Raw genomic sequence first — 962,500 nt, forward strand, 5'->3', positions numbered from 1 at the left:
AACTAACTAACCCTAACTAACTAACCCTAACTAACTAACCCTAACCCTAACTAACCCTAACTAACCCTAACTAACCCTAACTAACCCTAACTAACCCTAACTAACCCTAACTAACTAACTAACCCTAACTAACCCTAACTAACCCTAACCCTAACTAACCCTAACTAACCCTAACTAACTAACTAACCCTAACTAACATTCACTGCCATGGTAGGAGCGCCCATGATCCAGATAGACTTTGCATAAGCAGTTCCGTGATAACGGAATACGATCGCGAAGATAATCCCTCCGAAGTTGCCGCTGGCGCCGACGAGTCCAGAAAGAATTCCTGTCACATATGAGATTAGCAGAGAAAATAATAGGTACACAAAACGACAAAGGAGTGGAAAACGTAGTAAAAAGACATCCTACCATTAGCAAATGGGTGCACGTGTGGCACAACTGAGAAACTGGCACCATTTGCGGCCTCAAGGAAGAAAGCCAGTCCTGCCATAAGGCCAAACATGATGCTTTCACTGTGCGGATCCGACAAGCCGATGGCGAGCTCGAAGGCACCCGTAACGACGCCCAAAAAGGTTACCCAAAATCTCTTTGCCCAGACAGAGTGCGTGCTTCCGTATATGTAGTCGCCAATCAGGCCACCGGCTGGACGAAATAGGACGTTAAGCAGGCCAAACATGGCTGCCCAGTTACCAGAGCCTGTCTGGCCAAGGTAAGGAAAGTTCTTGTAGTAATAGGATCCGATATTGGAATCGAGCACCAGTTCACCACCTTGTGCACCATTTGTTAGACATCACAAGACTAGTCAGGGGGTGAGAGAAGAGGGTTACGATGCACATAGAGCTGAGGAAACCCACCAAAAGAGCACGCATATGGTGCAGCCAGTGCCAAAGACTGTGGGCTGAAAATGACAGAGAGGGCTTCCCGTATTGTCGGGTTTACAATCATTTCCCCTAAAGCGGTGGTCACAATCTCTGAGTCAGGGTCGGGTACTGCGCTTTCCAGCTTAGAAGGCTCTTTTTCCGGCACAGGGGAGTCGAGTTTTGAAGCTTCCTTTGCCTTCTCATCTGCCAACGACGGTTCCTCCTTCCGTATAGAGCCATCGGAATTGAGGGCTTTGACAACTTGTTCTGTAAGCAATGGCTCAGGCGGCGGGGATCCTGACTCGCCTTCGATGACGAGATGCCTCTCGGACCATTTGCCCGTTGGTGAGTCTTCGCACAAAAGGAGCATGCCAACAGCGACCGCCACGATCAGAATAAATGGAACGATAAACGCGACCCGCCATGCTACATGATCAGTCAGACCTCGAGAACTGACCAGAGAATTGAAGACGGCAGGCATAACGAAACTGGGAGACAAAGCAGGAGAAGGTCAGTAAGAGGTGATGTATACGGGCAGATGATTCATGATCAAGCGAGACATACTAGGCAATTCCACCTCCAGCGTTTCCCCAGCCACCGGCGAGAGCGTTGGCAGTGCCGACCACATTTCTGTCGAAGAACCCCGTACACCACACTTGGCATGGTACAAATGTAGCGCCAAGGATGCCAATAAAAAAACGGAGGGCAATGAGGCCGTTTGAGTCCTTGACCAGACCCGCCAAAGCCGTTGGGATGGCGCCGCAAAACAAAATTCCCGCGTAAACATAGCGCGGACCGAATCTATCGCAGAGGGGGCCGGCCACCATACGGACGATGAGCCTGTAGAGCCTCTAGTCAGCAAAATCTCGTGAAGATTATAACTCATTGTCAAAAGGAACGCCGTACGTCGCTAATAACGCAACCATGTTTGAGTTGGCGACGTCGGCTGGAGTCATGCTCAGGTCTTTTTTGATCGTAATTGTCATCTACATGATGTGAAAGAATCGAGTGAGTATTGCAGCCCATATACAAACAGCTAGACAGCTAGGACGACTCGTGTGGACAGTGCTCGCGTGATCGACTCACAAGTGGGGGGAAGGCAAACCAAGACAAGAACGCTGTCATGAAGCCCAACCATGAAAAAAAGAATACCCGGCCATATTTGTTCCCGAGGTTGAAAATGGGCACCGACAAAGCCTTGAGGGTCAGTGTGTTGACCTCTGGCTGTCCAAAAAAGATTATTGGTTTTGTTACTGTCATCGTGTCCTGAGTTCCGGTGAAAGGGAATAGGTAAAGGCAAAAATGAAAATTAATAATAAAAACAATGATGTAAAAGGTGATTTAGACTTGCAATAATCTTTACAGACAGAGCAATTTTGAGCCCGAGTCCACGGTGCTGCCAGTTGTAATTAATAGGAATTGGATGGTTGCGTTCACTTCATTGCAGGCAATGCTGGGCCGAAACAGGCAATGGTCAGCATAGAGCTTTTCCCGTGATCTGGCTGGGACTTGGTCTAGATTGCTGAGAACAAACTTTTGTTCTCCGCGGACATGTCATTTCAAGAGCTGAGCAAATAAAAACGGTATGCTTATCTTGAATTGAGAGATAGACGATAGATAAGGGCAGATCCAGGGGCTATGCGGGCGCTCTAATAAAATTTCCTGCGTTTTGCCAGTTAGAACAAGGCTTATTGCCTTTATCAGTGACGACATACCTAATCGGCGTCAGATATACCAGTCCCTCCTCTTACCCCCGCGTGTAGGCTTCCAGGTAACAGTGTCTGTGTAATTTTGACCCTAAACACCACGAAGGTCGCGAGTAACAGTGGCAGTCCAGAACTCGCAGAAATAAAATAAGACGTCGTGTCACGTGAATGGTAATGTGATACCCTGAAGTCGAGTGATAAAGGGCACAACAGTGAGAAAATGGAAAACCACAGAATAGGTGGAAAAGAAGCAAAATAATACTATGGCGCGCATATGTTGTATTCGTCAGACAAGGGTTGAGTGATCAAGTTCCATAGCACTGTTCGACTTCGACTTAGAGGAACTTGCTATAAAGATTGGATATACTTCCAGTTGTTGCATTCACTAACCTGTGTGGCCATACTCGAGGAATTGCATTGTCGCCGAATTCTCCATTTATGACACCTCTCGCCTGTATCCCCTACTTATACTGTTGACGGCGTATTTCAATAGTGGCCGAGAATGCGCTTCCGCGGTCCATCTATGAATGTGGAGGAGCTAGAAATATATATCTGATATTTCATGGGCCTCTTTTCCCTACTTCCCAACCAGTCAAAAGAAAACAACGTCTGATTCCTTCCAATCCATACGTCCGAGAATGTCCTTGATAAAATTTTCCATTGCTGGTGGACCGCAAACCAGTGCAAGCCTATTCTCGGCAGGCACAGCTTCTTTCCGGAGTAATCGCTCTGATATGCGGCCGCAGAGTCCTGTCCAGCCCGTGGGGGGGCAAGTGAGCGTGTGAATCACCTTATAGCGACTAGTGTCCGTGGTCTTGCGCTGAGAAAGGAGGTGGAGGTTGTCCAATTCCTGCCGGCATAAGATATCCTGCTCATTTCTGTTGCCGTCCAACAAAGTGAAAGGTATTGTGTCATCAGCATCGCACGCCACGGCTCGCAAGACCTGGAAGATCGGTGTGATGCCACTGCCTCCGCAAATCATAACAAAGGACGATACCGGTCGTTTCTCGCCCCCAATTGAAGCCACACCACGGCCCACGTACTCGAACTTTCCCACAGGTCCTTTGAACTCGAGAGCTGTACCCATCGGCACCTTGTTCAGCGCTGTTGTCATGCGTCCTCCAGGAGACATCAGTGTGGGGAGATAGAGCTTCACCAGGAGTTCGAGGGTACCTTTCCGTATGTTTTCTGACACGGGTGTGTACGCACGGAGGATGGTCTCCTCGTTTTCTGTATCTGTATATCGCAACATGAGGTGCTGTCCTGTAGGAAGACCCACCTCTTGGTTGTCGTGGTCAAGCTTGAAGGTGAAAACTTTTGTGTCAGACGATACTGGGGTGATTTTACTCAGGATGGCCTTGGCCCAATGGCGCGAGTCCAAAAAGATAGCGCGTGTCGGTGATGAAGATTTATCTGCGCCGCCCTGATCACGCAGCACCTGTCGGCCTCTATCATCTAGACTGCCGATGTGGTAATCTCGCAACATACGGTTTGCGTTTTCACTGTCTGTTTCGTGATTTCTTCGTTAGTTGATTGTTATGTCATGGAAGAGACTGTCACCCGTGGAAGAATTGAGAGTGACTTACGGATTGCAATGAACTCTTCTGTTGCATCTGATGCGGCAACTGCTTGGATGCTCTGAGCACCTCCAGGGTGATCTTTCAAATATCCCGTGCCGTCATAGACCTCACCAGCGACCACGAAAAGCGGCCGCGCCTGTGAACTCTGCTCGTTGAACTCGTCGATGGTGAAGATGCGCTTCACATCTGAATTTGCCATGTTCACCTCCTCCAGCGGTGGTGTCGGTGGCTGATGTATATCCTCAGAAGATATTTCGCCCCACCGGCCATTGAGTAAGTCACCCCCCGCCTTTTTGACCTTTTCCATCCAGCCGGGATTTCCAGACATCAAGGACGTTGGGTGCTCAAAGCGGAGCGTCTGGTTCCCAGTCTTCACGATGGTTACACGGAACCAGGGATTATTCATCATACCGAGCACAGACCAGTACATGTCACGGGGCTGGCACATCATGGCTTCGTCCATGCCGCGGACAATAATGCTGTCGGCGTTCTGGAGCTCGTAGATTGGAAGTGTATATGCCCAGAAGCACCAGCAAAAACATGTTTCGCGAGACGACATATCGAGGCGGCCACCGTAGAGATCAACGTCGATGTCACGATACCTGTCTTCGGGATATTGAACGTCCGCTAGTCGCCACGCTGGAGGAAGTGTATCGTTAGTCATTCGTACAATGGCGAAAGGGATGGCCTGAAACGTCGCTACTTTTGACGCTTCTATATTTGCTCACCATTACCGCCGTCGAGAGACACTTCCATGCGCGTCACACGACGGCCACCACCGCTGTACGCATACCCGCGAATTGTATAATCTGGAACACGAGACGCAAGGTCCAGAACTTCGTCGTGTTGTGGTTGTGCAATTGCAGAATTGACGTTCAAGTCGTAGATAGCATATCGTTCATCTCGCCACCACGCTGGCTCGTCGGCTGACTGCTCAGGAGTTACTGTGGTTCTGCGGACACATTAGATGCTAGTCATACCTGTGCTAGCATTGCACCGATGTTGAACAAATGAAAAACGAAAAGAGCAAATGCAAGAAAAACTCACGGAAGAACCTTGTTGTCGTAGTAATGGTACCAGTTGTCACTGGGCTCGGCCGTCACGATCAGCCGACGCAGCCACTTCACGCTACGTCCACCGATCTGGCCAGGGACAACGGCGCGTAGTGGTCGGCCGTGGTCGGCCCTCAACGGTGCGCCGTTCATTCCATGGGCGAGCATAAGGCCTCTATTTGGGTCCATCGCCCAGCTGAGCGTCACAGATGTCCCGTAGGGACCATTTGGCTGTTATAAGATTAGCATGCATTGTCTAACAACAGTGTTTCGATTGTCAAGTGGTTGGGGAGTGAGTTATTCACTTACTAGATTGTCAGCTCCTTCCATGCAAACGAATTTAGCTCGCCGCATGGGTTTTGCCCTTCGCAGAATGTTGGCCATGAGAGTTCCCGTGAACAGTGCAGTAGACAAGCCGGCCGGTCCCCAGGAGAAGCCCTTCGATTTCCTCACCGTGTTTTGCTCCTTCCGTCTGTTTCCGGCACATACAAGCGTGACAGGCAGGGTAGTCTGCTCAAATTCTTCAACTAGCTGCTTCAAGGATATTGTAAATGAGTTCTCAACAAGCCTGTACCGGTTGAGTAAGCATGTTTCTGTGCGCAACGAAAGAAACGAATACATAATAAAATAATTCAATGACGAAACCGCAACTTACCCCTCGACACTAAGCTTCCATGACCAAACTTCATTGTCCAAAATTTGAGGCACCGAGCCATGATTTCGCACGTAGAAGAGGTCAACAGAAGTGATAAAGCCTGGACATCCGAATGTATCGACTTTAGTATATTCATCTTTACCCGAGGTGAAAAAGTCAATCAAAATGTCAATAATATTTACCTTCACGATACAATGCTGTTAATGGCGCTTCGGCATTAAATGGATGCACACCGGTTAGGCGAATTAGACGGGAGTCGCGGGTGACATGGTTGTCCGGCGTACCCTTGTCTTTATCGAGGAGTTCGGTTACCGGTGACCCAGAGGGCGGTAAAGGGACACCTAAGAGGCTTTCTTCGATGGGATGAAGATAATTATGTTTGGATTGGAAAGAAATTGATTTTGTATCAATCAAGGGGCCTGTCAGGGGAGACTGAAGATGTGTTGTGGTGGACATGGTGATCGTGTGGCTCGCACCGTGGTCAGTCCGCCGTGATTGGACTGTGAAGAGGAACAAGTCTGGCGGTGGACAGGATATCAATAGCGGTGAAAAGTCTGCTCACAAAATCGGCAAAGACAGGACTCAGCTCCAACGCGGATTTGAATAGTGTATCTGGTAGAAAACAATATGTGGAAGTCGGACAATCAACATTGGCAATGGCGAACAGATATCAGGGAGCTACGTTGGAGACAATAGGGAGCAAACACGGCGTCTTTCGCTAGTAGATAACTGGCACATATACGGAGAAGAGAGGTATCAAAATCCGTCCCACATTGTCTATTTACCATGAATTTTGCATTTCCGAAGCTTGGTCCATGGCTCTCAAGCCACACATGGCATCATTGTAGATTGTAGAGTAGTAGCCAGTCGAAAACATCACTGTGAAAGGTATGCTATCGCCGGACCGTTCTTGACATGACTAAAAATGATTTCAGTAGAAGACAAGGCTAACGACTAACAGGAGATAAATGCGCCGGAGATGTAGGAGAAGTTGGATTTTCATATCTCAGTTACAGTCGAGTAAACAACGGGACGGTTTGGATGGGATTTATGGACTGCGTTACAATTGATTGGCCCAGCCCAGCCAAAGATAAGAGCCTGTCAGAGTAAGAGGAAAACCCGCCAAATGTTTAATTTTGAGTTGGGAAAAGGGGGTAAATGATTGTCTGAACGCTCATTGGCCCGGCTCAACCTGATAAGACTGCCCCAATTCGATCGTAAAGTCCAAGATAAGACTTCTTCTTCGGTCCCACGACCGTTCCAGGACGACACAGAGGTTTGGTATTACGCAGTACAAAACTCCAATCGTATTACTGTCTCCTTATCTTTGATGTTACCGTATACCGCATCTCCGAGGAGTAAAGCCTGTTATTAAATGAGCACCGGTTACTTTGGCCCGCGTCCTACGCTTTCTATCACACTGCACCGTTTACGCTGACGGACGTCGTGTGTGTCTCGGTAGTACTGGCCAGGTCTGTCTGAGTTATTTTGGCTCTATGTATGGGTCGTCTCTTTCGCTTCTTTTATTCGTATTTTAATTAAAACAATTAATGCATATTTTAATACTATTTTGTTATTCATTTTGTCTTTTATGTTTTCATTTTCATTTTTATTTTCACTTTGATATGTGTCTCACTTCGTCGTTACTTTATACCATGTCCATCCTTCTTTCATTTACGTTGCCTAACACATAGGTGTAGTATTGTTGTGAATTTGCCTCACATTTCCATTAGCGACCTCAGCATCATCGGTTATATCGGCATATCTTTGGCTCGTCTAGTTATTTGTTTGTAGCATTTTTTCACTCCACGACAATACAGCTGAACAGAAAAGAGGATGGCCGACAGCGCCCGTCATAACAACGGTGTCAACGGCGTCAATGGTGTCAACGGCATCAATGGTGTCAATGGGAATAATGGCCTTCAAAGCCCCTGCCGTCCCCGGACGCGCATCGTCGTTGTTGGATTGGGCATGGTGGCTATGTCGTTCATGTGCGTCTGCACCGTGTGACCTCCCTCAATCTCGAAGCTCAACATACTGACACTGGGACAACTGCAGGGAGAAACTAATGCAGCTAGATGCGAAGCGGAGGGAGTACAGTCTCGTTGTTATCGGCGAGGAACCGCATCTCGCATACAACCGCGTTGGCCTGTCCACCTTCTTCGAGCACCGTGTGGTAGAGAACCTGTATCTAAACCCGCGAGAATGGTACTCGTCGCTGGAGGACGATGGATTGCTGAATTACCACGTCAACACACGCGTGGCCGAGATCCGCCCTGCAGCAAAGAATGTCGTGACGTCCATGGGTGTCGTCATCGCATACGACATTTTGGTTTTAGCTACGGGTTCCGATGCCGTTCTGCCAGCTGCAACGGCCGGCCACGATAGCCATGGCGTCTTCGTATACAGGACAATTGCCGACCTTGAGAATATGATGCAATTCGCAAATGAGCACAAAGGCACCGTCGGCGTTGCTGTCGGCGGTGGTTTGCTTGGGCTCGAGGCTGCGAAGGCAATGGTAGACCTCAAGTCTTTTGCATCGGTCAAAGTTGTCGACCGTAACAACTACTTGCTTGCTCGGCAGCTGGACGCCGATGCCGGCCGGCTAGTCACCGAGGGGGTCCGTAAACTCGGACTAGACGTTTTACACAACAAACGGATCGCCACCATAAACACGGATGCCGACAAAAGCGTGACCGGAATTACGTTCGAGGACGGCGAGCAGCTAAATTGCAGCGCTGTCTGTTTCGCGGTACGTATGACAAACAAATATGTCATCACGCAGCTGGAAATACGACAAAATTAACTAGATATTGGGATTAGATTGGTGTGCAGCCACGAGACGAACTGGCGAGCTCGGCTGGGATCCGGACAGGAGAGCGCAATGGCGGTTTTATTATCGGTGAAGAGTGAGTCGTACCCGTCTTCATATCTGACGATTGAGCAACGAGACAACGGTAAGTGCAGGGGCTAACCGTGGGAACTCGGCGACTGCAGTCTTCAAACGTCCGTTCCTGATATATTTGCGATCGGCGACTGCGCATGCTGGCAGAACCAAACATTTGGCATCATTGCCCCCGGGATCGAAATGGCCGATGTACTTTCCTTCAACCTTACCGAAGGTCGCCTTGGGTCCGGCCAAACGCCACGCAAATTCGACCGCCCTGATCTCAGCACGAAGCTCAAGCTCCTTGGTATTGACGTCGCAAGCTTTGGAGACTTTTTTGCAGATAGAGACGGACCAAAATCGGTCCCGAACGGGGGGCTAGGTCCCGAACCAGCGCCCGTCAAGGCTCTCACCTACAAAGATCCTTTCGGATCCGTATACAAGAAATACCTCTTTACATCCGACGGAAAGTATTTGCTGGGTGGTATGATGATTGGTGACACGCGCGACTATGCCAAGCTCACCCAAATCGTGCGTACGCAGACAGTTCTAGAGGCGCCGCCAAGCCAGTTCATCTTAGGTGCCCAAAAAAATGGTGAAGATGACGGCTCTGATCTGTAAGCAACGATGCTGGTACTGGAGGGCAAGAAAGTGTGAAACGAGCAGCTGAAGTATTTCATAATATCTGTTATTGACATCGTTTCACCAGTACCGACGATACGCAGGTCTGCTCGTGTCACAACGTGACGAAGGGCGACGTTGTCGAAGCTGTCAAGTCAGGAAAGTGCACAGATCTGAACGGACTGAAGGCTTGCACGAAGGCGGGCACTGGCTGTGGAGGATGTATTCCACTTGTGCAGAGCATTCTCAACTGGACACTGAAAGATCTTGGACAAGATGTTTCCAACCACCGTAAGTTATTTTCTGTCTTGACGTGGCACACGACGATGCTCTGTTTATATGTCAACTCCAGTCTGATAAACAAACGTAAATAACAGTCTGCCCTCACTTTTCCCGGCCGCGTGCCGACCTCTACAACATCATCGCTGTCAAGCGCCTCACAACATTTGAAGCTGTTATGCGCGATGCAGGCACATTCCCAGAGTCACTTGGCTGCGAGATATGCAAGCCAACTATCGGATCCATTCTAGCTAGTCTGTTCAATGAGCCAGTGGTGTCACGACAACACCACGACCTCCAGGACACAAACGACCGCTTCATGGCCAACATCCAACGCAACGGAACTTTTTCGGTTGTCCCGCGCGTGCCCGGTGGCGAGATCACACCGAAGCAGCTGATCGCCATGGGCCAAGTTGCCGACAAGTACGGGCTCTACTGCAAGATCACTGGAGGCCAGCGGATTGACATGTTCGGAGCACGGAAACAGGACTTGCTTGCCATTTGGAGGGAAATGGTGGATGCAGGGCTCGAAAGTGGCCATGCATATGCAAAGGCTTTGCGGACAGTCAAGGTATCGTCTCCCGCCTTTTACACTCTGCTTCATGGCTACTAAACCACACAGAGAATATGTATGCTAATGCAACCTGGTAGAGTTGTGTGGGATCGACTTGGTGCCGCTTCGGTGTAGGCGACAGCGTTGGCATGGCTATTCGTGCTGAAGAGCGGTACAAAAGCATTCGGGCTCCTCACAAGATCAAGGGCGGTGTATCCGGTTGCGTACGTGAATGTGCAGAGGCACAGAGCAAAGAGTAGGTTTTTTTTTCGACCATATAACTTTCTGCCCAGTGGACTTTTGCAAATTAATTGACCATTTGACTTAACTAGCTTCGGTCTCATTGCAACGGAAAAGGGATACAATATATTTGTTGGCGGCAACGGCGGTGCGAAACCCCGGCACGCAGAACTTCTGGCCAAAGATGTGCCGCCAGAGGAGGTTATTCCAATCCTTGACCGCTACCTCATCTTCTACATTCGGACAGCCGACCGACTGCAGCGGACAGCTCGGTGGCTTGAAAGTCTGCCGGGAGGTATCACCTACCTGAAAGAGGTCGTTCTTGAAGACAAGCTGGGGATCTGTGCCGACATGGAGAAGCAGATGCAGGAGCTTGTCGACAGCTATTTCTGCGAGTGGACCGAGATTCTTGCGGATCCAGTCAGACAGCGCGTGTTCCGCCAATTCGACAACACGGATGAAGATGTAGAGACGGTCGAGGTCGTCGTTGAGCGAGAGCAAACCAGACCAACCTACTGGTCTCAAGAGTCGGCGTCTGAGGATTTTCGCAGTCATCACTGGTCGCAGCTTGCCTGGGAGCCGCTCCTCGAGACGAAGCACTTTGATGCAGACGGACGCTCATCGGCGCAGATCAAGCGGGGAGACACGCAGCTTGCGGTTTTCCGTGTTCGTGGCCGGTACTATGCGACGCAGCAGATGTGCCCGCACAAACGGGCATTTGTGTTGTCAGACGGCTTAGTCGGTGAGCAGGCGGCCGCAGCCAATGAAAATTGTGCCAGTAACGGCGACAGTGGCGGCGGAAGTAAGTACTGGGTATCGTGCCCATACCACAAGCGCAACTTTGACCTCAACGGGGATATGCCGGGACGGTGCTCAAGCGACGATTCACTGAGCATCGCAACTTTTGCAGCCGAAGAGCGTGATGACGGATGGGTGTACCTCAATCTCCCTCCCGTGGAAGAGCTGGATGCACTACTCGGTACTTCGAGGTGGAAAACACGGAAGGAAGAAGCTGGTGACCCGTTTCAGAGGCTGGATCAGAAGTTGGGGAAGTCCCAAAAGGGTCGTAAAGGCCGGAAGCCAACAGATATACAGCCTCCATCTCTACAGACCGTTTCAATTGGCTGGTAGTCGCAGACGATGAAGCAAAGCCTATGATTTAGTTTGGAACTGCGCAATATCATTGTTAGAAAGCCATTCGAGCCTCACTCAGTAATGAAAGCAGACTGGCCGAGATTTGGCTTCGGCAGGTTAGGTTTGGTCGTGGCCGGTCTCCACCTCGCTGATGGCCTGGTTTCGGGTTTCTTGGCCTCCTAAGGTCGTGTTTTCGTGTGGCTGCAATTTGCAACCACAGCCATATAGGTTTGTTGACACGTTGGAAAAGTATCACCTAGGTCTCTAAGTAATGAAAAGATATCAAGGCGTGATGTTAGTCGCCTCCTACTGGGAAAGTTTAAGTGGCGTGGGTTGAGACGGAGTAAAGAAAGCACTACCGCGATTGTACCAAAGGCAAAGAAAGACCTGTGGAATACTGGTGTATTTATTTTGGCTGTCATGTCGATTTTAGCAGTTATGATAGTTATTCTTCTGTATTGGCTTAAAAAAGATAATATGAAATAAGGTAGCCGGTCAATTACCTATGCCTTATCTGGTTCGTTACGTCATCTTTTTTCGGCGTTATATCGCCTCAAGTATCATATCCTGAATCTGTTTAACAATATTAACCTCCGTAGTCTGACTTGCCATAATATAAAACACATTTCCTAGCACCCTGGAGTGGATTTTGAAACCGCCGCTCACACTGAAGAGCGCGGACTGCAGCCCGACAGCAGCATTGGATGCGTATCCTGGGTTCTCGTCTCGCAATTTAATGGCCAAGACGGACCCAAGGGCGACGATACTGTCAACTTCAGCGCGACAAGAGACTTCGGAAAGGAACGTAGGAGACCACATGCTCCATACGTTTCCCTTGTCCTGCTCCCAAGGTCGCTTAAAGTCATCCCATGCCCCGCTTGCCTCCATCTGCAGTAGTTCTTTGATGGAGGTCTCGGCTACTTTACACCCCACGGCATGCGCCGTATAACTGTGACCATGCAGTAAGGCATCTCGCTTCTCGGCGCCCAAAAATGTTTTGTAGATGGCCTCGCTGGCAGCCGTTGCAGCGAGCGGCACAAGACCGCCCGTGAGGAGCTTGGCGTGTACGGAGATGTCAGGGTGCACGCCCAGAAGCGTACTGGGCGAAAAAGGGCCGAGGCGGGTCAGTCCCGTAAACACCTCGTCAAAGACAACGGGGAGACCAGTCCAGGTATTGTCATCCACTGTGTGAGTTGAATTGGAGGTGAAAAGAGTGTGTGACGCACGAACGACCGAGACCAGCGTGCTTTGGAAGAGCGGATCGATGAGAAGCATTCCCCCAGCGCCTAGAAGAACTGGCTCCATGACAAGCGCGCCAAAACTCTTGCCCTCCACGCGCACAAGGCGGTCGAGGGTTTTGAGGATATATGTCCTATATTTTTCAGCCGCAGCCGAGGCATTGCGCATCTCGAAGTCAAACACATCTCCTAAACTGGAAAATGTCTGTGTTGGGCCGTACTCGCCTTCCATGCCCTTGGGCGGCTCAACGATCCATTCCCCCCCCTTCATCTTTACCTCGGGGAAATCGAACCAGTGACCGCGTCCTTTGTACCAGTGGACGCGCTCGTTGTACGTTGACGGCTCCGAGCAGTCCATCGCTCCGATGGTGTCCCCGTGATAGGACGACCTGAGCCCCAACACGCCAAGTTCCTTCCTCTCGTAGTCGTACCGTTTCGATGCCGCCGATAATGCCATCTTCACAGCAACCTCTACGCCCGTACTGCCATTATCCGAGTAGAAAATGCGTTGCAAGCGTGGGTTGCCCAGGTGCTTCAACAAGAGCTCTGCTAAAGATAGAGCCGGTTCGTGAATCGTACCCGCAAACATGACGTGTCCGTAGCGACCAGCAGCGTGTGCAGCAGCCAAAGCGAGCTTGGTGTTGGCGTGACCAAGGCCCTGGGTCCACCACGAGGCGGAGCCGTCAAGAGTTGGCTTAAGCGTATTTTCTGGAGATGAGAAATATGCTTGGAAGAAATCGCCATGTGCCGAATCAATGGTCATGAGTGACGCTGGTGTAAGACCAGAATGTTGCGTAAAAGGATACCAGATGTGTTTATGCGCTTGCGGTGCCAAGTCGTTGAGGCGGGCGAGGCGCAACTGGTGTGAAGTGGCGAGATCCGTGACGGTGTCGAGAACTTCAGGCCTGGAGGACATTTCGTTGTAGTATTCGGCCATGCGCTCGTGGTCGGATGTCTTCGTGCTTGACGGGGATGGCGGCGGTGGGACTGAGAGAAGGGCAATGTCCCGCTCCGCAAAGTAGTCCCGGAGGTAGAGATGGTTCTCGTATGTCGCATCCTCAAACACCAATACTCTGCTAATGTCGTAGCCGCGGATGTGCAGTGACTCAAATGCGGCGATGGAGGCTGAAATGCCGCCCAGCCGGTGGTCGCCGACAAGGATGACGGGAAGTCGCAGAGGTTGGTACATGTCTGCCTGCGAACTTCCGGATGGGGCCGGCGAGTGCACACCGCCGGCTGTCTCGATCAGCAACGTTCCCTGGCCGTCTTCTGCGCATTTAGCCACATACGTCTGTATCTGTTTGCGAAGTGCAGCATCTGTGAGCTTCGTAGCCGCTACTCTAGCCGCCACATGCGGGCTCACAGGAGACCCATATTGAACCAACGTCTTGGATAGTGTTTGTGGCGAGAAGCGTGCAAGGTGGCCATCGTCAGCTTGATCCTGCGGGCCGGTCGACACCGGCTTCAAATACCAAACGTGTTCTTCGGGAAAGGCGCGGTGCAGCGCACCGCATAGAATGGCTGATGTAACTGTCTTGCCCACTCCTGTGTTCGCACCATAGACCTGATAGACACGCAAGGAGCGTCGAAGGATGGCGCCGGTGGCGGCAGTGACAGGCATTGTATGTTGTGGCCGTGGTTGTCTTCGCGGTCGTTGTCGTGGTTGTTGTCTGGTTCACATTATCGGTCAACTTTCCCGTGAGCGGCTCAACAATGGGTAAGGTGACATGTGCTACCCCACACACGGCTATTTGTGTTTTTAATGGCTCACTGACGTTTCCCCCCCCCCCCCCCTCCCCCCCACCAACGTCCCAAATAAGATCTGCTCCCCGTCTTCATGCTAGCAGATCATGCCCGTTGACTTTTTCAAGATGACAACTCCACACTCCCACAAGCCCGCCCCGAGACGAAAACTGGTGCTTTTCGGTTACAATCGGTTGCACAATGACTCCAAAGTAAGACGTGCGGTGAAATTTGCAATATATCAAATCAAAATATTTTTGACTTCCCGCCCCTTCCCCTTGATATAGTCACAACGTTCACAATTCGAAGCTCGACCCACCGAGAAGTCACCATCGACATGGCCTCCACACTTAGTGAGTCAATGCGGACCGCTCTCGCGTCGCGTGACCGTAAGTCTTCACTGCGCACCCTCAGCGTTGTCCCACCCGATTCGGTCGATTTCTCTTCCAACGACTTTCTGTCTCTCTCTGTGTCGGCCGCACTTCACGGCGCTTTTGTCGAGAACCTCCGCACTGGCCCATTGCGCCTCGGCTCTGGCGGCTCCCGGCTTTTGGATGGCAACAGCGAGTATGCTACTGCCCTCGAAGCCACCATTGCCTCCTTCCACAACGCTGAGGTGGGCTGTCTGTTTAACTCGGGCTTTGACGCCAACGCCGGCTTCTTTGCTTGTGTCCCGCAGCCGGGCGACGTCATCGTGTATGATGCGGTCATCCACGCGAGTGTGCACGAGGGCATGCGGCAGTCACGCGCTGGAGTGCGAGCGCCGTTCGAGCACAACGACGTTGGTGATCTAGATCGTGTCCTGCTGAAAGCTGTGGCGGAGGATGCGCAAGTAAAGCGCGGTGAGAGGAATGTTTTTGTTGCCGTGGAGAGTTTGTACAGCATGGATGGCGATGTCGCGCCGCTGAAGGAGATTGTCGAGGTGGTAGAACGTGTGCTACCTGCGGGAAATGGGAAGATAATTGTTGATGAAGCGCATTCAACTGGCGTGTATGGAGCTATGGGGCGGGGAGTCGTATGCGGTCTTGGGCTGGAAAAGAAGATGTTTGCCAGGCTTCATACCTTTGGTAAGGCATTGGCCTGTAACGGGGGTAGGACTCATATTCGAAATACTTTGGCCTTTTATCATGTGAACAACTTTGCTGATGTTTCTCATCTCCGCAGCCATCATTCTTTGCTCGCCGCTCACAAAAGAGTATCTCATCAACTACGCTCGTCCGCTCATCTACACGACATTCATGTCGTATCCTTCCCTGGTCGCTATCCGCACCGTATACGATTTGATGTTGAGCGGCGGGACTGCTGCAGCTGCTGCGCACTTATGGAAACTCGTCGTCCACCTCCACACCCGTCTTCTCGCATTACCGCTCTGTCCCACGAATCCCATCCTACGAATCCCAAAGCAGTGTCCACAATCGCCAATCTTTGCGCTCCTGACACCCCAGCCTCGCAGTTTGGCGCGAACGTGCCAGAAGGCTGGTTACGTCGTCCGAGCCATAGTGGCGCCGACAGTACCGTTGGGGATGGAGCGAGTGCGAGTTTGTCTGCATGCGGGAAATTCATTGGCAGAGGTGGAAGCTTTAGTCGGCATCATAAGGAAGTGGGTTCAAACGGGCGGAAGGAGGTCCGTCAAGCACAAAGCAAAAATATGAATGGCAGGTTCTGACATTCGTATGTATATGGTGAGCGAATAATAGCCAAACAGGTATTATGTGAATGAATGTGTTACAATCCATTGGTCACCCTTTGTGCCAGGCGACGACTTTGTTTACCCTTGGTGTTAGTTATTCTCTGAGTGTTTCGCCCTATGTCTAATGTACAACTGCCCCTATGACGAGGCGTAACCAGTACGCATGAAGCCGTATGTCGTTGGTCAACTCGGGATGAAAGCTGGTGCCTAGGATATTCCCCTGTCGTACGGCTACAATATCTCCCATTCCTGGAGCCGTCTCCCGCAACACAGCGAGAACTTGAACTTCTGGTCCGCTACTTGCCAACAAGGCCTTGACCACTGGAGCGCGGATGAACACGGCTGGAAATGGTCGGACTTCCATGTCAGCCTTGGTCGCAGTCTCAGTCTCAAGCAGTGGTATGTGTACGTCAGCAACAAAGCTCTGTTTCTGTCGACCAAAATGATTGCGATGCACAAGTATATCCAAACCACCAATCAGCTCCTGTCCTCCTATTTTTGTGCCCGTGGTTTCTTGAGACAGCAAGACCAATCCAGCACATGTACCCCAAGTGGGCTTTTTCTGAACTCTGTTGCTGTTAGAGACGATCGAAACCGTTGGGTTTCTTTCCAAACAGGAACGCCTGCACGCACCGGACAAAGTTGCGAAGTGGCTCCAACAGACCCGACCGCGACGCAATAAGTGCCATTGTGGTACTTTCACCGCCCGGGATGACAAGAGCATTGCATCTGGCAAGTTCTTTGGGCGTGCGGATCGCCATGATGCTGACCACTGTTGTCGTAACGCCCGTTTCGACGAGTTGTGCTGCTGTTTTCTCCAGCATCGAGACATGCTCGGCGAAGCCACCCTGCAGGGCCAAGACACCCACTATGATGGCCATATCCAGGTTGAATGTGCTTTCCAGTGTCAAACCACTTTCGAGGCAATGTTGAGGAATTAATTGCAAAATTCCAAGGTACATCCACAACGTTCAACAGCTCGGGTCCTCACCACGAAGTAGTCATTAAATGACTCATATTCACGTCCGACAACCGGTCGCTCGTTTAGCAACCTGACGCATTAGGCAAGTGGTCTGAAGTCCTACAGCCGACCAGACCAACCAGAGCCAACCGGAGCAAACCAGAGTGAGCCACTGCGGACAGCTTGGTCAACTGCGCAAGACTGTCCAATCGCAGCGCAGAGATGAGCAGAGTTTGCTGCCAAATCGGCATTAGTTCGGCAAGAATCGGAGGGCGGAGAAAAGTGTGTTAAAACGGGCGAGAGGGCTTCGAAAAGTTTCAAATCAACTCAAAAACTATCGTAAACATCATCGTCCCAAGACATCGCGAGCATCAATTTCAGCCTCACCAGCCTTGTCCTCGGTTTCCAGCCCGACAGCAGACAATCCACTGCCCACACTCCAAGATAAACAGGCATTGTCGACTCACGCAGCCAATCCCAGCGCACAGAACAGCCCCAGACATGGCATCCACCAATGAGAGCGCTGCTTTGAGCAGTTCCGGCAACGCTCCCGGCAAAATAGCGCCAAATGCAGCAACCAACTCTGCAACGGCAACCACCTCTGCCACGAGCCCGTTTACGGTCAAGGCGGGCCTTGCTCAAATGCTCAAGGGTGGTGTTATTAGTAAGGACGCGCCGTCGTGAAGCTCAGTTGTTGTCGTTCCCCGTCTCACTAACTTTTACCCCACAGTGGACGTCACCAATGCTGAGCAGGCGCGCATCGCTGAGGAGGCCGGCGCCTGTGCCGTTATGGCGCTTGAGCGTGTGCCTGCTGACATCCGTGCGACTGGTGGCGTTGCGCGCATGAGTGACCCTGCCATCATCAAGGCCATCCAGGCGGCGGTGACAATCCCGGTCATGGCCAAGGCCCGCATCGGGCACTTTGTGGAGTGCCAGATTCTCGAAGCACTGGCCGTCGACTACATTGACGAGAGCGAGGTGCTGACACCCGCCGACGACGCCTTCCACGTTGAAAAGGACGAGTTCTCAGTTCCTTTTGTATGTGGCTGCCGCAACCTGGGCGAGGCCCTGCGTCGCGTCGCCGAGGGCGCGGCCATGCTGCGAACCAAGGGCGAAGCCGGCACGGGTGACGTTGTCGAAGCTGTCAAGCACGTGCGTGCCGTGCGTGCCGATATTTGCGCGGCCCAGTCTGTCCTGAAACAGTCTGGCGAGAGCGGCATCCGCGCCCTGGCCCGCGAACTGGGCTGTGACGCAACTCTGCTGCGCGAGACCGCCGAGCTTGGCCGGCTACCAGTGGTTAACTTTGCCGCAGGCGGCATTGCAACGCCAGCGGACGCTGCGCTCATGATGCAGCTTGGCTGCGATGGAGTCTTTGTCGGCAGCGGCATCTTCAAGTCCGGCGACGCGGCCCAGCGCGCCAAAGCCATTGTGCGGGCCACAACCCACTACAGTGACGCACAGGTGCTTGCCGAGTGCAGTGAGGGGCTTGGCGAGGCCATGGTCGGCATCAGCGTTCGAAGTCTAAGGACAGAAGACAAGCTGGCCGGTCGCGGTTGGTAGCTAGCTGAGTAGAACGCCCAGTGGTGTGCCAAGTATCATGGCGTCTGTGTTCTATTTCGCAACCCAGGTTAAGCATGAGCAAGGATACGAATATAGATAGTGACTTTTCGCTGACATGCAGTATTATTTCGTGGCCGAGGAGAATTGTCTACTATGTGGACGTTAACGTCTACAAATACACTTCGAAAGCACAGGTTGTGTTTTTACAAGGGGTCATATATTAAACCATGCATATTAACCCTTCCAGCTCCAAGTGCGGAGTCACGCGTACCTTACAACAGACGAAACACTAAACTAACAATAGCGACGAACAGACGTATGCTGTTGTGCATGTAAACCGTACAGTATGACGTGTAAAATGGTTAACTACTCTTTGCACAGTGCGACACGAGTCGGCTCACAATATCTTCACTTCGAAACCAAGCTCCCGCTCAATGTCGGCGAGGAGATGCGCCATCGGTGTGATATATGTGAAATCCATACCCGATAAGGCTCGTTCCGCGAAACTTGTCCCGCCAGTGATCATCCCACCAACATAGCCACTTAGGTCAAAGGCGATTGCACCAGAATCACCCGTTGCGGAAAATACGTTCTCGTACGCGTCGTTCGGATTAGATCTCTTTTCACCGATATGGAGAACCATCCATTCCAGAGCTTGGACGCATTCATTTCCCACATAATATCTGCGTACGACCCTGAAGTCGTGCTCGACGCCGACGGTCAGACCAGTAGACCGACCACGTTTTAACAAAATCCTGCACGAATCGCCGCTTCGCAATTTGACGAGGTTGGGTGCGATGGGGGCCCCCAGTAGTTCACGCAGAGGAACGATCCCGGCCAAACGCATAAGATTTTCGTCAGGCGCTGTAAAGCGGTGGTCGCGGTGAAGACTGCGGTTAATAATGTCCGCAATGGGGTCACCAGTAAGCGTATTGACATCAACGAAGTTGGCGAAATTGAAACCTTGCGGGAATTTGGCCCGGTCTAGTGCAATTAGTGCCCAATCCCTCGTGTATCTAGGCTCGTCTGGATGGTCATTGACACCAGGAGGTGGCGCGTGGTCGACATGGCCGACAATGCGGCCCTGCTTTGCTGCACCGAAAGCAGCGAGTTTGTCGCTGAGGGTAGAAAGCCTGTCAAAATTCTCAACCCGGGCTTCCGTCACACGACTTCTCAGATCATCTTTCGCTTTAGCAACCAGTCGATGAATCGTCTTGATCGCCTCCCTGAGTTGCACAGAGGCAGGCATCAGTACCAGTGGCGTGCCGCTGTCATTCGAGCCAGTGTCACCGTCCGAACTTTCGCCATCAGAGCCAGTGTTGTCATCGCCTTTTTCGTCCTTGTCGTTCTTTTTGTCGTCTTTAGCATCGCCGTCTTCAGGACACACGACGTGGTGGCATGTGAGTGCCCAGACGGGATCGTCCAAACCCCCAGTGCCATGCGTCGGACCCAGAAAAAGGCCCAAGGTACCCTCGCTCCATTTCTTTTTCTTCGGGGCAACACTCGTTCCCAGTGTGGTTGCAATCGCCCGCTCACATGCGATTTCTTGGGTACTCATATCTCTAAGTCGGTCGCCACGCGTTGGCAGCACGTAACGTGGGCATATCGCTGGTAGATGACCAGCTGCATCGGCAGTCTTTATGTCATTGCTAGATCGGAGCTCGCATTCAACGTCGAAAAGCTGCTTTCTGTCGAGAATGCCGCGCACAAGGCTCAAGCAGTGGGCAATCATCGGCCATGTCGCGCTGGAGGCTACGGCACTTTCAATGCCAACCCAGAGGACAACCGGTCGCTCGTTCGCCGGCATTATTGTTCGACCAACCCGGACGGGTACCATGGATGAATACGGTACTTCATTAAACGCGTCTGAGAGGAGATCTCGGAAGGAATCGTTATCCCAGTGTTCGCGAATAGGATGTGCACCAACAGGTCCGCAGGACATGCTGGTATCCTCCCTCCCGTAGTTCCAAGCACCGCGCCGAGGAGCCGCCATCGCGTTATTCCAGGGCAATGAAAGAGAGGAAGTCCGGCCTAGGAGGATTGGCTGCGAAGGCAACCATTGGTAGTACATGGCGGCCTCGTCTTCGGAAGGCTCCTGAAAGTGGGGGGGGCGCGCTGCAGGTGGTTCGGTCTTGGTCACGTCGTGACTGTCAATGCTGGACGCTTGCGTCTCGTCGGACTTGTTTTTTCCCCGGCGAGATTCGGTAGGGCTCTCCGAACCTTCCGTGTCGTCGATTGGGCTTGTCACATCCGCCGTCTCGATCGAAACATCTTCAGCGCGGAGGGAGTCCATTGCGTTGGGCGCGGTAACTGCGTCATCTGGGGCGATAGGCCGTTGTGCGCGGTGAGGATGGGAACTCATGGCATGGGATAGATTAAAAAAGCTTCTCGGAAAATCAGGAAGTGATAGAGTAGATAGGTGACAATCCTGAGGATGATGTCGAGGATAGAGAAGATCGAGGGTGATCGAAATGGATGATGGAAGTTATATATTTAGAAACGCAAAAGACTGCGACAGGAGAAAAGGCGATTAGTTGGTACTCGTTCAGGATGGAGAGAGAGTTTTTGACAAAAACAAACACGGACAAAGACAATGAAGTGTTAGGCACACGCTTCAATATGCCACTTCGCAGTGCGAAGAACTCAAAATAAATGGCTTGTAATTACGGCGTACGTCACAGTTTGGTCGCGACAAAAATGGCCCAAATGTGCCAGTTAAAGAAAAGCGGGGCATTTAAAGTTCCATCACCAACCACTTAAAGCACTTCACTACGACGTATGGAGTAATACCGCCCCGGGAATCCGACTACCACCAACGGGCAGTATATCATCTTGATGACCTTGTTCGGTAATAAAGTTCATTGTAAAGTATCGTAGCAAACTTCCACAGTCACGCAACTATACCTTGGGAAGTCTCTCTCGGACTGGACAGGAAGACGGTGAATGGCCGTGTTATGAGCCAACGGGCATTACTTCGCATATTAACGTACTAGCATCATGGACTTACGTCTTGGGCTTGTTACGGCTTATTACTTCACGGCCAAACATATTCAGCAAACGAGCCAAAATCACAATAACGCCGGGTGGCTGAAAGGTATACAACAGAATGCACAACACCAAAACAACAAAAACATTGCAATCTATGCCTCGAAACCCATAACCTGAAACGCCCTTGGAATGCCAAAAGAGTGCCAATCATCACCGGCGAAGCCCAACACAAAGAGGGCCAGCACTTCATACGCAGGTCACACAAACAGCCCGACCCATGCTTTCTTTGCTGTGACATCCGACTGGCAGTTCTCTACGGCGCAGAGAATTGTCTTGCCCTCCGCAACAAAGACCACGGGCGGCACCCCCGTCTTTGTGGTAGCGCCGCTTCCACCACCTCCACCTGTGGCAATTGACGAGCCAGCGTCCTTTTTCAAGCAATTCCGCCGGTTCTCGTAACAAGATTTGCAAAACACGTGACCGCACGCTGTGGCGGCCCAGAAATTGTGCTCTTCGCGGTCCTTGCGACTGCGTGTCTTCTTTTTTGGCGGTTCGCTAGCATGGCGACCCATCTCGTTGGGATCATAGGCCAGTTCAACGTCGCATCCGGCACAGACGGCCACCATATCCTCGCCCGTGCTGCGAGTGTAGCCTTCGGGGGCAGTGGTAGGAGCGGGATACGCTGTTCGACGAGTACCACCGTAAGGGACGTCACGGTGACTATGGCTATTGCCATGACCGTGACTGCGACCGTGCGTATTGAATAGGCCACCGTTCATTTGGTAGTTGAGGTCGGGCAGATCGAACAACGGGTTGGTGCCCATGATTTCTTCAAACAAGGCGCGCTCGTTGCTTATGCCCATCCCAATCCCCATCCCCATCCCGATTCCGTGCAAATCAGGGACGCCGATGCCACGAACCGCCTCTGCCCTCACGGGCCGGTTATGCATCCTTGCGTGCGTCCGGCTCTGGCCCTGCTGGCGACCACTCCTACTGCTGCGGCTCACATTTCCTGCCACCACGCCGCCGCCGCCGCCGCCGCCAAAGGCAATGTTCGCAAAATGAGCCATACCACTGATGCTGAAACCTCCAAGACTGCTGCCAAAGCTGCCGAAAAGTGAGCCAGTTCCTCCACTGTTGTTGTTGTCGTTGTTTCCGCTGTTGTTACTGTTGCTGCCGTTGCTTCGATTGCTTCCGTCGCCTGCATTGTAAGACCCTTCACCGGCAAATGGCATGTTGGCGTAATCTTGCATAGATAGATGCAATGATTCTAAAAGGCCGTGCCCGGATTCGCGGTATTGTTGCTGTGCCTGTCGAAACCGTTGACGCTGCTGCGACATATGCTGCGCATGAAGGTGCCGATGCGCGCCGGCATCAGCAGCGGCTGAGGGGGGATCGTCGTCGGCGACATCGGTCAAGTCGATAACGTGTGGCGTCTGCGTTTGCGAGGATCGTGAAGAAGATTCGGCCGCTCGCGCAGACGATCGAAGTGCCGTTCGCGATGCCGTCTGCACTGCAGACCGTGCCGCCGACCGGGCGGCCGATCGAGCCACCATTCGAGAGGGAGAGGAGAAATGTTGCGCGTGCTGCAAAACAGGGCTGTCCGGTTCTTCGGTCAGGTCGATAATGTCACGCTCTGGCCGTTGCGGTGGCCGCGCCATGGCAGCTGACGATGCGACGCGGCAATAAGAGGGCCAAATAGCAGTGTGAGAATCGACTGATGTGTAGTGATTTTGTGTAGAGGACTAAAGTCGTTGCTGCCGTCACTTGCGTCACATCGGCATGTTGGTGCGTGGTTATGTTTGCGTTGGTGCTGATGTTGATGTTTGAGGGGCGTTCAGTAGTACTGTTCACAAATTCACGATTACGGTTATCCTCTGTTGAATTATTGCATTAGCAGCACAACAAAAACACGCGCTGGCTGCACAGGCGGCCAAGCGGCTACCATGTTGCCTACTAGGGATTCCGGCGCTAGTATGAGGGGCAAACTTCGGTTTCCGGCGCTTGGTCAGCCTGGCGAGCGTCTACAGCCCTAAACCCCGAGGGGCGATACGCTGGACAGCGAACGAATATTTGTAAAATCCGTCACCCAAGTCACGCGACGAACATAAAAAGAACCAGATGATATGACAAGAATAATGCGCTCTAAAGTCGACGATAGATACCAGTACAAAATAACACGCACGAGGAAAAAGAAAACTCAAAACGATAATAATTACGACATAAAAGACGACACATGAGCGACAAATTGTACAAATATTATCAGACACTTGGCCCGGCCAGCAACTCCAACTCGCCGTCCTACTCCTTCTTCCCTACCACAGACACAACGCCGTCTGCATTCACCGACAGCAGCTGCTTTGCGTGCGCGCCCCACTGTACGGCTACAGAAGGCGTCGCACTCGACAGCGTCTGCGACCACTTCTTGGAGCCCTTGGCGTAGTGCTGCACCGTGAGCCCCGCCGGGCCGGCCGTGGCCAAGAACTGACCCGAGTAGTCCCAGGCCAGCGCGGCGACGGGGCTACCAATGTCCAGCACCTTGGCCGTGACAGCGTCGCCCTCCTTTCTCAAATCAAAAATAGTGACAGTGGTCTGGCCCTTAGCGGTGGCAGCAATCCAGTAGCCGTTCTCCGAGAACGCCAGCGCCTGCACAGGTGCCCCCAGCACAAATGATGTGGCCAGCTCGCCCGTCTTGGTCATGTAGACCTGCACCTCACCCGTGGTAGACGTGCCGGCAGCCAGCAGGTGACCATCGGGTTGAAAAGCACAGGCAGTCAGCGACGCGGTGCTGTGGGCGCGGCTGACGCGGGTGGCGGTATCCAGATCGTAGAGGGAAATGGTCTTATCGACACCAACAGATGCCAGAATGCGTCCCGATGGGTGGACGGCCAAGCCAGTGACGGCGCCGGCATGTGCTTTAAGTGAAGCTTTCTCGGAACCTGCCTCGTAGATCTTGATAGCGCCCTTTGCCGTGCCCAGGACGATGCGCGTGCTGCCTATCCACAAGGCCGTCGTCAATGGCTCGCCAACCTCAATCATACGCTCGAGCTTCTGTGATACCACAGCAAAGATGCCCACACTGCCCTCCAGCCCGGCAATCGCAGCATATTCGCTGTCGGTGGCCTCGATTGTCAAGGCCGTGGCGCGGACCACGGGCAAGTCCTCGGACGCAATCGGGGCAAAGGCAGCAATGTCCTCGTTGGACGCCCAGTCCGCCGGTATGCCTCTCTTCTTCCGTGACTTGGACAGCGTCTTGTGCGTTTCATCCACGGCCGCGGCCAGTACCTCGGGCAGCTCCTCGTTGTCGACTGCCATCGAGTCGTCGTCGCCATCAGTCGCGCTGGCAGCAGCAACAGTCACGCGTGACAAGGAGTCTCGCGCGTCGTCGCGCTCTTTGGTTAGGCGCGCGATCACGCGAATTGCCGCATCGTGCTGATACAGGGCCGTTGCCAGCTCCGTGCGTGTTTGGGAGAGCTGCTCCTGCAACGTGTATGTCTCGAGGGCTAGGGCGTCCCACTCGTTTTGGAACGTCGCAAGCAGTGCCGGGATGGATGTCAGGGTGGGTGGTCGCGGACGCACAGTGCGGCCGGCCTTGAGGGGTAGCAGATCCTCGACATCGAGCTCCGTCTCCGTGCCTGGTTCGGTTCCATGTTCTTCAATGTACTTTTCAATCAGGCGCTTCTCGTAGACGGTGCCGGTCTTTTTCGAGACGACCGGCACCTCGGGCACCTCGCCGGAGATGGCGCACAGCATCGTGGGGAGAGGCGAAGGAGAATTTGTCGGCCTAATACAAAGTAATGGAGGGAGGTGAGGGAGCAGGAAAAGTCGGAAATGGTCGTTACTGACTAATGAGGTACGCTGTGCTAACGTCGTCAATTGGTGACAGATGGGTTGAATGCTGTAGATGACCTTCCGGCGAGCTCGTTGTGCCTGGGCCTGTTCGTCGCGTCGAAATATTTTATGCTAGGCACGGCTGGCCAATCAGATGCCGTGGTGATAAGATAGTGCCAGTTCACCTTGGTCAACTCGTACGGAGTATGTCGTTGGTCATAGCACTGTAAGAATGGTCCGTAATTAACAGCTAGGCCAACCGGCAAAATAGAGAGCCCTCTAACACCAAGGCTAGAAAACAGGTCTGAAAAATATTACCGTGGAATTCCAACAAGCACTGTTTTTCTGTAGTTTGCCGCGTGTTATCCAACCACCAAATGTCGTGCAGAACTTCCTCTTCTCCATTTCTTTGAATTCATCACATCTTGCTACCATTACTGCCGCTTTCCTGGGCCAAAACGTTCGCGTGAGGCCCCTTTGGTACGCAAAATGGGCGCACCTGGCCCAATTAGAAAATCGGCGCCGTCCGTCTGATTCAGCGGCCACCGCCGTCCACAGCGATCTCCACAGCCATCTACGAGCCACTAAGCTCAGTATAAGAATCGGCGAAGGAGGCAATGAGCCATGTCACCAACCACGCGCCATAATACTCGGATATTGTATCTTACAGCGACCTGGACCTGATACCGTGATAACTAGCAGCTATACTTGCTCATCATGGCCTCTCTCAGTCTACCCCCTATTGCAACTCTCGCATCCCTGCCCGTTGAGGACATCACCGCGGCCCTCGACCTGCTCTTTGAGCACAGCAAAGACCTCCATACGCTGGCTGTTCCAGCCATTCGCTCTACTGCCTCGTCAGGCGGCCTCAACTCGTATGACGACGTCGCCGACACAGTCCGCACACAGCTTCTAGAGCTGCAGAACCAGGTAGCCACCTTTGTCGATCCAAAACCGACGCAGGCCGCACTGGCTGCCAAGTCTAAGCTGCTCAACATCCTGTGCGCTCACCCACGCCTCGGAGCCAAGAAGGTCGAAAGTGCCCAGAGCGTGGCCGAACAGGCGCAGCTCAACAAGGCATCGGCCAATGAGGCGAGACTGCTAGCCGCGCTCAACGCCGAGTATGAGGCCGCTTTCCCAGGGCTCGTCTATGTGGTTTTTGTGAACGGCCGGTCACGAGACGAGATTATGGAGAACATGCGGGCACGCATTGACCGAGGTGTCTATGCTCTGGAGGAGGTCGAGGCCATAGAGGTAAGTGCCGGCAGTGCTTGGTCTTCGTTTGGGTTTTGTTTTTGTTTTTGTTTTTGTTTTTTTTTGGGGGGGGGGGGCGTCGTTCTATCTCTTATCCTCTGCTCATAATGTCTTTTTTAACCACGAGACTGACGATATCAAACAACCAGGCCATGACCTGCATTGCCAAAGACCGTGCCAACAAGTTGACCCACGGAGGTAAATGAGGTCGGGTGGCTTGAAGTTATGCATTTGGTCTATCACTCTGAGTTGACGAGTTCAATACGATGGACGTAAGGTTGTAAGGTTTCAACCATGTTTTCCATGTTGAATGCTTTACAAGGTGATGGAGTCATCCATCAACATAAAAACAGCCATTAAAGCAGTATGTTACTGCGCACACTACTGACATCGAAGACTTTTGTATTGTTAGTTGCTCGGATGTCAAACGTACATCAGAGGTTCTTTCGATAAAAATTCCCTCTATTCGGTGGTATTACAGGTAGCAAGTCGTAAGATTACACACACAAGCAAAAATATATACATATGATATGCATTTTGGCCTATTTAAACCCGTTTGATTTGCAAAAAAAAAAAAAAAAAGAAAGAAAGAAAGAAAGAAAGAAAGAAAGAATGAAAACCACGAGAAATTCGTGATACTTTAAATTATACATAGACAGTTCAAATAAAAGCACTGAAACTTCCCCACTGCAATGCAAAGGCCTTGTGCACGACGTAAGTTTCCTGACGTCCATTATTTCAGAGGCTTTCTCCAAGTCTTTGACCACCGCGTCGACCCCACCACTGATTTTACTCAGCCCTGGCTATTTAGCGCGAAATGCCGATATCGACCTGCGCATAGGTCTGCTGAGGTGCGTTTACAAGCTGCATGTCTAGTCACGTGATATTCAGCACGAAAAATAACGCTAGTCTTATCCAGGAAAGGACATCATTTTGCAATAGGGATTTTCCTCGTTTTCCTCGGCCCACCGCCCGCCAAAAGGCCATCAAACAAGCAGGTGGGCAGCTATGTTTCCGGGACGCCGTCAGCCCATATCACCAAAAGCCTCAAATTCGCGTTTTCGTCCTTCAATTTCTCTCTTCGCTGATTTCGTCTTCCACACCCACCTTCCGAAGCCGCCTTCGACGCACCCGCAAAGCAGTCAATTCGGATCGCCAATCGCGGAGCGAACGTTTGATAGAAATATTTCCCTCCCACCCTCTTCTCTCAACCAGCCGACACCATGTTCATGCAGCGCGCTGCTCTGACTGCTGCCCGCCGGGCCGCCGTTGCACCTGTCGTCCGCCGCGCCTTCACGACGTCGTTTGTCCGCTGTACGTACCCGAGAGGAAATTATGAAGCAGTTGAGATATGTTTCCTATTGTGGATGCAACCGTGGCAGTAACCCAAGGAGGAGGATGACAAGTGCTTGGCATGGCACATGCACCAGGAAACGCGATAATTGTGAATCGATGCTGGAAAACACGACATGTTAACATATGATTGATTACTAGGCGAGGCCGCTCCTCCTACCAACACGACCCCCAAGATCAAGTTTCTTTCCGGTAAGACTTTCCCCATGATGAAACTGAAGTTCCTTCTCATCTAGCCATTGCGGGCCAGCATAAGCTAATATGCCTCCTTTCTTCTCCAGATGTCAAGACAAGTGCAGACCTTCTCGGCCCGGGTGCCCAGCCTGGCACTGTCCCCACAGACCTCGAGCAATCAACCGGTATCGAGCGTCTCGAGATTCTCGGCAAGATGGAGGATGTTGACGTGTTCGACATGCGGCCCTTGGATGCGTCGCGCAAGGGGACTGTTGAGAATCCCATCTTGGTCCGCTCCGCTGGTGAGGAGCAGTACGCCGGTTGCACGGGCTTCCCAGCTGACTCGCACAACGTCATCTGGGTCGGCCTTTCGCGTGAGCGCCCCGTTGACCGCTGCTCCGAGTGCGGCAATGTTTACAAGATGAACTACGTTGGACCCCAAGACGACGGCCACGGCCACCACGATCACCACCACGGCTACGAGGAGCCCAAGACGTTTGCCGACTTTGTCAAGCCAGAGTACTGGTAAACGGTGCAACGATTCACTAGATCAACGGATCAACCGATCAGATAATAGCTGTGGGTTGGTTTATCATTGCCGTGACTGGCACGGGACGAGTAGAACAGGATGAAGTATACATGGACGGGCTCTAGATAATGAAACGAAATCGTGAATAAAAATTGTCTACACGTCAAGATGTTTTGCTTGTCAACGGTTCGTTTCCTTTGCAAGACCATTTTATGTCCAAGTCGGTAGGCACATTTCGCATGGGGATGGCCTAGTCGACACTCTTCAGTCGTTCTGTGTATTCTGCTTATGCACAATGTGTCGTTTGCTAGTAAGTCTTTCAACCATTACGAACCGTGCAAGCTCTGCTAGCTGTGCCCATGACCCTTTCCTCGACATAACATGGTGCATGAGGAGGCCAAGAAGTTTAGCAACGCGGCGCAAGAGTGCCCCGGTCGGACGTCGGTGCTGGGTATGTGGCTGTTTGGCACCGTCCCGGCAGGCGCGTCGGTGGTTTCGCATCGAGGTTTGAGGTATTCGGTGTCTCAATTGATTTACCAATCGACCTATGCTCAACCCTCGTCTTCATCCTCGAAGCTCAGCTGGATCTTCCTTGCCTTTTTCTTCTTCTTGACATTATCCCTTTCGCTTCCCTGCGAGGTTGCCTTCTTCATGGCACCTCCGTCTTCCGACACCTTGGCGCGGGCCTTTCCATCATCGCTTTTGTCATCGTTGTCACGAAAGCGCCGCTTCCGTTTCCGACGGTCGGTGCTATTACTGTTGTCACTATCACCGTCGCTTTCGCCACCAATGACCCGTCCAAGCCTTTTCTTTTTTCCGGCACCAATACCAACAACGCCATCCACGGAAGTACTGGTCTTTTCGTATCTCTTTGTCGTCCCCGCTTCGTCATGTTTGTCCTTGTTGTCCATAGTCGCAATACCGTCTGTGTCAACCGTCACGCCTGCCATAACATTGCCATTGTCGTCTAATATGAGGGGCGCATCCTCTGCTTCTTCGCTAGCCGAGCGCTTCTTGGCAGCACGACGCTGAGTGGCAAGAATTGGGTCGGCTCGTTGGCCGTTGCGGTCGTCTTTGTACTGGCCCTGCAGTTTGGCCAGAAATGCCGGCAGATTTTGCGAGTAGGAAAGACTGTTTGCGTTGAACTTTCCCATTTTGCTGTGTGTCGAGGAGCCGACGATCTGCCAACAAGTTGATAACGTGCGAGGCAGGGCTGTGAACAGATTTTGGCCGTGTTGATGTGAGAATACATGGCGGAGCCTGATGAGGTTTGTTTAGCCAATGAGGAGAGCTAGCCACCTGCTGACATTGTGGTGCAGCAATGATAGTCAAGTGCAAAAGCAGCGTCGGTAACACTTAGTTACTTGATCTTCCACTTGTAGCGCTACCGTGGCGAATGTTATGCGAATGCTATGCAAATACGACCCCGCCGTTGCCTTATTTTAATGTTCAACTGCCCAAAAGCTCCGGTTCTTCGTGTGTCTTTTGCCCAAAACCTAATTAACTTTTCAAAGCACCGCAGAAATTTACAACTCCGTTGGTCCGCTTTTAGTTCCTAACTCTGATATACCTCTGCCAGGTCCCGATGATAGCATTCATTACGGCGACGGCTGCAGCCGCCATGGACAGTCTGCCAACCGCCGTTACTCGTCTTGCGGTCCTCTACGCTGGAGTCAAGGTTACTCACGCGCTATACAAAATTGTCAGCTTCTGCGCCGTATACCTGCGGCCGTCCCAGTTGTACCGTTATGTTTACGACGATGCCAACGGTAACCCACCTTGGGCATTGGTGACAGGTGCCTCTGATGGCGTCGGCGTCGCTTTTGCGGATCAGCTTGCCGCCGCCGGGCTCAATGTTGTGCTGCACGGGCGCAACAAAGCAAAACTGGACAGTGTCCGCAGGCGACTCGCGGAGAAGCACCCGCAACGGCAATTCCGTCTGTTTGTGGCCGATGCAACGCGCGTGTGCCACCCGGTGCTCACCGACGTCAACGGAGACATTGACGGAGACGTCAACGCCAGCTTATCTATTGACAACCTCGTCGAAGCCCACTTGGGCGACCTTCACCTGACTGTGCTCGTCAACAACGCGGGCGGCGGTCTGCCTTCGCCGACGTACGGCTCGCTGGCCGAGACGTCGAGCACCCGCATCGTGGATAATATGAATCTCAACGGTGTGTTCCCACTGGTACTCACGGCGCGCTTTCTCGAGCTGCTCCAGCGACGCCGACAGCAACCAACGTCATCATCTTCAAGCCCCGCTCTCATCATGAATATTGGCTCGTTAGCCGATATTGGCTTTCCCTTTGTCACACCCTACGCCGCGTCCAAGGTGCTAGTCATGGCCGCCACGAGCATGGCCCGCCGCGAGCTGGAGGCCCTCGGCCAGGGTGGCATCCAGATGCTCGCTGTGCGCTTCGGCAGCGTCACGGGTGTCAGCCACACCAAGAGTGCACCGAGCCTCTTGGTGCCGGACACGGATACTATGGCGCGCGCCTCCCTCGCTCGGACAGGCAGCCGCCGTGACGTTGTTATTGGTCATCTGCCACAGGCGTTACAGAACTTGGCACTTGGCCCACTTCCAGCGTCTATGCTAGAACAAATTTTTAAAAGCGTTATGATGGCACGGCGCACTAAGGAGATGGAGGAGATGTCGGAACAGAAGAAATCGGAATAGGTTTAAAGCCGTTGCTTATCGATATCCGGAGCCGTAACGTCGTTAGTCAATTTAGAAACTTGACTGCCGGACAAGTAAATCGCGGCAACACATCTGCAGTATCGTGGGTTTCAAGCCACCCAACGTACAAGACAGGATCCAGTATTTCGTATGGACAGCACCTTTTCGCCGAATACGCAAAGCGTATTGTGGTCACGTGTCTTCTGCCTCCTTTTTGCTCCTCCTTTCCATAGAAGCTTGGCCTTGTTCATTTCCAGGAGGCTTCAGCAGCTCTTAAGAGTTTGATCATAGGCCAGAATCAGTTTGTCTTACGCTGTGCAAGCTCCTGTTCTAGGCCAGTTTCCCTGTATCCTGTCGAGCAATTACTGACCGTTGAAAATGCCAGCCCACCAATTCGGACCAATTAGGGTGTCCTATTTCATTCTCGACCAGGGGAGTTAAAAGTGGGACTTACCTGCAGACTTTCATTACGTGGTGAGGCACCCTAGCGTGGAATGAAAGGGAGGCGGAAGAATTAGTGATTTAATTTTTGCATTAAATTTAATTCCGGTTCCTGCTTCGAAATCTGGCACTGGCTCGATTGCTCCTCATACGAAATTTGCCCCTTAGCGAATTCTGTCCTGAAGAGTGGCCCGAGGCCAGACCTTATGTCAATTGGAGATTTTGTCTTTTCTGGTCTTGATTCGAGGGTCTTCTGTATTCTTTTGTTCTCCCTTCTTTGACGTGAGCGTTGAGCTTCCCATAGACGATAACTAGCGCCAGTAAACTTCGTGCCGCCTTGGACGAGTTACTGCTGTCCGCTGCCCCTTCCTTTCCACGCTCCTTCTCTGTGCAGCGCGCAGTGGTGCAGAGGGAGATAGACCTTGCATACCCGCATAGCTGCATTTTCCCCTAATCTCGTCAGTTTCTCGGCTTCGACAAGTTTTCCTCCCTCCCATCTCTTTCCTTTCCTCCGTTCTCGTTCCCAACCGCACCAACCGCCTCTGTGTTGACAGGAACACCCTCACTTTTGTCGACGGTGACCTGTCCGCCATTCGAATCGACTGCGGTCTTCCAGAAGCGCCTCCGCCGCATCGACGGCGCTTGTCTGCCACTGGATCTTGATCTTGGCGATCGTGTTTTCTCGCTCACGCAACAAATTGTCTTTCGTTCATTTCTCTTTCCCTTCTCCGCCACTCGCTCGGATTCGACGTTACTAAACAACACGTACGCGTGCTGCCATTCGGCTTGATGCTTGCGCTGGCTTCGTTTTGATGCTATCTGCTTGCTTCTTCAGATTCTCTTGTACTTTTGTTCATCGACGTTGACTTTTGTGATCCATCGCGGTCCATTTCGTGCAGCCTTTCCCATCCATCCCTATTGATAGTTGGACTCAGGACTCACGGCGACCGTCCTCTGGTCTTCCACATTTTGGTGTCGGCTGCCCATTGAGTGTTTCCTTAAGCCTTTGGCGTTTTGACACTTTCACCCATACCTCTCCCATCGGACAAACTCGACACACGATCCTCGAAAGTCCTCCCCGTGTCGCTCTACGCAGCCGCGACTATGGATATCGTCCGGCGGGTGTCCCGGTACATCCCGGCGACCCGGACGCCGCAACTACCGTCTGCGGACAACAGCAAGAATCGCAATAAATCGCGTTCGGCAAAGCTGTGGTCACGCCTCGAGTTCTTCCGCCGCCCATTGCGGTTAAGAGGCAACTCAAGCATATCGGTGCCTCTGGGTGTCGTCATCCTCTTTCCCTGCATTGTCGTCATTCTCATCCTGGTGCTCTTTGTCAAGCACCCAAACTCGCCCGGCCGGATATTAATGCCAGCCGGTGCTCCGCCTTCCATTCGGTATGTCTACTACATGCCCTCTTTGTTTTTTTTTTTTTTTTTTTTTTTTTTTTTCAATCATCCTAACAAGCTTGTAGCAAAATCAGCGAAAAACACGACAAGGTTTTCGTCAGCGGCTGCCTCGAGCCCGATACCAGTCAACCCCGCGCGAATGCGGCCTTTGTCGTCCTCGCCCGCAACAAGGAGCTAGACGGTGTGATCCAGTCCATGAAGTCTATCGAGCGCCACTTCAATCGCTGGTACCACTACCCGTACGTCTTCTTGAATGATGGCGACTTCAACCAGACCTTCAAGGACACCGTCCGCAACTACACCACGTCCTCTATTGAGTTTGGCAAGGTTGGCGCCGACATGTGGGGCTTCCCTGACTGGATCGATCCCAAAATTGCCAAAGAGGGCATTGCCAAGCAGGGTGATGCTGCCGTCATGTATGGCGGTCTCGAGAGCTACCACGCCATGTGTCGGTTCTACTCGGGGTATGTTCCACTATCTACACTTGTTGATGGTATGTACCTGTCACAGAAACGTTGTATTAACTTGGCCCACAGATTCTTCTACAAGCACCCCTTGCTGGCGAAATACGAGTGGTACTGGCGGTTAGAGCCGGAAATCAAGTACTTCTGCGACATAACCTACGACCCCTTCCTGCACATGATCGAGGCCAACAAAACGTACGGATTTACCATTGCCGTCAAGGAGCTACGTGAAACCGTCCCCAACATGTTCCGTTACGCGTCAGCCTACAAGCGTATGAACAACCTGACCTCTAAGGGCCTGTGGGAAATGTTTGTTGAGCCACAGCCCGAGAAGGAAGAAGCTCTCGCTGAAGACGACCCCAAGTACAAGGGGCCGTTGCCTGACGAGGTTCTCCGCGCTGAGAAGGCCCGCAAGAGCCAGCAGGAAATCGACCCGGAGAACATGGAAGGCGAAAAGTACAACATGTGTCATTTTTGGTCCAACTTTGAGATTGCACGGCTCGATTTTTTCCGCAGCAAGGAGTATGAAGACTTCTTTGAGATGATGGATCGCAGCGGCGGTTTCTGGATGGAGCGGTGGGGTGACGCGCCCATCCACTCACTGGCAGCCGGTGCGTTGCTGGGGCCCAGCGATATACACTACTTCCGCGACTTTGGCTACCGCCATACGACAATCCAGCACTGCCCTGCCAATGCACCGGCACGACAGTTGCCGCGTACGCCGTACCTGGAGAAGACCACGTTGGACGAACGAAAGCGGATAGAAGAGGACAAGTACTGGGACCAGTTTGACGAGCCCAAGGTGAACGGCGTGGGCTGCCGCTGCCGCTGCGACACAGACATTGTCGATGTGGAGGGCAAGGAAGGCAGTTGTCTGGCCGAGTGGGTCGATATTGCCGGCGGATGGGCGAGTCCTTAGACGCCGCGTAAATCACCCCTCCATGCAGACACATACCCTTTCTTTACCTCCTTCTTCCCCTCTCATGAGACAAGTACAAGGAAATAATCATAATGATGGCGTTTTATATCTCACCCCATTCCTGTTTGCAAAAGCCAAAATAACATACCTTTCAGATTTGTCTTGCCTAGTAAAGGGGCCTCAATGCAGTTTTGCCTCGCACATCCCTCGAGCCAGTCAGTCTTGATATCCTTTCGTCTTCTCGTCTTGTTCGTTAAATCCACTCCCTTGTACATGATCCCGTCCTGTCTATCCCATAACTTTTTTAAGTGTTTTCCCCATCGGATTCTTTTTCATTTGTTATATGTTACCTTTGTTTTTGAATGGGCTGTCTCTAGAGGAATTGTACGTGAATTTGTCTGGCTTGGTTGCTTTATTTTTACATTGTCACCCAATTTACCATCGACGAAAATTTTATATTACTTTACTAACATGGCCCTCCCGCCCTCCTTCGTCGGACGTACGGGTGCTCCTATTAGCTTGTTGCTACGTTGTGCAGGGCTGATTCTGCCTGGTACAATTCGCTTTCAGGGCTACCGGGGTGGGAGATAGACAAACAATAAAAGCAGTTTTGATCCGAAAAGAGATGAAACGTGATGTCAATATCGAAGCGAAAATATGCGTAATAGTTGGAAGTTGATGATAATTCACTTGTACGGCCGTAAGAAAAAAGTGAGGTGAAAGTGTAGTTAAAATAAAGTAAAACGTGAAAAATTTCACGATTCGTCGGATACGGCGAATGTAATCGAAATAACGGTCTTTAATTAGTTTAATTCTACGAAGACCTATAAAACGTTTACGACGAAAGGGACGAAAGGTGAAGTAATTTAAAGATTTAAAAAACCCTCTTTTTTATAATAATAACAACGATAATAATAACGGTACGTATTTAAAACGAATTCGTGTATAATATAAACGATATACGTATATTTTATTACGTTTAAAAGATTCGTACGGTTTAAACGAATTAAACGATATTAAAATTTTAAAGAAATCTTATTAATAACCTACTTTTCCGGTCCGTTTTAAACACACGAAATACGACATCGTTAAACCTTATATACACTATAACTCCCGACGTTCCTATTAACGGAACCGTTCCTTACCCCCCCGTTATAAACGTTAACGTATACGTTATAAGTAGAGTAAGCGTTACGGGCGTTACGAGCGTTACGGACGTTATAAACGTTAACGACGCGGTTAATAACGGACCCGTTATAGTTAATGGTACGTTTATTACGGACGTTTTAAACGTTAACACGGTTATTATAACTAACGGAACGGTTATTACGGGTCTTAACGGTTTAAATATTTTTTTACTCTAGGTTTAACCCGACGTAACCGGTTTAGTAACGGACCGTAGCGTTACGGTCCCTTTCGTAACCGATCCGACGGTATATTACGACCGGTTATAGTTAGATTTATTTTTTACGGTTTTTTTATAAAATTATAACTAACCGTTTCGATTTATTAAATATTAAACTTTAAGTCCGATCCGATCCGTTTCGAAGAGTGGTTAATCACGGTGGTAGACGACTAGGATACTACGAACCACCGTTTAATTATAAATACGGTTAAACTATTAGTCGAACGTATAATATATTATAAACTATTACGGGCCTTTACTTTTTTATTAAAAATTATTTTTAATTATATCCGGTTATTACGTATTAAATTTACATTTATAATAAACCGTTTCTTATAATTCGTTTACGTTTTAGACCGGAACGACTACGTTAACCTTATAACGTAGTTTTAATATTAAAATAGTATTAATTTAAACGGTTAACACGTCCGTAACGGTTAATTACGGTTATTATTTTAAACGGTCCGGACCGTTCACCGACTACGTTACGTTTATAAACGTTAGTAACGAGTCTTACGGAAACTACCACTATAATTCTAATACTAGTAGGTGTACATTTAAAGTTAAGGGTAAGTACGAAATATAAACGAAACGGTTTATTATAGTTGTAAATTAATATTTTTTTTAAACCTTAGATTACGTCTTACGGTAAAATACGCCGTTACGACCGTTCCGGGCCCGTCTCGGGCGGTTAAAAAGGGAAAACAGACCGTAACGGCCCGTAACGACGACGACGACGAAGATAACGACGATAATAACGATAACGTCACAGTCGTTACGTTTATAAAACGGGCCGGAATAACCCTTAGTTCGAAGAGTACGACTAAGACCGTTAAGTTTTTTACTTTTTTTAAAAAGGTTATATAAGATATATAACGGGCCGAAACGGTCATTTTTTATTTTTTTTCTTTTATTTTTCGAGTTAGTTTAATAAAGTGTTTTATATATTACGGACCGTTACGGTTATTTTTTTTAAAAAAAAAACATTAATATTTTTAAACGTAAAGATACGAAACGGACCGTAAAGGCCGATAAATTAACGGAATTTTTATAAAGGGTACTTAATATAAGCCGTTACGGGGTGGATAATTTGTTTTTTTTTTTTTTTTTTTAATTTTTTTAATACATTATATTACTTTCCGTTTATATTCTAGTCCGTAACACCCGTAAAATTAACTTTATATTAACACCTTTAAATATATAATATTCTCCGTATAATCTTAGTTACGGTCCGTTAAATATACGGTAAACCTTAAAATATCCGTTATACGGGATAGTACTATATATAACTAACCGTAAGTAAAAATAAACGTCCGTAAATTTATACTAACGGTCCGGAACGATTAACCTTACGACTTATTAATAGTTATAGAAAAATAAAGACGGACTAGAAATTAACGTCGTTTTAGTGTCATAATCGATTCGTGGCCGAAGACCACGAATCAAGTGACTAGGCTTACATAATAAGGCGCGGTGTGGCTGGTCCCCAGCCACACGCTAACGCCACGTTAGTGAAAAAAACCTTTCTCCTTAAATAAGAGGACTCCCTTCTTCCTTTTAAGAAGAAGGGGTAAGAATTAGTCTCTGTTACAATACACACCTACCTTCGCCCTTAAAACCAATACTTTTTATTAACTAATCTATTATAAAGACCTATCCTATAATCACTTATAACAATTCTAATTCTTCTCTTTACGGATACCTTTTTACGATAGTTGGAAGAAGAGAAACGATAAACCCACTCTCCACCGGGTCGAGCCGAGTTACACGTTCGTACTCGTGAGGCCTTACGAGTCTTTTACGAGTAAACGTCGACTTTATCCCCGAAAACCTTAACTTATAACTAACGGTCGAAGACTCGATCGGATCTTCGAGTATTAAAGTAGTAATAATAATACCGACTAGTGGAGAAGAGGGAGAAAAAGGTGGTGGGATTAGTACTATTACGAAAGAATAAGTCGAAGAGAAAGACGACGAAGAAAAGGCGTTTAAAAAAAGGTTAACGACGTTTAAAAGGAAACGAACTCTCGAAAAAAGAATCGTGGTTTTAAAGGATATAAAACGTTAACGAGTCCTTCGTCGAAACGAAAAGATTAAAAATAAATTTACCGTTTCCCTCTCTTTAACCCCGTTATTTAAAGAAAATTCTTTTAAGTCGAATAATAACTTAAAAGTCGACGAAGAAACGTAAAAGGGTCGTAAGTCGAGAGATTTAAAAATACAACTATCGTTTAAAGTTTATAAGAATTATTCCACTTTCGAAGACCGGGAATTTTAAATCTTAAAATTAAAAATAATATTTAAAGTTAAACTATACGAATTCTCGAATTCTCGTAATCGAGTCGTCGTTACTTATAACTATATAAATAAACCGTTTAAAAAGTAATAAAACTAGTATATACGTAACGTTAAAAATCTCGAGGAACGTCGACGACTCGAACGTTTTTAAGATAAATTTAAAGAGTAAATAACGACACTCGTTTTTACTATAAACGACCCGTCGATATAAACCTATAAGTTATATAAAAAGGCACGCTCTCGATTTAACTAACCGTTATCCGAGTTTTTAAACTACTTACGTTTTTTAAAAGAGTAAATAACGTCTCTTTTTAATAAATTTAAAAAAAAGGCTTTTTATTTTAAGTTAAATAATTAACTTAAGTATACGTTAAATAAAGTTATCGATTATAAAAAGATTAACCTTCGAAACCTATACGTAAAAACCGAATCATTATTTATATAACGAGTAAAAAATCGTTTTACTAATAACGTTTATAATTCGTAAAAAAGTCGTAAACGACTCGACGATAAACCGTAAAAAGACGTATTTTAAAAAGAGAAACGTTAACGCCGTTTAAACGGTTATAAAAATCGTAAAAACGATAAAAGGAGGAATATAACGGACTTTTAACCTCCTCGTTTATAAAATAAAAAAGAGTCGTAAAAGAAACCCTCGGTTACTTACTTTAAATATAATAAAGTAGGATACTACGTAAATAACTACTTAAAAAACGTATTTATTTAAAATACTATTATTAAAAAACCTATTAAGTTAAAAAACCTTTAATTACCTCTTTTAAGTTTAAAGAAAAGACGATAAAAATAAAATATAAACTATTAAAGAATACGTTAATAATATATCACGGGAGAATCGAGGAAGAAACGACTATTACTTTAAACACTACTACGGGGTTAAATATCGTAAGTATTTAATTCGTAAGACGACTTTAACTACGAAAAACGAGATATCCCGATTCGGTAACGCGTTTAACAAACGTCTTTAAAACTTAAACATTTAAAATCTAGGATATCTTTATCACTTTTACGGATTTCCGTAAAAGGATTAAAAAGACGATCCGTTCTTATATCGTACTCGATAAGTCGGAGAGTCCGGATATTAACCTTATTTTATTAAGTGTTATAAACCTAAAAGCGTTAAATATTAATATTTTAATAAAAGTACTATAACGTTTCGTATATAAAACCTTAAAGATTTATATTAAAACCTTAAAAACGTTTACGAAAATTATACGAAACGAGACGGTAGTATATACGGTTATAACGTTTCCGGTAGTCCCGAGTAAACGCTTTTATAAGGATTATCCTTTCGATATAAAAGAGTAAAAGACTCGTAAAGAAGTCGTACTACCCGTTAAGTTAAAGGACTTTACGAATATCTTTAGTATATTTAAAACGATAATTATCCCGTCGTTTAAATAAACTAATTATATTATAAATCTTTTACCGGATACGTAGTCTTTATATAAAACGATTTACCCGTTATTTAAACGGAAATTATAAGAGTTACGACTTTATATTAAAAAGAACCTATAAAACGGACGTATCCGCCCTTTTAAATCGTTAACCGACGTACTTATATTATTTATATTAAAAAAGGATAATACGTTACGACTTTACGTCGACTATCGTAAGTTAAATAAAGTTACCGTAAAGAACCGGTATACTCTCTTATTAATTTCCGAGATTCTAAATCGAATAAATAAGGCCTAGTTCTTCTTTAAACTCGATATTAAAGATACTTATTATCGAATCCGGATTAAAAAGGGTGATAAGTGGAAGACCACGTTTTACACACGATATAACCACTTCGAGTATATAGTTCTTTCTTTCGACCTAACCAACGCTTTTACCACCTTTTAACACTATATTTATACAACCTTATAAGGGTTAATTAATATTATATATATAATATATATAAATAACGTTTTAGTGTTTTTTTAATCCCGGAAGTAGTACGTACGATATTTATACGAAGTGTTAAAAAGACTTAAACGAGCCTAACTATATACTAATCTACACAAGTGTAAATTTTTTATAAATAAGGTGGAATTCTTAAGATTTATCCTTACACGTTATAAAGTTAAAATAAACCTAGAACGAATAACTACTATTATAAAGTGGTTAAAACCGAAGTCTTACCGTAATATATAAGTATTCTTAAGATTCTACAACTTTTACAAACGATTTATCCTCGTATATTCGTAAATTACAACCCCACTTAATAACCTTCTAAAAGGTATACAAAATAAGAAAAAGCCGAGAATAGTCACGTTTTCGACTTACGAACGAGAAGCTTTTAACGAACTTAAAACTTGTTTTAAAAAAACGCCGTTACTAAGGCACTTTAATCCTAAACTATAAACCCGACTCGAGACGGACACGTTAAAAAAGGGTGGTTTCGGGGTACTGTCCTAACTAAACGAAAAGGATAGATACCACCTAATCGCCTTTTAATTAAAGAAATAAAAGGGATTAAAGTTAAACTATAATACCCTCGACTAAAAAATAATAACAATTATAAAAAGCTTTAAATATTAACGATAATACTTAAATAAAAGTCATTAAAAAGTCGAAGTCTTATCGGACTACGTTAATTTAAAAACGTTTATAAGTTAATAAAAACTAAATAACCGGTAAACTAAATAGTATATATTTTTAATATTATTTAATTTTAAAATTAAATATTAAATAAGGAAAAGAAACCCCGTCGACACGCCGTCGCGTCGTCCGAACTATAAGTCTAATAACGAAGATTATAACTATAAAGACCTCTTACCCACACTATAATAAAGGTTAACGGTAACGTAATAAGTACTTATCTTATAATAAGAGTACTAATAGGTCTATAATTAAAACTAAAGGGAAAAGGTCGCGCCTTTACAACGAAAACTAAACGAGAAGCCTTTATAAGTTTAATAGATTTAAACTCGTCCTTAAAAAAACTAGGTTCGAACGGGGAACTCGAGAACCTCGTCGTTAACTTACGGTTTTTAACCGAAACTACTTATAACGTAGTATATTCCAAAGACTCTAATATAGTCTATAACTATATAAAAGAAGGTTACGTTAGTAGATCCTTCCACCCCGTTACAAGACTTATTATTAACCTTATAAACTAACGATTCGTTTTATACAACGAAACGAAGTGTTACGTAAACGGGAAAGTTACGAGACTCTCGATAAAGACTAAACTAGAACGGATTACTAAAGTACCGTCACTATATTTATATTTCGGTAAAAAGTTCGGTACGTTAAAAGATACTTAACCGATATTATAGTAAACCTTTAACGGGTCACTTTAAAAAAGTTAAAACTAAAAAAATAATAAAAAGAAAATTCTATTAATTAAGTATAATTAAAAATATATATAAATTTATCGATTCGTATCCGATCTATCAACGAATCGTTACGAGAAGATATAAACTATATAAAAAGTTACAACCCTTACTAATCCTATAAAAACCCTAGTAAAAGATTTTTATAGATTTTATTATAAGATTACCTATCGTCTACTATTAAAAAAAACTAGTAAATAATATCCTAGTAATAGTCGACCGATATACGAAGATATATCGTTTCCTTTTAGTTTTAACTACTATTACGTCCGAAAGACTAATACGAATAATATATATTAAAATCGAGAACCGATATAAGACACTTAAAAGAATCGTCTCCGATAAAAGAAGTATATTCACTAGTCAATTTTAATTAAAAATATATATAACGTTATTAATTCGTCGAAGACTCTCGATAATATATCACCCTTAAACCGACGGATAAACCAAACGGATAAACCAAACCTTAAAACATTATTTAAAGGTATTTTTTAACGACGAGTAGTCGAATTAACCGTTACTCTTATAAAACGTAAAGTTTACGACTAATAATACTATTAACGTAACTACTAAGGTTACACCTTTTAATACACTATATAAATATAATTTAAATATATATATTAACGTCGAGGCCGACGTTTACGAAAAGGAGGTACTAACTATCACGAACAAAATCGAGAAAATTCATACCTTTAAAAAAAGGTAAAGAATTACTAAAGAAAAACCTAAAAAACGTATAAAAAATACTATAATAAGAAACACTAACTAAAAGCTTTTAAAATAAAAGATCTCGTCGTATTATCAACGTAAAATCTTAAACTATAAATAGTTAAAAAGAAAATAACACCGAAATTTATTAAGCCCTTTAAAGTTATTAAAGAAATTAACTTACAAGTATATAAACTAACGTTACTACAAATATATAACCGTATCTATAATATATTCTCGGTCTCCCTATTAAAACCTTAAAAGTCCCGAAAAAGGGAGCCGGTAAAAAATATACCACTACCCGCACTCGAAAAGGACTAAAAGGAATAAAAGATAAAAGTAGTTAAAAATAAAACGAAACGTAATAAAAAGGTTTACTACTTAGTAAAATAAGTAAGATAACCCGTAAAATATAACTAATAGGTGTTTAAAAAGGATATAAAATATACTAAAAAGGTTATTTAAGATTACGAGAAAAAGTATAAAAAAATTACTCCGTAAAAGAGAAAGTAGATTTATAAAATTACCATTTAAATTCGGTTAACGACTCTATAATAAAACGTAAGTATAACGCACGTTAAAAACGCCTACTTAATAAAAAAGATTTAAACAACGACTTTACAACGATATACAAACGTTATACGTTAAAGACGTCTACTTAATTAAAATAATATAAAAAACGACTCGGTACGTTAACGACCTAGTTACGTACTCGTAACGTTTAACCCGGAAAAGAAAAAATATTATTAACACCTAATACGACCTAACGACGATAAACGAACGAAAACACGAAAAGACGTTTTAAAAAGGAGAAGGGTTAAAACGACGTTTACGACGTTTTACGTAAACGAAAAAAAGGCCCTCCTCGACCACGTTCTATGTTATAAGTGATTATAAGATAGGTCTTTATAATAAATTAATTAATAAAAAGTATTAGTTTCGAGGGCGAAGGTAAGTGTGTATTATAATAGAGACTAATTCTTACCCCTTCTTCCTAGTGGGAAGAAGGGAGTCCTCTTATTTAAAAAGAAAAGGCTTTTCACTAACGTGACGTTAACGTGTGACTAAGGACCAACCACACTACGCCCCATTATATAAACCTAGTCACCTAATTCGTAACCTTCGACCACGAATCGATCATAATATTCCGACCGATCAAGTTAAAGAAGATACGACGATCCTTTAACCATTTTTAATATAAAGGATCCCCGGGCCCGAGTTATAAGTAGAATCGTTCGGGATTCGACCCGTTATTATTAGTAGTAAAAAGGATACGGTCACGAATAACCTACGACTCTATTACGATTCCTTTATAAATAACCCGACTTACCGTCTTATTAAAACCGGTAGTTAAACGGTAGGCTTTTTTATAACCCCGTACGAGTACTACTAACCGGTATATAAATTCACCTACGATATATAATAAAACTAAGGACGTTTCCTCGTCCGACTTTAACGAAAGGTCGATCACCCCGGTAATAATACGAAGAACGATACGAACGTTTCCTATAAGTAACGTAAAAACCTCCTTATAAGAATAATAACGAACCTCGTATCGTTAATATCTCGTCGTCACTCTACGTATATAACGTAAAGTTTAACGAAAGTTAACGTTTTAAAAGTTATTAATAACGTTAAAGAGATAAGTAATATACGTATAAACTTAAGGGTCGGTGGTAAACTCCGGTTCGGGGTCGTCGTTATTTTAAATCCTTAACGACTCGTCGTCGGAGTCCTCGTTTATTATATTATTATCTTCACTTAAGTGTATATCGTTAAAAGTATTACGGTTTAATATCTCGTAAGTAAAACGTTAAAAAGTCGTGGACGAGGTTTACGTTATAAAGGAAACGGAAATAGTATCGTTAACGGTATACGGACGATTCGTAGGATTAACGGGAGCCGTAGTAAAACGAGAACGATACGGGTTCGAAGGACCCACGACTACGTCGTAAAACGTAAGGTTACTAAACGGTTAAGGGCGATTCGAGCCCGAAAGGTTTACGACTTAAAGACGAGACGTAAAAGAAATAACCCGGAAAGACGGAATAAACGGAACTATAAACGAACGTAACGATAAACCCGAAAGGAACGGCCACGGTTAAGATTCTTTTACGAGTAATAAGGCCACTTACTAAATAAACCGTGATATATTAAACCGAGGTTAAAAAGGTCTAACGACCAACGAACGACTTACGGACGAATTAACGTCGATACGTCGAACGATAATACGAACGCGTACGCGTTCTCCAACTTCCGACACTATAAGTTAACTAGTATAAGAAAGGGTGAGAGAGTAACGAAATAAACTTATAAAACGCCGGACGGACGTACGATTTAACACCGTCGTTAAACGTTAAACTTTCGAGTCCGAATTACTTACGTTACTACATAAGGACGGAGAGACGAGGGGGGAAGACTACGAGATTCTCACTATAATATCGTTTAAAGACTCGTCTTTACTACACTTATAACACTTAAGTGTTTCGGGAGATATAATAAAGAATAATTTAATTAAAAACGACTCTTAAACGAATAAACTACGAAATATAAACGAGAAGAAACGATATTATTAAAAAGACTCCGTTAACGATTCACGGACGAGAAGTGACCGACTTACTTAAGAAACGTTAGTAAAGAAAAAGGAGAGAAAGAAAATAAACTACGATTCTTTTACAAGTAAAAAATAATTTACTTAAAAAACGTTTATTAAATTAAAGACGAGTAAAAAGTAAAAAGGTAAAAACGAGTTATAATAAAGGTTTAACCGGACAACCATCCTTATACTTACGTATAAGAAAGGAGCGATAAAGGTAAATAACGTTTATAAAAAAAACGATATTTATAAACAAACGTTTTAAACAAAAACCACCCACGAACACTCGTCGTTACCTATTCACCGTACAACTATACGTATACTCTATAAAAACTACGACGTTAAATAGTATCTTTATTTTAACCGTAAATAAAGATATTTATTTAAACAACGACGTTTAACGATAGACAGTTTAAACACGTTTAACACTCCCAGGCCTCGTACTACGTCGGTGGCCGATAAACCGGACCACTATACGATATAAGAGATTATAAGGTAACTCGTACACGAATTAACGGACTATCGTATATAATTAAAGGACTAACTATAACTTCCGATACTCCTTACCCGGACAAGAGTAAGGAGATTAAAAGAGGTTACGAGAAGAATTAAAGCCTAGTTTATCGAAGGGAGAGGATAATTATTATAATCGATTCGTGACCGAAGGCTACGAATTAGGTGACTAGGCTTACATAATAAGGCGCGGTGTGGCTGGTCCTTAGCTATACACTAGCGCCACGTTAGTGAAAAAAGCCTTTCTCCTTAAATAAGAGGACTCCCTTCTTCCCCTTAAGAAGAAGGGGTAAGAATTAGTCTCTGTTACAATACACACCTACCTTCGCCTTCGAAACTAATGCTTTTCATCAACTAATCTATTATAAAGACTTATCCTACAATCACTTATAATATTTAGTTTATACGAAAGCTCGCCCTTCTTCGAAATAAATATAATTTTAAAGATAAAGGCCTTTTCGTTATAAAACGCTCCGTTAAAGATTATATAACGTAAAAAAAACGGTTTATAAACGTAACAATTATTCGTATACCGTTATAAAGTCCTTTATTTAAATATAAATTCCGTAATAGTATAACCGGTACGTTAACCTTTAACGTTAACTTACCCGTAAGTATCGAAGAAAAACGTAACGACTATAACACCTCGGGAGACGGTTAGTACGAACCGGGTTTTATATCTTCGATTATATTATAAGATCGATATAACCGTTTTACGTCCGGAAATATATTTAAAATATCTTAATTCGTATCGTTTATTAAATCGTTCCGTATAGTTAAAATATACTTATTTTTAAAAAGAGTAATATTCGTAACGGTTTATTATAAAATATATAACGGGTAAACACGTTTGTATAAGTCTTGTATAAAGAAGACGTGGGTGATTTCCGGGTGTAGTTTAACTGTTTTATACTTTTCGGGATTATATAGTAAAGACTATAGTTAAAGTAAAAAGGATAGGTTCGGGTCGTTTTAATTACGTAAACGTATATTTTTTATTAAACTTAAAATAGTTAACTCGTTTTAAAACGTAAACGACCGTAACGTAAGACTTACGATCTTCGAATACGTTCCTTTTTTTTTAACGGGGAGGATTTATATAAAGTCGTCACCGAAAAGTACGGGTAAACCGTTAAATAAACTATTATAATTACGAATATCTTATAACTGTTTATTTATAGTCTCGAAATAACGACGGTTTTATATAAGCACCTCGTTTTAAATAATTAAACCCGCCTCTCGAATTAAACGGGTTAATATAGTTCCTTTACCGAAGTTATATATAAAAGTACTCTCGATTTTAATTAAGATTTTAAAACGTAAGTGTAACGTACGACCGTTAAATAAAAAACGGGTCGTAATATTAAACGAAGTAACGTAAAGTACGATTTATCCTTTAAAACGGTAGTATACGGTTAGTAACTAGTATAAAAACGTTTTATCGGTACTTACAAGTCTTTATAAAAAGAAACGCGTATTCGAAGGAGCCGACTCGATACGGTCCGTAATAGTCTTAAAATATAACCTTTAACCGGAGTTTAACTATACCTCGGTTATTACTACCGTAACGGTCTACTCTTTATAGTCGTAACGTTCCTTTATAAATATAAGACACTTTATATTAAGATATTAATTAAGTTAAGGTGTAAAAAGACCGAAATTATTTAATGATTTTCCGTGTTATTATAATAAACCTTCGAGGAGAAATAACCCGTAATTTAAATAAGGATTACTAAAACTATTCGGAATAACCGACGATAAAGACTAATCGGTTATAATACGACACGGTAAGTTATCGTATAAAAAAGATTAAAACTACGATTATAAAGTATTCGGGTCCGTAATAAACTTAAACACTAATTTAGTTATAAATATAAAACGTACGGCCGTTTCGTTTCGAATAATAGTTGTTTCGGTTAACGTATAAATCGTATCGTTATCGTTATTTAATAAGCCGAGAACGTTATAAGTAGCGTAGAACGTTTTATACTCGACGTTATCGACTATACGAAGGTGTATAAAGGATATTACGTTTAAAACGTTATAAAGTAAAAGCCGTAGAAAATATATTTCGTCGTACGTTTCCGGAACGACCCGTATACGACCGATAATATAAGTGTTATTTTTTCTTAAGTACTACTCTTTACCGTAAAAAGTATATTTATTCGAAAAGTTTTAATATAATACGTTCCGGACCTTTTCGTACCGTAAATTATATTTAAACTATACCGTTAAAGTCGTTCCGGCCTTTTCCGGTACCTTTTCTATCCTTTATATCGTCTCCGTTAAAGTTTTTAGTTAAGTCGGTTTAAAAATCACTTATTAATTATTCGAAAGATAAACCGTAAACCGTATAATAGTTGGTCACTCTTAGTATACCGGGAACTCGAAAATATACTACACTACTTCGTAAGGACTAATATAACGGTATTTCGTATAAAGCCCGATTTTATCGAAACGGTTCGGATTACACGGGTTTCGGGCCTTAAAAACGACCGAGGTTATATCCGACCCTTTATAAATATATTTATAAATGTATTTTATAGTATTTATAAAACCGTATACTTTTATATTAATATATAATTTATATTATAATAATAAATACGGACTATAAAAAACGACTTATTTATTATTTTTAATTCTTTAATTATTACGGGTCGTTACGGTATAAACCCGTTTACGTCGACGACGGTAGTATAAGTAACCGTCTTTATTAATAATTATTTCGTCCCGAAACGGTTTTAAAAAATCCTTAAAATAATAAAGACCTTAACCGGGTTTCTTTAACGGTTTTATATAAGACGTAAACGTATAGTTAAAACCGTAAAGGTTGTGTATTATATTTCGGGTGACTAATTCGTATAGTTCCGGTTTTATTTCGGGGTCGGGAATTTCCGTAAAAATAACATTATTAATATAATACGGGTTTAACAACCTATTACGGTTTATAATAAATAGAAATAATAAAAGATATATATATAAAAGACCGTGTTTTTAATACTCGATCGTATATATTAAACTACGAAACTCTTTAAAAATCTACTTATTCCGGACTTAATTAAGTAAATCTTACGTTTATTTATTAAATACGTACGTAATAATATTAAAATAGTTATAAGTATTTATTCCGGACGGGAGTTAAGTAAGTAATTCGGGACTATTCGGGTTATAAGTGAATATAATAAAAAACGACGGTCGGTTAAATATACGTATAATAACTATAAAGTCTTCGTAGTATATTATTATAAAACGGTCGTTACTAATATACGTTACGGGTATAATCGATATACGTCTTAACTCCTTAGTTATAATTTCGTTCCGTTTTAGTTAATTTAACGCGGTACGTAATATATAGTAGTACTCCGTTAGTAGTTTCTTTTAATTCGTTTTAATTTATCGGACCCGTTCTTAATCGATACACGTTTATATATCTATTAAAAATTGTTAAAATAAACGGTCGTAAAGGAATAAGATAATATTAAACCGGCCTTCGCGTTAATATAAGTGGTATCGGGCCTATTTCGTTAACGTTAAACGAGGGTTACTATTATTCGATCCGTTATCGAATGTAACACTTTAATAAAAGCCGATCTTTTTACGAAGAAATATTAATACGTATATTAAAGGGAAATAAGTAACGTGGTTAAAGTTAATATAAGTGTAACGGGGTTAATTCGGGTCTTTCGACTTTAAAACGATATCGTAAACGGACTATTTATTATATTCGTATAAAATTAAGGCCGTAACCTCGTTTAAAGTAGGTGTATTATAACGTCGTTAGTCGTTACGTTTATTAATAATTAACCGTATTTAAGGATTTAAAAACGTAACGGTTCGGGGGTTATTTTCGTACGTTAGTCGCTCTTTTACGTTCTTATAAATAGTCGTAAAATAATTATATTCGGTTAAAAACTAGTTAATCTTAATTAATTCGTTTATATTTAAACCCCCGTCTAACACTTGTTATATATATATATTACAGACTTTAACGGTCATTTACGTGTTTAAAAAGTAATATTATATAAATTAAGGAGGCCTATTATCGACTAGTTGTAACGGACCGGTGTTGTGGTAAAGTGTGCCTTATATCTAGTACGTTATCGGGGCGTTACCGACCGTACTACACGTAGTCTAGGTCGTATTAATCGAAGTGAACGAAAACACACAATTATACTTCCGAATATTATTATAAAACCGTTTTATTCGAGTAGTGTTAATTAAAATAAACGGAAATAGTTAAAAACGTAATTAAAAGAAATATAATAAGAATAAAACTTATATATTAGTAGGTTTATTAAGAACTCGAGAGGGTTTAGTAAGGACTATAATACGCGCCTTTTAACGTTGTAATAAGATTACGACCCGTCTCCCTTTTAACGAATTATCTTATAATACTAATAAATAAGGTTTATAATAATCTTAAAACGAGGGTTGTTTTAAAAGTTAAATACGGACCGAAACGTTATTAAAAGTAAAACTTAACGAGGTAAACGGTGTAGTAAAAACGTAATAACTACTAGTGTCGGTAAAATAGTCCGTAAAAGTGGTGAGTTCGTTTATTACGGTGTTAAAAAGATTAAAAAGGTATTTAAAAAAAGAGACGAAAAAGGTTATAACGACTATTATACGACTTGAAAGGAGATAAAAAGGACCGAAGATATCGAGAAAGGAGATAAAGAAGCCCGTTTTAACTATTACGGTTATAAAACACGTTAAAGAAAAGGTAAATAAAAAGGGAAAATAAAAAAGAGAGTGGTTAAAGTAAAAAAGGAAGAAAATAGTTATTACGGTTATTACGGTATAATAAAAGGGACGGGATCTTAATAAATCTTAAAGTTAAAAATAAAACGTTACGGTAAAAGACCGGTTAAAACTAATTAAAATATATTTACTATATTAGTGTTATAAAAAAAAAACACTTATTATAGTAAAAAAAGGGAACTATAATATATTATTAATAATAAAAGTAAAAGTAATACACCCTTTTTCAACGCCTTTATAACTAAAACAAGTCTACCACGACCGTTTACGGGTATAGTTAATAAAAGAAGAAACTAGAAAGGTTTTCTTATACTTAATACACTTTCGTATATCGGTTAAAACGGTTTAAAAAAGAAAGTCTCGAGTACGTCGGTTCTTCGAGGTAGTAGTGTAGTTTTTATAAGTCCGATACGGTTTAATACTTAACCGTTCCTTTACGAAAAAAGTAGTAAAAAGAGTATATTTATATATAAAATATATCCGTAAAGAAAATGTAAAGGTATTTTTTATCGTAACGGTATAAAATAAACGATAAGTAAAATAATTAGTAATAGTTCGTAAAAACAGTTAGTAATATTAAAGTACGAATATAAATAAACCTAATTTAAACACGAAAACGCGACCAAAAAACACGACGGTTAAAAATAGACCGACCTATAAAAACGGACCACAAAACCCCCCTCCGACGAATAAAATCGATTCCACGTACGACGTTAACGAAAAAGTGGAGCAAAAAAGCGATTCTAACGAATAAGAGGGCTCAAATAGGCGAAAAACTAGGGGCCGTTAACGTGACGGACCAATCAGACTACAACAATCTGCGCACTCTCCAAACAGCCAATGAACGGAGGGTATTCGGGAAAAAGCGGGCCTCAACGGACCAATAGGAGGCGGCTCTCAAAACTTCTTCATGGTACCTTAAGATTTCATTGCAACAAGCTTTTCCTGATTCATAAAGAATTGTCCGAATGCCAACGCATTCCATACAAATAGAAGCAGACAGCGACTGTGCATGTGTACTTTTGTCTAGGATGTCTTTAATTCAGTCTTAAACTTCCATTTGATTGTACACAACAGGAATCATCTCATATTCCTTCGTCCTTTGTCCCATTGCCCCTTTCCCCGATCCCTTTCCCTCTCATGCCCGTTCCTTTTGAAGGTAATGTTTCCTTCCATCTAACGCTGCTCCATTCTGCACATGCTCTGATTTATTATCACATTGCAATCATGATGGCCACTGATGCTGGCAACATTTACCAGTCCGAGAGGCTGTTGCTGGGAGCCAGGTCGGTGACGGCACCGTGGCTCGCATCGCCAACCAAACGGGCGTACTTGGCCAACACGCCACGGGCAGGGATTAGTGGCTTGGGTGTCCACTGATCACGGCGGGCGCGCAGGGTCTTAAGGACAGCCTCGGGGTCTTCGTCCTCCTCGTTGTTGTCGTCGGTGTTGCCGACCGAGGCGAGCGAGCCGCGCTCCTCGCGGACGTCAACGGTGGCGACGACATCGATGCGGTTCCTGACGGCATCAATGCGCACCAGGTCGCCGTTGCGGACCAGGCCAATAGGGCCACCAGTGGCGGCTTCGGGGACGACGTGGCCAACAATGAAGCCGTGGGAGGCGCCACTGTAGCGGCCATCGGTGACGAGAGCAACATTGGTTAGTCCGGCACCAATGATGGCGGCACTGGCGCTGAGCTGCTCAGGCATACCGGGCCCGCCGCGGGGGCCCTCGTAACGGACAATGAGGACCAGGTTACCCATGTCGGCGCGAATGCGGCCCTGGGCTAGTGCAGTGTTAAGTTCGTGCTCTTTGTCAAAGACGCGAGCTGTGCCGGTAAAGCGCAGACCCTCCTTGCCAGTGATCTTGGCGACAGCGCCACCAGGAGCAAGGTTGCCGCGCAAAATGCGGATATGACCGGTGGATTTGATAGGGTCGGATAGCGGGCGAATGATAGTCTGGCCTGGGTCGAGCGAAGGCCAGGCGGCGCAGTTCTCGGCCAAGGTCTTGCCTGTCACGGTGAGGATGGAGCCATCGACGATGCCAGCGGCAATGAGAAGTTTGAGAACGGAGGGCGTGCCGCCTATCTTGTACAAATCCTCCATGTAGTACTTTCCGGAGGGGGCAAGATCAGCAATGAATGGCACGCGGTTGGAAGAGCGGTCAATGTCGTCAATGGTCAGAGCAACGTCGGCGGCACTGGCCATCGCCAGGAAGTGCAGGACGCCGTTGGTGCTGCCGCCGAGGGCCATGGTGATGGACAGGGCGTTCTCAAAAGAGGCACGGGTCAGCAGGTCGCGCGGGCGGATGTCACGCTCCATGACGACCTTGATGGCGGCGGCGACGTTCTCGCATTCGCGGGCCTTCTCGGGTGACACGGCCGGGAAGGATGAGCTGCCCGGCAGGCACAGGCCCATGGCCTCGATGGCCGTGGCCATGGTATTGGCCGTATACATACCACCGCAGGCGCCGACGCCAGGGCAGGCGTGGCGTTCAATGTCCTCGAGGACATCAGAGGGCGTGGGATCCACCGAGACGTCTTTGCCGTTGGCAGACGGATGCTTGACCTTGCAGCCCGGGGCGGCGTGCAGCCGGTCATAGTTGTAGGCGCCGGCAGCCTCATAGCAGGTGCTAATGTTGATTTCTTTGTCAAGCAAGGACGAGTGGCCCTTGAGGATGGTGCCGCCGTAGATCATGATGAAGGGGCGGTTATGGCGGGCTGCGGAGATGATGACGCCTGGCATGTTCTTGTCGCAGCCAGGGATGCTGACGTTGGCGTCGTGATGCTGGGCCGAAGTGACGGTCTCAATGCTATCGGCAATGATCTCACGGGTCAGCAGAGAGAAACGCATTCCCTCGCCGCCCATGGTGATGCCGTCAGACACGCCGACGGTATTGTACTGCCAGGCGAGCATGCCCTGCTTCTCGACACCCTTTTTGACGATCTTGCCGAGTTCGAGGAGGTGGGTGCTAGCTTGTCAGTAAGTCTAATAAAAGAAGAAGACGATGTCGATTTTGATGCGTCAAAACTCAACTGTTGACTCACTTGCACGGGTTGCCTTCCCACCAGACAGTCGCGATACCAACATGCGGTGCATTCTTCATCATGTCGCGGTTTGGCACGCCGGCGGCGTAGAGCATGGCCTGGGCGCCCGGGTGGTCATGGCCACGGGTCAGATTCTGAGACCAGCGGTTAAGGGCGCCACCGGGAGCAAGGGCATTGAAGTGAGTGTAATCGCCGGGTTTGGGGAAGCGGCTGGTCGTCGAGTCGGCAGGTGTGTCGACAAGCTTGTCGGCTGAAGAGCCGTTGCCGTTGTTGGCCGCCATTGTGAGCAGCAGAGTGCTGATCGTGACGGGGATAATTTTTAGTGTAGATGTGAAAATTTGAAGAAGATAAGAGGTATGGAGATGAGCGGGAGGAAGAGAAAATAAAAGAAAATAGAGTAAAGAGGGGGAGAGAGAGACGAGAGAAAACAAGGGGGGGGAAAGGAAGAGAGTTAAAAGGTCTGTGGAGGGGACAAGGAGATGAATGAGGAAGGGTGAATAGTTTGCTGCTCTGCACAAAAATTGCGTTATGGCAGTAGTGCTGGGCCGTCTGGCTGAACTCAGATTCTTCTCGAATTGTTGTCAGATTGTTCTCAGATTCGTGTGGAGTTGACGTCAAGCCGGCCCTATACCAATATTCTGTGATGTGATGTGAATCGGAATGTGAATCGGGGCGTGAGTCGGCACAGCTGCCCAAGACAACGGGACGTGGTACAGTCCGAGCGAATACAGTGCAGGCCGATGCAGGCCGTGGTCGTATTGAGTATTGATGGCGTCCTCTTCGACTATTGTTCGATTCTTGGTCGAGGCCTCTAAAACGGTCAGAAATCCCGACCGGCAGTGGCCTGCAGGGAAGTGGGTTGTATTGTGTGGTATTGGCCTTGGGAGTACCGAAAGCAAAGAGTTAATGTATTTCGGCGCGCCGGCTGCAAACCAACCATGTTCTTGACCTCGCCGTCTGGTTGGATGATACCGTTAAGGGCTTTAAGAGGTGTTTTCTTTTATTTCGGTATGGTATCTCTTGCTTATCGAGTTCGTGTCTTTTGTGTGCCTTTCCCGCCAATTGTTTTCTCAATAATACGTTCCGCCCCTTTCCTTCCTTTGTATCGGGTCAGTCTCCACCTGGCTACGTCGTTTGCTGCAGGTCGGAAAAAGGATTTGGTGGAAAGGCACTAAGAACCAAAGCGAGAAGAGGAATGATGGTAAAGAAAAACGAAAACGAAAAACAAAACAAAAAGAAAGACCAGAGATGTGGTGAGGAGTGCCAATCGCAAGTAGTAGCGAAGAATAGTAGACAGAGGAGGAGAAGAGAAAACGAGGAGCAAGGGAAGCCCGAAAATGAGGAGTGAGTAGGAAAAGCAGAGAAGAACTCCTCATCCGGACATCACGGAGAGCGAATCGGAAGCTCGAGAAAGTCGGTGACGGTGGCAGGGTGTGGGAATAGCAGGCTCACAACGGTCGCAAGAGGGGACAAGACGGCGACAAGGAGATCGCTGCCAGGTAAACTTTCTTCCTTTTCACTTCTCTCCTTATTTTTTGGTCCAGATTTCAGTCTCCAGACCAGCCCACGCTTGCCTAATTCAGTATCGGAACCATGCGGCCCTGGTGGAAGGAGCCCGAGCCATGGCAGCTAGGCCAGGGAGGTGAGCTAGGGCCGGTAACTAGTGGCTACTTGGAAATGGTGATTTTGGTGACAGCTGCCAAGTATCTCTGATGCGGTGAGGGGCCCGAGAGAGGGATGTAGGAAGGAGAAGCGGAAGAAAAGGGGACTAGGCCGAGAACTTAGCAGGCGGAGAAGTAAAAGAAGCGGAGGCAAGTGCGAGGCGCGAGTCACAGGGGCACAAGCAAACCAGGAAGGGCCGGACGTCATACGAAAATAACAACTGGCCGAGGGTCGGCGCAATGGGTTTACTGCTGGCTCGCATTTCCAGTGGAGCAGTACCGATGCTGGTCAGTGCTTGGGCCGACGCACCAGGAAAGACCACGCAGGGCCAAAGAAAAGCCGGCATAGAGTGATTGCGTGTTGCCAACGTCGAGATGAGGCTATGAAACGCGACAAGCAGGGGCAGAATGTAAACAAGGCTGAGAGTTGCTAGTTCCTAATTGGGCAACTATGTCTGCCTGCATTCTGTGCCCTGCTGCTTTTGGCCTGGATTGGAAAGGCAGTAACGGCATCCCACGCCCAGAAAGAAATCCATCCCACGCCGCCTCCACGCGTCCCCACGCAAGAAGCAGACAAACTCCCTCGCGCATTCTGCCTCCCACTCTGCTCTGCCTCCCACTCGATCTCCAACGCTGTCTCCACGCAAGTCATCCCGCACTGACTACTAAGTGGTATATGGGGGCTGGTCTGGGGTAAGGCTGCGTGGAGGCTTCTCTTCGACGTCATACGACTTATAACGGGCATATCACAACATTGCGGACAGATGCAGAATACGACGTGCATCGTTGAAGACACGATCTAGGTAAGAAATTGCTGGTTTTTTAATCCACTAAGGTCATCATCGTCACCGTCATCGTCACCATCATCGCAACCACACCGGTACCGTCGCATCAAAACCACCGTCACCGTCGCTTGAGATAATGTTACAAGGCGCCGACCGCCAAAGAGGAGAAACGGGAAGAAACAAAAGGTGGGGTATGCAGACATGCGGAGAGAGTTAGAGCGCAACGTGAAGGGAATAAAGACGAAGAAAGGCGGCAATGGGGCAAGTTGCTCGCTTGAGGAGTCGCGCGCAGTCATGGAATCTTTAGGTCATCACTCGTGCTCCAGCAAAGACAAAACAAAAAAGAGAAAATGGAAAGGGACAAAAGAGAAGAGAAATGAAAAGATAAGAATATTGTTTGGGGGAGGGGGGGGCGGGGGGATGTTGCAATCGAAGAAGCGAAGAAGAAGAAAACGAAAAAGAGAAAAAGAGAAGAAGAGAAGAAGAGAAAAAGAGAAAAGGAGAAAAAGAGACGAAGAGACGAAGAGACGAAGAAAATAGACTAAAGCAAATCAAGCTCACTGGCGAAACAAACAAAGAAACATCAAGCAAACATGCCGACCGCAAAACGCCAGATCCTAGAAAGCAGACCCTGGGAAACAGACATCGTAGAGACGTACGACCACTCCCAATACACACCAAGCACAATAGACCGTTACGCCACCGGCGGCACAACCACGCGCTCCTCCTCGAGTCGTCGCACCATCTCGCGCTCCTTGGGACTGCGCGGGTTGGCATCGATGCCCAGGATCGACGAGATGCGTGTCTTGTCCGCAGCAGCCTGTGTGCCCTTGGCGCCGTAAAACGCCTCGCGTTCATCAGGTGACGTGTCGGGCGTCAGCGGTGTACCGTTGGTCGCCGTGACAGCCGTGACTGTGGAACCAGCCGAAGACGACGTCGACAAACTCGGAAGACCGCTGCCACCCGTACGCCACGCCTGCTCCAGCACGAGTGGGTTTGATCCGCGGCCGTACTCGCCCGCAATCGTCGACCAGAACGAAGTCCGATGGCCCGCGTACACGGCGTGCAGTCGGGCCATGTCGACCGGGTGGTGTGGCCCCGTCGACGACAGTGGCAGCGGCGGCAGTCCGCTGCAGTCGAGGCGCAGGTTGGGCATCCCTTCTCTGCTGTCCTTCGAGTTGGCGCCGGGCCGGGGCGTGGTGGCACTGGTCGGTGTGCGGGTCGAGAACGTGGCCGCCGGCAAGAGAGGTGCGCTGTGCGGCGGCGCTGTCGAAGCATCGCCCATGTACGAACCGTTGCGGCTCGAAGACGACAACGACCCAGCACCCGTCACCAGAGCCAGGGTCATAGACACAGGCTTAGGCAGGATCGTGGGCAGCCGGGGCGACGACGTGTTGTGGGTGCTGTTGCTGCTGTTGCTGATACTGTTGTGGGTATTGCTAATGTCGGTGTTGATGCTCGGCAGGTGGATGCAATGGCCATGGCTGTGGTTGTGGCCGTGGCCCTGGCCGTGGCCGTGGCCGTGGCCGTGGCCGTGGGGCATGCCGTGAGAATTGTGGTGGCTGTGTATGCCATGGTGATGCGCGTGGCCGAGACCGTTGTTATGGGCATGGCCGTGGCCAAAACTGCCGGAGCTTCCCGGCGGCGACGGAGTGGGCGAGCTCTGTCCATGGCCATGGCCGCCGTGTTCGTGTATCGGCGAGGGCATGGACGCCGCCAGGATCGGCGAGTGGCCACCCGTCGATGATCCCGACGAGACACTCGTCGTGCGCTTGCGACGGTTGCTGCCGTGGCTCAGCTGATGGTAATGGAGCCGGCACGCGAGCTCCGTCTTCTTGAGATGTGCCGCAATGTGCTTGTATGGCATCTTCTGCAGACGTGTCTGGAGCAGGTAGACTTCCTGGGGGTCGTTAGCAGAGGCTGGTTTGAAATCAATGGACTTAATCAAATGGTACAATATAGAAAACGCACTTCATCATCACTCCAGGCCCGGCCACCACCAGTCGACGACGGCTTGCGGTTCTTGGAGATGCCGTACTCATGTCGGTCCATTGCATCAGACGTCGGCGTGTACGTGGCCGGCGAGGCCATTTGCAGAGTCGGAGACATCGTGGTGATGATATCGGTGATATTTACGAGATATTTGTCTTGGTGTGAACCAAATCGACCAAGTAACAATATCGAGGAGGCGAGGTGAAAAGCGAAAAAAATATTGAGATATGAGCCGAATCGTGGGAGCAAGAAGGGGCGAGAGAAGAAATGCAGAGTCGAGATAGTCCAGATATGAGCTACGCGAGGCGGTCACTGGTCGAGGCAGGTAATCTCTGCGGGTGGATGAGTACGGTCGTACGAAAGAAACGAAAAGGTTCGCGTTTAGACGATGAAAAATATCCCGAGAAATGGAACAGTCGTGAAGTTGAGAAGTTGAGAAGTCGAGAAGTCGAGAAGTCGAGAAGTAATACCCAGGTCACACACACAAAATGGGGAGGGAAAAAATGCTGTAAAACGAAAGGAAGTGTTTCTTGTGTCTTTTTAAAAGAGTGGAAGGCAGCCAAACCAGTTGGACGGTGAGAAGGGAACGTCAAAAGTTTAAAAGAAATAAAAAAAGTAACGAGGGTGAGTGACAAGAAAAAAGGCCAGCTGCTGTTGTTAAAAAAGAGGGTTAGAAGAAGTGAAGTGAAAGAAGAAAGAAAGTCAGAACACACGCAACAGCGCCGTGATCGAAAAAGAAGAAAAGGAAGAAATAATCTCTTAATCCTCAAGGGAAAGAGGGAAGAGAAAAAAAGAAAGGAAAGAGGAAGGGAGAAAAGAGGAACAACAGGAGGGCAACGTGCCGGGGGGGGGGAGCTCAAGTAATAAACCAAACAAAGAGGACGACCATCTTCCATCCACTGAAGCTCACAAGGAGAGTACACCAAGGTACGCGAGACCAGGCCAGGCCAAACCAGTAGGAACAGGAACGAGAACAAAGAAACAGGCCAGGGTCACAGTAGAGCAGGGGGTGACCGGCAGAGCAATGCGCAAAATGAAAGGAGAATAAAACAATAATGTAGGTTGTAGAATAAAAGAATGGCATCCAACCCCATCCCATACTTTACGACGTGCATGATGTTCAGCCAAAGCGGCAGCCACTTGGGACGGATACGGGGGAGGAGAAGTGCGAGGGGGCGGTTTGGCGCCGTTTGGCGTGGTTTGGTGACCATTTTGGTGGTTTGGGCTTTTGTGGTGCTGACGGTGCCAGGGGCAAAGGACACGGCGGAAACGGAGACATCCAAAACAGAGGCATCATGATTTAGTGAGTGGTGTATGTCGTACGACGTGTTATTCTTTTTTCTATCTTTCCGTTCTGTTACTTTGCAATGCTAGTATTCTACACTTTCATGTCCGTTGAACTGATAGTTTTGCCATTTGTACTTCTTGACACTTTCTTTGGCATTGGATTTCTTCGTTTTGGCTTATAACCTGGCAGATATGGATGTATTTTACTTCGCGCTCTTTCCTGTCTCACCCCTACATCGCCTTCTGTTTCCAAAACGTCTACACCATGTATTGGCCTGTTCCATGGCAAACACACAAAACGACTCAGTTGTACCAATCAGCCCGGTGGGCCGCCTCGACTTAGACTGCCGGCCAGATTAGGCCAGCTGAGCCGTTCCCGGTCCAGACAAGACAGGGGCGTAATGTAGAAGGTGGTGGGACTTAGCGGGGAGGTAGATTTCTATTGTTTTGAGATTCGATGTGACAAAACTAGCCTCTCTTATGTGGTCGGATGGACGAACTACTATCGTACGTGGAGACAAAACCAGGATGTGGAAATATGAAAATCAAAGACGCTGGGGGGGTTGTGGAAGAAGCAAGTCAAATGAAGCCCGTAGAGACAAGCAAATTGGCCATAACACACCAGTGCGGATCTCGAATCCTCTTGCAAGACTGTTGGCATGGCCCAAGAATATCCGTGACATCCAGTACACATCAACAGGAACAGAAATGCATAATCAGCCGTTCTTCAAAATAGCCCGCCTAACCTTTGCATACGAAATGCACCGTCATGGACGTGCGCGGATCACAGCAGTATCTCCCCCTCAGACCCTGGTCCCTGGCATTTTTGCCCGGTTCGACACATCGCTTGGAGCACCACGGGAGCCTTGATGAAATCATGCCGTGAGAAGGGTGAGGAAAGTGGGGAGCGGGGAGTTGTGAATAAGGCCAAGAAAGCGAAGGGACAAGAAAAAACACGAATAGTTATCCATTTCTTTGCTTCTTGTCGGTTAATGCATTTGTTTTCGTCTGGTTGTTGATGCGGGACATTGTTTTCCTTTCCCTCTTTTCCCTTGGTACCAGTTTTCTTTGTTTGTCTCAATCTTTTTCCCTCGTCCTTTCGCCAATATGATTGTCGAGTAAGAGTGCCTTTGTCCTTGGTCGCGGCGATGCTCTCGACGATATTCTTGATGTGCTAGTAGAAACAGTATACCGAAATTAAAGGACGCTCGGATGTGACCAGCCCGATTGTGTCTCTATGTTCAAGCTTGCTCGTACAAAGCCATACCTGGTCAACCTGTCGTTAATCGAGTCTACATGTGGTCATCCACTTCCACATGTCTTGAAGTTTTGTGTCCCGCAACGGAACTTGCCATTCCATGTGCTGCTCGTCTTGCCTATCGCTGCTAGCTATTTCGCCTATGTCTCTCTCCACAGAGCAGAATAAAATAAATACAACTTGGAGAGGCTACGATGCACAAATTGTAGAGTCACAAAGTGACACCGTGACGAGAAGGATTTTTGAGGGGGATTGTTCCGTGACGTATTGAGTATCCTACCATTAGCGGTCCTCCTCTCAGCTAGCTTGGCCAAAACTCCTTGTCATGCATTGTAGACCCCTCCCCTCTTTATTGTCAAAAAGGGGTCTGTGTCTGCGTGTTTGACAAAGGGTTTCGACGTAGACATTGTGGGGACGCTGTTACAACACTGAGCATGTCTCCTTCTTTGTTGTGTGATTGGTGGAAAGTGGCCTCATGGCTCCACCCACAGCCAGGGACAACACTTATGCAAAGCCCCCTTCCCCTTATACCGAAGGCGCCGTTTACAAGCCTCCGTGCGGCGTATTGCTTAGTAGTTCACAGTAGTTTTCAGCACCGTAATGCGCAGTAGCCGTCAAAATAGCCTACTGAACATTGAACTCAAAGTGCCCGAGAGTGTGATTACTCCGGTTTTGCATTTTCAAACTTTCTTTCCGTATTTTTTTATTCACGAAACGACCATCTTCTGTTCTCGAGCCACCGGGTTACGCTGTCTGCCCTTGTACTTTGTCAATTTTGACCCTGTTCTTGTATCTCGTTGCCGTCTGTTTGGCGTGATGTGGACCTGCCTCTTGGTAAACCATCATGTTCGTTTTCGCTCATACCTTGAGAGAGTTGTAAAAGGTGTCCATGTGGCGAACATGGAGTTACTACTAATTATCCCGTGGCATGGAAGTACGGAGTGTATTTATCAATGACATCTGGGTGATTTACAATATAACTTCTGAGTTATCGCCTTTGCTTTTTTGGGGGGGGCCAAAGTTTCCACGTCGGGCTGCATTTCGTCAATTTAAAACAGACCAGAGGAATATGATACAACATGCAGTATGTTCTCAAGCCAGAAAACAAACATAGAGGCGAGAACTTTTTTGTTTCTAAAATAGAGTCAAAATAAACACTTAAGACTCACAGGAGCACTACCGTTTCGATCAGTTGCGTCGTATGTGGGCTGCAGCATCGTCGGTCCAATCCTTTGAAACTCGCTGCGGCTCTAGCGCAACGTCGATTGGAAGGCTTTTTTCTCGAAAGGAGCTACAAGCCATTTCCCTCTTTGACCAGTCTAGCGGACCCAGCACAACCAGATGCAGGTACGCAGACGCACTGGCCTCAGTCGAGGGCAGACAACGCAAGAACAAGATACCAACGAACCGCTCTCGCCAAAAACACAAACCTTAATTTAAACCATTTATTGTCAAGCCTGTATTCTCTTCCGTGCGAGCGGGCTGTTAGAACAAACCCGACATAGGACCCAGAGCCTCGTGAAATGTGATTGTGGGTGTGGTGCATTGTCGAACAACCTTCATTTTCACCATTTTTTTTTACACAAAAGTTGGGTGCGTACTTTGTACTCTGTCCAACTGCGTCATGTTTCAACTCAGGTTTGTCCTTATTTCATTTGATTTCTGTCTGTATCACTCCTGTGACAATGCCAAGAAAACAATCCGTCAAACGAGCCGCAATCCCCTGCCCTTGCTGGACGAATGTAACAGCAAAACGAGCGGAAAGATGGAGGGAATTAAAAATAAGAACAAGAGAACATCAAGAACGAGAACAACAGCAAGACTAAACACACAAAAGGCTAAAACTCAAACTTGTAAATCGGAATAACGACAAATCCCTTTCGGTTCACATAAACATACGAGCAATGCATGGCCGTCGATATTGTTTCGTCGCACCAGGGAGGTAGGAAGGACAACAAAACCAAATGCAAAACAGCAAACAAGGCCAAGAAATGCATTGTAGGCGAGATAAAACAAAAGGACGATAACAGAAGACATGTCACGCCAATGAATGAGACCGAAACTAAAACAAAGAAAAAAAAGAAGAAAAAAAAAGAGAAAAAAAAGCCCGAAACAACAGAAAAGTACACTGTTGATGGCCAGCCGCGTTTCTTGTTTCACCAATCCGACATTCGGAATGCTGCGTCTCCGTTGCTGACACGGGACTGCCCAGCACGCCAAAACAAAGGTCGAAACGCCCCCCGACGTTTTGGGAGCCGCCCTATTTGGAGCAAAAGGGGGCAAGATGGAGCCAAAGCCAGGGAACGAAGAAGGCCGATAAGAAAGGACAAAACCCTCCTCAATATATGGGACAATGCAACCCTACCCAAGCCCATGGTTCTCTTGCCGCCTGTGCGGGAGGCGAATTTTACAGGCAGACGCATACGAGGTGGGGAGTTTAAAGTAATGCGTAATACAGATTAAACGGTGGATATCTTGACCTCAAGATGTCCTTCGTTTGATGTGTCAGCACCATGGCCTTCGATGTGGCTGTTAAAAAAAGTTAATCAAAGCCAGTGTACTTCGTACTTAACTGAGCTTTGGGCGCGTTTCTTTACCTGCTTTACCATTTGAGACTTATTCTCTATATATTTGCATTATGTTAAGTTCTTTGTTTTCAACTGAACACAAGCAATAATAAAACAAACAAAAGTTGACAATAATTCGTATTTCAACAAACAAGGTCCTTAAAAAAACTGTATTTTAATATTTATAATGACTTCAACAGTACAACGTACCGTGCGCCTCTTCTCGTCCACGTTTGCATCCGCATCTCGGTAAAGTAACTACCATGAAGGTGTTCAAAACCCAATTGTAGACGGAGCAGAAACGAGGAATGCAAAACAGGAGTAGAACCAAAACAATAAGAACAGAAAAAGAAAATAGCAGTACAATACGCTCCGTCTTGATGCAACACCACGGGCTATGAATACACCTTATCTATCGTACCATTGTGAAGAGACTTTCGCTGATCAATGGCCCTTCGTTCTCCACGTCAACGAAACTTGCTTGCAGTCTCTCACTCTGATCGTCGATCGCCTCATCTCGTCTTTGCCACCGCCCCGTCTCCTGAGACGATGGCTTTTTGCCATGTAGGTCGACCCAAAGTTTGCAGCCTTCGTCTTGGCCAATGTCCTCTTCTTTAAATTCACTAAGTGTGCATCATATCGGGAGGCTTGCCCGAACAAGGCCTTGTGTCGTTGCAGGACAAATCGGCCTATGTGTACCGGCGTTTGCCATGGAGCGTCGTGCAGAGTAGAAAACGGGCGAATAGAAAGGAGAAACCTATCCAACACCCCTGTCGTTTTCTTTTCCATGGGGCGACCTGCCATTTGACAACAAAACCTCTCGCATCACGAACGAACATAAGTTCTTCAGCTCATCGAAGTGCTTGAGCGAGTGGCCGGCTGGTGATGATGAAAAGAACGAAACAAAAGCTCCCGTAGATTCACTGGACACTTCACGGCAGCATATGAGGGATGAATATGAAAATCGAAAATCTTCAATCTTGTCTCGTATCTTTTTTTTTTCCTTTTTCCTTTTTTTTTTTTTTTTTTTTTTTTGTCGGATCGATGGTCTGTTCGGCTACTGCTGTTCTCTGTTTAACCTCAAATTATTTCCTGACTGTCCTGGTAATTCTCACGGTTTCCATTTGAAAACAGGCGGGACCACCACTTGTTGTTTTGCAATCCTGATTCTCTGCGTATCAATTGTCATTTGTTTGTTGTCACCTGGGTGTACACACCTGGGTTTACACCCGGCGCCGAAGGCCCAGGCGGGAAGCAAAAGCATCTGCTGCATATCTCATGATATTCCACAAGATCCTCCTTGCATGAATTGCCTCGTCTGATGTCATCGTCTAACTCTAGCGGTAAAGAAACTGGACGGCACTATGCGCAACTGCTCCAAGGTCAATTGAACGGCCAAAATGCCAAAACAGACATGGCTCTGGCTTGATCCCTTTGCTGGGGCTGATTTGGATGAGATGGACGACGTGACGAAAGGGAAATCAAAACAAGGGTAAATCGCATCGGGAGAAGACAAAATCGTGCAAAAATTCCCGGTTTTTGGACACATGGAATCACCGTCTAAGGAATGACGATTGGCTTCTTCATTTCCCCTTTCCCATCAGCTCCCATCAGCTACGCACTCTGCTCACCGCTGGTGACAGCAACCTGACACACGCAGTGTCACCGGCAGCCAACGATGTGCTACATCCTGCTACTAGCAGGGTTTCAGGTTCATTGATCATGGCGCCCCGATGTGCTGAGCAAGCATGAATGAGGATTTTCGTCTGAAATGCAAAAGGAGCGAAGCGAAAACGAACCAAAAAAAATTGGGTGACATGTTGAAACGTCGAAACTGTCGGGCATCAAAACGAGGCTCTGGGGCGCGGATGTTGATGGTTCCGGTGGCGCGATCGTTCATCAGGGGTCGTCGAGATGCTACAACACAGATAGGGTCAAAATGTTGTCACCAGGCTTCCGTCCTGGGATGGCCGCGACAGCGTAGGAACTCAGTTTTGGCACATCACCATGTCGCCTTTGTGCAGGAATCAAAAGGCAGGAGGATAGGCAGAGCGACTCAACCGCCATAAGATAGGTCGCCATCCGTAGCAACGACAGGTAACGGACTATAGAACATAAATGCTCCTCTGTCGGCCTCCCCACAGAAAAAAAAACCTATTTCGATATCATCTCTTCACACTACCTTGTGCAGTAATCACATTTGGCGCGAGTCGCGCGTTTGGCATCATATGGTATGGCTCACGGCTCACTCGATTTGGCTCTTGACTTCGACGTAGCCTTGGCCTCGTCCTTGCGGAGTACCATTTCAGGCAACTTCGTTCATGGTTGTTGTATGTCGTTGCATCCTCGGGAGCCGAGTCTCGAAAGTCGAAAAAGCGAAAACCATCTCTCGGTATTTAGATATGTCGCCGGAAGCACGTTGTAAAGATGTCCAATACACAGAGAAGGAACGAGCTTTGTGCTCGTGTATTTGCGGGACAGAGTTTCTTGCATACGAAGTTATTCCTCCGTACGTCTAACTGACACGCGACCTATACCCAGGACGATGTTCAGCCTCACGCTTCGAAATGTATTTAATCAAGAGGCCTAATACGGAGCACGGGAAGGACGAGGCGTTTCGTGCTGGCCAAATAGTCACGGATTGGCTTAGACTGGCATTGGCGATGCGATACTCCAAGGTACCAACCGACAGGTATCCAGCTATTGGCGCTCCTTGCCAGCAATCCTACTCGAAAAGGGTGGCGCGCAGAATACGGGCTAGATAAGCGGAACAGACAGATGTTTCTTTCCCACTTTCCCTTTCTGCGAACCCACACCACGACCCACCACTAAATTGCGTCCGGACTCCACAATGGTGGGAGACGCGAATTGTTTTGAAGGTGGCCCGGAGCAGGGTTATCAAAATTGATATTTGCGGTTTAATGGCCTTCAGGCTTCTTCATCTTTCGGCTCCGGGCGTATCTCGCAGGATCATGGAGGAGAAATTAGAACAAAGTGACGTTGCAGCAAACCAGACAAGCGGACATCAAGGAGGGCGAGAAAATGGAAACTCGAGAAATAAATTAGCAAAGGGGCAACACATGTAAAATAGAAATTGAAAAAAAAAGGACAAAAAGGAGAGCAGAATAATGATAATACCACAAAGAACAAGGAAAAGGCGCGATGCAGAGTCTTCACAGCGGGGCGGCCAGACTCAGCGGCGCAGAGTGCCATGCAATTGGTGCATCGGATTGGCCAGAGTGCAACGCCGGAACAAACCGACCAATTGAGCGACGTCAGTCGAGAGACGGAAATGAGAACGCCATGGGAACAAAAAGAATTTTGCTGTATTTCTTCTTTATTTTCAGCTATGTCGAGCCTGCATACGATACGCTGTTGGCGGTTCCAAACAAATTGACCAAGCTTCTTTTGCGTGCCTATGGTCTGCATAATTGCACACATAAGGAGGCTGTCCCGGGCCATGTACGAGTACTCGTACTTTGACCATGGTGTAGTCGTTCGTTTGCGACATCATCGTGTACAAAATACACTATTCCAGTGGTTCTGTATCCTCTAAAGAGCAGGAGGTAATGTTCTGCTCATAAGGCGCGTTGCTTTGGTTGGCCAAGGTCCATTTCATATCACACGAGAAGACACCGCTACTTTCTGTTGTTTGACACTATTCAAGTCATCGTTGTGGTCATTGCCATACTCTCTTGCTTTGGTTCTTCCCCGTAGCTTTGTTTTCGTTTGCTCTTTGTCCCCTCCCGCTGCCATAGTTCAGATTCGGAGGTTGGTGGTTTAGGATGAACTGGTGTCACATGCTTTGGCCTAAAGCTCGAAGCCTAAGAGGGAAGGTAAGTAAAGGTCAAGGCAACGATGCGTGTTGTCATCCTTACCGCGTCCTAAATTCAAGCAGGCTTACCCGACCATTGTGCATTTGCCTCCATTTTCGCCTCCCCTAATTCGGCAGCATCGAATGGCAGGGCAGATGGAACCAAGACCTTCATGTCGCGACGCATCTCGTTCCGCGGCCCCTATTTGGCTCCTTCGGCCGTTTAGGCCATTTTTGGATTACGGTCGCCCCAAGAGGAGGACGAGCGGGGCCCGTTTGCACATCGGTCTGCAAATCCCTTCTCTAACCCGCGCCGATAGTGTCGACGATTTGGTTGGGGGGGGGGGGGAGGGCCGAAAAAGTCGGGGTAAACATGGCGAACAAGAAGGAAACAAAATCGACGAAACCACTGAGCACATATTTCGTACGCCCATACCGGAAAGAGTGGACGAGACTAGCGCAATGGGAGGAACGCGCAGTATGCTGGCATGATCTAGGCATACTACTAGGGATTCCGGTTACAGGCGGGTTTCGGTCTTGTGTCCCCTGCAAACAAAGATAGGGGAAGCTGTCGACGGCCGGGCTGCACCCGTCCATTTTAATTTTAGCGTGCCGCTTTTGCTGTTGATATCGCTGAACGTCTAGGCGAGACAGGCAAGAGCAGCAAGATACCAGAAAAGTCCAGAAGCCGAAAGTGCCAACAGAAGACAAGCATCGAAAATGGAGACAAATGCTTCTCAATAAACAGGTTGACAGGGTTGCGCACGTCGCGTTGCTTTCGGCGATGGTGTGGCAGTGATCAGAGTTGGCCATGGTGCACGGTGACTCGAATCTGGACTCACCGAAAAATGTGCACAATATACTTCCCTACGCCTGCCGAACAAAAACGTCGATGTGCAAATATGCAAATCGTGCGAATTTAGAAATTGTCACGTTCTCCATGACATAATGTGGACTGGTTGTGCCGAACATATTCCCAAACCCTCTGCCCCAATCAGATGCGCCCGACGCAGTCTTTTCCTTCCGACTGCGCTTATTCAGGTATTTTGTGCAGCGGTGTTTCCAAGACAGGCTAAAGTATCGTTTGTTCGCCGTGCCCGCCATTGTGTACTTCTTGTTTCATTGTAAGGTAAGAAACATGTCGTCCTGAGGCTGCGAGGCGAAAGCGTGCAGGCTGTCACAGATGAGTGAGAGACAGATGCTGCACTTTAGCTGTCGTCTATTTTCGGACCTTTTTGTGTATCTTGAATTTGTGCAATTTTCTAGTTCTGCGCGCGCCGTCGCGGCGTGATAATAGTGGACACGCAACGGACTACAACGCAAGTGCAAGTCCTTTTCGAGGCAGACTGCCAGTGAGGCGAGTATTTTGCGTGACCTGCGACTACTTCTACCGGGACCCGCCCGCCATCCGCCTAGACCTTTCCTTTCCCGTTCCTAATCCCCCCTTTTGCTCTTTCCTGGTTACTTTCACATCCCATTCGTTTCGTTTACCCACTCCCTTACAACAAACATACTTCCTCCACAGATAGAATACACCCTGGACCCAAGAGTGACTTGTGCCGCAAGTATCTCACATCGCAACCACCAAAGCCCCAGTCCAGCTTCACCAGACAGCCAAGTTCCTTCTCAGCCCTGTGGTGCTTGCTTCCGACCCCCTGTGGACAACCGGCGACAAGGAACACGCACCGATGAGCTACAACTGTGTTTACACTTTCCCACTGATCACCACTTTTTTTTTTTGGCTTTCCCTCTTGCTTCTTTTCTTCCTTTTTTGTTCTTCAGCGCCTTTGGCCTGGACTTTCTTAGTTTCACTCTCTCGCAGCGTCGGCTTCTGCAGCAGCGATAGAGGCGAAACACACGACGATCTACAACGCAAGGGTCAAGTAAAGCCCTCCACACCCGGCCCAGCGATCTCGTTGTCAAGAAACATTCAGAGTATACGTCGCACGGAACGCAAGACTGCGATCTGCAAGAAACAGTTGCCACAGGGTAAGTTCGTTCTTTCCACTCGTCGTGTGCATGGTTCTACACTGCAATTGTACATCGTATTGCTGTTTCCTTTTTGGTGCTGAGTGCAGGTTTTGCACTTGCCTCGGAGCAGCAAAAAAGGTGAAAGAACAAGGCAGGATGCCATGAGCCAGAGCCCATTCCTCCTGCTTGGGGGGGCGTGTGAATTTGTTTCCGACGGGGCATGTGGCTCACACCCCCAGGAAAAAGTCTTTCTTCCCCCTCTCTGGGCCACGCATTCTCTTTGGTCAACTCTTATTCGGCCACCTCTACCGAAGTAGCAACCTAGGTGCAGCGGAACAGACGCGCTTTTTGTTTACCAGCGCCTAACAGCCACTTATCGCCTGTCGCTCCTTCCTTTTCTTTTGTTCTTTTAGTATCTTCTTTCTTTCCCTGTCGAAAAGTTAACACACTTAAAGACGAGGGGAAACGAGAACAGCAGTTAACCTTTGTTTCGCTCTCTCTCTCTGGACCGCGCGCTCTCTGCCCTTCCTTTTTCCCCAACAGACCAAAACAGGTCTGGCCTCCACTCTCTGCGTTTTTTTTTGTGTTATTTTTGGGCTTCCTTCACCTTCTCCCCCCCCCCCCCCCTGTTCTCTTTTTCCACCACAACATCAAAAACTCCAAACAGAGCTTCAATTGCCAATCGACGACCAACTAACAAAAGGACGCGCAGCGACGACACAAAAGGACGATTCTCTGCAGCTCACGGCATTGTCATCAATCGACTACACTCCCATTGTTGCTCGCCTCGACCGACGCCTTACGCCCATCCACTGCCGCAAACGCGACCAAGCTCGTCTTGGTTTCCCCAAGTAACCAACCTGCCCTAGAGCTCCCGAAGCTCTTTTTAGGTGCATCGTTGTCGCCAGTTTGTGCGACACCCCCCGTCACACGTACGTCGTCCGGCACTTTTGCCTTCTTTTTAATGGTTTTCTTCTCTCTTCCTTCTTCGACGTTCCCTTTGGTCCCTAGCCTCGCTCCTTCTCTCACATACGTGCACTTCCCCTCCTCGCGCTCATTAAGCTCTTCCCCGTCGCTATTTCCCCTCAGTTCTCGCGCCAGGCCCCGTTGCTCTCTTTTGCTGTGGGCTGCGCGCCCATGTCGCGCGAAAAAGCACGCTAGCAAGCGTTGACCGCCACGGCAACCTGCATCACCCAGCTTCCTGAGTGCTGCAGGGAGCCTGCTTGTGGTCGACAGCGCTCTCCAGCCTGTCAATTCCCCGACCTCCCCCCCTTCCCCTCGTCCCTGTTCTCCTAGCGTCGCCGCCGTCCCCCAATCCCCATCGCTAAGCACGTCCTGTCGCTGTCTAGCCGGCTGGCTTCGACCTGGCCTCCGCCCTGTTCTTGCCTGTCCCAGTAGCATTACCCTGTCCTCTTTGACGCCTTTTTTCGAGCCAACCGCACAAATTCGCACCGGTCGATTGCTCCGTAACTGGCTGGTAAGCAAAGAACCGTGAGTGGAGATGAGAAGAAATCGATAAGACAGCGAAGAGCAAAAAAAAAAAAAAAAAAGAAAAAGAGAGAGAGAGAGAGAATCACCAGAAGCAGCCAAAAGAGGTACACAGTGTCCAGGAGACAATTCCCAAGTGAAGGCGACGAGAAAACTGGAAGAGGACAGGCAAAAGCGCAATCTGGACCGCCCTTCCCTCTTTACCCCATCTAAATACTCGGTGGCGAAAAACAAGGAAGCTGCGTGCTTTGCTCCTTTGTACAGAATAAAGTTCTGTCTTTCAATCGTGCCCACGCAAGCGCGCCATTCCCAGCACCCGCAACCAACTACCAAAATCGACGTACGCCCATCTGTGCTATCTTCCCATCGATTTTTATTTTGTTTTTGAGCTTTTTTTACCTATCTATCTCATACTTGGATCTTGCCGCCTGGCTGTTTCTTCTGTCCCATCTACTTTCCCCTCCCTGCCAAATACAACAAGAGACACAAAACAAAACAAACTGCAATCCCGGTCGCAACTTCCCCATCCTGTCTTTTCTCCTCGCGCATGCGACACTTTTGCACGCAAAACATCCTACCCGGTCCAACGCAACTACCAATTCGCGAAGAACCAACACGCGCCTTCCATTCTTTCTCGGAATTTCGCTCCTTGGTCTCTAACATCTGGCTTGACTTTGCCGCTCTTTTTAGGCCATGGAACAGTGGCAGGTCGGCCCTCTGCCGGATTACATCTACGGCAATTCTGCCAGCCACCCAAACGACGTACAGTGAGTACCCGTTTTGCTTGTACCCTCTTCGTGTCCCCTCCCTCCTGTGCTCAACCCCCCCCCTTCCCTCGGTTGTCGCCTGTATCGTTTCCCACCGGCTGCCCCTTCCAGGAGATAATCAAAACAACAAGCAGCAAGACAAGCCAGGAAGATTCAAGCAAGCACGAGAAAGCGTCCAAACAACAAGATACAGCGAAAACTATTGTCGCGGAGAATGAGACGAACCCCTCAAATACACCTTCGTTGTTCATACACTTCCGCGTCCCCACATCAACAGCCCAACAGTAATCCTCGCGACAGCACAGAGCCAAAATGCTCCACACACGGACATTTTAAGCAAATCTTCCCGACGACACCTCTCCCTCCATACATTAGGCCGCGATCAGGAGACTTTCTCCGGTACGACGAGCATAGTCCGATAAAGCAGCCTCGCCTTGCCGAAATGGTTACTCGAGCTCGCCACGCGTAGCGTCACGGCCACAGAGCTTCAACGACAGGTCCTATCCAATACAACAAGTACCTCAGAATGCAGTGCATCGATGCAAGACCATTGCGCATATGTCAACCTGCATCGGCATTGTTCTCTGCGTCCTACTTGAAACCGACCGACTCGCCTCGTCCGTCGTTTTGTGCCCGTCACCGCGTGGCGTTACCTCGCGAAGTCAAAGTCATTCGACCGCAAGAACACGGCGTGCACTTTCTATGGTCCACACATTTTGTTTGTTGCCATACGTTGTCGTCGACGGCTTAACGTCATTTCTTTGAATCCGAACTCCAGACACACCGGATCGTACTTTCACTGCCCAATATTTACGACTCTCGCTTGTCTCTACCGCACCGATAAGCCGTCGTCCCTTGGCCTTGCACTCACCTTGTATATTGTCCCTCGCTCATCATATCGTCGTCACTCTACTTCATCGCCTACTCGCCTGTCTCATGGTGTTTTGCTTTTGTCCGCTACCTTGCCGCTTATCCGCCGATTCTCTTGTCCCTCGCTTTAACAGCACTCCAATATCCGACCTGCGCAACAGTGACAAGAGCAAATGCGTTGGCTACCTCTATTGCACAAACAAACCTTGCGTCTCGTTTATATCACCCGGAGCTCGCTTTGTGCTTCATTTGTTTTGCAACTCGACCATCACCTGCTCCATCTTGCCAATGGATAATGCTCCCTTTGGACAACCGTGGGCGCAGCAGCCCGGAGGCTTACCGGCTTCGCGCGAGCAGCGTAGAACAAAAAGGCAGACGTTGCAACAGGAGCAGCCGCTGCTACTGCAGCAGCATGGCGAACCTCAATGGCAGCAATCCGCTGCGTCGTCCAGCCACCCCAAGCTACCCGATACCCCTTCACCAACACCATTTTCCTCGATGTCTCCCTCGATATCACCCACGCCAGGGAGAATGTTGGACCGGCCGGCACCTCTCCACTCCATGCATTATCCTCTGAGCTCTGACTCAAGCCATACTAACGACTTATCTCTTATGTTTAGCGCACAACACCAGTACCAGCAACATTTAAACACCCGTCGCAATGACCAACCCATTGACTTCCGCTACGGCCAGCAGCCGCCCCAGGCCCCAGGCCAGCAACACCATACTGGTCCAGGCCAGCCGCCGTTGAACGTGCAGCCGCAGCATAGCGCACCTCATGCCGCCCATCCTGGCCAGCAGCACCAGCAGCAACCTCCACAGTCGCAACAGCCTCAGCAGCATCAACAAGCCCCGCCGCCCTCGCAACAGCAGCCAGCCACTGCGGCGGTCCCGGCCCCGGCACCGACACCGGTGGCACAGCGCGCACGTAAGCGGCCGAATCCGGCTACGGCACAGCCTCCGTCTGCCGCGGCTTCCGCGACCTCGGCCTCTCCCATCATTCCTCCCCCGATCCCCACACCGACTGTCCCTAACAATACAGTGTCTGCGGTTCCGCCTCCGGCCATTCCTGCGGGCGCACCCTTGACAAAGCCCCCCACGCCCGCTTCGGCATCAGCTACCGGAACGCCTATCAAGTTTGCGGCCCAGGCCGAACCTGGAAGTGTTCCGACACCGCCAGCAAAGAAAAGTCGCACAAACACGCCCTGGACACCAGCGGAGGAGCATCGGCTCAAGCAAATGCGTGATGCGGGGAGCTCGTGGGCAGAAATTGCCAAGGTCAGTCTAGCTGCACGACAGCACAAATGTGTGACGTTGAGGACAAAACTAACTCAGGTTCCTCCGACTAGACATTTCCGACACGTACAGAAGGCAGTGTCAAGAAGCACTGGTACAAGGTACGCGCCCTCTACCTCTACTTCTCTTTCTTTGTACAACTACATCGAGATAAATTTGAGAGTACCTGCTAACCCACACAAGGATATGCACTACGCAGAATTCGCCGAGGACGAAAGCCAAGCGCTTCTGAATGCTATCAAGGAGTACGAGAATCAAAAGTGGAAGGTGATCGGCCAGAAGGTTGGCAAGCCCGCCAAGGTCAGTCATTTATATCCTCCGCGTCGCGACTGCAGGGCCTCGCCTAGTCTGTCAATATCGAGATGCATGCTGACTCCGAATACGTTCAGGCTTGCGAACAATACGCCAAAGAGCACTTTGCCGACCAGATTCTCTCCGCGGGAAAGAGGTAGGATGTCCTGCAAAACAGTTACATAAGAACGGGCGACGGACTCTTTTGGCTCCAATTGGTTCAGTACCATCCGTCGTACTGCGTCGGTGTGCGGCTTGGTATACCCCGGCCGGTCCTCAAAACGACTCCACTTTGATTGTCCTACTCGCATATGCGCAAGCAAAATGTGGAAAGGGACCCGCATCAAAGTAACAACGACAAAGAACGAGTTTGGTCACTGATCTGATCCAGAGTGAGCCTTCTCCCTTCGTTTTCTACTCCTTATACCACATTGTCACAAACGTTTTTGTGTGATGACGGGAGATGCATCTTGACACGCAGTAGGATTGTTGTTGGGTCAGGTGCTCTTCTTGCCACTCTCGTCCTTTCTGGGCTGCATCTGCCGCCTTTGGCCCATTCTTGTTTCTCCCATTTTCCTTTCTTTTGTCTGCCTTTTCTTCTTATATTTCTTCTTATATTTCTATGTCTTTCCTTGCTCTTGCTTGGATTGGGCTATTTCCCCTGCCGCTTAGGGTACCCTCACCGTCGGTTCCCTTTTACCCTGCTTCTTTTCTGTCTTTATATTTCTTATTGTTTGTCTTATCTTGCCACTCTTTTGTCCTAGTCTCTCGGCCGAGAGACCACAGGGGCCACGGTCTGGTATTTGCTTTGAGTTTTCTTTGTTCGGTCTGATTTTCGTGTCTCGGGTAGGTCTCCAGGAAATTTTTTGTGGCGGCGAAGGAAAAACAACTAGGGCAAATACTGTTTCTCTTCTATAACCCTTTGTTTAGGTATAATTTGTTTTCTTGCTTTTTGTCGTCTACCTTAGCTCGGTTTGAGGTTTGCGTTTGGCTCGCGCCTGGATCGCTGCTTTTCAACTACGAATTGAGTTGCATACCTATCCAAATACGGAGCAACACAACTAGCGACTGAAATTCGATTTTTATTTGTCGCGCCAAAAACTAAAGGCACCGTCGCGATGTATAGTCGTAAATTTGCTATGTTCTGCATTACAAAGACGTAAAAGTGCCATGTCATCCCTTCATTGCGCGATGCTGTCAACTGGGTACATCCTCGATAGTATTTGCAATGTTCCTCGTAACCACGGCGGGAGGGGCCGCAAACGGTTGCGTCCACCAGGGGAAAGGGTGATATGAAAGGGCCTACTTGCGGGGAATTATCAACGATGGTTGTGAGTGCAATATACAAACTACAAAATACTGCAAAATACATTGATACGTAGTAGAGCTGTTTTGGTTAATGTGAATCTTGTGTACCCGGCTTTAGTTTCGTTAGGGGCAGTACGTAGCGGACCACGCACATAGCGTATCGATTGGTGCAACATGTACGCCGTAATACATAGCGAGTCTATTCCCTTTTGAAACGGAAAAAGGAGACAAAAAGAGAGCTTGAGGGGGCCATTTTGGCCTGTAGATTCTACAAAGGACAAAGGATGACGCGGTTTCACTAAATCGATGTTCTAGGTTCATTTAGTGGCATGCGTTGATACATATGTATAAGTTAAAAAAAATCAATAAAGCAACACTCTCCGAGATGTTATCCGCATTCAGATCCTTCATCATTTAATGAGACACATCGTCAACGCTCATGGGAGACCATGAAAGACGAGCCGTTCTCAGTTCCGTTGCGCCTTATGATTCATGTTTTGGAACAAGATAGTTAGGAGATAAAGGATGAGCAGCGAAGGGCATGGATTCACCGACCCGGTGAGCAAAAACCAGGCTGAATAGTCCCATTCATTGCGGCCTTAACATAACAGCAATATACAAACGCCGGCCATATGGTCGTTGCATTTGGCCGTCCTACTTAGGCTATATTGCCATCGACACGGAGGGACAGTGCCGTGTTCATGCGATGTAAAGAAAGAATTTTGTTGCGTTCAGTTTCTGAAGCAGGATCAGAGCTGGTAACAACAGCAATCGTGACAGGGCCTCGCCATTTGACAGCCATTTAGATTTGCCAGCTAAGCACGACCGGTAGTTGATGGGAAGAGTTTTTTCCTTGATATTTTATTTGCCATGAAAGCTGTAATAAAGTGCGGCGCCTCTCCTGTGATGTGAGACAACTGGATCAGAGAGGGCAGTTGAGGGCAAACAAACAATCAACAAACAAGTAGGAAATTACTATGGGAAGAGTCGGGTTCAACCTCTTCCTTTACTTTCACGCTAACACTTTAGTTCTGAAAGTTCTGGAGGTAAGTCAATATGTGCCCGTTGAATCGCCTTGCGGCGTTTCGCAAACAAGAGTTGAAAGCTCCCATTCTGTTTGGCGCGCGACACATGAACGCACAAAGTTGGTGATTTTGGCGTTGTGGCGTTGTGGCGTGTTCTGGGCGTTCTTGGCGCACTGCACCTCCCTTGCATTGGTTTCGATCAACGCTGCAGAACGTTACGTTTGGCACTGTGGCTTGAGCCTGGAAAACGACGCTTGACTCGCCCGGTTTGCCCGTTCCTTTTCGTCTTCTTTTTTCCCGGATGGGGGCGCGTCCTGCAAGGGCGATCAGCAAAACAGAACAGACTGGGGTATGTTGTACTCTGGATTGCTCTGTGTCCCTGATCTGCCGTCAGATGCATTGATCGCGAGATGAACTGAAAATAAGGCATACCATAATAAAACAAAACGAATAAAAAACAGAGCGACCCTCAACAGCGAAAGAAGAGGTCAATCTGAAGCTCGACAGAAAGACGTGGAAATGAACAGATTCCTGACGCGGCGTGATGTGCAGGACCCTTCTTGGACCATCAGGTTGCTGCATCGTTTTCTTGCCCCTTCATGATGGACCTGTCTCGCGCTGACTGCCAAGGTCACTCTGTCCTTTGCATGCGGTTTTCCATCTGCATACAACTGCATCGTGGCTGTGGCGAATCGGCTGGACGGTGCTATCCAATTCCAGACAGTGTTGCAAACACTGTGGGCTGGGCTTGCTTGCAGGGCCGCTCCTTTCGAGAGTCCAGGAGTAAATTACGCAGCCTGAGTCTGTGCCTCACTGGGTTTTCCGCTTTTGTAGGACAGACGTCTGCATGTCCAGCTGCTGCGCACGACTACCGGCCGCTGTCCTATCTAAAAAGGGGCTCTCTGCTCTGCAAGACGCGCGATCCAGGGGATCTGACGGTACTCAACAACCAGACAGCGACCGAGAGAACAGTGCAAACCTCCAGTTCTTTGCAAGCTTGGAGGAAAACGCGACAAGACGCGCCTGCACAGCGGTCGTAGCTGCTGGAAGAAATGGGGGCCGGAAAGAAAATGAAAATAATATCAAGCCCGAAATGGACCAAGAAAATAACGGCGCCTACCAATACGAGAACCTCACGCAGGAAAAACTGGGCCGCAACACCCTCACCAATGTCCGTGCTCCCACCAAGGCGTGACTGATCGTCCTTCCACTTCTCCTCGCCCTCGCTCGCGTTTCTGATGTGCTGGTTCTCTCCCTCGGCCATGTTTGCCTCTTTCTTTTTGGCAGGACCAAACGACTTCTTGTTCTTGCATTTTACTCGTAAAATCAGAGAGTAGCTACCCCCTGGAGTCGTTCGAAAACGTCGCTGTAGGTAATGTTTCCAGGCCTGTCTCGTCACGCCAGTCCAGTCCATGTTGGGACTAGCTCTGTACTTGACTACTTTTCCGCGCTCAGAAACCGCCCAAACTCTGTGCCATGTTCCGTGCTTGTTCAATTGCGCCCTTGTTCTTGCCTGTATCTGGTCATGGTCCGCCTTCTCCTATTAAAATTCAAGGTCTTGGCAACCGCCCCAGGCTATGTCTGTTTTCCCTCTCCTCTTCTTCCTCCTCTCTCTTTTCGTCCAGCGGAAGCCTTCTCCGAATAGCCTCTTTTTTGCTCTTCTGTCTTTGACTTCGTTTTCGTCCCTCGTTGCTCCCTCCGTTTGTGTCCCGCTTATTGTCTCTCTTCGTGACACTCGCTAAACGCGAAAAGAGTCTTGTTGACATCACACGTCGGCTTTTTGGTTGTGGTGGCGCTTCACATAATATTCGCTTCGTTTCGTTCTTTTCTGTTCTTACACTTCTTTTGCTTCTCGCCTCATCTTGTCTTCGCTTCGCCGACGCTCGCGCCACGGGCTATTCATTCGCTCACGAATCTACCGACCTTATTTCCCACCCCTTCTTAGTCTCTCGTTTGTCTCTGGCATCGTCTCGTATCGACGACGCGACCGGCCCCATTCCACCAATACTTGCTTTTAATACTCCTTTAAATCTTCGACACCTTTCCCCTCGCCTTCACCATGGTCCGGTCTCTCCTCCCCATCGGCGTCGCCCTCATCGGGGCCACGAGCGTCCTTGCCGCCGGCTCAATTCCCACCTGCTCGCTCACCCAGAAGTGCCCGGAGTCGGCGCCGTGCTGCTCACGTAAGTTTCGCATCGACAACCAGCTTATCGATGTTTATTTTTTGAAACTTTCTGCTTTGTGCCCTAAGCTGGGTGGTTGTGCAACCCACGATTGGCGTCACTACTTTGGGATCTTGTCTGGCCGCCCGCTTCCTGCTGTGTTCCCCATCCCATCGACTTATCCCCTGCCGCTGTCACATGGCGCATTGTCGCACCGCATTGTGGCGTGAAAGTCTATCCCTCCGGGACATGTTGACCTTGTCTGCTAACTCCACTAGAATACGGCCAATGTGGTGTAGGTGCGTACTGCCTCGGCGGCTGCGACCCTCGCATGTCCTTCTCGCTGGACTCGTGCGCACCTGAGCCTCAGTGCATCAGTCGTGTCATGAAGATGAACAGCCTCGACCGCATCGTCGACGTTTCCGAATACCTCGGCGACTCGTCCAAGGCCGACTGGGTCGCCCAGGGTACCCCGCTTGTCTACAACAACGAGGCTGTACTGCTTACTATGCCCGCCAACTCCGTCGGCACTGTCCTCTCCTCCACCGGCTACATGTGGTACGGCAATGTCAAGGCCACCTTCAAGACGTCGCGTGGTGCTGGTGTCGTCACCGCCTTCATTCTGCTCAGTGATGTCAAGGACGAAATCGACTACGAGTTTGTCGGCACGGAGCTGAACATTGCCCAGACCAACTACTACTTCCAGGGCATTCTGGACTGGCACAACTCGGGCAACATCTCCCTGTCCGATACATACGAGAACTACCACACCTACGAGATCCAGTGGACCCCCGACTCCATCACCTGGCTTGTCGATGGCCAGGTCGGTCGTGTTCAGAAGAAGTCTGACACCTGGAACGCCACTGCCAACCAGTGGAACTTCCCTCAGACTCCGTCGCGTGTTGAGCTGTCCATCTGGCCTGGCGGTGCGCCGTCCAACGCCCCCGGCACCGTCGAGTGGGCGGGTGGTCCCATTGACTGGAACTCGGCCGACATTAAGAACTACGGCTACGATTTTGCGACCTTCACCGAGGTTGAGATCCAGTGCTACAACGCTTCGTCGGCGCCCGGCACCAATAACGCCGTTTCGTACACGTACAACAACTGGCTCGCCACAAACAACACCGTTGTCAACGGTGACAAGAACCCCATCATGAAGAACTTTGAGAACACTGGCCTGGACATGACATCTGGCCCTGACGCCGGTTCGTCGTCGACCAGCAGCGCCGCCGGCAGCAAGAAGACCAACAGCAACACCGTTCCCGGCGGCACCTCGAACGGTCCGGGCAACTCCCAGGGCAACGGTGACTCGAGCTCTGGCTCTGGTTCGGGCTCGGGCTCGGGCTCGAACTCCGGCGGCTCGTCGACAGGTAGCTCCTCGGGCTGCTCGACGACCGGCTTCTCCCAAAGCTGCGACAGCGGCAACAGTGGCAACAGCGGCAGCTCGTCTAAGAGCGACGGCGGTCGCATTGTGGGCGGCGAGCGGATCATTAGCGCCAGCGCATTTGCCGTGGTCGTTGCGCTGGGTGCCATGATGGTACTGTAATTTTTGGGTTTTGCTACATGTTTTTGTTTTAATGTCTAGTTTCTAGTGGAGCCGCATCTAGTTATGTCTTACTTTTTGTTACCTTTTGTGTGCAACATTTTTCTGGGGTCTATTTAAACAATATCCTTGTCTTTTTTCGCCCTTTTGTCTTATTTGTCTTGATCATGGCTGCGTTTTCATCATGCTACTTTTTTTTTTTTTTTTTTTTTTTTTTTTTTTTTTTTTTTAACAGCCAGCACCCCATTTTACCTTATTTTCTGGTTTTCTCATTCTTCCCTTTTTGGTCCCTAAAATTGGTTCGGCTGCGATGGGTTCTTGCAAGGATTCGCAAGTGGGAGCTTGAGAACGGGGATGACTGCACCTTTGATGAAAAGACAATGGATTCACTTCTGTCTTGCAGTCAACAATTTCGAGTTGCTCACCGCGGCGCCCAGTACCGACCGAAAGAGCTAATATTTCTGGACCGCAAATATAATTCATTGGATTCAACTAATGAGCACGATTGTGAATTGCGATAATTGACTGTGCTTGCTGACCAAAGGAACTTCGCGAAGTCAAGACCAACACACCTCGAAGGGCCGCCCCGTCTAACTAGATGTATTCCGGCAAACAATATCACGCGACCTGCACCAGATCTAGAGCATCATACACCAAATCCCATCCCCTGACCTCCACCCACACTACCATTTCCATTGCCAATTCAGCTTCTTGTATGGGAAACTCCGTGTCAATCTAGGCCGTGGGGTTGCTGTTGAAGGCCAGAGCGTTGATGGTGCCGCTGGGGACACCGGTCAGCACATTCTTCTGAGCGGTGCTCTGGATGTATGCGCAGAGCGCTTGCGGAGCCTTGGGACCGAGCAGGGCCAGCAAGTAGGCACCGAGGCCGGTGATGTGTGGCGTGGCCATGGATGTTCCCGAAATGGTGTTGGTGGCTGTGGTGCTGCCGATCCAGGTGGACAGGACGTTTGTGCCGGGCGCAAAGATGTCGACGACGCTGCCGTAGTTGCTGTAGTAGGCAACATCGTCGACCGTCTCGGAGGCGGCCACAGTGCACACGGTTGGCTCGGAGGCGGGCGAGTAGTAGGAGGCGTCGTCGGCGGAGTTGCCAGCGGCGACGGCCAAGAATACACCGGCCGAGACGAGGGCGGCGGCGGCGCTGTTGACGGCGGCGCTGAAGCCGCCACCCAGGGACATGTTGGCGACTGTGCCCTTACTGCAGCCAGTGCGGGTGGCGGCGTCCTGGGCAACAAAATCTATGCCAGCAATGACACCCGAGAAGGAGCCTTGGCCGCTGCTGTCGAGGACTTTGACGGCAAACAGCTTGGTCTTCTTGGCGACACCGTACGTAGCCGAGCCAATGGTGCCGGACACGTGGGTGCCGTGGCCGTTGCCGTCGCTGTTTTGGCCATCGCCGGCATAGTTCGCGAGCCACGTGGCGCGTCCCTCGAACTCGGGGTGGCCGACATAGATGCCCGTGTCGATGACGTACGCACAGGTACCGTCGCCGGCGCTGTCGTCGTAGGTGTAGGACGTGGACGTGTTGGCTTTGTGGGAGATGCGGGCCAGGCCCCAAGGTAGCGGATTGGCCGTCTCGGTGACATAGGTGTCGATCTTGACAATGGCGTCCTGCTCAATGTAGTCGACGCCCGGGTGGTCACGCAAGTTGGCAAGGCCCTGAGAGTCCAGACGGAGCGCAAAGCCACGGAAAGAAGCACCGTCGGCCTTGTAGACGTGGTCGACTTGGGCAGAGTCGGCCGTGTCAATGGCGTCCTGCAGGGTGGCAGCGGGAATGCCGTCCTTCATCTTGACAATATACTTGCCGGGGATGAGGTTGGCATTGCGCGAGCGGATAAGGGGAGCCGGGCTGTCACGCTTGGGCAGGGCCGGAGCGGCCAGGGCCACGGACAAGAAGGAGAGGACGGCGAGCTTGTACATTGCGGAAAGCTGGGCGGTGATACGGAGCACTCTGTATAATGACAACGATATGAAAGTTGGGGGAAAGACTTGGTAGATGTGAATGAGACGGCTGCTTTGTTGATGACGAGAGGGCCAATACAATATAACCTGAGATGGGCAACGGGCATATTTATCTTTGTTTGCATCTACAGCATCTACAACTTTCGGTCTATTCTCAAGGCGATGCTATCTACATGTTGGTGTATCTTGATCTTGCGGCCGTTACGACGCAACCGACGCCATTTCTTCTACTTTTGTTATCATCGTAGCAACCTTCCGTACACGGCATGGCCGATGATGAAGGTGCTTGAGCTCTTGATGTGATTGAACAGAAGTTGATCCAGGGCGCCTGGAAAAGGAAGCTCGCGACATTACCTGGCTGAGGTCACATTGGCGATGTCGATCAGATGCAGATATGCAGAGAGAATGCTTTCGACGTACAACGAAGTAACCGTGGTAGTGAACAGTCCGGGAGGGATGTCTCAGGCCATGGGCAACGATACCAGCTTCCTGTTTGTCCTTCTTTTGTACGACGCACATATATCCTAGACAGCCTCACCGTTTCAACCCACAATCAAAGGCCTCCAGGTCTGAAAATTGCCGCAGGCACGTGGACGTACTGTTCAGGGACTGGCCCTGGGATACAGGAGAGCCAGAAAGACCTAGATTGTGGCAGGAAGCCAGTACGAACTAGATAGCATGAAGAAGAGCCTGGCTGGATGACAAGGAACAAGGGCGCGGCCGTCAACATCATCACCAGCCTTCATGGCCTCCTTCCCAATTCGGAAAGAGAATAAGGGAGCCGAGCAAGAGGCTCGTCACCAGGACCAGCCACTAGTGTTTGAGAAGACAAGCATCGCGGCTCAATAAATTGCACGCTGTTCCCTAAACCTGGTCGTGTGGCCAAGGCTGGTGGCGCAAGGGCAGACGGATAAGGTTGGTGCCGGTAAATAAGCCGAGCGGTTGGAGGGCGGCTCTATCAAGTGTTTCTTTTGATACGTATTATGTCGTAGTCTATACTTGTATCGCAGCCCACATCCAACCATGCAGACGGCAGCAATATAAAACGACCTTGGATGCCGTGCCGTGCGACAAGTGGACCGTTTGTGCTGCTTCTGCCTCTGCTGCTGCAACGACACGCTACTACTTGCTCTTCCTGGAAAGCAAACCCGACCGAGTTGTTTTTAGGTTGTCCGCGTTTGTGCTTGGCATGGCTTGGGCCTCGATGATGATGTGGATACTTGATCGGAGTGTGAGGATAGTTCCAGCACCTCGGCCAGCCTCCAGATTGCTCGCCGATTGTTTTTGCACGGATTTGCTCGGTCGTCGGTGATCATACCGGGATTCCGGCGTCTTTGATCGCTGCAACTAATCACGGGATCTGTGGTGTGTGTCTAACGCCGTAGGGCCAGAGTCCCGTCGTATTACGGTTGTCGTTTCCTTAGGGGTCGGTCAAAGTCTTGACAAAACAGGACAGGAAATAAATTGCTGCCTTTCGTCGTCGACATTTACGAGCAAGTGCTCCAAAAACGTGGTTGTACCATAATCTGACCCGAGGATTGTCGCAAAAATAAATAGGCAGCCAGTTGTGTCTGCCGTGTTACGCAGTGCTAGTACATTCGTAGGGCCTTTGGGGACCTGACCGTTACAGCCCAGGACACGCTAGAGCATTTCAGGGAGGAAGGAACAGGGCGGTTGGGCGGGGCTGGACAGGGTGTCAGTAATTTGTAAACTTCAGTGGACTCGCTAGCGCCGGGCATTTCCACCATCCGGGACTATGAGACGAGCTCGGGGATTAGAAAATCCCGAGCCAGCTCACGTCGCATACGAGGCGAGACACAGATACAGAGGAGAATGGAAGCAGCAGGACGGAACTCCAACGAGAGAAGACCAAGCGAAACATCAAGACGACACGACGACAGAAACAAGGGAGAAGGTAAGCCGGCTATCTTCAGGCAAAAGGGTTTTGCTGTGTCTGCGTCTTGGGGCATCCCTGCGTTTCGGTGTGTGTGAGGGCTACACTCTTGACAACGTCTATCTTGTTCCATCTCGTCGTCGATTTTATCCTGTGCCGGAGAATAGAGTGCATCGCCAAGACCTAAGATATTGCGTTCCTTCCTCTTCTATATATTTTCTACTCCCTTACATCCCACCTGCGTCAACGCCCGTACGACGCACCTGCCCGTTCTGGCCTACTCGTCTGGGCAGCTGCTCCCCCCGCTACTGCCAACTATGTCACAAGTCGTGCCTGTGCCTTCTCCTTTGCTGGCGTCCTTGCCGTCGGCCGTGCCTTCCCAGAGCTCGAGGGCTGTTGCCGCCACCGGAGCACCCTCCGAACCACGCGTCCTCGCGTGTGTCATGTGCCAGCAGCGCAAGGTCAAGTGCAACCGCAAGTTCCCCTGCAACAACTGCATCCGGCTCGGCGTCTCGTGCGTGCCCGCCACCCTCAATCCACGCCGCCGGCGCCGCCGTTTTCCCGAGCGCGAGCTGCTCGACCATGTGCGGCGCTGCGAGGCGCTGCTACGGCAGAATCATGTGCGCTTCGACTCGCTCTTTGAAGAGGCCGTGGGCGGATCTGACGCTGAACGTGACGGCGATGAAATCGACCGCGGAAAGAACACCAATAAAGCGTCCCACGATGCAGCGTCGTCTCTGGCGGCCCTTCGGCGGGGTCAAGGCGCCAGTCGAGGCAGACAAGGAGGCCGTGGAGGTCATGGAGAGGACGACTCGGAGATGGTGCTAGACTCTGACGGCGACGAGGCTAGAGTGGTTGGAAGCGCGGCCAAGGCTGCCTTCTCGGATGCTGGACCTTCATCTATGCTGCCTGCCACGACACCAACACCAGGCACAGAGGTGGAACGCCGTGCCGAAGCCAACAACTTCTGGAAGGCGATCCGCAAAGGTTTCCATGACCCAGCCAATGGCGGAGCCAGCCACGACCGCAACACAGCCACCGCCGCAGGCTCCACCAATGCCGGCACAAACAACAGCGACAACTCCCGGGGCCATGTCGACGGCAACAGCTCCGACTCTGAAACCGAGTCTGAGATCCGCAACAGCAGTTCTGCGCTGCGCCAGATGTGGGCGCGCCAGCTGGGCAGCACCGGCAGCCTGTTTTTTCGAGGACCGCATTGGACGCTGGCCAATGTGACGGCCCTCCATCCAGGCCCTGTCCAGATTTTTCGTTTGTGGCAGATCTACCTCCAAAATGTCGATCCATTGCTCAAGATCACACACACGCCGAGCCTCCAGGGCCAGATTGTTGAGGCCACTAGCAATCTCGAGGGAATCAGCCCGAACCTCGAGGCCTTGCTGTTTAGCATATATTGTGTTGCTGTCCACAGTATGTCGCCGTCCGACTGCCAGACCGCCTTTGGAACGTCCAAAGACGCGCTGCTGGCCACCTACCAGCCGGCCTGCGAACAGGCACTGCTCAACAGCGGCTTTCTGCGGACGTCCGAGCGCGACTGTCTCGCCGCCTTCTTCCTGTACCTCATCTCCCTTGGCCACTCCATCGACCCGCGCTCGTTGTATGCCATGCTCGGTGTGGCCATGCGCGTTGCCCAGACCATGCAGATCAACAACGAAGTCGGGCCCGGCGCCCGCCTGGCGCCCCTCGAGGCCGAGATGCGCCGTCGCCTCTGGTGGGCCATGGCCCTCTTTGACTCGCGCATCAGCGAGTTGGCCAACCACAGCCCGGCCATGCTGGACCCGACCTGGGACTGCCGCCTGCCATTGAACGCCAACGACTTCGATTTTAGACCCGAGCTCAAGGAGCCGCCCGTGTCAGTTTCGGCAGCTGGTGGTCGTGCTGCCGTGTCGTCTGAAGCGCTGTTTGCCGTTGTGCGCAGCGAGCTCGGCAACGCCATGCGGCACGCTGAATACTACCTGGCGCTGTCAAACCCAGCCCTCAAATGCATGGCGAGGGACCGCGAGTACGTCGTTCAGGGTAACGCCAACAACCGAAACAGCAGCCGAACAGGCCGGCTTCCCGAATTTGCCGAAGTCAACGCCCTCGAAGATCTGATTGAAGACAAGTATCTACAATACTGCGACCCGGCTAACGGCCTGCACTACATGACCATCTGGATGGCCAAGGGCTTTATTGCCAAGTGCCGCTTGATCAAATACTTCTCGCGCTATGCCAACGGTGGACCGGCGAGCGCCGGCGTGGCTGCGAGCACGCCGACTTCTTCGTCTAGATCCACCGGCAGTGGCACACCCTCGTCCATCAATCTCACTACGACATCGTCCTCCGAAGCCTTGCGTGACTGTGCCCTCGCCGACGCACTTACCGTTATCGAGAGTGACACCAACATTATGACCTCGCCCCTTACAAGTGGTTACCGCTGGCTGCTGCACCTCTACTTCCCGTTACCGGCCTACATCTTTATCACACAAGAACTGGCCAGCCGTATTGGCGGTGCCCGGGCCACTCACGCCTGGGTTGCTATGAACGACAACTACGAAGCTCGTTTCGCTCTGAGCGACAGCGAAGACCGTTACATGTTCAAGATGTTTGCCAGCACCATCCTGCAGGCCTGGGACGCCTGTGAGGCCCGGTCGAGAGCCTCCGGTAAAATGGAATGCGAGGATGGACCTGTGCCCCTGCCCCAGATGATTGTCCGCATTCGCGCGCAGCTGGCGGAGGCCAGCCGCGACCGGACCGCCACGGAAATTCCGGCAACGACCGACATTACGTCTCTACAGTCGGGCGGAGGAAGTGTGCACGGCAATGGGGTCTCGGGCGCCTTGAGTGGCGCATTTGCCACAACCTTGTCCATGGACTTGGTTGGAGGTGACGACGGTGGTCTGACGGCCTCACTGTTTAGCGGACCACCACCGCCCGGAAGCGGAGCGCCGAGTGCCTTTGGCGATGCAAGTCCACCAGCACCACCATTGTTTACAGGTCCTAATTTTGGCGCACCCGGCTTTGGCTTGGGCAATATGGGCAACTGGCCGCAGATGCCGATGCCTTGGGGCTGGGGCCCACGTCCACCTTGGGGTGGATAAGACGAGGAGGGGTGGGAGGCAGAAATGAATAATATTTCTGTCGTTTTGAAGCTTTGCTTGCAGTGACAGACATGTGAACACGATTGACAGACCAAAAAATCTGCCAAATATCTCATTCTCTATAAGATCTCGAAGGCTGCAGGCTGGTACGGAAGTAGCTGGCTTGGTCACTTTGACGTGTTGGACGGCATTTGCTGAGCAGCTTAGTTGCCACTGCTCACAGCCCCGGGGCTAACCGTCTTTTGAACGCACATCTCGAGCGTTTGTATTTCCCGGTAAGGCCTACCGAGGTTCTCGAATTATATTGAGGACAGAGTCGAGGTGCCGATGCGAAAGTGAACGTTGAGCGAAGGCTGCTCTTATTTATGGGCAAACGTCCCATCTCCCATCTTTTCTTTTTGTTAAGTACACGACTTACAATTGCTCCAAAGAATCAAAATCTTAGTTGCATAAAACCTTAACAAATTTTTTGTGTCATTGCGATACGCACAATCGTCAAGACGTAATTCATAAATGTTGAAATGAGAAAACAAAGGAAAGACTGTAAGACGTAATTGCAAGAATCATTCACACCGTATTCCGTCTTCTGCTGGGCCGCTTACAGAAACGCTGCCATCGGCTGTCCCAGCGGTCAAGGAGCCACATCGTCCGTGCTTTAGCACGGCCTTCTCGTCCGCCCCGACAAGACTCGCGATGGAATCGATTGCCACCAAATTGTAGCTCCCGTGCCAGGAGGAAACGCAGGATCACCTCAGCCTTGGGGTACCGGACATGCCTCGGATAACAGTCCCAGTGCTGGCGGCGTGGATAAGCAGCTAGTGATCGAAGACGGACAGCGTCTTCGAGAATAGCGTGAAGAGGCGGACGATCTTGGCTTTGCCGCTCACTGTCCTTCTCACTGCCGTGCAGATGGCACAGCCGCTTCAAGTCTGCACCCGCATCGGTCAGGCACTGCAGCAGCTCTATCGGCCGTCGCGGATCGGCAATGGCGCGCAACAGCAGCGAGTCTGTTGGTGAGCCTGTCGCATTGTCCCTGCGTCGGCCGGGATGCCGGCCACCAAAAGCCATGTTGGGATCAGCATGGCCCTGCTGTAGCAAGAGCCGTGTTAAGGCCACGTTGCAGGACACCGCGTCGTGGAGGCAGTGGTCGTGCCGCAGCTCGGGCGAGTCCGCGTGAGGCCATGTCCATCGCCGTGGCCCGCGCACCTGCACGAGACCCAACACATGGCTCCATGTTGCAGACACAGTGTGAGACAGGCCAGCAGCGCCATTCTGGTCGTACTCGCTGCCCAGTGCCAGTGTGGCACCGTGTGCCAGGAAGCAGGCCACGACGGGCACGGGGCACCACCGCGGCGGCAGCGCGGCCGCGTCAAGGATGTCTGCGAGAAGAGGCCAGAACGTGTTTCTGTACGAGGACGGAGCGTCGTCGAGGGGCTTGCCGTGGAGGCCACGGAACACTGGCACGCTGGCGAATGCACCATGGTTGAGGAGACAGTCGAGTGTGGTCAGCGGGCTGGGGCACGTGGTGTCGAGCGCCATGGCAAACGTGTGCGGCCAGCTGCGGCTCAAGTCTGCACCGGGTGCCGCTAAGGCGCGCCGCAGGGTGCCGACACTGCTAGTGAGGCAGCCCCAACGAAGTGCTCTCGAGCAACAGGAGCAAGAGTTCTCATCAAACGCTCTCTGTGCGGCGTCCCTCCGATAGAGAGTGTCGACCAGAAGCCGATGGAAGAAACGAGAGGCTCGAGCCAGCCGAAATAGGTCGCCGATTTCGAGCAGGTTGCTGACTGCGAGTAGGAGCTCGTTTGGGAGACGCATCAAAGAAACAGCGCCCCTCACCGGATCCCGGCCAACCGTGGCAGCATCTGTCTCGTCCTGCTCCGCCATGGCCGCCGTCTGTGTGGGCCAGCCTGGGTAATCATAATAGCAGAGCGAAAGAAAGAAGAGAGAGAGAGATCAGACAAAAGAAAGAAGTACGTCCACTCGTGTAGTTTTGAATGTCGTTGGAAAGCAAGAGAAAACGTTTCGAGTCACACTGACGAGATGACAGCCTCCTTTTAGTGATTGGACAATGACCGTCTCCTTGCCCGCGCTCTCCGCTCAAGCCTCAAGCGCGTATCGGTAGCCTCATTCACGACCAGGCGTGTCTATTGGATGTCAGCTGTTTGCAGCGTGCATTCGGTGGGATGTGCTGCAGCATGCGCTGGATAGCGCCAAGGCATCCTTGGGGTAAGACAACGGAGGAGCAACCGTGGAGATGGTCGACAGGTCAAGTCCGTCATGCGTTGCGTTGAACAAACGATCTGTGGATCGCGACAAAAGACAACCAACCATCAGCCAAGCCTTGCTTGGGGAATTGCATGGGATGCAACTTGCATATCCAATTGCCGTTGCGGTGCACACAATTTGTGGACAATATGTGATCAATTTCTGGCCATCAGCAAGTGCTCAGAACGATTATCGATCCGCACAATTGCAGACGAGCACCTCTGGGTGCGATCATGGACCAGACGAAGTATCAAAGCTATTTGCCAAAGGAGCCAGCTCGAAACCGTCGAGTCTGCCCAGCCTTCTGCACAGACTGCAGATCAGGTGCTCATGTTTTCTGCCGCAACGTCGCTTTCGTTTCGTCATGTTTTCATTTTGCCGTGCAATCTTTCCCACCGCTGGCCATATCGACGGTCGGTTTCGGCAGCACTGGCGATCCGTGTACCGAAAACAAGGGGAGAAGGATAAAAGCAAACAAGAAATGTTGTATCGCAGTCGTGATGAGGTTGTGTAATGAAGATGGTAAAGTCGAAACAAAGGCGCAAAACGAGCGACGCATACCGCAAGTCGACAAAAGAACTTCGGCACGGAAGCACCCGTCTAATGGAACCAAAATCATCGCGAAAGCATTTGTTGAGGTCGGCCGTCGAGAGCATCGAGCATAGTGGCGCTTGTCGCAGACAAAAGGGGTGTCTTTATGCAGTCGGGATTGGCGTACTGCATCTTACCTGTTCGAATACGAGCACGCTCTACGAACGTGTCTCTCTCGCGCCTGCTTCTGCTTGCCCAATACGAGAACCCCTGCCCACTTTCCTTGACACTCTACACTAAACCGGCAACGGGTGTTTTGTGGAGACAATTTGCTCATTGCTACAAGTGCCTTTGATTGCCTTTGATCGTGCTTTCCTCCCACTGGTCACTCTGACAATGTCCCCTGAATCCTCTCTGGAATCAGGCTAATCATCACAAAAGGCACTCTCGCACTGTCGAGACGCTTTTTGTTTGCACTGCACGGCTTTAATCCCCATACTACAGCAAGGGACAGGGCCAGTTTTGTGTTGGCCCGTGCACGACGCGCGATGAAGCCAGCTGCCAAGGCTCTGGCCAGACCAGCGACGCCCCAGGGGTCAAGCAAAATTGGGTAAGAACGGCCCCAGCAACCATTGTCTATTTTCAGCACTGCCCACCATATCTCCCACCCAGACTGTGCCCCAAATAAAGACATTTCCTGCGTGGCAACCACTGTTCGACGCCCATCACGAGCGCCCTGTTCCTGTTGTTTCTGTTCGTTCCTCCCCCTGTGTGCCCCGTGTGTGGCGCTCTCCACTTTCCCTGTCCCTCACATTTTCCGCCTCTCGTCATTTTGGCTCTTGTTTCTTTCGTTTCCTCGTTTCTCGTGTTTCCTGTCTCCTTTTTTGGCCTCACCATCTCTCCATCCCACGCTGCGTTCCGACGACACACCGACCTTTCTCTGATCCGATTCTCTCGTTTTCTTTTGTCCTTCGCTTCTTCATCCGTTTCACTCAAACTTTTCTCTCGCTTCGTCGACTTTCGCTTCTCCTTTTCGATCGTCTAGCTCGTTCAGCTGTTCTTTTTTTGTGTGTTTTTGGGAGGGGGCATTCCATTCTAATTTTGGACCTCCGCAAGCAAAAACCGACTCACAGATCAGGACAAGCAGACCACCACTTCATTTCCTCGACAAACACAACACTCGGCGTCACCTCTGTGCGACAGACCGCCACACAGTTCCCCTGTTCGTCTCCCGCCGCTGGAGGATCTTGAAAGAGGCGACAATATCGCCGCTCGCGAACCCTTCAGTCGATCTAGCATCGACGGCTCCCAAGATCCTTCGCTTTGTTGGTCATCTCCCGTGCCTCGTCGCGATACACAATCGCCCACCGTCGCCATGGGTTTTGGCGACTTCACCAGCCTCTGCCGTACGGCACCCATCCCATTATGCGCGTCTGTCGGTGCCATCACCTCCATCTCCTTTGGCGTTGGCATCGAGCCCGACTGCTATGCTCGCAACATTGAGCTGGCCAATACCATCATCTTCCAGGGCGCCGCCAGCGCCATGCACATTGTTGCTCTGTTGATGACCATTATCATGATCTTCCACGTCCGGGGGAAGTTCACTGCAGTTGGTACGTCTCGCTCCCATTCCCGTTCATCTTCATTTGTCCGTTTGTTACCCGCGGCCAAATCTAATTCTCTTCCACACAGGCCGTAAGGAAATCACGACATTCTTCTACCTCTACCTGCTGCTCACCTTTTTCTCGCTCATCGTCGACGCCGGAGTCGTGCCACCAGGCTCTGGGCCCTACCCGTACTTTGTCGCCATCCAGTCTGGCCTCGCGTCCGCCCTCGTCACCTCGCTCTTCATTAACGGCTTCGTCGGCTTCCAGCTCTACGAGGACGGCACACCGCTCTCCCTCTGGATGCTTCGCCTGTGCTCCTTTGCCGCCTTTGTCATCTCCTTCCTCGTCTCGCTCGCCACATTCAAGTCCTGGGCCGGCCTTGGCCCCACCAACACCGTCGGGCTCTTTGTCGTTCTATACCTGCTCAACGGCATCCAACTGCTCGTCTACATTGTCCTGCAGACTCTCCTGGTCTTGCGCACCCTGCAGGACCGCTGGCCGCTCGGCGACATTGCCTTTGGCGTCTTCTTCCTCATCGCCGGGCAGGTCCTGCTGTACGCCTTCAGCTCGCGCATCTGCGTTGCCATCAGCCACTACCTCGACGGCCTCTTCTTCGCCACCACATGCAACTTGCTGGCCGTCATGATGGTCTACAAGTACTGGGACTCCATCACCAAGGAGGATCTCGAGTTCTCCGTTGGCACCCGCATGAACAACTGGGAGGTCAAAGAGCTGATGCCTGAGGAAGACCGCCGCAACACGATCTACACCGAGGATCCCTATGGCCAGTCGAGCGCCTATGACCACCCCTATTCGCCTACCGGCAACCGATTCTCGAAATACTAGGCGGACGGCCAACAGCAGCGGGAAATATCTCTCCTTACTACCACTCCTTCACATTTTACTATGTTCTTTAATATCACTACCGGGGTTTCCCGCCATGTCCTTTTCTTTTTTCGTTTTCTCCTAATTTCTCTCTCACTCTCGATTTGTTTCTTTATCTCCAAGAACAGCTCTGTCTGATGGACCGGGAGGTAGATATACGGAATTGTCGCATTTGAGCGCTGGATTTGTTTTATGTTATGGCGTTCAGCTTTATGTATCAAGCTTTGTTCCCGGGTTTATGAAATCTCGTTCCTTGTTACCTTTTGTTTCTTTTCACCCATTCTGTGTTTCTCGTGTTCTCGTCGTATCGACGGATGTCTAATAGCAACGAAGGAAAATACATAGGTGCGTGTTGCTGGCGGTGTTCATCATTATCCATAGCAAAAGAATATCATCCACATACATAATGACGATTTTAAATGGCGTACATGCAAGTCTTAGAGGTCCATTCCTATGTTTGCTACTTTTTGTAGCAGGTCTTTCTGAAACATTTTACAGAGCTCATTTTATATACCGCTTTATAATCTATATAGCATGTATATCTCTTTCAAAGATTGACACCCTGTTTATTTATAATCTCTTTGGGATGCTCATGGAAAACGGTAAACGGGTTCAATGCGGTGACAGCAGTTGGCAGGCTTAAGGCAGAACTAACGGCGAATATTGATAGAGAAAGTGAATGTTTGCCATATTCACTTGGGATCTGTTTAATTTCTGCTAATATGACAATCTATCAGCGAATAAAGGTTTACGTCGCAGTGGTTTGGTACGCCTCCTTTTTGAAATGTACGGCGCCTCTTATAAACACTTTCTTGACGAACTGGGCTCCGATCACGATCGGCTTTGAGTGGGAAGCACCATCCCCAGGACCTCACGGGTACACTTACAAATGAGGACGTCAAAAAGTGAAATAATTTGCTCCGTAATTAACTGGCTGTGCTGCTGTGACGGTGATCCTGCCGTTGCTTCCTTCGAAGGCACGCCTTACATGTTTTCTGTTTTGTACAACATGATGGTTCGTTATATTCCGAACTGGTGCATAACGACAAGGCGCTATAAAAGAGCCTCACAATATGTGTTGGCACTGAAACATGGGGCTTATAAAAATAAAATAAAAAATACGGAATACTGTTTTCCAAAGGCTATTGCCGCTGCCTTCAGTCTTGCTTCTATTCAATCGTATTCTTTCTTTTTTCAACTGTTGCATACTTACTTTGAGAACAAAATTTCGCCTTCATAGAATGGCCAGGTCGCAGTGAAATAACAAGCTGTCGTAGCACAACACCTTGTTACCTCAGAAATTCTGTTCGGCGGTGTCTCTTCCAACTTAGCACCGACGATGATACTACATTTTGACCGCAATCTGGGGCACCCAACGTCCTGTTGGTTCTAATTATCTGGTATTCTCTTCATATGGAGCATATGAGAGTTTTGTTTCTTAGCGTTTCTTCGTCGCCTAGCTGTTAGCGCATTGTCTCACATATTGCCTCCCAAACCTCCCCTGTTTGGCTGTCGGATTCGTAAGGTAATTACTCGTTAGCCCGCTGCAGGGCTATGTACCTTTCGTCGCAACTGCCCTGCAAAAGTGAGGTGAACTCGATACGTGACCTCAATGGGTCGCGCCTGCCAAAGCCTGGGCCATGCATGGCCCTTTTCCCTTGCCTTTAATTTTTCCGTCTCGTCCTGCGCGCCACGCCTGCTCACGCTCTCTGCATTCAAACCTCATCGCTCCTTCTGCATTGGTCTTGTCAACCGTTTTCCCTACGCGCACCTTCCTTCTCTGTGACAATAGCTCCTTCTCCTCCGTCACCTAGCTGCCCCAGAAACATTATAATCGCCCTCTCCCACTGCTTCGTCGTCGTCTTCTTCTTCTTCTTCTTCCGTCATCCTTCTGCTTCCCCTTCCAGCTCTTGAAGCGCATTCTCCATCATCCCATCTCCCGTCACCCACTTTAAATCCGTCTTTCACACAGCTCCTCGGCGCATCACGAGCCACATCCGCATTCAGCATTATTATACCTCCTCGACTACTCTGCGGTGTGCTGCGGAATTCTGCGCTCGTCTCCATTGCCCACTTTCCTATTTCCCATCACCTCTCTCCCACCTGTCATCGTCCACCCAACCCTCGTCCCTAAATGCGGCTGGACTACGATGAGGTAGTTCTCGGCCCGACCGCCGCCAACGGTTTCTGAACGTCAACTGCCGCCCAGCAGCAGGATACCAAGACTTGCGGTGTGTCGGTCTAGGTTGTTTTGCTTTGCTCGGAAACAGCACGCTCGGGTATCTGCTCTCCTCACTCTCACGAAAAACAAAACAAATTTGATGCTGCTGTCTTTTCCCCTTCGCTCGCCTAGTGATACCAAGGCGTTAGACGCTCTTTCTCTATATTTCCTTCATATCGATTCCGCAACCTTTGAGACGTCGTTGCCAGCATTAATTTGGCAAGTGTTGTCGATACATGGAAGCACTTCACCACCTCACTAATTCTATTACATTTTATATAGAGATCATTCCCTGCTTACCTTATATCTTCTCGTCGCCCCTCGTTTTCCAGGTCTTCGGACCCAATTAACACGGACATCCGCGCTGTCCTGTCCATGTCACTACCGATCCAACTTCCACTGGATTAGTAGGATGTCGAACGGAGTGGTGCCGAATGGTTCCGCCCACACCGCTGGCGGCGGTGTTCCTGTCCTTGGCGTCGGCGTCGGCGTCGGCGCTGGTGATGCTTCAGCCATCGGTGTTCAGCCTCCTAGTTTTCCCGAGGACGATGATGCCGACTACAACTGGGACGAGGTAGAGGAAAATTGGCTACAGCAGATTGCGGAAGCCCGCGCCAAAGAAGACCGCGAAATGGTCGAGGAGTACAATGAAGAGGAGGAGCTTCTTCGCACCGAGCTAGATGACGCCGTATGCGAGCATAATAGGCTCACAGAGACACTGCTGCAAGCTCGTGTGCTCGTCGACGAAAAGAAGGCCGATCTTGAGTGGCTCGTGGCCGAGTTCAGAAAACGCCGAAAGGCCATTGAAGATCGCCGCGCCGCCGATGACTTTCGCGTCCGGGCCTGGATCACGAAAGGGCGGCGCTTTATGGACGCTCGCCAGCGCCAGACCATGCGCAATGTGACGGCCATGCACATTGACAGCCATGGATCGGCAATGAACTGGGACAGAGACAACGGCCTGTCGCTCTTGACAGGCTCCGGCAACCACCCAGCCGACCAGTCTACCAAGGCTTCTGTCCCACTCCACAATAGCGTCAATGGCACCACTAATGGCGATCTCCACGGCCACAGCCAGATAAGTCCCTCGCCGCATGGAGCAGCACCTCCTCCAACTATACCGACCGATCATCACAGCGCTCCCGAATACCTTCCTAACGCTAACGGGTCGGTGTCCGTGGTCAGCACGTCGGGGGATTGCGTTGGCAAGGTCATCCCAATCCGCCCCGAGAACCACTGGGTTCAGGCCCTGCTCGAGAGACCGGTGCGCCGTGCTGTTGAAATTCGACTAGGTCGCAAGTTCAAGCAGAGTCACTTGGATGCTATCTATGAGGGTCACGACCAGAAGAGATCCAAGTGGCTGAGCTTTATGATTCAGGCAACCGGTGAGATCCAGGATCGGGCCTGCCAGACGTGCGCAAAGGGCCAAGGACTCTTCTCCCTTTGCATTATCGTTGGTGGTACAGACTTCCCTCGTTGTGGCAATTGCGAATGGAACAAGCAGGGCTGTCACGGTGCCTCTGTCCGGACCGCCAACCGAGTACCGCTCCCCACTGCCGCACCCAAAGCGGCATCAAAGCAGCACCAGCCGCCTCTCAATGGCTCAGCTGGAACACCTACCAAGCAACCAGTCAATGATTCCTTCAAGCAAGGCTCTCCCATGGCTATGGACAAACCAGATTCTAGGCCTTCCAGTTCAAGCAAGCGCGGGCGAACCAGCCTTCCTCACTACCAGTCGCCAGACGCCTCGCAACGATTCGAGTCATTCATGGTGAGGGAGCTCTCTCCACCCGGGAATGCATCAGACGAAATCACCGCCGATATGATTGCGCTGCGCGATGACGGCATGATTTTCCTGGAGCCCGAGTTGATGCATGGCGTTCCTCTCCGCAAGATCTCGCCTGACCATGCCTACTGGGAACGAGGATGGAAGCCGTTTGAGGGTGCCATTCAAAGTAAGCTCGAGGAATGGACGGACAAGCTTGCCAAGCTCAAAGCTCTCCCGGATTCTTCCTTGACCGACAAGGAGCGGACAGCGGTCTTCCAAGCTGGCCGTCAGGTGAACCGAGGCAAGGCCACAACACGGTATCTCGCCACGTGCGATTTCCATCCGTACCAGCTCGTCAGTAAGAAGTGGATCACGCCGTCGTTAACTCATTATGACACTTTGTTCCGCATGGTTGCAACGCTTGACGAGCTAGCCAAGTTTCGCTTGGATGTGACCCCTTTGCAGTGGCTCCGACAGCGCCTGTACGAGATCTACCTGGAGAAAAAGGGCAACTTCAAGCTCGACCGTGCCATTGCTAAACTCTACCACGACCCTAAGCTGGCTCACCTGCGCTCAAAAAACGGGTTTGGCAACATTGGCCGTCCGTCAGCTGCTTCGAAGCCTCGCGCCTCTGATGGCGGCACTAAACCGGGCAGCGCCGATGGCAGCCCTGACAAGAAGCCAACGGGCGAGAAGCGCACAGAGCCGCCACTGGGCGATACCAACAACCCTACGCCGTCCAAGCGCGTCCATTTGGATTCTGAAAAGCGCGCAGGCAAAGACAGCGCCGCACAGAAGACAAAGACGAAGCAATCAGCACGTTCTCTAGGCATGGCGAAGCCTGGTACGGCCACGCCCACGGCCAACCCGCGTGTCCGGAAGCCACCCTCGTCCAAGACGCGCGACGACAAGGCTCCAGCGTCTACCGCAGGATCTGTCTCAACATCGACCGCTCCTAGCCGAGCAGCCTCGCATGCTACTGACGCCGTGCCCGTGTCCACCGAGGACGAGGACCTGGAGTACTCTGGCTATACGACGACAGACTCCTTGACCCGTGATATGGTGGTCAAGAAAGACTGGCGCGTGTATCAGGTCAAGACGAAGGATCTTGCCACGAACCCGCAGACGACGCAGTACTGGCACTGGGTGGATAGGGAACAAGCCTACAAGTCAGGACCTGGCGGTCGTCGCGACTTTGACCCTATGTTTGAGCACCAGGTTCTAAAAGAGACAGAACCGACTATTGGCTGGGGTGTCTTTGCTGACCCCGTCGATTTCCATCTGCGCCTGCGGGAACTAACCGAAGTGTCGTTTGCGCCCGACTCCGACATCATTGTTATTGGAACTCGGGAGGTGAAGGGCATCCAAGGCCGAGGCAATGTTCTGGCACAATTCAAACGAGAGCGCACCAAACGCCGGTTTCTTGCATTCCTGAAGAAAAAAGGCGTTCCTTTGCGGAAGACGGATCGGCACGAAATCGAGACCGAGTGGGACGGAATTCAGGCAGAGGTAATGGCGGGCAACGAGTCCGAGTAACCTCACACCTACTATATCCTCCTAGTCTGCGTGCTATATATGCAATTATGTATCACTGTCTGTTGCTTGTATGTACAATGCGATGCGACTTGGAAGAAGAGGATGTAAGGTAGAGAAAGCGTCAGTGATTATTGATACTGTTATTCTCATTTGGGGCTTTGGTTGGAGTTACAAGGCAAATGGGCGGGCCGAAGGCGCTATTGCACGCACTATTTAGTATTTTTTGGGGGGCCACAGCGAGGAGTTGTGCGCATCGGCTTGGTTTTGTTGACATTTTTACAAAACTATTTGATCTCAATAATCATGTATTCTATTGTTTGCTCGACTGTTATTTGAATCATACTTTACAAATATTATATCCAACGTTAAAGCAGTCGTTTTCGAGCGTGCCAAGTAGCTTTGAAGTCACTGATACCGTCCCTGTCATTGGACAATTGTGTTACGTAAGCAAGAAAAACTACTTCCAAACTTTGAGGAAAGCTCTAAAGTTTGCAGTGGCGTGCATCGCATCACGTCGAACGACGATACACCACAACGGCACAAAACGACGATATGAGATAACAAACCACGAGCACATATCACCCTACATTGACAATCGATCGTGACCGACGAACCAAATCTCCTCCTGCCACGAGTCGACGGACTCAAACACAATACACACTCGCACACCACTTCAAGATGTTGTACGAGTTAATAGGGATTGTATGTCAGCTGGCCGAGAATGAAGATTTGTGCGTACGACTGGAACACTTACTAACTGGTGTCTCCGTCACCAAATAGGCCCGGCCGGGACACATCAACGAAGTCCGCGAAATCGTCCTCACCAGCGGCCAGCTCATCCTCCGCAACGGCGGTGTCATCCGCTCTATTGCCAACTGGGGCGTCTTTTCGCTGCCCCGCCCGCTGTCGGTGCACCAGGCCAAGTACACTCGGGGCCACTACTTTGTGATGCGGTTCGATGGTAGCGCGGAGGCACAAAACGCGGTGCGCACGACGTTGAAGCTGGACCCTCGGATGATTCGGACAGCGTTTGTGCGGCTGGGCGACGACCGCAAGCTGGAGAACACGGCTCGGTTTGGCGAGATCCTGTGGTCGCAGGCGTTTGAGCGGAGTTAAGGGGGCGTCCACGACAATCGAACCAGACATTGGGAGGGCACAACTAGAACGATCGTGAGTGATCGAGGACAAGCGGTACATACCCACACGGCCAGCCCCAGACGAGAACCAACAACGGAACGAACGGCCTGGCAAACAGGCAGCGAGCATCCACTCGAGACAGCCCGCACTATCCTTCTTTTGTACGATATATAAAAGCAAATAGGAGTACGGAATTATGCAGACGTGGGCAAGCTATTGTATATATACACGTATGGTATTTGAGAGCATAGATTCACTATTTTACGACTAAAGGACATCCACCTTTGGCACGCAGGTCACGTTTTCCTTCATCTGTATAATCTCGAGCTCCGAGCAGAGTTGGCCATCGATGATATGAATTATTTTATATTTGTTCATGAGTAGCCATAGCGATATATACTTTTGCTCTTTTCTAAGAATGCATACAGGCAGGAATATGAAGGAGCACAGAGACGTAAAGGTGCAATGGTACAAGAGCGTGTATGTCGTATAGATATGTACTACCCGATACGGCAGACAAAAGTCGCGATCTATTCGGAGGTGTCCATGGAGTCCTTCTTGTTGCCTGTGTAGCCCTTCTCGTTGCACCACGCGACAAAGTCGTCGATGACGCTAGGCCAGGCGCCGTCTTCGTTCCAGAAGCCCAATGTCTCGTCCTCGCTACACTTAATGGCAAATTCGAGCGTCTGGTTCCACATGTCGCGGTTAACAGACCGCGTCCACTTCTCCTCAAGGAACGCGATCCAGAGCGGGGTCCAATCGCGCGAGGCCGTCTTCCAGGGGCGGCCGGGTGCCGCAAAGAGGACTTTCCAGAACTCAATTGCATTCTCCAGGCTCATCGACCGCTGGTCAGGCTCTTTTCCTGCACCAAATGTGTACCGGTATACCCGCTTGAAGTAGGCAAGGTCGGTGGAAAAGTGTTTTAAGAGGGTCGTGATGTATTTGGCCTGTTCCTCTTTTGTTACGCTGCCACTAAAACGGAAGAATGTATGTGTCAGTCCCAACAATTTCTCCGACCGGGGTGTCACCGTCTTCGCCCTTTCCACCTGTACTAACCTTGTCTTCCAGCCATCGACAAAGCCCTTGCGGGTGATCTCGCCAAGACTCGGTGCTTGAACCAGCTCCAACGCCACAAAAACTTCTCCGCTTTCCGGGTTCAGTCCTAAGGATGTCAAGTAGGCCATTGTTGACTCGACTCCCAGCGCGTCCTTGGCATCTTCTGAAGGATCTGGTGAATTGCTCAGTTAGCCGTCTGAACACCAGATCACCTCAACACCAAAATACATATGCATCCAAGCACCAACGACGTCATAGCTCACCTCGTAACTCATCAAACATCGCGTCCAGCTTCGGCTCTGAACCGTTGGAAATGGCCCCGCCGCCGGCTGACATGTTGTTGAAGTACCTAATGCTCAGGTTAGCAAGGCATGGCCAGTGTACAATAACGCTTTCGAAACCCAGTAACAGGTAAAGGTAACGAAGAGAAAAGAAAACCACTAATAGGTGCAACGACATTATGTAGACGAGGATGGTGTGGGAAAGGAAAAAAATAAACAAAAGTTCCACAGCCGTAGAGCAGAGTAGTCATGACTTCACTGACACTGCAGTTACCAGAACGTGTTGTCTTTTTTCCCGCAAGGCTGCGTACCCTCCGTGCTCCTTGCCTCGACCGATCCGAGGAGCCTTGATTCGGATGCCTTTTGTCGAGGAGGTGTCGGTTTGCTGTTTCTGGACGCTCTGCCCGCTCTGCCCATTTTGCCGGCTTTGGCCACTTTGCAGGTCGTCCTTGGATTTGGTCAGGTTCCATAGTGAATTCGAGGATGACGAGGCCCAGTGTCGACTGGACGGGTCGTTTTGTAATCTCTGGCTGTACACGTCGTCCTCGCTCGGTGAGTCTGTGTCTGTCTGCGGTCCTTTTCTCCCGTGCTTGTCCGAGGATATCCGGAAGAGTCTCTTGATGTTGAACACCATGGTGCAGATCGTGAGAAAGGTGGCGATTGGGCGTATTTGGAAAGTGCCTCTCTGTATCTTCGGAGTAGATTCTAAGTAAAGCGTCGCAACTTGCGATCCAGTATGCCAATAGAAGCAAGCAAAGGTCCGACAACACTGCTCGAGCGGACCAAAAACCGTGCAACGACCCCAACAGTGGTTTGGCGCCGTGGAAGGCCAGTGGCCAAGGGTCCTAAAGCGTGACGGTACAGTTGCACACGGCAGCGAAAGGTCAAGCCGAAAACTATGGATTTACGCGGCCAGCGACTCCATGATGTTTTGTGGGTTTGTAGGCGCGAGGCGCATGTAGTATGTTCTGTGCAGCGGAGATCGTGCGCAATGTGTCGAAGGTGTGATGATTTCTTGGACAGAGCCTCGATTTGGCTGTAACAAGACTAACACGCCTGTTGGAGAAACTAGTGGAGGCAGAAGTAACCTGCCCGTTACCTCCTGACCGTATGGGCACCTGGCTTCTGGATTTGGATCTTCTGGTCCTAGTTCTTGGCACAACCTCTCTCGCTATGGTGTAGGTGCGAGTGCAAGAGTAGTCTGTGCAAACTTGCAGGTACACATGGGACTGTGTGTGGATGTGGTAGATCTCGAGATGTGCGGCTCAACGCCAATGCAGGCCGGGACGCATTTCCTCTTTTCCCCAAGTATAAAAACGACGTTCGTAAAAAAAAGGTCCGATGCAGCCGTGCAGAGTAGCAACCGAAGTGACAGGGCCGGTTGACAGAAAGGGCACAATAAAACGGCTCAATGCGTTATTGGGAGATCCAGGTGGGGAGTACGTCGGAGTTGTCGACGCAGTCGAGGGATGTCGTAAAGTCGTGGAGACGTAGGCAGTGCCCAATAGCGGGAACGGGAGCCAGATCAAGACAAGGGCCAGTACATGAGGTGGGGGGTTGAAGAAGCCAGAGAAGAAGGATGGAAGAGGTGAAAATGGGAACGGGTAGACAAGGCCGGGGAAAAGGCCGACGAAAGGCAAAAGGACAAAAGGCTGAACGATGCAAGACAAAGGAATGGACAAAAAAAATAGCACTAGCGACCCTCAAGGCAAGAAACGAAAAGGAATGATAATAAAAACTTACAAGTCCGCCGCTTGATCGAGCTTAAAGTTGGTGGACTTCAGCGCCTGTAGATTTACCCGATAGTCCCGTCAGCGGAATGTCTCTCGAAGCTTGTGGGAAGGAGCAAAACGTCGATCGGGCTAAACATAGCACACCAGGTGCCGCCAATGCCGTCGCCAGGACACGCCAAAGACACCAAAACGACCAGATGGCAAAAAGCACCACAAAGACATCGAGGAATGGCCCTTCAAACCGCCCGACTTGACCAACGCAAATCGTCGCAGACGCCATGGCGAGTATTGCAGCGGCCAGATAAAAGAGAGTTCCCTCCATAGACAAGGCCACAATGGTGGAGGGACAGCCCTTGTCCGTTGCAATGGGCCAGCATATTTGTTTGGGCATCTGTTTTGCCCTTTTGGTATCCGGATCGCCTGTGCCATCTGGGTCGTCTGGGTCATCTGGTTCGCTTGACTGTTGTTTTTGTGGTGTCTTTGAGCCCCCTGCTGGCGGTGTTGCTGCTCTGCAGTGCTGTGTTCTGCTTGTGCTCCGAGTCGGGGACAAATAGAAAAAGAGCAATGGCTGTGGTGATCCACCCAAATAGGGCCGAATAGCGAATAGCGACATGCAACCTAACCCATCCGCGGCGCCCGCAGCTTTTCGCCGCATACGGAAGGGACCGTGGGAAGCGGAATAGGGAGGCAAGAATTCCGATAAAGAGCGAGGGCAACGTGCAAGCTGACAAGGCGTTGGTTTCCGGTCGAGTTGTCGTGTCGTCTTCCGTTTCTGTGTCGTCTTTGTCCATGTTTCTTCACCCTTTCTTTCCTTCTCTTCAACAATTCCACCTTTTTTTTTCTGTTCTGCTTATTCTTTCTCCTCCTCTTTCCAACAACGGATTTTTTTGCCCTGTTCTAGCATTGTGGCTTTGAGCATGAGCGTCTTTCCGCCACGCGTTCTGTGTTCCTGTGTCTTCGGCTCTCGATTCTTCGTCTTTTGCTCCCAGCTTTAAGTCTTCCGTTGGTCGTTCCGTAGCCTCGCTCTGATCGCCGCCGTCCTGTCGCTTGCTCGTCCCATTGCTCTTGCCGGATTTGCTGACCGTCCACACAAGCTCGTGAAGCGCAGAACACAGCCCTGCAACAGTAGCCCCAGGCCAGGGCTGCCAACACAACGACAGAAGTGCAAAAACCGAGCAACTCGACTTTTATTCCAAACACCCGAAGGTTTTCGGAACAGACAAGCGGAAGGGGAGAAGCAAAAACATAAATTGGCAAAAAGAAAAGATCACCACTTACCTTCAGTGCGGCACGTTCGTTGGCTCCCGTGGCCTGCATGAACTGGGCCAGCAGCATACGCTGTGTAGCGGTTATAGGCGGCATGTTGGTAGCCCGTTTATTTGCTCTGGAGGAGGACAGGGATTCGTTGTGATGGAAGGTAGGTTGGTTCGTAAATTATATGTAGGAGAAGAGCACAGCTCTGATCGAAATCGTAGCTCGCCCGGCTTCCGAGGACCAGCTGCCCTTAGCTAGGCGTGTGGTGGATATGTGTGTATGGCCGATGTCGCCCGTCTCGACAGCAGAAGACTGCCTCCGTTTGTTGCGATAGAAGTTCTGTCTTGTGTCGAACAAAGTCCGAGAGTCTGGTGTTCGCACGTGTGTGTTGAGGATGAGGCGAGACAAGGAGCACGAGAAATGAAACAGGTTCGCAGCGCCTTCCGTCGAGAAACGCGTGTTACGGTGGGGAGATCTGCGATGCGAGGAGCTATCGAAGTGAGCGGGTGGATGAACCGAAATGTTGCGACACTGCTGGGTGTGTATGCTGCTTATGGACGGGGGATAATAAAAGTCGGGGCTATCGAAGAATCAAGCCGGTAGATTTCCGTTGTAGGTAGATGGTAGGGTAGGGCAAGGTCGTGTCTGTCACTATGAGCTGAAGCAAGTTCCTCGATACGTGTCTGTTGCTTCAACAGTTCAAGGAGAGGCGAAGGGATTGTCGTTTCTCGAGCGGTGTCGTATACGGCACTTGCGGCCCTTGCTTGATATGGTGGTCCTGCTGCGTATTGCTGGGTACGACCCGTACACCATGTGTTGCGGGCATGTAAAGGCTCTTTCCTCCGGTGGAAGACGGGCACCAGTCGTGTGTTGTGGATGCAGGCGCGTGTGTCGTCCCAGGATGCTGGGAGAAAACAAAGTACGCCGGGAGACTAGCAGAGGGATGCAAAGAAGGGCAAGCGAGGTGTGAATGGAAATGGTAAAATGGCAAGGCGTCGTGACCAGTTCTTTCCCTGTGAGGTTCACCAAAATAGGTTCCGTGTAGGGAAAGAGTGACTGTCAGTGCTTTCTGAGCCTCTGGTTCTTTCCCTCTCCTCTTTATTAACGCCGGCTTTTTTGTCGTCAAGCGGGGGTGACGAAACAAGTGAACGGCTGGGGTTGGTGGGCCGCGCACATTCCCAGCGCAGGATGCCCAAATGGCGGGGTCTGGACGGGTCTGGTTCATAGCCTGGACGGAAGGCATATTGCGACAAATCACAACAACAATCGACAGATGCACGTGACGGAATTCAAACATTTCAACCATGCAGGTCGAAAACATATAGATAGTACATCATTGTAATGTCAATTGCAATCGCCAATGCCGAACGATTCAAACTGGCTCGATGTTGCACCTAGGATACTTTGATACATATAAACACAGGTAAAATACAATAGGCCAAAAAATGAGACAAGGCATAGCAAGAGATCGCATAGAAATTAAAAAAGAAACAACTGACAAAACATAAAAACATCGGCCGAAGGGTATTGAAAAAGTCGATCGGTGTGTGAAAAGAGACGGGAGAACGACCTCGTCTCGGAGCAAAACAACGCTGAACGATGACGATAGAAAGAAAAGTAGACAAGAGCATTGACAAGAGACAGCATATACTCCCTTCCCCTGCTCTGTCACTCGCCCAAAGGCATGCCGTCCAGCTCATCAAGCAAGCGCCGCCAGTTGTCGGCCAGCATCTCCGAGTACTTGACGCGCTCCTGTGCCCAGTCCTGGTTCCAGCGCGAGACGTGGTACTGAGTGGCCTGAAAATAGAGAAGTTCGTCGCGCAAGCACTCCTTGACGAAGACGGAGCGGTTGTGCTGCTGGACAATGGTCTCCTTGTCCTTGATGATGGCGTCGATGACCTTTTCAATCTCACCAGGCTTCACAAGGCCCTCGGGTTTGGCGCGCAGGGTCGCCAGCTTGGACTCGTTCTTTTGGATGCGGCGCTCGAGCATGGGGATGGTGTCGCGGTCGTTACGCTCGCGACGGTCAAAGAGGTCGCGGAGGCCTACCAAGGCATCGCGCTGTCGCTTGAGGTCTTCCAGCACGCCGGCATCCCAGGCGCGCGACTCGTCCTCCATAAGTGTCTGGCCCGTGCGCAGGTGCTTGCTCATGGCGACGAGACCGTCGTTGAGAAGAGGCACGAGGTTGGTGTCGGTGGCATAGACGTCGGCGCTGGCCTCGGTCAGCGACTGCAGGGACACGGCCATGCGGGCGTGGTCGTTGGCGATGCCCTCGCTGCGCTTGACCAGACGATCCATGATATTGCAAGTCGTAATGTACAGCTCAGCCGAGCGGCGCACGCCAGACCGTGTACGGTCGAAGAGCTCATTGAGGGAGGGGGACAGCGACTCCTCCAAGCCGGGCGGCAGGGGCCGGCCGGCAAACTCGTCCTGCACAGAGATTGTCGCCTGTTTACGCCACACAGAAAGTTCCTGCTGTTGTTAGAGAAAGAAACATAAACTCAAATAAATTATGTGGAGGTGGACATACTGTAGGAACAGTCAGGAACATGACGACGAGCTGCTCCGTGCTAAGCACAGGATGCCGTGTCAGGGCATTGAGGAAGCGTGCCAGGCCGCGCCTGCGTTTCTCGATAAAGGCACCGTCGTTCGACAAATGATTGCCATTGACGGCGACGCGCTTCGGCGGCAGGAGCGGCAGTACACGGTATGGGTACCGCTTGTGCAGGCATTCCAACAACCACACGAAGTCGCTGTAGCGGCGCACAACCTTGCTACCGCGACGGGTGCTGGACACTTCGTAGTTGTGGTGTTGGAACATGAACAGACCCTCTTTCTCTGGCATCAGCGTGACGAGAACGTTTTCTTCAATTGCGCTGCCCGTGCGGCCACCAATGTTGCCAATGGTCCGGGAAGGGGGTGCACCGCCGCGCACAGTAGAGTTCCCATTAGCGCCGAGGCCGGCGTTGTCATTACCAGTCGGCAGCTCACCAAAGCCGCCGCCAAGGTTGCTGACGGTTGGGCTGCCGCCGCCGTTGTACATGTCCCACCCTGATCCCGAGTTCCGTGCGTTTCCACTGGTAATGTTGGGCTGCGCGTCGGCCGTACTGCCACCGCCGATGACGGTCGCCTCGGGCGTCGTTGTGAAGTTGGATGTCGTTCTTATCGGGAGGGCGTTGCTGGGGCTCGAATCAAAAATCCCATTGCCATTGGCGTTGGGATCGGAGCGTGTGGTTGCGTCGGCACCTGCGTCGGCACCAGCATCGGCACCGCCGGTTACTGTTGAGGCATCGTCACCTGTGCTGACCCTGGCGGCCGGTGCAATATCGGGATGGTGGTGGTCTTTATGCAGATCGTGCGAGTTCCACGGATCGTCGGAGCCGTAGTCCATCGGAGCCTGGCGAATGTCTGAGGCCGGTTTCAGCTGAGGAAAGGCAGATGGCGGCTGGTAGGACGATTGGGGCGGCGGTGGTGCTGCTTTGGGGGTCGGTCGGAAGGGAGAGGAATCGGTCTGGGACTGGGACGTAGGGGCAAAGCCAGTTAGAGTAGGACGGGGAAGATCTGTTTGACAAGGCGACCTGGGTTAGCTCTATGATAGTTCCATGTGCAACGTAGACCCACCAAATCGCGCGTTCGCCTTTGATTCGCCACCACAGCAACAGACGCCCAGCGCAATCAACAATACATATGGGCAATGTAGTGGGATAAGATAATACGCAACGATGTGCGCCATGGCTGGATACTGGTTACAGGATTGAAAACGAAGAAAACGAAAAAGGGGAAGGGGTAGAAAAATGGCAAATGACAAAGTCAACATGTAGAGAAAGGACTCACTTCGCCGGCGCTCGTCTACGCTGTCGAGACTAATCACCTCGCCTTCCTGGGCAAGCCCGACCAGTGCCAGCAGCACGTTGAACTCGTTGCGTCCCAGAGCAATGGTGCTGTTGCCGTCGTCATCGGTGGTGTTGCTGCCGCCCGGTGCAATGACGTTCATAATGGCAGTCTGGCTGTCGGCGTCGAGCTTGGAAGCGGCCAATGTGCGGGCCACGCCGCCGGCAGACACAACGTTTTTGGAAGACGAATTGCCATTGTCATCGTCGTGTACGGCGGCCTCAAAGGCGTTGTGGTAGGCGTCAGGGACGTCGGAAGCGGGCAGCAGGCCGCGCAGCAGCTCTGCGCGAGTTTTCTTTTTGCGCGGTGACGGCATGTCCCACGGTGATGGTGCGTCGTGACTTTTATCGGCATTCTTGGTCGTCGTATCGTCTTCGTCTTCGTCCTCGGCGTCAAAAAGGTGGTCCGAGTTCGTGCGGCTGATGCCCCCTTCGTCGTCAAAAAGGCCGTGGCGCGAGCGGGCAAATGATGAGTGCATCGACGGGTTGACGTTTTCGTCCGGGGGCGAGGTGCCGAAGAGAGACATAGTGGCCGTTGGGGAGGGAAACGGTAAGCAATGGATCGGATGGTAAAAATCGAATGCCTGTATGTCGTATGGTAGGGCTATCGTGGTCGATCGCTGTTGGTTGCTGTTGAGAGAGTGAATGGACAATCAGAGGTGATGACAATGACGACGACGACGAGTGGACAAATGAGAAGGCGCAGAATGCGGCAAAACGCCGATACAGCCAAATACAATCGGGGGGCACACAAATAAGCCCGAGGAAGCAAGGTCCGTGAGAAAATACGAGCAAAAGATAGTAACTAGTGGCAAGTCGCGGGAAACGTTCGAGTCTGATCAATACTCAGGACATGGATCACGAATGGCTTTGGAAGAGGCGTCTTTGGTTTCGGAGAGCTCCTTCCTCAGATTGCGGGCGGGTGCAACAAAGTGGAGACGGAGTGGTGTCAGTGGCGGTTGGCCAATCAAAGGGGCAGATTCTTGACACTGGAGGTGCTCGAGGAGGCAACGCTGCGACAAGCTCTAATGAGGTCGGCGTGTAACCGCTGTAATCGTAAGGGCACCTAAGTTACATGCGGCAACTCGACCCCAGAAAAGGATATCAAAATACAGAATCACAACACTCAGCCAGCAACCACTACACGACGTATGTGGTTCAAGAATAGTGTAAAAATAGGCTTTTGTATAGATTATCATATCGTACAAGTACATGTCAAATGCAGAGGCGTAGAGACAGCATCTAGAACAGCACATCTTCCTCCTTCTTCTGGATAATGACCTTGCCGCCCGGCCGCACAATCCGCTGCACGCCAGGCACCTTGAAGTACAAACTCGGCGACTCACCAGGCTTCAGCTGGTCGCTCAGGTAACCACGGTGAGCCGGGTCGCGGTAGTACTCAATGTCCCAACGGCTTGTGGGATCCGGCAGCCGGCGCAGATGCGGCGCCGCGCGCAACTTGGCCACGGCAGCCTCGACGTGCTCAGGGCCCGTGGCCATGGGTGTGCTCGATATGACGCTCTTTCCCTCAAGCAGCCACTTGATCGACTGTTTCGTAAAGTAGCGCGTGACAATCTTGCCTCCTGCGGCCTCGATGGCGTCGATGGCGCCGGCCGACGCACGCGACACCAGCAGGTCGACGGGCGTGCGCAGGTCCTCTTTGCCACGGGCGAGGATCTTGATACCGTCACGGACCTTGCCAACAAGGCCCGACTCGATCAACTCGCGCGGCGTAATCGGTTTGGTGGCGTCGATGCGGCCGGCGTCGATAAAGGCCTGGAGGCGGTCGAGGTTGACTTCGGACATGACGTCGGCGCGGCTGCAGTTGTTAGTGTGAGGTCAAAGAAAAAGAGTCATACCACCGCAATATCTCCCTCGCAGGTTGTACGCACTGGTTCACAAAGCCCTTCTTGCCCCACGTCCGGATCAGCGGCGTCTGGCCGCCCTGGAACCACGGCTTGACCTTGCCGTGCTGGCCCTGGCCCTTGTGACCACGGCCGGACGTCTTACCCTTGCCCGACGAGGGACCGCGACCGACACGGATGCGCTTCTGGTGCGCGCCTTTGTTGTCCCGTAAGCTGGCCAAGATGCTAGCGTCGCGTGTCTGGATCGTCAATGCGGCAAACAGAGGCACCAACGGTGACCTGGAGGTGGTTGATGTTATCGATGAGGTAGGCCGCGCAAGCCGGGCAGCAACGGCGGCCGCCTGGCAGCAAGCTGCGACGCCCGAAAGTGCCGTTCGTGGTGCCATTGAGTCGGTTGTGTAGCCGGTGCGGTTGTCGACTCATGCGCTTGAGAATTGTCAGACCTTAATGAACTCTTTGATGTACCTCGAAAAATTCTTGGGCAAACCTGATTGGCGTATTTCATTGGTCGATGCTGCAAGCCAGGTGATGCACGTGACTACTTTAACCAGAAGTGCTAGGTTTAGGAAGCAGCAGGTGCACTGCACCAGCACAACGGCAACAGCCGGCGCCAGGTTTGCCGCGACCATCTCATCTTTGTCGTTCAGCCACCTTCGGCCCTACCTGGCGACACGGTTGGATCATGATCTAAAAGGCCCGTGCTATGGAAGCTGAGAGACATGCTTCGGTTTTGCTATTCTTGTGAATTCCTGAAATGTCTCGTATTCGCTTTTTCTTTTGGCTGCGCTCCTACTTCAGAAGTTTACCTATTTCAGTGGACTCGCCAATCTGATTCAATGTATTTGTTCCTGTTTTGCTTGCCTTGGTATCCCTTCTTTGCCTTTTCTCCGCCTTGGAAGAGCCGCCGGCAGTATTCTTTATCTCCCGGGCCGTTGCAAGGTCCTTGGCATTCTTTGTGCGGATATCTCGGGGGTAAATGGGCCTCTACAGCCTCAATTATCACATACTTTGGGAGGGAAGGCCTGCTATTGAGTTCTATTGTAAGTTTCCTAGGACGTTTATGGAAGTCTTTTCCGCTGGGAGATGAAGCATCATACGTCTTGGGTGAAACGTTAATTTTATGATTATTTTTTGGAAGGATTATTTTTTGGAAGAGAAAACCGATATAATAGGCCGTTTTATTTTGTATTAAACCCCCCTTACCAAAACAAGTTGAATAAGAAAACACGAAATAATTCACCGAAAACTGAGCTATTACATGTTCAAAATATTAAAGAAATAAATAAAAAAAGGATCTTGAAGCCTATCTTTAACAATACCTAAGCACATGTACCAATTTTACTCCTAGACGGCATAGTGCTTTTGTCAATACCTTCACATACAGCCTCATCGTTTGTCCTCATCTGGATAATTGAGTCCTTGAGATCGAGCTTCTGTCGTTACCAAACGTTCGGAAGATCGGGATGTAATTGAGAAGGACCTTTGGAGTTCCTTATTTCGACGTCATGTAATAAACACCAGCGCTGTTGTCTGCTTATTCCAAGGGCGGCTTGTTGTGTAAACGAAGAGAATCCGACGTGCGTTCCCCTTCTGAGATGCCTTGTAGTGACTTATATGAAGCCTGCGTGTCCCCTTCCCTGTGATCAGCGACTAACCAAGCCACAGTTTTCTTTGCAGCTACAAGAGAGCACAGTCGATTTGGAAATGTTGAATCAAGCCCTTTTCGTCACCCTCGTGGGCGTTGCCGTGCAGGCTGCCCAACATGACGGAATCTCCATGGAACCTCCAATCTTGCCACAGGTCAACAACCTGGTGTTCTCGGGCGCTGGTTGTTCGCAAGGAACGGCCAACGCAACCTGGAGCCCGGCCAGCTGGTCCGACTGGACCGTCAGTTTGCACGACTTGAATCTTGAAGCCACTGGGAAACCCGGTCCAGGAGGACTGCCATCCGAGTCAGACTGCACAATCCATGCCACATTTTCAAACACCTCACCCGGTTGGCAGTTGGCCCTCGAGACAGTGTCCATCCGCGGCTATGCGGCGCTAAGCAGTGGGAGCTCCATCTCGGCGGCGGCAAGCGTGTCATGGGCATCAACCGCTGGAGCTTCTGGAACTGGGCACAAAACGGCGGCACCTGCGCCAGCCGAGCGCAATGTGTCGCTGACCAACAGCCGGACAATGGACGAGGCAAGTGCAATGGGAGCGCTGCTGGACTTTTCCAGCGTACCAGTGTGGTCGGGCTGCTCAGATGGAGCCGAGCTCGGTAACCTGGCTCTCAGATTCCGCTTCGGAGTGCATGTTCAGACCAACTCGACAAACGGCTATGCGGCCTTCGGCGGCCTCGTCGATGACGGCCATGGTGAGATCTCTGCCCGGCCTGCCGTCGTTCAGCGTCTGCAGTGGGCGTGGCGTTCGTGCCATGTCACCATGGGCTCGACGACATTCTTTCCAAAGCCCAAGACGACAACACAGGCGACTACCGTATCGACAAACTCGACGGCATGGACAACCGCGGCATCTGCCAACACGACAGCCGCAACAACAACAGTAACGACAGATGGAAAGGCCCCCCCATTTGGCAACTCGACAACGGCGTTGCGGAGCCATCCGACTCGGACGGCTACAACCAAGAGCAGTAGCTTTTCCTGGATCACCTCGACGCAGACTGCCAGCAGCTGGCACAACACGACGACACCGCTCTGGACGAACGGCACAAGCACTGGCAGCACGTCTCGGGCAGCATTGTTGCCGACACAGAGGTAGTCAGTGGTGTAAGGGCGATGGGGAATCGAGGGAGCAAGAGAAGTTGACATGAATGGAAGCACATCCAAGGAGGGCTGCTGATATTTAATAATCGCGCTGCTTAAGTTTCTGGAGTACAATAATTAGAAAAGGAAAATATAACAAAGAGAAAATGCTCATGTTCACTCGTCATCGTCGCTGTCACTGCCATAGTCGACTAATGCGGCCGCCGGCTTCGCCTCCTTAGCAGTCTTGATAACCAGCCCGTTCGAGCGTTCCCGCTGTCGTGCCAGAGCCGCTAATGTGGCACTGGAGAGGACACCGCGCGCTGCTGGCGGCTCTTCTGGTGCTGCCTCCAGCTGCTGTCCTTGTGGCTGCTCTCCTTGTGCTTGGTCATCACGCGCATGGGCCTCCCCACCGTCCCGGCTCTCTCTGTCCGCCCGCTCCCGTGCGAACCACACCGCGTCCGGCGCCTCGTACCCTTGCAACCCGAATCCGCCCTCGATCCGACGCCGCTTGGACGCATCCGGGTCCCGGCCCTCGAGCTCGGCAATGTAGTCTGCTGGCAGGATCGCGCGAATGGCCGCGGCCGCCTGCTCCTCGACGCGCCGGGCCTCGCGCGCCTGCGCCATGGGGTTGGGGTCGACCGTGGCCCAGCGCACATTGAGAATCTCTTCGTGGTCGAGCGACTGGTGGGCCATGGCCTCCTTGGCGAACTGGGCGTTTGCCTCGTTGGTGTAGGTGACGAACGCAACACCGCGCGTGTTGAGGACGCGCGTGCGCTCAATCTGCCCCCACTCAGCAAAATGGCGGGCGACGACCTCTTCAATGTCGTCGGACACATGGATGCGGCCAATGTAGATCGTGCGGTTAGGCCGCAAAAAGGAGCCGACGCCGCCCATGTCGTCGCGGTAGTCGGAAAACTTGTCGCGGCCAAAACAGTCGACGTTGGGGTTGAAGATGTCGGTGACTGTGGGGAGGCGGTGAAGGTAGGGGCAGTCGCTTCCCTTGGGGCAGAGGCCGCGCGCAAAAAAAGAGGCAAAAGTAGGAACCCGAAATGTTGTCGGCGAGGGTGTAGCCCGAGTCCTTGGCCACGTTGCACCGGCCCTTGGCGGCCGTCGAGCTGGCCGCACCGCTTTCCCGGTCGCCACCACTCCACTTGTTGTACCATATGCTGTTTTGTTAAAGCATGTCCTCGTAAACAAAGTTAAAGACAAGGGTGTTGGGAGGGGGGGGGGGGGGAGGAAGGACCTACTTGAAGGTCACGCCCGTCTGTGGTGGTGGCTCGGTGCGGAACGTCGCTGGGTCGACCTGTGGACGAGCAGGCCTCCGCTTCCTCCGGATTATTTTGCGTCCTTTTAATGGTTCTACTGCTGTTGTCGGTTCTGGCCCTGCTGCTGATGTTGTCGTCGCAAGTGCTGTCGCTGTGTCGGTTGGGATGTTTGTCTCTGGAGACCGAGACCCCGTCGCTGTCGGCGCCGGCGCTGGCGCGGTTTCGCTGGAAACATCAGCCATGCCTGTGATGTATACGATATCTAGATGAGTCTAAAGTCGTAAAAAAAGACGCTTTCAATCTGGTATGATGCGCAATCGCCTGTTCCGTTCTTCGTGATTTTGTTGTGTCTACGTTGAGATGGTAGCCTCCCGTCGCGCCTCAAACAGAAATTGCCGCCTCACACCGCCAAATTTCTTATCGCCACTTATCGAATGATTGAGCACGTGATCACAATTTATTTTAAATAGCGCCTACTGGCCCTGCCCTGAAGACCATTTGGTCTCATTGCTATTGGACCCTTTTACTGTGACTGCGGAATATTGCAGTGCGTTAAATCGGGCATGTCAACGAAGTACTTGGGGTAGGGCATCGCCCGTAGCTGTACAGGGCCCAGGAGTAGTCAATCAGCAAAAAAGGGTTTTTGTAAGTGCTGTTTTCGGAAGTTACGCCAGAACGGTCATGACTAGGCGCCAAAGTGTCTTGTCGACATCATGACATGTGGATATGGCTGTGCCACCTCAGTCGACGTCGTGTGTCTCGTTTCCACTTCCACGCTGTTCACGTAATACTCTGTTGGCTATCGAGGGTCTGTTACTCAGCTCTCGTCGTCACATCTGGCAGCTTCTTCGAACCCACGTCCTTCTGTCCTTTTGTCGTTTTGCGTGTCTACTTGTCGTCCCTAACACGACAAACTCCCCCTCCTTAGTTTTGACTAGACGAGAGGACGATTCCACTGACAAAGCGAAAAGGGGCTTTCACGAGCAGCTTTCCGTACGTTTGTTGCTTCCCCGACATGGACTTGTCGGTCGTGCTCGGCCCCTTGATTCCCACCTTTACTCCGCATTCTGTGGGGGACAAAAGAGGAGAGGACTGCAAAATTGGCTTGTGACAGTCACGCATGCCGAGGGATGATCCGTAAAGTTGAGGCGAACAAGGGGAAATAGGGGGATTAAGCAGCTAAAGCAGCCTAAAAAGGAAGACAACCAGATCAAGACGACGAGGTGCAGCAAGATCGAAAAGGGGCCATGTTCCTGCATGCAAATAGGCTAGCGGTGTTGGAGGCCGGGGCAAACTGAGGAGACGTGACAAGACGACCATCTCCTATTATTTTTCTGGTTAGTAGGTTGGGTTAGCTTTCCATTTTGGAGCAATTTATTTTTTGATGGGTATGGGGTAGCAAAAAGTACGGGGAAAACTTGGCGGGTGCTATGAGATGGTCATCTAGAACTGGAAACCTGGCCGACGATGCATCGTAGAAATCATGCAGTACAACAACGGCACAAGCCGACGAACCTGTGATGCCCTCGGTTTGGTGGCCAAAGGAGGCAATGAACCTGAAAGAAGGGGTGTGCGCAAACTTGAAGCGGTCTTTGTTGCCTCTTAACTTTTTCCATTTTTGTCTTCTCGCCGATTATCTTTCATGATTTCTGTTGTTGTTTTGTTTCGTCGTTTTGCTGTTTTGCTTGTGCTCTCCTGTGTTGTCCACGGTCTTTTCCGGCTAGTAGAATATTTTGTTCTAGACAAGGCCTGGTCAGAACCGTCTTGCGTCTTTGGTAAATGAGCGATCGGCACGATCGTGAGCTGAAGCAAACTTGACTTCTTCCGACAAGGTGACCGCATGCTTTTGCGGTGGAACATTCTGGGCTCGATGGTACATACCCGCCTGGATAGAAGTTGTGCAAACATACTTTTACATTGATGATTTTTTCTCTAGTTGTAATTAACTGACGAAAATTATCCAAAGAAAGAGCAAGAACGAAAAAAATATATACCGAGCCAGAGACACCATACGTGAAAAAAGTGCAAGTCGGTTAAAAAAGAACAAACGAACGACCCAACGCCTGGCAATGGAGTAACCGTTATACTTGAAAAGCTTGTACAAGAAGACCAAGACATACGTCGCAGAGCCGCACCAAATACATAAATCGGCGTATCAAAGCCTGCGTGGAAACAATATAGAAAAACCAAATCCCTCCCAAGCTCACAGAAAAGACATAAAAGCCAAAAAAACAAACAAACTGGTATTTCCCGTATTCAGATATTCTTGTATTGATGCCGACAAGGAATCAAAAGTAGAAGCAAAAATTTGAAATAGAGAGGGCCAGGAAAAAAAGACGTTGAAAGGGAACCCTTAATTATGCACATGAAAGTGTAAAGTGGCAAGTGGAAAGTGAGCGGAGGCACGAAATGGGCCGTATGAACGAGAAAGACTAAGCATGCTCGCCTGCTTCCCCCTCAACAGGGAAATGACTGCGTAAGAAAGAATGGACACTAGACTGCGTCCTTTCCTACTCCAGACGCTGTGGGTCTTCCGGCCGCCGTGCTGCAGTCGGCTGGGAGGGCGTTGTGTCGCCGCCAAGAGCCCACTTGTAGAACTTGGCCGGCCAGCGGACTGCGGGCTCGTCAACGTATTTGGTGACCAGGTTGGCCAAGATGAATGTCGCAGGGAAAATGATGATCTGGGGAGCCAAAAAGTTGAGCTCCAGACCCATGGGACCCGTCTTGGGAAGCTGGAAGCGGTTGATCCACCACTCCAGCATCTTATCGTGGTCCTCCACAACACGGTACCATCCGGTCATGGCGTAGACGCGGTCACCAATGGACGCGAGGACCGGTCCGTGTACCAGGTACAAGGAGTACGAGATACGACCCAGGTACTGGCAGAAGGAGGACTCGAAGAAACGCTTCAACACAGGGATGTGCGGGGTGGTGCCGACAATCATGCCGGCAGCAAAGACGAGGTAAAACCACTTGGGATCAAAGACAGCCTGCGGTTTCAGGAACGACAGGTAGTACCAGCCTGGGTTGGAGCGGAGAAGCATAAGGTCGTTTTTCTGTGACGGCACGCCGGCCAGGAACATGCCGATGACGAAGAGCGTGTAGACAATAAAAGTCTTGTACGGCTGTAGCTTGTGGAGAATCGCAGGGAAGCCGGGGTCGTTGCGCTTCGCCAGGATGTCCAGATAACAGAAGTAGATGCCAACCGTAAACATGCAACAGTAGTAACCGTCGACAATGTAGAGGAAGTAAAACATGAGGCCGAGGATAATGACATGGCGGGCAAAGTGCGTCGTTCGGTAGGTGGCGAGCATCAACAAGAAACATATCATGGAGCCGCGCATCTCAAACGGAATCGACCACAAGTGGGTGTTCATCGTAACCCAGATGCTACCTTCTTTAAAGAGGAACGTGAAATTCTTCAGCTCGACGTACCACTCCCACCATTCCTCGCCGATGGTGGCGTGTTGAGTCGAGTTGGAGACCCAATAGTGGCCGAAGATGTGCCATGAGGTGACGTAGAGGAACGTCGTGATAAAAATAGGAATGTAAAGACGGAACCAGCGGCGGAAGACGGAGGAGGCCAGGCTGTCCAGCAGTTTCATGTGCTCGCCCGCCACGATCAGGGAGAGGCCCTTGGCGCACAGCACGTATCCCGATATGACATAGAAGAGCGCCACTGCTATGTGGCCGCCGGTGAAGAAGTTGCGGACAAACGGCAGCGTCGCAAAGTGGTAGCGATCCTTGAAGCCAAAGGCGTTCTCAAACGTCTCGTTGTCGCCGTTAGGACTGGCCGCGTGCGCCCAGAGCTCATTATGATGAATATACACCAAAAAGGCAGCAAAGCCACGCAGGCCGTCGAGGTAGGCTGTCGGACGGAGTGGCTTCTTCTCGCCGTCCTCGTCGGCCAGGCGGCAGGCGTTCCAGAACGACCGCAGAAAGCGCCGCATAGGGCGGGCATTCGGCTTTTCGTTGGACCACGCGCCGTCGCGCCAGACGGGAAGCTCGTGGGTTTCGACCGGAGCGTTGCCGCCGTCGAGCAGCCCGCTGCTCGTCATTGTAGGTTTGTATTGGGGTAAAAAGAAACAACTAAGAAACTGCTGTCCGGTTCGAAACGATAGTCGAGGGGAGGGGAGTAGAAGCACCAGATGGCGATGGTGGTCGCTGGGTTGGCTGTGGAGGAGAAGGTCGGAGGAGGACGGCGTAAAGAGCCTGCTGGTGTTGATTGAAGGACAGGCGAAAAAGATTAGATTAGGGGCTGAGAAGGCAAAACGGCAAAGGAAAGAGGAAAGAAGCGTTGCCGGCGTGAAGGCAAGGGCCCAAACAACGAAACAAGAAAGAGCGAGAGAAGAAAAAAAAGCTGAACAAGTTCCAAAGGGAAAGGGGGCAAGGTGAGGAAAGTGAGATGGAGAGAGGAGAAAAGAGGTAGGAGGTTGAAAGAAACTAGAGGTGAGAGCAATGGGGTGTCGAGATCCACAAGCGACAGTAAAATGGGACAGCCCGCTTGTAGTCGGCGCGACAAGTTTTTGTCTTGTGCTTTGGGGGTTCTGCAGTCTGGTGCTTTCAGTCGCCCACTGTATGACGCCAGTATGGACTTGCACAACATGCAGAGAGTATGTCAAGTACCTTCTCCGCACCTGGTGACAGATCGATCTTCTTGCTTCGATGGCGATGGATATCAAGCCACTTGTTCACTGGCAACACTTCTGTATGGCTGGCTAGCAAACAAAAAGTGCATGTGATAATCCAGCGGGTTGCGGTGCTGCAGTAGCGGCTGCAAGAAGGAACACAGAGTGGCTAGCTAAAGTCAAAGTAAGATACAGTTTTGTGCTGAATAGTTCCTCGTCCGTGGTTCTAGTCATGTTTCGTGTCGTGCGCACCGCCAACTGTCATCGCCAGCCAGTTGTTTTGACTGCTGGTCGGTGTTCAAGACGATTTGCACAAGTACACATGGACCACGGGGTCGCGAATCGGGACGGAGGAACACGGCGAGCAACTTGGTTGTACTGCAGAAAGCGCAACTCAAGTCTCCATTTTGGAGGCTGTCTTCATATGCCAAGTTCGCGCCAGCCACTTCTGTTCCCTGCGAGCCTACCTCCCCAGCTCCCTTCTTTGTACGTTGCAAGAAAACTATGGCTAGGCCGCTGATGAGGATGCGCGATGCAGCGACAGCAGGGTTGCATTCAAATTCAAATCTGTGTGAGTGTGGGAACGACGAGGAGGCTCGACAGGCTGACAGGGTCTGAAATAGGGGCATGCCTGAAGTACCGAGTACGTTGTAGTGTAATATATGCCGGTGCTGTCGCTCAAGTCGCTGCAAATACAGGAGGCAATAATTCGTAGGACGTGGATCACAGTGCGAAGGAGCGGGGGTGAGCGTATCAATGCCGACGCAGAAGCTGAATCCGTATTTGTTTGCGTCGGCATGAGGCAGAGGCACGCTTACTGTGTAAAAAGGTCCTTGCGACCACTCCGAATGTGGCGGTTTTGTTGGCGATCCAGATGAGTACGCACCCCGTGCGGACTTAGCGAGCCGCGTCTGACTCCGTATTTGTACCTACGAATATATCTCCAACATACTCTCTTTGGAACGTCGTATCTCTCCTTGTTTTCAAGTGTTTCTGGGAAGGGAGAGCTGCCCGGGCCGCTACAGGAAAGGGATATACCATTGAGGTCGAATTAAGGAGATCCACCGAAGCCTGTAGGCGGACACTGGAGGTATCGGCGTGCGTTGGAGCGTTTGTTGTATGGACATTAGGCCAGATATCGGATGAGACAATGCAGGCATCGGGTTGCATTTGAAGACGGAGCGAGAATACAGAATGTTCGAACGGAATATGTACCGCGTACGGCGTACAATGCTTTGTATGTTGGAAAAGCATTCTTCCTCAGTGCGGCTGCGGAAAAGCCACATTGGCGCCAGGGCCCATTTGTGCAGCGCTTTTGATTGCTGCAGGGGCAGTCTTTGCAGGCCCGATCACGAAAAGGTGACTCGACACACCTCGCACAGCATTTGTGTATGAGACACCCATTACACATCGTGGCACGCAGCTAGATCAAGGAACATATACATGTTGTATGATTAACGACACGGATGAGCCCTCACGATTCTTCTTGTGCAACGACGATGAGGGCGTTTACACACAGTGCCCAATACATGACGCACAGTATTGGACTGCGCACAGGGGGCGTGGCAAAGTGCGCCGACCCAGGTAAGTGGGCTGCAGAACAAAATGAAAGGGCGAGCCCAGAAAAATTAAACAGCAGGCGATTCATTGATGCTGATCATGGAGGATTTCCAAATAAGGAGGGCACGGGCGTGCTGGCCAATGGGAGAGGCTATGCGCAACGGAGATCCCAACACAACGGCAAGACAGTGCCATGCCAGTTTGTCATTGCCAGGCTCGCCAGGGAACAATGGACGTTCGTCAACCTATCAGCCATTTGGGAGACTTGGACAGACTTTGTGTATGCGAGGGTCACGTTGTAGAATTGCCAGAAGCGGTCATCTCCTGACAGAGATGCACGTAAGGCCAACGAGAAGGGGAATCGACGAAAGGGGGGCAGGAACAGACAGAAAAGAACCATGGCGACAAACTACACCGGAATAGTACAAATTGAAATAGCGAATACGGGGAAGGTGGAGGAAAATGGGGCTAGAAGCTCGAGCGAAAACAAGACACGAAAAAAACAAAATCTGTCTCTAGTTTTGCCCAGCAGAATGCGCGAAAGAAAAAGGTTGGCTCCGCTAATGCTTCGTTGCATCTGGTCCGGCCCCATTATTTTGTCGAAAATGGAAGGAGGACGACGGTCCAGCGGAAAAAAATATATGGAAATATCAGAGGCATGGCATTCAACAAAGGGAGATGGGCGAAGACAGGCTGCGTGAAATTCAATGTCAGCAATGCTTCAAGGCAGAGACGAATTTAGAATAAATGAAGAGACGCGGGCTAACTGAGACAAAAGCTGAGGGGAACCAGCAAGCAAACAAACAAACAAACAAGCCGACAGACAGACAAACTCGCAGAGTAAACAGAAGAGACAAAGAGGCAAAGTGAATAATAAATGGTTGGAACGTAAAAACTGGGACGGAGTGTTGCGTTTTGTCTTACGTCTCTGACCGTCACACACACAGCACACACAACGAGCCAAAAATAGGAAGGCACCGTGGCCGTCTTGGAAGCAAGCCTCTTCGATGTTCTGAATTTTGTGAGCCAAGTCTCGCTCGGTCCCCACACTCCACTAAAGAAAAGTACCATCTCCGAGCCCACAACCAGATTGTTTACGACGTAGGCTGCGATGTACGGCTAACGGATATGGATGAGACACCATATTACAGTGCCGCGCGCGTTTTGATTAGCGCGGCGGTGCTTGCTTTATTGAGACTCTATTCGCTCCCGAAAAGAGAGTTTGAAGCCTAGATATGATAATACAAGGCAGTCTGAGGCGGTGTCCAGAATGCATCGTCTTTCGAATATGCACGAAATTGAAGCGGGAGACGTAAACGATCAACGCGAGGACAACCCGAAAAAAACCGCCAAAATTATTCAGGGGAACAAAGCAGAGAATAAAAGGGCTTGGCACTGGCTCCACTCCCTCTCCCACGGAATACGACCAAGTTACAGCGTAAGGAAAGTACACGCATCCACGGACAACCTATGCTGTATGTCTGATTGGCTGGCCGAGGATGGATGGCCCTTTCATGCCTTCAAAGGCAGAAAGCTCAGCACAGCGACATCCGTGGCTTAGCTATGTCGCCGGTGAGTCGGTAGGGCAGAGCAGGGCCATGGTTAACTTCGGAGACCCCCGTGCAGCGGCATGGCTCTCACTGCCATCTGCTGCAGTAAGCATACCACCTCCTTCTGCCACTGTCCACGCAGCCACTCCGCATTCGTGTTGGGGCCGTTGAAGCGCGACGCGCATCTTGGAAGGGAATCCTGTTTTAGGTGCTTCCAGGTACGACATACCAGGCGTTCTTCTCACAACCATATAATATCTACGACATGCGGAATACCTGTTTTGGGGATGAATAGCCAGAGGTCTCTTACCTGAAGATATTGACGTAACACTTATCTTGGCACATTGCGCGTCGCGTCTGTTCCCGTCCGTCAACCCTCGACAAATACATCTCAGAAAGTAACAGTGGCAAGAATTGAAGGACACCGTGCCGCGAGAAACTCATGTACCCTGCCTCAACGGCCAGGCGGCGCTCTAGGCGGAAGAAGGAAGGGTCTGGCTTTGAATACTTCTACATCGTAATTGGCTGCCGTGCACGCCTCGCCGACAGCCACAGGCATAACTGCATAGTGTATGTTGAATGTTTTTGTACCAAATCGTTAACAAAACAGGCATGTGACGGAGAGGCTGCGAGGAACTTTTCATGCGCTGTGAGTTGCCATGGCATGAATAAGGATCACAGTCGAAAATAAAAATAAAATAAAACAAAACAAAACAACAAGAACCCCTCCGTTTGCGGACATGAACCCTTGGTGGCGGTGATGCATAAACTCTCTAACCAGGTCCTTCGAGGTCTTGATGGCTGGTAATGCCGTGCGATAGGACATGGCGATACGAATAATCTGCTGTGTCTGGTAGTTGCACGGGACCTGCGCCTTCCTTGCCGAATGTCTCTTCGTATCGTGCTCCGTATCTCATAGTCGGCACGGCACTTGCGGCCCCGGTCAAGTCTTTGGCGATTCCTCGTTCCTTCCTTTGCACTTCATCCGTGTCCGCGACGGGCGATGCAACGGTCGTCTTTGCAGTCTATCAGTGCTGGCTTCCGTACCTTACAGTCAAGCGAGGCCACATTGTGCTTCCAGACGCTGGGCCCAGCACGAGAAAGGGGGGCAGCAATTACGGCAAAAATTTAAGGAGCTAGTAGTACAGCAGCACCAAAACTTTTTTTTTTTAAAAAAAATGACAATGGCGAAACTTTCAAAATCGCAAAGAATAAAAGGGGTAGGCATGGATTGGCCCGGCCAGGCCTTGTTCGCCATGCATATCACTTTATCTCCCATCTCTTTTCTCCTTGCGGTAGGCACCCCCTGGTCTGGTCCTTCCCCGTCAACGGATGCTCCGCCCTTCTCCTCTTTTACACGAGGGTTTGCGAAGCTTCTTTTGTTACGGCCTATTCTGTATTTCTTTTTCTTTTTTCGAAAAAAATAAGATGCAAGAAAAGAGCCGTAGGTCGTTTATCTCCATTGACAGCCACATCTCGGTCCTCGCTCGGTACACCCAGATGGCCTGGCCACTCCCGCAAGTCCCACGCCACAACAGGGCTCGCAGGGGTGCGCTTGATGAACACCCTCCTAGCCAGGTATGCCCTGTCAATACAAGCCCACCCAGTCTGCACAATGAAATTTGCAGTATCTCACGCAATCGTCGTCTGCCCCGTCTGCCCATCTAGCCCATCTCCAGTTCCCCAGTGCCTGCCGCTAGCCAAAAAGACCGCGAGAGTGGTCTAATTCCAGTCGCTCTGCTTCACACATTACGGGGGCGTGTAATTTGGCGCTAGCGTAAGAGCCCAAGAGCCCCAAAGCCAGCCCCTGTCTGATTTCTGCGTGCGTACGCTAATTGCACGCCCATCATCCGCCGCAGTTCCTGGTCGTGCCCTGCTGCCCTACTCAGTACGCAGTAATAACGACTGGCAAAAGCTTGTGAAAGTGTCTGCTGCCAGTTTCGAGTGGCGCTCCTGCCTTGTTTGTTTCCTCTCGCGACTTTCTTGCCTCTGACGCCCGGAATGACCATTCACATTGTCCTTGTTTTTGTCCTCTCTGGTTCTTTCGTTTTCCCCGGTATCGTTCTTTCCACTTCCTTTCCTCCACCCTCCACACCACTACTCGCACCTTCCCTTCCATATCCCGCAACCAGGAACGGTCCTGCTCGCTAATTGCCTGTGCACCGTGCCACTATCGACACACTTTTTTCTCTTTCATCCGCTCTTTCCTTTGCTGGGCGCCGCTTGTCGTTATGGCTTGACAATCGGCCAGTGGCTCTTTCTGTATGTCGTATTACCTGTCCTCCAAAGCCACAGTTGCCATTGTCTCCACGTGAGCACCATCAATTGCCAGGTGGACCAGCTCTCGTTTAATGAAGCACCTAGACTAAAAGGCACCGTACTGATACAGTGCGCGCCAAATGGTAGCAGGAGCCAAGAGCCACACGATAAATCAGCGCCTTCCTAATCTGCACGCCCCTCCCCATCCCCTAATCCAAAAAAATCTTTCCCTACTTTCGATATCGTCCCACCTCTCGCGCCTCTCCCCAGCGCCCGCTTACATTCTGTTTCTCGTTATTTTCCCTTTTCAATCCTCGATTATTTTGGCCTGGCTTTGGTGGTAACCACCCCCTATCTCCCTTGGCCGTCCCTCCGCCTTGCTCTTTTCCGCTCCACTTCCTCCTTTTCTCGTGTCCGTTTTCTTTACCTAGTTCGCTTTTTCTCTCTCCTATCCTCTCTACTCTTTCTTTTCTTCTATCCTTCCCCCCTTACATCTGTCGTTTTTTTCTTCCTTCCTCACGTTTTCTCTCTATTCTTCTTCTGCCGCCGCCTTTCGTCTTTTTGTTTGTCTGGTTGTCAACTTTTCCCTTGCCGTCGCGCAAGGCTTACGTTCGTTACGCTCGTTTTTTTCCCGACTCTTGACGAGGCTGGGTTCGCTGACCCCATTGCCACCTTTTATCTCATCGCCATCTCCCAAGACAACGCGCACGCGCAGACATGTCCCAGCATTCATCACGCTCGTCATCTATCACCGAGAAGATGACGCCTCCGGGCTCCCCGCGAACACCGGCGTCGGCCTTCGCAGCCACCACAGCTAAAGCCATGACTTTCATGCCAAGTATCCCCGATTGGATCCCAGAATCGGTCCGGCAGAAGCTCCAGTATGCCCAGCTCGTCTACGTGCAGACGTACAACAAGGCTTCGCCTATCGTCGCGCACTACTACATGGACGTGTCCAAAAACATGCCGGTGGGCATTCCCGCACGCCTACGCAGACTCGCCAACGTCTACGCCGTGGTCGTATGCGTTTTGTTACTCTTCGTGCACCTGAGCATGTCCTCGGGTTCCGCAGCCGCCCACCGTGCGGCCACTTCTGTTGGCACCGTCCACAGCGACTTCCCCCACAAGATTTGGCAGACGTGGAAGGTCAACCCGCTCGAGTTTGAGGAGCGGGAGCACAACACCGCGTACTCGTGGCTCGCCCGCAATCCCGACTACCAGTACGAGGTCTTGACTGATGGCAACGAGTATGCCTACGTCGAGTTTCACTTCGGTCCCGAGGGTTTCAACCGCCCCGACATTGTCGACTTCTACCGCAATGTGCGTGCGACCATTGTGCGCGCCGATCTGCTCCGCTACATGATTATGTATGCCGATGGTGGTGTCTACGCCGACATCGACGTGGAGGCCCTCAAGCCAATGAGCAAGTTTATTCCCGAGCGGTACAACAAGCGTGACATTGACATGGTTATTGGTGTTGAGATCGACGAGCCCGACTGGAAGGACCACCCTATTTTGGGCCAGAAGTCGCGGTCGTTCTGCCAGTGGACGTTCATGTCCAAGCCACAGAACCCCATCATGATGCGCCTCATCGAGCAGATCATGGCTTGGCTGCATGGCGTCGCCGACAAGCAGAAGGTGTCCATCTCCGAGGTCGTCCTTGACTTCGACGAGATCATTACTGGTACCGGCCCGTCTGCCTTCACCAACGCTATCCTGGACCACATCAACCGAGGCCGCTCTGGCAAGAACTTGATCACCTGGGATTACTTCCATGACATGAGCGAGTCCAAACTCATTGGCGGCGTTCTGGCCCTGACTGTCGAGGCATTCGCTGCTGGCCAAGGCCATTCCGACTCTGGCAACCACGATGCCCGTGCTGCTCTTGTCCGTCATCATTACCATGCGTCCAACTGGCCTAGCCGGCATCCCCGCTACCGTCACCCCGTGTACGGTGAGGTTGAGAAGTGCAACTGGGTCGATGACTGTGTTAAGCAGTGGGATGCCGACGTCGCTGACTTCAAGAAGCTCAGTGAGAAAGAGCAGCGTGAGCGCATTGAGCAACATGAACGCGAAGTCAAGGAACAGGAGGCCAAGGACGAGGAGGACCGCAAGCAGAGGCAGCGGGAAGAGGAAGAGGAGCGTGAGCGCCGCGAACAAGAAGAAGAGGATGAGCGCCGGCGGAAAGAAGAACAACAGCGCAAGGAGGAAGAGGACCGTCGCAAGAAGAACAACGAGAACAAGGGCAGCGAGCGCAAAGAGGGCGACAACAATGAGAACAAGGACAACAAGAGCAAGGACAACAGCAACAACAAGAACAACAACGACAACAACAACAACAACAATGACAGCAACAAGGAGAAGGAGGGCGACAAGCGGAACTAATGAGAAACCTAATGAACGAAAAGGCCGAGGCTCCAGAAGCCTTTTGGTACGACACAGTTCGTTACGACAAAGAGGGACAAACGTGACGTCGTCGGTCGATGATCCACGTGGATCTATTCGCCAATATATATCAGCCGCTTCCGAGAAGCATGCAATCTGATTGGATACCGACTACCCGCCGAACAACGGTGCGACAAGAGCCAGAATTCACCAACACCAGGTGTCACGTGTCCATTGTCTGTTTTATCCCTCTTACCTTTTTCCGCTTTCCGCTACAATTCTCGTCGTCTTGTTTCGTGTTTCAGCAATCTTATAATCTTGGAAAGACACGTTCGGTTGTGTCGATCCAGACGCAGTTTGGAGCATTTACGCCGGTTGGGTACATATTTCTTTTCCTGGTGGATTTAAATAATGCGATCTTAGATACTCTAATATCTGGTCTTGCTTGGGGGATGCGGATCGGAATGATTTTTTTTTGTCTTCTTTTTTCATTTTCTTTTCTCCTTTTTTGATCTTGGAGTCCTACACCCTCCATCAGCTGGCTCATTCTTTTTTTGGCCTACTTTTGCGCGATCTGTTTGGATTTCGAGGCGTCTGCAACACCTAGGAGTTTCATTGGCATGGGGAGTTAAATGATTTACTCTTTTTTTCTTTGTATGTTACTGTTCTTGGGATTATACATTTTTTGAAGATTTTACCTTGCTTCTCGACAGAACGAGGCAAGCGATCTTGGGAGATATTCTGGCAGTACATTCAATACCAAAACCTTTAGACACAACTTTGCTGCGCTGCCGCACTTTTGGATATCTTGAGCATTGTTTTGTAAGAATGTTCCTATTTTCGACAGGTGTTACTTTTAGCTTCTGATATGCTTTTGGTTGCTGACTGCCACGCCGGCCACGTCCGCCGAAATGACCCCTTTACGATTTACGGGCAATGCATGCCGTGACCAGCGAGCTGTCAGTCCACGAGTTTCCGTTCTTGGTCGGCACCTCGCTGAGCTCGTACGTGGCCGGGCTGAAGGAACCGGCAGACCAGCCGACGTAGCCAAGGAACACATCGGCGTTTTGGCTGTCGGTTAGCAACGACGTACGACATTGAAGACCAAATCATGGTGGGGAGAGGGATGGACCTACTTCAGGAACTGGATCTGGCTGCAGAGGTACTTTTGGCACGAGGCCGTGTTGCCGCCGCCAGTCTCCGAGTTGAGCGCCTGGCGCTTGTTGGCGCGCAGCCAGGTGGCCAGGGGCTGGAAGGCTTTGCTGATGTTGTCGGTGACGCACTCGGTGTGTGTGCCGGAGTTGTCCGAGTCGAGGTACTTGTGGACGTCGAAAATGAGGCCGTCAAAGGAGCCGTCAGGGTTCTTGACCTTGAGGAGGGCCGGGCCGGACTTGGTGGACATCTGCTCGGCAGAGGTCCAGTCGTTGCCGGGCAGCAGGATCATCTGCTTGGTGGCGACGGCACGGATGGCCGTCACGGCGGCCTGAACGGAGTCGGCCCACTTGTTGATGTCGGGCACGTCGTGGGGCTCGTTCATGATGCCAAACACAATCTTTTGCTGGCTGGCATACTTGGTGGCAAGCTGCGACCAGAGGTCGGCAAACTGCTCGTTGGTGGGCCCGCCCTGGCCGATGATCTGGTTGTTCCAGCGGGCGTAGTTGTGGATGTCGACGATGCAGTAGGCGCCAGTGGCCAAGCAAGCCTGGACGAGCTGGTCGTACTTGCCAGCATTGTTGCCGTCGAGCTTGCCGCCAAGGTTGTTGTTCAGGAGGTACTGCCAGCCGACGGGCAGGCGGAAGATGTTCATGCCGTCGTCCTTGACAAAGTGCTGCATCTGGCCGGCACTGGGGGAAAGGGGACGTGTGCGTTAGTGGAGGTCCACTAGAGGATGTCTCACAAGACGATGCAAGAACATGTATATATATAAAGAAATAAAAGACTCACCCGTCAGGGCCACCAAGTGAAGACAGAGGAGGGTATGCCTGAGTGATGTTGTCGACTCCCTATTGTCGGATGTCAGCTAATCGATTTCACAGATCGGTTCTCGGAGATGCTGCTGTCCAAACGCCACTCACCGTGATAGAGCAGCCGAAATCAAAGCCGGCAATGTTGGTGCCCACTGCAGGCAAGTGTCAGCAAAGTGCGCGGTTGAGCCAGGTCCACCCTCAGCCATATGGTTTTCACATACCAAACTGGACACCGCTTGTGGCACGGCCTGCTGGCAGAGCAGAGGCGGCTCCGGCCAGGGCCAGAGCTGTTGTGAGAGCAAACAACATCGTGATGAAAGTCGAAGCGGACGAAGGGGAGTCAGAGGCGGCAGGCAATGAGGTCCTTGCGATTGACTATCCGTGAGGGAGATGGAGGGAACTGGACAAGAGTCTTGTTTGTATACTCGACGTGGCTGACTTGGCTTGCTGTGTGAGAGGGACAAGATCTCGTGTCAGGAACAGGGGCACATCTTCCATATATACTGCTGCTTCCTTCTGCGTCTCTCACCTTGACATTGTCCATGCACGGGTACCTTGGCCGTACCACCCCCGGAACCAGGCCTCAGTTTCTCAATTGTCTCTCTCATACCCATAGTTCACGGATACTGCATCCGTGTACCGTTTATCCCATGCGTCAAGCTTTACTAGGCGAGGGATGGATATACTGTAGTCTTGTTAAAGGTTCTCCTTAGTATTGTTTCATTGATATGCTCGTCTATTGAGTGTCGAGAAGGGCCGAGAAAGCTTATTTGGGCCCATGTCTGTACGGACCGACTGGGACCTGAATTAATAAAGGAGAGGAGGGGAGAGACCATGGGGTATTTTTTTTTCTTGCTATCCGTCCACGGCCGTAACGCTGAGTGTTGACAGCGTTGACCTCGGGCTGGCCTGACGGGAATGTAATTATTGAAAATATTGAAAAAGACAGCGGTGGGATAGCACCTTTCTCGTCCCGTTTCGGTTGAAGTAATGCCATTTTGTAATGCCGGTCTCCGTTCTGTGCTCCTTCTAACGAAAAGACAACTGCTTTTTTTTGTCCCAAGCCATAAACCAATTTGACAATAAATGCAGTTACTGACAAGAAGCAGAGTGTTCATTCTGTCCATGGAATGAAAAAGGTCAGTGCATCATTCGCACGACGTTATTCCGTTATAAGAACGAAGTAGAGAAAAAAGAGCCGAAATGGCCAATTTACAAATGTTGGCGGCGGAAGATGAAAAAAAAAAAAAATAATAATAATAATAATATATATAATTAAATAAAGGTACAGCTTATGTTGGCGGGTGGCAGATTAACAAGATGTGGGGTTAATCGAACCGAGGAAACGGGGGACGGAAGAAAAGGAAATCATAACAGACGACATAAGAGGAAGCACGGAGCGTGGCCCGAGACGAATCCAGCGATAGTTCGGCGTACCGCGTATAGTTTTAAGCAAAAGCGCGCATGAAATGAAAACACGGATGGTAGCAAGCGGTAAGAATGAGCGGGAACGACTGCGATCGGCAGCCGGGCCAGAACGTTTCTCATGCGATCGTTTTTGCTATGGTTGACCTTTGGTCATGGAGGCTCCGGGGTCTGGACTTTATTTTCATGTATTTTGGGATTTCCGCATAATTGTTTTGAATGTACCAGAGTAGTTATGAAATGTTGATTGATAAATTATGTGTTTGAAGCCGGCACACTACTGACATTCAGAAAATGGCGACATAACCACAGCCTCTTTGGACTCGAATAGAACACTCGCATTAACAAGCAAACTGTGTCTGTTAGCAACCGTGAACGGACATGACAGCGACGATCGACGGAGCGATGACCTACCACTTCGGGGCCGGGGATGGTGTACGACTTGAAGTTGTTGTAAATCTGGACGGAACTAGTCAGTACTTGCCGCCACGCAACGCTCAGTTGCCGAGGTGTCGGACCACGTACGTTTGCAGTGTAGCCCGGGTCGGTGGCCTTGATGAAGCCCGGAATTCGGGCTGTGTTTGTGGGCGTCGTGCTGCCGCCGCCGACGACGTTGACCTGGGCGCAGCTGACATAGAACTGGGGCGTGCCGCCCGGGTTGTGGATGCCGAGCGACTGAATACGCAGCAGGTACTCGCCGTTGGGGATGCACTTGGGGATGTTGGACGTGTACGCGAGCTTCATGGGCCACGAGGCCTGGCCGCCCGAAAACGTCGGGCCCCAGTCCTGGGTCTTGAACCAGGCCCCGCTGCCGTCGTAGTCGTGGGCCGTGGTGGGCGCCTTGGACATGTAGACGGAAATGGGGCCCTGGTGGTAGACGGCGGTGTCGTACGTAAACGTAAACGGGGCGCCGGCCTGGATGTCGACCGTCGTCGTGTTGGTGCCCGTCTCGCCGCCGACGTTGCAGCGCAGATCGTTGGACGTGAGCGACGTGACCGGCGAGTTGTAGTTTGTGTTTTGGCGGATGTGCTCGTACTTGCCAAACTTGTTCGAGCCGACGGACAGCTGGATGGCAATGTAGTGGGCCGAGGCCTGGCTGACGGCCAGCGAGGCGGCAACGGCCGCAGCAAAGAAGGACTTCATAGTTGGGGGGATATTGTATTGCTGGAAGACGAGGGACGAGAGAGACGAGGAGTGCGATAGACACAAGAAAGCAGTGAACGCAGCTACCCAAGTGTCGATTTGGAAACGATGCGTATTTATCTGGGGTCGAGACATCCAGCAATATACGAGCGGTTCCTCGTCTTCCTGCTTGGACTTCGGCACCTCGGCGTCCATTCGGCTTGTATCGAGCAATTAATATCTGGAGCCCACGGTCGTCATGACCTCGTCGCATCGCTGCAGCTTCTGGTTTCGACTCTCGTCTGCCCTCCATGCATCCCACGCGCCGGCCGGGTCGCCCAATGCAGAATGTGGAGGCCCTGGCTATTTACCCAGCAAAGTAGGCGGCACACGCCCATGCATACTCTGATCGATTGCTGAGCCGCTGGCTGGGGGAGCGAATGACCCGTCCAAGAGAGTCGGGCTGGGAAGGGCAAAGGGAGAATGCGGTAAATGTGGCCCCATGGGGAGCGTAGCCTTTCAAAAGAGTGCAATATCCCAGAGCATGTGGCCCAGTCCTGGTGTCAGAGTGCCGATATTTTCTGCATGGGGTTGAGCATGTATTAATATCGCCGAGCATTGCCTTTGGGCGGCGGCGACGGCATCCAGTCACCTGAACTGGCAAAGTAGATTGCCTTGCATACAAAACCAGCACAATGCGGCATCTGAGCTAGGCAATTGTGCCCACGCCACGAGAGAGTGAGCCTGCGGACGCGGCGGTGGCGATAGTGGTGAACCGATGAACCAACGGCCGAGATGTTGACGTGGTTTGTGATGATGGACCACCGACGGTCGGCGCTTAGGGGCCTGGAAGCAACGAACTGCATGGTTTGCCTGGCATAGACGGAGGTGAGACGTGAGAGACAGCTGTAAAAGACGGCGTGGCTGTGGCCAAAAAAACAGCAGGTCATGAAAATAGAATGAAAAGGAAATACTTCCAGCGAAAAATCCTCTACACGTTCAATCGATGCAAACAAAGCATAGACGCGCCAACCTTGAAAACACCTCTTTTTTATGGCATTTTCGTGCTGTGTATCGTAAAGTAAGGTGGTTGTTGCTGACGCCACTTACAACGTCAAGCTAGCCAATGAAGGCAGGTGGCGCCCGGCCCAACGCCGTCCAGAAGGCGTTTCGCCTCCTATTGTCTGTTCCGCATCCGATATCGTCATCTCGCATGCACAAACGGCTGGTAAAACGCATCGCCTCCATCTTCTCAATCACCACCACCAGCGCCTCTATCGAAGCGCAATTTACCGTCCACTGGCCCAGACATGGCCAGCATCTCCCTCCGCCAGTCCATTGCCTGGCTGCCTGCAGGGCCCAGCGAACCCACCTCGACCGTCGTACTCACGTCGCCTCAACGCCGGTTTGTCGACGTGCGCATCCTTTTGCCGCCAGGCAGTCGGCCGTCCATGGTCGATGGCAGCTTCTCTCTTTCGGCAGCAGGGACCGCGACAGGGACCGCGGCTGCGACGTCGTCCTTGGGGCTCGACTGGGCCTTGGCCGGCACATCGTCGTCGACACCCGTGGCCGGCACCAATGGTACCGTGAGCGACGGCGTCTGGCGCCACTGGGTCGACAGTCGGTATGACGACGCGGACGCGCAAGTGGACGCAGGGCGCAACACAGAACAGGCCGATGGCAGCGTCCTGGAGACGGGGTCGATGGAGAACCCGGCGACGGGCGTGGTGGCAGCGTACGAGGAGGTGTGGCGGGACATTGACCCCGTGTCACCGTTTCCAGAACGGCCACCGCGCTGTGTGGTGCTGCAGATGCACGACCCAGAAACCAACGACCGAGGCGTCGTCGAGCTGCTGGGGCAGTTCTGCCAGGGCATTGCGCGGACGGTCCACGACGGCGTCACAGTGGAGCGGTGGCAGTGGCGGCCGACACAAGAGGGTGGCGCTGTCCCTCCGGACATTACTGGTCTTGGTGGCTCACAGGAGCCACCGTGGCAGCTGCTTTTCCGCCACGGATCGGGTTTGCTGCCGTGCGTGGCAGCCATTGCCGGCGCTGGGACACTGACATACGGCGAGATCGTGGTCTCTGGGAACAGGACGTGGACCGTGGTGGAAGCTGCAAATGTGTAGGGAAAAGGTCACAAAGTGGTGGACTGTGCAAAATCGATATTCCAATATTCAATAGGCGGATGAAAACGAACCCCTGGAACGAGAACGACGGACGGACCCAGACAAACAAAACCGGGAACGAGAGTAAAAGCACCTCAAAAGCACCTCAAAAGCACATCAAAAGCACAAACATACTCAAATAACAACAGTCGATGACGCGATGCACAACAGAAAACCGGCAACCACACAGGCAAACAAAACACCCTTCAATACTCGTCCACTTGGAAACCCTGGGCGCATTTCAGCATCTCCTCCAGCTCACCCAAGTTGCCCCAGCCCAAGGTTTGGCTGCCGCGCTGCACCAGCGCCTCCAGCTCGGCCACCGACGCACCATTCACCGTGCCGGCGGGCAAACTGCCGTCGCTGTACAGGACGCCCGCAAAAAAGGTCAGCGCAAGTGCGACCCAAGCCCCGGCGTCCTCAGCACGTGTGCTGCCCGGCGCCTGGCGGAACTCGACCGTGCCGTCGCTGTGGATCTCCTTGCTCGTAACCGACGTCTTGTACAGGCTGCAAAAATTCCACTTGAACACTTTGCCGCGCACAAAGTCGGCTGTCTTGCCTTGCGCAATGCCCCGCACGCTCCTAGCCGAACACAAGTTCATAGCCTCGTCCATCGTAAAGATGCGGCTTTCATAGCAGGCGCGCACAATGTCAAGGCACGTGTCGAGACTGGCTGCCCTGTGGTGGGCTGTCAGTGTCCTGGCCAACGCGGGATGCTTGGTTCGCTGTGCGGCTTCGCTGCCGCTGAACATGTGGCTGTCCCGGTTCGAGGCGCACCAGTGCGACCCGCCCGCGCGCCAGACCGGCATGAGCGCGTCAATGGCATGCTCGTAGTAGAGCGCCGCCTCGGCCAGGCATACCGCGTTGACCTCCGTCAGAGTCGTCCCGGCCGTCGACAGGTGCACATGAGTGCTGCACGTATCCGATTCGTGGACCGTGTAGTAGGTGTGCAGCACGTTGAAGATGGTCTGCAGGTCCGTGCTCCATGCCTGCTCTTCGGCCCTGAACACAGGCGACACGAGCTCGATGCCGTACTGGTCGCTGTCGGGGTCGACCTTGATGGTCACCTCGCGGATGATGAACCACTCCTCGTAAGTCTCAGCTGCCTTGCCATGGATGTGATTGCGGATTCCATGTTGGGCCAGGCGCCGACTGACGTCTTTGGCGAGCTCACTCCAGCTCTTGAACGGCCTTTTGCCTTCTTGATTTTCGAGCTTCAGCTCGAGCTCGACGCCGAATCGGAAAGATGTTTTGGGCATAGTAGGATATGAGGAAAGTGAATGTGAGAGTATGACGTGAAGAAGAGGCTGCTGGATGGTGCCTTCCTTCATCAATACCCTGGCGACATCGTCACGACGCTTGTCTTTATATATCGAGGCCAATATGTGTTGCCTCGTCATCTTCTTTCTCATTGAGCTCTTTCACCCCAGAGTGCACATTCGCTGACCGGGCTAGCCATCTTGAGAGATGGGCCTCCCAGTCCGTCGTTTGAGGTTTGTTCTTAGTAGATGAGCAGTGCCTTCGAAGCAACTTAGAAAGAAAGCAGCAAGGGGGAAAAAGGATCTACTCTTTTTTTAGAATTGGCCATGTTTGACTCTGTCGCCTTTGTTATCCAATCCACCTGGGATTATGGCTCTGTTCTCCGGCATAGAAATTTTCTCTGGGCGCGAGAAAGAGAAGTGCCCGCGTCGAGGGAAAAAAGAGGTAAGGACAGTAGACAGTGGCAGCCGCTTGGATAATTTTAAAACGACCATGTTGTATCCGCATCTCCATATATTGACTTCCAATATTGATTGAAAGGTGTTTGATTCGAGCAACAAAAGGAAGTCCGTGTTGAGGGCCATCCGGCCGTTTGAGTCGAGCTTGGAACATGGTCGACCAGTCTCATGAGGAAAAGATAGGTCATGAGAATCCGGAGATGTTGAAGGGCGGCCTACCCGTTCTTTCATTGATCAAGTCCTTGTTTCGACAAGGTCACAGGCCTCCTTGATGTATCAGGCACTGGCTCTTGACAGCAAGACAATGGACACATCAAGGTCTATCTATAAACACGTTAGCGTCATGAACCAGAAAAAAGAGTCGTATGAATCATCCGCGAGATACGGCGGCAAAGATACCTGGCGTGGTCGTGGGGTCGGGCGGCAGCGGCGAACAGAGCCTCAACCTGGGCTGTCTTCCATTGCAGCGCAGTCTGCTAGAACAAAAGTGGCAAGACATGCCGGCCGTCTCTCCGGACCCTCTTCCACGATATCGAGCAGTGCCAACTCCAGGTAAGAGCGGCGTAACGTGCACGCGGGCGCTTCTTATGTTAGCCATGACCAGGCAAGACTCCTCGACTGGAAGGACCAGGTTCTGGTCAGGGCAAGGAACGAAACGGGGCCTGGCCTTAGTCCTGGAAGCGGTCGCAGTTTAGCCGAACGTATATCCCCGGGCCTCCTATACGGAGGTATGCAAATGACCCTTGACTTTTTGGTCCATTTGAGTTGTATTGAGTTTCACGGAGACAACAAAAGAGAAAAAGAAGAATGGTGTACATGTGCAGGCGTTGAATTGGCGATTTGGCCACTTCGACTGCGGCCAGCATTCAAAATTAAAACATTACTAGGTGCTCTCCTGCAAGGATGACCGGTGCAAGAGTCCTGTTTATCGAATCTCAAATGCAAAATGGCATGCATGGACGTATCGCGGATCCGATGTCGATGCATGCAGCGTCTCGTCCGGCTGTAGCTCAAAATAGATGCCGTTGACAGCTGTCATCAGATCGGATTCGAAGACAGAAATCACCCAAATAGACAGGGAAGCTTGCTCGCTTGGTATTCGTGCTTATTTGGTTGACTCCTGGGATTCTTTGCTTGGCAGCCGTGGCCGTCGACGGCTGGGCTGCCTCCCTGTGCTTCAGAGTGTGTAAGTCGACCCCACAAATCGACAAGGGGACCACAAGGAGGCTCTGTAAAGAAGCATGTTGGTCTGGATGTGGGCACGGAATCTCTTGAAACAGACACTCTCGACAAGGAATCCAAAAGGGTAGCAAAACGTAAGGGTAAGGAGAAACAGTCGATGGACACCGTTGATAGTGACAAGGGCAACGACATATGTACGCGGTGATGGGATGAAAAGATCAAAGCGCAGAGTCCTTAAGCGCCCGGAAAACAATTGCGACTTGACACAAAAAGGACAAAAACAACCGCCTAGGCGCTGGGAGTCGGGACGTTGTTGAGCAGGACGTACTTGTCTGGATGCTTCACCGTAAGACACCGCACACCGTGCCCGGCCTACCCTTTCTGTCATGTTTCGTAGACCGGGAATTTGGGTTTTTTTTTTTTTTTTTTTTTCGTTTCGCCATGACAAGATTCAGACCAGGTGGTGTGTCCGTGTTGACAGGCAAAACTAGCTCCGGTATGTAGCACGGACAAACGGTTCGACGAAGCACGAATCAGGCGCAGACGACAGGGTAAAATGTGCTGGCGGGTTCGTTAGCCGCCTGTTGCCTGGGCTGAAGGACGTTTGACAAAGGTCTGTTGGACCTTTGGAGACTGGGAGAACCTGCTCTGCACTCGCTTGTTAACGAGAAGGAAATGGTAAGAAAAAGAAAAAAAACAAGACGACTCAAAATGCAAACAGAAGCTAATGATGGGATGTTGATACTCACCAAAGCCACTTACACGGTCGAAGCGTCAAATCAGAGCGGACCATTCCTTCATATCCAGGCTGAGCATGGATGCGGAATACCGTGCAGAGCGACTCGCTGCTTGATTGTACTGTGCAGTGGTGCCAGCATGTTGGCTGAGATTGGTCAATTCGATGGCGACAAAGGCACAGAGGGGAGCGATGTGGTGCTAAATTTGCAGGCACAGCGTGAGAGAAACCAGGCCTGCGGCTGTTCGCTCTTGCCCTGGCTTTTTCAGAGCGAGGTCCGCAGAACGCACCTTCGGCAGGCGGCAGTCGGGCATTGCACCAGCCAATGGGGCGAGAGGTGCGTGACGCCATCTGGAGTGCGACGTGCCGCACAGGTGCTCCACGGTTGAACACCTTGGATGCAAAGGCTGGTCTTGATTTTCGAGAGGTTGTTTGCTTGCCTTGTTTAGTTATGCAATGCATGACGGCATGGTGTGAGCCGCTTCACCGCAGGCTGCAGTCTTCAGTCTTCTCAGGTCTTCTTAGGAGACCACGCATTGATTCGGTTGCACCTTCCAGGAATGACAGCTCCACATCATTATGCATTGCGCTTTCCCTCTCTGGTCCATGATAGATCAACAGAATGCCTCGATTGTTGTAGAAGGTGCGGTGGACGCGTCAGTAGCTTTGCAAAACAGAAACGGGCCAAGTACACGGAATCGTACTGAAGCACACACGATACACGATAGGAAAACATGGAATGCACTCGCACGTATAATGAACCTATGTGAACGAGTTGCAGCAACTCGTGTGACAAATTGCACGGACGGGCGCTCCAGCTGCCAAGAACTCGCGTTCTTAATGTTTCTGTCGAATCCACGCGAGTCGCGCAGCGCCCGGAAGGTTGTCTCTGGGGCACAATAGGCCCACACAGGCTAGGGAGGAACATTTTGCTATCGCCTTTTCAGTGCCCTGTAAACAGGGACTGACAAATCGACCAAACGGCGGGGCAGATGGCCAGCCTACGGCACACCAGACAGGCGTGCTAGGGACGGCAGTATTTAGGGACCAGTGGAATCCCGCCCTAGATTGAACGGTGTATCGAAACTGCGTTCGACGACAAAATATTCCAAAGAGGCACACGCTGTCTACGACTCTCCACGACCATCTACGGCCCGTTTCATGATCCCTTTCGTCGATACACCTGAGAACTCAGCACTTCCATCCACAGGCCACGACCATGTCTGTCACTCAGATCGAGACGTTCGCCGACTTCAAGGCCCTCCTGGCCGCCAACAAGTTTGTCATAGCCGACTTCACTGCCGACTGGTGCGGCCCCTGCAAGGCCATTGCGCCCCTCTACAGCAAGCTGGCCACCGAGAACGCCATTGAGGGCGGCCTGGCTTTTGCCAAGATCAACGTCGACAACGTCCCCGACGTCGCGCAGGAGTACGCCGTGTCGGCCATGCCGACCTTCCTGTTCTTCGCCGACGGCGAGCGCGCATCGATCAACGTGGCACCGCGCAAGCCGGGCGCGACGGCCGAGTCGGAAGAGGCGGACCCAGCGGGCAAGCGGGTGGTGGACCTGATCCGGGGTGCGGACCCGCGGGCCCTGACGGCGGCGGCGTCGCGGCTCGGCGAGGCGGCACGCGCGGCGAAGGAGTAAAATCGAAACCTCCACGATCAATCTGTAACATACCACAAAAGAGGACGCATGTGCCTTTGGAGGGCGACAATGGAATACCACAGGAGTTGTGAGGGCACGTCCGGGATAGCACTACCCGCATTTCTATTACCGTCAAATGAGCAAATGAGATTGTTATTCACGCAATACTTCGTGGTATCGAGTGACAAAATGTGCTGACAATGGCGGCTGTGTGTATCCAAAAAGAAGAGTATGTAGTCGCAGTAGAAACAAAACATGGCAATCAGATGCTCCTCCAGTTTTGGTGTCCAATCCCGCATGCCGGCGCCAGACTCCAATCTCATAAACACAAATGTGAAGTAGCAAAAATATAGCCAAAACAAAATGTGCCAAAAATATGTACAACATAACCTACTTACTTCTTCCCCCCGTCTAGTAACTTGCCGCACCGACTGCACTCCAGCTGCTGCACGCCGTTCACCCGCCGCGCCTTAAACTCCCGTCCGCCGCACTTGGTGCACCTCATTTCGACACCTTCGTCGCCATGCTCGCCGTCCATGTCGCTGGCGCCGTCTGTGCTCGTCATCTCAGAGCTCAGCCGACTGACAATCGAGCCTGCGCGCCTCCCATAAGGGCTGTGCGACCGCGAGCCTGGGATGAGCAAGTTGTTGTTGTTGTAATGGGGATGGTCCATGTCATCGTGAGGTTCACCGTCGCCGTCGTCAGAGGCGATCGCAATGGACGGCGAGAGGAGGGAACGTCCGGTACTGGATTTTTGGCGGGTTTGCGATGCACGGATGGCTGCCGCCGCCGAGGAAGACCCATCGTTCGCCGCCGCAGCAGCGCTCGCCTGTGTCTCCGATTTTGACAGCGGTGACTTGGGCAAGAGGTTAACACCCAGGGAGCGTCGGCGCGTATGGGCCGTTTTGCTCTCACCGCCGTGTTCGCTGCCCTTGTCGCTGCTGTGCGTCGAGTCGACAGGGCTGGGTGGCTCGACAGCGTTGTTGGAGCTCGAGCCACCACTGATGAGCGACGTGCGCAAACCGGAAATACCCCTCCACCGGCTGAGGTTCCAGAAGCCAAAGCTGGCGCCCGCCTGGTCGAGCCGCAGCGCTCCGTCGTCCGCCCGGTATGCCATGGACGGCTGCGGTGTTGACCCGGCAGAGTCCAGGTTGCTTTCGGACATGTCGTCTTGTTCGAGATCATGGCCATCCTTTGGCTCCTGAATCTGAACTTCGGTTGGCACTGGTGCACTCTCCGTCGTTTCGTCGCTTGGCCGCGAGGTGGCAGAATCAATGGCCAAGCTGTCACGATTCGATGACGCTGCTTGACTCGATGAGGCAACCGTCCCCTTCATCAGTGCTGTCGACGCATTCTCGCCTGCTGGCGGAAGGACGGGCTTCGCAGGCTGCCGCGAGGTTGCCGCAAATGTGGTAGATGTCGGACTTATTGCCGAATTGGCCAAACCACTGCGACCGGCTTGGTTGGGAGCAAAATGGGGTGAGAGAGGCGAGCTTGTAGCTGTCGCATAGGGCTGTCTGCGGGCATCACTAGCGAGGCCACTTGAGGCGCCCAAAGGTGTCCTTGACGACTTGTTGGGCGAGATGGAGCGCTCACTTCGCACGGACGCGATTCCGCTGCCAACAAGCGAACTCGGTCGACTGCCACCGCCCTCTATGTCGTGTCGCCAGCGGTTGATGCTGTCCGGGTGGCCGCCAATCTGTGTAGAGTTGCCTGCCAGGTGTGACGGCAATGAGAGCGACCCGCGGCGCGAATGGGCGGCGCTGCTGGCACTGGTGCGCGTAATGATGCTTCCGCTGCGGCCGACCAGACGCGAGCTCGTGCCCAGTTTCTGGCCGAAAGACCCAGTCTCCCAGCTTTCGTGCTTTCGTTTCTTAGCGGCACAGTCCTGGCGGAAGACCTTGATGATACCTGTATCGCCGCCCGTGACAATAATGTTTCCGTCGTAGTGAGTCGAGCGAGCAATGTAGGCGGGTGACTCTTCGGGCCGGGCCCGCGGCGGGTGAGGAGGGTTCGTGGGCTGTGTAACATCTGTACCGTCCTCGTTGTGGTTGAGCGTGTTGTTGGACATGCCCGACTGCGACGCCAGTGTCTCTTCGAGGGACATGAGCGTGATTGGTGGCGGGTTGCACAAATCGTAGACTGGGTCACCCGACCCGCCTAACAGCTGCCGAGTCTGGACTGGCGCAAAGATGGCCGTGGTTACCATGTCGCTGTGGGCATCGAATGTCTCACAGGGGTACCGGTCCTTGGTGATGGCATCGCTGGACGACGCACTCCAAATAAAGACTTTCTTGGACTCGCTGCCGCAGATGACGTACTTGCCATCGTCGCTAAAGCTGGCGGAGAGCTGGGCACTGGCGTGCTCATGACCCTTGAATTTGCAGTCCAGCATCTTATCGCGCAAGTGGTAGAGGCGAACACGGGCGTCGGTCGAGGTCACCAGGATGGCAGCATCGCCGGGCCGAGAGTTGGGCAGAAGCATCGGGACAATGCCAGTAATCTTGCTGCCCTTTGCATTGCGGCCACGTGATGAGCGGACGTGGATTTGTGTGAGTGGTTTCAGTCCTTCCGTCTCGAGAAGGTAGCAAAAACCGCTGAGTAGACCCGCAATGGCCATCTTGCCGTCAGGCGAAAAGGCCACAGCTGTGATCATATCGGACATTTGCGCGGAGAAGGCAACGGATTTGTCGGGGATGCTCCACAGGCGCAGAGTGGCGTCGAGACAGCCTGCAAGGAAGAACCGGTCGTCTTTGGGGTGGAATGTGACCTTGCTGACAAGCTCCTTGTGTTTGAAGGTGCACAGGCACTCCTCACGGCTGGTGTGCCAAAGACGGACGGTCTTGTCCATGGATGTTGACAACAAAAAGTTGTTTTTGCTCCAGCTCAAGTCGAGAATCTCGCCGGTATGGCCGTTGAACTCCTGCACGGGCTTTTCCAAGAAAACGGGCGCGCTAAGCCGTTCGTTGGTGCCGTCGCTCTTGGCCTCTTCTTCCTCCTGGGACCGACGGTCCTCGGCAGTCGAGATGACCTTCCAGACGCGGACGACGTGGTCGCGGCCGCCTGCGGCAAGGTACTGGCCGTCTTTGCTGAACTCGGTCGCCCAGACAGCGCCGCCGGTGGCCGTTTTCTTGCGGCCGTGGCCGGATGTCGTTACCGTTACGACAGGGTTGCGGCTGTCAGTTTGTGATTCCAGAGGCCGTGTGCCAATTAGCTCTTGAGCGAGAAACATCTTGTCGAACTCCTTGACCTTTTTATTGTGTAACTTGACGCGGATGTAGCGAGGCGGCTCCTTGTGGTGTGGGAGGAAGCCGGCCGAGTCAACAACGGACGAGAAGACGAGGGCATTGGAGCCCTCGTCGCGCGGCTCGCCCGCTTCAGAGGCTTGGTCGCTCGCATCCTCCTTCCTCCTACCTGCCCGCATGCTCAGTCGGCCGAGAAATCCTTTTCTGGTTGATGTTAGACACGAGAAATCGGGGCAAGTTACATGCGCAATGTACAAAGACGGAACGTGCATACTTCTTTTCTTTCCCTACATCGGCGCCCGGAAAAGGGAAGCGCTGGGATATATCAGCGGTGGGAGACGATGCATCTGGGCCAGAACTGTCGGGTCCTGTGGTATAGGACCGAAGTTTCGGATTCCGGGACTGGTCCGTGTTGGTGCGAAGGAAGATATGCTGTCGTGCGTATCCACGCATTAGCTAAGTTTCCATTTGATGTCCGTTTCACGGGATGCCAAGTATATAAGCACAAGGCCACGTCACGTGGGATATAAATATCCGGGCCCATTCAGTGAAGAAGAAGCAAGGGTGAGTTAGGCATAGCTTATTGCGGGCCTTTCTTTTGACTCAACAGGGCAACCTTACTTGAGAGAGGGGGTCGATGGACGACGTGTTCACAGAGGCGCTGCTCGACTGGACGGAAGCTGCCGTCGCAGCCGGTTGCTGCTGCGGTTGCTGTGGTTGAGGGGAGGTTTGCTCCGGGTTAGCTCCTCTGACAGGGGCGAGGGCAGATGGTCCCCGCGAGAGTCTGGGCGCTTTGCGAGTAGCTACCGTGGGCTGTGTGGATGCGGCGGAGACGGCGGTGGGCGAGGGCGTGGCAGGCTGTGCTATTGTCGACGTTAGTGGCATTTTGGAACAAGTCGACCCCAGGCAGCAGCATTTCTGTTCTGTTTTGTTGTGTCTCGTATGTCTCCCATGTGGCTTGCCCGCTTCACTTTTCGTATCCGACCCTAAGAGGAAAAAGGCCTGTGCGTCCTGAATTTTTGCGCCCGGCGCAAGACAGGAGGACCTCCGTGCCGAACGCGTATGCGGACCCCACTTAGGGCGAAGCCGAGCTCAGGCATGCCGAGACATCAAGCCAGGACATGATATCTATGCGATGGGCAGATGTAAAATACGCAGTACTCGTGTAATACGCAGAACAGGGAAATTGAGACTGCCCAAGTGGAGACGGTGTATTTGGATGGTAGGGGACCAAAATAGAAACCGAAGAACGTCAACGTGGTAGTTGCTGCGGGGAGGAAGAAAAGAGTGTTAAGAATTGGACGGCTGAGATTGGACAATTAAGAACGACAAGTGCGAGATCGCGGGTCGACAAGAAAGAGGCAAAACGTGGGGAATCCAACACGAGCGAACAAGAGGGACGACATGTCAGGCCAGGAACGACATGTACAAAAACGGATACGTAACGCGGGAAGACAACCCGGAACGTGGAACCGACAAAAAAGATAAAAAGATAAAAAAAAAAAAAACAGAGAAAGAAACATAAAACGGCAGCCTAGAGTGTGGCTGTGGTTTATGCTTAAAATGGGACGAGGCCGCTCGATGTTGAACGACGGAAATAGAAGTACCACAAGTCTTCTTGGATGACAGGTGGAGAGAATACTCGAGACACTAGAGACTAAAGTGTAAAAACAGCCAGACCGCGAGGAGCACATTCCCGTGTTGATAACTTTTTAAAGCTGCTTGTCTCCCCAACATAGAAACGAAGAAAAAACAACGTACATTGATCATTGGTCGACGTCGGCGTCTTTGGTAAGCTGGTGGCCTTTCCAGACAAGGCTGCAGCCGGAGGAGCAGAAATGCTACTGGCGTTCTTGTTTGCGGTAGTGGCGCTGTTGCCGTTTCGAAAAGGCACGTCGTCCCGATCTTGGGGGCGGTCCTGGCCGCCCTTTGTGGCTCCGAGAAGGGCGGCCATTCTGAAGGCGGGTTTGGGTGAAGTCAAGGAGTATATATATATGCCGCACGATGTGCGATATGCGTTATACTCTCTATGTTACAGAGGCTGAACGTAATGTTCATGTGCGGCCTGCTGCGAGGCGTATATCGATCCGAGTGATCCGCCAAAGGATATGTGGCTTTTGTCGTTGCTTAGCCCCACTGCATTCGGGTCTGCTTTCCTGGGGGGTTCTTCTTGGTTGTGTTGTGGAGGACGAATCGAATTTGGATGCGAGCGAGGGGAAGGCAATCGCAGCTGAAAGAGCCGAAAGTGCGTGGATGGAGATAAAGCAAAGCAGTGGCGGGCGATACAAGCAACGGGAAGCACAAGCCAACAGTTGGTATGAAAAGTATGGGAAAACCGAGGTACGGGACACTCGATCACGGCACACCAAGTGCGATGCCGACAGGGGGAACTTCGTGTCTCGTAAAACGATCGGCCATAAAAATTCCAAAAAAAAAGAGCGGCAGAGAAGGGAGTACGAGAAGACGGACAGCTCGGGGTCGTGGGATAGGCGGTGGGCGAGGCGAAATTCGAGAGGCAGCAAAAGCTTGAGGGCCTTGTGCGACGAGTCGTGACAGCGGCGAAGAAGATGGGACAGCGCTGAGAGCTGGTGGGCGGTCGGAAGGTCGGACGGTCAAACGGTCAGACGGTCAGAAAAGCTGTCTAGCCATCTAATAAAGGCTTCGCCGAGTGGGGGTGAGACTGCCATCAGAGTGCCGTAACGGCAGGGTCAGCGTTGCTTGCTCACGGCGCAGCGTCGAGCTACAGGACAGGAGCTTGTCGCAAAGTCAACGAGTAAGACGGCAGAGGTGTCGTGGCGGTGGCTAAGCTTGGACTGGAGCTCACACTCCGTCGGGGAAGAAGAAAACTCGCAGTACTTTGCAGAGGCCAGAGCAGGAGAGGAGCTTGGTTGGGTGCTCGGAGCTAGAAGGAAACAGAAGGAGATGCAGTTGGGCTGCATGTGCATAAGGCGGCCGGGGGGCTGTTCAGTTTTTGGCTGTGTGCGGGGGTAAACTTGAAGAAACTCTGGCGGCGTGGCGATGCGATGCAACTCTGGGTTTAGTAAGAGTGCGAACTGGGTGGAAATGTCTGGAGCAGGACGGAAACGACTACGGAACGAGAAAGCAACAAAGAGGGCAAAAGAGGAAGGAAGAGACCAGACGAACCAAAATCGGGCAGGCGTACGATCCACACAATCAGGTTCACTATACCTAAGCTAGATAAGGGAGATCTATTGCGATGGGGAGGCCAGAGGAAGGTACGATTCAGACATAATTACGGAGCGTACGATCTACGTGGAACGCCGAGGCGGTTCCTGCCAGAACAAGTCCATTGAGGTCTTTCGCGAAAAGGCAAGCGCAACTGGCCGGCTCAACAGGGAACTGGCCTGGTCAGGTCCAGGACAGGTGCTGGCTCCGAGCTTGCCGTCGTCCCTTCCGCATTGGGCGTTAGCCTGACTCGGCGGCTTACTTTGCGCCAGGCGGCCCTGGAACGCGTTGGAAATGGACCTGATTAACTTAATGATTGTCACTGTTGCTATTGGGCTAAAGGTATCTTGTAATTAATTTGAATCGAGACTGCGGATGGAAGGTGCGGGCGTGCTTTCAGACAGACGAGAGAGCAAGTATGGACCTGACAACGCCGGCAGAATAAAGTACACAACGTCATTGAGCATTGGAGAGGAGACGTTTGGCAAGGATCGAGCTTGAAAGAGCTTGCAAGAGCTTGCTAGGGCATATTCCGTGGGATCCGAAGCAGCGGGAGCCCTGTATCTCTTGGTGTGGGGCAGGCAACGCCAAATGCGCCACGCAAACAAGGCAGTGCCCATTGACGCCACACGGTCAAGGCAGCATCAGGTGACGGGCATGATTTCAGCACGCTGCATTTGCGTCAGAAAAAGACGGAAGGGACGTTGAACACTTGTCCGTTTAAATACAATTGCTTTTCTTTACGCGGTTACGGACGGCAAGTGTGACAGAGGACACTGGTTTCCAGATGCGCCACGCACTCTGTGAGAAGGTCTTTTAACAAAAATGACGTAACATTCGGTGAATATCTGGTGTCCTTTTAACTGGCTAGTTACATAACCCGGTGGCAGTTTACGGTAATTTTAATATTCAATAATACAAATTCAAGAAGGGTGCAGGGAGGAGGACAACCCGGGAAAGACAATAGGATACGTCGTAATTTAATATACTTGTGCTTGTTTTTAAAGAATACGTGTAGAATTATACGCCGTAAGTGAGTACTATTATAAGTGATTATAGGATAGGTCTTCACAATAGATTAGTTGATGAAAAGCATTGGTTTCGAGGGCGAAGGTAGGTGTGTATTATAACAAAGACTAATTCTTACCCCTTCTTCCCGGTGAGAAGAAGGGAGTCCTCTTATTTAAGGAGAAAAGGTTTTTTATTAACGTAACGTTAACGTGTGGTTAAGGACCCGTTATACTACGTTTTATTATATAAGTTTAGTTATTTAATTCGTAGTTTTCGGTTACGAATCGGTTATAATAATTATCCTTTCTTTTCGATAAATTAAACTTTAGTTTTTTTTACGACTTTTTTTAATCTTTTTACTTTTACTCGAGTAAAAAGTATCGGAAGTTATAATTAATCCTTTAATTATATACGACGGTTTATTAATTCGTATACGAGTTACCTTATAATCTTTTATATTATATAATAGTCCGGTCTATTAATTACCGACGTAATATAAGGTTTAAAAGTATTAAACGTATTTAAATTATTTATCGTTAAACGTTAATATTTAAATAAATATTCTCGTTTTCGGTTAAATATTATTTAACGTCGTCGTTTTTATAAAGTATATTAATAATTATATAGTAAATAAGTAACGACGAGTATTTATAGGTTATTTTTACTCGAAACGTTTATTCGTAAATATCGTTCTTTTTATAAACGTTATTTACTTTTATTTTTTTTTTTTATACGTAAGTATAAAACTAGTTACTCGGTTAAGTCTTTATTATAACTTACTTTTACTTTTTTTACTCTTTACTTACTTTTAACTTAACGAACGTTTTTTAAGTAAATTATTTTTTACTCGTAAAAAAATCGTAACTCGTTTTCTTTCCCTTTTTCTTTTAATACTTTATAATATTATCGATTATTTATTATTTATAAGTCGTTAATTAAGTTTTTTTAATAACTTTTTTTTATTTATTAATATATCGTAGTTTATTCGTTTAAAAGTCGTTTTTAATTAAATTATTCTTTATTATATCTTTCGAAATACTTAAACGTTATAAATACGACGAAAATAAGTCTTTAAACGATATTATAATAAGAATTTCGTAGTCTTTCCTTTTTATTTCCCCGTTTATACGTAATAACGTAAGTAATTCGAGTTTAACCGTTTAACGTTTATCGACCGTATTAAACTATACGTTTATTCGACGTATTATAGACTCGTTTCGTCGTTCGTTTACCTTTTTTTATATTAATTAACTCGTAATATCGAAAGTTAAAAAACGTGTCCGTATTCGTATCGTCGTTTAACGTATCGACGTTAATTCGTTTATAAGTCGTTTAATAATCGTTAAACCTTTTTAACCTTAGTTTAATATATTACGGTTTATTTAATAAGTAGTTTTACCGTTCGTAAAAAAATTTTAACTACGTTCGTTCTTTTCGGGTTTATCGTTTAATTCGTTTATAATTCCGTTTATTTTACCTTTTAAGGTTACTTTCTTTACGTCTCGTCTTTAAGTTGTAAACCTTTTAAACTCGAACCGTTTTTAACCGTTTAATAACCTTACGTTTTATAACGTAGTTACGGACCTTTCGAGTATTAATCGTCCTCGACCCGTTATAACTCCCGTTACTTTTACGACTCGACCGTATATTATTAACGATACTACTCCCGTTTCTTTTATAATATAAACCTCGTCCGTAACTTTTTAACGTTTTATTCGTAAAACGTCGGACTGTAATACTTTTAACGATATATATTTAAGTAAAGATAGTAATATAATAAATAATAAATCCGACGACGAGTCGTTAAAGATTTAAAATAACGACGACTCCGAGTCGAAGTTTATTACCGACCTTTAAGTTTATATATATATTACTTATTTTTTTAATATAATTAATAACCTTTAAAACGTTAACTTTTATTAAACTTTACGTTATATATACGAAGTAACGACGAGATATTAATAATATAAAACTTATTATTATTTTTATAAAAAGGTTTTTACGTTACTTATAAGAAACGTTTATACCGTTTTTTACGTTATTATTAAAGTAATCGACCTTTTATTAAAGTCGAACGAAGAAACGTTTTTAACTTTATTATATATCGTAAACGAATTTATACACCGGTTAATAGTATTCGTACGGGGTTATAAAAAAGCCTACCGGTTAATTACTAACTTTAATAAAACGGTAAGTCGAACCGTTTATAAAAGAATCGTAATAAAGTCGTAAGTTATTTACGATTATATCCTTTTTATTATTAATAATAATAAGTCGAACCTTGAACGGTTTTACTTACGACTCGGGTCCGGGGATCCTTTATATTAAAAGTGGTTAAAGGATCGTCGTATTTTTTTTAACTTAATCGGTCGGAACGTAACCGAGAAAAGCCTCTCTTTCGTTTACGTAAAACGTTATAAACGTCGTTTTAACCCTTTTTCTTTTTAAAACGTTTTCGTCGTATATTATTCGTTTATTTTTATTAAGTCGTATTAAATATTAATAATAACTTTTTTTTTTTTTTTCGGGTTAAACGTTATAAGTACGTAACTAAGTCGTTTACGTACCGAGTCGTTTTTATATTCTTTTAATTAAATAAACGTCTTTAATATATAACGTTTATATATTATTATAAAGTTATTATTTAAATCTTTTTTTACTAAGTAAACGTTTTTAACGTACACCGTACTTACGTTTTACCGTAAAGTCGTTAACCGAATTTAAATAATAATTTTATAAATCTACTTTTTTTTTCGTAAAGTAATTTTTTTATATTTTTTCTTATAATCTTAAATAACCTTTTTAATATATTTTATATCTTTTTTAAACACCTACTAATTATATTTTACGGGTTATTCTACTTATTTTATTAAATAATAAACCTTTTTATTACGTTTCGTTTTATTTTTAACTACTTTTACCTTTTATTTCTTTTAATCCTTTTCGAGTATAAGTAACGGTATCTTTTTTACCGACTCTTTTTTTCGGGACTTTTAAGGTTTTAATAAAAAGACCGAGAATATATTATAAATACGGTTATATATTTATAGTAACGTTAGTTTATATACTTATAAGTTAATTTTTTTAATAACTTTAAAGAGTTTAATAAATTTCGGTACTATTTTTTTTTTAACTACTTATAGTTTAAGATTTTACGTCGATAATACGACGAGATCTTTTACTTTAAAAGTTTTTAATTAATACTTTTTATTATAGTATTTTTTATACGTTTTTTACGTTTTTCTTTAATAATTCTTTACTTTTTTTTTAAAGGTATAAATTTTCTCGATCTTATTTACGATAATTAATACCCTTTTTTCGTAAACGTCGGTCTCGACGTTAATATATATATTTAAATTATATCCGTATAATATATTAAAAAGTGTAACCTTAATAGTTACGTTAATAATATTATTAACCGTAAACTTTACGTTTTATAAAAGTAACGGTTAATTCGATTACTCGTCGTTAAAAAATACCCTTAAATAATATTTTAAGGTCTAGTTTATACGTTTAATTTATTTATCGGTTTAAAAGTAGTATATTATTAAAAACCTTCGGTAAATTAATAACGTTATATATATTTTTAATTAAAATTAACTTATAAATACACTTCTTTTATTAAAGATAATTCTTTTAAGTGTCCCGTACCGGTTTTTAATTTTAATATATATTATTCGTACTAGTCCTTTAAACGTAATAGTAGTTAAAATTAAAAGGAAACGATATATCTTCGTATATTAGTCGATTATTATTATTAAAATATTATTTACTAATTCTTTTTAATAGTAAACGATAAGTAATCTTATAATAAAATTTATAAAAATCTTTTATTAAAGTCTTTATAAAATTAATAAGGGTTGTAACTCTTTATATAGTTTATATCTTTTTGTAACGATTCGTTAATAAATCGAATATAAATCGATAAATTTATATATATCTTTAATTATACTTAATTAATAAAATTTTCTTTTTATTATTTCTTTTATTTTAACTCTTTTAAAGTAACCCGTTAAAGGTTTATTATAGTATCGGTTAAATATCTTTTAACGTACCGAACTTTTTACCGAGATATAAATATAGTAACGGTACTTTAGTAATCCGTCTTAGTCTAGTCTTTATCGAAAGTCTCGTAACTTTTCTACTTATATAACGTTTCGTTTTACTATATAAAACGAATCGTTAACTTATAAGGTTAATAATAAGTCTTATAACGGAGTAAAAGGATTTATTAACGTAATCTTCTTTTATATAGTTATAAATTATACTAAAGTCTTTAAAATATATTACGTTATAAGTGGTTTCGGTTAAAAGTCACGAGTTAACGACGAGGCTTTCGAACTCCCCGTTTAAACCTAGTTTTTTTAAAGACGAGTTTAAATTTATTAGACTTATAAAGGCTTCTCGTTTAACTCTCGTTATAAAAACACGACCTCTTTTCTTTAGTCTTAATTATAAACCTATTAATACTTTTATTATAAGATTAACACTTATTACGTTACCGTTAACCTTTATTATAATATAAGTAAAAGGTTTTTATAGTTATAATCTTCGTCGTTAAACTTATAGTCCGGACGACGTAACGATACGTCGGTAAGGTTTTTTTTCCCGGTTTAATATTTAATTTTAAAATTAAATAATATTAAAAATATATACTATTTAATTTATCGGTTATTTAACTTTTATTAACTTATAAACACCTTTAAATTAACGTAGTCCGATAAAACTTCGACTTTTTAACGACTCTTATTTAAGTATTATTACTAGTACTTAAAACTCTTTATAATTACTATTATTTTTTAATCGGGGGTATTATAGTTTAACTTTAACCTTTTTTATTTCTTTAATTAAAAAACGATTAAATAGTATTTACCTTATTCGTTTAATTAAAATAGTACCCCGAAACTACCCTTTTTTAACACGTCCGTTTCGAGTCGGGTTTATAACTTAAAATTAAAGTACTTTAGTAACGACGTTTTTTTAAAATATACTTTAAACTTATCGAAAGTTTCTCGTTCGTAAGTCGAAAACGTAACTATTCTCGGTTTTTTTTATTTTATATACCCTTTAAAAGGTTATTAAATAAGGTTATAATTTACGAATACGTAAAGATAAATCGTTTATAAAAGTTATAAAATCTTAAAAATACTTATATATTACGGTAAGACTTCGGTTTTAACCACTTTATAATAGTAGTTATTCGTTTTAAATTTATTTTAACTTTATAACGTATAAGGATAAATCTTAAAAATTTTACTTTATTTATAAAAAATTTACACTTATATAAATTAATATATAATTAAACTCGTTTAAGTCTCTTTAACACTTCGTATAAATATCGTATATACTACTCCCGGGATTAAAAGAATACTAAAACGTTATTTATATATATTATATATATAATATTAATTAACCCTTATAAGGTTATATAAATATAATATTAAAAGGTAGTAAAAACGTTAATTAAACCGAAAAAAAGAATTATATACTCGAAGTAGTTATATCGTATACGAAACGTAGTCTTTTACTTATTACCCTTTTTAATTCGGATTTAATAATAAATATCTTTAATATCGAGTTTAAAGAAAAACTAGGTTTTATTTATCCGATTTAAAATCTCGGAAATTAATAAAAGAGTATACCGGTTTTTTACGGTAACTTTATTTAATCTACGATAATCGACGTAAAATCGTAACGTATTATTCTTTTTTAATATAAATAATATAAGTACGTCGGTTAGTAACTTAAAAGGACGGATACGTCCGTTTTATAAGTTTTTTTTAATATAAAGTCGTAACTTTTATAATTCCCGTTTAAATAACGGGTAAATCGTTTTATATAAAGGTTACGTATCCGGTAAAAGATTTATAATATAATTAGTTTATTTAAACGGTAGAATAATTATCGTTTTAAATATATTAAAAATATCCGTAAAGTCCTTTAACTCGATAAGTAGTACGACTTCTTTATAAGTCTTTTACTTTTTTATATCGAAAGAATAGTCCTCGTAAAGGCGTTTACTTAAGACTACCGGGAACGTTATAACCGTATATACTACCGTCTCGTTTTATATAATTTTCGTAAACTTTTTTAAGGTTTTAATATAAATCTTTAAGGTTTTATACGTAAAACGTTATAGTATTCTTATTAAAATATTAATATTTAACACTTTTAAGTTTATAACACTTAATAAAATAAGACTAATATCCGGACTCTCCGATTTATTAAGTACGATATAAAGACGGATCGTCTTTTTAATCCTTTTACGGAAATCTATAAAAGTAATAAGGATATCTTAAATTTTAAATGTTTAAGTTTTAAAGACGTTTATTAAATACGTTACCGAATCGGGATATTTCGTTTTTTATAGTTAAAGTCGTCTTATAAATTAAATACTTACGATATTTAACCCCGTAATAGTATTTAAAGTAATAGTCGTTTTTTTCTCGACTTTTTTATAATATATTATTAACGTATTCTTTAATAATTTATATTTTATTTTTATTACTTTTTTTTAAACTCGAAAAAAGTAATTAAAGGTTTTTTAACTTAATAAGTTTTTTAATAATAGTATTTTAAATAAGTACGTTTTTTAAGTAGTTATTTACGTAGTATCCTACTTTATTATACTTAAAGTAAGTAACTAAGGGTTTTTTTTACGACTCTTTTTTATTTTATAAACGAAAAGGTTAAAAACCCGTTATATTCCTCCTTTTATCGTTTTTACGATTTTTATAACCGTTCGAACGACGTTAACGTTTCTTTTTTTAAAATATATTTTTTTACGGTTTATCGTCGAGTCGTTTACGACTTTTTTACGAATTACGGACGTTATTAGTAAAGTAATTTCTTACCCGTTATATAAATAATAATTTGGTTTTTACGTATAAGTTTTAAAGATTAATCTTTTTATAATTAATAGTTTCGTTTAACGTATATTTAAGTTAATTATTTAACTTAAAATAAAAAGTTTTTTTTTAAATTTATTAAAAAAAGACGTTATTTACTTCTTTAAAAAACGTAAGTAGTTTAAAAACTCGAATAACGGTTAATTAAGTCGAGAATATATCTTTTTATATAACTTATAAGTTTATATCGACGGGTCGTTCGTAGTAAAAACGAGTATCGTTATTTACTCTTTAAATTTATTTTAAAAACGTTCGAGTCGTCGACGTTTCTCGAAATCTTTAACGTTACGTATATATAAATTTTATTACTTTTTAAACGACTTATTTATATAGTTATAAGTAATAACGACTTAATTACGAGAATTTAAGAATTTATACGGTTTAACTTTAAATATTATTTTTAATTTTAAGATTTAAAATTCCCGGTCTTTAAAAGTAAAATAATTCTTATAAACTTTAAACGATAGTCGTATTTTTAAATCTTTCGATTTACGACTCTTTTATACTTTTTCGTCGACTTTTAAACTATTATTCGATTTAAAAGAATTTTCTTTAAATAACGGGATTAAAGAAAAGGAAGTGGTAGATTTATTTTTAATTTTTTACTTTAATAAAAGACTCGTTAACGTTTTATATTTTTTAAAACTACGATTCTTTTTTCGAGAGTTCGTTTCTTTTTAAACGTTACTAACCTTTTTTTAAACGTCTTTTTTTCGTCGTCTTTTTTTTTACTTATTCTTTTATAATAATACTAATCCTACCACTTTCTTCTCCTTTTTTACTACTAATCGGTACTATTATTACTACTTTAATACCCGAAAATTCGGTCGAGTCTTCGACCGTTAATTATAAGTTAAGGTTTTCGAGGATAAAGTCGACGTTTACTTATAAAAGACTCGTAAAACCTTATAAATACGAACGTATAACTCGACTCGACCCGACGAGGAGTAAGTTTATTACTTCTTTTTTTTTAACTATTATAAAAAAATATCCGTAAAAAAAAGAATTAAAATTATTATAAATAATTATAAAATAAATCTTTATAATAAATTAATTAATAAAAAGTATTAGTTTCGAGAACGAAGGTAGGTGTATATTATAACAAAGACTAATTCTTACCCCTTCTTTCCGGTGGGAAGAAGGGAGTCCTTTTATTTAAGGAGAAAAGGCTTTTCACTAACGTGGCGTTAACGTGTAGTTGGGGACCCGTCACACCGCGCCCTATTATATAAGCCTAGTCACCTAATTCGTGGCCTTCGGTTACGAATCGGTTATAATAAGTACCTTTTATTTTAACCCACCACCCTTTACCGCCTATAACGTAAAGTATCTTTAGTGTGTTAATCACATACTAATAGTACTTATTTTAAATTCCTTATATAATAACACTATTAAGTCTTAAAATTATTTATTAAATATTACGTTAATAGTTTATTTATTTTATAATTTATATTATTTTTTATTTATTATTATTATTTATATTCGTCTTAATATTTTAAAAAGTAAAAAAATATACAGTGTAACTCACAGTATATTTGTAAAACGGAGCGAATTCACACTAGTTACAAAATTTTTATATGTACGACAAGGATTAAAATTTAAAATTTAAAATTTTTTAATATAAAGTATTAAAAATAACCGTTTAAAATTTTTTTAAAAAAATTTAAAAATCGGTAATAGCATTTCGTTTTTATTTAACATTATTTTATTATTATTTTTATATTTTTCATACTTTTCGTCGTGGAGATATTAAGTTGTGGCTCAATGTACATTTTGTATGCGATTGTTAAGTAAAGGTACATTATGTACCGGGCGGAAATGGGTGGTGGGCTAAAATAGAAGGTACTCACTTACTTGTGAATACGACGTATTACAACGCATTGGCCACCATATTACGTCGTATCAGAGCCGGTTGACCGAATTGGCCCGGGCAGGATCTAATATTTTTAAGCTCATCAGTTATCGTTTCAACTTCAAATCCAAACTATCGCGGCGCACGTCAACAGACACGAATCATGGGTTAAGAGAACTTTTTGTTTTGCTCAGTTTTAATCAAGTGCCATTGGCACCCGAGCGTTCTCAAGACTAGACGAATGCCCGGTTTAGATAAACTGATATCACCATTCGCGGTGATATGAAAGGTACTACGTCGTTCTCAGACTGTCATATGTCTCTGTCGATTGCGCAGCCGCTTAGAAATGACAAAAAATAGAAAGTCCGTGGAATATGCCAGTCGCAGACATTCATATTCAACAATCTGCATTGCGACCATGTCTGCCCATGGCTGACGCCTCTCACCCCTCGAGGCCCCCTATGCCTTGTGTCGCGGCTCATTTTGACAGCCTTGAAAATGCAGAAACCCAAAATATCACCCCGGATGGAGTCTAACTCGCTGTGATTGCACAGCAGTTCCGCTTAGAAAACGTGTTTTCGTTGATGATTGCTGAACTCGCGCGGGGGGGGGGGGAGGGGAAGGGGGTGATATTAGCAGCCCCAGGAGTCGGCCTTAAATGGCCAGATTGGCCGTAGACTGCTTTCTTGTGCTTCGTGAGTGGTATTTACCTGTGAGACTGTTTAACTACGATGTGGGACGCACTCAGCTTACCTTGCACCGGCCACTCTGAGGCGGGGCTTCATGAGCATGAAGTACTGCAGTGAGAAGGTCGTTCGACGGAAGCTTGAAAAGACAGCTTGGGTGAGTGATGGAAGAGGTATATATCGCCAGCCCAGTTTCGCTGTCCACCGATTCTACGTTTGCCATTGCTTTGCGTCAATATCAATTCAATTTTTGATCTGCGCCGGATATCTCCATATTGCAATAGTCCCCAAGAGACCACCCCTCGCACATCGCCAACATGACGATTACGCACGTTGTTCTTCTCCAGTTCAAGGACTCGGCTGATGCCGAGGGCCTCAAGGCGGTAGGTGTGCTCTCTCCGATTTTCCAAGCCAGGCCGGCGGCTACTAACACACACAGGGCCTTGAACAGTTTCTCAACCTTACGCAGACCTGTGTGCACCCAACGACGCAGAAGCCGTATGTGCTCTCCATGCAGGGCGGCAAAGACACGTCCATTGAGCATTTTCAAGTGAGACACATTTCCCTTGACGGCGTGTACTCCAGCCTGAGAGCAATACTAACCGTACCTCTCTTTGTCCCCAGAACGGCCACACGCACGCCTTTGTCGCGGAGTTTGCAACGGTAGAGGATCTTGAATACTATGTCAAAGAGGACCCGGTGCACCAAGCTTTTCTCAGGGACACGTTTCCACTCGTGGAGAAAATTACCACTATGAACTTTGAGTCCGGCAAGCTTTAAGGGGCCCAAACGCAACCGGCGCGGCTGACAGAAAGGAGGATGGTCCGAAATCCGGATGTGGCTGACGACAAGCAATGCGAAGGAGAGACCGATCAACTCCGACGAGCCCACTGGTGAGCCGTAGGCTGGATTAATAATGCAAGCTTGCTGGCTACAGCATGGACACAGCAGCCAGCCGCACTGACCAGCCCGCGCCTGTAAACATCTCACCAAGAGGCACGGAGGGGCGCATGTTGCAGGGAGGAACCACGTCCCATGTTGGAGATAAGAGTGCGTTAGCATGGCACCTGCAAGGACGGATGTAGATTCGGAAACAAGCAGTAAAGGAAGCTGGTAGAGGAAGCAAGCGGACATACCAAATACAACATCATCAATTCGAGGCCGAATGGTAGCATTGCAGCATGGCCCCGAACACGTAACCGTGCGGCTTCTTTGGTGCTTTACGACGACTACGAACGAGACCAAAGGAGCTTGGCTTGGATGGCTTCATTCCTGCGAAAATGGGGAATTGGTAGGTGGGGTGCAATGTACGGGCCACATTCTCCGTTTTGCATAGAAAGTAACATCGACATGGGCCACTCCATTGCATCATCTTCCCAACTTGTACGTTGCATCTTGCCCCAAATGACTAACGAAGGGGGGAGGTCGTGCTGGCTGTATTGGTACACGAGATTCGATCGAAGTGCTCCGTATAAAACGGCAGAAATGCCCACCCCTCGAAAGCTCGACGAAACACCTAAACACCTGGGCCCCTGATTTGACGTGCCTGTGCATATTCCCTTGTGTCCTCCACCGCCGCAACAACGTCTCCGCTCTCGATACCGCACGACACAGTGTCACCCACAATGGCCCCGCTCTCGATTCGTTCCACGATCAAGCTGAACAGCGGCTACGAGCTGCCCCTGCTGGGCTTTGGTGTAAGTCAATTCAATCCTAACGCGACATGACCACAATTGCAATCACAACGACGACTGCCACATCCTCCATCCTAACTCATCTGGTGATTGTCGCAAGGATAGCCCACGAATTCCCCTTGCATCTCGTGTTGAATTTCCCGGAGCACACCCACACCCTGTGTGTCCGATCGAATGCTAACTGTTTGCAGCTCTACCGGACGTAGGACGCTGCCTCCTTCACCAACACGCCTTACTCCTCGCTGTGGTTTGGATGCTCACCGTATGTACAGGCCCCCCGCCGAAACGGAAGACGTCGTCCTCAAGGCCTTCGCCGCCGGCTACCGCCACATCGACTCGGCGGCCGCCTACCGCAACGAAGCCGGCGCCGGCGCTGCCGTCCGCAACAGCGGCATCCCGCGCAGCGAGCTCTTTTTCACGACAAAAGTGCCGTACAAGAAGATATCCTACGAGGGCGCCAAGAAACAGGTCGCCGATTCGCTCGCGCTGTCGGGCCTCGACTACATTGACCTGGTCCTGCTGCACGCACCGTACGGCGGCTCGGAGGCGCGCAAGGGCGCATGGCGTGCCTTGGTGGAGGCCGTGGAGGCCGGCCACGTGCGGTCCATTGGCGTCAGCAACTACGGCGTGCACCACCTCGAGGAGCTCTTGGTCCACATCAAGGAGCTGGAGGAGGAGCGGGGCGGCCCCGGCAAGGGCGGCATCCTCAGCGTCGGCCAGTGGGAGATCCACCCGTGGGTGGCGCGCCGCGACATTGTCGACTGGAGCGCCAAGCACAACGTGGCCGTCCAGGCGTACAGCCCGCTGGTGCGCGGCGACCGCTGGGGCGAGGCCGCCCTCACGAGCCTGGCGGACAAGTACAAGGTGTCTGAGGCGCAGGTGCTGATCCGGTGGAGCCTGCAAAAGGGTCACGTCCCGCTGCCCAAGAGCGCCAACCCGAGCCGGATCAAGTCCAATGCAGACGTCTACGGCTTTGAGCTGACGGCCGACGAGGTGGCGGCGCTGGAGACGACAGAGTACGAGCCGGTGTGCTGGGACCCGACCGTGGCGCCGCTGGATGAGTAGGCGGGCGTTGGACATGACAGGACAGAGGGTAGATTTTCTCGAACATGACCTACGTATTTCAGATGCAACAAATAAATTCGAAAGTGCGCAGTGGTTACGTCGCACTTGAGAGTTGAATATCACTCAGCAGTTGATCAGCACGTACTAAAATGTCATTGCTACATGGTTACAGGCAGAATTAATAAATAAAAAAAAATAAAAAAAAAATAAAGAAGAAGAAGAAGACAAAAATGGAAAACCAAAGAGCGGAAACGACACACCGGAGTTATGTAAAGGAAAACCCTGAAACGTCCATCCCCTACTCCTTCTGGCCTGCTGGCATCGTAGCCCCAGTGCCGGCCTCCAACGCAACAGTCGCCTCCTCGTCTTTCAAAGTCATGTGCGACGGCAGGTTGCTGGCGTCCGAGTCTTGGCCGCAGTCGATGGGGCCCATCTCGTTTGTTGGTTCGTTACTTGTAGTAGATGCCGGGACAGCCTTTTCGGCGTCGCTCTTTGCAGCAGCCATCGCCATCGCCGCCTTCTTGCCCTTGTTGACATTTTTCCACTCAAGCGAGGCCGAGCCGAGGACGCTCAGAACGGACAGGATGAGCGCCATTAAAAAGACCTTTTGCAGGGCGGCGGCGTAGGACGCGACGATCTCCGCCACCTGCGAGGGCGAATAGACGTTGCCCATGGTGGCCTGGACGTCCGAGGCGCCGGCGGCGACGACAAACTGCGGGTCGACACCGGGCGCGCGGGCAGCGAGCTGGCCGACAAGGTTCTGCGCAAACAGGTTCTGGGCCACGGACAGAAAGATGGCGCCGGCAAGGGTCTGCGTGAAAATCATGGCCGAGCTGCCGAGGGCAATGTCGCGGCCCTTGAAGACGGCCTGCGGGATCATCAAGGCCTGCTGGCCGCCCAGGCCGATGCCGATGCCGTAGATGACGAGCGCAGCGACCCAGTAGCCCGTGCTGGTGTCGACGCCGAACCGCCAGATGAGGCCCGTGGCCACCGACGAGAGCACCGTGTTGGCAAGCAAAAGCGGGTTGTAGTAGCCCATGGCCGACGTCAGAAAACCGGCCAGCACGGCAAACACGGCCGTCGGGGCCGTCATGGCCAGGATGTTGACGCCCGACTGCTGGGCGGACACGTTCTTGACGGCCTGGAACCAAACCGGCACATAATAGGTCAGCGCAAACAGCTGGCCCAGGGTGCAGAACATGTAGACCATGGCGGCGGCGAGCGAGCGCTGCTTGACGAGGCGCAGGGGCAGCGTGGCCGCGTCGCCCTCATAGAGCTGGACGCTGGCCCAGGCGACAAAGGTGACGGCAAATACCACCAGCAGCAGAATGATGCGCCAGCTGCTCCACGCATACGCGGTGCCGGCCCACTGGAGCGCAAGCAGGAGAGACACGACGCTGGGAATGATGAGGACGAGGCCGACCACGTCAAACCGGCGGAGGATCTGGGGGACGGTCATCTTGCTCAGGGGCACAGGGGCGGGAGCACCGGCTGCAGTGGACGGCTGCGGGGGCAGAACGGGCAAATTCAAGAACAGCATGACGACAGGGATGGCCAGGCCGCCGATGGGCAGGTTGATCCAGAAGCACCACCGCCACGTCACATGGTCCGCAAATGCGCCGCCGATCGTAGGACCAGTGACCTGCGAGATGCCCATGGCCGCGCCCATGGCGCCCGTGAATACGGGCCGGCGGTGCAGCGGCAGGACACGGCCAATAATGGTGAGGGCGCCGGACGTGATGCCGGCCGCCCCCAAGCCGGCAATGGCCCGCCCGACAATCAGGGCCGCCGAGTTGGGCGCGGCCGCACAGATGACGGAGCCGACCTCAAACAGCACGACGGCGACCAGAAACGCCCATTTGATATTGACTTCGGCATAGATGCGGCCAAAGGGTAGCTGGAACGAGGCGGACGTCAACAAATATGCCGAGCCGTACCAGCCTATGTCGGGCAGCGAGTCGAACTCGACGGTAATCTTGGGAATGGCCGTGGCAATGATGGTCCGGTCAATGGCCACGCAGAACACAGACAAGAAGAGGGCCACCATGACCGATAGAAGCTTGAAGCCGTGCGCGTGGTTGTCCTCGGTGGCTGCCGTCGGTGAGCGTTGAAGAGTTGGCTGACCTGGGTCCGCCGGTGATGCAGTCTCGCCCGCCCGGGCCAGTGGTTCGTCGTTTGTTTTTGAGGACATGGTGGGTGTGGATGATGCCGGTGCTGTGTCGGAATTGGATGTTTAGGTTGGCTCGTGTTGTTGATGTTAGAAATGGGACGATTTGGTGATGGTTGGCAGACACAACGACACCTTGATTCCTATGACGGCTATTCTGGCAATGACTATAGCAATGAAAAAACCTAATACTGAAACGGAGCAGATGACGAGGCCTAATATAACATATGCTTGCCCATGAAAAGCTCTCCGGTATTGCCGACCGTGGACGGACTCTCGCAGTCTAAGACGAGTCGGGCCATTGTGCTCTTAACTCCGCACGTTACGGGCCATATTTCACGTACCCCTGGTTTACGATCCCGCATGCAGCCATGGAATTGCCGTCTGGGCGGGCCCGAACGTCTGGCCGATGGCAGCAAGATGTGCCTTCCTGTGATGAAAGGCGTGGAGTTGCACGTCAAAGTGGCCCACCGGCCGGCAGCGGGTCCACCGACGGCAGCGCCCGATTGGCTGAAGCGCCTCAAAGAGGGATCCACAGTCGGGGTCGGCCACTTTCGGGACTCCCGATTGACCGACTTCACGTCTTCTTCATCGAACTTTAGTTGTATTGCTCACATCGTACACCACACCCCAGGCACATTCCAGGTGTCAAACCGTTGCATACGATTGGTAGGGTCGAAGAGTGTGTCAGCTCTGCGCTGTCGGGCAAACTCTAGACAGCTTATTTTTTTCTTTTTGGTGTTTGCTGCGATGTTATTTGCGTGACGAGAAAGACCCTTTTCTTCTTCAATCCACATTGTGGTTGCATCACATCGCACGAGACGACATCACAGTCCCGGCTATACTCATACCTGACTTCATACTCAGCGAACGCCCCTTATTGCTTCCATGACGGCACATCCGCCACTATTTTCCTCATACGACTACAGAGTCCAATAACAGGAAGAAGCGCTCTGACCGAAAAGTGAAAACAACGTCCTCCATCCACTCCCACCCAATAACGTCAACACAAGCCACACCTCACCTCATAATGACCACCGACCGCCTCGGCACATCGGGCAGCTCGTCGTCTCGGCCGTCCCGCGCTGCCACATCTTCACTCCACCCTTCCGACGCGCCCCGATTCCGGCCGCGGGCTTGTGCCAAATGCAGCAGCTCGAAACTCAGGTGCAACTGGTTGTCGGAACCTGGAGAAGCGCCATGTGAGAGGTGGGTCTTGCGGCCGTTATGGCATAACAGGATCGTCCACTCATCCACTAATGATGAAGATGCGCACGCATGAAGACAGAATGCCTCCTTCCGAGTCTCAAGCCCCGAGGGCCACGACGAGGGAACCCAACGTGAGTACAGCCGTACCGCCCAAACAATTGCCATGTTGGGCCAGAACATCCACCGGCCACTCGTCACTAACACCACGACATGACAGCCGCGTCGGCCAACTGGAACAAAAGCTGGACGGCATCATGTCGCTGCTTACTGCTAGCCAGCATGTCCAGCCAACAGCACCTGCAGCTCTGTCCGCATCGACGGCCACTCTGACCGCCACGGACACGCCCCCCAACGCACACGACTCGCCAGCATCTGTTTCAACACGAGGTGGTTCCACCTCTGCGCCCTCACCGGACTCGTCTCGCTCACATGCATCCCAAGCGCACGCGCATTCCCAACTGCCGCATCGCCACGCTGGCAGCGGCACGGCGACGCCCGTCACATCAACCACCTCATCGCCTGGATCCTCTCTTCCCCCACCGCCGCGTGTACAACAGCCGCACCAAGACCAACCTCCTCCGCTGTATCCACCGCCACAGGGGGATCTGCTCCCGTCTCTGGCAAATGTGCTGGGCACACAGAACCCGCTCACCCACCCGCCCACACACGTCGAAGTGCTCCCCGGCCTCAAGGTCACGTTTCGTGATGCCGACCTTGCCCTCGACGAGTACCGACGCACCTACTCCCCGCATTTCCCCTTTGTGCCCTTGGCTGCCAACCTGACTGCATTTGAACTCTACCAGGCAGAGCCCTTGCTGTTCAAGATCATCCTGCAGGTCGTCCTCCCGCAGCCGCCGCAGATGCAGCGCGACGCCAAGCGCTGGTTCCGCGAGCAGATTGCGCTGCACGTCGTCACCAACGAGGAAAAGAGCGTGTCCCTCTTGCAGGCCATCCTGCTGTACGTGGCCTGGTCGGACCTGGGCTTCTACGTGGATCCCAGGGTGACGCCTCTGCTGCAGCTGGCCGCCGGGCTCGTGAGCGATCTGGGGCTGTGCCGTCCTATGCACCACGACCGGAGCGTGACGCTCAATGCGTTCATTGCCGACGCCACGACGGCCCTGTGCGGCTTTGGCCACGTCCGTCCGCCGCACACGCTCGAGGGCATCCGGGCCATGCTGGGCTGCTACTATGTCTGTGCCCTGTCGGGCTCCTTTTTCCGCCGGATCCACCCGCTCCCCTTTACCGCCTACATGGACGACTGCTGCGACCGGCTGCTGGCGGCCAACGAGCATGCGTCCGATGCGCTGGCCGTGGCCCTGGCCCGCATGCAGCGCGTGGCGGCGCGCGTCTATGCCGTCCTGCCCAGCCCGGACGTGGACGCCCCGCCCGCGTTGGCGTTTGCGCCGGTGTACATGGCCATGGCGACGCTGCGCAAGGAGCTGGACCAGCTGGTGCATGGCATGCCGAGGGATGATGGGCGCGGAGGAGGAGGTGACGGGGACGCTGGCGATGCTCGGGACGGTGGGCTGCCGGCCCACGTGCGCAGCAACTGTTTTCTGTGGACACACTACCACGCCACCCTGGTGCGTCTGTACGAGCCGGCCATCTTTTTGCGGCTGCGGACGGCCTCGTCGTCCGCCATTGACCTGGCCGACACGGGCCTGCGGACCGAGGCGCTGTGGAACTGCCTGCAGGCCACGCGGGACTTTTTCGACGCGTACACGGCCATCCCGCCGGACGTTTTGGGCGTCTTGCCTCTGCTCGGCACCGTCCACCTTTCGTTTGGCATCGTCACGCTGACCCGGCTGCTGTCCCTCGATGCGCCCGAGTGGCACATTGGCCAGGCCCGCCTCAGCCTGGATTTTGTCGCCCTGGCCTTGCGGCTGGAACGGCTCTTCCAGGCGGCCGACGAGTTCGAAGCCACACCACCCGGCACGGCCGCGCCGCCCAGTATCCCCCGCAAACGGCGATACGCCTACTATGACTCCCGCACCATCCTGGCCACGCACCGCGACAAGATGCGCTGGATCCGCATTTGGTACACCACCAAGATGCCGCCCGACCCGCACCAGGTGCCGCCGCCGTGGACGGCGGCATCGCACCGAGCGGCCCCCCATAAAATGCCCTGGTCGGCCGAGTCGGCTGCCGCTGTGGCATCGGCGCCCCCTGCGGCTGTTGCGTCTCCACTGCCGTATCCGTTTTCAGGGCCGGAGAACCAGGGACAGGTGCCCCAAACGATGCAGTCAGCACAATCACAAGCCACGACCAACGTGATGGACGTCGACACAGACAATGCCGCGGCCAGCCACGGCAGCAGAAATAGCAACAGCAACACCCCCAACGAACGGCTGGTCGTCTCACCCGGTGCCATGAATATCCCGCTAGAAGAGTTTGACAGCAACTTTTGGAAGGCCATCTTTGACCTGGACAACACATGGGAGCCAATGGCGCAGTGATGGGGCTGATGGATGAGGAAACCGAAAGTTAAATAAACGCGTGAGAGTAGAGGAGTTGGGGGGCATTGTCGAAATTATGTAAAATTATTTTGAAATCTTAAATGTCCTCTTTTATTATACTGCTATTTCCTTGAAAAAGAAATATTAAAAATTAGATATAAAACTTAAAGAGGGGGGCTGATTTAAATGAAATAAAATGTATTAACTTCACGAATAAACGAACACGCCAAAAAAATGAGACAAACGAAGAGCTACTGAGGCAGAAACTAATGGGCATGAGTACTTTCGTCCGGTGTGCTGTGTCTTGTAGTTGCATAACGTGTCTTGCTTTCAGTCAGGGGTGATAAAGTAGAGGACATGGGGCGTTATTTGATTTATGGAGACGGGTGAGTATGCTTTTTGTGTTTCTTGCAATGCCAGTCTCTTTTATTTTTCTTTTTTGCTTCACTGCTTGTTGTATCACAATCTAATATTCTCTTCTCGTACCAGCCCCTTAGTAACGCAACGTCTATCTGACATCAATGATTCAACATATTCAACATGAGAGGGGATTCTTGTCAGTGTCTGTTTTTGTATTTGATAAACGTGCTTTCCCCTCTCGCCCCTGCTCCCGTTAAATCGCCCCCTCGCTCACGAGCCGCCGTGTCGTGGCGATGCTCGACTCCACCGCCAGCTTGGCCACGGCCTTGTGCCGCGCCTCCGTCTCGCTGTACTCGGCACTGCCCACCGCCAGCGACTCCGGGTGCTTCCACGCGAAGGCATAGGTCACGTACAGGTCGTCGGCGTTGCCGCTGGAGCCCGTGCTGATCAGGTTGAGGACGGTGCTGCCATTGTCCAGGGCGTAGTCGACGCGGTGCGGGGCGTGCTCGGTGCAGACCTCGACGACCTGCGTGGGGTGGTCCGCGTTCGGGGCGGCCTTGAAGGTGACCTTGCGCTTGACGACACCGTCGGCGTCCGACAGGACCTCGGACGCCGCGATGGCCGGGACAAACTCCCCGGGCTGGCGGATCTTGCGCTGGAAGCCGGCAAAGACCTGGGCCTCGGACAAGACAGGGGTGGCGCCCGGCGGGTTGACTGGCACGGTATGGGCGAGGTAGATGGTCGTCATTGTGGTGGAGGTGGTGATGGTGTATGTTATTTCTCTGTGTAGACGTGTTGTTGTCGATGAGATGAAGCGAGACAGAGAGACCTCGACGGCAGTCCTCTACTTATACACATCCAGACCACCGCCAATGCTGCTGTTGCGTCGGCGTCTACGAGTCCCGTCGACCGTCAGAAGCATAATGCGTGAGATATGTTTGCGTGTGCTGCTATGATTGGTCTACATTGCCAACGGCTGAACGGCCCAAGGATCATTGTCTGGTGTATAGGTGTACGATGCAATTGAATATGTGGACGATATGGACTGCAGTGCACTGTTACATTGCCGGCGCAGCCTTGTCCCCAGTCCGCCAGACTCCGGCGCGTTTCCAGCCACTGGAGCGCTGTTACGTGCTGCCAGGCGCGGCCGTTTTATTCACGCCGTCAATGCGAGTATTTGGTGGGGAAGTCCGTCCTGTGGTTCGGCTTTTTAAGCGTCACGGCGGGCTCTGCGGGGCATTTGGAACGGGTTTTAGTGGTTTGTGGTGGCTCTAGTTGAGCTACACCAGTAAGATCCTCTAGGCCCGTTAATGCTCCTTTAGGCTCCTTGGGTTCCTTTAGGCTTTTGGGCCTCTTCATGCGCTACCAATGCCCTACGAATCCGTCCCCCATTTTAGCTAAGCACCAGGGCAACGACTGTGAAGTCTACACCAAGGTCTGACATACTCCGCCCCGAGAGCATCCTCTTTGCATCATCATGCGATCCAGGAGGAGCACACTCGTGTGTCCGTACCGTCTCGTGCCATGTCCGGAGCAGGCATGATTGGATATGCTCATAGTGTCCGGGTCAACGAGAGAGCGCAAATGCCCGTCGTCGGCCCGTTAACGCAATATCGACGTCGTATGCTACTAAGCGGGTGTTCTTGGATCCTGTCCTGATTCATAAGTGTTATCTGTTGCTGTCGTCTGTTGCCGTCATCTGTGCCAGTGGTCTTGTCGACAACGTCGCTGATGCAGTCGACCTCGATTGACACGAAGCAGTCGACGCCTTCGCATCCACACTCGACCACAACTACATGCCCAATGCCCTTCGGTGCGTGTAGCTCGCCCATACAACCTGGAACGAATAACGAATGCAAGGCTGCTCTGCAACTAGAGTGCCACCCCCTATGAGTCCACCTGAAGGCTTGGAAACATGATCGTCGAGTCGGGTGGCTGTTCTTCAGGTCTTCGACGTCAGGATGCAGATTGTTGCACATTCCACTGGCGCAAAGCTTGCTGATTAACCATTGTATCATTCTAGGGATACATGCCCAAAAGGAACAAACGAATCGAGAACAAAAAGGACCAGACCAAAGACAGCTACCGACGTTCATACAAAAGATAGCTACTCACAAGCGTCGATCCGATGACGTCGCAGCTCCAAAGGGCCAGTGGGGCAAGCTTGGACCAGAGCATGTGTGCTAGAGGCTTTTGGGGGACTTGAGACTGTCTCGCTCTGCGGATCCCCTCCTGTTGCGGCCGTCCCCGGAAACACTGCAGCGGGCAAGTGATCGCTGTCTGGCGTCTGGGTCGAGAAAGAGCATTCCTGCGTTGCGGCTTCGTTTGGAAACAAAGTTTCTGGGATAGCAGGGTAGTTGCAATGCAATGCAAGACGGAAACAGAGCGGTTGCGATCTTTGGGAAGCTCGAAAGAACGCAGCGCTGACAGCCAATCCACGAGCAAAAGTGTGTGGCTTTTGCGACGAGCTAGTCGCTTCGATATCTTCATCGCCTCATTGCCTCATTGCCTCATGCCTGGCCCCGTTGCCCCAAAGCCCCATTTCTCCCTGTTTTCCCAGCTGCTAGGCGACGCTGAGTGGCGCCGATGACGCACAGGCCAACTGTGTGGAGCTGAATCGAAGGCGGGCCGGCCGCCAACTTTGCGATTTCAGAAGCTCAGCAGCATGCTCTCCTGCCTATTTGCTCTGTTCTTGGCAGCCCCCCCTCTGTCCAGTGCCCGCTCTACACCTTCAGGCCACTGCTCTTTGCCCTCTTCACTCTTTTCTCTTCCCCGGTCAAGGCCACGTTCGTAAATCCCCTCCCAACCATCCAACTCGCACAAAAAAAAAAAACATTCGTCCGCATCCAACCCAAGAGCCTCAAACCGCACCAACCCTGCGATAACGACAACACACGTCCACAGACGCATTCGCTCTTCGACCGAAGCTGCTCCTCCTGCCTCTCGTTTATCTCTCGCATTCTATTCTCCTCTTCTCCCTCACCGCCGCTACCATGGCTCCTCCTCCGGCCGCGGGCTTGCCGCTCACCGAGCGCTTGCTGACCCTCGCAAAGACGCTGCAATGTAAGGATTCCGTTCCGTCAGCAGGCGAGCTGGAAGTTGTGCTTCTTTTCCGCTTTGTCACAGAGTTGCTAACCTGTCTTCTAGTCGGCTGGTTTGTTGGGTGCGTAGAATCGGTCTTGTGCGAAGCTTGAGCTTCCTCGACCTTTCGCCCCATTTTGCGATAACAAGCACACCTGCTTCTGCTTCTGCCTGAATGTCCTACTAACGTCTCCAGCCACCTCACGCTCATCCTCTGCACACTGCGCTACTCGCTGTCCTGGATCCGCTTCAACTACACCACGTTCTGGCCGCGCTTCTCCTACCGCACCGCCTTTGTCGCCGCCGCCGCTACCTACGGCATCGTCGTCTACAAGACCTTCAAGGCCCGCGCCAAGACCGGCCGCGCTCCCGCCGGTGCTGCCGGTGCTGCCGGCATGCTGGCCGACGAGAACGTCCAGTACCTGCTCATGGCCCTCGTCTGGCTCTACTCGCGCCAGTACATCCTGGCCATGCTGCCCTACACCATCTACTCCGTCTTCCACGTCGCCACGTACACCCGCACCAACCTCATCCCGACCCTGGCGCCCCCCAAGCCGCTCGCCCCTGCCGCCAACGCGGCGCCCGATGCCAAGCCCCAGTATGCCACCCATCCCGTCGCCGAGTCCATTGGCAAGTTTGTCAAGCAGTACTACGACTCGTCCATGTCCGTTGTGGCTCTGCTCGAGATTGTCCTGTGGGGCCGCCTGTTTTTGTCTGCCGTTACCTTTGCCAAGGGCTCGTGGATCCTGCTGGCCGTCTACACCGCGTTTCTGCGTGCTCGCTTCTCGCAGAGCACCCACGTCCAGAGCACCTTTGGCCAGATCGAGGCCCGCATCGACAACCTCACGGGTGCCCAGGGCATGAACCCGACCGTGCGCCAGATCTGGGAGACGACCAAGAACGGTGTTCGCCAGGCCTATGCCGCCACCGACCTGCAAAAGTACGTTGGCGGTGCCGCCCAGGCTCCGCGCAAGACACAGTAAGGGGCTACGGGGCGTGCGCGTGGATGCTGCAAACATTAACCACTCGACGACCGCGCACAATCACTCGCCGTGCAACGGCGACCGGAAATGTCGACAAGCGACATAACCAGTCGCTAGGCAACGCTCGGACACGACGTCCACCATACAACAATGAAACGAGACGGCACTCATTTGGCAGACCGCGCATGGCCGTCACAGCAGACGCTCGACTCACAAGAGTAATCAATGAGAGAAGACAGGGGCGAGGTAGGGGTAAGGTTGGAGGCTGTGGTTATACAAGAGTCGGAAGAAGAGAACAAGATGGAACGAGAACGAAGAGGAAGACGTGGGTGAATAGGATGAAGAGTAGTAACGACCAGATGGGACGGCGGACGGTGCGGGTTCTCTCTTTCACAGACGGGAAAACGGAATGGCCCAACGCTGGGCCTTGCCCGCCAGGCGCAAAACGGGTTCAAAGCTACATGTAGTGTTTTATTCTGCTTTTTGCATTTTTGCATTCTTTTGCATTACTTGCATTTGTCGTCTATGTATTTTTGTATTGCGTTTCATTATCGTTAATCTTGTTGCAGCCTGTTCCTCTTCTATTCCCTGGCAGTGTGTCCTCGTGCGCTGTTTGTGTCTGCCTGTCCAATTCTTCAATCCGATGCACGTGCCTATTACGTCGAACTGCTTTTGCCAAGGACAGCGCCGCCACTGGGCAGTCCTCGTACGGCCGATCGGGTTGATCTTGGCATAACTCTAATCGTTGAACTCTGTGAGAATAGCGGTGCCATTGTTACTTTTATTTGCTTTATTGTATTCGTTAAAAAGATTCCTCGTGGTCGTATTGCACAATCCGTTGGCAGTGAATGTGTCTCGTGTTGTTGACGCTGTTGCAGTTGTGCCCTGTATTCCCACGGTGTGCGACGTATAACTTGATTTGATCACTGGAGGCCGCCTAAAATACAGTGGACCACCGCCGCCAATCTCCATCTGGGCTAGGTTCTAAAGGCAAGCTCCATTCCACCACGCTAAGCCCGCATGACGTCGTTCTTGTCCCATCCGCTTGGTGTTTTTGGGCCACGGTCTAGGCGTCATAGCCATCTGCGATGCCCTGCAACGAGGGTTCCGCAACGGCTCAACAACGCCAACACCAAACGTCGGACCGAACCACATTGCAGCGGGACTTTATTGTGACATTTATTGTCTTTTTCGTTTTTGCGTCGTCTTTTCCTTCTTCTTCACTCTTCACCTTACACAAACGACTCCACACCCCGACAATGGCCTCCCTCCTCCGCCAGATTGTCGCCGGGCCGCGAGCCCGCCACGACGAGACCGGTCTCGATCTCTGTTATGTCACCAGCAACATCATTGCAACGTGAGTCTCCCCTCCCAGTTGGCCCCCTGCCTCCCAATTGCCGTCCCATTAGCAATAGTCATCCTAATCAAAATGTAAAAACCGTAGGTCCGGTCCCTCCATCACCTACCCGCAGCTCGCCTACCGCAATCCCCTCGACCGCCTTGTCGCCTTTCTCGACCGCAAACATGGCGACGGCTGGGCCATTTGGGAATTTCGTGCCGAGGGGACAGGCTACCCCGACGAGGCCGTGTACGGACGGATCCGGCACTACCCTTGGCCCGATCACCATCCGCCGCCGTTTCGACTGGTGCCGCTGATTTTGGCGAGCATGAAGCAGTGGTTGGGCGATGAGTACGAGAGGCCGCCGGGAGCCGACGGCAAACAAGGACAAAACAAGGGAGCAAAGGGGGGCGAAGGAGGAGACAAAAAGACAGGGAGGGTCGCGGTCGTCCACTGCAAGGCGGGCAAGGGCCGGTCGGGCACAATGGCCTGCAGCTACCTGATTGCCGAGTGCGGGTGGACACCGAAACAGGCGCTCGACCGCTTTACGGAGCGCCGCATGCGGCCCAAGTTTGGCAGCGGCGTGACCATCCCCTCGCAGCTGCGGTGGATCACGTACGTCGACCGGTGGGTGCGGGCGGGCAAACCGGCCTACGTGGACCGCGCCGTCGAGATTGTCGAGATTCACTTCCGCGGGCTGCGGCACGGCGTCAAGCTAGCGGTCGAGGGCTACGTGGACGAGGGCAAGCAGATCCACGTCTTCCACACGTTCAAGAACCGCGAGCGATACGTCGTGCAAGGGGACGCGCCGGGTGGTGGCGGCCTATTGGATCTCGTGTCAGACATGGCAGGCGGATTTAGTGCAGGCGGCGGAGGCGGTGGAAGCAACAGCAACAACGGCAGCAGCGGAGCCAATCCGCCACAAAGCAGTCGAAGCAACACTGGCGTCCTCAACAGCCCCGTCGTGGACGGCGGTAAGATTCGGCGGCCCAGGACAGACGTGCAGGTCGACAGCGGCAGCAAAGCCAGCAAAGACAGTACAGACAAGACAGACAGCAGCAGCCATGCGGGCCTCGCTTCCACCAACGACTCGGGCCTCAGCATGGACATCAATCAGCTCCAAAACAAGAGCGAGTCCATGCCCGCGTTGGCCGACGCCTCTACGTCAGAATCAACACAGGGACAAGCACATAAGCAGCCCTTCCGCTATGCCGCCGACGACGAACCCGGCGGCCAGGCCGTCATCTTCAGACCCGAGCAGCCCATCCGCGTCCCCAACGGCGACGTCAACATATCCATCGAGCGCCGCAACAAGACCGCCGCCAACATAGGCCTTACCATGGTCACCTCTGTCGCCCACGTGTGGTTCAACACCTTCTTCGAGGGTAACGGCCCCGAGCAAAACGGCGTACCCGACGACAGCGGAATCTTTGTGCTGGACTGGGACAAGTTGGACGGCATCAAGGGCAGCAGCCAAAAGGGCAGCCGTGCGGCCGAGCGGATCTCGGTCGTGTGGCGGCACGTAGAGGAGCACAATGGCGAGAAGGAGGCGTCCCCCAAAGTGGACACTGCTGCTCCTGCGGGCGCGGTCGCCGACGTTCCCCAGATGCGGCCAGCGAATTGGCAAGGGAACAACCCCGAAGACCCCGACGCCAACAAGCACTTGGGGCTGCGACGGGACGACCCGGAGAGCGCTGGCGTGAGTCGCGCGAGCAGTGTAACGGGTGTTCCCGTGGGCGACAGCAATGGCGTGCCCGCTGCCAGTTCACCACGTCATGGCGCCGATGCGAGAAAGGAGCGAGACGAGGACCACGAAGAGGCGCTGGCGAGCGTCAAGACCAGTGGGCCCGAAGGCGAGGCGGACCTGGACGAGAGCAGCCCTGGCGAAGAAGAAGCTGCAAAGGTATCATGACAGTATGAGAAGTCGTAGGAAAGGCGCAGCTGAGAAACATGGAAAACATAGCCAGTAATCATTTAGTTTGTCCAAATCACCAACACAGACGTTCCATCATCACCATTGCAAGAGCTCGGACCTTGGAAGCACGGTCCTGAATCTTGGCGTATGTAAATAATGTCACGTGCAATGACATAAGCCGAACTACCCCAGGCCGGCTACACCCTGCCGCCACCCTTGCCCACTCGCCCACTGCCGCCACTAGAAATCGACGCATCGTCCCTCAAGCACGCCGGCTCTGAACCACGCGCGACAACGACCTCCGGCAAATCCCCCTCCATCCGCCCATCGACGAATCGACCTCTTTCCATCGACTTTTCATCAAAACACCCGGCGCAGATGGTCAGCGCAGGCGCGAGTAATCGAAAGATGCCTTTTGCGACGTAGCGCGAGTGTCTTGTCCTCTATTTCGCCGACCTTTTCCTTCAACCTTCCATCCGCCTCTCCTCCATCTCCCCCTCCTCTCCACTCGACAACCGTCGCACTGTCGGCACCCGGAGCCACATCCGCCCCGCCAAACCCCACTCACTCCGGCTCCGACTCCGAAGAAGACGCCATGGGTGTTATCCGCAAGAAGACGGCCGTCCGGGGCGGCGAGGGCGGCGTCAAGTATGTCTGCGACGTCTGCAGCGTTGACATCACATCCACTGTCCGCATACGATGTGCGCACCCGGCGTGCAACGAGTACGATCTGTGTGTTCTCTGCTTCTCGAACGGCTCCTCCAGCAACGCACACCAGCCGGCGACACACCCCTATCGCGTCATCGAACAGAACTCGTTTCCCATCTTCGACCAGGAATGGGGCGCCGACGAGGAGCTGCTGCTCATTGAGGGCTGCGAGATTTACGGGCTGGGGTCCTGGGCCGACGTCGCCGACCACATTGGCGGGTACCGGCACAAGGACGAGGTGCGCGACCACTACTACAAGATCTACATTGAGTCGTCCAAGTTTCCGCTCCCAGAACGCTGCAGCCCACACGACATGCAGCTCGCCAGCGAGATCCCTAGAGAGGAGTTCCAGGCGCGCAAGAAGCGGCGCATTGAAGAGCGGCGTGAGGCCGCGAAGGCGGCGCCCGCGCTGACACCCAAGACCAAGCCGACGGCGTCGGTGCCGTCGTGCCACGAGATCCAGGGCTATATGCCGGGCCGCCTCGAGTTTGAGACGGAATACGCCAACGAGGCCGAAGAGGCCGTCCAGCTGATGCAGTTCGACCCGGGCGACGGCATCAACCCGCGCACGGGCGAGCTCGAGCCGGAGATGGACCTGAAGCTGACCGTCATGGAAATCTACAATTGCCGGCTCACACAGCGCGTCGAGCGCAAAAAGGTCATCTTTGAGCACAACCTGCTCGACTACCGCGAGAACAACAAGCTCGACAAGAAACGCACCAAGGAAGAGCGCGACCTCATGAACAAGGCGAAGCCGTTTGCGCGCATGATGAACCACGACGATTTCCGCGATTTCTGCGACGGCCTGACCCACGAGCTGTTTCTGCGGCAAGCCATTGCGCAGCTGCAGGAGTGGCGCAGCCTCAAGATTGGCGACCTCGAGAGCGGCAATCGGTACGAGCAGGAGAAGGCGCAGCGCATCCAAAAGGCCATCCCGCTCGGCTCCATGGACCGCGAACGCCTGGCCACGGCGCAGCGCAACAACAAGAACCAGCCGCCGCCCGAGCCGCCCAGTGGTGCCGCGCTGCTGCTGGCGCCCGACCTGCCGATCAACGGCCCGCTGCCTAACGGCACGGCGGCCGTTGCGGATCACGTCAACGGCGACGACAAGGACGGCAAAGACAAGGACAAGGACAAGGACGCGAAAGCCACCAACGGCAGCGTGGTCGTTGCCAACGGTGTCAATGGCCACTATGCAAATGGCATCAACGGCCACGCGAATGGGGTGAATGGCGTCAACGGCGTCAACGGTGTCAACGGCGTCCACGGTGTCAACGGCATCGTCAAGCGCGAGAAGCAGCCCACCGTCCCCATCTACGGCATACCGTCGCTCACCCTCACGCAAGACAACGCGCCCGACCTGCAGCTGCTCACGCCCGAGGAGATTGAGCTGTGCCAGATTGTGCGCCTGCAGCCCAAGCCGTACCTGATGATCAAGGAGCAAATTTTGAAGGAAGCCATGCGCGGCAACGGCACGCTCCGCAAGAAGCAGGCCAAGGAGATCTGCCGGCTCGACTCGCAAAAGGGCGCGCGCATCTTTGATTTCTTTGTCAATGCCGGCTGGGTTGGCAAGGCGTGACAGGGGCGGTGCCGAACAAACACCTTTGACTTTGCCGGCGTTGTTGTACACTGATATCACGTCTCATTCTGTCTCTCGTTCTACGTCTCCTGTACTCTTTATATATGCAAAACGGTGGGGACGGGCTTTTTAGGCAGGCGTTGTGTTTTTACTTGTGTTTTTGGTGTTTCTTCTCTATTCTGTTTTACTCTACAGTATCTCGAGTTAGCCATCGCGTTGCTTTTTGTACTTTGCGCTTCTCATCTACGGTTCTCGTCTATTGGATACGATGTGGAAATAGCAATACATCAGACTTTAACCATGTCAGCTTGGAGACCAAACCTATCATGACAATCAGAAATTTGCAGTATGCAAAAGTCGTCGGGAGCTCTTCTAATGAGCCACCCTACCCTTTAGGGAAAGTAAACTATCTCCATCCCATCTGCATGCTTCACAAAATATACGCCGAGACCCGAAACACGTGAACACGCGAGAAGGTGCAAGTTCGGCTCCGCAATCCACGGCGCCTAGTTGTTTCTCTCGTATTCCCACCTTCCCGGTGACATTCGGATCACTTGCATTATGCGGCTGGCGCGTGGAGTGCCCTCGTTTCCTCTGTCTTTTGCCTATTCGGTAGAAAATGTGCGAAAGCTGCACGTATGACAGGCGACGCAAAGGGCCTATCAATCCCCTGTATGGCGTAGTCTCATGGCAAACACCGAGTGAGCCAACAACTAGCAGTTTTCTGCTGTAGTCGTACACTACTACGTCAGTCAGTCTGGAAAGATGACGCCCATAATTGCACCGTGCTCTGAAAATGGCCACGAGTAGTTGTCGACGGCGTAAGAAAGGCAACGCTTTGTCTGTCATAGAATGGAATTCAGAGTCGTCAAAATCAACGGCAAAACAGGTGGGATTTGCTCTTGTGTGCTGACAGATGGGATTGCGTATCTCGCCGTTTCGCTAACACGGACGCTACTTATGAGAAATCCCTTGAGTCGCTTTCGGGATCTGCTTATTACTCAACACCCGCTTTTATGCACCGTCGGAACGGGAGAGCAAAAGACGAGAGCAACGCCGAGATGGGCCATGAGATGTAGATGCCGTTTGTCATCCGCCCCTAGGCACACCTTTTGTGCGTAGACGCACCAAAAGACAGGGTATAAATCAAGACCAGTTTGTCAGTCCTTCGAGCTTCTGGCTTTGTTTTTGTTCTCGGACGTCTTGGAATAGTGATTTTGTTTCGACTTCATCGTCGACATCTTTATTACGTCAATCTCGATATCATACCCACATCATCGTCAATCTTGGCATCACCGCATCGTCGCCAATAGGCCCCGCTGGACTTTATCTCGCGTTCGCCTCCACGTCCACTCAATGGCTACGTCCAATGACGCCGAAGTGACCCAGCACGGCTGGACGTCCATTGCCCGTGACCCGCAGGTGGTTCTGTCTGGAAAGAGCAATCTCCACGAACCGTCGTCGCTGCTCGTCAAGGACATATCCTTTCCCAGCGACGATGCCCTCGTCGCCCAGGTCCAGACCTATGCCAAGTCCAAGCTCGCACCGCAGACCTACAACCACTCCATGCGCGTCTATTACTTTGCTTCGGCCATCCTCCAGCAGCAGTTCCCCAAAGAAAACGCGACGCTGTCGCGCGCCACGTTGGCCTTGACCGCGCTGCTGCACGACATTGGCACCACCCACGACCACTTGCGCGCCACGCGCCTGTCGTTTGAATTTTTCGGCGGCTACCTCGCCCTCGATCTCGTCGGCAAGCAGCTGAACCCCGCCGCACCCCAGGCGCAGGCCGAGGCCGTCGCCGAAGCCATCATCCGCCACCAGGACCTGGGCACCACGGGCACAATCACCTTTTTGGGCCAGCTCATCCAGCTGGCCACCATCTACGACAACATGGGCGGCAACCCGGGCCTCGTCCACCCCGACACCAAGGTCGACGTCAACAAGCAGTTCCCGCGCAACGGCTGGAGCGCGTGCTTTGCCAAGACGATCCGCGAGGAAAACGGGCTCAAGCCGTGGGCGCACACGACGGCGCTGGGCGAGGAGGCGTTCCCCGAGGGCGTCCTGCACAACAAGCTGATGGCGGAGTTTGACTAGGAGGCGAGCGGTCGGTGGTCGCTGGATGAAGCGAATTGTAGAGGCGTAGCGAATGTGTATGTGTACTTATGAGGAACGACGGCAATAATGAAAGATCTCTGTTATCGGCGACGCGTTCCATGTGGGTGTTGGGAGTTTACAACCCTAATAGGAGTGTTACAGCGGGGTAGCTCATTCCCCAGTCGGGTTATCGCCTCGTTGCCTTTTCCAGAAGCTTCGAACCGAGCGTTGACAAATAAGGAGCCGCATAATGTCTCCTAAAAGGCTGAAAACTCCATTTCCCAGTGGGGTGGACTACGGCGACTGGCAACTTGCGCCGGCTGCTCGTTGTTCAGGGACCTGAACTGTCCGAACAGACGGTATTACTACTCCATACATTGCCATTTAGGAGTTTCAACGGATCGAGGGAGAAATGAGATGATTGTGAAATGAAATCTGCCTCTGCGTTGGGAGGAGCCTTGCCTCACCACCCTTCCCAAAACCAACCTTTCTGTGACCGCTATCGCCAGTCGCTTCTTTATCCTTTGTCCCTGGTGGTATCAGGCGCCTTGTCTCATTTTCCGCATCCGCAACAACGTTATCGACACCACCGTGGCGGCTCTTCCTACTGGTCAACGCAAGGCTGAAGACCAGAAACATGCCACTTTGTCGTTTTGCACATATATCATAGCCAGCGGCCTCGTCTTTATTATAACCTTCCATAAACCTTCGACGGACCAAGCCTCTTCACCGCCTTCGCCATTGAGCGGTGTCGTTGAGTCTCAACCGCTCTTTGCCGTCTGTTGCCACCTCTCGTCCTCTGGTCAGCCTGGATATGGCCGTGGCCTGAGAGATAGACCAGCACATACACACCTGTTTACGCCTCGCTATTCGCACGATCCTGGTCGGCCTCATCCAGCACTGCTTGAATTCGGTCCGCCCAGGCCAGCATTATGGAGGCCCGAGCAAACAGCATCAAGGCCGAAGGCAACAAATGCTTCCAGCGCGGCGACTTTGCCGCCGCCGAGGGTCTCTACTCACAAGCGTATGTCTCGCACGCGCAGCCAAGTCTCTATGGACCACGCCTGCTAACTCTCCCAGAATCATCGTCGACCCCAAAAACTCGGCACTCTACACCAACCGCGCCCTCGTGCGCCTCAAGCTCGAGATGTGGGGCGGCGTCGTCGACGACTGCACCACCTGTCTCGAGCGCGTCCCGGACAACATGAAGGCCCTGTACTATCTGTCGCAGGCCGAGCTGCAGCTGCGCGACTTTGATGCCGCCGTCGCCCACTGCCGCCGCGCGCACGCGCTGTGTGTCCAGAGCGACGACAAGTCGCTGACCAACATCACCAACCACATGCTGGACTGCAAGCGCGCCCGCTGGAACGACATGGAGAACCACCGCTTGCGCGAAGCAGGTGCGCTGGAGGGAGAGATGGTGGAGCTGGCCGAGCGGGAAAAGGCGAGTGTCCTCGCGTCACTGGAGGCCAGCAAGAGCGCCAAAAGCGGCAACGGCAGCGACGGCAGCGACACCAGCGACACCAGCGCCGAGTATGCCGAGATCGCCGCCGAGTGGGACGCAAAGATTGCCCGCCTGCGCGAGACGTTTGAGCGGTCCCGCGCCGCCAGCGCCGTCGAGGCCCGCCGCACCGTCCCCGACTGGGCCATCGACGACATTACCTTTGCCATCATGGTCGACCCCGTCGTCACCAACACGGGCAAGTCGTACGAGCGGGCCGCCATCATGGAGCACCTGCGCCGCCAGCACACCGACCCGTTGACGCGGGAGCAGCTGCTGCCCTCCGATCTGCGGCCCAACCTTGCCCTGCGAGCCGCATGCGAGGAGTTTCTGGACCAGAACGGGTGGGCTGTGGACTGGTAGGTGGTGTGTGATTGTTCGGGCGGTTGTGGCATCTTTGACCTCGTGATTTATGTTTCATTTTTTTTTCATCTTCATCGTTCGGAGACAGCACATCTCTCTTCTCATTTTACTTTTCAGCAAGCTTGGCTTCTGGCCATTGGTTTTGTAATTTTTCACGATTCACGGCCGCGCTTGCATCATATGGCGTTTGTTTTGCATTTTTTACACGACGAGAAAGAGAATGGCAATTTTCATTTTGGCAGTAGTATTTGTAAGTTGGATCTGAACAAACACCATATTAAGTGCAGTCTGCGTTCTCGATTCTGTAATTTCTATTGAATTACATTTTGTTAACTTTTGGTAAGGATTGTTTTTTTTTTTAAAAAAAAAAATCCAATATCATAACTACCGATGGATTTTCAAAAACTAGGGACAGGCCAATCTGCCATGGCTTGACGCTAAATATATCCTCTCATAAACATAAAAATATACGAACAAAACTATCTACATAATCTCGTACCCTCGAACAACTATCATCGGTCTACAACATGAATGCCATTACAAACAACAGAAACAGAATGGCAGAGCCTCCTCTAGACATTAGCCGCAAACTATCCGATTTTGTCGCTGTTGGCGAGGATGTCGCTGTCACAGCCGCGCCCGTTGTCGCTGCTGTACTCGTCTTTGTCGTTGTCTTTCCACTGCCGTTCCCGTTGCTGCCGGCTGCAATGGCCGACGGCAAACTGCCTGTTGCGGTTGTCGGCGAAGCAGCTCTGGTTGTGTGTGTAGTCGAGGCGGCTGTACCCGTGGTCGGGTTTCCTCCGGCCCCGACGTTGTTTGCTAGACCACCGGCGACTGGATGCGCCGGCTGTCCCGTCGTGGCGTTCCGGTACCAGTTGCTCGGCGGATCGGCCAGGCACTCGCCGACCGTCACGAGCTGGTAGCCGAGCTTGCGGGCCTGGTCGATAATGTACTGGGCAAAGACGTGGACGGTGGTGTTGTAGATGTCGTGCTCGAGGGAGATCCAGGAGGACGAGGCCGGGCTGTGCTGGGACAGGATGGTCTGGAAAATGTTCTCGGCCACGGTGTAGTCGCCCTGCCAGTCGCGGGTGTCGATGTCGTAGTTGAGGACGTGGTAGCCGTACGTCTTGAGATCGTCGAGGGCGTCCTGGTTCCATCGTGTGTACGGCGGCCGCAGGTAGGTTGGGAAGACGCCGAGGACGTCGGCAATGGCCACCTCATTCTTGACGATTTGGTCTTTGCGCTGCGCGGCCGTCACCGCGCTCAGGTCTTGGTGGCTCCAGGTGTGGCTGCCAATCTGGTGACCGTCGGCCACCATGCGCCGCAGAATGGCCGGGTACCCTGTCGTCGGATCGTTGATCATGCCCTTGGCGCCGTTGTTGCCGACGACGAAAAACGTCGCCGTGACATTGTTGTTCTTGAGAATGTCGAGCAGGGCGCCCGTGTACAGGTACGGTCCGTCGTCGAACGTGATGGCCACTTTGCCGTTGACAGTGCAGTGGCTAATGTCGATGCCGTAGGGAATGCTGCCGATGAGGGGCCGCGGGACCTTGCTGGTGTCGGCGCCCTTGGGCGTCTGGTTGCCGTCACACGCAGGACCCGCCGAGATCTGGCAGGCGGGTGCCGTGCAAAAGGCGCCGCCCGTGCCGCAGACGCCGGCGGCGGAACAACAGAGGCCGGCTGCACATACGGCGTTGTTGGCTTGGGTGCCGCAGGAGCCACCGGTGGCCACGCCGTTGTCGCGCTTGGCAATGAGAATATCGGTGTCGTCGTACGCATGTGCCCAGGCCGGCGTGGCCAGCAGGCCCGGGAGCAGTTTCGGAATCCACATGGCGAGGCTGCGGACAAAACACAAGGGGAACTTCAAACAGTCGGGGACACCCTTGAATGATGTCACGGAGACGTCAACGAAAGGAGTCATACGTCGTGCACACGGCCATCTGGTGTAAGGCGATGCCAAGACGGGAGTTCCACGTATTTATATATATGAGAATAAAAAAGGGGGTCCCGTAGCAGGAGGCGGAGAATATAAAACTACGGAGAGGCATATATTGCAGAGGAGGGTATAAACAAGCGGCTGGTCTGGCTGAATCCTGGTGCCTGGGTAATGTGTGTGGGAGGGAAGGGAAAGGGTAAGCCGAAGGAAAGAGAAGAGACACGTCTAAAAGAAGCTGGAAGACGCAAAACGTGGACAGGTAAAAGGTGGGCTCAGGAATATGGACAAATGGCAACAGTACACAAGGCGAGGCAATAATTGACCAGAACAGCTAGACGACGAGCCCTTAAGATGACAGGATGGAACCAGCCGCCTGATTGAAAATCGATGGCGACGGGGGACCAACGGGTTAAGCTTAAGCTTTTGGTTCTAGAATACGGTTCGTAAGCCTGGACTTTCAAAGGATGCAGCAATGAAATAAGAAACAGAAGTAAGCCTTGTCTACGGCGCGGACAGATTATGCATACCATGCTTTCTGCTGCCGACGGACCGAGACGATTCTCCGGTCTTTGGAAGTCCATGCATGATGCGACAAAGGAAGGGGGCGGCGGGCAGAGCACACGCTGCTAATGCTGTTGGTGATGACAACCGACCATAAACCACAAAAGGACGATGAAGACAGCCACACATGTGTACGAGGTCATTAAACGCGTTCATCGTCCACAGACTGTCCCTGCGCTGTGCCGGAGAAAGGAAAACGCTTGGCCTTTGGTGTCGGGATGGACCCTGTCATGTAGATTAATTGGTGGACAGGGCTTTGTACATATTGTCTGACAAGAAAGACTCACCGGCGGCACAGAAAAGGGCATAAACGACAATGCTTCGTTCCTACGACATGTCAACAGAGAGACCGACTTTCGAGCATGAGGTTACGATCTAGACCGGTCCATGGCCCCGACCCCAGAAAAGACACCATTTGTGGCTTGAAAGAGAAGAGTTCTTTTGTAGGAGGGCATGAGAAGAGATACGTAAATTATTCAGTTGATTCCGTATTAGCGACCGTACGTGGTGTCCAGAGAAACGCCACAAAGGCCATGACAAGAGGAAAAACGATGGCAGCATCGAGCACGTTTTTGGTAGAATGGCCAGGAGTGGAATAGGCGTTAGGATGGGAGGCACTTGAAGGCACCCAAGTCAAAATAAGCTTTTCTTTCATTCCTTTTTCGGGCGGTTTTGGTGTGGAAGGCTCCGCATCACGCAGCATTTCCTCACCAGCCGCGGTGACCAATTTGGAAGTCGAGTATTCCTTTGGTCCCTGTGATCCTTTTGTGGTGCTTTATTTGATGACGGTTGTTTCTCGTACTACGTGTATGTCGACTTAGTCGCTGTTTGCCATTTTACGCCGTACATCTGTTTTGACTTGAGTCTTCTGTTCCCCTGTTCCCAATATTGACACGGACGTATGCAGCCCACCCAACAAGAGCATGTTTCTCGGCTCTAGGATGGACGTCTGCTCCGTATGCTCTTGATCATGCATGCAACCGCCGGTCCCGAACAGACGTGCTTGAGGCCGTTACTAAGATGACCTGCGGCAGGGTCAGTGCACACAGACAAAGGTTGTCAATGCCATACCATTCCGCCACCAAGCCACAATAATTCAATAAACCGTCGTGGGAGGCACTGCATACGAAGTATGAGGTACGTAATCATTTCAGAGCGGCTTTACGACCTGCGCCACGGAATGGAGAGATGATAGGAATTGCAGCGCACAGCCATTCTGCTTGCCAACGAAGACAACGGCCGCCGGATATCGGCCATTGTCATGATGTTGCTGTCCCTTGCCCCGGTTTTCTGCACATCGTTACAGCCGAGACATCTTGCCGTTATTGTTCCTGGTATTTCGTATCGTCGTTTTGATGGAGCAAGGCACGACTTTGCCCAAAGAGGCAATTGATAGACGATCTAGTTTCGCATTGCCATGGCGAACGGAGCTCTCCGAAAACGGTCTGTCTTATGACATTCCACGTTTCTCGTGCCGGCAACAAACAGGGCCTCGAGGGCGTATCAAACCCCGTTACGTGACTTTGCCGCCGTGCCATCTCCTGCTGTCGCGAATCGAGTGCACTGCTTGTTTCGAAATGGTCGACATCTTGGCTCGCCTGTCTCCCTCGCCGTCGCGTTCTAATCCTCGACCTTCTGACAGTTTGACCTCAACCTTCTGGGCAGTGTTGCGCACGGGTGTTTCTCTGTTTCTCTCCTCAAACTGCCCTCTACGGCTGGCCGTGTATGGAAAACTGGTCACTGTTCCCGCGATGGTGCGACGTACATTCTACGCTCCATCTGCGTTTCGTTTTGCCGGTGTTTGCCACAATTTTTGTATTCGGACTCTGTAAATCGCACCTGCGATGCGAACCGGTGGCGGCACTTCGCGACATGTCCATGACGCGGCCGACAATCGAGTCTTGAGCACGTCGATGAAGGCAGGCAGTGTCGAGGATGTCAGTCGTCGCCCCTGATTTGTTGGTTTCTCCTTGCTTGGTTTCAAGACGCCAACTGTCGGTCCTCGCCCGCCTTTTTTTTGCCTTGGTTGTGCTATTTTTGTCTTGGTCTTTTAGCGTCTCGCCTTCGCTCTCGCCCCCCACTACAGCGGCAGGTCCAGTAAAACCGGCGCTGAAAACGAGCCTGTCTCCCTGTCTAGCCTGTCGTTACAACGTTCCCAGGTCGTCTTTGCGACGGCGCCCTGCCTCCACGAACAAGATCTAGGGCGCGATCTCGTAACCACGGGAGGCCTTTGATTTGCCAAGAAACGGTGTGTTTCCGCGTGCCAGCTTTTTAACGTTGCTAGTCGGTGCCATTTGCGACGCACTCTTCTGTAGTTAAGTGTACATATGCAGTTTCCACCGGTGCAAGTGATCGCTGTTGGCCGGCATGCAAGTCGCCGTCATCTCTTTACAAAGTTGATTGCGGCATTCTTGTCCGTCGCCCTTTTCTCCTTTTGACATCATGTCAGATGACACACATTAGGCGACGACTGACATGTCCAAAGCCAAAAGGCAGACTTAAGCGGAGTCAATAGAGATTGCCTGACCGACGTTCCACTGAGACAGCGCTGACGTTGCCTATTAAACCTCTGCTCGCTTCCGCTGAAGCCGACTATTGCAGCCACTAGTGCCACCACGACGCAATGCGCAGCACTTGCCGGGCCTTTTTCTTCTAGACGGTCTTTCTCGCCCTCTTCCTCAGCCACAATGCACACGAATGCCTGTCTACTTTCACACAGCTGTTTTGTTGTCTCAGCGTTTTTGCTGGTCGTCTTCGTGCTGGCTTGTTTAGTGGCGAGCTTTTCGCAAACCGCACCTCGTATCTTGCGGCTAAAGTCGATGCTGGGGCCTTTCTTTCTTTCTTTCTTTCTTTTTTTTATTATTATAATTATTTACATCGCTTTCCAAAATACGCCCGAGCGTGGGCCAAAACATGTCCTTCGTAGCGACTACACCGCCTCGATCTAAATTCGAAACCGTCCGAGAATCGTGCTCTCTACAAATTCACCTCAGAATTGTTCCAGAAAGAAGAAATCGTCTTCGCCAATTTCTCACACAGTCTCACACGGTCTCACACAGCCTGTAACTGCCCAGCTAGCTGCCCTGCTGCCCTCTCCCTTTTTCCGTTGCGTACAGCAACCAGGCCCCTGTTGCGGCCACTCCCCTGTAACTCCAGTTTGTCTGGCTCCTTCCCGACAGGAGCTCCTGCTGAACCAACCAGACGGCGCCTGCATCGCTACAGGACCCACTTCTCTGCCCCCGTTTGGTGTCTTTTGGATGCCCCTGTCCATCACCACGCCGCCTTGCCCTGCTTCGCTGGCCGTCTGCTGCGTCTTGCTTTTGCCGCCATACCCAAACCAGATTGGCTGGCCGACAGACTGGTTGGGGCGGCTGGGGGCTGCGTCTAGATTTGTCGTTTTCTGTGGTCTCGCCTCCCCACTTCTCCCAAAACTACGTCAAGACCGAGAGCAAGGAAGGTGCGATTTTGTATGTGATGCTACAAAACAGAGTGCGGTCCATACGTATGCACAAAAGGCATACTCCATACAAAATACTCTACAAGAACAAGACCAAGAAGACTGTCAGCCCGTCGGGCAAGAACAAGATTGCACTCCATCTTCAGTCAAGGCTCACCCGGTCGTTCCTTCCCGCCCGGGCTTTTGCAGTTCGACTCCGAGCCTCGCTCATCTGCTCCTCCACAGCCTCTTTCCTACAACAGGACATTTTCCATCTTTCCATCCATCTTCCGTATTACTTCAAACCCGTTTTCTCTTCTCTTTTCTTTATTCCACAACTCTCCTACTCGCAACCCCCGCCAAGTACCCCCGTACTTTTTCTACGACACCCCATCGTCGATCTCCAAACATCCTCCCACGGCTTCTGTCTCAGGTCCAGCCCTCCTGCGTCATCCCTCCTGTGGACGTCCTTTTTGTCTCTTTTTTCCCTTTTGCATTTCCTTCTCTGTTCTCCTCGATCCCTTCCTCCATCTTCCCTCTCCCACCTCCAAAACGTGCGATCGCACTACCTCGTGCAAACAGCTGTCGTTCGCGCAGAGGATCCCAGACGCCCAGAGAAAAAGACTCTCCCACACCCCTGCCACATCCTCCTGCACTTACCCGCCTGGGTCACGCTCCTTCGCCCCAGCGACAGCCGTATCGCATATATCCGGAGAACTCATACGTCGTACACGTGCACATAACAGAACCGCTGTTGTTTTGTGTTTGTGGTTGTTCGTGGTTTTCTTTTTGTTTTCTTAATCCTCCTTCTATTTGCCTTTAGTTCCATTTTCGTCTTCCGAACCATCGTCTCTGGAACCCGGCACAACCTTCTGGCGGCCAGCCAGGCAAACCACGAACTTTACTTTACGTCTGAATCAACACAGAAAGACCGGGCAAACGCAAACAAAGGAAAAGCAACGAGCAAAACGAACACTATACGTGACAAAGGCAAAGAGCAGACTGAACCACTTCATTCCTGTCCTCTTGGATCCCTTGACACCGACATCGTCATCTTCTCCTCCGACATCCCTATGACGATAAACAAAGAACCCAGATCAACATAACATAAATTCGCAACGCAACGCACACACCGCCCTCTCATACAACACCCATGAGAGCACATTGGCGCCCTGCTCGACTGCCATCCGTCTGCGCTCGCCGCACCCTCGCTCGCATCGGCGACCTCGTCGTCGACTGCTGAGGCTCTCCTACTCCGACACACCGACTTCCTTGGACTTCCTCCTTTCCCCTCCTCTCCCACAATGGACAACGTCGCCGACGTCCTCGCCGAGGCGCATGCCCTCTATGCCCGCGCGAACGAGCTGTATGCCCGAGCCAACCTGACCGCCGGAGCCGCCAACTCGACTTCCAACGGCACATCCACCTCCACCTCCTCGAGCCACAACGACCGCCCGGCCTCCTTCAAGGTCATCGGCATCGCCCTGGCTATCAGCTCCGGCGCCTTCATCGGCACGTCGTTTGTCTTAAAAAAGGTTGGCCTGCTGCGCGCCAACGAAAAGTACAACGAGGTGGCCGGCGAGGGCTATGGCTACCTCAAAAACGTCTTTTGGTGGTCCGGCATGACCCTCATGATTATCGGCGAGATTTGCAACTTTGTCGCCTACGCCTTTACCGACGCCATTCTCGTCACGCCCCTGGGCGCCCTCTCCGTCGTCATCACCACCATCCTGTCCGCCATCTTCCTCAAAGAACGACTCTCCATGGTCGGCAAGGTCGCCTGTTTCTTGTGCATTGTCGGCTCTGTTGTTATTGTCATGAACGCCCCGCAAGAGTCCTCCGTCGCCAACATCCAGGAGATGCAGCATTTCGTCATCACCCCCGGCTTTCTGTCGTACGCCGGAGTCATCTTGGTCGGCTCGGCCGCCACTGCCTTTTGGGCCGGCCCGCGCTGGGGCAAGAAGAACATGCTGGTCTATCTGTCCATCTGCAGCTGGGTCGGCGGCCTGAGTGTCGTCGCCACCCAAGGCCTCGGCTCTGCTATCGTCGCCCAGGCCGGTGGCACTCCCCAGTTCAACCAGTGGTTCCTATATGTGCTCCTGGTGTTTGTCATTGGCACGCTCCTCACCGAGATTATCTTCTTAAATGTGCGGCATTTGTGCTCTTTCTGTCCCGCGATGCATATGTGCGTGCGCCTGCTAACTTCACCTCCGTCTTGTAGAAAGCCCTCAACCTCTTTAATGCCGCCATGGTCACGCCCACCTACTACGTCTACTTCACCAGCACAACCATCGTCACCTCAGCCGTCCTCTTCCAGGGTTTCAAGGGCACCGTCACGTCCATTGTCACCGTTGTCCTCGGCTTCCTGACCATTTGCTCTGGTGTCGTCCTCCTCCAACTCTCCAAGTCCGCCAAAGACGTACCCGACTCGGCCGTCTTTGCCGGCGACCTCGACCAGATTCACACCATTGCCGAGCAAGAACAGCCCGAGTCCGAACCCAAGGCCGACGCCATCCGCGGCGCCGCCGCAATTGTGCGTCGCTTCTCCACGGCCCGCCAGAACATGGAGGTCGCCGAGCTCAAGCGCATGCACGAAGAAAAGATGCGCGAGCGTGACGAGCTCGAGGCCATTGGCGAGGACGGCAATCCTGTGCCAAACAACGGCGAGCCCCGCCCGCCCATGTACGAGTGGGACGGCATTCGCCGCCGCCGCACTACCATTGGCAGCCAGCGCTCGCGCTCCCAGACCGTCTCCTCCCGACCCTTTACGCCCGGCCCGCCACCCGGCACCGCAGGCTCCGCCACGCCCCACCCGCCTTTGGGCTGGTCGCATATGCCGACTGACGAAGAGCTGGCTGCTCTCGAACAGCGCTCCAACACCCCCGGCGTCCTGTCGAGCATTGCGGGTACGATCCGCGGGCACGGCTTGGGCGGCCGTGGACGCAGTATGCTGCTGCCCACCTACAATGCCGACGCACACGACGACGAGGAGCAGGCCCAGCAAATGCGGCAGCAAGAGCTGGCACCCAAAGTCCAGAGTCCCATGCACCCTGTTCAGTTGACGGAAATATCGGTCCCGTCGCAACAGCAGCGCGGGCGCAGTGGTAGCGGCGATGAGGACCGCAGCGAACGGTATGGACGTGGCTATGGGCTGCCGTCAGGCAAGACGGAGTATGTCGGCGCCGCAGGCTACGCCAGCAGTGACGGTGCCAGCAGTATCGCACCGCCTGACCCGCCACCGCACTCGGCCAAGCGCCAGTTCTCTTTCCAGAACGTGTTCCGGAGACACCAGCAACACGGTGCCAGCGGCGCCAGCACGGTCGACTCCCTTCCCGAAGACGACGAGCACGATGACTATGACGAGTACGGATCGTCGTCCAATACAGGAGGACACGGGCGCGGCTACCGTCGTGCGCCCGTGACGTCGCGCGGCTACTCGGCACCGCAAGTCAAGGGCTCCACCGAAGAGGAGCGTCTGGGCCTGGTCAAGGGCGACTCTCGGTTGGCGCCTGCCACTCTTCCTACTTATGAAGAGGAGATGGAGGGCGACGACGACCAGTACGGCGACACCGCCGACTACGACGATTATGACGACACCAAACAGCCCATGTACGTGGGAACGGCCACCACGGCGACGTCAGCCCGCTACGGACGCGGTATTACCGGCTCGCCGCCCTCACCACCCAAGGCGGTCGCTGTTGTTGGCGAGAAACGCAGCGGTACCAGCCGAGGTCACGCCGCCAAGGGAAGCGGCAGCGGTAGTGGCAGTGGCAGCCAGGGCTCGGGCGACGAGCACTACACGCGCGGCCGTGGCCGAAAACCGTCTCAAGGCCAAACGGGACCACAGCACGAGTCTCCGCCGCCGCCGCCGCCGCCACCGGGCGGCCATCGCTACAGCCCACCACGCGGCGGTGACGGGGCCTTTATCTAGCCGACGGCGTCCCTGTTTGCCCTATGACGCGGTGTTGACGGCGTTCTTGCATCGTTTCGTCCTTTGGTGCTTTTCGTCCTTTTCGTCCTTTTCGTCAACTTGTTTCACGTTTAGCGAATTTCGAGCGAGTCATCATCTTTTCATGTTTCTGTTTCCACGTTGGCATCCTCTCTTTACTCGCATTTGGCTCTTGGAATGAATGAAACGGGACCATGAACAACAACCACGACGACAACAAACAACACTCTGTATCAGTATCGATATCATCTTTGCGTTTTCTGGGACCTTTGTTGGGTCTTGGTTGTGTCTGTATTTATTTGTACATAGTTTAAGGTGCATGGGGCATGAACAAACTGTACACATTGTTGCATACATTATACGAACTGCCGTGATCTTTTCGAATCGTAGTGAATTTGGCAGTCATAAGCTGCACACACCATGGACCGTAGAGTGTATTTAATATATTTAATGTACCCCGGACGTTGTATGCGATAAAGATTGTAAAAATGCTCCGATGCATACCACGGATGCATGCATCTTGGCGGTGTCTGCCACATGACTCGAGGCTCTTGTGCATTCATTCAATGGGACAGCAAGTCTACAATAATTACTTTCAATTCTTTTGCACAAATACCAACAGATTGCATCTGTCGATTTGACATCTCTTTTCGCTGCGGAGTGTGTCCTTGTTCCTCCGTTTAGCCACGAGGATGATCGTCAAGTCTTGTTTTTCCGTTCATGCCGAACAGCGAGAGACAGACTGCGCATGACGGACGCTGGGCGTACAGCCGAAGACGAGCGCATGAGTGCGAGTTGTAGTAGAGGAGATCGGAAACACAAAACCACAAATACACGTCACCTTTTGTTTTGGACGAGCAGGCAGGATTCGAGGACGACGGCTGTTTGCAGGTGTGCAAAAGGACATTGCCTGGTGCCGCGCTCAATGGAAGAAAGACGAACAAAATGAAGTGGAAAATGGAATCATGTCCATTTACTCGATACAAACCATTTGATATCGTGGACAATCATATAAAAAATAAGCTTGATTCTGCATTGTAAAAGCAAAGGACCTTCCTTTGCCACTTGACCGGCGAAATTTCCCAGCAATCGGATGGCATCGAAAAAACGAGTGTGATAGAACGTCGCAGTACAACACGACGAACAGGAAATATGCCAGCCCAAAGCATGTGCCCCAAGGACCCTCTCTTTTTGGCTCTTTGCGCAGTACCATACGGTTCATTTGAGAGTGTGTCGTCTCGCGGCGGCAGTTGTGCCCACTTGTTCTGTAACCCTGCGATCGCCAGAAAGCTTGATGGACGGCATCTCCCTCTCATGCGCCAGCACACTCGAGGATGCGCACAACATGGTCATAGCCGACAGCGTTGGACAACGGTCTGGACGCAGGTGCTGCGCGGATTGGCCCCTCGTCTCTCTCTGTGTACTCTTGTGTTTTGCTGCATCGTTGAACGGCAGATTGCCCTCGTTGGTTTGTGCTTTGGCTCGTCACCGCCCATCTTCATCCGATGTAAGAACAGACGCATCCCGCGTTTCTGTTTCTTGTTGCGCGTCCAGCTCTAAGCAAGTTGTTTATTGTTCTCGATTCGTCCTATCCACTTTGAATTCTGTGGTCTGCTGTTTTGTGGCTGATCGCTTTGTCTGCCCAGATTTCCGCATCTTGGTTTTCTCTTTTCCCTCACTTTGTGCTCACTTTTGCGGTGCGAATTGCCCATGTGTCAAACAAACGACCTTACCCACTTTCTGTCGCTTGTTACACATAGATCATCTTTCCTTCCCTGGTCCTCTCCCCTGTCGTTTTCTCGATCGTCTCCAAGACTCTTCCTGACCTGTTGATAGAAAGAGGCGAAGCCCAAGCTTCGTCCTCTTGTTTGACCTTCCTTTCGCCTTTTCACACCATCACAGCTCTGTGGCATCAACCGCAACGATGGGCAAAGATGGCCCCAATCCCACGATCCGCATCCTCATGCTGGGCAATGTCGGCGTGGGCAAAAACTGCCTTGAGTCGAGGGTAGGTCTAGCATGTTCCAGAGAACTCATAAAAAAAGTCATTTTAAACACACTGACCATCAGTTCACGACCATGACCTACCCACCGCCGTACAACCCGGCCCTGACCCTCAACAGCCGGCGGTACTTTACGCTGCCGCCCGTTCACGCCGTCGGCGACTGCGAGGCAGAGGACGTCAGAGAGCCAAGAAGTCCGCACTCCGACAAGAACAACAGAAGCAGGGATGCCAAGAAGGTCGTTGTAGCCGCTGCCGAGCGTCCACGCACCACCTCGTCGACAGCCACAATGTCGTCCAGCCCGGCCGCTGTCGATCTCCCCGCCGTCGACCACCCCGACAATGCTTCCTTCGACGACCGCACCCTCGTGGCGTCCTCGACCACGACCGCCTCCTCCCTCTGCAGCGCCTGCGCCCGCGAAAACAACACCTACCTCGTCGAAGTCATCAACTACCCAGACCTGCAGTCGGCCGCCGTCCGCCGCCACGTCCACGCCCGCGCCGACTACGATGCCGTCCTGCTGGTGTACGACGTCTGCGATGCTGCCTCGTTTGACGCCATCCCGACGCTGCACGGCGAGATCCCCGTGTGCACGCGCACGAACCACCACCAGCACCACCGCCGGGCACTGCCGCATGCGAGCGCCACGCGGAGCCGGACGAGCGGGTGGTTTGGAGGCGGCGGGAACGAGACGGGCACGACGGGGTCGGGCGAGATTGTGGTCGGGCTGGTGGGGAACAAGAGCGACGTAGACGATGTCGACGAGGACAGACGGGTGGTGGGTGACAACGTGCCAGGAGATGTGACCATGACGAGCGCGGTGCAGGACGGCGACCCGACCGAAGAAAGTCTGCTGCATCCGCTCTACCGGGAGAGCATACTGTACGAGGAGTTGACGGCACAACGAGAGCAGCGGGAACGACGACAGGCGGCTCGTGCCACGGCCGGAGCCGAAGCCAGGGCACGTACCGCCCAGACACCGACGACACCCTTTCCCACGGGAGAGATGGACCGTGCTGAGCACAGCAACAATACCAAAAGCAAGGCAGGGCTCGAGGCCGCCGCCAAGAGCAAAAACGACGACATCCAGAAGTGGCTCGAGATTAGCCGACCCGAGCCATCTCTGCCGCTGTCGCCATTGTCTCCATCGCCCAGGCCACCCAGGTCGCCCATGCATGACGACGACGAAGAGGACGACGACTACGACTACTTTGGCCTGGCAGGCACCGTCGCCGACATTAAGCCGAGAAAATCGAAACCGACCAAGCCGTCCCGCGTCCGCCAAGTCCCCGCCGCCGACGGGACCATGCTCGCCCAGGCCCTCCAGCTTTCTGTGCCCTTTCTCGAGACCAGCGCTCAGACCGGCCGCCACGTCGAGCATGCTCTGGAGAATCTCGTGCGCGCCGTTCTCCGCGAGATGGGCCGCGACGCCAGCGGCACCAACAAGGCCGGAAAGACGTGCCGGCACAGAGAACGGCTGCCCAAAAAGGACAAGGACAAGCAGGAGGAGAGGCGGCCGAGCCGTACGTTTGTGTCCCTGGCCAGCCCGATAAAGAGATCCATGCCAGCGACAACGCCTGTGTCTGTGCCTGTCTCCGCCCTGTCCGCCCCGCCCACGCCCAGCGAGCACGACATTGCCGCCCAGCGGCCCGAGAGTGCAGCCATGTTCCGGCAGCCAGATGCAGACGTGGGGCCGCTTGCAGACGCGACGACACCACCGGCCGCCGTGGTCGACACAGGCCCGGCCATTCCGCCGCCGCCAATGCAGCGTCGCGCGAGCGTCATGGGTCGTATGCGCAATGTCTTTTGGCACAAGTCGCAGCAGCCAGCCGAGCAGCCGCCCGGTGGAACGGGATCGATGCCGGCAAACATGGCCGTATAGGAGAAGCAACGAAGAAAGCGCGCGTTGGTGGTGGACAAGTCGCGGGCTTTTTTGGTAATATTTTGTTGCTCGTCGGGTTATTCGTTGCTAGCATTTTTCGTTACTATTTCGTATCCCCACTGACTGGATCATCACTGCGGGTGGCCTTGGGATCCTCGCCGGCAGGTGTCAGATTCACTTGGGAGGTTGAATGTTGAATGGATTTGATTATAATGTATTCCAAAACAATGTAAAGACCTATGGACACTCACTCGTAGCCAAAACATCCAGAAGCATTCCCAAATAAATAAGTTCAAAAAAGAAAGAAAGCATATGGTTGACAATAAAACGACAAAAGCGGCTGTGCAAAATTAGACTGGATAACCTTCGAAGCCTTCCAAGCCTGCCTTCCTTTCTCCAACATAGTTTTTGACTCGTGCCAACCCCTTACAGGGCAGCAGCGACGCACAGGGCACCAGCCATGGCCAGAGCAGCGACACCGACAGCAGCAGTGTCCTTGGAGCCGGCGTTGGTCTTGGAAGCGCTGCCGGCCGAGGTGGTGGTCGTGCCCGAGCCCGAACCAGAGCCGGCGGTGGTGCCAGAGCCACCCGACGTCTTGGTCGCCTTGGCCGTGGACTCAGTGGCACCGGTGCCCTTGGTGTGCTCGGCCGTCGTGGTGGCAGCGCCGCTTGAGCCGCCGCCCGAGCCGCCGCCGGCACCGCCGCCGGAACCGCCCGCTGTGGCACAGTAGTCCGACAGGCCTGCGACGCTGCTGCTTTCTTCGCCGGAGGGGGCGTAAGCCTGGCAGGTGCTCAGAATGCTGGCAATTTCCTTGCTGTGGGACGAGTACCAGTCCTCGAGCTCGGCGCTGTACGTGGAAAAGGCCGCCTCGACGGACGGAGGAGGCGTATAGTTGCAGGGATCCGAGATGACAGCGGTCATTTCCCACTGCTGAACCACAGGCGGCGGCGTGGGGATCGTGTCGTAGGCCGACGCCAGTTCGGTGGCGCAGGTCTCGCCGCCACCGGCAGCACCAGTCTGGCGGGCGTCTAGGCCGCGCTTGAGAGCGGCCTGACCCGGGAAGAGGCGCGTGGCCGAAGCGGCCGAGGCAGTCAGAGCGGCGAGGAGGATCGACTTGGTGTACATTGTGCTGGTCGTGAAGGAGTGTGATGGGTGTGCTGTTGAAAAAGAGTGGATGTGTTGAGAGTAAAAGGAAGGTGAGAACAGGATGGACCGAAGATTAAGATTAAAAGATGGTATGAAAAAAGATGATGTGGAGAGAAAGACCGAAGTGAGGAGAAGAATGCAACTGGAGATGGGAACAGCCCCTTCTTTATGTCCTCGCCTCTGGAGCTACTCGTCGTCCCAATAGGCGCAGGCTGCCATCGTCCAGTCTGTGCGTGGATTCCACTCGTTTTCCCCTTTGGGACGCCATCCATGGCTGGCAGGGGTGAAGTGGACGATTAAGCCTGGCCTAGATCGCCAAGCACTCGCTTTACTCGCTTCAATTTTGAACTGCCCTTTTCCCCTTTCTCTTTTTCCGTTTTCTTTTTTTCTTTCCTTTTTTTGGCGTTAGTTTTCAGTTCGTAGGGCAGAACAGATGCAAAAGCCGTCTTTGAGGAACCGGCAAAGCCATGACAGGTAAACAACGCGAAAGCTGCCTCACGGTGCTCCACTCCGGCCAATTCTCCCTCTTCACAGCCCTGGTCTTGTGGCTTTCTGACTCGCGTGTCGGGTCATCGTAAAAGTCCCCTTTAATTTTGTGGCCGCAGTCCAGGTCTTTGCGCGAGCAAGGTCGGATTCCGTAAGACCCAAAATAAAATAAGGTTGTGCATCTGGATCAGCCTTGCGTTTGATGATCCCTTCCTCAGTGGTGTGTGGTAAGGGGTACAGTGGAGTTTGGCGTGGAGCTTTCTCGCGTTACTTTCGGCTTGCTTGTTTGTTCATTGGTTGCTTGACCTTGCTAAAATAGTCTATTTTGTCGAAAAAGGGAAACGGCCATCGACCGTTCTGCAATGGCATCTCTCGAAAGAAGGGACTGGATAACTGTTGGATGGTGGCGTTTCGCTTTCACACCACCAGACACCATCATCCTCAATAGCAGATGTTCTTTTGCTTGTTTTGTTTGCTGGCTCCCTCCGTCTTACACAGGCCAAACGTCTACCTTCACTGGTCCCGTTGTCGTTCAGCCGCTCGACGCTAGCCTTGGAGTTCCGTGGTTCCCTTGAGGCACTGTTGAGGACAAAACGGGAACGAATGGGATCGTGGAGACTTCGCGATGGGCTCGTGATGGTGTAGAACAAGACAGGAATGTCCTCCAACGGGCTTGGTTTGGCAGGCTGTCGGTCTCGTCGAGGGCGGACGTAAAAAGATATGAACACTCTCGGCATGCGGCTTTGTCGTGTACATCCGCTTGAAGATCAGCTATATTGCGAGTGGTGCAAAGCCACAACCTCAGTGAAGATCCGTTGGCTAGCATGGATTCCGTTGCTTTCATTCTGATGATGTTCCTTGGAGGAAACGTCGACTGTGGCAACAAGACATGAACCTGACCTTTTCGTGACACGACACAGGGGACTTCAGCAGCCAGTAGCCGATCAGGTGAGGCTGACTTTCGACTGGGCTGGGTCAGTATTTTGAGTCAAGAGAGTCGACAGAGGTGGGACGAAGGGACAAAGAGACGAAGAAAATAAAACGCCACTTGTCAGTGGACTTGCCGTTGTTGCTATGGTTGGCACTTTCTCGTCATTCGTCGGCGTATTCCGTTCTGACGTGCATGCATCCCTTGTTCCGCTTGCTGCATTTTGCTGTATTTCTTCCGCGTCTCGGGTCTCGAACATTTTGACCCTTTTCAGCTTTGGGCTCCGTCTCCCTTGTTTCCGTTGTTGTTCTTTTGGCACCCGTTGGTAGTGCTGTTGTCAATAGACACGATTGTTTCGTTTGGACATCTGTGCGGTGTCCTGCCCTGTGCATAATGATTATCGTGGTCAAGGATGCGTCAATTGATGCGATACGGAGCTGCAACAAGCAAAAGTAAAAGCGGCCAAATTGTCCGACGCGCGAGTTCACTTACCAAGTGGGGGCTGAAGGCAAGCTTCCACGAGGAATAAACGGCAGGCTGCTCTTTCTCTGCATCGCAATATTTACATAATCTCAGGGAAGGCGCGACCTGAGAGTGGATTTTGGACAATTTCCCGCCGGTTCCCCTCCGTTTCCCATCCTAACTGCGGCAAACTGTGAAGACTGCGGATCTTCTGTGAAATGAGACATAGCTGTTTTTCCCCACTTTCCCGCTGTCCCAGCTTCTCCAGGGCTGTGTCGCTAGCGTCAATAGTCCCTTCTCAAAACAGTATGCTGAGCGAGCTAGTGCAAAAGGGGTAAAAAGGGGAGAAAACATGAACGACAGTTGACGCTTGGCAATTTCCACATTAGGGATTGTTGTCGTGACTTCCAGTCAATTCCCATTGTCCAGCCACGGCAAGTACGATTGGCAAGTACGATTGATTTGACTGTCTCATGTGACCGCAATTGATACATTATGTCTTCAAGGGTCTTCTAGGGGCATCTTCTCCCCATCACGACATGCTGGACGGCGACGCCTCGACTCAAAGCGGTCTCAAGCTCGTCCTTTACGATTGCAAACGCACGCTCCGCCACGACTGCACAACAACCTCGCCCACCAGACCAGACGCGGCCCAGGCATCCTCGGTGCAGTATCGTGGTACATGTATGCCCAGGCCAACGCTGCGCAACTCCGAATGGCGCCCCTTGACGGCGTTGACGAGCGAGAGCGAGCTGCAGACTTCGATACGAGTGTGTTCTGGTCGTTGTGAGAACGAGACAGCAGAGAGGCGATGTCACGGACCGTCTCGGCGGTGGCAGCCGGGGCAAGGGCCAGGTCAGCGACGTAATTGAAACGCGCGAGCCGTGGAGGTGGGAGGTGCAGACGAGGCTGCCGTTGTCGTCATCGTCGGTGTTGGTGTCGGCGGTATTCAGGACGAACTGTACGTGTACGCGCCGAATCCACTGACCCGTTCAAGACAGTGTATCTGTGTCTACGGCACGAGCTTGGTGTGAGGCGTTGGGATGGACAGAGGTGTCGTTGGCCGCGACGGAGTCTGTGGTCGAGACGTCCGGTGCGGCATGCTTCTCGACAGCAAGCTTCCACGGCCCAAGCCTCTTGCTGGGAAACGACCTGGTCGAGTTAGGTTGCAAGCCATCTGGAGTGATCATGGTTTGACCATTTGCGGCGCTGTTGATGCTAGCAACCCATGTTGGACAATCACATCGAATGACCGAGCAAAAGACAGGACGAGGATTGCCGCTTGGCCGACAAACATTGCTGGCCCCGTGAGATTCATGGTGAAAATGCTCAGCACAACGACACTTCACATGATATGCAAGTACTTGTACGTTTGTAGATCGATGACAGAAGTGACTATGGGGGTAGTAAATGGACAAACAAGACCGTCACAAGACATCTTCCCTTTCATGTGCCACTTGGTAAACGCCTTTCTCATTGACCTTCATTAGGTGTGGTGTATTGGAATGCCGTGACAAAAAACATACCGAATATGAATCAAAAAAAGAGAACTTAATCGACGGCCCTGGCGACTTTACATAATCGTCGACAATATTTGTAAATTATGTTCATTAATAACAACAGCAACAACAACCATCCCATTTTCGACAGTCAAGGTGGCCAGCGGCAGAGAAGGGGAGATCATACCGGGGTAATGTCGCGAGGTTTCACCTTCTTATAGCCAAGTTCCCAAAGTCCCAGCCCGGTTCTCGGCTGTTCCCAGAGTCTGGGACTTTCCTTCTTCTACGCCTTCTATTCCTTTTCTAGAAGAATGCTCGGCAACGCCTCTGTACACAGGCTATTCCGGCTATGTTGACCGGAAGTGTATCGTGATGCGTCGGCGAAATGACGATCCATGAAAGATGTGAGCAAGAAGCAAAAGGACGGATGAAAAAAAGACTGGATGAAATGAAGAAGACTGTGCCGGTAGAAAAGTATATCAGGCGGCCATCCTCTCGACCCGTTGGTATATTCTGAATCTGTCCGTCTATTTTTTTTCACATTGTATCGCCTTCCCCATCACATCCTTCACCCCATCCGTCACATCCCTGTTTTTGCACTTCTTCACTCGTCACATCGTGCACGTTCAGGTCACAGCAATAGCACGGTACAAACTCATGATCTGGTATATTGTCTTAATCTAAGTCGTTGCTTGAGCTTGGGCGCCACTCTCTAGTCCGTGTCAAAGAAACTGCCTGTCCCCTTCAGCATGCCGAGGTCGACGCTCCGCATGACCTGCCCATCCAGCCGCCGCACCGTCTCGTCGTAGCGCCACCAGGCGAAAACGACAACAGCGGCGACGGCAGCGTGGGCGGCGACGAGGCCGATGCTGGCGGCCTTGAGGAGGGTCCAGAACCAGACGGCGTTGGGCAGGGCGACGACAAAGGCGCCGCTGACGAGCGTGCGCCACACGAGCAGGCCGCCGCACATGTCGACGGTGTTGCGCTGCGCGACGATGAGGTTGGGCGAGGTGAACTGGGCCGAGCGGCGGACCATGGGCCGCACGGTGGCGTCGAGCAGATGGGTGCCGGCGGCGAGGAGGCCCAGCAGGAAACTCACGGCGGGGAGGTGCACGGCGGGGGCATCACCCGCGGCGCCGAGGGCGGCGGCCGCCACGGCGAAGAAGGAGGCGTGGTTGGCGCGCGCGGCGGCGGCCATCAGGCTCATGCACGAGGCAATGTAGAGGCCAAAGGTGAGGAGGCCGACCAGCACGAGGAGCGACCCGGCGGCGACGGCGACCATGTTGTGGCGCGCGGTCGACAGCAGACGGGCGGTCCACGACGGCCAGGGCACGTTGACCTTGGCGGCCAGACGGCCCAGCAGGGCGAGTCCGCCGCCGGTCGTGGCCAGCACGGCAACCGTGGCCAGCAGCCAGGGGCCGGTGAACAGGGCACCGAGGCCGCGCGGCGACAAGTCAAACGGCAGCGGAGCGAAGAAGAGGCCGACGGAGGCGGCCATGCCCCAGAGCGCGCAAAAGGGCAAGAGGGTAACCAGCGTCAGCAGGGCCGTCGTGGGCGCGGCCATGGCGCGGGGGACCTGTAGCAGGATGGCCACGTCTGTGGCCGACGAGGGGGACGCGTAGGACACGGGGCGCAGGTTGCGCGCGGTCACATAGTCGCGCACGGCCTCTCTGGACAGGACCGAGGAAAACTTGGTGCGCGGGCGCAGCGGCAGGGCCTTGTTGGACCATGCCGACAGCGGCACGGGCGTGTTGAGCGAGTAGTAGGAGCGGTCGTAGGTGGTCTCGGGCACAGCCAGCACGAGACCCAGGGTGGCCACCACCAGAAAGCCGCCGAGCACGGCAAACTGCGTGCCAAACGTGGCCGAGGCCGTCGACGTGGACACGACGCCGCCCAGCAGCGGGCCGCCCCAGGTACAGGCCACGGCCACGAGATCGACCGCCGCCGTCCGCGTGTCCCGCTCGTGCGCAAAATATGTGTCGTGCACCGAGCCCAGCACCAGCACATCAAACGCGCCCCAGCCGAGGCCCTGGAACACGCGTGCCGCCATGCACTGCGCAAAGTTGTGCGAGGGCACCGTGATGGCCCACATGGTGCCGATGAAGAGCAGCGCGGCCGACGCGAGGTAGAGCGGCCGCTTGCCCCACAGGCGGGAGGCGACCAGACACGCAAAGCCGGAGCCGGCCGACACCATCAGGGGGGCCCCTGTGAGGGCGGCTGCCGCCGTGTAGGACACGGCGTATTGCGTCGCCACCTGGCTGTGCACGGCAAACAGCGCTGTCTTCATGACGCCGACGAGGGCCACAAACAGCAGCAGGGTGCCGTAGTGCGCCTCCTTCTTCCAGCGCGGCCAGTTGAGCGGGTCGGCTGCGTCATCCGAGGGTTGCGGGACGAGCTCGGTGCGGGCATGTCTGCCCTTGCCGTACTTGATAGGACGGCGCGTGGTGGTGGTTGTGGACATGGACATGGGCATGGACGTGGCTGACATGTTGCTGGCGTACGACATTGGGCGGGGCCTTGTCGCGGTCGAGCCGCCCATGGGTCCGCGGACGGGCAATATGTCGACACGCAGCGGCTTGGGCGGCTGGTACCGCGGCGGCGACCCACCGGCAGGGACAGCAGGCGGTGGTGGAAGCGGTGCGGTAGGCGGTGCCGAGGGCGGCTGCTTGGGCGGTGTGACGGGCCGTAACGATACAGGCGTGGCTGACACGGTGTGTGGTGGTTGTGATGGCGCATCTTTGGACGGTGGCGACGGTGGCACGGCCAAGACGAGGCCCGGGTTGGCTCTCGGTTTTGGTGGAAAGGCAGACAGGGCCACGTAGGCGGTTTTTGGTGGTGATGACGGCCGGCTTGTCTCTGCTTTTACTGCCTTTTCTGCTTTTTCTGTCTTTGAAATCTTCTCGGCCGCTTTGGACTCGGCCAGTTTGGCGAGTTCACGCTCCAGATACTTTTCAAAGTCTTCGTCGGTGTCTGCGATATCAGCAAATGCTGATGGCTGGCGGCGTTTGTCCATGCTAATGCTGCGTGGGTATTGTTGGTATGTGAATGAGGAAAAAAAAAAATCAAAGAAGAACGATATCGTCGCTTGCCAGCAGGCGAGGATAGGAGGCCGTGGCGGTCATGAAATAGGATCGTGTTCAGTACATAATGAGCGTCGCTTGGATCGCACGTCGTCGGTCGAGTTAACTGTGGATGAGAAATACACAAACCACGGAAGGGAGGAAAGGGTTGACGGCAAAATACACGGTAAAAGAAAGAGCAAACGGAAAAAGAGAAAAACAGAAAAAGACAAAAAGACAGAAAGTGGCGTGAGATGCAGGCGGACGAGGGGGGCCATGGATGGTATTAAAGCGAACGGCGACAGGGGACGAAGGACGAGGAAAAGAGAAACACAATGGAACCCACACTCAAAGGGACAGAAAACTCGGTTCTCGGTCGATGCGTGTCGGATGGCCACAGGAACAGACACCACGGGCAGCGCGGACCATTATGCGGGTCTGTTTCCATCGCGGATCGTGTGTTAGGCACCAAGAGTTGAGTGTACGTCTTGGAAGTCGATCTGTGTACGACGTATGCATCTGCGTGTAAGTGACAGTGCGTGTACAATGTGATGGGGCAGCCCCTGATGGACTCCCACTGTCTCCAACCCCCTGCTTCGTGCTTCCCAGCTCCCCCACCGTCATGCGTGGCGATGCGTGGTGGAGCAGGGCTTCATAAGGCGAGGCAGGGGTTCGACGTATTCTGTATGTGAAGGCATGCGAGGTATGTGAGGGCATGTGAGGGCTTGCAGGAACATGCAAGGAACGAAGAATTTTCAGTACGGTCGTGAAGAGGCAGCGTTGTGGAGAATGAATACGAGTCGGGGAGAAGAAAGCACGTCGTGGTCAAACACCGGATTCACTAGACTGTAGTAGACGACCCGTTTTGAAGAGACATTTTGTGCAAGGGAGCTGTTCATTCGCCAGGCGTGAAAAGCATAAACGAGCAAGGGACTGGAGCAACGACACAAAAGAAAGCAGTCACCGCTCTCTGCAGGAAGGGCAGCTCACACGAAATGCAGTAAGACAAGACGTATTGGGTCCGAATGCAGTCTCCTTTTCACTCTCTGCACAACCAGTGGAGCAGACAAACACGAAGTGGCAAAGGAAAAGAAAAGGAGGAAAGGGAAAAGAGAAAAAAAAAAGGAAAAAAAAAAAGAAAACAGTGTCGAGCTCAGTCTGTGAAATCCTGGTTTTCGGCACTTTTCCCAATCACCAGGGAATGCCCTGGACAGTCCCCCTCCCCCCCGCCCCCGTCCGTCACAAAGGTGTTCCGTCTGATCTGCGCAGGCACCTTGTCCAAGACGTTTTCTTTTTGGCGTTGCATGCGGCTGGGGAGCTGCGGACGCTTTGACCCTTTGGCCCGTTGACGGTTGGAACAGTGGGCGAGACAAAAGAAAAGCCTCAAGAAACATGCGACCACCATCCCTCTGAGGCAGTTAGTCATATTACTACTGTTCTCGCCGGTACTTGTACGACAAACTCAGTACGAATGTACCCCAAACGCAGGTACCACCTGCAAGTGCTTGGCAACATCTTGGTAGGGCGGATGTGGCCAGACCAGGTGCAGGACGACAGGGGCCAGCTCCGGTTGGCTGGGATGGTGGGGAGTGGGCTGGTGGAGAACAGGGATGCCTTCATCCATAAGAACGCCGAAAAGGCGAAGAACGCAGCGGTCGGCCAAGCTGAAACAATACTGAAGCACGCTCTCGTGGATGCGAGAGGCCGGCACGACGACGCCTCGTTATGCACACGAAGACGGAAAAAGCCCTTCACTTTGTCCATAGCAGCGACTCTGGCTCGTAATGTCTGGTCCGTGAAACCGGTCCCTCGTTGCTGCGGTGTACTTTAAGCAGTTCAGAGCGGGTGAGTTGTGGTCAGCGATGCTCATCGCGCAAAGACGATTGTGGACACTCACTGATTTTCATGGAAGCGCTCAAAACACGCCACACGATTCTCATGATATACTTGGTATTACCAAAGTGCATCCAGCAGGCAAAACCAACCGACAAAACAAAATGGCGGCACCCAGCGGGACGGTTAAAATCAAGTAGAGGCCGATTTCCAGGAACACAAACTTGGAAAATTACAAAAATAGACAGCCCGCGCCGCAGGATAAATAGAATACAAACGCAAACCTGGAATCCGGATACACTGTGACTCTGAATCCCGGGACGTTTGCCCGGCGCTGTTTGGGATGGTCGTGATCATGTTTGGCATCGGAGGCGGAAATGAGCACATCAGCAATGCATTGTGAGAAGGACGAGCAGAAGAAACGGAAACAAGACAAACAGCCAGAAAATCAATGCAGTCTCAAGCACTCAAGTCCACTTGGGAGCGTCATCGCCGGGTGACATTGTCTGGTTAACCGCAACATGACCTGCTCTATGTGTCTCGTCGGCCTGTTTGGTGAGCAATGAAATTCATCGAAGCATGATTTGGTGCCAACGGCAACCGGAGAATAATTGGAAATCCGTCACAGCGTAGCCACCTCCCTCGCCTTGGAGGAACACGACCAACACGGTCTGACTATGGCGTTGGGGCAGTGTCGCCTCTGGCGATTTCAACTCCGTCTGTTGTCAGCGCTGACAGCTGCAATGCACACATGCCTGCGTCCAGGTCACATCGTGGATGACCAGTGTGTCCAAGGCTGTCCTCCAAGCCCCAGTTGCGCCTTTCATTCCGTGAATTTGCAATTGACGCGACACTCATGTTTGTCCCGTATGTGTCGTATTTGCCGTTTTCGTCGTGCTTTAACGGTACCACTCTCGCGTTGGCTGGCGAGCACAACTTCGCCCACGATTTATTAGCAAATAACAGTCCGAAAGAAAAGATGTCGTGCTTTTTTAGGAGATAACAGTGCTTCGAAAAAGAAAAGGATGCCGTATCGCCGTTTTTGTTTGGGCACGAATTAGTATCTGTGTTCTTTAGAAACACAAGTCCACTGAAAGCAGGACGTTTCTGCTCTGTAATTTAATTGAACTTGGATGCACCTACCGTAATCCATTAGCGGGGCAACTCCACTGACGGGCCGCTATTTCAATTACGGGGCCTGGTCCTCCTGTAGGGCTGTCTACCACACAAACAATGCATCGCCTCATCTACCATTTTCACGGCTCATAGTGAAATGTAATAGTGCTTGTATGAAATACATAAAATGGTATATGGTCATTGTAGAGTCGGCAGCCTGCGCGGCTCCCAACGCACTCGCTATGCAAAATAAAAGCAAACTTCTATTCTCGAGTCTCGCACTGCTACAACGTCACAGCGACGACATCACCACCCCGCGCATCCCATGAGACGCGTCCTGTGCTTCGACCGCCTCCATGGCCAGCAGCAGCTCGTATGTCCGCACCAGCAGCTCCTCGTACTCGAGCACGAAGCTGACGGGCGGTTCTTCGGGGGGCATGGTGGCGCGGCGGAAGCGTTCGTTGTCGAGCTGGGCAGCGGTGACACGTCTGTCGGCCGGCACAGCCCGTTCCGTCACACGGAAGCGCATGCCGACGTGTTTGCCCGTGTAGGCCCACAAGACATGCTGGTTTTTGTCGGCGATGGAGGGCGACTGTTGCGAGGCAGTCTTGGTTGATGAGCTGGCCGATGCGCTGGCCGACCCCTCCGCTGCCGTGGTGGCCGTCGCACGCGTGTCGAGCCAGTCGCGCCAGACGCGGATGACGCCATCATTGATGTTGACGCAGTTGAGAAACATGCCCGGCTGGCCACTCGTCTTGACCAAGTTTGTAACGGTGCACAGCTGCGAGAAGAGCTCGCCCTCGTCGAGGTGGACGTCGTAGCATACGAGGGGCGGGCCGCTGGCCGCACCGGCGGTTCCCTCGTTTACTGTCTGGAGGGCCGTCGCCGCTGTCCCGCCCGACGTCGTGTCCGACAGCAAAAAGAAATTCATGGTGCGGCGGATGGCGCGGTAGTTGCGCACGTGGACGTCAGATTCGCTTGGCGGTACGGGGCGGAAGCGACTGTACATGGTGGGCAGCCGGCGCAACGTGTCCTCGGGTCCATTGTCGGCACCGGACGCGGGACACGGCAGTTCCAGTCCCTCGGTGCCGAGGTAGGCGCAGTTCAGGTGAGGTGATGAGATCTTGGCGCTGGGGTGGTAGCACGCGAGGATCAGCTGGTGGTTGGCGAGTGCGACGGCATGCCGTAGCCGGCGGTACAGCAGACGTGCAACAACGTTGTGGAACCGGCGGTTGACGCCCGCAAACTTGAGGAGGGCGGACGTGGGAAAGAAGTTGAGGACGTCGTCGAGCAGCTCAGGTGGTAGAGAGTTGACTGGCGGCGGCGATTTTGTTGTCGGGGGTGGTAGGCCGATTATGAAAGCGGGGGATGGCTTTTGGGAGGAATGCTGCTGTTGTTGTTTTCCTTCGTCTTCTCGACGGTCTTGATGACGCGGCTGCTGCAATGGTTGCAATGGCTGCATGGGCTGCCAAGAGGGGTGCATTGAGGCAGAGGCAGTGGTGTTCTGGTCAAAGGCCATTTTGGAGAGGGGCTGCGTGGGTTGTTGATGGTAGATGGAGCGAAATGATGCCATTGTCTCGTGCCGCGATAAGAGGTACCTGGAAGAACGGATGGTCTCATAAGTCCGATAACAATGCAGACAGAGCGGATTGGGCGCCATGACTAAGGACGGTCTGCGCTACTGCGGATGAGTGCAGGTGCTTTTTGGACGTCAGTTCAGAAGAGAATACGCGGTGCAATTTGCCCGAAACGGACCGACGTATGTTGCGTTTATGCATTGTGCAAGGACTGCAACTTATAGGCGTGCGCGAGCTGATGGTGTAGACCGTAGAGTGTTGTCCACATGCTGAAAATAGAACCCAATTAGACAAGCTCGGAGCCGTTTCGATGAATTTTGACTCCGGCTGGAGGTTTTCTCGACAAGTCCAAGGCTGTTTCGAGTCTGCGAGTGTGTGACGCACCTGAATGGTGCCGACGGAGACATCAGGAGATCGAAACCCCGGCCTGACGTGCGGCCGTCCAGAACGAAATACGACACAAACAGGGCGTGGTTGTGGGTTTCCGGGTAAGGCGATAGGGCAGCAGAGGCGAGTGAAGTCCAAACCGGAATCAGTAAGGGTCCGGGAGTAAGCTGACGGTTAGAAAGTTGGGCATTGTGTGGGCAGTTCGTGAGAATCGCGCTTTTCTAATACAGAATACAATCCCACATCCCATTACTATCCCTATCCCTCACCTGTCCTTTGTCCTCTCTGCCATCTCCCTTTACCATACATGGCCAAGCTGTGTACATAACGGAGGTTCCCCTCCTCTAACTCGGCTCAAACAAGGGGGGCCTTGCATTTCTATCTTCACCTCGGTCTTCACCCAAGTCCAAGTCGACCCTCACGTTTTCTTCATCCAACCTAGCTCTTTCTTACGATCCTTTTCGGAACCGCAGACACAATGTCTATCAAGAATGTTGCCGTTGCAGGAGTAAGTGAAACTGCTATCACTCTTTAACCTATAACTGTTATCGTCGACACACCTTTAGTAAACAAACATAGAGCAAGGGCGCCCTCGGTGTCCCTATTATCACGGAGCTCGTCAGCGGCTTTACCGTCACCGTTCTAACGCGCGAGGGCAGTACCGCCATGCCGCCTGCGGGTGTCGCCGCCGTTAAGCCCGTCGACTATAAGTCGGTCGAGTCATTGTCCAAGGCTATTACCGGCCAGGACGCTATCGTCTCCGTGCTAGGCTCTCGCGTTATTAGTGAACAGGTGCCGCTCGTTGAGGCCGCCGCGGCGCCCGAGAGTACGGTGCGCCGCTTTATCCCGTCCGAGTTTGGTATCAACACGCGTCAGACGCGGGGCCAACCTATCGGTGTTATCCTAGACGGTTATATTAAGACCGCGGACTTGATAAAGGAAAAGTCCAAGGTTAAACCGTCGTTGACTTGGACTAGTATTAGTACCGGCCACTTCTTTGACTAGGGTTTGGAGCGCGGCGTGTTTAGTATTGACGTCGACAAACGTACCGCTACTATTTACGACTCGGGTAACGAGCGTTTCCAGGCCACTAACCTACCCTTTGTCGCCAAGGCCGTCGCCGCCACGCTTAAACAAGCTGGTGGTAACCCGGCCTACGACAAGACCGCGAACCAACACTTGGAAATCGCGTCCTTTACCCCGGCACAAAACGAGCTCCTGGCCGCCGTCCAAGAGCTAACGACGGGCGGCGCCGACGACTGGACCATCACGCGCGTCGACTCGGTCGAGGCCCAGAAGACGGGCGCCGAGAAGCTGAGAAACGGCGACCGCTCGGCGATGATAGACCTGCTGGGCGTGTGGCAGTTTGCTGACGGCGCCGGCCACGCGCCCGACACCAACAGCCCCACGTTTGGCAACACGGTGCTGGGGTTGCCGCTGGAGGACTTCAAGGTGGCGTTGGCGGCCCTTCTTAAGAAGTGAAGTAGTTCGAGACAAGTTGTTCGAATTTCCATAGCAACCACGAATGCTCTAGGTCTTTGATGAACGAGCTCGAGGACCCCCTTGGAATAATGTGACGATCAGTAAATGTCTCTCAAGAAAATATTGTCCAGAAATATCGAATGGATCATATCCGCGTGCCGCGTAGAAATGGGCCAGATCCGAAAACAGAATTCTTCGTTACTACGACCTGTATTTACCAATACTAACGTTTAAATAAACAGAAGATCCCAGCGCAATTCATTACAGACGGGCGGGTAGACTGACAGCAGACTCATGTCTAGCGCAAGTAATGCTTCTGGATTGTCGTAAAAATCCCCACACACACCACGTAAGAGAGTCGACAACGTAGTTCGCGGCATGTTGTACTGCCTCCAAAAAAGGTAAGGAAGCTGTCGTAATCCGAGACTGAAATCGAAGCTCCAGGCGTTAAACCGGGCAAGGCGTTTGTAGTGGAGCTCGAGCGCCCTGGTGGCAGCACAGCATCCGGTTTTCGCGACACGTCTGTGTTGTTGGCGATAGGCTCTCCGCACCACCCAGCGCGATTCGCGACACACGGTCCAGAGAGCACCGTCATCCATGAGGTGAGCTACCGGAGGCCGGCCCGTAAGGCTGCCGCGAACCTTTCTGAACGTAGTGAAAAAATGAACGCAAGGCGGTGGCGCGGCTGCCGCCTCCCACACCATTATGCGGATCTCAGCCGGCAGACGGATGAAATTGCGAAATACGGCTTCGTCGCCTGATTGTGTCGCTCTCCTTCTTGTTTTCTGTTTTGGTCTAAGCCGTGTGATTTTGGCGTCTTCTTGGATAAGCTGTCGAGAAACTGTGTACAGGCTGGTCGTAGACTGGAAAATTCTCCTGAGGCCTCTCAACTCCATAGCTGGAGGTTGATATGTGATATCACGAGTCCAGTCGAGACTTTTTATCCCGTCTGTGCTGTTCCACAAGTCTCTGTATAGGCGATTCACCTTGTTGTCAATGAGATGGAGTTTTGCATCGACTAGTTCAAGCCTGGCAGCTACCGAAAGATGATCCATTGTCGTAGATGTGGGCGGCACCAAGAGACATTTTGACGCGAAAATGTAGGTTCGTGACCAAAATAAAACAGGATCGGGGACAGAAAAACGGCGCTCCAATTCGTTTTTATCTTTTTCTAATGTCGTATTACTGAGTCTAGGTAGAACCAAACATGTGAGTGGCAATATTCCTTACACATATTGGAAAGGCAAATGCCTGTTGGTAATTAGTCGGGTCGCACTGCTTTACATTTTCACGATATGAGAGCGCCATTTAGCGCACCTTCGAATCATGCAGCTCATAAATCAGACCATGTATGGTTGCATTCGCGTCTCTCGACAATTTGGTCGCTGGCAGTGAGGAGAACGGCCTGAACCGCGGCGGCTACTTGACCTTCAATAAGACAAACGCAAAGTGCCGTTTGTGGTTGGACACAGATAAATCAGCAAAGAAGGGAGAGGAATCAGCCTTCCCAGAGGATCTCCTCAGAGAAACCGACGTTGGGTTTTGAGACGTCAAAATGAATGGCAGTCATTTCACAGCGAGAGCCACATGTAGCGACAGGAGGACCAGTAAACTGGATCGTCATACCTGTGGCAGTCGAAAGGATGACATAAGATCCTTTACCGAATTAGCAAGGCCTGTTTCTGTTGCAGTCGGATACTGCCTCGCAATCGACTGGATAACAGCACGCGAAAAGAGCACTCGCAGTTGCCTAATGGCCAACCAACTACTCACTGTTTTGCAGAAGCCAGCCGCTAGAAATCAGAAGGCAAGAGACGCACTACTGCATGCAACTTACTGTTGTGTGGATCCCTTTGTAGAAGGACGTTGGTTGCGCCTTCTCAGCAAGGCTGATCTAGCGTCACTCCTCGGGTCGCGCCTTCTAGAAAAAGCCGGCCAAGGCATATCGGAGGACAACAGTGGGGACGCAAGCTCCATCAATGGCCGGCCCACCTAAAAAGTGTGCGGAGTACAACATACTCAAACTTCATATGCTATTTTTGGACCTTGCCCAAAACGAATGTCACAGTATCAACAAACGCAAACAGATGCCAACACACGCGCTCGCGTCCGCAACACATGGAGAGCGACTGCCTCAAAATGGACAGGGTAGCAGACATGTTCGGCCAGGTAGACCTTGGCCAGCAAGATGCTCCCGATGGTGGTGCCCCAACACGCACATCGACCGCCGCCACCCTGCCCGACGACTCCCCCGCCGGCCTCGTTGCCCGGTGGGCGGTCCTGATTGCCGAGTACGAGGCCTTCCAGGACGCGCTGCGCATCGGGGTCCAGCAGCCGCACTGGCCCGGTGTCCGACAGTACATTTCCATGCTGCACGCTGAAGCGCGGCAGACAGAAAGGCTGGCGGCCGGCGCCTTCGAGGACGAGCCCGAAAAGCGACGGGGCGAGATGCGGCTGGCCGTGACGACCCTGGCGGCCAAGGAGGGCATGTGGCGGGTGATCAAGACGTGCCGGGGGGTGATGGCTTTGGACAGGCGGTTCCCAAAGCCGCTACCGTCGTTGACGGTGGTAGCGGCCGCTGCGGCGGGGCCGCCCCAGGAAGGGACGCCGGAGCGCACGAAGTGGGTTCTGGCTTCACAGCAGCGCAGGAGACGGATGTACGACGTATCAGCGGACTCCGGCAGTCGCACGGAGGGCATGTTTGTGAATGCGGTCGTGGACAATGGGCGGTCGTGGATGCGGGTGTTAACGACAACAAATGCGCAGCTTCTGGTTGAGATGGCCGAAAACGGGTGGGAGTGGGGGTTGGCCGAGGGCGAAGATGACGAGGAGCAGGGCGATGATGCTCTCGCGGACATCTCCGACATGTCGCTGGTCATCCTGGCACTGGGCCTCATCGAAGCTGCCCACGCCAATTGCGTCCGGGGGGCGTATCCTCGCATTTACATTCTCTTGACGCGGATGGACGAGACGGTGGAGGACGACGGGACGGCAAGCCAGGAAGAGGTCGAGAAGAAGAAGCAAGAGTGTGCAGAAATTGCCCGCTACTTGGGCAAAGTCCGTCGCGGTCTCACCGCACGGGCAGCACGTTTGCCTCCCGACATTGACGACTGCCGCTTGCAGATCGAGATCCACAGCGCCCGCGACCCCCGGACGACAGCCCAGCCTCCGCCTGACCTGCAGGTCGCCCTGCAACGTCTGCTTCCCGACTTGTCGAACCGTCTCACGCCCACGCTCAACATCGACACGTCGATTCTGATTACGCTCACGTCGGACATTACGAACTCGTCGGTCGAGGTCAAAGACTGGCACCCCTGGCAGCGTGTCGACGAAATCACGCGCGAGGCCAAGCGCCCGGGCGGCGTGCTGCGGAGTCTCATGGAAGATGCTCTGCGCGGTCGGCGTCTGGTGTGCACGCGGGAAGCGGCGCAGGCGTTCCGTGTCATGGTCTACGACATGGCACAACCCAGCGAGCAGGAGCGTGCTCGGGTGCTGTTGGGCGAGGGCGACAAAGCAGGTGCCGATCGGCAGACGCTGGTCAACCGGTACCGGGAGCTCTCGGCGTACCCCGACGCCATCCCAGATGACCTGATGCTTCCGGTTGTGGTGGAGACCAGGCCTTGGGGCCTGGACACGATCATGTCTGTGTCCGGCTTGCAGTCGCGTGACGCCACCCCGACGCTCGCGCAACCGCCGCGTCCATCGCCCGCTCTTCCTGCCGTGGCGTCGACCATCGCCAACGAGATGAACGACACGCATCCCACACTATCCGTCTTCTTCTACGGCTGGGCCATGTGCTACACGACAATCACGACCAACCTGGCGGCCCGGAATCGCATCACGCGCTTGCTGGAAAGGCACCGCACCTCGAGCGCGGAGAAGGATCCTCTGATCTGGGTCTGTCGCACGGCTCGGAGTCTTAATGCGACCAACCCGCGCGACGGACGAAAAGAAAACCTCAAGTGTGGGAAAAGAGGCCCAAGGTTGCGGAAATGCAACGGTGCCGCGCCGAGTCAACAAGCAAGCCGACAAGCTTGAAGGCACGGCTGGTCTTTCTTCGCCTCATCCTGCGACCGACGGCAACTTGCGAGAGTGACCGCACGCAAACCCTTGCTACTGCATCTTACTTCCAAAAGCCAGTGGGTTTAACCAAATTCATGCTTATGTCTAGGCCAGAACTTTCCTAGACTAATCCGTTGGCATACTCTTGATCTTATCGTCCAATTTCATCCCCGGCGTGTTTTGTTGTATGTCAAGCAAAAGAGATGGATGAACTCGGATGAATATGCGCAGCATCGATGGATAGACGTAAGTACGGCATCTCTTTATTCCGACAAGACAAAGGCACTCTTCCGCTCGGAACTCGATGAGGTTGTCGTCAATGGTGAGTTCCTTAATACTTTGCATTTGCGGGACAGGGACGCTAACAGCTCCTGTGGCGGATATTTTCCACTCCTATAAAATCTGGATCACTACTTTAATGAACATCCAAGGACGAAGACCCTTGGTAATTTCATTACGATACTGTCGAAATATAATATATGTGCATACATATTGTTCTCCATCAAAGAAATGTGAAAGAAACCTTTAAAGTGGAATTCCGAGCAGCAACATAAAAACAATCCAGGCTACCGACTGGAAACGATACTTCGTCACCGGCACGGATCTTCTCCACGTCAAAAATAGCAGAAGCATGGCTACTTTGAAGTAGTTTTGCCTCTTTTTCTGTGAGTTTTACTATTCTGTAGCGTAGTTTCTTGGGTTCCGTGCCGCCACAAGGCACACTTAAGCCGTCATACTCAACCTGAATTTCAAAAGGCTGAATAACGTGTAGTTGTGACATGGTGCCTCCTTCGACACTACTCGAGTAGTTTCATCACCGCCCTTGCAGGCTCGATGATTCGAGAGGTTTGTACCGCTGTCAAGATCACCGAGCCTCCCTCATGCACGCGATGTCGCTTTAGAGAGTTAACAGCCTGTTGAAGTGTGCTTATGAAGGCTTGTTTTGGCTTGTTCCAAGTGTTTGGGACCAAACGAAGGCGGCAAAGAATACGTGTCTGGCACATCGACAAGATCGCCGTGAACACATCTCCCTCCACGCTATTTAAGGAGTCGCCAACTTCGCTCAGAGGTTGTCCAACCCTGGATAGTGGCTCCAGGACGCCCTCCAAGCCAGTTTTAAGCTTCTGGAGAACTGGCCTACCACCATCCCATACCCGCTTGTTTATGGCAACCAAAGCACGGAGGGATGAACTTGTCTGATCCTCCTCGATGCAAACAGCCGCGATATGGTCGGGATTGTCCGAGATGCTGCAGAGAAAGGAGAGAGTGCTCGCCAATTTGCGTTCTTGCTCAAACGAGAGGATGTACCCATCCTTCCACTTGATTCTGAGCTCGTTGCCGACGTTATTCTTTGCCGGCTGCAGGGGAACCGTATGGAAAGCGTGCAAGAGTGCAATGTTCTCGGCACAGACCACCGCGGGTTCTAGGGAAGGAAGTGACATCTTCGTATTTCCTCTTCAAGTTGCTGAATCACACAGGACAAACGAATACGCATGTCGAATAAGTTACAGGCAAAGATTGGATGGCCGGCCGGGGGTGTATCTGGGCACACCCTTTCTTTTGTACCCGTCACTGCCTGTTGAGTGTTCACAAGGCTACCCCTCCCCCTCTTGTACAGTTATGTACGTGTTTGTCATACTGTCCAATGGGAGAAATATATTCTATGCACATGTGAGCTGAAAAACATACAGCGCTTCGCAATTGCGTGTGAGCCACAGTTCTTGGAAATGGACTCGTGGTCCAATAAGAGTGAAGATGGGTTGATGATGGCTCCAAACGTTTGGTAGATTTACTAAATACGATTTGCATGAGGCGAAACCTGTCATCAGTACCGAATTGCCTGCTATACATTCCGTGAAATTTAAAGCCTTCGATAATAAAAGTCGACCTTTAAAGTGAGATATTGCTCTATCCACGAGTGAAATGTATTTTACATAAGCGAATAGATGAACTTATGAATTTTATAATAAAAAACTGACGCATTCTCAAAAAATGGCAAAAGGGTCCAAGATTCGGTCTGAAATGCCTTTGGACCAACCCCTCCTCAAACTCCGTCGTCAGTCAGAAAGTGTGCTAGTGCTCGTACGTAGTGTCATACCAGACATCACAGCTATCAAGCTTAGCCATGTAGTCGTTGAGAAGGGTGAGGCCGCGCTCGACGGTGGAAAGTTGGCTGGATTTTGAGTTTGAGTCTTGTTGGGAACCGTCTGTGGCGAGGATCATGGAGCTGTTCGTGTGTGTGGTATGTCGGCCGCTATTTTTTAATATCTCAGTGTCTTGGCTGTTGGATGTGAGGACTACGTCTGGGAAGGTCGGCCGGTCACCGACGGACCTGTCGATAAACGTCCGACGAGAGTCAGTGGGCATAGTGAACTTGTTCGCCTTCAGAGAAAAAGAAGGTATCGGCAAGGGAAGGTGGAAGAAGTAATGTCCAACCAGGCTGTCAGTATGGCCAGCCCAAGGTGTTTTGATGTTGGAACAGAATTTCTCTGCAAACCCTATATTACAAACATGCTACTAAGATAAATCAGTGCTATACACCCTTTGCGGTATATCGTTTTTAAGAAGCAAATACTAATCAACGCATGCCGTTATATGACTTATTGACCTAGACCTGGCTGAAGCTTAGTGTTTTGACAGTAAATCACCACGTAACTGCTACTTTAGTAATGAATAGTGCCACACTAACAAGATTTCACTTTTCCGATATGTGTAAGGAATATCGCCACTCACGTGTTCAGTACATATCCTAGCACTAGGATAACAAGAAGAGATAAAAGGAATTGGAGTGCCCTATGCAGTGCTTTGCTCTGTTTCTAGACACTCACCTACACACACGTTTTACCTTTCGCATGTTGCCGTTCACAACCTACAAATAATGGATCACCTTCCGGTAGCCGCTAGACTTGAGCTGGCTCGCAGGAAACTCCGTCTCATTGACAACAAGGTGTACCCTCTTTACAAAAATCTTTTGAGAAATCCCTATTCCACGGGGCTTTTCGGCAAGCAATACGATATCGCGGAACGGCCTCGTATTATGGACTTGGCAGGCCTAAACAAATTATCCGAATCGGCGGAAGATCTTGCCTATCTTTGTCAACAGCTCATCCAAGAAGACGCCAAAATTACCCGACTCAGGCCAAAACAGAAACGGAGAAGAGGGAGTAAGGGAAGGGGAAAATCAACAGATGTTAAAGAGATTGTACAGCCCTCATTTCCCAATTTCAACCATCTACCGGCTGAGATTCGCCTCATGATATGGGAGGCGGCAGTGGGACCACCGCCTTGCACTCATTTCTTCACGACATTCAAAAAGGTCCCGAGGAGCCCCTCCGGCCTCCCTCCAGTGGCCTATCTCATGGACGATGGGGGCCTTTGGACCGCATGCCGCGAGTCGCGCAGAGTGATACGACTGGCATATCGCAAACAGCGCGTACGAATTGCAAAGACTGGCTGCTGTGCTGCCACCAACGCCCTCGAGCTCCACTACAAGCGACTTTCCCGATTCAATAGTAGCAGCTACGCGTTCAGCGTCGGGCTGCGTCGACTGGTTTTTATTTTTTGGCATATGTTTACTATTTCGCGCCCGTCCTTGCCAAGGATGTTACGTATTGTATTGGGGGACTTCTGTGAACATTCGGAATCATTCTTTGCGGAAGATGGAAGTTTACTTCCGGCCTGTTGGCCGGTGCGGAACGAGTTACGTTGGGATCTCATGTTTAATTGGCCTTCATCACCCTCGAGATAAGATACAAGATAATAATACGAAAATGTTAAAACCATTCAAATTAATTAACTTTCGTTACACGCGCTTAACTCTACGAAAATTATTTAATTAAAAGAGAAGGGTGAAAGGTAAAGAGGGCGAGGGAAAGGAGAAAGAGAAAAGGGGGGAAAGGAAAGAGGAAAGAGCAAATAGTAAAAAGGAAAGAGCAAATAGTAAAAAGGAAAGAGCAAAGAGTAATAAAGGAAAGAGCAAAGAGGAAAGAGCAAAGAGGAAAGAGAAAGGGGGAGGGGGAGGAAAATGGAAAGAGTAAAGATGAAAAAGGAAAGAGTAAAAGAGAAGGGAAGAGTAAAGAGTAAAAAGGAAAGGGTAAAGAGGAAAGAGCAAGGGGAAAGAGCAAAGAGGAAGAAGGAAAGAGCAAAGAGGAAAGAGTAAAAAGGAAAGAGCAAGGGGAAAGAGCAAAGAGGAAAACGGAAAGAGAAAAGAAGAAGGGAATAAGCAAAGAGGAAAGAGCAAAAAGGAAAGGGGAAGGAGTAAGAGGAAAGAGAAAAGACAAGACGAGAAATCACAATTCTTCACTTTTATCCCTTTGTTTTCACTTTTCATCCCGACTAGGCAAAGCCACCGACCAGCAGAACACCTCCTACAATCACACTACCAAAATAGTAACATGGACACGTTGATCGACGCTGCCATGTCTGTAAGGGATACGTCGCTAGGAACTTCGACGGAACCCGTCGATGGAGGGGCCCCTTCGGGGGCAAGCAGTGACCAGAGGACGGCGCCCCCGGCAGTTCCAGCCGATACTACGACCGCTGTCGAGTCCGCGTCCGAGGGTGCCGACCGGTCCGAGAAAATAAAGAAAGCCAAGAAGGCGTTGCTTCTGGCCGAAGTACGTACACTTCATGAGAAACCACCCAGTCAACTGTATACTAACCAAAGTCTTACGAACAGTTGGCCGTGTCGAAGAGGGAGGCGCATGTGGCGGTACAGTACACGTAACATATATGGTCATATTTGCGTTCTTCTACTAATACAAAGTGGTAGACTATACGGGGACAAGTGGCAGTAAGTTACAGATATCTTTACTCAAGCCTCTAGAACGATATTTGCTAACAGTCTTTAGGTTCTCGAGGCTCAGTTGGCTGTGAGTACTAGCTATATATACACACATAGGCACAGCCTTGTCTATCCAACATCGAAAGCTAATTCGATTATATTCTAGGCCAAGAGATCTATTCTAGATGTAACGTACTTTATTCACCTGCGTTATATTATAACTTCTCACTAACAGACTGAAAGAAACAGGAATCTCTTCTAGCGGTACGTTACTCATTTCTAACATGTATTATTTACTTTTACTAACTTAAGTTTAGAAGCTCCGCGAGGTGAAAGGCGCGGCTAATGTCGTGCTTATGGATTATGAGAAATGAACCCTCCAGAAATACAGATATAAATTTATACAATGAGCGAATAATGTATAATTATCCGGAGAGAGGAAAAGAGTCTTAATAGCGAGTGGCAAAAGACCGATTCACAGATGTCAGTTAATTTTATTTATTTCAAAACGTCAACACTGTAGTACTATGCATCCAACCACGCTGCCCCTACCCCTTGTGTCTGCCGGACAAGAACCCCCGGACAACGTTCAGAGTCAGCCGTGCCACATTGTTGTCATATGCGTCCCAGGCCAGCGAGCAGTACCAGTTGATGCTGCCAACACTAAAGACGGCGCCGCCGCCGGTGGTCTTGTAGTAGACAACGTCGCTGCGGATGCGGTCGGTCTGGGTGCCGAGGGTGTTGAGGGCCGGGTAGCTCAAGTCCTCAATGGCGATGCCAAACTCGTCGCTGTGGCCGGTGCTGGAGGCCAAGACGACGGCGGCGGCCGGACTGCCGTTTGCCGTGTCGAAACGGTCAATCTCGTCGCCGGACGCACCGCCGCCGAAGCCAGCCACGCCAAAGAGGCCCGCGCCCGTTGGTCCGTCCGGCCCGTCGGCCGCCTCGTCGGTGACGCCGTCAAAGATCCACTGGAACTGGGGCTCTCTGGACGCCTCGGTGCGCCGAAACGGCACACCCAGCCCCGTGCCCTGGGCACAGAACCCAACGCCGAACAGCGTGTTGCAGCTCAGACCCCGCGACCGCCACAGGCCGCCGCGCTGGCCGGCCATGCAGGTGACGTGCTCGCCGCCGTGCAGCGAATAGGGGCGGACGCCGACGTCGCCGCGGCGGATCTCGAGGCGGTGGGGCGCGTGGTGGTTGTTGACGGCGCCGACCCAGTAGAAGCCGTTGCCGCCCATGTACATGAGACAGCCGCCGGCCCGGGCGTAGGCGTTGTAGGCGCCAAACGACTGGAGGGTGGGGTACTCGGGGTGGCAGCCCGTCATCACGGCCGCGAAGCCGTGCAGGGCCGACGCGCCGCGCGCGTGCAGGTCGTGGTCGGTCAGGATCTCGTAGGGGATGCCCTGCTGCTCGAGGAGGCCGACCATGAACAGGTCGGCGGAGAACTCGCGGGGTCGCGAAAAGGCCCACATGACGTAGCCCGGGCGCATGTTGAGGATGGGCCGCTTGGCCGTCGAGAAGCAGACCCCGGAACTGTCGTTGTGGCGGTCGTAGGTCGACAGGCCCATGTCGGTGCGGCGGCGCATCTTGTAAAACTCGCCGCTCTTGACCGTCTTGTCAATATCGAAGCCGGGGCCGAGGTCGGCGGTGTTGACGCGCGTTTTGTCGTACAGGCGCTCGTTGGCGTAGGCCAGGTAGGTCATGGTGGAGAAGACGAGGCAGACCTTGTCCTTGTTGGTCTCGGGCGCGGACCACTGGTTGGGGCGGACGAAGAAGACGATGGAGTCGGAGTCTTTGCCTCTGCTGGACTCCGTCGCCACCTCCACGGCATACGCGCCCGACCGCGCCGTCTCGGGAATGGTGACGGTGAAGTCGGTGGCCCAGTCGGCATCGTCCATATCGTCGTCGTGGAAGTGGATGGCGCCGTAGCCGTACTTGGCCTTGGTCCAGTCGTTCTCGGAGCCGTCCCAGTTGTAGCCCGGGAGGGCACGTGTGGGGGCGTTGATCAATGTGCCGTGGCGGCCGTGGCCCGAGGTGTCGACCATGGAGTTGCTCTGCATGTCAAGGGAAAAGTCGTACTGGGCAAGGGAGCGGGGCGTGGCGCTCTCGAGAGCTTTGATGGAGAGACTGTCGATCCGGCCGTTGAAGAAGTCGGCAGCCCGCTTTCCGTCTCCCTGCGCAGCCGCTACAAGAAGAGGTCCCGTCGTGAATGGACGGGCGTCGGCTGACAGGGCAGACGTGGACGACGTCGCCGCTGGAACGGCCTCGGCACGGAATGCAGTCGGAGCCAGGTCCAGCTTTACATGGCTGCCCTGGATGACGAGCTTGACCTTTGCCCACACGTTGAGCGCGGGCTGCAGACCAGTGGCCACGGTCTCAATATTGTCTCCATTTCCGACACGGAAGTCCAGGGATCCTTTTGTGCCCAGAGTTATGCTGAAGCCTGTCTTTGTCTGCTCGTCGAGTGCTGACACCAATGTCTGGTCGTGGGGACACGCCAACAGCCACGGCTGCACGTAAAAGGACACTTGCACACCGCCGGCGGACCCCGGCGGACACCAGCTCGTCACGCGGCCATACGATCCTGGATGTGCGGACTGGAACCGGCCGGGCTGCTTGCCGCGGGGGATGGCAGTGACTTCTTCTTCAACCTTCTTCGGAGAATGCTCCAGGTCGATGCCCTGGATTAACCGGACGGTGCGGTATGTGTACTCGGGTTCTGTGCAGGAGACCTAGCAGTGTTAGAGGGGGCAGATTCTATAAACGACTGTTCCTGGTGCGCACAGCTCTGAGGTACCTTGATGGAAATTGTGTCACCCGGTGCAGCAATCCATGGCTCGGCGTAACCAATAATCTCTACTGGGTAGTCCTTGTCTGGCTGGAGGGCCATGATCGTCGATGTTGATGTTGCCGTTGTGTGATGACGAGAAAGGACTCTTGCTCCGAGTAGGAGAGGTCAAAGGCAAAGGAAAGGCACGATGAAGGCAGGTATGATGCAAGGACCCGGAATGCACAGATACCGGGCTCGTAGAGGGTTCTAGTCTCCGGTTATCGCACACTGGAGAGCTTGCAGGTCGGTAGACCCTTGCAGCACGTCGTATCGTCGAGCGTTGGAGAGCACCGACTGGTTCGAGTCACTAGGCCAGGAATGGAGAATCCGCTGCCACAAGCTCGAACAAAACGCAGTTCTTTGCCAAAGGAGGAAGTCCTGGGCCTATCTACAGTATCTCTTGTGCATCTTGTGCTCGAATCCACGGAATACGTCGGTGTATGAGGCGCACCTCCGCAGACGACATCGTCGCATCGTTGCGTCGTCGCGTGTTTGATCGCATCGACAGCTTCAAAGCTTGTGTGGGTCAAGAGCAGGCGACCGCTGGAGCGTCCCACTGCTGCGGAACAGAACTTCCTAATTCAGACACAACATGTTGCCTGGCCAGCGATTGGTCAGCTGTCAACGTCCCGACACGGTCGGCTGTCTTGCCACATTGGATGGGCTTGGTTCGTACTTACGGAATAGTGTCTTATAGCGTGCGAGTTCGTCGTCTGGCTGAGGCTAGCGTGGTTCCGACAATGTCGAATAGCGGATGTCGAACAGCGGCTGTCGAGTGTCGACCGTCTAGCGTCGAGGTTTACAGTAGAGTGCCGATTGTCGATTGGGGACTGAGATTGCATGTGCCTTTCCTGGTTCGCTTTGCGTATCGTCAGGTCAACTTCTGGAATCGATCCAGGCCATCTGCCACCGGCCAGTTTCAATGTGTTCAAATAAGAACTATTGATAAGTCGTCCGAGACCAAAGTTGTCCGCCGAAAAAGAAGAAAAACAAATAAACAAGTCAGTCAAATCGACTGCCATCCTGGAGGACTCCTCCACAAGCCATGACTCGGCCTGAGCATCCACCAAACAACTCCTGTTTTGGTTAGTTCGTCCCCTCCTTTTCCCCAAAGAATGTGCAACACCGACGCTTTCCTTTCCTACGTCTTGTCTTATTCCACATAACCCGCACACTCCAGAAACGGCAATAAGGGACACGCAAGTTTTGTCTGGACAACGTCCCTCAGAAGCAACGATGCCGGACAGCAAGAATAAAGCACAATCAAAGAATCCAGCTAGCTGGTGTCAACCGAACTGTCTTGCCGATCTCAGACAAGCAGACCGGGTCACGCAGCACGAGCCAGAATGGGACTAGTTGCAAGGTCAATTGGGGCAGTTCGAGTTGTGGTCGTTTGCCAGTGCAATCGACAGAACAGTGGAGAAACGACCAAATTGTATGTCGTACATGCTGAACACAAAACGACTCTTCCTTTGTTTCGTGACGGTAGCCCCGAGACAGACAACTCGGTCCAAATAGGCGAAGAAGCTCGGAGGAAGGAGGAAAGGGAGAAGGAGCCCAGGAAACTATCACAACATGGATCCAGTGCTGTCTTGTCTCTGCCATTGCCACGCTGCCTTTACCAGATCTACCATACGGCGCCTCCTGCTTCCTCCACACCTCGCCACCCATCTAGCCATCCTAGCTTTCACATTCACATTCACCTTCCCCTCCGCTATCTAGTGGGCTCGATCAACCCAAACTACAACCACAAGCACCAACGCTAGTTGCAAAGCGGGTCATGATAAGCGTCTGTCCCAGGATTGAGGGTGTCTGGCGTCCCCATTTTCATTGCCCCCATAGATTCCCCCGGTGTTGTAAAAGTTGAGCCTCTCACGTGGCGCCAAAGTGGAGGACATAACGAGAACGAACAACAACGAAAGAGGAGAAAGAGAGGAGACAGAGGAGAAAGAGAGGGGTCTGAGGGGAAGGGGAGATTCACCAATCTTTTATTTTTTTTCTCTTTACTGTGGACTATCTTTTTGAGATTGTTCTTGGCCGACCTTGTGATAACGGCTTGCAGGGTCTTTCATTTTGTTCTCATCCTACATCTTGATGCGAGTTACGGACGTGCACGAAACACTATAAGGACCACCCCCAGGACCCAAAGATGGCTTCACAGCCCCTTCTCCCGCGCGCACGCGGCGGACCTGGAGCAAATGCCAGCAACAGTGACCCACGCAACAGCAACCACAACAATAACAACAACGACAACGACAACGGAAACACAACCACGACAGCCACGGACGCGGCACGCCGTCGTTCACGCAACGGCTGCCTGACGTGCAAGCGGCGCAAGGTGCGGTGCAACGAGCAGCGGCCGCGGTGCTACCACTGCCAGCGGCTGCGGTTTGATTGCGTGTGGAAGGAGACGCCCGGCGCCGCAATGTCTATATCTCAGGCGCACTCTGCTATGCCGTCGTCATTGGCGGTCCAACCACAGACACAGCCGCGGACCCTGCCACAGGCGCAAGCACAGTCCCAGGTGCAAGCGCAGTCGCATGGCGAGACGTCGCCCTCGCGGAGCGACACCGCAGACGGCGCGCAGCCGCCGCCGGGACCCGCCAGCGGCCCATCTGGTCCCGGTACCGGAACCGGAACCGGTACCGGTACTGGAGCTGGAACAGGCCCCGGGACGGGCAGCGACCAATCTCCGTCGTCGGGCCTCTTCGACTTTGCGCAGTCCATTGTCGACGGCACGCTGGACCTCTCGTCGTTTCAAGACATTTACTTCCCGCCCGTCAACCTCAACGACTTTTCCATGCCCATGGCCGGCGTGGAACCGCATCCGCACGACCAGCACCAACAGACACAAGAATGGCTGCTGGCGCCTGCCCCCACACAGTCGCCCGAGCAGACCACCACACACGCCGTCGCCAACAACGCCGCCGCCGCCGCCGCTGCGACAGGCCCGCTGGAGATGCTGCCGCCGCAGCTGCCCGACGTCGACCTGACCCTCAACCTGCCGCCGATTCTGGACCCCATCGAGAACGGCCCCAAGTGCGCGTCCGTCAAGGCGCTGTTCCACCGCATGGCCACGGCGTCGCCCATGTTCCGCGCGGCGCTGAGCGCGTTTGCGACGATCCAGGCGACGACGACGGCGGCGCGCGTGCAGTACAAGCAGTACTACGACCAGGCGGCGGCGGCGCTGGCGGAGCGGCTCGACGAGGGCTGGCATGGGGGCGATCGGACCGGCACCAACACCAGCAGCAGCACCGGGAAGCACGGCGACATGCGGCACATCTTGGCCACCATCTTCTTCTTGACATACATCAATGTGAGTAGAGCCAGTGCAGACGGGCTTTGACCTCGCATCCAATTTGACGACTGCATTTGCTGACGAAACAACCACCCAACCCACCAGATGCTGACGGGCCAGCTGGACATGGCGTGCGACAATCTGGAAAAGGCGCACCAGACGCTGCAGCGGGCCGGCGGCGTGTGTGCTCTCGGCGCGGTGGAGCAGCGCATTGTGTCGTGGCTCCGGCTGCTCGACGCCCGGACGGCCTCGGCGGGTGGGCCAGGGCTGCTGGTCAACGACACGTCGGGCATCATCTACCCGCTGACGCCGAGCACGGCCTCGGAGAGTGCAGAGAACATGGACCGCGGTGGGGGACCGTCGACAACCGAGACGGGGAGCATGAGCACCAACGGCATGAGCGGCAACAGCAACAACAACAACAGCAGCAGCAGCAGCGGCAGCAGCAGCAACACGGAGACGGCGACGGCGCACGAAGTCATTTACGAGATGCTCTGCCAGCCGGGCATCGTCTTCTACCAGGAGGTGCAGACCATCTCGGTGCGCATCACGCGCATTGCCCACGCGCACCGCAGCCGCGGCAGCGTCGAGGACGAGACGGAGGTCATGGCCATTGCGGCGACGATCCTCAAAGACCTGGCCTCGCTGTACGCCCGCCGGCCGGCCATTATGGACGCCGCCGTCCGCGCCAGCGAGACCAGCGGCGGCAACAGCAGCGAGAGCCTCACGAGCCTGCTGTCGCCGTCGCTGTCGTCCGACATTGTCCGCGCCTACCAGACGTACATGGCCAGCTTTTACGCCTGCTACATCCACCTGCACCGCGTGGCCCACCGCCACTTGGCCCGCTCGCAGTCCGTGCTGACGGCCATGGACAAGATCAAGACCATGGTGCACGCCATGGTCGCTGACGACGGCGAGCGGGGCGGTGGCAAGGACGGCGGCAGCGAGGACGGCGGCGGTGGCGGTGGTGGCCAGATTATGGTCAACATGCTGTGGCCCCTGTTTCTGTGGGGCAGCGAAGAAGACGACGCCGACGAGTGCCGCTGGATCCTGAAGACGATCCGCAGCCTGCACCACCTCGTGACCAACGCCAACATGACGGCCAATGTCCTGCAGGAAATCCAGACGCGGCAGCAAGAGGCCGGCTGGCGCGTGGACATCCGGTCGGTGTGTCTCGAGCTGTTCAATACGACATTTGCAATAGTATAGCTGGCGGGTGGCAGTATATATATATATATATATGTATATATATGTATATATATATATACTTTTATATTGATTGAGAATGGACTATGGAGTTTCCCAATTCGACCCATTATTCGTCAACTCGTCACTTTGTCAACCGCTTCATATCATCAAATTGCATCATCCACATCCACATGTGTTGAGCAGGTCGATACTCTGCTTGGACCCCCTACACTCGTCTCCTTGACCATGCTTAACAGTTGATGCCCAGCCAGGCCGTGTCGACGCGCAGGTAAATCAGCTGGTTGTTGAGGCCCTCGTAAAACAGACCCACGGTGCCGTCGCCCAGCGGCGTGATGGTCGAGTAGGACGTGGCGCCCGGCGAGAAGACGGTGCCCGTCGACCACGTGTTGCCGTCGTCGCACGAGAAGCGCGCCGTGCCGTTGGCCCGCGACGTCTTGCTGTTGGCGTTGGTGAAGAGCAGGATCTTGGCCTGCGCCGAGTTCTCGGCCGCGCTGGGGTACAGCCGCGAAATCTGGCCGTTGCACGCCGGGTCCGGCAGCTGCGTCTCGGTGCGCGGCGTCGTGTACGTGAGCCCGCCGTCGTTGGACAGGGCCACCTTGCGGTAGCCGCTGCCGTCGCTGGGCCGCGAGTTGAGCATCACCGTGCCGTTGGACAGCTCCACCACCTTGTTCTCGTCCATGCCGACGCCCGTCGGCGTGCCCATCTGCCACGTGGCGCCGTGGTCGTCGCTGTAGACGCTGTACGCCTGGTAGGCGACGCTGCCGCTGGGCTGCACGACGCGGCCGAGGTACTGCTGGATCAGGCGGCCCGCGTGGGCGCCGTACTGCAGCTGGATGCCCTGACCCGACGCCGCAAACTCGCCCAGCACGGCGCCAACGTCCGAGACCGACCCGACGGGCGACCCGTTGGGCTTGACGGCTGACGTCAGCAGCGGCGGCACGCCAACCTGCGACGACGCCACGGGGGGCAGGTTGGGCTGGTTGGTCGGGTCCGTCGACCAGCTGAGGCCGCCGTCCGTCGACACCGACACCTCGGCGCTCGTAATGTTGCGGCTGGTGTCGTCGTGGCCCAGCACGCTGCTGGCAAAGCTCGCGTCCTTGGAGAAGACGTGGAAGTTGAACAGCGTGCTCGTGGCACTGTCATACACATAGCTCGGGTCGCTGAACCCGTACGCCAGCGCACCCGTCCCCGCGTTGGCCGCCTGGCCCTCTGCAATGTACGTCAGGGACCCCCACGTGGCGCCGTAGTCCGTGCTGCGGCGCTGCAGGATCGAGTTGGGCGCCGGCGCGTCGGCGCCTGTGGGCCGGCCGTCAAAAGCCGCCAGCACGACACCGTTGCCCAGGCTCTGCAGGGACACGATGCGGTAGTAGTTGAAGGGGCCCGAACTAGCCGTGGCCAGCGTGGTGTTGGTGATGAGGTCCGAGGAGCGGTGCGCCGGCGCAGCAGCCGTCAACACAGCCAGGCCAAAGCTGGCGAGCAAGGAGGACCGCATGGTGGCAAAACTGGGGAAGAAAATAAAATAAAATAATTTATAGAAAGAAAGGAAACGATGGACTCTGGCGAGACAGTTCAAAAAGTCTGGTGAGAGAATGGACTGCCTCGTGGATGTGGAGATTTCCCCGGATTTGGCCCAAGAGACGTCTATGGACATACTATGTATTTATACTCCGAAATGAACTTGGGGGACTGCTGTCAACTGTCAACAATCATGACGGCATTTGCGTGCGCAACCTGCATCCCCTGTTTCCCATGTTTTGTCGATATCTGGATAAGCGGCTATGTCAGACCGTATCAGGAGAAGCAAATCACCGAGGCGCTGGATAACATGCTCAAAACGTTCTCCCATCCTTCCACTCGAGGTCCACCCGTAGTCCACTCGCTGTCCACTCGCAATCGCGGCCATGCGAATAGCTTCACTTTGTCTACTTGGCACACGTCGTATCTACCAGTTTGATTGCAGACGTCGTAAAGCGTGGAGAGTGGATCGCTTCCCCGCATTTTAGTGTATCTACTGCGTATCTGATCGTGACTGACGGCGCCGGTTGTACGAAGACGCGGTGCTGCTGATAATGATCACTTGATTGCTGTCTGCGGAGCAGTGCTCGGCGTTGCTGTCCACTGTTGTTTATCGTTGGCCGCGTTGGTGGCGCACGCAGAGCCGACCGTCGGGTGCCGACCGCATCGGCTAGCGCTGGCGACGCAGTCGGTTGCACCAATACGCGGCCGGCCGCCCTGCATTTAGCGGCTGCACGTCGCGTCCAATTGTCTCCAGCGGCGGTCGTCATGCGGCATCCAACTCCAATCGCAGTCGATGCTGTTGGCCAGTTCCTTCATCGGAGCTCATCCGAGAATGGCAACGCGACCAAAGCGATGCGAGTAGAAAAAAAAAAAGGAAAAGGAAATCTGCTACCGATGTCTCCAGACTAGACAAAATCAGGAGAAACTGATAGGCCATAAAAGCTACGTCGGCCAGTTGAGCTATTACCGCGCCAGACCAAGTAAATAATCAAGGCACGCCTAACCCGAATCTCACGCCGAAGGTCCGAAGCCAGCCCTTGCAGATAGACGTCTCACTTGACATCTTCGATCTTCACGCCCACCACATCCCACCACATCCCACCCTCCATCTCTCACAGCATCTCTCACAGCATCATGGTCAATCTCCCGCCCGGCGTCGCCAAGTCCCTTGAGGACACCAAGGTCGACTATGTCCGCGTCGGCGACAGTGGCCTCCGTGTCTCCGTGCCCATCGTCGGCTGCATGAGCATCGGCAACCCGGAGTGGGCCGACTGGGTGGTCGGCGCCGAAAAGGCCCTGCCGCTGCTCAAGGCGGCCTACGACCGCGGCGTCAACACGTGGGACACGGCCAACATCTACTCCAACGGCGACTCGGAGCGCGTCATCGCGCAGGCCATCCGCGAGTACCAGATCCCGCGGCACAAGCTCGTGCTGATGAGCAAGGCCTTCAGCTGCGTCGGCGAGCAGCAGTTCCACGCGTACCCGATCCTCAACGAGCTGCGCCGCACCAAGGACTACGTCAACCAGTTCGGCCTGTCGCGCACGGCGCTGTTCACGGCCGTCAACAACACGCTGGCGCGCCTCGAGACGGACTACCTCGACTTCTTCTGGATCCACCGCTTCGACCCGGACACGCCCATCGAGGAGACGATGCGCGCGCTGCACGACCTCGTGACGGCCGGCAAGATCCGCTACATTGGCGCCTCGTCCATGTGGGCGCACGAGTTTGCCCTCATGCAGTTCTGCGCCGAGAAGCACGGCTGGACCAAGTTTGTCGCCATGCAGAACCGCTACAACATGCTCTACCGCGAGGAGGAGCGCGAGATGCTGCGCTTCTGCCGCCGCACCAACGTCGCCGTCATCCCCTGGGGCCCGCTCTGCGAGGGCCTGCTGGCCCGCCCCCTGTCCGACCGCGGCTCCACCGCCCGCTCCGCCGGCGACGCCGCCACGCCGCTGCGCCCCGAGGCCGAGCAGATCATCAAGCGCGTCGAGGAGGTGGCCGCCAAGAAGGGCTGGACCATGTCGCAGGTCACGCTGGCCTGGACCCTCAAGCGCGTCACGGCCCCCATCATCGGCTTCAGCAGCGTCGCCCGCCTCGACGAGGCCCTGTCCGCGCGCGGCAAGGAGCTGACCGCCGAGGAGGAGGCCTACCTGGAGGAGCCCTACAAGCCCGTGGAGATTGAGGGTCACTTTTAGGCGGGGGGACGAGATAAAATGAACTAGTTTTCAAGTACATATATAATAAACTAATGACGTTCAATGGTGCGTGTGTATATGGAGTATAACGCAATCGGAGTGACCTCGTGAGAAATTGTTCTTTTGTGACTTTAACCGTACGAAGCTGGCGCGCCTGATTCGGTGATGTAATCACTTGTCTTACACTCGTTGGGGCTCCAGATCAAAAGCTGACAATACGTCGCCGTTTATTTATTTACTTAGTTTTTGTTAAGAAAAGAGTTTGTCATTTTATAATCTTATTTTTTAGGTGCATTTTTCATACGATGGTTTACTTATTGATATATTATATAGATTTTCCAATTCGTTTGTTAAATTAGTAAGTAGCTAAACCTTTTCATTTTTATACATGGCTCTCCGCTTATTTCCACGATTATTTCGTATTCACTTCCAGTATTTTAGCTTCCATAACAACCCCGTACGGACGATGAATCGTGGTGTACTTGGAGATTGTTCATTTGGCCAAATTCACATCAGCTGGCCGACAAATATACTCTGCCCATAATCAAAAATTTGTCGTTTGAACACCGTGAAGAATATTATGGACAAGATAGACGACTTTGCGAGGAGCCTACGGAAATGCGCAGGCGGGTCCAATTCAATTTTCTGGACGGACCGATAAGAATGATGAGTGTGGATGGGGTCGGCCAGGGGAACACGCTGCAGTGGACACGCAGCTCGCCAAAAGGTTGTTTTTCAACTGCTCGTAGCTGCTCAAGCTGCTTTGGTGTTACTCGGCTGGCCTGCTCCTGTTCGGTACGTCTAGACTCGGCCAAACGGCGTGCATCTCGGTCTTTCAATATGCCCGTCATTGGAGCGCGCTTGTCTGAAGCATAAGTGACGTACAGACTGTTGGCATGTGTCAAGGCAGTCAAGCGCAGTACCTAGACAGCTGCCGTGTCATCTCCCCGCACCCCGCGAATGGGCGTACGTACAGGGGTTGTTAGCGGGCCTGTGCATCTCCACTCGATGCTTCATTCGGCCATATACCAAGCCACGCCTTACATCGTGCTGAAAGTGCTGCCGAGAACGTGCTGCCGAAAAGACAACCAGCCGTGGTCGCTTGATCTTGTTCTCCCGAAGACGATCCTAGTGCAACAGCCTGTCCGGACAGAGCTCGTTTGGGTCACGACCGTTTCCTCGGCGCCGGAGGTGCCAAGTCCCATGTTCCACAAATGGAAGAAAACACAAAACAAAAGTACAATACAAACGGCAGGGGTTTGTTGCAGTGTCGCATCGTGATCGGCGGTCATATAAGCCACGGCATGGCCTTTTCTCGCGGCTCCCTTTTGTCCCCAGCACATAGTGCAGAGCTTCTTGTCCCCAGCCAACATCCCTTATCCACCTCCCAACATGGTCTCCTCGTACGTGTCCGTGCTGCTGGGCGGCCTCGCTGCTGCCGGACAGGCCAGGGCGGGCAGTGTCGACTCCTTTGTTGCCCACGAGCAGACGGTTGCCCTGCAGGGTGTACTGAACAACATTGGCGCCGACGGCTCACTGGTGCCCGGCGCGGCGGCGGGACTGGTGGTGGCGAGCCCGTCCAAGACGAACCCCAACTATTTTTATACGTGGACGCGTGACTCGGCGCTGACGCTGCGGATGCTGGTGGACGAGCTCATCTTTGGCAACACCAAGGTGCAGGGCGTGATTGAGGATTACGTCAAGGCGCAGGCGGTCCTGCAGACGGTGTCGAACCCGTCGGGCACGCTGCTGCCGTATGGCCTGGGCCTCGGCGAGCCCAAGTTCAACGTCGATGGTACGTCAAGGTGGCCGGCGTGTTTCCTTTTCTTCTTGTCTGTCGGCAAGCTGACCTTCTAGGTACCCGTTTCAACGGTGCTTGGGGGCGTCCCCAGCGCGACGGCCCGGCGCTGCGTGCCATTACGCTCATCGACTACTGCAACTGGCTGCTCGACCGCGGCGAGCACAAACAGGTGTCGGAGGTGATCTGGCCGGTCATTGCCAACGACATTTCCTATGTTGGGCAGTACTGGTGAGTTTGGTATAACGCAACCGCAACTTTGTCTCGAACGCCGTACAGACCTCCCTCTAACATTCTTTAGGAACACGAGTGGCTACGATCTCTGGGAGGAGGTCTACGGCTCCAGTTTTTTCACCACACAAAACCACTACAAGAGTCTCGTCGCCGCCCGTCAGCTGGCCGACAAAATCGGGGCCACGTGCACTGGCTGTATCGAGGCCCCCAACGTGCTGTGCTTCCTGCAGACGTTCTGGAACGGCGACTTCCTGACGGCCAACATCAACGTCGACAGCGGCCGCTCGGGCATCGACGCCAACACGATGCTGGGCGCCATTTCCGTGTTTGACGTTGCGGCCGACTGCTCGCACCCGAGCCTGCAGCCGTGCCACAGCCGCTCGCTGGCCAGCTTCAAGGTGTTTGTCGATACCTTCCGCAACGGCAGCCTGTACGCCGTCAACGAGGGCGTTCCGTCGAGCGCAGGTGTGGCCCTGGGCCGCTACCCAGAAGACGTCTACTTCAACGGCAATCCCTGGTACCTCATCACACAGGGCGCCGCCGAGTTTTTGTACGACGCCGTCGCTCAGTGGACGCGCCAGGGTGCCATTGCCGTCGACGCGACGTCCGAGGCCTTTTTCAGGGACCTGTACCCGGCGGCCAGGGCCGGCGAGACCTACCGCAGGAACGCCAAGGACACCACCAAAGGCAAGGGTGCCCCGCCGCGCGCTGCCTTCCAGGCCATTGTCCACGCCGCCACCGCCTACGCCGACTCGTTCGTTGCCGTCGCCGAAAAGTATACGCCCCGCGACGGATCGCTGTCCGAGCAGTTTGACAAGAGCACGGGCCAGCCGCTGTCGGCCATTGACTTGACCTGGAGCTATGCCGCCTTTGTCACCATGGCCCGCCGCCGTGCCGGCCACTACCCCAAGTACTCGTGGACCCAGTCGGCGCCTGCGGCAGTGCCGTCGGTCTGTTTAGCCTCATCGACCAACGGCGTCTACGCCCCGGCCACGGCCGCCGGCGCCCCCAATGTCACTGCCAGCTGTACGAGCGGCGTCCTCTTTGTCGTCAACGCCAGCACCTACTACGGCGAGAACGTGTACCTCGTCGGCAACACCACCGACCTCGGCGCCTGGGACCTCGCCAACGCGCAGCCCCTGTCGGCCAACAACTACACGTCCGAGCGCCCCGAGTGGTTCGCCGAGGTGCAGATGACGGCCGGCGAGTACGTCAGCTACGTCTTTGTGCGCGAAGAGGACTGCGGCCAGGCCAGCATCTACGAAACGGTCAACCGCACGCTGCTGGTGCCGGCCTGCGACGAGAACGCAACGCCCAATTCGCCGCCCTTGCTGACCACGGACAATGCGTGGACCGGGCCCACTGGCAGCTCGGGTGGTTGTTAATGGCTGGTTGCCCTCTCCCACAGTCGTCCTCATAGACCCGTAGTGATTTGACCCCAACTAAATCTGTCCGGGCTTCCTTGTCTACGGCCTCTTTGCGCATTAGACGGCGACATTCGATGCGGCCTGGATCCCGACGCCCAAGACTACTCTGTTGATGAAAGCGTTGGCGAGGATGACGGAGGAGGTCGGAGGTAAAGCCACTCTTCTAATAATTCTCACTCACAGGCCGGATCGATGCCGTTGCCGCCAATCGGCATGACAATCTAATAAAATAAAATAAATAATCCCAGTTTTCGCAGAGAGCCACATTTCCATGCTCGTCGACCACGTCTACACAATAGCCGGCCTCAAGGGTTTGCCTTTCTGCGTGTATTGCTTCTTTTTTTTTAAGAAAAAAAGAAAAAAAAAGAAAGGAAATACAAACCTTGCCGTGTGTGGCATAATTACCGCACACCGTAATAATACCAACCGTGTGCCGCCCATCAGCAGGCTACTATATTGAGTGCCGCACTCATGCGCCGCAGTACGAAATGGGTCCGTTTAGCTTGTCTCGGCGGCTGCCGCAAAAACAATATCAAAATCACATAGGCACGAATCGTACGATGCAATCGTCTCACCACGCCCACAACTGTCACCAGTTGCACCGGCCCTACCATCCCCAACGACCCACCTATTCCTGGCCCTGCACCGCCTCCACCTACCATGGGTTCTACACCTCTCACACTACTCCCCTTGAGGTCGCGCGAGGAGGCGCACCAACAGCGCTGGGGTCCAACCATCCGAGGCATGGTCGGTTCGGGCCTCGCGTGCTGCGGCTTCGTGCTGTTCCGCTGTGTCTACGGCGACGACGACGCGTGGGCGCGCTTCCTCGACACGATGAAGCAGCGCGTGCGTGCGCACGTTCAGCGCGATGCCGTCGCCGGCCAGACGTTTGCTCGGTATGTGGAGCCGGCCCTGGCGTGGACCGTCATCGAGGACGAGACGACGCTGGCCAATGCAACCAAGGAGCAGGTGCGCAAGCGGTTTGTCGCGTGGCGCGACGAGCAGTTGCGGGACACGGCCTGGCACGTGTCGGTCGCGCAGGCCGGCTTTTACAAGGATCTGCCACGGTTCAACTACTGTCTTTGCGTCGACCAGGCGTGCCTGGACAGTTTGGGAGCGTATCGGACGGTGGAGGACCAGCTGGGCGTCTACGAAGCCGGGCCGCCGGCGACGGTGGCCCTCGTTGCGGCGCCGTGGGCGAGGCCATTTGCGCCGCTGGCCGATTTGCAGAAGCAGGACAAGTGGCTGGGCTGGGGGACCTTGTCGTCTCGCGGCCAGCCATCCGATGACGACGAGGACGACGAGGACGACGAGGAAGAAGTGGCAGAGGACGAGCTTCCACCCATCGAGTCGTCCACATCCGTGAGTTTCTTTCACCTCTCCCGTCAAGCTGTCTCTCCACTAATATGGCAACCGTCTACGTGCTTTAGTAAGACGTCGGCTGGATGTATATTGAAGTCAAATCACTCGTGGGCACGTACGACATGCTGCATGGCGGCGACAAGTGGGAGCATTACTATCTTCGGCCACCGCTGGTGTATCCCAGGCACCAGTTTCGGCGGCCAGCATTGGACAACCTGTAGTCATAGATGTTATACATCGGGCATGAGTTTGAACGTGTTGTGGCCACTCGATAATGTATACACCACCACGGGCGGCGCACTTCTGCTGTCCCTCCTGTCCGTTGCACAAGTGTTGGGCCAATTTGCCTTTGGCTACTTGTCCGATAAGATCCTTTTACGTCGTAGGCGCAGTAGCTGCAAGTGCCTATGCAAGGCTTGGAACGTGCGGCTGCCGTCGGCCTTGTATTTTTTACAGTGGAGAATTGTCATTTACAGGGCGTCACTGACGTCAGCCGTTTCTCGCTAAATAAAAGCAATAAAAATATCCAAACCATGCAGTAGTATACTTCTTTCTCACCAGCGCAAAACACATTTGATACATTGTTTCGTATGCCACGAAGCTTCCAGGGCTGATCGCTACCTCAAAAATGAGTGACACGGTTACTTCAATCGAGCTTCAGACGCGCACACACGATGCATCCTTCCAGGGACCGTTCCAGGGCCACGATGCACATCGCAGTCCCGACGAAACGGTTATTCCTGGATTGAAGCCCGTCGACAAAGGGCGCGATGCATGGATGGTATTGACTGCTGGTTTCGTCTTCGATGCCTTGTTCTGGGGTGCGTCTCCGGCCGCTGCAGAGTGATGGATTGAGCGTGTGCTAACCGTCTGCCAGGATTCCCAATGTGTTTTGGTGTCTTCCAGGACTATTATTCGTCGCGTCCAGAGTTCGAGGCCGACGCCGCCAACGTCACCATCATCGGCACGGTCGCACAAGCACTCTACTACCTGGGTGCGCCCTTCTCTGCGCTTTTGGCAAAGCGGTTTCCCAAGTACCGCCGCCAGCAGATCTGGCTGGGCTGGCTGATGTGCATCGTGGGCCTGCTCGCGGCGTCCTTTGCCACGTCGGTCACGGGGCTGATTGGCACACAAGGCGTTCTGTACGGCTTTGGCTTTGTCATCCTGTCGTACCCCATCATCAGCATGATCAACGAATGGTGGGTGTCGCGCAAAGGCATGGCCTTTGGCCTGATCTCGGCCTCGTCGGGTGCTACGGGTGCCGTCATGCCCTTTATCATCACGTCGCTGCTGGCCAAGTACGGATACCGAACCACGCTGCAGGCGTGCGCCGTGGCTATGACGATCATGACCGGGCCCTTGATACCGCTGCTGAAGAGCCGCTTGCCGGCATCGGACCAAGCGCAGCTGGCGCGGACCGAGTGGTCGTTTCTGCAGAAGCCGCTCTTTTGGGTGTACGGCATCGCCATCCTGACACAGGGTTTGGGCTTCTTCTTCCCCGTCAACTTCCTGCCCACGTATGCCTCGTCCATTGGCATCTCGACCACGGGCGGTGCCCTTCTGCTGTCTCTCCTGTCCATTGCGCAAGTGTTGGGCCAATTTGCCTTTGGCTACTTGTCCGACAAGAACCTCCCGGTGTCGGTGCTGGCTGGTGTGTGCTGCACCGTGGCAGGCGCGGCTTCCTTTGTGCTCTGGGGTCTGTCCACGTCGCTGGCCTGGCTGATCCCGTTTAGCATCATCTACGGGTTCTTTGCCTGTGGATTCGGCACTATGCGGGTTGCCATGGGTCGGGATGTCCGCGGCGACCCGCTGGCTACCTATGCTATTTACGTCTTCTTGCAGGGCGTCGGCAACATTTTGGTCGGTCCCATCAGTGCAGCTTTGACGAGAAAACCCGTCTCCATGGCTGACTACGGCTGCGCAAAATACGCGGGCATTATCCTGCTGACGGGAGCGACCTCCCTGCTTGCGACTGCATTTATTGCCGGCTGGCATCTGTACAGAATTGTTGAGGATCGGAAGACGAACTAGGGTTTATATGGAAAACTTTGTATGGAGGAAGTGCCTGTGATGCAATTAATTTGTCTCGACTCTGGATATAGGAGTACGAATTTTCAAATGCATTGAAACTTTCATGTCTCCAGGTTTTCATCACTTGACCCTTTCATCCATACTATCCTACTTTCATCGCCCTGGCTACAATACCCACTGCCGCCCTTCTGCCAGATTTTGGAACGCGCTTCAAATGATTCGCGCATCGCAACTTGTTCGGAAGCCGAATCCTGCAGCTCCAGCTCTGATTCTGGCGCAAGTTGGGCAAATAGCTCCAGGAGGTTGTATCGTTGGAGACGGTCCTTGTCCCAGAGCACATACGCCCTTTCTCGAAACCCAGCGTTGTTGCTGTGCATGAGAGTGTCGTGGACACATAGCTCTTTGTTGGCCATCCACCAAGCTTCAAAGGGACCTTTGTCGGCATCATTTTCAGGTTCGGATGGCAGAAACAGCGCAGCTCTCTCCTTTTCCGCATAATCTTGAAGTGGCGTGTCATCGTCGTCTCCGTCGTCGTCGTAGAGTTCGGTCAATGCTTCGTTGAGATTTGTATGGCCTAATCCGACTGCTGACCCTAAAAGCGTATGCTTAGCGTCGTAGGATGTTTCGTTTATGATTTGATGGACAAAGCCGAGGCCTTGTGAGAGCTGTATGGAAGTATGTTAGTATATTGGAAGAATAAATAATAAGACCAGGATGAGGGTGGAGGAGTTTACCCATCGTTGCCTTTGGAAGTTTATCAGACCAGGTGTAAGATAGTCAACACCAAGCTCTCCAAAGTCCACGTCATGACCGACGACTTCACGAGACGCTTTTGATGAACGACAAGATGTTAGCGGTGGCATGTCGTTTTATACTATTTTCGTAGAAACCAATACCGCGAGTAAGTAGGACGGAACCTGTTGAAAATTGCAGCTCAAGAAAGTCTTGCACGCAGCCAATCTGCTCGTTTTCCCACGGCGGAAGCTTGTGCAAAAACGATGCACCTCTGCTCTCCGAGTTTGAGGGGCGCCGGAAGAGGCGGAAATACAGTTCCATTCGATAAAATGCGCGACAGAAGCGAATATACTCGGCCGGCGACAACGATACATTCCCCGATATACGCGGTTCTCCAGCCCTGAGAGAAAGACGCGCCCATGCCGTGCTCGAAAACGCCGTCACCAAGTCATGAATGATGTCGTGTGTACGACTCATTTGTGACAACCGTGGACGCTCCATCGCCAGTGGCTGGCTTGTCACCGTGGCCGACCTCGTTTGCGACTCCAGGTATATCTCGTCATGCAGTTTATCGAGCAGTGCCTGGACCGGCTGAGGCATCCGTGTATCAATCCGCGATGCTTCCATCACGGCGACTGCATAAGGGAGCAACACCGGGGCGATTTGTTGCTGCAATATGTCAACCGCGATGTGCGGATTTTCCTGGAAGCTCGTGTGGAAAAGGCGGCATGTGAGGAGCGCAGATGACAGATCCTGCAGACTTCCTAAGTGCCGAAGCACCGTATTGATGATCTCACATGGAAGTTGAGTGATGCCGGGGAGTGCCATTGTTGACGCGGTTGTTGCTGTTGATGTCGTCGACATTGTCGTAAAAGCCAAACGGGGAGTATGATGGAAATGGTCTTGTATGTAGTAAGGTCGCTCGATACAACGCCGAGTGATTATACCTGTTCACGGTACATGATGCATGCCTTTGTCCCGCAGACATAATCTGCCCCGCCAATTGACATGGGCCCCGGGTGCAAACTGCAGGGAGCATGTTCAGACGTTCGTTTTGTGCACCAGACACAGCCAGCCGCACGCCCCATTTCACTGTTTTCTTTGACACCACCATGTTGATTGGCTCCCTGGCCAGTCTACAATTGCAACCGCGTTTTCTGCTCTGGCCCAGACCTTGCTCCAAGCCTCTTTCCAGACCCAGGCCTCATGTTATCGTCGGCATGATAATTTCGAGATTGAACGTTTAAAATATGCACATTGGGTTGTACCACGGTCAATAAGGCATCATCTTAATACTCTTGTATTTTATCGGGAGGTTGGAGCTGAGTAGGATATTAAACGTAAAGGACCTTTTAAGATAAGTGAGAGATACATATACACCTTTGTGAAGAACACACCTGGGACTGCCTTTCGCATTAAGCAGCACGGCTTTCCGGGCTGACTTCAATGACGACCTTTCCGATATGCTTTTGCGCTGCCAAATATTGGACCGCCGTGTTGGCGTCCTCAAACTGGAAAACCTCGTCGTCGACTTTGGGGTGGAATTGCCACTGCTCAATCATGCGAGCCATTTCCTCGTAGTGCGCCCTGGACCCCGCCAGCACGCCCCGGACGTTGGCCGCACGCGGCAAGACATCCATAACGGACGGGCCGGCCGTGCTGTCGCCCGTCAAGAACCCGGTCACGGCCACCGTCCCATCGTACCGAATGGCCTTGAGGCTCTCCCCGAGCGTCCCTGTCCCACCCACGTCGACGACCAAGTCCACGCCCTCGCCATCAGGCGTCAGGCGGCGCGCCGTCTCACCCCACAACGGGTCTTCGTTGTAGTTGATGACCGTCGTGACGCCGAGGTCCGTGAGCCAGTGCTTCTTGGCGTCGGAGCTGGTTGTGCCGACGACGACGGCACCGAGACGGACAGCAAATTCGGCTGCAAACAAGGAAACAGCGCCCGTGCCTTGCGTGAGCACCCAGCTGCCCGGTTTGACGACCGCCGCGTCCGGGGCGCCAAGGCCATACGGGGCGAGAATGTTCCACGCCGTGACGCCGGCGACGCCCAGGGTCGACGCTTCGACAAAGGACAAGAAGCGCGGGAAGCGCGCTACCCAAGACGCCGGAAGAACGGCATGCCGCCGCAGCAAGCCGGGCATGAATCCGTCACCGGGCGCCCCGAAGGTGGCAGTGGTCATATGGCCTGATTGAAACAATGGCGCGGGAAGGACAATCACCCCGTCGCCGGCGGCCACGGACGTGACCGAAGCACCCGTGGCGAGCACAACGGCAGACGCGTCGCAGCACGGAACGAGAGGAAACTTGGTGGGTAGAGGGTAGGCGCCCTAATGGAAGGTGAGTATTTCAAGTATCAAATGTGGAACAAGTAAAACCAAAACAGGCAAGAAACACGTGGAATGACAGCACTGCTCCTTTCGTACCATTGCAATCGCAACGTCTCGGAAGTTGAGCGAGACCGCTTTGATCTCCAAAAGGACGTCTTTGTTCCCGAGAGCCGGGAGAGGGACGCCCTTGTTGAGTCGGTAGGCGTTCTCAACACCAGTCGGAGCAGCCAGGACCCATTCGTCTGTTTTTGTGGGAAGAGCCATGGCGGTGTTCCGATGATAGAGTTGTGGAAGTCAACAATGTAGTGTAGGTCAATGTAAAATAAAGTGGCATACTGACTTTACGCAAATGTGCTGTTCGGCGATAATACTTCCGGCCAAGAGGGAGAGGAGGCAGATGTACTTATACAAGTTCCTTAACAAAGAATACATAGTCCGTGCAATAGAAGAATCGACAGGAAACAAAAAGAAGACCAAATGTGGCCATTCTCACTATTGACCACGTCAAACAATCTATTACTAAGTTATGTCGAGGGGAAGTGCTGCTAAAGCAGACGTCCAAGCTGAATAATGTAAGGTGCAGCAGGCTCCTGCTGCGTATTGTTTATGTCGTATGTCGCATGTCGTATACTTTAAGCCAGACCAAATTTAATCTATTACCGATCCGACCGGTTTGGTCACACAATTTGGTCGAACATTTTGGTCGAACAAGTTTGTAACAAATTCGGCCGACTCGCTCGTCGTACCAGATCCCGATTCAGTTTAGTGCCATAATGTACCGTCAAGCTCCATTACACGGCGACGTGGGAGAGATCGGCCCTTATTTATCAGCCGGCTATCTGTTCTCTAACCACCGCTGCAAATGCACAGCCGCGTGCTATCACAGTCCACGATCTGCGGGGACCTGTGCTTATTCGACCATGTCTGCCGACAATACAGTGGAGGCACGCGCAATGCAGGGCGACGATATTCGCAGGAAAGTTGCACACATCACAGCGGTCCTACGTCATCGACATGGCGACGCTGCGGCCGCCGCCACCGCCGCGGTCGATGAATTCGTGGCAGCATGCAACACTCTCCCGCCCGGGCCTGGACAGACAGCCACAGACCTCGTGTCCGCCTTGGGTCGCAGTACATGCCGCCGACTCGAGGAAGCTGCTCTCCGGAGCTTTGAACGGCAGCTGCGGCGCCGGACCCGGCCGGACGGGACAATGCCGCATATGCCCCGCGCGCTGGCGGAGCTGCAGTCGGCTGCCAAGGCCTGGTGTCTGTCGCCGCTGGTTCTGCTAGCAGAGTTCGCCGATGCGCCCAAGTCGGACCATTTTTGGCGCCTCCTAGCCCGATTGGCACGCTCCCGTAGCCAGGGCGCCTGGCCGGACGTCCGCGAGCGCCTGCAAGCCGCACGTCACCGCCGCCGATATGACCGTCTGGCTCGCCGTCAGGGCGTAAGCTACATCCAGCCGTGGGCCATTCCCGACATTATGGATGTGTTAAAGCAGCACGAGAAGGAGTCGGAGGAAGGGCAGGACGAAGAGGAGGAGCGCGAGGGGGAGCGCGAGGAGGAGCGCGAACAAGAACAAGAGCAGAGGCAAGTCCACCAGCACGCAAACGACAATAATATTGCGAGAACAAGACAGGGCAATGCAGCCACTGGACTCGCCTCCCATCGACCTACAGCGCTCAGTGACACGCTGGATAGCGCCAACACCACATTACCAAAACCGCATGGGCCGAATTCTGACGGTGTAAGCGGCGAGAATGGCGCCACGGAAGCCGGTGATGCCACGTTGTCAGACGCCATATACGTCAGCGGCAGTGAACAGACCAACGTGTGGCGTTTCGCCTATGGCTGGTGGCTGCCGACCGACGTCGTCCACCGGCTATGTAGCTCCCTCGTCCACATCCAGCCGAACGTATTCCAATTCGCTGCATCTGGAGCTGGAGTCGCGTCCTCTGCGGATGGGATGAAGGGCATATTGTCGCCATGTCGCGCCCAGCCCGATGGTGCCACGAGTACGATTATCGTGCCTGTCCGTATAAAGATATCGTATCACTGGATCCTCGCCACTTTATGCCCTTTCGAGAAAGTCGTCTCCGTATACGATCCGCAGCCTGGCAGCCCCCTGTCCCACACAGAGATAGCAGCCGCCTTGGACGACGTGCTGACGTACGAGCAGATGTCGTCGGGGGTCGAGACACTCGCCGTCGCTGACTGGGCGTTGGTCATGCGAAGCTGTCCAACGCAAGTGAACAGCATCGACACCGGTGTCGCAGTGATTGCATTGTCGCTGTATTGCCTCGTGGGCCGCGCCATGCCCACGAGTATGGACAGCTGGCTCTGGCGCCGCATGCTGGCCTTTTACCTGACCCGGCTCTCGCCGGACGACGCCGCGCAAACGACCAAAGATATTGCGCTGGCCACGTTGTTTGCCCAGACGCTTTCGGCCCGCAACATCCATACGCCGGCTGACACTACATCGACGAACCCTTCTGCCTTCGCCGCCGAGCCGCCGCCGCAGCAGAGTGACGGAGACAAAGGCCATATGGATGCGGGAAGGAACTTGATAGGCGGAATCCAACAACAGCCGCTCGTCGGGCGTAACATTCACGCACAGCGCAGCAGTGTCATTGAGGGACGAGCAGTCTGGGCGGCCGCGGCACAACTGGCCAGCCGAGCCAAGACAGACGCACGGAGAAAGCGAGACGACATTGCCAGCGAGCTGCAGCGTGTGGTCGATGCGTTGTTCCATCACAACACGCAGTCGGACACGAGGAGACATACTCGCCACAGAGATGCCAAGACAGCCGTAGAGGGCGACGATGATACTTTAACCACGTCGGTACGCCGTCTTGAGGCGGCCGTGAAGACAGCGGAGGCGGACATGGCAGGCATTGCTGCAGTCGTGAATGGAATTCGTGCTGTCTTGGATGACCTTGACACTCTTCTGCCCAGTACACGACGTCAATCTCGGACTGGATCTCTAGATTAGGACTCTGAAAACTCGTAATTACCAGCGGGCGCCCTCGAGTAGACGAGAGTGCCCATTTTTCTGTTAGCTACACTTCAAGAGCCCATATCCGCTTTTACATTGTTAATCACGTAGTCGCGTCCTTCGACCAACAAATGACTTTGTAACAATACACGTGATGTCGGTGGCCCCAGTGTTCTTTAATACCGTAAAGTACGGAGTACTCGCTTGGCGGTTCGGCAGCCAAATAATGAAACGAAGTAGACTTTTAATTGGCCTCGTGAGGCAATATTTGGGGGTAGTATTTGCGCTGCCTGGGAGACGACCGCCAGCGCCATTACGCCACTTGCCAGCCAATCACTATGCGGTTTTCGAACCCTGACTAATCCAGCACGTGATAAATTCGCTCTTTGTTTTGACCGTTCGCTGAAGTCCGCGCGATGCAAAGTCATCGAAAGCCTTACCCAGTGGGACTTTTGTGGTCCAAAGACCCATCATCTTCGCAACCATGGAAACAATCGAACAATTGCGGGAGGAGATCGAGAAGCAGCGCCGGCGAGCCGAGGAAGCAGAGGCCAAAGTTCTTGACGGACAACGTCAACGTGAAGCGACAGAAGCACGCGCGCTCGCCGAAAAGCATCGACGCGAAAACGCCGAGAAAGCCGTGGCGCGAACCGACTTCCACACCTTCCTGTCGCTCTGTCACAACAACCTGAAAACAAACCTGGTCATCCAAGAAGATCCGGCGTTGTCTTCGGCTGGCACGGTCACGAATGTCGACTCCAAATACTACCCCCTGCGCCTCAAGCCGTGGGCCGACTTTCCATCGTTGCACGACCAATGCCAGAGACGTTTAGAGTCTCTGTTCAAAGACAAAAATGTCTTTCCTGCCATTGCCGGCTTCGACACCATGAACGAGATTTTCTCATTCGACGAGCCCTTGGCCGACGAGAACGACGTCAGGCTGATCCAGTTTTTGAACGTTGAAACCTGCGCCAAGAGAGTTCTGTTTCAGTATCTCAAGGAGGTCAAGTCCGAGCCGTCTCAGACGCGTGACGACAACGATAATACCGATGCCGACCAAATAGCCGCTCTTCCCCTCCGCGTCTACTTTACAAACACGCCGTATGGGATCCTGTTAGATGGACCTGGCGACAGTGGTGAGAGCCAGCACAGCGATACACTGCCTGCCTACCAACCTGCCATGTTGGAGGCACAACAGAAGGATATCGAGGCTCGTGGCCGTTTAACGGACGACGGACCACCTCCGGCGAAGCGTATGTCGTCGCCCGTGCGGAAATTCCACCCGGACCAGTGGTTCATGCGTGTGAATGGCAACGGCAGCGTTGTTCCCGTGTTTGTCGTGGAATACAAGGCGGCGCATAAGTTGCGCGGCTCCACGCTCAAGCTGGCCCTGTCCTCCGACTCTGACACCGACACCAACGCAGGCACTCGCACGAGTGACACGCGCGACCCACAAGGTCTGTTCTCATCCGCAATTCGCCAACATCTGCGCAACAAGATCGATCTGGGCTCGAAAGACCGCCTAGATGCAGAAAAGGCCACGGCACGTGTAATTGCTCAGGCTTTTCACTACATGGTGGAGTTTGGACTGTGCTACTCGTACGTGGCCTCCGGCGAGTCGATGATCTTGTTGTACTTTGATGCGGCAGACGTCCGTACCTTGTACTACCACCTGGCCGTTCCCCTAGATGAGGTCAAGTCGGATGCCGTCGCAGATGTTCGGCGTTCAGCAGTGTCGATGGTGACCACCATGGCGCTGCTTGCACTAGACCAACCTGGACTCAGCCAGAGGTGGAAGAAATACGCGGTGAGTGTGTTGGAACGGTGGCCGGCTCCGTACGAGGAGATACGTCCTCAGGACAACAACAGTGGAGAGGAGCACACTGGAAAACTGAAGAACCGTCCACGACTCGCGCCTCGCCAAAGCCAGCAGACATGCAACGACGACGCGGCGCAGCAGCAAAACCAGCGAGGGGACGATGACGACGACGAGAACAGCGACCGAGAGTTTCGCCCGCCGCGATCGTTTCAAGCATCGACAACACCGGCGAAGAAGCAGTACGCGACACGATCAACGGGCAAAAGCACCACCAAAACAACCGAAACAACCAACACAAGCAATATGAACAACGCTACCAACACAAACAACACCATAAGCCCGAGGCGCCAATGCGAGGTGCTGCCCCACTGCAACCAGGGTTGTATGTTGGGTCTACGCAATGGGGGCGCCCTCGACCGTGCCTGCCCGAATGTGCAGCTGCATCCGTCGACCGAGGACGGACACCACACACTCACGCCCGTACAATTGTGTAATCGCCTGCGAGAGCAGCTGGCGCACGATATGGACGAGGACTGCGAGGCGCTGGACAAGTTTGGCAAGTTTGGAGCCATCGGCATGCTGTTTCGGCTTACGCTGCGAAGCCATGGCTACTGCGTGGCCGCCAAGGGGGTGCAGCGCGTGCACGCGCAGCGACTCCAGCAGGAGAAGGCCATATACGACCACCTCCAAGAGCAGCAGGGCACGCTGGTACCCGTCTGCCTCGGGATCATCGACCTGGTGGATGTGTACCGGACGTCGTATGGCGCGCACGTCTCCCACATGCTGGTGATGTCGTACGCCGGCGAACGACTCTTCTCGAAGGCGGCCGGGCCGATGCCGGACAACATCAACTCGCTTGTATACAATGTGTGGTTCCGACTGCGGCAGCTCGGTGTCGATCATGGGGACGAGCACGAGCCCAACCTGCTGTGGAACGCGCAGGAGCAGCAGCTCGTGTGCATCGACTTTGAGTGGGCCAAGATTGTTGACTGGGAACAGGAGAAGGAGCGGCGGCGGGAGCAGAGGCGGGAGTTGAAGCGAAAGCACGCGGAGGACGACGGCACTGGCATCAAGAAGCTCGTTGCGTGAAAGAGGCCATCGATGTGGATGTTGTGGACGGTAATGATTGATGAGTAACCAAGCATGACAACAAATCATGAGATATGAATACTGAAAACATCACTTTCGGACACGGCGAGTTCTGTTTACAATAGTGCACAAAAAACACAAGTGGTTAGACATCTATGTCATGTTTGTCCAGGCCGAGGCTTGGCGGTTTGATCATGCCAGGCAAGTGGAACAAGGCAAGCCAAGACGGCCAAGACGGCCCAGCCAGTGGCACGGTCCTTTCCAACAGCTTCAGCCCCAAAAGCTATTCTCCGCAGTGCACTATAAAACGTTGACTGCATATCCCGTTGCAGCCTGCGGTTTGAGTCAACACACTCCGAATACCGGAAACGAAAGTTGCAGTACGACATGTGGCGGATATACGGGTACATTTTTATCACAGTACACCTAGCACGGCAATCGACTTGTGACGTTTCCAATTATGATGCATTGATGCTGAATTAAATAATGACAACAAAAGAGAAGAAGAAGAAGCACCAGTCACCACGACACACAAACACCACCATCACTCTCATCGCCGTCCAGTCGCTGGGCAACTATCCGCGCTCCCGTTCTACCTAGTACACGTACACAAACTGGTCGTTCTGCTTGTCCGTCAGATCCAGCTTGGCCACCTCGTCGAGCTGCTGCTCCTGGCCCTTGCTGATGACGACCTTGCTCTGCATGGAGGCGTCGACGACGTCGGCCGACTTGCCGGCGGCGATGCGCTGCTTGCGCTTCTGGCGGTTGAGGAAGAGCAGGTTGGCGACCTGGAAGCAGCAGGCGGCGATGAGGGCAATGAAGATGCCGAGGACGGCGCGGATGCCGGGCTTGTAGTAGGGGGCCTGGTTGGCATTGAACAGCAGCGGGCCGGAGAGGGCGCCGGCGGAGACGCCGGCCTGGACGACGGACAGCATGGAGGACTTCTTGGTGGCGCCGGCGGTGTTGGCAATGGCCCACGACAGGATCAGGGGGTTGGCGGCGAAGAGGAAGGCGCAGAGGTAGTAGGCGACGAGCAGGGCGGGCTGGGACGAGTGGGTGCGGGGCACGGCGTAGAGCATGGCGGTGCCGGCGATGGCGGGGATGGTGAAGGCGACGATGACGGCGGACTTGATCTTGGCCTTCTGGGCGGCCCAGCAGGACAGCAGGATGATGACGAGCTGCATGAAGCCAAAGGGGATGTTGAGCAGCGAGGTCTGGAACTTGTCGAAGCCGAAGCCCTGGATGATGAGGGTGCCAAAGGCGCTGGTCATGCCCGAGGCCATGTTGGGCAAGATGATCATGGCGACCCAGAGCCACGACTTGGGCTCGAGGGCGACCTCGAGGACCTGGTGCCACTTGAAGGCGTGGTTGATCTCACCCGTCTGGTTGACGCGGAGGCGCTCGACGCCCTGGATGCGCTCTTCCTCCGACAGGAACCGGGCCTCGGAGATGTCGTTGTCGAGCTTCCAGTAGACGATGGGGGCCGAGACGATGGTCAGCAGGCCAGCAAAGAGGAAGATGCTGTGACCCGAGTGTTAGCAGATGGAAGTATACGAAGCAGTGTTGTGCAAAAGGAGACGCAAGACGCAAGACGCAAAGACATACATTTGCCATGGACGCAGCAGATCCGACTGGATGTGGCCGAGGCCGTAGGAAATGGCAGCGGCGGCCATGGTGGCGACGCCGTTCATGCCGTTCCAGATGGCAATGCGCACGGGCTGCTCGGACCGCCGATACCACAGGGACGTCATGTAGGTAAACAGCGGCAGGCAGCCGGCCTCGAAGAGGCCCAGGAAGAAGCGAGCGGCCAGCAGGCTCGGGAAGCTCTTGCAGCTGGCAATGCTAGCCTCGGCGATGCCCCAGCCCAGGGTCATGGCGGGCATCAGGATCCGCGGCGGCACCTTGACGATGAGCATGGCCGAGAAGGGCTGCCAGGCGAGCTGGGCGATGGCAGAGATGGAGCTGACGAGCGAGTACTGGTTGCCGGTGAGGCCGGTGTCGGCCTGCAGGCCAAAGAGGGCGCTGGTGGACAGCACGGCCTTGTCAAAGACCTGCAAAAAGTAGACCCAGGTCAGGAGGGCCAGGATGACCTTGTCGGTCTTGCGGCGGATGCGCTTGTTCTGCTCGTCGGTGAGGTTGACGAGCACGGCGGCGCCGGTGGCGTGGCTTGTGACGTCCTCGACGGGGGACAAGGTCTTGACGTCCTGGGCGGCATCGGCCGTCTCGATGTCAGAGGATCCCATGGTGGGTGGTGTGTTGGCTGTGATGAGATGGATGAGATGGATGAGATGGAGGAGACGCGATGGTATGTGATGGGAATGTAGAGGGGACACAGAGAGGGAAAGGGGAAGGAGAGATATAGTACACGGACGAGTAAAAAAGAAAAGAAAAAAAGAATCAAGTGTCAGTCAGACCAATACTCAAAGAAGGGACTGGCAGGATTGATCAACAGAAACACACATCAACCAGTGGATCCGCGGCATCTTATATACATCCAGAGGCCGATGTGATGGGAGGAATGACAATACTGGCGGGCAGCATGCACGCAGATACGGAGAACGGGCAGCAGCACACAAACACTTGCAGAATGTGGCAATTGACAGTCTGGGGTAACCAGGTGAGTGTGGGGATCGCTATCTGCGTGGCGGGTGCCAATCTGCCCTCCGTGTCCTGTGGTTGGTTACCGTCGGGCTTCTTTTGTCCTCTTTGGTCCTCGCGTGTCCTCTAATTGCGCTGCTGCCCACTCTTGCCCACTCTTGCACTTGTGCGCGTGTCTTGCCCCCCCAGTTGGCCCTGTTTCTCCAGTTTCCAGGGCGCCCTATCAGCCACTATCACCACATGGCTCCATATAGCCTGCCGACGTCTGATAGCGGTAAACGGGTCGATGCAGGGCGTGATACGTTATCCTGGGGAATCCTGGGCGATACGGAGGAGAGCGTGGAGAGAGAAAATCCGACGCGGTCGCAAAGGGCCAAAGGACGCAAAACAGTCGCCTTTGGCCGACTGTGTCCGACTGTGTCCGACTGCATCGGCGAAGAAAGTTGCAAGGCGTGAGAGCCGATTGGCCGGATAGCGCCGGGGCCCGATTCGCTGTCACCCCCTGTATCCGACAGCACGTGGAGTCCGCTAGCACCATCGCTACAGCCGCTAAAGGTCTCGCTAACATTATCGCTAACCCAATTGCCCTTAGCGCCGGCACCCTCACAATCAGCGTTCTGTGTTCGTCAAAGGTGCTGCATGTCACTGTAACCTCGATCCTCTCTGTTGACGAACTGTCCCAGCAGACCGGTCAACGTCTGACCGTCTTCCACCTCACACTTAATCGTGTGCTGCTACGCTACTACCGATGCGATCGCATCGCGTCGGTGGCCTCGCAGAGACGCGTCTCCGGAGCCCAATGGGCCGAATCGAAGCACGAGACCCTTTGTCGCTGCACGTCATCTCGTCCTATCTCCTCCGCATCGGCGTCGGTCTGGCTTGGAGACGGGGGCAAGTCTGTTCGAGACACTACTTAATACGATAGGCATCTTGTAAAGCTTTATCATTATCACTTTTGAATGTAGCAAACTCACCGTCGGCATCATTTATCGTCCTTGTGTTATCGTCCTTGTCATCACCACCACAATCACAGCCATGTCTCCAACAAGCCGATTTTCGTCGTACCCTCCGGGCATCCACGGCCCGTCCATCACCTTCTTCCAGGACACTGTCCAGCAGGAGGTTGACTGGGAGACGCAGGAGAAGCACTTTGAGTTTATGATTAAGCATCTGCACGGCAGTACGTCTCCGCATCCTGGCAAAACAAAACAGTACCATGGTCCTCGTTGATCGTCGTCCCACTGACCCTTGACCACCTACCTCTGCAGTTGTCCTGACCGGCTCCAGCGGCGAGAATGCGACGCTCTCGATTGAGGAGAAGAGCCAGATGGTCCGCAAGGCCCGGGAGGTCGCCACGCGCCTCGGCAAGCCCGACTTCCCCATCACGCTCGGCGTCATGGCCGGCTGCACCCGCGACATCCTGGCCCAGATCGAGGCCGGCCACCAGAACGGCGCCGACTTTGCCCTCGTCCTCGTCCCGGCCGTCTTCCACTGGTCCATGACCAGCGACGCCGTCCTCGACTTCTTCAAGGAGGTCGGCGACCGCTCGCCGCTGCCCATCATCATCTACAACTTCCCCAACCTGCTGCATGGCATCGACGTCGACCCCTTTATGCTCGAGGAGCTCGGCCGCCACCCCAACATCTACGCCGTGAAGCTGACCTGCGGCAGCGTCGGCAAGGCCACGCGCGTGGCCGCGCAGTTTGAGCCGTCCCAGTTCACGTCCGTCTCGGGCATGAGCGACTGGCTCGTCGCCGCCCTCGCCGCCGGCAGCAGCGGCTGCATCTCGGGCGTCGCCAACATCTTCCCCAGCGTCATGATGGAGATCTACCGCCTCTACACCACCGGCCACATGCAGGAGGCCGTGGCCCTGCAGAAGAAGCTCGTCATGCCCGAGCTCGGCATCGCCACCTCCGACGTCAGCGGCATGAAGTGGCTGACCGCCTGGGCCCGCGGCTACCCGGAGACCAGCGTCCACTGCCGCCGCCCCATCCCGCGCTTTGTCGACCAGGCCAAGAAGGACCGCGCCCAGGGCCTGCTGAAGCCGCTGCTGGCCGTCGAGGAGGAGTACATTAAGAAGGCGGCCCAGGCCAGCGCGTCAAAACAGACCAACGGCAACTAGGCAACTAGGATGGTAGAAGGACAGGAGCTGGGGAAATTATGTAAAAGTCGTCTACTTTCTCAAAGATCATGATTTTCATTTATTAAACTCAAAATATATCTGAGATGTCACATGTAGTTTTGTTGGCTTGGCTCCGGTTCCTTTTATTTAAACACGTTCTCTGTTACTATTATGTTGCCCTCTTTGTAAGCCAGACTACCAGTATTGAAGTTTTGTCCCGGCGTCGTAGCCATCCGGGGTTCGGGCACTGTGCGGCCGGTGCTGGGTCAGCATTGCCACAGTCGATCTTGACGGGCGGCGTCGCTTCTACGCAGACCACGAGTACGAGGAGGCAAAGAGTGCGCACAAAAAGTATCGGTAAGCACATTCGGCGTGTGTAGGCGGGCATGTTGGACGGCACCTGCCAGATGAAATGCAGCATGTTGTTAAAAGTAGCTAGAGATGGAGAACCAAGGACTGGGAGAATGAATCAAATGGTATCAAAACAAAAACATAGCACGACACAAGACATTCCACACCACGTTCACTCAGTTCCACGATTCCCTCAGCTTTTTTTCATAGTCGGGATCCAGCGAGCGCACAATGTTGCCGGGAATCGGGTCCTCGACGAGCGGAATCGATTCGGGAGGAATGTACTCCGTTTCGTCATCGTATCCGTCCAATTCGCGGTCGATCGCGCGGGGGACATGATATTTGTCCGCGTCGTCGGCCGTGCTGCCCCATCGGTGCTTCAACCAACCGTTGTACGCCGGCCAGCGCCGGCGGTAGACGAGTGGGATCCATGCTCCGAAGGAGTTGAGAGTGCAGCTCCAGAAACGGTACATGGGGCTTCGCGGCTTGGTCTGTCGTGGCCGTACGTAATCCGGCAGCAGCCAATACGAGTTAACAATGTGCGACCGGCCAAAGTCGATGATGACCACGCACTGCCCGCCCTCGTCGTCGTCGCGCAGAGCCGCATCCAAAACCAACACATTGCGCGGCTCGAAGTCGTTGTGGGCCAGCCCCAAAAACTCGAGCTCGCATCGGCTCTCCATGGCCTCGGCCATCAGCTCGAGGCGGCGCGGGACAGGGATCGTGTCGACCACGCCACGTTTCAAGAGGGCAAACATGCTGGTGCCTGCAATGTACTCGATGATAATGAGGCGGACAGGCCGCGTCGCCGGGCGGTCCGCACCCCCAGACGCGTCCTTTGGCACGGGCAGATCGAGTGTGTACGAGCCGTAGTACGTCGGCGTGTACCGGCCATTCGCGCCCTCGCCGTGCAGATGCTCGTACGCAGCCACCTCGACGCTGTAGTCGTGGTCGGCGGCAAATGACACGTCGCCAAACCAGGAATCGTATTTGTCGTAGTAAGCGGCATCGTAGATCTTGGCCACGTAATTGTCCTCGTTGTCGCCCTGGCCGTCGACGCGACACCGCAGAATCTGGGCCCCGTGGCCCACGCGCGCGACAATCTCTTCGGTGATGTGCAGTGTGTAGACCGTGTCGTAGTCATGTTCGTTGTCGTCGTTCCCGTCCTCTTCATCACTGTCCTCGCAGGGAGGCCTCTCTTGGGGTGGGTGGCGGAGACACCGCTCGAGGTTCGAGAGCTTGTACAGTGTTGGGTCCCTATCAAAATCGGTGTCCTGTCGCAGGCCGGGGGAAATTCTGTACCTCATTCCAAACGGCGGTGGCGCGCGATGCTGTCGAATGGAAAAGGAGCGGCCGACTTGATAGGGGAAATCGTCGGGTCGCGGGGGGTCTTTCTTCGACTGATATTCGTACATTTCGTCGCTTGCAGATGTAAAGGAGGTGGGATTGCAGTCTGGGTATTCTGCGGGGTCTAAATTCAAACAGAAGCAATTGCACATGACAGCTCATGTGGGTTCCATCAGAAAGGTCGCCGTAGCCTCGCCTCATTGGCTGAAAGGAGAACTAATCATGGGTCGCCTAGAACCGCTAGGTCTCTGGAGCAAAAAAATAAAAATGCAACAAAACTAAAACACGACATACGTTATGACCATTAAGATCATAAAATGAAGACTGTTCAAATAGAACGTGTATGTACCAGCCTACACGACAATTCAAAATGGGATTGGCGACCATGAAATCTGGGATGGGGTAAAGGAAGCCTTTAGGCAAATAATTGGAGAGGGGCCTTCAGGGCGCCTCTGACTCAGGGGGGAGAGCCGGAACGACAGAGACTGCGCGTCTAAAATCACTTCACCTAATCTTGCCTACAAAGGACATGAAGCAAGGCCATATTTTGCGAGGCCGCTTCTTGGAGTGACAATACAAAACAAGGCCTAGTTTGTTTTTTTGCACACCTCATTCACGCCGGGGCACAGTGACATTTCTCGCCTAGCCGCCGGCCTACAGGCCATGGCCCTATTTGCAATAAAAGTTGCCTCCTCAGAAATAGAGTCGAATCAGAAAGACGAAGGTAGTCGCGTTTCGCTGAACAATGCATTGTGACAGACCAGTGTCGTGTTTGCTGCGTCGGGTATTGAGAGGCCAAGAGGAAGGCCTCCCCCTACCAATCACCAGGCCAAAACAAAGCGGCGAGGGCATTCACGACCATCCAAAATAAGACCGCGTGTAATTGTTTCATGAATGGAAATGTTGTAACGGCACAGATCAAGGTGAGGTGCTGGACAAAATGGGCCTCGTCAAACACTAACTCTGTGTATAATTCAGATGTGCTGCTACAGCATGTCGAGGGCAATTTGGTATAAAGAAAGACAGAGCCACCACCCGCAAATCAAAGACCTGTTTTTGTTTTTGTTTACGTTTACCAGTAGATACAACTCTTGCCACCACTGCTGATACGAGGCCTTCATATTTCCCCATGCCAGTTGCACGTTCACAAGACCGTTCGGGCGTTGAAGGCTGAGCTGTTCTGAAGGATCTCTCTTGCCTACCAATTCTTTCTTCCATTTGTTTCATCGTGTCTTCGATCATAACCCCACATACTTGCTCTCTCGCTGTCAACATGGGACTACTTCTGGACAGCTTTGACGAAGCGCTCGAGCTTGGACGCTATCTCGTTACGCCCCCAACTCGTCCCCTAGCAGTTGCCTCAGGTGAATCTACAAGGCGGGCAGAAGAACCCAAGGTTCGCATCAATGTGCCTTTTTCGGTATGGAATTCATTTGCCAATGCGGCACTCCAGGCAATGGAAGCCGGCAGGCACTTTGCCAACGAAAGTTCACCAAAGTGGAACGATGCCAGGTACATTGACGTGGAGGGCGATGTTGCCGAGGCCTCGAGCATGTATCTCCTCCACGCTATCGACAGTGTTCTATCAGCGTATCTGCCTGCTGGGTCGTTTCGATTCATGTCACAGCACACTCTCCACGGGGACAACTTCTCGGTTCGGGCTGATCGCATTTGGGGTCTGGGCATCCCCGACACCCTGGACCTGGGCGCCTACTTTGCCATTCTCGATTTCAAACGGCCCACTCTTATTGACCCAAATGACTTTGGCAGAGCCTTGACTTGGTATGAGTTTAACAGGCGGAACTCGACCGGCTATCTTGCACCTAGCTTTGAGAACAACTCACAGGTTCTCCTAAAACAAGCCGTTAGCTACAGTAACTTGTATCAAACCAAGTTCGTCGCCTTTTTCGACTGGCACACGCTGGTGCTCGTCGTCCTCGCGGATGCCCAACGTATCCTCGGCGGCCAGTATTGCTTCGTTACAATCGTGACGGACAGAAAGAAGATGATGCGAGCGCTGTTAGGTTTTCTTGTACGGGCATACAATGCGCGGATCAACCCTGTCGAGGACTACACCGACCTTGCGGGCAGTGGGAATTTGGAGCAGACAGCTCTATCCAAGGGGAAGCGCGGAACTGGTGGCCTCGGCAGCGGTAGCGGCGAAAGCAGTCGCCATCGTCGCCGATAAGGTGCTCCCTATTGCGTTAAGTTTTCTTTTCTGTTCTTGCATTCGCATTCTATCATCGCTCGCGTGGGGTTTCGCTCTCATTTGTTTTGATTTCTTATGGTTTTTCCTTCCAATGATTTCCTGTCTCTAGGTCTCGTCTGCAGTTTCAGTCTGTACTTTTGCTTTTCTATACGAGTTTTTCACAATGTCGAAAAAAGTATCATCTTGTCTGCTGCTCGTTGCTTGCATCAGTGGGAACATGAATGTGTATTTTGGGCGTGTTGGTGGGAACTGGCTCAGGCCCAGTTACTACACATGACATACCACGAAGGAATGTCAAGCACGTTGAGCCCTGGCCTTGAGGGCGCTATTGGACGCTCCAGTTCGAAGATCTGATTGGCACAGCTAACATCTCCTAAGCGACCTGGAAAACCCCTGTAAGGCTGGCCTGCCTCCCTGGAGTAGATTCTGTTGAACGTTTGTTTAAACTGCTTGTTACTGTCAGTATCCACTAAAGCGGTCACTGCTGCGCTTAGCCACGATAAGGACGGGCCAAAATGTAAAAGTGAAACGCTTTGTGATACGTCCGGATAACCGAGAAGACGACACGGGAAAGTATCCCAGCGCGATACTAAGCCGTACAATATACTATCTCTATACTCTTTTCAGCAAAGCCCATCTCACGATAATACCACGTTGTCCAAGGTGCTTGCCGGCGAGGTGAAAAATATGAGTTCCTTGACAGGCCTACATAGGTCCGGGGCTATTCAGGCGATTTGGCCCCTTTACCACATCCAGTTAGCGCTAAGGCCCCGGCCGCTCCCGCCAAGATAAGATCCCTGTGTGGATGATTAAACCTCAAGACAAAAAGGGCTGGAGCATTTTGCCTGCCTCCCGAAGAATCCAGCACTACACCGACCAGGGCAGCCTCGTCGCTGGAGTGCTGTGATATGGGGCTTTGACCACGGCAACCGCAACACGAGCAATCCCGACCAACTTCCGTTTTTTTTAGCCGCGGCGGCTTTCCCGGTCGCCATGGCTTCGCCCACGAACAGCTTTTCTGGGACTTGCACTCGGCGCCCGGTCTTGTCGATATTGGTTCGAAAATAAAATCCAGGACGTGGACGAGCTGGCCGTGTGCTTTTTCGGCCTCAACCTTTCTATCCCCGACCCTACTTGTGAACTCATTGGAGCCGCCTGTGCTCCCTGGGCTTACATCGACCAGTGCGTCCAAGGAGGGCTCAATCTGCTGCCAAACGGTGGCCCTCTGGATGGTGGGCTGGCCGTCGTCGAGGGATCGCATGCCGTCTATGCCCTCTTTGTCGGCTGTGGCAGCACATTGACTACAAGAAAGGTCCAGAGGGCGGACCAAGTGTGGGCAACAGAACCTAGACGCCGACATGTCCCAGTGGCTCGAGAACCGGGGCCGCCATCAGCCCAAGCTCGCGGCCGATACCGTACGGCTGACGGTTGGAGTAGGAGCCTTGGCCACCAATGTGCTCGGTGCCTTTGCGACGTATTCGGTGCTGAAAGGACTGAGTGTCTGTAGTACAGGATACAGTATTGATGGTAGGACGAAAGGCGTTACTGAGGACGTCGCTCATCTACATCCTGTCGCCAAGCTCCTTTCCGGAGTGAACCATACGGAACGTGGGAGGCGTCTGTGCTCCAGTGATACAACTGGAAGTGATGTGTTCCCATACTCGCCCTGCCTGCAATTTACATGAGCCTGGATTTGCGCCAGTCCAGCGGTACGGATAGCAGTGTTTGTCCCAACAATGCGTAATCAGCGCTGTGCTCTTGGGTAACCGAAAGATAAGGTCATGGAGCACATCGAATGCAGGGTAGCCGTCGGATAGATATTTGATCTCGGGCCGTCCGCACGTGGTTCTCAATCTTGGCGACCGGCGGGCCGTTCGGATCGATCGGTACAGCGGTAGAAGAGGGAAAAGGTAGAGGTGGCAGGTGAAAAAAACCAAGGCAAAGAAAATAAGAACAAGGCCACGGGGACGGACGAAAGCCAAGACGGTTGTATGTATCTATGCCGGGCTTGGCCCGTGGGCTGTCGAGGACCGGTGACCGCCGACGTGGAGGTGAAGGTGGAGTGCGGCAATGTTATCTGATCCCGTCCACGCGAGGTCACCCAACCCCTGCAGCATTTTACCACGGGCGTATGATGTGAGCGCAATGCCGTGGTAGACACTCCGATGCGGCCACTGTTCCGTTGTTGTTTTCTGTATTCTAGACGTCGTCGTGGGCCCCCGTCGGAGCGACTTACAGAGGACGGAGTACACATCTTCCAGGTCTTGGAACGGGCTGGGTGGGCGCCAGACCGGCGGCCACCAAGCAAACCGCCCGGCCGATCACCACGTCTTCGCAGGTCAGAGGAGCAAGGAAAGTTATGCCATCAGAGGACACTGAAGGATCGTGAGTGATAACATTGTGCTCGTCATATTCAGTCAAACGTTACAAGTTGACATTGGGAAGGACCGAAAATGTAACAAATTCTCTTCAGAACACCAGATATGGCGGCATTAGTCGACCATCCAGCTGATTCACAAACTAATCCAAGGCAGCACGAAACCGCTGACGGCAGCGATGAAATCTTCCCGACTGCAAAGCTTGGAGAGGCCATGGTATCGATTATGAGACTGTCTGCTATCTACTGACGTTGTCGACGATAAAGTCTACGAAACTGACTGACAAAAAAGGGCGCAAGAAGCCTCGCAGCAAAACTGGATACGATTGAAGATCCTCGTATCGATTCGCCGTGTTTGGGTCAACTTGGTCTCGGTCAAAGCTGTCCGTTTTCTGGGTGGACATGCTCACCGCTCCATCCATCACAACACGACGACCTCACGTCTAGCATCGGATGCAAAGGTCTTTTGTAGAAGGAATTCAGAGTCGCCGCGGTGTCTTTCATTCACTTTTCTTGTTGATCGATCTCGCAAAAGTCCCTTCGACCCCTCCCTGCCAAGAGCACGAGAACAGGAACAAAGAGGCATCGTTCTCATGGTTTTGCGGTTCTTTGTCAGTGTCTGCTGCAACTGGCTCGGCATGCCCGGTTGGCTCCGACGGTAGACATTAGCATTCGTCGTTGGACCCACGACGGCCATGACGATCGTCATCGCAAAGCCCAGGCCAGGTGCTTTTGTTCTCAAGTTTGCTTGATTGTGCTTCTCTCGTGCAGCTGCATAAATACGAGGACCATATCTTTTTTGCTAGTACTTTGCTAGTACTTTGCTAGTCCCCTCTTTGTTCTTCGCCCTCGACCGAGTTAGGGTTCCTTTGTATATTTGTTTTGTTCTTGCTTTTTTTTCCTCCTTTCTCTTCACCATTCAGCTAAACCGCACCGGCATGACGATGCACACGAAACACGGCCAACTCGGCAAACCATCTTCCATCTTGACAGCCTTGTCCGTCATGCGTGACGGCAGTCGTCTCATCCGGAAAAAAAAAGTCGGATATCGGCCGACTTCCTTGAATCCATATTGCCGTCCCTGCATTTTCTATGGTTTCCGCATTGGTTCTTACTGCATCGTATTTTAATTACATCGTACAGGGAGGCATGTTGGCGGTTACAAAATGAACAAAGCTTGCGTCTTACACGGTAGATCCTCAACCAATATTATCGACCCATATCAAAACCTCCAATATTAAATAAAATCCGAACCAAAAACAACATTCAGTTCAGTGGCACTCTCCATATTCATCCTCGTACTCGTTTCCTGCCCAGATCTGCTGAAAGATCGGCACCACTAAACGCCACGCCGTCTAGGCCCTAGGTCGGTAACAGGCGCGAGTGTGGCGACGAGCGGTGCGCTGTACGAGGCCAAGTAGTGTACGTTTCAACAAAAAAAATAGAGAATAGGCTAGAGGGAACACGTTAAAGAGGAAATAGAGGAAACCGGCGAAAAGAAGGGTCGTCCACCACAACGGCATCCTGCCTTAGCCAGGTACAATGGGAAAAAGATGGTGCACACTCGATGTGCGGGTGGCTTTCAGTGGCTTTCAGTGGCTTTCAGTGGCTGAGTGGCTGCTGTGGCTGCTGTGGCTGCAGCAGTGCAGTGGCTACAGTGCGCACTCTATGGATATGCCAACGCCACGTTCGATGACATGAGAGGCTTGACCAGATTTCGGCGGTACCGGTGCTGACGGCTTTCACGAGCACAGAAGAGACGTCTGTATGAATGTATTACAACGTAGTATTTCAATATTTGGCGCCGGCGCAGCTGTGTCCGACTGACCTCATTGCGCTTTGTCCATTTGCGCTTTGCCTTTTTGATCCAGTCCGTCGTAGTGCCGCAACCCCGCAGTATTGGACAGACCCTTGCCACACTTTTCTTCTCTTTGGGATGCAACGACACCGTTTGACATGTGCAAATCCTACAAAACGCCGTCGAGCCTGCAGCGCTGTCAGACGAGGGATCAAGACGAGAGCAATGGGACATGCAAAACCATGTCGCACTCGAATGGTACAGAGAAGCGAGAAGCGGCAACAAGGCCAACAGGGCAGCGAGACAAGAAGGCGGTAGGAAAAGTACAAAAGAAACAAAAAGACGAGAAGAATACCAGAAAAACCGCCGAAAAAGACAGGACACCCAGGCCTGTGTCCAAAGCACTTATGCGCCGGTTCCACTGCACTCCACACAGCACTCCACCGCCGACAGGTCACGCTCTCTTCCGTATTGCCTATCGTAAGATGCGTGGATGCCTCGTACGGGACCGGCTCTCAAAGAAACGTCGACTCTGCTCTACCGTCTCCCCTCTACGCTCCACCCACTTGCCCACCGTTGTGGCGGGCAGTCCCACGAGACCTTCCATGCTCGACCCCGCGAACCGCTAGGCTGCAACAAGCATCTGCAGATGGTGCTGTGCTGCCTGCAATGCTCTGGTTGGGTGAAGCCGCCGAGCTTCGGTTTGTTTTTCCTCTTGTTCCTTTGGTCATTGTTTCTCTTCCATCGTCCATCCGCCGTCTCCGCCACGTTTTTCCTTCTTCCTTTTCATCTCTTCCTCCTTTTTTCTTCCTTCTGTCGCCTTCCCTTTCGAGTCCGTCGTACTCGTATTCTCGTATCTCCACCGGCAAGTCGGCATGACATTTGTGGCTGGGCATCGATCTGACAGTAGGCGACTCGGACGGTATATCAACTAGATACATCGTGATCGTGTCCCATGCTCACTGCGCCATGCTCATTACTCAACTACCCATGTGCAATGGTCAGTTCAATGTTCACTCTCAAGAGTACCATCGCACTGCGATCGGCCGCATCCACTGGCGCTTTGTCAGGATCCCTTGTTCTTGCAACGCAGTACTCGGCAGTGGGCAGTCCCGAGCGTCCAGGTTTGGTTCCCAGAAGGCCATGCTGATCGTTCCGAAGTAGGCATGGGCTAGCCAGCGTCTTTTCACGATACTGTGGCAAAGCCTTGCGAAAAGAAGAAAAAAAAGAAAAAAAGAAAAATGGGCAGAGACTGACGCTGATGTTTCGCCAGCCAACTGCGACAACCCGGAGAGCCAGCGAGTCTAGCGAGTGCGAGTTCTGGGCGCATTCTCCACCCACACCGTGTGTTTGCGGGGCTGACAACATGACGCAGCGGCAAACACGGCGTATTAGTGGATGGTATGCGACCATCCAGACAAGACGCCAAAAAAAAAAAAAAAAAAAAAAAAAAAAAAAAAAAGAAAAACTCGACCAAAACATTGACTGATGTCATCCCACAGATGCCAACATGGCCGAATGCGGTGAAATGCGATCAAATGCGGCCAAAAGAGCGGCCAGCCAACAACCAACAAACACCAAAGTGTCTAGCGTGACAAATGGCTCGACGACGAATCAATAGACCAACAGGGCCATGTCACGACATTATGCGATCTGAATTCACATAATGCATTCTCGGTCCCTCCTCCTTCTGGTAGTGTGCCCGCGTGCAGCGCCAGCCACCGTCCACTGACACCCAGACACGCAAGGTGTTTTGCCCTTGCTGCACGTCTGCAGTCAGGTCTGCAGTCTGCAGTCTACCATTCTGCACTTCTGCAAGCCTGTCAAGGAAATGCACGTCTGCTGTTGGTGCCGAGGCCAACTCCAAAAAATCCCTTCCAATCCAATCCTGTCGGTCGCCCGAAGTCAACAAGCCCGACAAAGCGGGGGACTGCAGTTGGGGTCTCGTCTGGTGGTCGTCTTGTCTGTTTCTTGTCTGCTTTCTTCTTTCGGACACTTGCGAGTAAGACTACCACGTATTAGTCCGCTCTCTTTTCCGCCACCCTCACGACCAACACCCCCTCCGGACGGAGCGTCCTCCACAGCACCCCGTCATGGACCATTATGGTCCTCTGGTCATTATGGTCATTATGGTCTTTATGGTCTTATGGTCTCCTCCGGCTCTTCTTGTTGACCCGTTCCCACGCCCCGTCCCCACAACCCATTGCGCTGCTCTGTTGGTCTTGGCCATGGTCTCGGGCCATGCAAGCTACCCGTTCTCGTTTTTGTCCGTTTGGCCCGTTTGTCCTTTTCCCTTTTCCCTTTTCGTCTATTTCCGTCCTCTCTCGCTTTGTGCTCTTTGATGTAGTCTCATGTAGTCTCGTGTAGTCTCGTGTAGTCTCATGCATTCGTAGCTAGTCTGCAGAAAGAACCTGTACCAACGAGGACCTGCAAAGCCGCAGCTCTCCGACCAGCTCAGGTCCGTGTTGGTCTGTCAGCTCATGGTGTGCTCTTCGCAGCTTATAAAGAGGCCATTGTCCGGCTCGCCCCTCCCGATGCCATGCACCCAAGGAAATATGTGATTTGCTCTTGCTTTTCGATGGTATTTCATTATTTCCCCCTTTCTTTGTTTTTGCTGGTCCCTTTCCTTACGGATATACTGTGATTTAAAGCTAGTGCTCAGGCCGCATTATACATCTGCAGCATCTATAGCCATCAGCCACCTATCACCATCTATAGTCTCGTTGTCTGTTGTCTTCTACTCCGCCACTTCTCCTCCCCCAACGTCATGCATTCGTTTGCTGTCCTCGCCCTGGCGGCGGCGAGCCTGCCTTCCGTCCTGGCTGCGCCGTCTCCCGTGGTCGAGCCACCGGTCCCAGCTGCACCGGCCGCACCCGTCTACGACTTCCAGAGTCGCCGTCTGCTGGGCATCCCCCCGAGCAGCGCGGCCAGCTACAACGTGACCGACCAGCCCATTGCGCCCACAGAGGACCCCTGGTACACCGCGCCCTACGAGTTTGGAAACGAGGCCCCCGGCACCATTCTGCGCGTGCGCCCGGCCCCGGGCAACTTGAGCGCCATCACAGGCAACTGCTCGTCGGCCTGGAACATTCTGTACCGCACCACCGACTCGCGCTACTTGCCGACCTGGGCCGTGACCACGCTCTTTGTCCCCTTTGCCAACACCACGACAGGGCGCAACGGCTCCCTCCTGTCGTACCAGATCCCCTACGACTCGGTGTCGCTCGACGCCAGCCCCAGCTACGCCCTGTACGCCGGCGTCGACGTGGACATTAGCGAGTCGCTGGGCAAGGGCTGGTTTGTCAGCGTGCCCGACTACGAGGGCCCGCTGGCATCGTTCACGGCGGGCGTGCTGTCGGGCCACGCGACAATCGACTCGATCCGCGCCGTTCTTCGCGGCGCCGCGCGCTTCGACCTGCCGGGCAACACAAGCTATGCCATGTGGGGCTACTCCGGCGGCGCGCTGGCGAGCGAGTGGGCGGCCGAGCTGGCGGTGCAGTACGCGCCCGAGCTCCACTTCAGCGGCGCCGCGCTGGGCGGCCTGACGCCCAACGTGACGAGCGTGCTCTACTCAGTCTACAACAGCGTCGAGGCCGGCCTCGTGCCGCCGGCCATCCTGGGCATTTCCAACCAGTTCCCCGACGTCTACCAGTACATCCTGTCGCGGCTCAAGACGGAGGGGCCCTACAACAAGACGGGCTTCCTGGCGACGAAGACGTACTCGCTGTCGCAGAACATTGCCACCTACGCCCTCCAGAACATCTCCGAGTACTTTGAGGGCGGCCTGCAGGACATCTTCAGTCCCCAGGCCCAGCAGGTCATCCACTCCGACGGCCTCATGGGCTACCACGGCGTCCCGCAGATGCCCCTCTACGTCTACAAGGCCATCAAGGACGAGGTCTCGCCCATCAACGACACGGACGCCCTGGTGGAGCGCTTCTGCGGCGTCGGCGTCAACATCAACTACGACCGCAACACCAACGGCGGCCACTCCGCCGAGGGCACCAACGGCCGCGACGGCGCCATCACCTGGCTCAACAGCATCTTTGACGGCAGCTTCGCCACGTCGGCGAATGCGACGGGCTGCTTTGTTCAGAACGTCTTTGTGAACGTGTCGTCGTCGCAGTTTTAGGCGCTGACGGGTGACGCAAGAACGTCATGTATATAATTACGAGCACATGAGAAATGTACATAAAGGGCGAATGCTCGATTTGGATCTGGCTTTGTGATTTTAATTCTGGGGTTGGATTGGGTTGGTCTGCTCGGTTATTTGCTTTGCTTATCGTCTCGCTGTTGCTACTCGTTAATTTTGATTCCGTAATACAAATGTAAAAGTCATTTATTATTTACGAGTTACTGTACACAGTACAGACATGCCGTCCGATTAAACAATCTGACTGTTAGATGACGTCGCTTTCCCGATCCGGCGATGGTCCATGCGCAATTCTGCGTCAGACTGACACTTGTCGCTGCCAGCCCTGTAATCCGGGTGCATACACTGAACACGGCAATGATTGTCCGCTAAACTCCGTCCTTCCGCTCAACCAGAGAAACGACACAAACGCACCCCATCGATTTACAGCATCAGAACTTTGTGTTCGTCCCGACACCGTCCTCGCCACCACTAACCCGTTTTATGGTGCAGATAGTTTGTGTCATCAACGGTCATCTACGTCGCGGCCTTAAGACTGGGGTAGCACAGCATCGTGCGTTTGCGCGACGACAAATGGCAAGGTCAACTTTATTTCGTACCTTGCTACCAATCTCTCTCATGCCCGGTCTGCCGGTCCAATTGCTTCTTTCAGTTTGCATCTCATTCGGGTCTAGCCTGTAGGTGAGGCGAAGAGCTGCTGGATGTGCGGTCGTGAGGATGTAATCTTAGAATTTGGCCCTGCCAAGACGGTCCAAGGACACGATATGGTCAGCAAAAGAATCCGCAGCATTCCGGTCGCATTGTACTCCATGCGAAAGGGTCCCCTTGACGATTTCTCGTAGGGCAGGTAAGGCGATAGCGAAAGGGAGACCTCGCTGAAAAGATGAAAAGAAGAGCAGAGGACGGAGAATGACAAAGACTTGAGATTCATCGTCGAAGATTCTGGCTCTACAACGAACGCAGACAACTCGTGATCCTCGCGTCCGCATTGCCCATAACACACAGCACACAGCATTCACACCAGATCGTCAACACCGACAATGTGTATGTTCACGACATCGTTGAACGACCGTGTACGGCCAGAAGAGCATAGAGGGCAAGGCTTTTAAAATTGTCAGAGTACAATGCCTCTAAGCAGTGTATGTCAAGTCCTGTCCATCAAAAGTCGTTACGCTCATCCCGCGTGATGTTGCAACCGAAACGCCATAACCGTAATATGCCATACCATACCCGTACCCTGCCGATATCCTATCTGGCCATGCTTTCCCGTGCCCGATGCCTGTCCGTTTGCATGATCCCGTCCAGTCTTCATATTCACACTGCCCCATGTCTTACCGAATCTCCTCGTCCCGCAGGAACGTCGCCATGCTATCCGAACGCTCCGGTGCTCCGGGCAGCCCGTCCGGTGGCAGGGTGATCAGCCGCTCAAACAGATCGTCGTCTTGCTCGTACAACGCCTCGCTGACCCGTCCCAGATGCTGCTCAAGCACAAGCTGACGCTGCTTCTCCTGCGGATGCAGCTGCAGCTGCAGCGTCCGCGCCCTGACGAGCGCCAGCTCGTCCAGCGCGCTGTCCGCCGGCGGCGCGTTCTCGTCCACGGCATACAGCTTGATGCCGCGAATGTGCGTGTCCTTGCCGTTCTGGTGGTTTTCCTTGACGCGGATCTGCACGATCCAGCAGCACAGCGACCGCCCGTCGGCACCGCCGCCCACCTGGCTGAGGTCAATGTCCTGCCACCCGACGGGCGTGGTGAGCGCCAGCGACGCAAACTCGAGGAGGTCGTGGTGGCCGGTGCCCGCCGACAGGACGACCGACGTGGGCGTGTACGACTCGTCCTGGTTGTAGTCGACATAGAAGCGGATGGCGCGGATCTCCACGCGCCGCAGGAAATGGATGGTCAGCAGATGCGGCTGCGGGCCGTCCGACTGCCAGTACTTGCCGAGGTCGTCGTGCAGCAGTTCGTCGACGCCGTTGCCCGGCTTGTGGCTGCTGACGCTAAAGTGGGCCAGGTTGTTGATTTCCTTGAGGCCGAGCACCACGGGGTCAAACGACACGGCGGCGCCGTCCGCGTCGTCCGCGTCGTCCTCGTCGACCACGTCGACGCCCTCTTCGCCGACCGGGCCGTGCAGATCGTCGTCGTCCTCTTCCTCCTCCTCCTCTTCGTCATCGTCGTCCTCGTCGCCAACCGCCTCGTCGTCCGAGTCCGAGTCCGAGTCTGAGTCGGCAACCCGTTGCGCGGCAAACTCAAATTCGTCGTCGGGGCTGTCGTCGTCGTCTTCGTCCATGCCCTCGTCGTCGTCGGCCGCAGCGTCCTGTCCCTCGTGGTCCCCGTCGTCTTCATACTCGTACGAGTCGTCTCCGGCCAGAGCATGTCTCACTGCTCCTGCTCGCGCGGCCGGTGGAGGCCGCCCGCCCCGCAGCCGTGCCATCTGAGCCATCTGAGCCATCAAATCGCCCGCAATTGCGTCGTCGTCCATGTCCGCGTCGTCCTCTTCCGTATCGTCCGAGGCGGCGAACTGGTTGCCGTAGGGGTCGACGGCAGGTGATATGCCCTGTGTGCCGCGGGCGTACCTCAAGTTTGGTAGAGGGCCGGGTGGGAAGGGGAGAGAGGGAGGTGTTGCCCTCGCCGCGGCAGACGCTGAAGCTGAAGCTGAGGCAGCTCGAAACCCGCCAGGACGGTCGTATCGCAGAGCCTCTTCGCCGCGCCGCGCTGCCCGTCGTGGACCGCGTAATGGATTGCTCGGGTCCATGTGCAATATGCCGTCGTGAGTTGGCAGATAAAAAAGGTTGTTGGCTGTCGCTGTGAGCTGTGTTTTGGTTGACTTTGGAGGGGAAGCTTTGAAGTCAGAACTTGGAGAGCTACACGTGATTGCGGTCGAATTTCGCGTTTTGCGGGCCTTTGGGGCACTTTGAGCCATTAGGCTCCAGCGCGTCGCGACAGGCTAACGGGTAGCCCAAGCCCACTTTAAACTGCCCCAGTACTTACTGAATTTCGGACCTTTGCATCGCATCGCCAACATTCCTCGACAGGACCATCTTGACAGTCTTCCGTGGACTTGGTTGCTGTGCACTCCCCATTGACCTCATTGTCAAAAACAAGACAATGGTCCGCAACGCAGGTATGCTGACCCCTCTAGCTCTCCTCGTGCTCCTCGCCCTTCTAACAAAATAGAGCCGGATACAATCCGCATCCTCGTGGCCACCGACAACCACGTCGGCTACGAGGAGCGCGACCCCATCCGCAAGGACGACAGCTGGCGCACCTTTGACGAGATCATGAACCTGGCCCGCACCGAGGACGTCGACATGGTCCTCCTCGGCGGCGACCTCTTCCACGACAACAAGCCGTCCCGCAAAGCCATGTACCAGGTCATGCGCAGCCTGCGCCAGAACTGCCTGGGCATGAAGCCCTGCGAGCTCGAATTTCTGAGCGACGCCGCCGAGATCTTCGAGGGCGCCGTCGGGCATGTCAACTACGAGGACCCGGACATCAACATTTCCATCCCCGTCTTCTCCATCCACGGCAACCACGACGACCCCAGCGGCGACGGCCACTACTGCTCGCTCGACCTGCTGCAGGTGGCCGGGTTTGTCAACTACTTTGGCCGCGTGCCCGAGGCCGACAACATCAAGGTGAAGCCCGTGCTGCTCCAGAAGGGCGCCACCAAGCTGGCCCTCTTTGGCACGGGCAATGTCCGCGACGAGCGCATGTTCCGCACGTTCCGCGACCACAAGGTCACCTTCTTCCGGCCCAGCCAGCAGGCCGCCGACTTCTTCAATCTCATGGTCGTCCACCAGAACCACCACGCGCACACGGCCACGAGCTACCTGCCGGAAAACTTTTTGCCCGACTGGCTCGACCTGGTGGTCTGGGGCCACGAGCACGAGTGCCTGATCGATCCGCAGAAGAACCCCGAGACGGGGTTCCACGTCATGCAGCCCGGCTCGTCCGTGGCGACGTCGCTTGTGCCCGGCGAGGCCGTGGCCAAGCACGTGGCCATTGTCAGCGTGACGGGCAAGGAGTTTACCGTCGACAAGATCCCGCTCAAGACGGTGCGGCCGTTTGTCACGCGCGAGCTTGTGCTGGCCCAGGAGAAGCGGTTCAAGGACCTGGCCAAGAAGCGCGACAACCGTGCCGAGCTGACACGCCGACTGATGCTGGTCGTCGAGGAAATGATTGAGGAGGCCCGTGCGGAGTACATGGCGCTGCACGACAACGGCCGGGCCGACGCGAACGACGTGAACGACAACGGCAACCGCAACGACGATGGCGACGGCGACGACGACGATGAAACGCCATTGCCTCTCATCCGCCTCAAGGTCGAATACACCGCGCCCGAGGGCGGGAATTTCGATTGCGAGAACCCGCAGCGGTTCTCCAACCGGTTTGCCGGCAAAGTCGCCAACGTCAACGACGTCATCTACTTCCACCGGCGCAAGACCACGGCGGGGCAGACCAAAGCCGGGACTGCTGCGTTGCCGGGCGGTGTGCGCGACGCCGCGGCCGGCGTCGATTTCAACGCCATCAAGGTCGAGGCTCTCGTGGACGAGTACCTGGCCGCGCAGTCCCTCAAGATATTGCCGCAGGGCGAGTTTGGCGACGCCGTCAACCAGTTTGTCAACAAGGACGACAAGCACGCCATGGACACCTTTGTGGCGGGCTCGCTGGCCAACCAGCTGAAGGATCTGCTGGCCCTCGGCGCCGAAGACGAAGAGCTCGACACGGCCATTGAGCGGCTGCGCGACGAGCGCGAGCGGCAGTTCCAGGCGGGGCTGGTCAAGCAGCGGCACAAGCGCCTGTACAAGCCGAAGCCGGATGACTGGGACTCGGACATGGAGGGCCACTGGGAGCAGCACCCGGGCGCACTGCTGGATCCTGCAGAATCAGCGTTGTCGACACCGGCGCCAGTGCCGACACCGGCGTCCCATGCGCGGTCCCAACTGGACGCAGTGCGGGCACGCGCAGGGCCGAGCAGAAGCATTGACGAGGACCTCATGATGGACGACTTTGACAGCATGGCCCCGGTTGCCGTGACAAAGACGACGGCAGCGAAGCGGACAACAAAATCCGCAGCGGCGAGCTCATCTCGAGCCAAAGCAACGACGTCAACACGACGAGCCCCGGCTGCCAAACGCAGCGCTTCGGGCCGCAAAAAGGGACCATTTGAAGACTCTGAGTCGGAAGAGGACGACGTCGTGATGGACGACGACGACGATGTCGACGAAGAAGAAGAGGCCGACGAGATTGAGGACGACGGGATGGAGGAGCCTGCACCACCACCCACGCGCCGCGGCCGGGCAGCGCCCGCCAGAGCGCCTGCCAGGGGTGCGGCAGCAGCCAAATCTGCAACAAGCAAAGCTGCTGCTGCTGCCGCGAAACCGGCGACCGGTCGGCTGCGGCAGACCACGCTGCAACTGTCACAGTCCCAGGCGCCGGCACCGTCCCAACGGCCACGAGCAGCGGCCGCGGCCACGACTACAAGACGCAAACGGGCAGCGGTCCAGGAAATCAGTGCGGACGAGATCTCGGACGATAGCGACGACTTTGAGCCACCGCCGACCACACGGACAACGCGGAGGCGGTAGCCCTGCTGGGATGTACGAGTTGTAATGTGTGGTTTTTAATATCTTGTGCGGCATGTCAATACATAGCGAAATTGCACATCTTTAAAATGAAGCGTTCCAATATCAAATCATTCTGTGTCGACGCCTTGGCCGTATCCTCTGTCAAGGCTGGCGGTACTCATAGCGTGAAACGTAGGTAAGAGACGCCCCACTTTGGCGGTCGACGGGCGCATTTTGCTGGCGCAGTCAACGGCAGCCCAGCTTCACGTCCACATCGTACCTTTTTGTCATCTCCGCCGTCCGGTTGCAACCTTTGGCGTTCTCCATTCCGCGTCACCTCCTGCTCTGCCATCATGGCCTCCATCGCCACCCTCCAGCGCATGACCGCGGCCCAGCTCGCGGAGCGCATCCTCGCCAAACCCACCGCCCAGTCCCTTGCCATTGTCGACGTCCGAGACGATGGTCCGTTCCAAATGCGCTCCCTTTCCCCTGAATTCGACTTGTCCAGTCACTGACTTTGCCCTTGCAGACTACATCGGCGGCCACATCAAGGGCGCCCTGCACTTTGCGTCGGGCAGCCTCGACGCCACGATGCCCACGCTCCTCCGCAAACTCGAGGGCGTCGACACCGTCGTCTTCCACTGCGCGCTGTCGCAGCAGCGGGGGCCCGGCGCAGCGCTGCGGTACCTGCAGGAAGTGCAGTCCAAGGCGGACGGCGCAGACGGCGCAGCAACGTCGCCCAAGCAGACGGTCTACGTGCTGGACCGGGGCTTTGTCGGCTGGCAGGAGGTCTACGGCGAGGACACGCGGCTGACGGAAGGGTTCCGGAAAGAACTGTGGGCGAGCTACTGAGCGAGTAGCGGTGACTTGTCCGGTGGCTTACGACAACAGGTAGCGGAAGGCAACAAGTGAAATGGCTAGATATCTTTGGGGGGGCGGCAGCCAGCAATACACATGAGGCGAATTAATGCCGTGACGCAGTCACAACAGACACTGGTCAACTTGTTTACAAAGAGGGATGGCAATACGTACAAGTAGACGAAGGATGGATAAACTATGAGTTGATTTAAGGAATCGTTCCGTTGATGTAGAGGCATGGTCCCTTGAGCTTGAATTAGTTTTAGTTTTTTAATTTTATTCATAAAAAAATCACTTTATCGCCTCACAAAATCCAATAAACTATAGAATGTCTAATTTATCCATTTAATACTTCAAAAATATATATACATAAATAACATATCTCTGCGTTCATGTGCCACGAGAAGAATCAATGAATTCACTTGACCTGTCAATTGTCTTTTTGACAGCCTTGCCGATTCGCGATCAGGTTAGCTGCAACAAATGGCCACTGCCGATGTAGGATCTGTCTGGGCGGTGGAACAAGCCGCTAGGTCCCTGTTTGGCCCCTGGTCGTTGTGCTTTTCCCCACTGTCTTTACCGCCTGTTGTCAACAAACACCCCCACCAACCAGCACAGACGACACGGTCGAGACGTTCAACAGCAGGAGTCGTGTGCCATTGGCCCATTCCCAATTTCGATTGATGCAGACCGCATATCTTTTCTATGCTCCGTGTTGCTTCTCGGGTATTGTGACAGGTGACCGCTCACGTCACTAAATCAACAAGCACACAGAACCGCGACAAAGTCCTTAACAGATAGATTATCCGACTCGACTCGACTGAATTCGACACAACTCGAAACAACGTCACGCATCACTCCAACAACTCCTCTCCACAACTCCCTCTCGACTCCTCCACCTCCCCCCTCTCTCGACATGTCCCCATGGCCACAGTGTCGTCCACGTCGCTGTTGTCTCGGACGAGGTCCGGCCGCCTGCCGAGCGGCAAGTCTGCCGGCCACGACGCGGTGACTGCCCATTCGGCCGTGTCCTCTGCGTCCTCCTCTATCTTCCTCTCGACATCCTACGTCGACGTCTTCCTCACCAACCTCCGCCTCCTGGACCTCGACCTCCGCCCCGACTGGCCCGGCATTACGGCGCGCACGTTTGCTGCCAAAGATGCCACCCAGGGCCAGAAACGCCGCATCCAGAGCGTCGAGTGGGCGCTCTTCCACCTGTTCTGCTTCTGGGACCCCGACGAGGCCCGCACCAAGATGCAGCCCTACTTCCCGCCAGCCGACCAGGTGCAGTCCGTGAATCTGCGGGCGGCCTTTCTGCGGGCCCTCGAGACGGCCAAGAAGACGGGCGCGCTCGGCCGCGACGCCATCCTTCGAAAGACAATGCTCGACGAGTGCCGCGGCGAGCGGCTGGAAGAGATTCTGGCCGTGTTTTCGTCGGCCGTGCTCAAGCGGGTGGTGGGGGACGGCAACGGCGGGGACACATCGGTGGCCCTGCGCGCGGCCCTCGAGAACCGCGGCTACGCGGCCGACCGGACACAACTACATGCCCTGATCCTCGCCTACAAAGTGTCCCTGAGCCGCACGCTGCGGCACAAGGAGGCTGCGCGCGCGCGGTACCGCGACTTTGCCGAGCTGCTGGCCCTCAAGGAGCGCAGCATTGCCCGGCGGAGAGAGCTGGCGCGCTCTCTGGAGGACGACGACGACGCCGTTCCCATTGCCGACGATGTCAAGCTGCGCCTGCAGCGGCTGGTGCGCAACAACTGGTCGGGCAGCGAGGCATGGATGAATGCGCTCGTGTATGGCGACGACCGCACGCGCAAAGACGGCCTGCTGTCGACGCCACCCGACCGCGTGTGGCGACGCGTGCAGGCGGGCCGGCTGGGCGAGCTGGAGAGCAAGACGGAGACGGGGTTGCTGGACCAGTTCGACCGGCGGGTGGCGGCCCAGAAGGAGCGGCTGCAAAGGTGGCAGGAGTACAGCCGGCGTGTCCTCGGGAAGCACCAGCACGAGGCCCGTACCGACTCCAAGAAGCAGACACCAGACCAGCCGCAGGCCAAAACGACAGCGGGCATCGACTTTGGCTTTGACGCACACAGTGACCTGCACCCGACACTCAATCCGAAACGAAGCAGGGGCGACGCGCCGGTCGTACCGCCACGCAACGACGACTATGCCGACTTGCTGCGGAGTTTCCACCGCGACCTGGCCAATGTCGACATGCCACGAGACGGCCCGGCTCCGCTGGCCTCGTTTCTGGACTCGCGGAAAGCAGCAGCCAATGTGCCGGCGAGAGGACACGCGAGGGCAGTAAGCAGAGAGGCAGAGGCAGATGCAGATGCAGAAGCAGATGCAGACGACATGGAGTCTGACATTAGCGACATTGACGAGCACCCCATCGTCCAACAGCAAGATCTAGTCCTCCAACAACAGCAGCTGTCGGCTCCGCCCAGCGAAGACGCCGAGTCGCCTACCCGCCGCCGCGTCCTCCTGACGAAAAAGAGCATGACCTTTAGTGTCAAGTCGTACCACTCGGACGACGAGCCCTCGCCGCCTCGCGAGTTCCTGTCGCCCAAAATCAAGCGCGCCGCCACCATCCAGGTCGACCAGCCGTTGTCGCCTACCGCGCGGAAGCTGTCGCCCCAGTTGAGCGAGCCGGCACGGCCGATCCGCCGACGCCAACAGTCACCGCCCATTCGACCACCTCCCAGCCGAACATCGCCCACGCGCGCAACACCCGCCCCAGTCATCCCTCGCACACCGTCGCCCGACCGCTCACCGCCTCCACCGTCGCCGCCATCCGACGACGACGGTCCCTTTGAGCTCGTGTCGACTCCGCAGCACTCGATCGTCTTGCAGCCGCCGCCCGCCGCCGACGGGCCAGCTGCTGTGGCTTCGTCTGCTGCGTCTCCGTCGTTTGCAGCGTCCCCCACGCAGGACCTCGCCGACCAGATCCTGGCATCCATGAACAATGCGTCTCCATCGCCCGTCAAGGCGAAGCGTCCACGACACACCTTGTCCCTCGCGGAGCGGACACGCATGACCATGGCCCGGGCATCACGGGCGGGCGGCGGCGTGCGGACGGTGGGCGACAGCGACGACGAGTTTGGCGACGACGACGGCGACGTGTACGACGACGAGAACGCGTTCCGTGGTGAGCGGGGCCAAGACACGCCCGCGAACCGCCACCATCTTGCCGCCGGGGCGTCCCTGTCGGTACGTACGACGGGCGGCAACAGCAAGACGACGAGCAGACCGGCGCGCAAAGACGGCAAAGACGGAAAGGCGGCGGAGGAGGTGCCGGACGAGGCAGCCGCGACGAGTAGTGCTACCAATGGCGACCGCTACGAAGACTTGGTCGCCCGCACGCGGAAGAGCATGGCCGGCTTTGAGGCCGCCCGCCAAAAGGCCCAGCTTGACCGTCGGCGCTCGCAGCGCAAGAGCCGGCAGTCGTCGTTGGGTGTGGGCGGCGGACCTGCAGGCGCGTCGTCGTCGACGGCCACTACACGACGCGAAGCCGCTGCCAATGGTGGTGGCTACTTCCCGCCGGTGGACGAGCACGGTGGCGGCGGCGCGTACGAGGAAGAAGATACTACGATGCTGGCCGAGGAGCTCATGTCGGGCGGCCAAGACGACGCCGAGGCCATCTTCCGTAGCCGGCCCAAGATCAAGATGAGCCCGATACCCAGCCCAACGCGCGAGCTGCAGTTTTAGGAGCGTATGTGATACAATATATGAGTTACGAGTCGTCCAGTTTTGGCAGTGGCTGTGTGGTTGTGAATGTAATAATGATTTTGTGCAATCGTATTTCATATCGTACAAGGGTTTCGTTTCCCTTCCCCCTCCTCAAACAAACCCCCCCTACCATTTACCATCCCTGCCGCGTCAACTCCTGCACACGGTCCACGTACGCCCGCAGACCCCGCCGGAAGTTGTCCCGCCTCCTCTCCCAATTGAGCCGCTTCCGTCGCAGGCCCTGCCGCTCGTGGAACCGCTGCTTCTGGAAGTCCGCCTGCACCCGGTTGCGCGTGCACAACACGTTGAGAAGCATAAAGGCCTGCGCCGCGTCGACGTTGCCGGCCACGTACACCGTGCGGCCCGTCTCGGGGCTCAAGCGGAACCGCGTATCGTCGCTGTGTGCCGACCGGCTGCTTCTGGCCGAAAGGCCCATGTCGAAGCTGGAGAGGCCGTTGCGCGCCGAAAAGTCGTTGCTCGACCAGTTGGCCCACTGCGCGGGGCTGTCGGACGAGTACATGTCTTTCAAGGGGTTGGAGGTGTCCGGGGCGGCGGTCGTGGAAGACGAGGGCGACGCTGATGCCGATGAGGGCCCTGTTGGCGGCGTCGTCGCCTCTCGTTTTGGTGGCCAGGCGGGCTGGGCGTCTTGTCCCGATTGCCGGGGCGGTGCGAGGCGCATGGGTGTGGTGGACAGCGATCTGCAAAGGGCAAAAGGAGGCGAGCCGGGGCGAGCAGCGCCAAACATGCGCGCAAATGTGCTCGAGGCTGTCGCTGTCGTCGACGTCGACGCCGACAGCGCCGTCCGCGCAAGCCGTGAGAAGTCCATCTGTTGGGGGAGTTAGAGGCAGGGCAAGTCAATTGGTAAGAGGCAGATCTCAGGCCACAAGACAAACTTACTCTGAATAGTCACACCACGATATCGCAATGCGGGTCGAATCAATTGTCAACAGACAAACGTCGCCTGTCGTGCTGTCGAGCTATCAACGGAAGCTATGAAGTTCTACTCACCAAAGACGCCCCGCTACCAGAATTTATCCGGCGATACAATTATCCGAGGCCGAGTCGCGCTGAGCGCTGTAGTCCAGCGTCTGATGGAGTATTACAGTGGAGCACAGCAGAGCAACGTACAGGCGCCTGCCAGCCTCCACGCTACTGTTGTTAGCGTTTTGCAGCGACTTTTGGTGGCCTTGCAGGGAAAGCGCCCGTTTCGCGACAGGCTCCAATCGTTTTTCTCTTCTCTCGTGGTTGACGATCGTTCACTGTACCACGCCATCACGTTGCACAGCCGGCTTTTCTCTTATCCTTTGAGGAATTGGAAAAGCGAGCGGACGGCCGATTGGGCAAAGACCAGCGTCGACGCATTCAACGCGAGCAGTAGCAGCTGTAAGGCTCGACTGCGAAGCCGAGCAAACAATCACGAGAGCGTCAAGCAGCACGTCGAGCACGTCGAGCACCATGGCATACAATCCCTACGGTGGTGAGTACCGCTTACCTCCTGATTCAGATAAGAGTACTGTCTTCCATTGACCACTGCTAACACTGTGCGTTCGTCCAGGCCCCTACGGCCAGCCGCCGCCCAACTACAACCCGTACCCCGGCGCCAACCAAGGGCCCGGCATGGGCTACCCGCCTCCAGGCATGTCTCCTGCTGCTGCTGCCAATGCCCCTCCGGGTATGGCTCCTCCGCCTGGTGTGCACCACCAGCCGCCAAGTGCGCCACAAGCTAATCGACCACCAAGCGGACCCCATGGATATGGAGGCGTAGGGGCAGGCCCGGGAGCAGGCGGCGGACGTGGCCCGCCCGGTGGTTACGGCGGCCCGCCTGGCCACTACGCACCATCCTTCCAGCCCCCGCCCAGCCTCCCCGGCAACATCAACTTCAACGCGCCCGTCATTCGCCTCGGCGGCGCCAACGGACCACCCCCCGGCCCCGGCGCCTCGTCGCTCCCAGCGCGACCCAACATCCCGCCCGGTCCGAGCGGCTACAACAACGGCATGCCCACGGGCCCTGGTGGTGGTGGTGGACGGCGAGTCGGCGAGCCGGATACACCTCTCTCGGCACACAGTCACAGCGGAAGCGGTACACCGTTACGGCCCGATTTTCGCCAAGATCGCTTTGGCGGCGGCGGCGGCGACCGATTTGAGCGAGGCGACCGTGGAGACCGGGGAGACCGATTCGACCGGTATGGTGGGGACCGCAACGACCGATATGGCGGCGACCGAGACCGTGACCGTGACCGCGACCGCGACAACAGAGGCGAGCGCGGCGATCGCGACCGCAATGGCGGCCTCGAGCAAGCGCGTGCGGCGATCCGCGATACGATGCATTCACAGGCACCACCTACAAACGACGAGAAGCTACGGACCATCTTTGTACACAAGGTGCCCGCGGCTGGTGTAGGCGGCGAGGCGGGTCTGCAACAGCTGCTGGGCCTTGCGGGTCGGCTACGGCGGTTTGATGCAGGCACATCGCATCTGACGGACAGCAAGGACTCGCTGTTTGCGTTTGCCCAGTACGAAGATGCCAATGCGCTGGCATCGGCACTTGCTCTCTTGAAGGACGTATATGTGCCAGTGGAGAGGCAAGTGAACAAGGAGCAGGATGGCAACGAAAACAAAGACGAGGAGACGAAGGACAGCGGAGATCAGGAGAAGGAGGACAAAAAGGGCCACAAGGACGAAACAGACGATACAGAAGAGAAGGAGGAGAAGAACGAAGGTGACGACGGCCCTGATGACACAGACGACCCATTCAGGGGCATCAAGAAGGTGCGGCTGCAAGTCGCCGTCGACCCGGTCAGCCTCAAATACATCGAGTCGTTCCAGGAGAAGCAGAGCGACGAGGCCAAGGCCGAGGCGAAATCGAAACAGGACGCACTGCGGCCCGCGTTCGAAAAAGCAGTGCACAGCCTCTTCTTCCCGCCCAAGATCGACCCAGCCACTGCTGCCGCCGCCGCCGCTGCTGCCACCGCCGGCGGTGCCAACGGCAATGGCGATGTCATGATGACAGACATCAACGGCATCCCGCTGCTGACCGGTAGCGGCCTAGATGGCCTTGAGGGCCTCAACATCCCGCTCGGCGCGGCTGCCGCTGCCGCTGCCGCCGCTGCAGACGCCACGCAAGAAGACGAACTGGCAGACGTGCCTGCCGAGATGCGCGAGATGGTGGCGGCCGAAATCGCGTCGTTCCGCGAGCAAAGCACGAGGCGCGACCTGGAGCGGCTCAAGCGGGAGCAGGAGATGGAGGAGCTGGAGCGGCGGCGGAACGGCGAGGACGCGGCCGTCCCGTCGCGACAAGGTCGGCTGGAGTCCCCGGGTCCGACGAACAGCGTGCCACTGGGTCCCCGCAGTGGTGGCGGCGGCGGCGGCGGTGTCCATCCGTCTCGTGCAGGGTTCGTCAACGGCGGCCGTGAGAATGGCGACGACCGCCGCGACCGACGGGACCGTCGCGATCGCGATCGCGATCGTGACTCCGACCCCGACACGGAGGCCAGCGACGACGAGCTCTACCGCCGCGAGCAGCGCAAGATCCAGGCCGAGGACGAGCGGCTGTACAGCGAAGCCGAGCGCAAGTGGGCCACGCGCGAACGGCAGCGGGCGGCCGCGCTCGAGCGCGAGCGCGAGCGCGAGCGCACCGAAAAGGACAACGAGGCGCGATTCCGCGCGGACGCCCTGGCGCGCGACGCCGCGTGGGACGACGAGCGCGAGGCCAGCCGCAAGACGGTGCTCTACTACCGCGACCACGCGGCGTGGCTGCGCAAGCGGGCAAACGACCGGGCCACCGAGGAGGCGCGCGACGCGGCGGACCGGCGGGCCGAGCAGGACGAAGCACGCAAGCAGGCGGCGGCGATGGAGGCGGTGCGCTCGCAGGCGGACTCGTTCCTCGACGGCATGGGCATCCACGGCGAAGGCCATGGCGAAGGTGCGGACGCAGCAAAGCACGAGGCACAGGCGGCGGAGCAGCAAAAGGTCACCATTTCGTTTGGCGCGGCCGCCCAGCGCAACCAGGCGCAGCGCGGCGCCGCCACGCGGCGCACGGTGGCAGAGGTCGAGGGCCTGCTGGACGACGGCGAGCACGAAGGCGCCACCAAGCGGCAGCTCGTGCCCATCAAGTTCGAGCCCATGGCGGCGTCAGCGCGCATGTCGGACGAGGAGATCAACGAGGCCGTGCGGCAGCTCGTGCAGGAGATCCCGACCACGCAGGAGGGCCTGTGGGCGTGGCCGGTCGAGTGGGCGTGCATGGACGACGCCGTGGTGCGCGACAAGCTGCGGCCGTTTGTCGAGAAGAAGGTCGTCGAGTATCTGGGCGTGCAGGAGCAGTTTTTGGTGGAGGTCGTCGAAGAGCACCTGCGCAAGCACGGCACGCCGCAGGCGCTGGTGGAAGAGCTGCAGGAGGCGCTGGACGAGGCGGCCGAGGACCTGGTCAAGAAGCTGTGGCGGATGGTCATTTTCTTCACAGAAAGCGAGAAGAGGGGATTGCCGGCGTGAGGTGTTGGTGGTTGCCGTGTTTTATTAACAGGGGCCCCTGGAGTCTACAGTGTGCATTCGGCGCTGCGTTGCCGTGTATCATAATAATTTGAAATTTGGACTTGGGTCCCATGTACGACATATGGACAACTGTTTTCATGGAAGCGTTTGTGTCGTAATGGTGATGTGAGTGTCGTTGACATGGGGCCGGCAGACAAGGTGTAATTAGTGTGTTTAGTAAATTTTTGTTGGGGTTACTCCACTGTAAGCGGCCACTATGCGCCAAGCTGCCGGGAGACTACCCACAGTTATCCACACCGTCAGACACTCCGATGCGGAGAAGCGATCCCGGCCAACCGAGGCCCAGGTTGATGGAGCCCATTCGTTGATAGACAGATAGCTTACCCAGATGCGAAGAAGAAATTCTGTGTTCTTTTGTTTGTCTCTCGTTGCATTCAAGCATTTTATTTTCTTCCGTTTGGACAATCACATCTTCTCTCAGCTTCGACCAGTCGACTGTACCTTGCTTACTTCCTGTACTGCCACTCCACAATGGCCGCACACTCGTTCTCCCAGCCGCCGACCGTCCCCGACGTGCTCGTCGCCTTCCCGGCCCAGCATGTCATGCTCGTGACCATCAACCGCCCCCGCCAGCTCAACTCGCTGCCGTCGACCCACCATGCACCGCTCGACCGCCTCTTTACGTGGTTCGACAACGAGCCCGCCCTCCGCTGTGCCGTCGTCACGGGCGCCGGCCGGGCCTTTTGCGCGGGTGCCGACCTCAAGGAGTGGAATGCTCTCCACGACGCGGCCCACCAGCTGGGTGCCGCCCCGCAGGCCCCGACGGCGCGCTGGACACCCGCCGGGTTCGGCGGCCTGAGCAACCGCACGGGCAAGAAGCCCGTCGTGGCGGCCGTCAACGGCCTCTGCCTGGGCGGCGGCATGGAGATGGCCGTCAACTGCGACATGGTGGTGGCGGCGCAGTCGGCGCAGTTTGGCCTGCCCGAGGTGCGGCGCGGCGTGGTGGGGATTGCGGGCGCGCTGCCGCGCATTGTGCGGACGCTGGGCCGGCAGCGGTCGGCGGAGATGGCGCTGACAGGGCGCCACTACAGCGCGCAGGACATGGCGCGGTGGGGCATCGTGAACACGGTGGTGGCGGACGACCGCGTGGTGGCCGAGGCGGTGGCGATGGCGTCGCTGGTGGCGGCCAACTCGCCGGACGCGGTGGTCGTGTCGCGGGAGGGCATGCGGCTGGGCTGGGAGGGCATTGCGCCGGAGCTGGCGACGGACCTGCTGGAGCGGGGCATGTACGGCATCATAGACGGCGCCGAAAACATGAAGGAGGGCGTGCTCAGCTTTGTCGAGAAGCGGCCGGCCGTGTGGAAGGGGAGCAAGCTGTAGGCGTGTGGCTGTGTGGTGGCATAGGGAGCTCCACGGGGGACATAGACACAGAGGATGGACTGCATACTGTCAATGTTTTGGCTTTCGAGGTTGGCTTGTCTGTAAATATTTCGTGCCGTTTCCTCTGTAATTCAAAACACAGCCGAGATGGTGTCAGAACATGGACATTATACCACGCCTTCTGCAAGGCCTCGCGTGCACGCACCGGGTCGAGAGACACCCCAAGCGACGGCACATCGCCCAGCGACAGGATAGTCAAATATTGCTGCCCTTTCATAGGCCTTCTACACTATCCGTCGAAGCTGATTCTGTTCCTGTGCCCTATTTGGTTATTATTATGTTGTGTGAATAGAGCGAGTTTTAAATGTGACTTATCCATAAGTATTGTTACTAGTCGGATCGGTCCGTTCGGCCACTAGCTACTCGTTTCGGTGGGTCGATTAAAGGGCATTGAAAGACTGACGCTTGAAGTCTTTTATTGAATCGCGAGAATTTATGGTTGGGCTGATACACGAGATAGCTTTCAGTCAGTGTAAGATTTCAGAAAGTTGAAAAATCCGAGACCGCACACCAGACAGTTGCAATCTGGAGAAGAAACTCCAGCGAGTCTTCATTGCGAGGATGTGCCGTATACTGCCCTTGATCATTATTCGCCCTCGCCACATGTACAGTGTCCCACCTTTCTGGTTGCAAACAATGCAAGACACGTTAAAAGATACCTGACAGGGGGCGCGTTTAATACACTACCTACTTCGTATTCGACAACAACTGCTTTTCCATTGAATAGGAATCAATATCATATACCTGTGGTAAAGAGACAGTTCTACTTGATTACGTAAAGGACTCTCCTTTGAAACGTGTCGTCCCGCGCAGTAAAGGCACCCACGACTTGAGCTGTATTTCTAGAGTACCAACGACGAAACCAGAGTGCTGGAAAGGGGGATGCAGTTGCGGTGAGTCATAGCTGGCCTACTTTGCGCCGTCCCTACCCCACGACAAACTCAGACTGCTTTTGGCCAGGAACAGTAGATTTGACCTTTTCTCTACGAAACAGGTACGAGCTTTTTCTTTCTGTTTTACGGTGTACGAATCCAAGACGTTAAGCATCCAACCTCGAGCACGCACCATCAACATCAACATGGCTTCCGACGGCCGCAAACTGCCGCCATGGGCCCCCCCTCCGCCGGCGCTCCCCGACGCCCAGCTGCCCCGACTCAAAATCTACAACAGCCTGACGAGGAGCAAGGTCGACTTTGTCCCAGTCGACACGACGGGCCAGACTGTGACGTGGTACTCGTGCGGCCCGACCGTCTACGAAGATGCGCACTTGGGCCATGCCAAAAACTACGTGTCGACCGACATTCTCCGTCGCATCATGCAGGACTACTTTGGCTTCCGCGTCAAGTTCGTCATGAACACGACCGACATTGACGACAAGATCATTTTGAGGGGCCGCCAGCAGCATCTGCTCGCCCGTTTCAAGCAGGAGCACACCACGGAAAAGGATACCTTGGTGAGCGATTCAGTGCTGACCGAAACGAGAGCCGCATTGCAGCGCTACATTGGCAAGAATCTTGCGTCTCTGCCGCGGGACACGAGCCCCGAGACGTTTGTTGATGCAGTGGACAAGGCCTACGGGAATCATGGAAGGTCCCCACAGGAGCAGGCAGTCCCCGTACCTGCGACCGTCGACGAACTTTTGCTGCGAGCACACATTGCCACGGCTAGGGCGGCTGTTGATGCACTCGTTCAGCCCAAGCACAAGCAGACGCCGTCCGAGTTCTACAGCAAGACAGACGACATCCTACTTCCGTATCTAGATGCGTTGCATGGCGCCTCGGTGGACTCGACCGACTATCAAATGTACCTTGCGCTCACACAGAAATACGAGCGCCGCTTCTTCGAGGACATGGAGGCGCTGAATGTCCTCGCACCGGACACACTCACCCGTGTGACAGAGTATGTCCCACACATTGTGCGATTCGTCGAGACGATTGTGGCCAATGGCTTTGGCTATGCGACCACGGACGGTTCCGTCTACTTTGACATCGAAGCGTTTGAAAAGGCAGGCCACACGTACGCACGGCTGCAACCATGGAACAGAAACGATCCCGCGCTCTTGGCGGACGGTGAAGGCTCGCTGTCCAAGGGAACGTCGTTGAAGCGAAGTGAAACCCATTTTGCGTTGTGGAAAGCGAGCAAGCCAGGCGAGCCCGCATGGCCGAGCCCTTGGGGTCTCGGACGCCCAGGGTGGCACATTGAATGCTCAGCCATGGCGTCGGATGCGATTGGCAAAACGATAGACATTCACTCCGGAGGCATGGACCTTCGCTTTCCCCATCACGACAACGAGCTTGCTCAATCTGAGGCGTACTGGTCGACACCAGGCTGCCAGGTACAGTGGACAAACTATTTTGTTCACATGGGCCAACTCAGGTATAGCACCCGACATTGTCCAGCATTTCTTTTTCGTTGAGATAAAAGAAACAAGGAAACAAAAGAGAAACGAAGGAAAACTGACCAGATTTAGAATTCGAGGCTTGAAAATGAGCAAGAGCCTCAAAAACTTCACGACCATCCGCGGTGTTCTTGCCGAGAAAGACTGGACGTCACGCTCCCTCCGCATCTGCTTCCTCTTGATGCCCTGGCACGACGGCATCGAGGTCACCGACGATCTCATGAAGGCCGTCGTCGGGTGGGAAGGCAAGCTGAACAACTTCTTTTTGAAAAGCTTGGACTTGTGGAAGCACGCCAGCAGCCCAACGACGGCAGCTACAGACGGGGACGGCACGGGCGCAGCAGACCAGCAGTTGCTTGGTGCCCTTGACAAGGCAAAAGCGGATGTCCATGCGGCGCTTTGCGATTCCTTCAACACGCCGGCCGTTATGCGCGTCCTCTCCGACATTGTGACGGAGGCGAATGCGGCGACGGACGCACTTTCGGACAAGACGGTCATTGTTCTCGCCCGCTGGGTGACGCGCATTGTCACCATTTTTGGTCTGGATCCAGAGGGCGATCTCGGCAATGTCGACCGCATCGGGTGGTCCGGCCTCGACATTCCTGCGCTGGCAAAGCCCTTTGTCTACCCGGCATCGCAGTTGCGCGACAGCGTCCGGGCATTGGCCGTGTCCCACACGGTAGACCATGCCGCGATTGTGGAGCTCGCCGACGGCATTGCTGCCACAACGAATGCGCAGACAGTAGCCGTGGCCGCGTCCGCGTCCGCCAATCCATACGACCAAGTCCTCCAGCAGTTCCGCACCGATGTCAAGGCTCTTGCGGCCCAGCAAGCACCGGCAGCAGACCTTCTCGCCTTGTGCGACCAGCTTCGCGATGTCCACCTCTGGAACCTCGGCATCTACCTCGAGGACCGCATCCACCCCCAGCCGGCATTGGTTCGACCGCTCGATACGCTTCTCATGCAAGCGCGCGCCGAGCGCGAGTCGGCTGTCGCCGCAAAGGCCAAGGCCAGGTTGGAGAAAGACGCAAGAGAGGCGGAACGGGAAAAGGACCTTTGCGAGCGTGCCAAGGTCGACCCTCTGCAAATGTTCAAGGACTCGAATGAGTATCTGGCATGGGACGAGCGTGGCATCCCCACCGTGGACGCGACAGGAAACGCCGTGTCCAAGAGCAAGCGCAAAAAACTGGTCAGAGAGTGGGAAAAGCAAAAGACGGTGCATGAAGAATGGCTGGCGACGCGATAGGTGCAATAGGCGGCGTAGACATTACGGGGAACATTGTTGAAACATGGATCGCTCGTTAGAGGAGAAGGCCGTAAACTTACTGCCAAGAGCGAATAATACCCATAGGCTATGGCTAGTTCACTGGTGGGCAGAACATGGAGATGTATGGGGTAATAGATCCGGGGTTGGCGCATGCCTTGGCCGGCAACCCCTCCACATGTTTCCGGGGTATCCCCACATCCCGAGGAAATGTTTATGTTCGACTTCATGCTAATTTCTTCGCCATCTTGCCGTGTTTGTCCATCATCGACAGGAACAAATGTCAATACCCTGTCCACGCGGACCTAGTCACGATGTTCGACAAGCAAAGTGCGTGTGGGTCCATTGACGGGTTTCATTCAATAGTATTATGAAAAGAATGTATTGCTTGCCAGATACAGCTCACGTTGTTCTCGGAGTCATGACATGGTCAACCTTCCGGTATCCGCCTCATCCTGTTTGTCGCGCGCTGTCGCTCGCTTCTCCCCTCACTCGCCCACTTCGCGGTCGCCCTTCCAGTGGACAAACGTGCGCATAATGGCCCAGTCCCAGGTCGCGAGGCGGATCCGCTTTCCGTAAAAGAAGAAGAGCAAGCTAAACAAAAAGACGCCGCCGGAAATGGCAGCCATTTCGCCAAAAGCGGCGACGTAGCCCGAGTGGGAGATCCAGTCGTTGGTGTAGAAGCTGAGCAGGAAGCCAAAGAGGGCTTGGGTCGAGTTAGTCTTTGCTGTTGTAACGGGAGCGGGGGGGCAGACACTCACACTTGAAGGTGTACTGGGTCATGGTGACTTCTCCGGCAACGGGGCGGTAGCAGTCAATCATGTAGACGATGGAAATGTTGCCGGCCTGGACAATGGTGAAGTTGACTCGACGTGTTAGTAAGCTTGCGTATAATTAGAATACATATTGTCCGACATGAGGGCCACCTACTCAAAGCAATGCCAATGACGGGACACATCCAGTGCAGCTGGTTGCCGATGCCGACGCCGTACAGAATCAGGGCCAGGGGCCCCGTGACCAGGCTGATGAGCATGGCCGGCAGCCGCATCTCGGGCTCGCGGATGCCGCCGTTGCGGCGTGTAAAGTAGTCGGCGACAAAGTCGGACAGGGACCCGCCGAAAAAGACGGCCACCACGGAGCCGATGACGCCGGCCAGGTAGCTCAGGCCGACCTGCCACGTGGAGAAGTGGTAGAACTGCGAAAAGGCCACGGACACGTTGCTGGACATGGCGACGAGAAACCCGATGCTGACGGCCATGACGAGGGACGCCCACAGCGCCGAGGGCAGGATGATGAGCACAATGGGCCGCAGCGACAGCGTCCAGAGCGCCTCCGAGGTGTAGGACGTGGGGCGGCTGCGGACGATCTCGGCAATGGACGGCCGCTGGCCGACGACGCGCTGCGTGTTGGCCGTCGCCGCAAGGCCCTGCTCGATGCCGGCCATGTCCTCCTTGGTCTCGACAACGGCGGCGTCCTCTTTGGTGGCCGTGGCAGGACGACCAAGCTGGTCCGGCCCGCCGTGCCGCGGAAAGGTCGTCTCCGGGAGCGTGAAAAACATGAGGACGGCCGTCGCGGCCACCAGCGCGCACGACAGCCAGTACACGTTCTGCCACCGCTGCGTCGTCGCCGTGATGGCGCCCGCCAGCACCGAGCCCACGCCCGTGCCGGCCGACAGCGTGCACGTGTAGATGACCATCATGGTGCCGCGCTCGTGCACGAAAAACAGGTCCGAGATGGTCAGCGGGCCCAGCACCTCGCCGGCGCCGGCGGCACACCCCAGCAGCGCGGTGGCCGCCAGCATGCTCGAGTAGCTCGTGGCGCTGGCGGCCCAGGCGGTGGTGCCGATGAAGAGGAGGTAGGAGCCAATGTACACGGGGCGGCGGCCAAACTTGATCATCAGCGGGACCCAGACCAGGTTGCTCATGCCCATCATGAGGGCGCAGACGGTGATGAAGTAGGCCGCCTTGGCAATGGCGGCCAGAAACGTCGGGCCGGGCGGGCCGAAGAAGCTGATGGTGATGTTGGTCAGGACCGCCGACGGGCCGGCCGCGCTGAAGGTCGACAAGAAGATGGCCCAGACCGAGAGGCCGGCGACGTAGTTCTTGTACCAGCGGGGCCAGTTGAGCGGGTCGCGAGGGTCGTCGGACGGCGTCGGGATCAGCAGCACCTCGTTGGTGTGCTCGTGCCGCAGCCGCAGCGTGCCCAGCTTGTGCTTGTGGGCGTGTCTGTCGTCGTGTGCGGCCATTGTTGTGTGTGCGGCGGACGATATTTGATTCTTTGGTGCGTCTGGTTCGTGATGTGTCGCGTCGTGTCTGATGGCCGGGCCGCTGGACGGTTATATACTTGGCCAGGAATTAATTTATACGAGCAGACTAAATAGTGTATATTGTATATTGCCGGCCCCAGCACCTCTTTCGAAGCAAGAACAACCAGGGATGTGCTTAACAGGCTGTCTGCGGAGTAATCTGTTTCCTCTGCATGTTCTTCTCCTCTTTGACGGCGTATTGCTTCCCCATCTCCACTTCCCCGTCATTCTTTGTCTGGATCCCTAGCCACAACGCGCTTGTTGGTATGCTCATTCCATCTTGTGAATGCTGTTCTCGATCTCTGGGGAACCCGATGCCGACTAGGGCTTCACGAGAGCGGTCGGGTAGGCGTCACAGCCGTCCTCCACATGCCGGGGTGATGGAGCTCCCCCGCAGTTGGCCGTTTCCACGTCTAAAATAAGCAATAGTTCGTCTCATTCTTGCAGCCGTGCAAAAAAAAAAAAAAAAAAACAGTCTCGGCAGTATTTCATTTATCTCGGTTCTCCGACTTTGTTACTTTTCGGTGCCGTTCATCGAGACTCACAGACCACGCCCGCGCTGCCCATCGTCGTCCTTCGTTAGGCGAGCGGCTCTGTCTCCATGGTTGTGGTTGTTTTCGTTTGTGCCTCGAGTTGCTTCCTTGCAGCGTCGTCTACTTGTGACTCGCTAATTGCATAGATGCGTCATACGGGAGACCATGGTTCAAACACGTCGAGTTGTAAGACTCACACCTCCCAGATGGGGTCGACTCTGTCGCGAATCAGATGGGATTGTCAAAATGAGTCACCTACGCGACCTTGTCTCTGCGGGCGCTAAATATGAGGGGTTGCGGCCCGTGCCATTGCTTTCGACGTCAACTCCATCTCTGATTAGTGTCTGCACTTGATATCACATCCACAGCCATGACGGACACGCTCGCCAGCGCTGCGGCGAAACTCCAGCTCGACGAGGAGACGGGCGAGTACGTCTCAAAGAACGAGCTGAAAAAGCGGACGCAGAAGCGAGCAAAGAAGCTGGCCTCGGAGGCGCGTGCAGCCCAAGCCAAAGAAGCTAGAGAAGCAAAAGACGCCCAAGAAGCCAAGCCAGTCACTGCTGCGGCAAAGACAGCTGCCGAGCCCATTGACCCCGAGTCAATCTTCAAACAGGGCTTCCTCTCGGACGTCTACAGCCTTCGTCCAGACACTGACGTCGTAACGCGGTTTCCGCCCGAGCCCAACGGATTCCTACACATTGGCCATGCAAAGGCCATTCTCGTCAACTTTGGGTTTGCCAAATACCACGGTGGGAGGACGGTATGTTGCGCCTCGTGTCGTTGTTGCCCTGGAGTTCTCATGCTGACGCCATGGACGCAGATTCTGCGCTTCGACGACACCAACCCAGATGCCGAGAAAGAGGCGTATTTCACCGCCATCCGGGACAACATTCGCTGGCTAGGTATGTCTGTAGCGTCTGTTCCCGTGATTGAGCGAGCTCTAATGTGTACTGTATAGGCTTCAAACCGAATGCAATCACCTACACCAGCGACAATTTCGACAGGCTCTATGACCTAGCCGAGACACTCATCGGCCTCGGTCGGGCCTACGTCTGCCACTGCAGCAAAGAAGAAACGCAAAAGCAGCGCGGCGGCAAAGACGGCAAAGACGGGCCCCGCTACCGCTGTGTTCACGCTGAACAAGATGCATCCACGAACCTGGCCAAGTTCCGGGACATGCGCGACGGGAAATACGAGCCAAAAGAGGCGTTCTTGCGCATGAAGCAGGACATCACGAACAATAACCCGCAGATGTGGGATCTCGCGGCATACCGCATCCCGCAAGACAGGACACCGCACTTCCGCACGGGCGACAAATGGAAGATCTATCCGACGTACGACTTTGCCCACTGCCTCTGCGACAGCTTCGAGGGCATTACCCACAGCCTGTGCACGACCGAATTCACCCTGTCGCGCGAGAGCTACGAGTGGCTGAACCACACACTGGGCGTGTACGAGCCCATGCAGCGCGAATACGGCCGGCTCAACATGACGCATACGGTGATGAGCAAACGCAAGCTGAAAACACTTGTCGAGTCGGGCCATGTCCGCAGCTGGGACGACCCGCGCCTGTTTACCATCAACGCCCTGCGCCGACGCGGCATTCCCCCTGGAGCGATCCTGGCGTTCATCAAAGAGCTGGGCGTCACCACGGCCAAGACGACCATCCAGGCATCCCGTTTCGAACAGGCGGTGCGCGGGTATCTGGAGACCAGCGCGCCGCGCTTGATGCTGGTGCTGGAGCCGCTGCGTGTCGTTCTCGACGACCTCGGCGACCTGGAAGGGCAGGCACTCGACGTGCCGTTTTCGCCCAAAGACCCGTCCATGGGCAGCCGCACGCTGCACCTCACGTCCACGGTGTACATTGACCGCGCCGACTTCCGCGAAGCGGACAGCCCCGGGTATTTCCGCCTCGCGCCCGGCAAGACGGTCGGCCTGTTGCAGGTGCCGTACCCCATCCAGGCCACGAGCTTTACCAAAGACAGCCGCGGCAACGTCACCGAAGTGCGCGCCGTTCTTGTGCGCGACAGCATGAAGCGCGCCAAGACGTACATACAGTGGGTGCCGGACGGCGAAGGCGCCAAGACGGTGGAGGTGCGCGTGCACGGCCCTCTGTTTACAGCGGAGAACCCGGGCAGCGGATCGGTCGACTTTCTGCAGGAGATCAACCCCGACAGCGAGACCATCTACGCCGAAGCACGGGTGGAGGCGGTGGGACTGGAGGAAGTGCGGAGGCGGGCCTTGACGCCGCCGACAACGACGAGCACGGACGGTGGCCGTGACGAAGAGCCGCTGCTCGGACCCGAGTGTGTGCGGTTCCAAGGCATGCGTGTTGCCTACTTTGTGAGTGTGCCCACTTCCCCTGTATATGCTACATGTTGCTTCTGTGTCTAACCTGCCAGGCCATGGACTCGGACAGTACTGACGACCGGGTTGTTCTCAACCGCATCGTGTCACTCAAGGAAGATTCTGCAAAATGAACGGCGGTGGAGTGGCAGACTTCATTAGCGAACTAGTTGACTTGATATTCGTGCAGCGAGATGACGCGAATAGGCCATTTCGATATCGTGATGCGCATGTTGACCATTAAGGCGACATATAGTTTTAAATCAGTGCTTTAAAAGCCCTGGAGTCCAGACCCTAGCAATGAACAGATACAACACCGTTGAACGATGGTCGGTGAATCGGACACGCGTGATTTCTGCCGAGAACAATAATGCGTTTTGCTATATTGCGCCTTTTCCCCTCTTATTCCTACGGTCGTTCTTTTTGGCTGCCTCTCTTCTGTACAACGTATATTGGCCTATATTGACCTATATCAGACGTATATCAGACGTATATCAGACGTATATCAGACGTATAACACATTACTATCGGCCAAGAGGGAATTTAGGAACATACGAGCGGAACTGGCCCAAAATGGAACCCGTGTCCCCTTGTCGATAGCATCAATGCAGCCTGTTGTTGAGCACGTTTTAATTATAGGTTCATTGCAACTCGACACCACCCCTCCGCCCCTCCGTCTTGGTTTGCCTGCAGCTGTAGCTATGCCGTGATAACAGCCAAGCCGCCAGCAGATGAGGGGAAAGAGGAGGCTGGGACTGTAGATGGCGACATTCGTTTACTTTATTGGTCGTGATCGAGCTGTCATATTTATGACTTGCACAGTCACGGCAAACTAGACTTGAACGTACCTTTTTTTTATCAGACATTTTACTTTTATACACCGAAGCAATTTTTTTCATTTCTCAGTATAGGCCACATCCCTCGATGATGCACATTGCAATCGGCACCGTCCTGATCCTTCTCTTCGCGGAGAGGGTCGCCGCAGTCGCCGTTGGGCCACGCGCCGCCGCGACGACGTCCTTCCCAGGGCCTTGGATCACCGTCGACGCCGCCGGCCATGTCGCGACCGTGACGCCCTCGCTGAGCGGCCCGTCAACCGTCTCACCGCCGCCCAGCGTGCTCACACAGCCGACGCCGTTCGTCCTGTCTCTCAACGGCCACGCCACGACGACGACGGCGGCGCCGCCGGTCGCCAGCGCCACGGGGCCGGGCACCGCGGGCGCCTTCATGGCCTGCCACGTCGGCGAGAGTCTAGTGGCCGACGCCCACGCGCCCTTTTGCCAGCCGCGCGCCGGCAGCCAGATCGCCACCAACCACACGTACTACGTCGTCTGGGACCCGTCCGGGTTCGCGGCCAACCAGACGGTCGAGGTGCAGGGCGCGTACGCCAGCGTCGACACCGACGCGCGCGGCGAGGGCTTCTCGTCGGCGCAGCTGGCGGCCTCCAGCGGATTCTATGCCTGGACGGTGCCGAGCGCACTGGTCGCCCTGTACGGCGGCGCGTCGGGCCACGTCAACGTGACGCTCGCGCTGGCCTACAACAGCTCGACGTCCAACACCCTCCTTCGCCTCGCCGGGCCCAGCGTCCTGGTGACAAACCACGTTGTGCTGCCGCACCAGCAGCGGCACCACGTGGGCGCCGTCGCCATTGCCGTGCCCGTGGTCATTGGCGCCGCCGTCCTGGCCCTGCTGGGCTTTTGCGTGTGGTCGTACCGGCACCACGGCCACCTGCCGTGCATCGGCGGCTTTGTGTCGCGGCGCACGTCGTCCTTTTCAGCCAAGGGCTACGGCGCGCGGCAGAGCTACGGCCAGCGGACGGGCGCCGCTGGTCATTTTGGACCGCCGCAGGGGCCATACGGTCCCGGTCTGCAGGGTCCAATACATGTGCCGCCACCGCCGCCGGACAGCAACTATGGTGCTGGGCCCATCAGCGCGACGCCCACGGGACGAAGCAATGTGTTCCGGGACGAGCTGAAGCGGCAGGAGGATGCGCGGTACTGATAATTCTGGATTGCCGTTTTAATTTCATTTTGTGTGCTATCTTCCGTCTAAGCTTCACAGCTGTCGCTTGTATTCCTGTCTCTCTTTATGCTTTTCTGGCGGGCGTGCGTTAACGGGGTTTCCGAACGTTGTTGCTGCCATACAGTTACCAATTTCGTCGTGTCCACCATGGTTTATTGCTTAAAAAAAGGCATAACAGTAAACGTACCCAAGAGAGACGACAACGGCCATGACCTGTAACTTTATGCGAATGGGAGACGCAAATGAAATTCTATTCCACTAGGTACGTCGGATTCATAACAGAGACAGCAGACACCACACAGCCAGCCGAGCACCCGACGTTGACTAGCCCCTTGGCCCGACCACCGTCCCCCATACGTCATCTAGTATACATACACAAAGTTGGGGTTCTCTCTGTCGGTCAGGTCGCCAAAGGCCGTCTCGTTAAGTCCAGGAACAGTGGAGGCACCTGCATCTGCATCCCCACCAGCGGCCCGGAGCGCCGCCCGCTGGCGCTGCTTGCGCTTGTTCTCGTAGATAAAGGAGTAGCGAAAGACAAAGAAGAGGAGGAGCTCGATAATGTTGGTCACCAGCAGGGAGCCAATGCCGAGGGCGTACTTGGGCGCCTGGTCGGCCTTGTAGAAGAAGGGGCTCGAAATGGAGCCGATGCAGGAACCGAGCCAGATGATGCCGGAGACAATCATCTTCTTGGACTGGCCGCCGGTGTTGCTGGTGACGAGGGAGAGACAGATGACAAAGGAGGCCTGGTACGAGCCGGTGAGGTAGCTGGTGTTGTGTTGTTAGCGTCAGGTCGTCACATACAGGTCGTCACATACAGGGTACAGGGGACGAGTGGCATACAAGCAGATGAGACGGCCCACATAGGCGTCGTCCGGGGCGAGCAGAAAGCCCAGGGCACCGGCGATGGTGGGCAGCATAAAAACGGCACAGACGAGCGTGCGGCTGTTGGGCGGCATATAGTGGTTGGCCAGGGCCCCCAGCAGGATCCAGACGACGACGGTGAAGCCCTGCGGGATGCCCAGCAGGGCCGTGTGCAGCGTGTCGAAGCCGAGGCCCTGGATGACGAGCGTCGAGAAGTTGGAGATGCCGCCGTTGGGCACGGCCGAGACGAAGCCCAGCAGGAAAAACAGCCACGTCTTGTAGTCCAGCAGGGCCTCGCGGATGTGGCGCCAGTTGACCCGCGTCTGCTCAAAGGTCGACTGGTTGCGGCGCATGCGGGCAATCAGCAGCAGCGATTCGTCGTGCGAAAAGCCGCGGAACTGCCCCGGGGCGTTGGGCAGCAAGACGAACAGGGCCAAGCCCCAGGCGGCGCAGAGGGCGCCGACAATCAGAAACTCGTAGCGCCACGAGGCCAGGTGGCCGTGGATCTGGCCGATGCCGTAGCCCAGGATGCCGCCGCCGGCGACGCCCAGGCCGTTCCACAGGTACCAGGCCGAGATGCGCCAGGGCTGCTCGTCCTTGGTGTAGAACATGGACGTGAAGAGCATAAAGGCCGGGTCGGCAATGGCCTCAAAGGCGCCCGAGATGACGCGCAGGACGGCCAGCGAGGCGAAGCTGTTCACGGCGGCCTGGACCATCAGAAAGACGCCCCACAGAAAGATGTTGAGGGCCAGGTAGTAGGCGGGCGGCGAGCGCTGCAGCAGCAGGTTCGAGGGGATGGACCAGACGAGCCAGCCAAAGTAGAAGACGCTGGACAGCCACGAGTACTCGTCCCCGACCAGATGCAGGTCCGTCTTGATGCCGAAGATGGCGGCATACGACAGCGTGGTCTTGTCGACGTAGTAGAAGAAGTAGCACACGCCCAGGATCCAGAGCAGGCGGCGGTCGAGCTTGCGCACGAGCTTCTTCTCGTCGGCCGGGTCGATGGCGGCGTCGTTGGGGTAGCGGGCCAGAGCCTCTTGGTACAAGGCGTTGTCCCGCCGGTCGTTGACGCCGGCACGGCCACCGATAGCCGTGAGAGAGGTGTCGCGGTCCTTGGCCTCGATGTCCGGCTTGAGGCCGTCGTCTTCGACATGGTCGGGCAGCACAGCCGTGGCCTTGTCTTCATTCATGGCGAGTGTGGTGTACGGTGTGCGGAGAGAGTATGAGGACTTTGGTGAAGGGAACAGGTTGAGCAGTCTGAAAGAAAGAAACGAGAGAGGGAAACGACAGTTATAAAATGGGGACGAAGAATATTGAGACGTCCCGCGTGGGTTATGGTGGAGTGAAAGACGATGATCTTATAATAGTAAGGATGTCCGTCCATTTACATACGACCTTCGTTACTGGTCCGCACTGAACATCAAGGTCAAGGTCTCTCCGGGGATTGCATGGTATTACACCGTCGCTTGACTTTAACAGAACGCCAATGGAGGAAACGGAGAAACGAGACTGAATCCCCAGATTTCCAGTGCCCCTTCCGCTCTCTCCAGGTTTGTTCTTGGTCGTCTGGATGGAGTGTGGGGATCGAGATCCGGGGTGAACGTGGAAGAAGGAAGACGAGGAGGAAGAAGGACAGACATAGTCTAGGGTCTCGAGAGCAAAAAAGGTTGGCGTTGTCAGACTTGGCCTAATGATGCAGTTGAGACTAGCAGAGGACGTGAAAAGGCGGAGGAAACTGACTACCTGGACACGAGATAATGCCGTAATGCCGAAAGGTGTAGTTCGATTGGCTGGCGTAAAATGTGGAGAACAGCGCCTCGTGGCTTGGAAGATCATCTCAGACGATGCCGGCTTTGACACGCATGTACTGTCCGAATCGCCGGTCCATGATTTATGATTGGTTGAGAGGTGCATCAATGGAGACCAGGAATGTACCGTGAGTGAGGATCCAATATCAATTGCCGGGTGGGGACAAAGAGTATGAAGAACGAGCTGGAGACTGCAGGACGGGAGATGGGAGACATAACAGAACATGCCACGAGGAGACCACTCGAGACGCGCTTCGGATGGGAATAGAGCGAGCTGCCGGAGTCGGAGTGTTGCGTTTATTCACCTCTTTGCGTAATGTCTTAAATAGAGGCCCCCAGGCTCGTGAACACCTCACCAAGGTGATCGTTATGACTCTCCTCACATTTCTATCTCAAGTCCGCACGTTACATACAATCCACTCTCACACAATGGCAGAGCAGACCAATGGCCACGCCAACGGCATCCGCCCGTCCATTGACGACGTCCGCATCGAGGCAGTGGAAACGTTTGGTGAGTACTATTCGTCTTATAATGTTACTCGTCACTCACTGACAACCAGACCTCCGCTTCCCGACCTCGCTGGACGCCTCCGGCTCCGACGCCATGAACCCCGCCGGCGACTACAGCGCGGCCCATGTGCAGCTCAAGACCAACCACCCCGGTCTGGTCGGGCACGGCATTGCCTTCACCATAGGCCGCGGCAACGATCTGGTCACGGCAGCCGCCGGGATGGTCGGCGAGCGGCTGGTCGGCAAGACGCTGGGCGAGCTCACGGCCGACATGGGCAGGACATGGCGGCACCTGGTAGCGGACTCGCAGCTGCGGTGGGTCGGCCCCGAAAAGGGCGTCATCCACCTGGGCACGAGCAGCTGCGTGAACGCGCTGTGGGACCTCTGGGGGCGGTACCTGGGCAAGCCGGTGTGGCAGGTGGTCTGCGACATGTCGCCGGCGGAGTTTGTGCGGTGCATCGACTTCCGCTACATCGAGGACGCCCTCACGCCGGCGGAGGCGGAGGCCCTGCTGGCGGCGCAGGCGCCGACCAAGGCGGCGCGCGTGGCCGACGCCCGGGCCAACCGCGCCGTGCCCGCGTACAGCACGCAGGCTGGCTGGCTGGGCTTCTCCGACGACCGCCTGCGGCAGCGGCTGCGCGACAGCCTAGCGGCCGGCATCGACAAGTTCAAGCTCAAGGTGGGCGGCAGCGCGGCGGACGACCTGCGGCGGCTGCGGATCGCGCGCGAGGTCATTGGCCCCGACCGCATGCTCATGGTCGACGCCAACCAGGTCTGGAGCGTGCCCGAGGCCATTGCCGCGGTGGCGCAGTTTGCGCCCTTCCGGCCGTCGTTTGTCGAGGAGCCGACCAGCCCCGACGACGTGCTCGGCCACGCCGCCATCCGCGCGGCCCTCAAGCCGCACGGCATCGGCGTCGCCACGGGCGAGCACGGCATGAACCGCGTGCTCTTCAAGCAGCTGCTGCAGGCCGGGGCCATTGACTACTGCCAGGTCGACGCGTGCCGCCTCGGCGGCGTCAACGAGGTGCTGGCCGTGCTGCTCCTGGCCAAGAAGTTTGGCGTCCCCGTCGTCCCCCACAGCGGCGGCATCGGCCTCACCGAGTACACGCAGCACCTGGCGCTGCTCAACTACGTCGCCGTGGCCGGCGAGAAGAGCCTGCTGGAGCACATCAACTCGTTTGCGCACGTGCTGCGGCACCCCGTGCGGCTGGCCGCCGACGGCTACTTTGTGACGCCCTGGGAGCCCGGCTACAGCGTCGAGTACACGCCCGAGGCCATGGCGGCGTACCAGTTCCCGGAGGGCACCTTTTGGAACAGCAAAGAAGGGCTTGCCATACGGAACGGCCCCAAGCGGTAGCCAGCAAATGTGGCGATGCGTGGTATTAGAGTAGTGAATAGCCTGCGTTTAGGTACACGTAAGACGATAAAACACAAAATTTTAATTTTAATTTAATTTTTTTATTCGTAGAATGCATACGTTCCGCCGGCTTTGTACACGTGCATATCCCATACTTATCTCACGCCGACGGAAAGAGGCTCTGAAACAAGGCGTCGTCGTTGAGCCAGTCGTCAAACAGCGTCGCCTGGTCTGCCGTCCAAGCGTTGTCCCCTCCGTTCCACATCCATAAGTTTAAAGGGTCTCCCGGATACACCGCAAGACTAGACGCATCAAGGCCGCCCGTATCCCAGTTGCCGGCAGGCCATAAGGTGTCGCTGTTGCCTTCCAGTGGAACAAGAGTCTGCCGCAGAAGTGGGTCAATACGTCCCCAGCCAGTATAGTCCAGACTCTGCTCCAACGGGACCATGCTGTTGCTGTGCGGTTGAGAAATTGCGTCCGTCATGGCCGTCGCCTGGGTCGGTGTCGGGTCAACGCCTACCGTCGCCTCTACCGTGGTCTCCACCGCGTGCACAGCCACCTTGGCTCGCTTGCTGCCCGTCGCCGTCTTCGACTCGGTGGCCTCCATCCCCTTCCTCTTCTGTGCATCGTGGCCACGGCGGGTCCTAAATGGTTGTGCTTGTGCTCGTACGCGTGTTCTTGCTCGTGTCCGACCGGCCGTTGCTGCCAACTGGAAAAAATCGTGGTAAAACTGGGCGTGCCAGTAGGTCTGCCCGAGCTGTCTGAGAGCGGACATGCAGGTGGCGAACCCGCGTGCGGCGTCTTGTGTAGTGTCCCTACGGTTGTCGTTGTTAACCTCGTCGTCATCATCGTCGATCGTAGGTTCGCGCATCAGCAGAAACTGGACAATGAGAGGTGGCATAACGGTCGTGACGCTGCTATTGTCAGTATGGAACGCGCGTTTGCTTATCGGGGTAGTACGCACACTTGAGTAGGACAATACTTGACCAACGACCGCTGCATGAGCCCATCCAACAACTGCGTCGATTCGTGGGCCAGCGCCTGCATCTCGGCCGACGGGACGCGTGGAGCAACCAGCGGATCGCGGTCCATGCCGCGCGCACTGCCGTTGTTGGCGCCGGTTTGTAGTATTGTGGTCAAGACGACGCTGTTTGTTGGGTCAGGATGCTATTCTATTCTAGGAGGAACACGTCGAGATGAAACATACTTGTGGATGAGGTGAAGGAGGGTCTGGTAGAGAAACGAGATGCTGCCAGCCAGTGGCGTGTCTCGTTCGTTATCATTGTTTTGGTACTTTCCAGACACGGCAGCCGGCTGTCTTCTCGACGGTGGACTGAGGTGAGCCGCCCAGCTGGCCAGCGTCGCCCGACATACAGCGACTTCTTGAGCAAGACGGTCTGGCGACGAAGACGCCGCCTCCTCGCCAACAGTTGTCAGCAACAGGACGCCCTCGACGCACTGGCACAGCTTCAGAAAATCAGCAAAGACGGCCTTGGTCGCGCGGTCTTCGTCTGTGTCGCCGTCTTCGGCCAGATCAGCCGCCGTCGGCAGCGGAACATTGCAGTCCCGGCTGTTGATGTGCATCGGCCGGCGTGTGCCCAGGGAAATGAGCCGGTCGCGCACAAGACACGCCCACCAGATGCGCTTCCACAGCCGCGCGTCCTGGGCGGATGGCCCATCGGCCGTGGCCGCCGCCGCCGCTCGGTGCAGACCCGCGCCCTGGGCCAGCCCAATGGCCTGGTGCGCCCACAGCCACGTGTGCCGCTGGTCGGCCATGGAGGCGTAGTCGTGGCTCAGGAGCAGCAGGGACTGGATGGTGGCAATGTCGTCGGGCTCCCAGCCAAACTGGTGGAGGTGTTTGGCGCGGGCGGCCAACGCACGGCGCGCCTCGTGGCGGGACGCAAAGCCCATGGCCGTGAGGCGGTCCTGCGCGACAAACGCGCTGGCCGTAAACACAATCGACTGCAGCAGCAGCAAGCTCGGTCCGGTCTCCCGGCCATTGGCACTGTCCTGCACCTCGTCGTCACGGGCCGTCTGCCGGTACCGTGCCAGGAATGCCGGCCGGTCGACCACGGGGAAGAATGGATGGAACACACGGAAGTACGTTGCCACACAGTCGTCGAGTGCGTCGCGCGGCGGCAGGAACGCCCCCTTGGCACGCAAATACTGCGCGTCTTCGGCGCGCGACTGCGCGTCATGTGCTGCCCACTCGGCCGACTGGTTGTACGGCGCGATTGGGAGTACGAGCCGGCGGTCGCTGTCGGGGTGGTTGCTGTTGCTGTTGTTGTTGCTGTCAATGTTGCTGTTTCTGCCACCAGACATGGTCTTCCGTGCAGTCCGTGATGTCGATGGTGTCCCCGGCGATGCCCTCCCGACGAGAGCAAGTCGGCTGAAGAATGAAAAGTGCGGAATCTGGTGCCGCATGGCATGTTCGGAAAAGGCCACGCGAGGAGCCGGTGTGAGGACGGACGCTGAAGCAGATACAGAAGCAGTCCGTGTCTGTGTTTGAGTCGGCGACTGTGCCTGTCGTATCTTCGTGCTGCATCCGATTGCGTTGCCGGTTTGGTCCATACGCACTGGATGCACTGGAGGACTTCGGTCCGTCACACCTGCTTCCGCTTCCGCTTCCACTTCCGTCTCCCCCTCCGCCTCTACCAGCCTTACGGCCAGTTTGCTCTGCCGCTTCTTGCGTGGTTGCAGCATACACTCAAACCCACCCTCGCGGCAGTGCCGGCAGGGACGGCCGGCCGTCAATGCATCACACCGTGTCTTACGTGCACGGCACGTCGTGCACGCTTTGGTTGTTCGTCGAGGTCGAATGGGTGTGTCCATGTCCTTGAAGAGAACAGGCATAATAGAAAAAATTAAAAGTTGAAGAGGAGAATAATAGACCGTTTCCCTAATGTCGGCCAGGATGGAGAAACCCAACAACGGCTAACCAGGAACGTTGTCCTTGCTCTCGCCTGGTTTGCCCTAGCGTCGGTTAACATTTGTTCGCTCAGAACACATCAACAACGCTATCCTTGCATTAGCTTTGCGGGGTCAATAGGGTCTAATGTGGGCAAACAAAGGGGATTTCATTCTTGGGGTAGAGATGTGTGTCTCATCTCTCGTATCTATTCGCCAAGTCGACATAGGTGCGACTAGTATTATATGTGCCTTTATCTGACAGTCATCGTGCAAGTGAATAACGTTTTTGAAATAAAGAAAACAGTAAAAGGAAATTTCAGACAACCCTCTGTTTGAAGGATGACGGTCTATATGGGTTGTGTAAGAACGTGACAAAAGGAAGTGCAAATGTACAAAACGAATGAAGGAACTATATGTACAGGTTGAGCAAAACACTCAACATGCAATATATATACAGACAATCCTCTTTTGGAGGACAATCCTGCGTCAGCAGACATTACCCTTCAGCAGACGAGAGCATCTTGGCTTCATCTCTAGTTGATGCTCAGCATCGAAGAAGTCCCGACGGACGTGCTGTTCGACCAGATGTACGACCGGCTGCTTGTGGTGATGGTCGAGAAACCGCTGCTGTATGATGTCGCGCTGCTGTATGATGTCGTGGCGCCCGTCGACAGCGGAACAGACACACTGGAACTGGCTCTGGAACTGGTGCTGGCGCTGGCGCTGGAGCTGGGGAGGACCGACGCAACACACAACACCTCGCCGGGCTGCAAGTTCGTGCAGTCCTTGTTGATGCCCGCGGTGGGGTTGAGTGCCTGCAGTTCCGCAAACGTCAAGCCGTACTTGGTGTCGATGACGTAGCACGAGTCGCCGCCCGCGACGGTATAGTACTGGGCGCAGGCGACGGGCGTCGGGGAGGCGGACGCCGAGGCGGCCGACGAGGAGCTCGGTGTCGAGGCCGAGGTGGCGGACGACGACGCGGAGGTGGTCGTGTTGTCCGTCGACACGCACAGCACCTGGCCCACATTGAGGTTCGTGCAGTCGGCGTTGATCGCATTGGGGTTCCACGCCAGCAGCTGGTCAAACGAGATGCCGAACAGCGTGTTGATCTTGTAGCACGTGTCCTGCGGCCGCACGGTATAGTAGCGCGTGCACTGCTCGGGCAGGCAGACGGACTGGCCGGCCGTCAAGTCGCAGAAGCGGTTGAGCGCCGGGTTGAGCGCCAGGATCTGGCCGACCGTGGTGTTGTGTGCGGCGGCGATGTCGTAGCAGTCGTCGGTCGGCTGGACGGTGTAGGGGTTGCTGCAGGGCGTCGGCGACGGCGTCGAGGACGGGGACGACGTGGACGGTACAGACGACGACGGCGACGGGGTGGGCACACCCGCCAAGACCTCCTTGACCAGGTCGGCATACGACTCGGTGGACGTCGCGGACGCGTTCGTGTTGGTGTACGACAGGTACTCGTCCCACAGCATGACGCCGCCAAACGACGGGCTCGAGCCGTACGTGTTCAGGATGGACCGCAGGGTGGCCTCGTCGAGGTAGCCCGACGCGCCCTGGTCCGCCGGCAGGCCAATGTACAGCTGGGCGTGCGCGCTCCGCGTGCCCGGCAAGAAGGCCACCCACTCGTCAAAGTTGAAGGCGCTCGTCGTGCCGTCGCACTCGGGGTTGTTGTAGAACTGCACCCAGATGAGGTCAAACTGCGCCTCGGCAATCATGTGCTTCATGGGCAGCGAGGCGTCGGACACAATGGGGCACTGCGGCGCGCCCGTGACGAGGTACGGCGCGTCCGCGGCCCAGTACCCCCGCAGCTGGTCGATCAGCGCAATCCACGGCGCCTCCGACGGGAAGACGGCCTCAATGTCAAAGTCGAAGCCGTCCACGGCATTGTGCACCGTCGCGCCGAGGTCAAACGGCCGCGGCCCGCCAAACGTCGCATTGTACGGGCCGAAGGCGCCCCACAAGAAGTCGGCAAAGTACCGCCCGTTGGCCTCCGTCGTGACGTTGTAGTTGGCCAGGACGGCGTCGAACACGCCGCCAATGGACAGCAGCACCTTGGTGCCCAGCGCCTGGCACACGGGGATGCCCTCCTGGATGTCCGTGCAGCCCTTGATGAGGTTGGACGCCTCGCCGTCGACCTCGTACGTGGTGCCCGGGCAGTGCGCCGCGAACTCCATGCCCGGGTAGTTGGTGGCTCCGTCGTTCTCGGGCGACTCGTTGATAAAGGACAGCGTCACGTAGTCGAGGGCGTCCTCTTGGCAGACTTGCGCGAGCGTCCGGTCGCCGCTCTGGCCCCAGTAGACGTTGAGCTTGCCGGCCGCGAGGGCGGGCACGGCCAGCGCGGCCAGCGCGGCCAGCGTGGCCAGGGACAGGGCCCGTCGAGGCATGTGAGGCATATTGGCGGCGAGGCGAGGCGAGGTGAGGCGATATGGAAGCCGTTGGCGACAACTGCTCTACGAAACGAAACATGACATTCAAAACACGGGACAAACATTTATATCTACAAAGTGCCATCCCAACTGTTGTCAAATACGGCGAACACGAGTCAACGAGGACGTCCCGCGGACTGGCTGAGCCACGTTCTGCTCATAATTGGTAATTAAAAGGTGCAAACCGGGGACCGCATCTGGGGACGGGATGAATTTGTGTTTCGTTGTGATTTCCGGGTAAGCTCGTGTGCACGTGTGCCTGGAGAGGACCAAAAGCGGCAAGGTTCCCGTGTGTTCCTGCATATTCCTGCACGATCCTGGCTGATCTTGACCGAGCGGCACGTTGCATCCAAAGAACAGATTACAGATTGTCGAGAACCCGACATTCGTGGACCCGAAAACTTGCGAGAAATGAAGCCTTGTGAATTTGCAGCAGAGACGATGCTGTGTACTCACTGTGTTGTTTTCTCCCTGTAAATAGAGAAAGTGAAAATGCCATGTCGCGTCCAAAATATGTGCGGCGTGGGCGCATACGAGCGTAAGGAGATAAATTGAACTCAAATCATAGATCCTCCCTGAATCCTTTGCAATGTTACAGAGTCCAGATCGTCGTTAAAAAAGTGGCTCCTTCTTTTTTGGGCAGTGATCGATCAAAACCTCAACCCTATTACCCACGTGCTTCTTCCTCTCCATCCGAGTTGCCAACTCTCTTGCGCGCTGAGAGCAAAAGCAGGGCTGCAATGTCCCTCGGTGAGACTCCGTAATTGCTCTGCATCTGATATGCTAAGAAGACTGTGTCCGTGCTTCGTATGAAGCGTATTCTCGACTTTTCCGAGGCCCTGTGCTCGGGTTAGTGACAGCCGGGACTCGGGCTATTCTACGGGCTATTCTACGGGCTGTTTTACGGGCAGTGGTGGCGCCGTTGGGCGCTAAACCTCTCCAGTCAGCGCCTCTGAATGGCAGTCATGTCCACTGCGTTGATTTTCGGCGGTTCCGCCGACGACCCGCGAGACGGCAGGCCATACGACGTAAAAGGATAAGCTTTCACCGCCTAACCTGTAAGTGCCTCATATGTCGTATTGCTGCGTGTAAAATAGGAGGGCGCCCCGCTAAACAGCCCAAACAGGCAAGAGCTTAGGGGTTCCTGTCGTGCAACCGCCAAGTGCTCGCGCAAACTGGGGAGGCCACCCCACCTCTTTCGCTTTTCGAAATGCGGGCAAACATCGTCACCATAAGAATCAAGGAACGGACGACGGCAACATCCGTGTTTCGTACTCTCACATTCACACTCGTTTTGTGTCCCAACAGGTTGACGTTGCTGGTCTTTCTTCTTATAGCCCGTCTTGCTCCTGATTTTCTTACACCAGAGGGCATCTCTTGAACCGCTCTGTAGCATCGCTCCCCGACAGCCCCGCCAGCTTCAGTGTTCAGCGTCCACACCCGTTTTTTTTTTTTTTTCTCACAACCACACACGTCGCAATGCCCGACGAAATCCTCAACGACATCTCGCACCGGCGGTACAGTCCGCTGACCGGCGAGTGGCTCCTGGTGTCGCCGCACCGGACCAAGCGGCCATGGCAGTAAGCTCCTTCGTCCCCGCGTCGAAAGAATATGGAATAGCCGGACTGGAACATACTGACGACCGTCTTAGGGGCCAACAGGAGGCCCCCTCCAAGAACACGCTGCCCGAGTACGATCCCCAGTGCTACCTCTGCCCGGGCAACAAGCGCGCCCAGGGCGACGCCAACCCGGTCTACGACAACACCTTTGTCTTTGTCAACGACTACAGCGCCGTCAAAGAGACCCAGGCCGCGTACGCCCCGGCCGCAGAGACGGGCAAGGACGGCGACCTCGAGTCGCTGCTGCTGCGCGCCGAGGCCACCACCGGCAAGTGCTATGTGTTGACCTTCTCGCCCAAGCACCACGTGACCCTCGCCGACATGGCCGCCCGCGACATCCTGCCCGTCATCCTGACGTGGACGCGCATCTACGCCGCCCACCTGGCGCCCACGCACCCCGTCTACGCCGCCGCGACGCAGTTCTTGGCGGCCCACCCGCCGACGTCCGCGCACGACACCGTCCCGCGCCCGGCCCGCCAGCTGCGCTACATGCAAATCTTTGAGAACAAGGGCGCCGCCATGGGCTGCTCGAACCCGCACCCGCACTGCCAGATCTGGACGACGTCGAGCCTGCCGCAGGAGCCCGAGAAGGAGCTCACGCAGATGCGCCGGTACCGCGCGACGCACGGCCCCGCGCGCCACCTGCTGGGCGACTACGTCCAGCTGGAGCGGGCCAAGCAGGAGCGCGTCGTCTACGAGAACGACGCCTTCCTGGTCGTCTGCCCCTGGTGGGCCATCTGGCCCTTTGAGGTCCTGGTCGTCGCCACGCGCCACGTGCGCGCCCTCGTCGAGCTGTCCGACGCCGAGCGCGGGCACCTGGCCGACGCCATCCAGGAGGTCACGCGCCGCTACGACAACCTGTTTGAGACCAGCTTCCCCTACTCGTCGGGCATCCACCAGGCGCCCCTCGACACCCTGGGCGCCGACGACGAGGCCGACAGCAGCTGGCTGCACATGCACTTTTACCCGCCGCTGCTGCGGTCCGCGACCGTGCGCAAGTTTTTGGTCGGCTACGAGCTGCTGGGCGAGCCGCAGCGCGACATTACGCCCGAGCAGGCGGCCGCCAAGCTGCGGGCCTGCGGCGGCGAGCTCTACCGGAAGAGATTGTAGGCCGGAGGTGTGGGGTTGAGATGTGAGCAGAAAAAATGAGCAGCGGCGTTAACGGTTGAAGGTCAAAGGATGCATGGAGACGAGCCAGAAAGTAGAAAGCATCTATCATGAGCAAAGCACACCGCGCGAAGTAAGAGCCTGTGCCAATAGCAACGCGTATTACATTACAAAACAAAGCCTCCTTTTCTCCCTGCATCATGCATGCCAATCACCCCCAGCGGTTTTGGTTGTCAGCGTCACAGCCAACACCCTACACCCTACGCCGACACGTAGTGGCTGTACTGCAACGCCATCCAGATGCTGCCGCCCGTGCCGGCAATCAGCGGAAACAGCTGAGGGCCCGTCAGCCGCAGCGTCTTGTACACCGTCAGCTCACTGATAAAGTGCACCGCCGCCACCACGTGCGTAATCAGCGCGAGCTGGTACAGCGCCCGGTTGCCAATGTCGTGCGCCGCGTACATCCGGACGAACCCGGCCAGCATCGTCCACGTCCCAAACAGCCGCGCCGCCAGCGGCGTCACCTGGTCCTGCGCCTTCTCCGTGTCCTTGCCCGTGGTCGATGCCACAATCAGCTTGTGGATGCTGTCGTCGTTGCTCTTCTGGTGGCTGGGCACAAAGAGCCCGTTGTAGATGCGCCGGGTGTAGTGCAGCGTGGCGAGGTTCTGCAGGGAGTTGCCGACGGAGACGATGCCCACCTGTGCGCAGGGAATTCAGTCAGTAATTACGTTTCGCCCGTCTGCAGAACGCCGAGCCTGGCACTAGAACTAGAACCGACCAAGAAGAGGTAGTATGGCATCAAGCCCTGCTCCCCAGACGGGAGGTACGACAGCACGGTGTCCATTGCGTTGCGAAAGTCGAGGGGTGAGGGTCGTCTGGTCGCTGGTTCGGCGTGTCGAGAAATGGTCAGCCGTGGTGGTGAGCTCACTGCCCCCTTTTATTTTTTTGGGGTTTGTTTGCTAGGTCGTTGCAACCCTCCCCAGCATTGAGCTTTCTTATTGGCCAACCGCGTGCGGGCTGTGTTCATTGCCGATGGGAACGAACGCCCTAAAATCCTTCCTCCCCCCAACGGTCGCATCGTCCGACGAAAACGAAAACAATAAAGACACGAAACATTTCCGTCTGTCTACAAACATACACTCTGGACAAACGACTTTCTCGACTTCTTCAACGGCAATCACCATGGAGGCCATTCGCTCTTTTGTCGCCGCCATCCCCAGCCCGGTCACGGCCACCTTTACGGCCGTCGGCGCCCTGTACCTGGGCAGCAAGGTGCTCTCGCAGCTCGGCTTTCTCCTCAACATCTTTGTCCTGAGCGGCACCAATGTGAGTTGCCCTGTGTCTTTTGTTTTCCCGGATAGCCTCCCGCCCATTGTCTGCTTTCCCCTCTAACCCCTCCAGCTCCGCAAGTACGGCAAGAAGGGCACGTGGGCCGTCGTTACCGGAGCATCCGACGGCCTGGGCAAGGCGTTTGCGACCCAGCTCGCCGCCAAGGGCTTCAACCTCGTCCTCGTCTCCCGCACGCAGTCCAAGCTCGACGACCTCGCCGCCGCCCTCGAGGCCAAGCACGCCGACCTCAAGACCAAGGTCCTGGCCATGGACTACGCCAAGAACGACGACAGCGACTACGTCCGCCTCGCCGACCTCGTGCGCGGCCTCGACGTCGGCATCCTCATCAACAACGTCGGCCAGAGCCACAGCATCCCCGTGTCCTTCCTCGACACCGCGCCCGAGGAGCTCGAGAACATTGTCACGATCAACTGCCTCGGCACGCTCAAGACCACCAAGGCCATCCTGCCGGGCCTCGTGCAGCGCAAGAAGGGCCTCGTGCTGACCATGGGCTCCTTTGGCGGCTGGCTGCCCACGCCGTACCTGGCCACCTACAGCGGCAGCAAGGCCTTCCTCCAGCACTGGAACACCAGCCTCGCGGCCGAAGTCAAGCCCAGCGGCGTCGACGCCTACCTCGTCCTCAGCTACCTCGTCGTCTCGGCCATGAGCAAGGTCCGCCGCCCCAGCCTGCTGATCCCCACGCCCGACGCCTTTGTGCGCGCGGCCCTCGGCAAGGTGGGCCGCGGCTGGCAGGCGTTTGCGGCGACCTACACGCCCTTCTGGACGCACGCGCTGGTGCAGCACGTCGTCGAGAACACGGTTGGTGTGGGCCACCACCTGGCCGTCTGGTACAACCTGGTGATGCACCAGGACATTCGCCGGCGCGCGCTGCGCAAGGCCGCCCGCGAAGCCAAGAAGACGACGTAGGCGGTGGGCGAGAACCGGGTGCGTTCGCCGTGCACAGCTCCAACTGGCCCTTGGGCACACGTTCTGGCCTTTCGAGGCCCGTTCCCAGCCCGTCGGGGCACCCATTGTAATCCTCCGTCTTTTTCCCCAATACAACATGAGCCATGTTTATCGTCATCATCATCCTTTCTGCTTTTTATTTCGGGCGAATCATTCACTGGGAAAGCACTGGCGCAAATCAAGCAGCCAGGCTAAGCAAACTGGAAGGACAAACGGAGTATAGCTAGAAAATAAACTTATAAATGTAATTGCAATCGCATTCTTTCTGAAACTCGTGCCAATCCACCAATTGTGACCTAATGTTTCCCTTAACCTTTGAGATCGTAGTCAGTCTCACGAAGCACAGATGTGCATTCGTTGCTCCTTCCCTCTCTGCTCTTTCCTCATGGATTGGTTGGTGTGGTGCCCCACTCAGAGCTCCGATTGCTGTTTAAGGACTAGCGTCTTTTGCGCGACAACTTCGCGTCCTAGGCAAAGGGGAAAAAATTGACCACTGGCCCAGCCTCACATTTTACAGCTAAATCGTAGGAGGCACGACAGCACGACAACAGCACAGCACAACGACGACCCAGCCGGCCAGTGCAGCCATACCGAACCAAGTGACGACTGCCGACAAATCGTCAAGCTGATCGAACGCTTTCTCCTACACTCAAGCGGCTTACAGCGGCCGCGTGCCGACGACATCGCCAATCCAAGCTTGGACGAAGCTATCGACGGAAACGCCATCCGGCTTCTGTCGTCACACGCCGCACCCCATTCACTGCTCTCGACATTGGCACCTGCAGTCATCGATCGGAAGCTCCTCTGGACTCTGTCGTGCATCTCCCAACCAGAGGAATTGGGAGGCAGACCTGCCGTTGGACTGCCTGGAGGCAAACAACAACCCGCTGTAGAAACGGCCACCATCCAACACACATCACCGGCGGCCATCGCCCCGTGACAGCACACACCCTCGCCCGCCATGGCGACGCTGTCCACCCCAAGGCGCCAGATCCCCGGCTCCTACTTTGCTACGCCCGGCCCGGCAGCCTCGTCCCGGCTCGATGGCGGTCGGTCGCTGTTTGACCCTGCACCAGCAGCTCTCTCGGCCTCGTCTGGCGTTGGCAGCGCAACCACATCCTCGGCCCAGCTGCAGCAGCAGCGGCAGCAGCAGCAGCAGCAGCTACAACAACAGCAACTCTCCCAGCGGCCAGGCGGCAGCGCACAACAGGCAGACTCCGTCATGGCCCTGCCCGCACCGGCTGTGCTGACACCCGTCCAAAAGGCAGCCGGCTCCGTCAACCGGGTGCTTCAGCTCGAGGAGAGCTACCCAGACCTCGACTCCTACTGCCGACGTGCGTCCCCCTGCCCCCTTTTGATATTTATTGTTTTTGTCTTGTTTTTTGGTTTCGGTTTTGTTTTTGCGTCTCCTCATATATCGTCCCCCCTGCTAACGAACAACTCAGCCGGCGCTTCGTCCGAGTACGACATCCACGGCGCCGAGTCGGCATGGGCTCCTTTCCACAAAGTGCAGACCTACCCCATCCCGGACCAAATCTTTGAGCGGTACAACGTGTCACAGCTGGTCACGTCCATGGGCCTCTTCACCGAGATCAACCACGCCTACGCTTGTATCGACAGCAGCCTGTTTCTCTGGGACTACACGCAGCCGAACCCCGAGCTGATCGGCTTCGAGGACCAGCCGCACGCCATCACCGCCATCGGCCTCGTCCCGCCCAAGCCCGGCGTGTTTGTCAAGAACATCAGCCACGTCCTGGTGGTCGCCACCGAGGTCGACATCATCCTGCTGGGCGTCGAGGCCACGCCCACGCCCACCGGCTCCAAGCAGATTTCGCTGTACCAGACCAAGATGTCCATCCACCGCGGCGGCGGCAACGTGTCGTTTATTGTCGGCACGGCCGCGGGCCGCATCTTCCTGGGCGGCCGCAGCGACACGGACGTGCACGAGATCTTTTACCAGCAGGAGGAGAAGTGGTTCTCGAACCGCGTCGGCAAGACCAACCACAGCCACCCGGGCTGGTCGTCCGTCGTGCCTGCGTTCCCCGCGGGCCTCGACTTCTGGACGCAGAAGAACAGCGAGAGCCTCGTGCAGATGGTCGCCGACAACTCGCGCAACCTGCTCTACACGCTGTCCAACAAGTCGACCATCCGCACGTACCACATCGAGAGCCCCGACCGCCTCACCAAGGTCATCGAGAAGCACAAGAACGACTGCCTGCGCGACATCACGCACATGATCAACACGTCGCCGCTGCTGACCGACCGCATGAGCATCGTCGGCATCAGCCCCATTGCCATGCAGGAGGCGTCCAAGCTGCACCTGGTGGCCGTCACAAGCACGGGCTGCCGCCTGTTTCTGAGCGCCACCAGCTCGGCGTCCTACACCATGAACTCGTCCAACACGGCACCGCAGTCCATGCAGGTGCAGTTTGTCAAGTTCCCGCCCAAGGAGGCCGGCGCCGCGGCCCCCGTGGCCCTGGCGGCGGCGAACGGGTTCGCGCGGTCCGCGGCCAGCGACCCGGCCATGGTCGACCTGCAGTCGCGCTCGCTCGATCCGACGACCAAGGGCGCCCGCTTCGCGCCCGGCTTCTGCTTTGATTTTGTCGTGCGCAACCAGGAGCTGCGCCTCTTTTTGTCGGCCCCCGAGACGGGCAAGATCAAGGTGACCACGCCGGCGTCGGCCCTCAAGTACTACGAACACGGCAACTGGATCAGTCTGGGCCGCGCCAAGGACGCGCTCGACGTGGGCCTCGTCACGCAGCCCTTTGCGGCCGCCCAGCAGCCGCTCGGCTTCGGCAACGAGCTGGCCGTGCAGTTCGACGCGCCGCCCAGCGAGTTTGCCATCCTCACCAACGACGGGGTGCACGTGGTGCGCCGCCGGCGCCTGGTGGACATTTTTGCGACGGCCGTGCGGACACTCGGTAGCGACGACCTGTTCGACAAGGAGATTCGCAAGTTCATCCACCTCTACGGCCGCGTGGAGACGGTGGCGACGGCGCTCGCCGTCGCGTGCGGGCAGGGCAGCGACCTGCGCGCGGGCACGAGCCGCGCGACGGACCAGACCACCGAGGACCGCGCCAAGACGGCCTTTGTCAACTACGGCGGCCAGCCGACCGTGGCCGAGACCGACAGCAGCGCCATCACGATCGACTCGGTGCGCCTGTCGTCACGCCACGACGCGCTGGCCCTGTACCTGACGCGCCTGGTGCGCACGCTGTGGGCCGCCCGGGTCGTGACGGTCAACCACTCGGCGGCGGGCGTCGTGGTCGGGTCGACGGTGCCGACGAGCAAGCTGACGGCCGTGCAGGAGAACCTGGAGCGGCTGCGGACGTTCTTGAAGGCCAACGCCGGCAGCATCCAGGGCCTGTCGGGCCCGACGGACGTGCGGCGCCGGGCCACGCGGCACGAGGAGATTGCGCTGCAGGCCGAGCACCAGGCGCTGCACGCGCTGCAGAAGCTGATGGAGAGCATCTCCGAGGGCATCTCGTTTGTGCTGATGCTGTTTGACGAGCGCGTCGCCGACATCTACGTGCGCCTCGACGACGGCACGCGCGACCAGCTGCGGCAGCTGACGTACGAGAGCCTGTTTGCGCGGCCGGCCGGCAAGGACCTGGCCAAGCTGCTGGTCAAGGCCATTGTCAACCGCAACATCGAGAGCGGGTCCAACGTCGAGACCGTGGCCGACGCGCTGCGGCGGCGCTGCGGCAGCTTCTGCAGCCCGGACGACGTGGTCATCTTCAAGGCGCAGGAGCAGCTGCAGCGCGCGTCCGAGCAGATCAAGTCGCCGCAGGCGGCGCGCGGCCTGCTCAGCGAGAGCCTGCACCTGTTTGAGCGCGTGGCCGGCAGCCTGACGTACGCCAACCTGACGGGCGCGGTCGCGCAGTACGTGCAGCTCAAGTACTACGCGGGCGCGATCCAGCTGTGCCTGATGGTGGCGCACGAAAAGGACCGCGGCAACGCGGCGCTGGCGTGGCTCAACGACGGCAAGCCGGACGCGGACCCGCGGCGCGCGCCGTGGCAGGAGCGCAAGCGGTGCTACGACCTGGTGCACACGGTGCTGCGGCAGCTCGACACGGACTCGGCGGCGGAGCCGGAGCAGATTGACGGGCGGCCGACGCTGGCGTTCACGAAGCGCACCGAGGCGTACAACGTGGTCAACGACGCGGCCGACGAGGTGTTCCACTTTGACCTGTACGAGTGGTACATTGAAGAGAACCTGACGGACCGGCTGCTGGCCATCGACTCGCCGCACGTCGTCACCTTCCTGCAGCGGCTGGCGGCGACGGACGTGCACCACGCCGACCTGCTGTGCCGCTTCTACACGCACCGCAGCCGGTTCTTTGACGCGGCGCAGGTGCAGTTCAACCTGGCCGGGTCGGCGTTTGCCATTGGCATCAAGGACCGCATCACGCTGCTGAGCCGCGCCAAGGCCAACGCCAGCGTGTCGTCGGCGGGCGTCAGCGGGCAGCGGCAGCAGCAGCTCAACCACGAGGTCACGGAGCTGCTCGACATTGCGCACATCCAGGACGACCTGCTGGAGCGGCTGCTGGCCGACGGGCGCATCCCCGACGAGCGCAAGGTGGAGATTGCGGCGGACCTCGACGGCGGCGTGCTGGGCCTCTCGGAGCTCTTCAACGGCTACGCCGACCAGGCCGGCTACTACGACCTGTGCCTGCTCATCTACAACGCGGCCGACTACCACAACCCGCGCGTGATTGCGGACACGTGGAAGCAGCTCATCAACAGCACGCACGAGGAGATTGAGGCGCGGCTGGCGGCGTACGAGGAGGCCGTGCGCACCAAGACGAACGCAGCCGTGGCGGCCCTGGGCCCGCCGCCGCTGCCGTACGAGGCGGTCTCGGTGCAGATCCAGACGATTGCGCACCGCACGTCGCTGGACGCGCTCATCTTCCCCGTCGAGACGCTGCTGGGCACGCTCTGCGAGTACGCGCTGACGCGCCAGCAGGACGCCTCCATTGGCGCCGACCCGGCGTGGCCGGTCCTGCTGTTTTTGCAGCTGCGCGTGTCCCACGCCATGGTCGTGCACGTCCTGGAGCGGCTGCTGGACGCGCAGGAGGTGCCCTTTACGGGCCGGCGGCGGCGCGTCGTCGTCGCGTGGATCGACACGGCCGTGGCGCTGTGGTGCCACGACGTCGAGGTGACGGGCCAGGGCCAGGTGGGGGCCGGCGACGCGCTGGGGAGCGGTGGCGGCGGCACGTCGTTCGGGTCCGGGTCTGGGTCGCAGCTGGGGCCGTGGGTGGCCGACCTGATGGCGCGGGCCGAGCGGGCCATGACGGACCTGCTGGCGTCGGCGCGGGACGCGCGGGCCAAGGAGGAGCTGGAGCAGACGCTGCACGAGACGCGGCAGCTGCGGGCGCGCGTGGACAGCAATGTGCGGCCGGCGCGGTCGACGATGCGGTTCCGGTGAGCCAGCGAGGCCCCCGAACGAAGTGAGCCCCGAAGGGGGGGAGGCGCTCACAAAAATGCTAAAGGAAGGGGAAACATACATGTGTTTTGGTCGATTTGCCATTTGTCTCTTTTGCTCTTGTTGTTTTGGTTGTCGGTCGGGATTGCGGTTCATGTCATTATTTTGTTTTGTTTCCACTTTCCACTTACTTTCTTTGTAATTAAATTACATTACGTCTGGTCTCTATTGTTTTTGTTTTTGTTTTTAATCCCGTGGCTTAACCGTACCTACGGAAGGCAATGTAGCAGAATCTGCTTTTTTTCATACACGTAGTAACATCATTTCCGGTAGACGTTTCGATTGCGTGACTGAGCTGAAAAAATACATTAAAAGGGCGCAACTATCAACACGCGCAAAGAAGAGAAAACTATCCAACAACGCCACGCCGCCCATCTTCGGCAGTCAATCATCCGCCCAATAGTCGTCTACGCCGCCGCCGTCCACCTCAAACGTCGTGCCCAGCGCCTCCTGGCCCTGCCGGATCATCTGCTGCAGCCGGGCATTGAAGGCCTCCATCTTGGCGTCCGACTCCTGCTCGGCCGCCAGGTTCTGAGCGGCCAGCCGTTTGGCCTCGTCGCTGAGGCGGGGGCTCTCGGTGAGGCCGAGGGACGTGTCGGCGCCGAGGCTTGCAGGACCACCGGCCGACGTTTGTTTTGGCAGCAGCGGCGACACGCCGACGCGGCCGCTATGGCTCCGGCGATGTGCGTGTCCATGGCCATGGCCGGGGCCGTGGCCGTTTTGGGCAGGGCTGCCAGCAGCGCCAAGGGCCATGCTGCTGGATCGTCCGCCAGCTCGACTGGTAGGCCGTGGTGAGGCGGCAGCCGCGGCTCGCGAGAAGGGGTTGTAGCCTGCATTGGTGCCGCCGGGTTGCGGCAAGGGGATGCGGCTACCGCCGGGGCTATTGTAGGAGGCTGCGTATGGACGCCGTGGTGAGACGGTCTTGGCACCACCGACTGGAGTGGAGGCCCGTGGTGAGGCAAATGAGGCAAAACTGGCAGGCTCGCGTGATGACCACGACGGACTGCTGGTCTGGGACACGCGGGCAACCGACGCGGCCGACGCGCCGCGGCGACCGTGCGGGGTGGTCGTGGCGGCACCGGTGATCCGTGATATCGGAGTGTTGATGCGCCGTGACGCTGCTGTGCTGGGCGTCACCGTCGTTGTTGTTGACCCTCGCGTGTAGCTCGGGGCTCGCCGGTCCGGTGTGCGTGTGTCTGCCGCGGCGGGCGTGGTCGAGGTGGACGCCCTCCCACCGCGCAAAGGCATCTTTTGCCCCAGTCCGTGTCCCTGTCCCTGTCCTTGTGCAGTCGACCGCCTCGGTGTTTGTGCGTAGGCTTCTGTCTGTCTCTGCTTCAGCGTCGGATCGACAATGACCCAGTTGCGGCCCAGCTCGTCGCCCGCAGCGCTGACCTGCCGTCGCTTGCCGTTGCGCTGCGGTGTCGTGTCGCGGTCGCGGTCGTCGTGGGTGAGATTGGGTGTTGGTGTTGGTGTTGGTTCGTCTTTGTGCTTTTCACTTTGTGGTTGCGGCGTCGGCGTCGGCGTCTCTCCCACGATCTCCGTCGGTTTCGGCTTGCCTGTCTCCCAGTCGTAGCTCTCGCCTCCTCCCGCATGGAACCCGCGGAAGGCGCCCGCTGTGCAAAACTCCCAGACCTTGCCGACGACGTTGCCGAGTGCGTGCAGCACCGTCCAGCGATCTGCATCGGACTGCGCGTCGTCGGTTGCTGTTGCTGCGTCTGCTGCGGCTGTCGCATCATGTGGGCCCAACGCACGTCGATACTCGACGTCCGAATAGACGCTGTCGTCCATGGCGTCGTGCAGGCCAGGAGCGCCGTGAATGTCAATCTGTCCGGCCAGCGTGTAGAGGTGCCGTCCGCCATGCTGTCCGTTTGTTGCATTCGCATCCCACTCGGCCAGCGGTGTCGACTCCCGTGAGTCCTGGGCGGCGCGTTTCCGCTTGGCGCCATGGTCGGCGACCGACGACACGTCCGAGTAGAGACTGCCGGCCGACCGTGCCAGATCGAGGTAGGTCGAGTCGGTCGGGGAGGACGCAACGGGCGGCCGAAAGACGTCGGCACCGAGGGCGCGTGGCGTGGGAATGGCGTACGGTAACGGGTTGTCAAAGTGGTATGCGCCGGGCACATGGAACTCGGGACGCGGGGAGCCCGCCATGGCGGCGGAGGTGCAGCGCAGCGAAGAGGTGAACGTGACTCGTCGAGGATGATTTGGAAAGGCGTGCGGTGGCTCGTGACCGCGCGTGATGTCGTCGTCTCACAGCACGCGCTCTCAGCAGCGCATGCTGGCCAACAGGAGGCGAGGCTGAAGATCGAGATGGGACGTTGGGTGCGGTCGAGCACGCCGGAGGTGAGTGAGTGGATAAGGTTGCTGCTGTCGGTGGTCTATGGCGTAAAAAGTCGAAGAAAGTGAGGCTGCACAAAGAGCGGCGGACGTCACGAGACTGACGTGAAGGGCGATAACTGGTTGGAGCCTTCTTTGTTGGGGTAGCTGTGCGAGGTATGGCCTGGGGCCGCTAAGACGCCTGCAGCAGGCAGACACTCGTCATCGGGCAGTCGTGTGGCTTGTTGGCGACGTGGGCGACGTGATACTCTGACGAGGTACGACGGGCCCTGTCACTAAGAATATTGACTTTTTGGCGACGATAAGAATAAATCTCAGACAATGCCGACTCGGTCGATCCATCGAATCGAGGCCAGACGCAAGCACTATTACAGCACAAGTGCCGTGCTCGACAGCCCTGTGCCGGCCGAAAGACCGCTAAAAATTAGGTGGAGCGTGCGTTGCCCAGCAATCGCAGTAAACAAGCGCGGCTTAAAGTCAACACGCGCTGAAGGAGTGACTGCGGGTGGAAACGACGGCGAAGTAAGACTAATTCTTTATATTTAGCAAGCAATAAAACAAGAGTATCAACTTATTAACAGGAACAATGTCCTGGAGTGAAAGAGTAAATGAGACAATATTGCGAAAGAAGAATCTACATAGAATTTATTTATGTTTAATTTATTTTAGATCCAGAACAGAATAAAAATAACAAAGGCAATATGAGAGGGACATTAAAAAAAAAAAAAAAAAAAAAAAAAAAAAATCAAGAAAGAAAGAAAAACAAAACTCTGCAGATGCACAGTCACTCACACGTCCATCAACAGGCCCAGCCGCCTCAAATGTTCTACATCGTCTTCTGAACGAAAGCAATCTGCTGTGAGACAAGACAAAGACAGATCAGATCTGGCAAAAGCGGCTGTTGAAGGCACAAACAGTAAGCCGAACATCTCTGATCGCTGATTGGCCCACAGGGCCATATGCCCCAGCGCAAACGATATGCGATAGTGGACCTCGCGGACTCTGTGTTTACATGTCGTAGCGGGCGTTGGCGGGGATGTCTAGGGGGCCTTAGTAGTTTGCGAGTGCCAGTTTTGCCTCTTCCCTCCTTCGTGCTCCAACTTTAGAAGCAACACGACGAAAAGAGAAGAAAACGAGCAAGCGGAAGACAAAGAGCCAAGCGGGAACGGCATCCTTGAACATCGACACACAGAGAGTTCGCTGGTCGTCCTTCGTTGCCTTCGCCACTCCACCAATCTCGACAGATTGTCTCCTCCCACCCAACCACGATGGCAGCCAACAGCAAGCCGGCGCCCAACGGCACGGCAATCACGGTCGAGACATTGATTGCAGGTAGGCCAGCCTGCGTCCAGAATGCACCCTGACGCCCCGCTAATGCCTTCGTCACAGAGCTCGGCGTGGTTCCGACGCCCAAGGTTGCCGGCGAGTGGACGGTCGACAAGGCCACGGATGCCATCTTTGCGCCGACCGGCGGCGACACGCACAGCAAACCGGCCCCCGACACGTCGTCGCCCCTCCCCTACTTCCACCTGCTCGAGCTGCTGAAAACCACCAAGCGCGAAGGCTGGCGCCGGTTCGGCATCACGCACGGCGAGTCCATTGCCGACCACATGTACCGCATGTCCCTGATGGCGATGCTGGCGCCGCCGGCGCTGGCCGCGCGCCTCGACATGAACCGGTGCATCAAGATGTGCCTGGTGCACGACATGGCCGAGGCGCTCGTGGGGGACATTACGCCCGTGGACGGCGTGCCCAAGCCGGAAAAGAGCCGCCGCGAAGCCTCGACCATGGACTACATTACGGGGACGCTGCTGGGGCAGGTGGGGGGTGGTAGTGGGAGTAAGAGTGGGAGTAAGAGTGGGAGTGGCGACGGTGACAACGACACCGGCGCCGTCGGCCGCGAGATCCGGGCCATCTGGCAAGAGTACGAAGACGCCGCGACCCCCGAGAGCCATTTCGTGCACGACGTCGACAAGATGGAGCTGCTCCTGCAGATGCACGAGTACGAGACGCGCGGGCAGGGCCACGTCGACCTGGGCGAGTTTGCGTACGTCGCGACCAAGATGGTGCTGCCGGAGACGCGCGCGTGGGCGGCCGCGCTGCTGCAGGAGCGGGCGGCGCTGTGGCAGAGCCGCGGACAGGCACCGCCCGGGCAGCCGACGATGCCAGAGCTGGAGGCGGCGGCGACGCCAAAGACGAACGGTGTCGACGAGGCCAATGGCCATGCCACGGTGAAGTAAACGGCGCAGAGCGTCAGAATACGAGGGAGCTGGGCAGGTGGATGGGGAATGGCCAGCAGACGGTAGAGCATAGAACAGACACTGGCAACAGCATTGTATTTGCATTTCTTTTGTGGTTTATATTTTACTTTGGAACAAGAGAGCAACCGCGAGAGCGGACGCAATGAGAGCAACAGCGCTTGTGACTGATAATAGACTTGTTGGACGACGTAGTATTTGTCGTCCAAACCGCTCATGTTCCAATGGCTTATTTGCCATCACATTTACCTCTGTCGCGGTTATTTATTTCCAATTTATCTTTTGTGCCATCATTTATGGGGCTTTCCCGGACCTGCGCGGTGTTGACAATTCCGCCTTGAAGGCACAGCCAATCCAAGCCAATTAAGGCAGACATCACCAATCACTAACACCACAACATCACAACGTCCCTGCGCAATCCCCAGAAGCCTCGCGTCAGGGATTGCATTTCCCAAGCAATACCATTTTTGGCCGGTGCCTAGCTGCTAGCAAAGAATGGCGAGGCTCTCACAGGTAGATAAAGGAGATTCATTGCGTTGTTGCGAGACATCCACGCACAAACGGCCTCGAGAAATCCTGCAGCCTGCTCAGGCACCGAGATATTTCAATGCAAGGGAAGGCATGGGCTCGGCGACGATAAATACTCTGTCTTCGGGACTGACGTTAAATGAATTTAAGAATGTGTTGCCGTACTTCATTTCAATCCGACCTCTTGAGAAGATCATCAACGGCCACGACCAACGTTGACTGGCCCTCATGTTGACTGCACTTTTTATACGGAAACACCGACCCCGACGGGCCGGGTTACGGTCGGCCCTTGCAGCGGACGATGCTGTGGAGAAGACGTCAGGACCGAGACCGATACCAGCACAGCCAGAGCCAGAGCCAGAGCCAGAGCCAGAGCCAGAGCCAGAGCCAGAGTCAGGACCTACCCCGGAATCCCCAGGTCTTGCCGGCCACGAAACATCATCTCCCACAACGGCGGCAACAATGGCCGGTCCCTCCACTGCTTCCACCACACCCCGCATCACTTTCTCTTCGCTGCCCGCCGAGATTCGCAGTGCCATCTGGACCGAGGCCCTGCCGCGGCGCGTCATTGGCCTGCGGCCGTTTGAGGCCGACGACGACGAGTACGCGCCGAGCTCTGCCCCGCAGGGGGACAGCGTCGCCGTGGTCAGCGCGCGTGCGCGGGCCAGCGTCGGCAGCCGCATGCCGCAGGCCATGGCCAGCACGTGTTTCGAGTCCCGCGCGGCGGCCCTGCGCAGCGGGCGGTGGACCGTTGGCGCCGAGGGCCAGCCGGTGTGGTTTGACCCGACGCGGGACACGATCCTGCTGAACAGCAAGCGGCGGGTCGACTACATGCTGCTGGGCCGGGCGAGGGCGACGGGGGGGGACGCTCACGGACGCCGGCGGACACAAACGACCACGAAGGTGACCACGACCACGACGACGTCGCTGTCTGGCGCGTCTCGCGCGCGGCCCCGCCGCTGGCGCCCCGGCCGCCGCCGCCGGGCCCGGCCCCCATCGACCCGGCGAGCACCGTCAGCATCGCCGACCTGGCCCACCACCAGCTCGTCGGCTGCCTCGACGAAGCCGTGCGCGGCGGCGGCGGCATTGCCGTCAAGCACGAGCTGCTGCAGTCGCAGGTCGGCGCCGCCATCTTTCCGCTGCTGCAGCGCTGTGCCGCGGCGGCCGCCCAGCGCGGCGGCGCGAGGTCCCCCTCCCGGTCCCCGGCACCACCACCACCACCACCACCGCAGCTGCTCGTCTACTTTGACGAGATTGTCCTGACCGGCACGCGCGCGCAGGCCGTGGCGAGCGGCCTCTTTGGCAGCGCGGCGGCGCCCGAGGAGCACATGTTTTTTGTGCCGCTGAGCGACCGCGCCGCCCTCCAGCGGATCCACGCCCTCTGCAGAGCGCGCCGCCCCGCGTCGGCCGCGTCTGCCGACACAGCGCGCGAGGGACGGGCCCACCTGCAGGGCAGCCTGGGCGGCCTGCGCATCGGCAACGCCGGCTTCGTGGCGGAGCTGCTGCGGCCGTCGCACACCGTCCAGAACCTGCGGATCCTGGCCATGCGGTTTCTGTACCACGCGAAGCAGTGGCGCGCGGACATGTCGGACGAGGCCGGCGAGGTGCTGATTGCGCGGGCCCTGGAGGCGGGGATGCCGCCGCTGGAGCAGGCCATTCTGTTCCGGTTCAAGGAGGCGCCGGCGTTTGCGGGCAGCGAGCAGTGGGCATATGAGCGGAACAATGCGTGATGGGGGCGACGGCGGCAACGGAAGGCAACGGCAAGGTGAGCATAGCAAAGGAAAGAGAGCAAGCACAGCGACCATTATGACGTTCATTTGCATGTTACATGTACTGAATAGTAAAGAAACCGGAAACCGGAATATCGAACCCTATAAAATTGATCCTCCCAACGCCTGGTATCATATTTTGTGTCAATCACGCTTCCCTCCCCCCCCCTTCACCGCGGCAGGTGGGCAATGCCGTCCAGCTCGTCCATGTAGTCGTCCAGCCCGTCCAGGGCATCCAGCCCGTCGAGCCCGTCGAGCCCGTCCAGGTCGTCCAGGTCGTCGCCGGCCGTCGCGCTGCTGAACAGCACGCTAAAGTCGGCATAGATTTCTTCCGAGCCGTCGTCGGCCACATCGTCGTCCATGTCGTCGACGGCGTTGGCGGTGCTGCTGTGCTCGTTTGCGGGGAAGGCGTAAAGGCAGTCGTTGTCGTCGTCGGCGTTGTCGTGGCGGCTGTCCGGTTGGTTCTCCTGCCGACTGTCCGGCCGCTTCGGGTCCTTGACCGGCCGCAGCTTGGGACTCCGCGAGACGGCCCGGACAATGGGGCGGTGCGCAGCCAGTGGCGGCGCGGAGCGGCTGAGCGCGGCGGCCGGGGCAAACACGGCCGACGAGCCGGCGCCGGGGGGCGCATACATGGACAGGGGGGGCGTGGGGGACGCGGGGGTGGCGGGTCTTTGTGTCGTCGCTGTCGTCGTCGCCCGCCCGGCCATGGCGGCCGTCGACACGGGCACAATCGTAAACCGCGCATTGGCCATGTTGGCCATGAGCGACAGGGGAATGCCCGTCAGGGGCCGGCCGGCCGTCGACGCGGCGGTGGCTTCGGCATAGAGGCGCTGCCGCAGCCGGTTGGCCATGGCGGCGCGCCAAATGACTTCGCTGGCCATGGGGGCGTGGGCGTGAGTGTGTGTTGGTGATGCTGTGGACGACGACGACGACGACGACGACGACGTCTTTGCCGGCGCCATCAGCTTCTTGGCATTCATAATCGCCGCCAGCTTCCAAAACCGCTTGTCGCCGGCGGCCACGGACTCGCGGTTGAGAATGTGCGTGGCCGGCTGCGAGAAAGGCTGCGAGAGGCGCGACGTAATCAGGAACCGACGCAGGCGGCGTTTCTTGCAGCAGAGGGCGGCAGTGTTGGGGCCGTCGACGTCGGAGAGAGCGCGGCGGCGCTTGAGAGACGGGCGGGGGAACGCATGCCGTGGTGGTGATGGTGGTGATGCATGTGGCGTTTTAGCGGAAGGCTCTGCCTCCGAGGACAATGGTACTAGTGACGCATCTGGCTCTGGCTCTGGCCCTGGCTCCGGCTCTTGTGACAGGATAATGCTCGGCCCCGGCGTGCGTGGTATCGCGTCTTCGTCGGTTGCCGCCGACGATGCCGTCGACAGTGGTGGCGCCGGGTCGTCGAGCAGGATGTCGGCCTGTGCCGGATGGGATGCCGAGATCCGCTGTGAGGGACACGACGGCGAGGCCGACGACGAGAGGAGAGCCCTTGGACGGTGATTTTCTCTCTGCGCCGGTGGTGGCCGTTCTTTCCGTACGGCATGGGACACGTCGACGTCCGTGGAGTGGGCCTCTGCAGTGGCAGTGCCACCGCTGTGTGTCTCTTGGGCACTGTCGTGTGTCGATTCCAGTTCGGTGCGCTGTCCGGCGGCCTGTCCGGCGGCCGTCTGGTCTCGATGCCGCCATGGCCGGAACGACTTGAATGACCCGCCCCGGCCGATGAAGTCGACCTGTGCAGCCATCGGGGCTCCAGGGCAAGATGCTCTTTGCCTATGAAGGGGACGCAAGAAGACCCAAGTGCCCTAGCCTGTCAACACCGAAAGGGTAGGTGCACAGATCATGTCATGGCGGCTGGTCAGACGAGGTCGTATTTTATGTATTGATGCTGGGGTTATTGAGTGTGACGATTATTATGTCGGCGACGTGAATATATGATATGGCGAATGAGACAGACCGGTGAGAGGAAAGGAGAGTGAGGCGCATAAAGTGTGCGGGGAAGAGGGTGTTATATGAGGTCTGGTGCAGAGAGTGCGTCGTCGGCTGGGAGGGGATGTAAGACAAGTAGGAGGCATGCAAAGAAGGAAAGAAAGAATACACGACGAATGATTCGTAGAGCGTGCGTCTGCTCGGGCTCCACCGACAGAACAAATAAGGGAAGTGTTTCGTACGGCGCAGAGAAAGGCGATGCGCGTCTGGCCAGAGGAGTCGTGTAACGGTCGTGTGCTCTGGGGCAAGTGAAGGACGGGTGGGTACGCAGAAAAGGAGGAGGCGAAAGAAGACAAGGAGACGACCGACGCTCTGGGCGGCGGAGAGAGGAAAGAAGTGGAAAGAAGAGGCGAGAGAGGGAGGTGGTGTGAGGCGGAAGTCGGGTCGATGTCTGGGGCCCAGGGGCCTGACGCTGGATCTGGGGTTGCGCGCAGTTGGCTGGCGGCGGCTGTGTCCGCCTGTGCCCGCGGAGGAGGAGAAGGAGGAGAAGGAGGAGGCGTTGTCCGTGGAGCGCTTCAGCCGGTGTGAACTCTCTCGTTAGATAGAAAGTGCCGTACAGAAGCAAGAAACAGACGGCAAGCGACGACACTGAGCTGCAAAGAAGAACAAGCAGACAAACAAACAGACAAACGAACAAACGAATGGCGGACGGAATCGGTCGCGACTCGACAGGCTGTCGTCGTGCTCTCTACAATCTTCTCCACAAAATCCAAACAGCCGGGTAAGTTGAGAGGTTGAGCAGCAGAAACGAAGAGGAGAGGCGGCGGCGAAAGAGGGGGTGTAGAGTACAGTACAGAATACGTCCAACGTATTCCCGCTGCTGCAGGTGCCAGGGTGCCGTGCCAGGAGGAGCAAACGAGCGGTATTACGTCGTACCGGGGTCTGGAGAAGAGACAGGGCCACAGCAGAGGATGTGCGAGGCGGAGACAGCGGGTCGTTTGTTCACAGGAAAAAAAGGCTAAGCTATTTAAAGATCGGTGACGGGACGCGGTGCTGCGAATGACCGTCGCAAGATGCGTTCCGGCTTCCAAGTTGAAGGAATGTGGAGGCGACACAGAGACTGTCTCATACGGACACGAGATGTCTACGATGTACAGAATACGTTGCAGGCGTACTGAGCAGAGGAGGTACTTTGTACTCTGTACATGTTCGCATGCCCAGGATGCTGGTGGAATTTGTATTGAAAGGGTGTGCCGCCGGCAGACAAACGAGGAAAGAGGAGACGAGGAACGGACGAGGAGGGCAGACAGGAGCAAAAGAGAGGGAGGTCGAGGGGGTAGAACAGAGGGGAGCAGTGCCCAACCTGGGTGAGGCTGCGGCTAGACCACCAGAAGCAGACAATGGCTGGGAGACACGATGCAACCTGGGTCTGGGGAAGGAGGAACAGGGCGGTTGGCATGGAAGACACGAGAGAAGGGCGAGCCACCGAGTCGGCCGTGGCTGTCTGCAATATGCTCGCACGGCGCGCGGTGTCGAGTTGTACCATGCAGAGAGAGACATCGGCAGGCCACTGGCACATTGCAGAGTACATGGACACGGCGGTAGTGTATTGGCCTTGGCCGGCAGGCAAAGAGAACGAACGCAAAGTCTGGTTCTGGTTCTGGACTGGGACGGGTGAGATCAATCCGCTTGTCCCCTCTCCAGTCACACCCAAAGTTGGAAATACAAAGTACTTCGTGCAGATAAAACAGAAATTAAAGTAGTTGCACGGAAGGATACCCAGAAAATGCTCCATCACAACAGACACTTTTCTGCCTCTTTTCTACCTTTTTCTACCTTTTTCTGCATGTTCAGATGCTGAGCTTGGGCGGACAAGGGCACCCCAGAGTTGGCTTCACTTGAAAGTACAACCTACTGCCAATACCAATAACGATGCACCCGGCGATCCCTGCCAGCCACAATATTGCTTTGCTTGCAGGAGGCAGCAGCAAAACAATGAAAACAAACATATTGCAGTCTATCGTTGGCGATCATTCGGCTGTTTGCCACGTTTCGGTCCTACCCTCGCTGCGTTTTTGCCTTTCCCCTTTTATTTGAGGTTTTAACAAAGTATGTCGACGCTGTTCTTTTCCGTTTCGTGCCCTTTGCCCCTTCTTCAGCGACAATCTTCCGTGCCACATACATTGCGAGTCATCCTTTTCTTCATGGGGAAAAACGGACTCGTCTGCCATTGGTAGTGTCGGTGCCGGTGTCGCCGATCTGGAGGTCGCAATTGGAAATTGGAAAGTCCACAGCAGACGGCGCGGCAGAGCGGCATGGGGCGGTATTTTGCGACGCACTGTCGGGAGTCGCAGTCTGACTGGTCATCTTTTTCGCGACCAGAAAATTGGTTCAGCACACCAGCCGGGTCCAGGATCAGGTTTGGGGTCGAGATGCTACCGACCCCTTTTTGTTGTTTGTGTTTGTATTTGCCCCTTGGCGGGAGAGCCATTTTGACGCAGAGAGGAAGCCATGTACACTCCGCATGGGCGAGTTTCCAGCCCGGCCGTTTCTACGACTTACTTTGCTACCATTTGTCTTTCTTTGACAGAGACGCGCGAGAGAGCGGAACCTGAGAGGCCGTGAGAGTGAGTACGAAGTATTTCGTACTCCTTGCAAGGTGCCCGCAAAGGAACGAAAAAGAAAGCAGAAGCAAGACACACAGGACAACGGTACGCTACGAGACAATAATACCTGGGTCCAGGGGGTCCTTTTCTGCCGCCTCTCCCTCACCCCCTCTTTTGTTCCTTTTTCATTGTTTCTGCCCTTCTCTTCTCATCATTTCCCTATTCTGTCCCTCCCCATCACTCGTTTAACTGTTTTGGTCTCGTCCCGGTCACTTGGGTAAAAGAGAGATCTGACAGATGGAAAGGCCGCCAAGGGGTATTACTCCGTACTCCGGAGTCCGAAGAAGAAGGAGGAGCTGTGAACAAAAACCTAAAGAGAAGACGCGCGTGTTTGCTTCCTCATTGGCTGTCGACTGTCTTTATTTGCCCATTTTTGCAGGGCGCGTGACCGCCAAACGACCACCCAAAAGGAGCAAGGAGGGGACGCTACTGTCCGGGCTGTGCGCGTTTGCGTTTGCAAGGCGGCCAAGGCCAAATTGCGACGACAAATGGGGACGAATAAGATATCATATCTTACCTGGGATATGTTGGCTCAGTTGGGCAAGCCGCATCCTCGCTCTTTTGGCTGCTCAATAGTTCCCCAGGCTGCAACGGGCGACTTGGCCGCTCCGAGCGAAAGCAGTTCTGGGTTTCGTTATTCTCGACCTTTGTTATGCATGGCGCAGTTCAGAAGAGAGTTGATGTTGACTTGCCTTTGACCGTTCGCTTGTTGTCGTCCGAGTGACTTACACCAGACAAGCTTACAAACGTGTCCGTTCGCTGCGCTACAGTGCAAGGCCCGTCGCTAGTCGCGGGCGCTCCCTCGCTCCCTTGTGGGCTATTGTGATTGACATGGTGCCCGCAGGAAATAACTGTCTGGACTGTATTCTGTACGATTGTAGAAAGCATAGACTCTGAAAAGAGGGGAAACAGACATGACGTTGGAGCGAAAAAGAAAAGCAATTTACAAATTGACAGCGACCCACTGTTTAACAACAACTGGCTGTTCTTGGTCAAGCTGTTCTCGGCATTGTCGCTGCGGAGAATTGGGGCACGAGGGCACCTATACATTCATAAGGGGAAACGACAGCGTGATGGGTATTGAGTCTGAGCTGATCTGCAGAAGACATCCCTGAGATGGTCGCCGAATGCACTGTCCACGTTCTCCGTACATAATACGACGCGTATTACAGAATACGGACTATCACAAATACAACAAACACCACAAACACCAAACACCACAAATACTCCGTCCCATCGCCGAGAACACACTCGGGCACTCACCTTGACATCGCCGACTTTGCCAGTTGCCCTCTTTTGGCGCCTGTCTGAGCACGTCAACTGCGACGAGAAGCACGGCGTGCAGGGCCCATGACTCGTGCGAGATGACCCCATCGGGCGGGCGTCTGCAGTATACACGTTGTACGGGGTATGTGCAGCACTGCCCGTTTGTGCGCCGTATTGCACCTTTCTTTGTACGGAGACTGGCCAAGCTCGCTCCCAACGCCTTGGAACTGCCGCACAAGCAGATGGAAATGGACCGTCAACCGCTGTCCACGAGCCAGTGGAAATCAGTCGGCATATGTTTTGTCGGTTTGTCGGTTTGGGTTGTCGCTGCGTCGTGCTACGCCAACATTCTCCTTTATTTCAAACATGATACCGAATATGTCAGTGTGACCTGTCATTCTTTTCTCGCCTCGCCTCGTCCCTGGATCCGTGTCCTCTATCCAAACTCTGATGTTCCTGGCGTTTCAACGGTGCTCGTTGTGCTTTATGCCAATACGACGTAATAATACAGGTACGCCGTATTTTTCGTGTGGATCAGCCTTGGCCTCTAGCAATAATATCACGTCGCTTATGCTTAATGTCCCATCTGCTTTGGGATCCATGTCTTGGCTGGGATGCTCTCGTTTGCTACGATGTAATTCGTACTTCGTATGTGTATTTCCTCCTCTCTTTCGGATGTTTCTTTCCTTTTGAATCCCATTGCTAGAAATCATCACCAGTCGACCCCAGGTCCCACTAAAGTGACAATGTTCTACCCCAAAGCAGCCTAGCAAGCACGTAAGCACTGTAAGCACTGTAGCAGCTTCCAACAGGGCGCCAAGTCATCCATAGAACAACGTTGTAGGGCCTTCCCCCCGCTGTAAGTGCACCGGATTGATCTGACAGGGAACGCTCTTGCACCAACATTCACTGCTTTGTGCATCGCAAATATTACTCTTTCCTGCCACATCGCAAGCATCATTTTTGTGACATGTGTTCAACAGAGGCGACAAATATACCAAACTGGGCATGCGCAGCAGCCTCCAACTCGTGTCTCCCAAATCACGTACCCCGTAGGCCCAGGATAAATGTGAACCGGCCCCGATCAGTTTAGCCAGTGGCCGTCAACGAGAATTGGCCGTCACGTGCAAAATGCCTCGGCTCAACAGCCCGCCCGTTTCCTGGAGAAGCTCCTCCCATCCGAAAGGCGCGAGAAGGCGAGCTGGCGGGAGGGTTTGCCCGCAACAGCTACTCGAACCGTTGACTGGCGAAGCACAGTTTTGGAGTAGGTCGCATTTGTAACAAACGCGGAGCAACGTACACTCCGTGCATTTGGGAACACAATAGCGTCCGTTGGACCCAGCACATCGCCTCCAACACATCACACAAGAGACACACACACACGCACGCACAATGGCGCGTCGCAAAACATTCCAAGAGGCCATGGAGCTCGTGCCCCTCCCGGCCGCCTCGCCCAACCCCAACTCGACCTCCGGCGCCTCGTCCCTCACCAACCCGGACGGCAGCAGCAACGTCACCCGCTACATGAGCCGCCGCCCCGCCTGGCTGCCGGGCGCCGACCTGCGCGCCGAAATCGCCGATCTCGGCCGTGGACGGCCCGGGTTCCCCGTGCACGAGGCCGCGTTTGGCGGACACGTCTATGCGCAATCCGTGCTGGCCGTGTGCCAGACGCTAGAGCAAGACGCCGCCGCGACGCACGCCGCGGGCCGCCGTGTCGACGTGTCGGCGCTGGGCCTGCACACGATCCACGGCTACTTTACGGCCGCAGGCAAGCCGGACCGGCCGTTTGTCTACGAGGTGGCCGTGCTGACGCGGGGGCGGTCGTTTGTGACGGCGCGCGTCGAGGCGCGGCAGCCGCTGGTGCCGAGCGGCCCGGCGGCGGCGCAGGCGCAGACGGGTCGCGCGGTGCCCGACGAGGACACGGATTTCCGGGGGGACGCGGCGGGCGACGGGCCGCTGGGGGTTGTGTGCTTCACGGCGATTGTGTCGTTTGTGGCGCCGCGGCCGCACAGCTTCGGCGCGGACTGCCAGGAGGCGCCGGTGCAGCAGCGCTTTGCGGCAATCCTGGGCGAGCGGGCGCCGGCGGCCTGGGCGCCGTCGCCGCCCGTCGACATTGACGTGCTGCTCGACGTGCTGGGCCGCCGCGACGTCGTCGGCACGTTCCCCATGGTGGACATGAAAAAGGTGGACATGACGCGCTTCAACGACGGGCGGCCGCTCGCGGACCGCCGCGAGCTGATTCTGTACCGGCTGCTGGCGCCGCTGCCGCGCGCGACGGCGGCCGCGTGCAACGCGCACGTGCTCGTGCACGCGTACGCGGCCGACCGCAACGGCCTGCTGATGACGGCCAACAACCTCGAGTTCCCGCTCAACGACAAGGTCGCGTCCCTCAGCAACACCTTTGTCGTGCACACCAACGTGGCCGGCGCGGCCATGACGTACTGCCCGCCGGCCGCGTCCGACAACGACCTCGCGGCCGGCTGGTGGATCCAGGAGGTGTGTTTCCCGCGGGCCGGCGCGGGGCGGGCCATTATTCTCAACAAGATCTGGAGCCCCGAGGGCGTGCACGTGGCCACAGAGTACCAGGACGGGCTGTGCATCGCGCATGAGAAGATGCCATTCGACTGGAAGCTATAGGCGAATAGACGGACAGGAACTGTGCACCATTTTGTTTGGAACGAACAGGATACAATACAGCATAGACCGAACCCAGCAGACTGGTACGCTGGGAATGGTATGGACCACGACACGCTGTTGGATGTTACCACGCACAGTGGGAACACGTACATAGAGGATAACAGCAATGTAATTCTAGTGAAAATGTAGTATAGCAAAACATACCCAAAATAGAATGCAGCAGCGCCGACGTTGACTGGCGTTTTTATGACAACCGACATGAGCAAAAATAACATGCAAACAAAAATAAAACAGATCCCAGCCCACCAGCCAGGACACCGCACGGCCAGCTCGTTTATATTGTACGCCAAAGTAGAAAGAACCAACAAAAGACAACCGAAACCACGGCAGAGAGAGACAACGAGACGTAGAGACAGCAAGACAGAGAAACGACAAAAAGACACACGTCGTGGCCGCCGCCGCCCTACTCTGCCTGCTCCAGCTTGCCCGGCGCGGCCAGGGCAATCTCGGGACACCAGTCGGCAATCTCGTCCAGGAACTTGGCGGCCACCTTGTGCACCTTGTGGTAGCCCAGCGGCGTCTTGGAGTGGTCGATGTGCCAGGTGTGCTGGCACGCAAAGGTGATGGCCTTGTTGAAGTCGGGCAGGTGCGCGCCGCTCTCCTCCATGCGGCGCGAGAACCAGACGTCCTCGCCGCCCAGGGTCCAGGTGCCGGCGGCAACCTCGTTCTCCCAGTTGTTGGCCGGGTTGCGCAGAATGTCCAGGATGCGGTCGCGGCTGCGCAGCGAGAGGCCGCCGTTGAAGAACTTTTGCTTGGTGTGCAGCGGCGCCCCGATAAAGTCCCACTCCAAGAAGTCGTCGACGGTCTCGTAGGCGTTGGCGCAGAGCATGGCGTCGGTCTGGAACACGAGCACGTGCTTGGCGGGCGCGAGCTGCTCCCAGAGCCAGGGCCGCGACAGGTAGAGGTTGACGCCGCGGCGCGTCGTCAGGTCGAACGTGTCCGGGATGACGCGCACGTCGATGGCGCCCGACGCCACGGTCTTGTGCCAGATGGCGGCCTGGCGCGTGCCGTTGCTGCCGGCCAGGACGGCGTTGGTCTCGTTGGAGGTGTAAAAGACAATGGGCCACGCGGGGCCGAGGACGGCGTGGAAGTGCAGGATCAGCGGCACGAGGCGGGGCGAGTACTGCGTGTCGGAGATGAGGGCGACCTTGTCTTTGATCTGGAAGGCGCCGGTCGACGCGACGGCGTTGGTCTCCGGCTTGGCGCCGAGGAAGGAGGGCTGGCAGGTCAGTACGCGCAGAGGACGAGCGAGGCACGAGTCACGAGTCATGATGAACAGAGAAGACGCACAGTCGGGACCATATCCTGCGGGGTCAGGCGGACAATGTAGATGACGGCCAGCAGGGCGAGGGCGATGCCGACGAACCGCCGGGACACGCCGTAGTCTATGAGGATGGACATTGTGGCGGGAGCAGAAGACGAAAGGAAACAACAAGAGGGGGGCGAGCAGGACCAGTCGGTTCGTCGAGGCCGTCGGTCGTCTGTGTTCGGGGCAAACGGCGACGGTCACGGGGTCACGGCGGTCGTCGGGCACGGCGCCTCCCGTTGCACACGGCGGCCAAGACGCAATGGAGGTTGGCCGTGAACGGAGAGGGGACGGGCGGCTGTTGAGGGTTGCGGACGTGGGAGACGAAAGAACGAGACAGTTGCGGCGACAAGCGAGACAAAAGTGAGGTGCCGTCAGCAGCGATGGCCAGGTGCCCGGTTCAATTGGGATTCGCTGGGAACAGGGAAAACGCAATGGGCGATGCGCGTGTGGCGTCCCCCAGACCGAGAGCGTGGTCTGACGAGTATAAAAGCATATGGGGACAAAGGGGAAAATGAAGGAAAACGTCGCGCGTCCAAGAAAAGGGATGGAACGGGGGCAGAGAAGAGAGCCAGGGATGTGTTGTCGAAAGGACTTGCGAGGCTTGTGAGGCTTCAGAAGTGTGGAGCAGGTCTGGAAGGGCGCGATGGCTGGACGAGCTAACGAACGAACTAAGGAACTGGCCTGTCAGCGCACACTTGTAGTCATTGAAAAGTACGACATATTCTGTACAAGTAATTCGTACGCAGAAACAACTGAAGTGGAAATACGAGCATTGCCCAAGAGCGGCCCAAAGCGAATGCGCATCGTCCCAGCCCTGGAATGTTGCACTTTCGGTCTTCATTACGAGACGCATGCAGGCAATTCGCGCTAGTGGTCCTGTCCCACAGCCTTACCTTCAGCTATGTTCAATAATTGTGTCTGGTTGCCGATTTGGAACAGGCCAAAGCCAAATGCGACGAGTGGCGGCGCAGGGACGCAGCTGGGCGGCAGGCCAGGCCGTCGGTTGCATTGTCAACGTGTGCGCCACCGGAGTGGGAGGCACCTCAATACGAGCACGACCACGAGCACAGAGGCATCTCGCTCAACAGACGCATAACGCGTGTGCTCGCCGACTGTCGAGATGCCACTGTAGACGAGGGCAATTGTGCCCATTCTGAAACGGTCGGACAGGGGCCAGGACGCCGGCGAAATCAACTCGTAAGATTAGCAAAGGCTGGCAGCGACCGAGATCATGGAAATCATCGTTGCCATCCAGCCATCTTACCTCTCTTAGCTTAGCTGACAGCCTCGGCTCTCGTAAGCACGCCCAGGACCCGTCGTCGACTGATTCGGCATCGTTGTCATGATGACGCCGTACGACGCACTGCAGCTGCAATCGACTGTCGTGCAAGTATGTCACTCTGGCAGATGCCATACATGGCAACCAGGTAGACGGTAGACGGGTCTGCTAATCAATTAAACACAGACAAGAGTTCTAGACGCCACGAGACGGTGACGCCCTGCACGCCCCTGTTTGTTGCCCATGTTCGTTTCTCTTTTAGCCTGTAAATCGTAGCTGCAACCCTCTGACGACTGCCAAGGCCATTTTGGCCGCTGCCGAATGGCCAGATGCACGAGTGCCCCCTCGCACTTGGGGGCCGTTCCAACGCCAAGCAAGGCCCTACCTAAGTGCCGGTACACACTTAAGATACCTGAGTCTCTCCCTGCACATTTAGCGCCGAGCGTCAAGTACGAGTACGGAATACCTCTGCAAACGGACGCGATCGCCGGCTCTAGCACGCTGCAATTTTGAGTGCAGGAACTTAGCTTCTTGTTTCGCGACACGAATAAGCCAGCATGCTGTTTCATTGACTGCCCACATGTCTCAAAACCGTCAGACCGCAGGGGGCCGACTTGCACAAGTTTGGATCGGCATCTCAGCACCCTGAATCAAGAAACAAGGAAGCGTGGGGAGTATTCTGTAAGAAAACAAGAGACCCTCTTCCACAGCAGAGGAACACAAAATGCACTTTGCCCTCTGCCGCTGAGATGGGTGTCGTAGAACATTGCGACATACGCTGACAGCCCGCATACACTCATTTCACGACAAAGCACAGTGGCATGGCCAGCACAATCCCGCTGCAAGCAGCACATTGACGTTCTATTGTCGGTCCTCCTCGGGTCTACACGCGAATCGTCCCCCGCGACACTTCCACCGCGCTGCCGCCGAGGAAGACGCCCTCGATGCGGCCGTCCGTCGCGGCCTGCACCTCCACCAGAATGTCGCTGCGCCGGCCCATCTCCACGCCCTGCGTCAGGTTGTACCGCAGCAGCCGCTGGCCCTTGGCGCCCGCTGTGAGCGTCAGGTAGCTCGCCAGCGTGCACGCCGCGCTGCCCGTCGCCGCGTCCTCCTCGGCCCGCCCAATCATGCGCGTCCGGATGGCCGTCACGCTCTCCTCGGACGCGTCCGTCACCACGTAGTAGTACCGGCTCACGTGCCCGCCCGCTTCGGGCCCCCAGGGCCCCTTGTCCAGCAGCTCCGGCAGCCGGCCAAAGTCGAGCCCCGGGCTGCTCGTGCTGACGACGCCCAGCTGCGCGAGCGACGCCAGCCGCACGAGCACAAACGTCATGCCGCGCACAATCGACACGACGGGCGCGTCGAGCTCGGCCGCCTCGATGGCTGGGTCGCCGTGGCCAATGGCGCCCGCGTCGCGGACGGCGTCGATGCCGGGCGTCGTGCGGAGGTGGCCGGCGTGGATGTGGACGTCGTGGGGCACGGCGGCGCGGACCACCAGCGGGTCGGCGGGGCCGGCGGGGCCGACGCGCTCAATGGGAATGCGGCCGGCCTTGACGAGGAGGGTGGCCGGCGCGTCTGTGGCGGCCGTCTTGCTCAGGACGTGGCTCGCGGTGCCAATCGTCGGATGCCCCGCAAACGGCAGCTCCTGGTCGATTGTGAAAATGTCGACGGGGTAGTCGCGGCCGCCGTCGCCCGTCGCCTCGTGCAGAAACACCGTCTCGGAAAAGTTGAACTCGCGCGCCACCGTCTGCTTCGTCTCCTGCGCCACCGTCACGCCTCTGGGCACATGCACCACCGCGAGCGGGTTGCCCGCGAAGCGCTTGGTCGTGAAGACGTCCAGCGTCACAAACGAGAGCTCGAGCGGCGTGGACATTGCGGCGGGACGAGACGGAAAATGTTGTGTGAATGGAGAATACGAATCTGAAAATGACGAGCGTGAAATCCAGAATGGGCAGACGGCATTTCTTTATGCAATCCGTGAGTCACCTTTTGCACCGTCCTATGGTGCCATCGTTGTGGATGTGCTCTTCTGCCGGACCTGCCCGATTCGGCAGACCAACAGTACTTCGGACATGATGACTAATCGCTAAGGCAGTCAGATGGAGATGCATGGCTCGTCACAGGGCGTAGACATTGTCATCATATTGCATTTATTTCTCATAACTGGTGGTAAACTCCATGTATTACTGGCTCTGCTTGTGTTTATTTTTTTGGACAGTTTCTGACCAATTTTGAATGTAACGGCCCGCCATCAAACCCCGCAGGCCTTACTTTCTCTCTCGGTATGTCGTATTATCTCGCCATTCCCCTTTTGCTTCACATTTGTTGTTCCCGCAGTTCAGTCAAGTACGCCCGCTTGTTTTCACAGACTACCAAACTCCGTCTGCCTTGCAATCGTACCATCACCACCCGCCTCGTCTGTACCCTCCGTTCGCCGCTCTCCCCACAACCCATCCACTGCGTCGCCCGTCTCGAACATCACACGCACAGAACCGGGGTCGTGCTCGATCGTGGGCCCCGACTGCCACGTGTTGGGCGCCACGGGCTGTGCCTCGCCGCGCGCGGCCTCGCTCTGCAGCACGGGGCCTGGGATGTGGCTCTGCCACCACATGTCCGTCACCGGCGCCTCGGGCCCAAAGTCTTGCCACACGGTGATTTCGAGGCCCGCGTCGCTGGCGCGCACAGAAAAGTCCGTCGGGCAGCGGGCGCAGCTGCCGTCAGCCACCAGACGGTCGATCGGCTGGATGGCCTCTCCTGTTTGGGTTGGGGGAGGCGCCTGGCTCGCCTCCAGCCTCTTCCTCCTCTCCTCACGCAGCCGGTAAGCATGGAGGTCGGCCGGGGTGTAGTAGAGAGTATCGGCCATATTTTGCTCTGGCAGTGGGCCGTGTCGTAGGCAGTCATATGTCTCGGGATTGTTGTATACTCCATGGACGCACGTCACCGCGCCAACGAAGCGGAACGGAGCTTGGAGCAGCGGCAGGCCCTCGTGTGTTGGGTTGATTGCACCCACTACGTACGTTTGTCTGTCACGGCGTCCCAGGCGGTTCAAATTCAGCAGATCTTGTGTCGATGCTCTGTACCATGCAGACCAGTTATCATGTGTGATGAGCTGGTGTGGACAAATGGACAGGGGAACATAGAAGAAATCCATGTTGGTCAGGTTCACAATCGTCTTGAGTAGGAGTCGAACGTATGGCTGGCGTTCATGACCTCCAGCGTCGTCGCTGCCACCGCAACGAACGACCCGCGGAACAAATCGGTACTGGACTGTTGTAGGCGCCTTGACTGGTTCTGTGTCCGGCGAGACCATCCGCCGTTGGGCTGAATGCGGTTTAAGAGCGGCTCGTACCCTCGTCTTCAGCGCGTCACGGGCCTTTGTACTCAGAAATGGGTTAATCTGTTCGTCTGAAAGTGCTCTGGCGTGTGCTGTAGGCTGTTCTGTAGATGTTTTCTGTTCTTGAGAAGGCTCCTTGAAAGATGCTTTGGTACGTATCGAAACTTGATGTTCGATGGTGGAGCGGTTCCAGGGCATCCGGTACCAAATGAGTGCAAGTGCTCCTCCTGTGGCCCTCGACATGTTGCCTCTATGTACCTTTTCTGCTTGGAACTTGCGAGTTGCCTCAAGTCCGCTTTGGTCGCGTCTGTCCTTTTCTTGCATCTGTCTGAGCCTCTCGTCCTCTGCAAGCATGCGGACACGCTTCAAGAGCAACTGCACATCACGGTGGGCGAGTCCAGCAAGGGGCGTGCGCCGCGTCGAAGACAAGGCCCCGGTGAAAGTGTGGAGGTTCTCGTCGTAACGAGGTTCATCCAGATGATGCAAGGTAGGCGAACTGTGGCATGGCGGTTCGAGTCCGGGTTCGGTGAGCGTATCGTTTTTGGACGCCTGATCGACGAGTGCCGCATCACGGGCATGGCCCTCGTTGTCCTCTGTACGATGCAGGTGTACGCATTGCTCACACACATAGTGATCCGGTAGGTCGCGTGCGATGGACGATAACACGTTTAAAAACTCAGGACGTGCTAATGTCGAGCGTAGTGTAGGCACATCAGCCTCGCCAGTTAAGCTTCCTTTTAAATTCCGACATGTGAGGGCCAGGGAAGCCTGGTCGGCCGAGCTCACGCGGTCGAGGATATTCCTGCGTATGATCCAATTGTGAAGGGCGTGGAAAAGGCGATCGTTTGATGGGATATCTTGATCGGACAATGCCACTCTTGTTTGGCGTTGCCGGTCCCAAAATGTTTTTGTTTTTGACGGCATGGTAGATTTCTGTAATAAAATGACGAAATGGAGGAATACTTGAAAAAGTTGGAGGGAGAAAATGCCAGAACGAGCGAGAATCCGGAGCATAGTTGAAATGTCGATTTAGAGTTGTTCCGTTTCGGCCTTGAAAGTTGTAAACCTTAGACTGAAAATTGTTTGAAAAATGCAATTACCACAAACAAAATTTGCCATGCTTGCCACATTTACAGTAACGCTCGATTCTGTTGGTCGTTGCAGCTTTGGAAAGTAAGTGATTAAGCTCTCATATGACTTCTTGATGACGAATGTTGCCCTGCACATCTCAGTAATAATGTCCATTACTTGCACGCACCAACACACCGAATGACACACATATTAAATACTAAAGAGACCAGGTCCATTCCCCCAAAAAGATAGCTTGCGTAGTAACGACGACTGGGTGTAAACCCCCCATGGGTTCTTCTCTGGATTTAGTTTTCCTGTTCTTTTCCTTTTCCTTCCTTTCTTTCTTTAGTTGTTGTGTTTGCGCCTTCTTTTCAGTCCCTGTGGCTGTACACATGGTTGGAGTGGCTGGCGCCTGGGGTTTTCACCATGTAATGAATATCGACTTACGCGAGAAATCAATACATAGGATAAATAGTTTGAAGTGAGTAGTTTGTATGTTGTCCCTTACTACCAATGCGCCTTAAGTTTCACGCGCCCACACTCAACGCCCAGTATGTTGAAATCCAGAAAAAAACGGCAGCCAAAACCAAGTCCTGTCCGGGTGCTGTTACAACATACCGAATCAAGCTCCACGAAACCAAACAGCTAGTTTTGTTACAAGTCCATCATCAGCCCTTCGATGAACATACATGATTTGCTCACTCTGATGGCATCTCTGCCTAGCCCTAGTTTCCGCCCGTGTCAAAGCAGCCAACGGCCGCCGTGGGAATCAACTGATGCTCGGGCAACAGCTGCTTGCTTGTCGTCTAATCACTCAAAGTGACGGGTCGAAATGGTGTATGCTCATGTTGGTTTCACCTTGAAAGGCTACTCGACCCAGCAACCACGTTGAGGTATGAGCGTTTGCTGGGTCCCAAGAGCCACCCCTCCACCCAACCCTAGTAATTATTATAGCCTTCGTACTAGAATGGCTGACCTGCTAGGAAGTCAGTCAGGTGTTTCTTGGTTAGGAGGAATACTTGCCTCGCTTCCGCCCTCGCCGGCACGATTTCGACCAGGGTCAACTCCGCGCGGGCGGCCCATCACCTGGGCCTCCAGCAACTTGACCCTGGCCGACTGTCGCAGGTATGCGTTGACGACGGCATTCTTTTCCGCACGGAGCTGGGCGTTCTCGCCTTCGAGATGCTCGATCCGAGCCTCAAGCATCTCGTTGAAGGCGAGCACATCCAACTCCTGTGCGGATATCTTGTCGGGCACGGTGGCCGCTCGAGACGGACCGGCCCTGCTAATAGCACGGACCGAGTCCGGAGCGACCATCGCGATTGGATTGTCGGAAAGAGTACCGCCGGTTGCCGCATATCCTGGATAGTTCGTTACCGGCAAGTGCGGAGGCACTGAGGCTCCATTTGGGCTAACAGGCGCTGTTGCATCGGCGGGTCGAACATTGCGCTCCCGAAACAACGGGAACAGGGCCGGCAACAGCACCTGTGCCCACCCAGAAAGTGCCTGAGAAATGGCGGCATAAGCGGAGATCTAGTCTGCTGTTGTCGCCATTTCGTAGTCGGCAAAAAAGCTTAGATGAATAGATGGAATTGGGTAGGGAATAGTACTTAACTTTTGTGTGTCGTTGATGAGCTGAAAATGTCATGGACAGAAAAAAAGAAAGGAGAAGAGTTGGGCCAGATGATTCTACGGGGGCATGGGACATATACGCGTCTGGTCTGCATCGTCGTTGCTGCCTCGACGCCGTGTAGTTTGTTTGTTTTTTGTTTTGATAGTTCCTTCCTCTACAGATGTTGGATTGGGTTCAGATAAACAAAGAAGGGAAACTGCACCGTAGCTTCCACGCACTGGTCGATGTCTATGGGGAAAGTGCGCCTCTGCGTAGCTGGTATATCATGCCATTTTCCCCTCGCTCTTTCTACCCAAGATGATGACAAGGAGGGCATGGCGGCACAGGTACGTAGGGAAATATCCGTACGGAATAAATGCAGGTGTCGATTTGCATGAAGCCATCGTACTATGGCGGGGTAACATCGAAGTTCGCACCGTAACTAGAAGGAAACAAAATAACACTGTTCAAAGCGCTATTCAAAATCAACATACCGCTCTCTCCTCCATGGACCCAACGTGAGGCTGTATCTCTATCAAGGCGCAATACACCTCCATTAAGTTCCGCCTCAACGTATTACACAGGAATGAAAGTAGCACAAGTCCTCGAATACGATAGCAAAACGTGTACAAGGGAGAGGAAGGCTGTTGATTTGTTGGAGCTATTTCTACTGGCACGTGAATAAAGACGCATCTCCGTGAATAAAAAAATGGCAATGCCACATGCTAATCTCGAGTACCCCAACTGGTTGTCAGCCATTCATTTAATATTGAAATATAAACTAACGCCGTAGACTCCCTGGAGTGCCATTGCGGCGCCAGGAACGAAACCGCGGGCCACTTCCTTTCATGTACAGAAATACCGCCGCCGCCGCCGAACTGGCCCTGCCCCCCCGACGACCTGTACCACCGGCTGCAAGCCGGTCCCACAGCCAGACCACTCCTCCGCTGGCTTATTTGGAGCAACAGACGCCCGGAATACAGTTTGGCGAGGGAGCTTGAGCAATCGACCGACACCAACTTAACACATTCCGGGACCCGCGGGCCCTCCGGTGCCAACAACACTAACACGCACACCCCTACACCGGTCCTCACATCATCTCACCTCACCATACACACCAACTGTTTTTCTTTGTTCTGTTGTTTATTGTGTTCATTCTGTAGTTCACCACTGGGGTGCAACCCAAAAAAGGCCACTGCACACTCGTGGCACATATAAAATGCACGCACGTAAATCTGCGGTAGTTTTATTCCTCAGGAGTGTTCTGTCTAGCTAGACGCCTATAGCCCTAATCACTCAAGGTGATGGGTTGAAATGGTGTAAGCTTATGTCGGTCTCACCTCGAATGGCTATTGAGCGTCCTCTGAGCCCCAGAGCCACCCTTCCACGCATTCTTGTAGTCTCCTTAATAGAATCACCTACCTGCAAAGACTCCAGAAGCGCCGCTCTTAATTAGGAATTGTGCTTACCTTGATACCAGCCTACTGAGCCGAGCTGTCCTGATCAGGATCACCGGCTACGCTTTGGGGTGTCGCCACACGTTGCTCTAGCCTTTTGATCATCGCCGACTGATAATTGGCTTGAGCGTTGTTCTCTGCACGTAGCCGGGCATACCCGTCTTCTAGACACTGGATGCGAGCTGCAAGCATCTCGTTCCATGACCATGTCCATGTCTGCTGCGGGGGGTCTGTCGGCGACGTCGCTGGCCAGGCGGGGAGGGCCCGTACTGCCAGAAGCAGGATTTGCGTTCGCGGGGGCCACTGACTCAACCCTGGCGGAGAGTACGCTCATCTCATTGGAAAGAACAGCAACCTGCGCCTTTAGGTCGTTGACAGTCTCCATATCAGCATGTTGACTTTGCAGAACCAAGGCGATCTCATCTGGGCCGACAGAATAATAATAATAATAAATGCAGCCTAACAATCCGACCGTGCTCTCAATTGGACGTTACCAAGGCCGTCGTCCAAGTCCATGAAGCGTTGAATCCAAAGTTGACAAGCACAGAGGCCTCTTCCTTTCGTTTTTCTTCTCGTCGAACAAGGCGACCTTCTCCGCGAGAACATCGGCCTCTTTGCTTTGGAGGCGTAAGCGGCATATCCAGTGTCTTGTCTAAGTGCGAGGCGTAATTGTCGTTGTACCGATACTTAATTAAGTATGTAATAAGTCTTCGTCATAGTATATATTTTTTGTTAAATTTATACTGCACGGGGTGGGAACGTCCAGCGGAGGACATCTTGGCAAGCCGGGACATCTTGGGATGGCGGCGCGGCCTCGAAGGCCTTAAAGACAATGTGGCTGCGACTGTTAGCTTCCGAGTCGATGGCGGTTGAGGTCGAGGGCGGCGGCGAGGAGGAGGATGAAGCTCACCACTAAATCGTCTTTCTTTAGTCCCTTGACCCCCTTGTAGTCATGCCACATTCTCTTCCTTGAGCCGAAAGGAAGAGGCATCCCGTACTGTTTCCGTATTGGGCTCTCGTAGAAATGGCAAGGAGCAATATTGTAGAGGTGAGCGGGTGCTTAGTTTTTGTTTGTAATCGATAGTGTTGGTGCTGCCAGACGGGATGACGACCATGTATCTTCCTGTGTAACTGGACGATTTCGTGGTTGTGGGTTGAAAACAGTGTATGGCCAAATAGGGGCTCATTGTTGTGTGAAAACAATCTTTGGCTCGCTCCTAGGCTTCGCCCCGGTAACCACCGAATATTCTTTGGGGTCACGTGTATAGCTTTAAAAAGGAACTAGATCGCTAGTACAGCAGTATCGCTAGGCCAACTGGCAAAATAACGAGTTCCTCAAACACCTAGATAACAGGTCTGAAGCACCGTGGACTTCCCACATTTAATGATGCGTCCCGTGATGTCCTTCTCGTTAATACCAGTGTAAAGTGGGGGAGCCATAGACTCACCTTAAACTATTTATCGTATGTATTGACTTTTCGTATACCATGGGTCAACATACAAGCTACTATGCTGTACACTCGTCATCAAAATGTCATGTGAGTAAACTTGGTCATGGTCGACCTCACTGTGCGCCGCTAACTGTGGGTGTAGTAAGTTTTGTGACATGTATGCGTGAAGTATGATGTATTTTGCGGACATATATATACCTTTGTCTTGGTTTCTTAACGTTCGCTGTTTAATGTCGGCATTTTAAATTATCACAATATTCTCATCTGGCACAAATGGCAGCGGCAGCGTCCAGCCAGCATATCCCAGCCAACGACCGCCGTGTCATCCACGCTCTAGGCAACTGGATTATCCGCAGGAACATTTTGGACCGCGTAGACTCGGCCGAGCAGGCATCCTTGGCCCTCACATGCAGGCAGTTGAGGAGCAGCTTGGCTGGTGTGGCTGATGTGCCTACACTGCGCTCGAAACTCCCATACCGTCAGTTTTTGGACGTTTTGTCTGTTATTGCACGGGACTTGCCGGACCACTACGTGTGTGAGACATGTTTACACCTGCACCAGGTCGCAAATGAGAGCCACGCTCACGACACGGCACTCGTCGAGCAGGCATCCAAAAAACACAGGTTCACGGAACCCAGACTCGAGCCGCGGTGCCGCCGCTCGTCCTCTCACTACGACGCGATCGAGAATCTCCATACATTCACTGGCGCCTTGTCGTCTCCTGCGAGACGCACACCTCTTGCAGGACTTGCCCACCGCGATGTGCAGCTTATCTTAAAGCGTGTCCGTATGCTTTTAGAGGACGAGCAGGTCACGTCGGCACATCAATGCGAACGAGACGAGAACAGGCAAGGCAAAGATGCTGGCGGATTTCAGACGAAGGCGGAAGAGACGAGCATCCAGACGACGGTCATATGGGCTCTGACGCGTTTCTGGTATCACATGCCCTGGAACCGCCCTTCCGACGAGGATCGGGCCGCAAATGCCCGCGACACACTCGAGAAGCAGTTGTGCGCGGCTCTCGCGTCATATTCAGCCCAGCGGCGGATGGTCTCGCCGGACAGGATGTATCGACGGTGTTCCAAAACAATCCAGTACAGCTTTACGCCACGCGTGATTCTCTGTGCCGAAAACGGCACGGGTCGTAATGCTCGTCAAGGCAAACGTCAGCCACGCTTTCTACTCAAGACTACGGTCACCATTGCCCACGGGGATTTTTGCAATGTCCCCCTAAGCATCTGCCCGCATCAGCTCCTCAACAACGACAACGAGACTGTGTGGCATCTAGAAGCGAGGCTAGAGGTGCAACTTCTGAACTATCGCGGGTGCAATGGCGGACAGGCCTACGCCTGCGTGGTAGACGAAGTCAACCCCACATACGAGGGCCCGCCTTTGCTGAAATCGGCGTTTCGCTTTTTGGTTGCCTCGATGTATGTGTACGGAGTGCACAACCATCCGGAGAGATACCGACTCGCAAGACAGCAGGGCAACGATCCCCAACTTTATCGCACACCCGCCGACCTCCATGCATACCAGCAGAACGAGGAGAGGAAGCAACAGCAGCAGCAGCTACTGAATCACCGCGCGGTGGGCGGCAGCTGCGCCCGCTGCCCGACGGACTTTTCGGTGCACGCCAGAGACGAGGGCCTCGAAATCACCGTGTGGCAAGACTTTGGACCCGAGGCGCCGGTGACGGATGTGTGGTGGCAGAGCCACGTTCCAGGCCCCGTGCTGCAGTCCATGGCGCCAAACACGTGGCAGTCAGGGCTCACAGTCGAGCACGATCCTGGATCTGTTCGTGCGCTGTTCGAGACCGGTGATACCGTGGATAGCTTGTTACGAGAGCGGCAAAACTATGTGCACAGACGACGGTGGTGGTGGTGATCATGTAGGAGGTAGATAGAGTGAGCACTTGCCACCAAGAAGGGGTCCTGGTCCGAGCTGCGGGAACGAAGGTGAGAAGGCCGAAGAAGAGATGATACCCAAAATAGGAAGAGAAGTATGGTGGATGAGAACCAAGTTTGAATAAAAGGACGAGAAGAGAGGAGGTAACATGTGTTGGAGACAGGAGGGAATGGCGAGTTGTCGGAGAAATGCTGCTGCCTCGGCACGGCGTTTGCTGTCTTATGTGCTCGCTCCGTCCAACAAGAGATTCAAAGATAGAAAATGAGTGAGTCTAGACAGCATGGTTGTTGGCCACAAGTATCTCTTTCCTTCAAAACTTGCTTCTTCGTGACGGATCAGCTTTGCACGAGCCTGTCCCAGCCTGAAATACGTTGTTTTGTTGTGTATGAGACCAAAGCACAACAGGAACCAGACTGCTAGGCTAACCGGCAAAAAGAGAGCCCTCTAACAACGCTAGATAGCAGGACGTAAGTACCGTAGTCCAATACTTGCAGTTCCGTCACGTGGTGCCTGCCGTGGCATGAGATCCACACCAGCCCAAGCTCCATGCAGAGGCCCACTCTACCAAGATCCCGCTAAAACAACCTGAACAGGTAAGCTAAGCTTGCCACAACATCCACTGAAACTTGCGCCTCACATCCCGGAATCCGCTGCCGCCACAGACCACCACCCGATCTTCCATCGACCACGACGCCTTTGTCACGCGCCAGGGATCGATCACAACCCACCGCCGACGCTCATGGCCTCGTTCGGCCTGCCCCCTGTCCGCGTGCTGCGGCCAGCGCTGTGGTGCGCGGGCGCCGTGGGCACAATCTACGTCGGCTCTGCAGCCTACGAGGTGCGCCACGATGCCGCCATTGCGCGGGAAGCCCGGCGGGCGCGACACTTGCCGACCTCGCCCATCAGTCTGCGGGACTTGGACGGCGTGCGGGCCATGCTGGCGGCGTCGGGCGGCCGCAACCCGCTGCGCGTGTCCCATGCATCGTCGTCAACACCCACCACATCCCCCTCGCCCTCGCCGCTTGCGGCGTGGTCCAACCTGCCCGAGGCGGGCAAGCTCATGGTCGGCCTCGTCTCCACCAACGTGGGCGTCTTTGGCCTCGAGCGCTTGCTCCCCGGCACGTCCGCTCTGTTCTCGCACGTCCCCGCGGCGTCCGGCACCACCGCCGCCACCGCCAACTTCACGATGCTCTCGTCCGCCTTTGGCCACGTCGGCCTCGCCCACCTCGCCCTCAACATGTACGGCGTCGTGCAGTTCCTGCCGCCCGTCGCCGCCAGCCGCACGTTTGCCAGCAGCGGCAGCCACCTGGCGGCGTTCTACCTGTCGGCCGGCGTGCTGGCGTCGTACGCGTACCACCTGGCCGCCGTCTGGCCGCGGCCGCTGGACCGCGTGATCCCCGCGCGCGGTGCCAGCGGCGCCGTCATGGCCGTCGTGGGCGCCTTTGGCATGTCGTACCCGGACAAGCAGCTGGGCATCGTGCTGGTCCCGGGCAGCCTGCCGGCGTCGCAGTTCTTGCTGGGCGTGGCCGCGTTTGAGACGTACGGCCTGTTTGTGGGCTTCAAGCGGCTGCCGCTGGCGCACGCAGCGCACTTGGCGGGCCTGGCGCTGGGCGCGGCCTATGTCTACTACGACGGGCGTGACCGCGTCTGGCGGCCGGTGAAGCAGTGGACGTTCCACCAGATGCAGCGACTGTCGCTGGTGTGAGGGGCGAGTATGCCGTCTCTGCCGAGCTGAGGCACTGCTGTTTACGCCGATAGACGTCGATGGATACGGGAAATGTCGAGCCGAGGAAAAGGTTTTTGTCGCTCTCATGTTGATACAACGGCAAAGATCTTGCAAAATACGTCGATTCATATGAGAGCGACAGGACTGTACGATATGAATGCGTGCAGCAGAGGCGTTGGATCCATTCAAGCCTTTTGATGTCGCTGGAAGCATGTGAACGTCGAGTTTAAGAAGATACCCCGGATACGAGAACAAGACAATCCCTACTGTTATGAGAGTTATGAATTAATTTTTCTATGACCCCATTTTGCACCTGCATTTTTCTTGTAAATAAGCTGCCACAATCGGCATTTTGTTTCTGCAGCCCCTGACGTCGATCCTGTCGTCGGTTACCGTCGTTCCTGTGCGGTCTGCCGGTTAAATGGTGGAGATAAAGAAGGCGGTTGTTCTGTGCTCTCTGTGAAGATTAGAAGACTGGTGTATCCATTCTCGACGCACCAGTGGCTATCCAGCGTCCGCCCTGGGCCGATGATCCGGTCGATCACGCATGTACGCGATGTATGATAGAAAAGGACGGTATTGAAAGGGCCGCTTCATCGGGCTGAAGCTGAGAGAACAGGGACAGAAGAAAGAGAGAGATGACCAGAGGATACACGGCTGTTCAACTGTTTGATCACCGTCTAATTTCACTTGGCAGTTTATCAGGAGCATACCGTCTTTGTCTTGACAAGATATAAGTCGTCCCCGGTGAGTATTTCGTAGCCTTGTTGTAGAACAGTATTCAGTGTCCAACACATGCTTCTTGTTTTTCTCCTGTTCTGTGTCTGTGCGTGCTTATTCAGTCTTTCCACCTCCACCACACACCACCACGATGTGGTCCTCCTTCTTTGCCTGGGCCGCCGCCACGGGCAACTTGGCTCTGCGCCACCTCTCGCTCCGCCAGGACGCGGATGCCGCAACCACCAGCACCGAGCCCGTCCTCCTCATCGGCGGCGGTCCGTCCGGCACGATTGCCGCGGCCACGTTTGACGGCACCACCTTTGCCATCATTGCCAACAACACCCTGCCCGGCACCAGCCCCAGCTGGCTGCTCTACAAGGACCCCAACCTCGTCTACGCCGTCGACGAGAACAGCAACAGCACGCGGCTGTTCCAGTTCGACGCGACGACCAACGCCTTTGACCTGCTGCACGAGGAGCAGGGGTCCCAGGGCGTCGTCTACCTGTCCTTCAACCTCGACGCGACGCGCATGGTGGGCGCCGCCTACGGGGCCGGCCAGGTGGACGTGTGGGACGTGTCGGCCGGCGCGGGGGGGCTGACGCTGCTGAAGCAGATTGCGAGCGACGACCCGCTGGGGCCCAACGCGGCGCGCCAGGAGGCGCCGCACCCGCACCAGGCGCTGCTGGACCCCAGCGGGCGCTTCTTTGTGGTCAACGACCTGGGCACGGACACGCTGCTGGTGCTCGACACGCGCGACGACGCGTTTGCCGTGGTCAACCGCGTGCGCGTGCCCGACGCCGGCTGCGGCCCGCGGCACGCCGCCTTCTTCCCGGCCACGGGCGCGGGCGCCGACGTGCCGACCAACTACCTCGTGGTGTGCGAGCTGCTGAGCCTGGTCGAGGTGTTTGCGCTCAACGTCACGGGCGACGCCGATGGCGACGGCGGCAACCTGACGTTCCAGCACCTGCAGTCCATCAGCACGTTTGACCCGCTGCAGCCGCCGGCCAACGCGTCGACGGCGACGGCGGCCGAGATTGTCGTGTCGGCGGACAACCAGCACGCGTACGTGAGCAACCGCAACACGGGCCACGCCACGGACAGCGTGGCGCACTTTGGCCTCACGGGCGCGATCGGGGCGACCTCGGGCGACGCGCTGGTGCTGACGTTTGTGGAGACCATCTCGTCGGGCGGCCTGCAGCCGCGCATGGTGTCGCTGTCGACGACGGACGGCAGCGAGGCGCTGCTGTTCGCCGCCAACCAGGACGGCGCCGCGGGCCTGCTGGCCATTGCGCGGGACAGCACGAGCGGCAACCTGACGGCCGACGCGGCGTCGGCGCCGAGTGTGCCGCTGTCCGTGTTTGGCCCGGCCGGGAACGGGCCGCAGTATGTGCAGCAAGTGCCCATCGTCTTGACGACTTAGGTGTGCCAAGCAGCGGTGTCTTCACCTTCTTTCAGTTTCAGTTGTAGTAATCCAATCTTTTCATTCATTGTTGGCACGTAGGCCATATCGTAATGTGTCATAAACGCAACGTAAGTACAACGCGGCCGATGTCCCTCACAGCGTCTCCGGCAGGAAGGAGGCACTGTCGCTGCGCCCATGCAGCGTGGCTCGCCTGTCTGTGCACGACGGGTCCTGTGCCCCGGGCAGCACCAGGCTCAAGTGCGTGCGGCCGTCGGCGGCATGGGCGGCGGCCCGCCGGAGAAGGTCCCGCAAAAAGACGACAAGACGTGTCAAGTCTTGCTGGTTGTCCTCCTCCCACCGCAGCAACCGGCCGGCCACGTTTTCGACGTGCACGTTGGGCTCAAACACGCCGTGCTTGTGGCCGGCCTCGTAGAGCTGGGCCGTGCGGCCAAAGTAGAGCTGGCTGTCGGGCCGGTAGCGGACGTATTGGGCCGACTTGGCGCCGGTACTGAGCGAGGCTTGCCGCTTGTGCGCGTCAAACGTCTTGACCTCCACAAGATGGCCTGCTGGCACGGGCACAGCCGGGCCACAGGGATAGTCGACCGTCAGGGTGGGTGACGAGAATGCCTCCTTTGCCTCCTCGTCGTCTGCATCCTCCATCAGGACCGAAAACCGCGAACCCTTCGCCATGGATCGTGGACTGGCCGGCGTGGGCGTGGGCGTGGACATGGCCAGCTTGGGCGACACGGGCGGCGACAGCGGGAATTGCACTGTTGCTGTGCGTCCCTGCTGATGCGGGTCGTGCTGGTGCGGGTCATAGTGGCCGTCCGCCTCGCAGTGGACGGCAAAGCGCAGGCCGCCCAGCTCGTAGTACAGCACGCGGTGGTGGGAGAAGGACGTCTGCAGTGCTTCGGGCAGATCGGGGCCAAAGCGACACGTTGCGGCAGCAAAGTTGGTGCCATAGCCGTAGCTCAGGTGGTGGTCAGGGTCGTCTTTCCACTGCTGGATAAGAAGGGTGCCGCCCGCTCCGTCGCCGTCTCCGTTTGCCATACCCGTCGGCGATGGCGGGCGCCACTCCAAATCGCACCGCAACGTCACGATCGACTTGCCGACCAAATAGTTGAACAGGCGGTAGATGGAGCCCGCATTGGCCACAATGTCACAGGCACCGTTCAGGATACCCACGTCGGGACTCATGCACTGCACGGCCCGGACCAGTGGCTCGAGGTCGTGGGTATACGTCGGGTAGAGGCGCTTCTTGTCGCGATCACTGCCGCCGTCACCGTCGCCGTCGCCGTCGCCGTCGCCGTCGTGGCTGACCTGGATGGCGTGGGTCGTCGGCGGCGAAAACCGCGGCGGACAGCCAGGCACCGCAATCGTGTCGTCAGAAACCTTGTTGAAGCTGGCTAGCACCCGGTCGGCCGTGATTCGGACGGGGCAAGCCTGGTCGGTGCTCGTATCCGCCGCATCGCCATCCGGGCCCTTGGTGTTGGCGCCGGCGAGAAAGTCTGGGTGTGCGTCCAGACCCCCCAGCATCTTCCGCAAGCGCTCCTGGCTCTTGGCAAGTAGAGCCGCATGGCGGTGGATGCTGTCTGCGAGCTTCACACGGTCTTGATCGGCGTGGAAGTACGTGCATTTGTTCTTGCGAAACTGGGTGCAAGTGAAGCCATATCTGCAGGCGCCTCTATTGCCGGTGTACTGCCGCGTTGGACGCCAGGGCGTGGACATGGTGCGTTGCTTGGGAAAGAGGGAGAAGCAAATGTCAGGTTAATTGGGCGTTGTTTGAGCGTCGAAATGTGGTTGTGCGAACATCGTCGGCATGACATGGGATCGCGTCGAGACATGTTATAGCGTTTTGGCAAAGCAGCTGCCATCGCACATAGTACGTTCCATGAGGCTCTGCCAAAGGTCAATCGACAAATAAGACGCTCGGCTTTCTTCCATCTAGGCCACCCATCATGCGACTGCCCACGACTGTCATGGCCAACAGACACTGGTCGCCCGACATTGACCAGTCACGTCTGCCAGCCTTGGACTGACGTGGCATGCCTGCAGCCGCCCAGCCTCACTTTTTGCGTCTTTGCGACTTGGTGTCTGTGGTGGTCCAAATGGCAGAAATTCGCGGTGCCCCATTGGTGTGACCGTCAGCCGCCAGTTGGATGGCAGCACACGGCTGTGGGTGGTGTCGCTCGCGGCCCAATTGGCGGACCCTGGTCGCTGCAGCCATCTTCCATCTTCCATCTTCCATCGCCGCCCATCACTGCCCACCATGGCCGTCAGCCTCCGACGCCAGCAGCCACTCAACAAATGAGGCGGCACTCTCCACACCCACCACCGTCGTTTTGTCGCCAGTCGCACCAAATAGCAGGCCCAGAGGCTGCGGGGGACAATCGGCCAAGCGCCGCACCACCGCGTCGTTGCGTTGGCCGTGGCCGTCTTGCCTTGTGGAGATCGTCGTCGTTGTCGCCTCGTCCGCTTGAATCAGCACGGCGTTCCATCCAGCCGCGTGTGCGCCCGCGACGTCTTTGGCCGCCTCGTCGCCTACGTACACCTTGTCCCAGTCGTCGAGGTCGACCGTCTGGGACGCGCCATGGCGGTCGCCACCCAGCACCGCAGGCAGCAGGGACTCTGCCGCGCGAAAGATGGCCGGGTCGGGCTTCTCGACGCCGACATCGTAGGACATGCAGTGGAAGTCAATGTCGTAGGAGACGGCCGAGGATGACGATGACGATGAAAACAACAAAGGGTCGGCCGTGCCATAGCGCAACGGGCTGACGCGCAGGCCAAAGGACGACAGAATGCCGGGCACGCGGTCGTCCGAGTTGGTAATGACGCCGACCACGACGCGGTCGTATGCCTGTCGTTGGGTCCGCCTCGCCTCCTTCCAGGCCCGCAGGCTTCCAACAAGGCCGTCGTCCATGGCGTAGCCGTCGCTCGACGCGAAGCGCGCCAGCAGCTGCGGTGCCAGGCCGGGCGGTAGGCTCCCCGGGACAAACGGCCGGAACGTCTCCTCAATAACCCGCGTCCACCACGCCGTCGCGCCCATGCCGCTCGTCCACCGGCCGTAGTTCGGGTGCGCACGCGACTGCTCTTGGAACGCGGCACGAAAGGCGGCGCGCAGTTTGCTGTCCGGCACGTCCACGGCCACGCCAAACTGGCGCCGGGCGACGTCGCCGTACTGCCGCTCAATGGGCTGCTTGATGCGGAACAGCGTGCCGAACGCGTCAAAGCAGAGCAGGAGGTTACGCTTGGCCATGGCGCGATGGGATGAGTGGTGATCGATGTACATTGGTGTATGTGGCGGCATCAAACTGTATTTAGCTGGTCTCGGAGCCTGAGCTTTGTTGACACCAGGTGGGTTAGCGCTGAAAAGAAGGCTGTAACTTATGGCGCTTACAGCAGCTCAGCAGCAACTCAGCGGGCAAAGCATAAGCTATAAAGATGGAGCTTTAGCGCTGGATCCAGTATTAGCAGGGTATCTCTACAGAACATTACCCCTGTCCTGTCACATGTATTGATTTTCATTGGTCGGCACCCGTCGCATCGTGCGTGCAGGCCAGTGAGATGAGGGGCAAGCACGTCGCAAGTCGGCACCTTTGCGCCCGTCGCTGTCAACAAGGGTTCATGGAAAGGGCCCCGCGAGATGACGCAGCACGGCATCTCAGCTGCACATCCCATCGCAGGTCCTGCTACCAGCACGCTGTGCAACAGGCACGCGCAAGACGACACAGGCAGATACAGACACCTACAGACGCCTACACACGGCCTCGCACGATGAGCCTCTCGGTAGAACAAATGGCCGAGGAGAGCCCCGAGGTGGCCGAGGCGACGACGGCCGTGGGCCATGACGCGCACGCAGAGTCGCATTCGAAGCGGGAGCGGCTCATGGGGCTTTTGTAGGTATCTTATCTTACCAGCTGCATGTGGCACAAAGGCACGGATGACAGCAGCGTGCTTCGCTGACGTGCCACGCAGAAAATCCGGCGTCTCCTACGGCGAAAACGAGCTCCTCAAGGGCAAGCTCAAGCTGCAGCACTCGCTCGGCCTCGGCGCCCGGCCCAATGCCATCCCGCCCGCCGACGCGCAGATCCACGGCCCCGAGCGCACCGTGCGCCTCGGCTGGCACCCGGTCGCCGGGCTGGCGGGCAAGTGGTTTGCGGAGAAGACGGGCCTCGGCAAGCTCATCACCGAAAAGGTGCACCACTACCCGGACCCGACGCAGCACTGGGCCGTGCTCGTGGGCGACTACTGCCACGAGCTCTGGATGGACGAGCACCTCGACGTCATCTACATCAACGAGACGGTCGTCGCCGGCGACTGGCACACGTTCGAGGTCGGCAAGACGCGCTTCAACGACGAGGCGCTGCGGCAGGCCGGCGAGATGGTCATCTTCAACATGCGCCAGAAGCGGCCGGCGTACAACCTCATCAGCAACAACTGCCAGAACTTTGCGCTGTTCCTGCTCGACGCCATCCAGGTCGGCAAGCACCGCGAGTTTGGCACCGCGTTTGCCGTCTACCAGCGCGCCACGGGCCAAGGCACCATCGCCGACCTGTTTGCGCCCAACGCGCCCGACGAGCCCGACGTGGTCGAGCCGGCCGCGGGCGAGCAGGCGACGGACGCCAGCGTGGCGCAGAAGAAGAAGGACTACTTCCAGGGCATTGTGGACTTTGCCAAGAAGGTCATGGACGACAACACGAAAAAGGTGGACAGCCATGGTGGACACTGAAGAGGCGACGACGGGATGGTCGGGGATGGAGGGACAGGCACATATACTTGAGATATACGTTAGAGGGAGCATACGGTGGGGATCGATGACATTGTTTCTGGCAAGACCAGCGGTCCTGGCAGCGTTTGTACATCATAGATGGTTTAGACAGGAATTGCGTGGCCCGGTGTTAGGGCTCGTATGAGAAGTTGAGCGAATCATTGGCTTTATTTTGTTTTGTACACCTTTTTGTTCTCCGATGCTTTACGGGCGACAGTGCATCACACATACTTTACTGGCACGCACCGTCAGGCATGTAACCCTACCTCTGTTCCGTCCGATCAGCCAACACGCCAACCTACAGATCGTGCGCCAGCGCCCGCAGGTCGTCCTCGCCCATCTCGCCGTCCCAGCCGTTCGCCAGCAGGTACTGGCGGAACTTCTCGTCGTTGATGGCCAGGTCCTCGCCCGTCACGTTGGGCACGAAAAAGTACGTCACCAGCATGCCGGCGACGCCGCAGATGGCGGCAATGATGAACGTCCAGCGCTTGCCCAGGTTGTTCTGGATGGGCGTGAAGGCCTCGGTGCCGACGGCGGCGCCCGTCTTGCCGAGGGCCGCGCTGAGGCCGTAGCAGGTGCCGCGGACGGCCGTGGCATAGCTCTCGGAGGACAGCAGGCCCAGCATGTCGCCGGGGCCCAGGTTGCCAAAGGACTGCATGAGGCCGTAGAAGACGATGAAGAGCGGCAGGATCTTGGTGATCTTGTCGTACGCGCAGCCGATGATGAGGCCGAAGACCAGGTAGCCCGAGAAGCCGAGGATCATGGTGTTCTTGCGGCCGATGCGGTCGCACAGAAAGGCGCCGACAAACACGCCCGGCAGCGCGATGACGCCCAGCAGCAGGCTCCACTCGGCGGTCTTGAGGATGGAGTCGCCGGACGCGGGCACGACGGACGCGATAATGAGGCCCGAGAAGACGCCGTTGGGGAAGGTGATGAAGTCGTACAGGAACCACGCGCCGCACGTGCCGATCAGGGTCTTCCAGTAGTAGCGCACAATCAGCCGGTAGGGCACGCGCTTCTTGATGGCGCCGCGGCGGTACAGCTTCGAGTTGAGCATCTTGAGGCGGAAGTAGAAGACGGACAGCGGGAACACGACGCCGATGCCCATGCACACGCGCCACACCGTCGACAGGTGGTCCATGCCGGCCGCCGAGAGCACAATCAGAAAGACGATGATGGCCAGGGGCCCGCCAAAGGACAGCGGCAGGTTCGTCACCAGGATGAAGATGGGCCCGCGCCGCGTGGGCGTGCGCTCGTTGGCGGCCTCCGAGGCGGACGTGCTCGACGCCGGGTACTCGCCGCCGGTGCCGAAGCCGACGACGCCGCGCGCCACGGTCAGCATCCAGAACATGCCCAGCGTGGTCGCGCCGTGGGCCGCCGTGGCCATGATGCCGCCCAGGACAATCATCAGCGTGGTCACGACGATGGCCGTCTTGCGGCCCATGTAGTCGCAGGTGAGGCCGACGACGACCTGGCCGAGGATCTCGCCGACCAGCAGCGCGTTGGACACCTGGGTGCTGACGGCCGACGTGTAGACGGCCGCATACTCCTTTTTGAAGAGCACGTTGCACATGGTCATGAGGTTGTTCTGGTAGCCGTCGGAGATGAGGGCGGCACCCGCGCAAATCTACGCCTGTTAGTAGCCGCAAACTGTGGACGGCGCAACGGTCCTTGGTGGACGCCACGCAAGAGACGTACAATCGTAAACAGGTCCGACATGGACTGCTTCTTCTCCGAGACGGGCGCAACAGCGCCGGCCGCGCCATCTGCCTTTTCGTTGCCATCGCGGGCGTCGGCGGCGTCGGTGGCGCCGTTGTGCGCCTGCGCGACTTGCTTCTCGTCGATCTGCTCGAGGCTACTGGCAGGGGCGATTTCTGCCATGGTGTGCCGTAGGTGTAGGTGAAGGGGTATATCAGGACGATAAAAAAAAGAAAAAAAAAAAAGAAAAAAAAGAAGAGGGAAACGGGGACACCAGCAGGTCTTATCTGTGCGGCCTGAGATCGGCATTCAAACGACACGGCCTGCAAATTTCTGCAAGAACCGTCTGCACGACGGAAACACCGTCGCCGGTCGTCCTCCAACTATCCTTGCGCAAGTCACTTTGTACTTGTTTATCTCCGCCCGTCGTATTGCTTCGTACAAGTCGCCCAAAACGGCAACTTTTGTTGCACATCCAACTGAATCCGCTGTGCTCCATATTCCTACTCAATAGAGCGCTCCTCGTTAGCCCCATGCGCGGTCAGTCAAAGGGCTTTCATCTTTGGATTCGTACCGGCGATCCCTTGTCCGATACCCGGTAATTCGTACTCTCTCGCTCATCCCATCTTTCTAACTTTTGACCCTTTCTGTGCCTTCGTCTTCATCATCGCACCGCAGGCGATTCACCATTCCATCACGCCCTCTCTGTCTGTCGAGGCTACAGTCATAGCCAACAGCCAGACCCGAGTCCGCACTCGTCTCCGTAAGCTACATGGCTACTGCTACGTTGGTGGCCACAAGTACGACGTACTACGACTTTGCACACGCAGGACGATAGAAGTTGACAACGGCCAATCTGAGAAAGCAAAAAGCCCGCTGTGGCATTATTCACCATTCGTTTACTTGTACTGTTCGTCCCTTGGGCAATCCCAGTCGACGCCAGTGTCCCACGTGTATATCTGCTTCACGTAGGAGTTTGTTCACGTCGTAAACTGGAGATACGAGATTTTTGCGTTGACGTTTGGTGGTCAAAAACACTTGGACACCGCCCGGTTACATTTGCAGTGGGTCGACATTACCCGCCCCTAGCTACACGTTGCAGCGCTAAGTCCAGCACCATCGCCAAGACATAAGCCAGTTTTCTTCCACGATCAGCGCACGTGCATCTCAACAGGGGTTTGTAGGCCAACTGGCGAAATAGAGAGCCCTCAACACCTTTGTTCGGGAAGTTTTGCCGAGTTGGGTGGGCAGGCGTAGAAACAAGCTTTTGATGGCACTGTGGTAGCTGCTTGGCGGCTTCTTAGAGAGCATCGTATCGTGTGCATCGTAGACTGCTGCCCTTGGTGAATCAACTTGCTGATTTATTCTGTAAACCTGTGGGAAATCCGTGGTCCTCCAGACCTGTACTAGCCTGATTAAACGGGCACGCAAGCACCATGCGAATGGAAAACGGAAGATGCCGCACGGCAGTAGTCGTGCTTTGTCTTGGTTTCTTCCACTTGTCTCCTTTTTTCGTCTCCTTTGTTTCTTCTATTTTCCAGTCGGGTTATTTCTTCAAACTCGTTCTGTATTGTGGGGCCTCGTGCGAGATGGGCCAACGAAGGAAGCGGTAAAACGGCACGAAGTAAACATCCAAAGTAGACAAAACAGAACATAAACAGATGAGCCTTGTGTGAACACGCCCTGTTACACCTTACCTTGTTGGAAATGGGAGAGAAGTTATACAGAGAAATTATAAAGACTCGCAGGTGGATTGCATGGACAATTCATTCTGCGATAATATTAACGCGAAAGAGGAACAACAGCCCGACGTGTCATAATAGCCGGACGAGAATCCATGTTCTTCGATTCGTAAATTGTGTTTCTATCTGGGTATCTTTTCATCTAAGCCACGTCCCACTCCTCTCTTCCTCCCTCCTCCCTCCTCCCTCTTAGTACACTCATATCACCGTAACACCCTCGTAGCCCCACTCCTCGAGACTTGTCGGCTCGACGTCCGCCTCGTCCGGGTCCAGCATCGGGTACGTCAGCAGCGCCGCAATGCCCCCCAGCCCGTCCAGCCGCTTGCCGCTCTCGTGGTCGCTGCTCAGCAGGTGTGTCGCGCCGCCCTCGTCTCGCACCCGGTCCACAATGCCCACGTACTGCCTGCGCGTGGCCAGGTCGTCGCTTCGAAAGAGCGCATTGTTGACCAGCAGCGCACCGCCCCCGCGGCCCACGGCGCCCTCCTCGACGGCCTGGGCCACATGCCGCAGGCCATACGCGACGCGCCCGTCGTTTTGCCGCACGCGCGCCGCGACCTCGTCCATGACGCGCGTCTCGTCCTGGAACTTGGCCGACTTGACGACGGCCGCCACTTCCGGGCTGCGCAGGGCCTCGTGGAGCGCGTACACGTTGGCCGAGTTGGCGTGGACGACGACGGCGTCGCGGCCCATGCGGCGCAGCTTGGCGTCGTCGGCGCGCACGGCCTGGTCGCTGACAAACGCCTTGAACTTTTGCGCGGCAAAGCCGGGGCTGGCCAGCACCAGCAGGCGCGGCCCGCCGGAAAAGTCGGCCGCCTCGAGCAGCGCCGCGAGCACCTCCCCATAAAACTGCGGCGTGGGCTTGCTGCTGCCCTCCATGCGCGTCTTGACGAGCGTCTGGTACTCCGTCACCAAGACGACGAGCGCCGTGTTGTGCGTGTCGCCGAGCACCACCGCCACCAGCGCGTCGCCCTTGTCGGTGCGCAGCGCCGCGTCCAGCTCCGCCTTGGCCACCGAGTCCCACCCGCCGCTCTCCCGCGCCTTCCACAGCGTAAACGGCCGCTGCAGCTCGAGGTCGAGCGTGTGGTACTGCCCCAGCGACGCCAGCGGGTTCTCGACGACAATGGTGCCGTTGACCTGCAGCGCCGACGACGGCGGGTCGAAGAAGGTCGCGGCGACGCGGATCGTGAGTTCGGTGCGCATGCGGTTGGAGCTCGTCGAGCCCGTCGCCGACTCGTCAACCACCTTGCGGATGGCCGTCGCCTTCAGAATGTCGCCGGGGCGGATGAGGTTGTTGGCGTGCCACATGTCTTCGGGCTCCGTGGGCAGGAGTGTGACGCCGGCCTCGCCCTGGGCAGCGTCGGTCGTCGCCGGCTTCTTTCCTTTGACAAGCTGCATTGCGGGGTGTGTGAGTGGCTGTGTGTGTGTAGGAGTATGCTTTATCGTAAAATGGTGTTTCACGTTTAAAGCGATGTTTGGTATTCGAGAAGTAAGATGTGTGGGTTGAGTGAGTGGTATAATTGAGGAAGACGGGAATGGTGATAGGATGCAGTGTTTGGCTTTTGCTCAACCCCGCTTACGTCAAAATGACTGAATGTGTACCTGCCGAGTTGGCCTCAGCCTTCCAGGCTGTCTTAGGGGGCTCCTTAGCGCAAGGCTGCGCTATAGCCTCTAAGTGACCTGCCCAGGTGCAATGAAATAGCGTAAAGTAACAATGTTAACCTATCATAACATACGAAATACTTTCTTACATTCTGGCTACAAATAAAGCTGAGAGCATTCGTTATCGCTTCATCAATAAAACCCAAAGTGCAAATCCAAGCCTTCGCCGTCTGCAATGCCAAACTCGACACCGGGCACACCCAGTCCCCCGTCCGCCCCGACGCCCGCTCCGACGCCCACGTTGAGAACGTCGGACAGTTCCTGACCCGAAATGCTCCCTGGAAGGCTCCCTGGAAGACTCCCTGAAAGACTCCCTGGAAAACTGCCCGGAAGACCTCCGCTGCCGACGCCGCCTACGTCGCCCATGGGCACAAAGTTCATGCCAAACTCAAAGCTGCCCCAGTCAAAGTTGGTCTGCGCCATCGGCACGTCGTAGGTGCCATCGGCCCAGTTGGAGGCGATCTGCAGGGCTTCCGCCGACAAGGACAGCGACGAGCGAGCAGAGTCGTCCGAGTGCGCCGGGCGAGGAGCAGGGATCGGCACTGGCCGGGCCAGTGTGGTTGGCACGGCCGTTGGAGCGCCCGTTGGAGCGCCCGTTGTAGCCACGGTGATCTCTGGCTCTGCTGACCCGCCGCCAAACCGGCCCTCGACCACCTCCACGCTCTGCACCACCTCCCGATCGTGCGCGTCCCTCGCCCGCTCGAGCAGACCCGACGTGCCGTACAGCTTCAGGTTCGGCGACATGGGCCGCGTCGGCGGCGGCCCGCGCGACACGGGCGGCGGCGTCAGGGGCATCTGGCGCTGGGTGGGCGGCCGGAACTCGTCCAGGTCCAGCAGGTGGCCGTACTGCAGCGCCATGTCGCCCACGGCCAGCAGCAGCTTGCGGATCGGCATGGACCAGCGGGCGGTGCGCTTGGCACACTCGAGACAGGCGGCCATGCCGTCCTTGACGCGCGTGTCGTCGAGCGACAGCACCTCCTTGGCGTCCTCCGCCGCCCGGCCGTCGCGCCCCTCCCGCCACCGCTCCATGACGAGGATGCGCATGGCGAGGCAGCTGCAGATGGCCATGAAGGGGTCGTGCTCCGACGCGAGGCCGCCCTGCTGCAGGCACTGGGCGACGACGTGGGCAATGCCGCACGCGTGCTTGAGCTGCTCGACCTTGCAGGCGTGGACGAACGCCGGGGGCGGCACGACCGACCCCCGGCGCGCACCACTCCGCGACGGGCTGGCGGCGGGCATGTGCCGCCCAACAAAGGTGCCGATGCGCAGCAGGTCGGTGTACACGGCGTGGAACATGGTGTGGAACGTATAAAAGGCCGTGCGGTCGTGCCGCGGCACAGACGCGTGGCTGCGCAGCTGGTAGGCGGCCGGCAGGTCGGCGGCCAGCCCGTCGAGCTGCTGCTTCAGAGCGTAAAAGGCCGAGCCGTCGTGCCACGGCCAGACACGCGTGGCGCCCTTGGCCGCGTCGTGCGCCGCCTCCTCCCGGCATTCTTCCAGCGCCACAGCCGCCGCGCGCATCGCCCACGAGTACTTGAGGATCCGCTGGCGCAGCATGACCATGCTGATCAGGTACGCCCCGATGCTGGGCCGCGTGTGTCGCCCTGGTCCTCGCTCTCGGTCGGCCTCCCCCCGCTCGTACTGCACCTCGTCGCAGGGCAGCCGACTGTGGATCACCGCCGGGTCGAGCAGGCTCTGCAGCGGCCGCGTCCCGCTCTGGTGCACGTCCGGCACCGTGTCCATGACATAGCAGCTCCAGATGAGCCGGCGCCGCGTCTCCACCACGGACGGCGGCAGCCGCACCGTGTTGCCCGTGTTGCCCTTGCCCTCGCACACGTCCGTCGGCTCCAGGTGCAGCTGCAGCGCGTGCGCCAGCCGGTACGCCACCCCAGACAGGAACCACGCGCTCAGGTGCCCGCCGCGGTGCCACTCGTAGCGCTGGAGGAGCAGCAGCGTCTGCAGGTTCGTCGTCGAGATGCGCGCAAACACGTCCAGCACCACGAGGCCGCGGCACTCGTCGGCCCACGCGTCGGCACGGCGGGACCGCTCGCGGCTGCCGCCGACGGCGCCCATCACCTGCAGCCCCGTGGCCAGCACAATCAGAAGAAGCGACCGCGGGATGAGGCCGTTGTCCAGCATCTTCATAAACGACGGCCGGTGCAGAAACGTCGAGTAGCAAAAGTAGTGCGGGCCGGCAAAGTAGGCGTCCAGGATTTGGAGGAGTTCTTGGCGAGGGACGATGCTGTCGACGCTGGCGCCATCGTCTGCTGTATTGGTCACGTTGTCGCTGGCCTTGGTGTCTTCACTGACAGTGGTGGTGCTCAAGGCGGGCTTGGCCTCGCCGCCCATAGACGACAACGCATCACACGTCGCGCCCGCCTTGAGGCACTGTCCACATCCAGGCCCAGACGACGGGGCCGTACAGCGGAGCTGCACGTCGGGCAGGATACGTTAGAAGAGCATCTGACAACGGAGTCGGGAATACGGGAACACGTACCTTTTTATCGCGGCAGCGTGCACAGGCACGCCAGTTGCGGGACCGCCGCCGACCGGGCTCGCTGTCGCCCGGCGTCTCCCAGGTGCAGCGCGCGTCCAGCCGGAAGCAGTTGCGGCACACGTCGCGCGTCTCGTCGCACTTGACCTTGCGCTGCCGGCACGTCAGGCAGCCCCGCCGGCTGCGGCGCGTTTTGACGGGAGAGGTCCTCCGGGCGTCAAAGTTGTCACCCATGTCGTCCGTCGTACTCCACAGGCCTGTACTCTGTCATGTAAATCCGCGTGTCGTCTGTCCGTCGATGCGGCAGTGTCGGTCATCCATTCCTACAACAATACGAGGCAGCATTGTCCTCCGCATCTCCTCACATCGAGAACTAGAGGAAAAGAGAACCAGAAGGGAAAGGGTCTCGACAACAATCAGCCAAAGAGTTGACGCCATACTCATGTGACCCCCCAAAGTAATTGTTCGATGGTACAATCTGGCAATCCAGACGGGATGGTCGCGATGGCGTCAACGGGTATTTGTATGCCTGCGCTGGCGTAAGACCCGCTAGCAACGATAACGACCCTGGAAAACCCTCCGCAATGAACACCACCCCGTCCCCAAAAACCTCCGCTAACGCTCCGCTAACACGCTATTCGCTAGCAGCTGCCGCAGGGGGGGGGTGGCTCGCTGTTTTAGGCGGGGTTTATTGGCGCCTCGGCGACGACTGTTGTGCTTTGGTATCTTACGAATGTACCATGCATGTTGTATGTTGTCACTTTTGCATCATAGCCATCTCCGCCCTCAACCAACCAAACCGCCCCGGCGACGCGCCACGCAATGCCCCCATCGTCTGCTCCGCCCGATCCGGCCGACAAGATGGTCGCCGCTGAAGTGGGCTTCTTTGCCAAAGCCCTGGCCGGCTTTGCCAAGTCTGGCGCGAAGTTTGAGGTTGTTTGCTCCGTCTCGAGACGACATGTCGTATCATCACCAACCTCCTCCTCCTCGTCGTTACCATCGCCGCTTGTGCTGCCCGCGCGCCAGCGCTCCCAGATCCATAACCTCGTCATCCTCGACTCGTCTTTCAACCCGCCCACGCGCGCCCACATGAAGCTGGCCACCTCGGCCCTGCTCGACTGCCTCTGTGCGCCACAACAACAGCTGCTCTCGACGCGCCTTCTCCTCCTGCTGTCCGTCAACAATGCCGACAAGGCGCCCAAGCCAGCCTCGTTTGCAGAGCGCCTTGTCCTGATGCTCGCCCTCGCCCGCGACACGCACGCCGAACTGGCCCAGCACAACAACGACCGCCTCGACATCCCCATCGACATCGGCCTCACCTCCGAACCCTACTTTCACAACAAGAGCAACGCCATTGCCGTCTCGCCCTTTTACGTCCGGCCCTCGTTTCGCTCGGCGCCCGTCGACCGCCCAACGCCCGACCAGCTGTTTCTGCTCGGCTACGACACCCTCATCCGCCTCTTTGATCCCAAATACTATCCCCCAGCAGACGCAGACGGCGCACCGGCAATATCAGAGGGCCTACCCGCCGACGCCACGCCCATGCAGATTGCCTTGACGCCGCTCCTGCGCCGCGCCCGCTTGCGCGTCACAACCCGCCCGGACGATCAATGGGGCGACGAGGCCGCCCAGCAGGCCTGGGTCGCCGGCACGGTGGACGCCCTGGGCGGGCCGACGGAGCAGTGGGCTAGTCGGATCCAGCTGGACACGGGGGCTGACCCGCGCACGCAGGCCGTCAGCAGCACCGTGGTACGGGCGGCGTCACAGACCGGCGACGCGGAAACACTGCGTGCGCTGGTCGGGCCCGCTGTCCTGGAGAGACTGGCGATATTAAAGCCGTATTCCGAGGCGCCGTAGAAGTGCTGTAAAATCGTGTGCTGTAGCATTTATCATTTAGCGTATTATAGCGACTTTCCTGCCCCTGTAATTTTATCTGCAGCGCTTATGGCGTGGGCGACACTTGGTAGCACCTTGTTTGAGGACCCACTTTAATTTATTATGTCATCCTTCATTTTGGTGACGACTTTTCTCGACGGGCTTCGTATCTTGCGATCTTGCGATCGTGACCGTTAGGACTTCTGCATCCACCATCTATCGACGACACCACGCGCCACACAACCCGTCGCCACGATGCTGCCGACTCGAGTTCTCTTCAAGCGGTCGGTCTGGAAAGGTGCGAACTCCTGCCCCTGCGATAGCTCCTTGCCTCACACGACAATGCTAACATTTTTTTCTCTATCCTCTAGGCCCACACATTGTGCCGTACGACTCTCTCGTCCCTCGTCCCTCGTCCCTCGTCCCTCGTCCCTCTCTCCCTCCCTCCTCCTCGTTTTGTTCTCCACGACCCCGCAGCCTACTAACACGTTCAGTCTTGCCATTCCCAACGTCGAGGCCGGCAAGTCGGCGCCCCCGATCCGCACGCAGGCCCGTGCCGCCACCATCCTGCCCAGCTTCATCGGCCTCAAGTTTCAGGTCTACAACGGCAAGGTCTACCACGACGTCACCATTACCGAGGATATGGTCGGCCACAAGCTGGGCGAATTCTCACCGTACGTCCCCTGATCATCGCCGTGAATCTGTCAATTCAAGCAGCCGCTAACTTTGCCAGAACACGCAAACCGTTTATCTGGTCGCGCCGTTAATTGGCGCGACTGGTGTACATGAGCGTATATGGATTTGGATTTTTGTTCTTTTTAATTTTCTTGTTAAAAGCAACGACACGAAACGGCTGGGAGCCAAGTGTTGCTCCCGCCAAATGTAAATATATGTACTAAATACAGCATTGAACACAACCTTCACTTGGAGACAAATTATGTATAATAAACCAACGAAGACGAACAAGATAAACAACGCCGTGTAGATGACCCGTGCAGAACCGAAAAGGTCAGAAAGAAAAAGGTAACGACTCATACAAAAGCCCCGTCCAAACGCCATGCCCGTGTGGCAGCCAGAAACCAGTCCCGACGGCCGTAAGCAAAACACAAAAAGACAAAACGTGCTGACACGCGCACGCCGCCCGGTCTCCCCTCACCGGTAAAACTCACCACGCTTCACATTCACGCCGTACTCGCCCACCGCCATGCCCAGGTCCTCCATCGTCAGCACCGTCCGGTTCTGGCTGCCGCCCTGCCCGCCGCCGCCAAACCCCGGCCGCTGAATGCCCAGCGCGCCGCCGCGGCCCTGGTCTTTGCTGCCCACGCCCGGCGCGTTGGGCTGGCCCGGCAGGGGGAAGCCGGCCGCTGTGCCCAGGTTGCCCATCGGGTTGTTGCTGTTGCCGCCCGTGTTGCTCGCCCGCACGCGGCTGTACTGGTACGCATCGGCGGCGATGTCGGCGACAAACTTCTGCGTGGCCAGGGCCAGCAGGCGCGCGAGGCGGGGGTCGGTCTGCGGCGGCGGGGGGAGGCCGGCTTTGGTCATGTAGTAGTTGGTGACGGCATCGGGGATCTACTCCTCGTTAGTCTTGCACATTTGTAGATAGATGGAGTAATTTGGGTTGGGTTGGATGGGGCAACGCACGATGGGAGCGTAATCGTCCATCTTGTTGAGAAAGTCTTTGAGGGAAATGTCCTTGGCCGTGGTGATGGGCCGCGGCTCGACGGCGGCCGTTAGCGAATGCGGGCCCGTCGCGGCGTCGCCTGCGAATGCGCCGGCACCAGTAGCATGATCATCCGCGCCCGCTCCAGCACCCGCAGCATCGCCTGCCAACGAGGCACCGCCAGCACCGCCAGCCGCGGCGCCGTTTGCCGCTGGAATGCCGGTGCCATTGCCCGTGGCCTCTTGCTCAGCACCGTTCTGTGTTGACGCCGGGTTGGTCGCCATGGTGTGTGGTTTGGTCTAAACAAGAGAAATATTCGAAAAGAAAGTGATGGCGGTTGTGATGGCAATGTTCGTGCAGGTTGTCGTCGAAGCAATGGTCGTTGCGATGCAAGTCGTAGGCGATGCTGACCGAATTGGGCCATTCGCGCATGACACCCTCTTTGAGGAAGTCATGTGATATGATGACTAATATTGGTCATTGACTTTTTTATTCTCGGCTCCATCTCTGATGCTTTCGAAACGTTGAAAATAGCATTCAATTTAATTTCGTATTATTTCAATTTTTTTCAGATAATATTTTATGCCTATCATTCAGCTAAATGCGCCTCGGCCTGTTGTTGTGTTGCTGTCCCAAAACATGACTTCGGAGGAGGCACTACCGACAGTTCAACCGGGGAGAAGAAGATCGTCGCGTTTTTTCTACTGCGAAGACGGACGGCATACAGCGTCCGACGAAAGAAAAAATCTAATTGTGTTCATTTACCGTTTGAGCTCTACGTAATTGCTTTCTGGGAAGTTCTTTTTTTTTTCAGAAAAACGTGAATATGAAAATAAATCGTATGTTTTTTCATGTGTGTTGCTTTTCTTTTCTTTCTATTTTATTTTGTGTTATTTTGTATCACGCGAGTTTTTTTTTTAGTTTTTTTTAAATAAAAAGAAGAGTTCCTGTTGCTACAGTCACATGAAAATGGACGCAGTTAAATACAATGCTATTTCTGAAGAGTGACAAAAACAAACGCGAGGAACATTGTTCCTGCAACGTACAACCCATCGTTATCATGATCCAGGTCCACGACGCTGCGACTGGACGAATAACTTTCGGTTGCACTCGGTCTCATTGTTCTCCACACACATCGTTGACCCTGCCGAGCCGGCTCAACTGGATGAGCCATGTCTCTGGTTGAAATTGCAGTGTTCCCCTCTTCCTTGTCCCCATGTTAGAGGTCCCATCCAGGGAAACATGGTTTCTCATCCTGGTACACCTGGCACGGTATCGTCCGTGGAAAAAAGACGAGGGCGGAAGAAACATTTCCGTTGTCCGGTAGGACGGGAATTGACACGTGCAAGCATGTCAACAAAACAGTGAAACGTTTTTGTATAAATAGAGACCGTGGAGCGTTTAACAAAATGAGCGAGATTCAGAAAAACCAATTCTGTCTCCATCAATTTGTCTCTTCTTGGATGCCAATTCACTGCCAACATGCGCTTCATTGACCTTATATGTGGCGCCGCCGCCGTGACGTCGGTGCTTGCTGCGCCAATGACGGAGGCTGCCGGCACGTCTGCGGCCAAGCAGCGCCGCAAGAGCAAGTTCCAGTTCACGGGTGTCAACGAGTCGGGCGCCGAGTTTGGTAACAAGAACCTGCCGGGGCAGCTGGGCAAGGACTACACGTGGCCCGTGAAGTCGACCATTGACGTGAGTACGCTGCTCTTGTCTCCATGTCGAAGAGAAAGGGGTCAATGTCATCTAACAGATCCAGACTTTGACGGGCAAAGGCTTCAACATTTTCCGCATTCCCATTATGATGTACGCAAGGCTCCGTTGGGACAGAAGTTGTGATATGTGGCATACTCTCCACATACTAACAGACCTAGGGAGCGTGCGATCCCGACGAAAATGACGGGCACCATCAACGACACCTACTTCCAGGGCCTGACTGATGTGAGTATTCTTCGTGTTGTGTGTGTATATGTGTGTGTGTGTTGTCTCAACGCTGACACGGACTGCCTTGTATAGATTGTGTCCTATGTCACGGGAAAGTGAGTCGCTGTCATAAAACAAAACGGGATGACGCGATGCTTGGACTGCATTCTTGTCTAACGCTGTAATGTACATTAGGGACGCGTATGCCATTGTGGACCCGCACAATTTTGGCCGCTACTACGACCAGGTCATCACCGACACGGCCGGGTTCCAGGCCTGGTGGACGACCGTCGCGGCCCATTTCAAGGACAACGCCAAGGTAGTCTTCGACACCAACAACGAGTACCACGACATGGACAACACGCTGGTCGCGCAGCTCAACCAGGCCGCCATCGACGGCATCCGCGCCGCGGGGGCCACGTCGCAGTACATCTTTGTCGAGGGCAACTCGTGGTCGGGCGCGTGGCACTGGGTGTCGAGCGGCACCGCCACGGGCATGGCCGGGCTGACGGACCCCTCCGACAAGATTGTGTACGAGATGCACCAGTACCTGGACGCGGACGGCTCGGGCACGTCGACGGCGTGCGTGAGCAGCACCATTGGACGGGAGCGGCTGCAGGATGCGACGGCGTGGCTGCGAGCGAACAAGAAGCTGGGCCTTGTCGGCGAGACGGCGGGCGGCGCCAATGCGCAGTGCATCGGCGCGCTGACGGACATGCTGTCGTACATGCAGGACAACGCGGACGTGTGGAGCGGGTGGCTGTGGTGGGGCGGCGGACCGTGGTGGGGCGACTACATGTACGGCATGGAGCCGCCGAGCGGCACGGCGTACACGGGCGTGCTTCCGAGCCTGGTGCCGTACATCTAGGGGGGTGGACATGTATGCACGCGGTCACGAAACGAACGAATAGATTGCCGTCGCCACCGTCAAGCCCAGAGACCATCGTACATGAACAACCAGTCGTCCCAGTAGCTTGTGTAGTTGCCCACGAGACGGCTGCGTGCATCGCCACGTTCGTTGACCGGCCATGGTCGCGCGTAGACGCCGTCCGTCTGCGTGTCCGCACGAAGATGCCGCTTGGCGGCAATGGTCATGCTGAAGGAGCTGGGGCTCACGCCGAGAAAGAAGGCGCTGCGGACAAGGACAACAAAGTCGACGACGGCCTGCTGGTCCCATGTGAGGGCGGGCAGCTGCTGCGCCAGCGTCGGCTGCCGGTCGAGAAGGGCGTCCTTGGTGACCACGCGGATGCCCTGTTCGCGGGCGCGCTCGGCAAACTTGGCGGCCTCGGTGGCGTTGCCCGTGGCGAGGTAGACGGCGTGCGTGCGCTCCGCCAAGAGCGTCTTGAGAAACGCGCTGGTCTGGGTCTCGAAGGTCGGCCAAAACGCCAGCGCGTCGCTCTCGGTGCGGAGGTGGACGCCGGCAAACTGGGCGCCGCCCGTCTTCGCCATGGCCGCCGCCACCGCGTCGCCGAGCTGGAGAAGGTCGCGGCGGAACCGAAGCAGCCCGCCAAAGGTGTTGGCAAGCGCCGGGCCGTCCTTGGCGACGGGCCACTCCCACTGCACACCCCATACCGGCTGAAACAGGCGCGGATGCACCGCACTCACCGGCGGCAGGTGGAAGTCGGCGGCCGTTTCGGCGAGCAGCGCATCGAAGCGCGTCCGGAACATGTCGGTGTGCCTGTTCACGTCGCGGTGGTCGCACCCGCCGCGGAGGCCCAGGGCCTTGGGCTCAAGCGGCTCGGCACGCCGGGGCGCCAGGTGTGGCACGGCGGCCGTGTTGTCGTAGACCGTGATGGCCGGGCACGCCTCGCGCAGGCCGCGGCGAAAATGCGCCTCGTCAAAAAAGTAGCCAAACGGCTGCCGGCCGCCAAAGAGCTGGGCCAGGTTGTCTTCCGACCGCGTCTGAATCTCCGGCAGCACAAGCCCCGTGGCTCCGGCGGCAAGGGCGTAGCGCAGACAGGTCAGGACAAAGTTGCGAATGTTGCCGATGCCACCCGAGTTGTTGCTGCAGGCAAAGACGAGGCCGGGCGTCCAGCTGGTCTCGCGGCAGAGGCCGGCGAGGGGCCAGGCGACAAACGGCGCGTCTGGGAGGGAGAGGTCGCTGTTCCGCTGCAACGTGCCATGCAGTGTTGGGCTGGCGATCCGCGGTATGCGGCGAAGACGGCCGACGCCACCGAAGCCGACGAACAGAAAAAGGCCGAGCACGACTGCGACGGCGTAGATGTAGACGAGCCGGAGACGCGGTATCCAGCCTGCACTTGACAGGCGGCGGGCGTGTCGGGCAAGGCTGTTCAGGTCCATGGTGAGTGTGATGGTGATGGCGATGCAATCATGGCGCGCATGAAAGACGCCAGAGGATGAAAAGCAGGTGCAGAGCAGACTCTTGACAGTCGTCACTCGACGACGCAGATGCAAAGAAGTTACAGCGCCTCTGGTTTCCGGCCGGGTAAATGGGCGCGGGACGGCGCATCCGCAGGGGTAGGCACTTGCATATCCGGTCGGTTTTCGTGTTCCGTCCCATTTGGGTCCCAGTTTCAAGATGATCTGTCGGAAGACAGACGGATGTGAGTGGTTGACTTTTCACATTTTTATATAATCTGTTTTTGTTGACGTCGCTCCACAAGGGGCAAAGGAGAAGTAAACATGATGACTTAGCCCCAGTTATCGCGATAACGCTTATCGATAAGAAAACTTTTTTTTCGGTAGGTGTGTCGGTGGTTATGGTGGGGTGTTAGTGGGCTCGGTGGGCTACAGCAGACATCTAGTGGCGATCATGGTTTGCAGCGCACCGAAATAACAAATTCCCGTCCAATCTTGACGGATTCTCACGACTTTCCTCCCAATTCCGCTCGAAACCTTCTTCTTCCCAAACGAGAAAAATACACAAAATGTCCAAGCGCACGGCCGACGACGAGGAGGGTGGCGTGGCCCTCAAGGGTGGCGACCGGCCCATGGACATTGACAACGACAACGAGATGGGCGAGTTTGAGGACGAGTTCGAGGACGAGTTCAGCGACGACGAGATTATCGAGGCCGGTGTCGACGGCCGGCCCGATGCGGAGCGGGAGGCAGAGGAGAAGGCGGCGGGCGCCATGGACGTGGACGGTGCGCCGGCCGGCGGCCCCGGCACATTCATTGTCGGGCGCACGAAGCTGGAGCCGGGCCAGGTGCTGGCGCCGGACCCGAGCGCGTACGACATGCTGCACAGCCTCAGCACGCCGTGGCCGTGCCTGTCGTTTGACTTTGTCCGGGACCAGCTGGGCGACGCGCGCACGTCGTACCCGGCGACCATGTACACGGTGGCGGGCACGCAGGCGCAGGCGGGCAAGGCGAGCGAGAACCAGCTGATGGTGCTCAAGTTTAGCAGCCTCGGCAGGATGCAAAAGGACGGCGGCGGTGACTCGGACTCGGACGATGACGAAGACGGCGACGACGACGGCAACGGCGACGGCGGCGTCGACAGCGACCCCATCCTGGAGAGCCGCAGCATCCCGCTGGCCTCGACGACCAACCGCATCCGCGCGCACCAGGTGCCGTCGGCCGACCCGTCGCGGCCCCCGACGACGCTGACGGCCACGATGACCGAGTCGGCGCACGTGCTGGTCCACGACATCTCGCCGCACCTGGCGGCCTTTGACACGCCCGGCACGGTCGTGTCCGCGCAGCAGAACAAGCCCGTGTCGACGATCCGCGCGCACAAGAGCGAGGGCTACGCGCTCGACTGGTCGCCTCTGCACCCCGCGGGCAAGCTGCTGACGGGCGACAACGACGGGCTGATGTACGTGACGACGCGGACCGACGGCGGCGGGTTTGTGACGGACACGCGGGCATTTGTGGGCCACACGGGCAGCGTCGAGGAGATCCAGTGGAGCCCGTCGGAGGCGTCGGTGTTTGCGTCGGCGTCGAGCGACGGCACGATCCGCGTGTGGGACGTGCGCAGCAAGAGCCGGCAGGCGGCCATCACGGTGCAGGTCAGCGACACTGACGTCAACGTCATGAGCTGGTCGCGGCAGACGTCGCACCTGCTGGCGTCGGGCGCCGACGACGGCGTCTGGGGCGTCTGGGACCTGCGGCAGTGGAAGCCGTCGAACCCGTCGAGTGCAGGCGCGGGCGCAGTCCCGAAGCCCACGCCGGTGGCGCGCTTCGACTACCACAAGGAGCAGATTACGAGCGTGCAGTGGCACCCGACGGACGACAGCATCGTGGCGGTGGCGGCGGGCGACAACACGGTGACGCTGTGGGACCTGGCGGTGGAGCTGGACGACGAGGAGAGCCGCGACACGGCCGGCGTGCAGGACGTGCCGCCGCAGCTGCTGTTTGTGCACTACCACGCCAACGTCAAGGAGGTGCACTGGCACCCGCAGGTTCCGGGCGCGCTGGTGGCCACGGGCGACGAGTTTAGCATTTTCAAGACGATCAGCGTGTAGGTGAGAGGGGTGGATGCGATGGATTGCAGGTGGACGAGTCATATCAAAGCAGGTCGTTGTTATTGGTCTTTTTTTTTCTTTTTCTATCGTTTTCGTTTTCTTTATCATTTTCTCTTTCTTTTCGTCTTTTGTTTGCTCTCTTCTGCTTGGGAGTAACTGGCCCCAAGACTGGCGTCACTCGATTTGAATTCATCCTTTACGCTGTCAGTCTGGCATGTTAGCAATGAGCAAGGTGTATCGTGAGCTGGTGGTCTGTGGCCGCTGCGAGTTTATGTAGTATAAAAGCTCGTGTTCTCGCCATCGTATTTGCCAGGGCTCTTTCATAAGGCAGATTCGCCCCCACGACATTGCATACGACACACATCCACATCAATGCTTCTGCTATACTTTGTTCCTGCGCAGACCATGAGCGGATATCCACTTCAACAAGTTATTAACCCCCAGCTCGCCTACGGCGCCCCGTCGGTCGTCTACCCGGCCCAGCAATCCATTTACACGTCTGTCAATCCTCACATGCCGGGCGGGGCCGTGCTTGTCCAGCCCCAACCGTACGGCATACCGTGCAACCATGCCCCCGGAGCCACGACCTGCTGGATGCATCGTCCTGCCGGTGAGCTGATGCAGCTGCCGGCGCCAGCACCGGGTCGACCAGGACAATGGATCCAATGGTGCAACGGCGCCGTCACCTGGCTGGCGGCACCCATTGAGACTCTTTAGGAGATCAAGTTGCATTACTTCCCATAAGTATCTTACTTCATACTTTGCACTCCATAGTAATACATTGCGTTTCTCGTTTCAGTATTTTCTCCACCGTAGGACCACTCTTGCCCCGTGTCAAGCAGCCATTGCCCTGCTCGCTTGGTCGAACGACGTCACCGTCAGGGCCTGAACGCCGCAAGCTGGAGGCATCGCCGGTCCAGAAACCGAGGATATGGGCCGGCCGTAATGATATCGGTCTGCGGCGAGACAGTAGTAAAGATACGAAGCGAAATATACGAAACAATGTGCGATTCAACACCTTGCACTGCTCTGTGTGCCAATGTCGGTAGACGATCAGGTGATCAGCTAACTGTGCCATGATTGCTTTCCTGGACTGAGTGTTCTAGGCGAGTGGTCTGGCAGAAGTCGAGGACGTTCACGTTCCTGAACAAACGGGGAGATGTGGTCCTTCGCCCCAGCGTTAGGGATTTGGGGTATCTTGACTGTTCCTTTGTCACAGCGTCAGTGAGTTCATGCGCTAGTGAATCACTAGCATCACTGGCACCGAACAGCCGACCCCGCAGCCCGGGAAAGCTTCCCCAGACCCGCCAACGGTCACTGAATCAGTGGCCATGAGCCGCGGGACTGGGCGGCTTGGAGGACAGACGAGGACGGTGGTTCTAAAATGTGCTGCAAGAGACCAGCTCTGCTTCAAAGTGTTATTCTTTCTTTCTTTTTCTTGACCTTCCAATTATCCCCATTATCGTCTGTACGGCATACGACAGCACTATTTCTTTGGTACGTCCATGCACTAATTTTGGGTGCTAATGGGTCAACGGCAGCGTAGTCGTGGGCGACATGCCTATGGACACGCACGCCGGAGACCGCTAAACTCACAAACTCACTGTACTTCTCACTTACACTGAAACTTACACAGAAGCGCCGATCGTCAACAGTGTTGACAGCCCCTTTCTCCCACCGCCCAGACGCACCCCCGTCACCCACCATGTCCCGCCAATTTGTCTTTGCCCGCCTGCCGCTGCACACGGCCCAGAAGCGCGACGAGCTCCTCCGGGTCGTCGCGCCCGTCACGGCGTTTGCCCACGCCGGCGAGCCGGGCGTCAGCAAGTACGCCGCCCTTGTGGCGCGCGACGATCCCACGGACGCGGCCCTGTACATGATTGAGGAGTACGACGACCAGGCCGCGTTTGACAGCCACGTGGCGACGGACAGCGTGGGCCGGTTTGTGCAGTGGCTCGGGGTGCCGGGCCACGTCGACGGCGCGCCGGTCGTCTGGTTTACGGCGCACACGGACCTCGAGTACGTGTCGCCGCAGCTCGACAGGGCAACCGATGCGTATGTCGTGGTCAGCACGTACCGCGTACCGAAAAAGGACGTACGCGAGCAGTTCGCGGGGGCGTTCACGGCCGCGCGGCGTCGCGGCGCGCTCTGGTTCGGCGTGTACACGGACAAGGAAAAGGGGTCGGACGTGGTGGTGACGGCCGAGGCGTACAGCACTGTCGCGGGCTATGCGGGCCCGGCGTCCCTTCTCGGCGCGGGGGCACACGTGGCGTCGACGGCGGTGTTGCAGGTGAAGCACGGCTTTTTGTACAAGCGGGGGGTGACAAGTGCATTGTAGTCGTTTGGTAGCAACGCCGAGTGTACATTGTTTTCCAGACGATACACCGTACTATCATGACGACGTCAACATCGAAATCAAAAGACGAGTCAGTGGTGGCTCTGCCGTAGCGATAGGATCAAGAATAGACGAAAGACCGAGTTCCACGCTGTGCTCACTCCCTGCAGACATCCATCCTGTCGTTTGTCGTGTCTGAGTGCAGTCATCCATGGCGAGTGGATGACCGCCTGGTGAATCATTAGCGCGGCGAGGACGAGTCGTGTTAGTGGCCATGTGTGGCCCAAGACAACACCCAACGGGCCATTCCACAGCCGGAAACGCGGCCATGGGTGATGTCGACGAGACAGAAAGTGAGGAGAAGCTGTGTAGCGTGGGAGGATGGGCGGGAGGAGACGAGAGATGAGATTCGTGTTGAGTGGGCGTTTTGGCTAATGACTCTCGAGACTTGCAAGAAACGACACGTGAAGTCAGATGAGAGCGGCCCTGTCATCTGTTGATATTTAAGCATCATCAGGTCTCTCCCTCCTTGACTTCCATTTTGGTCTCTTTGTTTCTTCCGTCACACATTCGCATTTCTCTCCATCATCTTTCTCTCGACCGCCCATTTCCTTTTCTCTTCACATCCACCCACACCACCACCACCCTCTCACCATGGGTTCTGCCGGTGAGGTTAATGTTGCCAACGGCGCCGGCACGCCCAAGCGGCCCATCCGCATTGCCGGGTGCTCTGGCGGCGTGTACGACCGCAAGCGGGCGATCCACGACATGGCCAAGTACGAGGACGTCGACGTGATCACGGGCGACTGGATGTCCGAGTGCAACATGACGCTGCGCGGGTCCGACAAGCGCGACCGGCTGGCGCAGAAGACGATGACGTCCGGCTCGACCGAGGTCGCCAAGGGCTACGAGCCGTATTTCCTCGAGGAGCTGGACCCGGCGCTGCCCTGGCTGGCCCAGAAGGGCACCAAGATTGTGGTCAACGCGGGCGCGTCCGACGTGCACGGCCTGGCGGCGGCGGTGCAGGCGCTGATCCAGAAGCACGGCGTGGCCCTCGCGGTGGGCGTGGTCGACGGCGACGACGTGACGGACGCCGTGCTCGACCTCTACGCGCAGGGCGAGCCGTTCCTCAGCCTGCCGGCCAACAGGCCCATTTCCGAATGGGGCTTCGCGCCCCTCTGCGCGCAGTGCTACCTCGGCGGCACGGGCATTGCCGCGTGCCTCGCGGGCGGCGCGGACATTGTGCTGTGCGGGCGCGTGGCCGACGCGTCGGTGACGGTGGGCGCGGCCATGTGGTGGCACGGCTGGACGCGCGCGGACCTGGCGGCGCTGGCGGGCGCGCTGATGGTGGGCCATATTATCGAGTGCAGCACGTACGCGACGGGCGGCTACTACTCGGCCTTCAAGGACCTGGGCGGGCATGACCTCGACCTGGGCTACCCGATCGCGGCCGTCGACCACGCGGGCGAGGCCGTCATCGGTATGGAGAGGAACCGCGACGGCCTCGTCAACATCGAGACGGTGGCGTCGCAGCTGCTGTACGAGATCCAGGGGCCGCTGTACTACAACTCGGACGTGACGGCGTCCATCAAAGACGTGCGCCTGGTCCAGGTCGGCCAGAACGAGGTCCACGTCTCGGGCGTCAAGGGTCTTCCGCCACCGCCGACGACAAAAGGTGAGTCCCCTCGGTACCTACTGTGATGTTTTTTGTTTCCTTTTTTTTTATTCTGTATCCTGTTTCATGCACTAACCACAGACCCCCCCCCAGTCGGCATCACGGCCAAGGGCGGCATGCAGGCCGAGTTCCACTTCTACCTCACCGGCCTCGACATTGAGGAAAAGGCGGCCATGATCGAGCGCCAGACCAAGGCGCGCATGGGCGCGTACCTCGACAAGTTCAGCTGCCTCAAGTTCATGATGGCCGGCGCCGTGCCCGCCGACCCGGCCACGCAGGACGAGGCCACCGTCGACCTGCGCATCTTTGCCCAGACGCGCGACCCGGACCTGCTGGCCGGCAGCTCCTTTGTCGACTCGGACCGCGGCTCCTTTGCGCGCTTCTGCATCGAGAACCTGCTGCAGAGCTACCCCGGCGGCACCATGGCCCCGGACATGCGCACCGCCATCGGCCGGCCCTTTTTCGAGTACTGGGTCGCGCTGATGCCGCAGGCGCTGGTGCGCGAGACCGCCCACCTGCCGGACGGCACCGTCCAGCACATCCCCGCGCCCACGGTCACGCAGACGTTCCCGCGCGAGCAGCGCAGCTACGACACGGCGGACCCGGTCGACCTCGCCCAGTTCGGCCCGACGACGCGCGCGCCGCTCGGCTACGTGGCGCTCGGCCGCTCGGGCGACAAGAGTTCCAACTGCAACCTCGGCCTGTTTGTGCGCCGCGACGACGAGTGGGCCTGGCTGCGCACGGTCCTGAGCACGGGCAAGCTGCGCGCGCTGCTGGGCAAGGACGACGTCGGCCGCCCGATTGACCGCTGCGAGTTCCCCAACATCCGGGCCGTGCACTTTCTGCTCAAGGACTTCCTGGACCGCGGCTTCAACTCGACGTCGGGCTTCGACTCGCTGGGCAAGAATCTCTGCGAGTACATCCGCTGCAAGTACGTGGACATTCCCGACAAGTTTTTGGCGCGGGGGCGCATCTAGACGGGGGCGGAGGCACACAGCGGAGGCACACAGCGGACGGGCACGTTTGCGCGGCAGCGCGAGACGGCGAGGGAAGCGACATCCAGCGTGAGATAGATAAAGCAAAAAGAATGGCACATACGTTCTGTTGGTGGAAATGCAAAACAATGTCACAGCGCATCTGAAATAGACGAGGAGGAGACGAGTAAAGAAAGTCAGTATACGAGTGGACAACAAATCCAAAGAGGGTAGTTGATCTGCATGTTGGTGCGGACAAGTGGACAAGTGGAGGGACAACTGGACCGTGGGAATATCCAGACGAAAGGAACGGAAGCGATGGAGACGATGGAATGCACACGGAACGCGGATGGAAGGCCAAAAGAAGAAAAGAAGAAAAGAAGAGCAAACGAGGAGATAATGTGCACGGAAGTCAATAAGATGGTGGAGCCAACGGACATCCCTGAGTTGATTGAGAATGGACAATGTCGGCTGTCCGCCGGCTGGGAGAGAGGGCAGGACAGTCAGTAGAGGGAATATCAGAGGCTGAAAATGTTGCTGACAGGGCCTTGCATGGCCAGACCAGCCTTGACCAGGGGCATTTCTTGGGTGATGCGACGCTGATGGGAGAGGGGAAGAGGGGCTCGAGGCAGACGGAGGACAACAATAGAAAGAATTCACACAAAATCCACGCGTCCCATGGAATTGTAGCTCTGGGACAGCACCAGGATGCAGCGGAGAAATACGACCGTTATATGCATTCAGTGACCCTGCCCCTCTTCAAGCTGCAGGTGAGGCGACAGGGTTGACGTAAGAAAGAAGCAAGTCGTAACAAGAAAAAGGCCGTGATAGCAAAGCAGCAGCGCGGAGAAGGCGGCTGCGGGAGACGGCACGGGTCGAGGAGAAGAGTTGTCGCCGACTGAATGTCTGTTGGGTTGAGATGTCGTTGAGTGGTGAGGAAGGCTGGCTGGTGAGACTGCCCGGCTTGTCCCTTTACGATGTACTGCCTCCATCATACTGTTACATCCCTCCACTTACACACGACAGAAGAAAAAAGGTGCATGCTCAGCTCGACTACAAAATGCGTGCGTCCCGTCTCGTCCCGTCTCGTCCCGTCTCGCCCTGCTTTGTCTTGCCCCAGGTCCCAAAGCTCAAGGATGAACTGCACGGCCTTACCGCCTTGTCTGTGTCGTTGATTTGTTTTTATCATTGTCCTCCCTGCTGTCGTACGATGCGTGTTGAGAATACGTCGCCCCGCTGATTTTTCTTGCTCTCGTCACCGACACTCTACATTTGCTTCCACAATGGTCGTCCTGCCCAAACGCGCACGGGGTGCCGGCTGCGGTCTTGGTCTTCTCGGCCTCGTGTTGGCGGCGCCCGCACTGGCCCGCGTGGTGCCCAAGCACGCCACGCTGGTCGACCGCGCCACGGCCTCGTCGACGACGTACGACTTTGTCATTGCCGGCGGCGGCATTGCCGGACTGACCGTGGCCGACCGGCTGACCGAGGACCCGTCGGTCACGGTGCTCGTCGTCGAGGCGGGGCCGCTGGACCAGGGCGAGGACGCGGTGCGGGTGCCCGGCGCGTACAACCCGGCCGCGTACCTGTGGCCGAACCTGTTCTCGGCGCCGCAGGCGGGGCTCAACGACGGCGTGTACTTTGCGGCGACGGCGCGCGTCGTGGGCGGCGGCAGCACCGTCAACGCCATGATTTTCCTCCGCGGCGACAAGGACGACTACGCCGGGTGGACGGCGCTGGGCAACCGCGGCTGGGCGTGGGACGACCTGCTGCCGTACTTTTGCAAGAGCGAGAACGTTACGTTCCCGGCGGCCGCGTTTGCGGCGCAGAACAACATCTCGTGGACGGCCCGCGTGCACGGCACGGCCGGCCCCGTGCAGGCGACGTACCCCAACTACCGCTTCCCCGGCAGCGGCCACTGGTACGAGGCGGCCGTGCACGCCGGCATCGCGCCCGACACCGACCCCAACGACGGCTCGGTGCGCGGCGTGTTCTGGCTGCCGCTGGCCGAGGACGCCACCACGCGCACCCGCAGCGACGCGCGCGCGAGCCACTACGACCGCGTGGCCGCGGCGCGCCCCAACTACCACCTGCTGCCGGGCACGACGGTCAGCAAGGTGCTGTTCAGCGCCGGAAAGCGGGCGCGGGCGACGGGCGTGCAGCTCGTGGCCACTGACGGGTCGAGCACGGCGCCGACGACGGTGACGGCGACGGTGGCGGCGTCTAAGGAAGTGCTGCTGGCGGCGGGCGGCCTGCACACGCCGCAGCTGCTGCAGCTGTCGGGCATCGGCCCCCAGGCGCTGCTGGCGCAGTTTGGCATCCCCGTGGTGGCGGACCTGCCGGGCGTGGGCCAGAACTTTCAGGACCAGCCGACGATCCCCATGACATACAACTGTACGTTGCGCGGGGGGGAGGGAGGGGGAAGCCGAATGGCAAGCATCTACTGACGTACCAACACATCTGCAGTCACCAACAACGTGTCCCCCAACTGGGGCTCGCTCCTCGACAATGCCACGTACGACGCCGCGCAGCATGCCCGCTACGAGTCGTCCAAGACGGGGCCGTACACGCTCGTCCGCACGCTCAGCACCAACTTTGCGGCCCTCGCGCTCAAGGACATCGCCCCCGACTACCAGGCCATCGTCGCCGCCGCCCGCGCGCGCAACGCCACCGCCGCGCTGCCCGCCGGCACGGATCCGACGGTCGCCGCCGGCTATGTGGCCCAGCGCGCCGTGCTGCTGCAGCAGCTCGCCGGCGAGGCCGCGGTCGGCGGGCTGCACTGGAACACCGACACGGCCAGCACGCTGTACGCCTTCAAGCCGTTGTCGCGCGGCACCGTGGCCATCGCCTCGGCCGACGTGCGCGACGCGCCCCGCATCGACTACCGCGCCGCCACCGACCCCACCGACCTCGCCGTCTACGCCGCCCTCCTCCGCAAGAACCGCCAGCTCATGGCCGCCCCCGCCATGGCCGCGCTCGGCCCCGTCGAGACCGCGCCCTTTGGCCCCGGCGTCACGTCCGACGCCGCCGTGGCCGCCGCCCTCGTCGCCGCCCTCAACCCCACCAACGGCCACGCCTGCTGCACGGCCGCCATGCTGCCGCGGCGCCTCGGCGGCGTCGTCGACGCCGACCTCTGCGTCTATGGCGTCACGGGCCTGCGCGTCCTCGACATTAGTTTCTGGCCGTTTCCCGTGGCCGGCGCGCCGTCGGCCACCATGTACGCGGCGGGCGAGAAGATGGCGGCCGTCATCAAGGCCAAGTACGGGCTGCGGTAGTGGGGGGGGGGCGACTGTATGATGTGGTGAGGAACAACGAGCTGGCTGCTTGGTATGTGGCGTGTTGTCAACTTTGTTGGCGTTGCCTTCTGTTAATGGATACCTCATGGTCGACTGTGACTGATAGTGACAACCTCCCAGCGAAAGAGCCTGACAGTTGGCATTGAATGGAATAAAAACGACATCATCTACGGCACGCCTCCGTTCTGCGCGGACGCCAGGTCTCGAGCATCTCAACAATCTGCACAAGCATGGGCCATGTGACCCCCGTCGACGCTGCATGCACGCTGCCCGATGTCGCTCGTTGTGACACGCCATCTGTCACGTTTACGTTTGCTTTCCTGGTTTGTCTGGCTGTTTGCCACACCTCCACGCCCCTGCAGTGTCAACCCACGCCGCCCACGTCCCACGTCCCACGTTCCACGCCGTGTCCTGCCACGGCCATCGCATGCAGCTCAATTCGGAAACAATGTCTGGTCCTTGACGGAGTACGCCGTACGCCTTCCGTATTCCTCCGCAGGATCGTCACTCTACTTGAACAGGGTACGACGTATGATGTGTGTCCTTGTATCTCTTCCTTGCGTCCCTCTAACCACCAGATAACGGTCAGCACTGCCGGCCCAGAAAGCTTAGCCAACGTGCAATTTCCGTGTCTACCACGTCGACCGAAAGCGTGAAAGGCCTGTACTGGCAACTGAAGCGGTGCGTTGGAATCAAATCAAATATTTCATGAGGAGGCAACGCTCGAAGTAGATTGGCTATGATACTGAATGTATGAAATCCAGTAACGTTGAAGCCGTTTGCGAGGTGTATTGATTGCGACTATCTTGTTTTTGAATTTGATCCTTTATTTTGTGGATTATTTACGTCACGTAAAGATAAGGCATACAAAAGTAATGGCCTCATCAAAATATCTTGAAAAATATTAGATTAAATCAACTTCACAAAAATAAATCCGGCTCAAACAACAATCTCTATTTTTGTATTTATCATATTCACGTATTCATCACAAAATCCCTGAAACAAAGCTGAAGGCTGACGGCCCCCACTCAATGCACGATGCACCATACAACATATATGACACGCAAGGCAACGGAGGCGGTGAACACACGACTGCAGACATGCAAAACAAAGTGGTCATGTGCCCGCTCTCCCGATTTGCTCACCGAGCCTCGCCGGACGTGTCTGTCGTGTTTTGTCTGCATCCATCTGCATCCACCTGCATCTGTTTTCATCTGCAGTCTCTTTTCATCGGCTTGCATGCAAATGAGGCGTCTTCTGCTCACATGACTGTTTGTGCAAGTCGGGGCCGGCGCTCATTGGCCAATTCATTCCAGCAGCAGGCATCCAGACCTCGATCTGCGCTTCATCCCACGCAGTCGTGCTCCAGGCGTGCTCCAATTTAACTCCAAAAATGCCCCAACAGCCTCCAACATGCCGCTCCCACCTCTCTTAGGATAAGATACATCCCGCGTCAGCCTGGCTCCCACACGTTCGGTGCGTCGACGCATCTCCAACCGCACATCCCTTTGGCCCCATTGCTGCATTTGTTTTGCGTCTCCCACGAACGTCCTCGACGCGCACGATGTTTGTCACTCTCCATTGGATGCGCCTTTTCTGCCACTCCCCATCTTGCTTTCTCTTTTCTCACGTCTCACTTCTCTGCTGATCGACAAAACTACCACCACGCCATTGGCCCTTCCTGCATCCACGACGTAATGGACAACAAAGACACTCGGCCGGGCCTAAAACGTGTCCGTTTCGTAGGCCAGGCCTAATGGCCTGGCCGCAATGCCCTGAACCTCCCCAGAATCAGCCACCCGATCCCCGCCCCGAGAGCCTCCCGCCCCGAGGGCCTCCCGCTGCCTGCTTGGCCTGGGTGGCGCACCGATGATGGAGGGGACTCTCGCCTTCTAGAATCGCCATGACAGCATCAGTCTGAACTGGGACCGATTTGGCCAATTGTGCTCCAACATTGGCCCAGCGGTGGCACTTGCACATGTCAGTGGCCGCCGCTTATCTGCAGGACGTGGTTAGCGTTGGATGCTGAATCTGCCAGCTTATATTTTTTTCGACTTCTTTTTTCACTTGCCATATTCTCCGTCTTTCGACCTCGTCCCAACAAACTCCATCCCAACTGGCAACTGGCCAATCGTATGAATCCTGCCCCTGTTTTCCGCGGCCTTCTTTTTGAGTTTTTCTCGACGAACCCACCACGTTATCGTGCTGCCTCCCCTCGCTCCCTCCCCACGCAGTCAGCGTCCATTCTTGTCCTTTTTTGTCTTTTTCTTCTTTCTTTCTTTTTCTGTTTTTTCTTTTCTTTTTTCTCTCTCTTTTTTTATTGCCATCCCTCGCTTCCTTCACCGACAGCCAACAATGAAAACCGACAACCGATGGCCGGGCCGAAGTGCCCGACAGACCGTCTGCCCGGCGTACATCCAGGGCAAGTCTAGATCGCAGCATGGAGCATTGACGTAGCCTTGTGGCGACGCACCGCCTCGTCTTGCCTTTTCCATGTCCATTCATGTCCATTGAGTGACCTGCACCCTCTGTAGCCTGTCATCGTAGCGTGGGCGGCACCTTCCCGTAGTGATCCAGCGATATCCGGAGCTCTCCAGTCCCATCGCCCCAGTCGTGATTGTAGAAAAAGGGAAGGTGCAGTCCACTCCCCCTTCCTCAAGTTCTTTATCATCTTGCCCTTATCCCCCCTCCACCTTCCTCTTTTCCACTTTCTGGGCCTTCCTAATCGATAGCGCATCGCCAGTCTGGGGCACACTCCCACCTTTCTCCTCTTTCCCCGTAGCCTCACTTCTCGCCTCACTTCTCGCCTCACATCTCGCCTCACTTCTCGCCTCACATCTGCTTCTTTCACAGCTCTGTCGCGTGCCCAATATTCACCATCCTACTATCCCACGACCAAGACAATCACTGCCTCCCTCCTCATCGCCCGACACTCACCGTCATGGCGTCCACCAGGCTGCCCATGGACACGGACAAGGACCTGGTGGCCCTCTTCCGCCAGCAGGTCCACGCGACGCCCAACGCTGTCGCCGCCGAGGACGACGCCACCACGTGGACCTATGCCGAGCTCGACCGGGCCACCGACCTCGTGGCGGACCACCTGCGCTCCGTCTACGGCGTCGGCCGTGACGTGCTCGTCGGCGTCCTGATGGGCCACACCGTGCAGTACGTCGTGGCCTGCCTGGCCGCCCTCAAGGCCGGCGGCGCCTTTCTCGTCCTCGAGGTCGCCTATCCGCCGGGTCTGCTGGCCGACGTCATTGAGGATGCCCACCCGCCCGTCATCCTGACCTCGGCCGAGTATGCCGACAAGGTGCCCGCACACATCCCGCGCATCCTGCTCGAGCGGGCGACCACGCTGGCCGACCTGGCCGCGCTCACGACGCCGGAGCCCACATCCACATCCACATCCTCATCCACGGCCAAGTCCACATCCACTTCGACACAAGCAGCATCGCCCTCTCCCCTCCCTTCACCGACCGACCTCGACCGCCTCGCCTTCGTCTCCTACTCCTCCGGCTCCACCGGCCGCCCCAAGGGCATCTGCAACCCCCACAGTGCCCCCGTCCAGTCCTATGCCCTGCGTTTCCAGGTCAGCGACCTGGGCCCCGGTGACCGCGTTGCCTGCAACGTCTTCTTTGTCTGGGAGATTCTGCGCCCGCTGCTGCGCGGCGCCACCGTCCTCACCATCCCCGACGACGCCAGCTACGACCCCGTCGGCCTCGTCGCCTTTCTGGCCGAGAAGAAGGCCACCGAGACGCTCATGACCCCGACCCTGCTGGCCACCGTGCTCGGCCGCTACCCCGACCTGGCCACCCGCCTCCCGCACCTGCGCACGCTCTGGTTCAACGGCGAGGTCGTCTCCGTCGACCTGGCCCGCCGCGCCGCCACCGCCCTGGCCGGCGTGCGCCTGCTCAACTGCTACAGTGCCAGCGAGACCCACGAGATTGCCTGCGGCGACATCCGCACCACCCTGGCCACCCTGCCCGCCGACGCCACCGTGTGCCCCGTCGGCCCGCCGCTGCTGCCCGCACACACCTACGTCCTCGACGAGGACGGCCGGCCGGTGGCGCCCGGCGTCGGCGGCGAGCTGTACGTCGGCGGGCCCCTGCTGGCTCGCGGCTACCTCCACCGCCCTGAGACGACCGCCGACGTGTTTCTGCCCGACGTCTTTGCCGGCGAGGGCCGCATGTACCGCACCGGCGACAAGGCCCGCATCCTGCCGTCCTCGGGCGAGATTGAGATCAGCGGCCGCGTCGGCGGCATGATCAAGGTCCGCGGCTACACCGTGCATCCGGCCGCCGTCGAGAGCGCCATTGTCAAGCACCTGGCCGTGCGCAGCTGCGTCGTCCTGGCCGACAAGGAGGGCCTCGAGCGCCAGCTGGTCGCCTACGTCGTGCGCGAGGCCGAGGGCAGCCCCAACACAGGCGCCGACGGCACCCGTGCCGCCCTCGAGATCAACGCCGACGGCCACAGCCCGCTGGCCCGCCGCCTGCTGGCCGACCACCTGGCCCACTACATGATCCCCGTCTTCTGGGTCGAGCTCGACACGCTCCCGACCCACAAGGTGTCCGGCAAGGTCGACATCAAGGGCCTGCCCGCCCCCTCGCCCGCGCGCGCCGGCCCCAGCCCGCCCGTGACGCCGCCCGCCGAGAGCATGGCCCAGATCCTGTGGGCCGCGGGTGCTGCCGCCGCCGCGCCGCCCAACACCACGTTGGATGCCGCGGCGCGCATCGACCCCACCGACATTCGCCGCCACTGGGCCGCCTGCCTCGGCATGGAGAGCGACGAGACGCTGGTCGAGCTGGCCCGCACCCAGCCCCAGCACGACTTTGACTTTTTCGACCTCGGCGGCCACTCGCTGGCCCTGGCCGAGCTGTCGAACCGCCTGTCCGCCTCGTACGGCTGCAACGTGCCGCTTCTTGCCCTGATGCGCGCGCCCACCCTTGCCGGCCACGTGGCCGCCGTCACCGCGGCCGCGCGCGCCGCCCACGCCACCACAGCCGCGGCCGTCGACAACGGCCTGCTGCTGTCCATGCTGCGCGACGACAGCACCCTGCCGGAGGATCTGGCCGTGCCCGACGCGCCCAAGGCCGCCCAGTCGCTTACGGACCCCGCCACCACCGACATCTTCCTGACCGGCGCCACGGGCTTCCTCGGCGCGTTCCTGCTCGCCGAGCTCCTGGCCACCACCTCGGCCACCGTCCACTGCCTGGTGCGCCGCCCCGCGGCGTCCGCATCGCTCGCCTCCGCAGCCGGCATGCCCCGCGTGCGGAAGCATCTGCTGGGCCTCGGCCTCTGGCAGGACAGCATGGCCGACCGCATCCACATCGTGCCGGGCGACCTGGCCCTGCCCAGCCTGGGCCTCTCGGACGCCGACTTTGACAGCCTTGCCACCCGCGTCCAGGCCGTTGTCCATGCCGGTGCGCACGTCAACCTGGTCTACCCGTACGACGCCCTGCGGGACGCCAACGTCGGCGGCACCAAGGAGGTCCTGCGGCTCGTGGGCCGCGGCGGCGCCACCCTGCACTACATCTCGACCAACGGCGTCCTGCCCCCCGCCAAGACGGCCTGGACCGAGGACGACACGCCCATCGTGCTGGCCGCGGACGTCGTCGACAAGATTGCCGATGGCTACGGCCAGACCAAATGGGCGGCGGAACAGCTGGTCCTCCAGGCCGGCCGTCGCGGCCTGCCCACCCGCATCTACCGGCCCGGCACGCTCGGCGGCCACAGCGCCACGGGCGCCACGAACCCGCGCGACGTCGTCACGGCCCTGGTCGTGGAGAGCCTGCGCATTGGGTACGCGCCCAACGTGGACGGCTGGCGCGTGGAGATGACGCCGGTGGACGCGGCGTGTCGCACGATTGTGCAGCTGGCGTCGACGACGACGACGGCGGACAACACCATTCACCATGTGGGCGACCCCGACGCGCTTCTGGCCAAGGACCTCTTTGCCCGTCTCGCTGTCCTGGGCTACCCGACCGAGGCCGTGGACTGGGACGAGTGGGTGGCGCGGTGGAACGAGGACCAGAGCAACCACTCGCCGGCGGCCGCCCCGGCCGCGCGCCACGACGAGGACCTGTCGCCCATGGACGTCCTGCGGGCCGGCATGCCGTCGGTGGACTTTTTGAAGCTCGTGATTCTGCTCGACGACACAAAGACGCGTTCCCTGCTGTTGCCCCCGACCGACGAGAACGATAAGAACGACGAGACGGAGCTGAAGCAGACGACGACGCGGCCCCAGCTCGACCTCGGCCTGCTGGCCACGTACACCCGCCACTTCTACTCCCGCGGCTGGCTCGCCCACGGGCCCAAGGCGGTGCCCGCCGCCGCGGTGGCCCCGTCCGTCGACCGCGTCGTGCCCTTGCCCAAGGGCCCGCTGGCCGGCCGCGTCGCCGTGGTCGTCGGTGCCTCCTCGGGCATTGGCGCCGCCATTGCGACGGCCCTGGCCAGCGACGGCGCCCACGTGGCCCTCGGCGCCCGCCGTCTCGGCGAGCTCAAGACCCTGCAGGCGGCTCTGGAGGCGCAGTTTGCCGGCGTGCGCGTCGTCGCGCGCCCGACAGACGTCACCAGCGCCGCGCAGGTCCAGGCGCTGGTGGCGGCGGCCACGGACGCGCTCGGCCCCATTGACATTCTGGTCGTCTGTGCCGGCGTCATGTACTTTACCATGATGGCCAGCGTGCGCACCGACGAGTGGGAGCGCACCGTCGACGTCAACTGCAAGGGCCTGCTGCACTGCCTGGCCGCCACGGTGCCGGGCATGCTGTCGCGGGCCAAGCCGCACCCGCCCACGCCGGCCGAGCTAGCCGCCGGCGGTGGTGATGACCAACTGCGCGGCCGCTCGCCGCACATTGTGTGCATCTCGTCCGACGCCGGCCGCAAAGTGTTCCCCGGCCTCGGCGTCTACTCGGGCAGCAAGTTCTTTGTCGAGGCCGTGCTGCAGAGCCTGCGCCTCGAGACCGCCGGCACCGGCCTGCGCGTGACGTCCGTGCAGCCCGGCAACACGGCCACCGAGCTGCTCAGCCTGTCCACAGACCCAGAGGCCATGGACAAGTACGGCACGCCCACGGGCGCCGAGGTGCTGGCGCCGGCGGACGTGGCGTCGGCCGTGATGTATGCGCTGCGGCAGCCGGCGCACGTCGCGGTCAACGAAGTGATGATTGAGCCGCGGGACGAGCCGATTTAGGGCGACGGAGATGGGACGATCTGCAGCGATGATTTCATGTTTGTTTTGCGTTGTTTTGCTTTGTTTTACTTTTGTTTCGTTACTATTTACTTGCTTTACTTTGTTTTCAGCGTGGAAAATGGTTCAACACACAAGAGACACGGCATTTTAACATTTGGGCTGCCAGAATACAATGATTCACATTACCCATTACACCATGCAAATGAACGGGTCCGTGGCGGCAATCTCGTCGGGGTCCATGGCAAAGAGACGCTCCATGTTGGCGGACGAGATGGGGTTGATGGGGTTGATCTGGCCGTGCCAGATGCGGTGGTGTTCGCGCCAGTACACGTCCCGAACGCGTCGTCGACCTTGCCCTGATGGATTCCGGCCGTGGCGAGCAGGATGGTGTGCAGTTACGTGTTGACAACGTTGACAGCCTGCCTAAACGGATGATGCCCTCTCTACGAAGACGTTTACTATCGACCTCCATTCACATCACACCGACACACTGCCCTCTCCGCATTTTCTGATGTGTTTGGCAATGCTGATCTTGCACGCTGTTCGTTTTGTCTCTCCATCTGCAAGCGTCGAATGCATGTGAGCATCGCCAGAGTGGTTTGGGTCAGTCTCCCCGCTTGCCCCCAACTTGTGACTCGGCCTCTTCATTCCGGGTGAAGAGCCATTACGCAGGAACACGCGACAGTAGATAACGTGGGGGATGCAATTGATGTAGGCCGTAACTCTGTATTCCAACTAAGCATTCTGTCCAACTGGACGGTGGGAGGATGCTCCTTGCATCGCGCCTTCCAAGCACTCAGTCCCGCATGGCATCCGGGTCCTCCCCCTCCCAGTCCATGCCCGCGGCCAGATCCCACGCAAAGGCCAAGTAGTTGGTGGCGTCGTAGTACGGCATCGCCTGCCAGAGCTCAAAATTCCCCGGCGCGTCGTGGGGCTGCGTGTGGTCCGTGTTCGGGTCCAGGTTCGGGTCCGTGTCCTGAGCGACCGAGGCGACCGAGGCGAGCCAGTGGCGCACGTGAATCCTCACACCCTACGAGGACGACATGAGCACGTGGCGCAGCAGCGCGACGACGTGGTGCACCTCGACAAAGGTGTTGTACAGCGGCACCGGGGCGATGCGGATGACGTTGGGCTTGCGCATGTCCATGACGATGTCGGCGCGCTTCATGGCGGCGGCCCACTTGTCGAGAAAGTCGTCGTCGCGCATCAGAATGCTGATCTGCGCGCCGCGCTCGGCCGGGTTGGCCGGCGTGATGATGCGGAACGGCGGCGCGGCGTCCGCCGGGAAAGCGGCGTGGTCGTGGGCGCCCATCGCCTCGGCGGCCTCGGCGGCGTCGCGCGCGTCCTGCAGAATGTCGTTGAGCAGCTTCTCGGCGTAGGCGGTCAGGACGAGCGACTTGGTGCGCAGGTCGCGCATCGAGGTCTTGTCAAAGACGGACAGCGCGCCGCTCAGGCTGGCCAGGTCGACGGCCGACGGGTTGGACAGCTGGAAGCCCTGCGCGCCGGGCGTCGGCTGGAACGTCTTGGCCATGTTGAAGCGCACGCGGAGGTCGCTGCCGTACCACCCCGCGAGCCGCGGCCGGTATGTGAAGGCGTTGGTGCGCACGTCATAGTCGTCAGCGTTGCCGTCGTTGTTGTTCTTCTCGTACGACGACGACGACGCGTCCACGCCGCCGTGGCGCTCGTGCACAAAGGCGCCGGCAATGCTGCCCGGCCCCGCGTTGAGGTACTTGTACGTGCACCAGACGGCAAAGTCGACGTCCCAGTCGTGCAGCTGCAGCTCGACGTTGCCCACCGCGTGGGCCAGGTCCCAGCCGACCACGATGCCCTTGCTGCGGGCGTGGGCCGTGATGCGCGGCATGTCAAACAGCTGGCCCGTGTAGTACTGGATGCCGGGCAGCAGCAGCAGCGCCGTCTCCGCGGCGTGCTCGTCAATGGTGGCGAGGATGGCGTCCGTGGAGATGTACAAGTTGTCGTCCGGCTTCAGCTCGACGAGCGACTTGGCCACGTCGAGGCCGTGCCACACAATCTGGGACTCCAGCGCGTACTGCCGTTCTGTTAGCAATTAACAAACCAATCAAAAGGTCATGTGGGCCAGTTGCCACGCACGCTGTCACTGGGAAACGGCTTCCACTCGGCAATGATCTTGTGCCGGGTCGCCGTCGGCTTGTAGAAGCTCGCCATCATCAGGTGCAGGTTCACCGTCAGCGTGTTCATCGTGACAACCTCCTCGGGCGACGCGCCCACCAGCCGGGCCATCTGCTTCGAGCACTCGGCTGCCATCTCCTGCCACGGCTTCAGGGCGACTGGCGTCTCTTCGAGTTGTGCGTCGTCGTCCCTCGCATCTTTCGCATCCCTCGCCAGGGCATGGAAGTGCCCCTGGACGCCAATGGCAGCCCACGTGTCCAGGTACGCCTCGACGTACCGCCGCACCGCCTTCGGCTGCAGCCCCAGCGAGTTGCCGCAAAAGTACATGGCCAGGTGGCTGGACTCCGTGTGCGTCGGGTACATCATGGCCAGATGCTCGCCCTGGACACACGGCTTGGTCCCGGGCACCAGGTCGTAGAGGCCGCGCGTCGGCGGCTTCCCGTCCGCTCGTGCGCCCGCCATTTCCTCGAGCTGGGCCGTGGGTGCCGTCTCGGTTCTGTCCGCATGGCCGTTGCTCCCTGCCTCTTCTGCCGAGTCGTTGCCCTTGGCCGCTTTGGCCGGCGCCGCCCTGCGAATCATCTCCCGCGTCGGCCGCACAAACTCATCCTTGAACGTGCTGAGAAAGTCGTGCGCATCGAGCTCCTCGGCATAGTCGAGCGTGTGTGCATTGTCGGCGAACGTGACGGACGTGTAGTCGTCACGAAGCGCCGTGCTGAGCTGCGCAATGGTCATCATCTTGGGAGGGGCCCGGGGACGGGCTTGATGGGGCCGTTTAATAAGGTACTCTGTAAGTGTAAGGTCTCAAGAACATGCAACGTGTAAGCGGCTAGTGCAGGGCAGCTGGGAGGCGCACGAGTTTGTGTGTTGGGCCGTGCTATTCGATGGCCTCTCTCCGGGTTTCGTTGTCTGGACGCGCGAGACCACTTTGTAGTCAGCGTTGGGGGTCTCTGGCACGGCAATGGCGCGTGGCCCACGTCACCTGCTCCTGCCCTCTTACATGCCCGCGATTACCCAAAACGGCAGGTTTCGGCCTTGGCTCGCTATTTCGGGCACAATACAAAAGACCTAGAGCACAAGCCTGTATTTGCCCACTGTAGGGCACACTAGCGCGGTCATCCCAGCCCGCGGCCGCCTCTCCGCGCTCCACCTGCACCCCCTGCGCATTGTCTCCGCGGTGCGGGACAGTGCTTGAACCGCCGCTGCAGGGGTGTTTTGCCTCCCAGACGTCACTGCAAGGCCGCCGCCATCCGTGGGTAGCCGAAACCGTGAGGGAATATTTACCACCTGCTGGCTGCTCTTTCCTTGGAATTTGGTTTTCTCGACCATCTCCGTCGCGCCTTCCTCTGGATTACTCTGCACACGACTGTGCGTATCGTCATTTCACGTGCATTGACTGACTAGTTTTGCCCCAAACAGGCAGTTGCAAGAGCAAAGGACCGTCAGTCGGAGCGGCTTTGTTTTCATATCCTCGTAACGTTTTGGCCCCCGTCTCCAGTTCCGCGTTGATGGTTCCTCGTTCGTAGTTCTCCGCTTCCGTCTGATGACCCGCGGCCAAGACATACCAGCTTTGACCATGGCAGTCAATCTGGCCGGCCGTCTACTTCATGTCTTTGCGCTCCCTCTTCCCTCGGTTCCCTTGGCTGGTCGTGCCTTCCTGTTTTGTATGCCAACACTTGCCAACACCTGCCAACACCTGCCAACATAATCCACACCAAGTCTCATAGCACATAGCACATACAGCTAACCACACCAATCATTCCATTCATTCCATTTACTATTACTCCTTTTGCTCCGCTGTGCCCCAGAACGGCGCCTTGCTTGTTTGGGACTTAAGCTGAACCATCATCTACATCACTTAAGTGCAAACCCTCCCTCATGGACCCTGCATTTACACACCGGTACGGCCTGTCCGACAACGGCTTCCTGCCACCCCAGCTGCCACTGGCCACGCTGCCCGACCCGTACTACGCACCATGGGAGGCCATCATCCGCCAACTGCCGGCCCTGCTGCAGGCAAACCGTCTGCGGAACGAGGTCGACCGGCTGCCCATCCTGTCGGTGCATGCCCTGCGGTCCGAGCCTGAGTGGCGCCGGGCGTACGTGATCCTGGCCTTTCTGACGCACGCGTACATCTGGGGCGACGACGTCGTGGCGGACGTCCTGCCTCCATGCATTGCCGTGCCCCTGCTGGCCGTCGCCGACCACTTGGAACTGCCGCCCGTGGCCACCTATGCGGCGCTGAACCTGTGGAACTTTACCACTGAGGGGGCCGGCGACATTCCCTTTGACCAGCTCGACCGCCTGCGCGCCCTCCACACCTTCACGGGCACCGAGTCCGAGTCGTGGTTCTATGTTGTGTCGGTCGCCATGGAGTACCGTGCGGCCAAGATCGTGCCTGTCTTGCTGGACGCCCAGACTGCCAGCACAGACGACGACATCCCAAAAGTGACGGCCGCCCTCCGCCGGTTTGTCCCCTGCGTCCAGGACATCGGCCGCCTCCTCGACCGCATGCACGAGCGCTGCGACCCGTCCGTCTTCTTCTTTCAGATTCGGCCCTTTCTCGCGGGCAGCAAGCACATGGCCGCGCAAGGTCTGCCCCAGGGCGTGTTCTACGACGAGGGCGACGGCTGCGGCGCCTGGCGGCAGCTGCGCGGCGGCAGCAACGGCCAGAGCGCGCTTCTCCAGTTCTTTGACATTGTGCTGGGCGTCGAGCACACCTCGAATGGTTGTCACGGGCCCGGCGCCAACGACAACGCCCGAGAACAAGGCTTCCACGAAGAAGTTCGCGGTTACATGCCGGGCCCGCACCGGCGGTTCCTGGAACACGTCGCTGCGAGGCCGAGCATCCGACACTTTGTCATGCAGGCCACACAAGGTGCGGCGCTGACCGACGACCAGAGGCAGCTGGCCGCAGCATTCGAGGACACGACAAAGGCGTTGGCCGCGTTCCGCGACAAGCACCTGGCCATCGTCGCGCGGTACATCATCCTCCCGTCGCGCCAGAAGGCCGCCGTGGAGGCAAAGACCACAGCAGCCGACGAGTCTGCCCCCAAACTGAGAGGGTTGGCGCACATGCCCTCGAGAACAGACGGCGCCGAGATTCTCACGGGCACCGGTGGAACGGAGCTCATGCCGTTTTTGAAGCAGACGCGCGACGAAACGCTCCAGGCAGGGGTCTTGATGGCACCCATGTCACGAGACGACTAACGAAGTATGATGCTATGTTAATCAGCTAATAAAATCGTTTGCATAATGGACACCTTTCAAATACACGGCTTGTATTTTTTACATGCAAAGTAAACACGTTGCACTCCGTGGTTGTTGGTCATGTTACGTCCAAGAGGTCCGGCATCAAGTCGTGCCGCACGAGAATGGTCCTTCCGATGGAAAAGTCTCCGCCCACCGGTAAGTCTCCGCCCACCGGTAAGTCTCCGGATGCGCCGTCATTTGAACCACTGCCTGATTTTCGATGTCGGCCAAAATTCCCCGACCGCCGCATCCTTTAGTATCACCACAAAAGTGGACCACAAATACAGAGTAGCGGAGACAAAACAACGAGGAAAAGGAGGGTAATTGAAAATGTTCCTGACCTACTGTGCACATGTGCAATAGTATGGTGTGACCTGCTGCCTGAGCTTGGCAAGACGAAGTCGTAGCAAATACAAAACACGGACTTGCGCTCCCCAACGAAGCGCCTTTCGTCTGTCCTGCTTGCAGCATCACAGCCCAACATGGTTGCGGCAAACACACCCACACAACTCCCGCTCACAATGCGCGCCTGGGTCTACCAGACCGGCAAGGGCGGCATCGAAAACACGCTCAAACTGATTCCCGACTACCCTGTGCCCAGCCATTTCCGCACTCTGGAGGCCCCGCCGCCGGGCCAAAGCGACGCCGTGCTGGTGCGCATCCTGGCCGCCTCCCTCAACCCCGTCGACTACAAGCTCGTCGAGCTTCCCTTGGTGGGCGGCTTCCTCCAAAAGACACCGGCCACGCCCGCCGTCGACTTTTGCGGCCGCGTTGTGCGTGTCGGCACCAGTACCACCACCTTGAAAAAAGGCCAGCTCGTCGCTGGCAAGCTCCCGCCACAGCCCCAGCACGGCGCCTTGGCCGACTATGCCCTGGCGCACTCGGTGAACGTCGTGCCGGTTCCGGACGGCGTCTCGGTCGAGCAGGCCGCCACGATTGGCCTCGCCGGAGCGACGGCGTGGACCGCGCTGGTCCCGCAGATCGAGGCCGCCCAGGCACGCAACAACACGGCGACGGGGCGCGGGCGTGACCGTGACACACCTCTGCGCGTGTTTGTCAACGGCGGCAGCGGCGGCATCGGGAGCTTTGCCATCCCCCTCGCCAAAGCCCGCGGCTGCCACGTCACGGCGACCTGCTCGGCCGCCAGCGCCCACCTCGTCCGCGACGTCCTTGGCGCCGACGACGTCATTGACTACCGCACGACCGACGTGGCCGACGCCCTCGTCCAAAAGACAAACGAGGCCGGCCGCCCCTACGACGTGGCCGTCGACGTCGTCGGCATGCGCTTTGGCCTCTACAAAGCCGCCGACGCCTTCCTCGCGGCCGGCGCCGCGTTCCCGCGCATCGGCATGGAGCCCGGCACGATCAAAGACGCCGTCGCCATCGTGTACCGGCCGACCCTCCTGGGCGGCGGCCGCCATGCATCGCCGTTCGTGACCGGCCGCGCCACGCCCGACATCTTGCGCGGGCTCCTCGACCTGATGGCGCAGGGCCAGCTGACGGTGCCGCTGGACGGCGGAGCGGCCGTGCCCTTTGAAGATGTGCCGCGGGCCTATGCACGGCTCAAGACGCAGCGGACGCAGGGCAAAATTGTGGTGCGTGTGGCGGAGGATACTAGGGGATGACAGAGGTGAATTGGTCGGGGCGGCACGTTGTATAACCAGTGTGTCTATATTATTATTGCCGCCGGATGGACGGTTATCTAAGTGCACGTCGGATGTTTGCAGATGAATTGCTTTTCAGTGCTACACTTTTAGTATGGATAGGAACAAAGCAACAGAGGGTGTAATATCACAATTACTATCCTGATAATTACGTTTTTTTTTTTTTTTTTTTTTTAAGAAAACAAAACCCAGTTAAACCAAGTTGACATTAATAATAAGTTTCATTATAAACAGCAATTCACCTGTTATGTACTTTGACATAGCACTTTAGTAAATAACGGCTGTGTCGTTGTCAACCAAAAGTCCAAAAAAAATAAAAAATTAAGGTCCTACCCGGAATCGAACCGGGGCTACTGGAAATTCAGATTTTCGGAGAAATCAGAATCCAATGTCCTAACCGCTAGACTATAGGACCATTTGTTATTGGATATGAAGTTACACTTTCGCAACTATATATGGGCAGCTAGCTGTACGTGTCCCATATTAATCTCGGCAACATTCAACACTTTGACAGTCTTCCTCTGTCCAAACTAAGGACTACCAACGGATGCATGCGACAGTCTCGACAATTCAAGAAGAAGCCTCATAACGCGTTTGTCTCACAGCTGATCGTTCGCAACCAATATTTATAGTTTCTATTCCATCTGTAGTACAACTGTTGATGGTTTTTCGTGCCTCTCATTCTCTTGCTTGAGTTGAGCTGTGTCCTTTGCCTCACAAAACCGGCACAACGTGGTTTTACGTGGGGGATTAAAGTCGTCCCGCTAAACTGAATGAATCGGGATCAAACGAGCGAGGGAAATCGTGCAGTCGCATGTCGCACAGGAGGCACACTGAGGGCCAAGTGTCGTGCGTAGGTTGTTCCATGTCACGTCTCACTCCGGCCCTCCCTCTTCTTTTGTCCGTATCTCCAGAGGGCGCACTCGTGTATTTCCGACTGTCCTTTGTCTCCAAGTCCAAGAACGGCCAAGGCTGCTCACCTTATATGTCGTACTCGGGATCCCCATTTCTCCCCTCCTCCACCTCCGCGATCCCCACCGTCGCCTCCAATACAGCCGCCTTGGGTGGACGATAACTGCCGCCTTCTGTCTCCTTCCCCTCTTGCGGCCCAGATTCTTCCCCGGACGCTCGTCGCATCGCTCGCGGTTTGCTGGATTAACAAAGTACCTTGCGATTGTTTTATTTGAGACGTTGTGCACGCACTCGAACGTGTAGGAATTATTTGTGTTGGTTTAGTCTTTATCAATACGTGTACCGCGTGCCACTGCGTCATCACTGATTGAATTGTATTCTGCTGTACGACAACAGATCACTCTCGACTGCCCGACGTCCCGTATCCCCCGCCAATTGGCAAATCTTCTTCGGAGGCATTGGTATTGGCCCGCCACTCCAAGTCCGTTCCCTATTTTACTTTGTCGATTCTTGCACATATAGCCCAGGCGGGCCCGTCCTCAACCACTGTCACTTGACTCATCTGTCCCATTTTCCTTCACGAACCCGTCCCAGCGACGCCCTCGAGACGAACCCTCCTCAGAGTCTTTGGCTGACCTGCACTCTCGCCTTTCCCCTGTCCCGTGTCCATATTTCCGGCACGCTTAGTCTGCCCCATCTTTGGTTTGGAAGCCGATTCTTCTGTGCATGCTGTCTCTATGTATCCGTGGTTCCCTCGTTCCGTTTCTTAGGCGACTGGAGCGACATATAATCCTGTCGACAGCGGCACAAACAATTCGACGCCGCTAAAAGCTTCACCAGCTACACCGCACCCCACATACATTCGACACCACTTTCAACAAGTACACACGACACCGCGCACACCACCGAACACAATGGCAGCCGCCGACCAGCCGTTCCAGAAGATCAAGCTGGTGCGCATCGCGCACGTCTTCTACAAGCACAAGGACCCGAAGGCGGCCATCCAGTTTCTGCACGACTTTGGCTTCAGCCACGAGAAGACGGCCGGCCACCGCACGTACTTCCGGGGCTACGGCACGCAGCCGTTTGTCGTCTGCGTGGAGGCGGCCGACGAGACGGCCTGGGGCGGCGCCTGCTTCGAGGTCGAGACGGCCGAGGACCTGGAGCGCGCCGCGACGCAGCTGCCGGCCGCGGTCAGGGCCACCGCCGTGTACGACTTGGCCGACATTGATGCGCCGGGCGGCGGCCGGGGCGTGACGTTTTACGACCCGGTCGACGGGTTTCCGTTCCACCTGGTGCACGGCCAGACCAGGGTGGCGGCGCGCGACCCCAACTTCCCCATCGTGCACCTCAACTACCCGGCCGAGAAGAACCGGCCCGTCAACCGGTTCCAGCGGTTCGAGAAGCGGCCGGCGCCCGTGCACAAGCTGGGCCACTTTGGCATGTGCGTGACCGACTTTGCGCAGTCGTACGACTTTTACGCGACGCACTTTAACTTTTTCCCGTCGGAGCTGGTGCATGACGACAGCGGCACCAACCACACCGTCTTCTTCCGGCTCGACCGCGGCGACGAGCAGGTCGACCACCACACGTTCTTCTTGTTCCAGGGCCCCCGGTGGCACGTGCACCACACGTCGTACGAGACGCACGACTTTGACACGCAGGTGCTCGGCCACGACTGGCTGCGGGCCAAGGGCTACACGAACTGCTGGGGCGTCGGCCGCCACGTCATGGGCAGCCAGATCTTCGACTACTGGTTCGACCCGGCCCAGTTCATCCTCGAGCACTACGTGGATGGCGACCTGCTCGACATGTCGGAGCCGACACACGTCACGCTGGAAAAGGACGCACACTTGCACGTCTGGGGTGAGTGCGGGACGCAGATTATGGATACACTGATTGCTTTCTTCCTTGGTATGACTCCTTTTGTTAACAGTCAGCACAGGCCCCGACGTTCCGCCCACGTTCCTCGTTTAGAGCAGCAAAGCACAATACCTGTCCTTGCAGAAACAGGATATGCCCGCTCTGTACCGGAACGTTTCACAGCGAGACAGTTTGGAAAAAAGGAAAGGCGATACTTTTTATTCATGACGACAATAGGGACGCAGAAGCGGTGAAAGAGAGAGCCGGCCAAACACAATGTATTTTCGGCGTACTCCGCACGACTTGCTTCCAAAGCGTGTTACAAACATTGTGTCATGAAACGTTTATAACGTAGCTAATAGCCATGGAGAATGGCCAATAGTGTCAAATCCTCGTGATATTCGTCCTCCAGGGCGAACCGTGGACTCAAGCCAAATCCGCATTCGACTTCTCTGGGTGCCAGTGGGACCCCGGCAGTGGGATGTTGACGTCATGGTAGGACGGTATGAACCGATTCGGCCGGCGTTCCGTCGCCGGCGAATGCTGCCTCGACGTCGGCGTCGGCAAGGCCGCCCTTGTAGGGGTCGCGGTCGCCCAGGACCTGCCGCACCAGCCAGGGCGCCAGGTTGCAGTAGACGGTGCTGTGCATCCGGAAGCCCTTGAGGTCCTCGAGCGTGCACAGCACGGTGACCAGGTCCATGTACATGCAGCAGGCTTCGTGAAACGAAGCTTGCATTTAGTCCTCCTCCTCGCTCAGCACATAAAACTCGTACCGGTCCCAGATGCAGTCGCGCACGTCGAGGTGGAGCGTGAGGCGCGGGAGGTCCATGTTGTCGCGGATGAAGGCGATGAGCGGTGCCCATGCAGTGTCGCCGCGGCGGGGGTCGTAGGTCCACGCCCCGGAGGACACCACACGCTGTCCGTCTGCGTTGTCGTGGCGGGCGTAGAATGCGCGGCTCGATTTTCTCCACCAGGAAAACTGCTCTCCCGAGCGCTTCCAAGGTCATGGCAAACGTGTCGCTCTCGTAGGCAAAGGCGGTCTTGGCATACAAGACGTCGTGGGCGGCTTCGCGGTACATTTGGCGGCAAACCAGGAAGAGCTCGACGGGCAGGATGACACACGTGCAGTGCGTCGACACGGACGCATAGTAGCGCGGACAGCAGCACTCCATGCGCACGGCCGTGCAGTTGTTGCAGCAGGGGGCGCCGAGGACGATTGTGCTGCGGAACAGCGGGCGGCGGTCGCGGAACGTCACCTCTCCGACACGGCCGAGATCGGTGTACTGGAGGATCTTGATGCGGAGCTCGGCAGGTAGGCGGTAGAATGGGAAGATGTGTCTGGATTCCGTTTTCTGTGTGGCTGTCGCGTCCGTGGTGTCCGTGGTGTCCGTGGCAGTCGTTCTCGTATCGGCACCCGTCGTGAGAGCCAGGATGGCTTGCTGGGCTACTGCCCTGAGATCAAAATCCCGTCGCCGCCGGCCAAGTCGGATGGTGCACTCCCTCAATCGTGATGCAGGCAGAACGGCCCGCTTCAACGGAGCAACCACTCTCTCGGCCGTCTCGACGCTGCCCACGTCGCTGATGACTGTCAGGCCCAGGAGCGGCTTGTCTTGTGGGTACGTTTTGAGGGCCGCCCCCCAAACGTGCGCTGCTGCTACGGTCGAGTCGCCGGAGCCATCTGCCCGTCGGCACGGTCGGATCGCATGTTGCAGAACCGGCAGCAACCCATTGCCGCGCCGCCCTCCACATGTTCAAACGGGCTCGTGCGGTACCGATACGTGAAACCTGTCTCGTCATGGCCCAGCGGACACGGCCAGCAGTTGAGCCGCACCAAGAGCGAGCCCATGCTCGCCAGCCTCACTAGGCAACCCAACAACGCAGCCAGCGGAAGTTGCTTGTGGTTCCTGTTTCCTGCTTCCTGAGTCCGGGCTCCTTATATCAAATCATTTCCAGTGCGATCGTGCACATGTACTTCTGCTGATCGTAAAAAGTGGCGACGAGAGTAGTTGTTTTTATTGACCAATCGAGCTGGAAGAAATGTCTCTGTTTACGCCGGAGGTGCCAAGTAAGATCGCCGTAGATGGCTGTGAATGCAGTGTAGATAAATGAACTTATGCTAAATCTGCTATCTGCACTGTCCCGAGAGACACCCATCGCCTAATGTGAGCCACTTAACGCTAACTTTCATTTTGCAACCAACAACAACTTTAATTAACGTCGCCTCTCAACGTTCCGGTCAACCGTCACTACCATGAGCGACAGTACATCGACGCAGGCACAACCGCCGGCCTACCCGTTCCCGGCCGGCTCTGTATTTGCAGACGGGCACCCGCTGCCGCGCCTCGTCGTCTTCGACCTCGACTACACGCTGTGGCCGTTTTGGGTGGACACGCATGTCGTCGCGCCAATCAAGATCAAAGCAGCGGACGCGGCGGTCGACGAGGCCGTGGCTCGACGGCGGCGAGCAAGGAAGCTGCGCGACGCAATAGCCGCAGGCAAAGCAGGCGCGGGCGCTGACGTGTCTGCACCTGGATCTCCATCTGCTTCTGATTTTACGCCCGTGACCGTGGTCGACAAGTACGGCGAGTCGTTTGCCTTTTACCGCGACGTGCCGCACGTGCTGCACGCCCTGCCGACGGCAGGCATCCGCATGGGCGTGGCGAGCCGGACGTCGGCGCCGGAGCTGGGGCGGGCGATGCTGCAGCTGCTTCGGGTGCCGCAGGGGACGGGTGCGAACAAAAGCGATCGAGACGGAGGTGCAGACGACAACACCGGCGCCGGCGGGGTTGCGGCCATCACGCTGTTTGATGCCGGCCTCGAGATCTACCCGACCAACAAGCTGCGGCACATGGAGGCGCTGCAGACGCGCACCCAGATCGCCTACGAAGACTTTTTGTTCTTCGACGACGAGAGCCGCAACCGCAACGTGGAGACGCTGGGCGTCACCATGTTTCTCGTGCGCGACGGCGTGACGTGGGACGCCGTGGAAAAGGGCGTGCGCGCATGGCGGCGGCGGCACGGCCACAGTGGCGGCGAGCGGCCGGGCAAGGAAAAAAACGGAAAGGTGGGCGACGGCGAAGGAAGCGACTACGAGTACGCATACTAGAGAAGGCGGTACGATCTCACGACGTCGCATAGATGGTAAACATAGACGAAACACGAGACTAATTGATGCATGGCAAGCTCTACTTTGTGTATATATGTAGTGTAAGAGATGGCGCGCCGGCATAGACAACAAAGACAAGATCGCGTCCGATGGACCTCAGACAGTCCAATGTGGCCCCAATACATGGAAGATGCAACTAAAATAGCAAAGGAAAGCAAAATATTAGGTGTATCCAAGATGCGAAGACATAAAGAAATGGAAAAAGAGATCTGGGAATCAAAGTAGCGAGTGGCGTGGCGAGAGGTTCGACGAGACCGGCGAAACAGCCGTCCCCTACGACGCCGCCGTGGGCGCAACAGCCGCCGTCTCCGTCTTGGCGCCTGTGCTCTTTTCCGAGAGGGACAGGTTCTGGATGTCGGCCAGGGGCGCCGCAGCAGCGTCCTCGGCAGCCGCCACGGCGTGACCGTTGCCCTCGGCGGCCGGCTGGGGCGGGGGCGGCGCCTCGGCCGCTTCCTCAAAGGCGACTTGCTCGTCGTCGTTCTCGTCCTCGGCCTCGGCCGCCGCCTTCGTCTCCGGCTCGCCCTTGTAGTGTCGCGGCAGCGTGCACACGCGCACCTGCCGCTCGACCTGGTTCTCGCTGCCGACGGCAATGCACTCGACGCGGTCGTCGTCGTCGTCGGCGTTGTCGTTGCCATGGCCCGCCGCGCGGGGCAGGGGCCGCCAATACAGCGGCCCCTGGGGGAAGGTGTCGAAGCCGGGCGCCCAGGCGGCGCGCGCGCGGATGGCCGGGTCGAGGTTGGGCATCGCGCCCCAGCTAAAGTCGAGCTCGCCGCCGTAGGCCTTGGGGATGTTCTGGATGTCGATAAAGGTCAGGAGGGTCGGCAGGACCTCGTGGTGGCCGAGAATAAAAATCTTGGAGACGGTGACGGGGTCGAACCAGCGCTTGATCCAGCCCCAGACGGTCGAGAAGAACATGGGCGCGCCGATGATGAAGATGCGGTCCAGCGTCTCCGGGTAGTGCGCCGTCGCCAGCGTGCTGGCCGCCTGCATGTGGCCCTTGAGGTTCCAGAACTGCCGCAGGCTGACGCCCGACACGTCCACAATGTTGGTGCTCAGCGTGATGGGCGTCGTCGCCGCAAAGTCGCGGTCCGGCATCTGCGTGCACAGCGGCTGCGCAAACCGCGTCAGGTTCTCGTACAGCGCAAACAGCCGCAGCAGCTTGGCCGGCGTCTTGCCGTCGCCCGTCGCCTTCGAGTAGGTGTTGTGCGCCGTCTTCTCGTACGCCGCAATCGTCTTGCTGTCCAGGTGCCGAATCTCAAACAGGTACAGCGGAATGCCGCGCCGGTCTCGCCGGCCCGTCCACTGCGGGTACAGCCGCCGGCTCTGCTCGTACGCCTCCAGGTCGATCGTGTCGTAGAGCACGTCCAGGTGGTTGTCCGCGCGCCAGTCCTCCGTCTCCTGGAACTGCTTGTACGCGTCCGCCACCACCCACCGCCGCGCCCGCAGGAACCGCAGCAGCGTCGGGTCGTCGTGCGACGCCGGCGCCGTGTCCGTCCGCGGCGTGTAGGCGCCCTGCTCGGCCAGGTACGCCTTGAACTCGCCAAACGCCGCCGCCTCCGCCTCGCTCAGGTACCCGAGGTGGCCGTGCGGGTAGCCGTACTCGACCGCCGCCGCCGCGGCATTCTGCTGCTTGCTGTGCGACACATGGTTGCTGTGCTTCTGGCTGCGGTGCGAGTGCGCGTTGGACGGCGTCTTGGTGATGTGGCCGCCGTCGTCGGCCGAGACCGAATCGCGTGTCATTGTGAGGGGGAAAAGGGGGTGGGAAAGGAAGGGGGAGGTTGAGTCGGCCGGGAAACAGAGGAAGACGCTGTGAGAATGGCCGTAGCGGATGTGTCGGAAACGAGAGTCGGATGACGACCGAGTGGACAAGAGTAAATGCCGTCTGGAGTTGGAGGACAGAACGACGAGGGTGGAAGAAGAAAAGAGCGGTCGGGGAGGTCGGTGAGAATGGTGAGAAGTCCAGTTCAGCTGAGCAGTCGGCGGATGCAGGTTGTGGGGGCCCATATGAAAAAAAAAAAAAAAAAAAAGTCTAAATTACAGCGTGCTAGTGGCAGTGGCAACGGGGCTCGGGAGGTGAAACGACCCGAAATAGCGGGTTGGCGGGCAGACAGCGCTGTAATTACACTTCAAGGACCTGCCAAAACGTGTCAGGGGGGGTCCACCCAACCAGTTTTTGAAAAGCGGTGGCAGATATCATCCCTTTCATCACCTTCACGTTCCTTTGTATGTTCTTAGCTGGCCTGCATCTCTTGCTCCTCCGATTTCTCGGCCGTTGGTAGTGGAGAGCCCCTGTCAAGCCCAAGCGCCCTACATGCAGCCCCCGAATGCCCTGGAGTGTTGTCATGCGGGTCAGCTAGGGATGCCGTTACCGGCGCTAGTGTCACTGAGCAGTGATGTTACCTTTTTAAAAGTTTAAATATATATATACAGCAGAAGCTCCTTTTGTCGGCCTTGCGCGTGCCTGGTCGACCCTCTATTATAATTGATACAATAATCAATTTAGAACAGAAGGATAAATGTCGCAGATGCGAATATTTCTTTTTCCATAGACATTGTTTCCTGGTTTCATCTGGCTGCGTGATATACGGCATTTACTAACGCGCTGTTTGTTCACAGCATAGACTTAATTCAGCAGGTATTCGTCGTTTCCACGAGTCTATTCAGGACTATGTAACATAGCTGCTTTGTCGACACGGAACAGAGATGTTGTGTGGGCATATTTGTTTTGCCGGCACGACTCAAACGGAAACTGAATACACGGGTCGCTAAAGCATTCTCCTTCTATGCCTTCACCACCCGGTCAACAAACTTGACAATGGCCGTGTTCGTCTCCACGGGCCGCTCCCAATACACCGCGTGGCCCGCCTCCGGCACGCGCACCACATCCAGACGCGGGAACGTCTCCTGGAACATGGCAACCAAGGCGTCTGGCTTCACGACCTCTTCCTGGTCGCCGACGATGAAGAGGGCGTCGTAGTGGGGAATGGCGGCCAGCAGCTTGGCCGGGTTTTGGGCGTGCTTGGTCTGGCTGTGGAGGCGGACCGTGGTGGGCGTCGTGGTCACAGTGCCGATGAGCGCCGACCGGAGGGTGTAGGACATCGCTTCGCGGTTGGGCTTCCAGACGCAGAGGTCGAGAAAGTCGGCTATGATTTGGCCGTGTGTGTCGCCTGTGGAAGCTTCTTTGATCGGCTGATAATACTTGCCCACGGAGGGGAAGTTGACTTTGGGAAACTAGTTGTAGTCAGTAGACCGAGGACGAAGCAAGCGGGAAACGAAAAGCGACCGAAGACAGGTCAAAACAGAGCGTAAGCGTACCAGTTCCATATAGGGCACGCCGGCGAGATAGATCAGGCCGGCGATGAGATGGCCAAAGTCGTGCTCGAAGACGTCCGAAATAATGGTGCATCCGGCACTCCAGCCCGCAGCAAAGACCTTGGAGGCGCCGTAATAGGCGCAGACTGCAGCAAAGTCTTGGGCGTAGCACAACGACGTCCACTGCTCGTCTTTGGACGGCGAGTCGGACCGGCCCTGCCCACGGGGTTCGTAGGTGATCTGCGAAAGCGTGTAAATAATGACAGCGCAGTAGGCAGCCATGGTAAACATGCAAGGAATGCCTCACCAGACAGTACTTGGACAGCAACTCCTCGTCACGGAACTGGAGGTCAAAGAGAAGCGCCGAACTGGCAAAGCCGGGGATAAAGACAATGGCCGGTGCCTCCTTGGCAGAACGGCCGGCCTGGGCCGCCCAGATCTTTAGGCCATCGGCCGACTCGACCTGCGGTTCGTGCGTGTCGAGAGCGAACATGGTGTGTGCGTGTGCGTGTATAATCTATGACTATGAACTGACACTGAAACAATGACGTGCAGAAGAGGGCCATAAAAGAGTAAAGTATAACACGTTCGTCTGCTAATAAACAAAATCGTTTACCCAACGAACGGCATACCATTCGTGTATTTATATTTACTCATCTCGAATGCCTTGCCGAGGCTTAGCCCGAAGCTCTCCACATCTGGTTGTTCGTTTGTGGCATACAGCACAGCCGCCATGAGGGCGAACGCGGGAGGGGATTGCTGGATTGCTACCAATCCTGCGGTAACAGGCTTTTGGTCCACCGGAATACGACGTATTATATCATGTCGACCCTGAATTGTAAGCCACGGGAGCCGTAAAACTCGCACCACGCCGTTGGAGCAACCAACTTCATCCCCTGTCCAGATTTCCTGTCCCCTCCCCGTTCTGCTGCAGATCGCCGTATCCGCTTAACTCCGCCTTTCAATCCCCGAGCGCGAATGGCGTCGGAGAGATGATGTGCTCCCCACATCGTACGGGTTCCGTGTCGCTTGTGTGGAGTGTGCAGTTGTGTGGTGACGCAAAATACGTCGTATTGCGCAATGCACGCTCGGGCGGGATTGTACATGTACGCCAAAGTGACTACGTTTTGCGCTTTGGCCGACATGGCCAGGCCCTTGTAGAAATTTGTTGTGTTTTCTCGGTTTTTAAAAAAGACAACACAGATAGCTTACCGGTGCGATACGGACTCCGCTGGAGCCGCAATTTGTTCTCTGTTCTCGGGACGACAAAGAAACTGTTTTCGAATTGTACGAATCAACACGACGTAACAGAAATATCCAAAAAGGTGACATGTCCATAAAAGTAACAAAATTATTGACCCTCTGGTCACATAGAATGGCAAGTATGGCCTGCATGGAATTCCATACCGGAGATAAAATGAAGATAAGCTTAACATTTTGTCTCCGGCTGTCTCACGCTTTTACTCCGTGTTCCTCTCCAACAATTTATGCTGACACCAAGCGGGGGCAATCGTTTTCCCGGCGCCAACGGTGCTACGTTGACCCGGTGTAGCTGCAATATAGATGTTCCTGGAATCGACCATGATGTAATTTTCCACTTAAATTACTTGGAGAAGCTATACTTGACGCATATAAACCTTGCGTTTTCATATTCATTGCATTCTGTCCACGTTCCTGTTCAATGAAGCGTATCCCACTCTCAAAAAACAGACCAATTTCTGCTTTTAGGACAAGTTGGCAGGGTAGATCTCTGCAGCTGGATCGTGCGTGCGTGACTTGAAGCTGTGGCCTAATGCGTGGCCTCGGACGCTTCAGGTGCGATCGGGGGTGAACCATCTCTGCCGTGGTTGGAAAGTTGTACTTTCTTGGCTGGAATCGTACTGATGGTGCTATCGGACTTGACTGAGTCGCGGTCCTGGGCCTTATCCTCTACCTCTTCCTTTACCTCTTCCTTTGCCTCTTCCTTTGCCTCTTCCTTTACCTCACCCTTTACCTCATCCTTTACCTCATCCTTTACCTCATCCTTCACCTCATCCTTCACCTCATCCTCCACCTCATCCTTTGCCTTATCCTTTATTTTTTCCTTGATCTTGGCAGAGTACACTTGGCCGTCTGCAGAGATCACGGCTACAACGGTCATGATGTAATCAATTTCGTTGCTGTTGGGCTTTTTGACTCTGGGCCGGGCAGCGACTGCCTCAAGAATGGCACCCTGTTGCTGCCAAACCGTGCGACCCGCGAGCAGCAAACTCAGTCTGTCTCCTGCCTCGGTGCGCGTGTGGACGAGCAGGTCATCCCGCGTGCCGCTGATGCCAACAACGTAGTCATCATCCTCCCCGGCCCCATATACCTCTGTACATGTGAATTCGACATCGTCGACATGATCGAGACGGTAGATGGTCGGTTTCCGAGTCGATTGGGGGGTTGACGAAGAGGATGCCGCGTTGTTGTTGTTGTTGTTGTTGTTGTTGTTCGTACCGTGGCCAGCATCTTTAGACAGAATGTAGAGCGTCGTGCCCGCCCATGCAAGGTCGGCAATTTCAAACGGAAACGCATGATCATAAGGCTGTGTGGACAATGAGATGCGCTTCGGTTTCCGGTTGTCACCACCCAGCGAGATATATGATGTGGTCTGTGTAGGCTCTGTGTTGGTCTTGTCGTGACTCAGAAAAGCTACATCGCGGGTGTGGCCATCTTGCGGCGTGACAGGCTGCCCATACTTTCGGTTTGAGACCACTCGCGCCGCCACGGCCGTCACCAATCCGTGCCCGTGAATGGCACTACTATATCTACCCCCACCGGTGAACCGCTGATCCCAGGCATATGGTGCGTGCTGTGAAACAATGACGATTCGCCCGAAAGGGGTTAGGGTAAATTGAGTAAAGGGATAAGGGCACTCAAGGGCCGTTGGCAGCTCGTCGAGGTTAAGCCGATGGAGGTACACCGCGTACTTTTGATCTTCCGAGCGTAATGGACCCCGGTCCGACATGAACACAATGTAGCCTCCTTTTTCGGACCATTTCGGCGAGCGGTCGTCAAATGAACCGTCCGTAACGCGTCGCGCCGAGTGTTGTTTGCCCGCGTAGGCCATCCAGATGCTGGACGTGAAAGTCCACTCGCTGGTGTCAGCCTCCGTTGTTTCCGTTGTTTCCTCAATTTCCACTGCTTCCCCCGTTTCCGTTGCCCTGACTCTTCTTGCTCTTTTTCGAATCTGGTATGCCACCTTTCTGCCATTTGGGGCGATGCAGAGTCTTGTCGGCCGACCCAGATCGCCGCTGTCGTCCTGCTCCATATGCTTTAGCTCGTCTTGCTTCGTTGAGTTTGGCGATGGGTTTTGGGAGTTGCACAGTCTTGCACCTGTAGGTGCGATGTTGAAGAATGCTTTAATGCGTTCGTCCTTGAACCTCTCGACATCATTTGGATAATCTGTGCAACTGTCGAGAATACGCAATTGCGGCACAGCAAGGGATGCGATTGCACGTGGTACTCGGGCCACGCCGGGTATTCGCATGCCCACCCGCCACCAACATACAAATTGGTCGAACCAACAGCCATTGAATTTATCCTGAGACTCTTGGTCCAACGGTATCTTTTTGCATTTGCCCGCCCGAGATCGGGCTCCACACCGGTCTCTCATCGCGGCCCCTAGGGGCCAGAGCCTGAGAAATATCGGCATTTTGGGCCTTTCTACTACGACCCCGTGCCGTGTTGGCACGGTCCTCATTATTAAGGGGTCACGGTGCCTGAAAAGGCCAACGATTGTTTCTGCGGCCCGAATATATGGCCGACTGTTGGATCTCTGAGTGCACGACGGGAGAAACGGGTACATTGACTCTACTGCCACCTTTGTATCTACCAACAACACACTCCAAAAGCATTCTCATGTGCTAGCAGAGGGCGTTAGGTGGTTTTCTCCATAGGAAATAATTTTTAAATAGGAATATCTCCCGTAATACTGAGACACACATTAAATACCTCCGGCTATAGACTTCATGAATTTATAGAAGTATGCCATGTGTCTGTTGGATATACCACACATGCGCATGCAGTTCGTTGGTGTTTTATCAATGGAGCATACAAAATACCTTTGAATTCGAGAACGTTACTTGTCAATATATAAACAATGCTGTACAGCACCTACATTGAGGAATGTCGGCCATGGCACTCACCCAATGTCATAATTAAGACTCCGCCTATTCCGCACAACTGCAGAGAACAGTGACCGCCATGTTTTTTCGCCGCGCAACGACGCTCGTGCTGCTGTGCACATTGCCAACCAAGGCAGCGCGACTTGACACACGAAATCGAAAGTTTACCAATCAGACTGCGGAAGCCGAAATCTCCGTATTCAACCACTCTCTTGCGGTGCTGGCTGGTCAGTCCATTGGCGCTTCCACGCCCAACTCGCAGCCCGGGCCACTACTATGCCCCACGGGTATTTGTGCAGATGTATGTTTATAGTCGACAATAAACGAGGTGGACTACCATTCGACTGACTCTTTGAATAGGACTCCTGTATGTGTGCCCAAGCTCAATCATCATGGACTGTTGTCATATAAGTCATCTATACAGACTGGGTGCGTACTAACCATGTGCCTAAGGTTGTGGAAGCAATGGAAAGTGCGGCTTTGAAGAAGAGAATTGCGGTGCTGGATGTGTGAGCAACTGCAATGCCACCGCCATGTGCGGCCGCAAGAGTTTGGGCGGCAACTTGGCATGTGGCATGAATCTATGCTGTTCTTACTCGGGCTGGTGTGGTTATGAGGTATGACGGTTCCTCCGTAATCTCCATGCACACAACAACACATTTTTGCTGACATGGCTTTCTAGGACGTCCATTGTCAACACTCTGAGGGATTCGGGGCCGGAAAGGGGGACTGCCAAAAAGGCATAGGATATTGTGGTGATCCAGGTATGTTTCTATGACCATCGTGCCCATTGTACCTTCATCCTTCGTGCCTTCCATTCTAGTTCATTTGCTGCTGTCACCCTTATTTATTTGTTTGCGCTCATTCGCTCCTACCTGTTACCATTTCACCTTTTCTTGGCTCCTTCCTTGTTGTGTTCCATCGTATCATTGCCCCTTCCAATTTTGGTAATTTGCCTCTTTCCTTTCAAACTATTGTGTTGACGTCGAACAAGCTCCCAAAATGCCCAAGGCTGTCGGCGGCAACTCTGCATCCGGTCGCAAAATTGGCTACTGGCAAAGCTCCAACGTCCACAAGCGCCAGTATAAAGATGGCAAGTTCAAGTGCCCTCCCGTCCGACCAGGCGACATTCCTCTTGATACCAATATTCCCCTCGGTGGCCGTTGGACGCATTTATACTATGCTTTTGGTGCGATCAACCCGAAGACCTTTCATATCGTCGATGATCCAGCCAAGGCACCTTTGTACACGGAATTTACTGCCCTCAAATATCGACCAAATGGGCCACAGACTTGGATCGCCGTCGGTGGATTCGATTTCAGTGACCCCGGCGTAGATCCGGATGCAGAGACCGACACCGCACCGGATGTGTCCACACACAGCACCTGGAGCGACATGGCAATGACGACGGACCGTCGAACAGCATTCATACAATCGCTTATTGCCTTTATGGACAAATACGGCTTTCAGGGCATTGATCTCGATTGGGAGTATCCCGTCTCCGAGGATCGTGGTGGACGTCCAGAGGATACCGAAAATTTCGTGTCTCTAGTTCGCGAGATGCGACAGGTCTTCGGCACGAAATACGGCATCAGTGTGGCTTTGGCGCCCGATTTCTGGTACCTACGTTGTAAGTTGGGTGTAACCTTGACTCATTTGACTTCCTTCGGAGTGTTACCCTCTGACAGTGATAGACTTCGATGCTGTCGCCATGCAACCGTATGTCGACTGGTTCGGCTTTATGGCATACGATCTCCATGGTGTTTGTAAGTATCCAATGCTTCTTGCCCTTACACTCGGTCACTAGATTTTCGCTTACACAGGTATGTACAGGGGCATCGGACAGCAAAAGTAAACTCGTCAGAGGCCATACAGATGCCGACGAAATCTACAAAGACATAATCCCACTTTCCTTTGGCGGCCTGGATTTTAAGAAAATCAACTTTGGCATGGCAATCTACGGGCGAGGGTTTACGCTGGCAGACCCGAAATGCCGAGCCATGGACGGGGCCTGCTCATGGACAGGTGGAAACGAGGCTGGTATTTGCACCGACTTTTCTGGTGTCTTATCATACGATGAGATTCAGCAAAAGATCTTAGATGCCCAGCGCCAGAACCGGCCAGGCCCGACCCTGGACCCTACAACAATGATGAAATATCTCACATGGGGCGACAAGCAGCAAAATTGGATCGGATATGATGACCAAGAGACTTGGCAGCTCAAGAAGACAAATCTGGCCGACAAATTTGGATTTGGTGGGTTTGGCAGATTTTGTCATCTCTTGACGCTTTGATCGTCTTGGAAAGAAAATACTGACCAGGTCTTCATCCAGGTGGTACTATGTTTTGGTCAGTTGATTTCAGTAAGTACTAGCGATGAACCCTACCTGCAACCTTCGAGGCCTCACTATCCTAATAATTGATGCAGTGGGCCAGGGTATGAATATATCGGATGTGTACATTGATCCTGCACTGGTTTGCCAGGATGGAAACACTGGCAACCGCATCGCATCTTGCCATCAACCGTGTCGTTTGATTATGCCCCAATGTGCCATCCCCACGACAACCGTGACGGCCACATATACCATCACATTCGAGGTTTACCAGGGTCCGTCTTCGACTCCTACCGAGACAATGACCACGGAAGTCACAGTTACGACAGCCTCCATCTCGTTCTCGCCTGTTTACGTCGGCGGTGGCCGTAATGGAGGTGACACATTTACCCCCGTTCCCATCATTCCTATGCCATCCATGATTCTTTCTGTGACCCCAACTGCCGGTGGCACTGTGACAACCCGTACAGTCACCCTGCCTAACTGGCCTACGACAGGCCAGTGGCCACCCCCCGGCGGAGTCACTAACCAGGACCCTTGGCAAGCGCCCACGCACAGCGATGCAAGCAGCAGCACGTCAACACAAGAACCCTTTGCTCCTCCTCCGCCGCTATACCCGATAACGGGCCCTACAGACCCTCCAGTACCCAAGGAGACAGTTTTCAGAACGACCGAGAAGACCGAGACGACCAGCACGACAACAGCTGCGGCTGTCATCATGACATGGCCACCAGGTGTAATAGAACCTACAGACAACGACGATGACGATATCATACCATGCCATGCATGGTTCCTTACCGTATGTTTGAGTGACACTGCCGTTGACACGTATTGAACGGTACAACCACAAATAAGCTCTGTTTAACAAGTCAAGTTTTGCTTCTCCTGGCCCGGGTTCGATTTCAAGGGCTTTAAATTGAACTTTCCAATACCACCTGGTCTTTACATGTGAGTACAAATAAATCGCAAGTCGAGCTAATCTACACACTGATTACGTTGGCAGTTTTCCACCTCCCGATCCTCCTGCTATTAAACCACCCCCAGGCGTGAACATTGATCTGAAACCCGAGCCACACATCACTCTGACGTACGTCACTCGTATCTGCTGCCATGACTGGAGAAACAAATCATATTTGAGATATTTTTACTAGGCCGTGACTTGGCACTGGTTCACAGCTAAACAATGTCGATAGACGTGGCAAGGACAACAAATGGACCACGCCGCAGCGGAGTGACCAAACTAGTTCCTGCGCACACAGTACCACGGTGTATGATACGGCAATATCCGTGACGGCGACGGTAACAATTAGCGGAAAGAGCACATGGACATCGACAGCTACAGTGCGGTCAACGCAGATTCCTCGGACCGGTTGTCACTTACAGGCCACGGCCACAACCGGCCAAACATTTGTGACAAACACTAACTGCCCACATGCCAGAGGTATCGTAGCCTTTGAACGCAAAAACAGGGAAGATGACAGTAATTCAGATGGTAGTGATCCAGATGATAGTGATTCGGACAGTAGTGAGTGGGGCGACCATCAGCTCTATTCCGCTCAGAGACATGCCAACAATAAATCTCTTGGCCATGATGATAACCTTAGCCAATCAAGACCTGGTAAGAATATCAGAAAATCTACCAGCCGACGATATCCATCAGCACCGCAAGCTCCACACAGACGGGAAGAAAACAATGACATCGACATTGACTGTTGGTTTGGTCATTATGGTATACTGTTGCCAGCGGATCCCTTTAACGTCGTCGACATTGATCGGCTTCTAGATGACTACAAAGCAAATCGGAATCTCCAGTTCACCAAGATATGGGCACCATCGCATCGAGGGTTCACAGCAGGTTACTTTTTGGAGGATGCTACGATACGGCTCGAAAATGAATTAATAGCGCTTCGGAATAGTGGAATCGTAAGTACAGCGTCCCGACTTGTTTTATTGTCCCTGAAACCGAGGCCCAATCTCTCTGGATGACGGCCATACTAAACAGTCCCGTATTTTTGTCTAGCTACGACCTTTTTTTTTCGTAAATCACTACCAATTTAGTGACTCATCGGATGGATCACTGGGCGGATCGCTGCGACGACGAACCAGACCAGCGAAGTCATGCAATATCACAGAAACAAAAGCACAAAATAGAGAGCAGGAAGTAAGGCGCAGTACAAACGTCGTCGCCAAATCTGGTTCGTGGAGCGCATCTCAGGTCTCAGTTCCTAGAGGCGTTCGATGGCCAAACGACCAATCCCGCATAGGGAATGACTACAACTATTATTACCACCCATCCGCTGGCCAGGGTCAAAACATATATATTTGTGAGGTTGAAGATATTCCTTGGCACGCCCATACAGTAAGCATAAACGTCATCGCCGCCACTCTCTGTTCTCGATTAGTACACTCTGACCACGTTGGACAGGAATTTTCAAACGTCCAATTACGCAACTTGCCAGTACGTGCATACGGTGTCCGTGGGGGGCCAGTCTTCACCGGCGACGGTTACCACGAGCCCCTGGTTCACGAGGAACGCCATGCCTCACAAGTGGCGGCCATGGCTGTCGGTCAACAATTAGGCATCGCCAAACGCGCCAACTTGTGGACATCAACGGCTGGCGCAGAATCATTTATAGAAGGCGATGTTCTTGAAGGTGCATTCTGGTTGAATGACGCTTTAGTGGAAATCCTCGAAAGCATCGCTTCACAAAATAACGCCCGTACCGCCGTCCTCAGCATTTCCTTTGACTCCAAGTTGTCTGGAAACCCCGCGATGATAAGTCTTGATCTTATGGGAAGTAAGTCTATACTGCGGCAAAGATCGTTGTGTGTTGCATACTTTGCGTTGCCTTGACGCTGACAGTCATTTTCTGTTTTGTTTCGACCCTCCCTTACAGCTGCCATCTTGTTCGAGTTTTACAAGCTAAATATCCCCATTGTTATGTCATCGGGAAACATCTTTAATGAGGACCCGGCAATACTGTGGCCGCCCATCCTTGCATATGAAAATTATAGAGGATATAATAGCATTCCCGGAACGCCAAATAGGAACGAACTCAGAAACTTTGCAAACTCCATCATGTTGGTCGGTGCCACTACAAAAAACGGTCCCAAAGCCGATTTCAGCCAGTTCAGTTCCCTTGTTCAGCTACACGCGCCAGCGAAGGCGTTATGGGCTGTTCGAGCCCCGGAACATGGCAATGGTCTCATCGAGACAAACAACGCAGAAGTACGGGGGACGTCGTATGGTAAGACTGATGCAAATCGATAATGGCGCGCATATTGAATAGTGGCTCTATTCGTCATATCCTGAGTCCAGTGATCATGTAACACAAAATCTCTAACACCGTAGGCAGCCGCACCGCAGGTCGCTGGCCTGATTGCCTACTTCAGAGCACTTCCAAACGCAGATCTCCAAAAACGACTTAGTGACGTACGAACATTGGTATGTTTCTTTCTATTTATGTTTCAATTTTCTGACTGCATATGATTATTTGGGCGTACACCGTGACGTTGTATGTCTTTCTCTCCGACAAGAACAGCTCGTGTCAGCATTGAGCAGCTACATTAACGATTCACACCGTAGAAATATTTCCTGGGCAAATTGGCACGCGTCTTGAACGTCATGCCTGGCCTCCCAATGCCACCTAAGTACAAAGCGAGATTTCCCGAAACACTGATGGTCCGGACGATATGGAATGGCCAGCTGCCCGAAGACTTGTCATGTCTCGTACAAGAGGATATCGACAAAATGACACAGGCACAGAGGAACGTGTGTCCCGACATTAAAGACGACAGGTTCTGGAACGACGCAAAATACTGGAACGCCATCAGCACCACGGATGATAACGACAAGGGCCAGGCCATTGAGTGGCAACCAGGCGAACCTGGACCGCTATGCTCGGCAGCCGCCCCGTCAACTACTCCGTCGAAGGGCTCCGGGCGGGGAACTCTTCCTCCAGAGCTTAATGGTCGCGCACCGCAAATTGTCCTAGGACCAGGCCAGTGTGGTGCAGGCTGCAACAGTGACTGGTACTGCGACGATTCGCCAGACGGAGTGCCACCGTTTTACCGAGACCCCAAAGATCCGGTTTGTTTTGTTCTTTCTCCTTTTTTGTCTCTGCGATGCTGTGGCTGTCAGGAACGCTCAAGACACTTTCCCTATTTAGTTATTTCCCGTCCTGAATTTTGACAGCTAACACTCCGGCCTGATAGAACAAGGGCAACCCGTATTTGGGCATTCTTCCAGTGCCGATACCGATCCCGACTCCACTGCCGTCAACGGCGCCCCAAGTCCGGCATTGCCATTTCCATATCACAAAAATATTCACGTACACGACATTGATCGCACCTACGAGTCCAACATTGTCTCAGCTCAGCTGTACAAGCTATGACCCCAACAACGCCAACACTGTCCTCGGTACCAAAAATATCGGCACTGCGAGTGGGAATAAGCTGGTCTGGTCGGCTTCTCAGTCCAGGCTGCCCGCTGATATTCACTTTGCGCTATCCAGCTGCCTTGTTCCGCGGAGCATGAATTTCCGCCGCGGAGTGGACGGCACGGATGATACGGACAGTACAGACAGTGTGGACGGAGTTGACAGTGCGGACGGTACGGATGGTGTAGACGGTGTGGACGGCTCAGACGATACACCGTTAGAGTCCGACAACTGTGTAATCACGTTTACGACCAGCGGCCACACCTGGTCGACGGACGACCGCGATTCGTCAAAGGCAGCGTATTGCAACGTGGGCAAATACTCGGGTCATTTGGTACGTTCCTCTTTCCATAACACCCTTTCATTTCTTTGCTCGTGGTAGTAATGAGTACTGACCAGCCTTGCTTTTCGTTCTTGCAGACCCAGGACATGGACTGTTTTTACACATGCTAGATATGACGGCGGGCGAGAAACGGGCTCCGACGGCTGTGTGTCCGCGTGCAAGAATACCAAGAGAACCATCTGGTTTAGATACGACTAGGCTGGCTTTAATTGAACGCTGCCGTTGCTCCGTCGGCGATACCTGTGTCGTTATGTGGCCAACGCCCCGGACTTTTTTATCAAAGTGTTTATTTTGGAAGTGTTTGATATATTTTAGTTATGTTATTACGATAATTATATTTATATTCATAGGGATCTTATTTTTTCGTAAAAGAAGAATAACTACACATTTCTCATTAATGTAGCATCTTTAAATTACACAATTGTCTACATCAACGTCAAGTCATGGCTTGTTACAGTGTTAAAATCAAGGTCATTGTGATTTACAGCAGCGATATGTGTTGAATCCATGGGACAGTAGATTTGGCGTTGACTTTGTTTACCGATAAGAACAGTGTCAAAATCCAACAGAAATGGCGGGAGCCCCCAGCGATTAAGGTTAAAGTATGGGTCCCTCCGAACCTCTCACAAATCCCTCTGCACTGTGGTGCCCGTTTTCAGCCGTCAAGTGGCCAGTACATTGTGCAAGGTTAATGTCTGTTTGGTTGGATCGAACAGGCAACTACTACCATCGTTGTCGTGTGTGTGCCAAGACGCATCTGGCGGCTGTTTATGGTTAGTTTTGTAGCTGCCTAATCCTACCAAAAAGGCCTACAGCCTCCTCTTGCACTCGTCCGGAGTCTGTGTCTGTGCCTTGCCATTGGCTTTCTGGTGACCCTTCTCCGCGGGGTGTTTGCGTACTGCATGGTGGTGCTCTGTATAAAGACGCCACAGCCATGTTGCGGGGAAGTCGAAGGATGTCCTTGTCCACCCCGTTCAACTGTTGTTTGCTCATCGACAGATCGACCGCATCCACTTCTCATCATCGCCGCCTCACCATGTTTGGCCGCATCAACCCCAATCCTGCCGGGAACAGCCGTCGTTCTCGCCACGGCCCCACCTCTGGCTTGACCGCAGACGGCCCGGCATCCTCTGCCGCCGCCGCCAGACGTTCGCACGTCGCCTACGGCGGGGCAAGCTTTCTCGTCTTGCACGGCGTCTGTGATCAACGACATCTGGGCCATGCGCATGGCCTCGTCCCCGACGCCGGCGCTGGAATGCGCCGTGGTGGGCGACGGATTTGGGCTGGCCATGGCGGCGCTGTACCTGGGCGTGAACCACGACGACTACTCCTTGTTCAAAGTCCCCGTCGGCGAATACGCTTCGATGTACGGGGACGTCGTCTTGCTCCAGCTGGCCAAGGCGGCATTTGTGCTGGCGATTGTGGTCGGGGCGATGCGGCTGGTGTCCGGGGCGGTGACGCTGGTGCTGGCATGCACGCGGAAGCGGGGGCCTCGGCACCACCCGTATTAGAAGGCGATGGGTGCGTCAAGACAGCGACTCTTGCGGCGTTTGTTATCGACGATATCACAAGCCGGCAGTAAGCCATACCGAGTGGGGATGAGTTAAATACCAGATACCGATTGGTTGTGCGAACGATCCATAGCGGCACAGATTGAGCATCGGATGAAGTTATGTGAATAGCGTTTCAGACTCGCCGTCGCTGCTGCGTGAAAGTAAACCAAATGACTGTGAAAGCGACGGACAGCAAAACTGACGCGCTGCAGAACGTCATATCGATCCAACATGTACATTTACTAAACGTGTTGATTGCCGCACTGTCATTGTAGCCACGCCCGGCCTCCATGCGGCGCCACATCCGGCGTCGGTCTGGCTCGGACGAGCACGGTCGAGTCGGTCTCTCGTTCGGTCCCGACGTTCGTCCACCTATGACAGCTAACGGAAATTCCGTTGGCGCCTTGTGGATCTCGAAAGGGGCGAAATCCAGAGCGATCGACAGAACTGAAGGGATAACACAGACACGACAGACTGGAATTGCGGACAGATGAGAATGTGAAAAAACAGGTGGGATGGGTATTTGTCTACAAACCAGAGTAAGTGGTGTATGTTTGTCTGAGACGGAGGAAAGGACCGCATTTCTTTTCAAAGCATGTCCCACGCTACTAGACCAAGGAGGTCGACCTCGGACGATGGAGAGGAGCGTTTGCGAGAAAGTATTAATACCGGGCCCAGGGCCGACACGCTAAGCCTTAGGGACGTTACGCGCATTGGCGCATTGTCGCATTGTCCGCGGGCAGTCGCAAGTCGGACCTTGAAAGGGCCGACGTTTTGCAATGCGCCGTTCTCGACAGTTGAAAATGGAGGACTTCCCCAACCGCGTCCGACAGCTGCTGGATTTTATGCGTCGTTTTATCATTCGTACACTCCTCAGTTGATAATATTGACATCCACGTCCAATTGTGTGTTAAAGGCTCTCGTTGAACACCACTAACACCACTAAGCCACTAGCCAAACTGCCCACTAACACCGACAGCTGCGGGTTACTTCAGCACCACCAAGCCAAGGTGCACAACATCTCGTCCTCATCAAACAGCTTCATTTTGCACGTCAAGTTCACATCGTTTCCTCCCACGGTCCCCCAGTCCACCCACGCTTATCCCGCGTTGCACCTGCGTGCTGCGACTGCCCACCGACCCAGCTTTGCTTCCACAACAGCCATCTGGAGCGTCCCCCTCACACAACCATACAGGTGTCAGGTTCATTTATTGCTGTTATTATCCCGGCCGACACATATAGCCGCTGTGCTGTCCTCTTCTTCACCGCACCTCTTATTTTGATCTGCAGTCTTCTCCTCCCAATGGCGTTTCTCGCCTCGACTGCACGCATCGGCCTCCGTCCTCTTGCTCAACACCAAACTGTCCCGTCACGACACCTCGCCTCACAGACCAGAACCGCCATTCACAGCCATTCCCTGTCATCACCACCGCGCCCAACCGCCCCCATGAGCGCCTCTGTTCTCTTCGCTGCCGCGGCCGTCGCGGTCGGCGCCTACGTTGCGTACACGCGGACGTCGTCCACCGCCCAGGCCGAGGCGCCGGGGGGCAAGCCCCCGTTTGCCAGCTTCGGGTTCCGCACGCTGAGGCTCGCCAGCAGCGAGACGGTGAACCACAACGTCAAGCACCTGCGGTTCGACCTGCCGGACCCCAAGACGCCGAGCGGCCTGACCGTGACGTCGGCCCTGCTGTCCATTACCTTTCCCAACGGCCGGTGGCTGCCGGTCCTGCGGCCGTACACGCCCATCAACGACACCGGTGCGTGGCGGTCTTCCTCTACTTTTTCATCTTCTATCCCTTTTGCTAACACTGCATGCAGACGACCTCGGCCGCATTGACTTTTTGATCAAGAAATACCCCGACGGCAAGCAGTCCTCTCACCTGCACGGCCTCCAGCCGGGCGACGCCGTCACCTTCTTCCGCATTCCCGGCTACAGCTGGACCCCCAACGAGCAGCAGCACATTGCCGTCATCGCCGGCGGCCAGGGCATCACGCCCTGCTACCAGCTGCTGCGCGGCATCCTGCGCAACAGCAGCGACCGCACCAACGTGACGCTCGTCTGGGGCGTCAACACCGAGGCCGACCTGATCCTGGACAAGGAGCTGGCCGCCCTGCAGGCGCAGCACCCCGGCCGCCTGACGACGCAGTATGTCGTGAGCACGCCGTCCACGAGCGCTACATCGTCCACGGCCTTCAAGAGCGGCCACGTCACGAGCGCGGTGCTCAGGGCCGCGGGCGTCTCGGCGGCCGACGGCGTCGGCAAGGTGTTTTTGAGCGGCCCGCCCGCCATGGAAAAGGCACTGTTGGCGCGCGACGGAGCGCTGGCTGAGCTGGGCTTTGGCAAGAAGGAGGTGCACAAATTCTAGGCGGAAAAGAGCCAAGGGTGTGTCACAACGAGAAAGGTGGTTTCTTCAGGTTTTTTCTTTTCTTCTTGTTCTTATTTTCAACATTTCAATGTTGTTCATGGGGTGTAGTTTCACAGAAAAGACAACAATGCCTGTTGCCATACATTTATCTCGACCAGGTCGTTGGATCGATGATCATTTCTCATTGTCACGAGCTTTAAAATATCAAGCAAAGTTTGTCTGTACAATACTCGTTTGAACACGCTGGTGTCTTTCAAACCTTATTATTTTCTGCTCGTCTTCCAGTCACCGTTGCATATATAAACGGCCTGTTAAGTGGTTGTTTACCCGGACGCAAATTGGCCCCTGTCCAATTACAGATTGCGCCTCGGCGCGTTCATGCCATTGATTGTCGGCCCCATGCAATGCCTGGTCTTAAAACGCTACTGTATTCGGCATACAGTACTTCCCAATGACTCCAATTTGGCATTGGCTGTGTTCCGACGTCACTGATGCCAGCTTGTCAAGTACTGCACAGCACCTCCATTGCCGTTGCCGAGACCGCAGGCCAGATGACATCCAGGCAGGAAAATGGTCCTCTTCGGCTCGTCGTGAAATTCTCCGAGCTTCACAACTGGCTTGCCGTTCGTGTGCCATTCTCATCATCTCCAAGGTAAATCCAGTCTGTGGAACGACAGCGTGCTTGTAAACTGCCAACGACCATGGCCGGCCCGTCACGTTCGACCGCACCGGTCGTCCACACCCACAAAGCATCCATGCTCTTCTTCCTGGCGGCATCGTCCACCCTCGTCACAGCAGCATCCGCAGCCCGCGACTACAGCATGATCAAGTCGGACCTGCCACTGCCCCAGGTCGGCCAGTGCGCCTGGTCCAAGTATGGCTACCCCCTGCCCACCACCGGCCAGGACGTCTGCCCGCGGCCCGTCTCCGACCTCTCGAGCAGCTTTGCGCCCTGGTCGTACCCGCCGTACTGCATCCGCGCGCCCATGAACGCCACCGTCCCCGACCCCGAGGCGGGCGAGGCCCGCGTCAGTGCCGGCGGCCGCAAGTACTGCGTCTACACCGCCCGGACCTTCCGCGGCCGCGGCCTCAGCGTCATCTCGACGCCGCAGGGCGCGGCCAACCTGGTGGCGTCGCTCGACGACACGCGCGTGCTGCCGCGCCTGCGCGACCACCCGGCCAGCAGCATGGCCAGGCGGGACGCGCGGCGGGACGCGGGGCGACCGTACGTGATCAAGAACGTGGCGCCGGGCCGCGGCAAGGGGCTGGTGGCGCGGCGGCGCGTGCCCAAGTGGGGGGAGGCGCTCGTCGGGTTCCCCATCATGGTGGCCCGCACCGACTTTTTCGAGGCGCTGCCGGACGCGGACCGCCAGGCGCTCGAGGACCGCGCGCTGCAGCAGCTGCCGGCCATGGCGCAGGAGGCCATTCTGGCGCTGGCGCACGGCGGGGCGGGCGCCGGCGACAAGGAGCATCTGCTCGAGCACATCTTCCGGAGCAACATTTTTGGCATCGAGATTGCGGGCGTACACCACTTTTCGCTGCAAGTGGAGGGATCGGTACGTTGATGAGATGACCAAGTCCAAATATATATATATATATCTATATATATATATAAAAGGTACTTCGACCGCAGCTGACCTTGTCCTCCCACAGCGCATCAACCACGACTGCCGTCCCAACACCTTTTGGCGGTACTCGCCCAGCACCATGACCCACGAGGTCGTGGCCTTCCGGGAGATCTCCATCGGCGAGGAGTTTACCCACAGTTGTACGTTGCCGTGACCGGTTCCCATGCACCCAGTGTCCAACAGCAGAGACCCAACCGCTGACCCGCAGACCTGCCACTCGGCTTGCCCCTCAAGGACCGCCAAGAGTCCATCCGCCGCTGGGGCTTTTCCTGCCACTGCAGCCTCTGCATGGCGCCCAAGAACCTCGCCCTCGCCTCGGACATCCGCCGCACCCGCCTCGTCGAGATCTACACCACCATGGAGGACGAGGCGGCGCAGGGTCTGCTGACACGCGACACGATCGAGACGCTGCTGGCCGAGATGATGCTCTTGATCAACGGCGAGGACCTGGTGCCCCAGCTGTGCGAGTACTACGCCATGATCGCCCGCGCCTACTTGTCCATCGAGGCCTTTGACGACGCCCGCCACTACGCCCAGCAGTCTGAGGAGTACTGGATCCGGTACGGCACGGAGGAGCACGACAACATCGACGCGGTGCGCGCTCTGTGGAAGCAGATTGCGGCCAAGGAGACGGCCGTGGCCGAGCGCCGTCGCCGCCAGGATGCCGCACGGTCCAGCAAGCTGTAGAGAATGAGGGTCAAAAATACCAGCCGAGGAGGAATCAAATACAGGGCATGCCAAATACAGACTCGACCCAAAACGTAGCCGCAATAAACAAGACGCATATCAACTTTCATGTACTTGCCGTGTAGGGTATATTTGTCTATTGTTCGTAGGGCTAATATCTATTTCGTAGCATCGTAGACGTCGTCAAAGCCTCGCTGCGTGAATCTATGCTGTATGTCTTGCTCCCTGCCATGGTGCCTGCCTCATGCCTTCGTACACGCCGATGCGCCTCTCATTGCCATCAGGCATCCGGCGATGTCGCTGGTGGTGTTCTGAGTAAGCCAGGTGGAGGCGGCACGTCGGGCGGCGGCGTGCCCAGTTCTACTAATCCCTCAAGGGCCTACAAAACGAAACCGGTTAGCTATTTCGACGACATCATGTCAAATACAGATTCGATACAGCAGTTTGGGTAGGCAACGTACCTGCGCGGCCGTCAGCCTCTCTGTGCTCTGAAACTTGAGCATGCCCGCCACAAATCTCCGAATGTCCCGGTCCACGTCGGGTAGAAGTATGTTCCACGGCTTGCGCGGGAATACGTTGTACATGTCAAACGGCGGCGTCGGGAAATGCTCGGCTTCGGGCCACGTTTCGCGTGTCGGTGTGCCCAGTTTCTTGAATATGTCCAGGATCAACCCCAGCTGGTTGCCGTCCTCGTGTGCCGCCCGGGACCGAAACAGCGGCTCGCGTGGTGGCCGGCGAGCGCATTGACCGAGCAGGGCACCTGCCGCCCAAATGTCGACCGCCGTCCCGTAGGCCTCGTTGGTAAAGAGAGTCTCGGGTGCGCGGTAGGAGCCTGTGCCGATGTCGAGACACTTCTTGTCCGCAGGCTCGTCTGGCAGGGACAGCTCGGGGTGCCATGCGGTGCCAAAGTCGGACAGGAACACCGGCCCGTCCAGCCGCTCCAAGAGAATGGACGACGGCTTGATGTCGCGATGGATGATGCCGAGGCTGTGGACGTGTTTGAGGGCAGAGAAGAGGTCGGTAAAGTAGTTCAAAACACGGTCGCGGGTCAAATGGTGGTTGGTATTGCTCGGGCCCTTATCCCCTTCCAGGATACTCTCCAGTGAGAACCGCAAGTAGGGCATCACCAAAACAGGCCGTGAGTCGTACATCAACTTTCTGACCAGTGAGATGCAACGATTGTGGCCCCAGTTCAGGATGCGCATAATCTCGGCTTCGCGCTCAATACTATGCGGCTGCAAGTCGCCGTCGTGCCTCCAGACTTTGAGAGCATATAAATCGCTTCGGTAGACGTCGGCGGATGCACCTTGGCCAATGTGGATGCAGTCCTCGTATGGCCCGATGGTGATGCCTTCCGGATCGTCCATATCCGCATCGAATATTATCTCGGTGTCGCTTGGTGGACCGTCGGAATGGCCAACGGGGTAGGAGTTATTAGCGACTGCTTCCCGGTACTCTCTCTATTTGCGTCAGTGGAGAACAGTACAGAAAATAAAGTAGAGGTGCATAAACAAAGCGGCATGGTTCGTACAAGATTTAGGCTCTCGTTCCACAGTTCCTGCTCGAGGGCTGCTGCAGTCATCCTATCCAGCTCTGGCCGGTCAGTGAGGCCGCTGCGTACCACAGAATGGTCAGTATGTATTGGTACCGGGTCAACCGCAAAGGACAGAAAGGCAAAGACGGGCAGGAATCTTCGTCCACGGCAAAGGATCTCACATTATTCGGATGTTCTTATAACGCTCCTCGAAACCGACATGATTTCGCCAGTTCTCGTCTCCGTCGTCGGACAGGCTACACATTGCGGGTTGTGGTTGAACGTCTTGCCGTAGATCGATAAAATAGCTAGTTGGAAATACGATTAATGAGTGATGAAAAGCGATGTTTCGGCGCAGCGTGCTGCGTGTGATGCTGTGTTATGGATGCCACCGTTTTTGCTATGATGTTGTGATGTTGTGATGTTTTGATGCTGTGACGGTTGCAGCGTTCAAGCTCTGGTGGAGACCGCTAGAAAACCCACCAATCTGGTACGGTTTCAGTGGAGAGCTCCCGGAGAAACGCTTTCCCCGCAGCCGGCCGTCCAATGTCATCCACATGGGGAAGGCGCAACGACAACGCAACGTAAACAAACATAACGACATTGCCTCTTTTACATCGACTGCATAAATACGACGGTGTAGTAGTGTTGTCCTTGGAAACGGGCCTGCCGTAAAAATGGGTTGAAGCAGAGATGAAAGGGCTGACCAGGTGACTGCCGATCAATGTAGCGACACAGGTTGCGCTTTGTTTCAAGGGCGATAGATATCATGAGAAGCACCCTTCAAACGTCATCAGGGTCTCAGCTAGTTGGATGAAACGCATGTCTTTATAGTCTTAAGAATATGAGTGTGACCGGCGAGACCCTCGTGTCCAGAAACTCTTTGCTGGACGTTCCCAGCAAGCTGTTACTTACAGCTCCCGAAATGATTCCTTTAAACTGCGTGAATCCATGTTGCCCATGTCGAAAATGACTTTGTTCTTGAATGATCCTGGCTCACTACTGGCAATGAGGTCTGGTCAAAGGATCACATGTTCGGGTGTCCTTCCCCACACAAAGGAGACAAGGCCCCAGTCGTTGGGATGGCTACGTCATCGCACCTCTCTCCCTGAAAGAAGAGCGGAAAAGCGGGGTGCGCTGAGACAGTTCGCCTACTGTGGCGGAACACTGTATTTTCTCTTTTCAGGCGAAGTCTTAATGCCCTGGAAGACAGCCCTGGAAGACAAAGATAAGAGCGTTGCATGACCGTGTGCTGGAAATGAGTTTTAGCGAGAGATGCAGCGGCCAGCAACAAGACCGCTTCGGTGGAGCCCGTCCTGGGTCCATTGTCTGCAATAGACCAATACGACGAGATACCTTCGTATCCAGGCCGTCGTCTGCCGTGTCTTTTACTTCGTAGGTGATTTTTAGACCAGTGAGATCCGGAGCACTGTGCTGCTCCTCCGCTGTGGGTCTCTGTTTTCCCTTCTGAAGACGCTGTTTGGACAGGGGCTTTCAGTGTGAGTGGGCCCCCGCGTGTTATCTCGACTGAGCTGGTCTGCCTTCTGCGCCTTGATTTTTAGCCCGTGAGGCCCCTGTTACCCCCCGAGCCCCCGCACAAGCTGCATAATTACCCCATGCGGCAGGAAGGAGAAACCGACACGAAGTCGGCAAATCACGGGCGCGTTCATGGTGGTGATGCTGTCCACTGATGGTAGGACAGATACAAATACATCCAGTAACTCGCAGTGCGTCGAACCTTCCCTTATTCGATATCTCCCATTGTTCCTGTTGAGGCCTGGCTTGGTATGCATATGGGGCGATACAGGCGCGAACGACAAAACGGACCCTGTAACTCCTGCCGTGACTGCGCACATGTGTACTTGCCTGATCCGCTTCCGTACGTCCAGTTCAAAGGAAAGAGCGAGTGACGACAGCGCCAGGGCGCTTCTCCATGCCCTAGCATTGCGGGGTATCCACATGGGCTGGCGTAGGCCCTTTTCTCAGCAAACCCCATCACCCCATCTCATGCATCTGCGCGGAACCTTCTCCTTTCAGGGCCTTGGCGCCAGACAAAGCGGTTGTGACTTTGCTCTACTGTTACGTGTTTGACCCTTCCAACGAGCTACTTTGGACGGGCATCACACGTCTCCACGATTTGAAGCCTAGCGCTGGGGCCTACAGAGCGGCGGTGACCCTTCTTGCCCTTTATGGCACCTGCACTCTGTCTCGTCAAGTGTGTATCTTGGGGTACCTCCTGCCATCACAGAGATACGCAATTGCCTAACTAGGCCTGCCGAAGACATCCGTTACGCCCTCTTCGCCAATCGTGACCGATGCCTGGCGCCACTTGCGCCTTCCGTGAGCACAATAAGACAAATCCATCGTGTGCCACTTTCCATTTCCGTATTATCGTGCCTGCCTCGCCTGTTTCTTCTTTGCTCCTAAACTTCTTCCCTTCTTTATCTTCAGTCATCCCCTACTTTTATTCTTTGCTTCTCCAGAATTGTCAATGGCCATCACTGCCAGCGACGTTTCGCTCAACATCTCATTCTGCTCTTAACCCTGGCCTCTCTGCTTCGACAGCAGTGATTCATGGACCAGTCTCTTTCGTCTCGTCTCGGCGCTCTCCTTCACGTCCATCGTCGCCACTTGGCCCTTTCGTCCTCATAGTAAGCGACGCCGATGATTTTGTCACCAAAATTCCATTTCTTCGTTCTGTCGGAGACAATCTCCATTTCGCACAGCATGCTAACACGATACCCATCCAGACCCCATCTCAGCCCCCGCAAACGGCCCCGTAACATGGTCCTAGCCGCCTTTCATCCCCACACATCGCCATCATGTTAACGACATCTGCTGCCACTTTGGCGCCTCGCGTACGCCTGGCCCAGTCTCGCATTCTCGGCTCACGAACACTCGTTGCAGCCGGGACTGTCGCTGTCCTCACCCGGCACCGCCAGCTACAACAACAGACCCGTGGTTTTGGCTTCGGCTGGTGGGCCGACCACGTCGACCATGAGCAGCGCCGCGAGATGCGCCGCCGCTACAAGGCCTTGCACCACCGGTACTCGGATGCCGTGAACCGCAAGATGCTCTGGGAGCAGCAGCATGCCAACAATGCCGACACTCCAACAGCGTACCGGCGCTTTGCCCAGCATTACTGGCAGCCCAAGCGGTACTTTGCATTCGGCCGGTATCGCTCCAACAAGGACAACGTTTTCAAGTCGTCAGAGACGAGCAGCGGCAGCCGCACTTCGAAGAGCAATGCCACTGGCGCAGAGCCCACCATAGAAGACGTTGAGCGCAATGCGTGGGGCCACTTCTTGTTCCGCGACGGCGAGCGCACACATCCTTCCTGGTCGTCCTCGTTTGACGATATCCGAAGCTACATTACCAGACGCCAGGAAGACCTCCTCAATGAGACGCCATTTGGCACGCGGACGGCCAACGCGACGAAAACGACATCGTTAGCATCATCGTCTGCATCCGGTGCCTCTGCATCCACATCCTCGTCCTCCGGGACGCTTCATCCCGACGCCGACTATGTTATAGACCCGATTACGAACCGTAAAGTGTCCAAATCATCTGCCAAGTCCACACCCGATGAAGTTGTCTACGATATGGACCTGCCCCCAACACAAGCCGAGATGCGCGCGTACAAGAATGTGTCGGTCGACGACTCTGCCTTCCACAACCCCACAATTGGCGCCGCCGTCGCCGATTCTATCAGCTTCAAGAACCTTGGCGACGAGGAAGCACCCAAGTACGACGACTTGGACAAGTACAAGCCCGTCAAGCACAATGAACCAGACGGCAAGCCAACCGATGCGCCCGTCGAGATTGGCCATGAAGGTTACGACCAAGCAGAGGTCCAGCAGTACAAACCATTCAAGTGGAACGAGCCGGATGGCAAGCCTGTCGACAAGACGGTTGAACTTGGCCACGAGGGGTACGACCCCGAGGAGCTGGCCAAGTACAAGCCTTTCCTCTGGAACGAGCCAGACGGCAAACCGAACAGCGAACCGGCCGAGCTAGGCCATGCTGGCTACGATCCCGCTGAGGTGCAACAGTACCAGGCATTCCGGTGGAACGAGCCCCACGGTCAACCCAAGGATCAGCCCGTCGAGCTGGGCCACGCGGGCTACGATCAGGCTGAGGTTCAGCAGTACCAGCCATTTGGATACCATGAGCCTCACGGCCGGCCTCCTGTCGCCAACGAGGAGAAGGGCCGTCACGGATATGATGCCGCCGAGGTTCAGAGCTACAAGGCGTTCCGGTACAACGAGCCAGATGGCAAGCCCCTTATTACTACCGGCGAGCTTGGCCGTGAAGGTTACGACACCGCTGAGGTGCAGACCTGCCAAGCTGTCCGATACAACGAGCCCGACGGCAAGGCATCCGAGACCGCCGAGGATGTTACCGACTCATCAGAACTGTCATCGTACGGCGCGGTCCGATACCAGGAACCCGACGGAAAGCCATCCGTTAGCGCTGACTCGACAGCCGACAGCCTGAAGGAGTACGACACGAAGTCGGCCAATACGGAGCCATATGACGAGGCGTACTCCACTGTTTTGCGGGAATTGAGGGCGCTGTCTCACCACGACGCAGACGCGGCCGCATCGAGCAACGGCTCCTACGGCTTTGAGTCCGAATCCGGCGGGACCGGCACTGCTTCTGCTTCTGGAAAGCAGGCCAAAAATGACGGAGCTCGCCCTAGCCGATCTGCCCTTGAATCGTCCATGGACCGGATCAGTGCTGAGCACGATGTCATCGACAGGCTGGCCAGCGTCTCCATCAAGTCGCATAAGAGCCGCGCTCGGAAGCAGATGACCGATGCGGAACGCAGGCAAGCACAACTAGACCCGTACTGCACGAAGCCCCAGGGCCTCGAGACGGCCTTTGCCGAGGAGTGCGGTGGTGAGGGTACTGTACCAATCTTCGTTAAGACACACAAGCGTGTCGATCGTGATCCCCCTTCCCTGCCTGTGGCCGCGACCTCGACTTCCACGGAACCGTTCGTGTACAAAATTCTTGCCTACAACCCCGGTATGAACACAATCGACATTGCCGAGACATCATCGACCGTGCCTGACGCATCGTCGCCCATGCCGGCTGCGGACGTGCTGCTGCGTCTTTCTAATCCTGCAAAGTTCTTCCCCCATTTTGAGCCTCTCCGCGCCCAGGGCTTCGAGATTGTTTCCGGTAGCGGTGACGTCCTCATCTTCCGCAAGGTGCGCGAGCCGTCGGATGGAGAAGGCAGTGCGCCGTCCAAGACGCCAACGCCCAAGATCGCCCAGAAGACGGCGCGGCGCGCCATGTCTGCCACGACCGTCAATCCTATCGACATGACCGGCAAGCATAGCTACGTACCCCCGTCAACGGCGAACTTTGTCTCGCCCACCGGCTACGTCAACCTGGACCTCCCACCTCTGCACGAGGGGTCTGCCGCCTCATCTGCCGATTTGCCATCGCCCCCTCCTGCTTCGGCGAAAGCTTCGTCCACATCTTTCCAGTCCGGTATTGGCGTCCGCCGTGAAGAGCCCGTGTTCAGCGGGCCCAAAGACAGCAGCAGCAAAGCCGGCACGACTGCCGGTCCTGGTGTGGCCAAGCGGATGGTGGTCGGTGCCACCTGGGTTGCGGGTGTGTCGTATGTCATTGGGGTAGCGAGTGAATACGTCAAGGGCCGTTGAGAGCTAGTTACTCTCACTTGCCCGTCGGCAGGGCCGACACGAGGAAGTCATTCCTTTTATCCTTCGCTTCTACTTCCCGCATTCGTTCCATTTCCTATTCTTTTCCTTTCTCATACGTCATTTCCACTCGCTTTTTACACATAGTCGTTCTACCGGAGCATTACCTGGGTTTTTGCTTGTCATTCTGTTTCCTTTGTGGTGCTCATTGCTGAGAAGCCAGCCACTTGTACATTTCCTATCCCCATGTCCACCATCCCCCCAGTACCTATCTTTTGTGCCTACCTCAAAGCACCACTTCCCGGGCGTCTGACTATGTTGTGGGTTATACCCTACTTTACTGTCGATTTTTGGTTGCTCATTTTCATACTTATTATGTGGTATTGTTATCATCATTGGGTATCGCCAAGATGGATTGTTTTGATGTGTTGTTGGAATCGTTCTTGGCCATGTTGTCAACCCTTCTCATGGAGTTCATAGCTTTGTAGCTATAAATACCACACGATATTTACCGTACCTCATGCGAAAAGAATTAATAAAAACCGGCCAAAAGCAGTAGTTTCGTAATCCTCCCGCCCAATGCCAGGGCTTATTTGCCGCTTGCCATGCAATTTGCAACCTAGGACGAGCTCTTTGTACGCCTCAAGCTGACGTGTTGCAAGGTACTTTCCAAGTGATTTTTAAAACTCCGCAACGAAACAAAACAATACGTTACTTATGCACAATCTCACTAAACCCCCAGTCTGACTCGTAGAGGCCCCGCACCGAGACACCATCAGGCGAGTGAAGATGTTGGTGCTGACGATGTGGAGCGGTGGCTTCGTCGCCGCCACCCGTGTGCGGATGGCACCCACACTCCAGCCCCGTCGACTGCACCATCATCGCCCGCCGGTATTCCTGCTCGTCCCAGCTCTGCCGCCGGTCCGGGGCCGGTGTCCAGGCGGTGGTGGCAGCCATGCAGTGCTGGGCGGCTTGCGACGGTGCAGGGGACCGGGAGCAAGAGCGGGAGCGAGAGCGACTATGGCTGCCGCACACGCGCGGGGACGGTGGTGCCAGAAGGGCAGTCTTTCCTTGCAGCTGCTGGGCACGCGGTGGATGGGCACTCTGGCCGTGGGTGCGGTGGTGGTGGTGTCTGTGTGGGTGGGCGAGTAAGTGCCTCTCCAAGGCGGCCAAGGGATCCGAGGGATCCTGGCTGACGGCGGGCCTTGTGTGGTTGTTGTTGTTGGCACTGCCGGTGCCCACCGCGGTGGCCGCGTCGTAGCTGCTGCCGCCGCCGTCGCGGAAATGTAATGGGTCGGGGGGGAACATCGTGTTCAATGTACGGCAATGCGAATGTAATGCGTAGCTCAACGTACCGACTGTTCTTGTAAGGATGGTGATTAAGAATACTTTACAATGTAGATTGCTTCAATAGTATCGATATGGGTCCTGTAGGGTAAAGGGAAATAAGAATAGAAAGACGAAGGACAACATCACTCTATGATGCATTGAGGTGAAGGCACTCGCCAAATATATGTCACTGTTCATCCTAGGTACATCGTTCCTTCCCCATTGCCGGTCGCCTTTCTGTCAGTTGACAAAAGAAGCACGGTGAATCTCAACGAATGAATGAAACTGAATCTGTTTGTCCGGTTGTGTGCAGATTGTGGCGAGAGCGACTTCACAGAACGCAACCGTTGGAGCAGTCACCAATCAGGTTGTCGACACCATCTCACCATGTATGGCTGTGGCCTCCCAATGTATCACACACATCTCAGCCAGTGGCTGCAACAATTGTTGGAAGCAGGTGAAGAGATGTTTCATTTTCTTTGTTCCATGGATTTTGTCTCGTTACGTCGTTTATTAATTAGATTCCCCTCTTTATGACCCTCGTATCTCAAACGTGTCCTGCCAAAATTGCCACAGACCGTGGAGTGTCGCGTGTCATTTTAGCATGGAATTGAGAGTCACAGACAAATAGCAAGGGTTTGACCAAGGCCGCAGTTGTCACCACACAGCGCCAGAGTAAAAGCACACCATCTTTTCCGTACTTGGATCGAACAGCCCACATTACGGCCTCGACATTTTTATTTCGAAATGTTTTTATTTCATCATAGCATTTGGCAAGGCTTTCAGGACCTGCAAGCAAAATGACATCAAAATCATGCCAAGGCGACGGCTTTGCTGCCAAATACGTGAACTTATTTTTTTGCGAAACAAATAAATAAAATAAAAACCCAGTACTTCCGGTGGAATGTCGTGCGTCCCAAAGAAGTGAAAAAAAACTCGCCTTGTCTAGGTTGCTCTAGAACAGAAAACAAACAATTCATAAATGCGTGCGGGATAGGCTTCAAACGTCCAGGTTAGGCAGGGTCTCACATTAGCCCCAAAACGCGTCGATACAATGGAGAAGCTCCAGCAGATATGCATAAACAACACTCATTTTTCCAACCGTGACTCGCGTCTTTGGAATTTCCTCGTGCACTTTGTCCTCTGGGTCTGTTTCCAAGGCTGCCCAGGCTACTTTATCAGATGAACGCAAAGGGCAGTCTGTGAACCAAGAGTAAAATAAGCCGACAATAATACTGTTTGTATGAGCTGTTAGTTGTGTGATACAAGCCTTTCTAAGAAAAGACTTCTGTTCAAGCTTTCTTGCCTCGAGACTCGAGCCTTCCTGCCAAGGTAGCTAATCCCTTGGCTTATCTGGGCACGAGGACGCCACAATTCCCGACGACTCGGAACTTTTGCGACCGTAGAAGCGTCCTAACAGGAGTTTCTAAACTGCAACTTTTCGTATGATCCAGAAACACCTTACCCAGCATGACTCGACTGCCATTTCACTGCGCAAGCGAGACCACCTGACAAGGCAAGATACGATGGAGACGAAGGCGGGATACAGGAAATGAACAGCGTGATCATGGTCGATCTTTCAGTGGACCCAACCAGTCTGAGCCACACAATTTTACACGACAGGTACAGGGCCCATTCTCGCCCTGTCGCCGTTTGCCCTACTGCCCTGCTCGCTCCGGCCGTATGCAAAGTCCGCGCCTGCGGGGCGTGGGAAAGGGGAATCTTTCAATGGACAGACCCCGGTGCGGGAATCTTATGCACCTTGTCTCTTGTGAATACGAGGCGAGGGTTTGCTAGCGCGGCTCAACTCTAATAATAAGCTTGTCAGCGAGTTGCCGAGAGGTGCCGCAGAAGCGGAAGGGATAGACAAAAGACGACGAGATTGGCCGAACGCCGTTGTATTTTGGGTGAGACCCTGCGTCGGAAACCGGTATTCGATGCTTACGCCGTGTGATTGTTCTTTTATTTTCCCTACGTAATCTGCAATGTGCTGTTCGCAAGGTTTGGTACGCCCGACGAGCCAACACACTTGCCAAACCATCCGAGTTCCGTGGCCCCCTTTTCAATGCTGACTGCGCCGCGCTCTCTGGCCCTCGGACCAAAATGGTAGAAGAAGGCATACGCATCTTCTCGACGATGCATCACTTTTGTCGCGAATGAGGTGTTACGATGCGCTCCGAGACCGCCGGTGTCACTTTTTACACATTGTCCCCGACTACATTGCTGGCCAAGACGCGCCAGATTGAGAACGGCCCGGCGCGATGCGCATCTCGCGTGGCCGCGCCCGCATATGGCGGCGCGTGGCATTTGTCGTGGCCGCCATCGCCTTGGTCTACTTGATGCTGCCTCTCGACAGCCACACGCGACTGGCCGTCCGCCGACTGCTCCACACCCCGCTGCAGCGCACCTTTTCACGCCAACAGTTGCTAGCGACACCACCGCCGTACCCCGTCGACTTGGCGACGGACGTTGTGCTCGTCATCAAGACGGGATACGGGACGCGGGGCAGGCTACCGGGGACATTGGCATTTCTCGACGGCGGGAACAGCACGAACCCTGTCCCTGAGGGGCCTCTTTTCAGCAACATATTGCTGGTTGGTGATTTTGTGACGCAGCAAGGGCAGCACTACCGCTGCAACGGGGCGGAGCTGCCGATGAACGATGTGGTGGGCATGACGATCTCGCTTGCCGGGCCGCAGCCCAAGGAAAGGGAGCCCGCCCCAAAGGTCGGCTTCTACCACGATCTGCAGAATGCCATCCTCGCAGCAGACGAAGAAGCGGCCATGGCCTTGTCCAAAAAATTCGGCTGGGAACTCGATGCCTTGAAGGTAGGACGCCCCATCCCCCCTTTTTCTGTTTATCACTGTCTTCCCCACGCCCCAGCATGTACCACCATTTCTCACCATGCGCAGTTCATCTCCAGCCTTGAGCTCGCCTACCGCCGCTTCCCTGACAAGAAGTGGTACGTCCTCGCCGACGACGACACGTACCTCGTGCGGCCGGCGCTGCGCCAGTTCCTCGGCCAGTTCCACCCCGCCTGCGAGCACTACCTCGGAAATGGCGTCGGCGGCTGGGAGGGCCGCTTCGCCCACGGCGGGTCGTCCATTTTTCTGTCCCACGGCGCCCTGCGCCGCCTCTTTGATGGCCACCCCGAAATCGTCACGGCCGCGCACACGACGGCACTCACCACCGGCATGGGTGACTCCCTGCTGTCCAACACGCTCATGAAGGTCGGGCTCTACGTGGCGGAGGAGCACAACGTCCTGTTCAACGGCGAGACGCCCGAGACCGCCAAGATCCGGCCGGACCGCTTCTGCCTGCCGGTCCTGTCCTTCCACGGCCTGCGGGCGCCGGACCAAACCCTGGCCGTCGACCGCGTCCTCCAGACCAACTGGACCGCGCCGACGCCCCCGCTGTGGCGTGATATCTGGAGACTGTATGGCGGCCCATCGCTCGAATCGCTTGAAGCGACACCCCACCGCGTTGACTGGGACCATGTGGGCTCGCTGGACGAGCACACCACGACGGTACGGGATGTCAAGCGGGCCAGTGACTGTCAGATGCTGTGCGAAGCCCGTCGCGACCAGTGCATGGCATGGCGGTGGCAGCAGGAGATCGGTGAGTGCCACCAGAGCCCGTGGGTGATTGTGGGCGGCAAGGCGGAGGGAAAGACGTCGGGACTGAACCTGCGGCTCGTACGAAAACTGGACGAGTCCTGCAATATTTGAACCATGAAGGGTGCCGTGTGTAGAGCAAGATTCCCAATAAATAAATTAATTAGAAAAGGAAATATTGAGCGATGATACCCATCTTCTTTGGACTGCCATGGATTGTGCATGCATGACCAATAGACTACCCTGTCGATAGCTCTGCATTGTGGACTGTGATTACAATATATATAGGTATAATCGAAATGTTTACTCATAGAAGTAAGAACTCACCTAGTGTATTTATACGGTAGAATCTACACCACAGCAAGTTTAACCATTTGCAAGTGATGGGTGCGGCTCTCGACACTTCCCAGGAAGGAACAACGGTCGGCTGTCTCCACCAACAGGGCTGGCACCTTCCGTAAACAAACAACACTAATTCGGGCCGGTCCTAGACGAGTTAAATCTAATTTATTAATTTGACTTTATGAGGAACTGGCTATGCTGACAATATGGTATACGACATACTCTCTTAAGATACTCAATTCTTTGTGTTTCTGCAGAGGAAAAACGAATACACATTTTAGCATCTCGTAATTCGGGTAGCCAAGTGCAAAACATTGAACTGGGAGCCTCGTTGAGCTTGCAGGGGTCTGCCCCGCCCCCGCTGCGCCTCCTTTTTTCAGATGGTCCATGAGCTCAAGTCAATACTCACCGCATGAATGTTTACGAATCCCTTTCTGGGGGGGTTATCCTCAAAAAAAAAGATACATATTCATTTTTGTCTTTGGCGACCCAATCTTCAATATACCACAGACGCTTACACGCTCCGGGAAGTCAAGATGACCATGACCGCAGACGCAGCGCAACCAGGAGCATCTGAGGCAGTCTTGCCCCTCAGAGGCCACGGTCCACCAAAGCCAGAGAACGCGTTGCCGTACCGTGACAAAGCGATCGACAGCAACGGACTGCGTCTGCTGACCATCGAGCCGGCCGCAAACGACGACGATCCTGTCGTCTGTACGCTGGTCGAGACGCGGTTCGGCAACAAGCCCAAGTTCCACGCCCTGTCGTACACGTGGGGCCACAAGACGGCCGACGATCCGACCATCACGCTCAACGGGTTTCCGTTTGTCGTGCGACACAACCTCTTTGACGCGCTCACCTTCTTTCGGCGCCAAAACCAGGCGGCGGATGCAGGCCAGCAGTTCTGGATCGATGCAATCTGCATCAACCAGAGCGACGTCGAGGAGCGCAACCGGCAGGTGCGGATCATGGACCAGATCTACTTCCGGGCGACTGAGGTCGTCGTCTGGCTGGGCGAAGCGTACGAGCGCTTTGAGGCGCCCGTGCGACCGGAATCGGGCGTGGAGGGCAACAGCTGGGATGGTATCACCACCGCCAACACCAACAACACCAGCAACGACGGCGTCGGCACCGCCGTGCGCAGTGGACGAAACGCATACGGGCGCCAGTGGGAGCTCTGCGGGCAGCTGCAGGTGGACCCGTACTGGGAGCGCGTCTGGATCTTGCAGGAGATTACCAAGGCGTGGACGCTGCACGTCCACTTTGGCCGGCGGTCGTCGTATACGTGGGACGAGTTTCTCGTGTTTTTGCGCAGCAACACCCGGCGGGAGGACGCCCGCGCCGGGCAGCAGGCCGGCCCCCTGTGGCTGCACGAGAGCCTGCGCGCCAAGGACCAACGGGGCGCGCACACGCTGATTGAGCTGCTGCAGGACCACCGGGCGGCCAAGTGCGCCGACCTGCACGACAAGGTGTACGGGCTGCTGGGCATGGCGACGAACGGCGGCGGGTTCCCCATCGACTACAACAAGTCGCTGTTCGACCTGTGGGTGGACACCATGGTCTTTTTGAACGGAAAGCGGCTCTTGACGGCGGAGCACAACGTGGTCTTTGTCGGGCAGCTGGTCCGGGAGATCCTGCAGGTCGCGGACAGCGATCTTCGCCTGCCGGCCCTGGGCGCCGGTGGCGATGCGGCCCATGCCACCTACGTCGAGCAGATTGACGCGCGCGACCGCGTCGACATGGCGACGGAGAAGCGCCACGTTCTGGACCGGCTGACACGCCCGGCCCCCACGCATCCCCAGGCCTACCACCACCACGCGACCGTGCTGGGCCAGATCCTGCTGGTGGGCCCCTCGACCGAAAGCATCGTGGCCGAGCCGGGCACGCTGTCGATGTGGACCGGGTTCATTGACGACCTGTACGACGCAGGCCAGGTCAAGGACGCGCACATGGAGAGCAACAATCTCATCCGCGTGCTTCTCGGTGCAGACGAGGCCCAGATGGCGGCCGCGTGCGTGTCCGTGCCGTCGACCGTCTTGTTTGCCCCCGAGACGTTTCCGGTGGAAGCCCGTGAGTTCAAGGCAGCAGACGTGCCCGGGGCAGCCGCGCTGGCGGAGACCGATGGCACAGAGGAGTCGTCGTCGTCGTCGCCATCGTCGTTGTCTGCGGCCCCCAAGCTATACTATCTCGAGGCCATCACGGGCGCGACACGCCACAAAATGGGCGTGGCGGCCGGGCTGGTGAAGGCGGGCGACATCGTCTGCGAGGTCGGGCCGCTGAGGCTGCTTGTTCGGCTGTTTCGCGAGGGCCCGTTGGCCGGCCGGGCGTGCGTTGTTGGCACGGCGCTCACGACGGAGGACGTTTGCCGCCACAACGCGCACGCGTACTCTGCACAAAACATGCGCATCATCGATCGGTATGCCGACATTTACCTTGGCAAGGAGGCGCTGTACGTCATTTCTGGATTGGCGAGTCGCCATCCGGGGTCTGGTTCCTGAAGCGGGTGCATCCTGCCGGTGAGCAGATTGGTAATCAGTATGTTTGTTAGTCGTGCATCTCCACATTCTTCGGTGATGGGGTGTTGAACCGGGGGAGAGACGTTTGTAAACAACAGAAGGCTTATTAATTTCAGATTTTATTTGTCTGTTTCTTTCTTTTTTATTTTCGGTTTTTTTTGGTCACCGTTTTACGTCTCGTACCCCGCCCAATCCTTGCCGCTTTACGCATTATAAGTGGACTTGAACAAGCGTCCCAGACGGACTTTGTTGAACGACTCACCCCAACGATTTTCTTTTGCAGACAACACGCACCAGAATGGACGGAGAAACACGCACATACCTGGCTGGCTCGCCCAGTGGCGCCCTGCAGCGCCGGACGGCCCGAATTGCGCTCGGCGCGCTTGAGGTGCTGGTCCGCATCACCCATTCGGGCGTCTGCGGCACCGACGCACACGACCGCACGGCATCCTGCGGCCTCGGCCACGAAGGCGTCGGCGTCGTCCACCGTGTCGGGAGCGAAGTGACGGCTGTGCAGGTCGGCCAGCGCGTTGGTCTCACGTAGGTGGAGGTTGATCTGTGCTCGGTATTTCGTTCCGGTCGTCAGTACTAACGGCCGCGCAGCTTCCAAACTCATGTAAGCACCATGGCACGATTGATCGACCAGCAGGCAGACGACATCTGACACAAAACGCGACAACACGACAGGCCTGCGGGTCCTGCGCCGAATGCATCGCCGGCTACCGCCAGTACTGCCACAAGTCCGTCGGCCAAAAGTACGGCGCCGAGGAGCACGGCACGTTTTGCGACTACGCCGTCCGCCACCAGGACTTTGTCAACCCGATCCCCGACGGCCTGCCCTCTCACTACGCGGCGCCGCTCGTCTGCGCGGGCATTACCGTCTACGAGGCGCTGCGGGCGGCCGACGTCACGGCCCGCGACCGCGTGGGCGTCGTCGGCCTCGGCGGCCTGGGCCACTGCGCGGTGCTCTACGCCAGGGCCATGGGCTGCGCCGTGTCGGTGTTTTCGGCGAGCGACACGAAGCGGGCGGACGCGCTGGCCATGGGTGCGTCGGCGTTTCATGTGCTGGACACGACGACGACCGCGGACGCGGCCGCCACGCCACCGCCACTGGCGCTCGATGTGTCCTCCAAGGTGGACGTCCTGCTTCTGTGCGGCGGCGCCGTCACCGACTTTGGCGTGTACGTTGCACCCCTCTTTGCGAGATCGCCTCTACAGCGAGTCTTGGTACGACGCTCAATGCTGACAAACAGTCTCCTGCCTCTTCTCGCACGCCGCGCCCGGGTCGTGCCGGTTGTCATACAGACAAAGGACATTACCGTGCCGTGCGTTCCTCTCGATTGCCCGGTAAGAACATACATGACACGGCACACAGCACTAACCATTCGCGTTGCAGATACATGCCGTTCATTTTGCCGGGCATGAAGATTATGTACGTTGCTGCATGCCGTCCTCAGCATCGTTGATGTCCACTAACCCTCCCCTCCAGCTTCAGCTTAGGCGCCACGAGACAAAACGAGCAGGACGCTCTCAAGTTTGCGGCGCGCCACAATATCCAGCCGTGGATCCAAGAGTATCCCATGTCCGAAGAGGGGCTGACCGAGGCCTTTGCGGCGTTGGCCGACGGCACGATGCGGTACCGTGCGGTGCTGAGCAAAGAGCTGGGCAATGCGTTTTCTGCGTAGGGCGGTCGTCCCGGGGCGAGCTGACGTCGTGCCGGCTAGCTCAGATAGAAACAGCAATACAAACCACAGTAAACGGGTACACAAGACCACACCAATTTATGTCCTTCCGTGACCACGCGTCCCGACGTCCGCCCCGTCGGCGGCCAGAAAGTCGAAATCGACACCGTCGTGGGCCTGCGTGACGCTCCGCTCGTACAGCCCGCGGTAGCCGCGCGTGGGTTGGCGGCGCACGTCGGCCGGGCCGCGGCGGGGCAGGGCGCCGTCGAGGCGCAGGCGGCGGTCGCGCAGGCGCTGCTGGAGGACGGCGTCGCCGACGTCGAGGTGGAGGCGGCGCTGGGCGACGTCGCACTCGATCCAGTCGCCGGTCTCGACGACGCCCAGGACGCTCGCGGGCAGCGCGGCCTCGGGGGCAATGTGCAGCACGATGCTGCCGCCGGCGGTGCCGGACATGCGCCCGTCGGAGAGGCGCAGCATGTCCTGGACGCCGCGGGCGGCGAGCTTGCGGGGGATGGGCACGAGGCCGGCCTCGGGCATGCCGGGGCTGGCAAAGCCAATGGGCCCGATGCCCTGGAGGACGAGCACCGAGTCGGCGTCGACGTCGAGGGCCGGGTCGTCGATGCGGCGCGCGAGGTCCTGCGGGCCGGCAAAGACGACGGCGCGCCCGCGGTGCTGCAGCAGCCGGCGGTCCTTGCTGGCGCTGGCCTTGAGGACGGCGCCGTCGGGCGCGAGGTTGCCACGCAGGACGACGAGGCTGGAGGCCGGGTACAGGGGGTCGTCGAGGGGGCGGATGATTTGCGCAGAGAGGGGAAACGGCTTGAAATGTTCGGCGTCGAGGGCAGCCCCCAAGGTCTCGCCCGTGATGGTCAGCGCGTCGAGCCGCAGCAGCGGGCGCAGGCGCTCGAGCAGCGCCGGGACGCCGCCGGCATTGTGCAGGTCGGTCATGTAGTTGCTGCCGCTGGGCTTGAGGTCCACGAGCAGCGGCGTCTGGCGGCCAATGTCGTCGAGCCGCTGCAGGGTCACGGTGCCGCGGACGGCCGGGTGGCGGTTGGCAATGGCCAGCAGGTGCACGATGCCGTTGGTGGAGCCGCCGATGGCCTGGAGGACGGTGAGCGCGTTGTGGAACGAGGCCTCGGACAGGACGGTCTGGGGCGTGCGCTGGGCCCGCGCGGCGTCGACGGCGTTCTTGCCCGTCAGCTCGGCGATGCGCAGGCGCGCGCTGGACACGGCCGGCGCCGTGGCCCCGCCACGCAGGGGGATCATGCCGAGCGCCGCCGTGATGCAGGCCATGGTGCTCGCCGTGCCCATGACGCCGCACGTGCCGGCCGTCGGCGCCAGCTCCTCGCTGAGCGCCGCCACGTCTTCGATGGCCAGCGCGCCGCCGCGGTACGCCGCCCAGTTGCTGCGGCAGTCCGTGCAGGCGCCGATGCGCTCGCCGCGGAACGACCCGGGCATCATGGGCCCCGTGATGAGCGGCAGCACCGGCTTGTTGGCCGAGATGCCGCCCATCAGCTGCGCCGGCACCGTCTTGTCGCAGCCGCCAATGACGATGCACGCGTCCACGGGCTGCGCGCGGATCATCTCCTCCGTGTCCATGGCCATGAGGTTGCGCAGAAACATGCTCGTCGGCGACGAAAACGACTCGTGCACGCTGATGGTCGGGAAGTCAATGGCCAGGCCGCCCGCCAGCTGCACGCCGCGCTTGGCGGCCTCGACCAGCTGCGGCACATTGGCGTGGCACGGGTTGAAGCCCGAGAACGTGTTGACGATGCCCACAATCGGCCGGCTCAGCGCGTCCTCGCTGTAGCCCAGCGCCTTGATAAACACCTTGCGCAGGAACAGCGCAAAGTGCGGGTCGCCGTAGTCGGGCAGGCCCTGGCGCATGCCCGTGACCGGCTGGATGGGCCGGTCAAGGAGGTAGTCGGCATGCGGGGGGGCTGTTTCGGTTGTTTCCACTGTTTCGGCCTTGTCGGCGACGTTCTGCTCGGGTTGTGAGCTGGCCATGACGGGCGACGGAGATGTGTGGTGGACGAGGAAGGGTTTCGGTTTGTATGTTGTCGAGCTCGTCCAGATAGCGTGCTACGGTGCTATGGTGCTAGGTGCCGCCCACTAACACGATGGCGCTATTGGTGCCCTGAATTGCAACTGCGAGACTACTGTGCCGTTGTCGCTCGAATCCCCGCCCGCAAGCTGTTCGGCCGCTGAAACTGCAGTGGATTCAGTGGCGGAGTGGACCATCTGCCCCATAGCGTTGGCACACAATCGCATTTCTCCGCGATGCGGCATCGATCTCGGCTGCCAATTGCCCGTCCACCGAAGTTTCAATCCACGGCCTGGATGTGTGTGCTATTTGTATATTTGTATATTTGTGTATTTATATTATTTGTCTGTGGACACGTACCCACCCCAGCACGTCCTACGGCCACCATCGCCCATCGCTTCTCTGCGCTGCTCTCTAGTCACGATCGTCTCCGTCGGTGTTCGCCCGCCGGCCCTTGCTTGTCCTCAGCAGGCCCGCGCGCGCATCCACCAGCGGACTGGCCCACTGCGCCGTGCCGTCCTTGGCCGCTTGGGTTCCCCGAAACGACGTCGCACCCAGCCCCGTCGGCTGGTAGTTGATGTAGATGGACTCCCAGTGCCGCGCGGGCACCTCGTACGCCTCGTGCATGATGCTAAAGAGATGGCCGACCGTCGACGCCTTGCCCGTCACCACCGTGCTCCAGTAGTCCCACGCCTCGCGGTGCACGCCGCCCGCCGCGTGCGCGTACCGGTGCAGGCCCGCGTAGCTGCGAAAGTAGATCTGGACCATGACTTCGTTGGACGTGCCGCGGTCGTTGGCCAGGAAGCTGCGCGACCCGAGATAGCCAAAGCCTTCATCTCCGTCGTCGTTCTCGTCCTCCTCCGCACTGCGCGCCTCGAGGTCGGCAATCATGCGGTCGAAGTAGCCGCCAATCGTCAGAAAGTACGGGTGCAGCGCGCCCAGGGCGTGGTTGCTGCGGGCGGCCAGCTGGATGACGGCCACGGTCTGCTGGGACGGGGCCGTGCTGCCCGGAAACTGCGCCGAGACCTTGCCGTCGACCACGCCGGCCATGGCCGGATTCGCCCGGACGCTGCCCCAGATCAGCAGCGTGTCGATGATCTGCGCGGCGAGGTAGACGGCCGGCGGCAGGACGGCCCATTGGAACGGGGCCAGGGCGACGAGGAGCGACTGCAGCACGGCGCCGAGGGCGATCCACGTCGACACGCCAATGGCGTCGCGGAGGATCTAGACATGTCAGGTTGGCGGTGACAGAAGCAAAGAGTAGGGACCGACGCACGTTGAGCTTGCTGGGGCCGGACCAGTATTGCGACTTGGGCCGCGTCGCGGTCGGCGGGAGCATTGCTTGAAAGACGGCCATGATTCGGTTGTGGTTTGCGAAAACCGTGTCTGTGAAACGACACTTTGCAGCGGGGCCTGCCATTGTATGTGTTCTTTCTCGTATATTTCGTATTCAGTAGATTGATCGACGGTGGGAGGGCATCAGCCCGCATGCATACAAAACAGGACTCTGTGCCACCCATCTTCCAAACTAAATAAATTCACGCAGACAAAAAAAATGCAAGTAAATAAAAAAGAGGATAACCCTCCGTCCTCTTCACTCTACCCATATCAAAACACCAATGTCCAGACCCCCGCGGCCAGCAGCACGCAGAGCACATACGAAACAGGGCCCGTTGGCTCGACGAACAACGGCACTTTTGCCGTTCTCCGAGCACCAGGCCCTCGCGAGGACCTCCGCGCCTGTGCCCGTCGCATTGATCGTCAGGACATCGTCCGGCCCGAGGTCGTCGCCCGTGTGGTCCTTGAGCTGCTCGGCGGACCAGATGTTTTTCTGGAAGCTCGGCAGGTCGCGCAGGTGGACGGGGTGCGGTCCATCGCGGCACGGCGGCGGGGTGACAAAGACGGGGTTTGTGTAGAGCCGGTACGTCACGGGGCCCTGGTTGTTGTCGATGGTGAACGTGATGCTGGCTCGGTACTCCGTCTCCATGAGCACGTCCTTGTCGGCCAGCGCGCCGCGCGCTGCCCGTTCCGCCGCTTCCGCCTCGAGCGGCAGGGCCTTTAGTTCGATGGCGGTCGTCTCGCACGTACTCATGTCACGGACCGGCGGCTCCGGCACAATCCAGTTGCTGGCGTCGCGGATTTCCGCCATATACGGCTCCATCTCCTCCGAAGGGCGCATCTGCGGCATTCCGTCGGCAGTGGCTGCGACAGCGCTGTTGTCGGAATTGTTTGTCGCCAACGCAATGTGCCGGGCCTTGATCTGGGCATAGCATGGACTGACGGCGGCCTTGACGTCAGCTTTGTCCGCTGCCATGGACGGAACGAAGGCGACCTTGGGGCACGGCCCAATCCAGCCGCAGAGGGATGCGACGCCGGGGAGACAGCCCAGCACGCGGCCAAGCACCGTTCGCACGCGCCAATACGAGCGGCTGGGCAGCACCACACCGCAGTCAAAATCCGGGCTGATGCCCATCTGCGCCTTGACCGTCGGGGTGCAGAGCACCAGCGCGGCCATAATTGTAAACGCAAACCACTTGCCGGGCAGCATCATGCCGTACAGCCAGTCGTGCAGGTGGATGTTGATAATCTCCCCGCCGCGCATATTGCTGTACACGTCCTCCGCGGTGCCTCTCACCTCTGCCATGTGTGGCCACTTCATGCGCCGAGCAAACAACAGCAGGCCGTCCACCTGCCGTTCGTGCACCAGCGAATGCAGCTGCACCGTCTTGCCAAAGATGTCCCAGTCCTGGTCGAGATATTTGCTGCGCAAGAGATGCTGTTTTTCCTCGTCTTTTTCGTCGCTGATGGCGCGGATGGCGCGGGTGATGTCGTCCTGCGCGGCTTTGAGCCCCTCCCGCATGTTCACGGAGGCGCCGTTGCCTGCCAGCGCCAGGGCGTTTTCGTAGGCCAGCTTCGCCCGCTTGGCACGGCCCATTTCGAGCCAGGTCATGCCCAGGCGGGACCACGCCTTTGCATAGGTCGCGTCGAAACAGGTCGCCGCGTACGCCTCGTGCTCTGCTTCTTCCAGCTTTTTGAGCTTCAGCAGAGCGGCTGAATTGTTGCAGCGGTACACGGCGTTGGCGTTGTCAATGGCAATGGCCTCGCCGTACAAGTCCGCCGCCTTCTGGTACTCGTTGTTTTTGAGTGCCTCGTTGCCCCTGTTTTTCAGCTCGTCCGCCTTGTTCTTTTCTGCTTCTGTCTGGGGCCGTTTCACACCACGGAAGTCCGGATTCGCATCCTGGAGAACAATTTGGACGTTTTTGAGCCACAGGTCCGACACGATCAAGGACGCCAGGACACGGGGCGTGAATCCCGAATGGGAGGATGCGTCGTCGGTGATCTTGAGGCGAGCATCCAATTCCCAGGCGACGATGATCTGCCGTAGAAATCCCCAGAGCCCAAGATGGCCCTCTGTGTCGGGTTCCATGGCCCTGTGGAGCTGGACACTGGATGTTGTATTGAAGTCGGCAAAGATGTCGTCGCGATTCAGCAGGCTGTAGAGGTCGCCGATGATGTCGCGGCTGCGGTGTTGCGTGGCGTTTTGGTCATAGTAGGCGAAACTCACCGGACGTCAGCCAAAGAAGACAAAATAACAATAACAAAAATAACAACAATGGCACAACAGCCTAGCAACAGAGCAACTCACTTCACGGAGCGGCCAACCACGTCTTTGAGATTCAGCTCCTCCTCTGTCGGGTTCCAGCCGAATTTGCTCCGGTTTTCCTGCACTTCATGCAGCCGTCGCAAGATTGTGCTCGCCGAAAGCACAGGAAGCTGTGCATAGCTCACCAAAATGGTCTCGCGCACCCTTGTTTTCTCAAAGTCCCAGCATTCCAGGCCATAGCCTTCGACTGTCACGGTGCCCGGCTGGATGTTCTCGTAGTTGCTGTGGCTCTCGGTGTCGAAGAGGATGTAGTCTTCGTCGTCAAAGGTTTCGTATTCGCGACGCGCTTTTTTCATAAACTTGGTTTTCTTGTAGGACTCTAAATATGTTACTATTGTTTGTTCGGAAGGGGAAGGTGAAGACAGCGTGGTGGCAGTTCACGTACTGAAGGCGTCATGCACAGCAGACGAAGCTATTCCCTTGTCCTGCACATCAAAGCGAGAGATTCTCTCACTGCGACCACTCCAGTGCACGTTCGCGGAGACGTGGGCAAAGCCAGAGTAGATGCCGGTGACCAGTGCACCAGAAGCCTTCTTTTCCATGAACAGCTGGATGTCCTTGAGTCGGGATGTCCACTCGTCGGCCTCCGGCGGACCCGCTTCTGCACTGGAAGCTATTGCCTCCGATTGTTCTTGTGTGTTGGGATCCTTTTGCTCTCTGCTTTCATCTGCCGCCTTAGGGTCATGGTCACTGTTCGTCCTGGGGATAAGTTCGGTCCGCGCCGACACCGTGGCGCCCAGCGATTCGAGGCGGATGCTGGCCAGCTCGGACAGATCACCGTGATCGCTGGCCATGGCCTCCTGGAGAAGCTGTAGATCATTGATCTCCACGGCGGTATTGATGTCGTGTGTCATGACTTGTGTAACTTGGGACTTGGCGCCGGGAAACAAGCTTTCTAAGCTGTCGTTGAATCCCCGCAGCTCCGTGATCAAGACGGTAAATCGCTTGCGGTCACGCACGGCCCACAGGGTCTTGCCTTTGATCGTCGTGCCTGCTTGTCGCTCTTGTGCCATGCGGCGTATGCCTGCGTAGGCTCGTTTAAAGACGCGGGTCAAGTCACGCGACTGCTGCACCACTGCGAGCGCGCCCTCGGCCTGCGGTGTGAGTTGCTGCGCCGGCTGCAGGCCATACTGATCGTGCAGTCGGTCGATGTTGTCGAAGCAATGCTGGATGCAGCCGAGAATGGCATATACAGCACTCCGTATTTCGTCTCGAGACAGGCGCGCGTCGGGAGGCGGTTGGCTCTCGTCTGCGGCAGGTCGCTGGATGCCGCCTAGGCCGACTGCATCGCCCCAGCAGACCAGACGCACGCGCTCCACTTCAAACTTGATCGCCAGAAGCTCATACTCGAGCCCGTAGTGTCGCGCAGAGTCGACAGCATCATAGATCTGCACACACGTTTCCCACAGCGCAGCAACGCCAAGAAGGAGGCCGGTGATTTCTGCCATCTAGAGATACGTGAGCACTACGGACTAGCGGGTCATAGTTGGACTCTTGAAGTAACGTGAGAAAGGCACAGGTTTGCTTTTGGTACAGGTCGTAGTTCGAATAGCAGCCGATATATTCCGTCAAAGTCATCGTCTTTTGCAAAGGCCGTATTCGCAAACTCAGCCTTGTTGTTCAGCCCATACCCCGCTTGACAGCCTCAAGCATAAACGCACAGCCCCCCACGTAGCGAAAGGCGGATTTATGAATGATGATTTCGCCTGGTCGACGGCCAGATGCCAGTGACAGGTTGTCATTGGCCGAAAGGTTAATTTCTGGGTGTAGTGATAAAATGTGACGGCTGAACGGGCGTTGTGCTCCATCAGCCCCGGTGCTTACATAGGTGACCAGGTACGAGGTCGATATACACGGGCGGAGTGGGTGCAATCGATGATGAAAATATTGCGGACGAGGACATTGAAGACGCGAAGGACAAAGACGAAAACATGGTCCACGGGGGTATGGAAGACAGGGTTATCGATGACGAGGACGACGATGCTGACTTTGAAGGGCGGCTGACACGGGCGGTCATAGGAGTCGTGATGGTAAATGTCGCGGCCAACACACGGAGCAGACTTTGAGATTTTATTTGGAATGGCGGATTTATTCTCCTGAAAGAAGAAAAGAACCACGTCCGTGGGAGAAGAGTATAGGCGATCGAGCGTGGATGAAAAACGATTCGAGATCGAAAATAGCTTAAAACAGGAATTTAGACGCAAAAATGACGCTGATAAAGTTGGTTTAATGAGAAATATGATTCTCAAAGGTATATTTGTAATACAAAGATTTTTTTTTAAAAAAAAGCACCTTGCAACGTCTAGTGAAGATGGAAATTGTTTGTTTCATAGAATAGTACCAACTGCTTGGTTAGCGTAATAATTCATAACATCTGCGTATATGTGGCTTACACGTGGATAACTGGCAGAGATCAGGAGAACTTAAGTAACTCGGATAATTATGACTGAAATAAAATTGAACGTGAGACTGCCTGTTTGGAGTCTTGGCCAGTGCAGAATAAATTTGCATGTACCACGTACAAACAGTAGTCACGGCATCGCATGTATGTTGCGCTCCGTACGGTCGCACGGCATCTTCATCATACTACGGTCCTATGGATTGACCGTCCCCAGGTTATCTCTCCGCTTCTCTGCCATTTACATATTAATCACCGTGTCCCAGTCGGGCAGGAACTGGATGTCGGCCATGAACAGGTCCAGCGACGAAAACGGGTCCTGGTTGCCGTCCGGGACCAGGCCGGCCGATGGCAGAGACGCATCCGCTGGGGGCATCTGCGTGTCCTCCCTGTCGCGGTCTGCCGTCACCTGCACGTAGGACGCCACTAGGGCATTGTTTGTCTTTGCCGTCTGTGCATTCTGGCTGCTGACGTCGTCGTTGTGCGCCTGCTCGCGCACGAGCGCGGCTTGCTGGCGCAGTCGATGCAGGTAGCTCCAGATGCTGCCGTCGTCTGCGGGGCCGCCGGTGGACGCATCGCTGCTGTCGGGCCGTCCGTGCAGACGCAGCCCGCTGGGGAACAGCTCGTCCACGAGCGCCCATGCCGTCGCCTGGCGCTGCTCTGCTGTGTTGGCGCGGCCGCCGCAGAGACAGAGGCAGCGCAGCACGTACGCCAGCGCATACCACTGCGTGTACATGTTGAAGAACCAGCCGTAGTGCGCGGCGCGGCTGTCGCGGAGCAGGGTGCGGCTGCAGGCGAGCGTCTCGCAGGCCAGGGCAAACGACTGCGCCTCGAGCGGCGACGCGTACGATGCCGCGTCCACATCGGACGTGCCGCCGAAGCGCTTGAGCAGAATCTCCTCGCGCAGCTGCAGCACAAACTCCATCTTCTTGCAGGCCGTCTCCATGTGCGTGGTGGCGATGCGCGGCAGGTCGGTCGGCCGGCCCGTGTCCGGCGACACGCCAAAATGGACGTGCATGTACCGCCCGGCGTCGCGGATGGACTCGTGGCGCGCGCGGATGCGGCGGATGGCGCCGGCGACGTCGATGGGGGCCGACGAGGCACCGTGCACACCGCCATCGCCATTGCCATTGCCATCGCCATGGCCATCCTCCGCCGACACCCCCGGCGTGGAGCCCGACTGGCGCTCCAGCGTCTCCATCAGCGGATGCATCCGCCGGCAGGCTTCCGTCTGCAGCAGGAAAAAGGACATGTCCGTCCACCCCGTGGACGCCGCCGGCAGCGACGCCATGGCCGGGTAGAGCTGCGCATCGTTGACGTTGCGCGGCACGCGCAGCTCCCAGTTGGTGACGGCAATCGTCGGCTGCAGGCCCTGGTCCTCGGGCGCGCGCGAGTCGAGGATGCACAGGTGCCACCACAGCCGCAGGCGCATTTCCGTCTCAAAGGGGCTCAGCTTGAGATGGCTGCCGTCGCGGTGGAGGCCCATGGACTGCGCCAGGCGGATGGCGAGGCCGTTCAAAATCCACACACTGCGGCCGACCTCGTGCACTCGCAGGCAGGTCTGCCGTGTTAGACGGTGGGATGACATAAGTAGCAAAAAAAGAAAGAGAGAGAGAGAGAGACCTACCGCGTAAATGGCCAGGGCTTGTATGCATTGAATGTCCGGCTGGTCAATGACGCGACGGACCGTGAGGAGTGCGTCCAAAGCCGCCTTGAACTGGGACAGCAGGGCACTTGTCTCCTCGGCTGGTCGGGGGGCGTCGCCGTTGTCCTCCTCGTCGCCGTCGTCGCTGCACATGGACGTCACGGCGGCGTAGTAGATGGCAAACGTCAACGCCAGGGTCGATGCGGCCGCCGATGCGGGATCGAGGATCGTCTGCACGACCGTCGACTGCAGCGTCGGTATGTGCAAGATCTTGAGCACGGGGTCGACGTGCTTGACATAGACGCTCCAGAGCTGCAGTGCGAGCTGCGCATGGGGATAGAGGGCGAGTACGTCGGCGTTGTCTCCCGGGTTGTGGTCGTGATGCGGTCGTCGTTGTGTTGGAGACGGCGTTTCGTTTTGCTTAGCTTGCAACTGCGACGCCGGTGTGTTGTATGTTGATGCCAAAGTCTTTACAGGAGCATGGGCTGTCAGTAAGTTGGAAGATTGTGTCTGATGCCAGTTTGTGTATTCTGCTTCGCCACTCACATTCACATGTCCGCTCTGCGGCGTCTGTCCCGTGCTTGGTGTGCCAACAAAGGTCAGTGCTCGTTCGTCGAGTTCGTCACGCAAGAGGATTTCCCACGTGGTCGACAGCGCTTGTGGGTTCTGTTGACTTTGGCCCCGGTTGTGTTGGCTAGGCTGTGTCCGCTCAGAACGCGGAGACAGTTGCGGCAGTGCGTTGCGTGGCTTATCGATCGGATGTGGCGGCGATGTCTCTCGGATGCTTTTCGCACTGGATGGCAGCATCCGACTTGCTAATGGCACTACAGCCGACCCTGTGCCGTCGGTCTGGCCGCCTGGCCTCTCGCCCGATGCTTCGCCCGTTTGTTCCAGCAGCCGCGTCAGCAACACCTCCACACGCCCGAGCCGGTTGGCGATGCTCTGCAGAGTCGTGCCCTTCTTCACGGGTGTGCCGTCCGCATCGGTCGTTTCCCTGGTCGGGTACACGCAGCTAACGCCATGCTTTTCGCAGTTGCTGCACGGCACAGCCCGGTCACAGCGGACCTTGCGCTGATAGCAGGCGGTGCAGGATCGTGACGCGAGTTTCTGGGGTGGGTACGGGGCGCTGGCCGAAGGGTGTTTTTCTTTTTCTGTTGTCTCTTTCATTTTGCTTATTTTTGTTTATTTTTGCTGTGACGCAGCCAGGCTCAGTGTCGGCGCCGAACGGTCCTAGAGGGGGATGATGGAGGTTGTTCATAAGAGGTCGGGGATTTCGGCGCCGGGCAGCCGAGAGGGATTATATTAAGGCGATCATAAAAGTGGGGCCACTCAAGGCATCTTTACTGTGTATGTGAGGGACTCGCCCCACTTTTCCCGTTCCATCCGATTTCGTGTAAGCCGGACGCTCGGCGCCGCTGTCGGCCGGTGGTTGTTTACAAATGCATGCAGCAGACGCGAGATACGTTGCAGAAAGGGTAGTCCGGACAAGATGGATGCTCTGTATATGCGAGTGTGTGGTGGTATATATCTGTCGAACTCTGTTCGTCTCGACAAATGCACGGCATCGGATCATCACAAAGACAACAAATGAACCGTGACACAGACGACATCATTCGTCCAAAGGCCAGACCACTGTACTTTCATCACAACCGATACTCTCCCACCCGGACCGACCCCGCGCCACAATGTCCGAGACGACCACGGCCGAAAAGGCCATCGACCAAGGCAATGCCAGCTCCGAGTCGGCATCGTTTGTCGACGTCGAACGCAACGTCCCAGCTCCCCAGGATGCCGTTGCAAGTGCCGTTGCAAGCACCGTTTCCATGTCCGCTGCCAATAAAGGCACAAAAACAAGCTTCAGTATATGGTCCAAGATTTACTACACGTCCATCCCCTGCTTCCTGGCCTATCTCATGTGAGTAACGTGCGGTTGCAACCCCGCAGCCTTGCCATCCTATTGTACTGCCATGCTAACAACACCAGCACCTTCTCAGCCTCCGTCGTCGCGCCCGCCACCACCACGTTCATGGCCGAATTCCACGTCAGCCGCACCGTCGCCCTCTTGAGCGGCACCGTCTACCTCCTCGGCCTGTCCTTTGGCCCCATGTTCCTGGCGCCCATTTCGGAGCTCGTCGGCCGCCGCTGGCTGTATGTCCTGACGTCGGCCAGCATCGTCGTGTTTGCCGCCGGCGCCGGCGCGTGCCACACGTTCACCGGGTTCCTCGTCTGCCGCTTCCTGTGCGGCTTCTTTGGCTCGAGCGGCATCGCCATTGGCGCGGGCACCATCTTTGACGTCTGGGGCCTCACCAAGGCGCGCGGCCTGGCCACCCTGCTGTTCATCTACGGCCCCTTTATGGGCCCGTCCATGGGCCCGCTCGCCGGCGCCTACATTATGCACGAGCATGGCGGCGACTGGCGCTGGACGCAGTGGCTGATTGCCCTGCTGGGCGCGCCCATTTTTGTGCTGATTCTGTTTATGAAGGAGACGTCGACGACGCGGGTCCACGGGGGTGGCCACCACCACAACAACAACGACAAGAAAAGCTGGCTGGGCGTCGCCGGCCAGGCCGTGTCCCTCTTGCAGGCGGCCGTCGTGCGCTCGACCACGATGCTGACCACCGAGGCCATTGCCTTTTCCATTACGCTGTACACCGGCTACGCCTATGCCGTCGTCTTTAGCTTCTTTGCCAGCGGCTCCTACGTCTTTCTAGTGGACTACGGCTTCGACGAGCGCCAGGTCGGCCTAGTCTTTCTCAGCGTCTTTGTCGGCTACGTGCTGGCGGCCGTGCTGCATATTGTCGTCGAGAAGACGCTCTACGCCCGCGCCGAGCGGCTTGCCCCCGCCGGCCAGCGCCCGGCGCCCGAGCACCGCCTCTACTCGGCCATGGCTGGCAGCATCTTTTTGCCCATCGGTCTCTTCTGGTACGCCTGGTCCTCGCGCCCGGGCGGTGGCAACTGGGCCGTCGTCGCCGCCAGCGGCATTCCGTTTGGCATTGGCGCGTTTGTCTTGTTTGTGAGTCGAACGTCGAACCCTCTCTCGCCGGTTGGAAAGTCACACGCTAACATCTCCTCCCCAGCTGTCCTCCATTATGTACTTGGTCGAATCGTACGGTGCCAGCGCCTCCGCATCCGCGCTCGCCGCCAACGGGTCCATCCGCTACATGCTGGGTGCCGTCTTTCCCCTGTTTACCATCCAAATGTACGAGACACTCGGCGTGCACTGGGCCGGCAGCGTCTTTGCCTTTTTGTCGCTGGCCCTGCTGCCCATCCCGTGGCTGCTGTTCAAGTATGGCCACAAGCTGCGCCAGAACAGTCGCTTTGTTCCTGCGACTGCCGCGACGACCCCGGCCACGACGGCCCCGGCCACGACCGCGTAATTCGGCGACCATTACGTTCCATGTCGTCTCACATCGCGTCCCTTGTCAACGTCTTAGATCTCTTATGTTTATAGTTTTTGTACGGTCCTCATACTACTTCGTTAATTCGCTGTACTCGGCGTCCTATTTTTAAATTCTTCCTTATTTAGTTTGATTTTATAGATTTACCAAACTTCAAACAATTTTACGTTTTGTGTCATTCGCGTACTTGTTTACGATGTATATGTATCAGCAATAAACGGAATTACTACCAGCGCGATACTGGTCGTCATCTTGAGTAACCGTCCAGCCTGCGATAAGAATTTCTGTCTGGCCTAGTCGACATTACCGTTTCTATTCTCTAGTGTCGTATGGCACCGTTCGGCGTTGGAGCCGCCCCGGACACAAATGTTGTGCAAAGAAATACTAGTGTCAATGGCCGGAGCACGCCATGGTGGGGCGATCATGGTCCTATACGGCCGCTCCTACCCGACGCGGATCGATAGCTCTCGCGTGTTGCGCCAGGCATCACGTGGTCGACTTCCGACCCGTTGAACATCTGCTGAACTACTTCTCCCAAGACTCGCAAAACACACGCAACCAGGTCATGCTTCGTCTCTCGCGGCGCCTGCACAACCCTCACCATCTGGCTCTCCAATGGCGAGCGACAGCAAGCTCGAGGTCAAGCGCGTGGCCGTCATCGGCGCAGGCGCATGCGGTCTGGCGGCCGCCAAGTAGGTCACGACTGGCTTCTGTCTATATCGACTCAATACTCGCGTATGCTCGCGGCCACTGCTGACAGTCTCAGATACCTGCAAGCCGAAAAGGTATTCTCGAAAATCGAGGTCTTTGACCAGCGCGCGTCCGCTGGTGGCCTGTGGAACTACACGCCGCTACACGTCGTCGACAGCGGCTTTGCCATTCCGCACATCAAGCCGTCTGACCGGCCAGACACGCTGGTGCAGGGTGACAATGTCAATGACAATGACAATGACGCCGATGCCGATACAGCGCCCCTTGTCGTCGTCTCGCCCGTCTACGACCAACTGGAGACCAACATCCCGCACACGCTCATGAACTACAGCGACCAGCCCTTCCCGCAAGGCACCGCCTTGTTCCCGCCGCACGCCGTCGTCCGGCAGTATCTACACACAGCTGCCGAGAGCGTCGCTCCACTGCTGTCGCTCGCCACACAGGTGCTGGATGTGCGCCGGCGAGACACCGACGGGGGCCGTCCGGCCGTCTGGGACGTCGAGGTCCAGCATGTGCCCAGCGGCACAAGACGAACCGTCGAGTTTGACGCTGTCGTAGTGGCGAACGGCCACTACAACGACCCGTATGTGCCCGACATTCGCGGGCTGGCCGCCTTCAACGAGGCCCATCCGGGCGTCGTGACACATTCCAAGTTCTACCGGCGACCGGATCCGTTTGCGGGCAAAAAGGTCCTTGTGGTGGGCAACTCGGCGTCGGGCATCGACCTGAGCGCACAGATTGCCGCCGTAGCCCGGTCGCCCGTCCTCGTCTCCGAAAAAGAAAGGCCCAACCCGAGCACGCCCAGCACGCCCGCCCTCGCGCCCGCAGACGGCGCTCCGCCCCCCACGCACAACGTCCCCGAGATTGTCGAGTTCCAGCCTGCCCAGCGCGCCGTCCGCTTTGCCGACGGTGTCGTCGAGACCGACATCGATGCCGTCGTCTTTTGCACCGGCTACTTTTACTCGTTTCCCTTCCTCCGCAGCCTGGCGCCGCCGGTGGCGGTGGCGGACGGCTCGCACGTCCCCGATCTCTACGAACACGTCCTCGCCCTCCACCACCCGACGCTCGCCTTCCTGGGCATTCCGCAGCGCATCGTGCCGTTCCCCGTCGCCGAGGCCCAGAGCGCCTGGGTCGCCCGCCTCTTCTCGGGCCGCCTGCCCCTGCCCTCCCGCGACACGATGCAGCAGTGGCTGGACGCTCTTGTCGCCGAGCGCGGCGTCGGCAAGCAGCTGCACAATCTGTCCTTCCCCCGAGACGTGGCGTACATCAACAATCTGCACGACCGCAGCCTGGCCGCGACGCCCCATCCGTCGTTGCTGCCAAACAACGGCGTCGGCAGGCGGCCGCCGTACTGGGGACCCGAACAGGCCTGGGCACGCGAGCGATTCCCCATGATCAAGCTGGCGGCGCGGGCGCTGGGCGAGAAACGGCTCGAGGTGCAGACGCTGGAGCAGCTCGGGTTTGACTACAAGGCCTGGGCGGCGTCCATGGAGGCCGAGCCGTCGAAGGACGAGGAAGATGGAAAAGCGGACGCGCCATGAAGTTGTGCAGAGATCAGGAAGACATCATATCACGGCAATGTAAAATAGAGGTACAAGTAGACATGATTTAGAATGTCGGAGCATCCGCACAAAGTAAGATGACATCACCAGAGCACGAAGCCTGGACCAAATCCCTGGCGCCGTCCGAACCCGAGCTTCGAGTTAATTTGCATTTGCATTATGCGGCGCAGAGTCGGGTTTTCACGACGCCCAGCTGCAAATTCCGTGCATCAGTCGTCATCCCCACTGTAGGCAGCAGCAACGGGCGCTACGGAACGTCCGGTTTTTACCTCCCACTTATCACCGAGCTTTGGCCAAGCGCCATTCAGACGCCAGCCAAAAACACACAAATAATGCCACACAACAGCACCTCGCTTTGAACAGCATCAGCTCGGACATAAGGCCAGAGTGGAGTACACGGCCCGGCCGTTGCCCCATCGAAACCTCCCACGCTTCTTCTCTGCGATGTCTCCTGTCTCGCTTTTGCTTCAATTCGAACAGCCAAGCGCCGACCTCCGCCACACTCTTTCCTTCTTCTGCCGTGTCGACATCCTTCTTTCGTGAGGTGGAACGGCGTGCGACATATATCTCCTCTGCGCCCCTCGTGTTGACCTGCGCCATATCTGCATGCCGCCAACCACCATCCGCTCGCCATCATGGCCGCATCCTCTATGTCTTCGCCATCTGTCACTGCGACAACGCGGCTCACGACTGGCCGTAACAGCACCAGCAATAGTCTCAGCAGCAGCTATTCCAGCGACGACAGCTTCCTGCACCGAACCAACAGTGCCCTCGACGACGACAACGACCGTCACGATGACGACAATCTTTCGTCCAACTTTTACTCCGTCCCCCACAACCTCACCAGCTTTCTCGACCACCGACCGCTCGCATGGCGGATGAGCCTGCCGTTGGCACACGACCTGACACAAGCCCGCGACCTCAAAGACTCGTCTCTACACTACACCCCCTCCCTCCCGCAGTCCCCTCGCTCCCACTCCCACTCCCACTCCCGCGGCCGCCGGCCACGCGAGGATACGCTCGACCGCCTCCGCTACGACATGGCCGACTTTGTCAAGGCCACCGTCTGGGCCAACCACGACACCGTCCGGCTGCGGCCCTCCACGTGCGCCAAACACGCCAAACATGCCGGCGAGGGCGGCCCGCCCAGCAAAGGCATCTTTGTCGACGGCGGCCTCGACCTGCCCCGCTGGCTGCTGCCCACCCGCGGCGAGCACCTGCATCTGCACGCCGACGGCAGCGCGCACATGATCCTGTCGCTGGCCGATGCCACCGCGGCCGTCCAGTGTGGCTGGGCCGAACGGCTGCCCGTCCTCCAGGATTTGGTGGATGGCGGCAGCGGCGGCCACGAAGCCGTCCAGTACGTGGCGGTACATGCGCCCCAGAGCGCGGCAGAACTGCCCGACTGGAAGCGGCTGGTGCTGGCGAGCGTGCGGTTCTGCACATACACACAGCGGGAGCTGAGCATCCGGCGGCCGGAGCGATTATGAGGGGAGGCGATGTTGAGGATGCGTTTTGACATTTAGCGTTCATATAGCACTGCAGCGGATTTGGAAGGCGTCTTTGGGAAGTCGCTACTCATGGGACGGGCGTTTTATCTGGCACACCATTTATCATGTTACTTTACTCTGCTGATCTGGGATTCATGGCCTCTCAACTTACAATCGAATTGCATTTACGGTCTTTGTTTATCTCAAGTAACTGCACAGTAGCATCTTTCTCGGCACGTAGCGGCTCTACGGCAAACAGTACGAAATGACACGGTGGACATATTGCAGGCGACAATGTTCACATTCCCATCAAGAATCATATTTACACTTTGGCCATCCACCCTCGTGTCTCAACCAGCCCCGCGAACCGCTTAGCTGCACTGGTACGAGCTGATGCGGTCCTTGAATCTCTTGTGCAACTCCGGTACCGAGCCGGAATCCGTGAAGCTGCGACCCGTGCAGCCGGCGTCACTCTTTTTGTCAGCATGCCGGTTTCCATTGGCATTGGGGGGCGATGATTTTCCCACGTACGTGTAAAAGGTGCACTGGTCGGCACCGTGGAAGCTGATGGACCGGATGCGGTCGTTGAGCGCAGCAGGGACGTTGTCTGGTCATTAGCAGCTGCGAGGACTTGTTCAGCACGGCAAATCGATCAACGTACTGCACTCATCACGCTCGGCCGACTCGATGATGTCGCAGTCTTGAAAGTTTTCGATGCGGCAAAAGGAGATTTCCAAGCGACGACGGCGATCTGCGTCCGCCACGGCAGCCGTAGACTCGTCAGTCGGTGCCGGCATGGCAAAGGCAACAGCCACAAGAGCGAGGAGAGCAGCAGCAAACTTCATTTTGACAAATGGTCAAGCTTGTTTTTTGAGTTTAAAAAATTATGAGTGTGGCAAGGGTGGTTCTACGGTATGCCTTCTACATTTCTCCATTAGTCGCCATCATGGTAGCTTATATACACGATGCCATCGCGGTGCCAAGCTTCTATTGCGGCGTAGATGCTCTCCAAGGTCGGACAACGTCACCTCCAAGCCGGTTCAATCCTCTGATGGCTGAAGCGTGCATCCTGGTGGCCGCGTAAGAGCGACCATGGCAATATACAAATGGCACGGGGTGTTCCTTATGTGTGTAAGTCTAGTGTATGCCTTTCAAAGAATATCAGTACGTGTAAACAAGGATACAATATGCGCCACCTTGGGGCGGGTTCAATCCTCAAGCACACAGATGAGACAACCCCATTGCCAATTTCGACCAACGCTCATGTTGCTTACCGGAGCTTACGCTGTGCTCACAAGCATCCTTCTCGTCTGTCGGGATGGCCGGTCCTCTTAGGAAAGGATGCTCGGCAGAGAGTCCAGAATGGCCGCCGAGATGGGATTGTTTTGAAATTCAACATGCCCTCGTAAAATGGCCGAGCATAAGCTTCCGGAGGGGAATGCTTATTGGAAAGTGCTCCGCCGCAAGCCAAGTGGTGGTTCGCCACCCTACGGATGTGGTGTAAATGAACTCTGTAAATGATCCACGAAAACCTGGTCCACATGGTCAATACAATATACCCACTGGCGCACCTCGCCTGCCCATTGTCCGTGTTCTACAGCGCAGCCGAGTCTGTACTTGTGCGGCGCCTACCGGCTATTATGGCCACCCCGAATTCCTATCGGCATCCACAGTTTGGCTTGCGCCGAGCCTCTAATTGTTTTGTTTCTATTTTGAGCACTCTGTTGGTTCGTACAGCGTTGACAGAGAAAATGAGGAAATACAGGAGAGCATACGATGAACTGCCGACACAAAGTAGTGCAACGGCCGTATCCGTGGGTCCTGCAAGCCCTTCCTTAAACATGTTTGATTACTAGGGTTTGTTTTATTTCTCGCTCGGTGAATTCAATAATTAGAAGTCGTGGGCATCATGCAATTGAGAGAGCTACGGGGAAATGCTCCTCACATCCTGCATGTTGTCCGAACGAGTGCGCCTGAATATTCCGAGAGTCAGTGTTAGTCACAGGTAGGTTACATTACAAGACTGTATTATTTGGATATTTATTCGTTGTGAATATTTGAGAACAGCGCAGTAAATGATGCAGAATTGTGTATTTTCTGACTTAATAAGCGTTTTATTTCCAATACTCTTATTTATTTCCTTTTTGTTTAATACAAAATGGTGCCGCCATTATTCGAACTTGTTTTGAAATTGAAACGTAGGATGAAAACCCGAAATAAGGAACATTTATGCGATTTTTTTTGTGAAATAAAATTAAGTAATAAAGGGAAAAACATCGAAGCAGGAAACGGCTGGGATGGTGTCAGATTCCCAGTTGTTTTGATCTAAACCTCATGATGTTTTTCAAACTTGAGCCTCCACTAAAAGGAGCTTGTACGGCACACAAAGGTTCAACATTGCTCCCTTCCATCGCGGCTACTGAAGGCGTGTTCCTGGGACCTGGAACCATCATCGTCTTCAAACTTCATTTTAGCTTGCAAAGGAGGGGAAACCCAACAACGTTGTCCCCGCCACCGTCCGTTGTTAACGGAGTTTACGTCGACATACGGCCGCCCGCTAATTGACGCAACTGAACCAAACAATGGGGCGAAGCTACTGAAGGCACGTCATCCTCCGCTGAACGGAGAGAGTTTCAAGTCATTCCCAGGACTATTTAACGCCTCTCTGCTCGCCGTTGTGTCGTTTTGGAATTCTCTCCTCGCCATTCGCAAATAGGGCAAAGAATTGAACCCGCAGTTCGACACTACGCCGAGACACAGACCAAGAGCGTTTCAAACGTCACGCAAGCACCTACCTGCCTTCTCCCCCATGGCGAAAGCACGCATCATCCTGGGTCTGATGACCTTTGGCCCCGACGCAGACAAGGGCGCCCGTGTTACCGATATCGAGGACTTCAAGAAGGCGCTCGATGTCTTCCAGGGCTACGGCTACGACGAGGTCGACACGGCCCGCATCTACGTCGGCGGCCTGCAGGAGGGCTACACGCGCCAGGCCGGCTGGAAGGAGCGCGGCCTGTCGCTGGCCACCAAGGTCTACCCCGTCACCCCGGGCATCCACAAGCCTGCTACGCTTACCGAGTACTTTGAGACGAGTCTGAAGGAGCTGGGTTCGGACAGTGTCGATGTAAGCAAAGGGCATCGCGACCGGGGTTGTGATGCGTTTCACGAGGACCTGCATGCTGACATCCTTCCAGATCTTCTACCTCCATGCTGCTGACCGCAGTGTTCCGTTTGCCGAGACCCTCGAGGCCGTCGACAAGCTGCACAAGGCAGGCAAGTTCAAGCGCCTGGGCCTGAGCAACTTCACTGCCTTTGAGGTCGCCGAGATCGCCCTCACGGCCAAGTACAACGGCTGGGTGCGTCCTTCGGTCTACCAGGGCATGTACAACGTCATCCTGCGCAGCATCGAAGCCGAGCTGATCCCCGCCTGCCGCCGCTACGGCCTCGACCTTGTCGTCTACAACCCCATTGCCGGCGGTCTGCTGTCCGGCAAGGTGGCCAGCACCGACGCAAAGGACATCCCCACCGAGGGCCGGTACTCGGACAAGTTCCTCAATGGCGCCGCACGTGCGCGCTACTGGCGCAACGGCACCTTTGCGGCTGTGGACGCCATGCGCGAGACGGCGGCCAAGCACGGCATCTCCATGATTGAGATTGCGCTGCGCTGGCTGGTGCACCACAGCGCCCTCGATGTGTACGGCAAGCAGTTCCACGACGGCATCATCATTGGTGCGTCGAGCCTCGCGCACCTCGAGTCGAACCTCAAGGACCTGGCCAAGGACCCGCTGCCCCAGGAGATCCTGGACGAGGTGGACGACGCGTGGCGGCTGGCCAAGGTGGACACGTCGCCGTACTGGCACCTGGATCTCAAGTACACGTACGACACGCAGGAGGAGCTCTTTGGTGAAGGCAAGAAGTAGAGGTCGTCCAGATACGTTGGCAATGTCGGGTCACAGTCCGCAATGTCGAAAGGTAATGAAAAACAAGAACCGTACTATTGATTGTTTGTCGGTGCTTCGTCCTAATCTAAGCACGCCTGAAACGCCAGTAGAATGTCAATGCAAAGACAGGTGAAAAACAGTGACAATGGAAGCAAAACACAAATACACAAGACAAGCCCCCCCAGAGTACATAGTACACCACGCACACACGCTTAGACGCCCATGGCCTTCTTGGCGGCCGCCTTCTGCTTCTTCAGCTTCTCTTTGCTCGCAGCAATCTGCTTGTCCAGGCCGCTGTCGTTGCTCTCCGGCACCGCCTTGGCCTTCTTGGCCGGGCGGCTGGCCTCCTTGGGCGCTGCATCCGTCGCTTTGCCCTTCTTGGAAGCCGTCTTCGCCTCGGCCGCCGCCTCGGTCGCCGCCTCGGCGTCCGCGGCACCGTCCGCCACGGCCTTGCGCTTCTTGCCCACGTTGGCCTTCTCCTTCTTTGCCGCCTGCCGCTCCTCGTACGCCTTGAGCTGCGCCGAGCCCGTCTTGAGCACGTCCTTGCTGCCCTCGAGCCACAGCTCGTCCGTCTGCCAGATCGGCACCGCCATCGTGCGCGGGCCCTTTATGAAAATCGACTTGACGTTGCTCCACCGCTGCGGCACGTACTTGCCCACCACCTCGCGCGCCACCGTCTCGATGTTGGCCGCCACGTGCGCCGCCGGCCACCCGGCCAGCCCCACCTTGACCGACGTGCTCTCCGACGCCGCCAGGTGCACCACGGCCGCGCCCGTCGCCTTTTGGATCTCGGCTGCAATCTGTGCCGGCGTGCGCGCGCCCGCTTTGGCCGCCGCCACCGCCGCCGCCTGGTCCTCGGCCTGCAGCGCCGCGTCGCCCTCGACCGTCGCCGCGGCCGCCTTCTTGGGCTTCTTGGGCGCCTTGACGCGCTTGCCGTCGGCGCCGCGCGGGCGGCGCTTGGCCAGCACCACGGGCACGGGGCGCTTCGCCGTGGTCTTGTAAAAGGTCTTGCCGAGGACCTTGGGCAGCCGGTTGATGATGCGGTCGTCGCCCAAGAAGAGGTCGTGCTCGGCAAACAGCTTGCGCTGCGCCTCGTACGACTTGAACTTCTTGCCCAGGTGGTTGACGTCAATCACGCGCGTGATGCGCTTGCGCAGGGCGGCCGGGAAGGCCGCGTCGGCCACAATGTCCTTGTAGGCGCGCTGCGGGTCGGCCGTGATGAGGCAGATGGTGGCGTCGTCGTCGCTGTTGAGCGCATGGGGCACGGTGATGGTATGGGGCTGCAGCCGGTTGGTGTCGATGATGTGGCGCTTGGTGCTGATGGTGAGCCAGATGGGCGTCTCGCCGGCGCCCGCGGCCGCGCCGTCCTCCTCGCCGTCGTCCGCAAGCAGGTTACGCTTGCCCGTCTGGGCGACCTCGTCGGCGGCGGACGTCTTAATGTACGCCAGGAGCGCCTTGGTAGCCGCCAGCGCCTATTGGTTTCGGAGGTCAGTATTGTCACATTGTCACAATCGTCTCTTGAACCCCACGACCTGCTGTTTGTTCCTGTGGTCTTCTTCTTTTCGTCGGTCTCCTCGAGCCGTCGTTCGTACCTGGGCAGAGTCGACCTGGGACGCCGGGAGCGTGTCCGCTCTTGTGACTGCTTTTGATTCGGACATGTTTGCGAGAAGCGAGTGTGGTGTCTGTTGCTCAATGCACCCGTCTATCGTCGCTGTTCGTCAGAAAATTTGAGACGGGCGAGAGTTTGGATACAAACGTCAAGAAGCTCTGCGTTTTCCTTACTTTTTTTAAAGTGGGGCCCGCAGAAAAGCAAGCAGAAGAAAAACCTGCCATTCGTTTTTCTGCCAGGCGGTGTGGGAACTTTTTCTGCCTGTAAATACTGCCGGAAAGCGGTGACCTCTAGGCCCCTGAGCAGCCTCGTCTAGGTGGGTCGTCCAGCTCACTCACAGCGGCCATTGACCGAAGCGGAAGAAGGCGGTCTCGGTGCCTTCGAGATGGCGCTCCACGCGACCGTTTAGTTCCGCAATACGTGATCCTCTGAGACACGACGGAGCCAGGCTGCCAGGAATGGAAGTTAAATTGAAAGCACCCCCTTCTTTTTATACAAAGTATTTCGTACAGTTCCCCCTTTCGCTCTCAAAGATCACCACTACAGGCCATTGCGTGCTTCTGGAAGACCAAAGACGGCTGCAGCGATATCGGCTAAAGTGATGTTGCACACATGTACATACGCGATGTATCTTACTGTTTACTTACGCGTGCCACCATCGTGCCTTCCCATGCTTGACAATGAATCTGTAGCCAAAAAGAAAGAGCGCGGGATGCACTTTCCTTTCTATTCTTATTCTCTACAGGAAAAATGACACAAACCACCAAGTAGTAGTTATAGACCTGCAGATTGACGTGCAATGTCTTACCTTGCACTCGAGGGACAAGATATTTTAATATAGGTGAACAGCTCGAGACCGCCCTCTGCTACCGATCGGCCACCAAAGTGACATGACGGCGAAAGACGGGCCATTCAGAACGCGACAGGGCAGCGTGCATCGGGTCAGGGCGGCTAAAAGGGGCTTTTCGGCGTGCTCTCCAAGAGAATCAGATGGCCACGGGCAGGTGGGGTCGAGACGCGCTCCGCTCCTGCTTCAAACAGCCATGCGCGCTTTCGTTGGCTTAACGCAGTGTATATTTGGCAAGAACATAAATTGTAAACCATGGGAAAGAGCAAAGAAGCCTTGCCAGTTATAATAAGTCAAAAGAGACAGACATATCCTTGCTGCAAAGCAACAGAAAGGCGAGGAGCAAAGAGTGTTCACCCACACTGTGATACACGCGACGCAGTGAACAGTATGTTTACCCGCTTACACGCTTTCCTGACGAGATGGGGACGTCTGTCTGGACAGGACCAGGACAGCTGTGTTTCAGCGGTACGCGGTGCGCTGGGGCATTCTCGTGTAAACGACATGGAGCGCTAAGCGTTAGTGGATAGACGCCTAAAGCGACGCGTCCGATGCCCTGTAAAACACCGCAACCCCGCCCTGAAATTCCAAACGCCACAGCCCTGCTACTGCCCATGCGCCTTCCGCACTGGAGACGCCGCGCCAAAACGCCAACGCGCTTTCCTCATCGGGCTGTAACGAGCACCTTTGCGCGTTGTTCCCACTCCACAGGGAAATAACGACTGACCGCGTCTCAAATAGCGAAACCTCCCTTCTCATATTTTCTCAGTCCTCCTTCCGCACCCAAGAATCGACCTGGCCGACCATTCTGGCCCTTCTTTGGACGACCGTTTCTATTTTCTGTCTTTGGCATTCGAGAACAAAGCATCTTGCCTCTCACGATCTCTCCCGCCTCTCACTTCAACCACCAGTCTCCGGCAGCAACTCCCAGTCTCAACTCAACTTACACGCAACAGACGCGGTGCAGTTCCGAACGCACAACCACGAACATTCCACGACAACAAAAAATCCCCACCAAAACCCTCCGTAAACGCGACCACATTTCGACATATTAATTTTTTCTTCGTGGCCAACCTAAGACTTCTCTCTCTGCTCCACTGGCTCTCTGCACATCTTCTCTTCCTCTTTCCAGTCTGTCCCTTCCTTTGATATCATCCTGCTGTTTGCCTCCTCGTCCTGCCTCTCCCACCTGGTCATGCCACGGCCGATTCGGTGACCTCGCATCATATCTGCCGTGACCTTGCCTCGCTTCCTTCCCCCCCAATGGACTCTCCTCTTGGGAGCAAGGCCCCAGAGCCTGCTCTCCCCCAGGTCGCCGGCGTCAAGCGTCCGGCGCCTTCTCTGCTGCCCGCCTTTGAACCTCTCTCCTCATCACCAGGCCTGCCGCGTCTGATCAAGAAGGCCCGTAACAACGCGTCCGGTCTGAACGCGCAAAATGCGTTTGCAAAGTATCCCACGCCTGTGCCAACGTCCAGCACGGGCATCATGTCCTCTTCTCCACCAGCACGCGTCGTCGGCGGCCGTCCCACCCTGCAACGGACCTTGTCAGCAGCCTCGGAACGCACGCCCCTGTGTGCCGTCCCATCCATTGAGCTCAACGAGAACGGCGAGACACTTCTCATGGGCCGCTCCAGCAACTCGTCACACTACCAGCTGTCCGCCAACCGCCTGATCAGCCGCGTCCATGCCAAGGCACGATTCATTCCCTCCATGGGCCCGCTCGAGCCAAACAAGGTAGAGATTGTGTGCTGCGGGTGGAACGGTCTGAAGCTGCACTGCCAGGGCCGGACATGGGACCTCAGCAAGGGCGACACGTTTACCAGTGAGACCGAGAGCGCCGAGCTCATGATGGATGTGCAGGACGCGCGTGTCCGCATCCAGTGGCCCAAGAAGAACGGTGCCGACGCACTGGCGAACCTGTCCGACTCCTCCTGGGACTCGCCGCGGTCGGCGCGCGTCGCCAGTCGACATAGCAACAGCAACCGGGGCGGTGCAACATCGGGTGATGCCCCTGGTGGCTCTGCCTTGCAGTCCAGCCCGCTCCGCCGTGCTGCACGGATTGCTTCGCCCGAAAGCCCGACGCCGGCCGGCGTCCCTGTCTCTGGCGCCAGCCTGCAGGCCCTGCTGTCTCAGCACATGGGCAGCGACGACGAAGATGACGACAGCGGCGCGGCCATCCAAATTTACGAGGATGCTAGCGGCGACGAGCCGGACCTGCCCAAGCAGGATGCACGGGCGGGCGCGAGCTTTGCGACCGAGCTGGCGGACAGCTTCTCGAGTGACTTGAGTGATATCCACACGGACGACGACGCCAACGACAGCAGCCAAAACGACGACGTTGACGATCCTGACGAGGAGAACGATCCAATTGTGCACTCGTTTGGTCCCTTTGGTGCCAACCTCTCCGACCGCCTCGCCTCGTTCTCGACAAACAGCCCCAAAGTCGGCCGCCGGCCGCTGAGCCGCATCCCCTCCGCCGACGGCTCCATCACATCGTTTGACTCTGGTGAAGTCGCGGCCGCGGACGACTCGATCCACGCCAAGAACGCCGCACCCTCCTCCTCCCAGCGGCCGACGACGCCGACCGCATCTGGCATCCCGCTCGCGGATCCCAACCGCTCCGCAGAAGGCGTCGGTCTCGGTATCTCGGTCGAGCCCAAGAGCCCGAACCCTACCCAGGACGAGGCTTCGGCTGCGGTCGAGATCAGCAAGAACGTCGACGTCGAGACGGTCCGGAATCACTTGATCAACCAGCTCGCCTTTTCGCGCCTGTCGTCGAGTCCCTTGTCGACCATTATGAACAACCTGCCGGCCGAGGAGCGGCGCGACCTAACGATCGATGCGCTCCGGTTCATCATTGAGGGCACGCCGTGTGTCGGTGTGATCAAGCGGCAGGGAAAGGACGCCGCCGGCAAGGCGCTGGAGAGCGAGTACTACTACGTCTCCGACATGGACGATGACATGTCGCGGCGGTCGGTTGTCGACAACCTGCGGAAACCGAGCCTGCGGAATTGCCGGAAGCAGCACAAGGTACGTTTTGGCGGTGGAAGTGTGAGAAGGTGTTTGGGGGATGAAGTTGCGTGACGGTTGTTGATGTGAGGTTGAAAATGTGGGGTCAATGTGGCGGTTCTGACTAACACGGTTTTCTCCCTACAGCAATATTACTGGAAGCGCCCACGGACGCCATAGTCGGAACATGTTTTCGACAAGAAACGATAACAACGACAAAATCACAAACCTGCTTTTTCTTCTCAAGGTACATTCTTTTGTTTCTCTAATACCGACTCTGTTGTGAAAACTATACCCTTTGTTTTGCACCTTTGTCGCCGTGGGAGAACTGCTTCTGTTTGCTTCATGTTGCATAGCCTGAGGCGTCTTTGTGTTTGCATTTTAGTTATTCATTCTGTCTTTCTCTCTTCGGCGGCCATTTCGTGTCACGTTCTGTCGTAACGTATATGTATATTCTATATTTTTCACACTTTGTCGGCCTTGACATGCATAGGCAGGCTGGGACAGGATGAGCAGGAGAGGCTGTACTCTAGAATGGGATATTGGACGACAATGGAACAGGGTCCATTGTGATGAATGCCTTCAAATAAACAATATTGACAGAATGTCTCCGCTCTGAGATGTCTTTGTGAGATGTCGAAGCACCTTTTTCGTTCAAGCCCTTAACTATTCTGAAGTCGGGTAATTGCACAGACGAATTTATATTTGGCCTGATAAACATGGTTCATACCATCTCGTTTTCTTTTGGTGTCTGTAGTATAGTTCTTGGGGTATCGATTTATAATTTCGAATATGCATATTTATTTTAATATTATCAGTATTAAACGCTTATTGAGAACAAAACTCTTTTTAAATCCACAGCATGATGCGAAGTCAGTTCCTTCTGAATCCAAAATAGCGATAAAATAAAAAATAATAATAGACTTCTTGTAAACATTCATCATACTGCAAAATTCTTTCCGTAAAATTCTTTCCAAATAAGCGCTGCATCCCCTGCTTACACTCATACTCCCCGAGAACCAGCAAGAGGCTATTCCATGGCCTGACAACATAGACGTCTTACACCCCCTTTGTTTGGCGCAGATCCCCATCTGTCACCAACGGAGACGAGCAAGGCCACGAGCTGGGAGAGAAGACACCTCGGACGCCTGCAACCCAGCAGGCGGCTGGTCTGGCGTGGGCTCTGTCGAAGACCGCCATTCCGCAATCCATGGTTGTGCGGCTAGCACGCTTCCTACGAGCGATGAAAGCAATGTTGAATAATCCGTGCTCGCTGGTGCCTGCATCGGCCTGTACACTGGTTGCAGTGATACAATGTTGTTCTTCTTGCGCTCTACTTACTTCAAACGGTTTGGCATTACAAAGCAAAATACAGCCGATTACTTTTACAGTCGTAACTACACAAGACTTCCTGCCATTGTGAACTGCTTTTGCGCAAATATGGGGCCGCTGTTGCTCAAGTTCGACGGAGCTATCTCCTACGGACTACGAATTACTTGTGTGAGTTTCGACTTCGCGGCAAGGTAAACGTACACTGTGCAACACGTAGCTCCACCGGAAGCGAGTGGAAGGAAAAGGAGAAGCGGCTGCTGCTAGGTCGGTGGAGAGCAGAGAGCCACGTTTTGTTGCGTAGCGCGAGCGCTGGGTGAAGACTTGGCTAAAAGAGAGTGATGTGCGACTCCATTTACTTCTCACAACTCAAAACATCTCCACATCCATTTCAGCTTCGGTTTCGGTAGGATATTGCTGTAAGGCTTGGTTGACGATATCCACCCACCAGCTTGGCGTAGTGCGGCCGCCAAAGAGAGCTTTTCTATATTCCCACCACTCGGGCCAAAAGCCCGCCATCTCCCAGTCGATAATGCCGGTGACATCGCCTGTTCTGGGATCGACAAAGATATGTTCCCATGACAAATCTGCATGGGCAAACACGATCGTGTGGTTGTCAGGAAACTGGGTGCGATACTTGTCTGCCAGCTGCGGATTGGGGCATTTTCGGATTGGGGCAACAAGGAAATCGTGAAATTCAGCTGTGGTTTTAAAGGGACCACAAGGAAACAAGCTGTTCAGCCTATGGTCGTATGCGGTGCCGCCAGCGCAGGACCCAATCCACCCAGGCTCAGGCGGACGGATCGAATGTAGCTGCTCAATATATGACTTGAGCTGGTGAATGGTTTGCGTACGGATGTTGTCGCTCATTGCCGGCCATGCCTGGTCGAGTTGGATCCCGTGTAATCGCTCCATACGGAACCAGGCCTCCTTGTTGTCCGCGTCGAAATGGTATTCGAGCACGCGTGGCACGGGGATGGACGTATGGCCACGTACATACGCCATTGCCTCGATCTCTCTTCGAAGTCTGGATGCTACGCCGCTCTTCTTGACCGTCTTTTGGCTCTCATGCGCAACTCGAATGAAGTGCGATTTGCCACTTGATGCCTCGTCGTTTCTGGCCATTGTCAGGATATCAGGGAGGTAGTGGTAGGGATCCGGCGAGTTGGTTGAATGAAGATGCACACTCTTGACTAGGGGAGAAATCACTGCTCGAGACAAGCTGAAGGGCGAAACCCCTTAACTGGCTGCGTCTACAGTGTTAATACACAGTAAAGAATTAGCTACCGTACAGTACCGTAATGCGTTTCAAGTCAGCATGTAGAGAAGTTCACTGAATTGGGAGCCGTCCCAGAACGAGGACCCATCAGCTCGCGTTAGTAGGGCCCTAGAGATGTCCATAGCGAACGACACGCATATGTGGAAACGAGGAAATGGGGGCGGATGCTCTCCGCGAGAGCGCATCGGATGCACATTCTCGTCACAAGCTGCAAACCAAAACGACGCCAACGCTCCAAGTCGTCTTGCAGAACAATGTGTGCTCGGGCATGTCTTTGTCGTTACCTGGACGGACAGTGTTCGAAAGCAGTGTGGACGCTGCAGAGACGCATACTGTCCTGCCAATCTCGAGGAAGATCACAAGGGCCGAGCGGACCTGAGCTTGTAGAGCCGTCGGCAGCCAGCCAGCCGAACGGTGAGAGTGCCGCCTGCCGCCTGCTACCACACCAGCAGCACGACAAACACTATGCGCGCATCGTGCACGCTGCCGCATCTCGATATACGTTTCCGTACAATGACGTCACCCCGACAGGCGGGCCGGACCAATCTGGTGCAGCCGCAAGCAGCAGCCCTGGGCGCCTTACTGTCTACATTGGTGGGCTGTGTCACGTGTGATCCATAAGGATCCACACGTGACTTGTCCCCCTCCCAACGGATATGCCATCCGTTAGGGAAAAGGGGGGAAGATATCATAGATTAGTCGATCCGAAGGATCTTAAATAGATTGAAAACAATCAAGTTATTTTTAATCATTATTCTATGACAATGGTAGTAACTCCGTTGCGATAGCCTTAACTAGTAAGAAATTTTCTTTACACTAACGTTTACACGTACTATTATATAACCTATAAAAACAACTCCTTAAAAGAAATTTAAATAACTTTCGTTACCTTTATACGGGAGGTTTATAAAACTTTCTCCTTTCGTTCGGAGGAAGTCTTATTTCTCGAATCCTTACTCTTTATTTATCCTTTAACTTTTAATTATAATTAAATTACTCGAACCTTCTCTTTAATAATAACTATCCGTTATTAACGAAGAGTTAAAGACCCGGATTTAATACTACTACCACCTTTTTAAACACCTTTACTTTTAATCGACCTCGTTATTTCCACACCCTCCTTTATTATCACTTTATCGTCTTACTTTTAATAATCTATCGTCACCCTTTTTCGTAGACTCGTTTTAGTCACTTTAGTAGTGTAAATTATTTTTAATCCGGATTAAGTACCGTTTCTTTCGACTATAAGTACTATTCCTTTACCTTTTTTATCGGTAATTATCCGTTATAAATCTATATAAATAAACCCTTATACCGTCCTTAAAGTACTACGGTTTATCGACTTTAATATTATAACTCTTTAATTAGTTATCCCCGGTTTATCCGGATAATATACTTTTAATACGGGCCCGGTCTTTATTCGAACCGTTAATAAATAAGTTACTAATATTATTAATCCGACTAGTAATAACATTCCCGTTATCCTTCGTAATATATCTACCGTAAAATATATTTAACTTTAAAAGTATATATTTTCGGTAATTAATATAACACCACCCGTTAATCTATTAAACGGCCGTTATTTAAAAAACGATAATATTTATCTACTTAAATCTTTTAAGAATACCCGTTATCGATCGTCGTTACTACACGATAACCCCTAGTATTTTAAACCTAAACGGATCGGTTTTTTTAATTTATCCCGTAACGATCTTAACTAAACCGGTTTTATTATCGATAGTAAAACATTTGTTTATACGAATATTTTTAACTTTACTAATAAACTTTAATATATAACTTTACGTTACTTAAAAGTATCCGTGTTAAACACTTAAAGATAATACTTTATTAGTTCCGTATAATAATGGTTTGGTTGTATCCTTACGGACACTAAACGTATCTTTTTAAAGAATCTATCTTTTAACGAAATCTATATCGTATTTTAAGACAGATTTAAAGTTGACGTAGTTACGGTTAACTACTTCCTTCGTTCCGTCCGTTTCTCGGTTAACGATATAATCCGTAGTCGTAATTTACTTGTCTTCCTTAACTCCGTTATAATAAACGTTAAAGTTTACGGTATATTTAACTTTAACGTTATAATTTACGTTTACGGAGTTATAAACAACCACTTTTAGTCGGTAGTTCTTAAACTAACCGAACTTACTACCGTAGATTAATATATATTAATCTTACGTAAAAGAACGTCCGTTATTTAAACTATCGTTTAACGACTTAATTACGAACGTACTTACCGTACTCGTAATTAAAACAGGATAACTCGTAGTATATACCGTCCCTAAAAATATAACGACGCTACTAAACCCTTTAATAAAACCTATAACCGTACGGATAATAAATAATACTTTTATAAAAACTACGACCGTACCGATAATAATTCACCTTTCGATAAAAACCGTAAAAAGGCCGTTAATAATTAACGTAAAAACACCTTTTAAAAGGACAAATATAAACCTATTAAAGACTATAGTAATCCTCCCGTTAAAGTATTTAATATTAATAATATCTTTAACGAGTTAAACTATAACGACGACGAGGACGACAAGTCTTCCGTCACCACACTTTAACAAGAATAACTCGACGAAGAAGCCGATATAATTATACTAACCGTACTACCCTTAACCGTTATATCCGTAACCTATCGTTAATACTTACGAGTATTTAATAACCGTAATAAACTTCACCAACACCTCCGTAATAACCACAACCAGCCATCGTAAACGGTAAAAAACTAACACCTAGTAAACGATAATTTTTAAACGCGGATTTTTAAACCGTGAATTTTGGTACAAATCCCTCACCGGTTCTAAATAGTTATAATAACACGGATATTCTACGAAATCCCTTTACAGTAACACTATATACCTACTTTAAAATTTAAAAAAAATGGAAAAAACCAATAATCATTTATTCGAACGTATCCACGTTTACGGATAAAAAATAAGAATATAACTATTCTTACTTAATCTATTTTATACACTCCTCTCCGGACACGGTAGGCGTGCCTATTATTAAAGACACCGGTTGTTCTTAATCTCTCGTTAACTTAGTTTAAGTGACGGACAACTACCTACGTTTACTTATCCACTATATTAAATAACCGTTACGGGTTAAAGGGATTAGTAATACTCGTTACTTTACACACGATTACGTTATCCTTCCCTTTTTATTACGAGACTACGATACTTATAATAACTAACCAGTATTCACGTCTTTTAACCGTCGTGTTTTTCTAGTTTAAACGTTAACACTTAAACTACTTATCGGTAATAATATTATAGTACCCGAATAGTTTTATATTAATTACTACGATATACGTATTATTATACATTTATATTATACTATTATAAACTTTACTATCGAACGTTTATAATAATAAACCAACCTAATAGTTAAAACGGTTAAACGAATACTTATTCCTTTACACTTATTTACCGCTCTTCTTATTTAGTTTAAAATAAAAGTCTACTATAATTCCCTACTATTTACTCTAACGAAATCCTTCCCTTTATCTACTTTTATTTTCTTAACCAATTCCAAAACTACCGTCTTACCGGTATACAACCATTTAACCGTACCTATTTTACTCCACACTAACCAAAGACTCGACCGTCTCTCCTTATTAATAATAAATTATAGATTTCTCCCGTTATCCGACAATGTTACGGAAACCGTAACACTAACTATCTTCTACGCCGACACCGGTCCTACTTTACCCACGTTAAAACCATCCATAATAAACATAATCACCTATTAATCAAGAGTAACTATCTTTAATAACCTTAAATATCTTTAACGTACTACACGGTTACTTAAACTTTTTAATAAATACGTTACGGTTTTCTAAGACACTGGTTTTGTCGATAATCTATTAAAATAATAGACTAAAGTTCACCTTAAAACCGATTAGTAATAATTAATCCTTAAATATACCCGTACTTATCCGTTAAACTTTAAATTTAAACAAGTCGTCGAAAACACTCTAGTAAAACTAATAAAGGACGGTAAAATCGAGCCTATAACGAAATCTACACTATTATCCTTCCCGGTCTTCGTCGTTTACCGTAAGATAAACGACACTAATAAAAGACGTATAGTTATTAACATCCGTAACTTAAATCGAATAACCTTACCCGATACTTACCTTATAAAAACACAAAACGAAATCCTTTAAGGTGTGGTAGAACGAGATACTAAGTTTATCTTTATTTTTAATGTTAAATCCTTTTATTACTAATAGTGTGTCCACCCGTCGTTACGATAAGTATTTATAATTAACACTTATGTCGGTTAATACACCTTTAAATGTCTTATTATAAGTTATAAAGGTAGTAATGTTTATATTTAAAGATAAATAAATACTTTCTTACGTAACATCGACGGTGTAAACGTTTATTACGACGACGTTATTTAAACGGATTACACTTTCCACTAATATTATAATAACTTACGTAGATTTCTATAGTTATGTATCGATAAAAACATCACTATCGACGTTATTAAAAACCTTTTTAACATTTCCTAGTTTAGAAATCTTAGGCCGTTACTTAAATCGATATATTATAACGACCACTATAGAAAAAATCGTTACGATTACCAACCTTAGTTTTCTAATAACGTTTAAACTTCTCGAAACTTTTATAGGTATAGTTATATAACTACGAACTAACGTCGTACGTTTTATTATTCGTATAACACTATTATAAAACCGTAAAACCTAACTTTTTAAGACTTTACCGGAGTATAAATTTAAATAAGTCAGACAAAAGTTTACTTAAACCATCCAAATTTAACCGATAAAAGAGGTACTTTAAGCCTTTTAAGACGTTAAGAAAGTTATTATTAATAATAATCCCACTTACTATATTAATCTTAAACGACCACTTTTTCTCGACGTAGATTCCTTCGGTGACGGTATTAGTGTTAAACTATACTATATTATCTTAACTTACTTACTATTACCCGACACTAAAACATTTTAAGTCCCTTAAAAAACGATATAGACTATCGTATTCTTTTTTAAAACCCTTTCCACTACCGAAAAGAATTACTAACTAACCGAACTTGAAATCTTTAGTGTCGTTTAAACGTTAAAGAAAACTAGGTACTAAATCGACGTATATTAATACTCGTTTATTAATATCGTTACAAATCACATATTTATCCTCGGACTACATATATAAACCAATATCACTAGTTTTACCGTAACCAGTATCTAAAATAAACGGATTATCCGTACTATAGAATTTTTATCTTTATTTAAACTCCGCTTCTTTCACCACGTAAGAAAAGATTACACTATCCTAAATACTTTATCTCGTTTACCTCGTATAAATTAAACGACACTAATAAATACATCCGGTAGTCTCGACTTCGTTAACGATAATATTAATATTCTTTAAGTAGTACACGAAGTTCGTATTAAACGGGATAATACCCCTTCGGTTATCGAGGCGTTTACCGTTTTAACGGTTTTCCTCTCTCCGGATTTTCGTACCCGAATTATTCACGGTTATCACTAAAACCTTTACTTCTTTAAAGTTTTAAATATAATCCGTTAAAACCGTACGTTTAGTTTTAACGTAGTACAAATTTTATATTATATACGAAAGGATCTTATTTACTACTAATACCGCGTTCTTTTACTACGATTATGTATCTTTAAAGTTTGTATTACGGATATCTTTAAAACAACCTACGATAACCATTATTCGGGTATTAACGCTTTACTACTAGTTATCCGGTAATTTCATATCCTACACGTGTAACGGCTTTTCTTTAAGTTTATCGAAGGATACTATTAATACCGTATTAACTAAACTTAATACTATAAACTATATAAGTTACTTTAACCGTTACTAATTTTAAATATCTTATATAATAGTATCTTTATTAATTTTATATTCGGTCTCCCTTTCTCGGACTAAAATTACGATACTTTATTAGTCGTAGTCGACCGTTTTATTAAATAAACCCTTTTATTACCCGGTTAGGTTATAAATATAACCGTCACTTAAGGAACTATCTTAATTATATATTTATTTTTATTAAACTAAGGTATTTTTAAAGAAATTATTTCCGACCGTGACTTAAAATTCCTTTCCGATCTTTAAACAACCATTTAAGTACGGTTATAAACCAAACTATTTTATTTAATAATATACCACCTTTAATTCGACGGTTAAACGAAACGTACTATTTAAACCACTTAAACTTTCCTTCGTTACGTATTATAATCGTTTCCGGATATAACTAAATAGGTTTATTATCTTTTAAATATTTAATTCTAGTATAATTAACGTTATTACTTATTTATTAACACTTTATTAAATTAAACTATCTTAGGTTTTTAACTTAACGACCCGACTTAACTTTTATAAATAAACTAGGAACCGTTAAATATACCTCTTTTACGAATCTTTCTTTAAAACGTACTAGTTGTTATAACTATATCGGTTAAACGGTATTTCGATAAACGTTACACACTAAAATTCTTCTTACTTAACGATTACGTTTACTTTAAATTATACTACGGTATTAATTAACCCGTAACCGTATAATTAAATAAGTTTCGTTTACGGTAGACCGGTCCCTTCCGAATTATTAAAAGAGTCGGTCGGTTTATTTATCGTCTTTTTTTTCCTATATCGTAGTAAATTTACGACGTCGTTTTAGTCTCCCACTTTACTTTAACTCACCTCGATACTTTCGAACGTTAATTACTAGTAGTAACTTAGTTATTATATAATTAACCCGGTACTATTATCCGTATATAAATTTAACGTAGTACTCTTTTAACGTTTATTTAATACTACGGTTTAAGACCCGAGTTCGATATATAGATTTTTATAAAACATTTACCTTTAAATATATTTATAATTAATTTTAATATCCTTAATGATTACTATTATACTTTTTAACTTTTTATTACCTTCTTTTTACTTATTTAGTAATTAGTATTTTATACTCTTTTTCTTCGTAGATTTTAACCACGTTTTTTATACTACAACTTTATATCCTTCGTTATACCGACAACTATAACCCCGAAACTATCACGATTAACCGTAGCCGATTACGAGTTACGTATACACGATCTTTTTACTAGTATTAAAAAGGGAGATAATATATACGTTTTATATATTTAATAAACCGGCTTTTTTATCGTTAAAACTTTATAGTTAAATAAACCACTTATATAAACTCTTTTTTATAAACGGTTTTTAAACGTCGTCGACCGACCCTTTAAATAATCCTATTTAGTGGATTATTTTACTATTAACACGTACGGCGTCCCGAAAGAAATCCTCGTCGTTTTTAAACGAAACTTAAAATTTAAACGGTTTAACTATCTTACGTTCCTCGAAAGGATCGCCGATATATTAATCACTTACACCGTTCTTATAAATTAATCCTTAAATACTATAATTACTTATATAACTATATACACAACTACCCACTTAATTACTTATAAACGCCGTCGTTTAATTATATCGGAATCCGTGATTTTAATAATCGGACTAATAAACGACTTTTAATTAAATGTAAGTCGTAAAACCCTTTATAAAGACCGTATAAATATCTTAAGATATATTCGTTAATTTACTACCTTATTTTACCTTAACCTTATATTTACGGAAATCTAAACTATTAACGACGTATAAGTTAGTATTAACGACGTTTTTAAACTTATTATTAAAGATACTAACCATATTATTATAAAACTCCGTATACGGTATAAAGTTACCGAAGAAATTAAAGTCCTCGTTAACTTCGACGAAAAGGATAATTTATACCCTTTCTTTAAAAATAGGAACCTTTTTCGAAAACCACCTTTTACTTTATACGAGTCTTTTCTTTTTATAAATAGTACCTTCGACGACGAAGAAGATAGTGAGATAAACGTTTCACTTAAGGAAGATAATATAATAAACGACTTATCTAAGGAAAACGGCGATATAAACGCCTTACTTAAAATAATAACGAGAGACATCTTTACTTAAATAGATTTAACAGGAACTATTAATCTTTAAATAACAATACTCTTATATAAAAAAAAAAAAGGAATATAAAAGGAAAGATTCACGTTAATTTTCTACTAACGTTGATTTTCCGTTATTTTATAAACACGTTAATTTTCCACTATTTTACTACGATATCGCTTTATTTCGCCACGTTACTTTTTATAAGAATTTATTCCTAGTTGTCGAGACGACAGTATTCCTCCCCGGGCCACTGTCACGTATGATCCATAAGGATCCACACGTGACTTGTCCCCCTCCCAACGGATATGCCATCCGTTGGGGAAAAGGGGGGAAGATATCATAGATTAGTCGATCCGAAGGATCTTAGATAGATTGAAAACAATCAAGCTATTTTCAATCATCATTCCATGACAGGCTGGGTGGCAGCGTGGAGAGTAGGAACGCGGCAACCACGCGTGTTTCAACAATCAACTTACCAACATACGGGAGATGGCACGCGAGGGACGCAACCGATCGACGGTCGGCGGCAGAGACGTGCACTCCGGCCCTCAACGTTTGCACCAAGATAGTCAAAGCGAGACAAGATCAGGATACATCTTGCCAATTTGTCCGTCAGGCGGACTTGCCGCTTTGCCTGCCTCCGTTCCTCGTCTACCCCCGGTGGCTTTTATTGAGAAGACATTTCCAATCCCGTCCCGTCTGCAAATGCGCCAATGGTCCAATGGTGGTGTATTGTGTATTGCCTCGCAAGTTTTACCTAAAATGTTTAGCGACCGACTTCAGTGGGGCACCTCCGTGCCTCGGTGCTCGATGCCGTGGGATTGCTTGTTCCTTTGTACCAGAGAGACATCCTAAAGCATGTGCATGGAACTAGGTTAGGCGGGCGTGTACTAAATTCAGCAGCTCCCTTCCAAGCTCTTTCCGCGCTCGACAGTTTTACGGCGCACTTCCCCAGAGTCGACGACTTTACGACGAATCCTCCATCGACCACTTGTTTGCTGTATCTGTTTCGTCTAACACTTCTGCGTCTTCATCTTGGACTTGGCATCTCGTCGTCGCGTCTTTTGTTGTGTCTGTTTTACGAACTAGACACAGCCTACGACGGCCTCACACAAAACACACGACACAATGGGCGCCGTCGTGCTTCGCGAAGGACAAAAGTCCGTCCTGATCACAGGGCAAGTTCTTTCTCGAGCATCTTTAGGAAACGATACGGTGAGAGATGGAGGGCTTGCGACTGAGACGCCTGTACACTAACACCTGCCAGCTGCACGCCTGGCGGCATCGGCCATGCGATCGCCGAGGAGTTCCACGCAAAAGGTTCGAATCCTCGTCTGCTGCCACCGTCCGACGCCCACAAGCACAACTAACCAACGCGCCAACAACAGGCCTCTTTGTCATTGCGTCTGCGCGCCGGCCCGAGGTGCTCAAGGATCTTGCCGCCAAGGGCATTGCGACGGTGCAGCTCGACGTGACCAACGCGGACTCCATTGCCGCGTGCAAGGAGGAGGTGTCGAAGCTGACGGGCGACAAGCTGGACTTTCTCGTCAACAACGCGTAAGCCTCCAGACACCATACCACATCCGACTCGTGTTCCCCGCTAACTGTGCCAGCGGCCGTACGCACACCGTGCCGGCGACGGACCTCGACGTCGACGAGATCCGCGCGACGTTTGAGACCAACGTGTTTGGCGTCATGGCCATGTGCAAGGCCTTTGTGACGCTGCTCATCAGCGCCCGGGGCCTCATCATCAACATCGCCTCGCTCTCCGCCGCCGTCCCCTACGTGTTCGGCGCGTCCTACTGCGCCTCCAAGGGCGCCGTCGTGTCGTACTCGCGCTGCCTGCGCCAGGAGCTGCGCCCCTTTGGCGTCCGCGTCACCGTCGTCATGGCCGGCACCGTGCGCTCCAACATTGCCAACAACGTGCTGCCCCTGGTCCCCGGGTCGCTCTACGAGCCCGTGGCCGACCTCTACGCCAGGCGCCAGGTCTACAGCCAGACCAACAACACCATGGACACGGGCGCGTTTGCGCGCCAGGTCGTGGGCAACGCGCTGCGGCCCGAGGTGCCGCTGCTGCTGCGCGCGTGGTTCGGCCGGCGGGACTGGTTCTGGTGCGGCGGCATGTCCACGATTGTGTGGCTGGGCACGATCCTGGGCGAGTGGCTGTCGGACAGCGGCGCGTGGCGGACGTTTGGTCTGCAGCGGCTCAAGGACATTGTGGACGCGCGACGGAAGCAGGCGGTTGCCGACGCGAAGACGAAGTAGCCGTGGAGTGTACGACGTGTGAAGGAGATGGTGTGTACCCGGGTTGTTTCCCATTCTGCGGCCCTCGTGCGTCCGTTTTGTCTGTTGACGCTTGCCCTTCCCTCCTGCTCTGACTCTCCTTGTCGCCAGGCCGTCTTTACGGCCTCTTGTACTTGTATACACTGTAAATATCGTTACTTGAGAATTCAATCGCCTGGCCCATCTTGTACTAGTAAAAGAAGCACGGCATCCACACTTGAAGCCATTTGGCAAACAGAGCAGAGGTGTGGCTGCAGCACACGTTCCTTATGCAGCTCCTTCACAGTGAGATTACATATGCAGTGCGACCGTGCCAGGGCTGCATCGTGGTGTGCGATAGGCCAGTCCGCCAGGCTCCAGTAGCGAGGGCATGCACGTATCTCATTGTGTCTCAAAGCGGACACCTGCATGCAACGAGCCAAGCCGACGTGCAAACGAACACCGGCTGGACAAGAACACCCATCAGTGGTTCTTGGCCTTACGACGTGATATAAACCCGTTGAGAGCTCGTCCTATCCGACAGGTGGAATGCAATGGGTTTTCCTCTTGCCTGGCAGAAGCAGTTTGTCCAACCAAAGAAAGCTGCCCGTCCGGACACTCTTATCGCCACGCACCTCTTTCGTGATCCCCCCCCAATTTGGCCAGCAATGCCTTCCAGCACCTCGGGCACGCAGGATGCGCACAGCGTCGCGGCCCGTGATCAACTGCACGAGCCGCACTTTTGGACGCTGCCGCCCTGGTTCCACTGCCACATCCAGACGCACGCGGGCACGACCATCTTTTGGCTGCCCATCGACTCCGAGGAGGGCCGCGTCTACGCGCAGCTGACAACGGACGCGGCGCGGCTGCCGTACATTATCACGCACAGCACGGAAATCTGGCACACGACAATGCCCGAGGGCCTGTACTTTTACGACGAGCCGGCCAACACGCGGTACTGCATCCGGCGGCACACGGCCGCGTTTGACGGTCTGTTGCGGCTCGGACTGCCCGACGGCAGCATCCTGTGGCCCGAGGGGTCGCCACAGTGGGAGGCGGTGGCGCAGTACTACCGGGACTTGGGCAAGAACTTGGGGGCGATTCACGCGGACAGGGGGCGCTACTGATCCACGGGACACGGGACACGGGACACGGGACACGGGACACGGGACACGGGACACGGGCACACTATATGCAAGGGAGAGATCCTAGTCATGTCATTCTAGCCGAGTCATACACAGAAAGGAGGTTACGAAGACGAAGTAAGCGCTATCCAGATCGAAAGGAACAGGGAGATCAACTCCAGGACAAACATGAACAAGTAGTACGACAGATTGAAAGCGTTCTCCAGCGTCGGGCCCGGCACGTACGGCTGCACCATTCTGTACATCCGCCGGCCCACCCACAGCGCGGCCCGGGCCATCCTCCAGAGTCCCTTCGCGGCGGCTCGTGACGTCCTCTAGAGCTCGACCAAGGCCTCGAGCAGCGCCTCCTCGGCGAGGGCGGGGATGGGGAGCGGCGGGACCGGCAGCGTCGACGCCGACTTTGACGTCGTCTTCGGAGGGCGGCGCGCGCCGGGGAACTTCTTGTTGTAGGGCCCGTAGAATTCGGAAAACGCAGCCTGCAGGTCCTCGGCGCGCAGCCGCATGTGCTCGCCCGGGACGGTGCGGAAGTGCAGGCCGCCCCTGTCGTCGATGGCCTTGAGACCCAGCCAGTCCTCCTTGTAGAGCGCGCGCGCGCGCAGCGGGGTGACCTCGGTGCCGTTGACCTCGGCGAACCAGGCCGACTCCTTGGGAATGGCGGTGGTGTCGTTTTCAAACAGGTACATGGCAAAGTTGGCGAGCTGGGCCAGGTTGTCGCGGTACTGGGGGTTGCGCGCGCCGGGGCGCTCGTTGTTGATGTCGGCCAGGAAGTTGGACTTGTCGAGGTACTGGGCGTACGCCGCCGCCGTCGACGGGTCGCGGTAGTACTGCGCCGGCACCACGCGGCCCTGCACAAAGCCCGACCACGTGTTGCCGTGCAGCAGGGCCATGGCCGCGCGGCACACAACGTCCGTGCTGGCGCACTCGACAAACTCGGAGATGCCGTTGTGCTGCGCGCCAAACGTCACGAGCGACCGCACCGGCGGCCGGTTGCAGCGCTCCACGTACGCCCGCAGAAACTGCCCGCCCTGGCTGAAGCCCAGCGCGTCCAGCGCCGGCGCCGTCGACAGGATCGGGTCCGCCGCAATGTCCGCGCACACCTGCGCCACCTGCTCCGTCACGTTGCCCATGAACGTCGCCGACCGGTCGCTGCCGGCGCTGTCGCCCAGATGCGCAAAGTAGACGAGCGTGCCCGGGTTGACCTCTTCGGCGAGCGCACCGACCTCGCGCAGCCCCTCGGCCGCAAAGTTGTCGCCGAGGCCTGCCCGTGCATGTCAGCGTTGTTCCGATGGAAGGGGGGGAAGGGCCAGCAGCGAGCTGTGGAGAGAGCCTTACCATGCCAGATAATCAACGGCAGCGGCGTGTCGTCGTCTTCGTCGTAGTTCGCCGTCTTGGCATTCGTCGCAGCCGCCAGGGCCAGCGAGCCGAACGTCAGCAGCAGCTTGATGTGTCGGAAAAGCGCCATCGTCGATGACTCGTAGGTGGGAGATGAGAGTTCGTAGGACGTGCGGATGCGGAGTTGCGAGAGAAAAGATGGGAAGATGACGATGGCGATAAGAGCTTAGGCAGCTGTTTATCTATTTACAAAGTACCAGCAGGGGGCAGTTGGCTCGGGCAACGCTGATCCTCAGCAGGGCGAACCCAGCCGCATTGGGACATCACGTGATGCGTCGAGCACGTGGCTGAAACAACGTGTGACGAGGACCGTGGCTGTTTTGAAGCATTTGGTGAACAGCTTTGCGTGTTTTGCAGCTGAAAGCAGCCGTCGAAACGCAAAAAACGGGATGAGGCCAGCAGTGTTGAGATATTCCCTTTTCCCTTGTCGCCGTGGCCTCCGCTTGACTCACGCGGGCGTGGGCGCCAGGCTGTGTCCACTGTAACTATTTGCCCTGTAACAGAAAAAACAGTGGAGCGCTAACATGGAAGCGTACAGAAGGCTGCGGCAACCCTTGAGTGGCGGCACGGCTGTGACGCAACCGTCCACCCCACTAACGCCGATCTGCACACTGGACCTGCAGCGTTTAAATGCGGTCAATTTTGACATTTCAAACTTCGACGCAGACGACACATTTACATAAGCCTGCCCCTACCTCAACATCAATATCTTAGATCCCAGTTGCCGAATGACAAGACCATAATCGACGGCGACCTCTCGACGTCCTCGACATCGTGACATCCTCGACATCCTGACATATTCGACATCCTGACATTCTCTCGACCATCACCTCCTCCAACCCCCTCCCCGATATGAGCAGACCACAGGGGCGACCACGCGGTCCCCCACCCGCGGGCCTCAAAGGCTTTGGAAGCGTGGACGCGGCCAAGCCGGGCGGTGCGTCGCTTGGCAAGGGCGGCTTCGGCGGCTTCGAGACGGCCCGGAGCAAGAGCGGCCTGGCGTACGTCGCCGAGCGGGCGGACCTGTCGGCCATTTCGGATGCGCACGCCGTCGTCTCGTTCAAGAACCTCGCCAAGAAGGACAGCACAACCAAGGCGCGGGCGCTCGAGGAGCTGCTGGCCCACGCACAAGCACACCCGTACTCGAGCGGCGGCGGCGGCGGCGTGGAGGACGCGATCCTGGAGGCGTGGGTGCAGTGCTACCCGCGGCTGTCGATTGACGATGCGCGGCGGGTGCGCGAGCTCGCCCACACGGTGCAGCTGGCCCTCATGCAGTCGGCGCGCAAGCGCATGGAGCGGCTCGTTCCCAAAGTGGCCAGTGCGTGGCTGGCCGGCACGTACGACCGCGACCGCGCCGTGGCGAAGGCGGCGGCCGACGGCCTGGCCTCGTTCCTGACGACCGACGACAAGACCACCGTGTTCTGGCGGCGTCTGCAGCCGCACATTCTGCAGGACGCGACGGCCGCCATGCAGGAAACGCCCGCCACGCTGAGCGACCTGCGCTCGACGACCCACGACGACGCCGACCTCAAGTACCACCGCGTGCTCTACAGCAGCCTGTCCCTCGTGCTGGCACTGCTGCGGACGCTGTCCGTCGCCGACACCGCGGGCCTGGCGCACGCCTACACACAATTCTTCGCCGTCGAGGCCCTCTGGAGCCGTGCCGCCTTGTCGCCCGACAGCCACGTGCGGCGCGTGACGTACGAGCTGCTTCTGGCGTGCCTCGAGACGCGGCCGGACCTGCTCGAAGCGCCGGCGCAGCTGGCGCGGCTCACCAAGCTGCTGACACAAGACGCGCCCAAGACGAGCCAGGCAGGGTCCGTGGTGGACTACCTGCGGGTCCTGCAGACGCTGACCGAGGCACACCCCGGGATCTGGGCCGACGGCGGCCACCCGTTCACGCGCCTGCGGCCGCTGATCGAGAAGGGCTCGCAAGGCACGGCCGCGTCGCCCGCCGCACCGTCGCGCAACTTCTGGACACAACTCGACGCCCTGTTTGCCTCGATGTCGCCACGAGACATTGCCGCAGAAGCAGCGTCGTCCGTCCTGGCCTCGTTTCGCAAGGGCCTGTCGAGTCGCGACGAGCCGCAGAGCAATGCCATTGACGGCTGGACGGCCTACCTGTCCATGGTGCGACGGCTGGTGGACGTTGTCACGCCGGACGAGGCACGCGTAGCTCTGGTCGAGGCCAACGTCTTCCCGTTGCTGGACCGCTTCCTGGGCCCGCCGCCGACGGACAGTGTCGGCACAGTGTGGGCGACGGGTGCGCACCTCCCCGTCCTGACCCGCGCATCCCTCCTGGTGGCGCGACCGGCATACGCAGACATTGTCGCCTCGGCGCGGAGTGAGTGGGCACGGCTCGCCAGCGACTTTGCCGGCCGCATGGCCAACTCGCTGCCCGAGGTGTCCAAGGCGTTCACGGCGTCGCAGCAGGCCATTGCCGGCGAGGGCGACCGGTGGTTCGCGCTGGTCGCCGACATCCACCGGTCTGTGCAGCAGGTCGAGGCGCGGCAGTCCACCGCCGACGGCGCCGCGGCCAACCTCGTGGAGCACGTCCTCGAGCAGCCGACGCTGTCGCTCCTGCAGAGCGCCGTCGACCTCTTGACCAAGCGCAACTTCAAGCCCTTTGGCGCCGCGCAGCTGGTCCGTGCCGCCTTCTCGCTCGCGCCTCATGTATTGCAGGCCAACGAGACGGGCACAGCCGTGATCGAGTCTCTCTTCCCCGTCGACGACGCCGAGCAGCTCTCTCTCGTCGTCGCCTCGCCCTCCGCACCGGCCCTTCTCTCGTGCCTCCGGTCCATGGCCACCATCCCCGCGTTCCACGACCAGTACACACGCATCTACGCCTCCATCCTCTCTCTCTTGCTGGCCAACAAGGACGCCGAGCCCGACACCACGGCCAGCAGCATTGCCCTGCTCATCTCGGACGCGTCCGATGCCGCTCTCGCCACCAGTCGGCGCAACAGCGACCTGCAAGAGTATCTCGGTGGCGCCTGCTTTGCGACGGCCCAGGGCCAGCTGTCGAGCTGGGACCTCTTCCACGCCGTGTCGGCATCGAACGCGCTGTCGCCGGCCACGGCAAAGAAGCTTGCCGCGGCTCTTGTTCGCTCTCTCGGCGGCGGCGACACCTCCAACCCAGCCGGTGTCCTCACGGCCCTCGAGACGATGGCCACCAAGTCACCCGAGCTGCTCGCCGACGACGAGGAGCTGCACCTGGAGCTCGTCACCAAGCTGCTGGGCATGATGGAGGTCCACGACACGGCTCTCTCTGCCAAGGTGCACGCTCTGCGCGCGCTTGTCGACGGCAGCAGCAGCAGCAGCAACAGCACCAGCCGTACCCATACCGGTGAGGGCGACGCCAAGGGCGCCCAGTCCACGCGCCTCATCAAGATTGTCCAGGACAACCTCGACAGCGCCGGGCCCAACTCGCTCGAAATCGACACGCTTGTCGAGCAGGCCGCCAGCATCGCCAAGGCACCCAGCGTCACCGACGAGGACAAGGAGAACCTGTTCCCCAATACCAACATCTGGATGCAAGCCATGCAGGCCTTTTTGGCCCCTGGCAGCACCGGCGGCCTGAACCTGAACCCATCGCTGTCGCTGACGAGCAACGTCGGAGGAGCGTACCTGCTTGTGCCCTCGTCCGGCCAGCGGGCACACGCCCAAAGACAACGACCGGCCGTCCACCGCGACCGCCACGGCCGCTCCGTCCCGGCGCGCATGGCTGCGTACGCGACGCAATTGCTGGCAACAGTGGTGGACGACGACAGCGTGGCCCTTGCGGCGCTCCCGCAGGAATTCCAGGTCGAGCTGCTGTATCTCCTGTACCTCGTGGCCGAGCTGGGCTCGGACCAAGTGGCCCTCTCCGACGCCCACAGCCTGTGGGGCGACCTCACCGATCCGTTTGTGCTCGCCGCCGCCGAGGACGCCATTGCCGCCATCCGGTCCACACTGGCCGGCGTTCTGCGGGCTGGCCGCTCTAACTCGTCGGCCTCGCCACTCTCGGACGCGCTCGTGGCCGCCATGCTCCAGCAGACGCAACAACCGACCGCCCTCGCCGTGTACACGACCCGGGCCCTGAGCGGTCTGCTGCAGACGCGCATGGAGGGCCGCACCTTTTCTGCCGCGGTCGACGAGGCGTACGTGGTGAAGCAGAACCTTTGGAAGACTGGTGCAGGCACCGGAACGACCCTCGGCGCACTGGCCTTTTTGTCCGGCTACGGCGAGGTGTTGGTGGCCTCCCCGTCCGTGTCCAACTTTTGCAACCGCCTCATCAGCCACGTCGCCGGCGCCGACCCGCGCGCCAGCCACGCCAAGGCCCAGTCAACGCTCGAGACGCTCGTCCTGCTCAATGCGTGCATGGCTGTCTACGAGGTGGGCGCGCTGCCGACGGCCAGCAACCGGCTGATGTTTGCCGTGAAGCAGATTACGTCTTGGTTTGGTCGGGGCGACGACGGCGACGACGACGACGACAACAAAGAGGACGCGGCTCTCGACCCCCGCATCGCCGCCGAGAGCTGCCGCGCCCTGCAGCGCCTCTTGCCCTGCATCAAGGACATGTATGGCCCGCACTGGGAGCGCAGCATCAAGTACAGCATTGGCTTGTGGGACCAAGCCGCGGCCGTTGCGTCGGCACCGTCGTCGGCACCGTCGTCGGCACCCTCGTCGGCGCTGGACGAACACCTGCCCTACGTCTACGCGTCTCTGAAGCTGATGGGTGCCCTCGACGCACTGGACGAGCCCAACGACGATCTCGAGGACACGCTGGCCCTGTTTTCCGAGGCCAAGTGGACAGGCTTGCGCCGTCTGTTGCTCGCCCTGGCGCATCGCCGTCCGAGTGCTGCTGCTGCTGCTGCTACGAGCTCAACACGCACACAGCCCCAGATCGTCGTGGATGCCCTGCTGTGCCGCATGGCCAGCAAGACGCCCCTCCACCTCTTGACGGCCGACTCGGCGGATCTCTACACGCTTGTTGCCTCCGACTCGCGCGACATCCAGGCCGCCGGCTACGGCTTTCTGCACCGCGCCCTGCCGGCCCAGCAGGAAGAGCTTTCGTTCAACACCATCCTCGAAAAGAAGGAGGCCCGCCTGCCCGACGAGCTGCTGTCGCTGCTGCTCGGCGCGCCCACCCTCGAGGCGTATCCGGACGACGTCCTCGCGACCTTCCCGACGCCCGTCCGCGGCTACCTGCTGGCCTGGCGCCTCGTCTTTGACGCCTTTAGCACCGCGTCCGCCAAGGTGCGCAGCGACTACGCGGCGCACCTCGGCAGCAGCAGCCACGTGGCCGCCCTCTTGGACTTTATCTTTGACGTGCTCGGCCACTCGGCCGCCCGGCCGCTGAACCTGGACAAGGAAGGCCTGGCGGACCGCGCCAGCATTGCCGCGTACGACCTGGCGGCGGCCGAGGCCTCGCGGTCGGACGAGGCGCACATGCACCAGCTGCTCGTGCACCTGTACTACCTGGTGCTCAAGTACGTGCCGGGCCTGTTCAAGGCGTGGTACACGGCCTGCCGCACCAAGCAGACGACGGTCGCCGTCGAGGCCTGGACGGCCAAGTACGTGTCGGCCCTCGTGGTCGAGGAGGTGCTCGACGACGTGGCCGCGTGGGCCGCGTCGTCCGAGGGGCGGGGCGGGGCCTCCGGCTCTGCCGCCGGCGACGACGACCACGACATGACGATCAAGACCAACAAGCGCGCCCGCGAAGTCGTCGCCGGCTACGAGGTCGACGAGCTCACGCTGTCCATTGCGCTGCGCCTGCCGGCCAACTACCCGATTGACAACGTCGCCGTCGTCGGCCTCAACCGCGTGGCCGTCGACGAGAAAAAGTGGCAGAGCTGGCTCATGATCACGCAGGGCGTCATTGCCTTTGCCAACGGCAGCCTCGTCGAGGGCCTGGCCGCGTTCCAGCGCAACGTGCTCGGCGCCCTCCAGGGCCACACCGAGTGCGCCATCTGCTACAGCATCATCTCGGTCGAGAAGCGCGTGCCCGAGAAGCGCTGCGGCACCTGCAAGAACATGTTCCACCGGTCGTGCCTCTACAAGTGGTTCCTGTCGAGCAACCAGAACTCGTGTCCGCTGTGCCGGAACCCCATCAGCTTCCTGGGGTCCGAGAAGTTTAAGCGGCGGGATGTGGAGTACTGAGGGAGTGTAAGACGATGCACCTGTCACATTTGCACAGGCGTTTAGGGACCGGTATAACAAGGAGTTGGTATTCTCGCTATATTTCTTTTGGGCATTGATATATACTAGTATTTAGAAAGTAGACATATTGCAGGAATGCAAAAATAAGAGGCGTGAAAGGCCTCTTTTAGTTAAAAAAAATATGATAATAAACAATTACAATCAAGCCGACTCATCAATTGAACAACAGATATAGCTAATCCCATACTTTCAATCACAACAAGAGGACGTCTCACACGTCACACACGAAATCATATTGACCCGAATGCTGCGATCAAACGTCCTATGCGCTGCGCAACCCCAGAAGGCCATTCATACACGTCACTCTGCCACACACAGGTCTGCTACACCTCTCCTGTTGACACCCACCGCCGCCGCTACAACTTCCCGTTCGCCTTGAGCGCCCTCTCCCCGTCCACCAGCACGCACCATCCTTCGTCGCCGCGGCCGCCCTCGCCCGCCACGACGTCGGTAAAGTGGCCCTTGGCCGTCGCGTACTTGACCACGTCGTCGTCCCACGTGCCGGGCTGCAGCCACACGGCGCCGATGCCCAGCTTCTGTGCGTCCTGCAGGACCTGGAGCGTCACGGGCGGCGGCGTAATGACAGACAGGCCCGTCTCGTGCGGGTGCGGCAGCGCCGCGATGTTGGGCAGCGTGGCGTGGGCGATGCGGTCGACGGAGATGGACGGCGCCGTGGGGTTGATGGGCGTGGCCGGCAGGTCATGGCGGGCATACCAAGCAAAGACTGGCCGTGTTAGCAGATCCAGGAGGAGGCAGCCAGCCCGATGGAGGGTGGAGGGGGCCGAGCACAGAGAACGCACTCTTGTAGCCAAACTTGGCCTGGTTGGTGGAGGCGCCGACGACGGCAAAGTAGGGCTTTGCGAAGAAGGCGCGGGCGTTGGCCTCGGTGGCGGATATGGGGAGAGGCATTGTGCAGCGGGGTGGTGAGACGGAAAGACGTTAAGATGTGAAGATGTGCAGAGCTGGTGTTGAACAGAGGAAGGGCGATGTAGATGAGATAAGGTGCGGTTGATAGGCAAGCCGAGATCTCCCTCGATGGCGGTGGTGAAATCCGCGGCAGCGATTAGTTGCTCGCTGGCGGCGGCCGTCGGTGTTAGTGGCGCATTGGGAGGCACCTGACAAATCTGGGACGAGCGGGCGTCGTGTACTGGCACAATATTCGCCTGATATTTTTTTCAAATATTTTGATCCTTATATCTGCTTTTTCTATTATTAATAAATGTTTCTTTAGATCAGTAGTCCTTCTGCTGGTGCTTGGAGGTTTGTTTGTTCAGGTGGCCACCTCTGTTCAGATGTACGGCACACCAGCTCAACACAATGCTGTTCCTGAGCTGGACTTGCATGTTTCGGAGCGCCCTGTCCGTGTTGAGCATCGTGTTTTACATCACATCAGCTCTTCCGCCCTTTTGCTCTTCCGTTGCTGCCGGGCGCGTTCCGATCGCTTTCCACCGTTCTCAGCTGTAAGCTCCGAGCTCTCGTTTCCGGCCCCACTTTTGTGACCAGCCTGCCGTCCGCTAAATGCGCTGTAGTTTAGCGTAGCTTTCCCCTCTAGACGGGCCGAGGAGACGCAGCACAATGGCGTGACAGCCGTTGGCAGCTGCAATTGGTATCGTCTGAACGTTACAGCGTTGTAAAACATGGCGGATTTTCTCCTGATTTTTGTTTCTCGTTTTCGACGCTTATTAAGTACGTCACCTCCCAATTCACCGACATATGTCAATGTGGCCCGTGGCCGCCGCAGTATTTCTCATCTGTTCCTGCCTTATTCGTAGCGAGCCGAGCGAGCTTAGCTTCCCGCCAGCACCTTCCAAATCAATTCTGAAGCTGCGCAAAGCAATGCCCAAACGACCAAAGAATGCAGCTCCGCAGCCAATGGAACATGTGCCTCGTGACAGAAGTGGAGCCCCAATGCGCGAAAGCGAGACCCGCTGGGCCCACAATTTCCTTACTGTGTACACAGACCACCCCAGAGCCTCTCTCTCTCGTTGTGGACACTTGGGCTGCGCTTTCCCCTTCCAGTGTTCCCGGTCGCTGAAGCAGCCCCCTTGGACCTTGGACCAGCCACCCATCGTTGCTCCTTCCCAACTCCTAAGCCCCTAGCCGGTCGAAGCTTCCCGCGAATTGCATTGTGGAAATTATTTGGGAAACCCAAAAGCACGGAGCAACCGCATCGTCCGGGAACAAGCATCGCCCTCTCCAGACTCTCACGATTCGACGTCTTCTCGCCTCGCCTCTCCTTTACCCAGCCGTTTTGTCAACCCACACACCCGCGTTCCTTTGCTGCCTTTGACGAATCGACGACGAACAAGTGCCGTTTCAATAGACGACGCGACGGTGCGTACGTGGCTAACGATAGTCGCTGCCGTTGCGATTCCGGCGTTTCCTGGCGCAATTGGCCATTGTCGTTCCTTTTTTTGTCATTTTTGTTTGGTCTCGCCAGCAGCCCAGACCATGGTCCGCCGTCTGGCTGCTGTGCTGCTTGCTCTGCTCTAGACCACATTCATTATTCGACCCGTCTCTGCCATTGTCATCTTGATACCCCTTTTGATCCCGGACACATCCTCCGACTCACCGCCGAGCTTTCGACGATTCAATTTCCGTCACGACAACACACACACATACACTCTACCACCTCAGCACGGCAGACACAATGTCCGACACGTTGCAAGCTCTCCAGCGGACGGAGTATGCGGGCGTGCTGGTAAGATAGCTCCTTATGGTTCCGACCCCCGAGATGCGAATCGATCCAGCGCATTCGGCCGTGACCGGCCGTGATCGTCCGTTGGCTCTCAGCGCACAAACGCCAGAGTCTCGGCACCTGGATTGCTAACATACCCTTCTCCTAGCCGTATCTCCATCCCGCGCAGGCCGTGCAGGTCCTGCAGGAGCGCATCCGTCGCATCAGCAAGGTCAACACCGAGATTGCCGATTTCCTCGCGGTACGACGTGACTTGTCCCCTCTCCCACGGTCCTTCGTCTTGCCTACAGCACGCATTGGCTGTCCTGCCAGCCATTGCCGTACTCGCCCTCGCAGCATACGCTAACGTGTTATATTAGGAGCGGCGACGGGTTGAGGAGCAATATGTTGCGGGCCTCAAGAAGCTCGTCGGCTTTAAAGTGCCTGCGAGCAGTGCCGAGCTTGGGTATGCGGACGCCTCTACTCCCACCCCATTCTTGCGATTCTTGTTGTTTCACGCTGGCTCAAGTCTAACACACACAACAGCGTCTTCCAGCCGTCCTGGGATAGCCTCCTCCGAACCATTGAATCCACCGCCAACTCGCACCAACAGCTCAGCAGGAACATTGGCAATAACGTTGAGTCCCCTCTGCGCAACTTCCAGGCCAAAGACGAGGTCACCCACCTCTCCACCATGGCTACCAACCTCCATAGCATGGCCAAGGAGCTCGACGACGCGCAGAGCCAAGTCGAAAAGCTCACCAAGAAGGGCGGCAAGGCCAACGCAGGCAAGGTCGACGCGGCGACCCAGCGCCTGGACGGCGCCAACCAGCAGTGGGAGAACCAGGCGCCCTTTATCTTTGAGAGCCTCCAGGCCCTCGACGAGTCCCGTGTCAACCATCTGCGCGATCTGTTGACCCAGCTGGGCACACACGAGGTCGACTTGGCGACCACGACGCAGTCCAGCAACGAGAGCCTGCTGGGCCTCATCCTGGACATCAAGACCGACGACGAGATTACCAACTTTTCCCAGCGCATCATCGATGGCCGTCCCCGCGTCGGCCGCTTTGCCAGCATGCAGGCCCACCAGTCGAGCATCGCCGCCTCTGCCTCGGGGTCTGCAGCGCAGCCGCAACAGCAACAACAACAGCAACAGCAGGGCGACTTGTTGGGTGCTAGCGCACAGCAGGAGACCCCGGCCACGCAAGCTCAAGATACGTTGCAGGCAACACGCCCGGAGACACCACCTACCACCGCCGGCGGCGCATCCGCCGTCTCCGGTACATCCGCAGTATCCTCCCCCGTCGCACCCCGGCCGTCCACGACGGCTCGCAGCACGGCTGGCTCAACGTCCACGGGCGCAGGAGCCGCAGCGGCTGGGAGCATACCACCGCCAGCACCACCCTCGCGCGAGGCCACTGGGTTCCGAGACCTCCCACCGCCTCCACCCGCCGAAAAGGAAAAGGAGAAGCCAGAAAAGTCAGAAAAGCCGGAAAAGCCGGAAAAGCCAGAAAAGAACCTCCGCAGCCGCATTGGCACCATGCTGGGCCGCCGTCGCCAGAGCATCCACGGTGGCTTTGGACAGCTGATGGGCTCCAAGAACTCGGGCCCCTTCAACCGCATTAGTGTCAGCAGCCACGGCCAGTCTATTTCACCCCGCGCTTCCTACAACAACCTGTCCGATACACACGCCACCAGCCGCCTCGGCTCCGTGGCTGAGGCATCCGACCGGCCGACCGCCTCCAGAGACGGCACTGCCAACACGAACGGTACCGGCTTGGGCGGGGTGGGCGTCGCCGACAGCAGCACCCTGAGCAACATGACGGTCAACGATATATTCGGTGTGCCGCCACCGCCTGGCCCGCCGCCGTCGCAGCAGAAGACGACGGGCAACGAGCCCGCGCGAGACGCCGAGGGCTACTCGCTGCCTTTGGCTACCAACGACCCGATTTCGCAGGCTCAGCGCGACGCGGCGGCCGCCGGCGCCGGTACCGGTGAGCCGCTCGGCGATGGCACTGGCGAGGACCGGGCGTTCCAGGTGAACATCCAGAAGGAGCCTGTGCAGGAAGAGGACCCGCTGGCGAAGAGGGCGGCGCTGTCCAACATGGCGAGTACGCTTTCGCAGGCCATGCCGAGCCGTAGGGGTGGCACCGTGCGCGGCCGTCGCGATGTGCGAAATACCATTTACGTGCCACAGACGTCCGTCCCAGAGTCCTTGGCCGGAGCATCCCCGTCGGCCGGCGGCAGTACGCCGTCCTCGCTGCCCAATCTCCCCGGTGTGTCGCGCAGCTCGACCTTTGCCTCCCTGGGCTCCACGGCCACGCCGACCAGGCCACCCGCTGTGTCCGCGCTCGCATCCGAGTCAAGCCTGGGCGGCGGCGGCGGCGCGTCGGACACGCAGTCTGTCCGCTCCACCACGTCGCTCAGTGCCATGGCCAACCTCAAGCACGTCGACTCGGACGGCCCCGGCCTGCACGCGTCCATCATCGAGTCTGTGTCCGCCAGCTTCGAGAACGGCGAGGTTGCGTCGGCTAAGATCGCCGGTGAGATTGCCTTCTCGTACACGGCGCCGCCTGCCAGCCCGTCGACGCCGCCCACCGCCACCACGACGATCCGCATCAACAACTTCCCGCTGCTCGAGTCGATTGGTCCGAACCGCATCTTCGTGCAGAATACATCGAGCCCCGACCAGTTCACCCTCGACACGAGCCACCTGCAGAGCAAGGCCGCTGCCGCCTTTACGTTCCGCGCCCACGCCGAAAACCCCAAGTCGCTGGCCGCCCACTGCCCGCTGGCCATCAAGCCCGTGTGGAAGCCCATGGACGACCAGCTCCGACTGATGTTCCAGTACCGCCTCAACCCCAACTCCCGTCTGGCCGCCTCCGGCCAGCCTGTCGTGCTGCGCAACGTCGTCTTCTTCGCTACGTACGAGGGCCGTGCCAGCGCCATTGCGTCCAAGCCATCCGGCACCCACGTGAAAGACCGGCATCTGGTGTACTGGCGCCTGCCGTCCGTGACCCTGACGGCCGCCTGGTCCAAGATTGCCTGCGCCATCCGCGTCGAGGCCGGTGGCGCCGTGCCGCAGCCGGGCAACGTGGAGGCGCGGTGGGAGTATGCTGTGCCGGCGGCTGCGACGGACGCCGACACCGACGAGAGCAGCATCACCATCAGCCAGCTGCAGCCTGCAACCACCAGCACGCTCGAGGAAGAGGACGAGGAGCAGGATCCCTTTGCGGACGACTCGTTGCCGTCGCCCAATACGACGAATGGTGCGGGTGCGGGCACGGGCGCGCCGGTCTGGACCGATGTGCCCTTGGCACGGCAGATTGTCAGCGGCAGCAAGTACGAGGGCAAGTAAAGAAGGGGCGGCCTGTCTGTTGGTGCTTTGCTTCTGCTTTGTGCTGTTTCCTTTGCTTTCTCTTTCTCTTTCTGCTTTCTGCTTCCATTGTTACCCTTATCCAGCTCTTGCATTGTGTGACCATTCATAACTTGTTTTTCAATGGTACAAAGAAAATCCATCCTCACCAAAACATTCCTCCATCCCCTCCCAAAGTATATCTTCTCACGCACATTCCTGCCTCGCTTTCTTCCTTTTTTTGTTTTATCTTGCCTTCTTGTTCTTGTTCACATTGTCGGCTTCATCGTTTTTGTACTTTGATTTCCACTGCTTGGTTTGCCCGCATCCCCTGTCCATATTGTATGTCTGTTGTATTGCGCCAAGTCTCTCTCTGTTACTCTTTTTTTTTTGTATAGTTGTGTTAGTCTCAGCCTATCCTCGTTATCCGAGGTCCCTCACCTTAACCGTAAATCAATAATGTTTTTAATGCACGTGCCGTATGTTGACGGTGATAATGAGAAAGTATCGCGATCCTGAGATCATGCTCCGTATATTGACTGAACATATGAAATGAATATAGATACAATGCAGGTGTCACGGAAATCACGGACATAAACAAAACAAGCCAATGCCATGCCGTGCCGTGCCATGCTATACCAACCCCCGGCCGGTTCGCTTCGCCCGAAACATGACGCCATTCAACAAAACATGCAATTATCAGTTACCCTCCCACTTGTGTCCTATCGTCCCGTCGTCACGGTCGACGTCCGCGTCTGCTCTTCGCAAAACTCGAGCGTCAGGGCCGCCAAGAACCCGGGGATGCAGCCCTTCTCCCGCACCCAGAACCGGATCTGGTCGTCGATCCGCTGTGCAAACGCGCTCCGCGGGCCGCCGCCGACCTTCATGGTGCCCCGCTCGCCGTCAAAGACGATGCTGTTTTCGTTCTCGTCGGCACTGAGGCTCGGGTAGTACACGCTCTCGACGCGCATCTTGCCGTTGGGAATGAAGGTGACGTGCCAGCCCAGGGTGCTCTCGACGGCCTCCTTGAACTCGGCCGACTTGGCCGCCCAGACCTCCTTGAGCCGGCGGCTGGCCTTTTGCGCGGACGCCGTCTCGGCCTGCGCGTCGGCGATCTCGCGCTGGGCGGCGGCGAGCACCGACATGGGGACGGTCGTAAACGGGGGCGCTGTCGTCGACGGTGGAGGGAGGGCCGACAGGGGCGCCCGTGCACCGCTCTTGTGCGCTTTCTGAGCAGCCGCGCCAGCGGCATGGCTGTGGCTCTGGATGTGGGTGAGCAGCTCGGCGTTCTCCTGTTTCAGGGCCGCGAGCGTGGACCGCTTGACGGCCTCAAAGTCGGACGTCGGGTTGGACCGCAGCGCGAGCACGCGCACCCCGGCCGCCTGCTTCTCGGCCGCGAGCTGCTCTCGGGTGACGGCCAGCTCCGTCTCGAGCACGCGGTGCGCCGTCTGGGCCGCGGACAGCTCGTCCTGCAGCTTGCGCGTCTTGCGCACCAGCTGGCCGACCTGGGCGTCTTCGTCGCTGCCCGCCGTGCCGTTCGCACCACTGCCGCTGCCGCCGTCGGGCCACGACCGCTTGGTGCCGGCGATCTGGGCAGCGGCCGCAGCAGGCCCACCAGACGCCTCGAGCGACGCAAGGTCCCTGTGCAGGCCCTCGGCCTCGGCGCGGTACTTGTCGACGAGCTCCTCCAGCTGCTGGATGCGGTCGGCCTTTTGCTGGTCAAATTGGCCTGGGTGGAAGGTCATGTCCTCTGCGTCGAACGCCTTGAGCTGGGCGCGCAGGTACTCGACTTCCTTGACGGCAAGGGCGCGCTGGCGCTCGAGACGGGCCCGAAGCTTGGTTTCGTTGGCGTTGGTGCTGGCAGGCGCAATTGTGGGCGTGCCAAGCGAGGGTGTGCCGTCGCCTCCAGAAGACGCACGCGCTGCCTTGAGGCGCTCCACCTCGGCAGCCAGCTCCTTCTTCTGCATCTCCAGTGCGCGGATGTCGGCATCCCGCTGGGCCAACTCGGGCTCCAGCGCGCCAATCTTCTCCGTCAGCTCGGCCGTGCGGTACCGCGCCTCCATCAACGCCTTGGCCACGGCCTCGGGCGAGTCAAACTCGCTCGACGACGCGCCGTCCATGCTGTGTTCGGTTTCCGTCTGCAGGTACGCCGCCCAGGCCCGCCGTTCGGTCTCGAGCCGCTGCCGCTGCATGCGCTCTTCGTGGAGCTCCTGCTCGAGGGCGCGCGCGCTCTCCAGCTTCCGCAGCAGCGACCGCTTCTCCTCCTCGACGATCTCGACCGCCTTGTGCGCCTGCCGCAAGTGCCGCAGCTCGGTCAGCTGGTCGCGGTTGGTGGCCTCGAGGGCGCGGATGTGGTTGACCTGGTCCTTGAGCTCACGCCGGATGATCTCCATGGTCGCTGCGTCGCCCGTCTGGGCTTTGAGCCGCAGCACCTCGGCCTCGAGCTGGCCCGTCTGGGCATCGCGCGCGACCAGCTGCTGCTGGGCCTGCTGCAGGGCCGCGTCGCGGGCCGCGGCCTCCTGCNCGGNTCCTGCAGGCGGCGCTGCGCCGTCGCCAGCTGCTCCTGGAGGTCCACGGCCCGCCGCTCGCCCATGCGCGCCGCGTCTTCCTTGGCCGCGCTCAGGTCGTCGAGCTGCTCCTGCAGGGCCCGCGCCTCGTCCTGCGCCGCCCGCACCTTCTGCTCGAGGTCCCGCTGCCGCGCGTCCTGGTCGCCGCGCGCCGCCTCCAGCTCCTCGTGCAGCGCGGCCATCTTGCGGTCGGCCGCGCCGCGCTCGGCCTCGGCCGCCTGCCGCTGCTTGAAGTCGTCCTCGGCCTTGCGCCGCGCGTCCCTCAGCTCCGTGTCGTGCTGCAGCCGCGCCATTTCCTTTTCCTGCTCAAACGTGTTGACTTGGTACTGCAGCGTGCCCACCTCGGCCTTGAGCTCTTCGATGCGCCGCCGCTGCAGCTCGTACTCTTCGGCATCGGGCGGCGCCATGTTTTCCTTGCTGCTCTCGTGCGAGGTGGCCCGGTACGACGAGGTCGGGGCGCCGACCGACTGGGTGTCGGGAATGGCGCTGTGTCTGGACGAGGGCCGTGAGGGTGTGTTTTGTTGGTGTTGTTGACGTTGTTGGTGTTGTTGATGTTGTGGGGCGCGCTGTTGCTGTTGAGGCGTGGTGCGTTGCTGCGTGGGTCGTGACAGACCCAGCCTCTCTCGCGCCGACTGCGTCGTGCCGTGTGCTCTCGCGAGTCCGCTGCTGCTGGCTGTCCGTGAATGCGCTCGGCTGCCGCTGCCGTCGCCGTTGACGCCGCCTGGCGCGACCGGCTGTCGTCCGCTCCCTCCTGGTCCGCCGACGGGACTCATCTTTCGTTTGTTGACCGGACGCGTGTCTCCCACCTCGTGGACGTGTCGTCGTGTTGTTGGACGCCGGCGTGGTGCGGTGTGGGCGCAAAGTAACAGCGAGTGACTGGGCTGTGTTGAAAGTGATGATCAAAACGCGTCTAGAGCGCCTGCAGCTAACAAGAGGGAAGCCCTTCCGCGTGCGGCCCAGTACGAAGCGACCCATAATTCTGTATGAACCTGGTCACGTGTCACTGTTTTCAGTGGGCAAAAGACAAAGAGTACATCAAATCTCGGCCGGTTGCATTCACTCTGTTGGATGGATATCATGTTTGGAATTGAAGTCATTAGACGTCTCTGGGAACGGTCACTGTGTTTTCTGTATGCTCCCAGTCTTTTCCTCCAGTTGCGTGCACAATGCAGAAGTTGACGAAACTGGATGCACTCAAATAATAAATGCTCCACTGAGCGACTAAATGCACTAAGACGCTAGCTGTCTTCTGCTGTGTTTTCTAGGCGAGGGGCTGTTTGAGGCTGTGTATATAGCGGGCAGAATGCTTACAAGTGGAACCTCGCAGCTTCACACAAAAAAGCTCCCTTCTCTGGCGCTATTCGATGCTCGGATTCTCGGTTCGCCCTGTCGCTCTCTCGCTCACTCCCCACTATGGCGTATGGCTTGACTTTTGGCAAACCTGTTGCAGCTGAGGCAGCTCCCGACCGCTGTTGACTTTGACGCTCCTGGACATCCTCTTCTCCTGCCTCTGTGCGAATAGCTTCATTTCCGGCATAGCACAGCCAGCGACGAAATCGACATCTGCCATCATGCGCTCCGCGACGGCAGGGCTGCGCGTCTTGGTCTGTTCCCTTGGCATTATCTCGTGGCAGCTTAAGGCTGCGACGTCTTCGTGGCTTGTGTCTTGTGTCTCCATTGTCCTGCTAACGTCTATCCGCAGAACGCCGGTGCCAATGCCGCGCCATTGCGGAATTCCCGTTTCCCGTGCCTCTGCGACCCGCGCCTTGTCAACAACAGCTCCGTCCTCCGCCGGCCACGGCACGGCCATATCCCCATCTACCCCCGATTCACACATGTCCGCCTTGCCTCGAACGCATCACGAGACGCCACTCCTCCCCAGAGCGAAGACCGTGCGGAAGCCGCTGTTCCATCCTCTTCTTCCTCTTCTTCCTCTTCTTCCTCGACCACCCCGACGTCCCCGACTTCCTCCACACCCACAGCCTCAACATCGTCCTCGAGTACACCGCCGTCGTCTGCCGAGGACTGGGAAGAGAACCCCAACTTCAACATTGAAAAGTTCTCGGAGCTGCCGCACACCAATTTCGGCGTGAACCAGCACATGATCATCAACGACGAGTTCAAGGAAGCGCTGCGGCAGATTCTGTGGCAGTTCCGCGCGCCCATCCGCTATGCCTTTGCGTACGGGTCGGGCGTCTTCCCCCAGAGCGCGCTCAACGGCCGCGTGCCCACCGAGGCCGAGATCAAGGCCATCCACCCCAAAGCGCCCTTGGCCGTGCAGCGCGCCCAGGACGGCTCGCCCAAGATGATTGACTTTATCTTTGGCGTCACCTTCACGCAGCACTGGCACAGCCTCAACCTGCACCAGCACCGCGACCACTACAGCGCGCTGGGGGCGCTCGGCTCGGGCGCCGTGTCGTACGTCCAGGACAGCGTGGGCGCGGGCGTCTACTTCAATCCGTACGTGGTCGTCAACGGCATCCTCGTCAAGTACGGCGTCGTCAACCTCGACACGCTCTGCGCCGACCTGAGCGAGTGGCAGACGCTGTACCTGGCCGGCCGCCTGCACAAGCCCGTCAAGATCCTGCGCGACGACGCGCGCGTCCGCCTCGCCAACCAGATCAACCTGCTGTCGGCGCTGCGCACGGCCCTGCTGCTGCTGCCGCCCGCGTTTACCGAGCGCGAGCTCTACAGCACCATCGCCGCCATCTCGTACCTGGGCGACCCGCGCATGCGCCTGCCCACCGAGAACCCGCACAAGGTCGCCAACATTGTCGACCACAACATGAGCAACTTCCGCCGCCTCTACGCGCCGCTCATCGACACCCTGCCCAACGCCCAGTTCAACGACAGCCGCTGCACCCAGCGCGGCTGGCTCGACGACGCCGACGCCAACCTGCAGCTCGCCCAGGACATGGACCCCGTGCGCCGCGGCAACATGGTGCGCCGCCTGCCCAAGGCGTTCCGCGAGCGCCTGTACTTTCAGTACCAGAAGCAGCTTGCCATCCCGCGCGGCGAGTTCGACCGCATGATGGCCCGGACGCGCGACGAGGACGACGCGGCCGCCGGCGGCGGGTTCCGGCGCCAGCAGGCGACCGACTTTGAGCGGCGCATCGTCGACGACGACGACCCGGCCACGCTGCGCAAACACGTGCGCCACGTCATCCGGCAGACCATCAACTGGCCGAGCACGTCGCAGAGCCTCAAGGGCGTGCTGACGTCCGGCGTGGGTCGGTCGCTGCGGTACATGGGCGAGAAGATGGCCAAGTTCCGGCAGGGCAGGAAGACGGCGGACGAGCCAGAGGCGAACACAGCGTCCAAGCCCGCGTCTGCAGACGGTGCGTCCGAGACGTCGACAGAGAAGTCGACCGATGCACCTTCGGAGACTTCCAAGGACTCGGAAAAGAAGGGGTAGCCTGCCCTCACGACCAAAGCCTGTACATATCGGCAGCTCAACCGCTGCCATGACTGTCATTCGTTTTTCTTTTTTTAATGTTCCCTTTTGTACACCCGGCAAACTGCACCGCACAAAGCATCAACACGGCGCACCAGTGCACCAATGCACGATTTCTTTTGTTGACAGAGGGGAAAGACGGACGGCATCCTACACGGAGCGAGGCATGGCGGGGAATCCTGTTCCTATACATTCAGAGTAGGCTATGGTAGCGACTACAACATTTGCTTTTTCAAAATACAAAAGCCCGCCCCCTTGTTTTTTTTTTTTTTTTTTTTTACTTGCCCACCCACCACTCGCGGTGCAGCTTGTTCATGCCCCGCTGCAGCGCCACGACCGCCGCGCTCATGTGGTCCTCGTACGCAAACTCTTGCAGCCACACGTCGGCAAAGTGCTCCGTCTTTTGCAGCCGCGCCGCCATGGCCCGCGTGTTTGTGCACATGTGCTTCTCCGCCAAAAAGTCCTGCCGTTCCTTGAACGTCGCGTCCGTGTCGTCCGGCTTGGGGAGCACGTCGAGCTCTTCGCCCGTGCCCGAGTTGAGGTACAGCACGGGCTTTTGCCGCCCGTCGGCCGCCGCGGGCGGTGGTTGGCCGAGGAACGCGGCTTCTTGCTCCGCCACAATCGACGCGTCGTTGAACCAAATCGACGGGCTCGCCGCCATGTAGACGTCAAACAGCCCCGGGCTCGTAAACAGCGCGTACAGCGTGAACAGCCCGCCAAACGAGTGGCCCGACAGCACGCGCGTCGCCAGCCGGTCCCACGCGGGCAGCGACGGCAGCAGCTCGCGCGACAGCAGCGGGATGATGACGTCGACCAGGGTCGCGTGGAACGTCGCCGCGCCGCCCAGCTTCATGTACACGGGGTGGCCGTCGCCGTCCGTCACCTCGCGGCCGTCCGCGTCCTTGACGGGCCATTGCGGCAGGCCCTTCTTGGCGGGCGGCGTGAGGTCAAACGACCGCCGCGCGGGCACGTACACCGTCTCCGTCTCCGCGTCGGGGTAGCCGATGGCGACGATGATGGACTTTCTCTTGGCCTCATACTGCTGCCGCCGCGCAATGTCGGTGGCCGACAGAAAGTACGCATTGCCGTCGAGGACGAAAATGACGGGGACGGCCGCCACGTCCTCCGCAGCGTCTTTGGGCGTGCCGTCGGCGTGCCAGTCGAGCGGCCACGAGACCATCACCTGGAAAGGGCCATGCTCGGTGTCGATGACCGTCTGGCGTGTGTTGGGCACGCTGTGCGTCGCGACCGTAGCTTTTGTCATGGCGGAATGGGGAGACGGTAGAGTTGGAAATGTGACGGTAAGCGTGGGGGACGACGTACACTTTTACAGATACGTACAGATGGGCATCATTTGGTTTTTGTACGAATTGGTCGGTGCTGATCGAAGAAAGACTGTGCAACCCAAACATCACACATAGGCTCTCTGAGCGTCGGTCGTGGGGCGTTAAGCGTTCCCTGGCCAGGCTGCATGGGCTTGGAATCCCCTGAAGCTTAGTCCCTGCGCGTCCGTTTAGTGCTATAGAGGATGCCCTGGCTGCTGCTTTGCCACGCAGCAGTATCGGGCGGGCGGCAAGCGCAATGTGCATCTTGTTCGATGAAGATCATAAGAGTCAGCTTACTAGATCACAACGTACGTCGCAAACACGAGAAACGGTGCATTCTGGATGTTGAACTATTAGATGTCAATTGTTATGATATCGGTGGTAATTCGTGGAGTAAGAGCCTCAGTTGGCTGTTAGTGACCGTTGCCGCACTTGAAAGGGTTGTCATCCAAATGGCAACATATGTCTATTGCCAGATCTTACAGTGAAGGGCAAAAGCAGTTTAGTTATCGTGACGATGTATGAAGTATCTGAACAGGAAATATCTGAACAGGAAATATCTGAACAGGGCCGATCAAACGACTTGTCCTGCTTGATGTACGTCCTCGTAAAAACTCTTGGACCTCGTTGCACTATCACAATGTTAAGGGCTTATTTCGTTCTTTGTTATTTTGCTTTATTTTATTTTTTACTTTGGCTTTAATAATTTTTAAATTAAATTCAAACGAAGCATTTTAACAATGTTTACATATTTCCATTTTCGATACTTTCGCAAAAACAACGGTAAATTTACAAACGACAAGACGACAAACAAGAACGAATAAACAACATGTTACAAAACGAACGTCGATTCTCTTACTCGAAAGAGCCAAAAAGAAAGGGTGTGATCGATCTCGGGATCGAACCGAGGACCTACGCCGTGTTAAGGCGTCGTCATAACCAACTAGACCAATCGACCTATGAGGGGAATTTGATGTCAAAACCGGACGCCGGTAGCGTATATGATGGTGGTGACGGTGGGGGATGGCGAGAGATTTTACGGGCATTCGAAGATCCTCGGAGTCCTAGACGTGTTGGGAAGCCATCGTGGAGAACGATTTTGAACGCTACGCTCCGAGTGGCTGCAATTTATGGGGCCTTTTCTACGGTGTAATTCCTCTGTGTGAATCGCCACTCACGACACCAACAGAACGGGTACCAACGAATCGTCCTATCTTTGTTTCGTTGTCTGTTGCGGCCTGGTGGTTTACTAAGTACCTCATTCTTGACACGCTCTAGTGAACAATGGAAAATCCTGGGAAAGCGTCACGGCATATATATGCACGATCGGAGCACAGGGATAGAATTTGTATGCATGTTGAGAATATGTTGAGAAAAAGTGCAAGTCGTGTCAATTCGCTGATAAAAGTAGAACGCAGAAAAAGAGTCTAGCATGCAGACAAAATGCAATGCGCGGTATAATGATGCCGTTGCTCATGGTTCCCTGATCAAACAAGGGGAAAACCAGTCAAAAAGCCAAACCCAAAATTGTCCTCCCATAAAAATAAAAAAATAAAAAATCCAGTCCCAAAGTAAAGTAGTCGCGGCAGCGACAAAAAAGTTGTAGAAACGAAAAGAGAAATCCAACGCCAAGGTCTCAGACCAGCGATACAAGTAAATCAAACAAAAGTCATCGTCATGCCCTCTAGTCGACTGCTCCTTCTTACTCGTCCATGGAGTCGGCCTGGACGCGCTTGACAACATCGACGACCATGGGGAACAGCGCCTCGCTCTCAGTCAGGCCGCACACGGTGCGGACGACCGCCTCGGGCTTCTCCGCGGCCATGATCTTGCCGAGCTCAAAGGACTCGTCGTCGCCCTCGACGTTCTGGAAGCGGAACGCCATCTCGGCAGCCTCGAGCAGGTACGTGCAGCGCTCGCCCTTGCTGGCCAGCTCGGCGGCGGGGCCGATGAAGCGCTCCTTGCGCGACAGCTTGCGCAGGGGCGCGCGGCCGACGCGCTCGACGGCGTCCTCGAGGTGGGGGTTGCTGATGCGCGAGACGATCTTGCGGACGTAGGCCTCTTGGACGTCGCGGTCAATGCCGTGCTTCTCGGTGATGAGGTTGGCCGTCTCCTCCAGCGCGCGGTGCACGTGGTGGTGGATGTGGCGGTCCTGCAGGGCGTCGTGGACAGTGCGCTTCTTACGGTTGTAGCCGTGGTAGGCGGCGGTGGCGTGGCCCGTGTTGACCGTGTACAGCTTGCGCTCAATGTAGGGCTCGAGGTTGTCGACCCACTGGACGCCCTTGATGGCAGGCGGTTCGCGGGGCGCAAACGGCTGGCGCTCGACAATCCACTCAAAGAACTTCTCGAGCTTGACGCTCAGCCCGGCATCGGCGTCCTGGGCGGGCACGATGCGGTCAATGGCGGAGTTGGCGTAGCGGGCACGGGTGTCGTGGTCGGCCAGGCGCTCCTCGGGGGTGGCTTTCCGGATGAAGTCGGCCAGGGTGTCGGTGGCGCCAATGGCGTTCTCGCAGGCAATGACGGCCATGGGCGTGGGGTGGGCCTCGACATCGCGCTGCTCCAGACCCTTGGCGATGACGGGCGCGATGAAGCGCAGGATGTTGGGGCCGACCGAGCAGGTGACGAGGTCGGCGGACGCAATCTCTTCTATTAACTCAGCCTCGTGTGTCTTGGAGTTGATGGCGCGGTAGTTGGTGATGGTGCTCTCGGAGGTGCCGTCCGAGCCGACCTCGTAGACGTTGTAGGACTTGTTGTCGTTGAGCTGGTTGATGATGTCGTCGTTGACATCGGCAAAGACGACCTCGTAGCCCGAGTTGTGGAGGAAGCAAGCAACAAAGCCGCGACCAATGTTACCGGCACCGAAGTGCACAGCCTTTTTGGAGTACGTTGAGCTATTTGACGCCATTGTGAAGTTGAGTGGGTGAGAGTGGGAGAGAAATGAGGTGATGTCGGTGATGGTGGTTGGTGAGAGGCTGTTGATAATGAGCTAGAGATGATGTAGAGATAATCTGGGGAGTATGGAGAACGATCGTCTAGATGTTCTGATGTAGATATTGGAGGATGGAGAGGAATGGTTTGAATCTGTTGATGATTTGAGAATGGAGAGAGAATGGACAAAACAAAACCAGAAAGGGGGCGAGACGAGTATCTTTATACACAAAGAGGCAAAGACGAGGCAGGAGCGATGGGGCCGGCCACGACGTTGTACCGTGCAGAGCAAGAGCGATCCAGCATGATACGGACGTACTCCGTACCAGGAAGGCACTAACAGGCCAGGGCGAGCCGTGTTTAGTGCCAAACGCAGGAGAACAAGGAAAACACACCAGGATAATTACGTCGTGAAAAAAGTGGGTTTTCAAAACAGACGACGACGTAATAGGGGAGGAGCGACGCAGCACAAGGCAAAAGACGGAAGGAAGCAATTGCGAGGAGAAAACGTGCGCCAATCTGGTGTAAGTATCTTCACCCAGTTCCCGAAAAGGAAGGGGAGAGAAGAGGACGGGAACTGGCAGCAGAGAAGTGCGGGCAAAATTACAGAGCATGCGCCGCTGAGGGGCGCTGTATCCGGCCTGCAGGAATAGCGCTGTTCCGGCGTGTTTCGAGCAGCAGGCTAGTGCGTGTTGCGGCCTCATACTGTGGCTAGCGGATCTCTGGTCGGTGGCTACGAGGCCGAAAGGGACAGTGTGGCGACAGTGTGGATAGCATTGCAGCGCCTGCCGAACCATTTGAGCGCATTCTTGACAGCATTGCCACACACCAAATTTGGGCCTTGGCGACACGGAGAGGAGCGCGAGGAGGACTAGAAGAGGGGCTGCTGGGTGGATCCCCCTGTAAAGTCCCCATCTTTCGTCACTGCCCCTCGCTGAGCGTGTATCATCTCACTGGGCTAACGGGACAATTACAGTGACATACGAGCGCAGGGACCCACAAAGGGCCCCGCTAGTAAACCGCCCATAACCCACTGTTTCGTCCTTTTCAGGCCACTTCCAGTGCCCCGTTACAGCCAGTTGCCCTGCACCTCGCCATATCGCTCACTTTGTCCAGCGCAAGTCAACTAGTGACATGCGCCGTGATTGGGTTTCTTGCACCGAAGGATCCACTATGATCCACTCCTTGTCTCTTTTTCTTCCGCCCTGCCCTAAACTCGAGCCTCTGTTGGGCGTCCTCCTTTTCAGCGACCCCACCCGCTATCTTTTCGTTGAAACGGCGCTGTTGCCTTTCGGTTTTCCACGAGAAGGCATTGCGTCATAGTGTACTTTACACCTAGGAATGACGGAGTCGGCGAAGACATGAGCAACGGAACTGTCTGCAAATGGGGAAACAATGATGCTTTTCGCATGCACTAGAGAAACAAGATCGCCACGACTCACGATAATGACGAGCCGTTTGTCAACAGAAGCGGCCCTTTTGATTCGCCTTTTGATTTTTTTGTTGCCCCATGCGTGCGGGTGTGAGTGGGCTCGGCGGTTTTCTGGTTTCCGTTTTCGGTTGCTGTTTTTTTCTTTCGTTTGTATCGTCGTCGTGTGAATTTGTGAGAGCCATGAGCCAGAGAATGGGACTGTGCCTCGCAATCCGGGCCGTCTGGCCCATGTGGCCCTTGCTGTGGATGGAAGAATGGCAACCTCGTGAACAGCAATATCAAATGCGAAAACCAAACGGCATCCCGCTTTGTTTCATTAAAAGCGACTTGACAGAGCGTGAAAAGCCTCACGTACGATGCTTTCCTATCAGGTCTTTGCTGCGTTACTCGCTGGCCTTTCCTACTGTGCTTTGTTTTTATATTGCGGCCCTCTGTCTGCTCGTCTCTCCACCAGTCGTCCACTTCTGTGGTGGCTGTTCATCTACTTTGACGATCGCGCGTTCTTTGATAAATATCCTTGCTCTCACTGTGGGTGTCTTGGGCATCGCATGGACAACGTCAACCTCGTATTACATGCCCAGGAACGGGGCTTTCCACTGCAATGTTCTTTGAAGGCCATACAGGATTGAATGCCAAGCCAGAGACGTACCTTTCGCGATGGTTTACGGCTTGCCTTTTCACAGCCCACAATCTACAAACAATGTTGTACACGTAGTACATGACGGGACACGGAGTACACACCTCTCTTTACGATACAACCGAGCCGAGTGGATCTTGGCAGACGGAACGAACGGCAGAGCCGGCAGTGACGTCGAGCCGGAGCAGCAACGAGTGAAAAGCGTCTCTTTTGCTCGAGTTGTACAGAGAGCCCCGACGCCATTGAGCACTTGCTTGTCTCCTTGTCTGCAGGCAAGCCAGGTTTTTTATTTTCGATCGACTGTTTCTTTCTCGCTTTCAAACCCCTTTCGCGTGTTTGTCCTCCGGGAGCGTCGATCCTTTTTCTCACTCTTTTGTCGCGGCGGCTGGACGATAAGAACAACTCACAGCGAGTAAGAAACCCTGTATTTCTTCCCGTTTTTGGGAGGCAGATGCTTGTTGGTCCGGGTGGATTCAGCGGAATGTTGGCCCTGTTTTCGCTGGCTTGTTGGGCTCCTGCGAAAGCCTTGCGTCTTGGCACCATGCCAGCTAATTCGCGCTGCGTCTGAGTGGTAGACTAGCGGAGCATGTCGGCGAAACGTTGCGATGTTGCTTGACGAGCTTGGCCTGCTGAAAGCCTACGAAGTATGACGAAAGAAACACACCTTGATCGGCGGTGCCGTTGTTTTGTTCCGAAGACGCTGGGACGTTGGCAGACGAGTGATGACAGAGGCGGCCAAGGGGAGGCAAAGGAAGTGTGCGTCTGCCCGCTGAAATGCCCGCTTGAATAGAGTATCAACGCCCCTGAAACTGTTGACTTTGGGCCCTGAAACGAGTCCCGGTTCCTGTGTTGTTCCTGTCTCACTCACCACTCACTGCGTCACAGCCACGACGACAAGTTAATTTACACAAACTTGATTTTTATTTCGGTCCTACCACCGCAGCCCACCACAGAGATCCATCGCGGTGAGCTGCCAACATGGAAAAACAACGTTGGATGCGAGAAGATATCACCACGCAGCGTCGATCTCTCGTTTGTTTCGTAGTTCTTTCTCTCTGTATCCAAGTCACTTCACATGCCGGATTGTGTCCGTGGATTTTCATATCGCGTTGTGGTTTCGAACTACGGCATTTCCGCACAATAAAAAAACATGTGCTTTTCACGGGACTCGACATGGACGGCACGAAATCTGCGCCCTGCACGACAGCAAAACAGCACGACATGGCATGTGCCTTTTGCAGGGAAGCGGAGACAGTGATCGCCCTTGCAGCGTTTTCTTTTGCGTTTCTTTAATTTCTCGCCTTGGAAATACAACCCGTTTTCTACGTACTCCGCAAATAAGGTCCTGCAGTTGATATGTCCTTTCGGAGACGGCATGCGTGGCGAAGAAACGGAACAAGGACAACATAGAAGTCAAAGGAAAATAAAGAACAGAAAACTTTAGAGACCGTTGCAACATACCGAGTAGACCTGACCCAAAAAAGATCCAGAAAAGGCCCGGAAAAGACCCAGAGAAAACGGATGAGCCCGTCTGGATCGACATGGAGACAGTACGGAGAAGACAAGAACAAAGCACGCATACGTGCAGGATGGCATACAAAAGGCTCATCAGGATGCGAAGCAACGACACACTGTGGATTTTCTGTGGATTTTCTATGGACTACCCATGATTTTCGCCAGGATGCTTTGGAACCGGGAATATCAGAATATCAAGCCGACAATCTGGCCGCGTTTTTACTTCTCTAATTTTTTTTTTAAAAAAAAACGCGCCTTTGTCCATTCTTCCCCGTTGTTTGTGGGATATTTACTTGGATTAGTAGGCGCTTTCCTTGGTGCTTTCTGGCCCAGCCACGAAACAGTCATCGAAATTCGAAACTCACACTGCCGTACTGCTACTGTCGATACAGACCTGAAAGTTATCCGGCTTTCCCAATCTGGGCTATCTCGTCGTGTGTCCAACATCCATCGTGCCGTGCCTCGTCCCGAAAACGGCTCGACCACAGGTTGTTTAGCCTACTTTGAACCGGGCAACAGTCACACCTTTTTTATTTCGCGTTACTCTTGTGTCATTTTTGACTCCGCCCTGCCAAGGAATATGGCGGACAATGCAGGCAAATACTCCGTCACTGGAGGTATTTACAGTTTCTCCTTTTGCCGCGGCGTTTCTCAACCCTTCCTTCCACGCTTCGCCACATTTTGCACTTTACTGTCTCGACCACGAATTCACTGCTCGTGCTTCACTCCCTGTTCCGTTTTGAACACCTGCAGCTGCACATGCAAGTAATGCCTTTTTTTTTTTTTCTATCCGCCGTCTTTCCGTGCCGCTGCTGCGGCTATGTGGGAGAGAGGACTCCATTTAGGAGCGCCGGCTCACTTTCAACCCTTTGAGCAGCCTCTTCCCTTTTCATACGCCGGCCTCCTCCACCTATGAAAACTCCGCATTCCTTGTATTCCTCTTATCTTTTTATCTAAGCGGCGCAGCGTCGTTGCATCCTGACACGGCAGCAGGAGGCCTGTCACTGTATTTGGCCGCCGGTTGCGGTGTAATACGTGCGCACATGCTCTATCTATCCGCTGTTTGCCCGTGTCAGTGTCCAAATTGTGGGGCCGGCATCGCCCGAATCGTTTGTCTGCCTGTAAAATCAACATTTGTTGGGGAAGTAGAATGCGTCTCTTGCGGAGGACATTGTACGGAGTTCGGCTACATCTGTCTACTTAACAGACGATTTTGCTTTCTGGAGAAACGCCAGGTACTCGGGCACAGGATTATGAGACCGGGCGACAATTATAGAAAATATAAGAACAGGGCCAGAGCAGAGACGTATACGTTGGACCAATGAATGCCGTCAAAATAGGGATGGATGAAAGTCAACCGCTCCATACTACCCCAGAAAAACCTCCACGACGAGGAAATCAGGGCGCGCGGAGATGTAGATCCATATGGCATGTTGAACAAGAGGTACTCTCGGTACTTATTGTTCGAGTAGGTGGCCGGGGTTGAGGAAAAACTCACAAATTGTATCCTGCAGGTGTACCGATCTGCTTCTGCTCGTTCCCTCGTTGCCTCCGTCTCGTAAACGTTAACGACGTGGCCATCGTTGTCAACCTGCGGTGTCCCCTAACCCGGCTATTACAGTTCTCGTGGCATCATGCACCTGGGCATTGGGCCTATATAGTTCCTCTATGGTTGCCCACTACAATAGATATATACAAGTCTGCTTCTGACGTGGTGCTGGAAATCGACAGGTTGTGCCTTGCGCGATCGGGAGACCAAAAATGGCAACCCTATCGCTTGCGAATGGTCCCTCTATTTGGCCAGTGAAATGTTTTCCTCTATATGTACATTGCTTGTATCTCGACAAGGACCTCATCGGTTTTCTTTCGAGTGTGCAACATGGCTTGGACTAGAACGAGATTTCAATGTAGCTCGTATGGACAAATAACGAAGTGAGAGGGAAAGGGCCTGATACATTTTCCTGCATCGACCGACTGACTATTTTATTTCCACCTTGTGAGAGTTGTTAACAGCCCTTAACAGCTGGACAATCTCAGATTCTTGTTCCTGTTTCCTGTTTCCTGTTTCATGCAATTTATTATTTGGTGCGTGCAAAATGGAAATAAACAGGATGAGCAGCTCCGGCATCGATGTTGTTCTGTCTCATCTCCTCATATGTCCACCTCGACGACGTTCCCCTCACACATGAAATGCAAGTCAATATGCATGGCGTACTTCCTCTGTCGTTTGCTGTATCCTATTAGCAAACTTACCCTTCCCATCTTTCACCATCTCCACCCGCACCCTCCCTCGTCTCGTCCTTGGAGGTTGTGTGTGGTGGTGGTGGCTCAAGGCCGAAAGAAAGTCTTGGCATATGTCATCGGTGGGTCCCTTGCGAGGGTCCCCTCTCCATGACCCGCAGACCCCTTCTTGGAAATAAGGCCGCACTCCAAAACAACAACGCAGTAGTGACGCCTGGCGAACGAAGACAGGCGACAAAAGTACGAAACGACCGGGGGTCCCTGCTTTAGGGTCCCTTTTTTCTTGGCTCCGCTCTTTTCGTGCGTTGATCCAACACAGTCCAAGAAAGTTGTGCCGTGCATGAAAGTCCCTCTCTCAGTGAGGTACTTTCGTACTGTTGTTTGATGTGTGTCCAGTCGGTGCCGTCGCTACTCGTAGTCCCGGCAGCTCGGCAACACGTTTACAAATGTCCTTTCTGCCGCCGTTGCAAAAAGAACATAAGACGGCCGGAGGAGGACACGGAGACCACCCGATGTGGCCGTCCATATGCCTCATACAGTACATTTCCTGCGAGCCAAGAGAAGACACGTGCATGGATGATGTATGATGGCGTTGCCAAAGGATTTTTGCAAATGATAAAATAATATGGAGATCGGTAAAGAGATTAAGGAGACTCGTTCGAACAGCACAAACGATAAGCTTTGGTGCTTTGCTAAGGAGCAACAGACGTGTGAGGACGAGCAAGCTAGGACGTAGGCATTCCCTGACCGTCTTGCGTGATATAATATGTCGTCAAGGGGCTCAGAGATGTTTTCGTTAACGAGGTCTTTGGAGTTGACACACTCGTGAAGATATTCCTTTGCTATTCCAACAAGTACGCTGTATTTAGTCTATTCATCTTTGGTCCTCATTTCTCTGTTCCTTCTACCTCCACCTCTGTTGCTCAAGGGTCTGCTTTGCCTTTTGGTCCATTGTTTGTTTATTCTGGCCTTCTTTATTCGTAGCTCACCGTTTGCAAACCTTCATCACTAGTATAAAATAAAAAAACCACGTGCTTCTTTATACGTCACAATGAACAGACGGAACAACAAAAATACAAGCCTTGCCCAGACGCGGGATCGAACCGCGGACCTCCTGCTTACTAGGCAGGCGCAGCTACCACTGTGCTACCCGGGCCACTCTAGAGTAGCTGCTGACCCTTGAAGAGTTTATATGTGGAGACGACTTCCACTTGGAAAACAAGATGGGAAACAGTTTGACGAAGCACAACAGGGTTCGCGAACTCAACTTCATAAAAGCAGATACGAGCTGTCTTTGGAATTATTCGTGCATGTCTTCCACCGGTTCCTGTCCTTTCTTTGCGCAATCTACAACTACCCTTTTGCCACGGCATCTAAATGGTTACAGTCTACATCGCCATATGATTACGGATTTCATTACTTGAATATGTGTGCCGGCTCTTTTGTCAATTTTGGCTGCCACAGTCCACCCTGGCACTTGACCTGCATATGCCTCACCTGCAAACCCTCAAGTACGCCCATCTACGTCACAGCCGGTGTGTTTCCGTGTAGCACTTCTTTTTCACCCAGTTCCATCGACAAAGAAGAAGAACATTGGATTCCACTTCACATATGCTTCGTCGTCAAATCGCCGTCTTTCTGCCGTTTAAAGCACCGCCTGGAGTCGGCATTGCGTGAGATGAATCGGACGCTAAGCATTTCTGGATCTCCGCTGCCACCTTCTCAAAGCAGTTGGTAGGCAATTTTTGCCGAGCCTCGAGACAAAAATCTCACGGGATCAGCAGGCTGCACCCCGCCGCACGGAGCTACTGTCGTCACGACAAGAACGGCCGGAGACTCTGTCCTTAAAAGAACAATTCGCGACACTGACAAACCACTGGAGCGTCACATACTCGCAAATCCACGACAAAAGCATCACGAACTGCAACAAAGCAGACCCCACCATGGCGACTGTTGCAATCGCAGAGTCTACGTTCCAATACGAGGAGCAGTCCTTGGAGAACGATTGCCTCAAGGTCGACATCTTTGACGTGAGTCGTTTCTGCCATTCCCCCTCGGCTCTGTCGCAGCATACCATGCATGGCCCGGTCTCTGACAAAGCCCTCAGCCCGCCAAATACGGCGCCCGTTTCCTGGAACTCGTCCAGAAATACCCCGAAACATTCACGTATGTCGCCTTCCCGGTCCTCCATTCCGTCGACGAGCTGTTGACAGAGGTCTACAACCCCATTGCCTCCTCGCCGGCCGACTGCTTGTGGGCCATCATCGACAAGACACGCCCCGCCGGCGCCAACCACGACAACCTGGCCGGCGCGTTCTCGCTCATAGACGTCAAGAAGGCCGAAGGCACGGCCGAAATGGGCGGCATCCTGTTCCCGCCCTTTCATCGGTCGCACGTCGCGTCCAACACCGTGGGGCTGATTTTGCAGTATTTGCTGGACCCGCCGTCCCAGCGCGGTCTCGGGCTGCGCCGTGTGGTGTGGCATGCCAACGCGAACAACAAGCCGTCGCGGCGTGTGGCGGAGCGCATGGGCTTTACCCTCGAGGGCATTCTGCGGTGGCAGCGGACGTTTGCGCCGAACCGCGATTGTCAGGCGGGGCCAGGCGTTGCGCTGCCGACGGCCGCCCTGGCGGCACGGAACGGGACCAAGCCAGAAGACGAAGCGCCCGGGCGGCATACGGCCGTGTACTCCATTGTGTGGGATGAATGGGAGGAGAAGCGACCACATGTAGTGGCCCAGATGGGGCTCCGGAAGTGACGGACGATGCACGGCCACTCCAACACGTGGAAAACTATTTGCTGTTGCGGCGACATGTGCCAACTGCGGAAGTCTTCGCGTCTCTGGATTATCAAAGCGGTCCGCGTCGATGGGGGGCAGAGGCCTCGTCTGTGCTTCGCTGTGGCCAACGGCCACATATCTGGGTGAAATTTGATATATGAACGAAAACGACAGATATAAGTAATTAGTTCAAGAAATCGAAAATAAGAGATAGTAGCTGAGACGATCAAAGGATTGTTTACAAAGTATTAGCGTTATGGCCAGAGAGCCGGAGTTGTAAGTTCTGACGTTCCCTCTGCTCAAGGTTCATCGGAACAACGCATCCACGGAGAGATGCTCCTTGAACATTTCAAGAGACATGAAAGGCAGTCGGAGCGGATAAAGATGAAAGGTGAATACTGCTTTGATCCACTCCGCAGTGTACGACGACGGCCTGGTAAGAAAGTGGTCTCGTCCGCCACTTGCCATATTGCAGCATTTGCCGGCAATGTACATGAACGGGCCGGTACCAGAGCAGACAGGGTATATATGGCAAGTCGTTAAGAGATTTTAAGACGATATCGCAAAGCGATATACCTGGTTACGGCCATATGGACCAAACGCGTGGAAGAACACCTGACCGTGGGCAAACAACTGGGCAGGCCACAACAAAGGTAGAGACTGTGACTGAAAGATAGCAAAGAATAGGTGTTTTGATATAAGAATAAAACCAGCCAGGTGGAGGGCTGTGAGTGAATAGCGAGCATATGAATTGCAACGAATATTCATGTATCATTTAGATTTTGCATCGTTTGCAAAAAGTGAGAGTTGATTTGTACATCAGAATTCTATTTGGCTTCCCTTTTCAACATTGTGTTTAATTGACGATGGCTCCGCGGATCTTGAGGTACAATCACTGACGGCAGTACAACCACGTTGTCCGCCTACCAACCAGGCGCAGTGGGACGAACGAATGTCCTATATATACACTTTGAGAATGAAGCTGTTTACGATTATGAGGATCCCCGCAACGTCACGCCGATTTGGTGGCGGTTCCTGCCGCTAGTCCCCTGTCTGGGTACACTTAAAAAGCGAGTAGGCGTTTTGGGGGCACGACGATAGAGGTCACATGGTCACGCAATTCATCCCTCCAGCGTCACCATCTTAAACCCCGAATTCAGTCTATGAGGAGCAGTTCCGGACGTCGTATTCTGCACCTCTCCAAAACACGGAACTGGGCTGGTCAGTTCAAGCGTCTACGACGACAATGGCAGACAACTATTACGACCTGGGCGACTACGCATTGCCCGTGAGCACCACCTCGGCCGATGCACAGCTCTGGTTCAACCGCGGCCTGCGCTGGGCCTTTGCGTTCAACCACGAAGAGGCTGTGCGCTGCTTCCGCAAGGCCACCGACCACGACCCGCGCTGCGTCATGGCCTACTGGGGCATTGCATATGCGCGCGGGCCCAACTACAACAAGGCGTGGGTGCGGTTCGACCGATCCGATCTGCAGCGCGCATTTGCAGAGGCCATCGAGGCACTGGCGCATGCCGTCGCGCTCCAAGAGCAAGGGGCCCCCAGCACGCCCCGTGAGAAGGCCGTGGTCGAGGCGCTTCGGCAGCGGTTCCCAGACGACCCGGCAGCCCCGGCCTCGTTCACGCCGGACACGCTGGGGCAGCTTGACGAACGATATGTCGTGGCCATGCGCAGCGTGTACAAGGCGTTCCCAGACGACCTCGAGGTGGCCGGACTCTTGACGGAGGCGCTCATGTGCGTCAGCCCGCGCCGCTTGTGGGATCTGAGCACGGGCGAGCCGTTGTACCACACGACGGAAGCGCGGGCCGTGCTGGAACCGGCACTGGCCAAAGCACCGGCGCATCCCATGTTTTGCCATTTGTACATTCACCTGATGGAGATGTCGCCGTTTCCTGAAATTGCGCTGCCGGCGGCCAATACGCTGCGCACGCTGATGCCGCAGGGCTCGCACATGCTGCACATGCCGACGCACATTGACGCCGCCGTCGGCGACTACCAAAACGTCGTCGACTCGAACCACCGGGCCATGGTGGCGGACGACTTTTACTTTGCGCAGCAGTCGGCCACGTCATCGTCGTCGCCGCCGCCCGTCCTGTACCACCTGTACCGCATCCACAACGTCTATGTCAAGTGCTACGGCGCCATCATCTCGGGCCAGTCCCAGGCCGCCATCGACGCAGCCACGACCATCCAGACGCTCATCACCCCGGCGCTGCTGAGCATCAAGAGCCCGCCCATGGCCGACTGGGTCGAGAGCATTGCGGGCGCTATGGCGCACGCGCTGATCCGGTTTGGCCGCTGGGAGGCGGTCTTGCAGTGGCCGCTGCCGGCTGACGAGGACCTGTTTACGTCGACGGCGGCCATGGTCTACTACGCACGGGGCATTGCCTATGCCGTCACCGGTCGCATCGCCGAGGCAGAGGAGGCCCAGACGAAATTTGAGGCGGCCCGGCTGCGGGTCCCGCCCACGCGGCTCAACGCCCTCCCCGTACTGGAAAAGGACGTATTGCTCGTGGCACAGGCCATGTTGGCTGGCGAGCTCGCCTACCGCAAGGGCCGTGTCGACGATGCGTTTCAGCACCTGCGAGCCGCGGTCGCGGCCGAGGACCGGCTCCCGTACAGCGACCCGCCGTCCTGGATGCAACCGGCGCGGCACGCCCTCGGCGCGCTGCTGCTCGAGCAGGGCCGCACCGACGAGGCCGAGCAGGTCTACCGAGACGACCTGGGGTTCGGCAACCTGCCGCGCCGCAAGGCCCGCATCAACAACGTCTGGGCCCTGCACGGCCTCTGCGAGTGCCTGGAAAAGAACGGCAAGACGGAGCAGCTCGCCATGTTGCGCATCCAACGGGACACGGCCCTGGCACTGGCCGACATTCCGCTGCACGCGTCATGCTATTGCCGGCTGACGGCATTTCCCGAGGGCGAGCACGCGGGGGCAGCGAAACACTGCTGCTGATACATAGCTAACGAATCTAAGTCTGATCATTATACTCCAAACTGTAGCTGAAATGCACCAACTATGAACTATAAAATGGTTTTCTGTGCTACAACACGGCATCCGATGCCGCCTATGCGGTGGTATGCCTCGGCCTCTGTCTTCACCACATGGACATGGTGGGAGCCCACGTCCATGTGCGAGGCCATTTGAAGCACCCCGGCCGGGTCGACAATGATGACGTTGGTCGTGCTAGCCAGCCGGCGGATGTTTTCGTGGATGAGCCGCCGGGCCACGTCGTTGAGAGAGTACGTGTTGCGGAAGGAAAAGAGGGCGGCACAGATGTGTGCATGCGCGCTTTCCTCGCCCAGGCCTTGGTCGCCACTCTCCTCGCGGGACTGCACGATCTCCTTCATAATGGCCCGCGTCAGCCGCTCGGCGCCCGCAAAACGCACGGCGCCGCGCAGCTCAAACACGGCCACCTGCTGCTGGCCGGCGTGCGGCTGGTTGGCGCCGCCGGCCACCGTCGTCGTCCATGAGCGCACGCTGGCCCGGCCGATCTGGCTCATGTCCATCATGTGGAAGCCCATGTCGTGCGACAGCTGCTTGCACATGGCCACGCCGCGCACGCTGTTGCCCCGCTCGTCCAGGCGCGGCGAGAAGACGGCCAGGCCCAGCTGGCCGGGGAGCGCGCCAATGATGCCGCCGGAGACGCCGCTCTTGGCCGGGATGCCGACGTTGGAGAGCCAGTCGCCCGACGAGTTGTACATGCCGCACGTGGTCATGACCGACAGCACCTGGCGCACGCTGTCCTGCGGCATGATGCGCTCGCCCGTCAGCGGATGCACGCCGGCGTTGGCCAGCGTGCCCGCCATCATGGCCAGGTCGCGCACGTTGACGTTGATGGAGCACTGGCGGATGTAGCCTCGGACGGCGTCCTGCGGGTCGCAGCCAATCATGCCGGCCGCCTTCAGCATGTAGCCGATGCCCATGTTGCGGTTGGCGTCCTTGAGCTCCGCCTCGTACACGGCCTCGTCGACGTGCAGCGGGCGGCCCGCCAGCTTCGAGAGCGCCTGCACGATGCGGTCCACGCGCTGCTCGACGGTCGCGTCGGCCGCGACCACCAGCGCGTGCGTCGCCACCGCCCCGGCGTTGATCATGGGGTTCATGGGCCGGTTCGTGCCGGCCTCCAGCGACAGCCGATTGAACGCATCGCCCGAGGGCTCCACCCCGACCTTGTCCAGCACGGCGTCCAGGCCCTGGTCCTGGATGGCGAGTGCGTACACAAAGGGCTTGGAGATGGACTGGATGGAGAACTCGACGGCGTCGTCGCCCACCGAGTACACGCTGCCGTCCACCGTCGCAAGCGCCACGGCCGACCGCGACGTGTCGGCTGTGGCGAGCACATCGATGTAGCTGGCCGGCTCGCCCGAGTCGAGCGGGCCGACATTCTCCAGCAAGCGCGCCAGGTAGTCGGGGATGGGAGACTTCATTTCTGATCGTGTCCGTATGGCGGCTGAGGAAAGAAAGAAACGAACGAAAACGGTAGAACGGAGCAAAATAAGAGAAACAGCAACGCCGCTTGAATGGTTCTCGGACGGGCACGGATGAGAGCTGTCTTCTCAAGCCAACCTGTGGTGCAGTGAATCTGGCAGCTGAGTAATTTTATTGGCCAGCAATATATGTCGGGTTGGGCTTAGCGCCATTGGTCTCTAGGCCTTGGCAAGGCAGTAGAGAGTACAATACTTCGTACAACATACTACGAAGCTGTGGCCAACGACAACGGCATCTCGAAGCAGGTAAAAGGAAACTAACGAGGATATAAGCCAAATGTTTTATCACCATCTGGAAGATTTGGAAAGGTGGTCAACAACCATAAGACCGGGGCCCGCAAAATAAGCCTCAAGAATAGGTTGCTGCTAACAAGGAGAGCAATATGGAAATGTTGACAGTAATTGATAAATTTCATATTATTTTCTTAAAAATAAACAAACCACAGCATAGCATTGGTCTCGTCAGCTGTCTAAAACGAGCTCAACTTATTCGTTTAGGCATGTGGTTGATGAGTGGCTTTTCACACGTGATCGTCAGTCCAAAGTTACACAGCCTTGCGTTGCTCCTCACATCCGTTCCTTCCGTCTTTGGACATGGTGACAACCTTAGGTAATCATCGAGAATGGTACTGTGCTTTCGAGCATTGAAAATATTTTGACACCCACAAATAGACATTTTACAATCTTTCTATCCTATCGTCCCAGCCTCAATAAACTTTGTCAACAATGTCTACCTCTCGCCGATCGCGCATGCTTCCGAGCGCAGCCACAGGAGTCAAACGGAAACAACCACATCCGTCTCCCGGCGTGTCCACCCGCCGCTCCAGCTCTCGCTCGGCAACTGGATCGAACTCCATGTCCACAGCCCTTGTGCCGAGCACAGACAATGTTTCTGATACCGCGTTTCTCGAAAAAGCCAGCGCGCTTCCTGTTGCCGACTCTGCCTTTACAACCGCCGCAGACATCCTGTCCCGCGCATACTCTGCCACAGGCGATGGCTTTGTTGTTGAACCCGTTTCTTTTGCCGAGTATAGGTCTGTTGCTGACGAACGCGACCGGCGCGGCAGCAAGGCACGTCTGTTTTACCTCCACGATGCCCGCTTGCTGATTGTGACGGTGCCAACGATTCATCACGAGATGCTGCACGGCCAATTATACTTCATCTTCACCGGAATGCTTTGGGAAGCAGGCTTGGGCGATGATTGGGTCGGGACCCACGCGACGACCTTCAGGTCTGCTCTGGGAAATACGTCGACTGGTGAGGGTGACTCTGGGGGCCGGCCCAAGTCAGCACGACGCAGTAATACTGAGTGGCCCGTGTTGGTTATGCAGGTTGGGTGGACACAAAGCCTCGCCAGTCTGCGCTGCAAAAAGGACTTCTGGTTTCGCCAGTCCGACCACCAGGTCAAAATCGTCATCCTAGTGAAAGCCTTCCCACTTGGTGGCAGCGGAGACGGAGGTAGTAAGAAGAGAATTTTGATCGAAAACTGGCAGGGACAAAGCCGGCTGCAACGGCCCGGCGCCACGGGGACCAGAGCCCATGCGGCCGCTACTCGTGACAGTGTCTGTCTCCAGATAATTAATATTGTCTGGGCTGGGCCTATGCCGTACGACGAAGCATCTATGTCAGTGCGCCAAGATCCGAACAACTTCAACGTGACTCGCGGGCCGTTGAAGTTGGACTTTTCAAAGCTTTTCTTGCGTCAGCCGATACCCCATACAAACGAGAAGGACATTATCATAAGTGATAGTGAGCTGCAGCACTACGCGACCGTTATGTGGCTGCCCTAGTCCAGGCGGTTTTGCAGCAAATATGACTGGACTTGGACCTGGAAGTTCAAACGCCATTTTGATATTTTGCTATTACAATTCATTTGTTAGAGACCGATTGCGTCATCATGTACTCTGGCTGCATTAGGCATCGTCTCATAGTTTAAATATATATATATATATTTATTTTACTTTTTCTTTTTCGCAAAGAACACGCTGTTGTTGCCGCCCCAGTGGGCGGCTGTCCTAATCAGGAAATGTGGGACCGAAAGTTGTTGCTGATATGCTCTAGGTAGTGCGCGAGCACCACATCGGCATAACCGGTACGACGGCCACGATGGCCACGACGGCCACGACGGCCACGACGGCCACAACGGGCATGCCCTCCACTCTACTCCTTGTGGTACACGACCGCGGCGACCTTGGGCGCCTCCTCACCAAAGACGTCGACGTCCGTGGAAGCAAATTTGCGTGCGGAGATTCCCTTCTCAAAGAGCACGTCGAGCTCGGAAAAGGAGCGACCGCGGGGCTCGGGCAGGCGGAAATACGCCCATACGGTGCTACAGAAGCAGAGGCCGCCCCAGAAGAAGCCGGCCTTGCCGGCCCAGTGCCAAGCGGTTGGGTTGAGCATGTAAGGGATGACCACGCCATTCACGATGCTAAAGATGTTGTAGAGGTTGCGGGCGAGCACAATGGTCTTGTTGCGGACGCGGGTGGCTGGCATTTCCGAAACGAGACTGTAACAGACGGGGCCGACGGTGGAATCGTAGATGAACGTGTAGACGAGCAGCATGGAGCCCGTGGCCCAGGCGGTGGCGACGTTGGCGCTCTGCGTAGTGCCGTCGGCGTTGACGAGGATGGTGCTGGCGCCGGGCGCGAGGCTGATGAAGCCGACAATGAGGAGAAGGACGCAGAGGGTGACGAGGCCACCGACATACAGGGTGCGGCGGCCGAAATGGGACATGAGCACCCAACTGAAGAGCGTGCCGAAGAAGCCGATGCCGTACTGCGCGAGCGACATGTCAAAGGACTTGTCGGTGGCCAGGCCGGCGTTCTCGTAAAAGTACGTGCTGTAGCCCATGAGGCCGGCACCACAGAGGTTCTGCACGGCCCAGGTCAGGCACGAAATCTCGGTGCGACGGAGGTTGGCCCTGGAGAAGCACGACAAGTAGCTTGTGCCTTCGCACAGCTGGGCCTCGAGCGCCGTGGTGTGCACCATCATGGACACGGTCTCGGTGAGGTCGTCGCCCGGGCCGGAGGCCAGGCGGCGCAGCGACGCGGTGGCCGCGGCGAGACGGCCCTTGCGCACAAGCCACCAGGGGCTCTCGGGGGCGAGGGAGACGGCCACAATCAGCGGCGCGGGCCACACCCACTGGACGGCAAAGGGGATGCGGTAGGCCCACTCGTCGGTGCGCGACAGCAGGCCGCGCAGCACGGACGAGCCAACGATCTGGCCAATGACCCAGCAGAGGTTGACGTAGGTGGTCAGGTACGCGCGCAGCACGACGGGGCACACCTCGGAGGCGTACGTGACGGTGACGGTCTGGAACACGCCCAGGGGGATGCCCATGAGGATCTCGCCGGCGATCAGGGCCGGCTTGTTGGGCGCGAAAAACAGGATGAAAATGAAGGCGATGACGGACGACAGCGCGGCCAGCATGGTCTTGCGGTAGCCGAAGCGCTCGGTCACGATGCCCGTGGCCATCAGGCCCAGGATCTGGCCGCAGTTCATGCCGTTGGTCAGGCCTGCTTGCCACGCGGCCGACAGAGCGCGCGTGCCGTCGGGCTGCAGGTCACCGTACCGGTCCTTGAAGGCCGGGTACGCAAAGAAGCTGCCCATCAGCACAACATCGTAGCCTTCCATGATGATGGCGGTCGAGAACAGCACCGACCAGCCAATGGCGTGCGGGTACGTTTTGATGCCGCGCCACAGCGTCATCGAGTGCTCCTTGGCAGTCGCGGCCTGGGCCTCGGCGGACACGTCGGCCATGTGCGCGTCGTCCGGCAGGTGCACGTCATTGTGGGCTTCGTTCTTGGTGTCCATGGTGGGTGGTGGGTGGTGGGTGGTGAGTGGAGGGTAGAGGGTGTCGATCAAGAATAAACCATGGGGACGATGAGAAGGTGATCGAATCGGATGAGGACCATCAAATCATCCTGAGACCGGCGGCGGCCTCGTGTCTTTATGTCTTGCAATCCAGAGCAACCCCAGAATCGACGGTCGAAGCCGTATAGTAGGAGTGTGACATCTTTCTGGTTTCTCTTTCTTTGTTTTCTTTTCTTTTCTTTTCACCTCTTTTCAACCAAAGTTTTTATAGCCGCCCTGCTGTAACCTAGTGCTCATGTTTTCCCTTTTGCCCAACAAAACCGCGCTTCTACAAATCTAGATTCGCCTGCCGGCGTATTACCTCATTCCACCAAGCCACGAGACCAGACACTCGCTGTTGTCTTGGGCGGCTGGCCTGGCCATGTCGCGTTTTCCCGGCTATTTACCACATGCGGTTTACCGCGCAAATGCTAAGCATTTTAGATTGGGGTAGTGACTGCAGTGAATGCGTGGAGGACCAGACCTCCGCGATTTGCGGGACCTCTGACAACTGGGGAAAGAAGACCGCTATTCCCATCCTTGTGGGTGAAAGAGGGGATTCCCTTTTTTCGGGGATTTGGCATAATCATGATGCCGTGGCTGATCCGTCACCTTTGCATCCGACATACGCCCACCGGACAATTACCAGCTTTGCGCATTTTGCCTTGACAAAAACCAAAAAAACAAAACAAAAACAAAAACAAAACCCCCTCCCCCCCCAAAAATGCTGACGTTCAAGCTGAGCCACGACAGCCGTGGAGCGCTGCTGCAGCATCCACCCGGGCCTGCCTGCGACCAGTGTCGCCGCAAGAAGTCTGCGTGCAACCGCCGGAGTCCTTGCCAGGCCTGCGTGCGTCACGACATTGCCTGCTCCTACATGGCCATGCCGAAACAAAGGGGCCGGCGTCCACGGAACCGGCCATTACCGTCAGCGCCTGCTGTCGAGGACGCCGAGCATGAGCCGGCTGCTGCACACACTGTCCACACTGTCCACACTGCCCTCAATACCACACAAAGCCAACAAAGCTTGGACGCACCTGTGCCAGAAGCGACGTCCAGCATGGGCGGCATGGTGGGCGCCATGCCGCCCATGGAACCCCACCATGACCTTCCGGCCCCTCAACAGGACGACATGACGAGCCCTTCGTTTACCGTCTGGACCATGGATTCGGACGCAGCCGGCGACGCACTACCCAGCGGGAACAGCCCCGTCTCGTCGCTGCCGTGGTCCACCGACACCGAATCGTTTGCGTCTGTCGAGCGCACGTCGTCTCCGTCCCGCGCGTTTTGCGTCGAGATGGCGGACTGCGACGCGTGGTTCGCCGGCTGTGAGGGCCCGCCGGTGGCAGCAGCGGTGCCGGATACGACGACAGCGACGACAGTGGTGGGACTGCCGCCGTCGGCGCTGCCGGCACCGTTTGCCGAGATCCGCATGTACGTCGACGTCTTCTTCGAGCAGTTGTATCCCGTATTCCCTGTCATCGACCACAACGAGCTCTACACGCTGCTGCGGCAGACGGAGCGCGGCGAGACGCCCCTGCCGCTGGGCATGTACGCGTGTCTGTGTGCACTGTCTGGTGCCGTGATCGTGCAGCTCAACATGACGAGCAGCGATGCCGACGCCACCGCAAGCCCCTACACGGGTGGCGGTGGCGGTGGCGGCAGCCCCGGTGTCCTCGCCGAGGCGCAGGCGCCCCGGCGTGTCAAGTCGTCGGCCACCCGCTTTATCGGCCTGTGCCAGGAGGCGCGCCGCCAGCAGGACTTTATCGAGCACTGCGATGAGTGGACGGTGCTGACGTCGTTCTTTCTGTTCGCCTACCACGGCAACCTCAATCAGAGCCAATTGTCGTGGTACTACCTGCGCGAGGCCATTGGCTTCCTCCAGGCGCTGAGGCTCGACGAGGAGGACGCGTACTTTGGCCTGTCTATGGCGGTCGCGCAGCGCAAGCGGCGGCTATTTTGGCTTCTTTTCATCACGGAACGGTGGGTCCCTTTTTTGCCACGGAGTGACATACAAACGGACTGAAACAGACGGACCGACATACTAACACCGTCGCAGGGCCTACGCGCTACAGCACCGCCGGCGCGCCGTGCTGCGCCCCGACATTGAGCTGCCCGGCATCTTCGGCTCGCAGGACCCGCGCATCGGCTGCGGCTTCGTCACGCTCGTCAAGCTCTTTTCGTCGGTCAGCGACGCCTTTGTCAAAGCCTGGAGCGGCCAGCCGCTGACTGACTGCGAGCCCTGTCCGCCGGCCGTCTCTAACTCTAAACCGCACCCGCACCACTGTGGCGGCACCACCACCACCACCACCCGCACCAGCAGCACCAGCATCGAGCTGTTCCGCCCCAACGACGTCATGAATGTGCTCTCCATGGCTGAGATCGACGAAACCCAGCGCCTCGACATTCTCATCACCGAGAAGTGGCTCAACGTCCTAATTCACCAGCTGCACAATGGCAGCAGCAGCAGCAGAGCTGGCGGCAACCCACTGCTTCCTGCGTCGTGTAGTTGCGGCGGCGGTAGTAGCATTGCCGCCGTGCAGATAGGCAGCGTCTTTGTCATAGCCAAGAGCGTCGAGCAGCTGATAGCATCTGCAAGCCCCACATCGCTGCGGTGCCACGGCATCGGCATGGTATGTTTTTTTTTCTTTTTCGCCAGACCGACGTTGTACATTCTACGTTGAACATCTACGTTGAACATCTACGTTGAACATTCGCTGACGAACCCACGTCCCAGGAGCAAAAAGTCTCCGATATTGCCAACTGCCTGTGCGAGGCCCTCACGGCCCACCACGCCGGCGACAGCCTGCCCCTGCCCGCCGACAGGGCCATCGCCATCGGCTACCTGAACAGCTTCATGCTGTTTCTCGCGCGCTTCCGTGACCATACCTCAGAGTACTTTGGGCCTCTCGTGCAGCGCGCAGGCTCCATCCTGGGAACGCAGAGCCTTCTCCCGGCACTGCTCTTGCCAGTTGACGTCGACGTTGGGGTCGGCGCCAGCGTCGGGCTCGGGAACGGGACCGTGCCCGGCCTTGTGGAGGCGGACATGAGTGATACGCAGGCGGCTCACAATGGGTTCACGCTGCTGCCGCGGCACGCCAATGAGAGCGAAATGTAAAATTATATTGTCTTCTTTTTGTACCAGTCTTTCTATCCAATCTTCTGTCTGGAATTGCACAGGCATGCCAACGGTTCTTTTCTGTCCCCCCACCCCTATTGTGTCCACGCGATATGCGAGTAGAGAGCATCGCCGAGGCGTGTGCAGCATGCCGGCGTAATATAACGTACAGGTACAGGCAAGGTCCATCGTCAGCTTCATGCCTGACTTTGTGGACTTGTACTCGTACGTGCACTCCGGTGTGGCGTTGTGAACCATATGAAGGAGCCGGGAGGCAGACGAAGCAAAGGACCTCTGCTTTCGGCACAACACTCCTCTTTTCTCACGTCTCACGTGCTGTAGTTGTGCCCGCCGCAGGACGCGGCGGACTCTGATCGGGCCCCGGTCGACGCCCCACAGAACGCCCAACAGCGACCGCTCCGAAAAAGGACCAAGGAGCTTTGCCCTTTTCGGTAATAAGCCGCCAAGCAGCTCAAAAGCGTTGAAACCCAGCCATACGGGGATGTTTTACCCTTTTTTTTCATTTCTGACAAGAAACGTGAATGACTGCTGATTTGGCTAGTCTTTCGTCTGGTGTTTTTCCAAAGAATTCCGAAATTGTTTTTCAAGAAGCCGTTGGCGTAAGAACAAGACCACCATGCCGACCAACGCTGTCTCCGATATCCAGCAGGTGCAAGCCGCCGAGACGGCCGTGGGTAGCGTGCCTGCAACCCGGCACTGGTGGAAAGAGGCCTGCATCTACCAGATCTACCCGGCCTCGTTTTATGACTCCAATGGCGACGGCATCGGCGACATTGCCGGCATCGAGTCCAAGCTGGACTATCTGCAGACGCTGGGCGTCGACGTTGTCTGGCTGTGTCCAGGTAGGTGCATCTGCTGTCCTTCTCTTTACTATGGAGATGCCTTGAAGACGCCATGCTGACCACAACCTAGTGTATACATCGCCCCAGGTCGACATGGGCTACGACATTGCCGACTACCGCACGATCCACGAGCCGTACGGCACGTTGGACGACGTCGACCGTCTGATTGCCGCCCTACACCGGCGCCAGATGAAGCTGGTCATGGACCTGGTGGTGAATCACACGTCGGACCAGGTGCGTGCGCGGATGAGAATGGATGAGAACGGACGAGGACGGACAAGGACGGACAAGGTCGTCTTTGGGTATGATTTCTAACATTTTGTGTCACAGCATGAGTGGTTTAAACAGTCCCGGTCGAGCCGTGACAGCCCCATGCGGGATTGGTACATCTGGCGCAAGCCGTTTTTCGCCGCAGACGGCACTAGACACCCCCCGAACAACTGGGCGTCCATCTTCGGAGGTAAGTCAACGCATTGCTACGTAAAATAACAGGCTGATCGAACCACGACTCACCGTCTTCTAGGAAGCGCGTGGGAGTATGACGAGGCTACCGAGGAGTACTACCTGCGCCTCTTCTGCACGGAGCAGCCCGACCTCAACTGGGAAAACCCCGCCGTCGTCGCCGCCGTCCACGATATCATGACCTTTTGGCTAGACCGCGGCGTCGATGGCTTCCGCATGGACGTCATTAACCTCATCAGCAAGGTGCCTGGCCTGCCCGATGCGCCCATCACCCTGCCCGGCGCCGCCTTCCAGCCCGCCCACGACCACTACGCCAACGGTCCGCGGTTGCACGAATTCCTGCGTGGCCTGCGCGCGATCCTCGACCGCTACAATGCATTTGCCATCGGCGAGATGCCGTGGGCAAAGACGACCGACGAAGTTGTTCTGTCAGTCGCCGAGGACCGGCGGGAGTTGAACATGGTGTTCCAGTTCGATATGTAAGTCTCTCTACGAACCCTGCTACATGGTAAGCTGAGACACAACAAAAGAGGGCCCGCTGGCTAACCCATCCTCCCTCCCCTGATTAGTGTCGACATGGACATGGGCGTCGGGGGAAAGTTCTCGCCGCGGAAATGGACGCTGCAGACGCTCAAGGACATTGTGCAAAAGTGGCAGACGTGCATGCAGGCGCAGGGCGGCTGGAACACGTTGTTCCTCGAGAACCACGACCAGAGCCGGTCGGTATCGCGCTTCACGCCACACCGGCCCGCGCACCGCAGTAGAGCCGCCAAGATGCTGGCTACCTTCATCGGCCTGCAGTCAGGCACGCTGTTCATCTACCAGGGCCAGGAGCTGGGTATGCAGAACCTGCCCAGAGAGTGGCCCATCGAGGAGTACCTAGACGTCGAAACGCAGAGTTTTTACAAAGAGTGAGTCCAACGCTGCCCATTGTTTCATTTTCGACTTGATTTTCATTCTCTACAATGCTCAATTCAATGTTCGTCCACTGATACGCGTAGATTCGTTTCAAAACACGGCGGCGACAAAGCCGGCGTCCAGCAGCTCCTCGACCAAGTTGCCCTCAAGGCGCGCGACCACGCCCGCTCTCCTGTTCAGGTACGTCGCTGGAAAGTATCCCCCGAACATTGTTCTCTTCTTGCCAACTACTGACGCCCATGAGTGGACGGACGAGGCAAACGCCGGTTTCACCACCGGCACGCCCTGGATGCGCGTCAACGACGACTACGGGGAATGCAACGCCCAGCGCCAGCTCAGAGACGCCGACAGCGTCTTTGCCTTCTGGCGCCGCCTCCTGCAGCTGCGCCGCCACCGCCCCGATGTCTTTGTATACGGCCGCTTCGAGATGGTGGACATGTGCCACCCGGCTGTCGTCTGCTACCGCCGCATCAACGCCACGAGTGGCGCCACCGCCACCGTCGTCGCTAACTTTACGGATTACGACCAGCGCTGGGCCATTCCGCCTGAGTTGTGGTCTCTACCGGGCCGGGCCAAGGTTGTCCTGACCAATGTAGGTGCAGGGTCACCGCTTGAGGTCCACGCCCAACCAGACCATACCGTGCTTTTGAAGCCGTTTGAGGCGTTTGTGCTGCTCCAAGAGTCGTCCGCGGTCCCTTCGCGCGTTCCCAAGGGACACCTATAAGAGGAGAACAAATGAAGTAAGATGGACACTTATACACAAACAGATAGAATTTAACACTAATATATTTTTCATCTTACCCATTCTACCTCCTAGTATGTAACTCCATATGGAGAAGCCGCCAAAAATGGCAGGTGTTCCACATGGAAGAAAATCACTATTCTTATCAATTTATTATTACATAAACGTCTTATATATTAATGAATATAAGAATCAGATAACTCTGCGAATTCAGACGTTTGTCAACTCAGTAGATCCACCACTGCTCCCACCCTCACGGAAGGCCCAGCCGTTATTATTAATCAATGCATGATTGGGAACCAAAAAAAGGGCCATGTAGAAGCGAGGCAAATGTGGTTGGTGGCCATCCCGTCACGCGATGAGAACCTTAATGGGGCCAAACTTCAAAAGGTAAATAACCGTAATTGCTACAGGGGATTTCTTTCAGTTGGGTCCGCGGGGGCAAGTGAAGGTGTGGAGGAGAGGGTTGGCTTATGCAGACCTGGCTCTGCGAGTAGAACAGCAAGGGACTCTCAGGAAACGGAATTAACGCTTAACCAGAATTGGTAAATAACCGCAACCACACACTTACTTTTTTTTCGTCCTCACCTCCGCACTGCAAATCCAAAACCAAACATTTTCGTGTACTATGCTTCCCCGTGGGGAAGGCTATGCGGAATCGTTACCGAGGTAGGTCCGACGAAATGCAAAACGAAAATAGTCCAAACGAAAAATAGAGAAAGAAGAGCAAAAAAAAAAAGAAACATGAAACGCGGGGGAAATGGCAACAGACAGCATACATTCAGATCCACGCTTGCTACCGTAGTCGTATTCGCCAAACTCATATAAACGGGCCCTGAGATCCATCGTGTAGACGTTGGCAAGATGTCGCGATAATCGTCAACACTGGAAACCGCAAAATTAAATTTACGGTCCTTGGCACATACAACTCTCCACTGCCGCACAAAATGCCATCTTTTCGCGCTTTGGCAGCCGCCGTCCTTCTGCTCGTCCCGGGCTGCGTCCAAGGGGCGGCCGTCCACTCGAGCCCGTGCAACAGCCACGCTCACGGTGGTGGTCATGGTGGTGGTGGCAGAGGCGGTGGTCAGCGGAACGGCAACGTGACGCACTGCGGCACGGATTTTTGCACGTGGTGGCACACGACCGGTGAGATCAACACGTGGACGCCGGTGAAGCCGGGAAACGTGCGCCAGTCGCACCGCTACTCAGTAGAGGTCGGCCAGGCCGGCGCCAACACCTTCTACGACTCGTTTGTCTACGAGGCCATCCCGCGCAATGGCAACGGCCGCATCTACGCACCGACGGATGCGCCCTACAGCAACACATTGAGCGCCACCGTAGATGACGGAATCTCCATCGAGCCGTCCATTGGGCTCAACATGGCGTGGTCGCAGTTCGAGTACAGCCACGATGTGGACGTGCGCATCACCACCATCGACGGCTCGACGCTGGGCGGCGCCGGCAGCGTGACCATCCGGCCGACGGCAGACAACCTCGCGGTGCGCGACGGCGGCGATGGCAGCGTCATCATCCGCGTGCCAGCAGCAACCAACGGCTACCGCTTCTCCGTGGAGTTTGCCAACGATCTGTACAGCTTTCGGTCCAACGGCTCCGACTACGTGACGTCCGGTGGCAGCGTCGTGGGGGTGGAGCCGACAAACGCGCTGGTCATCTTTGCCAGCCCGTTCCTGGCCGCCAGCGACGTGCCCAGCATGACGGCCGCCAACACGCACACGATGACGCCGGGTCCCATCAACAACGGCGACTGGGGCAACAAGCCCATCCTGTGCTTTCCCCCGGGCGTGTATTACATGAACCAGGACCAGTCTGGCAACGTGGGCCAGCTCGGCTCCAGCCACATGCGCCTGGGCAGCAACACGTACTGGGTGCACTTTGCGCCGGGCGCGTACGTCAAAGGCGCCATCGAGTACGTTACGACCGCGGCCAACTTCTACGCTACCGGCCACGGCGTGTTGTCTGGCGAGAACTACGTGTACCAGGCGAACGCGGCCGAGGACTACGTGGCCATCAAGAGCGACACGACGTCCCTGCGCATGTGGTGGCATAACAACCTCGTGAGTGGCCAGACGTGGACGTGCCAAGGACCAACGATTGCGGCACCGCCGTTCAATACAATGGACTTCAATGGCAACAGCGACATCAGCAGCCGCATCAGCAACTACAAGCAGGTCGGTGCCTTTTTCTTCCAGACCGACGGCCCCGAGATCTATACCAACAGCATCGTGCACGACGTCTTCTGGCACGTCAACGACGACGCTCTCAAAATATACTACTCCGGCGCATCCGTGTCCCGCGCCACCATCTGGAAGGGCCACAACGACCCCATCATTCAGATGGGCTGGACCGTGCGCAGCATCAGCGGCGTCACCATCGACACCCTCAACGTGATCCACACACGCTACAGCAAGTCCGAGACGGTCGTGCCGTCGGCCATCATCGGCGCCTCCCCGTTTTACGAGGACGGCATGACCGTCAACCCGAACGAATCCATCTCCATTTCCGTGTCCAACATTGTCTGCGAGGGCCTGTGTCCCGCGCTTATGCGCATCACGCCGCTGCAGAGCTACACCAACGTCAAGGTTACCAACGTCTCCTTCCCCGACGGCCTGCAGACCAACAGCATTGGCATCGGCGAGAGCCTCATCCCCGCTGCTAGCGGCGTCACCATGGACTTGATCATCTCCAACTGGACCGTCAACGGCACCAAGGTCAACATGTCCAACTTTGGCAGCACCAATCTGGGCCAATTTGACATTGATGTCAGCTACCTGGGTGAGTGGGAGATCGTCTAAGCAGGCGACCTTACGTTCAGCCTTTTGAATAATGTAAGATGAACCGGCCGTCTCAGCCGTCGAAAAATGAAGAGCGGGCTAAGAAAAGTATATATATTCTCTTTTGTCATGACATAAAAAACACTGCCTTTGACTGTTTCCTCGGAATTTTGCAGACATCCGCATTCACGCTCAAAATATTCGGATTCGATTGTCTTTTGCGAACTAAAAACATATTGACAAGATATAATCTGGTTGCTCGTTCTAGGGTTCGGTTCTAGCCACTTGGGTATTATCCTCGTCGGCGGCGTTTATTTGACGAAGTCTGTACGCGGTGCCACCTTCAAGCTGGTTGACACGGGCGCGCAATGCTTCATTCTTCTTGCAACGATTATCCGTAACCACACCGCCATTAAAGCCGTTAAATTCGTGGCTGCTTATTAGTTAAAAAGAGGTAACGTTTATGTTACAAAGAGCACACTCCTTAAGGGAAGAAGCGTAATCCTTGTTGGGTGATTTGGCCAAAGGGGCTTGTTCGTAAGACAGTGATAAGGTGTAACGGTCGAACCTACTCAACACGTCTAACAGGGGTGTTGCCAGGAGTTGTTGGATAGGTAGTCACAATAGAGGCTTAAGAGAGTAAGAATAGTGGTCGAGGGCGAAGATAGGTATGGTATTGTTACAAGACTAAATCTTGCCTCCTCTCTCTTCGGAGAGAGGAGCTGGAAAGTGCCCCTGACAAGCCTCACTTTCCAGGAGAACCAACCACCATACAATTGAGTACAATAATGATACCTAGGCCTAGTGCTTCTGTGATCCGTACCCTACTCTGGAAGAGCCCGTAAGTCGACACTACGTGTCGTGAGCAACTCTAGGGACGTACGGTTGGAAGCCACAGGGATCAATGTCAACACGTGCGTGGACGTCGTGGCCGACGCTGGCAGAAAAGCAGCGAATGAGGCGTTGGTCTGTTATAACAAACTCAGATAAACAACAGAAATGAAGGACTCGGATCTTCTGAGCCACAAACAACGACATCCCGTACACAGAAAACTAGATTGATCACCTAACAGAGCCGCCATGCCTCCAGGGATAGTGCCTTCGTAACACAACCGCTTCGGTCGCTGGGATAGGCTACCAAAATCGAGCCCATTCAAAAGTAAAAACTAACAACTATAAGTAAATAGTACCTCGAAAGGACAAACCCCTCCACTGCAACAGCCGCCAAAAACAGCGGCCTGCGCCAGACAAAAGTGGCGGGCACAACAGCGCTTTCTCGCTTTAGTGTGTAATTAATCGTCTCTGTGTGTTTTTTTGGTGGAGGTGGTATGCTGTTTTACGAAAGCTAACAATAATCAAAGTATCTTCATGGAATGCCTCTCGATACGAAAAGGGCCGAGAAGGGAACAAGATAGCAGACCCACCGGAATCCAGCAGTCAAGGTGCGACGATCCGAGGTTCCGCCACCACGCCATACGAGAGTTTGGTAGAGGCGGGACCAGGTAGATCATCTTCCCTGGAACTGAGGTTGCATTCAATGGGAGAAGCTTATTTCTTGCTGTCGATTTTAACACGTCACATGCTGGCTCATATGGTTCACGACCTGCAAGGCACCTGCAATTGATTTTATGTGCGTGGCTATCTTGTCACAGGCATGGTTTTCGTTTACGAATATTGTATTTTCCATGAGAGGACATTGTGCCCACCACCATTTAGCCACGACAACGACTGGTTTTGACCGGCAATACCGGCCCTGACTTGGAGAGCATCGTACAGCGACCAGCGTCCAGCACTGCCCTCAGCCTAACTCGTTCTGCGCCGGACCGTGACATCCGTTCTGTAGGAGAGATCGTCGGATGGTAGCGCTTTGAAACGTAGTCGAATGTTGACGAAAGAAGACAATTGACATTTCCTTCGACTTCCATTTACCTGATACTCGATCGTTTATAATAATTTCCGACTTTCGTTTATCTCATATTCATTCAAATTTAATAAACCAAACTATCGCTACCCCGTGTCATAATATCGCCTACGTATGATATGATATACAGTCAATGCAACAGTAATCGCGTAACAAACGTAAACAGTTTGTATATCGAAGCTTGGCTCTAGTCTCCAATGCATCGGTATCTGCAATACATTGAATAATGTGGAGGTATGAAATAATTAAGAGTGCACAAAATGAAGTGTAATGTTTATTCTTTCCACGATCTGCCGAAAGGAATCCAAGACGCAAGAGGACGAAACAAGGCATGTGGGCGACGGATCAATTGTGCCTGTATTCCTTGGGCTTGGACGTGTTAATTCGTCGTTGAGAAGAATCTTTCGGTCGGTCGGAAGGCAACTCCACGACCAGATCGGCTTCTTCCCACCAGCGATGTGTTGCCAGGGGGTCTTCTGTGGCGTCGTGGGAAAGTCAGGGCATTGTTCCGCCGAGAGAGGTGGCACTATGGCTGTGCCGGCTCGCAATGAACAGACATGATATGGAGCCACAGCGGAATCAGCAATCAGCGGGCGTGGGGAGCATGCGAGACATGACACCAGACTGCATGGCTACGTCAGATGACAGCCGACAGGAAAAGCGACGGGCCACGTTCGCCTCCCCCAAAGCGGAAGTCCCCAGGTTTTCTGTCGGCTTGTTCCTGTATAGTAGCGTGGTGTTATAGCATGGCGCGCATCAATATAAATTGACAGCGCCGTTATAGGCTGAACCCCAAAAGATAGATGCCCAAAAAAGGCAAGACGAAAGAGGTAAGAGGAAAAGGGGACAACACAAAACTCGGCCTGGCCTCTGGTCAGCCGTGTCGTCTGCAACAGCCGAAACTCGGTTACCATGCCACATTGTTCGACCGATGGCCGAGGGCCCGCCTTCACAAGTCGTTCCTCTGCATCCTGCTTCGCTTCCCTTCTCGGCACATCAATTTGGCAAGCTTTTCAAGCCTTTCCCCAGGTCCCCCCATCCTGCTGCCCCCAACATCCCCAATATCCAAAAGTGACTGTGGTTCGCCAGCATCCAATATGGCGACCGGGGTTTTTTTATCCGTACCTGCCTGGCCTTGGCACAGCATATGATGTCTGGTCGGCATATCCCATCGTCGATCCCAGTGGTGGGAGATCTCGTTGACGGAAAGACACGACCGGGCGACAGAGGGACGAGTGGATCCTCTTCTGCATCCGTCCAACGTGTATCTGTCGACTGTACGGGCCCGGTTGTGCTTTGCATGAATGGTACCATAGTGCCTATGTGTGAAGTAAAATAAGCATGGGCCAAGCCTTGGACCCGATTCGAGTATAGAGTAGCAGTAGCCTCGTGGACTTTGAAAAGTAGATATGCCCTGGCCACGAACGCATGAGCGTCGAAATTCTGACTGATTGCTGGTTCGTTTTGTTCGTTTTGTTCTTTTCCTTCCCCTTTCCTGGTCGGTCTCTTAAGGGCAGAGCACACAGCACCCTCCACGTTCAAAGGGCCAGCCCTGGGAACGAGCCTGCCCTGTCATCTCTCGTTTATACTTGGTTCGTCTTTGCCAATCATATTCATCATGATCTAATTGTATTTCTGCCTTGTTATTCGTCCATCACCGTCGCTATCTCATCGTGTTCCATTTTCCCACACATTATACAGAGTCGATTTGTTTCGTTGTTGCTTGTTTTTCTTTTCTTCGTCGCTCTCCTATCATAGATTCTAGGGTTGCATCGTGCTCAGCCTTCGGGCCGTGACCATGGCGGCACCTCGCGCACACCGTAATGATACAAGCTCCAGCTCCGGCTCCCGCGACGACATCACGCCCGTCGATCAATATACCGAGTTTGTTGATCTCGAGAAGAACCTGAGCGACGCCAACACGCCGTCGTCGCCCACGCCTGCGATCCTCGAGACGGAGCTCTTCTCCGTCAAGTCGTTCCAGGACGACGGCATCACGCTCTTCTCGCCGCACTCGACGCCCGAGTTGGCCCTCGCATGGCCGCCCGGCTGGACGAAGGAGACGGCCGCGGATGCTCCGGACCACGGTCGCCGAGGCAAAGTGCTGTCGAAGCGGCCGCCCGCCAAAGGGTCCACGCCCAAGACGGACTCCAAAACAAAGCCCGCCAAGCCCCAGCCCAATGTGGGCCGTTGGCTGCGCTTCCGGCTCTGGCTCAACACGTACCGCGGCTTCTTTATTTTCGTGACGCTGCTCAACCTCGTCGGCATCGTTCTGGCCGCCACGGGCCACTTTCCGTACGCCGACAACCACCTGGGCGCGCTCGTCCTGGGCAACCTGCTGTGTGCCATTCTCATGCGCAACGAGCTGTTCCTGCGCTGCCTGTACACCCTCTCCATCTACGGCCTGCGGTCCTGGGCGCCCGTGCGCGTCAAGCTGGCCGTCACGTCCGTGCTGCAGCACGTCGGCGGCATCCACAGCGGCTGTGCCCTGTCGGGCGCGGGCTGGCTGCTGTTCAAGGTCGTCGACATTGTGCTGCACCGCGCCGTGCAGCCCGACTCCGTGCTGGCGACAGGCGTCGTCACCAACGTGTGCGTCATGGTGTCCATTCTGAGCGCGTTCCCCTGGGTGCGCAACAACCACCACAACACGTTTGAGCGGTACCACCGGTTCATCGGCTGGCTGGGCCTCGCGGCGACGTGGGTCTTTGTGATTCTGGGCAACACGTACGACCTCAAGCTGGGCGCGTGGCGCGCTGACGCACACTCGCTGCTGACGGCCCAAGAAATGTGGTTCGCCGCCTTCATGACCATCTTGTACGTCCGTTTTGTCGCACAGGATTCCTACGTTCTGTTCATTTATGTGTTCTTGTTTCCCACTAACCACTGTAGCGTCATCATTCCGTGGGTCACCCTCCGCGAGGTCCCCGTCGAGGTCGAGCTGCCGTCGCCCAAAGTGGCCATCCTGCGCTTCGAGCGCGGCATGCAGCAGGGCCTGCTGGGCCGCATCAGCCGCACGTCCCTGATGGAGTACCACGCGTTTGGCATCATCAGCGAGGGCCGCACAGCCGGCCACCACTTTATGATTTGCGGCGTGCAGGGCGACTTCACCAAGGGGCTCGTCAGCGACCCGCCCAAGACGGTCTGGACGCGCGAGCTCAAGTTTGCCGGCGTCGGCCACGCGTCGGCCATGTTCAAGCGCGGCATCCGCATCTGCACGGGCACGGGCATCGGCGCGGCCCTCTCGACCTGCATCCAGAGCAAGAACTGGTTCCTCATCTGGATCGGGTCGGACCAGGAAAAGACGTTTGGGCCGACCATCACGGGGCTGATCCACAAGCACATTGAGCCCGAGCGGATGATCCTGTGGGACTCCAAGAAGCGCGGCGGGCGCCCAAACAGCGTGCAGCTGCTCAAGGACACGTGGACGAGCTTTGGTGCCGAGGTCATCTTCATCACGTCCAACATGCAGGGCAACGATGAGATGATGCAAGGCTGCCGTGAGGGTGAGTCATTTTCTCTTATATGGCCTTTTATTCTTCACTCGTTTTACAAACTGACACAATGACAGCCGGCATGCATGCTTTTGGCACGCTCTGGGACTTCTGAAACGGGGTGTGCACACGACACGGCCAAAGCAGTACTTGTTCTGCTACATGGGGATGGAAGCATTGTTGTTTGCATTTTATCTTGGGACGGAGACCAGCATATAGAGGCTCGAAAGACAGACGAAGCGCTGTGAAAGGTGACTAAGATGGGCGTGGGACGCAGGCAACCAATTCCACATTTGCATTAATATATACATCATGGAATCCATCTGCAACCCAACCAAGCTGGGAGTGTCCATTGGGAGTATCCGTTGGGAATATCCGCCCGTCTATGGCGCCACAAACAAATCACCCAGCCAAACGGCCATGCGTGCCACCATTTCCTTTGTGCAGCTATGCCCTGTATTTTCCTGGACGAGCAGGTCAATGAGAGGTGGCTTGTCGTCGGCATGTCCGGGCACGTACGGCGGCCGCACCACGTCGCTTGTCGGGGCCACGCCGCGGTCTCTTGCCCACGCGGCGGTGTACTTGGCTGGCACAAGCCCGTCGTCGGCGCCGTTGCAGAGCAGAACGGGTGTGTCGGCAGGGAAGGCATGGGCAATCTGCTGGTCTTGCCGGGCCACCAATGCGGCCAGCGCGCGCGGCCAGCGGGCCTGTTGCCGCTCGTCTAGGTCGTCATACGCGTCCCCTGCCGCGTCCGCGGCCTTGTCGTCCGTCAGCCGCCCCACGAGCAGCGACGTCAGATTCGGACACCCGACCACCATGGCATACCCGGCCACCTGCCCCGGCGGGGCCTGTGCCGCCAGCCGCCACGCCGTGTGGGCCCCCAGCGAGACGCCGGCCATGACATGGTGCAGCCGCCGAAACTGGGGGAGGTACACGGGCAGGTAGTCCATGACCAGCCGAAAGTCTTGCACGCCGCCGTCAATCAGCGACAGCAAGTCCATGGCGTGGCGCTCGTTGCCGGCGGCCCACGTCCGGTTGGCGGCCGGGCAGATCTCGCGCTCGCCGTGGTTGCGCATGTCCATGGTGACGGCGATGAGGCCCATCGTCTTCGGCCGCGGATCGGTGCGGTGGCGGTGGAGCAGCTCGTGTGCGATGCCCTCGGTGACGCGGTAGGTGCGGGTTCGGTTGTGCGCGAGGTAGAGGACGGCGACGTCTGTGGCCGTCGCTGCACAGGTGTTTGCTGGCGGCGACGATGACAGGTTGTCGAGTCCGTAGACGTAGATGCGGACGCCACCAATCACCAAGGAGGTTTTGCTGGACCGCGGTGTTGAGTCGGGCAGCGAGAAGCGAGGGTTGAGGCCGGCAGCCTTGTCCCGCAGAAGGCTGTCATCGCCATTTGGTATACCGTTGGTGCCGTCGGTGCCGTCGGTGCCGTCGGTGCCGTTGGTACCGTTGACTCCAGTCACATTGCTGGCTGTTCCATTGCTTGCATTGGTCGCGACCTTGACCGTCTCAACAATGGTGACTGCCATGATGCCGTCCCAAGACTGCTTGCCGCTGTACGGCTGACGTGTGCAAGGATAAAACTTCAAGTGCAAAGTTGGTCAGGTGCAAGTCTCGTCAAGTGAAGCAAAAGTATGCAGCAGATCGGGCCTCTAGACGCTTGGCTCGGGACCAGGCCGGAGCAGAATGGGCAGTCCGAGCACTGGACCTTGGCATCCACGGCCGGGTAGGCGGCATGTCGTACATGTAGTTTCTTGCAAAGAAAGCCACAATGAAGTGAAGGATAATACGACGGATTTGCGTTGCATTTGGCCTGTAAGCTGCAGTGCACACAAAATTGCCGTATTTGCCGGTGTGCAGTGTCGGCAATTAGTGGCAAACTTTGGGGGCACTCGACTTATATGTATTTACCGAATCGGTAATTAGTGGATTTTCCGTGGTCAACAAAGACAACGGCAACGCTATTTGTGTGGTTCTGATCCTGTTGCGACGTTGAACCGTGTCTCCTTGTGTTATTTTCCCTGCTATCTACACAGTATTTACATATCGTGTGTGCTAGTATCCAGTTTTCCTCCCCATTACCCCGGCTCTGTCCACCTGTCATCTCCCGTGCGCCCCCAGCTTTCCCCGGATCATCGGCATACTTACCTCCTACGGCAACCTTCCCTTCACAAGTCTGTCAATGTGTGCTTGGCAAAAAAGTCCAGAATCATGGGCGTCGCGTTGAAGCTCGTGGGTGCTTGGCCGGCATTTTGGTTGTCGGCGTTCGGCTGCGTGCTCGGCCAGTCGTGACCATTGACCCTGTCGTAGACCAGGTTGACCAGGCCTTTCTGGGTCCCACGGCTGAACTCGTAGATGACCGTGTCCTGGGCGTACGGCACCGTGTGGTTGCTCGCTCCCAAGTTCTCCCGCGCCGCCCACGACTGGATCCAGTGCGGCACCGACGGCAGACACGCCTTCTTTCGCTCGCCGCCGCCGTACGCAATGACGGTGTCCGCGCCGCCGTGGAACGCCAGGAGGGGAATGTCGCGGCGCGCATTGTTGCAGGGGATCGCGACCGTGTCGGCGTCGCAGGGCAGCGTGTCCACGTAGTAGGCACCCGACACGGGGGCAAAGGCGGCAATCCGCGCGGACAGACCGGCATCGCAGGCCAGCACGTTGCAGAACCCGGCGCCGTCCGACTTGCCGGTGACCATGATGCGCCGCGTGTCCACACAGTATTGTCGGGACACGTGGTCGAGCAGGTCGCTCGTAAACTGCACATCGTCCACGGTGACGCCCGGCACGCCCTGCCAAAAGTTGTTGATGCCCTGCGGATAGACCACAATGGAGTCGGTGTTGAACTCGGGCAGCGTCAGATTGTCGAGCTCCAGCTGCTGCAGAGCGGTCTTGGTGCCCCCGTGGAACGACAGGATGACCTGTGTGGGCTTTTTGTTTTCGTAGTTGGGCGGCACAAACACCAGGTAGTTGCGGTCCAGGCCATTGCTGGTGATGCTGGCGTTGGTGACAGCACCGCGAGACTGGCCGTACGGGAGGGCCTTGTGGCAGCCGGTGACTGCTTTGGTGGTGCACGGTGATGCAGTGGCCATCGACAAGACGCCGACCAGACAGGCAACCATTTGCAGGGAAAGGGTGAACATGGTGATGAGCAGATGTGCAAAGAGCGTGTCAACAATAAAAGAAAGCCGTGAATACGCAAGGGCACTCGGCTGGTTTCGATTCTCTTTACATGTTCACAGTCAGACAGACGAGCTGGCGATGCATGCCAATAAATACGTTAGCTATGCAGCATCAGCGTGCAGAACCAGCAGGCTGTGCGTATTGCTGCAGATTCTCGTCTTATTTTAATTAGTTTTAATTTTTTTTATAAACATTCAATCCTAATCTTACTCCACGTCAGATTCCCCGCACCCAAGTACTACCAGGATACGAGCATTAGACGTGGAGTCCGTGTGCGCAGGTAGAGATCATAATTACCGAAGAGGCATATTTGAGTCTGAGCATTGGATTTGCCGTATGAGCACGGTGCGCTTACCGCAGACATACATTGCGAAATATTCCGTCGTAGGAGTTTATTTTATAAACCAGAGTATACGTTCAGGTCTGTCGCCATCGTTTAAAACGACTGGGTGCCAAAGTAGAAGATGGTACGATGCCATGTGATAGACGGACGGGCCACGGGAGTTGAGCATCAACCGTACCTGTGATGATGGTGGCCGTGATGGCCGCCAGCCTCCAGCAGAGCTGTTTGTCAGAGGGGAGCATGGGCAGAGTTGGAGGATGAGGGGAAAATGCCTATCAAACCGAGACTAATCAGGCTCGAGCCCGAGTTCCAAGCAATCGGGTTGAACGACACGGCCCAGAACGGCCGGATGGCGTACGACGTCGGGTCAAGGTCTTTGTTGCCCTATTTTTTGGTGCCTTCTGCTGTTCACGACATATGCTCTCCAGGGTCCGCAGAGCCTTGTCGATTTTCGTAAAAACGAACATGATGGCTGCTACGGTGAGAATCAGGTAAGTGTTGTGCTATGCTGCCGTTCTCGATGCACGGTGCAGTACGGCGACAGAGTACATCGGGCAGCTCCCTCTGCTAAGCACACAACTATAGTTTGCGGCATCCTCTCAACGGCATGTGGGCAACTCGCAGGCACATTTGCTTGCTGCCGGCGTAGCTGGTCTCTCTTATGTCGGACTGTACAGGCGGCCAAAGTTGGGAAATGAATCAACAGCAAAGCACAACGAGTGAGGAAGCCACACCAACGGTAAAAACAAAGAAACAATGGCGGACAAAAAAGGAATGAAAGTCAAAGTAAGAAATAACACACAGAGAAAAAATAGGCGTGCTCCAGACGGTAGCTACAGAAAGAAGCTCTTATCTCTGTTGGGCGTCAGTGTCTCATCGGATTGCCGCTTACGGCTTATCATTTGCATCGCCGATACGGTCCAATCCAACACCCCGGCCTCGGTGACATCCTGCACTCTGGGGTGGCCACGTCCTTTGTGCGTACTTTTCTTGTCAATCTCTGCGTATGATCGTCCCGTCTGAATCGTCTACAGACGCCCACCATCGTCTATCTTGTCTACATCAACTACCACATCACAGCACATCATGGCCGCATCACACAACCCCGACGGAAGTGCCGCCTCCCTCGACGCCGCCAGCATTGATCCCCTCCGCGACACACAGTACGACTTCCCCCGCGACCACGTCGGCTACGGCCGCGACCCGCCCAACCCGCGGTGGCCCAACGGCGCCAAGATTGCCGTCTCCTTTGTTATTAATTACGAAGAGGGCGCCGAGCGCAGCGTGCAAAACGGCGATGCCCAGTCCGAGTCCCGCGCCTGGGAGCATTCGGACAGCAAGCCCCCCCAGGTCGGCGCCCGCTCCCTGAATTCGGAAAGCGAATACGACTATGGCTCACGCGTCGGCGTGTGGCGGCTGCTGGCATGCTTCGAGGCGCACCAGATGCCGGTGACGGCGTTTGCGGTCGGGCAGGCGCTGGAAAAGAACCCGGCGGTGGCCGCCGCGTTCGGCCAAAACGGGCATGAGATTGCATCGCACGGGTACCGGTGGGTGACGTACCATGGGATGACGCCGGCGCTCGAAAAGGCGTACGTGGAGCGGCAGCTCGCGTCCTTGAAAGCGAGCACGGGCCAGTACCCCGTTGGCTGGTACTACGGCGCACTCTCGCCCTGGTCCAAGGCCATCATCCACGCGGTCTACCAAGAACAGGGCCTTCCCTTGCTGTACGAAAGCGACAGCTACTGCGACGATCTGCCGTACTGGGTGGACGTCCCGGCCGAGAAGGACGTTGCCGACCCGCAAGGCATGCTCATGGTTCCGTATTCGTAAGTCCGGAAGCAGCTCGCCTTCGCATCTATCCGACTGTCCGAGTTGGGTTGGCATCAATCGTTACCGCAACTGACATCGACAGCTACGACTGCAACGACGGCAAGTACCACACTGCGTCCGGCTGGAGCGCGCCCTCCGACTTTGAGGCGTATCTCAAGGCCGCCTTTGACGTCCTCTACGCAGAAGGCGAGCGCGGCGCTCCCAAAATGATGTCCATCGGCCTGCACTGCCGCATCAGCGGAAAGGCCGGCAGGTTTGCAGCGGTCCGCAACTTCGTCGAGTACATCTCTGCGAAACCGGACGTCTGGGTCACCACGCGCAGGGACATTGCCAAGCACTGGCGAGACACGTTTCCGTACAAAAGAGGGACATTGTAAGGATGAGGCATTATTGAGCAGTAAGCAATATAGCAATAGCATATCTACTCCGTAAGGGCTGCCTTTTGGGAATGGCCGAATTGGGAGTACGTCAACGGCGTGGCCGAGGAAGACTTCCAGTTCTACCCACCGTGCTCCAATAACGAAAGGCCGATAAACAACCGTGGCATCGTCCCGCCCTCCTTCATCGCGACACAACGCCGTACCAGATCAGACCCATCACAGCGCCCGCGAGAATCGTCACAGGCGGACTCAGCCCGTACCAGCGTCCAAACACAAAGCTCGTCACCGCCACCACCAGCCACCAGGGGTCGTCCCCAAGACTCTCGCCCTGCTGGGCCGACTGATTCAAGTAGCCGGCCTGCCAGATGCGGTACACGGCCGTGTAGATGAGACCGACCGCCCCGGCATTGACGCCGCGCAGCATGGCCTTGACAATGCGCCGGCTGCGAATCGCGCTCCAGACACCCATGGTCCCGTGCACGAGCATCATACCCGGGGCAAAAATGCCCAGCCACGCAACGACAGCGCCCAGGACCGAGCTGGCCCCGGCATTGATCGCCGTCAAGCTGCCGAGAAACACGGCAAAGTTGAAATTGGGCCCCGGCATCGCCTGGATGATGGCGAGGCCGACCAGAAAGTCCCGCTGGCTGACCCAGCCCTCGGCGACCACGTACTCGCGCAGCAGCGGGATCACGACGGGGCCGCCGCCAAAGATGATGGTGCCGGCAAGGCACATGTTGGCAAAGAGGCGGTAGAGGAGCGGCGGGGCGGCGAGGGTGCCGCGCAGGACGACCACCACCAAGAACATTGTGAAAAACGCGGCAATGAGGGCGGCGCCCGTCCGCCAGGAGACGTTGATGCGAAGCGGTTCGGGGATCACGCGCGGCTCGTCGTCTCTCGTCGAGGCCAGCAGGCCCGGCTGCGATCCGCTCCGCTGTGTCGCCTGCGGCGATGGGATGGTGGTGATGGTGTCATCACCGCCTCCAGCAGACGGAGTGTTTGCCGGCGGCTCGTTCGGACTCTGATTCTGCGCCTCGCCCAGTTCCGTTGCTCCCGTCTCGGGCTCTGGATGTGCTTCGCCGTCGCGCCGCCGCCAAAACGTCGCCACGTGCACGATGGCCTTGACGGGCTTGTGCAGCCAGCGGAGGTCGTATGTCAACGTTGCCAATCCGGAGGCAATCATGAGGACGGGAAAGTACCACAGGGCATTGTACAGCGTCCCCGCCGAAGCCGTGAAGAACACGAGCAGCCGGGTGAGCTCGTCGGTGATGGCCTTGGTCGCCAGCTCGACGGTGGCGAGGGCAATCACGCCGACGACCGCCGCGTTGATGCCCGACAAAAGGGCATAGACGATCCCGGGAAGACTCTGGTTGATGTTGGCGACGCCGAGGGACAGACCGAACATGGCCAAGGCGCCCGGCAGGCTGCATATTTCGTGAGCAACACACTCCAACACAGAGATGATAAGACTTGGCAACATAGCCCTGGGTGAGATGCATACTTCCACATGATGAAGCCAAGAATCGCTATGGGGGTGCCTTGGTGGACGAGGTTAATGCAGTAGAGCATCTTCGTGCTGGCCGGCCCGGACAGGGCCTGCGCGACGCTGAAGAGCTCTTGGTACTGGAAGAAAGGCTATATCAGCTACTGTATAGGACATCAAAAAATGAGGGAACGATGCGCGCTGTCACTTACAAATTGCTCGTCGATCCATTGCTCCTTGCGCACAAACTTGTCGCGAAACTGCGACCCAGAAATAACAGTGTCAGTACACCTGCAGAAACGAATGAGATGTGTCGTAGTTCGTCGTCCGTCTTTCCTTCTTACAATCTTGAAATGCGCGGGCGGACCGCCGAACGATGTGAATCCCAGGTGCCAGTTCACGCGAAGGAATTCGCGCAGCGCTTCTGGAGACAAGCCCCGGGGCATGCGGCTCTGCCACGTCCGTATCGCCATCCTGGCAGTCTGTTGGCGGTTGGGACGATCTTGACCGGTTGTCCTCGTCGAGTGTTGTTACTGGGAAGGACGTATTTATTTGCCCGGCTTGTAAATGTCGACTGTACTAGCTATTTTGTCGTCATGGCTTGGCCTCTTGGCCTTCTTGGTTATCTCCGCCTGGTTTTTCAGGCCAACATGCGCCTCGTGGATTCACTAACTTGTTCCGTGCATCCTTTGCTTTCAGAGCAGAGAAAATGCTTCATCGGATACACGACTATTATCCAAAGAGTTGATAGACAGCGGGCGACCAAAAAGACATTGCGTGAATTAAGTACGATGAGAATAAACTCCCAATGGATGCATCCAGTGAGATTTAGATATATCAGCAAGTGTACGGGAAGGGCTAGCGGGTGCGCAAACTCTCAGATTAATATAAACAGACTCTTGCACCGACTTGTCCATGCTCAATGTTCTTCCGTCTTTCCTTCTTGTCTCTACAAGACATACCGGAAGTCCTCGTTCTGCTTGTCCGTCAGGTCCTCGTCAATCGTGTGCCGCCGCACACCGCCCGCCATGGCCAGCCGGTCCCGCCTGCGGTTCTCGAGGCGCAGCAGAATGTAGGCGACGATGGCGATGACCACGACGCAGACGAGGCAAATAAAGCTGCCCAGGAAGCCTGCATGGTACAGCGGGCCCGGCGACGCGCCGAAGATGAGGGGCCCGATAATGTTGCCGATGCAGTAGCCCAGGAACGTGGATGCACTGACGGTCGCCTTTTTGGTGTGCCCGGACGTGTTGGAGGCCGCCAGCGACACGGCCTGGCCGCCGGCCGCGACTTGCACGGCCAGCAAGAAGACGCCGGCAAACAGAAAGCCGCGGTTGCTGCGCGGCCCGAACCAGCAAAACAGCGTGCCCGTGATCGAGACGAGGGCCAGAGCGACAATGATGACGTGGCGCAGGCCCAGCCAGCGGCGCGTGACGTAGCCGGCCAGCAGAATGGAGAGGGCCGTGATGGCGCCAATGGGGCTGGTGAGGGCGAGCGACGCGAAATGGTCAAAGCCAAAGCCGTTGATGACAATGGTGCCGAACGTGCCGATGGCGCCCGACGGCACGCCCGTCAGCAGGATGATGAGGGCGCTGCTGTACGTCTTGTAGTCCAAAAAGGCCTCGCGGAACTGAGCGGCATTGAACTGCCGGCTGACGGTGCCGGCGTTGTTGCGGGCGAGCCGGCGCACGGCCAGGGCTTTTTCGTCGTCGCGGAGCCGCGCGCAGTTGAGCGGCGTGTCGGGCAAGAAGACGGCGAGGACAAACGACCACGCGACCGTCACGGCGCCAACGATCAGGAACATGTACTTCCACGGCTCGTGGAGGGCGCCGTGCACGCCGTGCCCGATGCCGTAGTTGATGAGCGGCGACAGCATCGTGGCCATGCCGACGCACGAGTACCACAGACTGGTGCGCAGGGCCTGCTCCTCGCGCGTCCACCAGAACGTGACGAGCACCGTAAAGGCCGGCGCGACGGCCGCCTCCATGATGCCCAGGAACAGACGCGCCACCATGATGCCCGCATAGTTGGAGCACGCGCTCGTGGCCATGACAATGGCGCCCCAGGCGAGGACGGACAGCGAGATGACGCGCGTGACGCCGAAGCGCTGCGTCAGGTACATTTGCGGGTAGGTGCCGATCAGGTAGCCGACATAGAACATCATGCTGGCGTTGGCGTACTTTTGGTTGTTGGTGATGGGGGTGCCTGTTTCGGTGTAGCCGACAATTGTCGTGAGACCGAGATCCGCATTAAAGTCAAACTGCGTGGCCGCGCTCATGATGCCCTTGTCGTAGCTCTGCAGAAAATATGTGACCATCATGAGAGGCATGATCCTGGCAAGTTAGCGTGGGCAGTGACAGCGATACGGGATGCATCAGCGGTGGCCTACCAAAAGTCAATCTTGCGGACGAAACGACGCTCCTCCTCAGGCGAGAAAAGCTCCGAGTCGAGGGCCTCCTCTTTGGCGTTGGCGGACTCGACCATCACGACAGGATCGGGCTTTGTGTCCGGCGTGTGCATCGTGTTGATGGTGGTAGGTGTGCAGTGGGATCCAGAGGAAGGTCGACAAAGGCAAAGAGGCAACGTGACAGCTCTGCGAGACTCAAGGTCTAATGTGCCGTGTCGTGTTATAGAGATCACGAGGTGGCCGTGTACTTATAGCTGCCGAGGTGCGGCAGGTGCAGCTCCGGGAAGGTGCAACCCACTCGGCAAATAAAGAGGGTAAGAAGAAAGAAACAGGAAGGAGCCAGCCAAGCACGGTAGACAGACACAAGTCCCGTCTGTGAGTCTGCGCGATCCCTCGTGTGACGCTGCGGGGTGTGCAACCCCGGACAAAGCCAGACGGGGACATGATGTGGACTCGGGCAGAATGGGATCGACAGCGAAAAAATGAACATCAAGAAAGGCACCAAGATCAAAAAGCAAGAAATCGTGGAGAACGCGGGGAGACGCTAGGGACTTGGCGGTAGCGGCTTCACTGGGGCACTGTTGTTAATTGCCGAATTTGCCGTAAATGGCCCCGGGCGCTCCTTCTTCAAATATGCCGAATGGCCCGCCATCTCCCTGAGTTTTAATACCTTTCCACAATTTACCGACAACGACCACAAGATCTGACTGCATGAGCTCAATGACCATGGATTCTGGCCCACCTACGCCCCGGGTGCGCGCAAGATCGCGTGTGGCCTGCGTGACGTGCAACCGCCGCAAGGTGCGCTGCAATGTGGCGCAGACTGGGCCGCCGTGCACCAACTGTCGGGACGGCAGTGTCGAGTGCGTCACAGTGCCTCGAAAGAAGCACAAACCAAGACGGTCGCGAGCGGCTCCGCTGGCGCCAGCCGTCAAGCCCGGTGTGACGGTGCCTCGCTCGCCGCCGGAGAGAGCACCTACCCTGGGGCCGTCTGGCGAGGCATCTCCCTCCCGTCTGACCCCCGAAGCGGACGGCCGGCTGCCCGACGACGATGCCACATCGTACATTGGCGACAACAGAGGGCCTCGCCAGTCGGTCTATGAGCTGTGTCATCCACAAACGCCACAGGATGCACGGCTGCCGGATGTTGCTGAAGGGCGAGACAACGGGGAGAGCAACCGTGCCAGCAGTCTGTGGGCGGCCCACGAGCTTGCCTATCTCCGCCACGAGGGCGCATTCCAGACATTGCCACCGGATCTGAGCGATGGCCTCGTGCGGGTCTACTTTGAGCACGTCCACTTCTTCATGCCCATCCTGGACGCCGCCGATGTGCTCAGGGCGCACACGCGCCATGGCGCTGCCGGACTGCATCCCCTGCTCTGCTGGAGCATGTGTCTGGCGGCGGCCAACTTCGTCTCCGACGACGTGCTCGCCAAAACCGGCTATGCGTCCCGCAAGGCCATGAAGCAGGCCATGTACGCGCGGGCCAAGTGCCTGTACGACCTGGACCGGTCGACGGACAAGGTGACGCTGATCCAGGCGGTGCTGCTCATGGGCTTTTGGTACACGGACGCCTACGACCACACGGGCGCCTGGCACTGGGTGGGGATTGCCATCAGCCTGGCGCAGTCGTTGGGGTTTCATCGAAAGCCGACGCGACGTGGACGCGAGGACGGTGGCGACAAAAACCATGCCCGCCGGGCCAGCCTCGTCCGCCGTATCTGGTGGACCTGTCTGGTGCGGGATCGCTGGGTGGCTCTTGCCAAGGGACGGCCGATGCGCATACACGACGAAGACTGCGACGTGCCACGCCCCGTGCTCGACGACTTTTCCGGCGACCTGGACGCGGCTGCCAGCCCGGCGTTCCAGCATCTTGTGCCGGCTGGGGGTGCCGAGACCGCGGCATCCCTCGCCCGCATGTGGCTGCGTCTCGTCACGATCAGCGCCCTGCTCGGCCGCATTGTGCGCGCCCACTACCGCGTGCAAGGTCTGCCGCCGTCGCTCGAGGACATGGACGCCTTTGAAAAGGAGCTTCGGGCCTGCGGGCCGTCGGATGCTGCAGCTGCAGACGACCCCGAGATGGCCGACCATCTCCGTCTCCATGCCAAGCACGTCGACCTCTTTTACAATGCCACCGCGGCCATCTTGTACCGGCCGTATCTCTTGCAGGCCCCAGCGTCCTTGCCTCGTGGTGCCAGTCCGGCATGGCAGCGAGACGTCGCCCGTCGTGCGCGTGCCGCCGCCGCCCGCACCAACGACACCCTCAACACCCTCATCGAGCTCGACGCCATCCACCAGCTCAAGCCCATGACCATCACAGCGCTCGTGCCTGCCATGCAGATCCACCTGTTTGATTTCTGCAAGGCAGCCACGCCGCTGCTGCGCAGCCTCGGCAAGAACAAGCTGGGGCTGTGTCTGCTGGTGCTTTCTCACATCCGGCGAACCTATTGGAGCGCGAGCGTGATCCACCGTCTGTTTTCACGGGCCCAGCAAATCTTGCAGCAGGGAGCGCCTGCGACGTCGGTGGCAGCTGAGGAAGTGGCGGACAGGCGCCCGACGGCAACAGAGACGGCACCAAAAATGCTGCCCGAGCCACGGCAACGAGAACAAAACATGCGAGAGAGATCACCTACAACCACGACCACACAACCCATCTGCTATGAGACACAACAGCATCCGCCTCCACACCAAGACGACACCATGCACAGTCACAGCAGCTACGACGCTGGAATGCCCACGCCAACACCCACCGTCACGCCAACATCGTCTGCCCAGCCCTTTGCGCAGCACTTCGTGCCCAGCCTGCACCAGAGCTTGCCACCGAGTCTACCGCACACACAACACATCCCGTCCAGTCTCCCACATCCACAACAGCAGCCTGCCCTTTCCCTACAACAGCCGGACGCCGGCTGGTGGGACGAGCCTGCCACGTTTTGGAACGTCGACCTGCTGCTGAGTCCCGGCTTTGCTCTCTCCGACGACGTTTACCAGACTCTGTTTGAAACCTACAGCGATGGCAGTCACAATGCGAACGCAACCAACACGGGCTCGAATGGGATGAGCATGGTGTATATGCAATGATGGGGACGACGAAAAATGATGTATGAATGACGGTGTGAAATTGTAGTCCATTTATTGGCCGAGTTTGTAGTTTGTCAATCACAACAAATTATCCCAACAATGGCAAATGGATATATCTGCAGCGTATTCATGTTCGAAAATGCTTTACACCATGACTCTCTTCTAGTTGTATAGTTTGACCTTCTCAAATACATCATAATTTGAACTCACATTCCCTTCTTGTCTGCCGTGGAATAACCACTTAACGCAGGGCTGACTTCGCGTTCCAGGGCGTGCATCCGCTAGCCCCGCCACCTTTAGTGGACGTCCAGTCCCAGGCACCACAATTTTGGGGCTTTAATTTCCTGGTCTCACTTGACCTCATGTCAACATCATAGCAACGCGCTTCGCAATTGTCGTCGAATTACCGTTTCGCACGTTACTTCATCTCCCGACAGAATACGCCGCCATCATGCCGCTCTCACAAACCACCCGCGACCGCATCTGGCTGGTCTGGTTCTGCCTCCAGATTCCCGTCATTCTTTGTAGGTCGCCCATCCCGCGTATACAAACTACCGCTCTGTCCACACAGCTGACACCTTAGGCGTCGATGCCGTCGACACCTACCCTGCCTGGCTGTGCGCCGACCCGGGCGCACCGCTGCACTTCTTGCACACGTTCCGGCAGTGGTATGTGACGACGTACAACGACCCGTTGATGGACTGGACGCCGGCCTCGGGCGCGGCCGTGGGCGCCGGCGGCCCTTGGATGACGCTGTTTCTGTGGATCGAGATAGCGGCGACGCTCCCCATTGTGCTTTACTCGGTGTACCGGTTTACGCGGTTGGCAACGGCCACGTCAACGGCAACGGCACCGTCCCACGCAGCGGCGTCCACCACGGGCCCGTGGGAGCTTCTGTTTCTTGTCTACGCATTCGAAACCGCGCTGACGACGGCCGTGTGCATCCACGACGTCGGGTACTGGAGCCCGGCCGTCTACTCGGAGGCGGACAAGAACGTGTTCCGCTACCAGCTGTTTGGGCCATACTTTGCCATGCGTGAGTTGCTTCGTCCCTACGTGCCTACGTCATTACGTCAGTCCGCTCACACAATGCAGCCGCACTCCTCTTTGTCGACATGTACAGTCGGTTGTTGGCCCGCTTCAACGTCGACAGCACCAAAAAGACACAGTAGTTGAAACAGTGAAGAAGGTGATACTTGGTAAAGGTCTAGAGATGTTACAGTAATTAAGACCAAAGTACAATACACGAAACCAAGGCAATCCAAATTAGCACCCGCTTGAACGCCCAAGGTCATCAAACAGACAAATTGACAGTGACAACAGACAAAAGACACGCAACTGTTCAACTGTTGTCCCCTCCCCCTAATCCAACGCCCGCTTCGGCACCATGCCCCAGCCGTTGCCCACTCCGCTGCCGCCCGTGCCAATGCCGTACCCCAGCGGCGTCGCCCCGCCCAGGCTCCGGCCCTTGAGCCGCTTCGGCAGCACCGTCCCGAAAAAGTAGACGGCCGACACAATGAGGCCGGCCAGAAACGACACCAGGCTGTAAAACACCGTGCTCGGCCCAATGTGGCTGCCCATGCCGCTCCACTCCACGCGCCCCTCCGTCTTGGGCAGGTGCGGCGTCGGGAACCACCGCACCGAAAACGACAGCGGCAGCGGGTCCCCGATAATGAGCCGCCGCGAGTGCTCCGCCGCCGCCGTGGTGCGCCCGCCCGTCGACCGCACCTCGCCGCTGGCGCCGTCCTGGACGTTGTGGCCCAGCGGGCTCGTGCTGTAGGCGACGCCCGAGTCGATGACGCCCGAGTCGTGCGGGTGGATGTGGTGCTTGGGCGTGCTGTGCAGCAGCACGTTGAGGTGCGACGCAATGTGCAGGTGGCTCATCTGCAGGGTGCCGGCGAGCGCAAACACGAGGGGCACGTACTCGGGCGCGTACGGGCGCTCGCCCATGGTCTCAATGTGCGGCGGCGGCCGGTTGGCGAGGCGGCACATGAGCGGCGCGTCGGCGTGCAGATAGAACTCGAGCAGGTGGAAGAAGGGGTCGGTGACGAGCGGGATCGTGCAGTTGACCTCGCCCTCGATGCCGTAGTGAAACTCGAGCGGCTTCTGCGTCTCGTTGCACACGGGGAACGGCACCCACTGGATCTCGTTGTTGGCCAGCTGGATGTGTTCGCCCGTCTCGGCGCTGCGGTTCATGCACTCGACATGGATGGCGTCGCCGTAGTGGTACGACGGGAGGTTGAGCTCCACGGCCGCGACAGAGGGCGCCAGGAGCAGAGCCGGCAGCAGCACCGAGGCTAGCCGTAGTTGTCGCGTCATTGTGTGTGTGTGGAAAAGAGGAGGGTGTTGTCGGAGACAAAGGAAGTTGGACCGGAGCCGTCGCGATGCGCCAGGGATTGGGATGTTCCCGTCGCAAAGAATCTCGTCGCGCGTTGGACCGTCCGCTTTGGACGTGCAGCCGAAGAGATGGTCGCTGTCAGGGGTCGAGTGGTTAGTTGCCAAACGGTCGCCTCCCACGTTCCAATCGCGCGTCGTCGTGGAAGCTTCGCAAAAATGGTCTTGTCGTCAGAAGCAACAATCGCAAATCGTAACGGGAAAGCAGCGCCAATGGAGAAGATGCCACCTTCCCTCCTTTTCTTGGCTTTCGAGGTCACTAGTCGCAAAATGTCTACAGTAGTCTAGCTTCAGACAAAAAGTCCCTGGAGATGCATGTGGTCACTGCGACTTAATTGGCTAGAATTGGCTAGCTTAGGAGGCTGCAGAATTGGAGCTGCAGAGTTGGAGCTGTCCCCTATTTTTTGCCTTTTGGGGGTAACCTCTGGCTTTAATGGTTGAACCACATTGTGGCTAGTGACAAAGGCTAATCAGACTGAACCATCGACCTCCTGAATGTCAACAGAAAACGACGTCGATTCTCTGCGTGTTGGTCATTTCATCATTGTTATCACTTTCGACACTTCTCTATAGTTTTGCGGTTGAGTTTGTTAAAGTACTACCCTTTATTTATGTGGACGAAGATGCCTTTTAAAGGAAAAGAAATGAAATGAAAAAAAATAAAAAAAATAAATCATAAAGTCAAAACAGTGTAAGTGAACAACAGTCTTTATTACCGTGGCAGTATTTCATTTTCAATACTGTCATCGCTTCTAATAAAAATACGTCTTATTTTAGAACAAATTTATTCTACAGTAACAGTCTCAGTGCTAGGTATTGTATCCATTATGTTAACGTGCCATTTCTTTATGCATCTCCAACGCAAACCTCAAATGAAATATTCAAACTGGATAAGTCGGTCTCCACCAAATCATACGGCAACAATTAAATGGAAATATATATGAAACAGATGCAAGCCATGCAGATATGCGCCCAACTCCACAGGCCCCAAAAACTCAAATAGAAAGGCGCGGAAATAGGGCTGGTTCGTCGGACAGGGAATAACGCACAGCGTTGCTGCCCCTACGCCTTCCTGGTCACCGTCACTGGCACCTCCTTCCGTGTCACCACGCCCGCGTGGTAAATGTATTTGTCGGCATCGCCGGCCCGCGTCACCGACGGGGTAAACGTGTACCCAGCCAGCAGTTGCTGCACCATGATGCAAATGGCCTCTTGGACGTACCACTGCCCCGGGCAGATGCGCGGTCCTTGCAGACCAAACGAGATGTTGCGGACACTGCCAATGGCCGGGCTGCTGTCGACAAAGCGGTCGGCGCGGTACTGGGCGGCATCGGGGCCAAAGCTGGCCGTCTGGCGGTGGGTGTACCAGGTGGAGAGCGTGGCGACCTTGCCGGGCGGGAGACGGACGGACGGATCCGAGCGCAGCGGCAGGGGCTTGGTGGCGGCAATGATGCGAGCGGGGCCCGTGATGGTGCCGCACAGTCGGATGGACTCGAGAACAGCGCTGCGGAGGAGGGCCCAAGGCGTACCGGACGTGCCACCTCCAGGGGCAGCACTGGCCGAGCCGTTGGTCTTGCCATTGGCCTTACCGTTGGCGGCCTGGGCGGCAAACGAGAACGTGTCGAGGGTCTCGAGGGGGGCATCCTTCAACGACGCCGCCACCTGGTCCGCCAGGCCCGGTTCGTTGATCAGGTCCAGCAGCGTCGACGTCACGCTGACCTGCAGGTTGCGCAGGCCGATCCAGACGGAAATGGCCACCAGGTTGGACGCCAAATGGTCGTCGTCGACGGCTTCCAAAATAAACGGCATAAAGTCGAGCAGGCCGCCTTGGCCGTTGCCGTCCTGGCTGGAGGCCGGGTCGGCACGGCGGCGTTGGATGATGGGCAAGAAGATCTTGCTAAACTCCTTGTAGCTGCGGTTGATCTGGATCTGCGGGATGAAGCTGAGGAACGAAGGGAGCACACTCGACAGCTGCATGACAGTGTCGACGGTGGTATTGAACTTGAGAAACAGGTCAATGAGCTCGGGGTGCTGGTCGGCGTCGGCGCCAAGCATGCAGCGCGCGCTGACACTCGTGCTGAAACGGTCCATCCAGCTGCTCAGCGTCTGGTGCACGACAGGGCGACCATCGCTCGGTGCCAGCTGGTTGTCCCGCAGGTAGCGCTCGGCAGCGGCTGCGATGGTGGGACCGAACTGGCGGACGGTGTCCGGGTTGCCCAGGTGCGTGCGGATGAGGGTGGCGTGCAGGTTGATGGAGAAGACGTCTTTCCCCAAGAAGATGGGTGCGCCGAGGCCGGCAAAGAACTTGTCAAGGTTGAAGTGCACGCCGTACGGGTTGTCGTCGAGCATCATTTGCAAGTCCGCCGGCTGTGACAGAAGATAATGCGTCTGCGGGCCGAGGTGCATGCCGAAGGCGTTGGACGGGCCGGCACGGCTGCCCAGTTTCTGGAGGCCTTTGAGAAGCACAGCCTTGGCGTCTTTTTGAAAGGCATAGCCTTCGCCTAGGATCGGCCAGCCATAGAGAACCCGCGGGAAACCGTCCTCGCGGTCTGTGGCGTACCGGATCAGGTAAACGGAGGCAGCAACGGCCAGGACCGTAGCAAGAATCGAAACGTAGTGCGCTTTGACGAGAGACAGCGTCACCTCGGTCGCCGTGGACGCAATCACGGCCAAGTTGACCTTGGTCGGCGGCTGGACGCACAAGACCGGGTTCGTCTTGGGGTCGGCCGGGAAGAGCGGGTGCTGTTGCAGGCACTTGATGTCGGTGTTCTCCGTGACGATGCGCCACAGCAAATTCTGCCCATGAGCCTGGAAGTCGAGCTCCTCCATCCAAAAGTCGTCATAGAAGCGGAAGTTGGGGAAGCCTTCCTTGGCGACGGGTTTCCAGAGCAGGTCTTCGAGCGCATTGCTGGGGTGGCAGTCCCACGGCTTGTCGACGAGCCAGCAGCGCATAGCGGCATAGCCCACGGAAAAGCGGTCGGCGTTGCCCATGCTGATCAAGTTGAAGAGGCTGACAATCAGCGACGACTTGGGCACGGACGTGGCCGGGAACATGGTCTCGTCGAGCTGGCAGCCGACGACGAGATCGACCTCGTCGGGCGACGTGTACAGCGTCTTGAGGGCGGCCAGATGCTCCGGGTTGGTGGTAAAGTCCTCGAAGCGCTCCCGGATGGGCACAGGGACGTCCGGCTTCTGGGCGTTGTACGCGCGGAAGTAGTTGTTGAACGTGGGCAGGCCCTGCTCCCGCTCGTGCACAATGGACCACGTCACAATGTCAAAGGGGCTGCCGCGGTACTTGCCGGCGGACCGGAACGACTCGTCGACGCCGCTCTTGAAGTTGGGAATGGTCGTCGAGACCACGCCGCGCAGAATGTTCTCGAGACCGGCACCAATGAAGCCCTTTGCGTCGAAGCCCGTGTCGAACAGGCTCTGGTTGTGCAGCGTGGTGCCGCCGGCATCGACAATGGGGAACTCGTTGATAATAAACTCGTGGAAGCGGTACACGACAGCCATCTCCGCACTCACAACGGTGGGGCGTCCGGCCTTCATGGCCAGCGGCCAGGGGTACGTGTTGGCGGGGTTCATCTGCAGCCAGTCTTCGCCATGGATCTCCCGGAAGAGGGGGAAACCGTCGTCCTGCGGCCACGGCATGTCCTTTTCAAAGTACGCCATCTGGTACGAGTTGCCAATGAGCTGGAACTTGGCCGACATGAGCAGGCGCGTCGTCTGGTACAACTGCTCGTCGTCCATGTCCGGCCGCTTGTCCGCCAGGATGCCGGCCAGCCGGTTGTGCTCGCGCAGGAGCAGGCTGTGCACGGCCAGCATCACCCAGTCCTCGTTGGTGCGTGGGTCACCGCCGGCAAAGAGCGAGGCCGGATCCATACCCGGGGGGCTCCGCACGGGCACGCCGATGGTGTCGAACGGCAGGTAGGACGTCTTCTTGCTCTCAGGGGCCTTCCATGTGGTGCCGCCAAGGACTTCCTGCGTCTTGAGACGGCCGCCCTGCTTGGTGCGCAGCGCCTCGCCCACGGAACGCGTGCTGCCGTACAATGAGGAGACGTCGATCCACGTCGTCGCGTGGTTCATGTTCTCGCGCGGGTTTTGCGGCGAGGTGCCCGTGCCGGGCGCGGCGGCGGCACGCCAGACGCGCAGCGTCGTGTTCGGCGCAAACTCGGTCTCGTCGGGCGGCATCGCGACGTCGACAAACTCGGTGGACGAGTCCTGGGACCAGGTCACGTCGTGAATGATAAACTCGATAAGACCCAGCAGGAGCGGCGTGTGCTCGTAGTAGATTGTGGAGTTGCGCCGGAAGAAGGCATTGCTGACGGCGCGGGCGTTGGGGCCCTCGCGGGGCGCCGCGATGCCGTCGGCGTAGTAGTGCTGGTCAAAGTCGCGCGACTTGGCCTGGCCGTAGCGGCCCTGGCCCGCTTCGCCGGCCTTGAGCCAGTTGCACGAGCCGTCGTAGGTGCGGTACCACCAGTTGGCCTTGTCGGTGATGCACGTCTCGTCGAGCTCGAAGCCGAGGTGCTTGAAGAGCTGCGTGGCCTCCAGAGCATCCCAGTGGTGCGGTGCGCCACGGCCGGTGTGTGGTTTGGACGGTGCATGGACGCGATCTTGGGTCCCGGCCGACTGCCGATCGGTCAGGTTCAGACTGTCCTGGATCGTCTGGAAAGAGGCATTCCTGGGCACCTGACCGCCGAGGAAGTAGTCTTTGAGCCCATCGCCGGCGCGGCCGTGCTTGACAATATCGTGAAACCAGTTCGAAAAGTGGTTGCCGGCCTTTTCATCACGGTGCGCTGGCCTGCGGCGGTCGGCAACAAAGTCGCCGTATTTGTTCTGTGTGGCATGGTAGCGCGTGTCGAGTGCCGTCACAGTCGACGACGACAATGTCAATGCCAGCAATGCCAAAGTGGCATGCATGGTGGGCAAGTGAAGGGCGGAACAAACTGAAAAGATAAGCGAAATGGGCAAACGGTTCTGGGTGACCCCTTGACCTTTAGTTCGGCAGGTACGTGACAGCTGATTAGGCGCGGAAGGAACGAAAGGAAGAGGATGAAAAATAAAAAGTACCAAACAAACAGAGCAAGTCCGTGCAATGCGAGAAGGAAGGAGCGAGGGAGGCAGGATATAAACATAAACGGAAAGTGGACCTTTCCAGCCCCATGGCGAGAACGTGATGAGTCGGGAAGGAACGACAGACGGGAGGAGGGTCAGGCGAGGGGCAGAACCGACGAGGACTGCTCAGCTCTGCCTCATCCTGTCACCAGGCCCCATCTCACAGATGTCCCATGTACCAAGAGCCAAGACATAACGAGGCCGTAAGGGGCACGAGGGGAGGGCGGAGGGCGGAGGGAGGGGGCGAATGGTGAGAGTGAGAACGGAGTCCTGTCGGGAGAAGTGGAGGGAGCGTTTTTCATTGGCCCACGGCCAGTGCGGCTGTGAATAGGAAAGTAGAAATGGGAACGAGACGTGCCAGAAAGGAAGCACTGATACGACGTTGGAAAGGCAGAGATGGGGTGGGACAGGGTCCGCGTGGGCTGGCATGGGTGTGGGAGGGACGGAGAACAACAATAAGAATGGGGGTGTGTGTAACGACGGCCGGTGGGATGCCTGGAATTAGCAAAGTAATATTGGCTGTCATATGTTACGAGGCTGCTTGTGTCGTCTCTGTTTGGTAATTTAGTCTTGTGGCATTTTTGGTTTCTGGACGGGTGAGGTCCTTTCCGCCTGCAACGTCTTGATGCACATTGAGTTTTCTTGCATATGCATTGCTATTCCGTGACAGCCATCAGCCGTGAGAGGAGGAGGCAGAGGGTCGGAGTGTTCTGTCTCAAAAAGATGTTGACAATTGTCGGGGGGGCGACTGGTGAACGACATCTAAAAACAATAAAACGAAGTGAAGCATGGTGGCTTATGGGGTATGAGAAACACCTTATCCCCTGTTCTCTCCCTAGACAACAGAAAACAGGTCGTACCAACTGCAAATCAAAATGAATGATATTCCGTACGAGCAGGGACAGTCGAAAAGAAGAGGGAACCTGGAACGGACACCACAAAAAGGGAGACAGCAACCACAGGACAGAGACGCCACGAAAAAGCCCAAGGGTGGACGTCCCCATATTGAAAGACACGCAATGTCGTTTGCTGTCACGCAAAACGGGCCGTAGAGTGGAGGGGCGTGGAGCGAAGTGGAGGTGGACGCAGGGGCCCTGGCCGTCGTGGTATTATTGTTGGAGGATCACGGACAGAAGCGGACAGTCCCGTTTTTGTTTTGGGTGCCATTTTCGTCAACGACAACCCAGCAGTCATTGATCTGTGGTCGCAGTATGCTGGGACGGCGAATTGCATCGTAGGTGTCTAGCGAGGCAATTCTGGAATTTACTTTTCTTTTCCTGCCTTTGCCAGTCACTTTTTTGTGTTTGTTTCATCACTTTTTTGTGTTTGTTTCCACCGCCATGTTACACGTCAATTTGACGGGACGAAATCTGCTGTCTTGGGCCCTCAGACCTGCTCAGTACCATTCCCTTTTCGTCGTCTCGTTCCCAGCTGAAGGGAGAGAAAACGGAAGGCTGCAGAATGTATGCCTTTGCGGCGTCGTGAGGAACCCGAGAAAAAAAAAGAAAAGAAAAGAAGAAAAAAAAACCGTTACCAGAGCAGCGGAAGTAGAAGAAAGGAAACGAAAAAAGAGATGAGCAGTCAGCACATAAGCATAGGGCTGACCAACCAGAGCGCAGAGGTTCCAAAATCGACAAGCACATCCTTCCTTCCCGAAGGCTTCGAGCCTCACTACGCTGTGAGATTTTAGGAACGCAAAAGTACACCCCCCCCCCCCCCTTGCGGCATCCGCCCATCCTTCAAAGCCACCCACTATCCACGCCTCGGACGGTTTTCAATGCGACGTTGTGATGGGCACAAGTCGGCCCGCGCCTGGCCAGAGGAGGTATGTCTCTGGACATGTTCAGAAAACCCCTTTATTTGGGGGTATCTGCGTCGCCTTCCTACCAGACAATTTTTATCTGTCATGTTCCGTTGACACGAGGAGATACAAACCCCACGTAAAATACGCTGTACTCGTTTTCATACCATAAAGAGTCACAAGCCGCCTTTCGCGGCAATGGGCAGCAGGCTTGGGGTTGCACTCTCGGGATTCACGGGACTGCTCTTTGGGTTGCCGTATCCCCCACGTAGTCGTCGTGCTCGGCATCCGTTCTGCGCCCAAGTCCATTGTGTTCTTGTTACTCGCGATTGCTCACAATCCCACACAGCACAAGGTGCCGCCTCGGGCATTTTCTCACAGGTTGCTGATCGATTGTCGGCGATGCCGTTGTATGTGAGATTCTCTTCAAATGTATTGTGCGCAACACGAAAACAGGACCCGGAGTCTGCTTGGCGCACGACAAACATATTAAGACTGGATAGCATTTTGTGGTCCCTATAATTGTGTGCGTTCCAGCGCCCCTTGTCCTTTGTCGTCCATCCATTGCTGTCCCTTGTTTTCTCCTTGTGGTGTTCCCACCCAAATTGCCTTGTTACGAATTACTCAATACGGTTGGCCAATCTGCACAGCCCTGTCACCCCTGTTCCTGTCATCCGGATCCCGCGAAACAGTGCTACACATACACAGTATAATGCACGCAGCGCGCCAACCTCCAAATCTAGAAACAATGGGCAGAGCCCAGAAAGTCGAAAGCGAGAACAGGGGAGCCGACCGAGGCTAAAGAACCAACAAGTGCCTGTCAAATACTCTCATATCGCCTATTACGAGTTCACCAGCGGGAAAATGACGTACAGAATATGGAGCGATTGTGGCTATTCATCTGCTGTATTTGGCCCTTTGCCAAAGCACAGCCTTGCAGGATGGAGAAGCAAGGCCGTGTGACCTCCTTTGGAAGCCAGCCACACACGCGCTCCCCCCCCTTCTACTCATCCGGTTTACGCCGTATTTCGACATATCCATCTGAGGCACCAGAAGAGCGTCGACATTAAAGGCATTGTGGCCCTGCCACGGAAGATGCCAAATCGGGAAGTGTAAGAACGTCAGCGACGTTACATCTTGTCCGTACGCCTTAGATAGTACTCAGTCGTCGAGTATTCATTACGCCTCCAGTTCTCTGTGCCCATAAACAACCTGTCAAATGACTGGTCAAAGAAGTGGTCAAAAATTCTATGCAGTGATATCATTAATCGATGTATTTCATAGACTATCTGAAAAAAAAAGGGGGACTATCTCAATCTCGTCTTCGATTCGTTGGTATCATGTTGCACATCGCTCCCACATCCGTCCCTTAGATCTGCTTCCGCAAGCCGGTGCGGCTGTCCACGGTCGGGTCCAGGCGATTGGCCATGTCCGACTTGTGGGGGCCAGCGGTGGTCTGGACACCAGCGCCACCGACACCGGCTCTACCGACACCGGCACCACCGACGCCGGCACCCCCGACGCCACCGACACTGTGGTTGTTATACGCGGCCGTGGTCGCGCCCGGGTGAGCGGCATGGGGCGTGTGGTGGTTGTGGTGGTGGGCCACGCCGGCCGCGGCGGCGGCACCGACACCACCGGCGACGGCGGGCGACACGTTGTGCTTGTGCTGCGCGGTGTGGGCTGCGGCCGTCTTGGACAGGTCGCTGTCGACCGAGGGGTCGAGCTTGTTCATGATGTCGTGTCTGTGGGGGCCGGCGGTGTTGGGAGCAGGGCCGGTGGCGGTGGTCTGGGTGGCCGGGATGTGGGTGGCCGGGTTGACGCCGCCGCCGAGGTGGTGGTGATGGCCGGTGGTGCCCGTTGTGGCGCCGGTGGCCGTGGTCTGGTTATCGGGATGAAGGAGACCCATGATGGCGGTTGTGATGTTGGAACGTGAAAGAGGAGTTGAAAGTTGGTTGTTCTTATTTGCTATTCGTCGGATGATGGACGTGTATGAAGATGAAGTTGAAAATGAAAACAATAGCGAGCCCAAAGAGTGAACGACCTTTTCTTATATATATGTCTGCGATGAGAACTTGGCCCAACGTAAAGAAGGCGACGGCTTCGATGAGATCATCAGGAATCCCTTGACCAAGAACGTTTTCGTGGCAATGGCCAGTCCAGACAACGAACGGCCAAGCTCAAACAAGCTGCCTCCTTGGTTCATTCTACTAGCTACGGCTGAATTCTCCGCACGCGTCACGGCATCTACCAAGAGCATATCGTTCTTGGAGGCCGTCCTTATGACGTCTGCGATTCTGCGAGGCAAATCCCGATCTGGAGGGTCGAGTTGTACAAAATACATTCTGCCGTGTCAGACAGGGGCACTAAGACTGGCAGAAGGGGTAACCAAAGACCCCAAAGACCCCTGCCTGCAGCATCATTGTTATGTAATAATATCATTGTCCGTTGAAAATAGGCAGGCGAACAAAAGGGGAATGGATAAACATAAGACGTGTGGGGACATTCATGTTGAAAACGTGTTTCCTTGCATAAAAAAGGAAACGAACTGACGCCCGAGACGCCATTGACCGAACGGTATGCCATCTCCAACATCCTTCGAATGGTTTCCACTATCCACTATCCACTAAACCCACCGTCGACGTCGTTGACGTTTTCCTTTTCGTTGACAGTGGCCCCTGGCGGTTGCTGTTAGTGGATGCTAGTGGATACCCTGAAACGTGGGTGGCAAGTCATGACGTGCTGCACCCCACAATTTTGGTGTCGTTTAGCCGTCATTGGCCAAGGCTTGACCAACAAAAGCAACAAGAGCAACTTTCAAGATTCCAGGACGGAGGGACGGCACGGAGGGACGCTGACGGTATCGCGATACCGGCCCGGAGTGGTACGTCCACCTAGTCACCCAGGCGAGGCTAAGCGAGCCAAGCTCGAGATCTCGTGAGCTCGCGTCGTGTGATGTTCACCTTCTTCCCAAGAAGGAACGCTGGTTGCGATGTACATGAGGCTTTTACTATTGTATTCCGTAATGTCTGTCGTGAAAAGGGATCATAAACGTCGTGGACATTGTACAGTACTCATGCCGTCTTCTCCTTCTTCCACAGATCCCGCCACATCTCCTTGAGTCCGTAGTGCGGCTTCTTATTATCGTACACCCGCACGGACCCTGTGCTGCCCTCGCCAACAAACCGCTCCAGCACCCGCCGCCCCATGGTCTCGCTCGTGGCGTCCGGGTTGGGTGTGGGCGGCCGGGCCGCACGTTCACGGATCGTCTCGGCCAGCGTGGGCGCCACGTCCGCAAAGCACGCCAGAAGCTCGCGGTCCAGCGAAAAGTAGGGCTTCTTGGCCAGCTCGGGCGCCATCAAGTTGTAGGACCGGGTCAAGGCATTGAGGTCGCGGATCGCGAGCTCCATGTACGCGCGCTCGGCGGCTTCCCACTGGGGATCACGCAAGGGGCGGGTCAAGTCGCCGACCGTCGCATCGGCGGGCGTGGGTGTGGGTGTGGCTTCGGCTTCGGCTTCGGCTTCGGCTTCGGCTATGGCTGTGTTGGCTGCGTTGGTGGCCGTGGCAGGCTCCGCGCCCTTGCCGGCCTGCGCCATCACTGCATCGTCGGTGTGGTTGGTCGCCACCGCCATCTTGTCCACGTCCCGCCGCCGCGGGTTGTGCACCTGCTCGGCCGCCGCGTATCGCTCGGCCGCCGCCATTTGGTCCTGCAGCGACCCGCCCCGGCTGGCCAGCGACCGCGCCGCATGCCGCCGCCAGTCCGTCCGCAGCTGCATCCGAAACGACCGCGCCGACCGCACGAGCTCCTGTTGCTTCTCGATCCACGGCGGCACAATCTCCTGCCGCTGGATCATCTTGTTCATAATGTATTCGGTCGTATCAATAAACGGGTTGTCGGCACGCGCATCCCGCGCCACGTTTGTCCCCCGCGGAATGTCGCGGAACTGCCCGCGCGCAATGGCGTCCTCGATGCGCTCGTTGGCCAGCGCGGCCAGGCCGGTAAACGTGTTGGGCATGTTGGCCGCGCCGGCCCCTGCGCCAAACCGCTCGCGCAGCTCTTTTCGAAAGGCGGCGCGCTGCTTCTCGTCGGCGTCTGCATCGACGCTCCCGTTCTCATTCTGCTGGTCCTTTGCCCTTGTCTTGTCGCCCATGCCCATGCCAGCGTACACCGTGGCCTTGTCGCGCGCGTTGGCCGCCCGCTGGCCCGGAGTCTGAGACGGCGGTCGCCGCAGCCGCAGGTCCACAACAACTGGGTTCGGTATGGACGGTTTCCCGCGCAGGCTCGGCGGCAGCGGCTTTCGTGCATCGTCGAGCATGCGCAGGATCGTGTCTTCCGGTGCCTCGTCGCCGGTCCAGTGCTGCGCCGCCGCCAGGCCACGCGTGCCGGCACCCGTCCGGCTGGCCGACCCGAGTGTCTGTGCGTCCAGTCCAGCAGCAGCAATGGTGCGGCTGTGCTCAGTCCGGAACTCGGCGTCGGCAATCTTGTCGAACAGGCGGTTCTTGAGCTCTTCGCTGAAGCCGGCTTCTTCGACGGCACGCCGCCCAGCACGGCCACCGGTCAAAAGGGCATCTTCCGTTGCTTCTTCGAGCCGTCTTGACATGGCACTTGACTCCTTCTTCTCGGCCGTCTGACTCAAAGGCTGTTTCGGGCTGTTTGTTGTCGAGTATGGCCGTGCTTGTCCAGTCATTGGTGGTCGTGGGGGCCGAAGAGGCCGCGCCGGCCGCAGAAGCGCAGCGCGTACGCAGTGCTGACACACGAATCGTGGTGTCGACATGGCGGATTGCCGTCGACAAAGCATCGCATGGCTGCAGTAGTCAAGTAGGAAAGAGAGCGTAAAGAGAGACACCTCACATCGTCCGCCGATGTTGATACAAAATTCGCCTTTACCGGAGTTAGCAGCGTATCACTCTCTCTCCAGCGGACGGTTACGGCGCTGAAATGTGCTCCACCCTTCTAAAGCTGTTTTTCGCTGATGGCACTAGCGCCGTTGCTCTGTATTAGTCATTTCAATTAAACAAAAACAGACGCGCGACGCGTCTTCTCACAGTTGGCGGGCGAGGGGTTGTTTTTTCTACAATTTACAACGGCCAGCAGACGTCACCCAAGGCAAGTGGATTAGAAACCTGACAGGACATCCGGCTGTCCTACTTTCTCGACCACCGACACAACACACACGCACAATGCCTGCCGCACGAGACGACACCGCGGCCGTCGAGCCAGCGCCGGCGCCGGTTGCAGCCAAAAACGGCAGCGAGGCACAGGCACAGACACAGTCACAGACACAGACACAGCAGACAGAGGCACCACCTGCCGAGGGCAACAAGGAAGAAGACCAGTACCTCGACCTCGTCCGCGAGATCCTGGAGACGGGCGAGCACCGCCCCGACCGCACGGGCACCGGCACCTACTCCGTCTTTGCCCCGCGGCCGCTCAAGTTTGCGCTGCATCGGCGAGACGAGGCCTCGGGCGACGTCGTGCCCGTCCTGCCGCTCCTCACCACGAAGCGTGTCTTTACGCGCGCGGTCATTGAGGAGCTGCTGTGGTTCGTGCGCGGTGAGACGACGTCGACGACACTGGCCGCAAAGGGCGTCAAGATCTGGGACGGCAACGGGTCGCGCGCCTTTCTGGACCAGATGGGCTTCACGGACCGGGAGGACGGCGACCTGGGCCCCGTCTACGGTTTCCAGTGGCGCCACTTTGGCGCCGCGTACCAGGACCCGCACACCGACTATGCGGGCCAGGGCGTCGACCAGCTGGCCGAGGTGGTGCGCAAGCTCAAGGAGACGCCGTTTGACCGGCGCATTCTCCTGTCGGCCTGGAACCCGCGCGACCTGCCGCAGATGGTGCTGCCGCCCTGCCACATGTTTGCCCAGTTTTATGTGTCGTACCCGGACGCGCCCCGGCGACGGAGCACGTCTACAACAGCGGCAGCCCACCCGCCGCCGCCTTTGGCACCGTCAACCGCGTCGACCGCGTCGACCCCGTCGGTCGGCCACCTCCACTGCCAGCTGTACCAGCGCTCCTGCGACATGGGCCTCGGCGTGCCCTTCAACATCGCCTCGTACGCGCTCCTGACCCACATGCTGGCGCGCGTCTGCGGCCTCGTGCCCGGCTCGCTGACGCACGTCATGGGCGACGCGCACGTCTACGTCGACCACGTCGACGCGTTGGAGACGCAGCTGGCGCGCGTGCCCCGGGCGTTCCCGACGCTGACGATCCGCAACGACGGCAGCAGCATTGACGGCTGGCAGCTCGAGGACTTTGTGATTGAGGGGTACAACCCGTACAAGGCGATTGCGATGAAGATGTCCGTGTAGGCCCGTGGATTGGTACATTGTGGTTTTGGTTGGCGAAACACAGCACGAGCGTGTCTGATTATCTGCTTGTATTTTGTATTGTCATGCCGCACGGTCCGTGTACACGCACGGATGTCCTACTGTATACAATTTGTTTAGAATTAGGATTATGAAACGATAAAGTCGTCTAAGTGGGCAAATAGAATAGCAATCCATGTATGGGGGTATCTTGTATGAAAAAGTGTGCCAAACAAAAAGGTCATGACGAGTAAGAATAGATACAGGAAGGAAGAGGGGGAAATGGAAACCAGGAATAAAAAACGCCTAACGCATTGAAATGGTCTGCATTGCATCATCAAACAACCAGTCCAACAGGAGGACGTCGTCGCTACGCCGCTAATGTCGGTTCCGAACAGCCTCCTCCTTTTCCCAGATGGCCAGCGCGCTCGTCGCCGCCATCACCGACCACCGCTCGCCCAGCGCCCCCGTCAGTCCGGTGCCCACATAGGCAAACTTGAGCTGCTTGGTCATGCTCATCCGCGCGTCCGAGTACATAGCCACGACCTCGCGTCCGTCGGACGACACAAAGCCAGGGGCCGGCTGCGCCCGGGGTGCGCCAGGCAGGGGCGCCGTGCTCATCCGCACCAGCTTCCACCCCTCACGCCCGCCGCCAAGCGCCGCCACGGCATTGCCGTAGCTGTGGCGCCACTCAAAGGTCTCGCGGTGGACGTTGCGCGGGTCGGTGCCGACCTCCATGGTGAAGGTATAAAAGTGCGACCAGCCCAGCACGATGTCGAGGCGCACGGCCGTGGATCCGCCCCGGTACGTCAGGGGCGGTGGGAGCGTGATGGACATGTGGTCCGACATGGGGACATAGTCGACCGCCGCCAGCAAGGGCGACGTCTCCGGGTTGGGCCCGTTGTGCAGGGCGATGACGGGATTCGACATTTGCCACAGGGGCCGCATGCGCACGGCGTACAAGGGCGTCTGCTGGTGCTCGCCCAAAAAGTACACGCGCGAATAGTTGTCGCCATACAGGTTGAATGCGGCTGGAAACTGGCGGCCCGTCGGAACAGAGCCGGGGGCCGGGCGTCGGCCAGGACCGCTGGCACCGTTGTTGCTGCTGCTGCTGCTGCCACCGCCGCCGCCCGCACTCGTCGCTGGTCGCGGTTGTCCGGGCTTGCCGCCAAACGTACCGCCGGCTGCTTGTTGGTAGCCGGGTAGATGGCTCGAGCTGACACTGCCAAAGCCACCGGCCACGGCGGGCCGCGACGAGCCTGCACCAAGGCTCCCGCTGCTCAGCCGCGCGTTCGCGTTGGTACTGCTCCCCGCGCTTGTGCGGCGTCCACCGTTTGCGCCCAGGTGGCCATTCGAGGCGGCCGGTCGTAATGGGTGGCCGCTGGGTACAGCGAGGTTGTTGCTGTTGTGGACCATCGACGGTGACGGGCCAGCGCCCGGTGACGGGGCGGCGCCGGGTGATGGGGCACTGCCCGGCGAAGGACCTGCTCCGGGCACCGGGGGTACCGGCCTACTAAAGGAGGCTGGCGAGATGCCAGTGGCTTCTTCGTAGGACGGCGGCGGTGCGTCTGGAGGGATGTCGAGGAGGGGATCGCTCGGGGGAGCGAGATGGCCCGCAGAAGAAGGACTCAAAAGGAGGGGCGTCGACGGCGTCTGGTTGATGGTACTTGCATCGCGGCTATAGCTGATGGGGCTGGAGACTGCACGGCTGCCCATGGTGTCGCCGGGCCCTGACGACCCCTTCGACCGGGCTTCGGGGGGCCGGTCCATTGGGAGGGATGGAGGGGGGAATGTCGGTGGAAAGACCTTGTTCGGTAAAGCTCGCGTCGAAATATGCAGACAAAGTATATCGTAAGTGCTGCCGATGACGTCGGCTGACTCGGTGGTCGTCGGGGAGTCGATATGACGCGGACAACAGCGTCCAAACCGAGTCACGGCGCGCGTACGGATGATTTAAAAAGATGCAAAGAAACAACCGTCGAGAGTTGGCGCAATAAAGGAGCTGTTTTCCTCTCAGACAAGAAAGGTGGTGCTGAAGGAGGAATGTTGGCGTCAGGCGTCTGTCTTGTGTGAATGGGCCCAGACAGTCGTTGGCAGCGAACCCCGGACAATGACAAAGAATGCTCAAGAGAAAAAGGGGGATGGGAATAAAGCAGCAGAACAATCAATGGACGGGGACTTGCCAAAGGGCCAACTGTGGGAGTGGAAGGGGGAAATAGGAATACGATGGTCAAATTAGAGGCGGCGATGAAAAATAGCTGAAAATCAGCTCACTCGTGAAAGACAATGTGGCCAGGCAAGAGCAGCCCACCGACAGGGCGTGCAGCCGGGGGCGAAGCGGGCCCACACCTGCCACGGAATTGGCCTTTGGGCGCGTAGTCGGGGTTATGGTTGGTGGCGGTAGTGGCATCGGCGCGCGGGATTTACAGTGGCTATAGGCCCATTTTGCACTAGAACGAAGGAAACACAGCAAACACATAAGTTACATAATACAGTGGCCGTACGTCATCGGATGGCTGCCACAGCCACAGGGCTGAGCATCCTGGTCTTGTCTGTACGTACTGAATTGCAATTCCCAGAAGATTTCGAGAGTTCTAGGCGCCGTGTGTCGTGCTCTGAAAAGCTTCTGACAGTCGCTTATTGCTCTTTTGCGTCTCGAGAGCACCCAGCCTTGTCCAGTTCTGCCTCTTCCGATCGGCGCTCTAGTCGCCCAAGTAATCTGCGAGACAGCACACGATACCGGACTTTGGCCAGGCATGTCAGTATCGTCAAACTTCGTAGCATCTCAGCCTCTTCATCTCCCTTCCCCACTCAGCTCACCAAGGTTGGTTAGTCGAGTTCTAGCCGGTGGACAAACTGCCTCTTCTGTGGAGGCATTACGCGTCGTTTTGTTTTGTTTCGATCCTTGTTTCATTATTATTCGTTATTCGTCCTCTTATCGTGGCCTCATAGTCGTTGCTCGTCCTCCCGGGGTCTCTCGGGCGTCTAAACTCAACAGTAATCATGATCGCCGCCTCGTTGTGTTGCTGTTGCTCTTGCTCTTCTTCCGGCAGACCGTTGCGAGTAAGTGGGTCTGGTGGCCAGGCCTAGCCAGGGGTTGCGGGCGCCCTCTTGCAACGCTACAGCTATCATTCGTACTCTCCCCCGAACCCCAATCAACCCCATTCCAAGCTGCCGGAGCCGTGTTGTCCGGCCCAACGACATTGGCGTCTGCCTGGTGAACCGCATGCCTTCATCCCACAGCCACTGCCCAACACGGCCAGCAGTTGTCCATGCATGGCCTTTTTGCAGAGGGACAGATAAGTCCTCTGGAAAGGTAAGATTACTTTTAGCACGGCCAAGGCATGGCATGCCAGCGATTTTTGCTTTGTTTTGAAGATTATTACATGAAACACCGCATAACTTGCTCGGTAGTGGCAGGCTTCTCTTATGGTGCGCCCTGCGTTTTCAAGCCAGGATACAAAAATAGACCAGGAAGAGGCTCACGTTTCTCAAGGCAGGGCTGACTGAGCTGGGCCGGGCGAACAAGGCACACAGGGTGATAGAGGGGGATGTTGATATCAAGTCGTACAGAATAACACCATTGCTGTACTGCTCCCGTACTCGTGGATATATGGCGTAGGGTAATATATGATGAACGCGGATCTTCAATTGTATTGAAAGTGGAATATTCAAGGTAATTTTATGGTCTAGTTAATATCTTCATATTGAAAAGTGTATTCTTGAAGCATTGTTAATTTGTGTTGTCTTGATTTTGCATGATAAATCAATAAATGTACACTTGACAAAAAACCTTCACATAAAAATTGGAATTCGACACTTCAGCTTTCCAAAAACGAAAAAGTACATAAATACCAAAGCTGTCTGACCCAATGTACCCTCCGGTGGAGAGCAACGAACCGGAAATCATCCGTGCCATGCAATTTTACAACGGATGCTGCCGTAGTACAAAAATTCTACGAAATTTGGAGTTACCGGATGTTGCTAGATCTGTCGTAGTATCCAATTGTACGTCTTCCAAACAACGGCAACTGTCTGTGAAAACCAAGTCCCGGATATCATGAAATGTCCAAAGCAATTCGCTTCAATGTGCCCCATGCGCCCAATACCACCAACGAATCTCGGTTTTCTTTCAGCCGTGCTTCCACGCCAAGTATATGCCTCCTCGCTATGCCTCCTCTCTAGTCCTCCAAGTCCGGGTCGACGGCCGTCCCGAGATCGCGCGCCTCCAAGAAACTCCGGCCAAGCAGGTCGTCCGGTAGGTAGTCTTGCCGCACGCGTCCGTTCACATAGTTGGGGTTGTACTTGTACTCCTTTCCATAGCCGAGGTCCTTCATGAGGCGTGTGGGTGCATTGCGCAGGTGGATGGGGATGGGCAGCGAGGCGACGCCTGGCTCGCGCAGCGCCGCAAACGCATTGTTGAGCCCGCGGTAGGCGCGGGTGCTCTTGGGCGCCAGCGCCAGGGCCACGGCACAGTGGGCCAGCGGGATGCGGGCCTCGGGCATGCCAATCTGCTGGGTGGCCGTGTAGGCCGCCGTGGCGAGCGGCAGCAGCGAGCTGTCGGCGAGCCCCACGTCCTCGGAGGCGATGACGACCATGCGGCGGGCGACGAACAGGGGGTCCTCGCCGGACTGCAGCATGCGCGCCAGGTAGTAGAGGGTGGCGTCCGGGTCGGAGCCGCGCACCGACTTGTGGAACGCCGAAATGGTGTCGTAGTGCTGGTCGCCGGCGCGGTCGTAGACGAGCGTCTTGGTGAGCGCGGCCTTGAGGTCGTCCTTGGTCAAGGCTTTGCCGGGGTCGTTGGTGGGCCGCGCCGCAATGGACAGGGCCAGCTCGAGCAGGTTGAGCGCCGTGCGGGCGTCGCCGTCCGAAAAGGCCGCCAGGTACGCCAGCAGCTCGTGGTCGATGAGCGGCGACAGGGCCGCGCCTAAGCCGTTTGGTTTGGTTTGTGATGCGTTGGGTGTGCTGTCGCTGTCTGTGTGTGCACGCGTGTCGTCTTGCGTCTCGCCCCCAGCCTCGCCCACAGCCTCGCCCACACGCACGCCCGTCTCTTCCAGCACGGCGCGCGCCAGGATCCGCTGCACGTCCTCCTTTGTCAACGACGCCAGCGTAAACGTCCGGCAGCGCGACAGCAGGGCGTTCACGACCCGAAACGACGGGTTTTCCGTGGTGGCGCCAATCAGCGTGATCGTGCCGGCCTCGACCGGCTTGAGGAACACGTCCTGCTGCGCCTTGCTGAACCGATGGATCTCGTCGCAGAACAAGATGGTCTTGCGTCCGGTGAGGGACAGCTCGTTGGCGGCGTCCTGGAACAGCTTCTTGCACTCGGCCACGCCGCCGCTGCTGGTGGCGTTCATCTCGACAAAGCGGCTGCCGACGCGCTGGGCGATGCAGCGCGCAATGGTGGTCTTGCCCGTGCCCGATCCCCCCCACAGAATCATGGACGGCACACGGTCGGACTCGATGAGCGCACGCAGCACCCCGTTGGGCCCGACCAGCTCCTGCCCACAGACGTCGTCCAAGGACTGCGGCCGCATGCGTTCGGCCAGCGGTGCTGCCCGCTGGGTGCGTGAGCGTTTGGCGGACGGCAGTGCCGCTTGTGCCGAGGACGGCGGCGGAGCCGCTCCGTTCGTTGGGGCTGCCTCCCCATTTGTATGTATCCTGCCGTCTCCGTCGTCGCCTCTGTCTCCATCTGGTTGTGGTGGCGAGCTCTGCCCTGGGCCCTCCTCAAACGTGCGCTTCTTTGACCCGCCGGCTGCGCCCTGTGTTGTGATTGGCAAGGTAAACGTCGCCCCGGTGCTCTTTGTGCCCTGCGAGGCACTCGGCGTGCTGTGTGTCCCGCTCGCACCGTTTGTGACGGCGGAGGTGCTCTGCTGTCGTTTCGCGGCGGGTGTCTGGAAAAAGGACGAGGCCGACCGCTTCTGCTGCGAGCTCGATCCGAGGGACGGTGAGCTCGGCGGCGGTCTTGGTCGTTTTGTGCTGCCTTCAGCCGTCCCTGTGCCATTCGCTTCGTCGGCACCCTCCTCCACGACATGCGTTGCACAGCCGGCGTCGAGGTGGGCGTTGATATCAGATGGTCGTACATGTTTGCTGCAGATCGGACAGTCGACGACGGCCGTCTGGCCGGCAGGCCGCGCGAACATGTTTGACAAAACGTCGTTGGACAAAGACCAAACGAGGCCGGCAGGTATATGGAGATGTCGTGGAAGATGCTTGACTTTTACGAGGTGCAAGGAATGCAATGTTGTTGACAGGCGTGCTTAATTGGAGTTTCACTGTCTATCCTGGAAGACGCGTTTGTTACAGAAGAACGAGGCAGCGCCACACGCGGCAACACACGCTAAGCTACAGGGGGCGAGGGGCCCTGGACTTTGGACTTTAGTGGCCCAAAGAAGCCCATACTAAAAATACATGGGCGAATCGAGCATGAGAAAGTCGCCACTGCATCATTGCCTGTCGTCGTTTAGGTTCGTTTTGGGTTTACGATGGAGACTAATATGATACTCGGAGCACGACTGTTTCGTGTCATTACGCTGCCTCATTGTTGCCAAGGATACAGAGACTTGTCTCATCTGATGTGTAGACTGGATGATACGAAACTCGTGTAAAAGGGAAAAGACCATGCATTCTATGGAAATGTACAGGGGAAAAGATGTGTATAGGTCATGTATTCATTAGGCAGGTCCGATGCGCGTGTTCCATTCGGTGCGGTCCATGGACCTCTGATCTTACACCATAAACGACTCGCCGCAGCCACATTCCTCCTTGATGTTGGGGTTCCGGAACACAAACCGCTGGTTCAGCTTGTCCTCGACCCAGTCCATCTCGGTGCCGATGATGCTAAAGAGCGCCTTGCTGTCCACCAGCACATGCACGCCGTCCTGCTCCACCATCTCGTCAAAGGCGCCCGGCTTCTCGACGTACTCCAGGTTGTAGGACAGGCCGCTGCACCCGCGGTTGCGCACGCCAATCTTGAGGAGCTTCGGGTCCGGCCCCTCGAGCAGCTCGCGGACCTGGTCGACGGCGGCGGGCGTCAGGCGCATGGCGGCCTTGCGCGGCGTGCGCAGCCGGGAGGGGCGTTTCTTGGGGGCACCGGTCGTTGGTGTGGTCGACGGGGATGCTGCAGCGGCGGACGCGGCGGCGCTTGTGGTGCTTGTGGTGCTTGTCTCCTTTGGCTCTGCCTGTTTCGCTTCCGTCGCGGCCGACTGTGCCTCATCCACTGGCATATTCAGTGCCTCCTTGGCCGTCGGCGCAGGCGAGTCGACTGGCACGACAGGCGACGGCGGCGGCGGTGGTCGCATAGTCATGGGCGATGTGGGCTCAGTGTAGAGGGAGTAGCGTGTGTAGGGAGTTGTGGACGATGCGGTCTTGGGGTTTGTCGCTGAAGATGTTGTCGAGGAGTTCGATGTCGCCTCTGCCTGCGCAAATGGCGGGGGTCGCTGGGCGGCCGCGGTGCTGGACAGGTAGCGGCGGCGCTGATGCGCGGGACCAGGCGATACCATGCTGCTGCGGCCAAGCGAGAACAGGTGCTGCTGTGGCTGCAGCTGTTGCGGCTGCAATTGCCGCCGTGGGTGATGCTGGCGCAGCTGTCGGACGAGGCCCTGCCGGCAGAAAAGGCAGGCCGACTCGGCCGACTGTCGTGGGAGGAGGGCGTTCATGTTGGATGGACGGTGGAAGGCGTTGCGGTAAACGAACAGGAAATGAAGAAAGAAGAAAAGAAGAAGGAGTCGCTGTGAAGGTGTGACGGCTTGTACGAAAGCAATGGGTGGATTGGCGGTCGTGGAGGAAGTTGGATTTCTAAGAAAATGGGTTCGAAGAAATGGGTCTAGTTGGTTACGTCGAGGAAAAGGGTCGTTCCTTCCCCCGGCTTTTCCAGGGCCGCATGTGGAAAATGGGGCGACAACTGGACAGTGCGAGGCCATTTGTGGTCTGACGGCGCTGGTTACTGTGTATGGGCCCACTTTGACCGGGCCAATGACAGGCGCCGCAATGGTCAAAAACAGGCGCCCCGCAAATAAGCGGTGGTTCTGCTAGGCCGACGCTGGCTGGTAATTACGAGCGGACTTTACAGCAGCCAAAAAGCACAACACAATTGAGCTGAACATACAATGGCCTCACAGCATACTGACAAAGATGCACGTATTGTACAAGACAAATTCAGTTCTATGTACGACTTGAGAATTGGATGGATGAGAAAAGGACAGGAATATAGCAATTGCAGCCGTTGCTCGTCTGCTTTTGTATACCACAAAAACGCCCACAAAACGCCAGTGCTCTCGTGTCCCAGGGAAGTAACAATATCATGACAACTCTTACGACAAAACCCGTTTCCATCAACCCTGTGCTTCCACCTTGTGCTTGACATCGGTCACGACCGTTCGTGCCACCTTCTTCAGCAGCGTCCGCTCGTCGGCCTCGCGGTACCTTTCCCAGCTGTCGAGGCCAGCCGTGGCCTGGATGCTCAGCGTCTCGTACCCTTGCCTGATGACCTCGGCCACCTGGAGACTTGTGAGCGGCGACGATGACGACGACGACGACGACGACACACCTTTGATGCGACTCCCCTTGCCGCCCTTGGCGCCCTCGGCCAGCAACTGCTTGTAGTGGGCGTTGACGCTCAGGAGGGTGTCGATGCTGTTGGTCGCAGGGCGGCCGGCAGCGGCGGCGGTGGCGGCGGCGGCGGCGGTTGCATTTGCATTTGCACCACGAGGGCCACCCAGCTGGTACGTGTCCCGAAACTTTTCCAGGACCTCGCCCGTCTCGACCACTTTGTAAAAGAGGTCGTCGTACGAGGCCGGGGTGGGCAGAAATGCCTCGCCGGCCGACAAGCCCAGTGCCAGCAGATTGACGACGTGGTCGACGAGGGTGTCGAGCTGGGGCGTCGCCGAGGTCGCTCCAGCAGCAGAGCTGCCGGGCGCCGTCGTGGCCGAGGCGGGACCCCGCAGGTCGGCCGCGTAGGTCGTCAGGAAGCGCACGAGGCCCAGCAGCGCACGAAACAGCTGCGGCCAGTGCGCGTACGCCAGCCGCGTCCGTGTGCGCGAGAGGTGCGCTACCAGACGCAGCAGTATGCCGACGAGCAGCGTGTACAGTCCGACGTCCAAACGCCGGCGCAGGTTGTGCGTGATGCCGTCGACCATGGCGTCGAGGATGCTGGCGGCCAGCGGGCGGCCGGTCTTGACGAGCGGCAGATGGGGCGCGCGCTGGCGGCACAGGCGCACGGTCACGCGGGCGTTGTCGTCGTTGCTGCAGAGCCGCTTGCAGAGAGCCGGGTCCTCGACGAGCAGCCGGAAGACCATGAGGCTGAGGTGCGCATACAGCGTGGCGCGGGGCGAGCGGTGGGCGTGCTGGAGAAGATACGAAGTGAGGGAGACGAAGCTGGAGATGGGTGGCTCTGTCGAGTGAGGGTGTTGCGACGGTGCTTGTGGCGGTGCCGCGTCCTTTGCGTCCCTTTCATCTTTTGCCGCTTGAGGGACGGGCTGTGCGCCGAGAGTGACGAGATTGAAGCAGAACAGTTTGTTTGCGTGCGTAAAATCGTATGTCGCCAGCAGTACGGCGGCGTCGTCGCCCGGCAGCTCCGCGAACAGCTTCTTGGCCGTCTCGGCGTCGTACACGGGCTTGGCCGGCGTCTTGCTGCTGCCGCCCAAGCCAATCATGCCCAGAGTGCTGGACAGCGTCCAGCCCTCGGGCAGGTCATCCTGGATGTCAATGTACTGCGCCCGCAAGCCACGGCAGGCGTCGCCCACGCCCCACAGAATGGTATGGATGGCTTTCTCGTTCACAAAGTCGTTGAGTCGTAGCTGGTAGGGATTCTGGAACTCGAATTTGTTGTAATTGGCGAGCAGGCCGACAAGGATGAATGGAGAGACGGATGCAGTAGGTGAGTCCAGGATGACCTGTAACCGTGTTAGTACGTGAGGGGAAAAAAAGAAGAAAAAAGGCGGGATGAAGGGACCTGGAAGGCGCATACCTTTATTAATGACGGAAACAAGTCACGCTGGATAAAGTAGGTCAAAAGAGTCGTCTGGTAGGCGCCTGCGGTCACGGCCAGCGCAACGTCGACGGCATAGCGTCGGATCACAGGTGTGGGGCCATGCCGCAGGAGCTGGTCCAGTGCGGCCACAAAGTCGGACAGCACAGCGTCCACGCGGTCGAGTCCGGAAAGCAGGTCAATCACATCCGACGACGGGTTGCTGTACTTTTTGGCGAGGGCGGCCGACAGGAACGTCGCCAGCGTTGCCAGTGTATTTTCCGTGGCAGACGAGGAGAAGGACGATGTCGTGGTCGACGGCGGCGGCGACGTCGCGGCTCCGTTCTTGCTGCTTGACCGACTGCTCAAAGCCGAACTGCCACCGTTGATGCGGCCGGGCACGCGACCGGCCGAGCCGTTCCTCCGGTGGCCATTTGCTCCCACACCGTTGCTGTGGCTACTGCTTGTCGTGCCGCGGCCGGCGAGCAGTACGGCTACGGCGCGCGCAAACAGCTGCCGCGTCTGGGCTTCGAGGGCAAGGAGGGCATCGGCGGTCAGGGCATCGAGCCGTTCGCGGAGGGCGCCGCGGTCCGGCCGCAGAAGGAAAAACTCGGCCCAGAAGCCTTCGCCGGGGATGTGGTCCGGGTGGTCGAGCAGCTCGTCGTACAGCTGGACGATCTTGGGCTGGAAGGCATCCGGACGCGGCTGTTGCGTGAGCGGGGACTGCTCCATCGGGGGTGATCGTGCAGCTGAAGCGGAGGAGGAGGTGGAGGAGGAGGTCTTTGGTTGTGGATCGGGGAGTTCAAGTACGGTCAAGATGGCGATGTCGTGGTGCCCAGGGGTGTATGGATGGGTGACGAGGGACAAGTCGCGTGTTGTCTTCAAAGTCGTGAGTGCCGTGCTCGCCAATTTGTCTCGAGAATAGGGCCTGGTCCGTCATGCAGCCTGGTCGTCGTGTTTCGATTTGCTATTTCCCATGCAACGCTTCCCCTATCTGGAGATTCGAAAAGAGGGCCCGCGCCGCCAATACAGGAAGTCGAGATGCGTAGAGACAAGTATACAGGTGTTCTGTGGAGCAGGAAGAGAGAATGCGGTAGAGTGTTGCCTGCCGTCAATCGTCGACGGGCGTAGTTGGAAGCTGTTTGCAAACAGCGCAAAACAATTAGTACGGAGGAAATACGGGATGGAGAATACGCCAGTCGTGAGGCTGAGGCAACAGAAACGGTTGCACATTCCACGCCCCGTGGACTGGGTCACAGCTCGAGGATCCCTGTAGCATGTGCCCTGGATACCGCTGTCGACTTCCTAGGCTAGCGGACCCTGGTGTTCAAACTGCTCACCCCTATTTTGTCTTCCCCCTACGACGCACTAAAATGGACTTACGTGTCCACCCCAATGCCCCTTGGAGGTGCTCTTTCTGCACTGGTTTTAGCGGCGTGTAGGCTTGAAGAGCAAGTCGCCAAGTGTGGTTGTATTCAGAGCCGGAATTGGTAATTGGACAGTGAAAGTTATTGTTACTCAGAACGACTACGGAATACTGGATTTGCACCATCATCAATATTTAATAGTGTACACTACAATGGTTCAGAAATCGGATGCGATACGCCTAGATGCAATAGAATTTTATAGACAATATTGTAGACTAGGCCCGGACAAGCGGGACACTGTGAGTTAGGCACGCAGATAGAAGTCGACAAAATGCAGTAATCAATTCGGCTGCCGTACGAGACTACAGCACCTGGCACTATGGAGCGCCCCCAGGAGATACATGACGCTATCGGAAAGTCTGACGATAAAGGTAAGATGTAAGGATAAACCACAATAACGATGCAGTGTCGTAGACGTCGTTAAACAGGCGCATACTCGGCCCGGTCCCAAGAAGGAGACAATGAAAATGAGCAGACAAGAAGAGGAATGCGGCACAACAAAGAACATATAATCGACGTCGCGGTCGACGCCGTCGGAGAACAGATGCATTACACACCCCAACTGCCGCGCCGTTCCCGCACGCCCCAGGCCAGCGGACTGATGCTGTTGAGGTCGGGGTGCTGGCGGGCCCACTCGTAAATGTAAATCTTGAGCGCACGCCAGCGCGGGTAGCTGTCGTGGTTGTAGCTGCTATGACTGCCGTTGCTGCTGCTGTTGTTGCTGCTGCTGCTGCTGCCGTCGGGAGGGGGACTACCGTCGCTATCCGAAGACGTGGCAGACGCTGCCGCCAAGGCCGCCGCGCGGTCGTCGTCGTCGAGAGAGATGTGGCCCTTGGCCGAGGAGCCGCGAGCAAAGACGGGCCGTTGTCCCCCATCCCCACTGCCTTGACTGCCGTCACCGCCGTCGCTGCTGCTCCCGCTCAGATCGTCCTGCGACAGCTCGTCCACCGGGATGCGCGAGATCTTGGACAGCTCGTCGTCGTAGGACCACGCCATGGACGGGTACCCGAGCGACAGGTAGTTGTAGACCTGCGTCACAAACCTGTCGGTAAACTCGGCGGCGATGCTCTCCTCGAGCTCGGCGGCGGCCTTTTCCTGCCGTAGACGCTCGTCGAGGCCGACCAGCATGTGGAGTCCTCTCGGCTCGGCGTGCGTGGTCTTGCCGTGGAGGCCGTGGAGACCATGCAGCCCATGCAGACTGTGCAGGCCATGGAGGCCGGGACCCTGGTGACCATGCGACGACTGCGTGCCGTCGATGTGGGATGGCTCCTCATACATGGTGTCCAGGTCGCCGCTCACTGCGCTCTGGCTAAAGGCGCGGGCAAATGGGTCGCCGGGGCTGCTGGGCGGGAAGGGGGTTTCGAGGAGAGCAGGCCGCTCCAGGGGGACAACGGCTTGCGTCTTGTCGCTGGCGATGCAAAGACCGTTCCACAGACCATGCTGTCCAGCGGGCTTGGTGGAACTGCTTTGGCCACCGTTGGCGGCGTTCCCTTGTCCTCCTTGGCCCTGCCCCTCGTCCTGGTGCGACGACTTTTCCATGACGTCGTTGATGGACCACAAGAACTCAGGCTCCAGCTTGGTCTGCTTCGGCGACGCACACTTGGGGAACACCAGCTCCTTGCCCAGCATGGGCGGCGACTTCTTTCGCAGCCTGTGCACGTCGCGCTCCGATGCAAACAGGTCGCGGTTGCGGTAGCCAGCATAGGCGTTGCGTCCCCGGAAGCTGGTCTCGGTCGGAATCTGGGTGGCTGTGTCGGGTGTGACCCGGACCTCTGTGGTTGTGGCAGCTGGGACAGAGAGAGCGGACGGAGCAGACGGAGCAGACGGAGCAGATGTGTGAGCAACGCCCGTGGCCGCGTTTCCAGCGGATGCGGTCGATATATACGGCATAGATGTCTCACCAATTGGACGCGTCGTGGGCGTGGCGCTTTGCCGTAATAAATCCTCGTCGTCATCCTCGTCGACATCGCCCTCGGCTTCCCGCAGCTTGCGGGCGTAAGCCGGGATGCCCCGGAAGCCCTCGTTAATACCGGGCAGTTCCAGCGGCTCCTCAGGAATGTAGGGCATAAACGTCTCGCCAATGGGATGAATGGCGGAGTCTTGCGTCGCTTGGCGCGCCGTGGTCGTCCAGATGGGGTCGGTCGGGGGGCTTTCGATGCTCATCTGGTCCAAATCAAAGGTGGAAATGCGGTCGAGCTGTGTGGGCCGCGGAACCGACACGGCACGGGCATGCGCATTGTCAGGCGTGGCCGGCGCCGCAGCCTCGCTTCCTGGTGCGATGTACGGCGAACCTGACGTAAAAGAGGCCCCGCGCACCTTGGTCAGCTGCTCGTGGTGCTCCTGCATCTCGCGCAGCGCCCAGCCCACGTCTTCCGTGTACGAATCACGACGTGTGCGGCGAGTAGTGGTGCGCAAGTGGACGTGCGGGCCAGGTCCTGTCGCTTCGCGGCTGCGGCCCTGACCTTCGGAGCTGTCGTCGTCGTCGGAGCCTTCGCGGATCACGAAATGCTCGGCACCACCGGCACGGGCGCGGCTGTTGGGGAAGGCTGCCAGGGCGGCCTCTTCGAGCAGCCGCTTTTCGGCCTCGCGGGCCAGCATCTCAAAGACATGAGCAGCGGTCTCCTCGTCGCAGGACTCACGACGGGCCAGGGACTGGACCTTGCGGTGCTTCTTTCGGGCCTTGGGGGCATAGATGTGGTTGTGGTAGGGCGTAATGTCGGTCTTGTCGGTGGGCCGGGTGGCAGGGCCAATGTCACCGATGCGGCGGGAGCGGCGCGACGACTCGATGAGTTGCGGGGCAAAACGACGCGGCTTGGCTCGCGCCGGAAGACGGCTGGGGTCCAATGTCCACAATGTTGGCGGCGGTGCTTCGGACTGGGGAGATGGAGACGGTGTGAGCTCGGCGGTCGGAGCGGTAGGGACGGCCGGAGCAGCCTGCGAAACGTTCTTGCGGAAACGCTCAAAGGTGGTCTCGATGGGGACAGGGGCAAACCGGCGGCGGGCCGGCTGCCCCGTGCTGGTCGGTGTCCCACTCATGGAGGGGGAGTGTGTACGATTGAGACAGATCGGATAACTATGGTATTCCTAGGGTTGCAAGTAAAAAAGGGGAAACGGAAAGATGCTTGTTGAAGCCCACGTCGACAAAAGCGAGGAGAGAGACGACTGTATTGTCGAGACCAGGCGGCAGAAGGGGCGATTGCGTCGAGGCGAGTAGGTGAGGCAAAGGTGTGGACAATGCAGCCAGGAAACGAGCGTGGGGGTGACCGATTACCGATCTCGAATTTGATGGGGGAAAGGACAAGGGAGAGGACAAGACTTGGATCGTCGGTGGGGAATCAGAGCAGAGGCATGGTTTTTCAGATGAGCCTGTTGTTTGTGTCGCGCCTGTTACTTGTGCTGTTTCCGCTGTCTCTTGTTTTTGATCTTCTGTTCCTCTGTAATGCTGTGTGCTGTGTGCCGTGCGCCGTGCGCGCGTGCTTCCCCAGACTTGCGATGAGACAACAGTTGCTGCGTCGTCTTCGTACTGTGTTCGCCGATCAAGGACTCGAGTCGCAGTACTTCTGGCAAAGTCTCTCTGCGCGCCTGTTCTTCGAACACAGACTCTCTGTGCTCGGCCAGGGATGTCGTGGACGGTGATCAAAGGACCAGGGGAGGGGCGTGTCGTCGAGGAACCGGGAGATGGGGGACAGAGTGCCAAAGACGCTGTGGGACGGACTCGGTGCGGGAGGAGACGAAAGATAAAGAGGACGTCGTCGCAGACTCAAGACGGCCGACCTTGGAAAAGGGGTGCAAAGGCGTCCGAAGATGCAGTACACCTCGAGCAAACGGCTCCGCTACTCCATGCTACTCCATGATGTCGGATTGTTCTCGTGGGCAGTCGGGGACGTCTGGCTGGTGGAGGCCTGAGGTGAGGAAAAGCAGAGTGTGGAGCGGGTTCTCCCCGTTTGGTTCACGATCCCCTCAAATAGGCGGTCAGCTGGCGTGAGGAGCATGCAGAGCATGCAGAAAGAGGAAAAGGCAAAAGGACACGAAATTGGCTGCTTTCAAATGCAATGCGCTAGCCGCACGTCAGCAAAGTCCACGATAGTTTTCTTGGGAAGCGAAAATTTAGTAGGAAGGCGCGAACTGGACTACGGTCGCCCACCAACTCGTCTTCGTTCGCTCTTTCTTCCTTGGTGTCAGGGGATGCCGCCAAAAGCAACGCTTGCGGAAGTAGCGTCGCGAGGCACCTGCCAATGTGAAGAAGAAGAACAAAGCAAGACTGAGGCAGGAGCGCAAAGGGGGGCAAGAGCGAACGAGATAGGCGGGTGTTCTAGAGTTTCGCCTCCCACTATGAAAGCCACAGCGGGCGGCCCTCGTGTTCGCCGCCCGCCACGGGCACAGTGTCAGTTCAGTTGGGGCCTTCTCTTTCCTTCGCCGACACCGCCGGTGCCCCCACTGTAGGCTGGTATGGCATGCATCGTGACTCACCCAAGGAAAGTCAGTTGACCTTGCGTTGCACAGTCTGTAGATGCTTCACCATCTGCATCTGCACAGTGCAAACCAACAAATCTCACCATCTCATGTCACTCTTTCATCTGTCAACCTTAGTCTCTAGGCCAGGAACATACTAAGCCTTCTCCATATGAAGGAACAAAGCCCAATGCCGGCTCGTTGCAATCGCCGACAAGAAAAGGACGAGATGGAGAACCAGATGAGAGAAATACATGATAAGAGGCGTGCTGGCCTGCAGATGCAAGGCGCCTGGTGTCGCCCATGTTTACAGGGAGCCAGTTTGCATATTATTTATCTTGGTAAGAAACGATCATTAACGTCGATTCGCGACAGCAGCCAGCGACACTTCGCTGCAAGTTTTCCGTCTGGAATGTTGCCTGGCATCACGCCAGGTTCACCGAAATTATCACATCCCTAGCCAACAGCAAAGGATTACGCCTTGGGCACAACACCTACCCAAACCCAGCCAACGAGCCGACCTTGGTTCACCTACTTTGGGCACGTTGGCTGGTTGGTTCGATGCAATGGGCTGTCCTTTTAGTCAATGTGGAATGGCCTCATCATGACAAAATGAAAGAAAAAGAAAGTAAAACCATGGATCTCCAACACCAAAACAACCACTTTTGTCCATTCCTTTGATTACTCCCGCACGGGAAACGATGGAACCTCTGCCCCGGTAAACTACTCCTGTCGTTCCTTGTCAAGGTTCGCGGGGAAGAATCCGTTGCCAGATGGCATGCTAGTGCCTGGTCTGGGACTTTCCTAGCTTTGCTTTCCTCATTGACAACATCGACGAGCGGTGTACGATGTAGATGGATTCTGTGGATTTCAAGACCGTTCTATGCACTAACACTGCGCCTAGCCGCCTATGATCCTGCACCGTATGCAATACTAAGCAGGACAAATTGAAGAAGTAAGCACGACAGACGAAACATAAAGATCCGTGGCGGAACTGGAAAGAGCAGGTAACGCCATCGAAAGCTCATCGACCGTAACCATTCTTACAAGCTTCCTTCCTCAAGTAGAGCCGCACGTGGCAGTTGACTTGCACGGCCCCTGTTCCGAGCACCGACGAAGATGTGGAGTTCAGGAGCGGTGCAGAATCTTTTGTTCATGGGACACAAACATCCAGCTGTGAGAGGTCGGCGCCTCAGTCAGTCTACCATTCGTCTACGAATCCTGCATGCAAAGGACATGCACGCCCTGCTGTCTAACGATTGGCATTGTCGTTTTTTTTCTTGGTTTTGTCATAAAACCTTGTGCCTCTCTTTAACAAGGAACGAAATCAACCTCTTGCCGACTTCAGTTGTCGCATGCCGATCGGCAAGGAGGCGGTGAAGAAGTACAACGCATACAGTGGTGTGAAACACGACATCGTGAGGGAAGAATTGAAAAATAAGACGATACACACATGTTGTATGTTGCCATGCTGTACATGGTCACCTTTTTTAAATTAAAATATTGGGAAAGGTCATAATTTCGTCGAATTTATTTTGATATTGTTACATCTATTTATTCGTTTATTCATCTCTTCCGTTTATATTTTTAAAATAAATGTTATCGTTTTCTTAAAAAAATTGCCCGACTAACGCAAGGAAAACACAATAATTTATTCAGCAAGAGTGAACTGTCGCCTGCAAAGTAATTGGATTTGTTTTCTCTAGGATCTGTAAGCACAACTGCATTACACGATACTGTACAGTCTCCAATCTCACTGCAAGTTTATCCTCTATCGTTTTTCTTCTATCAACACGGTGCTGGATACCTACACTGCTTTTACCCACGATATCATCACACATGCAGTCTTATTTCGAGCCGAGAGACAAAGATGATATGATTTGGTTCCTCGGGATTCTTGATAAGGTATGCCGGAATCGTCCGTTCTAGCCTCTAGACCGGAAAGCCTATCGAGTTATCAAGATTATTGCCTGACGTTGCAATGGCAGGCCAGTCCCAAGATAAGAAGAAGGCTGCAGACAACACTGTTACGCCTGCTTATCTAGATCCATAGTCGATCGCCAAACCGAGTTCGCACAAGCCACAGCCTCCCATCTCTGTGCGTACCAATTCGCTATTTACCGCTTCCCACCATATCCCCGAGGCACCCTGTGCACTTACAAAGATAAAACTAGCAGCCTCGGCTCTATGTCAATAGCATATCCGTCTTGACATTCTGTGACCTGTTGCTAATCAAGTATTGATTGATATCTTACAAGGGAACGTGTGGTCGGCCTGGCCACTGTCAAATCGGAGTTTGTGTGACAGGAACGACCGCGTGGTTGATCGCCCCGAGCCTCAGCTAGCCTCCCGCTTCGCGTCCACCCGTGTCAGTCTCTCTTGCCCAAGAAAACACTGTCTGCTCAAGCAAGATATCGGCATTGTAAGTACATTGTACCTACCTTGGCTCTACGGTGCATTTATTTCAACATTTTGCGATGGTTGCGAAGATCACATGAGCGTCTTCAAATCGCACCGGCCGTAAAGGATTCCCCAATGTCGTTGAACACGCCAAATCTTACTTCTGTACAAGGAACAAGTCCTATGCGAACCCAGCAATCGTGAAAGAGAAGGACGACGAAGGCGGGGAACACATAAGATTGCCCGTTTTACCGTTGTGTATAGTTTTTTTTTCAGTATTCCAGGCTTTCGGTAAGTGAAGATTTTTTGGACCTTTTACCAGGATGTAGGTGATGGTGAAACAGACGGCGCAAAACCGACAAAATGGGCTGTCACTTCTAGAGGGTACCGGGGATCCTGAACATATTTGCCAAGCGCAGACAGAGGGCCGCTTTTCCCTCTGGAGCCCCCAAAAACCACAAAGATCGCGAAACAGAAAGCCGATTGTGGTGAGTGTCTGATCTTGGTTTTATTTGCTCGACCGGGTTGGCTGCAACGTCAGCACTCAGCAGCGCCGCACGACGACGAACAAGGGTTGCACCGGGACCAAAAAATGCAATATATCGATGACGCTATGCAATCCACGAACAAGGAACGCGTCCTGGCCTGGCTGCGCGAAGGACGTATGCTGATGTGCGTCGCAACACAGACAGAATCCTTTCACGGCGTAGTACTTTTGAGTATGGAGAACTAAATTACCAAGTATTTTCGGTTGATACGAGTCCAGTTGGATGTGAAGTCGTCTATGAGCGGTAATTACCTGGCTCCTGGGTTGGCACCTTCTCGTTTTGATTGGGTTCACGACGTCTCCTTCCTCGTCACGCAAAACAAGGCAAAGTAGGAAGGCCCAGGGCCCCCAACCTGCAGCAATACCTAACTGGGCTTCCTTGAATCTCGCCCCGTCGTTCCCTGGTTTCTACTTTTCAGCCGGGACGAACACTCCGCCACTCTGCCCTGGTAATTACTGCCAATATCCATTGGGGACTTTCTAGTTGGAGCACACTGCCCTTCATCTTAAACGCGACTGGTGTAATCGGTTTCTGAGTACTCTGTCAATACATTGTAAATGGAAGGAACACTCATGCTTTGAAGTGCCGGGCATCGCTCCTGCCTCCTGGTAGGTTACGTGGTAAATGGAAAGAGCAGGTCTAGGAACAGGTCGCATAAATTATCAAATGTGGACAGGGAAGGTGCGAAGATAACAGTTGGGAGTAAAAAAATACACAGGGAAGGCGCTGACGACGGAAGCAACGCCCACCTCTTTCCTCATCGAGCGCATGTAAAACGTTCATCTCCTTCCTTATCTTTTGTGCTGGTCGTCTTTGTCTCTCCTTTTGTCGTTTGTGGCCTCATCTTCAATTTGCTTCATATGCGAAATACTCCATAGATGCATTTACTCGTGGACGACACCCGGTTGCACTCCCCCACCGGTTCGGGATCTTTTGGCAGGAATTTCTGAGCCTAAACCCGTCGTTTTAGAATTTAGACTTGCCGCCGACCACTACAGATCGTCTCTGTAGCTTTCATTGACCTGCGACAGCCGACCACAAAAGCGAAAGAAAAGCAAGGCACCGGAAGTCTTGCTTGGACCTGCTACCGCTTTGCCTTTGTCGTGTCCAGGCCGTGTTTGACACCTGGGTTTCTTTGACCTTTCCGCCTTGAAACACTTTTTACCGCCTTCATAATATGCCTTTCCCATCGGACATCAACAAAGGACCGTTTTTTGTTTCTCAAATTGTGCCTGTGGCACATTTGCCACATTGCAGACAGTAACAGCAGCGAACAACGATAGGTTGTCGTGCGACTTACATCGCTGCCTCTGCTTTTCTCGAAAACACGCCCTGGCCATACTAGGCATGGCCTTTTACTCTCTTCTCGTCACATCCGTCGCATGTCTTCCCGACATTAATGGTACGTCAATCTGTTATATCCCGTCCGCGAATTTTTATTCTTCCCGTTCCCCTTGCCTCTCGTGCCCTGCACCCTGCCTAAGGTTCACGTCCGGGATATTGTACCTTGCTTCCCTCACCTTGCCTACTTTTTGCCGTCTTGTCTCCCTCTGGCAGACTCTCCAACACAGCCAAAAAGATTTAAGAAATAAACAGAAAAAACGAGGCGACAGGGATGAGGCCATGAGGAAAACACGGAACGTGGAGCACAGAGCTGCACACAGATTGGAATGTGTCATGGGCCTTCCTTGTTGGGCACACTGGTCCCCGTTTTCTCTCGTCTCGACTCGTTCTCGTTCTTAGTTGGGTCCTTTTGCTCTTGTGGTTTCTACGATTTTTATACATTTGAAGACTTTGAAGAAGACCCCAGAAGACTGTTTCCACGCCGATTTAGCTCAAGTGGCTCCTTGTTCGTTGCTGGACCACCGCTTCTCGTCATCGGTTCCATTTTGCATCTGCTTTTTCTTAATTCCAGTGTCACGGTCTCGCTCATTTCTTTTGCCTCTCTTGCATTCTCGCAATCCCCCCATTGTCTCTAATTGTTATGGCCGTTGTTCCTCTGTGCTCTGTGTCTCGTTTCGTTTTCGTTCCTCGCCCGCGGTTTCCAGACCTCTTCTGCACTCCTCGTCTTCTGTTTTGATTTGCATTCCTTGTCGAGCTGGCGGTGTTGTCAAACGTTAAACATCCCTCCATTTCTCTTTTGTCTTTTGCGCCTGGCTGGCTTTTGAGCTATGCTCCTCTCAACCCCCCTCCCGTCTGATTTTGCACGTCTTGTACCTCTTGCATCTCCATTTGTTTTTGCGCCTCATATGAACAGGATCGCTCTTCCACCGCGATTTGCACAACCCTCTTTGGCACCCTTCACGCCCATTTCACTCATCACCCCTCCCTGCAGCGATTCTGAGAGCTCGTCTTGACCGTACAGATGTTCTCTAGATCATATTAAGTCGATTCAATAGCCCGTGACGACTTTTAGGGACGGCATCGCAACAGATCCGATCTTATCGTCAGTACAAAAGGTGACCACGATGGCGACGGAAAGTAACGGACAGCGGCCTCCACACCAACTGCAACAACCAACTGTAGCACAAGCCATCGACATCATCGCCACGACAATCACAACCACAGACAAAGCACATAAGAACGACGACGACGCTGCCCAAGGGGACAGCGAAAACCACTGCCACATTACCGGCAAGATCTCCGAGATCGATACGACGACGACGACGACAACAACAACAACAACAACACCAGCAGCAACAACGCCGGCGCACGTACTACCGGTCGACGACCTGTCCGCATCACCACTGTCTCGCCTTGCATCCCCGTCCGATTCGGACTTCTCCTTCTCACAACCGTCGGCCGGCTTCCAGTCGCTGCTAGGCGCGGCTACGTCGAACCCTCTCACGCCCCTGTCGTCACTGGACGGCGGCGACTCGTGGAGTCGTCCGAGTCTGCCCAGCGTGGGCAGTTGTGCCGTGGCCGAAGACGACGCAGTGTGCATTGATGACGATAGCGGCAGCCAACAGGACTCAATGTTGAGCTTTGGGGACATGGCTAATTCTGCAGGGTAAGCAATGGAAGCGACCCATTTTGTCGGTTTCTCACATAGTTATCCGGGGAGTTGATTCAGTCCGACGTTGATTCGCTTGCCGTTGTCCCCCAGTTCATGCCACCGGTGCAAGACAGGAAACTGCAAAAAAACACATGTTGCAGTGGCCGCACTACGTTGAAAGACCAGTCACTTACCAAGCTTGTTATTTGTTATTGTTTGCAGGTCCGAAAAAGGCGAAGCGCCACAGCCAGATTCAGGCACAGTGTGTGCGGTTGTGTCCGCTAAAAACACGGCAAAAAAGGCCCAATCACCAGGGCCAATACGAGCCACCGGCGCTGCAACGGAAAAGGGGGCGCTCAGGGACACGAGGTCCAAAAAAAGCACCACATCGGACAATGGTACTAGCGACGAAAATACAACAATCGCGACTTCAAGTGACTCGACGAGTACGAGCACAGCGGATGTCCTTTACGGCATCGGCAATACCGACAGCGCCTCTGGGACGCCAAGTACGGCGCCCTCTCAGGCCCAGCACGCCCACCCACGCTGTGAGACACCGACTCTTGCACTGAATTCTGCAGCGCAACCTGCAGCGCAACCTGCACCACAGCTCGCACCACAGCTCGCACCACAGCCTGCATCATCACAACAACACTCCGGCCCTGCGACACAGTGTGCCACGCCGCATGCGCGTGCGAAAGGCGAAGAGAACGCCACCCAGAAAACCTACTCGAACACCCTGAACTCCATCAGCGCCGCAAAACCCCTTGCTGGCGCTCTCGCAACCACGTCGTCCACAGCAAAGTTCTTCCAGCCGAAGGCTGTCAAGCCGAAGAAGTCGTCGCCGCCCCCGCCGCCGCTGCCACAGCAGCCCGCTATTGTCCGCACGACCTCCTCACACGGCAATCTACCGCTTCGACAGCCCGTTCCTGACCCCAACGGCGGCTCCACTAGTATCGTTAGCAACATTGCACAACTCGAGGAAACGGCCGAGCAACTCTCCAGCACCGGCTCCATCGAGACAGCCATCCGCGAGGCCCACCAGGAACTGAAACGCAGCGACAGCCGACGCTCCTCGATTCTTGCGGCAAGCATCCGCCAGGCGTCTTCGCGAGGCACGTCGGTTGCGGATCCAACAGAGGCGCCGCCCCTGCGTCGACAGTTCTCGAGGCAAAGTTCCATTATTGAGCTGAACAGTGCCGCACGCGCCGGTGCCTTGTCCCCTTACGATTACATCATGTCGCCCAGCTCTTCTGTTGCCGGCGGTACCCGGCAGCGATCGAACAGCAAGGCCAGCAGCATAGGCAGCCCCCATGGCAGTCTGATGGCCAATATCCTCGGCATCTCCGACCAGTCCATCACAGGTGGCGATGACATCTTCCCCTTCCTCTCACGTCACGGAACTGGCAAGAGCTCCATTCACAGTACTCGCTCTGGCAAGCTATCTATGCCAGAGATTGCAGAACTGGAGCCGCCCTCCACTCTGACACAAGATGCTCTGGATGAGGCCGACCGTCTCATGGCTGCCGGCGAAGACCCCGAGGACGATGACACGATCCGCGCCAGTGCGCACCAACATATTGACGTTGAGCCACATGATGAAGTCGACGACGGTGCAGCGACAGGAGACGCTGAACTGACACCTAACCAGGAGTCGTGGGTGCCGCTGGCGGCACTGGGCTCGTCTGTTGGTACCGACTCTTCACTGCTCTCGTCTCGCTCACCTCCTCCCATCGCTCGACCCTCCGTGACCGACTTCGCGGGCTATGCTTCGCCACCGCAATATGTCCCGAATCCTGCGGCGTTCCGCGACTATACTTCTCCCGGCCATACGGACGTGCAGTTTCCAAGGGACGGTGCACCAAAGGAGGAGTATAACAGCGAGGCCGACGTTGATCAGAGTGCGGCGGCTGGTCGCGATTTGGTACCTGAAGAGCGGCCTGACGTAGATCATCAGAATGAACTGGAGCGTCCGGCATCAGCTGCGTCTGGTGGCACCTTTGATCAGGCGCAACTCGCCTTTGACGATTTTGACGGCGTTCACTGCGATCCGGAGACGGCAAATTTGAGGCGGTCCATAAGCGGCGCACCTTCGATCCTGGAACGTCCGCCTTCCGAAGAGCCGGCTCGCGAGACTCCGCCGGTAAATTTTAAACATCGCCTGCCCATGCCGCCTCGCCCGACGTCGTACCTCGACCCTCAAACCGGCCAGCAAATGCTCTTCTATCCTGCTCGTGTTCCGGCCATGTTACAGCTGCCTCAGAAGCTGTCTAGAAACCCCAAGGCGGCTGATCGCAACGCAAGGCGCTCTCAGGTCATGAGCATGATGATGACGCCGGGACACAGCCCCGAACTGAGAGAGCCGAAACAGGAGCGGGCGTCTCGTGTCTGGCTTCCTGATCCGATGGATGGCGACGCTGGTTCTCACTTTATGAGTGGATCCGATTCTCTCAGTCCCAACTTGACTTCCGACTCCGTCTCTCCCAACCCCCTGTCTCCAGCCTTGAGCGGCGGCCCTACAGACCAAACAAGGTCGCCCACAAGACAGTCGTTGCTGGGGGTCGACCCGACTGGTACGACCGATGCTGAGGTCAGTCCTGCGACTGGCACTCCCAGTGAAGTCGAGTCGGGCGATATGAACCACCTCCGTCGTCCGTCACGACTTATAGACGCCGACAAACGCAAGTCGCGCTTGTCGACGATGACCAAGTTGCCCGCGCAGCTTCGTGCCTCTGCCTTCTTTGACCATCCATCCACCACAGCCAACATTGAGGTGAAGAACGGCTCTGCCATGGATACTCTTGACAGCATCCTCGATGCCGCCGCTGCCGCGCCCGTCGGCGCCTTTACAGACCACCAATTTGCTGGCCATCTTGGTAAGGAGGTGTACGGTACCGAAAAGAGACGACCCAAGAAGAAGACAGGCGCTGCTGGCGCTGCTGGCGCCAATGCTGCCAGTGCTGTCAGTGCTGCCGCCAAACGCCCGGGGATCTCGCCCATTCAGCAAAAAGACCTTCCGACATCAAAGTCCCGCAGCTCTTTCATGTCCATAATGGGCCACATTCGGAAAGTCAGTGAGCCTGTCGGCGATGGACGGTCGGAGTTTGAGGTACCTCGCGTCCGCAAACGCCTTTCCAAGAACTTTGACGGAGCATTGCGATCACCTGGCTTGAGCGAGGGAACGGCAGCTGTCTTGGCCCCGGACGATGACGAGCGGGTCTCAGACGACGGGGGATATGACCGCGAGCACGACAGGGACGAGGGGGAGGAGGACGATGAGGACGACGATGAAGACGAGGATGATGACGAGGACGAGGACGAACTGGTTGGTGCCGCCTACCAGGGCGCGCCGACGACTTTGCTCGCTGAGCTGCAACTCCGTAAGCAACAGCAGAAGCTGCGCACGCGCCCTATTAACCAGGCCTTCCCCAACGGAATGCACTCGACGTTGCTGGAACTGGATGCTGTGGCCGAGATCGAGCGGCGAGCACGCAAGGGGAAGAAGGTCAACCTCGCCTGGGAGGATCCTTCCATGCAGCCGATCGACAAGGAAAGCGATGACGAGGACGTCCCGCTGGGCATGCTCTTCGCGGCCAAGGCAGCTGGGCACAATGACATTTCCGCTGTTGTTGCCGAGATGAACCGTCCTCTCGGCCTCATGGAGAGGAAGGAGCTGGAAGACAACGAGCCTCTCAGCCGACGCCGTGACCGCCTTCAAGGCCGCGACACTGCCGTCAGCATGTATCTGGGGCCCAACTTTGGCAGCAATGCCGTCAAACGCCAGAGCATGCTCAACCTGACGCCGACCCTCGCCGCCCTGAACCAGAACGCTGCTGCTCAAGCCGATAGCCAAGGTTCTGACGGTGACAAGGATCGCTCCGACGACGGTGTCGAAGAGGTGGAGGACGAGCCCCTGGCCGCCCGGCTGCAGCGGATCAAGGCGAAGGAAGAAAGCGAGCTGCCCCGCGCACGGCCGGTGAGCATGGCCTTCTCGGAAGAGCTCCTTAACCAGTTCGTGGACCCCGAAGAAGAAGCCAAGGAGCGCGAGCGGCTCGAGAAGGAGGAACAGGCCAAGTCACAGCAACCTGCTGCCGAAGAAGAGGAGACGCTGGGTCAGCGCCGGCGCCGGCTGCAAGCCGAGAAGGAAGCTCAGGAGCAGGGGATGGTTGGGGGTTCGGGCGGCGGCAGCGGCGGCCTGGCTGTCAACGGACAGGCCCTGCACGCACTGACCGGTTCCGACCGCCTCTCACGTCGCCTATCCATGGCCAATGTGCTCTCAGCACACCCTGCCGACGCGGCGCAGGGTGCGTACCACCCGCGCGAGGCCGAGCGCATCCGCCGCGAACAGGAAGCCGCTCGTGCGGCCTTTGAGAAGGACCAGAAGATGGCCGCCATGCGCGCCCAGATGCCCCGCACCATCTCCAACACCAGCCTGGGTGGCGGCGTGACCAAGTCGGGCGGCTTCCTGGGCGGCCGCCTCAACGACGGTGCCGGCGGCAATGGCGGCATGCTCAACCGCACGACCATGCGGCAACACCATGACGGACCCGGCGTCGGCCATTGGGCCAATCCTGGCAGCATGGGCGGGCCCATGGGCAACGCCAGCGCACTCAACTTGACGTCGTCGGCTACGACGGGCAACATGGGCATGGCGAATGCCAGTTATGGTTCTGGCCTCAACACCATGGGCATGGGTGGCACAGGCATGGGTGGCATGGGTGGCATGGGTGGCATGGGCATGACCAACCGCAACACGAGCTTTGGTGGCTACGGTGGGATGCCGCAGCAGGGTATGATGGCCAACAGCGGTATGGCCTATGGCGGCGTCTACGGTGCCGCCCAGCCTGCGTACAACCCGTACGGCGCGATGCCGGTGCCGATGCAGATGCAGATGCCCACTATGGGCATGCCCATGGGAATGCCGATGCAAATGCCGATGCAGTCGCCGCCGCAAGTGGACCGTGTCGAGCGCTGGCGCCAGGGCGTCTTGCCTTGATCCCAGGATCTGTTCTCTCTGAAGTACCTTTTCATTTCGTCGTCACATTTACTAGTCCCGGCCTGGTCTTTTATTTGTCATATGCTGGAGGGTATGTGGTTTTGGTCTAGCACGTTTTTGTATGATGGGCATTTGAGAATCTTTTTTTGTAGCATTGCGTTGGGCGTTGGCCAGTACGATCTTAGGAAGCGAAATATAGAAAAGGTCACAAGTAATAGTACGTTTCACGCTTGTTTTTATATAACGAGCAAAAGAGCAAAACAAGAAATGTGAATTCCTATCCGAACTCCAGTTACATTTTTATCTATGGCGCAAAATGTTAATGACAACCGGATGCTGCGAACTTGCGGCAAAGAGCAAATGTGGTCGCCAGACGATGAAGCGTAAAAGCATAACAAAAGAAAACCAATGCAGCATGACAGAAGCACGACATATAAAGACAACATAGATAGGATGGCATCCAAAACAAGAAACCCTTTTGTCACTACTCCACGTTCGTGACGTGTCTTCACCTCCGCTTCGAGAAAGCAGCACCCGACTTCTTCTGCAGCTTGGGAGGCGGTGCAGCAGCGGCATCGTCCTCGTCCTCGTCCTCGTCATCGTCGTCTTCGTCATCAACGTCGTCAAAGTCGACCTCGCCCTCCTCGGCAGCGTCGTCGTCCATCTCTTCGAGGTCATCGTCATCCTCCGCGTCGTCATTCTCGTCGCCCTCGCTGTCCTCATCGTCGTCATCGTCGTCGAGCGCCTCCTCATCCGACTCCGCAATAAACGACTCACTGGCAGCGCCAGCGCCGTTGACCAGGATCTGGCCCGCCTCGTCCTCCTCCTCCACATCGTCCTCCTCGCGGTACGTGGCCACAAACTCCTCGTCGTCGTCCACGTCCCGTGCCCCGCGGCCCAGGCCGGCGCCGTTGCGTCTCCGGCCACCAGCACCTCGCGCGCGGCCCAGGCCGTTCACACCGTCCAGCGCCTTGCTACTGCCAGACCGGCCGCCGACTGTGGCCACACCGCTGTGGCCGCCGCCGCCGCCGGCTACCGCATGGGCGCCCGCCCGCTGCACCCGCCGCAGCTGCATCTGCGCCTCCAGCATGTCCAGCTTGCCCTTGAGCAGCAACAGGCTGTTGAGGCCCCGCGCGCGCTCCTCCAGCACGCGGTGCAGCTCCTGCAGCGCACGCGTCACGCCCGCCTGGTTCGCCAGCAGCGCGCCGCCGTGCGTGATGAGGGTCCACTGCACCCAGCCGACGAGTGTGTGCGCACGGCCGGGCCGGCGGTGGATGCGGGCGGCCAGCTTCTGCAGCAGGGCGCCGGCCAGCGAGGGGTCGAGGCGCTGGATGGTGTTGCGGATCCAGACGGCGTCGGTGGTGGTGTTGAAGCAGACTTCGAGGTTGGCGTCGTCGCCGGAGCGCAGCGCGGCATTGAGGAGGTGGCCGAGCGAGGCCAGCGTGGGGGCGGCCGCCACGGCGGTGTTGGTTTTGGCGCGGCCGTTCGCGTTTGCGTCGGCGGGCTCCTCGGCCGGGTTGAGCTGGCTCAGGGCGGCGGCGACATCGACGGTCTCGTGCTCGCGGACGAGGTCGCCAAACGTGGGCTCGTGGTCCTCGTCGTCGTCGTCGTCGTCGTTGTTCTCGTCGTCGTCCTCGTTGTTCGTCGTACCTTTGTGGCCGTTGGTCTGCGGCTCGTCAGCGGCGGCGTCCACCGGCGCATCGTCGTCCATCAGCTCGTCCTCGTCCCCGTCCACGTCGGCGGCCTCGTCGTCGGATTCGTCGCTGGAGATATCAATCGACTCGCCGGCGGCCAGCTTCGCCTTTTGCTGGTGCTTCGGGACAGAGACGACCGCTGTTCTGGGCTCGTTGATGCGTGTCTTGGCCATGGGTTTCGCGTTCCGCGTCGTCTGCGGTTGGGCAATGCGCACCGGCGGTGCTTTCCGCTTAGTCGACGACATTGTGAATATGAATGTGAATGTGATTGTGAATGTAGTATGGCCGCTGTGAAGATGATGTGTAGAAGAAGGGAGGTGATGAAAGAAAACACAGCAAGGACGAATTAAAATGCAAAATGCAAATGGGCCATTAGTTGCAAAGCCGTGTCGTCCTATGCGTAACGCCCCGAGAAGGAAAGTGAAGCCAATTGAAGGATCGAGAGTAGGGGTCGACAATACCTCGATGTTCTGCTTCTCACTGCAGCATGGGAGAAAAAATTGTTCTCAATATTGTCCTGGTACAGTTTTTTTTCTGGGTCACTTTACTATATTCCTGGCGGTATTCTTGTCCGCCTTTTGGGTGGGTCCGAGTCAGACACACGTGCCAGGTCACACGATCCCAGTTACCAGATGACTAATATACGCTGCTTGTATCAGGTGACTTTATTCGTGACTCACTTCTCTCGATTCGTGCGTTGTGTTCGTACGAATAAAATCGGAACCTCTGGAAATTGCGCACTGTGGCAGTGCCCTACATTCGTATGTGCAGGCTTCAACCTCGGAAATGGACACGGGTGCCTGCGTCGTCATTGGTGGTTTGCGTGGAGCCTGTACCCATACATGGCTGCCTATTGGTGTTTGAAGATTGAATTGTGGGACTTGCCTGCCGTCCTTTGTCTTTTCCGTTGATTATGGGATCCACCAGTTGTCTCCATCTGGGCCCATTGATTGGTGCAGAAGAACAGGCCTTTGTTTCCGGCGAAGTGCTCTATGCTCAGTTCTCATTTTTGACAGGGCACATACGTCTGAGACGTCGTCTGAACTGGCGAGCGGTCGCGCAATTGTGTCGCAAAATTTTCGCAAAGCTGTGAACAAACGACGGCTATGCGCACACCTTGCGCGCCTTTTCATGGGCCGTTGTAACGACCCGTTTGGCTTGTCTGCCTCCAAGCAGGAAGCAATGGAAGAAAAAGGGAATCGAACAAGGCAAACCAAGCAAAGACTGCACAAGGGTTCCACACTGAACGGAGCACTCCGGACGCGACACGACAACTGCATTTCTATAAGGTTCGCGATTCAAACTGTTGGCAAAGACAATGTTCAGTCGCATTGATGTTGGCAGTAACCGTTTTGACGCCGGAGTCACGCTAATTGAGATCAAGGAGCATTGGAAAGACTGCGACAATGACCTTTCACCACAGCCTGGCTTTGGACGATGGTGAAAAGGTGCGACAGGAGCTACGTGATACCTGCCCGATCCGGCGCGTGCGTTCCAAAGCGCAGTGAGAAGCGTCCTGCCTGTTCTCGTGGCGCAAGCAACTCGACATTGCTGTTCTTAATCGATGTTCAGGACGCTCCTCGTGGCCATCATTGTAGTTTATCGTTTAACGGTGAATGAAGTCGCGCTCTTTCCTGGAACACCGGCGTGACTTACACGCGCTGCCTCGTCTTGGTTTATCGCCGGCCGTGCCTTTCACTTCTGCCTTTTTATCTTCCACTTGCAGTTCCATGCGGGATTCTTTGGCGCTGCCGTAATTGCTGTTTCAATGTTTCTTTCAGAAGAAAGGCACAAGCTGCACGTCGTCGCGGTGTTGCGTCTCGCGTTGCGCACGGCTCCTGATTGGCTGCGCGGCCTCTTAGTGGCGAACCACGGTACATAAGCAACAAGGCCTTTGGCAACTTTTTTCGCCTTCCCCTCGGTTTTCTTCGATTTTCTTCCCTCTTTTATTTTTTTTAGCGTCTCTGTCCTTCGCACACAGTCTCGACGCCGATCCGCGCACGGGCCATTTCCTCACCCCACATAAACACACCCCCTCCCCTACGCCCCTTCCTTCTCATTCTCTTCTGCCCTCTCGTCCAACCACAGGCGAATCACAGATAAGAACAGATCAGCGGCGCCCAACGTACCTTTCGAAATAAATACCTCCCGCCTGCCGACCGGGACTGACATGTGTTTTTTCTTTTGATTTTTTTGAAAACGCGACGTATCTGCGACTCCACCAACCAATCAGAGTCCGCTGTTTCCTACAGCGACTGTCACCTAGTGCGTTCTTTCCCCCTACCACCTGTTTCGTCCTGCATCGCTCCTTCCACTCCGGTTCCAGTGCCCCGAAGCACGCCCCCAAACACCCCCAAGGCTCTGGCAATTGCGCGACCAGCCCCAGTTATTTGGTTTTATTTACACTGTCACCTTTTTGTTTCCAATCGCCGCGCTTTTGTATTTTCTCTCTTCGATTTATCTTTTCGACACCCCGTTCCTCGTTTTCCCGGTCCTTAGTCATCACCAGCCCGCCACAACTCATCCGCCACACCGTTTTATCTAACACATTTGCGGCTTTGCCCAGAGCCAACCACCGCTAGCAATTCGCCCCAGCCTCTCCATTTCGCTTTTACAGTGAGTTCCCGCGTTGTTCAGAGTGCCAGCCTTCCCTCGTTTTGTTTCGACGACACATATACATCCCCACTTGCACTGTGCTTTCTTTTTCACTTTTGTTTATTGTTTCTTTTCTTTTTTCTTTTCTTTTCTTTTTTTCTCTCTCTCTCTTCTTTGGCTATTTCAATTCTATAGCGACATTTCTTGCTTTTTTTCTGTGCTTTCCATCGCTCCCTGAGAACCGAGGAAGAAAACGGCGAGGCGGGGCTCACATTTGCTACCTCTGGCGTTCAGTATTTATTAGACCACTAACACGCCGCGCCTTCTCCAGCCTCTCGCCGCCCCGATTTGTGTTCATGTCGCTGCTTCCCAACTAGTCGCATCCTCTTTCCACGAAATCTTCGAATGGCTGTCATGACATCACCGCATCCGACAGACATTGCTTCCCTCGACCGCAAAGAGCCAACCAAAATGGCCTCAGTTACAGATGACCTGCCGACGAGCAACGGCGTGAATGGGTAAGTCGCATTTTGTTTTATTTTCCATTGCTTGTTTTTTCTCTCTTGGGCGCTTTTCGCAACGCACGTGTTGCGACGTCGCACCTTCCCTCACAACGACGGCCACTCTGCTTCGTGCCTTCCCTTTTCTGCGCAATCGCGCTGCTCCCGATCGCTCCTTCCCTCTAGCCCCTCTAGCCCAGCAAAGCGCACGCCTGCATCCTGTTCTCTGTATTTATATACAAGGGACGTCTCGTTGTTCTCCATGACAACGCAGCATCGTCTTGACCATGGCGACTTGCGATGCCGCGCATTGCATCAGCCTGCTGCTGCTGTCTGTCTTTCCACTTTTGCCATCTGTTCAACATACAAGCACCGCTCACCGCGACTATGCGCTAGTCTGGTGAATGGCGTGTCATCTTCACCGCACTTTTCACACAATCATGGCTCCTCTGATCATTGAGTTAGCCCTCAGCTCTGCTGCCTTCCTGCGGTCTGATTCTTCTGCAGTTGTTTCTGAACCAAGTCGACTTGCTTGCTAACCATGTCGATTCATCACTGTAGACACGCCGATGCAGCGCCGACCTCTCCCAAGCCGATTAGTACGCCGTTGGGAAAGACGGAGGTCTTGGAAGTCGCAAACAACGTCTCTAAGAACGCCGAAGCCTTTGGCGCAAACTCGACGCCAACAGCAGTGGAGACGACCGCAACAACCGACGCACCCGTCAGCGACAAGTCAGCAGAGGACGACGCCAAGCCGGAACCGGCACCAACAGCAGACCTGCCCTCTGACGACGCCGAGAAGGAGGTTGCGAAAGACGACGAGGCCGTTGCTGCGCCAGCCGCAACCGCAGAGGAGCCGGCAGCCGAAGCACCAAAGGAAGTTAGCCCAGCAGCACCAGCACTGTCGACCGAAGAGCCGACAGCTACTCGTGCACCTGCTGTGGATCCTGCGAAAGAACCCTCGTTGGAGGCTGGGAGGCAGTCAGCCGCAGAGGCCGCACCGGAGAGCGCCGCTGAAGAAACACCAGCTGCCGAACCCAGCAGCGCGCCGAAGACGTCCGACGAGGAACGGGCGGAAACAAAGCCCGGGTCGCCGTCACCGGGAGCTGGTGCGAAAGACTCGGATGTCGATATGATTGACGTTGCGTCCGCCCCCAGCGAGAACGCGGCCCCTGCGGATGCGATTCCGGCTGCGGTTGCTGCGGCTGCTGCGGCGCCGACTCCCCCACCCGCCGCTGTGTCCAAGGCCCCCTCCCCAGAAAAGGCCAAGTCACCACCAGTCCACGCGCCCCTCACGCACTCCATCTCCTCCAGCCTCCTGCCGTCTCTTCGTGACGATCGTTCCCGCGAGAACAGCTCGGGTGCGGCGGCACAGGATACGATCATGGCAGATGCTTCGGGGGGCAAGGTGCCCAGGGAGAGAGAAGACGATGAGGAGGTTGGTCCTTCGGCGAAGCGCGCCAAGACTGAAGACGCCGAGGCACCTGCGGCACCGGCCAGCCACACGGAGGCCCCCCCTGCCGGCGCTGAGATGCAGGTGGACGTCGCCCCCGTTGTCATGCCGCCTCGCACACGCGCCGTGGCAAAGGAGGGCAGTCTAGCAGACCCTAAGCTGGACGACGAGCCCATTTCGGCATATGCCAGCAAGGAGATCCGTCGTGTCCTCGCCAGTGTCAAGAAAACAAAGGCAGGTAACAACTTCAAGGATCCTGTCCACAAGAAATGGCCTATGCTCTGGGACGCGTATACGGCGCGGGTGGCGAAGCCAGTCGACATTGGACTGCTGGAGCGCAACCTTCGTGAAAATGCATACGCGACGCATGGCGAATTTACGTCGGACCTGTTTCTGATTTTTGAGAATTCGGTTTCGTTCAACGGTCTCGGCAACCCTGTGACCGACGAGGCCAAGTCGCTCGTGGACAACTACTTCACACGGCTCTCGGAGGTCTCTGCGCAGGAGCCGCAGAAGTCTGAGAAGAAGGAGCCGAAGCAGCTGCCCACCCGCCAGACCGAGCCTCGCGCTGCCGCGAACCGCCGCGAATCCCGAGGCGCCGCGAGCTCGCCCGCGGACGACTCTGTCATCAATGTCTCGGCCAGTCCGCTTGCCCTGTCCACGTCGTTTGGGGCGAACACCAAGGCGTCGTCTCCTGGCCTGGCCGGTGCTACGGCGGTGGAAGCATCGACACCGGTGTTTGCGGTCCCGTCGTCGGGCGTGCCCATTATCCGCCGCGACTCGGCCAAGAACGACGGCGACCGGCCGAAGCGGCCGATCCACCCACCCAAGAACCGTGACCTTGGCTACGAGCCGAAGAACCCCAAGAAGAAGTCGCCCGAGTTCCGGTTCTGCGAAGAGGTGCTCAAGGAGCTGGTCAAGGCGAAGCACTACGAGAACAACCACTGGTTTTTGAAGCCCGTCGATGCTGTGGCGCTGCAGATTCCGACGTACCATAAGGTGATCAAGAAGCCGATGGATCTGGGCACGATGCAGACGAAGCTCAACCTTGGCGAGTACGTGTCTGCCAAGGACTTTGAGAACGACTTTGGGCTCATTGTCAAAAACTGCCGCAAGTTCAACGTTGTCGGCGAGGTCGTGGACGCCGCGAACCGGCTCGAGGACCTCTTTAAGCAGAAGTGGGCGGAGAAGGACAGCTGGATTGCGGCGCACACCACGCAGACGACAGCGCCCAGCCCGTCTGTGAAGGACGAGGATTCTGACGAGGATGCAGAGGACAGCGACGACGAGGGAGGCGAAATCTCGGCTCCTCCGCTCTCGAGCGACACCGTCAACGCTCTTGTTAAGCGTCTGGATGAGGAGAACGCGCGCCTGAAGAAGCTGCTAGACGCCGCCGCTCCGGACATGACGATGATCACGACGCAGCAAGTTGTTACGAATATGATTCAGAAGCAAATTGTTGAGGAGAAGATCAAGCTCGCGGCGGTGGAGGCCGACCGCCGGACCAAGAAACCAGCCAAGGCGAAAGCGGCCAAGGGCAAGAAGGCGGCTGGCGGTGGTGGCGCAGCAGCAAAGAAGGCCGGTGCTGGTGGTGCGAAGAAGGCGGCCGGTGCTGCGGCCAAGAAGGCTCCCAAGCCGCGGCACTTTGGCCAGGCCGAGAAGAGTGTGGTGACAGACGGTATTAACAACTTGGATGGCAATCAGCTCGAGAAGGCGATTGACATCATTAAGAAGGATACCAGTCAAGAGGTACGTGTCTCTCACCCGTCGGTCGGGACGTGATCCCGTTTGTCCCCTTCCTATCTACACCTCTGTTGTTTGCTTGCCATGGACTAACGTGTTTCCACTGTAGGAGAGTGAATCTGGGGAGCTGGAGCTGGACATTGACCAGCTTTCACAAGATGCCCTGGGCAAGTTGTATGAGCTCATCGTCAAGGCCTTCCCCCACATGCGGGTGAAGACGGAGAAGCCCAGAGCGACGGGCGACGGGGCGGGCAAGCCGAGCGGCAAGCCCAAGAAGCACAAGCCGATGGGCAAGCTGGAGCAGGAGCGCAACATTGAGAAGCTTCGTGAAATCAAGGCGCAATTCCAGCGTCCCGGCAGCGGTAGTCAAGAGCCACTGCCGTCGGTTGAAGTGAACCAACCGCTCGAGGAAGAGGAGAGTGAGGAGGAAGAGAGCGAGGTCGACTCGGAGGAGGAGTAGGCGCCTGCCTCGACCCCTCGTTTTTGCTTCTCTGTATAAAATTCTCGCCTATGTGTATTAATCTTGGTCGGCATGTTTTGCGCGATTTTGTTTCGCCTTTTTTTTTTTCGCTTTTTCGCCTTTTTCGCCTTTTTCGCTTTTGTATTGTGCGCTGCGCTGGTGGAGGGGCGTTTGCGCATAATGTACGTTTGGAATGATTTGGGGCGGACAGGTTTTTGTTTGGGACATAAAATGGGACACCAAAATAATTAGGCGTTTGTTTGCTGGCCATGCTAACGGAGGGTGCGGCCTCTTTATATGTACTTTTTTTTTCTTTGCATTCTTGCTTCCTGCTTTCCTGTTTCCTGTTTCCAGCAGTCTCATGCGGATTTGATTTCATGTCTGGTCTGCTTTGTTGCGCAAGATTCGGACGGCGGGAATATTAAGAATCATGGCCAAGGGGGCAGAGACACAGGCTTCCAAGATAAAAGACGGGATGTCATGCTTTCAGAAGCAAGTGAAGGAATGAAAATTGATCGTGTTCGCACCTCCTCGTTCCTGCCGTAGCTCTAAAGCATCATCAAAGTGATATTGCACCGAATTTGTGCCAATTTTATATGGACATGGCCTAAGAGTCGCATAACCTTGCTATTTCGTTCATTCTCAGCCTCGTGGCCTGCCTTGGCAATTCAATCGTATTTCACACAAACACAAGATGATGTCCGTTGACCTGGTCAGTTATTGAGGTCAGTGGGACGATGTTGCTTAAACAAGATGCCCATGCAAGGAGTCGAATTAAAGAGTCTCCAGAACAGAGAACCACACACATGCAAGACTCTGTATGTAGATGACGAACGCCAACGCGTCGGGCTTGTACGCCGTACGACTTGATATGAATCGGCCATTTGTTTTAGGTTCCCTGATACGACATGTATAAAGATATCTTCTCTCGAGGTTTGGGACGGACTTCATACGTTTGCCACCAATGAAGAATTGCATCTTTCAAGACTGGTGTTTCTGCAGACCAGAATGGCATATCCACTGGATCGGAAGAGACAGTACAAAACGTCGCAGTTTTCTCATGTTGGGAGATACCTACAAAATACTGTCGCAATGCGTCCACCTTTCCCTCCCTCCCCTGCCATACTTGCCAAGACGGCTTGGGGCGGGACCCACAAGCTGACGAGTCCCGTTGACAGATGGAAGTGCGCCCCTGTTTTGTTTTCTCTTTCTTTGTGCAAGTTTTGCTTACAACTCTGTTTCATCGCGAGGTAACTGATGGCCAAGATGGCCGCCTATCCATCACGTAGAGACACGTCCTGGACACTGGACGTCAATTCATTCTCTTTCCAACGTCAGAGCCTGAACATCAATATCAGCTCCAAGCCACAAATTCGTCTGGCACAATTGGCAGACAGAGACCGGGTCGTAGTTGGTCCTTTTCATTTATTGAAAGCACAGCTAGCCTGCCTCCCATATAAACGTCATTTGCTCTCGAGCCCATGATCCCGGTTGCCGGCTGAGTGCTTTCGTGTTTGGGGATGGCCTGGCACTTGGTCGTCTCATCTCTTCAGTCTGGCTCGGCCCACACGAAGCCGCGTACTCATTTGTGCGTCGACAGTGTATATTTAGTATTGCACGTAGTTGGTCAGTTAGTTCGATCGAAGCCCTGGCGCGTCCCAGTAGTAGCGTTGGGGTGGGCCAGGCCTGGCCTTGACGTCTGGGCACGCGACAGGTCGCCGCGTTGGGGAAGGATCGCTGTTTCCTTTCCCAGCGAATCTCGAGCCTTTTGCATCTGGTCCTGATGGCCTCTCCGAGTGAACGCTGCCGATGCCCCCTTGCGTATGCCGCCTCATTTCCACTTTCGAAACCGATGTCGCGTGCATTCGTATGCTTTTTTTTGTTGGGTCGTTATTGCGCGTTTCGGTTCCTGTTTCTGTTTACTGATTACATGTGCATTCCGTATCTAACGACCCCAGGTGGTTCTTCCACATTCCGGGACGCTCCTTCCTTTTCACTTCCTTCCCTTTCGTTTCTGTCACTTTCGGTAGCTCCTTCTTTAATTTGATATAGTCGCCTTGACCACAAATCGGCTTCCGGCACGCCACCGATGCCAACCCGCATCGCCCCTGCCTCGTTCCTTCTGTAACAGTGGTTGTTCTCTGGTGGCCCCACTCACCCAAAAACAGATCGAGAAGGAGCAACCGTGCGCTTTGCTCGTTCTTGGCTCTCGTCATTTTTGGCACATCTTGTCCTGCACTCGACCGAAGTTCTTGTCCACCTTTCAACTTTTATCTGCGGCTGCAGCCAGATCTTTTGTGTTCTCACTTAATCGTCTCCATCAAACCACGGACATCTCGAGGCTTCTCATCATATCGCCCAAGTGCCATTGCCAAGCTCTGGATCACGACGAAACCTGCTGGCAATAAGAGCACACGATCAACATCCACATCCTCGCCTTTGCTAAGCAGGCTGTGAGCTTGTCTACTTGTGTCTCCAGCAGCCGCTTCACGTTGCAATACAGCTTTCCTTCCTCCCCATACCGAAACACTCGCCGCTCTACCAACAATTGTGAGCGTCTACGCACTGCCTGCAACGGCGTCGTTTTGCCCGGCCGATCCCTCGCGCAAGGACCAAACTCACCACTTTGAATTTCCGTCTCATACCTGCAGCAACGTTCATCCTCTCTGCAAGGACTCTGACCATCTTTATTTTCTCGCTTTCCCTTACATCCATTTATATATCTTATCTCTTCATAACTCCACCTGCTCTGTGTAAACGACACGGCCAATCTCGTACATCATCCTCCCATGGCCGTCGGTATCTAACAACAGCACCCTCCCCCTTCTCTTCGTTCTTCTCTCTTCTTCCTTCTCTCTGATCATTTTCTCCTCTTCCTATCATAATGGTCGCATCAGCCGGCAGCCCCGACTCCGTAGCTGCCGCCCTCACATCGGCAACAAAACCGCACTCAAGCGCAACACGCTCCTACAGGGCTCTCGCCTTCCTCAACTTCTTCTTCCACCGCGTCACTCGCAGTGGGCCTAAACTTCTGCTGTACCTGGCAGTTCTTCTCGCCTCGTTGCTCGCCCTGACCAAATGCCTGCCCTCGAGCGTCTCCAACCGAATCGTCAGCAGCACAAGCCACCTTTGGGAATTCCGGCCCAGCGGACTCGGTGGTAGTCGTGGTGCCTCCAAGGGCCAGCCGGTCCTCGTGCCGGGCGAGAACAATGCACACGATGCGCTGGCCGGCGGCGGTCTGAGGGTCGTCGTGTTTGGCGAGAACGACATTGCGACGTCCGTGTTGCCCGACGTAGCAGATGCCCAAGGCTTCATCAACGACACGTCTTGGACGAAGGAGCTGTGCATTGCTGTGAGACTTTCCTATTTCCCTCTTTGCACGACTGTGCAACCGTGTCCAACATCTACAAACTAACACGCTGCAGCTCGGTTGCACGACGTACATTTCCTGCGTCCCCGTGCTCGATTCGCCGCACCGTTCGCTGAGCAGCAACTCTCTGTACGGCGCAGCCGTCGACGAGGCCTTGCGGGATTCTAAAGAGCACGTGCCAGCGGACGACTTTACGTATGTGTCCGAGCAGTATCCCATCCCGTGGGAGGCACGCGATCTATACACGCAGGTCGCCCAGTTTCTCGAGCAGCCGGCACCGCAGCGACCGCCCAAGGAGACCGTCTGGGTATTCGCGCCGGGCATGTGGGATGTCTGGTCGCTGGCGGCATTTCCGGCCCATACGGCCGAGGCGTACGTGACGAGCATGGTCTATGACCTGTTTTCGACCATCGAGATGCTCTATGACGCTGCTCATGACGCCACGTCGATTGCGTACTCAAAGTACAACGCTGTCCCCCTCGACGACGACATCATTCTGGCATCCGGCAACAACACGGCCAACATCAACAACCCCGAGGGAGCTGCAGGCCAGAACTCGGACCTGAAGTGGGAGGGCACCACGTCCGAACCGTTCCGTGTCGTGATCCCGCTTCTGTTTGACCCGTCGCTTATGCCCGCCTGGCACCTCGACCGCCCCAACGCGCCCGACCTGCACACAAAGCCCGAGCATCTACGCAATGCCGTGCGCCTCACAAAGCTCTGGAACGACTTTGTCTTGGACGAGATGCACAAATGGTCCAAGAAGAACGCTACCTTTATCCACCCGGACGATCGTGTTGGCGCTGACGCCGAATCCGCCGCTACTGTGACAGGCGCTATCACTGGGACGACAAACGACTTGCCCAGCCATTCGGCCAAACGTCGTCAGGACAACGACCACCCGCCTGTTCCCACGCTCCTCCGAGATGGCATTCTTTTTCGCATGTCCGACTACCTGATGGACGTGATCATCGACGGCCAGATGCGGGCGCGCGGCATTGTCGACAAGAAGGGCTTTGGTAAGCTGCCCAAGTCGGATCGCTATTTGGAGGTCGACAAGCCCTGTGCAGCTCCTCACGTCATTGGTCTCCCGACCGAGACCAGCAAGATCGCAACCGAGCTCCATTTTGACGAGGACAAGAAACAAGAAAAGGACAAGCAGGGGGACAGCGCCACTGATGGCCCGACGCATACGTTCGTGGCCCCGGGCCCACCGACCGGTACCAACACGCAGGTGGAGAACCCGACCCATACATATGTCGCACCGGGCCCGCCCACCGGCACTGCGCAGCCAAAGCAGGTCCGGAACAACCGCCCTAGCCTGAGCTTCGTCAAGAGTCGATTCCGGAGCAAAATTGTGCACAAGGACGTCGTGTCCGCACCAGCCGTGCCGGCACTGACCAAGAAACTCGCGGTGTGCGAAGAGCCCGACGACCACCTCTTCTTCACGTCCTTTAGTCTCGGCCGGCGCGCCATTGGAGAAATCGGGCGGCTGGCGGCGGCTGTTGTGCGTGCGAGTCCCGCTACGCGGTCGGCTTGGGAGATGAACCGCCGATTGAGCTTTGAGAAGGACCGAAAGCCTGCGTCGTGGAAGGAGTATTACCACTCATAGTCAGTGGCCTCGTTGTCCCTACTGTTTCGTTACACATCGTCTCAACCGTACTGCTTTGTTAGCGATACCCATCTGGCACAGTTGCTTTTTCCCTTTCAAGAAAAGCACATACGCGCGTCTTTTCAGTCTTTTCATAATTTTCTTTCATTTTGACCATTGTTTTGCATCTTTCATTTTGTTACTTGTATACGACCCTTGCATGTCATCTTGGAGAAGCCGGCGTCTGGAGGGAGTTTTTGGTGGTTTTTGATGCAATATGCGACAGAGCAATAATAGAAATGAACAAACTCCAGCATTCCTTTGCCTACCTAGTTTCTAACTTTACGAGGGGTGAGATATCTAGAGACAACATGTGAAAGAGAAGCGACACAACGGACAGTTGTAAGTCGTATTTACGTCGCAGTATTTACGTCGCTTGGAACGAATCAGATATTGACTCCAGCTGCCGCTTTGGCTGTTCCTGGCCTTATCAAACTACACTGTCGCGTGACCTAAGTCAGCGCTCGTAAACAGCGCCACCGACCCCCAGTTCAGTGGTACTTTAGCACCTTCACCGCCCGGCAGTATCCTTATCTCGTGCCACCCCCCCTGGACCTCTGCTCGTACCACGGCTCGTTTCCCTCCTCACTTTCGCTGCATCGCATGTACGTCTCGCTTTTACCGTCAACTCCAGCCTCGCTGCTGCACGCGCCGCCATGTCCCGGTCTCCGTCGTCCTCGGGCCTTCTGCTGCCGCTGCCGGGCTCGCCTGCGTCGTCGTGGGCGCTGTACCGTGCTCGCGTCAAGGCCCTCGTGACCGGCCGGACGCCCGTCTTTGTGTCCTTTTGGCTGTTTGGCCTCATCAACAACGTCCTCTACGTCATCATCCTGTCGGCCGCGCAGGACCTCGTCGGCACGCTCCCCAAAGGCGTCGTCCTCCTCGCCGACGTCCTGCCGTCCTTTGCCACCAAGCTCGTCGCGCCCTACTTCATCCATCGCGTGCCCTACGCCGCCCGCATCCCCGTCTTCGTCGCCCTCTCGTCCGCCGGCATGCTGCTCGTCGCCACCACGCCCGCCACCGCCAGCGTGGCCGTCAAGCTCACGGGCGTCGTGCTGGCCAGTCTGAGCAGCGGCGGCGGCGAGCTGAGCTTCCTGGGGCTGACGCACTTTTACGGCCCGCTGAGCCTGGCGGCCTGGGGCAGCGGCACGGGCGCCGCCGGGCTCGTGGGCGCGGGCCTGTACGTGCTTCTGACCGAGTGGCTGGCCTTTTCGGTGCGCGCGAGCATGCTGGCGTCGGCCGTGCTGCCGATCGTGATGCTGGTGACGTTCTTTGGGCTTCTGCCGCGGGGGCCGATGCGCGCCACCGCCACCGCCTGGGGCGCGGCCGGACGGGCCAAAGAACAGCAGCGATACACGGCCGTTCCTGGCGCACCGAGAGACGCGGAGGAGGACGACGAGGACGAGGGGAGTGAGGACGGCGAGGACGGCGAGGACGGCGAGGAGAGCGTCGGTGGCGTCGGCGACGGCCGGTTTGCGGCTTCCTCCGCCTCGGTTGTCACGGCATACGCAGCCGCGGCGGTGGCCGTCGAGGACGAGGAAGCGTTGGCAGCACGCCACCACCGCGTGCGGCGGCGGCGGCGGCCGCCGCCGCTGCCATCAGCAGCCGTCTCGTTCCAGGCCAACGTGCGCCGCGCCCGCGCCCTCTTTTTCCCCTACATGCTGCCGCTCCTGCTCGTCTACATTGCCGAGTACACCATCAACCAGGGCGTCGCGCCCACACTGCTCTTCCCCCTCGCCTCGTCGCCCTTTACCGAGTTCCGCGCCTTCTACCCCTTTTACGGCTTCCTGTACCAGCTCGGCGTCTTTCTCTCGCGCTCGTCCACGCCCTTTTACCGCATCCACCGCCTCTACCTACCGTCGCTCCTCCAGGTCGTGAACCTGGTGGTGCTCACCACGCAGGCCCTGTACTTTGACTCGTTTCTGCCGTCCGTCTACGTCGTCTTTGCCATTGTCTTTTGGGAGGGCCTGCTGGGCGGCGCCGTGTACGTCAACACGTTTGCCGAGATCATGGAGACCGTGCCCGCGGCCGACCGCGAGTTCAGTCTCGGCGCCACCTCCGTCAGCGACAGCGGCGGCATCTGCGTGGCCGGCCTGCTCGGCATGGCCATGGAGGTCGGTCTCTGCAACTGGCAGGTGCAGCACGGCCGTGACTGGTGCCGCCAGATCCGGCCGAGTGGGCACGGACGGGCGTGAAGGGCCTATGTCTGAATTTTCTGAGCGTCTTGTTTAATTTGCTTGCGTGTTTGTCACTGTATGATGCATTTTATGGAGCAGGCCATGAGCCGGGGAGTTGTGCGACTTAGCTGTGTGTTTGGTATCGATATGTATATTTTATTTTTGGTCTTTTATTTTCTTTCTTGTCTTGGAAATACAAGAGCAATTACAATGTCACGTACCTTGTGGCTTCTTCTTACCTCCCCGTCTTGGTCTTGGGGTGCAGTCTGTTTGTCACTGTTGCTTCCTTACCGTGCCTTTGGCATTGCCCGTCTACTGTCGCTGTCGCTGTCGCTGTCACTGTCACAGTTTACTCAATTCTCGATCACTGCGACCACCGACTTGCGCGCCGTCAGGTCCCGACGGAGACCAGAACGAGAACCAATCGAGAAGTTGCGGTCGGTAGTCTGGGCGGTCGGGGTGCTGCTGGTACGTTTGGAGCCGTTGCTACGGTGAGAGCCCTGGACAGCGACAACGCTCGGCCGCGTGGATGTGGGGGTGACAACCTGGGCAGCGTGGGCAGCTTGCGCCACTTGGGACACTGGGGACACTGGGGCAACCCGGCCGACCTTGGTACCTTGCGCGAAGCGGACTCTCCTGCCAGCGACATCATAGTCTCTGGCAAGCGCCTCAACGACCATTCGGTTTTCCGGCTGCGCGGGCTCCACCGGCGGGTTGGCCACATCCGGCCAGAAAGGCCAGCGAAGAGGCGTGGCGGCCTGGGTGGTGGTGGTGGTGGTGGTGGTGGAGGTGGAGGTGGAGGCAGGCTTGGCCGACTCTCCGGCCGTCTCGGACGACGAGGATGAGGCGAACAAGAACCTGACCTGTCGACGAGGCACGCCACGCTCGAGGTCGACGCAGTTGTTGTTGCGCTGGACAGAATACGAGCGGGTGACCGTGGGAGGCTGCATTTCGTGGGAGAGGGACTGGCTCCGGCCGCCGTCACCGTCATCGTCGTTGCCATTGCCACGGCCACGACCTGTGTTGGGCCGCCCCAGCATGCAGCTGCACCACCTCTGTGCCCTGTCCAGATTGCCCCAAATGGCAAACCAGATGCCGAAGACGGCAGCGAGAAGCAAAAGGGCAATGATGGCAGCACTGGCTGCGGTGACGTGCATCTGCGGCGGCGGCGCGCTGTCGTTTGCGACGCCCTGGTTCAGCTGGGCCACCATGGACGCCACTGACGAGGGCGCGACAGAGACGGACGTTGCCGTCATCGCCGGCGTCAGCGATGCATAGGTCGTCATGGTTGACTCAACGAAAAGCTACGTCAACCGTGAGGGCGGACGGTATCGTGGGCAGTGCTAGGGGCCAGTGGCGTACGTCTGGAGGAATATCTTTGTCTACAAAGATTTGTGAATGGGATAAAAAGTGACAAAGCTTCTACCAGAGAAAGCTTTTTCGTTTTTTCCTTTTGTTTTTTGTGACTTTCTTTCTTCACTTGAAGTGCAGCCTGGTTCCAGATGATCTCCAAGATAATAATAGTTGACGATGACAAAGTACACCGAACGTCAGCAAAAGGAAAAAGAGGCACGTTTATTTATACATGGCCTGCGACTCAGGTTGTGTTCACATATCAATCGTGACAAACAGTACAATGAACTACGGTATGTCATTTGTTCATGTTTGTCGTTTACGCATCTACTTGGCCTTTGTTCAGTTGGCTGTTCTGGGTGAGATATTCAATTACCAGAAAAAACATGTCGGCGCATTCTGAAATGTGATGAACAGATGGATATGAAAAGCAAAAACAGCATTCTTCAATACTATTGAGCAGCGTTCTCTTTTGTCCGATGGACGGTGTAGTCTGCACCGGTTCATCTTCGCTGACAATAGTGAACAAAGCAACACTTTTGATTTCGTTGACGATCGTTCCCATCAGGGTAAAAAAAATTGGATTGTGTATGGAATATGTAGCGCACAAAAAACAGTGTCCCGAGTAGGAAGGATATCTCTGCAAATAAAACCAATGACTGCTAAAACGCAAGGCGAAACGAGCCGGGGGAAGTGTGCAGTGCGTATCGCGTTGTACGTCTGCCCATGTGTGACTGACAAAAAGTGTACTTGATTTTTGTCTTTGTCCTCCCAAGATTGTGAAAGGGAAAACGCCCAAAGCAGCAAAATGAAATAAAAAGGCCATCCTGAAGCTTTCGCTACCCGGCCCAAGACAAAGGAAATGGCAAGAGTGAAAAAAGGCATTGGTCCCAAAGATGAATTTTCCCAGATGGCCGATGGCCCCGGCCCACGATGTAGTATGAAAGGAAATGGGTAAAATGAAAAGATGAAGTAGAAAAGAAGAAGAATAGGAGAAGAAAAAAAGAAAGGAAGAAAAGAAGAGGAAAGCGAGCCCAAACGGTCGCTTCCTTTCCCGGAATAGAAGAGAATAAGATGGCCGCTGGGGAGATCAATATAAGAAGTGAAGAGAGGGAGAAGAGAGGGAGAAGAGAGGAAGAAGAAAGAAGAGAAGAAAAAGAGAGGAAAAAGAGAAAAATAATGGCAATCGGATGGGTCGTTGTCGGATGCCGTCATGATGGTTTGGCGGCTTTCTGTGTCCAGCCAGGATATCTATGGATGAGAAAGTAGCATGGTAGGGCGATGTGCTTGGTCGAGATGTGAGAGGGCGGCGCGACGCGGTTGTGAGCGACGCGGTGCTGTGCGTCGCATTCGTATCGCGGTTTATCGTGTTCCGAATGTCCGGTGAGGGTGGCCGTGGTTGTCATGCTTGGATGTTGCGCCTGTTCTGTGAACGTCATGGCCGATCCCTTCTGGCTGTCGTCGCCGTGGAGAGAAGAGAGGCAGAGGCGGGCGGGCTGTTGTCGCCACCCTCCCGCCGCCTCGTTGGTTTACTCCCCTCCAGGATTTCATTGTCAATCGGAGACGGGCGTGGCCTCGACGAGGCAGTCTGGGCACCGCACGTGGACGCAGTTGGCGCACTGCATCTGCGTCACGGCCTCCATGCCATCCAGGCCGCAGATGTGCTGGTTTGTTAGACGGGTTCTGAAACAGTAAAAGCAAACGCTACGAGCTCCGTCCCAGAGAAAAGACTCACGCATTGCCACAAGTAGACGCTCATGACTTTTGTCTTTTGGCCCTTGCTGGCCGCCGTGTGGTGGTGGGCGTGGGCGTGGGCACGGGCGTGGTCGTGGGAAGGCTGGAAGTAAAAAGGAGGGTGCCATGTTAGTCACAAGGTGGTTCACGCGGGCCATTTTTTTTTCTTTGTTATTGTTGTTGTCGGGCTCGTCTGGTCACGACGCACGACGCCGTGCACTCGTCCAACCAAAGGAAATCACGAATCGCGCCATGTGCCTTGGTTTCAACGTACCATTGCGAAAGGGTGCGGATTCGCTGCTGTGAAAGAGAAGATGGCGAGATGGCGGGAGAAGGCGAGAAAAGGGAGAGCAAGAAACCACAGCCAGTGCAGTTTTGTCGCCCGACGAAATGAAGGAAGAGAAAATGCGAAAATGCGAAAACGCGAAAATGCGAATATGAGAATTGCAAAAGTAAAATGAGGCGAAAAGGCCAAAAGGCCAAAAAGCAAAAAGGCGAAGCGAAAAGAGTCGGGACGCAAAATAAAATGGGAATGGATATGGCGGTGGGAATACGAGGTTGCGCCTCCGTGTTTCTTAATTATGTAGGCGTTGTTGTCATCAAACTGGTCTGGGCGCGCCGAGATAGTGAGACGCCTTTCGCGGAGTCGTGAGCGAAGCGCCTTTTTCTGTTGGTTTTATTCTGTTTCCCTTTGGCCTGGATTCAGTTCGGCCTTGGACTGCGCAGGGCTGTGGAATGCGACGCGAGTGGACGACAACCTGGGAGAATGGGGGCGATGGCTGTCGATCGGCCTATGCAAGGTGGTCGAGCAAAATGGGAGAAAAGTGCCGGCGCTGCGGTGATGACGGTCGATTTCTCCCTTTGGTGTAAGTGGAAGTGGAAGTATGTTGGAGGTGGAATGACGAGGTTGAACGGAGCAAGCTGAGATGTAAGAAGACGGAAGAAGGGAAGAAGTAAAAGGAAAAAGGAAAGAAGAATGGAAGATAAGAGGACACAAGAAAAGAAGACAAGAGGAAGAGACACAAGAAAAGAGAAAGACGGATAGCCGAAACAGTTTGCCTGGCAGCAACAGGGCAGTGGAGTGTGAAGAGTACAAAAACAAGTCACAAACGAAGAAAGGGAGAAGGGGATACCAGTAAGCTCGTACAGCCTACGGAGAAGCCGGTTCTCTTGTGGCTTGCCAGAGCGGCCACGCGGCGTGCCTTTTAATGCCTTTCAATGGTCGGGGTCTTGGAGTGTCTTGGGCCCAGTCTCTGATGGTCTTTGATCTTTGGTCTTGGGCCTGATGGTCTTGGGTCTGGGCAAAAAGGGCGGCACAAGGGGGTGTGGCTCGTTCCTGATCGCCCTTATATTTCTGAGATCTGTTTCTTGCGGCCCACTTCTGGACCTTGGGCGATTGTGTCGATCCCTGCTCTTTTTCGATTGTTATTTTATTATTTATTTTTTAGTTCTTTTTCCGCTGCGACGGTTGCCTGAACTTTGTCTAGGGTCAAGGTATTTCTATTTCGCTCGGTTTCGTTCTAGACTTGGGCGTGGCTTCTCCGTCGGCGTTGTTGCTCCTCTTTCAGGTCACGGCGGTCGGCGGTGCACAGGGCGATGGTCCAGTTGAGGCCGAGTAGCTTGGTAGCTGAGGCCAGAAAAGAGTCCGTCTTCGCGGTACCGGAAAGCTTGCGTTGTGGGGCGTAAACGAGAGAAAAGCGGAAAGCTGTAAGGATCGAATGAACGGTTGTTTATCTGGTGAGACGCCAAAAGAAGAGAGAAAGGCAAATGATGAGAAGGTGAGAAGACTATAAGATGTATCCATGCAGAGGAAGAGACTTTTGTAGTTGTCGGCCTTGGGAAAAGTGAAATAAAAATTAAGTAAAAATAAAACGAAAGTAAAAAATAAATAAATAAATAAATAATAAAAGCGGTGATTTCGGGCGAATTTTGGCAACGTCTGTGCCGGATGTGTAAAGGAACGCGGCCGCGAGGTGTTGCAATGCTGCTGGTCGGGACGCTGGAGAAAATTCTCAATATGCCAGCGTCATAGACAAAAGGGACGTGAAAACGTCAAAACGTCGAAAATTCGAGAAGCACAAGGCACCGGAAAGTGAAAGTGGAACGGGGCGGAACACACGCCTCAGGGTGCGTGAGCTGCAAATCCATGCATCCATGCATCCATGCGCAGGGGTGCCAGTCCAATGTTTAAACGGTGGGTATTGGGCAGAGGTGGAGTAAGAGGCGGGTGAGGGCGGAGGATGCACGATCGTAAGGGTGAGACGGTTGAAGACGAAGAGGAGGCAGAGTGAAGATGAAAAAGAGATGAATGGACAAGAAAGAAAGGAAAGCGAGCTGGACCTTTGCGTCGCGGATGCAAGGAAACCCGTTGTGGCGTCTTCAGAGACTTTTCAAGAGCAGATTGCCGTTCCTGGCCCTCTGCATGTCTTGTAGGACAAGGTCCATGTCATCTTGCCTGGGCGGATAGACACCACTTCAACGTACAGCATGAAGGACCAGGGGTTGGATAGATGGCATGGCATGGTCATGGCATGGGGCCGGAGTAGAAATCGAGGTGTACTTCCGAGGCACAGGAGGGACCATGAGAAATAAACAAGACTTGAGATTATAAAAATGCAATATTATAAAATAAATAGGTGAGCCATTTTGGCCATGGTTATGAGCATGTTCCTTGACTAGGCGAGACGAGGGATCGATATGAAACTTTTGTGGACGGCTGCCCGTCGACGGCGACGGTGATGTGATTCTGGTATTGACTCTACCGTGTATTGACTGCGTCTGTTTGCCTATTGCCCGTGCTTAACAAACACAGCTGTATGGCCGGTTCTAGAATTGCCGATCACCACACGACCCAACACCACCAGCGTTCCAAGCATCCCAGCAAATTCAGGCTTCGGCGGCCCCAGCGACACAGGCATGTCCAGTGATCCAGTGATGTACAGGTTGCTCGGGCTAGACGTCCAGAAAGTGGGTATGCACAACGTGGAATTGGGAAGGGGAGGGACAAGGATGTGCGTGGATGGCTGAATTTGAGAAAGAAAGAGAGAGGAAAAAAAAAAAAAAAAAAAAAAAAGGGACCAACAGCATCGACATGGGTGTGTCTGATATTGAAGGGGAGTATGGGCCTGGATGCCGACAGGGACAGGATGACGAGCAGATGGCAGGCCTGTCCCTGTCCGTGGAGTAATCGACTTTTTTTTTTGCTGCAAACGCATCCACAGAACGTAAGAAAAGGAGACGACATCAACGCAGGCAGGGGATGAGAAAGAGGACAGGGGGAGGGGACACTGAGGATTCGTCTTCATGCCCAACGATCGAAACAGAGACAATCGTGAGGGCATTTTGTGTCAACGACGGACAAGAAGAACCAGACGGCCGAGATTCAGACTGCAGAAGAGAAGAGAAAGAAAAAGAACAAGACGTCTCCAAGTCGAATGTAACCCTGTACCAAGCTTCAAGCTCTGCACTGGACTGTCGCGGCCCTGTTTTGGCCCTTGTCTGTGGTGGCCGTTTTCCCCTTTCGGCCTTCTCCGACGCCGTCGACGACTCCATTACGACATGCATACGGCGCACTATGGCCTCCATGCCTCGTACGACGTACAGCGTACAACTGCGTATTTCGTACTTGTCAACGTCAAGACGAAGAAACCTTCACACCTGCATCCGTGCCACGATGTTCTCCAGCTGGCCCACCCACACCTCCCGTCCCGTTTCCTTGGCCTGCCATTTGGTGCCGACCATAGACTGACAATGGGGACAGAGGAAGAAAACAGTCAAGAGAGCGAAGCCCACGGGATGCTCTGCGGCGTGCGGTTCGATGACGATTACACCGGCCAGGGAAGTAGCCGCGGCAAGTGTTTGTGTTTTGGCGTCTATGTGTAGATGTGGGCGAATGTGTTGTATTGTCAACATCGTGTCAACATCGCTACTTTGTGAGTAGATGCGCCGGCCGGTTCGGTTCCGGCTTCAGTTCCGTGGTCTTTCCTTTGTGTCTGCACCTCGTGTCTTTGTCTCTTACCTCTTACTATCATCGCCAGCCTCTCCCTCTCCTGGGTGGCCTGCCGCACCTTGTTTTGCATCTTGTGTAAGAATTCAGCCGTAAGAGCATCTCCCGCTCGTGTCTCTTCACATCCCTTTCCACTTTATGCCCGTCTTATCTCCCTACGACACACCACCACTCCATCCTGCCAACCCGCGGCAACCGCAGCCCCCAATCCTACTTCAGCAGCCGCGTTTGCTTCTTTTGCTTTCGACGACGTGCGACGTGCGACATACACGCAGCAGTTGACGAACGCAGCGCAATCCTCTGTGCACCCCCGCTGCATCCACGCTGCCGCTGGAACGCGAGGTCATACGCCCTGCAGGCTGATGCTGTGTGATGTCACACACTTTTTGCTCTCTTTCTGTCCTCTGGCCTCTCTGGTCCTTTACATATCTTGATATCGCTCATCGCCATTGGCTCTCCGCCGCTGTACGATTTGACTCTTTGCAAAGTCTCGGCGCATGCTTTCTTCCGTCGACAAGTGTCCTGGCGTCCTTTTGTCTGACCATCAATTGTTTCTCCATCGCCGCCTTTCCGACCAAATCCCGGCAGAGTGGCAAACCCACAAAAACCACGCGAGCCAGGCCATGGAGCATGCCCTTTGAGGCCCTGTCGAGACTGTCTCGCTGTCAAATGCTCCGTATCGCCTCCCCCTTTCTTTTTGCCTCTGGTTGGTCTGCTGTCGTCCCAGGGCCTGGTTCCGCCGCCGTTTCATCCTGTCCTCTAGCGGACTCCAAGACGCTAACGCATCACCGCCTCGCTGAAGAGTAATTATGTCGTACGCTGTAATTACTGCCCTCTCAGCATCCCTCAGCCCTCGGCCTCCACTGGCAAACGGCGGGGATCCACCGAGCCCGCCGCGCCACCCGTCTTCACTTGCAAGATGCCCGCCCATCCGACTTGCAAGAAGAAAACAAAAAGAGTCACTCCACTTGCACGACCCAAAACTCCACTCTTCAGCGAAGATGGAAACAAGAACCGGGACAGCTGTACCCTGGCGAGCCTGGTTTCGTTTTTATATCCAAAAAAAATAAAAATAAAGGACCGGGCATGGGCAACAAATGATCGTGCGACGAAAAAAAAAAAAAAAAATTTTCTAGAAGCCGACAGGCCCGTTCTTTTTTTTTTACTCTTTTTTTTACAGCTCCGCACAGGCCTGTTCTCACACGACAATTCTCCGAAATGAGTCGTGTTGCACGATTTCGACATTAGTGTTTCAAGACAAGAAGGACATTTCTACTGTGCTTTTGTACACGTTCCCTCGGCGAAGATGCCCAACACTTCCCCGGCAAAACATAACGGGCTGTTCTGAAGAAAGCTAGACAGGATCGTTCGATCTGAGCAAAATCTTCAAATCCTAACAAGGTCCCTTTGGATCTCCAACTGCCCAGCGGAACCCAGTGGAACCCGGTAAACGACCCAGCGATCCCCGTAGCGAGACGAAGACTGACGACAGAACAAAAATCGGACATGGGATTGCCTCTTTGAAACAATCTAACGGCGATCGGCATGGAGGCGTTTCCTGCCTGCCGGACCGCGGCTGCTGGGCAAACAACGGACCGCGTATGACAACCATGCGTAAGTACGAATTACGAATTACGAATTACTCTGTAATCCCGTGAGAAAATAGCTTGTGCTCCGACCTGCGTACGTGGACAACAGGACATGTGCACTCGCAACGCACGCGCAGCCCAAGGAGCCAAGAAAAGAAGAGCCGGACGGATGCGCCATGGCGCAGCCGTTGTGCGCTGCATGGCTCCATCTATGTGCACTGCATCGTAAGATATTTTTTTGATACTTTTTGATACTTTTTGATACTTGTTAGCTCTTGTCCCGCCAAGCCTGGCTTGGCTTGATTCCTTCCGACAAAAATAAACAAGGCCAGCAAGCAGCGATGGCCTTTGTGCTGCAACGGCAGACCTGTTTGTCGACAGTGCTGAGGAGGAGCAGAGCTGCTTCCCGTATACCAATGCAGATGTGAGAACACAAGCATGCTTTGCGGCGTACTCCGCCGTACGTGTGCATACTGCATACTGCATACTGCATATTCCATACAGGCTACATATGCACGCAGGTAAAAGCAGAAATACAGTAGAAAGCGAGGAAGGGCCCAGCAGCACGTGGCTGTCTCGAAAGGATATTGACAAAGGAAATAAACGTCCATCATGGCGAGACATACTTAGTTAGTCCTTGGAGTCCACGGAATTGAACGCAACACTCCGCCAGAGGACTGTGGTATAGACAATGTCAAATAGACAAATGTGTATGTGGAAAGGCCCTGCATGTCTTCTCTCTGTCTTTTGCTCCTTTCCCAGATGGCAAGCGCAGAACATGTCCACTGCGGCTGTGCACGACGCCCGACCACAGCGTGAACAAAGAATCCCCACAGCTCAGAGGATGAAGCCGTACTGCGCGAATAAAGAGCAAAAGAGGAACGCAAAACTAAAACAATTTTTATATGTATATATATACAGTAATACAAAATATAAAAGCGTCCAGCTACAGTCCTACCAGAATAAGGCGTGCACTTCGTGCCCATGGTGCCCAGACAAATCGCGGAGGTTTGCGTGGCCTGGCCTGTTGCGATGCAGGTCATCGAGACTCGGCAAAACCTGCGCATACAAACCTGGACGACGATGCGCTCGTACGTCGTACTTGTGCCACTGCGCCCGTGCGCCATCGACACCCCCCTTGTCCGTCCGAAAAGCATGCCGACGTAGGGTTGCAACACGCCTGTTGCATTGAAATTACTTTGTACGACGAAGCGCCGTACAGTGTGTCCTTTTTTTTCGACGTGGCATCCCCCTTGGGGCTCGAAGAACGTCCTCCACTGACACGCCGAATTTACGTGGCTGTGCAAAACAGAACCTGGGACTGGACAAAAGTCGGCCATGTTGTCCGAGACGATTTTTGAAAACGGGTCCGACGCGGTCTTGTGTGGCTGCTGAGGCTGTCTGACAGCTGTCAGTGACTGCATCGTGATCAACGCCACAGCAGCTGAACGGCTTCCTTGATTTCGAGGTTCCATTTCGGCATGATGTGTCGTTGGGGTCACCACTGCAACTCTACGTGTCGGATTGTTTGCCAAGACAGTTTTTTGTCTTTTTTTTTTTGCACGTTTCCGTTCGTCCGTTCGTACCGCCTCCAAGGCAAGCTGATTCCCAAAATAGCTTGATCCCAAGATATTGCAAACAAATCTCCGTCGACAGCACTCTGCTAGACTAAACATAACCTATCAAAAAAAGGTCTCGTCGTGACTCGAGTTACATCGACGTCTGCACCTGCACAGCCGCCGCCACAAATCAACAACGTGGTATTTTTTCTTTTCTTTTCTTTCTTTTCTATTTACTTTTTTTTTCCTTAAAGATCTCTACGTTGACAAAGTGGCGGGTGCGACACAGTTCAGACAATTCCATTTGGGTGATTTTATTTCATGAGCAAAAAAAAAAAATTGATTGCTATAAAGTCATCTTACTCCCAGGCGAGAAGTTAAATACATAAAAGCATAAGAAACACTACTGTAAAATATGAAATGCAGAGTTTAAGGTAATACCATACTTGTAAAACAGACAGAAATAAAAGAAAACTGGAGCAACAATAAAACAAGACAGCACCGCAAAATAGGTTGGAAAATTATGAAATAAATTTAACTTGAAAGAAAAAAACGTATTGGCAAGTGTTAAGCAACACTTGCACAGCATTTATCGTGACAGGTCGTTAAATGAAAAGACAATATGGCAAGGAAATATGAGCAATAGACAGCTTTAACAAAGTTGCATTAACAGCACGAGGATGACAATTCTGTCAGGACTGAGAGGGGAAATGATGCTTGAAAAGAAAGCTAATGGAAACGTACGTTAAAAAACTGTGCATATGAAAACGTGGTGAGGAAAACAGGACAAGAGTTGGAAAATAAATAAGATCGCAGCAAGTCACTCGACTCAGTCTGTCGTAAAGGCATATGTCGGTGTAGCACTCTCCGCCTCCGTGCCCTTGTTGTGCCGGTCTTCGTCGCCCGATCCGGGTTCGTCTTCGCCGTCTTCTACTTTCGACTCGGCGAAACCCGCCGTTGCGTCAAGTTCGACTTCTTCATTGCGTGGGAACTGGTCGGTGTACTCGTAATGCTCATCGATGAGGCCGTTTTGGTAAGGCTGATGAAGGAGAAAACAAACGCCGTTAGCAAGTTACTCACCGAGGTTTGTTGGTCTCATAAACTTACATTTGGCATCATGGTGCCACCAGCGAGAGAAAACTCGGCCATAGCCGAAAAGCCGTTCATGGCACTGCTGCTCATCATCGATTGCCGGCTGGACGAGCCAAAGGTGTTGGAAAAGCTCTGGGCAACATCGTCTGTGATGTACGGAACGTAGCCATAAGCGCCGTCGCCATCGTCATGCAGCCCGGTGCCCATCGTCCTGTCGGCCCTGCCAGACGTCGAAGTACCTTCTAGGCGAGCCACAAGCTCTCTTGCGGACACCCGGCGACTCGGGTCTTGGATTGCCATGTCACGGATATGTTGAAACAGCTCATGCTGGGCAATCCCCGTGATCTTATCACGCAGCTCGAAGCCGTTGTCTGCCGAATATGTCCGGAACCCGTCAAAGTTGTAGATCCATACAATCGTGACAAAGAGTGACCAAATGTCTGCTGTACACGATTGCAATTGACGATCGTAAACCTCCGGGGCCATGAACACCGGGGTACCAGCAAATGTCCGCGCCTGGGCCGACTCGTTGGACAGATTGAAATCAGCAAGTTGGAAGTGATAGTATGGTGTGACGCCATCATGCTGCATGCGAGTCTCGTATAAAATATTCGCGTGCTTGATATCGCGGTGGACCATCTTGTATTTAGCCATGAACTTGAGCGCCTTTGCCATCTGATAGAGAACCTGCTCTGCAATTTGGGCGTCGGACAGCGCACGGTCTGCTTCTTCAATAAGAGTATAGACGGACCCGTCTCGTAGAGGCATGAAAATCTCAATCCACCGATACTGTTCTTTGTCGTACACGACGTCGAGAATGGGAAGGATATGGTCCTGGTGAGCCGGGTTACGTTAGCTCTGTCCGCCTGAGCGAAGACCGCAAACTATGCTGACACAGTTTTTGTGATGGGAGGACATTGAAGAAAACCGGCAACTTACGTGTTTCTTTGCATTGTTGGAGGACAGCTTGAGCATGTTGTTGATTTCGCGAATTGCCATGATATGCCCCTTCCCTTCGAGATTGTAGAATCGTTTCACAGCCATGGCGTGTCCACTGTGGATGTTTACTGCCTTGCGGACGAGTCCGAAGCCGCCCATCCCCAGAACCTGGCCCTGGATGTAGCGTGCTTTGGTTGTATCGAACGACTCGGGGCCGAACTGGTTCGGGTGCTGTGTTAAAAAATTCCTCACGGGTTCGTCACCGTCCCAAACCAATTTGAACTTGTAGTATTTTCGATTCCCGATGGCAATGTTCCGGTTGAACCGTCTCGTAACGACGACTGAGTTCATGGCCTGCGACATGGGAACACTGAAGTCCGCATCCTGATCGTAGGCAAGTGTAGTTCGGGTTGAGGACTCGTCGTTGAGGATGACGGCACCGGTCGACGAGTTGCACCGGAAGTAGCAGTGGCGTCGTTGAATGCCTGCGCCATAGTGGTCTGGAAGCGTGATTGTGCAATTTGACCGACCGAGGGTAATCTTGTCGTTGACCAAGCCGGTAAAATCCAGGTGCAGCGCAGGTTCCCCATCTTTCTCGTCCACGTACGCAGCGTTGTTTGGATCGTTGATGACCTTTTGTGCGTTATGGTTGTCCGGCACGAGAAAGAACGATGGCCCGGTACCCACGGGCGGAAGAAAATCCATATCGATCAAGAGCTGTAGGATGTGACAGGATCTTGTCGACCAACCGAAACAAAACGGTAAGACCAACGAGGTGTCAAGAGGTGCTGCTCTGTTGTCTTAGGCAACTTCGTGCATTGCAGCTTGTTAGTAGGATGTCCACTCGGACGAGGGACTCTCTGGGATGAAATCCAAGGTTGATGAAGCAACCAGACTGTAATCCGAATATCTTTGGCTAGACACTTTCGACTAAATAAGCACCGGAGTGTAAAGTTAACTCTCTTGGAACGAGAGGCGTAACCAAAAACGCTGCGAGGTTGGTGCACGCCGACCACCCTTGTTCTGAACCAGCAGGTCTGGATTCGGGACAGTTTCACAGGCAGTTGCAACAGAGCGAGCTGTGTGCAAAGAATGGAAAAAAAGAACCCGCAAGATAAGGTGAGCTGGATGCTGCCACTCCAAATCACAAAGGATGCTAAAGTAGACGGAACAGATGACTGGGCGGGAAAGCAACCAGCGGTTTGAGGATATGAGACAACGTTCTTGGCCTGTAAATGCACACGCGATATCATAAAACTATCAATAGCAATGGAAAGGCAACACATAAGCACATCTGAAAGAAGTGCGATTAGAGGAGGAAGGGAAAGAAAGTGCGATGACGGCGACCGTAAGAGGGATTTTTGGTTTCACAACTGAGAGAGCAGGCCAAAGGGGGGGAGTAGCGGATGGAAAGAGGGGGCAGTGAATAAAGGCACGGAATGAAATGGACAGTAGGATGCAACGAAACGTGCGGCTCATTGCTTCTTGCTCGGTCGTGGTGGTGGTGGTGTTGGCATCGGCTGTTATTGGTGGCATCAATCAGAATGACGAGCAGCAGATGCTCATAGGCACAACCTGGGACATGTGACTTGAGCTCTTCATTCCACCCTTCCACTGGGTATATTGTCACCCAATAATCGTCGCCAAAATGGCATGGAAGTATGTGCCTCAGAGGAGGAACTTGTTCGGATTCACTGTGAATGTCCAGCGATACGTCTCCCGTCTGGCAAAAAGACACCACGGCAGCGCGACCCTTGTACGACTGTCGGCGTAATTACATGAGAGGCGCCATTTCGGACCGCCAAAAAGGATGCTTTGGTCTTTTATGGCTGGCTGTCGTGGCCTCACTCCCAGTCTTAGCTGCCTTGCTTTCGTCTGCAGATCAGCAGCCTGCAGAAAGCAAATGCGCGCCGACGTGGTCAACTGTGGGTGGGGTGTGATCCGAGAGAAGGCTGAGATTTCTGCTCACATTAGTGGTCAAACCTCATCCTCCTCTGGGTTTCGTCGAGATGCAAGCAGCAGAAACCCGTGAAATGATCAACCATTCTGTCAAAGCATGGAAAGGTTGAACATACCGCAAAGCGAGGGCGTGGGAGGCCAGAACTCTGACCTCGTCTGGCAAAATGCGACTCAACGGGTCGATAGCAGACTGCCCTGGGCAGCATGCGATCCACACGTCGTGTGTAGCTGAAAGGCGACATTGTTTGGAGGGAAACACAAGTGTTCAAAGATAGAGAGGGGACTCTTTGGCGAACGCGTTTAACCGTTGGCGATAAAGAAGCGGAAGGACATTGGAGTTTGTCGTGGTGAAAAGTACGGCCTTCTGTACTGTGCATGCGGATGAGAATGGGTCGCTCCTTCGTGCCTTTTGCTTCTGCATCGTCAGTTGACCACCAAAGGCAACTGCGACCGGCTGGGTTCTGTTTGTCAGAGTTCCCGCGGCAAGAGCGGGTACGCAACCTCAAGTGCCGGCTCGCACTTTCCTTCTCCAGGGACTGCAGTGATGTTTGCATCATATTTTGTGGCCAGTTGCTGCCCATATTTGGGAGAATGATTTACTCTTTCACTAGGCTACCATGATCTTTGAGCCGCAAACATGTCAAGCAGCCAATGATCGACGGCCGCCATTTATTGCCAGGGATATGTGTTGTACAGGATAGAGATTCGTTACGACGTACTTCTGTGGGTTGCACCTTCCTTGCGTTCCATGATAGGCTGGACTGGGCAAGTGCCTTCATATTTTCCAAAGCATCGTCGACCTATCTGGAAAGAGCGTCCTGGAGGTCGCTGGCAACAGGTGGCGCGATATCGTGCCGTGAACTGGCCAGGCCCACAAAAGGAGCAAAGGAGCACTTCGCAGAGTAGCATCCCACTATAGAGTTAGCCGTTGGCTACACCAAAACCTGACGAATACAGGACGAGGACCCGCAGGAAACCAGCAAACCAGCAATCCATTCAACATTATGTAAGCCATCCGGCCCTTTTTTCTTCGCCATTCAACTGCCAATCGCCGACGCCGAGGTTCAGCATTTCGCACATCCGACAACGGTCCGACTTGTGGCACTGCTTTACGATACTATTATAACAACGACAATCACGTCGATAACGACGGCAACGCATAGGGTTCTTTGTATAAACCACTTGCTCGTCGCAACGCCATTTCCAATTACGCTCCCGCTAGCCTTTGTCCTTAGCACCACAGCAACGACATTGCCATGCTGCCCGTTTCGCGCTTTGCGGCCATGCGCCGCACTACCGCACATTTCCGTATCCCCAGTGTTTCGGTTCACCGCGCGCCGGCAACAATAGCCCTCCGCGCCTTTTCGTCTGCATGGGACGACCAGCCGGCGCCGCCGCGTCTGCCGCCCGAGCAGCAGGCCGAGTTTGAGAAGCTGGTGCGCCAGGCGCAGGAGTCGGCGGCGGCTGCGTCGCTGGCGGACGCGGTCGCCGCGGCTAACGCTAAGGCGGCGGAAGAGGCGGCGGCTGCTGCGGAAGCGGGCGAGACACAGGCGGAGGCCTCAGCGGCGTCGGCGAAACCTGCCACCGAAACACCTTCGTCGGCGCTCAACGGCAACCCGATCGAGGGCGTGTGGCGCGGCGCGGCGCCCGAGTTTGACGGCGACCGGAACCCCAAGACGGGCGAGGTGGGCGGCCCGAAGAACGAGCCGTTGCGGTGGGGCAGTTCGGGCGACTGGAGCTTCAACGGGCGGGTGACCGACTTTTAGGGGCAGCGGTGGGGGAATATGGCATGGATATATGAGCTTATGATGGCTGTACGATAGGACTTGCATAGAATGGACATTTCACTTTTAACGGCATACGATCCGACGGATATTAAAATACGGAGCTGTGACTTGAGACATTGTGACATTGTAGACGAAGACGATACGTGTGTGGAGAGGGTGTGGTTATACGTAATAGAAGACAATTCAGGCAACAGGAAATTTCTCGCTTTTGGAATTAAACAACGGAGCTGAATAGGAGTGACGCACGGAGGAGAAAACGACAATACAAGAAACTATTAAGACAAACTACACGCCATACAAACATCGCACACCGCACAACCATCTCGTGCCCACGAGAAAACCGCCTTGACAAACATGCAACGAACAAAGAACAAAATCGAATAAACACGCCGCTCAAAAGAGGATCGTCCCCGTGAATTCCAACGTCTTGAGGTAGAGGAACTTCTCCTAGTCGTCCATCCCAGCATCCGTCATTGTCGTGTCGGGGTCCTCGGCCGCGGCCGCAGAATCGCCGGCTGCTGCGTCTGTGCCCGACGCCGCTGTGCCGTCGTTGTCCGTAGCCGTTTTGGCAAGGGTTGCCTGGTCTGCCGACGTCGCATCCGACGGCTTGGCATCGTCGCCCTTGGGTACAGCCACGTCCGCAGTCGACACGGCATCCGTCTCGGCCGCGACACGGTCCTTGTCGCCATTCGTCTCAGCAACCGCGGCTGCGGTCTCGCCGCGCTCGGTCGAACCAGGACGGTTCTCCTTGTCACCGTCGCCGGCCTCTGCCTTGCGCGGGGGAGGACGCCACCATTGGGCGTCAGCGGCACCGGTACCGGCACCGGCACCAGCTCCGACATGGGTATCGTCGCCCGCAGGCGCGCCGCCGCCGAATCCAAAGCCCAGCTTGATGCCCTCGCTCTGCGACGCCGACAGATCCACCTCGCGCATCGCCTGCCGCATGCGCTCGCGCCGTGCTTTCCCGCGCAGGCGGTTCTGCGCGCCCGCACCGTTGACCACCCAGCGGATCTTGAGCACCTTGAAGCTCATGCCGTCGTGCGGCTGGTGCTGCGGCTCGTGCGGCGGGCCGCCCCACTCGCGGCTGCGGATGCCGAAGCGGGTGGTGGCGCCGTATTTGAGGAGGGCGGGCAGCACGAGGAGAGTCACGTGCAGGTCGCGGCCGGGTGGGATGTCCATGGGCCCGGTCTTGGGCGGCGCGGTTAGTAGATCGGGCAGGGGCTGGTTGCGCGCCTGCTCCAGGGCGGCGGCGGCGGCGGCGCGCTGTTTGCGGCTCGTCGTCTCTTTCGCTGCGCTGCCGCCGGAGCCGCCGGAGCCGCCGGAGCCGCCAGCCAGTGCGTCGGCCTGCTCGGCGAGGCCCAGCATGTCGACGTCGACATCGTCTGGCCACTCGCCTCGGATCCAGCCGCCGTGGATACAGGCGGCCACGACATCCGAGTCGTCGGTGTAGATGTCGGTGCCCCAGAGGGCGCGACGGTGGGTGATTTCTTCACGGGCGGCGGACGCCAAGAAGAGCTTGTTGACCTTGACCGTCAAGATGCTGTTGGCCTTGTCCTTGATCATATCGAGGGGCAGCGGGCGCGGCGTGGTCGAGTACGGGTAGCGCGGCGGTCGGCCGGTGAGAGGATCGCACTTGCGTGCGGCCTTGAGCTTGGGCTCGTACAGGACGTCGCCGAGGTAGTTGCGCGGCTGGTCGGCCACACTATCGACGACCGCCTGCGAGAGAACGATCTGCTTCGGCTTGACAACGGCAGGTGCCGCCTGGATGGGCGCAAATGCACCATTGGGTGGATTGGTTGGGGACAAGTGCGGGGCGTGTTGCGGATATTGCGGCGGCGATGTCTGATGGGGTTGCTGGAAGGCAGGTCGGGCCACGGCTTGAGGAATCTGGGCTGCGTTGTAGTCGCGAGAGGGGCCGGCCACGCTGGCAGGAAGAGGGACAGGCGTCGCACCCTTGCCATTCTTTAGGACGGACAAAGCGGTCGACGGAGAAATGGTCTGGTCAGGGTGATGGTGGTGGTGGTGGTGGGGGGTATGGTGACTAGAAAGAGAAAGGCAAGGTTAGTAAACATAACCCAAGGTGGGAGAAGGCACGGCTAAGAGAAGAGGGCTTGGCACGTACTGGTGATGGTGGTGGGCCGTTTTTGTGCGTTTGGTTTTGCCAGCGGGCGTGCCGCGACCGCTGCCATCGTCCTCGATACCGGCAAGCTTGGCTGGGTCATCCTTTGCGACCTTGCGGCGCTTGCCCTTGGCCGGCTTGGTCGGCGCATCAGCCGAAGCGTCATGGGCTGCGCCGTCCGCACTGGTGGGACCTCCGTTTCCGTTGGAGAAGGGCAAGGCGGCGCCGGACGTGATGGGGCTGCTGAGGCCCATGCCGACGCCGTTTCCAATGCCAACGTACATGCGGCCAAACTCGCTCTTAATGGAGGGTTCGCCGGCAGGGCCGTGAATTTGTGATTGGGCGCCTTGGACCGCCCGAGGCAGTGGGGACACGCGACCGCGGCGGTTCATCTCCTGGATGGCCAGTAGGTTCCGCGGTGGGTGGTGTGCGGCCTCTTCTGCAGACCGTTGGCGAGGCGGGGCCGTGTCGTATCCAGGGGGAGGCGGAGGAGGAGGTGGGCCGCCATTCCCACCAGCACCACGAGCACTATACGCAACCGAAGGCGGTGGCGGTGCGTCGTCCATTGGGCGGGGTCGTGGTGGCACGGAGAAGCGCGGAGGACCCTGTTGTTGCTGTTGCTGCAGCTGCGGTTGCGGTTGCACAGGTCCCTGCTGGTGCTGGTGCTGGTGCTGGTGCTGCGGCGGAGGCGGCGCCTGGGGTCCTCCTTGCGGACCCGGCGGGTGGCCGAGGCCTATGCGGTTTCGATCAGGCGACTCGTATGGCGACGGACCACCCGAGGGATGATGCGAGGGAGGAAGGGATGTCGGAGGGTAGCGGTCTTGGCCGGGTGCCGGCGGCGCGTGAGGAGGGTACTGCGATGGTGGAGGCGGCGGTGGTGGTGGCTGGTTGTGACCGGGCCCGGCCGAGGCTGGGTACTCGCCTGATCGGCCATGTTCGTACGGCCGGCCCTGCTGATCATACGGTGGGCGCCAGGAGGCTTGGCCGCTGCGCGGATCGCGCGGGTCACCACGGGGGTCGCCACGGGGTTCACGTGGATCGCGAGCATCGCGGGGGTCGCGCAGGTCGCGCAGGTCGCGCAGGTCACGTGGATCTTGTGAGGGTTCGCGAGCATCTTGCGGACGGCCAAACAGAGGAAGGCCAGGGCCGCCTTGCTGCGGGTGCCTCTGCGCGTTGTAGTCGGGGCCGAGCGCACCGGGAGGTGGGCGGAAACCACCAGGATCCGATCCACCGGTATTGGCCCGGTCTCGCCGCTCACGGTCGCGAAACTCCATCTCCCGGGCCTGGCGTTCACGCTGCTCCCACTCCCGCTCTCTCTCGCGCTCCCGCTCGCGTTCGCGTTCCCGTTCGCGTTCCCGTTCGCGTTCTCTCTCGGACAAGTAAGGTAGTGTGTGTTGCGGCGGGTGTGGCGGGTGCTGGTCTTCGTACTTGTACATGCGGCTGCGCTGGTCAGGGCTGTAGTCCGGCACAGGTGGACCGCGGTGCTCGTCGCGGCGGCCGTACATGGCGTCGGCGTGCGGCAGAGGCGGACCCCCGTGCTGTTGGAGCTGCTGCTGCGGCTGCTGTTGCTGCTCGCCAGGAGGCGGCGGGCCGCGCGGATAGGACTTGGGCTGGCTGTTGGGGCGCGGTATGCTGGCAGCCATCCGCGACTGCTGATCGCTGGGTGGCGGTGGGCCACGCTGGGGCTGCGCATAGGACTGGGGGGTCCCGTAGCGCGGCATTTCGGGTGTTGTGACGTACATGCCGGCTTGCTGGGGTGAGGCGGCGATGGGGCCTTTCGTGTCTCGAGGATCGCGTCCGTCCCGCGGATCACGCGCGTCGAAGGGCCGCTGGTGGTCCGGAGGCGTTTGCGGTCGGCGGTAGGGGCTGTAGTCGTTGGCTGCCGAGCGCATGCGTGGCGAGGCGTGAATGCTCGACGCGTAGGCAGAACCAGGTCCGCTTCCCGGGGGCCCTGCGGACGAGGGCTGTTGCGGCGGTGGCGGGCCATACGGCGGTGGCCCTGACTGCTCACGCGCGTGGCCCATGGACGGGCCGCCCAGCATGGAGGATATCGACATTGAGCTGCCCGAGCTGCCGGTGCGCGGCAGGGACGAGAGTGATGGCAGTTCGCGCACAGACGGAAACGCCGAGGAGGACGACCCGACGCGTGGTGGAGGCAGTGTATATGGCGAGTGATGGCCCGGCGGCGGCGGTGGACCACCAGGACCACCAGGACCACCAGGGCTACCGTTGTTGCTGCCGCTGCCCTGCAGCGGAGGGGCGGCGAGGCAGAGTGTGGCGGCATCGCGCGACTTAGCGATGGGGCACTCGGGTTGCGGGCGTGGTTGGCGACGGAATGGGTAGGCGGGTTGTTGGCGCTGGGACTGGCCACGTCGGGCCCGGCCGGGTGCGATGGGTACGCGGAGCGCGACTGCGCGTAAAAGGAGGAGTCAGAGGGCCCTCGTCGATGGGCGCTGGGTTGCGGTTGATGATGTTGTGAGTGCTGTGAATGTTGTGGATGGGGTGGATGGGGTGGTTGATGAGGATGCGGCTGGTGCTGGCCCTTGGGATCGCCGTACGCGGCAGACGACGGCGCCGATGGAGAGCGCGCGTCAGGCGGTGGGTATGCTGCGCGGCCGTAGTGTGGTGATGGGTTGTTTCGCGGCGGAAAGGGATGCTGGGAATGCGAGGATGAAGACGCTGTCGACAACGGTGGCGGTGGTGGCGCTGGAGGCGGTGGCTGTCGGGAGTCCATGGCGCCGCCTCGACGAACGGGGCAGCTGGAACGTGGATTTGTTCCTCGCTATGGTTTAGTTTGTAGCCTCGAAAAACAACTAGGGCGATGATCGGGTGATCGGTTGCCGCAAAGCTCAGCTCCTTGGGCTGTGTTTTGGAGGCTGACGCTTGGTGTTTTGGGTCGTTTTCTTTACCTTTTTTCTTTTGTTCTCTTTTTTTTTGGTGCTTGCAACTTTGTTCGGCCCTGGGTATGCGTCTCACATTCGTCGAATGAGCGCGCACTCCACTCTTAACCGCGTTTTGTCGTAAGCAAGGGGCAGGCCGAGTCGATTACAGTGCACATTCGGAGTCGAAAAGGGGCAGAGCGGGCGCGCGCCTGTGTGTCGGCGGTGAAACAAGGAAGGCGCGACGCAGGTCGCCGGGGAAGGAGTAGTGTCGAGAGGAGGTCGCGAGGAAGTTGCGAGGGAGGAGGTGTCGATGTAAGAGGAAGGAGAAGACGACCAGACAGTCAAGGTAATAGTAACGAGGAAACAAGAAGAAAAGGAAGGGGAAGGAGTAACCGGTCGGGCTAGCGAAAAAGCCTGGACGGCAAGAATGGAGAAAGCGGGAAGAGCTGGACCAGATCAGATCAGGGCCACACTGTAATTACTTGCCGACTTTTTTTTTTTGGAGAACCACCCGGGGAGGTCGTACTGCCTCGCAGCTGTTGACACGAGCTCCAGGGGTGACGCAGGGCAGAGCAGTTGGAAAGGAAAAGATGGGGAAAAGTCAAGGTCCGAAAATTTTGGACGGAGCACTGACCAACAGATGCACCTGCCGCTAATAGCGGTTAGTCGAAGTGGTGGCAAGGGAAAAAATGGAGCTAAAACAAAGCCAGCAAAGGAAGGCGCGAACAAGCGTCACCAGACGCACAATTTCGAAAACGAAACATGTATTTCGTATCTTGGACAGAAACCGGAGAGCTTGAGAGCTAAATGGCGCAGCTCAGGAGACGCACGGTCGCTGGGATCGGGTGACCGAAGATGTGACGCCGTCGTAGAGGAAACATACGTATTGGGCTCGAGCAATCTAATCCGAGATGAAAGCGGCCGCAAAACATGGAGCCACGGTAGATGAGGCGATGACGGGGACAGGGCAGGAAAGTGGCAGAAAAAGAAGGTTCGGCAAGGGCGAATGGTGGGCGAGCTGACGCAGGGGCCCGAGCTGGACGGCAAGGGAGGCAGGGCTGTTTGGCTGTTTTTGGTTTGGAGAACGGCAGAGCTGATCGACGACGAGGCGCAAACGACACAGGACACGAGTCACGACGAGATCGAATAACAGTCACAATGCGAGAGGGCATCAGCTCAGTTGGAATAGGTTGGAATAGTTCAAGATGCACCCGGCAGTCAGCAGAGGAAAGAGGCGGACTAGAAAGCTCAGATGGCACCTGCCTGCTTCGCCAACCAACAAGAACTGACGGAGCTAGTAGATGAAGCAATCGCCTCCTTCCCCTTTCAGTTCTTTCTTTATTCGATACGTACGACACATGCGGCGCAACGAGGTGAGGAGAAGGAGAAGGAGACGGATTGCGAAGAGGAGAAAAAGAGGAGACGGAGGCACCAATGTGGAGAAACTCGATCGCCTGCAGAAGGCGCAACCGTGCGGAAGAGTATGTCGTACTTGCACCTATGCTTTTGCAGTAATACGTGCTATAGGCCGCTTTGCCATGGCGCTTTCCGCGAGCAGCAAACAGGAAACAAGACACAGGCCAGGCGAGTTTGCATGCAGAACGTGTTCGTCGTAAACAACTAAACGGGCGATGCAGAGGCCTTGTCGCGAACTGGACGGCACTGAGCGACATTGGGTCCCTGGCGCACGTGCTTACTGGACAGACACGCTGGTCGCAGGTCGCGTGGAGAGAGGCGGCTGGAAATGTGGGCCTCCAAAGCTGAGGAGCTAAGAGCAGTGTTAGCATATGCGAGACCTGTAAATCGTATATGGGAAAGAGGGCGCTAGGGCACGTCGATTAGCGATGCCACTGGCCACGGGCAACGGCCCGCCGTGTTTCAGCGCCACAGAGGCCTCTATTCGGTACTTGGTGCTCATGCTCGCTGCCTAATTACTGGATTGATGTTCAGGTCACGTAGGACAATATCACGGCCATATACATCGACTATTACTACCTCCGTGAAAGAAATCGCACTAGACGATCACGCCTCGTTCACCTGTCGCTCACTGTCGATTCAGTTGCACCGACAGCCTTACTCCGTATGGCGACGAAGCTGGCAACGGTGTCAATGTTGCACATGAGCGTTTTACAGCATAGCAGTGATTCGGCTTCACTCTCAAAGACGTGCCCATCAGTTTGTCCTCTGCGTCGTCGAGCCAAGCCACAAGAAAGTTGCGGTCTGGATGTATCTTACATGTACAGGCGGGTTTGAAGTGCCAACTAATAAATCCATCCCCATTGTTGTGTATGTCTTGTGTCGTATGTCGTATGTCGCCCACATCCTCACGTTGACAGACGGAAGCTACTTGCCAACAAAAGCGGCCATTTCATTCCTGAATGACTGTCAATGCTCGTAAACAACATCGCTTTCGAGATGCGACTGCAGTCGGTTTACGGGGAGGGATGCTATCATGGTTTTCTCTCATCTCATGCCATTTGGCCGTCTGTTTTGCCTTGTCAGCATGTCGACATCGACAGTCAAGATCTGCCAGTGTCTTGTCACGCATTTTCGGCGACCAAATCCAGTAATGCCGACGGCGAAACATCCCCGCTGACGACTCCTAAAAACGGAGACTGAGTACCCACTAAGAAGCCCGCGACAATCCAGGATCATGGACAGGCCGGTTCGGAGCCGATAGCGTCTTCGCCCAAAGTACTCGTTGTGTGCCATCTTGTTTCTATTGTTGCAACTGCCAGTGTCATCGGTGTGTGTTGGGCCGACTCTTGTTCTCTCTAGAAGAACACGATGACAAGATCCCCCGCAAGTATTTTCATGTCAAGAACTCACATCTACTGAACGGTCGCGTACAAAGTGTGCGGCATAGCTGGATCCGATTCGACGGACATGTGTTGTTGTTCGCTGCAACGCAATCAGTGCCTCGTCGGCTTGCGGCCGCTCTTGGGAGTTAGAAAAGAAAAATCGAAAAAAAAGTAAATAAATCAAAATCATTTCTACGATGTACTCGACATCAGCCGCTCTCATTTGCTGCCCAGTGGCGGAGGACGGGGTATTGTGCGTCTTCAGAGACTGCTTACACCGGTCATCGGTCATACGAGCCAGGCCAACCGCAGCCCTGGGGCCTGCAACCACACCTCAGAGGAAATGGCCGGACCCAGTCCGGCAATGACGGCATCGCATTCCCAGGCGCACGGGTGGCGGAAGCAACGACGCGGCAGCGCACAAGCGCTAGACCGGCGGGGATCAGCAGTACCAGGAAAGTAACTCGTAGATTTTTTTTTTTCTTTTTTCTTTTCGTTTTTGTGACTCGCGTTCGATCTGCTCCTTCTCCATCCTGCGTCGTCTTGATCGTCGGCTGGACGAAGAGCTGCCGGCAGTTATCCGTTCGGAGTTTCGCCGTGGGAAGACCACGCCACTGTTTTCTTTTCTTCCTTTGTTCGTTTCGCTCTTTACTTTTTCTTTTTAACTTGTGTTCATTCGTCTCGACTCACTCGATCCGTATCCCAGTCCGGAAGTTCACTATTATTCAACTCTTTTTCGATGCTTTGAATCTTACTTTGTCTTTCACTTAACTTCGCAGCTCACCAGACCAGGTTGCCTTGACGGTCCACGGCTCCGAATATCGACCACCATTGCAGCACTCTCTTGTTCATTGGGATACATGGACACCAGCCGGACCGGGCTGCATACATACATATGGAACTGGCCGGACGCACACCGTTGCATCACGACATCCACACGTTTACTAGCATAGTTTACTGTATGTTCTGAACAATCAGACCTCCTCCCACCATGGCCATCGGCGGTGCCAAGATGACGCGGCAGCAGTCCGCCGCGGAAAAGGCATTGTATGACCAGACCGACCTGCTGCCGAAAAAGAAGCTCGTCATTGTCTTTGCAACCCTCGCCCTGACGCTGCTGATCACGTTCATCGACCAGAACGGCATCAGCGTCACCCTCCCGACCATTGCCCGCGACCTCGATGCCCAAAACACCATTTCTTGGGCCGGCACCGCGTCTCTGATCGCCAACACCACCTTCCAGATGCTCTACGGCCGCCTGTCGGACATTTTTGGCCGCAAACGCGTGTACCTGGCCGCCGTCGGCTGCCTGGCGCTCGCCGACTTGCTGTGCGGCCTCTCGCGCAGCGGACCCATGCTGTATGTGTTTCGGGGCGTGGCCGGCATCGGCGGCGGCGGCGTGACGAACCTCAGCATGATCATCGTGTCGGACGTTGTGTCCCTCGAGCAGCGCGGCTTCTACCAGGGCATCATTGGCGCGTGTGTCGGTCTGGGCAACCTGGCCGGCCCATTCTTGGCGGCCGGCCTCACCGCCCGGACGACGTGGCGCGCCTTTTTTTACCTGCTGGCGCCGCTGGGCGTGGTCGTCGGGTGCGTGGCGGCGTACATGCTGCCGTCCAACCCGCCCCAGGGCGGCCTGCGCGAGAACGCGCGCAAGATTGACTACTGGGGCCTGCTGTCGGCGTCGGCGGCCGTGATCCTCGTGCTGATCCCCGTGAGCGGCGGCGGCTCGTACTTCCGGTGGGACTCGCCCATGGTGATTAGCATGCTGGTGATCGGGGCGCTGCTGTTTGTGTTTTTTATTGTCGTGGAGCTGCGCATCGCTCAGCTGCCTATGATGCCAAGTATGTTCCCCGACGACGGCCCTTACCCAAGGCCCCTGACAAGGGCAGTCGCTGACGTCAGTAGTGCAAATCTTCAAGAGCCATGTCATCACGGTGCTCATGGTCCAGAGCTTTCTGCTGGGCGCCGTGTACCAGATCTCGCTGTACTACCTGCCGCTGTTTCTCCAAAACGCACGGGGCTACACCATTATCGAATCGGCCGCGTTCGTGTCCGCCATGGTCCTGGTGCAGTCGTCGTGCTCCATCCTGTCGGGCCAGTACCTGTCGCGCATCAAACGCTACGGCGAAGTCATCTGGTGCGGCTTTGCTTGTTGGACGCTGTACGTGGCTCTAGCCCCTCCCAACCCGCACCCTTTCACTGTCCAATGCCAACGTCCAATGCCAACGTGCTTTCCTGACCATACTAACGTTGCCTGCAGCGGCGCCGGCCTCATGCTCCTCAACACACGCACCACCAGTGTCGCCGCCATCGTCGTGCCGCTCATGCTGGTGGGCGCCGGCCTCGGCATGACCCTCCAGCCCACGCTCGTCGCCCTCCAGGCCCACACCACCAAGGCCCGCCGCGCCGTCATCATCTCGGTGCGCAACTTTTTTCGCGCCACCGGCGGCGCCGTCGGTCTGGCCGTGGCGGCGGCCGTCCTGCAGGCGGCCCTGCGGGCGCACCTGCCCGCCGAGTACGCCTACCTGGCCAACAACGCCTTTTACCTGCCCACCAGCTTTGCGAGCACCGCCGCGCGGGAGGCGGTCCTCGACGCCTACATGGCCGCCAGCCATGCCGTCTTCCTGCTGCAGGTGCCCCTCATCGGCCTCTGTTCGCTGATGTGCATCTTTGTCAAAGACAAAGGCCTGGAGCCCACGGACGTGCGCGAGGCCAAGAAGAAGGCGGCGCAAGAGGGCGCGACGGGGAGCGACGGCCACGGTGGAGTGGTCCCGGTGCCGGTCGCGGCAAGAGACGGCGGTGCACATGCAGATCTCGAGGCCAACGAGGTCGATTTGGACGAGACGCCGCCGTCCGGCGAAGACAGCAATCAGGCAGCTGGCCACGATCGGCCGGGCAACGAGAAGAGAAGCCTGCACGACGTACCCAAGGGCGAAACGTCGTGAGGCTGTTTCGTCTCCCTCTCCCACGTTTTCTGCTGTTTCACTTCTTTCAAAAAGCAAAAAGCATATAGCATGACAAGCGTATTACATGCACAGCGTAACCATGTAGAGCATTGTAATAAAATACAATTTGTTTTTTTTTTTTTTTTTTTTTTTTTCGTTAATAGGAAATGCCGACAGAGGAGAGATACAGAAAAAAATGCCGAAACCAAAGGGGAAAGAAGAGATACATGTACATGAGATTGTCCGTAGGAGCGTAGCAAGGCGGATGCCGCGGTGCTTGTCTGTCCAGGGGCCTCGGCCGTCTTACAGCTGGATCCGGCCCCGCGAAAAGACGAGCGACAACCACCCCAGAATCAGGCACAGCCCGCCCACCGGCGTCACGGGCCCCAGAGCCTGGAACCGCTCCGGGTCGAGCACCAGCGCGTAGATGCTGCCGCTGAACAGGGTCATGCCCGTCGCGAAAAGCGACGAGGCCACCGGGTGGCCCCGCGCCGCCAGCATCGCCACAGAGTGCGCCAGCTGGTAGTGCGCCGCCGTCGACCACGTCGCCAGCTTGGCCGGGTCGCTGACGCGGTTCTTGAGCCCGTGCGCGCCAAACGCGCCAAGCGCGACAGCCGTGGCGCCGTACAGGGCGCCAACACGCCAGAAGAACATGCTGGCCACGGCCAGGTGGCGGAGGTGCTGCTGCTGCTGGCGCTGTTGGGCTGTGGAAGACGCGAGGGACCGCCGGGCGCAGGTTCGGAGTGCACAGAGATGAGGAGCGGCGTTTCTTCGTCCCTGGTGTTGACGTTGTGAACGACGGACATTGAGGGTGCGGGGAGTTGTTGGACGTTGTACGGCTTTTATTTTTTCTGTCTTTCTTTCTTTCTTTCTTTCTTTCTTTCTTTCTTTCTTTCTTCGACGGAAGAATTCGTCAAAGGACAATATCATGCACAGCTCAAAGGTCCGTCTCGGAAGCTCGATCCGCCCCGCTTGTTGTCCACTTTCGACGCTAAACAGCCGATTTGTGTCGGCTGCCGAACTCGCTTTGCTGCATATTGGCTTAAGGCGAGGTTGAACGGCGAACGTCAAAATCACAACGGTTTTCGTGTTTATCGTTGTTCTCTTTTTTAGGGTGTTGCGACCGACATAGACAGCATACCTTCATAACTGCTGAGTCGTACAGCCGGCATCCGTCATAAGCACGCTTCCTGCACGTAATTTGTGCAGCCACGTCGACCAGCCTTAGCTTCGCCTACTTCAGCAGGCAAGGCGAGAAACTATGCACAGTGTCGTGACGCACATGTCTGGTCCACCTGTGCAGACTTTGTGAGTGACTGGGGCTCGTCAACATCGTTTGAAGTCTTCACGCTCATCGCCGTTTGTCGTGCTTTACAGTTAGTAAACAGGCCACATCCGTGTTGTCTACCACGATTCTCTTGTAAGAGTGCAGCTTAACAGAGCAACCCTTGTAAGCCAATATCTTTCGTTGGCATATGTGGCGACAGATGCAACAGAAATGCTCAGTAAAGAGAAATCGGCACCAAGCAGAAGGAGATGCACGTTACGAACAGCCAAGGCGTCCATGACAAGCAGCATGTCAGGCACCCGCAGAACGATTTACACCGTCTTTTGTTTGTGGCGGCTACGGGGGGCTATGCAACGATGTGCTGCCAATATCCGCTCTCCGATATGAGACGGCGATGGCTGATACGATACGGGAGATTCTGCAGTCGACAAGCTGTGAAACTATGCAGTCTGCAGCCATACGACATACAGACGGCAAAGCCTGCTATCTGCACAACGTCTGTCGTCAACTGCAGACAGGCCATCAGGGGGCTGCATTCCTCTTCCAGGCACATTTTCTTGCTCACACATCATAACGTTGTACTGTCGTCCGTTGCAGGAAGACTTTCGGCATTGTCGTCATGTCGGCTCGGGGAACCAGGTCAGGGCATCCCGACGACGATCGCCGATGGGTCTATCTGGTCCTGTTGGTCAGTGCGTCTAGGTGACAATACGAAGAGTCCAGGGCGCGCGGTCGACGAGGAAATGACCGAAAATAAATGAAATGAGACAGGAGCATATATGCACAGTTTGGGCAGCGATCTTCAGTGCGTATTTGGGCACCAACAGCGCTAACCTGGACAGCGGATCTAGCCTCAAATAGTGTAAGTAGCCGCGACGGGCAGCGCCGGTTGGGCATGGTTGGGGGTGCTACTCGCGTGGTGGGTGCACACAGTAGGCGAAGAGGCAAAGAGTGACCTGGAATACTTAATTACACGGCCCTCTCGGTCTTGTCGGTCCCCCTGATATGCAGGCCTAGAGGCGCAGAATGCAACCGTGGTAGGTTCTCATGTGTTATGTTGGGGGGGGGGGGTTAAAAGTAAAATAAAATAAACCAAAAAAAATAGAGAGAGAGAGAGAGAGAAAAGAAAGAAAGAAAGAAAGTAAGGGAAAAGCGCGGAAAAGAGACACACATCACCGCCAGCCAGTAAAGCCGGATGGGGCGGACAGCAGTCTGCGCTGTTCCTCCTGTCAGTGGACAAGCCGCCAAGTGTCGCCCTATTTTCGCTGGCACAGTCTGGGCCAACCATTTCCAAGCCCCCACTTTTCCCCTCGCAACGCTGCCGCTCCTGTTCCTGACAGGCCTCACAGACCTGTCTGGCTCCTTCCTGTCTTCTGCACCTGTCTCGCCGCCTCAAAATCTTGATTGGCTCTAATTTGATGCGGGACAGCTGCAACGCCCGTTGGTTCCTTCCCTGGGAGCCTGGCAAACCTGGGACAGCTCGAACTGCAAAATCAAAAGACGCACCCACTGTGTCGGCTGACTTCGTGTTGTCCAGCCCCAGACAGAATTGGCCTAGCCTCACGGACTGTTCCAACGCTAGGAACCTTTAGCAGAGCGGCCCGCCCTAGTCCACCCATATTTCCTTCAACAGCCGTTGAGAGTCGAGACGTCCTTCCAGAGAGTCTGTCAGTCGCGACTTCCTGACTTGATGTTCAGCCTCTCTACATCAACAGCAAGAACGATGGACGAGACTCAGCCTGGCGGCTTGTTCTTTCTTGAAGAGGAAATGTCTGTTGGTTGATTTGTTTTGTTTTGTTGGGGACTGTTCCCCCAAAACATCGCTCGTAATGACCAACGTCAAAACGTATTTCTCTCAAAATGACTTTCGGCGACACACTATGTTGTCCGCAACTCTTCGACCCTCATCTCATCACACCTCGACACCCGCTGGGAGGGACCAACGCCGACAGCATTAGTGCATGTCTCGGATTTCGGCCATCCCATTCAGAGCCATCATCAGCTCTGTTGCCTGGCTGATTGTCTCCTTTTCAGGTCTGTGATGGCAGGCCTGGACAGTTCCATGCCGCACTCTGCAGGACAATACAACGCCCACTCGCGGCTCACTCCCCCATACTTTGACGGCTCGCTGCCGATCGTTGCCTCCCGTCTCAGAACCTGACAAAGTGCGAAGCGAACCGACGAAACTTTGAATTCAAAAGAAAAAGAAAATGGAAACACAAAAGAAGAAATCACCGCCAGCCTACCCTGGAACGGGTCTCGGCGCCGCAATTTGTGCCTGGATGCGTATTGGAGAGGTCTCTGGAGTGCCACAGTGTGTATGCTTTCCTCCTTTAACATACGACGCTGTGGCCCGTCTTGCGTCCAATAAGTTCGGCATGCTGACCCCATTCAACATACGTGAGCCCGAAAGCGAGAGTGCTTCCGCAAACCAAACCGCGGTGCATGATCCTTCGACTGACCGTTAGACACCAGCTGTGTTGTGCTCGCACCGCTACGATTTGCGAACGGAACTGCCAACCCCTTGCCCCTGTTGACTCTCTTCTCGATACTGCCTGGCAGCTTTACGCCGCATAAACACCAACAGCCCATGTACGAGACATGTCGTATAGTAGAGATCAGCAGTCTAGAACGAATCCCTCCAACAAAACAGAGAACGGAGTGTGCGAAGAACGAAGAGACCTAAAAGACCTCAGAGACATGACTAACCAACAACAATCTGCTCCAGAAGAACGCGACAAAACTGCACCATAAAACCGCCCTCTTGGTGGAGACGCCTTCTTGACATCGTCGAATAAAATGCGAGCCAAGGCGACATACCTCTTCTTCCTTCGGCCTCCATCCCCCTGTCGTCGGGCAAACAGTTTGAGGCAGAAAATGCACCGCACAGTGCATGCGAGTGGTGGGCATGCTGCAACGTACACGCCTTCAGCAGCACCTGGACCACCTCACATCCTCACACCCACCTTTACGTGACCTGGTGTGCCCTGCAACTGGCAATATTGTGACCCCTGCAACCCTCAAATCGGTATGCGAACCCACACACCGGTTTGACTAGCGGCCTTCCTTTGCATTTCCCAAGTTAGAGTATGAGGATATATTTCTTTTTCCGCTGCGGAAAACAGAAAAGGTGAGAATGGCCATCCACAAAACGCCAGGCCGGACAAAGGCACCATGCGGCTCAGCCAAACGAAGTCCCATTCTGTCCGCCCGCTCATGTTTGCACATCGTGTCTGTCATCTCACAACTCGCATGCCACGCAGGCACACATATTTACGACATCTCCGCTATTCCTCCTCTTCCTCCCAAGTGTTTCCTTCTTGTTGTCCTCTCCACTTCTACTGCTTCTTCTTCTGATCACTGATCTCCCTACATCTTCCCCCCACATATGCACACACACAAGCGTGTGATACTCACCTTCTCCTTCTACTTGTGCTTTTTTGCGTGTCTGTAAACCTCGTCGATTCCGATTATTTAGTCGGTCTCTGCCCCGTCTTTTTTTCTGAGCAGCTCAAATGTGTCACCGCATCCACATAAACAACCCTGCCCAAATCCAACGACTACTTGTCCGATCGATCCTTTTTCTTCATTAGACTCTGTCCTGCCGGCTTTGTCGCCTCGTTCCATCCTCTCGTTTTCATTCCCAACTCCGCTCTCGCCTTAACATCCACTCATTCAGAACTGCCTCGTTATTTCTCGCCTCATTCATCCTCAATACACCACCCACGCGCAGAACAGCACTTTAATCTGTCCGTCTTCATTCCTTGTCACTGCCATATCATGGCCAGCCGGAATAGTAGTCAAACTTTCCATGGACTCACGGCTGGCGTTCCGACAACTACCCTGACTGAGGTATGACGCACAATCTCTTGCTGTTCTGCCATGGATCTGTCTGACAGAAAATAGGACTTTTCTTATGACGGTGCGGTTGCTCAACCGCCGCCGTTAAAGCGGTCTAAAACGTCTCGGCCTGTTCATCACTTGCAGTCGCCTGCCTCTGTCGACATGGCCCCCTCTTTGAGCTCGCCCTATTCCGTCGTACCAAGTATGGGTTCGCAGCCCAATGCCTTGGCTCGGAGACACTTCTCGCAGCCTCATATACTGTCCTACATGTCAAGTCCAGGAGGCACCCATGACCTCGCTGATATGGGCTTCGACGATATCGGCATGGAGCCAGCACACTACCTGCGCACCAGAGGCATCTATGAAGACCCAGGGCAGATCCCCATCTCGGCCGGCGAGAAAATGGAATCTATCCCAGCCGGGCTTCTTCAAATGGATTTTAGCAACATGAGCAACGCCACAGCTCTGCACTCTATCCCGTCCAGCTGCGGGTCTCTCACGGAAGACACGACCTTTGACACGGCCATGAGCGGGCACCAGAGCGACCGCTACAGTGACAATATCTCAGCTCCTATTCAGATGGCCCACGCTGACTCCCAAGGCTCGTTCCTGGACCCATTTGGCGGCGCCGCCGGATCATCCATTGCCATGAGCTACAGCAAGAGTGTGGGAGCGGAGGACTCTCTGGCAAAGTCGTACTTTGTCAGCGATGACGATGTTCGCGGCATTGGCTCTAGATATTTCTCTGCGGGTCAAGCAAGCTACGGCTTGGAAACGTCTCCTGGCCCTACCTATTCGCCGGAGGCTGCACAGGTGATGGAAAGAAGCGACACTCTCAACAGCTACTCGTCTCTGGGCCTGAACCCTGCTGATGTGGCGGCCTTTGCGTTCTCGGACTACACCGGCCCCCAACACTTTTCTGCGGACATGGAGCGGTCGGTCTCTGGCACCAGCGCCAGGTCCAACACGTCTCTTCGTATGCGCGCGAAATCATCTCTGCGCCGGCAGCTGGACAACGCCAGCAAGATTCAAATCCAGCCAAAGATGGGCGCGCTCACGAGGCCTGTTGTGCCCTCGTGCCACTCGTCCTCCGACTCTGTCATGGAGACTGCCAGCGGCACCAATGCAAAGGTAGAAATCACCAAAGCCAAGCGCGAGCGGCCCAAGTCAAAGAAGCTCTTTTGTGACCTTTGCACACTGTGCCCGGAAGGGTTCAGAGGCGATCACGAGCTTCGGCGGCACAAGCTTTCGAAACACTCCACCACCGTGAAGAAGTGGCGTTGCCGTGACCCGCACATGGACGGCATCGAGTCGTCCATCACAGCCATCCGGCCGCTCAGTGATTGCAAGCACTGCAAGGAGGGCAAGGCTTACGGTATTTACTACAACGCGGCCGCCCACCTCCGTCGCACGCACTTCAAGCAGAAGACGTCGCGCAAGCGCTCCAGTGCGGCATCAGCCGTGGACAGAAGCGGCAGCAACCCAGACGCAGACGGTGGTGGAGACTGGCCTCCGATGAACGATCTGAAAAAGTGGATGGTAGAAATAACCATCACCGGAGACCAGGTCACCTCTGTGACCGAGGCTGGCGATGCGGACGAAGAAGAAGAGGACACCTTCAACGAAGTTCAGGATCTGCAGGCAAGCGAGGACGTCATTGGAAATATGGACGCCTCGATTGGCACAGACATGGGCGACATTCCGAACTACACCTACTTCGGCATGGGCATGGGCTTCGCGTTCCCACAGGACGCAGTCACGGCCTTGGCCGTCGCCGCCGGCGGAGACGCAGCTGGCCTCAAAAATGTTCATTCGGCCGAACTTCAGGCTGAAATGCCGAGACTCGACCAGTCGGCCATGTACACTCAGGCCAGCGGTCTCGTGTCGTCTGCGCACTTTCTCGAGTCGCAGTCCAACCCAAGCTACCTGCTCCGCGAGATGTCGGGTCTCGAATCGTCCGGGTTTGTGAGCAGTCCCTCGGGTACCACCATCACCCAAGGCACTGCACACCCGTTCCTGTCTGAGCAGCATCAACTTGACGCGACGGCGTTTGGCTATTCCCAGCAGTATGCTCCTAGCGACCTGCTCGAGTTTGACTATGTGCCTCTCGGCGGTTCGATTTAAGAGTCGTACTTTTTAATCCTTTTTTTCGTCATTTTTTTTCGCTGATAAGTTTCCCAGTCGGAGGCGGCTTTTTTGTTTTCCTCTGAACAGTTTTTGTTTCTTCAAGTCGACTTGTTCCTTTTCTGCACAAAAAAAAAATCACCCCAAACGGCAAGACCAACCAAAAAAAAGCTCATATCAAATATTTTCATTCTGGATTGCGCATGATGACAGTCATCTGCGATACCTCCATATCCCCGCATACAAACCGACCATCCTGGAACGGATCGTCGGCGAAGTGGTGTGGGGATCTTTTCTTTTCTTTTTCGTTTTTTTTTCCCTCTTCATACCTGTTTTATTGATGACCTTTGACGATTTTTTGATTTTTTTTTCTCTCTTGTCGCTTCCATATTCTGCTGTTTTTGCCATGGTTTGATGTCTGTTTTGTTCTCTGTTAACTGTCTTCTGTCTTCTGTCTTCTGTCTTCTGTCTTCTGTCTTCTGTTTCTTGGACTCTCTTGTCCAGACCCTCACGTCATCGGGTTCAGATGTGTGGGTTACGTTTTCCTTGCCTCCTTTTGGTCGATATTTTTCCCAGAATCAGCGTCGGATGTACTATGAACGTACATCCGAGCGTGATCAGGAGACGGCCAACGTTTTTATTCGGGCCCTTTTACTTTCTCACAGCCTTGTACCTTTCAACCATTTTATATCACGGGAACACACCTCAGCATGACGTTTTGCAGACAAAACGGGCTGACGAGGTGGGTGGCCTTGCATGTTGCTTTTCGTCTTGTGGTAACTAGGGATTTTTACCACAAGACGAGAGGCCAGCAGCAGCAAGCCGGGAAAGAAACGTTCCGGAAGCTATTGTTCCCAAAACCGAGTTTACTCAAAGAGACTACAAGGAGAGGGAGAGTCATACGGTGCTTCGCTTCTTATTTTGCTGCTTTGTCCACCTTGCAGTTTGAGCAAGGTGTTGGGATTTCCACAGCCAGACGAGTTTCAGCAGGGGACGAGACTGATTTTTACTTTTATTAATTCTGTTTTGTTATCTTGCTTTTATTTTGAATTTTGTTTGGTTTTTTTACACGTGTAACGACTTTGTGTTTTTCACTATGGCGCTTGTTGACTTTCATGGGCGTCTCGTCGAAGACGACAGAACAACGGGCATTTGGGCTTGGAAGAGAAGTTGGTCTCTCTCATGTTGTTCCAGAATGGCGTTCGCTGCTACTTGACCTTGGTCTGGACAAGTATATACTATTTGATCTTTTACTTGCAATTTATATTTTCTTATTACTTTATCGCTATTTTTATTTCTTTTGTGTATTCATTTAATATTTACAATTTGAACATTTTATTAATATGATATTTTTTATTTATTCGAGTAAATAAGAAAAGGATACATTCACATACATTGTGATTGTTTCCAGCACATTTTTGTAGAGCAATGGTCCATTAAAAAAGATGAAGAGACAAAATCTTCACGATGTAAGTGTAAGCTGGAATGTTTATTGTGCACCATTGGAGTTCTGTGAGACGTTCACGCGAGACGAGGCTAACTACGGAGTACATTTAGGCGTCATACTGTCTTGTCGTCTGGGCCCGACGGACGGAGCTGCCCCTCACCAAAAGCGCAAAGTGCACCCCGCAATTTCAGAGATCAGCATGCTATAAGCTGAACGACAGCACGTCACATCCGGTGGCGGAAAAAAAGTTTGGCGCAGCGGCAGTCCATTGGAAAGTGCTGCCCGTGACTCACGCTCTGTCACGGAAGAGCTCTTGGGAAATTTTTAGCTGCAGCAGTGTCTGTTTCGGCGGGGCCATCCACTGGTCAATTGGCGACGGGGCATTTTGTGTTAAGAATCGTCCCGTCTCCGTTTCCGGTCTCTTTTTCTGGTCTTTTTGCTTTTTCTCTCTTCACCATATACCCACGACCACAACCACAATTGAGCCAGGCTGCACAGACTGCGCATCATGGCCGCGCCAGCACCGCCAGATCCGACAATTGACCTCCATTGGGGAGAGTTTCGTGGAGGTAAGCGTTCGTCTTGGGGCTCAATGGCTCCGTACTCGGCTGCCGGCAATTTTGCCTGACACAATGTGTTTTTTTTCTTTACGTCTAGCGATCCACGACATCTTCGCCGCCAATGCCAAGAAGTACCCCGACCGAGAGTGCGTCGTCGAGACCAAGAGCTCCCAGAGCAACGAGCGGTCCTTTACCTACCGCCAGATCAACGCGGCCGCCAACCGGCTCGCCCACCACCTGCTGGCCCACGGCTGCCAGATTGGCGATGTGGCCATGATCTACGCCTACCGCGGCGTCGACCTCGTGGTGGCCTACATGGGCGCCCTCAAGGCGGGCGCCACCGTCAGCGTCATCGACCCCCAGTACCCCGCGGAGCGCCAGAAGGTGCTGCTCGACATTGCACGTCCCCGGTTTCTGGTCTGCATCGACAAGGCCAACCGCGAGTCGGGGCCGCTGTCGGCGCCGGTCCTCGAGTTTGTCGCGACGACGCTCGACCTCAAGTCGTCCATCCCGGCGCTGCAGCTGTGCGACGACGGCGAGCTGCGCGGCGGCGTGCGCGCCGACGCGGCCGACACCACCGACGGCGGCAGGGACACACTGGATCCGGCGACCTACAGCAGCGAAGACCCGTCGGGCGTCGATGTCGGCCCCGAGGCGGCGCCCACGCTGTCGTACACGAGCGGCTCCGAGGGCCGGCCCAAGGGCGTGCTGGGCCGGCACTTCTCGCTGACGCACTACTTCCCGTGGATGGCCGAGCGGTTCGGGCTGTCGGACCAGGACCGCTTCACGATGCTGTCGGGCATCGCGCACGACCCGATCCAGCGCGACATCTTCACGCCGCTGTTCCTGGGCGCCAAGATCATCATCCCGCCCGTCGAGGTCATTGCCTACGAGCTGCTGGCCGAGTGGATGAAGGAGAGCCGCGTGACGGTGACGCACCTGACGCCGGCCATGGGCCAGATTCTCGTCGGCGGCGCCACCGCGCGCATCGGCGCGCTGCGCAACGCCTTCTTCGTCGGCGACCAGCTGACCAAGAAGGACACCACCAAGCTGCGCAACCTGGCCAGCGGCGCCAACGTCATCAACCTCTACGGCTCCACCGAGAGCCAGCGCGCCGTGTCGTACCTGCGCATCCCCAGCAAGAACGAGGACCCGGACGTGCTCGACCGCTTCCCGGACATCATCCCCGTGGGCCAGGGCATGCAGAACGTGCAGCTGCTCGTCGTCGACCGCGACGACCCCACGCGCCTCTGCGACGTGGGCGAGCAGGGCGAGCTGTTCCTGCGGGCCGGCGGCCTCGCCCGCGGCTACCTGGGCAGCGACGCGACGACGCAGGCGCTCAACCGCGCCAAGTTTGTGGCCAACTGGTTCGTCGACCGCCCGGACCCGCGCGACCGCCTCTACAAGACGGGCGACCTGGGCCGCCGCCGGCCCGACGGCAGCGTCGAGTGCACCGGCCGCATCGACTCGCAGGTCAAGATCCGCGGCTTCCGCATCGAGCTCGGCGAAATCGACGCCCACCTGTCGCAGCACCCCTTCCTGCGCGAGAACGTCACCCTCGTGCGCCGCGACAAGAACGAGGAGCACACGCTCGTCACCTACTTTGTGCCCGAGACCAAGCGCTGGTTCCAGCACCTCGAGGAGCTCGAGGCCCAGGGCGGCGGCGCAGGCCCCACGCGCTCGCGCACGTCGCGCGCTGCGCTCGACGTGCCGTCGCCCGACGAGTCCATTGGCCAGATGCTGCTGCGCTTCCGCTCGCTGTCTGAGGACACCAAGAAGTTCCTGGCCGGCCGCCTGCCGTCGTACGCCGTGCCCAGCCTCTTTATTCCGCTCGCCCGGATGCCGTTGAGTGAGTTCCGCAAGTATGCCCCCTCCTTCGTTACACACAAACCTGACCCCGTCTAGACCCCAACGGCAAGATCGACAAGGCCGCGCTGCCGTTCCCCGACGAGGCCGACCTCGCCTTCCTGGCCAAGCGCCGCGCGTCCTCCGTCGCCCCCAAGCTCACCGACACCCAGCAGCGCCTCGCCGCCATCTGGGCCGCCGTCATCCCCAACTGCTTTGCCCGCTCGCTGCGGCCCGAGTCCAACTTCTTCGACGTGGGCGGCCACTCCATCCTCGCCCAGCAAATGTTCTTCCGCCTTACCAAGGAGTGGAAGGACATTGACGTGCCCCTGCGCGCCATCTTCCAGCACCCGACCCTCGAGGCCCTGGCCGCCGAGATCGACCGCGCCCAGGACCCCATCGGCCTGCGCCTCGACGCCGTGCCCCTCGAGACCGACGCCCACGCCGAGGACGAGGCCTACGCCGTCGACGCCCGCGAGCTCGCCGGCCAGCTGCCCGCCCGCATCCCCGCCGCGCCCGCCACCTGGGACGCCGCCACCGCGTCAGGGCGCGCCCCGACCGTGTTCCTGACCGGTGCCACCGGGTTCCTGGGCGCGTACATTGTGCACGAGCTGATCGAGGGGCCGACGCAGTCCAACGTCATTGCGCTCGTCCGTGCCAAGGACGCCGCCGCGGGCCTCGCCCGTCTCGAGTCGGTCATGACGGCGTACGGCCTCTGGTCGCCGGCCTGGCGGACCGCGTCGCCCACACCCCGCGTGCAGGTGGTGGCCGGCGACTTTGCGCAGCCGCAGTTTGGCCTCGCCGACGGCGTGTGGGCCCAGCTCAGCAGCACCGTCGACGCCGTCATCCACAACGGCGCCCAGGTCAACTGGATGCTGCCCTACTCGGTCCTGCGCGCGGCCAACGTCCTGAGCACCATGACGTGCATCCAGCTCTGCGCCGCGGGGGGCGGCGGCGGCGGCGGCGGCAAGCCCAAGCGCCTCGCCTTTGTCAGCTCCACGTCGGCGCTCGACAACGACCACTTTGTCCAGCAGGCCGCCGGCCCCCACGGCACCCCGCTGCTCGAGACGGACGACCTGGCCGGCAGCCGCAAGGGCCTGGCCACGGGCTACGGCCAGTCCAAGTGGGCCAGCGAGTACCTGCTGCGCGAGGCCGGCCGCCGCGGTCTGGTCGGCGCCATCGTCCGCTCGGGCTACATCACCGGCGACCCCGTCACCGGCACCTCCGTCACGGACGACTTCTTGGTCCGCCTCTGGAAGGGCTGTCTGCAGGTCGGCGCGCGCCCCGACATCGCCAACACCCTCAATGCCGTCCCCGTCACCCAGGTCAACCGCATCGTCGTTGCGGCCGCGTTCTACCTGCCAGCCGCGGCCGACGGCGTCTCCCTGGCCGTCGCCCACGTCACCGGCCACCCGCGCCCCACGCTCAACGAGTGGATGGGCGCCCTCGAGGCCTACGGCTACACGGCGCCGCTCGTGCCCTACGCCGACTGGGCCGACCGCGTCAAGGCCTACGTCGACGACGAGGCCAACGCCGCCAACGCCAATGCCGCCGCCGGCCGCGAGTTCGCCCTGCTGCCGCTCTTCCACATGGTCGTCGGCGACCTGCCCGGCAACTCGCTGGCCCCCGAGCTCGACGACCGCCACGCCCAGCGCGCCCTCCAGCTCTACGACGCCGCCTCCACGCCCGCCGACAACGCCGTGCCCATCGCCACCATGGGCGTCTACCTGGCCTACCTGGTGGCCGCCGGGTTCCTGCCCGCGGCACCGGCCGGCTCATTGGCAACGCCCCTGCCGCAGCTCAGCGAGGCGGCTCTGGCGAACATTGCCGCCGGCCGGCTGGGCGGCCGGTCGGCTGCCAAGTAGGAAGTAGGCGGTGAGCAGGGCGCATACGAAGACGCCGTGTTCAGCGCACAAGGCAAAACAAGCATGTCTGCATGTACGTGTACAAAAGTTTGGGTTTACGGTATGGGAATACAAAATGGTACAAGCATGTGCAATTCAACAAGGGCAGTGGCTGGGGTCATGTTCACCTGGTAGATATATTCACGTTATTCACAATGTTGACAATGCGATTTTGAGTGATATTCAAAGACAAAATGTAAAACAAGGAGAGAGTGTACAAGAACAAAGCTCGTGTCAAAGAACAGTACATTTCTTGCATGTTCATGTCTTGCCAACAGATCTCAGATATAAATGCATCCTGCCTCTCCCTTTGCTCCCACTTCCCTGCATCGCCACTCTGAACCATTTTGCTACAAAACGCCTGTGCATCTTCCACAACACTCCCCGTTTCAACAACTTTACCACCACCACGACCGCCACAATGTGCGAACTCATCTACGTGACCATGCACCACACCTGCGGCCACAAGGATCGCTATACTAAGGTCACCAACTGCCCAGAGGCAACGGCCATCCGCAAGGACTGTCCCGACCAAATCTGCCCCATGTCGATGGCGGATGAGACGTACGACTGTGTGTGCTTCCGCTGCAAGCGAAAGGAAGAAACGCTGGCGAACGCGCAGGACGAGGTCGGGGTAGAAGCAAAGGAGTAAGGACGTAGAATACAGAGATTGTGGTGGTGCTTTTGATTCGGCACGACATCGAAAAGGAACGACAATGTAGATTGTACTTGTAGAGCACAGAATGCTTGGTAGATACAATATCTGCCGTCGAATGATGAAACCGCTGGTTGGTAAGTTTGTCAATAAATCAACTTTTACTCTCCCCAATAACGCTCCGCATGTAGGCCAAAATGTGACATTTATCACGCAACTTAAGAATCTGTGAAACCTAATACTCTGTTGTCTTAACGATATGTCGTAGAGAAATTACTCCATACAACATTCACCTAACTGAATTTGTATATTTTTGAAGTATTGGTAATCCAATGAGTTGCGGTACTGTACGTTGGAGCAAATCAAAACGAGTCCAACAAAATAGAATAAAGCATTGGTTTGCGAACAATGGAAAGCAATGGACAGCCAACAACACTGCGAACACTGCGAACACTGGGAACAATGGAAGCACCGTGAACATGTTTCGTATTCCATACTAAAGATGTTGTTCACGGGGTCTCAATAAAAGGACAAAGAACAAAAGAACCAAAAGGAAGAAAAAAACCAAAACCGGTTCATAATGAGAGAACAACGTGCTTATGTTGTTCAGTCCACGACGTTCTTCAAGTCCACCGACATGGCACTTATAAATAAAGGTCCTGCCCGTTTGCAATTTCACGTCTCGATTTTGAGAATCATCATCAACACTCAACATTACACCTTCACTATATTCGCCAACTTTCAATCGTCTGCACCGCCTTCTTTGCGCTGAAGCCCTGACATCGTACACAACACCTTTCCTGCCAGCCACCAGAAAAAATCGCCATCATGTGTGTCTTGACCACCACGTACTATGTCTACGAGGAGTGCGGCCATAGCACGAACAAGGTGGCGCGAACCAAGGTGTGTGTGGTGCCGGGCCTGCTGCGGCCGAAGAAGACGTGCCCGCAGGAGAAATGCGAGATGGAGTCCAAGGATGTGTGGTTTCATGGTAAGTGCACGACGTGTGCCCCGTGGCGCGAGGAGCCGTAGAGGGCGGGCGGTTTGACTGGTACGCAGTTGTGCGGCGATGGCGTAGAGTAAACAATGCGTCGAGAGTGTACGCGGCTGGTCTGCTTACACGTTGGTGATCCGTAGAAATTATTCAATACAATTTTTTTTTTTTTTTGCAACACCCATTTCACCTTGTCATGTCACATGTGATATTATTCAAGTAAAACTAGAAAAATTCTTTGCATGTAGAATTCCTTGTGAAAATGTATTTTGTTTCGCCAGTGTTCTGTGCTTTCAACGTGCAAACGTGGTTGTTTTGCTTTGTTCTATTTCCGCCACACTGCGTTAAATGTTGTAGTAGCAAAAGGACACAAATAGAGAATATTTTAAATGTGAGGTATGTAAAACGTCGAATGTGAAGGAAATTGAAACGAGGCCGGGCATTGTCGCTGTGTAGCTATTGGTGTTGTGCATGCAACGAACTATAGACAAAGGACCGCAAAAATAGTTTATGAACAAACAAAAAGATTACAGAACTACAGCGACAAAGAGACTTTGAGCCACTCGCCAAAGGGAAATAACAAGAAAGAACACGGGCACATCACAAAGCAACTCAATGACAATGACAACAATGAAAGTTCGCGACAAGCACAACAGTTATGGCTATGCACTGAACACTCGCTTTTGTGCCTTTGTAGTATTGCATGCTAGCCAGCAGTATGAGACGTTGTTGGGAGTTGGTAAATGCATTCTCGACAAACGATGAATGAAGTTGTTCACTTTGTTTTCTATGCTGTTCTGTTCTCCAAGACAAAAGAAACAACCCGATGTTCATATAAACTATTCTTGAATTCTCCTTCATGTACTGTGGCATGACGTGGATATAAATATAGACTCTGTCTCTTGCTGTTTTACGATTCATTTTAGAAGATCATCATCCACAAACACAACTGCCTCTTCAACAACACTTTCAGCCTCGTCCTTTAGTTTTTCATCGTGTCAACGACTTCTTCCACCGACAGCCGCTTCAAGTCTGATCGCTCCCTGCCTTCTGACTTGCCCATTTTCTACATCCTCCTGCAATCGCCACGCCAGCACTTACCGCGCGCTCCACAACCACCGCCAATATGTGCCACATGTTCGTCGTCTACACCCACTTCACGTGTGGTCATGTCACTACTGCGGTCACCAACGAGATGTGTGAAGCGGCAACTATCACTCGGTCGGCATGCCCGCAGCTTCTGTGCCAATGGACCTATACTGACACGCACAGCATGTACACGTGCCGGTACGATTGCGTGTTGTAGATGCGGCCAGCTCACCGGCTCTCGATATGAGAAACGACAACGACAAGGTGACAATCCGACCGCTGGCTCGGTCGAAGACGAGGAGACAGGAAGACAGGAAGACGAGAAGCTGTGTTTGTAAGTGATCACCCCCTTTTGAGTATTTTTTGTTTTCGCCTCCGCTTGATTTCCCCCCCTTCCTCTGCCCCCTTCCCCTTTTTTTTCTTTTTTTCTTTTCCTTTTTTTTTTGCTTGTTTGTTTCAGTGTAGTTTAAGTCCATAACTCAATACTAGCTGGTTCTAGAATTCATCTTCTCTCTTGCCTACTGTGATTATACTGCTTCAATGAATAATAGACCCACTGTGGAATTGCGCGACTCTTGGCCTTGGTGGCTTCCATACTGCAAAATACCGCCTGAGAGCGACACGTCTCTGCCTAGTTTACATTTCACCTCCTGTGGAAGCGGGAATAGCTAAGATCGTAGCGCTTCTTGCGCCACGCCTGCTTCTCGCCATAATCGCCACTGACGGCCACCCGTCCCCACGTGCCCGTAAACGTCAGCTCCAGCGTCCCGCAGCCGGGCGTCCCGAGCGGAATGCAGCTCCAGAGGGCCTTCTTCTGCTCCTCGCCGTGCACGTCCTCGTCCTCGTGCCCGTCGCTGATGTCGGCGCTGCACTCTGCGTAGAACACCTGACACTTCTGCCAGTGCCTTTGTCCGTGGGAGGAGCGGGGCCTGGTGCGGTCGTAGCTCGCGGGCCGCACGCAGAGGCACTGCGGGCGGTCAAAGACGGTCGTCTCGTCGACGCCGACGCGGCACTGGCCCAGAGCGCGCTGGGCCCCCGTGGCGTATTCGACGAGCAGGCCGCGGTCGAAGCCGTACGTGGGGTCGCTGAAGACGGTGATGCGCGCCACGGGCGTGTCGATCGGCGCCGTCGACACAAAGTTGCTGTAGTCGTTGGCCCGGGCGGGCTCGCGCGTGGGGAGGGCGCCAAAGGGCGGCGCCAGCGTGACGGGCGACGGGGGCCGCGGGATCGCGTCGTACGCCCCGGCGACGGCCAGCAATTCCGAGTCGCCGATGGAAAACACCAACGAGATGGGGGCCCTGGCGGCCACGACCGTGTCGACCCGCGGCGCGTCCAGCATCGGGCCGACCGAGACGTCGCCGGCCAGTCGGAAGCGGAAGAGGAAATTCGCGTTGCAGTAGACGTATGCGTTTCTGTCATGGTCGTCGTTCTCCGTGTCCTCGTCCTCCTCGTCCCCCTCGTCCTGCTCTTCTTCTTTTTCTTCTTTTTGTTCGTTTTCTTCTTCATTGTCGTTGGCCATCGGTGTCAGCTGCGCTTCTTTCTTTGCCTTTCTCTTGGCTCGCCGCTTTGCTTCTTTCTCTGCTTTCTTCTCCACGGCGTACGCTGCTACATCCGCCATCTCTTCCTCGGCTTCTTGCAGATGGCTGGCATTCCGTCTTGCTCCAAAGGCCAGGACCCGTTCCCCGGCCGCCCGTGGAATGGGAATGTACACCCAGTTCACAGCATCGGGGTCCAAGGCCAGTTGAGTGAAGCGGGCCACCGGCGTTGCCGGCGTATGTATGTGCACGGCCGCGACTTTGCTGTACACAAACATAAGCGTGATGCCGTCACAGCGGTCGAGCGGCGCCGTCTGGAACTTGGAGGTCGGGACAATGCAGGAAAATATGAGGCGACAGTCGGCCGAGACATCCGGCGGCGTGGGTGTGTCCCAGATGTGGAGGCCCTTCATCTTCTTGGGCACTTCCAAGCGGGCCATGCCATACTGCACAGTCAGTGGAAGCGTACGAATTGTATATATAAAATACATCCAAAGTCAATTGTGACCCACCTTGAAGTGTATCTTGACACCCCTCACGCCGGCTTGGTCCACGATGGTGTACGCTTCCGTGTGAGAGGTTCGATTGTGCGTGGCGGCCGGTCGAGCCACCAGCCGCTGGACAGATTTCAGCCCCCGGGCGTCGATGGTCAGCAGCAGAATCGGGTGGTCGGCCGCGCTGGCTGCATGTTCCAAGCCAAAAAGGACCACGGGGCTGCCCCGCTCCCAGGCAGCAACATCGACCAGCGGAACGGACGCGAGCTGGCCAGTGTTTTCGGCGAGGGGCTGGCCCCGGTCGAGCACTGCTGCGTAACGCCAGACCTGACTGTCGGCAGAGTTCTGGAGGACAATGTCGACCAGCTCGGGCGGCAGTCGCGTCAGCCCACGAAGGAGGCTGGACAGATCCGGTTCCTGCCCCCCTTCCTGTTCCTGGCCATGTCCGGCGGCGATACTGGCCCTCGCCACCCGGTCGACGGAGATTCGCCGGTCTGCCTGGCCCGGTTCGTCCAGCCAGAGCCATGCCGCCTGTCGCCACGGCCGCCGCCAAGCAGCGGCGATCCAGAGACGGTCCAGGGCGTCCTGGCTGTCGAGACCAGCATCGTCGCCGCCTCTCCCGCAGTGCTTCCGGAACACAATGCGGCAGTCCACATGCACGGTGCAGGCCTCCAGCATGGCCGTACCCTTGGTGCACGAGGCGTTGCGGCACATCATCGGCTCGTTCTTGTTGTTTTGCCCCGGCTCGTCACCCGGATCCAGTCCGGCCGTCACCTCGCCGTGGAAAAATGCATACTGGGGATACGCAAACGGCGGCGTGCGGCGACGGTACCGCATAGCCCGGTCGACGCCGAGAAGCGCCGTGCAGGCGTCGCCGACCTCGAGCGCCGTGCCGCAGAGGCCGCAGTGGGCGGTGAGGCCGAGATGCAGGGGCTTGTCGCTTTCGTGGCGGGCAAACATGGCGGTGTGTGTGTGTGTGTTCTGTCGCAGGTCTGACCACGATTAACAAGAAAAAGAGTTGGAGTCGAAGGATCCCAAGCACAGGAGATTAAATATGCTCGAATCAGCACTTGCAACTTTGGTTTGTAAGGCTCGCCCCACCAATCACAACAAGGACAGGGGTAGCTGCTGCCTGCGATTGTCGTACGATGTAGGTCGTATTGCGGTACTCTTCACCTACACGCTCTCTGGGCATGGTGTCCGGTCATAATCGGTACTTGCAACGACAAACTCCTGATGATCAACGGTTTACTGCAGTCTTGACGACAGTGAATGGTCGTCTTACACTGTGTCCACGCGGTCACTGTTGGAGAGCAAACGGATGTCTCGATCGGTAAACCGCCGACAGATGCGGAACTTGCACACGACAGAGGGGCGGGTATCCGTCCCACCTACGCACCAACTGGATCATTCGGTCGAAGACGAGGCTGTCCGGCGAGGCGTCTCGAGAATCCGTCGGCCTTGGCCGCGCAGACAGCGCCGTTTCGGAACGGGCCGGCTCTGTGTTTTTGGCTTACAAAAAAGTGGGACTACTTGTAGTACGTTCTAGAGAGATGTGTAGTAAATATCCAACACCTTCGTTCTCGTTATCAAGAAAAGCAAAGCAGCGAACGTTTCTCTTATCAAAGGACAAATAAGTATAAAATAACGTGGGGCAGATGCACTTGGCATTGACATCGGCTTGCTCGAGTAACGAGGCCGAAATTAGTCATCAAGACCATTCGTTCATGCTTCCCAGCTGAGGCATCATTCAGGACGAGGGATCGTTGGCCGCGGAAAGCGAGCGTTTCTCAACATATGACGTAGAACGGTCGACTCGACAACACAAGTTCGCAACACCAAGCCAAAGCAACCATGTCTAATGTCTAATAACTGGGAGAGCGACAATACCCATCATCTACCAACTCGGTGCGTGCCCTGCCGGTTCCACTTTGAGACAGGAGACGTTTATATCGCCGGTGCGCCTGCTCATCCCCGCCTGTCGCCTCTCTGTTTATGTTCTGTGTCGTTCATATACTTAGCGCCTTGCAGACTTGGCGGGCAAGAGATCAAAACCACTCGAGTACCGTTTTCTGGGCTATATCGATACAGACGAAAGTGCGGGTGTGAGAATTCGCACACACCTGGATGGGGCCAAACTGTCACCGTCCACCACCTCGACAGGCTACCATGAGGCATGTCTGGACCTCTGGGGACATGATCTTCTCTCATGGAGTATGTCTGAGAGCACCAAATATGAATTTCCCCCGCCACAACTCGACGACCGCCGTCGCTGGCACCGGACGCGGCTACATTTGGCGACCGAGCTGCCCAAACTCTTTCCAGACGCCGTCCTACCGACTGAGCTGTGGCACAAAATAGCTTCCTACAACGATCTTGTGCTATTGTACGCTGTCGAGGCTGTGCGTCAGCTCTGGGAACACAGCCGTAGCTGCAGTGCCGAGCTGGATTTGTCCTTGGGTATCTGGGCGCACTACATGTTTATTTAAGCGACCTCGACGACTGTGGGTTCCGGCAAATGATGCCCATGGTCTGCAACACGCCGGACATTACCGGCTATTCCGCGTTCTGGAGCAAGAAAGAGCACGCCATAATGGCTCTACACGCGCACCGCCACGGCGAAGACACGTCCTTTTACAGCCACTATGACCGACTGTACCAGCATGCGTTTTGGATCTATTTCCCCCTGCTGCCAGGCGAGCGACTTGTCGACATTTATGGCCGGGACAACTACAGCGGCGCCCAGTCCTTTCGCATTGATCTGAATTTTCGGACCAACAAGTCGCGCTACATGGTGTTTGGCCCCGTTCGACCGCGCGTTTTGCCACTGAATGTCTCGCGGGAACGCGGCAACCATCTCCAGTACCACAATGTCGCCAGCTTGCCGACAGACGCCCCGACACGCATCCATTACAACGTGTGGCCGCGTGGCATAAAACGGCTGGTCTTTGAGAATGCGTACATTGGGGTGCTGCCCCCGATCGGATCGACCTCGCCGGCCCAACCTGCCCGTCCTCGGAACGAGGCGTACTTTTCCACGACGCTTCCGCTCGAGGGCGTGGTTTCCGTCACGCCGTCGTACTGTCGACGAGGAGATAAGGACCTTCGTACTCTCATCGGTGGCCTGTTGTTCTCGTACGGTGATAGGCGGCCGTGTGTTCCATTGTGGGATTTTCGTCTGGACAATGTGGGTGAACCCGTCGACGTGTCGTCGGCCCATGCTTTGTATCTTGGATATTTCAGAGTCAGCCGCTTCGATGTACACTTGGAGACAGTGTCCACGACACCCAAAGTGGACGATGAAACAGTCCAGTGGTGCTCAATTATTTTCCAGGGAAGCATGGTGCTCTGGCACACTGGCGCCCCTTCTTTACTGGACGTCAAGCAAGCCGACCAAGTGGCCACAAGCCACTGGCCGGAGTGCCTCGAACTGCAGCTGCATTGCCCTTCCTGTGTTGCTTTCATTGGTTGTTCGTGTCTTATTTCAAAGCTTCCAAAATACATTTGTTGCGTACAAATATCCCACTGAATTCGGCAATACAAATGCTCCCAGGCTAAATCAGTTTGAACCGTCCTTGCGCAAAGTCAAATCGGCCATTATAACAACTCCGTGGTGAAGTATGTTTTATACACATGCATCTCGTAAATGCCCCACGCGTCCGGACAACCTCTGTGTCTGTGAAATATACCCCGACTCCACATGACATTACATGCAAAGCAAGACACGTGCTTTTCTGCTCAGGGCCAAAATAGACATACCAAAGAAACTCGAGCCTTTCTAACCATCTCATTGTTTGGACAAAGTTTGTCCGGGTCTCCCAACTCCAAGGCACTATTTTTACGCAAACTCTCCGTTTGGTTGCTTACTCGTCTTCACTCTTTGACCTATTTCACGTATTTTCTACCAGACAGTAGATCGTTGCCCTTGAAACAGTGGGTCGAAACAAGCCGCTTCGATGGAGTCGTCGTCGAGTGCCGCGGCCGACACGAATTCGTCCCAACATGCGTCCCAAGATGCGCTCCAGGAATCAACGGACGGCGTGTCCTCTGTGTCCATGCTTGGCAGTCCTGACGAAGCAGTGTCAGATGGCTCCGCGTAGTGTGTCCTTATGCATGCCTGTGCTTCGTCAGTACGGCCACACGCCGGGCCAATCACGGCCTCCACCGTCTGTCGCGTTCGTGCCATCAGCTTGCCCAGTGGCCCCGTCAGCCTGCCGCCGCGATGCCGTCCAATAATAGACGCATGATGGGCGTATGCCGCTTCCATGGTCGGCCACACGTTTGTCAGGAGCGACGCATCCGGGCTGGCCGCCCGCGCGCAGACGTAGCATTCGGCCAGCGCCATGGCCAGGATATGCCACCGCACCGTCATGGACCAGCGGAAGCCCTTGCCGCGCGAGTCGGTGTGCATCAGCACGGTCGTTTCCAGGACCTGGGCGCAGGCCCGCAGCAAACCCGGCCGGCCTGTCTTGGAGCCGTCGGGCAGACTCTTGTACAGAGCCGCTTGGGCGCCGCCGGCAAAACACTGTGTGCTGTGAAAGACGAGCCATGCAAGCGGCGAGTCGTTGGGGTCAAGACCGCAGGCGAGTGCCATTACCTCCTGGGTGAAGGCGTCGCAGAGAGATTGGGCGTCGTCGCGGCGTTTCCTGTCGTCGTTGGCCTGCATCGCTTCGGTGTCTGCCAGCGGCACGAATCGCGACCTACGACCAAGCGCTTGCGTACGGTACTTGAGCAGCGCATATGTTGTGTCCGTCAGTCCGGTACGCTCGGCCGGCACGTCGACGTCGCTTGTCCCCGGGCCGAAATCGGCGTCGTTGACGTGCCGCGGCATGCGTTCGGCCGTCGCCTGAGCGTCGTCGGCAGCCACCAGGGGCTGTGAGGTCATGCTGAAGGCCACCTGGACATCCATCAGGCAGATTGTCATCCACAGGTGCTGGCGCATCTGGCGGACGAAGACGGACTGCGTCGCCTTCGCCTGCGGCGCATCCACGCCCAGAGCACGGGCGACGCGGACGGCCACGGCCAGCAGCGTCCACACGGCCCGGCTGGGCTCCTCCACCTGCCGTCCGGCCAAGTACAGCACAAATGCCTGGAGGACGGTCATGTCGCGCGTCGTCAAGAGGCCAGCACGTTCCAGAGCCGCCTCGCAGGCTTGACGCGTGGCGAGCAGCAGCCCTGACCGGTCTCTCCCCAGAAATGTCCGGCACTGTTCATCGTCCATGCTATTGACAGCCACATACAAGACCGCCAAGTCTAGAGCGGCAACGGATGTGTGGCCATCTGGGTAGCTAAGGTAGGATGCATCATCCACCAAGTGCTGCGCTATCGTCGGGCGATGCAGAATCTTGAGGATCGGGTCGACTTGGTCGAGATAGACGGTGCATAGCTGGGCGACCAAGGGACGGTCCAGAAGGATATGGCTGGGGCACGAGACGTGACTGGGTAGAGTTGCCAGACCGAGGACAGATAGGTCTCGAGGTCGGACTGACTGACTCGACACTTCGGCGTGTGTTTGAGCCGTGTCGTCCTCCGCTTCTTCGGGGCTCGACTCCACGACATCCCGCAGCTCCTGCACAGCCGCGGTGAGCTCTTCCCAGAAATGCTCAGGGTGGTGCATTACCCAGGGAGCCGATGGTCCAGCGTCTGCTCGAGTCGGACTGGACATTGATCCCGTCATTGTCGAAGATGGCGATATCGATGTCGAGGTCGATGCCGGACTCGTTCGACTGACGAGCGCCTCCAGTCGCCTAATGCGTCTTCTGAGATCATCGCGGGTGTCTTCAGGAGCCGTCGTTACCTTAGCCACGGCCGCATTGTTCGTGACATGCCGTCCTCGTGGCAGCCGCAGACGGTGGACGGGCACACAAGGAACGTTGGCTGCCACACACGCAGAGCATGACGGCTGCTGCTTGTCGCACTTGATTTTGCGTGCGCGGCAGCCCTCGCAGCTGAGCTGTGGCAGGGGAGCAGGGGATTGTGAATGCATGTTGCCACGGAAGTCCTTCTCCTCGGTCATTGCGGGTTTTGACAATGACAGAGGTAAATGGACGTGAACGGACGTGAACGGACGTGGAAGCGATCTTAAACGCCGGTACGAGGGGCTCCCTGCAGAATGGATGGCTATTATTGGCCGCTCGGCTTTTAAGACCGCAGAACCACTACCATCGTGTAAGACGACGTCGCCGCAGGCACATCTTCTGGCCGACTGTTGTAATTGCCTTTGTATTTAATGCAGACGAGGAAACCAAAAAATATGCTATTTAATCAGAATAGTTGAGTTCCAAAGCTATAACCGAACCCCTATTCACACATCATGCCCCTCAGTATTCTCATCGTCGGCTGCAGCGTCGCCGGTCCCGCACTGGCGAGTTTTCTTCAGATGGCACCCTTTCCTCCCGGACAACGACCGCGCATAACCGTCCTCGAGCGTGCCCCAGCTGTCCGCAACAAAGGCCAGAATGTCGACGTCCGCGGCGTCGGTGCCGCACTGCTCCGAAAACTGGGCATCGAGAAAGCCGTCAAGGCATCGACGACGGGCGAGGCCGGCGTGCAGTGGGTGACGTCGGCTGGCCACGTCTGGGCGCAGCTGGGCGGCGCCAGCGACGGCGACACGGGGCGGCACAATCCGACGAGCGACATTGAAATATTGCGGGGGCGCATGGCGCAGATTCTGTGGAAACGGAGTACGACCATCGCCGACACCAATGCGGTGGAGTACATCTTTGGCGACCACCTGGACGGCATTGAACAGGACCATACGACCAACACGGTGACGGTGCACTTTGCCAGAGCCGGGACCAAGCGCACATTTGACCTGGTTGTGGGCGCCGACGGCCTGCTGAGTTCCACGCGATCCATGGTCTGGGGCCCGGACCACGAGGCAGACTGTGTGCGTCCGCTCCACATGTACGCTGGCTTCTTCAGTCTGCCGCAGGACGCAGCCGCCGGCGACGGCGACTACCGCCGCTGCTACCACACCCACGGCCGACGCCTGCTGTCGATCCGTCCGGAAAGGCAGAACCACCGGTCGACGGCCTTGCTGACCGTCGTCAACGAAACGGACGAGAGACTGGCCAAGGCGGCACAAGGCCACGGCAAGGCGGTGGTGGCCGCCCAAAAAGAGCTGATTCGGGACTACTTTGCCGACGCCGGCTGGCAGGCGCCGCGACTCGTACGGGAAATGATGGCCTCCGACGACTTTTACTACAGCATGGTGGCGCAGGTCAAGATGGCGACGTGGCACCGTGGGCGTGTTGTCCTGCTCGGCGATGCGGCCCACTGTGCATCGCATCTCTCGGGGATGGGCACGACCCTGGCACTCTTGGGCGCATACCATCTGGCCGCCTCTCTGGCGCAACACGCCGACGACGTGGAGACCGCACTGGCCGCCTACGAGGCCGACATGCGCCCGCACGTCGACAAGGCCCAGAAGCTCATGCCCGGCTTGCTGCGCATCCTGTCGCCCGCGACGGCCTGGGGCGTGTGGCTGGTGGACACGACCATCCGCTTCCTGGTGTGGTCGCGCCTGTTTCTGCTGGTGCTGCTATTTAACGGTCCGGGCACAGGCGCAGATGCCTTGCCCGAGGACGGATTCACCCAGCCGCCAGAGTACGAGGAGTAGACGACGACGATGGCCTTGTATACGTATTGCATATCTCTACTCAGTCTCATGTATAATAACAGAATATCACCATACTGATTGCGTCCCCGAGATTAACCACATAAAAGAGTGAGAAATACATGTGACAACGACTACAACAAAGTAAAAAAAGCAGTTGAGGAGACACAGCAGTCCCACTACATGCCCGCCGTCATGCCGCCCGGCAGCTCCGACAGCCAGCCGTCCAGCTTCTCGTTGACCATGTCCTTGACCGAGCACTTGTTCTGCTGCGCAATGGTCTGCGTCTTGAGCCCGGACCCGGTCACGTACGCGTGCGCGTCCATGGCCTTTTGCAGCGAGTTGTCCTTCCACCCAAACATGTAGTCGGCGTGCGACCCGTAGCCCGTCTTGTCGCCGTTGCTCCACACAAACGGCTGGCTGCCGTCCGCGGGCCACAGCTCCTTGGCGTTGAACGGCCGCGTGTCCCAGACCGTCTCGAGCATCAGCTGCGGCAGCTTGACCGGGTGCGACGCCGGGCAAGGGCCGCCGCTCTCAAACGTGCCGCTCACCGGGTAGGCCACGTGGTCCTGGTGGTTGGGCGAGTCCAGGTCCTTGCCGTTCCAGCACGTCGGGAAGAGGTGGTTGGCCATGATGCCCGCCTTGCACGGCGTCGCCGGAAAGCCGAGCGTCTCGGGCGCGCGCGAGCTCGCGTCCGCCATGCACGTAAACGTCAGCTGGCGGAACTTTTGCGCCTGCGTCCGCGTGTGGAACGACGCGTCGCCCACCAGCATGCGGAACCCCTTCTTGAAGGCCGTCACGCTCGACTTCTGCCCGTTGTCAAAGAGCGCGTCCGACATGTAGTAGATCACCATGCCGCCGCCCGTCGTGCCCTCGAACCCCGACTGCGGCATCCGCTTGACCTGCGTGTACGACCCGTTGCGCGCCTTGAAGAAGAGCGTCGCCGTCCAGTAGTTGGAAAAGTCCTCGGAAAACGAGCACGTCGTGCACGTCGACTGCGCCGCCAGGTCGTGCGTCGCCACGTCCATGGTCACGTTGAACGAGTTGCCGCCAATGACCTGGTGCAGGTGGCTCGACGGGCTCATGCCCGGGTTGACGAGCGGGTCGATGCGCTGCACCGTCAGGCTCGAGCAGCCGAAGCGGATCAGCGCCGACGCCGGCGCCGTCCAGGCAAGAGCGGTCAGCAGAGCGCTCTTCATGGTGGTGGGAGTATGAGACAGGGAGTCGACGTAGTTGTTGCGTTTGCGGTGTGGATACGCCGAGGATGGGAAGACGGAACGGACGACATCTTGGGACAAAACAAGTCCAGCCCTCCGTACTTATGATTCTGGGCATCGGCAGGTCAGGCTGCCAAAATCAGCAGCTGGCAACTGCCGACCATCTGACCAGGGTGGTGGTGAATTTCACGCAGACGTGTATCCAAGTGCTTCTATATTGGCTCTGCCAAGAGTGTGTTGCAAGAGAGAAGACAACGCAACTTGACGAGACACTACAGGCTGTGGGGCGACTGCCGTGGACTACCGTGGACTGCCGACCTACAGCCTTTACATCCAAGACAATATAATCCAATCTGACCACGTCCAAACATTCGCGTGGAGTGCGTAGTCGACATCTTCCATCCGGGCGTGCAATATGGATAATACCGGGACGACACTACGGAGTATTTTCCCCAGGCGGCACTGGTGTGACTGGCGGACACCGCATAGTTCGGCACCTCGAATCCACACATTCGCCTAAATATGACATTCGAGAGTCGCGCATTAACATGACTACCTGCTGTTGGCAGGGAGAGTAAATAGGCCCGTCAACCACTTGTGTCGTCTAATTTGCTGGGCACTATCCGACCACGACTCAGAGACAGTCTGCTGCTATTTCTGACAGTCTCCACGCACCTCCGTTTCCTAATCTAGAATGCAAGGACGTCTCCACCACAGATACCTGGCGGCTCTTGGATATATATCAATCACGGACGCGGGAAAGGCATCTCGCATCCCCAACATCGCGTCACGCCCCTTGACGTCCTTCCCATCACGACACTGCACGTCACCACGACCGCGCCCAAGATGAAGCTCCCTTCTCTCTACACTGCGGCCGTGTGCCTCTCGCTGTCCGCCACAGCCATGGCTCAAACCGTCCCTGCCTGTCCAGCCGACCTCGCCGCCAGCACGGACTGCGCCGACGTCATCAACCCCAACGCCTGCTACAACGAGTTTGGCTTCCGCGGCCAGCAGACGCTCAACTGCATCGAAGGCAAAGACAAGGCCGACAAGGCGAGGAAGGTCGGTGTCCCTTCCCTCTCTCTGCCACAACGATCGAAAAGACCACACGGAGATACTGACATGCCGTTAGGTCTGCAAATGTTGTGGGTGTGTTGGCACAAAACTGTGCAGTTGGGCATCGTCGCAAAAGCTGTGCAACAATTAGTGGCAATGGAGGATGGAGAGTCTATTGCGATGGCGAAGGACGAAAATGTAGTGAGGGCGGGCGTGCGTGCACCATACAGGTGCGTAACAAACAAAACGAATACACACATAAAGCCCAATAAATATGTCAGAATTTCACGTAACTCGTCCCCAGGAAGCCGTCCTCACTCTCGTTAATGTTAGACTTGTAACTCTACGTCATTAATATCTTTTATAAAAATGGAAAATACATTAAGTCCTCCGTCCGAGGCCGCAATCTTCAAGCTATACTGTGTTATTCTTCAAAGTTCTTTACAAGACTTCTCACCTAAATGAGATCCCCTGCTCTCAGGGGAGTTGCGGCATGTGTGACCCGTAACTTTCCGGTACGGCCCATATCAACAACGCGTAGAGTCACAAGGACGGAAAAAGGAAGCATAGAACGAAACAACGAAGGGAAAAGAAAAAGAAAAAATAAAGGAAACCCAATCCCAGAAGAGGACCCAGGCGTTGCACACCTGGATGTCCCCAGTAGTCAGTTTCAGTGTTAGCAGCCCGCTAAGCTACTCGCAACCCCGGCTGCAGTGTGAGACAAAGACTTCTGCTAGATGTCTGGTTCTTCCTCAAACGCGCAATTTGACTCGTCCAGATCCAGCAACGTGACGTCAGTGTCAGCGACGGCGTCAGCATCATATGCGCCATCCTCAGTGTCTGCATAATCAGACTGGCTCTGCCGCTCTAGACCGGTGTCAAAAATGCGCTCGTAGTAGCCTTCTGCGTCGGCAATCAGGCTCACCGCATCATGATCGTCGCTGTAATGGTCGCAGTATACGTCAGCAGCACCGGATAAGGCTGCGAGACGAACGAGGGCCCACTGGAGTTCAAGTATCTCCAAGGACGGCAGCAACTCAGGATCGTCGGCTTTGATCACAAAAACCTGGCCAGTCTCAATCCGCTGTCCACTCTCCTGGTGCGCCAAGGTGCCGTTACGGCCTCGCCTGTCGATTTTAGAGTCCGAACCGGCGTCGACAAAGGTCGGGTCCATGCCGTACTCGCCCAGCCGGTCCATGGCGTCTGAGCCGACCTCCTCACTGGGCCGCAGTAGGCCTTGGGCAAGCCAGTGGAACTGCACCCACACTTCATTCCGCTCGACTGCCTGGGGATCGCGGAGTGGCTTGAGGCCGAAGCGTGCCGCTCCCCATAGGGCGTGCAGGTGCTTTGACAGGCATATCATATTCCGCGGGGATTCGCTCATGTTGTCGTTTTCACAAATTGCCACCCACTCGTCCGTTGCAGCGGGGCCCCAAAAAATGGTTAGCAATGACCACATGTCACTGCGTGTCTTGTTGACTTTAGAAGCCGAGAAGGGAAATATGTGTGCTCCATCGGGATAACCGTAACCAGACAGGACACATACGTGGTCGTCTCGCCGATATGTAGCGATGGTTGCTGACTGCCGTCTCATTTTCTGCTTTGGATCGGTAGATGATTGTGGCAAAATCTGTCCCGATGGTCTGGATGGGACTGGAGGCTGCCCTGTAGCTTTCTCGGAAGCGGCTGGGGTGGATAGAACCGGAGAACTAGAACTAGACCTTGGTCGTTTCCTCGACGGCTCCCCAAGGGACAGTTGAGAGGTCGTCCTGTCACTAACGTCTCTCTTTGCAGGCACACTAGGTTCTGCAGAGGTCACCATGGGTGTGGCAACCAACGGTGACGACACGGTTGGCTTTGATCCCGGCGGAGGTGTACTTCCTGCCGAAGCGGGAGCAAACTTTGTGGTTTTTGGACTTCGCTGATTGGGCATTCTGGGAATACTTGGTGTTGGAGTTCCAGGAGTGGAATTGCCAGGCGTCTTGGATTTAGCAAGAACTGTGTCGGTCAGTACAAACGAAAATAACTGGAAATGGGAAAATCTGTTTAAAACAAGTAAATAACGCTACGCCAAACGGTAACCATGAATGGCAAGATCACCTACAAGATCGCAAAACAGTGATGGCCGAACCGGCCATATGCCGCACGGCAAACGTCGTCAATGTGTCATTTTGCGTCACTTTGTAGACAATATCCCGAAGCTGCTCGATGGGGCAGACCAAAAAAAGAGCCAGCGTGGAAGCGGTTGGTGAAAACGCGGTATCAACGAAGACGTGCTTGAACGCCGTGCGATACAGCTCTTTGCGCTCGTTCACGGTTTCGGCCGTTTCTTTGTCAATTGAATGAACTAGATTGTTAGCTTTTTCACCGATCTGGATTGCCACTTTGGGGTCCCGATCGAAGAGCTCTGCCACAAGGGCAAGGATCTCGCTCTTGGTTGTCGACATGGTGGATAGTGAGCGTAGGGGAGCATGGGGAAGCAACTGGCGAGAATAGAATGATTGGAAGTCAGGAGAAAATAAGGTTAAAAAGTTCAAACTTGTTCAAATTTGTCGAAATTTTCACTCATACTTATCTAATGCACTTTGTCGAATCAGGCAGGCACGACCGCTGCGGACGCTCCTGCTATTACAATACTTCGCTCGACGGATTAGTGTGACACAGACACACGTGACGAGTGACGTTATTACCATGAACCGTTTGGAGCTACTGTGGTGAGTTAGCCACGACAAGTGATCAAAACTTTCATAATACTACACATATTGCCCGACGAGGCTCGGGATCGACACTCTTACCGGTCATATGCGAGGCTGAGACTCTTATGAGAGATGTGGAGGGGACGATGTGCGTTGTAAAATGTACGTCCACAGGTCCACAGGTCCACAAATGCCAGGGCAGGGCCTACCTGCTGTGGGGCCGCCTGAACTCCGACCGTGTTTCAGAGTAGCTGCAGGTACGATAAGATAAAAGCGGCGATGGAAGGAGCAACTCCGACAAAGGACGTCGCCCACGCTAACGAGCCTGGTAAGAATATGGAAGGAGGGGCGGGTACGGGCCACGGTGCGGGGCACTGTTTCTAAGCCAGAATAGTGCGCATTAGACCGTGCGAATTGGCTTGTCTTCCGAATCACTGCGAAAACGGCGCAAATGGGAAGGGTGGGCAAAAAAGTTCGAGACTGCCGTCTGGGGGAAATCGAGGCAACGAAATTGCAGATCAACCGTCACCAAAAGGAACCGCTTCGCAACGACGGACTTTGGTAATCACCATTTGCGTTGCACCGTGACTCACGAGAACATCGGAGATTCTTGCACGCGTTGGCGGAGTGCCCAATTGAGCAATCGAAGGACCAATTGCTGCATCTTTCGCATCGTCTCGTCGACGTCGCGTCGAAGATACATAAACCGGACTGTCGCCCCCTCGTCGCATCGACTCCCGATACTGCCAGGCTCTATCCCCATCAGCAAACCACTACCACTCCTGCACGCACATACACTCACACGCCATATCATGGAGGCTATCAAGGAGACCTTCCGGCGGTGTAAGGCCGAGAGCCGGGTATGTGGCAACCTCTCCTAGCCATCAGCCAGCCAATGCTAACGATAACCCCCAGCCCGCACTCGTCACCTATGTCACGGCCGGCTACCCCCGTGCCGAGGACACCGTCGACATCCTGCTTGGGCTCGAGTGCGGCGGCGCCGACGTTCTCGAGCTCGGCGTGCCCTTCACCGACCCCATTGCCGACGGACCGACGATCCAGACGGCCAACACACAGGCCCTGGTCAACAACGTGACCCTGACGATGACGCTCAAGATGGTGGCGGATGCGCGCGCCAAGGGCCTGAGAGCGCCCGTGCTGCTCATGGGCTACTACAACCCGCTGCGGGCGTACGGCGAGGAGGCGCTGGTGCGCGACAGCAAGCAGTCGGGCGTCAACGGCTTCATTGTGGTGGACCTGCCGCCCGAGGAGGCCGTGTCGTTCCGCAAGCTGGTCAGCAGCGGCGGGCTGTCGTACGTGCCCCTGATTGCGCCGGCGACGTCGGACGCGCGCATGCGCATCCTGTGCCAGCTGGCGGACTCGTTCATCTACGTGGTGTCGCGCCAGGGCGTGACGGGCGCCAGCGGCACGCTCAACGCACACCTGCCGGAGCTGCTGGCCCGCGTCAACAAGTACAGCGGCGGGCGCCCGGCGGCCGTCGGCTTCGGCATCTCGACGCACGAGCACTACCAGTCGGTGGCGGCGATTGCCGACGGCGTCGTGGTGGGCAGCCAGATTGTGACCACGCTGCGCAACGCGACGACGCCCGCGACGGCCACGGACCCGTACAAGGCCGTCGAGGCGTACTGCCGCTACCTGATCCACGGCAGCCACGAGGCACAGCCCCCCAAGGCGGCCGCTGTCCCGTCGCCCGCCGCCGACGCGGCCAAGACGGTCGCCGCGCCCGAGGTCGCCGCGCCCGTCAAGGACGAGAAGACGGCCCAGGAGCTCGACAGCAACCTCGTGGCGCAGCTGGCGGCGCTGCACGACAAGATGCCCGACCGGTTCGGCGAGTTTGGCGGGCAGTACGTGCCCGAGTCGCTGATGGACTGCCTGTCACAGCTCGAGGACGGCTTCCACCAGATTCTCAACGACGAGTCGTTCTGGAAGGAGTACCGCTCGTACTACGAGTACATGGGCCGCCCGGGCCACCTGCACAAGGCGGAGCGCCTCACGCAGCACGCCGGCGGCGCCAGCATCTGGCTCAAGCGCGAAGACCTCAACCACACGGGCAGCCACAAGATCAACAACGCGCTGGGCCAGCTGCTGCTGGCGCGCCGCCTGGGCAAGACCAAGATCATTGCCGAGACGGGCGCCGGCCAGCACGGCGTGGCCACGGCCACGGTGTGCGCCAAGTTTGGCATGGAGTGCACCGTGTACATGGGCGCCGAGGACGTGCGCCGCCAGGCGCTCAACGTGTTCCGCATGCGGCTGCTGGGCGCCAAGGTCGTGGCGGTCGAGGCCGGCTCGCAGACGCTGCGCGACGCCGTCAACGAGGCGCTGCGCGCCTGGGTCGTGCACCTCGAGGACACCCACTACATCATCGGCTCCGCCATTGGCCCGCACCCGTTCCCGCGCATCGTGCGCACCTTCCAGTCGGTCATTGGCAACGAGACCAAGGCGCAGTTCCAGGCCCTGCGCGGCAAGCTGCCCGACGCCGTCGTCGCCTGCGTCGGCGGCGGCTCCAACGCCGTCGGCATGTTCTACCCCTTCTCCGACGACCCCTCCGTCAAGCTGCTCGGCGTCGAGGCCGGCGGCGACGGTGTCGACACGCCGCGCCACGCGGCCACGCTCGGCGGCGGCTCGCTCGGCGTGCTGCACGGCGTGCGCACCTACGTGCTGCAGGACCACAACGGCCAGATCCAGGACACGCACTCGGTGTCGGCGGGCCTCGACTACCCCGGCGTGGGCCCCGAGCTGGCCCAGTGGAAGGACAGCGGCCGCGCGCAGTTTGTGGCCGCCACCGACGCGCAGGCGTTCCTGGGCTTCAAGCTGCTGAGCGAGCTCGAGGGCATCATCCCGGCGCTCGAGTCGGCACACGGCATCTACGGCGCGCTGGAGCTGGCCAAGACGATGAAGCCGGACGAGGACATTGTAGTGTGCCTCAGCGGCCGTGGCGACAAGGACGTGCAGAGCGTGGCGGACGGTCTGCCGGAGCTTGGCCCCAAGATTGGCTGGGACCTGCGCTTTTGAGGAGGTCATGCACGGCGAACTGTGGCTCAAAACATATTCCATCGCATTTCGATAAAATGGTACATCTGGTAGATATAATACAAAAGCGAGATAAATTGTGTTCGGGATTCCTTCCAGTATTTTATTGTGTGACCTTCTGCCACTACTACTTAAACGTAATCACCGGGTTTGCAGTTTGTATCGTTGACAGATCAGACATGACGAGCAACTGCCTTCTCAACGCCGCTCAACTGGCCTCCTCACCAGGGGCCGGGTCCAGCATTTTGTACGTGTGAGTCGACGGGACAGGCTCCTCAGGCAGAAAGGAATGATTAATGCACGGTGATTGATACTACGTCGTGAAACTTGTCTGGTTTACAGTATACTTATGAGCACGTCACGATGCCAAATGATCAAGTTTTCCTTTTGGTTGTCATTAATTTTTGCAGATACAGACAAGGTAACAAAAACAGTTTCCAATTTAAGTTGCAATAACGACGTCATTCCACACCCTGTCCGGTTCAATCTTGCCTTCCAGGCGCCGCGCCTCGCGCCTTGCGTCCCAGGATTCCTCCCCGGACTCAATACGCCGGCTGCGAATTGATCCGCTTCAGCATGCCGCCCGTCGACGGCCGCCGCGGCGGGTGCGACACGGCATTGGCAATGCCCGCACCGCTGGCCGGGCTACCGTCCGAAATGGACGGGTGCCGCGTCGTGCCGATGCGGTTTTTCATGCTTGTGTTGGGCCCGCGGCCCTGCATGACGGCCTCCAGCTTGGCCTTGGCGCGCATCTGCATCTTGCTCATTGTGGGGGTCGTCTGGTCCATGGTGAGATGATTTGCACTCGTTCTCGATGATTGTACTCGTCGATGATGTTACTCGATTCTCGATTCTTGATTCAATTGATTGTTTGATTCAAAAGAGAAGAGGCGAGAAAATACAACGAGAAGAGACGACCAGACGACACCCAAAGCTAACAGTTCCCCTCATCTGAACAGGTGATCTGTTTCCACGACGTCCGACATTGGCTAGTGGCTGGGTGTTTCTCTGATGTCTTTTCAGACAATTGGTCTTGTAGACAAAGGTACCACCCGGCCGAAGCCAATGTCGGACTGGACCAAGCATCGACTTCTTGGTCTTTGTGTAGAGTGTGGCATATGAGGGGAAGCCTCTAAGCAAGAATGCACCAACATTGTTGTGGTGGTGTACTCTGATTGGTTGACGGAAGGCTGACTTACATCAGATGTAAGTCAGTCGGCCATCGTGATGATTTAGTCAACCAGCCTTTGGTAGGGTTAGAAGGGTTGTGCGTTTTCTTTTCTTTTTTTTCGTTTTCTTTCTTTTTTTTCCGCACACCTAGAAACGCCCCTCCTTCTGCATCTGCTGGATGTACGTCACCATGTTCACAGAGAACAGCGGGTGGTCCACGTCCGTCAACCGCGGCGGCTGTGTCAACCAGACGGCATCCAGATAGTCATCGAGCACGTCCGACTCGCTGGAGCCGCTGGCCGCCGCAGCTGCTGCCAGACGCGACGGTGTCAGCGACTGGAGCGACGACACTGAAATGGTCGACATGCCCGTCGGCGCCCGCGTCAGAGCCAGTTCATCGGCCCCGGCGACCAGCATCTGCGGCGTAAAGAGCTCGCTGGCCGGCACGCCGTGGCCGTGGCTACTGGCCTTGTGATGAGGAAGAGCTTTCTTCCCGACCAGACGAAGGGCACAGTTGACGGCCTTTTGCGTTTTCTCCCAGAAACAGGCACGCAGACGGTCGACACGCATATGAACGTGTGCACAAATGCGGCACTTGCGACGCAGGACCGTGTCCGGCAGATCGTCGTCATTGACCATGGTGACGATCTCGTCGACAGACAAGTCGTCGTAGTAGACCTTGAAGCAGCTCATATTGGAGACAGAGTCAAGAGCTGGCCAAAGGTGGCTATATAAGCTCTGTTGAAACTTTTGAAAGTTGCCTGCCGAGATTAAGCGACAGGAGACTCTGAGTTGTTATTATTTTGTTCCAAATTGTTTAGATCAAAGAACTTGGAAGTTATGAAAGAGTGAGAGAAGAGAAATGAAAAAGTCGGCCATGGAGGGCGAGTGGCCTCTTACTTATACACGATTCTACTCTTGTTCAAGGGCACATCAGTCATGGCCAGAGCAACAACGCTGGCCATATGTACGCATCAAGTGACAGCAAAACGCAATGGAAGCTTCGTAAAACGAGTGTGAGTAAGGGTAGAGCGGTGTGTGAGGCTATTTTACGAGTCGATCTCGGCGTACGCTGTGCATCTGCTTTGAATTTTGCATTTCATATCAGCACGGTGTTGACATCGTGTACGTTGGTGGCGTCAGCCAATCACAGGGCGTGGGCAGTGTAAGCGAGGCCAAGGCTCTCTACAGCAGAAACGTGGCCAGCTCTACGTCGCTGTTCTGGCTTGCCAGTAAAGGGGGTCTACGTAGACATTTACTGGGAAATGTTTCTATTTTATTCCTTACTTTTTGCACGTCATGTGTCTTGCTTATTTGGAACGGAAATGGGCCCACGGATATGGTTTGTTCACCCGAACAAAACACAAAGCCAAACAGTTGAACGCTTTTCCTTTAAACAGGGATCCCGTGAATTAACATGCCTCATTCTACATAGCACGTGCAAAACTGACATACTGCACACCGACACCGTATTCTACTAATAGGCAGTCTACACTCAGCACAATATTTCGAATCTTCCACGATCTGACATGACGTCTTTACAAGCACCAAGATCCATCATTGGCACGAGCAAGGTGGCACCCAGCTCTGTGTCATGACGTCTCCGTTTCTCATATTATCTCGCCCCATCTCCTTTTTATCAATCTCATCTTGCATGAGGCGGTGGAAGCCATCAGACGCTCGACAGAAGATCAGGACGGGAATGACGTGTTGCGTTCTATTGCCTGTTTTATTTTGTGAGACAGAGTCTCCTGTCATTTTTTATGCTTATTTCCTCCCTGGTCTGTCTCGCCTGTTGTCCTCCTTCCCATCCTATTGGCACCCACCATGATTGCAGAAATGCCTACATAGCCCAGAAATACAAACAGCCCGCTCGTCTCAATGGAAATGTACAGTCGGCTGCGGTAGCGCACCACGGTGTCCATGGCGACGAAGGCAAAAGCAAGTGCCAGCAAAATGCCCAGTCGTTGCAAGGGACGGGATACACTCCTCACGACGAGTGGCGCCAGGCCCGCCACGGGGTACACAACCATCTGCAGCCAGCAAAAAAGGAGAATCGAGGCTTCAGCACTAAGACAGCCCCCGAAAAGAAGTCTCGCCAATCGATCTGGACCGCCCTTGCCGGGAACCCGCAGCATCGTCCACACTGCATACCCAACCGCCAGTGTCGTTGACGCCTGAGCCACGGCGTACTCGAAGCTGGAAAAGAGCCAGACCGTGAACAACGTGGCAGCAATGTCCTTGGCACGGTGGGCCAGTGTGCGCGCGACGGCTTTGTTCTTCGACTGGATCAAGGGGAGCCACCGCGGCGCGTTCTCGTTCGCCGTCGCCGCAATGGCCATCGCCGCGCCCAACGCGTCCCAGACACCCTTCCACACGACCGCCTGGAGGTACGCTCCGCGCTCCACTGCCTTGACAACATCGTCCACAAACACGTCCGGTCGGGCCAGCAAGAGGCGCCAGTCGTCGTCGGGCTGCGGGCGGACAAAGAAGCCGGCGGCGGGGTGGCCGAAGAAGAGCGTGCGGCGCGCATGGTTGAGGACGACGGCGGCGAGAAGGTAGGGGACGCCAGCGGTGGCCGCATGGCCGCGAAAGACGGACGCTTGGAGGACCGCCCAGACGTGGACGAGGAGGCCGTCCTTGGCGGTGAGGACACACTGCAGGCATTGCCTGGCCGGGCCATATCGCACATGGCGAGCAACACGGCTGTAGATCCACCGTCCTACGATGCCGCCAAATGGAGGCAGACCGACACCGCTGAGAACAGCCGTGGGCACGGCGAAAAACGAGGACGACGCGGTTGTCATGGAAGGCGGTATGTTTGGCGCATCTGCTGCTGGTGGATCGCCACTCATGCGGCTGTGGGCGTCGTTTAGTTCTGCCTCTGCCTCTGCTGTCCGCTGCCGCGGTCGCCTTCGTATTGGTTCCGCCATGTTGACATGTAAGAAAAAAAGAGGGCTGCTGTGCAGCAATGTGTGTCTTTTGATGATCAAGCGTGGAACGGCAAACGGGCCACGTTCTGTAAAGAACCAAGAATGCGGCAGTCCCATTGGCCGGCGCAAACGACAACACCTAAGCATTTTGTCACGGTTGACTTTACTCGCATAATGTGTCACGACGCAAAGTGATTTTCGTGTAAAATAATGTGTCAATTTCTGCAGTGCTCCCCCATGTATGGATGACGCAATGTAAAAGATTCGACGCAGAGCCCAATTCTTCTGGCCGTTGATTTTTTTTTCCCAAACTTCCCATTTTGAAAAACAATCTCGTGTGAAATGAACAATCCGCAAACCTGTTATCCCATTGTCCTCCTATCCGATTGACAAAAAGACGCCATGTAACAAAAACCATTGCAGTGCAAAGAAAAGGCATACAAACAACAGACACCACCCAAATCCAATCGCGAAACACCGTGGGCCAAATGCAAGAGGTTGTGAAATAACAGAAATGTCAAGGAAAACACAAAGAAGTAAAATAACCACCACAGACGAGCCAATCATCAGGCTGTACACGACAGCTCGCCTTCAATTGCCTCTGACTGTCTTGCTCCCGGCGCGAGACCGCTAGCCCGCCCGGTTGCGCAGGCCCGTCACCCGACCCAGCCACTTCTTGCGCACTTCCTGCGGCAGCGGTGTCGCCGTAGCCGCTGCGGTGGGCGCAGCCTCGGGGGCCTGCGGCGCCGACACGGGCATCGCGACGTCCTTTACCACCGCCGCCGATTCATCTTTATCACCAGGCTCCCCGCCGCCGCCGCGCACAGGACGCGGGTTGCGCAAAATCGGCGGAGGCGTCGCACTGGCGCCACCGGGACCACCGGCATGGTCCTCGTCCAGCTCGTTGCGGCGCACCCGCGACGGCATTCCAATCGCGGGCGCGGCCGTCGGCTCCGTCGGTGTCGCCGTGGCGGGCACTGTAGCCGACGATGTCAGAGCCGCTGTAGCCGCCGAACTTGGCTCGTGCGAGCCCGACCGTCGGAACAGGCTCATCACACGACTGCGTGTGGCATTCGAGTTGGACCCCGATGTGGGCGGGTAGTGGCGCTGCTTTGCTACGGTCATCTGTTCCTGCTGGGTGGCCGGGGCAGGTGCGGACGGCGTAGGCGGTTGACTCTGGCCGTCGTGTTCCTTGCTCGGGCTCATGTCGTCTTTACTGGTCGTGGTTTCGGGCCGCGTAGGCGAACGACGGTTCTTGTTGTTGGCCAGACCGGGTGTACCAAGAGACGGTGTCCCGGGCGCGGTACCGTGCAGTGACCCGCGGCGCGAACCGTGTGTAGAACCGGTGTGGGCATGCAAGCTGGAGCGCCGATGCGGCGGTGGCGGCGGACCGGACGAGATGCCATTCATGTTCATACCGTAGGGAAGAGGCGATGCCAGGAGACCGTCGGAGCCAAAGAGGCCGGCCGCGGGCGTAGGAAGGGAGGCGCCAAGGGCGTCCAGAGTTTGGGCCAGGGGTGCAGAGCCCTGGTAGCCCTGGTAGCCCTGGCCGCTCAGTGAACCAAACATGGCCGTCGTGGCCCAGCCGTTGGATGTCGTGGGGAAACTAAACAGATCGGGCGAAATGCGGCCACCCCGGCGGCTGCGACTCGTCGATGGTGCCGGGGCCTGACCCGTGGGGCGCAGGCTTTCGCGCAGCCAGTAGTCGTGCAGGGACGCCGAGTCGTTGCCATCAATATCCATGTCATCGTCGGAACTCTCCGAGTCGCCCCAGACGCTGCCCCGACCGTGATGTGAAATCGTCGTCTCATCTGCGGACCGGGGACGCGGCGGGATATGCAGTTGGCTGTCAAAGTATGTGCTGCGGCCACCAATCTCGTGGCGGCGGCTGTTGAAGGCCGAAGTCGACGGCGGGTGCATGGCGGGGATGCTGTCGACAAAGGATTCTAGAGCCGAGATGCGCTTCTCGCCGCTGCTGGACCGTGACGTGTTGGCTTCGGACATGGCGAGGTAGCTGCGCTCGTTGGCACCGTCCCTGTCCTGGAGGCACAGAGTGTCATTAGAGTTCTTGTACCGGCGGAGGGTTGACGTCGAGATCGTGTCGGGGGTTGGCGGCAGATTATGCGGGTCACGCGAAAATGGTGCGTCGGTGCGCACTCTGCGCAGAGCGTCCTTCTTCTCCTGCCGGGCATAGGACTTGCCGAGCTCGTGCTCGCGGAGGTGGCGGGCCAGAGACTCGATCTCGGCGCGGCCGTGCTGGCTGGCTGGACGGGATGCGTCGTTCATCGCCTGGAGAGAGATATCCATTTTCTCCAGCTGCCGAAGTGGCGAGTTGGTTCCGAGGAAATCAGTCAGCGAGTTGAACGCGGCGGCGTTTTGGTTGGCATTCAGGTGAGGGTTGCGGTTGCTCGAACTCGACCGCTTCTTAGTCGGTGTCGATGAGTTCTGTGTCTGCGCCCGAGATACTGGTCGATTGGTAGTTGCAGTGGAAGATGCAGGCGGCGGCGCCGCCGATGCAAGGGCGTGTGCCACTGCAGCTGCAGCAGTTCCATTCGAGTCTTCGACTTTCAAGCCGGCGTCCAGCATGCTGCGAGGGATGTCGGGCACGCAGGCGACAGGCGACATGGGGCGTGGCTCCGATGGTGCTGATGTGACTTGTGTGGGGATGTCTTTCGTCTTGCCGTATATGCTGAGAAAGGAGCTTTCGCTCAGGACACTGAGGCTCGGGCTCGCGATGCGGTTAATGCCGTCCCGCAGATCAACGTCCATATTGTCTTCGGACATGCGGGGCAGGCTGACCAGGCTGCCGGCACGTGTGCCGAGATACACGTTGCGCAGGTTCTCCGTAAGCTCGCTGCGCTCAGACACGAAGCTCGGCATGCGGTTGATGGTGCGTTGATCGTCGTCCGCCTTCGTCATGGGTTTTGGGGTTTCGTCAAACGATGTGACAGATTCAGTACCCGCTGTGCCGTTTGTCGTCTCGTGTAGTGCAGACGAGAGGGCGCTCCTTAGCCGGGCGTCGGTCGCAAAGAACTGCTCCTTCTCAGCTTGCTGCATCATCTGGCGCTCCTGAAGGAGTTCTTCCAGGCGAGCCTCCAGGGACACAATCATAGCAACAGCCTCCTCAACGGCCTTGTCGCGCATTTCAAGCTCAGACATGAGCTTGTCATTGATCTCTTCCAGCTCGCGCTTTTCTGTCTCCAGGCTTCCGCATTGCTCTTCGAGGGCGGTCTGCTTCTCACGGCGGTGGTACAGCTCGAGCTTGAGGTCGAAATTTTGCTTGTGTAGAGTCGTCAAAGTCTAGAGAGTTAGATGAATGCATGGATGTGGGTGCCTGGTAGATCCGTAGCCGTGACCATAACCAAATAGCTCTGTGGTGCTGGTGCTGTACATACCTGTTCCATCTCCTTCAAGCCAACACCAGACTTCTTCTTGCCACCATCGAGGTGGCCCATGCTGGACTTGGGTCGGCTGATGTCGAACGGCGCTCTAGCTGGCGAGCTTTGTCCTCCACGCAGGTCCAGCGTCGAAGCCATCTTGTCGTTGCTAAGTCGGCTGGAGCTCCGTTCGCTCTCAACTTTGCGTTCTTTCAGAAGCTTCTCTTGGAGATAGCTGGACGTCGCGGTCAGGGACGGTTTCAAATCGGACGGTTTCAAATCGGTCGACTTGAGGTCCGAGGTAGACTCGTTGATGGACCGGAACTTTGATATATCAGTGCTTGTGCTCGGTGCTGGTGATGCTCTCTTGTTTGTGCCGTCCTGGAAGCGATGGACGAGGTGAGAATTCGGCTGTGTCGAGGACAAGGAGGAGGTTTGCTGTTGCAGCTGCGACAGAGGCAGCTGTGGTGAGGGAGCCAGGTTCGACATGGAGCGATCCGCAGTGTGTGCCGACATGCGTGAATCTGAGGTGGTGCCGGTGCTCGAACGAGACGACGCGCGGGTATATGAAGGGCGACGAGACCGGTCACCCGTGCTCGTGCTACTGGCGAAGCTTGCAGATAAAGGAGCGTCCATGATATCGGGTGGCGACGGAGATGTAAACGAAAAGGGGCAGCCTTAAAAGGGGTTGGAGTCGGAGGCAAAGACTCTGTCTTGGGCCTCTAAACCAGCCCAGCTGGGGAGTGTTATGAGAGACGCGGCAGACGAGGGGTGGGCGTGTGAAAGTGTGGGCCGTTGAAATCCGTTCTGCAAGCTGCCTCGTCCAAGGAAGACGCAGGCAAGACGCAATCGAACGCCAAAGTATTTTGACGCAGTTGTCAAACGCCAGCGGAGTGCTGCTGACGTCTCATGGAATTCTCGACGAGGTGTGTGTGTATTTGGGCAAGACACGGCAGGCGGTGAGAGGCGATATGTAATAGTGTCCTGTTGGTCAAGTCAGAAAAAATCTTTTAAAAAATAAATAGGAATAATAGACAACACGAGGCCATAGGCGGAAAAAAAAAGGGTATCAAGCAAAAGTTGAAGAAAGCCAGGGAGAGACAAAAAGACTGGACGAGGTGGAAAAGCAAAGAAAGTCAAGACTAACAAGATCCAATACCGAACTCCTTCCTAACTGGGCTACCAGAAGGATAGCGGCTGCATATGAAGGGAGAAGAGAGGCGTGCGAAAAGAGCAAGAAGTCGGGGTCTTCACTGTGGTATGTACTTCGTATGTACGGAAAACGAGCACAGAATGTTGCGATTCGAAGGCGGTTCTCGGAGCAGGAAGGCAGACAAAGCCAAAACGCGAGGTAGAGGACAAGAAGCAGCGAAACCTCTGCTCACGACTAGAATGGTTCCAAAGATGAAAACCAAGTCGCAGGGGCCGCTGCTCTGCCCGTTTCGCTGCAAGATAGGATCAAAATATTGGCGCTATTATTATCGTAGAGGACGACCGGAAGGGGTGCCGGCGTTGGTAACTGCAAAGATGGGGGGCGCAGCCAGGGGTCAAGAAACTAAGGAGGGCCTGTTGCGACGGTTGTGGGTGTGTGGATGCGAGGGTGTGTGTGACAGGTGAAAAAGGTGAGAGTCACGTTGGTTCTCTGAGATGCGACGGTCGTCGTCTGCCAACTCGTGGGGTATGATTGTGGTCAATGGTCCTGGGCTCGTGCGCTAGGTCGCCTCTGTTGCAACGGCGGGTGGGGGTATTGCTCGGTTCTATGGCTCGACAACATTCGCTGCGATGGCAGATATTCGTCTCAAGCTTGACGATGCGTTTCTTGGGTCATCGAGTGCGAGGGGGCGGAGTCTTGGTCCTTGGCTTTGAGACGGAGTGCCGATGGGTTGTACCTGGGCATCGAGCGCATAAAATAAAACGATGAACAAAGAAAGCAACTAAGTATGAGCTTTTACTATGTTCGTTTTCGAGGAACGCTTGTCGAAATGCTCTGTACAGGGCAACACATTCCTTGAAAGGTGAGGATGGGGACAGGACGCCAAAGAAACAAAACATCAGAGGCCAGCCGTCTTGTCGCCTGAAGGGCTCCGCTCCTTGGTGGCACGGGCACAGTCAAGGTGGGCTTGACTGCCAGACGATCAGATCCGGCGAGTCAGGATGGTCCCTGTTTCTTGACCAAGTTTCTCGCCTGACGTTCCCTGTCGATTTCTGATCCCTTGGTCTCTCTTGTTGCTTTGTTGCTGTGTCTCCAATTGTCTCACTATCAGGTATCCGGGGGATCAGGGATCCTACAGCAGTAAGACCTGCTGTATGTCGTAGACAGAACGGGAATCGGCGGATGGGCCTCTGTTGGTGAATGGGTGTGGTGTGTTCTCAGCAAGTACGGAGTACGGAATATGTCACGGTGGAGATCCGAACAGAAACAACGTGAGGGATGCCAAAAGCTGTCTGAGGACAGTGAGGAAGTGACGAAAGAACGAGCAAACGGGGGACGGTTGTGGCTGCTGTTTTGGTCTGTGACGCGACCCCCATCATAAAACTGAGACACGCTTTTGAGCTTGGAAGGGAAGGAGCGGCCGACAAGGCAATTTCCTGACTAGGACGGGAGCTCCCACGGCCCCGTAGTCATCTACAGGGAACGCTTTCCCCTTTTCCGACCATCGCTCCTTCTTCGACTTCTCTTGTATTTTGCTCTTTCCTTTTTTTTTTTTTTTTTTGTCCAACGGCAGACCCGCACCAAAGCTTTCACGGACGAATAAACGGCGACGGCTCCATCGTGACTTCCTATTTTTCCACTCTCTCTCTCGTCCTCTTCGTTCTTGATCTCACTTGGTTTGCCTCTTTCACGCGGGTTTCCTTCGTATTTGCCATTTGCCTTCTTGTACCATGTTAACCTAGGAGGGCAGGCGCTAGTGACGCCGCTAGGCAAGGGAGACTTCCCCGGCATACGGGGCAGGAGCGACTGTACCGAGACCAAGTGTGTCGTCTCGTATTAGCATCCGCCGCTGGTGTGCTTTAGCGCGTCATCTCGCAGAGCAGGACCTTGTTCGCCCTTTCCTCTTCTTCCTGCTATGCACTGATACATAAAAACGCCAAAACGCGTGTGCATCGTCAAATTGGACCGCGTTCGGGCCCTATCACTTAAGTATTCCGTGCTTGGTGCGTCCTATTCAGTACTTCTCGTTGCAACACGTCGTATGATGTGTGTCCCGCTTTCATCAGAGCAGCTGGGCCTCGCTGCATGCGCCCTATCATGATCTTGCCCGCCAAGCGCCGCTGCAATTTGGCTCTCGGCATTCCATCTGCCATCTGTTGTTCTCGCTCGTACGTTTTGCATATCTCGCATGTTTTTGCATCTTTTGCACGTCTTGCTGCCCGATGCTGCCCATTCTGTTCCTTTGACTCCATCGCTCCCGCGCCAGCGTTCGGTTCTTCTACATCGTATCTGATGACCATTTACCCAGCGACACAAGCCTCTGGTCCGCATCGCACCTCGGCTGCCAGACGGTCTTGTTTCAGTCCCCTGATAGTGAAGAACAGTACTCAAATGGGCAAAGACGAGCACAGAAACTGGTCAAGCCAAGACCGGGTCTGGGCTGGGCTGGGCTGGTTCCAGGTTCCAAACCCGCGGTAGAGCTAGGACGAAAAGGATGAAGAGCGCGAGAAACCTGGGAGAGAGGGCGATATCCACTGAGAGCGCACATTTTTGTGCTTCCTCTGGTCCGTGCCTGGTCCGTCCTCTCCCCTCCATCGCCCCTTTGCGCAGATTTGACAGACGGCATATCCTTGCAAGTTACAGGGGCCCAGTGAGCATCGACAGACGGCCCCGGCCTTGGTCCAGTGCAAAGGCCCGGCTGCCGCGCGTGGGCCGCGAGTGGAAGAACGGAGACAAGTGCAAAACGGATACAGGAAAAGGGCATGTAAAACTGAAAGTCTGAGATGTCAATGGGGGGACAGAGGAGAACAAAAAAAATAAGGGGGGCTGGGCATCCACTGGTTTTGACAGGGGTGTCAGGACTTACTATCTGATTGGTCACAGCTGCCCAGGGTCGAGATTGCGGCTACGACTCTAGAGCCTGTCGTTTTGTCGACGGAGTCCTTTTTCGTTTTCAACCCTCCCTTGTCCAGACACCTTTTTCTTTGCTCTTTTTGTTTTTGCTCATACTTTAACCCTTTTCAGGGTTCCGTTTAATTAGAAACGCGAAAATCACACTCTTTTTCTGTGATGGCGTCGCAAAGGCGCGATAGCGCGTCGGAGAAAGTTTAAGTGAAATACGACGCTGCGGGTGTCTTGTGACAAACAACGGGAAAACGATGGCTTGAGTTTCGGTTCCTTTGTCTCGCTTGTCATGACAAGAGAAATTCGTCACTTAGACCATCCTGAGTGGCGTTCGACGATCCACTCCTTTGACGGAGTTCAGCAGGATACCTATGTTTGGAGGACATGGCTCGAGATGGCATCTGTCAGTCTGTCAATCCTGTCGTGCACTTTACATGTAGCCAGCCGCACTTCCAGTTGGTTGATGCCGTCCAAGGGAAGCAAATCAAACCAGGGACTGACCTATAGTCTACCGTGTGGATTTTCCCTGGTTCGTTCTCCCGGGCTCGAAACGATCTATTGGCCCTTTTACGGCACGGCCAATTAAAATAAAAAAAAGGAAAATAAAAAAGGAAAAGGAAACACAGCGCAGGTGACAAAACCATTCGCTTGTAATTCGTACACCGACGAGTGGCTTGTGGACGCCCGATGTGTGGCATATGATGCCCTGTTAGGGTGTTGGAAAAGAGGTTGCCGGGGCTCCCTTGCATCGACAAATGTCTAGTCACCAACAAGATCGTATGGATATGTGTCAAAATCATCCAAAATGCAAAGAGAAACTAGATGGATGGCTGTCAGTTATGCCGCGCCGGTGCTTCCCAGGTTGGCGTTTCCCGCTTTCTGTACCACTTACATATAATATTGCGAAACATCCCGCAAATGGCGGTCAGGATAAGATGCCTCAAATACACCTCAACACAACCCCTGCGGATGTAAGGAGAGAGCATCCGCAAGAAAACGAGAGGACATGATCGACTCTTTGGTTTGTAAAGTTCTTCCATTTTCTAACTGAGACAAGAAATATCCACGATGTTGCATAAACTTTGCACATCCAGAGCAGGAGACTGCAGTTGACAGCTAGCAAGGTGAGCGTTACTGTGTGTGATTGGCCAAAGCAGGTTTCTTTGCAGCTTCCACCGTGTTTCTCTCCGAGGCATCTTTCCTTCATCTCCGCTGAATCTGTTCCTCCCCATGTCCCTTGCTTCTCGCATGCGCAGGTCTCACAGTCATGTGTTTCTGGACGACGTACCCTAGTACACGGAGTCCTCCGTAGAAGCCCCGGGAGTACAACTTAGAAAGCCCATTGGGCTGCCAATCTTGTCTTTCTCCTTACCACCACATAAAAGGCAAAAAGAAATAACAAGACACGCCGAGTGACAGACAGAAGCTGAGAGCGGCTGAGCAATGCATGCACGGCGAAAAGCAATGTGAGCAGGGGAAAGATAGAAAAACAGACAACGGTGGTCGAAATGCAGAGTAACGGTGGGCGTCGACAAGGTTAAAAAAAGACTCACCTGGGACCTGGTCCAAGCCAACGGCAACATGCACCTGCTGCGTGCCGACCGATATGCATGCACTGTAAGACTGTACGATGAACGATGAACGATGGGAAGAAGGGGGATCGAGCGGAGGCCGAACTGTGCGCAAAAATGGAGGCATGCAGGCACGCGGCGCAAAAATAAGGACCAAGAAAGTGGATAGAGCGTGCAAGCAGCCACGGGTGGGATCGACCAAGGTGCCAGGCGAAGGAAACATAAAAAATAAGTGTCGAGCTGTCAGCGCACAAAAGGTGTGTGCAACCGGAAACTAGAGCTTGTCCTTTTGTGGAGCTATGATAGCCCGAGCAAGGTAGAATACGTCAAAATATGAATAGGGACGTAAAAAGAAGTGAAAGGGAAACGACAAAAGATCATTGGCAAGACGGTGATTCGTATAATCACTGTCCAGTGGTTATGGATAACTGGTGCATTTAGAGTGACAGAACATCACTGTCCGTGGCGAGAGGAATCGGAAGACGGCGAATCAAGATTGCCTGGTCCGTGGATTGAAACGTCGCGACCAGATGGGAACGAAGGACGGTACCCGGTAGTGTTTGCATCGTCCATCGTTTCTCCCTTTCACAAATATGGTACAATGACTTTGGAAGATGGCCGAGTAAACGAACCAGAATTACTCCCTGCATGGAGTAGAAAAATAACAAGAAAGCTCGTAACGACATATCAAACAATGTGTGTCTTGTCATCCGACGGAGAGGCAAAGGCAAACGTGGCAAGCAGTTGCGTCGTGCAAATACACGGATCGTGATCGTACTAAGTACACATAAAAATATATAGTTATAACTTGTATTATTATATTTTATTTTGTTTCGTATTTCAAATGTCTGGATTTTCCCATTAACCAATTTTTCACAACAACAAAAGAAAAAACCTAACGTCAATTCTTAACAAGATTTCAGCTCATTCAATGCATTAATCGATTTTAATGACAAAGACAAAGATCGAAATGTAAACAAACACACAGCGAACCCCATGAACCGAAAGCAAATTCCCCAGAATCCAAAACCAATATGTGCCGCCCAGTTTTTTATGAAATATAGATGGTATGTAAAGAGATGAGAAACAAATATGCCAGCCCAGGTACAAATAAATATTGGAGATACGCTACACGGCAAAAACAAGAGCAAGAGGGGGCGTGCCGGTGCGAAATGCAAACGTACAGAAAGATAAACCAGAAAACCTCCATGCGGTCCATCCCCGCAACGAAAAGAAAACAAGAGCCGAGAAACCGTGAAACCAAAAACGAAAGGATATTAGGTAGTAGTATGTATAAAAGGATAGGCAACGAGGGTCACGCGGCAAGGCCAGGATATCCTAAGATGCCAGGTTCGTCTGCGACAGGTCAAAGCCGGCAAACCCGTTGTTGTCAATGGGGCTCTGTGCGCCGCTGGGCAGGAACACGGAGTAGTCCGTTCCGGCCTGCAGCTCCTCCGTGAAGCTGCCGTAGCTGTGGTTCCGGCTGATGCCCTCGTGGATGGAGCCGCCGTGGATGGACCCGTAGGAGCCGCCGCCAACCGACACGCCCGTCGGGCTGACAGTGCCGTCGTAGACCACGCCATCGAGGCTGTTGCCGTCGTAGGCCACGGGGCCAACCTCAAAGGCGGCGCTGTCGAGGGCGCTCGCGTCAAACGCAAACGGCACAGCTTGGCCATTGGGGCCCGTCGTTGACGCAAAGTGGTGGCTGTGGTTCATGGACGGTATGATGTGGAAATCGTCGCCGACTTCGCCCAGCACGGTGCCGACATTGCCTCGACCAGTCGCATCCGTGACCGTCGGCAGCGACGTTGGCGGCCCTGCCGCCTCTGTTGTGGTGGCGGCAGCAGCAGTGGTGGCTGTGCCGGCGGCGGCCGTGATCTCGTCGTGCGACCAGTGGGCCGGTGCTGCCGGCAGCAGCTCGGGCGACGACGGCGACGACAGCGACGGCGACAGGGCCATGCGCATGCCGCCGCCAGTCCGCTCATTGGCAAACATGAGGAGGCGCTCGGCGTACTGGGTGCGGCTGTTGGGACTAGCGCTCAGCGTGCGCACAAAGAACTCGAGCGGGTCGACCGAGAAGGACATGCGGCCGACGCCCAGCACGCCCATGTCAGAGGCCCCGGCAAAGTCCATGCCCATGGCGGCACCGCCGCCGGCGACGTTGGTGCCCGAGGCGCTGGCCATGTCGCAGGCCTGCAAGACGTTCATGGACCAGGTGCCAATCTCGAAAATCTTCTCAAAGATGCCCATGCCGTGGACTTCGATGGCCTGCGGGGGCAGGCTCTGGATGACGGCGGCGGTGCGGGCAGCAATGGTGAGTGGGAAGGCGAAGCGCATGCTCTCGTCGGGTGCGGTCCACGAGAGGAGTTGCTGGCGGAACGAGGACTGCCAGACAATGAGGCGCAGCCACTGCTGCGTGATGAGGAGGTCGGCTTTTTGAATGTCGGTCGTCTCCGGCTCGTTCTCCTGCTTGACCTCCGTGTCGTCGCCGACCGCAACCCCGCTCGTGCGCAGTGCTGCATTCAGTCCAGCACTGAATTCGGCTGGCGAGCTCGGCGACGGTGGCGGGGCTTCGTGGCCAGTGGGCGACCGGTCTTCGGGCGTATGGCTCGCCGTGGACAGACCATGTGTCACGGTTACAATCTCGCTCTTGGCTTTGGCAAGGAAGGGCGGCCGAACGGCGAGGATGGCTTGAAGAGTGAGGTATGTAGCGGCTGTGACGCGTGGGTCGGAGCCTTCGTTCCAGGCGTTCACAAAGGACTCGTCGAGTGGGGTATAGGAGCTGATGAGCTGGCGGAAGCCAGAATGGATCTCGGGGGCTTCGTACGGATGGCGGGTGGTTGGAAGCGACGGAGTCTTCTTGAGTGTAATGGGTTTGCTTCGCAGAATGGCAAAGGATCTGTATGAGGTGGGGTTAGTATAGCAACCAAAGAATTTTGGAAACTTTGACAGAGTGAGCTTACCGTTCGGTCACAAAGAGCTGCCAAAAGGTACGCTGCCGGCACAGCTTTTCCGCAGCATCTAGACCGGCGTAGGAAGCGTCGTCATGCAATGCAATCTCCTGGGCGAGCGTCAATGCCTCTCGCAGGTAGACCCACGACTTGCGGGACTGGTTGATCTCGAAGAAGGATGTCGAGAGCCAAAACGAGGAGATGACGGCGTTCAAGGACGCGTCGTTGAAGAAGTCGTATGACTGGCGCGCCGAAATGCATTCGTCCAAGAAAAAACGGCCGGCGCATTCCCACGACGGGTGTGGTGCATCCGCCGTGATGTTCTGTCCAGACATGTGGAAGCAAGTGAGGGCGCACAGGGCGTAGAGGAAGTTGCGGTCCGAGAAGGTCAGCTCGGCCAAGCCGGCGTGGCTCCGGTTGACCATGTTGCGCACAGCGGGCATGTAGGGGAGCGGCATGATGGGGTAGATGTGCTCGTAGTAGAGACTGACGCATCGCGGCATGAGGTACATGTAGCTGCGGGTCGTCGGGCGGTAGTGCTCGGACGAGAAGGCGCCGCGCGGTTCGACGGCGTGCCGGGGATCCGACGATACATTCTGCCAGGAGATGTCGGACGGCGGCGCGGGTGTAGACGGGACCGACATGTCAATGCCATTGATTAGGTCCGAGCTGCTCTCGCGGCTGTGTTTGTTGTTGTTGGCGGTGTTGGCGGTGTTGGTGTTTTGGTTGACCATGGCAGCGCTGGCGTTCTGTTCAATCGAGTACCGTTCCCGGAGCTCGTTGATGACGCGCCCGCGACCACGTTTGGGTCCCCGTTTCAGAGGAACGTGGTCGCGCTTGCAAGCCAGCGACGCATTGACGCACGGCTGGCACGGAAGTTGGCCATCGCAGCGGATTCCTGGACAAGTCAGTAGGCGTGAGACAAGGCGGGAGAAGCATTCTATCAAGGGCGCAGCGTCGACCATGGGAAACTCACTTCGTCGACGGCAGTGGTCGCAGACGGTGCGTTTGGGCAGTGCCTGGCCGGGCCCGTTCTGGGTCTGAGCGGACTCGGCGGCGTCGTTGGTGTAGAGGACGGCCTTGGCGCCGGCCTGGGGTGACGGCGGCGGCGGCGGCGGCGGGAGCGACGGCAGCAAGTCGTCGATACCACCGTCTTCGGTCTTCATTGTCGTGGCGCAAGCACCCACATAGTCTGCCTTTGTGGGCAGCGCGGCACCAGGACTGGGCCGATGCGACCCGACGCCGATGCGTTGGCTGTTGAGTGTGGGTGTGTGCTTGCGTGTGTGTCTGTGTGCGTGTTGCGTCGTCGATGCTTTCTATCAATTCTGCAATCGTACAGTGGAGATGAACTTGGACGGACTCGGCGCTCGGTGTAGGAGCAAGCGAGACGGCGTGCAGGGGCCTGTAACCAGTGTCGAGAGAGAAGAAACGAGAGAGAAGAAACGAGAGAGAAGAAAGGAATGTTTGCCAGGGCCGGCGTTGGCCTATGACTGGCAAAACGCAACGAGACGATGGCAGGATGAGCACACAGGCGAGCTGTCACGATGTTGTCTCCGTGCTGACAGATGGCGGGTGTGGTTTGAGTGAGGAGAAGGAAGAGGAGGAGGAAGCAGAAGGGAAAAGGGACGATCGGCTGGAGCCAACCAGGCCGCTGCAGGGTGGCTAGAGCTAGCTGCAGCCGTCGCAGCAAACGACAGCAGTTCCAGCAGCTTTACGGAGTACAGACCCTGATGGAGGACGTGGGCGAGGGGCCGGCGTAAGCGAGCGGTGGTCGAGGCTTGGTGGTGTGGCCGAGAGGGGAATGGAAAAAAGCAACAGGATAAAATGGGCGATGGAAAATTCAGTCAGTGGTTGGCCGCAGACGGCGGGGCTGCGACAATGCGGGGGGGTCTTGCCGGGGGACGTTAGCGAGCGAAGGACGCGCACGATGGGCGGTGCTGCAGAATCGAGAATCGGGCGTGATTGGCGTGCACGAGGGAAAGAGCGCTGGGAACTGGTGAGATGGGAAGGAGGGTGGGCAATGGCCAATGTCAACACGGAAGGAGCGGATGGCGAGGATGGTGAGGAAAGAACGAATGAGAGCGTGAAAACCCAGATCTCAAAAATACTTCAATACGAGGGTGCAGCTACGTTAGATTGTGGGCAGACTGCAAACTGCCGTCAGAAAGAGGCGACATGCGAAACGTAATGAAAGCCAGACGGACCGATGAGAGTGGGCATGGAGGGAGAGGACGAGGCTAGGAGGCTTGGACGTAAAAACAAGTCCATAACTAAGACACAAAACATTTACAGACGAAAACTGACAAGTCTAAGTAACTCGGCCTTTCTACTGTTGATCATTGGGAAAAAAGGGGAAGGTGAGGAAGGCGAGCATAAACAGAAGGTGAACAGATAGTCAAAATGAGGGAAGGAACGACCACGTCGACTCATACTACATTACTCACTTCATTTGCGATGGCTGAATTTTGGCAGCGGCATCGCCGTCAAAAATTTACCCTTTCATTTTCTTTCATTCGTGTCTGAAGTGCGCCTTTGTCTGGGCATTGCTCTTTGGCCTTTTTTACCTTTATATTGCTCACGGTTGATGCGCGCGCCATGCTCTTTTCTGCCGTTCCGCCTACTTTTGCCTGTAAGGAGTATGCACCTTTTTATTCTTAGGCCATTTGAAAACGTTTTTCTTTCTTTTTCTTTTCTTTTCTGCTTTTTTCTGCTTTGCTCTGCGCTTTAGCGCGGCACTAGCACTGTGCAGGCCGTCTGTACCAAACCGATTTGGCCCACAGGGGGCACAGTTGGTGCGCGATATCGGGTCCCCAGCATTGGGGCTCTAATGGCGCCCCTGACAGGCGGCTGGCGAGGGTCTAGAGGCCCGCAAGCAAATGGCGAACAACACCAAACAGAAATTGACACCTTGGCCAGCTCGCTTCACGTTCACTCGACCGTCTGGACCGCAGGGCCGTATTTACCTGGTGTCATTTTTGTTACATTTTTCTTACATACCGGATTACGTCATTGGCTGCGCATCCTGCGCAGGGCATATCGACGGGCAACACGGCATGCGGTGAGGTTTTTTTTGTCAACTCCGGGAAGCTAAGACTTTTGACTCGATTGGTTGGGATCTGCATCGAGCTTGATAGCAAGGAATGGCATTGGCCAATTCATTGTTCATTGCCAATCGTCTCTGGCCTGAATTTTATATTTGTGTGTATCGGATGGGCATCAATTCCAAACCACCGTACGCCATACATCCACGCCAAGGCCTATCGTGAAAAACACGGAAAAATGATGTTGACTTTACAAGAAAAAGTAATAAGTGTGCCTTTCATCGCCATAGAAAGAACGTCACAGCATCAAGCTTACAGCTCGTCCTTTTTGAATGTTTCCTCGCTGCCCTCGTCATCGATGTCGCCGCCTGCATTCGGTGCGTCCGTTTCGCCCTCGACCTTTTCGACGGTTACAGTCACCTTGTCCGTGGGCTGCTTCGTCTCCTTTGCGTCGTTCTTGTTGTTCTTGTCCCCGACCTTGTCCTTCGTCTCGTCCGTCTTCTCCGTCTTCTCCGTCGCATCGTTGCTCACGCCCCATTCGGCGTCGTCGCCCTCCTCAGGCTCCAGCACCGCCCGGATCTCCAGTGCCGGGTCGCCCGGGTTCTCCACCGCCTCCAGCCGCCATGCACGACCGTCGGCAATCTTGACGAGCTTCCCGACGAGTTCCTTAATCACGTCGTGGCGGATGTTGAGTTCCTTGAGCTCCTCGGTCGAAACAATGGCCACCTCGCCGCCGTTGGCCTTGCTGGCAGCACGCACGAGGACTTTGACGACACGGGCGTTGTTCGCGAGGAGCTTGGCATCGTTGCCGCCACCAAAATGCTTGGGCGCCTCTAGTTTGAGCGGGGGCTGGCCGTCCTGGCCGCGGCCCAGGGCCTTGCGCGCGCCAATCGTGACGCCGCCGACGACGATGCCGGCCTGGTTGTGCGGTGTCTGGCCATCCTGGCCATCGCCTGCTTTAGCCGTGGCATCTCGGTCCTCTGCCTCGGCGCCGGCGGCCGTTGGAACACCGCGCATCGCCGCGTAGGCTTCAATAGTCTTTTGCTGGTGCCACTGGACGGCCTCTTCCTCGGAGCGGACAATGAGGCGGCAGCTGATGGGGTGGGCGCGGGTGGGCTTGGGGGGCAGGAACGCCGGCTCTTCGCAGAGGCGCGGCGTGCGCACCTCCATCAGGTACGAGCAGGTGGTGACCTCCTTGATCCAGCTGATGCGGTCGTTTGTGCCGCCCGGGTTGCAGTGGTACTGGATCTCGACCGTGCGCTCGCGGCCCGTCAGATCACACACCGTCCCGCCACCCAAGCGCTGCACCATGTACCGCTGGTCGCCCTTGACCTGCAGCTCCGTGTTGTAGGCGTCGCCGCCTGGTTTGGCCGACGCAGAGCCGCCCAGCGGCTTCTGTACCTCCACGTCCTTGGCGTGTACCGCGTGCGCCTCGGCCTCTCCTTGTGCTGTGTTTTCATTTTGCCGCTTCTTCATCCGTCCCAGAACGTAGTCTTGGCTGTGGGGATCTTTCACGGGCTTCCCCGTCTTGGTCGTCAGCGCGTGAAACTGCACAATCTCCTTGCCGTAGCAAAAGCTGTAGCTCCACCATCCAGATATGTAGTATAAGCACTCTCCCTCGAGCGTGCTGATGATGTCGACGCCGCGGCCAGACATGCGAGCCAATTCACGGGCTTCTCCGGCACGGGCCAGCTCGGCCGCGGTCTGGTTCGGTGGTGGTGGGGGCGCCAAAACGGGGACGGAGCAAAGGTAACGAGAGGGGGGGATGTTCATGATTTCAAAGGTTTCGGAGATCTGGGTGCCGTCCGCGGCTTCGCTATCTTCGTCGTCGCCAGGGTGTACGCCATTTTGGCCGGCTCTTGCCTTTTGTGCATTGTTAGTATATGATGATGTGGGTGCCGCAGCAGCGGGATTGTTCTGGTAAGCGCTCGGATCGTGGCGGCCGGCGCCGTCGAGGAGCAGCTGGGCATCCTCTTCGAGAATGTAGGATTCAGAGAAGACGACTTCGAACTGGAGAAGGAGAGGTGGTTAGTATTCAATAATTGGGGAGATCCCTCCACGGCGATACTTACCTGCGGATAAGCAAGAATGTCCTCGTGGATACTAAACCCAGGTTGTCTTGCTGCGCTTAGCTGCAGTGCAGCAAGCAGTAATAGGATTGCAGTTCTCATGATGGTGGTTGTTGGTACATATTCGCAACGTTGTCGGGTCGAGTCGTGTGATGATGGAGTGGAGATGGTGCCAGGTGTAGCTTTGTGCTCGGAGTTACTCCGTAAATGGATGAGGCACGTGTAGCGGTGATTACTAATACTTACTAGTTGCGCTGGGGCCATGTGGGGCGGCGTCGGGAAATTACCCTTGGCTGCTGCTGTTAGTCGCTACTAACGCGTCTTATGCACACTAAAGCTCCTAACAAATGATGAAGGTGCTGGCGGAACAAACATCTAGTCTCGTGGACGCAACGGCGGCAAAACGGCAGGTTGGGGCAGCGCGACGTCGGCCGGGGGGCTGACAGGCTCGTCCTGTCCTGCACGCGCTTCTGCCTCGACAGACCCAGGCCGGCCAGACTCATCGGCCTCACGAGGCCCACCGCCTGCTCCGTCCGCAGAGAGGGGTTCCAGCTCGACCTAATGAGTCTGGCCGGCCTCACGTCGCCGGTGTGCAGAACGCCGGGACTTGCACTCGTCCACAATGATAACCGTCCCCACAACGGTGAAAACCGTCCCCACGATGCCGAAAATTGTCCCGACATCGTCCAATGACATCCCCATCTGTGCATATTGTTAGTGACTGGCATGAGTAAACGGAAGTTGGGGATAAGCTGGGCCATGCTTTTTGTTGTTGTGCTGTTGTGTTGCTGCTCTTGGTGCTTCTTGCTGGTGGCGGTGGCGGGGATGTTGACGTCGATGACAATATGTGTAAGTGAGAAAAATTTAAGTGTACACTTTACTTGTTATCATTCTCGAGATTGTCGTTGCTGTGGCCAATGTCACTGTGTATATGTGTTGCCTTGGCCGGACGACGAACGAAATGTGAAGTTGGCTATATTTCCATAATAAATCACCAAAATTAGTTGGCTCCTAATTACTGGCCACAGTAGATAGTCATGAATAATAACGGTGTACATATTTACTTGGAGCTGTACATTACAGATCGGGGCAATGTGTAAGCGCAGAACCTAAATAGTATGTATATAAATCGACGGTAAAACATTTAACAATATTGAACGACAGGACCGCGAAATTCGACTATTAAAATCAAAACTCCAGTTGGTAGTAAAGAAAGAGAAATGAGATTTGCTCTCTTATCAAAAAGTACAACAAAAAGCATCAGCAAGACGGATGAGCGCTGCGAAGATGGGCGAATGGAACTCTCTTTTTCGAAAGAGGCGATTGCAACTGGCGCCTCACAGGGAGCCAGATTCAAATGGTGAGAACCAGGCATCAACGAAACGCACGTCCGGCAAAGACAAGTCTCAAGACAATAAGGCTGTTACGTCTTCACCCAAATCAACACTGAGACGACCACCGGAACAGTCACGAGCGAACCAAGCAGTCTCTGCAACGCATACCCCGCCGTCGTTGTACGTTTATACACCAGTACCGCCACCACCGAACGACGAATACTTAGCTCCGACTAGCCACGACGACGAGAATGTATCACTTGGACGCCTCCGGGCCCTTTGTCCACGCGGACCATACCAAGAACAACCTGCACAGAAAGTTATCACCAGATTACTCGCCAAATATTCCAGAGCCACCAAAGCCACCAAAGCGACAGGGGATGCAAGAACGCCGAGTACTCACCGCTCAAAGAAGAGACCAACAAGATTCCTGGGCAAAAACGCCGTAGTATCACTTCACGACGACATCGATGTGCTCGCCGCGCGCGGTCTGTTCAATGCCGCTTGCAGCCCGCTCGTCCGTCTACCAGACGATGTGATTGCACGCATCATGGGCTACCTGGACTGGGACGATCTGTACTTTCTGCGTCACACGAGCCGCGTGTTCATGCGCCTTTTCAGCTGTCGAGATGAGTTTGCCTCGCTGCGCGACGTCAACGCCATCAGCAACAATACCAGTCTCTATGTTTTGCCTACGCCTTGGACCCCGCCGGCCTTTCCTACTGACAACTTCGGCGCATGGTCAACGTTGCGCCAACGCTGCCACCTCGCCGAAGACATGTGTGGAGGCTGCAAGGCCTACGGGAAGTTTCGGTACTACGACATGTTCATGCACTGCACAGCGTGCGAAGCCGACCACCCGATGAGCCTCTTTTCGGGAAAGATGATCCGACGTGATGACAAGGAGATTATGGAGAACCGAGTGTGCCAAGCACACGAGGGACACGTACGCCTGTGTCAGCACAAGACAGTCGACTGGGACACGGTCATCAAGAGTTTACCGAATGGCCGCCTCAACAACAATTTCCGGGATGATTGCTGGGCCAACCAGCTGTCGAGTGCAGAGGGTGACAACACCGCCTTCTCAGTCGACGCTCATCTTCGAATTGTGTGCGACCATCCAAGCCACGCAAAGCATCCCCACCATACGGGCAAGGCCGACGACCGTGTCCAGGGTCAGGGCGAGGCGGACCATACACAGCTTCCTTCATACGAACGCTTCACGACCAAGGACCACGGCGAAAGCCCGTCGTTTGTAGTGCACGACATGATGGTGGACGGTGTACGACACAAAGTGATTACATGGTCATATACTGCCCACCTAAATCTCGCCGACGCCGACGACAGTAGGCATAACGGAGCTATTACGGCACAGGCCTTCCGGGATCGTGTTCACGAGCTGCGCAAGGGACAGAGCCCCGCCCGGTACATTGCACCTCCGGACTACCCGGGCATTCTGCCCGAGCTACGCTGCGTGGACCCAGAGCGCTGTGGCTGTCTTGTGTACCTGGGATTCCAGCGACGGGGGGGAGATGCCCCAATCGCTTGTCGGAAACACGAAGTTGTACGGGCGCTTCCAGTCCGCATTTCGGACATTGACCACCTCCGCGTTCGCCTGGCCACCTGCGACCAAGGGCCACGCTGTCTCAAGCTGATTTATACGCGGATCATACGACTCGAGGGTTTCTACGTGCACCCTTCTCCGTCATGGCCACCGGCTATGATACATGGACCACGTCAGCACAACCATCACTTTTTCTCCGTTTACGCGATGCGTTTAGGAATGCCTCTGTGCCTCTCGGATGGTACCAGGCCTTGGATCCCCAGTCCTACCGCATGACGGACGATCCTACACGGCACCACTCGCAGTGGTGCCGTGGTAAACGTTGCCGTTTGAATCCTGCGTTTCTCCGTGAACGATGCGTGTCGACCACTTACGAAATGAACAGAAGCTGTTCGATTGGATGCGAAATAACCCAGTCAAGTCTGTATCATCAAACAGAGCAAGACGTAAGGAACGGCTATTATATAACTGTCGGAGTACAGGATCGGTGGAAGTATTAAGGCCATCGTTTATTTACGAATGTTTCAAAACACGGCGATAACACGAAACACAATCGTTCTATTATTTATTTATTGTTTTTAAAAATTATAAAAAATCAAACCCGGCTATTGCTAAAGGAGACGGGTCGGGAAAAGTGCGTCTGCGTTGTTGCTACCTCGTCTTTGTTGGATGCGGGCTTTGAGTTGTATGGATTTTGGTATTGGCGTTGGTGTGGAATAGGAGAGCGAGGGAAATGAATGAGAGAAAAGAATTTAAACAACTAGTCATTTAATAACTGTGTCTGCTCCTTACCATGCAATTGTGATCTTGAGAGGATGAGACTAGCAGAGCCTTGAGTCAGGTCGCCTGGGGAATATTCATTTTCGACCTGTTGTACGTCATTTTGTGGCTGATAGTGAATGGCGAGAAGAGGTCCATTTGGTGGAAAAGTTGCCCTGTGATGTAACTCCTTTCGACTCAGTTGAAAAACCCCCAATCTCGAAGGCAGGTCTCGGCGGAATGCGTATCTTACCTTGACCTTCTTGTTCTTTTACCTAAGATAATCTCATTTACCTGTCATTCTCAGACATAGTACTGCCATGTCATCCATCCATATCGTGAATTCGACTCGTTTTCCGCCTCAAAAGCGTGTTTCAAATTGCGTTGTTGCGGACACCCAACAAAGGAAACGACGGAGCAAGGGGACATCCTGCCCCAAAAATGCGGGACTGACTGGCGGGACCCACAACAGTGACACCCCCGCGAGTTGTGTGCCCTGCTGCCTATAAGAAGAGGCTCTGCGGAATTTGGGGTTTTACTTTGTGTTTTATTTTATTCCCATATGCAGTCCGGTCAGGTACGCCGTATACTGCACTTGCTTGGGCACCACAGACATGCCCTGCCTGCCGTCAACGTGACACTTGACGTGCACAACTCGAGCTAGGCAGACATTGTGGTTGCCGGCCAAGACTTGTGATGCGGCAGTGCTCCTTTTTGTCTTTGTTGATCATTTTTTAATTTTTTAATTTTTAATTTTAATTTTAATTTTTAATTTTATTTTCTTTCTTCCCCTTTTGACCACTTTTCCGTGTCCTCGGTAACACTTCCTCAGTCCTCGCCTCATCGCCAAGATGATGGGTAATCCGTATTGCCGTCCGGCGGCGGTGCAGCAACTTGCCGGACGCTTTCCCTCCTTGGCTTAGACGGCATTGGCTTTCCGCCTCAAGGTATCCAACGCCAAACTGCCTCTACTGCCACCCTTCGTCTCTGCCTTCCCCAGCAGAGCCTCAAAAAAAAAACGGAGAGTTTCTGCCTGAGACAACGCGGTCCAGGCTCTCGTACCATGTCGCAGAACTATGACATGAAATGGAAAGACTTTAGATCGACAAGAAGCTTCACGGGATCACTGCTCTGCCTCCTTTTCTTTACTGCTATCATGAACGCCGGTTGTGAACTGCAACCCAAGCCCCAATGCCGTTACGGCCTTCCTTTTTATTGGACTTGATTTTAATTTGACGTTTTGTTTAAATTTCTTTACACGGTTTTCTTCCGGCCGATCCCCGTCCAAGTCCTCAGGCCACCGGGAGTGGATCTTCCACAGCTATGGTTGGCAAATCACCAACAACGTCTGGTCAGTTGAGTCAGTCTTCTTGTTTTCGTTCTCGCGCCCTTTGCACATCTCTGGTGGGAATGCCGAATTCTGCTTCGCCCCCCAATCCGTCCATGATGGCGACCTCTCGTCAACGTATAACTGTGACTGAGACTGAGCCTCGTTGGAAACAAAGAGATATAAAGGACGGTCCGGTTCCTCACTTGGAAGGCATCGACTCTCCATCCCATCCCATACCACACACATTCGTTCTCACGACGCGTTCTTGGCCACTCGGGCACTTTCCCATTTCCACTCCTATTCAGCGACGACGACCCTGTCGTCTTCTTGTTCTCCCTTCGCACACAATCATGGCACACAGCATGAGCCGAATGGCATCAGGGGCACAAGTGGCCGGCCCATCAGACATTGTCTGCCAACAATGGTTGGACCAGGGCATACGAACACGAAAAACCTACATTACTGTCTGGTACTGCGTATGTTGACGTTGCCCCTCCCCATCGTTCTGTTTTTGTTATTGAGAAACACGTCCAAATTAACGACCACCGCTGTAGTGCGACTGTGGCAATGGTCCCATGCTCTTGTCGGACTCCTGCTCTGGCAGCGGCTGCTCGCACTACCGCTGCTCGTACTGCACGGAGGAGGAGATTGAGGAGACGACCGACGACTACATCCTGCAAGCTGCCCTGCAGACGGCTTTGCAGGCGCACCACGCCCCGGCATGCTGCTCCTCCAACTGAGGACGGCACCTACTTTTGTTTTGCAGGGCAGATTACGCCAATCCGCGGTACGGCAACAGACGACAAAATACAGAAATGCATTTTTGCATCAAGGCACTAGGACAGTGCATATTATTTCTCGGATTTCTCTTGTGCGGGCCACAACAGAACAGCTTTCATGCTTCATGGGGTGGATGTCTTCTTTTCTTCCTTTGTTGTTTCCATAGCTATATTCTCTTATATCTTCGGTGCTGTGTTACGATGCTACGACATGTACGTCCAACTCAGCTCAACTTCAATGCCACTGAGTCTTCTACTAGTCCCCAAGTCTCTTTGCAGCCGTGACTCCTCTCAACGATTTGGTCGCCCCGTCGTCGTTGCGTTCGTGAGGGTATGACAACATGCAAGCTCGGTCATCGTACCAGCCTCTCCACTTTCGATGGCACAACGCACCCCACGGGCCGTGACCTGATTGCTTGGCCCGCCAGGCAGAAAAGCAACAGAGCTGTCATACCTCGATGACGAAATACCTGAGACATTGGCTTGTGCAGGAGAGACGAATGGGAACGACGGGCCACGACCGGGTGCTTTTGATGCAGAAAAAGAAACAAAAAAAGTGTCACATCTGGCTTGTGATCCGCGTTGACTCCTCTCCACGGAACAATATTCGTCAAAAGCGATGCAGCGAGTGAGAGGCAGACCGAAAAAAGGGGGCTGGGTGTACGGTCTGCTGACAGTCGCGCCCTCGCACCGGTACGTGCATCGGTCGCCATTGGACCGAAACCGACCAGTGAGGTCTCAGCCTTGTATGCGGCTCTGCTGGGGTGGGGCAGGGGCACCTCTGCGTTTTGTTTTGATTTGTTTTGGTTCGTTCTGGTTCATTTTGGCCGTTTCTGTGTTTTGGACGAGGGGGCGGGGCCTATGGACGCCTAGCGGGGGTCTTGATGCAACAGTCGTTTGCCGGCCAGGAACTGATCTTGTTGTCGAAAGCCGCGCCCTGAAGGAGGTCCATAAAGTGGTCGTTGGAGACGCACGAACGTCAACTTCTTCGACGGGACGATCAGCGCCTTGGCGCCATGACAAAAGGCGCACTTTGGAAATTCAAAAGGAAAACGAAGACGGAGTACATTCGTAACAGAATAGAAGATGGCGTTATGCCTCCCGATTGACTGGACCTGAGCTCGTCGGACCACAACTTTTTTCCTGGCAACCAGCAGCCTGCAATGCAACCAAATGCAGGCAACAGGCAGGGTATTTTTCTTTTGCTGTCACCGAAGCGTACGGTCCCGTAAGGCGGAGTGAATCACCGCGAAACAGAGCCCGATCAAGAAAAATAAAAAAAAGGGCCAAAATGTATATTGACGACTTGCCATCTCACAGCCATCCCTTGACTGTGACTGGCTGTTTGGTAAAATACAATGTCAATGTCACGGAATGCAACACGGAGGACTTTCCTCTGTCAGCCTACAAAGGCAGAATGTTGACGCTGGTCAAAAAAATAAAATAAAACATAAAACATAAAAAACTTGATGCATTTCGAGGACGAATGATCTCTGCGGCTCTCCGAGACTCAATAATGGCCGAAGCGGGTTGCCTTGGCTGTCCCACGCGCTCCGGCAAATGCACAAGAGTGTGGAGGGGCGGTGCAGAAGGTTACAGGCGCAGGTGCAGGTGCAGCTGCAGGTGCATGTGGTGCCTACAGTAGCGTGCATTCTCTGCCTGTGCAGTCCTGTGAATCGACGACACGACGACGATCACCCAAGACAGCAGAAGCTCGTCCGAATTTGTTTCGTCACGATGACAAGAGTGGCAAGAGTGTTTGCCGGTGCATTGCTCATTGGAGTATGGCACGTCAGTGCAAGGGCGTGCGGAGTCGCCTTGTAAGGCAGAAAAGACAGGGGTGTGTGGGGGAGGAGTTCCGACGAGAGTCACAGCCATCGATGCGTGGGAATGCGAGGGAATGCGAGAGAAACGACCAAGAACAACATGAAGGATAATGAAAACAATGACCAGATGACGAATGAGCTGCCTCAGAAGCACAATTGGCCGAACAACCAAATGAGCCCAAGGAAGGCCTGCAATGGGTCCGCCACCAACCGTAAGCACTTGCATCTCGATTCCCAGGCAGCAGCAGGCAGAGAAATTGGGCCGCTGGTGCGTGACTGTGTGCTGTGTCAATAGACAATTTGCACGGCCATGCATTGTGCTCTGCTGACATTGCACAAGACACAAGCGTATATTGTCATCGTTATTGCATAATGCGCAATGTCTGGCACATCGTACTGTGGAGCGAGTAGACGGTCAAGTGAGATGCAATTGCGCCTCTGACGGGTTAAAACGGTATTGACGACGTCGATTTTTCTTTGCTGGAACCCCCCGGAAACGCTATAACGTCCGCCGTTTATAGGTGATGATTTCGGGTAAATAGAGACAAGAAAACAATGACGATGGCAGAGACCGGTGGACAGTAAGACGGTATTCCGGGGCAAGACAGGCAAGAGCCATCATAACCACTGCACATGGTGTCGCCTGGGAAGAGTTGCCGACATTCCTGGCCGTGGTCTTAGGCCGGGCGCAGCGATCATACAAACGTCCAACACAGAATAGAGGGCAACATATAGGGCTCGGCATCGGCCTTATTTCGAGCGGCCTTATTCCTGTGGCTTTATTCTCTGTGGCCTGTATTTTCTAGAAGGGGGATAAAACGGTAGAATGAGACCAGCTGAGAAGCACGGCAGAGACTGGTGACGTGACGCCAGGGGACGAGAACAGCATTGCTTCATCCGGGCCACGGGAAGATGCTGCCACGAGGCAGAGCACCAATACGGCCAATAAGGCCCATTCATGCCGTGCCTTGGTCGTGCTCACCGTTTTATATTATCCGCGCGCAGCGCACGACGGCACGCTGGTAGTTTTGATAGTCTTCCGCGCCTAATTAACCGTGCCGTCTCGAGTGTCGTGCTTCCCGGGTCAGTGAGCGACACAACGAGGACCAAAGGACCAAAGGACCAAAAGACCAAAAGACCAAATGGGCACCGAGGCGCCTGTCGGTGTGTTGGCCTTCATTTATACTGTGGCGCTGCCACATTTCGCAAATCTCTGTTCCTGGCCCGGATAAAATGGCGGAACGAGCGGGAATGCAGGCCACGAGATGGAAATTCAGGAACCAGGAACCGCCCGTGGCCTTTAGCGTGACAGTCGGTAGGCATGTCGGTAGGCATGTCTGCAGTGTGCACACGCACGTCGTGGCAGGGATGTCAATAAATAGACAGAGGTTGCCCTGCAGGCACGTCTGCTGGCTGCCGGTGCCCCCCGTTTGAGTGTTTGTTTTTGTCCGCGTCGATTTTGAATTCCAAGTTTCATTCTACCCCTGTGTCTCATCACACCCACTCCTTTGCACCCGGAGCCGATCGTTGCTCCTTCCACTCCTTTGAAAACAAAAAGACGAAAACAAAACTAGCACATCGCCTGTTCTCCACGCCTAAATTCAAAACACCCATCTCAATAACAACGACAACACTACGACATGAGTTACATGACATACTCGTCAACAAAACCTACAGTCCTTACTTGATACAACACCAGTCGTCTTCCAGGAGCAGACGTGACTATGACCAGTCGACGACATCACACTCATTGAACAAACAAACGCATCAGATACAACACGTGGTACAATGTATACCACCAGGCCATCTCGGGCATACATGCCCCGGTCCACGGCTGCCAATGCCATCGACTGGGAGCCGCCTGGCGGGGGCGCCGAGGCCTCATCGTCGCGCCAAACCCGCCAAAACCGCCAGTCGCCGACGAGTCCGCTGGCACGCTTGTCTACGATCATGGCCTCTGTCCGGAGCAGCCTCGTGGGCCAGCCGCCAAGTGACGAGGAAATCGGCAGAGCGCAGACCCAAGTCTACTACAGCGAGGACAAGACCACGGGGAGCAGCAGCGACGACGATGGGCCCAAGGGCAGGGCCGGCAAGGCCGGCGTCCGCGGGAAGGCCAGCTCTCTGCGTGCCGTGTCGTCTCTCGAGTCGCTCTCTGTGGCGCAAGAGCGCCGGGACGCAGAGAGAGCAGAGAGAGCAGAGAGAGCTCGTCGGCTCAGCACGATGACGGAAGACCGTGCGGACGACGGTCGTTTTGGGTGTCTCCCCGCCGCCCTTCGACGCCGTCGCCGTGTGCTCCTGATGGCAGCCGGCGTCCTGGCCGCACTGGTCTTGGTCATTGGCCTCAGTGCCGGCCTGGGCGTGCGTGCCGCCAAGGCTCGGCATGCGCTCCTGGCCGGCCCTGGTGCCAACATGTCTGCCACATCTACACCGTCCATCGTCCCCCCACATCCCACAGCCACGCCCATTGATTTCAACGTCACATCGTCCGCCAACGCTACATCACCAACGTCCACGTCGACGCTGCCGTCGTCTACCCTCTCGTCCAACGCAACCACAGTCGTGCCGCCCACGTCTTCCAGTACGCCTCCACCGGCCGTCGTGCCATCCTCCAGCACTACACCTGCCCCGGCACCTCTTGCCACGCCTGCTCCTTCACCCTCACCATCACCGTCACCGTCACCGACGACCACACTCATACTAACGACGCCGGCTCCTTCTCCAGATCCGGCGCCCACGCCATCACCCACGCCAGAGCCTGCGCCCACACCGGACCCGGCACCAGCTCCTGTGCCGGTTCCTGTGCCTGCGCCCGCGCCACCCACGTCGCCCTCGTCGCCGTCCTCCAGCAACCCGTCCGGCGGCCCCTTTGCGGGCGACGTCACCTACTATGTCCCCGGCCTGGGGGCCTGTGGTCGCTACAGCGCCGCCACCGACTACATTGCCGCCGTCTCCCAGTCGCTGTACGACGCCGTCGGCGCCGCCCACGGCGTCAGCAACCCCAACAACAACCCGCTGTGTGGCCGCCGCATCCGCGTCGCGCTCGGCGGCGGCGTGGGCGCGACCGTCGACGTCACCATCGTCGACCGCTGCACGGCCTGTGCGGAAAACGACGTCGACCTTTCGCCGAGCGCCTTTGGGCAGCTGGCCGGGGCTGCGATGGGACGTGTCCAAGGGTCCTGGTTCTTTTTGGACTAGGCGGTGGCAACTGCGTCTGTACGAATGTGCACCCGTCATGTTTTATGTTTCATGTCCATACTTTTTTTTCCTTGTGGTTTCGACACGCCTTCGCTTCTTGTACATTGTTTTTCACTTCGTCGTGCGTTGGTACGCCTCTTTGTATATACCCTATTGAACATATTGACCGTAGTTCACATTTATCTCATCGACAAAACGTCGTTGCAGCACGTGACAAGACGTCGCATGATGGCACGGCGATGTCCAGCATGACAAAATGCTCTGGACAAGTTAAGAGATGCTTTGCATATCAAATGCACCCCTGGAGGGTCGCTCGTGTCTTGGTTTAGCGCCCGAAGTTGTGATCAGTTAGCGGATGTCGTGATTGCGGGTGCCCCACAGGTATCGTCGGGGCAGAAATAGACTCGGCCGAGATATAGTGTCGACCTCTGCTCGGGCAAGTATCATCAACGGCCGACATGGGAATGTACGGCGTAGGTAAGCGGTTGAATTTTACGCATTGGTGGATGTTCAGCAAGCTCCATTAGCGGACGCGAATGGCGCCATTGTTTCCCAAGAGCTTGTCTGACCTTTCATCTTAAAACGACAACACGTTGTCCACAACACGTTGTCTTGCACCTTGCCGGATTCACTCTTCTCTACACCCGCCCGACTCTGCGTCACACTCAGACACACCACCATGGCAAGACACGACATCCCACGCCACAATGGCAATGCCAACGCGTCGACCGACGCCGCTGTCCAGCATGGCGAGACCTCGCCCCTCCTCGCCGCCACGCAGCCCATCCACGGCAACGTCCCGCCCGGCGCCAAGGCCGTCCCGGGCCTCCTCTGGATCGAGGCGGCCTTGTTCACCAATGTGTTCCTGGCCGGCTTCGACGGCACCGTGACGGCCTCGACGTACGCCGTCATCACGTCCGAGTTCCAGAGCGCCAACCTGGCCGCGTGGATCTCCACGTCGTACCTCGTCACCACGACGGCGCTGCAGCCGCTGTACGGCCGTCTCTCGGACATTGTCGGCCGGCGCGCCTGTCTGCTGGCGGCCACCCTGCTCTTCGGCCTCGGCTGCCTCGGCTGCGCGCTCAGCCCCAACCTGGGCCTGCTGATTGCCATGCGCGCGCTGGCGGGCGCCGGCGGCGGCGGCCTCATGACGATGGCGACCATCATCAACACGGACCTCATTGCGCCGGAGCAGCGCGGCATGTACCAGGCGGGGCAGAACATCTTGCACGGCGTGGGCGCCATCCTGGGCGCGTCGCTGGGCGGCACGCTGGCCGGCTGGCTGGGCTGGCGGTTCGCGTTTCTGGTGCAGGTGCCCATCTGCCTGGCGGCGCTGGTCGTGGCCCGCGTCGTGGTGCCGAAGAGCATTGTGCCCCGGCGGCACCGCGCCGTTGTCAAGCCTGACGGTGATGCTGCTGACGTCGAGTCTGTCGTTGGTGGCAACGCGCGAGGACCCTCGACGGCCACGGCGACGCGGCCCATGTCGACGTGGGAGCAGGTCGACTTTCTCGGCGCCGTCCTGCTCATTGCCGGCCTGTCCCTCTTTCTGGCGGCGCTCAGTGCCGGCAGCAACAACGGCGGTGCCGGCGCGGCGCTGGCGTGGGCGCAGCCGTCGGTCCTCGGCTGCCTCGGCGGCAGCATTGTGCTGCTGGTCGCCTTTCTCGCCGTCGAGGCCCGCACGACGGCCGTGCCCCTGCTGCCGCTCAGCATGCTCCACGGCGTCGAGCGCGTGTCCCTGCTCGTCGCCAACGTCTGCCTCGGCATGTCCGGCTACGGCTTCCTGTTCCTCATGCCCCTCTTCTTCCAGGCCGTGCTGCTCGACTCGGCCGCCGTCGCCGGCCTGCGCCTCGTCGCCTCGTCGCTCGCCACGCCCCTCGGCGGCCTCACGACGGGCCTCGCCATGAAGTTTCTGGCCCCGCGCTACGCGGCCAACGCCAACGCCCTCCTGACCGCCTTGGCCCGCGGCGGTGCCCTCGTCCTGCTCGCCGGCGGCGTCACCAACCTCGCCCTCGGCATGCACGACCCCTCCTGGCACTACGCCGCCTACCTCACCGTCGGCGGCTTCGGCCAGGGCATGTCCTACCCGGCCAGCCTCTTCCGCTTCATCGGCGCCTGCGACTTTGGCGAGCACGCCGTCGCCACCTACCTCGTGTACCTCGTGCGCTCCGTCGGCTCCGTCGCCGGCGTCGCCGCCATCTCCACCATTGTGCAGACACACCTCCTCGCCCGGCTCACCGACGTCTTTGCCGGCACCCCGGGCGGCGCCGAGCTGATTGACACGCTGACGCACTCCGTCGAGGCCCTGCGGGAACTGCCCACGGACACGCGCGTCGTCGTGCAGGGCATCTACTACGAGGCCTGCCGGCGCGGACTGTACTTTTTGCTGGCCGTGGGCAGTGTCACGGTGGTGTGCACCTTTTTGCTGTCGACGAAGCCAAGAAAGTAGTTGGTGGGGGGGATTTGTGCTATATAATTGAATTGACTGTATTTTGGCGTTTTTAAAAGCATATATTATTGCTAACATAGTTTAGTAGGGCAACTGCTTTTTTCTTTTTTCTTTTTTCTTTTCTTTTTATCGTCAAATAATAAATATAGAATAAATCAAGAAATGTAGACATTGTTGTTATGGCCTACGACGCAAACCTCGCTAACACATTCTAATACAATTCATCTATAATTTTCGTTTTCTTTATCTCGACAAAAAATGCAGAATCACATGCCTGTGGTGAACTCCAAAGTTGCAGAATCGGATTTGAGCATAGTCGGATCGAAGCAGCGGCGGGAGAGATAAGGCGACGGTTCGGTAGCCAACGCGGACAGTTCCGCACCGTTTTCTTCGCGACTTTTCTTCGCAGGGCAGTGCCAAGGTCATAATTATCAGTTTAAACAAGTGGGGAGGTGCTACTGTGGCCAACGACTCGCCCATGTGACATGGATCGTGAAAGTTGCGGACAGGAAAGATGAAGAAAGACAATGCAGAATCTGAACGTCACGACACCTGTTTTTGCATTTAAAACACGCTGGCTCAAGCACGTTGCACATGTTCATACAAACGAGCGACGGCTCAACATGTTCGCAGACGGGTGTTTCGACTGTCGGTGCCCGGAGTATCGGCACACGCGAGGACCTTTCGTTCTTCGATATAGCATATTTTCCCCTCGTCCATGTCGACATCGGCCGTCGGCGTCGCATTAGGCATAGCGGGCGCCTCGTTACGCAGACTTGTCCACCATTGAGAAGCCATATCTCCATAGCCACTACGATCGACACAGTGCTACGATGTGTAGCAGCATCGATCGCCGCCGACGCCCTGGTTTTTCCATATTGCATGCGTCGTTTCACTGCCGATCCTGAGGCTCGTTCTGAACCAATCGATGGCCAGCAGCCCCTGTGGTGTAAATGACGGCCCAAAGCCAGTTTCCTATTTGGTACACCGCCGGGCGCTACTGGGCGTTGTGGCGTTCTGGCCCGCTTTGGCCCGTCTTGGGCGGCAGTTGAGCGGTGGAACGAACCGAACGAGCAGACGAAGCACAAAGTCGCATGTCGTGCATCCCTTTCCTCCTCCGTGCAGCAATTGGCTGCTTGGCCGGCAGCTGGACCATGTTGCTGCGTCGCGACTGCTGAGTGGACCGAACGTCGTCCGGTGCGATAAGCTTAATTGGTCGTGGTGCTTGTTCCATAATACAAGCTCACGACAGTACTTTTGTACGCATACGTATCGAGCTGGGAGGGACCTGGCAGTACGCGGCCGGTCCACCGAGGCCCGAAAGGGAAGTTGAAAGGTCGTTCCAGATAGGCAGTCTTTGTCCTCCCTCGAGTTATATAAACCGGCTCGAGTCGACAGATTCACCAGGAAATGGAGCCAGGAAATGGAGCCAGGCAACCTTCCAGTATCCTCCCGGACAGCTTTCCAATTTCCCCATCTTGATCCACGATGAAGACCTCCTACGTTCCCGTCTTGGCCGGCTTCGCCAGTCTCCCGGGCGCCCATGCCTGGGGCAGCCTCGGCCACGCGACCGTGGCGTATGTGGCGCAGAACTTTGTGACGAGCGAGGTCAAGACGTGGGCGCAGGGCGTGCTGGCGGACACCTCGACGTCGTACCTGGCCAACATTGCGTCGTGGGCCGACACGTACCGGGCGACGACGGCGGGCAAGTGGTCGGCGCCGTTCCACTTCATCGACGCCGAGGACAACCCGCCGTCGAGCTGCAACGTCGACTACGCGCGCGACTGCGGCAGCAGCGGCTGCTCCATCAGCGCCATTGCCAACTACACGCAGCGCGTGGGCGACGGGCGCCTGAGCGCGGCCAACATCAACCAGGCGCTCAAGTTCCTCGTGCACTTTGTCGGCGACATCACGCAGCCGCTGCACGACGAGGCCCTCGACGTCGGCGGCAACACCATCACGGTCACGTTTGACGGCTACAGCGACAACCTGCACGCCGACTGGGACACGTACATCCCCGAGAAGCTCGTCGGCGGCAGCACGCTCGCGGACGCGCAGTCGTGGGCCACGAGCCTCACGGCCGCCATCAACACGGGCAGCTACGCCAGCGCCAAGGCGTCGTGGATCGCCGGCGACGACGTGGGCAGCGCCGTGGCCACCGCCACGCGCTGGGCGGCCGACGCCAACGCGCTCGTGTGCTCCGTCGTCATGCCGCACGGCGTCGCGGCCCTCGAGACGGGCGACCTCTACCCGACCTACTACAACGGCGTCGTCCCCACCGTCGAGCTGCAGATCGCCAAGGCCGGCTACCGCCTCGCCAACTGGCTCAACCTGATCTACGCCCAGGACATTGCCGCCGGCGCGGCCGCCAAGCGCGCGCCCGTGGCCGACCTCTCCGGCGCCGACCTGCTGCCCCCGCCGCGGCCCCTGAGCAAGGCGAAGCTGGCCCGCGCGGCGCTGGGCGGCAGCTGTGGCCAGCACCGTCATTGAGCGGACGGGGAGTGGTCCGTACGCGATATGTGAATGATGACGACGTGACGACGACGTGACGACGAAGTGACGACGGTGACGACGTGACAAAGAATGCATAAAGACGAGATGCAATTGTAATCAATATTGGAAACAAAGTACATAGAACAGAACAACACTATGCTAGTCTGCAAACGACAGTGGCAATGACAACGTATTCTGCGCGACTTGAAGCTGTAAATATCGACTCTGATTCTAGATCCAAGTCTATACACGGACCCTTCAAACAGCACCTTCTTGTCCGTTCCACATCTCCTCACAGCGTAGGGTATTGGTACTCCCTCCTGCGCGACTCAGGCCGAAAACACCATGCTCGAGACGCCCGACACGAGCAGCGCCCACACGCCCAGCTGCGCCATTGTCATCGACGGCGACGTGTGCCCGCCCGGTGCGGCGTCGCTGCTGAACCCCAAGATGCGCGACTGGTTGAGGTCGTGGTGGTTGCCCCCGAAGCAGTTGGCAAACGAACTCATGTCCGGATGGGCGGGCGGCGCCTCGCAGTACAGGTAGCAGCCCTCGACGACGTGGACGGCGTTGGGCGAGCAGCAGGCGACCATGTCGGGCTCGGACCCGTTGTTGCCCGGGATGACGGCCACGGGGACGTCGTGGGGGATGGGCAGCGACTCGAGGTCGGGCAGCACGCCGGCGCCGGGACAGGTCGATGCCGGCGAGGGGGCGCTCGACGTCGCGGAGGCGGCAGAGGAGGGCGCGGTGACGGATGAGGACATTGTGATGGTGGGGTGTCTTGTTAAGTTTTGGTGTTGATCATATGTATCTTCGTGATGTTTGTTTGAGGATGTATGTTGGCGATGGGAAAGACAGAATTGCGAGATGATTTATCGCCGTGGTGGACGTGTCTTATTTATTATATTCATCATTATATTCATTACTTGTACGAATGTACACACAAGGCCTCTCGGCACGACCCCCTACGGACATAAACCCTGCCTCGAATCTTTTCAAGTTTGTTCACTGCTTGGCGCTACAGTGGCGAGTGCCCTCAATCCCTGAAAAGGCCTATGATCCCTGCCGCTTTGGGCATGTCATCTGCCCTGTGGGGCGACCAATGGTGAGAGTGAGAAAGTGTACTTCGTACAGAATATGGAGTCGAACATCTCCGGGCGGGTATTTAAGCTTATGACGGGACGAAATGGTGTGGACTCGGAGTGTTCGCAGGACCATTTAGCATTGTTGACACGGTAAAGAGAAACGTCACTGCAAAAGTGGCCCAAGAGTTGGATAACCATTAGTTCGTTTATCAATGTTGGACCCTCGAGACCCAGAGACCCTGCTCGACGTAAAACCTGCCAGGCATCCTTGGCATGCATCCACCGCTGCAAGTGACATCATTTCGGCGGATATCAAAGTTAACCACTGCATAGCGCCTTGGCACACTCATTTCCCCAGTCTCGACAACAGGCCGAATAGGGGGCCGCAATATCATGAAAGCAAACGCGTCGAGTCCCGGGTATCACGGCACGCGATGGAACAATGTGTCGACTTTGCAGCGTAACCGTGTCACGCCGGGGGGTATCTTCAAAATCAGGTCAGACATTTTGTTGCAATAAATGCGCTATACCCTATTGTTTACAGCTCGAAATCTGTCCTGGCCCGTCACGCGGTTGTTGCCTTTGCGCACCGTCTTTGTCAGTGCCTGCTGCACGGCAACAGTTGACGACACGCCCAGAACACGGCCGTCCGCGTCCAGCGCCTCGGCCTTGACAGCGACGATGCGCACGTCCCTGGCCCGGTTGATGCGCGTCGACGTCTCGAACCCGCGGCGCGGCACCACCTTGGCCTTCCACACGGTGTCTTTTGCCCCTGTCGTGTCGCCGGCCGCCGGCTGCTCGCCCCACGAGAAGCGCCACGCCCGGGTGACGGTGTCGCCGTTCCAGCTGACAAACAGGCGCACGGCGCCGCCCGCATCGACGGCATCGGACGCCCCCGCCGCCGGCTGCTGCTCGGCGTAGACGGCGGGCGTCTCGGCGGCATAGCCCGTCCAGTTGAAGCGGAACGCGCGGTAGTTTTGCAGCTTGTCCCGGAGGAAGCCGCGGCCCAGCCAGGCGTGGAAGACGGGCGTGCCGGCGGCGTCGTACTCGGTGACCTGGCCCTCGGAGCCCCAGTTGACGAGGTCGCCGCCGCCGGGCAGGGACTGCAGGGAGCCCTGGGACTTGGTGAGGATGGGCGGGTCGCCGCGGGCGCGGTCGGGGACGGCGACGGCGGGCGGCTCGAGGGCGCGGTCGAGGGTGGCGGTCTGGGCGGCGTGGTCGAGGCGGATGTACTTGCCGCGGGAGTAGGGGTTGATGCGGATCTCGCGGCCGCGGCCGGCCGACTCGGAGCCGTAGACGGAGTTGTCAAAGACGGAGATGACGTCCGCCCCGCCGTCCGATCCCTCGACAAAGTAGCGCGCGTGGTGCTGGAACCCGAAGCGGACGCCGTCGCCGAGGGCAAAGTCGGAGTGGTTGCCGCCGAGGCGCCAGATGACCGACCCGTCCGTGCCGCTGATCTTGAAGATGGTGGACGCGTGGCGGGCCGACACGAGGTAGTGGCCGTCGGCGCCCTTGGCGACGGAGTTGATGTGGAAGTAGTCCCAGGCGGTGGCGCTGCTGCGGCCCACGCCGGCCAGGCCGCGCGGCAGGGAGAGGGCGGACTCTGCGAGTTGTTAGAGGGGCTGGGATGGGATGCGGGTGCCTTTGTGGACTCACCGTCGGGCGACACGTGGTCGAGACTGCTCCATTCAAAGACGACGTCGCCCGTGGTAATGTCGAGTTCTGTGGTTCGGTTAGCAGATGCACTCCAGCGTCTCTGCGCGTCTCTGCGCGTCTCTGTGAATTCAAGCGAGCACCTACCCTGAAACCGCGCGTCGACAATCCACGTCTGCGCGTCGTCGCCGCCGTACGCCGCCAGGTTCCGCTGCACCGGCTCGTAGATCTGCAGCAGCGCCGTCGTCTCGTCCACAATCGCAAACTCGTGCTTGTCCGACACGCGGTGGCCGCCCGCCCGCAGCACGCGCACGACGCTGTAGTGGTCATCCAGCAGCGCGTGGCGGCCGTGGCCGTGGCCGTGGTTGCCGTTGTGCAGCCCCTCAAACGAGAACAGCACGTCCTGGCCCTGGAACCGCGCCGCCTGCAAGTTGCACGTCCAGCCGGCAAAGTAGCCAAAGCCGGACCACACGAGGTCGCCCGCGCTGTCCAGAATGTAGGGCGCCACCTGGTTCGAGACGCGGTCGTCCGGCTCGCCGTACGTGGTAAAGGGCGACACGAACAGGTAGCCCGGCGCGCAGCGGCCGTTGCACGGAATGGTGATGTTGAGGTGCGGCGGCGAGAGGTCGGGCCGGGAGCGGTAGGTGGTGTCGGCAGAGGCTGGGGAGGCTACGGCTGCGGCCAGGGCCAGGGCCAGGAGGGCGGGTGTCGTTGGCGAGCGTCCCATGTTTGTTTGCGTGGGTGTGAGAGGCGAGGAATGATGGTTGTGTTGTGCCCTGCTCGTCCGTGGTTTGTTTGGTATAGGACTTTGTATAAAAAGATTTGGTACAAAAGAAATGGCTCGTGGAAGCTGAGATGGAATGGACCCTCGGGCACAACCACGCCGACGTCGCCAAGATCGATGCAATTGCGAAATCACTTGAAACGATATCACCATCGACCGTCGCGTGCAGACACGGCCTAGATGCAATCTCGCCCGAGTTATCAAGATGGCCTTGCTGGGCGGCTCCACTTGTGGGCCGCGTCCGTCTCGCCCGCGCCTGTGGCAGGGCTTGCTTTCGGACAAGGCCCGCGCCATCTCGTTCCATCTCTCCTATCACATCTCGATACGCTGCGTGCTGTGTCGCCGCCCAAACGAGTGGCATCCATGGCGCACGTCCGAGATGGTGCAATCGCGACGCTAGATTTGCCCATCAGGACCTGTGTCCGTTGCCAGGTTCTCTCGACGAGTATATGAAGACTCGTTCCGCCAAGGGGATGTGATCGGCAGACGAATGGACCAAGCGGGCCGCAGACAGTGACTGCATCTTGACATTTCTCACCACTTCCACAGCTTGCAGCAAAGCATCACCAACATTATCCACACCTCCCACATGGCCAAGTCGGACCTCCTCGCGGCCTCTGTGCCCGTGTCCGACGAGGAAAAGTCGGCCCAGGCGCTCTCCAGCATGCCCGCCGCCGGCAGCGCCAGCGACAGCGACGTCGGCCACACGCAGACGTGGACCGCGGCCGAGGAGCAGGCCCTCGTGCGCAAGGTCGACTGGATCGTGATGCCCATCCTGATGCTCGTCTTCTTCGGCCTGCAGCTCGACCGAGCCAACGCCGGCAACGCCCTGACGGACAACTTCCTCAAGGACGTCGGCATCACCCAGAACCAGTTCAACATCGGCACGCAGCTGCTCAACGCCGGCATCGTCGTGCTGGAGATCCCGTCCAACCTCGTGCTGTACCGCGTCGGCCCCAAGGCGTGGATCGGCGTCCAGATCTTTCTGTGGGGCTTCGTGGCCACCTTCCAGTCGTTCCAAAAGGGCCTCGGCGGCTACCTGTCGACGCGCCTGCTGCTGGGCCTCTGCGAGTCGGGCTTCATCCCCGGCAGCCTCTTTACCATCTCGCAGTGGTACCGCGCCCACGAGCTGAGCCGCCGCTATGCCTTTTTCTTCCTGGGCAACGGCCTGGCCACGGCCGCCGGCGGCCTCATTGCCTACGGCGTGCTGCACATGCGCGGCCTCGCCGGCCTGGCCGGCTGGCAGTGGCTGTTTATTGTGCGTTCATCGTCCTCCGCGTGCCACACTACCGTACGACGTCTCCCTGACACTTACGCTAACACACCCAGCTCGAAGGCATCTTTACCGTGCTCACCGGCGTCGTCTTCGTCACCCTCTTCCCCGGCCTGCCGAGCAACCCCGTCTCCTTTGCCGGCGTGCGCTACTTTAGCGACCGCGAGCTGCTGATCCTGCGCCAGCGCAAGGCCCTCGACGACCCCACGGCCGGCCCGCTGCGGCGCCGCGTCGCGTGGCAGGACCTGCGCGTGACCCTCTTCAGCGGCAAGGTCTGGCTGCACGTGCTGCTGACGACCGTCGGCCTCGCGCCCTCCACGGCGCTGTGGTCCTACGCGCCCACCATTGTCGCCTCCTACGGCTTCGATCGGCTCGCCTCCAACGCCATGACCAGCGTCGGCCAGTGGGTCTCCGTCGCCCTCGTCGTCCTCGGCGGCTTCGTGGCCGACCGCTGGGGCCGCCGCGGCTGCTTCGTCCTCGTCGCCGTCGCCATCGAGTTCGTCTTCACCGTCGCCTACAAGTGCCTGCCCGACGACGCCGCCCGCGCCACCAAGTTTGCCCTCCTCACCCTCGCCAGCGCCACCTGCAGCTGGTGGCACGCCGCCCACGGCTCCTGGCTCGCCATCAACGCCCGCTCGCCCGCCGAGCGCTCCGTCCGCATGGCCCTCTTCATCATGGCCGCCAACTGCGCCGGCATCGTCGGCGGCCAGCTCTTCCGCTCCGACGACCTGCCCTACTACCACCGCGGCTGGACCATTGCCGTCGCCTTTATGGCCTTTTCCGTCGCCGTCACGCTGGCCCTGCTGGTCCTGTACGCCCTGGCCAACCGGCAGCTGAAGAAGGAGGCCGGTGTGGACGCCGGCCACGTCGACAAGGACGGCCAGCCCATTGCTTCTCCGGTTGTGAAGCTCTACAACTACTAATGGGGTGTTTGCGCTCTGATGGTGTTACTTTGTATTTTAGATACTAGCCAGTTGCAACTCATGACATTCGTTTCTAAAAAGTAGTGGCATCCTTTCATGTCTCGTAAATGTAACAAATGTAACAAGGCACTACGTAGACGGCTACAGCAGCGGGTCATACACTGGAGCAAACACGTTGTTGAACCACGACTCAAAGTCTTGGCTCGTGTCCAGGTCCATCGACGTGAGCAACGCGTTCATGCCGTCGTGGTTTGCGCTGTGGCCCGTGTTGCCCCCGTTGCCCCTGGTGGGCCCATTCGGCAGAAGCGTGCCCTGGTACAGAGACACGGCCGGACCGCCGACGCTCCCACCCACACCGCCACCCATTGCCACGGGCGTGCTCCCGGCACTGCCCCCGCCGCCGCCGCCGACACTGCTGTCCGGCTTGGGCGGCGCGCGCGCCAGGAACCGCGCCATGATCTCGTGCCGGCCCAGCATGTCGTTGATAATGGCCGCCTGGTGGTGCGCCGTGGACGCGTCGCCGCTGCGCGCCGTGCGCATCAGCCGCAGCACCAGGTCCTCCTCGGCCGCCAGCAGCGTGTCGATCAGCACGGCGCCGCGCTTGGCCATGGCGTCGCAGCGCCGGTGCCGCAGCCGGTCCGCGGCCCGCGCCAGCGTCTGCCGGTACGCGTGCGCCGTGTCGTCGGTGTGGTCGGTGCGGTGGAACAGCTCGAGGCCCAGCACGACGGCCGCCGTCACGCAGAACGCCGAGTGCGTCCAGATGGACAGCGTCTGCTCGGCCAGCGCCTGCTCGTGCTCGCGCAGAATGGTCGTGGCCGCGGCCACGCAGGTCGAGCGCGTGTGCCGAAACGCGGGCCCGCCCTGGAACGAGTCGTAGAGCACCGGCCGGTGGATCATGATGATCTTCTCGGCGGCCGAGATGGCGAGCGTGCGCCGCGCCAGCGCCAGCCAGGGCGTGTGCACGGCGCCGGGGCCGGCGGGGGCCGCGTCGTCCCGCAGCAGAAACTCGGGGATCTGCGCCACGTTGGCCCGCATCACGCGGTCGCACGCCAGGATATGCTGGTACGCCTCGGCGGGCGGCTTGCGCGCGCCCATCGGCCCCAGCCCGTCCAGCAGCGGCGGGATCAGCGACGCCGTCCGGCCCAGCATGCGCACGTACGACGAGTTGGTGGGCTCGCGGGCCGGCCGCGCCACCATGTCCTCGTCGTTGCAGTTGTCCGGCAGCGGCGTGATGTACTGCGACGGGTGGATGACGTACGTGTCCGTGTACGGGATCTGGAAGTGGTCCTGGATCACCAGCTGCAGCCACACGCGCTTGCCCGTCTCGATCTCGACCCGCTCGTGCCACGCGTCCACCTCGGTGCCCTCTTCTGGCGGGTCCGCAATCTTGTGCAGGCCCAGGCAGTGGGCGATGCGCACGGCCGCGCCCACCAGAATCGCATTCAGGTCCGTCCGGTCGAGGTTGTGCGCGATCCGCGTCGAGATGACAATCGCCTGCACCGCGTACAGCGACAGGTTCTCCAGAAAGTTCTCGCCGTACAGGGTGTGCACCATGGCCTGGAACTGCCGGCCCACCAGCGCCTCGTCAAAGTCCCAGTCGCCCGTCACCTCGCGCCGGTACGGCTCGTTGTTGAGCAGCGTCCACAGCGACACGCTGCACACGGCAAAGTACAGCGCCAGCCACAGCGGGTGGTCCGCCGTGCCCGTGCGCCAAAACTGCTCGCACTGCGCCGCAAACGTCGGCCCGTGGAACGCGTTGTGGTGCCACCGCAGGTGGTCCATGTGGAACGCCACCACCTGGCGCGCGACGCGCGGCGGCAGCAGCACCGACGGCTCCGTCGGGTCGCTGTCGCTGGCGTCCGCCCGCAGCGTCATGGCCTGCCGGCCGACCCACGCGGCGTCGCAGTTGATCGATGCCAGCTCCGAATACCGCCGGTTCTGGTAGCAGCGGCAGCGGCGGTGCGGGAAGCATGCCTGGCTGTGCCGGCCCCAGGCCAGAAACTCGAAGCCGGTCAGGATGGACGCGTGGTTGTCGTCGAGCTGGTGCGTGGTCGGCATGCGCTGGTGCTGGTGCTGCTGCTGCTGCTGCTGCTGCTGGTGCTGCTGCTGGAACTGCACGGTTCGTTGCTGCACGCCGAACACCGGCGTCGACGCAGAGGATGTCGACGCCGACGTCGACGTGGCCATGCTTGTCGGACTGGCCACAGTCACCGTTCCGCCGTAGCTGCTGCGCATCTCGTCTTCGTCCGTCGGTGCCGGGCTGTGCATCGCAGGGTCCACGCCCATGGCCGCGCCGTTCGTGTCGTCGGCATCCGGCTGGAGTGGCCCGTCGCCGGACGTAGCCGACTTGCCGTGTTCCAGGAAGTGGACGCGTCGGTCAATGTCGGCGACGGCATCTCGGCAGCCGGGCCCCAGCGCGACCAGACGAGCCCGGAGCGTCCGCAGGAACCGCAGCTCGTCCCGGTGCAGCGACAGCGACTTGCTGATCCGCACCACCTCGCGGGTGCATGTCTTGGACAGCCGCACACATCGGCCACACGGCGTCTGCTTGTCACACCGGACCTTGCGTTGCGAGCATTCTAGCAGGCCAGTTGGCTGTCAGCCTCGCCTGTCGTCTGAACGAGACGACATGAAAAAGAACATAAAAAGAACCAAACAATCTGTGCGCCTACCTTTGCATGCTGTTGGAGGCCGTTGAGACACTCGTAAGGTCCGCGGCGGCGGCGACAGCGGCACAAACTGGGTCTGGCTGGCCATGATCGTGTATGGACAGGAGCATAACCGCAGCCACACGCACACATCTCGGCCAAATGGTGTCGGTGTGTCGTCGACAGTGTTCCGCGCGCCAGCACCCGACACACACAACGAGACAGCAGCTGATAAGGGACCAAGGCGCCTTCGACAAATGGCGTTACGTGAGTTAGCTCTTGCGTGATAACACTAAAGCGGGGCGGATTGGTGAGAGTCACGTGTGGGTCCACTTTTCTGCATGTAAGTGCGCTGGCGGGCGGCGAAGCACGCGACGTCTCGGATTGGTCAGCTCTGCTGCAACAAAACGGAAAGAGCCGTGTGTCAGAGATAATCTTCATCCACACTCTTCTTGCATCTCACAGAGTTGTGCGCCGTCAGAGTCAAACTTATTGTCGTCCATCTTGTCATCTTCGTCAACACTCGCCCATATTCATTACCATGTCTTAGACTCTACTCACAGATCCTGAACTCGTACTAACCTCTCACCTCTCGGCCCTCGCCGAAACTCTTTCCGTCATCATTATTCCCGCCAACTCTGGTTGTCCTTAAAGCCCACCCCCATCACACTTATGATCATGTGCTACGCTTAGGCAATTGACCGACATGCCTCAACACTCGCGGCTTTCCTGCTGGACATGCCGTCTGCGCAAGAAAAAGTGCGACCGCACACTTCCCCTCTGCAGCAACTGCCGAGGCCTGGGCCTTTCCTGTCGCAATGGCGACGAGACACGGCCGGGCTGGATGGAAGGCGGCAAAGCGCAGGAACAGCACGCCCTCGTCATCCGAGCGCAAATTAAAGAACACCAGGTCCGAGAGAGATCACTTGTCGCACAACATCGCAGGGCCCAAAAACAGCAACGACGCAGTGACGGGAGATCCGAGCTGCTTATGCATGAGGAGGCATGGGATACGTCGGCTGCGAAGGAATCGAGGCCTGCAGGAGCAACAAGCCATTCGTCATCATCCCAAGCATCATCGTCCTCGCCTGTTCCTGCGTCGGCGGCCTTTGCGCCGCCCGGGCAATCGTACATTTCCGCCGACTTCACCGTCATGTACCTCGACTACGTGTTTCCCTTTTTGTTCCCGCACTACCGCCCAACCATCTTTGAAGGCGGCCGGGCATGGGTCCTGGCGACGCTGCAGACGCAGAAGCCGCTGTACCACACGGCCATGAGCCTGGCTTCCTTCTTTCTGGCCCTGATAACACAAACCCCGTCAACATCAACATCGACGCCGCAGTCGCCGTCTGAAACATCTCTGACGGCCCAGTCCCACACAACCCTCCAATCCTTCTGCGGCGGGTTTATCTGGGACATTCTTGGCCAGCACATGGACGAAGCCAGCCGCGCCGTGCGCGCCGTCATTGACCGCATTCCCCGCGCGCCGGCGGACACGGCGCTGGTCCCGCGCACGCGGCTGCTGGTGAACATTGTGCAGCTGCAAGTGTTTGAAACGGCCATGGGGACCGGCGCCGGGACGGGCACAGGAACAGGAACACGCGGCATTCACCTGCGTGCCGCCACAGAAGTGTTTGACGGCATTGTCCGGCAGTACGATTCCCTCGGCCACGTCCTGGCGTCGCTCGACAGCTCGTTTTCGGAGGCGCTGCAGGGCACCGGCTGGCGCATCTGGAACATTGACCAGGCGGCCTTCCGTTTCGCGGCCAGTGCGCTTCTGTACATGGACATTGTGGAGAGCACGACGCGGCAGGGGGTGCCGCACCTGCGAACATGGTACCCGCGACTGGTTGCGCAAGCGGACGGAAACACAAAAGACACCAGGCGACTCCGCATGGAAGACGTGGTCGGATGTCAGGGCTGGATGCTGATGGTCATCAGCGAGATTGCCGTTCTTGCCAACTGGGCTTACCAGGGCTCTGAGAGGAACAATGGCGACCTGGGCCGGCTGGCAGAGCTCCATGCGCGGAGCCACAATCTTTCATGGCGCATCCACGATGGTCTACGGTATTTGACGAGAGACACGGAATCTGCCACATCTCCGCTCAGTGCAAGTACGAGTGCAAGTGCAGCGTCTCCGCCTCCAGTTTTGCAAGCCTACTACCGGCCCGACAGTGGCGCCCAACTCCAGGAACAGGCCCAAGTCACACGCATCTGGGCCTATGCCGGCCTCTTGTATTTGGAGACAGTCACGAGAAAGTGTGCCTGCGACAACTGCGCCAGCAAGTCTCACAAAGAGAACGCCACAACCGTCCTTGCGCTGTTGCAACAAGTGACGTTGCCGGCTGTGCTACGAGGCCTCAATTGGCCCATCTTTGTCACGGGCTTCATGGCGACCGTCGAGCAACGAGCAGAAATCCGCAATATTGTGGCCACGGCAGGCCCGCTACAGAAATTCGGCGGCCTGGCGTCGACGCTGCACCACTTGGAGGAGTTGTGGAACCGCCCGCCCCAGCAGCACAACGAACCACCACGCACATTTCGAGAGTCGGTGGCCTTGCTGGCCGACAGTCCCGTTTTCATGTAATGACAAGTGACAAACTACTGGATTGAAGAAATCTACATGCTCTTTATCGAGCCTCATGCATCCCGACTGCACACCCTAGTGGCCCTTCCACTTGCCCACAATCTCGGCCGCCGAGGACGTCTTGACCTCGGGAAACTGGACGTTGAGCGTCTTCTCGACCGGCACGTCGAACCGCCCCTCCACCACCCACCGCCCAAACATGGCCATCATGCCCTGCACTGCCGGCTTGGGCATCATCTTGTAAAAGGCGGTGTGCAAGGGCAGCTCGGTGATTTCGTTCTTGGCCAGCGACGCGGGCGAGTCGTGCGACACGGCAAACTGGGCGCCGCGCGCCGCCTCGGCCAGCGCGAGCAGCTCGTTCAGGGTGAGGCGGTCACCGTACAGGTACGTCGTGGGCGCCCAGGTGTCGAGCGACAGCAGCCGGGCGACAAACGCGGCGACGTCGAAGCTGTACGTGACGGCGATGGTGTCGTCGCCCGTGCCGGGGATGCCGGCGACCTTGTTCTTGACGTCAATGGCAAAGCCCAGGGGCGGCAGGTAGGACTTGACGTGGGGGAGGCCGTAGAAGTCGAGGAAGTAGCCGTTGACGACGGTCGTGTACTGGAGCGACGTCTTGGCGAGGGCCTCGATGGCGGCGTGGCGGAACGGATACAGGAAGGAACTGTTTGTCAGTCACCAGTAGTATAAACTGCGCAGCAAACAGACACGACATGGGCGCCTCCCAGGGAAACGTACTCGGTGGAATGCTCCATGCCCCAGTCGCTGGCAATAAAGCGCGTGACGGTGCCCGACTGGACGGCCGCCTCGATCAGCGACAGCTGCGCGGCGCTGCTGGTGGCCTCCATCACGCTGATGGCGCTGATAACTGTGCCAATGTTGTTGTCGGCCAGCGTCTTGGTCGTGGCCGCGACGTCCGAGTAGTCGACCGCCAACGACAACTCTTTGCGGGCGGCGTCCTCGGGCGTCTTGCGGCCCAGAGCAAAAACGGTGATCTCGGAAAGCGAGACGCACAGGACCTCCACAAGGGTGCGGCCCACGTTGCCATGGCCGCCGGCGACAGCAATGTTGGACATGGTGAAGACGTTGGATGATGAAGACGGTGATGGTAGAGGAGCTGGACGGAACCAGTTTTATGATGTAGACCTTGTGTGACTTGTTAAGAGGCAGATGGATGATGTTGATCTCCTACATGTTCTCTGCACGTCAGGGAGCTGCTGTCTATTTATATTGGTGTTCCGTCTACAGCCACGGCTATCAGAAATATGCTACACCTTCTCGTCATCCTGTCGGGCGATATAATCTCCGTCTGCAAACCTGCTTGTCAACTGGATGCCTTCTACGCCCTTCTTCAATCAACCCGTCGCTCCGTCGGTGAAGTTTTGCGGGCGACAGGCGACGGGCGCCGTTTCGTCGTCGAAACAAATGGCGCTAAAGACCGCGCGGTGCTCAAGCATGGATGGATCTAACGACCGCGCGGTGCCCTGACAAGGTAAAGTGGTCAGCAAGACTCCAGATCCTGACGAATCGAGACCCACATGTCGGCGGAGAATCGCAGTCCCGGCCTCGCGACGACAGCCACAACTTCCACGATGGACGGCACATTTCCATTTACCATTGTCAATATCGACGAGAATTATTAATGAAAGTGTCCGAGAACTGAACTGATACATGAGCTTACGCTTCTGTTTTCCGGAGGGGTGGCAGACACAGGCCACGTTCAGCTGCGGAAGAGTCTTGTACCTTGATCCTCGGCGGATTTAGGACACGACGTCTTGATAAAATATAACGATACGTGCCGGACTAGCGCTCACAGTGCAAAATCTGTATGAAGTGTACTGTCATTTATATTTCTCTACTAACGTCCACCAAGGCAACCAAAGATTAATGTAAATTCACATATGAAATTATTCTGTGCTTCCAAGTCATAGCAGTAAAATTCCATAAACAAGCAAACAATTACCCACCCCGATGGTCATGGTCGTAAATCTATTATCTTGTTCACATCCTGCAAATCGGTTAGCAATCTCGGCTGTCTTTGAGAATATCGGAGGGACGACAATACCTTTGAACCGGGGTGAGGCCGAGCAGCCGCATGCCGTTCTCCAAGACCTGCCGCGCACTCTCGTACACGACGGCACGAGCAACCATGCTCTCGCGCGTGTCGGCACCGACGACTTGCAAGACGTCGTAGGCCGACGACAGCTGGTGGGCCAGGCGGAACAGGTAGGTCAAGATGGTCGACGGCTCGAGGTTGCGCAGCGCCGTGGACGTGACGTCGGGGTACTGGGCCATGAGACGGACGAGGTCGGCGCCATGGGGCGTGTCGAGGTCGGGGCCCAGGGCGGCCAGGACGGCGGCGCCGCGCTCGCGGACCGCACTGTGCAGGTCGGCCCGCGCGAGGCCGGCCTTGCGCAGGATGGAGCAGAGGCGGGCGTGGCAGTACTGCAGATACGGGCCCGTGTCGCCCTCAAAGGACGTCATGCGCTTGATGTCAAAGGGGTAGTTGTTGATGCGCTTGCCGGTCATGTCCTGCACCATGACGGCGGCGATGCCGACCGTGTCGGCCACGGCGGCCGGGTCGTCGACCTGCGCATACTTTGTCGCGTTGCGACGCATGACGTCGTGCATGGCGTCGGCCGTTTGGTCCAGGATGTCGCTCAGCAGCTTGACATTGCCCAGGCGCGACGACATGCCCATGACCTTGCCAAAGTTGACGTGCTGCACGCGCGCCGCCAGATCGGCGCGGCCGATGAGCTCGAGCACCTTGCGGATGCGCTGAAAGTACAGATCCTGCTCCGAGGAGACGACGTAGATCATCTTGTCGAAGCTGTACTTTGCCTCGCGCTCGAGGACGGCACCGACGTCGCGGAGCAGATACGTCGTGGTGCCTGTCCGGCCGCGGACCACAGCGACGCCCAGGGCCTTGGCACCATGCTTCTTGAAGTCAATCAGCCACGACCCCTTCTCTTCCTCATACACGCCCTTTTCCCTGAGCAGCGTCTCCACGGCCTGCACCGACTCTGGCTGCACCTGCGACTCGCCCGCGTACTCGTCAAAGGCAATGTTGAGGCGCGCGTACGTGGCGACGTAGCGGTCGATGCTGATGTCGCGGAACCGCCTCCACAGCGCCAGCGCCTCTTCGTCGCCGTCTTCCATGCGGCGGAAAAAGTCGTTGCGCTCCGCAAACAGGCCCTGGGACTCAATCTCAGCCGTGTCGCGTCCTTCGTCGCGTGCCGTTTTGCTCGCGTCTTGCTCCGGCTTAAAGTCCTTGTTGATCCGCGCATAGACGTCCAGCAGGTGCCGCAGCGGCTCGCGGGCCAGGGCCTCCTCGGATCCATATCGCTGCCAGCCCACCGCCAGCAGGCCAAACTGCTTGCCCCAGTCGCCGAGGTAGTTGATCTTGACCACGTCCCATCCCATGGATGCGTACAGGTTCGCGACAAAGGCCCCGATGATGGTGCTGCGCAGATGCCCGGCGTGGAACTCCTTGGCAATGTTGGGCGACGAGAACTCGACGAGGACGCGCTTCGGTTTGGCGGCACCCTCTGTGCGGTCGTGCCCGTACAGGGCGCTGCGCTCAAACAAGTAGGGAAGCAGGTACTGCGCAAGGGGGCGCGGGCGCAGGTAGATGGGGAGGTGAATGCCCGTCGGCACAGGCCTGGCAAAGAGCGGGTGGGTGTCCGGAAAACGGGCCGCCAGGTCGGCACAGAGCTCGTCGATTTTGCCTTGTAGGCGGAGTCGCGGCACGGGCACCACCAAGTCGCCCTTGGCCAACGCAGTCGTGGACTGCACGGCATCGTAGGCCACGGCCGGGGCGCACGCCGTTAGTTGGGCAAGAATCGCGGCGACGTGCACGCGGTACAGGTCCACCGGCCGACTGCGAAGATGTACATCGGGGAGTTCAGCAATGTCTTGTGGCGCGGGCTCCACGCCGTCAATGGCGGGCAGAACGCCTGCCAGGTCTTTGCCTGTTGTTGTCGACATTGGCAACGTTCTTTTTCACGGACGAGAAGAATTCAGGTAACCTGGCGTCGATGTTGGCGAAACGAGGAATTTTGTGAATAGAGGTGAACGTCGACGTTTAATGGTGTGTCTCCTGCTGGGGGATGCCGTGTGAGTCAACGTTGTCGCATTGCGGATGAAACACGGCGCTTAATGGCGGGAGGCTCAGCATGCCTGAGCGGTAAAAGTGGAGTCATGCGGCTCTGTCCGACGTGAGTGGACAGGAGAACACTGCGACGTTGATTATTTCATCACGTGGGACGGATCGTTTGTTGTGTACGAGATCTACGGTAGGCGGACTGCGAGTTTCTCCACGATGGTCATGGCGATTACTTTGTGGCGTATAACGACACAGGCTGTTTTCACAACGACGGGGACCAGACTCTGGACGCCATCGCAGCGATTGACGTATTGGTCGACTATGGAGGGTAGCGGCAGCTACTTATTCTTTATTCTTTGTTTTTGTTTTTTATATTTCTTATTATATTCAGACGCCGGGGAGGTATTGCCCTTACACGTATTTAATATGATAGGCGGACGGCTATTTAGCAATCTATTTTGCAAGCATTGTGCTGTGCCCAGCGGCGTCCCAGTCAACGCCAATGTATCCAAACGCCGTGCCCAAAGACCATCCATGTTGACTATCATACACACTGCTCACCCCTCACCCTCACCCTCACCCTCACCCTACCAATCTTTCTCCACGAGCCACTGGTCCCACAGCGACAGCCCGGCCCCGTCAACCAGGTCGCAGTCCCGGTGGCCCCATTTGCGCCGGTACACCTCGCGGCCCGCCTCAGTCAGGACGTCGATGCCCTCGGCGATGCCCTGGGCCGGATAGTAAAACTTCTCGCCCTGGCCGCCCTTCTGGCCGGCCTGCCACGTGTTGCGCTCGCGGTCGCCGTGCTTGTACTGGAACATGCGGTCAGAGACGGTACGGAGCTTGCGCCACTGGTCGAGGCGGCTGTCGACGGGGGGCGCGGGAGGGAGATTATTGTTCGCGGCAGCAGCCGCGTCGTCGCGCCCGTGAATCTTCTTTTCCTCCTCCGTCTGCGGCCGCGGGTTGGGGTCGACAAAGTCGGGGTCCGGCAGCCCGTCGACGCGGTACAGCACGGCCAGGTCGGCGAGCACGGTGTTGACGTCGGTGACGATGCCGGCGCGGCGGTCCTCAATGGTCCAGTTGGCCATGGCCAGGCGCGCGTGCATGTCGCAGTCCGTCATGTAGTAGGGGATCAGCGTGTCCCAGCCGCCGACGGCCTCGTAGGCCGCCGGGTTGACCAGCGCCAGGTGGTCGTAGGCGAAAAACCGCAGGCCCCAGTGCGGGTCGTCGAGCAGCGTGCCCTGCAGCGCCTGGCAGCACAGCTCGTACACCGTCTTGTACCCGGACCCGGCCTTGCCATTCACGCCCTTGTCGCTGTACGGCGGCGTCACGCCGTCCAGCCCCTCCTCGTACGACAGCGTCAGCACGTCCATGTGCGACCAAAAGTAGTACGACCACCCGCGCGCGTACGTCAGCGACAGGTAAAAGTTTTGCAGCTGCGCAAACGTCAGCAGCACCGGCGTCTGCACGACGTTGACGCCCAGCCGGCGCAGCGTCGTGTGGTTGAGGTAGAACGGGTGCTGCAGCGTCAGCTGGCCGCGCGTGTTGGCCTGCTGCACGCCCGTGTTCTCCACCACGTAGATTTGCTCGGCGGGCCACCCGGCCGTGATGTACGACACCACCGCCTGCAGCAGGATCGGCCACGACCGCGTGAAGCCAATGAGCAGGGGCGGCGGCGTCGACAGGCCGTACTCCGTGTGTAGATTCGGCCGCGGGCGGTTCCACTCGGGGATCGGCGGCGGCAGCGTCGACGCGTCCGAGTTGGCCAGCAGCGGGAAGGGTTCGCGCACCGGCGGCGGGACGTAGCCGCTGTTGTCGGAGGGCAGCGGCTTGTACTTGGGGTGCGGTCGTGGTTTTTCTTTTTCTTTTTCTTTTTCTTCTTTTCCTTGTCCCTGTCCGCTGCGCATGGGCGGCAGCGGCAGCTTTTCCTTGACGGTGTCGAGGGCCGTTACGCCCATCTCGGTGCGCGAGAAGAGTGCGAGGAGCACGACAAAGGAGAAGATGCTGATGACGGCGAACCGCCGCCGTGGTGACAGCCCGATCAACATGATGCAGTCGAGGAATGGCGGTGGTGGTGACGAAGACGATGATCTATGATGGTGACGACAGTGGCCCCGACTTGGACGGACGGGCATACGACGACGAAATACCGAGGCTTCAAAAGGGATGGGAAAGCAAAGGAAATAGTTTACATCAGTCGTTTCCAAGAGAAAAAGAAGAAGAAAAAAAAGGCATTCCTTACCCAACCCTTCATCTCCCACCCTTGCTCTCCCAAACAAAAACATCCCCTTTCCATTGCCGCTTGTCGCCTCTTACATTGTGCTGACGACTGTCCACCGACCTATGCCTATGTCTGACTACGCAGTGCTACGGAGATGACGTACGGTAAAGAATCTGATGAGATCGGCACGCTAGAACTCACCACCGCCCGGGATCCAATGCGCGCCAGCCCTTGCCAAAGCGAAGCAACACAAACTCACAAATCACAAAGACAGACTCGACGCCCGGACGCTACTGAAATCAAAAGAAGCGGGTTCGGCGGGCCACTAGCCTCTCGCCCTAGCAGAAATCTTAAAAACTAACGATTGTCTCTGCCAAGGTTAGCCAAACGCCAGAGAACACGCTGTCGAGCCGTCATCGATATGCCGTGTTTTGTGGAGCACCACTCTGGAATGCAGGAATTCAGGGAGAACAATGGACGTACGAGGGACAGCAAGGACAGCAAGGACAGGGAGACAGGGAGCAGGAGGAAAGTCTCCGTCCCTGTACCACGGACAGGTCGCGTTGGTCTTTTTACTTTTTCTACTTTTCTCTGCTTTTTTTTATGGTTGTTTCAATTGGCTTTCCTTCCTCCACGCAGCACATGTGTACCAACGGTCAGAGAAAATGCATGACGACGGCGACAAAACTAAGCCAAGTTGCTATTCCCACTGCCGCAAAGACACAAAGAGCCACCAAGCAATAAGTGACAGCGTCAAATTGTCGAATTTACGAAATACACACTAGACTATATGCTTTGCCGTGGGACGCAAACAATACTTTGTCTCCCACAACGTCCAATGCCTTCTCGCACGGAAAGTAATAAGCAAACCGTGCCTTGAATTATCCCCTGTTCGAAATACAGAGTTGTCAGCACATGTCAGATCAACCAAGGTCGACAACCGAGCTGTCAGACCAACCATGCGAGTTTGTATTCCGATCTCCTCAAGAGTCTCACGGAGTGGTCGTCTTAGCTCCCCCACTGTGGGTTGCCGTTATGCGTCGTCATTGTGCCGTTGTCCCGGCGCTTTGCGCTTTGGCTTCCCCCTGCAATGCACCACCAGCCGGGCGTACCTCGTACTCTGGCTCCAAGATGGGGCATGAATACGAGATTTAAATTTCATTTTCAACACACTCTCCGCGTCGACTATTAAGCATATCCTTCGCGTGGTGTCGCGCTTTTTTTCTTTTTTTGTACTGTTTTGGTAATAAAAAAAAAGGCACTTTTATTGATTCTGAGTCGCGTGAGTAGCATGTAGTGAGTAGCATGTAGTATTGCTCGGTAGGCACAACAAAATACATTTTCCGTTCGTGTTTTTCCCGGGCCTGGCCGTCGCTTGGCATTGCTTGACTTCTTGGCCGAGGCCACCCCTGCCCACAAAGTGAAACGACGTACCAGCCAGTGATATGCGGCTCCGAGTCAGAAACGATTCTTTGCGATCCTTCCGTATGCAATTACGACACTCGTTATTTTCCGTGATTTGTAACCAGCGCACCTTTGGGGACGCTTTCCCCACGTGGAGACAAGCGGGCTCGACAATTGCTAGTGCGAATCCTTCCAGGCACACATTTGACAGACCTGTGCTTGCGTCGTATCTATTTTTGTCCCCGACAAACTGATGCACAGCCAACTCAGTGGCTTGAACAGGACGGCCGTGGGTTGTCGTCGATTCTTCCTATATGGAAGACCGTAAGCCAAACGACGACACAAACACAGCACCGGCGCAGTGCAGATAAGTCGTGATAGTTCAAATGGGAATCCATTACAGTAATCGAATTTCTCAGCGGGATTCTGAAGTCTGGAGATTTGTTCCGCATATATTCATATACATAAACATCTGTACCTGTGAAACTAGAAAACACGGAAAAAAAATAAAGCGATGGCAAACAGTTAACTGTCAATAGCAGTTCCGCGAGTTTGTATTCACGTGCCCAGCATGATGGCGATGAAGAGAATTGTCGCCGTTCAGCCTTCTACGGTCCAACTTGAAGTGGAAGTGCATGGGACCATCATCAGGCAACCGCCACTGTTGCAACAAACTATCAGTCATGTTTATGTCACGCCCGAGTTCTCACGGTTTTACTCAGCGGCACAATATGGTCAATACGCACTCGCGGAAGAAGGATGGAGACGTCGACTTCACTCTGTCTCTCCGTCCTGCCCAGGAAGCGGGTGGCGCGGATCACAAAACACCGCCAGTACGTATTGCTACAACTTGACCGGGTGTTAGGCAGGGCAGAGGCGTTCGGCCGGCTTGTACACAGGTTTGCGCTCTGGCAGTAGATGACCGGCCCGTCCACGAGCCCTTGGCAAGGAACTACCACCACGTCACCACCTTGGCTGGCAATTTGGTGCGGCTCTAGATCCGACCCCGCGAGCTGCACAAGGCCGTTTATGTCGTGGCCGACAGACTGTACTTGAGTCACGACTGGCGTGGATTCCGGAAACTGAGCAACATCGTCGAGCATAGCGACGGCGGCCTGGACCCGATCAGCCGGGCCTCGTGAACCCAGACAGCCTATGGCACCCGGGCTGCGAGCTGGCGCCAGATACACCGGAGCAGAGCTACCTCAGCGGCGTCGATCTGGACCGTTAGGAGCTGACCATGGAGACGCCCTCGGACGGCAATTCGAATTCGCCGGTGCCGTGCTGACTGGGAAGTGACAATGGCCCGCCCAGGAAACCTCATGTAGAACTACGCATATGGGGATGGATAGTCGGGATATAGGCAACGTTGCGTTGACTTCTTTTCTTTTTTCCTACCTTTATTTTCACGCTCGTTGCTTCGACGAGATACCTGATGATTATTAAAGAACAAAATGAATATAATTCCGCTTGTCATTCCATATTATGTTCGTGTCAGTTAGAAGGTATACCTTATTGGCACATCCCAGTGCTCGCTACGATAATAACAACACATATATTTCTCATCAAGAGGTATTTCACGCAGTAAAGTAGTCTATATTTCAATCAAGTATATAAACATTGGTCACTTCGGGCGCCTTAGTTGACGACTAACGAGCCGCACAACGCCAATCCCGCCGAGGAGGTTGTCAAACCGCTACCTAGTTTCCTACGGGTCCTAGCGACTTATAATGAATATACTGATAAATGTTGACAAGACTTCTTCATGACTTTAGTTGACCGCAGACACTCAGAAAGATTCAGTGACTCGGCGGCAGCGGCTACTGCCACCTGACGGACTTACTGGAGCGCGTGCAACGCAACACGGACGATATCAAGTATAAAAAGGTAAACCAATATGGCATCCGAAACTAGTAAGGTGTATGGTGTACGGAAAGCGGATCATCGGTCGCAGCCTCTGTGTGGAAAAAGGGAAACAAGTGCTCGGATGGTGGTCGAGGCCTTTTCAGCCATCTCTTCACTTCGTGTTGCACTCGGACGATCCATCCCACATGGCTCCGACGCCAAGAACGCTCTCCGCATCTAACTGCCGATGCTCTTTGTTTCTCTCGGAAAACGCCGCCAGATGGTTCCCCACAAGCCGCTAGAGAGGGGTGTTGAGGGAAAATTGTTCCCCCTGGACAAGCCAAGCCCCCAAACTCGGAGACACTAGAAAAGGTACGTTTGGCGAGAACCACGAACATGCCAACTAGCGCCCAGATGGCCGGTTTGCAGGATTCCAGAGGATGATGGACTTGGCGACATCATAACGACAATGCGACGGCGGGACGATTTGTTTGCCCCTCATGACCTCCGCACACGGCTTGCTATTTCATAGTCCGTCTCTTTCCAGTTGCAGACGTCACATAACGGTCGATAGCCAGCAAACATCGACACACTGCCAACAGCCAAAATGGCCATTGAAAACATCGTCCCTGCGAGCGGTGGTGGTGCCACCACTGTTCCTCTCCTTATCAACGGAAAGGAGATTGCCACGCCGACTGTGTTTCCTGTCGTGTCTCCCGACGTCGGCACGGGCTCCATCTGGCAGGCCTCGTCGGCGTCGCGCGAGGATGCCGTGGCCGCTGTCAACGCCGCCCGCGACGCCTTTCCGGCGTGGTCTCGCACGAAGCCCGCCGTTCGACGAAACATTCTCCTCCGGGCCGCCGATCTCCTCGAGGCACACGCGGCCGAGTACCAGGCATACATGGTGCAGGAAACGGGCTCGGGCGCTGGGTTCGCCGAGTTCAACCTGATGACGTCGCGCGAGATCATCCGCGACTGTGCTGGACGCATCAGCGGCGCCCTGAGCGGCACGGCGCCCATCTGCGACGACGCCGACACGCAGGCCCTGGTGGTCAAGGAGCCCTATGGCGTTATTCTGGGCATTGCGCCTTGGTACGGCTCTCCACGCCCAGCGTCCTTGTGTAACACTGCAACACACAAAAAATTCGAGTAAGCTGCATGCTGACAGTCTAGGAACGCCCCGTATATTCTCGGCATCCGGTCGGTCGTCTACGCGCTGGCGGCGGGCAACACCTGCGTGCTCAAAGGCAGCGAAGTGTCCCCGCGCTGCTTCTGGGCCATCGGCGCGCTCTTCCGCCAGGCAGGCCTGCCCGACGGCTGCCTGAACGTGCTGTACCACCGCCCGGCCGACGCAGCGGAGGTCACGCGCAGCCTCATCGAGCACCCGGCCGTGCGAAAGATCAACTTTACGGGCAGCACGGCGGTCGGCCGCATCATTTCGGAACTGGCCGGACGGCATCTCAAGCCGGTCCTCATGGAGCTCGGCGGCAAGAACAACGCCATTGTCTGCGAGGACGCCAACGTGGCCTATGCTGCGCAGCAGTGCTGCTTGGGCGCGTTTTTGCATGTAGGTCGGACGGTACCTTGCTGATGGTGCTGTGCAACACAGAGAGTCTAACGCAGCTGTCCTAGGCCGGTCAAATATGCATGTCCACGGAACGCATCCTCGTCCACAGGAATGTCGTCGAGGCTTTCAAGGTGGAGCTGAAAAAGGCCATCGCCACCATTTTCAGCGAGGCGGCGCCGGCTCAGCCGCTTGCGCTGCCTGGTGGCTACGACAAGGTCACCAGCCTCGTCCAAGACGCCGTGGCGAAAGGCGCCGGTGTGTTTCACGGGCAAGCGCCGGCCTCTGCGTCGTCGTCCACCTCGTCCCGCACCATCCACCCCATTGTCCTCGACGGCGTCACGGACCAAATGGACATTTACCAGACCGAGAGCTTTGGCCCCTCCGTGTCGCTGATTTCCGTCGCTGACGACGACGAGGCCGTCCGCATTGCCAACGACTCCGACTACGGCCTCAGCGGCGCCGTCTTTACCGAGGACCTGGCCAGGGGCCTGTCCATTGCGCGCCGGATCGAGACGGGGGCGGTGCACATCAACAGCATGAGCGTGCACGACGAGGCCGGCCTGCCGCACGGCGGCGTGAAGAGCAGCGGATTCGGCCGGTTCAATGCAGATGCCGGGCTCAACGAGTTTCTCAAGACCAAGACGATTACGTTCCGTCCGAGCAAGTAGGCGACCGCGGGCCAAGCGCGATGCCATGGCCGGATGGAAGGAGGTGGGGAATTTAATTCTTCTTTCAAAAAAGAGCTACAGGGCTTACATTCGAATAATGATCCGCCTGTTGCTTCGTTAGTGCTTTGCCTTTCCCAATCGAGTCGTCCCACGCTACGTCGCAGTACTGTCCGTCTCAGGAGCGTTTCCCGTCCGTTGCCGCCGCGTTTACTTGTCGTTTAGCAGTCATACCGCTCGATGGGAGTTGCTAGAGATCTAAAAGACCTCTATTATTCCTCCAGTCTCTGACTGGTTCTATTTATTCTCTGTCAACACATATCGTGGGCCTAATAAACATCAGCTTGTTTCCCCCTCACCGTGCCCCAGGCACTTCTTTCACAACGACCATCGTCAACAATACAAGTGGCCCAACTCGACAGTCATGCTGGTCTGGTGCAGCACAATGACACAGAGAGAACTGGGAATGACAGCCGTTGCTGTTGTCATGATTGTCGTATGCCGGACGGGAGCGACGAGAGGCGAAGCGCCCGTCCCTGTGTGGGAAGGAGAGCTGCAAGGACAGAAATGGCAACGACAATGGGCATGAAGTAACGGTGGGATTTGTTGTGCCTGGAAATGTAGCCGAATTAAATAGCGGCATGTGTCGCAATTGAAACGACATGAGAATGTAAAGTAATGTTTTGTGGGTTCAATTTTAAGGCTGCGAGAAAGTGCGGTACAGTGCCTGTGTACCCTGTAGGCCACCCACCTGCAAGGTTACAGTGGATATTACTGGCTACGTTACTGCACCAGCTCCCCCCGACGTCCCGTTAGCAAATGCTAAGTTTCGCGTCCCCACTCGAATACATGCAACCAACAAGGCTGAACAGCCCTGTCCATTTCAACCCCAACCTCAGCTTCGTCCTCAACCAAGCCAACAACCTACAGCCCACGGCCTACGGCCACTGGACATGATTCCGACATCCGACATTCCTGATACAAAGATGGATTGGGATAGCGTCGCTTTCAACGCCAGCGCCTTTGTCGCGGGTTTGTTTCTCCTTGAATTCGGCGCGGATCGCTTCATCGACCACACCGCGATTGTCGCGCGCCGACTCCGCGTCTCGCAGACCTTGGTCGCCTTGCTCACCGCTGGCGCAGAATGGGAAGAGGTGTGTTTGAATCGGCTACAATATGGAATGGTGACGAGGACGCTAATTTGCTCTGCAGCTGGCCGTTGTTGTGGCCGCGATCCTCCAACGCCGCTCGTCTCTGGCCGTCGGCAATGTCGTCGGTTCCTCCATCTCAAACATTCTCGGTGCCTTCTCTCTGGGGCTCCTCGTCCATCCCGGCCGCTTGACCTTTGACCACAGCGCAAAGGTATATGCTGCATTGCTCTTTGTCGTCACCACGCTCGCAGCCGTCGTGGGCCTCACAAGCCGCCTCGGCCGAATCGCGGGTGCCGTCTTCATCGCCGTGTTCGCCTTGTATCTGGCTTCCGTTGGCTACGGCATCTACAAGGGTGTGTTGGACACGCCGGAGGATGTCGACTCGGATAGCGATTCGGATAGCGATGATGACAGCACGCGAGGCAATGGCCACGAGGCAGAGGCGCCACGCGATGCGGTCGCTGACGAGCAGTCGCCGCTGCTCGCCAACGGGTCTGGTGGAGAGCAGCCGCCACGCCGCCCCAAACATGGCATCGTCTACCACGTCGTTCTGCTCAGCGTCGGCTTCTTCGCATTGTCGCTCTCGGGCTACATCCTGTCGCACAGTGCTGCCTCCATTGGAGACGCCTTTGACCTCTCTGGCACCGTCCTCGGCGTCACCGTCCTGGCCTTTGCGACGACGCTGCCGGAGAAGTTCGTTGCCGTGATCGGTGGCGTGCGCGGCCATGGCGGCATCGTCGTCGCCAACACGGCGGGAAGCAACATCTTCCTCCTGACGCTGTGCCTGGGCATTACGTTTGTGGCCGGCGATCCAGAGGAGCTCTCCAGCTCTGTCGTCCCGTTTGAGCTCCTCGCGATGTGGGTGTCCTCGGCACTGTTTCTCCCGATTGTGTTCTTGGGGTCCAGGCCGTGGGTAGGCGCCGTGCTGCTGGTCATGTACATTGTATTCCTTGTGCTTGAGTTTACTGTATTTAGAAGGTAGGCAGGGAGGTTGTCAAAAAAAGAAAAAGAAAACGGAATCATGGTATTCTGATCACGATTCACTGGAAAGAACATTCATTGTGCCAAACAAAGGCAATGTCTATGTCTGCAGAGTATGCTACATTCGTTACTTGTGCAGATACCTCCTTGGCGGCTGTGCCGCTATGCGTGGACTTCTCCTCGGAGGCGAGTTTGCTGGCGGATCTGCCGGACGGCGTCGTGTCTTTTTCGATGATATTGATGTCTGTTTCCTTGAGCGGCGGTGCCGGTTTGGTACTGCTGGCGACGGCTCCGGCGGCGGCTGCATTTTACTGCGTTTGGCGGGTTGTATGTTGTGTCTTGGTTTGTCGTCGACTTCGTTGCCGTTGCCACCGTCATTGTTGTCGTCGCTGATTGTCGCCCGCTTTCGTTTTAACGCTTTCGACTGGCCTGCTCCGGCATGTTTGGCGCTCCTGTCGTCGTCTGCTGCATGGTCCTGTCGTCCGTCATCGTCGGTGGCATCGTCGGACAATGGATGGGCAGGCGGTAACGGCGGCCGTGTCGGAGACGGAGACGGGCCTGTTGTTGACATTGTTGGCATTGCACCATTTGCGTTCTGGCTAAGCCATGCCGAGATTTGCTCCGTCTTCTGCCCCATGCGGTCAACGCGGCGTTCCTGCGTTTGCTCTTGCTCGCGGCGCTCTTGGATGGCCCGCTCGAGCAGCTCGATTCGCATGAGGTCACCCTCTGAAAAATGATGCGTCACCAACTTGCCCGCGTTGACCTCTTGTCTCTTTTGTCGCAGTTCCTCTCGCTTCTTTTCCCAGTAGGAAATGTCGTCGAAATCTGGCGGGGGCCGGAAGTGGGTGTCAAAGCGAAGATTGGCAGGATCATCAAAAACGATGATTCGCCGCGGAGCCTCCTCGTCCTTGTCGTTGTCCTCGGCCTCGTCCTGTTCCCGGGAATGCGTGTCGTACTCGCGGACGTACAGATCGTCGCAGTGCAAGACCCATTTTCCGGCAAATCCACCATCCCACAAGTCCTCCATCACCACCACGACCTGGCCTCGCGCAATGGCAAGCGCCGCGTGTTTTTCAAACTCTTCTGGTGTCTCCACCACTGGTGGGTTCTCGATGCGATCCTTGAGGTACTTTGCAAACGCGTGGTCTTCGTCGTTCTCCATCGCCTCCAGTGTGCGCAGCTCGTCTTGGCTAAAGCGAGGCTTCAGATGCCCGTCCTGGACTTGAAGAGTCTTCTCGTGCAGGCTGTTGAACGTGTCTTCCCAAAAGAAGTAGTCGTCAAAATCCGGTGGCGGCCCGTTCCCAGCCCACCTGAGCTCAAAGTCGGCCAGGATCCCGTCGCCCATGGTCCGCGCATCCCCTTTGAGATGCGAGTCACGTACAACGATGCAGTTCTCGGCAGCACGTGTTTGGGGTCGTGTGTCGATGAGAGGGTGGTAAAATTCCTCGTGGTGCAAGACCCATTGACCGGGCCGCCCCAGCTGCGCGAGGTCGAACAAGGCGTTAAACACTCCATTCTTTTGGCCGTTTAGTCGCATCCGTCTGTCAATCACTTCTGTGTGGAAGAGATGGCGAGGCTGTGCCTCCAACAACTCGATGACCTGCAGTTCCTCGGGCGTGAATCGAGGATGCACAAGCCTGGCCTTAACTTGCTTAGTCTTCTCGACGAGGCTTTTGATTTGGCCCTCCCAAAACGTGACGTCGAGGAAATCGGGCACCGGCCCTTTGCCGGCCCAGATGAAGCCCGCGTCTCGAATCGGAACCCCATGGTAGGTAAGGCCGCGAACGTGAACTTCGTCGTCGGGATTTCGTGATTGCGGGCGAGGGTCCAACGCCGGATCATACAGATCCTCATGAAGTAGAATCCACTGGCCAGGACGGCCGAGTCTTGCAAGCATGTTGATCCTATAGTGCGTGTTGGCAATTGACCACGACAGCTTCTTATAATACCGTCGCTGTGATGGCGAGAGCCGTAATTTTGGAGGACGTGCCGTCGTCGCGTTATCAGCGGGCCCCGCCATGTTTGGTTAGATACGTCGGCCTCGTGGCGTTTGGATTATGGGATGGAAGAAGGCGATGTCGGTTTGTGCTCGCTGGAGAGGACAACGGAGGCTAGGACAAGAGGGGAAAAGGAGGACTGTGTCGTGGTAACGGTAAGTAGCGATATTTCGTGGCCCGTGGCGATGTAGCGTTTTGTGAAAAATGAGAAAGAGACGACTTTCCTCGGTCGCGTCGCGTTTGCCGACGGGCGTTTCAACCTGCGCCGAGCGGCCATTTTTAGGTCATCTTTAGCCCCTGGGTTTAATCAGCTTGGGGAAGTTCCGTGCCTACAGCCGCCCAAGCGTTCTGTCCGTTGGTGATTGACCCCTCTTTGACGCAGACAGGGCAGCAAAAACTAACAAATAGAATAGCGGGTCTACAGCACACGGCCCGCTCCTAGCCGCCGAGGTCATGTTATTCGCACCGAGACGTCGAAGCGTCGTAAAATCACTGCATCACAGCCTCGACTGTCAACCCGTGGTGTGCGCGTGTGTGTGGGCCTGCGTTTGCGACGAGTCGTTCAAGCCAACCATTTATGTCAAAACGTATAATCTGTAACAGGTGCTGTCACCCTTGGTTTGACCAGACGCCCAAGTGAGGATGACTGCATCGACTTGCCTGAATGGCGCAAAGAAAACCTTAATTTGCCTTATGGTCTTTTTTTTTTTGTCGAACACAAGAACTTCCCATAAGAAACCTGCCAAACCTATCCCGTCGCCTTGTTCATTGTAAAGTAGACGTATTCGTCCTCCACACTTTTGTCTTTTCTTTAACACCACCAAAGTCAAACAACGCAGTCACGATCAGCTGTTTCATCATGGCAAGCAACACAATCATTTTTACCATCACTGGAGATGCAGACGTCCTAAATAACTACCACAATGAAAAGTTTTTTTGCCAGGAAGGCGCGGATGTCTGGGAAGACGATGAACCCAGTCAAATTGTTGATTCGTCCAACGATGACCACGGCACGCCAGCCCCAGACTGGACGCCGCCTTTTGTTATTCGGATTACCACGGACAGTCAGCCGAGAGACAAGACCATCGGATTTGTTCTTGGTAGAGACACAGCCACGTGCGATATTTTGATTGACGATCACAGAATCAGCGAGCGACATCTCGCCCTGCTGCCCCTGCCAAAATGGCGCTCTACTCTTTTGCGCAATCACTCAAAGCACGGTACTCGAGTTCATTTCTCAAGGCAAAACGAGATCAGACGGGTACGAAATGCTCAGGTTGTGATGAACTTCGAAACCCTGACAATCAAGTTCAGCGACGATCTACAGATCGAAATTCAACGCGGCGGTGACCCAGTGGACTGGCGACAATATCTCGCCAAGTACGGGAAAGCTGACGAGCCGAGCCTGGCGTTGCTCGACATCCACACGAAGGTCGCGACAACCAATGCATCCCAGCGGCCCCCTGTGTATATGCAGGATCGCGAGATTGGGCAGGGCGGCTTTGGACAGGTGTTCAAGGCCGTGGAAAAGTACACTGGGCAAGTCTACGCAATGAAGCTGTACAAGCGCGGCGCGGTGGAATGGAGAGAGCAAGCCATGCTGCAAAGCCTCAAACATGTACGTTCAGATTCACGACACCTCCACAGGGCACATTTTTTCCCGTCTCGTTTACGTCTTAATTGCATTGTTGCTAAGGGTTGTTTACGTAGGAATACGTGGTACAATATGTCGCCTTTATCGACCTGCCCGGCCAGCGTGCACAGCTCATCATGGAGTACGTGGACGGCCCCAATCTCCAGGACATCTGCGACCCGGACAAAGGACACCCACCGCTCAGCGTCACCGAAATCCAAGACGTGCTGTGGCAGCTTCTCACAGCTGTAGCGTATCTACACGGTCGAGGGATGACACACAGAGACATCAAGCCGGCCAACATCATCCTGGCCTGCCGCGACCCCGTCCAAATTAAACTGGTTGATTTTGGCCTGGCGACGGATGCGACCCGGTTCAACACCACTTGCGGGACGGCGTTGTACATGGCGCCAGAGATTGTCAACGGCCACAAGGCTCGCACAAACAAGGTGGACATGTTTGCGATTGGCGTTCTCATTCTCGCCTTGTTTGGAACGTCATTCGACATAGCCGACGACAGTGGCGACGACTGGGAGCCGTACCTCGACGCCGTCGTCACGCAGAGACAGGTGCTGGCTGCTCAGTCCCACGGCCTGCCGGCCCATTTCGACCTGGGCATGCAGCTTCTTGCTGACACACCAGCCGACCGGCCCTCGGCCCTCGAATGTCTGGAACACGCGTTTTTCACGTCGAGCGGCTCCGCTGACGGTGACGTCGACCTGTCCCTGTCGCGCAGTCCCACACCACAACGTCGCCCCGATACAACGACGCAACGTTACCGTCCCAGCCCAGACTGGGCGGTTGGGGAGTACCCGATGGAGCAGTCGCCGACGGCACTCTCAGAGTACCTCGCCGCCCCCACCCCTCGGGCGTCGTCGTCGTTGTCGCGGTGGGCGTCCACCTCGCCGTCCGCCCAACACGAGCGTCCAGCCAAGCGCAGCAGGCAGACACCGAACCGCAGCTTGGGAAGCATACGCACGGCCGTCGTGAAACCGAGTGGGCCGTCGTCACGGTCCCGCCGTGGCGAGTACCGCGCAAGACGCAGGGCCCCGTCCGCCGGAGACGGGTACAACGGCCGGGGCGACACCCCCGAAGATGAGGTGGACTACGGAGATGACGACGACGACGACCAGTCCCTCTACCATGGCAGCCACAGTCGTCCAGAGACGTCTGAATATGCTGTACTGCCGCCGGGCAGCGTGTCCAGCAGCGTTACGGACACAGCCTCGAGCGTGGCATCCCCCGAGCCAGAGGCGTCTCGCCCGGAACCACCCCCTGGTCGCTACTCGCTCCGCTCCTCCAACGCCAGCAAAACGACAACCGACGCGTCGTCGTCGCACACGCGGCTGTATGATGGCTGTTGGTTGGATCCCATGCATGCTGTGTGGGGCGGCTCGTCTCTGTACGACCAGCTGCACTCGAGACATTCCAGCGTGTCTGAGGGGGACGAGTTCGAAGCAGTGGCCAGTCTTGACACGGACGGGTTCGTCCTGACTAGCAAAGGCCAGCATTCCTATGCTCCTGTCAACGACGCCAACGTGCTTCCGTCTGTGGAGGAAATCTACGCTGCGCCCAACCGCGTGGGTACTGTCGTCTATCATTCAGGAAGCAAACCTAGAAGTGAAGCTCCGTCGACCGTTGTCGCCGTTCATCGGCTTTTGGAAGTCTGCGGAACGCCGGAAGGCGAGGTCTGCCCGGAGCACCATCCTAGAAGGGACGAGCATCACAATCCTAAGGGCCGAAAAGGCGACCACGTACACGATACCGTTGTCCTCCAGAGCGCCCAAGTGTCCCAGCCTGCCTGACCGCCTATAGGAAACGGTGCATCGTGTGCAACCATTGTGTTCTTATGTTGTTCCCGCATTTTGTTTCTGTTGTTTCGTCGTGGTCTTCACGCCAAGAGTTTTCACAATTTTATTTTACCGTACGCTTTAGTATTTACCACATAGTTGCTTGCGTACATCTTTCTTTCCTCTGGACACCTTTGACACACTGCCCGCTGTGTCAAGTTTTAGCACAAACGTTCTGATGAGCACCTGTCTTTGCGCCTGTCGTCAAAACTTGTGAATTGCTATCCATCTCTGTTTATAGAACTTCTCTCACACCCGGCGCCTGCACGCTGCCTTGTGTTCTCCTTTTCCGCCAGTCACCCGTTCGCAGCTGGTTACACTTCGGCAGCGCATCGACGTCTCTTTGCGGCTCGCGTGAGACGCACCGACACCTCCACGGCCGGCGTCGGGCACCGTCGCTTGGGCGGGTTGATTTGTCTGTTTTTAGTGTCTCCCAGAGCTGGAGCCGGTTTCTTGTTGGCGCCCGCCCGCTTTGTTTGTTTCTCGCCTGCGTCTTCTTGTGGCTGTTCTTGAGACTGTCCAACGTCTGTAGGGACGTGAGCAGACTGGGATATTTGCTTCGGCTCCTTCTGCTCCCTCTGTACGGTGCCGTTTGCCGCCTGGACAAACCCATCTCGATGTTGCTTGGCCAAGTCTCGTGCATTTCGGAATGCCGTGACGCCATGGCGGAAACTGTCGGCGTTGCCATTTATGGCCCAGGCGTTAATCCGGCTCATATGGTGCTCCGGCTGTCCTCCTTTCGTCACCGGCGCGGTACTATGGTGGGCGTAGAGCTGGAGTGTGCCCGTGCCGCTGATGTAGGTCGAGCTATATGTGTAGGCCATGCCATCAAACGTTGGCTCCGCTTCACCGTAGTTTTGTAGATGGTGTAAAGCACGCGACCCGACGGCTCCGTCATAGCGAGCTTGCCGATTCGCGACCGCACCACTGCCGTTGGGGCCTTTTACCTCCACAAAGAAATTAGGCGCCAAGGGCAAGTCATGGCCGGCCGACGGCATAATATTGGGGCCAAGTTCGTCACGTATCGGCCGGGCGAGATCATCAGGACGGGCACCGTAGTATACGTCGGGCATTGGGTTTGTAACCGTGGCGTCCGTGAGCGGTGCGAGATTGTCGAAAAGAACATTGCGCCCTTCCGCCCGACGATGCTCACAGCGGTCGTTGGAGTCAAGAATTGTCGGAATTGCGTGCGCCATCACGTCGGCTTTGTTCTTGGCACGGTCATTCTCGTCCTCGAACCTGTTGAACGCGCCCTCTGAGAACTGCGACGACGACAGCGACGGCCGCCGCTGGGTTACAACGGATCGGATCTCAGCCCAGTTGGCAGGCTTCTGCGAGCTGTATGTGGCATGCACGCCGTGGTCCGCCAGGTGCTGTTCGAAATTGGCACTGTAAGGCGTAGACTCGGTCGTCTTGGTCTCTGTCGTCGTAGCTGCGTCTGGGTGCAGCTGCTTGGTTTTGTCCAGTGTGTCCACTAGGCGAGATTCGGTGTAGCCATACTGTCTTGTTACCTCTTTGGTATGGTATAAAAATAAAGGAGAAGAGGCAAGGGAGGTCATGGTTGCCAGAGGATTCTTACATTGCAAACATCCATAAGGTCAGGACCGCCGTGCCGCGCAAACCGAGCCACGTCGTCTTCTTCTTCCGTCACACACTGGCGGGTAGATGCAATTACTGGATTTGTTTTTGCAACGGCGTTGCGGCGATCAAGTTCCGCGAGAGCCCCTTCAGTCAGATGAATCTTGGAGAGCCTGTCGTAGAACTCGGGAGGATAGACCCAGTTCGCCCACGCTTCGAGTTCGGCGTCATTGTTTTCGCTTGACCGTGTTCCTGACATCGTAGCAGAGGCCTAGCAAAGGATGCGTACAGTGATGGGAAACGTTTTGAGCCGGCAAGGACAGGTGGATGTCGTTATATGTACTTTGCCTTGACTTGTAGGAAAGTGAACTGAAAAGAAAATGAAGATGGAGAGACAGGAAAATGAAACGAGAAACGGTTCTATATAAAGCCATCGATACAATATCCATGGCCAGAGTCGAAAGCGTAAATGGAAAACGCATTGAACAAAGAGGGGGAACAGAACAGCCTCGTTGGGACGTATTGGGCAACGCGGGCCGCAAACGGGCAAAGTGTAGCGTCTCTTTGTTTGCAACTCCGCATAGCTTCCACAGCCACAGCCACAGACACGCCATGCTTCCTCCCTTTGTGTATTTGTTCTATTGTTACATTTATGATTCGTCTCGTGAATATCGTAGATATGTCGCAATACAAGTGATAGGTGTCGTTGCACGCGCCGCTTTTGTTGTTTGTTGAAATGTGCTACATCGCACCCTTGATCGGCAATTCAACGTACTCGGATCCCCCGCCATAGATACCCGTGCGCAACGTGACGAGCATGTGGACTTCTAGCCGATGACAACAGCGGACGGGTGGCCGCATGTCAGTCGAACCTGAGCGACCAAATTGTCGGGTTTGGAATTTGCCAAACTCGAAGGTGGAACGTTTGGTTGTTTTTAAATTCACATGGCATTAAAGCGTACTAACGTGGAGAAACCGCCAAAGAGGAGCTTGAAATAAGACAGCATGAGTCTCCCTTCTCACACTGTACAAGCATACATAGCCTTTCGACGTCGTGTGTCATCTAGTTGATAAGCCAAGAGGGAACCTTGGTGGCTTACCACTCGCAGATTAACAAGTCCAATGCCATGACTCGGCGCTGCTAAAGTTGGAGACTAGCACGCATCACACCGTGATCTTGTAGTCAGCAGCCCATTTTGTAAAGATGTTTGGCACTCCTGGGAACCCAATAGAGGTTCTGAGACGTAAAATTTGCCGAATCTGTTTCTGGACGAATGAATATCAACATTCAAATCGGTTGAAACGCCCGGCAACGCAGCAGACCTCATGTCCATCTCAACAGACTCACGCTTCAGCTCCAATCTTGGACGCCGCCCTGATGCAATATGGAACCCTCAGTCGAGACACCTGCACATGGCCACGACGACGTGGTGCCCCAGACACAGGCCGAGCTGCTCAATGCGCTTCTGGCCGAGGCGCTGGCCACGCAAGGGGTTGGGCCTTCGATGAGACCGGAGACCACAGGTAGCACAGGGACCACGACACGGACCGAAACCACTCAGACTCCAGAGGTGTCGGAGCCTCAGAAACCAAAAACCCCGAAAATACCAAAACCGGCAGAACCCAAAATCCGCTGCGAAGCTACCAAGCCGAAGAAATCGCAAGGAAACAAAGCACGAAAACAACAGTCACCAGGCCTCACGCCGATGGTCGACGTCGACGACACGTCGGAGGCCTATGAAGAGACGGCAGCAGAGATATTAGTCAGAGTCATGGGTGCCTCCAACCCTCGTATGCCCAGCCAAGAATCAGACCTTTCGAGGGCATCCAAGCCATCCAAGCCATCCAAACCGTCTAAGCAATCCAAACCGTCTGATCCTGACGTCCAGCAAGCCAAGCCGCGCCGACGGCATCAAAAGCAACAGCAACAGCGGCAGCAACAGCAACAGCAACAGCAACAGCAACAACAACAACAACAACAACCGGATATTCTGTCCCAGCCTCGAAGCCTGCACATCAACATAGACGTCGACGTCCAAGTCACGGATGCATCTGGGAGTCCACAGCCTCGTCCACAGGACCGTCCCCAGACCCAGCCTCAGATCCAGTCTCAAACCCAGCCACGGTCGTGTGCCCGTCCTCAGGCCCATCCTCCGAGCCGGACGCATGCTCGGCCGCAGATTGACAACGGCGGGTCCGAAAATGCACCCGTCCAAGCCGCCACCCAGTCCGCCACCCGTGAACCCGCCCGACCCCGCCGCGACTGTGCCTTCTGCCAGGGCCACGGGCGCATTGGCGGCGTGTGGCGTGCGGCGACCGTGGTGTGCCTGGACTGCTCGGACCCGCAGGACGAGTGCTACTACTGCAGCGGGTTTGGTGTTCTGAACGTCTGGCACCGAGTCGGTGGGCCGCATGTGTGCCATTGTGACGGCTCCTTTAGCGGCGACTATTTCGGGCGGCCGACAGTCTAACTTGCCTGTTTGTGTCGTTTCTTCTTCTTGTCCTTGTTTGTGACTCTGTTTCCTCATCCTGCTCCATAAATCGCTGCATTCCGTTTTCTCTTTACGAGCGGTTTCACGACCGGCAGCTACACTAACACGATGTACATATGTGCGTTGTCATATATGGTTGCACTGCGGGACGTTTCATTCCATGCTTTTTTTTATTAAATGATACCCATATGCGTATTTATATGCAGCGTCAGCGTTTTCTTTGACTTCAGCGGTGGCTTTTTTTTCAAGCACCTATTTCTCTGCAGCCTTGTATCATTTAATCGTTTTAAAAATGAAAAAACATTCATACAGGCCGATGTTCAGGTAAAACATGGGCATTAAAATATTATTTTCGTTTATGTGCCAAAAAAAACCGTCGGAAAACGTTATAGATTTACTTTTTATGAACGTGGTACGAATGTACCCATACAAATAATCATTAAGTTCTCAAGAGAACCTTCAAGTCCTAACGGAACCAATTTTCGTAATGCGATGCACAGTGCGTCAGAGCTTGAGCATGAGCTCTATATTGCAGGACAGTGTGCCATGGCAGATTCTCCCATGCAGCATCGGCAGATTGATAAAGCGGTGATTGATAAGATGCGCGGCCGTCAGCTCTCTCGTGCCATTTGGCCAGGCAGCTTCCATTTTTGGCATAGTAGGGTTTGCGAGATTTTTTTTTTGATTTTTTTTTAAAAAACCCTGTGAGACAGTTCGGGTTTCTACTGTGTAGTTTACATAAACAACGTCCCTTACAGAGCACGCAGCGTCCCTTACAGAGCACGGGGCATTAGTCCCAGCTCCGGGGCCGGAGTCATGCCAAAAGAGAATGTTCGTATGTTGCAATACTGTAGATTGATAAGTGGCAGCTGACGAGACCTAAGTCGCCGTCCAATCTCCGGACTAACCCCCCCTGCAAGGACAGTAAGGGCATTCCGTGCTGGTTGGTTGCTTTACTGAGGGTTGTCGCCCAGGCATGAAGTTGCCACACTAAGTTCGTAGTGAGAAAACAATGTAAGCCGCCATGACACATCCCACAAAATACCAAACGACTTGTGTCCTGGCACGGAATGTATTGTATGGCGGGTTGCACAGAAAGTGGAATACCGGAGGCGGTCGTTTTGGCATCGCAGGGTCACATGGGTTCGCCGGTCGCGGAGACTTGACAAGAAGACGTCGTAAATACGACCTCGAAAATGAGGCGTGGGATGTTCTTGGCTCTTTTTCTTCTTTTGGACCCTGGACCGACGCGGCATCCACAGGGGATGTGGAAGGGTGGGATGGGGAGGCGTGCGAGGCGTGGAAAGACAGAGGGAAGAGACCAAAAAAGTCTGCAGCTGGGCCAGATGAAGGTTGAAAGAAGCTTGAGCTCCAGGACATCAGCAAAGAAAGGGAAGAGACCGGCTGCTCGATTTCTTGTTGATCCACGGGCCATTTTGCCTCCTCGGGACTAGGGTTGTCTGGATGGTTATCTGATTTGTCCATTTATTACTTTTTTTTCCTGCGAGTGGATGTATTTGTGGACAGCGTTTGTCAATTTTTACCTTAGTAGCCGCACCTCGGACAAACTCGCGCACTGGACCAGTCCTTGGGTCTTGGCCATCTGATTAGATTGATGAAGGGCGGAGACGAGGGAAAATTAGTGGACAGAGATGGACAAGATGATGCAGAGATAAAAATTGCGGCAGGCTAAGAGACGACTACAAGACACCAGACAAGCCAAGAGCCAAGGAGCTTGCAGACGAAAATTCAGAGCCGCAAACTGTACCGAGTACTCCGTCGTCCTGTCATTCGGGTATTAATTTATGAGACTTGCCTCCCGCCGATCTTTCATCTCTTCGTGCTGTCGTCTTTCCGTCTTGTCCTCTCCCTGTCTCTTGTTCTCCTCCCATCGTCTTCCCTCCATTTTTATTGCACCACCTCCCCCACCTCGACAATGGCCGAGAAGCAGGCCCACGCTGGCCCTCCGGCGTATGCAACGTCCGCGCCCGAGATCCAGACCGACAGCAAGGATGTCAACGCTGCCACCACCATCACCACCACCACCACCACCAAGCCGGCCGACCGCCCGAGCAGCCTCCACGCACAGTCGGCGGGCGTCACGCGCATGGAGGCGCTGGCGGCCGTGCTGACGCGCACCGACCGCGTCTTCTTGTTCTTTGGCGTGTTCCTGGTGGCGTACGCCTACGGGCTCGACGGCACGGTGCGCTACACGTTCCAGACGTACGCGACGGCGTCGTACGCGCAGCACTCGCTGCTGGCGGCCATCAACGTGCTGCGGTCGGTGATTGCGGCGGCCGCGCAGCCGACGGCCGCCAAGGTGGCCGACATCTTTGGCCGCGTCGAGCTGGTGCTCGTGTCCATTGTGTTTTACGTCGTGGGCACCGCCGTGCAGGCGTCGTCGAGCGGCGTCAGCGCGTTTGCCGGCGGCGCCGTGCTCTACCAGATCGGCTACACGACCGTGATCCTGCTCGTCGAGGTCATCGTGGCCGACCTGACGTCGACGCGCGCGCGGCTGCTCTTCTCGTACATCCCGGCGCTGCCCTTTGTCATCAACACGTGGGTCAGCGGCAACGTGACGTCGCGCGTGCTGGCGGCCACGACGTGGCGCTGGGGCATCGGCATGTGGTGCATCATCTATCCCGTGTGCTGCGTGCCGCTGCTGGCGACGCTGCTGGCCGTCGGCCGGCGCGCCCGGCGCCGCGGCCTCGTCAGCCCCTACGCGCAGTCGCTGCGCGCGCAGCAGGGCACGCGCGGGTTCGTCGTCGACCTGTTCTGGCGCCTCGACGCCGTCGGCATCGTGCTGATGGTGGCCGTGTTTGCGCTCGTGCTCGTGCCGCTGACGCTGGCAGGCGGCCTCACGGCGACGTGGCGCGAGGCGCACATCATCGCGCCGCTGGTCGTCGGCTTTGTCTGCATCCCCGTCTTCGTCGCGTGGGAGACCCGGGCGCCGCACCCGCTCGTGCCGTTTGCGCTGATGAAGGACCGCGGCGTCTGGGCGCCGCTCGGCATCGCGCTGCTGCTCAACTTTGCCTGGTACATGCAGGGCGACTACCTGTACACGGTGCTGTTTGTCGCCTTTGACTTTAGCGTCGCGGCCGCCACGCGCATCACGTCGCTCTACTCCTTCTGCAGCGTCGTCACCGGCTTCCTGCTGGGCCTCGTCGTCTTCAAGGTCCGCCGCCTCAAGTACTTTATCCTCGCCGGCACCGTGCTCTTCCTCGTCGCCTTTGGGCTGCTCATCCACTACCGCGGCTCGACGACTGCGTCCGCGTCCAGCCGCGCCGGCGTCATCGGCGCCGAGGTCCTGCTGGGCATCGCCGGCGGCCTGTTCCCCTACCCGGCGCAGGCGTCCCTGCAGACGTGCCTCAAGCACGAGAACCTCGCCGTCATGACGGGCCTCTACCTCGCCACGTACAACATCGGCTCCGCCCTCGGCAACACCGTCAGCGGCGCGCTCTGGTCGCAGGTGCTGCCGCGCACGCTCGAGCGCAACTTGGCCCCCATCAACAGCACGCTCGCCGCCGTCGTCTACGGCGACCCGCTCTCCGCCGCCGCCGCGTACCCCGTCGGCACCGTCGAGCGCACCGCCATCATCGAGTCGTACCAGCACGTGCAGCGGCTGCTGACCATCACGGGCATCGCGCTGTGCGTGCCCATCATCGGCCTGGCGCTGGCGCTGCGCAACCCCAAGCTCAACGACGAGCAGACGCTGGCCAAGAGCGACGACGACGATTCTGTGATTGCGTAGGTGCAGGCGGGCGTGTGTGTACTATTGTTTCATGCTTCCATAGATACTGTCTACTTTAAATCTAAACCATTGCAATGACCGTCCGCATGTCCACTGCCGCACGCCCATGCCGACGCTCACGTCGTCTCCTGCTTCTCAAACCACAGCAGATCACCAGTCGGGCTGAACAGGTCGACGGCCGCGCCGAACCGTTTGGCCCGGCCGCTCGCGTCCAGCTGGAACTCGGCCTTGACCATGGCGTCGGGGACCGTGGCGTGCCGGAAAAGGTACATGCCCGCGACAAAGTAGTCGGCCGTGACGTGGTCCAGCAGCAAGCGCACGGGGAGGGCGCCGGTCACGTCGGCGCGCAGACGGGGCGTCGCCTTGTCGTTGTCCTTGCCCTTGTCCGTGTCCACGCTGACGACGACGTCCGGACACGCCGGGTGGGTGTAGACGCCGGCGTAGTCGTGCAGCCGCGGCAGCGACAAGGGCCGCGGCGGGTCGGGGACGCTCGGGTACAGGCGCGCGCGCGCGCCTGCGTTGCGCGCCTCGCGCCACGCCCGCTTCGCCTGCGCGTCCTTGTGCACGTCGAGTCGCGCGGCCGCCGGCACGCCCAGCCTCTCGTCCACGAGGTGCCACGCAATGGCCTCGCGCCCGGGGCTGTCGGCGTTGGCAAACACGACGACGGCCCAGTCGCGCGCGGGGACGCACACCATGGTGGCCGTCATGCCCTCGACGCCGCCCGGGTGCAGCATCACGTCGTCGTCGCGGTACGTCGAGAGCATCCAGCCGAGCGAGTACGTCATGGGCTGGGTGAGCTGCGGCTGCACGCCCGGCGGGCAAAAGGCGCGCGGCTGCCGCAGCGCCGCGTGGCCGGCCGCCGACAGGGGCGCCGCCTTGCGCAGGATGCAGCGCAGGTACGCGGCGTAGTCCTCGACGGTCGAAATGATGGCGCCGGCGCCGCCCAGCACGCCGTCAAAGTAGGGGACGGCGCGGTGCTGGCCGGCCGCTTCGTCCCAGGCGTACGGCACCGCCAGCGTCGCCCTCGCCCTGCTGCCATTGGTACCATCGGTGCCGCCAGTGCCGCCAGTGCTGCCCTCCGCCACAAACGCCTGCGCCTCGGCCAGCGTCCAAAACGTCGACGTCATGCCCAGCGGCGTCCAGAGGCGCTCCTTCATAAACGCGCCCAGCGTCTGGCCCGTCACCACTTCCATCATGTGCCCCACCGCAATGAACATGCCGTTGCAGTACTGCCACGCCGTCCGGATCGGCTTGGTCATGGCGCAGTGCCGCAGCGACCGCACGTAGTCGCGGATCGCTGTTGTCGGCGACGCCGTGGCCAGCCGACCAATCGTCAGCTGGTGCGTCGCCAGCCCCGTCCGGTGCGACAGCGCGTCCTCCAGCGTCACGTGGGCCGTGCAGTACGCGTCGGCCAGCACGAAGTCGTCGCGGATCAGCTCGCTCAGCGGCGTCGTCCACTGCACGCGCGCCAGCGCCTCTGTCGTGTCGTCGTCGACGAGCAGCGAAGCCGCCGCCGCTGTAAACGATTTGGTCGTGCTGCCGGCAAAAAACAGCGTCGACGGGCGGACGGGCACGTCGGGCAGCGCGGCCATGCCGTAGCCCGCCGTCCACGTGTCGTCGCCGTCCACAACTGCCACGGCGACGCCCGGGATGTGGCATCGGTCGAGCGTGTCGCGGACCAGCTTCTCAAAGGCAGCGTTGAGGGGAGACGTCTTCGTCTCTGTCTTGGTCGGTGGTGTGTCGGCATCGCCAGCGTCCCGGAGAGGGATGCCCTCCGTCATTTCTGTCTTGTCTTTTGTGTCGGCCATGTTGAGTTTGTCCGGTGTCGTTGGTGGTTAATGGAATGACTTCAACAGGTTGAGAAAGAAGGTTTGCAGTTTGCTTTTATACAAGGCTCTACGCTGCGAATTGATGTCCAACTATGTGTCGCCGTTTTGGCACGTCAGCACGATCTCATTCTGTAGTCTGTTGAAGATGGGAGTAACCGTCCCGAATCTCTCGCCAGAATTCAATGCGAGATACGATGCATTGGCGTTGCTCAGCCTTCTTGGCGTGTGACATTGTAGCGGTGGAGTTTTGGGGAAAAAGAAGAAAAAAAAAACATAAACACACACACACATAAAGACCACAAATGGAATTGTCGATTTTGGATAATTAAAGTAACCGTCATTCATTCATAGCAATGTACCCTTCTGAATTTGGCCTGCAGCTCGGCTCATGGACGCTCCACCCCTGCCCTTTTCTTTCCTTTTGCCTTTGAATATGTTCAACACAACGTATTGGCCTAACCGGCGCAACGTTTGCTCCATCTCCGTCGACGACCACGAAACAACCGACAATATTGTCCCTGTCGCATTGCAGCAGCAAGAAGTGGCGCTTTGATTTTGTCCGCATAGAACCAGATACCTCTGTACGGAGCACGTCCCGTCGTATTGCGGTCTCTCTATATTATGGGTCGACTCCGCAAACGCCAAGACTGGCCATGCCGTACTGACTCATGCCGGCCGGCCGCAGAGACGCCGGCGATCTCGGTGAAGGGAGCCACTAGGTTGTTGGATTGCAAAATGTCACACAACAGGCGGCGTCGTCAATTTCATGTCGGGTCCCCCGTGGCCGTCGCGACGACAGCGGTTGGCGTAGCCGTCTGGGCACCCCATGGTTGACAAGCTCATCGACGTATAGGCGTGACGTCTCGAGCTTGCCCAGTATGTAGACCCTAGCACGAGCCACTTTTCTCTAGGCAACTGTAGATAGTCGTCGCCGAGATGCATCAGCCACGGTATACCCTTCGGGCCGTTGTCGAACCTGTCAAGAGTAGATTGCGTGTGCTGTCTATGTCTGGTGGATATCATCGCTGGCTTTTGAGTCCCACACCGTCGGTCGTCGGTCGGAAGACATACAACACAGTGCAACGGTACTCTAGTCACATGGTTTACAACGACGCAAACCAAACACCTTCACTCCTCACGTGACAGGCCGCAGCATGCCGGCCACCGGCGCCGGGCATCCGCTGATTCCTCACCCACGCGTCACATCACGTAGACGATGACAACAACAGCACCATGTCAGGACCCCATGCCGCTGACTTGATGCTGGATGTGTCGATGGGAGGTCGTCGCGACTTACGGTGTGCCTTTCTTTAGTAGCGCCATACTCGATACACCTTACTCACAGTCATGTAGCCAACACCGCGCCTCATGACAAACAGTCAACCTCGCTGACTCCCATCCCCCATGCGCACAAAAAGTTCAAAAACCTAGAAAACACACGAATATTAATCACATATTATCTAAGAACGTGCATAGAAAAGTTTATTTGAAATTAGAGTTCAGTTACCTCGTAGTAGATCATATATCATGAAGACAGTTTCCTGCGAATCTAGAGAGACAGGCCAGCGCGCAATACAAATCGACAACTATGGTTACAACAATAATCAACGAGCAAAAGCACAACCGAATACTGTCCAACAATCCGACACAGCTCGTTGCTATGATCGACTCGAAGATGGATGGCATCTGGGGCGTGCACGAATGCACGTCCACCGCCCCACGCAGAGGATCCCCGCCGACCACCCGCGAACTTGCCCACCGCATGATCAAGCAGCTTCGCCAGCTCGAGACCGCCCTCATGGTCACGGAAGCCGGCAACATGGACGTCCACGCGCATCCTCTACCGCCGCCCGATCGGTACACAGACCCGGGCGCTCTGCAGCACCGCGATCCGGCCATTTTCTATCCTTCGCCTATTCCCATCGCCTACCACGAACGCCTCGCCTACCTGCGCACGCGGGTCCACATCTCCTATTGCTACCAGCTCAACTCCAGCGCCGGGCGGACAGAGGTCTTTAACATGCAGGCGCAGCATTGCGCCGCGGACGTGCGCTCACTCGAGATTGAGCTGCGCGTGTTGCTGTGCATGGCGCCACCCGTCACCCTGGGCGAGAGTCCTGTTTCGTCTTCGTCGTCCGCGGCACCACCGCCCGTCTTTCATCCCTTTCCCCGCCTGCCGGCGGAGCTGCGCCTCCTGATCTGGGAGCTGGCCTCCGTGCCGCCGACCTGTCCGCACCTGTACCGCGCCGCCCAGCGGCTGCAGAGCATGGCCGACGCACGGCCGTACGCCCACAGCAGCGATCCGCCGCCGGCGACGCTCCTGATGCCCGACCGCGGTCTGATGCGGGCCAACAAGGAGGCGTACTATGAGACGCGCCGGATACGCAACGAGACAAAGAAGGTGTTGAAGTCGCAGGCGCGGCGGATCTGCATCGAGGTGTACCATCCCACGTGGTATACAGATAGCGGTCTGGGCATACTCGACAGCGAGACGGACAACGACGACGGCGACGACGGCGAAGAGGACGCAGGCTGGGGAGACGAGGGGGAGGAGCCGTCACAAGGCAACGACAGCCACAGAGGGTACTACGACCACGACGACAGCGACGCCCTCAAGAGCCACTTCCACCGGCTGAGCGACTTCAACCTGTCGGCCAACCGTCTGCGCCGCCGCCTCGCCGAGCTGCAGAAACACTTCCCGGGTCGCTACGAAGACCGTATGGGACAGCACGGGCAGCAGCTTATCGAGGACTTGTTCAATGTGGGCGGTGTTGAGCTGTTGTCTTGATGGTCTGTCTCTTTGAAATAAATGTACTTCTATTGTTTCTCGAAAATACCTATACCCAGCTACTGTGAAATGTACACTTTATTCTTTTGTTTTATTTTTTGTGCGATAATCTTTGTGTTAATCCTTCTATTTATGGCGTCATCCGCTTTTAACTTCATAAACGGCAAGTAAATGAGACATAGTTGTCTAGGCAAGACAAACAGGCACAGGTGACTCGTATTCTATAAGAAAACATGTACGAATGACATCCATTGGGAGCTCCATTGTAGGGAAAGCCCCTTTTATAAGGTGAACATTGCAACTGCCAGGAGGGCAGACGCAGCCCAAACAGACCAGCGGCCGAAGCCGGCGGTGGCACCCGAGACCTCGGCCACCGTCGACGTGGCCGAGGACGAGCTGGAGCTGGAGCTGGAGCTGGAGCTGGAACTGGAGCTGGAGCTGGAACTGAAGCTGGAGCTGGAACTGGAGCTGGAGCTGGATGCAGCAGTGCGGTTGGACGACGACGCGGTGCCGTTGGAGGCGTTGTTGGACGCACCGGAGAGGGAACTCAAACCAAACGTAGCCAACGAAGAGGCCGCCGTCGAAGCCTCGGAACTCTTGGAGTGTATCTTGGACGACGTCTTGGAGGAGCCAATGACGATGCTCTTGTAGTCGCCCGTCGTGTCGCCGTACGTGTAGCGGCTGGCCGGGGTGTAGTTCTCAATCTCGATGCTCTTGACGTACATGGTAAAGGGCCCGTCGTTGTAGTTGGTCGCGCCGCCCGCCCACTCCACCGTGCCCTTGGAGTTGCTGCTGTCGCCGCCCGCCCAGCTGCCGACCTTGACGCGCATCGGCGTCTGCGGGTAGTTTCTGCCGCCCAGGGCCTCGGCGTAGGCCAGCGTGCGGACCAGGCGGCCGTCGACGTACCACTGCGTCGACGCCGCCGTCCAGACCAGCGTCCAGTTGCGGAACGCCGACTGCGTGGGCGCATCGAGGTCGACCGTGGTGCCGCGGTCGTAGACGGTGGTGTTGCCCTTGCCAAAGTAGTTGGTCTGGACCTGCTTGTCCTGGCCGCCGATCCACTCCCAGTCGATCTCGTCGAGGTCGTCGGACTCGAGGACGATGCTGCTGACAATGCCCTGGCCGGGGGCCGCGCGCAGTAAGACAGAGACGCGGCCAAAGAAGATGTAAAAGTTGCTGCTGAGCGTCGGCGCGTTGCCGGCCTTGGCGATGGTCAGGGCGGCGCCGGTGCTGGCGCTGTAGGTGGCCGACGCGGACGTCAGCGTCCACTCGGAGCTCGCGCCGCCGGTAAAGTCGACCGAGTACGACGCCTTGTCGAGACCAGCATCGGACGGGCAGTCTGCAGTGTTAGTGGGAATGTATAATCGTGATGTGAGCCATCGCGCAGACTCGACGTACCGGTTTTGATGGTCGGGTTGCAGTCGGTGTAGGTCTGGGCCGAGGCGAAGCCGGCGAGGCCAGCCACGGCGGCGGTCTTGGAGAAACGCATGATGGCGGTGGTGGTCGTCGTGGAGGTGATTGCAGAAAAACACAGTAATGCACGCGAAGAAAATAACGAAAAAGATGACCACCTCCAGTATGCCGGCTAATTGTGGCGGATGGGACTGTAGATAAATTGAATTCAATATATGCCGGAGAAATGCCAAGAAACGGTGAAGCAAGTGCCGCAGAAGTGAACAGAGGAGATGACCGGGCGTATAACAACTAGGATTGAAGAAAGAACGTGACAAGGGAAGAAGGAAAGGAGGACGAGGACGTATACGAATCTAGAAGCGGCAAGGATTGTTTGTGGTTTTGTTTATTGCAACTGGCTCCCTCGACGACGTACGTGTGGAATTTCCCTTTTTTCATTCTCTTCATTCGCCTGTGGGCTGATGACTCCCCCGGTGGTCTATGGGAGGCCGAAAATAGAAAACGGGTTTGCATGGTGCTACATATTCCAGGCCTCGTATTTTGAACCTGGGTGAACCGGCGCGGGCTGGACAAGTCGAACTTGGCCCCCCTTTTGCGGCACACGTCTTGCGCAGCCAGACGAACATGCGTCGTACCAGGACAAAACATGAATACGTTTTCTATTTCTTACATTCATTACTTCCACAGTCATCCAGTAAAAAGATATTCAAAAGAAGACTAGCAGCGACTGTCGGCGGCGGACGCTCTTCTAGAGAGTCCCACTGCTGTCGTAATTATTGCGCAGGCTAGCCTCGTCATCATTTTTTTTATTTTACTTCGGGGATCTGAGAATGGTGTGGTTTCGTGGGTTGCCAGGACGCTACTCCGTCTGGTCCGTGTTTTGGCAGCCCTCTCCATTTCGACCACTTTTTCAAGACGGAGATCTTGTAAAATTGCTCATTCGCTACGGACTTTCCCTTCTGCTGTTTCCTCTTGTTCACTTTCTCGTTATCTCGTTCTTTGTACTATGCAAGTCTGTCTTGAACGTCGTCTCGTCGACATCGTCGCTATCAAAGTCGACTCACGCAGATCGCCAAGACAACGTGGTATGATTGCTGGGCGTTAAGTCGGCACCTATCACGGATGCAGCTTAGCGGGTGCCAAGAACGCGCGGCACCTAATGCCAGGGGACTGTTTGTGGCCGGGGGTGTGTTTTACAGATCGTTCACTCCGAAGTCTGTGCTGTGCGTGAGCTGCCCGGATGCTCGAGGTCTAGACCATAGTGTTTATCCGCGGTGAATGGCAGTGATTTGCAACATCTTGCCGCTGACGGAGATCGCGATGATCCACAAACCACGGTGCAGTGTGTGTGTGATGCACGGGCCATAAAAGATTGACTATCAAGGACATGTGTCTTTAACGCATGCTGTGCAGTATACTTGGCCATCTTGGAGGCCGTGGTGCGCAGCCTTATAAGGGCAACGACCAGCGCATACGAAGCCACTACCGTCGTGGACTCGCAGACCTGGAGCCGGCGGTGGCGTCAAAGTCGAGCAGGCTGGCGCGGACGGCGGACGAGGTAGTCGTCCGCTCCTGGCGCCTCAACTCTGGGCACACCTCCGGTTTGCAGGCACAGCATCGCCGTAGCATATCCACGCGATACTCTTCCATGTATCTCTTCTATTGCATTCGTTTTCACGCGTGCTTTTAAATGCCTATCTTGTATTGTATACTCGGGAAGTAGTATGTAAAGTTCCATCACGGTGAAGCTCTGAGCTTCTGAGCAGGAGCCTACGAACCACTGAGTATAAGTACGATTTATAGTAATATAGCATGTCAACTTCGGCCTTTGGCAGTTTTCATTGCCCGCACATTGTGACTAAAGTTTTGTGACACTTTTCCCCCGCGCGGGGAAATAAACGAATGCACGGCATCCGATGTCCGGCCTTCGTCCCGGAAGCATTGCCGGACGGCGTCCTGGAAGAATGGCTGACGGCGTTCAAATCGTCAAGTGTCCCCCAAATCGATAGCTATCATTTACCCTATCCGGCCAGCGAATCCCCCCACATCCTACCCGAATTAACCCATACTACATGACATGTGCTACTCCGCCCGCGTCACTCTACGATTTAGGTATGATTGCGTGCTCGCAACGCCATATGTACTTTAGAGAGCGTGATCTTCTTGCAGACGACGAGAAGGTTAAAGACAGAAATAGAATACGTCGAAGAGAACAAAATGAAAGAAAAAAAATCGCGTAGGACTTCTTACAAGACTGGGGTGGTTGCAAGGCAAGTCAAGTTACCAAAAATCACTACGAACGCAACCACGAATAACAAAATGTGTGGTGACAGCGTTGACCAGCTCAGCAAGGCGCTGATCCCGGATGTTTCGACGGCCGAGGTGGATAAGCTTATTGTCGCATCGATCCGCCAGGGGCGGGACGTTCCTGTCGAATCAATCCAGGACACAAATGTCAGCGCACCGGACGACACAGTGGTGAGCACTACTGGACAAACACCAGACAACAGGTCGACTACAAATACGCCAGCGCCTGATTCGTCAACAGCGACGGCAACGAACACTCCAGCAACGACTACGGCGACAGCGACAGCGAGCCCGCTGCCGCTGGAGACGGTCATCTTCAAGGCGACCGTCCTGACGCTCGCGGCCGGCAAGTTCAATGCCACCGAAGCGCTCGCGGTCCGCGGCGACACCGTCGTCGCGACGGGTTCGCTCGACGACGTGCGGGCCGCCGTGGGCACGGAGGGCATCCGCGAAGTCGACTATGGGAACCGCGTGATCACGCCCGGCTTCATCGACCCGCACGTCCACTTGCTGATGACGGCTCTGATGGCGGACGAGAAGCGCTTTGTCGACTTGACCTTCCCCGGCGTGCGGACGCAGCAGGACGCGCTGGACAAGCTGCGGCACGCCGTGGTGGCAAGGGCAGCCGATGCCAGTGCCGACGCCAACAAGGAGAAGAAAACGGAGATCCAGTGGCTCGCTGGCTACGGCTTTGACCCGTCCCTGGTGGCGGGGCACCCGGACCTGACTATTGACTTGCTGGACGCGCTGTCAGGGGTCAACGAGCAGGACACGGCCATCTACGTCCTGAACCAGTCGGGCCACATTGCGTACGTCAACTCGGTCGTCTTCCGCGCGCTCGGCGTGGGTCAGCGTCCCGGCGAGCCCGGCTACCCGGCCGACGACGAAAACTACCAAAAGCGGGCCGACGACGGCGCCCTGACGGGTCTGCTGTTTGAAGACGCCGTGTTTGCGCTCGGGACGAACCTACCCAAGGCAACGGCCGAGGAGACCGTGGCCGGCGGGCGCCGCATCCTCCAGCGGTGGGCCAGCAAGGGCATCACGACGGCGTTTGACTGCGGCATCGGGACGCTGGCGGGGCTCGCGGACCTCGCCCTGCTGCGCCAGATTCTGGAGCGCAACACACTGCCCAGCGCCGACGCCGACACGCCTGTGCTGCCGCGCTTCCACGGTGCCGTGGCCTACCAGACGGTCGAGCGCCTCGCGCCCGTGGCCGACCTACTGCGTCTGCCGCCGTGGCACCTGACGGCCGACGGCGGCGAGGCGGCCGGGGCCGTGTACGGGCTCAAGCTGTGGCTCGACGGGTCCACGCAGGGCTTCACGGCCGCCGTCTACGAGCCGTACCGCGGCCAGCCCGACAACTACGGCATCCTCAACTTCCGCCAGGGCCACGCCCTCGACGCGCCGCCCGACGACGACCGCGTCGTGGCGCTCGTGCAGCCGTTTGTGCGCGGCGGGTGGCAGATTGTGATGCACACCAACGGCGCGCGCGCCTTTGACCAGGCCCTGCGCGTGTTTGCGCGCGTGCTGGCGGCCGAGGCCGTGGCCACGGACGTCTACGGGGGGCCCGGCGGCGCCGGCAAGCTGCGCCGCAAGCGGCACATGCACCGCCTCGAGCACGTCACGGCCGACATTGCGCCGCCGCAGCTGGCGCGCGCCGCGCAGCTGGGGCTCGGCGTGTCGCACCTGATTGCGCACGTGCGGCGCTGGGGCGACGCGTTTGCGACGTACGTGCTGGACCAGAAGCGGGCCGCCCGCCTCGACCCGGTCGCCGACGCCGTGGTCGCCGGCGTGACCTACTCGTTCCACAGCGACTCGCCCATCAGCGAGGCCAACCCGCTGCAGTACGTCGAGACGGCGGCGAGCCGGGTGCTGGAGGCGACGGGCGCCGTGCTGGGGCCGGACCAGCGCATTTCGGTCGAGCAGGCGTTTGCGGGCATCACATACAACCCGGCGCGGCAGCTGGGGCGGCTGGACGAGGTGGGTTCGCTGGAGCCCGGCAAGAAGGCCGACTTTGTGGTGCTGGACACGGACCCGCGGACGGTCGAGGCGAGCCGGCTGGTGGCATCGGTGGGCATCGAGGAGACGTGGATCGGAGGCCGGCAGGCCTTTCGGCGGGCGTAGAGCTTCGTGATGGTAATGCAGGATGGAAACCGATTGTCCGGTCTGTACATGTACATGGAAATATCCGATGAGGGTCGGCGGCGGGGTTTTAACGTCGGGGTACAACCAAAATATCTAGTTTCTCCCAGGGCTTGTTTCCCTTCTGATTATCAACCCACGAATTGCTCCATTGAGAGTTGTCCGCGTTCCGGATGCCAAAGTCCGCTTGCACTCTTCGGGACTACCAGGCCCGGTTCCCCTGGGGTGAGATGTGGAGTCGACTGGGAGGGGAATCATTGCCAGGATCCAAGCTGGGCCCCTGTTTGGTCTGGGTAAATCGAAGGTTGTGTCATCACGATGCCGAAGCGGAATTCCTGGAAGAAGCAAAGATGAAGTCTCCAGCAGAGGACTTAAAGGCTCCTCACCGCCCAGTTTGGCAGTGTCCGCCATAGTCCGACACCGCCGTCTGCCGCTTTGGTCGTTGCTTGGCTGTCGCTCGTTCTCTTTTCGGGGCGGTTATGCGATATATCGTAGAGCTTTCCACGTCAGTCATATTTCGTACAAGCTGCGCTTTTTGCCCGCACTTCTAGCACTCACCGACTCCCGCGAGCCCCCACATGGGCCGTTCTTGCTGCGCGGCACGAGCAATCATTGGCCAATCCGGCTCAGCGACCCGCTAAAAGGTCAACACAACACAGGCTCGGACCTGGCTCGGAGGGGCTGTCGTTTGCGACCAGCCGCTGTTTCCATCTTTTGCGACGCTGCTTGGCGCGCCTTTTCAGGGGTTTTCAGCTGCTTTGGGGGCATTTTATCCGTGTGGGGTGCCCTGTGACATGTGTTCCGCCCTCACCCGCTACAGCCTCATTCTTTTTCTTTTTTTCTTTTCTTTTTGTTTTTCTGCAGCATTCTGAGTCAATTTTGCAACACCACAGCATCCCACAACGTCCCACAGTCCACATTTCCACTATTTCCTACGCCCACTCTGCCCACCTGCACCATCTACGATCGACTCACGCGCTTCTTTTGCGGTTTTTAGCTGGCTGCTCCGCAGTCCGGTTCTCTCCGCTGGTCTCTAGTTCCTCATTTTCCCTTTTCCTCGCAATCCTTCCTCTTCGTCCAGGTGGTGCCCTTTATTTGGCCTGTGTTCCCCTCAATCGCCGTGCACTGTAGTCGCGAGCCGTTCGATTTTTGAATCTTTCCTGTCTCCTCCCTCCCCCGTCTTTCGACATCGCTCTCGACTTCGACCCTTCGACGCTTCCTCCCCCGTGTCGGCCTCCCTCCTCTTCACAACACAATGCTATCTGTCCTGAGACTGTCGGCACGCCAGGCCGGTGTCGCCAGCCGGCGCGCCGGTGCTGTTGCGGTGCCTGCCGGTCGCTTTGCTTCGTCGTGGGCCAACGTGCCCCAAGGTCCTCCGGTAAGTCGAGGAATTGTGTACGGAAGAAAGGAAGTGAAGAAGAAGAGAACAAGGAGAGAAGAAGTAGTAAAGGAATGAAAAGAAGAGGAAAAGAAAAGAAAACAAGGAAACCAAACGGAACAGAAGCAGCAAATGCACAAGGACATGGGCTAACATTTATACTCTAGGATGTAAGTTGTTTTGCCTCGTTCAACCTTCAACCTCGGAAAAGGCACAAGCTCCCCTCTACTTCGGCATCGCGTCGGTAGATTCCTGCGCTGTGGGTGGTGCCTTTTGGCCGTTGTGGTACATTTTGCTGATCCAGTCGCTGTGCTTCGCTTACTGCCGTTGACAGGCTATTCTCGGTACGAACTGGCCCCAGCTCGCCCTTGGTCCCCACGCTCTTCGTCTCTCTTCCCCTTTGCTCCCCACACGACTAACCCTTCCCAGGCATCACGGAAGCCTTCAAGGCCGACTCGTTCCCGGAAAAGATCAACCTCGGTGTCGGCGCCTACCGCGACGATGCCGGCAAGCCGTACGTCCTGCCGTCCGTGCGGACCGCCGAGGACAAGGTGATTGCCCAGCGCCTCAACAAGGAGTACGCCGGCATCACCGGCCTGCCCGACTTCACCAAGGGCGCCGCCGAGCTCGCCTACGGCGCCGACAGCCCGGCCCTCGGCCGCATCGCCATCACCCAGTCCATTTCCGGCACGGGTGCCCTGCGCATCGGCGCGGCCTTCCTCGAGCGCTTCTACCCCGGCGGCGCCGACCGGCCCAAGGAGATCTACATCCCGACGCCCTCGTGGGCCAACCACAACGCCGTCTTCACCGACGCCGGCCTGACCGTCAAGAAGTACCGCTACTACGACCCGGCCACCATCGGCCTCGACTTTGAGGGCCTGCTGGCCGACGTGCGCGCCGCCCCCAAGGGCTCCGTCTTCATGCTGCACGCCTGCGCGCACAACCCCACGGGCGTCGACCCCACGGAGGCGCAGTGGGTCGAGATCGAGGCGGCCGTCCGGGCGGCGGGCCACTCCGTCTTCTTCGACATGGCCTACCAGGGCTTCGCGTCGGGCGACGCCGCCAAGGACGCCTTTGCGCTGCGCTACTTTGTCAGCAAGGGCCACCAGCCGGTGCTGTCGCAGTCGTTTGCCAAGAACATGGGCCTCTACGGCGAGCGCGTCGGCGCCTTTAGCGTCGTCTGCGCCGACGCCGCCGAGGTGAAGCGCGTCGACTCGCAGATCAAGATCCTCGTGCGCCCCCTCTACTCGAACCCGCCCGTGCACGGCGCGCGCATCGCCGGCACCATCCTGGGCGACGCCGCCCTCAAGGCGCAGTGGCTGGGCGAGGTCAAGGGCATGGCCGACCGCATCATTGCCATGCGCAAGCTGCTGCGCGACAACCTCGAGGCGCTGGGCAGCAAGCACGACTGGTCGCACATTACGAGCCAGATTGGCATGTTTGCCTACACGGGCCTGAAGCCCGAGCAGATGGACGCGCTGGCCAAGGAGCACTCCGTGTACGCCACCAAGGACGGCCGCATCTCGGTGGCCGGCATCACGAGCGCCAACGTCGGCCGCCTGGCCGAGGCCATCTTCAAGGTCACGGGTTAAGCGGTTGTTCCTCCGTGGTTGTCCACCTTCTTTCCTTTTTGTCGTTTCAAAATAGAGTAGATAAGCTGTCGTCGGCGGCCTGAAGGATCGTTTTGGCGGCCACATGATTTAAAAGCGGTATCAAAAAAGGAGTAGATCTAGAATGGCACAACGAACGAAAGATATGGGAGTGGGGACAACAGTGAGAAACGAAATACAAAAAATACTATTTACGAGTCACGGATTTGGAAGCTTCTCTGTATTTTTTTTGGTTCCTTTTTCTATTATTTCCTTTGTCACTTGGAAAGTAAAATCAATGACCCAACACCATTCTCCTTCACCTTGCGTCACTGTCACCGCGCCGTCTATGGCACGACTCCTTCCTAGAGAGTCCCGTATCCATGTCATTCCGTTGTATCTGTCTGTCATCAAGTCGTAAATCATATTTGGTGCAAACGCATCACAACGTATTGCAGTCTCGTCATCACCGGCCCAGCCGTGCCAAGTCGTTTCGCACGTCCTCCACCTGCTGCCCCATCTCGCGGTAGACCCGTGCCATTTCACGCATGGTACGGCCCTTGCTCTTGGTCTTTTCGTCCGTTTCGCCGTCGTCGGCATCCACGTCGATCCCGTACTCCCGCAGCAACGCCTTGCGTTCGCGGATCGTCTCCTCCAGCCGCATCTTGCTGTCGCGCAGGTGGCTCGCGTAGTTGCGCAGCGCCGTCACCGCCTCCTGGGGATACACGGCCCGCACGGCCGCCGCCCTCGTGGCCTGGGCGTCCACTTCACCGGCCTGCGCCGCCAGGGACACCTCGGCCGCCCGCAGCTCGAGCGACCGCGCCACGGGGCCGTGCTTGGCTTCGAGAGCGCGGATGAGGCTCGTGAGGTTGGCCGCGTGGAGGTCGAGCAGCGCCAACAGAGCGGTGGCGGTGGCGTGCCGTTCCGCGGCCAGTTTGATGCGCGTGTCCACTATGGCCTTTTGCAGGGCCACCACCTGGGCAGGTAGGCCAGGCACGGCGCGGTGCAGGTACGACGGATTGGTGGTCGGGTTCATGACGCGGGCCAGGCCGCGGGCGGAGGTCTGCAGGTTCTCAGACACAAGGCTGGCAATGCGCGGCAGGTGTTGGGGGAGGGATGTGAAGGGGGGGCTGGACAGGAGCAGCTCGACGTCTTCGCCGGAGAGTGTCGACGACGAAGAAGATGACGACTCCTCTGGCTCATTGGCCAGTTGCAAGAGTGGCGGCAGGAGCATCAGCAGGTCCATCAGGTCGGGCGGCAGGTCGTTGGCCGGCTTGGGTGGTGGCACGAGCGGCGCCGGCCGGGGAACGGTACCAGCACGCGCAGCTCGGCGAGCTGCGGCACCACCAATCTTTCCCTCCGCTGCACCCGCAGTCTCGGATGCCGGTGGCGGTGCGGCAATGCTAGAGATGGCCTGAACAAGGATGTGGTTCTTGGCAGCTCGTAACCGCGCTTCTTTTGCTCTCTAGAGAGGGGGAGCGTCAACAGGGTGATTCCAGAAAACAGAAACTGCGAGGAAATGTATAGAGCACAGGTCACGAACCTCTCTAACGGCCGCCCGCTCCTTTGCATTGACATGTGCCTTTGTTGATCCATCCGGATTGAGGATCACCGTTGTGAGCGTTTTGTAGAGTGCGGCAAAGTCGGGGTTGTTCCGCAGAACCGCCTCATCCACAGGAGGAAGCATGGTAGCGATGTCAAGTACGTGTGACAGTTTTCCCGGATTTATTGACAAATATTGATATCAACATTCACTTCTGTTCATGATCGTCTCCGCAAATAGGGGACGTGTAGTCGAAAACAGGCGACTTTACGCTGTACAGCTGGTTAGCGGGCCCTGTCGGACTGGCAAATTCTTGGTGGGTCCATTTGGGTCAATGTGGCCAATAATGTGCGACCACTGCATGGCTCGCGCGACACCACCGTAAATTTTCAAGAGCTTCTCAATCGCACGACGAACGTCGAAACGGTAAGACGTGACAGTCAAACATCCACGACCGACGACGTCTCAACGCACTCCGCGAACGATCGTAGTCTGTCGCAGGACACAACATTTTGTATCCTCGCCATTTGCCCCACACACCAGCGACAATGGTGCCCTCACCGTTTTCTGTCGCCCGCGCCGGCCAGCGGTTACCATCATTGGCGTATGCTTCGTCTTCTTCGACGTCTTCTCCCACCTCCTGCTCGCTCCTCGCCGCCTCCCTCCGCCTCTCCCAGACCTCTTCTGCTGCACAGACCACCGGCATCCAACAGATACGCTCCTACAAGCAGCAAGTGCCCGCCGAGGGCCCACCCATCCCCTCGCCCACGGCCAAGCGCCCCGACATCCCGCCGTACCCGCTCGGCCCGCGCCAGCTCTTCAAGCAGTCCAACAAGGGCCTCTACGGCAACGCGCGCATCCGGTTCGGCAACAACGTGTCGCGCGAGACGGAGGTCATCAACCCGCAAAAGGTGCGCCGCAAGTGGTGGCCCAACATCCAGGAGAAGCGGCTGTTCTCGGAGTCGCTGGGCGTGCCAATCCGCACGCGCGTGAGCACGCGGGTGCTGCGCACGATTGACAAGGTGGGCGGGCTGGACGCGTACCTGCTGGGGTCGAAGCCGGCGCGGATTGCCGAGCTGGGGCCGTGGGGGTGGCGGCTGCGGTGGCGGATCATGCAGACGCCGACGGTCCAGGAGAAGTTCCGGCAGGAGCGGGTGGCGCTGGGTCTGCCGGCGGAAGGGTTGGAGGCGGCGCAGGCGGCGGCAGAGGCGGCCCGGGCCCTCTTGGAACACGACATCGCGGAGGACAGCCTGTTGACGGAGGAGACGCAACGGATGATTGACGAGGAGGCGGTGTTTGACATGGCGCCACAAGAGGGTTTCATGGCGGAGACGGACGGCAAGAAGTCGTCATAGGGGGAGGGGGTAGGAGGCTTGTGTTGTAGCATACTGTACGAATACCAAAATCACAAAGACTTGTTCTCACAAAGTTCACTGGGTTGCATACGTAGACATGTGGTTGTTTGTATTAAGAGCGAAATGCAGTTACATGGTGTCCAAACGCCTGCGCCTGTATCCTGGAAGAACGCCGGCAAGACACTGTAAACAAAGGGGCAGAAAATGACGTGAGAAAGAAGCGACGATGTGTGACAAAAGAAAATGAACTGAGAATTCATACAAAAACGGCCCAATCCATTGCATGTGCAGGGTATCCATCTACCGGGGGTGAGGAAGGAAAGGAAGAGAAACAACGAAAAGGAAAACGACGGAAAGGTCAGCACAGCTGCCTCGGCACGACGGCCACATTGGACTCTGCCTCGTATGGCGGTGGCACATACAGGTGCGCGTGTCTGTGAGCATGTCGGTGTGCTTGCCTCTGTGGCCGCCCGATGGGCGACGGCTCGCGCGGCGCATACTGCGGCGGCCGGTCCTAGCGGCCGCCGGCATCGCCCACATCGCCATAGCTGCTGCCGCGCCAGTGGCCCTTTTTCTCGTACACGACGCGGCGGCCGCCGCCGACGCTGGAGGTAGAAATACTGCCGCTGCCGCTGCCGCTGCCGCTGCTCCCGGGGATGTTTCGTCGCGCGCTCAGCTTCTCATCGCGCAGGTGCGCTGCTGTGGCGTCATCGACCGCCGCCGTCTCGGCGCCGCCGTCAAAGCGAGGGAAGAAGGGGGCTGCCGTGTTGGCGGGGGCCACGCTGTTGCTCGTCGGTTCACCGTCCAAGTCGCCCGGCGTCGGATAGAAGCGCTGGCCGCCGTCGCCGCGCGTCTTGTCTGGGCGCACCATGCCCGTCATGGCGTGGAGCATGCCGACGAGGACGACGACGACGTAGACGAGCAGCAGGCCGGTGGAGATGAGCGCCTCCTGGACGACGCTGTTGCGCAGGGCGGTGACGACCTTGTCGACGGCGGCGGTGATGTCGTCGCTGGTGACGCTGCCCGGGTCGGCCAAGAAGGAGGTGAGCGACGAGTCGTTGGTGATGGAGGCCTTGGCGCCGACGGAGAAGGTGTCGTTGGGGAAGAGGGGCAGGGTGACGTGGGCGTGGTCGTGGACCCAGGTCAGGCCCTCCTCGATGGCGTCGATCTTGATGCCGATGAGGCAGCGCACAATCTGCTGGACGGTGTTGTCGAGCACGGTGCCGTTGAAGACGGCGTTGATGCCGCTGCTGATCTCGGCGGTGAAGACGTTGAGCGTGTGGTTGACGGCGGTGGTGGCGTTGACGACGTAGCCGAGAATGTCGTTGTTGATCTCGCTCTGGAAGTTGAGCAGCACGCCGTTGGCGTCGTGGGCCCAGGCGGTCGACACGTTTTCGAGCGTCGAGACGACGTCGTCGGCGAAGCCGCTGACCTCGGACGTCAGCGCGGGCGCCTCCTTCTGGACGGCGGCCAGCAGGATCGACTGGCAGACGACGGAGAAGAAGCCGGCGGCCGCCAGGGACAGCACAAACAGGGCCGGGAAGCTGGTGGCGTAGGCAATGGCCCAGCGGGCCAGCAGCTGGCGCTTGCCGACCTGGAAGAAGCGGCTGGCCACGCGGATGCCGAAGCCCGCCGTGTAGGGCCGGCTAGCAATGTAGACGACGTCTAGCGGGTCGAAGCCGTGCTGCGCGAGCACCTTGGCGCGGCGCTGCTGGCTGCGCCAGCGGCGGATCTCGATAAAGGCCGTGGGCACGCAGGCGAGGACGGCGAGCAGTACCAGGACGACCAGAAAGGCCGTCTTGGCGTGGTCGGCAATGTCGTAGAGCACGGTGAAAAACTGGGTAATGTTGTCGTTGCCCGAGCAGAAGGTGAGCGGCGTCTTCTTGGCCACGGGGAAGACGGAGGTGTCGAACGTGTAGGCGCCGTAGGTGTTGTTGAGGACGGTCTTGAGGGCGTTGAAGGGGATGCTGATGGCGTTCTTGGTGAAGTTCTCGGCCTCGTCGTAGGTGGGGATCGTCGCGTTCAGCGACTGCAGCGTCTGCACGAAGCTCGTGTCGTCGATGTGGATGTTGGACAGGTCGTCGATGGGGCCCGACAGGTCGAGCGTCGGCGGCGTGATGGTCTTGCCGAAGATGCTCGACGCCGACGCAATGGTCGAGAAGGCGGCGTTGATGGCGTCCTGCACGCCGCTGACGTCGCTTTTGAGCGTCGTCGTGATCTTGCCAATGGCGGTGTTCATGAGGTCCGTCGCCTCGTTGGCGGCGCCGATGCCGACGTCCAGCCCGCCGTGGATCAGGGCCGACGACAGGCACACGTAGGTGCCGATGTAGAAGTTGATGACAAAGATAATGAGCTGCTCGACGCCCGTCAGGATCATGCCCAGCAGCGCCACGAGGCCCTGCACGGTCTGCGAGATGCCCGTGGCGGCCAGGTCGTTGACGCCCACGCTCAGATAATGCGGCATCGACGCCATGGCGCTGCCGACGTCCTCGACCTTGGTGCACGCCGCCAGCGCCTGCGCCTGCGCGTCGTCAATGTTGCCGTGGAGGCCGCTGATGAGGATCAGCACGCGGATGAGGACCAGCAGCAGCAGGATGGTCCACCGGTTGAACCAGATCTGCGACAGGCGGGCCCGCAGGCCCAGGTAGGGGGTGATGCTGCCGGCGGAGTCGTACTGCGGCGGCGGCGGGCCGGCCGCCCCGGCCTGGTTGCCGAGCTTGAAATTCTGCATCTCAAACGAGTCATGGTGGAGGCTGGGCGGCACGTCGGGATAGGGCTGAGCGTCCGGTTTTTCTCGAAAGAATCCCATGTTGGTGGCGGTGTGTGTAAGAGTGGGCGGGGACGAAGGAGAAGGGAATGAGGAAGAGTGTGCTTGGGAGTGTGTCCCGGATTGTGTGTCGGTGTATCGATGTCGTGATGCTCGTGTGGTGATGATTATTTGTGTGTACGTCGTTCTAGTTGAGAGAACTGTTTCAAAGGAGAAGAAGGCGACGCAAACGGGGCTGGACCGTGAAGGTATTAAGAACGCTCGTGGTGCTTGCGGTGGCGTCTATGCGGTGCCCGTTCATGCAAGTGGACGTTGTAACAATGAAATAGAAAAGAAGTAAATAATGCAGCAAATAATAGAGTATTAAAAATAGTGTGGTATCAAACCAAGAACCGAATGGGTGACGGAGAGAGGGAAATAAAATGGAAGAGGATATGTAAATAGAGGAAGAAAGAGGGCCGTCAAAGAGAAAATCAAAGGAAGAAGGAGAAGATATAACAAAGATAATAATATAAAGAATAACCAGTAGTGAGAACAAGGAAGAAGACGACCCTTGCAAGACGTGAATCACCTGGCCAGCAGACAATAAGAAAGGCACGCCTCTATGGAAAGGCTGCAATGGTGAAGAGGTGGAGAGGGTGCAGGGCCAGAGCTGTGAATAAGGCGAGGTGTATACAACCAGGTATATGACGGGGGCGAAACAGGGAAGAAGACGAAAGGACGGACGAGGAAAAAGAAGGGGGGATAAAGAAATCGAAGAAAGGTCAGGAAGAAAGGAAATATGAAGAGACAAAATGGGAAAACAAGAGACGTCGAGGGGAACGCGGCAAACAGAGACGACACGATACGACACATGAAGGGCGAGACATAGAAGCGACTACGAGGGTCATCGTGCTCGATGTGCAGACGTTATGGAGTGGCACGCATTGTATGGAGGATAGAGGATGAGGATGGTGAGGCCCCTGTCTTCTGCTTGTTTGGACCACAGCGCATTTTGTCAGTTTGGTGTTTTTGGGTCATTCGGGCGACGGTAGCGCCAGGCACGAGTCAGAAATGATATCCAAAGGGGTCTGAATAGGATCAAACATCCCCCGTTGTCTTCCTCGTTTGAGGCCGTCAATGGCACGACAAAGAGAGACAACAATGGGACTCAATAAAGGACCGCCTCTGGGCCTTTGTTTGGCAGGCCACAATGTAAGTGGGGGGCCAATCAGCGTGCGTAGCCGTCCGTTTTAGCGATGAGCGGCCTTATTTTGCGCTGGGGAAAATCTATTTTGAGGTGAAGAGACCCTTCCACAGCGCCTACCGAGACAGCGGGACGAGTGGGTCTCTTTTCACTGACATCCTCTGAGGATCTGGGTTCGTTTTTTCTCTTTCGATATATGACGCCGTTGTTGTTTTCGGCCCCCATTTTATGAATACGTTGAGTTGCATCAGAGGAGGCTTGGTACAGGAAGCTTGGTGTTGATTTAGGAATATCCATGTCGTGACGAGGAGCAGCAATATGCGAGACAGTCGGAGAGACGACAAAGACAGATCTAAAGGAGTCGGAGCCGACGACACCAGCTGTCCATGGCTTCACGGCTTCAGTCTTGCCACTCGCTGCAGTGGAGAAGCGAGCAGTGAGGCAGTGCAGAATCGGTGCGCAGGTGCTGTTTAGATCTACGCTCCTTGTTCAGATCAGCTCGTCCTGGCCTGTCGTCTGGAGCGATTGTCGCCGCCGTTAGGTGCTTAGCTGCCTCGCTGCTTAGCTCTCTTATGCCTGGCGCTTCTGAGGTCAAAAGGCATCAGTCACGGTCATGGTCGCTTGCCTTGGCATTTCTTGGCTTTGCCTTGGGTGTCTTCTTTGTCGCTTTCGCGATTGTTTCTTTCTTTCATTCTTCTTTCATTCTTCTTCTCGTTGGCCTTTTTCTCATGTCTTTCTTGCAATTTGTGGTGGCGTTTCAGGGCATTTCAGGGCACGACAAAGCTAGGCCAGTCCCGTCCAACCAATCCACAGTAGTCAGTCCCTACCATTGAAACGAGAGCATCCCCGCCAGTGGCCTGCGCCCCCTGTTCTAGTGCCACAGCCAATGACGGGCCGCTAGTGCGAGTCATTCCTCCATTCAAATCACGGCCCATTGAGGAAACAGGCCTCTCAGTCTTTACTGACCAAAACCAAGGAAATGCAAAATGCTACCGCCTTTGGTACACTCGCCACCCGGCGACAACGTCGCGTCCTCCGCCCAGCGCAGCATCGAGCGATTCTAACCGAGTCTGGGCAGAATGATGTTGCGAGAAGAAGAAACCAAAGTAGAAGAAAACGTCCAAAACTTGCAAAACTTGGTCTCGCGATACCTGCCAACATCACTCCATCTGCATGCGATCAGGACAAACGGAGGCAGCAGCGGCGGCCTCCAGAGGCGAGAACGTGAGCAGCAAACGAATGGGGAAAACAAAAGGTCGACCGTGGGCACGACACTGCGAGACTGCCTACCCATGCTGGCGGCTGTTGTCGCGGTCGTCCAGGACTGCACGCAAACGATTGGCCCTCAGCATCCAGCGCTTGTTAGGCCCCTAGTCCGTGGATCGCCAGTGCCGGCAGTAGCCGCCGACCCCACTAGAGCATCTGCGGTCAGAGACCATATCAGGTCAAAAATAGCCCAACGGCATCGAAAAGATGAAACACGCAGAGGGACAACCACCGCCAGTCCGTGCCCGTTCGTTGTACGAGTCTTATTTTGCCAAGATGCATAAAAAGACGCTTTGCGAATGCAATGCTTGGCAGGCCAGGTGAATGACGGGCAGTTATTCCAGAGCAGCGCCGTCTGTGACAATTGCCGGAGATGATTTCAGGATGGAGACGACACAACTTGCAATAGCTTGGCATCTCGACCCCGTTCATCCCGCCCGTGCCCCCGTCCACGCCAAGCACCGGCCCTCCGACCACAATCACGTCGTGCGCGCCCATCGCCCGCAGCCCGCCCGGCGTCTCCAAGTCCAAAAAGTGCGCGCAGTCCGCCGCCATCCCCTTGAAGTTGTCGCTTGCGTGGAGCGCCATAATGGTTGCCCAGTCGCACACTCACATGGTCGTGCACGCGTCGTAGTCGAGGACATCAATGCCCAGTTGGGACACGCGCGCCTGCAGCTCGGGCAGGCTGTACTGCTGTGTGTGCCGCATAATGGTGTACGTCTTGAACGCGCGGGAGGCGGCCGTGAGGTCCTCATGGAAGATGGCCCAGTGTATTTACAAGCGGTCGTGGGACGTCGGCCCTTTTTTTAAAGAAAGGAGATTCTGATGTAGGTTGGGCCCGCCATTAACAAAGGCACGGTGCGTCACAACGTCACAGAGAGCGGCAACGCGCGCTGATACATGATGGGTGTGTTGTAGTCAAACTGGGGGTATGTGAATGTATGGTAGAGGCACTCGTGATGTTGGGCGCGCGAACACGGCTGCTCGACCTGATCGCCGGGCATGTTGTGAGGCGTGAGATGTGCAGGTGGTGATAGTTACACGAGGCATAAAACGCTGGATCTGGACTCAAGCAAGCGGAAAGGAGAGCAGCACGCCAGCCACGTATATCGTGCACTCGGATATTGACATCTACACTCGTCGTCGGCCCCAGAATCCGGGGTAGCTCGACGCATTGGGCGGCGAGTGGGACAGTCGCCTCCTTATACCTCGTGACTATCCATTTCTGTTCATAAGGCGTAGATCAAGCAGCTGAAGGAAACTCCCTGCAGGTATATGCTGTGATTTGTTTTCTGCTAGCCAATTAGCTCTGTTGACGGGCTTGAACGTCGTGTTGGCATAATCGTCTCCGAGGTATTATTTTCATTTTGTTCTTCTTATCTGGTGCGGTCTATTTTGTAATAAATAGGAACGCAAATCGGAAAGAATTGAGCTCACCAAAAATAGCTGGTATTGGTTTTTATCGCTTTACATTTTGAATCCGAATTAATCGTAACGCCCAGTAGCTACTGACCAAACATGACCGAAACCCGAGAAAAGTTGTATAATAAATTAAGAAAAAATCGACATACCTTCCTAAAATATTTCAAAATTACGTAAAACGTAAACTCGCCAAAGTGTTATGCTTTTCTTGACGATGGCTCGATGGCTGTCGTCGGTGTAAGTCGGCCCTTACTGTGGAGACCTGTCGCTTGCTATGAACCACCACCAATGACAGCACTTATCGACAGCTCCTGCCGCTTGCGGCCCCTAAAATTTTTATGGCTCCAACGTGACTCAACAAAGTGCACAAGGCTGGCGGGCTGCTTTCCGACTTTTCCCCCAACGACACGTCCACTTCTTGTTTCGCTCACGATACCCAATCCCTAGTTGGCCAGTTTCAATTGCCAAGTTCTAGCTTCTACCTACGCCGACAGCATTCAATTCACCCTCTACGACCTCTCTACGACACCCTCCGTGCCAATTGGCCCTCATCGACCTGACCCTCCGACACCGCCACCACAACAACCACCTCCACCATGGCATCCCAACAGAAGCAGGCCAACATGCTCTGGGGCGGCCGCTTCACCGGCGGCCTCGACCCTCTGATGGTCGCCTACAACGAGAGCATCTACTTTGACCAGGTGCTGCACAAGCAGGACATCCTGGGCAGCATCGCCTTTGCGCGCGCCAACTTCCACGCCGGCATCCTCACCAAGGAGGAGTTTGACAAGATCGACGCGGGGCTACAGGCCGTCGAGGCCGAGTGGGTGGCCGGCACCTTCAAGATTGTCCCGGGCGTCGACGAGGACATCCACACGGCCAACGAGCGCCGGCTGGGCGAGCTGATTGGCAAGGACGTGGCCGGCAAGCTGCACACGGGCCGCTCGCGCAACGAGCAGATCGCCACGGACATGCGCATGTGGCTGCGCGACGAGCTGCGCAAGATTGAGGCGTTCCTGGTCTCGTTTTTGCAGGTGACGGCCCAGCGCGCCGCCACCGAGGTCGACCTCATCATGCCCGGCTACACGCACCTGCAGCGCGCCCAGCCCATCCGCTGGAGCCACTGGATGCTGTCGTACGGCCTGGCCTTTGCGGCGGACCTCGCGCGCCTGCGCGAGGTCATCCAGCGCGTCAACCGCTCGCCGCTCGGCTGCGGCGCGCTGGCGGGCAACCCCTTTGGCATCGACCGCGCCGCCATGGCCGCCGAGCTGGGCTTCGACGGCCTGCTGTGGAACTCCATGGGCGGCGTCGCCGACCGCGACTTTGTCGCCGAGACCCTGCAGTGGGGCGCCACCCTGATGCAGCACATCTCCCGCTGGGCCGAGGACCTGATTGTCTACTCGACGGCCGAGTTCGGCTTCGTGCGCCTCGCCGACGCCTACTCGACCGGCTCGTCGCTGATGCCCCAGAAGAAGAACCCGGACTCGCTCGAGCTGCTGCGCGGCAAGGCCGGCCGCGCCTTTGGCCACATGGCCGGCTTCATGATGACCCTCAAGGGCCTGCCCAGCACCTACAACAAGGACCTCCAGGAGTCCGTCGAGCCCATGCTCGACCACGTCAAGACCGTCGCCGACAGCATCCAGATCGCCGAGGGCGTCCTCGCCACCCTCACCACCCAGCCCGACAAGATGCGCGCCGCCCTCGACCCCTTTATGCTCGCCACCGACCTCGCCGACTACCTCGTCCGCAAGGGCGTGCCCTTCCGCGAGACCCACCACATCTCCGGCGCGTGCGTCGCCCTGTCCGAAAAGACCGGCACGCCCATGAACGAGCTGACCTTTGAGCAGCTGCAGAGCGTCGACGCGCGCTTCGAAAAGGACATTGCCGAGGTCTTCAACTACGACAAGAGCGTCGAGATGCGCTCGGCCCAGGGCGGCACGAGCAAGGCGAGCGTCCTGGAGCAGGTGGCCGTGCTGAAGAAGATGCTGGAGTAGAGGAAGGCGTGCGGATGGCGTCGTTATGAGTGACGATTTGGACAATGTTCAAGAAAAAATGGAAAAGGGCTGACTGGGATTAAAACGACGGGCAGAGTTACGGAAACTAAAAAGGCATGTACTTCGAAAATATGACATCCAGTTTTCAAAACGGCAAAAGTAATACTTACGTATTTGTATGCAACAGCTCGTGCTGTGTTGTATACCACCTCTTCTGAGAACCAATCACAACCGCTTATCAAATGATTTTCGTCTACTGCGCGGGACCGCTGGAAAAGAGACCGGATTTGCCCGCCACAAGCCCCTCAATGGCGCCAACAAACGCTACCCAGCGCTCTAAGCGACTAAAACCCTCTCAAAAAGTTGCGCTGACGACATTTGACCCCAATCAGCCGGACCAAAAAAATCCACATCGCGACGACGTCTTCGTACAATCACTCGCACACACCAACAATGTCTTCCAGCGGGAACCCTGGCTCTGCAGCCGGCGAAGGAGCCGTCTGCCCTGTCGACCACAAGACGAGAGACGCCTGGCTCGAGCAGGCGCGGGCGCAACAGGCACAGCAGGCCCAGGCCCAACAGACACAAATCTCACCACAGCCGACGACCAGTGTCCCTGCACAAATTGCCCAGCCCAAGTCCGGCTTCTTCGGCGGCTGGCCCAGCCTCTGGGCATCGCCCTCACCGTCGCCGTCTCCTTCGAGCGCCTCCTCTGCTCCGACGTCCCATGCCGCGCCATCACAGCACCAACGGCCCCTGCGCCACCCGACCATCCGCGGCCTGGGCACCGACCGCGAAGTCTCCTCGATCCCGCGCACGACCACCTCGGCCGACGAGGACAAGACGGCAGCGGCGGCCCGCAGCCGCCCCGTCAACCATGAAGTCGAGACCGGCGCCGACCCCGTCTCCGGCAACTGGGTCTACCCCTCCGAAAAGATGTTCTTTGAGGCCATGAAGCGCAAGGGCAACGACAGCGCCCGCGTCGCCGACATGCGCGTCGTCGTGCCCATCCACAACGCCGTCAACGAGCGCGCCTGGAAAGAGATTCTGGCGTGGGAGGCGCCCTACACGGGCACGGGCCCGGGCCAGTGCGGCGGTCCGCGGCTGCACTCGTTTGCGGGCCTCAGCACCAGCATGTCGCCCAAGGCGCGGCTCAACACGCTGCTGGGGTACACGGCGCCGTTTGACCGGCACGACTGGGTGGTGGACCGCTGCGGGACGCAGGTCGAGTATGTGATTGACTTTTATGCGGGTCGGCCGGGGGCGGCGGCAGCAGCAGCAACAGCAGCCACGGCCTCGTCGCCCAATGCAGGCCAGCCACAAGTCAGCTTCTACCTGGATGTGCGGCCGAAGCTGAACAGCTGGGAGGGCGTCAAGATGCGTGCCCTGCGCGGCCTGGGCCTGCAGTAAGAGAAGGGGTGGACTTGACACGAACACATTCAGACGCTAGGACGAGGGAATGGCCGGACGGCTCCTTTTTGCATTGGGTATTGGACTGTATAAAAATTAGAATTCGGTGATACCGGCGTTGCGCGTGCGGACAACAAAACGTTGTATACGCTGGACGCACGCCCCCAAATGTATATAGTACAGGGCAGAAACACAAATCTCATATCATGACAAAAGTACAAAGCGTAAAACAAGAACAAGAAGAGAAAATGTGAACAGACGACCGGTCCAACCGTCGTCATCCGTGCTTCTGGGCCTCAAGACAGGCCTCAATCCAAACCATTTGCAACATCCCGGTGGCGATCCACGGAAAGACCTAGTCGGCTTTGGCCGGTGGAGCGGCGGCCTGTCCGCGCTCCGCCGTTCTCTTCATATCGCCGCCACCGCCGGTCCGCACCCGAACGGGGCTGTTGGTCTCCAGCTGCCCGTCGTCCAGGTGCCATCCGGCGCTGCGCAGTGCCGCCAGCAAGCCCTCCTTGACCTCCGCCGACACATAACCGTGGGGGCCTTCGTTCTCGTAGTGGCTGCTGAGGCCGTTCTTCAGGGCCGCACTGAAATGGAAGGCGTGCGCCACGGCGTCGAACCAGGCAAGCAGCGGGCCAATGGTTTTGTGTGTGTGCTCCTTCATAGCGATGCGAATGAAAAACCGCGCCTGGTAGTGCCACACGCCCATGAAGTAGTCGGGCCGCTCAAACTTGTACGAATGGTAGCCCCAGGTTTTGCTCGTCATCACGTCGCCGTAGCTGCGCAGCTCGCAGGACCCCGTGTAGTCGCCGTCCTTGCTCGCCATCTCCCCGTTGACGTTGCGCAGGATGCTCTCGCGCTGGGCCACGTCCGAGGGCGTCAGCACGCGGCCCGAGTCCAGGTACTCCCGGAACACAATCGTCGCTCGCTGCCGGTTCAGCGTGAGCATCTTCACACAGCGCACGCCCTGGTAGTTCATGTACAGGTGCACCAAGACCAGCGTCACCATCCAGTACAGCACCATCGTGCGGTCCTGCACCATGTGCACCACGGCGTAGCCCGCGAGCATGCCCAGCAAGCTGATGACCGTCTCCTGCGACGCCTCCTTGGCGTTGAGCTCGGCTAGGTTGCCCCTCTTTGCGAAATGCGCCGACAGGCTCGCCTTGCTGGCGTTGGCGGCAATACCGCACAGCGCCCGCAGGATGCTGGTGACGACCATGACGCAGACTTTGGGCAGAAACGGCAGCACCGGCGTGAGCAGGTCGAGCAGCAGCGCGCTGTCGTTAAACAGGTCTGCCATGAAGCGGTACGTCTTGCACTCGGGCTCAATGGCCTGGCCCATCCGGTGCGCGAACAAGATCGTCGCCATGCGCGAGAAGGTGTCCTGGATGATCTTGAGCACGAGCGCCCCTGTGGGCGACTGCGACGCGTTGCCGACGCCCAGGCCCTCGAGCACGGCGCGGTTAGCAAGCAGCGACGCGATGGCCGACGAGAACGCCTGCAGCGAGTCGTACAACTGATACGACAGGTAGTCATCCGTCACGCTGTGCGGGAACCCGGCTGGCAGAAAGGCATAAAAGACAGCCTTGCCGAGCGGCACATGGGTTCGCTCCTGGGGGGCAAAGTCAGTAGGCATGTTGCCAGGAGAAGGACAAAAGACAAGGCCCCGGAGTACATACAGCTTTGAACCTCTCGGGGTCGTTGATGTCGGTGTATGTGCACAGCACGTTGCCGGCCGTGTCGATGTCGTAGGCCGTCGAGCTCATCTTGGCGGCGGCGTCGGTCCGTAGCGGCGGCACGTAGAAGGGACCAGTGGCAAACGCAACATAGGAAACAAATGGACGCAAATGGACGCAAAAGGACGCCAAAGAACGCAAAAGGACGCAAAAGGGCGCAAATGAAAATAGGGAGATGAAAAAGGGATATCGCTGGGATGAAAAGGGACCTGGATAAGTGTTGATGGGGTATTTTGATGATTGAGCACCAGCCCGGCCCCTGATGGAAGGCTTAGTGAATGAAAAGGGGTGTGGGAGGGCGACGAGCTATGGCTGGTGAGGATGCATGCAGCGTGGATGTAGAGAAGAGGAATGCAAATTGGCAGATGCTACAAAAACGAACGAGGCAAGAAAAGGCCAGCGCGGCATTCGCACCTTGCGCTCTCGGAAGCTGAATAAGGAAAGTGCGATGCAAAATACGGACGTCGGTCGTGACTGCCTTCCCCAATCGAAACTACGCGTCGACATGCATGGATTCTGGAAAACTGGGGGAACGTGTCCACGTGACGCGGGGAATGCCATCAGCACTTAAACCGCCCTGTATTCATCGCGAAACATGCGCCGTAGTAACAATTACAGCACACTACGAAGTAACGACTGTTCGCGACCATCTCGTCATTACGCAAACAGGACCCATTTTTATTACTTTAAGAGCTGACGCAGTTGGGAATGTAGTTAGGTGCCTGAACGCTTCAGTACGCTGGCGTCTGTACTAGATACTGGGCACGTTATTGTGGACAAATACGGGTGAACGGACTTGATTGGGATATTACAGTTGTACCTTGACCGGGAAGCCTCGTCAAGACGCCTTCAAGTAAGACGCATGGAGGGCATCGTGACATTTTATTTTTATCTGGATAAACCACAAATACATTAAAAACGCTAGTTTAATGAGTCCACAAGCATGTCGTATTTCCATCCTCCCAAGTCAAAAGGCCCGTCTTACCGCTTCACAGGCTCACCGTCCTCGCCGACCAGGTGCTCCTCTGACTTGATGGGGCCCTCGCCCACGCCCGTCGAGATGACCCGGCTGACACCCGACTTGAGCGTCGATGCGACCGTGGCGTCGACCTCGACGGCAGCGGCCGTGCTCGGCGCGGCACCGCCCTTCCAGCCGTCGACACCGGCACCCAGGACGCTGGAAAAGGTGCCCAGCACGACATCGGCGTCCTGCTCGAGGTAGTAGACAACCGCGTTCGGGCCGGCGTCAAAGGTGTACGCGGCGACGGTGCGGCCGGCCTTGGCGTTGATGGCCTCGACGGCGCGCACGGCGGCGCGCGAGACGTCGTTCATGTAGTAGATGGGCGGGTAGGTGTCGGCGCAGGTGGCGTGGAAGGAGTTGGAGTCGCGCATGGTGACCTCGGCGAAGCTGGCAAAGTCATGCGCCGCAATGGCCTTTTCCATCTTGGCCATGTTGTCGGGCACGACGGTGCGGATGCGTTCTTGAAACAGGCCCGACGTGGCTACCGTCTGCTGCATGCCCGACGTCGACGACACGCCCTTCTTGCTGGCCGAGACGACGAGCACGACGGCGCGCATCTGGGGCCAGGCGGACGCGGGCGCCACCTGCTCGGCCAGCGAGTCGCTGCCGTCGGCCTTGTCGCCCATGCGCCAGGCGACGTAGCCGCCAAAGACACTGCGGCACGCCGAGCCGGAGCCCTGCCGGGCAATCAAGCTCAGCTGCGACGGCGAGTCGGGCAGCTCGTAGAGGTCGGCAATGGCACGCACGAGAGCAGCGAACCCCGCGGCCGACGACGCCAGGCCGGCGGCCGTGGGGAAGTTGTTCTCCGTCACAATGCGCAGGGGCAGGCTGGCGAGCTTGGGCAGAGACGGGTCGGCAGCCTCGAGGGCGGCGCGGCGCTCGCGCAGGGCACGGAAGCAAGCCTGGGTGCGCGCACCCGAGACATCAGAGGGCTCGCCGTTGAGGAGCAGGGTGTCGTTCTGGCCTGCATAGGCGGCCGAGCATGTGGCCGTGGTTAAGGTGCGGAGGTCGGACTGTGCGAGGGTGACGGAGAGCGACGAGTTGGTGGGGAGGTTGAGCTTGGGGTCACGCTTGCCCCAGTACCTAAACAGGAGCCACGGTGGTCAGCAGATGAGCGAGAAGACGAGGGCTTCGCCGTCGAAGGGAGCGGTGAGGCTGCATGCATACTTGACGACGGCAATGTTCACCGGTGCGGTGGTGGTCGCACGGTACACCTTTGTGTCGGCCATCGTAGTGGAGGGTGTAGGCCGGAAGGGGGGGGAGGAACGAATTGGGCTTGAAGGTGTCTTGTCGAGGACGTGTGCTGGTTCACAAAAAAATACGGCCGTCGACAAAAGTGTGAATGGACTCGAAAAGGGGCATGTGTTTTTCAGGCCTAAAGTTTAAGCTCCCAGAGCTTCAGTATTTTTGCAGGGCGCGACAGCAGCAGTCGGCTGGTCCTTCCTCGTCTTGGATTAGCGCGGGGTCAATGGCAGGACCAACTGGCTCTGAGGGTCTAGCCCCTTTTTGGCGCAGTGTGTCAACGCAACACACACTGGAGCTGGCGCTGGTCGTTTTCAGCGAGGCTGTGAAATACGGGGTAAAACGACCTCCCTCCTTCCCTCCGTTTGTGTTGGAGAATGTCAACAGCACGGACAGAGCGATGGGCATCGTAGAGTAACCGTAAACAAACCGCCTTCCATAAACGAAGCACATTGCCTCTCCGACGCACGTCGTTTCGCACACTGATATCGACCTCAACATGGCGGCCCAGAAGTCGGTCCTCATCACGGGCTGCAGCCTCGGCGGCATTGGCGATGCGCTGGCGCGCGAGTTCCACAAGCGCGGCCTGCAGGTGTTTGCGACGGCGCGCAACACGGCCAAGATGAGCGAGCTCAAGGCGCTCGGCATCACGACGCTCGAGATGGACGTCACGTCGCCAGAGTCCATCAAGGCGGCGGTCGCGCACGTCGCGACCGCGTCCGGCGGCAGGCTCGACATCCTCGTCAACAACGCGGGCCTCAACCACGTCATGCCCTTTGCCGACTGCGACTTGGCCGACGTCAAGCGCGTCCTCGACACAAACATCTTTGGCGTGTTTGCAGTGACCCATGCGCTGCTGCCCCATCTCAGGGCCGCCGGCGGCGTCGTGGCCAACATCAGCTCCGTCAACACGGTGCTCCACCCGCCGTACCAGACGGCGTACAACGCGTCCAAGGCCGCCATCAACACTCTGGGCGACACGCTGCGCGTTGAGCTGGCGCCGCTGGGCGTCCGTGTGGTAACAATCGTGACCGGCTCCGTGGCCTCGCACCTGTTTGACAACGCCGACGAGCGCTGCCACCTGCCCGAGGGAAGTGTGTACGCGCCGCTCAAGGAGCGCATCGAGAAGAAGGACTTTCTAGACGGCATTCACTGGACGCCCACCAATGACTATGCGCGTCAGGTGGCCTCGGATCTGCTGCGCACGTCGCCCCAACCGGTGCTCTGGCGTGCAACCTTTGCGACGATGGCTTGGATCCTCAACACCTTTGGCTGGACCGGGATGCTGGTGAGTTTGCGCTGCCGGATGCTCATCACATGTCAGTGACCGTCCACGATTTAACCTGCTTTTCTGTTTGCCTAGGACTCTCCCATGTCCAAACGAGTTGGCCTGGACAAGTTGAAACCACCAGTCGTCCAGTAAAAAGCAAGTATCCGATTCTCGTTTTATGAAGAACGTGTCCTGTTGGTAAATCGGCAAAGCCAATACAGGAACCATTTTGGAACCGCGAATGTTGATATATATTTGACACATATTGAGCAGTGTGCAAGTGTTTAAGATAGGTACAACCGACTCCAATATTTTTGTCCTCGTAACAAAAACAAACAGGGGTGGCTTCGTCACTGATAATTCGAGCCGTGGACTGCTTTGCCAATCTCCCAGGTTATTTCAAAGGCCATCAACCTCAAGCAGAAAATTTGTACCTTCACAACATTTCTCATGTCGTGCCGTGCCCCGAGTGTAAGGCTTTTAACGGAATCCTAGCTATGAGCAATTTGAGGAAGATTCACGCCATCAACGTCGTCCAGTCCCACATCCACACCAGCCTCGGTCAGCATCCGTACAATCGAATCTTGGCCTCGGGATTTGGCTAGTAGAAGCAGTCCCTCACCGTACAATGTGACATCGGCACCAGCATCGAGCAGCATCCGCACCACAGATTCCCGGCCTTGGGAGACGGCTGCTCCAAGCGATCGCATTTGTTGACCATCGCTAGCATTCGGATCGGCACCAGCATCGAGCAGAATGCGGACCACAGATTCCCGGCCGCGTAAAGCGGCTAATTCAAGCAGAGTTAAGCCTGGCATGTCGCTCACTTTCGGATCAACACCTGCATCGAGCAGAACCCGTAAAACAGATTCACTGTCATTGAGGACTGCTGCTGTAAGATGGTTTAATCCTAGAGATTCTTTTGCATTCGGGTCAGCTCCAGCATCGAGCAAAATCTGCATAGCAGAAACCCGGCCATCGCAGGCGGCGACTTCAAGCGGACTTCTGTTCAAGTCGCCGGCTGCATTCGGATCCGCTCCGGCATCGAGCAGCATTCGTACAATTGAATCCCGGTCCTCGACGATGGCACAGTCAAGCGGGCTTTTATCCGACTCGTCGGTCATATTTGGATGGGCGCCAGCATCGAGCAGCATCTGTATAACAGAATCTCGACTGTTGCGTATGGCTGTGTCAAGGGGACTTGAACCCAAGCTGTCGACTAAATTTGGATCGGCACCAGCATCGAGCAGCATCTTTATAATAGAATCGAGGTCATGGCGGATGGCTGTCGTAAGCGACGTTCCACCAAACCCGTCGAGCATATTCGTGTCTAAGCCAGCATCGAGCAGCATCTGTATAACAGAATTCCGACCTTCGAGGATGGCCAAGTGAAATGGACTTACACCGACCTCATCGGTTGTATTCGCAATGGCCACGTCTGTACCGGCATCGAGCAGCATCTGCACAAGTTTTTCTTCCCCCGTGAGGATGGACCATCGAAAGAGTGACCGGCGAGTTGTATCATGTATCATGATATCTGCTCCAGCCTCAAGCAACCATCGTACGGTGGCTTCCTCGCTTCTGGTAGTGGCCACGTCCACCGGAGTTTGGCCCGAGTTACCCACAGTATTGACATTCGCTCCGAATTGAAGAAGAAGCCGGGCGGTAATGTTGCAGCCATGCTTGATGGCATAGTAAAAGGGCGTCAGGTTGTGGTCGTCCATCGAATCGACCTCTGCACCAGCATCTATTAGCAATCGGGCGACATTTGCGTATCTTGTCCCTGCTGCAGCCACCATTGTATCCCTTGCGAAGCCATCGACCTGACCGTGTAATGTCTCAAAGCTGAGCTGGTCACATGCCATATTGGAAGTCCAGGAGAGTGCCGACCGACCTACACTATCCTTTGCATTCAAATCGGCGCTGGGGTGTCGCAACAGACGCTTGACAATCTGTTCGAGACCACAATATGACGCAACCATCAACCTTGTAAAGCCGAGGGGATACTTCGTCTCAAAATTGAAAAAGTATACCATGAACCACGCTGCGGGATACTTCGGAGCGTGTCCACGCATAGATACAAGAGCCAACGCAGCATCGCTCGCTTTGGTCTCCGATGCGAGAAAGTGGTTAACCCAATAATAAGCAGAATACAAAAGGAATGTGTTTGTGGTGGACTTTGCGGACGATAACATATCCTCAGCATCATGAAGATGTAAACTCCGCATGCAAGCGTTGGCTATAATTTGTTGCGATTCTTGTCCATGGAGAGAATATTTCCACACCAAGCGAGGTCCGTGTGTTGACGAGGTCTCCTCGCTGTCGATGTCTTTGTCCCACACGAGGAATTCCTTCACCGTTTGGTGCAGAAGATACACTTTAGAGTCAATGACGGTCACAAGTAATCCGCAGAGCTCTCGGATGCGTTCACGGAACCGTGCTTCCGGTATCATCACCACCTCATCATAGTTGCGGTGGTGTGGTAGCAAAGCCAGCGCAAAATTCAGCTCCTCGACTGTTAAGGGCCGCAATGCTGCAACAAGAAAATGCAGAAGCCGTTTGGCCTTCTCCTTGTCGGGGCTGCTTGAGAGCATTCGCTCATATGCCGCGTCAACCGAAGGTGGTAGACTCGATGCAATGGTGGCCAGATCCATCTCTTCGTCGAACTGGGCTTTGATGACGTCCAGTGTGAGATGAACCCAGAGATAGGTCCTGTTGTCGAATTTTTGTAGCCCGGCCAGCAACGTCTCCATTTCGGTAGCGTCGAGCTGAAAATAAGACTGCAGCTGGTCGACCTCAGCCTGGATGACAAGATCAATCTCCTGTTTGATTTTCTCGACCTCCTCGTCCGTCTCACCCCTCAAATGAATAAGGGAGAGCCCATTCGATTCCAGAGGATGAAGGCCTTTGCGAATTGAGCTGTAGGGCCGACTGGTGATGAGCATCTTGATGCTGAATCGAGGATCGTGACCGAGTACTTCGTAGTAGTTGCACAGTATCCTCATGAGCTCGGCCTGCTCACCGCTATCGCATTCGTCCAGGGCGTCGATGACACAGACAACGCTCAGATGTTCTTCGCTGGGGAGTCTTTGCGACAGTGTTTGCATGAAGATGTCCCAAGTATCGGCCAAGGAGTTGGTCTCGTAACCACCGCCGCCCCCAAATCGGTTGACGATTTTGTCAGAAAGGAGCTCTTGTCTCTGCTCAAAGACCTGATGGAGCATGCATCGCAACGCACTTTTAGCCGATCGCTTGCCGTCATCCTCGTCTTTGAAGAAGAAATAGCAGATCAAGCTGGATGCGAGTTCTCGAGGCAATATGGTGTCCACGAGATGTCGCGCCAGGACAGACTTGCCAGCGCCGGGATCTGCAGACGCCCAAAGAATGTTTGACTCGCTGCTGTCACACCACTGCCTGAACAGCCTGTGCCCAACAAACCACTTGCACGTGCCGGGGACAGGAATCGGACTCCGGTTTTTGTCGTCCTTGTATGGTGTCGTCTGTAGAGAGTTCTTGATGGACTGTCGTTTTGTTCCATCTTCGTCTAAGCCAGAAACTACGTCACCAATACTGTTAGGCAACCAAATCATGTGTTAAAAAGGCAAAAGGGATTTCATTTTGTTCCGTACCAATACTCATTGTCTTACCGATCTCCTGGTGCCCAATCCCCGAGATTTCTTGGTGGTTCCGACCATAGATATTGTTCTGGTAACTTGTTCCTCCACCAGCAATAAGCGGTTTTGGTGATGCGAGGCCCGCGTCCGCCGTGACGGGCTTTGTCGTTGACATCTCCGTCATCTTCCTCTGCAACTGTGCTACCTGGCTCTCGGTGGCCACGCCAAATGTCTGGTACTGGTCCACGATGGCCAAGTCCGCCAGGATTTCCTTCATGAGGGTTTCGACTTTGTTTCCCTCTGCTAGCTCGAGAAGGACACTGCGGCAGTTATGGCCAAGGTCCGCCCACGTCTGTCTCTGCCAGGACTCGCTCCCCAAACCATGCTGCAAATTGACAAAAATGTCGTGAAGCACCCTGATCTTCTGTTCGCACCGGCGTGCGATTGGCCGAATGGCGTTTGCCAGCAAAGCATCGGCACTGGGACCAGAGCGGTGGGTTTGTATCTTCCAAAGGGCCAGTTGAATAAGCTGCAGGCTCTTGTTGACCCTGTCAAACGCTTCGGGACGGCCCTTGATGGTGTGGATTGTCGTGTACGTCTCATAAATGGCCCGTGCCAGTGCTCTGCTAGACGCAACGGCACTCAGAGGATCCATCACTTTGCCTGGGGCAGATGGCGATCTCTAGTCGTGGTAAATGTGTCGCTGTGGATGGTAGTTTGGTCAAAGCATGTGGGAAACGCCCGCCGTATGCAGAAGTGGCAGTAAACAAGTCATAATTTGAAATCCAAAACACAGTTGTTTTGCCCATGAAAACGAAGGAAAGGGGAATTGGTCTCCTTAAAATGCTCGTCTCCTTACTGGGAAAAGCTGTTTTTGAATTGAAAAACAGCCAGCTGCAGACCAGAAAACAACTTTCCATACGAAGCAGCATGACGCCAATCAACGCTTCCGCATTACCGCCAACGAGCACTGGATATAGTATGCTAGGCTACCATGCAGGAAATACGTGTCAGACTGCCACAAGACAACCATTCCAAAGTTGCACCTTTCCCCTACGCGGCCCGCTCCTTTCGCCCTCTGCTCCCCCATGGTCCATGCAGATCAGACCATGCAGATAAAAGGGATGTGTTTGATGACGGAGTACATCATATATAGCGCGACCACAAAACAGAATTTAGGCTCAGAATATGCGTACCTGATGTAAAAATAAAGGTCACGTGCCGATGACAACAAATGCCTTGAGAAACTCCAAAAGCTTTTTGCTGTTCGTGAGGCGCTTGGTCGGTATTTTGTTTGTCGCTCATGTCTTTTCAAACATAGTAGACATCAACGTGCACCGTCCCACATATATATGCTGCTACGTTCTCGTCAGCATTACATGCAAACACTCTTATATTATGCTCTCGTTCGCTCTCGTTCGTATGGTTTCATTTATATCCTCCGAAATACAGCAGGCTCCAGCAGCCTAGACAAACATACTGTCGCTGAGTGTGAGCTGATTTCCTGGTGTGGATTTGGTTATGACTCCGTGATTAATAATTATGGTTGATCTGAGAGCTATGACGGTATACTTGAAAGCACAATTAAAGATGACTTATTTGAACTACCTGGAAAGCCTAGTACGGCGTATATTGTTTTATCTTGAACGTCTTAGCAGTTTGTAATTTGAAGACTCAAGCACCAGACACTGGAAATGTCCAAATTGCAGCAAAGTCACGAGACAACCTAATTGTAGCCAGGAATGGTCAGCACACTAATTTACGCCGAAATGGTGGCTGCCTGTCCACTGACGTCGTCTGCTGCGCTAAAACTCCAGCCTCGTTGTCTTGGGCAAGAACATATGGTTGGTTGGTGGCGTCTGTTCTTTCCTTCGTAACTCACATGTGTGACTTCCTAATTCTCAGTTGTCTTCATTCAACTATCACGATCCGACAAAAAGAATCCGACGAAAGCCTCGACTCACATAGCACGAAACCACTTACACGAAACCACTTACACGGCCATTTCGACCGCCGCCCCATTATTGTCAGTCGACTCATCCCGTTTCAATAAGCCCGCAACCCCGCGCCGAACACGTTGCAATCGGCGCCACCCGACTCTATCGCCCCCAACACGAGCAATTGCTCCTGGTTGCTTTCCATATCGCGCCCTTCTCCCAGAAACGTCGTGCATCCAGCGCGACATCTTTCTGTTGCTCTGCCCGCTATGAACCGCCTGTTCGGCACCCGGTCCAAGGACACCAAGGCCGACGCCATCGCCGCCCTCAATAAAGTCAGCGCCAGTACCAACGAGAGTCTCGAGTCCGCAGAAACCAAAATTGCCGCTCACAATGCAGAGCTGGCGGTCATCTACTCCAAGATGAACAAGTTGCCCCCCGGACGTGCCAAACAAAATCTCCGGAGGGACGCCATCAAAGTCCTCACGAGACGCAAGCAGCAAGAGGCTCTGCGCGAAAGACACAGCAATAACGCATGGATGATGGACAACGCGCGCGGCATGACGGACAGCTCGGAAAGTACGATTGCGGTGGTGGGTGCACTGAATACGGCGAACAAGAACCTGCGGAAGCAGCTGGGCAAAGTCGACCTGGACAAGATTGAGCGGATACGTGACGAGCTCGACGAGCTGCAGTACTTAAACAACGACATCCAGGAAGCACTCAGTTGGGACGTTCCCGAGGACGTGGACGAGGAGGAACTGGATGCCGAGCTCGAGGCGTTGGGCCAGGACGTGGAGCTGGAGGCCGAGATGGGCGCGGCGACCGGTGTGCCCAGCTTCATGCAAGACGAGGTGCCCGAGTTCATCGACGAGGCGCCCGAGACCGAAAGCAAGGTCCAAGAGGTGGCTCGGTAAAGAGACGGGTTGGGGGAAGGATGGACGACAAGGTCGTCGATGCGCGCGTCCTGTTTCTATGTGCTTCGCCACATGTAGTTTTTTTTTCTTTTCCTTTTCCTTTACCTTTCTCGTTCATGTTACTAGCAACACGATTTTAAATTGTTCAACGCGTGTAATGGCGGAAAGCTCTCAAATGAAGCCTGATGCAATCAAATCCAAACGCCCAGTTCATGCCGACCATATTTCGCACCGCCGTCTCTCCAGCTCCCGCCGCATCCTACTCAATCGTCCCAAAAAACCGCGCCGCCTCCTCGAGCTCCGGGTCACCGTTGCAAAAGTCCCACCCAACAATGATGGCCGTCTGGCTGCAGCAAATGATGCGGCGGGCATCGAATTGCAGCTTGAAGACGCGCGCCGGGTTCGCCATGTCGTCGGCGGCCGCAGCGGCTGCACCCGCGTGCATATGCGGATGGTGCGGCGGCGGTCCTGCAGCAGCGGCAGCGGCGGCAGCGGCGGCGGCGGCGGCGGCAGCAGCAGCTTGAGCGTGGGGATGGGGAGCGGTGTTGGTCCCCACGATCGCCGGCGGCGGCAAAACGACCTGCTGTTGGTGGTTCTCGAGCGCGGCCAGCGAGACGGTGTGGGGCGCAATGGCCGTGGCGGGCGGTGCGCTGGGCCCGGCCGTACTGGCTCCGGCGCCCACGCCTACCACAGTCGACCATGACGGCGCGGCGCCAGCTGGCGTAGCGGCCGTCTGGCCCGCCTGGGCCGTCTCAGCTTGTGCGCTGTCTTCGGCCGACGTGCCGGTCGTAGCTTGTGTTGTTGTCGCTGCAAGGCCGGCTGGTGCTGGACGTGGGCCGGTGGCGGCCTGCACCATCTGGGCCCGAACCAGGGCCGAGCTGACGGCCTGGCGCAGCTGTGAGCGGACAAAGGGGCTCGGGTGGCGGTCAATGGCGGCCTGCAGCGTGGGCTGCATCTCGAGCAGGTCCGGGTACGTGGACAGTGCCTGCTGGAGAGCATGGACGCCCTGCGCAATCAGGTCGTCGATCAGCCGTGCCAGCTGCGTCTGCACCGGTGTATGCGCTGTTGCAGTGGCCGCTGCCGACGAGGAGGCAGCGCCCGCGTCCGGCAGGTCAACGTGCATCGCGTGCGACGAGGACGGTTGCGGGGTGGCGGATGCTGTGCCGGGCAGAGGCTGATGCTGCTGTGCAGGCGTGGAACTTTGTCCCGGGGCGACTGTCGCTGTAGCATGGCTTCCGCTCGCCGCGCTCTGTTGGCCGATCTGCAGCTGCTGCTGCTGCAGTGCTCCAAGCGCCGCCTGTGTCAGCGGCTGGCTTCCGGGTTCGCCGGCCACGGCAGCAGCAGCAGCTGCTGCAGCCTGGCGCCGGGCCATGCGCAGCGCATTTGTCGCGCTGGATGTGGCTGCCGACGCGGCGGCTGCGGCTTCTTCTTGCTTCAGGTGGTGTTGCGGCTTCCACATGCCGTGCTTGTTGCGACGCCAGATGATAATCGTCGTGTCGTAGGAGCCCGACACGATGCGGCCGTACTGGCCACCACCGCCACCGGGGGGCAGCTTGGCACCCGTGAAGCGAATGTTCTCGGGCCGCAGCATGCCGTTGTCATCGTCGTCGTCATTGGCCGGTCGGTTGCCGCTGCGGTGGCGGCGTCGAACGTTTGTCGGGTTCACCGGGAGCGTGCCGTTCTGCACCGCCTCGAGGTACCGCTGGTCCATCAGCGCGGCGGCCTTTTCGTCCTCTTCGGCGCTGTAGGGCAGGTCACCGAACCCGGCCTGGACGGTGCGCACCAGGTTCGAGTGCGAGCGCAGGCTGCCGACCTCGAGGCTCGTGCGGCGGTCAAACACCTTGACCTCGTTGTCACTGCTGCCGGATACGATGCGGCGGCCGTCGTACTGCACGCAGGCAATGCCCTTGCTGTGGCCCACCAAGGTACGGACGCATTGCTGGTTGGGCCAGTCCCAGATCTTGACGTTGCGGTCGCCCGAGGCGGAAATAATCTCGCGGCCGTGGATCTGGACGGCGTTGACTGCGGCGCTGTGGCCCTCGAGGCTGCCAATCATGGTGTAGGGCGGCTTGAGCGGCAGGCGGCTGATCTCGTCGTCGTAGCCGTAGCGCTTGAGATGGATGGGCACGGGGTCGACGGCAGACGACGACGGCTTGCCGTCGCCAACCGCATAGCCCAGATCGCCTGGTTTGAGCGGGCGCCGGTTGAACACCTTGATGGTCTTGTCCTTGGAGCACGTCACCAAGATGTTCTTGTCGAACTTGACATTGAGGACAGGCTCGCGGTGGGCGCGGTGCAGGCGCTGGAGGATCTCGCCCGTGGAGAAGCGCCACAGGATGACGTTGGAGTCGCTGCTGCCGGACACAATCAGGTCCTCCTCCGGGTCCGAGTCGAACTGCAGACAGAGCACGGAGCCGCGGTGGCCGACGAGGGGCATCCGCGCGAGGCGGCGGGTCTGCAGGTTCCAGATGCGGATGGTGCGGTCGCGGCTGCCGCTGACCAGATAGTCCTGGTTGAACTGGATGGTGTAGATGCACTCGCCGTGGGCCTCGTTGGGGTGGTCGGGGTGCGGGAACTGGAAGTTGGTGTACTTGCCGAGCTCCCAGTTGGCCTCGAGCCGCCGCCGCAGCGTGTAGAGGTGCTTCCAGTTCATGCGGTACTTGCCACTGGCCGAGTCCAGCACCCAGAGGCTCTGCTTCGGTAGGCCCTCTGGCGAAGCTTCGCGCACGGGCGCGACGCTCTCTGCGGACGGGCGTGGTGGTGGCGACGATGCACGCTGCTTGCCCTTTTTGCTTGCCGAAGCTGCCGCCGCCACCGACGACGACGACGAGGCGGCCGTCGACATAGACGAAAAGGACGTGCCCGCTGCCGGGTCAGGCACGTTGTCTCCTCGCTTGTCGTTGCCAAACAAGCTCGAGGCCGGCTGGTCCTCGGGCAAGGAGTCGACGGCCGTCATGTCCGACTTCCAAATACGGTCCGCGTCCAGCATCACATGGTCCCGGTCGCCGTCGGCGGCGCGTCGTGACGAAGTAATGGCGCGTCTCTTAGACGTGTGGCCCCTGCTCGTCTCGTCGTACGGCGCCGGCCGGTCGCGGTTGACGGTCTCTTCCCATTTCTGCAGCTCGGATGTGATGGCCTTCCAGCCTTCCAGGTAGTACAGGCGCTCCCAGAGCTTCCGGTCCGAGGCCAGGCCGTACCAGGCACGGCACGACCGCGCAACCGCAATCAGAGAGAGCGGGTCGAGGTAGCCGAGGATGTTGAGGCAGATTTCGGCGGGCAGGTAGCGGATAAAGTCAATGTACAGGCGCGGGCTCAGCTGCTGAACGATCTGGGCGATGGCGCTGGTCGGCAAGCTGTCGAGGAGGGCTTCGGTGAGTTCTCAGCGGGTTAGCCAGCGGAGGTCCAAATCAACGACTCGACTCATACAAGCAAACACGAAAGGCAGAACGTACGAATCTTGGACGCAACCGAGAGGGACGAAATGTGGCGTGCCAGAGCTGGTGGCAGGCCTTCAGCATCTCCAACAGATGACTTGCTCGCAACAGCCAGCGACCCGGACGTCGATAGTGGGTCTTCGGAGTAGCCCTCATCAGGCTGCTGCGTCTGGAAAGGGTCCATGGTGGACTGTGAGCCGACGGTGATGGCCCGTCACGCTTCGTCAATGACGCGATGGTGAGGGGGGAAGGGGGGGGGTCGTGTGTAGAGGCCCGTTCGATCGCACGTTTGTTCCGCGTCGTAATGTTGATGAACGGCGAATCGCCAGACACCCGTCGTTGATCGCGTCACGTTGATCGTTTGAACATAGATCGCTGGTCAAAGGGCCGGCGTGGTTGTATGTCGGATGGAGTAGGGGTCGGCAGTGGCGGAAACGGAGGTAACGGCAGGCTGGCAGGCTGGGCTGCCTCGCCTGCTGTCGTGATAGGCTGGAGATCGGCGCCTGGTGAGGGCGCGGAGAAAAGCGGGGCGATTTGGTGGGTGAGGTCAGGCTGACCAATCACAGGCAGGAAATGTTGCTGTGCGACTCTCTCAATAATTTAGCGACCAAAACAACACAACAACAATATGTGAGTGTCCAGCAAAATAAACATATAAACATACGGGGCACGAAGCACGAAGCATAAAACACAACGTGTCATACAAGGACAGCTTTTGCATAGGCAACCAGAGCACACGCCGTACCAGGCCGTGCTAGGATACATGCGTACGTTGTCTATGCACTGACTCCAGCCTCACGCTGGCTGACCTTTGTATCTTACTTGCGCCTTTTCTTGACGGGGATTATTATGTGCTTCCCTTTGACATATGTACGAGTTGTCATATGAGTAGAAAGTGAAAACAATCATGACAAGCACATCATCTCGACGGATTGACTGGCCCACGGCCCCCCGTCACTGGCGGCCGTGCAGTGGGCCAGGCCACACCTGCCGTTTCTCGGCGGCTAGCCTTACGGCGCATTGGCGAGGAAGCTGCGGTGGGTCAAGCGTCACGCCCAGTAAGTCGACAGTCGTCGTCAGGTCGTCAGATGGTGGGTTGTTTGAATAGTTTGGATACAAGGAAACGAGCCAAACAAATATCTCGGTGTTTGTTGCGGCGGCAAGAGGGACTGCGTCATGGGTTCGGTGTCGTTGAGGAGGCCGTCTGTTCCATGATGCCTGCAACTAAGTAGAACCATCACACAGTAGAGGCGTCTCCACTCTATCCTGGGGAGTTTATAGAGGCATGCTAGTGCAGAACGCCATATTGGCGTTGAATTTGTATGAAATAGGACTGGTCGTTTGTACAGGTTGCATGGGCACAGCTAAATTAAACATCGGCTTCGTCAACGACATAAACGCAAACTCTTTCTTCCCTATGTGAATGTGAATCAGAGACAACTCCGAGTCTTCCACGTGATCAAATAACTGAGCTGGGACGGATGAAACCATTTTTCATGTTTTCTTCAGCTGCTCCCTGCTTCCATTTGATTTGCAACCCCCAACGGCGGGCCACATTTGTTTTGCATGAACGCATGGTTTCAACAGCCAACAAAAGAGTTTCTGCTCTCCTGCCCGTCCGCCCGTCGCCCCGGCTGGTTTGACAGCTTCTGGAAGGTCTATAGTGCACCCGTCCGCCCGCAGTTCCGAGAAAAGGGCCGTTAGGGAATGTTGGGCAAAATTCCACCGGACGTTAGAGCCAAGAATGCGATTGCAGTGTCGTCATAATGCCTTGCTCTTGGATGTCGTTGTTCTGAATCGCCACTGCTGAGACAGCGGCATCGTATGGGTCAAAGCTGTCTCGGACGCCGAATCGCAGTACCGCTTCTGGTTCCCGGAACATCAAACAAGGTGGCCTGGGCGTTGAGGCACATTCACAACCCGCACCTCGCGGGTCGGATGGGGTACGCACTTTTGCTACTCGTTGCACCGTATGCTGGCACATACTTTTCTACATGGGTGCAGGCACGACACATCTTACACTTTTTATATATCGGCAGCGGGCACACCTGCGTTCTTGTGTTCGTCATATGCCGCATGTTCTCCTGCTACTTCTCTCTCGCGACTGTCGTGCCCGACCATACTTTGCAGTTCGTACTCTGCGTGCACGACGCGCAACACATCTCCCCCTTTCTGCCAACCCCTGCCCTGATGATGTTCCTGGTGATGTCTTTTCGACTCAGCTGTTGCCGTTTCCAGCGGCCGCAATTACCCACGCCTTGTCGCCGCGCCCAAACAAATCCATCACACGTCCAGAGCATGCACTGGCGTTTTATTACCGCCCCCTATTCCATACACATCCACTCCCAATTCTCACCCCATTCATACCCTTTCCTGTCCCATTGTGCTGCCACCCCTTATCGCTCCCCCACTCTGAATCGAAAGGGTAGAATGTTCATTTCTTCCAGCAAAAGGCCCAGCGAGCCGGGGTTCGACTGTCCGTCCAGGGACTAGCGTCGATAGTCGCAATTTGAAACGAAAGACGTTGACAGATTCAATGCTGAAAACGCCCAAACAACCAACGGCGAGCATCAACGACAATAGCGGCGAGACATATTCGTACTGTGTGCATCGCTTGTGTCCATACTGTTTTCTGAAATGGCGTCAGTTGGGTTCCGGAAAAGCCACTAGCGCTACCCATGCCCCTTTTCTAGGGTTCTCTAGCGCTCGCTTTGGCCTGTTCTTTGCCCTGAAATGACCCTGAAAAATGACATGAACATCAGCTGTCGTCCAAGGGACAGTGCCTGTTCCTGCCCCGTGCACCGTAGGTCCCTAGGGCTCTGGCTCTTTCCTTTCTTCCAGAAACCGCTCCCAGTTTGGACAGGACACCACTTCCCTCCTTCTGGGCCGCTTTCCCCACTTCCTGTGGCCCCTTCCCTTTTCACCCCCGCCTGGCGCTTTTCTCCCCCCTCCCCCTTTTTTATGGGACAGGACATCGAGTCACCAAGGCCGCCCAAAGGCTGCCCAAAAGTCCTATTTCGCACTGGATATTGGCCTGTTTCTGCATTGGCCGCCCCTCCATCTTTGTCCAAGGCCCCGTCGTAAACTCCTTTCGCCCTCCACTACCGTCACATCCACACAAATCTTCCCGACCAACCGCCCGCCTTGCCCGCCACCCCTGATCCGTCGTTCCTGCCTTTTTGCCTTGCCTTTTGCCATTCTGCACCCTTTTCGAACGTTCCAAATTAAGAAAGAGCGTCCCGACACAGCAACTTTCGTTCTTTCCCAGCGGTTCTTGCATCTGGGGCACGCCTTCCGTTTCCTGCATCCTGCATCTCGCCTCTTCGCATCTCGTCTCGGTTTCTTGGGCCTCATTTGCCGGCTTTGTTTTTCCAGTCTTCGCTCGCCGCCTTTGTACAGTTTCGAACCCACCCATTCCTTATCTGCACTCCGATTTCTGCCCACCAATAATCACGGCAATACCCTCCAATTCGGATTTCGACCTTTGTTTCCTCCAACGCATGCCTTCCGGCGACGCGACCGTTAGATGCTGTGACAAGAAAGAACCTGTCCGCTCTTCGCCGTCTACTTGACCCTAATCGCCTCGTGCCAGCACAAAGCGCTTATCGCCAGTGCACGCGGCTACCACCGCATCTCGTGTGTCCTCCTTTCGACCTTGCAAACCCTCCGTCTCGCTCATCTCGTGCCCTGCAACCCTGCCAGCGGCTTTCACTTTCGCTTCGTTTGACTCGTCCGTTCTTTCATCGACACTTCTTTGCACGTCTGGCCGCCTTTCATTGTCAACAACGCTCTCGCTGCTGTTATCCCCCCCTCCCCCCTCCCCTCCCCCTCCTTAAACCAGCCTGTTCACTCTCGCCTCACATTTGACGAAGACGACGCCAGGGATTTAAGTAACCCCTCCACCCCATCCCTTCGTCAAGCCGACTTCACCGCGCCCCCTCGGCGAATGGAGCAGCCATGGCGCACGCGCCCTTGTTAAGAACAAACACCGCGCCGCTCTTCTCCTCCTCCACACCCGCTGTGGCCGGCGGCGCAAACGGCAGCGGTCCCATCCGGAACACCATGAGCGGCGTCTCCGGCGGCGCGCCGCGCTCGTCCCAAATGTCGGGCAGCACCGCATTTATGAGCACCACCTCCCTCACGTCCCTCTCCAGCCAGACCACCCTGGCCAGCCCACCCGTCACGGGCCAAGTCGTGGCCACCAGCAACATCATCAACCAAAAGGCCGACGCCTCTCGCTCGCTCTACCAGATCTGTGTCGCCCTCAAGCAGCGGCTTGCCCAGGTGCCCGGCTTCGAGGGCTATCTCGAAGAGCTCGCGCACCTCGAGCGCGATGTCACGAGCGGCGATCCCGTTGAGGGTCTGTGGCAAATGTTCCGGTCTGGGCTGCCCTTGCTGGCCATCTACAATGCCCTGCAGCCGGCCGAGCCGCTGATGCTGGCCGAGAACGACATGGAGGCCAGCGAGATGAAGCGGGCCAAGATTGCCGCCTTCAAATTCATCCGCGCCTGTCTCAGTGACCTCAACATACCGGCGCCGGAATGTTTTGTCATTGCCGACCTCGTCGGCACCGACACGACAGGCTTCGTCAAGGTACGTTCCGCCGCCAGATTATCATTCCCCCTCACGCGCTTCACCCACTAACCCAGTCTATCCCTAGGTCACAACCGTGGTCAACCACGTCCTTGATCTCGCCCAAGAACGCGGCCTGCTGCTCCAGGCCCAGGACTCGGTCGACGAAACCGTCGACGGACCAGCCTCGCAGCTCAGCTACCGCGATTACATTGTCCGCGAACTTGTCGACACCGAGCGCAAGTACGTCCAAGACCTCGAGAACCTGTACGACCTGAAGAAAACGCTCGAACAGCGCGGCATCATCAACGGCGACGTTGTTCATCAGATTTTCTTGAACATCAATGCCATTCTCGATGTGCAGCGGCGCTTCCTGATCCGCATCGAGTCGACCAACTCCATACCACAAAAAGACCAGCAGTGGGGCAACCCGTTCGTTGCATTCGAAGAGTCCTTTGACATCTACCAGCCCTTCATTGCCAACCAGCGCAAGGCCGCCCAGCTGACCCAAATTTATTTTGACAAGATCCGCTCCGCCAACCACCCCGTCGCCGTCGATTTCAACACCCTCGATGGCTTCTTGCTGAAGCCCATGCAACGCCTCGTCAAGTACCCGCTCCTCCTCAAGGATCTGCGCAAGAAGAGCGAGTTTGAGGATGAGCGCCTGGACCTCGACGCCGGTATTGCTGCCGCTGAGCGCGCGCTGCAAAAGGCCAACGAGGCCGTCAACCGTGACTTGCTCGAAGAGGCCCTCGAAGACCTCAAGAGCCGCGTCGACGACTGGAAGAACCACCGCGTCGACCAGTTCGGCAAACTGCTTCAGCATGGCGTCTACACCGTCGTCACCGGCAAGAGCGACCAGGAAAAGGACTACGAAATTTACCTCTTTGAGTGCATTCTCCTCTGCTGCAAGGAGATCACACCCAACAAGAGCAAGGACAAGAAGGACAAGACCAAGTCCACGGGACCCAAGATCCGGAACAAGAATGCCAAGCTGCAGCTTAAGGGGCGCATCTTTATGACCAACGTCACGGAAGTCCTCTTCTTCTCCCGGCCGGGGTCCTACACCGTCCAAATCTGGTGGAAGGGCGACCCGGGCGTCGAGAACTTTGTCATCAAGTTCCAAAACGAAGAGTCTATGAAGAAATGGGCGGCCGGCCTCGACATGCAGCGCAAGCTCAACGCGCCGCGGCCCGACCAGAGCCCCGAACAGCCGGCACCGAGCTTTGCATGGATGCAGACCTCCGCCGGCGGTGTGGCCGCCATCGAGAACCCCTACGCCGAAGACCCCGACGAAGATGACGACTACCTCGTCATGAACCAACAAGCACAGCAGCAGCAGTTGCTGCTGCAGCAGCAGCAGCAACAACAGTTCAATGGCCAACCACTCCGTACACGGTCGATCACAGCCGAAAGCGGCCAGTCTCTCGCCGGCATGATGCGCCAACCACCACCAAGCTTCCCCTTGCCCATGCTCCCTGGCCAGCTCAGCGTGCAGACACAGCAGCTGCCCGCACAGCAGGCGTCGTCGCCCAGCTTGCGCGGCGGCGAGTCCTACTTCTCGCCCGTAGCCGAATCGCCCGTCTCGTCGCGCACGAGCACAACGTCGGGCTTCTTCCCGCCCGGCGCTGGCTATGCGTTCCCCAAGGTCGGCACACCGCAGCCCGGCGGCTGGGACGGCGAGACAAACCGCTACACAGCACCAGCCATGCCTCGCGCACCATCACGCGACGGACCCTCGCCCTCCAACGCGTACGGCATGGTCAACGGCGGACCTGGCGGCGGTGGCGGCCGCAATCCGCGCGGCCCCTCCATGCCAGTCATGTCGCAGAACCCGCAGACCCTTTCGCAGCAGCAACGCAGCCGCAGCTACAGCACCCCCGACATCCAGAACCAGCCGGCGCGGAGGACACCCGGAGGCAGCCAGGGCAACATTCCCGCGGTGCCTGGCATCCCGCCCCACCTGCATCCGACGCATGAGCGGCACGACTCGACCATCCCGCGGTCCAACACGGGCAGCCCACGCAACGACCTGCCGATCCGCACCAGCACGCAGAGCCCTGGTGTGCAGGCCAGCCGCCTGCAACAGCAGCAGCAGCAGCAGCTGACCGCCTCGTACGGCGCCACCATGGCGCAGTTCCCCGCGCAGCCCGTCTACCCACGCCAGACAACGCCCGGACCGACTAGTGCGCCACCGCAGCACCAGCACCAGCACCAGCACCAGCACCAGCCGTCGCTGCCAAACGACATGGGCGCGGTATCGCCGCCGCTCGGCACCGGCACGCCCGGCATGGGCACGTCAGGCATGGTGGGCAGCTCGGACCTGCCGATCCCGACGCAGCTGAAAGTCAAGGTCAACTACGACACGTCCAACTACATGACGCTGGTGGTGGCGTTCAACATCACGTACCAGTCGCTGGTGGACCGGATCGATGCGAAGCTGGCGCGGTTTACCAACAGCAGCATCGGCAAGGGCAACCTGAAGCTGCGGTACCAGGACGAGGACGGCGACTTTGTGAGCATCGAGAGCGACGACGACATACAGATTGCGTTTATGGAGTGGCGCGACGGCGTACGCAACATGTACAATGCGGGTGTCGGAGAGATTGAGCTGTTCTGCGTCGGCGACGGCTTGTAGGCGGCCGGCAACCTTGTCTTGCTTGCGATTGTCTTCTTCTCTCGTCTTCTCATTCCCATATTCTGGTCTTTCTGGTTTTACAAGATAAACTTTTTGTCATTTTTTCTTACAGCATCGAAGGCGCATCCGGATTTCTTTCCTTTTACATTACCCGATTATTTCCTTCTCCTGTCCATATCTATTCTACTTGCTTCCTTCACCTCTCTTGCGTTCTCCACATACCTCCTTTCTCATCCGGCCATTCTCCCGCCGAAATGAAGCAGCATTTTTGTTTTCTTTTTTCGTCTACGGCATGCAATGTCTACTGCCGTTACTTTCATCTTTCATTTTCGACATTCTAGTGTCCACTTGCCCTCGATCCTTGTTTCACTCTCATATACACAAGACGTTCTTATCGTTCCTTACCGGCGCCGTGGAGTTCTCTCTCATTGTTACCTCCTCTTTTTTCTATGCAGCCTACGCGCATGTCGACAACAAGCTGCTCTTGTTACGCGGCTCGGGTGTCTTTGTTTTCGATATGTTGTCAATCTCAATTATTTAGTCATCGATTTTTGGGCGTCTTTGAATTGAATAGTTTTACCGCCTTTAGCAACGTAATATGCCAAATGATGACGCTCAACCTGTGAACCGTGTCACATGACGTAGTTTTGCTATCTTTTGCTAGATGGTGATCGTCTGCGGAACGGCCAAAGGTCTGTTGTATTACATCGTAACGTGCCCTGAAAGAAGAAGCGGGCGCTAAAAATGTACGCAACCAATTAGCCAGCATGTGCCTGTCTGCATGATTTTGGGCAGTGGTACCGCCAATGCATCACTCCTTTTCCCACGCCGCGTTTACACCGAAAAACGATTGTTTTGAGACATCACCAAACGCGACACAGCAATCGTGCACCACAACCAGAACCACCACAACTCTACCGTGTCCATTCCTCCGACCTTGCCGGCCGGACCCATTGCCCCGAATTCGAATTTACACCATATTGAGCCATTGCGACTCTGGATCTTCTTTTCTGACAACTGTTCCCATCCCCGCCAGCACCAACCAAACTATGGCCAGCCTCGACACCGAGAGGCTCAGCCTCGCGTTTCAATCGCGGCCCGACCTCGTCGAGCAGATCCGGGCCGCCGCGGCCAAATCGCCGGCGCACACGCCGCTCTTCAACAGCATTGCCGGCTACGTGTACGAGCAAGTGCATGGCGGGGGCGAGCCGGCGCACAAGCGGCGACGCGTGGAGGCGGAGGACGAGGCGAACCGACACAGTCACAGTGCGCTGCCGGCGCGTCAAGGGACGGCAGAAACGGCATCACAGAACGGAAGCACCGGCACCGGAGGCGGAGGAAGAGAACCCGACTTGCTCAGCGCTGCCGCGGCGGAGACGGTGCTGCTCGAGGTCAAGGACATTTCGGTGTCGATCCCGCAGCGCAAAAAGTACGACCTGTGCTTTACCAAGAACTACCTGTATGCGCGGGCCGCCAACACGACGACGCCCGTGCCCGGCATCGTCTACGCCTGGACGGATTTTGGTAGGTTCCCCCGACCCCACGCGTGTAGAGTGCCCGTTTGTAATCAGGAGCTAACGTGCTGCAGAATACGTCTTCTACCTCCCCGTGCCCGAAAAGACGCAGGTGCAGTACAACTACATCCTCTTCCCGCGCCACGCGGCGCTCGCGTCGCTCTCGAAGCCGACGCCAGCAGCCGCAGCCGTGGCACCGACAGTCCCTCCTCCTCCTCCTCCCACGACCGAGCCGCTTGTCTTTACGGTGCCCGCCACCGCACCGAAACCGGGCCAGGTCGGCGGGCCCTCGGCCGGCCTCGCGGCCGCCGTGTCCGACTCGTACACGACGCTCTTTCACTGGGCCATTGAGGGCCAGCTGCGGTCCGCCGAGAACGTGTATCTGGCGCGGCAGCGCACCATCATCGTGGCCGCCGACCCCAACGTGTTCCACAGCGCCGCGCGCCAGCCGTTCCGCCCGGCCGAGAAGGCCGTGCACGTGCGCGCCTTCCGCGGCAGCAAGGACGGCTACCTGTTCTTCCTGCCGACCGGCATCCTCTGGGGCTTCAAGAAGCCGCTGCTGTTCTTGCCGCTCGACCGCATCGTCGCCGTCAGCTACACCAACGTGCTGCAGCGGACCTTCAACATTGTGGTTGAGGTGGACGTGGGGGCGGGTACGGGCGCCGACGACAACGAGGAAGTCGAGTTTGGCATGCTGGACCAGGAAGACTACGGCGGCATCAGCGAGACGTACGTCCAGCGGCACAACCTGCAAGACCGCAGCATGGCGGAGCGGCGCAAGGCGAAGCGGGAGCTGGCCGAGAACGCGCGGGGCGACAAGACGGCCAACGGCGAGGGCGGCGCCGACGGTGGCGCGGCCGGGGCCAGCGGAGACGGCGTGCCGGACGACGGGTTGACGGAGCTGCAGCGCGCCGAGCAGCGGCTGCAGGATGAAGAGGACGAGGACGAGGAGGACTACGATCCGGGCAGCGACGGGGACAGCGACGGGTCTGGGAGCAGCGACGAAGAGGGCACCGAGGATGGCGAAGAAGTAGAAGGAGATGAGGACGAGGACGGCGAAGAAGGCGAGGACGGCGATGAGGAGTGACGGGGGAGGAAAGGTGCAAAGGCAATAAACAAGCATGTCTGCCATGACTATCGTGCATCGTTCATCGTTGGATCTCGGCATGATTTTTTGGGTTTTAGTGTCATTTCATCTTCTGTATACTAGTGTCGTTTATGTTACAATGGCTCACGGCGTTTTCACGGGATATGGTATTAAAAGGTGTGTCCTACCTCAGACTCGTTGGTTGTTATCATGCGTTTTTTATTTGGCGCTCTATTTCCTTCGTTTTATTTATTTACGTTTTGCTTTTTTTAAAGAAAAAAACGAAATGATAAATTAAACAAATAGGTTTTTTTCCATTGTGTACCCCCACTAACCTGATAATTCATCAAAAAAGTACGATCCAAATCATGGTAACCTCTTCGAGTTTGTCGGATCATTTCCAGATACTATGCTCCATACTACTCTGGCAAAATAAACACACTTGATGCCGAGTGATGCGTTTTGGACGTATGCGTTGTCGTCTTTGTACAGGCGCGCTCACTGCTCGTCGTGCTTGACGACGTTGTTGTCGTTGGATACGGTGGCAGACGTGACGTCTCACTCGGCCGCACAATGGAGTGGAAGCTGCGAATGCTCCGCGAGTGGTGCCGGCGCCGTGTCGTCGATTCGGTGGCAAAGCTGGGGGGCCACGACGTGATTCCGTCGAGCGATGTAGAGGGACAGAGCGTGGAAGACGACGAGGACGACGGCGGTTTCGGCCACGGCGGACTGTGGACGGGCGTCAGGCGGCCATAGGAGTAGCTCGCCGGCGTGGGCAGCGGCGACGACCAGGACACCCAGTAGGTGGTGCTGCTGGTGGTGTCGTTGCTGGGGAGGGAGCTGGAGGTGGAGTTGGAGCTGGGGCTGGAGCTGCAGCGAGGCGTGGATGTGGGCGTGGTGCAGGACGACGTCGTCGTTGTCTTCGTACAGGTGTCGGTGGGCGCCGACGCCGTCAGGTTGCAGACGGTGTAAAAGGTGCAGCTGACGGTATGGAGGGTTGTGCAAGAGGAGGACGGAATCGACGACAACTCCCTAGTCGATGTCGTCGACGACGTCGTTCTCTGCTGCTGCTGCCGCCTGTTGCCGAGGATGGACATAACAGGATCCGGGCAGTACCGGACAATGGAGCAGACGGCATCTGGGTTGCGGGGAACGTGGCTCTCTAGCTGATTGCCATCCGGAGAGGCGTGCTGTTCATGATGATGGTGTTGGATGAGGCCGGGCCTCTGAGCCAGACCCAAGGGGCATAACGGGGCGAGGAGTGCGAGCAGGAGGGCCGCCCTGAGGACACCGTGATGGGCAGAAAGACGCGTCATTATGCGTAGATACAGCAGACAAACGTGTGGACGCATGGAAGAAGGAGGAGAAACTTGTCTTGGGCTATGGACACTTCCAAGCAGCCGGCCAGGAGGCAAGTCTGGGAGAGATAAGCGTTATTTTATATTGATGCATCGTGCTCTCTGTATAGTTGAAGGCATCACAAGTCTATTCTTGGCCCTCCGTCGCAGAAGCAAAAATGGTAGCAAGATGGCCTGCCCTACATGAAAGCAGGTACAAGAGAGCACAAATCATGATGTTAAGAGCTGCGCAGTGACACAGCCAAGTCTTCGTCTTGAATAAGAGACAAGCTTGCATGGCATTGGAAAACGGAGACAACACCACCCGAAGCGCAAACGAGAAATCGAATATTATGTGCATCCTCAAAAATGGTCTGTGACAGTGTAGCGTCTAACAAATACGTTGTACAAAGCACACAATGGTCACCTCCGCTGTGCTGGCTGTATTTCGGGCCTATTTTAGAGTAAAATGTGTTCCGGCAACCTGGCTGTGCGTCTTCGACCTTTGTTATGTACACCAAAGTAGCTGCAGCCAGCTTATCCATCGTCTGTAGCTGTGTCAGTGTAGCCATGGATATCCCAAGATGGGCAATACTGGCGATTTTCAATGGAAGCCAGGATATTAACAGCAAAAGCTAGGGAACTGTAGAGTACCAAAGCAATAGTTCTGCTTAAATCCACGTCTATACTGAGAACAACTTCTTTATCAAAACATTTAAAGTTATCATTACTACTATTGTTATTATATATCAAGAGAGTGCGAAAACGATCCCTTGTTATCCCCCCCTGCTTTGTTCTTCATTTTCGTATGTTTTTTTTTTTTGTCCGTTCCCTGTCCCTCCTACTCAATCTTCCATTGCGATTCGTTGCGCAGCCACGTCTCAAAGGACGACACGCCCGGCGCCTCGCCCTGGCGCGCGGCAATGTCCACGCCGTAGCCCTCCTCGTCGAACCACGTAAACATGGTCTTGAGGTCGGGCACCAGCAGCAAGACCAGCCTGCCCACGATCCACAGAGCCCAGGGCGTCGGGTGGCCGACCACGCGCTGGAAGATGGCGCGGGCCTCGCCCAGCGTCAGGTTGTCGCCGGCCAGGCCAATGGCCCGGTTGGCGTAGGGCGAGACGGCGGTGCCGTCGGCCTGGTCGGCGAGGGCGGCCTCGATGGACTTGGCGGCCCAGCGACCAATGTCGCTGGTGGCGACGAGCTGCAGCTTGGTGGACGGCTTCATCGTGATGGACAGCATGCTCACAAAGGCGCCGGCCACAAAGTAGCCTGGGTTGTAGTTGTCCATGAAGGCGACGGGGCGCAGGATGGTCCACGTCACTTGTTTGTTGTTGTTACTGGGACCCGCCTGCGTCGCGTTCTTGGCCGCGTCGCGCAGATGCAGCTCAATGGTGAGCTTCTCGGCAAAGTGCTTGATTTGTGTGGGGTTCGACCACGAGCGCTCGTCGCCGCCGCGGTCGACGCTCGAGTAGACAATGTGGCGGACGCCGTGGGCGAGCGCGGTGTCGATAAACGGAATGGCCTGGGGCTCTTCCTTGGGCGGGACGGTGATCAAGAAGAGGGCCGAAATGGATCCCTCCGGCAGCTGGGCGAAGATGGCGTCGGGCTTGAGCTGGTCGCCCTGGACGAGGCGAAGACGCGGGTCGGACGCAGCCAGAGCCTGGGCCCGGGGTGTCGACGCATCACGGGTCAAGGCGTGCACGACGAGGCTCGCGTCTTCGCTCTGGAGCAGGGACTTGACGACGGCGGCGCCCTGTTTGCCTGTGGCGCCGACGACAAGGACGGAGTGGGCCATTGTATAGTTGGGAGAGTCAGCTTTTATAAGGGGTTGTGAGATCAGTCTGTTGGCTGGTTTGAGGGTCAAAGACTGTGTCCAAGATGTGAATATGTAATTGATGTGTGGAAGACGAGAATATATTGTGAGATGCTGTAGCTTGTGCTTGTTGATGTTGATGTCTGATACTCTCTCTCTCCTCTGAACGACGAGCGGACGACGGCAGTTTTATACCCGGCGACGTCTGCTTCTTTGACGTCAATGTACAGAATTCATACAAAGGGCTACGTGCTGTTGGTTGTTAGTTTGAGCCGCGTCGGATGTAGATTGCGCAATGGGAATAGCACACGTGATCCAGGCATGTCTCGTCGACCGCCGAGATCTACAAACGCAAGGAAAACAAAACTGTCGATGCATTGCAAAGCAAAACAAAAAGAAGGAAAGAAGGTCGCAGAATAGAAAGGTCAGGGATTACCTCATGTGCAACGTTGTGTCGAATTAAATTGCTTAGGTCATCGCTGGACGGAGTTTGCCTTTATTTCCATGCACCGCCGAGTCGTCGGAGGAATGCGCATAGAGTCGGTGTGTTGCTGTAATTTAGTGGCGGCGCTATGCATCAGCTCTGGCGCCGTGATATTGTAAGCACAGGTGTCGCCCGTTTTAGTGCGGCCCTCCAACAGTCATTGCGCCGCGCGAGTCGGAGCAACTTTGGACGACTTGCATCAGCATCTTAATCGGACGTAGTCGAGCGGTGACGTCAGTGTCGCTTTTTGGAGAATGGAAAAGAAGTGTAATTATTCAAAGAGTAGACGATAGATGGTGAGTAGAATCAGAAAATGCAAAATATAAAAAAACAAAAAGACAACCAAAATAATGGGCTCAAATGCACCGAATACGCTGCCTGCCCAGGCACCTTACAAAGCCGGCCCTTCCCAGCCGTCGCGGTGCAGCCGTCCAAACCACGACTGCTTGTGCCGGAACGTAATCTCGCGCTGCTTGTTGAAGCCCGCCGCCTGCAGGTGCGCAATGAATCGCTCGTTGTCGACGCGCGGCTCCATGCACACGCTCATGCACCGGTAGTCGCTCGTAAACAGCCACTGCACGACGCTCGTGAGCCACAGCGCCACGCGGCCGCGCGCCCACTCCTCGCCCACAAAGACGTGCAGGCCGCGGTCAAAGTCGTCGGCCTGGGCGCCAATCAGCAGGCCCAAGGTGTCCTCCTTGACCCAGTACAGCTCAAAGTAGCCAAAGGGGACGCCGTCCCAGAGGCCGATGACGGGGAACGAGTGGCGGCTGGCGAGGGCGGTGCGCAAAAAGGTGGGCGAGTAGTCGCCCCAGAACTTGTGGACGCGCGGCACGGCCATCCAGGTCTGGAGGAGGGCGTCGTCGGAGAGGGTGGCCAGGAGGGCGGCGCGGTCGGCAGGGGGCGCCGACGACGCGCCTGTTCCCGGTGACGCTCTCGGCCCGTAGTAGGGCACCGGGTGCGGCGACAGCGAGGCCACGCGCAGCGACAGGAACTGCTGGACCGACGGGATGTAGCGGTTGTAAAAGACCTCGCCCATGCGCGGCGGGCGCGGGCGGGCCGGGTGGCGCACGTTGCCGGTCATGGTGTAGCGCAGCGGGCTCGGCGGGTAGTAGGTGGGCAGGTGGGAGGTGGAGTAGAACGGGCCCATGGGGAAGCTCTGGACGGACGCGAGCATGGGCGGCGTGGGGGTGCCCGACTGGCTGCCGGGGGAGGAGGTGACGGCGTACGGAGCAGCCACCGGCACGGCTGTATTGGTCGCGACGGTGGACAAGGACAGGCTGTCGGCCAGCTCGGCGGCCTCGCCGATGCCAAGTGCATGCGGCGTCGCCTTCCTCGCGTCGCCCAGCTCCGGCGAACCAGGCGAGGACGGCCGGCTGGCCATGGGCGACCCAGGGAACGACGACAGGTTGCCGCCGCTCAGCCCTCGATGGTGGTCGTGCGGCTTGACGGGCTGCAGAGAGAAGAGGAACAGCTGCGGCGGGATCTGCCAAAACATGCTGCGCGTGACATACATGTGGTCCCATCCGTCGTCGTCGCCAAACGTGGCCCGGGGCGTGTCGCTGCCCCCCGGCCCCCCACCACCACCACCACTGCCGTTCGTGGTGTTGCCGCAGACGACCGACGACTCCAGCGTCGCAATCAGCCCCATCCGCTCCAGCTTTGGAATCAGGTTCCGCACCCGCAGCATGCCGTCCCGCTTCACCCGGATCCGCCACTCGCCCCGCGGCCGCCCATCCAGCGGCGTCCCGCTCGAGTGTGCCGTCGGCGGCAGCAGCACATCCGGCGCCGGCTGCTGGAAGTACCAGTAGAGCGACACCCACAGCATCATGGCGGCCAGGCGCGTCGGGCTGGCGGCCGGCTTGAACTCGGCGCTGCTGGGCTGGTTGACGGAGGAGAGAAAGAGGGAGTCGCCCTGCAGCGTGGGGCGCGAAAAGGCGTGCACGCCGCGGCCATGCGCACCGGCCGAGCCTGACGGCGCGCCGCCCTCGTCACCATCATCGGTATGGAGAACGATTGTCCACCCGACTGGATAGGGCGAGTGGTGCGGGTTGAGCTCGTTGGACTTGAAGAGGAGGCCGGCAAAGACAGGCACGACGGTGAAGTGCTGCCCGTCCGGCAGGTAGACCGTGGAGTTGACCATGGCCGGCAGGCTGCTGGCGGTGTGGACAGCGCGTGCGTGAGAACGGTGTTGCCAATCGAGAGGTTGTTGACAAGAGTTGCGAGAGTAAGCCGAGCAAAACGTTGCAAATTGTTGATGTCCCTCGTAGCGAAAAGCAGCCCCACCCTCGACTCGGTAGCTCTGCGTGCCGGCTTGGGAAAGTGCGTTCGGCAGTCGCCGCCAGATCGTACGATATCGGCAGGTACGTCGGTACCTCGTAGGCCTGGAGAATGCGGTATACCGGAGAAGACAGTGGAATATCCTGTCCAAAGCCGAGGCCAGCTGTCACCAAATCACTACAGTCGTCTCTCTCTTGGTTCATGAAAGTAGAAGCGGCGAAAGCACAACAGAGCGATAACACCACTTCATCCACTTCCAGCTGCTTGTCACCCGCCTGCGAAGGTGGGGCCACTAATTCGTACGTGTGTCGCCCCTTAAAGCTGTTCGAGCTCCTTTCCCCTCTGTGGCATGCTTTATTTAGTTGGGGCAATCACGGCTAGCGTCGCCCATCTCCAGATCTCACGGGAGCGGGGTCCTTCCATATTTGCTCAGCCTTGTGGACGGCAGGCATTCACAATAGTGGGCGTAGTGGCGTGGCAGGCCCTGACGCTAGAAACCGTCCCACGATTGCCGCAATGGACTGACGGCCAGGGGCTGGAGCACACCACACTGACACACCACATCGGCACCGCCGAAACACGGCGACCAACGGGACTCCGTTTGGCGGATCGTCACGATCGATCTCGAGATCTCGAGCAACTCCAAGTCATGGTATTCGCCGAGTATGTACATCAAAGATTGTCCGGCAGCCCATCACCACCTCCCTCCCCTACTTCTTTTCCTTGTCCTTGGCCTCCATCTCCTCATCCTCCGCTTCCTCCGCCTCGGCCTCTTCTGCCTCCTCACGCTCCTTCTTGGCCTTCTCCCGCTTCACCTCCTTCTCGAGCACCTTTTTGACCTTGGCACCGCCGAGGTCCTGTGCTTCGTCCCAGTCCACATCGTACTCGTACGCCGCGCTGCGGATCTCCGCCCGCAGGCCGTTGGCCTCCTCGACCAGCCGCTCCCAGCGCCGCACGTCGAACCCGCGGCTCTCGTACAGCGCCGTCTGCTGCCGCGACACCGTCACGTTCATGGCCGCCTTGTAGCTGAGGTCGCGCGAGATGTAGAGGAACCAAAAGTAGCCGCCCAGGATGAGCGTCAGCGACGCCAGGTACGTCACCGGCTCCACGAGGTCCCAGCCGTACTCGGTCATAAACGTCAGGTAGTACACAATCGCCCACCACCCGACGAGCGCGCCGAACCCGCCCTTGGCCAGCCGCCGCGCGCTGCGGTGCGCCAGCGCGTCGCACTCCTGCTTGATGGCCGCCTGGTGCGCAATCTGCCGCGACAGCCGCCGCAGGCGCATGCGCTGGTAGAACGTGCGGTCCGCAAACGACGGCACGCTGACCCGAATCTCCGTCGCCGGCGGCTCGCCCTCAATCACAATGGCAAACTCGCGGCCCCGCGCCGCCTCGCGGATGAAGTCGCCCATCTCCGTGCTGCTGCCCCACCGCACCCAGTCCTTGTCGGCGTCGTGCCGCTCTGCCGCTTCGTGCCCGAGCCCCGAGTACGCCGCGACGTGCGAGCTGCCCCGCGCCTGGCTGGCGTCCGCCGCCGAGTCTGTGCGGCGGCCCTCGGCATGCTCGGCGCCCGTCTCTTCGGCCCAAAAGTACACGTTGGGCGGCCGCTCGCGGCCCTTGGCGTCCACCACGGGCGGCAGCTCTGCCTGGATCAGCCGCTGCACGTACGACAGCGGCTGCTGCGGGTGTAGGAACAGCGAGAGCGGCTCGATGTTTGTGTGTGGATTCTGGTTCTGGCCGTCCGTGTCGCCGTCCTTGTCGCCGGCTTCTCTCTCCTTCTCTTGCCGTACACCCACTGGCAGCGGCAGCGTAAACTTGAGCAGTCGGTTGGGTGTCGTCAACAGTTTGCCTGCACACAATTAGCATGGCTTCCCCGTATCGTAGTCGCTCGTGAACATGTATTGCCTACCCTTTGCTGGCAAGGCCCCCGTCTTCTGCGCCGGCGGCTGGTCCGCATCTTCGCGGTGCCATGGCCGCTTGGCTTGTAGCTCGCGTGCCCGCGAATGCTGCTCGTCCGGGTGGAGTCGCGAGGCGCTGTCGTTGTCGTGCTTGCCATCTGCCGGCGGCGGATTCGTCGAGAAGCCGACACGTCCCGTCCAGGTCAAGGGCGGAAGCGTTGCTGGTCGGGTCGAAAGGGCGTGGATCGGTGCTCGCGGTATGCTGCACAGAATGGCTGTGCGTGGCGAAACAACCAGTAATCGCGGTGGTAGCCACCCAACGCCGGCCATTGTCAACGACAAGCTGTGGGAGCTACGGTACGGGCGTCCGTTTCGGTGTAGAATGGTTGTCTCGTGCCGGTAATTGTTGGCGCCGTCGTTTGTTGCGTCGCAAAAATGATTGACTGAGAATTCCAGGACCTGTCAGGCTAGTCAGCGCGTCCATTATCGCGTGCCACCTGTCATGCATAGGAACAAAATAATGACGTCACGACACCACGGGAGCTGGGAGCTGTAGTCAGGGGCTAGAGCCCTACATCAACAAACCTCAGCTCAACTCACAACCGCACATGCAATGAAATGGTTGTCGACGAAGAAAATAAATCAAACATGACATAAAATAAGTAGAATTAAAACCGAATTAAAAAATACCATCACGTTGTCCACAGTTCTCGTATATGAATTGCTCAAGTCACCCCGAAGGCCGTTCCACGCCATGGTGCACGTCGTCAAAATCGTCGCACGACCAATATACCACTCCACGCAATCCCGTCCAATACTGCAATCTAATCTTCGACCTCAACAGGTTCGACTCTCTCCACCTTGCCGCTGCTCATCCAAACAGTGGCATCTTGGCCCGGCCGGAGCCGTCGTGTCAACGCCGCCGGACGGTGCGTCACAATCAGCACCGTGTGGCCGGCACCCTGTTGGCTTTTGATAAACACCTCCTCCACCACATCGTACACAGCCGCCTCCGTCTCCGCATCGAGTGACGCCGTGATCTCGTCCAGCAGAATAATGGGCATGCGCTTGCCGTGCTCGCGGTCCGAGTACGTCTCGGAAGAAACGCAGGACCGGGTTTGCAGCTGGAGCAAAGCACGGGCCAGTGACAGGAGCTGTGCTTGGCCGGCCGAGAGCACGGGGAAAGACGAAAGTGCCCGGTCCCATAGCGAGGCGGTCGCTCCATCCACATCACCAGCATCGTGCTCATCGTAACTGCTGCCGACAAACAAGCCGAACAGCCCCGTCTTCTGCAGTGCCTCAGCCAACGTTCTGTCCGGCAGCGTTTCGGTTGGGTCCAAGTGGAAACGGAGACTGGCGCCGGGGAGGAGGAACGGATCTTGCGACACAGTCACAAATGCGCGCTCGCGGATGTCGTCGAGCTGGAGACCGGCCAGGTTGATGCCGTCAATGGTGATGCTGCCGGTCGTATGTACAGTTAAGAGTCGCAGGAGAGACATGAGAAGAGAGCTCTTTCCACTAACGACACGGTCAGCGAAAGCAAGGGTTATACTGGGCCGCGCAGTCTATCACATACCTCCCTGTCCTCCCGCAGATAACAGCAACCTGGCCCGGATTGATGCTCAGGTTCACCCCGTTGAGCACGGGTGTATCTTGGCTATGCAGCTGTTAGTAAAGAAGCCACAGTGGCGTGTAGCGTCATAGAGAGATGCTCACCTGTAGGATGCCGTCACATTGGCGAGTTCGATCTTCCCAGTACTTGGCCAGTTTGCCGGTAGCTGCCCTCCAGCGTCGCCATTGGCTTCGCTCGCATCCTTGTCCAGCAAAGACTCCTCCTGTGGCGTCTCGTGTGTTGCTTCTCGAAGTCGTGCAACAGCCCCCAGTGACACTTCCAGATTTGTCCACGTCTGGATCAGGCGAAGGAGCGTCGTGTTGGTCACAAGGATAATGTTCAAAGCCACACCAATATGTCCACCTGACGGACTAAATCGTAGGATGGGCTGCGAGGACGAGCCTCCTGCAAGTGCCCCCCACACAGCCAGCCAGACCGTACCAACAGCAATGCAGGCAACAACCGCGTCCAGGACGACATTCAGCCAGCGCTGCAAAGACAGCGTGAGGTAGACTGGCCGCTGAGAATTGTCAAGCGACACGGCATTCTCCTTGGCCATGGTATCCTGCCAGCCAAACGCACGGATGGTCTGAACACCGCTGACTGTCTCCAGAATGTTAAAGTACACGGCGGATTGGGACTCGAGCTCTATTCGTCGCAGTTGCCTTGACGTGCGTAGATACCGCTTTTGCACCACATACACAATTGCAACGCAGACCGGCAACGTCACACCCAGGAGGGGCTGCGAGATGAGAAGGACAATGACCTGCATCAGAAGTTTAAAGCACTCTGAAACAGTATTAGCATCGTAGTTGTCTCGTTTCTTAGAAATACGACGTTTGGTCGCGATACGTACGAGCTAGAAAACTGCTCATTGCAATGGAAATCTTCTTGTCAACAAGCTGGATGTCTTGGGTGAACCTGAACAAGCAACGCAAATATCGTTAGAACATCGTACGTGGCCGGGCGGTCATCCATAGTCCTCACCTGTTCAAAACAGTTCCGAGGTCCGTGATGGAGAAAAAGAAGAGAGGGGCGCTAATGAAGAACTATTAGCAGTTGTCTACGGATGGAGCTCGTTGGCAATGAACCACATTGCGTGGCGCGTACTTACTTGCAGATCGACCGGAGAAGACGACGATGCAAAGTTTCGCCAGACCGACCGGCAACGAGTATAATATCAGCCCTGAGACAGCTTGTTAGCCTCATAAGCGCGGTAATACACAGCGATACATCTTCAAACCCTCACCATTTCAATAGGCTCGTGGCCATCCATGCGACAACCAACATGGAAACATATCCCGCAGCATATAGCACAGTATTTGAAGGTTTCGATTCCGTCCACCACTTCAAGTAAAGAGCCGGCATCGTCAAGAAAAAGCCCAACGTTGCCGCCAAAAGGACGACAAGAGAAACGTTGCCAATACCTGCAGACAAGATGTAGTACTTGTATAATGAACTATCGCCATCTTTTCGTTGATAGTCTATAGCAGCAGCAGGTCCGTTTGGGCTCGCCTTTCGGGGCTGTGAGGCGTCTGCCTGTATCGTATCGTTTTCAGTGGATTCATCCGAATTGGTACTAGCAAGCGTGGTATCCGTGAACATCTGCCCAAGAACAGCGTTGTCACTATCTTGCAAATCGCCTTGATATTTCACAGTGCCATCTGCAAGCAAGATGACCTTGTCGCTAAGGGAGAAGTACGACTGGTTGTTGGTTACCCATATGACGGCTATGCTGTTGTTACGCAGAAGACCGCTGGGTCCAAGCAAATTGTTGATCACGGCGCTCTGTGTTTTGCTGTCCAGGGCACTGAAGCTGTCGTCAAAGATGAATATATCAAGATCGGAATAAACAGCTCGTGCAATGGCCTATTGTAACTGTGGTCAGTATGTAGCTAACAAGAAGCATATGCGCCATAGAGAATACGCACCACTCGTTGCCGCTGGCCACCGGAGAGATTTTGACCGCCGGTACCAACAACTGTTTGATCTCCGTCTGGAAGGGCACCAAAGTCCTCGAGCAGGCAGCAGGCCTCTAGCACTTTGTCATACCGTGTCTGGTCAACGTGGACACCTCCGTCGAGTCCCAGGATGCATTCTCGGATCGTTCTGTTTGGCAACCACGCGGTCTGCGAGCAAAACGCCATTTTCAATGAAGACACAGCTACCGTTCCTTTGCTGAATATAGTCTCCCCCAGGATACTGTGCATTAGTAGAGTCTTGCCAGCTCCGACAGGCCCAGTGACAATAGTAAGTGATCCCTTTGCGATACTGAAATTCACAGACTGGAGAATAGGCTTCGAGTTTTGCTGATCGGGAATGGTGACATCCGTAAAAGCCACTGCATCCGATGTTCTGGAAATGTCTTCGTGTTCGGTAGATACTCTCTTGTCGTCCACACTTGGTCTCAGCAGATACGTCTGGATGCGCTCAAAACTCGACATGGATGCTGCAATCCGGGGTAGAATGGTCATGACCATGTTGATCGGGTGTGTAATCATAGACAGAATGGCCGTTGTCGTGAATGCGGTTCTCGTGTCAAACTCTTTGCCGTGGGCCGACGCGAGAATTGCGTATAGGGCAACAGTCAAGACAGGCGAGAAAAGACCCAAAGCGTTTGCTGCAAAATTACTCGTCAGTGAAAGATACAGGTCGATTGGTTGTATAACAGTCGCCCCTTACCGCTCGAGTTGTAGAGCACATTCACCCAGCGCACGCCCTTTGCTGCGAGGAGCTCATTCTCGCGAAGCTGTAGGATCACATCCTCGACAGCGGTCTGTATCCCGAGAATCTTCACACTTTTGATCGCTCCAAGGATCGAACTTGTCATGGAGAGCCGTTTCTGTGTCGCTTCGTTCCACGCGGTTTGCCTCGCCTTCATAGGCCTCACCGCATAACGGCTTGTCTGGGAGAAGACTGACATTTCGGTATTAGCTTTGTGTATGTCGTTGGAAGAGCAGCACAAAGGTACAAACCTACCAAAAACGATGCCCACTGGCAACGGCCACAGCCAGCCAATCTCCATGGCAAGCATGGAGAAGCCGACGGCTGCTTCGAGACAGAACGCCCACAACTCGTGAAACATCTCCGCAGCACCCTCAATCTCGACAACATCTGTGCTGATGAGGGTCAAGGCTTTTCCATCGTCGTATGCGTGGCTGCGTCCTGTCAAAGACTTTTGGTGGATGATACCAACGAGGGCACCCTTGAGCATGACTTGGATGCGATCGAGAAGGTGGCGATAGACAACAGTAGATGTCATCAGACCAAAGTAGACAAAGACGGCCGCCACGACGATCCAAGATCCTGCAGCGGATGCATTGTCATCAATGCTCTGTTCTTGGGTGAGTCCTTGGACAAAAGAAATTGCCCTGCTGATCAAGACAGGCTGTGAAAATTGAAATAGAATGAGAAAGAGCCGTGGAATCGCGACGAGCGTGATTGGCACCGAAAAGCAACTGAACAAGGCGCGAGGGAGTGTCGTTGGCTTCTCGGGAGTCTCTAGAACCAAAGCAAACTGCGTTAGGGCCATGTAGTATGCCGCCTTTTGTTCCTGAAAAGACCTACCTCGTGTTTCCCATACGGCCAGTATTTTCTGCCGCAACGGATCCGATTCAAGCTTGCTATCCATCCGAGGAAGGTCGGCTGGCAACAGAACTTTGTCGTAGCCCAACTGCAGCAAGTCATGAAGCCACCAGAAATACGTCAAGCTGAGAACGCCAGCTAGTTCCTCGGGAGGAACATCGTGAAATTCCTCGCGCAGGATAGGCTTTTTGCACCGGCTTTCGAGGAAAAGTAGCGTTCCCTTGGCCGTGGCCTCGAAAATCTTGGCCCCGTAAAATGTAGTCGGCCAGCCAAAGCGCAATGGGACAGCCAGCGACACCAAGTCGATAGCAAGCGTTGCCACGAGATACAGCACGATTGTGTTGGACGGGCGAAGGTTTCGACGGTGCTCCTGAAAGGAGAGGATGGCGACCGCTACGGACGCGGCCGGTCCACCGTACATGCTCCATTGAGCTGCAAACGAGCCGGAGGTGTCACTGCGCGCCAAGATGAAGGCCGAGCTAAAGCAGGCGACGATGAGCAGCAACGAGGCAGCCTAGGGTTGTAAACAGGACGAATCAAAGCAACAGCGGGTACGTGTATGAACATGCGTGACTCACGATTTTGTAAAAGGCAAGGCGAGAGGTGTTGACCTTGACTGACGCCAAATGCAGTTGTCGCAGCCTCACCGGCAGGACCAGAAGAAAGATCCACGAAGCCAAGCCGGCGGCCAGAAAGAGACCGTCCTGTGCAGACGGGCGGGCCCTCCACGACAACACAGTCTGCAATTCCGCCATGCTGCATCACGCTCAAGAAAACAACAGCAGCCTCTTGTCGAAGAAAGGAGACGAAGATAGCGAAGACAGATGAGATGCATCGCGAGCGGCCCAAGTTGACGCTCTAATTACCCTGTATACCGCCGCGGCAGGGGTCGCATTGCACAATTCCATCCATACCGCTTACGGCTGCGATGTGTGGTGGGGACGGGTGAGTTTCTCGTATTGTGTCTTACGGAGCATAAAACAGGCGCGTTGATACAATGTTGGGTGTCTCCGAGGACAAGTGCCCAGTTTATTAGACCATTACAAAGGAAGGCTTATCTGCACATAACGAATAAAAGGAAGGCGCTTGAATTAATGCAAAGGAAGGATCGATGTTCAGTACGAATTATGACCATCAGTGTTTTGTTACCAGTCAACTCGAGGAAGGAGCGACTGACAGGCTGAATTGTCGACACCACGGGCGGCTTTTGGGGGCCTCGGAGGCGTTTCGGCGCAGCGGTTTTGAAAATGCGCGCCGCATCGCGTGCAGCGCCCACCCACTAGAGCCTCACCCAGGACGCTAAGACAGTTGCGGATAGCGAGGATCCCTGCTCTAAAAGAACCGCTGAAGGGCAGGCCTTCCCGCTTTTGGTGCTATTTGGCAGTGCTCCATAAACAGATACCAGTTTCCGATCTTGGTTCGAGACAGCCAATCTGGCCGCATCGTCTTTTGACAGGTCTTTTGCCGCAACGTGTGAAAACACACGACACACATTCTCTTTTCTAACTGCATACATTCTTTTATCTCTCACAACGGTCCATTGCAGCGGACGAAGACAGGACCACGGAAAGAAGAGTGTGTGGATGCAAGCGACCGAACGGAAAAAGTCTTACTCTCGAACGAGTCTCACTTGACAACGTCGGACGAATCTGGGCCGTAGTCTGCGCTACAGCACGACGTCGGGGTGTCGATCGCAAAACAGGCGACACTGCATTGCGCCTCACTGCGGGAGACGTACACCCGGCGCCGTGGAAGCTGCGCGCGGGCGCCGGGAGCCGACTGTCTAGAGGACAATACACCCCCCGCCTTTTCCTCCTCGTCCCGCCTAGAGTTTGTTTCGTCTCCGGCTGCAACACATCATGTGGCCACTGCAGCCGTCTTGGGTTCCAGGCACCGATCCCTTTTCTTTGTCTCTTCTTCTCGCGCACCTCCTCGTCCTTGCGACGTACATGACCGGCGCCCGCGCCTACGGGCCGCTGTCGGACGAGAGTCTTTTGCGCATACCTGCGGCCGGCGCCGACTTTGACATCCACAATGGCAAGCTGCTGGCGCCCATCCTCATCCCGCGCGTCCCGGGCACGCCCGGTTCCAGGGCCGTGCAACAGCACTTTGTGCGGTTTTTCAAGGAGCAGCTCCCCGAGTGGGAGATTGAGTGGCACAACTCGACGGCCACGACACCGGCCACAGGCGACAACCAGATTCCCTTTGCCAACCTCATCTTTCGGCGCGACCCGCCTTGGGCTGCGCCCGGCGATGTGGCACGGCTGACGCTGGCTGCACACTACGACACATTGTTCAAGCCCGAGGGCTTTATTGGTGCCACGGACAGCGCTGCGCCGTGTGCGATGCTGATGCACGTGGCGCGCAGCCTCGACCAGGCGCTGACGCAAAAGTGGGCGGCCATGAAGGCCTCGGGCGATGCCGGCAGCGGTCTCGAGGAAGAGCGTGGCGTGCAGATTATGCTGCTGGACGGCGAAGAGGCATGGGTCAAGTGGACCGCCACGGACTCGCTCTACGGCTCGAGGTGAGTTTGGATTCCCCATTGTATTCTGCCATTTATGACGTCTGCCTTTGACCGTGCTGTGTCCCATACTAAACCGCTCCCCCCTCCGTACAGAGCACTTGCCGAGTCATGGGAGTCCACTCGGTACGAGGCCCTCTCGACGTTTTCCAACCCCCTTAGTTCCATCAGCCTCTTCGTGCTGCTCGACCTTCTCGGCGCACCAAACCCCACGGTGCCGTCCTACTTCCAGACCACGCACTGGGCATACCAGCGCATGGCCTCCCTCGAGGACCGTCTGCGCAGGCTCAAGGTCCTGGCGTCCGAGGGCACAGGCGCTAAATTTCTGCCGGAGTCGGGCAAGAAGCCTTCGCAGTTTGCCCGCGCCTTTGTCGAGGACGACCACGTTCCGTTTATGGCTCGCGGCGTGGCTATCCTGCACATCATCCCCGCGCCGTTCCCGCCCGTGTGGCACACCATGGCGGATACCCCTGGCAACTTGGACATCCCGACCGTCGACGACTGGGCCATGATCGTGACGGCATTCACCGCAGAGTGGATGGAGTTGGACGGCATGCTGCCCCAGCTTCAGACTCGCCGCACGACAAGGGAGTCTGCCAAGACAGAGTTATGACAATGACAGTGGGGGGAGGCTATCATAGTGTGGCGTTTATATTATGGGCTTCTACTCAAATTACAATAAAGTTGGGCTCTGATCCTGTTTGTCTTTCTGCTTGATTCTGCCATCTGTCGTCTCCAACCGCGTTTGAACATAGCCCTGCGAAATAGGCGTTTTGCAGCGACCACCGCACGTCTAATTGAATAGACCTGTAACTAAAACGTCAGTGTACTGAAATAATGCCATGTCATGGGAATTCAATCAACTTTATAACGTTTTGTAATTCCAAACCGACGTCCACTCTTTTCTTGCTGTGACGTTTGCAGTTCGGCATTTCCGTTATGTGCACGTGAGAATGCACGTGTAGTTTCAGGGTCACGGGCCAGGCGGAGCTCCACCAGAGAGACACGTAACTGCTAAAGCTGTCGCACGACCGCGCAGCACCAAGCTCCAAACACCCTCTGTCGTATAGCGTCCAAACGGCACGGTGTTCTCTTTTCCATCACAGAGGGGTGTCTTTGCTTCTTTTCCGCTACCAGCTATCTGCCATTGACGACGCTGCCAACCCTTCAGCTGGCCCGATCTGTCTTTTTTTCTCAGCCGCCTCTTTCTTTCTTTTCTTCCATTCCTTCTCCCTCAATTGCCCCGAATACAACTCTCGCCACAGGACGCCTCTTCTCGACGACATCTTCGACCGATCTCGAACGTCACCAACCTCCATCCCTCCAAAACACTACTTCGACCTGCTTCGAGCTTGGCATTGCGAACTCGCCCTTTCTTACCTCCCAAACCATACATCAATATGCGGTTTGCGGTCTCATCACTGTTGCTCGCCGCCGTGGGTGTGGCACAGGCGGCGTCGGCCTGGAGCTTCGACGACGGCAGCATCACAATATCGTCCAAGGGCAGCAGCAACAAAGTGACGGAGAAGTAGGTGTTGCTTTTGTTTTTGGCTCTTGTTCTTCGCTCCTCAATGGGCTCATCGTCCATTTCCATCCTGCTGCTCATCTCATTGTTACTAAACGTATCGTCAGGCTCAATGCCAAGGCTTCGCTCGACAAGGCCCTCGTCCTCGGCAGCAACGACGTCGCCAAGATCACACTGACCACCAAGGACAATGGCAAGGAGAAGCGGCCGCATCAGGCGTTTTTGTTGCTGCAAGACCCGGCATCGGGTCTTGAGGCGCCCTTCCCGCTGGCCGTCAAGGAGAGCGGCAAGGGCTCCGTCCAGATCTCCCACAAGGACATTCCCGTGCAGCTCCTGGCGTCTGGCAACCCCATCCACGCCCACCTCGTCATCGGCTCCTTTGGCTCTGCCCAGGCCTATGTCTCGTCGCAGGCGGGCGGCGGCCTCTTTGCGCTCACCCTGCAGCACGACCCCAACGCAGCGGCCCCCTCGTCGCCCGCGCCCGAGCGCTTCTCCAAGAAGGGCGAGATTCACCACATCTTCCGCGCCGACCCGCGCTCGCCGCCCAAGATCATTAGCCTGTTGTTTGTTCTGGCCGTGGCCGCGACGGTGCCCGTGCTGTTTGGCGCGTGGCTGCTGCTCGGCGCCAACCTGGCCCACCTGAGCAAGGCGCTGTCGGCAGCACCCCTTTCGCACGCCGCGTTCTTCGGCTCCATCCTGGCCATGGAGGGCGTCTTCTTCTTGTACTACACGTCATGGAACCTGTTCCAGATGCTGCCGGTAGCCGGTATCGTGGGTGCGGTGGCGGTGCTGAGTGGCACCAAGGCGCTGGGCGAGGTGCAAGCGCGTCGCCTGGCGGGTGAGCGGTAAACGGCGGGGCGGGTGCAGTGTGAAGAGGGGATTAGGGACAGCTGGTGTGTGAGCAGGATGGGATGGTCACATATCGACGAGCTGCGAGCTGCAGGCGATCGATTAACGTGATGATTGCAAAGGTACGAAACTGTATCTTGAAGAAACTAGAGAAGTCAACAAATGTATACTAGGACACTGAAAATAGACGAGTGGAGGAGGAATACAGCAACAAAGGTCTGCGGCACAGTTTACAATTGCAGTATCGGATTTCTGTCTTGTTAGTTCTTGTCGTTCTGCAATACTCTACAGTTTTTTGTCGCTTTTCATATAAAGTGCATCTATACAAAAGTAACAGGTAGTGGTTTTGGGGGGGGAGATTGAATTCAAATTTGTAAAAAAAAAATCCGACAACAAATAATGAAATAATGAAAATAAAATAAAAAACGAAAATTAAAAAATAGGACTCCAAAGAAGCAATACCCGCTCTCTATGATTATAATACAAATACAAAATAAAATGAATCAAAAGACGTCATTTTACAACCGCCGCCCTAGTTTTTCGAGTGTTTTGACTGCTGGTCGTTGCCGTTGGGTGTATACGGCGGCGGGGCGTGAACGTCCGACTCATCGTCAAAGACGCGGCGTTGCTGTGGCTGCGGTGCGTTGCCATCCCGAGCCATGTCACGGCTGTTGTTATTGTTGTTGTTCTGAGACGATATGTCGCGCGTTGCATACGTCGGCGGGCCTTGCGGCGGGGCGTACTGTTGATTGTTGTTGTTGTTGTTGCTGCTGCTGCTATACATCTGCGAGGCCGGCGGGCCTTGCTGGTACTGCATGTTGGTGGTGTTGTTGTACATCATCCGCTGCTGCTGCTGCACGGGCGAGGGCGCGGACGTGACGTAGGCGGTGTCGACAACGTAACCGTGGCGCATGTTACGGCGAACGTCGTGGTAGTCACGGCGCAGTTCGCGGCGGGCCATGCGGCGGTCGTGGCGGCCGAGGTAGGGAGAGCCGACATAGGTGGCGCCGACAGGGACAGGAGTCGTGTAGACGACGTTGCGGTTGTGGCCGCAGTTGGGGTTGTTCATGTTCGCGTTGTTCATGTTGTGATTGTCCATCACGTTGTAGACGATATCACGAATGATGCCCATTTTGAAGAAGGCTTGCTTTGGTTGGTGCGTGGGAGAGTTGTAAGACGGATGAGGTGTCAGATGGATGGGATATCGGCGTGGACAGGTGATGTCACAGTAGATGTTGAGCGTTTGATGGGTTATGAGAGATGTGTGTGAGTGTCTTCTTGAGAAGATGGAGATGTTGGAAGCAAATACCAACTTGAAGATAGACAGGACCGGCTGGCTTTATATCTTACCTGTCCCTTCGAGTTCTACGACAACCACGTTCAATTGTTACCTTCCAGAACCAGGATGGAGTCCATCCATACCTCTCGCCGGGCACAAAATTGATATTGCAGCCAGCCCCAACGACTGACGGCGAGGCCGCCAGCCGAAATCGATCGGCGCAGCTCTGTAATACGCGCTCAGTCTGGATTACGTGGGCGCCAAGGGGCTGTTCATGGGGAGGCAACGGGAACCAAAAAGCTTCTCTGTGAGTCTGCTTCGCAGGTGGGCTGTGCCATGCTTCCCACAGAGTGGTACGGTTAGCCGCATTGGGAGCGATCGTGCGAATTGTGTGGGCTGTGATGGGAATCAAACAGCCTGCCTGGGGAGGCGCTAGCAGGTAAAAGCATGTCGTAAAATTACTTGCTGTTAGTCCCTGAAAAGGGCTGCCTAGAGCCTTGCATTGTTGGCGGAGCGGCAGGATCAAATGGACACTCGGGGTAGGAGCGACCGCCTATTGGCTGTGATGTCGCATTCGCACTCGTTCCAACACGCGGAAAGTGCGACGGTGCAGAGTGGCACTGAAAGGACGCTAAAATGGAACACAGCCACGGAGCCTTTAAATTATTCTCTATTTCGTACACTGCATTCGAGCTTCCAACGAAGACGGTGTTTATTCCTTGCGGCGGATGGACCGATTGGCTTTTTGTTCTTGAGACACAATGAGAACAAGATCGGACTATCTATTTGATGCTGCTCTTTTGCTGGTGCCTGAGCTCTGCCTCTCGCCTAATCGTACTGCTTTGAATTCGTTTTGAGAAAGCTCTGTGCATTGGGCGAAGTTGGGCTATGCCTAACTTCATGTAGATATGCGTCTCAGATTGGCTGAGCATGTCCACCGATGAAACTGTCACAGCCGCTTCGCAGACGAGGCCGACCTTGCTGTCGTCATGAATGCTGACATAATACGACAATACGGCAGACTCGACGTTCGTAGCGCCTTCCTTCTGAAGTATTGTTCCCGCACTCTGATTGGCCAGCTATCAAAACAAACCGTCCACTACGGTCTTTACGTCGTCGACCGCTATCGAGTGTGGCATGTCTACAACACTCTTTTTGATATTATGGAAATGCAAGACCTTTCTTCCTTACGAGCGGTATATCGGAAATACCAGCCTCGTCCGAGCCGTCGCATTGTGTGGCTGAACAGTAGAGAAGAGCCAATTCGTTCGTAGTTGTTTTGTTCTTGCCTTTTTGGGCCAGAATTGTGGCTGCTCCACGCCCCACAATAACACACTGGCCACCAGCACCAAGAGCTCTCCTGCTGTTTTGTTTTGTCTCGACCTCTTCTCCCGGTTCTTGCAGCACGACACGTCTTTCCCACGCAAAGAAACGGCCTCACCGCGACGAGGACCTCGACACACTCCCGGACAGCATCGTGCCATTCTGGAGGTTTGAGGACGCGTCGCATCATTGCATCTGGGCAAACATTGTTTTCTTGTTCCCTTTATTCTTTATGACTTGATCTCACGGCCGCTTTGTTTACTTTTATTTCTTCACCCCAAAAGTCGCGTTGATCAGCGTGTTTCTTCTAACTCACCGATTGACTTCACACGCCCTCCCACAACTACACATATACACACTCCTATCCTGCAATGGATTACCGGAATGTCCAGACGGCCAATCGCGCCGCCCGGCCTTCCGTCGCGCAGGACAAGTACCACCGGCCACGCCACCAGCACCAAGAGTCGGCACGTAACGCGCCCGGCTTGTTGCACTACGACTCCGACCGCTCCACGACACTCGACAGTCTCAAGGACCTTATGGCCTTCAGCCAGCGCACCAGCCGCGCCCGCCACGACGACATCTTGCTCGCCGCCAAGCACGCGCGCGCCCAGATGCCCGCACAGTTTCGCGAACCGCCCTCGTCCACAGGCTCGCACGGCACCATCACAAACAGCTCCATCCATTTTGGTGACAACAACGACAACAACAACGACCTCACTTCCGACTCTACTCCCTCCTCTACCTTCTCGGCCGGCCCCGACGCCGAGTCCACGCGTGCTTCTATGCACTACCAGCGCGGGAGCCATCGCGTGCGCAAATCTACTGGCCGCTTTGGCAACGGCGGCGAGGAGAAGCGGACAGCCACCGACATCCTGAGTGGTGTCGTTAACACGTCGGCCCTGTTCCGTACCTTTAAGGAGTGGCGGCCCGAAGATGTGACCGATACGGGTATCTTTGAGGACGCCGACGCAGGTGCACAAAACGACAACCAGGTCAACGTGGACGCGGATTCCACTACCAACTTTGGTGTCATCGACAACCTGGTGCACATTGACAAGGAGAACTGCGGCCCCCTCCCATCCACCCAGAACAATAAGCAGAAAAACGGTCGCATGGCCGACGCGCCAACCGGGCACAACCGCCCAGTTCTGCAAGCTACGGTGCAAAACGAGTCTCAGACGTCGTTCGTCATGACGGCAGCGGCTACCAAGAAGCCAAAGCCCTCTCCCCTGCGGCATGGCGCCGTGTCTCGTGCTGCAGCATCTGCTCCTGCACCTGCGCCGGCGTTGAAGAAATCGGTCACGACAGGTTCGCTGAAGGAGACGAACACCAAGAGGAAACACCAATCTGCTGTGGTTTTTGAGAACCCTCCGCTCCTGGACGACGAGCTGTCGTCGCCTGAGACGTCTGCCGGTTCACGCGAGGATATCGACCTGGGTATCCGGACAGCCGTTACAACCGCCACGACTCATGTACCGCAGAGGACGAGCTCGGCGCCACCTGCACCCGCAGCTCATGCCGTGATCCTGGCTCGGTCCGACAGCAACGACGGCGTTACTAACCAGTCGTTCATCGTTCCGTCCAAATCGTTCCCTCTCCTGCACAACCTCGTCACCGGCACTCTGCGCTTCACCCCTGGTAACTACTTCTATACCCAATCCGTTGACGCCCAGCAGAAGTACCAGCTGCCAGCTGGTCGCATCCCCGAAGACGAGAAGGAGATTTTCGTGGATATTGAAACCATCCGCGAGGAGGTGAAGCGCCTGCAAGAGCACGACGAGATGCTCCAGAATGAGATTGTCCAAGGCGAAATCAAGTACAAGTCGCTTCTTGATCGTTTCTATAGCCTTGCCCACAAGTCCGCGGCAGATGACTTTGCGCCAGACCTTGATAACCCTGTCAGAGAAAGCGGCGAGGAGAACCAATGTGAGTAGCTGTCTGAGTCTGCGTCGTTCATTCTTCGCCCGTGTACTAATTGCTGTAGTATTGCAAAATAAGATTCTTGAGCTCGAGACGGATATTGACGTTATCCATACCCAGTACGAAAAGCAGGCTCAAATTTCGACCAACCTGGCATCCGAGCGCGATGCGGCCGTGAGCCGCGCCAATGCCGCTGCTGAGAAAGCCAGGAAACTCTCGGCTGACTTGGAGGCTCTTCGCGAGCGGATGGCCGCGTCCGCACAGCGTCCCAACCAGGAGGCGCAGCGGCGTATCCAGCAGCTGGAGCAGATGGTGGCTGAGCGCGAGCGGGTGATCAAGGCACTCAAGGACGAACGCGACGCCGCCAACAGCAGCCAACGCGAAGAGCAGCGTCTCCACAAGGAGCGCATCGCACGCATGGACGCCGAAAAACGGATGCTCAGTGGCGACCACGCCAAGTGCAGCGACGAAAAGTATGCACTCACAACCGCCAAGGACGCTTTGGCACAGAAGAACACGGCGCTCAAGGAGAAGCTACACGCGGTGCGGCAGCAGTGCAAGGACCGCGAGGCCACAGTGCATGCTGTTGTCGAGCGCCAGCGGAGCCAGATCACGAAGTTGCAGGTGCTTCTGCGCGAGAAGGAGAAGAGCGTTCACCAGCTCGACGAGAACTTCCGCAAGCTGCGCGAGTCGTGGTCGTCCAAGGATGAGACGCTGATGCGCATGACAGAGGTTCTGGGCCAATGGCCTGGCGGTCTGCCCCAGGAGCACCGGGGCACGCTGCAGCCTGTGGAGACGACCCAAGATCTGGAGCACGATGGCCGTGATGAGCACGAGTTTGACGTGTACGTAGACGATTTCCAGTCTGAGCAAGATGACCAAGAGCGGCCCGACGACAACCAGAACGTGGCCGACCTGGCCCAGAGTGATGGTGCCTCGGACTCTGGCCAATCTGCGGTCGACCACTCAATGGATGAGAACATGACGTCGGCGTTTATCATTCCCGATCTAGACTTCCAGACGGAGAACGTGGAGGTGGAGCAGGGCGAGAACGGCGAAGACGCGGAGCACGGCGAGATACATGACCAGGAGCTGGAGCGCGAGCTGGCACAGGTCCACGCCGCCGCGCGGGTTGCAGAGGCCAAGGCTAAAGCGAGCCATTCCAAGACCAGCAAGACCAGCAAGCCCAGCCAGCAAAAGTCTGTTTCCTTCCAGGCGACCAACCACACTCTGCGCCACACGACCACGTCAACGTCCGCGGCATCGACGACGGCCATCTGCAAGCACAACCGCGTCAACTGTGTCGTGTGCTGCCAAAATGCCGGCCCAGTTGGAGAGAACGAAAAGGTAACCGTGGCCGTACCGCGGCCGATCCAACCGGGCCAGCCGACCTCGTCGAACTCCGCCGGCCGCCGCAACGACATTCTGCCCGACCCGTCCATGGATCCTGGCAGCGCGCTGGCGTACGTCATGAAGCTGCTGGACGACGAACGCCGCCACCTGTGGATGCAGATCTTGGCCATGCGCAAGAGCGGCGAGACGGAGGAGGCGCTCAACGACAAGCAGAGGCCACGTCGCGTGCTGCGCGAGGCCGAGGAGCTGTGGAACGCCTACGTCCTCAAGGTGGAACAGCTCAACCGGCTGGACGATGTGCTTGCAGGCCAGCGCGCCGCAGGCCAGGATATGACGCGCGAGGAAATCGACGTGACGATTACGCGGATTTTAGAGGTGTAGGGAAACGTGGAGGCGGGAGTTGGTGAACGGGAGTGAATGGTTATTTTTCTTGGTGTTTTGTTTTCGAATTCTCTTTGGTTGCGCTTTGCTTGTCGTCTTTTTTCATGTTTTTCAGCTCCTTTTCGCTTTCTGCCTCGGCTCTTCATTTTGGGTGTTTCGCATAGCAAACGAGCTCACGATGGCGACAGTCTGGTTGCACAATACGGCGTTGTCTTCTTTTTGAAAGCATTACTCTTTTTGTTTCATTGGTTCGCCTGCTTATCTGCTCCCTATCGTTATTATATGACTTGTATTATTGAGGACGTTCCCTTTGGATCCCTCTCCACAACTGACTACTTGGATATTTGCACCATTGGACTCTGTTTTGACTCCGTCGCCGTCCTGACCCGACCTTAACTCCGCCCACGAACGAGAACCACCAATCGCCGGGCCAGACGCCGGCACGGCCGCCCCAGCGACCACAGCGAGCCCCACGCACCCAAGATCGCCGTCGTGCCCGTGCACAGAATCAGCGGCGCGTACTCGCCCACGACAACGCTCGTTTTGGAGGGGCCACCGGCCGAACCGGCCGCCAGCAGTGCGCCGCTGATGGGTCCGCTGAGGACAAACCCCAGGCCGCGGCCGCCCATGAGCATGCCAAAGACGAGGCCCGTGTTGGCCGTCTCGTCGCGCCGCTTCATGTCGTGCAGCACGGCCGACCAGGTCGACGAGAAGCCGCCGGCGAAAAATCCGTAGGCCAGCGCAAACGCAATCAGAAGGGCCAGCGGGTTGCCGTGGACGCTGGCCAGGTCGCTGACATACCAAAGAGCAAAGACGGACACGGCGGAGCCGGCCGACGAGATGAGCACGACAGTGGTGGCGGGCATCCGGTCGCCGAGCATGCCCATGACCATGGTGCCCGGGACGGAGGCGACGGAAAAGAGTGCGAGAAGGAGCGGCCCCGCGTAGGTGGCGAGCGTGGTGGACTGCTCGAGGCCGAGCGCGACGGCATAGGCGGAGAGGTAAGTGTTGGGCATCTGGTAGCCGAGGGACTGGATCATGTTGCCGACCATGAGCATCCAAAAGAGGGGCCGGCGGAAGAAGACCAGCGAGGAGGCAAGGGTGGTGGTGGTGCTGGTGGTGGGGGCGCCGACGGCAGACGGCCGGTGGGAGCCGGTACTCTCGTCGTCGTTGCTGTGGTCGTTGGCACCGTCTCCGTTGTGCTCGTTCTCATCGTCCCTGCCGATCGCGTCCGCAGACGAAACACCTTCCGGAACGCGTGGGCGCAGGAACAGCAGCACAGGCGCTGCCATGACCGCCGACGCCACGGCCCAGCCCCGCAGCGTCGTCTCGACGCCGTACCGCTCGAGAAGCACGGCCACCAGGAGCGGCATGCCCCCGCCCACGGTGCTCTTGGCCGCCCACATGACGCCGTATGCAAACCCTTTGCGCTCAAGGAACCAGTCGTCCAGGCTCAGCGATGCGGCGCCAAACAGCAGCGCACAGCCCAGCGCATACAGCACACCCTGTGTGGCGATGAGCGCGGCCGCCGAGGAGCTCGCGCTGGCGCCGGGCGCGGACGAACCAGCGATGCTGGCGACGGACACGACGAGACCCAGCGGCCCGCACCAGGGCCGGAGACGGGGGAAACGCGTCAGGGCGGCCATGACGACGGGGACGGCGAGGTACATGACGCCCGTCTGGGAGGTGCCGATGGAGGTGACGCTGCCGGGGGAGGCGTCGACGAGGCTGTGGGTGGCATAGTACTGACGGAAGACGCCAAACGAGAGGGAGTAGCCTGGGAGGTCAGCGGAGGGAAACTAAAAAGAAAGAAGACGAGACCCCCCGGGGGGGGGGGGGGAGCTCACCCCATATGGGCGCCTGTGCCAGCGAGCACGCGGCCAGCACGAGATAGGCGCCCCGGCCCCGGTCGGGCGGCGGCACGGTGCGGCGGCCGTAGGTGACGTGGGCCGGTGACGACGGCGAGGGCGAAGCGGCATTGTTGGCGTCACCGTCATCGCGGCCTCGTGACGCAGCAGGCCGTACGTTGCGGTAGCTCAAGCGGTGGACCACGGCGCTGCTCTTTTGGCGGATGGACCGAAACAAAGGCGCAGTGTGAGCGCCGCCCAGCCTGCTGGTGGCGGCCGGCTCGGGCGAGCGAATGTTGTCGAGCTCAATGTTCATTGTGGTCCGTTAACGTGAAGGGTCCCGTTGTTTCGCATACGCTTTGGGCGCGCATTGGACGGATGGTGACGAGAAGATGGACTTGCGTTTTGCAATCATGAATTCATCAATGGCCCTTGAATCATGGACGTGACTCTTTCGTAGTCGGCAAGAAGTCCGGACGATGTGCGGCCTTCTTCTTTCTGTCTCCTCTTTTTCTAGGTTGCATGGCTGATACACGCCAGTTTCCGGTTCTCTTTTTAGGGCTGTTTTAGTGCATGGCGGAGTGTTGGCAAACAACCAAAATCATGACAACTGCGACGTAATACCTCCGACATCGCCAATAACCCCGGCGTGCAGATCGTCCGTCTTAAATCACTCACGAGTGCGAACGAGAACACATATTGTTTAAGTACATATTTACAAAGTTGAATTGTGACTGGTCAGGTGCACGAATGCGTGGTATCTAGATATCTTTTGTGTCAGCGAGTGAAAATATGGCTGTGTGCAAATGAAGAAGGCGATAATTAGAGATGAGAAACACGACGAGATGAAATCAAATCGATCCGCTTTTTGTTTGTACTTTGTACTGTGATGCCAAATGTTGGCTTTCTGTAGCGTAATTGACGCTGCTATCCAAATGAAAGAAATCATGACCAAAAAGAGTGAACCTCCGAGATAATTGATAGGATCCAATGAAAAGATTAATAGATACTTTGATGGCCAAAGACCAGCCATGGCCAATTTAAGTCGCAATGAAATACACGAGAAGGAAATGAAAACAAAGAGAGACAAGAATGCAAAGCCAGACGCAAAAAAAAAAAAGGTGAACAGAAATGTCTATCTCGGCTCGTCTAGAGCCATGGCGTAGACGTTGTCCTTCTCCCACTGCAGGTAGTCACCCAAGTCGTGGCTCAGGTTGTAGCCCATGGGTGCCACGTACTCTTTGCCGTTGGCACCGCGCGTCATGATAAGGTCGGCCATGGGGCTCTGCGGCATGCTCTCGTAGCTGGCGACGCTCGCATAACTGGCGCGGACGTCCTGGACGGCGTGCATGGGGTGGAGGTTGTGGATGGTTCGCGGCTGAGTAGGTGTGATGTCGTCGTCAATATGAACTGCAGGGTTGTGTCGAGTCGTGCTGCTATTGCGGCTCATTGCGTATGCGCCGTCGTCCGTACTGTTGTTTCGGCTCATGGGGAACGGTAGGGCCTGGTTGGCCGTCTGCGCAGTGAGGCCCAAGCCGACCGTGTTGACGGTGCTGCTGGAGACACTGGCGACCGCCGCGACATCTCTGTTGATGCTGCTACCGCCACTGCTGTAGATCGATGTCGTCGTACCGATACTTGTGTCCGTTGCAGTGCGGCTGTGTGTAAGACCACGGACGCTCGTGTTGGTGTTGACTGCAACGCCGGCGGCGACGCTGCTGATGGATGTCCACTGTGACCCAGGCTTATGACGCTGGGTGTCTTGGGTCATCGTGGCAGGTGCTGTCGCTACTTCAGATGGTGGTGCAACAGGACGAACCCACTCGGTGTCCTCTTCGGCATTTGTCAGGAGCCTTTCGGTGGGAATGTCGAGCGACCAGAACCAGTCGGCCAGTCGGTCAGCCTCGTCGGCCGCGGCGGCCGACATTTGGCCGTAATCGATACTTTCGTTGCAATACTCACCCGCACCACCCAATATGGCCATCTGAAAGGCGGTCCAGTCCAAAGTTTCCTCGACGGTGGCAATGTTGGGGTGGTGATGGCGGTGAAGATGTAAGTTGCGGTCGTACGAGCTGCGGCTGTCTGAACGCACGTCGAGAAGATCTAAACGATTTAAGCGGATGGGACCGTGGCGGTAGGTGGGCATGACGAGCGAGAAGGGCGTGGCCGACAAGTAAACATAGGCTGTGTCGTCGCGGTGCTGGGATATGGTCGATGCGGCAGCACCTGCAACGGCTGTCATGGATGTTGCTGACGACGAGGTGGATAGTGAAGATAACGACAAAGGAGGAACGAGCGAGGTAGGGGACGACAGGAAAAAGGACGATTTGGGTGTTTTGGCCAAGGACTTGTGTGATGTGGACCGGTTTGCACGACGCCGACGCCTCTGGCGGTCTACGTCGGTCACGGTCACTTGCGGAATAGGCTGTGTCGGCGGCGGCTCGTTCGACGGCGGCAGCGAAGCAGCGTCAGGCTTGGGAGTCTGTGCCACCTTCCTGATAAAGCTCTGAAACCGCATTGGGTTCTTTGTGGGCGGCGAGGGAAAGGGGCCAATTTCGTCGAGAGGCGACTTGGCTGGCTTGGGCACGACGTCGGAAACGTCCTTAAGCAACTCAGACTCGGGCTCTGATTCAATATTTTTGGCAGCAGCCTCCTTTTCCCGGCTTTCCTGCGCTTCTCTTTCTCGCCTCCGACGTTCCTTGTGCTGAGCCACGGACGAGGCGAAGTAGGCCTCTTCCTCCTCGACGGGAAGCAGGATGGACTCGCGGACGCCGGCGGCGCCAATGCGGCTCGGCAGATCTTCCATGTGGAACGGCTCAATTGGTGTGGTGCTGCCATCGGGTTCGTCGCGAGATGCACTCAGGTACACGGTTCGGGTCTTGGTGTTGCCGTCGTTGGTCTTATCACGGACCACAGTCAAGTGGCCTGGCTCGGCCACCCGAGGAGTCTTCTCTTCGTCTTGATCGCCTTCTTCATCTTCTTCTCCGCAAGCAGGGCCCTCACCTCCTCGCCACACCATCTGCGTAGCGATGTGCGGTGGCATTGGAAGAGACTTTGACGGGTACGACTCGGTCGGCGGTGACACGGGCATGGAGACAGTTGGTTCGATGGGGTGGCCATGTGCATCAACTGGCATGTCGTCTGGCTCGAGGGGGCTCACCTGGAGCTCTTCTTCGTCGCACTCCAACAATGTCTCGAGTGGGCCAGTCGTGGTTGTGTCGGCAGAGTCACACTGAGACTGAGACTGAGATTGAGACTGCGGGTGTGGCCGCTGCAGCTCCTTGATGAGCGCTCGCTCGGCGTCGGCCAACTCTTGCTGCTGCTTTTCATTTTCGATTGCCCGCCGCTCTTGTTCGTCCTGCGCCTCCTGCATCTGCTGTGCCTTTTTCTTTTCGTCGGCCTCGACCTGCTGCTTCTGGGCCAGGGCTCGGCTCGCACGGATAGCTTGCAGCTTCTCAAAGGGGAGCGTCTCGGTGACTTCCATGCGGCTAAACAGGCGCCCATGGAAAAGTTCTGTGACATTGTCCGGTAGTGTCCAGCGAGAACTGCCACTACCGTTGTTGCCACCGCTGTTGGTGCTGGTGCTGCTGGCATTGTTATTTGTGCTGTTCTTGCTGTTCTTGCTGTCCTTGCTGTTCTTGCTGTTGCTTGTGCCGTCGCCATCAACGTCCATTTGGCTTTTGCCATCTACGAACGGCTGTCCGTTTTTGTTGGACGTCGAAGCACAAGAAACAGCGGCAGAAGATGCAGCAGCTGCCCGATCACGCTTGACGGCGGCCTCTTTGGAGCGTTTCCGCTTGATGCGCAGGGCAGCGTCGGGCAGGCCCTTGTTCAACCGCAGAGGCAAGAAGCGCGTCTGCCTTTTTGGCGAGGGCGGCGATGCAGAGGCGGGCAAAGCACTAGAGGTTCCAGACGTCCGCGATGCCACGCTTGTCAGCGAAGGCCGTGGTGTTGGCGACGGCGATGGGCTCATCATGCGACGCGAGATTGTGGCCTCGGACGGGACGACGGACGGGACAGCCGGGGGCGAAGGTGTCGGTGCCATGCGCGGCTGGGTGAATGTGGGTGTTGTGCACACATTGCGCACAACGGGAGAATCGGTCGTGGCGCTGGCATCGGCACTGACATTGGTGTCGCTGTCGATGGCCAGCCGGGACGACGACAGTTGCATGCTGGCAGACTGCGTAGACGACTCGGTCGCTGGTGGGCGACGCAAGAGGGCGGCCTCTTCAGGCGGGATGGAAAGCGCCTGCAGCAGATCAAGACACGAGCTAGCGTCGGAGCCGTAGTCAGAGTCGGAGTCGGACTTGACGTTGTTGTTGTTGTTGTCGGAGGAGGCGGAGGTGTTGTCGTTTGTGCTGCCAACGAGACTGGTCTGACTGCGGTCGAGTGCAATTCCGCTGTCCTTTTTGCAGTCAATGTCGCCGGACCGGCCACGGTAGAGAGGATGAACGGCAGGGTCTGTTTTTGTCGAAACGACAACAGTCTTATCCGGTGATGCTGCTGAGGACGACAATGAGGCCTTCTCAGTCTGTGGCTTCCATGAGCCGTGACTTGCGACGAACGAGGATACACGAGGCGGCGGTGGAGGTGGGAGTGCCTTGGTCAAGAGATTGGGTGCATGAGCGGACAGGGAGGTTCGAGACGAGACGATCGAGGCGAGAGAGACGGTGGTATCGAGAGTCAGAGGGTGCACATTTGGCCGTGACGATGATGCTTTGACTGTCGAAGTGGAAGAGAACGGCTGTGCATTGCGATGCTGGTCACGGCGCCAGGCAGCGCGGGCCACATCCGCACCGGCCTTCTTTTGTTTGTCCCCTTTGCCATCTTTGTCCGGGTGCGACTGCTGGTCCGGTTGCTTCTTTGCTGTTGTTTGCGAGGTGTGTGTTGCTTGGCTGTGTTTTGGCTGGGAGTGGCGTTTGTCGCTTTCTGGCTGGATTTGGCCTTTGCTGTTTCCGGCGGCCAGCTGCGCCTGCCCTGTGGGCGGGGCTGCGACTGCCTCGTGTTGTTGTTGTTTTTGTTTTGCTGCCCCTTTGTCGCTCCTGCCGGATTTTCTTTGTTGGAAAAGGCTGTCGTGCAAGTGCTGTTGGCTCTTGCCGCTTTTGGACCCAAGGCTCCCTCGTCTCCCTTGGCTGTCCACGCGGCGGTGCTGGCTCTTTCTTCTTTTGTCAACGCCGTTGTTTCGGCCGCTTAGACCGTTTCGATCGCTTTTGTCTCCTTTGTCAACTCTCTCCGTCTTTGCGATTCTCTCTGTGTTGCTGTGCTTGTCGCCACCGGCCTTGTCGTGTGTATCGGGTGCGAGCACGCGCTTTTCCCGCCGGGTCACCCGGGCGCCGGTCGCCGTTCTGGGCGTGCTGCTCCGTGGCGGCACGACAATGGCTGGAGGAATCGGGCGATTTTTCTTGCGCGGAACCGGCGGCGGTTCGTTTGTGCTCGCTGGATCTGAACTCTGACCCAGGCGTGCCATAACTGTGCTCTCTGTGCTCTCGGACCGCTGCGTGTTTTTGTTTGTCGATGTTGATGTTGCGTTTGTTTTGTCGCGACAGTCGACTCCCATGCGGTCGAGCACAGCAGTTTCAATCGTCTTGATGGTCTGAATCGTTCGAATCGACTGGGCTGCCTCGCTGTCTGCGTCCATGCGCAAACGGAGACTGCGGGCGGCTGCGGCTGCCGCCGCGGCCACGACCGCCTTGATGCGGTCAATCTCCTCTTGGCTCAGCTCGTGGTCGACATTGTCGGTGAGACCACGCTCGGCCTGCGGTGTCGTGATGCTGATACTGCTGTCTGGGTGGAAGACAGTGCTGTTGCTGCTGCCGGAGCTGCCGGAGCTGCCGGAGCTGCCGCGGCTGTGGGTGATGATCCGATTCTCGTCGCTGGTGCCACTGCTGCTACTGGAGTCGCTGCGTCGCTTGCTGCGGACGCGGTCGAACGTCGGCGGCGCGGGTACCTCGTCGGCAATGAGAGACAGCCGGCGAGGCGACGAGAAGAGCTTCCGGATGCTGAAGCTGCCGCGCGACGGCATCGTGAGAGACGGAAATAGAGAGGATGCACAACGGACGATACACAATGCACGATGCTCGGACGAATGCAGATGCGAGGAGAGACAGCGAGCAACAGAGAGAGACAGAGTGGGAAATTAAGGACTGACAGGTTCTGGGATGTGTGGAGAGTATGAAGTTGATAAGGAAGAGGGGACATCAGAGGGAACAAGCTCATCAGCAAGAGACGGGTCCAAGTTGCATTTCTGTTTCTGACGAGACAGGTTCTGGAGACAAGGTCTGGGGACAAAAAATAAATTGATCTCGAAGGGGGCCGGAGGTGAAAGTGCGCGGTCGTTGGTACCAATATAACAGAGTCAAGTCCAGTGCTAGGGCCGACCTCGTGAGTACTCACGACGACTCCGTGTTGAAGGGAGGTTTGGGGGAACAAGGGCCTACTGTAAATAGAGATGCTGGGATGGAAATAGAGCATTTGTGAAGCCTTCTCTACAGGCACAAATAACAAAGGGAGATGCGATTACAAACAAAAATGATATCGAGGGAGAGTCATAAGAAAGGGAAGAAATCAACACGAGGCAGGACATGGGCGCAGAAAATAGAAAGCTGAATTTGGAACATAGAATACAGCTTGGTCCGGATCATGAATAGAACAGCGACTGGAACAACCATACAGGGTAGACTGAGAGGGTGTGCAAAAAGGGCCAACCAAGAAACTAACAACCTGTGTTACAAGCCCAGGGAGCAGCCGAGTGGCTGAGAGGAAGAAGCGGCATGAAGGTAAGTTCAGAAGACGGAGGTAGAAGGAGGGATGAAAATACAGAGTACGGCACAGATCGGGGGCCATCGTGGCCGTCATGCGTCAAAAACAAGAATTAAATTTCGTTTAAATAAATCCTCTCGTCTATTATACCAACTGACTCTTCTAACGAGGGCAGGAACAATGTTGGCAGGGATTCAGGTTGGGGGACGGAGCAATGGGTGCGAGGCGATATCGATGGGGGAAAAGAACCTGTGCTCTGCCGGCGGACAGAAACTGCCCCGAGATTCGCCCCAAGACGTGAGCCGTGAGAGAAACAAGAACAAGAACAACAACACCGCCTTTGCCCTCGCCCTCCTCCCTTCTCTATGTTATACGGGACGCAAGGGTGCATTCTGGCCCCCAGAACCGGCCTGGCCCTTTTTGGCCTTTGCATGTTGGCCTACAGGACGTTCACCCGCCATCCCTGCTGGTTGCACAGAATTGGCAAAAGGGTTGGGAGGACAGTGCACGCTGACAATCGTTGTCTGTGTGCGCGTAAATGTGTGCTGCTGACGATCTGCTGGAGAAGAAGTGACATGATCAATGTTTTTAAAAGTCGCCTGGGTCAACGAATCGACTTACACGGCCACGAAAGGCAGCGGCTCAGCTGCGTATATTGTAGCGCAATACGTCGTACAAGCCTATAATAGTATTGATTCAGCTCAGGCGGGAAGTAAATAAAGACCTCCAGCTTGTCTCACAGCAACGCTCATAACAATTCTTTACACTCATAGTTGCCTGGTGTCTCTCTGTTGGTGTCTCTTCTAACAGTTGTTTGCCCTCACTTGCATATGGACAGAGGACGAGATGAGGAGATGGGCACTGGAACAAAATGACAGACTGTGTTACGATGCACACATGCACTGCAGGCACTCTTGTCTGGCACCTCTAGGCCCTTTTGGGACATTGGGGCTTTGGGGGTTTATGAAAAGGGCGATCAACCATCGTTTCTGGAGCGGGCCGCAGCAACACACCACCTTTGTGTTGGTAGTTGGCTGTTGGGGGTATTTTTGTAGACGTCACGGCTCGTTTATTGGCCCGGGGCTGTGTTCGTTTTTATTTTCCGCGCTTATCTGTCAATGACCATAGCTGCAACTTGCGAGCGAAAGGTAACTTGTTGCTGCGGCTATTCCATACACTTGTCATATCTTCATGTCGATGGAACAAATTAGAAAAACCATACAAGAAGAAGAAGAAAAGAAAAGACAAAAGAGAATTAACCAGGAGTCGAGGTTGTCCACAAGAGAGACAAGCACGCCATGGAGAGGAACACAACACACCGAGTACGTGCTTCCTGCCAGCTGTCTCTTCGTATTGAACCACCAGGCAGAGGTGCGTACCCGGCCATGCATGCAATAGAATCATGCAGTGCCATGGCGAGGGCATGCAGACATCCGCTTCCCCTCGACCTATTCTTTCGTTCTTTTTGTTTTCTTTTCGTTTTCCTTTTTTTTCTCTGTGAAATTTCAACGTGGAAACGGACAAGGTGTCAGCGTTCTAGAAAAGCGGTGTATTTTTAATGTCTTCTTCATGACAAATGGACCTGTTGGTGGAAGCAACCTTGTTCATAGCAAACAATCCCAGCATGTATGTACCCAATTCTCGCCTAGCCCTTCAGCTCTTCTCTTGACGGGGGCATAATTGGATTCGACGGCCAGCGACAGCCAACTGACGTGTTCTTGTGCCAGCATGCGCCGTAAGTACTTGTCAAGAGCAAGTTTGACGCACAAAACGTTCGTACACGTATTTGGCTTCCGTGCAGAACACCGAACACCTTGTGCTGCCTGCCATCCCCCCACCTGTCTTGTCCCCTTTGCGTATCACAGCATAGGGAGAGAAGAAGCTGGACAACCGGGAAAAGGGCAGTGCTAGCAGAGAAAGAGCACGGCGTACTTTGACGTTCGATTGCGTTTACTGCGTCATGATACGGATCATGATACGGAGTACATTCGTGAAACAAATTGGCTTTGAAAAAACGTCAGCATTGCCGTTGCGATTCTGGAGCACATTGCAGGCAGAGTAAAATAACAAAGACAGCAAATCTAAGGTCCTACACAGCGAGAAGGAATGGGATATATCTACAATGTACACAACGAATATCTGCCCTTCCGCCGATCCCGTTGGCCTTGCCACTTGTCTGTTTCTTTTCTTTTTTTGTCTTTCTTTTTTTTTCACGGCCGTAAATAGTTCAGCCACCGTTTCACAGCAGGGGTTGTATTTTCCACTCTGTAAGTATCCTAAGTATCCCTCACTTCATCAGTTGTGCCCCCAAAACGCCACCTCAAGTAAACACGCGAGAACGCCCGCCAGAGCAACGGCGTCCGTGGGGGAGAACAGAAAGGATGCCAACACGCTTTCTTACAAGGAAACCATGGCTTTTGTTAAGCGAGGGTGTGCTACCAGGAGCTCTGAAACGATAAAGACTGTCTTCTGGAAACAGTATCAATAGAAACTTTTTGCAAAATTCCGCACGTTTCGGCTTGTCCGGCTGTTCTTTTTGTGTCATATTTTGCATTTCGCGCTTTTCTGTTGAAAGGCCAGTTTGATGGCTTTGACCTTTTGTTTTTTTATTGCTCATCAGCGGTGACTGTAAGCAAGCCCCCTCCCCTATCGACGTTGCTGCCCTGGGTTACAACGTGTAAACCACATCATCTACCAAATCGCCGCTCATGTGCACGGATGCTTCTGTGGCTTGAGGGATTGATTTTGAAAAAAGAAAAGAAAAGAGTAAAGATAGTAGACGTACGACACGCTTGGCGTTGGTGTATCAATGCAGTCTGCTTGTTGTACCCGTTCTCGAGGTGGGTAGTACAAGAAGACTGCGTCCCTGGAGGATGGCCAGGTAATTTAAGGCGGGAAGAAGAAAGAGAGAATGAACGAATCAAGTCAAGAAGAGGAGGCGACGGTAACGGCGCCCCGGACAATTACGAGCCTGATGTGTAAATATGCATCCTGCACTTATCGTGAGGCTGAAACGGACAAAATGGCGAATACGATAAGTTTATGTAAGTCACAAGAGAAATGACGGAGAGAAGGAGTCCAAAATTTCGTGTTTGTAGATTCGAGTCCGTGAATAACTATAGGTCCCATTCCCATCCCAAACCGTGGCCAGCGCCGACCTATAACGCCTACCATGTATAGAAGAAGAGATTGAAGGAAAGAAGGAAAGCAACAAATCTAGGCGATCCCGAGACATAGACGAAAAGGAAACCGTGAAAGTAGAAAAGAAAATGAAAAACGTTTAGAAAATGGGGAAATGATTGACAAAGGCCAAAACACAGTTGCATCTATCATCTATAAGGGTTAATGTGAAGTGGCAGCGTTAGGGAACTGAATCTTAGGACATTGTGAAGTGTAGAAGATAAGGAATAAATAGAGAAACCGGGACGCCTTACCAGAAACGCCCTTGTCCAACTCGCAACCCCTGCCGACGAACGCCAGGAAAGACGTAGATGGAAAGACATTGGGGGAAGAAGAAAATAGGAAACAAAACAAAACCAGCCGATGGACACCGGACTCCATAAACCAGACTCCATACCCATGTACTCCGTAGAAAGCATTCGTGACTTGACAAGCCTTCGTGTCCTGCATGCTGCCGCGAACCTGATGTGTTGTCCATTGTGTGCAGGGGGGAAACGAAATAAAAGGAAGAAGACTTCTGCCCCTGTCTTCAACGCCTTTCTTTTCTCTTCTCTCTTTTCGTCCAGAAGGACCTCGAAGGCGGGCCATCAGTGCATGTCGCAGTCCCGACAGATAAGAGACGGCAAAAGGGAAGGAAAAGAAAAGAAAAGAAAAGCGAAGAGAATTAAGCGTGGAGAAAGGAAGCAGAGGCGGCAGGCTACAGATGAAGCAAGCCACCTCGAATCGTTCTCATTCTCCACCTCCTACGCCCTCCACCACTCATCATCGTCTTCCTCTCCCTCGTCCGCGGCAAACTGCATATGCCGCACCGTCGACGTGGCCTGGACATTGTCGTTGGCCGCTGTGGACAGCGGCGTGTGAACGACGCGGATATGCGTCTTTCCGAAGCTGTTGTTGTTGTTGTCGTCGTCGTCGTCGTCATCATAGCCGTAGTAGGAGTCGTTGCTGTCAAAGCCCTTTTGGTACACGTCGACACGGTCGCAAAACGGCCGATCCGAGAAAATGGTTCGGTCCTCGTCGTCGGCGCCAATGTCCAGGTCTTCGCCCAGCGAGCGATAGCGGGCTTTGCTAGACAGGCGGTTGCCCCCAAAGGGGAAGAGGCGGCGGCCACGGCGCGGCGACGGGCTGCAGTACGTCCGCGGCTGGTCTTGGTTGCAGTCGAGCACGGGGCTGTGGCTCTTGCGGTCCGTCACGTTCATGTGCAGCGCCGACGTGCCCTTTTTGAATGTGGACCGCGTGGTCTTCTTGCAGGCCGACCAGGCGGCGCTGGTGGCCAGCTTGGCGTGGGAAAGCGAGGACGAGACGATGGCCGTCGCTGTCGACGCCGACGAGCCCGAGGACGACGAGTTTGCCGATGAGTTTGCCGACGACCATAAGGAGGGCGACCGGCTGCTGTGGCTTTTGTGACTTTTGCTAGTCGAGCCGGTGCCGGCCGGCTTGAGCATAAAGGATTTCATGGTTGGAGAAGGGTACGAAACAAAGAAATATGCAGTTGAAAGAAAAGATACTGAGCAAAGGCCAAAAGTAGAGGGTCGTGATCGTAGCGTCGTAGAACCGTGGGTTGTAAGATATATCGTAGAGGAGAGTAGCGAAACGAGTGGAAATGCTTGCCTTTGAGCGTGCAAGAAAACGAGTGACTGAAGACGAGAGAATCTTTTAAAATGATAAATGCAGACAGGTGCACAGTCAGAACTGCTCTGGTCTCCTTCTTTTATTCGCCTTAATGCAATCGACATGTCTGCTCTATATATACTTCCATCACGAAACACGCTATACACTCCTTGCCCTCGATTCCGACGTGCTCTTCTCAAACAGGTCGTTAAATCGAAAGGTCTGCATTCCTGCGTTGCCCGCCTCCCATCAAAGCCTTTAAACCATCCTCCGCCTCTTCAAGCACTTTCTCGGCAACGGCCAGCCAGCCGACCCTATGCGCGCGCCATCCAAGACTGTTTTACTCGGCGGTTCTTTGCCTACTTTTGACTGCCATGCTCGTCAGCGCTGCTCACGCGTCTATTGGGTGGATCGAGCTGAGTGTGAATGAGTGGCCCGCTCGTTGGTGAGAATGTGGGAGGCTGCTGCATTCCACAGCGAAAAGGGGTCACTGGGGAAGACGGGGCTGTCCCATTCCACACAGGCGGTCCAGCCTTTGCAGCAGATTTTCGCTGGGCTCCTGTGTGTGGTCGACTGTGATTTTCTGTGTCGACACGCGCACGCTACAAAAGGGCCCAGCTATGAAACGCGAATTGAGGCTATGGGCGATATCGAGTTTCATTCCACGTCTTGACTGCCGCGCGGGAAAATGCAATCGCTTGCGACATGCGACGTAATGCGCCGTCGCGCCGCACCATACGTCGATTAACCAATTCAAGGTGTGCTGGCCAGCCTCTGTCATTGCATTCAATGGCGAGTTGCATGGTTCAATACTAGCCACGTTTTTTAGAACAATTGACTTTATTTCGAAGTAAACCTCAGTGCTCTATTGAAACAACGTAAAACAAATCGGATAGTGTCGGATGTCAGGTCGCATGCCAACTCTCACTCAAAGCGCATCATCGTCGTCGCTGTCCAGTCTACCGCGGCCTCTGGCCGTCCCGTTGTTGCCCCGGGTACCGTCATCTTCGTCCTCGTCGTCGCTCTCTTCCTGCTCGTCGGACATGAACGGCACAAATGTAAAGTGTAGCCACTGCATGTTGTTGCCGCCTCCGTTGCCGCCTGCGCCTCCGCCGGCTCCGGCGCCTGGTCCTGCTGGGCCCGCTCCTCCACTGCCGTGCTCCATCTCCACCATGAACTGCAGACTCAGCACCCCCTGCTCGTCGCCGCGGATGCTCACCTTGCTTGCCAGCCGCATCGCCTCCGTCGCCGACTTGACCAGGTCAAACTTGAAGCTCTGCGACCAGCGCTCGCGCACCGAGATCGACTCGAACAGGCTGCGCCCGCGCGAAAAGTCGACGTTGGCGCTGCCGAGGGGCCCGTGGCTGGACAGCCGGAGGTACGGCTCGCGGGGGGTCACGGTGAGCGTCAGCAGGTTGGGCGACGCGGGCGCAAGTTCGACGAGCGCGTCGAGCAGCCAGCGGGGCTGCATGATCATTTTGAAGACGAGGCTGTCGCGGTCAAAGGGGATGGCCTCGAGTGCCTCGGGCACGTACGTCGCCAAGTTGCACGTCGTCTTCACGGACGCTTCCTCCAGAATGATGCCAAACGGTGCGCCCGCTTCGGCGTACGAGATGCTGCACGTGCCCGGCATGCCCAGGATCTGATGACTGAACGCGTCGGGCGCCTGCTGCCGTCCAGCGCCCGTCGGGCCAGAGCCTGCGCTGCCGCTGTTGTTGCTGTTGTTGCCACCTCGCTGAGTACGATACCCGTCGGGGTCTTGCTTGATCTGCCGCGAAGGTGCATCCGTCACACCAAAGATCTGCAGGGCTTCGAGGAAGGCAGGCAGTGAGATCTGGAACGTTGCTGGGAGCGGCTCGTCATCATCCCCTTCTCCCTCATCATCGTCGTCGTCGCCACCGGCAGCTCTGCCTCCGCGGGGGAGGTGAAGTGAGTATGTTGCAAACATGGAACGGCCAATCGATGCCATGCCTGTCAATGTCAGTAAATGTCGTGCCCCATAAATTCCAATCGTCGTAAGCACGCCTGGACATACCCTGCATGACACGTGTGTGGTCTGCAATGAACTTGATGCCGTCGTCCGAAATCTCCACATGCACCTTGTTGGAGAAACTGACGCAGCGCAGCAGCTGATAGATTGGTCGGGTCGAGGTGGCCATCGCCCGGAAGAGAGGAGGCGCTGGCGTCTCCATTGTAACTGTGGTGTTGTTCGAGCTGTGAAAGAAGAAGTAACAGTGGTCGCTGAACTCAGACGAGACGAGAAATAAAAGCAAGCAAATGCGATATATAAACTAAGATGCCGCAGAAAACGCAAGTGACAGAAAACGAAAGACACGCAAAAATCAGCAACGCCGCTTTATATCAACTAGGACACAGTGTTTTTATTATTTTGTCGGTTGGATATCCTTTCCCTTCTCTTGTATAGCCTGCTGACCGTGTGGATAAGGCTCTGGCCGTTGCTTTTCAAAGATGACTGTCGAAACGTCTACACGTAGACTCCCACCGCACAGAACATGTAGACAACACCGAATCTAGAGGAGAGGATACGTCAGCAGTGAGTCCTAAGCAAGGTAGGGTTACGGAGCCAATCGTCATGTGCTCGAAACGTACGCAACCGCCAACGACGCAGGGAGGCCGAGATAGCTGATGCTGGCGAGTGTCCGGTCTGGAGATTTGTTAGCTGGTGTTGCAGGGCCACAAATCCATCATACTTGGTCAACATACTGAGCAGAAAGCTGCCCGTCAGGCCAAGACCAAGGACCAGCAGTGAGAACCCCACGAGGAACTGGCTTCCCTTGCCGATAGTAGGATTGAAGGGACTGCCTGACGCAGTTTGCCAGAGCTCATGAAGCGAAGAATCCATGTATTTGGATGTGGTGGGTCGCGAGAGGGTATGGAGAGAAGGCGCGTTGAAGAACGTGAGAAGTCGGCCGACGTGGGAGGGCGAATGCGAGGATGATGTTGGGAATGTAAAGTCGAGGTTGAGGTCGAGGTCAATGTGACGAAGCTCGCCAGGGGAAAGAGGCCAATGGTCAATTAGAGCAACGGTAGCTTCAATGCGCGGCGCGGCTTGAATGGGAAAGTACACGTTACGTCCAAAAGTGGATTAGCGCATTTGAGTCCATGTTCCTTCCATTTCGTATTCGTGGAAGTGTTAAAAAGCTCCACGTGATGTGGTTAGTCATGCAACCGTTGAGGGGCGTTGCTCTCTACGCCACCCAGCTGTATCTTTCATTTTCACAAGCTTTAACCGCAATGTCAGAAATCAGGCGCTCAACCGCCATCAGTTCCGACACAACCAACCATGGAGTCATCAGAATTAGAGACGGCAGACACCGTCCCCAACGTGGAAGAGAGTATGAGCACAAACTGATTGTCATTCCGTCCCTCTTTCCCTCACTTGCTGATCATTGAGTCGTTTTAGATGCCAAGCGCAAAGCAAGCGAAGCACCGACGTCACCGTCCGAAGCAAAGCGGATCAAGCGCAGCGACTCGACCGAAGCGGCTGGTGTGAACGAGGTGGCCGACTCGATTGAGTCCGCAGCAGACTCGAAAGCAAAGTTCGCCGACAACGACGACGACGACGACGACGACGACAGCAATGATGCACCAAAGTCCGAAGTCGAGAACGGCGCTGATACCAGCGCTCTGGCCGGTGACGAGGCCATGGACACCGACGAGCAGAAAGAGGACGGCGATGCGGCCGATAAGGATGGCGACGACACAAACGAAGACGACAAGATAGACGCCACCGCAGACGACGGCGACAGCACAGAAAAGAAACCGCCCGCACCGGTCGAGATGAAGCCCATCCCGTTCCCCGAAAAGCCCGCCGTCATCGAAGAACGCAACGGCGAGATCGAGTTCCGCGTTGTCAACAACGATGGCGCCAAGGATAGCTTTATTATCCTGACGGGTCTCAAGTGCATCTTCCAAAAGCAGCTGCCGAAAATGCCCAAAGACTACATTGCGCGCCTTGTGTACGACCGCACCCACTTGTCGATTGCCATTGTCAAGAAGCCGCTCGAGGTCGTCGGCGGCATCACGTACCGCCCCTTTCGCGATCGCAAGTTTGCTGAAATCGTCTTTTGCGCCATCTCGTCCGACCAGCAGGTCAAGGGCTACGGCGCGCACCTCATGTCGCACCTCAAGGACTACGTCAAAGCCACGAGTCCTGTGATGCACTTTCTGACCTACGCCGACAACTATGCTATTGGCTACTTCAAGAAGCAAGGGTTCACGAAAGAGGTGACGCTCGACCGGTCCATTTGGATGGGCTACATCAAAGACTACGAGGGCGGCACGATTATGCAGTGCACGATGCTGCCGCGGATCCGGTACCTCGAAATGGGCCGCATGATGCTGAAGCAGCGCGAATGCGTGCAGGCCAAGGTCCGCGCCTTCTCGCGGTCGCACATTGTGCACCAGCCGCCCAAAGAGTGGAAGCCGGGGCCGGACGGTGTACGGCCCATCGACCCACTGACGGTCGACGCGATCCGCGCGTCCGGGTGGTCGCCCGACATGGACGAGCTGGCGCGGCAGCCGCGGCATGGCCCCAACTACAACCAGCTGCTGCACCTGCTCAACGACCTGCAGAACCACCAGAGCGCGTGGCCGTTCTTGGTCCCGGTCAGCCGCGACGATGTCGCCGACTACTACGACGTGATCAAGGAGCCCATGGACCTGAGCACAATGGAGTCCAAGCTGGAAGCCGACCAGTACGCCACGCCCGAGGACTTTATCCACGACGCCAAGCTCATCTTCAACAACTGCCGCAAGTACAACAGCGAGAACACGCCCTACACCAAGTCGGCCAACAAGCTGGAGAAGTTTATGTGGCAGCAGATCAAAGCCATTCCGGAATGGTCCCATCTGGATCCGTAATTGTCCTGTGCTGTTTGCTTCCCCCACTCTTCTTTTTTTTTCTGTACATTATTCTTTCCTTTTTGCCTTTGTTTCTTTTGCATACGGGCATGTTCTGAGCGCGCGTTGTTTAATTATCATTTACTACTTTGCATCACTGCGCGGTCATCAAATCGGGAGAACGAGGCTTTATACCCAGCCGTGTAAGGAGACACATGTGCATGGCCGCATCATTTTGGTGGGATGGGTGGATGGATAGGATAGGCGGCGTTTTACTAGGCTGGCATTTTGCATTTTGTAACATTTCAACCCAAAAATATGAAAATAGAATCCAAACTATACAAAGCAGCATGCACGAAAACCCTACAACACTGCTTCACCTGACGATGTCGTAGACAATGTTGAACAAAATGCAATTTCAAAGCTAATTTTTCCTCTTGGAATGACAAAACCAGAATCCAGAAGTGTGCTATCCAAGGTGCAAAGGAACACCGCACGGCAGAAAAAAAGAATAGGATAACCTTAAAGCAAAATCCAACGGGACAAAGAGAGGACATGCAAAGAACCTGAGAGGGATAATGGTTGGCGTTTATCAAAGATCCGTGTACAACAAAGATAAACAACAATGGGGAATAAGAGGCATGCGAGTGAGCAAAAAGAGGAGTAAGTCAAACCCGGATAAAACGAGGCCGTTGAGTTAAAAGAAGGGAAATACAAAACTCCATGCTGAAAACAATGAGACTGACATTCAAGGCAGTTCTGGTGAAAACCAACGCCAGGGCCCCCAAGTAAAACGAAAATGGGCCAGTGGATAAGTCCTAAAGGGATAGAAAATCACAAGGGGAATCTAACGACTGAGTGTTCACGAATGCAAGACAAAAGAAACAAGAGTAAGAAAGATAGTTGAGGCCTCGTCGACAAGGTGCACCGTGCACCTTCGGCTCACTGGCCTGGAAGCCGCAAATCAGAATATGTCCGACGCCACGATGTGGTTCTCTCACGGGCCCTACCCGATGACGTCGAGGAGGCGGCGTCGGCAGAAGTACCTGTGGGCAGGGTTTCCATACGGTCGGGCATCTCGTCCGCGTAAGCTTCAGCCTCGACCGTCTGACGCAAAACGTCGTGAAGAAATTCGGGGATCTCGCTCCAATTTCCTTGCCGCGCCGAGTCAAGAATCTCCGATGGAACAATGTTGGAGTACGACAGCTGGTTGCCGTGAGTGGCACTTGTGTCGGGCGCGTTCGGGCTGGTGCTTGGTGCTGTGGAGGCGTGGGCCGTGTACCGCGAGTGCACAAACGGCAGGTCGGTGTGCTGGGCCACCATATTAAGGTTTCCAGTTTCAAGGGCGTTTTTAAGCCATTGCTCCCAGTCCTCGTCCAGTGGTTGTGAGGTGTCGCCCGCGTTATGGGCGGCCACGCGCTCTCTCAGCCGCTCATTAAGCCGAAGTCCGATACTCTGCGTGACGACACCGTCGTCGCTATCGTCCTGGTTGCCGCTTTCGACGTCATTCATCGCCTCGTCCTGGTCGACGTTTTCGTCCTCGTCCTCGTCCTGGTCATGACTCTGGATTATGGTGAAGCCGGCTACGGCTGGCAGTGCTCCTCGCAGCATGGCGACTTGTGAATGCGAGGGGTCAGTTTCTGGTGCGCTGAGCAGGCATTCGTCAGCTTGCTGCTCTCGTCTCGCGTACACCATGGCCGGGTGCGAGCTGGCAAGCAATGTCATATAGTTGTCGATGCCGTACGGTTGCTCGTCTACCCAGTTCTTGGTCTCGACGTGGCGGTAGTCGGGCATCCCGTCGGCAGCCGTGTCGAGAATGGTGATGTTCTGCTCTTTTTCGTAGCGCTCCTTGGCCCAGCGGGTGCCTTCCCACTTTGTCAGATTTGCAATCTCGGAGGGCGTGAGACGCAGAGCGTCAAAAGCCCGGAAGAGGCGGCGATGCCATGGCCAGCGGCTTAAGCGGATGCGGTGAATCGAGTTGCAGTAGTCGAGACCGGGGTACTTGGCTTCCTGTGTGTCCAGGTGGCCGTAGAAGGAATGGACTTCTTGGCGCACCTCAAAAACAAGAAAGCGAGTAAGTAGGCCAGCGAAGTTGGGCGGGTCGGACGCCTTCGGCCGTGGAAGTATGTACTCGTACACAAGCTGGTCGATCGCAGGGCGCTTCATTGTGTGCGAGACGCGGGGGATGAGGTTGTGTATGGAGTAAGTTGAGTGAGAGAAAGAGAAGTGGCAGAACTGAAAACACAGGATAACAAGAGAAGAAGAACGCAAGAACGAGAAAATAAAGTGACCAAAAAGTGAGGTATCGTTCCTGAACCAAGCAGAAAGGAAATTTCGCGCAGTTGACAGCTGAGTGTCGTATCGTCGTGTGTGTGTATGTGAGGTGTTTGGCCGCAATCCCATCTAATTCAAAGAGCGGTGAATTTTGGAACAGGGCCAAAGCCAGAAAGTCGGAACGCTTTGCGTTTTGCTCGGGTTGCGAGAGTATCGATGGGACTGCAAAGCGATCGCCACTTTTTTTCTTCTTTTGTATCCCTTGCTCGCCCTGCTTTTTGGTTTCGTCGTTTTGCCGTATTTCTGCGTCTCCGTTCCTCTGGTTGGTGGCCAGTGACGCTGTTGCGTGAAGGATGCTGTTTGGCTTGTCCCGGGCAGCCGTGGACACTACTTCGATGGGCTGAGCTAACGCCAACGGAACGGTGTAAGTGCACGCGGGCGTGGAAACCGAGAGCGAAATGGGGCGAGCAGAAAACCAGCAGCTGCGAAATGCGCAACGTTTTCGTTTCTCGTACTCTGTACACCGTATTCTGTAATACTCTGCACAAAGAGAGTGGGGTTGCAAGAGAAAGAGGACGGGCGTTCGGTGTCTGTCTCTGTCACAGGAGGCGTCAGCCAGCCAAGGCTCTTTGGTTAGGCTGCCAGAGCTCGGGCAACGAGCGACAGGTGATGGACGACTAGCGACGGACGAGCGACGAACGCCAGGTGTGTGCAGCTGGTGACCTGGAGCAAAACAATATGTATTGATGTGTTGAGTGTTGATGAGTGACAGAGCGTCTGTTGGCCGTTGGTCCACGAGCGTGCTAACTGGTAAGGCGGCGCAAAAGCCTTATTGTAGCGGCATGGAAATGGCGATGAGTGGTTGTGCAAGTGCGAAGTGAGCGACCTGTTATGATGGGTCGAAGATGGGGGAGATTGGGGAGAGAGAGCGTGTGTGTTAAAATCTCGAGAGTGGGTTGTGTCAAGGTATATAAATACGATCCAAAAAAGAAGCGAAATCCAAAAATGGTCGACAGCGACCAGAGCGTGGCGGAGGCAGATAGAAACACGACGACAACAACAGCAAATGCGCGGCGTGTGTGCGGATGTGACGGGGTTGCGCGGGAGCCTAGGCGAAACTTATAAGACAAGTGACGACACGGCGTCCAGCTTTGGGTTTGGCCTAGGTTTGGCTCGAACCATTCAGTAAGCGGGGGAGGAAGGAGGTCGTGGACAGGAGGCGTGAATGGGCCAGGTAGTCTGAATAGGCTTGCGTGTTATTGTTGTCGCGGCCTTGTTGTCTGGTAGTGTGGCCGGATATGCGATGATGATATTAGCTGTGGCAAACTGAAAGAAGAAGGGGAGAAAAACGAGAGGACGAGACGAAGGAGAAATAGGAGTTACGGCGCAACAAGGACGAGAACCGAATCGAGAAAGAGCATCCTTGTGGAAGATGTGGCATGGGCCCTTTTTGTTGTACCTTTCATGTCGTCCAAGGAAGGAACAAAGGGAGCAAAAGGAAAGACGAGAGCTGGGAGCGGTAACAAAAGAGGAAAGCGCATCTTGGGTCGGTTTCTCAGGCCGGCGGCCTGGGTCAAGTTGGCCCGGCCTGCCCTGGGCCTGGCCTGACATGTTTTTCTTTTTTTGCCCTTTTCATTTTTGCTTCTTTTCCCTTTCCTTTCTACGGACGTTGTGCCCGGCCTGCAGGCCAACGGAAAACTGGATCTGTCGTCCTCTTGTTCCTCTTGCCTTTGTGCCCCCCTCTCATGCTCTGGTTGTCCCTGTCGCTCCTTCCTCGCCCTGCCCCTCGTATGTGGATGCACAAGCTTGGGATGGCGCACACCCCTTGATACGATAGCCTATCAAGTGACTACAGTACAATTACGGCAGGTACGGCAGTACGGGCGGAGAAAAGAGAAGGAGCGAAGCCACACAAAAGAGAAACAGATACATCGGCACGGACACAGTCCACACCACACCGAACGCGCATCTGCAAAGCCATCACAGCTACGACGTCGTCCGCGTTCGTCTCTTTCTCCGCTGTCCGTCTGTGGTCACGACTAACGGACTGGCGTGAGTGTTGGCTGGGCGGGACCCGCTGGGCTAAGCATCACGCCGTGTAAGAGGACTGGGGCTAGTAGTGCGAGGAGGGGCAGAAGAAGAGCGGCAGCCAAGGTGATAAGTTACGAGTTGGGAAGGAGTGACCGACAGACAAGGGAACAACGAACCAAATCGCCCATTCTAAGAAATAAGGAAAGTAAGGAAGAGAGAAAGAGCACAAAATAAAGGGGGGGGAAAGAAGACGAAGAAGGATGGCCTGAGCCACCCAGTTTATTATCGGAGATACATGACAGAGACATGTCACAATGTCACAAAGAGGATGGGATGCAATCACGAAGTGGGAGAAGAGTGAAAGAAATGGAGCAAACGACCCAGGACCGCCACACCCACCAACTGGCCCCCACAGCTCCCTGCACTCTTCTTTTCTTTCTCTTTTCACGTTTGGATCCCTCGCTGTGTGTCTTCATTCGGCCCAAGAAGGTTACAGTGGGGTGCCCAGAGTACGGAATACCATGAATGATATGCAGAAGTGCCCGTCTTACTTTGCTCTCCTGTTTGCGTCTAACAGAAAACGGACGCCGAGGGTCGGGTAACCTTCCATTCAGCTCATACAGTGCACGTCGTGTCTATATTGTATACAGCTGGTGCCCCCTCCGAGATACATTGCCTGCAAGCATGTCGCATCTTCCCAGCCTCCCAAGCATTAGGCCGGCCGGAATGGGTCTCTCGCAGTGAGGAGAAGAGAGGAGAATGGACGTGGTTGGCTGGAACAGGCGCAGCACTCGACTGAGAACGACTGTCGTCGTATGCGGACGAGCAAATCAGAGCTCGCAGCGCGGGTTTCCAGAGTCGGACCTGGTCGCTTGGTCTTGTGGTTTCTTTTTGGGTCTCTCCAGGCGGCCGCATGGTGATAATGTGCGGGTCAAAATGGCAGGATCAAGTCCAGAAGCAAGCCATTGGGTCTTTCACTGGGGTGTTGTCATCCGATGCGCCTTGACGCTTCTTGGAACACTGGCGAACTTCGGCAGCTTGCTGACGAGTCATTCGCAAAAGTATCGGGTGGTGAAGATGGTCAGAATCGAAGAGAACATTTGGAAATTTCCGAACGAAACCGACAAATCGAATGCAATGCGCCCAGCGATTCAATGGTCCACATAAAAGCCAAGTCTACAAAACAACTCATAAGCACTGGCCAGAAAAAGAGACCAGGTGTGGCAATCAAAATCAAAGGAATGGCCCCCAATCTTGGCCTGCTTCGTACGTTCCTCTTGTCCCTTACTTTGCGATCCCATGCCCATGTTGGGTCGCCTGTCTCGGTGGCCTGCTGTTGGTGAGCGACCTGTTGGCGAGGCCCGAGTGAATATGCCAAAAAAAAAAAAAAAAAAAAAAACAAAAGGAACAGGAACAAGAACAGGGCCACCATCGACGGCCTCAAAGCGGCTTTTTTTCTTCTTCTTTTTTCTCTTTCCTTTCATCTGCATGCGCCAAGCTCATGGTGCTAAGATGAGATCTTTTCTGGAAAGATATGCAAGGTGCTGCCATGCGCCCCGCAAACAGAAGGGCTGGCCGGCGATGCATCTCTAAAAAGTGCACATTCCACAAAGCGGCTCTCTGCTTATGCGATCGAGTGGCATGTCTCATCCGCCTCTTTTGTAAGAGTCAAACGCTAAGAAAAATCTACTACGTTTTGACACCGCTGCAATCAATCGTATTGATGAGAGTAAGTATTGTAAAACCAAGAAAGGGGAGGATGCGCTGCGAATATGACAGGCCGGATCGCTTTTTGTTCTTTTCATGCAGGACTTGACAATCAATTCCGGCCGGGTTTTTTTGAATGGCACGGGAGGGGGCTTCATACGGGCCACATTGCATTCCCTGCTCTTTTCATTTTCAGTTCACCCTTCACATGTTGTTCACATTTGTCCGTCCGTGCTTTCGCCCTCCCATTGGCGTGGCCGGATCTGAACACCCTGTCGACTGCTTTTCACGGGGCCGAGCTCACGATCGACCGCCAAAGCGCGTCTGCCTGGGCCCCGGCAGCATGAATGAACTAGAGGACGCGTTTTGCCCGTAACCAAGCAGAGACAGCAGATATATGGCACGCCAGGACGGACCCGGCGGGGGAGTTCGGTGGCTGGCATGTACGTGGCTCAACCAGGCTCCCGGAATTGCTACAAAACAATTGGGCACGGCCTGGATGGTGGCCGCGCAGGCAGGACCGGTGATGTACGAAATCAATACACGCGTTCACAGTGCGTACTGGCCCGGACGGTGCCAGCGCGGGCGGCCCGCGACACGACCAAACAAAAAGTAGACACAGAGCACGGTATCCAATGATGGCATAAAATGAAGCTACCAAGTGTCTGGTAAATTTTGAGAGCGGCTTTACATGTACTAAAAGCCAAAAGAAGTGCGTAATGAAATTTCAAACAAAAAAAGAGTCGTATAGTCATGGATCAAGCTGGCAGAGAAATCAAAAAAGAAAAATACAACGTGTGTTTGTGCCGGGATTCGTATAATCGTAAAGGTGATATGTCCAAGAAGAAGAGTGCAAAGTGCAAAGTGACAAACCAAAAAATAAAATAAAATTTCAACAATCCAAATAACATCATCCAAATGTTCGTAATTTGCCTAGACTAGGCAACAGAGAGACCGAAGCGCGGTCTTTTCAGTGCCAAGTTACCGCTCCCGGTCTATATCTACGGCGCTGATAGGCCGCTTGAGAGGCTCCGACCGCAACGGGTGGCGATCACGCTCTCTGTCTCGGTCTCGGTCCCTGTCGCGGTCACGCCGGCTGCTCCGGTAGTCGCGGTCTCGGTCGTCGTCGCGGTCGCCCCGGTCAAGATCACGGTCCCGCGGCTCTCTGTCCCGGCTTCGGTCCTGGCTTTTCGCTTTTTTCTTCTCCCGTAGTGTATCACGCGATCCGCGGTCAAGTATGTACACTGCATCCCGGTCCCGGTCTCCGCGGTCTCGGTCACGCTCACGGTGGTTCATGTCGCGGTCTCGGCCACGGTCTCGCACATCACGGTCACGATCTCGATCTCGATCTCGATCTCGATCCCGCTCCCGCTCCCGCTCTCGCTCCCGCTCTCGATCACGGTCCCGATCACGGTCCCGATCACGGTCCCGATCACGGTCTTTCTCATGTGACCGATGGCGGCGCTCAACGTGGTCGCCACGGTTGCGATCCCGTTCACGGTCGCGGCGGCCCATAAAGTCTCTGTCGTCGTCTTGATCCCGTCGCAGCGCCCGATCACGGTCGTGCTCGTGATCGCGGTCACGGTCGCGCGGATCCCTGTCCTTGTCTCTTGGGGGCCGTCGATCGCCTCCAACCGACCCATCATCACCTTCATCCGAGTCGTACGACCAGCTCCGGCCCGCGAGGCGTGAACCTTGCAAGCTCTCTTTTGAATACCGAAGTGGAACGGCGCCCAGACCGACGTTGCGGGGCTGTGACCGTGATGCACTGCGCGGCCGCTCTGGTTTCGAGACTGCGCCGAGAATGCCGTTTGGTAGTACGGTCGAGAGCTTATCACGTATGTCGCTTGCGGCACCAAAAAGCCTTGGCCGAGACTCATCGTTGCGATGGGGAGATCGATGTGGTGAACGGCCCTGAGGCGGCATTGGAATACGCTCTTCCGTCCGTCTTCGGTCGGCGCCACTGGACGAGCTCTCCCTCTTGCCCGATGGCATGGACCCCGGCGGGAAGGTGTCGGGGAGGACTGTTGGGCCCTGTGGAGCGTACATCCGGCGCACAGAGATAACAGGCGGATCGTCGGGCCGGCGAGACCGGCGGGCGTTTCTAGCTCTTATGGATGGTAACTCATCGTCGCCGTCGTCGCTTGAGTCACTCGATGAAGAGTGGTGGTGCGGTTGGCTGTGGCGCCGTGGCCGGTGTACATAAGTGCCACCCATATTCATCTGACTTTTAGAGTGGATCGGAGGTGAATGTGTCCGCATCTTGGCTCCGCCAGGCCCAGCAGCTGGCGGGTAGTCTGAGAAGCTCCGTCGGCGTGTGTTGCGCCGGTCATCTTCTGGTGGGGAAAGTCGGACATGCCGAGTCCATTTTGCAGCGGCAGCAGCCGTGGCAAATGTTGCGGCCGCTGTGGCAGCCGCTGACATGCCTGACGGCACATAGCGAGGTGGAGCGTGGTTGAACGAAAACGCTCGCGCATTTAAGTCTCCTGGGTTTTCGGGGCTGCCATGCGGGCTGACGCCCCGTGCTTTCGGCGGGGGAGAGCTCGGCCGGGGGCCTGCTCGAGAACGTGAGTAGTAATACGTGCTCTCGGTAAAGATAGGTTTCGTCGTGGTCTTGGGTGACGGCGGGTCGTCCTTGTCGGCCATGGTAGCTTCACGCTGCAGCTTGTTTGCGCACTGGTCGTGCCATTTCTCGACCTCCGCATCAGGCAAGGAGGGCAAGGCCTCCTTTGGGAGGTCGGTGGGGAACGGCTTCCCGGTGTCCGGGTTCACGAGACCCCATTCTTTCGCGACACGCTGCAGCAATGGCACATGGACGTCAGGGCCAAGCAGCGTCTCAACAGACTGCCAGCGAACGAATCCTTTGGGAGTGAGGGCAGGGATCGAAGGCGGGGCGAAGTCGTCGGCAGTTGGCTGGAGAGAGTGCTGGCAGCCGGTGATCTGCCAGATGAAGGAAATGGACTGGTGCGGTGAGTCGACAAAGAGAGCTATGAGTGACGAGAAGATTAGCTGTAAGTGTTCAGATTGTGTATTCGGAGTGCAGGAGCGCACTTACAATCGTAGTTGTGGCCAACGGCCTTGTAAAAGGCAGCTAGCTTAGGCGGCGACAACGTCTTGTCTGTTTTGTCGCCAATGTTGTCGATCTGGATAAGTGCGCAAAGCTTTGTCAATATGAGCTCCTAGTCCGGTGGTGGTCTAGACTAGCACGCAGCGCTGCAATCACAACAACCAACACAAAACAAAAGGAAGAAGAAGGAGGAGGAGGAGGAGGCAGAGTCTAGGTTTCCTACAATATGCTGGGCCATTGCACGCAAGAACATGTCGAACAACGGCGTCGGCGCCTTGTCGGGCTGGAAGAGGTAGCCATAGTAAGTTTTGGGATCGGGCGGCGCGTCTGGATTCGGCGGCGGTGAGGCGGTCGCCATTATGCAGGGTGCAACAACGGCGGCGTCGGCGACAACGGCAGTGGGGAGGCGCTCGATACGCGATGGGATGACATGGATGTGGAAGAGAAAGAGGAAAACAGAAAAGTGACGGGAGACAGAGAGAGGGGGAGTAGACGAGCAGAAAACGGAAGACCAGCCTGGTGATATTCTATCAAGGACCGAATCAGATAAAAAGGCAGGCGCGGCACAGTCAGCTCATTCGTCGAGTGGTAGGCTGTTGGTCAGATGCAAAATGGAGGCTTGCAGTGCATGCAGGCAGCCACAGCATCTGGTGCTGCGGGAAGGCACCTTGGGGGGCTGGAGGGCATGAGCAACGGATGAAGCAGGCACGAACATGCTGCCCAGGAGGGAAAGAGCGCCCAAGGTTTACGACATGCATGAGAACAAACAAGGCCCCGTTTGTTTCCTTCTCTTTTCAGAAATTCGATGGTAGCAAATCGAAAAAGGGAAAGAAGGCCCAGTAGGCAGAAAAGAGGGTCTGCGAACAGCTGCAAGGATTGAGTGCAAGTTGAGTGTAAGCTGACACGCACGAGGAAGACAGCAGATGGCCAAGCACGACAAACGGCTGAGAAGCACGAGAAAGGTGGGGAAACCGAGTAAGAGAGGGGAAACTGCGCACATATGCCCTGGCCTGACAGGAACGGCACAAGTGATGCAAATGCGCCAAGAACCCATATGGACATAGATTCAGTGCCTGGAAGGTGAGCTACGAGGAACAAGGTTCGAGGAGGCAGGAGGATACACTTTTACACCAAGAAATTGACGATGGGAGGGTGAGGCGAAGATGACATGATGTTTCGTGGTTGGCAGCGGCTGGGCGGTCAGACCAGGCGGTGCGGGAAAACTGCTCTAACAAGTGCCAGTGTCCTGGAGCGGTCCGCTGACGTGTAGTGAATGAATCGCCGCCATACCACCAACTTCAGGAACACATGAGATTTGACTTCATTAGTGCACGCAATATCCCGCGGCAGTGCTAACCCCTTCTGCGACATCAAGTGCGACTAGTGAAGTTGGTAGGCGAGCTGTGGCCGAAAACCGCCTGTTGCTCCACAACCAAGGCAGCTATTGCACGCTTTCTCAGTTGTGTGGCAGTTTGGCAACAGGCCGCAACTGGGGCGGTGAGCAGTTGGAGCAGTTGGCCTCCGACGGCCTCATGTTTGAAGGTTAATGGCTTTGGTAGCCCTCAAGAGTAATACAAATTCTGAGTTCCGCCATTCCTTGTTGTATTTGTGCTTCTTCGGCCATATGACGCGGGATACTACAGGTCATCAGCCAAGAACAGGGATTATCGCAAGGAGAGGTGCTGTACAACTGAAGCATGAAGCTGTGTTCAGGAGACAGTGAGTCTGGTGCAGTGAGACGTATGCATATCCTTCCCCTTTTCCACTCAAGAAACGCGCGTTGTGGAAAGAATATTCCGGAGGCAGCTTCAGGACGCTGCGGAACATATTATCAATATGGTCTACAAAAGCCACCAGTCATCTCCATCTTTCGTCATGTACAAACAGGACGAACACAGCCCCCAATCCCCCTCTCTCTAAAAAAACGCCGAGGTGCAGATCTAGATTCAAAATCCATTCATGGAGCGGGTGTTTCATTCTCAAGCTTCAACAGTTGATAGTGTCTTCCGTCCGGGAAAGTACTGCAGAAAGTGCACAAAAATCTGGATGCCCGTCCCGGGCTTCCGATTGTCCTCCTCCGAGAACTGGAAGACCTTTTCAAACCCTGCCTTGCCGGCAACCCCCAGACTCCCCTTGTTGTAATCCGCTATAATCGCCATCAGGATCTCTTCAACCACCACCGTGTCTGCCGTCACCGTGGACGCCAATGCCGCCGGGCTGTTGGAGCTTTCGTCGACCATCTCCTTGGATCCAGGGCCCGCCTTGGCTGCCAGCTCCGGAGGCAGTGAGGCTCGCGCGACCCGCACCGGTACCGGTGTTGAAGTGCGCGGCAACGCCGAGTACAGCTGCAGAAAACCACGGACAAACTCAGTGGCATAGCCTTTGCCCCAGCACTCCTTGCGGAACATGTAGCCCAACTCGGGCCATCCGAACCCACCGGTGAAATTGTGGACGCCGCCCATGCCGACCAGCTTGTTGTCCCCCGCCTCGCGTAGGCAGATGACGCAGTTGTATGTTTTGGCGTCGCCGGGCGGTAGAAAAGGGGTGAGGCGGTCGCGGGTGAACTCGAGGTCGTCGTCCAAGAGGCCGCGTCTGGTGTTGGCCATGACCTCGGGTTGGGTGCGCAGCTCGTGCAAGGCGGCAAGGTCTTCCTCGACAGGCGGGCGGATGATGAGACGCTCCGTTTCAAAGGCGACGCGCTGGCTGTTGAGCGGCAACGGGAGCGCGGGCAGTGTGGCGAGGACGGTCACCCAGTCCTCAAAGACCTTGGAGCCGTCGGTAACGTGTGTCATTCTGGCAGCTGGTCGGTTTGTTCCGTGCCTATGTCTTCCTCTTGTTTATAGAAAGAATGTCACGTAGCAAAAGGCAACTGCGACGATTTAGACACGAACTCGTTTTCAACTTGCGGAAAATGTGCTTCTAATATGTCGTAGGTTTGGTCATTATTTCAAATAAAATTCCCCGACACGAAGTTGCTTGCTGGGTGGTACTACGTTATGTGAACTCTTTAAAAGTAGACGCTTTATACGTCGCATGTATGTGATGTGGCTGGCAGATCGAGCGTCAAAGGTGCGGTCCAGGCCTCCGCGCTTGCCCGTCTCAGCTTCCTAGTTTGGCAAGTGCCGGCCCCAAACTACGCCCAAGCCAGCGCCGAGTGACTGAATGGAGTGGAAAGTGCAGCCGTTCGCGTGCCTCTGACTCATTTCTTCGCAATATCCCTGCACAATAGGAATATTCATGCATCGGGCGTAATACATCGCCGCACATTGGGCTTGGACATGCCGCGCCGCCCCCATCCGTACGAATAACCCGACCGTGATCGTGGAGTCCGGATGGCATCGTCAGCCCCGGAGCGTCCACCGCCTCATAGTGGCGTCTTGGCTATCGGGTTATCAGCTGAAAAGGGCCGACTTGGAGATGTATTTCTCGACAACAAACGGACTACAAAACACAATCACAGGTTGACAATCCTCATTTTTAAATAGCTTTTTATTGTTTTTATTCGTTTTCACAACTCTCTTGTTTTCCGCCTGTTTCCGCACGGAGACGTCAGGACAGAAAAAAAGAAAGTGAATGCTAAAGAACCATAATGTCCCGTGGCCGAAATAGAGAGAAACACCCTTGAGAAAAACCACCCAATCGCCCAACACAATGTTAACAGCACGTCGTCAAAAACCCAGCTTTTGTTTTCATTGTCGGTGTCCCATTGTCTTTTTGACCTTTTTGTGCTGTAAAAAGAGGTTTGAAATGTTTTATTTTCCTTCCGCTTCAACTTTGACAGTCTTTCGGTGGTTTTGTTTTCAGCCCAAAAACACGCACAACTCCGCCAGGGGTCCGTAAAAGGACAAAAAAGAGAACTAAGATGGAGTAAAAAAAGGGACATGGAAATTTCGAGATACAGTGCTCTCCAACTTTCTTTCTCCCCGTCTCTTCTACGCAAATTAAGCAAACGTGGCAGGGCGCTTTGCGCTGAAAATCTTCTTGGTCGGGATCTTGGGGACGCGGTGGGGCAGGGGGAAGCTCAGGTTCTTGGTGATGAGCTGCTTGATGTATGGGCGCTTGACATCCTCGCCCTTCTCAATCTCGACAACGCGCAGGATGTGGATCGACCGGAAACGGGCGCGGTGGCGGGCGGCCATGTCCGAGTACAGGGACTCGACGGCAGCGGTTCTGGACAGCTCGCGGTACTCCTTGTACATGTTGTGCGTGCCAGACCGCGAGTCGTAACGGAGCCAGATGCCAAAGTTCTTGACCTTCAGGGGGTGCTTCTCGGAGATCTGGTGGAGCGTGTTAGTGCTGTGTCGGGGCGAGTTGTATTGTTGTCACGGCTACGCGGCCATCGCTCCCAGTTGCACATACCTCGTTGACGGCAACGATCTCACCGGTGGCCTTCTTAACCTTCTTCAGGCCGCGAAGGAAGTACCAGAACCGGGACTTGGCAACGACCGTGTTCGGGGCGAAGATGCGCATGCGGTACAGAGCGGGAGACGGGTTGGTCTCGGTCGGCAGATGCCGGCCAATGACCTGGTACTCATGAAGACGGCCTGCAGAGGAGATTGTCAGCAATTCTGTCCTGCACATCACAGCACTGCAACGTTCTATCCAGCTTCTTTCGATTCAGTTCGTCCTTGCACTGCGCGACGGGGCCAACGTTGTGTGGGTGGACAAAGACGGGAAATGACTGTCGTTGTCGAGGAGAGAGGAACGGTTGAGGTGTGAGACTGCTGTCGTTTGACCGAGGAACGGATTCGAGGCAAGGTGCGAATGAGAATTTCGACGTCGGCCATGGCAGTGGTCGCATGACGAAACTCGGATCGCTCCAAATCCGCTCGAATCCTCCACAGATCCATGTCGCGTCGCCAAACTGTCGACAAATCGATCACGGATGCCATCAGGCCCAAATCTCCCGATGGCCAAAATCGTCGACGGCCAAAAACTGCAACGGCATGTTCAAGGTTCCGCCGGCAGTATGTTGCCCTCGTGTCGCCCAGCACGTCCGTCCCGCAATCGTGGCCCCTCTTCAAGTGTTTCCGGGTTCGCTCGTCGATGTTGTCCTTGTCGTCCGTGTCTCCCAACATCTCGTCGTCTCCCGTCGCGGCACAGGGCAAACACAGGTCGGATCGAAAGAAAAAAGCCGTCAAAGAAACGTGCACGTAAGTAGAGGTTTTATAGACTTGTTCTTACCCATCTTTGCAGAGAAAATGGATGTCAGTAAAGATCAAAAAGAGTGTCGTCGTTGATGGGATGGAATGGCAAGGGAAAGGTCCGAGTAGTCTCTCACCTTAAAAATAATTTTCCTAAACGCTTTGGTGTCGTCGAAAATTTGGTGGTCTTGGTTTCCGAGGGAGAGGGGCGTGCCTGTGCAATTTTTTTCCCTTCTTGGGTTTCTCTCTTCTGCAGGGTAAAACCAGACCACAGTGGACCGCCCTTTGGTGGTGTTCATTGGACGCTGCCGAATTTTTCTGGGGCTTGAAAACCATTAGTGGGCGCAAAAGGACAGACAAAGTTGTGCGTCGGACTAACTTATGATCCGTGTCCGGTAAATAAGTGGGTCTAAAAAGAGGCTCATTTCGACTCAGCAAAGCCACTCTAACAGTGGATACCATGCTGATTAAGCTAGCCAATCATGCGCATAAGAGCTCGAAGCTCTAATTGACAGGCGTTGGAAGGTGGGATACACAGTCGTGCACTGTGTTGATGCCCTGTCCTCAAGCTGACTCCAGACGACGCAACTGGCTGAGATCACGGACTACGGATCACAGATTACGAGATACATCAGGGCAATTTCTCGCCAAAGTCGCCAAAATTTAACCTCTTAGCTTGGAGCATTTGCCGGGCAAAGCTACCCATTCACTGCGCCTGAAGACAGTGAGAACATAACAGGCGGCCAGCAGCGATCTGTGAGCTGTAAGCTGTATACAGTCAACATGGACAAGCTATTCCGAGAGTTTGGGCAGGCCATGCAGCGGTACAACGGCAGCGAACTCTCATTAACACTGTCCCCTGTGGCGCCGGCCGACGACCCGTACCGGTTGCGGAACATTTGCAATGGAGCCAACCATCATGATGCCAAGGCTGTGATCAAGCGCAAGATCCAGAACAACAGCGATGGCCTCGGACATGCCGAGGTAATGGGCTGGACGGAGGTGTACTATGCTTACTGGAAGGCATTAGGGCAGATTCTGCTTGTTGAAGACGAGCAAAACGGCCGCGGCAGTGGCCCAGTGTCTACCTGGACGAGGGTATATGAGGCCTGGAAAGATGTGATCAACGCCGTGCACCGCGGCTACACGAACCACGGCTTCGAGGCGTGGACGGTTCCGTGCTTGTACGTCGTGGGCAACCACCTGCGCATCTTTGCCGTGCGGGCCGACGAGGAGCGGGCCAACGCGTCGAGCTCTGCCACTGGCCCGGCATTTGTCGGCGAGGCGGCCTTCCAGGACGATTTTGACGCGGACAGCGAGAAGAACCAGCAGCTCGAGGACTGCGCGCGGCAACTGAACCGGCTGTTCCAGCTGTGTCTGAGCGACCGGACGCAGGACCTGGTCCACTCGCGCAAGTGGGGTATCTACGGGCTCATCAACCTGTTGTTCAAGACGTACTTCAAGCTCAACTCGGCCAGTCTGTCGCGCAACATTCTGCGGGCGCTGACGGCGTATAAGGGCGACATGCCCGGGCTGGACAAGTTTCCCCGGTCGCAGCGAGTGACCTTCAAGTACTACGAGGGTGTCGTATACTTTCTCGAAGAAAACTATGCAGAGGTACGGCGCGCTCTTGGACTTGTGCGCGCCCCAAACCAAGACAATAGCCGAGGCTGACACATTGCAGGCAGAGAAACACCTTACAGAAGCCTACGAGCTATGCTACACGCACGCCACAAGAAACAAAGAGTATGCAGGCGACGGTCCTTTCCCTTCCAGTCGACTTGTTGTCACTAACACCGTGTAGACAAATCCTCACCTACCTCATTCCTTGCCATCTCATCACCTCTCACGCCCTGCCCAGCAAACAACTGCTGGCGCCCTACCCCAAACTCCAGAAACTATTTGGGCCCCTCTCGGCCAGCATAAAGAAGGGCGACCTCGAAGCCTTTAGTCAAGTCCTGCACGACAACGAGGAAGACTTCATCAAGCTGCGCATTTACCTGACGGTCGAACGCGGGCGCGACATTTGCTTGCGCAACCTGCTGCGCAAGGTATTTATTGCGGGTGGCTTCGAGGAGGCCACGGAACCGGGCAAGGCGCCATTGCGCAAGACGCGGGTACCCATTTCGCACTTTACGGCGGGTCTGTGGGCGATGAAGCAGACAGACCTCGATATGGATGAGGTGGAGTGCCTGCTGGCCAATATGATTTACAAGGTTGGTTTATATCACTATCCTCCCTCCGTGTCTCTCGCCCTCTCTCCAACTCTCTTTTTTCAACTCCCATTGTCCGTGCTAACTGTCATCAGAATTTCATGAAAGGCTACATTCACCACGAACGGGGCATTGTCGTGCTGAGCAAGGCTGAAGCTTTCCCTGGGACGGGTGTTTAGACGTGGCGAAACGGTTACTCTATGTTCTTATGGTATATGATTTGCCGAAAAACGAGCTATTTCATGCGGTCCTCGATGTCTTCATACGGCGTTCTATTCTTTCACGTTAATATCCTTTTTATTTGTTTCCCCTGGGCCATTTTCTCATTGCATTATTATAGATGAAGCGAAGCGTATTGGTTTTCTTGCGACGCACCATGACGTTGGTGTATTTGTAGGTGGCTATACTCAATCATATCCATGAATGGTGAAAGATCCAGATGCAAAGACTATGAAACAGTGAGAAGTCCATCTGGGTCAGGTTGTAGTTGAGTGGTTCTATGGGGGCTAGGTGGAATAGGCGACTGGCAGGACGAGTCAATGTGCCGTCACTAAAGGCAGCGTTACAAGACGCGAAAGGCATCACGAGATGGGCTGTCATAATGTTCACGTTATATAAATTTAAGCGTTTAAGGGATAATATAAACCTTTGTTCTGCTCTCCAAAAGCACATGAATAATTAATCAGATACGTTGAATAGAGCTTTAATTTAACATTTATTTTTTGCTGAAGAAAAATCAAATTTACAAAATAGGAGTGAATGAAAAAGTCATTTTATTTATTTGACTTTTACCTTCCATACATTGAAACTTTCTGGATTGTCTCCCTACACCTTGTCTCTACCAGTAACATTTGTTTCCCTTTTTCGTCCACTTCTCGTCCCATCACCCCGTCACATCCGTCGTTCCGTTGTCTCTGGCGCCGTTGTGAATGATGTGAGTACGTGGGCGACAGTGATGACGAAATGGTAAGATGTTGTTGGTCAAGAAGAATAGAGAGGCAACCGTTGACTGACAAAAAGGGAACGTCTGCCCCCAGTATCGAGCATTTGCTTGTTTTCCGTAGGCGGGCCCATTTTATGCAGATAGACCATCACCGCATATGCACGACGAAAAAAGAGTGACAAGCCCTTCCTCATCTGGCCCCTGTTGGGGTTCACATGCCGAGTTGAATGTGTGGTGCTTGTCTTATTTAACATTACACTTTTCATGGTTCTCTTTCCCCATAATTGTTCTTCTTGCTGTCTCCTATCCAGCTGTACCTGAAGGGTTTTCTTCCGAGTCGGGGCTGATTTCTGGCAACGCCATCGTCGGATATTGGAGGGTTCTTTGCCGATCAACAGTTTCCGAAGTAAAAGCTTCCGATGCTCACATCGGGTCTTCTTTCCCACTCTCTCTCTTCTCATTTTATTTTGATTTCATTTTTAGGAAGAAAATACAACATGCCACTGCCGCTCCATGTTGCATAGGGTTTGTTGAATGTTTGTCAAGGCTTGAAGGTGGTGGGCTGCATTCGCACATGCATGATGCCATGCATAAGAGGAGTGCAAAAAAAAAAAAAAAAAAAAAAAAAAAAAACATGACCAAGGAAAATCAGTTCATAAGCAGATAGAATACACAAAAAAGGATGATAAAAAAAGGAAGGGCAATCAAAAGCAAAAACAAAAGCAAAAGCAAAGCAACAACATAGCACTTCCTCATTCCACTCTGCCAATAGAATCACTGAATGAGCCAAGTCTATCGTAAAGAGATGAGTAGAGCATAATGAAATATACCGTCCTATGAGATACTATAACCGTAAACACCACCAGTATGAGCACCTAGCTTCGCGTGTCCAAACCTCCATGCATCTCTCTCCATTAATACAGTCTCTCAGCCTCGGAAACTGCACTGTCATGGGTTGGCGACAGGGGCTCCCAGCCAGAGCGGCACGGTTGTACCGCTTGCTGTGACTGGGCACTGGACGGCCGTGGGTAGTATTGGTGCTGTTGAATGTAGGGTTGGTTCTGTTGGCCCCAGTACTGCTGTGGATTGGGTTGTTGGTGACGGTGTTGCTGCTGCTGCTGTTGTTCTTGGTGGTGGTGGTGATGCTGGTGCTGCTGCTGTGACCGTGGCAGCTGTCTCTGTTGCTGTTGCTGTGAATATTGGAAATACTGCTGCTGTCTTGAGTAGCTATGGCTGTGGCTGTGCCGGCTGTGGTGATGATGCGATGATGACGAAGAGGACGCAGAGCTGCGGTTCGAGTTTGCATGTGAATTCGAGTGTGACGACCGTCTGCCACCGGCTCGAGCAATGACGACGGGTTGGTGTAAGGGGCGCTTGAGAGGTGCCTTGGGCGAGATGGACGAGGATGACGAGGAGCCGTCCGCGGCGGCCAAGGATCGGGCGGCAGCCTGGCGCTCCCACATCTCCATGGACTTGTTGCAGAGGTCGTCAATTTGTTCCTAAGGAGGAGAGCGTGTTAGCGGTGTCGTATGAATACCCGTGGAAGAAGGGACATCACTGACATCTGTCAAGCATTCGCCGGGTGTCGTGATGAGGAAGCCATCTTCGCCCTGGAGGAGACACGTTTGTCAATACCGAGGACTATCTGCTTTGTCCATGAGAAAAAAAAACGACATACGTCTTTTGTGTATGACCTGACTGTGGCATCGGATCCCAAGTAGAACTGGATGTGTGAAGTGATGACTTTTTTGTGAATATCTTTGTGGGGTATCCAGTACTTGTTCATGCCTTGAGAGTAGGAAGGCGGTGAAGAGCAGTCGTAGTTCATAGTAAATCGGTGTAGGAACTAAAAGGAGATGTCGGTTTGAACTGAAAGAAAATGGCAGCAGTTGTATTAAAGTAGGGCAAGGTAGATTAGAGTGACACGAGAGAGTTTCTGGGGCATGCGAGGTCAGCACGGACGGAGGCTTGAGTGAGGAGATGCCTCATTTATATATGCAGATGAGGAGACGAGGAGATGAGAAGATGAGGTGCCGCCTCACGACCACATTTCTGGATCCAGAACTATCCGCAAGGTGAGAAGAACGGTCTAGAATTCGGGAGCCGCGGTTGGAGACAGAAAACAAGTAGTGCCCGACCAGCGCATCCTGAACAATAGCTTCCAGGATGGATCTCTACCATGCTGCGATGTACTGATACACCAAGTGCGGAATCAACCCGTGACGCCAGTTTCCTAGAATTGTTACTGCCGATGCCAACTGCCCCCGATTTACCTCGGGAGTGCCCTTTGGGTTGAAATGACCGGGCTTATAAAGACAGGTACACACCATCCTAAGGACATATCATAATGGCAGCAAAAAGGGGCCTGGAGCTGGGCTCCATTTCATCACGTTCCAACATTATTCGTCGATCAAGGGGGAGAGGGAAGAAAAGGAATAAGGAGAAGGCCGAGCTGGGGCCTCGCCTCGTTTTTTTTCTTGTTTTTTTTTCTGTTTAGATTTTAGTTCACCATACTCTCCTTCACATCGTCCAGCCATTTTTAAACTTTGCATCGGTCTTACCATGACAGAGCCTCTTCATACACAATAATGGGAATGGGTATCAATTTTGTCGTCCCTTTTTCATCGCAAGACGCCTGGTAGTGTGGGCCGCAACATTGCGGCAAAGTACCGCATGCACAACAGCATTGCAGAACCTTGGGCTAATGTTTTGCACAAATGTGACGGATGCTGCCAACTTTTTTTCCTGGCCAACCCGGCCACCATTTACGAAATTACACGATGTCGCAGAGAGCCAATGATGGCTTTTGTTGACGGCTCTTGGGCCACGCTTAGTCCAATGTGTGATGGGACTTTTGAAAATGTGCTTTTGTATGCTTCCATTTCCGCTCAAAACGGCGCTTTTAATTCCGTGTATACGGTGGATTTCCCCATCCACGCAGCCGCTGATGCAGAGCAACAGAGACACGAGGCTGAGGTTCTTGCACATTGTGCAGCCGACTACTTAGCTGAGGCGTAATGTGCGAGAGCGAGATGTGAACATTTTTTGTTCTTTTCTGTTTGTATTTTATTTATTTATTTTAGTTTTGTCTTTGTTTTCCATCCATAAAATTCTATTCCAAGCATCGTTTTCGTAGAATCTTTATGTCGCCTTATTTCTCTGGCCCAGGTCGGGAATTTACTGCCGTATATGCTTTTTCAAGCTTGCCGAGGTGGGTAAATTCTGGCTCCAAGAATGACGTAACTGGCACATTTCTTGCACACGATATACCGTCCTTGGGCGTGAATGCTGGCATTGGACCTACCACAATGTCCTGATCTTGCAGACAACAATAAACTGTACCTCTGGTTTCTTCTCCCCCCACCTTTTTTCTTTTTCTTCTTTTTTTTCATTTTCAGTTGTTTCACTCCTCTTTGCGTATTAGTGGCCGCCTTTCAGGCATCAACAGCGTCAACAGTGGCTCATGACCGTCCACCTTTACCCGGTTTTCATCCAAGTCGCCCTTAAACCGGCAAAGAATCTTTGCTTTGCGAAATCTCGCGACCGTGTGCAGATCGCTTCCAGAAGCAAAGATATGCAGACACACACAGAGACAGAGACGAGACAGACTAGGCCCGTCCTCCCCTCTCCGTGCAACATCGCGATAACACACTAATACGATTTGGCTCGAAGTGGACCTCTTGACCTACTTTTTCCAGCCCACCCCTGTTATTGCCCAGAATCAGGCGAGGCTGCCAGGGATTTTCTAGATTGATTGGGTTTAAACGTCTCCGTTGGGCGGCAAAGCTAACAATCTCACAAACTACGGCATGCGGACATGCGGACATGCGGACATGCGACGCACGGCACTCTGTACCGAGAGCTCGACGGCCGCAATATTGGGTCGGTGAGGCTCACACCACCAGTGCCTTCTGCACTCCACCACACCGACATATGGCGGACGCAATACATACTCGGCACAGTCAGCAAGGTTTCCCCGTCCCCGGTGCTTGTGGAGACGTCTGGACAGCATGTTACACTCTCGCTTGCACTGTACCTCTCGCTTCTTGGCCCAGAGCTGCCGCCTGCCGAAAGGAAGCCCGATCAAGCGAGGGGCGAAATGCCCGAACGCCTGACGTTTCTATTACTATTTTGTCACCCTTGACAGCTCCTCACTGCAACTCCTCACTGGAGGCACTAACGCAGGTCTAAATCGAGGGTCAGGAAGCAACAGGAGTGCTCGTCATGGGTTGTTCGTCACCTGTCGGTCGCCTCTCGGACTGCCTGCCTTGCTGCCCGTCATAATTTATCTTAGGACTTGGGCAGAAAATAATATGACAGATGACCTGCTTTCGTGTCCATCGAAACCAACCTGTTACACGACGACCCAAACGATACTAAACGGCGGGATCTAGGAAAACGATCTAGCATTCTGGCACGGCTTCTTCCACCTTGTTGCACTATCAACGAAAGACACAGGTCACCTCGCCTGAAACAGGCACCGGGCACATTGTTTCTACACACCGTCTCCATAGCAGAATGCTGTAGCCATTGCTAGTTCACCGTCCTATTTTAGCTTCTTGTACAACGTAGAAGGAGAAGAAAACAGGATCTTGGGGGTGGGAGCAAACGGTGTGGGATCACCAGCCGCTGAATAATTCGACCTCCTTACTTGATGGATGGTAAGAAAAAAGAAAAAAAAACGAAACCAAAGGCGACGCAAAACGAGGCGGATGATTCACGCACTAGGGGCTCGGAGTGAGATGGCGCTTCCTCTTGCCCTGTCCTTCATTGAAACAAGAAATGAATACCTCCCACCAGCACCACTTTGAATGCCAGAACAGACCAAGAAAAGCAGAACGCTGCTGCACGCCTGCAACATCGCCCTGACTTTTGTCGTTTCTAGTTTTTCATTTTCCGAATATATGGGCCCACTCAACCAAACCTTGTCGCCATCTCCCCGCAAATAAGGCATCAAAGGCGGCTTCGTCGAGATCTGCCCAGGCAAATAGGGATATCAGACGATGGTGTTGTTGGGCCCTTTCCTTCCTTCCGGTCCAGGATCTCTTATTGATTCCAGGAAGAGGCTCATTTGATGCAAAATAGCGTATAAAATCCTGGTCGGGGAGGTGCACGAAATATTGTTCACCGACCACACACACCGCATGGCCGATGCGCCGTGTGACCTGGCAAGCAACAAAAGTCTGCGTACGAAGCGACGTCGATACCAGGTTCCTTAGTGCTATGCCTCGTTAATGACAGAACCACAGGGCACACATACATCTCTGCAAGCCTGGACCATCCATGATACGATGCTCTCGACACGAAGGTATCTCTGTGCTCTCTATCTGTAAAGTACGCTGGGATCGTCGTCTAGAACAGTCGCCGAAGCCCGAGTTTGCTGCCCAATGTATCGTCGCAAGACTGCGTCTAGACCGTGCACGACGGCTGGCTGCTCGGTAGTGTTGCCGTGCCTCATTATGCATCCCCTGTCGATTTACATAGGATCTCCTTGATATAGTCGGGCCAGTCTTTTCAGGACTTTTCTTTTACACTGTCTCAAGAGCCAGGGCTTCGCCACTATCGTCAGCAATGTCACCAACACAAACAACCGACCTGGTCAGCCCTGGCTGTTTATTGTATTTTGTTTACTCGTTAAGCGGGCATAATGCCAGTATTAGACGGAACGGGCGTATAAGTTGTTTGTTTCAAAACTGTCCGTTTTGTCGACTAGTTTGTTTTGTGTATGCCGTCGTCAATGCGGCTGTCGGGCCCATACTATTCGTGCCTTGATACCGTCCCAATTGTTTGTTGTATTTTATTTTAATTTTTTCTTATTATGCATCGTATGGAGCATAACATTTGTTGATATGTTTGTTTGGGTGGAACCGTCGCCGGCATGTTGATAGTGCATTTGATTGTGGTGGATTTAACTGGTTGAGTGTCGAGTATTTACATGTATATCATACCATAATCTGAGCGAAAGATACATACAGATACTTAAGCAATCTGTCAGTCGTTCTTCAGCATAATCGACAGGTCCAAACGGCTGTCGCCACGACGGAGCCTTTGACGACTGAGCCGCAAACATCCACCGTGCCGGTCGTCACATCACCGTGACCTCTATTTTTATTATCGTCCAGTGCAAAGACGGGAGGCATCCGTATCATGCGGCAGCTGCATCTTCAGCGTAAACGAAAGACTCTGGCGGATTGATAGGCGAAAAGCGCCGTCGATGCTTCTTCCCAGAAGGGTAGGAGCCTGGTGTTCCAGCGCCTTCTGTGGACTGTCATAGGCCTAGTGCCGGCCGCACAGGGTCGCACGTGCTGCCTTTTGTGTCGCCATCCCACTCTCTGTCATCGTCGTCGTTTCGCCCCTGGTAATAGGTCAGCTCCTTCCCTGCACGAGTTCCTTCTGTTGTGAATCTTTCTTCCTTGCTCCTTCCCCCCTTTGCTGCGTCGCTTTTTTCATCCCTTGCTAAGAAGGCGCGACCGCTGCCTATTTGTATCGTAGTCATTGTCTGAATCTCCATCTTCGTGCTCACTCCTTTCGTCCCTCTGACTCTTCGCTACTTTGCGTTCTCACCAACACGCTTGACGCGACGCAATTTGCACTTCATTTGACTCTTGTGTCGCACCAAACCACGGCCTAATTCCTCCATACCAATACGCCGTATTGCTCCTCTGTCCCACCCATCGCGCTGCCCCAAACCTACGGCCAAGCTACAAAACGATAAAAAAACATCACGGCCAAACAGAGGACAAGTTAACCGCCCCATTTCTTTTAGTGGACTGGCGGCCCTGACTTAAGATACCTTTGACGTCTCTCTGGCACGCGCACGTATGATACTCGGGCGCTACGACCGTTGATTGGGGGCCAGGCCCTGCTCGTTTCGTTATCCACAGCGGTGCGGTCCCATTTTGCCTGGGTCGTGGGTCGTGCTCCGCTCTCCGTATTCCATTCCCCCTTTCCCTGAGCTGCGTCATATGTCCACCCTGCCACAGTCATTGCGGGTACTGCGAAACCAAGAAAGACAAAACGCTGCCAACAGCAGAAAAGAGGGGAGACAACCGACACGACGGCCACAAACTCCATAATCTATCACGTCTTCGGACCAACCGGACATCACAATCTCGAACAGACAAACACAAATCGAAGACGGGCACGGGAGACGCGACGACAGGCATGACGACAACCCTGACCACATTCGATAGGAAGACGAGACAAACATATCCAGAGCTGTGACCGACCCTCGACACCAACCTGCTGCAGGCATCCGCAAAGCAAGCACAACTCCAAAAGTCACACGGGACAAACGAAAACGGGACAAACGAGACGACGCAAAAGCCACACGAAAAAGGTCCGCACCATCGCAGCTGGCATTTCTATTTGCGCTTGGATGTGCATTTACTGTTATTGCCTCGCACTCCCTCCCGCAATCTGCATCAAACAAGCTCCTCTCCTCCTCGTTTTACCATTTGCCTTTTCCCGCCGTCAAGTGATTCACGTTCTCAGCCGGGAAACAAAGGAACCAAAGGAACCAAAGGAACAAACAACTCCCTCCCCTCTCCCCCTGTTGCTATATCGTCGCTCCTATCATTTCACCCCTCCCAGCCTCCGTGTCTCCGTGATCCAGGCCTGGACCGCCTCACCCAGACCTTCGTTCCCAACCAAGCAAGAGCAAGCAAAGCCGCCAGCCCAGCAGGCTGCCGCCGCAGTGACACAGTAACAGGCACAAGACAAGAGCACGAAGAAAAGCGCGACGAGCAAATAACAATTGCTTTCCGCCGTCTTTGCTCCTAGCACTCCCTCTTTCTATTCCTATTTTTCGCGGGCCCCTTCCGTTCGTCGTATTTCATTCGCGACATCCCCCCCCCCTCGCCCTTTGTTCCCTCGACTTCAACCGGCTCCTTCCAAGCGCTCCTTTCGTCCACGCCGATTAACACATTTTTGCGACTAGAACGATCGATAGCATCGCCGTTGACGAACGGCTCGAAAGACCTACTGCTTTCCGGCAGCTACCACATTCAACGTCACGTTTCCCGAGAAAGTAGCCTTCCTCACAATGAGTCTCTCCGGCTCTGCACCATTGGCCAACACCGGCAGCAGCCACAGCCAGACACTGGCGCCGCCGTTTGAGCCCATCGCCGCCTCTTCTTCCTCCTCGACTGCCCACGATGAGCAAGCGACCGCCGTGACCGGCAGCGCCCCCAACGAGAAGAAGCAGAAGAAGCGTCGTAGCATATTCGGCTTCGGCAAGAATAAGGTCGAAGGCGCTGGAGCAGACACATCGTCGTCCGCCGCGTCCGCAGCACGGGCAACCAGTACCTCTCCAGCCACCGGCGCTTCCCTGCCACCACCCACTCTGTCAAAATCTCCGCCGCCGCCTCCTCCCAAGACGGGCAGCTTGTCCAACACCGGGGTCGCGCCAAAACCGCCCGCCAAGGACGTGCCTGCTCGCAAGCCCACCTCGCCGATCTTGACCGACAACTTCAGCCCCATGAGTGCCAGCATTACCAGCAGCGGCGTTGGTGGCAGCACCACAACCGGCGGATCCAATTATGGTGGCTACTACGTGCTCCCGCCGTCTTCGCCCGGCCGTAGTATTGCTGCGCTTTCGTCATCGCCACGCATGTCGTCGCCTGCCGGCTCGCAGATCTTTGAGCGCGACGTTCAAGAAAATAACAGCGTGCTCATGCCCGGCTCCCCTGCCATCCCCTCCCACATTACCACCGAGAATTTTATTCCGCCCGTCCTCGACGCCTCCTCCGAGGCCATTACCGACGGCCACCTCGACCCGGACACCGTCGAGATCATTACCCACGCACACCACCAGCCGGCCGGTCTTGCTGTAGCTGGTGGTGGTGGTGGCAGCGGCGGCGGCGGCGTTAACAGCTCTGCTGCTAGCGGCACATTCGCCTGGGTCGACGACGTTGCTAGCAGTATTGTTTCTGACAAGGACGACAACGCCTCGAACTATGGCTCCTTTGACACCACCGACGTGCGCCGTCTCAGCTTTATCTCGTTTGCCGACGTCGTGCAGGCCGAGCATCAGCAGCAGCAGCAACAGCAGGCCACCGCTGGTCCCGGCAGCCTGGTGGGCCTGACTAGTCTCGCAGCCCTCAGCGGCGCCATCAACCGCTCTCCGTCGCCCATGCGCTCGCCGACCACCACCGACCGCTTCGGCACGAGCCCGCCTGCTAGCAAGAGCGGCTCGGTCAAGAACCTGGATCTGTCTCCGCAGCGCAACCCCTCTGCCGCTCCGAGCAAGACTCTCGGGTCTCCCACACGGTCGCCCAAGATTTCCGCCATTAGCACCGGCAGTGGCAGTGCGCTCTTACAGGTCGCTGGTGGCGGCAACGGCGCTGGTGAGATTTCGGTGGAGACCATGTCGCAGGCGCTCCGACGGACGGGCAGCGGTGATCTGAGTGGTGTACGGAGCATGCCCCAGAGTCCTATTTGAGGTCGGACGGACAGTTGTCAAGAGAGGGTCTTTGTACCTTTCCTGTTCTTTCATTTTTCGCTGATTTCACTTTTTGGTGACACTTTACAACACTGTACGAGGGGAGCTTTTTGACGTTTTTTTTTATTTTTATTTTTTATTTGGAAGCAGTTTAGGATATCTGTGCCCGGTCTTGCTTTGGTTTGACTCCATTAATTCTCAACCTTCCTTTCTGAGCGACGATACCGATTTGTTATATTGAAATGAGGAGGTGGCAGAGATGGATGATGGGAAGATGCAGGAAAGGCTCAGGCCCGAGAACAGCTTGGTTGCAGGGGATGATTTGGAAGCTTTCTCTTTCTGTTGGTCACGTTTTGCGTTATTTTATACCATTGGGTTTTATTTCGTGCGAGTATATATCGTTTTTGTTTTTGTTTTTTGCATTCAATACCGAAACGGTTCTTTTCCCGCACGGCTATGTCTGCTTCTATGCATTCTTATTTGTCGATCCGAGGCTCAGCTTGTCTTTGCAGCTCCTCTTTCCACACTGTGGGGAAGCTTCCCTAGACAACTACAACGTACGGTCGTACAACGGCAACGACCCTGAGAAAGATGGCATTGAAGCGACACAGAAAATAAGTCCTGTGTAAGTCACGTCTGTCAATGATTTCTCTACCGGATTTTCAACGACACGATACAAACTGCCAGCTGATGTTAACAGACTAGGCAAACAAAGCATATTCTCAGCACAGTATCCTCTTGTTAGGCACTGTCTGCAACTATTGGCGGTCCCCCCGCATACGTCATCGCATATTCAGCTATAAGAAAAGGCACGCCCTAAGGTTTCGACCACTCAGCTCCATTAAAAGCACTGTTCAAAGCGCAGCAAATCGACAAATCACAGCAGCATAGAAGACACTCATACAAGATGGCTTGGTTTAAGAAAGCGACAGAAAAGGCCAAGGGCTTGGTCCATGATCACGAGGGAACGCAGAGTGGTGGTCAATACCCGCACCAGCAGCAGCAGCAACCAATGGGACCACCGGCGCCCGGCCCCCCGTCTGAGCCCGTAAAGGTAGACAACATCACGACGAGCTTCCGCACCTGTGGTCTGCAGCAGTCGAACTTCCCGCATGTCTTCCGCGACGGCGGTGGCGGTGGCGTTGTCGGCGGTAAGCACCTCATCATCTTTGCCGACGGCATGTACACCAAGGGCCAACCGCCAACGGACCCGAGCCGCATTGTCAGCTTCGTGTCCAACTCGATTGCCGTTGCTGGCGACGGAGCTGTGTCGGGACCGCCTACGCTCACGCGCGTGACGGATTTTGGCGACGCGACGCACGGGCCCCAGCAGGCGGTGCCGTTCTTGACCGACCAGGGCGAGTCCGCCATGGCCACGGCCATCTGGCCCAACCACAACATTGCCCCGCTGCCCGGCACCAACGGCACGCGCGGCGTGGCCTTTACCGAGGTCATTGACCGCAACCTGTTCAAGCAGCAAAAGTTTGCCCTGCTGTACAACACGCCCATCGACATCCACCTCGACGCGCAGTCGGGCACGCCCGTCGTGTCGCGGCCGGTCAAGAACCTGTTCAACGTCGGCGAGCCCATGTTTGGCTCGTTTTGCATCGTCCACCCGGACCTCATGCCCAACGGGGGCGACGGCTACCTGTACCTGTTTGGCCGCGTGTCCGAGGCCGCCAACCACAAAAGCAACGGCCTCAAGCTGGCGCGCGTGCGGCCCGAGGCGTTTGCCGACCGCCGGCAGTACGAGTTCTGGGACGGACAGCAGTTTGGCCCGCGGATGCCCGCGCTCGACGACGGCGGCGCCGCCAACGTGCTTGACTTCTCGCTCGACGCGTTTGGCAAGTGGTATGGGCCCGCGACCGGCGACATCTGGTGGAGCCCGGTGTACAACGAGTACATTATGCTGTTCCAGAGCGGTGCGGCGGCCGTCGACGACTCGCTCTACCTGTCGCACAGCACGTCGCTGACGGGTGGGTGGTCGAAGCCGGTGTCCATCTACAAGATCCCGCGGTTCCCCGACGGCTACAGCTACGCCTTCCACGCATACCCCGCCATGGACCCGACAGGCCAGACGGTGCCCCTCTCCTGGACGCAGGACTCCAAGACGCAGTCGTGCCGGATCTACACTGGCGAGGTGCTGTTTTCGTAGAGGGGGTTTTGGGATGTAAAGGAGGGCGAGGCAAGGCAACAGCTATTTTGGGTAGCACGGAAATGAGAAATGGGAAGAGAAAGGGTAAGGCCATGGGACTGTGAGGCAACGGGGCATAGTGACTCAATAAAGATGGGGGTATCCATTATCGGACGAATGCTTCTCCTTCAGGATTTCATACCTGTTTTGTATATGGAATGACAAGAAATAGTCAAGGACTACTCGTCTACAACATGTGAGAATCAGGTTCATAATAGTTTAATCGGCGAATCGCGTGGCGCTGTCGGCTGCAGCCGTTGTACTGTAACGCTGCGGGCTCCTTGTCCGAAGTAGTCACGATGAGAGAAGCGAGCTGCGGTACTTTGTTAAGGCGACAAACAGGACGACAGACGACAAGCGAGTAAGATTGGATGGCATAACGCTCAATGTATTGCTTTGGCTTTAGTTGTTCCGTGTTCTGGGCGCCATGCAGGACATCGGCAGTCGGTATAGCTCAAAGCGAAAATAAATAAAATAAAAATAAAAACGAAGTTTTGGCCATCTACTCCACTCGGATCGGGCCTGCCTCGCCGGTTCTCGGCCCGGAGGTCGCCCTGGCCGGGCAGGCAAGCGGAAAGACAAGGTCAAAGCCCATTCTGTTTTGAAGCGGTCCAAGGTCCAATGGACATACAAAAGGTGGAAGCAGGACATTTTCTCTATTTCTGTTCCCGTCTCGCAGTTTTCTCTGGTTTGTAGCCGCTGTTTTCCGAGGGCAGCAGCAGTCCTTGAGTCAATCAGGAGAAACAAAAGGGACCGCACGTGGAAAGAAAGGACTGGAGCAGTAAAACCAACAAAAGTAGTGCGGAGGTACATCGGCGCCGTGTCGGCAATTGGCCCATTCAAGGAAATCAAAAAACCAAAGTCGTGCATCAGCACGATTGCGGAGTATTACTTTAACACGTTGTATGGCTGACTGCTGGCCCTTCTGTCGGATGGACACCGGAGCGGACGCACCAGTCCGAGGGTTCGCTTTTAGTGTTTGCCAAGGCGATTTGAGCCATTGTGGGTGAAGATTGGCGCGCCGCCGTTTTTTGGAGCGTTTTGACTGGGACTCGATTTGTCCTTCCTTGTCCAGCACAGTGTAGAGGCCGTCGACCGGATAAGAACCGGGGATGCGGCATAGCGGCTCACCGTCGATCCGCCGCAATAGGAGCCACGAGTGTGCGAGAGGCTCAAATTGGGTAGCTAGCAGGGAAAGGGTGGAAGCTTCTCATAAGGACAGGCTGCTTTTAGGTCCTTGCTCTTCTTGTGACTATTCTTGGTCGTCTCTGATATATGTCTTTTTTGTGTCGTTGCCGCAGGTGCCAAAGACTTACTCGTCACTTTCTGCCTCATTCTCCTCGAACTCGTAAATCTTTTTTTGCCATTTGTCTCAATTTTCCCTCCTATTTTCGTTCATCGTCCTGCTTCACAACGTTCTACTCAATTCCTCCATCGGCCAAATGGATGCCATTCCCATCTGCCATTCTAATGACGTTTCCGCCTTGACAGTCACTCTACTTCCCAAGATTCTGATTGCAATCCAGTTCTGGCTATCTTCCACCTGAATCCACGCCGGGCATCTCCGCATATTTTTTACCAACGTCGCTTGTCCTGGGATACTCAACTTTGAATACCATTCCTCAGACTCTTCCTTCTGGCTGGAATTGTCTTTCACGAGAACATATTTTTCACGCCCTGCCTCTGCCGCATCGTGCCAAAGGCTTCAGCCACTGTCTTCGCAATATGGTCGAAGAAAATGACGAGCATGATCATGGCCAGGAGCGGAGTGTTCAACCAGAGGCGCTCGACGAGAAGACAAACGAAACAGCACCCACAGAACGTAAAATAAACTCATCTTCGCAACCTGCAGGGCCCTCTACCTCACCTCGAGAAAACGCTGGCCTCGAAGCCGTCCAGCCCCAGCACGACAACGACCGTGACAATGACGACACGAACATTGTCCGACGATCACAGGCCGCCAAGACGGCAGCGAAGACGGAGGACATGGAAGCCAGTGGCGCCACTGGCACCACGCAGACACAGCTGCAGCTGATGTCTGCCCTGACCCACGTCTCGTCTGCTGGCCCCGATGCACCGGCCCAGCCTTGGTCGTCGTTTATAGAGATCCCCGACGAGTTCTACGACCGTCTGGCGCCGCGCCGCAAAATGGCTATTGTCGCCCTGTTGTCGTTTTGCTCGCTCTTGGCGCCAATCTCGAGTACGTCCGTGCTGCCGGCCGTGCCCGACGTCGCGGCCGAGTTCCACAGCACGGGCTCCATTGTCGACATCAGCAACGCCCTGTACCTGCTGTTCATGGGCCTGTCCCCGACCGTTTGGGGTCCGCTGAGCGAGGTGTACGGTCGCCGCCCCATCACATTGGCCACGTCGTTTCTCTTCTTCTGCTGCACATTAGGCACTGCGCTCGCGCCGAACCTCGCTGCCTTTTTCGTATTCCGCGTCCTGTCTGCTTTTGAGGGCACAGCCTTTATCCTGGTCGGCTCGGCGGCCGTCGGTGACATTTACCGGCCCACCGAGCGCGCCACCGCCATGGGCTGGTTCATGGCCGGCACGCTCGTGGGCCCAGCCTTTGGGCCCTTTGTCGGCGGCATCATTGTGACGTACAAGTCGTGGCGCGTCATCCTTTGGCTGCAGGCCGCGCTGGCCGGCACCGCCTTTGTCGGCACCCTGGCGCTGCTGCCGGAGACCATCCACCACCGCAAGATCGACAGCCTTGCTGGCTACCCGCTGCGCAGCAAGCTGCGTGTGCTGGGCCCTATGCTCAACCCTGTGCGCGTCATCCGCCTCTTCGTGTACCCCAACCTCGTCATGGCCGGCAGCGCCTCGTCGTCGCTCGTCTGGAACATGTACGCGCTGCTCACACCCATCCGCTATGTGCTCAACCCGCGCTTCCACCTGACGACGCCCATGCAGTCCGGTCTCTTTTACCTGGCGCCGGGCATCGGATACGTCTGCGGCACCTTCTTTGGCGGCCGCTATGCCGACCACATGGTCCGCCGCTGGATCAAGAAACGCAACGGCCAGCGCGTCCCCGAGGACCGCCTCCGCTCGGCCCTCCCCTTTCTGGGCGGCGTCATCCCTGCGTGTGTCCTGGTGTATGGCTGGGGCGTCGAGCGCGGCGTCGGCGGCATTCCCCTGGCGGTGATCATGCTGTTCTTGCAGGGCGTCGCCCAGCTCTTTTGCTTCCCCAGCATCAACACCTACTGCCTCGACGTCATGCAGAGCCGCGGCAGCGAGGTCATTGCCGCCAACTACTTTGTGCGCTACCTCTTTGCTTGTGCCGGCACCGCCGTCGTCCTGCCGGCCACGGAGCGCATCGGCGTCGGCTGGTTCAGCACCATCAGTGCGCTTTTCCTGGTGGCCAGTGCCGTCGCCTTGTGGACCGCCGTCGTCTGGGGCCAGCAGTGGCGCGACCGCGTGGACCGATGGCGCGACGGGCGCCGCAAGGCCGAGTACGAGCGGGCCCAGCAGCGGCTGCAGGAGCGGACAGCGCCAACTGAACATCCATGATCGGGATGGTGTCGAAAGTGACAAAGTTACGATAGCAATAATGACACCGTTTTTGTTCCTGTTTCTTCTTTCCTTTGCCACTGAAGCAGTAGAAACTATGTCGCGGAGCAACTTATCTTTTAAAGAAGGCGCGACTGTGAGTAAGAGTAAAACTCTCTGGAAATCGACAGTGGCAGTTGCGACCGCCTGCTCAAAACAACAAGCGCGTCAGGAGCAGCCGACACATTGTACTATCCGGTATGGCAGGAGCGACCAAGCAAGGTATCTACTCCGTAGTCGCGTTTGTAAGAGAGCTATCTCCGCTGTCATCGACAACGTAGAAAGTCTCCATGTTTCCGTTTCAGGTCTGGACCACATTTGGGACTGCTTCGAAGTGATTCGGAAATGTCCTGGCAATAGCTATATCGACGGGCCGCCACCCTCGGCTGCCGTCCTCGCCATGACGAAATCAACATAGCACACATCTAGACGATATAGTGAACGAAAGAAAAGGACGGGCACAACAGACACCTACAGGAAAGGTCAACTCGACCAATGCATGTTGAATTGAATGGCGCTTGCATTGGATTGTATCGTGCTGGTGCCCCATATCAGATCTTTCAATATCGGCAGACATGGGCGGCATGGAAGAAACAGAGCGGTCTTACAAATACACAACATGATGACAAGCTCGCCAATGGACGTTGAATACGATCCCAGCATCATGGCGCTGCCAAGCAATCCGTCCCCCGCTCAGCATGTCTTGGCTTTGGCTGTGAAAGGCCCAGACCGTCACACTACTGAGGAACCCTTCTTGGCTGGCCATTTAAGTTCTCACGGCGAGCCATGGAGGACGACCTGGTGCTCCACATTAGCTCACATTATTGGTTCGCTGACGATTGTTTCGACCTTTTTGCTTGTCTTCAGGGAGGTCGAGTTGCACAGACTTTTTGAGGGATTCACGATTGCAGAAATGCCATCGAGATGGAGGACAGGACATCGTGCAATGTAATTACGACGTATACGTTGCCTTATGTTCTCGCGTCGTAGATAGCTGATTATAGGGCATTGCGGTTATGGTCATCCGTGGTGAACGAATATTCGTACGTCGTCAAGTGATTAGACTGTGCGTTGACTCGCAAAATGATTGCTTTTCTGGCTTCCTCGTTTTCCACGTGATAAAGCCCGCGTTCTGCTCATCCGCCGCCTGCTCTCTGCCAGAGATTTTCCTCACCTCCTGTCTCCTTTTGCGGGGTTGTCACTCCTGTAGAGTTGGAAATAAAATGGTGAGCGACGAGCTCCATTTCGTTAGATTTGACCGCCAAACTCTCTCATTTTTAGCGGGGATGGTTACCCTGTCATTTTTGTATGAGCACAGGAGTGTGGTAAAGACTATCGCTCTTTCCTCCCCTGTTGCATCCCTTGTGTGTCCGTCCCTGCACGCTTTGCTCCAATTTCAGCGGTCCACCCATTTGCTTCTATTCGCGCCTTCTGCTTCTAGCGAGTGGCGACGGTGCTGCGCCTCAATTGCAACCCCTTTTTTCTTCCTTTTTCTCAAATGGCAGCAGGCACAGGATTTTAACTCCCCTTTCGGTTGGGTCTTTCCCCTTTTTATCCGCCGTTTGTCCCACTTCAGTTTATCTCCACCTCCAACATGGCGGTTTGTCTAAAATGACGAGCCCGGTGATAGTCTATGAACTCTGACAGCCAATGCGAAGAGCGCTCGACTCGGTATTGCTATTCGGCAACGGACATGACAACCAATGTCTGAGAGGACCAGGTTGCGCGAACACATCTACAAAATACGACGCTGGAGGCTGGCTCGCTGGCAATCAAGCAAAGATGAATTATTGAGGTGATCAACCTGGGCAGGAAGGATCGATGCAAAATGTGGGGGCAACCTACAAGTACACCGATTGCGGCAAGAACGAACGACCGCGCAGGAAGCAAAACGAGCAGGGAACAAACAAGAAACCGAGAACCTTTCGATGCCGATCTTTGTCGCAGCCCGCAGCCGTCCGCAATGTACGAAGTATGAAGTAGTCGGGGAGACGAGGACGGAGGGAGACATACTCCAAACCAGATCCGAAACAAAAACAATGGTACGAGAGTACTCCGTAGACGAGCGACGTCACTACAGACAACCCCAGCAGCCTCTTATGACGTTTGTGTTATTTTTGTCAATCAGCCGTCCCTCTACGACGCATTATCTTACCTGCCCGGATTCCTTCCTCCCGTCGTGCACAAACGGGCGTGCGGCGCGGACCTGCGTAAGAAGAAGCGCAGGTCGTTCGTTTGGCGGGGAAAGGGAAGGGAAAGTGTGCTGGGACAAAACAACAAACTGGGAAGGAAGGGACCGGACGCGCAAGGCACCGAAACAAACAGCGGCAGAGAAAACCGGAAGGCAAGAAGAGGAAACCCTCGGAGGAATGTGCAGTTAATATCAAATGCACACAACCCATGCTGTTGGCATCACTCAGGCTCAATTGGACGTCGGACAAGACCCTAAATTAATATACATACACCCTGTAAACACAAGTAAGTCACACTGCATGACTGGCCTTGCCCGTCCGTTCACGAACGTATCGTGTCTAGCTTTGCTACTGTTTTCGTTTTCGTGCTTCGTCTTGGTTGATCCAATACAATCAGCCAAAATCCAATGTTTGGATCTGTGAGATTGCGCAATTGGTGCTTGATGCGACAGTGGTTCGAGGCAGCAGGCACATGGCTGCAGTTGGTTCTTGGCGCGCATCTCTTGTTTCTGTCCAACAATCTGTGGCATACAAAGTGGAGGACAGTCCAGGCCATCCCCAGCCAGTACAATTAACCACCTCCTGGCACCTAGCTCGGGCTGAAGCTAGTTCTTTCCCTTTTCATCACGACTCTAACTCATTTTCGTTGCTCTTCCAATATTGGTTCAAGCCACAGGCCCCGAAGCCCCTCATTTTAATCCATGTCCTTTTTGATCTTTGCATGCCGGTGCGTGTTGTAGAAAGCGGACGGTTAGTGGGCCTTGTCCGCGCAGCAGGAAATGTGCCATTTGTACTTCGTACGATGTAGACAATTTCACAGACACATGGCGAGATAGCCAGTTGCCGGCCAGGCATGCGTACACAACATGTGCTCTGGCGCCGCCGTTCCTGACGCCGCCTTTGTCTTCCTTTGCGGTACGCAAACAAGGAATGCGAACTTGGCAGGCCCGACCGGCGTGATTGCCACAACCTAAAATATTTCGCGCAGGGACAAAACAAGGAAGGACCGCCCATCGTAGCAAAACAGGCGGCGCTGAAAACTCAAGACAACGGTTTACTGCCTTTGCTGCTGTCGCACTAACTAGCGTCTCATAACAAAGCAGAATTACTTCGTACAAAAGGGAAAAACACACTGGTCTCAATGGGTCCACTAAACTAAAACTGGGTATGGTGTCGAGCGTCTAGCCCCTCCGTCTCCTATCCTGTTCACGTCGTCGGTAGAACGTCTCCTTTTTGCACCCGAGCCGCGCCGCGACAGTAGTCTGCATGTTGTCAATATTCTGTATTTCGTACTTCGTAGGCTTTTACACTCGTTCGCCACGCTATCGCCTCTCTTTCCTTTTCCAGTGGACTTTTTCTTTTTCGGTTGCTCCTGCGTTCCCACCATTACGATTAACTTCTTTGTCTCATCGTCTCTCCTCCTCCTTCCTGCCATTGGCTCCTTCCCTGCTGTGGGTTTGGCCTCGTCTTTCGTCGTTGCTGCTTTTTTTGTCTCGATTGCGTCTTTTGCCCTCGTTCCTTCCCTTATTTTCTCTTTCATGATCATTTGCCTCGTTCGTCCTTTTCTCGTCAATCTCGTTCTCTCGTTCTCTCATTCTCTCGTTCTCTCATTCTCTCATTCTCTCGTTCTCTCATTCTCTCGTTCTCTCGTTCTCTCGTTCACCGTCTCTCTCGTCCTCCCAACTCTCGATTTGTCCTCTGTTGACTTTGCACATCGGCGCACACAACAAACAGCCACGCACTTTACACGCACACCCATCATTTAACTACCCCCCCCCCCCCGGTCCCTTGTCTATCGCTCGCGCAGAGGAAACGGCCCCTCTCTCTTGTCGCACCAAAAACCAAAAACGCAGCGCAATCTTTCAACTGAGAAGGAATAAGAAGACGCAGAACAGAAGAAAAGGAAAAAGTAAAAAGGGCCTTCCGAAAAAGGCCATAATACTTGCCACTGTTGGAAGAAGGAAAGACTAATCAAGACGACCCCATCTTCGTCAGACACCCCCTTTCCTTACCTCACTTTCAATACTGGCTCTGCTCGCAAGTTCCCATGCTACAATAACTTCAACCTACTTTCTTTTTTTCATTCTACAACGCCCGCACACGCTCGTTAACTCCTTCTTCGCGGTATCTCTTTCTCTTTTTGCACAGCAACAGTCTGTCGTCATTGTTCTTTCCTATTCTCGAAATATTCATACCCCTTCTTTCTTAATATTCCATCGTTTGTTTTTGTTGTCCTTGTTTTCGTTTCCCTTCATTTTCTTCCTTCGGTCTCAAATACGGCACGGCACGTCTCTGGGACCATTTTGCATATCCGGCCTTTTGACGCCTCTCTTGGTTACGTCGTTCGCATCTGATGTTCACGCTATTACGATAATACGCTCTCCTCGACTTGGACGACCTCCTAGCCCACCATTCCATCAGGATGGAACGGGCTGCCACCTTTGACACCGGCGCTGCCAGCAGTTCGGCCAGCATGAGCTCATCGCCCTCCAGTACCTCGCCCAGCCGGCGCAGCAGCTTCTCCATCCTCGAAAAGCCGACAGCCGGTGCAACTGGCCTGTCCAGCATCGCCAGCTTTGCTAACATCAACGGCTTGTCATCTGCGCACGCATCTTTGCTGCCTATGCCCGTCCTGAGCAAGGCATCGTCCGCCTTCGATATCGCCAAATCGTCTTTAAAATGGCTGCCAACCGGCCGGATCGAGCTCCCTTCCTATGCCCCCCTCTCCGGCCTCTCGTCACCTCTCCGGTCGCCGACGACGTCACCTAGACTGCGCGCAATTTTCGGCCACTGCCTCTACCGGCGCGTCTTGCTGTGGATTGGCGGTCTACTCTGCGCTCTGTTGGTTATTTTATTGGTGCACAGCCATACTCACCATGGCCTGCATTTCCGCAAGGAGCAGCCTTCACAAGAAAAGAAGGGGCCGAGCCCCGAGTCGATCTGGCTCAACTACACTCGGTATGCCCTGCTCTTCGTCCTTATGGACTTCCTTATGGACTTTGCTTCGGATAAGTCCTGACTAACATACGTACCAGTCTCGACGGCTACTACAACGGCATCCGGTCCATTGTGCCAATAAAGCAATACCATGCCGAGTTCCCGACGGAGGAAGACACACGGTTCGGGCGACTCCAGGAATATTCCGACGCAGTGCATGCTTCCCGCGCTGCTGCAGATGCTGTTGTCGCGCCCCGGACTGAGCGCACCGACGACAAATCCGGCACCAAAACGACACCTGCGAGAAGATCCACGACTACTTCCGCAACCAAGAACGCGACACCCAAGCCGACCATCTTCAACGCCCATCCTGACTACAATTCGTCCGAGTACCGTGCTCAGTATTACCCCGTCCAACGTTGTTATCTGGATGCCGCCAACCAAGTCCCTGTTCCCGATCTGTGGGCGTACCCGGGCGTGCCTCAGGGCCAACCCGAGCCTCTCCTCGGTTCCCACAGTCTGCTGGGTCTTCGGGAAGATGTCTGCTTCGATCGCTTTGGTCGTTATGGCCCCTACGGACTGGGCTACAAAAAGGAAGAGGGCGGCACGGGCCTTGCCCTGGATACGGAACGCGAGGGCGCCAACCAGATCTGGTCGGCGTCAACTTTAGGCAAGATTGACTATAGCACCGTCGACTGGGCCTCGGCACAGCGTCGCTGCTTTGCGGCAAACGAAGACCGTTTTGTTCCTTCCGGTAGTCAGGGTGCTCGCTCGACCGAGTACTCGCCGTCTGGCAATCTCATGGACATGACCAACAACGTTGCGGAGAAAAATGCTTCATCCGAAACGACGTCGAGCAACACCTTGGGCTTGAAAAAGATCGAACGCACGGCCGTTGTTATGCGCTGCTACGCTGGCTTCAAGTGGTCCGTCCACTCCATCCTGAACATGCGCGCGCTGGTTTCCGAGCTGTCTCTGCGGTCCGGCGGCGAGTACGACGTGCACATCCTACTGCACGCCCGCGACGAGAACATTCCTGTCTGGGCCGATGCTGAGGTGGCAGAGGAGTTCATTGCCGACAATATCCCACGCGAGTTCCGCGGCCTCGTCTCGCTATGGTCTGAGGGCCAGATGCGCTTGTTGTACCCTGGCATGCGCGGCCAGCCGACCTTCGACAACCCTGCCAACGCCGACATCCACGGTGTCTACCGTTCGCCTCACCTGCCTCTGCAACACTTCGCCCAGCAGCACCCCGAGTACGCTCACTACTGGAACTGGGAAATGGATATGCGTTTCCTGGGCAGCTACTACGAATTTTTCGACCGCCTCGGCTCTTGGGCTGAAAAGCAACCCCGTCGCCGCCTTTGGGAGCGCTCTGCAAAGTACTACATTCCTGCGCTCCATGGCTCGTGGGAGAATTTCACTGCACGTGTTGATGCCGAAGCACATGAAGCCGGCCGCCCTTCGATTCTCGGCGAGCTCTACTTTGCCGGCCGTACGCAAACGCGCGACGAAGAGCGCGGTGTCTCTCCACTACCTGCTGGTTGCGAGGGCGCTGTCCTGAGCACGTACAACCGCACCGCACCCGCAGACAACCGAACGGCGTCGCTTCCCGGACGCCACTTCTTTGCTGACCGCAACAACAACTACACCAACATTCCGGGGTCGTGCGGTGTAGGCGAAGCAGCTGACCTAATCACGCTGAATCCGATGTTCGACGCCGAAGAGTCAGGCTGGGTATTCTCGAACGACGTCACCGGCTACGATCTGGCCTTTGCGATTCCACCCCGGCGTACTGCAATTATTACTGCTTCGCGCCTCTCCCGACGCCTTCTTTTCGCCATGCACGAAGAAACTTGGCGCCTTCACCACGGCATGTTTGCGGAAATGTTCCCGCCCAGCGTCGCCCTGCACCGTGGCTTCAAGGCTGTCTACGCACCGCACCCAGTCTACGCCGACCGCCACTGGCCATTGGCCGCGGCAGAAAAGGCTTTCAATGCCGGACCCGATCACTCCTCCGGTGCCAGCGACGCGTCGCCTTTCCATCCCGGCAACGAGCATTACCACCGCGGTTTGACCTGGTATTACAACTCGGACTTTGCAGGTCGTTTGTGGCGTCGCTGGCTTGGCTACCTGCAGCCCATTGATGACCCGGCTGCACCGAAACCCAAGCCTGTTGACGGCCAAGACGATACCTGGGCCGGGCTAGGAGGTGGAGCGGGTGATGAGGCTGCGGGCACCGGCCGCATGTGCATGCGCAGTGTGCTTGTACACCCGATCAAGTTTGAGAGCCTCGCTGAAATCTTTTCATAAGCGCACTTTTTTCCCTTTGCCCTATCCTTTTTTCTCTACGTTTACGTCTCCAACTCGTTTTTTCATAACCTTTTACGGTGTTTCTCGAGGTTACGTCTTTTACACAACTTGCATGGGGCGTTTACCATTCTTTGATTTTCTAATTTTCTAATCTTGGGTGGTCTTTATCAAGTCTTGGGGACGACTTCTTTGGCGGCGAAAAGGCGTTTTGGCATTGCCCTTTTTTGGTCTCGGGTTACATATAACGCATAGATGGGTATTGGACAGGCAGGAACCGCAAGCTCGAGATATAATCAGTTGTGTTTTTGACCTATCATTATACAGTAGATTAGCCCATGTATATTGGATTTATATTACATACAATTTTTTGAAAAAGAAAAATACCTTCCAGTGTTCTATTTTGGGAACCTTGTAATAACGCAAAACCAGTACCAGGAAGCAAAGCCGCGCAGCCTTGCAGAAATCCCATTACCAGCCTTGTTTTGCAACGACCGAGCGGTTATGGGTCTCCCGTGTTGCATTATTGGGAGCTGAACGAACGGCTGAGAAGCAACGGAAACGACGTCATCACTCTTTAGGTAAAACTGGAAGTCAAGGTAAGCATTAACAATGCCTTTACTGAAATCACGGACAATTTGTGTGACAAAGGCTCGTTCAATTTGCTCGGTGGGAGGGATATGTAACAAATGCATAGAAAAGAATACCAAATAAAAAACCAAAAAGAAGAAGCAAATAAACGAAAACAAAAAAACACCAAAAAACTGCAACGTTTCAGCAAAGAAATACGCTGGTTGTCAAAGACGTGCATCCTCCCCCGCTCCACCCCCCCCAAAAAAAACAAATAAATAAAGGGACCAATGGCTTAAAAATAGTCCTCCCTTTTCCAATCCATATAACAACACAACATAGCCCGCCAATGTCATCATGCCGGTTGCATGTTCTCCTTGTTGCGCAATGCCTCCAGTTCTAGCTTCCGCTGGGCCCGCCGCTTCTCTATCCGTGCAACTGCAGCAGCTGCCCGTTCCGACGAGATGGACAAACACGAAGCATCGGCAGCAGCAGCGGCGGCCGCGGCAACGGGGTCGTCTCGCTCGGCTGCCGGTGGCGGTGCCGGCGCCGATGTCGTAATTGTCGGTCTGTAGGGTTTTGCTGGGGCGCCCTTTGCAGACCGTTCAGGCAACGGCTCCGCCTTTGGTTTCTCCTTTTCAGCGCCGCGCACGCGGTTCGTGCCAATGCTCTCGAGTATGGCCGTTGGCTGCGGTGCGTCGACAACGGGGCGAAGTGGCTCCGCACCGCGGCGGCGGCGCAACAGGGCAAGCTTGGCAGCAGCACTGTCGGAAACAGGGGAGTCCATCGTCTTGATGTTCTTGCCGGCCTTGGTGTCTTTGATGTTGTTGGTATCCTTGGTATCCTTGATGTCCTTGATATCTTTGAGAGCATCGATCTGTACTGGTGGCTCCAGGGCGGGTTGGCGTACGGCGGCTGCTGTGGCCTTTCGAACCTGCTTCTTTAGGTCGGCAATCTCTTCGTTCTTGCGGCGCATGACCTGCTCGGCTTCGCCCACGCGGGCCTTGGCGTCGTCCTTGAGCGAGTCGTACTTGCGCTGTAGCAAACTGAGCTCCTTGACCTTTTGCCGCTTCTCGTCTTCGGCAAACTGGGCCCGCTTCTCTAGATCTTCCACCTTGGCTGCCAGCGCCTCAGCCGCAGCTTCAGACGCTGCAAGGTCGTTTGCCAGTGTCTTGCTCTCGTTCTTGTTCTCATTCTTGCGACCTGCGCGCTGCTCAGCAATACCTAGTTTACTCCTGAGCCGCCGGATCTCTTCCTTGGCCTGCGTCAGCTCCTTCGCCTGCTCACGGGCACGGCGCAGCTCCCGCTGCGTGTCAATGAGTGTCCGCTGCGTGCGTGGTGATGCGACAGTCGTGGTGGCCGTCGCCGGTTTCTCGTTGTCTTGAAGCATCGCCTCCAGCTCCTTAACCTGGTTGCGGTACTGGACGGCGCGTGCCGTCTGCCGCGTCAGATCGCTGATCAGCTCTTGGTATTCGTGGTCTGAACCGTGCATCCGCTTGCGCGCAATTTGGTCGGCCAGCTCCGTGATGCGGCCCTCCATCTCGGTGACCTTCTCCTTCTCCTCCTGGAGCTTGGTCCGCATATCAGCTGCCTCGGCGTCCTTCATCTTGGCGTATGACTTGGCCAACTGTTTATACTTGAGCAGCTTGCCCATTTCGACCTTGGCGTCTTCCTGGTAGCGCTGGAACTCGGACTTCCAGTATCGTCCCGACTGGGAATGCGGCTCGTTGAGGTCGACTGTGATGTCCGGGTCCCGGTCGTCATCGTCGACCTCCTCCCAGAGATTGTCGTCCTCGATCTCGTCTACGACAGCTCTGTTGTTTGTGCTTGCCACATTGTCAACCACCGCCAGCTTGCTCGGGGCAGCGGGTTTGTTGTTCTGCTTGCGGTCGTTCTGGAGTGACGTCCCCAGTGTTGTTCTAGGCGTCTTGCTGCGCGTGCTGTCGCCGAACAGGTTTGGTTTGCGGCCGTTTTTGTCTATTCGTAGCTCGTTCTTCTTGTCGACACCTTCACCAGACACCTCGTGGCCAAAGGACACGCGCTTTCTGCGTGATGTCGCCGTACCGGGCGTTAAGAGAATTCCGGGTAACCGACCCGGCGTGGCCCCTGTGTCTTTCGTGCTCGTGTTTTTCTTTGTTTGTACCGCCCCCGTCGCCGCGCTTGCTTTTGGAAGAGACTCCTGTGTCGTCGGTACTGGTGCGGGAGCCGGCTGGACGTCGACTTCGGTCTCGTCTCGACGCGCCGGTGTGCCAAAGAGGGCGCTCTTGAAGGCCCGCGCTGCAAAAACAGGACCTGGTGTGTCTGGCTGCTCGATCCTCGTGTCGTCTAGAAAATGGAAATACTACGTTAGAATCACAATCACGGCCTGGCATGATCAGGAGGTGTCGTCTTTATGCGTCGTCGTCCATACCTTCGTCTTCGGGCGCGTCGCGTCCGCCGTCCAGACCGCGTTTTATCATCCAGCCGAGCATTGTGAAGGATGATCAAGCGTCGCGAGTCTTCATAAATAATTGCTATTGCATGCGAACACGGTCGTCTGCCGTCGCCGGTTCGGATGCGATGCGTGCTGATATGGGATAGTGGTAGCCGTAATTGCTGGTGAAATGAAAAAGAGCTAAGAAGACGTTCCGCTTCACAGCGGTAAACCAAGGCAAAGCAAAGCGACCCTTGTTTACTTAGTGTCCTTAATCGGACTAGCGCGCAACAATGTTTGCCCAGCAGTGGCGCGCCTGTGGCCTGCAAGCTAAGTGCGTCAATTTATGGGCCATGGACCGCTGAACAATGGCCTAAATCGCCTAGCGTCCAGCTCAGCCTTGTCAGTACGTTAGCTTGGCTGGCTACTTCAGGACGCCCTTCGTACTCGACTCCCCGCCCCTGCGTAGCTTGGCCTTGCCCCGCAATCGCGCCCATCGCTGCTACCCGATAACGCTTTGCAGTGGCGGCCATTCGTTCTTGACTCATCTTCGTCTGAACATCGCCAAAAACACGGCACGAGACGTCAAGTCACGATCTGCCCCGTTTTATTACCCTGTGCAGCCCTCCTTACTTACAGTACACTTAGAAATCCTGCAGCCAATTGCCAATATGGGCCTCTCCGAGTAATTCTCTGCAGCCTTCGCAGGCTGTCAGACTACGCTCGAGACCAAAGACCACATCACGATGGCCGGCAAAAAGCCCTTGAAACCAAACAACAAGAAAGACGACTCGACCAGCTTCCCGGGGCTGAAGCAGCACAATGCAGCGAACCAGGGCCCTAGAGACGGCGGCCCGCCCCAGAACCAGCCGGGCGATGCGAAGACCCAGTACGAGGAGCGCCAGCAAGACGAGGTGACCGTCCTGGAGGCCATTTATGGCGACGATTTCGTGCAGCACAAGGCGGCGCATAGTGCGTGGAAGAAGTCCGAGCCGTCCTTTGACATCCGTATCAAGGCCAGTCTGGACGAGGACTTTGCCGTGACACTGGGCGTGGTGCTGACGGCATCGTACCCCAAATCTGTGCCGCTCCTGACCATCAAAGACCATGAAGGCCTGCGTGAGTCGACGCTCTTCAAGGTGCAAAAGGTCATGGAGGCGCGGGCCAAGGAGTGCGCCGCCGAGGACAGGGAGATGATCGACTATCTGGTCGAGGGCATCCGCGAGGTTATCGAGGACGCCGCCATTGCCAAGGAGCAGGGCCTGGACCTACCGTCGCTGGAGGAAGAGCGCGCAGCACACGAAGCCTCGCAGGCGCAGGCGGCCAAGGACGAGAACGAAGAGAAAGAACGAAAGCGGCAAGAGGAGACGCGCGAAGAAGAGCGTGCTCTGGGCGCCCTTGTCGAGAAGGAGCGCGAGCGGCAGCGCACCAAGGCGAAGGAGATGCGCAAGAAGAACCGTGCCCAGAACGGCGCGAATGTGTCGCCCGACCGCGGCACCGGACTGAACGAGCCCGACACCATGGTCTTTGATGAGCCGTGCGACCTGACGGACACGGCCGGAAATTCCATCTACTTCCGCACGGTCACGGGCAAATTCCTCCTGCACACGGGTCCCGTCTCCAAGATTTACGTCGTGCGGCCCGTACTGCGCAGCGACCAGGAGCCCCGGAGCCTTGCCCTGAAACAGACGGAGTTGCAGCCAGGTGCAAGGGACTCTGTGCAAGCCATCAAGCAGATCCAGTCCCTTGAGACGCAGCTCAAGTCGCTCAAGAAACTCCGGCGCCAGAAGGTGCACCGAAACATCCTCGACGTCATCGACTTCCGCATTGATCGCGCATCGACGGTCGAAGGAGAAAACGGTTCAGGGGCGGCATCACCATCGAAGCCATTGTCGCAAACATCGCCCCATCTTTCCCCGCCCCCCAAGGCGTCTCGTACCTCGGGCGTGCCACAGAGTCAGCAGCTCCAGACGTCGTCTTCGGTCGCTCAGGAACAGACGACTTGGACGATCAGTGTCCTCACGCTGCTGGCGGACAAGGGATCACTCGAGGATGTTCTTGAGTTGGCTGGTCACCTCGACGTGAACAAAGTGCGGGCCTGGACACGCGATCTGCTTGACGCCCTCGACTACCTCCACAGCCATGGCATGCTGCACGAGGACATCCACCCTAGCAACATCTTGCTCGTCCGTGATGCCAGTGGCGACATTGTGCCCAAGCTTGCCGATGCCTCCTATCAGCGACTAATGCACAATGTATACTCGCGGACAGGACCTACTATGACATCGATGCGTACGGCCCGGTCGGCGTACTGGCTGCCACCGGAAATCGCAGGCGCGTCCCGCCCCCAATACACCCAAAAGACAGATGTGTGGGACTTTGGTGTCGTCTTTTTGCAAATGATCTTCGGCCTGGACGTGCCCCAGAAATATCATTCGCCGCGCGACATGATCGAATCGCATAACTTATCAGACGCGCTCGGAGAGCTGGTGTCCAAGCTCTTTATGCCTGATCCGAAAAAGCGGCCCCGCGCCTTTGATCTGGGCTCCAGTGAGTTCCTAGCGACAGACGCGCCCATCTTGGCCGACGATGGCTTTTCGATGGACGGGCCCATGATGTCCATTCCACAGAGCCTACCTCAGCGTACCCGCCACGATTCCATGACACGCGGCCCTGCAGCGTCGCGGTACCGCGAGGACTTCATCGAGGAGGGCCGCCTCGGCAAGGGTGGCTTTGGCGAGGTGGTCAAGGCGCGAAAGAAGCTCGACGGACAGATCTATGCCATCAAGAAGATTACCATCTCGCAAAGCCGGCAGGACAGTCTCACGGTGACCGATATTCTCAAAGAAGTTCGGCTCCTATCACAGCTCAGCCACCCAGCGGTTGTTCGTTACTACAACGCCTGGCTAGAAGAGGTCTACGACTTTGGAGGGTCAGAAGGCGATGCAGCAACGTCGACGGCCGGTTACAGCTCGCAGAAAGTAGACGACTTTGACGACGACGACATCAATATTGAATTCACCAAGAGCGGTGGCCTTGACTTTATGTCGTCCGGCGGCTACCCCAACATTGCCTTCGAGTCGGACTCGGATGATGACGGCGACGACGATGAAGATGGCGGGGAAGACGATGGCGACAGTGATGATAGCGACAATGGCAGTGACGCTGCGTACTCTAGCTCTGACGAGGACTCGAAAGCCACTGAGACAAACAACGGGCGCCTCGGTATCACTGGCTGGAAGCGGCAGCGCCGTGGCAGCCAACGACCCGGTCGTACCATCATGTACATATCCATGGAGTACTGCGAAAAGCGGGTATGTCGCCAACACATCCTCGTCGACTTTCCATGTGGGCATCCTCTACTAACATTTATAGTCTCTTCGCGATTTGATTGCACGGAACCTGTCCAAGGACATGCAAGAGGTCTGGCGCCTCTTCCGCCAGCTGCTCGAGGGCCTAGCACACATCCACGGGCTTGGCATTGTGCATCGTGACCTCAAGCCAGAGAACATCTTCATTGGCGCCGGTGTCGACGGCGTGAATAGCGTCAAGATCGGTGACTTTGGTCTAGCCACTACGGGCCAGCTTGGCGGAAATGACCGCGTCCATGCTTCCAGCAACATCGATGCCACCGACGAGACGAGAAGTATCGGTACGGCTGTCTATGTGGCGCCCGAGGTTCGGTCAGGAGGTAGTGGCTCCTATACTTCAAAGGTCGATGTATGTAGCGCCCCCTTCCCCGTGCACTACTGAGTTGTTTCACGTACTAACTTGTGTGTAGATGTACTCGCTTGGTGTCATTTTCTTCGAGATGTGCTATCCTCCCATGATTGGCATGCAACGGGCCGATGTGCTCGGCAAGCTACGCAGTTCGCCGCCCGTCCTGCCGTCCGATTTCAAGCCCAAGGACAAGTCGCAGGTTGACATCATCCGGGCCCTCCTCACGCACAACCCCAAGGAACGCCCATCAGGGGCCGAGCTTCTCAAGAGCGGCAAACTACCGGTGCAGATGGAGAGCGAGACAATCCGGCACGCACTGTCCGAGCTCTCTGACCCGTCGTCCCCGTACTACCAAAAGATGCTGTCGATGCTTTTTGCACGCCCCGTCGAGCAGGCCAAAGACTACGCCTGGGATATGTCGTCCATGCAGACGCAGGCGCCACCGAGCTCCCAAGACCTGATGCGCCAGCACATTGTCAAAGAGGTTCTGATCTCTGTGTTCCGACGCCATGGTGCCGTTGAAGCCACACGCAGCTCGCTATATCCTCGTTCCTCTTTGTACGGAGGAGCAAATGTCGTGCAGCTTCTCGACCAGAACGGCAATCTGTTGCAATTGCCGTTTGACCTGACAATGGGCAACGCGCGTGCGCTGGCTCGCTGTTCCTCGGGCAGCAACGTGGTGGGCAAGTCCTACACATTCGGAAGCATCTTCCGCGACCGTCCGGGCGGCGGCCAGCCGAGCATGTTTGGCGAGGTGGACTTTGACCTTATCACGACCCACACACTCGATCTCGCCCTGCGAGAGGCCGAGGTTATTAAAGTGATTGACGAAATTACAGCAGCGTTCCCTACGGTGCGCGCCAACCCGCTTTGCTTCCAGCTCGGTCACTCCGACCTGTTGCAGGTCATCTTTGATTTCTGTGGCGTCGAAAAGTCAGCCCGTCGCGCCGTTGCCGACGTTCTCAGTCGGCTCAACATCCACAACGTGACGTGGCAGAAGCTGCGCAGCGAGCTGCGTTCGCCACTGGTCGGTGCATCGACAACAAGCATCGACGAGCTCCAAAAGTTTGACTTCCGCGACACCCCGAGCAAAACCTACGCCAAGCTCAAGGCGCTCTTCGAAGGCACCGACGCCTACCAACGCGCGTCGTCGACCCTGGCCCACCTCCGCGAGGTGTACGAGTACTGCAAGCGCATGGGTGTTACGTCCAAGATTTACGTGTGCCCGCTCAACACATGGAACGAGGCGTTTTTCTCGGGCGGCGTCATGTTCTCATGCCTGCTGGACAAGAAAGTCAAGGACGTGTTTGCTGCGGGTGGCCGCTACGATGGTCTCATCAAGGAGTACCGGCCCCGTTTTGGGTCCAACCTGCCCGACGAGCGCCACGCCGTGGGCTTCAGTCTGAACTGGGAGAAGCTGGCGCCGCCGCCGCCGCGGTCCAGTGGCAAGGCATTTTTAAAGAAGGCAGCTGAGGAAGAGACGCTGGGTGCATTTTCTGTTAAGCGGGTGAGTATCTTCAATGCCCCTAACCCATTTTATTTTTTATTTCAGACATGGTATGGTGCTGACTGGAATAGTGCGACATCCTTGTGGCCAGTTTCGATCCGACCATTCTCCGTTCCGTTGGTGTGGAACTGCTTCGCACACTGTGGGCACACGACATCAGCGCCGAGCTGGCCGGTGATGCTCGGTCGACAGAAGAGCTTGTTCTCAAGAACCGGGACGAGGGCCACGCGTGGATCATCATCGTCAAGCCGGAAGGGATTGTCAAGATCAAGACGATGCCCTCTGCGGGCGCAGGATCAGGCGCAAGCGGCGGGTCGAGTGCGGCCGCCCTTCACAGAAGCTATGCCGCACCCGACGTCGAGCTGCCCTTCTCGCAGGTAGTCAGCTGGCTGCGCAGCGAGATGCGCGAGCGCGACTCCACACGCACCGGCGCCGTCAAGGTAGCAGCAGCGGCTGCCGCGGCCGCGGCCGTGGCCTCATCGTCCCTCGAGTCGTCGTCGGTCGGTGGCAGTCATCACACCGGTGCGGGTGACCGTGCCGGCGGAGCCGAGGGCCAGCAGCAGGAAGTGCGCGTCCTCGTGGGCCAGACCAAGAGCAAAAAGTTCAACCGCCAGGTTGTCGTCGAGCAGGCACAAGTCAGCGCGGCGCGGCTCGTGCGATCCTTCTTGTCGGGCCCCATTGCCGCCGTCGAGACGACCGACCAGGTGCTCGACCTGATTCGCGGCACGGCACTCTCAGACCCGGACAGCTGGCGGCGCGTGGAGCAGAGCGTCAGTTCGGTCGAAAAGAAGTATACCCGGGACATCCAGGACATGCTACTGCGGTGGCGGACCGAGTACGAGGGCAGCAACAGCAGTCGGTCGCGGAATGCGTTCGTGTACAACTTCCGCACGGGGACGTGCATCTACTACGATCTTGGAGCCTAGGTATGTTGGTTGTGTCGCTGTTGACTAGTTTGAAATCTCCTCTTCACGCTTACAAATTTCCCATTGAAATCACATCCATATGTCACATATGTCACACGTGCAATTTGCAAACAATATTGGGGCCCAAATGACAGCTTTTATTCCATTATTTGCCGGCTTTTGTGTTTTTCTAAATGTTTTTGGAGGATACGGACATGCATGGCTAAGTAGCCTTGTCATGAGTCCGATAGTAGAGGCACAGGGAAACGAGCGACGACATGGATGCCATCGTCTCGCTCCGACTGATCTGCACGTCTTCGCCAAAGTTTTGATCCTTTTTTTGTCTTTTTGTCGCTGCTTCGCCTCGAGTCGCCTTGCAGAGAAGAAGCAACCGCTTACTCGTCATCCTCAGCGTCGTCGTCGTTGACAACGTTGAAGAACTTGAGCTCGTAGACGCCCTTGGAGGTCGACACGACGCGCAGCCAGTCGCGGAGCTGCATCTTCTTGAGGAACTTCTTGGTCAGGTACTTGAGGTAGCGGCCCGACAGGTCGTTGTGGGCAACAATCTCGATCTTGCCGTCGCCGGACTGCGAGATGGCAATGGTCTCGCCCAGGTTGCCGACGCGGCCGTCGACCTTGATGCGCTCCGTAAGGTACTTCTCGAAAGCGGCGACATCGAAGATCTTGTCGCTGGCGGGCTGCGAGGCGTTGATGACGAACTTCTTGGTCGTCTTGGCGGCCTTGCCGGACTTCTTCTACAAACGGGGAAAAAACAAAACTTTAGCCTGCTGCATTGATTTTGGACGAGGGGTATACAGGATGTAAAAGAGATGCCCACAAAAACAGCAAAGCGGTTCGTTTTGTCTTTCAAAGGGACAAGGGCAAGGGCTGAGGGACGAGGCCGCGACGGCGATGCTTTTGTTCTACCACAAAAAGCATCGCCATCGTTCGTCTCGCATCGTCGAGGTCTTCATCGCGGGAATATACGTACGTTCTGAGGAGCCATTGTACAGACTAGGGAAGGTAAGGAAACTTTGGTTGATGTATAGAAAAGCGACGGTGGACGCAAAGAAGTCGAATCCTGCGTGCTGTCAGGGAAGAATGATGTGGTGGTTGACGAGAAAAAGTGGTTGTTCCGTGGGAGATCGCGAGAATGGAACTAGGAAAGTCGAGCGAGAAAAGACGAGATAGCCCCACTTTTCGCAGGAAGGACTGAAAAAATTAGGTGTTATCGATAAGTATGTTAGGGCTTGCTTTTTTAAAAAGTCACGTGAATGTGGTCTGCGAGCAAATGCAACTATCCACACGCACTAGTCTACTACCGGGCTGCCTGCATTATTCTCGTTGGGCTCCAAAGACTCGGCCTTGTTTGGTGAGCCACTTCAGCATCACTTGTTTTTACCAACCCTGCCACGATTCTGGTAGTAGTTCGGACAGCGAGCTACAGGCAACGTTCGAAACCAAGAAAAGGCAGCCCTGATTCTATTTCGAGCGCGTCAAGACAGTCATCTAAACTTACCGTTGCCAAGTGGCAAGGAATGGAAGAAAAGCCTGCTGAGGAAAACGTACAGAGGTGGCTTGTGCGGCAATACGCCACGATTCTCAGACAGATTCTGCAAAGGAAAGAGCTATCGATCGCTTATCCCGATCAGTTATGTCATGGGCCATTACGGAGACGTGATTGCATCATATTTTTTAAGGAAGCAGGGGGGAACTGCCGTAGGTCTCCTGTTTCCCGTTGTGGACGCCATCGCTCAGATTAGCGCCGTGGTAGTGACGTAATTCCTGCGCTTTCATTTCGTCCAGTGGATCTGGACCACGCAAGTAAAAAGGTTTTTTCGACAGAGAAACACGGCACAAATGCTGGACCAGTCGTATCAAGCCTGTATAGTATTTTGTATCATGGAGATTGTGCTCTATAAGTTGTGCTTTTGGCAAATCTGGCTCGAGGAGAGGAAGAATACAAGATGGAAAATAGAAAGGCGGACCGGCAAGCTCTGTCAGCTACTCCCTCGAGCTCTCACTAAGCTACACTAACCGCCGGGGCACTATTGATGTGTTGTACCTGCCATCGCGGCCGCCGTTTCAAATGCATGTTTTGTTGCTGATTGCTCCTTCCTTGGTTACGGCGACGTTATCTGGTCACTTGGACAAAAACGCAAGATGCAATGGAGTTTACGGAAGGGATTGAATACGCAAGAGCAGTGGCTGGAAAGAAAGCAGCACGAACGGCGGTGGCCACAGGACGGGGTCGTGCCACGGCAACCAGGGTTGCCAATCACGGTCATCCGTCCTTTGCGCGCCCAAGCTCATTTAGTAATGCCAATGCATCTTTGATCCAAGAGACATGACGCTAGTATTGCCTCGTTCGAAAGATTGTATGACGCAGTACATCCCCTCCCCCCTGCCCTAGAACCCACAGAACCCACAGAACCCGCCCACCGCGGCAAGTACCATCGCCTCGCACCTGCCTGTCGACGAAGGACGCGGTACGTTCTTTCCTCTTTCGTCACAGAAGGCCGCCAATCCCCAATGCCCGGCCATCTGGCTCCCTCCTGCGTCCTCGTCCGGTTTTCAAATGGTGTCTTTTTGCCTTCCCCCACTTGCTGCACATCACACAGCGTAGCGCCTTGTTCCTTGTGATGCGTACTCAGACAAGCTCCTCGGCGCCAATCCCATTCCGTGGCTCTTGTCACCAGTCACAAACAGATACTTAAAGGTGGCATGTCCCCTCGCCTTCGTGTCTTTGTTCCTGTCCTGTTCTTGCCCTCATCCAATTCACTTTCGCATCTTCTGTACTACAGACCTCCAATCATCTTCCTCTCACGCAAACACTTCAAGACACATCTCGAGATACTCTCTCACCAACCGCCACAATGCCTTTCACCACCTCCGACATCTGCAAGATCATCCTTGCCATCATCCTGCCACCTCTGGGTGTCTTCCTCGAGCGTGGCTGCGGTGCCGACCTGCTCATTAACATCCTGTTGACCATCCTGGGTATGTTCTTGTTCTCGCCTCCAGCTTTCTCATCTCGATGCGCCATCGTATTGTAAAATGCGACCCACAGCTAATACTCTTTTTAGGTTACATTCCCGGCATCCTCCACGCCCTGTACATCATTCTGAAATATTAGGCCGAAAATGGAGTAGAATGAGGGAGGCCGTTGCGGGAGACGACAAGCCAAAGGAACGCAGCAGTCGGTCGATAAGCCCAGCATGGGTCGCCCGCGATTTGGCGCAATTCCGTTGATGACGACAACGAAAACAAAAGCTCCGTTCGCGCCTTGGACCGCCTTCTTGCCGTAAAAGCAACGCAGCCTGTGCCAACCATGGTCCACAGAGCAATGTCTGGCTTGGCGCCTTGGCATCAGCAGACGCAACCAAAACAGCACCTTCGCCATCTCCGGAATCTCATTTCCCTCCCAACGATCCCCTCTTGTTGTCGAACAGGTGGAACCTCAAATCAGATCGCCTGGCATCTTTCGTGCAGATGTCCGAGCAATTTCGATTACGGTGAATTTGTCGACAATTGCTTTCTACGATTTCTTGGGATTTGCGTTGCTTTTTATTTTTCGCATGTTTGTCTCGGCTTTCTTAATTATTTTTCATTTTTGTTTTGATATTTCGATCAGCATCGGGTTTTGTTCCCTTATTTAATTCGCTGTCGGCTCGCGTCGACGCAAAAGACAATGAAATCTTGATACCCTTCCTTCATTTCGAGCTTATTATTATATCTTGCGCTAGTTTTGGTGAAAAATACCGTTGACATAACGTTCAGTGATGTTGGCAGGCCGTTGTGTTCTGGCACCCTTTGGACCAGATATCTGCGTCGACCAAAACTTCCACATCTAACGGACTGCCTCGGGGTCGCCGCAACGGGTGTTTTCTGGCCCGTTGTCCGGACAGGCCAACCCACCAGCGCATATGGTATGGAAGCTGCCCGCCCAATAAGACGTCGTGTTTTCACCACAACTCTGGGCTCGGACTCGTAGGCTTGGGAATTCCTGTCCAACCTGCTAGTCTACATGCCGGCGAAGGTCGATCTGCAGTACATTGATTGCAATTGCGTTTGCACTCCCAGACACCCTGGTCTGCCGCGGCATGTCCTTTAAATCACCGGCGTGTCTCTCCTTTTAAAGCTGATGTGCCCTCATTACATGCGGCCAACCTTGAAGCATAAGATCTGTAGCAGCGTTAGCCTTTGCTATTGACAACGTGCATCTCAAAATGCGGACGTAAATACTAACATCGTTCTTGCCGACATCCACGGTGTCATCTTCAGCCACGCGTGTGCCTGCAGCACCCTCAACGTAGGCTATTGGCGCATCACCCATGCACTTGCGCGCCACTTCGGCCACGGTACTGCCCTTCTTGACCAGAACACAGTCTCGGAAGAGCGGTTTTGCCGCCTCTGCGGCCGATAGTGGTGGCGGGCCGCCCATTGTCGGATCTGCTGACCCGGCGGCGGCGGCAGCGCTGGCCTGTGCCATAGTAAGGGCGGCAATGCTGCGCACCGGGAACACGGGGATCAGGTTCAGCACGTCCGCCGCCCGCGAGAGGGCCTGCACGACGCCCGTCGATCCGAAACGGTAGATGACCATATCACGCAGATTGTTGATGCGCCGCAAGTTCTTTTCATCCATCTCCTTGAGGTTGCCGCCCTCCGGGTCGCCGTCGGCAATCAGGTCCTCGCGCGTGTCTACAAACTCGCCGCCCTCGGTGTACTTTAGGTACCCTTGCTTGGCCAGTTTGCGCAAGAAGATTTCGGACACAGCGGAGCACAGCACGATCTTGTCAGACTCGTTCTGCATCATCTTGGTGATCTTGGCAATGTTGCGGTCCGAATCCGGGTGGTCGATCTTGTTGAGCGCAATGACGGTCGGGAACTTGTCGTCCGTGAACGCATTGACCACGCGGTCCAGCAGCGCATCGTCCCACGCCTCCAGCGGCTCCTTGAGCGCCAGCCGGTCCAGCGTCCGCGCCATCAGCTTGGCCGTGCTGCCGTACCCGGACATTTGGTTCTGCATCGTCTCGACAGCCGTTTGTTTTGCGGCAATGTGCCGCCGCCGGATAGCCGGCCATCGCTCCACCAGGTTGCCCTTGATCCACTGCACGATCTCGGACCGCAGCCACGCAATATCGACGGACGGGTCATAGCCCCGTGTGTTCTTGCCCTCGGCGTCCGTAGTACCGCTGGCGTCGACGACATGGATCAGCGCGTCGGCGTGGCGTAGGTCGTCGAGGAATTTGTTGCCGAGACCCTTGCCCTGATGGGCACCGGGGACAAGTCCGGCCACGTCGAGCAGCTCAATGGGCACGGACCGGCGACCATTGGTGCACGCGCCGTAGTTGGGTTTGCAGCGCTCTGTGACGCCATAGCGGGCACAGGCACAGTCGACCTGGAGGTAGCCGACCGCTCGTTGGGGGTCGATGGTCGTAAAGCTGCGGTCTGTGGTTAGGATGGGGTGGCGGCGTCGGTCGGGAGTGTTTGTGGGGGTACATACGGGAAATTTCCTGTCAGAGAGTGTCTATCAGTCCCATGTCCCAAGCAGCTCTGAGGTTTAACCCGCTAGGATCACTCACCAACTTTGGACGTGGCATCTGTTAACGAATTGAGCATGCTCGATTTGCCGGCACTCGGTTTGCCGACGAGCCCAATGAGCGGGTCGCGAGGCATGATGGGCAGCGAGACGTGTCGAATGCGGCCCTAGACGTCGTTAAAGCCCCTCTGGGTCGGTCCGGATGTGGCGCGGCGAGCGAGACACTCTGTAAAGGCAGCCTCGTCGCGATGGCGCATGTCTCATGAATTTTGCTTGGGATTTTCCTGGTGCGGGATGCGCAGGCGCCCTGCATTGGCCAGTTCTGGACTCGCAGTGGCTTTGCAGTGGGCTGCCCCGCTAGAAAATTTTAGTTTAGGCTTTTCTTTCTCGCTAGCATATGCTTTGCGCTCCGTACGGTGCCCCGCCAATTTGGAGGGCGACTGGCGCATTGAGGCTGGTGGAATATCAACCAATCCAGTGGCTGTATTTGACGTCAAGGACGTATTTGGTGACAGGTGATGGCCAGTCGCAAGTCAAACCTGGAAGGAGAAAAGAACAGCTCCTTCCTTACCCAAGCCAGCGCATCTTAAATGCATACTAATTGGAAACAATACGCACTTGATCACGCTCAATAGCAATACCTGGGCAGGAACGATAAGAAAATACCGAGGCAGTCCCGCAACCTTGCTCCAGGCTGCTCCTTCCTAGCCACGGACTTCAGCTACCGAAAAGCTCTTGCCCTGTTTCTTTTGTGCCCCTGAATCTTGACTTTACCCTTTCTCCCCTTTCTCCTCCATTATCTTACTTATTTCTTCTTCTTCTTCTTTTTCTTCTTCTTTTTCATTTATTTATTCATTGTCATTTTCTGCGTAATGGCCCATGCGCAGCTGCCTATCACGTCACTTCCGCTCTGGGAGACACTGAACAACGTCACCTTCACAAACACCCGCATCTCCGCTATCCCCGGTAAAGGCTTTGGGCTGGTTTCCATTGGCTCCGAATCGAGTTCTCAGACGGATGGCAATGGCAAGCCCTTGATTTCCGTTCCACATGGCCTCGTGCTCCATGTTGAGGCCGTCGAAGAATACGCGAAACAGGACCGGAACTTTCGATTGCTCCTCGATGCCGTCGGTCACCAAACGGCCCGTGGTGATATACTCCTTTTTCTGTTGGTGCAGCTCGTGCTGGGCTTAAGACAGCCCGACGAGGACCTGGCTTCCTTGCCCACACCATGGACAGAGTATGTTCGGTTCTTGCCTGCAGACGTGCTGTTGCCAACCCTGTGGACAGATGCAGAACGCCTGCTGCTCCAAGGTACCTCACTCGAGGTAGGTCAATGACTGCTGTTGTGTTGCCAAGATTTTGTGTCCCTCTAATAATATATAGTCTGCGGTTGGCGCAAAGCTCATAGCCCTGGAGGCCGAGTTTGATCAACTGCGCGAGCACTCGTCAGACATCCCGTTTTGGCAGGCTGCATTCTGGGAGCGCACGTCTGGACCAGAGCTCCGCCACTGGTTTCTGGTTGACGCCTGGTACCGCTCGCGCTGCCTTGACCTCCCGCGGTATGGTCCATCCATGGTGCCATGCATCGATATGGTCAACCACAGCGACGAGCCAAACGCGTACTACGAGGAAGCCCCAACCACGCCAGTAGCCAGCGACGATATTGGCGTGGTTCTCTTGGCGAGGCCACAGCAAACTATTTCTGCGTCTGACGAGATCACCATCAGCTACAGCGGCAGTAAAGAAGATGATGGAGGGGCAGGTTCTGGTGATGGCAGCAGCGGCCTCAAACCTGCATCCGAGATGCTTTTCAGCTACGGGTTCATCGATCCCGCGTCGACTCGGCACAGCCTCGTCCTTCCGTTCCGACCGTTTCCGGATGATCCTCTGGCAAAGGCAAAGCTACACGTATTCGGTGCGCCAGCACCACGACTGGAGATCGAACGTCTGGGCGTGGACGATGGAGATGATAGTGACGACAACAATGAGGCTGGAGGGAACTTAAGTCCATCAGGAAAGGTTCGCTGGACGTGTCCGTTTGTCCATCTGATGTGTGTCAACGAAGAGGATGGCATCGACTTTCGTCTGCGTCAGGAAACAGATGGATCGACACAGCTGCGCATGTTCTGGCAGGATGAGGACGTCACAGACAGGGCACGCGACTTTGAAATGTTTTCCAATCAACACACTATGGCGCCCATCTTCCGTTTACGAGTCGTAACGGTTCTGCAGGAGGTTATCGAATCGCATTTGGAGCGCATGCAGGCAGTCGGAGCAGAAAAGGACGACCACGGTGGCAGCGGCGACGACGACAACGATGACGACGACGACAATGCGACGCATAATGACGCCAACATGGAGGACGAGAGCTCTGGTCTCGACGACGGCATTCGCAGTGCTGTGGCCAAGCAGGCCGCACTTTTGCGAGACGTCGAATCACGGATCCTCAGCGCAGCCTTGGAAGCATTGGAAGCAGAGGTGAGTTTCAAGCCGACAAGCGAATAATGGACGATTGACTTCCCCATGCTCTTCCCCTGTGACTCAAAAGGTCATCACTACAATGAAGGCACAGCCATCATCAACATAACCACCGGGGTTTCCCTTCGTCCCTTGGGGCGAAAGCTGGCAGTTTGATGCGCTGCCTCTGTTCATCTCGTGTACCAGTCGTACAATTTAGGGTTTATTGAATCTTTCCTCGCTTGTTGCCGCCACTTTTTCTTCCCCTCGTTGGCCCCAGATGGTCCCAGATTTCTGATCCTATATTTCTCTTGAATTTGTTTTCCCCTCTCCCGCTCCCACACCCACTCTCCCCACAATCTTCACATTCTCAATTTTGTGAAGCCCACAAAGCGCGTCACGCCGTTCTGGCCACTCCGAGTTGTTTCTCGCCTCTGCAGCCCGTTACCCCATTACCACATACAGAGGCATGGAGATGCTTATGGAGTCTGGAGGCCAGCTGGTCTCTCTGTGCCTGTCTTGCTTGAGAAACGCCCAGGGCTTGATACAAAATATGGTTCAATCTCTTTCATTTCAAGTACTGTCGTGCGCCAGTACCCTATTGAAACTCGCACACAACCTCTCTCGAGACTACTATGAAGTACGAGATATTACAGTGCGATCCATGGCCACTCTCCAAGTCACTTCAAGTCTACCCCACGCCCAAAAAGACCCTCGTTATGAGCCCCGTTTCAACGTTGAACTTGGTCATTAGACGACAGTATGGGCTCCGCTCGGACTGGCGTTTTGCTAGGGCCACAAACGAAAACGGTGAAGAACAAAAGATGGCACTACGGCAGGCGACGTTGGGGAAAACTCTCAAGAAAGCGCAGGGAATTCTCGGGTCCCAAGTAGGAGCCGTGCACCATACTCCGTACAAACAGTGTACTGGAGCTGCACCAGAGAGGACCTAGGTATTGAGTCTAACGTGATATTTGCAACCCTCAGCTGCTACCGAAATAACGAGTGTTCAGGAGCACACGGGGCGAGAGAGAGAACGAACAATCATACGATACAAGTGGCCCGTTTCATGGTAACCTCTGTCAGCATTCCAAATGAAATTGTCAACAAGGGGACCCCATTTGAGGATTTGCTTTCGGTCGCTTTTTTTGGTACTAATTCTTGCTGACACCTCAATCCTTCCATGCAGAGGTCGGATCTTCTCACGAATGCTACAGTAGTAGCATATCTCGGGTCGATGGAGGTTGCCCAAAACGACCTAGTCGATGGCCAGACACCCAATCAGGAACAAGTCGATGAGCTTATGCACGAAGGCGACGATGACGATTTTAGCTGAGAATGCCAGTCAAAACTCTTGTGTTCTTTGACAAATCACCGGCCACAAGTACGAGTGTGATGTTCTGTTGTTATGGTGTTCTGGTGCACTGGTTTTCTGGTACGAACTTTAAGTACGACGCATGTGCTTCGACAATGTGATTCATCTCTTCCACAACCCTAGTGCCTCGCGAAAAGTTTGAATGTTACTCCTTTGTCTACTTCTCCGTGTTTCCAAACGGTCACGGTATTTTCCGTCTTTGTCCACTTCGTTGCGGAGCCCACATCCCTCGCTGGGCTCAAATAAAGCAAATACGAACTTTGGCGAGAAGCGTGTGGGTGATAGGTGGCGAACATCATCAGAACAAAAGGCAAAAGGTCAACAAATACTGCTAGGGCGGAGCATGGACTAGAAATGCCCAAATCCAACCGGAGATATTCACAAGTGACAATGAAATAAAAACCAATGGCACGCAGAGCGCATTGCTTGACCCGCCGTTGCTCACGACTGCCATCTAAACAAGCAGACAAGTCAGAAATGCTCACAAGTCAGTCGCTCGACTCGAATTTTCAACGACGATAAGCCTTCCCGGACCATTTCTTTCGTTATCTTGGCCCTTTTATCTCTCCCTGCTTCTCCTTGCCTCTCCCTGGCTTTTCCTGCCTCTCTCGGTGCCTTCCAGCGTTTCTGCTGTGGGGCGTGAGCTGGAACTATTAGTGATGACGCCTCACGCAAGTCACGGTCACAGGAACTTCCTGCATCTTCCCCTTGCCGTCCAATGAACCATCACTCCCGGGACAGCATATGATCGCGTCTCATCATGCCCGGCCGTTGTCTGGGCCCAGTATACTGCTTCTGAGTTTCGAGAAGGAAACTGCGAAAGTCAGGACAGGCAGGATTAGTCTCGACTTCTTTTTTTTTTTTTTTTTTTTTTATTATACTTCCAAGCGGCAGTATCAGATGCTATAGTCCCCACAGGCCTGTCAGGAAGCGACCAATGTTAAAACAACTGATCTTCGCACGGCTCGGCGTAGAGTACCGACAGGAAGCACAGAATATTAGAGACCTGGGCCAAACATAAGAGACATGAAATTCTCGGCGGCTCTCTCGGCCATCGAGACAACCGGGAGTTTTGCAGAAGCGTTTGCCCCGGTTTGGACTTGTCCCTTTCCCTGTCTCTTCAGGTTTGTGTCGCTTGATTTCGATCAAGCCTTCCATTTATGTTGCCCCAATCTGTCCTCCCTCGACTGAAATGGGATGAAGATGTACAAATACGGAATCATTTTTTGCTTGTCTCTCCTTATGCTTCGGGCAATACCTTTTGGTTTCTCGCTGTCTCCGTGTCACGGATATTACCACCGAACCGCCCGCGTTACAGTACGAGTGTGAAACTTCCATGACCGTTCAGTTGTGCGGATTTTGCTAAGCACAGAAGCCGAACGAGAGGGCGTTATCGTGCCTTGCCCACGCGAAGAGGTCACAAAATTACCTCTGCAGGTCTGCAGGTTTGCAATCCTGCAATCCTTCAATCCTACCCTGTTATGCCCTCCTGTCGGTCTGCGTCACGGCACAGTCAAAATAGAAGGTCATCCGCTCACTGCAACTCATTCGTCTTTCAGACAGAGGGAGGACCGGGCACGACGAGGCACCTTTCATCTGGGAATACCGCACTACCGCATTTCCTCCTGTTTGCTTTATTGTTTTCGGCCTCTTAGCCACGTGTGACATTAATATACATCCCGTCTCTCCATACTGATCGGTGTTCCCCTTTCTCAATTAGAGTCTCTATCCTTAGGGTGCACCCCATACATTACGATAGTACCAGGCCGCTCCGGGGGATCTGGGGTTAGAAAAACATACCTTCCTCTTAATGTGGCCAGGACCATGGTCAGCCGTTCTCTTCTGCGCTCTCACGCAAGACCATTTTGTACCCGTCCACCCTAAAGTTACAGACCCTTTTTCGTCTTCATTTGACAATATTTGACATTTACCTTTTTTCCACTCAAAATAAGAGAATACCTGCCGCCTCGCTGCGGTACGAACCATCAGACAAGGAATTCATAAAGTCAAACCTCGAACCTTTGCTTGGCTGGTCCTTGCGTTTCCCAACCACCCCTGTCATATGTACTTTTCGTTCCTGGACGCAAAAATGTCAACTCTCAGAAGCATGTGCAACGCTAACGCGTGGGTAGAAATGTACACATCTGGTACTTCCTCTGTCGAGAACGGGGGCCTCTTCATTTAGAGGGCGAGACAAATATAGATACAAGCAGCGCCGCATTATTATATTTGTCGCATCCGCTTTTGGGTCTCATATGTTTCTTTTCTGGCATTTTGCCGGCAGCTCTTTTAGGCCTTTGTGATGGAGGTCGATTTTTCAAGAGAGCGGCATTTGCACTTCTCCTCTGCCATACTACATTGCGCCTCATTGCTTGCAAAACCCTCCAATCGTCGGAAGGCCAGCCCTCACATCCGGCGCCAGCTCCATGAAAGTGTTGGGTCTGCTCTGGCACAACCAAGTTGGCACACCTCTTTTGCCCTCTTTTCTCAACTTCATTGAAAATCGAACCGGCTGTCGTCTGTACTCTGTACTCTGCTTCTCTAAAACTTTTCCTATATATGTTGTAGACGAGATGCAAAAATGCGAGATCCAAAGGTGACCAAAAATGCAAGTAGACCGAACGGAAAACGGATGCGTCTCGTTGGTATGACCCGTCGATCGTTTAGCACTCTGTTGTTTTTACCCTTTCTTCTTTTCAATCCCCCCACTCGCGCTCTTTGACTGTTGGCTACGGCTTCGGGATACCTTGTCATCATTTCTAGGCTAGCGTCGCGGGTTCATCTAGTTTATTCATCCCAAAACACGTTGTTCTCGCATGCACGCGACCGGATAGACCAGGCCGATCCGTCTGCGTGCTGCCGCGGTACGGCGCTGGAAAGGTCCGCCCGCCCGTTACTTCCGCAACTGCCATTTGAGTTTTAAGGACAGAGGAAAGGCTTCACAAGAGCTGAAAAGTGTGTCTGGATCCAGGACAGCGGCGACTCTACGGAGCCGTAGCTGAAGAGCATCCACAACCCATGCCGTAGTGCCTCGTGCGGCGCGTGTCGTAGTCGCAGTCGCAGTCGCAGTCGCAGTCATGCGTTACAGTCCGCCTCCGGTATCGATGTCGCCTGGATCAGTTGACGACTGCCTTTTTTTGTCTTTTTCTTTTGGTGAAAACGATCCTTACATGCGTGGTGCGGCTCCAGGACCATTGCGGATGCCAGACTGGCCACCACGTGTACCTCAAGGACGTCTCCTCTTTCCCTCACAAGCCATTGTTTCCTTCGTTCTCTATCCGCAAAAAGCCCTTCCTTGCTGTGGCGTGATCGACCAGACGCTGCCAAATACAGGGAGGGGGTGTATGGATGGAATAGATCGCAACTCGGCACTGGATTTTTGCTTGTCAATTGGCAAAGAGAGCCCCAACCCAGTCCGGCTTTAATAGCGGACAAATGAGCTGCCGTCGTTTTGTCGTAGACTTTTTGAGACGGTGATTAAAGAGATGGGGAATGAAGAGGGACACACACGTAGCCAATGTAGAAGGCCATAAGACCAAATTGACTGCCTCGGTGGATAGTCGAGTGGTACTAGGTAGAAATCCGCCTTTCAGTAAAACATGGGATTTTGCAACTTTAGCATCTTTGATGGCAAGCAACAACTCAAGTATCGAAACAAGGAATCGAACAGGCAAAAGACAAAGGACTACCAATGGTGAACAAACTGCAAAACGAGAATTTTGTTAGCCTGACTAGACGGGGTCGATAGATGGCATCTCCATCATCGGTGCGTGTATTACACTGCTTTCGTATTGTTGCCACTTGTGATGCCAGGATACCCTCGTCGGAGTGCAATCACTTGTTCCCACCTCCCTCCGCCTGGGACATCAGCCTCGCGAAAGTTGGAGAAAATGTTGGGGTCGGCTAGTGCTCCACACGGTATTGGAGCGAGTTGGCTGGGCAGCTGGGGTTTCTAACTGCATCTCCACAGCCGGGGAACAGCCAGCCAACTGCCTTCCTTTTCTGTCGGCCAGGCCTGAAGACAGAAAGACACTTTGACGCTAAACTGCCTCGCGACAGGCTCTGTTCAATGCGGAACTTGGGAGGAGGGCTGTCTGGAACTGGGAACGGTGCAACAAACACCAAGGTTGCGGATGCGGAACCGCAACGTGGTCGAGAATTTGGAGGAGCGCAACACCAATGGGCAGACAAGCGGAGCGATCATGGGCTTCGAGATGCGCCCAGCCAAGTGAGAGAGACAAGCGTTGCCCATCAGGGGCGTCTTGATCGACGTAGCGCCACTCATAGCCTCCGTTTTGCTCACTGACAACCCGGCTTCCGACAGGCCAAGGGCGTTTGCAATATGAGCGGACGGACAATGAAGTACGGGGATGAGACGAGCAGGAATATGGGGATGAGACGAGCAGGAATATGGGGAATATGTGGTGGGCGTGGTGGGCGTGATGCAAAAAGTGAAAGGGAGAAAGGGGGGCGAACCGATGAGAGATGATGGACCGTACGTCGTATGGTGTGGGCATTTCCGTTTATGGCAGTTGCGACTCTCTCGTCAAGGTGCTGCTTCCGTATTGGGTGACAAAGTGACGATATGTTCGTAGTTTCCTTATCCTCTCGATCCTTTTTCCACAAAACCTGGTTGTGGGGCCTCATGTGCCCCAAACATCATGATTTATTTGCCACCCCAGAATCGCCGTGCTGTCCGTTTGGGATGTGTCTCTGTCATGACGCGGCCCCCTGGGGTCTTTTTCGTCTTAAGCACCTTTCGATTTGTGTTGTCACTGCACGTCAGTCACCTCCTTGGTCCGCGGACATCTGCTCACGCAGACTTTCTTCGATTCCTTTTGATGGCTTCTTTATGTGACATTCGACGTCGAATAAGAATCGAAACCTTCATCCGTTCTTCTCGGTGTGCCTGGTGCGTCGCTTAGCGGTACGTTGCTCAAAAATCTGTGACATCGGCAGCAGTGCGACTCGCAGCCCTCCATCTGTGTTACTGCATACAACCGTACGCAGTGCTGTCTCCTTGATCTTGTCCGATTTTGGATCTATTTTTTTCTTTCCTGTTTAAGTGCCACTTCGGCTCCGACTCGTCGAAATGTGGGCACGAATGAGGCTACGAAATGTGTCTTTGAGCCAGGCAGACAAGCAAGTCGCAGGATAGCTAAGTCGACGCCAGACAGACGACATCCACTAGGGCTCAAGATTTTGTATGTGGACCACGACATCTCCACGTCAAACCCCGGGGCAACGGCATATGTTAGTGGAGCGGAAGTAACGCGGAGACGCCTTGTCGTCGTTAAAGAGCGTTTGTTGAATCTTTTATGGTCAACTCGTTATACAGACAGGTTCTTTCTTTCCAACTATTTTCCCGGATTGTATGTTCTTTCTTCCCAACCATGCCGCCAATTACGCTTCGGTGTGTTTCCGCCGGTCTGTATTCAACGTCATTTTCTTCAACATTTTAGTTTTGATCCTTTTGTAGCCCAGACTGTAATTTTCGTGTCGGTGAGACGACGATCCCTGGGCGGTGTGTTCGTGGAATTTTCCCGTACTTTGGTACCTCTTTCATACGATGCTCCCCAGACTCCGTACTTCCCCGTAAAATATGTCAAATCTTCACCTGGTCATGCATTAGACCAGCACCCACACTCTTTTCTGCGGTACATCATGCCACCGACCGCCAGCAACATCCGAGAGTGACAAAGATACCTTAGAAACACATGTACCCAAGAGGTCTTCTAACATGTTAAAGCACGGCCCCGGCTTCGAACCCCACTTCCCATAAATGAGCATATGTTGCGAAGCCACCTGCACAAGTACTGCCATTACATATTGTCCAGCTTGCACTACGTTGGCCCTTTTCTCTTTTGCATTCCGTTGAATCTTCAAGTAAGGGAAAATTGCGTCCCGTCAACCATTTGTGCTATTTGTTGTCCGCGTGGTGCCAGCCTAGATTGGCAAGCGGTGGCGTGGCGTCCAGCGTTGGCCTCTTTTTGGCTATATCTTACTCTCCACATTTTTGGCAACGCAACGGAACGCTTCGAGGTGCCGTCTTTCGCGGTCCACTCATACTCGTCGAGCATAACGCCATATTACTAGTGGAGGAATTATTCGCTGGCAAACCCTGCATTTTCGTTTCTCCACAGCTTCAGTCCGCCTGGGGGATTTTTCTCCCCGCCCTGGGCCGCCTCGAAGCCTTCGAACCTTCTTTTCCTGGCCTTGGTAGCCACACTATTTTGTATCTTATCCTACATTTCTTCTCTGTGTATGGCGTACTACGGCATCATCTACCGGTCTCCAACCACCGAAGCCAATGCTTGGAATTGCATTGGTGGGGTTAGTGGCGGGAGGGAATTGGGGGCGTTTTGGACTGGACTTGTTTCTACGTGCGTAGAGTTGAGTCTGTCTCGCGGCCTTCTTTCTTTCTTTTTTTTTCATTTGTCCTTTTCCGCCTGTTCTCCTTCTGTGGCCTAGCATATGGGTATCAGGATTTATATTTACTTTTGTTACTTTTGTTTTTGTGCCAAACCACTCGAGGCTGTCTTTGATGGGTCACGATAATGGGATAGAGTGCTCGATAAGAAGGAGGCTGTAGCCTCTCCCTCACAGACAGATTTACAACGGTCATGGGCCCATGCTCAGGCTCTCTCTCTGCTTACGAGATGTGTGCAAGGTCCCTTCTGTCATGCCAAGCATACCTTCGCTTCGCAGCCGTCAGTTTACTGTTATTTCTTATTATTCTTCTTATTATTTATTTTTACCGCTTTTGTCAAATTTAAAACATATCGGGAGCATATTAGGCATACAAGCGAGCCTGCCTTCTAGAAATCCGAGATATCGCGTCGAGCAGTACAGATGGCAATAAGAGCGGCAACGTATTGAGGCAGAACACGTTAGCTTGATCGAACAAGGAGCACACTCGCGAGGCCAAGCACTACAATGACTACTACTTGAGGGCAGCATATCAAGTGCCGTCCAAGCAAACTGAACCGATGCCATGGGATGGACTCGGTTTGGCATGTTTGTGCAGTCCGTATGTAGAGGCATTCAGTCATTTGCCCCTCTCAGAGCCTCTATTTTCTTGGTCGTTCTTGTCCGCACGTAACAATCACCCTACTTGCTTCTGTTTGGTTCGCAACCTGATGTTTTCATCCCTCAACGCCAAACGGAACGTTCGGCACCCCATAGTTTTCCACTTCTCGACCTGTTTTCCATCGGCCTTTGTGGGAGGGAGCAAGTCCCCTTGTGATCAAGAAAACGGCGATTTTAGTCAGTAGGGCAAAAGGACCTCGCAGGGTGCCGTTCACGAATCAGTGTAAAAACTCTCTGGACAATTCCGAGTGAAGAATGAACGACGGACATGCCCCGTATTCCATAAATCGTGATAGCTACGGGACAGATAGTGGACTGCCTCACAGAAGTCCAGTGCCCCAATGTCATAAACATTTTCCCCTGTTCAGTTCAGTCAGTCTGAGCCTGAGTTTTCTCCACACACGCCCCTCCCTCCATCCGCACCCTCTCCATACCCTCCACCCTCGCTCTTTCCCCTTTTGCCTCCGCAACAACTGCTACCACCATCTGCACGCCCCTCCTTCCTTCGCACTACTACCAGCTAGAGAGTTATTTTCGCGTCGCCCATAGTTGTTTCTCCCTGGTGTCCTTTCCATTTTAACCTGCTGCCCATCCCACACCTTCCCTATTCACCCGGCCATACCCCCCCAATCTCACACAACTTCCTCACAGCTTGTGTCCGCCTATCTTGGATTGCTCTTGCCTCGTATTGCCCCATTCACTTCGTCGTCCTTTGCTCTTTCCTTACTCCTTTCTTCCATTTCCCCATCCTTAGTGAGTCTTGCTTGTTGGTAAATCTTCCTTTTTTAATTCCCTTGCCCTCCGCATTTCTTCTTTTTCTTCTTCGTCTGTTCATCTCCGCTCTATCTTCGCCCTCGTGCCCATCCCCTCCTCCTTTCACACCGAGTTCGTTTTATAATAAACATCGCCCCTCTCGACGTTGCGCCTTGCTTCTGTTTCCTTTTGTCATCTGCCATACCCCGGCCGTTGATCCTCAATACCGCTCCCCAGCCACAAACACGCATCTGCTTCTTACGTCCTGAACGTCTGAACGTCTGAACGTCTGAATCGTTTTCGCGATTGATATCGACACTTTCATCAACAGGTGGGCTTGTGACCGGTGCCCACTTTTTCGCCATCAGCACACCCAATTGCTCTTGTGGATGAACAGAAAGGACACTCGTGGTTCCACCCGTCCAAGAAAGCACAAGCTTCGGACAACGGACCGCGCAACTACGGAGTACAAAACCCCAGGCTATCCCCAGTAAGAAAAATAGAGGAAAAAACCGCAGGCACAAGAAAACATCCTCGACATCAGAACACGACGACACGACGCTCGGCTTATTTTACCGCGGCCCTCCCTTCCAACTGCTTTTAGGTCAACTTTGTTTCCGATCCTTATTACTGCATGCTGCTGAACGGTAGCACATCACAAGCTCATTCGCAAATGCAGATTGCTCACAGGTGACACTGCGTCACAGGCCTGGCCAACTTTCACCTTGGGGACCGCACAATTTGACGTCTATATTTTCTTGTTGGGACATTTCGCGCCAGTCAAGTCTAGCCAACAACATTTCCTCTAGGAGCGGTCTAAAACACAGGCTGCCGCCTGCTCCCTTTATGTTGGAGATAGCCTTTCGCTAGTCAGGGTCAAATCCAGATCATTCAATTCACAAACGCGACTCACCGCAACAGTTGCCGACCAGTACCGAAAGTCGTACCGGACCGCGCCAGCCTCAACACCACGCTCTCGCTCAACCTCCGCTGCTTGCTATTTGCTAGCAAGGCAGGACCTGCTGGTCTTGATCCAGTTATTTCATCTTCTTTCTCCCGCCTTTCATATTCGTTTTCCGCCGGCCCTCACACTTCCAAAATGCCAGGCATATTACCAATGAAAGTAATAAAGGTGGGCACCAGCTCACAGAGTCGGATCGCCCAGGCTTGTGATCGCTGCCGCAGCAAGAAGATTCGCTGCGATGGCATCCGGCCATGTTGTTCACAGTGTGCCAACGTCGGCTTCGAGTGCCGCACCAGCGACAAGCTTAGCCGCCGCGCCTTTCCCCGTGGCTATACGGAGTCTTTGGAAGAGCGCGTGCGCCAGCTGGAGTCGGAGGTCCGCGAGCTGAAAGACCTGCTCGATGAGAAGGACGAGAAGATCGATATGCTTTCCAAGATGCACAGCAACCAGCGCCGCGCATCCATCTCACGAAACAACGCTCTGTCGCCAACAAGTGGTTCTGCCACTTCTGCCTCGTCCTCACCAACAAATGACAGCAGTGCCAGCGGTAGCCTGTCTCGCCAGACGACATCCGTTTCGTCCGCGTCGCCGGGCTCCTCAGCCTCGCCAGCAGTCGCAAAGAGCGTGTCGCCAAGGAATTCAATAGATGGTAACGCAACCGCACAGTCATCCAAAAGAGACTCTAAGCCGTCGTCGACACCAGCATCAAAGGAGAATACCTTCCGGGTGCAAGCCTCCCCCTTAGTTCTCGGCGTTGAGAACTCCGACTCGTATTTTATGGGCTCCTCAAGCGGCCGCTCGTTTATTGGTAAGTCCTGTGGTTACTTGGTGTGCCGTCTGTTGTCCTTTTCTCCTTGCTCCTCGCTAACGCAATTTGTAGATATTTTCAAGAGAAAAATGCAGGAGGGAGGCAAGTCCTGCTCGGACTTCCATGCAGAGACATTTTTGCACATCCAAGGCTGCTACCCGCTAGTGGACAAGGTTCCCGCGTCCAGCATGCGTGCTCCACCTCGTCTGTTCTCAGACCGGTGCGTGAACGTCTACTTCCAGGAATGGTCGCCTCTCTTCCCCATCCTGCACCGCCCTGCTTTCCTGCGTATCTACGACGAGTTTGTCAGCGATGCAGACAAGGTCAAGAACAACCACAAGCTGGCCCAGTTGTATCTTGTCTTTGCCATTGCCGGTCTCTCCAGCGACCAACCTGACCTGGAGCAGATTGCTGCTTGCGAGCAGCAGTGGCAGCGTGCGCTCGATGCCGTCCTCATGGATAACACGATCATCACGCTGCAGTGCCTGGTCCTTGCGATACTATACTGCTCCATGCGCGCCGACTACAAGCGCCTCCAGTACTACAAGGGCGTTGCCATTGGTCTCTCCCATCGCCTGGGCCTGCACCAGGGCCAGAAACGCTTCTCTTTCGGTGCCCTGACCATTGAGACCCGCAAAAAGGTCTTCTGGACTCTTTACACTCTTGACTGCTTCTCGGCTGCCATTCTCGGCCTGCCCCGGCAGCTGAATGACGACGACATCCATGCCGAGTACCCTGCCGACACTGATGACGAGTATGTCACCGAGAAGGGCTTCCAGCCGACACTCCCTGGCGAGTCCACCCGCCTTTCGGCCGCCCTCGCCCTTTTCCGCGTTGCAAAAATCCTTGCCAAGGTCCTGGACACCAACTACCCAGCCGCTTCCACCCACGAGCTGTCTCTCCAGAAGATGGCTTCTCTCGAGTCTGAACTGACCGAGTGGCGTGACGCCCTGCCGGCTCACCTCACCCTGACGTTCCGCCAAGAGAAGCCGTCGACGGATGTGACTGGCAACCGCTCCCCTCTCCTATCTCTCACCTACTACTACATCCGCACACTCATCTGGCGACCCGCCGTCGGTTCCAGCTTGGGTGCCAAGGCGGCCTCTGCTGTTATGGCTGTCAGCGAGGCGAGCAAGCACATTGTCCAGATCATCGAGCTGCTCGAGGAGCGCAAGATGGCTTTCTCCATGTGCATGAACAAGCCCGATCTCCTCATCGTCTGCGGCATGACCCTGCTGTACCAGAGCATGGACCTGAAGCAAGACAGCAAGATGATGAAGGACACCGAACGCCTTGTCAACACGATCGTCAAGATTTCCGACCGCACCAAGGCCCCTGGCTACTACGACTTTAAGCGCGTAGCTGCCATGCTTGTCTCTGTGGACGACGTCCCCGACACAGCCTCCGCCGCACCTTCCGAACCGTCCATGTCTGCGCCTGCCCGCCGCCCGTCTCCCAGTGGCTCGCAACGGAAGGGCCAGCAGCAGCAGCAACAGCAGCAACAGCAGCAACAGCAGTTCTCTCTTGGTCGCCACAACAGTGCCAGCATGAGTGAGACCGACCTCCTCGTTCAGCAGGAGAAGCTACGCCGCATGACCATGCCTGTCGTTGGCGCTGCCGGCAGCGGTAACACTCTGGACTCGGAGATTCGGTCGCGTGCTCGCTCTTCCTTTGACAGCCCACGCGCGCATGTTCAGCTGCCCAAACAGCAGCGCATGTCTATGTCTCAAGCGCAGATTCTCAACCGCATGCCGCAGTCTCAACAACTGCAGCACCAGCGCATGATGCAGAAGAAGAGCAACCTCGACTTCTTGAACATGTCGGCGTCTCCAGCGCCGTCCTCGCCTGCCCAGCCGCGCATGTCGCAGCCGCAGTTCTACAACCACAACCAGAAGTCGCAGTCTCCGTCCAGCGTGACACCTGCCGACTGGGAGGCTCTCTTGAGCTCCATGGACGGCGGCCACATGAACGTGTACGACGCCATCTACGGCGGCCCGAACATTGGCCTGTCGGCTGCCACCGACACGACACCTGCCTCGGCAACGTCGCAGTCTGGCGACGGCTGGTCTCCCGAGTCTTGGGACCTGAGTGGCTTCACGCTTTCTGATCTGGCCGGCACTGGCGGACAGGGCCCGCCCGGCAGCATCCCAGCTCCGGCGCAGAGTGTGCTGAGCTTCAGCGATGAGAGCATGAGCTCGGTGGCTGGCGATGACCTTAACTCGGCCGACCTGGCCAGCCTTGGTCTCGGTGGCCTCGATATGGGCGGCCTGCCCTACCGCAGCACCGGCATTGTTCTAGGCAACGGCCCTGAGAGCTACAATGTGGACGGTCTCGTCCTGTGATTTTTCTTTGTTTTCATGTCTTTTTCTTGTGGCGGTTCTGTGCTCATTCTTTGATGGTCTATATTGTTTTGCGTCTTGCATGGGCTACGCTTTTCTTTTTCTGATTTTCTTCGGAAATGAGGACTTCGGTCACGTTTAAAAAAAGACCTTTTACGCAACGTCACAAACTTCAAAACTACGGCAACGTTCGACTTTGGCCACTTTTCGGTCTCCCGGAGTTCGCAAACCACCTTTTTTTATTTTTATCTGGGGCGAAGGATTATCTAACGACTATTTGGGTTACGGGATTTTATATGAATGGAATGTGCGGCAAGGAACTCCCTGGTTTGATTTTCTCGTCGTCTCGCTTGTTTTTGTTGAGTTGGAATACGAAGGGCCATGGCAAACCTATACTATACCTGATACCTGATACCTCATGTCAAGGTCGCGTTCTGTGGGCATGTTTTTAATATACAATTTTCCATTTACATTTATGTTACGCAGTTCTCGTTCTCCTTACTGGTGGTGGTCATGTGCCTCATAAATGTAATCCATCTATGCAATGCACTTGAAAATCGCAGAGCTTGAGTTTACAAACACACCTCCATGTCCTGGCCTAACCTATGATGATATGCACATTTTCAAGAATGGTATTCGTCCCCAAAGGTCATGCCGTATGCGTATCATATCGCTTCCCATTTATTGGGCTTTAAACAACTTTCTCTGCTTTTGATCCATATAGCCCATAAACGCATAATATATATATGTACGAAATCCTCCTCCTGCTACTTTCATTTGTTTTTAACGTGCTTCAATGAACCATCATCAAAACGATATTCAATACTCTCTTTGCTTTCCCATCCGTTGTGTGCTCAGAATGTCAAGTCAAGGATCTTCGCATAATCCGTATGCCCAAGCCAACCAGTAACAGCACAGGCAACCGGCGAGACAAGCATTTGCAAATATATGTCACCGATTAGCACGAGGCTGCAACAGCCTTACGCCCTTGTGCGTATTTTACTCCGCTATATTAACACTTATTACCCATGTCGTTGTACATTGGGCGTCTTTCGCGAGCCAAAACGTTTTGAATGCAGAGTGGCAAGGACAACTGGAAAGAAGACTACCAGACGGGACACGAGACTGGGTGCCTATTTTACAGTATGTTGGGCGTGCGCAAGCGATTGGCTGTGGCGACATTGCCAATAGTGCATGCCGTCCTGTATGCTTAAGCAACCGGAACCAGCTAGTGAAATGCGCCGGACCGATGTAAGAGTCCGAACACCGCTGCACCACATTTTCAGAGGCGGTCCTCTGCACTATGCCACCGCCGGAGCCCCGACAGAGAAAAAATTGTGTCTTATGGCTTGTCGTGGTTTCGAACAATACGCCACAAATAGGCAGCGTTCTGTTGGCGTTGGAACGGGCATGTCAACAGTAAACTCCGGAGGCTCCCTGTTTAGTTCAGCCCAAGAGTCGGTATGAAGCCATAAGATATGCTGTCGGAGACGCCGTCAAAAACCGCCTGGATACGGCTTTTTGGTGTAACTGACCGCCGACGGGTACGAGGGGAAAGTATCTTACTCGTACTGGCACAGCTCAGCTTCAAATGGAGGTAGTGGCCGGCGGGTTCCGGAGCTTGTTGCCCGCTGTGCTTGGCGAGCCTCGTCTTTGGAATAAAACGAGTGGCCTGTGGCGTCTGTCGAAGCAGTTGCTGGACACTGCAAGCCTAGAAGAAAAAGAATAATATCAATAAAAGCGAGGAGCGTCCTTATCATCTCCCCTTGAACGACATGAAGCATCACAGGCCCCAAAGTCGCTTTCATACAATTTTCCTGGTCAAATTTCTGCTTCGGAGGATATTGTACAACAGCAACGCCGACAACTAGCAGGTATTTTGACGAGGAGGAGACGAGCTGCCACCCTGTCTACCGCAAACACATCATTTGGAGAGATCGCCCGCGTCCTCCTAGCCCAGTAGAGTCGGGTTTATATCGACTTTGTTTCTTATTCCGTCCCACCAGAGTCAACGCCATAACCCTGGCCAAAATACGTGTGTGCGACAAAACTGGGTAGGAAAAGACAGCGGCAACATATACTTCTTATTCCGGTCTTCATATACAAGATCGCCTGCCCCAAAATGTCTTCTTCTCTGGTTTCTCGCGCCGAAGGCGCATCGTCAGCATCTCCCTTGTCGTCCTCTTCTTCAGCCTCTCCATCTCCTTCGGCAAAATCACGCAGCTCGGCCACGACGCCGTCTACACCCATCACACCCATGGCACCCTATTCGCCCGAGCTGCTCTCGCTCGACAAAACAAAACAGCAGCAGCAGCAGCAACAACAGCAACAGACGCCAACGTCATTAGCATCTCGCATTCCGACTGTGGACGGCAAGAAACGACTGCCTCAAAACATTGCCCACCGCGGCTTTCGTGCCAAGTTCCCCGAGAACTCCGTCGAAGCATTCCGGGCCGCGCTGGCAAGCGGCGCCGTCGCACTCGAGACCGATGTCCACCTGTCCAAGGACAAGGTCGTCGTCCTGTCACACGACGCGACGCTCAAGCGCTGCTTTGGCCGTCCGGACAAGATTGCCGACTGCGACTGGTCGTTGTTGGAGACGCTGCGGACGACCAAGGACCCGCATGTGCCCATGGCGCGGCTGACGGACCTGCTGTCCTTTTTGTCGGAGCCGGGTCGCGAGCACGTGTGGGCGCTGCTGGACATCAAGGTACCACTGCACCGGATTGACTCTATACGGTTTCAGTGCACAAGAATATGTACACTAACACGTTCAGTGGGACGACGACGCCGAAGAACTGGTGACGCGGATGGCCGAGACCATCTTGGCGACACCGGGCGACTGGAGCAAGCGGATTGTGCTCGGATGCTGGCAGGTCAGTCAACCCCCCGCGCGCCTCTTCCCCCACAGCGGCGTGCTGTCAAGTCTACACAAAAAAAAGAAGACATCACTAACATCAATCGTAGGCAAATTATATGCGCCATGCACAGGATAAGCTGCCCGGCTTCCCCATTGCCTACATTGGCTTTTCCCTCGCGTACGCCTACGAGTTGCTCAAGTACGACTGTGTCGGCTACTTCAACCTGTTGCAGGGGATTTTGGTCGGCCCGCGCGGCCGTCGCTTCATCCGTGAAGCCCACGCCAAGGGCCGTGGCATCCTCGTGTGGACCGTCAACTCCGAAGAGTGGATGGACTGGAGCATCCACAACGGCGTCGACGGCGTCATCACGGACGATCCGTCCAAGTTTGCTGACGTCCGGAAGCGGTGGGAGCGTGATGAGAAGGACGGTGAAGACGGTGAAGACGGCGACGATGGCGACAAAGACGATGCTGTGCCCGCTTCGGAACTGACACCTCTTCGGCGCACAGCGGACAAGGCACCGCCGACAGCCCACCCGCCCGACACCAAGACATTGTCCGGCTTCTTCCTGCGGCGCTGGGCGAAGCTCTACGCCATCATCGGCCTGCTGCGGATGCTGGAGCAGGTCTTTACCAACGTCATGCGGGTCAGGAACGGCTGGGAAAGCAAGGTTGTTCGGGCAGCGCTGGATCGGCCTTGACAGGTGAATGAGATTTTCGTTTGTCTGGCTTGAGTTGACTTTATTTGATTCTACATATGATTCCATTTTGAGCTATTAAGCTTACAACGTCGGCTTGAACACAAGAAATTGATTTCTATACAAGTCATTTGGGCTACTGTTTACAGTCTATTAAGAATACACGCGTGCCACCATTACAAACCAAGCACGTCCTTCCACTCCTTTTGCACTGCTCTGTGTCTCTCTATTCTCTATATGCCCAACCCCATCTTTGTTGCATGATGCTGTTCTCATTCATTTCCTTGTCCTCTAAGACTACCGACGCTGCAGCACACCACCCAGCGTCCGGCCCACGGCATGTCCGAGGTAGATGCCCACCACCACCGTAATCGGCCACTGCTGCCACGACCGGTCCCAGTCCAGCGGGATCGGCACCGCGCCCAGCCACGCACCCGCACACGCGCCCCACAGACCGCCCACAGCCGCGTCCAGCTGCTTCACCGTCTGCGACCCCGACGCCAGTGCCCGCCACGCGCCCGTCCCGTCTGTGCCGCGCGTGTAGATGACTGGGTACAGGCCCAGCACAGCCAGGTGCGCCGCGCACAAGAATGTGCGGCGTATCTGTGCCAGGAACGGTGCCCCAAACAGCACCAGCACCAAATGCACCAGCGGCGTCGCCAGAGCCGTCAGCACCAGAGACAGCGTCGTCGTGACGATGACGTTGGGTTTGCGCCCGTCTTTGCGCGCTTTGCGCTGCTTCTTTGCACTGTCGCCGGTTTGCGAGGCCGGCGCCACGGACCCGGCCGGCGGCAGGCCCACGACGGACGCAGCGACCTGCACGGCCGTGGCCACGCCCAACAGGCCGGCCAGTGTGATAATGGCCGTGCTGTCGGCGTCGGCGTCGAGACCGGCCTGTCGCACCTTGGGGTCGCCGGTGAGGCCGCCGAAGCAGAGAGCCAGCGCGGCGAGCAGCACGGCGGGACTGCCATTGCGAGCAGCGACGGCGAGCGGCGAAAAGGACGTCGTCGATGCGGTCGGGACAAAGGAAGGATCAGAGGCGGCGTCAGGAGAGGAGGCAGACGTCGTCGTCGTCGTCGTCGCCGTCGTCGTCGCGTCGACAGGGGTCACACCGCGTCGGCGGCGGGCGGACGGTGCAGATGCCATGGCGATAGTCGGACGAGAATGCGGATACGACGGGGTAAAGAAAGAGTTGGGCTGCGGGCGATGGCGTAGTCTTGCTATCGTACATTCATCTGTCCCACGTTTGCTTTTGTGGTCGTCGTCTTCGTCGTATGATGGATTTGGCCAAATTGGAATCTGCGTAATTTGGTTGGGTCTGGCGCGGGCTGTGGAAGAAGCTTTGTTGGCCTGGCCAGTCCGCTAAGCAAGCCCACCGAAGCTCGAAAAACAGCGCCTGTTAGCGCCTCGTAAGATACGATACATCATACCTGACCCACGTGGAGCCTGAACGAGCTCCCCTACGCGACCTTCATCACCACTGAGCAGCCCCCTAATGCGCCATTGTAGACTAGCTCAAGCCCTACGCCGAAGTCTCAACCTTTGTCTCGCCATCCCGCGCCATCTCCTTCCCGTTTAGCGCGGTTCCCGTCCGAGCAATCCTGCTCAGCTTGCTTGGCCCGTCCGTAATTAGCCCCGTCCCTCTTCCCTAACGAGAAAGAGCAACCCAGCCTGGATGTCGTAATCTGTCTTTGCACAAAGAGCCATTCGACCTCGCCTCCTTCGGGAGTACTTTGTTTGTGCTTCCTTCTTTCCCTCTTTCTGCTTATCGTCACTTTCTCGGCCTTCGCTCTGGATCGACAGCCTCCCTTTTCGTTTCTTATTTGTGTCCCTCTCGCCGTCCCTTGTCACTTTTACCCCGGATACTGTTAATTACAGCTAGTCTCGCTCGTATCCCTTGGGTCCCATTTTTCGTTGTTTACTTTCTCGGGCGTCATTGCTCTCGTTTTTTTCGTCCGTTCTTTTTACTTCGATCACCTCGATCGAGCTCGACAGAGCTTTCTTCGACCTCTCCAACGACATTTTGACGGCTTTCTCGACCTCAACGACAACCTTATTCGCTATCCTGTCTCGCTCGCATCGAACGTCGACTCTGACGGCTTATCTTGCCTCGTGCTTACGTCGCCGTCTATGGATCCCCTGCGCCGCACGTCCTATGTTTTCCACTCCTTCTGATCCGATCCGTCGACTACGCAAACACTTTTGATTCTAGATCCTGTCCCAGCGGGCCTGTGACACCATGGATGCCGACGACCAGGACCGCGGCGAGTCTTCGTCGGCTCTACCGTCCCCGACCGACACCCGCGCGCCCACTCGCTTCACCTCTCTGGCTGGGGGCCGCGAAGGCGACAACAACAGCAGCAACAATCTGTCTGAGAGCTTCCAGTCGACCGACACGGTCCGTCGACGACCAGAGACCTACGGTACGCTATCTTGTGCTTCCTCATTCTGCCCTTCGTAGCTCTATGCTAACCTATCTATCAAGGCACAATTACGTCCCAGGGCTCCTCCCAATACTTCGACAACTCCTCAACACCCACCCAAGACCGGCCTCCGCAACGACTTGGAAATACGCCGAACCTTGCCGCGGCCCGCTCGCCACTTCTCGGCCCCGACCGTGGTCGCTCACGACCTCGCAAGCCCGCCTTGTCACGACGCGCCTCGAGCAATGTCCAGGCACCCCACCGTGGCAGCGTGTTCTCGGTTGATGACGCCCCAAGCGAGGTGCAGGCCGACGTGGCCGAACGGCAGAACACTTACGCGCAACCCACGACACTACGCCGCCGTGGCGTCGTTGGTACTGGTGCGCCGCTAAGCCGCATACACTCCAACTCTGACAACATTGACCAGGAGGGCGAAGCAGCGGTGGGCCCTACCTCCACGACCTCGAGATCTGTGACAACGCCCTACAGCAATGCCAACCCCTCCGAAACGGGATTTTTCGACTCGACAGGCATCGACGCCGACGGCAACGGCAACGAGGACGATGACGAGACCATCGATCGCAGCTTCGTGATCGACCGCAGCAATGCAGGCGACGATCTCGACGATGAGGACCGAGACGGTAACCACCACGGCGGTGACGATGACGATGACAATGACGACGACAACGACGACGATCTCAGTGACGCCGAGAGCTTCACGCTCAAAGACCGCCAGCAGGCCATCAACGAGACTCACCCGTTTGGTATCCGTCTGTGGAAACCTGCACTATACAAGAAGGACCGGTCCGTCCAGAAGACAGCAGAGGGCGACATTCACTCGTCGCCCGGCGGCCATGTCCACAACTGGCTGCTCTTTTTCAACATCATGTGGACTCTGTGCTTCGGAATGTGGCTAGCGCTGCTGGCCTTCTTGGGTGCTGCTGTCTGTCTCATCTTTGCCGGCCTGCCGAGCGGCCGCGAATACGGCCGTGTACTCTGGGGCCTCTCCGGCTATCTGTTCTATCCCTTTGGCAAGTTTATCCGTCTCGAGCAGCAGGAGGCGTACCTGGACGAGGATCTGGGTGAAGGCCGCAGTATCAGCGAGTACGAACAGTGGCAGAACGGTGACCTTGAGTACGGCCGCCTGTTTTTCGGGCCTGAGCGCAACCGTTCCATTGTTGGCCGCTCGCGCCGCAGTTTTGACTCCATGCCGAATGAGACCGACAGCCTCATCCAGCACCGGACATCGGTTACCCGTCACCAAGGCCGCTACGACGGACACGCTCACGCCCACGCCGACAGTAGAGGACACGGTGCTGACGACGAGTACGACAGCGACGACGAGGACGCAAGCAGAGACGGTGATGCTGAACTGCCTCGCCTCAAACGTCGCCTGTTTGGCCGTGGGCAGTGGAACATTGGCCGCGTCATCTTCTTCTTGTTTTTCTACATCCTGATTACACCCGCTCTCTTCATCGTGTCGGGTATCTGTTGGTTCCTCGTCTTCTCCATTCCCATGGGACGCGTCACCATCCTGCTGTTCGACCACCTGCGGCGGCATCCTCTCGCCCTGACCTTCGAGTCGGACATTGCCACCGCACGCGCTCCCACAGCACCCCAGTCGTCCATTATTGTGTGCACGTACCGGGCGGTGGGTGCCAAGTACTGGAAGTACACCGTCGACGGCACAAACATCTTCTTGATCAACCTGATGGCCGTGGTCATGTTTGTCATCTTTGACTGGCTGGTCCTCGACGGCATCCTGCATTTGGAGAGCTTTATCACGTCGTCCGCCTTCCTCTTCGTCGCCGCCCTGCTCTCCATCATCCCGCTGGCGTACTTCATTGGCCAGGCTGTCGCCTCCATTTCTGCCCAGTCGTCTATGGGCGTCGGTGCCGCGATTAACGCCTTCTTTTCCACCATTGTCGAGGTGTTCTTGTACTGCGTGGCGCTCAACCAGGGCAAGTCCCAGCTCGTCGAGGGAAGCATCGTCGGCAGCATTTTTGCCGGTGTGCTGTTCCTGCCGGGCTTGTCCATGTGTTTTGGCGCCATCAAGCGCAAGACACAGCGGTTCAACGCCCGCTCGGCCGGTGTCACCTCCACCATGTTGCTGTTCGCCGTCATCGGCGCCTTCAGTCCCACTCTCTTCTACCAGATCTACGGTACGCACGAGCTGAACTGCCTGGACTGTATTAACAATGGCGATGGGGCCGGTGTGGGTGGCGGCGATTCTAGTGATTGTCGCCGCTGCTTCTTTTCCCAGACACCCTCCATCGACGACCGTTTTTACCTGGAGGCCGTTCGCCCTTACTGCTATGTGGCCGCCAGTCTCTTGTTCCTGTCGTATGCCATTGGTCTTTGGTTCACGCTGCGTACGCATGCCGCCGTCATCTGGAACACGGAGATTGAAGAGAAGCGCCAGGAAGAGCTCGCAGGCACGGCCCCGCGTCATAATATGGCGTCGACCGCCGTCGCAACTGGCGCAGCTGGCGCAACTGGCACGTCTGGTGACGCCACTGGTGTGGACATTCGCGACTCCCACCTTTACCGCCGTATACTAGGCCAGTCTCTCAAGCAGGTCGGACTGCAGCCGCGCCAAGACGGCAGGGCGAGTCGGGACGCCTCTGTCAGTGGCCCAAGTGGTTCTTCTACAGGCAACTGCGATGCTGGTGCTGCAGCCACATCCGGAGGCAAGTCATCGTCCACCACGGCCAAGTCGTCGGGGGCCACAGGCACGACGGCTGACGACGGTCGCTCCTCTGTGCGTATCGCCGGCTTTACGGAAGCCGAGAGCGACAACTTGGTGCACCAAGTGGCTGAGATGGCCGCTACAGCGGCTACCATCGCCGCCCGCGATGCACGGCTTCCTCGCCGCGCATCGGCTCGCGGAGCTTTTCCCACGACAGGCACAATTGGTGGCGGAAGCACGGCCGGGGGTAACACCATCCGCACCAACACCGTCCGCACGGCTCCCTTCCATGACCCATACGAGGGTGGTGCCAGCCTTGGCGTTGTTACGGGTGCAGCTGGTGAGGAGCCGGTGGCCCCCGGCGGTGGCGAGGCTGGGCACGGCGGCCACGATGCCCCCAACTGGAGCCGGCGAAAGTCGGCCGTCATTCTCATGTGCGCCACAGCCCTGTACGCGGTCATTGCCGAGATTCTGGTGGACTCGGTTGACTTTGTCCTCGACGGGTTCTCGATCGACCAGAAGTTTTTGGGCATCACCCTCTTCGCCCTGGTGCCCAACACGACGGAGTTTTTGAACGCCATCTCCTTTGCCATGAATGGCAACATTGCCCTGTCCATGGAGATTGGCTCCGCCTACGCGCTGCAAGTGTGTCTGCTGCAAATCCCAGCGCTGGTGCTGTTCTCGGCCAGCTTCCCGCCACCCGCCAACCTGGGCGACGACTTGTCCCGCTTCACGTTCTCTCTGCTCTTCCCACAGTGGGACATGGTCACAGTCATCCTGTGCGTCTTCCTCCTGAGCTACATGTACGGCGAGGGGAAGAGCAACTACTTCAAGGGCAGCATCCTGCTGCTCAGCTACCTGGTTGTCATCGTCGGCTACTACTTTAGTGGCTACACCAATCTCAATATGGATGTCAGCACCAGCGGCCTGCGTCGCTTCGACACGATGGGCCTCGATGGTCAGTACATGCCGTACAGCAAGTCGTTCAAGACAGTTGGCCGCAGCCGTATGGGCGAGGCCTTTTGAGTGGCTATGGTGCCTTTTCTCTCTCCTTTTTTTTTTTCTTTTTCTTTTTCTTTTGTTTTTTTGTGCCTCTCTCCTTTTATTACTGCTCTGCATTTCCCACGCGCCTGGTCTGGTTATTTGGGTGCGAAGAATCTCTCGGTCGATCAACGCCATGTCTCTTTAATCGTATTTTGCTCTCAATTGTTTGTCCATTTTCTCACCGTCCTTTTATTTTCATTTGCATTAGGCATAGTCAGGCTGGAGTGTGTTTTGTTCTTTTTTTATCAGTAGATGTTGCGTATCTACGTGCTGTGTTTCCATTGACAGTTCCAATCAGTCTCTTGCGGCCATTTCCAGTCGCATTTTCCTAAACCTGCCTAATGTGTTCTTTTCATAGATTGACCGTTGTCGTGGCCTGGCTATGCAGTTTAAGTTTGAAGAAATACAATGACCACTTCAATGCTTCAGCTGTGCGTATGTGAATAGAAATAGTAGTTCATAATGATCATAGCCTGGTCAACTGACCAAGACACGAGAAGGGTATTACACTTTGAAAAAGATGTTCCGCAGCAAATCAAGACCAAAGAATGAAACCGACAGCCCAAAAGAAACGAGTAGAAAACAGAAAAGATCATGTAAACAAATAAGTAATCAAATTGGTGTTGCCTTGAGACCCGAACGCCGTTTGCTCCTTCTCAAATCGGAAGCGAGCGTGAGCTTCCATCGCGCCTTCCTCCGTTTGCACAAACTGGTGACCTGCCCCGTCACGCCCCTTAGTTTCAGGCTCCCTTGCCCTCTTCGTTGATGTTTGGTGTTTCTGTTCAACTTTCTGTACACTATCCAACATTCACCTCACAAGTCATCCTGCAGCTTCTTGGCCGCCTGGCTGAGGAAATCACCCACCTTGTGGTAGCATACACGGTTTGCCTTGGCGTCCTGGATAGCCTCGAGGATCGCCGAGTCATACGCCTGTCCCGTGTGGCTGTCCTTGGCCGGCACCTTGAGCGACTTGAGTGTCCGCTTCTCGGCTTCGGGCAGCGTGTGGAAGTAGGCCATGAAGATGTCAATGGCCTCGATCGTCGGCGTCGCGTGTGCCGACTGGTCCTCGAGCATGACCTTGCTGAGGTGGGCCATGCGGTCAATCGTGGTGGAGCGCACGCCGCGTTTCAGCTCGCTCTGCTCGAGGGCCATGGGCCGCAGGCGCTCGCCCAGCGGGTGGTTGAGGATCTGCCGCACGTCCTCCTCGGAAAACATGTCGCGCGTAATGGGGTTGCGCATGACGCCGCTGTTGACAGCCAGCGCGTCCGCCAACTCCGACATGTCCCAGGCATAGTTGTCCGAGGTCACCAACAGATTGGCGACGGGGATGTCGGCGACGTCCTCGAACAGCATTGTCTTGTCGTTGGCATACTTTTTGCCGTGGTCGATGAGCTGGTGCTCGACGAGCATCATGGCCGTGCGGCCCAGGTCCTCGAGCCCTGCCGGGAGCATGGCGTCCAGCAGCGTCTGCCGCCGCAGCAGCCGATCGCGCACCACGTCAATGTGTGGTTTGCCTGTGGCGTCGTCCTCGAGAGACCACTGTGCGACCTCGACAAAGTCGTCAATGATCAAGTCCAAGCACCGCTTCCGGTCGCCCTGCAGCTCACGCACGAGCTGCCGCACGGGCCGCGGCATAGCAGGCATGACGACCAGACTGACGCGTCCGTGTTTGATGTTGCGGGTGTCTTGGAAGATTTCGGCGTTGTCAACGAGCCCGACGTTTTCAAGAACGACCATCTCGCGTTCCAGCTCCGTTGCTCGCGCCTGCAGGTCCGCAAACTGCTGCTCCAGCTTCGCCTCGACCGCCAGCCGCTCCGTCTCTGAGCTGAGTGGAGAACCAAACTGGACAGGTCGCTTGTTCTTCCGCTTCGCCCCAAGCACGTCACCGGACGACGCAGGTAGCCGCGCTGCCATGGCGGATTTGGGGTCGAGGTGCCGTGTGCCGCTCGTTGTCGAGACGGACCCGGTCTCACTTATGACTGGAGTGCCGGCTGTGCTACCTCCACCACGTGGTGGGCGGTGGGTTAGTCGTGTTTGGAGGGGGTCGGGACGCGACGCCGAAGAGGCGGATGTGGATCGAGAGGATGTGCCGAGACTCCATGACGACCAGATTGTCGTTGCGGGTGTGGTGACCTGAGACGACGATTTGCGAATATATTCCCGTGCGCCAGGATGGTTCGTATCTCGCTTCAAGATTTCTTCAGCCACCCCGTGTGCCATTTCTACTCAACGGTTAGAGCACAAAGTAAAACAACAAAGACAACACGAAGAAAAGGTTGGCCTACGCTCGTCGCCGATTTGCTGCCATTGCTGGAGAATCAGCTCGAGGATGACGGTATTTTTCTTGTCCTTGTCTCGCTCTAGGAGCTCGTACAGCTCGTCGAGAAACTCGCGGCTTGTGGTGCTTGCGTTCGTTGCTGTTCTTGCAGCGGCGCTTGACGATGACATAACTGGCGGTTGTTGTCTATGGATGTCGTATAGGGAAAAGTGCTTGCTCTCTCTTGCTTTGGTTTGTGACTTTTTTCGCCCTCTTTTTGTTTTCGTCAAAGTACTCTCGTTTCAAGAGCAGTGCCAAGATTAAAAAAAATATACGTATAAAAAGGCTGACCTTTCACAGATACGACAGTATGGCGTGGACAATAAACGCTTTTGTTTCTTCGAGAGTGTCAAAGGGTGCATGGCTCGAGCGAACAACACTGAGTGTGGCCTGGCCATATGGCCTCCGTCCAGCATAATTCGACATCGGCGGCATCATACGGTCGGCTTTCTTCCCATTTCGCCTTGCCTACCCGCCTCCACTCGTTCCTACTCCCCAAGCGACAGGGGTATTGGTGGGCAAACGCCTTCTGCTCCTCAACCAAAACAATAATCACATTGCTTCTCACGTCTCTTTGGTTACCAGTCCAAATCGTATCTCCAGCCGCCGATTGCACAGCCGACAAAAGAGGAGAAATCGACCAAACTGATGCGGCCAAAACAGATCAGAAGCCTCCTCAATCGTTGGTGGGTGACAACAGCTTGGCTGCGCAATTGTTATCCACGCCCCTCATCCGACTGGTCTCCGTGTGGTAATATTCATGGCACCCCTCCCCCTCCCTGGCGTCTGGCTGGAATTTATTGAAACGCCCCGTCAAGGAGCCTTGCGCACTAAACTCTAAATGGTGGAGGTACCCTGGTCTGCCCCAGCTCTGGCCGTCCCGTTTGCCTAGCTCCTGGCACTGTGCTTCGCCTGTACACAGTACGCGTCAAATTATCGCACTTTACGGTGCTCGTCGCCTTTTTAATTTTATGCCAGTTCAGGCAATGCCTTGTCCCCATCCTTCGGAGTCTGGTCAATAATACAGCGAGCAGCCAGAAGACCCTGCTCAGCACCAGAAGTCGAACCAGGGCTGCGCAGCGTCCTGAGCGGTGCAAACAGTGGAATGAACAAAAAGTTGTGAGGATAGCAGAAGCTTGTTTCTTAGAGACACCGACGTCCCAATGAGAATCAGCGCCTTCAGAGCTTTCTTCAGTCTGCCTTGAGGTGGCCTCCTCGGTGACTCGCCATATGAGCCGAACCTTGCTTGTGCACTCCTTTCAACTGGCACATTCTGGCAGGCATCTCTTTCTCGCGACAAGTTTTGCTTTGGCTTCTGTCACCAGCAGCACGAGTCAAAGCTCATACCATAACAAACAAACAAACTGCTGTTCGGAGCGTGTACTTTGAACTTTCCATGCACTCGTCCTCCCTCTGCTTGTCTACTCTTCATAGTTGCTCGTCATTTGTTTCCACCTTTTCTATTGGTAATTCTCTTACTCGCTTGTTCTTGTTCAGTCTGTCCGTGGGAACGCAGCCTTGAGCTGCAATTTCCAAACTTTCAACATTCTTGCCTTCAGCACGCTCTGATTCCAATCCTCGCAACGCCCTTCAGCTCGACATCCGTACTTGGCATTTTGATACCCACTTGTATTTGCAATACATGTTAACACAGCCCTTTCTTTCCTTCTTTTTATTGTTATAGTGATTTCAGGCTTTCTCTTTTCAATTCTTCCCTTCACTTTTTCGGCATTACTCTTACTTTCTTTCGTTGCTATCACCATCTCGACGAAGGACGGACACCACATTCTAAAAACACATTCCTTCACGCTTGCCGCCCGGTGCCCTTCTTTGCTGTTTTATGAACTACATTAGACCTTGGCAACCGGGGACACCCAACATCGCTTCCTTTCTGCATAATCAACGATCTGGAACGGGCTCTATTCATCCTTTCCTCACTGCCACCACCACACGATCATGCCCATCATCACCATATCGAAGTCCTCGGCCCTTCGGGCGGCCTGGCACAAGGAGCTCCTTGCAAGCAACCTTTCTGCACAGCTCGACGATGGCAGCTTAATAGAATTCCCACCGGCACTTCTGCAGCTCACGAGGGATTATCTCAACCGGAAAAGGCTCGTGGCCAACTCCGACGAGCGCAACCGGCACATCGACGAGCTCATCCGGGACCATGTGCAAAACGAGCATGGCGATCCTGAGGTTGCCATCCTGGCCTGCACCCTGGAGTACTCACCGTTCACCGCCATCGCAGCACTCAAGTCTCTGCGAGGTGACAACCAGGAAAATCCAAGCTATACCAGGTATCTGCGCTGCCTCGTCGTCGCCAGTAGCATCGCACCACGATATGTGTCCATCCCAGAAGCCCAGGTTGCCCAGTATCTGTTGCAAATTCGACTAGGCTACGCAGATCCCCTCCAAATTTTCCACAATATGATAGCGACCCTATCGACGATTCCAAATTCGCAGATGCTCCCGGCCGAGTACATCAACCGGCTGCTCGCTTTCTGCCAAATCCCCCAATCCTACCAACTGTACCTGCACATGCTGCAGAACCAGTGTCGTTTTGCCAGCCTCTACCGCAGCGTTTCGTGGGTCCACGAGTACCTGTCAAACCAGCAATGCCAGCTTGCACGAGAGGTTCTTGAGGGCCAGATCCCCGACTTGCAACTGTGGGCCAGCTGGAAGCCAGACGAAGCCATGTTGCAGAAGTGGGAGACATACAACTTCACACCCCAGCATCTCGCACGACTTCGGCCCATCTTCCACCTGGAAGGCCCTGATCTGACACGCACCGGCAACCCTACTTTCAAAGACTGCGGTCCTGCATGCTTCCAAACCGTGGCAGTCGAGCCTGCAGACGTGGCGTTGATCCAGCGTCTACAGCAGCTCCTCCTTCAAGCCATGGAGATCGGGCCAGAGGCCATTAGTTTGCTGTCGCGTCTCTGCATCGAAAGCACAGCTACGGACAACTCTTTAACGTTTGCCGAGACAATTATCCGCATCGCTGATCCGGAATGCTGCACTGCTGCTATTGTCCTTGTCAACTCGCTGACGCCCACAGCCAGTGTCAGCGCCAGGATGATGACACTCTCCAGCACATTGCTCACGCTGCAGCGGCACCCGGCCCTGCGCGAGGTCTTTGCCAGTCGTATCATTGATATCGTCGTTCCCACAATGGAGGCCGCGCAAGAGTCATACAAGACCCATCTGTTTGGCAGCACCAACGACACGCTTAGCTACAAGATCCAAGCTTACGGCCGCGCCATAAGGTACGCGCCCTGGCTCAACGAGTTCGTGTCGGCCGAGTTCCTTGCTGGTCTCGATCGCTTCCCGCCCGAGGACGTCTTCCAAGGCATCATGTCGCGCCTGCAGGTGCCGCAGTCAGAGTCGGTGGAAAAGGCGTTGAAGGACTACCTGCTGGCCACACTGGGCGGTACAGGCACAGAAGAGGAAATTGCGTCACTCAAAGTGGCGGTCGACGGGGAACAGGAGTTTTGGATCACTCACCAAGACGTGGAGCGCAACCGGATCCTGGGCATCATCCGCAAGCTGGCTTACATGAAAGACATGGAATTCTTGCACGCGTGTCGCCTGCAGATTCTCGTTGAAGATGTCGTGCTGCTCCGAGATCTGCTCGGCCTCATTGAGCGGGACTCCCATGTGTCGTGCATCGACATGCTGCGCATTCTGGCCCGCCGTATCGAGCTCCCTATGGTTGTGCACGACGTGTGGATTTCGCTGATGATGCTCATGCTAAATCAGCGTGCGGACGACCTCCTTGTCTGGTCGTGTGACAACCTCACCGTCCAGGACTGGTTCCGCTTTGTGACGGACATGCGCGTCGTGTTCAATGGCCGGCCCGACCAGATGGCCGCTCTGGCCAACCTTGGAATGAGCCTGCAGCGCCTCACATGGTGGCAGCAGCTGCAAACCGAATACCTGGTGGGTGTTGAGTACCTCGATCGCTTGCAGCGGCGCCAGAATGGAGGGATCGCGTCCATGAAGTGGCTGTACCTCCAAGAGATTCCCAACGTGACGGCTCTGCTAAGCACCATTGTCGGTCGCAAAACGCTTGGCTACGACCCGCAGTGGATTCTATCATTTTTCGACTCGTCGCCCAGTAGCATCACAACGCTCTGCAGCTGCCTGGCGGCACACGACGAGAGCAGCCCGCAGGGCCTGTACGGCATCCGTACGATCCTGGAGCGGTTCTACATGCACGAAGGGTGGCCCGACAGCGCCACGCAAGCGTATATGCTGGCTTGGCGGCGATCCAAGGACTTGACTGAAGGCGACAAGAACGCAATCACGCTTTTGGCCGAGCTCATGGGCATCAAGCCGTCACTCAACCCACACGGCCTCAATGTCATCAAAAACAAGATGCTCAGAGAGTATGACCGTGTCATTGAGCTGGCGCGCGAGGTCGAGGGGCTGCGCCTCCAGCTGGATCGCAAGGATAGTACGCGGACCAACTCGCTGGCCAAACGCATCGGCATGCAGGGCACACGCCCGTACATTGACCCGGACATCCCCGAGGCCCTGAGCGACGCCATTGAGTGCGTGGGCACCAAGGAGTACGAGCTGTGCTTCCCGCTTGCGCACCTGCAGGGCCACGACCGGAAAGTCCGTGGCATCGGCAGCGACCTCTTCCCCATCCTGACCGTGCGGGTGATTCTAAATGGCGTCGAACGCACGCACGGCTTTTGTGTGCACCTCGTGCCGCACGAGACGGTGCACGAACCGGGAAAGGGCCTGCAAGTGCAACTCAAACAGCAAATGAACCACACGTACTGGCGACCCAAGTCCAACGCCCACCGCAAGCCGACCAGTCGCCTTTGTACGGCCAGTTTTAACCTATTTACGCATGCACTGGCGCAGCGACTTCATCGACATTTTTTGCTAGGCGGTGTCACGCTCAAGAGCGTCTACGACCTCACCAACGAGACGATCCGGCGGCCCGGGTCGCAGTGCACGGCCTGTGGAGATGAGCTTACGGGCCTGTGGAAGCCGACAATCTGTACCAAAGACGGCTGCATCAAGGAGATGTCGCAGTCCGGCCTGCTGGTCCGCGCCTACGGCCTGCTCATTGATGCGCCCGTCCTGGACTTTTTGCTATGCTGCCTGTACGCGGCGGCCAAGGATAATTCAGGCCTCCAGCTGCTGTCCACCGACTGCCCCTACGAAAAGAGCCGGCTGATAACGATCCTGGACTCGTTCCCGCGGCTACAAGCCGACGACACCATGACGCCGTTTGACCTGCTCAACAAGATCCGGCTCGGTAACTACCTGTCGCACGAACGCGAGCAGGTGCTGGCCTGGATGAGCAAGTGGTTCCGAGGCTGCATGCTATCGGCGCCGCAGGGCAAGCGGCTGTCCATCATGTCGGACGTTGACCAGTTCTTGCTGTACAACTCGACGCCCGAATGCGAAAAGGCGTTTGAATCCTACAACACAAACAGCGCCAGCAGCGGCTCCGCGCGCCTGGCGCCGCTCCCGCGCACGGGCGATGTCGTCTTCCACGGCTCGCAGACGTCGCGTATGTGGAAGGTGCTCACCGAGGGCCTGCGCAACATGTCCAACACGCGCTACATGGCGCACGGGGCCGTCAACGGCCCCGGCATCTACCTGGCCGACGAGCCGTCGACGTCGTTTAGCTACAGCGGCACCCTTAATAATACGTGGTCCAAGAGCGCGTTTAGCAACAAAAAAATACTGCTGGGCTGCGAGCTGATCAAGGACGACCCGCTTGCGACGCTGCCGCCGGGTACCAAGAAGCCACCGGCGGGCACGCACATTGTGACAGACGAGTCGCGCGTGCTCGTGCGCTACGTCTTTATCTGTCCCAGCGGCTACAGCATGCCGCCGGTGCGGCACATTGAGACGGGCATGCGGTCGACCTTTGCCAGTCTGCGGTCAGGGGCTGCCCTGTAGTTGAGCGGAAGACGGACTTTTTGTTTCTATTCTTTTGTGATCATTTTGCACACATTGCGATATACCCTCATTTCTGTTTATGTAGCGTTTCGGGGTCTTCTGATTGTTTGGTTATTCTTGCGTAGTCTTCCTTCGTTGTTTACTCAGGTTCACGGTGTTTCGTTTTCTGCGCTGCATTAATTTCGTTATTTCGATTTTAGGTGCTTGATTATGTTGAAAATATGCGAATAAATTGTAAAAAAGGTAATAAAATAATACCATAGTTATCAACATTTTATTAAAACCTTCCTGGAATTTAAACGTTCGTTCGCCAGTTCGCAGTTCGCTGGCAAGGAAAGATACAGCAAAACGTAAAAGTCATAGGCATCCATCTAAAATAGCCGATCTTCCTTACAGTTACAAAGCAAGGTCGTGTCATACAAGTTATAATAAAGTAAAAAGAAATGGAATAGAAAGTCAAACATGCTTCGCCTTTAATAACAACAAAAGAAAAGAGCAAAAAAAGACACATCAATATACGCTCCTCTACAAAGACAACTCATGAAAATGGAATCACTTCGCATGGCACGAGGGCCTTGCGCACACTCAAGTCGCCACGGCCGTCACCAACGCGCACAATACCAGGCGATACCATGAGATCGACCTTGAGATCGCGGCCGTGTTCCTTGTCGTTGTTGTCGGAGGCGCCGCTGCCACCGCCCAAACAGTCCTGGTACTCGGGCCCGGCTTGCACCAGCTCGTTCCGTTGCGGCATGACAAGCCAGACCTGGGCCCGCTGGACACCAAACTCGATTCCAAGCTCGGCCGCGAGGTTGACAATAGCGGGAACGGCCTCGAGCGCGTCGGGGCGGGTGGCGTAGCCGGTGATGCGGTCGAGCAGCTGCTTGATGCTGGTGACAACGGCTTCGCAGTGTTGGCGGTGCCAGGCGGCAATACCCGGTTCGGCAGAACCACCACTACCACCCATAAAACCACTCAAACTGTTGACAGCCGAACGTCGCGGAGGCGGCGGCGGTGGAGAGCCATTCGCCGAGTAGGGTGGCGGGGCGGACTGTCCGCCGCCCGGTTGGAACGCCTGGTACTGGCCTGGCCAGGATGCGTCACCGGGGTGAGGTTGGTTTTGTGTCGAGGGTAGCGGTGGCAGTTGCTGCAGCGTCAGAGTTTGCTGCTGCTGATGGTCAGACGAAGGTGCAGATCCCATTTGTTGCTGGCGAGCAGCAGCCTTTTCCGGAAAGACGACGGGGAGGAAGGACTGAAAGACGGCCGAGCGTAGCTTGTTGGCATTGTAGTCGCGCCTGTACATGGCGAACTCGTCGGTATCATGCGCGTAGCCTGCCTAGGTTAGTATGTGAAAAGGTGGGTTTTTCATAAAAGAAAAGGATAAAAAGTACCAAGGGCTAACTCACGATACGGCTGTTGTCCTTCGTAGAGTCGGATCCATGAGCGATGAATTTCAAGAAGTTGTTGTCGGCCAGGGTTTCGTTGGGATTCTGGCCCCAGGAAACCAAAGCCAAACGGCGCAGAGAAAAAGGCCGAGACCAACACGTTCCACACGAGACCACGCAGGATGTATTGAAGATCGCGTGACCCATGCCGGGCAACAAAGCCTGTGGGATCCAAATCGGCTGGCAGCTGATGCAGGGCCGAGGCGCCGCCTCCTGGTGCATTGCTGTCTCCGCCGTTTGCACCATTTGCGCCGCCCTCGCCACCATTGCCTTTCCCACCGCCGTCTAAGCGAAGGTGTAGGTTGTTAGGCACGGTAATGTTCTTGATGCGGTTGCGCAGGTCGAGCAGTTTGATACGCAGAGCCTGGTCGGTGGCTGGCCGGAAGTCATCGGTCTGCGAGATCAGGTCGGACGCCAGTTCGCGGATCTTTTCTTTGAGAATTGCCGCTTCCGCCTCGTGCGCGTCGATGATCTCGTCAATCTCGCGCTCCTTTTCGTCGTGCAGCGTCTTCTTATCCACCTTGTGCTTGGCCTCCTCTTCTTCGAGTTTTTCGGCATGTTTGGCTTCAAGCTGGGTCAGCGCTGCTTGGTGCTCGCCTTGCATGCGGTGGATCTGCGTTTCGAGGACGCCGAGCTGCATGCGGAGCTGGGCCTCAGACTGCTGCTTGTCCAGGACGTGAGCAGCAGCGGCTTCCTTCATCTGGCGCGTGACTTTGGCGACGGCCTCGTCGCGCTTGAAGTCGGCCTTTTCGAGTTTCTCCTTGTTCTCCTTGTACTTGCGGCGGTAGTTTTCAGCTTCAATCACGGCCTGGCGCTTGTCATTGAGCGCCTCCTTGACATCGCCTTGCAAGAACTTGATCTCAGCAGTGGCCTCACCGAGCTTGCGGGCTTTGAGCTTCGCATCGCTCTCGGTGGCGTGGCGCTCCTTTATCAGCGCGTTGCAATACAGCAGGATCTGCTCCACGGCGTTGACGTTGCGTTTTGGGCCGGCACCGATTTGTTTGAGGTAGGTAAGGATCTGTTGCGTTCCGTAGAGGTGTGCTTCTTCGGCAACCTGAGCGCGCATGCGTTGCTCCCGAGCCTCGACTTCCCAGGCCTTGGCCATTCCGGGCTGCCCGCCGTCGACCACATGAGCCATGCCGGTCCCGTCATCCCCGTCTTCTCCGTTCAAGCCAGTACCAGCGATCATCCCGCCGCCGGGCATTCCGCCGGGCATTCCACCGGGCATTCCGCTGCCAATACCGACACCTGCCAGTCCTCCGTTTATGCTTCCACTCCCGCCGCCACCGGAACTGCCGCCATTACCGCTGATGCTCGATTTTCCTTGCAGGAAATTTCGAATGGACATTTTGGGCCTTGGCCGTCTGGGAGAAGAGAGAGTGAAATATGCTGGTGGGAAGTAAAAAGAGAAAAGATGTTAGAGAGTGGTGATAGGCAAACAAGGCAGTGGATGACCCCCTGCACTTGATCCTCCAAGAAATGATTCAGGCTTTCAGCTGATAGGAAGACAAAGCCAATCTCGAAATGGGATTGAGGCAGCAGTCCAACGACTGCCCTGCCAACCAGAGCAGTGAAGTTTAGTGAACAGAATGTTTGGCGATGAAAAAAAAAAGAGTGACGACAGAGAGAGCGAGCCAAAAGAGACGGGTGTAGTGTTTCCTCACACTTTGGGACCCTAACTTGGGGTGTACCGAGCACTGTCGTGCAGCTGCTATCTCAGTTGCTCTCCATGCGGAACAACGATGCACTGGAGCCGTGCTGTTGAGCCTCTTGTCGTCTCCGTCAGGAATGAGCGTCACGTTCATACCAGTATCTCCCTGTCCTGCGGGGTCGTCAAGGCAAACCAGCACAGCCTCTCCGGCCGTCGCCTGTGTTTGGCTTTTTCAGCGCTCAGTGTTTTGCCTTTTTGGCAGTCCTTCTTTCCATATTTTCCATCCTCCCCCTGCTTGCATATTGTCACCCTTGCTGTTCCGAGAGTGTGCCTTGTTGGCGCCCAGACAGGCCAGGTCGATGCGCAGCCTCGCCGCCCATATGCAAGTGAACGCCTCAATATTGGCACTGCGGCATGTTTGCGGCAATCGCACTGTGCCCCTGTGCGCACCGAAGAGCGGCTCAAGGCTCCACCCGCACCTTAGAAAGCGGGTCCGAGGGGGTGTCGTTAGCGGCAAGTACCTCACTTACACGAGTCAACGGCCACGCATTGAGATGACCACCACCGCAAGGCGACACCAGAGGCTCTCGTTGTCTGGCGCACTCTTTCGTTCAGCCAGCTCTGGAGCTCAGCACGGGGGATGTTTTGGCAGCATCGTCATAGCTCGGTTGCTTCTTCCTGTTCTTGTCGATTATCTTCGTCTTCCTCCTCAAGCTTTGTCTCTTCCGTCAGTTTTGTTTCGTTTTCTTGTTTGTGACCCATTTCAACCCATTTGCATCGTTGAAACGTCGAGATCGAAGGTCGTCTCGGTCCAACATCGCCCTCAAAACTATCCTTGGTTTCCGTACCTGCTTACCCCGTTTCGACTCGTCCTAGCAGTTGCACCATGAACTATGACGAGGTAGTCGACCTCCCGGCACCGCATGCCCGGGTGGCTGCACGTCGCGCTCGGTTAAAAGAGGAAACCAAGAAAGACTTCGCAGCGCCGACAGCAGCTTCAACCGCCGGCAACTCATCGCCGACAACGTTGACTGCTGCCACACCAGGAAGCCCGACGGGGACTGCGCTCGACTTGGGGAGCGTGCCGCTTGCGCGGCCGGCAATTCCGAGAGTGAGTGCTGTGATACGAAGCGATTCTGCCGATGATGAGTCGGCTGCACGCATTGTCATGGCGATCGATTACGGCACAACCTTTACCGGTGTTGCGTATGCCCAGTCCGTCGGTCGTCCGATCGACCTCAACGACATTCATGTCGTCCAGAACTGGCCCGGTGCCTCCGAGGTCAAGGTGCCTTCACAGATCTCCTATTCCAACTCCAAGAATCGTCTGTTGCAATATGGCTACAGCATCGACGACGATTCCGAGGTCCTATCGAAAACAAAGCTGGAGCTGCAGGAGAGCCGTGACCGCGGCCGCGAGCTCACCACTTTTACGCAGACCTTGCACGGCCTGGCCTCTCTGCGACTCAACGACGCCAATGCGATTGCTGGTCGCATCCCTCGCCATCTGGCCAAGACCGCCGAGGATATCGTGCAGGACTACCTCGAGCGCATCGCCGACGTCACGTACGACGACATGATCAACACCCTGGGCCGCGCCGTGCCCGAGCAGATCCCCATCGACCTTGTCATCACACACCCAGCTAAGTGGTCCGAAGAAGCCCTCAACAAGACCTACCGCGCCGCCATTTCTTCGTTTGGGGACCGCTTCCCGACGATCCGCAATGTGTCGTTTGTGTCTGAGCCCGAGGCTTGCGCGCATTACACGCTGCGAGCCGCACAGAAGATGGACCATGCGCGCTTCCGGAAAGGCGACTGCTTCATCGTAGTCGACGCCGGTGGTGGTACAGTCGTATGTCTTTTTTTATTATTATTATCTGGCGTGACCTCGGAAATTGTTAACAAAGGCCATTCTCATTAACGTGGCTGCTTTAGGATCTGGCATCTTTCCAAATCTCCGACATTGACTTTGCCAAGAACAAATTCATGATGAAGCCCGTTGGCCATATTTCTGGTATGCTGGAGCACCCTTACCAACACCAATAGTTTGCTAATTCGCTAACTCCTTTAGGCTTTGCTTGTGGCTCGACGTATGTTGACGAGGGTTTCATTAAGACCCTCAAGCGACGTCTCGATCCTGCCGACAGCGAAAAGATTGTCGGTACCGGCATGTACGGCGATGGTGGCCACTTTGTCTGGACAAAGGACGGCATGGAAGTGTTCAAGGCTTTCCTGCCCGTCAAGCACGGTTTCACGGGCACCAACACAAACTTGGCCGAGGCTGTTCCACTACCCCGTGGCATGAATATCCAGGATCGCGCCGACCGCGGAATCCATGACGGCAATTTGGAGCTGACGGCTGAAGATATTCGCGAGATGTTCAGCTTCTCAGTCGACAAAACGCTGGCTCTGATTGGTGCCCAGATCAGCTCGCTCGACAACGCCACTCCTCGGCGTAAGGTGAAGGTATGTCAAGGTGAATGTCGGCATATATATTAGTCCACACTTCGCAATAAGCACTGACGGTTTCCTAGAGCATTTTCTTGTCTGGCGGTTTCGCGAGAAGGTTAGTTCTGAACGTATCACTGACAACGTATTTCTCTGGCTGCCCAAACTGACATCTTTCAGCGAGTACCTCTTCTCCCGCGTTGCCGACTTTGCTGGGCAGCAGGGCATCAATGTCGAGAAGGGCCTGGACTGGTAAGTACGCTCTTAATTCGCCTGCTTGTTCTCTGAATCCACCTCACTGACCATCGTCGTTCAGCTGGTGTGCCGTGTCCAAGGGTGCCGTCATGAAAGGCTTGGGCCTCCTCACAGAGAAGCCAACCAACATCACCCGCAGTCCCTGCTACTATGGCGTCAAGACACGCCAGCTCTACTCGGGCTGGCGCAACACGGGCGACAACTTCGAGATCGACTCACTCGGCGTTAAATGGGCCACCGACCAGGTCAAGTGGTTCGTTCGCAAGGATGACGCTATCCAGCCTGGCAAGGACCGTGTCACCACATATAACTGCCACTGGTTGTTGCGGCCAAGTGACTTTACAACAGCCACGTCGTCCTTTTCGTTTTCGTCCCGCAAACGCAACAATGCCGCCCACAGCAGCAGCACTGCCGAGACCAAGGTGTATCGAGATATTGTGTTTGTGGCATCGCACGAGTCCGACGCCCCGAGACGCTTCAAGGAGCTCAACAAGGGTGTGTTTTCCTTCTTTTCTAGTTTGTGCATACTGCATCAGCTCAGGAACAGCCGCTAACAGCAGCACTAGATGAGGCCAAGATCGTCATCTTGCATTGCAACATGAACAAGGTGCCGGCGTCAAATCAGGTCGAGTATGGCGACAAGAACGACCGGTACATGAAGTACAGTGTGCAGGTCGAAGTGCGCGTCAGCACGACCGAAGCCAAGGTGACCGTCACCAGCGGCGGCGTTGTCGTGGCTGGCCCGGAGACGCTGCCGCTCAAGACGGACCTAAAGAAGCTGTGATGTGGTATGTCTAGTGTTTGGGCAATGTTACAAGCCGCATGTTTAGATACCTCACTTGCGTTAATGTTGTGTTTGAGTTTCGTTTGTTTTCATTCTGCGGCCTGGGCAAAAGGGGCCGTGGTGTTCTCGTCTAAAGGAGGGTCCAGGTCACGCTTTCGCTCCATCTATTGCCGTTCGATCCTGCCTTTCTTGCAAGTACGCGTCGAAGCTAGATTCAAACCATTTCTAGATTTGAGTGTTGTCGCACAGTCGTGACTTCCATTTTGACCAGGAGCGTCTCCGAGCATGTGACCTGGTGGTGTTTAGCAAAATTGGGGACTCCTAAAATTTGTCGTTCGATGTTTTTTTCCTAATCAGGAAATAACGACTAATAAAAACACGAGCCTTGTACCAACCGACCAGTCAACGGGTACCGACCTTACACGCAGGAGCAGCCAAAATAATAAAGAGGCAGTCACGACCTTTGGGGTTTACAAATCAAAAAAAAAGCGGCGGGGAAGCCGCATTTTGAAGCTTTCCTGACGCAGGCCGGACAGGCACGAAGATAGAAAGAAGCACCAAGAAAGAACGACCCATGTTGCCATGCTTCTGGCACGGTCCAGGCTCTTTCCTGGGGAGCATACGCTAAAATCTTCCATTTCTTAGGAGATCACGTGTCCTCCAGGTGTTTGCTAGTGCCGTATGCCCCTTCCGAATCATTGTCGAGTCCCCCGAAAACGAATGACCAAGTCAATTTTCACATCACGGCCTTTCCTTTTCTTTGTGTCTCGTCATCTTCGCACTCAATCTCTCTGTCCACCCCAGTTTGAGAGCAGCTCCAGGATATCCAATTCCACTTTCTACCTCTCCACCGACGGAGCGGTTTCACCCTCTCGGCAATTGCATACTCTGTAGAGAACCCACTTCACGAGCCCCCTCTTTCGGTCTTTCCCAAACTTCTGTTTCTCTCCGTTGCATTTCCTGGCTGGCGATTCTGGCCGGCTGACACACCCACTTTATCTTATCGGATCAAACTTCACTCGTTGAGGATGGCGACGGTTTTCTCGATTCCCTGACAACAACTGCTTCTGCTATTGTTGGATCCCCCGACTCATCGGAGCTCCTGACATTCTCTCGTCTCCTCTCACTAGTCAGCATGGAGACTGCCACGAAGAAGACGGCCCGCGGTGCCAACGGCAGTGGCCGGACGCGCGCGTATTATGGCTACTCGCGTAATGGCTGTTCCAGATGCAAACAGCAGAGGGTAAGCCCATGTCCTGTTGCTCATGTATCTATTTCGACTTGCCTTTGCTGAGGTTCGTGTTCCTAGGTGCGGTGTGACGAGCAGCATCCGGAATGCGACCGCTGCGTACGTGTAGGTGTCCAATGCCCCGGGTACGAGCAAAAGCTACGTTGGTCTGCGAAACATGAGGTCTTCCGGGCCGAGCCAGGTCAGAAGAAGCAGCAGGCTCGGCGCAAGCAGGCCCAGAAGTCCGATGCGCCGGCCGCTGCAGCTCCCGCGCCCGCCCCGATACCCGCGCAACAGGAACTCCACGCTCCTACGCAGACGCACGATCTCGCAAGCTCTCCCCGACAACAAGCACAGCGACAGATCACAACCCCTCGATCGCAACACAGTCCCTCCTCGGCAGACGGCGCCCAGCAGCATCCTCTCCCCTCGCCAATGGGAACCGGCACGAATACGACGACCCCAACGACGCAGTTCGCCTCTAGCGTCGGCAGCCCGGAGCCTGAGATGACCATGCCCCATTCTGTCCCCTTCAACAGCAACCTTTCGAGTAACCCACGAAACGTGGCTTGGGCCAACCTTTTCGACCACATTCCAGTGCCGATCCATGAGTTCCCCGAAATATATATGGGCATCAACAACCCCTTATTTGCAGCCCAGAAGGCACTGGATGGCGATGCGATGCTCCATAGCAATCTTATGGTAACCGCTGGGCTTGATGGATCATGGACTGGCGGGTTCCCGAGTGGCACGAGCATGGCCATGCCAAGCATAATGTCTACGGCACAGCAGAGCAGCACAGCTCCGTCTACGTTACCAACCGAAAACGGCGATGATGTGGAGTACATTTCGAGAACGGATGGATTTCCGCACCGGGTATCGACTGAGTCACCTCCGGATAACCTTACGTCCGCGCCCAGCGATGGACTCGATGGACTCCTTCGGGGAAGGTGGCCGCATCTTCCGAGCCACACCAGTTTAGCCCTCGATACTACCACGCGGCCTTCCTACCAGGTAGAAAGCCGGTCCGACAGTGAGGTAGACGAAAACGTGAGTGAGGTGATTTTTGGCCACGCATCACCGGCTTCAGAGGCGCTGCAGCTGGCCCCCGTTCAGGGTTGCCAAAGCAGCCCGTCCCTCTCGATCACTTCTTTGAACGATATTAGCACTGTGCTTGTTGAATTCTACTTCAAGGTGACGGCACAGGTATACTCGTGCTACGATAGCCGCATGAACCCTTTCCGTTCGGCTGTCGTGCGCACTTGGAACTCGTCGAGAATCATTTATTGCACCCTCCAAAGCATGGCAGCAGCGTCTCTTGTACGTGATTTCCCAGAGGTTGCGTCGATCGGCCGCCAACTGCGCCAAGAAGCTGCCGAGCTGCTAGCCAAGACAACCGAGTGGGACGCCAACTCGATGCTTGCGATTCTCATGCTGGGTGGTACATCCAGCTGGCATGACCCTCAAGATCTCGGTCTGCCGTTTTTCAACCAGATTGCCGCGTGTCTTTCCACTATGCCAGCCTCGACGTTTGGCGAGGCCGGCGGTGACCGCAGCTTCCGCTTCTTCCGCGAGTCGATGCTGTACTGGGAAATGCTTCTTGCGTTTGTCACAGACGACGACACCATATCGACGGTCCCCGACGAACGCCCAGATTCGTCAGAACGGCATTTCGGTCCCCAATCCATCCCCGGACCTCGTGTGCCCCATCCCTGGACGGGTTTCTGTGCGGAGACTCAGCTGGCAGTTCTAAAGGTCGGCCGCTTGATCCGGCGGCAACGCAAATTCAATTACGCGCATCGCTTCGCCTCCATGGCGCACATCAACCAGCTCAAGAAGGATATGGCGACCGCAAGAGAGCTGGAGGAGCGCCTTGTGAACATTTCACATCCGACAGAGCAATCGGTCAAGGACACGGAAGACCGCAACACACCCGTGTGGCACCTGCTCACGTTGGCTGAGATCATTCGGAACACGGGTCTTGTCCAGATCTACCACGTCTTCCCCGACCTGTTGTCGGCCCGCCTACGACGGGAACGGCGAGGTGCCAACGGCGACTACGCCCACCTGGGCACGTCGTTCCAGGACGACAACGGCGCAGCGGACGAGCCCGCGATTACACACGAGGAGCGCGTCAAGTGGCTCACGTCGTACACACTGCGCAGTCTGGAAATGATGAAGACGATACCCATCGAGTCGGGTACCCGCGACTTCCAGCCGTTTTTGCTCGTCGCTCTGTCGAGCGAACTGCGCATCACAAAGAAGCGACGGCCCGGCGGCGCCGTCCCCAGCACAGTGGGCGGCATGGGCGGCGCTAGCCTGCCGCTGCACGCGCTGCTCAACCTGGACATGGAGACTGTGGAGGTGACGCGGGCGCGCGGTTTTATTGAGAGCCGGTTGAATGCCTTCTTGCACGTGCTGCCGCCGAAACCGATCCAGGCCTGCCTTAACATTGTCAAGCAGACATGGGTGGAAATGGACCAGCAGGCGGAGGCGCGGGCCAAGTGCGTCGCCGGAGGGGGATTGGGGATGGAGGGCGAAGCGGATGTGTACTGGATGGATGTGATGATCCAGAACGGCTGGGAGACAATTATGGCATAGGAGTTTGGTTACACGAGCACGCATTTCACTCTCATCGGACTACTGCGGCGGGTATTCTTGGAGGCATGGGGGGGGGGGGGGGGGGGGGGGCGCATTTTGCATTTACACTTTGTCGCGCAGCTCACGTTACGGACATTTTACAAAGGATCTACGGAACATGATGTCGTGGCCATAGAGGTCTAATGATACTTACATGATTAATTTTCCACATCATTGGCACAGAGACAGGCTCAACAGTCTCGCCAGCCAGAGGACGAGGCATTACCTGAGGAGAGGTCAAAATACCACAGGAGCTTCAAGGAGCTTCAAGGGCCAAGGCCAAGTGAATGGAGGAGCGCATTGGGGCCTGGACTTTGGAGGGGAATAAGTGGGTTGCCGCGCAGTAGTGCTGCGAGGCATCTCTGCCTTTACCTAGTTAGGAAATTATTTACGATTATGCTGCCCTCATTGGAACAGGAGCGTCTTTGGTATTGGTGAGTAACTCTGCTGACAACTGAGAACTTGGGGCCGACAACGAAACTGTCGTTGAGTGGGTGAACGCGGCAAGCGCCGGTCGTGTTAGATGATTCGCTGGCGGCGCGGTATCTTTTATCTTTATCTACACGTACGAAGTACTATCTCCAGATCGTACAGAAATGCTGGTGGTTTGGAGTGACACTTTTAGAGGGGCACGTTCTGTTATCTGCAGTTTCTGAAGGCCATACTCGTAAGTAAAGCGGAGAAAGAGCCAGAGGACGTTTCCTTTAGAGTGTAGATGTCGCGATAAGAGATGCAACCCGTTGGTGGTCCAGAAACGGGGAAGACGAAGCAGACAAACTCTAAAATATAATATGTAGGCGTTAAAGGCTTGTCGACCAGCCGGGAGTGTCTTGATGAAACGAAACTTGTCGTCTTCAATCTGTAGTTTGGCATCTCTACGTGTCTTACGACTTTCTTCTCTTGATAGCGAAGCTCCCCAGACGCAGTTTGTTTGACGTTTCTAGACTCTCCGTCCCGCCCTCATCCACATCTCTAACAGACACGAGCAACACACATCGATCGTCGAGCCTTCTTCTTAGATTATCGACGCTTCCTTTTTCCTCGCCGTCTCATGATATTGTACCCCATATCCCCAACATGCCTCTTCCTCATCCCTTTGATCCCCTCTCACCGGCCGAAATCGGGACGGCCGTCGCCCTCGTCAAGAAGGCCCACGGCGACGGTCTGCTCTTCCATGTGGTGTCACTCCAGGAGCCGCGCAAGGCGGCCATGACAGCATGGCTGGATGCGCCTGACACGGCACCGCGACCGGCACGTGTAGCTGAAGTTGTCGTGATCGAGAACCCTGCGGGTACGGTTTACGATGGTCTGGTGGACATCTCCGGCGGCAAGATCACCGCCTGGGAGAAGCTCTCTGGCGTACAGCCGATTGTGAGCCCACCCAGCAACTTTGTTAGATACAATATACCTTTGCTGATGGACCTACTAACACCCGACAGATTCTCATGGAGGAGCTCCAGCACGTCGAGCAAGTGGTGCGGCAGGACCCGCAGGTCATCGAGCAGTGCGTGCTGAGCGGCGTGGCGCGCGAGGACATGCACAAGGTCTACTGCGACCCGTGGACCATTGGCTACGACGAGCGGTATGGCAGCGACACACGGCTACAGCAGGCGCTCATGTACTACCGGCCAGACATTGACAACACGCAGTACCAATACCCGCTTGACTTTTGCCCCATCTACGACGGAAACAAGGACGCCATTGTGGCCATTGACATCCCCAAGGTGCGCCGACCGCTCTCCACGGTGGCGCCGCTCGACTACCACCACGTGGCACAGGAGACGCGCGGCGGCTACCGCACGGACCTGAAGCCCATCAACATCTCGCAGCCCGAGGGCGTGTCGTTTTCCATGGAGGGCAACGAGGTGTCGTGGCAGAACTGGCGGTTCCACGTGGGCTTCAACTACCGCGAAGGCGCCGTGTTCAACAACATCCGCTATGTCGACAACGGCCGCCCGCGGCCCATCTTTTACCGCATGTCGCTCGTCGAGATGGTGGTGCCGTACGGCAACCCGGAGCACCCGCACCAGCGCAAGCACGCGTTCGATCTCGGCGAGTATGGCGCGGGCTACATGGCCAACAGCCTGTCTCTGGGCTGCGACTGCAAGGGCAGCATCGCCTACTTGGACGCGTCGATGCCGACGCGCGCAGGCGGCGTGCGCACGATCAGGAATGCCGTCTGCATCCACGAGGAGGACGACGGCATCCTGTTCAAGCACAGCGACTTCCGCGACGACTCGACGACGGTCACGCGCGCACGCAAGCTGGTTGTGCAGCACATCTTCACGGCCGCCAACTACGAGTACGCCGTGCAGTGGATCTTCCACCAAGACGGCACGATCGAGCCCAACGTGCGGCTCACGGGCATCCTCAACACGTACGTCATCGGCCCGGGCGAGGACACGCATGGCTGGGGCACGCAGGTGTTCCCCGGCGTCAACGCGCACAACCACCAGCACCTGTTCTGCCTGCGCATCAACCCCAACGTGGGCGGCGGACACCGCAACTCCGTGTTCACGGCCGACGCGGTGCCGTCGCCGCACCCGGTCGGCAGCGCCGAGAACGTGTACGGGAATGCGTTCTACGCCAAGCGCACGCGGCTCGAGACGGCCGCGCAGGCCAAGACCGACTTTGACTGGGCGACGATGCGCACCTGGGACATGGTCAACGAGAGCGCGGTGCACCCGTACAGCGGCCAGCCGGCCTCGTACAAGCTGGTGAGCCGCGAGGTGCCGACGCTGCTACCGCAGCCGCAGTCGCTCGTGTGGAAGCGCGCGGCGTTTGCGCGCCACACGGTGCACGTCACCGCGTACGCCGACGACCAGCTGTACCCGGCTGGCCGGCACGTGCCGCAGACGTCGGGCGAGCCGTCGCTGGGGCTGCCGGCGTGGATCGGCGCCGGCACGGACTCGGTCGTGAACACGGACGTGGTGCTGTGGCACACGTTTGGCTTGACGCACTTCCCCGCGCCCGAGGACTACCCCGTGATGCCGGCGGAGCCGATTGTGCTGCTGCTGCGGCCGCGCCACTTTTTTGCCAGCAACCCGGTGATGGACGTGCCGCCGTCGTACTCGGTCACGCCGAGCCAGGTTCGGGCGGCGAAAAAGGACGGCGCATACGACGCAACAGATACAATGAGCACGCTGGTTGTGACCGGCAAGGCAACCGGCGCAAACGGTGCAAACAGTACGAGCGGTGCAAATGGCTCGTGCTGCAAGAGCTCATTAGGTTGACGACGGCAAAGTACAAGAGCAAACAGACAATGACCCAACTATGGCGGATGCCACTTAGTGTACTTGTTGAATTCAATTTAAAATTTAAATAGTTTTATTCTTACCAAACTATCTACCTCTCGTACTGGGACTATCGAACGCCAAAGATTCCAACAACAGGTCTCTTCTCATCCCACAAAACATCCTTGAGAGGCCTATGTCAATCCTCCGAGACCTTGGGATTCCAACAGGAGGGGGGCGTGCAAACCACGTTCACGAGGCTGAAGTTGCTCGTCACCTAGGGGTCCAAACCGCCGATCGGCTCCCCTCGTTTGCCCGTTTCGCGTTTCCCTACTTTCCGACGTACACGGTTATCCTCCTCCATACAACAGAGGGCCCGTCAATGTGGCTTGCATGGTGCATATGACTGCGCCCTCCTATCGGTCGTGTCTCGTCGGTCAAGAACAGGAGGCTGCATCCGGGACAGTGCCTGCCACTGTGGACGACTTGACACAGGACAAAAAGGCACAAATGCCCACAGTGCGGTGACGACGGCTGCTCGAGAGCTCCCCACAGGAGGCTCTTTTCGCGGCCTCTGTTTCGCCCGTTGCGACTCTCTTGTCTTGTGGCAGCATCTCAGTGGCCCAGGCGAGACAAGACACAGGCACTCTACATCGTAGGCTCTCTATGCGGGGGCCACGCATTGGCAGCCTAGCACTCCAGTTAAGACTGCCACCAAAAGACCTGCCAAAGCTGTCCGGCGAGGCCACGCCTGTCGTCTTTCTCTTTGCTTCTACGGACTGAGTCTTCTTCGACTCCGTCTCCCTTTTGTTTACATATGTCTCTTCAGCACGGAACATCAGCCCCGGGTGTCGGGTCGCTGGGGGGAGAAGAAACACGAAGAAGCTTTGCAAATGTCGCAATCAGCGCAGGTCTGTGTCCTTCTTGTGCAGCCGTGATAGCAAGCTTGCCACACGTTTGCTTTATTCGCTGTCGGTGTCGTCGGCGCTGTGTTTTAGCGAGCCTCGGGCCGCCTTGAAACGGTCTAGCTTGGCTTGCTCCAGGCTCGTCAGGAGACATGAGCTGCACAGTGCGCCAGAACACAGCGCTGCGCCCCCTGTTCAATATGTCCGCCAGCTGCTAATCGCACGCCCCCCTTGACCTGCCTTACGATGTATCTTTTGGGGGTTGCTGCAAGCTACACTGCCTCGACGAGAAAGGCGCTGGTAAGGCGGCAGCGACAATATTGCTTTGGTTCCAGGCGAGGCTCACAGCCCCCAGCATTTGACATGAGAAGCAAATGGTAAGGAGGGAGTGAGGGAGCTCGAGAAACGAATTCCTTCCGTAGCTCCAGCAAATGCTGAACAGCTTTGGAAGCCGGAAAGCTTTCTTGGCTCCTGAGAATTGTGAGTCTTGTCTTTGGTGGTTTTTGTTCGCTACATCTTTTGTTGTCTATCTTTCCTCGACAGACCTACTCAAGGCTGCTTAATCGCAATTTACGCCTGGCTTTGTCTTGGGCCTCTCTCTTCGGTCGTGCGGTTCAGCTCTCCTCACTCCGCGTCTTCCATCTTATCCGAATCGCCAACACCAAAGTCTCTCCTTGCGACACACGTAACCATCACGATGACGAGCAAAATGAAGCGCCTCTTCTCCACGGCGCAAAAGACACATGCTCAACCTTATCACAAGGACGGCAAAGGTGGCCCGTCCAGCAGCAGCAGCGGGAGCAGCAATCCCCTGCCGTCCATGGCCGACCTCAGTCTGCGCAACGGCCAGGCCAACGGCAGCACTCGCTCCCGTACGCCGCCGCCGCCGCCCATTTTTGCCGGATACATAGGTGGTGGTGCTCCGGGTGGTGCGGGAGGTGCGGGAGGTGCGGGAGGCTTTGGTGGTCTTGGTGAGAGCCAATTCTTCCCAGCCGCCGGCATGCCACAGCAATCGCATGTGCCGCCGCAGCAGAACCAATTCCCGCCCCCCGGTGCCTTCTACAACGGCGTGGATGTGGCGAATCCACTGGGCGGTGCTGCCGCGGCTGGCAACGGCATCGGGCTGCCATACGGAAACGGTCCGAGTGCAAATGGCGGGAGCGTCAACGGGAGCATCGGCGGCCCGTCGTACGGCGCCGACATCAGCTTCCTCAACGCACTCCCGCCACCGCTGGCCAGCACGGCCGACGACCTCACGTCCCCCGGCGGCAGCGTTCACAGCGGCCACGGCGACCCCAACACGAACAATGTCCCGCCACCTCCACGATCGGCCGGCGCACAGTCGGCAGGGACGACAAGCTCGCAGTCGGCCTTCCCAACTCCTCCGCCCCAGTACTCGCATCCCCAACAGCCGCAGCACCAGTCATCGCATGCCAACCTGTACCACCAGGCACAACAGCAGCCGTTCTCTCCCGGAAGCGCACCCTTTCCACCCCGGCAACAGCCACAGCCACAGCCACAGCAGCAGTTCACGCCTCCTCCGCCAGGGCAGCAGTCGGCCAAAGCGCACCACAGCCTGCTGGGCGGCAAGTCCAAGGGCGGTGCCCAGGCCGTCGCCCCGACCTATCCGCAGCCGGCCACCCAACAGCAGCGCCAACAGCAGCAGCAGCAGCAGCAGCAGCAGCCGCAGACGTTGCACCGACAACAGCAACCGCCGCCGCCACAGCACGCGTCGTCCCAGATGACCACCCAGCAGCACGCCATGTCCAACGTCGACGTCACCCCCGCCGACATCCGCGACACCACAAACATGCTGCGCGAGCTCTACAAGATGGAGCTGGCCATCCACGGCGAGCGCTACGCCATCCACGAGGACGACCAGACCCGCCGCCGCGAGATGCGCCGCAAGGCCGACCTGCTGCGCGAGGAAATCGAAAACAACGTCACCACCTGGCGCACCACGGCCGGCGCCCGCTGGACGCGCGAGGAGCTGCAGCACGTCGAGTACAGCGTGCAGCTGATTGGCACCCTGCGGTCCCTGGGCCAGACCGAGTCGTCGTGAGGGCCGAAGTGGAGGTCACTTGTTTGTGTTTCTTTTCAGTCCAATTGTTGTCTTGTCGATTCTCGCCATATACCGTCTCATTCCATGATCCATGATATCTCATTAGTATAGTCCTGCTCTGAATTTGTCAGTCTTGTCTTGTTTTACCGTTAATAATCTTATCCAGTGAGCCAGTTCACACATTAAATGGGCGATCATCGTGTGTAGATAAGAGTCTAGTGAATGAGCCGAAAAGTTGGTGACGAGCAACGCGCTGTAATGGAGCAATTTACAGCGACGTTGAGGCAGCATTTAGCGGCCCCTCACAAGTATTTCAGACCAGTAGTGCCTGCGATAAGATAACAAGACCCACTGAAAATATTTGGCGGTGGGCCATGGCAGAATCGACTTTCGCTCTTTCTCTTTCGTGCCGGCAAAATCTTGCTGTCTACGCTATAATAGTCTTTCCCTTGGAGGTCTTCGTACGAGGGCTCATGCAAAATTCCTCGGCCTCGACTCTGCCCCCTCCCTCTCCAACACCAGACGTGCCAGTCTGCCCACCATGTACGCACGCTGGGTTCCGCCCAAGAGCAATGCTGCCAGCACGGCCCGGCCGGCAGAACCGGCTCCGGCTCCGGCGACCGCGCTCCCCAATGGCGCCGACATTGTCAACGGCGTCAATGGCTCTCCCAGCTCCAGCCGCTTTGCTCCTCCACGACCGACACAACAGGCTGCTCGCCCGATACCTTCTGCCCAACAGCCCATACCAACACCAGCCGCGTCTCTGCCTGCAACCCAGAAACGGAAGATTGTTTTTGAGGACGACGAATACGCAAATGTCTCTGCGGCCCGGCTGGGCCTGATGGGTGGTGCCGGCGCAAGCAAACGGCCTCGGGCATATGAAGAGCCCGAGTCGACGGCTGTGTCGACACCTCGTACTGACGTGGACGCGAACAAGAGCACAAACGGAACAGCTCCGCCGGCGGGCGAAAAGAAGAAACGCAAGCGGAGGCGCAAGTCCAAGAAGCGCGGTGGCGACGACGAGGACAATGACGACGAGGGTGACGATGCCGAAGAAAACGACACGGTTGAGAAGAAGGAGAGGGAGAAAGTAGACACGGCAAAGGAGAAAATACAAGAGACCAAGGAAGACGGGCAGACTGAAGTGCCCGTGGAAACGAAAGAGGTCGAGGACGAGCCAAAACAGAAGAAAAAGAAAAATAGCAAAACGGACGGCGAGACAGAAGAAAAGAAAGAACAAAACAAGGACAAGAAGGCCCCGGCACCGCCTGCGGTAACAGAAGAGCCGATGGAAGTAGACACGGAAGAGCCTGCTAGAGCCACCACCATACCCGCCCAGGCTGTCGACACACCAATGGTCGACCAGTTCAGAGAAAACAAACCGAAAAGGGAAAAGAAGAACAAAAAATCCAAGAACGAAGCCGCCATCTCCCAAGAGGTCGAGGAACTGTCCGTTCGTCATAAAGCTCTGCTTGAGAAGAAGAACAAGTCCCTCAAAAAGGCCCAAGAACGCGCGCCAGCGACTGCCGCACGTGGCGAGGACAACGGCGCCAGCGCAGACGCCGCCAACGAACCAGCCGAACTCCACGGCCTCGAGCCCCTGCCGCAGCCCGCACCCATCCCCGAAGGCACCGCCCGCCCAGCCTACGATACCCTTCCACCGTGGCTGGCCGACCCTGTCCGTGTCGCCTCCACTACGCGCAAGCCCTTTGCCGAACTCGGCATCAGTCCCGAATTGGGCATCGACGAGCGCGCGACGAAGGTCCTGCGTGATGAAAAGGGCTGGACCGAGGCCTTTGCTGTCCAGACTGCCGTTGTGCCTATGCTTCTACCCTCCCGCCGGCCATCCAGAGGCGCCGGCCGCGGAGACCTCGTGATTTCGGCTGCCACGGGCTCCGGCAAGACCTTGGCCTACGTACTGCCTCTGATTCGTGACATCAGCCGCACACGGGGCGTCACGCGCTTGCGCGCCGTCATTGTTGTGCCAACACGTGAGCTGGTGCAGCAGGTGCAGGACGTCTGCGAGACGTGTGCACGGGCGTACGGCGGCAGCAGTGGTTCGGCCACAGACGGCAGCAAGACGTCGGGCAAAAAGGTTCGCATTGGTGTTGCCATGGGCAGCCAGTCGTTCAAAAAGGAGCAGGCCACGCTGATGGAGGAGGACCAAGTCTATGATCCGGAGGGCTACCGGGCCTTGCTTAGCAACCGCCAGCGATGGCCTTTTGCGGCTGAGGACGCAGCGGCAGAGACGTCCACCACTGCGACAGGAGTTTCTGCAACCTCGTACACAGCTGTCGAGACCATTGGCCTACCCACTTCATCAACCCTCCCCCTCCCCAACCACGTCATCCAACACATCTCCAGTGTCGACGTTCTCGTCTGCACCCCAGGCCGCCTCGTCGAGCACATTCAGTCCACGCCAGGTTTCACTCTCGACTTTGTCCGCTGGCTCGTCGTCGACGAGGCCGACAAGCTGCTGGGCCAGAGCTACCAGCAGTGGCTGACGATTGTCATGGACAGGCTGGCGGCCACCTCTTCTTCCTCCCCCGCGTCCCACTCTGAGACCAACGAAAAGCTCGGTGCTCGCGACTTTGCTGACTCGTGCGAGAGCGGCGTCCGAAAAGTCGTGCTCAGCGCCACTATGACGCGCGATCTCAGTCTGCTCAACAGTCTGCGCCTCAGCCGTCCCACGCACATTATCCTCGAGGGCACGGCCCGGCAGGCCCAGGGCCTGGCCACCGAAGGCGACGATGCCGCGTACGTTCTACCAGACCGTCTCCAGGAGTCGGCCATTAAGGTGCGCGACGAGTCGCAGAAGCCGCTGTACCTGGTCGACCTGTTGCGGAGTGCACTGCTGTCCGGTGCCAGCGCTACTAGCGGCAGCAAGGCGGCATCGACAGCCGAGCCAACTGCGGACAGTGATGAGGATAGCGATAGCAATAGCGATAGCGACAGCGACTCGAGTGAACCTATTGACTCCGACTCCTCGAGCGACTCGAGTGCTTCGAGTGTTGATGACAGCGACAGCGACAGCGACAACAGTGACTCGAGTAGCGGCAACAGCGACACGGACGAAGACGAGGACACCACATCAAACAAGACAAAAACGACCCCGGTCGCCCCTTTCAACAGCACCGTCCTTGTCTTCACAAAGTCCAACGAAAACGCCCTGCGCCTGTCCCGCCTCCTGGCCCTGCTCGCCCCCGATCTCGCGCCTCTGATTGGCACAATCACATCCACGACCCGTACATCCGAGCGCCGCAAGACCCTACGCACCTTTGGCACCGAACCGTCCAAGAAGCTTCGCATCCTCGTGGCCACCGACCTGGCTGCCCGCGGTATTGACTTGCCCCGCCTCGACCACGTCATCAACTACGACATGCCGCCCAGCGTCGAGTTCTACGTCCACCGTGTCGGCCGCACAGCGCGCGCCGGCTGGGCGGGCCATGCGTGGACGCTGTACACCAAGAAGGAGGCTGGCTGGTTTTGGCCGGAAGTAGCCGGCCAGAGCAGCAAGAACAAGTCAGCGCTGCTTGCCTCTTTGTCATCCTCGGCATCCACCGTCCGCCGCACGAACAAGGTAGCCAAAGCCGTGGTGGGTGGTGAAGACCGTGAGCACAAACAGAAGAAGCAGAAGCAGGTCGCTACAGACGGCGACGACGAGGGTGGTGCGCGTGCCTGGTTCGGCGAAGCGCGGCTGGCAGCGTACGAAGAAGCTCTGGAGCAGCTGGGCCGTGAAGCGGCCGACACGCGGAGGAAGTAGACCGCGAGTACGTAGAAAGCCAACAACAACAAATATAGAGGACACATGTCATGGGCATAATAGGGGCGTTATCTTGTCAAAAATTATTGCCATTTTCATCCACGTGCGTTGTCATTAGATTGAAGAATTAAATGAAAACTCATCAGCTGTCCCGACATTTCCAACCGTCCAACTCCTTTTGATCCCCGGCCTCCAGAAACAAAAATAAAACTAGATCAAGAAGATTCACACCTAATGAGAAGCCACCGGGAACGTGTCGAGGAATGTCGGGTAGCCCATGTTGTCCATGCCGGGTACCTCCGACTCCCAATCCCACATCTGGAACAGTGAAAACTGGGTGGCATCGGCCGTGTCCAGCCCACCCGCTATTGCTTGCTCCGGCAATGGTGGCAGCGCTGGCTGCACCTGCTCATGCTGCACAACATGCTGGTCCGGCGGCAGCGTCGTCGGAGGCATGCCGGCATACGTGGGTTGCCTCGGTGGGTAGGCATACGGCATCATGCTCCCAGGTACATTGTCGGACCCTGGCACGTTTGGTGAATTTTGTGTATGCTGCTGTTGCGTATTTTGTGCCATCTTGGTGTTCTTTTCATCCTGCGCATGCTGCGTACTTGTCGACGTATCTGCCTTGGACGCGCTGGCTGCCACGTTCGCTTCAGGCTCGTGGCGGTTCCGCGCCTGTTTCCGCGCCATAGGATAGACACCAAGTGGGTTCAAGATGTATTCGAGCGAGAACTGCGACGATTCATTTGCTGCACTGGTCGCTGCTGTACCTGCTGTGTCATCCGCACCGCTGGTGCTTCTGCTGCCGCGAGCTTCGAGCTCCTCAAACCGACGGAGCGCCTGTTTGGCCGACTCGTAGTACAGATCGGCTTTGATGTACCTCCGCAGAAAGTCGAGGACAGTCACATTGCTCTGCAAAAGGCGGCGGTGTTCCGGGAGAAAGGCGGGGACGACCAGCGGATCGTTGCTGCCATTTGAATCTCCGTTTCCGTTTCCAAGACTGTCAGCGCCGTCTGGGACTTCGACACCGTCGCATCCATCCGCCGAGCTGCCCCGGTCATCCACACCACCTCGTCGACCCCGAGAGCTCCTCAGCAGCGCCTGCCATGAGCTAATGGTCATCACCAGAACGCTGCTACACACCTGCGCGTGCATCGCGTATGGCGTATCCACCAGACTCAGCCGGTTAGTCTGCCACAGCTCTTCGAGTAGCGTCGCAATGACAACAGCCTTGCTGCTGCACATGCGATGGCAGCGAAGCAAAAAGTCGAGAGGTGCATGGGCGCGGATCCATTGTGTCGCGTGGTGCGGGAACACGAGGTTGGCGACGCCCACGCGGTACAGGTCATTGAACGTCTGCGCCAGCAGAATATGCAAGCCAAAGTACAGCCCCAGGCGGCCCGAGCCGCTGGCCCCCGACCATCCGCCCGACCATCGGAACACGGAGGTGTTTTCCGGTGTCATGCGCAACTCGTCGGGCACAGACGCCTCGAGGGCACGCAGCTCGCGGTCGAGGCTTGCGAAGCGGCTCACGCGCGGGTCCGGGGACCAGGGCACGTCGCCACGCAGATTTTTGACGTACTTGAGGATTTTTGCGCGGATAGCCATGGCGCGAATATAATAGGCGCGCAGGTCCAGATTGTGGGCGGCGGTACCGGCTGTGGTCGGGTCAACAAACGGCAGAAGCTGGCCGGGCGTCAACATCTCGGTCACGCAGGGCTTGTTGCGTACAAACAGCTCCTCGGTGCAGGGGAGCTGCACCTGGATGTCGGCCGGGTTGACAAAGCGCAGCTGGTCGATGCCGCACTCCATGAACGCGTCCTGCAGGAAACAGCACCACACCAGCCGGCGCCGGCACTCCTTGCTGGACCACGATATGGTTTCGGCGCCGCCTCCACCCGCGCTGCGTGCTCGCTGCTGGGACGGCAGGTCGTGGTCGTGCTCCAGGTTCAGCTGCAGCACCTGGACATGGCGTGCGACGATGCCCGACAGCATAAATGCTTTGGCATACTCGCCGTTGCGCAGGTAATATTCGTGCACGAGCATTTCGGTCATCAAGCTCTCGACATCGGGCGTGCCGAGGTGGTGGAATATGCGCTGCATGGCCGTCGCCGCCCAGCCGCTTCCAGCATCGTAGAAGCGGGTGGGCGCCGTCGCGGACGTTGGAGATGTTCCTGTTGACACACCGGCCCTGTCGACACAGTGGAACGGCGCGGCCAAGGCACACATGGCGTTTATCAGGCCATATTCGTCGGCGTAGACCGATTGCGGGTCGCGCAGCCGCTCAAAGAACGTCGGCATATGCAGAAACCCCAAGCAGCGCAGCGGATAGATGCGGGCAAAGTAGGTGGCAAGGAGGCCACGCAGCCGGTCCATGGGTGGCAGTCCCGGTGCAAGCAGCCAGTCCGGTACGGCGGAGACGCCTTCTGGATGATGCGAGGGCTGTGATGGCAATGTTGATGATGAAACTGTTACTGGCAGTGGCGTAACGAGGCCTGCCGAGTCGGGCGACGGAAACGTGTCCGACGGGTCGCCTGCGATGCTGCTGTCATTGGCCGCAGATCGGTACATAATCTCTGGAGCAACGGCCGGAGCTGGAGCCGGAGCCAGTTGTAGGACCTGGTCAGCGGGAGTCGTCGTCGTCGTCGTCGATGAAACAGACGCATCTGCCCGGCTGCCTTCGTACACGCAGGCAACGCCCCGCCGGATGCAGCGCGCGCACGATGTGCCGCCCGAGCACTTGGCCTTGGCCCGCTTGCATGCCGTGCACGAGCGCAGAATCCGTCGCCGCTGCAGGCCGGCCTGGGTCGTTGTGGCTGTGGATGAGAGGGCGCCGCCACGTTGGTTGTGATGAACACCGAGACCCGGTTCGGAAGCGGAAGTCGCGGTGGCAGAGGCGGAAGGAGCCTCGCGGTAGCTGCAAGGGGCACCAAACTTGGCGCAATTGGCACACGTTATGGGTCGCCGGTCGCACTTGATCTGCGTAACAGGTGAATTGTCAGCGGGAACGGGAAGGAACAATGGATGTTGGGTCGTGTCCTGGCAAGTGCGACCATGTCTGTGCCCGCCTGCACCTTCCACCTCTCGCCTTCCACCAAGGAGACTCACCTTCCGCCTTCGGCAGATAATGCAGCTGACCGACTCCATCTCGACATCCGTTCTCCAAGAAAAAAAACCCCCAAAAAGAGGGCGAGATGCGTTTCGGCCGGAAGAGGGTATTTGTTCGACGAAAACCAGCGACAACCGACGAGCGACAGGCGAATGCTCGTGGCTGCAAATCAAGCTTGCTTGGTGGGTGGCATCAAGGGACGGCCCCGGAAAAGAGGAAACGAGCTACAATTAAAGTCAGATGCAGCACGCGATCATTCTCCGCATTGTCGCCATGGATAAGAGATGTAGAGGTCCAAATAGTGCCAAAAGAGGAGCCCGTCTAGACGGCGAGGAATGGACAGAAATGGAAAGGCCGACATGGGATGAGAAAAGGTCAAACTGGGGAACGATGGTGCTAATCCTCACTAGGTCCGGTCAGGTCTGGCTGCGTCAGGATCTCAGAGCCAGACCCGCCATCTGGATGCGCTACTGCGCCAGCGGATGTCGGCGGACGCCTTGGCATTTCAACGGGTGTCGAAATTCGAGGGAAGCCGGCATCCTGTGCCAAGTCAGGAACTCGTGATGCCATTACCAGGATCACCGACGTTTAGCAGAGCTACGGTTTGACAAGAAAAACAAGGGACCCAGAAACCGCAATGCAATGCTAGCTTTCGACACTGCGACAATAGATGGCGTGCCACGGCCTCTGTCTGTATAAAGAGCAGTAGCAGCAAGAGAAGAACAGAGCAGCCGACTCAATCAACATCGGCACAGACCCCCATAACTGTTCACCCTTCTCAGGCACCGTCACCTTTTTGATATCCTTGCTATATTCATCTCCACCCCGTCATGAAGCTCCTCTCTATTCTCGCCACCCTTGCGGGCCTGGCCGCGTCGGCCACCGCCTTCCGCGTATTTGACAACACGGCCTACACCAACACGTCCATCGGCTTTGGCACGTCCAACATCAACTGGATCCCCAACTACGTCTGCTCGCCGCTGCTGGCCGGCGGCTCTCTGCCCAGCGAGGCGGTCTGGAAGGCCACCGTGCTCCAATGGATCACCTACCCGGGCTACCCACTTGTTCTCGACTGCGAGCAGCTCTACTTTAACAATGCGGCCACCGCCGACACCAATCTGCTGTGGCTCTCCACACTGCAGACATGGGCCGCTCAGGTCCTGCCAGCCAACTCGATTGCGGGTTGGTACGGCCTCGTTGGCAACACGAACACCGCCTTCTACGACCATTACCGCACCCTCATTGCCAACCACACGCCCACGGCCTTTTTCCCCTCGGCCTACACCTTCACGAACAGCTTCTCGACCTGGAAGAGCTCGTTGGCGACCGTGACGGCCACTGCCCATGCCATCAACAGCTCGGTGCCCATTGTACCCTACACCTGGCCGCAGTACCACGGCAACTATTCGTTCTTCCCTGTCGATCTGTGGCAGCAAGAGCTCACCTACCTGGCGTCCCAGAGTGCATCATTGGCTGGCTTCATCATCTGGGGCGGCAAGAATCACGCCGTCTGCAACGACGCATGCCAGGCGACGGCCGGCCAGCAGCCGTGGCTGAACGCAACTCGCACGCTCCTGTCCTCGCTGTATGGCCTGTACAACGGTTCGCCCACGCTTCCAGGCGCCCAGGTGTTTTCGGGCCTGTAGGTAAGGGTAGACGTGGAGGTTGCGACTATCCTAGGAGAGGATGGGTTACAATGCCAAGAAGGAGGAACTTCATTCAGTAAATACTCTACTGTAAAGTGAGCCTCCATAATGGTAGCATAGAGGTCATTACGTGAGTAGGCGAATCAAAGTGTACATAGGATCATAAATTATGCCCAGCCATTTAAGTCAACTCTCTAGACATTACGCCTACATTATTATACAGATGCCCAATGTCATACAAGCACTCCGTACAGCTATCGATTACTTACACCTTGGCCCCCACCTCTGTGTCCGCCTCCACAGGCTTCGTCTCCACCGCCGACTGCACATCCACCTCGTCGGCCTTGTCCACGGCTGCCAGCTCCTGGTCGTCAATCGTCTTGCGCACCGACAGCACGCTTGGGACCGCCACGGCCAGGCTCGCCATGGTCAAGCCCCAGTTCATGTAGAACTGCGTGCGTGCGCTGACGCCCACGGCATTGATGCGCCACGCCATGGCGCCACCAGCCGGTTTGAGCGCCGAGTACGTGCCCACAATGACGGCGTTGACCGTAGGGCTGTGTGACTGTGCACCAATGATCCAGTAGCAGAAGCCCTGGTACAGCGCGTCGTAGGCGCCATAGAAGAAGTAGAGCAGCATGGGCCCTGCAGCGGTGCCGGACTGCGTGTAGTCAACGTCTTGCTTGAGACCCTTGGCGAAGCGCGCGTCCGCCCAGGTCTGGAACTTGTAGCCGGCTCCCCAGACGGCCATGCCGGTCGCGAACAGAATGGCCCATCCAACGAGGGCGCGCCTCGGGCGGCCACCCAAACGCGTCCAGTCGAGCACGGATCCCATAAACAGGCCACCAAACATTTGGGCGATCCAGTACAGCGCGCCGTTCAAGGCGCGCGTGCGCAGGTTGAAGACAAGGCCGTTGACGTCGTTTTGCTGGTACGAGTAAAAGATGTTGGCGTTGTAGAACATGGGGTACAGGCAAGCCACGCGCCAGTCGACGACGATACGCAGCGTCTGCACAAAAGAGCGGCGCAAGTGCGCCCACGTAATCGCCTTGGCCGCCGCAGTAACGCGCGCGCCGTTGTAGCGCTCCGATAGTGACTCGGCAGGCACCGCCAAGATCGAGAGCGCCCAGCCGAACAGCATAATCACCATGTACGCAATGTACGTCGAGTCGGTCACCGTACCGGACGACGAGTGGAAGTTGAGACCGAAGCTGGCCAGCGAGCCAATGGCGCCGCCGAGGTTGAAGACGATCCAAAACAGGCCAATAGCACGGCCGCGGGTGCGGTCGTCCGTGTACGTAACCATCATAGTGCCCTGGGCAACCCAGAAGAAGGCAGCGCCGAGACCAAGAAGTGCGCCCGCGGCAATGACAAAGGCACCGTTGCCCGTGCGGTTGTAGTTGAGCAGCGCGCCGGCGTACAGTGCATAGGTCCAGCCGCCAATGAGCAACGATAGACGCGGGCCCATGTACTTGTAAAAGGCGCCGACGAGGACCAGCGCGGCGGCAGCCGTGGCCGCGTGTGTGGCAACGTTGGAGTTGGCGGCCACGGTGCTGTTGACCTGGCCCGAGCCACCCATTCCTGTCAGGGCATTGTACATGCCGGGGTTGCAAAAGGAGATGAAGGAGATGAGGCCGATCTGGAACCAAGGATCGTGCTGCAGGCGGTAGAAGACGCCATGCGCGCGCGGCGCCTCGAGAGACACGTGCGAGGACATGCTGGCGACGGGAAATGTAGAGACAAGATATTGAAGCAAAGGTGAAAGATGAAGGCGAAAGATTGAGTCGTCAGAACGGCGGTCAACAAGAAGAAACACACAAAGCAAGCGCTTTGCCGGCACAAATCTGGACCCTGTCGTTGGTCCATGCAGAGATGTCACTGCATTTTATAAATCCTGAACAGTGCGTCGACCCCGAAATCATGCAAACACACAAAGTGCAATAGGCATACGTGCGAAACGAGAAGGTTGCTGTAAGTTACTGTCGCGTGGTTGGCGGATACAAATTGCAACCGTTTTGGAAAAAAAAAATTGGAGCCAAGAACCGGGCGGCGCCATCACATCATCGAGTAGCGGATGAAAGCGACATCCGGTATTAGTCGAAGCTTGACTAAGGCGCGATATCCGAACCACACGCCGGCTGTCGTACAACGGACACTTTCAACATCGCGTCAATGGTACTTACGACGTTCTCAGTCGTAAAAACAGCCTCCAAGAGGAGGGCCCCCCAGACATAGCCGGTATCCGTTGCAGCGACGCATCTCGAGCAGAATCCTCGCTTTCCAATCTCCTATATCATGTTAGCTCAGATGATACCATTTTCCGCGGCCATGTCCAGCATAGCATACGGTATTAAATCGGGAGCCAGTCCAGTTCCCGAACAAATTACTCGCTGCGTCGACGTGAGGCACGACGAGGACCATTCCTTGCCACGCTAAACATGTCAGCCACGATTGCGTTATCAGACCGTGGCTCCTCACCAACCGGACATGCAACCGGTCTCGTCCGCGAAGACCACTCCATGAGCTTCCCTCTCGAACAAGACAAGACATTGCAGAATGGCGATCACACTAGCAGAGGCGGCGGCAAACCAAATATAATGAGCCTGCAGGACAGTATGCCGAACGGCCACGCAGAGCCGGCTCGCCGTCCTTCGTCGCCTGACTCGGAGCTCGATACTGTCACAGCGGAACTAGGCGACACCATATCGCTGAACCAGTTGCAGACGGAGAGCTGCGATGCAGCATGGGCCGAGCGCATCGACACCCTTGGCACAGCCGACTTGTGCGCTGAGTTCATCAACCACGAGTCCAGCGTACTACCCGCTATCACGGCTGCCTTGCCCGTCATTTCGGCGCTCGTGGACGCCCTTGTCAAGCGCTTACGGGCTGGTGGCCGCGTCTTTTATGTGGGTGCCGGCAACAGCGGTCGTGTCGCCTCCATGGACTGCTCCGAAATGGGGCCAACGTTCTCCGACGACCCAAGTCAGTTCATTGCTCTCGTAGCCGGCGGCAGCCGTGCAGTGATGCAAGCACGCGAAGATGCCGAAGATTCGGAGTCTAATGGCGCTGCCGCGCTCGAGGCCATGCAGCCGAAGGCACAGGACGCCATCATTGGCATCTCTGCATCGGGCCGTACGCCGTTTGTGCTCGGGGCACTGCGGGCTGCACGCAATGCGGGCGCATTGACTGCAGGCATCACCAACTGCCAGCCATCGGGTTTTGGGCGCTTGGGAGTCCAGTACTTGGTCAAGGCGTTGACGGGGCCGGAGTTTATCGCCGGTAGCACTCGACTCAAGGCTGGCACAGCGGCAAAACAGATACTCAACATGATTAGCACCATCACCATGGTGCGTCTCGGCAAGACATACCGCGGGTTGATGCTCGATGTGCGCGCGCGCAACCACAAGTTACGGGTACGCGGCAGACGCATACTCCGTCAAGTCTGCGGTGGAGGTCCAGCCTACCTACTCGGCAAGGTAGAAACATACAGCACCGGCCGTTCGTCTCTATCCACACCGCAAGATGTTAAATCAATACAAATACCTCATCTAGTCGATCTCTCGTCGCCTTCCGCAGATGCAGTCATTGACTCTCACATCCAGCTCTGTCAGGTCAACGTCAAACTGGCTTGTGCTGTTGCAGTGTCAGGGCTCGACTTAGCAGCTGCGCTCGAACGCCTCGAACGCGTCAATGGCCGCTTCTATGAATTCCTGGCCCTGTCGCAACCATCACCCCTTCTCTTGCCCAGCCACAATGACGAGCTCGTGCTCGCCATTGACGGTGGCGGCACAAACTGCAAGGTCGCCGTGGCCACACGGTCTGGCCAGATCGCGCACGGCGAGGCCGGCGCGTGCAATATCACCTGCGCGACCCCCGACGAGCTGGTGACACAGATTCGCACGGCAACCCTGAGTGCCCTGACGAATCTGCGCAATAACCAGACAGGACCCAGCACCAAAAACAAACAGCAGTGTCTCGTTCCCGAGACAGATGTCCCACGATTCTCCAGGGTGTGGGCCGGAATATCCGGCCTTCACTACTCATATAACCCTGCTGCACTTGCGTACCGACTCGAAACCCTGCTGTCTGTCTCGGTTCGCGACGGCAGCCTGCGAATGACGAGTGATGCGCCTCTCCTCGGAGCCTGTGTCGGTGTCGATGACAGTGTACAGGGTGGCCTGTGTGTTATTGCCGGAACGGGGTCGGTAGCCGTGGCCGTGCGCAAGAGGCCCGACGGTTCCGTCGATCAGGTCAGTCGTGCAGGCGGCTGGGGCCATCTGCTGGGCGATGATGGCAGCGCTTTTGACATCGGCCGGCGGGCACTGCAGGCCGTGCTCGCAGACATGGCGCTCCTGGCGGACGAGGCTGGCCTATTTGGAGAGGATCTTCCTGACCAAGGTCACGCTTCCGACGAAGCGTCTGACCTCGAGAAGGCTGTGCTGACAGCACTTGGTACGAACGACCCTGCAGAGCTCTTGCCGCTCATCTTGTACAACGCAGATCGCGAGCCCAAGCATCAGATTGCTGAGGTCGCGCGCGTCGTCACCGCACTAGCATTTCCCGACGACGATGATGCCACGCCCGACACCCAGGCACTTGATATCCTCCAGAACGCCGCGTCGAGCCTCGTTGTAAGCATCAAGCGCCTCGCCACGTCACGTCTGTGCACGCCGAGCTCTGACATGCTCATCTTGTCGGGCGCGATGCTCAACCTAGCGCCATACCGTGCACTCTTCCTCGATGCATGGGAAAGCCAGGGGTTACCAACTTTCAGGAAGACGGTCGTTGTCAAAAGCGCCTCGGAATGGGCTACGAGGTTCCTGCTCCGACAGACAGCGAGCTAGGCGATCGTGCCAGGTCGCCAGAAGAGAACAAACATTTGTATATAGTACACAGCTTGCAATCTTGTAAATTATGAGGCGAGTGTTTGTGTTTTGAGTGTCTACAATTTTACCCAAATTTTCAGAGTTCTCTTCTCCTGTTTCTCTCGTTTGCTCCTTCCTTACCTTTTTAAAATGTTTGTTGCTCGTAATTGCGTCCATTGGACCTTCTTAGGCCCATACGATAACCGCTACAGTTGCCGTTGTAGCGGCAGGAACGAGGCACAGTATCACTAAATCCCCTGTACCTACCTGTATTGATGCCTTTTTTGGCCCAAATTACCCCTGACCATCACGTGGCCCGTGCACTGCCGCGTTCACTACAACACATTAAGCTTCCCAACGTCAACGTCACCCGTCTGCCATCCCGGCCTTGGATCAATAACATCTCGACTCAAAGCACCACAGCCTACCCTCGTGTGAGTGGCCTGTTCGGCCTGCCCCATTTCCCACCATGACGCGCCGCACATACAACATCGCCATGGTGAGCGACTTCTTCTTCCCGCAACCCGGCGGCGTCGAAAGCCACATCTACCAAGTCGCATCGAAGCTCATCGACCGCGGCCACAAGGTCGTCATCATCACGCACGAGTACGGTGACCGCAAGGGCGTGCGCTACCTGACCAACGGCATCAAGGTGTACCACGTGCCATTCCTCGTCATCTACCGCTCGACCACGTTCCCGACAGTCTTCTCCTTCTTCCCCCTCTTCCGCAACATTGTCATCCGCGAGCAGATTGACATTGTGCATGGCCACGCCAGTCTCAGCAGTCTTTGCCATGAGGCCATTCTGCACGCGCGCACCATGGGTCTGCGCACCGTCTACACAGATCACTCGCTGTTTGGCTTTGCGGACGCTACGAGCATCCTCGCCAACAAGCTGCTCAAATTTGGGCTCAGCGATGTCGACCACGTCATCTGCGTCAGCCACACTTGCAAGGAGAATACAGTGTTAAGGGCATCGCTCGATCCGCTGCTGGTGTCAGTTATCCCCAACGCTGTGGTCGCGGAAAACTTCAAGCCGCTGTCAACCGAGGAGCAGCAGCACCTGCAGAGCCAGTACCAGGACCGTCACCATCGGCGACACACGAGTCAGGACAGCCAGGCAAGCCAGGGCAACAAGGCAACAGCAAGCGAGACACAACAGTCCGGGCCATCTAGTAGTTTGACTAGCAATGCATCAGGGAGTGGGCCGCTGTCATCACAACATCCGACGCTGCATCGCCCGTCCTCGTCCTCTTCCACGCAAAATGGCACCTCACCTCCCAAACCATCGTTTGTCAGCCAAGCGGCTTCGCCGCCCACGCCCGCCCACCTTCTCAGCCCACACGATCCCATCACAATCGTTGTCATCTCCCGCCTCTTTTACAACAAGGGTACCGACCTTCTCGTCGCCGCCATTCCACGCATCCTCGAAAACCATCCCAACACACGCTTCATTATTGCCGGGTCCGGCCCCAAGGCCATTGACCTGAAACAAATGATTGAGCAGAACGTGCTGCAAGACCGTGTCGAAATGCTCGGACCCGTGCGTCACGAGGACGTGCGCGACGTGATGGTCCGCGGCCACATCTATCTGCACCCCAGTCTGACCGAAGCCTTTGGCACTGTCATTGTCGAAGCCGCCAGCTGCGGGCTGTACGTCGTATGCACGCAGGTTGGTGGCATTCCCGAAGTGCTGCCGTCACACATGACCGTGTTTGCGCGGCCCGAAGAGGACGACCTGGTGGCCGCGACAGGGCGTGCCATTGGGGCGCTGCGGGCCAACAAGGTGCGCACAGAGCGCTTCCACGAGCAGGTCAAAGCCATGTACTCATGGACCAACGTAGCGGCACGAACCGAGCGCGTCTACAACGGCATCACGGGCGCCATCAGCGAGGCCGAGTTCTACGGTTACGACATGGCCACGAACAGCGGCAACGGCGGTGGTGGTACGGCGGGTGGCTGGAGCGCGACGCGTGGGCGTTCGGGCGTGCAGAGCTTTGCGCTCATTGACCGCCTCAAGCGGTACTACGGCTGCGGCATCTGGGCGGGCAAATTATTTTGCCTGTGCGTGGTGATCGACTACCTATTGTACCTGTTTTGCGAGTTCTGGTGGCCACGCGACCGCATCGACATCTGCCCGGACTGGCCACGGAAAACACTACAGCCACAGCAAGAGAAGGAGCATATCCGTTGAGAGGAGAAGGAAAGCGGAAAAAGCAAGAATTGAGCCGCTTCGACGATGACATGATACCCACACTCACAAACAAGACGAACACTAGACTTGTGACACGTCGACTCTTGGTCTTATACGTTAGGCATAGCAAATAAATAATGTTTTATAAGAAGCTACACAGTTGTGTTGCTCGTACTCTCCAAGTTTCTTCAAGATGAAATAGACGTTCACACAGCTTTGCGTTTGTAATCTCCTTTATTGATTTGCTTATGTAGACAATACATTTTAGTTCATTATTACTACGTTATTACAATAAATAAATAAAAATGAGTAAATAAATAAAAATGAGCTCTTACTGGATTTAATGGAAAAAAAAAAAAAAAAAAAAAAGAAGAGAGAGAAGAAAATTACCCTTGATAAGTTAATATCGAGAACGCCAGATAAACAGCTCTGTTCGGAAGTTATTGAGCAAATACAGCTCCAAGCTAAAATTGGCTCTGCCTCATTTCACCACCGCGGTGCTCTGTTTCTGCCACTTTTCACCGCCATTATTTTCTGCTCCTGCGTCCCTATTTCAACAGCTAGAAAATTCTTTTTTCTCCAAAAATCTTTTTTCGTTCTCCTCATCCGTTCTTATTTCTGGATATTTTTTGTACCCAACCAAATCAGCTGCCACCCCAGGGCCACAAACCACGAGAAGAAACCAGGAGAAGGTACCCGCTGCCATCTGGCAAGGGACAAGCTCTTTCTGCCTTTCGATTGATCGAAACCGAAAACGTATTGCGACGTCCTTTGACGACAGCAGAAATGCGTCTCATCCTCGTCCGCCATGGCGAGTCAGTCGACAACGTGGCTGGTCTCTAGTCAGTCAGAATTGAGTTTCCTGCTTTTCTTTTTCTGGTTCCTTCTCGTGGTTTGCCGCGCGTTTCCAAGGCCTGTTCTTTCCTGAACTCACGCGTCTTCCCGTCTTTTTTCCTCTTCTTTTCTCTTCTCCCGACTGCAGTGCTGGTTCTCGCGACTCTGCCCTGACTGCCCATGGCGTTCTCCAGACACAGCGACTGGGTGCCCACATTGCTGCGATGCCGTCGGCGATTGGCTCGTCGGCTGATACCATTGTCATCACGCACATCTTTTCGTCGGATCTTCAGCGCGCATTTGCAACGGCCTCGGCCATCCTCAACGCCCAGAAGAAGCGAGGCGGGAGCGAGGCGTGCGCGGCGATGGACGTGGTCAAGTCGGTCGACTTGCGCGAGCGAGACTTTCGTTCGGGCGAGGGCGTCCGATTTGGGGCACCGGCTGCTGGTGACATTGATGGAGGCCGAAATGCCTTTGCCGATGCCGAGTCACGGGACGAAATGCGCGTGCGTGCAGAGCGGTTTATCGACACGCACCTGCATCCTCTTCTGGATGCTGGTGCAGAGGGCCCACTCAAGGTTGTTGATCGTCGACGGGCCATCGTGGTTGTGGCACACGGTCTTATCCTGAACGTGGCCCTGTCGTCGTTGCTACAGTATTACGCGCCGTTGGAGCTTGCACGCTTGTTGCCACCGTCCCTGGCTGTCGGTGGTAGTGACGCAGCACAGCGAAGACGATTAGAACTGCGTGTTCCGTGGAGCAATACGGGGTATCTCGTTCTGTCTGTGACCAAGAGGAAGGCCGAGGAGACGGAGGACGAAAAGAACGGGGATACCGCTCGACATGCTGATGGTATCCGACTGCAAGTTACGAAAGTAAACTGTGTGGAGCACCTTGACGGGCTGAAAAAAACCCGTGGTGGCATTGGCAGTGCTCGGTTTGACCCGAAGCAGAAGACGATGGACGCCTTCTTTGGCCCTTCTGCCAAGAAGCGGAAGCGAGGGGATGGTGCGTGAGAGGACCGGTGGCCGGCCGGCGAGGCTTCTCACGCCCATCTTAATTGGTACGTGCTTTCTTTATTGTTCTGTGTCCTCTTTACCGCTTGCTCGACTTCTATGATGAGAAAACACTTTTCACAGACCTGTTCTGAATTTCATGTGGATAAATAGTCCAACCGCTATCTGACACTTGTCTTGCTTGCACGTTTCGTTTTGTTAACTGCTTGATTCTTTTGAGTATCAAAGACTAACTGTTGACAGATCCTTCCCAAGATGCATAACGAAACGACTGATGACTCTATGACAGTAAAGATGAATATAATTTGACAAATTTTGATTGTTTATGCAACTTTGATCCGTTCTATTACATTCGTAATATTCGTAATATTCGTGACGTTGTGATCACTGTCCACGTAGATCCAAGCTACCATTCACCCCGACTTCAATCGCTGTCCTCTTTTATCTCGACGTCTTCTTCCTTCACCTCTACGTCTCCATCCTCTCCGTTGCCTCCGTCGATTCCTTCGCCTCCATCCCGTCTCTCTCCTGCTTCAGAAGGCAGCTGTCGTGGAAACCAGCCGTACCGCTTCAGGTCCACCGACAGCTCGCCCATCGCATCCGCAATCACATCCACGCCTTCTGCCTGCAACGCCGCCGCCTGTCGGTTCCGGCTGCCCGCTCCGCCCGCGGCTAATCCGCGAGGCGAGATGACGCCTTTGGCACTGATGACGCGCTGCCATGGTACCGTACCTGTGTGGAAGCGTGACAGCATGCCCTCAGGGACATTGCCCTCTTCAGGCAGGTGTCGCAAGCAGATGCCAACCTGGCGGGGCCGTTGTGCTGCAGTAGGGGTCAGCGACTGACTTGTGGCATAAAGCGGTCAAGGTGAACGCTGTAAAACTCACGGGTTCCGATGAGTTTTGCTATGTGTCCATAACTGGTCACTTTCCCATGAGGCACCTCTTGAATGGCGCTGTAGGCGGCAAAGAAAAAGGACTCGGCCTCGTCAGATCGTGGCATTGCTGATGGTGGTTGTTGTCACGAGAGATAGGCAACTTGAAAATGTTGCAAATGGCTGGAACGGCTTTGGGATGTGATATTTTTAGTGGTGACTTGTACCCAACATTCACATGCCTCATTGTAGCGCTAAAATAGCCGGCAAGGCCTCTCTGTAAGACGCTGCTAAAATAATGGGCAGCATTTCCAAGGGTTGTTGTCTTGGCTGGACTTGCCTTTTTTGAACGAATTATGCCAGCCTCTGCAGAGCACGAGTTTCGTTTCCATTTTTGTTTCGAAATATCTTCGTTATAATATAAATTCACGTCGAGACGGCAGGAGATACAGCTAGGCATGCAGAATCCCATTGACGCCGATCACAGGCAAGTCTGGCCGCGACGCTCTGAACCCTTTTCCCAGTGTTGTGACTGTGGTCGAATGTGGCTTTGAACAAGTCTGAGCCTATCGCTATTTCTTGAGCTATCGTGTGGCTTTCCTTTCCCTTGAGTTCCTGTCAGGCCTTGGGGATTTTTTTCCATGATTTTCCAATCACCATATCCCGGTCTTGATGTTTATGAACATTCGCCCCATTCGCACGGATCCCGCCCGTACTCGACGCGCACCATCTTGCGCTCCTGGTTGAGCGCCATTTTGGCTGCAATGGCCTGGCTCTGGAAACTCGCAAAGCGCCACTCCATTGTCTGCTCGTCGCCCAACGCGCCACCGCTCGACGGACGATTGCTTCTGGAACCACTACTGCTGCTGCTGCCCCTGCTGCTGCTGCTGTCGCCGTTTGCAGCCGGGCTTGGCACGACACGCACGTCCTGCAGCTCGTACCGGAACTTTTCGTCAAAGTACGCGGCCAGCGCCTCAAAGTTGACGACGTCTGCAGGGCCCCGGATCCGCAGCACGCGACACTCACTCGCCTGTACGCACTGCCGCGGCGGCTTCTTGTCGCGGTTCCACGCGCAGCGGATGGGGAAGGGGCGGCCACCACCACCCCCCGCACTCGGGTGAGCGGCGCCCGCAGTTCTCGAGTCCAACAGGACGAGCTGCTGCGCGTCGATGAGGGCCTTGAGCCGCTCGGCCTGCTGGCGCGTGAAAAAGGAAATCTTGGCGGCGGCCAGTGGCAGGCGGCGGGCCGGGTCGGACGGATTGACAGAGGCGGCATAGACGCGGCCCGTGGGGCCCAGGGCAGCAACGGCGTGCAGGAGGTCACCCACGGTAGCCTGCGGCGGCAGGCCCATCAGAAAGAGCGAGGTATTGAGGTGGGCGGGGACGTGGTCGCCGCGGTTGTGTGGGTTGCGGATGTCGCCGCGGTAGTTGAGACTGATGCCCTGCTGGCGACGGAAGACCTGTTCTTCCAGCGGAAGGACGGGGGCGCTTCCATCCAAGGACGCCATTGAGGCCGCAGACGGGGGTGACGGCGATGAAGACAGGGGCGGCCGGAATTGGGGATACTGCGAGGCTGATGACGATGACCCGCGTCGAGCAGTGGCAACGATAGTTGCTGCGGGTGTCTGCTGGTGCATGATAGCATCACGAAACGCCGTATCTGTTGTCGCAGCCGTCATCGCCGTGGTGGCTGTCCCGGTGCCTGTTCCGCCGCTGTTGCTCGTGCCCGTGCTACTAGCCGAGGTCCGCCGATGCTCGCGGAAGACCATCTGCATGGGCTTGAAGGTCTTTGTCACTGCAGGAGCGGTAGTAGAGGGAGGCGCAACAACCGGTGGATTTAGTTGTGGCTGCTGCTGCAGCTGCTGCTGATGGAGACGGAGTTGATATTGCCGTTGGTACTGACACATGACTTGCGGCTCTCCGGGAATCGCTTCGGTCCAATGTAGTCGCTCGTCGCGCAGCGCTACTTGGGCGGCCTTTTGCTGGGCTGTCAGGTAGTGAAACGACGAAGAATGACAGGAAAGACGAGACTGGCGTGATGTTGTCGGCCATGGTACGGGCTCAACACCGTCATCGTCAAGGACGCCGGGCAGCCACGTTGGAGGCAGCACTAAGTTGTTTTGCTTGTGATACGGCTGGTCATCCGTTTGCCTAGGAAAGAAGGTGAAATCGTCGTCCTCGTCTGGGTCGTCACAGTCTGCCACGGCCGCGTTCCAGTAGTCATCGAGCCAGAACGATGAAGACGAGGCCTCGCTCGCGGGCCGTGGCCACAGTTCGGCAATTTTCGGCACCATTGTTACATCGCTGGGATGAGGACATTGCCAAAAGCCAAAGTCGTTTCCGTTGCCTTTGCCACTTCCCATACTGCTCCCGCTGAGGCTTGTACGGTGACTTGACTCGTATGCACCACCAGAGGAGGCCAGTTGCTGCGAAATCTGCCTCGGTAATAGAGCCGTGTGCGGCAGTGACGCTGGTGACGGCCACATCGGCGAGCACCATGTGCTTCTTTCTGCTGCTGCCGCCGCCGCTGCTGCTGCTTGTGCCCGCCCACAAGCATGTTCTGCCTCTTGGATGTGACGTGGGCTCTTCATGTGGTCTTCCCTTTGTTGTGTTGCGGACGAGTTTGCTTTCGCCTCCTTCCGTGCCCAGGACGTCTCGAGGAAGTCCTTCCAAGTTTTTCTTTCTCGTTCTATGTCCCTCTTTTGTCTTCCGAGGCTTCGCGGTCGTTGTTTGATCTTACACTGCGATACCGAGCCAATATGACCGTCAGTTGGGTCCCTCGTTGGTTTTAAGTGAATGACACTGCACAGTGAACTGTGGCTTTTCCTGTTGAAGCGGCAAAGCGTGCCAAAAAGTCGTCAGCAGTGGTTTTGGCGTCTTCTAATATGCACACACACGACCATGCGGCTATGTAGAAATGCAGTGTTGATGATGTCCTGTTTACTGACTTCTGGAGTGTGCTCGGCGGTCGTACGGGAGATGCATTAAGCCATGGGTGGTAGTATGTTATAATGTTTTTCTGTCTCGATCACCGCGTTCCACCCCCATCTCGATGCTCTCGTACAGTTGCTCGGCACGCTTTACACAAACTTTCAGGGTTGTATCTTACTACAAAAGGCTCGAACACAGCACAGAGGTACTCTTGGCCGAACGTGGCCGGGCCCGGCCATGATTTACACTATAAGCGGTTTGGACCAAAGTACCGGAAACTAGCGGATCCGCCTTCTGTTTTGGGGATCTGGGGATCGCGGTCCACCTCTAGGATGCAATGGGTTTTTTATGCTTTCTGTATTGGTCTGCGTCAAGACCGTCCGTTCGAGAGAGAAAGTGAGGAGGTGCTGTAGGACTTTCAAGTCAATAGGTGCTGTGAGTTACTTCGGAGGACGGTTTGTCGGAGCCTCTAGAACTGGCAGGCGCCCGGAGGCGGCCCTGCCACTAGAATTAGTGGGCTATGTCACGGTGCGAAAGCCGCCATGTTACCGCCAACGCTGTCATTTTTGATAATAAAAGTCGAGACTCATGTTGTCCGTTCCGTGCGACTTTGTTTCCTCCAGCTGAAGTTGATTCACTCGCAGTCAATTGCCTGTATCGAGTGATCTATTCCGGTCGTGACGGAGGTATTAGACCCACTTTTACGTACTTCGTACCTTCTGTGCACATTCCAGCTGTGATGTGGATCCACATGGCGTCCACCAAAGTAGGTAAATCTGTGATATTCCACGGCTGCTGCTCGGTCCGCTCTGGGGAAGTGTACCGAAAGAACAGGCCAAGAGCGATCTCGCTATTTGCAGACTGCATCAAATCCCGCTGTGTGACTGTTTTGACAGCTTCATCCTCTTCTGCCACCCTCTGTTCGGGCTCGCTGGTCGCTGTGGCTTCTGTGGCTATTGTGGCGGCAGCAGAGCTCTGTCGGTTTCTGATTGGCTGCTAGGTCCTGGGCTGCGGCTAAACGCGAGCAAGCAAGGAAAGAGCGGCCAACGTATCTGGTGCTCCATATTCCATGGAAGCAGACCGGTATCTTACGAAACTGGGAAATGGCCGCGTGAAATCTGCGACAAAAGCGAGCATACCTAGGGACATTTCGCGAAGGCTGAAACGATTACACAGGAACCATAATGCAAGAAATGCAAGAATACAAGAAATGCGGGCAGCACTGCGTACAAGCAGTTCAGACAGCGCTATGAGAAACGCGTCCAAAGACGCACAAAACAGGAAGGAACCAGGCAACGCCTGCCATAATGATGGGATGACGTCTGATGCTGCCGTGCCGTTGCATCGCCCGTCTGTTGTCGCAATCGTTCGCTCTTGCCCTTTGGGTTGGCATCTGTGCATTTGTAACTTAGTCAGCCTTTTTCGACGCATCCAGGAGCCTCTCTGCCTCTCTGCCTCTCCCGTTCTCTACGGCTGACGATGACACGATTGGAATTGCGATTCTTTGGTCCTGCTGGGCCCAATTTATTCCCAAGCCGTATGTTTACAGTAGTGGGTGACGAGTCGCCGCCCCAGTTGACTCAAGCCTGACGGACCTTTTGCAGTGGAGTGGGATGATGGATGCCCAAAGCAAAAAGCACCCAATTTCGCTCTCGTAGCGCTGGGCCGCTGACAAGCGCTCCTGCGTGCGCTGTGCGCTGGGCGCCTGCTGCTTTTGCTGTTCCTCCCCTCTGTGCAAGCCCAGCCGTACCGCTTTCCCCCCCTCCTTGGCCCCTTCCAATCACCACTCTTTCCCGCACGCCCTCACCTCTTCCCCTGTTAATACCTTACCTTTCACTAGCCAAACACATTGTAGACTGGCGGCGTAAAATACACGCAAATTACAAAGGGCACCCAAAACAAAACATCTCCGCAAGACTTAGCGGAGGGACAAGCCACAGACTTTTCGCGGTTCCCCAAGGCAGGGGAAATAGAGCGAAAAAGGACGAGATAGAAAAAAAACATCGTCGCTTTCCCGCAGCAACTGCGACCGCCCTTCGCACCTCGTCCTCTGCCTTTCTCCTCTCGTGGCGTCCGACGCACGCGAAAGCCCCCATTTGGCCCATCTTCTGTCTGCGGGTTTCACTCTTGTATCCCAGCGCCCACGCTTCTACAGGGCTAGAGGGCTAGAGGGCTAGAGGGCTACAGGGCGACAGGCACAGGCACAGGCACGGGCGGTTGCCCCCTTTCCCCTCCACTCTCTCATTCCCGGCGGTCCCTCCTCCCAACTCCCTTTTTATTTCTGCATCGCTAAGCAAGCTTGCGGGTTTCAGCTTCTTAGCTGCGCACCTCTCTCCTCTCGGCCGCCCAACAACGACACATCGACGAGAGCGATCGATCCGACGACGCTTTTGTTGTTTTCCCGCTCTGTTTTGGCGCCGTGACGCCGTGACGCCTTGACGCCTCTCTCGACGCGCTCGCCTCCCCTTCAGACTCGACGAGACGCGCCCAGCCTTCGCCCATCGACACTGCTCCAAGCTGAAGCTGGCCAAACTACATTTGCGTTGGACTGGCTGCACGTTGTATACCGACTCTGCTGCACGTCTCGAGATCCCGGACGCGCCTGGGCTCTTCGCCCTCCACGTCTCCCATCGCCGTCCCTCTCGTCGCTTCTCGTCCCCCCGGTTGCCCGACACCTCTCGTCGCTTCTCGTCCCCCCGGTTGCCCGACACCTCTCGACGATTGAGCTTGCCATCGATCCGCCACGATGGACCAATGGCCTGCATACTCCGAGCCGTCCGGCAATGGCTCACGGCAGTATAATGGTAGCAACCATGTTGGGCGGGAATACAGTAGTGGCGGTCCGTCGCAGCAACAGCAGCAGCCGCCACCGCAGCAACAGCAGCAGCGCGCCCCGCCTTCATCGCAGCAGTACTCGGGAGGCGGCGGTGCCGGTCTGACCGCGCAGAACCTGCCAGGCTCGCCCATGATCACGAGCCCGCAAGCCATCCGCGACAACAATGGCGACATCCCAATGCACGACGCCGCCGCCGCCGCAGCCGCCGCCGCCGCGTCTGGTGGGAACCACGATCCCTACGCTGGCGTCAAGTATCCCATCCGCCCCCACCATCATCATAGCCTGTCCAGCAGCGGCCCTCTGGGCGGTGGCCGCTCGTCGGGCCTGCACTCGCCTCACGAGCTTTCCCAGGCGGCCCAGCGCTACTCGCCCATGGAGGCGCTCTCGCCCACCTCTCCGTACACCCCCTACGCCCCGAAATCCGGACAGACCTCGTCTTCGGCCGCCCAATACACTCCGGCTGGCCAGCAACAGACGCAGCGTCAGTCACCCGCTCGGCCGCAGGACGGCTATGCACCCCAGAGCAGCCCATATCACCCTCAGAGCCCGTACTACGGTGGCGGCAGTCGCCAGCCATCCCAGGGCCCATCCCAGCAGCAGCAGCCACCACCATTGCTGAACTTGATACCCGTCGGCAGCGACCTCTACTCGCCGGCGTCGAGCGCTCTCTCGCCCATGGACAGCACGTACGGCGACCATAAATCGCCTCGGCGGCCACAGTTGCCCGCCATGACGCTGGCCAACAGCAGCGGTGGCAGCAGTCATTCTGGCGCCAAGCCGCCTTCAAGCGTCGTTCCCGAGTTTAAGAAGCTCCGGGCCGTCAACGAACTGCGGCCCACTGTCAATACCCAGCCGCCGTTCCGGCGAGCGAACCCTGAGGGCGGATTCATCAGCGTGAGTATCCTTTTGTACTTGCTTATGCCTACACCTTGTGATTCTGCTGCTGACGATTTTGTTACATTCTAGCCCCTGCAAGCTCTCACTGTCCATTTGCCGGCGACCTACCGGATTTGCAACCCCCATTTCAAATACGAGTCGTCGCGCAATCCACGGCGAGTGCTCACCAAGCCCAGCAAGGGTCTCAAGAACGACGGCTTCGACAACGAGGACAGCGACTACATCCTCTACGTGAACGACATTCTCGGTTCCGAAGAAGCGGGACACAAGAACCGCTACCTCATTCTCGATGTTCTTGGCCAAGGTACTTTCGGCCAGGTGGTCAAGTGCCAGAATCTCAAAACACAAGAAGTCGTTGCCGTTAAGGTCATCAAGAACAAGACGGCCTACTTCAACCAGAGTATGATGGAGGTGTCTGTCCTGGATTTGGTACGTTGGCCCCAAAGAGTCGTTTCCTGTTCAACTTGCTTAAACTCGTCCCTTTTCTATGGCCCCGTGTGTGCTCCTTGCTGACAGTCGCGCTTCAGCTCAACACGAAGCTCGACAAAAACGACGACCACCATCTCCTCCGCCTGAAAGACACATTCATCCACCGGCAGCATCTTTGTCTCGTGTTTGAGCTCCTGAGCGTCAACCTGTACGAGCTGATCAAGCAGAACCAGTTCCGCGGTCTCAGCACAACGCTCGTGCGCGTCTTCGCGCAGCAGCTCCTTAACGGCCTTGCCCTGCTCAACAAGGCTCGCCTCATCCATTGCGATCTGAAGCCGGAGAATATTTTGCTTAAGAACCTCGAAAGTCCCATCATCAAGATCATCGATTTCGGCTCCGCCTGCGACGAACGCCAGACGGTTTACACGTATATCCAGTCGCGCTTCTACCGCTCACCCGAGGTCCTGCTGGGCCTACCATACTCCTCAGCTATTGACATGTGGTCGCTCGGCTGTATCGTCGTCGAGCTGTTCCTCGGTCTGCCCCTGTTCCCGGGCTCGTCTGAGTACAACCAGGTTATGCGCATTGTCGAGATGCTTGGCAACCCGCCAAACTGGATGATCGAGATGGGCAAGCAGGCCGGCGAGTTTTTCGAGCGGCGCGCCGACGAGTTTGGCCGTCGCACCTATCAGCTCAAGTCGATGGAGCAATACTCACGGGAGCATGGCACCAAAGAGCAACCTAGCAAGCGCTACTTCCAAGCCACGACGCTTCCCGAGATCATCAAGACGTACCCTATGCCACGGAAGAACATGAAGCAGAGCGAGATCGACAGAGGTTCGTGTTTTTTATTTTATTTTTTTTCACTCACAGTATTTTCTTTCCCATTTCCCATGCTTCCTACTAACGCCGACTCCAGAAATGAACAACCGCGTTGCGTTCATTGACTTTGTCCGGGGCCTCCTGACGATCAACCCTCTGGAGCGATGGTCGCCACAGCAAGCGAAGCTACATCCCTTCATTACACAGCAGAAATTCACCGGCCCCTTCGTCCCGCCCATGAACCTGAAGTCGAGCTCCCTGAACCGGTCACCGGCTCCCGGCACACAACAGCAGCAGCAAGCCGAGGCCATCAGCAAGCAGCGGGCCCAGGCTGCGCAGGCACAGGCAAACACCGCTGCCCAGAACGCCTACGCGATGAGCGCCAACTCATACCAGCAACAACAACAACAGCAGCAACAACCGCCGGCGCCCCAGGTCCAACATGGCCAGCCCGGCCTCCCTCTCTACAACACCGGCAACATGTACGCACCCAGCAACAGCCACGTCCAAGCACAACCCCAGCCGCCGCCATACGCCGGGGCACCCCAGAACCCGTACGCCGGCATGGGCATGGTACAACAAGGCCCGCCACAAATAGCCTCGGCCGGCGGCTACGGGTCGTCCATGGGAGGCGCACCTCAGAACCCGTACCAGCAGCAGCAGCAGCAGCAGCCAAACGCTGCGGGGGCACGCTCTAGGCAGCGCGCGTCGACAATGGAGCAGCAGATGAGCGGCATTCCGGCGGCGATCCAGCGAGTTGCCAGCCACCTTGACCCGACGCAGCCCATTCGCCTGCAGCCGAGCCCGGCCTACTACCCGCCGCCATCAGACGGCATGGGTTTGGACCAGTCCGGCCGGCCGGTCCGCCGCGGCAGCCGTACCACGCAGATGGGACCTGGTCCGAGCGGCATGGGCGCCGGCGGTGAGGTGGGTGCCGGTGGCATGGCCGGTGGAGGTATGAGCGGCAGTGGCAACTCAGGCCGTGGCGGCAGCAACCGCGACTTTATTCGCAACCTAGAGGAGCGGACTCTGGAGGAAGGCTTTATGGGCGGCAACGGTACTTGGCACTAAATGGATATGAAAATGAGGTCAACCGAAGGGGGTGGGTGCATTTCCCCACTAGTTTTATTCTTGTTCTCTTTTTTTTTTGGAGCCGAGGGCACTCCTGTTACCACCTTCTTCGCGGTAGAAGATGGATACACCGTTCGAAACAGGAGACCAGGGGTTGCTTGGAAGGAGAGGGGAGAAATGGGGTCGGACACGGCATAAATCATTGTACAGGACATGGAATTGGGGGCTATTTGGAGATGGCTCAAAAGACATCGTGTGGATTTTCTGGTTTGTTTCCGTTACGTTCTATTTTGCTGCCTGGCAGTGTGCGGGCATGAAGTCGAGGTTATCTCGTATGCCTCTTGGCTTTGTCCATTGTCTCGGCTATTGTCTTCTTTGCTTTTTTTTTCATTTCTCTTTTTCAATCGCATCATCATCACCAGTCTGCCGCTCTGATCCATTTCGTCGATGTCTCTCTCATATCGTCCCCCTCCCATCCATCATTTCTACAATGTGCGAGACTGTCAAAATGCTTTCTCTTCTGCCCCTCTTCTCTTCACGCCTCTTTTTTTACTTAGGACATCTTTATACATTCTATCTTGTCCCCTGTCCCTTATCTTAGGTGTCACGAGCACCCCAGACATTATAAAGCGTTTCACAAACAAAGTAGCTCAATACCTATTGTGCTTCTCATTCTCTTTACGCACATATACGTATTATTCTCCTTTTGCAGCTTGAAGGCTAGATAAAATAACCTTTGAAGTCCCACTTCACCGTTGAATTTTAACCCATTTGGAAATAAAAACGAGACGCTCTGGATCACGTATGCAAGTACTAATAATGCAAAGACTCGGTATTATTCCGGCGAGAGAAAGTCGTGTTTGTTCAGGACCTTAACAGAACCATAGAGGAACCCGGAAGAGACAAAAGAAAACAGTAAGATAACCATGGGAGGACACGTAGAACTCAACATGTGATCATAAAAAAAGATAAAAGAGAACAAGTTAAAATAGCAGTCCCAAGTTCAGCCGAAAGTACACACGAACGCACGACCAGGCGATGATAAAATTATAAGAGAGCACGCGGAGCAGAATAACGGCACCAGGTGAGCGGCTCCCCCACTCATTTCCTAATGATAAAACCGGACCCAAAAAAAAAGCAATGAACCCCTGCGTTCCTCTGTCCTTTTCCTTCCCCGGTTATCCATAATGGGCCTTGCTTAGACGGCGCCTCCTGCGGCAACCGGGGCATTGTCCAGGTCGCCATAGTTGAGAGTAATTTCCCTCGTTGTCCGCTCCTTGCGCCAGGTCGACACGTCCCACACAATGTAGAAGCCACGCTCGTGGTTCATGCTAAGGACCTGCGGCATCATCAGGTCGTCTTTGGTAAGCCAGACCTGCTGCCGCTTGTGCCATCGCCAATTGCGGTTGTTCCTGAGAGTGTCAGTGTTTATACTAGCACAACGGCGCGTTTTGTTTTCGATTCTCCCAGGACTTACAGTTCAATGGCAGCAAGTTGCTGCTTGATGTCGTTTGGACACGAGTAAAAGATCCACATCAGAGTCTCCTCGTTAAAGCTCGCAATCTTGCTCTCGATCGGGCCAACGTTGGACACCTTATAGCACTCGGGCAGGCGGAACTTGGGCATGGCGGGTCGCGGTGCCGCGCCGTCAAACAGCGAGTACGTTTGCGTGGACAAGAGGCTGTTCTGTTAGGCATGGAATTCAATCCGGGAAGTAAAAAAAAGAAGGTAACGATAGTACTCACTCGTTCGTGTTCAGATCCACACCAAGCGCGTTCAGGTCCAGCCCGTACCCCGAGATCATGGCGCTGTACTCTGGATTGTTCAGCAAGGACCGCAGGCCCTTCATGCCCCACCGGTCGATGGGTGCCGTGCCGGCCAGGGGATCTTGGCTGGCGTGGATTGCTGTTTCGCTCTCCTCCCGCAGCTTGCCAGAAGGAGCTCCATCGCCGCCGCCCATCGTACCAATCGAGCTGCGCCCGTCGGCACCGCGCACCGGCCCGCCAGCCTGTCCTCCTATTGGCGACTGCGTCGCACTTGCCGCCGCCGTCGCAGCAGCAGCAGAAGCGGACGCAGCATCGCTGTCCATCTTCTGTCGTGCCGCCGCCTCCTCCTCCGCTGCCAGGCTTCTTGTCTCCTGCGGTCGTGTACCGACTGGTGACCGCACCTCGCTACCACCGCTGGCGACTCGCGATCCCGAGTTGGCCGACAGGGCGTTGAGCAGGCCGTTGCCTATGCTGCGGGCGCCGACTGCTGCTGCACCTCCTGGTGCCGCGGGTGAAGTTGCCGACGTCTGGGCGCCGCTGTAACCGAGACTGGACATCAGGCTCGCCGTGCGGTCCTGACCAATCTCGCCTGTGGTGGCGGACCGGTTCAGTGGTGGGAAATCGTCGATGGCGCCCGGCTGTGATGATTGTGCATTCTGGCCGATACTCGCCTGACCGATGCTGGCCTGGCCAATATTGGCGGCCTGGCTGCCGAAGCGGAAGGAGCCTTGGTTGGACGGCAGTCGTGTGGACGCACCAAACATGTCCTCCTGCTGCTGGCCTTGCTGCGACGACAAGGGCGTGTTGGCGCCCCGTTGTATCGACTGGCTGCCAATGTTTCGTGCGCCGGCCGTGGACCATAACGATGCTTGGCCAGCGTTTGCTAGTTGCGTGTTATTTGACAGCGAGGGGAACTCCCTATGAAATGGTTAGCAGGTGAACAACGATAAGCAGACAGCGAACAGCAAGGCGAAAGGTAGGAAACAGAAAACAAAAAATGGCATGAGGTTTCAAGGTGTCGAGACAAACTCCCTGACAGGAGCTACAATGAGAGGAAATGCTTCTGGGATGGGATGTACCGCTTGACAGCCGCAGCGTACGCCATGCTCTTCAACGTGGACGAGTTTGCTACTCGTCGTGCAGGAGATCTGCAAGGCCTCTGCAGTCGAACTGGTCCAGAAAATGTCTCTGGCTCCAGGATGCACATTTTTGACGCGGGCGGTGAAACGAAGTGAGGCATTGCGAATGGAAGACAGAGGCAAAAGGGGCAAATGGAGACTGTTCATAAACATGAAAGAGGAGAAGTAACTGCAAAGGTCGGGCAATATGAAGTGTGACCAAGTGCAATGAAGTGGCGAGGCTGGAGAAGGGAATAGAGTGGAGTTGAATGGCAGATGGGCAGTCTTTAAGGTGAGAGGAAAGTGAGACTAAGATGAGGCGGCAAAATAAAAGCAACACAAACGACCGTAAAAAGGAACCAAAACCAAAAATGGACCGCTGGACAAGTAACACAAAACTAGAAAACATACGAAGGATCCAGAGGCGTGGCCGGTTGTGACCCGCCCAAGCTCTGGGCAAAGCTGATATTGCCGCCCAGTTGCTGCGGCCGGGCCTGGTTCTGCAGGCCACCGGCGCCCGAGCCTGCGAGTGGAACGCCGGAGCCGAACGTCCAGCCTGACACATTGTTGTTACCTGCAAACACGCCTGTTAGTTGTCGTTTGCCAGCCGTCCCGCTAGACCGGTCTCCCATCTGCTTCGCTTTTTCTCGTGCTTACCCATCTTGCCGTTGGGTAGTCGACTGGACACGGACCGTGCCTGCTGTGGCTGCTGTTGTTGGGTATTGAAGCCGTTAGGTAAGCCCCGGAGGGAATGAGGAGCGCCTCCTGCGAAAAGTTGTTAGCGCGATCGACCCGGACAGGCAAAGACGAACGTTTTGGGGATCGAAGCTGGGATAACAGCCACGGTCCGTTTAAGAGACACAGCAGAGCGCAAAGGAGTAACGGCAGCAGCAGAACAACACGGGCAGAGGTTATGGGGCCAGTGATCGCAACGGCCATGCCGTGTCGATACTCGTGGCCCCCCATCCGCCAAAATGTACCACCGCGACCATGATCAAAAGGCTTGAGACGGCTTGCGCGCATCGAGAAGAAGCGCAACAGCATGCTGAGCACCCCTGCCGTTCCGGCAACAAAGCCGTTTCATTTGTTCTTCCAGGGGGCCGTGTGCCTATTTTTCGAAAGCCGTGCCTGTCTGCCAACTTCACCTCCCTTCCCTGCGCTTCTCTTTAACTATCGGGCGCAATGGTCGTTCATACCTGGTCGATTCATACTGGGCAGCGGGTCGAAAGACGTCTATGTTCGCAGCGTCTGTGCTGGTTAGGTCGCCTTGGGTCGTCAATGGTCGTCCAAGGTCGTCGATGGTCGTCGATGCGACTCGGTGGTCAGCTCGAGGGCTTGGGTGTTGATGGTTTGTCGTCCTAACAGCGAGGCCGAGTTCGTGATGATGCAAGGGAGCGAAGAACAATACGAACGTCGCGCTAATGCTACAAGGTAACAACTATTGACGTGCACCGTGCACAGCGACACGTTGGACGAGAAGTCAAAAGGACTGTGGGGTCGGGCGAGAAGATGGCGTGCAGATAGAAGCTCGTGGTCGTGTGTTGTGAGGTCCTGCGGTAGTGTGGCGTCGGAGATTCCTCGAAAAGAAACGAAGGAGGTTCGCTGTGCGAAAACTAGCCAACCAACAAAGACCAATCATGATCAAAGCCCCACAAAACTATATGTCTTTGTTGATTAGCGCGCGTGGACTCAGCTGTTCGATACATGGATATTTCTCTAAGCGATGTAAAGCTGCGACACAAATGGCCCGTGCGCACCTCCTCTACCTTCTTTTTAGAGTTTTATGTTTAATTTTGCATCTTTTTTAATTGCCAAATTACGCGAAAGATCCAGCTCTCCCCTGCATCTCAGCCTCACACGTGCAGTTTAAAACAAGTGACAGCTGCATTGTCATGTCGAAGGTGTTCCGGCTTTGTTCCCGTAGATAAGGGTTATTTTCTTTTGATTTATTTCACAGTAGACTGCAACCTCACCTTTAAGCTTGAGATGAGTCAGATTCGCTTCCACATACAACAATCTCACCACCACCAATTAACGTTTCAATTTGTGATATGCATTTAACGGGTTTCATTTGATATTTACTGCCGTTGACAAAACCATGCATTGACATGCCGTGTCTATATCCGTATGGCACTCAATATGCTCTTTTCAAAGTCGAACCGGTCAAGCCTCCGCCCAATAAATATCAGCTTGCTCGACTCGGGCGCGGCGGTTGACTGGCCTGCTGCTTCTTCCGCGAGTGAGGGTGCCGGAGCGTCGAAAATCTCAAATAGCTCCCGAACGCCCTGGACAACCTTGTCCGAGCCGTTGTTGAGCACGAGACGGCCCTTGGTGCGGTGTATCTCGAAGCTGATCGGGTCGTTGCGACCGCCCTGTTTTGGCCCGCCAGCAGGATCGGGCAGTTGGCTCTCCCACAACACCGACCGCAGCCACTCGTCGACCTTGGCAACCTGTGCCGCATCAAGGACGCCGAGGTCGATAGCTTTTGTCGATATTGACTTTATTTTGGGTGTCAGTGCGCGCATTGGGCCGGGACGTGTGCAGAAGAGGTAAATGGGAGGGCGTGTCAACGTACCGGGTCCAAATGGCTGTGGTGGTTTTGGTGCACAGCACGCTCGACCGCCTCAGCCGTTTCGTACGCGTGCAGGTCAAGAAGGACGCCCTCGAGCTGTGGTACGGCGCTCTGGGACGTGACGTGAATGCGCGCCAGGCCGTTGATCGACTCGATGCGCGCCTTGACGCGGGCCAGCTCGTCCGCATCGACGAGATCCGACTTGTTGATAACAATTACATCGGCGTGGGAGATTTGGACGTGTGCCGTCGTCATCAGTGGCCCGTGCTCAACTGCATGGTTGTGGTCCTCCGTCTGATCAGTGCCCTCGGGCTCATCAAGATTCCGCAAAATGTTCTTGGCATCGACCAGCGTGACAATGCCGTCCAGGAACAGCGAGCTGCCGAGGCCGTCGTCCATCCAGAAGAGCGGTGCCAGGTTTCCCGGATCGGCAAGGCCAGTCGTCTCGAGCAGGATGTAATCGAACTTGCCCTTCTTGGCCATTAGCGATTCAATAGCGTTGACACCGGTGTCTCTGTGAGGTCAGCAAACGAAAATTGAGATCCAGAGTAGCGAAGGCAGGACGCACTTGACTGAGCAGCAAATACAGCCGTTACCAACGTCCAGCCACTCTTCGACGGACTCGCCGTTTCTGTTTATTGTCAAGGACTTTTCAATGTCCAAAGCTGCGTGGCGTCAGCTGTTTGATTTTACTCTAACACCGAGGCGCGTCCCAACCATGACCGAGACTCACAGTCCCCAAATTCTACCATCACAACAATTAGTATTTCATCTCAAGCTTTAAACGATACATCCGAAAATATTTTAAAGCCGGAGAAGCCAGACCACGTTTCAAACTCACCGTTCATAATTACAGCAATCTTCTTGCCATGTTCTGCTGTCAAGATGTAGTTCAACAGCGTTGTCTTGCCCGCCCCCAGATATCCTAGATGGGTCAGAGGTCAGGCTCAAGCTATACATCTCACAATAGCCACTGCGTCAGAACCCACCCGTCACGATCGTCAAAGGCACTTTGGGCCCATGCTCTGCGTCGTTCTCGTCCGCTCCGACGGCCGTGTCGACGAGAACAGGCGGCAGGTCGTCGTCGGAGTCCATATTTCCTGTAGATGCTTGCGTCTGGTTATTCCCTGACGCTTATTGACACGGAATAAAATATTTCAGCAAAGGTGTTGAGTTTGTAGGAGTGGCAGGCACAACTTACAGTGGAAAATACTTTTTGACCTCTACGCCCTTTGTCGCCGCGATGACATCGCCTTGCAGAAGTTGATGCACATCAATTAGTGCTGCCAGGCCCCGCAACCGCCTCAATTACAGCACACGACGCCTCGCTCGGGAGGGCTTACCTGATTAGTCATAGCGGAGAAAGAGCTCCTTGAGCATCAGCCAATCAGCAACTGCAGCGCCCGGGGTTACCAAACCAACCCCTGGATAGCTCTGCAAGGCGGTAAGGCAGGAGCGACGGGAGGTAGGCACAGAAACAAACAGGATTCACATCGGGCATCTGCAAACAGAAAAACATCGCCAGCGCTTGCATAGCTTCCAGCATCGTCACTCTTCATATCTCACCACGACACAAGACCCCGCACAGGACACTCGCGCACACGACTTCGCATCCAAGCTGTGGCCTCTAACCTGTGTCACTGAGCATACATTGCGTATTGGACCCGCCACAACATTTCTTGCATCCTGACAATTTGACAGCCGCCTCGACACGAGACACAAAACAAGGATCAATAACCGAACCGGAAACCATTTTGTGATGAAGAGGGAGGCTGCCACCGAAAGTGCCTCACAACCTCCTGAAATATAAAATACCTCTCCAGATATGGCGCTCCCGCCGAGCTCGCCTCGGCTACCCAGCCCTCCCCCGGCCGCCGAGATCCAGATCGGTCCCAAATCGCCGGCAGCCTCGGGCGCAACTTTGGCTCAACAGCAAATGGAGCAGCAAATGGAGCAGACGATCCTCGATGCCAACTCCAAGCGCCGTATTCACCCAGGCACCCGGGCTGCAGATTTCGCCGCAGGGCCGCCGCTTGTCCCGCTTAATGAGGTGAGCTTGCTGTGAACTTTTCTCTGAAAACAAAAAAAAAGTCGCAACAGCATCGACTAACATCGCCAGCTCGACTCGGCGTTCCAGCTCCAGGAACACCTCGCTGCCCTCCATTACCACCACACTGCCAACAATACCATTCCCATTTCCCGCGAGACAGCCCACATCCTCGCCCAGGCGCCCGCCGGCACCGACCGCACGCTCTGGCTATACGAGCTCTGCCGTTTTCTGATTGCGCAGTGCAACAGCCTTATTGTCGGGTTTCTCTTTGACACGCCGCCCTGCAGTGCCACCACCTGCCCCGAGATGCGTGCGTCAGAGTGGCAGTTTTTGTGCGCCGTCCACGAGCAGCCGCGCTCCTGCTGCGCCATCGACTACTGCTGCCACACCCTCGACTGGGCCGCAAATGTCGTCACCAACCCCAAGATTTTCCCCAGCCGCTTCGTCTTTGCCGATCCACACGACAAGAATGCGGCCGTTAAGAACCTGATCAACGTGTTCCGTCGTCTCCACCGCATCTTTGCCCACGCCTGGTTCCAGCACCGTGGCGTCTTCTGGTCTGTCGAGGGCCAGACTGGCCTCTACGTCTTTTTCAAAACTGTCTGCGACATGTACGACCTGCTACCCGCCGAGAATTACAAGCTGCCACCTGAGGCTGAGGGTCTGGACGTCACACCGTCCGTGGCGGTGTCGAGCAGCAGTGTGCCCGCAGAGCCTTCAACAAATGAGAGCAGCACTGCCCCCTCCGAGAATGTGGCACCGGGCCTCATCCCGATGTCGTCCATCGCTGACAAGAAGAGCCTTGCCATGAACCCGGCATCCGGAGGTGCGGCTGGCGATCGTTCGGCGTACCGGTCAGACTCTGGACCGGTTGCCGCCGGCTCTGCCTCGAGCAGTGGCACAGGTCTTGCGGCGGACCTACTAGGTAGCGACAGCGAACACCTGCACGCGGTTGGCCGCACCAATACGCGGCGACACATTCGCAGCAGCCCGTCCACTGGCAGCGCCGTGACCACCGTTCTGGAGCAAGATGAGGACGGCGCAAATGCTGCACCTGGTGCCGCGGGCCGGCCCATCTCCATCCTTAAAAATGCCCACTTGGCACCCGTACTGGCTCGCTCATCCTCTCACTCGACGACGCCGCCGACGGTCACCGAGCAAGAAGTTCCGGCGGATGAGGCAAAGACGGACGGCAGTGGAGCCGGTACAGGTGCAGACGCCTCGACAACTTCGGTGCCCATTATCGTGGAACACGACCAGCACAAGTCTGCAACGGACACACCGCCTGAGCAAGAGCCAGCAAGCACGGCCGAAGCGTCTACGACAGATAGCACCGAGACAGAACAGACCGAGCTGAGTGCAGAGCCCGCTGAAGAAGGAGCACAACCACCTACAAATGAGAAAGAACCTGCCGAACCGGTCACAGTCATTGTAGCGGGCGAGCTGGCAGAAGCCACAGGTGGTGCAGCGGCGGCTGCGGAGAAGCCTCCCAAGGAAGAATCAACTGGCGTCCCAGCAGCTTCCGAGACAGCGACAGAGGACGTCACCTCGACTGTCGAAGACGAAAGTGCCAAGGACGTGAAGCCGACCGAGGGTACTGCTCCTGTCGCCACTAAAGAAGAGTCAACAGCAGCTGAGACTGAGCCTGTCCCGGAGGATACCCCCAACGCCACCGAGGAAACGCCGGAAGCTGCCACGCCCGAGGGCAAGGAGACTACTGACAAAGCCCAGGAGAAGGATGAAGCAACCAAGGCCGAGGCGGAAGAGGCCAAAGCTGATACCGAGACTGAGGTCGCTGCAGAGCCAACACCGATAGCCGAAGAATAGGTGCTGGTATCGGCAGGTGACTGTACAGAAGAGGAAATAGCAAAAGAACCAACATCTTAATAACGTGCATCGGGAGGAGAAGCCAGACTACGTTTCATTCCACATAATTTCCTTTAGGTCTTGTTTGGCGGTTGTCCATTTTCATCCTTCTTCCTCCCTGTTCCTGTATTATTTTATTATTGTATTTTTCTTGTTTGCCAATAAGTTGTATTGAGGAAGAGCAGCTGAGCAAAAGTGTGTGTACAAGACCGAAATAGCCAAACTACAGATGATATTCAATACGCATGGCGTCAGTGACTTTTTGTATTGAATGTTAACTCTTGCAATATTCGGTTGCTCTGTCTAAATAGCCAACATTCGTCTGTCAGACTGCCACAACCACGAATTGATTTTTTACAGAAAGCCAACTACAAACTTGTAGCCAGGATACTTTGACCAATACTCTCGGGACGACATATCAAAAAAGAAATAATGAAATTTCCCACAGTAATGTATGACGTGCCAAGATAG

The 962,500-nt window shown here is 55.7% G+C and overlaps 316 protein-coding genes and 3 non-coding genes across 319 annotated transcripts; 165 read left to right on the top strand and 154 right to left on the bottom strand.

Moving 5' to 3' along the window:
• Nucleotides 1–4,105: 4,105 nt before the first annotated feature.
• SPBR_00602 (uncharacterized protein) lies at nucleotides 4,106–5,531 on the bottom strand (the record flags this gene model as incomplete). The annotated part of the gene is made up of 5 exons (XM_040758921.1): nucleotides 4,106–4,122; nucleotides 4,156–4,788; nucleotides 4,878–5,101; nucleotides 5,197–5,432; nucleotides 5,511–5,531. 5 exons carry the CDS (start codon nucleotides 5,529–5,531, stop codon nucleotides 4,106–4,108), a joined length of 1,131 nt encoding a protein of 376 aa, XP_040617783.1.
• A 2,161-nt stretch (nucleotides 5,532–7,692) lies between these two features.
• SPBR_00215 (uncharacterized protein) lies at nucleotides 7,693–10,256 on the top strand (the record flags this gene model as incomplete). The annotated part of the gene is made up of 6 exons (XM_040758534.1): nucleotides 7,693–7,847; nucleotides 7,915–8,608; nucleotides 8,680–8,765; nucleotides 8,854–9,360; nucleotides 9,453–9,655; nucleotides 9,742–10,256. 6 exons carry the CDS (start codon nucleotides 7,693–7,695, stop codon nucleotides 10,254–10,256), a joined length of 2,160 nt encoding a protein of 719 aa, XP_040617784.1.
• Nucleotides 10,257–10,345: 89 nt separating this feature from the next.
• SPBR_00711 (uncharacterized protein) lies at nucleotides 10,346–11,567 on the top strand (the record flags this gene model as incomplete). Its single annotated transcript, XM_040759030.1, has 2 exons — nucleotides 10,346–10,420; nucleotides 10,554–11,567. The coding sequence occupies 2 exons, from the start codon at nucleotides 10,346–10,348 to the stop codon at nucleotides 11,565–11,567; spliced, it is 1,089 nt and encodes a 362-aa protein (XP_040617785.1).
• A 546-nt stretch (nucleotides 11,568–12,113) lies between these two features.
• On the bottom strand, nucleotides 12,114–14,429 carry SPBR_00266 (adenosylmethionine-8-amino-7-oxononanoate aminotransferase; the record flags this gene model as incomplete). Its single annotated transcript, XM_040758585.1, has 2 exons — nucleotides 12,114–12,754; nucleotides 12,797–14,429. The coding sequence occupies 2 exons, from the start codon at nucleotides 14,427–14,429 to the stop codon at nucleotides 12,114–12,116; spliced, it is 2,274 nt and encodes a 757-aa protein (XP_040617786.1).
• Nucleotides 14,430–14,888: 459 nt separating this feature from the next.
• On the top strand, nucleotides 14,889–15,459 carry SPBR_01047 (uncharacterized protein; the record flags this gene model as incomplete). The annotated part of the gene is made up of 2 exons (XM_040759366.1): nucleotides 14,889–15,393; nucleotides 15,434–15,459. 2 exons carry the CDS (start codon nucleotides 14,889–14,891, stop codon nucleotides 15,457–15,459), a joined length of 531 nt encoding a protein of 176 aa, XP_040617787.1.
• A 1,360-nt stretch (nucleotides 15,460–16,819) lies between these two features.
• Nucleotides 16,820–17,122, bottom strand: SPBR_01145 (uncharacterized protein; the record flags this gene model as incomplete). The annotated part of the gene is made up of 1 exon (XM_040759462.1): nucleotides 16,820–17,122. One exon carries the CDS (start codon nucleotides 17,120–17,122, stop codon nucleotides 16,820–16,822), a length of 303 nt encoding a protein of 100 aa, XP_040617788.1.
• A 581-nt stretch (nucleotides 17,123–17,703) lies between these two features.
• SPBR_00806 (pyridoxine biosynthesis protein) lies at nucleotides 17,704–18,762 on the top strand (the record flags this gene model as incomplete). The annotated part of the gene is made up of 2 exons (XM_040759125.1): nucleotides 17,704–17,866; nucleotides 17,933–18,762. The coding sequence occupies 2 exons, from the start codon at nucleotides 17,704–17,706 to the stop codon at nucleotides 18,760–18,762; spliced, it is 993 nt and encodes a 330-aa protein (XP_040617789.1).
• A 397-nt stretch (nucleotides 18,763–19,159) lies between these two features.
• SPBR_09030 (uncharacterized protein) lies at nucleotides 19,160–21,055 on the bottom strand (the record flags this gene model as incomplete). The annotated part of the gene is made up of 1 exon (XM_040767156.1): nucleotides 19,160–21,055. The coding sequence occupies one exon, from the start codon at nucleotides 21,053–21,055 to the stop codon at nucleotides 19,160–19,162; it is 1,896 nt and encodes a 631-aa protein (XP_040617790.1).
• A 952-nt stretch (nucleotides 21,056–22,007) lies between these two features.
• On the bottom strand, nucleotides 22,008–23,411 carry SPBR_00616 (uncharacterized protein; the record flags this gene model as incomplete). Its single annotated transcript, XM_040758935.1, has 1 exon — nucleotides 22,008–23,411. One exon carries the CDS (start codon nucleotides 23,409–23,411, stop codon nucleotides 22,008–22,010), a length of 1,404 nt encoding a protein of 467 aa, XP_040617791.1.
• Nucleotides 23,412–24,051: 640 nt separating this feature from the next.
• On the bottom strand, nucleotides 24,052–25,503 carry SPBR_00582 (pre-mRNA-processing factor 19; the record flags this gene model as incomplete). The annotated part of the gene is made up of 1 exon (XM_040758901.1): nucleotides 24,052–25,503. The coding sequence occupies one exon, from the start codon at nucleotides 25,501–25,503 to the stop codon at nucleotides 24,052–24,054; it is 1,452 nt and encodes a 483-aa protein (XP_040617792.1).
• A 795-nt stretch (nucleotides 25,504–26,298) lies between these two features.
• On the top strand, nucleotides 26,299–27,041 carry SPBR_00980 (uncharacterized protein; the record flags this gene model as incomplete). Its single annotated transcript, XM_040759299.1, has 2 exons — nucleotides 26,299–26,835; nucleotides 26,985–27,041. 2 exons carry the CDS (start codon nucleotides 26,299–26,301, stop codon nucleotides 27,039–27,041), a joined length of 594 nt encoding a protein of 197 aa, XP_040617793.1.
• A 1,017-nt stretch (nucleotides 27,042–28,058) lies between these two features.
• SPBR_00936 (cytochrome c oxidase subunit 5b) lies at nucleotides 28,059–28,891 on the top strand (the record flags this gene model as incomplete). The annotated part of the gene is made up of 3 exons (XM_040759255.1): nucleotides 28,059–28,149; nucleotides 28,330–28,380; nucleotides 28,470–28,891. 3 exons carry the CDS (start codon nucleotides 28,059–28,061, stop codon nucleotides 28,889–28,891), a joined length of 564 nt encoding a protein of 187 aa, XP_040617794.1.
• Nucleotides 28,892–29,442: 551 nt separating this feature from the next.
• Nucleotides 29,443–30,045, bottom strand: SPBR_01033 (uncharacterized protein; the record flags this gene model as incomplete). Its single annotated transcript, XM_040759352.1, has 1 exon — nucleotides 29,443–30,045. One exon carries the CDS (start codon nucleotides 30,043–30,045, stop codon nucleotides 29,443–29,445), a length of 603 nt encoding a protein of 200 aa, XP_040617795.1.
• A 467-nt stretch (nucleotides 30,046–30,512) lies between these two features.
• Nucleotides 30,513–31,568, top strand: SPBR_00808 (uncharacterized protein; the record flags this gene model as incomplete). Its single annotated transcript, XM_040759127.1, has 1 exon — nucleotides 30,513–31,568. One exon carries the CDS (start codon nucleotides 30,513–30,515, stop codon nucleotides 31,566–31,568), a length of 1,056 nt encoding a protein of 351 aa, XP_040617796.1.
• Nucleotides 31,569–33,113: 1,545 nt separating this feature from the next.
• SPBR_00470 (mannosyltransferase) lies at nucleotides 33,114–34,801 on the top strand (the record flags this gene model as incomplete). The annotated part of the gene is made up of 3 exons (XM_040758789.1): nucleotides 33,114–33,406; nucleotides 33,484–33,882; nucleotides 33,955–34,801. 3 exons carry the CDS (start codon nucleotides 33,114–33,116, stop codon nucleotides 34,799–34,801), a joined length of 1,539 nt encoding a protein of 512 aa, XP_040617797.1.
• Nucleotides 34,802–51,673: 16,872 nt separating this feature from the next.
• SPBR_00330 (dihydroxy-acid dehydratase) lies at nucleotides 51,674–53,747 on the bottom strand (the record flags this gene model as incomplete). The annotated part of the gene is made up of 2 exons (XM_040758649.1): nucleotides 51,674–53,390; nucleotides 53,467–53,747. 2 exons carry the CDS (start codon nucleotides 53,745–53,747, stop codon nucleotides 51,674–51,676), a joined length of 1,998 nt encoding a protein of 665 aa, XP_040617798.1.
• Nucleotides 53,748–56,606: 2,859 nt separating this feature from the next.
• SPBR_00612 (uncharacterized protein) lies at nucleotides 56,607–58,021 on the bottom strand (the record flags this gene model as incomplete). The annotated part of the gene is made up of 2 exons (XM_040758931.1): nucleotides 56,607–57,812; nucleotides 57,884–58,021. 2 exons carry the CDS (start codon nucleotides 58,019–58,021, stop codon nucleotides 56,607–56,609), a joined length of 1,344 nt encoding a protein of 447 aa, XP_040617799.1.
• A 14,517-nt stretch (nucleotides 58,022–72,538) lies between these two features.
• Nucleotides 72,539–73,674, top strand: SPBR_00757 (uncharacterized protein; the record flags this gene model as incomplete). The annotated part of the gene is made up of 4 exons (XM_040759076.1): nucleotides 72,539–73,208; nucleotides 73,295–73,323; nucleotides 73,406–73,522; nucleotides 73,612–73,674. The coding sequence occupies 4 exons, from the start codon at nucleotides 72,539–72,541 to the stop codon at nucleotides 73,672–73,674; spliced, it is 879 nt and encodes a 292-aa protein (XP_040617800.1).
• A 4,231-nt stretch (nucleotides 73,675–77,905) lies between these two features.
• Nucleotides 77,906–79,554, top strand: SPBR_00487 (Glycosyl hydrolase family 16 protein; the record flags this gene model as incomplete). The annotated part of the gene is made up of 2 exons (XM_040758806.1): nucleotides 77,906–78,029; nucleotides 78,287–79,554. The coding sequence occupies 2 exons, from the start codon at nucleotides 77,906–77,908 to the stop codon at nucleotides 79,552–79,554; spliced, it is 1,392 nt and encodes a 463-aa protein (XP_040617801.1).
• Nucleotides 79,555–80,286: 732 nt separating this feature from the next.
• SPBR_00721 (proteinase T precursor) lies at nucleotides 80,287–81,489 on the bottom strand (the record flags this gene model as incomplete). Its single annotated transcript, XM_040759040.1, has 1 exon — nucleotides 80,287–81,489. One exon carries the CDS (start codon nucleotides 81,487–81,489, stop codon nucleotides 80,287–80,289), a length of 1,203 nt encoding a protein of 400 aa, XP_040617802.1.
• Nucleotides 81,490–83,742: 2,253 nt separating this feature from the next.
• On the top strand, nucleotides 83,743–86,523 carry SPBR_00176 (uncharacterized protein; the record flags this gene model as incomplete). The annotated part of the gene is made up of 1 exon (XM_040758496.1): nucleotides 83,743–86,523. One exon carries the CDS (start codon nucleotides 83,743–83,745, stop codon nucleotides 86,521–86,523), a length of 2,781 nt encoding a protein of 926 aa, XP_040617803.1.
• A 567-nt stretch (nucleotides 86,524–87,090) lies between these two features.
• Nucleotides 87,091–88,407, bottom strand: SPBR_09039 (uncharacterized protein; the record flags this gene model as incomplete). The annotated part of the gene is made up of 1 exon (XM_040767165.1): nucleotides 87,091–88,407. The coding sequence occupies one exon, from the start codon at nucleotides 88,405–88,407 to the stop codon at nucleotides 87,091–87,093; it is 1,317 nt and encodes a 438-aa protein (XP_040617804.1).
• Nucleotides 88,408–90,694: 2,287 nt separating this feature from the next.
• On the top strand, nucleotides 90,695–91,772 carry SPBR_00790 (chitin synthase export chaperone; the record flags this gene model as incomplete). Its single annotated transcript, XM_040759109.1, has 2 exons — nucleotides 90,695–90,932; nucleotides 91,012–91,772. 2 exons carry the CDS (start codon nucleotides 90,695–90,697, stop codon nucleotides 91,770–91,772), a joined length of 999 nt encoding a protein of 332 aa, XP_040617805.1.
• A 2,672-nt stretch (nucleotides 91,773–94,444) lies between these two features.
• On the top strand, nucleotides 94,445–97,336 carry SPBR_00165 (uncharacterized protein; the record flags this gene model as incomplete). The annotated part of the gene is made up of 1 exon (XM_040758485.1): nucleotides 94,445–97,336. The coding sequence occupies one exon, from the start codon at nucleotides 94,445–94,447 to the stop codon at nucleotides 97,334–97,336; it is 2,892 nt and encodes a 963-aa protein (XP_040617806.1).
• A 678-nt stretch (nucleotides 97,337–98,014) lies between these two features.
• SPBR_01105 (37S ribosomal protein Mrp17) lies at nucleotides 98,015–98,452 on the top strand (the record flags this gene model as incomplete). The annotated part of the gene is made up of 2 exons (XM_040759423.1): nucleotides 98,015–98,038; nucleotides 98,117–98,452. 2 exons carry the CDS (start codon nucleotides 98,015–98,017, stop codon nucleotides 98,450–98,452), a joined length of 360 nt encoding a protein of 119 aa, XP_040617807.1.
• A 551-nt stretch (nucleotides 98,453–99,003) lies between these two features.
• Nucleotides 99,004–99,865, bottom strand: SPBR_00920 (uncharacterized protein; the record flags this gene model as incomplete). The annotated part of the gene is made up of 3 exons (XM_040759239.1): nucleotides 99,004–99,439; nucleotides 99,530–99,701; nucleotides 99,793–99,865. The coding sequence occupies 3 exons, from the start codon at nucleotides 99,863–99,865 to the stop codon at nucleotides 99,004–99,006; spliced, it is 681 nt and encodes a 226-aa protein (XP_040617808.1).
• Nucleotides 99,866–100,057: 192 nt separating this feature from the next.
• SPBR_01119 (uncharacterized protein) lies at nucleotides 100,058–100,444 on the bottom strand (the record flags this gene model as incomplete). Its single annotated transcript, XM_040759437.1, has 1 exon — nucleotides 100,058–100,444. One exon carries the CDS (start codon nucleotides 100,442–100,444, stop codon nucleotides 100,058–100,060), a length of 387 nt encoding a protein of 128 aa, XP_040617809.1.
• A 4,021-nt stretch (nucleotides 100,445–104,465) lies between these two features.
• On the bottom strand, nucleotides 104,466–107,214 carry SPBR_00184 (Sorting nexin mvp-1; the record flags this gene model as incomplete). The annotated part of the gene is made up of 3 exons (XM_040758504.1): nucleotides 104,466–105,227; nucleotides 105,328–106,271; nucleotides 106,632–107,214. The coding sequence occupies 3 exons, from the start codon at nucleotides 107,212–107,214 to the stop codon at nucleotides 104,466–104,468; spliced, it is 2,289 nt and encodes a 762-aa protein (XP_040617810.1).
• Nucleotides 107,215–107,929: 715 nt separating this feature from the next.
• Nucleotides 107,930–108,938, bottom strand: SPBR_00830 (large subunit ribosomal protein L15; the record flags this gene model as incomplete). The annotated part of the gene is made up of 2 exons (XM_040759149.1): nucleotides 107,930–108,506; nucleotides 108,580–108,938. The coding sequence occupies 2 exons, from the start codon at nucleotides 108,936–108,938 to the stop codon at nucleotides 107,930–107,932; spliced, it is 936 nt and encodes a 311-aa protein (XP_040617811.1).
• A 1,318-nt stretch (nucleotides 108,939–110,256) lies between these two features.
• SPBR_00807 (uncharacterized protein) lies at nucleotides 110,257–111,315 on the top strand (the record flags this gene model as incomplete). The annotated part of the gene is made up of 1 exon (XM_040759126.1): nucleotides 110,257–111,315. One exon carries the CDS (start codon nucleotides 110,257–110,259, stop codon nucleotides 111,313–111,315), a length of 1,059 nt encoding a protein of 352 aa, XP_040617812.1.
• Nucleotides 111,316–111,476: 161 nt separating this feature from the next.
• SPBR_00650 (pre-mRNA splicing factor CWC2) lies at nucleotides 111,477–112,809 on the bottom strand (the record flags this gene model as incomplete). Its single annotated transcript, XM_040758969.1, has 3 exons — nucleotides 111,477–112,264; nucleotides 112,347–112,468; nucleotides 112,550–112,809. The coding sequence occupies 3 exons, from the start codon at nucleotides 112,807–112,809 to the stop codon at nucleotides 111,477–111,479; spliced, it is 1,170 nt and encodes a 389-aa protein (XP_040617813.1).
• A 2,268-nt stretch (nucleotides 112,810–115,077) lies between these two features.
• SPBR_00529 (uncharacterized protein) lies at nucleotides 115,078–116,625 on the bottom strand (the record flags this gene model as incomplete). The annotated part of the gene is made up of 1 exon (XM_040758848.1): nucleotides 115,078–116,625. One exon carries the CDS (start codon nucleotides 116,623–116,625, stop codon nucleotides 115,078–115,080), a length of 1,548 nt encoding a protein of 515 aa, XP_040617814.1.
• A 6,656-nt stretch (nucleotides 116,626–123,281) lies between these two features.
• Nucleotides 123,282–124,949, top strand: SPBR_00480 (glycosyl transferase; the record flags this gene model as incomplete). The annotated part of the gene is made up of 1 exon (XM_040758799.1): nucleotides 123,282–124,949. One exon carries the CDS (start codon nucleotides 123,282–123,284, stop codon nucleotides 124,947–124,949), a length of 1,668 nt encoding a protein of 555 aa, XP_040617815.1.
• A 920-nt stretch (nucleotides 124,950–125,869) lies between these two features.
• Nucleotides 125,870–127,225, bottom strand: SPBR_00641 (glycoside hydrolase family 5 protein; the record flags this gene model as incomplete). Its single annotated transcript, XM_040758960.1, has 5 exons — nucleotides 125,870–126,020; nucleotides 126,086–126,793; nucleotides 126,894–126,952; nucleotides 127,025–127,068; nucleotides 127,138–127,225. 5 exons carry the CDS (start codon nucleotides 127,223–127,225, stop codon nucleotides 125,870–125,872), a joined length of 1,050 nt encoding a protein of 349 aa, XP_040617816.1.
• A 1,457-nt stretch (nucleotides 127,226–128,682) lies between these two features.
• Nucleotides 128,683–129,484, bottom strand: SPBR_00951 (uncharacterized protein; the record flags this gene model as incomplete). The annotated part of the gene is made up of 3 exons (XM_040759270.1): nucleotides 128,683–128,700; nucleotides 128,756–128,800; nucleotides 128,867–129,484. The coding sequence occupies 3 exons, from the start codon at nucleotides 129,482–129,484 to the stop codon at nucleotides 128,683–128,685; spliced, it is 681 nt and encodes a 226-aa protein (XP_040617817.1).
• Nucleotides 129,485–130,773: 1,289 nt separating this feature from the next.
• Nucleotides 130,774–131,592, top strand: SPBR_00938 (uncharacterized protein; the record flags this gene model as incomplete). Its single annotated transcript, XM_040759257.1, has 1 exon — nucleotides 130,774–131,592. The coding sequence occupies one exon, from the start codon at nucleotides 130,774–130,776 to the stop codon at nucleotides 131,590–131,592; it is 819 nt and encodes a 272-aa protein (XP_040617818.1).
• Nucleotides 131,593–131,837: 245 nt separating this feature from the next.
• SPBR_00812 (uncharacterized protein) lies at nucleotides 131,838–132,890 on the bottom strand (the record flags this gene model as incomplete). Its single annotated transcript, XM_040759131.1, has 1 exon — nucleotides 131,838–132,890. One exon carries the CDS (start codon nucleotides 132,888–132,890, stop codon nucleotides 131,838–131,840), a length of 1,053 nt encoding a protein of 350 aa, XP_040617819.1.
• A 3,596-nt stretch (nucleotides 132,891–136,486) lies between these two features.
• Nucleotides 136,487–136,912, top strand: SPBR_01109 (thioredoxin 1; the record flags this gene model as incomplete). The annotated part of the gene is made up of 1 exon (XM_040759427.1): nucleotides 136,487–136,912. The coding sequence occupies one exon, from the start codon at nucleotides 136,487–136,489 to the stop codon at nucleotides 136,910–136,912; it is 426 nt and encodes a 141-aa protein (XP_040617820.1).
• Nucleotides 136,913–137,306: 394 nt separating this feature from the next.
• SPBR_00140 (uncharacterized protein) lies at nucleotides 137,307–140,336 on the bottom strand (the record flags this gene model as incomplete). Its single annotated transcript, XM_040758460.1, has 1 exon — nucleotides 137,307–140,336. The coding sequence occupies one exon, from the start codon at nucleotides 140,334–140,336 to the stop codon at nucleotides 137,307–137,309; it is 3,030 nt and encodes a 1,009-aa protein (XP_040617821.1).
• A 108-nt stretch (nucleotides 140,337–140,444) lies between these two features.
• On the bottom strand, nucleotides 140,445–142,111 carry SPBR_09033 (uncharacterized protein; the record flags this gene model as incomplete). The annotated part of the gene is made up of 3 exons (XM_040767159.1): nucleotides 140,445–140,525; nucleotides 140,779–141,020; nucleotides 141,919–142,111. 3 exons carry the CDS (start codon nucleotides 142,109–142,111, stop codon nucleotides 140,445–140,447), a joined length of 516 nt encoding a protein of 171 aa, XP_040617822.1.
• Nucleotides 142,112–154,117: 12,006 nt separating this feature from the next.
• Nucleotides 154,118–154,580, top strand: SPBR_01097 (uncharacterized protein; the record flags this gene model as incomplete). The annotated part of the gene is made up of 3 exons (XM_040759415.1): nucleotides 154,118–154,183; nucleotides 154,240–154,350; nucleotides 154,425–154,580. 3 exons carry the CDS (start codon nucleotides 154,118–154,120, stop codon nucleotides 154,578–154,580), a joined length of 333 nt encoding a protein of 110 aa, XP_040617823.1.
• Nucleotides 154,581–155,425: 845 nt separating this feature from the next.
• Nucleotides 155,426–156,559, top strand: SPBR_00760 (aldehyde reductase; the record flags this gene model as incomplete). The annotated part of the gene is made up of 3 exons (XM_040759079.1): nucleotides 155,426–155,497; nucleotides 155,686–155,696; nucleotides 155,767–156,559. The coding sequence occupies 3 exons, from the start codon at nucleotides 155,426–155,428 to the stop codon at nucleotides 156,557–156,559; spliced, it is 876 nt and encodes a 291-aa protein (XP_040617824.1).
• Nucleotides 156,560–156,857: 298 nt separating this feature from the next.
• SPBR_00389 (MFS multidrug transporter) lies at nucleotides 156,858–158,750 on the bottom strand (the record flags this gene model as incomplete). Its single annotated transcript, XM_040758708.1, has 1 exon — nucleotides 156,858–158,750. The coding sequence occupies one exon, from the start codon at nucleotides 158,748–158,750 to the stop codon at nucleotides 156,858–156,860; it is 1,893 nt and encodes a 630-aa protein (XP_040617825.1).
• A 1,006-nt stretch (nucleotides 158,751–159,756) lies between these two features.
• SPBR_00200 (fungal transcriptional regulatory protein) lies at nucleotides 159,757–162,391 on the top strand (the record flags this gene model as incomplete). The annotated part of the gene is made up of 3 exons (XM_040758520.1): nucleotides 159,757–159,935; nucleotides 159,995–160,066; nucleotides 160,153–162,391. 3 exons carry the CDS (start codon nucleotides 159,757–159,759, stop codon nucleotides 162,389–162,391), a joined length of 2,490 nt encoding a protein of 829 aa, XP_040617826.1.
• Nucleotides 162,392–163,004: 613 nt separating this feature from the next.
• Nucleotides 163,005–163,499, bottom strand: SPBR_01081 (uncharacterized protein; the record flags this gene model as incomplete). Its single annotated transcript, XM_040759399.1, has 1 exon — nucleotides 163,005–163,499. One exon carries the CDS (start codon nucleotides 163,497–163,499, stop codon nucleotides 163,005–163,007), a length of 495 nt encoding a protein of 164 aa, XP_040617827.1.
• Nucleotides 163,500–165,744: 2,245 nt separating this feature from the next.
• SPBR_00797 (uncharacterized protein) lies at nucleotides 165,745–166,815 on the top strand (the record flags this gene model as incomplete). Its single annotated transcript, XM_040759116.1, has 3 exons — nucleotides 165,745–165,814; nucleotides 165,899–165,914; nucleotides 166,029–166,815. 3 exons carry the CDS (start codon nucleotides 165,745–165,747, stop codon nucleotides 166,813–166,815), a joined length of 873 nt encoding a protein of 290 aa, XP_040617828.1.
• Nucleotides 166,816–168,074: 1,259 nt separating this feature from the next.
• SPBR_00352 (phosphatidylinositol-trisphosphate 3-phosphatase pten) lies at nucleotides 168,075–170,066 on the top strand (the record flags this gene model as incomplete). The annotated part of the gene is made up of 2 exons (XM_040758671.1): nucleotides 168,075–168,172; nucleotides 168,260–170,066. 2 exons carry the CDS (start codon nucleotides 168,075–168,077, stop codon nucleotides 170,064–170,066), a joined length of 1,905 nt encoding a protein of 634 aa, XP_040617829.1.
• Nucleotides 170,067–170,664: 598 nt separating this feature from the next.
• SPBR_00466 (transcriptional adapter 2-alpha) lies at nucleotides 170,665–172,356 on the top strand (the record flags this gene model as incomplete). The annotated part of the gene is made up of 1 exon (XM_040758785.1): nucleotides 170,665–172,356. The coding sequence occupies one exon, from the start codon at nucleotides 170,665–170,667 to the stop codon at nucleotides 172,354–172,356; it is 1,692 nt and encodes a 563-aa protein (XP_040617830.1).
• Nucleotides 172,357–173,712: 1,356 nt separating this feature from the next.
• SPBR_00981 (cyanamide hydratase) lies at nucleotides 173,713–174,453 on the top strand (the record flags this gene model as incomplete). The annotated part of the gene is made up of 1 exon (XM_040759300.1): nucleotides 173,713–174,453. One exon carries the CDS (start codon nucleotides 173,713–173,715, stop codon nucleotides 174,451–174,453), a length of 741 nt encoding a protein of 246 aa, XP_040617831.1.
• Nucleotides 174,454–175,385: 932 nt separating this feature from the next.
• On the top strand, nucleotides 175,386–176,317 carry SPBR_00890 (uncharacterized protein; the record flags this gene model as incomplete). Its single annotated transcript, XM_040759209.1, has 2 exons — nucleotides 175,386–175,477; nucleotides 175,534–176,317. 2 exons carry the CDS (start codon nucleotides 175,386–175,388, stop codon nucleotides 176,315–176,317), a joined length of 876 nt encoding a protein of 291 aa, XP_040617832.1.
• Nucleotides 176,318–176,907: 590 nt separating this feature from the next.
• Nucleotides 176,908–178,148, bottom strand: SPBR_00699 (carbohydrate esterase family 4; the record flags this gene model as incomplete). The annotated part of the gene is made up of 2 exons (XM_040759018.1): nucleotides 176,908–177,069; nucleotides 177,129–178,148. The coding sequence occupies 2 exons, from the start codon at nucleotides 178,146–178,148 to the stop codon at nucleotides 176,908–176,910; spliced, it is 1,182 nt and encodes a 393-aa protein (XP_040617833.1).
• A 5,406-nt stretch (nucleotides 178,149–183,554) lies between these two features.
• SPBR_00202 (uncharacterized protein) lies at nucleotides 183,555–186,181 on the top strand (the record flags this gene model as incomplete). The annotated part of the gene is made up of 2 exons (XM_040758522.1): nucleotides 183,555–184,397; nucleotides 184,472–186,181. The coding sequence occupies 2 exons, from the start codon at nucleotides 183,555–183,557 to the stop codon at nucleotides 186,179–186,181; spliced, it is 2,553 nt and encodes an 850-aa protein (XP_040617834.1).
• Nucleotides 186,182–188,123: 1,942 nt separating this feature from the next.
• SPBR_00362 (uncharacterized protein) lies at nucleotides 188,124–190,084 on the top strand (the record flags this gene model as incomplete). The annotated part of the gene is made up of 2 exons (XM_040758681.1): nucleotides 188,124–188,207; nucleotides 188,270–190,084. The coding sequence occupies 2 exons, from the start codon at nucleotides 188,124–188,126 to the stop codon at nucleotides 190,082–190,084; spliced, it is 1,899 nt and encodes a 632-aa protein (XP_040617835.1).
• Nucleotides 190,085–190,510: 426 nt separating this feature from the next.
• Nucleotides 190,511–191,209, bottom strand: SPBR_00994 (uncharacterized protein; the record flags this gene model as incomplete). Its single annotated transcript, XM_040759313.1, has 1 exon — nucleotides 190,511–191,209. One exon carries the CDS (start codon nucleotides 191,207–191,209, stop codon nucleotides 190,511–190,513), a length of 699 nt encoding a protein of 232 aa, XP_040617836.1.
• Nucleotides 191,210–193,645: 2,436 nt separating this feature from the next.
• On the top strand, nucleotides 193,646–194,303 carry SPBR_01014 (uncharacterized protein; the record flags this gene model as incomplete). The annotated part of the gene is made up of 3 exons (XM_040759333.1): nucleotides 193,646–193,876; nucleotides 193,911–194,067; nucleotides 194,104–194,303. The coding sequence occupies 3 exons, from the start codon at nucleotides 193,646–193,648 to the stop codon at nucleotides 194,301–194,303; spliced, it is 588 nt and encodes a 195-aa protein (XP_040617837.1).
• Nucleotides 194,304–195,317: 1,014 nt separating this feature from the next.
• SPBR_00271 (major facilitator superfamily transporter) lies at nucleotides 195,318–197,618 on the bottom strand (the record flags this gene model as incomplete). Its single annotated transcript, XM_040758590.1, has 1 exon — nucleotides 195,318–197,618. One exon carries the CDS (start codon nucleotides 197,616–197,618, stop codon nucleotides 195,318–195,320), a length of 2,301 nt encoding a protein of 766 aa, XP_040617838.1.
• Nucleotides 197,619–200,905: 3,287 nt separating this feature from the next.
• SPBR_00708 (uncharacterized protein) lies at nucleotides 200,906–202,132 on the bottom strand (the record flags this gene model as incomplete). The annotated part of the gene is made up of 1 exon (XM_040759027.1): nucleotides 200,906–202,132. The coding sequence occupies one exon, from the start codon at nucleotides 202,130–202,132 to the stop codon at nucleotides 200,906–200,908; it is 1,227 nt and encodes a 408-aa protein (XP_040617839.1).
• Nucleotides 202,133–203,055: 923 nt separating this feature from the next.
• On the top strand, nucleotides 203,056–204,059 carry SPBR_00835 (NmrA-like protein; the record flags this gene model as incomplete). The annotated part of the gene is made up of 3 exons (XM_040759154.1): nucleotides 203,056–203,085; nucleotides 203,157–203,528; nucleotides 203,583–204,059. The coding sequence occupies 3 exons, from the start codon at nucleotides 203,056–203,058 to the stop codon at nucleotides 204,057–204,059; spliced, it is 879 nt and encodes a 292-aa protein (XP_040617840.1).
• A 2,118-nt stretch (nucleotides 204,060–206,177) lies between these two features.
• Nucleotides 206,178–208,097, top strand: SPBR_00376 (uncharacterized protein; the record flags this gene model as incomplete). The annotated part of the gene is made up of 1 exon (XM_040758695.1): nucleotides 206,178–208,097. The coding sequence occupies one exon, from the start codon at nucleotides 206,178–206,180 to the stop codon at nucleotides 208,095–208,097; it is 1,920 nt and encodes a 639-aa protein (XP_040617841.1).
• A 4,418-nt stretch (nucleotides 208,098–212,515) lies between these two features.
• SPBR_00969 (uncharacterized protein) lies at nucleotides 212,516–213,278 on the top strand (the record flags this gene model as incomplete). Its single annotated transcript, XM_040759288.1, has 2 exons — nucleotides 212,516–212,737; nucleotides 213,225–213,278. The coding sequence occupies 2 exons, from the start codon at nucleotides 212,516–212,518 to the stop codon at nucleotides 213,276–213,278; spliced, it is 276 nt and encodes a 91-aa protein (XP_040617842.1).
• A 174-nt stretch (nucleotides 213,279–213,452) lies between these two features.
• Nucleotides 213,453–215,794, bottom strand: SPBR_00263 (uncharacterized protein; the record flags this gene model as incomplete). The annotated part of the gene is made up of 2 exons (XM_040758582.1): nucleotides 213,453–215,623; nucleotides 215,722–215,794. 2 exons carry the CDS (start codon nucleotides 215,792–215,794, stop codon nucleotides 213,453–213,455), a joined length of 2,244 nt encoding a protein of 747 aa, XP_040617843.1.
• Nucleotides 215,795–217,883: 2,089 nt separating this feature from the next.
• Nucleotides 217,884–220,241, top strand: SPBR_00256 (uncharacterized protein; the record flags this gene model as incomplete). The annotated part of the gene is made up of 2 exons (XM_040758575.1): nucleotides 217,884–219,050; nucleotides 219,138–220,241. The coding sequence occupies 2 exons, from the start codon at nucleotides 217,884–217,886 to the stop codon at nucleotides 220,239–220,241; spliced, it is 2,271 nt and encodes a 756-aa protein (XP_040617844.1).
• Nucleotides 220,242–220,470: 229 nt separating this feature from the next.
• SPBR_00685 (sialidase-1) lies at nucleotides 220,471–221,733 on the bottom strand (the record flags this gene model as incomplete). The annotated part of the gene is made up of 1 exon (XM_040759004.1): nucleotides 220,471–221,733. One exon carries the CDS (start codon nucleotides 221,731–221,733, stop codon nucleotides 220,471–220,473), a length of 1,263 nt encoding a protein of 420 aa, XP_040617845.1.
• A 1,160-nt stretch (nucleotides 221,734–222,893) lies between these two features.
• On the top strand, nucleotides 222,894–223,955 carry SPBR_00804 (aldo-keto reductase; the record flags this gene model as incomplete). The annotated part of the gene is made up of 1 exon (XM_040759123.1): nucleotides 222,894–223,955. One exon carries the CDS (start codon nucleotides 222,894–222,896, stop codon nucleotides 223,953–223,955), a length of 1,062 nt encoding a protein of 353 aa, XP_040617846.1.
• A 1,392-nt stretch (nucleotides 223,956–225,347) lies between these two features.
• On the top strand, nucleotides 225,348–227,372 carry SPBR_00343 (glucoamylase; the record flags this gene model as incomplete). The annotated part of the gene is made up of 3 exons (XM_040758662.1): nucleotides 225,348–225,750; nucleotides 225,813–225,984; nucleotides 226,055–227,372. 3 exons carry the CDS (start codon nucleotides 225,348–225,350, stop codon nucleotides 227,370–227,372), a joined length of 1,893 nt encoding a protein of 630 aa, XP_040617847.1.
• A 702-nt stretch (nucleotides 227,373–228,074) lies between these two features.
• SPBR_00899 (uncharacterized protein) lies at nucleotides 228,075–228,997 on the top strand (the record flags this gene model as incomplete). Its single annotated transcript, XM_040759218.1, has 2 exons — nucleotides 228,075–228,776; nucleotides 228,968–228,997. The coding sequence occupies 2 exons, from the start codon at nucleotides 228,075–228,077 to the stop codon at nucleotides 228,995–228,997; spliced, it is 732 nt and encodes a 243-aa protein (XP_040617848.1).
• A 407-nt stretch (nucleotides 228,998–229,404) lies between these two features.
• SPBR_00617 (uncharacterized protein) lies at nucleotides 229,405–230,807 on the top strand (the record flags this gene model as incomplete). Its single annotated transcript, XM_040758936.1, has 2 exons — nucleotides 229,405–229,597; nucleotides 229,705–230,807. 2 exons carry the CDS (start codon nucleotides 229,405–229,407, stop codon nucleotides 230,805–230,807), a joined length of 1,296 nt encoding a protein of 431 aa, XP_040617849.1.
• A 2,150-nt stretch (nucleotides 230,808–232,957) lies between these two features.
• Nucleotides 232,958–234,139, bottom strand: SPBR_00733 (zinc-containing alcohol dehydrogenase; the record flags this gene model as incomplete). Its single annotated transcript, XM_040759052.1, has 2 exons — nucleotides 232,958–233,875; nucleotides 233,972–234,139. The coding sequence occupies 2 exons, from the start codon at nucleotides 234,137–234,139 to the stop codon at nucleotides 232,958–232,960; spliced, it is 1,086 nt and encodes a 361-aa protein (XP_040617850.1).
• Nucleotides 234,140–234,795: 656 nt separating this feature from the next.
• SPBR_00331 (uncharacterized protein) lies at nucleotides 234,796–236,865 on the top strand (the record flags this gene model as incomplete). Its single annotated transcript, XM_040758650.1, has 1 exon — nucleotides 234,796–236,865. The coding sequence occupies one exon, from the start codon at nucleotides 234,796–234,798 to the stop codon at nucleotides 236,863–236,865; it is 2,070 nt and encodes a 689-aa protein (XP_040617851.1).
• Nucleotides 236,866–237,352: 487 nt separating this feature from the next.
• SPBR_00240 (uncharacterized protein) lies at nucleotides 237,353–239,776 on the top strand (the record flags this gene model as incomplete). Its single annotated transcript, XM_040758559.1, has 1 exon — nucleotides 237,353–239,776. One exon carries the CDS (start codon nucleotides 237,353–237,355, stop codon nucleotides 239,774–239,776), a length of 2,424 nt encoding a protein of 807 aa, XP_040617852.1.
• A 596-nt stretch (nucleotides 239,777–240,372) lies between these two features.
• On the bottom strand, nucleotides 240,373–242,019 carry SPBR_00488 (uncharacterized protein; the record flags this gene model as incomplete). The annotated part of the gene is made up of 2 exons (XM_040758807.1): nucleotides 240,373–241,297; nucleotides 241,382–242,019. The coding sequence occupies 2 exons, from the start codon at nucleotides 242,017–242,019 to the stop codon at nucleotides 240,373–240,375; spliced, it is 1,563 nt and encodes a 520-aa protein (XP_040617853.1).
• Nucleotides 242,020–243,409: 1,390 nt separating this feature from the next.
• On the top strand, nucleotides 243,410–244,496 carry SPBR_00784 (uncharacterized protein; the record flags this gene model as incomplete). Its single annotated transcript, XM_040759103.1, has 2 exons — nucleotides 243,410–243,554; nucleotides 243,643–244,496. The coding sequence occupies 2 exons, from the start codon at nucleotides 243,410–243,412 to the stop codon at nucleotides 244,494–244,496; spliced, it is 999 nt and encodes a 332-aa protein (XP_040617854.1).
• Nucleotides 244,497–245,023: 527 nt separating this feature from the next.
• SPBR_00700 (uncharacterized protein) lies at nucleotides 245,024–246,262 on the bottom strand (the record flags this gene model as incomplete). The annotated part of the gene is made up of 1 exon (XM_040759019.1): nucleotides 245,024–246,262. The coding sequence occupies one exon, from the start codon at nucleotides 246,260–246,262 to the stop codon at nucleotides 245,024–245,026; it is 1,239 nt and encodes a 412-aa protein (XP_040617855.1).
• A 1,205-nt stretch (nucleotides 246,263–247,467) lies between these two features.
• On the top strand, nucleotides 247,468–248,382 carry SPBR_00904 (uncharacterized protein; the record flags this gene model as incomplete). Its single annotated transcript, XM_040759223.1, has 1 exon — nucleotides 247,468–248,382. One exon carries the CDS (start codon nucleotides 247,468–247,470, stop codon nucleotides 248,380–248,382), a length of 915 nt encoding a protein of 304 aa, XP_040617856.1.
• A 6,963-nt stretch (nucleotides 248,383–255,345) lies between these two features.
• On the top strand, nucleotides 255,346–256,710 carry SPBR_00635 (lipase 1 precursor; the record flags this gene model as incomplete). The annotated part of the gene is made up of 1 exon (XM_040758954.1): nucleotides 255,346–256,710. The coding sequence occupies one exon, from the start codon at nucleotides 255,346–255,348 to the stop codon at nucleotides 256,708–256,710; it is 1,365 nt and encodes a 454-aa protein (XP_040617857.1).
• A 1,352-nt stretch (nucleotides 256,711–258,062) lies between these two features.
• On the bottom strand, nucleotides 258,063–259,481 carry SPBR_00606 (anaphase promoting complex subunit 10; the record flags this gene model as incomplete). Its single annotated transcript, XM_040758925.1, has 1 exon — nucleotides 258,063–259,481. The coding sequence occupies one exon, from the start codon at nucleotides 259,479–259,481 to the stop codon at nucleotides 258,063–258,065; it is 1,419 nt and encodes a 472-aa protein (XP_040617858.1).
• A 353-nt stretch (nucleotides 259,482–259,834) lies between these two features.
• Nucleotides 259,835–262,317, top strand: SPBR_00228 (double-strand break repair protein MRE11; the record flags this gene model as incomplete). Its single annotated transcript, XM_040758547.1, has 2 exons — nucleotides 259,835–259,850; nucleotides 259,904–262,317. 2 exons carry the CDS (start codon nucleotides 259,835–259,837, stop codon nucleotides 262,315–262,317), a joined length of 2,430 nt encoding a protein of 809 aa, XP_040617859.1.
• A 332-nt stretch (nucleotides 262,318–262,649) lies between these two features.
• On the top strand, nucleotides 262,650–263,148 carry SPBR_01077 (uncharacterized protein; the record flags this gene model as incomplete). The annotated part of the gene is made up of 2 exons (XM_040759395.1): nucleotides 262,650–262,758; nucleotides 262,826–263,148. 2 exons carry the CDS (start codon nucleotides 262,650–262,652, stop codon nucleotides 263,146–263,148), a joined length of 432 nt encoding a protein of 143 aa, XP_040617860.1.
• A 930-nt stretch (nucleotides 263,149–264,078) lies between these two features.
• On the top strand, nucleotides 264,079–266,865 carry SPBR_00175 (uncharacterized protein; the record flags this gene model as incomplete). The annotated part of the gene is made up of 1 exon (XM_040758495.1): nucleotides 264,079–266,865. The coding sequence occupies one exon, from the start codon at nucleotides 264,079–264,081 to the stop codon at nucleotides 266,863–266,865; it is 2,787 nt and encodes a 928-aa protein (XP_040617861.1).
• Nucleotides 266,866–267,019: 154 nt separating this feature from the next.
• On the bottom strand, nucleotides 267,020–267,712 carry SPBR_00999 (uncharacterized protein; the record flags this gene model as incomplete). The annotated part of the gene is made up of 1 exon (XM_040759318.1): nucleotides 267,020–267,712. One exon carries the CDS (start codon nucleotides 267,710–267,712, stop codon nucleotides 267,020–267,022), a length of 693 nt encoding a protein of 230 aa, XP_040617862.1.
• Nucleotides 267,713–268,341: 629 nt separating this feature from the next.
• On the top strand, nucleotides 268,342–271,374 carry SPBR_00139 (uncharacterized protein; the record flags this gene model as incomplete). Its single annotated transcript, XM_040758459.1, has 2 exons — nucleotides 268,342–268,363; nucleotides 268,442–271,374. The coding sequence occupies 2 exons, from the start codon at nucleotides 268,342–268,344 to the stop codon at nucleotides 271,372–271,374; spliced, it is 2,955 nt and encodes a 984-aa protein (XP_040617863.1).
• A 531-nt stretch (nucleotides 271,375–271,905) lies between these two features.
• SPBR_00929 (enoyl-CoA hydratase/carnithine racemase) lies at nucleotides 271,906–272,754 on the top strand (the record flags this gene model as incomplete). The annotated part of the gene is made up of 1 exon (XM_040759248.1): nucleotides 271,906–272,754. One exon carries the CDS (start codon nucleotides 271,906–271,908, stop codon nucleotides 272,752–272,754), a length of 849 nt encoding a protein of 282 aa, XP_040617864.1.
• A 1,138-nt stretch (nucleotides 272,755–273,892) lies between these two features.
• Nucleotides 273,893–276,458, top strand: SPBR_00214 (cysteinyl-tRNA synthetase; the record flags this gene model as incomplete). The annotated part of the gene is made up of 2 exons (XM_040758533.1): nucleotides 273,893–275,190; nucleotides 275,279–276,458. 2 exons carry the CDS (start codon nucleotides 273,893–273,895, stop codon nucleotides 276,456–276,458), a joined length of 2,478 nt encoding a protein of 825 aa, XP_040617865.1.
• Nucleotides 276,459–276,964: 506 nt separating this feature from the next.
• SPBR_00440 (MFS transporter) lies at nucleotides 276,965–278,721 on the bottom strand (the record flags this gene model as incomplete). The annotated part of the gene is made up of 3 exons (XM_040758759.1): nucleotides 276,965–277,203; nucleotides 277,238–277,342; nucleotides 277,407–278,721. The coding sequence occupies 3 exons, from the start codon at nucleotides 278,719–278,721 to the stop codon at nucleotides 276,965–276,967; spliced, it is 1,659 nt and encodes a 552-aa protein (XP_040617866.1).
• Nucleotides 278,722–279,684: 963 nt separating this feature from the next.
• Nucleotides 279,685–281,794, top strand: SPBR_00322 (glutaminyl-tRNA synthetase; the record flags this gene model as incomplete). The annotated part of the gene is made up of 4 exons (XM_040758641.1): nucleotides 279,685–280,074; nucleotides 280,135–280,216; nucleotides 280,273–281,657; nucleotides 281,717–281,794. The coding sequence occupies 4 exons, from the start codon at nucleotides 279,685–279,687 to the stop codon at nucleotides 281,792–281,794; spliced, it is 1,935 nt and encodes a 644-aa protein (XP_040617867.1).
• Nucleotides 281,795–282,587: 793 nt separating this feature from the next.
• SPBR_00793 (uncharacterized protein) lies at nucleotides 282,588–283,661 on the top strand (the record flags this gene model as incomplete). The annotated part of the gene is made up of 1 exon (XM_040759112.1): nucleotides 282,588–283,661. The coding sequence occupies one exon, from the start codon at nucleotides 282,588–282,590 to the stop codon at nucleotides 283,659–283,661; it is 1,074 nt and encodes a 357-aa protein (XP_040617868.1).
• A 383-nt stretch (nucleotides 283,662–284,044) lies between these two features.
• On the bottom strand, nucleotides 284,045–285,733 carry SPBR_00469 (uncharacterized protein; the record flags this gene model as incomplete). Its single annotated transcript, XM_040758788.1, has 2 exons — nucleotides 284,045–284,447; nucleotides 284,523–285,733. 2 exons carry the CDS (start codon nucleotides 285,731–285,733, stop codon nucleotides 284,045–284,047), a joined length of 1,614 nt encoding a protein of 537 aa, XP_040617869.1.
• A 1,047-nt stretch (nucleotides 285,734–286,780) lies between these two features.
• Nucleotides 286,781–288,218, top strand: SPBR_00590 (uncharacterized protein; the record flags this gene model as incomplete). The annotated part of the gene is made up of 2 exons (XM_040758909.1): nucleotides 286,781–286,862; nucleotides 286,912–288,218. 2 exons carry the CDS (start codon nucleotides 286,781–286,783, stop codon nucleotides 288,216–288,218), a joined length of 1,389 nt encoding a protein of 462 aa, XP_040617870.1.
• A 160-nt stretch (nucleotides 288,219–288,378) lies between these two features.
• SPBR_00243 (uncharacterized protein) lies at nucleotides 288,379–290,789 on the bottom strand (the record flags this gene model as incomplete). The annotated part of the gene is made up of 3 exons (XM_040758562.1): nucleotides 288,379–289,098; nucleotides 289,185–289,365; nucleotides 289,426–290,789. 3 exons carry the CDS (start codon nucleotides 290,787–290,789, stop codon nucleotides 288,379–288,381), a joined length of 2,265 nt encoding a protein of 754 aa, XP_040617871.1.
• An 872-nt stretch (nucleotides 290,790–291,661) lies between these two features.
• SPBR_00400 (uncharacterized protein) lies at nucleotides 291,662–293,524 on the bottom strand (the record flags this gene model as incomplete). Its single annotated transcript, XM_040758719.1, has 1 exon — nucleotides 291,662–293,524. One exon carries the CDS (start codon nucleotides 293,522–293,524, stop codon nucleotides 291,662–291,664), a length of 1,863 nt encoding a protein of 620 aa, XP_040617872.1.
• Nucleotides 293,525–295,036: 1,512 nt separating this feature from the next.
• Nucleotides 295,037–296,286, top strand: SPBR_00692 (UDPglucose--hexose-1-phosphate uridylyltransferase; the record flags this gene model as incomplete). The annotated part of the gene is made up of 2 exons (XM_040759011.1): nucleotides 295,037–295,137; nucleotides 295,209–296,286. The coding sequence occupies 2 exons, from the start codon at nucleotides 295,037–295,039 to the stop codon at nucleotides 296,284–296,286; spliced, it is 1,179 nt and encodes a 392-aa protein (XP_040617873.1).
• Nucleotides 296,287–296,543: 257 nt separating this feature from the next.
• SPBR_01042 (uncharacterized protein) lies at nucleotides 296,544–297,127 on the bottom strand (the record flags this gene model as incomplete). The annotated part of the gene is made up of 2 exons (XM_040759361.1): nucleotides 296,544–296,981; nucleotides 297,062–297,127. The coding sequence occupies 2 exons, from the start codon at nucleotides 297,125–297,127 to the stop codon at nucleotides 296,544–296,546; spliced, it is 504 nt and encodes a 167-aa protein (XP_040617874.1).
• A 338-nt stretch (nucleotides 297,128–297,465) lies between these two features.
• On the top strand, nucleotides 297,466–298,539 carry SPBR_00794 (beta-keto reductase; the record flags this gene model as incomplete). The annotated part of the gene is made up of 2 exons (XM_040759113.1): nucleotides 297,466–297,609; nucleotides 297,685–298,539. 2 exons carry the CDS (start codon nucleotides 297,466–297,468, stop codon nucleotides 298,537–298,539), a joined length of 999 nt encoding a protein of 332 aa, XP_040617875.1.
• A 1,000-nt stretch (nucleotides 298,540–299,539) lies between these two features.
• Nucleotides 299,540–304,006, top strand: SPBR_00046 (nucleoporin; the record flags this gene model as incomplete). Its single annotated transcript, XM_040758366.1, has 2 exons — nucleotides 299,540–299,912; nucleotides 300,024–304,006. The coding sequence occupies 2 exons, from the start codon at nucleotides 299,540–299,542 to the stop codon at nucleotides 304,004–304,006; spliced, it is 4,356 nt and encodes a 1,451-aa protein (XP_040617876.1).
• A 441-nt stretch (nucleotides 304,007–304,447) lies between these two features.
• On the bottom strand, nucleotides 304,448–306,214 carry SPBR_00435 (uncharacterized protein; the record flags this gene model as incomplete). Its single annotated transcript, XM_040758754.1, has 1 exon — nucleotides 304,448–306,214. One exon carries the CDS (start codon nucleotides 306,212–306,214, stop codon nucleotides 304,448–304,450), a length of 1,767 nt encoding a protein of 588 aa, XP_040617877.1.
• A 1,454-nt stretch (nucleotides 306,215–307,668) lies between these two features.
• Nucleotides 307,669–308,640, top strand: SPBR_00863 (hydrolase of HD superfamily; the record flags this gene model as incomplete). Its single annotated transcript, XM_040759182.1, has 2 exons — nucleotides 307,669–307,732; nucleotides 307,790–308,640. The coding sequence occupies 2 exons, from the start codon at nucleotides 307,669–307,671 to the stop codon at nucleotides 308,638–308,640; spliced, it is 915 nt and encodes a 304-aa protein (XP_040617878.1).
• A 1,008-nt stretch (nucleotides 308,641–309,648) lies between these two features.
• Nucleotides 309,649–310,916, top strand: SPBR_00680 (uncharacterized protein; the record flags this gene model as incomplete). The annotated part of the gene is made up of 2 exons (XM_040758999.1): nucleotides 309,649–309,957; nucleotides 309,999–310,916. The coding sequence occupies 2 exons, from the start codon at nucleotides 309,649–309,651 to the stop codon at nucleotides 310,914–310,916; spliced, it is 1,227 nt and encodes a 408-aa protein (XP_040617879.1).
• A 209-nt stretch (nucleotides 310,917–311,125) lies between these two features.
• Nucleotides 311,126–312,694, bottom strand: SPBR_00520 (uncharacterized protein; the record flags this gene model as incomplete). Its single annotated transcript, XM_040758839.1, has 1 exon — nucleotides 311,126–312,694. One exon carries the CDS (start codon nucleotides 312,692–312,694, stop codon nucleotides 311,126–311,128), a length of 1,569 nt encoding a protein of 522 aa, XP_040617880.1.
• Nucleotides 312,695–318,202: 5,508 nt separating this feature from the next.
• SPBR_00696 (acyl-thioesterase) lies at nucleotides 318,203–319,447 on the top strand (the record flags this gene model as incomplete). Its single annotated transcript, XM_040759015.1, has 1 exon — nucleotides 318,203–319,447. One exon carries the CDS (start codon nucleotides 318,203–318,205, stop codon nucleotides 319,445–319,447), a length of 1,245 nt encoding a protein of 414 aa, XP_040617881.1.
• Nucleotides 319,448–319,910: 463 nt separating this feature from the next.
• Nucleotides 319,911–320,908, bottom strand: SPBR_00842 (uncharacterized protein; the record flags this gene model as incomplete). The annotated part of the gene is made up of 2 exons (XM_040759161.1): nucleotides 319,911–320,726; nucleotides 320,798–320,908. The coding sequence occupies 2 exons, from the start codon at nucleotides 320,906–320,908 to the stop codon at nucleotides 319,911–319,913; spliced, it is 927 nt and encodes a 308-aa protein (XP_040617882.1).
• Nucleotides 320,909–322,978: 2,070 nt separating this feature from the next.
• On the bottom strand, nucleotides 322,979–323,965 carry SPBR_00852 (uncharacterized protein; the record flags this gene model as incomplete). The annotated part of the gene is made up of 1 exon (XM_040759171.1): nucleotides 322,979–323,965. One exon carries the CDS (start codon nucleotides 323,963–323,965, stop codon nucleotides 322,979–322,981), a length of 987 nt encoding a protein of 328 aa, XP_040617883.1.
• A 489-nt stretch (nucleotides 323,966–324,454) lies between these two features.
• On the bottom strand, nucleotides 324,455–324,955 carry SPBR_01075 (uncharacterized protein; the record flags this gene model as incomplete). Its single annotated transcript, XM_040759393.1, has 1 exon — nucleotides 324,455–324,955. The coding sequence occupies one exon, from the start codon at nucleotides 324,953–324,955 to the stop codon at nucleotides 324,455–324,457; it is 501 nt and encodes a 166-aa protein (XP_040617884.1).
• Nucleotides 324,956–327,484: 2,529 nt separating this feature from the next.
• Nucleotides 327,485–327,814, bottom strand: SPBR_01132 (uncharacterized protein; the record flags this gene model as incomplete). The annotated part of the gene is made up of 1 exon (XM_040759450.1): nucleotides 327,485–327,814. One exon carries the CDS (start codon nucleotides 327,812–327,814, stop codon nucleotides 327,485–327,487), a length of 330 nt encoding a protein of 109 aa, XP_040617885.1.
• A 3,476-nt stretch (nucleotides 327,815–331,290) lies between these two features.
• On the top strand, nucleotides 331,291–334,627 carry SPBR_00113 (uncharacterized protein; the record flags this gene model as incomplete). Its single annotated transcript, XM_040758433.1, has 2 exons — nucleotides 331,291–332,833; nucleotides 333,633–334,627. The coding sequence occupies 2 exons, from the start codon at nucleotides 331,291–331,293 to the stop codon at nucleotides 334,625–334,627; spliced, it is 2,538 nt and encodes an 845-aa protein (XP_040617886.1).
• Nucleotides 334,628–335,519: 892 nt separating this feature from the next.
• SPBR_00678 (6-phosphogluconolactonase) lies at nucleotides 335,520–336,788 on the top strand (the record flags this gene model as incomplete). The annotated part of the gene is made up of 1 exon (XM_040758997.1): nucleotides 335,520–336,788. One exon carries the CDS (start codon nucleotides 335,520–335,522, stop codon nucleotides 336,786–336,788), a length of 1,269 nt encoding a protein of 422 aa, XP_040617887.1.
• A 135-nt stretch (nucleotides 336,789–336,923) lies between these two features.
• On the bottom strand, nucleotides 336,924–338,498 carry SPBR_00516 (uncharacterized protein; the record flags this gene model as incomplete). Its single annotated transcript, XM_040758835.1, has 1 exon — nucleotides 336,924–338,498. The coding sequence occupies one exon, from the start codon at nucleotides 338,496–338,498 to the stop codon at nucleotides 336,924–336,926; it is 1,575 nt and encodes a 524-aa protein (XP_040617888.1).
• A 529-nt stretch (nucleotides 338,499–339,027) lies between these two features.
• Nucleotides 339,028–340,026, bottom strand: SPBR_09046 (uncharacterized protein; the record flags this gene model as incomplete). The annotated part of the gene is made up of 1 exon (XM_040767172.1): nucleotides 339,028–340,026. One exon carries the CDS (start codon nucleotides 340,024–340,026, stop codon nucleotides 339,028–339,030), a length of 999 nt encoding a protein of 332 aa, XP_040617889.1.
• Nucleotides 340,027–340,544: 518 nt separating this feature from the next.
• Nucleotides 340,545–341,499, top strand: SPBR_00872 (uncharacterized protein; the record flags this gene model as incomplete). The annotated part of the gene is made up of 2 exons (XM_040759191.1): nucleotides 340,545–340,666; nucleotides 340,746–341,499. 2 exons carry the CDS (start codon nucleotides 340,545–340,547, stop codon nucleotides 341,497–341,499), a joined length of 876 nt encoding a protein of 291 aa, XP_040617890.1.
• Nucleotides 341,500–341,836: 337 nt separating this feature from the next.
• Nucleotides 341,837–343,419, bottom strand: SPBR_00514 (metabolite transport protein GIT1; the record flags this gene model as incomplete). The annotated part of the gene is made up of 2 exons (XM_040758833.1): nucleotides 341,837–343,165; nucleotides 343,237–343,419. 2 exons carry the CDS (start codon nucleotides 343,417–343,419, stop codon nucleotides 341,837–341,839), a joined length of 1,512 nt encoding a protein of 503 aa, XP_040617891.1.
• A 1,757-nt stretch (nucleotides 343,420–345,176) lies between these two features.
• SPBR_00726 (protein pelota) lies at nucleotides 345,177–346,373 on the bottom strand (the record flags this gene model as incomplete). The annotated part of the gene is made up of 1 exon (XM_040759045.1): nucleotides 345,177–346,373. One exon carries the CDS (start codon nucleotides 346,371–346,373, stop codon nucleotides 345,177–345,179), a length of 1,197 nt encoding a protein of 398 aa, XP_040617892.1.
• A 396-nt stretch (nucleotides 346,374–346,769) lies between these two features.
• Nucleotides 346,770–349,362, bottom strand: SPBR_00207 (uncharacterized protein; the record flags this gene model as incomplete). Its single annotated transcript, XM_040758527.1, has 2 exons — nucleotides 346,770–349,064; nucleotides 349,132–349,362. The coding sequence occupies 2 exons, from the start codon at nucleotides 349,360–349,362 to the stop codon at nucleotides 346,770–346,772; spliced, it is 2,526 nt and encodes an 841-aa protein (XP_040617893.1).
• A 588-nt stretch (nucleotides 349,363–349,950) lies between these two features.
• Nucleotides 349,951–350,985, top strand: SPBR_00818 (uncharacterized protein; the record flags this gene model as incomplete). The annotated part of the gene is made up of 1 exon (XM_040759137.1): nucleotides 349,951–350,985. The coding sequence occupies one exon, from the start codon at nucleotides 349,951–349,953 to the stop codon at nucleotides 350,983–350,985; it is 1,035 nt and encodes a 344-aa protein (XP_040617894.1).
• A 273-nt stretch (nucleotides 350,986–351,258) lies between these two features.
• On the top strand, nucleotides 351,259–351,690 carry SPBR_01108 (mitochondrial ribosomal protein S19; the record flags this gene model as incomplete). Its single annotated transcript, XM_040759426.1, has 3 exons — nucleotides 351,259–351,301; nucleotides 351,375–351,417; nucleotides 351,498–351,690. The coding sequence occupies 3 exons, from the start codon at nucleotides 351,259–351,261 to the stop codon at nucleotides 351,688–351,690; spliced, it is 279 nt and encodes a 92-aa protein (XP_040617895.1).
• Nucleotides 351,691–352,155: 465 nt separating this feature from the next.
• Nucleotides 352,156–352,947, bottom strand: SPBR_00957 (transcription initiation factor TFIID subunit 10; the record flags this gene model as incomplete). Its single annotated transcript, XM_040759276.1, has 2 exons — nucleotides 352,156–352,572; nucleotides 352,645–352,947. The coding sequence occupies 2 exons, from the start codon at nucleotides 352,945–352,947 to the stop codon at nucleotides 352,156–352,158; spliced, it is 720 nt and encodes a 239-aa protein (XP_040617896.1).
• Nucleotides 352,948–354,145: 1,198 nt separating this feature from the next.
• SPBR_01052 (uncharacterized protein) lies at nucleotides 354,146–354,709 on the top strand (the record flags this gene model as incomplete). The annotated part of the gene is made up of 4 exons (XM_040759371.1): nucleotides 354,146–354,361; nucleotides 354,426–354,472; nucleotides 354,541–354,607; nucleotides 354,683–354,709. 4 exons carry the CDS (start codon nucleotides 354,146–354,148, stop codon nucleotides 354,707–354,709), a joined length of 357 nt encoding a protein of 118 aa, XP_040617897.1.
• Nucleotides 354,710–354,826: 117 nt separating this feature from the next.
• SPBR_01087 (uncharacterized protein) lies at nucleotides 354,827–355,306 on the bottom strand (the record flags this gene model as incomplete). Its single annotated transcript, XM_040759405.1, has 1 exon — nucleotides 354,827–355,306. One exon carries the CDS (start codon nucleotides 355,304–355,306, stop codon nucleotides 354,827–354,829), a length of 480 nt encoding a protein of 159 aa, XP_040617898.1.
• A 75-nt stretch (nucleotides 355,307–355,381) lies between these two features.
• On the bottom strand, nucleotides 355,382–356,890 carry SPBR_00551 (uncharacterized protein; the record flags this gene model as incomplete). The annotated part of the gene is made up of 2 exons (XM_040758870.1): nucleotides 355,382–355,439; nucleotides 355,539–356,890. The coding sequence occupies 2 exons, from the start codon at nucleotides 356,888–356,890 to the stop codon at nucleotides 355,382–355,384; spliced, it is 1,410 nt and encodes a 469-aa protein (XP_040617899.1).
• Nucleotides 356,891–357,477: 587 nt separating this feature from the next.
• SPBR_00535 (ribosome assembly protein RRB1) lies at nucleotides 357,478–359,016 on the top strand (the record flags this gene model as incomplete). Its single annotated transcript, XM_040758854.1, has 1 exon — nucleotides 357,478–359,016. One exon carries the CDS (start codon nucleotides 357,478–357,480, stop codon nucleotides 359,014–359,016), a length of 1,539 nt encoding a protein of 512 aa, XP_040617900.1.
• Nucleotides 359,017–359,421: 405 nt separating this feature from the next.
• Nucleotides 359,422–359,733, top strand: SPBR_01142 (uncharacterized protein; the record flags this gene model as incomplete). The annotated part of the gene is made up of 1 exon (XM_040759459.1): nucleotides 359,422–359,733. The coding sequence occupies one exon, from the start codon at nucleotides 359,422–359,424 to the stop codon at nucleotides 359,731–359,733; it is 312 nt and encodes a 103-aa protein (XP_040617901.1).
• Nucleotides 359,734–360,721: 988 nt separating this feature from the next.
• On the top strand, nucleotides 360,722–361,354 carry SPBR_09056 (uncharacterized protein; the record flags this gene model as incomplete). Its single annotated transcript, XM_040767182.1, has 1 exon — nucleotides 360,722–361,354. One exon carries the CDS (start codon nucleotides 360,722–360,724, stop codon nucleotides 361,352–361,354), a length of 633 nt encoding a protein of 210 aa, XP_040617902.1.
• A 651-nt stretch (nucleotides 361,355–362,005) lies between these two features.
• Nucleotides 362,006–364,003, top strand: SPBR_00350 (uncharacterized protein; the record flags this gene model as incomplete). The annotated part of the gene is made up of 2 exons (XM_040758669.1): nucleotides 362,006–363,026; nucleotides 363,120–364,003. 2 exons carry the CDS (start codon nucleotides 362,006–362,008, stop codon nucleotides 364,001–364,003), a joined length of 1,905 nt encoding a protein of 634 aa, XP_040617903.1.
• A 1,280-nt stretch (nucleotides 364,004–365,283) lies between these two features.
• SPBR_00353 (choline dehydrogenase) lies at nucleotides 365,284–367,272 on the top strand (the record flags this gene model as incomplete). Its single annotated transcript, XM_040758672.1, has 2 exons — nucleotides 365,284–366,391; nucleotides 366,464–367,272. The coding sequence occupies 2 exons, from the start codon at nucleotides 365,284–365,286 to the stop codon at nucleotides 367,270–367,272; spliced, it is 1,917 nt and encodes a 638-aa protein (XP_040617904.1).
• Nucleotides 367,273–370,234: 2,962 nt separating this feature from the next.
• On the top strand, nucleotides 370,235–374,479 carry SPBR_00050 (NRPS-like enzyme; the record flags this gene model as incomplete). Its single annotated transcript, XM_040758370.1, has 1 exon — nucleotides 370,235–374,479. The coding sequence occupies one exon, from the start codon at nucleotides 370,235–370,237 to the stop codon at nucleotides 374,477–374,479; it is 4,245 nt and encodes a 1,414-aa protein (XP_040617905.1).
• A 796-nt stretch (nucleotides 374,480–375,275) lies between these two features.
• On the bottom strand, nucleotides 375,276–377,362 carry SPBR_09028 (kynureninase; the record flags this gene model as incomplete). The annotated part of the gene is made up of 3 exons (XM_040767154.1): nucleotides 375,276–375,509; nucleotides 375,552–376,526; nucleotides 376,589–377,362. The coding sequence occupies 3 exons, from the start codon at nucleotides 377,360–377,362 to the stop codon at nucleotides 375,276–375,278; spliced, it is 1,983 nt and encodes a 660-aa protein (XP_040617906.1).
• A 1,140-nt stretch (nucleotides 377,363–378,502) lies between these two features.
• Nucleotides 378,503–379,834, top strand: SPBR_00651 (indoleamine 2,3-dioxygenase; the record flags this gene model as incomplete). Its single annotated transcript, XM_040758970.1, has 1 exon — nucleotides 378,503–379,834. The coding sequence occupies one exon, from the start codon at nucleotides 378,503–378,505 to the stop codon at nucleotides 379,832–379,834; it is 1,332 nt and encodes a 443-aa protein (XP_040617907.1).
• Nucleotides 379,835–380,397: 563 nt separating this feature from the next.
• SPBR_00773 (zinc alcohol dehydrogenase) lies at nucleotides 380,398–381,501 on the top strand (the record flags this gene model as incomplete). The annotated part of the gene is made up of 1 exon (XM_040759092.1): nucleotides 380,398–381,501. The coding sequence occupies one exon, from the start codon at nucleotides 380,398–380,400 to the stop codon at nucleotides 381,499–381,501; it is 1,104 nt and encodes a 367-aa protein (XP_040617908.1).
• A 363-nt stretch (nucleotides 381,502–381,864) lies between these two features.
• On the bottom strand, nucleotides 381,865–381,955 carry SPBR_09532. Its single transcript has one exon. It is a non-coding gene; the product is annotated as a tRNA-Gln (tRNA).
• Nucleotides 381,956–383,366: 1,411 nt separating this feature from the next.
• On the top strand, nucleotides 383,367–384,429 carry SPBR_00803 (oxidoreductase; the record flags this gene model as incomplete). The annotated part of the gene is made up of 2 exons (XM_040759122.1): nucleotides 383,367–384,318; nucleotides 384,398–384,429. The coding sequence occupies 2 exons, from the start codon at nucleotides 383,367–383,369 to the stop codon at nucleotides 384,427–384,429; spliced, it is 984 nt and encodes a 327-aa protein (XP_040617909.1).
• A 376-nt stretch (nucleotides 384,430–384,805) lies between these two features.
• SPBR_01166 (uncharacterized protein) lies at nucleotides 384,806–385,021 on the bottom strand (the record flags this gene model as incomplete). The annotated part of the gene is made up of 1 exon (XM_040759482.1): nucleotides 384,806–385,021. The coding sequence occupies one exon, from the start codon at nucleotides 385,019–385,021 to the stop codon at nucleotides 384,806–384,808; it is 216 nt and encodes a 71-aa protein (XP_040617910.1).
• A 30-nt stretch (nucleotides 385,022–385,051) lies between these two features.
• SPBR_00772 (uncharacterized protein) lies at nucleotides 385,052–386,161 on the bottom strand (the record flags this gene model as incomplete). Its single annotated transcript, XM_040759091.1, has 3 exons — nucleotides 385,052–385,231; nucleotides 385,287–385,993; nucleotides 386,041–386,161. 3 exons carry the CDS (start codon nucleotides 386,159–386,161, stop codon nucleotides 385,052–385,054), a joined length of 1,008 nt encoding a protein of 335 aa, XP_040617911.1.
• Nucleotides 386,162–386,566: 405 nt separating this feature from the next.
• Nucleotides 386,567–387,421, top strand: SPBR_00925 (magnesium dependent phosphatase; the record flags this gene model as incomplete). Its single annotated transcript, XM_040759244.1, has 1 exon — nucleotides 386,567–387,421. The coding sequence occupies one exon, from the start codon at nucleotides 386,567–386,569 to the stop codon at nucleotides 387,419–387,421; it is 855 nt and encodes a 284-aa protein (XP_040617912.1).
• Nucleotides 387,422–387,754: 333 nt separating this feature from the next.
• On the bottom strand, nucleotides 387,755–389,221 carry SPBR_00572 (cellular retinaldehyde-binding protein/triple function protein; the record flags this gene model as incomplete). The annotated part of the gene is made up of 1 exon (XM_040758891.1): nucleotides 387,755–389,221. One exon carries the CDS (start codon nucleotides 389,219–389,221, stop codon nucleotides 387,755–387,757), a length of 1,467 nt encoding a protein of 488 aa, XP_040617913.1.
• Nucleotides 389,222–390,262: 1,041 nt separating this feature from the next.
• Nucleotides 390,263–391,286, bottom strand: SPBR_00823 (uncharacterized protein; the record flags this gene model as incomplete). Its single annotated transcript, XM_040759142.1, has 3 exons — nucleotides 390,263–390,712; nucleotides 390,797–391,033; nucleotides 391,101–391,286. The coding sequence occupies 3 exons, from the start codon at nucleotides 391,284–391,286 to the stop codon at nucleotides 390,263–390,265; spliced, it is 873 nt and encodes a 290-aa protein (XP_040617914.1).
• Nucleotides 391,287–392,582: 1,296 nt separating this feature from the next.
• SPBR_00664 (uncharacterized protein) lies at nucleotides 392,583–393,884 on the bottom strand (the record flags this gene model as incomplete). Its single annotated transcript, XM_040758983.1, has 1 exon — nucleotides 392,583–393,884. One exon carries the CDS (start codon nucleotides 393,882–393,884, stop codon nucleotides 392,583–392,585), a length of 1,302 nt encoding a protein of 433 aa, XP_040617915.1.
• Nucleotides 393,885–395,943: 2,059 nt separating this feature from the next.
• SPBR_00013 (uncharacterized protein) lies at nucleotides 395,944–402,166 on the top strand (the record flags this gene model as incomplete). The annotated part of the gene is made up of 14 exons (XM_040758334.1): nucleotides 395,944–396,571; nucleotides 396,636–396,707; nucleotides 396,775–397,197; nucleotides 397,275–397,304; nucleotides 397,370–397,549; nucleotides 397,595–397,651; nucleotides 397,745–398,073; nucleotides 398,182–398,222; nucleotides 398,278–398,361; nucleotides 398,468–398,573; nucleotides 401,041–401,364; nucleotides 401,490–401,605; nucleotides 401,663–402,047; nucleotides 402,134–402,166. 14 exons carry the CDS (start codon nucleotides 395,944–395,946, stop codon nucleotides 402,164–402,166), a joined length of 2,808 nt encoding a protein of 935 aa, XP_040617916.1.
• A 926-nt stretch (nucleotides 402,167–403,092) lies between these two features.
• On the top strand, nucleotides 403,093–403,567 carry SPBR_01091 (uncharacterized protein; the record flags this gene model as incomplete). The annotated part of the gene is made up of 2 exons (XM_040759409.1): nucleotides 403,093–403,204; nucleotides 403,233–403,567. 2 exons carry the CDS (start codon nucleotides 403,093–403,095, stop codon nucleotides 403,565–403,567), a joined length of 447 nt encoding a protein of 148 aa, XP_040617917.1.
• A 1,489-nt stretch (nucleotides 403,568–405,056) lies between these two features.
• On the top strand, nucleotides 405,057–405,975 carry SPBR_00902 (cytochrome-b5 reductase; the record flags this gene model as incomplete). The annotated part of the gene is made up of 2 exons (XM_040759221.1): nucleotides 405,057–405,366; nucleotides 405,428–405,975. The coding sequence occupies 2 exons, from the start codon at nucleotides 405,057–405,059 to the stop codon at nucleotides 405,973–405,975; spliced, it is 858 nt and encodes a 285-aa protein (XP_040617918.1).
• A 701-nt stretch (nucleotides 405,976–406,676) lies between these two features.
• SPBR_00498 (uncharacterized protein) lies at nucleotides 406,677–408,290 on the top strand (the record flags this gene model as incomplete). Its single annotated transcript, XM_040758817.1, has 3 exons — nucleotides 406,677–407,531; nucleotides 407,629–407,743; nucleotides 407,812–408,290. The coding sequence occupies 3 exons, from the start codon at nucleotides 406,677–406,679 to the stop codon at nucleotides 408,288–408,290; spliced, it is 1,449 nt and encodes a 482-aa protein (XP_040617919.1).
• A 605-nt stretch (nucleotides 408,291–408,895) lies between these two features.
• Nucleotides 408,896–409,567, top strand: SPBR_01006 (uncharacterized protein; the record flags this gene model as incomplete). The annotated part of the gene is made up of 2 exons (XM_040759325.1): nucleotides 408,896–409,348; nucleotides 409,487–409,567. The coding sequence occupies 2 exons, from the start codon at nucleotides 408,896–408,898 to the stop codon at nucleotides 409,565–409,567; spliced, it is 534 nt and encodes a 177-aa protein (XP_040617920.1).
• Nucleotides 409,568–412,646: 3,079 nt separating this feature from the next.
• On the top strand, nucleotides 412,647–415,499 carry SPBR_00170 (uncharacterized protein; the record flags this gene model as incomplete). The annotated part of the gene is made up of 1 exon (XM_040758490.1): nucleotides 412,647–415,499. The coding sequence occupies one exon, from the start codon at nucleotides 412,647–412,649 to the stop codon at nucleotides 415,497–415,499; it is 2,853 nt and encodes a 950-aa protein (XP_040617921.1).
• A 708-nt stretch (nucleotides 415,500–416,207) lies between these two features.
• SPBR_01038 (uncharacterized protein) lies at nucleotides 416,208–416,804 on the bottom strand (the record flags this gene model as incomplete). The annotated part of the gene is made up of 2 exons (XM_040759357.1): nucleotides 416,208–416,459; nucleotides 416,532–416,804. 2 exons carry the CDS (start codon nucleotides 416,802–416,804, stop codon nucleotides 416,208–416,210), a joined length of 525 nt encoding a protein of 174 aa, XP_040617922.1.
• Nucleotides 416,805–419,086: 2,282 nt separating this feature from the next.
• On the top strand, nucleotides 419,087–420,553 carry SPBR_00573 (uncharacterized protein; the record flags this gene model as incomplete). The annotated part of the gene is made up of 2 exons (XM_040758892.1): nucleotides 419,087–419,653; nucleotides 419,738–420,553. 2 exons carry the CDS (start codon nucleotides 419,087–419,089, stop codon nucleotides 420,551–420,553), a joined length of 1,383 nt encoding a protein of 460 aa, XP_040617923.1.
• Nucleotides 420,554–421,317: 764 nt separating this feature from the next.
• SPBR_00360 (uncharacterized protein) lies at nucleotides 421,318–423,279 on the top strand (the record flags this gene model as incomplete). Its single annotated transcript, XM_040758679.1, has 1 exon — nucleotides 421,318–423,279. The coding sequence occupies one exon, from the start codon at nucleotides 421,318–421,320 to the stop codon at nucleotides 423,277–423,279; it is 1,962 nt and encodes a 653-aa protein (XP_040617924.1).
• A 316-nt stretch (nucleotides 423,280–423,595) lies between these two features.
• Nucleotides 423,596–424,982, top strand: SPBR_09038 (NADP-dependent alcohol dehydrogenase; the record flags this gene model as incomplete). Its single annotated transcript, XM_040767164.1, has 6 exons — nucleotides 423,596–423,837; nucleotides 423,901–423,913; nucleotides 423,985–424,478; nucleotides 424,551–424,622; nucleotides 424,694–424,729; nucleotides 424,787–424,982. 6 exons carry the CDS (start codon nucleotides 423,596–423,598, stop codon nucleotides 424,980–424,982), a joined length of 1,053 nt encoding a protein of 350 aa, XP_040617925.1.
• A 96-nt stretch (nucleotides 424,983–425,078) lies between these two features.
• On the bottom strand, nucleotides 425,079–426,983 carry SPBR_00386 (dihydroxy-acid dehydratase; the record flags this gene model as incomplete). Its single annotated transcript, XM_040758705.1, has 1 exon — nucleotides 425,079–426,983. One exon carries the CDS (start codon nucleotides 426,981–426,983, stop codon nucleotides 425,079–425,081), a length of 1,905 nt encoding a protein of 634 aa, XP_040617926.1.
• Nucleotides 426,984–427,434: 451 nt separating this feature from the next.
• Nucleotides 427,435–428,377, bottom strand: SPBR_00882 (uncharacterized protein; the record flags this gene model as incomplete). The annotated part of the gene is made up of 2 exons (XM_040759201.1): nucleotides 427,435–428,244; nucleotides 428,297–428,377. 2 exons carry the CDS (start codon nucleotides 428,375–428,377, stop codon nucleotides 427,435–427,437), a joined length of 891 nt encoding a protein of 296 aa, XP_040617927.1.
• Nucleotides 428,378–428,614: 237 nt separating this feature from the next.
• Nucleotides 428,615–432,132, bottom strand: SPBR_00098 (uncharacterized protein; the record flags this gene model as incomplete). The annotated part of the gene is made up of 3 exons (XM_040758418.1): nucleotides 428,615–430,541; nucleotides 430,667–431,003; nucleotides 431,070–432,132. The coding sequence occupies 3 exons, from the start codon at nucleotides 432,130–432,132 to the stop codon at nucleotides 428,615–428,617; spliced, it is 3,327 nt and encodes a 1,108-aa protein (XP_040617928.1).
• Nucleotides 432,133–433,323: 1,191 nt separating this feature from the next.
• SPBR_00212 (uncharacterized protein) lies at nucleotides 433,324–435,894 on the bottom strand (the record flags this gene model as incomplete). The annotated part of the gene is made up of 3 exons (XM_040758531.1): nucleotides 433,324–434,643; nucleotides 434,710–435,195; nucleotides 435,274–435,894. 3 exons carry the CDS (start codon nucleotides 435,892–435,894, stop codon nucleotides 433,324–433,326), a joined length of 2,427 nt encoding a protein of 808 aa, XP_040617929.1.
• A 518-nt stretch (nucleotides 435,895–436,412) lies between these two features.
• Nucleotides 436,413–440,377, top strand: SPBR_00066 (uncharacterized protein; the record flags this gene model as incomplete). Its single annotated transcript, XM_040758386.1, has 5 exons — nucleotides 436,413–436,642; nucleotides 436,711–437,740; nucleotides 437,805–438,100; nucleotides 438,665–438,817; nucleotides 438,892–440,377. The coding sequence occupies 5 exons, from the start codon at nucleotides 436,413–436,415 to the stop codon at nucleotides 440,375–440,377; spliced, it is 3,195 nt and encodes a 1,064-aa protein (XP_040617930.1).
• Nucleotides 440,378–441,033: 656 nt separating this feature from the next.
• SPBR_00926 (uncharacterized protein) lies at nucleotides 441,034–441,888 on the top strand (the record flags this gene model as incomplete). Its single annotated transcript, XM_040759245.1, has 1 exon — nucleotides 441,034–441,888. The coding sequence occupies one exon, from the start codon at nucleotides 441,034–441,036 to the stop codon at nucleotides 441,886–441,888; it is 855 nt and encodes a 284-aa protein (XP_040617931.1).
• A 371-nt stretch (nucleotides 441,889–442,259) lies between these two features.
• Nucleotides 442,260–442,733, bottom strand: SPBR_01093 (uncharacterized protein; the record flags this gene model as incomplete). Its single annotated transcript, XM_040759411.1, has 2 exons — nucleotides 442,260–442,495; nucleotides 442,550–442,733. 2 exons carry the CDS (start codon nucleotides 442,731–442,733, stop codon nucleotides 442,260–442,262), a joined length of 420 nt encoding a protein of 139 aa, XP_040617932.1.
• Nucleotides 442,734–444,697: 1,964 nt separating this feature from the next.
• On the top strand, nucleotides 444,698–445,808 carry SPBR_00771 (aflatoxin B1 aldehyde reductase; the record flags this gene model as incomplete). Its single annotated transcript, XM_040759090.1, has 2 exons — nucleotides 444,698–445,012; nucleotides 445,083–445,808. The coding sequence occupies 2 exons, from the start codon at nucleotides 444,698–444,700 to the stop codon at nucleotides 445,806–445,808; spliced, it is 1,041 nt and encodes a 346-aa protein (XP_040617933.1).
• A 233-nt stretch (nucleotides 445,809–446,041) lies between these two features.
• Nucleotides 446,042–447,487, bottom strand: SPBR_09036 (ribosome biogenesis protein UTP30; the record flags this gene model as incomplete). The annotated part of the gene is made up of 2 exons (XM_040767162.1): nucleotides 446,042–447,301; nucleotides 447,422–447,487. 2 exons carry the CDS (start codon nucleotides 447,485–447,487, stop codon nucleotides 446,042–446,044), a joined length of 1,326 nt encoding a protein of 441 aa, XP_040617934.1.
• A 2,061-nt stretch (nucleotides 447,488–449,548) lies between these two features.
• SPBR_00371 (transcription factor) lies at nucleotides 449,549–451,474 on the top strand (the record flags this gene model as incomplete). Its single annotated transcript, XM_040758690.1, has 2 exons — nucleotides 449,549–451,315; nucleotides 451,442–451,474. The coding sequence occupies 2 exons, from the start codon at nucleotides 449,549–449,551 to the stop codon at nucleotides 451,472–451,474; spliced, it is 1,800 nt and encodes a 599-aa protein (XP_040617935.1).
• A 1,518-nt stretch (nucleotides 451,475–452,992) lies between these two features.
• On the bottom strand, nucleotides 452,993–453,748 carry SPBR_09053 (uncharacterized protein; the record flags this gene model as incomplete). Its single annotated transcript, XM_040767179.1, has 1 exon — nucleotides 452,993–453,748. The coding sequence occupies one exon, from the start codon at nucleotides 453,746–453,748 to the stop codon at nucleotides 452,993–452,995; it is 756 nt and encodes a 251-aa protein (XP_040617936.1).
• Nucleotides 453,749–463,033: 9,285 nt separating this feature from the next.
• SPBR_00754 (1-acylglycerone phosphate reductase) lies at nucleotides 463,034–464,170 on the top strand (the record flags this gene model as incomplete). The annotated part of the gene is made up of 4 exons (XM_040759073.1): nucleotides 463,034–463,065; nucleotides 463,173–463,225; nucleotides 463,294–463,462; nucleotides 463,519–464,170. 4 exons carry the CDS (start codon nucleotides 463,034–463,036, stop codon nucleotides 464,168–464,170), a joined length of 906 nt encoding a protein of 301 aa, XP_040617937.1.
• Nucleotides 464,171–464,835: 665 nt separating this feature from the next.
• SPBR_01098 (uncharacterized protein) lies at nucleotides 464,836–465,294 on the top strand (the record flags this gene model as incomplete). The annotated part of the gene is made up of 1 exon (XM_040759416.1): nucleotides 464,836–465,294. The coding sequence occupies one exon, from the start codon at nucleotides 464,836–464,838 to the stop codon at nucleotides 465,292–465,294; it is 459 nt and encodes a 152-aa protein (XP_040617938.1).
• A 332-nt stretch (nucleotides 465,295–465,626) lies between these two features.
• Nucleotides 465,627–466,774, bottom strand: SPBR_00750 (palmitoyl-protein thioesterase; the record flags this gene model as incomplete). The annotated part of the gene is made up of 2 exons (XM_040759069.1): nucleotides 465,627–466,570; nucleotides 466,645–466,774. The coding sequence occupies 2 exons, from the start codon at nucleotides 466,772–466,774 to the stop codon at nucleotides 465,627–465,629; spliced, it is 1,074 nt and encodes a 357-aa protein (XP_040617939.1).
• A 782-nt stretch (nucleotides 466,775–467,556) lies between these two features.
• Nucleotides 467,557–472,845, top strand: SPBR_00025 (ring zinc finger protein; the record flags this gene model as incomplete). Its single annotated transcript, XM_040758346.1, has 1 exon — nucleotides 467,557–472,845. The coding sequence occupies one exon, from the start codon at nucleotides 467,557–467,559 to the stop codon at nucleotides 472,843–472,845; it is 5,289 nt and encodes a 1,762-aa protein (XP_040617940.1).
• Nucleotides 472,846–473,261: 416 nt separating this feature from the next.
• Nucleotides 473,262–473,814, bottom strand: SPBR_01056 (uncharacterized protein; the record flags this gene model as incomplete). The annotated part of the gene is made up of 2 exons (XM_040759375.1): nucleotides 473,262–473,629; nucleotides 473,706–473,814. The coding sequence occupies 2 exons, from the start codon at nucleotides 473,812–473,814 to the stop codon at nucleotides 473,262–473,264; spliced, it is 477 nt and encodes a 158-aa protein (XP_040617941.1).
• Nucleotides 473,815–475,555: 1,741 nt separating this feature from the next.
• SPBR_00109 (uncharacterized protein) lies at nucleotides 475,556–478,940 on the top strand (the record flags this gene model as incomplete). Its single annotated transcript, XM_040758429.1, has 4 exons — nucleotides 475,556–475,606; nucleotides 475,752–475,844; nucleotides 475,963–476,048; nucleotides 476,129–478,940. The coding sequence occupies 4 exons, from the start codon at nucleotides 475,556–475,558 to the stop codon at nucleotides 478,938–478,940; spliced, it is 3,042 nt and encodes a 1,013-aa protein (XP_040617942.1).
• A 719-nt stretch (nucleotides 478,941–479,659) lies between these two features.
• Nucleotides 479,660–482,277, bottom strand: SPBR_09024 (mitotic spindle assembly checkpoint protein MAD1; the record flags this gene model as incomplete). The annotated part of the gene is made up of 2 exons (XM_040767150.1): nucleotides 479,660–481,456; nucleotides 481,513–482,277. The coding sequence occupies 2 exons, from the start codon at nucleotides 482,275–482,277 to the stop codon at nucleotides 479,660–479,662; spliced, it is 2,562 nt and encodes an 853-aa protein (XP_040617943.1).
• A 798-nt stretch (nucleotides 482,278–483,075) lies between these two features.
• SPBR_00406 (MMP37-like protein) lies at nucleotides 483,076–484,919 on the top strand (the record flags this gene model as incomplete). Its single annotated transcript, XM_040758725.1, has 3 exons — nucleotides 483,076–483,108; nucleotides 483,207–483,396; nucleotides 483,487–484,919. The coding sequence occupies 3 exons, from the start codon at nucleotides 483,076–483,078 to the stop codon at nucleotides 484,917–484,919; spliced, it is 1,656 nt and encodes a 551-aa protein (XP_040617944.1).
• A 316-nt stretch (nucleotides 484,920–485,235) lies between these two features.
• Nucleotides 485,236–486,222, bottom strand: SPBR_00853 (uncharacterized protein; the record flags this gene model as incomplete). The annotated part of the gene is made up of 1 exon (XM_040759172.1): nucleotides 485,236–486,222. One exon carries the CDS (start codon nucleotides 486,220–486,222, stop codon nucleotides 485,236–485,238), a length of 987 nt encoding a protein of 328 aa, XP_040617945.1.
• A 945-nt stretch (nucleotides 486,223–487,167) lies between these two features.
• On the bottom strand, nucleotides 487,168–487,241 carry SPBR_09531. The gene has a single exon. It is a non-coding gene; the product is annotated as a tRNA-Val (tRNA).
• Nucleotides 487,242–487,985: 744 nt separating this feature from the next.
• SPBR_00722 (mannitol-1-phosphate 5-dehydrogenase) lies at nucleotides 487,986–489,188 on the bottom strand (the record flags this gene model as incomplete). Its single annotated transcript, XM_040759041.1, has 1 exon — nucleotides 487,986–489,188. One exon carries the CDS (start codon nucleotides 489,186–489,188, stop codon nucleotides 487,986–487,988), a length of 1,203 nt encoding a protein of 400 aa, XP_040617946.1.
• A 6,931-nt stretch (nucleotides 489,189–496,119) lies between these two features.
• Nucleotides 496,120–496,192, bottom strand: SPBR_09530. The gene has a single exon. It is a non-coding gene; the product is annotated as a tRNA-Thr (tRNA).
• A 787-nt stretch (nucleotides 496,193–496,979) lies between these two features.
• Nucleotides 496,980–497,794, top strand: SPBR_00942 (uncharacterized protein; the record flags this gene model as incomplete). Its single annotated transcript, XM_040759261.1, has 2 exons — nucleotides 496,980–497,066; nucleotides 497,144–497,794. 2 exons carry the CDS (start codon nucleotides 496,980–496,982, stop codon nucleotides 497,792–497,794), a joined length of 738 nt encoding a protein of 245 aa, XP_040617947.1.
• Nucleotides 497,795–499,061: 1,267 nt separating this feature from the next.
• On the top strand, nucleotides 499,062–500,789 carry SPBR_00449 (tetratricopeptide repeat domain protein; the record flags this gene model as incomplete). The annotated part of the gene is made up of 1 exon (XM_040758768.1): nucleotides 499,062–500,789. The coding sequence occupies one exon, from the start codon at nucleotides 499,062–499,064 to the stop codon at nucleotides 500,787–500,789; it is 1,728 nt and encodes a 575-aa protein (XP_040617948.1).
• Nucleotides 500,790–500,857: 68 nt separating this feature from the next.
• On the bottom strand, nucleotides 500,858–502,261 carry SPBR_09037 (glutaminase; the record flags this gene model as incomplete). The annotated part of the gene is made up of 1 exon (XM_040767163.1): nucleotides 500,858–502,261. The coding sequence occupies one exon, from the start codon at nucleotides 502,259–502,261 to the stop codon at nucleotides 500,858–500,860; it is 1,404 nt and encodes a 467-aa protein (XP_040617949.1).
• A 786-nt stretch (nucleotides 502,262–503,047) lies between these two features.
• On the top strand, nucleotides 503,048–504,112 carry SPBR_00801 (uncharacterized protein; the record flags this gene model as incomplete). The annotated part of the gene is made up of 1 exon (XM_040759120.1): nucleotides 503,048–504,112. The coding sequence occupies one exon, from the start codon at nucleotides 503,048–503,050 to the stop codon at nucleotides 504,110–504,112; it is 1,065 nt and encodes a 354-aa protein (XP_040617950.1).
• Nucleotides 504,113–504,482: 370 nt separating this feature from the next.
• Nucleotides 504,483–506,135, bottom strand: SPBR_00484 (MFS alpha-glucoside transporter; the record flags this gene model as incomplete). Its single annotated transcript, XM_040758803.1, has 1 exon — nucleotides 504,483–506,135. One exon carries the CDS (start codon nucleotides 506,133–506,135, stop codon nucleotides 504,483–504,485), a length of 1,653 nt encoding a protein of 550 aa, XP_040617951.1.
• Nucleotides 506,136–506,898: 763 nt separating this feature from the next.
• On the top strand, nucleotides 506,899–509,292 carry SPBR_00247 (uncharacterized protein; the record flags this gene model as incomplete). The annotated part of the gene is made up of 3 exons (XM_040758566.1): nucleotides 506,899–508,157; nucleotides 508,234–508,807; nucleotides 508,912–509,292. The coding sequence occupies 3 exons, from the start codon at nucleotides 506,899–506,901 to the stop codon at nucleotides 509,290–509,292; spliced, it is 2,214 nt and encodes a 737-aa protein (XP_040617952.1).
• Nucleotides 509,293–509,929: 637 nt separating this feature from the next.
• SPBR_09026 (alpha-amylase) lies at nucleotides 509,930–512,259 on the top strand (the record flags this gene model as incomplete). Its single annotated transcript, XM_040767152.1, has 7 exons — nucleotides 509,930–510,155; nucleotides 510,226–510,389; nucleotides 510,486–510,615; nucleotides 510,679–511,096; nucleotides 511,187–511,528; nucleotides 511,619–511,715; nucleotides 511,780–512,259. 7 exons carry the CDS (start codon nucleotides 509,930–509,932, stop codon nucleotides 512,257–512,259), a joined length of 1,857 nt encoding a protein of 618 aa, XP_040617953.1.
• A 965-nt stretch (nucleotides 512,260–513,224) lies between these two features.
• SPBR_00399 (dextranase) lies at nucleotides 513,225–515,090 on the top strand (the record flags this gene model as incomplete). Its single annotated transcript, XM_040758718.1, has 1 exon — nucleotides 513,225–515,090. One exon carries the CDS (start codon nucleotides 513,225–513,227, stop codon nucleotides 515,088–515,090), a length of 1,866 nt encoding a protein of 621 aa, XP_040617954.1.
• Nucleotides 515,091–518,788: 3,698 nt separating this feature from the next.
• SPBR_00421 (uncharacterized protein) lies at nucleotides 518,789–520,596 on the top strand (the record flags this gene model as incomplete). The annotated part of the gene is made up of 3 exons (XM_040758740.1): nucleotides 518,789–519,804; nucleotides 519,880–520,493; nucleotides 520,559–520,596. The coding sequence occupies 3 exons, from the start codon at nucleotides 518,789–518,791 to the stop codon at nucleotides 520,594–520,596; spliced, it is 1,668 nt and encodes a 555-aa protein (XP_040617955.1).
• Nucleotides 520,597–520,864: 268 nt separating this feature from the next.
• Nucleotides 520,865–522,013, bottom strand: SPBR_00747 (uncharacterized protein; the record flags this gene model as incomplete). Its single annotated transcript, XM_040759066.1, has 1 exon — nucleotides 520,865–522,013. One exon carries the CDS (start codon nucleotides 522,011–522,013, stop codon nucleotides 520,865–520,867), a length of 1,149 nt encoding a protein of 382 aa, XP_040617956.1.
• A 639-nt stretch (nucleotides 522,014–522,652) lies between these two features.
• On the bottom strand, nucleotides 522,653–523,624 carry SPBR_00864 (ferulic acid esterase (FaeA); the record flags this gene model as incomplete). The annotated part of the gene is made up of 1 exon (XM_040759183.1): nucleotides 522,653–523,624. The coding sequence occupies one exon, from the start codon at nucleotides 523,622–523,624 to the stop codon at nucleotides 522,653–522,655; it is 972 nt and encodes a 323-aa protein (XP_040617957.1).
• A 1,469-nt stretch (nucleotides 523,625–525,093) lies between these two features.
• On the top strand, nucleotides 525,094–526,214 carry SPBR_00766 (uncharacterized protein; the record flags this gene model as incomplete). Its single annotated transcript, XM_040759085.1, has 2 exons — nucleotides 525,094–525,833; nucleotides 525,920–526,214. The coding sequence occupies 2 exons, from the start codon at nucleotides 525,094–525,096 to the stop codon at nucleotides 526,212–526,214; spliced, it is 1,035 nt and encodes a 344-aa protein (XP_040617958.1).
• Nucleotides 526,215–526,398: 184 nt separating this feature from the next.
• On the bottom strand, nucleotides 526,399–528,173 carry SPBR_00429 (uncharacterized protein; the record flags this gene model as incomplete). Its single annotated transcript, XM_040758748.1, has 4 exons — nucleotides 526,399–527,641; nucleotides 527,719–527,840; nucleotides 527,913–527,960; nucleotides 528,045–528,173. The coding sequence occupies 4 exons, from the start codon at nucleotides 528,171–528,173 to the stop codon at nucleotides 526,399–526,401; spliced, it is 1,542 nt and encodes a 513-aa protein (XP_040617959.1).
• Nucleotides 528,174–528,649: 476 nt separating this feature from the next.
• SPBR_00519 (uncharacterized protein) lies at nucleotides 528,650–530,220 on the bottom strand (the record flags this gene model as incomplete). Its single annotated transcript, XM_040758838.1, has 2 exons — nucleotides 528,650–529,996; nucleotides 530,110–530,220. 2 exons carry the CDS (start codon nucleotides 530,218–530,220, stop codon nucleotides 528,650–528,652), a joined length of 1,458 nt encoding a protein of 485 aa, XP_040617960.1.
• Nucleotides 530,221–530,833: 613 nt separating this feature from the next.
• On the top strand, nucleotides 530,834–533,188 carry SPBR_00258 (uncharacterized protein; the record flags this gene model as incomplete). The annotated part of the gene is made up of 1 exon (XM_040758577.1): nucleotides 530,834–533,188. One exon carries the CDS (start codon nucleotides 530,834–530,836, stop codon nucleotides 533,186–533,188), a length of 2,355 nt encoding a protein of 784 aa, XP_040617961.1.
• Nucleotides 533,189–533,639: 451 nt separating this feature from the next.
• Nucleotides 533,640–534,360, top strand: SPBR_00984 (uncharacterized protein; the record flags this gene model as incomplete). Its single annotated transcript, XM_040759303.1, has 3 exons — nucleotides 533,640–533,712; nucleotides 533,772–534,224; nucleotides 534,284–534,360. The coding sequence occupies 3 exons, from the start codon at nucleotides 533,640–533,642 to the stop codon at nucleotides 534,358–534,360; spliced, it is 603 nt and encodes a 200-aa protein (XP_040617962.1).
• A 190-nt stretch (nucleotides 534,361–534,550) lies between these two features.
• On the bottom strand, nucleotides 534,551–535,507 carry SPBR_00868 (uncharacterized protein; the record flags this gene model as incomplete). Its single annotated transcript, XM_040759187.1, has 1 exon — nucleotides 534,551–535,507. The coding sequence occupies one exon, from the start codon at nucleotides 535,505–535,507 to the stop codon at nucleotides 534,551–534,553; it is 957 nt and encodes a 318-aa protein (XP_040617963.1).
• Nucleotides 535,508–536,644: 1,137 nt separating this feature from the next.
• SPBR_00071 (uncharacterized protein) lies at nucleotides 536,645–540,502 on the bottom strand (the record flags this gene model as incomplete). The annotated part of the gene is made up of 1 exon (XM_040758391.1): nucleotides 536,645–540,502. One exon carries the CDS (start codon nucleotides 540,500–540,502, stop codon nucleotides 536,645–536,647), a length of 3,858 nt encoding a protein of 1,285 aa, XP_040617964.1.
• A 3,365-nt stretch (nucleotides 540,503–543,867) lies between these two features.
• SPBR_01062 (uncharacterized protein) lies at nucleotides 543,868–544,407 on the bottom strand (the record flags this gene model as incomplete). The annotated part of the gene is made up of 1 exon (XM_040759381.1): nucleotides 543,868–544,407. The coding sequence occupies one exon, from the start codon at nucleotides 544,405–544,407 to the stop codon at nucleotides 543,868–543,870; it is 540 nt and encodes a 179-aa protein (XP_040617965.1).
• A 1,165-nt stretch (nucleotides 544,408–545,572) lies between these two features.
• On the bottom strand, nucleotides 545,573–547,273 carry SPBR_00461 (uncharacterized protein; the record flags this gene model as incomplete). The annotated part of the gene is made up of 1 exon (XM_040758780.1): nucleotides 545,573–547,273. The coding sequence occupies one exon, from the start codon at nucleotides 547,271–547,273 to the stop codon at nucleotides 545,573–545,575; it is 1,701 nt and encodes a 566-aa protein (XP_040617966.1).
• Nucleotides 547,274–547,679: 406 nt separating this feature from the next.
• SPBR_00755 (thymidylate synthase) lies at nucleotides 547,680–548,816 on the top strand (the record flags this gene model as incomplete). The annotated part of the gene is made up of 1 exon (XM_040759074.1): nucleotides 547,680–548,816. One exon carries the CDS (start codon nucleotides 547,680–547,682, stop codon nucleotides 548,814–548,816), a length of 1,137 nt encoding a protein of 378 aa, XP_040617967.1.
• A 375-nt stretch (nucleotides 548,817–549,191) lies between these two features.
• SPBR_00622 (uncharacterized protein) lies at nucleotides 549,192–550,583 on the bottom strand (the record flags this gene model as incomplete). The annotated part of the gene is made up of 1 exon (XM_040758941.1): nucleotides 549,192–550,583. One exon carries the CDS (start codon nucleotides 550,581–550,583, stop codon nucleotides 549,192–549,194), a length of 1,392 nt encoding a protein of 463 aa, XP_040617968.1.
• A 2,411-nt stretch (nucleotides 550,584–552,994) lies between these two features.
• SPBR_00361 (uncharacterized protein) lies at nucleotides 552,995–554,956 on the bottom strand (the record flags this gene model as incomplete). Its single annotated transcript, XM_040758680.1, has 1 exon — nucleotides 552,995–554,956. One exon carries the CDS (start codon nucleotides 554,954–554,956, stop codon nucleotides 552,995–552,997), a length of 1,962 nt encoding a protein of 653 aa, XP_040617969.1.
• Nucleotides 554,957–555,541: 585 nt separating this feature from the next.
• SPBR_00892 (iron-sulfur cluster assembly accessory protein) lies at nucleotides 555,542–556,471 on the bottom strand (the record flags this gene model as incomplete). The annotated part of the gene is made up of 1 exon (XM_040759211.1): nucleotides 555,542–556,471. The coding sequence occupies one exon, from the start codon at nucleotides 556,469–556,471 to the stop codon at nucleotides 555,542–555,544; it is 930 nt and encodes a 309-aa protein (XP_040617970.1).
• Nucleotides 556,472–557,146: 675 nt separating this feature from the next.
• On the bottom strand, nucleotides 557,147–559,512 carry SPBR_00255 (uncharacterized protein; the record flags this gene model as incomplete). Its single annotated transcript, XM_040758574.1, has 2 exons — nucleotides 557,147–558,706; nucleotides 558,781–559,512. The coding sequence occupies 2 exons, from the start codon at nucleotides 559,510–559,512 to the stop codon at nucleotides 557,147–557,149; spliced, it is 2,292 nt and encodes a 763-aa protein (XP_040617971.1).
• Nucleotides 559,513–560,756: 1,244 nt separating this feature from the next.
• SPBR_00226 (uncharacterized protein) lies at nucleotides 560,757–563,243 on the bottom strand (the record flags this gene model as incomplete). The annotated part of the gene is made up of 1 exon (XM_040758545.1): nucleotides 560,757–563,243. One exon carries the CDS (start codon nucleotides 563,241–563,243, stop codon nucleotides 560,757–560,759), a length of 2,487 nt encoding a protein of 828 aa, XP_040617972.1.
• A 6,832-nt stretch (nucleotides 563,244–570,075) lies between these two features.
• SPBR_00024 (uncharacterized protein) lies at nucleotides 570,076–575,598 on the top strand (the record flags this gene model as incomplete). The annotated part of the gene is made up of 2 exons (XM_040758345.1): nucleotides 570,076–570,617; nucleotides 570,825–575,598. The coding sequence occupies 2 exons, from the start codon at nucleotides 570,076–570,078 to the stop codon at nucleotides 575,596–575,598; spliced, it is 5,316 nt and encodes a 1,771-aa protein (XP_040617973.1).
• Nucleotides 575,599–576,106: 508 nt separating this feature from the next.
• On the bottom strand, nucleotides 576,107–577,537 carry SPBR_00596 (small nucleolar ribonucleoprotein complex component; the record flags this gene model as incomplete). Its single annotated transcript, XM_040758915.1, has 1 exon — nucleotides 576,107–577,537. One exon carries the CDS (start codon nucleotides 577,535–577,537, stop codon nucleotides 576,107–576,109), a length of 1,431 nt encoding a protein of 476 aa, XP_040617974.1.
• A 2,821-nt stretch (nucleotides 577,538–580,358) lies between these two features.
• Nucleotides 580,359–584,043, top strand: SPBR_00084 (transcription regulator; the record flags this gene model as incomplete). The annotated part of the gene is made up of 3 exons (XM_040758404.1): nucleotides 580,359–580,405; nucleotides 580,949–583,589; nucleotides 583,693–584,043. The coding sequence occupies 3 exons, from the start codon at nucleotides 580,359–580,361 to the stop codon at nucleotides 584,041–584,043; spliced, it is 3,039 nt and encodes a 1,012-aa protein (XP_040617975.1).
• A 2,884-nt stretch (nucleotides 584,044–586,927) lies between these two features.
• SPBR_00325 (uncharacterized protein) lies at nucleotides 586,928–589,025 on the top strand (the record flags this gene model as incomplete). The annotated part of the gene is made up of 2 exons (XM_040758644.1): nucleotides 586,928–587,395; nucleotides 587,469–589,025. 2 exons carry the CDS (start codon nucleotides 586,928–586,930, stop codon nucleotides 589,023–589,025), a joined length of 2,025 nt encoding a protein of 674 aa, XP_040617976.1.
• Nucleotides 589,026–589,720: 695 nt separating this feature from the next.
• Nucleotides 589,721–591,256, top strand: SPBR_00538 (battenin; the record flags this gene model as incomplete). Its single annotated transcript, XM_040758857.1, has 1 exon — nucleotides 589,721–591,256. One exon carries the CDS (start codon nucleotides 589,721–589,723, stop codon nucleotides 591,254–591,256), a length of 1,536 nt encoding a protein of 511 aa, XP_040617977.1.
• Nucleotides 591,257–591,591: 335 nt separating this feature from the next.
• On the bottom strand, nucleotides 591,592–592,524 carry SPBR_00888 (uncharacterized protein; the record flags this gene model as incomplete). The annotated part of the gene is made up of 1 exon (XM_040759207.1): nucleotides 591,592–592,524. One exon carries the CDS (start codon nucleotides 592,522–592,524, stop codon nucleotides 591,592–591,594), a length of 933 nt encoding a protein of 310 aa, XP_040617978.1.
• Nucleotides 592,525–594,144: 1,620 nt separating this feature from the next.
• Nucleotides 594,145–594,483, bottom strand: SPBR_01130 (uncharacterized protein; the record flags this gene model as incomplete). Its single annotated transcript, XM_040759448.1, has 3 exons — nucleotides 594,145–594,255; nucleotides 594,327–594,428; nucleotides 594,463–594,483. The coding sequence occupies 3 exons, from the start codon at nucleotides 594,481–594,483 to the stop codon at nucleotides 594,145–594,147; spliced, it is 234 nt and encodes a 77-aa protein (XP_040617979.1).
• Nucleotides 594,484–602,308: 7,825 nt separating this feature from the next.
• On the bottom strand, nucleotides 602,309–604,215 carry SPBR_00385 (uncharacterized protein; the record flags this gene model as incomplete). The annotated part of the gene is made up of 3 exons (XM_040758704.1): nucleotides 602,309–602,518; nucleotides 602,587–603,405; nucleotides 603,511–604,215. 3 exons carry the CDS (start codon nucleotides 604,213–604,215, stop codon nucleotides 602,309–602,311), a joined length of 1,734 nt encoding a protein of 577 aa, XP_040617980.1.
• Nucleotides 604,216–606,725: 2,510 nt separating this feature from the next.
• Nucleotides 606,726–607,235, top strand: SPBR_01072 (uncharacterized protein; the record flags this gene model as incomplete). Its single annotated transcript, XM_040759390.1, has 1 exon — nucleotides 606,726–607,235. The coding sequence occupies one exon, from the start codon at nucleotides 606,726–606,728 to the stop codon at nucleotides 607,233–607,235; it is 510 nt and encodes a 169-aa protein (XP_040617981.1).
• Nucleotides 607,236–607,703: 468 nt separating this feature from the next.
• Nucleotides 607,704–612,109, bottom strand: SPBR_00047 (uncharacterized protein; the record flags this gene model as incomplete). Its single annotated transcript, XM_040758367.1, has 3 exons — nucleotides 607,704–609,180; nucleotides 609,379–611,681; nucleotides 611,747–612,109. 3 exons carry the CDS (start codon nucleotides 612,107–612,109, stop codon nucleotides 607,704–607,706), a joined length of 4,143 nt encoding a protein of 1,380 aa, XP_040617982.1.
• Nucleotides 612,110–616,049: 3,940 nt separating this feature from the next.
• SPBR_00183 (uncharacterized protein) lies at nucleotides 616,050–618,801 on the top strand (the record flags this gene model as incomplete). Its single annotated transcript, XM_040758503.1, has 4 exons — nucleotides 616,050–616,902; nucleotides 616,967–617,222; nucleotides 617,322–618,002; nucleotides 618,264–618,801. 4 exons carry the CDS (start codon nucleotides 616,050–616,052, stop codon nucleotides 618,799–618,801), a joined length of 2,328 nt encoding a protein of 775 aa, XP_040617983.1.
• Nucleotides 618,802–623,404: 4,603 nt separating this feature from the next.
• On the top strand, nucleotides 623,405–625,261 carry SPBR_00402 (uncharacterized protein; the record flags this gene model as incomplete). Its single annotated transcript, XM_040758721.1, has 1 exon — nucleotides 623,405–625,261. One exon carries the CDS (start codon nucleotides 623,405–623,407, stop codon nucleotides 625,259–625,261), a length of 1,857 nt encoding a protein of 618 aa, XP_040617984.1.
• A 1,955-nt stretch (nucleotides 625,262–627,216) lies between these two features.
• SPBR_00076 (L-aminoadipate-semialdehyde dehydrogenase) lies at nucleotides 627,217–630,978 on the top strand (the record flags this gene model as incomplete). Its single annotated transcript, XM_040758396.1, has 3 exons — nucleotides 627,217–627,277; nucleotides 627,366–629,117; nucleotides 629,174–630,978. The coding sequence occupies 3 exons, from the start codon at nucleotides 627,217–627,219 to the stop codon at nucleotides 630,976–630,978; spliced, it is 3,618 nt and encodes a 1,205-aa protein (XP_040617985.1).
• Nucleotides 630,979–631,438: 460 nt separating this feature from the next.
• On the top strand, nucleotides 631,439–631,669 carry SPBR_01163 (uncharacterized protein; the record flags this gene model as incomplete). The annotated part of the gene is made up of 1 exon (XM_040759479.1): nucleotides 631,439–631,669. The coding sequence occupies one exon, from the start codon at nucleotides 631,439–631,441 to the stop codon at nucleotides 631,667–631,669; it is 231 nt and encodes a 76-aa protein (XP_040617986.1).
• Nucleotides 631,670–632,500: 831 nt separating this feature from the next.
• Nucleotides 632,501–632,704, top strand: SPBR_09068 (uncharacterized protein; the record flags this gene model as incomplete). The annotated part of the gene is made up of 1 exon (XM_040767194.1): nucleotides 632,501–632,704. One exon carries the CDS (start codon nucleotides 632,501–632,503, stop codon nucleotides 632,702–632,704), a length of 204 nt encoding a protein of 67 aa, XP_040617987.1.
• A 1,694-nt stretch (nucleotides 632,705–634,398) lies between these two features.
• On the bottom strand, nucleotides 634,399–636,744 carry SPBR_00261 (uncharacterized protein; the record flags this gene model as incomplete). The annotated part of the gene is made up of 2 exons (XM_040758580.1): nucleotides 634,399–635,736; nucleotides 635,803–636,744. 2 exons carry the CDS (start codon nucleotides 636,742–636,744, stop codon nucleotides 634,399–634,401), a joined length of 2,280 nt encoding a protein of 759 aa, XP_040617988.1.
• A 1,567-nt stretch (nucleotides 636,745–638,311) lies between these two features.
• On the top strand, nucleotides 638,312–639,087 carry SPBR_00965 (uncharacterized protein; the record flags this gene model as incomplete). The annotated part of the gene is made up of 2 exons (XM_040759284.1): nucleotides 638,312–638,919; nucleotides 639,060–639,087. 2 exons carry the CDS (start codon nucleotides 638,312–638,314, stop codon nucleotides 639,085–639,087), a joined length of 636 nt encoding a protein of 211 aa, XP_040617989.1.
• A 598-nt stretch (nucleotides 639,088–639,685) lies between these two features.
• SPBR_00320 (uncharacterized protein) lies at nucleotides 639,686–641,800 on the bottom strand (the record flags this gene model as incomplete). The annotated part of the gene is made up of 1 exon (XM_040758639.1): nucleotides 639,686–641,800. The coding sequence occupies one exon, from the start codon at nucleotides 641,798–641,800 to the stop codon at nucleotides 639,686–639,688; it is 2,115 nt and encodes a 704-aa protein (XP_040617990.1).
• A 297-nt stretch (nucleotides 641,801–642,097) lies between these two features.
• Nucleotides 642,098–643,405, top strand: SPBR_00657 (uncharacterized protein; the record flags this gene model as incomplete). Its single annotated transcript, XM_040758976.1, has 1 exon — nucleotides 642,098–643,405. One exon carries the CDS (start codon nucleotides 642,098–642,100, stop codon nucleotides 643,403–643,405), a length of 1,308 nt encoding a protein of 435 aa, XP_040617991.1.
• A 176-nt stretch (nucleotides 643,406–643,581) lies between these two features.
• SPBR_00825 (uncharacterized protein) lies at nucleotides 643,582–644,601 on the bottom strand (the record flags this gene model as incomplete). The annotated part of the gene is made up of 1 exon (XM_040759144.1): nucleotides 643,582–644,601. The coding sequence occupies one exon, from the start codon at nucleotides 644,599–644,601 to the stop codon at nucleotides 643,582–643,584; it is 1,020 nt and encodes a 339-aa protein (XP_040617992.1).
• An 864-nt stretch (nucleotides 644,602–645,465) lies between these two features.
• SPBR_01102 (uncharacterized protein) lies at nucleotides 645,466–645,913 on the top strand (the record flags this gene model as incomplete). Its single annotated transcript, XM_040759420.1, has 2 exons — nucleotides 645,466–645,685; nucleotides 645,906–645,913. The coding sequence occupies 2 exons, from the start codon at nucleotides 645,466–645,468 to the stop codon at nucleotides 645,911–645,913; spliced, it is 228 nt and encodes a 75-aa protein (XP_040617993.1).
• A 495-nt stretch (nucleotides 645,914–646,408) lies between these two features.
• Nucleotides 646,409–647,059, bottom strand: SPBR_01016 (uncharacterized protein; the record flags this gene model as incomplete). The annotated part of the gene is made up of 1 exon (XM_040759335.1): nucleotides 646,409–647,059. One exon carries the CDS (start codon nucleotides 647,057–647,059, stop codon nucleotides 646,409–646,411), a length of 651 nt encoding a protein of 216 aa, XP_040617994.1.
• A 712-nt stretch (nucleotides 647,060–647,771) lies between these two features.
• Nucleotides 647,772–648,122, bottom strand: SPBR_01128 (uncharacterized protein; the record flags this gene model as incomplete). Its single annotated transcript, XM_040759446.1, has 1 exon — nucleotides 647,772–648,122. The coding sequence occupies one exon, from the start codon at nucleotides 648,120–648,122 to the stop codon at nucleotides 647,772–647,774; it is 351 nt and encodes a 116-aa protein (XP_040617995.1).
• A 1,061-nt stretch (nucleotides 648,123–649,183) lies between these two features.
• SPBR_00291 (tryptophan synthase) lies at nucleotides 649,184–651,404 on the top strand (the record flags this gene model as incomplete). The annotated part of the gene is made up of 2 exons (XM_040758610.1): nucleotides 649,184–649,231; nucleotides 649,287–651,404. 2 exons carry the CDS (start codon nucleotides 649,184–649,186, stop codon nucleotides 651,402–651,404), a joined length of 2,166 nt encoding a protein of 721 aa, XP_040617996.1.
• A 560-nt stretch (nucleotides 651,405–651,964) lies between these two features.
• On the bottom strand, nucleotides 651,965–652,210 carry SPBR_01160 (uncharacterized protein; the record flags this gene model as incomplete). Its single annotated transcript, XM_040759476.1, has 1 exon — nucleotides 651,965–652,210. One exon carries the CDS (start codon nucleotides 652,208–652,210, stop codon nucleotides 651,965–651,967), a length of 246 nt encoding a protein of 81 aa, XP_040617997.1.
• Nucleotides 652,211–652,739: 529 nt separating this feature from the next.
• Nucleotides 652,740–653,285, bottom strand: SPBR_01059 (uncharacterized protein; the record flags this gene model as incomplete). Its single annotated transcript, XM_040759378.1, has 1 exon — nucleotides 652,740–653,285. One exon carries the CDS (start codon nucleotides 653,283–653,285, stop codon nucleotides 652,740–652,742), a length of 546 nt encoding a protein of 181 aa, XP_040617998.1.
• A 1,061-nt stretch (nucleotides 653,286–654,346) lies between these two features.
• Nucleotides 654,347–655,525, bottom strand: SPBR_00735 (uncharacterized protein; the record flags this gene model as incomplete). Its single annotated transcript, XM_040759054.1, has 1 exon — nucleotides 654,347–655,525. One exon carries the CDS (start codon nucleotides 655,523–655,525, stop codon nucleotides 654,347–654,349), a length of 1,179 nt encoding a protein of 392 aa, XP_040617999.1.
• Nucleotides 655,526–656,155: 630 nt separating this feature from the next.
• SPBR_00110 (uncharacterized protein) lies at nucleotides 656,156–659,538 on the bottom strand (the record flags this gene model as incomplete). Its single annotated transcript, XM_040758430.1, has 2 exons — nucleotides 656,156–658,825; nucleotides 658,921–659,538. 2 exons carry the CDS (start codon nucleotides 659,536–659,538, stop codon nucleotides 656,156–656,158), a joined length of 3,288 nt encoding a protein of 1,095 aa, XP_040618000.1.
• A 6,330-nt stretch (nucleotides 659,539–665,868) lies between these two features.
• On the bottom strand, nucleotides 665,869–668,647 carry SPBR_00177 (uncharacterized protein; the record flags this gene model as incomplete). Its single annotated transcript, XM_040758497.1, has 3 exons — nucleotides 665,869–667,429; nucleotides 667,494–668,379; nucleotides 668,458–668,647. 3 exons carry the CDS (start codon nucleotides 668,645–668,647, stop codon nucleotides 665,869–665,871), a joined length of 2,637 nt encoding a protein of 878 aa, XP_040618001.1.
• A 2,187-nt stretch (nucleotides 668,648–670,834) lies between these two features.
• Nucleotides 670,835–672,693, bottom strand: SPBR_00401 (protein OS-9; the record flags this gene model as incomplete). The annotated part of the gene is made up of 2 exons (XM_040758720.1): nucleotides 670,835–672,532; nucleotides 672,595–672,693. 2 exons carry the CDS (start codon nucleotides 672,691–672,693, stop codon nucleotides 670,835–670,837), a joined length of 1,797 nt encoding a protein of 598 aa, XP_040618002.1.
• A 273-nt stretch (nucleotides 672,694–672,966) lies between these two features.
• Nucleotides 672,967–673,293, bottom strand: SPBR_09065 (uncharacterized protein; the record flags this gene model as incomplete). Its single annotated transcript, XM_040767191.1, has 2 exons — nucleotides 672,967–673,115; nucleotides 673,173–673,293. 2 exons carry the CDS (start codon nucleotides 673,291–673,293, stop codon nucleotides 672,967–672,969), a joined length of 270 nt encoding a protein of 89 aa, XP_040618003.1.
• A 1,182-nt stretch (nucleotides 673,294–674,475) lies between these two features.
• SPBR_00667 (uncharacterized protein) lies at nucleotides 674,476–675,765 on the top strand (the record flags this gene model as incomplete). Its single annotated transcript, XM_040758986.1, has 1 exon — nucleotides 674,476–675,765. The coding sequence occupies one exon, from the start codon at nucleotides 674,476–674,478 to the stop codon at nucleotides 675,763–675,765; it is 1,290 nt and encodes a 429-aa protein (XP_040618004.1).
• A 2,163-nt stretch (nucleotides 675,766–677,928) lies between these two features.
• SPBR_01117 (uncharacterized protein) lies at nucleotides 677,929–678,318 on the top strand (the record flags this gene model as incomplete). The annotated part of the gene is made up of 2 exons (XM_040759435.1): nucleotides 677,929–678,054; nucleotides 678,133–678,318. 2 exons carry the CDS (start codon nucleotides 677,929–677,931, stop codon nucleotides 678,316–678,318), a joined length of 312 nt encoding a protein of 103 aa, XP_040618005.1.
• A 3,683-nt stretch (nucleotides 678,319–682,001) lies between these two features.
• SPBR_00631 (uncharacterized protein) lies at nucleotides 682,002–683,378 on the top strand (the record flags this gene model as incomplete). Its single annotated transcript, XM_040758950.1, has 1 exon — nucleotides 682,002–683,378. One exon carries the CDS (start codon nucleotides 682,002–682,004, stop codon nucleotides 683,376–683,378), a length of 1,377 nt encoding a protein of 458 aa, XP_040618006.1.
• Nucleotides 683,379–684,057: 679 nt separating this feature from the next.
• SPBR_00436 (uncharacterized protein) lies at nucleotides 684,058–685,824 on the top strand (the record flags this gene model as incomplete). Its single annotated transcript, XM_040758755.1, has 1 exon — nucleotides 684,058–685,824. The coding sequence occupies one exon, from the start codon at nucleotides 684,058–684,060 to the stop codon at nucleotides 685,822–685,824; it is 1,767 nt and encodes a 588-aa protein (XP_040618007.1).
• Nucleotides 685,825–687,312: 1,488 nt separating this feature from the next.
• SPBR_00837 (nuclease S1) lies at nucleotides 687,313–688,314 on the top strand (the record flags this gene model as incomplete). Its single annotated transcript, XM_040759156.1, has 1 exon — nucleotides 687,313–688,314. One exon carries the CDS (start codon nucleotides 687,313–687,315, stop codon nucleotides 688,312–688,314), a length of 1,002 nt encoding a protein of 333 aa, XP_040618008.1.
• Nucleotides 688,315–688,646: 332 nt separating this feature from the next.
• SPBR_01106 (uncharacterized protein) lies at nucleotides 688,647–689,081 on the bottom strand (the record flags this gene model as incomplete). The annotated part of the gene is made up of 1 exon (XM_040759424.1): nucleotides 688,647–689,081. One exon carries the CDS (start codon nucleotides 689,079–689,081, stop codon nucleotides 688,647–688,649), a length of 435 nt encoding a protein of 144 aa, XP_040618009.1.
• An 845-nt stretch (nucleotides 689,082–689,926) lies between these two features.
• SPBR_00403 (uncharacterized protein) lies at nucleotides 689,927–691,782 on the bottom strand (the record flags this gene model as incomplete). The annotated part of the gene is made up of 3 exons (XM_040758722.1): nucleotides 689,927–691,005; nucleotides 691,059–691,124; nucleotides 691,203–691,782. 3 exons carry the CDS (start codon nucleotides 691,780–691,782, stop codon nucleotides 689,927–689,929), a joined length of 1,725 nt encoding a protein of 574 aa, XP_040618010.1.
• Nucleotides 691,783–692,151: 369 nt separating this feature from the next.
• Nucleotides 692,152–696,792, bottom strand: SPBR_00042 (uncharacterized protein; the record flags this gene model as incomplete). The annotated part of the gene is made up of 5 exons (XM_040758363.1): nucleotides 692,152–692,235; nucleotides 692,378–693,078; nucleotides 693,165–694,003; nucleotides 694,196–696,630; nucleotides 696,739–696,792. The coding sequence occupies 5 exons, from the start codon at nucleotides 696,790–696,792 to the stop codon at nucleotides 692,152–692,154; spliced, it is 4,113 nt and encodes a 1,370-aa protein (XP_040618011.1).
• A 597-nt stretch (nucleotides 696,793–697,389) lies between these two features.
• SPBR_00392 (uncharacterized protein) lies at nucleotides 697,390–699,270 on the top strand (the record flags this gene model as incomplete). The annotated part of the gene is made up of 1 exon (XM_040758711.1): nucleotides 697,390–699,270. The coding sequence occupies one exon, from the start codon at nucleotides 697,390–697,392 to the stop codon at nucleotides 699,268–699,270; it is 1,881 nt and encodes a 626-aa protein (XP_040618012.1).
• Nucleotides 699,271–699,345: 75 nt separating this feature from the next.
• Nucleotides 699,346–700,343, bottom strand: SPBR_00843 (uncharacterized protein; the record flags this gene model as incomplete). Its single annotated transcript, XM_040759162.1, has 2 exons — nucleotides 699,346–699,931; nucleotides 700,006–700,343. 2 exons carry the CDS (start codon nucleotides 700,341–700,343, stop codon nucleotides 699,346–699,348), a joined length of 924 nt encoding a protein of 307 aa, XP_040618013.1.
• Nucleotides 700,344–701,286: 943 nt separating this feature from the next.
• On the bottom strand, nucleotides 701,287–703,254 carry SPBR_00359 (arginyl-tRNA synthetase; the record flags this gene model as incomplete). Its single annotated transcript, XM_040758678.1, has 1 exon — nucleotides 701,287–703,254. The coding sequence occupies one exon, from the start codon at nucleotides 703,252–703,254 to the stop codon at nucleotides 701,287–701,289; it is 1,968 nt and encodes a 655-aa protein (XP_040618014.1).
• Nucleotides 703,255–703,959: 705 nt separating this feature from the next.
• On the bottom strand, nucleotides 703,960–705,420 carry SPBR_00577 (uncharacterized protein; the record flags this gene model as incomplete). Its single annotated transcript, XM_040758896.1, has 1 exon — nucleotides 703,960–705,420. The coding sequence occupies one exon, from the start codon at nucleotides 705,418–705,420 to the stop codon at nucleotides 703,960–703,962; it is 1,461 nt and encodes a 486-aa protein (XP_040618015.1).
• A 2,308-nt stretch (nucleotides 705,421–707,728) lies between these two features.
• Nucleotides 707,729–708,139, top strand: SPBR_09062 (uncharacterized protein; the record flags this gene model as incomplete). The annotated part of the gene is made up of 2 exons (XM_040767188.1): nucleotides 707,729–707,830; nucleotides 707,996–708,139. The coding sequence occupies 2 exons, from the start codon at nucleotides 707,729–707,731 to the stop codon at nucleotides 708,137–708,139; spliced, it is 246 nt and encodes an 81-aa protein (XP_040618016.1).
• A 1,310-nt stretch (nucleotides 708,140–709,449) lies between these two features.
• On the top strand, nucleotides 709,450–711,077 carry SPBR_00494 (aldehyde dehydrogenase family protein; the record flags this gene model as incomplete). Its single annotated transcript, XM_040758813.1, has 3 exons — nucleotides 709,450–709,934; nucleotides 710,016–710,409; nucleotides 710,475–711,077. 3 exons carry the CDS (start codon nucleotides 709,450–709,452, stop codon nucleotides 711,075–711,077), a joined length of 1,482 nt encoding a protein of 493 aa, XP_040618017.1.
• A 983-nt stretch (nucleotides 711,078–712,060) lies between these two features.
• On the top strand, nucleotides 712,061–714,737 carry SPBR_00194 (uncharacterized protein; the record flags this gene model as incomplete). The annotated part of the gene is made up of 4 exons (XM_040758514.1): nucleotides 712,061–712,228; nucleotides 712,287–713,203; nucleotides 713,346–713,857; nucleotides 714,013–714,737. The coding sequence occupies 4 exons, from the start codon at nucleotides 712,061–712,063 to the stop codon at nucleotides 714,735–714,737; spliced, it is 2,322 nt and encodes a 773-aa protein (XP_040618018.1).
• Nucleotides 714,738–714,773: 36 nt separating this feature from the next.
• On the top strand, nucleotides 714,774–715,019 carry SPBR_01161 (uncharacterized protein; the record flags this gene model as incomplete). Its single annotated transcript, XM_040759477.1, has 1 exon — nucleotides 714,774–715,019. One exon carries the CDS (start codon nucleotides 714,774–714,776, stop codon nucleotides 715,017–715,019), a length of 246 nt encoding a protein of 81 aa, XP_040618019.1.
• Nucleotides 715,020–716,485: 1,466 nt separating this feature from the next.
• On the top strand, nucleotides 716,486–718,651 carry SPBR_00302 (uncharacterized protein; the record flags this gene model as incomplete). The annotated part of the gene is made up of 3 exons (XM_040758621.1): nucleotides 716,486–716,821; nucleotides 716,914–718,416; nucleotides 718,442–718,651. The coding sequence occupies 3 exons, from the start codon at nucleotides 716,486–716,488 to the stop codon at nucleotides 718,649–718,651; spliced, it is 2,049 nt and encodes a 682-aa protein (XP_040618020.1).
• Nucleotides 718,652–719,000: 349 nt separating this feature from the next.
• On the bottom strand, nucleotides 719,001–720,523 carry SPBR_00542 (uncharacterized protein; the record flags this gene model as incomplete). Its single annotated transcript, XM_040758861.1, has 2 exons — nucleotides 719,001–720,185; nucleotides 720,266–720,523. 2 exons carry the CDS (start codon nucleotides 720,521–720,523, stop codon nucleotides 719,001–719,003), a joined length of 1,443 nt encoding a protein of 480 aa, XP_040618021.1.
• A 1,126-nt stretch (nucleotides 720,524–721,649) lies between these two features.
• On the top strand, nucleotides 721,650–722,735 carry SPBR_00785 (uncharacterized protein; the record flags this gene model as incomplete). Its single annotated transcript, XM_040759104.1, has 1 exon — nucleotides 721,650–722,735. The coding sequence occupies one exon, from the start codon at nucleotides 721,650–721,652 to the stop codon at nucleotides 722,733–722,735; it is 1,086 nt and encodes a 361-aa protein (XP_040618022.1).
• A 1,957-nt stretch (nucleotides 722,736–724,692) lies between these two features.
• SPBR_00416 (MFS transporter, SIT family, siderophore-iron:H+ symporter) lies at nucleotides 724,693–726,507 on the top strand (the record flags this gene model as incomplete). Its single annotated transcript, XM_040758735.1, has 1 exon — nucleotides 724,693–726,507. The coding sequence occupies one exon, from the start codon at nucleotides 724,693–724,695 to the stop codon at nucleotides 726,505–726,507; it is 1,815 nt and encodes a 604-aa protein (XP_040618023.1).
• A 116-nt stretch (nucleotides 726,508–726,623) lies between these two features.
• SPBR_09032 (serine beta-lactamase-like superfamily protein) lies at nucleotides 726,624–728,315 on the bottom strand (the record flags this gene model as incomplete). The annotated part of the gene is made up of 1 exon (XM_040767158.1): nucleotides 726,624–728,315. The coding sequence occupies one exon, from the start codon at nucleotides 728,313–728,315 to the stop codon at nucleotides 726,624–726,626; it is 1,692 nt and encodes a 563-aa protein (XP_040618024.1).
• A 759-nt stretch (nucleotides 728,316–729,074) lies between these two features.
• Nucleotides 729,075–729,659, bottom strand: SPBR_01041 (uncharacterized protein; the record flags this gene model as incomplete). The annotated part of the gene is made up of 2 exons (XM_040759360.1): nucleotides 729,075–729,312; nucleotides 729,634–729,659. The coding sequence occupies 2 exons, from the start codon at nucleotides 729,657–729,659 to the stop codon at nucleotides 729,075–729,077; spliced, it is 264 nt and encodes an 87-aa protein (XP_040618025.1).
• Nucleotides 729,660–729,924: 265 nt separating this feature from the next.
• Nucleotides 729,925–731,124, top strand: SPBR_00723 (uncharacterized protein; the record flags this gene model as incomplete). The annotated part of the gene is made up of 1 exon (XM_040759042.1): nucleotides 729,925–731,124. One exon carries the CDS (start codon nucleotides 729,925–729,927, stop codon nucleotides 731,122–731,124), a length of 1,200 nt encoding a protein of 399 aa, XP_040618026.1.
• A 281-nt stretch (nucleotides 731,125–731,405) lies between these two features.
• On the bottom strand, nucleotides 731,406–732,613 carry SPBR_00719 (cell wall glucanase/allergen F16; the record flags this gene model as incomplete). The annotated part of the gene is made up of 2 exons (XM_040759038.1): nucleotides 731,406–732,463; nucleotides 732,523–732,613. 2 exons carry the CDS (start codon nucleotides 732,611–732,613, stop codon nucleotides 731,406–731,408), a joined length of 1,149 nt encoding a protein of 382 aa, XP_040618027.1.
• A 2,243-nt stretch (nucleotides 732,614–734,856) lies between these two features.
• Nucleotides 734,857–736,968, top strand: SPBR_00321 (uncharacterized protein; the record flags this gene model as incomplete). Its single annotated transcript, XM_040758640.1, has 1 exon — nucleotides 734,857–736,968. One exon carries the CDS (start codon nucleotides 734,857–734,859, stop codon nucleotides 736,966–736,968), a length of 2,112 nt encoding a protein of 703 aa, XP_040618028.1.
• A 1,273-nt stretch (nucleotides 736,969–738,241) lies between these two features.
• Nucleotides 738,242–739,956, top strand: SPBR_00458 (aspartate aminotransferase, mitochondrial; the record flags this gene model as incomplete). The annotated part of the gene is made up of 2 exons (XM_040758777.1): nucleotides 738,242–738,356; nucleotides 738,794–739,956. The coding sequence occupies 2 exons, from the start codon at nucleotides 738,242–738,244 to the stop codon at nucleotides 739,954–739,956; spliced, it is 1,278 nt and encodes a 425-aa protein (XP_040618029.1).
• Nucleotides 739,957–740,419: 463 nt separating this feature from the next.
• On the bottom strand, nucleotides 740,420–741,640 carry SPBR_00712 (uncharacterized protein; the record flags this gene model as incomplete). Its single annotated transcript, XM_040759031.1, has 2 exons — nucleotides 740,420–741,418; nucleotides 741,497–741,640. 2 exons carry the CDS (start codon nucleotides 741,638–741,640, stop codon nucleotides 740,420–740,422), a joined length of 1,143 nt encoding a protein of 380 aa, XP_040618030.1.
• Nucleotides 741,641–742,044: 404 nt separating this feature from the next.
• On the top strand, nucleotides 742,045–742,851 carry SPBR_00948 (50S ribosomal protein l24; the record flags this gene model as incomplete). Its single annotated transcript, XM_040759267.1, has 1 exon — nucleotides 742,045–742,851. One exon carries the CDS (start codon nucleotides 742,045–742,047, stop codon nucleotides 742,849–742,851), a length of 807 nt encoding a protein of 268 aa, XP_040618031.1.
• A 514-nt stretch (nucleotides 742,852–743,365) lies between these two features.
• Nucleotides 743,366–745,660, bottom strand: SPBR_00273 (pheromone-regulated multispanning membrane protein Prm1; the record flags this gene model as incomplete). Its single annotated transcript, XM_040758592.1, has 1 exon — nucleotides 743,366–745,660. The coding sequence occupies one exon, from the start codon at nucleotides 745,658–745,660 to the stop codon at nucleotides 743,366–743,368; it is 2,295 nt and encodes a 764-aa protein (XP_040618032.1).
• A 4,428-nt stretch (nucleotides 745,661–750,088) lies between these two features.
• On the top strand, nucleotides 750,089–751,486 carry SPBR_00620 (argininosuccinate lyase; the record flags this gene model as incomplete). The annotated part of the gene is made up of 1 exon (XM_040758939.1): nucleotides 750,089–751,486. The coding sequence occupies one exon, from the start codon at nucleotides 750,089–750,091 to the stop codon at nucleotides 751,484–751,486; it is 1,398 nt and encodes a 465-aa protein (XP_040618033.1).
• A 453-nt stretch (nucleotides 751,487–751,939) lies between these two features.
• Nucleotides 751,940–752,896, top strand: SPBR_00869 (cytochrome c heme-lyase; the record flags this gene model as incomplete). The annotated part of the gene is made up of 1 exon (XM_040759188.1): nucleotides 751,940–752,896. One exon carries the CDS (start codon nucleotides 751,940–751,942, stop codon nucleotides 752,894–752,896), a length of 957 nt encoding a protein of 318 aa, XP_040618034.1.
• A 355-nt stretch (nucleotides 752,897–753,251) lies between these two features.
• Nucleotides 753,252–754,665, bottom strand: SPBR_00614 (uncharacterized protein; the record flags this gene model as incomplete). Its single annotated transcript, XM_040758933.1, has 2 exons — nucleotides 753,252–754,511; nucleotides 754,579–754,665. The coding sequence occupies 2 exons, from the start codon at nucleotides 754,663–754,665 to the stop codon at nucleotides 753,252–753,254; spliced, it is 1,347 nt and encodes a 448-aa protein (XP_040618035.1).
• A 951-nt stretch (nucleotides 754,666–755,616) lies between these two features.
• On the bottom strand, nucleotides 755,617–756,885 carry SPBR_00679 (diphosphomevalonate decarboxylase; the record flags this gene model as incomplete). The annotated part of the gene is made up of 2 exons (XM_040758998.1): nucleotides 755,617–756,739; nucleotides 756,824–756,885. The coding sequence occupies 2 exons, from the start codon at nucleotides 756,883–756,885 to the stop codon at nucleotides 755,617–755,619; spliced, it is 1,185 nt and encodes a 394-aa protein (XP_040618036.1).
• Nucleotides 756,886–757,397: 512 nt separating this feature from the next.
• Nucleotides 757,398–758,321, top strand: SPBR_00898 (short-chain dehydrogenase/reductase; the record flags this gene model as incomplete). Its single annotated transcript, XM_040759217.1, has 2 exons — nucleotides 757,398–758,186; nucleotides 758,262–758,321. 2 exons carry the CDS (start codon nucleotides 757,398–757,400, stop codon nucleotides 758,319–758,321), a joined length of 849 nt encoding a protein of 282 aa, XP_040618037.1.
• Nucleotides 758,322–758,659: 338 nt separating this feature from the next.
• SPBR_00632 (uncharacterized protein) lies at nucleotides 758,660–760,033 on the bottom strand (the record flags this gene model as incomplete). Its single annotated transcript, XM_040758951.1, has 1 exon — nucleotides 758,660–760,033. One exon carries the CDS (start codon nucleotides 760,031–760,033, stop codon nucleotides 758,660–758,662), a length of 1,374 nt encoding a protein of 457 aa, XP_040618038.1.
• A 374-nt stretch (nucleotides 760,034–760,407) lies between these two features.
• On the bottom strand, nucleotides 760,408–762,437 carry SPBR_00342 (uncharacterized protein; the record flags this gene model as incomplete). The annotated part of the gene is made up of 3 exons (XM_040758661.1): nucleotides 760,408–760,425; nucleotides 760,454–761,535; nucleotides 761,816–762,437. 3 exons carry the CDS (start codon nucleotides 762,435–762,437, stop codon nucleotides 760,408–760,410), a joined length of 1,722 nt encoding a protein of 573 aa, XP_040618039.1.
• A 1,551-nt stretch (nucleotides 762,438–763,988) lies between these two features.
• Nucleotides 763,989–764,636, top strand: SPBR_01017 (charged multivesicular body protein 5; the record flags this gene model as incomplete). The annotated part of the gene is made up of 1 exon (XM_040759336.1): nucleotides 763,989–764,636. One exon carries the CDS (start codon nucleotides 763,989–763,991, stop codon nucleotides 764,634–764,636), a length of 648 nt encoding a protein of 215 aa, XP_040618040.1.
• Nucleotides 764,637–764,895: 259 nt separating this feature from the next.
• SPBR_00112 (F-box and WD-40 domain protein 1/11) lies at nucleotides 764,896–768,254 on the bottom strand (the record flags this gene model as incomplete). Its single annotated transcript, XM_040758432.1, has 2 exons — nucleotides 764,896–768,002; nucleotides 768,089–768,254. The coding sequence occupies 2 exons, from the start codon at nucleotides 768,252–768,254 to the stop codon at nucleotides 764,896–764,898; spliced, it is 3,273 nt and encodes a 1,090-aa protein (XP_040618041.1).
• Nucleotides 768,255–772,027: 3,773 nt separating this feature from the next.
• Nucleotides 772,028–775,280, top strand: SPBR_00121 (cell division control protein 24; the record flags this gene model as incomplete). The annotated part of the gene is made up of 2 exons (XM_040758441.1): nucleotides 772,028–772,663; nucleotides 772,731–775,280. 2 exons carry the CDS (start codon nucleotides 772,028–772,030, stop codon nucleotides 775,278–775,280), a joined length of 3,186 nt encoding a protein of 1,061 aa, XP_040618042.1.
• A 1,049-nt stretch (nucleotides 775,281–776,329) lies between these two features.
• On the top strand, nucleotides 776,330–777,881 carry SPBR_00526 (negative regulator of DNA transposition protein; the record flags this gene model as incomplete). Its single annotated transcript, XM_040758845.1, has 2 exons — nucleotides 776,330–776,804; nucleotides 776,869–777,881. 2 exons carry the CDS (start codon nucleotides 776,330–776,332, stop codon nucleotides 777,879–777,881), a joined length of 1,488 nt encoding a protein of 495 aa, XP_040618043.1.
• Nucleotides 777,882–778,300: 419 nt separating this feature from the next.
• SPBR_09050 (uncharacterized protein) lies at nucleotides 778,301–779,197 on the bottom strand (the record flags this gene model as incomplete). Its single annotated transcript, XM_040767176.1, has 1 exon — nucleotides 778,301–779,197. The coding sequence occupies one exon, from the start codon at nucleotides 779,195–779,197 to the stop codon at nucleotides 778,301–778,303; it is 897 nt and encodes a 298-aa protein (XP_040618044.1).
• Nucleotides 779,198–780,059: 862 nt separating this feature from the next.
• On the bottom strand, nucleotides 780,060–781,016 carry SPBR_00870 (uncharacterized protein; the record flags this gene model as incomplete). The annotated part of the gene is made up of 1 exon (XM_040759189.1): nucleotides 780,060–781,016. The coding sequence occupies one exon, from the start codon at nucleotides 781,014–781,016 to the stop codon at nucleotides 780,060–780,062; it is 957 nt and encodes a 318-aa protein (XP_040618045.1).
• Nucleotides 781,017–781,909: 893 nt separating this feature from the next.
• On the bottom strand, nucleotides 781,910–783,661 carry SPBR_00442 (uncharacterized protein; the record flags this gene model as incomplete). The annotated part of the gene is made up of 1 exon (XM_040758761.1): nucleotides 781,910–783,661. One exon carries the CDS (start codon nucleotides 783,659–783,661, stop codon nucleotides 781,910–781,912), a length of 1,752 nt encoding a protein of 583 aa, XP_040618046.1.
• Nucleotides 783,662–784,508: 847 nt separating this feature from the next.
• Nucleotides 784,509–786,026, bottom strand: SPBR_00544 (uncharacterized protein; the record flags this gene model as incomplete). The annotated part of the gene is made up of 2 exons (XM_040758863.1): nucleotides 784,509–785,647; nucleotides 785,708–786,026. 2 exons carry the CDS (start codon nucleotides 786,024–786,026, stop codon nucleotides 784,509–784,511), a joined length of 1,458 nt encoding a protein of 485 aa, XP_040618047.1.
• Nucleotides 786,027–786,520: 494 nt separating this feature from the next.
• SPBR_00030 (uncharacterized protein) lies at nucleotides 786,521–791,648 on the bottom strand (the record flags this gene model as incomplete). The annotated part of the gene is made up of 8 exons (XM_040758351.1): nucleotides 786,521–787,154; nucleotides 787,273–787,353; nucleotides 787,413–788,074; nucleotides 788,989–789,177; nucleotides 789,240–789,928; nucleotides 789,991–790,224; nucleotides 790,288–791,407; nucleotides 791,472–791,648. The coding sequence occupies 8 exons, from the start codon at nucleotides 791,646–791,648 to the stop codon at nucleotides 786,521–786,523; spliced, it is 3,786 nt and encodes a 1,261-aa protein (XP_040618048.1).
• A 1,104-nt stretch (nucleotides 791,649–792,752) lies between these two features.
• On the top strand, nucleotides 792,753–794,027 carry SPBR_00674 (Peptidase family M28 protein; the record flags this gene model as incomplete). Its single annotated transcript, XM_040758993.1, has 2 exons — nucleotides 792,753–793,417; nucleotides 793,511–794,027. The coding sequence occupies 2 exons, from the start codon at nucleotides 792,753–792,755 to the stop codon at nucleotides 794,025–794,027; spliced, it is 1,182 nt and encodes a 393-aa protein (XP_040618049.1).
• Nucleotides 794,028–794,814: 787 nt separating this feature from the next.
• Nucleotides 794,815–795,788, top strand: SPBR_00862 (oligosaccharyltransferase complex subunit delta (ribophorin II); the record flags this gene model as incomplete). The annotated part of the gene is made up of 2 exons (XM_040759181.1): nucleotides 794,815–794,942; nucleotides 795,047–795,788. 2 exons carry the CDS (start codon nucleotides 794,815–794,817, stop codon nucleotides 795,786–795,788), a joined length of 870 nt encoding a protein of 289 aa, XP_040618050.1.
• A 532-nt stretch (nucleotides 795,789–796,320) lies between these two features.
• On the bottom strand, nucleotides 796,321–796,920 carry SPBR_01036 (uncharacterized protein; the record flags this gene model as incomplete). Its single annotated transcript, XM_040759355.1, has 1 exon — nucleotides 796,321–796,920. The coding sequence occupies one exon, from the start codon at nucleotides 796,918–796,920 to the stop codon at nucleotides 796,321–796,323; it is 600 nt and encodes a 199-aa protein (XP_040618051.1).
• A 1,841-nt stretch (nucleotides 796,921–798,761) lies between these two features.
• On the top strand, nucleotides 798,762–802,047 carry SPBR_00120 (uncharacterized protein; the record flags this gene model as incomplete). Its single annotated transcript, XM_040758440.1, has 2 exons — nucleotides 798,762–800,291; nucleotides 800,392–802,047. 2 exons carry the CDS (start codon nucleotides 798,762–798,764, stop codon nucleotides 802,045–802,047), a joined length of 3,186 nt encoding a protein of 1,061 aa, XP_040618052.1.
• Nucleotides 802,048–802,439: 392 nt separating this feature from the next.
• Nucleotides 802,440–804,210, bottom strand: SPBR_00431 (uncharacterized protein; the record flags this gene model as incomplete). Its single annotated transcript, XM_040758750.1, has 2 exons — nucleotides 802,440–803,824; nucleotides 803,895–804,210. 2 exons carry the CDS (start codon nucleotides 804,208–804,210, stop codon nucleotides 802,440–802,442), a joined length of 1,701 nt encoding a protein of 566 aa, XP_040618053.1.
• Nucleotides 804,211–805,029: 819 nt separating this feature from the next.
• Nucleotides 805,030–809,916, bottom strand: SPBR_00036 (uncharacterized protein; the record flags this gene model as incomplete). Its single annotated transcript, XM_040758357.1, has 1 exon — nucleotides 805,030–809,916. The coding sequence occupies one exon, from the start codon at nucleotides 809,914–809,916 to the stop codon at nucleotides 805,030–805,032; it is 4,887 nt and encodes a 1,628-aa protein (XP_040618054.1).
• A 4,660-nt stretch (nucleotides 809,917–814,576) lies between these two features.
• On the bottom strand, nucleotides 814,577–815,290 carry SPBR_00990 (uncharacterized protein; the record flags this gene model as incomplete). Its single annotated transcript, XM_040759309.1, has 1 exon — nucleotides 814,577–815,290. The coding sequence occupies one exon, from the start codon at nucleotides 815,288–815,290 to the stop codon at nucleotides 814,577–814,579; it is 714 nt and encodes a 237-aa protein (XP_040618055.1).
• A 1,082-nt stretch (nucleotides 815,291–816,372) lies between these two features.
• On the bottom strand, nucleotides 816,373–817,636 carry SPBR_00684 (cell cycle checkpoint protein; the record flags this gene model as incomplete). Its single annotated transcript, XM_040759003.1, has 2 exons — nucleotides 816,373–817,415; nucleotides 817,480–817,636. The coding sequence occupies 2 exons, from the start codon at nucleotides 817,634–817,636 to the stop codon at nucleotides 816,373–816,375; spliced, it is 1,200 nt and encodes a 399-aa protein (XP_040618056.1).
• Nucleotides 817,637–818,035: 399 nt separating this feature from the next.
• SPBR_01154 (uncharacterized protein) lies at nucleotides 818,036–818,307 on the bottom strand (the record flags this gene model as incomplete). The annotated part of the gene is made up of 2 exons (XM_040759471.1): nucleotides 818,036–818,109; nucleotides 818,169–818,307. 2 exons carry the CDS (start codon nucleotides 818,305–818,307, stop codon nucleotides 818,036–818,038), a joined length of 213 nt encoding a protein of 70 aa, XP_040618057.1.
• Nucleotides 818,308–818,748: 441 nt separating this feature from the next.
• SPBR_00515 (histone acetyltransferase) lies at nucleotides 818,749–820,328 on the top strand (the record flags this gene model as incomplete). Its single annotated transcript, XM_040758834.1, has 2 exons — nucleotides 818,749–818,800; nucleotides 818,869–820,328. 2 exons carry the CDS (start codon nucleotides 818,749–818,751, stop codon nucleotides 820,326–820,328), a joined length of 1,512 nt encoding a protein of 503 aa, XP_040618058.1.
• Nucleotides 820,329–821,249: 921 nt separating this feature from the next.
• SPBR_00710 (uncharacterized protein) lies at nucleotides 821,250–822,473 on the bottom strand (the record flags this gene model as incomplete). Its single annotated transcript, XM_040759029.1, has 1 exon — nucleotides 821,250–822,473. One exon carries the CDS (start codon nucleotides 822,471–822,473, stop codon nucleotides 821,250–821,252), a length of 1,224 nt encoding a protein of 407 aa, XP_040618059.1.
• A 4,827-nt stretch (nucleotides 822,474–827,300) lies between these two features.
• Nucleotides 827,301–829,744, bottom strand: SPBR_09025 (uncharacterized protein; the record flags this gene model as incomplete). The annotated part of the gene is made up of 3 exons (XM_040767151.1): nucleotides 827,301–829,306; nucleotides 829,375–829,462; nucleotides 829,610–829,744. 3 exons carry the CDS (start codon nucleotides 829,742–829,744, stop codon nucleotides 827,301–827,303), a joined length of 2,229 nt encoding a protein of 742 aa, XP_040618060.1.
• A 1,621-nt stretch (nucleotides 829,745–831,365) lies between these two features.
• Nucleotides 831,366–832,178, bottom strand: SPBR_00944 (uncharacterized protein; the record flags this gene model as incomplete). The annotated part of the gene is made up of 1 exon (XM_040759263.1): nucleotides 831,366–832,178. The coding sequence occupies one exon, from the start codon at nucleotides 832,176–832,178 to the stop codon at nucleotides 831,366–831,368; it is 813 nt and encodes a 270-aa protein (XP_040618061.1).
• A 1,149-nt stretch (nucleotides 832,179–833,327) lies between these two features.
• SPBR_00756 (60S ribosomal protein l20) lies at nucleotides 833,328–834,464 on the bottom strand (the record flags this gene model as incomplete). The annotated part of the gene is made up of 3 exons (XM_040759075.1): nucleotides 833,328–833,663; nucleotides 833,746–833,930; nucleotides 834,131–834,464. The coding sequence occupies 3 exons, from the start codon at nucleotides 834,462–834,464 to the stop codon at nucleotides 833,328–833,330; spliced, it is 855 nt and encodes a 284-aa protein (XP_040618062.1).
• Nucleotides 834,465–835,313: 849 nt separating this feature from the next.
• Nucleotides 835,314–836,922, top strand: SPBR_00504 (COP9 signalosome complex subunit 12; the record flags this gene model as incomplete). The annotated part of the gene is made up of 4 exons (XM_040758823.1): nucleotides 835,314–836,147; nucleotides 836,215–836,276; nucleotides 836,335–836,746; nucleotides 836,839–836,922. 4 exons carry the CDS (start codon nucleotides 835,314–835,316, stop codon nucleotides 836,920–836,922), a joined length of 1,392 nt encoding a protein of 463 aa, XP_040618063.1.
• Nucleotides 836,923–838,600: 1,678 nt separating this feature from the next.
• SPBR_09048 (uncharacterized protein) lies at nucleotides 838,601–839,514 on the bottom strand (the record flags this gene model as incomplete). Its single annotated transcript, XM_040767174.1, has 3 exons — nucleotides 838,601–839,185; nucleotides 839,249–839,296; nucleotides 839,365–839,514. 3 exons carry the CDS (start codon nucleotides 839,512–839,514, stop codon nucleotides 838,601–838,603), a joined length of 783 nt encoding a protein of 260 aa, XP_040618064.1.
• Nucleotides 839,515–845,730: 6,216 nt separating this feature from the next.
• On the top strand, nucleotides 845,731–847,128 carry SPBR_00621 (uncharacterized protein; the record flags this gene model as incomplete). The annotated part of the gene is made up of 1 exon (XM_040758940.1): nucleotides 845,731–847,128. One exon carries the CDS (start codon nucleotides 845,731–845,733, stop codon nucleotides 847,126–847,128), a length of 1,398 nt encoding a protein of 465 aa, XP_040618065.1.
• A 907-nt stretch (nucleotides 847,129–848,035) lies between these two features.
• SPBR_00693 (uncharacterized protein) lies at nucleotides 848,036–849,283 on the top strand (the record flags this gene model as incomplete). The annotated part of the gene is made up of 1 exon (XM_040759012.1): nucleotides 848,036–849,283. One exon carries the CDS (start codon nucleotides 848,036–848,038, stop codon nucleotides 849,281–849,283), a length of 1,248 nt encoding a protein of 415 aa, XP_040618066.1.
• A 1,764-nt stretch (nucleotides 849,284–851,047) lies between these two features.
• Nucleotides 851,048–852,832, top strand: SPBR_00427 (uncharacterized protein; the record flags this gene model as incomplete). The annotated part of the gene is made up of 1 exon (XM_040758746.1): nucleotides 851,048–852,832. One exon carries the CDS (start codon nucleotides 851,048–851,050, stop codon nucleotides 852,830–852,832), a length of 1,785 nt encoding a protein of 594 aa, XP_040618067.1.
• Nucleotides 852,833–857,485: 4,653 nt separating this feature from the next.
• Nucleotides 857,486–860,313, top strand: SPBR_00173 (uncharacterized protein; the record flags this gene model as incomplete). The annotated part of the gene is made up of 2 exons (XM_040758493.1): nucleotides 857,486–858,021; nucleotides 858,099–860,313. The coding sequence occupies 2 exons, from the start codon at nucleotides 857,486–857,488 to the stop codon at nucleotides 860,311–860,313; spliced, it is 2,751 nt and encodes a 916-aa protein (XP_040618068.1).
• Nucleotides 860,314–861,235: 922 nt separating this feature from the next.
• Nucleotides 861,236–863,351, bottom strand: SPBR_00319 (uncharacterized protein; the record flags this gene model as incomplete). The annotated part of the gene is made up of 2 exons (XM_040758638.1): nucleotides 861,236–863,157; nucleotides 863,291–863,351. 2 exons carry the CDS (start codon nucleotides 863,349–863,351, stop codon nucleotides 861,236–861,238), a joined length of 1,983 nt encoding a protein of 660 aa, XP_040618069.1.
• A 235-nt stretch (nucleotides 863,352–863,586) lies between these two features.
• Nucleotides 863,587–869,446, top strand: SPBR_00020 (eukaryotic translation initiation factor 2-alpha kinase; the record flags this gene model as incomplete). Its single annotated transcript, XM_040758341.1, has 6 exons — nucleotides 863,587–863,627; nucleotides 863,680–863,699; nucleotides 864,002–866,607; nucleotides 866,669–867,013; nucleotides 867,075–868,520; nucleotides 868,592–869,446. The coding sequence occupies 6 exons, from the start codon at nucleotides 863,587–863,589 to the stop codon at nucleotides 869,444–869,446; spliced, it is 5,313 nt and encodes a 1,770-aa protein (XP_040618070.1).
• A 374-nt stretch (nucleotides 869,447–869,820) lies between these two features.
• SPBR_01031 (large subunit ribosomal protein L22e) lies at nucleotides 869,821–870,431 on the bottom strand (the record flags this gene model as incomplete). The annotated part of the gene is made up of 2 exons (XM_040759350.1): nucleotides 869,821–870,180; nucleotides 870,417–870,431. 2 exons carry the CDS (start codon nucleotides 870,429–870,431, stop codon nucleotides 869,821–869,823), a joined length of 375 nt encoding a protein of 124 aa, XP_040618071.1.
• A 3,149-nt stretch (nucleotides 870,432–873,580) lies between these two features.
• SPBR_00541 (GTP-binding protein) lies at nucleotides 873,581–875,104 on the bottom strand (the record flags this gene model as incomplete). The annotated part of the gene is made up of 4 exons (XM_040758860.1): nucleotides 873,581–873,610; nucleotides 873,663–874,869; nucleotides 874,932–874,941; nucleotides 875,011–875,104. 4 exons carry the CDS (start codon nucleotides 875,102–875,104, stop codon nucleotides 873,581–873,583), a joined length of 1,341 nt encoding a protein of 446 aa, XP_040618072.1.
• A 735-nt stretch (nucleotides 875,105–875,839) lies between these two features.
• Nucleotides 875,840–877,475, top strand: SPBR_00491 (set domain containing protein; the record flags this gene model as incomplete). Its single annotated transcript, XM_040758810.1, has 2 exons — nucleotides 875,840–876,295; nucleotides 876,354–877,475. 2 exons carry the CDS (start codon nucleotides 875,840–875,842, stop codon nucleotides 877,473–877,475), a joined length of 1,578 nt encoding a protein of 525 aa, XP_040618073.1.
• A 10,268-nt stretch (nucleotides 877,476–887,743) lies between these two features.
• On the top strand, nucleotides 887,744–890,758 carry SPBR_00143 (c6 zinc finger domain containing protein; the record flags this gene model as incomplete). Its single annotated transcript, XM_040758463.1, has 2 exons — nucleotides 887,744–888,416; nucleotides 888,489–890,758. The coding sequence occupies 2 exons, from the start codon at nucleotides 887,744–887,746 to the stop codon at nucleotides 890,756–890,758; spliced, it is 2,943 nt and encodes a 980-aa protein (XP_040618074.1).
• Nucleotides 890,759–892,877: 2,119 nt separating this feature from the next.
• Nucleotides 892,878–894,316, top strand: SPBR_00589 (glycerophosphoryl diester phosphodiesterase family protein; the record flags this gene model as incomplete). Its single annotated transcript, XM_040758908.1, has 3 exons — nucleotides 892,878–893,465; nucleotides 893,533–893,631; nucleotides 893,747–894,316. The coding sequence occupies 3 exons, from the start codon at nucleotides 892,878–892,880 to the stop codon at nucleotides 894,314–894,316; spliced, it is 1,257 nt and encodes a 418-aa protein (XP_040618075.1).
• A 294-nt stretch (nucleotides 894,317–894,610) lies between these two features.
• Nucleotides 894,611–895,459, bottom strand: SPBR_00930 (GPI-anchor biosynthesis protein; the record flags this gene model as incomplete). The annotated part of the gene is made up of 1 exon (XM_040759249.1): nucleotides 894,611–895,459. The coding sequence occupies one exon, from the start codon at nucleotides 895,457–895,459 to the stop codon at nucleotides 894,611–894,613; it is 849 nt and encodes a 282-aa protein (XP_040618076.1).
• Nucleotides 895,460–896,552: 1,093 nt separating this feature from the next.
• SPBR_00068 (Ca2+:H+ antiporter) lies at nucleotides 896,553–900,451 on the top strand (the record flags this gene model as incomplete). The annotated part of the gene is made up of 2 exons (XM_040758388.1): nucleotides 896,553–896,711; nucleotides 896,816–900,451. 2 exons carry the CDS (start codon nucleotides 896,553–896,555, stop codon nucleotides 900,449–900,451), a joined length of 3,795 nt encoding a protein of 1,264 aa, XP_040618077.1.
• Nucleotides 900,452–901,282: 831 nt separating this feature from the next.
• On the bottom strand, nucleotides 901,283–902,383 carry SPBR_00777 (uncharacterized protein; the record flags this gene model as incomplete). Its single annotated transcript, XM_040759096.1, has 1 exon — nucleotides 901,283–902,383. The coding sequence occupies one exon, from the start codon at nucleotides 902,381–902,383 to the stop codon at nucleotides 901,283–901,285; it is 1,101 nt and encodes a 366-aa protein (XP_040618078.1).
• Nucleotides 902,384–902,465: 82 nt separating this feature from the next.
• SPBR_01101 (uncharacterized protein) lies at nucleotides 902,466–902,917 on the bottom strand (the record flags this gene model as incomplete). The annotated part of the gene is made up of 2 exons (XM_040759419.1): nucleotides 902,466–902,602; nucleotides 902,755–902,917. 2 exons carry the CDS (start codon nucleotides 902,915–902,917, stop codon nucleotides 902,466–902,468), a joined length of 300 nt encoding a protein of 99 aa, XP_040618079.1.
• A 1,825-nt stretch (nucleotides 902,918–904,742) lies between these two features.
• On the top strand, nucleotides 904,743–908,717 carry SPBR_00065 (uncharacterized protein; the record flags this gene model as incomplete). Its single annotated transcript, XM_040758385.1, has 1 exon — nucleotides 904,743–908,717. The coding sequence occupies one exon, from the start codon at nucleotides 904,743–904,745 to the stop codon at nucleotides 908,715–908,717; it is 3,975 nt and encodes a 1,324-aa protein (XP_040618080.1).
• Nucleotides 908,718–909,255: 538 nt separating this feature from the next.
• On the bottom strand, nucleotides 909,256–911,510 carry SPBR_00284 (uncharacterized protein; the record flags this gene model as incomplete). The annotated part of the gene is made up of 2 exons (XM_040758603.1): nucleotides 909,256–910,049; nucleotides 910,124–911,510. 2 exons carry the CDS (start codon nucleotides 911,508–911,510, stop codon nucleotides 909,256–909,258), a joined length of 2,181 nt encoding a protein of 726 aa, XP_040618081.1.
• A 1,189-nt stretch (nucleotides 911,511–912,699) lies between these two features.
• Nucleotides 912,700–915,300, top strand: SPBR_00206 (uncharacterized protein; the record flags this gene model as incomplete). Its single annotated transcript, XM_040758526.1, has 7 exons — nucleotides 912,700–913,665; nucleotides 913,749–913,827; nucleotides 913,885–914,279; nucleotides 914,348–914,379; nucleotides 914,442–914,513; nucleotides 914,578–915,011; nucleotides 915,077–915,300. 7 exons carry the CDS (start codon nucleotides 912,700–912,702, stop codon nucleotides 915,298–915,300), a joined length of 2,202 nt encoding a protein of 733 aa, XP_040618082.1.
• A 1,135-nt stretch (nucleotides 915,301–916,435) lies between these two features.
• On the top strand, nucleotides 916,436–919,129 carry SPBR_00193 (c6 zinc finger domain containing protein; the record flags this gene model as incomplete). The annotated part of the gene is made up of 2 exons (XM_040758513.1): nucleotides 916,436–916,543; nucleotides 916,688–919,129. 2 exons carry the CDS (start codon nucleotides 916,436–916,438, stop codon nucleotides 919,127–919,129), a joined length of 2,550 nt encoding a protein of 849 aa, XP_040618083.1.
• Nucleotides 919,130–920,245: 1,116 nt separating this feature from the next.
• Nucleotides 920,246–922,401, top strand: SPBR_00306 (primary-amine oxidase; the record flags this gene model as incomplete). Its single annotated transcript, XM_040758625.1, has 2 exons — nucleotides 920,246–920,539; nucleotides 920,608–922,401. The coding sequence occupies 2 exons, from the start codon at nucleotides 920,246–920,248 to the stop codon at nucleotides 922,399–922,401; spliced, it is 2,088 nt and encodes a 695-aa protein (XP_040618084.1).
• Nucleotides 922,402–924,003: 1,602 nt separating this feature from the next.
• Nucleotides 924,004–925,368, top strand: SPBR_00636 (uncharacterized protein; the record flags this gene model as incomplete). Its single annotated transcript, XM_040758955.1, has 1 exon — nucleotides 924,004–925,368. The coding sequence occupies one exon, from the start codon at nucleotides 924,004–924,006 to the stop codon at nucleotides 925,366–925,368; it is 1,365 nt and encodes a 454-aa protein (XP_040618085.1).
• Nucleotides 925,369–925,909: 541 nt separating this feature from the next.
• On the top strand, nucleotides 925,910–929,131 carry SPBR_00124 (uncharacterized protein; the record flags this gene model as incomplete). The annotated part of the gene is made up of 1 exon (XM_040758444.1): nucleotides 925,910–929,131. The coding sequence occupies one exon, from the start codon at nucleotides 925,910–925,912 to the stop codon at nucleotides 929,129–929,131; it is 3,222 nt and encodes a 1,073-aa protein (XP_040618086.1).
• A 231-nt stretch (nucleotides 929,132–929,362) lies between these two features.
• Nucleotides 929,363–932,281, bottom strand: SPBR_00160 (uncharacterized protein; the record flags this gene model as incomplete). Its single annotated transcript, XM_040758480.1, has 2 exons — nucleotides 929,363–932,113; nucleotides 932,243–932,281. The coding sequence occupies 2 exons, from the start codon at nucleotides 932,279–932,281 to the stop codon at nucleotides 929,363–929,365; spliced, it is 2,790 nt and encodes a 929-aa protein (XP_040618087.1).
• A 792-nt stretch (nucleotides 932,282–933,073) lies between these two features.
• Nucleotides 933,074–933,889, top strand: SPBR_00940 (uncharacterized protein; the record flags this gene model as incomplete). Its single annotated transcript, XM_040759259.1, has 1 exon — nucleotides 933,074–933,889. One exon carries the CDS (start codon nucleotides 933,074–933,076, stop codon nucleotides 933,887–933,889), a length of 816 nt encoding a protein of 271 aa, XP_040618088.1.
• Nucleotides 933,890–934,154: 265 nt separating this feature from the next.
• SPBR_00583 (UNC93-like protein) lies at nucleotides 934,155–935,606 on the bottom strand (the record flags this gene model as incomplete). Its single annotated transcript, XM_040758902.1, has 1 exon — nucleotides 934,155–935,606. The coding sequence occupies one exon, from the start codon at nucleotides 935,604–935,606 to the stop codon at nucleotides 934,155–934,157; it is 1,452 nt and encodes a 483-aa protein (XP_040618089.1).
• Nucleotides 935,607–936,327: 721 nt separating this feature from the next.
• SPBR_00244 (uncharacterized protein) lies at nucleotides 936,328–938,733 on the top strand (the record flags this gene model as incomplete). Its single annotated transcript, XM_040758563.1, has 2 exons — nucleotides 936,328–937,302; nucleotides 937,501–938,733. 2 exons carry the CDS (start codon nucleotides 936,328–936,330, stop codon nucleotides 938,731–938,733), a joined length of 2,208 nt encoding a protein of 735 aa, XP_040618090.1.
• Nucleotides 938,734–939,223: 490 nt separating this feature from the next.
• Nucleotides 939,224–940,948, top strand: SPBR_00451 (phosphatidylinositol N-acetylglucosaminyltransferase GPI3 subunit; the record flags this gene model as incomplete). The annotated part of the gene is made up of 1 exon (XM_040758770.1): nucleotides 939,224–940,948. The coding sequence occupies one exon, from the start codon at nucleotides 939,224–939,226 to the stop codon at nucleotides 940,946–940,948; it is 1,725 nt and encodes a 574-aa protein (XP_040618091.1).
• A 786-nt stretch (nucleotides 940,949–941,734) lies between these two features.
• SPBR_00802 (uncharacterized protein) lies at nucleotides 941,735–942,798 on the top strand (the record flags this gene model as incomplete). Its single annotated transcript, XM_040759121.1, has 2 exons — nucleotides 941,735–941,790; nucleotides 941,931–942,798. The coding sequence occupies 2 exons, from the start codon at nucleotides 941,735–941,737 to the stop codon at nucleotides 942,796–942,798; spliced, it is 924 nt and encodes a 307-aa protein (XP_040618092.1).
• Nucleotides 942,799–943,222: 424 nt separating this feature from the next.
• On the bottom strand, nucleotides 943,223–943,800 carry SPBR_01045 (uncharacterized protein; the record flags this gene model as incomplete). Its single annotated transcript, XM_040759364.1, has 2 exons — nucleotides 943,223–943,620; nucleotides 943,686–943,800. 2 exons carry the CDS (start codon nucleotides 943,798–943,800, stop codon nucleotides 943,223–943,225), a joined length of 513 nt encoding a protein of 170 aa, XP_040618093.1.
• Nucleotides 943,801–944,348: 548 nt separating this feature from the next.
• SPBR_00497 (uncharacterized protein) lies at nucleotides 944,349–945,965 on the bottom strand (the record flags this gene model as incomplete). Its single annotated transcript, XM_040758816.1, has 1 exon — nucleotides 944,349–945,965. The coding sequence occupies one exon, from the start codon at nucleotides 945,963–945,965 to the stop codon at nucleotides 944,349–944,351; it is 1,617 nt and encodes a 538-aa protein (XP_040618094.1).
• A 3,383-nt stretch (nucleotides 945,966–949,348) lies between these two features.
• On the top strand, nucleotides 949,349–952,657 carry SPBR_00118 (dual-specificity tyrosine-(Y)-phosphorylation regulated kinase; the record flags this gene model as incomplete). The annotated part of the gene is made up of 4 exons (XM_040758438.1): nucleotides 949,349–950,332; nucleotides 950,405–950,764; nucleotides 950,863–951,601; nucleotides 951,684–952,657. 4 exons carry the CDS (start codon nucleotides 949,349–949,351, stop codon nucleotides 952,655–952,657), a joined length of 3,057 nt encoding a protein of 1,018 aa, XP_040618095.1.
• Nucleotides 952,658–953,855: 1,198 nt separating this feature from the next.
• On the bottom strand, nucleotides 953,856–955,528 carry SPBR_00479 (CCR4-NOT transcription complex subunit 2; the record flags this gene model as incomplete). Its single annotated transcript, XM_040758798.1, has 4 exons — nucleotides 953,856–954,069; nucleotides 954,135–954,338; nucleotides 954,403–955,341; nucleotides 955,503–955,528. The coding sequence occupies 4 exons, from the start codon at nucleotides 955,526–955,528 to the stop codon at nucleotides 953,856–953,858; spliced, it is 1,383 nt and encodes a 460-aa protein (XP_040618096.1).
• Nucleotides 955,529–957,658: 2,130 nt separating this feature from the next.
• On the bottom strand, nucleotides 957,659–959,208 carry SPBR_00527 (uncharacterized protein; the record flags this gene model as incomplete). Its single annotated transcript, XM_040758846.1, has 5 exons — nucleotides 957,659–958,039; nucleotides 958,117–958,627; nucleotides 958,682–958,778; nucleotides 958,955–959,038; nucleotides 959,103–959,208. The coding sequence occupies 5 exons, from the start codon at nucleotides 959,206–959,208 to the stop codon at nucleotides 957,659–957,661; spliced, it is 1,179 nt and encodes a 392-aa protein (XP_040618097.1).
• Nucleotides 959,209–959,938: 730 nt separating this feature from the next.
• Nucleotides 959,939–961,990, top strand: SPBR_00335 (Mob1 family protein; the record flags this gene model as incomplete). Its single annotated transcript, XM_040758654.1, has 2 exons — nucleotides 959,939–960,163; nucleotides 960,233–961,990. 2 exons carry the CDS (start codon nucleotides 959,939–959,941, stop codon nucleotides 961,988–961,990), a joined length of 1,983 nt encoding a protein of 660 aa, XP_040618098.1.
• Between the last annotated feature and the right edge of the window lie 510 nt (nucleotides 961,991–962,500).

This window comes from Sporothrix brasiliensis (genome assembly GCF_000820605.1).
Source record: "Sporothrix brasiliensis 5110 chromosome Unknown Cont19, whole genome shotgun sequence".
NCBI lineage: Eukaryota > Fungi > Ascomycota > Sordariomycetes > Ophiostomatales > Ophiostomataceae > Sporothrix > Sporothrix brasiliensis.